A 1,153,433-nucleotide genomic window follows, 5' to 3' on the forward strand; every position below is an offset into this window, starting at 1 on the left:
ATTAGTTTTCAGTGTTATTTGGTCTCAGTTTTTAGAGGTATTTTATTTTCTGGCTCAAGCTCAGTAAATTAATTTTCTTGATTTATTTAATCAGTTCAAGTTATATCTTGATTTTATCTTGACATGTAATCCTTTTAGTGACATTCTTGGATTCTGGGATGGTAGTCCTAAAATACTTTTCCATATCATTGCCAGATTCCAGTGTAATCGAGGATATAGAAAATCTGACCTCTAGATAAGTGGACCACTATTGTTGGCATTTCTTGAACTTTTGCTTGTCCAAATTTGAGTTGCAGTAAGAAATTTCAACATCTCAGTTAGTACTGTGTCAGTTTTTTGTGATGTTGTATACCAGCTGTAAAGTGCTGTGTATGTTTTCTTCTTCAGCATATTATTCATTGTGAATTATTTACTAAATTTAAAAATGTGACTGGGCTTTTGGTATTGATAGTAGATATGTGAAACTTGCAACTTATTCGATGTTTAATCATCTCTAACCCAAACAATAAAAGAGAATCATCCTTGTTCTCAGTTAAGATGATTCTGCCTTGTAAGAGGATATGTTTCTTTAATCAGTTTTAACGATACAGATATTTTAGGTTTTAGGACCTGATTTATATCTCAGGTAATCTGTAGATTGTATTTCTCTGGAATCAAGCGAAGTTTCCCACACACTGTAGTAAATGTTAATCTGTTGTAAATATTCTTTAGAAGTAGAAATATACCTAAATGAAGGTCCTTTTATTTTACCATATAAATTTATGTAATCATAAGTTTCAAATATATTTTTCAAAATGGAACAGAATGCTAGACTAAATTATGCAATTTCAAAATCAGGGATTGTCCATAATCAGATGATAGTTGCATAAAAATTATTCTGTAGAATTGGTGGCTTCTTCCCTTCCTACCTTAATTGGCTCTGCCCTTCTCTTTCTCTCTCTCTGTGTGGGTGTGTGTATGTGTGTTGTGTGCGTAGGAAAGAAAATTCACTGGAGGCTTTCTCTGTGTGTTATGTGGCACTTTGAAAACAAGTTATTTAAGAAAGACCATAACACAGTAGGTGATTAAATTGTTAAACCTTTATAAACAAATATTTCCAGAAAGGAGAAACTAAAGCAAAATAGAATCCCTTCCTGATCTTGTTTCATTATTATATCTTGATTTCTACCATTCTTCTCACTGGCCATTGATTTTTTAAATTTTATTTTTACTTGGAGGATAATTATGATGTGGTGATGGTTTCTGCCACACATCAACATGAGTCAGCTATAGGCATATATATGTCCCCTTCCTCTGAAGCCTTCCTCCTACCTCCCTCCATACCCCACCCCTCTGGGTTGTCACAGAGCAATCATGGCCATTGGTTCCTGATGTTACTAGAAGTATCCTTGTTACCAAGCCATAAGTAACTCCCTCTACATTTGATTTTAAACACTTTTCAATGCACAAGGCTTTCTGCCTTAGTTTCCACAATTGCTGCAGGAAACTTGTTGATTGTTTTTCACTTACTGTCATCTCTTTACATCTGTACCTGAGTGTTCTTCATCAGTTATAACTAAAAATAGTTGTCTAGTCATAAAACCTCAAACTCTTCCTTTACTTACTGTTCTTTTTCCTTGGCATTATAGCAATCTGTGCTGGGCTTGACTCTCTTAGCAATTAATCTTGTACTCTCCAATTTTGCATCATCTGGTAAAGGGAACACTTTCATTTGATCTACTAAATGGTTATTGAAAAATGGTTCTGGGTGTTCAAAATCCTCAAGGAACCCAGGCACATGTACACATGGTCAGTGACTTAACTGGTATTATTCTGATCTTTGCAATCACTGGCTTCACCAAGAACCACATACATTATTTCTGGCCTGGCCCTCTATTCTTGATTTCTTGCAAGTCTCAGTGATCTTTCAAGTCTATTCTGCTACCCAGGAGGAGCTGTTTTTCCTGTCTGTAAGATTAGAAAACAATATCCATTTATGACTTTTTCCCTTAGTCTTTTTTTTTTTCTTTAAAGTTTCCTTCCCTTATCATCCTTCAGTCAGTGCTGCATTGTAAGAGAAAATAATTAAGCTCATTATCCAGATTGCTTTCATTCTTGTAGCAAATTTCTAAGTAACATTTCCAAATTGTTTGTCATTTGTCCTGGTAAATGGATTATGCATGCAAAAAAAAAAATGCAGTATGTAGTATCCTAGTGTCCGCTAAAATTGAAAGTAGTTATGTGTCACTATTAAACATAAAAAAGATTAAATTCAACATTTATATGATATCAAAGTTAATGAACATTTTTAGAACTATCTTCAAACTTGATTTATAATGTAGAGCACCTGTTCATGTATTGCCTGTGAAACAAAAGCAGTATGAAGAATATTTGCATAATCAAATTAACTGCACTCATATAATACTCAATTTTGGTTGGGGAGGGGGAAAAGTCTTTATCACAACAGTATCCATTTATATGTTACTCTTGAAAGCCAGAATATTATTTGAGAGCAACCACATCCTGCAACATGATTCCATTTTCCCCAGATACCAAGAAGAGCAATTGAGTATGTGTTCAGGGTACCTAAATGAAGGCATCTGTCTTGAAAATCAGAGTCAAATATAGAGGGAGACATCTGTTTACCTTTTGAGATTTGGAAGCAATAAATGTAATGGCTAAATATATTGTTTAATATATTTTGGATCACCATTCTCAGTTTAATTGGATCCAATGTTTGGAAACCCTGTATATTTAGAATTGAATGTGTAAGAACAAAAAATGCCTTCCAATGGGCAACTCTTGAGGGCAACCTAAAAACGAAGGCAAAAGTTTAAACGGAAGCCAATTTCTGTTCAGCATAACAGAATTCACTCAACTTTATAAAGTCATATTTGGAATAAGACTAAATATCAAAAATGGCATGTGGTAGAAAACTAGGCCAAATAAATTCCTACACAGGAGTACACAACCAAAGATTTATATATTTTATTTGCACATTTTGATCTTAATATTTTTCTGCCTTTTGACTAATTGCTTCCTCCAATTTGTTTAGCATTTAGGCATTCTGAGTAACTTGATTTTAATTTCTGTATACTCAAGATTTTGATAAGATGTGAGTCTTAAAATTACATCATTTTAGGAGCATTCTTGTTGAAGGAAATTTGTTCTTTTTTTAAAAATCACTTCAGAAAAACTCTGTAAATGGTGCTGACATTTATAGTGAGCTGCTAATAGGGATTTCTCCTTTTGTTTGCCATAAGTGCACATTTGTTTTACAGTGAATAGAAACTGAAAGACTATTACCTAAAATTTTGTCCTGAATTATTTCACCACAAATGTGGCTGTATATCTATATGTAGTGAATTTAGTTAAAGATAATGTGCTTTGAAAGATACCTTTAATTAAAAATCTGTTTATAAATTATATTTGATTACACTAAGATGCTTAATCAAGTTTAATTTAGGGGTTTTAATCAGTACAATATTACAATAGGGATTTTAATCACAGCATGGTATTACACAGTGATCAAGATAACTTTTCTAAATCATAGATTCATATTCAAACTTGAAGGTAAAATCTAATACAGCTTCCAGCCTTGTATAGAAAACCTATCTAAATTCTAAAATACCTTTGACAGATGATTTTCTTTTCAAATTCTAATTCAGTTCTTTCAGGGTAAAGAGCTCACTACCTCCATTTTTAAACAGTTCTATTAGAAAGTTCTTCCTAAGGTTGAAAGCAACTCTGCCTCCCTGTAATAACTTTCAGTCCTTGATCTTAGGTTGCTGTCTCCATAAGTATTGGAAATAGCATGTCTTCCATTCCTCTAAAATCAAGTCTTCACTTTCCTTCTTGTTCAAATGCTTAACACTTTAAAACTTGCCACAGTGGCCACGGTTACATACCTTCTACATGTACATTTGCCTCAGAAAAATCCATCCTAGCTCTGTTGCTTTTTTGGTGTGTTGAGCATGATGAGCATTGCATAATCTAATAAAGCAAGCACTTCATTCCCTTAATCAGCTCTTATAAATCCAGTGTGAGCTAGAGCCTTGCTATCTCTCCTATCAGCTATTGACATAATAACAAACATATTTTCTGGGAGAGGAATTTGGAAGCCAGATTTTAATGTCTTTTGATCATTTGACATTAGATATGGTTTTCAGAATTTTAATACTTCTAAAAGAGACTAAAGCATTTACAAAAAATAGAAACCAAAGCAGTCACTAACTAGATCAGCAAATTATGCTGTTGGTTCTAAGGGTAACAACGTTGCTGGAATTTCTTAAGAGTACAATTCTCTTGAGTATCATTGTAGTGTAAATACTTCTTTACATATCTGTCTTATTTAATTGGAAACTCTTAGGAGTAGGGGTATTATCATTTCTGGACCTAGCAATTAGCACAGTGCTTGCATATTAATAAGGCATCTAATAAGCTAACATTCTATCAAGCCAATATATGAAGCAAAATGTATTATAGTTTGTTTTGAATGGGTTAGACTTAACTGCATATTTTGCAATTTTTGTGTACAAAAAATTGATTTACATTAGGATTTTACATTTAAGAATGCTACACATTGTACTTTAGTTATCAATGTATGTGTTAATTCTTTTTGTAATATTTGATATCCTTATATTAAAAGTCTGGGCTAGCTAATTTACACAACTTTTTGTTAGTATATGTTGTATATCTTTGTTACTATATGGAAAAATTAATAATGAAGTACTTTTTATTTGAGAATGAAATTGCATTACATAATACATTGCCCACATTTGGAGAACATGTATAGTTGGTTGTATAGTTGTGTTGTATATGTATATTTGGTACTTGAAAGTGAAATTATACTTTCAAAGTAATTCATTGAATTTTTTTAGTGCTTAAGGATTATTTGTTCTCCTTGAATTTTAATTATAAGATTTAATTCTGTGCTTCTTTTCAAATACAGTAATAGATAAGACAACTACTGAAAGTATTGTTAGACATACAACCCCCATTTCCCCTACAAGAACATAATAGCTTTAGTGACCTTTTTCCCACAGGGGAGACTGTGCACAAAGCTACTTAACTTTGCATACATAAGTGATTTATTTCATTTTTTGTTAGTAGAATATGGGCATTTACTATATGCTATGAGAAATAAAATCATTTTTTTTTCAGGTCCATGTTAACCATATTAATATGTAGTAAACATTTCAATTATGTAAAATAATTATTAATGTATTAAAATGTATCTCAGAAAAGAATATATATTGTTTGTATTTATTGTTAATAGAAATAAAAAAGGTAGAAAAAGGTGAATGCTAAGGCTCTCATTTTCTTACCACCCCCTTCCCCAGATGCCCTGAGAGGCTCTGATGAATCTCAGAATTCCTGAGAGAGTGGTGGTGGAGGTGGGGTTACTGTTAGAACTGGCTCTGTAACTGTGGACAGAGCAGCATAGACTTCAAGGTGGACATGTTGGGCTGAGTGAATAAAATACAGCTAGATTTGAAATGAATCATAGATGGGGAGAGACCTTGAGGCTCTGCATGTAAGAAAGAACAGACCAAATGTCCATGAGCCACAAATGAAAGCAGTAGAAGCTAGCTGAATGTCCAAGGTCAGGCACTATCCAACCCTACTTCAATGGACATCAGCAACACAAGAATCAGCTAGATGCCAGGGTGTAAGCCTCCTTCCTACTTAATTGTACAGGTGAACTAGTGAAGAGGTCCAGAGTCTGAGAGATGATCATACCATAACATTATTTTAAGATGTTTACATTGGACAGATGCTGTCTTAATTCCAGTTCAGTTTTTCCTCTTTCTGGACAGGCCCATTTGCCATCACATTTCTGGTTTTCTTACGTGATCAGTTGTGATTTACTAAACAACCTTGACTTCCAAACCCTCTTCTAGAGTACTGCTCAGGTTGAAACAGTTGTTCTATGGAACCTAGCCCTTAAAAAATCAACTGTTCTATCCCACATGCTTGTATAATGCTAGTTGCTTTCTCTTCATTTCTTAGGCTCTGTTACCAAACCCTTGTCCAACTTTACTGCTCCAGACTTCTTCCCGTATTACCGCCAATTCTCCATGTGCTTCCAGCTTCTGTAGTTTACTTGGCCAGCAAATGATGACTCACCTCCTTCTGTTTAATCCCCATAGTTAATTTAAAATGTAAGGATATTGGGGGGAATTTGCCTGTTACCAGGTTATTGGGGATGCTACCCCGAAACCAGAGGTCTCTCGGTCAGCATTTTAATACTTGGAAGTTTTCCTCTTAAGTCATTAAATAGAATGGTTCATAATCTCAGACTGATGCATTGGCATTTGAAGTTCTTTCCCTAAATTCTGAACTGCCTGAATTTATCTTACTGCAAAACAAAAGTCCCTCAAAGACAAAATTTAATCTCTATACTCAGTAAATAAATTGCAAAACATATTTAAACTTAAGTAATTAAGAATTACTTAATATTGTGTTACAGGCTCTTATTCAGTTACAGTATAAGTTGCAAATAAGTTTTGTCAAAAACTAGCTATTTGGCCAATATACAGATTTTAATTGATGTACATTTTTCAGAGAAAAAAGTAATCCTAAAATGTAATTACTCTTCACTATTAATATGGAGTTTCAAAGTAATATTTATAAAGTGCTTTGAGATTTTTGAAACTATAAAATATTGAATTTTTAGACTGTGGCACTAAACCAATCTACCTAGTAAACATTAATTAAAACTGCAATTTATTTTAATTACTTTTATAAAACCTATGTTTCCATGGTAAAGTTTCCTTGGACTTATTAATTTTTACAATTTTGAAGACTTCTATGAAGCCTAATGAAACTAAACCTTAAAGGGCAAACAATATTCATGAAAAACTTAAGAAATATTTGGGACCATCTTAAAATATTTAACATATCATCATAGTATTTATAGAGTTAGATTTCACTGCACCTGATAAATATTTTTGCATTTCTTCCAAATTCAGGGCTTGTTTAACCTGAGTCTGTTCTAGTAGTAATTAGTGAGTCTTTCCATGGGAAATTAATTACCCTTACCTAACTTTGAGTAAAATACATGGTGCAAAGTTAGTTTAACATTTTCAATCAAGAAAAGCCTTTGTCTAGCCTTTTCATTTAAAAATCCAACTAGCCTAATTTTTTCCTTTTAGAGATTAACCACCTTTTATGTTATGAAACATTAATTGACATTTGAAAAAAACTTTTCAAATATTAAAAAAAAAACTTTCAAAAACAACTTGCAACAAATGAGTAATTTTTTTGTTTCCTTTACAAATAGTGTTCACCTTGTGATCTATTCCTGAAGGAGTGAAATATACCACAATATTCTTCCATTTAAATACAATTCACATTTCACTTATAAGCACAAATTAATGAACACTTGTTTCTAGCAATTTTCACAAAGAGAATTATTCTAGTATAAAGCATCTAAATTTCTTTCCTTGATGAATGAAATATTAAGCTCTAACCAATAATTTTTGTTATGGGATGTCTACCCAGGAGTATATGTGTCAGGCAGTGTTCCTTAAAGTTTCCTCTGGAAAAAAAAAAAAAAAAAGGTCATTTGGGAGTCCCATTAAAAATACTGAATCCAGGGGGACGTGCCGCCAGGCTAGCAGGAAACATCTAATCCCTTGTGCTATTAGATGAATGGAAAACTGATTTAAACAATGTACTAACAAGCAATTGTCCTTGATTTTTGTACTTTGTAGCATTCCTCAAATTCTTTTCACATCTTTCCTTACTGTAAAAACTGCATTTAAGTTTTGCAGAAAATGAAGCAATTGAAAAGGAAAAGCAATTTCAGTGTACAAGAAACTCAGACCCTTTTGAAAGAAATTACAGAAAGGAAGGAAGGAATTTTTTCTAAGCAGCTTAATACAACAATTAATGTGATGAAGCAAATGGCTTGGGAGGAGATTGCACAGTGTGTGAATGTTGTAGGAGAAGGAGAACAGAGAACAGGGACAGAAGTGAAAAGAAGGTACCTTGACTGGTGAGCCCTTATGAAGAGAAAGAAGATGAAGGCGAACATTAAGCTAGTTGGTTCAGGGTTTCCACTTCCTACATCTGATTTAGATGACTCTCTCATTGAAGAGATAGATGAAAAGATTGGATTCCGAAGTGATACAAATTTTGATTGGCAAAATGTGGCAGATTTCAGGGATGCAGGTGGATCCTGAGGTCAAGGAAGAAGAGGAAAGAGATCCCCAGAGTCCTGAATTTGAGATTGAAGAGGATGAAGAAATGTCATCAGTCATTCCAGATTACACGAGGGAAAATGAACTTCCTGATTTCCCCCACATTGATGAATTTTTTACTCCGAACTCAACACCATCTAGGTCTGCATATGATGAGCCCCGTTTGCTTGTAAACATAGAGAAACAGAAACTAGAACTGGAAAAACGAAGGCTTGATATTGAGGCTGAAAGAATGCAGGTAGAGAAGGAACGCCTACAGATTGAGAGAGAGAGGCTGCGACATTTAGACATGGAGCATGAGCGACTTCAGCTGGAGAAGGAGCGGTTGCAGATTGAAAGAGAGGAGCTGAGGTTACAGATAGTCAACTTGGAGAAGCCACCTTTGGGAAGTGAACTTGGTCAAGGGGAAAAGTCCATACATCAGCCACAGGATAGAGAGACCGAGAAGTTAAAACCTGAGAGAGAACGCTTACAACTGGAAAAAGATCGGCTGCATTTTTTGGAATCTGAATCGAAGAAGCTGCAGATTGAAAAGAAACGCTTTCAAGTAGCAAGAGACTACAAATTCAGAAGGAAAGACATTTGCAGTGATTTATCTAGGTCTCCATTTATCAAATGTTTGCAAGCCATAGGTTTCGGTTTAAAAATAATTGCAAGATTAGCTGTATTGTTGTTTTTCTCCTGTTTAATGCTAGTTTTTTCAATATGAAAAAGATAATTATTTGTGGGTAATATATGCTTAAGTCTTCTATGAAAACTATGTGCCCTAGCATAAACAGTATAGCTGAAATTGTTGTACTTTTAATTTAGTAAAATTACACACAGTCTTATATAATCTATGCACTCAGAGTTTACAATTATGTCTGTAAAATTCTAGCTCAGTAGTTGTCAACTGGGGATGTCTTTGGCCCCCAAAAGACATCTGGCAATGTCTGGCAACATATTTTGGTTGTCAGAATTGGAAAGTTGGGCACATTGCTCCTGGCAATGTAGTAGCTAGGGATGCCTACATCCTGCAATGCACAGGACAGTTCCCACTCCCCTCCCCCCCCCACCCCCGCCAAAAAGAATGATCAAACCCTAAATAGCAATGTTGCTGAGTTGAGGAACCCTGTCTTAGCCTGCTGAGCACCTCTTTAGCTTTGTTTCAGTTTCAGAATGTTAAAACCGCAGATATTTATGTAGGGATTACTTAAATGGCCCAAAACTATGAAACAGTACTGTATAGTATATTGACTATAGGAAGTGATGAAGATTATAGATGTTTTATTGCTTTGTTTCCATCTGTATATAATGTGAGAGTCAGAAAAGAATATAGGCAACATCAGAGGTTGTCTAAAGTGGGTTACTTTCCAAAGCAGTTCACTCATCTAGCTATTGGTGCTTTAGAAACAGCACATATTTTTGTAAGCTTTATGCTTTCTTCTGTGACTCCATTGACTAAGCCAGTAGTTTAGACAAAAAATGTCATTTCAATCATGTACTGAAATTTAATATACTTGGTTGAAGCTAGTAAGAATGTTACCAGTTTAAAAATGGTGCCAGTAGTCAATGAACTGGAACTCAGCAAGTGGTCATTTGATTTTTTTTTTTCCTTTTTTTTTATTAAATTTTAAAATCTTTAATTCTTACATGTGTTCCCAAACATGAAACCCCCTCCCACCTCCCTCCCCATAACATCTCTGAGGGTGATCCCCATGCACCAGCCCCAAGCATGCTGTATCCTGCGTCAGACATAGACTGGCGATTCAATTCTTACATGATAGTATACATTATAGAATGCCATTCTCCCAAATCATCCCACCCTCTCCCTCTCTCTCTGAGTCCAAAAGTCCATTATACACAGCTGTGTCTTTTTTCCTGTCTTGCATACAGGGTCGTCATTGCCATCTTTCTAAATTCCATATATATGTGTTAGTATACTGTATTGGTGTTTTTCTTTCTGGCTTACTTCACTCTGTATAATCGGCTCCAGTTTCATCCATCTCATCAGAACTGATTCAAATGAATTCTTTTTAACGGCTGAGTAATACTCCATTGTGTACATGTACCAAAGCTTTCTTATCCATTCATCTGCTGATGGACATCTAGGTTGTTTCCATGTCCTGGCTATTATAAACAGTGCTGCGATGAACATTGGGGTACATGTGTCTCTTTCAATTCTGGTTTCCTCGGTGTGTATACCCAGCAGTGGGATTGCTGGGTCATAAGGTAGTTCTATTTGCAATTTTTTAAGGAATCTCCACACTGTTCTCCATAGTGGCTGTACTAGTTTGCATTCCCACCAACAGTGTAGGAGGGTTCCCTTTTCTCCACACCCTCTCCAGCATTTATTGCTTGCAGATTTTTGGATCGCAGCCATTCTGACTGGTGTGAAGTGGTACCTCATTGTGGTTTTGATTTGCATTTCTCTGATAATGAGTGATGTTGAGCATCTTTTCATGTGTTTGTTAGCCATCAGTATGTCTTCTTTGGAGAAATGTCTATTTAGTTCTTTTTTTTTTTTTTTTATTAAATTTTAAAATCTTTAGTTCTTACATGTGTTCCCAAACATGAAACCCCCTCCCACCTCCCTCCCCATAACATCTCTGTGGGTGATCCCCATGCACCAGCCCCAATCATGCTGTATCCTGCGTCAGACATAGACTGGCGATTCAATTCTTACATGATAGTATACATGATAGAATGCCATTCTCCCCAATCATCCCGCCCTCTCCCTCTCTCTCTGAGTCCAAAAGTCCATTATACACAGCTGTGTCTTTTTTCCTGTCTTGCATACAGGGTCGTCATTGCCATCTTTCTAAATTCCATATATATGTGTTAGTATACTGTATTGGTGTTTTTCTTTCTGGCTTACTTCACTCTGTATAATCGGCTCCAGTTTCATCCATCTCATCAGAACTGATTCAAATGAATTCTTTTTAACGGCTGAGTAATACTCCATCGTGTATATGTACCAAAGCTTCCTTATCCATTCATCTGCTGATGGACATCTAGGTTGTTTCCATGTCCTGGCTATTATAAACAGTGCTGCGATGAACATTGGGGTACATGTGTCTCTTTCACTTCTGGTTTCCTCGGTGTGTATACCCAGCAGTGGGATTGCTGGGTCATAAGGTAGTTTTATTTGCAATTTTTTAAGGAATCTCCACACTGTTCTCCATAGTGGCTGTACTAGTTTGCATTCCCACCAACAGTGTAGGAGGGTTCCCTTTTCTCCACACCCTCTCCAGCATTTGTTGCTTGCAGATTTTTGGATCGCAGCCATTCTGACTGGTGTGAAGTGGTACCTCATTGTGGTTTTGATTTGCATTTCTCTGATAATGAGTGATGTTGAGCATCTTTTCATGTGTTTGTTAGCCATCCGTATGTCTTCTTTGGAGAAATGTCTATTTAGTTATTTGGCCCCACCACCACATTAACAAATTGAAAAATAAAAACCATATGATTATCTCAATAGATGCAGAGAAGGCCTTTGACAAAATTCAACATCCATTTATGATAAAAACTCTCCAGAAAGCAGGAATAGAAGGAACATACCTCAACATAATAAAAGCTATATATGACAAACCCACAGCAAACATTATCCTTAATGGTGAAAAATTGAAAGCATTTCCCCTAAAGTCAGGAACAAGACAAGGGTGTCCACTTTCACCGCTACTATTCAACATAGTTCTGGAAGTTTTGGCCACAGCAATCAGAGCAGAAAAAGAAATAAAAGGAATCCAAATTGGAAAAGAAGAAGTAAAACTCTCACTGTTTGCAGATGACATGATCCTCTACATGGAAAACCCTAAAGACTCCACCAGAAACTTACTAGAGCTCATCAATGAATATAGTAAAGTTGCAGGATATAAAATCAACACACAGAAATCCCTTGCATTCCTATACACTAATAATGAGAAAGTAGAAAAAGAAATTAAGGAAACAATTCCATTCACCATTGCAACAAAAAGAATAAAATACTTAGGAATATATCTACCCAAAGAAACTAAAGACCTATATATAGAAAACTATAAAACACTGATGAAAGAAATCAAAGAGGACACTAATAGATGGAGAAATATACCATGTTCATGGATTGGAAGAATCAATATAGTGAAAATGAGTATACTACCCAAAGCAATTTACAAATTCAACGCAATCCCTATCAAGCTACCAGCCATATTTTTCACAGAACTAGAACAAATAATTTCAAGATTTGTATGGAAATACAAAAAACCTCGAATAGCCAAAGCAATCTTGAGAAAGAAGAATGGAATTGGAGGAATCAACTTGCCTGACTTCAGGCTCTACTACAAAGCCACAGTCATCAAAACAGTATGGTACTGGCACAAAGACAGACATATAGATCAATGGAACAAAATAGAAAGCCCAGAGATAAATCCACACACATATGGACAGCTTATCTTTGACAAAGGAGGCAAGAATATACAATGGAGTAAAGACAATCTCTTTAACAAGTGGTGCTGGGAAAACTGGTCAACCACTTGTAAAAGAATGAAACTAGATCACTTTCTAACACCGCACACAAAAATAAACTCAAAATGGATTAAAGATCTAAATGTAAGACCAGAAACTATAAAACTCCTAGAGGAGAATATAGGCAAAACACTCTCAGACATAAATCACAGCAGGATCCTCTATGATCCACCTCCCAGAATTCTGGTCATTTGATTTTTAAAATAGATAATAGCTATTTGGAACTGGGAGTGGGGGTGGGGGAAAATGTCCTCTGTATCCAATAGTAATGATGATGGTGATGAAATAGTGATAGTAGTGGTGTATTATGAATTAGGGAAGCACTTAACTGCACACTATCTGACCTAATCTGTAGAAAAAGTCTTGAGAGTAATATCATTATTCCTGAATCTGAGACTTAGAGAAGTCATGCTTCTCTTAAATGACTGATTTTATATATCATGATGTATTTTGTCTTTGTTCTTCCCTGTGAAACAAAGTTTGTATCTTTAGCCAGTCATTTTGATATTTATTCTGAGAACAAGGGTTTACCTAATCTGGTGATTTGCCTTCAGTCCCCTGAAGGTACTTTTTCCACTGTCCAGATGATTGTAATGCACACTAAAGTTGAGAATCACTGCATGAGATCACCTTGTATTTTCCCATTTTCCTATATATAGCCTTAGTACATCTCTTCTATTGACAGATACTACCTTGATTCTAAATTGATTATTGTTAATTTAAGAATATCTTGAAACCAAATTTAGAGAAGAGCTAACACCTATTCAACTCAAACTCTCCCAGAAAATTGTAGAGGAAGGTAAACTCAAACTCATTCCAGGAGGCCACCATCACCCTAATACCAAAAGCAGACAGATGCCACAAAACAAGAAAACTACAGGGCAATATCACTGATGAATATATATGCAAAAATCCTCAACAAAATTCTAGCAAACAGAATCCAACAACATATTAAAAAGATCATATGTCATGACCAAGTGGGCTTTATCCCAGGGATGCAAGGATTCTTCAATATTAGCAAATGAATCAATATGATACACCACATTAACAAATTGAAAGATAAAAGCCATATGATTATCTCAATAGATGCAGAGAAGGCCTTTGACAAAATTCAACACCATTATGATTAAAAACTCTCCAGAAAACAGGCATAGAAGGAATGTACCTCAACATAATAAGAGCCATATATGATAAACCCATAGCCAACATTATCCTCAATGGTGAAAAATGGAAAGCATTTCCCTTAAAGTCGGGAACAAGACAAAGTTTCCCACTCTCCCCACTACTATTCAACACAGCTTTGAATGCTTTAGCCACAGCAATCAGAGCAGAAAAAGAAATAAAAGTACTCCAGATTGGAAAAGAAGTAAAACTCTGTTTGTAGATGACATGATCCTCTACATAGAAAACACTAAAGACACCACTTCAAAATTACTAGAGCTAATCAGTGAATATAGCGAAGTTACAGGATATTAAATTAATACACAGAAATCCATTGAATTCCTATACACTAACAATGAGAAAACAGAGAAATTAAGGAAACAATTCCATTCACCATTGCAACGAAAAGAATAAAATACTTAGGAATAAGTCTACCTAAAGAAACAAAAATTTATGTATAGGAAACTATAAAACACTGATGAAAGAAATCAAAGATGACACAAATAGATGGAAAAATATACCATGTTCATGGATCAGAAGAATCAATATAGTGAAAAATGAGTGTACTACCCAAAGAAATCTATAGATTCAACTCAATCCTTATCAAGCTACCAATGGTATTTTTCACAAAACTAGAACAAATAATTTCACAAATTGTATGGAAATACAAAAAAAAACCTCGAATAGCCAAAGCAATCTTGAGAAAGAAGAATGGAACTGGAGGAATCAACCTGCCTGACTTTAGACTATTCCACAAAGTTATAGTCATCAATACAGTATGGTACTGGCACAAAGACAGAAATATAGAGCAACAGATCAAAATAGAAAGCACAGAGATAAATCCGTGCACCTACGAACACCTTATCTTTGACAAAGGAGGCAAAAATATACAATGGAGAAAAGTCAATGTTTTTAAGAAGAGGTGCTGGGAAAACTGTAAAAGAATGAAACCACCTGTAAAAGAATGAAACTAGAACAGTTTCTAACACCATACACAGAAATAAACTCAGAATGGATTAAAGATCTAAATGTAAGACCAGAAACAGTAAAACTCCTAGAAGAAGACACAGGCAAAGCACTCTATAACATAAATCACAGCAAGATCCTCTATGATCCATCTCCCAGAGTAATGGAAATATAAGCAAAAATAAACAAATGGGACCTAATTAAACTTAAAGGCTTTTGCACAATTAAAGAAACTATAAGCAAGGTAAAAAGGCAGTCTTCAGAATGGGAGAAAATAATAGCAAATGAAACAAAAGACATTAATCCGTAAAATATGCAAGCAACTCCAGCTGCTCACCACCAGAAAAATAAATAACCCAATCAAAAAGTGGGCCAAAGAACTAACCAGACATTCCTCCAAAGAAGACATACAGATGACTAACAAACACACGAAAAGATGCTCAACATCACTCATTATCAGAGAAACGCAAATCAAAACCACAATGAGGTATCATCTCATGTCAGTCAGAATGGCTGCTATCAAAAAGTCTACAGACAATAAATGCTGGAGAGGGTGTGGAGAAAAGGGAACCCTCTTACACCACTGGTGGGAATGCAAACTAGTACAGCCACTATGGAGAACAGTGTGGAGATTCCTTAAAAAGCTGGAAATAGAACTGCCATATGACCCAGCAATCCCACTGCTGGGCATACACACCGAGGAAACCAGATTGAAAGAGACTCTTGTACCCCAGTGTTCATTGCAGCACTGTTTACAATAGCTAGGACAGGAAAGCAACCTAGATGTCTATCGGTAGCTGAATGGATAAGGAAGCTGTGGTACATATACCCTATGGAATATTACTCCGCTATTAAGAAGAATGCATTTGAATCAGTTCTAATGAGGTGGATGAAACTGGAGCCTATTATATAGAGTGAAGTAAGTCTAAGTCAGAAAGAAAAACACCAATACAGTATATTAACACATATATTTGGAATTTAGAAGGATGGTAATGACAACCCTATACAGGAGACAGCAAGAGAGACACAGATATAAAGAACCAAGTTTTGGACTCTGTGGGAAATGGGGAGCTTGGGATGATTTGAGAGAGTAGCACTGAAACATGTATATTACCATATTTGAAATAGATGAACAGTCCAAGTTCGACGCATGAAAAGGGCACTCAAAGCCAGTGCACTGGGACAAGCTAGAGGGATGGGATGGGGAGGGAGGTGGGAGGGGGCTTCAGGATAGGGGACACATGTACACCTGTGGCTGATTCATGTCAGTGTATGGCAAAAAACACCACAATATTGAAATTAGCCTCCAATTAAATAAAAATATAAAAATGAAAAAAAAATCTTAAAAACCACATGTGACATTTGAGTATGGGTATATAAGGCAAAAATATACATCTTAGTTATCTTGCATTTGAAATAGTGTTATTTTTCTATAATTGAAGTAAATGCTACCATAGGGGGGAAAATACCCAATCCAGGACCTTAGCCTTAGAGATTTTCATTTAGTAAGTTCTAGATTCGGATCCTAGGAACTCATAGCTTTTATAGGCACTGCAAATAATTCTAATCAGTAAGCAGGCCTGGAAATATACTAAGGTAGAGACTGAGAACCCAACTCTAAGTCAAGTAGGTTTGGGTTTGTATCTTTGTTCCACCATAGAATGGTTTAAAAGCTGTACAAGCTTGAGGAAATTACTTAAACATTCTGTGGCCCAAGTGTTTTATTGACAAAACAGATAATAGTTATACCTCCTACAACATGATTTTGTAAGAATTAAATAACACACATGACATACTTGACAATGGGAAATGTTCAGTAAATGTCCTTTGTCTCCTCTCTTTTGTCTTGTTTGCTTTCAGCAGAAGCCATCTTCTCCTAATTCTCTGACATGCTACTACAGCTTTACATTCTACAATTAGAGCTAAAATTTTAAATCTGAAAAGTACACAAATCTTCCTCGACAGAGGGAATTGATGGGACAAAGTAAACCTTTGCCTAATACACAGTTTAGCTTTGACTTGGCCCTAAACATTCCTTCTTAGGCTCAACTATGAGTATCGCATTTATTAATTTATTCATTTAACCAAGTTCCTAATGTATGTCATCAGTGTAGTAGGCTTGAAATAGCAAGAAAATCAGATGTGTTCCCTATTTTCCTTGAACTCATTTAGTGTTCTGTCACTTCTTCAAGTCTCTCCAGGCTTGATTTTTGCCTAATCTCTGTTGATAACAAACAATTTCTATTTGGCCCCATTTTTGTTTTCAAGTCCCTCTTTCAGGGCTTTGAACCTTAGAAAGTTCTTTGGCTTCTGCCTCTGCTCTGTCCAGATGAGAATTCCCTTTTTCTCTTTGACCCGCATCTCTCACCTTTTTCTCAAGTTTAACTTTGGCTGATGCCAGATAGAGAATGAAGTTCAAATCTCCTGTATACACCTGAGCAGAGGGTCAGACAACCAGGTTACAGATCCCTAAAATGGGTAAGAGCTCTTAGAAGTCTACAAGGAATTTAAAATCTATTGCATGTTTTATTTTCACAACCTGCAATGAAGAATGTAGAAACGATTCAAAATTTTGAACACAATTAAAAAACTTTTTTCTCATTAATTTCCTATCCTGCTATCTGTATTCAACCCTACATAATATGTGATGTTGAGGGGGTGGTCCCGAGATGACTGAGGAATAGACTCCAGAAGTACCCCAAGTCTTAGATCACTTTCTCCCCCACAAATTCATCTAAAAATCAGTTGAATGTTGAGCAACTTCCACAAAACAACTTCTGAATGCTGGCAGAGGACACTGGGCACTGAGAAAGCCTGCCCAATCTCTTCCAAAGGAGGTGGAACAAAATATAAAAGATGAAAACAGAAACAAAAGATTTAGAGATGGAGACCTGTCCTGGGGAGGGAGTCTTGAAGAAGTAGGATAACCCTCTCATAAGCTGTCTAGGTTTGTCAGCTTTTCTTCCAAAGACCAAGCATCTTTTAATTTCATGGCTGCAGCCACCATCTACAGTGATTTTGGAGCCCAAGAAAATAAAGTCTGCCACTGTTTCCACTGTTTCCCATGTGTTTGTCATGAAGTGATGGGTCAGATGCCATGATCTTAGTTTTCTGAATGTTGAGCTTTAAGCCCTCATTCACTTTCATCAAGAAACTTTTTAGTTTTTCTTTGCTTTCTGCCATGACTGTGGTATCATTTGCATAACTCCAGCTTGCCCTTCATCCAGTCCAGCATTTCTCGTGATATACTCTGTGTATAAGTTAAATAAGCAGGGTGACAATATACAAGTTTGATGTAATCCTTTCCTGATGTGGAAACAGTCTGTTGTTCCATGTGCAGGTCTAACTGTTACTTCCTGATCTGCATACAGATTTCTCAAGAGGCAGGTCTGGTGGTCTGGCATTCCCATCTCTAAGAATTTTCCAGTTTGTTGTGGTCCATACAGTCAGAGGCTCTGGCATAGTCAATAAAGCAGAAATAGATATTGTTCTGGAACTTTATTGCTTCCAGATGTTCAAGCTGGTTTTACAAAAGGCAGAAGAACTAGAGATCAAATTGCCAACATCCGCTGGATCATGGAAAAAGCAAGAGAGTTCCAGAAAAACATCTACTTCTGCTTTATTGACTATGCCAAAGCCTTTGACTGTGTGCATCACAATAAACTGTGGAAAATACTGAAAGAGATGGGAATACAAGACCACCTGACCTACCTCTTGAGAAACCTATATGCAGGTCAGGGAACAACAATTAGACCTGGACATGGAACAACAGCCTGGTTACAAATAGGAAAAGGAGTACGTCAAGGCTGTATATTGTCACCCTGCTTATTTAACTTATATGCATAGTACATCATGAGAAATCCTGGGCTGGAAGAAGCACAAGCTGGAAGCAAGATTGCCGGGAGAAATATCAATAACCTCAGATATGCAGATGACACCACCCTTATGGCAGAAACTGAAGAGGAACTAAAAAGCCTCTTGATGAAAGTGAAAGAGGAGAGTGAAAAGTTGGCTTAAAGCTCAACACTCAGAAAACGAAGATCATGGCATCTGGAATGGTGGTACGACCATGGAGTGGTGGTACGACTCATGGCATCTGGTCCCATCACTTCATGGAAAATAGATGGGGAAACAGTGGAAACAGTGTCAGACTTTATTTTGGGGGGCTCCAAAATCACTGCAGATGGTGACTGCAGCCATGAAATTAAAAGACGCTTATTACTTGGAAGGAAAGTTATGACCAACCTAGATAGCATATTGAAAAGCAGAGGCATTAGTTTGCCAACAAAAGTCCGTCTAGTCAAGGCTATGGTTTTTCCAATGGTCATGTATGGATGTGAGAGTTGGACTGTGAAGAAAGCTGAAAGCCGAAGTATTGATGCTTTTGAACTGTGGTGTTGGAGAAGACTCTTGAGAGTCCCTTGGACTGCAAGGAGATCCAACCAGCCCATCCTAAAGGAGATCAGTCCTGCATGTTCATTGGAAGGACTGATGCTGAAGGTGAAACTCCAATACTTTGGCCACCTCATGTGAAGAGTTGACTCATTGGAATGGATGTGAAAGACCCTTTCGAAGTTCCATTGGAAAAGACTCTGATGCTGGGAGGGATTGAGAGCAGGAGGAGAAGGGGACGACAGAGTCGACAGAGGATGAGATGTCTCAATGGCATCACTGATTCGATGGACATGAGTTTGAGTGAACTTTGAGAGTTGGTGATGGACAGGGAGGCCTGGCCTGGCTGGTGTTAGAAAGAGTCGGACACGACTGAGCGACTGAACTGAACTGATTGCTTTTTCGATGATCCAACGGATGTTGGCAATTTTATCTCTGGTCTACAAATAATCTACAGAGCAAGTCAAAACATAAGAATAATAAATGCTTTTCTTGAGTCACTGCTGTCAGAGTCCTTTCCCGCTCTGGGAGTCTCAGTCCATCTCACCTCTCGAGGATGCTCTCCAACACTGTGCTAATCTCTGGACCTGCTGTGGGGGCAGCACAAATTCTAACCTGTTTCTCCTCCTATGTGTTCTTGCCTCCAATGTCTACAGATATCAGTACTAGTGCATTTTCTTTTGTGTAAGCTCTCAATGACCTTTTATATGTTCTGTAGACACATAATCTGCCTAGTTTTTTTTTAAATTTTTATTTTGACTTTATTTTACTTTACAATACTGTATTGGTTTTGCCATACATTGACATGAATCCACCACAGGTGTACATGCTTTCCCAAACATGAACCCCCCTCCCTCCTCCCTCCCCATAACATCTCTCTGGGTCATCCCCATGCACCAGCCCCAAGCCTTCTGTATCCTGCATCGAACCTAGACTGGTGATTCATTTCTTACATGATAGTATACATGTTCCAATGCCATTCTCCCAAATCATCCCACCCTCTCCCTCTCCCACAGAGTCGAAAAGTCTGCTCTACACATCTGTGTCTCTTTTTCTGTCTCGCATACAGGGTCATCATTGTCATCTTTCTAAATTCCATATATATGTGTTAGTATACTCTATTGGTGTTTTTCTTTCTGGCTTACTTCACTCTATATAATCGGCTCCGGTTTCATCCATCTCATCAGAACTGATTCAAATGTATTCTTTTTAATGGCTGAGTAATACTCCATTGTGGATATGTACCACAGCTTTCTTATCCATTCATCTGCTGATGGACATCTAGGTTGTTTCCATGTCCTGGCTATTATAAACAGTGCTGCGATGAACATTGGGGTACATGTGTCTCTTTCAATTCTGGTTTCCTTGGTGTGTGTGCCCATCAGTGGGATTGCTGGGTCATAAAGAATCTGCCTAGTTGATTGTGTGGATTTAATCTGCAGCTTGTACAGGTGGTGGGAAGGGTTTGGGTCTTCTTCCTTAGCCACACTGCCCCTGGGTTTCATTTGTTGTTTTGAGTAGAAGAGGTGTTAGCTCTTCTCTAAATTTTTGGTAGAATTCACCTGTGAAGCCATCTGGTCCTGGGCTTTTGTTCGTTGGAAGATTTTTGATTACAGTTTTGATTTCCATTCTTGTGATGGGTCTGTTAAGATTCCCTATTTCTTCTTGGTTCAGTTTTGGAAGGTTATACTTTTCTAAGAATTTGTCCATTTCTCCAAGTTGTCTAGTTTATTGGCATATAGTTGCTCATAGTAGTCTCTTATGATTTTTTGTATTTGTGTGTTATCTACTGTGATTTCTCCATTTTCTTTTCTAATTTTTTTATTGATTTGATTATTTTCCCTTTTATTCTTCATGAGTCAGCTAATGGCTTTTCTATTTTATTTATATTCTCAAAAAACCATCGTTTAGTTTTGTTATTTTTCCTATTGTCTCCTTCGTTTCCTTTTCATTTATTTCTGCTCTGATTTTTATGATGAGTTTCCTTCTACTAACTTTGGTGTTTTTCTGTTCTTTTTCTAACTGCTTTAGGTTGTTTATTTGGTATTTCACTTGTTTCTTGAAGTAAGCTTGTATTTCTATGAATCTCCATCCTAGCCCTGCTTTTACTGAATCACATAGGTTTTAGGTTGTCATGTTTTCATTTTCATTTGTTTCTATGCATATTTTGGTTTCCTTTTTGATTTGTTCCATGATCTCTTAGTTATTCGGAAGTGTGTTGTTTAGCCTCTGTATGTTCATATTTTTAATAGTTATTTTCCTGTAGTTGACATCTAATCTTAAAGCATTGTGATCAGAAAAGATGCTTGAATTGATTTTAATTTTTAAAAATTTACCAAGGCTCGATTTATGGCCCTGGATGTGATCTTTCTTGAAGAATATTCCATGTGATCTTTAAGATAAAGGTGAAATTCATTCGTTTTTGGTGAAATGCCATGTAGATATGAATCAGGTCTAACTGGTCCTTTGTATCATTTAAAGCTAGTGTTTCCTTGCTAATTTTCTGTTGGGTTGATCTATCCATAGGTGTGAGTGGGGTATAATAGTCCCCCACTATTATTGTGTTACTGTTAATGTCCCCTTTTATACTTGTTAGAATTTGCCTTATGTACTGAGGTTCTCCTATGTTGGGTGCATACATATTTATAATTGTTATATCTACCACTTGGATTATCTTTAGATCATTAGGTAGTGTGCTTCTTTGTCTCTTATTTGGCCTTTATTTCAAAGTCTATTTTATCTGATATTAGTATTGCTACTCCTGCTTTCTTTTGGTCTCCATTTGCATGAAATGTCATTTTCAAGCCCCTCACTTTCAGTCTGTATGTGTCCCTAGGTTTGAGGTGGGTCTCTTGTAGACAGCATATACAGGTGTCTCGTTTTTGTATCCATTCAGCCAGTCTTTGTTTTTTGGTTGGAGCATTGAACCCATTTACATTTAAGGTAATTATTGATAAGTATGATCCCATTACCATTTACTTGGTTGTTTTGGGTTCGTTTTTATAAACCTTTTCTGTGTTTCCTGTCTAGAGAAGATCCTTCAGCATTTGTTGAGGAGCTGGTTTGGTGGTGCTGAATTCTCTTAGCTTTTGCTTATCTATAATGCTTTTGATTTCCCCTTTGAATCTGAATGAGATCCTTGCTTGGTAGAGTAATCTTGGTTTTCAGTTCTTCTCTTTCATTACTTTAAGTGTGTCCTGTCATTCACCACTGGCCTGAAAAGTTTCTATTGAAAGATCAGCTGTGATCCTTATGGGGATCCCCTTGTGTGTTATTTGCTGCTTTTCCCTTGCTGTTTTTAATATTCTCTCTTTGTGTTTGATATTTCTTACTTTAACTAATATGTGTCTTGGAGTGTTTTGCCTTGGGGTTATCCTGTCTCTGGGTCTTTTGGACTTGGGTGTCTATTTCCTTCCCAATTTTAGGGACATTTTGACTGTTATCTCCTCAAGTATTTTCTCATGCCCTTTATATTTGTCTTCTTCTAGGACATCTAAGATTCAAATGTTGGGGCAATTAACATTCCCCCAGAGGAATCTGAGGTTGTCCTCACTTCTTTTAATTCCTTTTCTCTTCTTTCCTCTCTGCTTCATTTATTTCCACCATTCTATCTTCCACCTCACTTATCTGCTCTTCTGCCTCTGTTATTCTATTGTTGGTTCCCTCCAGAGTGATTTCATTTCATTTGTTTATTTATTTTAAAAATTTATTTATTTTACTTTCTATTATTCTATTGGATTTGCCATACATTGACATGAATCTGCCATGAGTGTGCATGTGTTCCCCATCCTGAACCCCTCTCCCACCTCCTGCTCCATCCCATTCCTCTGGATCATCCCAGTGCACCAGCCCCAAGCACCCTGTATCACGCATCAAACCTGGACTGGCGATTCATTTCACATGTGATATTTTACATGTTTCAATACCATTCTCCCATAATATCCAACTCTCGCCCTCTCCCACAGAATCCAAAAGACTGTTCAATATATCTGTATCTCTGAAGCTGTCTTGCATACAGGGTTATCGTTACCTTCTTTCTAAATTCCATATATATGTGCTAGTTTACTGTATTGGTGTTTTTCTTGCTGGCTTACTTCACTCTGAATATTAGGTCCCAGCTTCATCAACCTCATTAGAACTGATTTCTATGTATTCTTTTTAATGGCTGGGTAATACTCCAGGGTGTCTATGTACCACAGCTTTCTTATCCATTCACCTGCTGATGGACATCTAGGTTGCTTCCATGTCCTGGCTATTGTAAAGAGTGCTGCGATGAACATTGGGGTACACGTGTCTCTTTCAATTCTGGTTTCCTCAGTGTGTATGCCCAGCAGTGGCATTGCTGGGTCATATGGCAGTTCTATTTCCAGTTTTTAAAGGAATCTCCACACTGTTCTCCACAGTGGCTGTTTTAGTTTGCATTCCCACCAACAGTGTCAGAGGCTTCCATTTTCTCCACACCCTCTCGAGCATTAATTGCTTGTAGACTTTTGGATTGCAGCCATTCTGACTGGCGTGAAATGGTACATCATTCTGGTTTTGATTTGCATTTCTCTGATAATGAGTGATGTTGGGAATCTTTTCATGTGTTTGTTAGCCATCTGTATGTCTTCTTTGGAGAAATGTCTATTTAGTTCTTTGGCCCATTTTTTTTGATTGGGTCGTTTATTTTTCTGGAATTGAGCTGCAGGAGTTGCTCATATATTTTTAAGATTAGTTGTTTGTCAGTTGCTTCACTTGCTATTATTTTTTCCCATTCCGAAGGCTGTCTTTTCACCTTGCTTATAGTTTCCTTTTTTGTGCTGAAGCTTTTAATTTTAATTAGATCCCATTTGTTTATTTTTGCCTTTCTTTCCAGTATTCTGGGAGGTGGATCATAGAGGATCCTGTTGTGGTTTAATTTGGAGAGTGTTTTTCCTATGTTTCCTTCTAGGAGTTTAACAGTTTCTGGTCTTACATTTAGATCTTTAATCCATTTTGAGTTTATTTTTGTGTATGGTGTTAAAAGTGTTCTAGTTTCATTCTTTTACAAGTGGTTGACCAGTTTTCCCAGCACCACTTGTTAAAGACATTGTCTTTTCTCCATTGTATGTTCTTGCCTCCCTTGTCAAAGATATGATGTCCATAGATGTGTGGATTTATCTCTGGGCTTTCTATTTTGTTCCATTGATCTGTATTTCTGACTTTGTGCCAGTACCATACTGTCTTGATGACTGTGGTTTTGTAGAAGAAACTGAAGTCAGGCAGTTGATTCCTCCAGTTCCTATCTTCTTTCTCAAGATTGCTTTGGCTATTTGAGGTTTTCTGCATTTCCATACAAATTGTGAAATTATTTGTTCTAGTTCTGTGAAAAATACCTTTGGTAGCTTGATAGGGATTTCATTGAATCTATAGATTACTTTGGGTAGTATACTCATTTTCACTATATTCATTCTTCTGATCCATGAATATGGTATATTTCTCCAACTATTTGTGTCCTCTTTGATTTCTTTCACCAGTGTTTTATAGTTTTCTATATATGGGTCTTCTTTTTCTTTAGGTAGACATATTCCTAAGTATTTTATTCTTTTTTTTTTTTAATTTTTATTTTTACTTTATTTTACTTTACAATACTGTATTGGTTTTTCCATACATTGACATGAATCCACCACGGGTGTACATGCTTTCCCAAACATGAACCCCCCTCCCACCTCCCTCCCCATAACATCTCTCTGGGTCATCACCGTGCACCAGACCCAAGCATGCTGTATCCTGCATCGAATATAGACTGGCGATTCAATTCTTACATGATAGTATCCATGTGTCAATGCTATTCTCCCAAATCATCCCTTTCCCTCTCCCTCTGAGTCCAAAAATCCATTATACACATCTGTGTCTCTTTTGCTGTCTCGCATACAGGGTCATCATTGTCATCTTTCTAAATTCCATATATATGTGTTAGTATACTCTATTGGTGTTTTTCTTTCTGGCTTACTTCACTCTGTATAATCGGCTCCAGTTTCATCCATCTCATCAGAACTGATTCAAATATATTCTTTTTAATGGCTGAGTAATACTCCATTGTGTATATGTACCACAGCTTTCTTATCCATTCATCTGCTGATGGACATCTAGGTTGTTTCCATGTCCTGGCTATTATAAACATGCTGCGATGAACACTGGGGTACATGTGTCTCTTTCAATTCTGGTTTCCTCGGTGTGTATGCCCAGCAGTGGGATTGTTCATAAGGCAGTCCTATTTGCAATTTTTTAAGGAATCTCCACACTGTTCTCCATAGTGGCTGTACTAGTTCGCATTCCCACCAACAGTGTAAGAGGGTTCACTTTTCTCCACATCCTCTCCAGCATTTATTGCTTGCAGATTTTTGGATTGCAGACATTCTGACTGGTGTGAAGTGGTACCTCATTGTGGTTTTGATTTGCATTTCTCTAATAATGAGTGATGTTGAGCATCTTTTCATGTGTTTGTTAGCCATCCGTATGTCTTCTTTGGAGAAATGTCTATTTAGTTCTTTGGCCCATTTTTTGATTGGGTCGTTTGTTTTTCTGGAATTGAGATGCATAAGTTGCTTGTATATTTTTGAGATTAGTAGTTTGTCAGTTGCTTCATTTGCTATTATTTTCTCCCATTCAGAAGGCTGTCTTTTCACCTTGCTTATAGTGTCCTTTGTTGTGCAGAAGCTTTTAATTTTAATTAGATCCCATTTGTTTATTTTTGCTTTTATTTCCAGAATTCTGGGAGGTGGATCATAGAGGATCCTGCTGTGATTTATGTCAGAGAGTGTTTTGCCTATGTTCTCCTCTAGGAGTTTTATAGTTTCTGGTCTTACATTTAGATCTTTAATCCATTTTGAGTTTATTTTTGTGTGCGGTGTTAGAAAGTGAACTAATTTCATTCTTTTACAAGTGGTTAACCAGTTTTCCCAGCACCACTTGTTAAAGAGATTGTCTTTACTCCATTGTATATTCTTGCCTCCTTTTTCAAAGATAAGGTGTCCATATGTGTGTGGATTTATCTCTGGGCTTTCTATTTTGTTCCATTGATCTATATTTCTGTCTTTGTGCCAGTACCATACTGTCTTGATGACTGTGGCTTTGTAGTAGAGCCTGAAGTCAGGCAAGTTGATTCCTCCAGTTCCATTCTTCTTTCTCAAGATTGCTTTGGCTAGTCAAGGTTTTTTTGTATTTCCATACAAATCTTGAAATTTTTTGTTCTAGTTCTGTGAAAAATATGGCTGGCAGCTTGATAGGGATTGCATTGAATTTGTAGATTGCGTTGGGTAGTATAGTCATTTTCACTATATTGATTCTTCCTATCCATGAACATGGTATATTTCTCCATCTATTAGTGTCCTCTTTGATTTCTTTCATCAGTGTTTTATAGTTTTCTATATATAGGTCTTTAGTTTCTTTAGGTAGACATATTCCTAAGTATTTTATTCTTTTCATTGCAACGGTGAATGGAATTGTTTCCTTAATTTCTCTGTTTTCTCATTGTTATTGTATAGGAATGCAAAGGATCTCTCCGTGTTAATTTTATATCCTGCAACTTTACTATATTTATTGATTAGCTCTAATAAATTTCTGTTGGTGTCTTTAGGGTTTTCTATGTAGAGGATCATGTCATCTGTAAACAGTGAGAGTTTAACTTTTTTTTTCCAATCTGGATTCCTTTTATTTCTTTTCCTGCTCTGATTGCTGTGGCCAAAACTTCCAAAACATTGTTGAATAGTAGTGGTGAGAGTGGGGACCCTTGTCTTGTTCCTGACTTTAGGGGGAATGCTTCCAATTTTTCACCATTGAGGATAATGTTTGTTGAGGGTTTGTCATATATAGCTTTTATTTTGTTAAGGTATGTTCCTTCTATTCCTGCTTTCTGGAGGGTTTTTTATCATAAATAGATGTTGAAATTTGTCAAAGGCTTTCTCTGCATCTATTGAGATAATCATATGTTTTTTATTTTTCAATTTGTTAATGTGTTGTATTGCATTGATTGATTTGCAGATATTGAAGAATCCTTGCATCCTTGGGATTAAAGCCCACTTGGTCATGGTGTATGATCTTTATAATATGTTGTTGGATTCTGTTTGTTAGTATTTTGTTAAAGATTTTTGCATTTATGTTCGTCAGTGATATTGGCCTGTAGTTTTCTTTTATTGTGGCATCTTTGTCAGGTTTTGGTATTAGGGTGATGGTGGCCTCATAGAATGTGTTTGGAAGTTAACCTTCCTCTGCAATTTTCTGGAAGAGTTTGAGAAGCATAGGTGTTAGTTCTTTTCTAAATTTTTTGGTAGAATTCAGCTGTGAAGCCGTCTGGTCCTGGGCTTTTGTTTATTGGAAGATTTCTGATTACAGTTTCAATTTCCGTGTTTGTGATGGGTCTGTTAATATTTTCTATTTCTTCCTGGTTCAATTTAGGAAAGTTGTAATTTTCTAAGAATTTGCCCATCTCTTTGAAGTTGTCCATTTTATTTGCATATAGTTTCTGATAGTAGTATCTCAGGATCCTTTTTATTTCTGTGTTGTCTGTTGTGATCTCTCCCTTTTCATTTCTAATTTTGTTGATTTGATTTTTGTTCCTTTGTTTCTTGATGAGTCTGGCTAATGGTTTGTCAATTTTATTTATCTTATCAACGAACCAGCTTTTGGTTTTGTTGATTTCTGCTATGGTCTCTCTTGTTTCTTTTGCATTTATTTCTGCCCTGATTTTTAACATTTCTTTCCTTCTACTAAGCCTAGGGTTCGTTATTTCTTCCTTTTCAAGTTGCTGTAGGTGCAGAGTTAGGTTATTTATTTGCCTTTTTTCTTGTTTCTTGAGGTAAGCCTGTATTGCTATGAATCTTCCCCTTAGTACTGCTTTTACAGTGTCACATAGGTTTTGGGTTGTTGTGTTTTCATTTCCATTGGTTTCTATGCATATTTTGATTTCTTTTTTGATTTATTCTCTGATTTGTTGGGTTTTCAGAAGCTTGTTGTTCAGCCTCCATATGTTGGAATTTTTAATAGTTTTGTAATTGACATCTAATCTTACTGCATTGTGGCCTGAAAAGATGCTTGGAGTGATTGATTTTTTTTTTTTTTTTTAATTTACCAACGCTAGATTTATGGCCCAGGATGTGATCTATCTTGGTGAAGGTTCCGTGTGCGCTTGAGAAAAAGGTGAAATTCATTGTTTTGGGGTGAAATGTCCTATAGATATCAATTAGGTCTAACTGGTCTATTGTATCATTTAAAGTTTGTGTTTCCTTGTTAATTTTCTGTTTAGATGATCTGTCCATAAGTGTGACTGGGGTATTAAAGTCTCCCACTATTATTGTGTTATTGTTAATTTCCCCTTTCATACTTGTTAGCATTTGTCTTACATATTCTGGTGCTCTTATGTTGGGTGCATATATATGTATGAATGTTATATCTTCTTCTTGGATTGATCCTTTGATCATTATGTAGTGTACATCTTTGTCTCTTTTGACAGCCTTTGTTTTAAAGTCTATTTTATCTGATATGAGTTTTGCTACTCCTGCCTTCTTTTGGTCTCTATTTGTATAGAATATGTTTTTACACCCCTTCACTTTCAGTCTGTATGGTGTCCCTTGTTTTGAGGTGGGTCTCTTGTATACAACATATATAGGGATCTTGTTTTTGTATCCATTCAACCAGTCTTTGTCTTTTGGTTGGGGCATTCAACCCATTTACATTTAAGGTAATTATTGATAAGCATGATCCCGTTGCCATTTTCTTTATTGTTTTGAATTCGAGTTCATACACCTTTTCTGTGTTTCCTGTCTAGAGAAGATGCTTTAGCATTTGTTGGAGAGCTGGTTTGGTAGTGCTGAATTCCCTCAGCTTTTGCTTGTCTGTAAAGCTTTTGATTTCTTCTTCATATTTGAATGAGATCCTTGCTGGGTACAGTAATCTGGGCTGTAGGTTATTTTCTTTCATCACTTTAAGTATGTCCTGCCATTCCCTTCTGGCCTGGAGAGTTTCTGTTGAAAGATCAACTGTTATCCTTATGGGAATCCCCTTGTGTGTGATTTGTTGTTTTTCCCTTGCTGTTGCTTTTAATATTTGTTCTTTGTGTTTGATCTTTGTTAATTTGATTAATATGTGTCTTGGGGTGTTTTGCCTTGGGTTTATCCTGTTTGGGACTCTGTGTTTCTTGGACTTGGGTGATTACTTCCTTCCTCATTTTAGGGAAGTTTTCAACTGTTATCTCTTCAAGTATTTTCTCATGATGTTTCCTTTTTGTCTTCTTCTTCTGGGACTCCTATGATTCAAATGTTGGGGTGTTTAACATTGTTCCAGAGGTCTCTGAGGTTGTCCTCATTTCTTTTAATTCTTTTTTCCTCTCTGATTCATTTATTTCTACCATTCTATAGTCTACCTCACTTATCCTATCTTCTGCCTCAGTTATTCTACTATTGATTCCCTCCACCGTGTTTTTGATCTCATTTATTGCATTATTCATTATATGTTGACTCTTTTTTATTTCTTCTAAGTCCTTGTTACACCTTTCTTGCATCTTCTTGATCGTTTTCTCCAGGCTATTTATCTGTAATTCCAATTTGTTTTCAAGATTTTGGATCATTTTCACTATCATTATTCAGAATTCTTTATCAGGTAGAGTCCGTCTCTCTTCCTCTTTTGTTTGGTTTGGTGGGCATTTATCTTGTTCCTTTACCTGCTTGATATTTCTGTGCCTTTTTTTATATTTTGTGTTTGGTGTGGCCTTTTTGTATTCTGGCAGTTGGTTCCTCTTATTGTGGAGGTTCCTCAATATGGGTAAGGATTGGATGGTTGGCTTGTCAAGGTTTTCTGGTTAGGGAAGCTTGTGTTGGTGTTCTGGTGGGTGGAGCTGGATTTCTTCTTTCTGGAGTGCAGTGAAGTGTCCAGTAATAAGTTTTGAGATGTCAGTTGGTTTTGTGTGTCTTTGGTCAGCCTGTGTATAGAAGCTCAGGTTCATGTTCTTGTGTTGCTGGAGAATTTGCATGGTATGTCTTGCTCTGGAGCTTGTTGGCTCTTGGGTCGTGCTTGGTTTCAGTGTAGGTATGAAGGCATTTGATGAGCTCCTATTGATTAATATTCCCTGGATTCAGGAGTTCTCTGGTGTTCTCAGGATTTGGACTTAAGCCTCCTGCCTCTGGTTTTCATTCTTATTCTAACAGTAGCCTCAAGACTTCTCCATCTTTACAGCACTGATGATAAGACATATAGGTTAATGATAAAAAGTTTCTCCACAGTGAGGGACACCCGGAGAGGTACAGAGAGTTACATGGAGAAGAGAAGAGGGAGGAGGAAGATAGATGTGACCAGGAGGAGAAGAAGGGGCATCAAAAGGGCAGAGAGCAAGCTAGCCAGTAATCATTTCCCTATGTGCTCTCCATAGTCTGGATCCTTCAGAGTTGTTCACGGAGTTACACAGAGAAGAGATGAAGGAGGAAGGAGACAGAGGAGGCCAAAAGGATAAAATGGGGAATCAAAAGGAGAGAGACAGATCCAGCCAGTAATCTGTTTCTTAAGTGTTCTCCATAGCCTGAAACACATGAAGAACTTCACCTAGTTGGGTAGAGAAGAAAATGGAGAGGGGGCGATAGAGGTGACCTGGTGGAGAAAAAGGAGAGTCAAGGGAGGGAGAGAGAAATCAGGCCAGTGATCTCGCTCCCAAGTAAAAATGGATACTGAAGATTGGGTTCTTAAATGTACAAAGTTGATAACAAATACCAAAAAGCAAAGATTAAAAATCTTGAGTGGAGGTTAGATTCTCAAAAATACAATATTTAAAAACAACAACAACAACAACAACAAAATAAAATAAAAAGAAAACCCAAAGTCACAGAAATTATTATATATATGTGTATTATAAATTATATATGTGTGTATATATATATATATATATATATATATATATATATATGAAGTTTGCTTTAAAAATAGGGTCTTTCTTTTTTTGTAAGGTAATTGTAGGCTATAAAAATGAAAATTAAAGGAGTAATGGGGACTTAAAAATAACAAAAAATTAGGTAAAAATAATTTTTAATTTAAAAAATGATGAGTAAAAATATATCTAAGACTTTCTCTGGAGCTGTTGTGGACGTAGTGTGCAGTCACTTCATTTTCAGATAGTTCCTTGGTCCGGCTTGTACTTCTCATGGTCTATAGGTCCCTTCCTATGTAGTCAGTGCTAACTACAGGGTTTTAATCTATTGCAGTTGTCACTTCCCAAGCGGTTCCTTCTGCTTATTTTAGCTTCTTCTGTTTGCTGGACTCTTCAGTGTCTAATTTCCACCCTGACACAAGGGGCATGGTGGTGGTCACGTTTCATTTTAGCCTCGCTTGTTTCAGAATGATTTTAATCTTACTTATTGCATTGTTCATTATTGATTGACTATTCTTTATTTATTCTATGTCCTTGTTAAACATTTCTTGCACCTTCTCAATCCTTGTCTCTAGTCTATTTATTTGTAACTTTATTTTGTTTTCAGGATTGTGGATCATTTTTACTATCATTATTACGAATTCTTCTAAAGGTAGACTCCTTATCGCCTCCTCTTTTGTTTGGTTTGTTGGGTTTTTATTATGTTCCTTCATCTGCTGTATATTTCTCTTCCTTTTCATTTTGTTTAGATTGCTGTGTTTGGGGTACCCTTTCTACAGCCTAGAAGTTTGTGATTCCTCTTAATAGAGGAGTGTGCTCCCTGTGGGTGGGGTTGGAACAATGGCCTCTCAAGGTTTCCTGGTTGGGGGTGCTTGTGTCTGTGTTCTGGTGGGTGGAGATGGATTTCTTCTCTCTGCAGTGCAATGAAGTGTCCAGTACTGAGTCTGTGGGTTTGGTATGGCTTTTGGCAGCCGTCTTTCAATTTTCAGAATTGTGTTCCTGTTAGCTAGAGAATTAGCGTGGTGTGCCTTGCACTGGAGCTTGTTGGCTCTTGTGTGACTCTTGGTTTGAGTGTACGTATGAAGACTAAGCACTAAGCATGGGCGGCTGCAACTGGTGCACTAAGCATGGCCACGAGGAGCTACCCCACCTCCGAGGTGAGGGGCAGAAGCTGGGAGGACCCCATGCCTGAGGGGCGGTGGCCAAGAGTGCCAGGCTCTGATGGCGAAGCAACGGCCGAGAGGAGCTACCCCGTGTCCGAGGTCAGGGGCAGTGGCCGGGAGGAGCTACCCAGCGTCCAAGCCTGGGGCAGTGGCCGAGAGGAGCCACCCCATGTCTGAGGCCAGGGGCAGCCGGGAGGAGCCACCCTGCGCCCGAGGCCAGAGGTGGTGGCCCAGAGGAGCAACCCCACATCCAAGGAGTGGTGGCTGCACAGGCGCAGGAGGGCCTAGAGGAGCTATCCCATGTTGAAGTTCACGAAGGGTGGTGGAGAGGAGATACCCTTCGTCCAAGGCAAGGAGCAGTGGCTGCGCTTTGCTGGAGCAGCTGTGAAAAGATACCCGACGCCCAAGGTAAGAGAAACCCAAGTAAGATGGTAGGTATTGCAAGAGGGCATCAGGGGACAGACACACTGAAACCATACTCACAGAAAACTAGTCAATCTAATCACACTAGGACCATAGCCTTGTCTAACTCAATGAAACTAAGCCATGCCTGTGGGGCAACCCAAGACCGGCGGGTCATGGTGGAGAGGTCTGACAGAATGTGGTCCACTGGAGAAGGGAATGGCAAACCACTTCAGTATTCTTGCCTTGAGAACCCCATGAACATATGAAAAGGCAAAATGTTAGGATACTGAAAGAGGAACTCCCCAGGTCATTAGGTGCCCAATATGCTACTGGAGATCAGTGGAAAAATAACTCCAGAAAGAATGAAGGGTTAGAGCCAAAGCAAAAACAATACCCAGCTGTAAATGTGACTGGTGATAAAAGCAAGGTCTGATGCTGTAAAGAACAATATTGCATAGCAACCTGGAATGTCAGGTCCATGAATCAAGGCAAATTGGAAGTGGTCAAACAAGAGGTGGCAAGGGTGAACGTCGACATTCTAGGAATCAGCAAACTGAAATATACTAGAATGGGTAAATTTAACTCAGATGACCATTATATCTACTACTGTGGGCAGGAATCCCTCAGAAGAAATGGAGTAGCCATCATGGTCAACAAAAGAGTCCGAAATGCAGTACTTGGATGCAATCTCAAAAACGACAAAATGATCTCTGTTTGTTTCCAAGGCACACCATTCAATATCACCGTAATGCAAGTTGATGCCCCAACCAGTAATCCTGAAGAAGCTGAAGTTGAACGGTTGTATGAAGACCTATAAGACCTTTTAGAACTAACACCCAAAAAAGATATCCTTTTCATTATAGGGGACTGGAATGCAAAAGTAGGAAGTCAAGAAACACCAGGAGTAACAGGCAAATTTGGCCTTGGAATGCAGAACGAGACAGGGCAAAGACTAATAGAGTTTTGCCAAGAAAATGCACTGGTCATAGTGAACACCCTTTTCCAACAACACAAGAGGAGACTCTGCACATGGACATCACCAGATGGTCAACACCAAAATCAGATTGATTATATTCTTTGCAGCCAAAGATGGAGAAGCTCTATACAGTCAACAAAAACAAGACCAGGTGCTGACTGTTGTTCAGATCATGAACTCCTTCTTACCAAATTCAGACTCAAATTGAAGAAAGTAGGGAAAACCGCTAGACCATTCAGGTATGACCTAAATCAAATCCCTATGATTATACAACGGAAGTGAGAAATAGATTTAAGGGACTAGATCTGATAGATAGAGTGTCTGATGAACTATGGACTGAGGTTCATGACATTGTACAAGAGACAGGGATCAAGACCATCCCCATGGAAAAGAAATGCAAAAAAGGAAAATGGTTGTCTGGGGAGGCCTTAGAAATAGCTGTGAAAAGAAGAGAGGTGAAAGCAAAGGAGAAAAGGAAAGATATAAGCATCTGAATGCAGAGTTCCAAAGAATAGCAAGAAGAGATAAGAAAGCCTTCTTCAGCAATCAGTGCAAAGAAATAGAGGAAAAGAAAAGAATGGGAAAGACTAGAGATCTCTTCAAGAAAATTAGAGATACCAAGGGAACACTTCATGCAAAGATGGGCTCCATAAAGGACAGAAATGGTATGGACCTAACAGAAGCAGAAGATATTAAGAAGAGGTGGCAAGAATACACAGAAGAACTGTACAAAAAAGATCTTCACGACCCAGATAGTCACAATGGTGTGATCACTCATCTAGAGCCAGACATCCTGGAAAGTGAAGTCAAATGGGCCTTAGAAAGCATTACTATGAACAAAGCTAGTGGAGGTGATGGAATTCCTATTGACCTATTTCAAATCCTAAAATATGATGTTGTGAAAGTGCTGCACTCCTTATGCCAGCAAATTGGGAAAACTCAGCAGTGGCCACAGGACTGGAAAAGGTCAGTTTTCATTCCAATCTCAAAGAAAGGCAATGCCAAAGAATGCTCAAACTACCACACAATTGCACTCATCTCACATGCTAGTAAAGTAATGCTCAAAATTCTCCAAGCCAGGCTTCAGCAATATGTGAACCGTGAACTCCCTGATGTTCAAGCTGGTTTTAGAAAAGGCAGAGGTTCCAGAGATCAAATTGCCAACATCCGCTGGATCATGGAAAAATCAAGAGAGTTCCAGAAAAAGGTCTATTTCTGCTTTATTGACTATGCCAAAGCCTTTGACTGTGTGGATCACAATAAACTGTGGAAAATTCTGAAAGAGATGGGAATACCAGACCACCTGACCTGCCTCTTGAGAAATCTGTATACAGGTCAGGAAGCAACAGTTAGAACTGGAAATGGAACAACAGACTGATTCCAAATAGGAAAAGGCATATGTCTTGGCTGTATATTGTCACCCTGCTTATTTAACTTCTATGTGGGATACATCATGAGAAATGCTGGGCTGGAAGAAGCACAAGCTGGAATCAAGATTGCCAGGAGAAATCTCAGTAACCTCAGATATGCAGATGACACCACTCTTATGGCAGAAAGTGAAGAGGGACTAAAAAGCCTCTTGATGAAAGTGAAAGTGGAGAGTGAAAAAGTTGGCTTAAAGCTCAACATTCAGAAAACAAAGATCATGGCATCTGGTCCCATCACTTCATGGGAAATAGATGGGGAAACAGTGGAAACAGACTTTATTTTTGGGGGCTCCAAAATCACTGCAGACGGCGACTGCAGCCATGAAATTAAAAGATGCTTACTCCTTGGAAGAAAAGTTATGACCAATCTAGATAGTATATTCAAAAGCAGAGACATTACTTTGCCGACTAAGGTCTGTCTAGTCAAGGCTATGGTTTTTCCTGTGGTCAGGTATGGATGTGAGTGTTGGACTGTGAAGAAGACTGAGTGCCAAAGAATTGATGCTTTTGAAGTGTGGTGTTCGAGAAGGCTCTTGAGAGTCCCTTGGACTGCAAAGAGTTGCAACCAGTCCATTCTGAAGGAGATCAGCCCTGGGATTTCTTTGGAAGGAATGATGCTAAAGGTGAAACTCCAGTACTTTGGCCACCTCATGTGAAGAGCTGACTCATTGGAAAAGACTCTGATACTGGAAGGGATTGGTGGCAGGATGAGAAGGGGACGACAGAGGATGAGATGGCTGGATGGCATTGCTGACTCGATGGATGTGAGTCTGAGTGAACTCCGGGAGTTGGGGATGGTCAAGGATTCCTGGCATGCTGTGATTCATGGGGTTGCAAAGAGTCGGACACAACTGAGCAACTCAACTGAACTGATGAAGACTTTTGTGTGAGATGTTGTCTATTAATGCTTCCTGAGGTAGGTGGTCTGGGGTTCATAGTTGGTTTCTCATTTTTGGATATTTGTTTTACTCTCCCTTAATGCTATAACAAACGACTTGTGGAATCTTCATTCCTGACCAGAGATCAAAGCCTGAGCCTTTGGAGAGGGAGCACTGACTCCAAGACCCCAGACTACTAGAGAACTAACCCTAGTGAGTTTCAAATATGAGAAACCACGGGAAGGAAACCACTTGAATACAAGATCCAACAACAGCCAACCACCAGTAACGCTCTGTGCCGGACTTCTCATCTAAACAAGAAACAAACAAAAAAATACAAACCCAATAATCAGCAGACAGTATTATCACCTCACTCAGCCTTGCATATCACAGGAAAAACAAACAAACAAACAAAAACTCAGATGAATTCTCAATCTATATGAAGCTTACACAAACCACTGGACAAATCTTAGAAGGGCGGAAACCAAAAGGAAGAAAGAATTCAACACTGAAGCCTGGAAATGGAGACTTCAAACCCAATAAGTTAAAAAAATAATGAAAAGGCAGAGAAATGCTACACAAATGAAGGAATAATCTAGAAACACAAAAGTCCAATTACATGAAGAGTAAATAGGCAAACTACCTGAAAAACTATTCAGAATTCTGATAGGAAAGTTGATCAAAAACCTTGAAAACAAAATGGAGAAAAGGCAAGAGTCAATTAACAAAAACTTAGAAGAATTAAAGAATAAACATACAGAGACAAACAACACAATTATTGAAATTAAAAATACTCTAGAAGGAATCTATAGCAGAATATCTGAAGCAGAAGGATGATACAGTGAGCTGGAAGACAAAATGGTGGAAATAAATTCTGAAGAGCAGAATAAAGTAAAAACAATGAAAAGAACTGAGGACAGTCTCAGGGATTTCGGGACAATATAAAATGCACCAACCTTCAAATTATAGGGGTCTCAGAAGAAGAGAAAAGGAACGGGTATGATAAAATTTTTGAAGAGATGATAGTTGAAAATTTCCCCAACATGGTAAAGGAAATAGTCAATCACATCCAAGAGGCACAAAGAGTCCCATACAGGATAAACCCAAGGAGAAACATGCCAAGACACATACTAATCAAACTAACAAAGACTAAACACAAAGAAAAAATATTAAAAACAGCAAGGAAGAAGCAACAAGTAACATACAAGGGAAGCCCCATGTGCTTAACAACCTATCTTTCAGCAGAAACTCTGCAGGCCAGAAGGGAATGGCAGAATGTATTTAAAGTACTGAAAGGAAAGAATCTACAACCAAGATTACTGTAGCTGGCAAGGATCTCATTCAAAACTAATGGAGAAATAAAAAGAATTTCAGACAAGCAAAAATTAAGAGAACTCAGTGCCACTAAACCAGATTTACAACAAATGTTAAAGGAACCTGTATAGTCAAGCAATACAAGAGAAGAAAAAAGATCTATGAAATCAACCCCAAACAATTAAGAAAATGGCAATAGGAACATATATATATCTTTGCGACCCTGTGGACTGTAGCCCATCAGCCTTCTCCATCCATGGGATTCTCCATGCAAGAATACTGGAGTGGGTTGCCAGTTCCTTCTCCAAGGGATCTTCCAGACCCAGGGATCGAACCCAGGTCTCCTGGATTGCAGGCAGACACTTTAACCTCTGAGCCACCAGGGCAGACCCATATATATCAATAATTACTTTACATGTAAGTGGATTAAGTGCTCCAAACAAAAGACACAGGCTGGCTGAAAGGATTAAAAACAACAACAACCAAAAAACCCATATATACACTGTGTACAAGAAACCTACCTCAGACTTGAAGACACATATAGACTGAAAGTGAGAGGGTAGAAAAATTGGGAAGCAAACTGGGAAGCAAAGAAAGCAATTGGGAAGCAATTGGAAGGCAAAAGAAAGCCGGAGTAACAATCCTCATATCAGACAAAATAGACCTTAAAATAATGACCAAAGGATCAATCCAAGAGAAAGACATAACAATTGTAAACATCTATGCACCCAACATAGGAGCACCTCAATACATAAGACAAACACTAACAGACATAAAAGGAGAAATTGACAGTAACACAATAAGAGTAGGAGACTTTAACACCCCACTCACATCAATGAACAGTTCATCAAAACAGAAAATTAATAAGGAATCACAAGTCTTAAATGATACATTAGATGAGATGGATCTCACTGATATCTTCAGGACATTCCATCCAAATACAGAAGAATACACCTTCTCAAGTGCACATGAAACATTCTTCAGGATAGACCACATCTTGTGTCACAGATCAAGCCTTGGTATATTTAAGAAAATTAAAATCATATCAAGCATCTTCTCTGACCAGAACACTATGAGACTAGATATCAATTACAAGAAAGAAATTGTAAGAAACAGGAACACAAGGAGATTAAACACGTTTCTAAATAACCAACAGGTTACTGAAGAAAACAAAATGGAAATAAAAAATTTTCTATAAACAAATGACAATGAAAATATAACAACTCAAAACCTATGGGATGCACCAAAGCAGTTCTAAGAGAGAAGTTTATAGCAAGACAATCCTACTTCAAGAAACAAGAAAAACATCGAATAGATAACCTAACTTTACATCTAAAACAGCTGGAAAAAGAACAAGAAAATCTCAAAATTAATAGAAGGAAAGAAATCAAAAGACCTGAGCAGAAATAAATTAAAAAGAAAGGAAAGAAACAATAGTAAAGATTAAAAAAACTAAAAGCTGGTTCTTTGAGAAGATAAATGAAATTGACAAGCCTTCAGCCAGTTCAGTTCAGTTGCTCAGTAGTGTCCAACTCTTTGCGACCCCATGAACCACAGCATGCCAGACCTCCCTGTCTATCACCAACTCCCGGAGTACACCCAAACCCATGTCCATTGAGTTGGTGATGCCATCCGATCATCTCATCCTCTGTCGTCCCCTTCTCCTCCTGCCCTCAATCTTTCCCAGCACCAGGGTCTTTTCAAATGAGTCTGCTCTTAGCATCAGGTGGCCAAATGATTGGAGTTTCAACTTCAACATCAGTCCTGCCAATGAACACCCAGGACTGATCTCTTTTAGCATGGACTGGTTGGATCTCCTTGCAATCCAAGGGACTCTCAAGAGTCTGCTCCAACACCATAGTTCAAAAACATCCATTTTTCGGCACTCAGCTTTCTTTATAGTCCAACTCTCACAAGCATACATGACTACTGGAAAAAACACTCTTGACTAGATGGACCTTTGTTGACAAAGTAATGTCTCTGCTTTTTCAATATGTTGTCCAGTTTGGTCATAACTTTCCTTCCAAGGAGTAAGCATCTTTTAATTTCATGGCTGCAGTCACCATCTGCAGTGATTTTGGGGCCCACCCCTCACTTCCCAAATAAAGTGTGCCACTGTTTCCAATGTTTCCCCATCGATTTCCCATGAAGTGATGGGACCAGACGCCATGATCTTCATTTTCTGAATGTTGAGCTTTAAGCCAATTTTTTCGTTCTCTTCTTTCACTTTCACCAAGAGGATTTTTAGTTCCTCTTCACTTTCTGCCATACTGGTGGTGTCATCTGCATATATATCTGAGTTTATTGATATTTCTCCTGGCAATCTTGATTCCAGCTTGTGCTTCCTCCAACCCAGCATTTCTCATGATGTACTCTGCATAGAAGTTGAATAAGCAGGGTGACAATATACAGCCTTGACATACTCCTTTTCCTATTTAGAACCAGACTGTTGTTCCACGTCCAGGTCTAACTGTTGCTTCCTGACCTGTATACAGATTTCTCAAGAGACAGATCAGGTGGTCTAGTATTCCTATCTCTTGAAGAAATTTCCACAGCTTATTGTGATCCACACAGTCAAAGGCTTTGGCAAAGTCAATAAAAGAGAAATAGATGTTTTCCTGGAACTCTCTTGCTTTTTTGCTGATCCAGCAGATGTCGGCAATTTGATCTCTGGTTCCTCTGCCTTTTCTAAAACCAGCTTCAACATCTGGAAATTCACGGTTCATGTATGCTGAAGCCTGGCTTGGAGAATTTTGAGCATTACTAGCATGTGAGATGAGTGCAATTGTGCAGTAGTTTGAGCATTCTTTGCCAGACTCATCAAGAAAAAAAGAGAGATGAATTAAATCAACAAAATTAGAAACAAAAAAGGAGACGTTACAATGGGCAATACAGAAATACAAAGGATTATAAGAGGCTATTATGAAAACTATATGGCAATAAGATGGATAACCTGGAAGAAAGGGACAGATGCTTAGAAAAGTTCAATCTTCCAAGACTGAACCAGGAAGTAATAGAAATTATGAAGAACCCAATTACAAGCACTGAAATTGAAGCTGTGATTTAAAAAAATGCCCCAAAATCAAAAGCCCAGGATCAGATGGCTTCACAGGAGAATTCTATCAAGCATTTAGAAAAGGGCTAATGCCTATCCTTCTAAAACTGTTTCAAAAAATTTCAGAAGAAGGAACACTTCCAAACTCATTCTACAAGGCCACCATATCCCAGATACCAAAACCAGAGAAAAATAACACTAAAAAAGAAAACTACAGGCTGATATCACTGATGAACAAAGATGCAAAAATCCTCAACCATATTTTAGTGAACAGAATTCAGGAACACATCAAAAAGCTCATACATCATTATCAAATTGGGCTTATTCCAGGAATGCAAGGATTCTTCAATATATGCAAATCAATCAATGTGATACACCATATTAACCAATTGAAAGATAAAAATCATATGATCATCTCATAAGACGCAGAAAAATCCTTTGACAAAATTTTGCACCCATTTATGACTGAAATTCTTCAAAAAATGGGCATAGAAGAAACCTACCTCAACATAGTAAAGGCCATATATGATAAACCTACAGCAAACATTATTCTCAAAGGTGAAAAACTGAAAGCATTCCCCCTAAGATCAGGAAAAAGACAGGGTGTCCACTTTCACCACTATTATTCAACATAGTTTTGGAAGTCCTAGCCAAAGCAATCAGAGAAGGAAAAAAAAAAAAAAAAGAAAGAAAGGAATCCAGATTGGAAAAGAAAAAGTAAAGCTCTCACTGTTTGCAGGTGACATGATACTATACATAGAAAACCCTAAAGATAGTATCAGAAAATTACTAGAGCTAGTCAGTGAATTTAGCAAAGTTGTACGATACAAAATCAATACACAAAAATCACTTGCTTTTCTATATACTAACAATGAAAAATCAGAAAGAGAAATTAAGAAATCAATCCCATTCACCATTGCAGCAAAAAGAATTAAATATCTAGGAATAAACTTACCTAAGGAGACAAAAAAACTATACACAGAAAATTATAACACGCTCATGAGAGAAATCAAAGATGATGCAAACAGATGGAAAGATATTCCATTTTCCAGGGTAGGAAGAATCAATATTGTCAAAATGACTATACTACCAAATTCAATCTACAGATTCAATGTGATCCCTATCAAATTACCAATGGCATTTTTCACAGAACTAGAAGGAAAAATTTCTCAATTCATATGGAAACAAAAAAGACCCTGAATAGTCAAAGCAGACCTGAGAAAGAAGAATGGAGCTGGAGGAATCGACCTTCCTGACTTCTGATTATACTACAAAAGTACAGTCATCAAGACAGTATGCTACTGACACAAAAACAGAAATGTAAACCAATGGAACAAGATAGAAATCCCAGAAATAAATCCATGCACCTATGGGTGCCTTATTTTTGACAAAGGAGACAAGACTATACAATGGGGCAAAGACAGCCTCTTCAGTAAATGGTGCTGGGACCACTGGACAGCTACATGTAAAAGAATGAAATTAGAACACTTCCTAACACCATACACAAAGATCAACTCAAAATGGATTAAAGACCTAAATGTAAGACCAGAAGCTATAAAACTCTTTAGAGAAAAACATAGGCAGAACACTCGATGATATAAATCAAATCAATATTCTCTGCGAGCCATCTCCTAGAGTAATGGAGATAAAAACCAAAGTAAACAAATGTGACCTGATTTAACTTAAAAGCTTTTGCACAGCAAAGGAAACCATAAGCAAGGTGAAAAAACAACCCTTAGAATGGGAGAAAATAATAGCAAATGAAACATCTGACAAAGGATTAATTTCCAAAATATACAAGCAGCTCATACAACTCACTGCCAGAAAAACATACAGCCCAATCAAAAAGTGGAAAAATGATCTAAATATACATTCCCCCAAAGAAGACATAGATGGCTAACAAACACATGAAAAGATGCTTAACATTGCTCATTATTAGAGGAATGCAAATCAAAACTACAGTGAGATATTATCTCACACCGGTCAGAATGGCCATCATCTGAAAGTCTACAGAAAATAAATGCTGGAGACGGTGTGGAGAAAATGGAATGCTCTTGCAGTTTTGTTTCGAATGTAGATTGATACAGCCACTAAGGAAGACAGTATGGAGATTACTTAAAAAAACTAGGAATAAGACCACCATATGACCCAGCAATCCCACTCCTAGGCATATACCCTGAGGAAACCAAAACTGAAAAAAAAACACATGTATCCTGTTGTTCATTGCAGCACTATTTACAAGAACTAGACAAGGCTATGGTTTTTCCAGCAGTCATGTATGGATGTGAGAGTTGGACTATAAAGAAAGCTGAGCACCAAAGAATTGATGCTTTTGAACTGTGGTGTTGGAGAAGACTCTTGAGAGTCCCTTGGACTGCAAGGAGATCCAACCAGTCCATTCTAAAGGAGATCAGTCCTGGATTTTCTTTGGAAGGAATGATGCTAAAGCTGAAACTCCAATACTTTGGCCACCTCATGTGAAGAGTTGACTCATTGGAAAAGACTCTGATGCTGGGAGGGATTGGGGGCTGGAGGAGAAGGGGACGACAGAGGATGAGATGGCTGGATGGCATCACTGACTCAATGGACATCAGTTTGAGTGAACTCCGGGAGTTGATGATGGACAGGGAAGCCTGGCATGCTGCAATTCATGGGGTCGCAAAGGGTTGGACACGACTGAGCAACTGAACTGAACTGAGAACATGGAAGCAACCTAGATGTTCATAGACAGATGAATGGATAAAGAAGTCGTGGTACATATACGCAATGATATATTACTCATCCATTGAAAGGAACACATCTCAGTCAGTTCTGATGAGGTGGATGAACCTAGAATCTATTATACAGAGTGAAGTGAGTCCAAAAAGAAAGATAAATACCGTATTCTAATGCATACATATGGAATCTAGAAAAAATGGTACCGAAGAATTTATTTACAGGGCAGCAGTGGAGAAGCAGACATAGACAATAGACTTATGGACATAGGCAAAGGGGAGGAGAGGGTGAGATGTATGGAAAGAGTAACGTGGAAACTTACATTACTATATGTAAAATAGATAGCCAATGGGAATTTGCTGTATGGCTCAGGAAACTCAATCAGGGGCTCGGTATCAACCTAGAGGGGTGGCATGGGGAAGGAGATGGGAGGGAGACTCAAAAGGGAGGGGATATATGTATACCTATGGTTGACTCATGTTAAGGTTAGACAGAAAACAACAAAATTCTATAAAGCAATTGTACTTCAATAAATTAAAAAATCATTCATCATGACCAATTGGGCTTTATCCCAGGGATGCAAGGATTTCTCATTATTCGCAAATCAATGTGATACTCCACATTAACAAATTGAAAAATAAAGACCATATGATTATCTCAATAGATGCACAGAAAGCCTTTGTAAAAGTTCAATACCCACTTATGATAACAACATTCCAGGAAGCAGGCATGGAAGGAACATACCTCAACATTTAAAAGCCATATATGACAAAGCCACAGCAAACATCATTCTCAATGGCAAAAAACTGAAAGCAGTTCCCCTAAACTCAGGAATGAGACAAGAGCGCCCACTCTCATGACTACCATTCAACATAGTTTTGGAAGTCCTAGCCACAGCAATCAGAAAAGAAAAAAAAAATAAATAAAAGGAATCCATATTGGAAAAGAAGAACTCTCACTGTTTGCAGATAACATGATTTTCTACATAGAAAACTGTAAAGATACCACCAGAAAATTACTAGAGCTAATCAGCAAATGTAGTAAAGTTTCAGGATATAAAAGCAATACACAGAAATCTCTTGCATTCCTATACACTAACAATGAAAAAACAGAAAGAGAAATTAAGGAAACAGTCCCATTCACCACAAACAGTCCCATTCACAAAAAGAATAAAGCACTTAAGAATAAATCTACCTAAAGAAACAAAAGACCTATGTATAGGAAACTATAAAACACTGATGAAAGAAATCAAAGATGACACAAATAGACGGAAGAATATACCATGTTTATGGATCATAAGAATCAATATGTTGAAAATGAGATTACAACCCAAAGCAATCTATAGATTCTAGACAGTCCCTATCAAGCTACCAAATGTATTTTTCACAGAACTAGAACAGTTTTGCAATTTGTATGGAAACACAAAAACCTCAAATAGCCAAAGCACTCTTGAGAAAGAAGAATGGAACTGGAGAAATCAACCTTCCTGATCTCAGACTATACTACAAAGTTACAGTCATCAAGACAGTATGGTACTGGCACAAAGACAGAAATATAGATCACTGGAACAAAATAGAAAGCTCAGATAAGGGGACCACTTATCTTTGACAAAGGAGGCAAGAATATACAATGGAGAAAAGACAATCTCTTTAACAAGTGGTGCTGAGAAAACTGGACAACCACACGTAAAAGAATGAAAAAGAACACTAACACCATACACAAAAATAAGCTCAAAATGGATTAAAGATCTAACTGTAAGACCAGAAATTACAGGAAAACATAGGCAGAACATTCTCTGACATAAACCACAGCAAGATCCTCTATGACACACATGCCAGAGTAGTGGGAAAAAAACAGAAATAAACAAATGGGACCTACTTAAACTTAAAAGCTTTTGCAGAGTGAAGGAAACTGTAAGCAAGGTAAAAAAAAGTAGCTTTCAGAATGGGAGAAAATAATAACAAATTCAACAACTGACAAATAATTAATCTCTAAAATGTACAAGCAGATAGTGCAGCTCACTGCTAGAAAAATATATCACCCAATCAAAAAGTAGGCCAAAGAACTAAACAGACATTTCTCCAAAGACATACAGATGGCTTAACAAACACATGAAAAGATGCTCAACATCACTCATTATCAGAGAAATGCAAATCAAAAACCACAATGAAGTACATCTCACACTGGTCAGAATGGCTGTCATCAAAAAGTCTACAAACAGTAAATACTGGAGAGGGTGTGGAGTAAACGGAACCCTCTTACACTGTTAGAGGGAATGCAAACTAGTACAGTCACTATGGAGAACAGTGTGGAGATTCCTTAAAAAACTGGAAAAATAACTGCCATACGACCCAGCAACCCCTCTACTGGGCATACACACTGAGGAAACTAGAATTGAAAGAGACACATGTACCTCAATGTTCACTGCAGCACTGTTTACAATAGGTAGACCATGGAAGCAACTTAAATGTCCATCAGCAGATGAATGGATAAGAAAGTTATGCTACATATGCAGAGTGGAATATTACTCAGGTATATAAAAAAAAGAACACATTTGAATCAGTTCTAATGAGGTGGATGAAACTGGAACCTGTTATACAGAGTGAAGTTAAGTCAGAAAGAGAAACACCAATACCATATATTAATGCACATATATGGAATTTAGAAAGATGGTAACAATGACCCTATTTGCAAGACAGCAAAAGAGACACAGATGTAAAGTACAGACTTTGGGACTATGCAGGAGAAGGTGAGGGTGGGACGATATGAGAGGATAGCACTGAAACATGTATATTACCATGTGTAAAATAGATGACCAGTGCCAGTTTGATGCATGAAGCAGGGCACTCAAAGTTGGTGCAGTGGAAAACCCAGAGGGATAGAGTGGGGAAGGATAAGGGAAGGGGGTTCAAGATGGGGGAATACATGTTCACCCATGGCTGATCCATGTTGATGTATGGCAAAAATCACAATATTGTAAAGTAAATAGCCTCCAAATAAAATAAATTAATTACACTTTTAAAAAAGTTAAAAAAGGTCAGGTTGACAAACTCATATCATGTAGAGTGCTACTTTAATATTTTTTCACCTGGTAAGAATTTCTCACTTTTTCCTCAAGCATACTCCTCCCCAAAATAACAGACTTAAGAATATGTGCAGAGGTCAGCTTATTGGTATTTAGAAATACAAAATGAGGATGGTCAGTCTTGAAAATTTTCAATTACATGTAATGATCCTTCTCATTAATCATTTGAGAGTCCAGCTCCATCTTGCAAGTAATTCAGCATCAGCAGAGTAAATGAAAGCAGGGGCAAGTAGTATAAATTTCATGTGACCAAGAATACTAATGATACAGTGCAGTCAGGACCTCAGCAGTAATAGGAGGGCTGAAGGATAGAAACTAGAGATTGTGTAAGAAGAATTAGGTCAGCCACTGCTGTAAATTGTCATTCTTTGACTCTCTTCTGCTCAGTCAACATCTCTTGCCTTAACTAGACTACACTTACATATGGCCAGGAATTATGACAATGTGCATCTTTGCGTGGGGAGTAAAGGATACCTATGGGGAGTAGGAGGGATCTGGACTTACATATTTTGTTGAGCCCAGAGAATAGACACTCAAATCCAGTGGCTGGGGCCCAGATTTCCTTCTTGTAAACTTCCATTATATCACAGAGATCTCTCTGAGAAGAGGTGAGAAGCCTGCATATGAAGACCCTATGTGTCTTCCATATATATATATGCATATGAAGATCTCATTGCTCATAAATCTGTGGATCAGGAAATTGAGCAGAGCTCTACAAAGGGACAGCTTGTCTTTGTTCCACATGGGCTGGATAGGTTCATGTGGGAGAACTGGAGGCCTCACACCCCTGGTACCTTGGTGCTATCAGTCAGTGGGGCAGCTCAGCTCTCTTCATGTGGCCTCTCTCTTTATGTGGTATCTTTCCTCTTAGGGCTGTACTGTCCAGTATGGTAAGCACTATCCACATGCGGCTTTTTACATAAAAAATTGTTAGTCAAAAAGTTTTTTAAATTAATAATATAATTTCTCAATTGCAAGTAACATTTCAAGTACACAGTAGTTCGTGGATGTCACATTGGACAATGTAGAGTACTTCATCATAGCAGAAATTTCTGTTGGAAAGCATTATTCTAGGGCCTTTTTCTTCATGTGGCTCCAGCAGGAGCTGAACTTCTTTTCATGGTACCTGGCTTCCTTCTAACTGATAGCATAGCTTCAGAGCCTCAAGACCTGGACTGAGACATCTCAGACACCACTTCCATATTCTACTAATCAGAGCAATTCACAAAACAACACAGATTTAAGGGATAAGAAATAGACGCCATAGCATATAACAAACACGTATTTCAAAAGGTACAGAAAAAAGATATGGTTTATTGGGTATCATTTCTAACAATTTACCAATGTATTGAATCTAATTCTGAGTTCTCTCTAGGAAGTAAGTACTCATAGGTCAGAATATGGATTCTTTGAGCTTCTTCTCTTTACTTATATTCTCTGTACTATTTTTGGCACTCATATTTCCTCAAACTTCTGCCTCTATATCCTCTCTTTCTGTCTTACCTTTGCAAGATAAAATTACATCATAAGGTAAAAAAAGGCTTACATTCCATTGTCAAACTTTATAATCACTCCCATGCATACATGGCATGCTCAAATCCTTTGCCCCTCTGCCAGGGTCCAGCCCCGGTGGATCCAGGGAATTCGAAGGTGGGGACGGCTTCAACATCTTTGGAAATAACTTACTTAATTACAGATAGAGAGGGATTAGAAGATTAGCAGAGAAAAAGGTTGAATAACTCAGTTCACATGGGATACCAATCACCACCTACGCAGGCCGCAGGTGTCTTCCTGTTCTCCCGAAGGAGAGGAGGCACTGAGGCCCCCCTGGTCTGATCTTAGAAGCCCAGGCAAAATTAATAGGCTTGGTGGGTACCCATGCACCAGATGGGAATTCGGCCAGAAAATAGTAGGAGAGAAAAAGGGGCTGAATAACTTGGTTTACGTGGGATACCAATAAAGTTCCAAGACAAGGAATTTGCGCCATCTACGTAGGGCCACTGGTGCTACTTGAATATCGGAAGGTGCCCCTCCTTCAGCTCCTTCTCGCGTGGGCTTGAAAACTGGGGCAAATAAGTAGACTTGGAGGGCACCCACACTCCAGATGGGAATTCAGCCAGAAAAACGAGGAGCAAGAAAGAACGACATGGGGGTATCAGTCTTTCTGGAAACTGATCCGATTTCTTTATTTTTGAGTTTGCTTATATACACATAGGGATGAATACAGAGTCACGCAGGGGTCAGCAGTCCTGACCTTTATCAAAATCAGATGCTTCACATAAATGTATAAAAAAGGTCTTAGGAATATTACATCATCTTCTGGCCATGAGTGAGACCTGCTGACCTTTTATGATCCTTTCTTTCTGATAACCAAAAAACTCATTTCTTCCAAGGATGTTTTTCTTAAACCAGGCACCACCCTCCAAATAAAGTTACATTCCTACAGGGTGAGGGTGTAGTGAGTTACAATCAAGAAAAGAATCTATTTAACCCAAGGTTAACATGATTAATCTTAAAGGTTAATACTTATTTCTCCTATATGCTTAAAGGTTAATACTTATTTCTCCTATATGTTAGTTATATTCATTATAAGGGCAGGGAACATGGTGATTTAGCAGCAAACATCAGCCCAACAAATGAAAATCCTTTCACCAATGCTCCCCTTAAGATCTATTTAGTTTTAAGATAGTGATAAAGTTACATTTTTACATAACAAGGACATAGTGATTTATAACAAAGCACAGTGATCTATTACAAAAGAGAAAATCCATTAACTCAAAAAGTCTAGTATTGCTAACATCAAAAACTACTATATCTCCTTTACTATGTTTCAAATACATTGATTAATATATTCCCAGGTGCCTAAGGATATGGAGGCCTGGCGGCAATCATTGACTCAACAAGAAGAAAAACCCCTATGCTAATTAAGACTCTCAAAATACTCCAAAACTCTCTGTGCTCTTTATGGTTAAGAGGTCGTAAACAATCATGTGCAATCATGTGTAGTGGCAGGAGTATGGATAATCCTGTCACACAAGCTAGTCTGTCAGCAGAGAGGTTTGACCTGAGAAATCCTTGTCCCACCCAGAGGAGGAAATTAGCAGCAATTATTGACACAACAAATGAAAAACCCTTCACCAATATAATTCCTAACCAACCCACTATACTAATAATTTCCAACTCCCCAAAAGAATTTGCCTTTAGTAAGTCTAAAACATCTCATGCCTCTCAGGTTGGGAGGCTGTAAACAATCACATGTGGCCTGACGAACCTATACAGGCGGGCTAGATAACCTTCAGAGGAGTCCATAAGCTGAAACACTCTTGTCATGCCCAGGAATTTTTATTGCCTTGGAGCTGCACGTTTACTCCTTCTCCGAGAGAAATGGTGATGGGGGAGAGCCCCCCGTAAAGTCAGATGTGTAGGTGAGAGCATAAAACAGACTCTGGTTTTGGGGTTAGATGCTCGGGAACAGGGGGTTTCCTGAGGCTTGATCATGCCTTTGCGTATGCCAAGTCTCCTTCCTCATGACCTTTGCCATGGGCGGAGTTCCTCACGTTGGTTCCCGGCACCCCTCTCTTGCTTTGTCATACTTATTTCACAAAACCAAAACTGAAGTGCTCTGAGGAGACTTCTATTAACTGTTACCACTAACCACATTGGAAAATCCTGATGTACCAGCTGGGTTTACAAAAGGCAAAGGAACCAGAGATCAAATTTCAAACATTCATTGGATTATAGAGAAAGCAAGGGGATTCCAGAAAAACATCTACTTCTGCTTCATTGACTATGCTAAAGCCTTTGACTGTGTGAGTCACAATAAACTGTAGAATATTCTTAAAGAGATGGGAGTACCAAACCACTTTACCTGTCTCCTGAGAAACCTGTGTGTGGGTGAAGAAGCAATAGTTATAACTGGACATGGAACAATTGACTGATTCAAAATTGGGAAAGGAGTACGACAAGGCTGTATATTATCACTATGCTTATTTAACTTCTATGCAGAGTACATCATGGGAAATGCCAGGCAGGATGAAGCTCAAGCTAGAGTCAAGTTTGCCGGGAGAAATATCAACAACCTCAGATATGCAGATGACATCACTCTGATGACAGAGAGTAAAGTGTAACTAAGCCTTTTGATGAGGGTGAAACAGGAGAATGAAAAAGCTGGCTTGAAACTCAACATTCAAAAAATGAAGATCATGGCATCTGGTCCCATCATGTGTTCATGCTGAGCCTCTTGGGAAGCCAAATAGAAGTAGCATGTGCTCAGTCACTCAGCTGAGTCCGACTGTGGCTCCATAGACTGTAGCCTGCCAGGCTCCTTCTTCCATGGAATTTTCCCAGGCAGGAATACTGGAGCTGGTTGCCATTTCCTACCCCAGGGAATGAATCTGCATCTCTTATGTCTCCTGCACTGTCAGGCAGGTTCTTTACCACTAGTGCTATTTGGGAGGACCTTCCCTGGTGGCTCAGATTAGGTAAAGAATCTGCCTGCAATAAAAGAGACCCAGATTTGATCCCTGGACCAGACAGATCCCCTAGAGAAGGAAATAGAAACCCACTCTAGTATTCTTGACTGGAAAATCCCATGGACAGAGCATCCTGCAGGGCTACACTCATGAGGTCCCAAAGACTTGGACACGACTAAACGACTAACACATTTCACCTGGGAAGCCCACTAAACTACTATATTCTCTTAAAACTCTGTAATTATATATCTCTATGCTATTTTGAGGGGGACAAAACGCTTATTTTTTGTTGTTGCTGTATTATTTCTTTTTATTCTCTTTTACTTGAAGTATACTTTATAAACTTGTGTTTCAGGGCTACAAAAAAGTGAATGATATATATATATTTGCTTCTTTATTTTGCTTTCTTCTACAGAGAAATACACTTTACAGACACAGTGTGAACCATCTTCAAAAGTGAGATACCCTGAAATATGGTATAGTTAGTTTTTATAATCTAGGTAATTACATAGGCTAAGAGGATGAATGAAAAAGTTAGCTTAAAGCTCAACATTCAGAAAATGAAGATCATGGCATCTGGTCCCATCACTTCATGGGAAGTAGATGGGGAAACAGTGTCAGACTTTATTTTGGGGGGCTCCAAAATCACTGCAGATGGTGATTGCAGCCATGAAATTAAAAGACGCTTATTCCTTGGAAGGAAAGTTATAACCAACCTAGATAGCATATTCAAAAGCAGAGACATTACTTTGCCAACAAAGGTCTGTCTAGTCAAGGCTATGGTTTTTCCAGTAGTCATGTATGGATGTGAGAGTTAGACTGTGAAGAAAGCTGAGCGCCAAAGAATTGATGCTTTTGAACTGTGGTGTTGGAGAAGACTCTTGAGAGTCCCTTGGACTGCAAGGAGATCCAACTAGTCCATTCTAAGGGAGATCAGTCCTGGGTGTTCTTTGGAAGGAATGATGCTAAAGCTGAAACTCCAGTACTTTGGCCACCTCATGCGAAGAGTTGACTTATTGGAAAAGACTCTGATGCTGGGAGGGATTGGGGGCAGGAGAAGAAGAAGACGACAGAGGATGAGGTGGCTGGATGGCATCACCGACTCGATGATGTGAGTTTGAGTGAGTTCCGGGAGCTGGTGATGGACAGGGAGGCCTGGCGTGCTGCCATTCATGGGGTCGCAAAGAGTCGGACATGACTGAGCGACTGAACTGAACTGAACTGAACTGAACTGAAGAGGATGAGATGGTTGGATGGCATCACCAACTCAATGGGCATGAGTCTGAGTAAACTCCGGGAGTTGGTGATGGACAGGGAAGCCTGGTGTGCTGCAGTCCATGGGGTGGCAAAGAGTTGACACGACTGAACGACTGAACTGGACTAATGAGTGGGAGGATTATTCCAATTATTTGGTGGAAGGGGTGAAGATTTCCAGGAATTGGGCTATCACCCACATTTTGGTCTTTTATGGTTAGCTTCTGAACTGTCATGGTGTCTGTGGGTATGTCATTTAGCATGTTAGTGTATTACAATGAGCATATAATGAGGCCAAATGTCTACTGGAAGTCACATCTTCCACCATCTTGGACCTAGTTGTTTCTAACCAGTTTTTCTCATGTCCTGTGGCTGTGTCCCCTGTCATAGATCACAGACTTGTCATGGTGAAGGGGCTTGCATAACTGAAAGAAGCTAAGAACCATGCCACGCAGGGCAGCCCAAGATGGAAGGGTCATAGTGGAGAGTTCTGATAAAACGTGGTCCACTGGAGGAGAGAATGGCAAACCACTCCCGCTGGGAGCCAACACAGGAGATCCCACCCATGACAAGGTCATGCGGGAGAGCCCTGATGGGCAAGGCAGAATTAGGACTCGAGGGACTCCCTGACACCACCTATGGCAAAGGTCATGAGGAAGAGACCTGACGAGCAAAGGCAAATCAGGTCTCAAGGGATCCCCTGGATCTGCCTGAGCATCTACCCTGAAACCAAAATCTGTCTACTGTCTGCTATACTACACTCTTCTGATATTAACAGGGGCTATCCCCGACCACTTTTCTCTGGAAAATTAACTTAGACCTCTAGTTAATAAGTCTCCTGGGCGTAATTGTAGTGTTTCAATTTGAACCCCTCTGATCGCTTTCTAACTTGCCTGCAGGTTTGTTCAGACTCCTGCAGTTACACATGTGATTGTTTACAGCCTCCCAACTGTGAGAGGCACGGGAAGCTTAAAACATTCTAGGAATGTAGAGCCTTTCGAGGAGTTAAAAATCATTAGAATAGAACTGGTTAAGGGTTTCATTGTTGAGCCAATGCTTGCTGCCAAGTTTTCATATCTTTTGTTGTGTACCTAGAAGTGCATTAATTAATATAGCTGATTATAGAAATATAAGTAGTGGCCTTGATATTAACAACACTAAACCTTGAGTTAATAAATTCTTTTCCTGTTATAGCCCACTGCACCTTTGCCCTGTAGGAATGCAACTTTATCTAGTGCTTTTGGAGAATGGCACCTGAATTTAGAAAATAAAATAAGCTTCCTGGTTAACTAACCTTTATCAGAAGAAAAAGTCATAAAATGTTAATAGGCCTCCTGGCCAGAAGATGGTGTAAATCACCTGAGACCTTTGTATGTCGGAAGGAATGCAGAGAGAAAGCCTGGTCTCGATAAGGGTCAGGACTGCTGACCCTGCATGACTCTGCATTTTCCATTATTCTCTGTGTACAGCTCAAGGTATATAAGCTCCCCTGGAAAATAAAGTTTTGGTCCTCGCCTCATCATCGCTTGGCTCCCCTGTGTCTTTCTTTGTTTCTTTCTTTATTTTCTTTTCAGGCTGACTCCCTGGGGTGTAGAGGCCCTCTGAGTTCACTTTCCTGCCCATGCTTCTAAGACCCATGTGAGAAGGACCCCAAGGCAGGGCACCCTTCGCTATTCAAGTGGGCACCTGTGGCCTATGTGAACAGAGCAAGTCTCTTGTCTGAGGCTTCATTGGCCTTCTGCGTAAACCAAGGAATATCGCCTTTTTTCTCTTCTCTATTTTCTTAACTGTTTTCTTATCTCTATATATATATATTTCTAAATCTATAAATCTAAATTTTAGTCGCCAATGCCATCACACCTTGGATACCCTGGATCCAACTGGGCAGGTCCCCAGTACACGCCAGTATTCTTGCTGTGAGAACCCCATGAACAGTATGAAAAGGCAAAAAGATATGACACTGGAAGATGAGACACTAGGTTGGAAGGTGTCCAATAGGCTACTGGGAAGAGAGGAGGGCAATTACTAATAGCTCCAGAAAGAATGAAGCATCTGGGCCAAAGTGGAAATGATGCTCAGTAGTGGATATGTTTGGTGGTGAAAGTAATGTCTGATGCTGTAAAGAACAATATTGCATAGGAACTGGAATGTTAGGTTTATGAATCAAGGTAAATTGGATAAGATTAAGCAGGAGATGGTAAGAGTGAACATTGAAATTTCAGGTATCAGTGAACTAAATTGGATGGAAATGGGCAAATTTAATTCAGATGACCATTATATATACTACTGTGGGCAGGAATCTCTCAGAAGAAATGGAGTAGCCCCCATAGTCAACAGAAGAGTCCAAAATCCATTACTTGGGTACAATCTCAAAAATGACAGAATAATCTTTGTTCATTTCCAAGGCAAGCCATTCAACATCACAGTAATCTAAGTCTATGCCCCAGCCACTAATGCTGAAGAGCTGAAGCTGACCAGTTGTATCAAGACCTACAAGACTTTCTAGAACTAACATCAAAGAAAGATGTCCTTTTCATCATATAGGATTGGAATGAAAAAGAAAATCAAGAGATAGCTGGAGTAATAGGTAAGTTTGGCCATGGACTACAAAATGAAGCAGGACAAAGGCTAACAGAGTTTTGTCAAGAGAACACAGTGATCATAGCAAACACTCTTTTCTAACAACACAAAGGATGACTATACACATGGACATCACCAGATGGTCAATACCAAAATCAGATTGATTATATTCTTTGCAGCCAAAGATGGAGAAGCTCCATACAGTCAGCAGAAACAAGACCAGGAGCTGACTGTGGCTCAGTTCATATGTTCCTTACTGAAAAATTCAGACTTTAAGAAAGTAGGGAAAATCAGTAGGCCATTTAGTTGTGACCTAAATCAAATCCCTTATGATTATACATATAGTAGAGGTGACAAATAGATTCAGGGGTTAGATCTGATAGACTGCCTGAAGAACTATGGATGAAGGTTTGTAACATTTTACAGGAGGCAATGACCAAAACCTTTCCAAAGGAAAAGAAATGCAAGAAGGCAAAGTGATTGTTTGAGGAGGCTGTGCAAATAGCTGAGAAAAGAAGAGAAGTGAAAGGGAAAGAAGAAAGGGAAAGATATACCCACTAAATGCAGAGTTCCAGAGAATAGCAAGGAGAGATAACAAGGCTTTCTTAAATGAAAAATGCAGCAAAAAAGAGCAAAACAATAGAATGGGAAAAACTAGAAATGTTTTCAAGAAAATTGGAGATATGAAGGGAACATTTCACGCAAAGATGAGCACAATAAAGGACAGAAATTATAAGGACCTAACAGATGCAGAAGAGATTAAGATTAAGTTACAAAACATGCAGAAGAACTATACCAAAAAAGTCTTAATGACTTAGATAACCATGATGGTATGGTCACTCACCTAGAGCCAGACACCCTGGATTCTAAGTCAAGTGAGTCTTAGGAAGCAATACTATGAACTAAGCTAGTGGAAATGATGGAATTCCAGCTGAGCTATTTCAAATCCTAAAAGATGATGCCATTAAAGTGCCATATTCAATATGTCAGCAAATCTGGAAAACTCAGCAGTGGCATAGGACTGGAAGAGATCAGTTTTCATTCAATCCTCCCTGCAAAAGCAATGCCAAATAGTATTAAAACCACCATACATTTGTGCTCTTTTCATGCTAGCTTTCATGCTAGCAAGGTTATCCTCAAAATCCTTCAAGACAGGCTTTAGCAGTACAGGAACTGAGAATTTCCAGATGTATAAACTTGATTTAGGAAAGGCAGAGGAACCAGAAATCAAATTGCTAACATATGTTGGGTCATAGAGAAAGCAGGAAATTTCAGAAAAACATCTACGTCTGCTTCTTTGACTACACTAAATCTTTTGACTATGTGGATCACAGCAATCTGTGGAAAATTCTTAAAGAGACAGGAATACCAGACCACCTTGCCTGTCTCCTGAGAAACCTGTAATGCAGATAAAGAGGCAACAATTAGAACTGAACATGGAATGATGGAAATGAAACAACAAAAATATTTGGAAAGGAGTACAACAAGGTTGTAAATTGTCACCCTCCTTATTTAACTTCTATTCAGAATACAACATATGAAATTTTGTGCTTGATGAATTACAAGCTGGAATCAAGATTGCCAGGAAAATGTCAACAACCTCTAATAAGCAGATTACACTACTCTAATGGCAGAAACTGAAGAGGAACTAAAGAGCCTCTTGATGAGGGTGAAAGAAAAGAGTGAAAAAGCTGCTTAAAACTCACCCTTACAAACTAAGATCATGGCATCTTGTCCCATCACTTTATGGCAAATAGAAAGGGAAAAAGTGCAAACAGTGACAGATATTTTTGGGGGGGGAGCTCCAAAATCACTCTGGACAGTGACTGCAGTCAGGAAATTAAAAGACAGTTGTTCCTTGGAAGGAAAGTGATGAAAAACCTAGACCGCTTGTTAAAAAGCAGAGACATCACTTTGTTGACAAAAGTGTGTCTAGTCAAAGCTATGGGTTTTCCAGCAATCATGTATAGGAGTGAATGCTGAACCATAAAGAAGACAGCACTGAAGAATTTATGCTTTTGAATAGTGCTGCTGAAGAAGACCCTTGAGAGTACCTTGGATTGCAATGAGATAAAAACCAACCATTCTTAAAATAAATCAATCCTGAATATTCACTGGAAGGACTGATGCTGAAGCTCCAGTATTTTGGCTAATTGATGTGAAATGCCAACTCATTGGAAAAGACTCATACTGGGAAAGATTAAAGACAAAAGGAGAAGGGGGCAGCAGAGGATAAGATATTTAGATACAATCACTGACTTAACGGACATGAATCTGAGCAAACTCTGGGAGATAGTGAAGGACAGGGAAGCCTGGTATGCTGCAGTCCATGGGGTCGCAGAGTTGGACATGGTTTAGCAACTGAACAACAACAATTGTTATGTCACTCTTAAAGATTGTGCCCTGCCTCCTTCCCTCCTGTTTCATTCCTCCTCAGGGGTTTTGTCCCCAAATTCTTATAAAGCAGAGGGGCAAAGATCTGTCTTCTGCAACAGCTGAGTAGGGATGTTGACCCTGCCTATGAGGGAGTAAAAATCTCTGGATGCCTGACCTAGGGCCTCCAAGGCAGGACAGCTCTTTTATTTGTCAACTGAAATAGATGGACAGTGTGAGAGTTGTGAGTTAATTGGTGTAAAATGAGGACTGCAGCCCAGGAGACAGCACTTCAGATAGCTCTAGAGACTGCTTCAAAGAGACAGTGGGGGAAGGTCAATATATAAGATCTTGGTAAAGGCAAAGTTCAATGCAATCAAGCTTACTTTAGCAAAGGTTTCCTGGGAGTCAGGAGGAGCTGATGTCACCATGAAAGGATTTAGTGCTTTTCTAGATATGGGGAGATGAAAGGATTTGGATCATGAAATCAGTTCCTGAAAATATCTAGCTATCTAAAGACCTGTTCCACCAGTTTCTCTGGAACACAGAGTGCCTCACTCTCCATCCTGAGTTCCCTTCAGGGAATATCAAATGTCATTAGTTGCAGCAGCACAGGCAGATGGCAAATGCCCTTGTTGTTGCTGTGCAGTCTCTAGCCAATTCTCTTGGCAAGCACCAGTTCATAGTTCACAGGCAAGTGCCAATTTGTAGTTGACAGTTTTAAGTTGGTATGGACTGGAATCCTTCCATAGCCATAATCTTGATGTGCAACTGTTGTTACTGTTTCTTTAGCCTTCCTATGAATCTTCTTGATGATTAAGCACTTTTGTAACTGCATCAGAGTGAAAGATGACTATCTATAAATGACAAAAGACTTAAAAAGCATGGTTAAATATCTGATTACAGTGTAATGGATGTCAACTAAAAATGTTGTATAACTTGAGAGTTGCTAGTTACATTTTATTTGGGGCAAATGAGGACTGCAGCCTGGGGACAGCATCTCAGATAGCTCTGAGAGACTGCTCCAAAGCGGCAGTGGGGGAAGGTCAATATGTAAGGTTTTGGTGAAGGGGGAATTCATTACCATGAAGCACTCATTTAACAAAAGGTTTTTTGTGAGTCATGAGGGACTGATATCACCATGAAGGGATCTACTGCTTCTCTAGATATGAGGAGATGCAAGGATTGAGATCATAAAATCTATTCCTAAAAACATCTAACTCTCTAAAGACCTGTCCAACAAGATTCCCTGAAGCACAGAGTATCTCACTCCACCCTGATCTCCCTCAGGGGTTGTTGAAGGTCAACAGCTACAGAGGCAGATGGCAAATCCCTTTGTGGTTTAGTCGTTGGCAATGCTCTTGGTAAGTGCCAATCTGTAGTTGACATGGATAAACTCAGTTATAATAACGAGGATCACAAATGACTACATTTAACATACCAAATAATCCTAGTTAACTTAGTGTTTCTCTTCCTGCTGACAAACTCTGTAACAAGAATAACATAAACTTGATTTTCAGTAAACCTAGGTACTACAGAACTATTATACTTAACATTGATAACTTTAAAGATATGTCTATAATAATTAAACTAACAAGGTTAAGCCAGCCTTAATATCATATATTAATTTAATATTGAATAGTTCCTAGATCCTGTGAACCTGAAATTCGTTTTGGCTGATTTTCTTCACATTTATGAGTGTTTATATAAGAACTTAAGTTCCCTTAGGCCAATCTATTTAATTAGGCCAATTAAACAGCACTTTTATTAATTAATTTTTGCAACACCATACATCTACAATACATATAGATACACAAACACAGAGATCTCATAGTTTCCATTTCAAAATTTCAGGTACAACAATATAAAATCGATTAGTTACAAGGGGTTGAATCAAATTAGGTTTCTCACAGACAGAAGAAATCAAGGTTACCTGTCTAGGTGGCTAAATACATTTTACTAATGTCTATAGAGAAGACACTTCAGTTCAGTTCAGTCACTCAGTCGTGTCCGACTCTTTGCGACCCTATGAATTGCAGCACTCCAGGGCTCCCTGTCCCTCACCAACTCCCAGAGTTCACTCAGACTCAAGTCCATCGAGTAGGTGATGCCAGACAGCCATCGCATCCTCGGTCGTCCCCTTCTCCTTCTGCCCCCAGTCCCTCCCAGCATCAGAGGCTTTTCCAAAGAGTCAACACTTCACATGAGGTGGCCAAAGTACTGGAGTTTCAGCTTGAGCATCATTCCTTCCAAAGAAATCCCAGGGCTGATCTCCTTTAGAATGGACTGGTTGGATCTCTCTGCCGTCCAAGGGACTCTCAAGAGTCTTCTCCAACACCACAGTTCAAAAGCATCAATTCTTCAGCTCTCAGGCTTCTTCACAGTCCAACTCCCACATCCATACATGACTACTGGAAAAACCATAGCCTTGACTAGACGGACCTTTGTTGGCAAAGTAATGTCTCTGCTTTTGAATATGCTATCTAGGTTGGTCATAACTTTTCTTCCAAGGAGTAAGCATCTTTTAATTTAATGGCTCCAGTCACCATCTGCAGTGATTTCAGAGCCCCCAAAAATAAAATCTGACATTGTTTCCACTTTTTCCCCATCTATTTCCCATGAAGTGATGGGACCGGATGCCATGATCTTCATTTCCTGAATGTTGAGCTTTAAGCCAACTTTTTCACTCTCCACTTTCACTTTCATCAAGAGGCTTTTTAGTTCACCTTCACTTTCTGCCATAAGGGTGGTGTCATCTGCATATCTGAGGTTATTGATATTACTCCCAGCAATCTTGATTCCAGCTTGTGCTTCTTTCAGTCCGCATTTCTCATGATGTACTCTGCATAGAAGTTAAATAAGCAAGGTGACAATTTACAGCCTTGATGTACTCCTTTTCCTATTTGGAACTAGTCTGTTGTTCCATTTACAGTTCTAACTGTTGCTTCCTGACCTGCATACAGATTTCTCAAGAGGCAGGTCAGGTGGTCTGGTATTCCCATCACTCTCAGAATTTTCCACATTTTATTGTGATCCACACAGTCAAAGGCTTTGGCATAGTCAATAAAGCAGAAATAGACCTTTTTCTGGAACTCTCTTGATTTTTCCATGATCCAGCGGATGTTGGCAATTTGATCTCTGGTTCCTCTGCCTTTTCTAAAACCACCTTGAACATCAGAAAGCTCACAGTTCACGTATCGTTGAAGCCTGGCTTGGAGAATTTTGAGCATTAGTTTACTAGCGTGTGAGATGAGCGCAATTCAGCAGTAGTTTAGGCATTCTTTGGCATTGCCTTTCTTTGGGATTACAATGAAAACTGACCTTTTCCAGTCCTGTGGTCACTGCTGAGTTTTCCCAATTTGCTGGCATAAGGAGTGCAGCACTTTCACAGCATCATCTTTCAGGATTTGAAATAGGTCAATAGGAATTCCATCACCTCCACTAGCTTTGTTTGTAGTGATGCTTTCTGAGGCCCATTTGACTTCACATTCCAGGATGTCTGGCTTTAGATGAGTGATCACACCATCGTGATTATCTGGGTCATGAAGATCTTTTTTGTACAGTTCTTCTGTGTATTCTTGCCACCTCTTCTTAATATCTTCTGCTTCTCTTAGGTCCATACGATTTCTGTCCTTTATCAAGCCCATCTTTGCATGAAATATTCCCTTGGTGTCTCTAGTTTTCTTGAAGAGATCTCTAATCGTTCCCATTCTGTAGTTTTCATCCATTTCTTTGCATTGATCGCTGAAGAAGGCTTTCTTATCTCTTCTTGCTATTCTTTGGAACTCTGCATTCAGATGTTTATATCTTTCCTTTTCTCTTTTGCTTTTTGCTTCTCTTCTTTTCAGTTATTTGTAAGGCCTCCCCAGACAGCCATTTTGCTTTCTTGTATTTCTTTTCCATGGGGATGGTCTTGATCCCTGTCTCCTGTACAATGTAATGAACCTTATTCCATAGTTCATCAGGCACTCTATCTATCCGATCTAGGCCCTTAAATCTGTTTATCACTTCCACTGTATAATCATAAGGGATTTGATTTAGGTCATACGTGAATGGTCTAGCGGTTTTCCCTACTTTCTTCAATTTAAGCCTGAATTTCATAATAAGGAGTTCTTGATCTGAGCCACAGTCAGCTCCCAGTCTTGTTTTTGCTGACTGTATAGAGCTTCTCCATCTTTGGCTGCAAAGAATATAATCAATCTGATTTCGGTGTTGACCATCTGGTGATGTCCATGTGTTGAGTCTTCTCTTGTGTTGTTGGAAGAGGATGTTTGCTATAACCAGTACATTTTCTTGGCAAAACTCTATTAGTCTTTGCCCTGCTTCAGTCCACATTCCAAGGCCAAATTGCCTATTACTCCAGGTGTTTCTTGACTTCCTACTTTTGCATTGCAGTCCCCTATAATGAAAAGGACATCTTTTTTGGGTGTTAGTTCTACAAGGTTTTGTAGGTCTTTAAAGAACCGTTCAACTTCAGCTTCTTCAGCATTACTGGTTGGGGCATAGACTTGGATTATGGTGATATTGAATGGTTTTCCTTGGAAACGAACAGAGATCATTCTGTCTTTTTTGAGATTGCATCCAAGTACTGCATTTCAGACTCTTTTGTTGACCATGATGGCTACTCCATTTCTTCTGAGGGATTCCTGCCTGCAGTAGGAGATATAATGGTCATCTGAGTTAAATTCACTCATTCTAGTCCATTTTAGTTCACTGATTTCTAGAATGTCGACGTTCACTCTTGCCATCTCTTGTTTGACCACTTCCAATTTGCCTTGATTCATGGACCTGACATTCCAAGTTTATGCAATATTGCTTTTTACAGCATCGGACTTTGTTTCTATCACCAGTCACATCCATAGCTGGGTATTGTTTTTTCTTTGGCTCCATCCCTTCATTCTTTCTGGAGTTATTTCTCCACTGATCTCTAGTAGCATACTGGGCACCTACTAACCTGGGGAGTTCGTCATTCAGTATCCTATTATTTTGCCTTTTCATACTGTTTGCAAGTGGCTGTGATGGCCGGTGCATGGAGCACAAGCGGTTGTGACAGTAGGCGCACTCAGCATGGCAGAGCGGAGCTACCCCACGTCCGAGGTCAGGGGCAGTGGCCCAGAGTGACAGGCTGTGATGGCACAGGAAGGGCCAAGAGGAGCCACCCTGTGTCCAAGGCCAGGGGTGGTGGCTGGGAGGAGCTACCTTGCGTCCGAGGTCAGGGGCAATGATCTGGAGGAGCCACCCCACATACGAGGCCAGGGTCGGGGGCTAGGAGAAGCCATTCCGCATCTGAGGCCAGGGGTGGCGGCCGGGAGGAGAAACCCTGCACCCGAGGCCAGGCGTGGTGCCGGGAAGAGTAACCCACGTCCAAGGAGCGGTGGCTGCGCTGGCACAGGAGGGCCTAGAGGAGCTATCCCACGTTGAAAGTCAGGAAGGGCGACAGTGAGTAGTAGATACCCTTCGTCCAAGGTAAGGAGCAGTGGCTGCACTTTGCTGGAGCAGCTGTGAAGAGATACCCCACTCCCAAGGTAAGAGAAACTCAAGTAAGATGGCAGGTATTGCAAGAGGGCATCAGAGGGCAGACACACTGAAACCATACTCACAGAAAACTAGTCAATCTAATCACACTAGGACCACAGCCTTGTCTAACTCAATGAAACCAAGCCATGCCTGTGGGGCAACCCAAGATGGGCGGGTCATGGTGGAGAGGTCTGACAGAATGTGGTCCACTGGAGAAGGGAATGGCAAACCACTTCAGTATTCTTGCCTTGAGAACCCCATGAACAGTATGAAAAGACACTTAAGATTTATATTTACCCTTGACAAGTCAAGTTCTAAATTACCTTCCCCCTTTCTTCAACATTTGCATTAAAAAAAGATGGTGGCAATAAATGTTCATGGAAAAGACATTTCACATCTAAAGTGAGTGAAATTCGCTTAGTCATGTCTGACTCTTTGTGACCCCTGTACTGAAGTGGGTAGCCTTTCTCTTCTCCAGGGCATTTTCCTAACCCAGGGATCAAACCCAGGTCTCCCACACTGCTGGCAAATTCTTCAGCTGAGCCACAAGGGAAGTCCATGGCATGGGAAAACTTCTCTAAGGGTGACTTTTTTTCCTTAAGGCCAGAAAAAATATATTTTCTTCTTTTTTTCCCTCAAAGAACTGAATGGCCACCTCAATGATATCAAATGACTGACCCACCCATTCACCTATGTTGTAAGGTTTTACTTTCATTCAGCTTAGGAGAGAAGGCCTTCTCGAAAATTCCTATCAGGTTCCATATATCAGCTATGGTTAGTTTAGCTTGACCAGTGTTCTCCCATTTTTGTAGTCAATTTACAAACCCTTTTAAGGGTCATCCTGGTTTAAGAAATTTGTGCCTTATATTTAGACACTCTATAACCCTTTTAAACTTAATAACCACCAACTAGATAATCTTTGGCCAAGATCAGAACCTTGATATTCCACACTCCAGGATCTACTAAGGCTTCTATTTCAGCTTCAGATTCATTCTGCTCCTTTCCACTTTCTGTAAAAATCATTTGATGATGAAGGTGGTTCTATTGCCCCTCAAGAAATAGAGTGGCCCCTAGCTTAGTTAATAAGTCTTTTACCATTAAATGGATGGGACAATCAGGCACAAACAGAAGGGAATGTAAAAGCAACAGGCCATCAGTGTTGCACAAAATGGGTTCCAGGAAAGTGTGCCACTGCTTCTTTCCTGACACCTCCATTAGAAAAGCCAACCTCCCCTTTGGTGGTCTCTGAGCAGACAAAGCCACTGCAATCTTTTGGGCCTTTGCATATTTTTCTGGGTGCAGTCAGCCTTTTTGGCCATATCCTTATTATTGAAAACCAAAATAAGCCAATCATTTACCAGTATCTGAGGGCTAGCAGTTGCTTTCTGAATTTTGTGCTTGATGTCTGGGACAGACTCGGTTACAAAATGAATAGCTAAAAGAGCTTATTCCTTGAGGGAAGAGGGATCCATGTTCATATACTTCCTAAAAGCCTACACTAGTCTCCCTTGGAAGACTGCAATATTTTTGTCCTGTCCCCGTTATGCCTCTTTCACTTTTCAGAATTGACATGTTTTACTGTTTTTGTAATTTCTACTAAACAGGTAATCATATGGTCCTGTCTATTCCTAGCAATAAAATTTGCCTGGTAATTCCATTGTGTGTCCACCTTGAAGCAGTGTTTTTCCCCACACAGTGTACTGCATGGCCTCACAAGGGGAGTCTATTGAAATGTCTTTTCTGTCTTTCTTAGAGTCATCCCTCCAAGCTACACATGTGTTAATTATGAGGGGGTTTCATTGCCTAAATACAAGGTCATGAAAATTTGAACATATGGTACCTCACTCCATTTAAATTTCCTGACTCATAATGCGGGCAAATCTGATTATATAACTTAATAAGCTTTTCACTTTTTAACGTGTTTTGTCAATTTTTTCCCAATCCTGGAATATATGACCCAGGGGGAATTGGTCAGAACTGATATGGCCTGATTCATTTCAGACACAAGCCTGAGGTGATAGCTCTAATTTCCATGCTATCCAAAACTCCACTTTTAAGTCAAAACTCACCGTGCAATTTGGTCAAGGTTGGTACTTAGGATTTACTACTTCTGAGGTAGTCTCCTAACCAGTTGATAGTGCCCCAGTGATGCAAATGAATGGAACAGAAAGTGTCCCCATCAGTGTTGACAGTGAGTGAGAATTGGTCTAACTATAAATTGGAAATAAAAGGTCGGGATTTATCAACAACAAGTATATCTTGGCAGTCACACAGGTCTCCTGCAGTTTAGAAAAGAAAGAAAGAAATGGAACAGGAGTGAATATAGCATGCAGAAGAAAGACTTCAGAGTCCAGGAGAAGAGTACCGATTATCAAATCTTGCTGTGACAGTTTTGCTGTTGGATGTGCATAAGCATAGCCATTCCAGATCATCTTTCTATAGCAAACCATTCCAGTTGCCACCATTCTTCTGGTATGGACTTAGGTTTTCAATCAGAGCCCCAAAACATTTGGGGCCAACAAGACTGACAAACATGGGCAGACATCAATGGAGCATTCTCCCTGGTAAACCTTGCTCATGGCATCCCATGAGCCATTCTAGGACCAAAACCTAACTTTCAGCACTTTTTTACCTTATATTGTCCCTTTGTGTCTCACCAGCTGAAATCATTCACCTCAGATTGAACTTGAACCCATGTACAGGGACTCAAACCCAGACAGAACCCACTACCTTTAAATTGAGATCAGACACCTAGTCTCAGGATTTAATGAAGCTCAGGTTCTTTACGTCTCATTGCAGAAATCATTCAGTTCAGTTCAGTCCCTCAGTTATGTCTAACTCTGCGACCCCAGACACTACAGAAAGAATTAAGAAAAAGACAAATGTAGGTAAGAAGTGAACTTATTTAGAGAGAAACACATTCCACAGAGTGTGAGCTATCTCAGAAGGTGAGGTATATGTATATGTGTATATACATATACATACATATATATGTATAATGTATAATATATGTATGTGTATAATATACATATGCTTTATATCAGATTATTTCAAAATATTGAGCATTATTCCCTCTGCCATACAACAGGTCCTTGTTTTTATCTATTTTATATATAATAGTGTGCTCACTCTAAATACCTTATTTATCCCTTGCCCCTTTCCTCTTTGCTCCCCACCACTGTTTTATGTTTGTGAGTCTATTTCTGTTTTGTAAATAAATCCGTTTGTATTATTATTTTTAGATTTCAAGCATGAGTGTTGTCATATGATATTTGTTTTTCTGTGTCTAATTTACATCCCATAGTATGATAATCTCTAGGTACATTCTTGTTGCTGTAAATAGCATTATTTCATTCTTTCCTTAATTAAGACTGGATAATATTCCAGAGACACACATATATATGCATACCACACCTTCTTAATCCATTCATCAGTCAGTGGACACAATTAGATTTCTCCATGCCTTGGCTTTTGTAAATAGCACTGCTGTGAATATTGGGATGTGTGTATCTTTTTGAAGAAGAGTTTTCTCTGGATATATGCCAGGAGTAGTATTGCTGGATAATATGGTAGTCATATTATTAGTTTTGAAGGTCCCTCCAAACTATTGTCCATACTGGCTATAACAATTTACACTGCCACCAACAAACAGTGTAGGGAGAAAAAGGAGGGTTCCTTTTTTGCCCACATCCTCTCCAGCGTTTATTATTTGTAGACTTTTTGATGATGGCCATTCTGACAAGTGTGATACCTCACTGTAGTATTGACTTGCATTTCTCTAACAATTAGCAATATTAAACATCTTTTGATGTGCCTGTTGACCATGTCTTTGTATTCTTTGGACAAATGTCTATTTAGGATTCTGCCCAGTTTTTGATTGGGTTATATATTCTTTTGTATTAAGCTGTGTGAGCTGTTTGTATATTTTGGAAATTAGTCCCTTGTTGGGCACATCATTTGCAAATATTTTCTCCCATGTTGTTTGTTGTTTTTCCTCTTGTTTATGGTTTCCTTTGCTGTGCAAAAGCTTTTACATTTGTTTAGATCCCATTTGTTTATTTTTGTTTTTAGTTCTGTTATTAGAAGAAGGCTCCAAAAAAGTATTGCTGTGATTTGGATCAAACAGTGTTCTGCTTATGTTTTTCCTCTAGGAGTTTTACAGTATATGGTTTTAAATTTAGACTTTTAATCCATTTTAAGGTTACTTTTATATATGGTATTAAAGAAAGTTCCAATTTCACTCTTTTACATGTAACTATCAAGTTTTCCCAGCACCACTTATTGAAGACATAGTCTTTTCTCCAGTGTGTATTCTCCTTTGTTGTAAATTAATTGACCATAGGAGTGTGAGTTTATTTCTGGGTTTTCTATGTGCATGTGTGCTAAGTTGCTTCAGTCGTGTCCAACTATTTGAAAGACTATGGATCTCTGTTCATGAGACTCCCTAGGCATGAATACTGGAATGGGGTGCCAGAGAATCTTTCTGACCCAGGAATCAAACCCACAACTCCTATATCTCCTACATTGGCAGGTGGGTTCTTTACCACTAGTGCCACCTGGGAAGCCCAGGCTTTCTATACTATTCCATTGGTCTATGTGTCTGTTTTATTGTCAGAATATACTTTCTTGGTTACCATAGGACTGTAGTATAGTCTGAAGTCAGGGAACATGATTCCTCCAGCTCCATTCTTCTTTCTAAAAAAAAAAAAAGTCTATTTGCATCCTTTGTGTTTTCACTGGCTTCTTCAGTGGCTCATCAGTAAAGAATCCGCTTGCAATGCAGGAGCCACAGGAGACGTGGGTTCAATTCCTGGATCAGGAAGAGCCCCTGGAGGAGGACTATGGCAACCCACTCCAGAAATCTTGCCTGGAGAATCCCATGGAAAGGGGAGCCTGGCAGGCTATAATCCATAGGGTTGCAAAGAGTTGGACATGACTGAACCAACTTAGCATACCTGCATGCACTTGTTTCCATGCAAATTTTAAATTATTTTGTTCTAGTTCTGTGAAAAACACCACTGATAATTTGATAGGGACTGCATTGAATCTGCACGTTGTCTTGGGTAACATAGTCATTTTAGCAATATTGATACTTCCAATCCAAGAATATGGTATATTTTTCTATATGTTTTTGTCATCTTCAATTTCTTTCATAAGCATCTTATATTTTCAGAGTACAAGAAGATTTAGTCCTAGGTGTTTTAGTCTTTTTGAAGAAATAAATGGTAAATGGGACTCTTTCCTAATTTTTTTTTCTGATAGTTTGTTGTTACATGTATAAATGCACAGATTTCTGTATATTAACTTTCTATCTTGCAACTTCACCAAATTCATTGATGAGCTCTTAGTTTTCTGGTGGTATCTTTAGGATTTTATAGTATTTTTTTAGGATGTGTATAGTATCATATCATCTGCAAACAGTGACAATTTTATTTTTTTCTCATCTTTAAAGGTTTTTTAAAAGAAGAATACATTTTAAATTTCTTCACATTTCTATTTACAGTATCACTTCATAACCATGTCCCCCACCCCCAAATCCTAAATTTCCTCACATTCACAATGACTTCAGAGTATACTGAAAGTGTTAGTTGCTCAGTTATATTTGTCTCTTTGCAACCCCATGAACTGCAGCCTGCCATGCTCTTCTGTTCATGGAATTCTCCAGGCAAGAATACTGGAGTGGTCATTCTTTTCTCCAGGGGATCTTCCTGACCCAGGAATAGAACCCAGATCTCCTGTATTGCAGGCCAATTCTTTATCATCTGAGACACCAGGGAAGACCACATAAAGCATGGACGGATATGTTAAATGAAATGAAAATAAGGATGGGGAAATGGGAAGGTAAGGATTACCCACCCACTTGCCTAGTAGCTTACCTGTCTCCCCTCTGTCCTTTTATTTAAAAAAAAATTTATGAGAGTATAAACCATTTACAATGTTGTATTAATTTCAAGTGTACAACAAAGTGAATCTGATATACATATATCCATTCAAAATTAGATTATTTCCCCATAGAGGCCATGAAAGAGTATTGAATAAAGTTTCCTATGCTATACTGTAGGGTCCTACTAGTTATGTTATATATGTTATACACAGTAGTCCATGTATGGGCTTCCCTGGTGGCCCAGATGGTAAAGAATCTGTCTGCAATGAAGGAAACATGGGTTTGATCCCTGGATTGGGAAGATCCTCTGGAGGAGGGCATGACAATCCACTCCAGTATTCTTGCCTGGAGAATCCCCATGGACAAAGGAGCCTAGTGGGCTACAGTGCAAGGGATCATAAGGAGTCAGATGTGACTGAACGACTTCACACAACAAAGCATGGCCCGTATATATCAGTCCAAATCTCTCAATTAATCCTTCCTCATCTTCCCCTCTACATACACTGCTAATGAAAAGTTTGTTCTCTATATCTGTCACCCTATTTTTCTTTTATAAATAAGTTCATTTGTACCATTTTCAGATTATACCTATGTGGGCATTCACTGTCTGATTTAACCTCACTCAGTATGAAAATCTCTGGGTCCATCTATGTTGCTACAAATGGCACTATTTGATTCTCTCTTATGGCTGAGTAATAGTCCATTGTATATATGTACCACATCTTCTTTATCCATTCCTCCATTGATGGACTTGTAGGTTTCTTCCATGTCCTGGCTATTGGGAATGGTGTTGTAGTGAACACTGGGGTGCATGTATCTTTTCAAATTATGTTTTTCTCTAGATATATGTCCAGGAATGGGATTGCGGCTTCTTATGTAAGCTCTATTTTTAGTTTATTGAGGAACCTCATTACTCTTCTTTTTAGTGGCTTACATTCCCACCAAAAGTGTAGGAGAGTTTCTTTTTCTGCACACCCTCTCCAGGTTTTACTGTTGGTAGACTTTTTGATAATGGCTTTTCTGTCCAGTGTGAGTGATATGCATTGTAGTTTTGACTTGCATTTCTCTAATAATTAGCAACATTGAGCATCTTTTCATGTGATTTTATCCGTCTGGATTTTTTTTTTTTTGAGAAATGTTTATTTAGATCTTTTAACCATTTTTGTTTTCATTGGGTCTTTTTTTCTTTTGATATTGAGATACATGAGTTGTCTGTAGATTTTGGAGGTTAATCCATTGTCATTTGCAAACATTTTTCCCACTCTGTACGTTGTTGTGTTTTGTTTGTGGTTTCCTTTGCTGTGCAAAAATTTTGAAGTTTAATTATGTCCCTTTTGTTTATTTCTGTTTTTATTTACATAACTCTAGGAGGTGGATCAAAAACGGTCTTGCTATGATTTATGCCCAAGGGTATTCTATGTTTTCTTCTGAGAGTTTTATAGTATCTGGCCTTAAATTTTTGTCTTTAATCCACTTTTAGTTTATATTTGTGTATGGTGTTATGTTGTTGTTCATTCAGTAAGTCATATCCGATGCTTTGCTACCCCATGAACTGTAGCACATCAGACTTCCCTGTTCTCTGCTATCTCCCTGAGTTTTCTCAAACTCATGTCCATTGAGTTGGTGATGCCACCCAACCATCTCATCCTCTGTTGTCCCCTTCTCCCACCTTCAATCTTTCCCAACATCAGGGTCTTTTCCAATGAGTCAGCCCTTTGCACCAGATGGCCAAAGAATTGAAGCTTCAACATCAGTCCTTGCAATGAATATTCAGGATTGATTTTCTTAAGGATTGACTGGTTTAATCTCCCTTCAGTCCAAGGGACTCTCAGCACACTTCAAAAGCATAAATTCTTCAGTGTTCAGCCTTCTTCATGGTCTAACTCTCATATCCATATATGACTACCAGAGAAACCATAGATTTGACTAGATGAACCTTTGTCAGCAAAGTGATGTCTCTGCCTTTTAGTACACAGTCTAGCTTTGTCATAGCTTTTCTTCCAAGGAGCAAGTGTCTCTTAATATCGTGGCTGCGGTTACTGTCCACAATGATTTTGGAGCCCAAGAAAATGAAATCTGTCACTGTTTACACTTTTCCCCACCTAGTTGCCATGAAGTGATGGACTGGAGGTTTTTTTGAATGTTGAGTTTAAAGCCAGTTTTTTCACTCTCCTCATTCACATTCATAAATAGTCTCTTTAGTTCCTCTTCACTTTTCGCCATTACAGTGATATCATCTGCATATCTGAGACTGTTGATATTTCACCTGTCAATATTGATTCCAGCTTGGGAGTATCCAGCCTGGCACTTTGCTGGATGCACTCTGCATAGAAGTTGAATAACCATCTATGAGGCCACCATCACTCCAACACCAAAATCAGAAAAAGATATCACAAAAAAAGAAAACTACAGGCCAATATCACTGATGAACATTGATGCAAAAATCCTTAACAAAATTCTAGCAAACAGAATCCATATACATGTTAAAAAGATCTTACATCATGACCAAGTGGGCTTTATCCCAGGGATCCAAATATTTTTAAGTATTCTCAAATCAATCAATGTGATACACCACATTAAAAAATTGAGAGATAAAACCATATGATTATCTCAAGAGATGCAGCAAAAGCCTTTGACAGAATTCAACATCCATTTATGATAAAAACCCTCCAGAAAGCAGGCAAAGAAGGAACATACCTCAACACAATAAAAGCCATATATGATAAACCCAAGCAAACATTATCCTCAAGGGTGAAAAATTGAAAGCATTTCCCCTAAAGTCAGGAACAAGACAAGTGTGTCCACTCTCACCACTACTATTCAACATAGTATTTGGAAGTTTTAGCCACAGAAATCAGACAAGAAAAAGAAATAAAAGGAATACAGATTGGAAAAGAAGTAAAACTCTCACTACTTGCAGACGACATGATCCTCTACATACAAAACCCTAAAGATTCCACCAGAAAATTACTAGATCTAATCAATGAATACAGTAAAGTTGCAAGATATAAAATTAACACACAGAAATCCCTTGCATTCGTATACACTAACAATGAGAAAACAGAAAGAGAAATTAAGGTGCTAAGGAGGTGGATGAAATTGGAACCTATTATACAGAGAGAAGTAAGTCAGAAAGAAAAACACCAATACAGTATACTAACACATTTAGAAATTAGAAATTTAGGAATTTAGAAAGATGGTAACTATGACCCTATATGCAAGACAGCAAAAGAAACACTGATATAAAGAACAGTCTTTTGGACTCTGTGGGAGAAGGCGAAGGTGGGATGATTTCAGAATAGCATTGAAACATGTATTTTATCATATGTGAAATAGATCGCCAGTCCAGGTTCGATGCATGAGACAGGGTGCTCAGGGCTGGTCACTGGGATGACCTTGAGGGATGGGATGTGGAGGGAGGTGAGAGGTGGGTTCAGAATGGGGAACACATGTACACCCATGGCTGATTCATGTCAATGTATGGCAAAACCCACTACAATACTGTAAAGTAATTAGTCTCCAATTAAAATTAATTAATAAATTTTAAAAAAGACATTGAATAACTAGAGTGGCAAAATATAACTTTGACATTCTCCTTTTCCAATTTTGAACCAGTCAGTTTTTCCATGTCTGGTTCTAACTATTGCTTCTTGCCCTGCATGCAAGTTTTCTAGGGGGCAGGTAAGGACCATCACTTTAATAATTTTCCAAATTTTGTTCTGACCCACAGACTCAAAGGCTTTAATGTAGTCAATGAAGCAGAAGTAGATTTTTGGGGGGATTCCCTTGCTTTTACTATGATCCAGCAGATATTGACAAGTTTGATCTGGTTCATCTGCCTTTTCTAAATCCAGCTTGTACATTTGGAAGTTCTTGATTTACATACTACTGAAGCTTAGCTTGAAGGATTTGGGGCATAATCTTGCTAACATGTGAAATGAGTGCAATTGTACAGTGATTTGAACATAGTTTGGCTTTGCCTTTCTTGGGGATTGGAATGAAAGTGACATTTTCCAGTCTTGTAGCCACTGCTGAGTTTTCCAAATTTGCTGACATATTGACCACACCACTTTAACAGCTTCATCTTTTAGGATTTGAAATAGCTCAGCTGAAATACCATCACCTTCACTACTTTTGTTGCTACAATGCTTCCTAATGTCCACTTGACTTCACACTCCAGCATGACTGGTGCTAGGTAGGTGACAACACCATTGTGGTTATCCACCTGATTAAGACTTTTTTGTACAGTTCTTTTGTGTATTTTTGCTACCTTGTCTTAGTTTTTTTTTTTTTTTTCCTTCTGTTAGGTTCTTGCTCTTTCTGTCATTTATTGTGCCCATCAGGGCATGATGTTCCCTTGGTATCTCCAATTTTCTTTCTTTTTTGGTAGTATGTATTTATTTATGGGAAATAGATGGGGAAACAGTGGAAACAGTGGAAACAGTGTCAGACCTTATTTTGGGGGGGCTCCAAAATCACTGCAGATGGTGATTGCAGTCATGAAATTAAAAGATGCTTACTCCTTGGAAGGAAAGTTATGACCAAACTAGATAGCATATAGAAAAGCAGAGACATCACCTTGCCAACAAAGGTCCATCTAGTCAAGGTTATCACAATAAACTGTGGAAAATTCTGAAAGAGATGGGAATACCAGACCACCTAACCTGCCTCTTGAGAAATCTGTATTCAGGTCAGGAAGCAACAGTTAGAACTGGACATGGAACAACAGACTGGTTCCAAATAGGAAAAGGAGTATGTCAAGGCTGTAAATTGTCACCCTGCTTATTTAACTTCTATGCAGAGTACATCATGAGAAACGCTGGACTGGAAGAAACACAAGCTGGAATAAAGATTGCCGAAAGAAATATCAATAACCTCAGATATGCAGATGACACCACCCTTATGGCAGAAAGTGAAGAGGAACTAAAAAGCCTCTTGATGAAAGTGAAAGAGGAGAGTGGAAAAGTTGGCTTAAAGCTCAACACTCAGAAAACGAAGATCATGGCATCTGGTCCCATCACCTCATGGGAGTAAGATGGGGAAAGAGTGGAAACAGTGTCAGACTTTATTTTTTGGGGCTCCAAAATCACTGCAGATGGTGACTGCAGTCATGAAATTAAAAGACGCTTACTCCTTGGAAGAAAAGTTATGACCAACCTAGATAGCATATTCAAAAGCAGAGACATTACTTTGCCGACTAAGGTCCGTCTAGTTAAGGCTATGGTTTTTCCAGTAGTCATGTATGGATGTGAGAGTTGGACTGTGAAGAAGGCTGAGAGCCGAAGAATTGATGCTTTTGAACTGTGGTGTTGGAGAAGACTCTTGAGAGCCCCTTGGACTGCAGAGAGATCCAACCAGTCCATTCTGAAGGAGATCAGCCCTGGGATTTCTTTGGAAGGAATGATGCTAAAGCTGAAACTCCAGGACTTTGGCCACCTCGTGCGAAGAGTTAACTCATTGGAAAAGACTGATGCTGGGAGGGATTGGTGGCAGGAGGAGAAGGGGACGACAGAGAATGAGATGGCTGGATGGCATCACTGACTCGATGGACGTGAGTCTGAGTGAACTCTGGGAGTTGGTGATGGACAGGGAGGCCTGGCGTGCTGTGATTCACGGGGTCACAAGGAGTCGGACACGACTGAGTGACTGAACTGAACTGAGTCAAGGCTATGGTTTTTCCAGTGGTCATGTGTGGATGTGAGAGTTGGACTGTGAAGAAAGCTGAGCACTGAAGAATTGATGCTTTTGAGCTGTGGTGTTGGAGAAGCCTGTTGAGAGTCCTTTGAACTGCAAGGAGATCCAACCACTCCAGTCTAAAGGAGATCAGTCCTGGGTGTTCATTGGAAGGATGATGCTAAAGTTGAAACTCCAGTACTTTGGCCACCTCATGTGAAGAGTTGACTCACTGGGAAAGACTCTGATGCTGGGAGGGATTGGCGGCAGGAGGAGAAGAAGACGACAGAGGATGAGATGGCTGGATGGCATAACTGACTCGATGGACATGAGTTTGAGTGAACTCTGGGAGCTGGTGATGGACAGAGAGGCCTGGCATGCTGCAGTTCATGGGGTCGCAAAGAGTTGGACACGACTGAGCAACTGAACTGAACTGAACTGAGGGAAACCATATCCTACATGGTGCAACTAGGAGTTCTAATGCTGTAACTAGAAATCCCACGTGCTGCAGCTAAGACACCATGCAGCCAAATAAATAAAAATAAATATTTAAAAGTGGAACATTATATTTTCCATAGGTGACCACAACAATTTCTCCCAGTCCCCACATTCTTTTACAATGTGACCTTGCCACTTCCCTATTAAGAGAAGGAGTCTATTTCTCCTTCTTGAATCAATGGGCAGGTCCTGTGACTACCTTGACCAAAAACAAGAAACAAAAGTCCCCAACCACAGAAATAAGAAAGCCACCAGAAGCAGTGTTATGCAAGTTCTAGACATAACTCAACTGGTATGGGAGCTTTCATTTCTGCCTCTTACAAGGCAGCCACTATATATGTGTGACTATTCTGAGAAGTCCACACATGGAGAGATCCTGGAGGATAAAATATGATTTGGAGGTGAAAAGGCAGTATGAAGCACTGAGGTAGCAGACATGCACATGAAGAAACCATTTTGGAAGCTGAATCCTCACCTACTGGCACAGCTGGTGCTTCACAGATTAGAAACAAACCACAGAGCCAAACATTCTGAAATTTCTCATCCACAAAATGGGAGGGGGTGGCAGATGCAATGTTGGTTCTAAACCAGTAAATTTTGGAGGTGTTTTATTACACAGCAATAGATAACCAAAATTAGATTCTTGTTTCATTTCTGTCATTTAGTAATCCAGTGGCTGAAGAGGTTTTTCATCTACCTCTATAAGATATGAACATTAACTGGTGTTTATCTTCCTTATATGCTTGCTGTGATGTTCAAAGAAGAAAAATAGGTTGAAGTTCAGAGGAGGCAAAATAATATTATTGTTCTGTGAAAAATGTCTATGTGTCTATATTACTGATTTGTGTTTGCCTGTGTATGTATGTTTTCATTACCTCATGATTATTCTGTCCAATTATAAGTCAAGATATCTGAGATTAGATAACTGTATTTCCTTAGTGGTAGCTTTCAATTTAGGTGAAATATCTTTTATTAAACATAGAAATTGGGGGTGGGGGTGGTCCCAAGGTGGTGCAGGAATAGGACAGGGAGACCACTTTCTCCCTCACAAATACATCAAAAGATCATTTGAATGCGGAGCAACTTCCACAAAACTATTTCTGAATGCTAACAGAGGACTCCAGACACCCAGAAAGGCAAGCTAATCTCTTTGAAAGGACATAGGGCAAAGATAAAAGATGAAAAGAGAGACAAACAATTTAGGGGTGGAGACCCATCCTGGCGAGGTAGTCGTGAAGGAGGAGAAGTTTCTATACAACAGGAAACCCTCTCACAGGCAGGTCAGTGGGGAACTTTGGAATCTCAGATGGTAACATAAGTGAAGGAAAAAGAAATCACCACAGAATTACCTCCAAACTGTAGTAACCAGCAGAGAAGAGGCTCAGATGCTCTGGACCACTGGCGGCAAGTGAGGGCTGGGCATAGAATTGTGGGCTTGAATGCCCTAAGGACAATCTGAGGGGGCTAATGTGACATAGCAACCCAAACCATGGGAACACCAGAGAGACAAAAAGAAACAAAAGATCTTTCATGTGAGAAGGCTCTAATGCCCCATGGTGATTTCTGGTGCACTCATAGAATAAAGGATAGCACCCTTGCAAATACCAAAGGAGAGCAAGCCTGCTGCAGTTTACAACCCTCCCTCCATGGAGGCAGAGAGGCAGGTATGTGACAGCCAGAAGTGGAAGTTAAGGGGCCGCTGCAATGTTGGACCCAGAGATGGCATCTACCACTTAGCTGTGAGCAGGCTGCCAATCACCAACCATGTCTTCCTGGGATCCTGGCTGATTCACATTGGCTAGGAGTGTCACAGTCTGGGATCAGCTTCCCTGAGGAGACACATGATACATTTGGGACAATGTCTTTGTGGTGCACCCAGGAAACAGAGCACCTTAGACAGGGAGGTGCACAAGATGCACAGCCCACCTGGAACAGTGTGCTTGCTGAGTACCTGGTCTCCTGAGTGGCTTGGACCTGAGAAGGGAATAAAATGCACAGCCCACCTGGGACAGTGGCCTCCTGGAGCACAGAAGAACCTGAGCAGTGTGGACCAAGGGAGTACATGCCACCGTGGGCTGTGGCAATCCCGGCGTGGTCCATCCACTGTGAGCAACCTCCTCCCCACCAACCCCCTGCCACATGGCAGCAGTATTTGTTTGAAGTGTCCCTTCCTGTCCACAGCACAACTAAGCATGGGAGCCTGAATAAGCGGACACCTTCATCCCTCATGCCAGGGCAGAGATTAGACACTGAAGATATTTACAAACAGAGGAAGCCAAAATAAGAAGGGGAAACTGCCCCAGAAGTAACAGGTGCAACAGATTAAAACCCTGCAGTTAAGCTGAGAAGGTGCATTTGAGGGGCAACTATAGATTTTGAGAACATGTACGAATTGTAACAGGGACTATCTTTCACTGAACTGACACCACATTGCCCACTATAGCTCCAGAGAAATCCCTAGATGTATTTTTCTTATCACTTCTTAGTTTTTAAAAACTTTAGTTCTCTATTACTCTTTTAGCTTTCATTTTTATAGCCTACTATTACCTGTCTAAAAAGAAACCCTATTTTTAAAAAACAAATTTTAGGTACATTTAAAATTTTTCTGATCAGTTCTGTTTTTTATTTTTTATATTGTACTTTTGAGAGTCTAAACTCTATTCTAGGTTTTTATTCTTTGCTTTTTGATATTTGTTATCAAATTTGTACCTTTAAAAATCTAATCTTAAGTTCTTTGAAAGGATAAATAAAATTGACAAACCATTAGCCAGACTCATCGAGAAACAAAGGGAGAAAAATCAAATCAATAAAATTAGGAATGAAAATGGAGAGATCACAACAGACAACACAGAAATACAAAGGATCCTAAGAGACTACTATTAGCAATTATATGCCAATAAAATGGACAATGTGGAAGAAATGGACAAATTCTTAGGAAAGTACAACTTTCCAAAACTGAACCAGGAAAAAATAGAAAATCTTAACAGACCCATCACAAACACGGAAATTGAAACTGTAATCAGAAATCTTCCAGCAAACAAAAGCCCAGGTCCAGACGGCTTCACAGCTGAATTCTACCAAAAATTTCTAGAAGAACTAACACCTATCCTACTCAAACTCTTCCAGAAAATTGAAGAGGAAGGTAAACTTCCAAACTCATTCTATGAGGCCACCATCACCCTAATACCAAAACCTGACAAAGATGCCATAAAAAAAGAAAATTACAGGCTAATATCACTGATGAACATAGATGTAAAAATCCTTAACAAAATTCTAGTAATCAGAATCCAACAACACATTAAAAAGATCATACACCATGACCAAGTGGGCTTTATCCCAGGGATGCAAGGATTCTTCAATATCCACAAATCAATCAATGTAATACACCATATTAACAAATTGAAAAATAAAAGCCATATGATTATCTCAATAGATGCAGAGAAAGCCTTTGACAAAATTCAACATCCGTTTTTGATAAAAACTCTCCAGAAAGCAGGAATATAAGGAACATACCTCAACATAATAAAAGCTACATATGACAAAACCACAGCAAACATTATCCTCAATGGTGAAAAATTGAAAGCATTTCCCCTAAAATCAGGAACAAGACAAGGGTGCCCACTTTCACTGCTACTATTCAACATAGTTCTGGAAGTTTTGGCTATAGCAATCAGAGCAGAAAAAGAAATAAAAGGAATCCAAATTGGAAAAGAAGAAGCAAAACTCTCACTGTTTGCAGATGACATGATCCTCTACATAGAAAACCCTAAAGACTCCACCAGAAAATTACTAGAGCTAATCAATGAATATAGTAAAGTTGTAGGATATAAAATCAACACACAGAAATCCCTTGCATTCCTATACATTAATAATGAGAAAGTAGAAAAAGAAATTAAGGGAACAATTCCATTCAGCATTGCAACAAAAAGAATAAAATACTTAGGAATATATCTACCTAAAGAAAATAAAGACCTATATATAGAAAACTATAAAACACTGGTGAAAGAAATCAAAGAGGACATCAATAGAAGGAGAAATATACCATGTTCATGGATTGGAAGAATCAATATAGTGAAAATGAGTATACTACTCAAAGCAATTTACAGATTCAATGCAATCCCTATCAAGCTACCAGCGGTATTTTTCACAGAGCTAGAACAAATAATTTCACAATTTGTATGGAAATACAAAAAACCTCGAATAGCCAAAGCAATCTTGAGAAAGAAGAATGGAACTGGAGGAATCAACCTGCCTGACTTCAGGCTCTACTACAAAGCCACAGTCATCAAGACAGCATGGTACTGGAATAAAGACAGAAATATAGATCAATGGAACAAAATAAAGCCCAGAGATAAATCCACACACCTATGGACACCTTATCTTTGACAAAGGAGGCAAGAACATACAATGGAGAAAAGACAATCTCTTTAACAATTGGTGCTGGGAAAACTGGTCAACCACTTGTAAAAGAATGAAACTAGAACACTTTCTAACACCATACACAAAAATAAACTCAAAATAGATTAAAGATCTAAACGTAAGACCAGAAACTATAAAACTCCTAGAGGAGAACATAGGCAAAACACTCTCCAACATACATCACAGCAGGATCCTCTATGACCCACCTCCCAGAATACTGGAAATAAAAGCAAAAATAAACAAATGGGATCTAATTAAAATTAAAAGCTTCTGCACAACAAAGCAAACTATAGGCAAGATGAAAAGATAGCCTTCGGAATGGGAAAAAATAATAGCAAATGAAGAAACTGAAAAACAACTAATCTCAAAAATATACGAGCAACACCTGCAGCTCAATTCCAGAAAAATAAACGACCCAATCAAAACATGGGCCAAAGAACTAAATAGACATGTCACCAAAGAAGACATACAGATGGCTAACAAACACTTGAAAAGATGCTCAACATCACTCACTATCAGAGAAATGCAGATCAAAACCTCAATGAGGTACCATTTCACGCCAGTCAGAATGACTGTGATCCAAAAGTCTACAAGGAATAAATGCTGGAGAGGGTATGGAGAAAAGGGAACCCTCTTACACCATTGGTGGGAATGCAAACTAGTATAGCCACTGTGGAGAGCAGTGTGGAGAGTCCTTAAAAAACTGGAAATAGAACTGCCTTATGACCCAGCAATCCCACTGCTGGGCATACACAGTGAAGAAACCAGAATTGAAAGAGACATGTGTACCCCAGTGTTCATGGCAGCACTGTTTATAACAGCCAGGACATGAAAGCAACCTAGATGTCCATCAGCAGATGAATGGATAAGAAAGCTGTGGTACATATACACAATGGAGTATTACTCAGCCTTTAAAAAGAATATATTTGAATCAGTTCTAATGAGGTGGATGAAACTGCAGCTGATTATACAGAGTGAAATAAGCCAGAAAGTAAAACACCAATACAGTATACTAACACATATATATGGAATTTAGAAAGATGGTAACGATAACACTGTATGTGAGACAGTAAAAGAGACCCAGATGTATAGAACAGTCTTTTGGACTCTGGAAGAGGAAGAGGGTGGGATGATTTGGGAGAATGGCATTGAAACATGTATAATATCATATAAGAAATGAATCTCCAGTCTAGGTTCAATGCAGGATACAGGATGCCTGGGAATGGTGCACTGGGATGACCCAGAGAGATGATATGGGGAGGGAGTTGGGACGGGGGTTCAGGATTGGGAACACATATACACCCGTAGCGGATTCATGTTGATGTATGGCAAAACCAATACAGTATTGTAAAGTAAAATAAAGTAAAATTAAAAAAATTCTAATTTTTAGTATCCATTTTCACTTAGGGATTTGATTACTGGTTGATTGCTCTCTCCCCTTTTGACTCTCCCTTTTCTTTACCTGGTCACCTCTATCTCCCTCCTCCCTTTTCTTTTCTTTATAGAACTCTGTAAATCCCTCTAGGTTTTTCTGTCTGTGGAGAGTTGTTTCACTATTAACCTAGGTGTTTTGTCTTCTGTGCTGTGTGGATAGAGAAGTCTTGAGGGTATTGGAAGTGAGGAGACAGAAACCCAGAAGCAGGAGGCTCAACTTCAGAGCTTTGTACCATCACAGAATTCCAGACCCCAGGGAACATTATTAGATAAGAGCCCACCCAAAGTCTTCATACTTACACTGAAACCAAACTCCACCCAAGAGCCAGAAAGTTCCAGTGCAAGACATGCCATGCTAATTCTCCACCACAACAAGAATATAACCCTGAACATTAAAAGATAGGCTGCAAAAAGCCATACCAAATCTATAGACACCCCCAAACACACTACTGGACACTTTATTGCACTCCAGAGAGAAGAGATCCAGCTCCATCTACCAGAACACAGACACAAGTTACTCCAACCAGTAAACCTTCACAAGCCACTGGTTCGACCCCACCCACATGGAGCAGACTCCACAATTAAGAGGAATCACAACCCTCCAGCCTGCAGAAAGGGGACCCAAAGCACAGCAATCTAAACAAAATGAAAAGACAGAAGAATATCCAGCAGGTGAAGCAACAAGATAAAACTACAAACCAAACAAAAGAGGAGAAGATAGGGAATCTACCTGCAAAAGAATTCAGAATAATGATAGTAAAGATGATCCAAAATCTTGAAAACAAAATGGAGTTACGGATAAATAGGCTAGAGACATAGATTGAGAAGATGCAAGAAATATTTAACAAGAACCTAGAAGATATAAAGAAGAGTCAATCAGTAATGAACAATGCAACAACTGGGATTAAAAACACCCTGGAGGGAGCCAGTAGTAGAGTATCTGAGGCAGAGGAAAGGATAAGGGAGGAGGAAGATAGAATAGGGGATATAAACGAAGCAGAAAGGAAGAAAGGAATTTAAAAAATGAGGACTACTTTAGAAAACTCTGGGGCAATGTTAAATGCCCCAACATTCGAATGATAGAGGTCCCAGAAAAATAAGAAAAAAGAAAGGGCGTGAGAAATACTTGAGGAGATAATTGCTGAAAACTCTTCTAAAATAGGAAGGAAATAGCCACCCAAGTCCAAGAAACCCAGAGAGTCCCAAACAAGGCAAACCCAAGGCAAAACGTGCCAGGACACATACTAATCAAACTAACAAAAATTAAACACAAAGAGCAAATATTAAAAATATCAAGGGAAAAGCAACAAATAACATACAAGGGGATTCCCATAAGGATAACAGCTGATCTTTCAATAGAAACTTTCAATAGGCCAGAAAGGAATGGCAGGATATACTTAAAGTGATGAAAGAGAAAAACATACAACCAAGATTATTCTACCCAGCAAGGATCTCATTCAGATTCAAAGGAGAAACCAAAAGCTTTACCGACAAGCAAAAGCTGAGAGAATTCAGCACCACCAAACAGCTCTTCAACAAATGCCAAAGGATCCTCTCTAGACAGGAAACACAGAAAAGATTTATAAAAACAAACTCAAAACAACAAAGTAAATTGTGACATGATCTTACTCATCAATAATTACTTTAAACATAAATGTTTTAAATGCACTGATCAAAAGACAAAGACTGGCCTAATGGATAAAAACAAAACAAAAAACTGCTGTATATGCTGTCTACAAGAGACCCACGTCAAACCTAGGGACACATACAGACTGAAGGTGAGGGGCCAGAAAAAGATATTTAATGGAAATGAAGATCAAAAGAAAACGTGAGTAAGCAATACTCATATCTGATAAAGTAGACTTTGAAATAAAGACTGTTATAAGAGACATAGAAGAACACTACATAATGATCAAGGGATCAATCCAAGAAGAAGATACAACAATTATAAATGTATATGCACCCAACATAGGAGCACCTCAATACATAAGGCAAATGCTAAGAAGTATGAAAGCAGAAATCAACAGAAACACAATAATAGTCAGAGATTTTAATACCCCACTCACACCAATGGATAGATCAATCAAACAGAAAATTAACAAGGAAATACAAGCTTTAAGTAATACAATGGACCAGTTAAATCTAATTGGTATCTACATGGCATTTCACCAAAAACCAATGGATTTCACCATTTTCTCAAGTGCACATGGAATCTTCTCCAGGATTGATCACATCCTGGGCCACAAATCTAGCCGTGATATATTAAAAAAATTGAAATCATTTCAAGAATCTTTTCTAATCACAATAAGATTAGATATCAACTACAGAGAAAAAAAATAAATGACACAAACAAATGGAGGCTAAACAACATGCTTCTTAATAACCAACAGATCACTGAAGAAATAAAAAAGGAAATAAAAATATGCACAGAAAAAAATGATAGTGAAAACACAACAACCCAAGACTTATGAGGTTCAGTAAAAGCAGTGCTAAGCGGGAGGTTCAGAGCAATACAAACCCTACCTCAAAAAACAAGAGAAACATCAATTAAGCAACCTAACTTTACAGCTAAAACAACTAGAAAAAGAAGAACAACAACCAAAAAAAAAAACCCAAAGTTAGTAGAAGAAAATAAATCATGATAATGAGAGCATAAAAGATCAACAAAACTAAAAGCTGGTTCTTTGAGAAGATAAACAAAATAGACAAAGCATTAGCCAGACTCATCAAGAAAAAAAGGGAGACAACTCAAATAAATATAATTAGAAATGAAAATGGAGAAGTCACAACACACAACCCAGAAATACAGATGATCATAATAGACTACTATGAGCAACTGGATGCCAATAAACTGGACAACTTGGAAGAAATGAACAAATTTTTAGAAAAGTATAACCTTCCAAAACTGAGCCAGGAAGAAATAGAAAATCTTAGACCAATCACAAGAACAGAAATTGAAACTGTAATAAAAATTTTTCCAACAAACAAAAGCCCAGGACCAGATGGCTCCACAGGTGAATTCTACCTAAAATTTAGAGAAGAGCTAACACTTGTCCTACTTAAACTCTTCCAGAAAATTGCAGAGGAAGGAAAACTCTAAAAACTTATTTTATGAGGCCACCATCACCCTGACACTAAAACCAGACAAGTGAAGTCACTCAGTCATGTCTGACTCTTTGCGACCCCATGGACTGTAGCCCACCAGGCTCCTCTGTCCATGGGATTCTCCAGGCAAGAATACTGGAGTGGGTTGCCATTTGCTTCTCCAGGGGATCTTCCTGACCCAGGGATCAAACCCAGGTAAAGATGTCACAAAAAAAGAAAACTACATGTTAATATCACTGATTAACACACATGCAAAAAATCCTCAAGAATTCTAGCAAACAGAATCCAACAACTTAGCAAAAAGTGAAAGAGCTAATGGTCAGGTAGGCCTCAGTTGGGAGGCCAGGGTCCCCCAAGTGGGAGGAGAAATAAACTGCAAGCTGCAGACATTTTTTTTTTTTCTTCTTTTCTTTTTCTACATTCTTTTCTCTACACAGGATTAAAGGTGGCTCCATTAATCCTGTGTTGCCATAATGACACTTGGTTCTCCCTGAAACTTTTTCTCAAATCTTGAACTGCTAATGGCTCAGCAAACCAATACATCTTGCTCATGGAAATGTTTTTCTTAAGCTATGTTAATGAAACTATGTATTTGCCTGGGAATCTGCCTTTCTAAAAAAAATTTTTTTTTTCTTTTAGTAGCTTAGTTGTGCCCGACTCTTTGCAACCCCATGGACTGCAGCCCCTCAGGCTCCTCTGTCCATGGGATTTTCCAGGCAAGGACACTGGAATAGTTTGCCATTTCTTGCTCCAGGAAATCTTCTGACCCAGGGATCAAACCGGGGTCTCCTGTGCTGCAGGCAGATTCCTTACCAACTGAGCTACCAGGGAAGCCTCTTTTCTTCAAGACACATGTCAATTGTTTTATGGCCAGAGATGACTCCCTTTGTGCTGATGCTATCTCAAAATGCATGTGTTGGGAAAGGAGCCTGGTGCAACTCTCTCAGTCTTGAGGTGTTTCTTTTATTTATGATCAGCATCTTGCTCAGTTCAGTTCAGTCACTCAGTGGTGTCCGACTCTTTTTGACCCCAGGCATTGCAGCACACCAGGCCTCCCTGTCCATCACCATCTCCCGGAGTACACTCAAACTCATGTCAATCGAGTCAGTGATGCCATCCAACCATCTTATCCTCTGTCGTCCCCTTCTTTTCCTGCCCCCAATCCGTCTCAGCATCAGAGTCTTTTCCAACGAGTCAACTCTGCTAACAGGTTTATAATGCCTTACTACAAACTAGCAAGAGGGTACTCTTTCTGCCCCCTTCTGATGTCTATGTCAGAAGCTTTATAAAAAGCTTTATACTTTAATAAAATTCTGCTACACAAAGGCAATTAAGTGATCAAGCCTCGTCTCTGGTCCTGGATCAAAATTTGCTCCTCCAGAGGTCACAAATATGGGCCTTTTTCACAGCTTGTGGCCATAACCTATCAAAAGATCATACACCATGACTATGTGGGCTTCATTCCAGGTAGGCAAGGATTCTTCAATATTCACAAATCAATCAATGTTATACATCATATTATGAATGAAAGATAAAAACCATATGATTATCTCAATAGATGCAGAGAAAGCCTTTGACAAAGTTCAATACCCATTCATGACTTAAAAAAAAAAAAAAAAAAAAAACAACTCCAGAAAGTAGGCACAGAAAGAACATACTTCATCATCATAAAAGCCATATATGACTAACCCACAGAGAGGATTATCCTCAAAGATGAAAAACTGAAAGCATTTCCTTTAAAATAAGGAACAAGACAAGGGTGCACACTCTCACCACTACGGTTCAACATAGTTTTGGTAGTCTTAACCACAGCAATCAGAAAAGAAAAAGAAATAAAAGGAATCCATATTTGAAAAGAGAAGTAAAACTCTCACTGTTTGTAGATGACATGATCCTCTGCATAGAAAACTCTGAAGATGACACCAGAAACTACTACAACTAATCAATGAATATAGTAAAGTTTCAGGATATAAAATTGATACACAGAATTCCCTTGCATTCCTATATACTAACAATGAAAAATTAAAAAGAGAAATTAAGGAAGCAATCACATTCACAACTGCCATGAAAAGAATAAAGTATTAGGAATAAATTTACTGAAGAAGCAAAAGATGTGTACATAGAAAACTATATAGCACTGGTGAAAGAAAGCAAAGATGACACAAATAGATGGAGAAATATACCATTTTCGTGGATTGGAAGAATCAATATTGATTCTTGAAAACTGAATATACCACCCAAAGCAATCTGCAGATTCAACACAATGTCTGTCAAAATACCAACGGTATTTTTCTGAGAACTAGAACAAATAATTTCACAATTTGTATGAAAGTGAAAGTTAGTTATTTAGTCGTGTCCAACTCTTTGTGATCCCATGGACTATAGCCCACCATGCTCATCCATGGAAGTATGGAAACACAAAAAAACTTTGAATATCCAAAGTAATCTTGAGAAAGAAGATTGGAATTGGAGGAATCAGCCGTTCTGACTTCAGACTATACTACAAAGCTACAGTCATTAAGACAGTACCTAGCGTGTGAAATATGTGAAATTGTGCAGTAGTTTGAATATTCCTTGGCATTATCTTTCTTAGGGATGGAATGAAAACTGACCCTTTCCAGTCCTGTGGCCACTGCTAAGTCTTCCAAATTTGCTGGCATACTGAGTGCAGCACTTCAACAGCATCATCTTTTAAGATTTGAAATAGCTCAGCTGGAATCCCATCACCTCTACTAGCTTTGTTTGTAGTCATGCTTCCTAAGGCTCACTTGACCTTTCACTCCAGGATATCTGGCTTGGGGGAGTGATCACACCATTATGGTTATCTAGGTCATTAAGTGGAGAAGGCAATGGCACCCCACTCCAGTACTCTTGCCTGGAAAATCCCATGGACGGAGGAGCCTGGAAGGCTGCAGTCCATGGGGTTGCTGAGGGTCGGACACGACTGAGCAACTTCACTTTCACTTTTCACTTTCACGCATTGGAGAAGGAAATGGCAACCCACTCCAGTGTTCTTGCCTGGAGAATCCCAGGGACGGGGGAGCCTGGTGGGCTGCCATCTATGGGGTTCCACAGAGTCTGACATGACTGAAGCGGCTTAGAAGCAGCAGCAGCAGCAGGTCATTAAGACCTTTTTTTTTTGCATAGTTCCTCTGTGTTTTCTTGCCACCTCTTCTTAATATCTTCTGTTTCTGTTATGTCCAGGGTTTCCCTGATAGCTTGGTTGGTAAATAATCTGCCTGAAATGCAGAAGACTCCAGTTCAACTCCTGGGTTGGAAAGATCCTCTGGAGAAGGGATATTCTTGGGCTTCCCTGGGGGCTCAGCTGTTAAAGAATCCACCTTCAATGTGAGAGACCTTTGTTCGATCCCTAGGTTGGGAAGATCCCCTGGAGAAGGGAAAGGCTACCCACTCCAGTATTCTGACCCAGAGAATTCCATGGACTACAGTCCATGGGGTCACAAAGAGTCTGACAAGACTAACGACTGTCACTTTCACTTCTGTTATGGCCATACCATTTCCATCCTTCTGTATGCCCATCTTTGCACGAAATGTTCCCTTGGTATTTCAAATCTTGAAGAGTTATCTAGTCTTTCCCATTCTGTTCTCTTCATCTATTTTTTTGCATTGATCACTTAGGAAGGCTTTCTTATCTCTCATTGCTATTCTTTGGTACTCTGAATTCAGATGGGTATATAGTTCCTTTTCTCTTTTGCCTTTCACTTCTCTTCTTTTCTCAGCACTTTGTAAGGTCTCCTCAGACAACCATTTTGCCTCTTTGCATTTCTTTATCTTGGGGATGGTCTTGATCATCACCTCCTGTACAATGTTACAAACCTCCATCCACAGTTCTTCAGGCACTCTGTCAGATCTAATCTTTTGAATCTATTTGTTACTTCCACTGTATAATGTAAAGGATTTGATTTAGGTCATACCTAAGTGGTTTTCCCTACTTTCCTCAATTTAAGTTTGAATTTTGCAATATGGAGTTCATGATCTGAGCCACAGTCAGCTCCTAGTCTTGTTTATGCTGGTTGTATAGTGCTTCTCCATCTTTGGCTGCAAATAATGTAATCAATCTGATTTCACTATTGACCACCTGGTGATGTCCATGTGTAGAGTCCTCTCTTGTGTTGTTGGAAGAGGAAGTTTGCTATGACCAGTGTGTTCTCTTGGAAAAACTGTTAGCCTCTGCTCTGCTTCATTTTGTACTCCAAGGCCAAACTTGTCTGTTACTCCAGGCATCTCTTGACTTTCTACGTTTGTATTCCAGTCCCCTATGATGAAAAGGACATCGTTTTTTCCTTTTCATCATAAAATTTGAAAACTGGTCAACTGTGTGTAAAAGAATGAAACTAGAGAACTTTCTAATATCATATACCAGAATAAACTCAAAATGGATTAAAGACCTAAATGTAAGAGCAGAAACTATAAAACTCTCAGAGGAAAACATAGGCAGAACTCTCTCTGACATAAACCACAGCAAGATCGTCTATGACCCACCTCCTAGAGTAATGGAGATAAAAACAAGAATAAACAGATGCGACCTAATTCAACTTGAAAGTTTTTGTGCAATGATAGAAACTATAAGCAAGGAGAAAAGACAGCTTCAGAATAGGAGAAAATAATAGCAAATGAAAAAACTGACAAAGAATTAACCTCTAAAATATACAAGTAGCTCATGAAACCCAATACCAGAAAAATGAACAACCCAATCAAAAAGTGGTCTAAAGAACTAAACAGGCATTTCTTCAAAGAAGACATTTAGATAGCTAATATACACCTGTAAAGATGCTCAATGTTACTCATCATTAGAGAAATGCAAATCAAAACCACAATGAGGTATCATCTCACAGTGGTCAGAATGGCCATTATAAAAAAAGTCTATGAACCATAAATGCTGGGGAGGGTGTACAGAAAAGGAAACCCTCTTACACTGTTGGTGGGAAAGCAAACTTGTACAGCCACTGTGGAGAACAGTGTGGAAATTCTTAAAAAAAAAAAAAAAAAAAACAACTGGAAATAGAACTTCCATATGAACCAGCAATCCCCCTGCTGGGCATACACCCCACAGAAACCAGAACTAAAAGAGATACATGTACCCCAATGTTCATTGCAGCACTATTCATGATAGCTAGGACATGGAAGCAACCTAGATGTCCATCAGCAGATGAATGGATAAGGAAGCTGTGGTACACATACCTAATGGAATATTACTCAGCTATTGAAAAAGAACACATCTGAGTTACTTCTAATAAGGTGGATGAAACTGGATCCTATTATACAGAGTGAAGTAAGTCAGAAAGAGAAAGACAAATACTGTATATTAATGCATATATATGGAATTTAGAAAGATGGCAACAATGATCCTACATGCAGAGCAACAAAAGAGACATATGTAAAGGACAGATTTTGGGCTCTATGAGAGAAGGTAAGTGTGGGATGATGTGAAAGAATAGCATTGAAACATGTATATTACCATGTGTGAAATAGATGACCAGTGCAAATTTGATGCATGAAGCAGGGCACCCCAAGCCAATGTTCTGGGACAACCCAGAAGTACAGAGTGGTAAGGGAGGTGGGAGGGGGGTTCCTGATGGGGGGACACATGTATACCCATGGCTGATTTATGTTGATGTATAGCAAAAACCATCACAATAATGTAAAGAAATTATCCTCCAATTAAATAAATTAAAAAATTTAAAAATGCAGATATTATCCTATTATGCTATTTTAATAACAATCTTTTAAGCAATATTACTGTTTCTCATTCAAATTTATACATTTTGTTTCAATATGGTTTGAAAATATCCTACATTTTTAAATTATAAAAATGATTTTCTAATTCTTTAAACAAGTTACAAAATCTTAAAAGAATTCTATGTTTCATTGTTTCTTGACTAAGGTAATTTGAAAGAGGAAATAAAAATCAATTCTGCTTCTCTGAATAATGGATAAGCAGAGGAGAAATCAAAGTAGCAGTAAAACTGTATAGGCTATTTTTCTTCTACAGAGCAAGCATATTTCTAATTTATAGTCAGCTGAGTGACTCAATCTGCATAATTGGTCAATAATGTAATTCAATAACTCTCAAACTTTGAGCCATTTTAGTTATTCACAGAAGGGCTCACATTTCAATAATTAGTTGGATAATAACCTTATTATGTTGAACAAAAGCCTTTTTTTTCCTGGTAATACAGTAAAAAACGTTGATGAAATAAAGTTTCACAACTGTGCTACTTCCAACTATGGCATCTTGGAATTGAGTGTTCTAGTCAATTTAGTGATCTGGTTAATAAAAACTCTTATACAGAGGCAGTGTGGTTTCAAGAAAATAGTTCCTGGTTCTATCCTGATCTGCTCACCTTACTAGTTGTGTGTCTTCAGACAGTTCTGTTCAGTTCAGTTGTTCAGTCGAGTCCGACTCTTTGTAACCCCATGGAATGCAGCACACCAGGCCTCCCTGTCCTTCAAAACTCTCAGAGGTTACTCAAACTCATGTCCATTAAGTCAGTGATGCCATCCAATCATCTCATTCTCTGTCGTCCCCTTCTTCTCCATCCTTCTATCTTTCCCAGAATCAGGGTCTTTTCAAATGAGTTAGCTCTTCGCATCAGGTGGCCGAAGTATTGGAGTTTCAGCTTCAACATCAGTCCTTCCAAGTATTCAGCACTAATTTCCTTTACAATGGACTGGCTGGATTTCCTTGCAGTCCAAGGGACTCTCAAAAGTCTTCTCAGACATTACAGTTCAAAAGCATCAATTCTTCGGTCCTCAGCTCTTTATAGTCTGACTCTCACATACAAACATGACTACTGGAAAAGCTGTAGCTTTTACTATATGGACCTTTGTTGGCAAAGTAATGTCTCTGCTTTTTAATAGGCTGTCTAGGGTGGTCATTACTTTCCTTCCAAGGAGTAAGCATCTTTTAATTTCATGGCTACAATCACCATCTGCAGTGATTTTGGAGCCCCCCCCCCAAAATAAAATCTGCCACTGTTTCCAATGTTTCCCCATCTATTTGCCATGAAGTGATGGGATCAGATGCCATGACCTTAGTTTTCTGAATGTTGAGCTTTAAGCCAAATTTTTTATTCTCCTTTTTCACTTTCATCAAGGTTCTTTAGTTGTTCTTCACTTTCTGCCATAAGAGTGGTGTCATCTGCATATCTGAGGTTATTGATATTTCTCTCAGCAGTCTTGATTCCAGTGTGTGCTTCCTCCAGCACAGCATTTCTTATGATGTACTCTGCATATAATTTAAATAAGCAGGGTGACAATATACAGCCTTGACATACTCGTTTTCCTCTTTGGAACAGTCTATTGCAGCCCAGGCAGCTGCAACTGGCACACTTAGCACGGCTGAGAGGAGCTAACCCCCATCCAAGGTCAGGGGCAGCGGCCGAGAGTGCCAGGCTGTGACGGCGCGGGAACGGCAGAGAGGAGCTATACCAGTCCGAGGTCAGAGGCGGCAGCCGGGAGGAGCTACCCCGTGTCCAAGGTCAGGGGCAGCGGCTGAGAGTGCCAGGCTGTGACAGTGCAAGAATGGCAGAGGAGCTATACCAGTCCAAGGTCAGGGGTGGCAGCCAGGAGGAGCTACCCCGTGTCCAAGGTCAGGGGCAGTAGCCAAGAGTGCCAGGCTGTGATGGCGCAAGAACAGCAGAGAGGAGCTATACCAGTCCGAGGTCAGGGGCAGCGGCAGGGAGGAGCAACACCACGTCCAAGGAGCAGTGGCTGTGCAGGTGCAGGAGGGCCTAGAGGAGCTATTCCATGTTCAAGGTTAGGAGAGGCAGCAGTGAGGATTTACCCCTCGTCCAAGGTAAGGAACAGTGGCTGCACTCTGCTGGAGCCCCGGTGGAGAGATACCCCACATCCAAGATAAGAGAAACCCAAGTAAGATGGTAGGTGTTGCAAGAGAGCAGACACTGAAACCATACTCACAGAAAAGAGTCAATCTAATCACACTAGGACCACAGCCTTACCTAACTCAATGAAACTAGGCCATGGCCGTGATGCCACCCAGATGGGCAGGTCATGGTGGAGAGGTCTGACAGAATGTGGTCCACTGGAGAAGGGAATGGCAAACTACTTCAGTATTCTTGCCTTGAAAACCCCATGAACAGTATGAAAAGGCAAAATGATAGGATACTGAAAGAGGAACTCCCCAGGTGTGTAGGTGCACAATATGCTACCAGAGATCAGTGGAGAAATAACTCCAGAAAGAATCAAGGGATGGAGCCAAAGCAAAAACAATACCCAGCTGTGGATGTGACTGGTGATAGAAGCAAGGTCTGATGCTGTAAAGAGCAATGTTGCATAGGAACCTGGAATGTCAGGTCCATGAATCTAGGCAAATTGGAAGTGGTCAAACAGGAGATGGCAAGAGTGAACGTTGACATTCTAGGAATCAGCGAACTAAAATGGACTGGAATGGGTGAATTTAACTTAGATGACCATTATATCTACTACTGTGGGCAGGAATCTCTCAGAAGAAATGGAGTAGCCATCATGGTCAACAAAAGAGTCCAAAATGCAGTACTTGGATGCAGTCTCAAAAACGACAGGATGATCTCTGTTTGTTTCCAAGGCAAACCATTCAGTATCACAGTAATCCAAGACTATCCCTCAACCAGTAACACTGAAGAAGCTGAAGTTGAACGGTTCTATGAAGACCTACAAGACCTTTTAGAACTAACACCCCAAAAAGATGTCCTTTTCACTATAGGGGACTGGAATGCAAAAGTAGGAAGTCAAGAAACACCTGGAGTAACAGGCAAATTTGGCCTTGGAATACGGAATGAAGCAGGGCAAAGATTAGAGTTTTGCCAAGAAAATGCACTGGTCATAGCAAACACCCTCTTCCAACAACACAAGAGAAGAATCTACACATGGACATCACCAGATGGTCAACACTGAAATCAGATTGATTATATTCTTGCAGCCAAAGATGGTGAAGCTCTGTACAGTCAACAAAAACAAGACCGGGAGCTGACTGTGGCTCAGATAATGAACTCCTTATTACCAAATTCAGATTTAAATTGAAGAAAGCAGGGAAAACCACGAGACCATTCAGGTATGACCTAAATCAAATCCCTTATGACTATACAGTGGAAGTGAGAAATAGATTTAAGGGACTAGATTTGATAGATAGAGTGCCTGATGAACTAGGAATGAGGTTTGTGACATTGTACAGGAGACAGAAATCAAGACCATCCCCAAGAAAAAGAAATGCAAAAAAGCAAAAAGGCTGTCTGGGAAGGCCTTACAAATATCTGTGAAAAGAAGAGAAGCGAAAAGCAAAGGAGAAAAGGAAAGATATAAGCATCTGAATGCAGAGTTCCAAAGAATAGCAAGAAGAGATAAGAATGCCTTCAGCGATCAATGCAAAGAAATAGAGGAAAACAACAGAATGGGAAAGACTAGAGATCTCTTCAAGAAAATTAGAGGTACCAAGGGAACATTTCATGCAAAGATGGGCTCCATAAAGGACAGAAATGATCTGGACTTAACAGAAGCAGAAGATATTAAGTGGAGGTGGCAAGAATATACAAAAGAACTGTACAAAAAAGACCTTAATGACCAAGATAATCACGATGGTGTGATCACTCATGTAGAGCCAGACATCCGGGAATGTGAAGTTAAGAGGGCCTTAGAAAGCATCACTACAAACAAAGCTAGTGGAGGTGATGGAATTCCTATTGACCTATTTCAAATCCTGAAAGATGATGCTCTGAAAGTGCTGCACTCAACATGCCAGCAAATTTGGAAAACTCAGCAGTGGCCCCAGGACTGGAAAAGGTCTGTTTTCATTCCAATCCCAAAGAAAGGCAATGCCAAAGAATGCTCAAACTACTGCTGAATTGCACTCATCTCACACGCTAGTAAAGTAATGCTCAAAATTCTCCAAGCCAGGCTTCAGCAATACGTGAACCGTGAACTTCCTGATGTTCAAGGTGGTTTTAGAAAAGGCAGAGGAACCAGAGATCAAATTGCCAACATCTGCTGGATTATGGAAAAAGCAAAAGAGTTCCAGAAAATCATCTATTTCTGCCTTATTGAGTAAGTCAAAGCCTTTGACTGTGTGGATCACAATAAACTGTGGAAAATTCTGAGAGAGATGAGAATACCAGACCACCTGACCTGCCTCTTGAGAAATCTGTATTCAGGTCAAGAAGCAACAGTTAGAACTGGACAAGGAACAACAGACTGGTTCCAAATAGGAAAAGGAGTAGGTCAAGGCTGTATATTGTCACCCTGCTTATTTAACTTCTATGTAGAGTACATCATGAGAAATCCTGGGCTGGAAGAAGCACAAGCTCGAATCAAGATTGTCAGGAGAAATATCAATTACTTCAGATATGCAGATGACTCCACCCTTATGGCAGAAAGTGAAGAGGATCTAAAAATCCTCTTGATGAAAGTGAAAGTGGAGAGTGAAAAAGTTGGCTTAAAGCTCAACATTCAGGAAATGAAGATCATGGAATCTGGTCATATCACATCATGGGAAATAGATGGGGAAAGAGTGGAAACAGTGTCAGACTTTATTTTGGGGGGCTTCAAAATCATTGCAGATGGTGACTTCAGCCATGAAATTAAAAGATGCTTACTCCTTGGAAGAAAAGTTATGACCAACCTAGATAGCATATTCAAAAGCAGAGATATTACTTTGCCAACAAAGGTCCGTCTAGTCAAGGCTATGGTTTTTCCAGTGGTCATGTATGGATGTAAGAGTTGGACTGTGAAGAAGGCTGAGCACTGAAGAATTGATGTTTGTTGTACTGTGGTCTTGGAGAAGAGTCTCGAAAGTCCCTTGGACTGTAAGGAGATGCAACCAGTCCATTCTGAAGGAGATCAGCCCTGGGATTTCTTTGGAAGGAATGATGCTAAAGCTGAAACTCCAGGACTTTGGCCACCTCATGCAAAGAGTTGACTCATTGGAAAAGACTCTGATGCTGGGAGGGATTGGGGGCAGGAGGAGAAGTGGACAGCAGAGGATGAGATGGCTGGATGGCATCACTGACTCGAAGGACACGAGTCTGAGTGAACTCCGGGAGTTGGTGATGGACAGGGAGGCCTGGCGTGCTGTGATTCATGGGGTCGCAAAGTTTGGACATGACTGAGCGACTGAACTGAACTGAACTGAGCTGTTGTTCCATGTCCAGGTCTAACTGTTGCTTCCTGACCTGCATACAGATTTCTCAAGAGGGAGGTCAGGTGATCTGATATTCCCATCTCTTTCAGAATTTCCCACATTTTATTGTGATCCACCCTGTCAAAGGCGTTGGCATAGTCAATAAAGCAGAAATAGATATTTTTCTGGAACTCTCTTGCTTTTTCCATGATCCAGTGGATGTTGGAATTTGATCTTTGGTTCCTCTGCCTTTTCTAAAACCAGCTTAAACATTTGGAAGCTCAGGGTTCACGTATTGGTGAAGCCTCGTTGGAGAATTTTGTGCATTACTTTACCAGCATGTGACATGAGTGCAATTGTGTGGTAGTCTGAGCATTCTTTGGCATTCCCTTTCTTTGGGATTGGAAGGAAAATTGAAAAGTTTCCAGTCCTGTGGCTACTGCTGAGTTTTCCAAGTTTGCTGGCATACTGAGTGAAGCATTTTCACAGTATCATCTTTTAGGATTTGAAATAACTCAACTGGAATTCCATCACCTCCACTAGCTTTGTTCATAGTGATGCTTCCTGAGGCCCATTTGATTTCACATTCCAGGATGTCTGGCTCTAGGTGAGTGATCACACCATTGTGATTATCTGGGTCATGAAGATCTTTTATGTATAGTTGTTCTGTGTATTCTTGCCACCTCTACTTAATATCTTCTGCTTCTGTTAGGTGCATACCATTGCTGTCCTTTTTCAGCCCATTTTTCCATGAAATGTTCCCTTGGTATCTCTAATTTTCTTTAAGAGATCTCTAGAGTTTCTCATTCCATTGTTTTCCTACATTTGTTCACACTGATCACCAAGGAAGACTTTCTTATCTCTCCCTGGTATTCTTTGGAACTCTGCATTCAAATGAGTGTATCTTTCTTTTTCTCCTTTGCTTTACGCTTCTGTTCTTTTCATAGCTATTTGTAAGGCCTCCTCATTCAGCCATTTTGCTTTTTTGCATTTATTTTTCTTGGGGATGGTCTTGATTCCTGTCTGTTGTACAATGTCATGAAGCTGTGTTCATGGTTCATCAGGCACTCTGTCTATCAGATCTAGTCCCTTAAATTTCTCACTTCCACTGAATAGCCATAACGGGTTTGACTTAAGTAATACCTGAATGGTCTTGTGGTTTTCCCTACTTTCTTCAATTTACGTCTGAATTTGGCAATAAGGAATTAATGATCTGAGCCACAGTCAGCTCCTGGTCATGTTTCTGCTGACTGTAAAGAGCTTCTCCATCTTTGGCTTCAAAGAATATAATCAATCTGATTTCAGTGACGACCATCTAGTGTTGTCCATGTGTAGAGTCTTCTCTTGTGTTGTTGCAAGAGAGTGATTGCTCTGACCAGTGCATTTTCTTTGCAAATCTCTATTAGACTTTCCTCTGCTTTATCTTGTACTCCAAAGCCAAATTTGCCTGTTACATCAGGTGTTTCTTAATTTCCTACTTTTGCATTCCACTCCCCTATAATGAAAAGAACATGTTTTTTGGGTGTTAGTTCTAGAAGTCTTGTAGGTCTTCAGAGAACTGTTCAACTTCAGCTTCTTCAGCATTACTGGTTGGAGTATATACTACGATTACCATGATATTGAAAGGTTTGCCTGGGATAAAAACAGAAATCATCATGTCGTTTTTGAGATTACATCCAACTACTGCATTTAGGACTCTTTTGTTGTTTATGATGGCTACTGCATTTCTTCTAATGGATTCTTGCCTGCAGTAGTATATATAATGGTCATCTGAATTAAATTCATCCATTCCAGGTCATTTTAGTCTGCTGATTCCTAAAATGACGATGTTCACTCTTGCCATATCCTTTTTGGTCACTTCCAATTTGCCTAACATTCATGGACCTAACATTCCAGGTTCCTACACAATACTGCTCTTTACAGCATTGGGCCTTGTTTCCATCACCAGTCACATGTACAACTGAGTGTTGTTTTTGCTTTGGCTCCATCTCTTCATTTATTCCAGACTTATTTCTCCAGTGATCTTCAGTAGCATATTGGGCACCTACTGACCTGGAGAGTTCATCTTTCAGTGTCTTATCTTTTTGCCTTTTCATTAGTGTTCATGGGGTTCTCAGGCAAGAATACTAAGTTAATTGCCATTCCCTTTTCCAATGGACCACATTTAGTATACAAAAGCTTATGCCTCGGTTTACTCATCTTTTAATACATTAAATGGAAATTATGATATCTATAATTATGAATAAGAAATGGATATAATGTACCTATTATGATGCTTTATAAGTTTTAATTGGAATTTGTTGTTTGATATCTGTTTTGGAGTCAGGATTAGCTATTTTGCTGCCTATGTCACTAACATCAGCCTTATTACTTCTGTAATTACTGTTACCACTCTTTATTCCCACTACTTACCATTGCTTCTGATGGGTTAGATGCATAACCTCTCTTCACCAGAATATCCTGAAAAGGAAAAGGATAATCTTATATTTTAGCTTTTATTATAGTCTTTTCTTCTGTATAAGCTTCCCTTGAGCTTTGTTAGTGGACGCTTGAATCCTACCCATATTTAGTCACAGTGCCAGAAGAACTCCCAGAGTTTAGGGTATTCATTTCTGTTTCCCTCTACCTAAACAAGCACACCGAGAAGACAATGGCAACCCACTCCAGTACTCTTGCCTGGAAAACCCCATGGGCGGAGGAGCCTGGTAGGCTGCAGTCCATGGGGTCGCTAAGAGTCGGACACGGCTGAGTGACTTCCCTTTCACTTTTCACTTTCACGCATTGGAGATGGAAATGGAAACCCACTCCAGTGTTCTTGCCTGGAGAATCCTAGGGATGGCAGAGCCTGGTGGGCTACCGTCTGTGAGGTCACACAGAGTTGGACATGACTGAAGCGACTTAGTAGTAGCAGCAGCAGCAGCAGCAGCAGCAGCAGCAAACAAGCACACAATACATTTCTTTGTGACTCTTAATTTTAGTGCCTATTTGATATTCCCCCGTCTATAGGTGCAGTGAGCAAGGCTCCTAATGACTTATCCCTCCTTATCACGGACTTTCCAGTAGGTAAAATATCTCTTCTAGAGTCTTAGAGACATCACATCTAAGATTTGCAATTGCCTATAGGAGGCTTTCTATCTGGCGATTTGTCTTTTAGTACTTCCTACTCTGACTAGGAACCTGCAATGTTAGGTCCATGAGTCAAGATAAATTAGAAGTGGTCAAACAGGAGATGACGAGAGTGAACATCGATATTTTAGGAATCAATGAACTAAAGTGGACTGGAATAGACGAATTTAATTCAGATGTCCATTATATCTACTACTGTGGGCAAGAATCCCTTAGAAGAAATGGAGTAGCCCTCATAGTCAACAAGAGAGTCCAAAGTGCAGTACTTGGGTGCAGTCTCAAAAATGACAGAATGATGTCTGTTTTTTCCAAGCAAACAGTTCAATATTACAGTAATCCAAGTTTATGTCCCAACTACTAATGCGAAAGAAGCCAAAACTGGAGAGTTCTGTGATTATCTACAGACCCTCTAGAACTAACACCAGAAAAAAGATGTGCTTTTCATTTTAAGGCACTGGAATGGAAAAGTAGGAAGTCAAAAGATACCTAGAGTAACAGGCAAGTTTGGCCTTGGAATACAAAATGAAGCAGGGCAAAGATTAAGACATTTTCTAAGAGAACACACTGGTGATAGCCAACATCCTCTTTCAACAACACAACAGATGACTCTACACATGGACATCACCAGATGGTCAATACCAAAATCAGATTAATTACATTCTTTGCAGCCAAAGGTGGAAAATCTCTATCAGTTCAGTTCAGTTCAGTTGCTCAATTGTGTCTGACTCTTTGTGACGCCATGGACTGCAGCATGCCAGGCCTCCCTGTCCATCACTAATTCCTGGAGTTTACTAAAACTCATGTCCATTGAGTTGGTGATGCCATCCAACCATCTCACTCTCTGTCATCCCCTTCTCCTCCCGTCTTCAATCTTTCCCAGCATCAGAGTCTTTTCAAATGAGTTAATTCTTCGCATCAGGTGGCCAAAGTATTGGACTTTCAGTTTCAATATCAGTCCTTCAATGAACATCCAGGACTGATCTCCTTTAGGATGGACTGGTTGGATCTCCTTGAAGTCCAAGGGACTCTCAAGAGTCTTCTCCAACACCACAGGTCAAAAGCATCAATTTTTCTGTGCTCAACTTTCTTTATAGTCCAACTCTCACATCCATACATGACTACTGGAAAAACCATAGTCTTGCCTAGACGGACCTTGTTGGCAAAGTAATGTCTCTGCTTTTTAATATGCTGTCTATATTGGTCATAACTTTCCTTCCAAAGAGTAAGCGTCTTTTAATTTCATGGCTGCAGCTACCATCTACAGTGATTTTGGAGCCCAGGAGAATAAAATATGTCATGGTTTCCATTTTTTTCCCCTTCTATTTTCCGTGAATTGTTGGGACCAAATGCCATGAGCTTAGTTTTTTGAATGTTGAGTTTCAGGCTAGCTTTTTCATTTTCCTCTTTCATCCTCATCAAAGTAGTCTTTAGATCTTCTTCACTTTCTGCCATTAGAATGGCATCATCTGCATATCTGAGGTTGTTAATGTTTCTCCCAGCAATATTGATTTCAGATTGCAATTCTTCCAGCCCGTCATTTCACATGATGTACTTTGCATATAAGTTCACCAAGCAGGTGACAATATTTAGACTTGTCATACTCCTTTCTCAATTTTGAACCATTCTGTTGTTCCATGTCTGCTTTTAACTGTTGCATTTTGACCTGCATATAGGTTTCTCAGGAGACACGTAAGGTGGTGAGATATTCTCTTCTTTTTAAGAATTGTCCACAATTTGTTGTGATCAACACAGTCAAAGACTTTAGGATAGTCAATGAAGCCAAAATAGGTATTTTTCTGAATTCTTGTGTTTTCTCTGTGATTCAAGGAATTTGGCAATTTGATCTCTGATTCCTCTGAATTTTCTAAACCTAGCTTGCACATCTGGAAATTCTCAGTTCACATACTGCTGAAGCATAGTTTGAACGGTTTTGAGCATAACTAGTCTTCGTTTTTTTTTTTTTTTTTTTTGAGACTGAGCCAGAGTTGCCTGTGAGTGTTGCCTGCTGGGAAATATCCAATAAATGTGTGGGTTAACAATGACCTGATGCAGAGTCAGGGGCACTGGGAGCATTTGCTCTATGCTCATTCATCAGAGGGTAAATAGAAGAATCAAGAACTTCAACCCCATGGCCTCCAGAATGAAAATCACAATCACAGAAAAGTAATCAAATGATCATATGGATCACAGCCTTGTGCAACTCAACAAAACTATGAGCCATGCTGTGCAGGGCCACCTAAGATGGATGGGTTATGGTGGAGAGTTTCTGACAAAATGTGATGCACTGGAGAAGTGAATGGCTAACTCCTTCTGTATTCTTGCCTTGAGAACCTCATGAAGAGTATAAAATGGCAAAAAGATATGCCGCTGAAAGATGAGCCCCCCAGATCAGTAGGTGTCCAAAATGGGATACAGATTATAAAAATAAGAAATGGAGGAAAGATTAGTAGAAGGAAAACACTAGCTAATCTCTCTCAAAAATTTTATCTGGAACTGGCCTTAGGTGAGATATGATTTACATTCAGAAAACAGTTATCACCTAGAATAGTTAACGTTAATTGTTATACTGCTGGGCCCGGACCCAGGCATGCCCTCCGGCGACCTCCAAGCCACCGTCTGGGCCGGTCTCCACCTCCGGAGTGGGGCCGAGGGTGAAGCAAACGCTCCTGAGGACAGCCCAGGAGGAGTCCTGACTGCCGAGCCTGAGTCCAGGCGCTCCGGGCAGGGAAGACCCTCTCCCTGCCCACCACAGCGGCCCGGCCCAGGTAGGGTCCGGGCGGTCCATCTCCGTGGCCGCAGGGGCACGGGGAGATGCTGGTCGACCCGGTCAGGCCGCCCCTCAAGCCGGCTCCGGTGCGCCGCGATGGTCACCCTCCTCAGAAACCTAGAGAACCAATCTCTGGCGACAGCAGGACTGTCCCTAGGCCTCGGCGCCACCGGGACTGTCACTGCCAGTGTCGCCGGTGTCTGAGAGCTCTGCCTCAGGCCCAGAGGCTGAGTCACAATCCTCCTGAAGGCCTTGCTGAAGCTCTTTTAATGTATTTAAATTCATTTTGGCCTGATTCTGATACTGAAACAGGTAAAATATGCAGTTTCTAAAATCTCATTTAGTTACTCAACAAATATCTCTTAGGCACCGACTGTGTACCAGCTATTAGGTACCTGAGATGTATCAGTGAAGCAATAGACTGAAGACTAAGAACACTGACCTTAACAGAACTTAAAATCTATTTGAGGGAGATATAAAATATAACTATATAGTGTGTTAAAAGATTAGCCATGCCATGGGGAAAGGAAGAGCACAGGGTGAGTGACTGGAGTCTTTAGGGAAACTGGGATGATTGTAGGTTTAAACAGTGTACTAGAGTTTGTGTCATTGAGAAGGTGACATTTGAGTTAGCTTTGAAGGTAGAGAGGGATTTAGCTATGCAGAAAACTGGGAGAAGAATATTTCAATCAAAGGAAACAGCCACTATAAAAGACATTAAGAAGAACTACCTGTGCTGAGTGAGTGGAAAACAGTAAGTGAGGAGATGAGAAAGATAAGAAGGAAAAGGTCTACTGTATGGCCTTTGGTTTTCTTATAGAAATTTGGAGTAATTGGAAGGTTTTGAGCAGAAAAATGAGATCTGATCTACATTTATCTTAATGATGCCACTCTGGCTGTTGTGTTGAGAACAGATTTCAGGGGTGGAAGAGTGGAAGCAGAGAGAATAAGAGGTTATTACAACTAATTTATATGGGATATGACTGTGGACCAGGTAAAGCAGAAGAAATGATGCTGCTGGTTATTTTTTGAAGGGAGCGTCTACAAGAATCCCTGATGGATGGGACATAGGGTATGAAATAGAAAAGTTGAAGATGTCACCAACACATTTGGCCTGAGCAATGAGCAGCAAACATGGTAGAGTAGAAACACCCTGAGCTCAGCTTCTCCCATGAGCACAAAAACATCACAAAAAACTGCAGAACAACCATCAGTGAAAGATATTGGAACATACCAGAGAAGATCTTCTACAAATAAAGTCATAAAGAAGAATAATGAAAGACAGGTAGGCACTGTGGACTTATGATATATCAACTCCCATAAATCCAGGTGGGAGACCCAGAAACTAGAGAACAATTATATTGCAGAGGTTCTCCCATAAAAGTAAGAGCTCTGAGCCCCACATCAGCTTCTGCAGCTTGACTGTCCACAAGAAGAGGAACTCGCAAAGAATATGGCTTTGAAAGCCAGTGAGGCTTAGTTTCAGGAACTCCAAAAGGCTGGGTGGTGGAGGGGGCAGGGGTTAGAGAGACTTTACCCTTAAGAGATGCCAATGAAATGTCACATGCAAAAGGAAAAGGGAAAAAAAAAATTCAGTGGGAATATGGACAAGAACCACCTGTTGGACGGTCTTGTGTGGAAGCTGTGGCTCTGATGAGAGACATAATAGGAAGTTGTATGTGTCTGCACCCTCCCAGTGGCTGACATCTTGGGTCATTAGCACCAAAATGTAGTCCCAGCCAACAGCCTGCATCTCCAGTACACGGATGCATCAGGAAAAATAACTAGCTGGACAGGGACACAGCCCCACCCATAAGCAGATAGGCTGCCTAAAGTTATCCTGGGCCAACAGCCACTTCATGATGTGCCCCTAGACACAGCCTTGCCCACCAGAGGGACAAGGCCCAACTACACACACCAGTGGGCCCTACAACCAGTAAGCCTGCACAAGTTTCTAGACCACCCCACTCATCAAGGGGCAGACATCAGAAGTAAAAAAAAAATAATTATAAAAATAAACAAAAATAAAATAAAACAGATTGTTGGGAAAAAAAATGCAGGCTAGACCTTACCTTAGAAACTTGGCTCTTGTATGAAAAGGGGCATGTATTCTGGGGCCACATAGGATATCTCCAGTAGAGGGCTACTTCTCCAAGGTTGAGAAATGAAACTAACTCACCACATACCTAAAAATACAAACAGCAACTTAGATATAATGAGGTGGCAGAGGATTATATTTCAGATGAAAGAGTAATACAAAACCCCAGAAGAACTAAGCGAAGTGTAAATATACTAGAAAGAATCAATAGAAGATTAAATGATGCAGAAGAATGGATCATAAAGCTGGTAGACAGAGAAAAGGAAATTACTACCGCAGAACAGAAAAAAGAAAAATGAATGAAAAGAAATGAGGACAGTTTAAGAGACCTTTGGGACATTAAGCACACTGATATTTGCATTATAAGGTACAAGAAAGAGGAGAGAGAGAGAAAAGACCCTAGAAAATATTTGAAGAGATAATGAGCTGAAAACAATTTCTTAACTTGGGAAAGGAAACAGTCACCCAAGTCCAGGAAATGCAGAGAATATCATACAGGGTTAACCCCAAAGAGAGACATACTGAGGCAGCTTATAATTAAAATGACAAAAAATAAAGAGAGAGACTACTAAAGGCAACAAGAGAAACATAACAAATAACATACAGGGAGCTTCCATAAGACTTATCAGCTGATTTTTCAAAAGAAAATCTGCATGCTAGAATAGAATGGCACAATATATTTAAAGTAATGAAGAGAGAACTCTGCAACCAAGAATATTGTACCCAGCAAGGCGCTTCAGATTTGATGGAGAAATCAAGAGCTATACAGATAAGCAAAAGCTAAAAGCACCACTAAACCAGCTTTACAAAAAAATATTAAAGGAAATTCTCTAGGTGGAAAAAAAAAGGTCACAACTAGAAACAAGAAAATTAGAGAATGAAAAAGCTCACCAGTAAAGGCAAGCATATACTAAAGACAGGGAATAATCCACAAAAAAACTCATAGGGAGTTTAAAAGACAAAAGTAATAAAATCACATGTATCCAAAATAAGTGGCTAATGGATACACAAAATAATTAGAAGGAAATATGGTATCAAAAACAGCAATCATTAGTGGCTGCTGCTACTGCTGCTGCTAAGTCGCTTCAGTCATATCCGACTCTTTGTGACCCCATGAATTGCAGTATGCCAGGCCTCCCTCTCCATCACCAACTCCCGGAGTTCACTCAAATTCATGTCCATCAAGTCTGTGATGCCATCCAGCCATCTCATCCTCTGTCGTCCCCTTTTTTGCCTGCCCCCAATCCCTCCCAGCATCAGAGTTGTCTCCAATGAGTCAACTCTTCGCATGAGGTGGCCAAAGTACTGGAGTTTCAGCTTTAGCATCATTCCTTCCAAAGAACACCCAGAACTGATCTCCTTTAGAATGGACTGATTGGATCTCCTTGCAGTCCATGGGACTCTCAAGAGTCTTCTCCAACACCACAGTTCAAAAGCATCAATTCTTTAGTGCTCAGCTTTCTTCACAGTCCAACTCTCACATCCATACATGACTACTGGAAAAAGCATAGCCTTGACTAGACGGACCTTTGTTGGCAAAGTAATGTCTCTGCTTTTTAATATGCTATCTAGGTTGGTCATAACTTTCCTTCCAAGGAGTAAGCATCTTTTAATTAAGAGATTAGCAACATGTGTGTGTACACACACACACACACACACACACACACATATAGTCTCTCTCTATTTATAGAGAGAGAATGTAAGGGGAGACAGAGAGGGCAAGAGACAGAGAAAGGAGAGAGGGAGACTCTTATAGTAAAACATGGTAATGTCAGGCCAAATATCTATGGTAGATATACATACAAAAAAGAAAAGGAATCCAGATATAACACTAAAGATAGGCATCAGATTACAAGAGAAAAAAATCACAAGTAGAAAGATGAAAAGAAGACCTACAAAAACAAATTCAAAACAAATAACAAAATGGCAACAGCAACATGCATATCTATAATTATCTTAAAAATAGTGGACTAAATGCTTCAACCAAGAGACAGACAAGTTGAATAGACAAAAAACAAAAAACAACAACAAACAAAAACAAAAAAAAAACCCACACAAAAACAATAACAACAACAAAAAGATAACCAAGACCTGTATGTATGTTGCCTATAAGAGACTCACTTCAGATCTAGAGATACACACAGACTGAAAATGAGGGGTTGGAAAGAGGTTATTCATACAAATGGAAATCATAAAAAGGCTGCAGTAGCAATACATATATTAGAAAAAAAAATAGAGACTGTTGTAAGCATAAAGTAGGACACTATATAATAAGTAAAGGATCAATCTAAAAAGAAGCTCTAACAATTGTAAATACATACGCATGCAACAGAAGAAAACTCCCATATATAAAGGAAATGTTAACAGATGTAACATTGGAGCAATCAATAGCAACACAATAATATGGGGGGATTTCAGCATTCTTACATCAAGCGACAGATCATCTAGACAGAAAAATCAATAAAGAAACACAGGACTTAAATGACACTTTAAACCAGATGGAATTCATGGATATTTATAGAGCATTCCATCTGAAAGCAGCAGAATACACATTCTTTTCAAGTGTACATGGAACATTCTCCTGGATAGATCACATGCTGGGCCACAAAGCAAGCCTTGGTAAATTTAAGAAAACTGAAGTCATATCAAACATTTTTACCACAATGCTTTGAGGCTAGAAACCAACAACAAACAGAAAACTGCAAAAAACACTAACACGTAGAGGCTAAACAATATGCTACTAAGCAACCAATGTCACTGAAGAAATCAAAGGAAAAAATTAAAAAATCAGTTCAGTTTAGTTCAGTCGCTTAGTCGTGTCTGACTCCTTGCGACTCCATGGATTGCAGCATACCAGGCATCCCTGTCCATCACCAACTCCTGGAGCTTACTCAAACTCATGTCCATTGAGGCGGTGATGGCATCCAACCATCTCATCCTCTGTTGTCCCCTTCTCCTCCTGCCTTCAATCTTTCCCAGTGTCAGGGTCTTTTCAAAAGTGAGTCAGTTCTTTGCATCAGGTAGTCAAAGTATTGGAGTTTCAGCTTTAGCATCAGCCCTTCCAATGAATATTCAGGACTGATTTCCTTTAGGATGGACTGGTTGGATCTCCTTGCAGTCCAAGGGACTCTCAAGAGGTTTTTCCAACACTATAGTTCAAAAGCAGCAATTCTTCAGCACTAAGCTTTCTTTATAGTCTAACTCTCACATCCTTACATAACTACTGGGAAAACCATAGCTTTGACTAGATGGACCTTTATTGGTAAAGTAATGTCTCTGCTTTTTAATACTGTTTCGGTTGGTCATGGCTTTTCTTTCAAAAAGCAAGTGTCTTTTAATTTAATGCCTGTTTAGAGACAAATGAAAATGAAAACCAAAACTTATGGAATGAAGGAAAAGCAGTACTAAAAGGGAGATTTCTAGAGATAGAAGCTTTCCTCAGGTAACAAGAAAAATCTTAACAACCTAACTTTACACCTAAATTGACTAGAGAAAGAAGAACAAACAAAGTCCAAATTTAATAAAAGGAAAGAAATTATAAAGATTAGAAAAGACATAAGTAAGAGACTAAGAAAGCAATAGAAAAGATGAATGAAACTAAAAGTTCATTCTTCACAAAAATAAATGAAAAAAACAAAGCAAGTAGAATTTGAATATTTAACAGTTTCAATTTCCAATTTATCAGAAGTAAATTCTATGTAAGAAGTATTACTGACCAATCAAAAAATGTGTTCAAATAAAACAATCATTTGGAGTTAGAAGAAACATTAAATATCCTTTTAAAAATAACAAAAAAATTGTAAACTGTTATTCAGTCTCTTCTTTTTGTAAATTACTTTTCTTTTATTTTAATTGCAAGCTAATTACTTTACAATATTGTGGTGGTTTTGCCATAAATTCACATGAATCAGCCATGTGTGTACATGTGTTCCCCATCCTGACCCTCCCTCCCACCTCATCTCATCTCTCATGGTTATCCCAGTGGACCAGTCCTGAGCACCTTGCTTCATGAATTAAACCTGGACTAGGGATCTATTTCACATAAGTTAATATACACGTTTTAATGCTATTGTCTCAAATCATCCCACCCTCACCTTCTCCCACAGAGTCCAAAAGTCTGTTCTTTACATCTATGTCTCTTTTGCTGTCTTGCATACAGGGTCATCATTACTATCTTTCTCAATTCCATATATATGTGTTAATATACTGTATTGGTGTTTTTCTTTCTGACTTACTTTGCTCTGTATAATAGACTCCAGTTTCATCCACCTCATTAGAACTGATTCAAATGCATTCTTATTAATAGCTGAGTAATATGTACCACAGCTTTCTTATCCATTCATCTGCTGATAGACATCTAGGTTGCTTCCTTGTCCTGGCTATTGTAAACAGTGCTGTGATGAACATTGGGGTACATGTGTCTCTTTCAATTCTGGTTTCCTCGGTGTGTATGCCCAGCAGTGGGATTGCTGGGTCATATGGCAGTTCTATTTTCAGCTTTTTAAGGAATCTCTGCACTGTTCTCCATAGTAGCTGTACTAGTTTGCATTCCCACCAACAGTGTCAGAGGGTTCCCTTTTCTCCACACCCTCTCCAGCATTTATTGTCTGTAGTCTTTTTGATAGCAGCCATTCTGAATGGTGTGAGATGGTACCTCATTGTGGTTTTGATTTGCATTTCTCTGATAATGAGTGATGTTGAGCATCTTTTCATGTGTTTGTTAGTCACTGGTATGTCTTCTTTGGAGAAATGTCTGTTTACTTCTTTGGCCCATTTTTTGATTGGGTCACTTATTTTTCTGGAATTGAGCTGCAAGTGCTGCTTGTATATTTTTGAGATTAATTCTTTGTCAGTTGCTCCATTTGCTATTATTTTCTCCTATTCTGAAGATTGTCTTTTCACCTTGTTTATAGTTTCCTTCGTTGTGCAAAGCTTTTAAGTTTAATTAGATCCCATTTGTTTATTTTTGCTTTTATTTCCATTATTCTGGGAGGTGGGTCATAGAGGATCCAGCTGTAATTTATTTCAGAGGGTGTTTTACCTATGTTTTCCTCTAGGAGTTTTATGGTTTCTGGTCTTCCATTTAGATCTTTAATCCATTTTGAGTTTATTTTGGTGTATGGTGTTAGAAAGTGTTCTAGTTTCATTCTTTTACAAGTGGTTGACCAGTTTTCCCAGCACCACTTGTTAAAGAGATTTTCTTTTCTCCATTGTATATTCTCGCCTCCTTTGTCAAAGATAAGATGTCCATAGCTGTGTGGATTTCTCTCTAGGCTTTCTATTTTGTTCCATTGATCTATATTTCTGTCTTTGTGCCAGTACCAGACTCTCTTGATGACTGTTGCTATGTAGTATAGCCTGAAGTCAGGCAGGTTGATTCCTCCAGTTCCATTCATCTTTCTCAAGATTGCTTTGGCCATTCGAGGTTTTTTGTAATTCCATACAAACTGTGAAATCATTTGTTCTAATTCTCTGAAAAATACCGTTGGTAGCTTGATAGGGATGTCAATGAATCTATAGATTGCTTTGGGTAGTATACTCATTTTCAGTATATTGATTCTTCTGATCCATGAACATGGTATATTTCTCCATCTATTTGTGTCCTCTTTGATTTCCTTCATCAGTGTTTTATAGTTTTTTACATGTTTTTTTGTTTGTTTAGATAGATATATTCCTAAGTATTTTATTCTTTTCGTTGCAATGGTGAATGGAATTGTTTCCTTAGTGTCTCTTTCTGTTTTTTTATTGTTAGTGTATAGGAATGCAAGGGATTTCTGTGTGTTAATTTTATATCCTGCAACTTTACTGTATTCATTAATTAGCTCTAGTAATTTTCTGGTGGAGTCTTTAGGGTTTTCTATGTAGAGGATCATGTCATCTGCAAACAGTGAGAGTTTTACTTTTTTTTCCCTATTTGCTCTCCACAGTCTGGAACACTCAGAGAGGTTCATGGAATTCCATAGAGAAGAGAAAAGGGAGGAAGGAGATAGAGGTGACTAGGAGAAGAGGAGGGGGAGTCAAAAGGAGACAGACCAATCTAGCCTGTGATCAGTTCCCTAAGTTTTCTCCACAGCCTGGAACATACAAAGACTCCCTCCCTGGGACGGGTCTCCACCCTAAATCTTTTGTCTCTCTTTTTATCTTTTATATTTTGTCCTACCTCCTTTTGAAGACAATGGGCTGCCTTTCTGGGTATCTGGTGCCATCCACCAACGTTCAGAAGTTGTTTTGTGGTATTTACTCAGCATTCAAATGATCTTTTGATGAATTTGTGGGGGAGAAAGTGGTCTCCCCGTCCTATTCCTCTGCCATCTTAGGACCCCTCCCAGTGTCTTCAAGAATAAAAAGAGAGAGTGCCAAAATCAAGTAACTCAGAAATGAAAAAGAAGAAGTGACAATTAACACCACAGAAGATATTAATACAAGGGATCATAAGAGACTACTATGAGCAACTACACACTAATAAAATGGACAAATTTGTCCAGCTCCTAGAAGAGCTGGACAAATTCTTAGAAAGGTACAATCTCCTAAGCTTGAAACAGGAAGAAATAGAAAATTAGAATGGGATAATTACTAGTACCGAAATTGAATTAATACTTTAGTAAAATAAATGGGGAAACAGTGGAAACAGTGTCAGATTTTATTTTTTTGGGCTCCAAAATCACTGCAGATGGTGACTGCAGCCATGAAATTAAAAGACGCTTACTCCTTGGAAGAAAAGTTATGACCAACCTAGACAGCATATTCAAAAGCAGAGACATTACTTTGCTGACTAAGGTCCGTCTAGTCAAGGCTATGGTTTTCCCAGTAGTCATGTATGGATGTGAGAGTTGGACTGTGAAGAAGGCTGAGCACCGAAGAATTGATGCTTTGAACTGTGGTGTTGGAGAAGACTCTTGAGAGTCTCTTGGACTGCAAAGAGATCCAACCAGTCCATTCTAAAGGAGATCAGCCATGGGATTTCTTTGGAAGGAATGATGCAAAAGCTGAAACTCCAGGACTTTGGCCACCTCATGTGAAGAGTTGACTCATTGGAAAAGACTTTGATGCTGGGAGGGATTGGGGGCAGAAGGAGAAGGGGACGACAGAGGATGAGATGGCTGGATGGCATCACTGACTCGATGGACTTGAATCTGAGTGAACTCCGGGAGATGGTGATGGACAGGGAGGCCTGGCGTGCTGTGATTCATGGGGTCACAAAGAGTCGGACATGACTGAGTGACTAAACTGAACTGAACTGAACCCCCCAAATCCAGGACCAGATGACTTCACAGATGAATTTTACCATACATTTAGAGAATAAAATTCTCTGCCCTTCTGAAAATAGTCCAAAAAATTCCAGTGGAAGGAACATTTCTGAATTCATTCTAGGAGGTTATCATCACTCTGATACTAAAACCAGAAAAATAACACACAGAACACAAAAGTACAAGCCAGTATAACAGATGCAAAAATCCTCAAGAAAATCCTAGCAAATTGAATCCAGCAGTGCATTAAAAGCATTATATGCCATGATCAAGTGGGATTTATCCTAGGTAAACAAATATTTTTCAGTTTCTGAAAATTAACATACCACATTAACAAACTGAATGGTAAAACCATTTGATCAACTAAATACATGCATAAAAAGCCTGTGATAAAATTTCATACCAATTCATAACAAAAACTCCAGAAAATGGACATTCAACATAGTTTTGGAAGTCATAGCCATGGCAATCAGAAAAAAAGAACAAATAAAAGGAAACCATATTGGGAAAGAAGAACAAAAATAGTCACTATTAGAACAAAAAACTTTACAATTTTCATGGAAACACATAAGATCACAAATAGCCAAAGCTATCCTGCCAAAGAAAAATAGAGTTGGAGGAGTCAGCTGACTTCAGAATATACTGCAAAGCTACATCCATCAAAACAGTATGGTACTGGCACAAAAACTGAAATACAGATTATTGGAATAGGATAGAAAGTCCAGAGATATACCCAAACAACTATGGTCACCTAGTATATGACAAAGGAGGCAAGAATATAAAATGGAGAAAAGCCAGTCTCTTCAATAAGTGGTGCTAGGAAAACTAGACTGCTATTGAAATTAGAACACTCCATAACAGCATACATAAATATAAAGTCAAAATGGATTAAAGACCACAAGTAAGCCTGGATAGTTAAAAATCTTACAGAAAAATGTACGCAGAACACTTTTTGACATAAACCACAGCAAGATCTTTTTTGATCCACCTCCTAGAGTAATGAAAATAAAAACAGAAATAAACAAATGCGACATAATTAAGCTTCAAAGCTTTTGCACAGTGAAGGAAACCACACATAAAAGAAAACAATAACCCAGAGAATGTGAGAAATATTTGCAAATGACAAGCTATTAATCTCTAAAATATAAAAACTGCTTATGGAGCTCAAAATCAAAAGAGCAAACAAACTAATAAAAAAAAAAGGACAGAAAACCACAAAATTCTGTAAAGCATTATCCTTCAATTAAAAAAATAAAGTGTCAAAATAAACAGGCAGAAGATATTTCTCCAAAATAGACATACAGATGGCATAATGCACATGAAAAGATGCTTGACGTTGCTAATTATTAGAGAAATGCAAATCAAAACTATAATGCAGTATAACTTCACACAGGTCAGAATGCCCATTATCAAAAATTCTACAAACAATAAAAGCTGCAGAGGATGTGGAGAAAATGAAAACCCCTTACACTTTGGTGGTAACATAACTTGGTACAGTCATTGTGGTGAACAGTAATGAGGTTCCTCAATAAAGTAAAAATAGAGCTAGCATATGAACCAGCCATTCCAATCCTGGGCATATATCTGCAGGAATCCAAAGTTTGAAAAGATACATGCACCCCAATATTCATCATGGCACTATCCAGGACATGGAAGCAACCTATACATCCATCTACAATGGACTATTACTCAATCATAAAAGAGAAATAATGCCCTCTTTTGGCAACATGGATGGACCTAGACACTGTCATACTGAATGAAGTAAGTCAGGCAGTGAAGGGGAAATATCATATCTTATGTGTAATCTTAAAAAAATATGGTACAAATGAACTTATTTACCAAACAGAGATAGAGTCACAGACATAGAGAACAAACTTATAGTTACCAGGACAGGGGGAGATAAGAGGAAGGATAAATTGGGAGACTGGGATTGATATATACACACTGCATATGTGCTCAGTCACTCAGTTGTGTCTGACTCTTTGTGACCCCTTGGACTCTAGCCCTCCAGGCTCCCCTGCCCATGGGATTTCCCAGGCAAGAATACTGGAGTGGGTTGCCATTTCCTACTCCAAGGGATTTTCTGTACCCAGGGATTGAACTCATGTCTCTTGTGTCTTCTGCATTGCAGGCAGATTCTTTACCATTGCGCCACCTGGGAAGCCCCATATGCACACTACTATATATAAATTGATAATTAATAAGGACCTACTGTATAGCACAGGGAACTTTAATCAATACTCTGCAATGGCCTTTATGGGAAAAGAATCTAAAATCAAGTAGATATTCGTATATGTATAACAGATTCACTTTGCTGTACTCCTGAAATCCTAACACTATTGTATATCATTTATAATCCAATAAAGAAATGAAGAAAATTGAAATGTATTTATTTCTTTAAAAAGATCTCTAAAAATAGATTAAAAAAAAAAAAAACTATTGGAGTTTGCAGATGACATGATCCTATGCACAGAAAAATCCTAAAGACACCACCAGAAAACTACTAGAGCTCATCAATGAATTCAGTGATATAGCAAATTGAAAATTAATATGCAGATATCTGTGCATTTCAATATGTTAACAACAAACTATCAGGAAGAGAAATTAAGGAAAGAATCCCATTTACCACTGCATCAAAAAGAATAAAATACCTATGGCTAAAACTACCCAAGGAGGCTGAGATTCCTGTAGTCCAAAAAGTGTAAGAAGCTTATAAAAGAAATTGAAGATAACACAAACAGATAGAAAGATATATCATGTTCTTGGGTTGGAAGCATCAATACTGTTAACATGACTATATTACCCAAGACAATGTACAGATTCAATGCTATCCCAATCAAATTACCAATGGTGCTTTACATATAACTAGAAAAAACAAGTTTTCAATTTGTATTGAAACACAAAACAGCACAAATAGTCAAAAAAAATTTGAGAAAAACGAATAAAGCTGGAGGGATCGTTCTCTGACTTCAGACTATACTATAGTGCTATAATAGTCAATGGTACTGGCAGAAAAATAGACACATAGATCAATGGAACAGTATAGAAATCCCATAAATAAACCGTTGAGCCTATGGTCAATTTATCTATGATGATGGGAGCAAGAATTCAGCTACATGTAAAAGAATGATATTGGCACATTCTCTAATACTACACATAAAAATAAACTCAAAATGAATTATGAATTTAAATGTAACACCAGATACTATAAAACTTCTAGAGGGAAACATATTTAGATCACTCTGATACCAATTGCAGCAATACTTTTTTGAATTTATTTTTTTAGATGTACAGAAATAAAAACAACAACAACAACAAAATGGTACCTAAATAAACCTAAAAGCTTTTGTGCCACAAAGGAAACCATAATCAAAACAAATCAGATGAAGCATAGAATGGGAGAAACTATTTGTAAACGATGAACCGATGAGGGATTAGTTTCCAAGATATCTAAAATGGCTTACATAGCTAAATATAAACTAAGCCCCCTGACTTATTTTCCCAAACTATAAACCCCTTTAAAGAGATAATGTAGGCATTGTACTTAGAAATGAGTGAAAGTTGCTCAGTCGTGTCCAACTCTTTGCAACTCCATGGACTGTAGCCCACCAGGCTCCTCTGTCTATGAAATTCTCCAGGCAAGAATACTGGAGTCAGTTGCCATTTACTTCTTCAGGGGATCTTCCTGACCCAGGGATTGAACTGGGGTCTCCTGCTTCGCAGGTGGACTCTTTTCCACCTGAACCATGAGGGAAGTCCATAGTATTTAGTAAGAATCTAGCAATTTTAGCAGTTGTTACATTTTCTAGCTGGGAACTATAGAAATGGAAGGAATTCAGAAAGGACATAACATGGGTCTATTTTATGTTTGTCTGTCTTTTGTTTCTCAATTGCAAAGTTTTTGAAAAATCAAATAATTTCATATAGAAGAACATGCTACTTGAAAAGGCAGAGTATGACTCTGAAGTTATATAATAGAAAATATAGCAGGAGCTGCCAAACTTCTGAGGTCATCTCAGATTACCCACTAATTAGTTATTAGATAAGTCATAAATCACTCTGGACATGTTTTCTTTTTTAGAAAATGGAGATTAAAAGATACCATCTTGAGTATGGCATGTGAGCTCTGCCATAGAGCCACTGAGCAGACAACCTACAAACTGGAGAACAATTATACCAAAGAAGTTCTACGCTGTTGTGAAAGTTATAGGTCCCACAACAAATTTTCCAACCTGGGGATCTGGCAAAGGAACCGAGAACCCCCAGGAAATTTGACTTTTAAGGCTAGTGGTATTTGATTACAGAATTTCCACAGGATGGGGAAAACAGACTCTTGGAGGGCACAAGCAAAACCTTGTGTGCAACAGGACCCAGGAGAAAGGAGAAATGACCCCACAAGAGACTGAGTCAGTGAGTTTCCGGGAGTCTTGTCTGTGACTGTCCAGAAGTCACCAGAGGAGGCATGGGTCAACAGTGGCCTTCTGTGGGGTCAGGGGCACTGAATAAAATAGTTTTGGAATAAGTATTTTGAAGGAGTTAGCCATTACTGCCATTACCCCTAGCCCCAGCTAGCAACAGAAAACTGGATTAAAGATTTAATGAGCATGGCCCTGCCTATCAGAGCAAGACCCAGGTTCCCCCACAGCCAGTCCCTCCCATCAGGAAGCTTCCACAAGCCTCTTATCCTTATCCATCAGAGGGTAGACAACATGGAAACCACAATTAGAGAAAACTAACCAAACTGATCACTTGGATCAGAGCCTTGTATAACTCAATGAAACTATGAATCATGCTGTGTAGGGCCACCAAAGACAGAGGTCATGGTGGAGAGTTCTGACAAAATGTGGTCCGCTGGAGAAGGGAACTGCAAACTACTTCAGTATTCGTGACTTGAGAACCCCGTGAACAGTATGAAAAGGCAAAAAGATATGAGACTGAAAGAAGAACTCCCCAGGTCGGTAGATGCCCAATATGCTACTGGAGAACAGTGGAGAAATAGCTCCAGAAAGAATGAAGAAACTGAGGAAGAGCAAAAACAACACAGAGTTGTGGATGTGACTGGTGTTGGAAATAAAGTTCAATGCTGTAAAGAACAATATTGCATAGGAACCTGGAATTTTAGGTCCATGAATCAAGGCAACTGGAAGTGGTCAAACAGGAGATGGCAAGAACGAACATCAACATTTTAGGAATCACTGAACTAAGATGGATCAGAATGGGTAAATTTAATTCAGATGATCATTATATCTACTACTGCAGGCAAGAATCCCTTAGAATGAGCAGCCCTCATACTCAAAGAGAGTCCAAAATGCAGTACTTGGTTACAATCTCAAATATGACAAAATGATCTCTGTTCATTTCCAAGGCAAACCATTCAATATCATAGTAACCCAAGTCTATGCTCACATTACTAATACTAAAGAATCTGAAGTTGAATGGTCTTATGAAAACCTACAAGGCATTCTTGGAGAAGGCAATGGCACCCCACTCCAGTGCTCTTGCCTACAGAATCCCAGGGATGGGGGAGCCTGGTGGGCTGCCGTCTATGGGGTCGCACAGAGCCGGACATGTCTGAAGCGACTTAGCAGAAGCAGCACAAGGCATTCTAGAACTAACACCAAAAAAAGATGCCCTTTTCATCACAGGAGACTGGAATGCAAAAGTAGGAAGTCAAGAGATACCTGGAATAACAGGCAAGTTTGGCCCTGGAGTACAAAATGAAGCAGGGCAAAGATTAACAGAGTTTTGCCATGAGAATGCACTAGTCATGGCAAACACACTCTTCCAACAACACAAGAGAAGACTCTACACATGGACATCACCAGATGGTCAATGCTGAAGTCAGATTAATTAAATTCTTTGCAGGCAAAGTTGGTGAAGATCTATACAGTCAGCAAAAACAAGACTAGGAGCTGGCTATGGCTCAGATCAAGAACTCTGTATTGCAAAATTCAGACTTAAATTGAAGAAAGTAGGGAAAACCACTAGACCATTCAGGTATGACCTAAATAAATCCCTTGTGAGTATACAGTGAAAGAGATAAATAGATTCAAGGGACTAGATCTGATAGATAGAGAGACAGAAGAACTAAGGACAGAGGTTTGTAACACTGTACAGGAGGCAGTGATCAAAACCATCCCCAAGAAGATGAAATGCAAAAAGGCAAAATGATTGTCTAAGGAGGCCTTACAAATAGCTGTGGAAAGAAGTGAAGCTAAAGGCAAAAGACAGAAGGAAAGATAAACCTATCTGAATACAGAGTTCCAAAGAATGGCAAGGAGAGATAAGAAAGCCTTCCTAAGTGATCAATGCAAATAAATAGAGGAAAACAATAAAATGAGAAAGACTAGAGAGCTCTTCAAGAAAATTAGAGATACCAGGGAATTTCATGCAAAGATGGGCACAATAAAGGACAGAAACTGTATGGACTTAACATAAGCAGAAGATATTAAGAAGAGGTGGCAAGAATACACAGAAGAACTATACAAAAAAGATCTTAATGATCCAGATAACCATGATGGTGTGATCACTCACCTACAGCCAGATATCCTGTAGTCCAAAGTTAAGTGGGCCTTAGGAAACATCACCACTAACAAAGCTAGTAGAGGTGATGGAATTCCAGCTGAGCTATTTCAAATCCTTCAAGATAGTACTGGGAAATGGCTGCACTCAATATGCCAGCAAATTTGGAAAATGCAGCACTGGCCGTAGGACTGGAAAAGGTCAGTTTTCATTCCAATCCCAAAGAAAGGTAGTGCCAAAGGATGCTCAAAGTACCACACAATTGCACTCATCTCACACACCAGCAAAATAATGCTCAAAATTCTACAAGCTAGGCCTCAACTGCACATGAACCATGAACTGCCAGATGTTCAAGAAGAATTTCGAAAAGGCAGAGGAATCAGAGATCAAATTGCCAACATCTGTTGGATCATAGAAAAAGCAAGAGAATTGGAGAAAAAAACATCTACTTTTGCTTCATTGACTATGCTAAAGCCTTTGACTGTGCAGATCACAACAATCTGTGGGAAATTCTTAAAGAGATGGGAATACAAGACCACCTTACCTGCCTCCTCAGAAACTTGTATGCAGGTCAAGAAGCAATAGTTAGAGCTGGACATGTAACATGGTCTGGTTCCAAATTGGAAAAGGAGTATGTCAAGGCTGTATATTGTCACCCTGCTTATTATCTTATGTGCAGAAATACATCATGAGAAATGTTGGGCTGGATGAATCACAAGCTGGATGAAGGAGAGGGTGGAATCAAACTGCAAGGAGAAATATCAGTAACTTCACATATGCAGATGACACTGCCCTTATGGCAGAAAGCAAAGAGGAACTAGAGAGCCTCTTGATCAAGGTGAAAGAGGAGAGTGCCAAAGGTGGCTTAAACCTCAATGTTCAAAAAACTAAGTTTATGGCATCTGGTCCCATCACTTCACGGCAAATAGATGGGGAAACATTGGAAACTGACAGACTTAATTTTCTTGGGCTCCAAAATGACTGCAGCCATGAAAGTAAAAGATGCTTGTTTATTGGAAGAAAAGTTATGACAAACCTCAATAACATGTTAGAAAGCAGAGACATTACTTTGGCGACAAAGTCCGTATAGTCAAAGCTATGATTTTTCCAGTAGTCATGTATAGATGTGAGAGTTGGACTATAAAGAAAGCAGAGAGCTGAAGAATTGATGCTTTTGAGCTGTGGTGTTGGAGAAGACTCTTGAGATTCCCTTGGACGGCAAGGAAATCAAACCAGTCAATCCTAAAGGAAATCATTCCTGAATATTCATGAGAAGGACTGGATGCTGAAGCTGAAGCTCCAATACTTTGGCCACCTGATATGAAGAGCCTTATTGGAAAAGACCCTGGTGCTGAGGAAGATTGAAGGCAGGAGGAGAAGGGGACAACAGAGGATGAGATGGTTGGATGGCATCACCGACCCAATGGACATAAATCTGAGCATACTCCAGGAGATGGTGATGGACAGGGAAGTCTGACATGCTGTAGTCTATGGGGTCCAAAGAGTCAGACAGAACTTAGGAACTGAACAATAATAATAGCAACAGTGTAAGTGTAAAACTCATAGAAAAAAGGAAATGTTGATCCCTAACACTGTCAGGGAAGAGTTTGTTTTAAAGAGTAATAAGAGTATGTCATATGGACAAGACAAGGAGGAAGCAGTACATGTGCTAAGGAAAAGGAAATAGCATGTGCAAAGGCAAAAAGGGAGACTGATAACAGCACTGATACAGTTAGGTACAGTTAACAACATACATAATATGTTCACTGGGTTTTTATCTTAAATTATGTTTGGGAAAAGGCAATGGCAACCCACTCCAGTACTCTTGCCTGGAAAATCCCACAGATGGAGGAGTCTTGTAGGTTACAGCCCATGGGGTTGCGAAGAGTTGGACACAACTGAGCAACTTCACTTTTACTTTTCACTTTCATGCACTGGAGAAGGAAATTGCAACCCGCTCCAGTATTCTTGCCTGGAGAATCCCAGGGATGGTGGAGCCTGGTGGGCTGACGTCTATGGGGTCGCACAGAGTCAGACACGACTGGCGCGACTTAGGAGCAGCAGCAGCGGCGTGTGGAAGAGACAGGAAAAGTGATTTTTTTTGGTTAAATAATACACAATGAAATAGGTAGATTTTAGTTAACAATTATATTTCCACTCCGAAATTTTTGATAAGCTATGGCCAGGCACAGTCTAGTACAGCATTTTCTGAGAAATATAATACTATCCAAATATAAACATTTAAATTTCTTATTGGACTCATTTTAAAAATAAAAAAAATTTACAGGTATAACTAATTTTAATAATATACTTCCTTAACATAATTATGCAATATATTATAATTTCAACTTTTCAGTATAATCAATATAAAATGATCAGTGTGACATTTTACATTTTATGTTAAATCTTCAAAATCATGTATATATTTTAAACTTAGAGCACATCTCAATTCAGATATTCTTTATCAGCAATATTCAATCTGTACTTATATATCAAAAAGTTTATAATTGAAAAAGTAGATTCACATCACTCAAGTTTCCCAAACATACTTAGACATTATCCATTAACTGAATTGAGTATTAGTTTTTAAATCAAAATTAAATACAATTAAAATTCAGTTACTCAGTTGTAGTAGCCAAATCTCAAGGGCTCATCTACCAAGTGGCTCCTGCAGTGAAACAAACTCAGTTCTAGAATAAGTATTAGGTCAATTTTCTTGCCTGAAATTACTATCTCAAAAATCAAATTCACAAGAAGACTATCAGGTTAGTAATGGGGTACTAATATTAATGTTAGGCATTTTGGATTATCTTTCATCTCTCCCTTGTTGCTCTGTGCTTACTCAGACAAGATACAGATGAGACAAAAAAAAGAGGGTATCTGGAAAAGATCTCTCAGTCAGCAAAGAGACTGAGGTAATTGGAGGAAGCTTAAAGAGTTCATGACATAAAGGTAGAAAGTTCTTAATACTTACTGACTTACAAGGCCTTAACCCTTTTACGTAGGTAAATAAATAGATTTAAATAGTAGACAGACTCTGAAAAGGTCAGAAAGAGTCTGTTCATAATACGGATGGATAGTCCTTTTGCCTTTTCAATACACTCACACAGAAAATGTCTACTACAAACGAAACCCCAAACTATAAAATAAAAGGTGTCATATTTTTCCAAAAACAAAACTGTTTACATTTCAAAGAGCATTATTTCATAAGTGCTTCTATTTTATGGAAGAGAATTCCTTCAGGAATATTGAGCAAGTATTCACAATTCACCCAGAATATTCCTTTATTTATTTAAGAAAACTCTTTTGAGTGCCTATTATATTTCAGGCACTGAAAAGAAATTTCAGCAGTGGACAAGGAAGACCTACCCACCTGGAATATGTGTTAAGTGCTGTCAGAGGAAAGGAGCTAACTATCGTGGGAACATTCTGAAGTAGGGTTGGCAGATTTACCAAATAAAAATACAGGATGTCAAATATTACATAGGATACGGTTATTCTAAAAATTATGTTACATATCTGAACAACAAATTTAGCTGAGTATCCTGTCTTTTATCTGGCAAACCTACATTAGAGGGACAACTTATAAGTGGAGATAGGGTGAATGAAGAGAAAGGAAGGCTTACTTGGAAAATAACTTCTAAAACAAATTCTGGGTATAGCAGGGAATAGGCAGGGAGAAATCATTCTGAGTGGAAAAAATGCAATGCAAACTAAAAGTCCCAAGGCCACTGTTAAGTCCAGGAATTGAAAGAAGCCAAAGTAATTGGGGTAAGGAAGAAGGTAAATGAAAGAGGGGTAATGTTGATGAAAGATGAAGCTTGAGAGAAAAATAGAAGAAACTCTTATAAAGAGTTTGTACTTTATTATGAGTATGGTTCCACTAGTGACCTGTAAGCAGCCTGTCTTAGCTTCAGTACGAAGAATAGACTACAGTCCTCTTGGCGGTATGATTGACAGCCCAGTAAGGATGCTACTGATGTAATTGAGGATTTCAATGGAGGCCTGAACAAAGGCAATGGAAAAAGACTCATTAGTAACACCAGAACTAGAATTTGGGATAGCAACTAAAGCCTCGGCAATTGCAAAGGGGATAGAGAAGAGAACTGAGAGGGAAGAAAACCAGGGGAAGCATTATAGAAATCAAATGAAGAAAGGTCAACAAGTCAAATAGTTATGAGGAGGTAAGAGCTGAGAAGGCGATGGCACCCCACTCCAGTACTCTTGCCTGGCAAATCCCATGGATGGAGGAGCCTGGTGGGCTGCAGTCCATGGGGTCGCGAAGAGTCGGACACGACTGAGCGACTTCACTTTCACTTTTCACTTTCCTGCATTGGAAAAGGAAATGGCAACCCACTCCAGTGTTCTTGCCTGGAGAATCCCAGGGACAAAGGAGCCTGGTGGGCTGCCGTCTATGGGGTCACACAGAGTCGGACACAACTGAAGCGACTTAGCAGCAGCAGCATCAAGAGCTGAGAAGTGATGACTAGATTTAGCCGAAAGGAAATCACCAGTGACCTTTGGAGGGGTAGTTTTAGAGGGAATGACTGAAGCAAAATTAGGTCACCGTTGGCTGAGCAGAAGTGATGCTGGGTTCGGAACCAGCTGAGGAAATGCGAGGGTTCCACTTCCTCTTTGCCCTTTTAACAGGTTTGGGTCAAGGACAGGAATGGTTTGGAGATGAAGCTGACTGTGCTCCAATCGGGCAGAACGGCGCAGCGGGCGACCGCCAGGGGCCAATCCTTCCCCACAGTGCTCTAGATTGACGGGGCCCGGCGCCAAGGAGCTCCGGCGGGAGGCCGAGTCACGGGGGGCGGAGTCAGGGCACTAACCCGGAACGGCTTGGGACGCGCTTTCCATTGTGAGGCCGGACCCGGGTGGGCCCTCAGCCAGAACGGCAGCGTCCTCCGGGCCAACGGGCGAACCTCGTTAGACGAGCGGCGGCCGCGGCAGCCAGTGGCGTAGAGGCAGGGGCGGGCCGAGTCCGTGGGCGGGGAATTGATAAAGCATCTCTGTTTGCCACCCCACCCCACACACACCCCAGAGGCGACGGCGGGGAGGCCCTCCCCGGCCTGCAGGTGAGCGGCGGTGCCGCGAAAGAGGCTGTGAGAGGGGCGGCCTCTCCGCGGACGGTAGGTGCCAGCGGGGTGGTGTCAGGCCGCAGTCACCCCGCCGCTGGCTTTGGACCCAGGCTTCGCCGCGTCGCGGACCACAACGCTCAGGAGAGATAGAACTCGCCGCTTCAGCCTGACCTGGGAGGGTGGGGAGGGCCCAGGCCTCTGCAGCAAGGCTGGAAAAGTTTCCAGGCCCCTCTCAGGGATCTGATTTGCGGAGCGAGCACTCTCTTCCAGATTGCCCTGTATCCTGTCAGGTGCAGCTGTGGCTGTGGCCGAGTCTGCGGCGCGCTCCCTCCTCCTGGATGGCCTCCTGGGAAATCAGCTTTCCTGTATTCTCCCAAGGGGCTGTTCCAAAGGGAGAGCATGGGAGTGAAAGATACTTTATTAATGTGATAACAGGGGACTCTTAAGTAAACTTTAGTCATTTACCTACCACAAGTTACAGGCAGGGAGTTGAATGTCCTCTAAGAGTATAGTGGAGACAGTAGGGCCCGGTGTTGGTGGGAGGTGGGAAGCCCACTTCAAAGAGGATTGGGGGACGTTTGTAGATTTTGTGATGTTTTTCTTCATGCACAATCTAATGAGTTTACCTAAAAAAAAATTTTTGACCCAGAATTTATTTTCGATTTTACTTAGACCTCTTAATTCTGTCTTATCATGCGGTATTTAGGAACTTCATTCTCAAGTGTTAAGTCCTTAGAAAAAAATTACCCAGGTGTAATATGCCTTTGGTGGTACACCATATTCACAAGGATTATGCAAGTGAACTACTTACACCTATTTTCACCCAATAAAGAATGATTGTGAAATGAGATTTCAGGAAAATGGCTGTTCTCTGTGATTGGATGTGGAAAAACTATGAATTTTTAGAGGTTGCAACTACTAAATTCCCTTTTGTAAAGATATGGAAGACAACCAATATAAAAGGGATAGTATTTGACATCTAATATGGCTTTTAAAAATATTTTGTGAGGTATTTAGCCCCAGCACCAAGAATACGTGCCTGGCACATAGTAGAAGCTTGATATATTTGAATAAAATTATTGGGTAATGGATGATGAAAACCCAAACCGTTACATGAGTACAAAAATGTAAAGGAGAAGAGAGAAAAAAATTCCTGAAAACAGCTTAGTTTCTATTCATGCAAGCATAGCAACCAAATATCAACTCAAGGTTGCTTTGATTTGGGTACTATCTTACATTAATCAGAAGGTGTCAAAGATTTTCACACAATGAAGCCGTAACTGACCGGAAGTCTAAGATACCTTTTGATATCAATTTCAGTGAGGTAGAAAATGTGTGTTAAAGTGCAAATGCCTTTTATCAAGAGTTCCTTAGTGGTCTAGTGGTTAGGGTCTGTGCTTTCATTGCTGTGGCCCAGAATTCCCTGGTTGGAAAATTCCCACAAGCCATGCCTGTCAGCCAGAAATTTTTTTTAAAAAGTGCATTTTATCAGTGAACTAGTTCCATCAGTTTGGTATAGAACAAAGGGTTAGGAACATAGGTCAAAGACAAAGGGATACCACTTTTGTAGGGTAGAGATACGGAATTGCAAATTGTTGGAGGCGGGGGTGCACAGAATATGCAAATAGTAGAAACTGCTGCCCCAATTTTAAGAATATGTTGACTAAGGCATAGTTTTAAGAGGATTGTTATTTCTATCATTACACAATTGATCTTACATTCTAAGAGCAGCAAAATCTGATTACAGATTTTTGTCTAAGATTCTGTTGGCAACTGTAATCATTGTTTATTATGCACTTGTATTTTGTATGTTATAGTTTGTGTAACAATGCTTCCATATAAAAGGCATATTGCTTGAATTTCAAAAAAAAAATACAAATTTTCAGATATATTTGCCTCTTGGAGTAAGTTTCTTAGCAAAGAGTAGGGCCTTTCAAGCCAACCTGACATTTGTCCCCAACCTAGTTATTTAACTTTGATTCCTGATACTTCTGCCATGTATTACTGTCCCTCCAAATAAAATGCCAATTCCTTCTGACAACTTCCCTTGATCCAACCAAAAATTAAGCCTTCTGAACACCCAGGATATTTTGTTAGTATTTCTCTTCATGCACTTTTCCTACATTCACATTATTCATCGAGTAAAGAAGTATTCATTTACTGTGTCCAGACTATACTAGGAAGTGGATAATAGCTGATATTTGTTAAGGGCTTATTATATCTTAGATATTATAAGCTTTTTGTTTGGGTTGTCTCATTTACTCCTCAAAATATTGTAGTATTCTATTATTTTTCCCATTTAAAAATTAGTAAATAAGTTTAAAAGGTTAAGTAATGTATTCAGATCATAGAGCTTCTAAGTAGTGGAATTAATATACAAGCCTTGGTAGTCTCTATTTAAAACTTTCTGTTTATAGTCTCCATTATGAAGTTTTTAATGTAAATTTTATGCATATATGTTTTAATAGATTATAGATTATTTGTTAGAAATAGTATATTCATCTTTGATCCATTATTGCTTCTAATGTAAAGTAAGTGATTATAATAGCCTATTAGTGGAAGCATGTGGCTAGGCCAACAAACAGCTATATGACTGAGATAAATGACCATATATGTGATCTCTAGAGCTGGTGAATGATGGTGGACAGAGTGAGTGAACTTGTAGAGCACAGCATGTTCTGTCTAGAAATATTCTTAGATTGAAAACTGAGCTTCTGTGAATATGTATACAGCATAGACATAAATATGTATTCCTTTTCTGATTTTGTTGGCTTGCATTAACATACTAATAATGTTGTGCTAAGCCATATTCATAATCTAATTGGGTATTCCATTATGTGGCTGCACTGCAGTTTATTCATATAATCCCTTATTGAATATTTATATTTTTACCATACTTCTACCTTTTAAATGGTTCAAGAAGCCATTTAAATATCTGAAACATTCTGTATCTTTTGGAAACAAAAAGTCATCCTTAATTTGATATGGAATTTTGTGTAACTTTAGCAATCTTTTCTATTTTTAAGGACATCTGGCCTGCTGATTCCATTTCTTAAATATATTTTTAATAATCTGCTCCTCATTAGTTCATACTGCCTAAGTAGTTCTTCATAGCCTATTTATTTAAAATATTCTTTTCAGAATTTTGTATAACTTGTTAACTGCTATGTTATTTAGTATAGTTATAGGGTAGGTAATTTAAGGTCTTCACTTAATCTCATAAACTGATTCTTGGCTATATTGACTTGGGCTGCCTTTTTCTTTAAATATATACTTTGCCTGTAGCAGTTTGTTTTGCTAGCTTACCTTACTTGAGTTATTGTCTGTTTGATTTTCTGCTCTTTCCCCTCCCTCAATCACTTTTTTTATTTTATGTTGCATTTTTACCTCCTATTAGGCACAATGTTATGTATTGAAGATACTGTCTTTGGAGCAGGTGGGGTACCATATTCTAGATCCTCATAAGGGTGGAGCAAATGGTAGAGGAAGGAGGAAACGAAATTTGACTGCACTAATTCTTTGAAATGTGATGCAATGGCCCTATAGGTACTAAAGAGAAGTATATTGGGGCTGGTTTAATGATGTGCAGATAATGTGTAAATCAGTTTTCTTCAGTTCCTTTTTTATGTTGCTTATAAATATAGTGAAGAAAGAAAGCATTAGTCTTTCAGTTGTGTCCAACTCTGCAACCCATGAACTGTAACCAGGCTCCTCTGTCCTTGGAATTCTCCAGGCAAGAATACTGGAATGGGTTGCCAGTCCCTTCTTCAGGGGATCTTCCTGACCCAGGGATCAAACCCAGGTCTCTTGCATTGTGGGTAGATTCTTTATTGTCTGAGCCATCAGGGATGTCCCATAAATATAATATTTAATGATTATTATTCAGTTGCCTCTAGAGAAAAGCAGTATACTTGCCCGGCTCAACTGAGAACTTGAATTACATAAGGAATGTTAGGTCAGTGCTAATTAAATGAGATCCTCTAAAATTACAAGGCTTCTAGAATGTTCACTAAACTGTTGTAGGATCAGATGTTAAGACATGCCATTTTCTTATTTTTTATTAGGTAATATTTGAAATATTGAAAAATCATGTAGCTTTAAGTATACTAGTAAACCAGCTCCTTGACCACTGAAAAGAAAAACATACTAGTTTGCAACATTTGTCCATTTCTGTGTTGTAAATACTGCCATCTTGGCCAGTTTCTAGTTCCCAACATGACATTACTGAATATGGAGTTGGGAAGTGTACAATGACCTTCACCAGCTCATATCAGCAGGCTCCAATATACTCCTACTGTTACAAAGCATAGTAATAAAGACCAACAGATTTACCACTTAACCTATGAACTAGAACAATACCAATATTATTGTGGCCTTTTTCATCCTTTAGAGATTTGCCTTTCATGCAATAATAGTGAACTTAACTTACTGTGTGCCAGGAACTATTCTCCATATTTTACTAAATCCTTTAATCCTTATAGTATTTCTATGAAGTAATAATATTATTTTACAAATGGAATTGCACATAGGGAAGTTAAATAACTAAGGCACAAAGCTAGGAAGTTGTGGAACTGGGATTCCAACCAGGCATCTGACTGCACAACCTGTGCTTATAAGCATTACACTGTGTGTTGGAATGTGTGCATGCTCAGTCGTGTCCAACTCCTTGTAACCCAATGGACTGTAACTTGCCAGGCTCCTTTGTGCATGGGATTCTTCAGGCATGAATACTGGAGTGGGTTGCCATTTCCTTCTCCAGTGGGTCATTGGTGGGAAGATTCTTTACCACTGAGCCTCTTTACCACTGAGCCACAGCCTGTTTTGATGCTTTTTTAATGTATGAATATGTTTGCCTATACTCTAGTGACAAGAGGCTTATATTTGACTATAATGGCAGTATTTGCCTAAGACAGGATCAAAAGTGCTGCCACTGTTTGATTATGCATTCTAATTTAGTGGATTTCAATTTTATTATTAAATGTCTCAAGTAATTGGAAGTCTGCTTTAGAATAGTTTGCTGCAATCTTTTTTTTTTTTTCCTGTATTTTTGCCTGCTCTGCCCTTTTTGTGGGTGTATGAAATTGACAGTGACTTTTTAAGGGTTTATTTTCTGCTCTTTTAAGGTTTTAGTTCTCTCTGGTCTTCACTTTATCATCAAGGAGTAGTTCAGGAGATGGTTACTGTACATCAATGGTTAGAAACAAAAAGATGCATTGGTGGGCATTTTTTTGATGATGTTACTAGACACACACAAGATCAGTTGAATAAGTATTACTGGAAACCTGGAAAAAATGCATACAAGCAGTGAAATCTTAATAAAAAAATATATTTTTTTTAGAGTTTAGAAATAAGGTATTTGCATCCATTTTTAAGCCCTGGAGAGAAGAGGTTTAATAGTGATAGAAAAGATTTGTGCATTTACTGATTAAATTTAGTTACCTTGCTTACTATACTTTTGCTTCAGTAGAAAATACTATTTATACTGTCAGTTACTAGAGAAATATTTTTCACTCTACTAATAAAATTTTAAACTGGCAAATATTAAAGTTTTTCAGTGAAGAAACTGTGGTAGAATGAAACATAACTGATTGAAACTTTGGAGTTTTCTGGCTACATATAGAACTTTATCCAGACTTAATGATGGAACATGGAATTTAATGATACTGGTATTTTTTTTCTATTGGCAGGAAATGTTTATGATCCTACAATGATAGAGCAGGAGGGCACCTTAACAGCCTACCCTCTCATTTTGTAAAGGAGGGAAAAAAGAAGCTCTGTAGCAGTGATCATTTAGTGAATTTGAAGTCACAAAATGTGGTTTGTGTGAATGTGTGTGTGCAAAGTCACTTCAGTCGTGTCCAACTTTGTGACACTATGGACTGTACCCCCCCCCCCCAGGCTTCTTTGTCCATGGGATTCTCCAGACAAAAATATTGGAGTTGGTTGCCATTTCCTTCTCCAAGAGATCTTCCAACCCAGGATTCAAACCCACATCTGTCTGCTGCATTGGCAGGCAGATTCTTCACTGCTGAGCCACCAGGAAAGCCCTTGTTCCTCATTACATACTTTTAAAATCTCTTTACCAAGGAAAAGACCCATTCAACATCTTTTCCAGTTTGTTTGTGTGCCTTCCCATAATGCAAAGGTTAGATAGCAGAAAAACTACATTTACCAGCTATTGTATTGAGGATCTGAATGTACTTTAGATTCCACCAAAGAGATACATTTGTATAAGACTTGAAATCAAAGTGTGTGAGAGAATCAGATGTTTAAAGCATTTGTTTACTGGTGTGGGTCAGCACCATGGTTTTCAAACTTTAGCAAGTATTAGGATCATCTGGAAGACTTACTGAAACATAGATTGCCAGATCTTGCCCCCAGAGTGCTGTATTCAAATGGTCTGGGGTGGGGCCTGAAAAGTTTACTTTTTTAACAAGTTTCAGGTATACCCTCTTTCAGTCTTATTTTTTTTTGCTTTTTAACATCTAGTGGTCACTTTGGCAGGTTGACTGATTTATTCATTCAAAAGTGTTTATAGTATGTATGCCTGCCATGTGCCAGGATCTCTGCTAGACTCTCGAGACAGGATGGTGAGCAGAAATATTGCTGTCTTCTGAAACTAACAGTGAAATGGAAAAGAGACACTCTTAGTTGTATATTAGCACAGGTGTAACATTTAGGTGAGGAAAATGAGTAATTTACTTGTCAGGAGAGGATTCACTGAGGCGCAGATGTCTAATCTGCAAGCTGAAAGATGAGGAGGGATTAAGTAGGCCAAACAGGGAACAATCTATTTTCTAGTCAGAGGGAATAGTGTGTACAAAAACCCTGAACAGGGAAAGAGATTGACAACAGTGGGTGACTTAAAGAAGGCCTTTGCAGTTAGAGGATGATTTGGGGAGAGCAGAAGTAGGGAGCAGATCAAGAGTAAATACTGGCAGTTAGTTAGGAACCTTTACAGCAGCCTAGGTGAGAGAAGATGGTAGCTTGGACTGTGGTAGTGCTGGCAGAGACAGAAAATGTAGTCAGTTTTAAGCCATATTAAGAGGGCTTTTGTTTGTTTGTTTTTAAATTATATAACTTACTGTGTTGAATATATTGCAAAAGTTGCAAGCTGAGTGATTTTTACTTTTTTCTCTTTAGGAATCATCCAGCCAGCCTGTGCTACTAGATGAATGGAAAACTCTGATTTAAACAAAGTACTAACAAGGAATTGTCCTTGATTTTTGTACTTTGTAGAAAAATTCTTCCTCAAATTCTTTTCACCTCTTTCCTTACTGTAAAAACTGCATTTAAGTTAGAAAATGAAGCAATTGAAGAGGAAAAGGAAAAGCAATTTCAGTGTACAAGAAACTCAGACCCTTTTGAAAGAAATTACGAAAAGGAAAGAAGTAATTTTTTCCAAGCAGCTCAATACAACAATTAATGTAATGAAGCGAATGGCTTGGGAGGAGATTGCACAGTGTGTGAATGCTGTAGGAGAAGGAGAACAGAGAACAGGGACAGAAGTGAAAAGAAGGTACCTTGACTGGCGAGCCCTTATGAAGAGAAAGAAGATGAAGGCAAACATTAAGCTAGTTGGTTCAGGGTTTCCCCTTCCCACATCTGATTTAGATGACTCTCTCACTGAAGAGATAGATGAAAAGATTGGATTCCGAAGTGATACAAATTTTGATTGGCAAAATGTGGCAGATTTCAGGGATGCAGGTGGATCCTTAACTGAGGTCAAGGTGGAAGAAGAAGAAAGAGATCCCCAGAGTCCTGAAGTAAGTATTAGCCTATGTGAACCCTCTTTTTATTTCTTCATTTCTGATATGAGAGTTTGTTATAGACCGAGAACAGTTAAGAAATTCCCAGATTTTCAAGCTAACTTTAAAAATAGTACATAACAGAGTCATTCCATTTTTTACTATCTTACTGTCATTAATCTCTTCTCACCTCATTGTACTCTTGTATCTGTACATTATTAGTAATGTCACACAGTTGTAAATATTTTTCAAAATTCAAATGGTTTTGTGTGCTCAAATACGGAAAGCTTTAAAGAAATGCCTAAACAAATTTAAAACCATGAATATAAATAAATACTGAGAACTACTTTTCTCTTTTAGTTTGAGATTGAAGAGGAAGAAGAAATGTTGTCATCAGTCATACCAGATTCCAGGAGGGAAAATGAACTTCCTGATTTCCCCCACATTGATGAATTTTTTACTCTGAACTCAACACCATCTAGGTCTGCATATGATGAGCCCCATTTGCTTGTAAACATAGAGAAACAGAAACTAGAACTGGAAAAACGAAGGCTTGATATTGAGGCTGAAAGACTGCAGGTAGAGAAGGAACGCCTACAGATTGAGAAAGAGAGGCTGCGACATTTAGACATGGAGCATGAGCGACTTCAGCTGGAGAAGGAGCGGTTGCAGATTGAAAGAGAGAAGCTGAGGTTACAGATAGTCAACTCAGAGAAGCCATCTTTGGAAAGTGAACTTGGTCAAGGGGAAAAGTCCATACATCAGCCACAGGATATAGAAACTGAGAAGTTAAAACTTGAGAGAGAACGCTTACAACTGGAAAAAGATAGGCTGCAGTTTTTGAAATTTGAATCAGAGAAGCTGCAGATTGAAAAGGAACGCTTACAAGTAGAGAAAGAGAGACTACGAATTCAGAAGGAAGGACACTTGCAGTGATTTATCTAGGTCTCCATTTATCAGATGTTTGTAAACCATAGGTTTCAGTTTAAAAATCATTGCAGGGTTAGCTGTATTGTTGGTTTCTTTTCCCCTGTTTAATAATAGTGTTTTCAGTAGGAAAAAGATGATTATTTGTGGATAATTATATGCTTAAGTCTTCTATGAAAACTATGTGCCCTAGCATAAACAATGTAGCAGAAATTGTTGTACTATACTCTTTAGTAAAATTACAGTCTTGTATAATCTATGGACTCAGTTTACAATTATGTCTGTATAAAATTCTAGCTCAGTAGTTGTTAACTGGGGGTGACTTTGGCCCCCCCAAAGACATTTAGCAATCTCTGGTGACATTTTTTGGTTGTCAGAATTGGAGAGTTGGGCACATTGCTACTGGCATGTAGTATATAGAGGCTAGGGATGCCTACATCCTGCAATGCACAGGACAGTTTCCACCCTCCCCCCTAAAAAGAATGATCAAATCCAAAATGGCAATATTGCTGAAGTTGAAGAACCCTGTCTTAGCCTGGCTGAGCACCTCTTTTAGCTATGTTTCAGTTTCAAAATGTTAAAACCGCAGATATTTATGTAGGAATTACTTAAATGGCCCCACACTTTAACTATGAAACAGTATACTATATTGACTATAGGTATGATGAAGATTATAGATGTTTTATTCCTTTGTTTCCATCTGTAGATAATGTGAGAGTCAGAAAAGAATATAGGCAACATCAGAGGTTGTCTCAAGTGGGTTACTTTGCAAAGCAGTTCATTCGTTTAGCCTTTAGTGCTTTAGAAACAGCACACATTTTTGTAAGCTTTACGCTTTCTTCTGACTCCATTGACTAAGCCAGTAGTTTAGACAAAAATTGTCATTTCAACCATGTACTGAAATCCTAATATACTCGTTTGAAGCTAGTAAGAATGTTACCAGTTTAAAAATGGTGCCAGTAGTCAATGAACTGAAACTCAGTAGTTGGTCATTTAATTTTTAAAATAGATAATAACTATTTGGAACTGGGAATGGGGGTGGGGGAGAATGTCCTCTGTATCCAATAGTAATGATGGTGATGAAATAATGATAGTAGTGGTGTATTATGAATTAGGGAAGCACTATTGCACACTATCTGACATAATCTGTAGAAAAAGTCTTGAGAGTAGTATTCCTGAACCTGAGGCTTAGAGAACTCACACTTCACTTAAATGACTAATTTCATATATCTTGATGCATTTTGTCTTTGTTCCTCCCTGTGAAACGGAGTTTGTATCTTTAGTCAGTCGTTTTGGTATTTATTCTGAGACCGAGGGTTTACTTAATCTGGTGATTTGCCTTCAGTCTCCTAAAGGTAATTTTTCCACTGTCCAGATGATTCTGACACACACTAAAGAGAATCACTGCATGAGATCAATTTGTATTTTCCCATTTCCAGTATAAGTAGCCTTAGTACGTCTGTTCTATTGACAGATACTACCTTGATTCTAAATTGATTCTTGTTAATTTAAGAATGTCTTGAAACCATCTGTAACATATGAGTATGGTATATGAGGCAAAAATATACATTTTAGTTACCTTGCATTTGGAATAGTGTTATTTTTGTATAATTGAAATAAATGCTTCTACCATAGAAATGAATTTGCCGATACTAATTGTGTGAATATTTATCATTTCAAGTGATGCTCAGTGCCGTGAGGGTTGAGGTTGTCAAGGCTGGAAGAGAGCTTTATCCTGGTGAGTGGGGGCAAGGGGCCTAACATTTGTGTTAGGGATTATGCTATGTGCTTTTCATGCATTATTTTGTTTCTTAAGCCTTGAGTCATTTTGGCCAGATTTTTATAAGAAAGGAAACAGTAATTCATCAGTTTAATTGAAGAATAAATAATGGGCCAAAGAACTAAATAGACATTTCTCCAAAGAAGATATACAGATGGCCAACAAACACATGAAAAGATGCTCAATATCACTCATTATCAGAGAAATGCAAATCAAAACCACAATGAGGTACCATTTCATGCCAGTCAGAATGGCTGTGATCCAAAAGTCTACAAGCAATAAATACGGGGGAGGATGTGGAGAAAAGGGAACCCTCTTACACTGTTGGTGGGAATGCAAACTAGTACAGCCACTATGGAGAACAGTGTGGAGATTCCTTAAAGAACTGGAAATAGAAATGTCTTATGACCTAGCAATCCCACTGCTGGGCATACACACTGAGGAAACCAGAATTGGAAGAGACATGTGTACCCCAGTGTTCATTGCAGCACTGTTTCTAATAGCCAGGACATGGAAGCAACCTAGATATCCATCAGCAGATGAATGGATAAGAAAGCTGTGGTACATACACACAATGGAGTATTACTCAGCCATTAAAAAGAATACATTTGAATCATTTCTAATGAGGTGGATGAAACTGGAGCCTATCATACAGAGTGAAGTAAGCCAGAAATAAAAACACCAATACAGTATCAGTTCAGTTCAGTCGCTCAATCGTGTCTGACTCTTTGCGACCCCATGAATCGCAGCATGCCAGGCCTCCCTGTCCATCACCAACTCCCGGAGTTCACTCAGACTCACTTCTTCGAGTCAGTGATGCCATCCAGCCATCTCATCCTCTGTCGTCCCCTTCTCCTGCCCCCAATCCCTTCCAGCATCAGAGTCTTTTCCAATGAGTCAACTCTTCGCATGAGGTGGCCAAAGTCCTGGACTTTCAGCTTTAGCATCATTCCCTCCAAAGAAATCCCAGGGCTGATCTCCTTCAGAATGGACTGGTTGGATCTCCTTGCAGTCCAAGGGACTCTTGAGAGTCTTCTCCAGTATACTAATGCATATATATGGAATTTAGAAAGATGGTAATGATTACCCTGTATGCGAGACAGCAAAAGAGACACAGATGTATAGAACAATCTTTTGGACTCTGCGGGAGAGGGAGAGGGTTGGATGATTTGGGAGAATGGCATTGAAACATGTATAATATCATATATGAAATGAATCGCCAGTCCAGGTTCGATGCATGATACTGGATGCTTGGGGCTAGTGCACTGGGATGACCCAGAGGGATGGTACGGGGAGGGAGAAGGGAGGGGGTTTCAGGATGGGGAACACGTGTATACCTGTGGCAGATTCATGTTGATGTATGCCAAAACCAATACAATATTGTAAAGTAACTTCCAATTTAAATAAATTTATATTAAAAAATAAAAATTAAAAAAAATACATAAAAAAGTGATATGCCAATACTGACCCAAGATTTTAGCATAAAGCTCTAAGGAGAAGGAGTACTGAAGGTTTATAGATGTAGTTATAATTATTGTAGCTTAGTTCCTTGCTACTTGTGAAAGTCATTTAACTTAAACTATGATTTGATTTCCTCATCTGTAAAATGAGTGTAATGATATCTGCTCTATGTATGCTTCATAGTTCTTTTTTGTTAATAATATATAAAATAAAATGCTATTTTAAAGGCAAGTTGATACTAGTGTTAACATTTAAGATCAATAGATTTTTAACTTCCTAGAAGTAAGCATTGAAGATAGAAAGTATTATTTATGGTTGGAGCACTCTTGGTTCCAAGAAGTAAGAGACCTAAAAAAAAGAAGCATCAGCTTACTATCTTCCAGGGCTTTGGTTGAAGAGCTTTGAACTTCTTAACACTGTCCCAGGTATAGATGGATTCAGTTGGTTCACTGTAGTAGGAAACTTCATTGCTGCATTTCTGAAGTATGCACACTTGGAGTGAGTCATTTTAGTTAGCTGTTTCTGTGTAATTTGTTGTTGCTGTTGTGCAGTCACTAAGTCATGTCTGACTTTTTGTGACCTGCATGAACTGCAGCACACCAGGCTTCCAAGTCCTTCACTGTCTCCAGGAGAGTGCTCAAACTCATGTCCATTGAGCCAGTGATGTCATCCAACCATCTCATCCTCTGTCTCTCCCTTCTCCTCCTGCCTTCAATCTTTCCAAGTGTCAGGGTCTTTTCCAGTGAGTTGGCTCTTTGCATCAGGTGGCCAAAGTATTGAAGCTTCAGCTTCAGCATCAGTCCTTTCAATGAATATTCAGGGTTGATTTCCTTTAGGATTGATTTGTTTGATCTTGTTGTTCAGGGGACACTCAAGAGTCTTCTCAAGCACCACAGTTCAAAAGCAAATTCTTTGGTGCTTAGTCTTTATTGTCCAACTCATATCTGTACATGACTACTGGAAAAATCATAGCTTTGACTATATGTACCTTTGTTGGCTAAGTGATGTCTCTGCTTTTTAATTTGCTGTCTAGATTTGTCATAGCTTATCTTCCAAGGAGCGAGTGTTTTTTAAATTTTGTGGCTGCAGTCACCATTTGCAGTGATTTGGAGCTCAAAATCATTTTAGTTAGCTGTTTCTGTGTAATAAACCAGTCCAAAACTTAGTGACTCATGTTGCTTATTATTTTAGAGGCAGTTAGGCTGAACTCAGTTGGGTAGTTCTGATTTGGGTGTTTTCTCATGGTCAGCTTCAGGTTGGCTAGGCTGTTCAGCTTCTGGGGGTGTTAATTGGATATTGGTTTGGGGTGAGGGGTTTGTCTCAGCTCTCCTGATGGTGTTTAATTATCTAACAGGACTTATTTTAGTTAGGATAGCAGGAGTTCAGGAATGAAAGAAGTGATGATCAAGGTGTTTTGAGGCCAAGGCTCAGGACTGGCACTTCACTTCTGCTGCATGATATTGGCCAAAACAAATCATTGGGTCATACCAGAGTTGAAAGGTGGGGGAGAGTGTCACCTTTTGATATGCAGAGCTGAGGAACCAGAGATCAAATTGCCAACATCTGCTGGATCATGGAAAAAGCAAGAGAGTTCCAGAAAAACATCTATTTCTGTTTTATTGACTATGCCAAAGCCTTTGACTGTGAGGATCACAATAAACTGTGGAAAATTCTGAAAAAGATGGGAGTGCCAGACCACCTGACCTGCCTCTTGACAAACCTGTATGCAGGTCAGGAAGCAACAGTTAGAACTGAACATGGAACAACAGACAGGTTTCAAATAGGAAAAGGAGTACATCAAGGCTGTATATTGTCACCTTGCTTATTTAACTTCTATGCAGAGTACATCATGAGAAATGCCGGATGGAGGAAGCACAGGCTGGAATCAAGATTGCCAGGAGAAATACCAATTACCTCAGATATTCAGATGACACCACCCTTATGGCAGAATATGAAGAACTAAAGAGCCTCTTGATGAAAGTAAAAGAGGAGAGTGAAAAGTTGGCTTAAAGCTCAACATTCAGAAAACTAAGATCATGGCATCAGGTCCCATCACTTCATGGGAAATAGAAGGGGAAACAGTGTCAGACTTTATTTTTTGGGATCGCTGCAGATGGTGACTGCAACCATGAAATTAAAAGACGCTTACTCCTTGGAAGGAAAGTTAAGACCAACCTAGACAGGATATTAAAAAGCAGAGACATTACTTTGTCAACAAAGTTCCGTCTAGTCAAGGCTATGGTTTTTCCAGTAGTCATGTATGGATGTGATAGTTGGACTATAAAGAAAGCTAAGCACCGAAGAATTGATGCTTTTAAACTGTGGTGTTGTAGAAGACTCTTGAGAGTCCCTTGGACTGCAAGGAGATCCAACCAGTCCATGCTAAAGGAGATCAGTCCTGGGTGTTCATTGGAAGGACTGATGTTGAAGCTGAAACTCCAATACTTTGGCCACCTGATGCGAAGTGCTGACTCATTTGAAAAGACCCTGATGCTGCGAAAGATTGAGGGCAGGAGGAAAAGGGGACTACAGAGGATGAGATCGTTAGATGGCATCCCCAACTCAATGGATATGAGTTTGGATAAACTCTGGGAGTTGGTGATGGATAGGGAGGCCTGGCATGCTGCAGTTCATGGGGTCACAAAAAGTCGGACACGACTTAGGAACTGAAGTGAACTGAAAGTCTTTCTGAAAAGAAATGGATACAGAGAGGGGTAAGGAATTGTGTTCATTCTCATAATCTACTACATGGCCATTCTGGTTTATCTGGATGCTCCCGATTATGTCAGTGGTATTGGTAGTTTATCTGGTTTAGCGTTAGTTCTAGACAGAAATACCCTAATATGGGCATTAAATTATATTGTCATTCTGATCATGAAGAATATCTTTTGTAAGGATGCTGATTTTAAAGAAGATAGGAGCCATACATTTGCAGAAAAACAAAGTGTGTGCTCAGGCTTTTTCTTATAAATTAAACACATTAGTCTGTAACTGAAGAGAATTCTTTACTTCTTTTGTTTTCTACCTGAATTGCCCTTTTTTTTCCTATTATTACTTTGCCTCTCTATTTTCATTTTTCTACCTCTTCATGCTTTGTCATTAAATCCTGAAAATAAAAGCAGACCATAGCCTTTCTAGAATATTTTATTTTAAATTGATAGCTACCTTTCATATCTCTCCTTAATTTTTTGAAATGAAAATTATTTTCATTGGTTTGCTCTATATTTGCTTTAACATTATACTTCCCCCTGATAAATTAATTTCTTAAATACAGATGACCCCTTAAATGATATTGGAGTTTAGGGGCACTCACCCCTCTGCCCATGCAGCAGAAAATTTGCATATACTTTTTGACTCCCTGAAAACTTTACTAATAACCTACTCTTGACTGGAAGCTTTACTGATAAACAGTTGGTTAACATATTTTATACATGTATTATGTTCTGTATTCTTACAATAGAGTAAGCTAGAGAAAAGAAAATGTTATTAAGAAAATCATGAGAAAAAGAAAATACATTTAACAGTACCCTACTGTATTTATCTATACTTTAAGTTTACAACATCTACATACAAGATGAATTATCTGTCTTGGCAATATCTCCATCAATATTGTCTTATATGATAGAAATCACTGTAGATGTTGTTTGTATTAGTACTAGATATCAAAAATGTAAAGATTATGTGAAAATTTATTTACAGGTATAATGATTCATATATTGATAATAAAGAAGCAGCAATGTGATTGCCTATGCTAGCTTAGTGTAATCAATATAATTACTTCATGGTAGCCTAGCCTACACACTAAAATAATGAATCATCAGAAAGAACAAAATGATGGAGGAGTAGGTGGATATGGAGTACATGTCTCTCCACTGATACATCAGGAATGTACCTTCAGACACAGAAGTGCATGCAGAACACCAGCTGAGAGTGGAGTACCTGACCAGCAGAAAAGAATATATAGAACCATGCAAAACTCTGTAAGATGAGGGAACTAGGGGGAAAAACAGGAGTGTTAGTAGGACTGGACCTGCCCTCAGTGGGTGGGGGAACTGAAGCAGGGGTCTGATCCCCACAGTGGGGCAATTGTCTGGGTCAGAGGAGAAACATTTAAGCCTGAGAGTGAAACAGCTGATCTGTGGCAGCCTAAATGGAATGAGAACAGACAGTCCTTGCCGCAGCCATACACACCCTGGACAAGGATGCAGGTCCCCAGGAAGGTGCAGAGGCTGGGAGCTGGAGTTTAGGGATTGTGGAGCAATCTCAGGGTGACAGCTGCTGTTGACTATGGAGAGATGAATCCAGGGGGTGTGAGGGAGGAGAACATGATGGGAAATGCCTGTGGAGGAAAGCCAGGGAGTCATGGAAGCAAGGTGATACTGCTGAGTCACACGTAGGGGGTGGAGCCATCACCATAGTCTCTCTCTCTCCACAGTCTGGCATCCACAGCTGAACAATAGAGAGGCTGGCCCACCAAACATCTGATGCCCTGAACTACACAGTAGGACCCCAACCAGGGTGTCTGTTTAAGTGCCTGATGCCCTGATCTACAGAGTAGGACCCCAGCCAGGGGGGCCCCCTCTATGTGCCTGATGCGCCCAACAACAGAGAAGAACCCCAGGCAAGGGAGCCCTCTAAGCGCCTGAACAGGCAGAGCTACAGAGAAAGACGGGCCAAAGAGGCCTTCTGATGGCCAGCTACAAGAAGTTCGAAAAAAGACTCTGATAGGGCCATAACTTCTAGGGTGGAGGCAGTCCATATCTCTGCAAACTTTGTGCCACCAGGGTCCCCGCAAGTCAAGCAGCTGTGCCACCTTCAAGCTCAACTCTAACTAGGGCAGAACCGCCACAAGCAAAAAAAGAAAAATTTTCATCTATGTGTTCAGGGTTGCTTCAGTCATGTCTAAATCTTTGCCACCCTGCAAACTGGCCTGCTAGGCTTCTCTGTCAGGTAGGGGATTTCTCCAGGCAAGAATACTAGAGCATATTGGCCAATACTGGTTGTCACACCCTTCTCAGTTCAGTTCAGTTCAGTTCAGTCGCTCAGTCATGTCCGACTCTTTGTGACACCATGAAGCAGCATGCCAGGCCTCCCTGCCCATCGGCAACTCCGGAGTTCACTCAGACTCACGTCCATCGAGTCCGTGATGCCATCCAGCCATCCCATCTTCGGTTGTCCCCTTCTCCTCCTGCCCCCGTTCCCTCCCAGCATCAGAGTCTTTTCCAATGAGTCAACTCTTCACACGAGGTGGCCAAAGTACTGGAGCTTCAGCTTCAGCATCATTCCTTCCAAAGAAATCCCAGGGCTGATCTCCTTCAGAATGGACTGGTTGGATGTCCCTGCAGTCCGACTCTCAAGGTCTTCTCCAACACCACAGTCCAAAAGCATCAATTCTTCGGCACTCAGTCTTCTTCACAGTCCAACTCTCTCATCCATACACGACCACAGGGAAAACCATAGCCTTGACTAGACGGACCTTAGTCGGCAAAGTAATGTCTCTGCTTTTGAATATACTATCTAGGTTGGTCGTAACTTTTCTTCCAAGGATCAAGTGTCTTTTAATTTCATGGCTGCAGTCACCATCTGCAGCGATTTTGGAGCCCCCCAAAAATAAAGTCTGACACTGTTTCTACTGTTTCCCCATCTATTTCCCATGAGGTGATGGGACCTGATGCCATGATCTTCGTTTTCTGAATGTTGAGCTTTAAGCCAACTTTTTCACTCTCCTCTTTCACTTTCATCAAGAGACTTTTTAGCTCCTCTTCACTTTCTGCCTTAAGGGTGGTGTCATCTGCATATCTGAGGTTATTGATATTTCTCCCAGCAATCTTAATTCCAGCTTGTGTTCCTTCCAGTCCAGCGTTTCCCATGATGTACTCTGCATATAAGTTAAATAAGCAGGGTGACAATATACAGCCTTGAAGTACTCCTTTTCTATTTGGAACCAGTCTGTTGTTCCATGTCCAGTTCTAACTGTTGCTTCCTGACCTGCATACAGATTTCTCAAGAGGGAGGTCAGGTGGTCTGGTATTCCCATCTCTTTCAGAATTTTCCACAGTTTATTGTGATCCTCACAGTCAAAGGCTTTGGCATAGTCAAGAAAGCAGAAATAGATGTTTTTCTGGAACTCTCTTGCTTTTTCCATGATCCAGCGGATGTTGGCAATTTGATCTCTGGAACCTCTGCCTTTTCTAAAACCAGCTTGAACATCAGGGAGTTCACGGTTCACGTATTGCTGAAGCCTGGCTTGGAGAATTTTGAGCATTGCTATACTAGCATGTGAGATGAGTGCAATTGTGCGGTAGTTTGAGCATTCTTTGACATTCCCTTTATTTGGGATTGGAATGAAAACTGACCTTTTCCAGTCCTGTGGCCACTGCTGAGTTTTCCCAATTTGCTGGCATAAGGAGTGCAGCATTTTCACAGCATCATCTTTCAGGATTTGAAATAGCTCCACTGGAATTCCATCACCTCCACTAGCTTTGTTTGTAGTGATGCTTTCTAAGGACCACTTGACTTCACATTCAAAGATGTCTGGCTCTATATTAGTGATCACATCATCATGATTATCTTGGTCATGAAGATCTTTTTTGTACAGTTCTTCTGTGTATTCTTGCCACCTCTTCTTAATATCTTCTGCTTCTGTTAGGTCCATACCATTTCTGTCCTTTATCGAGCCCATCTTTGCATGAAATGTTCCCTCGGTATCTCTAGTTTTCTTGAAGAGATCTCTAGTCATTCCCATTCGGTTCTTTTCATCTATTTCTTTGCATTGATCACTGAAGAAGGCTTTCTTATCTCTTCTTGCTATTCTTTGGAACTCTGCATTCAGATGCTTATATCTTTCCTTTTCTCCTTTGCTTTTCACTTCTCTTCTTTTCACAGATATTTGTAAGGCCTCCCCAGACAGCCTTTTTGCTTTTTTGCATTTCTTTTCCATGGGGATAGTCTTGATCCCTGTCTCCTGTTCAATGTCACGAACCTCATTCCATAGTTCATCAGGCACTCTATCTATCAGATCTAAGCCCTTAAATCCATTTCTCACTTCCACTGTATAATCATAAGGGATTTGATTTAGGTCATACCTGAATGGTCTCATGGCTTTCCCTGCTTTCTTCAATTTAAGTCTGAATTTGATAATAAGGAATTCATGATCTGAGCCACAGTCAGCTCCTGGTCTTGTTTTTGTTGACTGTATAGAGCTTCTCCATCTTTGGCTGCAAAGAATATAATCAATCTGATTTTGGTGTTGACCATCTGGTGATGTCCATGTATAGATTCTTCTCTTGTGTTGTTGGAAGAGGATGTTTGCTATGACCAGTGCATTTTCTTGGCAAAACTCTATTAGTCTTTGCCCTGCTTCATTCCGCATTCCAAGTCCAAATTTGCCTGTTACTCCAGGTGTTTCTTGACTTCCTACTTTTGCATTCCAGTCCCCTATAATGAGAAGGACATCTTTTTGGGGTGTTAGTTCTAAAAGGTCTTGTAGGTCTTCATAAAACTGTTCAACTTCAGTTTCTTCAGCGTTACTGGTTGGGGCGTAGTCTTGAATTACTGTGATATTGAATGGTTTGCCTTGGAGACGAACAGAGATCATTCTGTCGTTTTTGAGATTGCATCCAAGTACTCCATTTCGGACTCTTTTGTTGACCATGATGGCTACTCCATTTCTTCTGAGGGATTCCTGCCCGCAGTAGTAGATATAATGGTCATCTGAGTTAGATTCACCCATTCCAGTCCATTTTAGTTCTCTGATTCCTAGAATGTTGATGTTCACCCTTGCCATCTCTTGTTTGACCACTTCCAATTTGCCTTGATTCATGGACCTGACATTTCAGGTTCCTATACAATAATGCTCTTTACAACATCGGATCTTGCTTCTATCACCAGTCACATCCACAGCTGGGTATTGTTTTTGCTTTGGCTCCATCCCTTCATTCTTTCTGGAGTTATTTCTCCACTGATCCCAGGGGTATTGAGATACCCCTGGTCCAAGGTAAGGAGCACCGTCTGTGCTTTGCTGGAGCGGCCGTGAAGAGATACTACACGACCAAGATAAGAGAAACCCAAATAAAATGGTAGGTGTTGCAAGAGGGCATCAGAGAGCAGACACACTGAAACCATACTCACAGAAAACTAGTCAATCTACTCACACTAGAACCACAGCCTTTTCTAACTCAATGAGACCAAGCCATGCCTGTGGGGCAACCCAAGACGGGCAGGTCATGGTGGAGAGGTCTGACAGAATGTGGTCCACTGGAGAAGGGAATGGCAAGCCACTTCAATATTCTTGCCTTGAGAACCCCAGGAACAGTATGAAAAGGCAAAATAATAGGATACGAAAAGAAGAACTCCCCAGGTCATTAGGTGCCCAATATGCCACACCCTTCTACAGCACTATATTTCCCACTTCCCTATCCACCAACACCCCTGAGTGCCTAGTGCTGCCAGAATCCCTGCAACCCAAGGACCTGCACCACCTCCACACCTGGTCATCACAGGGACAAACCCAAGGCCTCAAGAGCAAACCTCAGTGGATGACCCACATGCAGAGGTGAAGATAAAACCACAATTGAAACCCAGGGGCAATGTGACTAAGGAAAAGGACCCAAAACCTTTCCACTAGGTGTACAAGCTGCAGACTTAACCCACATGATCAACTAGGCAGACTCTGTCTGTGGAATATATAAAAGGATATTGAAAGCTCCCACAAAAGAAAATGCACTAGTTCTGATATCTGTGGACATTGGAGGCAAGAACACACAGGAGTAGGACCAGATTAGAGTCTGAGCTGCCCCCACAGCAGGTCCAGAGACCAGCACAGTGTTGGGGGTTATCCCAGGGAGGTGGACTGTGACTCCGAGCGAGAGAAAAGACTCTGACAGCAGTGACTCCAGAAAACCATTTATTATTCTTATGTTTTGACTTGTTCTGTAGATTCTTTTGCTTTCTCCTCCACCTATGTTATAGTTGTTTATTTTACTAATACTTTGAAATCTTATGAAATCTAATTAAGCTTTTGAGCTCTTTTTTTTTTTTTCCTCAGTCACATTTTTTGTTGTTGTTATAAACCTCTGCCTCTACGTTGGGCTTTTGCAGTTCTGTGGAGTTTTCCTTTTTTTTTAATGTTTAATTTTAATTTTCTGAACCTATTATTTTTTCTACTTTTATGCCTTTGTTTGCTTTTCCTACTGTTCTTTTCTCCTTGCTGTTAAACTTTAATGTATATAAATCTTCTTCATCTACCTCTATTTAAATTTGCATATCAATTATTTCTTTTGTTTCTTTCCTTTCATCTCAACATATTTGTTAGTTTTATTTTTATTGCTCTATTCCCCACTTGACACCTTGCTTTAGTTTTGTTTTCCAGTTTGTGCTTTAGTTAGTTTTATTCTTAACTAGTATATGTAATTTTTGTTTTCCTTTATTTGTTGGATCAATTTGTTATACTTTATTTTTGTGGGACTGTTTTTATTTTGCTTATGGGTATATATGTATATGTGTATATTCAGTCACACTTTTTATTGTTGTTATAAACCTCTGTCTCTACATTGGGCTTTTGGAGTTCTGTGGAGTTTACCTTTTTTGTTGTTGTTGTTGTTCTTTTCTCTTAAATTTTTTTTTAAACCTATCATATTATTTTTTACATTTATTCATTTGCCTTTCCTATTTTTCTTTCCCCCTTCCCATTAAACTTTAATGTATAGAAATCTTCTTTATTTACCTCTATTTAACTTTTCATATCAGTTCATTCTTTCTTTCTTTTCCTCTCAACATATTTGTTAGTTTTATTTTCATTGCTTTATTCCCCAATCGGCACCTTGCCTTAGTTTTGTTTTCCAGTTTGTGCTTCAGTTAGTTTCATTCTTAACTGGTAGATATAATTTTTTGTTTCCTTTGTTCACTGAGTCAATCTATTGTACTTTACTTTTGTTGGACTGTTTGATTTCGCTTATGGGTGTATATGTATATATGTATATTCAGTCACACTTTTTATAGTTGTTATAAACCTCTGCCTCCACATTGGGCTTTACAGTTCTATGGATGTTTCCTTTTCTTCTTTGTTCTTCCTTTTTTTTTTATTTTCTCTTTTTTATAATTTTAACTTTTAATTTTTCTAAACTATTTACTTTTTCTACATTTACTCCTTTGTTTGCCTTTCCTACTGTTCTTTTCCCCTTGCAGTTAATCTTTCATGTATATAAATCTTCTTCATCTACCTCTATTTAACCTTGCATATCTATTCTTGCTTTCTTTCCCTTCCTCTCAACACATATGTTAGTTTTGTTTTCATTCCTTTATTCTCCACTTGGCATCTTGCTTTCGTTTGTTTTAGTTAGTTTCATTCCTAACTGGTAAATATAACTTTGGATTTCCTGTGTTTGCTGGGTCAATCTACTGTACTTTATTTTGTTGGGATGTTTTGACTTTGCTTATTGGGTGTATATGTATATGTGTATGCTCCATTATTCTAATAATTATTTGTCTGATTTTGTAACTGTCATTTTTCTGGGGTTCATCTTTGGTTTCTCATTTTTGGGTATTTGTTTTAATCTCAATGTCATAACAAACCACTTGTGGAATCTTCATTCCTGACCATAGATCAAGTTCTGAGCCTTTGGAGTGGGAGCACTGACTCCAAGACCCCAGACTACCAGAGAACTAACCCTAGGGAGTATCAAATAGTGAGAACTCACACACAGGAAACCACTTCAATACAAGACCCAACATCACCCAACCACCAGTAGCACCCTGGGCAGGACACCTCATATAAACAAACAAAACAAAAATACAAACCCAATCATCAGCAGATAGGATTACCACCTCACTCAGCCTTGCCAATCAGAGGAAAAGCAAACAAACAACACCAACAAAAAACTCAGCACAAATCTCACTCTATATGAAGCTTACACAAACCACTGGACCAACCTTAGGAGGGCAGAAACCAAAAGGAAGAAAGAATACAATCTTGAAGACTGGGAAAAGGAGACCTCAAACACAATAAGTTAAAAAAAGATAATGAAAAGGCAGAGAAATACCACACAAATGAAGGAACAAATTAGAAGCACAGAAGTCTATATAAACAAAGAGGAAATAGGCAAATTACTTGAAAAGGAATTCAGAATAATCATAGTAAAGATTATGGAAAACCTTTAAAGCAAAATGGGAAAAATACAAGAATCAATTAACAAAGAACTAGAAGAATTAAAGAATAAACATACAGTGACAAACCGCACAATTACTGAAATTAAAAATACTCTGGAAGGAATCAATAGCAGAATATCTGGAACAGAAGACTGAATCAGTGAGCTGGAAGATAAAATGGTGGAAATAAGTTCTGAAGAGCAGAATAAAGTAAAAAGAATGAAAAGAACTGAGGACAGCCTCAGAGACCTCCAGGACAATATCAAATGCACCAATATTCAAATTATAGGGATTCCAGAAGAAGAGAAAAAGAAAGGTATGAAAAAATTTTTGAAGAGATTATAGTTAAAAATTTCCCCAATATGGAAAAGGAAATAATCAAGACCAAGAGGTGCAGAGTCCCATACAGAATAAATCCAAGGAGAAACACACCAAGACACATACTAATCAAACTAATAAGACTAAGCACAAAGAAAGAATATTAAAAGCAGCAAGGGAAAAGCAAGAAGTAACATACAACGGAAACCCCATATGTTTAACACCTGATCTTTTAGAGAAACTCTGCGTGCCAGAAGGAATGGCAAGATATATTTGAAGTACTGAAAGGGAAAAATCTACAACCAAGATTACTGTGACTGGTAAGGGTCTCATTCAAAATTGATGGAGAAATCAAAAGCTTTTCAGACAAGCAAAAGTTAATAAAATTTAGTACCATCAAACCAGGTATATGACAAGTGTTAAAGGGACTTATATAGTCAGGAAACAGAAGAGAAGGAAAAAGATCTACAAAATCAACCCCAAACAATTAAGAAAATGTCAATAGGAACATATATATCAATAATTACTTTAAATGTAAATGGATTAAGTGTTCTAACCAAAAGACTTTGTGAATGGATACAAAAACAGGCCCCACATATATGCTGTCTATAAGAAACCTACTTCAGACCTCAGGACACATATAGACTGAAAGCAAGAGGATGGAAAAGTATAGTCCATGCAAATGGGAAAAAGAAAGCTGGAGTAGCAATCCTTATATCAGACAAAATAGACCTTAAAATAAAGATTACAAGAGATAAGGAAGGACAAAATATAATGATCAAGGGATCAATCCAAGAGGAAGCCATAACAATTGTAAATATCTATGCACCCAACATAGGAGCACCTCAATATATAAGACAAACACTAACAGACATAAAAGGAGAAATCGACAGTAACACAATATGAGTAGGAGACTTTAATAACCCACTCACACCAATGGACCAATCATCAAAACAGAAAATTAATAAGGAAACACGTCTTAAATGATACAGTAGATGAGATGGATCTCATCGATATCTTCAGGGCATTCCATCCAATTGCAGAAAAATATACCTTCTGTGGATATTCTCCAGGATATGGAACATTCTTCATGATAGACATCTTTGGTCACAAATCAAACCTCAGTAAATTTAAGAAAATTGAAATAGTATCAAGCATCTTCTGGAGAAGGCAATGGCAACCCACTCCTCTACTCTTGCCTGGAGAATCCCATGGATGGAGGAGCCTGATAGGCTGCAGTCCACTGGGTCTCGAAGAGTCAGATATGACTGAGCGACTTCATTTTCACTTTTCACTCTCATGCATTGGAGAAGGAAATGGCAACCCATTCCAGTATTCTTGCCGTGAAACTCTCAGGGGTGGTGGAGCCTGGTGGGCTGCCATCTATGGGGTCGCACAGAGTCGGACACGACTGAAGCGACTTAGCAGCAGCAGCAAGCATCTTCTCAGACCACAATGGTCTGAGACTAGATATAAACTACAAGAAAAAAAAGAACTGTAAGAAATACAACACAGGGACTTTAAACAATACGTTTCTAAATAACCAACAGGTTACTGAAGAAATCAAAAGGGAGATAAAAAATTTCTAGAAACAAATTGCAGTGAAAACACAACTCAAAACCTATGGGATGCAGCAAAAACAGTTTTAAGAGGGAAGTTTATAGCAATACAATCCTACCTCAGAAACAAGAAAAACATCGAATAGAAAACCTAACTTTACACCTAAAGGAACTGGAAAAAGAACAACCTTCCCCTTCCCCAAAATTAGAAGGAAAGAAATCATTAAGATCAGAGAAGAAATTCACAATGGATATTACCCAGCCATAAAAAGGAACACCATTGAGTCAGTTCTAATGAGGTGGTTGAACCTAGAAGCTATTATACAGAGTGAAGTGAGTCAGAGAGAGAAAGGTAAATATCGTATTCTAACACACATATACGGAATCTAGAAAAATGGTACTGAAGAATTTACTTACAGGGCAGCAATGGAGAAACAATGCAGAATAGACTTGTGGACATGGGGAGAGGGGATTAGAGGGTGAGATGTATGGAAAGAGTAATATGGAAACTTACATTGCAATACGTAAAATAGATAGCCAATGGGAATTTGCTGTATGGCTCAGGAAACTCAAACAGGGGTTCTGTATCAATCTAGAGGGGTGGGATGAGGAGGGAGTTTCAAAAGGGAGAGGATATATATATATACCTATGGCTGATTCATGTTGAGTTTTGATAGAAAAACAATAAAATTCTGTAAACCAATTATCCTTCAATAAAAATAAAAGTGAATGATTATAAGAATTTTATGACATATAGTATACAGTAATAGTCATGGTACAAATTGGAAACATTACATTAAAAAATCACGATGATAGGCTGATACTGCTTCCCCAGTTATGAGAGAGAGGCATACCCTACAGTAATATAATACTTTGAAAACAAGGTATAAAGTAGCAAGGAGATTAACACATTATGAATCTTAAGAAATATCTCTTTATGCCTATAGAATGATAGGCTTTCCACTTAAATACAAATCTTGAATATGGTATTCCATATAATGAATACTTAGGAGATGATCATGACATGAAAATATCTCTTACAGTTCTTGCCATACAGTTATTAGATTTTCACATGAAGACATATAAACACAACAGATAAGTTTATTAACAGCAGGGTGATTATTTACTATTCATTAAGTGAAATGGATCATATTAAAGGTCTTCATTCTCATAGTATTTACCTTGAGTAGTCTGAGGAGGGGGACACAAATAAAGCTAATCTTGCTGTCAGGGTAGCAAGAGGCAGAAGAGGTAGAGGAGTTCTAAGGGGAGTCAGGCGAGGCAGGCACATTCTGTGTAACTTTATGGAAATACGTTGGAATTTCTGTCTTTTTTACTTTTTATTTTTGCTAAAAATGTTTTAACATGGTACCAATCCTTACAGTATTTGCTTTAGTTTCATTGCTCATATTACAGAGGGTCCGTGTTGTAAAAGAAGTCAAATGCAGTTTTGCATAATTGGAGCCCTTCTGCCAGATTGTCTAATGTCAATTTGTTTTCTAGCACTGCTGCTTCTACAACTTCTTTCCCATCTAGTTCAAAAGCACACATCTTCATCAAGTTGTCTTCTGTTAATTCCTCTGAATGTGATATCTATCAGCTCCTGAATTTCTCCAAGATCTTTATCTTGAAACCCTTCCTCCACCCCCCCCCACCCTTTTTAGGTTATATTCAAGATCTCTTTCATGATTTCCTTGATTGGATCTATCATAAATCCTGTGGAGTCATGTAACACATCTGAACCCAGCTTTTGGCAACAAGAATTTACTGTTTCAGGCTTAATGGCTTTTTACAAAATAACCATGGTGTCTTCAGTGATGCAGTCTTACCAGGCTTTCATCATATTCTCTCTATCAGGGTTCTTTTCCATTGTATTGATAGTTCTTTCCATAAAGTACCATGTGGAATGAGCCTTAAAGGTCCCTAGGGCCCCCTGATCTAGAGGCTGAATTAGAGATGTCGTGTTTGAGGGGAAGTAGATCCCTCTGATGCCTTCAATACTGAACTCAATAATTGTACTCACGGGGTTCTGGGTGGCCAGTGGCATTGTCCAATAGCTAAATAACTTATAAGGCAGCTCCTTACTGGCAAGATACTTTCTAACTTCAAGGACAAAGCTTCAATGGAACCAATCTAGAAAAACTGTTCTCACTTTCAGTCCTTCTTGTTGTACAACTAAAAGACTAGTAGCTGGTGTTTATCTGTTCCCTTCAAGGCACAAGTGTTAGCAATTTTATAAATAAGAGCAGTGCTGATTGTAAACTCCATTGTATTTGCACAGGTCAGTAGTTAGCCTATCCCTCCCTGCCTTAAATCCTAGTGCTCATATCTCTTCTTTAGTAATAAATGTCCTGCATGGAATTTATTTCCAGAATAGGACACTTTTGTCTGTATTAAAAAAAAAAAAAGAACTATTCAGGAAGATATCCATTCTCCTCAATGACATTCTAATGGCATTTGGGGACTTGTCTGCTGCCTCTTGGTTACCATAAGGTTCTCCTCCTATGGTCCTGAGATTAAACAAAACAAAATAAACCTTTTTAAAATTATTAAACTATCCTTCGCTAGCATTAAATTCTCCAGTTTTTGATCCATCACCTGCTTGCTTTAAATTGTCATGTGACTATTTTGCTTTTTCTTGACTCATATTAGAGTCTATAGATATGCCTTTCTTTTAGAAACCCTGCCTCCATATGAAAGTTGCACTTTCAATATAAGATAAGTATTTTGCATTTTCTTTTCTTGGATCCTTTTTATTTCTTTTTCTTCTCTGATTGCCATGGCTAGGACTTCCAAAACTATGTTGAATAATAGTGGTGAGTGTGGGCACCCTAGGTGTGTTCCTGATCTTAGAGGAAATGCTTTCAACACTGAGAATAATGTTTGCTATGTGCTTGTATATGGACTTTATTAAATAAAGTTATGCCAAGTTTCTGAAGAGTTTTATCATAAATGGGTGTTGAATTTTGTCTAAAACTTTTTCTGCATCTATTGAGATTATCGTATCATATCATATGCTTTTATCCTTCAGTTTGTTAATGTGGTGTATCACATTGATTGATTTGCATATATTGAAGAATCCTTGCATTCCTAACATAAATCCCAGTTGACCATAGAGTATCACCCTTTTAATGTATTGCTGGATTCTGTTGCTAGTATTTTGTTGAGGATTTTTGTATCCATGTTCATCAATTCTATTGGCCTGTTATTTTCCTTTTTTGTGTGGTTTCTTTGTCTGGTTTTGGTGTCAGGGTGCTGGTAGCCTCATAGAATGAGTGTTTCTCCCTCTTCAATTTTTTGGAAGATTTTGAGAAGGGAATGTGTTAGGTCTTCTCTAAATGTTTCATAGAATTCATCTGTGAAGTCATCTGACCCTGGCCTCTTGTTTGTTGGAAGATTTTAATCACAGTTTCAGTACTTGTGAACAGTCTGGTCATATTTTTTATTTCTTCCTGGTTCATTCTTGGAAGGTCATCCAAGAATTTGTCCATTTCTTCCAGGTTGTCCATTTTATTGGCATAGTTGCTTGTGGCAGTCTCTTAGGAATCCTTGCATTTCTGCAGTGTCAGTTGTAATATCTGTCACTTTTTGCAGATGACATGATACTATAGAAAATCCTAAAGATGCCACCAGAAAACTGCTAGAGTTAATCAATGGATTTAGTAAAGTCATATGATATAAAATTAATACGCAGAAATTTCTTGCACTCCTATATACTAACAGTAAAAAATAAGAAAGAGAAATTAAGGAAACAATCCCATTCACCACTGCAGAAAAAAGAATAACTACCTAGGAATAAACTTACCTAAGGAGACAAAATACCTGTGAAGAAAACGATAAGACAGTGATGAAAGAAATCAAAGACGACACAAACAGATGGAGAGATATACCATGTTCTTGGATTTGAAGAATGAATATTGTGAACATGACTACATTACTCCCAAATTCAATACAATCTCTATCAAATTACCAATGCCTTTTATTCAGAACTTGAACAAAACATTTTATGATTTCTTTTTTATTGTTTTGCAAATTTTATTCTTATTTTTTTAAAAAATATATTTCAGGAGTACAGCATTATGATTTGACATCTATGTATACTACAGAGTTATCACTACCACAAATATAGTTGCCATATATCATCTCCTTCACTCTATTTACCCGCTGTCCTTCATGTCCCCTCTGATAACTACTAATCTAAAGCAATGACAAACCTAGACATAGTGTTGAAAAGCAGAGACATTACTTTGCCAACAAAGGTCTGTCTAGTCAAAGCTATGGTTCTTCCAGTCGTCATGTATGGATGTGAGAGTTAGACTATAAAGAAAGCTAAGTGCCGAAGAATTGACACTTTTGAACTGTGACGTTGGAGAACACTCTTGAGAGTCCCTTGGACTTCAAGGACATCAAGCTAGTCAATCCTAAACAAAATCAGTCCTGAATGTTTGTTGGAAGGACTGAAGCCAAAGCTGAAGCTCCAATATTTTGCCCACCTGTTGTGAAGAACTGACTCATTGGAAAATAACCTGATGCTGGGCAAAACAGAAGGCATGGGGAGAAGGGGACAACAGAGAATGAAATTGTTGGATGGGATCCCTAACTCAATGGACATGAGTTTGAGCAAGCTCTGGGCGTTGGTGATGGACAGGGAGGCCTGGCATGCTGCAGACCGTGGGGCTGCAAAGAGTTGGACATGACTGGGCGACTTTAACAACCTCAATCACTAATGTTTTCTGTTTGGTTTTTGTTTATTTTTGTTTGTTCATTTGTTTTGCTTTTAGATTCTGCATATGGGTGGAATCAAATGGCATTTTTCTTTCTCTCTCTGATTTATCTTAGTATAATACTTTCAAGGTCTATCCATGCTTGTTGTAAAAAGCAGGGTTTTATTCTTTTTTATGGTTGATGATATTCCATTAGAACTATGGCTTTTCTTGCCTTCCCCTAAGTCTTCCATAATCTCTTTTTATATCCTCTCCTGCTGCTGCCCACCTTTACCACAGTGCTCTAGGCACAAAGTTTTTGTTACTTTAACACAAGTAAGCGTGTTTGGGTCTTTGTCTTTTCGTTTTGCTTGCAATCTCATTACCAACATTGCTGAATTCCGCTTCCTCTCCTACTTCAAGAATCTACTGAAATATAAGGATTTTTGCTGGTATTTTCTTGACTATATGATTTTTTTTTGAAAATTTATTTTTTAATTGAAGGATAATTGCTTTACAGGATTTTATTATTTTCTGTCATTAGCCATAGGTGTATGGATGTCACCTCCCTCTTAAAACTCCCTCCCATCTCCCTCCCAATCCCACCTTTCTATATTGTTACAGAGCCCTTGTTTGAGTCATACAGAAAATTCCCATTGACTCTGTTTTGCATATGGTAGTGTAAGTTTTCATGTTATTCTCTCCATACATCTCACCCTCTCCTCCCCTCTCCCTGAAGTCTGTTCTCTGTTTCTCCATTGCTGCCTTGCAAATAAATGATAATCAGTATCATCTTTCTAAATTCCATATATATGTGTCATATCTTTCTCTTTCTGACTTACTTCACTCTATTTAATAGACTCAGGGTTCATCCACCTCATTAGAACTGACTTAAATGCTTTCTCTTTTATGGCTAAGTAATATTCCACTGTGTATATGTACCTCAGCTTTTTTATCCATTCATCTGTCAGTGTACATCTAGGTTACTTCCATGTTCTAGCTATTGTAAATGGTCCTGCAATGAACAATGGGACACGTGTCTTTTTAAACTTTGGTTTCCTCCAAGCATATGCCTAGGAGTGGGATTTCTGGGTCATATGGTGGTTTTATTTCTAGTTTTTAAAAGAAGACTTCATACCATCTTTCAGGATTTGAAATAGCTCCACTGGAATTCCATCACCTCCGCTAGGTTTGTTCGTAGTGATGCTTTCTAAGGCCCACTTGACTTCACATTCCAGGATGTCTGGCTCTAGATGAGTAATCACACCATCGTGATTATCTGGGTCATGAAGATCTTTCTTGTACAGTTTTTCTGTGTATTCTTGCCACCTCTTCTTAATATCTTCTGCTTCTGTTAGGTCCATACCATTTCTGTCCTTTATCAAGCCCATCTTTGCATGAAATGTTCCCTTGGTATCTCTAATTTTCTTGAAGAGATCTTTAGTCTTTCCCATTCTGTTCTTTTCCTCTATTTCCTTGTATTGATTGGTGAAGAAGGCTTTCTTATCTCTTCTTGCTATTCTTTGAAACTCTGCATTCAGATGCTTATATATTTCCTTTTCTCCTTTGCTTTTCGCCTCTCTTCTTTTCACACCTATAAATCCTGAAAGATGATGCTGTGAAAGTGCTGCACTCAATATGCCAGCAAATTGGGAAAACTCAGCAGTGGCCACAGGACTGGAAAAGGTAAGTTTTCATTCCAATCCCAAAGAAAGGCAATGCCAAAGAATGCTCAAACTACCACACAATTGCACTCATCTCACATGCTAGTAAAGTAATGCTCAAAATTCTCCAAGCCAGGCTTCAGCAATACGTGAACCATGAACTCCCTGATGTTCAAGCTGGTTTTAGAAAAGGCAGAGGAACCAGAAATCAAATTGCCAACATCTGCTGGATCATGGGAAAAGCAAGAGAGTTCCAGAAAAAACATCTATTTCTTCTTTATTGACTATGCCAAAGCCTTTGACTGTGAGGATCACAATAAACTGTGGAAAATTCTGAAAGAGATGGGAATACCAGACCACCTAACCTGCCTCTTGAGAAATCTGTATGCAGGTCAGGAAGCAACAGTTAGAACTGGACATGGAATGACAGACTGGTTCCAAAAAGGAAAAGGAGTACGTCAAGGCTGTATATTGTCACCCTGCTTATTTAACGTATATGCAGAGTACATCATGAGAAATGCTGGACTGGAAGAAACACAAGCTGGATTCAAGACTGCTGGGAAAAATCTCAATAACCTCAGATATGCAGATGACACCACCCTTATGGCAGAAAGTGAAGAGGAACTAAAAAGCCTCTTGATGAAAGTGAAAGAGGAGAGTGAAAAAGTTGGCTCAAAGCTCAACATTCAGAAAACGAAGATCATGGCATCTGATCCCATCACTTCATGGGAAATAGATGGGGAAACAGTGGAAGCAGTATCAGACTTTATTTATTTGGGCTCCAAAATCACTGCAGATGGTGACTGCAGCCATGAAATTAAAAGACGCTTACTCCTTGGACAAAAAGTTATGACCAAACTGGATAGCATATTCAAAAGCAGAGACATTACTTTGCCAACTAAGGTCCGTCTAGTCAAGGCTATGGTTTTTCCAGTGGTCATGTATGGATGTGAGAGTTGGACTCTTCGCAGTCGGACTGTGAAGAGTTTGACTCCTCTTTCACTTTCATCAAGCTGAGCGCTGAAGAATTGATGCTTTTGAACTGTGGTGTTGGAGAAGACTCTTGAGAGTCCCTTGGACTGCAAGGAGATCCAACCTGTCCATTCTGAAGGAGATCAGCCCTGGGATTTCTTTGGAAGGAATGATGCTAAAGCTGAAACTCCACAACTTTGGCCACCTCATGTGAAGGGTTGACTCATTGGAAAAGACTCTGATGCTGGGAGGCATTGGGGGCAGGAGGAGGAGGGGATGACCAAGGATGAGATGGCTGGATGGCATCATGGACTCGATGGACGTGAGTCTGAGTGGACTCCAGGAGTTGGTGATAGACAGGGATGCCTGATGGGCTGCGATTCTTGGGGTCGCAAAGAGTTGGACACCACTGAGCAACTGAAAAGAAATGAACTCATACCGTCTTCCTTAGTGGCTGTATCAATTTACTTAGCACCAGCAATGCAAGAGGGGTCCGTTTTCTCCACATCTTTTTCTACATTTATTGTTTGTATACTTTTTGATGATGGCCATTCTGACTGATGTGAGGTGGTATCTCATTGTAGTTTTGATTTGCATTTCTCTAATAGTGAGCATGTATGGATGTGAGAGTTGGACTGTGAAGAAGGCTGAGCACTGAAGAATTGATGCTTTTGAACTGTGGTATTGGAGAAGACTCTTGAGAGTCCCTTGGACTGCAAGGAGATCCAACCAGTCCATTCTGAAGGAGATCAGCCCTGGGATTTCTTTGGAAGGAATGATGCTAAAGCTGAAACTCCTGTGCTTTGGCCACCTCATGAGAAGAGTTGACTCATTGGAAAAGACTCTGATCTGCAAAGGATTGGGGGCAGGAGGAGAAGGGGGCGACCGAGGATGAGATGGCTGGATGGCATCACTGACTCAATGGGCGTGAGTCTGAGTGAACTCCGGGAGATGGTGATGGACAGGGAGGCCTGGCATGCTGCGATTCCTGGGGTCGCAAAGAGTTGGACACGACTGAACGACTGAACTGACTGAATAGTGAGCAATGTTGAGCATCTTTTCACGTGTTTATTAGCCATCTGTATGTCTTCTTTGAAAAATGTCTGTTTAGGTCTTTTCCCCTGTTTTTCATTGGGTTGTTTGCTTTTCTGGTATTGAGTTTTATGAGCTGCTTGTATATTTTGGAAATTTATCCTTTGTCAGTTGTTCCCTTTGCTCTTATTTTCTCCCATCTGAGGGTTGCCTTTTCACCTTGTTTATAATTTCCTTTGTTGTGCAAAAGCTTTTAAATTTAATTAGATCCCCTTGTTTATTTTTGTTTTTATTTCCATTACTCTAGGAGGTGAGTCATAGAGAATCTTGCTTTGATTTATGTCATTGAGTGTTCTGCCTATGTTTTCCTCTTAAGGGTTTTATAGTTTCTGGTCTTCCATTTAGGTATTTAATCCATTTTTAGTGTATCTTTGTGTATGATGTTAGGAAATGTTCTAATTTCATTCTTTTGCTGTCCAGCTTTCCAAACACCACTTATTGAAAAGGCTATCTTTGTCCCATTTTATATTCCTGCCTCTTTGGTAAAAAATGAGGTATGCATGGGTGCATGGGTTTATCTGTGGGCTTTCTATCTTGTTCCATTGGTCTTTATTTCTGCTATCGTGCCAGTACTGTACTGTCTTGATGAATGTAGCTTTGTAATATAGCCTGAAGTCAGGAAGGTTGATTCCTCCAGCTCCATTCTTCTTTCTCAAGACTGCTTTGTCTGTTTGAGGTCCTTTGTGTTTCCATACAAATTGTGAATTTTTTTGTTCTAGTTCTGTGAACAATGGCATTTGTAATTTGATAGGGATTGCATTGAATCTGTAGACTGAGTTTGGTAGTATAGTCATTTTCATAATATTGATTTTTCCTACCCAGGAACATGGAATATCTCTCCATCTGTTTATGTCATCCTTCTTTCACCAATGTCTTATAATTTTTCATATACAGTTTTTTCTCTTTAGGGAGATTTATTCCTAGATATTTTATTCTTTTTGTTGCAGTGGTTAATGGGATTGATTCCTTAATGTATCTTTCTGATTTGTCATTGTTAGTATATAAGAATGCAAGTGAGTTCTGTGTGTTGATTTTGTATCCCGTGACTTTGCTAAATCCACTGATTAGCTCTAGTAATTTTCTGGTAGTATCTTTAGGATTTTCTATGTACAGTATGTCATCTGCAAATAGTGAGACCTTTACTTCTTTTCTGGTCTGGATTTCTTTTATTTCTTTTTCTTCTCTGATTGCTGTAGCTAGGACATCCAAAACCATTTTGAATAATATTGGTGAGAGTGGACACCCTTGTCTTGTTCCTGATAATGCTTGCTGTGGGCTTCTCATATATGGCCTTTACTATGTTGAGGTAGATTCCTTCTATGCCCATTTTTTGAAGAGTTTTAATAATAAGTCATGGTTTAGTCACTAAGTCATGTCTGACTCTTGCAAACCTATGGACTGTAGCCTGCTAGGCTCCTTTGTCCATGGGATTCTCCAGGCAAGAATAATGGAGTGGGTTGCCATTTCCTTCTCCAAGAGTGAATAAAGCTGCTGTCTATCAGGGAAAAAAAGATAGGGGTTAGGAGTTCTCTGGTATTCTAGGGTCTTGGAGTCAGTGCTCCCACTTCAAAGACTCAGGTCTTGATCTCTGGCCAAAAACAGAGATTCTACAGGTGGTTTGTTCCAGCATTAAATGGGATTAAAACAAATGCCCCAAAATGAGATATCAAAGATAAACCCCAGACAAATGGCAGTTACAAAATCAGACAAATAATGTTTAAAATAATGGAATATACACACAGACATACACACCCATAAGCAAAATCAAAACAGTTCAATAAAAATAAAGTACAATAGATTGACTGAACAAAGGAAACCAAAAATGATATCCACCAGTTAAAAACAAAACTAACTAAAGCACAAACTGAAAAACAGTACCAAAGCAAGGTACCAACTGGGGAATAAAGCAATGAAAACAAAACTAACAAATATGGTGAGAATGAAAAGAAAGAGAGAAAAGAAATAAAGAATAGAAATTCAAAGTTAAATAGAGGTAGATGAAGAAGATTAACTGCAAGGGGAAAAGAACAGTAGGAAAAGCAAACAAAGGAATATATGTAGAAAAAATAATAGTGAGTTTAAAGATTTAAAAATTAAAATTAAGAAAAAGAGAAAAAAAGGAAAACTCTACAGAACTGCAAAAGCCAACGTAGAGGCAGAAGTTTATAACAGAAGTGAAAAGTATGATTGAGAAAAAAAAAATCTCAAAAGCTTAAATAGATTTTATAGTGCTATTAAATAGACAACTACAACCGGGGCGGGGAGAGATAGTAAAATGAAATGTAAAAAATATCCGAAAGAAACTACAGAACAAGTCAAAATATAAGAATAATAAATTTTTTTCTTGAGTCAATGCTGTCAGTGTCCTTTCCCTCTCTGGGACTCACAGTCTACCTCACCTCCCTTGGATGCCCTGCAACAATGTGCTGGTCTCTGGACCTGCTGTAGGGGCAGCTCAGACTCTAATCTGGTCCTACTCCTGTGTGTTCTTGCTTCCAATGTCCACAGATATCAGAACTAGTGCGTTTTCTTTTGTGGGAGCTCGCAATGTCCTTTTATATATTCCACAGACACAGAGTCTGCCTAGTTGAACATGTGGATTTCACCTGCAGCTGTACAGCTCATGGGAACGTTTTGGGTCCTCTTCCTCAGCCACACTGCCCCTTGGTTTCAATTGTGGTTTTATCTCCACCTCTGCATGTGGGTCATCCACCGGGGTTTGCTCCTGAGGCTGCCCTGGAGGACTTAGGTCTGCTCCCGTGAGTGCCAAGTGTGGAGATGGTGCAGCTGCTTGGGTCACAGAGGCCCTGGAAGCACCAGATACTAAGGAAATTGGTGGATAGGGCGGCAGGGAATATAGTGCTCTAGAAGAGTATGGCAACCTACTCCAGCATTCTTGCCTGGAGAACCCCCACTGACAGAGAAGCCTGGCAGGCCACAGTCCACAGTGTTGAGAAGAGTTGGACACGACCAAAGTGACCCCATGTTTATAGATGCAGGACTTTTTTTTTTTTTTTTTGCCTGTGACAGTTCTGCTCCAATGAGGGTTGATCATGAAGGTCGTGCAGCTGCTTGGGTCATGGGGACCCTGGTGGTGCCAAGTGTACAGGGACATGAACTGGCCCCACTGCAGGAGTTAAGGCCCTATCAGAGTCTTTTTCGAGCCCCTGGCAGCTGGTGATCAGAAGGCTTCTTTGGCTAGTCTTTCTCTATTGCTCTGCCCATTCAGGCTGTTAGAGGGCTCCCTTGGCTGGGGTCCTTCTCTGCTGTTTAGTGAGTCAGGCACATTAAGTGGCCATCCTGGTTGGGGTCCTAGTCTGTTGTTTGGTGCAACAGGTGCTTAAATGGGTACATTGGGTGGAGTCCTACTCTGTAGTTCTGTCTATCTGGTGCTTGGTGGGCCAACTTCTCTTTTGTTCAGGGGCTGGTGATGACGTGTGGGGAGAGAGAGGCTATGGTGAGGGCTCCACCCGCTATGCATGACTCAACAGTATCACCTTTCTTCCATGGCTGCCTGGCTTTCCACCACAATCTCCTCCCTGACATCCCCTCGGACCTTCTCCCAGCAGTCAACAGCAGCCCTTGCCCTGGGATTGCTCCACAATCCCTATGCTCCAACTCCCAGCTGCTGTGCCTTTTAGGGGACCTGCATCCCCGTCCATGGTTCGTATGGCTGTGGCAAAATTATTGTCTGATTCTCATTCCATTTAGGCTGTCACAGCCTAAATATCAGCTGCTTCTTTCTCAGCCTCAAATGTTTCTCCTCTGACCCAGACAATTGCCCCAATGTGGGGATAGGTCCCCTGCTTCAGTTCCCCCACCTACCAGGGGCAGGTCCAGTCCTGCTAACACTCCTGTTTTCCCCTCTAGTCCCTTTGTCCTACTGAGTTTTGCATGGTTCTATATATTCTTTCCAGGGGTCAGGTACTCCTACCCACTCTCAGCTGGTGCTCTGCAAGCACTTCTATGTCTGAAGGTATATTCCATGGAGCAATGTATCCATGGAGAGAGATGTACTCCACGTCCACCTACTCCTCCATCATCTTTCCATTTTATGATTTCTATAGAAGCAAAAAAGACCCAGAATAGTCTAAGCAAATCTTGAGAAAGAAAAACATGGCTGGAAGAATCAGGCTCCCCAACTTCAGACTATACTACTAATACAAAGCTATAGTAAACAAGGCAGTATGACACTGGCACAAAAACAGAAATATTCATCAGTGGAGCAGGACAGAAGCCTAGAGATAAGTCCACACACCTGTGACCACTTTTATCATTGACAAAGGAAGCAAGAATATACAATGGAGAAAGGACAGTCTCTTCAATAAGTGGTACTGGGAAAATTGGACAGCTACAGGTAAAAGAATGAAATTAGAATATTCCTAACACCATATGCAAAAATAAACTAAAAATGGATTAAAGACTTAAACCTAAGGCCAGACACTATAAAACTCTTAGAGGAAAACATAGCAGAGCACTCTGAGACAAATTGCAGCAAGATCTTTTTTGACTCATCTCTTAGAGTAATGAAAATAAAAAACAAAAACAAATGGGACTAATTAATCTTGAAAGCTTTTGCACAGCAAAAGGAAACCATCAACATGACAAAGAGACAACCCTCAGAATTGGAGAAAATATTGTAAATTAGCAACTGACATAGGATTAATCTTTGAAGTATACAAGCAGCTCATTCAGCTCAATATAAAAAAATAAGCAACGCAATAAAAAAATGGATGGAAGGCCTAAACAGACATTTCTCAAAAAGACATACAGATGGCGAATAAAAACATGAAAAGATGCTCACCATCACTTATTATTAGAGAAATGCAAATCAAAACTGCAATATACAATGAGATATCAACCCACACCAGTCAGAATGGCCATCATCAAAAAAATCTGCAAACAATAAATGCTGGAGAGGATGTGGAGAAAAGGGAACCCTCTTGCACTGTTGGTAGGAATGTAAATTGATAACAACCACTATGGAGAACAATATGCAGTTTCCTTAAAAAGCTAGAAATAAAACTAACATATTACCCAGCAATCCCACTGTTGGCCAACACCCTGAGAAAACCATAATTCAACATGTATCCCAGTATTCACTGGAGCACTAGGCCAGAACACAGAAGTAACATAAACGTCCATCAACTGAGGAATGGATAAAGATGTTTTAAAAGGAATGAAATTGGGTCATTTGTAGTGATGTGGATGAACCTAGGGTCTATCAGATAGAGTTAAGTAATTCAGAAAGAGAAAAACAAATTTCATGTATTAAAACATATATATATATATATATATATATATATATATATATATATATATATGGAATCTTTTCAGGGCAGGAATAGAGATATGGACATAGGGAATGGACCAATGGACACGGGGAAAAGGGAGGGGAGGGTGGAATGAATTGGGAGAATAGCACTAACATACACACACTGCCATGTGTAAAACAGGTAGTGGGCAACTGCTGTATAGCACATGGAATTCATCTCAGTATTCTGTGATGACCTAGAAGGATAGGATGGATGGTGGGGTAGGAGAGAGGCTCAAGGGGAGAGGATATATGTATACATATAACTGATTCACTTTGTTATACAGCAGAAACTAACACAACATTGTGAAGTAAATATAATCCAGTAAAAAAAGATTAAAAAAATACTTTGCAAAATGTACGAGATTTTCACACCTGCTGGTGTAGCCACAGTGACAGCTTTACAGGTTTTCTTTTCCTTTTTTACAGTGATCTTTAGGCTAAATCCATGTGTTTTGAAATGGCAGGTAACCACATTTGTTAAACTTAATCTACTCTGCATATTGGGCAATTAAACTTTTCCCTATAAAATTATGACTTTGCTTCTTGGGAACACTTTCAGCACCACTTGTGGCATTTTGTATGGGTCCCATGGTGTTATTCAAGCTTTATGGTACTGTGCCAAACACAATGAAAAATACACAGGAACTGTGAGAGGTCACTTTTTTTGTGCTATGCTATTTACTTAAGAGATTAAACTACTCGCATAGAAATATTTAGCATCACATGGCATTTAAGCTGATACAACACAAGCTCACCACAATAGCAACGAGGTAGCTATGAAATTATTACAGTAATATAATAATTGCTACAGTTAATTTCTGCACTTATGACTTTATACTGGGTCTTTACATTTGTTTACATTTCTCTGGACTGTGAATGGAGCCATGTGTGGTCTGTCAGTGTTTGAGTATGTACGTTTTGATAAATTGTACTTTTTATAGCAGATGGTTGTATATTTTATGATAGTAAATGATGAAATAGACTAGTTCCTACATATTTATTCATTCATGACATACCTAACTTTTTCTTATGTTTTATATTTGTAGGCTATGAAGTTCCATTCAGGAAGTTTTTCAAATTGTCACAAAAAGTTCCAGTATATTTATTGAAAAATATCTGCATATAAGTGGACAGCTCGACCTATGCAATTCAAAGGTTTGACTTTTAACTGTCAAGGCTTTCTAATCACTATCACACTTAAAGTTATAACTTCTAAAGCTCCCAGAATATTAAACACTTGTTTCATTTTTTAACCTCTAACTTCTTTTTGACATGTGCTAGTCTTTTACATCATGCATATCAGGTGGCATTTTCTGCAGTGCCTTAATTAAAACCCAGGTGAGAAAAGTCAAATTATGACTTTGAAATTTCCCTGCATATCAAAAAGTATTTAACCCATACATAGCAGGAAGACAACCAAAGAAGATATATTCTTGGAAAGATTAAATCTCAGGAGATAAATGCACCATTGTAGACAGAGGCACTGAAACCACAGTGAATTAAACTGAGACCAGAAGAAATGAGAAATGAAGACTATAAAGTTTGAATTTTGATAAATATATTCTGAGAAAAATTTTCTTGACAAAATTTTATTAGAGAATACCCTTTATTATTTACCACTTATTTTTTTCTGATGAGATTCATTCATCTTTAAAAAATTTAACAAATTGAAATATAAAATTCTTCTAATTTGGTGTCAATTCTTCTCAAGCCTAAATTTCCAGTTCCAACATTTGAATTGAACTATAAACCTATATTTTCAATTGTTCTAAGGAATTTTAAAAACATCTATTTCTGCCTTATTGACTATGTCAAAGCCTTTGACTGTGTGGATCACAATAAACTGTGGAAAATTCTGAAAGAGATGGGAATACCAGACTACCTGACCTGCCTCTTGACAAACCTGTATGCAGGTCAGGAAGCAAGAGTTAGAACTGGACATGGAATGACAGACTGGTTCCAAATAGGAAAAGGAGTATGTCCAGGCTGTATACTGTCATTCTGCTTATTTAACTTATATGCAGAGTACATCATGAGAAACGCTGGGCTGGAAGAAGCACAGGCTGGAATCAAGATTGCCAGGAGAAATATCAATAACCTGAGATATGTGGATGACACCACCCTTATGGCAGAAAGTGAAGAGGAACTAAAAAGCCTCTTGATGAAAGTGAAAGAGGAGAGTGAAAAGATTCGCTTGAAGCTCAACATTCAGAAAACGAAGATCATGGCATCTGGTCCCATCACTTCATGGCAAATAGAAGGGGAAACAGTGGAAACAGTGTCAGACTATCTTTTGGGGCTCCAAAATCACTGCAGATGGTGACTGCAGCCATGAAATTAAAAGACGCTTACTCCTTGGAGGGAAAGTTATGACCAAACTGGATAGCATATTCAAAAGCAGAGACATTACTTTGCCAACAAAAGTCCATCTAATCAAGGCTATGGTTTTTCCAGTGGTCATGTATGGATGTAAGAGTTGGGCTGTGAAGAAAGCTGAACACCAAAGAATTGATGATTTTGAAGTGTGGTGTTGGAGAAGACTCTTGAGAGTCCCTTGGACTGCAAGGAGATCCAACCAGTCCATTCTGAAGGAGATCGGCCCTGGGATTTCTTTGGAAGGAATGATGCTAAAGCTGAAACTCCAGTACTTTGGCCACCTCATGAGAAGAGTTGACTCATTGGAAAAGACTCTGATGCTGGGAGGGATTCGGGGCAGGAGAGGAAGGGGACGACACAGGGTGAGATGGCTGAATGGCATCACCGACTTGATGGATGTGAGTTTGAGTGAACTCGGGAGTTGGTGATGGGCAGGGAGGCCTGGCGTGCTGGAATTCATGGGGTCGCAAAGAGTCAAACATGTCTGAGTGACTGAACTGAACTGAAGGAATTTTACAAAAAAATTTTAGAATATTTTTGTGTTTCCTGAAATACCTGGTACACACCAGAATAAAATTTATTAACTTCATTTTCTCATATCTGTAAATTATCTCCCTTATACAGTTGGCAGCATTTGTTGTTAGGTAACATCTGATTATTTGGTTGGAAATTTAGTGTTGTTTTCTAATTCCTTGCCATCTTTAATCTATTCATGTTTTTGATCAAGTTCTGACATTCTTTAGCTGCTTCATACCAACCTCCTTCAATTTCACATGTAGTCTTTAGCACCGTGACATTTGCAACCTTTATTTCAGCAGTCTCTTGATTCTCAGTTCAGTTCAGTTCAGTTCAGTCGCCCGGTTGTGTCCTACTCTTTGCGACCCCATGAACCGCAGCACGCCAGGCCTCCCTGTCCATCAAAAGCTCCCAGAGTTCACTCAAACCCATATCTATTGAGTCCGTGATGCCATCCAATCATCTCATCCTCTGTCGTCTGCTTCTCTTCCTGCCCTCAATCTTTCACAGCATCAGGGCCTTTTCAAATGAGTCTGCTCTTTGCATCAGGTGGCCAAAGTATTGGAGTTTCAGCTTCAATATCAGTCCTTCCAAAGAATATTCAGGACTGATCTCCTTTAACATGGACTGGTTGGATCTCCTTGCAGTCCAAGGGACTCTCAAGAGTCTTCTCCAACACCACAGTTCAAAAGCATCAATTCTTTGGTGCTCAGCTTTCTTTATACTCCAAGTCTCACATCCATACATGACTACTGGAAAAACCATAGCCTTGACTAGATGGACCTTTGTTGCCAAAGTAATATCTCTGCTTTTTAATTTCCTGTCTAAGTTGGTCATAACTTTCCTTCCAAGAGTAAACGTCTTTTAATTTCATGGCTGCAATCACCATCTGCAGTGATTTTGGAGCCCAAAAAAATAAAGTCTGACACTGCTTCCACTGTTTCCCCTTCTATTTGCCATGAAGTGATGGGACCAAATGCCATGATCTTTCTTTTCTGAATGTTGAGCTTTAAGCCAATTTTTTCACTCTCCTCTTTCACTTTCATCAAGAGGCTTTTTAGTTCCTCTTCACTTTCTACCACAAGGGTGATGTCATCTGCATATCTGAGGTTATTGATATAACCTCTCCCAGCAATCTTGATTCCAGCCTGTGCTTCCTCCAGCCCAGCATTTCTCATGATGTACTCTGCATATAAGTTAAATAAGCAGGATGACAGTATACAGCCTTGGCGTACTCCTTTTCTTATTTGGAACCAGTCTGTTGTTCCATGTCTGGTTTTATCTGTTGCTTCCTGATCTGCATATAAGTTTGTCAAGAGGCAGGTCAGGTGGTCTGGTATTCCCATCTCTTTCAGAATTTTCTACAGTTTATTGTGATCCACACAGTCAAAGGCTTTGGCATAGTCAATAAAGCAGAAATAAATGTTTTTCTGGAACTCTCTTGGTTTTACAATGATGCAGAGGATGTTGGCAATTTGATCTCTGGTTCCTCTGCCTTTTCTATAACCAGCTTGAACATCTGGAAGTTCATGGTTCACATATTGCTGAAGCCTGGTTTGGAAAATTTTAAGCATTGCTCTACTAACGTGTGAGATGAGTACAACTGTGTGGTAGTTTGAGGATTCTTGATTCTCAGTTCCTTTCTATTTAATTCTTCCTGTTTGACACTTCCAGAATAGGTTTCAGAAAGTACTGCATTCATTATGCCCTAGAATTAATACGACATAAAATAGTGGAAGAGGAGCAGAGCTCTGGAAAAACCATAGGTACACTCTCAGCTTCACTTTATCAGCTGGGTTATTTGGGGCAGTTGGTGTCTCTCAGCTTTGTGGTTCTTTGTCTCTATTACATTGAATATTATGTCTTGCCTAACTCTCACTGTATTTATAATAATAAAATTAATCTATGAGAATGCAGTTAGAATTTAGAAATCAACTTAAAGTTATTATAATTTTTTTTAAATCTCTGATAAGGATTCCCTGTGAAACAAGTGTGATGTCCTCACATGGTCTTTGCCTATCCTGTCTAAAATTATCTCATATACCAGCATAAATAGGTTTCTCAAGCTTCTTTCCAAATGCCCCATGCATTTTCCTTTGATCATGTTGCTTTCACACTTGAACTTTTCAATTTCTATCCTAGAGTGACAATCAGTGAGAAATGCTTTTTCAGATCTGGGGACATTGCCATTTCTACTATTCTCTACCACAATTTAAACTATAAAAATGAATTTCACTGAATAAAATGGAAATATTTTATCATATAAATTGATAACATTTAAAAATTGCTGCATAGTTGACAAAATATTACACTAGTTCTGGATATACAACATAGTAATTTGATGTGTTTATAGACTATATTCCATACAGAGTTATAAAATATTGACTATATTCCTTGTGCTATGTATCATTGTAAATTATTTATTTTAATCTGAGTAGTTTACACCTCTAAGTGCCCCTCACCTATTTTGGTCCTCAACTCATCCCTCTTCCTTCTGGTAACCACCACTTTGTTCTATGTATCTGTGAGTCTGTTTCTGTTTTATTATATTTATTTATGTTTTAGATTGCACCTGTAAGTGAAAATATACAATATTTCTTTTTCTCTGACTTACTTCCCTAACTACAACACCTTCTAACTGCATCAATGTTTTCACAAGAGGCAAAATTTCATTCTTTCTTTTTCATGGCTAATATTTCATTGCATATGTATATACTACCATCTTCATCAATTTAACTGTTTGTGAATACTTAGACTGCTTCCATATCTTGGCTATAATAAATAATTCTACTGTGAGCATTAGGGTGTGTATACCTTTTTAGTTTAATGTTTTTGTTCTTTTTGAATAAATATCCTGGAGTGAAGTGGTTGAATTGTATGATAGGTTTAGTTTTCATTTTTTGAACAACATCCCTACTGTTTTCAAGTTACATACCTGCCCAAGAGTACATGAGGGCTCCCTTTTCTCCACATCCTTACCAACACTTGTTATTTCTTATCTTTTTGACAATAGCCATTCTGATATGTGTGAGGTGATATTTCATCATGCTTTTTAAAATCTTTCTTTATATTGTTTCATCAAATTATCAAAACAGAAAGGCGCTTTTTTTTTTCTGCTTATATTCTTGTCTACAGAGCTATGAAATTTACTGATCATCGAAACTCTTAATGGCCAACAATTGGTGGTCTTCAGCTTGTTGTCGTTGTTCAGTTGCTCAGTCATGTCTGACTCTTTGCAGACCCATGGACTGCAGCATGCCAGGCTTTGCTGTCCTTCACCATCTCCCAGAGCTTGCTCAAACTCATGTCCATTGAGTCAGTGATGCCATCCAACCATCTCGTCCTCTGTCATCCTCTTCTCCTCCTGTCTTCAATCTTTCCTAGCATCAGGGTCTTTTCCAGTAAATCAGTTTTGTCACACCAGGTGGTCAAAGTATTGGAGCTTCAGTTTCAACATCAGTCCTCCAATAAATATTCAGGACTAATTTCCTTTAGGTTTGACAGGTTTGATCTCCTTGCAGTCCAGGGGACTTGCAAGAGTCTTCTTCAACACCACAGTTTGAAAACATCAGTTCTTCTGCACTCAGAGTTCTTTATGGTCCAACTCTCATATCTATACATGACTACTGGAAGAAGCATAGCTTTGACTAGATAGACCTTTGTTAGCAAGTAAATTCTCTGCTTTTTAATACACTGTGTAGATTTGTCATAGCTTTTCTTCCAAGGAATAAGCATCTTAGTTTCATAGCTGCGGTCACTGTCCACAGTGATTTTGAAGCCCTCCAAAATAAAGTTTGTCACTGTTTCCCTATTTATTTGCCATGAAGTGATGGGACTGGATACCATGATCTTCATTTTTTGAATGCTGAGTTTTAAGCCAACTTTTTTAAGACTTCTGTTTCACCATTATCAAGAGTCTCTTTAGTTCTTCACTTTCTGCCATAAGAGTGATGTCATCTACATATCTGAGGTTATCGATATTTCTTCTGGCAATCTTAATTCCAGCTTGTGCTTCATCCAGCCTGGCATTTTGAATGATGTACTCAGCATATACCTTAAATAAGCAGGGTGACAATATACAGCCTTGATGTACTCCTTTCCCAGTTTGGTACCAGTCTGTTGTTCCCTGTCTGGTTCTAACTGCTGCTTCTTGACCTGCATACAGGTTTTGCAGGAGACAAGTAAGGTGGTCTGTTATTCCTAAATCTTTCCACAGTTTGTTGTGATTCACACAGTCAAAGGCTTTGGTGTAGTCAATACAGCAGAAGTAGATATTTTTCTGGAGTTCTCTTGCTATTTCTATGATCCTACAGATGTTGGCAATTTGATCTCTGGTTCCTTTGCCTTTTCTGAATCCAGCTGGAAGTTCTCTGTTCACATACTGTTGAAGCTTAGCTTGGAGAATTTTGAGCATTCAAAAATCAGCTTAGAACTATATATTCTGAGTAATAAGTCTACCTACATAACTGTTTTGTTTATGTGTCCACTTCCATGATACTTGGCAGTGTCACCTAAGATAGGTTACTTTGATGTCCTGCTTTATCAAGTGAGGAGATGGGTCACAACCCTCAACCAGGGTTATCTTGAAGATTAGACCAGCCAAAGTCTAAAATGCATCCACAAGTGTCTGATATATAATGAGTACTGTGTACGCTATTGCTACTTTCATGCTTAATGTTGCAGTTGTACAGTGTCCAATCTGTAGTCCTTGGCTATCACCAAAACCACACATAAACCTCTTTTCTTCCTCATTCCTTGCTATTTGAGCAGTACTTCTTACACTCAACTGCTCTGGCCAACCTTGGATATTACCTTGAGTTTCCTTAAAAAAAAATATTTATTTTTAAATTGAAGGATAAATGCTTTACAGAATTTTGTTGTTTTCTGTTAAACATCAATAAGAATCAGCCATTGATACACCCATGTCTCCTCTCTCTTGAAACTCCCTCCCATCTCCCTCCCCATCCCACCCTTCTAGATTGCTACAGAGCCCCTGTTTGAGTCATACAGCAGGTTCCCATTGGCTATTTGTTTTACATATGGTAGTGTAAGTTTCTATGTTACTCTCTCCACATATCTTACCCTCTCCCTTCTCCCCTCTCCCTGTGTCTATAAGTCTATTCTCTAAGTCTGTTTCTCCATTGCTGCCCTGCAACTATATTCATCAGTACCTTCTTTCTAGAATCCATATATATACATTAGTACAAGATATTTATCTTTCTCTTTCTGACTTACTTCACCCTGTGTGAAGGACTTGAGGTTTGTCCGCCTCATTAGAACAGACTCAAATGTGTTCCCTTTTATGGCTGAGTAATATTCCATTGTATATTACCAGTTGTACCACAACATCTTTATCAATTTATCTGTTGATGGACATCTAGGTTGCTTCCATGTACTAACTATTGTAAATAGTGCTGCAATGAATATGGGGGCACATGTGTCTTCTTCAATTTTTGTTTCCTCCAAGTATATCCCTGGGAGTGGGATTGCTCGGTCATTTTATTTCTAGGTTTTTAAAGGAATCTCCATACTGTTTTCCATAGTGGACGAATCACTTTACATCCACTAGCAATGCAAGAGGTTTTCCTTTTCTCCACACCCTCTCCAGTATTTATAGTCTGTAGACTGCTTGATGATGGCCATTCTGACTGGTGTAAAGTGATATGTCATCGGAGTTTTGATTTGCATTTCTCTAATAGTGAGCAATGTTGAGCATCTTTTCACGTGTTTATTAGCCATCTGTATGTCTTCTTTGAAAAAATGTCTATTTAAGTCTTTCCCCCCCTTTTTCATTGGGTTGTTTGTTTTTCTGGTATTGAGTTATATGAGCTGCTTGTATATTTTGGAAATTTATCCTTTGTCAGTTCTTCCTTTTGCTATTATTATTCTGAGGGTTGTCTTTTCACCTTGTTTATAACTCCCTTTGTTGTGCAAAAGCTTTTAAATTTAATTAGGTCCCCTTGTTTATTTTTGTTTTTATTTCCATTACTCTAGGAGGTGAGTCATAGAGAATCTTGCTTTGATTTATGTCATTGAGTGTTCTGCCTATGTTTTCCTCTAAGGGTTTCATAGTTTCTGGTCTTCCACTTAGGTATTTAATCCATTTTTAGTGTATCTTTGTGTATGATGTTAGGAAATGTTCTAATTTCATTCTTTTGCTGTCCAGCTTTCCAAACACCACTTATTGAAAAGCCTTTCTTTGCCTCATTTTATATTCTTGCCTCTAGTAAAAAATGAGGTATGCATAGGTGCATGGGTTTATCTGTGGGCTTTCTATTTTGTTCCATTGGTCTATATTTCTGGTTTTGTGCCAGTACTGTACTGTCTTGATGAATGTAGCTTTGTAATATAGCCTGAAGTCAGGAAGGTTGATTCCTCCAGCTCCATTCTTCTTTCTCAAGATTGCTTTGGCTGTTTGAGGTCCTTTGTGTTTCCATACGAATTGTGAAATTTTTTGTTAGGGTTCTGTGAACAATGGCATTTGTAATTTGATAGGGATTGCATTGAATCTGTAAACTGAGTCTGGTAGTTTAGTCATTTTCATAATATTTATTTTTCCTACCCAGGAACATGGAATATCTCTCCATCTGTTTATAACGTCTTTGATTTCTTTCATCAGTGTCTTATAATTTTCCATTTACAGTTCTGTTTTCTCCTTAAGTAGGTTTATTCCTAGATATGCTATTCTTTAAAAAAAATTTTTTTTATTATTTTTAAAAATTTTATTTTTACTTTATTTTACTTTACAACACTGTATTAGTTTTGCCATACATTGACATGATCCACCATGGGTGTACATGAGTTCCCAATCATGAACCCCCCGGCCACCTCCCACCCCATATAATCTCTCTGGATCATCCCTGTGCACCAGCCCCAAGCATCCTGCATCCTGCATCGAACCTAGCCTGGTGATTCATTTCTTACATGATAGTATACATGTTTCAATGCCATTCTCCCAAATCATCCCACCCTCTCCCTCTCCCAGAGTCCAAAATCTGTTCTGCACATCTGTGTCTCTTTTGCTGTCTCACATACAGGGTCATCATTACCATCTTTCTAAATTCCATATATATGTGTCAGTATACTGTATTGGTGTTTTTCTTTCTGGCTTACTTCACTGTGTATAATCAGCTCCAGTTTCATCCATCTCATTAGAACGGATTCAAATGTATTCTTTTTAATGGCCGAGTAATACTCCATTGTGTATATGTACCACAGCTTTGTTATCCATTCATCTGCTGATGGACATCTAGGTTGTTTCCATGTCCTGGCTATTAGAAACAGTGCTGTGATGAACATAGGGGTACATGTGTCTCTTTCAGTTCTGGTTTCTTCGGTGTGTATGCCCAGCAGTGGGATTGCTGGGTCATAAGGCAGTTCTATTTGCAATTTTTAAAGGAATCTCCACACTGTTTTCCATAGTGGCTGTACTAGTTTGCATTCCCACCAACAGTGTAAGAGGGTTCCCCTTTCTCCACATCCTCTCCAGCATTTATTGCTTGTAGACTTCTGGATCGCAGCCATTCTGACTGGTGTGAAATGGCACATCATTGTGGTCTTGATTTGCCTTTCTCTGATGATGAGTGATGTTGAGCATCTTTTCATGTGTTTGTTAGCCATCCGTATGTCTTCTTTGAAGAAATGTCTATTTAGTTCTTTGGTCCATTTTTTGATTGGGTCATTTATTTTTCTGGAATTGAGCTGCATAAGTTGTTCATATATTTTTGAGATTAGTTGTTTGTCAGTTGTTTCATTTGCTATTATTTTCTCCTATTCAGAAGGCTGTCTTTTCACCTTGCTTATAGTTCCTTTGTTGTGCAGAAGCTTTTAATTTTAATTAGATCCCATTTGTTTATTTTTTCTTTTATTTCCAGTATTCTGTGAGGTGGATCATAGAGGATCCTGCTGTGGTTTATGTCAGAGTGTTTTGCCTATGTTCTCCTCTAGGAGTTTTATAGTTTCTGGTCTTACATTTAGATCTTTAATCCATTTTGAGTTTATTTTTGTGTGGTGTTAGAAAGTGATCTAGTTTCATTCTTTTACAAGTGATTGACCAGTTTTCCCAGCACCACTTTGTTAAAGAGATTGTCTTTACTCCATTGTATATTCTTGCCTCCTTTGTCCAAGATAAGTTGTCCATAGATGTGTGGATTTATCTCTGGGCTTTCTATTTCGTTCCATTGATCTATATTTCTGTCTTTGTGTCAGTACCATACTGTCTTGATGACTGTGGCTTTGTAGTAGAGCCTGAAGTCAGGCAGATTGATTCCTCCAATTCCATTCTTCTTTCTCAAGATTGCTTTGGCTATTCGAGGTTGTTTGTATTTCCATACAAATCATGAAATTATTTGTTCTAGTTCTGTGAAAAATACCACTAGTAGCTTGATAGGGAGTGCATTGAATCTGTAAATTGCCTTGAGTAGTGTACTCATTTTCACTATATTGATTCTTCCGATCCATGAACATGTTATATTTCTCCATCTATTTGTGTCCTCTTTGATTTCTTTCATCAGTGTTTTACAGTTTTCTATATATAGGTCTTTATGTTCTTTAGGTAGATATATTCCTAAGTATTTTATTCTTTTCGTTGCAATGGTGAATGGAATTGTTTCCTTAATTTCTTTTTCTACTTTCTCATTATTAGTGTATAGGAATGCAAGGGATTTCTGTGTGTTGATTTTATATCCTGCAACTTTATTATATTCATTGAATAGCTCTAGTAATTTCCTGGTGGAGTCTTTAGGGTTTTCTATGTAGAGGGTCATGTCATCTGCAAACAGTGAGAGTTTTACTTCTTCTTTCCCAATTTGGATTCCTTTTATTTCTTTTTCTGCTCTGACTGCTGTGGCCAAAACTTCCAGAACTATGGTGAATAGTAGCAATGAAAGTGGGCACCCTTGTCCTGTTCCTGACTTTAGGGGAAATGCTTTCAATTTTTCACCATTGAGGATAATGTTTGCTGTGGGTTTGTCATAGATAGCTTTTATTATGTTGAGGTATGTTCCTTCTATTCCTGCTTTCTGGAGAGGTTTTTTTTTTTTATCATAAATGGATGTTGAATGTTGTCAAAGGCCTTCTCTGCATCTATTGAGATAATCATATGGTTTTTATTTTTCAATTTGTTAATGTGGTGAATTACATTGAATGATTTGCGGATATTGAATACTTGCATCCCTGGGATAAAGCCCAGTTGATCATGGTGCATGATCTTTTTAATGTGTTGTTGGATTCTGATTGCTAGAATTTTATTAAGGATTTTTGCATCTATGTTGATCACTGATATTGGCCTGTAGTTTTCTTTTTTGTGGCATCTTTGCCAGTTTTTGGTATTAGGGTGATGGTGGCCTCATAGAATGAGTTTGGAAGTTTACCTTCCTCTGCAATTTTCTGGAAGAGTTTGAGTAGGATAGGTTTTAGCTCTTCTCTAAATTTTTGGTAGAATTCAGCTGTGAAGCCGTCTGGACCTGGGCTTTTGTTTGCTGGAAGATTTCTGATTACAGTTTTAATTTCTGTGCTTGTGATGGGTCTGTTAAGATTTTCTATTTCTTCCTGGTTCAGTTTTGGAAAGTTGTACTTTCCTAAGAATTTGTCCATTTCTTCCACATTGTCCATTTTATTGGCATATAATTGCTGATAGTAGTCTCTTATGATCCTTTGTATTCTAGATATTTTATTCTTTTTGTTGCAGTGGAGAATGGGATTTATTCCTTAGTTTCTCTTCCTGATCTCTCATTGTTAGTATATAAGAATGCAAGTGATTTCTGTATATTGTCCTTTTATCCTGTGACTTTACTGAATTCACTGATTGGCTCTAGTATTTTCTGATAGTTTCTTGTGGGTTTTCTGTGTATAGTATCATGTCATCATCAAACAGTGAGAGTTTTACTTCTTCTTTTCCAATCTGTATTCATTTTATTTCTTTTTCTTCTCTGATTGCTTTAGCTAAGACACCCAAAACTATGTTGAATGATAGTGGTGAGAGTGAACACCCTTGACTTCCTGACCTTAGAGGGAGTGCTTGCAGTTTTTCACTATTGAGAACAGTGAACTTATCATATATGGCCTTTTCCATGTTGAGGTAGTATCATTCTATGCCCATTTTTTGAATTGTTTTTTATTGTAAATGTGTGCTGAATTTTGTCAAAGGCTTTTTCTGCGTCTATTGAGGTGATCATATGCTTTTCATTTTTTAATTTGTTAATATAGTGTATCACATTGATTGATTTGTGTATATTGAAGAATCCTTGCATCCCTGGAATAAACCCAACTTGATCATGTATGAGCTTTTTAATGTGTTGTTGAATTCTGTTTGCTAGAACTTTGTTGAGGATTTTTACATCTATGTTAATCAGTGACATTGGCCTGCAGTTTTGTATTTTGTGTTGTCTTTGCCTGGTTTTGGTATCAGGGTGATTGTAGCCTCATACAGTGAGTTTGGAAGTGTTCCTTCCTCTATAATTTTTTGGAAAAGTTTCAGAAAAGTAGGCATTACGTTTTCTTTAATGGTTGCTAGAATTTCCCTGTGAGGCCATCTGGCCCTGGGCTTTTGTTTTCTGGGGACTTTTTGATCACAACATCAATTTCAGTGTTTGTAATTGGTTTGTTCATAATTTATATTTCTTCCTGGTTCAGTCTTGCGAGGTTGAATTTTTTAAGAATCTATCCATTTCCTCTAGGTTGTCTATTTTATTAGCATATTGTTGCTCATAATATTCTCTTATGATCCTTTGTATTTCTGTGTCTGTTGTAACCTCTCCTTTTTCATTTCTCATTTTTAAATTTTTTATCCCCCCCCCCCCGCTTTTTTTTTTTTTGATGAGTCTGGCTAAAGGTTTGTCAGTTTTGCTTATCATCTCAAAGAACAAGCTTTTAATTTTATTAATTTTTGCTATTATTTCCTTTATTTCTTTTTCTTTTATTTCTTCTCTGATCTTTATGATTTCTTTCCTTCTGCTGACTTTAGTGTTTTTTGTTCTTCTTTTAACTCCTTCTTTAGATGGAGAGTTAGGTTGTCTATTTGATGTTTTTCCTGTTTCTTGAGATAGAATTGTATTGCTATAAACTTCCCTCTTAGAACTACTTTTGCTGAATTCCATAGATTTTAGGTTTGTCATATTTTCTTTGTCATTTGTTTCTGGGAATCTTTTGATTTCCCTTCTTATTTCTTCAGTAACCTCTTCTTTATTTAGTAATGTATTGTTTAATCCCCATGAGTTTGTATTTTTTTGCGTTTTTTTTCCCTGTAGTTGATACTTTGTCTCAGAGTTGTGGTCTGAGAAGATTCTTGATACAATTTCAATTTTCTTAAACTTACTGAGGCTTAATTTGTGGCTCAGGCTGTAGTGTATCCTCAAGAATGTTCCTTGTGGACTTGAGAAGAAAGTGTATTCTTCTGCATTTGGATGTAATGTCCTGAAGATACAAATTAGGTCCATTTGTCTAATGAATCATATAAGGTTTGTGTTTCCTTGATGATTCTCTATTTTAATGATCTCTCCATTGTTGTAATTTGGGTGTTAAAGTCGCCTACTATTATTGTGATACTGTCAATTTCCCCTATTATGCCTGTTATTGTTTGCCTTATGTATTGAGGTGCTCTATGTTGGGGGCATAAATATTTATAATTGTTATGTCTTCCTCTTGGATTTATCCTTTGAACATTATGTAGTGTCCTTCTTTGTCTCTTAAAATATTCTTTATTTTAAAATCTATTTTTTCTGAAATAAGGATTGCCACTCCAGCTTTCTTTTGGTTTCCATTCACATGGAATATCTTTTTCCATCCTTTTACTTTCAGCCTGTTTGTGTCTCTAGGTCTGAGGTGGGTCTCTTGTAGGCAGCATGTATATGTGTCTTATTTTTGTTTCCATTCAGTTAGTCTGTATCTTTTGGTTGGTGCATATAATCTGTTTACATTTAAAGTAATTATTGATTCATATGTCCTTATTGGCATTTTCTTAATTGTTTTGTATTTGTTTTTGTAGGTCTTTCCTTTCTCTCATGTTTATTAGCTATGCAAGTCCCTTTAGTATTTATTGTAAGGCTGGTTCAGGGGCGCTAAATTCTCTTAACTTTTGCTTGTCTGTAAAGCTTTTGATTTCTCCATCAATGTTGAATGAGATCTTTGCATGGTATAGTAATCTTGGTTGTAGATTGTTTTCTTTAAGTACTTTAAATATATCCTGACATGCCCTTTAGCCTGCAGTTTCTGCTGAAAGATATGCTGTTAATCATATGGGTTTTCCCTTGTATGTTGCTTGTTGTTTTTCCCTTTTCCCTTGCTGCTTTTAATATTCTTTGTGTTTAGTCTCTGTTAGCTTGATTAATATGTGTCTTGATGTGTTTGTCCTTGGGCTTACCCTGTAAGTGACTCTCTTGTGTACTTGATTGACTATTTTCTTTCCCATGTTGGGAAAGTTTTCAACTATCATTTCTTCAAAAAATTTCTCATTGCTTTTATTTTCTTCTTCTTCCTCTGTGACCCCTATAACTCAGATTTTGGTGCATTTAACATTGTCCCAATAGTCTCTGAGGCTATCCTCAATTCTTTTCATTCTTTTTCTTTTTTCTTCTTTTAGCAGTTATTTCCACCATTCTATCTGTGGCTTACATATCCATTCTTCTGTCTCAGTTATTCTGCTATTGGTTGCTTCTAGAATATTTTTAATTTCAGTAATTTTGTTATTCATCTCCGTTTGCTTACTCTTTCTTTCATCAATGCCATTGGTGATTTTATTAATTGTGTGAATTGTTTATTTCATTTTCTCCATTCTATTTTTGAAGTCTTTGGAACATCTTTACTATCATTATTCTGATTTCCCTTTCAGGTAGATTGCTTACTTTCTCTTCATTTATTTGGTCTTATGAGTTTATACCTTGTTCTTTCATTGCATTGTATTTCTCTATCTTTTAATTTTTTCCCCTATCTTGCTCTGCTTTAGGTCTCCCTTTTCCAGGCTTTAGGATTGTATTTCTTCTTCCTTTTGGTTTTTGCCCTTAAAAGGAAAGGTTGGTTGAATAGTTTTTGTCGACTTCTTGTTAGGGATGATTTGTGTCTGCATTCTAATGGAAGGAGATCAAGCATGTAATTACAGAAATAATGGGACATATCACGCATTTCCACACACAGTTATAACCAAAGTATCCCAAAGAAAAAAGTATGAGAGACTTAGTTGGTGAACAAGGGAAACCAAAATTGAGCTAGCTACTACTCAATCAGGAAAACTGAGCCTGAGCAGAGTGCCAATGGGAAATATAACAAAGGGAGCTCAACAATTTAACTTACCTGATGAAAAAGAAAGAGTGAAGGAAAAAATGGAAAAGAAAAAGAAGGAAAAAAAGAAAAGGGAGAGAAAAGGGAGGGGTGGAAAAGAGTGTAAAAAAGTAGAACAGAAAAAAATCAGAAAAGCAAAGATAAATAGATGTATGTGAAAAAGATTTATATAGATTCAAGAATGACTATAGCCAGTAAAGAACTATAAGAAAAGCAGTCAAAAAATATAAAAACAAAAACAAAATCAGAATAATCACAGAAAAGGGTGAAACAGAAAGATTTTTTTTTTAAAGAAGAAAAACAAAGAGGAAACTCCACAGCACCACAAAACGCTAATGTGAAGGTAGAAATCTGTAGGAGGAATAAACAGAATTATTTATAAGGAAAAAAAATTCTCTTCTCGAGGTCATAATTCTTGGTTGTGGAGTCTGCCCCCATGGACGAGGTTGGATTAGCATCCTGTGATGTTTTTCTGGTTTGGGGAGCTTGTGACTGTGTTCTGGTTGATGGAGCTGGATCTCATCTCTCTGAAGGGCATTGCAGTGTTCAGTAGTAGGTTTTGGGGTGTCCATGGGTTCAGCATATCTTTGGGGAGTCCTTCTGGCTTTGGCAGTGTTCAGTTCAGTTCAGTTCAGTCACTCAGTCGTGTCTGACTCTTTGGCAGTGTTAGACACCTCTATTTCTGCAGCCTCATCAAAGCCGCCCGCTCAGCATATCTTCACTGCCACCAGCCCCCTATTTGTCCTTGGAATCTTTGCTGGTACTTCTGTTCTCTGGTCCCACCTTGCACAGCAGGCCAAAGTCTGCTAGGTAGGGGCTTGTGTGGATCTTTTCTCGTCTCCCCAATATGGCCCTCTACATTGTGGAGGCTTTTGTGGGCTTCCCTCAGCCCCATGAGCCCACCCTCTGTGTTCTAAGGCTTTTGTGTTCACTTGTCCCGGCTCCCCAGGCCCTCCCTTTATGTCTCGGGGCTTATGTGCACTTGTTTAGGCTCATGCCCCCCCCCCCCCCCGCCCGCCCCCGTGCCGTGAGGTTTGTATGCGCTGGAGAGATTTTTGTGTGCTGTAGAGGTTTCTATGCCAGGCCTCTCTCGGCACCCTGGTCCTGCCCTCTGCACCACGGGGCTTCTGTGGTCCTTTCTTGGTTCCCCAAACCCGCTGTCTGGGGTGGAGGGCACAGTCTGTGAGCTGTTTATGGGCAGAGAAGTGCAACTTTCTCTGTTCTCTGCCCTCCAAGTCCCTGCTTTGCCCAGTTTTCCAAGATTCTGCAGCTCCCCCTTTGGCCCGCCTGTGAGGGAGTTTCCTAGTACACCAGGAACTCTTTCTGCTTCATGATTCCTCCCTCCCTTCAGGGCACCATCTAGTTGGGAACCATCTAGAAGTTCTCCGTCTTTTCCCTTTTTATGTCTCCATCCTCTCTCCTACTTCATTCCAGGGTGCTTAGCCTGCCCCTCTGGAGGCCTGCGGTCTTCTACTATCACCTAGAGGTTGCTTTGTAGGAGTTGTTCTATATCTTGATGAGTTTTTGATGTATTGTGGGGAGGCTGGCAATATCCCTGTCTTACTCCTCTGCCGTCTTCTACTCTCCTCTCATCATGCTTTTTATGTCTATTTCTGAGTGATTAGTGATGTTGAACATACCCATATTGACCATATATGTGTATGTATGTGTGTGTGTGTGTTTCAGAAGGATTTTTATGCTATATTAAAAAAAAACACAAAATAAAAAAAGGATCAGTCAACATATGTCTTAGAAGTCCTTCCCTGTGCCCACAGCCATGAAGGCTGCCTGTTGCCTTGTTCTCCTCTGCTTAGTATGCAGTTCACTGAAGGATCGCTGGAGATGACTCAGGCTCTAGTTTTTAAAATCAAACTTGTTCTGCTAAATCCAAGGCCCTGAATCTATCTAAATTGTAGAAACATATTTGGAGCACCTGTCCACCAAAATATCTCCCATTCAGATCATCAACAGACTCAACCCTCTGGAATTCTAAAAATATTCATACTGCTTCATCATCAAGTGTCAAGACCGGCTCGACAAGCAGGGTTTCTGAAAGCACAATACAGCAAGAGAATGAGAAATGAGACACAAGAATTCAGAGAAAGAGATATCAGGGGACAAACACTGCACCAAGGTGAAGGTGCTGAAACTGAATCCAAGCCAGCTTTATTATACTTTATTATAATTTCAGCTGTGAATGAAACTATAACTCATGTGGCCTTCAGTGCCAAAGAACAAAATGATCATTAACCATTGAATAATTAGGAAACAGTAATCAATAACAAATTAGTAACTAAGACTAATATTCTTATCTATAGATTTTCCACCAGATACATAAAACATGTGACTCTGAGATGCCAGTTGAGAAACAGTCTGAGGTCGGTTTTCCAACCCCAGGATCATATCTTGTTTTCGAGATTATGAACTGTTTTCTCTTGACTTGTTCCAAGTTTCATGCCTTATAGCATCCACTTTGTTAATAATTATAAATTTCTTTTGTGGCCCTTGCTGGGGCCTGCTTTCTTTTATTCTTCCTGTCTACTACAATCAGGGATATCAGGAATTTCAAATATAACATATTTTTCAACTCTGCCATATTTTTCATACTGTTCCTGGACTTCTACTTCCAAGTCTTCATCCACCTCTCCTGCACCAATCATGTTATTGAGTGGGACCACTTTGGTAGGACACAAATATTTCAGTTAATGGATTTAAATCCAACTTTTTTTTGATTTTTACCTAAACATTTTATTTTATTTATTATTTTTTAATTTTCTTACTTTATTTTACTTTACAACACTGTATTGGTTTTGCCATACATTGACATGAATCCACCACAGGTGTATACGAGCTCCCAATCCTGAATCCCCCTCCCATCTCCCACCCCATATCATCTCTCTGGATCATCCCCGTGCACCAGCCACAAGAATCCTGTATCTTGTATTGAACATAGACTGGCGCTTCGTTTCTTACATGATAGTATACATGTTTCAATGCCATTCTCCCAAATCATCCCACCCTCTCCCTCTCTCTCACAGTCCAGAAGTCCGTTCTATACATCTGTGTCTCTTTTGCTGTCTCACATACAGGGTTATAATTACCATCTTTCTAAATTCCATATATATGTGTCAGTATACTGTATTGGTGTTTTTCTTTCTGGCTTGCTTCACTCTGTATAATCGGCTCCAGTTTCATCCATCTCATCAGAACTGATTCAAATGTATTCATTTTAATGGCTGAGTAATACTCCATTGTGTATATGTACCACAGCTTTGTTATCCATTTATCTGCTGATGGACATCTAGGTTGTTTCCATGTCCTGGCTATTAGAAACAGTGCTGTGATGAACATAGGGGTACATGTGTCTCTTTCAGTTCTGGTTTCCTCGGTGTGTATGCCCAGCAGTGGGATTGCTGGGTCATAAGGCAGTTCTATTTGCAATTTTTTAAGGAATCTCCACACTGTTTTCCATAGTGGCTGTACTAGTTTGCATTCCCACCAACAGTGTAAGAGGGTTCCCCTTTCTCCACATCCTCTCCAGCATTTATTGCTTGTAGACTTTTGGATCACAGCCATTCTGACTGGTGTGAAATGGCACCTCATTGTGGTCTTGATTTGCCTTTCTCTGATGATGAGTGATGTTGAGCATCTTTTCATGTGTTTGTTAGCCATCCGTATGTCTTCTTTGGAGAAATGCCTATTTAGTTCTTTGGCCCATTTTTTTGATTGGATCATTTAATTTTCTGGAATTGAGCTGCAGAAGTTGCTTGTATATTTTTGAGATTAGTTGTTTGTCAGTTGTTTCATTTGCTATTGTTTTCTCCCATTCAGAAGGTGGTCTTTTCACCTTACTTATAGTTTCCTTTGTTGTGCAGAAGCTTTTAATTTTAATTAGATCCTATTTGTTTATTTTTTCTTTTATTTCCAGAATTCTGGGAGGTGGATCATAGAGGATCCTGCTGTGGTTTATGTCTGAGAGTGTTTTGCCTATGTTCTCCTCTAGGAGTTTTATAGTTTCTGGTCTTATGTTTAGATCTTTAATCCATTTTGAGTTTATTTTTGTGTATGGTATTAGAAAGTGATCTAGTTTCATTCTTTTACAAGTGGTTGACCAGTTTTCCCAGCACCGCTTGTTAAAGGGATTATCTTTAGTCCATTGTATATTCTTGCCTCCTTTGTCCAAGATGAGGTGTCCATAGGTGTGTGGATTTATCTCTGGGCTTTCTATTTTGTTCCATTGATCTATATTTCTGTCTTTGTGCCAATACCATACTGTCTTAATGACTGTGGCTTTGTAGAAGAGCCTGAAGTCAGGCATGTTGATTCCTCCAGTTCCATTCTTTCTCAAGATTGCTTTGGCTATTCAAGGTTGTTTGTATTTCCATATAAATCGTGAAATTATTTGTTCTAGTTCTGTGAAAAATACCTCTGTAGCTTGATAGGGGTTGCATTGAATCTGTAGATTTCTCTGGGTAGTATAATCATTTTCACTATATTGATTCTTCTGATCCATGAACATGTTATATTTCTCCATCTATTTGTGTCCTCTTTGATTTCTTTCATCAGTGTTTTACAGTTTTCTATATATATAGGTCTTTAGTTTCTTTAGGTAGATATATTCCTAAGTATTTTATTCTTTTTGTTGCAATGGTGAATGGAATTGTTTCCTTAATTTCTTTTTCTACTTTCTCATTATTAGTGTATAGGAATGCAAGGGATTTCTGTGTGTTGATTTTATATCCTACAACTTTACTATATTCATTGATTAGCTCTAGTAATTTCCTGGTGGAGTCTTTAGGGTTTTCTATGTAGAGGATCATGTCATCTGCAAACATGAAAGTTTTGCTTCTTCTTTTCCAATTTGGATTCCTTTTATTTCTTTTTCTGCTCTGATTGCTGTGGCCTAAACTTCCAGAACTATGTTGAATAGTAGCAGTGAAAGTGGGCACCCTTGTCTTGTTCCTGACTTTAGGGGAAATGCTTTCAATTTTTCACCATTGAGGACAATGTTTGCTGTGGGTTTGTCATAGATAGCTTTTATTATGTTGAGGTATGTTCCTTCTATTCCTGCTTTCTGGAGAGGTTTTTTTCTTTTTTATCATAAATGGATGTTGAATGTTGTCAAAGGCTTTCTCTGCATCTATTGAGATAATCATATGGCTTTTTTTTTTTCAATTTGTTAATGTGGTGAATTACATTGATTGATTTGCGGATATTGAAGAATCCTTGCATCCCTGGGATAAAGCCCACTTGGTCATGGTGTATAATCTTTTTAATGTGTTGTTGGATTCTGATTGCTAGAATTTTGTTGAGGATTTTTGCATCTATGTTGATCACTGATATTGGCCTGTAGTTTTCTTTTATTGTGGCATCTTTGTCAGGTTTTGGTATTAGGGTGATGGTGGCCTCATAGAATGAGTTTGGAAGTTTACCTTCCTCTGGAATTTCCTGGAAGAGTTAGAGTAGGATAGGTTTTAGCTCTTCTCGAAATTTTTGGTAGAATTCAGCTGTGAAGCCGTCTGGACCTGGGCTTTTGTTTGCTGGAAGATTTCTGATTACAGTTTCAATTTCCGTGCTTGTGATGGGTCTGTTAAGATTTTCTATTTCTTCCTGGTACAGTTTTGGAAAGCTGTACTTTTCTAAGAATTTGTCCATTTCTTCCACATTGTCCATTTTATTGGCATATAATTGTTGATAGTATTCTCTTATGATCCTTTGTATTTCTGTGTTTTCTTTTGTGATCTCTCCATTTTCATTTCTAATTTTATTGATTTGATTTTTCTCCCTTTGTTTCTTGATGAGTCTGGCTAATGATTTGTCAATTTTATTTATCCTTTCAAAGAACCGGCTTTTGGCTTTGTTGATTTTTGCTATGGTCTCTTGTTTCTTTTGCATTTATTTCTGCCCTAATTTTAAAGATTTCTTTCCTTCTACTAACTCTGGGGTTCTCCAATTCTTCCTTTTCTAGTTGGTTTACATGTAGAGTTGGGTTATTTATTTGACTTTTTTCTTGTTTCTTGAGGTATGCCTGTAGTGCTGTGAACTTTCCTCTTAGCACTGCTTTTATAGTGTCCACAGGTTTTCAGTTGTTGTGTTTTAATTTTCATTAGTTTCTATGGATATTTTGATTCCTTTTTTGATTTCTTCTGTGATTTGTTGGTTATTCAGAAGTGTGTTGTTCAACCTCCATATTTTGAAGTTTTTAATATTTTTCTCCTGTAATTGAGATCTAATCTTAATGCACTATGGTCAGAAAAGATGCTTTGAATGATTTTGATTTTTTTAAATTTATCAAGGTTAGATTTATGGCCCAGGATGTGATCTGTCCTGGAGAAGGTTCCATGCGCACTTGAGAAAAAGGTGAAATTCATTGTTTTGGGGTGAAATGTCCTATAGCTATCAATTATGTCTAACTGGTCTAATGTATCATTTAAAGTTTGCATTTCTTTGTTAATTTTCTGTTTAGTTGATCTATCCATAGGTATGAGTGGAGTATTAAAGTCTCCCACTATTATTGTGTTATTGTTAATTTCCCCTTTCATACTTGTTACCATTTGTCTTACATATTGTGGTGCTCCTATTGTGGGTGCATATACATTTATAATTGTTATATCTTCTTCTTGGATTGATCCTTTGATCATTATGTAGTAGCCTTCTTTGTCTCTTTTCACAGCCTTTGTTTTAAAGTCTATTTTATCAGATATGCATATTGCTACTCCTGCTTTCTTTTGGTCTCTATTTACATGGAATATCTTTTTCCAGCCCTTCATTTTCAGTCTGTATGTGTCCCTTGTTTTGAGGTGGGTCTCTTGAAAGCAGCATATAGAGTGGTCTTGTTTTTGTTTCCATTCAGCCAGTCTTTGCCTTTTGGTTGGGTCATTCATCCCATTTACGTTTAAGGTAATTATTGATAAGTATGATCCCATTGCCATTTACTTTATTGCTTTGGGTTTGGGTTTATACGCCCTTTTTGTGTTTCCTGTCTAAAGAATATCCTTTAGCATTTGTTGGAGAGCTGGTTTGGTGGTGCTGAATTCTCTCAGCTTTTGCTTGTCTGTAAAGCTTTTGATTTCTCCTTCATATTTAAATGAGATCCTTGCTGGGTACAGTAATCTTGGCTGTAGGTTATTTTCTTTCATCACTTTAAGTATGTCTTGCCATTCCCTCCTCGCCTGAAGAGTTTCTTTTGAAAGATCTGCAGTTATCCTTATGGGAATCCCCTTGTGTGTTGTTTGTTGTTTTTCTCTTGCTGCTTTTAATATTTGTTCTTTGTGTTTGGTCTTTGTTAATTTGATTAATATTTGTCTTGGGGTTTTTCTCCTTTGGTTTATCCTGTTTGGAACTCTCTGGGTTTCTTGGACTTGGTTTATTATTTCCTTCCCAATTTTAGGGAAGTTTTCAACTATTATCTCCTCAAGGATTTTCTCATGGTCTTTCTTTTTGTCTTCTTCTTCTGGGACTCCTATAATTCGACTGTTGGAGCATTTCATATTGTCCTAGAAGTCTCTGAGATTGTCCTCATTTCTTTTAATTCGTTTTTCTTTTTTCCTCTCTGATTCATTTATTTCTACCATTCTATCTTCTACTTCACTAATCCTATCTTCTGCCTCCATTATTCTACTATTTGTTGCCTCCAGAGTATTTCTGATCTCATTTATTGCATTATTCATTATATATTGACTTTTTTATTTCTTCTAGGTCCTTGTTAAACTTTTCTTGCATCTTCTCAGTCCTTGTCTGCAGGCTATTTATCTATGATTCCATTTTGATTTCAAGATTTTGGATCATTTCTACTATCAATATTCGGAATTCTTTCTCAGGTAGATTCCCTATCTCTTCCTCTTTTGTTTGGTTTGGTGGGCATTTATCCTGTTCCTTTACCTGCTGGGTATTCCTCTGTCTCTTCATCTTGGTTATATTGCTGCGTTTGGGTGGCCTTTGTATATTCTGGGAATTTGTGGAGTTCTCTTTATTATGGAGTTTCCCCACTGTGGGTGGGGTTGTATCAGTGGCTTTTCAAGGTTTCTTGGTTAGGGAGGCTTGTGTTGGAGTTCTGGTGGGCGGAGCTGGATTTCTTCTCTCTGGAGTGCTATGAAGTGTCCAGTAATGGGTTATGAGACGTCAGTGGTTTTGGAGTATTTTTGAGCTGCCTGTATATTGAAGCTCAGGGCTGTGTTCCTGTGTTGCTGGAGAATTTGTGTGGTATGTCTTGCTCTGGAACTTGTTGGCCCTTGGGTGGTGCTTGGTTTCAGTGTAGGTATGGAGGCATTTGATGAGCTCCTATTGAATAATGTTCCCTGGATTCAGGATTTCTCTGATGTTCTCAGGATTTGGACTTAAGCCTCCTGTTTCTGGTTTTCAGTTTTATTTTTACAATAGCCTCAAGACTTCTCCATCTATACAGCACCAATGATAAAACATCTAGGTTAAAGATGAAAGGTGTCTCCACACTGAGGGTCACCCATAGAGGTCCACTGAATTACATGGAGAAGAGAAGAGGGAGGGGATAGTTAGAGGTGACTGGAATGAGATGAGGTGGGATCAAAAGAGGAGAGAGCAAGCTAGCCAGTAATCACTTCCTATGTGCACTCCACAGTTTGAACCACTCAGAGGTTTTCATGGAGTTATACAGGGAAGAGGAGAGGGAGGAAGTAGACAGAGGTGGCCAGGAGGATAAACGAGGGAAATGAAAAGGAGAGAGACAGATCCAGCCAGTAACCAGTTCCCTGAGTGTTCTCCACTGTCTGGAACACACAGAGATTCACACGGTTGAGTAGAGAAGAGAAGGGGGAGGGAGGAGACAGAGGCGACCTGGTGGAGAAAAAGGAGAGTCCAAAGGAGGAGAGAGTGGCAAGCCAGTTATCTCACTCTCAGGTAAAATTGGGTACTGAAGATTGGATTTTTAAATGCACAAAATTGACAACAAATACCAAAAAGCAAAGATTAAAAATCTGGAGTAGAGGTTGGATTTTCAAAAATATACTATTAAAGAAAAGAACAAGAAGAAGGAGAAGAAAAAACAAAACAAAACAAAAAAACAAAGCCACAAGAATTATTAAAAAACAAAAACATCAACCACAAAAAGACTATATACAGTGTTTGCTTTAAAAATAGGGTCCTTTTTTTTTGAAAAGTAATAATAGGTTATAAAAATAATAATTAGAGAAATAGAGACTTAAAAATTTTAGAAAGTTAAAAAAAAGAAGAAAAAGAAAAGAAAAAACAATCACGCAACCACGTCAACTGAAAAAAAAAATGATCGTAAAAGTAGTAAAGGTATATCTGGCCCTTTCGCTGGTGTTGTGGGCTGTGTGGGGTCACTTCCAAGGTGGTTCCTTCTGTTTATCTTCCTCTGTTTGCTGGTCTCTTCAGTGTGTGATTTCTGTCTTGACACATGGAGGGTGGTGGTGGCGTGCTGTCGGGGGGGGGGTGCGGAGGGATGCTGCAAACTAATATTACTGGCGTGTGCTTGCAGTATCTCATCCACGCTGGGCTTCCCTCTGCTCGTGGCACACACCGCTCAGGCTCTATGTTGCTCTGCTGGAGAACTGTCTGAGGCCGGCCCTAGGCTTCATACACCTCCCTGGTCTAAGCTGCTCAGGCTGGGCGCTCAGGAAGCCCTCAGAGGCACAGATTTGGTTGGGCCTGAGTTTTGTGCCCTTCCCAGGTCCAAGTAGCTCAGGAGTTTGGCGAGTGCAATCGCTGCGACTTATGGCCTTTCCCTGCTGCTCAGTTTTCTGGGAGTACCACTGGCATTCCTTCTCAGGCAGATTATGACTGTCCAGAACCCCCAGAAGTCTTAGTTAGCAAAGAAGCCTGCTTGCATTTTGGTCAGTAATGTCTCTCTTGGGCTGCAATTGCCCTCTTCCAGCCCTTAAGGCTCTGGCTGCCTGCCACCGGAGGGGGATGGTCTGCAGCTGGCTATTTCTGTTCCGTCCTTTGTTCTGTGCACGGTCCTGGCAGTGTCTTATGTTCTAGCATTTCGTGTGGAGGCTATCCCATAGTCTGGTTTGCTAGCCCAAGTTAGTTCGCTCTGGCCACGTGTGGGGTGTTCTGGCCCAATTCTCAAAAAAACACTGTAGCCTGAGCCTCCCATGGCATGATTCTCAAAAAGCATTGCCGCCTGTGCCTCCCGCTCCTGCCTGCCCAGCCCCCACTTGCTAGTGGCGGATGCAAGCATCTGCGCTGCTTTTCCACTGGGGGAGTTACAGCTGGGCTCGTAATCTGTTGGTTTTAATTATTTATTTATTTTTCCTTCCTGTCATGTTGCCCTCTGTGCTTCCAAGGCTCACCACAGACCCGGCTGCGAGAATTTTTCCTGGTGTTTGAAACCTCTCTTTTTAAGAGTCTCTTCCCAGGATGGGACTCTCTCCTTCCCTACCTCCTTTGTCCCTTTTTTCATCTTTTATATTTTTTCCTACCTGTTTTTGAAGCCAATGATCTGCTTTGCTGGGTGCCTGATGTCCTCTGCCAGCATTCAGAAGTTTTTTTGTAGAATTTACTCAGTGCTGAAATGTTCTTTTGATGAATTTGTGAGGGAAAAAGTGGTCTCCCTGTCCTATTTCTCTGCCATTTTAGGACCGCCCCCCTAAATCCAACTTTTTGGCTGAATCTTTCTTGATGGTGTCAGGCATATGCTCTTGCCATGCCTACCCCCACCCCCCACAACTTGCTGGTGGCGTTCAGGCCCTGCTGGTGCTTCCTAAGACTGGGCCTTCCCAGAAGCTAAACTTCTGCATGATTTTATATGCTACCCTACCCCCATGTTGGTGAAGAAGGAGTTGCTGAGGCTGACTGGGGATCTGGGTTTGTCTTATTCCTTGTACACTGGGGGAGGAATAGCACCTTTGGAAGACTGTGAGTGAGGTCTTGAATCCTCTTCCTGGTTAAGTCTTGGGGTAACTCTTTGTCCTTTTCTATAAGGGAAGTGGATGGTGTGATGGCAGCTCCATCCATCTTGCTCCTCTCTTGGTCATAATCTTCATCAGAATCTGGTTCTGGTCACCTGGAAAACCCACTAGCTTCATGTCTGTCTTTACATTTATTTCCCCTCTCTTCTATTTCCTTCTGTCTTTCCAGCTCCCACTGTATCTGTTGCTCCTCTCTTTGGTGCTTCACTACTTTCTCATAATCGTTAGGAAACCTGGGCTCATATTCATCAGATAAGAGGATCAAATCTTCTGCAGAAAACAACCTGGGAACAAGGTTCTTGAGTCCCATGGCTAAGTGCAGAGGGGGATATGCCACTTATCTGAAGAATCACCTTGCTTCAGGTTGATTACTGAACCTAAGACTGTACTTTGTATTGTCCTCTGGGTCTTGGTCTGAGTGAGAGCTGCCTTCTTCATCTGGAGCTGAGACTGAAGAAATTTGAAAGTTTTGGACCAGCCTTATGTTTTTGAGTCACTGGTCTTCACTCCCAGGTCATTGTACAGAGATACCTTCCCAGTTTAATGACTGTCCGCCTAGCCAATGCTCCTGAGCCATGGCTGCTCACCTGGGCCAGAGGCTGGGTGCCAGACTGTTTTTTAAATTAAATTGTTCTTTTTAAAATATTTGTTTGTATAATTTAAAAATATATTTTGAATATTAACTTCTTATCAGACATGTCATTTGCAAATATCTTCTTCCATCCAATAGGTTGCCTCTTAGTTTTGTTAAAGGTTTCCTTGGCTGTTAAAATGTTTTTACATCTGACTAGGTCCCACTTATTTTTGTTTTTGTTCTCTTGCTTGAGGAGACAGAGTACCTCAAAATTATGACTAAAACTGATGTCAAAGAGCATACTGCCCATATTTTATTTTAGGAGTTTTATGGTTACAGGTCTTACCCTTAGTACTTTAATCCATTTTAAGTTTATTTTTGTACCCAGTGTGAGAAAATGGTCTAGTTTCATTCTTTTACATGTAGCTGTCTAGTTTTCCTAGTACAGTTATTGAAGAGACTGTGTTTTCTCCATTGTATACTTTTGCCTTTTTTACCTTGTATGCATGAGTTTATTTCTGGGCTGTTTACTCTGTTCTTCTGATTTATGTGTCTATTTTTTGTGCCAGTACTATACTGTTTTGCTTACTGTAGCTTTGTAGTATAGTCTGAAGCCAGGGAGCCTGATACCTCTAGCTTTTTTCTTTTTTCCTCAAGGTTGCTTTTGCTATTCAGGGTATTTTGTTGTGCCATATAATCTTAAGATTATTTGATCTAATTCTGTAAAAAATATTATGGGTATTTGGGTAGAAATTGCACTGAAGTTGTAGATTGCCTAGTTAATATGGTCACTTAAACAATATTAATTCTCCAAATTAATGAACATAGGATACATTTCCACTTATTTGCATTGTCTTGAATTTCCTTCATCAGTGTTTTCTAGTTTTCAAAGTATAAGTCTTTTACCTCCTTAGTTAGCCTCCTTAATTATCCAAGGTATTTTATTCCTCTTGATTTAGTTGTAAATGACATTATTTTCTTGATTTCTCTTTCTGGTAGTAACTTATTAATGCATAGAAAAATAATAAATTTCTGTATATTAATCTCATATCCTGAAAAATTTATTCTTACCTGGAGAATTCCATGGACAGAGGAGCCTGGTGGGCTACAGTCCATGAGGTTGCAAAGAGTCAGACATGACTGAGCAACTAATACTAAACATAGCCAATTAACAAAAAATATCATGACAGTTTCAGGTTTTATATATAGTGTAATATCATCTGTGAACAGTGAGCTTTTTTCCATTTTGCTTAAAAATGTTTTTAAAAATTGTCTGATTGTTGTGGCTAGGACTTTCAGTTACATATTGAATAGAAACAGTCAAATTGGGCTTGTTTGTCTTGTTCCTGATCTTACAGGAAATACTTTGTTTTTCATTATTAAATATGATGTTAGATGTGGATTTGTCATAAATGGCCTTTATTATGTTGAGATTGTTGTTGTTGTTCAGTCACTCAGCCATGTCTAATTCTTTGTGATCACATGGACTGCCACACTTTAGGATTCCTGTCCTTCACTGTCTCCCAGAGTTTGCTCAAATGCATGCCTATTGAGTCAGTGATGCCATTTAAGGTTCACTAGTTTAATATCCTTGCTGTCCAAGGGACTCTCAAGAGTCTTCTCTAGCACCACAGTTTGAAATCATCAGTTCTTCGACTATCAGCCTTCTTTATGGTCCAGCTCGCACATCTGTACATGACTACTGGAAAAACCATAACTTTGAATATATGGACCTTTGCTGGCTAAGTGATGTTGCTGGTTTTTAATACACTGCCTAGGTTCATCTTAGTTTTTCTTCCAAGAAGCAAATGTCTTTGAATTTTGTGGCTGCAGTCACCATCTACAGTGATTTTGGAGCCCAAGAAAATGAAGTCTGTCACTGTTATCATTTTACCCCCCATATATTTGCCATGATGTGATGGGACTGGATGCCATAATTTTAGTGTTTTGAATGTTGAATTTTCAGCCATCCTTTTCACTCTCCTCTTTCACCTTCATCAAGAGGTTCTTCAGTTCTTCACTTTCTGCTATTTGGGTGGTGTCGTCTGTATATATGAAGTTGTTGATATTTCTCGGCACAATCTTCATTCCAGTTTGTGATTCATCTAGCATAGCATTTTGCACAATGTACTCTGCATATAAGTTAAATAAGCAGAGTGACAATATACAGCCTTAACATACTCCTTTTTCAATTTGGAACCAGTCTGTTGTTCCATGTCCAGTTGTAACTGTTGCTTCTTGACCTGTATACAAGTTTCTCAGAAGCCAGGTAAAGTGGTCTCATATTACCATCTCTTGAAGAATTTTCCAGTTTGTTGTGATCCACACAGTCAAATGTTTTAGCATAGTCAATTAAGCAGAAGTAGATGCTTTCCTGTTCTTTTGCTTTTTCTATGATCCAACAAATGTTGGCAATTTGATCTCTGATTCCTCTGCCTTTTTAAAATCCAGCTTATACATCTGGAAGTTCTTTTTTCACATACTGTTGAGGCCTAGCTTGAAAGGTTTTGTACATTACCTTGCTAGCATGTGAAATGAACACAATTTGTGGTAGTTTGAACATTCTTTGCCATTCCTCTTCTTTGGGGTTGGAATTGAAGTTGACTTTTTCCAGTCCTGTGGCCATTGCTGAGTTTTCCAAATTTGCTGATGTATTCAGTGAAACATTTTAACAAGATCATCTTTTAGGATTTGAAATAGCTCAGCTGGAATTCCACCACCTCCACTAACTTCATAGTAATGCTTCCGAAGGCCCACTTGACTTCAGAATCCAGGATACCTGGCTCTAGGTGAGTGACCATACCATTGTGGTTATCTGCATCATTAAGACTTAAAAACCCCCCACAAAAAAACAGTTCTTCTATGTATTCTTGCCACCTCTTCTTAATCTTTCTGCATCTTTTAGGTCCTTGCTGTTTCTGTCCTTTATTGTGCCCATCTTTGCATGAAATATTTCCTTTGTATTTCTAGTTTTTTTGAAGAGATCTCTAGTCTTTCCCATTCTATTGTTTTCCTGCTTCTTCAGCATTAGTGGTTGGGGCATAGACTTGGATTACTGTGATGTTGAATAGTTTGCCTTGGTAACAAACTGAGATCATTCTGTCATTTTTGAGACTGCACCCAACTACTGCATTTTGGACTCTTTTGTTGACTATGAGGGCTACTCCATTTCTTCCATTGGATTCTTGCCCAAAGTAGTTGATATGATGGTCATCTGAATTAAGTTCGCCCTTTCCCATCCATTTTAGTTCACGGATTCCTAAAATATTGACGTTCACTCTTGCCATCTCCTGTTTGACCACACCCAATTTACCTTGATTCATGGACCTAACATTCCAGATTACTATGCGATATTGTTTTTTTTTTTTTTTTTTTTTTTTTACAGCATTGGACTTTATTTTCACAACTAGAAAGTAGGTGAGTGACCATACCATTGTGGTTATCTGCATCATCAAGGCTTTAAAAAACAAACAAACAAAAAAACAGTTCTTCCACGTATTCTTGCCACCTCTTCTTAATCTCTTCTGCATCTTTTAGATCCTTGCTGTTTCTGTCCTTTATTGTGCCCATCTTTGCATGAAATATTTCTGCAAATAGGAATACATCTGCAAATAGGAATCATTTTTGCTTTGGTTCAACCTCTTCATTCTTTCTGGAGCTATTTCCCTGCTCTTCCCTCAACATATATTTAGCTATGTTCCCTTAATACAAGCTTTGTTGAATTTTTATCATAAATGCATGTTGCATTCTGTCAAATACTTTTTTGCATCTGTTGAGGTAATCAGGTGAATATTACTCTGTCATGTTGATTGATATGGATATTTAATAATCCTTATATCCCTGGAATAAATTCCACTTTATCATGATGTAAGTATGGTTGAATTTTGTTTGTTACTATTTTGTTGAAGAATTTTGTGAGTGTTAATCAGGGTTGTTGGCTTTTAATTTTCTTTTATTGTAGTTTCTTTGTCTGTTTTTGGTATCAGGGTAATACTCACCATAGTAGAATACCTTTGGAAGTATTCCAGTCCCTTCAGGCTTTTGCAGAACTTTGAGAAATATGGGTATAAACTCTTTTGTAAATATTTGATAGAATTCTTCTGTGAAGTCTTACTGTCCTGGACTTTTTCTTTCTTGGGGAGTTTTTTGATTACTGCTTCAGTTTAATACTAGTATTCAGTACATTCAGTTTTTCTATTTCTTTCTGATACAGTCTTGGACAAGTGTATGCTTCTGGCAATTTATCCATTGCTTCTAAATTAAACCAATTTGGGGGCAGTCCTAAGATGGTGGATGAATAGGATGGGGAGACCACTTTCTCCCCCACAAATTCATCAAAAGAACATTTCAACGCTGAATAAATTCCACAATACAACTTCTGAATGCTGGCAGAGGACATTAGGCACCCAGAAAAGCAGCTCATTGTCTTCGAAAACAGGTAGGAAAAAATATAAAAGACAAAAAAAGAGACAAAAGAGGTAGGGAGGGAGCTCCATCCTGAGAAGGGAGTGTTAAAAAGAGACAAGTTTCCAAACACTGGGAAATACTCTCACTGCCGAGTCTGTGGCGAGCCTTGGAAGCACAGAGGGCAACATAACAGGGAGGAAAAATAAATAAATAATTAAAACCCACAGATTACCAGCCCAAGAGTAACTCCCCCAGCGGAGAAGCAGCGCAGACGCCTGCATCCGCCACTAGCAAGCGGAGGCTGGGTAGGGAGGTGCGGGCTGCATTGCATTTTAAGTATAGAGCCCGAATGCCCCAAGTATAACCAGAATGAGCTAATGCGCTAGCAAACCAGACTGTGGGATAGTTACCATGCGAAAGGCTCTAACATAAGACACCACCAGAACCGCACACGGAACAAAGGATGGAACAGAATTAGCCAGCTGCAGACCATCCCCTTCCAGTGACAGGCAGCCAGAGCTGGAAGGGCCAGAAAGTGGCAACCGCAGCCCCAGAGAGACATTAACTACCAAACTGCAAACAGGCTTCTTTGCTAATTAAGACTTCTTGGGGTTCTGGACAGTCATCATCCGCATGAGAAGGTGCACCAGTTGTACACCCAGAAAACTGAGCAGCAGGGATGGGAGAGGCGATAAGTCGCAGCAACCTTGCTCACCAAACACCAGAGCTACTCGGACCTGGGAAGGGCAAAAAGTGTAGGCCCAAATGAGGCTGCACTTCTGAGGACTACCTGAGTACCTGAGCCTGAGCAGCTTAGACCTGGGAGGTGCATGTAGCCTAGGGCTGGCCGCAGATGGTTCCCGGCGGAGCAACCTAGAGCCTGAGCTGTGTGCGCAGTGAGCGGGGACAGGCCCAGTGTGGCTGAGACACTGCGCGCACACAACCAATGTTATTTGTTTCCAGCGTCCCTCCCTCCCCACAGCGTGACTGAAAAAGTGACCCTAAAAAAAGTGTCCACCACTGCCCCCCTTGTGTCAGGGCAGAAATCAGACACTGAAGAGACCAGCAAATAGAAGAAGCTAAAACAAAGGGAACCACCTTGGAAGTGACAGGTGCAATAGATTAAAGCCCTGTTGTTAGTACCGACAACGTAGGAAGGGGTCTATAGATCTTGAGAAATATAAGCCGAACCAAGGAACTACCCGAAAATGAACTGACCCCACACTGCCCACAACAATACCAGAGAAAGTCCTAGATCTATCTTTACTATTTTAATGATTTTTTTGGTTGTTTTCTTCTTTTTTTAAAACATTTTTAAATTTTAAGTCCTCTATTTCTCCTTTAATTTTCATTTTTATAACCTACTATTACTTTTAAAAAAAAGACCCTATTTTTAAAGCAAACTTCATGTATATATATTTTTCTTTTTAATAATTCTTGTGATTTTGTTATTTTTTTTCTTCTTCTTCTTTTCCTTAATATTGTATTTTTGAAAATCCAACCTCTACTCAAGATTTTTAATCTTTGCTTTTTGGTATTTGTTATCAATTTCATACCTTCAAAAACCCAATCTTCAGTACCCATTTTTACATGAGAGCAAGATTCCTAGCTTGATTGCTCTCTCCTCCTTTGGACTCTCCTTTTTCTCCACCAGGTCGCCTCTGTCTCCTCCCTCCCCCTTCTCTTCTCTTCTCTACCCAACTCTGTGAATCTCTGTGGGTTCCAGACAGAGATTGTAGAACACTTAGGGAACTGATTACTGGCTGGATCTGTCTCTCTCCTTTTCATTCCCCTCTTTTATCCTCCTGGCCACCTCTGTCTCCTTCCTCCCTCTCTTCTTCTCTGTATAACTCCGTGAACATCTCTGAGTTGTCCAGACTGTGGAGTGCACACAAGGAAGTGATTACTGGCAAGCTTGCTCTTTCTTCTTTTGATTCCACCTCATCTCATTCGGGTCACCTCTAACTACCTCCTCCCTCTTATCTTCTCCACGTAACTCTGTGAACCTCTATGGGTGTCCCTCAAGTGGAGAAACTTTTCATCTTTAATCTAGATGTTTTATCAATGGTGTGGTATAGAAGGAGAAGTCTTGAGACTACTGTAAAAATAAAACTGAAAACCATAAGCAGGAGGCTTAAGTACAAAACCTCAGAACATCAGAGAACTCCTCACTCCAGGGAACATTAATCAATAGGAGTCCATCTAATGCCTCCATACCTACACTGAAACCAAGCACCACCCAAGGGCCAACAAGTTCCAGAGCAAGACATACCACACAAATTCTCCAGCAACACAGGAACACACCCCTGAGCTTCAATATACAGGCTGCCCAAAGTTGCTCCCAAACCATTGACCTCTCATAACTCATTACTGGACACTTCATTGCACTCCAGAGAGAAGAAATCCAGCTCCACTCACCAGAACACTGACACAAGCTTCCCTAACCAAGAAACCTTGACAAGCTACTGATACAATCCCACCCACAGTGGGGAAACTCCATAATAAAGAGAACTCCACAAACTTCCAGAATACAGAAAGGCCACCCCAAATGCAGCAATATAACCAAGATGAAGAGATAGAGGAATACCGAGCAGGTAAAGGAACAGGATAAATGCCCATCAAACCAAACAAAAGGGGAAGAGATAGGGAATCTATTTGATAAAGAATTCCAAATAATGAGTGAAAATGATCCAAAATCTTGAAATCAAAATGGAATCACAGATAAATAGCCTGCAGACAAGGACTGAGAAGATGCAAGAAAGGTTTAACAAGGACCTAGAAGAAATAAAAAAGAGTCAATATATAATGAATAATGCAATAAATGAGATCAGAAATACTCTGGAGGCAACAAATAGTAGAATAATGGAGGCAGAAGATAGGATCAGTGAAATAGAAGATGAATGGTAGAAATAAATGAATCAGAGAGGAAAAAAGAAAAACGAATTAAAAGACATGAGGACAATCTCAGAGACCTCCAGGACAATATGAAATGCTCCAACAGTCGAATTATAGGAGTCCCAGAAGAAGAAGACAAAAAGAAAGACCATGACAAAATACTTGAGGAGATAATAGTTGAAAACTTCCCTAAACTGGGGAAAGAAATAATCACCCAAGTCCAAGAAACACAGAGAGTCCCAAACGGATAAACCCAAGGCAAAACACCCCAAGACACATATTAATCAAATTAACAAAGATCAAACACAAAGAACAAATATTAAAAGCAGCAAGGGAAAAACAACAAATAACACACAAGGGGATTCCATAAGGATAAAAGCTGATCTTTCAATAAAAACTCTTCAGCCCAGGAGGGAATGGCAAGACATATTTAAAGTGATGAAAGAAAATAACCTACAGCCCAGATTACTGTACCCACCAAGGAACTCTTTCAAATATGAAAGAGAGATTGAAAGCTTTACAGACAAGCAAAAGCTGAGAGAATTCAGCACCACCAAACCAGCTCTCCAACAAATACTAAAGGATATTCTCTAGACAGGGAACACAAAAAGGGTGTATAAACCCGAACACAAAACAATAAAGTAAATGGCAACGGGATCATTCAGTTCAGTTCAGTCGCTCAGTTGCGTCCGTCTCTTTGTGACCCCATGAATCTCAGCATGCCAGGCCTACCTGTCCATCACCAACCCCTGGAGTTCACTCAGACTCATGTCCATTGAGTCGGTGATGCCATCCAAACATCTCATCCTCTGTCGTCCTCTTCTCCTCCTGCCCCCAATGCCTCCCAGCATCAGAGTCTTTTCCAATGAGTCAACTCTTCACATGAGGTGGCCAAAGTACTGGAGTTTCAGCTTTAGCATCATTCCTTCCAAAGAAACCCCAGGGTTGATCTCCTTCAGAATCGACTGGTTGGATCTCCTTGCAGTCCAAGGGACTCTCAAGAGTCTTCTCCAACACCACACATCAAAAGCATCAATTCTTTGGCGCTCAGCCTTCTTCACAGTCCAACTCTCACATCCATACATGACCACAGGAAAAATCATAGCCTTGACTAGGTGGACCTTAGTCGGCAAAGTAATGTCTCTACTTTTGAATATGCTATCTAGGTTGGTCATAACTTTTCTTCCAAGGAGTAAACGTCTTTTAATTTCATGGCTGAAGTCACAATCTGCAGTGATTTTTGAGCTCCCCAAAATAAAGTCTGACACTGTTTCTACTGTTTCCCCATCTATTTCCCATGAAGTGATGGGACTGGATGCCATGATCTTTGTTTTCTGAATGTTGAGCTTTAAGCCAACTTTTTCACTCTCCACTTTCACTTTCATCAAGAGGCTTTTTATTTCCTCTTTACTTTCAGCCATAAAGGTGATGTCATCTGCATATCTGAGGTTATTAATATTACTTCCAGCAATCTTGATTGCAGCTTGTGTTTCTTCCAGTCCAGGATTTCTCATGATGTACTCTGCATATAAGTTAAATAAGCAGGGTGACAATATACAGCCTTGACATACTTCTTTTCCTATTTGCAACCAGTCTGTTGTTCCATGTCCAGTTCTAACTGTTGCTTCCTGACTTGCATACAGATTTCTCAAGAGGCAGGTCAGGTGGTCTGGTATTCCAATCTCTTTCAGAATTTTCCACAGTTTATTGTCATCCACACAGTCAAAGGCTTTGGCATAGTCCTTAAAGAAGAAATAGATGATTTTCTGGAATTCCCTTGTTTTTTCCATGATCCAGCAGATGTTGTCAATTTGATCTCTGGTTCCTCTGCCTTTTCTATAGCCAGCTTGAACATCAGGAAGTTCATGGTTCATGTATTGCTGAGGCCTGGCTTGGAGAATTTTGAGCATTAATTTACTAGCGTGTGAGTTGAGTGCAATTGTGCGGTAGTTAGAGCATTCTTTGGCATTGTCTTTCTTTGGGATTGGAGTGAAAACTGACCTTTTCCAGTCCTGTGGCCACTGCTGAGTTTTCCAAATTTGCTGGCATATTGAGTGCAGCAATTTCACAGCATCATCTTTCAGGATTTGAAACAGCTCAACTGGAATTCCATCACCTCCACTAGCTTTGTTTGTAGTGATGCTTTCTAAGGCCCACTTGACTTTACATCCAGCATATTTGGCTCTAGGTGAGTGATCACAGCATTGTGATTATCTGGGTCTTGAAGATCGTTTTTTGTATAGTTCTTCTCTATATTCTTGCCACCTCTTCTTAATTTCTTCTGCTTCTGTTAGGTCCATACCATTTCTGTCCTTTATTGAGCCCATCTTTGCATGAAATGTTCCCTTGGTACCTCTAATTTTCTTGAAGAGATCTCTAGTCTTTCCCATTCTGTTGTTTTCCTCTATTTCTTTGCATTGATTGCTGAAGAAGGCTTTCTTATCTCTTCTTGCTATTCTTTGGAACTCTACATTCAGATACTTATATCTTTCCTTTTCTCCTTTGCTCTACACTTCTCTTCTTTTCACAGCTATTTGTAAGGCCTCCCCAGACGGTCATTTTGCTTTTTTGCATTTCTTTTCTATGGGGATGGTCTTGATCCCTGTTTCCTATACAATGTCACGAACCTCATTCTGTAGTTCATCAGGCACTCTATCTATCAGATCTAGTCTCTTAAATCTATTTCTCACTTGCAGTGTATAATCATAAGGATTTGATTTAGGTCATACCTGAATACTTTTCAACAATTACCTTAAACATAAATGGGATGAATGCCCCAACCTAAAGACAAAAACTGGCTGAATGGATAAAAAACAAGACTCCTGTATATATTGTCTACACAAGACCAACCTCAAAACAAGGGACACATACAGACTGAAAGTGAAGGGCTGGAAAAAGATATTCCACGCAAATAGAGACCAAAAGAAAGCAGGAGTAGCAATACTCATATCAGATAAAATAGACTTTAAAACAAAGGCTGTGAAAAGAGACAAATAAAGACACTACATAATGATCAAAGGATCAATCCAAGAAGAAGATATAACAATTATAAATATATATGCACCCAACATATTGCAGAGCACCACAATATGTAAGACAATGCTAACAAGCATGAAAGGGGAAATTAATAATAACACAATAATAGTGGGAGACTTTAATACCCCACTCACACTTATGGATAGATCAACTAAACACAAAATTAACAAAGAAACACAAACTTTAAATGATACAATAGGCCAGTTAGACCTAATTCATATCTATAAATGGACATTTATAGATGGTGGACATTTCACCCCAAAACTATGAATTTCACCTTTTCTCAAGTGCTCACGGAAACTTCTCAAGGATAGATCACATCCTGTGCCATAAATCTCGCCTTGATAAATTAAAAAAAAAAAAAAAATTGAAATCACTCCAAGCATCTTTTCTGACCATAGTGCAGTAAGATTAGATCCAATTACAGGAGAAAAATATTAAAAATTCCAACATATGGAGGCTGAACAACACGTTCCTGAATAAAAAACAAATCACAGAAGAAATCAAAAAAGAAATCAAAATATGCATAGAAACGAAAGAAAATGAAAAGGCAACAACCCAAAATTTGTGGGACACTAAAAGCAGTGCTAAGGGGAAAGTTCATAACAATACAGGCATATATCAAGAAACAAGAAAAAAGTCAAAAAAATAACCTAATTCTACACCTAAAGCAACTAGAAAAAGAAGAAATGGATAACCCCAGGATTAGTAGAAGGAAAGAAATCTTAAAAATTAGGGCAGAAATAAATGCTAAAGAAACAAAAGTGACCATAGCAAAAATCAACAAAGCCAAAAGCTGGTTCTTTGAAAGGATAAATAAAATTGACAAACCATTAGCCAGACTCATCAAGGAACAAAGGAAGAAAAATCAAATCAATAAAATTAGAAATGAAAATGGAGAGATCACCACAGACAACACAGAAATACAAAGGATCCTAAGAGACTACTATCAGCAATTATATGCCAATAAAATGGACAATGTGGAAGAAACAGACAAATTCTTAGAAAAGTACAACTTTCCAAAACTGAAACAGGAAGAAATAGAAAATCTTAACAGACCCATCACAAGCATGGAAATTGAAACTATAATCAGAAATCTTCCAGCAAACAAAAGCCCAGGTCCAGACGGCTTCACAGCTGAATTCTACCAAAAATTTAGAGAAGAGCTAATACTGACCCTACTGAAACTCTTCCAGAAAATTGCAGAGGAAGGTAAACTTCCAAACTCATTCTATGAGGCCACCATCACCCTTAATACCAAAACCTGACAAAGATGCCACAATAAAAGAAAACTACAGGCCAATATCAGTGATCAACATAGATGCAAAAATCCTTAACAAAATTCTAGCAATCAGAATCCAACAACACATTAAAAAGATCATACACCATGACCAAGTGGGCTTTATCCCAGGGATGCAAGGATTCTTCAATATCCACAAATCAATCAATGTAATTCACCACATTAACAAATTGAAAAAAAAAAAGCCATATGATTATCTCAATAGATGCAGAGAGAAAGCCTTTGACAAAATTCAACATCCTTTTATGATAAAAACTCTCCAGAAAGCAGGAATAGAAGGAACGTACCTCAACATAATAAAAGCTATCTATGACAAATGCACAGCAAACATTATCCTCAATGGTGAAAAAAATCGAAATAATTTCCCCTAAAGTCAGGAACAAGACAATGGTGCCCACTTTCACCACTACTATTCAACATAGTTCTGGAAGTTTTGGCCACAGCAATCAGAGCAGAAAAAGAAAAGGAATCCACATTGGAACAGAAGAAGTAAAACTCTCACTGTTTGCAGATGACATGATCCTCAACATAGAAAACTCTAAAGACTCCACCAGAAAATTACTAGAGCTATTCAATGAATACAGTAATATAGTAATAATGCAGGATATAAAATCAAAACACAGAAATCCCTTGCATTCCTATACACTAGTAATGAGAAAGCAGAAAAAGAAATTAAGGAAACATTCCATTCACCACTGCAACAAAAAGAATAAAATACTGAGGAATATATCTATCTAAAGAAAATAAAGACGTACATAGAAAAAACTATAAAACACCGGTGAAAGAAATGAAAGAGGACACTAATGGAGAAATATACCATGTTCATGGATCAGAAGAATCAATATAGTGAAAATGATTATACTACCCAAGCAATCTACAGATTCAATGCAACCCCTATCAAGCTACCAGCGGTATTTTTCACAGAGCTAGAACAAATAATTTCACAGTTTGTATGGAAATACAAAAATCCTGGACTAGCCAAAGCAATCTTGAGAAAGAAGAATGGAACTGGAGGAATCAACATGCCTGACTTCAGGCTCTGCTACAAAGACACAGTCATCAAGACAGTATGACACTGGCACAAAGACAGAAATATAGATCAATGGAACAAAATAGAAAGCCCAGAGATAAATCCACACACCTACGGACACCTCATCTTGGACAAAGGAGGCAAGATTATACAATGGATTAAAGATAATCTCTTTAACAAGCGGTGCTGGGAAAACTGGTCAACCACTTGTAAAAGAATGAAACTAGAACACTTTCTAACACCATACACAAAAATAAACTCAAAATGGATTAAAGATCTAAACGTAAGACCAGAAACTATAAAACTCCTAGAGGAGAACATAGGCAAAACACTCTCTGACATAAATTACAGCAAGATCCTCTATGATCCACCTCCAGGAATACTGGAAATAGAAGCAAAAATAAACAAATGGGATCTAATTAAAATTAAAAGCTTCTGCACAACAAAGGAAACTATAAGCAAGGTGAAAAGACAGCCTTCGGAATGGGAGAAAATAATAGCAAATGAAACAACTGACAAACTACTAATCTCAAAAATATACGAGCAACACCTGCAGCTCAATTCCAGAAAAATAAATGACCCAATCAAAAAATGGGCAAAAGAACTAAATAAACATTTCTCCAAAGAAGACATACAGATGGCTAACAAACACATGAAAAGATTCTCAACATCACTTATTATTAGAGAAATGTAAATCAAGACCACAATGAGGTACCACTTCACACCAGTCAGAATGGCTGCAATCCAAAAGTCTACAAGCAATAAATGCTGGAGAGGGTGTGGAGAAAAGGGAACCCTCTTACACAGTTGGTGGGAATGCAAGCTAGTACAGCCACTATGGAGAACAGTGTGGAGATTCCTTAAAAAACTGGAAATAGAACTGCCTTATGACCCAGCAATCCCACTGCTGGGTATACACACCGAGGAAACCAGAATAGAAAGAGACACCTGTACACCAATGTTCATTGCAGCACTGTTTATAATAGCCAGGACATGGAATCAACCTAGATGTCCATCAGCAGATGAATGGATAAGAAAGCTGTGGTACATATACACAGTGGAGTATTACTCAGCCATTAAAAAGAATACATCTGAATCTGTTCTAATGAGGTGGATGAAACTGGAGCTGATTATACAGAGTGAAGTAAGCCAGAAAGAAAAACATCAATACAGTGTACTAACACATGGGAAATAGATGGGGAGACAGTGGAAACAGTGTCAGACTTAATTTTGGGGGGCTCCAAAATCACTGCAGATGGTGACTGAAGCCATGAAATTAAAAGACGCTTACTCCTTGGAAGGAAAGCTATGATAAACCTAGATAGCATATTGAAAAGCAGAGACATTACTTTGCTGACTAAGGTCCGTCTAGTCAAGGCTATGTTTTTTCCAGCAGTCATGTATGGATGTGAGAGTTGGACTGTGAAGAAGGCTGAGCACTGAAGAATTGATGCTTTGAACTGTGGTATTGGAGAAGACTCTTGAGAGTCTCTTGGACTGCAAGGAGATCCAACCAATCCATTCTGAAGGAGGTCAGCCCTGGGATTTCTTTGGAAGAAGGATGCGAAAGCTGAAACTCCAGTACTTTGGCCACCTCATGCGAAGAGTTGACTCAGTGGAAAAGACTCTGATGATGGGAAGGATTGGGGGCAGGAGGAGAAGAGGACGACAGAGGATGAGATGGCTGGAAAGCATCACTGACTCGTTGAATGTGAATCTGAGTGAACTCCGGGAGTTGGTGATGGGCAGGGAGGCCTGGCGTGCTGTGATTCATGGGGTCGCAAAGAGTCGGACACGACTGAGCGACTGAACTGAACTGAATACTCCATTGTGTATATGTACCACAGCTTTCTTATTCATTCATCAGCTGATGGATATCTAGGTTGCTTCCATGTCCTGGCTATTAGAAACAGCGCTGCGATGAACATTGGGGTACAGTGTGTCTTTCTATTCTGGTTTCCTCAGTGTGTATGCCCAGCAGTGGGTTTGCAGGATTGTATGGCAGTTCTAGTTCCAGTTTTTTAAGGAATCTCCACACTGTTCTCCATAGTGGCTGTACTAGTTCGCATTCTCATCAACAGTGTAAGAGGGTTCCCTTTTCTCCACACCTTCTCCAGTATTTATTGCTTGTAGACTTTTGGATAGCAGCCATTCTGACTGGCATGAAATGGTACCTCAGTGTGGTTTTGATTTGCATTTCTCTGATAATGAGTGATGGTGAGCATCTTTTCATTGTTTGTTAGCCATCTGTATGTCTTCTTTGGAGAAATGTCTATTTAGTTCTTTTGCCCATTTTTTGATTGGGTCACTTATTTTTCTGGAATTGAGCTGCAGGAGTTGTTTGTATATTTTTGAGATTAATTCTTTGTCAGCTGCTTTGTTTGCTATTATTTTACCCCATCCAAAGGCTGTCTTTTCAGCTTGCTTATAGTTTCCTTTGTTGTGCAGAAGCTTTTAATTTTAATTAGATCCCATTTGTTTATTTTTGCTTTTATTTCCAGTATTCTTGGAGGTGGATCATAGAGGATCATGCTGTAATTTATCTCGGAGAATGTTCTGCCTATGTACTCCTCTAGGAGTTTTATAGTTTCTGGTCTTACATTTAGATCTTTAATCCATTTTGAGTTTATTTTTGTGCATGGTGTTAGAGAATGTTCTAGTTTCATTCTTTTACAAATGGTTGATCAATTTTCCCAGCAGCACTTTTTAAAGAGATTGTCTTTTCTCCACTGTATATTCTTGCCTCCTTTGTCAAAGATAAGGTGTCCATAGGTGTGTGGGTTAATCTCTGGGCTTTCTATTTTGTTCCATTGATCTATATTTCTGTCTTTGTGCCAGTGTCATACTGTCTTGATGACTGTGTCTTTGTAGCAGAGCCTGAAGTCAGGCAGGTTGATTCCTTCATTTCCATTCTTCTTTCTCAAGGTTGCTTTGGCTATTTGAGTTTTTTTTTTTGTATTTGCATACAAACTGTGAAGTCACTTGTTCTAGTTCTCTGAAAAATACCGCTGGTAGCTTGATACGGATTGCATTGAATCTATAGATTGCTTTGGGTGGTATATTCATTTTCACTATATTGATTCTTCCGATCCATGAACACAGTATATTTCCCCATCTATTAGTGTCCTCTTTGATTTCTATTTTATAAAATTTAAATTTATTTATTTTAATTGGAGGCTAATTACTTTACAATATTGTAATGGTTCTGCCGCACATCAACATGAATCCACCATGGGCGTACACGTGTTTCCCATCCTGAACCCCCCCTCCCACTCCCTCCCCGTATCATCCCTCTGGGTCATCCCAGTGCACCAGCCTCAAGTATCCTGTATCAAACCTGGACTGACGATTCATTTCTTATATGATATTACACATGTTTAAGGGCCATTCCCCCAAATCGTCCCACCCTCTCCCTCTCCCACAGAGTCCAAAAGACTGTTGTATATATCTGTGTCTCTTTTGCTGTCTCACATATAGGATTATCGTTATGATCTTTCTAAATTCCATATATATGCGTTAGTATACTGCATTGGTGTTTTTCTTTCTGACTTACTTCACTCTATATAATAGGCTCCAGTTTCATCCACCTCATTAGAACTGATTCAAATGTTCTTTTAATTCTCTCTCTCTTTTTTCTGGGTCCCCTATAATACAAATATTTGTAACTTGACTCTATCCTGGAGGTTTCTTGAGCTATCCTAAGTAAAATTTTATTCTATATGACATTCTGAATTGGATCGTTTCTGATGATTTATTGTATTTTTCTTTATGATCAGTTCTTTTTGATGTTTTCTAGTTCTTTGATGAAGTTCTCACTGTGTTCTTCTATTCTTTTCCCAAATTCAGTGAGAATTTTTGTCACTAATGCTTTGAAGTCTTTATCAGGTAAATTACCTATCTCCATTTCATTATTTTTTCCCCTGGTGGGTTTATCTTGTTCTTTCATTTGGAACATATTCCTCTGCTCTCATTTTGTTTGACTTTCTGTGGTTTTATTCTTGAAAGCAGGCAAAACAGTTACCTATCCTGGTCCTGAAGGTGGGTGTCCTTGTGTAGAACCATCCCCATGTAGTCTGTAGTTGCCCAGTGGTTTTCATGGGAGACCAGGATTTGAAGCATGGATTTTATCTTTCCTAGGGTATACCCGCAGCCACTGCTTTGGTGGAGAGTAATATTTTGGCCACCTGATGCAAAGATCCAGCTCATTGTAAAAGACCCTGATGTTGGTAACAATTGAGCACAAGAAGAGAAGGGTGCAACAGAGGATGAGAGCGAAGTCTGGGAGATAGTGAATTGCAGGGAAGTCTGGCATGCTGCAGTTCATGGGGATTCAAAGATTTGGACATGACTTAGCAAATGAAACACAACAACAAAACCTAACTTGCAGCTTTCACATTGTGCTTTTTTTTTTAAGTCAACACAATAAATGCTGGAGAGGATATATAGAAAAAGGAAACCTCCTCCACTATTGTTGGGAATGTAAATTGGTACAGCTACTATAGAGAACAGCAATGAGATTCCTTAAAAACTAAAAATGACCCAGCTACCATATGACCCTATAATCTCATTCCTGGCCATATATCTGGAGAAAACAATAATATGATACAATGTTAGTGCTTTGTTGTAGACCAATATGTGAAAGACTGCACTAGTAAAAGTAATGCTTCAGTTGAATCAAAATGGTATTAATAATATGTTTCTCCACTTGTTAAAACACATATTAGTAAATTGTGTGTTTTTCTAAATGTTTCCTAATTATTTCAGTTACTGTCTGGTAAAGCCATTCACTTTTGTCCTGAAAGGAAGGGGGGATCGCCCATCTTTTTCTAGTGTACCAACGGAGGAATCTGGCACTTTTTCAAACTGGTACAAGAAATATGAAAAATTCTGACTAACAGACATATTTTGGTATACCCAGAATTCCTATCCCTTCCTGACTTTATAGATTTTTTTTCTAGAATTCACTAAATTTCCCATTTTCATAGTCCAAGTAAAGTTGACTTGATCCAAAGCTCTAGGAAAGGAGTAAGATGAGTTCAATTATCCATATATTTCATTCTCTTTCTACAATGGTTGGTTCAGAGACAGGCACATAACTCTTTCAGAGCAAATGAAACTGAAGAAGGTATTTGTTGAAACTTCTAAGAAAGAAACTTCCTTCTTTCTCTTTGACATCTGTTTCCCATGGAGATGAGATGTCTGCAGAGGTGTGAAGCCATTTTATTATATTGAATGGTATAGCTGGGAAGTCTCTGTAAACAGCCTATCAGAGAAGATAGAAATGAGAGGGTAAAGTTGAGCTCTTAATGAGATCACTTGAACTCCCAAATAAAACCTCACTTGATATTGACACTAATTCTGAATTTTCGATTTTATGAACCAGGGAATTTCTCCCTGTTCTGCACTTTCCTGAATTCTACATTTGTCTATTTGGGGTACATTCATCACAGGGTCTCTTTGTTACCTCTTTGACTGGATAGAGACTGCTTCTCTCAGTACTAGTGAATTTTTAGAGATAGCCTGGTATATGCATTTCACATGTAAGCCAACTAACCTTGAGTCAATATGTCTCAGGGATCTCATTTATCAAGCTATAATACAACAAGCTACTAATTCCTCTGCCTTAAACCCAGGACCAGGTAAGCAACATTATTCAAAATGGCCAGTCCAAAGTTGTTTTAACTGCTCTGCCATGGCTTTTCCATGGAGACTCCAATAAAAACTTTGGCCAGCCTTTTCAATTACTCTTCTGCCTCTAGCCAAAGGCCTGACACTTCTGTGATACTGCATGGTGTGGCATTCTCCCTTCTTTTAGGAAATGTAAGAAATAAAAATCTTCTTTGAAGTCTTTCCCCTCTTCATGTTGTCACTCAGCCATACCTCTGTAAATTAAATTCCTGATATAAATTTAGAGCACTCCCATTCCCCCATTCCTTTATTTTAGCTGGGGTGGGGGGTGGGGGGGTGGGGGGGTGGGGGGGGAGTTAGATTAAGTTGTTTGATTTGGAGTTTCTGTTACATAAAACATGTTTTAAAACTTATTTATCCAGGTAACTTTAATAAAAAAGTAAATTACCTTAGTGATATTCTTATCAGATAACTGTCCACTTCTTTCTTTTTTATTAGACAATTCTATTCTCTTACATTCTTCTCTCCCTCATTTCCTCCTCACTTTTAGTTTCCATCTCTTCCTTAATTCAATATTTATGAAGTATTGCTGAGGGCCTGTGCTAGTAAAAATGTTTCAAAATCATATGAGACTGTTCCTACCCTTAAAGTGGCTTGCAATGAACACATTTGAAGTAAGCAGGTGATAAGTATGATGGAAGCATGTGCAAGGTTTAGTGTGGCCTGAGGAAGAGAGTGATTGGTTTTTCTTGAGAGTAGTGTTCAGGAAGTTTCCTAGGAGTGGGTCTTAGAATTTTTAATGAAAGACAAAAACAGAGCATAGAAAAGCTTTCAGTCAGAGGCTGCTGCATGGAGAAAGACTCAGAAGCTTAATTCTTGGCATGCTTTGGTGTAGAAAAATGATTTTCTATGGCTGTAGCACAGAATGTGGCCAGTGATCTAATGCAAAATTTAATGGGGGACCAAAAACCTAAGTAATTGATAAATTTATTTTAATGCATTTTTTTTATAAAAATTCATGCAAAATTCTTAATAAACAAAATATGAAAATTTGAAATTTAAAAAGTGACATAGTAAAACAAATGGTACATTGCCACTTTGCAAAAGAAGTTTCAGTAAGATGAAATTGATTAAAAATTACTGAAGGTGTTTACTTATTTTTAAAAAGTAAGAAAAATGTCAGTTTTCCCAATTGATAAGAAGATAAGTTGATTTTTAAAATATTATGTGTGTGCCTTCATTTAAATGATGAAAGTAAAAAGAGAATGCACTTTGCTTTGAAATGAATAAAATATTTAAACCTAAAATAATATTGTTGGTTTAGTATACACTTGTCTGGAAGAAGCACAAGCTGGAATCAAGATTGCTGTGAGAAATATCAATAACCTCAGATAAGCAGATGACACCACCCTTATCACAGAAAGTGAAGAGAAACTAAAAAGCCTCTTGATGAAAGTGAAAGAGGAGAGTGAAAAAGTTGGCTTAAAGCTCAACATTCAGAAAATGAAGATCATGGCATCTGGTCCCATCAGTTCAGTTCAGTTCAGTCACTCAGTAATGTCCGACTCTTCGCGACCCCATGAATCCCAGCACACCAGGCCTCCCTGTCCATCACCAACTCCCAGAATTCACTCAGACTCATGTCCATCGAGTCAGTGATGCCATCCAACCATCTCATCCTCTGTCGTTCCCTTTTCCTCCTGGCCACAATCCCTCCCAGCATCAGAGCCTTTTCCAATGAGTCAACTCTTCGCATGAGGTGGCCAAAGTACTGGAGTTTCAGCTTCAGCATCATTCCTTCCAAAGAAACCCCAGGGCTGATCTCCTTCAGAATGGACTGGTTGGATCTGCTTGCAGTCCAAGGGACACTCGAGACTCTTCTCCAAGACCACAGTACAACAAACATCAATTCTTCAGTGCTCAGCCTTCTTCACAGTCCAATTCTCACATCCATACATGACCACTGGAAAAACCATAGCCTTGCTATGGACCTTTGTTGGCAAAGTAATGTCTCTGCTTTTGAATATGCTATCTAGGTTGGTCATAACTTTCCTTCCAAGGAGTAAGCGTCTTTTAATTTCATGGTTGCAGTCACCATCTGCAGCGATTTTGGAGCCCCCCAAAATAAAGTCTGACACTGTTTCCACTGTTTCCCCATCTATTTGCCATGAAGTGATGGGACCAGACGCCATGATCTTCGTTTTCTGAATGTTGAGCTTTAAAGCCAACTTTTTCACTCTCCTCTTTCACTTTCATCAAGAGGCATTTTAGTTCCTCTTCACTTTCTGCCATAAGGGTGGTGTCATCTGCATATCTGAGATTATCAGTATTTCCCCTGGCAATCTTGATTCCAGCCTGTGCTTCCTCCAGCCCAGCGTTTCTCATGATGTACTCTGCCTAAAAGTTAAATAAGCAAGATGATAATATACAGCCTTGATGTACTCCTTTTCCTATTTGGAACCAGTCTTTTGTTCCATGTCCAGTTCTAACTGTTGCTTCCTCACCTGCATACAGGCCTCTCAAGACGCAAGTCAGGTGGTCTGGTATTCCCATCTCTTTCAAAATTTTCCACAGTTTATTGTGATCCACACAGTCAACGGCTTTAGCATAGTCAATAAAGCAGAAATAGATGATTTTCTGGAACTCTCTTGCTTTTTTTATGATCCAGCGGATGTTGGCAATTTGAACTCCGGTTCCTCTGCCTTTTCTAAAACCAGCTTGAACATCAGGAAGTTCATGGCTCACGTATTGCTGAGGCCTGGCTTGGAGAATTTTGAGCATTAATTTGCTAGTATGTGAGATGGGTGAAATTGTGTGGTAGTTTGAGCATTCTTTGGCATTGCCTTTCTTTGGGATTGGAATGAAAACTGACCTTTTCCAGTCCTGTGGCCACTGCTGAGTTTTCCAAATTTGCTGGCATATTGAGTGCAGCACTTTCACAGCATCATCTTTCAGAATTTGAAATAGCTTAACTGGAATTCCATCACCTCCACTAGCTTTGTTCATAGTGACGTTTTCTAAGGCCCACTTGACTTCACATTCCAGAATGTCTGGATCTAGGTGAGTGATCACACCATCATGATTATCTTGGTCGTGAAGATCTGTTTTGTATAGTTCTTCTGTATATTCTTGCCACCTCTTCTGGTGGCTGCGATGACATGCAGAGCATGGCCGAGGGGAATTACCCCACGTCTGAGGTCAGGGGCAGAAGTCGGGAGGACCCCACCCCTGAGGGGTAGTGGCTGAAAGGAGCTACCCCATGTCCAAGGTCAGGGGCGGCAGCTGAGAGTGCCAGGCTGTGACAGTGCAGGAGCAGCCGAGAGGAGCTACCCTTGCCTGAGGCCAGGGGCAGCGGCCAGGAGGAGCGACCCCATGTCCAAGGAGTAGGGGGTGCACCAGTGCCAGAGGGCGTAGAGGAGCTATTCTATGTTCAAGGTCAGGAGGGGCGGCAGTGAGGAGATACCCCTCATCCAAGGTAAGAGAAACCCAAGTAAGGTGGTAGGTGTTGCAAGAGGGCAGAAACACTGAAACCATAATCACAGGAAACTAGTCAGTCTAATCACACTAGGACCACAGCCTTGTCTAACTCAATGAAACTAAGCCATTCCCTGTGGGGCCACCCAAGATGGGCAGGCATGGTGGAGAGGTCTGACAGAATGTGGTCCACTGGAGAAGGGAATGGCAAGCCACTTCAGTATTCTTGCCTTAAGAACCCCATGAACAGTATGAAAAGGCAAAATGATAGGATACTGAAAGAGGAAATCCCTAGGTCAGTAGGTGCCCAATATGCTACTGGAGATCAGTGGAGAAATAACTCCAGAAAGAATCAAAGGATGGAGCCAAAGCAAAAACAGTACCCAGCTGTGGATGTGACTGGTGATAGAAGCAAGGTCTGATGCTGTAAAGAGCAATACGGCATAGGAAGCTGGAATGTCAGGTCCATGAATCAAAGCAAATTGGAAGTGGTCAAACAAGAGATGGCAAAGGTGAATGTCAACATTCTAGGAATCAGCGAACTAAAATGGACTGGAATGGGTGAATTTAACTCAGATGGCCATTATATCTACTACTGTGGGAAGGAATCCCTTAGAAGAAATGGAGTAGCCATCATGGTCAACAAAAGAGTCCGAAATGCAGTACTTGGATGCAGTCTCAAAAATGACAGAATGATCTCTGTTCATTTCCAAGGCAAACCATTCAATATCATGGTAATCCAAGTCTATGCCCCAACCAGCAACACTGAAGAAGCTGAAGTTCAACGGTTTTATGAAGACCTGCAAAACTTTTTAGAACAGCCCCAAAAGATGTCCTTTTCATTATAGGGGACTGGAATGCAAAAGTAGGAAGTCAAGAAACACCAGGAGTAACAGGCAAATTTGGCCTTGGAATGTGGAATGAAGCAGGGCAAAGATTAATAGAGTTTTGCCAAGAGAATGCACTGGTCATAGCAAATACCCTCTTCCAACAACACAAGAGAAGACTCTACACATGGACATCACCAGATGGTCAACACCAAAATCAGATTGATTATATTCTTTGCAGCCAAAGATGGAGAAGCTCTATACAGTCAACAAAAACAAGACCGGGAGCTGACTGTGGCTCAGATAATAAACTCCTTATTACCAAATTCAGACTTAAATTGAAGAAAGTAGGGAAAACTACTAGACCATTCAGGTATGACCTAAATCAAACCCGTTATACAGTGGAAGTGAGAAATAGATTTAAGGGACTAGATTTGATAGATAGAGTGCCTGATGAATTGTGGATGGAGGTTCATGACATTGCACAGGAGACAGGGATCAAGACCATCCCCATGGAAAAGAAATGCAAAAAAACAAAATGACTGTCTGAGGAGGCCTTACAAATAGCTGTGAAAAGAAGAGAAGTGAAAAGCGAAGGAGAAAAGGAAAGATATAAGTATCTGAATGCAGAGTTCCAAAGAATAGCAAGAAGAGATAAGAAAGCCTTCTTCAGTGATCAATGCAAAGAAACAGAGGAAAACAACAGAATGAGAAAAATTAGAGATCTGGTCCCATCACTTCATGGCAAAAAGATGGGGAAACAGTGGAAACAGTGTCAGACTTCATTTCTTTGGGCTCCTAAATCACTGCAGATGGTGATTGCAGCCATGAAATTAAAAGATGCTTACTCCTTGGAAGGAAAGTTATGACCAAACTAGATAGCATATTCAAAAGCAGAGACATTACTTTGCCAACAAAGGTCCGTCTAGTCAGGCTATGGTTTTTCCAGTAGTCATGTATGGAGAAGGAAATGGCAACCCACTCCAGTGTTCTTGCCTGAAAAATCCCAGGGACGACGGAGCCTGGTGGGCTGCTGTTTATGAGGTCACACTGAGTCGGACATGACTGAAGTGACTTAGCAGCAGCAGAGTGTATGGATGTGAGAGTTGGACTGTGAAGAAAGCTGAACGGCTGAAGAATTGATGCTTTTGAACTGTGGTATTGGAGAAGACTCTTGAGAGTCCCTTGGACTGCAAGGAGATCCAACCAGTCCATTCTAAAGAAGATCAGTCCTTGGTGTTTTCTGGAAGGACTGATGCTAAAGCTGAAACTCCAGCACTTTGGCCACCTCATGTGAAGAGTTGACTCATTGGAAAAGACTCTGATGCTGGGAGGGACTGAGGAGCAGGAGGAGAAGGGGACGACAGAGGATGAGATGGCTGGATGGGATCACCGAATCGATGGACATGAGTTTGAGTGAACTCCAGGTGTTCGTGATGGACAGGGAGGCCTGGCGTGCTTCAGTTCATGGGGTCACAAAGAGTCGGACATGACTGAGCAACAGAACTGAACTGAATATATCTATTTTCTAAATTTTTGATATTTTTCCAATACCTTAATATTTTATAATAAAGGTAGGTCATTCATATTAAAATATGTGTATAGGGACATTTTTTCATTATCTCAAGGTCCCTAATAGTTTGGCATGGATCTTTCTGAATATTGTCTCTACTTAAAATTTTAATATTTTTATCAAAATATTTTGCAGTAATTTTTAAACAATATTGCAATAAAATATTGTTTAACTTGAATACTGAGTTATTTGGTTTCCTCTTTATTTTTCCTCTGAAAGCAGATTCCTCACTGATTTCACTCTAATATTGGCCTTGGAAAAGGAGGTAGATTCATTTAAAGAAGCACACATTCTTAATGTTCATACTCACTACAAATTGCTTTTTGATGAATGAATTTAATTGGTAATACTTTACTGAAACTGACAACCAATATGTTAGAAAAACTTAATGATCTTCCTTCTATGTGTCTCTCTTACTCCTCACACAGAACACTTTACATCTCACAGTCTGGTCACCAAATATTCAGGTTTTTTTTCCTCCTCACCAAGCAACTCTCCACAACACCATCTGGCATCCTATAATTTCTATCAACTTTGACAGAGAGTGTCAGATCCCATAGTTTAAGAGCTCAGCCCCATAAGACTACTCTCACCCTACTTCAGATGCCAATGGCAAATAGTAGGTTCCCAAGTTACCCATAACTTCTGTTAGACTTGGCTACAAATGAAGTCTTCCCATTGCCTGCTTCTAGTTGGATTTCATAATTTGTTGAGCATTTCATAATCTCAAGGAAATGCTTATCTTTACCAGTTCATGAAAGGATATGATAAGAAATACGAATAAAAAGCCAGATGAAGGGATACAAGGGACAAGGGCTGGGAGACTCCTGAGTACAAGAGCTTCTGCCTTGTGGAAGGTGCATCATACTCTCAGCATATGGATACTGAAAGAACTAGAAACTCAGTAGACACTTTTAGGATTTTCATGGAGGTTTTATCACACAGACATGATGGATTATTAACTCCATTTTCAGCCTGTCTCAAGAGAATAAGTGTGGGACTGAAAATTCTAAGCTTCTAATAATGGTTTGGTCTTTCTGGTCAATGGCCATTCATCCAGGAGCTGTCCAGGAGCCCACACAGAGTCTTCTCGTTAAAACAAAAGACACCTCTATTATTCAAAAATTGCAAGTGTTTCAAGAGCCCTGTGCCAGAAATGGAGATGAATTTATACATAAATATATATTTATAAATTACAATATCACATCATTATGTAAAAAACAAGTATGTAGTCCCACTCTCCAGGAAGCCTTTTTAACTTCTAGACAAGCTGAACCTACCAAGGGACAGACACTAGTCTCAAGAATGCAACAGCTCCACAGCCTGTGGACCCATTCCACTCCAACAACAGGCCAGATCCTGCAGTGGAATGGCTTGGGTCTTGACCCTACCCACTATCAGCCCACCATAAGCTTAAGGACACCCCCAAAACTGCAATCAACTGTGTCAGAAAACCCCCCACCCACCAGCAATCTACACCACTTCAAAGACCCCTGGGTGCTGCAGTCAGACTCCAGGACCCAGCTCTGCCAGCCATTACATCAGCAAAAGCCCCAGGAAATAGCTTCACCCACTAGTGGGCAAGTAACCACCCTAGAATCTCTAGCTTCTAGACAAGTCTCACCTATCTGGGACAGACTCCAGTCACAAGGAAACACTACCTCCATAGCCTGTTGACATGCTCCCTACCCTCCTGCAAACTAAATGAAAAACCCATGCAGCTCTTATAGGAGGAATCCCTTAGAACATACAGCTCAAGAGATGAAAGTGGAGGGAAGCATAAAACATCTACAAAGGCCACTTTTAGACCTTTTAGCCTGGAAATGTAAGTAACCTACCAGATACATGAAAAGAAATGCAGCACTTAGGCAAAATGAGGTAACAGAGGAACATGTTTCAAATGAAGGACAAGATAAAACCCCAGAAGAAAGATTAAGTGAAATGGAGATAAGCAATCTACCGAAGAAAGAATTCGAGGTATGATCATACAGACAATCAAATAACGAGGGAGGAGAATGGATGCACAGTATGAGAAGTTAGATGTTTTAAATAAAAAGAGTAAGAAAATATAAATAGGAACCAAACAGAGATGAAGAACACAATAACTGAAATGAAAAATGCACTGAAAGGAATCAACAGTAGACTAAATGATATAGAAGAGCACATTGGTGAATTGGAAGACAGAGTAGTGGAAATCACTGAAACTGGACATAAATAATAAAAAAAGAATGAAAAGAAATGGAGACAGGTTAAGACAGAGAAAGGGCAACATCATATATCAATATTTGAATGGTAGGGGTCCCAGAAAGAAAAGTGAGAGCAATGGCCTGATAACATATTCAAGACATAATAGCTGAAAACATTCCTAACCTGGGAAAGGAAACAGTCATAAAAGCCCATGAAACACAGAGAATCCTATATAGGATTAACCCAAAGAGGACTATACCAAGACATATTGCAAACAAAATGAAAAAAAAAATTAAAGATAAACAGAGAATGTTACAAGTAGCAAAGGAAAAGAAAGAAACAACATACAAGGGAAATCCCATAGGCTATCAGCTGATTTGTCACCAGAAACTTCAGGCCCAAGGAGAACAGCACGATACATTTAAAGTGATGAAAGTGAAAACCTATAGTCAAGAATACTCTACCCAGAAAGGCTTTCCTTCAGGTTTCATGGAGAAATCAAAAATTTTACAGACATGCAAAAGCTAAGAGTCCAGCACCACAACCAGTTATACAAGAAATGCTAAAGGAATTTCTCTAAACAAAAAAAGAAAAGGCCACAACCAGAAACATGAAAATTATGAAAGGAAAATCATCAGTAAAAGCAAAGATGCAGTGAGAGTAGGAAAGCATCCACACAGAAATCTAGTAGGAATGTCAAAAGTAGTAAAATCATGAATATTCACAATGGACAGTTAAGAGATGCACAAAACAATTAGATATAAAACACAGTATCAGAAACACTAAATTTGAGGGAAGATGAGTGCAAATTTAGGGTAGCTAAAATACTTTTGAAATTAAGAGCTAAGCAACTTAAAACAAACCCATATAAATCTAGATTGTTACTCAAAAATCTCATGGTAGCCACAAACTAAAAGTCTATAATAGATAATACACAAAAAAGAAATCCAGGAATCCAGCCATAAAGCTAGAGATTGTTGTGAAATCACAAGAGAACAAAAGAAGAAAAAAGGAACAAAAAAGACCTACAAAACCCCAAAACAGTGAACAAAATGGCAATAACATAGAAGGCAGTAATTAAATGTAAATGGACTAGATGATCCAATCAAAAGACAGAGTGGTTAAATGGATATAAAAATAGGAATCATACACATGCTGCCTACAAGAAACTCACTACAGATCTAAAGACACACTAGACTGAAAGTGAGGGGATGGAAAAAGGTATTTCGTAGAGAAATGCAAATCAAAACTACCATGAGGTATCACTTCACACCCGTCAGAATGTCCATCATCAAAAATTTTATAAATAATAACTGATAGAAAGGGTATGGAGAGAATGGAACCCTTCTTCACTGTTGGTGTTAATGCAAATTGGTACAGCCACAATGGAGAAAAGTATCAGTTCAGATTCAGTCACTCATTTGTGTCCAATTCTTTGTGACCCCATGGACTGCACCAGGCTTCCCTGTCCGTCACCAACTCCCAGAACTTACTCAAGCTCATGTCCATCGAGTTGGTGATGCCATCCAACTATCTCATTCTCTGTCATTTGCTTCTCCTCCCACCTTCAATCTTTCCCAGCATCAGGGTTTCTTCAAATGAGTCAGTTTTTCCCATCAGGTAGCCAAAGTACTGGAGTTTCAGCTTCTGTATCAGTCCTTCCAATGAATATTCAGAACTGAATTTCTTTAGGATTAACTGGAAAAACCATAGCTTTGACAAGATAGACCTTTGTGAGCAAAGTAATGTCACTGCTTTTTAATATGCTGTCTAGGTTGGTCATGGACTTCCCTGGTGGCTCAGACGATAAAGTGTCTGTGTCTACAATGTGAGAGACCTGGGTTCGATCCCTGGGTTGGGAAGATTCCCTGGAGAAGGAAATGGCAACCCACTCCAGTACTCTTGCCTTGAAAATCCCATGGACAGAGGAGCTTGGTGCAGGCTACTATTCATGGGGTCACAAAGAGTCGGGCATGACTGAGTGACTTCACTTTCACTTTCAGGTTGGTTATAACTTTTCTTCCAAGGAGCAAGCATCTTTAATTTCATGGCTGCAGTCACCATCTGCAGTGATTTTAGCAAAATGTGGTACACTGGAAAAGGGAATGGCAAACCACTTCAGTATTCTTGCTTTGAGAACACCATGAACAGTATGAAAAGACAAAAAGATAGGATACTGAAAGATGAACTCCCCAGGTCGGTAGGTGCCCAATACGCTACTGGAGAAAGGTGGAGAAATTACTACAGAAAGAATGAAGAGACAGATTCAAAGCAAAAACAACACCCAGTTGTGGATGTGACGGATGTGGTAATGGAAGCAAGATCCAATGCTGTAAAGAGCAATATTGCATAGAAACCTAGAATGCTAGGTCCATGAATCAAAGCAAATTGGAAGTGGTCAAACAAGAGATGGCAAGAGTAAACGTCGACATTTTAGGAATCAGGAAACTAAAATGGACTTGAATGGGTGAATTTAACTCAGATGACCATTATATCTACTACTGTGGAAAAGAATCCCTTAGAAGAAAAGTAGTCCTCATAGTTAACAAGAGTTAACTATGCAGTATCCAAAATGTAGTACTTGGGTGCAATCTCAAAAATGACCGAATGATCTCTGTTCATTTCCAAGGCAAACCGTTCAGTATCACAGTAATTCAAGTCCATGCCCCAACCAGTAAATATGAAGAAGCTGAAGATGAACGGTGCTATGAAAGACCTACAAGACCTTGATCAAGCGGCAGGAGGAAACAAACTAGCAATATTTTTTCCTTCTCTATACATATTTAAAGGGAAGTTTCTCTTAAAATTCTGTGTTGCCATAATGACACCTGGTTTCACCTGAAGTTAACCAATGCCTTTTTCTTATGGAAATGTTTATCTTAAGCTATGCTAATATACTATGCATTTACCCCAAACTCTGTCTTCGAGTCAATTCCACCTTTTGGCTCAGAACCTACTTGACAAACCAATATGTTTTACTCAGATATTGTTCCTCTAATCTATGTAAATGAAACTATTTGTGTGGTGATCTGCCCTTCTTCAAGATTCAGGTTAATCATTTTATGGCCCAGGATGAACCATTTGGTGCCAAGATTATCCCAAAATACATCTTATGGGTGAGGGGCCTGGTGCCATTCTGAGTTTTAAGACATTCCTTTCTTTCATTAACAGACTGCTAGTGACTATATAACATCCAGCTGAAGACTAGCAGGGGGGTACTCTTTCTGCTCCCTTCTGATGCCTATGTCAGAAGCTTTCTCTATCTCCTTTAATAAAACTTTATTACACAAACGCTCTGAGTGATCAGGCCTCATCTCTGGCCCCAGATTGAATTATTCTCCTTCGGGGCCAAGAATCCTGGCATCGTGATTCAACAACAACTTTTCAATCTTTCTCATCATTAGGGTCTATTCCAATTTGTTTAAAGACCCTGTATTATAGTTCCAACATCTTTGTACATTTCTGTTTATTGATTTATTTCTTGATTATGGGTTATTTCCTTCTTTCTCTCTATGTGTGTGCACCTTTTTTTAAAGTAATATTAAATATTGAATATTACAGGCAGAAGAACAGTAGAAACTGAAGTGAAAGGTATTTACATGTGTAAATGGAACTTCTATTTTTTGGTCAGGACTTTATTTTTAGAGTGTTGAGTAAATCTAGTTAATAGTTGTGCTGCTTTGCTGTTATTAGTGAAACTTTCAGTATTCTACAGATTTCAGTCATCTAGAGGTGGGCTGCTGTTGAAGAAACTGAAAGTGAAAAATGTTAGTTGCTCAGTCATGTCCGACTCTTTGAAACCCCATGGACTGTAGCTCACCAGGTTCCTCTGTCCTTGAAATTCTCCAGACAAGATACTGGAGTGGGTAGCCATTTCCTTCTCCTGGGGATCATTCTGACCCAGGGATCAAACTCAGGTCACCTGAATTATAGGTGGATTCTTTACTGTCTGAGCCACCAGGGTCATTGTTACCCTCTGCATAATGTGTAGATTGAGAAGCAAGAGGGTTTTTCTCTATATTTCTGTTCCTCACATAAGCTTTCAGTGATTCCTTCTCAACTTTGCCAAAGCAGAAGTCTCTTTCCACACTCTTTTTCTTCCCCTCAGTAGCAGACAGATGTAGCTCGTTAATCAGTACTAGTCTTGTTGTGGGAGCAAACTAGGATTTTCTTTTATGCTTGTCTAACATCAGTCATAGGTTCAGTTCAGTCGCTCAGTCATGTCTGACTCTTTGTGACCCCATGAACCACAGCATGCCAGGCCTCCCTGTCCCTAATCAACTCCTGGAGTCCATCCAAACCCATGTCCATCGTGTCAGTGATGCCATCCAGCCATCTCATCCTCTGTCGTCCTCTTCTCTTCCTGCCCTCAATCTTTTCTAGCATCAGGGTCTTTTCAAGTGAGTCAGCTCTTTGCATCAGGTGGCCAAAGGATTGGAGTTTCAGCTTCAACATCAGTCCTTCTAATGAACACCCAGGACTGATCTCCTTTAGGATGGACTGGTTGGATCTCCTTGTAGTCCAAGGGACTCTCAAGAGTCTTCTCCAGCACCACAGTTCGAAAGCATCAACTCTTCTGCACTCAGCTTTCTTTATAGTTCAATTCTAACATCCATATATGACCATACATCACCATACATGATCAGTCATAGGTAGGCAGTTTTTATTTTGGCATTTAAAGTGAGACTTTCTCAGCATTCCTGCTCTTCCATGTTTTAGAATTAAGATTGCAGCCTATTTTGGGTGAGGAATTCTTGCCTTTTGCCAGTAGAAGTAGATGTCTGTGGAGTGTTGGTATAGAATCTTGGGCCCATACAGATACCAATACCTCTTGCAGAGGGGCTTCATTATTTCAACTGTTCAGTTAGTTCAATTATTTCTCCAGAAACCATAATTCTTTGGGTGTTGGAAACAAAAGGATTTGTTGCTTCTCCTCCAGTAGCTTGAGACTTTTGATTTGTAAAACAAAAGGGTCTGGGAAATCAGGCAGGACATCTTGAATGTCTCCCAGTAGATGGTATTCACCTCATGTACACCAGCTCCATCAAATGAGTCTCTCACCCTGCCCACAATCTTTCTATCTTTCTTCTGAATACTTAGTGAAGGGTCAGGAGAAAGAGCTTGCAAGTATGTTTGATCCAGAGTCTTGATCCAGGGTCTTAGCTGTTTCAAACTGACCAGTCAACACTTGGCCATCAAGAATTTTTTTGAAATTTTAGCTAAATTCTTCTTATCGACCTGTGCTAACAAGAACAGTATCACCTCCTCTTCACTGTACCAAGTGTGAAACTTTTTGTATCCCGTTTCTTTCTGAAGGGATTTGTTCTTCTTCCAAATTCTGATTACTTGGATGCCATGAGAAGACCTGTGCAATAAAAGTTATGATTTTTTTTAAAAAAATTTTTGACTTTTTCTTATTACTAGGGTGAAAGTGATATTTTTGTAGCTTTATATTTCCTAGGTAAAAGCAGAAAGCCAAGGCTATAGAGATGAAATGAAATGAATATAGTTGTTTTTTTTTTTTTGTGATTGACTGTCAGTCTGACTGATTTTAATAAAATTCTTGATTCACATACAGCTTGCCTTTTTGTTTTTTTTTTTTCCATAGAACTTTTTTTTTTTTAATTTTAAAATCTTTAATTCTTACATGAGTTCCCAAACATGAACCCCCCTCCCACCTCCCTCCCCATAACATCTCAGTGGGTCATCCCCATGCACCAACCCCAAGCATGCTGTATCCTGCATCAGACATAGACTGACAATTCAATTCTTACATGATAGTATACATGATAGAATGCCATTCTCCAAAATCATCCCACCCTCTCCCTCTCCCTCTGAGTCCAAAAGTCCGTTATACACAGCTGTGTCTTTTTTCCTGTCTTGCATACAGGGTCGTCATTGCCATCTTTCTAAATTCCATATATATGTGTTAGTATACTGTATTGGTGTTTTTCTTTCTGGCTTACTTCACTCTGTATAATCGGCTCCAGTTTCATCCATCTCATCAGAACTGATTCAAATGAATTCTTTTTAACGGCTGAGTAATACTCCATTGTGTATATGTACCAAAGCTTTCTTATCCATTCATCTGCTGATGGACATCTAGGTTGTTTCCATGTCCTGGCTATTATAAACAGTGCTGCGATGAACACTGGGGTACATGTGTCTCTTTCAATTCTGGTTTCCTCGGTGTGTATGCCCAGCAGTGGGATTGCTGAGTCATAAGGTAGTTCTATTTGCAGTTTTTTAAGGAATCTCCACACTGTTCTCCATAGTGGCTGTACTAGTTTGCATTCCCACCAACAGTGTAGGAGGGTTCCCTTTTCTCCACACCCTCTCCAGCATTTATTGCTTGCAGATTTTTGGATCGCAGCCATTCTGACTGGTGTGAAGTGGTACCACATTGTGGTCTTGATTTGCATTTCTCTGTTATTGAGTGATGTTGAGCATCTTTTCATGTGTTTGTTAGCCATCCGTATGTCTTCTTTGGAGAAATGTCTATTTAGTTCTTTGGCCCATTTTTTGATTGGGTCGTTTATTTTTCTGGAATTGAGCTGCAGGAGTTGCTTGTATATTTTTGAGATTAGTTGTTTGTCAGTTGCTTCATTTGCTATTATTTTCTCCCATTCAGAAGGCTGTCTTTTCACCTTGCTTATAGTTTCCTTGGTTGTGCAGAAGCTTTTAATTTTAATTAGATCCCATTTGTTTATTTTTGCTTTTATTTCCAGAATTCTGGGAGGTGGATCATAGAGGATCCTGCTGTGATTTATGTCTGAGAGTGTTTTTCCTATGTTTTCCTCTAGGAGTTTTATAGTTTCTGGTCTTCCATTTAGATCTTTAATCCATTTTGAGTTTATTTTTGTGTGCAGTGTTAGAAAGTGATCTAGTTTCATTCTTTTACAAGTGGTTGACCAGTTTTCCCAGCACCACTTGTTAAAGAGATTGTCTTTACTCCATTGTATATTCTTGCCTCCTTTGTCAAAGATAAGGTGTCCATATGTGTGAGGATTTATCTCTGGGCTTTCTATTTTGTTCCATTGATCTATATGTCTGTCTTTGTGCCAGTACCATACTGTTTTGATGACTGTGGCTTTGTAGTAGACCCTGAAGTCAGGCAAGCTGATTCCTCCAGTTCCATTCTTCTTTCTCAAGATTGCTTTGGCAATTCGAGGTTTTTTGTATTTCCATACAAATCTTGAAATTATTTGTTCTAGTTCTGTGAAAAATATGGCTGGTAGCTTGATAGGGATTGCAGTGAATTTGTAAATTGCTTTGGGTAGTATACTCATTTTCACTATATTGATTCTTCCAATCCATGAACATGGTATATTTCTCCATCTCTTAGTGTTCTCTTTGATTTCTTTCATCAGTGTTTTATAGTTTTCTATATATAGGTCTTTAGTTTCTTTGGGTAGATATATTCCTAAGTATTTTATTCTTTTTGTTGCAATGGTGAATGGAATTGTTTCAATTTCTTTTTCTACTTTCTCATTATTAGTGTATAGGAATGCAAGGGATTTCTGTGTGTTGATTTTATATCCTGCAACTTTACTATATTCATTGAATAGCTCTAGTAATTTTCTGGTGGAGTCTTTAGGGTTTTCCATGTAGAGGATCATGTCGTCTGCAAACAGTGAGAGTTTTACTTCTTCTTTTCCAATTTGGATTCCTTTTATTTCTTTTTCTGCTCTGATTGCTGTGGCCAAAACTTCCAGAACTATGTTGAATAGTAGCAGTGAAAGTGGGCACCCTTTTCTTGTTCCTGACTTTAGGGGAAATGCTTTCAATTTTTCACCATTGAGGATAATGTTTGCTGTGGGTTTGTCATATATAGCTTTTATTATGTTGAGGTATGTTCCTTCTATTCCTGCTTTCTGGAGCATTTTTATCATAAATGGATGTTGAATTTTGTCAAAGGCCTTCTCTGCATCTATTGAGATAATCATATGGTTTTTATTTTTCAATTTGTTAATGTGGTGAATTACATTGATTGATTTGCGGATATTGAAGAATCCTTGCATCCCTGGGATAAAGCCCACTTGGTCATGGTGTATGATCTTTTTAATGTGTTGTTGGATTCTGATTGCTAGAATTCTGTTGAGGATTTTTGCATCTATGTTCATCAGTGATATTGGCCTGTAGTTTTCATTTTTTGTGACATCTTTGTCAGGTTTTGGTATTAGGGTGATGGTGGCCTCATAGAATGAGTTTGGAAGTTTACCTTCCTCTTCAATTTTCTGGAAGAGTTTGAGTAGGATAGGTTTTAGCTCTTCTCGAAATTTTTGGTAGAATTCAGCTGTGAAGCCGTCTGGACCTGGGCTTTTGTTTGCTGGAAGATTTCTGATTACAGTTTCAATTTCCGTGCTTGTGATGGGTCTGTTAAGATTTTCTATTTCTTCCTGGTTCAGTTTTGGAAAGTTGTACTTTTCTAAGAATTTGTCCATTTCTTCCACGTTGTCCATTTTATTGGCATATAACTGCTGATAGTAGTCTCTTATGATCCTTTGTATTTCTGTGTTGTCTGTTGTGATCTCTCCATTTTCATTTCTAATTTTATTGATTTGATTTTTCTCTCTTTGCTTCTTGATGAGTCTGGCTAGTGGTTTGTCAATTTTATTTATCCTTTCAAAGAAACAGCTTTTGGCTTTGTTGATTTTTGCTATGGTTTCTTTTGTTTCTTTAGCATTTATTTCTGCCCTAATTTTTAAGATTTCTTTCCTTCTACTAACTCTGGGGTTCTCCAATTCTTCCTTTTCTAGTTGCTTTAGTTGTAGAGTTAGGTTATTTATTTGACTTTTTTCTTGTTTCTTGAGGTATGCCTGTATTGCTATGAACTTTCCTCTTAGCACTGCTTTTATAGTGTCCCACAGGTTTTGGGTTGTTGTGTTTTCATTTTCATTAGTTCCTATGCATATTTTGATTTCTTTTTTGATTTCTTCTGTGATTTGTTGGTTATTCAGAAGTGTGTTGTTCAACCTCCATATGTTGGAATTTTTAGTAGTTTTTCTCCTGTAATTGAGATCTAATCTTAATGCATTATGGTCAGAAAAGATGCTTGGAATGATTTCGATTTTTTTGAATTTATCAAGTTTAGATTTATGGCCCAGGATGTGATCTATCCTGGAGAAGGTTCCATGAGCACTTGAAAAAAAGGTGAAATTCGTTGTTTTGGGGTGAAATGTCCTATAGATATCAATTAGGTCTAACTGATCTAATGTATCATTTAAAGTTTGCGTTTCTTTGTTAATTTTCTGTTTAGTTGATCTGTCCATAGGTGTGAGTGGGGTATTAAAGTCTCCCACTATTATTGTGTTATTGTTGATTTCCCCTTTCACACTTGTTAGCATTTGTCTTACATATTGCGGTGCTCCTATATTGGGTGCATATATATTTATAATTGTTATATCTTCTTCTTGGATTGATCCTTTGATCATTATGTAGTGGCCTTCTTTGTCTCTTTTCACAGCCTTTGTTTTAAAGTCTATTTTATCGGATATGAGTATTGCCACTCCTGCTTTCTTTTGGTCTCTATTTGCGTGGTATATCTTTTTCCAGCCCTTCACTTTCAGTCTGTATGTGTCCCTTGTTTTGAGGTGGGTCTCTTGTAAGCAGCATATAGAGGGGTCTTGTTTTTGTATCCATTCGGCCAGTCTTTGCCTTTTGGTTGGGGCGTTCAACCCATTTACATTTACATTTACAGGTAATTATTGATAAGTATGATCCAGTTACCATTTACTTTATTGTTTTGGATTTGGGTTTATACACCCTTTTTGTGTTTCCTGTCTAGAGAATATCCTTTAGAATCTGTTGGAGAGCTGGTTTGGTGGTGCTGAATTCTCTCAGCTTTTGCTTGTCTGTAAAGCTTTTGATTTCTCCTTCGTATTTGAATGAGATCCTTGGTGGGTACAGTAATCTGGGCTGTAGGTTATTGTCTTTCATCACTTTAAGTATGTCTTGCCATTCCCTCCTGGCCTGAAGAGTTTCTATTGAAAGATCAGCTGTTATCCTTATGGGAATCCCCTTGTGTGTTATTTGTTGTTTTTCCCTTGCTGCTTTTAATATTTGTTCTTTGTGTTTGATCTTTGTTAATTTGATTAATATGTGTCTTGGGGTGTTTCGCCTTGGGTTTATCCTATTTGGAACTCTCTGTGTTTCTTGGACTTGGGAGATTATTTCCTTCCCCATTTTAGGGAAGTTTTCAACTATTATCTCCTCAAGGATTTTCTCATGATCTTTCTTTTTGTCTTCTTCTTCTGGGACTCCTATAATTCGAATGTTGGAGCGTTTCATATTGTCTTGGAGGTCTCTGAGATTGTCTTCATTTCTTTTAATTCGTTTTTCTTGTTTCCTCTCTGAATCATTTATTTCTACCATTCTATCTTCTATTTCACTAATCCTATCTTCTGCCTCCGTTATTCTACTATTTGTTGCCTCCAGAGTGTTTCTGATCTCATTTATTGCATTATTCATTATATTTTGACTCTTTTTTATTTCTTCTAGGTCCTTGTTAAACCTTTCTTGCATCTTCTCAATCCTTGTCTCTAGGCTATTTATCTGTGATTCCATTTTGATTTCAAGATTTTGGATCATTTTCACTATCAATATTTGGAATTCCTTCTCAGGTAGATTCCCTACTTCTTGCTCTTTTGTTTGGTTTGGTGGGCAACTCTCCTGTTCCTTTACCTGCTGAGTATTCCTCTGTCTCTTCATCTTGGTTATATTGCTGCATTTGGGGTGGCCTTTTTATATTCTGTTATTTGTGGAGTTCCCTTTATTATGGAGCTTCCTCACTGTGGGTGGGGTTCTATCAGTGGCTTGTCAAGGTTTCCTGGTTAGGGAGGCTTGTGTTGGAGTTCTGGTGGGTGGAGCTGGGTTTCTTCTCTCTGGAGTGCAGTGGAGTGACCAGTAATGGGTTATGAGACATCAAAGGTTTTGGAATAATTTTGAGCTGCCTGTATATTGAAGCTCAGGGGAGTGTTCCTGTGTTGCTGGAGAATTTGAGCGGTATGTCTTGTTTTGGAACTTGTTGGCCCTTGGGTGGAGCTTGGTTTCAGTGTAGGTATGAAGGCCTTTGATGAGCTCCTATTGCTTAATGTTCCCTGAATTGAAGAGTTCTCTAATGTTTTCAGGCTTTGGATTTAAGCCTCCTGCTTCTGGTTTTCAGTTTTATTTTTACAGTAGCCTCTAGACTTCTCCATCTATACAGCACCGATGATAAAACATCTAGGTTAAAGATGAAAAGTTTCTCCGCATTGAGGGACACTCAGAGAGGTTCACTGAGTTACAAGGAGAAGAGAAGATGGAGGGGGTAGTTAGAGATAACTGGAATGAGATGCGGTGAGATTGAAAGAGGAGAGAGCAAGGTAGCCAGTAGTCAGTTCCTAATGTGCACTCTATAGTCTGGACCGCTCAGAGGTATTTACGGAGTTATACGGGGAAGAGGAGAGGGAGGAAGTAGACAGAGGTGACCAGGAGGATAAGAGAGAGGAATGAGAAGGAGAGAGACAAATCCTGCCAGTAACCAGTTCCTTAGGTGTTCTCCACCGTCTGGAACACACAGAGATTCACAGAGTTGGATAGAGAAGAGATGGGGGAGAAAAGAGACAGAGGCCACCTGGTGGAGAAAAAGGAGAGTCCAAAGGAGAAGAGAGTGGTCAAGCCAGTAATCTCGCTCTCAGGTAAACTTGGGTAGTGAAGTTTGGGTTTTTAAATGTACAAAATTGACAACAAAAACCCTAAGAGCAAAGATTAAAAATCTAGAGTAGAGGTTGGATTTTCAAAAATACAATATTAAAGAAAAGAAGGAGAAGGAAAAAGGAGGAAAGAAAGATAGAAAAAAAAAACAAGAATTATTAAAAAACAAACAAACAAACACACACACAAAAAACAAACAAAAAAAAACCCCAAAAAACAAAAAACCACTGAGAACCATCCAAAGGCTATATATTGTTTGCCTTAAAAAAAAAAAAAAATTCTTTTTTTTTTAAATAGTAATAGTAGGTTATAGTAATAAAAATTAGAGAAGAAATGACTTAACAATTAAAAAAAAAGGTTAGAAAAAAAAAGAAAAAAGAAGAAAAAAAGGAATGATTTTAAAAATAGTAAAAATATATCTGGCCCTTCTCTGATGTTTTGGGCCGTGTGGGATCACTTCCAAGGTGGTTCCCTCTGTTTAACTTCTTCCGTTTGCTGGTTTTTTAGACTCACTAGTTCAGTCGCGCTGTGGGGAGGGGGGAGAGGGGATGCTGCAAACAAATAGCACTGTCGTGTGCACACAGTGTCTCCGCCCCGCTTGACCTGTCCCTTCTCGCAGCGCACAAACCGCTCCGGCTCTACGATGCTCAGCCGGGAACCGTCTGGGGCCGGCCCTAGGCTGCGTGCACTTCCCCGGTCCAAGCCGCTCAGGTTCGGCGCTCAGGCAGCCCTCAGAGGCACAGATTCGGCTGGGACTGTGCTTTGTACCCTTCCCAGGTCCGAGTAGCTCAGGACTTTGGCGAGCGTGATCGCCGCGGCTTGTCACCTTTTCTGCCGCTGCTGCTCAGCTTTCTGGGTGGACCACTGGCGTCCCCCGTGGGGCAGATTGTGACTGTCCAGCACCCCCCCAGAAGTCTTAGCAAAGAAGCCTGCTTGCAGTTAGGTAAGTAAAGTCTCTCCGGGTCTGCAATTGCCCCTTTCCAGCCCTTATGGCTCTGGCTGCCTGTCCCTGGCGGGGGATGGTCTGCCGCCGGCTTTTTCCGTTCCGTCCTTTGTTCTGTGCTCTGTCCTGGCGGTGTCTTATGTTTGAGCTTTTCGAGCGGTAGCTATCACACAGTCTGGTTTGCTAGCGCAAGTTAGATCGTTCTGGTTGCGCGTGGGGCGTTCCTGCCCGATTCTTACAAAGCACTGCAGCCCGCGCCTCCCGCGCGTCCCTGCCCTGCCCCCACTTCCCAATGGCGGATGCAGGCGTCTGTGCTGCTTTTCCACTGGGGGAGTTACTGTTGGGCTTGTAATCTCTTGGTCTTAATTATTTCTTTATTTTTCCTTCCTGTTATGTTGCCCTCTGTGTTTCCAAGGCTCTCCACAGACTCGGCAGGGAGAGTGTTTCCTGGTGTTTGGAAACCTCTCTTCTTAAAATTCCCTTCCCGGGACGGGCTTCCCTTCCCAGGACGGAGCTCCCTCCCCACCTCCTTTGTCTCCTTTTTCATCTTTTATATTTTTTCCTACCTGTTTTTGAAGACAATGGTCTGCTTTTCTGGTTGCCTGATGTCCTCTGCCAGCCTACAGAAGTTGTTTTGTGGAGTTTGCTCGGCGTTGAAATGTTCTTTTGAGGAATTTGTGAGGGAGAAAGTGGTCTTCCCGTCCTATTCCTCCGCCATCTTTTGCAGCTCTCCGAATATAGTTTTTTTAATTGATCTTTTTTTTTAAAAAAAACAAAACAAATTTCTTTATTTTAATTGGAGGTTAATTACTTTACAATATTGTATTGATTTTGCCACACATCAACATGAATCTGCCACAAGTATACACATGTTCCCCATCCTGAACCTCCCTCCCACCTCCCTCCCTGTACCATCCCTCTGGGTCATCCCAGTGCACCAGTCCCAAGCATCCAGTATCATGCATCGAACCTGCACTGGCTATTCATTTCATATATGATATTATACATGTTTCAATGTCATTCTCCCAAATCATCCCACCCTCTTCCTCTCCCACAGAGTCCAAAAGACTGTTCTATACATCTGTGTCTCTTTTTTTGTCTGGCATACAGTGTTATAATTACCATCTTTCTAAATTCCATATATATGCATTAATATACTGTATTGGTGTTTTTCTTTCTGGCTTGCTTCACTCTGTATAGTAGGCTCCAGTTTCATCCACCTCATTAGAACTGATTCAAATGTATTTCTTTTAATGGCTCAGTAATACTCCATTGTGTATATGTACCACAACTTTCTTATCCATTCATCTGCTGATGGACATTTAGGTTGCTTCCATGTCCTGGCTATTAGAAACAGTATTGCGATGAACATTAGGGTACAAGTGTCTCTTTCAATTCTGGTTTCCTCGGTGTGTATGCCCAGCAGTGGGATTGGTGTGTCATAAGGCAGTTCTATTTCCAGTCTTTTAAGGAATCTCCACACTGTTCTCCATAGTGGCTGTACTAGTTTGCATTCCCACCAACAGTGTAAGAGGGTACCCTTTTCTCCACATCCTCTCCAGCATTTATTGCTTATAGACTTTTGGATCACAGCCATTCTTACTAGCTTGAAATGGTACCTCATTGTGGTTTTGATTTGCATTTCTCTGTTATTGAGTGATGTTGAGCATCTTTTCATGTGTTTGTTAGCCATCTGTATGTCTTCTTTGGAGAAATGTCTATTTAGTTCTTTGGCCCATTTTTTGATTGGGTCATTTATTTTTCTGGAATTGAGCTGCAGGGGTTGTTTGTACATTTTTGAGACTAGTTATTTGTCAGTTGCTTCATTTTCTATTATATTCTCCCATTCTGAAGGCTGTCTTTTCACCTTGCTTATAGTTTCTTTTGTTGTGCAGAAGATTTTAAATTTAATTAGGTCCCATTTGTTTATTTTTGCTTTTATTTCCAGTATTCTGGGAGGTGGATTATAGAGGATCCTGCTGTGATGTATGTCGGAGAGTGTTTTGCCTATGTTCTCCTCTAGGAGTTTTATAGTTTCTGGTCTTCCATTTAGATCTTTAATCCATTTTGAGTTTATTTTTGTGTATAGTGTTAGAAAGTGTTCTAGTTTCATTCTTTTATGACCACTTTTCCCAGCACCACTTGTTAAGGAGATTGTCTTCAATCCATTGTATATTCTTGCCTCCTTTGTCAAAGATAAGGTGTCCATATGTGTGTGGATTTATCTCTGGGCTTTCTATTTTGTTCCATTGATCTATATTCTGTCTTTGTGTCAGTACCATACTGTCTTGATGACTGTGGCTTTGTAATAGAGCCTGAAGTCAGGCAGGTTGATTCCTTCATTTCCATTCATCTTTTTCAAGATTGCTTTGGATATTTGAGGCTTTTTGTATTTCCATACAAATTGTGAAATTATTTGTTCTAGCTCTGTGAAAAATACCATTGGTGTAATCATATGGTTTTTATTTTTCAATTTGTTAATGTGGTGTATTACATTGATTGATTTGCAGATATTGAAGGATCCTTGCATCCCTGGGATAAAGCCCACTTGGTCATGGTGTATGATGTTTCTAATGTGTAGTTGGATTTTGATTGCTAGAATTTTGTTAAGGATTTTTGTATCTATGTTCATCAGTGATATTGGCCTGTAGTTTTCTTTTTTTGTGGCATCTTTGTCAGGTTTTGGTATTAGGGTGATGGTGGCCTCATAGAATGAGTTTGGAAGTTTACCTTCCTCTGCAATTTTCTGGAAGAGTTTGGGTAGGATAGGTGTTAGCTCTTTTCAAAATTTTTGGTAGAATTCAGCTGTGAAGCCGTCTGGACCTGGGCTTTTGTTTGCTGGAAGATTTCTGATTACAGTTTCAATTTCCATGCTTGTGATGGGTCTGTTAAGATTTTCTATTTCTTCCTGGTTCAGTTTTGGAAAGTTGTACTTTTCTAAGAATTTGTCTATTTCTTCCACATTGTCTGTTTTACTGACATATAACTGCTGATAGTAGTCTCTTATGATCCTTTTTATTTCTGTGTTGTCTGTTGTGATCTCTCTATTTCCATTTCTAATTTTATTGATTTTATTTTTCTCCCTTTGTTTCTTGATGAGTCTGGCTAATGGTTTGTCAATTTTATTTATCCTTTCAAAGAACCAGCTTTTGGCTTTGTTGATTCTTGCTATGGTCTCTTTTGTTCTCTTGAATTTATTTCTGCCCTAATTTTTAAGATTTCTTCCCTTCTACTAACTCTGGGGTTATCCATTTCTTCCTTTTATAGTTGCTTTAGGTATAGAGTGAAGTTATTTATTTTACTTTTTTCTTGTTTCTTGATGTATGCCTGTATTGCTATGAACTTTCCCCTTAGCATTGCTTTTACAGTGTCCAACAGGTTTTGGGTTGTTGTGTTTTCATTTTCATTTGTTTCTATGCATATTTTGATTTCTTTTTTGATTTCTTCTGTGATTTGTTGGTTATTCAGCAGCGTGTTGTTCAGCCTCCATATTTTGGATTTTTAAAATAGTTTTTCTCCTATAATTGAGATCTGATCTTACTGCATTATGGTCAGAAAAGATGCTTGGAATGATTTCAATTTTTTTTAATTTACCAAGGCTAGATTTATGGCCCAGGATGTGATCTATCCTATTGAGCTCTTGTTACTGGATATGCAATAAGCAATTTGTAAACATTTATTCTTATTGACTAAAAAAAGCAAAATATGAGAGCTATGAGTTGTTTTATTTGGGGAAATATGAGGATAGGACCTAGGATAGTTCTGAGAAACTGTTTTAAAGAGGCAGGGAAAAAGTCAGTATATATGTTATTTTGGTAAAGGGAGAAATATATGCAATCAAGTACATGTTTTTCCAAAAGATTTATACTAATCTCATGAAGCTTCTGCTAGGCATGAGAAACAGTTGTCACCATGAAGGATTTTAGTGCTTTTCCAGATATGAGGAGATATAAGAATTGGGCTCATGAAATCAGCTCCTGAGAATATCTAGGTATCTGAAGCCCTGTGCTACGAGCTATCCCCTGAACACAGAGCACCTTATTTCTGCTCTCTACCTTGAACTCCTCCAGGGGGTGTGGAAAGTCAGCAACTGCAGCAGCACATAATCTTATTCTTGTCGAGGAAGATGGCAAGCACCCATGGCATGTGCCAATTTGTAATTGACATTCTCAACTTCACAGCAGCATCAAATGTTAGGTATTGTTGTTTCCATTTTATATATGAAACAATTGGCTTCCCTCCCGCCCCACCCCCCCCCCCCCCCCCCCCCCCCCGGCCGCCCCACCGAAGTTAGAGAAGCAAATGCCTAAACAAGGATGTACACTTAGTTCTGTCTGAGTCTAAGGCTGATTTAATACTTGTTGCCTCTGGAACCAAAGAGTGTAGAAAGACAAAGTGAAGGCATTTACAAAAACAACCATGTAACAGTGGCTATTTTATACTTTGGTGAACTGATGTGAACAGCTGGCTCATTGGAAAAGACCCTGATGCTGGGAAAGACTGAGGGCAGGAGGTAAAGGGAGTGACAGATGATGAGATAGCTGGATGGCATCACTGACTTGATGGACACGAGTTTGGGTATATAGCATTGCCAATTCAATGGACATGAACTTGGGAAAACTCTGGGAGATGGTGAGGTATAGGGAAGTCTGGCATACTTCAGCCCATGGAATTGTGAAGAGTCAGACACAACTTGGTGACTGAACAACAACAGTGGCATAAATCCTATTATGGAGGTACACATAGTTCAGTTCAGTTCAGTCGTTCAGTCGTGTCCGACTCTTTGCAACCCCATGAATCGCAGCACACCAGGCCTCACAGGACATAGTAAATAAAAAAGAGGGATCTCTAAACTGAGATAATCAGGAATGTATACCCAAAGATATGATTTCTACAATCCAACTATCATCCTTATTGGATGAGTAGGAATTAGGCACAAATGGACAGATGATATATGCCATACTTTGTGCCCACTCAGCTTCTTTTGAATATCTTCCTACATTTATTTTCCATAATATGTTTCCCTAAAGTGGAAGCCAGTGTTTGGTTTCCCTGTCTCCCTAGGGTGCAAAAGGAAGAAGAGAACCAAGTTGTCACCTAAAACCACCAGTTAGATATTCATGCCTGAAATTTTAATTGGAAGGAGGTCATACTTAATGCTTATTTCCTGAGAAGGTAACAGAATATGCTGGGAGGCACCTCATCTTCAGAGGCAGTTGAAACAGAAGTCCTAACAACAGTGTCCCTTGTCCAGTGTCCTTGTTCTGATATATGTGTCCACTGGTGGTTAGGGGCAGGTCAGAGATATAATTTATGCGTTATTCCTGGCTGCTTTTCCTTCAGGTCTGACTCTCTGTGTTTCCCAGAAGTTCTGTGAATTCTCTAGTATTTATTAATAAATTCACTTTTTGCTTAACTGGATGAAAGTGGTTCTTTTGGTTAGGAATCCTTTCTGAAACAGACACATTTCAGATAGAAGTAATAATTGGCAAAACTTAAAAGGGAAAGAACATGAAGTATTCTGAAAACAAGCTGTTAGAGTAATTTGGTGTTAATGGAATGAAGTGTAGATAAGAGAACATACCAGAGATATTTATAGGCCTCAGAGAATGGACACTGAGTTATTTTAATCAGGAAGGTGATAGGATCATATTTATGTTTTGGAAAATTCTCTCTGGCAGCCACATATAAAATGTACTAAGGAAGATATAAGTGAGAAATGAAGCAAGGAAACCTAATAGGATACAACTGTAGTAGTAACAGTGAGAGACTGAGTCTTTGATTAAGTCAGCCATTGTATGGATGAAGAGCATGGAACAGAGTAAGGAGATATTTAGAGTATGCAAGAAAGTTAAGATGTCGATTAATTATATGTGAGAATGATGAAGAAAAGCATTCTGGAATCAATCCCATTTTTTTAATTTGGGAAATGAGATAAATGCTAGTGCCACTCACTGAGACAGGGGATATAAAAGGAGGTACGAATGTAGAGCGAAAGTTTGATAAGTTGCAATTAAGTCAAAAAGAGCTAACCACTAGAAAATTGGATAAGTGAGGCTGGAATGAAAGATAAGGATTTCTGAGCTAATAAACAGATGTTTATGGACATCTTAATGATGGTGAAATCAGCTGGGTGATTTATGTCATGAGAAGAAAAGGGAAGAGGCTACAACACAACCCTGGGTAATATAAACAGGTTTGATTGGAGGTAATAAGGAACATAAAATAGAATGAGAAAGAATAAACAGGGGATTAAGGGAAAACTATATAGAGAGATTAATAAGGGGAAAAAGGTCACTCTTTTCAGTGACCAGGGTATGAAAGAAAGGAGAGAATTGAGTCATTATCTGGAGGAAGATGGGAAGGTAAATGATCTTAAGGTCTGCTACATGTCTATTAGTATAGGTGACTTAACATAGAGTAAAAGAACTGCAGAGCCAAGGCTTCCATACATTGACCTTGAAGTTGTTCAAGATGATAATAGAACTTGGAAAAAAGAATAAGCCAAATGCCATAGTCCTTGATGAGGCAATGACAGAGAAATCAGCAGACAAAATGGCTAAGTAGGCAGCCCATTGTGACAGCATGTTTACATGATATACACTTCAAAGAGGAAGGGTTTTTTATGCATGGGAGAAGATGTGTAATTGTAAGGGTTGCCATTCTTTTTCCTTCTAGGGTCCATTGCTCTATGTAGACTGATATTATTAAGATATTGGGCAGTGCTCTGGGGAGAGACTGTAGCTGTCAGGAGTTTCCTGACTTTCTAATGAGGATGCTAAGAAGAAGGATGGCAAAGTCAGGGAGAGGGGGAAAACAGTGATAAGATGAATGGAAATATGAGAAGCGCAAGATAATGTAGGAAGGAAAATGTGGAATGAGAGAGAGAGAGTCTATTGGGATAACTTCTTGTGACAGAGAATGGCATGGATGTAGGCCTAGTGGGTTGAACATTTCAACAGAAGCTCAAGTCAAAGTATCAGAAGTTCCTGTACACATCTAACACCCAAAGATCTGGAAGCTTTGACTTTGTCTGATGGTGGTCTTAAAAGATCAATGATGCTAATAGACTTTTATTGTATTTAGAGTTAGAAACAGAATATTGTTGGGAAGGATGACATTAAGAAAGTCTCAGACAGAATTAATCAACCCTCACATTTAAAAAGTTTAAAACAGCACCAGTTTTCAGTGACTAATGTCAATCTCAAGATGGAGACAGATATGGTCTAAATTATTTCTAATACCTTCTTTGTTAGAAAACATTGAAAGCATTCACATTTATGCAGAAAATTAGCTAAGGAGCTGGCAGAAGTTTCTGTATAGGCAATGATCATGAATATCTTTAATTGGTCTTCACTCATTAATTCCTTTTTTCATTTAGTCAGTCAGTTCGATCAATCATATATTGAAACAGTGATTGCCAGTGACACAGATTTCAGCCATTACTTGAAGCAAGTATAAACAGTGTGCCATTTTCAATTAGTGTCTATTGAACTGAGTGCAATAAAGTGGTTCTCCTGAGGACTTTATATCTTTCAAATGTGGTCATCATGTACTTGCTGATGTAGTTTCAAAATTGGCTTTTCCTAATATGTTCAGGAAGCTCTGCCCTAGATGGTGATCATGCTTGCTTGCTTGGTAACTGAGTTCTTAGCTTTATAGAACTAAGAGTTTCAACTTAAGTGTTTTTAAACAACATTTGCTAGTTTTATAGCACTTCCTCAGATTGGAGTCCAGACAGATATCACTTTTTAATAAAGCCAAATTAAAAATTTTGTTTTTGGCAAAATTATTCTATAAAAAATACAGAAATTCAACTATATAATAGGATTATTAATATAGAAATATTACTTTTAAATGTACACAACTAATTCACTCAGTGACTTAAATGAAAGCTACTTTTAGAAGTATGGCTAAAACCTTAATTATCTATGACAATTTCTCTAACTAAACAAATTATTCCACAAATAGATAAAATTACATGGAATACCTTCCCATCTGGTCATAAAATTTATCAGATCATCTCTTTTTTTAGCGTGGTAGACAGTGAAGTAGACAATGTCATGAAATCAGCCAAATTTTACTCTTCTTTTTAACTCACGGTATACTTAATACACATTGTTAATGAGAAAAAGACTGTTAATGAGGAAAGATGTCTTTTCTGTTTCTACTAAATTAATTTGAATCAATTCAATTCAGTTCATTCATTCAACAAATATTTATTAAGCACCTACAATATGCCAGGCACTGTGCTGGGTGCTGGGGATACAACTGTGAACAAGATAGACACAGTCCCTGCCCTCAAAGGGCTTACAGTCTAGTAGTTAAACAGACAAGTACACAGGCAATTACAATGCAGTATGGTAAGTGCTGTGATAGTGACGAAACATCAAAAGGGCACCTAGCTCAGTCTCATAGGCAGGGACTGGGAGACAGTCATGGAAATCTTCCCATGACAGGTAAAATATGATTTGAGTACTGAAGGATGAGCACTAGTTAGTCAGGCAAAGAGAAGATAGGAAAGTGTTATAGATTGAGGAAATAGTAAATGCAGTAAATAGCAGTGTCCCTGCTTCTGAGGTTTTTCATGGGTAGCAGAGGTTGGGTAGGGGGTGAGAGGGTTCATGGAAGAAATAAGTAAGGGTCAGGTTATAAAGTGACTCATTTGCTTTGCTCAAGAGCTTGCAATTTTTCCTGAGGGAACTCTGTGTGTATGTGTGTATGTGTGTGCACACGCATGTGTGTGCCTGCGCTATCAGATTTGCACTTTTTAGGATTGCTTTTACTGCAGCACAAAAATTGAATGGGGGATGGGAATCTTGAGAATTGAAGCAAGGTGATCAGTCTTTCACCTTTTCCAATTTTATCTTCCATGATATCACACCCATTTCTCTCCAGCCCTTCCTGTTGCATACACTCTTTAAACAGTCCATTGACAAGCTATGTATTGGGTCATCGCTCACCTATAAGGCTTTCAACACCTATGAAACTCAACTTATCCTTCAAGGCCAAACTTTCAAAATCATCTTATCTTGTGCTTTCTGCCAAGATCTCTAAGTGTTGCGATGTTTGTCTATGTTGTACTTATTATTTCAAATGATCTAAGCTTTCTTTTGAACTGTTAATTTAATCCCTACATAACTAAAAAGGTGATTTTTGTAAATAATCATGTATAATTTTTTTTCACAATTTTCAATTGAAAATAAAGACTAATTCTTCATATGTTTTCTACCACAAACTGATTAGTGCCTTCAAATGATTTAAACAAAAAATGGGAATGTGGAGAGAAGCTCAAGAGACATTATCTTATGCAGCAAAATAGAGCCAAGTAAAATTTCAGTATGTAATTATCGGGTATGTTGTTATTATGACAATGATTAAATTCCCCAATTCAAACGTTCCATCTTTGACAATTTAACTGCTAATGAGGCAAAGATCTGTGTAAAAAATTAGCTTACTATGCAAAAATAATAAGGGCTAGCTACATTTTCCCATATGGCCTACAGTTTACTTTTACTATCCCACCTATAGGCTCATAATTTCTCAAATAATTTTTATAATGATAAGAAAAAACTTTAAGCTTTGTAAATATTGTAAGAATGTAAATATTGTTTATTCTTTTTGGTGGGTACAAAAACCACAATTTTGTACACAGAACAAGATTATAAATAATATTGATAACATGAATGACCCATAGTATCTTCTGATTCTACATTGTAGACTGATGATTTTATGTTAATGTTGTCTTCATTTTGTTCCTGGTAGTGAGACAAATGCAATCTGTGGACACTGACTCATGTGACAGAGTGAAGGTTACAGCAAACAAAATGACCAACAACTTTTATATTAAAAAAGTCTCTGAAGTTTATTACAGTGATGGCATTTATTTCAATTATTGCAATGTATTGTCCCTAAGATGGTTAGAAAAAAGAATTGTGTTGTCCTCTACTGAATTTATGTCAGTTAAAAAGCAAGCATGTTTCAGTATTTGTTTTCTCCAAAGTAAGTGTAATTACTTCCTTTAAGTTTTTTTTCCACAGGATTTACATGTTTGTTTATTATTTCTTGTCAGAGTATAGTGATTTGTTTTCTCAGCTGGATAGTCTTCCATTGAATATATGGGTGTTCTGGAGATACCGGTTAGCATATTCATTGACTTCTATAACTATTTTATGCCTTGAAGTGAAGACTGAGGCCTTTCTGAGCAAGAACTTCACACTTTGATGTGCTAACTTGCATGTCTGATTAGTTTTTAAGTCCACTCAAGTGAAATTTGTTGCTGTTGATACACCCATCCCAGCTCCCCCCACCCCCGACCCCCACTACCCGAAAAAAATCTAAATTGTGAGTTTTCCTGATATAAAATCTGAGTTTGGGTTTTCGAGCTGAGCTCATGCACACGTTGCTGATGTTTAGCGCCTTAGGACGAACTTCCCGCTCTCAGCCAAAGGATTGTTTGAGCGAAGACCTGCGCTTAGCCTGTCCCTCAGGGCTGCGTTTCCATCAGTCACAAACAGTTTAATTAAGGCACTCAATTATTTTTTTGGTTTTTATGGAAGGTCCGATGCAATGACAGCCAATCCTGAACTTTGTCTAATTGTAGTTCCAGTGTGTACAGCCTTAGGGCAGTCAGGTGTCAAGACGCGACCGTTTTCACCCACACTCCCAGTGATGGATAATCTGGCTTTGTTTCTTATGGCTTCAGAAAAGGTCAGCTGGGTTGCATGGAAAGGAAACAGAAAGAATGCAGAGTGTTACAATATTTCTGTCTTTTCAGCAAAATATGACACAACAAACACCAAAATATCAATAATTAGACATCTGCATTTTTCCCCATATTCTTTTGGTCATATTAAAACTACTTTTCACAGGAAAAAGAAACTCAACGACCTGGAAGAATAAATCACTCTAGAGTTACTTGTCCTATTTAAGAACTAATTTTCTAAAATCCTGCAAGATTTTGTTTGGCAAATCTGGGCAGGACACATCTTTTAACTTGCTGCACTTTACACCCTAGTATTTCCAGTTGAACTTAGAAGGTCCCTTAGGTTTGACAACAATCTTTCTTTGTATCTTTTCTTTTTTCTGTTAGAAAATATCTTAACAGTTAAATGATTGTACTCTTAAAATCATGATGAATTGTCTAAGGGAACTCTATGTAGACTATTTATAACAGATCTTCCTGTTTATAGAACACAGATCTAGCCACAGATGCTTTCACTCATTCACTACAGCTGCTATAGACAGCTATAGAAAGGCAAATCAGTCACATAAAGTTCATTCTATGCCTATAATGGAAGTTAAGGCTCATATTTCAAGAAGCTTTAACTGCTTAAAGGAAAGTGCACTGTTTCAATGCTTCATGAATGGTCATCACTGGGAAACTTCGCAGGTTGATGTTATGGGGTCAGGTCTTTGAAATCCTCATTATATTCTTGCTCTGTCATATTAGGTAGCAGGTAATAATACTACACTGAGAAGAAACAGGCATCATTATTATTGAAATCTACTGACTGTTCATTCATGCCTTTAAATTCTTTCTAGTTGCTGAGTTTCAATGTTATTTGTTGTAGTTTAGATCATAATTTTCTCATAATTCATATTGTATCTTAATTCCTTGCTGTGAATTTAAGTTTACCCAGTTCTTTTGGAAATTCTATCCTTGTATTTATTCCACCTTGTACCTTAAATATTAGAATAATGATATATTAAATATGAAATAAAAGTTGGATTAAAAATGTTATAATGTAAAGGTTTAATGATCATTTGCCCTAATTTCAGAAACTTGAAGTCAAAATGCTACTGACATATCTATGATAAACACCAAGGTCATTATTATAGTTTGCCTTCAGTGAACAATCTCAAAAATTAAAATCTATCTTTATAATCAGGAGTCAGGAGACAATCTCTACAGAAACTACTCATCACTAAATTAAAACAAACCAAGCAAGATGGCAGTCTGAATTTGTTTCTTCAGATTCCTTTTCAACATTTAATATTAAGTAAAACAATCATGTAAAAAATCTATTAGTTTTGGTTTTTTTTTGAAGAGAGAATTTAGTATTTAGTAATACTAATTAATACATAATAAAAGCATTGTGACTTTTAAGGAGATTTGTCATAAAATCTGTTTCTTCCTTTTATTTTCTTGATTGTCTTTATAAGGAAATGAAAATATCAAAAATGGGAAGGATTCCATATCCTCTCAAGTAATCTGTCCTTCTCTGTAGATTAATGCAATTGAGTGCTGATAATTCTGCCAACTGCTTATTCTCTCTTTAAATCTTTGTGTTCTTAGTTCTCAGCATTGTTATATTCTACATTTAAATCTCCTGCTTCTTACATAAAATGTCATTTCTGTTCATCTTTATGTAGCCTTACTGAGACTACTCAAACTACAAAACTTTCTTATAAATTTATAATATAGTCTGAGTCTGGTTGGATTGTTGTGGCAATGGCTGTAAATTTATTTATGTGTTTCCTTGAGGGATAATTACTTTTAGAATAAACATTCAGATTTTGTTTTTGAAATTCTGACACTAAATATTATCTAAATTATCAGTCATTTTCATAATTATGCTCAGTAGAATTTTTGAAAGGAAAAAGCCATATAATATAGGAGTGCAATTAAAAACACTTACTCTCAAATCTCTACAAGTGCATATCATTTAATTTGCTCTGAATACTATTAAGTCTTTCCTATGAGAATGCACATCTCTTTTGAGCAATTCCCCAGGACTTTGTATTAAACTGTAATATGTGAGCATTTCTAGAATTTTTCTAGATTGCATTTGGTATGCTAAAGGAAAATTTTAAAAATATATTTTATGAAATTCATCACAGAATGAAGTCCAAATAATTGGCTCTAAAAACTTGTCACATATTATTTTTCTGTTTGGAAAAAAATCTCTCCTCAGTTATGTAAATATTAAGATGAAATCATTACTGTAATGACTAAGAAACCTTGATCTTATCAGTTTGCTTTTCTGCTATTAGAAAAGACATGCTTTAAACATTCTAATCTGAGTGAATTGACAATTTCATGATCAATTCTTCCACAAAATTTGGAAAGAAAAATACTTTGGGCTTGTCTATGTGCAATTGTACTCAGTCACTATTCTATTTGTAGATTATGGATAAAAGCAATTAGATCTTGATGTAAAGAAATAGCTTTTGTTCTTTGCTTTAAGATACTAACAAGTATTTCAGTAGCCTTTTTTGGGCTGTGCCACCTGGCCTGCGGTATCCTGTGAAAACTTGGACTGCTAATCACTAGGCAGTAGGCTACCAGGGAACATGCTCAATAGCTTTTTAAAATAAATAAATATAAAAATTGAGCACATTTATCTGGCATAACTTCAGGTGTACTTCTTATTCTTAGAAAAATTCTATTGGGTTTGACTCTAGGATACCTCAGGCACTAAATGTCTCTTGTGGGTTCAAATTTTCATTTATCATTATAACCAGAATGGCTCTTATATACAGTTTCAGAAAATGGGTTTTAGAGGCCTGATTTTAAGAAAAGCAACAACAAATGCTTCCAAGTCTTATTTTAAATTCATTTTCTATCATCAAGGGGAAAAAGTACTGGACATTTAGAATCTTAAAAAATGAACTTCATCCTGTGTTTCACTGAATGCTTATAATTTTTTTATTGTCACATGGTGAGAAGATGTAAGTGAGACTGATCTGGCTCACTCAAAAGCAGTTGAAATGAAAACAAAAGTCAATAAAACTCACTGTAAGTTTTATTTTTATTGTGTCTCTCCTAAAGAAAATATATTGCTGACATTTTTGATGGAAAAATTGCCTAAAATGTTTATTCACCTCAGTGATGTTGTGAAAATGAAAATTGAATTTCATCTAATAAATGTGAATTGTAGTCAATAGTCTAATGGTCACTCCTGCCTAAAGGTCTGGTTCAAGGACTGCTGCCAGATGAACAAACATCGGGGTTTCCCTCTAAAAATATAGAAAGATGGCTAATGTAAAAGAAACCAGAAGAAGAGCTTAAACTCACCAAGTGTTTACTATGTGCCCTGGAGATTTTACATGTATTTTCTCAGAAAACAACACACCCTTATCAAAATAGGCAACTGTCTAGGCTTTGATAATTTGAAAAAATTTTATGCTTATTTTGTTAGCATTAGATTATTCCAGAGAAAAGTCTGTTCTGTGTACAAGAAAATTCAGATCTAATTTCAAATTTCTCCCAATTTTCAGATAGAATATACTATTTAAATAATTTTACAGAGCAATTCTGGAGGTTTACTTTTGTCTTTCAAACCCTTTCAATGCAGATATCTATTGGTAACATAAAGTTTTGAACAGTACATCTGCAGCCAAAGAAAACTGAACCACTTTGCACTGAAGTTTTCAAAAATATAAAGCTCTAAATTAGAAGCAAGCAGTACCATCACTGGACAGACAGGTCACAACACTCCATTTACAGAAGGCATCACCCACTCACTGTAGTGGCCCTACGTCCTACCCCTAAATTTTAATACTTTCGGTTCCATATACGTTGTAACCTTCTCTATAGGTTGCTAAATTCTGGGTATTCTGCGAGGAAGTTGGGTTAAAAGTCTGTGCACTCTTTGCCACCTTCATTCTCTTCGCTTCTGCCCTGGACTTGTAACAGAACTCTATCAAAGCCACCAGCATTGCCAAGCCCAAGCCGCCAACCAGAATGTAGAAGACGCCTGCTACGTTGCTCAGGCTCAAGGCACTCGTCTTGTCCTGGGGGGATAAAGACATCTCAGTTAACTGTGGAAAGTCACATCCAGAAGGTGAAAGAACACATGAAATCCAAACAGCTAATTAAAGTCAATTTAATTTAGCCTGAAATTATTTAACTTGTATAAGTCACTAGTGTAACACTATGAATTTAAACATAAAGCTTATAGTTCTTGAGAGAAATGAAATTATGATGATAACCAATAAATTGTATATAATTACATTCAATAAAATCTGTAACATTTTATCATTGTTAACTGTATAAAGAAGAGCACTATACTTAACCATATATAAGCATAGGGTAGCAGAAGTGGGCTTATTATTGTTAAGTTTGAAAATGACATGCTTAAAACCCAATTGCATGAGAAGGGAAACTGTTTTCCCTTTCCTTCCATTAGAACATTTTTAATGTTTGATGTTTCTCTTCAACAAAGCTAACTTCATGTTTCCTACTTAAAGAAGTAAGGGACTTTAAGCTAGCAGTTTCACATCTTGTTTATCATGAATTCATCAAATATATGCAAATAATGTAGGTACATGTTATTTATTCGTTTAGTCACATATTTTGGGGAAATCTGTTGGAAAGTGGCACTTTAACATATTATATACTATTTAGGAATAACTATGTATGCAGCACATTGGTAACTTTAAGAAAATATACAAATTTTTCCATGATCAATTGAAAAAGAAGCCATTTGTGGACAGAGTGAAAACTATTTTTATTGATTTTAAAATATGATTCTATTTCACTTTAAAATGCTTATTCAGTTAATATTTTAAACATGTATTCTCCAGAGCTTTCATATACATATTATTTTATAATAAATTCAGAAATAGTCAAGCATATTATTGGAAGATATTAAAATTATAACAATAATTCATATTTTTAATAAATTGTAAATCTATATTATATAAAATTATTTGAGTAGGTATTTTAGGTTGACTACCTAAAGAATGCCCTGTGGCCATCATCTTCTCAGTTGTGTGTCTTGTGTAAACTTAATTAGTTTTATTAGGAGAATGTTTAACTTAAGTATTATGTACACTATATCCACTTAGCCATGATATCAACTGATTAGAGCAAAAATTTAGGATAACTTCATTTTAAAAATTAAGTACTTGTGCTTTTCTGACTTTACATAAGGGTTTGAAATAGCTTTTTCATTATGTGGACAAGCTTGTCTCATTCCACTCTGGTTCAAAGGCAGACAGAAATGATTAAAACACAGGGAGATGCTTGAAAAGAGATCAGTTAATATTACTTTATCTCTTTCTTAAATTAACTGACGTTTTCCTATATAGGTAACTCACTTATTTAATGTCATAGGGTAGCTAATAGATTTTTTCTTTCTACAAGAAGATACAGAAAATATATTTCAAAAATCCTCAACCATGGCTTTCAAGCATTACATCCTATTAATTTATGCATGTATTTAGATTCACTGATAAACTGTTACAGTTTGTTTTTTAAATGAAAACATAACTGTAACACTATTTTCATTTGTACTCAGAATCAGACTTATAACTTCATGTATTGTTCTAAAAATAATTGATATAAGATCTCTGCATGAATGAAATCTTAGAAGTTGAGGGTGTTATTCATTAACATTGATTTATTAAAATAATTTTGATAGAACAGAGTTGGAAAATTTAACTCTGTTTATCTGTCAGAACGAAAATATAACAGACCATCTTCAAACTAAAGTGGAATGATTGGCAAAACAATGACAAAAGACTGAACTTCTGAAAAAGAAACATTTAATATTTAAAATTTTCTTTCTGTAGAAAACTAGTGACCAATTTCCCATTTCCTGTTTTGAGAATACATCAGTTCTTGAAATAACAGATTTGATGTTCTTTGCCTCCAAAACAAACGAAAATCAAACCTGAAAGCACTACTGTTATTAGTGGTACGTATATTTGAGAATAATACAGGAATTTTATTTTTTCTATATTTTTACAGTTAATTTAAGTTTATTTAAAAGCCTTAATATTGGGGAGCAGTTTGCAATTTTCTGAAAAGATTATCCCTGTGGCTTAAATTATTGCATTAGTTTCTAGTCTAGATAGGTATAGAGAAACATTTAGTTTTTACTGTTTCCATATACTCTTGACAATTGCTCCCATTTACTGCTTTGTGAACACAAGAGGAGGCCCCGAACTGCAGTGACTGACCTTGCTTCCAGAGTCCTTGGGTCCACATTCACCTTTATCGTACCACCATTTGTTTTTCAGCTTGTCTAAGACGCCTGCCTCACTGAGTTTCAAAACGGCAAGGTTTACAGGAGTTCTTCACGTGGAAAATAACATAAATAACATTATATATGTTATTTTATGTTATTCAAGTAAAACTACATTAGAATCGCATGGCAAAGTGACAGAGCAGAGGCCACAGTAGATGTTATGTCTTGTACTGTAGGCCCAGGTTTCGAATCAGACATAAAACTGGGGCCTGCTCCATCGCTTTAGGTAACAGGCACATACTGCTAGGGAGGATTTTTAAACAAAATGTATGCAATTACTGTGAATCCAAAACTATTAGCCTGGATTGGGTTTCTTCATCATTTTCAATTTTCCCACCATAAATGTAGAGTCATTCAAAATCTAGAATCTCTTCAAAAGTGGCTATAGGTTGACAGACTTAAAAAAATAGAAGCTAGATAGGACTGGTTTCTTGCAGGCAACATTATTCTGCTAATGAAATTTTGCTTTATGCTTTAAAAGTACAGATACTGTAAGTATCCATCATTAAATTGACTCCTCTGCCACTCTCATCCAAGACCTAATTTAAAGAGGAGGGTGATTCTGATTCAAGTGTTACTGACACAGAGCTACCTCATGCAGAGGAAAGTCCTTATAAGACAAATATGTAAATCATTATTTTAAAGTGTAAGCCAGTGCTGATATTTTCCTTCTGAATTACAGTATTTAACTTAAATATCATCAGAAATAATTTTCATCTATCTTAAATCTATCATATGAATATATTCTGAAGAGCAGTGACTATTTTATACTCTATAAATTTTTACCAACAAATATAGATTAGGGATAACCAAGATTTTTATAAATAGACAGACTCTTCATGCTATGAAATTCCTTTTCTTTTTTCTATCGTCCTTGAGTCCTTCAATACTAAATATTATACAAGGAGTCTGAGAGAGGAAATGTTCACTGGTCGGTCAGTATGAGTGTTCTGAGGAATCTAAGAATTCTTCTTTCATTCCCATGTTAACCTCTGTGTGTAGAATAAAGGCTAAGGAGATGGATGGCAAGCAGTAAAACATAGGACCTTCTGTTTTTATTATAACAATAGATATTATTATTCTGTTTTTGTGGTTGTTTGGTTTTCATTTCTTTTTGCTTTTTACAAACATTCAAAGAGAGACTGCTTGCATTCCTCTTGACATTTTTAAGGCTGCCACAGTCATTTTGTCTGGCTGTATCACCTAATGCCTCACTTCTAGGAAATGTTGGATCCATTTGGAGAAACACAGTATATATCTATTTGGTTACAAGGAAATTAATTCCACAAACCTATCTACACAACTAGGTAAGGCAGTAATAATGATGCTGATGATGATTCCTAACACTTACTGAACACTTACTGTGTATCAAAGGACTATTAAAAGCATTTTACATGTTTAGTTGCTATTATCACCTGAGGAAATCAAAACACAGAAAGGTTAACTCATCTAGGCACATCTAGGAAGGAGCTGAATCAGGGTTTGTAATGGTCTAGTTTCATAGCTGTGTAATTAAAAATATTAACAACAGAAGACTCAAGAAATAGGGATTTCTGGTTTGTTGAGTTTTCTGATTAACAGTTAAACTAAAATTCACTTTTTTAAGGTATTGTTGGTTCTGAAAAAAGTTTCTAAAGTATATTTTTCTTTTCAGTTATATGGTTTTTTAATTCAACTTAATTTTTGTACCAATGTTATAAGATCTTACAAGGTTTATTGTTCGATTTAAAAATATGCAATTGCCACATTCCTAGACTATTATATTACTTTTTTGTATTAAAATCTAACAGCATGATTTAAAACTTTGTACTAAAAACTGAGTTTGGGGGTGGGGTGAGGTGAGGATTATGAATAACTGGAGTCCTTGGTTAGCCCCAGTTAATCTAGATTTTACTATCTATAACCTCCCCACATCCACATACATCTACTGCTTCCATTTATTAAGTGATTGTTATAAAACCACACCTGAGTGTTGGTTGGTGAACTGTGAACTTCGAGAATAGAAGATATATATCATTCATCTTTGTAAAATATTTACAAGGGTATATGACTTCGGTTAGGTGCTCTATAAAATTATTACATCTGAATTATTTTGAATCCAGGACAAGCACTGTTTAAAACTGATACTAAGGGGTTTTTGGTCATCAAGCTAGCCTACTAAAGCCTTTTTAACACGTGTACAGAGTACATTATTGGAGTAGGAAATGGCATCCCATTCCAGTGTTCTTGCCTGGAAAATCCTATGGACAAAGGAGCCTGGCAGGCTACAGTCCTTGGGGGCACAAGGAGTCGGACATGACTTAAGGGACTGAGCACGCAAGCATAGAGTACATTATATTAACCCACATTGCACTTCTTGAATGGGTTGTGGTGGGAAGAGGAAGATTTAATGCTGAAAAGAGAAGGAAACTGAAAGCAGTTTCCTTAAAGTTTCTTACAGAAGGGAAGCTGAACGCAAAACTATATATTAAATGAAGACTGCCTTTGACTTACCCCTCTCCCTTCCTAAGGTATCATTTCTCCTACCTGCTTCATTTTTCCCTTCCCTCTTTGCCCTTTCTGCTATTCACTCCAGTAACTTGGTTTTAGAGGATAAAATTAGATTAGAATTTTGAGTATAAGCTATTTATCAATAACCAAACTTAATGGTCAAGTGGTGGAATGTCAGACACTGAGCAAGGAATTCATTACTAGGAGAGTCCTTCTCTAAGGGCTAGCTTTCCTGATTGATCTTTGTTTAATACATTTTTTCCTGCTTATGAATGCATGTTTTCCATAATAATTCCTTTATTATTGCATTGGTTTCCATGGCCGTGGATAAGGCCATTTGCACGTATAACATATTTTAGTCAGGCTGTATTCTTTAAAGTGTCAAAATAAAAACTGGATATTATGTGATTTACTATACTCTAAAGAACTCATTTGGTAATCACATTTACAAAATGGCTTTAATATAAATATCTATATCTATGAGTATGCCTATATATATATTATATGTATATGAGGAGAATAAACTATAAAACAAGCAAAAAATCAACAATTTTGTAGATAGTATTAGCATTATGGGTCATTAATGTTTATAAGCATTGCCAAAATTTCCTATTAGAACCTGGTTTAAACAATTCACAAAGAAATAGGAATAAAATTCTGTGTATGGTTTGTGCTCAGACTAAATCATATCAGATTAATCAAAGGGGATATGTTTTAGACACTGCAGTGAAACTTATAATTTGGTTCATTGTCAATTAGGGAATTTTTGTTATTCACAAAAATGAGTATGGTTTTCTTATGATCATAAAAATGGCCACAGGACAATAACATTCAAATGAGTAATTTTTCAAGCAAACAAATTCATCCTCTCCCAAATCATGCTTTTCCACTTTATTTCATTTTACATATCAGACTTTTTACCTTTTTTCTTTTGTGGAGCCACTGGTTCTGGGAATGGCTATCAGTTGAGCTGATTATTTTGTAGCCATGGAGTGCAAATGGAAGCTGTCACTGTGACTCTAAATAATTTAGTTGTTGATTATATTAAATCATAAGCTCCTTGATGGAATGAATAGTACATTTTTTTTTTTTTTTAACCCACAGATACTGGTGCCTGGCCCAGGTAAAACACAACTTTACTATTATGCCATTGTGTGAAAGTCTGGAGATATCTTTCCTTGTTACAGTCCTGTAAATAACAGGTGGATCAATTGGCTCCTCACTGGAACCTATTCATGTGTGGTACAGCTTTCCATGCTTTTCCCCCTTCACCAGATGAGTCACTGTTAGGAAAATTAAGTTTTTCCTGCTAAGACTGTATATCTCAAAATCAGATCACATCAGATAATTGTATACTTGTGATGAGATCTCTGAATGTGTACTGTACACAATGTGCATTGTAGATAAACTGGCAGCATTTAATTTTCTCTTCTGGTTTGGCTTTATACTTATCAAAGCCCACAAGCCAGCATCATCTTCCAATTCAGTATTTCTCCTCCTTTTACCTTTTTCAATAAAGATCAGGCCAAATGGAAGGGGTGAGCTAAGTTCAAAAAAAAAATCAGTCAGCCAAAGAAGGTACAGAACAAAAATTAAAAAGCAGCAACTGCCTCCTGATAGTGTACTTTAATTCTAAGTTAGGTCAGGTCATTTAAAATATCATCTTTTAAAATAGATGCAGACTTATTGTTGTTCAGTTACCCAGTTGTGTTCGAGTCTTTGTGACCCCATGGACTGCAGCATGCCAGGGCTCCCTGTCCCTCACCATCTCCTAAGGGTGGTATTATAATTACCCATTCTATTGGTGACAAATATTACATCAGTACACAACCTACTAAAATGCTTTTGTAGTGTGAAATCAAAATTCTTGAGGGAAAATAGAACACAATAATTAACATGCATTTTATGTTAATTTTTATAGCATTTCAGAAAATGACTTATTAGGATATGAAATAATATTTTCATATCTTAAATTTATATCTAAAAAAATTGAAAATATTATCTTAGAATTTATGTTTGATGAAAGTAACAGGGGCAAGCAGTTTGATTTTTGAAAACTTACAAGGTTAGCTTCATATTTATTTCTTTAGATGACAAATATTTATTTGGTGTCCATTATGTACCAAACAATGTGTTGGATGCAAATAGATTAAATTCAATTGAGCTGTCCAATCCCTTATTTAAATAAATTAAAAGGACTTTTGTTACATAGATTTTTTCCATTATGTGTACATTTCTGCTTCTCTTTGCTTATTTTTCTGTGGAAAGAGCCTTTAATGTACACTAAAACAGGAATTCATTATTTATTTTTATGGAAAACTTTATATGTTAAGCAATGTTATACGTTGTTTATATTTGTGACAAAAACTATAAATTTGCAAACAATTTCTTTTCCTAACTGAATAGAATATCTTCAGTTTTGTTTTCTCTGGTTCTATTAGAGTACATTTTCTTACATTTCTAATTTGCATAAAGGAGAGGTTATTATTGTAAATGAGTAATTTTCTGTTTATACGAGTATATATGTATGTATTTATATTTTATGAAAATGGCTGAAATGTTCTAGGCAAGTTGGGGCACCAAAATACAAAAGAGTTAACACTCCTAAAGAAAACAAACAGTTGGTGTCTTGAATGGAGGTGCCTTAAAGGGGAATCATCTCAGATGAACCCTGATGGCTCTCTAGGGGGCTCATATTCTCCCTCAGGATAGTAGATGAATGATGAGAATTGTGTCTACACCATTTTGTTTTTTCGTCTTCTTTCATGCCTCCTTCTATTGCCAAAATAATCATTTGGCAAAGTTTATCCTTTCTCTTCCTGCAACAGGGCTGGCAGGATGCACAAGGGAGCTGAATTTGAAAGGCTTTTCAGATCAGGATCGAGGGGGAAGTTATCAGCATTGAAAGAGGGTGAGGTTAGCAGTTTCCTTGACAGATACTCCTTTTCTAAAAAAATAATTATTTTAATTGGAGGATAATTACTTTAAAATTTTGCAATAGTTTTACACTACTATATGTAAAATAGACAGATGCTCCTTTTAAATAGAGCTTTGGGCTTGGTGGCCAGCCAAGTGAGAGAATTTGTAACCCAGGGAAGAACCTGAAGAAGAGCAAGGCTTCTTGTTTCGGGCAGTACTCTAGAATTTAAAAGAAAGACAAGAATGTATACTTTAAAATTTTTAATGTTCTTACATACCAGTGGAAGATATGTAAGGAAAGAAATTCAGTCAGAATATTCCCATCTCTAGATTGCTTTAAGTCTTCTACAGTGAAGAAGAGCTCTGAAACACTGGTTAATAATTTCTGCTAACTGTATACCTTTTTTTAAAAGACACTGCTTAGAAATAAAAACAAAACGTTATTTTATGAAGCTGGAAGTATGACATGGATGTGGTAAAGATAAAGCTGAGTTGGTCTTGTTTTTACAATCCTATCTTTCTTTAGTTTGATTCATTTATGGAAGGCAGAACCGTATAGTTCATAATTTCTTTTGATTTGTTATGTAATTTGCTATTTAATGGAAGCCTGACAGTTTTACATGGAGAAATGTCTTTCTGGAAGGTACGTGGTCTAGGTGAGGCTAGACTATTGCTATTATTCAAAACTATTTTGTGGCAGCTCTGGTGAAGAAAACAAGACAGATTGACCCTTTCTGTTCTCTCTCCTCATCACTTTCAAAAGCCTGCTTTCTAACACCAAGGTTCCTAGGACTATGTCTGATCTGTAACTTCTTCCAAACTGGAGATTTAAGTGACAGTTTTAGTTAGATTTGTTAGTGTGTCCCCAAATTGATATTGTTTGCAAATATTTTTGCTTTGACAGTAATTGCATACTTAAGTTTGTGAAAGGATTTGACTGGCAATTCCCATGGTATTCGCCCGTCTGAATTGCGTCTCCTAGCAGATGCACCTATTACTTCACACACTGTTACCCGCTCTTGGTGACATTGAGGCTAACCTTGGAGTCACCTCCCCCGCTGCCACATTCTCCTTTGTCGTACCACCATTTGTTTTTCAATTTGTCCAAGAGGCCTTGTTCATTCAGTTTTAAAACTGCGAGGTTAACAGCATTTCTTGAAACGATAAAACATATCTTGTAAGAAACTGCACAGCTGTTAAGATGTTAGAAGGAATGAGGGTTTAAGCTCTTTTATAAGCTTCTCCCAGATGCTAAATAAACCTCTCATTTTGTCATCCTGCAGCCCCTTCTACCAGGCAATTGTAATTTCCTTAAAAGTATATTAAACCTATGGTATTTGGTGCTGTTCACTTTCACAGTTCATTTATTATCAAGTAACTGACATCAACATCAACCAATTACATGATTTTTTATTTTTGCAAAACAGTAATAAACTTAAATTTACTAGTAATTGAGAACGATTGTGTCTTGAATTCCCTTGCTTCTAGAATGTCAATGACAAATAGGAAAAAAAAAATGAAAATACATTCCAAGAAGGAAAAATATAATTGCACAAACAAATCAACAAATCTGCAACTAATTTTTGTGTACTGACTTCCTAACAAAGAGTATGGCTTAATTATTATTCCTTTTATTATTTGTATTGGTTCAGTTTTCTGGTCTGGAAGTCATAAGATGATGGTCAAAAGAACGGTAGTAGCAGCTCTCAGGGAAATTATATTTGAATTCTGTGTTGATTTTTAAAGTCACTAGATGCTATTTAGAAAACAGGATCATACATCCAACTTGATTGTTTAAATTATATAATTGAACCCCAGGAAAATATGCTGCATGTGATATGGGCAAACAAACACTAGATTAGATTTCCTCCATTTGTATCTCTACAGGGGGTAAGGGTGGCATATTTTAATTATTCCCTAAGAGGTTTAAAAAAATGTGTCATGGGTTTTGCTTCCCCTGTACTTGGTTTCTTTCTTGCTTTCAAGGTACAGGTTTTAATTGAACCATTAACTTTAAAAAAAAGTTTTCCCAGCATTTAATGAAATGTCTGTTAAATCTAGAGTGTGGCTTATATACTGAGAGACTTTGGGTTCAGTTTGTGCCATTCTGTTTGATAATTGCCCAGTTTGGTGACTGATTAATGACAAATTAATAATTATATTTAATACTTAATTTATTATTATACTTAATTAATTAATAATAAAATAAAAACAACCTCATGTTAATGGATAGCATTTGAACATTGATTTGCAAGTGAAATATCATTTAGTTGATTAATAAAATGCATTGTTTGTTTCACCACAAATCAGCCTATTAAAATATTTATTCTCTTAAAATGTGTTTGTAATATTTCAGGTAAATTATGTCCATTTTCTAGTGTTGTAATGGTCTGATCCACTTGGAGAGTAAATATTTCCCATGAGTAAACCACATACTTTGAGAGGATGAACACTTTCTAAGAGTTAGATTGCCATTTACTAAATGCTAATTAAATAGTTAGCTGTTCCCACACTCTGAAGTAAGTCCCATGCTAGTGGTGTAAAATAAGTAATATACTTCTTGAAGTGAAAATTATCAGTTTAATCAGCAAAAGGACCAGACTGAAATGTAGGAATAAATGAAAACTCAGTGCGGCTAGAGATATCTATTTTTTTAAAAATGCTGTTAGGAGAAAAGAATTGTTTAATTTATTTTCCACAGAAACTAAATGTCTTTCATTGAATTGAAACTAACAAAAGTTTTCTATTTTGGATAAAATTGTTTTTATAATCCATTTTATTTTAGTGTTAAACATTTCTATCAGATTCTTTTTCAGTAAAGTGCTATCCCAATTATTTTATATGTTGGTTTAGACCACTCCTTTGATAAAACTGTAATCATTTCATGAGAGGGTTATTTAACAGGGTTATTAGCCATATCCAAAAACAGTTTCACAGCACAATAGAAAACAAAAAAGCAAAATTAAAAAATGGATAAGGAAAAAAAGCTTTATGTTGAGAAAATTGTTTGGAATAAAGCTTCCTACAAAGTTATTCTAAGACATTGTCTTTCTAATAACATCTAATAGGCCATGTAAAAACAGCTCAGTTTCACACTGCTATCCATATATGTGCACGTATGTATATCTATATTAGTTAATATAACACTCTTGACCAGTAGGTTAAGTCACTGCCCAGTTCACAATTAATCCACATTTTCCCTTGTTTCCTCAATGGAGTTCACTTAATATTATCACATGCAAAATGTACTTTCCATAAATGAAGGCACTTTGTAATGAATATTTAGGGACAATCTTTAGGATTTTGAGGACTTCCCTGATGGCTCAGATGGTAAAGCATCTGCCTACAATGCAGGAGACCTGGGTTTGATCCCTGGTTCAGGAAGATCCCCTGGAGAAGGAAATGGCAACCCACTCTAGTACTCTTGCCTGGAGAATCCCAGGGACAGAGGAGCCTGGTAAGCTACAGTCCATGGGGTTCCAGAGAGTTGGACACGACTTCACTTTCACTTTCACTTTAGGATTTCAAGATTTCTTTGCCTTTTAAAAAGGCTTGCTATTTTCTGTAATTGTCTGACTCAAGATGTAATTTCTTTGTGTAATCAGTTTAGGTCTAAAGGTTTCCTTAGACTGCTATTTATAATACAGCACAAAGCACATCTGTAAGGACCATTTGAACATCTGTTCTACTTTATGGAATGCATCACTTTTACGTATTATTAATAAGAATCATCAACTGACTTTTAAACTGACTTTTAAAATATACATAAAGTTACTTATGATGGTCTATAGTCCCTGGGGTCACAAAGAGTTGGACACAACTGAGCATGCACACACCTAAAGTTACTTTACTCAGTTTTCTAGATTAGATTAAAAACCATTTTCTATCCAGGTAAAAATGGAAAGGAACACTAAAGACATAATTACAAGCAAGCCTAAGGAACTCAGAAGGAGTCAGGAAAATAAAGGACACAGAAAGCAGCACATTTTACTATTGCTTTGAAATTCCCTTCACACATTTCAGACATAGATTTTGAAATCTATGTCAACAAACTAAAATTGATGATGAGAATATTCTTGTCTTGATTAAGCATTAGAGAAATTGCAATAGTGATCTGCCAAGCAGATAAGAAAAAAATTGAGGGTTATTTTTTACACTAATTATTCCCTTCATTCTATTAAATGCAGCTTCTATAGAATAAACAAATGAAATAAATTGTTTTTTAAAAATGGAAAGAGAGGAAGAAACAACAACTGATCACATTTTTTTGCTAGAGATGTAAACCACATTTGAGAGCCCAGGTATGTTGACCATGACCGTTTATAGGCTACAACAGGAGCTATGTAAGATGCTTATTTGCCTTGTCCTTTTATAACTTAGCAGAATCCTAGGTAAGAAAAACCCTCTCCAAATAGGTTTTTCATGGTGGTGAGATGATGGGGAACACAATTCAGGGTTGAAACAAAAATGTTCACCCAGTCAAATTCCAGGAACTCTGGAAAAATTTCAAGGGTTTTTATTCCTGAATTGTTGTTCAATTGAGTTTAAGATTATGAAATCTATCTCTCATTGCCCAAGCCTCTGGGGCCCATTTTTGTTAACTGAACAAAAGCTATAGAATGGGAACTAATAGATTTAAACTTCTTCCATTTATTAATTTTGTATAAATTAATTTAATGCAAATTAAGATTTTCTTGTTGAAAGCAGGCTTAATTCAGGCTAAGATATTTATATTTTCCTCTCTATCCTCTCATAAGTAATTTATTATTAATCTATAGATTTAGATATTCTTTTATGCTTACTTTATGCCTTACTCATTGTATTTACTTCTAGACCATAATTCTTATAGCTTTTTTTCTGTTAGTGAGATATTAACATTCATATAGAGAAAACTTGAAAGATTTGTTTAATAAAGTACTCTTGTTTTCCTGGATTTGAGAATATTATCATAAAGGACTGATATAGAAGCTTTAGATATAGTTATTGTTTGTACATAAGAAATTTAGGGTATATATAATTTCTAAAATAAATAGTCAGCAATATTATATTTAGTCTAGTTAAATAAAAATTAATTACATTTTACTTAGTAGGATGAATACTTCATTATTGTCTCTGATATCGATAATATATGGGCTTAATGGATTTTTTTTTGTCTAAACTACTGTGTAATTTTGCTAATGCTTTATTATCCTTATAAAGAAGGATTCATTGATTATATGCACATGAAAAACTTTCCTTAGTTTTAGGCCTGTACTCTTTTAACTTGAGTGTTCTCTTCATACTTAATTCTCTATAAAATTTAAATATCAGTTGTAACAATATTCAGAATGTTTACCTGAATGATGCTACAAAGTGTTTTCATACTCCTAGTAAATTTTAATATTATGTGACTCAACAAGAAATTGTGTAAAATACCTTAGAAAATCCTTTAAAATCTGCAAAAGACATTGGTAGATAGTTTATGCAGGAAGAAGTACAAATGATATAAAAATGACTTACTCTTATTTGGAATTAAACTAATGTGAATCAAAGAAATGCGAATTTTTTGCTCTTAATATTAGAAAATATAAAAGTAAGGATAATATTTAATATAGCCAAGGATTTAATATTGTCCTGAAATTAGAATACACTGAAATAGAATAGAAAGAAAATAATATGGTTTTATAAAACAAAAAAATCCAGTTATTACCCTTGCAAATTATTAATAACAATTCCCCTTTGAGGAATCAATCCTAAGAAATAAATTAATGATGTGGACAAAGTAATATGATAAATGTTATAGCATGTTTATATAACAAAACATTGAAAGCAACTTACTTGCCCAACCAAAAGGGATAATTAAGTAGATTTAGTGTACAACAGTGGTTTTCAATCTTGATTTAAATGTTAGAACCATTTATTACAAATACAGATGCTCAGGACTAACTTGCTGTATCAGAATCTTTTGACATAGGGGCAGCGTGTATACATTTTTAGAAAGCTCCCTAGAGGATAGCAATGATAAGCACCAATAATCCATATGACTGAATGTTTAACAATCATTATAGGATTTTAATGACAAAGGAAATGCTTAATGTTGAGTGAATAAAGGAAACAAATTGTATATTCATTGTGATCTTAATTTTAGAAAAGATATATAATGTTTGTATGTATGTGTATATATATATGTGCCATATATATATTAAATATTTATTTAAATTCTGTTTATTTGTATGTATAGATGTTAATGAAAGTCGCTATCTGTAGGTAGTAGGATTATGATTGATTTGGCTTGCATATTGTTCTTTGTGCTTTCCGACTCATTCAAAATTTTCTTCAATGAAAAGTGACACTTTAGTAAAGAACAAACAAAACTACTCTCTTAATTATTTTATAATATGCATATTAGAATTGTTTCATGCAAATTAAAATATATATTCTATTTTGGATCAAGAAAGATTAAGGAAGTTAGAACTTAGAAATTTTTCTTAAGGATCTCAGGAAAGCAGTCATTGTTTTGATAGTATGGTTTGCTTTGGCTCACTTGGTTTTGTGTCTCTAGTCAAGGCTGGATGGAGAACATGTGACACATTTGGCTTCTACAAAGGTTCTACCTTATTTGAGGGGAGCAGGTCTGTCAGAGAGGTGTGAGTCTACTCAACAGAAAGTATCCTCCGGAGGTTAATGGAACTCTCAGTGGCCTAGAGAGAAGCCTTGCTGTTTCACAAAAATTACATAGACAAGGTGAATTTTTTCCCTCAGGACAGATTAAATGAAGGTGATTGTGAATAAACTTGAGTCCTGCTAAATTGGCCATAATATATATACATACATATATAGCTTTGCTTTTAGAAAAAGATTATATGGTTGGAAGCTATGTTCTTTTTCAAATGAGTATTAAATGCTAAGAAAAAACTTTTTTCAGAGGTTTTAAAAAAGGGAACTGAAAAAAAAAACCTTTCATCATACAACATACTTTTTCTATCCTTCTTTTTGAAATCATGCTAAAATTGCAGATTAGAAAACTCATCTGATTTAAATTTTGTTGTGTAGCAGGTAAATATATGCAGAAGTTTTTCCAGGGCCACTCTAATAGGAAAATAGTAATTTCATAAAATATAAATAATGGCCAACTCTGTATAGACTAGTCATTCTGATATTTAAATGGCTGCATTCTCAGTATTTTAACAAGTGTTATGTACATGAAAGTTCATCCCATATGGAAGATGAAATAGGTAGACAGGAGCAAATGTCACAGAGGATTTTACTTTTGTAGTTTAACCATGTCCTCCCGTTCACTCCCCAGCCTTACATAAAGGCAGCTAGAGGAAATTAGCAGGGAAACTGAGAATTTACAACAAATTCCAGAACTTTGTATGCAGTCAGTTAATAACTAACTGATAAAAAGAACTATTTTAATACTTAAAGAAATATAGAAAGTGAATAAAAATCAATAGGCTATCAAATAACTAAATAAATCTGATATATGGAAAGATATTTGTTTCACAGTTCTACCTTTTATCTGCTATGTAGGCCTGGAAGACTAGCTAATTCTTAGCATTTATCAGTGTTCCACTGTTTTCAGTTTAACTTGTAGCTATGCTGTTGCTATTTTTCCCTCAAATTTTTCCTTCCAGTAAATAAGCACAAGGCTTTTTTTGCTTCTTTGGGTTTGTGTGCTCATTTCCAAAGGAAGAATTTGGGTCAAGTTGTTCTATATGTATATGCAGACATTTTTAGAAAAAATATTAAGGTTTCACTCCAGCTCGCTTATGTGATGACAGTTAACGTTTGCATAAAGTGGCACTATTGGAAGTCCAATGTGCTATCCATTGCCTAGATGTCCATCAGCAGATGACTGGATAAGAAAGTTGTGGTACATATACACAATGGAGTATTACACAGCCATTAAAAATAATACATTTGAATCAGTTCTAATGAGGTGGAAGAAACTGGAGCTGATTATAAAGAGTGAAGTAAGCCAGAAAGAAAAACACCAATACAGTATACTAACACATATATATGGAATTTAGAAAGATGGTAACGATAACCCTGTATGCGAGACAGCAAAAGAGACACAGATGTATAGAACAGAATTTTGGACTCTGTGGGAGAAGGAGAGGGTGGTATGATTTGGGAGAATGGCATTGAAACGTATAATATCATGTAAAAAACAAATCACCAGTCTAGGTTTGATGCAGGATGCTTGGGGCTGGTGCACTGGGATGACCCAGAGAATTGGTATGGGGAGGGAGGTGGGAGGGGTGTTCAGGATTGGGAACTCATGTACACCCGTGGCAGATTCATGTTGATGTATGGCAAAACCAATACAGTATTGCAAAGTAAAATAACGTAAAATTAAAAAAAAAAAAGAAAGAAAGGAAAAGAAAAAGAGAAAAAAAGTGGCACTATTGATCAATAATTTAATATCAAAATTCAGAGGGAAAATTATTTAATGTGAAAAGGCAATTCAGACCCAGCAAGATTTATAATGAGCAATTGAAAACCACTTTTATAATGAGGGATTTCTTGTCTTTATTTTGGAGTTTGGATGACATATATGTAATTAAGTTATATATATAGAAATGTACATCATGAGAAACGCTGGACTGGAAGAAGCGCAAGCTGGAATCAAGATTGCAGGAGAAATATCAATAACTTCAGATACGCAGATGACACCACCCTTATGGCAGAAAGTGAAGAGGAACTAAAAAGGCTCTTGAAAGTGAAAGAGGAGAGAGAAAAAGTTGGCTTAAAACTCAACATTCAGAAAACTAGATCATGGCATCTGGTTCCATCACTTCATGGCAAATAGATGGGAAATAGTGTCAGACTTTATTTTTCTGGGCTCCAAAATCACTGCAGATGGTGATTGCAGCCATGAAATTAAAAGACACTTACTCCTTGGAAGAAAAGTTATGACCAACCTAGATAGCATATTAAAAAGCAGAGACATTACTTTGCCAACAAAGGTCAGTCTACTCAAGGCTGTGGTTTTTCTAGTGGTCACGTATGGATGTGAGAGTTGGACTGTGAAGAAAGCTGAGTGCTGAAGAATTGATGCTTTTGATGTGTGGTGTTGGAGAAGACTCTTGAGAATCCCTTGGACTACAAGGAGATCCAACCAGTCCATCCTAAAGGAGATCAGTCCTGGGTGTTCACTGGAAAGACTAATGTTGAAGCTGAAATTCCAATACTTTGGCCACCTCATGTGAAGAGTTGACTCACTGGAAAAGACCCTGATGCTGGGAGGGATTGGGGGGCAGGAGGAAAAGCGGATGACAGAGGATGAGATGGCTGGATAGCATCACCGACTCGATGGACATGGGTTTTTGTAAACTCCGGGAGCTGATGATGGACAGGGAGGCCTGGAGTGCTGTGATTCATGGGGTTGCAAAGAGTCGGACACAACTGAGTGATTGAACTGAACTGATAGAAATGTTTGTATTTCATATTTCAATTGAATGAAAAAGAACTGAACAAATAGAGTTAACATTGAGCTAGATTCCAAGAATTGTCTCTAAATTGTGTTCTTTGGGATTTGAGTGATTAATTCCTATTTGAGAACTAGGCCCCAAGAATGTGGTTCTTATAAAGAACACTATTATTTTTTGTGAGGATATCTGCCACTAGTTTAGGTAGCACACTTGCTAGAGATTGTGATAAACAGCAAAAACATTGTATTTTAATATTGAGGTTTTTAAATGTAATCTTTACAAATATTTTATTCAGCCTGATTTCTTGATTTTTGTCAGGTTTAGGTCGCAGACTAGAATTTTTTGCCCTCTTTTGGTCATAGACTTGTTTTAGAAGTCAATGAAAGCATGTATACTTCCTCAGGAAAAATGCACAAACGTGCAAAACTCAGACAGTTTTAGGGAACTGCATGGAAACAAAATCTGCCATGCCAAAATATATCTGGCATGTGAATTATTTCAAGATGAAAATAATCATGGTCCAAAAGACTCAAGAAGAAACTTTGATCTTCTTGCTAACTCCCTTAAGAATTGAGATAGTATTCCTCTGTTACAGGAATAGAGTTACCAACAGGGATATCTGCAAAGAATATTGGCTAGGTAGGTATCATGGGGGAAACTCTTAGAGATCAGGGTCTATTTTGTATCCCATTGTCTCTGCCTGGCCCTGCAAACATTTGGTTCCTAAAAATTTGCTTTTCTATCTCTATGTGAATTGCCTTCCTCCCCTTTGAAGTTCCAAACCTTTACCCACAACATCACTTTTTCGTCTTTTGCTGAAGATGGTATTTAATGTGAAGATTTGGGCCACTTTAGCTAGTTACTAAGTTTTCTTGAGTCTCTGCCATGTATACATGTTATTAAACTTTTGTTTGATTTTCTCCTGTTAATCTGTCTCATGTCAATTTAATTTTTAGACTAGCCAGAAGAACCTATAAGGGTAAAGGAAAATTTATTCCTCCCCAACAGATAGGATTCAACTTTATTGGCTGAACACTACTCCCCATAAAGCTGCTGCAGTTAAGAGACCCTGGGGCACCTGACAAAAGCCAGCACAAGGTATTATTTGTTACCATGTGGGCTAGTCTCATAAATCTCTGGCTGCAGGGTCTGTTGGAAAAGAGATTGGCACGAGTTTTTCTCTTTTCTAAAATTAGATTAACAGGAGAAAATACTTGTGAGGCTAGCTTCTTGGACTTTGTGACTCTTGGTTTAAAGATTCATAAAGTACTACCCTTGGTTTGTTGATCATTTTTCCCCAGAGATGGTCACTGATCTTCCTTGTCTTTGTCTTTTGTGTCATTTTTTTTTTTTTAAGGAGAAAGCCATTGGTGTGATTAAGTTTTCCTTTTGTCTTGTTCTATGTCTTGAGGGTTTGGTTTATATATTAATGAGAAAAATCTCTCTGGTTTCTGCCATCCAAAAGGTACACATACCAGTGTTCATTTAGCAGCCAGTTAAATAGGCTGAAATTCTGAACAGTCTGTTTGCAAGCTCTCACAGGGAGCTTTGTCATAAGGGGTCCAGTCTATAAGGGGCCTTTCTTCTCAATCTTTTTTGGCTATTTTGAGAGTCATGGAACATGGGAACTAAATTATCCATGGCTTTATTTCAGGACACTTGTGTCCATGATACCATGTCTAGAAAGTTACTTCAGGGTCTTTCTATAAATTGACTTATTGGTTTAAATCACTATTAAATTCCTACTCATCAGCAGTCCTCCTTCATGGATCACAGTCTTTTCATGGTGAAAGGGCTTGCATAACTCAATATATCCATGAGCCATATCATGCAGGGCTACCCTAGATGGTCATAGTGAAGAGTTTTGACAAAATGTGGTCCTCTAGAGAAGAGAATGGCAAACTACTACAGAATTCTTGCCGTGCAAACCTTATGAACAGTATGAAAAGGCAAAAAGATATGACACCAAAGATGAGCCCCTCGATTGGAAAGTGTCCGACAGGCTACTAGGGAAGAAAAGAGAGCATTATTAATAGCTCCAGAAAGAATGAAGTGGATGGGCCAAAGTGGAAATGACACTCTGTTGTGGATGTGTCTGGTGGTAAAAGTGAAGTCCGATGCTGTAAAGAACAATATTGCATAGGAACCTGGAATGTTAGGTCCATGAATCAAGGTAAATTGGACATGGTCAAGTAAGAGATGGCAAGAGTGAACATTGACACCTTACAAATTAGCGAACTAAAATAGATGGGGATGGATGAATTTAATTAAGATGACCATTATATCTACTACTTGGTCAAGAATTCCTTAGAAGAAATGGAGTACCCTCATAGTCAATGAAAGAGTTAGAAATGCAGTACTTGGGCACAGTCTTAAAAAGGACAGAATGATCTCTGTTTGTTTCCAAGGCAAACGATTCAACATCACAGTAATCCAAGTTTAAGTGCCAACCAGTGATGCTGAAGAAGCTGAAGTTGACCAGTTTTTGTAGTGATCTACAACACCCTCTAGAAATAATGCAAAAAAAAAAAAAAGATGTCCTTTTCAACATATGGGATTGGAATGCAAAAGTAGGAAGTCAAGAAATATACCCAGAATAACAGGCAAGTTTAGCCTTGGATTACATAATGAAGCAGGACAAAGACTAACAGAATTCCATCAAGAGAACATGCTGGTCATAGCAAACACTCTTTTCCAACAATCCAAGAGATGACTCCACACATGAACATCACCAGATGGTCAATACAGAAATCAGATTGATTATGTTCAAGATGGAGAAGCTCTATACAGTCAGCAAAAACAAGACCTGGAGTTGACCTTGTGTCAGATTATGAGCTCCTTATTGCAAAATTAGGCTTAAACTGAAGAAAGTAGGGAAAGCCACTAGGTCATTCAGGCATGACTTAAATAAAATCTCTTATGATTATACAGTGGAGATGACAAATAGATTCAAGAGATTGGATCTGGTAGACACAGTGCTTGAAGAATGATGGATGGAGTTTCATAACACTGTATAGGAGGAAATGACCAAAACCATCCCTAGGAAAAAGAAATGCAAGAAGAAAAAGTGGTTGTTTAGAAGGCTAAGCAAATAGCTGAGAAAAGAATAGAAACAAAAGGCAAGGGAAAAAGGGAACGATGTACCCAACTGAATGCAGAATTCCAGAGAATGGCAAGGAGAGACAAGAAGGCCTTTTTAAAAATGCAAAGAAACAGAGTTAAACAATAGAATGAGAAAGACTAGAGATCTCTTCAAGAAAATCAGAGATATCAGGGGAACACTTCATGTAAGGATGGGCACAATAAAGGACCGAAATAGTAAGGACCTAGCAGAAGCAAAAGAGATTAAGAAGATGTGGCAAGAATACACAGAATAACTATACAAAAAAGGTCTAAATGAGCTGGATAACCACGATGGTGTAGTCTCACCTAGAATTGGGCATCCTGGAGTATGAAGTCAAGTGGGCCTCAGGGAGCAATACTATGAACAAAGCTAGTAGAGGTGAAGGGCTTTCCAGGTGGTACTAATGGTGAAGAAAACCCCTGCCATTGCAGGAGATATAAGAGATGCGAATTTGATCCCTGAGTCAGGAAGATCCCCTGGAGAAGGGCATGGCAACTTATTCCAATATTCTTGCCTGGAGAATCCCATGGACAGAGGACCCTGGTGGGCTATAGTATATGAGGTTGGAAAGAGTCGGACATGACTGAATTGACTTACAAGGCATGAAGAATAGAGATGAAAGAATTCCAGCTGAGCTATTTAAAATCCTAAAACCTGGTGACTTAAAGAGCTACACTCAATATGTCAATAATTTGGAAAACTCAGCAGTGGTCCCAGGACTGGAAGAGGTCAGGTTTCATTCCAACCCCCCAGTATAGCAATGCAAAAGAATGTTCAAACTACCATAGAGTTGTTCTCATTTCATATGCTAGCAAGGTTATGTTCAAAATTCTTCAAACTAGGCTTCAACAACATGTGAACTAAGAAATTCCAGGTGTTCAAGCTGGATTTAGAAAATGCAGAGGGACCAGAGATCAAATTACCAACATTTGTTGGATCATGAAGAAAGCAAGGGAGTTCCAGAAAAACATCTACTTCTGCTACATTGACTGTGCTAAAGCCTTTATGTTGATCACAGCAAACTGTGGAAAACTCTTAAACAGATGGGAGTACCAGACCACCTTACCTGTCTCCTGAAAAATCTGAATGCAGTTCAGAAGCAATAGTTAGAGCCTCATATGGAACAATTGACTGATTTAAAATTGGGAAAGATGCATGACAAGGTTGTATATTGTCACTCTGCATATTTAACTTATATATGGAGTACATCATGTGAAATTCTGGGCTGGATGAATCACAAGCTGGGATCATGATTGTGAGAAGAATAACAACATTCTCAGACATGCAGATAGTATCATTCTAATGGCAGAAAATTAAGAGGCACTAAAGAGCCTCTTGATGAGGGTGAAAGAGGAAAGTGAAAATGCTGGCTTGAGACTCAACATTCAAAAAACTAAGATCATGGCATTCAGTCCCATCACTTCATGGCAAATAGAAGGGGAAAAAGTAGATGCAGTGGCAGATATTATTTTCTTGGGCTCAAAAATCACTGAGGAAAGTTACTGCAGCCATGAAATTAAAAGATGCTTGCTCCTTGGAAGGAAAGATATGATAAACATAGACAGCATATTAAAAAGTAGAGACATCACTTTGCTGACAAAGGTCCATATAGTCAAAACTATGGTTTTTCCAGTAGTCATGTACAAATGTGAGAGTTGGACCATAAAGAAGGCTGAGCACCAAGAATTGATGTTTTCAAATTGTGGTGCTTGGAGAAAACTCTTGAAATCCCCTTGGATTGCAAAGATATCAAACCAGATAATCATAAAGGTAATCTATCCTGAATATTCATTGGAAGGACTGTTGCTGAAGCTAAAGCTCCAATACTTTGGCCACTTCATGAGAAGAGCTGACTCACTGAGAAAGGTTGAAGCAAAAGGAGAAGGTAGCAGCAGAGGATGAGGTGGTTAGATAGAAGCATCAACTCAATGCACATGAATTTGAGCAAACTCTGGGAGACAGTGGAGATAAAGGAGTCTGGCATGCTATAGTCCATGGGATTGCAAAAGGGTGGACACGACTTAGCAACTGAACAACAAATGACAATAACATCAATGGCCAGATGATGGATCTTTTGAATTGGAAAAGCTTCTAAATTGGTCAATATTTGCAAAGCTCTCATCATAGATAGTTGTATTACTAGTAAGTATGGAAAGACCAAATTAAAAGCTGGATGCAAAGAAATATAACAGCTAACCTTAAAAAGTCTCTTAGTTTTAAAAATAAAAGAAAATCTTTTCAGGAAGCCTTATTAAATTCATATTCTTACAGGTGCTAATAAAAACATTGTTTATTAATAAGCAAATTGAAGGAAAAGAGACTATTCCCCCCAAAAAAAAAGAATTCTAAAGAGTTGTTCAATAATAACTTAAATAAAACAAATAATGAAAGTGGGAATAAAGAGGAATCAGAAAGGGAAGAGTCATGGGATTAATCAAAGCTGGATGAAAATCTTTAGATGGTTATTAAGAATTGGGATAAATAAAATGAGCATTTGTAGGATCAAAACAAAGGTTTTATAATACAGCACTAACTAAGATTGTGTGAGCCCAAAGGACCCTATATTGGTTCTCTCCAACAGTAAAGATCCCAAACAAGTCTACTCTAATTACTTCAGTTTATATACATTTTAAAAGCTGGAAGGAAAAGATTATACACTGAGAAAACTGCAACTGTTTGGGGGCAACAGTTAGGCCAATTAATCAAGTTAAATATTGACAAAAGAGCCTTGGTCCCTTGGGTCTACCCCTTACTGAGGTCATCAGAACCTTTGTATAGGAATGAAGCAAATGGCTGGGGGATAAAAAGTTTCTGGGACTTCTTGTAAAACTGGGACTTGTTGATGGCATTTTAGTAGAAACTAAAGTTACAGAACTGATAGAACTGAGATGGAAGTTAATTAAAAAATTGTGTATTTGAGTGGACTTTATGTAAGATGATTGCATTTTTTTTTTTTTTTTTGCCTTGATTATATTGTAGGGATGAGGATTTTGTCTTCCCTTGCCTGGTTTTGTAAGATGGGGCAGGTAAACCCACCGTTTAGGGAGTGTTAATTGAATAAAGGAAGCTGATAGTGCTGAGCCCACATAGTATGAGATGGAAACCCAGAAACTGAGGGCTGATATTTAGGGGCTAAAAGAAGCAATAGTGGAAGATTTTACCCCAGGAGTGAACCGGTATGTGGAAGTGCTCCCTCACAGGAAATCTAATTCACATCCTCCTTAAAGATTTATCAAGGACAAGTATATAAGTTTTTTCCACAAATAGTAAAAAGCCTTAAAAATCTGAGCATATACAATTTTTTTTCCAATTTTTATTTATAAACTAGTGAGTTTGTGATATACCTGCTTCATGACTTAGGTTTTACAGTGAAAGCTATGAGAGTTCTGGTTGTGTTTATGTTTATGTATGTGCATTATTGATACGGCATTTTCCTATCTCTAAATGATATTATCAAAATTAATTTGCAGAAGAGCTCTTTTTAATTGCCTTAAAAATAAGTGCTTATGAATTAAATTCCTAAATGTAGTAGAAACTCACCCAAATGTTTTCCAGTGTACCTGATGTAGGATTAATCTTTAGTAAGTAAAAGCAAGTTTAAGCTTGTTGGTTTAATTAAATAGGCCTATCTCAAGAGATACCAGCTTTAATTGTAAAGCTTATATTCTACTAGGTTTCAGTTCAGTTCATTCACTCAGTCGTGTCCGACTATTTGAGACCCCATGAATCGCAGCACGCCAGGCCTCCCTGTCCATCACCATCTCCTAGAGTTCACTCAGACTCACGTCCATCCAGTCGGTGATGCCATCCAGCCATCTCATCCTCTGTTATCCACTTCTCCTCCTGCCCCCAATCTCTCCCAGCATCAGTGTCTTTCCCAAAGAGTCAACTCTTCACATGAGGTGGTCAAAGTATTGGAGTTTCAACTTTAGCCTCAGTCCTTCCAATGAACACCCAGGAGTGATCTCCTTCAGAATGGACTGGTTGGATCTCCTTACAATCCAAGGGACTCTCAAGAGTCTTCTCCAACACCACAGTTCAAAAGAATCAATTCTTTGGTGCTCAGCTTTCTTTATAGTCCAAATCTGACATCCATACATGACTACTGGAAAAACCATAGCCTTGACTAGACGGACTTTTATTGGTAAAGTAATATCTCTGCTTTTCAACATACTATCTAGGTTGGTCAAAACTTTTCTTCCAAGGAGTAAGCATCTTTTAATTTCATGGTTGCAGTCACCATCTGCAGTGATTTTGAAGCCCCCCAAAAATAAAGTCTGACTACTAGGTTTACCACAAGTTAAACACATTCAGCTATCTCTGTTACAAAATTTGTCAGCAAAAAATGATAAATTTGTATGATAAAATTTTCACAAGTAATTAAATAAGTTTAAATGAAACAAAAGTTTTTAGGTGAAATCTTTAATAATAATTATGTTTTATGGCATAGCTACTTAAAAATAGTTTCCTCAAATTTGTTTTGGTAACTTGAAGCTTTAGAGTTTTGCTAACTTAAATGATGGGAATTCCTGAATGTTTAGATCATTTCCAGAGAAGATAAAATACCAAAACATTAATTGTTAAATAAATCAAAGTCTATTTTTTGTTTTGTTATTACAGAGAACTAAACACATTTGGGTTTATTAAAATGTGTCATGGATCACATTGAAAAAAATTAGGCTGTAAGGGAGTCTTATTAAGAGTTAAAGTTTTCTTTGAATATTTGTATATTTATGTATTTGCCTTTGAAGTCTTTTATTGTCACTTTGGTTAAGCGAATAAGTATTGCTTTACAGTGACCTGTAGTTGTATCTGACCAAGTGATTTAAAACATTTTGATAACTTTGACGGTCTCCCAAATCAAAATTCTAAATAAAGTCCCTTTGAGCCTCTACTTAACTTTGAGATGTTTCATAAGGCCCCTGAAACATCTCAAAGAGATATATTAAATTAAAAAACATGGTACATTAAATTATATGGAAATCATTGTTAAATGAGCAATGATAAATCTTCTTAGGTGTATTGTGCGGGTAAATGCTATTAATACAGGTGTTCTAAAGGTTATATGAAATTCCTAAAATTCAGATGTGTCCTGGTATATTATCAGTCATATTTCTAGTTATTATCTTAAAATGTTGCATGTCACAGAAATAGACAAATTTCCATGTAAACTGCATTGCAATTAGATCTTTAACCATGTGATTTTAAGTTTTTGTCATTCATAGATAGTTTTTGTTTTACTAAAATTCTCAATAGAAATGATATTTAGACAAATATAAGTTTGTGATAACTTTTAGATCATGACACTAAACTGGTAAGAAATTATAGAATTCTAATGAAAAACTTAATGGCTTCATAAAACTGTTAATAAATGATCAAGATCAATAAGAATTAATTATATGGAACTGAATGAACTGATGAATATGATTTATAATTTTTATGACTTTTCATCTGAAATATTACTGGCCTTTTCATCATTGCTTTCCAGATACAAAGAAATATTTCCTCTTCTATTAACTATGACTTATAGAAATTTGGCAAATTGTACCTATGTAAATAGAATTGAAACATCTTTTTCTTCCTACCTGATCCCCTCAGAATTTAGAAACTCTTATGAGTTTTTTTATTTTCATGGCAATATATTTATTTACATACTTTCACTATGAATTTGTGCTTCTTGTATTAGAAGACAATTGGAAACAATTGGTTATATTATCAAGGCTTTGACTGGAATGTCATATTTAAAAATGTCCATAGAATCAGATACGACCAGACAGCTTGAAGGAATTAAGATCGACTGTATGGAGCCATAAAACCCTTTGGAAAAAATACTCTGGTACTTTTCTTATATGGTTCCTAGAAGCCTTACCAGTTAAGTAAGGAAGGTTATTTCCTGGAAGGCACAAGAAATTCAGGATATTTTGGAGACCTTGTGGCTTAACTGGTAAAGAATTTGCTTACAATGTGGGAGACCTGGGTTCGATCACTGGATTGGGAAGATCCCCTGGAGAAGGGAAAGGCTACCCACTCCAGCATTCTGGCCTGGAGAATTCCATGGACTGTGTAGTCCGTGGGGTCTCAAAGAGTTGGACACAACTGAGCGACTTTCACTTTCTCTTTCAAGATGAGATGAATTCACCCAAATTTATATATATTACAGGTAAATCTGGTAGCAAGTCATTGGCATGGTTTCATGGTATGAGAGGCATTTAAAAATTTAATCTGGAGATTCTTTTGAAAAATTCCAGCAAAGTAGATCAATTATCATTTTTGCTGGACTTAAGTAAATAACCAGGGCAAATTTAATGACACTAAATTAATTTTGAAAACAAATTAGTCTTTTTTTTTTTAACTTTACAATATTGTATTGGTTTTGCCATACATCAACATGTATCCAGCACACATATATACATATTCCCCATCCTGAACCCCCTTCCCTCCTCCCCGTACCATCCCTCTGGGTCGTCCCAGTGCACCAGCCCTAAGCATCCAGTATCATGCATTGAACCTGGGCTGGTGACTCGTTTAATATATGATATTATACATGTTTCAATGCCAAATTGGTCTTAATTTTATTTTCTTTGATAGAAGTAAGGGTACTTTTTAGAGAAAAAAAAAAAAAACAGTGTTTTCAGTTTTTCTTCTGCTTCTTTTAACTTGGAATCATTGAGAATAAACGCTGCCCTTTTCCTGATGCCCTGCAAACTGAAGCTGAACAACTTGATATAAACTTGAGCAATCACAATAATTGCCTATATTTAGACAAAATTCTTGACTATTGCTGTGTAAGATTCTCAGAAAATTTACCTGAATACCTAATGACATCATTGAAAACATTTCATACTGCAAAACATGCTTTAGTCCTGATATCTAGAAATCTTGACTGGCAGCTCTCAGGATTCAGATACTGGGTTTATAATTTACTCCAATCATTAACCTTTTTTTTTTTTTTTCCTCCACACAAATACCTCCTACCTGATTGTTTGCACCATATAGCCTTAACTTTGAGAGCCCACCTGCATCATGGCCTCCTGAAATAAACTGATTTGTTGTCAGACTATGCAGCTGATTTGATGCACTATAAAGCAACGTATCAAGTCAAATTCTGGACTATGAAACCTCTAGAAGAAACTTCAAAGACAAGACTATAGGTGAACAAAATCTGTTGCCGCCAAATATTTCTGGCATGCAAATAATTTCAAATTGAAAACAATCAAGCCTTGAAAGGCTCAGGAAGAAATTTTGACTTTGCTAACTGCCTTGATAATTTAGGTAGAAGGCCTTTTATAGGACTAGAACTAACACCAGAGAATATGGGCTAGGTGTGTTGGAAAAACTAGAGATCACTATATACTCAGCATCCCACTCTATCCCCATAGCTCAAGCATTTGTTTCCCAAATATTTGCTTTTCCATCTCTATGTGAATTGTATTTCCCCCATTTGAGGTACCAAATCACTACCCTCAACAGTCTCTTTTGTCTTTAGCTGAAGATGGCATTTAAGGCGAGGGTTTGGGCCATTTGGTAAGTTACTCAGTTTTCTTGGGTCTCTCCCTGTATACATGTTATTAAACTTTTGTTTTATTTTCTCCTATAATCTGTCTCATATCAATTTAATTCTTAGCCTGGCTAGGGTAGAGGAAGGGTGTCTAACTCTCTCTGACAATTCTAATAAACCTATTTTAAAATTAATTAATGACTTTTCAAGTATGCTTATTAAAGATAAGTAAAAAATTTCTGTGACCTATATTGGCTCCAGAATTTTAATAGAGAAGAGGTTTTCAGACTATGATTTGGCAGAAGTGAATTTCCAAGATATTAACTCCATTTGTAATCATTCTGAAAACATATCATATATGGGATTTTTTTTAAAGGAATGCATGTTAAATCAATAAAAATTTAAAATAAATGTTGTCAAAACATACTTTTATTTATCCTTACATAATATTTAGAAAATGTAATCATATTAAATAATGTAAATTTTATTTTATTTTTGGTGGCCTTTTGAGTGTGCAGTTTGAGATTATATGAGATAAAGTCCCCACCCTAAGCCACCCCATTGTTATCATTGAAGTGAAGTGAACTCGCTCAGTAGTGTCCAACTCTTTGTGGCCCCGTGGACTGTAGCCTACCAGGCTCCTCCTTCCAAGGGATTTTCCCTCCATAGGATTTTCCAGGCAAGAGTACTGGAGTGGGTTGCCATGTCCTTCTCCAGGGGATCTTCCTGACCCAGGGATTGAACCCGGATCTCCTGCATTCCAGGCAAACGCTTAACCTCTGGGCCACCAGGGAAACCCATTGTTATCACTATCCATGATCAAATTGTACAAAAGAGGATTTCATTTCAAGACGAGATTATAACTATCTAGATTAAGTGCTTCAAGTTACCTCTGGTTATCATTCACTTTTTGAAGTTGTGATTATCATCATTCTAAAGTAAAACTTCAAAAATACTAGGTCTTTCACCAAGATGCTTTGTCTGGACTTTCATTTTCTATGTGGACCCTGTCCCATCCCCAACTTTAAATACTTTCATCTCCTAGACCATTCTCTTTACTCTCTTTGCACATCTTCCAGAATTCTAAACTATTCCATTCCATGTACCCTGACCATGTTTCCTTCTTCCATCCTTTGCCAGTTCTTAAAAGCTTTTATTGATTGTTTAAAGAACTAGAATCCTATAATATTTGAGTCAAAATGTGGTTTAGAGGTGGTCTCCAACTTTCTCATTTTATAGATGTGGTCACTGGGGTCTAATGAAAGTTAGGTGACTTGCTCAACAAAGCCCAGCTGGAACACAGGTCTTCTGCCTTCTAGTCCAGTGCTCTTTCCCACAGTACTATGGTATATTTGCTTCCTGTCATCCTGTGAAGTTAAACTATTTACTCATCCTTCCTATGGCTCTCTAAGGAAACTTTCCTTTTTCCTGAGAAGTTTTTCATGCTTGGTAGGGGTTACCTTTTGGTTAAGCTTTGACTCATATGCCTTGCCCTATTAAGCTGGCAACATCTGTTCTCTCTAAACACTCCTTGAGCTGAGATTAATCTTAAAAGGCAAATAATCTTGTCAACTGACCTGATCCTTCCTAGAAGAAAGTACAGTAGAAGACTTTCTTTAAAAAACAATACTAACAACCTAAATGATGATTTGATTTCATTTGATGGTAACATTTATTTTCTCCTAGATTAAAATTGGATATGTTTATTTTGATACAATGTTCTTAATGATTTAAGTTGCTGATCTTTTATAATATGTAATCTTGAGTTTCATAATGAAACAGCATCGTAATGAAGCATCGGTATAATGAATTAGATGGTCACAAAAACTCAGTCTCATCTTTGAATTCTGGTTTCCTCTCCTTTCCCATAGTCAATCATCCATTAAGAACTGTTTTTCTGAAAATGTCTCCTATTTTCATTTCTGTTACATTTATACCACCTTATGAAAACCATTATCACCTGAGACAAGATCCACTGATTCAGTCCCTTCTCAGATGCTCACAGTCAAAAGAACTTTGCTTCTCTGCTCATATGTAGTGCTTTGTCAAAAACCTTCAATGATTCCTGATTGTCTCTAAAATACTATTCTAATTTTTCTGGTATTAATGGCTTTCTAACAATTCAATTTACATATACCTTTACAATATAATTTTATTAAGCCAGACTCTGTGTTAAGTTATGTGTATTCTATCTGAATCCTCATTGAATCCACATAGCTAGTAAATGGCAAATGAAAATGGGACCCTGGGTATCTCTAACACAGAAGCCCAGCCTCTTAAGCACTAGTTCACCAAACAGAACTTCTCTTCCTCTAGCCAGTCTTATTTTCTTATAGTCTCAAATATATTTTATTCAGAATCAATTCCAGTCTCATGATAGAAAGTTCACCAGAAATTCCTCTTTTTCTCTCTTAGCTTTTCTAAATTTCTTATAATTTTCCAATAATCACTCATTGACTTATTCAGTTAGCTGGTACATCTGAACCTATTTTATCAGGTCTTTCCCAGATATTCTAATTACCTTCTGCTTCTTTAAATTATCTATATATTATGTAGAATCAAATTTTCTCTGAGTTTAACTTTTCATTACAATGTTAGCTGTATATATTTTTTCTCCTTGGAAAGCAGCAGCTGTGTCTTGTAATACTTTATAACATTTTCAGTCCCAGTGCAGGGCAAGAAATATAGTAGGCATGCAATAATTAAATGTGGGATGATATCTCAATGAATTGACTTAAGGTGCTAGTTTTCAAGCAACCATTCAAATGAAAGCATAGTGTGTTATACAATGAAAGAGAATCTTTCAACTATGGAACCTGATAAATTTTGAGAACACTTGATATGAATGTTTTAAAACAAAATAAAATAAAGCAAAAGTCTTTAAAACTGTCTGTTAAATATTGGCAAGAGGAACATATGAAATTACTGACTCTAGAACTTTTGTCCACTGTATAAACAAAATAATCTAAAAAGGTATTCCATATTATAGATACTTAAAATAAAGGGATCACCAGTTCAGTTTGTGTTGCCAAAAAAAAAAAAATACTAAAAGATAAAATCAAATATAAGTTTGTTTGTGAATATCAAGGGAAATCTGATACTTTCAATGAAACTCAAAGATAAAAATCACAAATACTAGTATTTCTATAGTACAGTTCTAATCTATTTTAGTGTAGCAAATAAAACATACTACCTTTAAAAATATTTTTTCTACTTAGAACAATATAATTCAGCATATTTCAGAAATTAAAAATTTCATTTATCATAAACAGATTTTAAATGTCAACTGTATTTGGTTTAGCTTGATTAAGATTTATTTTGTTGTACATATAAATATGTATTTAATTCACTAAATACATCTACTTAATCTTTATATACAAATGCTTTAAATTTCCTATCAAGTTCTTGAAAGAAAATATTAAAGTTTTAATTTTTCTCTTTCATTTAAGGTTTCTGTTTTTTAGTAATAGACTAGCTTCCTAGGTGATTCTAGTGGTAAAGAATGGCCAGCCAATACAGGAGACATGAATTGTTGGTTTGATTCCTGGGTCAGAAAGATCCCCTGGAGGAAGGCATGACAACCTGCTCCAGTATTCTTGTCTGGAGAATCCCATGTACAGAGGAGCCAGGCAACTGACAGTCCATAGGGTCGCAGAGTTTGACATGACTGAAGTGACAGAGCATGCATGCACAGCCTTTAAATATAACTTAAAATATATAGCTTAAAGTGTCTTTTAAGTGATCTTGTTTCATCTATCTTTAAGTTTTGACTCAGATTTTGGTTAGGTGGGAGAATAGCACAAACAGAAAAAGGAAATTGTTTGGTAAAAATAGGGTCTTGAAAAGAAGCTATCTGAACTTGCCATTCAAGGAGGGCTCATAACTAGAAGAAAGTGTGGCTTTTCCATTATTCTCTGAAAAGAACTGAAGACTTGGATTTCTAAATACATTTGCCTGTGAATATTATAAGCTTATGCCATCCTAAGTGAAATATAAAGCTCTTATTTTTGAGACCGACAGGGCATACAATCATATTTCAAAACAGAAACATATTTTTTAAAAATATTTATTTTTATTAAAATTTAAATAGGAAGAAAGTTAAAATTATTAATCTCACCTACCATTGCTCCTATTGATGTTAATACTAGAACAATATCACACAGTCTTTTAGCTATTAGCTTCTCATCAGGGGTCGGATATTTTTTAAATTACCAGTTTGGGCACTTTCACCATCTAGTCTTAATATATTTAATAAATTGAATGCAGGTAACATGAGATTAATACTTTCACTTTACTGAGAAACTAAAAAAAGAAAAAAAATGATGTTTTATCTCAATTTCAGGTTATCCAAAAGAACTAGAAATCACTGCAGAACCACCAATTCTTTCTTAGAATGAGATTATCATGATATATTTTATAAGAATTCAAAGTATATAACAGATCTGCCTGACATAACTAATGTCTGTATGGTGTCAAATTCTAACACATCAATACTTCACTAAAAATATTGTGACTTTTTTTTTTTTTTTTTTTGCTTAAGCAATCCATGTATCTGGCATGATAAAATTCAGGAATAAATACATTAGAAATAAATAATGTACCTTAAATATATCCTATACTTTTCACTAAGAGTCAGTGAGTGAGAAAGCCAAAGTTAAGTTCTATCTGACGAAATGCTTTATCTGGTAAAAGTTCAGTAATTAGGTTTCTGGATTTGGTGACCATTGCAGTATCATTGGGCTTCCCCATTGGCTCAGTGGTAAAGAATCTGCCTATAATGTGTGTGCCACAGGAGACTTGGGTTCGATCACCTGGGTCAGGAAGGCTCCCTGGAGGAGGGCGTCACAACCCACTCCAGTACTCTTGCCTGGATTATTCCATGGACAGAGGAGGCTGGTGGGCTACAGTCCATAGTATTGAGAGTCATACATGACTGAAGCGACTTAGCACGACAAGGCAATATCATTAATCTACATAAATGTTGGTATAAAATCAAATTTACACGACTAGTATGGTTCCTGTTCAGAAGGCAACAAACTCTAACAATAATATATCCTTCTGAAATGACTTTGTTTCACTAAAACCTCCAAAATCCAGTTTTAAGCTGATGTCAAACATATCTGTAACAAAGAAAAAACTGCTTCTGAAAGATGATTATTTACTAGCAACTCACTGCTTGAATTCTCATTCTTTCTGCATATTTCTTTTCTTTTCTTTTTTTCTAAAATTTCCTTCTTGATCCACAAGTGTCTTAGTTATATGATCCTAGAGCTTTCTTAAAATCTGTTTGAGTCACAGAAAAATATTACTGGATGGAATCTGGGAGCTGATCCCTCCATAATCCATAAGACTTCTTCAAATAGCTCAAATTATGGGTATTTTATAAATTCTCACTTTGAATTTCACTTGTTTCTCACTTTGCATTTCTCCCCTATGGAGAGACCAATTTGAAATACGATATTAAATTCAGAAAATACTGATGTCATGTTTATGGATAATAACATAAAACATGAGAAGTAACACTGGAAATCATTAATAGTAATGCAAGAGGCCTGGTAAGTGCTTCTATAAGCATGGAGAAATACTGGTTGAAGCAATATTGCCTCCCTTTCCTCTTAGATTTTTCTAACCACAGCTTTCAAAAGGTACCTTAAAATTTCACTAATATATATTACTTCACACCAAGTCTAACCTGACCATACTTATAATTATGTATCATTTAAATTACATCAGCTGCTTATTTAAAGTAAAAAATTTCTTAATAATATATTTTCTATAGAAACACTTTGGATTTTACCAAAATTTTTGCAACCTTATTATCCATTTTGGTTTGATTGCCAGTTACCATTCATATTTTACATGTAATAAAATTCCAAGCTGATGACAATTTCCTAAGACCTATATAAGAATCTAATCCTTAATAGAAGACTGGCACTGATGTTTAATGATGATAAAAAACCTTAGCATATAACTGATAAGACGTGTGAAGGTTTTTCTATTCTGCTATTACATTTGTATGTGGGTATTCAAATAACTATTATGCACAGGTGGCAAGCTGGTTTCTTAATCCTGCTAAGTTAAAAAATATAAATGTATAAAGAAAAGAGGATTAAAAATAGGTGGGGGAGGGGTTTCCTTCAAATAAATGGAACCCATTCTTTTGAAAGAAATCTCCCCTCTTACCTTGGTCCTGGAGCTGGTTAGTTCTCCTCTGTCCTCCTCCTAGGGGAGAAATACCCAAAGTTAAACAATAATAGAACATGGTCTTGTATTAAAGTCAAGTTCAGTTCTGGCTGATCCTTTTCTCATGTCTCACAAGACATTACCAACTGTCTGATATACTGGAGCATTCACTGAATTCAATTTAAGATCCATTTAAGGATTAAGCCAACATTAGCTGTGTAAGGGGGACAAAATTGTGTGCTCTTTAGTCAGCCTATTTTATTAGAGCTCCAATAAATTGAATGCTGATTTAGAGCAAACTAATTTACGGAAGAGCATTGACTTGTTAATTTTCATCAGGTGGAGTGAATTATGTAGGGTGTACCATGAGAGGCTTAGAGTTCCTCAGGAAGGGAGAGGCACGCTGTGATGTTTCAACCCATTTCCCTGATGTTCATGTCTTTTGAGAGCAAAATGATAGTGCTAGAGGCAACATCATATTTGGAGCAGTATTAAATCTGATATGAACTAGAATTATTATAAAAGTGAAAAAAAAAACCCTTAATAGGTCATTAGATTGGAAGACTAACAAAAAGTCTGAGAGATGAGTATGATTGCAAATTATGTGATTTAATTTTTCAAAACATGGAATCATAGGTAAGATAAATATAGAATTTTTTTTTTTTTCTTAACGTGTCTATCTAACTAGGACTCTTGGCTTCTTTGGAGAGAAACAAGATAGCATAGTGAAATGAATATGGATTTGGTAAATATACAATAATGGGCTTCTATTCCAGTTCTGTCATTTCTCAGTTATTTGACTTGAATTTCAACAACATCGTCTGTGCAGATGAAGATACCAACATCAAAGGGCTGTGGGGGAAAATATGTTCATATATGTATGCTTGATATGTAGTAGATATTAATTTTTTTCTTTTCATTTATATGGTCTCTGATATGTTCTTTTTTAAAATTGGAGTTTCTGCTGTACAAAAAAGTAAGTCAGTTATACATGATATATTTTTTTCTTACTTGAATGACTTCAAATCTTCAGAGACCGCTGTCTAATTAATTGACTTTCGAGCCAATTCCTGGATACCCCTTGACATAATTTCAGAGATAGTGACTGGCTCCCATAAAAAATCAAATACCAGACAGTTAATTAAATTCTGTGAGACATGGAGGAAAGTGGAGACCAAGAATGAGCCTGAACCCATACAAGATCATGTGCTATTGTTATTTAACTTTGGGTAACTTATTAAAATTCTTTATCAAGTAAAATGACATCAAGTGAGAAAAAATGGATGTACTTTTGGAAGCTCAGGTTGTCACAATATATTCCAGAAATATAAAAATGAAGGATGTTTTAGCTGTCACTCAAATGGCTATTATGAATATATGCAGGGAAATAACACTGTATGGAAGATTCTGTATTATACATCTATTACTATTACCACTTATTTAGCATTAGATTCACCCTATGATCTTTAATCACTTTAAAGTTCCATAATATTTCTATGGCACCATAAAACTCCTCCAACTATAAATATGCACATTTTTCACATCCTTAGAAACTTTAACATCATCTCTTTAATGAATATTCTAAGAATGGCTCTTTTGACAAACCTGTCTTTATCCGTTATGTTCTATAAATTCTAAAGAAAATATACAGAAATACTTTTTTTTGAAAAAGATACATTCAGAAATCATAAATCTATGCTATAAATATAAAAAAGAGCATATTTTATGAAACACCTACTTCATCCATGGAGCCCACTTATATGACAGAGTTTTGACAGAAATACCTTTATATTCCAAATAATCTGAGAATCTATGAAAAAGAAAAACTGTAGGTACACTGCCAGGCTTGGTTACAATCACAATGGCTGTGCAGTCTTCCTGCTTCAGGGCATTAACTGATTGCTATTTATGATGAAGGAAAAAAATGGAAAAGAAATTAAATAATAATAAACCTGTTGGTGATATTATGGTGCCCTTAAAAATTGACACTCTCAAGTATTACATACTGAAACAATACAGGATACAATATTATATAGATCAATTTTAAAAATCATATCTAGATATGGAAAAATGTTTCATTCTTAAAAAACAAAGAAAGTCCTTCTACATCCATGTGCTTCACTTTAGCTGTTTTACTACCACTCATATAATTCAAAGGGTTTTGTCAGATTTGCATATTGCCCCAAATTTGATGTCATTATCTAATTTTAAAACTCTATATAATTATACAAGAACTGTGTCTCTCTGGTTCTCTCAGAGAAGTGTTTTCCTTAAATACTTTCCCATTTCACATTGTAGACAGACTATGATATAAGCAGCTATTTACTTAATTAGTGAATTACTTAATCCCAAAGCCTAATGAGCTTCTATTGAAATTCTGGGAATGAAATTCCCCCTAGTGTTATTAAGTGTCCACAGCTTCAAAGAGGTATAACAGAATTCTTTGGTTGTTTTACTAAAGACAGTTCAGGACATGACCCAGAATTTCAGACTCTCGAAATGAGATGGAAATTTAGATGTCACTGTGTGTACTCTCTGAGATGTGAGAATCTCTTCTATTTGAACAATTTGGGAAACATAGCCAATTTTCCCCCCATTATTTGAACCTATTTTAATTGTTGTAAAATCTTTCTTTGTATTGACCTGAAACCTACCTCTGTCTAATTTAGTTAATTTAGCAGAGTTTCTTTAGTTTATAATATGAATTAAACATAATTTCTTGAGCTCTTATATGGGTATTTTCAATATACCTTGAAATTATCAATATTGATGAAACTACAACATAGAATAATCATAGAATCTATTCAAGAACCTTTCAAAGTAAACTATAGTTACAGTAAAGAAGTTTTCTTGTTGTTGTTGTTGCTGTTCTTTTCCCATAAGAGCACTGGAGAGAGTCAGAAGATCTCATTTCCAATCTCAGCTGTGTGGGACTGTGGGCAAGTCACTTAACATCTCTAATTTATGTCTTCCTTTATAATAAAATGACATCATAAGAAGGTTAAAAGGAGCAGGTGAATATATATATATATATATATATATATATATATATATATATATATATAATGAGAAAGTGATTTGAAAGCCATAATGCTGTATTTTTACTAATATTATTTCATTTTTGAAATAGCCTGCCCAGCAATTTTTAGAGTTATACATTAAGCTAAATGCAAACATTATGTCTTACAAGTGAACAAATTAAAAATATTAATAAAATGATAGACTAACTGATTCTTTGCCTTATATTATCATTACTTTATCATTTCATGGAAAGTAATTTTTTTTTTTAGTCTATGCCCTTCATATTTACTCTGAAAGACAATCAGGTCCATTTTTTTTTTTGGATCCTGTTTACTTCTGGCTAGCCTAGCCTCAAACATAAGCCAAAGGTTAGGGTATTGATTTAGGGTTCTGGATATTGGTTTAATTTTAAGTTTTCTATTTCTCATGCTTTTAAAAAAGCATTTGCTTTTCATGCTAAAGTCAGTAGCAATGACTTGTTGATAATACTTTTTCTGTGGTCTTAGTTACAAGCACCTAAAAAGAGAGGAGACTTAGGGACTGGGGATCTGGTGATATCTTCTCTTATTTACTAATAGTATTCTGGCCTGTTACTCTATCAAAAAGGATGTTTAGAAGTTGCATATCTCTCAGCTCCAAATATGAAATGACTAGGCTTCTCTAATAGCAGAGGCCTTGCAGATAGTTCTTGACAGCTTTTATATAAACTTGCATAGTAAAGCAACAATGGAGAGGAGTCCATATACTCATATTGCCTTTGAAAGTGAGTTGCTTGTGTTATACTTGTTTGATTGACTCCTGTTTGATTTTTATTTTGGCAAACTCCCAAAGAATTAACACTTAGAGAAAACAGATTGAATTTTTAACATTTCTGTAAAAAAATACTTATGCATTTTCTTCATTGAGAATCTTAGAGAAAAAGCAATATAAATAAAACCGTGGTTATTTCAATATGATGTCATGATTTTGGTTAGTAGAGTTTAAACAATAGATTTCTTGCAAATTTTGGCATAGTATACTTTGAAAGGCACAATTTAATGCTAAGAATATTTTTATGCCTTTAACGTTTTTTCATTGTTGAGTTGTATGACGGTAGAGAAACATGTTGAAATGGCTTTACAGTGTTTTTGAAAGTGTATTTCATTCTTTCAATGAGTCCTAACAATGTTTTAGGTTTTTAGAAAGTATGGTACCTATTCATTAAAAATAAACTACTTTTAATCATGAAAGGGGAAGGCAATGGCAACCCACTCCAGTACTCTTGCCTGGAAAATCCCATGGACGGAGGAGGAGCCTGGTAGGCTGCAGTCCATGGGGTTGTGAAGAGTCGGACAGGACTGAGTGACTTCACTTTCACTTCTCACTTTCATGCATTGGAGAAGGAAATGGCAACCCACTCCAGTGTTCTTGCCTGGAGAATCCCAGGGACAGGGGAGCCTGGTGGGCTGCTGTCTATGGGGTCGCACAGAGTCGGACATGACTGAAGCGACTTAGCAGCAGCAGCAGCAGCAATCATGAAAAACCCATAGGTGGTATTAATGGAGGATAGACAATGTATTCATAGTATTTCTAAGTTCTGTTTGTATAATTATTACTTATAAAATGTTCTTAGAGTCAATATAATGCCATTTATAAGAAGGTTTGAGGCCAGGTGAGGTATTTTGGAGAGTTGAATGGTGACTTTCTATTCAGGTGTTGCCAGGTGCATATGATATTATGGTTGTAGCAAAGCTATCTCAAATGTATGTTGTCTCATTTTGAAAACAAAAGTTATAGGACTGATTTTTGGGGAGAAATAAACATTTATAAAATAAACGAGTTACAGTTTCTTATTTCTACTTAGAATGTAATTATAAATCATAGTCTTTACTATTTTCCAGTTCATTTCAAATGACTGTCAAAATATTTTATCTTCTTTCTCTTAAATATGAATAACAAACCAGTCCACACAAACTTGGCTGATATTTTCTTAGCTGAACAGACCCATTGTTCACTTGCTTTCTTGTTTCTCTGTGTCCCCTTTATAACCTGAACACTAATACTGCAATTCTAGAAACCAATTCTTATAGTGAGATGATCTGTAAAGATGAGTGACATAATATGGAACTTGTCCAGCTATTAGACATATACCAAGATGAAACACATCTACAGCATATTTATACATATCAGATTATGAACTTTGGTCTTAGAGACAACTTTATGTTTTCTAAATATATGTGGCAGGTGTGACTCAAGGTTATAGATTCTGCACTCACATTAGTTGTGAATTAACCTGAATTTATAAGATATAGATATTTGGGGGAATTCTTTATACTTAAGAGTATTTGTTTACAAGATAATAGTGTGGGATGAAAGAACAGCAGTGTGGAATTCTAGCTTTTCACTGCACTGTCAAAATGGAGATCTAGTCTTAGATTTCTTGTTAAATCAGTTTGTGAAAGTTTACCTGTTGAACTTCTTTTTTAGCAATTTTATCTTGTTAAATTTAATCCTCTTTGAAGTAGTATAAACTACAACAGCCACATATTATTCACTTTTTCAGGCAAGTTACTAAAATATTGCTTCTAAATGTAATAGAGAGCTGAATATTTGATTTAGAAACACAGCTGAATATTGAATTTAGAAACAGTCAAATGGTGTTACCTAGCTAGCCACAAAACATCCCTAGAGAGAACAACTTGAAATCTATTTGGTAAATTCTCAGTTGAAACTCAACAACCATTTGTTGAATAAACTGGCAAATGAGTAAAGGCAAATCATATTAGCATGTTTTTTAATGAGCGGGAAGAATGGAAAATGTTAATGCTTCATGAATCTTAAAGAAGTGTAGAAAAATGCAAGATTTTTTTCCTTTGCATGGGAAGTTGTAATTTTAGTCATCTTTTAATTGTAGGAAAAAAGTTAAATGAAACACCTAAAATTTTAAATGGCAGTGGAAAGTTTTATGTTTCCTACTGTACTCAATATCAAGCAAGAGGAGGATGGAATGTATGAATGCTAAAGAGGAATATATCCCCCTGGGACACATTTAACACTGATACCTTTACCATGTGAATGTGAAATACTTGGTATTTTCACATCTCTAACAGCAAACAGGGTAAGTGCTTAAGCATATCACAGCCAGGGGGAATTGCTTGTGTTTGTATGCTGAGAGGTGCTATTGATGTCTATATGAGTGCATTTTTCTAATCCCTAGGCTAGGCTATCAGACTAAGTTCCAAAACATAAAGAGATCACAAGAACTAAGTTTTTGTGTAGCATTTTTAAATATATCAGTTATCTGTAGCATTTTTTAATATGTAAGTTATCTGTAGCATTTTTTAATATGACACGAAATAAAATGAAGGATATTTATAAATGAGAATTTCTCTCTTTTCCCATAATAGCTAAAAAAAAAAAAAATTGTATACTAATCTTCTGTAATTCATTTCCAGAAAACAAATTAAAAGTACTTGAGGCTGAGTACTAATAAGTACACAGCTTTAAATTTCTGCACTTTTAAGTTTTACTAGTGTCTATATTAAGTGTTAACAATTGACTTGTTACTAACACCAAAAATAGACTACAACTTTATTCTCACAAACAATATCAAGAAACTCCTCCTTTCTAAACTTTCTAAGAACTCCTGAACTGATGACTAAATATGTCCCACAAATTTTACATAGGAAAGTGGTTGTTTACAGATAATATATTTTTCACACATGAATTTAAATGTTAAATTGAATACATCTGCTCTAAAGAATACTCCGAAGTGGAAGAAACATAATTTGGCATACAGAGAATTCTACCTACCCTGATACAGATTTAGAATTGAGCCAAGTGTCTGATGAGGACAATAATTGTGTTAAACACTCAAATTAGAGGTCCAGTGAAGATGTGCCCTGCTATTCCCATTTTTAGTACTTTGTCCCCTCCTGACACGCTATTGCTGTGGGGGTTCTAATTGGCTTCTTTCAAACTAAGCATGATGTGCTTGGTTTCAAAGGATCAGCTCGCAAGTCCAACTGGACCTCTTTTCCCTCCAGATTTCAAACACTGATGAAGTTCTTTTGGGGCTGTTTTCTCTTGGAAGACACTTTTTTTTTTTTTGACAGATCATTAGTTTATACTAGCAACAGTTCCACAAATACTTCATATCTTTAGAGAAGGCAACATGTGAATGGGGATTATAACTATTGAAAAATAAAAGTAGAGGAAATTAGTTTTTTTCCTTTTTAAATTTTATTTTTAGTTGCACTGTGTGGCTTATAGGATCTTAGTTCCCTGGCCAAGGTCTGAACACGGGTCCAGGGCAGTGAAACCAAGTCCTAACCACGAGACTTCCAGGGAATTCCCAGAAGGCTAGTTCTTTAACTTGATTTCAAACGTTAAGGTCAAGTATACACATTCTTACAAATGCCAGGAAAACTCTGAAGGTATGATCTACTTCTAGGTTCCCTAGAGGTACTTGAAGATTCTAGATACCATGAATATCTTTAAAAAGGGTATTTCTCATTTAGAAACCATGTAATAGCCAATAAATCTGTATTAAGTAAATTATGATTCACTCTAAGGAATCTTTAGCAGTTTACTTATTGCATGGCAAAGTTAAAAGTATAGAAACTAGTGTAATATAGATAATATATAAAAGAAAGTACTATTTTGATAGTAAACTGTACAACTTTACTATGTATACCTATATAGGAGGAAGATTTTTTTCCTTTTCTTAAAATCTCATGTTGCCCTTGAATCAAAACAGCAGCATTTGAAAGAAAGCCATAATTAATGACAACAAAATAGACCAGTCTCATTATATCCAGAACTATTAACCCAAAAATCTGGTTAAAAAAGATCTTACAGGAAAATGGACTTAGTCTCAGCTGAACAAATAAGGAAGAAAGCTTTCGAAGATACTCTGATGCAGTTATACCCTCTGGATTTTGCTCTAAGGACTGCAATTCTTTTGCATTTTATCTTTTATACAGAAGCTGCCTATTAGTCAATCTCTACATTCTTCTCTACGTTAGTTTCCCTGTTTTGAAGCAGAGGGTTACTGGTTGAATAAGAACAAGAATTTAAGCTTAATGAGCCTGCTACTCAGTAGGGCTAAGTGTGAAGGAGTGAAGAGGTGTGGATAAGGTGAATGCTGGCTAGCCCTCAGTGCCCTTCCAGCATTCTCAAAGGCAGGACAAAATGACTGTTTTTGTCATGAAGGGGCCAGCTTGCTCAGGAAATTGTGGCATGTATAAAGCAAAGCACATAATCAAACTCTTCACCCAGGAAGCTGAGTTTAACAACTGCCTCATTAACAAGATCCAGGGAAAGACAGGAAAAGCAGGGGGAGGCCAGAGCTGATTATTATACAGTTCTAGACAGATGAAGTCCTTCAGCTTCCCCCCAAACAATCCCTGTAGTGTGGATTTGACAAAGTGGCACATTTAAGACAGGAACACTGTTGCTATCAATGGGAGTCAGGCGCACCAGTATCTGCAGGCCAAATTCAGTCCCTGGAACTTGCCTTTATCAGTAGACACAAGACAGAGGACAAGGCAGCCACATCCAGACAGAATTAACTAAGAGCAAATGCTACATCCAATGAATGTAATCAATAGTCTAAAGAGTGATCTACATATCAACCATCATAGCTGTCTCTCTTTGGGTTTTTTAAAAATAATTTATACTTTGTACTCTTGTAGTTACTATTTTGATGGAGATGTATTTGCCACATGGCCTCATTGAGATTACATCTTTCTCATATTTCATCAAACAAAATAAACCCTTTCAAGACCAAATATCCTGATGCCTGATTCTGAATGGCTAACATATTTTAGGGTAGAATTTTATCATGGATAATTGATTTATTTATTTTGATATTTCACAATTATTTGATCTATAAATATTGATCTATACTTTGCCCAACATTATTTAAGAACTACAGATTCCTCTGTTATAGTTAAAGGATTCCCATGGATAATTTATGTTGGACATTCCCCTTGCACAATTCTCCAGTTTCACATGAGAAGTATGTTCACATAAACCTGACTTCAGAATTGCCAAACTTTACACTCAAATTTGTCTTTACTGGCTAACTTTTTTCTATCTCTTTAAAAATCATCCCTTTTGAACATAACATGAAACCACTCTCTAATTGTTACAGTGTTGTTTACAAGCACAAAATATTGGTTTTAAACAACTTTTCAGCACTAGTATTTGTTTCTTATATTTGTCTCAACTCCTCCACCACCCAATACAGATCCAAAGCCCTTTGCAGTTCCCCCTTTGAAACCAATCATATATTATTATATTGTTTTCACTCTTAACTAGGCAATAGTACAGGTCTTATTACCTTAATTTTCCAAGGCTTACCAGCAACATCATTTCTCAAGATCAGGTTCTTGATTAATTCCTTTAGCAAAGATTCTGATTTCCTCTTGAATCTGTGTTTTGTATGAATCTCTCCTAAACAGCACTGAGACCAGAGTAATTTGTCAGTTGTCACTTTTGACCCTGGCTTTATTCTAGTCCCAGCAACTCAAAAGCAGCCTTTATTACTTAAGGAAAATAGGAAACACTGCCTCCTGGACATAAACATGTGGATTTTCTATGTCCAGGACCAAAAGGGTAAAAAGGGCAGGTTTTACCAACATTTCCTTAAGAATTAAAGTGCCACTTTTAACACTTGTGGGCTATTAACCACATGTGTGATGCTTTAGTCATAAGTCATATTATAGGGGTCTATGTGTTAACAATTTTGCATTGTTATTGGGTCTAATTTTACAGATCTTACTTATGCCATACTCCCTTTGCAACAGATGAGAGTGTGACTTGAGTAAGAACCATAAAATCAGAGCCCAGTTTTCCCTCCTGCATTTTTAAATAAATGTGATTTGCAAAGTTAGCATCAGTACAACATGAGGATTTTCTAAAAATATAATGATGTCATAATAAATGAAACATTGAAATGGAAAAATAAGTGTTTTTCTAGAAGATGTTGATTTCTTCATAGAAACTAGTGGGCAGGCATAATTTTAAAAAATAATGAAAAATGTAGAATTATTACTGACATAATGAGAATGTAGATTTCAGTGACCAAAAAAAGTTGATGAGATATAGAAGCATATGCTACCCATGTTTTAGGCCCACTGGAAGCAGCAGGTGTTCAACCAGTTTGGTTTTTATATGGCCTTAAAAGATATATGTCAATTATGATTAATTATTCTAAAATTAAAAAAAAAATTACCTGATTGTTGACCAAAAAATATGAAATGGAGAGAAAGAAAAACAAACAAACATACCATGTTCACACACAAAACAAAATAATTCTCTCAGGGACATCAGGGAAGGTGGAATACTATAACAACACATGTTACATTGTTATACTATTCCACCCACCTTAATGAAGAGCCCTTGGGCGTTGCTACTCCATAGCCTTTTGAATCCAGATTTCCTCCAACTTTCATTGTGTCACATGGCTTTCGCTGCTCAATGTATTCATTCATAGTGGACTCCAGGAGAAAGGCAAATTTGCCCTTGGATTTTCGGACACGAGCTACTCCCTCAGCTGTAGTCCTAGTGAACACTGATGGCTCTGCTGATCGCATGTAGGTCCACATCTTTTCATACACTGCTATTTTTGATCTCTGGAGGAAATTAAAATAAAATTAAATACAGGAAAGAAGGGAACAAGATGTTAATATTGACTGAACTGGAATCAGGATAAAGCCTTTTACATTACACCCTAATTCCAATTTGTCATAATTACACTATTTTTTCAATTAGAAAACTGCCTTTTAACAATGTTTAAGAAAATCAATGAAATGAAAGATATTTAAAAGTGATATTTGATGAAAAAGTTACCTCATGTCATAATTACCCTAGTTAACTGCTTAAAAAACAACTTTTTTATGAAATATATACATCCATAGAGAGAGTTGTACTGAATTATAGCAAACAACAAGAATTGTTATATTGTTTTATTTTTATATTTTTCCATGTCTCCAAGTTTTAATGAGAACCATTCTAAAAAGATACATACAAAATATGCAGTCCTTATCAAGTCAGTAGTTGAGCACCAAAGGAAGAGGAGAAATCTGCCCTAGTTTGTAAACCAAATATCTATAAAACAGGAATAAATTTTAGGTCCACCAAAGCATTTTTAGACCTTTTCTAACAAAACCTCCAAATAGAAGATACATTAAACTTAAAGAGAAGTGATTCCTGTTTTTCCACTCTCTATTTTGGAAAGTTAGTTTTTCTAATCCTTTGACTTCAGTAAAGAAATTTTATTTTTTCATTTATTGGCTTGATCTACACTGTTTTTTGTACTTAATTTATTCAATTCCTTTTGTGGGTATCTGCATTCATATTAGATTTTTTTATCCATACATTCTTTTTTTTTTTATGTGAAAATACATCCAAGTGAATGCAAATGTCCCTAAGGATGTGTTTAATAAAATAGAAAAGTCTGAATCCTGTTTGGTGTTAATAGCATGATACACACAGACTTTTATCTGGTGCAGTTATTTTTGTTCAATAGCAAAGTGGGGAAATTTTGCACCTGGATCAAAACTAAAAGTAATGGAGATTTCCACCAAACTTGACTCTATGCATGAGGCCAAATTCTGAGTATCATGTATACTTATGTAAGCCAACTTTGATTACCAGAAGATAGAATCCAACAAGAAGCAGATATTCAATAATTTGACAAGGAACCTGAATAGCAAACTTAACAATATATGTTCTAGGCAAAAGCAAATTACTCAGATGATTGATTAAAAGTGGTATTCAAACTTTTGGCTTCATAAGATGGGAATTTAGCAATCAATAAACCTATACAATAAGCCACACAAGATATTTGCATACCTAAAAAATCAAACCCCAGATATTTTATGTTAATATACGTTCAGATAGTGATAAATATCAGATGGGAAACAGATATCCTGAAAATTTTCAGGAAATGGAAATTATTTATTTCAGGAAATAGGTATCTGAAATGTTTTTACATTATTAACACTTAAAAATATCTCATGATACAGAGATCTTGATGTATTTATGTATGTGTGTTCAGGTAATGACAGGTTTCTTTTCGCTATAGAAAACTTCATATTAGGAATATTCTATGTCAACTATATTTCCATTGCAAAGATTGTGTGTGGTTCCAGGGCAGAAGATTATCTGAATTAATAAGATCCACTAGGGAGGCCATATTGCCTGGCCTCATTCATTTCATCTCTAATAATGAAGTTCTCTTCCAAAGAATGAACTATTCCATTTTACAGTGAGTTCCAATCTCTGAAAATCATAAATTTTCTGGATCACTTAATCTTGTCTTTAAACATCTATTCTGGTTATTTCAATTTAGAGACTTGATGGTAAACATCTATTAGCCATATAGTAATACATATGTATATATTTGCTTCACTGTGTATACTAAATTGAAACTAGAAGAAATAAAATGTGAGTATTAGTTTGATTAAAATTTCTTTAAAAAAATTTAGGAATACAAGAATCATGCTTGTTACTTGCCAACTTTCTTATTATTCAGTATTTCATTACAGTAACAAGAAACAAGTAAAGAATACTAACACAGCAAAATGGAAAAAAGAAAGATTTTAGGGCTTGGTAATTATACAAGTAATTTTACAATATAAATGCAACAGAAAATTAAAGCAAGTTATTTTTGTAAAGGAGTAAAATACCTTTGTTATTGATATTTTATTGTAGTCCATTCCCATAATGTTAATGTGAGGAAAATTACTGCTGAATTTGTTTGTCATATTGATTACATATACCGTAAATGCAAAAGAAACTAACTCCTTTAAAATCCTGAAGAAAGAAGAATCTTTAGTGTAATTATGCTTAACAGTTCTTATGTATTAGTATAATATAAATTAGGAATGATGAAAGAAACCATAAAAAAATTTACATGGTGTGTCACTATGTTAGTGTTTAAAAATTCTGATTCTGATTTAAAAGGGCCATGGTTTGGAAAACATCAAATCCCCGTGGTGAAGAACGTGAGGTGGGAGAATTCAAGAAGTAAAGCACTGGAAATAATACTGCTGTGCCTTACCTGTCACTGTAAGAGGGTGCTGTTAAGGAAAGAGGGCAAGGTAATCATTATAAATTTGATAAGACAGGCTAAACTGAGGAAATTTCTGCAGACTCAGCAAGTTCATAAATGTAATGATAATAGCACTTTTAATATCTTCATCTTCAACTGTAAAGATCAGATTTGGGGAGTGAATATGCTCAAGGTAGTAAGCAAATTTAATATATCACTACTGTTTAAAATCATGAAATTAATGTCAGTTTCATCTTTATTATGAAACGGAATATATGGGAAGCTATTTAATTTAGAACACTATTTTGTAATTTAAAATAATTCTTGGAGATTTAAAAATGTGCTTTCTTTTTAATTTCTCAAAATTAAGTACTTTGTCATTTCTGCTTTTAATATAAATATAAAAATGTCATACACTGTAGTTGATATTTACATTGTTATCATGTGAATTATTTCCTGCTTTTAGTAGCTTATGCAGCAAGACTGAAGTTCCAGTAAGAGCTCATCAACGCACTATGATCATATTATAACAACTGAGATACTAATCCGCCTCATTTATGCATTCATAATTTCACTGATGATAAACAGGCACAGGATAAAATTGCACTGAAATGAAAATCAGAGTGCTCAAATCAGGTATAATGTAAAAGTGTCTTTACAGAAGCCAGTCATTAAGTGACAAACACAAAATTTCTTTAAATGCCTCTGCTGCTGCTGTTGCTAAGTCGCTTCAGTCGTGTCCGACTCTGTGCGACCCCATAGACGGCAGCCCACCAGGCTCCGCCCTGGGATTCTCCAGGCAAGAACACTGGAGTGGGTTGCCATTTCCTTCTCTAATGCATGAAAGTGAAATGAGAAAGTGAAGTCTCTCATCGTGTCCGACTCTTCGCAACCCCATGGACTGCAGCCTACCAGGCTCCTCCGTCCATGGGATTTTCCAGGCAAGAGTACTGGATTGGGTTGCCATTGCCTTCTCCTTAAATGCCTCCATGTGTATGCTTAACAAGCTGCACAGAACAAGAGAGTTATCAAGTTTGTTAACGGGGCAAAAACCAAGGCAATAGTTGAATTCGGATATTATTTTCCCCATGGCTTAAATCTTTTTCCAGAACAAAGGCAACATTTTTTAAAAGTCCTGAGTATAGATAACTGCCTGAGGAAATTTAGTGAAGCTGATAGATGTACCATTACTGTGTTCCTGTAAGAAAACATTTTGTTAGGGACAAAAATGCCTTTCACAGTCTGTTTCGTCAGTCTATCAGACAAATAGTTTATTTAAACCAGGTCATCATGTATGAGAGAGGAGGAAGAATACAGGGTAGGAAATGAATGAGGTTTTTATCAGAGAACTGAAATTTATGCATTCCTGGAAGTGTGCTTCCAGGGAAAATTATTTTCTTGTCCCATTTGGGATCAACTTTTCTGCAGCATAAATACCTATACTTATGAAACTCTTTCAATTTTAAAATTGGAATTGGGTAGGACAGAAAGGAGATAGGGCATGGTGACTGAACAACTTATATGAAAGACTGTGTCTAGGAAGCAGCTTTTTTAATTCTTATATATTTTAATCAATATATTCCCTTATCTACCTCATTAGTTTATTAAATTTGAGTTTTTAAAATTCTATAAAGATTAGAAATAATATTTTCAATGTACTTGATGACAAAGAGATTTACAGAGAGTCAGCTTTGAAATATTTTCAGGAAATCACTATGATGTTTCTTTTCTCCTTTTTCACTCAAAGCAGAATGATGAACCTATAAATATTTGCTTCATTTACATGAAAACCAGCCATCATTTTTTCAGTAAAATGCGATGAATAGCACAAATTTGTATACTATTTATACTGATTTTTAGGCAAATCACTACATTTTACCTACTTTCTTTTGGGTGAAACTTTAATGACAACCCACTCCAGGATTCTTGCCTGGGAAATCCCATGGACAGAGGAGCCTGGAAGGCTATAGTCCTTGGGCTTGTAGAGTTGGACACAGCTGAGTGACTAACACTTTCACCTTTTAGATTTCTCGCAAGGTTTTGAAGTTATGCTCAAATATATTAGAGCAGTATGCTATTATATTAAGCTTCAGAGACTGGGATGCACTTAGTAAGTTAAAAAAGTTTGGCTAATTAAGTTAATAAAATATATTGTCATGACTATTATTTATAATTTTAGAAAAATCTACAAATACTTTATAATTAACTTAAAATTTTATATCTATTTGTAATGTTCCAAATTGTTGATAAATATGTTCACTGTCTGTTTTTTTTTATTTTTTAAAAACACAATGTGCAATGATGGGTTTGATAGTTTTAGAATGATTTGCTGTGTTACATCAGTGATTTAGTGTTACATCAGTGATTTAGTGTTACATCAGCATTTATAGTGTATAAGATACTATAATTGAATTTTTTTAAAAAAGAGAAATATCTTATTGAAATTCAAGTGCATGAAAATTAAGCCTGGCTTAAGGAGTAACTTGAAACCTGAATGAGAAAACAATAAATGTATACATTTTAAAAGAAAGTATAATTTCCCAAGTACTATATATGAGTGAATTTGCTTTAAAGGGCTATCATTAATTTTATGTAATAGTTTAGGAAATAGTGAAATATATCTTGTCCTCTAAATTGTTAAATATCTAGTCTTTAAGCAATTGATGTTTAATACTAATATAAGATGCAATTATTACCTAGCTAAATATTTGTGAAAATGTTACCCTTACTACTTTTTAGTTTTTTGATTCTGAAGTCACAAAATGAAACTTTATCTTTGATCAGATATTATGAAATTTATATTTCTGGATTTAAGTAAAACCAGGGTAAAAGAGATTCTCTGATCAAAAAATTCATCCTTAGAGTGGCACTAGGAGCTGAAAACCAAAAACCTCCAAAATACTTGCCATCCTGATGGCAAGCCAAAGGAATCATACCCATATGTGAAATGCAATTATATCAGTTTGAGCAATTTTATCTGCAAAAACAGAGAAGTCAGCTCATATGAAATACCACACAATGTTTTACAAGGGTGCTAGAACTTAGTAGTTATTATTCTTTTTATCTAGTGAGAAAGCAAATATATTGCTTTGAAATCCATTGTTACAGAATACATTATGGAACAATAAACCTCATATAAGTACTATAACATGCTATTAAGGCTTTGATACTCAAATGCAGTAAGGTAATTGTATTTTTTTTTTATGCTCTGTTTTCATTTTTTTGCTCTAAGTCCCAAAGTTTAGATAAATCCAAATCTTACCAGATAAAGTATCATGGCATTATCTGGAATCTTTGTGATGAATTATTAAATAAAGTTGCTTTATTTACCTTTTTTGCTGTTACTTTTCCTTAGTGAGGGTCCCTCTTGCAATGTGAGTAAATCAATAGGCTTTTGCAACTTAAAATCACTAAAATACAAGTAGAAATATACAGCATAGCTATGTTTAAATATAGCAGTTACCATTGTGTTTGCAAAGCCTCTGATAGCTAGAGCCCATAGTATAATTGTTTGCAAAACTGCTTAAATTTCAAAGTTATGAACATTTCCTTTTTAGTTTTCCCCTCAACTTACTCTGAAGAATTCTTTTGTTGACCCTGAGTCCAGTGTTCCATAGGCAATTTCTGTTTGTTTGGCCAAATCTTCTGCACTTTCTATAGGGGAGACCATTCTCTCAACCGTCAGGAAAGCAGCGAGGTTAGCAGTATAAGATGATATAATGATGAGTGTAAAGAACCACCAAACACCTCCAACAATTCGTCCTGAGAGCGATCTAAACATGGATAAGATAATGTACATTTTCCTTTCTATAATCAACATAAAGAAAAGAAATAACATTGTGTATGTTTAAAAATAATTGCAAGGGTCATTTTATGTTCTGAATAGTCTACTCAAGAATGATTCTAGTATTTTTGTATCGTTTGATATCTTTCATGCTATATTGAATGTATAAATGCCATTTTAAAAATACTTTTCCTTTTAATTGTTTACTTGGCAGAAATGTGGAACCAAATCCCTTTCCTTCAGATCCAAAGGAGGAACACTTGCTTAAATTCATTGACTCTCCTCTTACACTTCAGTGTCTCTGAAATTAGGATGCAGCCTATGTTTGACAAGATAAAACACAGTATCACAGTTTGATTGGCAGCACTATTATAAAATAGCAATACATCTTAACAATGGGTAAGCTCTTAGATTTTGATACAAGGTGGTAGATGCTTTTGTGAGAGAACTTGTTTTTACCTTCAGTCAGAGGTATGCAAGGATAGACGGGACATATGCCAAGGTGGGGCTTGACCGGAAAAATACCTAGGATTGGTCTCCAAGGAACCATAGTTGAGAACACTTTGTTTGTTTGTTGGATAAGTATATTATATTTCTTTTCTGAGTGGAGGATGAGCTATGTCTTAAAGTGCTTTCCACACTGGTATAAAAATGTTCTCTTTGCCACTGCCCACATGAGGCCAAAGCATGTGGCTTGTCAGTGTGCAGTATAACAGCACTGAAAACTGATGCTAGAGCTCAAAAAATGTTTTCTCTCACCCTTTCTCTGGCTATCAAAGATGTGTGAGTGAGTAGAGAAAAAGTGACAATGAAATGAATAAAAAATTCAGAGCATAGTCATAATTGATTTCACCCAATAGGACCATCAGACTACCTAAAATTCCTGTGAGAATTATTTTAAAATATTTTCTTAATATTTTCCATGGCATTTCTAGCTCAAAATGCTCCCTTCTTAATGTTACTATATAAGTGGCACCTATTGGTTTTAACTTAGCATTTACTTAATCCTAATTTTTAAAGCCATAAAATTATTACTTGATTCATTTTGATGTCTTTTCATTAATTGAAGATTATTTATTCAAATACCTATGCTGGAATTTATGCACATTTATAGTGTTCCAGTAGTCATGTATGGATGTGAGAGTTGGACTGTGAAGAAAGCTGAGTGCCGAAGAATTGATGCTTTTGAACTGTGCTGTTGGAGAAGACTCTTGAGTATCCCTTGGACTGCAAAGAGATCCAACCAGTCCATTCTAAAGGAGATCAGTCCTGGGTGTTCTTTGGAAGGACTGATGCTAAACCTGAAACTGCAGTACTTTGGCCACCTCATGCGAAGAGCTGACTCATTGGAAAAGACTCTGATGTTGGGAAGGATTGGGGACAGGAGGAGAAAGGGACAACAGAGGATGAGATGGCTAGATGGCATCGCCGACTTGATGGACGTGAGTTTGAGTGAACGCGGGAGTTGGTGATGGACAGGGAGGCCTGGTGTGCTGCAATTCATGAGGTCACAAAGAGTTGGACACGACTGAGTGACTGAACTGAACTGAACTGGGTCATAAGGAATACAAAGTGAATTGTTGCTAGAATGTCTCTTTTTAAGAAAGATTTCTTAAAATGATACACATATATGTGATGCTAATATGTCACTGTTTAAGTTTAATTCTTAGCTTCTCTTGCCTTCACCTACTTTTCTCAGAGAAATTTGATATTTTTCTTGTAGCAGTAGGTTGGCTGTATTTTTGGCAAACTTAACTAAACTATGTCTTAACTGACAAGAGCTATGACTCCACAGATAAAATATATATAGTATTTACATTTCTGACTCTGTATACTGCTTAGCTTACGATTGTTCAGAAAAAAGTATATCTGGAACCTACTATATTGACTTAGGTTTTAGGTAATTTCATGGCAGAAATTTCCATTAAGCTACACAGGACTTAAGTTGAATTCAAAATTAATTCTGAAATATGAACAACAATGACAAAAACATTTGATTTTGTAAAGGAAATAACATGAAAATAAATTTATTTTCTTAAGAATTTAGGTTTGGTTTCCACCTGTCAAGTCACCATAGGAAATATTAATACTAAATGATTTTTGAGAATTCGGATGGGTTCCATATGTTCCTTTTCCAGTGGGAAATTAACCTTTATGAAGCATCCATACTTTGTGCTAATCTGGAAAAATTGGTTATGAGTGTATTTAGATTAATTTGGGGAGTAAAAAGTCTTTCTCTGTTTTAGGTAATGCTCTGCCCCTAGAATAAGAACATATAGAGAGAAGTTATGCACAATATTTAGAATTACTAGGGAGTTGGTGAAGAACTTAAGGGCTTTGGAACTAACCTGGGTGAAATGTCACATCCTTGCTGCATAAAAGCACCCAGGGAAAACCAGAGGCTGTTAAAGATGCCAAACTCGTTGGGAGGCTGGTCGCTGGGTCCTTCCTTCCCATCTTCTGGCTCTTCTGTGTGCCACTCGTATGGACTAAACCTGCTAACCAGGAACAAGACCACGCTGACACCGATGTAGGCAAAGACTATGCACATCCAAATCTCATAGGCCAGAGGATCCAAGAAGGAAAACACTCCTGGTTTAGATTTCTGAGGCTTTTTGATCATAATAGATATGCCCAAACTCATGAAGGGCTTAGAGAAGTCAATGACCTCCTCTCGGACCAAAGTGATTGTCAGAGGGGCAATAGCAATCTCTGCTTTCTATAAAAGAAAAGACACATGAAAAAAATGTGGGTTAATAGATTCCATGAACCATTTAGTACTGGATTGATTCACTCAGATTTTAACCTGTTAGTATTTATTCTAAATTTTTTGGGAATACCTACAATAAATAAGGCCAGTGACAAAGATGAACAGTAGATTTTTTTTTTTATAAGATATTATGTCACTTTAATTGCAAATATATTTTTATTTGTGCTAGTAATTAGATAAGAGGGAGAGAAAAAGAGAAAGAGTAGGCATAGCAAAAATAGCTTAAACTCAAATAACTGCATTAGTCTTTAAGGGTCTGACATAGTGCAGAGGAGGACATGTGAAAGTTTTCCCATATGGCTGAATTTATGAATTTCTTAGCTAGAATTGCTGATATTTTGCAATCTTTTCTATTTGGAATGTTGTCACTAATTCATTACTTGGCCATTCCTTAAAATTTGAATTGCAAATTTCAAATAGCCTTTTCTTATTTCTTTCCAGTTATGAGAAAACCTAGCATGAAGCTTGTGTTTGTAAAATAGAAGAAACCTGTCATTTGACATTTTTCAACCCAGAATATAAACAAAAATCTGGAAATTGGCATTTATTTCTTCCTATTCACATACTTTGATTTTTACTTTCAGTTTCTAAAAAAAAATTTGGAAATGGTACATTCAATTCTTATAAATTTTATTAATAAGATACCAGCTTCCATTTTTATGTTGTGATTTTGAGAAACTTTTCTGAATCAGTTTCCATATCTCCAAAATTAAGACATTTTTTTCTTGTTTGCCTCATTACATTATTGTGATTATTAAACAAATCTTAATAAAACAATAAAACATTTACTGAACAATTACTGAGAGATTTTATGTCTATGCGGATTTAACTGTTTTGAATGGCTTCTCACTTAACCATTGTAAACAGATAAAAAATGTTATGCTTATCATTGTTTTACAGATGGTTGAGACTGAGACTCAAATTAGTTTTACACATCATAGAAGCTCTGCAATTTGAGATTGTGTTTCTGTTAAATCATGTCATCACTAAAATGAAATGAAATGAACTATGGTGAAAAAACTGTAAATTGTTACAGGATCTACAAATGAGAAAAGTTTTTTTGATTATTTATTTTAGAAGGAAAATATTTGGTATTAAAATGGAATCTGAAACACAAACATATATGTTCTTACATAGTAGCTACCACTTTTATATTAACTCTATATATCTTTAGGCCCCTGGATTGATATGATGGCCAGCAGCTTGGTACAAAGGCAACTGGAGGGTTAGAATGGGAAATGTACTTTTGTTGTCATGCTTTCCACTGAGTGTCTGAAAAGTAACTGCATATGCTTTCAAGTGGGAATAAATTTAGTTCATATCAAAAATGGCTATATATCATACACAAGTCAGAATCATTTTTGAGAGGTTATTACTTCCCCAAAGTTATTATTATTTGTTTAATTTTCATTACACAGTGATATATGAAGTAGATATAGAATATAAAAACAGAAACAGAAAATTAAGAAAAGCTATCTTCATTTTCTTCATTACTCTTATTTTTTAAATATGCCCTATCAGAAATTATTTTATGAATATTATTTCTTATTTTAAAATTGGATAATATAGAACATGATATTTTATAATTCCTTTTCTCAAGAGAATATGATGAGGTATTTCAACATTATTTCAACATATATAGTAAAAATAAGTCTAAATGATTGCAAATATTTTATCATGTTAAAGTATCAAAATTTACTCATTCAGTTTATTTTGGGGGGATTTCTGTATTGTTCCCAGGTTTATACAGTTTATAACAATGGTGATATAAACAACTCTGAAGACAAATCCTCACATATATCTTTGTTATTTAATGCTCATTACATATTTTTCCCAATTTTTCTCCCTAAAGATCATGCAAATTTATATTGTTATAAGCACTGTGTGAAAGCACCTTCAGCTTTGAACCCTGGATATTCCCTGTGTATTTCTAGGGGATTTTTTTCATTTATTCCCATTTATCTTCACCAATTTGCTAATCTCATTGTACTTTCTTGAATTTTTAAAATTTTTGTAAAACAAACAATTTTACTCCTTTTATATATTACTTGTCATAATCTTCCCCACTTCCATAGGGGCTATTCTTTTTTTGCTCACTAATTTATTTGTTTAAAATATTTTAAAATATTATTTTCAATATATATATTTTAAATATTCTTCTAGTCATCATTTTAATTACATTACTTGGTTTGTGATACTTTATTTTAGTATACATGTTTTAAAATTTTTTTGTAGCCATATAAAATTATATTTTTGTATTTTCAGCCTTTGGTTTCATGCTTAGAAAAATCCTTCTCATAGTGTTTGATCAACCTCAATATATACTTTATTCTAGTACCTATAATCCCTCTATAATTTATCTAGCATATTACATGATAATATATTTCAAAATTGTCCTGCTTTACCAGTAGGGATAAATGGATAATGCTCCCTTTCTCTGATGTGAAATATCACCTTTCAAATACTACACTGTTCTGTGTAGTATCTTCTGAAATTTTTTACTTATACAAGTGACCATTGATGAGAGTAAACACTCTAAAGGTAGAGAAGCATGAATAGAAATAAAGGAGTCTCCAGCACGTAGAACTAGGTGCAATGGAAAGCAAACATTAGATAACAGTGGTGACGGCAATGCTCAATAAGGACACACTTGAAATTCTGAAAGAGGCCGGGGAACAGAAGATACATCTGAGTTTTCTCTGCTAACTTTGGAGATGCTGCATTTGTCTTGTTCCATTAGCTCTCAGTGATTCCCAAAATTGTGAAAAATGTCTCTTGTAAAACCTTGATAATATTTGGATTCTCAGTGACTTCTGGAGTGAGGCTGATGAACAAGCATTTTAACACATACCACAAGTAATTCTAGTGTTGACAGGACATGGAATTTGCTCTGAGAAAAATGTCTTTGGTTAAAATATACATACAGAAGTACAGAAAGGCACAGAAAAGGCCCTGGAGCAGTATACCACAGAAGATCCTATGAGGAATTTGTTGCAATGTGAAGTAGTGACAGGAAGAAAGAACCTGAAAGTGTAAGGGAGGTTTCGAGCCTTGGGGTAACTACTTGGTGGTGTGCTGAGATAACATCTAAGTGTCTGGCAGATAATCTATTCCTAACAATTACAGTAACAAGGTTTGCAAAGGATAAAGTTAAAAAAAAATAAATAAACGTACTCAAAGTTAATCATCTTGCTGGCTTTGTTGAGCAGAAGAATATATACAGAGTTTTACTTAGGGCTTGTAAACTGAGAATTCATGTGTGCATTAGCAGTAAGAAAGGAAAAAAAAAAAAGTAGTTGAGAGGCAAGTAAAGGCTTTGCAGACACCAGAATGGAAAATATCATATCTGTGGAAAGTATATGAGACATGAACAAAGATTCTTTTTGGAAAAAATTGGACAACTCAAGTGGCAAAGATCAGATTATTTAAATCCTTGCAAACTGGCTGAGGAATCAATAAAGAGTAATAACCATTATGTTATCTTCTCTCTCTGAGAACAGCCTGGCTTTGTGACTTTCTGTGCCATGTGACACATGTACTAGCGATACAGTTTTGTTGTTTTTAATTATACTACTCCCTTCATATCACTTGTTTTCACTATTTAAACAATATTCTCCCAATAAAACATAATCAAGAACACTTGCCAAGGAGTAAGTCTGGGTTACCAACTTGCTAAGGACTCCAGAGGAGAGAGATGTAACAATTGTAGAAAATAACTGATTAGTTATCTGGTCCGAAATTAACTGACAATACAAGAATGCGTTTTTTGGGATGAAATACTCAATAGTGTTTTCTGAAGGTAAATGAATTATTGTAGTTCTAGGCACTAGGTTAGTGTTCACCTTTAAAATCTTAAAGTTTAATACATTACCAACAAACACATGCTTTAAGAACTCTTTCTCTTTGATAATTAAATCTCAATATCAAACGGTTGATGAGCCCAGTAGTAAAATACTTTTTGATTTTTTAAGACTGAAAATTTTGTTTTCCTCATTTAGGTCATCTAATTAGTCAGCAGTTCTTTCAAATGAATATAAAGCTAATGAATTGCTTTTTAATGACAAATAATTTCCTCTTACTGTTATACCTGTTCTGTGCGGAGAATGTTCATTTTTTCATGGTCTGAAAGCAGGGTGTAGAAATGCAAAAGTATTGAACTGCAGTTCTGGCTCAAAAGTGAGCCCCTCTAGATACTTCAGTTATGTTCTAACTGGAGTGGGTTGCCTTGCCCTTCTCCAGGGGATCTTCCTGGCCCATGGATCAAACCCAAGCTCCCCGCATTGTGGGCAGATTCTTTATCACTTGAGCTACCTGGGAAGCCCAATGTTCTAACTTGTTCTACCTTTATTCTTTCCTGGGGAAGGATTACTGTTGTGTAATTCTTAATTTTTAAAGGGAATCTTGGAGAATTAATCAGACAGAATGTGTTTTGAACATGAAATTTGTGAAATGTAAATTGGCTTATAGGAAATTTCAGAATACATTTCAAGTGTATATGACTTTTATTGGTTACTTGATGAATAGAACTCACTGTGGGTTCTAGGTTTGATTTTGGGACTTTGGAAACATACCGTCACTGGCAGTTGATAAATACTGGCTTGATTTTAACACTGCAATGTTAGCTGAAGAGACCCAATCTTGTTCTACTTCAGGCAGGAATGGCTACACTGAATTTGCCCTTGATTTTGAATAAGTATGACTTCCCTGGTGGCTCAGATGGTAAAATGTCTGCCTACAATGTGAGAGACCCAGGTTCAATCCCTGGGTTGGGAAGATCCTCTGGAGAAGGAAATGGCAACCCACTCCAGTACTTTTGCCTGGAAAATCCCATGGATGGATAAATGTGGTAGGCTACAGTTCATGGGGTCACAAAGATTTAGACACGACTAAGTGACTTCACTTTCACTTTGAATATGTACACTAAAAATCTGGTGAACTCAAAGGGAAGGGCATGACATGGTTTCATGTGAGGCCCACTATGGAATAAATTATCACTTTTGTGTTTACTATGTTGGAAAAAATGATGTCATTGCATGTAAGTTTAAATTTATTGTGTTCAGCAGAGTTGTAAGAATTTCACATTATTGATGAGTCTTTAATATATGCTAGCTAGTTTGCTGATTGCTTCACTAATAATTTAAAAGATATTTATTTGTAAATACAACCAATAGAAATATAAATAATTAGCTAAGAAAAGGCTCAACTTTATGCTGTTAAAGGAAATCTGCTCCTACAATTATCAAGTAACAGATAAGTAATGGATTGTTTTGTAGCTCTCAAAACATGTCTCTGGTATAGCAGCATCAAGCTTAAGAGAACAATCGTCATAGATATTGAAGTTAGTGTTTTTTTTTTTTTTTTAATAGAATATTATATTCTGGGTTTTTATCTTTTTGAAGTTATCAAGTATTAGTTTCCCTAATTGTTAGGAAATTACACTACTAATGAAATAGAGAAATATTTGACATCATATATGCTTCTTTGAATGTAATTGCAAATTAAAAACAACAACAACAACAATAAACATTTAACAATTGATATGTCCCCAAGTGAAAAAAGCTTTCAGGTTTATGTAAGTAAATTTTCTAATAGATTGATTTGCTTACCCCATAAACAAGTTCTCCTACCATCCCATTCCAGATTTTTGTGTCTGCATCCCTTGCTCCATATTTTCCATCAGGGACAATGGCAATTTTATACTTGATACCAATATGTTTTGCAATTTCAGATGCCAAATCTACACAGTATCCTTCATACTTGTCATTTCCTTCAAACATTTCATGATTTTTCTTGTACATAACATATGGGGATTCCTATAATGAGAGAAGTAGAACTGTAAAGGAGAAATTATGAAACATTAAAAATTCTATGCAACTTTCACTTTCACAACTTAACTAATGGTTTTGTGTGGCAAGGAATTGATAATAAAACGGATGAATATATAACTATGCTTAGAAGTATATTAAGTTGCTTTATAGATTTTGTTTTTATACTAAAAATAAAATCTTTAAAGTAAATTTCTTTTGAGTGATTATTACATACTTAGCACTGTGACTGTGATAGGAAAAATATATGTTAATAATTGACTAGAGAATCATAAATTATCATCTATGTCAATGGGATTACCACTTTCAAAGTATCTCATGACCTGAAGACTACTTAGGAATCAACTTTGTGCAATAAAAGACTTATTCAAAGTCATAGGTCTCTGTATTCTGCATCTTGTTTACATTCAACTGTGACTTCCTTCAGGAAAAGAGCCATATTATTTTTCTTTGCTCTCTGGGATTTAGCAAGATGCCTTGGTCAGAGCAGGTATTTAGCAAGTGCAAAGAAGAAACAAATTAGCAGTCCTTAACATTTTACATACTAATTTGTATTAAATTGATTTTCCTAAAATTGTCCTGTATTTTGGCTTTAATTAAGGTTGTGATCCAAGAATTTTTATTCTATTATAAAAATATGTTCCCAATGGAAGCTAATAATTTTTCCTAATTGTGAAAATCATAACTATTCAATTAATATTTCTAGTAATATTCTCATTTAGTTTTTGAAGCAATAAGATGAAATAGGGTGAAGAATTATTGTGAAATGAAAAGATTATTGCTAATTCATAATAACTGAACAGTTTTTGGTACATATACACACACACACGCACACATCCCTAAACCAAACCATTTAAAGTCTGTGAAACTAAATAGACATTAGCAGAAAAGCACTTGATTTTATAAATAAAACCTAATGCCACCAACTGAAAGATAGGCTCAGTGAACATGCAGTACATACAGAACTCCAGGTCACATTTCAGATTTCTTAATCATTTGCAGACAAGGAATGACCACTTTTGACTACAACGTTATTGAAGTCATGATATATATTTTATAAAATAGCACTGTGATATTCATTTAGTAATTTTAATATGTATCTTTTCTTTTCTCCCAGCAAATCTGTAGTTTGGAAAATTGAACTTGTTCTTAAAACTCATTAGAAGATGATTTACTTTGCATTACATGACAGTCTACACTAATTCTGATTTTGTTTTAAAATACTTTGTAACTATAGAAACTATTTCAAAAAGCAATAGAAGTGTAAATTATATAATATGTGATTTTCTCATAGAAATGCCCTAAATAACTCCATTGTGGGCAATTGTTTAGGATTTGATCTTGTATTATTTTCTTAAATCCTGCTTAGGTAGACATGGTCAAAAGAACCAGAAGTCTCTCACTTCTTCCTTGAATTTGATGGATATTCTAACACTGGACTTGGTTAAGAAATTTCTCCACCTACAAAATAAAGGCAGCTAATTATCTCTTTAGATAGAAGAAAATTATTTGTTAGCTTAAAGAAAACATTCTCCAGATATAAATCATTTTGCAAAATATGAATGTGGTTATAAAAATTGTAAGTTGTTGCAAGATTGTTAATTTCTAAGATATGTTATGGAATATTACTTAAAATGAACCAATACTTTCATTTTGTCTCTTTTCTTCCTGCGATAGTTAGTTAAAATATGGAAGAATATGTATAAACAAACACAAATTGCATATTTTCACAATCCTTAACATTCTAATTGAAATGATTGTTAATGTTACAAATGAGAGGTTTTCAAAACAAGTACTGCTAAAGTTCACACTTGCTACTAAGGTTGATAAATTCTAAGGAGTCTGAAATACTTGAACACATGAATTTTAGCCCTCAAATGTGTATTAGCTTGTGTACAGAAGTCTCTTTAGCTAGTATTATCATCTAGCTTGCAAAATCCCCTCTACATTATATAGTGAATAATTTGTTTCATTAAAAGCTACATTTTCAATGTTTAGTCAAATATTTGATAAATACCTGCTGTGTGCCAGGCAGCTTGCTGGGAACTAGGGGTATAAAAATAAATTATATATGCTCCTCATTCTCTTACGATTATGATTAAATTCTTTGTAATAAAGGTACAGCAGTGAGAATGGTGGGAGACCACCATACATAATAAAATATATAGTAAAAAATAATACAAGTCCTCAGTTATTTAGTGCTTGCTCTGCGTCAAGTACAAAGTTATTTAACTGTTATTTAATGGTATCTTTTTATTTATTTTTCACACTGCCATTTTGAGACAGGCATTTCCCATTTTGCAGATGGAAAATTTAAGCTTAAAGAATTTCAACAAACTGTTCAATTTCACAGAACTAGCAGGAGTGGAAATTGAACCCATAATGTGAAATGACTGGACATTGTTGAAGCTACTGTAGCATCTGTCAAAATATATGCAACTATTTGAGATTTCATGTGATTTAACAAGAGAGAAGACAAGATTAAACATATGAATTTCTGTATTTTTAGTGAATGAAAGTTTTGAAAAAACAATGAATTAATACCTTTCCGCATGTCCTCATAGTGTCTGGTACTCAATAAATATTAAGATTTCCTGGTCTATCAATGCTTCCTAAATAAGAATATCATGGCAAGGTATTTACATTAGAACTTCTGGTTCAGAGGTTCAAAAGGAAAGTAAATATCAGTGAGGTCCAGATCATCTCTTTTGAAACAGGCTTGTTTCAAAATACACTAAATACAAATTTATTTAGTGTTTTTGATATTTTTCACTTTCTTTTTTGGATAGCAGCACCCATCAGATTTTTGTTTTCCTAACAAACAAAACTGAAAATATTTATTAGAAGTTTGTTGCTGTTCAGTCACTGTCATGTCTGACTCTTAGGGGCATGAATAATTGTTGAGATTCAAATATTGGTGCATGCAAATTAAGAGAAATAAGATAATCACACTCAGGAAGATGGAAAAACGAAAGGAGAGAACAGCTAGGCATTTCTTGAACAAGATCTCTCATAACTGCTCAGCTCTTTCCAGTTTCTTTGAATCTGTCTCATTTCTCTTTTCTTTCATGTTAAATCCAAATTAGCAGAAAATCCTCAACATGCTCTCAATCTTTTCTTTTGTCCCATCTCAAACCTGATAATTTATGTATAAGTAGCCCTTCAAACACTGCATACTTGAGGAGACTCAATACAAAGTTATGCTGAAGAAAATACCAAGTCTTTTCAGAATAGTAAAAAATGAGTTATAGTCAATCATTAAAGGGTGTTTGTGGACCATCTTTGATAAGCAACCTTCTGGAGCCCCAGGTTCTCAATTGTGGATTAAAATGGAAGACTATAACCGACCATCTTTGTTATCAATTGCTGTGTTCTGTGGGACAACAATTCCTTAAAAAAGTTATTTGAAATGCATTACTTCTTAGTGACTATGAGTTTATTAGTACAATTTCCATATGCATAGGGTTCTACATCTGCTCTGCTATTTCAGGAAAGAAATTAATCTCTGTTTAAAGCTATGGCATTAGGGTTTGCTTATGAAAATGCCTATATAAATGAATTAAGATGATTTTCAATAAATAAAGTATCATTTTCCTACTGAGAAAACTTTTGTTTGGAATATTTGTCTTGCTATTTAGCAAAAATAAAACTGTCAAAGTATAAGATTTTATAAACATCACAAATATAATCATTGAAACCACTAGTTGAAACAGGTAAAATAATAAAATCAGTAATATCAAAAGTTATTTGCTATGTGGATATTTGCTTTTATCCAAAGAATCTTAATGTAGATAATTTATCCTATGGGTAAAATTCTTAAAAGTGAATATTAAAATGCTATTATTCAATTGATAAGAAATCAGTAAATTTAATAGTGGTGTAATTTTAAGTTTATTGGAAATAACATTTAAAAGCATTGAGTTATAAACTCATTGGAAGCAGATGCATGTATTGGGAAGATTAATATATGGTATAAGAAAGAAAATAAAAAAATCGGTATACTGTATTGATGTTTTTCTTTTTGGCTTACTTCACTCTCCAGTTTCATCCATCTCATTAGAACTGATTCAGATGTATTCTTTTTAATGACTCAGTAATACTCCATTGTGTATATATACCACAGCCCACCAAAAGCTCAGCAAGTCATTTTGTGGTTATCAATAAACTCATTCTAAACTTTTTAAAACAATCTGTACAGATATTTATATCTATGTATTAATATGCACTTGTATATTGTATATACATATGTATCTATGTGCAGTGCATTTACAAAATTCCACATAATTATCAAACAACTCATACAAAGAATAAAAAATATTCCTGGAAGGACTGTTATAAGTAAAATTGTTTTAAGGCTTATAAAGTAATTATGATATTGCAGTGAATAAATTTGGATTTTGTGGAAAATTTTCCAAAAGGATTGTTGAGTTCATGAGATGATAAGAAATGCTTTCTTAGTTTAGTAATAAGTTACAAGTTTCATTTACTTTCAGTGAAAGATTTGGGGAAAAATGAGATTGACTGAAATTTAATTGCATCTCTCCTTTTCCAGAGAGCTCAGCAAAAGAAAGTAGTGAAATTACAGTGGAAACCACCACCCCAATGTCTACTGCAAACCACTTTTCCCTCAATTGCTACATTTACCTAAACCACGTGGCACAGATTTGGCTTCCTTAGGTTGTTTATTTTAAATGCAAAATGTTAAATTAACATGGTCACAGTCTCATAAATTTTACAAATGTTATAAAAGTTTTAGTCACTAAGACTTAAAGAGAAAAAATGTTGAGCATCTGAATCCAAAACTTTAGATCTTTCAATTTTGTAGTCATGATTCTCATGCGATGATAGTGTAAACTTGCTTTTATTTAGATTTTTTTAAGTTATATTCAGTACGACTATATTCAGGAAGAATAAATTAGTCATTAAAATGAAGACATAAAACAAATAGATTTCAGCAATGCAAAAGCTAAAGACACATTTTATTGAAAAATGGTATCTACTATACTTATGTTTCTTGTCTACTTTCTCTCATTAGAATTAAAATTCAACTGAAAGTGCAGGATTTTGGTTTGTTTTCTTGTCTAACATATCTCAGGCTTATAACTGTGCCTAGCAAATAGCAGACGCTTAATAAATATTTTTGAATGAATAAATAAATTTCTCAATCAACTTTATTCAACAATACCATATACTATTACATTGTACCAACATGTAAATAACAACAAACACAAAGGAAAGACAAATGGTAGAACAGCAAAGTCACAACAATTTTGATCAAAATGAATGAGTTCCAGTGTCACAACAGCCTTCTTTTTATGTCTAGATATCTGTCTTGCACATAGTTTAACATCTAACCAATTCCATTCCTGTTGAAAGTTTTCACCTTAATCTGAGGGATTATAATACACCAGTGTCAATATCTCATTCATCTACAAAAAAGCACATTTCTTTCAAGATGAAAGAGATGATGGAGATGTCATAGGTCCTGGGATAATATCAACAAAAGCAAATACAAGGAACACTTTTGGCGAAAGGATGCTAGCATATTTGTTTTTGATTTATTGAAGTTGCAAAGATCATAGGTATTATTTATATAAAGATTACATTTTTATACAAAAAGATACTAGTACTGCACTATTTTCATTGCAAAAATATTGGTGACATCACTGTCAAAAAGAAAAGATAATTGTACAGAATAGTCTTTATATATATAGGAAACAATTGGATTTTTCAATCATTTTTACTCATTTTTTGACAGCATGCTTTCTGAAAAATAACCATGCTTGCAAAACTTATTCAATATTGTGGCCTGACGAATTGTATCTCCACCCCCTTTAATAACAGAATCTACATTATACCTATAATGAACACTAAAACACCTTATTTCATGTAGAACAGGCAAAATTTAAAAAAAAAAAAAATTAAAGAAAGCAACGATGTGTATCCAGAAAAGAAGGATGCAAATTCATAGATATTTACATTTAGAAAATCTACTCTTGGAATTAGAAGTGATAGAATTCCATCATTTATGTACAATGACCTCATTTCAAGATATGGGAATTGATATGTCAGAATTAAGTATTATTTTTCAACATTTAGTTTCTTGAAAAAGATGAGGATTAATTCTTCTTTGTTCTAGTATCTCAGGAAAGTCACAGAACTTAAAAATAAATGTTTTTTTTTCTGGTAGTCCAGAGTTGATCATCCAAGAAGAATGAACAATTAGCTTAAATTTACTACACAGAAGAACAAGACTTGAGCTTTAGTTAGGAATAGTCGAACAACGTGGAGCTCATTTCTTTCTTGATCAATTTCTTAAAATAGGATTCTTCATCAGAGGCTGAAAAGAGGAGGACTGTACTGAAGTATGACTTTCCATTACTGTGTCTTTTTTAGGAACATATATATGTATATGTACATATACATATATATATATTTAAGTCCCATGCATTATACAATTAAGTTAGAAGATATATATTTTTCATTCATACACAAAAACTCCTGTTGGTTGGTTTGAATTCTAAAATTATAAACTTCCAATTAAGGCTTGACAAATTAACATTAAGTTGCTAGCTGGTAGCGCAACACTGATAAAATTAATTGCAACATGTGAAAGCTTTTCTCTGGCATTTTCATGCTTTGACCTCAACGTCAAAATGTTGGAAATAACTTGACATTACTAAAAACATAAAGTTAAAATTACATAAGCTAAAAATTAAATTACAGAAAATAGTTTATCTTCATTTAGAGTAAGGGCTTTATAAAAGTTAAAAATGTGTCCTGCTAAATGAGACAGTGAGCTGAGGATATGTAACTTAAAATTAGATAGAAACAGTTACCGATTGTTGATCTCCTTTGACTAGCATTGACTCTAAAGAGTATGTTTGAATTTAGAAGAGAAAAATATGAGATACACTATTTAAAAGATAATTTCATGAAAATCTCTTTCAAAAAGCAGACTTAAGATTTAGAGTATTTTTCATTTTATAGTGTGACTGAATGAAAATCATATTTTTATTAATTTAGGAGAATTTCAAAAATTTTAATACATTTTCCCCCCCACAGGTCAATGAGAAAAATAATCGGTACAAAAACTCTTTTTTGAAGTAAATACAAAACAAAATTTATTTTTAAAGCATACAGTTGTGTAAAACATGCTCATTAAAATCTTAACATTCATATCTCTATTGTAAAGACAATGCAAATCATTATTAAATTAATAAAGTACCTGAAAATTATAATGTTCAACACTATTAGCTATTATTACATTGATGTTTTAAAAACAGTAACAATATACGATGTTTACTACTGGGTATTTCATGTGATTAGTTGTTGATCTTGTTCATGTTCATTCTTTTGTCCTTTGAAATCTTAGCATTTGATTCATTTCCAATGAAAGAGTTTCAGTTTTTAACATCTGAGCATTTTTCCAAGAACAATAATGTAACAAAAGATAATACAAATAAAAGTACTGAAATGAGTTCAGGACAAACTTATTCAAAGCCTCAATAGACTTTTGTTGATCAGAACACCAATGCCACCATCACTAAGATGCAGCCTTCACATAGCTGGGAATTAAAATTGCCTGTGGGCAAAACGAAACATCATAAAACACAGACCAAAACTTACCATAATAGTGGTTACAACAACTGTTCTGTTTTCAATAGCTGCTGTGTCATTGCCAAGAGTAGGTACATCTTGAATTAAGACTAATTTATCCATATCATTCCAGTACCCAACCTGTCAAGAGAGAAAAATCTTGAAAACACATTTTAGAAGAGTTTTCTCTAGTTCTTATCGGAACAATGAGAATTATTAACAAAAAAACAAAACAAATTTATGAAGCACACACAAAAAAATGTGTTTGGAAGTTTTCTTAATTGATGATGAGCCAGTTTTTCTAATGTTAATGATACTACCTACTTACACATTTGCCAACTTTATAATTTATTAATACACTCATGGACTAGCTAAGACATTGAGAATGAATGGGTTCAAAAAAGAATATAGATACAGATGGAATACCATTTTGTTCTGATGCTCTTGTAGTGAGATTGATTGGAAAATTCTATACTTAATTTACATGATTTTTATCAATAATGTTGCAGATTTTACAGTAAAGAGAATAGATTTACACGGGGCACATGTACAGGATGTTTTTTAAAAAATTGATTTGTGTATTTTAAAGCAATATAGAAATAGTTTTTGGTTTCATATAACCTAGCCTCTAGATAAGAATTATACCATTTCTAAAATGCTAAATATATAAAATGTTAATGACTACTTAATAGTTTCACTTTTGAAAATTTAAGTTAGTATTTTTAAAATTTCAAATCCTTATATTACTCATTTAGACTTGAAGCCAACTCTTTTCCATAAAATATGTTAAGTAATTAATTAAGCACTATACAAAGTAACAAACTAAAATGGGATTCTACTGGAAATTTAAGATTCTTTTCAGAATGCAGACTACTTTACTGCTTGCTCTCTGACAGACACTGTAATCAATGCTTAAAAAAATGCATCTTAAAGTTTATACACACAGCAAATACAAAGGTAGGTGCAATTACAAGTCCATATACTTTACTCTTATGGTACTTCTACTTTACTGTTATGCTACATACACCCAAATGAGTGTTCATTTAATGCTTGCCAAACTTCTTTCAAGGTAAGTGAAACCCAAGTAAGACGGTAGGCACTGAGAGAGGGCATCAGAGGCCAGACAGACTGAAACCACAATCACAGACAACTAGCCAATCTGATCACATGGACCTCAGCCTTGTCTAACTCAGAAAACTAAGCCATGCCATATGGGGCCACTCAAACTGGACAGGTCATGGTGGAGAGGTCTGACAGAATGTGGTTCACTGGAGAAGGGTATGGCAAACCACTTCAGTATTCTTGCCTTGAGAACCCCATGAACAGTATGAAAAGGCAAAAAGATAGAACACTGAAATATGAACTCCCCAGGTAGGTAGGTGCCCAATATGCTACTGGAGATAAGTGGAGAAATAACTCCAGAAAGAATGAAGGGATGGAGCCAAAGCAAAAACAACACCCAGTCATGAATGGGACTGGTGATAGAAGCAAGGTTTGATGCTGTAAGAGCAATATTGCATAGGAACCTGGAATGTTAGGTCCATGAATCAAGGCAAATTGGTAGTGGTCAAACAGGAGATGACAAGAGTGAACATCAACATTCTAGGAATCAGAGAACTAAGATGGACTGGAATGGGTGAATTTAACTCAGATGACCATTATATCTATTACTGTGGGCAGGAATCCCTTAGAAGAAATGGAGTAGCCATCATTGTCAACAAAAGAGTTCAAAATGCAGTATGTGGATGCAATCTCAAAAATGACAGAATGATCTCTGTTCGTTTCCAATGCAAACCATTCAATATCATGGTAATCCAAGTCCAGTAACACTGAAGAAGCTGAAGTTGAACAGTTCTATGAAGACCTACAAGACCTTCTAGAACTAACACCCAAAAAAGATGTCCTTCTCATTATAGGGGACTGGAATGCAAAAGTAGGAAGTTAAGAAACACCTGGAATAACAGGCAAATTTGGCCTTGAAGTATGAAATGAAGAGGGCAAAGACTAATATAATTCTATCAAGAGAACTCACTAGTAATAGCAAATACCATCTTCCAACAACACAAGAGAAGAGTCTACACGTGGACATCACCAGATGGTCAACACCAAAATCAGATTGATTATATTGTTTGTAGATAAAGATGGAGAAGCTTTATACAGTTAGCAAAAGCAAGGCTGGGAGGTGACTGTGGCTCAGATCATGAACTCCTTATTGCCAAATTCAGACTGAAATTGAAGAAAGTGGAGAAAACCACTAGACCATTCAAGTATGACCTAAATCAAATCCCTTATGACTATAGAGTAGAAGTGAGAAATAGATTTAAGGGACTAGATCTGATAGACAGAGTGCCTGAGGAACTATGGATGGAGGTTCATGACATTGTACAGGAGACAGGAATCAAGACCTTCTGCAAGGAAAATAAATGCAAAAAAGCAAAATGGCTGTATGAGGAGGCCTTACAAATAGCTGTGAAAACAAGAGAAGAAAAATGGAAAGGAGAAAAGGAAAGATATACTCATTTGAATGCAGAGTTCCAAAAAATAGCAAGGAGAGATAAGAAAGCCTTCCTCAGTGATCAATGCAAAGAAATAGGGGAAAACAATAGAATGGGAAAGACTAGAGATCTCTTCAACAAAATTAGAGATACCAAGGGAACATTTCATGCAAAGATGGGCTCGATAAAGGACAGAAATGGTAAGGACCTAACAGAAGCAGAAGACATTAAGAAGAGGTGGCAAGAATACACAGAAGAACTGTACAAAAAAGATCTTCTCGACCCAGATAAGGACGATGGTGTGATAATTCACCTAGAGCCAAATATCCTTGAATGTGAACTCAAGTGGGCCTTAGGAAGCATCACTACGAACAAAGCTAGTGGAAGTGATGGAATTCCAGTTGAGCTGTTTCAAATCCTGAAAGATGATGCTCTGAAAGTGCTGCACTCAGTATGCCAGCAAATTTGGAAAACTCAGCAGTGGCCACAGGACTGGAAAAGGTTAGTTTTCATTCCAATCTCAAAGAAAGGCGATGCCAAAGAATGCTCAAACTACTGCACAATTGCACTCATTTCACACGCTAGTAAAGTAATGCTTAAAATTCTCCAAGCTAGGCTTCAGCAATATGTGAACAGTGAACTTCCAGATGTTCAAGCTGGTTTTAGAAAAGGCAGAGGAACCAGAGATCAAATTGCCAACATCCGCTGGACCATGGAAAAAGCAAGAGAGTTCCAGAAAAACATCTATTTCTGCTTTATTGACTACACCAAAGCCTTTGACTGTGTGGATCACAATAAACTGTTGAAAATTCTGAAAGAGATGGGAATACCAGACCACCTGACCTGCCTCTTGAAAAATCTGTATGCAGGTCAGGAAGCAACAGTTAGAACTGGACGTGGAACAACAGACTGGTTCCAAATAGGAAAAGGAGTACATCAAAGCTGTATATTGTCACCCTGCTTATTTAACTTTTATGCAGAGTACATCATGAGAAATGCTAGGCTGGATGAAGCAGAAGCTGGAATCAGGATTGCCAGGAGAAATATCAATAACCTCAGATATGCAGATGACACCACTCTTATGGCAGAAAGTGAAGAATTAAAGAGCCTCTTGATGAAAGTGAAAGAGGAGAGTGAAAAAGTTGGCTTAAAGCTCAACGTTCAGAAAACAAAGATCATGGCATCCGGTCCCATCACTTCATGGGAAATAGATGGGGAAACAGTGGAAACAGTGGCTGACTTTATTTTTCTGAGCTACAAAATCACTGCAGATGGTGTTTGCAGCCATGAAATGCTAAGACGCTTACTCTTGGAAGGGAAGTTATGACCAACCTTGACACCAACCTCTGCTAAAAAGCAGATACATTACTTTGCCAACAAAGGTCCGTCTAGTCAAGACTATGTATGGGTTTTCCAGTGGTCATGTATGGATGTGAGAGTTGGACTATAAAGAAAGCTGAGTGCTGAAGAATTGATGTGTTTGAACTGTGGTGTTGGAGAAGACTCTCGAGAGTCCCTTTGACTGCAGGGAGATCCACCCAGTCCATCCTAAAGGAGATCAGTCCTGAGTGTTCATTGGAAGGACTAATGTTGAAAATGAAACTCCAGTACTTTGGCCACCTGATGTGAAGAACGACTCATTGGAAAAGACCCTTATGCTGGGAAAGATTGAGGGCAGGAGGAGAAGGGGACGACAGAGTATGCGATGGTTGGGTGGCATCACTGACTCGATGGACATAGATTTGGGTGAACTCTGGGAGTTGCTGATGGACAGGAAGCCTGGCGTGCTGTAGTTCACGGGGTTGCAAAGAATCAGACAAGACTGAGCCACTGAACTGAACTGAACTGAAACTTCTTTCTTGAATTTCCAGATGCAGTTGATAAAACTCATGTTTTCAATGAAATGTATGCAATTGATCACAGGGAAGCCTGGTTTTCTCCAGTCCATGGAGTCGCAAAGAGTCAGATACAATTGAGAGACTAACAGCAACAACAAATTGCTTACTGGTCTGTATTCACTGTTTGTTCTAATATGTTTTGAAAGTCTTGTTTCCTTCAAGTTTTTACTGTCATGTTAGTATTTGTGAACATATTAAAATAAAATAAGCATTAGCACATAAAAAAGAAACACTATGTTATTTATAAACATTGCAGGTATGCTGCTGCTGCTGCTGCTAAAGTCGCTTCAGTCGTGTCCGACTCTGTGCGACCTCATAGACAGCAGCCCACCAGGCTCCCCCGTCCCTGGGATAATTAACAGAATATAGAAAAAATAATTTTTTAATATGTTTTGCCACATTGCTTAGTTTGATCCAAAATTATGAGTATAATTCAGCAGTTATTTTTAATTGCCCGTATGAATTTGAAATTGAAAGTGAAAGTCGCTCAGTTGTGTCTGACCCTTTGAACCCCAGGCCAGAATTCTCTAGGCCAGATTAATGGAGTGGGTAGCCTTTCCCTTTTCCAGGGGTCTTCACAACTCAGGCATCAAACCCAGGTCTCCCATATGGTGGGCAGATTCTTTACCATCTGAGCCACAAGGGAAGCCCAAGAATACTGGAGTGGGTGTCCCATCCCTTCTTCAGTGAATCTTCCCAACCCAGGAATTGAACTGGGGTCTCCTGCATTGCAGTTGGATTCTTTATCAACTGAGCTCTCAGGGAATTTGTGCTAACACATTTAATATCAGTGAAAATTTTAATTAAAACAAAATACATGTACTTTGAGAACTACCCTCTCCTCAACTTCTACATGTACTTAAAAATAATTTAAAAAGCATGTCAGTTGCTTCCTGTTAATTTTCCTTTGCACATGACGGTTTACAACATAAAAATAGGTTTCACAGTTTAGTACTCCATTAAAATGCAGCCACCTTCCAGATCTCAGCAGTCCATTCTCTGGAAAAGCAAATTTTCTTTGTTAATGAGTTAATGAGTTTCCACAACAGAAAAACTATAGTTCTGAGACACATTCTGGAGAGTCTTCAGATGTTGACAAGACCTTGATATTTTGTATTTAAGGACAGCCTGTGGGTTCATGAGTATCTCTCTGCATCCCAAGAAAAATGATTTAGAAGTAATGGCAAATTAAAACAATAACCAAAAATTTACCCAACTGTATCTATTTATCTTAAATCTACTTGGAATTTTTGAAAAATTAATCCAAGTTTTGTGGTACAGAACCATGGTTTGTACATAGATGTCATGTGGGCCATGGAATTACTGTGAAGAAAGACAGTTCAGGGCGAACAATAGCTCAAAAGTCATTTCCTAAAGTAAAAGATATTAAAGTTTGTACCTAGAACCTCATGTGAAATATTTTTTCTCTCCAAGAACTCTTCCCATGCCTGATCTCATTTAAGTAGAAAAGTAGGCATGTTTTTTCTTCTAGAGACAGAAATTGGGTGAAAAGAGTTTTGTAATGCTCTTGTAATGTAAAAATATGGCAAGTATTTAAATTGCTAAACTGTAGGAAATGTCAGAGAAATATTTGTCTTCTTTGGATTCCTAAAGATGAATTGTGCACAAACATAACCATAATATAATGTATGAGTAAATATCTCTGTTTTTATGGTAGAGGCTTCCCTCATAGTTCAGTTGTTAAACAATCTGCCTGCAATGCAGGAGACCCTGTCCTGGGTTAGGAAGATCTCGTGGAGAAAGGATAGGCTATTCATTCCAGTATTATTGGGCTTCCCTGGTGACTCAGATGGTAAAGAATTGCCTGCAATGTGGGGGACCTGGGTTCAATCCCTGGGTTGGGAAGATCCCCTGGAGGAGGGCATGGCAACCCACTCCAGTATTCTTGCCTGGAGAATCCCCATGGACAGAGGAGCCTGGTGAGTTGCAGTTCATGGGGTTGCTAAAGAGTTGGACACAACCGAGTGACTAAGCACCACACACAGCAAATATCTCTGTATTTACAGCAGACTTTGCCTGCGATGTAGGGATTGAAGGGCCATGAGAAGCCTCTGTTTTACTCAAAGTTTGTTCCTGGGAGAGATGATTTGACTAGATCTGTCCTGAAAAACATGGCTTAATACTTATACCAACCTTGAGGAGAAAAGTTATGGGCCCTGGGACTGATAACATTTTGTGGCAGCTAAGAGAGCAGCTTTGAAGCTAGACAATCAGCCTTGGTCTCCACCCCAGCGCCATCTCTTTCTAGTTGAACATCCTTGTGCAGATTACTTAGTTTCTCTGAACCTTAATTTTCTCTTATATAAAATGAGAAAAATATGTCTAGTTTTCAGATTGCTGTAAGATTAAATATTAAAATGTACAAAAATTTTCCTTCATATGTCTGGCATATAATCTACTCTCAATAAATATAATATGTATGATTAACAAAGGTCTGTCTAGTCAAAGCTATGGTTTCTCCAGTAGTCATGTATGGATGTGAGAGTTGGGCTATAGAGAAAGCTGAGCACAAAAGAATTGATATTTTGAACCTTGGTGTTAGGGAAGACTCTTGACAGTGTCTTGGACTGTAAGGAGATCCACCCAGTCCATCCTGAAGGAAATCAGTTCTGAATATTCATTGGAAGGACTGATGCTGAAGCTAAAACTCCAATACTTTGGCCACCTGAAGTGAAGAACTGACTCATTTGAAAAGATCCTGATGCTGGGAAAGATTGAAGGCAGGAGGAAAAGGGAATGACAGAAGATGAGACTGTTTGATGGCATCACCGACTCAGTGGACATGAGTCTGAGTAAACTCTGGGAGTTGGTGATGGACAGGGAGGCCTGGTGTACTGCAGTCCATGGGGTCACAAAGAGTCAGACATGACTGAGCAACTGAACTGAACTGACCTTAAGAATTATTGAAATCATGGAAGCCTGGTTTTAGAGCATGTTTGTAACATCACTGAAATTCCGAGAAGATTCCATAGTACTTAGGAACTGATACTTCAGAAAGAGCTTTATGGCTTCTGTTTAATGAGACTCTGGTTAATTTTCTGTTATAGAATACAGCGAACTGGTATGCAAACTCTCTGATCTATATTGTAAAGTAATTAACCTCCAATTTAAATAAATAAATTTATATTTAAAAAGAGAAATGAACTGTGTGTATATATATATATATATATATACACACACAAAACAAACAAACAAAGATAGCTCCCTTATGGGCAAGTGTTCAGTTTATAAGAATGACTGCTCGCTTTTCAGACATACTGCCAAAACTCACCAGCTTAGTGTTTCTCACAGTAGTTCATTTTTAAGTTTGATATTCCTGACAGAATGCCCCAGAAAAACAAGGATAGATAAGTCTACACCAATTCACACTTCATATTTCTTTTAACAGTTTTAGACAAATATCAGCTGAGTGTAAAGATGTATTGTTCATTACTTTCCCAACTTATTTTTAAAATTTCTCCTCTAAAAACCTTAATTTTTGTTACCATCATGGTTCAATAGGCCATGAAAAGATTCACTGCTTTAAATATCTCACTTGATGTTACCGCTAGTTACCACCAGCTTCCTTTTTCCATTATTCTTTCTTTAATGAAAAGATCATTTTACTTTTTGTACTTAGTGTTTTGGGAAATATGGACTGTCCTTTGCATTTTAGGAAGGTTCTACTTAAATGGCTAATTTTGCAGAATTTGATTTGTGATAGTCTGATTATACCAGTTAGTCAATATTCTTAGGGACTGGTAGAATATTCTGTCTGCTCCATAGGTAGCAGAGGGACTTAGCTTAAAATGGGCTTCTTCCTTTCTTGTTGCAGACTTTGTGCTACAGAGTGAGTAGAATCAGTGTTTACATTAAATTTTTTCTTGGCCACGTATCTCTGTCCTTTTCTTCAGGAAGTACGCTTAAAAGGGTACATCATACAGCCTGCCTTTCAAACTGCCATTTTGTGTTCTACCGTACCTGATCTGGATCATATAGGCTCCTGCCTGCTCTGTATCGGCTGGCAGTGTGCCCTCACAGCAATGCCACTAAAAGGGTGAAAGTCTGGAGATGGTTTTCATGGCAGTTTCAAATCGAGGAACACACACTATGACAGACTGGAGCAAAACACAACTTTGAAAGCCTTTACCATCTTCCAGTGTGTGACATTAATTATCCTGCCTCCAGCTTGTCTTTGGATCTTGCCTGTACCATTTCTACCTATTCAAACTCTAACTTCACACCCTCACTTTGAACCTCAGCTCCTCCATGCAGCCTTCTTTGATTTGTTTTCCTCCACCAGGAAGTGATCTCTTCTGCTTTAGGCTTTCCAAATGCTTTCTCTTTAACTGCTGTATTGAATTTACTATATTCTATCCTGCTAGAAAATAAACTCTTTTAGGGCAGAGTCTGCTCAAGTGGGTTAATGAGTAGAAAGCTTCTGAAGTCAGATATATCTGAATTAAAATCTTTGTTTTGTCATTTATAGACCTTAGACAAATAGCTATAATATATTGCACTGTAGCAGAAAGTGAAAAGGAACTAAAGAGTCTCTTGATGAAGGTGAAAGAGGAGAGTGAAAAAGCTGGCTTAAAACTCAGCATTCAAAAAACTAAAATCATGGCATCTCATCCCATCATTTTATGGCAAATAGGTGGGGAAACAGTGGAAACAGTGACAAACTTTATTTTCTTGGGCTCCAAAATCACTGCAGATGGTGACTGCAGCCATGAAATTGAAAGGCACTTGCTCCTTGGAAGAAAATCTATGATAAACCTAGACAGTGTCTTAAAAAGCAGAGACATTACTTTGCTGACAAAGGTCCATCTAGTCAAAGCTATGTTTTTTTCCAGTAGTCATGCATGAATGTGAGAGCTGGACCATAAAGAAGGCTGAGCACTGAAGAATTAATGCTTTTGAACTGTGGTGTTGGAGAAGACTCTTGAGAGTTCCTTGGACTGCAAAGAGATCCAGTCAGTCCATCCTAAAGGAAATCAACCCTGCATATTCATTGGAAGGACTGATGCTGAAGCTGAAACTCAAATACTTTGGCCACCTGATATGAAGAACCAACTTATTGGAAAAGACCCTGATGCTGGGAAAGATTGAAGGCAGGAGAAGGCGATGATGAAAAATGAGTTGGTGGATAGCATCACTGACTTGATGGATATGAGTTTGAGCAAGCTCCAGGAAATGGTGAAGGACAGGGAAGCTGGATGCTGCAGTCCATGGGGTTGCAAAATTCAGACATGACTGAGTGACTGAACAGCAACAACAACAATTGCACTATAATTTTCTCACTGGGAAAAGGGAGAAAATAGTGCTCCATTACAGGCTCATTATGAGGATTAAATTGCACCAAGTCCAGTGCTTGGAACATAGCAGGCATTTCATAAATTGTAACTATCAATACTATATTAACACAGGAAAGTATATTTGGGAAAGTTTTTTTTAACATCCAAGTGTTGAAACAGATAATTTTTAGATAAGGTAAGTTGAACATATCTTTCTTAAGCATCTTAGCTAAAGCTAGAGAAAAGGAATGTTAAAAAGTTATATGTTAGGTGTAGCAAAAGTTTATAGTCAATTTCTGTGGTGGAATTGTATTGCTCTAATATATAAAGAACTTTTTGGATGTTGAGAACATTGCTGATGCTTATGACGCTTAGTCACATTACAAGATGACCAATTATCTTCTGAAATCCAAAAGTATATCACCAGCAGCTTTCTGAACAACCTCCTCAGTTGAAGTATCTCTCTCTCTCTCTTCAACCTAACAGTAATCGTAATAATATTATCTTCCATCAACTCTTTTCTTTGAATGTTTATTTCAGGAACATTTAGCCTTCTATAACATGCCTATTCATTAGAAGTAGTTTTCTTGTTCTCTTTCTAATAGTTTCAGAAATGAATAAGTCTCTTACTTAGATTGTGCACTTTCCTGAAGAGTATATTATGGGTTTTCTGGGATTCTTTTTGTTAAGCCTTTTAAAAAATTGCTTTTATTTTGCATAAGGAATATAAACAGTGAGTAAATAGTTCATTTCAGCTTTTGTATACCATTAACATCAACCATATGACAATAATTTATTTCAGCATGACACTTGACCCTTATCAACACAGGTTTGAACTGCTCAGGTCCACTTTTACACGGATTCTTTTCACAGTAAATACTACAATACTACACAATCTGTGTTGGTTGAAGCCTCATATGTGTAACTGCAGCAATGGATGAACCACATATATGGAGGGCCCATTATAATTTTGACATAGATTTTTGACTGTGTGGAGAGTTAGATTTCTTAAATCCCACTTTGTTCAAGGTTAGCCATTTCACAATTTTTTAAAAATGTAGACTATCCAGCTATATTTCACCTATAAGATTTTAAAAATGTCAAATGCAAACTAAGAAGACAGTTCAAGTGTGGCTCACCTTTCTAGGTCCTGTGCTCTTTAGTTCGAACACATCCATTGTGTAATTGACCCTACGTCCATAGTGGTCAAATTGAACATTTCCTGTTAGTCCTTGAATTTGAACCTATGAATGAAAAAGAAAATCTACACATGTAATCATTTGCCATTTTACTTACAGAAATCTTTACTTTATCTGCTAGGCTTATGACTACACATAGGTGTGGAACTATAATCTATAAGCAACTCACTAAAAAAGCCATGGGGTATTTGAGCTACTGGGATAGAATTCAATAGATGAATATCAAAGAACTATATAAGTGATTCTGTTATGTACTTGAAAGATAAATATTTTTTTATTATGAACTTTCCATTGTACTTCTTCAATTTTGAAATATTATTTATAAGAATAAAAACATGGTTTCCTTTTTAGTTACTTTTCAATTTTATCTACACATCCATATAATAGGTTAAATAACCCTGATAACCAGAGCAGATCATATTTCTCCTTGCTAATGTTAAAATTAAGACATTCAGAAAAATAAACACATTTTTGAAAATATTCAAGTGTATTTTATTCCAAATCCTTTTAATTCATTTAAACTTATGTTCTGAACCTGTGGCATTTCAGAACATTTAAAATGTATTACTAAAAATACACACATATTATAGTAATCGTTTGTTAGTATAACTATAAAAGACTAAAATAAATACTTAATCCAAGGTTACAAGGCAATCTGAAGGTTTATTGAGACAGTCAGTAGATTAGTAGTCTAAGACTGTATGCCAAATATTTCAGGTTCTTCCTCATTCTGGGTCCAAGGTGGGCTTGTTCTTTATGGACCCTTTCTGGTTAGCTAGGTCTCTGTGACTCTTTCTGACAAAAGCGTTGTAAACACATGTAATGAGTGCTAAAGTATTTAATTGCCAATTAGAAACCTCCCTACAACTCTTTTCTTTTGCAGCATTCAAGATGGTAGCTGCTATGTCAGCTTGGGCCCCTGAGTGATTATAAAAAGCAGAGTGCCCCTACTAATCTGATGTGTGTCTGTGAGTGTGAAATCCTCCTTTACTGTTTTAAGCCACTGAAGCTTGGGGTTGTTTATTACTGTTACATAACCTAGCTTAATGGCTAAGCATCTACAGCATCTACATAACATATAAACACCAGTATTCTATCTAGTGGGCTTCCGAGGTGGCACAGCGGTAAAGAAGCTGTCTGCCAAACAGGAGATGTGGGTTCGATTCCTTTGTTGGGAAGATCCCCTGGGGGGAGAAATGGCAAACCACTCCAGTATTCTTGCCTGGGAAATTCCATGGACAGAGGATCCTGGCAGACTACAGTCCATGGGTTCACAAAGAGTTGGGCATGACTTAGTGAATAAACCACTACCTCCACCATTCTATCCAGTATCCTATGTAGAAATGTCTCAGAAATGACAATGGCTCAATATATTAAAATGGAAATTGTAATATATAGGTATTTGCCAATAGATTATTTTGTTTTCCTGAATACTCCATTTAAAAAGGACAGTGAAATAAGTTGAAGGTTTCCCAGGTTGTTCTAGTGGTAAAGAACCTGCCTGCCAATGCAGGAGACATAAGAGATGCAGGGTTGGGAAGATACCCTGGAGGAGGGCATGGAAATCCACTCCAGTATTCTTGCCTGGAAAATCCCATGCACCCTGGCAGGCTGCAGTCCATAGGGTTGCAAAGAGTTGGACACAGCAGAAGTGACTTAGCACACATGCACTTGTGAAACAAACTGAACATAAATAAAATTGTGAGTTACCTGTTTGAGTGTCCTCTCCATGTCAATTCCCTGGCCCCATGGAGCAGCTGGATTTGCCAGACAATCTCCAGCATTTCCTCTCCTGGAAATATCAATTTTCTGTCTTCTGAGACTTCGGAATGTTTCAGCCATCACAAGGACTCCATCATAAGTCAGAGCAGATGTATACTAACAAAATTAAAGTAAATATAATGGTAAAATGTTAAATTCTTATCAATCTTTAGGATTTGTCTGGGGACTCTGTGGGTTTTTGACATAAAGTACCATGGTGTCTGAAGGTCAGATAAATTACTGCCCTTAATTTAACTTAACCTTAAATTAAATTCCTTTAATTTAACTTTAATTAATTTCCTATAGCTGCAGAAATTTCTACTTTTGCCTTATCACAAACACTGTATATCAGTTCTTACCACTATGATTTTAAAAAGGAAAAAACATACTCTGTAAAATAGAAATTCTATTGCACAGCTTTCCATCAGTTGGGAGAAGCAAACCCTCTAGGTGAGGTCTTTCTGTTGTGTCCAAGTAGAAACAGCTAATGTATTTCTTAAAAAGATTAAATGCAGTATTTCCACAATCTACCTTGTAATCTCTTGCTGTGGGTGAGCCTCAGGAGGGCTGGGGTATTTCACTCTTTTCTTCTCTCAATGTCCATCAGGTTTTCCTTATATTTCATATATATTTTTTGACTTAAAGTGTTTATCTCTGTCTAGTTTTTCAGAAGAATGAATGGGAATACTTACTGTTACTTTAAATATAGGGTACCGGAAGTAACATCTACTTATTTACCAAATGTATATACACATTGCTAAATAAACATGAGTACTGTTATGCCCATGCCTGCAGAGTGTGCTCAGGAAGGTTAGATCACTTCTCTAAGTTTCTATTGTAACTTAGGATCAAAGTGGAGAAATGAAATATAGATCATCTGTTTTCTGATGATCTCCCATGCTTCTCTTTGAGAAAAGAGAAATAATCTCAGGAAAAGATTATTAAGGTTAAGAGAGAAAATGAAGAAAAACTGAGAAGAAACTGTGGTTTGTTTAATCTGAAAATCAAGAGAACAAGGAATACTTATAAAATCTGTTTACAGAATTCCTAATCATATGAAAAATATGGTACGATTTTCTTGAAGTGTGGCAGAGCATCAACCACTGATCATGATGAAAAACTACATTTTCTCTTTCAAGAATTTTATATATGCACAATTCTATATGATTAACACATTTTAAGCTTATACTAAGGGTAGTTTTGTGTCATGGAACATGGAAGATGATCTTGATTTGCTGCTTATAAATTAAGAAAAATCATTAGAAATTTAAATTGTAGAAAGTAAACTTAGGCAATATGACTATTGAGTATAGCAATCAGTTTTCCCAGGAAGGACTGAAATACAGATAAGATAAAGAATACAAACTCTAACAAAGAACTTTTCAATGGTAAAGAATCTAATTAAAGCTTCATCAGAAAGATTTATATGTGACATATAAATTATAAGTCTTGCTATATATTCTTCAAGGACATGAAAAAATGGACTTAAAGATAAGCATCAGTTCAGTTCAGTTCAGTCTTTCAGTCGTGTCCTACTCTCTGCGACCCCATGAATCGCAGCATAATTGGAGTGGTATAGTTGATGAAAATTAAGATACTTAACCAAAAATGGATATATCTCCTCCCCTGCCTGGACCAACATACTTTTGGGTAGAGAAAGCCATCAAATCATCTTTCTGGATGGCAAGAAAAGAAAAACAAGCATTGACACAGAAAGAAAAAAAAAAAAGCAATGCTAGCATTTTAGGATTAAGAGAGAAAAAAAGAAAACTATTGTTGTTTTTCTAAATGGGAGAAAAAAGCTGAGAAGATATGACATCAGAAAAGCAAAAGCACTTGCTGTGTTTAAAAAGTCCATTCATTTTAATGAAACAAGTGAACTACAAAAGAGAACAGATATCGTACAGACTGGAGCAGAGTAAAGCGGATATTCAGCCAGTGGCAAAGCCTTTTGACAGGTCATAGAGCTGATAAATGGAAAGAAGCAGTAGTTAAAATTGGTTTTACTTTTTAAAAGGATTTCATTATTTTCTATGAGTGCTATTGTGCAAGTCAAAGAAATCATATTTATGGGCACATATGCCCGTAAATTTCTAGATGGAATCTAAAAATTCTTATTAAACATGCTCTTCATTTTGGAGGTAAGGCACACTTCCCTGGTAGCTCAGATGGTAAAGAATCCGCCTAAAATAAGGGAGATCTGGGTTTGATCCCTGGTTTGGGAAGATACCCTGGAGAAGGAAATGGCAATCCACTCCAGTATTCTTGCCTGGAGAATTCCATGGACTGAGGAGTCTGGTGAGCTACAGTCCATGGGATCGCAAAGAGTCGGACACAACTGAGCAACTAACACTAACTGAAACTATGTGTTGACCTAGAGCTATTTATTGCTTTAAGCAGTGATTAGAATGATGGGATGAATTCTGTTTATCACAGATTGTATATAAAAGGTATAGTTTGGTGGAATCATAGTGCAGTAACAGGGGTCTGGATTTTTAGAAGAAATAACTACATGAATTCTAATTCCATTCATAGATTTATGGAAATGTGTAGTATGTTTTCTGTTTACAAAGTACAAAACAGAACAGAATAAAATAAAATAATGACTATTTTCTGTGTAGTTGTGAGGATAAAATTTCATATTATATCAGAGAGTTCTTTGAAAAGTGTGCTAGACACTGGCTAGGAACTGTGACAACTACATGTGTGTGAAGTCACTTCAGTCCTGTACTACTCTTTGCAACCCCATAGACTGTAGCCCACTAAGCTCCTCGACTGTGGGATTCTCTATGCAAGAATGCTGGAGTGGGTTGCCATTTTCTCCTACAGGGAATCTTTCTGGCCCAGGGATCAAACTCATGTGTCTAATGTCTCCTGCATTGGCAGGAAGATTCTTTACCACTAGTGCCACCTGGGAAGCCTACACAGATGGCCCAAAGGTGTAGTGTTAAAGTCCTGTCTAGTGTTCCTGAGTGCAAGAAAGCTGTGATGTGCTTTATAGAGAAAATATATGTTCAATAAGCTTTGTTCAGGCTTGAGTTATACTGCTACTGACTGTGAATTCAGTTAATATTAACTGATTGACAATATCTTAAATAAGATATGTTTAAACAGAAACACACATATAACAAAGCGTATGTGTTGATTGGTTGACAAAACTGTTGTGCCTAACTTTGTAATTTTCCTTAGAAGTAAGGGTTCAATATTCACTCATTCAGTGTTCATGGCAGCTTTATAGAATGTAACTACCATAAATAATGAGAACTGACTGTATGTATTTATTAAATGGTCACTGGATACCTAGCATACTAAGATAGCTGTGAAAAATAAAACAAAGTACCCAAAGCTATGACATAGATAAGTCTGGTTGGAGATTATCAAATAGTACACCTTATGATAGGCTAAAGGCAAAAGAGGGAAGGAATAACCATACCAGTGTATCTGGACAGAAGGATCACAGTGGACAAATATTATTACACATTGTCACTGAGATTAAAACAAAACAAAACAGTTACAAGGAACCACAAGACACTGCCAAGAAGTTTGAAGCCCATTCTAGATACTGAAACTCTCAGGATAACAAGGACTTGAATAGATGGTTTATAGAATTAATGCTGAGATTAAAAAAATAGCTGAAAAATATGTGAGAAAGAAAGAGAAGAAAGAGAAGGGCAAGACTGTCTCTACATACACTGATGAATAATGGGAGGAACATGCTGTAAAGGAAATTATTCAGATGGGTTTGGAAGGAAGCCTGATGCTTGTTTTTCCTTTTGTGTTAATATTTGAAATAATTGAGCCTTCAGGATAATTTTCCTCTGAGCCAGCTTGAAGGAAAAGCAGACTGAAAGACTTCTTAAGTTTCTTTTTATCCTGAAGGTGGTGTGCATCTTGAAGATATTTTTGCTTTTTAATATGCTTTCATATGTATTATCTAAGCTTGCAAAGTGGTGCAATATAGTGGACAATGCTCTTGTCTAAGGCTCAAGGAGTTCATAACTTGGTCCTGGGCAAACATTTCACAAATCTGGTCCTTGACTCAAGGACAATCAATTAACATACCATTTAATATCTTGCATTTAGAAATTTGCAAAATCAGGGGGTGGACTATAGTGCTTGACACCTAGCAGATACTCAGTAAATGCTTTCTTTTGAAAGTAGTGAAAATGGTATGACTAGCCAAACTCCTATACTACACAGAGGAAATTGACAAAACTGGAAGAACTGAGATTTTCTACTGTAGATTATAGTTTTCTAGGCTTCAAATTCCAAATTATGTTTGAAACTTTTTACTTGGATACACTGTCAATGAGAGATTAGTAAAAGTTGTTTAAATGATGATGTCTTATTATCAGTTCAGTTCAGTTCAGTCGCTCAGTCATGTCTGATTCTTCATGATCCCATGGACTGCAGCATGCCAGGCCTCCCTGTCCATCACCAGCTCCTGGAGTTTACTCAAATTCATGCCCATTGAGTCGGATGGCATTACCAACTCAATATCTTATTATGGAAAAGCTCAAAACCACTAAGTTAGAGTTTAAGAAACATTATGTCATTATCTACATGATATCGAAGGAATTTATCTTTTCAGGAGAGAAAAAAATGTGCTTATGATCAGAAATTTACCAACTCCCTTTGCAAATATCAATAACATACTTCTGCAATGTCTGTCAGATAAAATTAAACAATCTGACATTTTACTGTTAAATTGAAAGAGAAAATTTTGCCGAAGCTATATATTTTACCACTTTCCTTACTTATTGTAAATCATTTTGCAAATATAGTTGTTTTCTGAGTGGAATAGTTACTAGTGGTTATTCACATTTGAAATAATTTTAAAAATATATAATTTATTCAGGGACATTCACATGCAAATTAATAATAATAATAAACTACTTAAGAAATGGCTAACATCTCCATAAAATATAAAAATTTAGAAAATATTGATTTGTGTGACAAATAGTGACAAAATATTTCTGTCCCAGGCCACACTATGCCTGACAAAATATTACTAGAAGAACTGTATAATGAACTTTCTACCTTAAATTTTAAAAAGTACTAAAAATACATAAGATAAAAACAAACAAATACCTTTGGAGGTGTCTCAGATCCTGGATATTCTCTCTGATCTAGTTTCTTCCAGCGATCCATTAATTTGGTCACCATAGGTGTATTAAAATCTACCAACTGGAATCCTGTAACATTGGCTCCACCGTGTATAAATCTCTCAAGAGAAATATCCTTGAATCCCTATAAAAATCAGTATGACAGTTTGTTAAGCTTAGTTAATTATTGGAGTTAATAGCTAACATTTTGGCTCCTCAATGTTAACATGAATTGATAACCAATATGATTTAAAAGTGATGGCTATAAACAACTGGAAGATTATGTAAATGTTGACATAATAACAATTATGTCAATTTAGCCGTTAAACTCTGTCATTCAAAATCTAATGCATGACACCACATCAACAACAACAACAACAAAGACAAAAATCACATGATCACCTCACCAGATATAGAAAAAAGATTTGACAAAATTCGCCATCCATTCATGATAAATATTCCCATCAAAGTGAATATAATGGACACATATATCAACATAAAAGCTATTTGTGACAAACCCACTGTCAACATAATATTCAATGGTGAAAAGCTGAAAGCCTTCTTGCTAAAATTTGGAATAAAACAAGGATGCCCACTGTCACCTCTTCTATTCAACATACAATTGAAAGTCCTAGCCACAACAATTAGACAAGAAAAAGAAACAAAATGTTATTCAAATTGGTAGGGAAAAGGTAAAGTTGTCATTATCTGCAGATGACATGATATTATATATAGAAAACTCTAAAGATTCCACAGAAAAACTACTAGAACTGATAAAAAATAAATTTAGCATGGTAATAGGATACAAGATTAACATACAGAAATCTGCTGCATTTTTAACACTAATAACACATATCAGAAAGTGAATGTAAAAAAAAATTATTAGATACATCAAAAAAAACTTAAAATACCTGGGCATAAACTTCACCACAGAGGTGAAAGACTTAAATGCTAAGATCTATAAAACAATGATAAAGGAAACTGAAGACGATTCAAAGAAATAGAAAAATAACCCATGCTCTTAGATTGGAAGAGTTAATACTATTAAAATGGCCAACTACCTAAAGTAATATACAGATTTAATGAGATCCTTATCAAATAACAGTGACATTTTTCACAGAACTAGAATGAATAATCCTAAAATTTATATGGAGCCACAAATGACCCAGAATTAAAAAGCAATCTTGAAGAAAAAGAACAATGGTGGAGGCCTAACTGTCTCACACTTCAGACAGTCATATAAAGCTACAGTAATCAAAACAGCATGGTCTTGGCACAAAAACAGACATATGGGTCAATAGAACAGAATAGAGAGCCCAGGAAAAAACCAACACAACCTACAGTCAGTTAATCTTCAATGAGACAGCCAAGACTACATAATGGAGAAAAGGAAGTCAATTTCTTCAGCAAGTGGCTTGGGAAAGCTGGACAGCTGCATATAAATCAATGATGTAAGAACATGCCCTCACACCATACATAAATATAAACTCAGAATGGCTTAAAGATTTAAATACAAGACCTGATCCCATGAAACTCCTAGAAGAAAACATAGGCAAAACCATCTCTGACATAAATTGAGCACTATTGCCTTGGTTAGTCTCTGAAAGCCAAAAAATAAAAAAAATTAAAAAAAAATAAAAGCAAAAATAAACAAATGGGAACTAATCAAATTTAAAAACTTTTGAGCAGCAAAGGAAATCATAAACAAAATGAAAGGGCTACCTACAGGGTGGAAGAAAATATTTGCAAATGATGTGACTGACAAGGACTTAATACAAGTGCTCATACAGCTTAATATCACAAAGACAAGCAACCCAATCAAAAAAAAAATGGGCAGAAGACTTATACTGACATTTTTCCAAAGAAGACATTCAGATGGTCAAAAAACACATGAAAAATGCTCAACATTGCTTATCATTAGAGAAATGCAAATCAAAATCACAATGAGGGATCACCTCACACAAGTCAAAATAGACATCTTCAAAAAGTCTACAGATAATAAATGCTGGTAAGGGTGTGGAGGAAAGGGAGCTCTCTGACACTGTTTGATGGGAATGTAAATTGGTATAACCACTACTGAGAACAGTATGGCAGTTCCTTAAAAAACTAAAAATAGAGTTGCCATATGATTCAGCAGTTCTACTCTTGGGCATATATCTGGAGAAAATTCTAATTTGAAAAGACATCTGCACACCAGTGTTCATAGTGGCATGATTTACAATTACCAAGACATGGAAACAACCTAAATGTTCATCACAAATGAATGAATAAAGAAGATATGGCATATACACATTATGAAATATTGCTCAACCATAATAGAAAGAATGCATGCAGCAACATGCATGGGCCTAGATATTATCATACTCTGCCTGAACTGTCAGATAGAGAAGGACAAATATCATATGATATCACTTGTATGTGGAATTAGAATAAAATAATACAAATTAATTCATTTATAAAACAGACAACAGACATAGGAAGCAAATATATGTTTACTAAAGGTGGAGAGGTGGGAAGGATAAATTAAGAATTTGGGATTAATAAATATATACTACTACATACAAAATAGATAAACAGTATGCTAACATATATAATAGGGAACTACATTCAATATTTTAAAATAATCTATAATGGAAAATAATCTGAAAAAAAAAATATATATAAATACATATATACACACACGCATGAGTATGTGTATAACTGAATCACTTTTCTTTACATCTGAAACTAACACATTACAAATCAAGTATATTTCAATTAAAAAATATAACACATGAGAAAAGGATAACCCTGTATGCAAGACAGCAAAAGAGACACAGATGTATAGAATGGTCTTTTGGACTCTGTGGGAGAGGGAGAGGGTGGGATAATTTGGGAGAATGGCATTGAAACATGTATAATATCATATAAGAAATGAATCGCCAGTCCAGGTTCAATGCAGGATACAGGATGCTTGGGGCTGGTGCACTGGGATGACCCAGAGGGATGGTACGGGGAGGGAGGAGGGAGGGGGGTTCAGGATGGGGAACGGGTACACCCGTGGTGGATTCATGTTGATGTATGGCAAAACCAATACAATATTGTAAAGTAATTAGCTTCCAATTAAAATAAATAAATTAAAAAGAAAGAAAGAAAAGGATATAAATGTTTCTAGTTCAGTTCAACTCAATTTAACAAGTATCAGTATTTCTGAAAAGCCTCTGAGTGCCTTTTATGAAGCATGGAGGAGGATTCAGGAGATGAATGAAAAGCATCAAATATAAGACACCTAAGCAGACACGTGTCTTATGTGAAAATGTGTCTTATAATAATATTAAGATTTTATGGTACTCTGAGTCTGTGATGTGTAACACTTTTCACGGAGGTTCAGCTTAGATACAAAGTGGTTTAAAAGAAGATAGAGATAGTGTTTTGAGACAGAGAGAGTGAAAGCTTTGATTATATCAGTCACTACACTCCTCATAGTTCTGGGAAGTGGCAGTGCATGAGAAGAGAGCAAATAGGCCATTTACGTGTGGTAGGGAAATATACAAGTCCCAGCAGGTGGAGTGAGGAAGGTGGACAGGAAGGTGTAACCTCATTTGGTTCAGAGGTAGTTCACTAAGTTAAACAAATTCTGGAAAAAAGTTATTTATTTTCTAGCTGTATCTTTCTATCATCTATCTGTTTCTCTCATTTCTCTCTCTCTCTACCTTTTACATATGTATTCCATACCTGGCTCTACTTTTTCATTAGAAATTTGAGGTAACTTACAAAAACACACACCCAATTTTATAAACAAACAATTATAGGAAAAAGACAAAAAGTATATTACAAAAGTGAATTATTATAACCAAAGACAGTAACTCAGACAAAAGTAAACCACACACAGAGTTTGAAGCATCTGCACTTGCTTTCCTGTCTGTCCCCTTTAGGTATTTAGGAAATCTTTTTAAAAATGTGAATTTGATTCAGTAGTCTTGAGAAAAAGTTTATCTTTTTCCCTTTTTTTGTCAACATAAATTATGCAGCAGTGACCCTACAGTTATAGTAGGAATCAAGGAGAAGAGGCAAACCTAGTGTTACCTATCCTGTTGCATGTGTCTCAGCCATGATTTTGGAAACTTCCCTGTTTTTAATTTTAATAACAAAGAGGAATTTCTTTCTAGCCAATATATGCATGTTACTATCCGGCTATTGGCAACTAAGGGACGAAGAAAGACCCAGAGTGTGTTTCCATAGTTAATATTAATGCTGGGCTGATTATGGATCAGGCATTGTGGTAAGCACATTCCACTGATTATCAATCTAATTTAATTCTCACAACAAACTTATGAGATATATCCTATCTTAAAAATGACGAAGCCAAGTGTCAGTGGGCTAAAGCAAAACTAGTTAAGATCTCCCAGCAAATACATATTAGAACCAAAAGATTCTCAACTTTGCTTTCTAAAAATTATGCTCTTGTGTATTTTTACACAAATATGTGTTTTCCCTTGAAGAAATAGGGCTTCCGTTGTGGATCAGCTGGTAAAGAATCCGCTGCAATGTGGGAGACCTGGGTTCGATCCCTGGGTTGGGAAGATCCCCTGGAGAAGGGAATGGCTATCCACTACAGTATTCTGGCCTGGCGAATTCCATGGACTATACAGTCCATGGGGTTGCAAAGAGTTGGACACGACTGAATGACTTTCACTTTTCATGTGTTTTTAATTTTGATACTTATCATAATATTTTTAGGAGAGGCAGGGAGATACTGTAGAAAGCAATCCAGGCTCTGAATCTCATTTTTGCAACTTTCTAACCTTAGGTTTCCCACATGCAAAATAAGAAAGATAATGCTAATACAGCTGGTTTGAATTTAATAAATAATGGCTACTGTTAATTAATTAAGTCAATAAATATTTATTTCATGTCAATTACATGCTAGCTGATTTGACAGTTCATCAGTAATATTCTCATTTTACTGGGAAGAAAATTAGACACCAGAAATCAGACATATGATTTTTGAAACTGGAGAAACACTATCAATCTCTAGCTAGTTAAATGTCAGTTGAGCATTTGTTGATAAAAATGAGAAGATAGGGCAGACCCAGAGATAGGCAAATAATTTCAATTTTCCAAAAGCTACAGTGATTCAACTACTGCATTAGTTGCTAACTGATAACAGTATTATTTTATTTTAGGAGTTGGTGAAATAGAATACATGCCAAGTTTTTTGTTGTTGTTGTTTGTTTTTATAGAGTTTTCCCACAGTTACAATACCTACAGGCAAAGCTGCAGCCTTCAGAAAAATCATCTGATGTAAAGCCTAACTGATAAATAATAGTTTACATTTCTCTGATTCCATTCTGTTGCTATGCTGAAGGTAAAGGAAAAAAGATTACCAATCTGATTATAAGCTTCTTTTAGTTATAATCTAAAGAATGGTAAGTGACTCAGTTAATTTTAGCAATGTCTATTTGAGTATAGGCAATATTTTTTCTATCATATTTTAAACTAATTTCATATAGAAAATCGATAGGCTGTAGACTGGAAAGCAGTTTTAATAGAAGGTTACTTTGATGACTAAGTAGGTTTTAGTTTTTAAGCACAGGATACTGTGGAACTGTGGAACAAACAGTTTCCAGAACAAATTGTGGAAAATTCTTCAATAGATTGGAATACCAGACCACCTTTCCTGTTTCTTGATAAATCTGTATGCAGGTCAAGAAGCAACAGTTAGAACTGGACATGGAACAACAGACGGGTTCAAAATTGGGAAAGAAGTACTTCAAGGCTGTATATTGTCACCCTGCTTATTTAACTTCTATGCAGAGTACATCATGTGAAATGCCGGGTTGAATGAAGCACAAGCAGAAATCAAGATTGCTGGGAGAAATATCAATAACCTCAGATATGCAAATGACACCATCCTTATGGCAGAAAGCAAAGAAGAACCAAAGAGCCTCTTGATGAATGTGAAAGAGGAGAATGAAAATCTGGCTTTAAGCTCAACATTCAAAAAACAAAGATCATGGCATCCGATATATCACTTTATGGCAAATAGATGGGGAAACAATGGAAACAGAGAATTTATTTTTTTTTTGGGGGGGGCTCCTAAATCACTGCAGATGGTGACTGCAGCCAGTGGTGAAATGAAAAGATGCTTGCTCCTTGGAAGAAAAGCTATGACCAACCTAGACAGCATGTTAAAAAGTAGAGACATTACTTTGCCAATATGTAGTCAAAACTACAGTTTTCCAGTAGCTGTGTATGGGTGTGAGAGTTGGACTATAAAGAAAGCTGAACTCTGAAGAACTGATGCTTTTGAACTATGGTATTGGAGAAGACTCTTGAGAATTCCTTCGACTGCAAGGAAATCCAACCAGTTCATCCTAAAGGAAATCAATCCTGAATATTCTTTGGAAGGACTGATGTTGAAGCTGAAGTTCCAATACTTTGGCCACCTGATGTGAAGAACTGACTTATTTGAAAAGACCCTGATGCTGGGAAAGATTGAAGGGAGGAGGAGAAGGGGACGACAGAGTATGAGATGGTTTGATGACATAACCAACTCGATGGACATGAGTTTGAGCAAGTTTGAGCTCCGGGTATTGGTTATGGACAGGGAAGCCTGGCATGCTGCAGTCCATGGGTTCAGAAAGAGTTGGACATGACTGAGCTACTGAACCAAACTGAACTGACTGTGGAACTGAAAGTGTGGAAAACATTGTAATAAAATCATCTCTACAGTCCTAGAGCAGTGAAGGGAGAGGTGGTCAGTGGTTAAATAACTTAGTAAATAATGCCCCAGAGGGCAGAGGGGAGACCAGTGAGAGAGTTTCTGCTTATTGAAATGGGCTACTCAACAACATCTGCATTTCACAATAGTTAATGGCATCCTAAGAAAATATTAATTTCCAACTTGGCTTTCCTTTTAATTTTCATTTAGAGTTGGTACATCCTCTAAGAAGGAGAGGGAAAGTGAAAATAATAAATTAGAGAACTTCAGATATCCTGATGATTACTGATGTAAATATACAGGTTCATCATATCATATGTGTTTAATTAATACTTATTTTATATTTTTCTAATTAAGAAAGAATTTCTGTGTTTTGCATTTCAGGTTCACAGGTTGACTAAATCATACTGAGACAGCTCAGGTGCACTTAAAAGAAAGAGTGTCAAATAGAATGGGAGATATTCCCTTTTAACACCTTTTAAATGTTAGGTTAAAAATTGACTTGGGAAGGTGGTCCCAAGATGGTTGAGGAATAGGACAGAGAGACCACTTTCCCCCACAAATTCATCAAAAGTTCATTTGAATGCTGAGCAACTTCCACAAAACAACATCTGCACAGAAAGGCAGCCCCTTCTCTTCAAAAGGAGGTATGACAAAATATAAAAGACAAAAAGAGTGACAAAAGAGTTAGGGATGGAGACCTATCCTGGGGAGGGAGTCATGAAGGAGGAGTTTCCAAACAGCAGGAAACCCTCTCACCTGCAGGTCTGTGGGGAGTTTTGGAATCTCAGGGAGCAACATAACTGGGCAGAAAAAGAAAAAAAAAACCACAAAATAGGTGCCTAACCAAAACTCCCAGCAGAGAAGTAGCCCAGATGCTCGCATCAGCCACTGGAGGCTGGACAGGGAGGCACAGGCTGCATGCTTAGGGTAAGGACCAGAACTGAATACCCTGAGGAGAATCTGAGGGAGCTACCATGAGACAGCAGCCCAAACCGTGGGATAGCCAGAGAGAGAGAGAGAGAGAGAAAGAACTTTCCTGCAAAATGCTCTAACTTAATGCACAGCCTGGCCCACTCACAGAGCAAAGGATTGAGTGATCACCAAAGGAGTGCTAGCCAGTTGCATACCATCCCCTCCCTGTCAGAGGCAGAGAGACAGGTGGGCTACAGCCAGAGCCAGAAGGCAACGGGCTGCTCCAATCTCTGCCTCAGAGACCGGCACCCTCCACCAAACTGTGAGCAGGCCTCCAGTTGCTAACCACGTCTTCCTGGGATCCTGGATGGTTGACATCTGCCAGGAGGGTCATAGCCTGAGATCAGCTTCCCAGAGGAGACACATGGCACACCCAAGACCAAAGAGGTGATTAAGATACATGGCCCAATAGGACAGGGTGCTCCTCAAGCACCTGGTCGCCGGAGCTGCTCAGACCTGGGAAGGGCACAAAACGCGTGTCCAACAGAGTCTGTGCCCTTGTGGAGTACCTGAGAACTTGAACCCGAGTGGATTAGACCTGAGAAGTGCACAAAACCCAGGGCCCGCTTTAGACAGTGTCCTGCAGAGCACCCCGCAGCCTGAGCAGTGTAGAACCAGAAAGCACAAGCTGTGAGCTTGGGCAAACCCAGTGTGGTCCATACACTGCAAGCACTCCCCACACACACGAGTGATAATTGTTCGAAGGGTTCCTCCCTCCCCAAAACACAACTGAACAAGTGAGTGTAAATAAGTGACCACATTTGCCCCCTTGTGTCAGGGTGGAAATTAGACATGGAAGAGACTTTCAAACAGGGGAAGCCAAAAGAAAACAAAGAAGGGCAAAAAACTCTGGAAGTGACAGGTGCAACGATTAAAACTCTGCAGTTAACATTGACTAAGCATGGGAAGGGGCTTATAGACCTTGAGAAGAACTACAAGCTGGAACAAGGAACTATCAGAAACTGAAATGACCCCACATTGTCCTTAATAGCTCCAGAGAAATTCCTAGATATATTTTACTATTATCACTTTTTAATTTTTTAAATTTTAAGTTCTTTATTACTCCTTTAATTTTGTTTTATAGCCTACTATTCAGTTCAGTTCAGTTCAGTCGCTCAGTCATGTCCGACTCTTTGCGACCCCATGAATCGCAGCATGCCAGGCCTCTCTGTCCATCACCATCTCCCGGAGTTCACTCAGACTCACGTCCATCGAGTTCGTGATGCCATCCAGCCATCTCATTCTCTGTCTTCCCCTTCTCCTCCTGCCCCCAATCCCTCCCAGCATCAGAGTCTTTTCCAATGAGTCAACTCTTCGCATGAGGTGGCCAAAGTACTGGAGCTTCAGCTTTAGCATTCCTTCCAAAGAAATCCCAGGGTTGATCTTCAGAATGGACTGGTTGGATCTCCTTGCAGTTCAAGGGACTCTCAAGAGTCTTCTCCAACACCACAGTTCAAAAGCATCAATTCTTTGGTGCTCAGCCTTCTTCACAGTCCAACTCTCACATCCATACATGACCACTGGGAAAACCATAGCCTTGACTAGATGGACCTTAGTCGGCAAAGTAATGTCTCTGCTTTTGAATATACTATCTAGGTTGGTCATAACTTTTCTTCCAAGGAGTAAGAGTCTTTTAATTTCGGGGCTGCAATCACCATCTGCAGTGATTTTGGAGCCCCCCAAAATAAAGTCTGACACTGTTTCCACTGTTTCCACATCTATTACCCATGAAGTGATGGGACTGGATGCCATGATCTTTGTTTTCTGAATGTTGAGCTTTAAGCCAACTTTTTCACTCTCCTCTTTCACTTTCATCAAGAGGGTTTTTAGCTCCTCTTCAACTGTCTGTCATAAGGGTGGTGTCATCTGCATATCTGAGGTTATTTATATTTCTCCTGGCAATCCTCATTCCAGCTTGTGTTTCTTCCAGTCCAGCGTTTCTCATGATGTATTCTGCATATAAGTTAAATGAGCAGGGTGACAATATACAGCCTTGACATACTCCTTTTCCTATTTGGAACCAGTCTGTTGTTCCATGTCCAGTTCTAAGTGTGCTTCCTGACCTGCATACAGATTTCTCAAGAGGCAGGTCAGGTGGTCTGTTATTCCCATCTCTTTCAGAATTTTCCACAGTTTATTGTGATCCACACAGTCAAAGACTTTGGCATAGTCAATAAAGCAGAAGTAGATGTTTTTCTGGAACTCTCTTGCTTTTTCCATGGTCCAGCGGATGTTGGCAATTTGATCTCTGGTTCCTCTGCCTGTTCTAAAACCAGCTTGAACATCAGGAAGCTCATGGTTTACATATTGCTGAAGCCTGGCTTGGAGAATTTTGAGCATTGCTTTACTAGCATGTGAGATGAGTGCAATTGTGCGGTAGTTTGAACATTCTTTGGCATCGCCTTTCTTTGGAATTGGAATGAAAACTGACCTTTTCCAATCCTGTGGCCACTGCTGAGTATTTCAAATTTGCTGGCATTTTGAGCGCAGCACTTTGACAACATCATCTTTCAAGATTTGAAACAGCTCCACTGGAATTCCATCACCTCCACTAGCTTTGTTCGTAGTGATGCTTTCTAAGGCCCACTTGACTTCACATTCCAAGATGTCTGGCTCTAGATTAGTGATCACATCATCATTATTACCTGGGTCATGAAGATCTTTTTTGTGCAGTTCATCCGTGTATTCTTGCCACCTCTTCTTAATATCTTCTGCTTCTGTTAGGTCCATACCATTCCTGTCCTTGATCGAGCCCATCTTTGCATGAAATGTTCCCTTGGTATCTCTAATTTTCTTGAAGAGATCTCTAGTCTTTCCCATTCTGTTGTTTTCCTCTATTTCTTTGCATTGATTGCTGAAGAAGGCTTTCTTATCTCTTCTTGCTATTGTTTGGAACTCTGCATTCAGATGCTTATATCTTTCCTTTTCTCCTTTGCTTTTCACCTCTCTTTTTTTCACACCTATTTGTGAGGCCTCCCCAGACTAAGTGCAGGCAGTGGCGGTGGCGGGCCGGCACACCAAGAACAGCCGAGAGCTACCCCACGTCCGATGTCAGGGACAGTGGCCCAGAGTGCCAGGCTGCAACGGCGCAAGAAAGGCCGGGAGGAGCCATCCCGCCTCTAAGGTCAGGGGCGGCGGCCGAGAGGAGCTATCCTGAGTCCGAGGTCAGTGGTGGCCAGGAGGAGACACCCCACATCCGAGGTCAGGGTGGTGGCCAGGAGGAGCTACCCAGCATCCGAAGCCAGTGGTGGCCAGGAGGAGATACCCCATGACCGAGGTCAGGGGCAGCCGGGAGAAGCCACCTCGTGCCTAAGGCCAGGGGCGGTGATCGTGAGGAGCCACCCTGAGCCCAAGGCCAGAGGCTGCGCCGGGGAGGAGCAACCTGAGGAATGGTGGCTGTGCAGGCACAGGAGGGCCTAGAGGAGCTATCCCATGTTGAAGGTCAGGAACAGTGGCGGTAAGGAGATACCCCTTGTTCAAGGTAAGGAGCAGCGGCTGTGCTATGCTGGAGCAGCCGTGAAGAGATACCCCATTCCCAAGGTAAGAGAAACCCAAGTAAGATGGTAGGTGTTGCAAGAGGGCATCAGAGGGCAGACACACTGAAACCATACTCACAGAAAACTAATCAATCTAATCACATTAGGACCACAGCCTTGTCTAACTCAATGAAACCAAGCCTACTATTACCTTGCCAAAAAAGACCCTATTTTTAAAGCAAATTTCATACGTATTTTATTTAATAATTTTTCTAATTGATTTTGTTTCATATTTTTAAAACTGTATTTTTGAGAGTCTAACTTCTACTCTAGATTTTTAATCTTTGTTTTTTGGTATTTGTTCCTAATTTTGTACCTTTAAGAATCTAATCTTCAATATCCATGTTTACTTCAGTCAGTTCAGCTCAGTTGCTCAGTCATGTCTGACTCTTTGCGACCCCATGAACTGCAGCACTCCAGGCCTCCCTGTCCATCACCAATTCCTGGAGTTTACCAAAACTCATGTCCATTGAGTCGGTGATGCCATCCAGCCATCTCATCCTCTGTTGTCCCCTTCTCTTCCTGCCTTTAATCTTTCCCAGCATCAGTGTCTTTTCAAATGAGTCAGTTCTTCACATTAGGTGGCCAAAGAACTGGAGTTTCAGCTTCAGCATCCATCCTTCCAATGAATATTCAGGACCAAATTCCTTTACAATTGATCTTGCAGTCCAAGGAACTCTCAAGAGTCTTCTCCAACACCACAGTACAAACCATAAATTCTTCTGTGCTCAGCCTTCTCTATGCTCTAACTCTCACATCCATATGTGAATACTGGAAAACCATAGCTTTAACTAGATGGATCTCTGTTGGCAAAGTAATGTCTCTGCTTTTTAATATGCTATTGTTGTGCTGTTAATATGTGTTTAATATTCTGTTAATATGCTGTCATAGCTTTTCTTCCAAGAGCAAGCATCTTTTAATTTCATGGCTGCAGTCAACCATCCACAGTGATTTTGGAGTGCAAGAAAATAAAGTCTGTCACTGTTTCCATTGTTTCCCCATCTATTAGCCATGCAATGATGGGACTGGATGCCATGATCTTAATATTTTGAATGTTGATCTTTTGACAACGTTTTCACTCTCCCCTTTCACTTTCATCAAGAAGCTCTTTAGTTCTTCACTTTCTGCCATAAAGGTGGTGTCATCTATGTATCTGAGGTTATTGCTATTTCTCCCAGCAATCTTGATTCCATCTCCTGCTTCAACCAGCCCAGTATTTCACGTGATGTATTCTGCATAGAATTTAAATAAGCACGGTGGCAATATACAGCCTTGACATACTCCCTTCCCCATTTGGAACCAGTCTGTCTTTTCAAGTCCAGTTCTAACTGTTGCTTCTTGACCTGCACAGAGATTCTTCTCCAGCACAATTCGAAAGTATCAGTTCTTTGGTGCTCAGACTAATTTATGGTCAAACTCTCACACCCACACGTGACTACTGGAAAATCCATAGACTATACAGACATTTGTTGGCTGTTACTTAATGTGCTATCTTGGTGTGTCATAGCTTTCCTTCTAAACAACAAGCATCTTTAAATTTCAAGGCTGCAGTCACCTTCCACAGTGATTTTGGAACCCAAGAAAAGAAAATCTGTCACTGCTTCCACATTTCTCCCTTCTTTTGGCTGTAAAGTGATAGGACTGGATGCCATCATCTTAATATTTTGAATGCTGAGTTTCGAGTCAGCTTTTTCGCTCTTTTCTTTCACCCTCATTAAGAGACTCTTCAGTTCCTCCTCATTTCCTGCCATTAGAGTGGTACCATCTGCATACCTGTGGTTGTTGATATTCTCCCAGCAATCATGATTCCAGCTTGTGATTCCGTCAGCCTGACATTCCTCACAATGTACTCTGCATAGAAGTTAAATAAGTAGGGTGACAATATATAGCCTTGATGTACTCCTTTCCCTATTTGCAACCAGTACATTGTTCCATGTCTAGTTCTAACTGTTGCTTCTAGATTCACATCCTGTTGCTTCTCGATTTGCATACATGTTTCTCAGGAGACAAGTAAGGTGGTCTGCTAGTTCTAGTTCTTTAAGAATTTTCCAGTTTGTTGTGATCCACACAGTCAAATTCTTTAGTGTAGTCAGTGAAGCACAAATAGATGTTTTTCTTAAATTCCTTTGCTTTCTCTATGATCCAGTGAATCTTGGCAATTTGATCTCTGGTTCCTCTGTCTTTTCTAAACCCAGCTTGTACACCTAGAAGTTCTCAGTTCACATACTGCTGAAGCATAGCTTGATGGATTTTGAGCATTCCCTTGCTAGCGTGTGAAATGAGCACAGTTCTGTGGTAGTTTGGGCATTCTTTAGCATTATCTTTCCTTGGGATTGGAAAGGAAACTGGTTTTTTCCAGTCCTGTGGGAGTTTTCCAAATTTGCTGACATATTGAGTGCAACACTTTAAAGCATCATGTTTTAGGATTTTAAATAGCTCAGGTGAATTCTATCACCTCCATTAGCTTTTTTCCTAGTAATGCTTCCTAAAGTCATTTGACTACACACTCCAGGATGTCTGATTCTAGGTGAGTGAACAAACCATCACGGATATTCGGGTCTTTAATATCTTTTTTTTTTTTTTGGTAAATTCTTCTGTGTATTCTTGCCACTGTATCTTCTGCTTCTGTTAGGTCATTAGCATTTCTGTCCTTTATTGTGCCCATCCTTGGATGACATTTCCCTAGATACCTCCAATTTTCTTGAAGAGAATTGTTGTCTTACTCATTATATTTTTTTTCTTCTATTTATTTTGATTAATCATTTAAGAAAGCTTCTTATCTCTCCTTGCTATTCTCTGGAACTCTGCATTTAGTTGGGTATATCTTTCCCTTTCCTCTTTGCCTTCCACTTCTCTTCTTTCCTCAGTTATTTGTAAGGTCTCCTCAGATAACCACCTTTCCTTCTTGCACTGCTTTTCCTTAGGTATAATTTTGATCACTGCTTCCTGTACAATGCTATGAACCTTCATCCATAGTTCTTCAGGCACTTTGTCTACCAGATCTAATTCCTTGAATCTATTTTTTACCTCTACTGTATAATCCTAAGGGGGTTGATTTAGGTCATAGCTGATTGGCCTATTGGTTTTCCCTACTTTCTTCAATTTAAACATGAATTTTGCAGTAAGGAGCTCATGATCTGAGCCACAGCCAGCTCTAGGTCTTGTTTTTGCTGGCCATATAGAGCTTGTCCACCTTTGTCTGTAAAGAATATAATCATTCTGATTTTGGTGTTGACCATCTGGTGATGTCCATGTACAGAGTTGTCTCGTGTTTATGTAAGAGAGTGCTTTCTATAATCAGTGTACTGTCTTGGAAAAACTCTGTTAGCCTTTTCCCTTCTTCATTTTGTATTCTAGGGCCAAACTTGCCTGTTACTCCAGGTATCTCCTGACTTCCTACTTTTGCATTCTAATACCCTATGATGAAAAGGACATCTTTTTTTGTTGTTAGTTCTAGAAGGTCTTGCAATTCTTCATAGAACTATCCTAAAATGTCGACATTCACTGTTGCCATGTCCTGCTTGACCACATCCAATTTACCTTTATTCATGGACCTAACATGCTAGTTTCCTATGCAATATTGTTCTTTATAGCATTAGATTTGATATATACCACTAGACACATCCACAACTGGTCATCTTTTCTGCTCTGGTCCAGCCTTTTCATTCTTTCTGGAGCTATTTCTGCACTCTTCCCCAGTAGCTTATTGACCACCTAATTACCTGAGGGGCTCATCATCCTTGTATCTTTCTGCCTTTTCATACTGTTCATGGGGTTCTTGAAGCAACATTACTGAAGTGGTTTGCCATTCCTTTCTCCCATGTCTGGGTATATATCCAGAAAAACAAACAAACAAACACTAATTTAAAAATATATGGGTATTCCAATGTTTATAGTAACATTATTTAAAGTAGCCAATATAGGGAAGCAACCAAAGTGCCCATCAATGTATGTGGATTAAAAAAGATGTGCTATAAACAATAGATTTTGCTTATCCATAAAATAATGAAAATTTGCCATTTGCAGCACCATACATGGATATGGAGGGTGTTATGCTTCGTGAAATAAGTCAGACGACAGAGAAATATAAATGTTGCATGATGTATGTTTTATCTGTAATTGAAAAAATATATGAATTATTGTAACAAAAGAGAAACAGATTCACAGATATAGAGAAGCTGGGAGTGACAAGGGGTGAAAGAAAATGGGGAAGGGCAAGTTAGGGGTAAGAGGTAGTATGTACAAATTACTATATGTAAAATAAATAAGCTACAAACACAATGAACATAGCTAATATTTTATAACCTTGAGTGAGTGAGTGAAAGTCACTCAGTTGTGCCCGACTCTTTGCGACCCCATGGAGCATACAGTCCTTGGACTATACTGGACCCTGTGGACTACACTGGTCTTGGAATTCTCCAGGCTAGAATACTGGAGTGGGTAGCCTTTCCCTTCTCCAAGGGATCTTCCCAACCCAGGGATCAAACCCAAGTCTTCTACATTGCAAGCAAATTCTTTAATAGCTGAGCCACAAAGGAAGCCCTGGGGAGGTAAGAGGAATTTTAAGAACTGAGAGTTACCAATGATTTCTCTGGTGGTGAGTTCCATGAAATACAAAGGAAGACTTTGAGGAAGAAGTGGATGGTTAATCTGACATCCCAATGGTGACAGGTCACATGGAAGACTGAGAGTGGCAGTGGATGTGATTTCTCTGCTCTCCAGTGAGCAGGAAGATAGGAGCTGCATGCTCTGTCCAGGGCAGGTGAACCCATCAGGGCTCTCATTTGTAAACATCAGACACTGACTAGGCCAGTGCAAACAGAAAATAATTTAGTGAAAGGACATGGGGATAATTGTAGAATTTCTGAGAACGTTAACCTTAAATGGAATACAACCTCAAAATATTAAAGCAGTGTGTTGTATATTTAAAACAATATTGAAGTAAATTACACTTCAATTTTCTAAAAAGAGATGCCCATCCATTTAGATATCAGGCACAACTCATACTGTTTAGATGGTATAAACTCATTGTTGGTCTCTTTGGATATTTAGAAGGGTAAGGTTTGAGTAATAAAAGGGAAGAAATTCCCATTTATTTTGGCCTGATTGGAGGTGAGATCTTAGTAAAGTGTAGTAGCTGTGTAAGAGAATCAGTGAGACAGGGAAAATATAAATTTATTCCCACTTCATCAGGATAGAAGGATGAATGAGATGCAATTGTCACTAGGCAAAGAAGATAAATTCATCTTATATGTAATAAAAAGTCAACTTAAAATAATGTTGAGAAGCCTTTAAAAACTACTTGCATTCTTACCCATAATGAAAGTGAATATTACTTTAAGTACACAAGATCTACCTTCTATATTCTAGCAAAATAACTTGATAGCAATTAAAAAGCCAATATATCTGTGTCATTACTTATTCTGTCTCTTATTTTAGAGAAATATCATTCATAAAGAATCCAAAGAATATCCATATTTAAAATTTCAGCTGCTTCAGAGAGTCAATTTAGTTTAAATATGGGAGGCTTTTGACTTATACAAAAAATGTGCTTATAAGAGAGTAAGATCAAACTGGGAGAGTAGGAGACCTGGAGTTAACCTTCCACCACAAACACATTAAAAATGTATCTATATGTGAAGCATTTGTCACAGAAAACTAACTAGAAGCTGACAGAACTACTGTACAACCAAAATTGCAAGAAATGTCTATAAAAGTAGATAGCTTTTTTTTTTTTTTTAAATAAGCTTCAGATCAGGAAATGAGGTTCTGGGAAAGATCTGTCAAAAAGAGAAGGTCTATACAGGCAATGCTAACTCTGGGGAGTGAGCAGATCAAGCCACAGTCTGGGCATTCCAGTAGTGCAGTCTTGTGAGGAGGAGACAAGAAATTTGCCTGCTGGGAAAACTGCTGGGATAGTAAAGAGACTAGAGAAGCCTAAATTATATTAATACTTGTAAGGCATGACTGCCAGCTAGCTTGTAATCAATCAGGACAGACAGAGCCTAGCACTGGTAGCTGTACCTCACAACAATCTCCAACATAAATGAGGATCCATGTTCCAAAAGCTGGTAATAAAACTATAACTAATTTAAGAAATATTCCCTATAAAAATGCAGTAAAAAAGAAACTAAAACTATAAAGATGAAATAATAAAAGATAGATGATTCAATTGTTGAGATAAAAAGAAATCTAAAAGCAATGAATAGGTGATTAAATTCAACATAAGAAGGAATAAGTGATCTGGAAGATGGAAGAATGTAAATCAACCAATCAGAACAGTAGACAAAAAGATAAGTGGAAGAAAAGTAACAAAAGAAAGTAACACATGAGATCTATGGGATAATATAGGGGCTCCCAAAAGAGAAGGGGGGGATCAAAAAAGTATTTGAAGAAATTATAACCGACTGGAGCACTAAGCACAGGTGGCTGCAACCAACCGGTGCACTAAGTGTGGCTGAGAGGAGCTTCTGCCCCACGTCCGAGGCAGGGGCAGAAGCCAGGAGGACCCCATGTCGGAAGGGCAGTGGCCAAGAGGTGTTACCCCACATCCGAGGACAGGGGCAACTGCCGAGAGTGCCAGGCTGCGACGGCACAGGAATGGCCCAGAGGAGCTACCCTGCATCCGAGGTCAGGGGTGACGGCCGGGAGGAGCTACCCCACATACGAGGTCGGGGCGGATGGCCCAGAGGAGCTACCCCGCTTCCAAGGCCAGGGGCGGCGGCCAGGAGGAGCCACAAAACATCCAAGGAGTGGTGGCTGCGTGGGCACAGGAGGGCCTAGAGGAGCTATCCAACGTTGAAGGTCAGGAAAGGTGGCGGTGAAGAGATACCCCTCATCCAAAGTAAGGAGCAGCAGCTGTGCTTTGCTGGAGCAGCTGTGAATAGATACCCCACGCCCAAGGTAAGAGAAACCCAAGTAAGATGGTAGGTGTTGCAAGAGGGCATCAGAGGGCAGACACACTGAAACCATACTCACAGAAAACTAATCAATCTAATCACACTAGGACCACAGTCTTGTCTAACTCAGTGAAACTAAGCCATGCCCATGGGGCAACCCAAGATGGGCAGGTCATGGTGGAGAGGTCTGACAGAATGTGGTCCACTGGAGAAGGGAATGACAAACTACTTCAGTATTCTTGCCTTGAGAACCCCATGAACAGTATGAAAAGGCAAAATGATAGGATACTGAAAGAAAACTCCCAGGACATTAGGTGCCCAATATGCTACTGGAGATCAGTGGAGAAATAACTCCAAAAAGAATGAAAGGATGGAGCCAAAGCAAAAACAATACTCAGCCGTGGATGTGACTGGTGATAGAAGCAAGGTCCAATGCTGTAAAGAGCAATATTGCATAGGAACCTGGAATGTCAGGTCCTTGAAGCAAGGCAAATTGGAAGTGGTCAGACAAGTGATGGCAAGGGTGAACATCGACATTCTAGGAATCAGGGAACTAAAATGGCCTGGAATGGGTGAGTTTAACTCAGATGACCATTATATCTACTACTGCGGGCAGGAATCCCTCAGAAGAAATGGAGTAGCCATCATGGTGAACAAGAGTCCAAAATGCAGTACGTGGATGCAATCTCAAAAACGACAGAATGATCTCTGTTCATCTCCAAGGCAAACCATTCAATATCACAGTTATCCAAGTCTATGCCCCAACCAGTAACGCTGAAGAAGCTGGAGTTGAACGGTTCTATGAAGACCTACAAGATCTTTTAGAACTAACACCCAAAAAAGATGTCCTTTTCATTATAGGGGACTGGAATGCAAAAGTAGGAAGTCAAGAAACACCTGGAGTAACAGGCAAATTTGGCCTTGGAATGCAGAATGAAGCAGGGCAAAGACTAATAGAGTTTTGCCAAGAAAATGCACTGGTCATAGCAAACACCCTCTTCCAACAACACAAGAGAAGACTCTACACATGGACATCACCAGATGGTCAACACCGAAATCAGATTGATTATATTCTATGCAGCCAAAGATGGAGGAGCTCTATACAGTCAACAAAAACAAGACCAGGAGCTGACTGTGGCTCAGATCATGAATTCCTTATTACCAAATTCAGATTTAAATTGAAGAAAGTAGGGAAAACCACTAGACCATTCAGGTATGACCTAAATCAAATCCCTTATGATTATACAGTGGAACTGAGAAATAGGTTTAAGGGCCTAGGTCTGATAAATAGAGTGCCTGATGAACTATGGAATGAGGTTCGTGACATTGTACAGGAGACAGGGGTCAAGACCATCCCCATAGAAAAGAAATGCAAAAAAGCAAAATGGCTGTCTTGGGAGGCCTTACAGATAACTGTGAAAAGAAGAGAAGAAAAATGGAAAGGAGAAAAGGAAAGATATACTCATTTGAATGCAGAGTTCCAAAAAATAGCAAGGAGAGATAAGAAAGCCTTCTTCAGCGATCAATGCAAAGAAATAGAGGAAAACAACAGAATGGGAAAGACTAGAGACCTCTTCAAGAACATTTGAGAAACCAAGGGAACATTTCATGCAAAGATGGGCTTGATTAAGGACAGGAATGGTATGGACCTAACAGAAGCAGAAGATATTAAGAAGAGGTGGCAAGAATACACAAAAGAACTGTAGAAAAAATCTTCACGACGTGGATAATTACAATGGTGTGATCACTCATCTAGAGCCAGACATCCTGTAATGTGAAGTCAAGTGGGCCTTAGAAAGCATCACTACGAACAAAGCTAGTGGAGGTGATGGAATTCCAGTGGAGCTGTTTCAAATCCTGAAAGATGATGCTGTGAAAGTGCTGCACTCCATATGCCAGCAAACTTGGAAAACTCAGCAGTGGCCACAGGACAGGAAAAGGTCAGTTTTCATTCCAATTCCAAAGAAAGGCGATGCCAAAGAATGCTCAAACTACCGCACAATTGCACTCATCTAACACGCTAGTAGAGTAATGCTCAAAATTCTCCAAGCCAGGCTTCAGCAATACATGAACCGTGAACTTCCTGATGTTCAAGCTGGTTTTAGAACAGGCAGAGGAACCAGAGATCAAATTGCCAACATCTGCTGGATCATGGAGAAAGCAAGAGAGTTCCAGAAAAACATCTATTTCTGCTTTATTGATTATGTCCAAGCCTTTGACTGTGTGGATCACAATAAACTGTGGAAAATTCTGAAAGAGATGAGAATACCAGACCACCTGACTTGCCTCTTGAGAAATCTGTATGCAGGTCAGGAGGCAACAGTCAGAACTGGAAATAGAACAATGGACTGGTTCCAAATAGGAAAAGGAGTCCGTCAAGGCTGTATATTGTCACCCTGCTTATTTAACTTCTGTGCAGAGTACATCATAAGAAACGCTGGACTGGAAGAAGCACAAGCTGGAATAAGATTGCCAGGAGAAATATCAATAACCTCAGATATGCAGGTGACACCACCCTTATGGCAGAAAGTGAAGAGAAGCTAAAAAGCCTCATGATGAAAGTGAAAGAGGAGAGTGAAAAAGTTGGCTTAAAGCTCAACATTCAGAAAACGAAGATCATGGCATTGGTCCCATCACTTCATGGGTAATAGATGAGGAAACAGTGGAAACAGTGTCAGACTTTATTTTTGGGGGCTCCAAAATCACTGCAGGTGGTGACTACAGCCATGAAATTAAAAGACGCTTACTCCTTGGGAGAAAAGTTATGACCAAGCTAGATAGTATATTCAAAAGCAGAGACATTACTTTGCCGACTAAGGTCCATCTAGTCAAGGCTATGGTTTTCCCAGTGGTCATGTATGGATGTGAGAGTTGGACTGTGAAGAAGGTTGAGCACTGAAGAATTGATGCTTTTGAACTGTGGTGTTGGAGAAGACTTTTGAGAGTCCCTTGGACTGCAAGGAGAGCCAACCAATCCATTCTGGAGGAGATCAACCCTGGGATTTCTTTGGAAGGAATGATGCTAAAGCTGAAACTCCAGTACTTTGGCCACCTCATGTGAAGAGTTGACTCATTGGAAAAGACTCTGATGCTGGCAGGGATTGGGGGCAGGAGGAAAAAGGGATGACCGGAGATGAGATGTCTGGATGGCATCACTGACTCGATGGACGTGAGTCTGAGTGAACTCTGGGAGTTGGTGATGGACAGGGAGGCCTGGTGTGCTGTGATTTATGGGGTCGCAAAGCGTTGGACACGACTGAATGACTGAACTGAACTGAACTGATGGCTGAAAACTTAAATCTAATGTAGAAAACAGATATACAGGCATAGGAAGCACAGAGCGTCCAGAACAAGATGAACTCAAGCTGAGCGCACCAAAAGACAGGTCACAATTAAAATGGGAAATGTTAGACAGGATTCTAAAGGAAGCAAAAGCAAAACAGAGTCATTTACAAGGGATCCCTATAAGACTATCAGCTGGTTTCTCTGCAGAAACCTTCCAGGCCAGAATAGGGTGGCATGATTAGATCAAAATTGTGAACAGGAAAGGTCTGCAGTGTAGAATCCTCTAATAAGCAAGATTATAATTTAGAATAGAAAAAAAAAATAGTTTCTTAGAGAAATGAAAACTAAAATAATTCAGAAATATTATTTCTACTTTAAAAGTAATATTGATAGCTCTTCGCTAAATGGAAAAGCAAGATTCTTTCAGAAAATGGGAAGGCAAATATAAGAAAGGATTGAAGATCACTTAACTGGTGTGTTTGTGTGTTAGTCACTCAGTCGTGTCTGACTCTTTGTGACTCCATGGACTGTAGCCCACCAGGCTCTTATTTCTATGGGATTCTCCAGGCAAGAATATTGGAGTGGGTTGGCATTTCCTTCTTTACATTTAACTAGTACATAGATTGAAAAACAATAAAAATGTTGTAAAAATAATTGCCACTACAATACAGTGTAAAATGATAAGCATTAAGATGTAAAATAGGACACTGAAATCACAAAATGTGGGTGAGAGTAGTATATAAATACAGAGCTTTGAGAATACATTTGAACTTGAATTACTATCAGTTTGAGTCAAATAAATATCTTGGGTCAACATATTTGAACTCTATGGTAGCTATAAATGAAAAGCATGGTTTTACAAAAAAAACAAAAAATCATCAAATGTGAAAAGGAAAAACTAAAAGAACAAATGAACAAAAAAGAGCTACCCTCAAAACTGTAAAACAAGTATTAAAATGGCAATTAGTACATACATATCAATAGTTACTTTAAATTTTAGTAAACAACAAGCTCTGATAAAAACTATAGCATGGCAGATTGATTATTTAAAAAAAAAATAAAGGCTAAGAACTTGCAATATGTTGCCTAGAAGAGACTCATTTCAGCATGTAAAACAAACACAGACTAAATGGATAGAGAAAATATTTCATGCATATGGGAATAACAAGAAGTGAGTGCACCATTTTCACATCAGACAAAATAGACTTTAAAACAAAGACCATAAAGAAAGACAAAAGGGCATTACATAACAAAGGAGAGATCATTACAGGGAGAGGAAGTTACACCTCTTTACACATACGTACCCAATATAGGGACAGTTAAGTATACAAATCGAATACTAGCAGACATAAATAGAGAAATGTAGAAGACTTATTTATTAGTAGGAGACTTTAACACTCCACTTACATCAACAAGACAGAAAGTAAAAAATGGAATAGAAGTTATAGATTGCAAAATTAATTCATTGTACAGGACACTACATAAAAAAAAAAAAGAAAAAAACAAGAATAAAAATTATTTTCTAGTGTACATGGAAACTTTTCTAGGATGGACCACATACTGGGTCACAAAACAAACCTCATTAAATTTAAGAGTATAGAAATTATTTCAAGCGTCTTTTCTGATCACCATGGTACAACAGTAGAAATCAACTACAGAAGGAAAAATAAGAAAAGGATTAAAAAGTGGAGACTAAATAATATGCTAGTTAAAAACCAATAGGTCAATGATGACATCAAAGAAGGAAAATATGTCAATCCAAATGAAAATGAATACACGACTTTATCAAATCTCTGTGGTGACACAGACATTCATTCAGAAACAAGAAGAATCTCAAATGACCAAACTAACCTATCCTCTAAAGAATTGGAAAAAAAGAACAAGCAAAACCCAAAGTTAGCAGAAGGAAGGAGATAATAAAGTGCAGAGTCAATAAATTGAAAAAAAAGCATCAGAGAAGATAAGGAAAATCATTTTTTTTGAAAGCATAAACAAAATTGAAAACTTTTAGCCAGGATAACCAAGAAGAAAAAGAGAGGACCCAAATCAGCAAAGCAAAAAACTAAAGAGGAGAAATAAGAATACCACAGAAAGTACAAAAAAATAAAAACAAAAAACCATAAGCGAATATTATGAACAGTTATCTGTCAAGAAATTGGGCAACCAGGAAGAAGTGGATATTTCTAGAAACATATAGCCTGCCAAGAATAAATCAAGAATAAATAGATAATTTGAACAGGCTGATTAGTAGAAGTGAAATTGAATCTGTAATTAAAAAACAAACAAACAAACAAACAAAAACCTCCCTCTAAGCAAAAGTCCAGGAACAAAGGCCTTCAGAGGGAATTCTACCAAACATGTAAAGAAGAGATAATTCCTATGTTTCTCAAACTATTCCAAAAACAATATGAGGGAACACTCTTCTTAAAGTCACTCTATGAAGCCACTATCAGCCTGATACCCAAATCAGACAAAGGCACTACCAAAAAAGAAAATTGAAGGTCAATATCTTAGATGAGTTATTGAAGCAAAAAATCCTCAACAAAATGTTAGGAAACTGAGCCCAATAACACATAAAAAAGATCATATACCAAAAACAATTTGGATTCATTCTAGGGCAACAAGGATGGTTCACCAGATGCAAATCAATCAATGTGATGTATCACATCAATAAAATGAAAAAACACATAATCATCCAAAAAGAGGCAGGAAAAGCATTTGACAAAATTAAACATCTACTCATGATAAAACCTGTCATCACAATAGGTATACAGGGAATGTATCTCAATATAAAAGGCTGTTTATGTAATAAGCCCACAGCCAATATAATTCTCAACACTGAAATGCTAAAAGCCTTCCCCAAAAATCAATATTGTAAAGTAAAACAATAATAATAAGAAGAAAAGGATGCCCACTCTCACCAATTCTGCTAAGGTGCTTCAGTCGCGTCCGACTCTGTGCATCCCCATAGATGGCAGCCCACCAGGCTCCTCTGTCCCTGGGATTCTCAAGGCAAGAACACTGTAGTGGGTTGCCATTTCCTTCTCCAATGCATGAAAGTGAAAAGTGAAAGTGAAGTCGCTCAGTCGTGTCCAACTCTTAGTGACCCCATGGACTGTAGCCCACCAGGCTCTTCCATCCATGGGATTTTCCAGGCAAGAGTACTGGAGTGGGGTGCCATTGCCTTCTCCGCTCACCACTTCTATTCAACATTATATTGGAAATCTTAGTCACACTAATCATACAAGAGAGGAAAATAATTGGATACTCAAATTGGAAGGGAAGAGGTTAAAATTGTCACTCTTTGCAGATAAAATAATACTTTATAGAGAACTATGATGTGGGCACCAGGACCCAGGAGAAAGGAGCAGTGACCCCACAAGAGACTGACCCAGACTTGCTCGTGAATGTTCAGAAGTCTCTGGTGGAGGCCTATTGCAGGGTTGGGAGCACTGAGTGTAGCAGTGTGTGCATGGAACCTTTTGAAGAAGGTCACCATTATCTTCATTACCTCCACCATAGTTTGGCATAGTTTAACAGGAAGGGAACACAGTCCCACCCATCAACAGAAAATTGGATTAAAGATTTACTGAGCATAGCCCCACCCATCAGAACAAGACCCAGTTCCCCCTCAGTCAGTCTCTCCCATCAGGAAGCTTCCATAAGCTTCTTAAGGATAATAATCCTTCTACATCAGATGGCAGATAGACTGAAAACTACAATTACAGAACACTAACCAAACTAATCACGTGGACCACAGCCTTGCCTAACTCAATGAAACTAAGAGCCATGCTGTGTAGGGCCACCAAAGACAGGTCATGATGGAGAGTTCTGACCAAACATGGTCCACTGGAGAAGCGAATGGCAAACCACTTCAGTATTCTTGCCTTGAGAACCCCATGAAGAGTATGGAATGGAAAAAAAGAGAGGACACTGAAAGATGAACTCTCCAGGTCGGTAGGTACCCAATATGTTACTGGAGATCAGTGGAGAAATAACTCAGGAAGAGTGAAGAGACAGAATCAAAGCAACAACAACACCAAGTTGTGGATGTGACTGGTGATGGAAGGAAAGTCAGATGCTGTAAAGAACAATATTGCATAGGAACCTAGAATGTTAGGTTCATAAATCAAGGCAAATTGGAGGTGGTCAAACAGGAGATGGCATTGACATTTTATAAATCAGTGAACTAAAATGGACTGGAATGGGTGAATTTAACTCAGATGACCATTATATCTATTACTGTGGTCAAGAATCCCTTAGAAGAATGGATCAGTCATCATAGTCAACAAGAGTCTGAAATGCAGTACTTGGATGCAATCTCAAAAATGACAAAATGACCTCTGTTCGTTTCCAAGGTAAACCATTCAATACCACAGTAATCCAAGTCCATACCCCAACCCGTAATGCTGAAGAAGCCAAGGTTGAATGGTTCTATGAACACCTACAGGACCTTCTAAATTAACACCCCCCAAAGATGTCCTTTTCATTGTAGGGGACTAAATGCAAAAGTAGGAAGTCAAGAAATACCTGGAGTAACAGGCATATTTGGCCTTGGAGTACAGAATGAAGTAGAGCAAAAACTAACAGTTTTACCAAGACAATGCACTGGTAATAGCAAACACCCTCTTCCAACAATACAAGAGAAGATCTACACATGGATGTCACCAGATGATCAATACCTAAATCAAATTGATTATATTGTTTGCAGACAAAGATGGAGAAGCTTTATAGTCAGCAAAAACAAGAATGGGAGCTGACTGTGGCTCAGATCATGAACTCCTTATTTCCAAATTCAGGCTTAAGTTGAAGAAAGTAGGGAAAACCACTAGACCATTCAGGTATGACCTAAATAAAATCCCTTATGATTGTACAGTGGAAGTGAGAAATAGATTCAAGGGATTAGATCTGATAAAGTGCCTGAAGAACTATGGATAGAGGTTCATGACATTGTACAGGAGACAGGGATGAAGACCATACTCAAGAAAAAGAAATGCAAAAAGGCAAAATAGTTGTCTGAGTAGGCCTTACAAATAGCTGTGGAAAGAAGAGAAGTGAAAGGCAATGGAGAAAAGGAAAGATATACCCATTTGAATGCACAGTATCAAAGAAGAGCAAGGAAAGATAAGAAAGCCTTCCTGTGATCAATGCAAAGAAATAAAGGAAAACAATAGAATGGGAAAGGCTAGGAATCTCTCCAAGAAAATTAGATATACCAAGGGAATGATTAAAGCACAAATGGGTACAATAAAGGACAGAAATAGTATGGACTTAACAGAAACAGAAAATATTAAAAGAGGTGGCAAAAATACACATAAGAACTATATAAAAAAGATCTTCATGACCCAGATACTCACACGATGGTGTGATCACTCACCTAGAACCAGACATCCTGGAATGTGAAGTCAAGTGGTCCTTAGGAAGCATCATTACAAACAAAACTAATGGAGGTGATGTAATTCGATGATTCTGTGAAAGTGTTGCACTCAATATGCCAGCAAATTTGGAAAACTCAGTAGTGCCCACAGGATTGGAAAAGGGCAGTTTTTATTCCAATCCCAAAGAAAGGCAATGCCAAAGAATATTCAAACTATTGCACAATTGCACTCATCTCACACGCTGGCAAAGTATTGCTCAAAATTCCCCAACAGAGACTTCAACAGTATGTGAATCGATACCTTCGAGATGTTTAAGCTGGATTTAGAAAAGGCAGAGGAACCAGAAATCAAGTTGCCAACATCCGTTGGATCATCTAATAAGCAAGAGAGTTCCAGAAAAACATCTACCTCTGCTTTATTGATTACACCAAATCCTTTGACTATGTAGATCACAAAAAACTGTGGAAAATTCTTCAAGACATGGGGATACCAGACCACCTGACCTACGTCTTGAGAAATCTGTATGCAGGTCAAGAAGCAACACTTAGAACTGGACATCAAACAACAGATTGGTTCCAAATTGGAAAAGAACTACTTCAAGGCTGTATATTGTCACTCTACTTATTTAACTTATATGCAGAATATATCATGAGAAAGGCGGGACTGGATGAAGCACAAGCTGAAATCAAGATTGCCAGGAGAAATATCAATAACCTCAGATATGCAGATGACACCACCCTTATGCAGAAAGTGAAGAACTGAAGAGCATCTTGATGAAAGTGAAAGAGGAGAGTGAAAAAGTTGGCTTAAAGCTCAACATTCAGAAAACTAAGATCATGGCATCTGGTCCCATCACTTCATGGGAAATAGATGGGGAAGCAATGGAAACAGTGGCAGTCTTTATTTTTTGAGGCTCCAAAATCACTGCAGATGGTGACTGCAGCCATGAAATTAAAAGACTCTTGATCCTTGGAATAAAAGTTATGACCAACCTAGATAGCATATTAAAAAGTATAGACATTTCTTTGCCAACAAGGTCCATCTAGTCAAAGCACTGACTTTTCCAGTAGTCATGTATAGATGTGAGAGTTGAACCATAGAGAAGGCTGAGCACAGAAGAATTGATGTTTTTGAACTGTTGTGTTGTAGAAGTCTCTTGAGAGTTCCTTGGACTGCAAGGAGATCCATCCAGTCCATCCTAAAGGAAATCTGTCCTGAATATTCATTGGAAGGACTGATGCTGAAGCTGAAACTCCAATATTTTGGCCACCTGATGGAAAGAACTGACTCATTGCAAAAGACCTTGATGCTTGGAAAGATAGAAGGTAGGAGGAAAAGTGGATGACATAGGATGAGATGGTTGGATGGCATCACCAACTTAATGGACATGAGTTTGAGTAAACTCTAGGAGTTGGTGATGAACAGGGAGGCCTGGCATGCTGCAGTCCATGGAGTCTCAAAGAGTCGGACATGACTGAGTGACAGTATTCCAGAAGGTAGCAGGAAACAAATTTACTATACAGATATCTATTTCATTTCTTTAGGGTAACAATAGTATAGCAGAGAGAAATTTAGAAAAAAAATTCAATTCCATTTAAAATCACCTTAAAAAAACTAGGAAGAAATTTCATCAAGAATGTGAAATATCTCTATAATGAAAACTATAAAACATTGATAAATGAAGTTGAAACTGATTCCAAGAAATGGAATGATATCCTGTACTCTTAGATCAAAAGTATCAATATTGCTAAAATGGCCATACTGACGAAAGCAATCTATAGATTCAATATAATTCCTATGAAAATGCCTATGACATTTTTCACATAACTAGAGTGAAGAATCCTATAATTTATATAGAACTACAAAAGACACAGAATTGCCAAAATGCTCCGGAGGAAAAAGCTTAAAGCTGGAGGTATAATATTTCTTTCTAGACTTGAGATTATACTCAAAACTTTAGTAATCAAAATAATGTGATATTGACATAAAATAAAAAGAAATATAAATCAATGGAACAGCAAATTTTGGTGTTCAGTCCCTCAGTCGTGTCTGACTCCTTGCGACCCCATGGACTGCAGCACGCCAGACTTCCCTGCCCATCACCAACTCCTGGAGCTTGCTCAAACTCATTCCAATTGAGTCTGTGATACCATCCAACCATCTTGCCCTCTTTTGTCCCCTTCTTTTCCTGCCTTTAATCTTTCCCCATCAGGGTCTTTTCTAATGAGTTTGCTCTTCTTATAAGGTGGCTAAAATATTGGAACTTCAGTATCTGTCCTTCCAATGAATATTCTGGGTTGATTTCCTTTAGGATCGACTGGTTTAATCTCCTTTCAGTCCAAGGGACTCTCAAGAGTCTTCTCCAACACCACAGTTCAAAGCATCAATTCTTCCGCACTCAGCTTTCTTTATGGTCCAAGTTTCTCATCCATACATGACTACTGGGAAAACCATAGCTTTAACTAGATGGACCTTTGTCAGTAAAATAGACTTGTATTTATAGGACATTCCACCCAAAAGTGGCAGAATACACTTTCTTCTCAAGTGCTCATGGAACATTCTCTAGGATAGATTACATAAAGGGTCACAAATCAAACCTTGATAAATTTACAAAAATTGAAACAATAATAAGCATAATTTTTTTTGACCACAATGAGATTAGAAATGAATTACAGGGAAAAAAATGAAAACAAAAATGCAACTACATGGAGGCTAAATAATACCAAGAGATTGAAGAAGAAATGAAAGAGGAAATAAAAAAAATACCTAGAAACAAATGACAACAAGGACATAATCATTAAAAAAACCTGTGGAATGCAGCAAAAACACTTCTAAGAGTGAAGTTTATAGCAATACAATCCTACTTCAAGAATCAAGAAAAATCTCAAGTAAACAACTTAACCTTACAGCAACTAAAGAAAGAAGAAGAAGAAGAACAACAACAACAACAAAAACCCTTAAAATTGGTAGAAGGAAAGAACTCATAATGATCAGGGGTAAAATAAATTAAATAGAAATGAAGAAACTATAGCAAAGATAAAAAAAATTGGTTCTTTGAGAGGTTAAACAAAATTTATAGGCCTTTAACCAGAACAATCAAGGAAAAAAAGACTCAAATCAATAAAATTAGAAATGACAGTGAAGTTAGAACAGACGCTACAGAGATACAAAGGTCACAAGAGACTACAATGAGAAACTATACACCAATAAATGGACAACCTGGAAGAAGTGGATAAATTCTTAGAAAAGCACAAGCTTCCAAGACTGACCAAGAAGAAATACAAAGAAATAGCAGACCAATTACAAACAATGAAATTAAAACTGTGATTACAAATTTTTCAACAAACAAAAGTCCAATATCAAATGGCCTCACAGGAAAATTCTATCAAACATTTAGAGAAGAGCTAACACCTATCCTTCTCAAACATTTTCAAAAAATTCCAGAGGGTGGAACACTCCTAACCTCATTGTATTAGGTCACCATCAGGCTGATACCCAAATCACTCAAAAAAAAAAAAAAAAAAAGAAAGAAAGAAAGAAAGAAAATTACAAGCAATATCACTGATAAATATAGACCCAAAAATCTCAACAAAATAGTAGCAAATGAAACCTAATAACTCAGAAAAATAGTCATATGCCATGGTTAAGTGGGATTTATCCCAGGGATGCAAGGATTCTTCAATATACACAAATCAATCAATGTTATATGCCATGCTAACAAATTGAAGAATAAAATCCATATGATCATCTCAATAAACGCAGATAAACTTTTGACAAAATTCAACACCCATGATGATTAAAAACTCTCCAGAAAGTGGGCATAGAGGGAATCTGCCTTAATAAAATAAAAGTCATATATGACAAACCCATAGCAAACATATTCTTGATGGTGAAAAACTGAGAACATTTCCTCTAACTTCAGGAACAAGACAAGGATGAACAATTTCACCAATGTTATTCAATATAGTCGTGGAAGTCCTCCTCATGGCAATTAAAGAAGAAAAAGAAATAAAAAGAATCAAATTTGGCAAATACAAAGTAAAACTTTCACTGTTTACAGATGGTATGATGCTATACACAGAAAATCCAGAAGATGCCACCAGAAAACTACTCAAGCTAATCAATGAGTTTAGTAAATTAATACACAGAAATGTCTTACATACCTATACACTAACAATAAAATATTAGAAATTGAATTTAAGGAAAATATTCCATTTATCACTGCAACAAAAAGAGTAAAACACATAGAAATAAACCTATCTAATAGGGCAGAAGACCTCTACCCACAAAGCTATAGGACCCTGATGGAAGAAATCAAAGGTGACACTAACAGATTGAGAGATATATCATGCTCTTGAATTGGAAAAATCAACAATGTGAAATAGACAATACTACCCAATGTAATCTACAGATTCAATGAAATGCCTATCAAACAACCCATGGTATTTCTTCCAGAGCTAGAAAAAAATTTTCAGTCTGTGTGGAAGTACAAAAGACCCCAACTAGCCAAATCAATCTTGAGAGAGAAAAAAAAAAATGAAGCTGTAGGAATCAAACTTCCTGGCTTCCAACTATACTACCAAGATGTAGTCATCATGATAGTATGGTACCAGCACAAAAACAGACATACAGATCAATGGAACAGGATAGAAAGCCTAGAAATAAACCCACACATCTATGGTTACCTCATCTTTGACAAAGGAGATGAGGATATACAATATAACAAATACAGCCTCTTCAATAAGTGGTGCTTGGAAAACTGTATAGCCACATATGAAAGAATGAAATCAGAACACTATTTAAGACCATACACAAAAATAAACTCAAAATGCATTAAAGACCTAAATGTAAAGCCAGACTCTATAAAACTCTTAGAGGAAAACAGACAGAATACTTTTTGATATAAACCACAGAAATATCTTTTTTAATCCATCTCCTAGAGAAATAAAAATTTAAATAAACCAGGCCCCAGACTGGGAGAAAATGTTTGCAAATGAAGCAACTGACAATTAATCTCCAAAATATACAATTTATTTAATTCATACAAAAAAAGCACAATAAAAAAATGGGGAGAAGTTTTAAACAGACTTTTCTCCAAAGAAGACAAACAGATTGCCCGCAAAACATGAAAAGATGTTTAGTATTACTAACTATTAGAAAAACACAATCAAAAGTAAAATCAGATATCTCCTCACAACAGTCAGAATGGCTGTCAACAAAAAAATCTACAGACAATAAATGCTTCAAAGGGTGTGGAGAAAAGGGGATCCACATGCACTCTCAGTGGGAGTGAACATTGATACAACCACTATGGAAAACAGTATGGAGGTTTCTTAAAAACCTAAAAATAGCACTACCATATGACCCAGTGAGTCAACTCCTGAGCATATACCAAAGAAAGCCATAATTTTATTTATATATATATATATTCACTTCCCCATTGGTTCATCGGGTAAAGAATCTGCCTGAAATGCAGGAAATGAGGGTTTGATCATATTCTTGCATGGAGAATCCCATGGACAGAGGAGCCTGGCTGGATATAGTCCATGGGGTAACAAAAAGCTGAATACGACTGAGTGACTAAGCAGCATTCACCTCAATGTTCATAGCAGCACTATTTATAATAGCCAGAACATGAAAGCAACCTAAATGTCCATCAACTATGGATGGATAAAGATGTAGTATATACATACAATAGAATGTTAGTCATAAAAAGGAATGAACTCAAGTCATTTACAGACATGTAAATTTACCTAGAGAGTGTCATAAAGACTGAAGTATGTTAAAAAGGGAAAAAAACAAACATTTATTATTACATATACATGGAATCTAGAAAAATGGTATAGATGATAGTTTGTCCAGCAGAAATAGAGACACAGACTAGAGAATAAATACATGAATACCAAGAGGGAAATGTGGGGTGGGATCAATTGAGATATTGGGATTAAAACACAGATACTATTGATGCTATGTATAGACAACTAATGAGAACATACTGTATAATGCAGGGAACTCTTCTTAGTGCACTGTGGTTACCTGAAAGGGAAGGAAGTCCAAAAGCAAGGGGATATATGTATATGTATGCCTGATTCATGTTGCTGTATAGTAGAAACTAACACAACATTGTAAAGCAACTACACTCCAATAAAAAGTAATTTTAAAAAGTGATGGGGAAACTAAATAGCTACATGTAATTTAATCCCTTATACTATATACAAAAATAAATTCAAAATGGCTTAAAGACAGGACACTACAAACTCCTAGAAGAGAACATAGACAAAATATTCTTTGACATAAATCATAGAAATATTTTCTTTGGTCAGTTTCCCAAAGCAGAAAGATTTAAAAGTAAATATAAACAAATTGCACCTAATCAACTTAATGGCTTTTGTGTAGCAAAGAAGCTATAAACAATATGAAAAGACAACCTATGGTATGGGAGAAAGTATTTGCAAATGATGCAACTGACAAGGGGTTAATATGCAAAATGTACAGACAGTTCATGAGCTTAACATCTAAAAAAATAAAGAACCCAATAAAAAATGGGCAGGAGAACTAAATAGACATTTTTTCCAAAGAAGACATACAGATGGCCAATAGGTACATGAAAACATGCTCAACATCACTAATTAGAGAAATGCAAATCAAAATCACAATGAAGGATCACCTTACATCTGTCAGAATGGCTACCATTGACAAGTCTACAAATAATGATCACTAGAGAGGGTTTGGACACTGTTGGTGAGAATGTAAATTGGTGCAGCCAGTATGGAAAACAAACATTCCTTGAAAAATTGAAAATAGAGCTATCATATGATACAGAAATCACTCTATTGGGCATATATCCAGAAAAGATAACTCTATTCAAAAAGCTACATGCATCCCAATGTTTATATGGAAGACTCTTTCCAATAGTCAAGAGATGAAAGCAATCCATGTGTCCATCAACTGACAGCTGGTTTAAAATATTTGATATGTATCTATATCTATCTCTCCCTGTGCAGCAACACAGATGTACCTAGAAAATATTTAGTAAGTAGTAAGTGAGGGGTGTCCAACTCTTTGTGAAACCACAGACTGTTGCCCACTAGACTCATCTGTCCATGGGGTTTTCCCAGCAAGTATACTGGAATGGGTTGCTATTTCCTCCTCTAGGGGATCTTTCAGACCCAGGGATCAAACACATCTCCTGTGACTCCTGCATTGGAAGGTGAATTCTTTACTACTGAGCCACTTGGGAACCTCCCTAGAGAATATTATACTTAGTGAAATAAGTTCAATTACGTTCAGTTGCTCAGTCGTGTCCTACTCTTTGCAACCCCATGAATCGCAGCATGCCAGGCCTCCCTGTCAATCACCAACTCCCAGAGTTCACTCAAATTCACATCCATCGAGTCAGTGATGCCATCCAGCCATCTCATCCTGGGTCGTCCTCTTCTCCTCCTGTCCCAAATCTCTCCCAGCATCAGAGTCTTTTCCAATGAGTCAGCTCTTCGCATGAGATGTCCAAAGTACTGGAGCTTCAGCTTTAGCATCATTCCTTCTAAAGAAATCCCAGGGCTGATGTCCTTCAGAATGGATTCATTGGATCTCCTTGCAGTCCAAGGGACTCTCAAGAGTCTTCTCCAACACCACAGTTCAAAAGCATCAATTCTTCGGCGCTCAGCCTTCTTCATAGTCCAACTCTCACATCCATACATGACCACTGGGAAACCATAGCCTTGACTAGATGGACCTTAGTCGGCAAAGTAATGTCTCTGCTTTTGAATATGCTATCTAGGTTGGTCATAACTTTCCTCCCAAGGAGTAAGCGTCTTTTAATTTCATAGCTGCAATCGCTATCTGCAGTGATTTTGGAGCCCCCCAAAATAAAATCTGACACTGTTTCCATTGTTTCCCCATCTATTTCCCGTGAAGTGATAGACAGACAAAGACAAATACTATCTGTTATCACTTATATGAGGGATCTAAAAAATAATACAAATAGAAATGATTCACATACATAGGAAAAACCTTAGGTTTGACAAAGGGAAGAGGGAGGGGGAAGAACTAAATTAGGTATAATGGGATTAATGGGGCTTCCCTGGTGGCTCAGTGGTAAAGAATCCACCTCTCATACAGCACAAACAGTTCAATCCCTGGGTAGGGAATATTCCCTAGAGGAGGAAGTGGCAACCCACTCCAGTATTCTTGCTTGGAAAATCCCATGGATGGATGAGTTTTGAGGGCTACAGGCCATGGAGTCATAAAAGAATTGGTCAAGACCTAGTGATGAAACAACAACAATGGGGTAAATAGATACAAATTTATATATATATATATAATATGTAAGCAGCAAGTATTTACTTTATAGCACAAGTAATTACATTCAATAACTTGTAATAACTTATAGTGGAATATAATCTGCAAAAAACCCCACACCTAAATCAATATGCTGAACTCACATCTTTAACTCACAAAATTAACACAACATTGTAAATCAACTACAGTTACAAATAAATATGTTTGTAAATTCCTGGCATAATTTTAAACACTGTGTACTGATCTTTGCCTTGCTTCACTCTTCTCTTTTTGTTAAGTATGAATTGTACTTCATATTTTCTGCTTTGATTTTCAACTTTATGACTACAGAAAATTTGAAACTTGCTGGAATATTTGTAGTCTCCAGTAACCAGTAAGACTTTTTATTTTTGGAATCAGTTCTTACTATTATTATATCAGTTTTTTCATCTGTTATTGAGGGATAAATTCAAATAAAGTTGTAATGTATTTAAATTGTACAGTGATGATTTGATATATGTATATACTGTGAAAGATTCCCACCATGGATTTAGTTGATATACCCACCACTTCACATTTTCTCCTTTTTTGTGATGAACAGAAGTTCTACTATCTTAGCAAATTTCAGTATTATACTATTATGAATAGTATTGAACATGTTATACACTAAATCCTAAGATCTTTTCACCTAATAACTGGAAATTTATAATAATTTACTTACTTCTTATTTTGCCCACCCTCTAGCTCCTAGCCACCATCGTTCTGTTTCTATGAGGTGATTTGGAAAAAAAAAAAAATCTGATATAAGTGATACCATGCCTGCATGTGTGCTAAGTTGCTTCAGTTGTGTCTGACTCTGCAACCCTAAGGACTGTAGCCCATTAGGTTCCTCTGTCCATGGGATTCTCCAGGCAAGAATACTGCAGTGGGTTGCCATCTTTCTTCTCTCTTGAGTCTCCTGCATTGACAGGCGGGTTCTTTACCACTAGTGCCACCTGGGAAGCCCATAGGTAATACCATGTCATATTATTTTACACTGTCTGTCTTATTTTGCCTATCATAATGCCCTCTAGTTTTGTCATTGTTGTCACAAAAGGCAGGATTTCTTTCTTTTTTTAAGGCTGCATAATATGCCCGTGTGTGTGTCTGTGTAATATGTACATATCTACATCTATGCATGTGCATGCCTGATAAATCACTTCAGTCATGTCCAACTCTGTGTGACTCTATGGACTGTAGACCTACAGGCTCCTCTGTCCATGGGATTCTCCAGGCAAGAATACTGGAGTGGGTCGTCATGCCTTCCTCTAGGGGATCTTCCCAATCCAGGGATCAAATCTGTATCTCTTATGTTTCCTACATTGGCAGGCAGTGTCTTTATCACTAGTGCCACCTAGCAAGCCCCATCTCCGCCTCTATCTCTGCATCTGCATCTGCACCTGCACCTACATCTTCACCTAAACCTATATTTCCATTTACTTATTTAGGTAATCGCCACCCTAACAAGTCTTAGATGATATCTCACTGTGGTTTTGATTTGCATTTCCATGGTGATTAATGATGTTTAGCATCTTTTCGCATATTATTAACTTGTTTGCCTTTAGAAAAATGTCTTGTCAAGTCCTTTGCCCATTAAAAAAAATCATTTAGTTTTTAATTGAAGGATAATTCCTTTAAAGAATTGTGTTAGTTTCTGCCAAACATCATTTTTAAATTGAGTTGTTTTATTGCTATTGAGTTGTAAAAATTCCTAGTATATTTTATATATTAATCCCTTATTTGATAGATGGTTATCAAATATTTTCTCCCATTCAATAGATTGTCTTTTTGACTTGTTGATGGTTTCCTTTGCTGTGTAATAAGCTTTTTTCATTTGACATAGTCCCACTTGTTTATTTCTCCTTTTGTTGCTTGTGTTTTAGGTCTCAAATCAAAAAACTTATTGCTAGTACCAATGTCAAGGGGATTACCCCTTAGTTTTTCTTCAAGGAGTTTTACAGTTTCAGATCTTGTTTTCAATAGTCCATTTTTGAATTATCTTTTGTATATGGTATAAAGGTCCATTTTCATTCTTTTGCATGACAATATTCAGTTTTCCTGACATTATTTATTGAAGAGATTATCCTTTCCTCATTGTATACTCTTGGCTCCTTTGTTGAAAGCTAACTGTCCATATATGCTGGGATTTATTCCTGGGCTCTATATTCTGCACCATTTATCTACATGATTGTTTTTATTCCAATATTATATTGATTACTGGAGCTTTATAATTAAGTTTGAAACCAGGAAATGTAATGCCTCCAGCTGTTCTTAATGTTCTATTAATATATAAAACCCAGTTGTATTTCTAAACAGTATAAACAATCAGAAAGAAAAATTGAGAACAGCTGGAGGCAGTATATTTCCAGGTTTCAAACTCTATTATAAAGCTACAGTAAACCAATCAATATTGGAATAAAAACAGACATTTAGCATGTGAATATACAGTTTTCCTAACATCATTTGACCACTTCCAATTTGCCTTGATTCATGGACCTGACATTCCAGATTCCTATGCAATATTGCTCTTTAGAGCATCAGACCTTTCTTCTATCACCAGTCACATCCATAACTGGGTATTGTTTTTGCTTTGATGCTGTGATGCTGTGAAAGTGCTGCTGATGTGAAAGATGTGAAAGATGATGCTGTGAAAGTGCTGCACTCAATACGCCAGCAAATTTGGAAAATCCAGCAGTGGCCACAGGACTGCAAAGGATCAGTTTTCTTTCCAATCCCAAAGAAAGGCAATGCCAAAGAATGCTCAAACTATCACACAATTGTACTCATCGCAAAAGCTAGCAAAGTAATGCTCAAAATTCTCCAAGCCAGGCTTCAGCAGTACGTGAACTATGAACTTCCAGATGTTCAAGCTAGTTTTAGAAAAGGCAGAGGAACCAGAGATCAAATTGCCAACATCTGGTGGATCATGGAAAAAGCAAGAGTTTCAGAAAAACATCTATTTCGGCTTTACTGACTATCCCAAAGCCTTTGACTGAGTGGATCACAAGAAACTGTGAAAAATTCTGAAAGAGATGGGAATACCAGACCACCTGACCTGACTCTTGAGAAACCTATATGCAGGTCAGGAAGCAACAATTAGAACTGAACGTGGAACAACAGACTGGTTCCAAATAGGAAAAGGAGTACATCAAGGCTGCATATTGCCACCCTGCTTATTTAACCTATATGCAGAGTATATCATGAGAAACACTGGGCTGGAAGAAGCACAAGCTGGAATCAAGATTGCCGGGAGAAATATCAATAACCTCAGATATGCAGATGACACCACCCTTATGGCAGAAGTGAAGAATAACTAAAGAGCTTTTTGATGAAAGTGAAAGAGGAGAGTGAAAAAGTTGGCTTAAAGCTCAACCTTCAGAAAACTAAGATCATGGCATCTGGCTCCATCACTTCGTGGCAAATAGATGGGGAAACAGTGGAAACAGTGTCAGACTTTATTTTGGGGGCTCTAAAATCACTGCACATAGTGATTGCAGCCATGAAATTAAAAGACGCTTACTCCTTGGAAGAAAATTTATGACCAACCTGGACAACATATTAAAGGGCAGAGACATTACTATCCCAACAAAGGTCCATCTAGTCAAGGCTATGGTTTTTTCAGTGGTCATGTCTGGATGTGAGTGTTGGACTATAAAGAAAGCTGAGACCGAAGAACTGATGCTTTTGAACTGTGGTGTTGGAGACGACTCTTGAGTGTCCCTTGGACTGTAAGGAGATCCAACCAGTCCATCCTAAAGGAGATCAGTTCTGGGTGTTCATTAGAAGGACTAATGTTGAGGCTGAAACTCCAATTGTCTGGCCATCTGATGTGAAGAGCTGACTCACTGGAATGACCTGGATGCTAGGAAAGATTGAGAGCAGGAGGAGAAGGGGACAACAATGGATGAGATGATTGGATGGCATCATTGACTCAATGGACATGGGTTTGAGTAGACTCCAGTTGTTGATGATGGACAGGGAGGCCTGGTGTGCAGCGGTTCATGGGGTTGCGAAGAGTCGGACATGACTGAGCAAATGAACTGAACTGAACTGAAGGGGAAATTTCATAGCAATACAGGTTTACCTCAAGAAACAAGAAAAAAGTCAAATAAATAACCTATGTAACTCTGCACTTAAAGAAATTAGAAAAGAAAGAAAAAAGAACGCTGGTTAGTTGAAGGAAATAAACCTTAAAAATTAGGGCAGAAGTAAATGTAAAAGAAACAAAAGTTACCATAGCAAAAATCAACAAACCTAAAAGTTATTTCTTTGAGAAGATAAATAAATTGACAAACCATTAGCCACACTCATCAAGAAACAATGCGAGAAGAATCAAATCAACAAAATTAGATATGAAAATAGAGAAATCACAACAGATAACACAGAAATACAAAGGGTCATAAAAGACTACTATCAGCCACTATATGCCAATAAATTGGACAATTTGGAAGAAATGCACAAATTCTTAGAAAAGTACAACTTTCCAAAACCAAACCAGGAAGAAATAGAAAATCTTAACAACCTATCACAAGCACAAAAATCGAAAACTGTAATCAGAAATCTTCCAGCAAACAAAACCCTGGGACCAAACAGCTTCCCAGCTGAAGTCTACCAAAAATTTAGAGAAAAACTAACACCTAACCTACACAAACTCTTCCAAGAAATTGCAGAGGAATGTAAACTTACAAATTAATTATATGAGGCCACCATCACCCTAATACCAAATCCAGACAAAGACGCCACAAAGAAAGAAAACTAGAGGCCAGTATCTCTGATGGACATAGATGCAAAAATCCTTAACAAAATTCTAGCAAACAGAATCTAACAACATAATAAAAAGATCATACACAATGACCAAATGGGCTTTATCCCAGGGATGCAAGTATTCTTCAATATCTGCAAATCAAACAACATAATACACCACATTAACAAACTGAAAGATAAAAACAATATGATTATCTTAATAGATCCACAGAAAGCCTTTGACAAAATTCAACATCCATTTATGATAAAAAAACCCTCCAGAAAGCAGGCATGGAAGGAACATACCTCAACAAAATAAAAGCTATATATGAAAAACCCACAGAAAACATTATCCTCAATGGTGAAAAATTAAAAACATTTTCCCTAAAGTCAGGAACACGACAAGAGTGCCCACTCTCACCACTATTATTCAACATAGTTTTGGAAGTTTTGGCGACTGCAATCAGAGCAGAAAAAGAAGTTAAAGGACTCTAGATTGGAAAAGAAGAAGTAAAACTCTCACTGTTTGTAGATAACATGATCCTCTACCTAGAAAACCCTAAAGACTCCACCAGAAAATTGCTAGATCTAATCAGCAAATATAGTAAAGTTGCAGGATATAAAGTTAACACACAGAAATCCCTTGCATTCCTATACACTAACAATGAGAAAACAGAAAGAGAAATTAAGGAAACAACTCCATTCATCATTGCAACGAAAAGAATAAAATACTCAGGAATATATCTACCTAAAGAAACAAAAGAACTATATATAGAAAACTATAAAACACTGATGAAAAAAATCAAAGAGGACACAAATAGATGGAGAAATATACCATGTTCATGGATCAGAAGAATCAATATAGTGAAAATGAGTATTGAGGTTTGTGACATAGTACAGGGGACGGATCAAGACCATCCCCATGGAAAAGAAATGCAAAAAAGCAAAATGGCTATCTGAGGAGGCCTTACAAATCACTGTGAAAAGAAGAGAGGCAAAAAGCAAAGAAGAAAAGGAAAGATATAAGCATCTGAATGCAGAGTTCCAAAGAATAGCAAGAAGAGATAAGAAAGCCTTCTTCAGCAATCAATGCAAAGAAATAGAGGAAAACAACAGAATGGGAAAGACTAGAGATCTCTTCAAGAAAATTAAGGACACCAAGGGAACATTTCATGCAAAGATGGGCTTGAAAAAGGGCAGAAATGGTATGGACTTAACAGAAGCAGAAGATATTAAGAAGAGGTGGCAACAATACACAGATGAACTGTACAAAAAAGATCTTCACGACCCAGATAATCATGATGATGTGATCACTAATCTAGAGCCAGACATCTTGGAATGTGAAGTCAAGTGGGCCTTAGAAAGCATCACTATGAACAAAGCTAGTGGAGGTGATGGAATTCCAGTGGAGCTATTTCAAATCCTGAAAGATGATGCTGTGAAAGCGCTGCACTCCATATGCCAGCAAATTTGGAAAACTCAGCAGTGGCCACAGGACTGGAAAAGGTTGAGTTTTCATTCCAATTCCAAAGAAACGCAATACCAAAGAATACTCAAACTACCGCACAATTGCACTCATCTCACATGCTAGTAAAGTAATGCTCAAAATTCTCCAAGCCAGGCTTCAGCAATATGTGAACCGTGAACTCCCTAATGTTCAAGCTGGTTTTAGAAAAGGCAGAGGAACCAGAGATCAAATTGCCAACATTCGCTGGATCATGGAAAAAGCAAGAGAGTTCCAGAAAAACATCTACTTCTGCTTTATTGACTATGCCAAAGCCTTTGACTGTGTGGATCACAATAAACTGTGGAAAATTCTGAAAGAGATGGGAATACCAGACCACCTGACCTGCCTCTTGAGAAATCTGTATGCAGGACAGGAAGCAACAGTTAGAACTGGACATGGAACAACAGACTGGTTCCACATATGAAAAGGAGTACATCAAGGCTGTATATTGTCACACTGCTTCTTTAACTTATATACAGAGTACATCATGAGAAACGCTGGAGTGGAAGAAACACAAGCTGGAATCAAGATTGCCAGGAGAAATATCAATAACCTCAGATATGCAGATGACACCACCCTTATGGCAGAAAGTGAAGAGAAGCTAAAAAGACATCTTGATGAAAGTGAAAGAGGTCAGCGAAAAAGTTGGCTTAAAGCTCAACTTTCAGAAAACGAAGATTATGGCATCCAGTCCCATCACTTCACGGGAAATAGATGGGAAAACAGTGGAAACAGTGTCAGACTTTATTTTTTTGGGCTCCATAATCACTGCAGGTGGTGATTGCAGCTGTGAGATTAAAAGACTCTTACTCATTGGAAGAAAAGTTATGACCAACCTAGACAGTATATTCAAAAGCAGAGACATTACTTTGCCGACTCAGGTCCATCTAGTCAAGGCTGTGGTTTTTCCTGTGGTCATGTATGGATGTGAGAGTTGGACTGTGAAGAAGGCTGAACACCGAAGAACTGATGCTTTTGAAATGTGGTGTTGGAGAAAACTCTTGACAGTCCTTCGGACTGCAGGGAGATCTAACCAGTCCATTCTGAAGGAGATCAGCCTTGGGATTTCTTTAGAAGGAATGATGCTAAAGCTGAAGCTCCGGTACTTTGGCCACCTCATGTGAAGAGTTGACTCACTGGAAAAGACTCTGATGCTAGGAGGGATTGGGGGCAGGAGGAGAAGGGGACGACAGAAGATGAGATGCCTGGATGGCATCATGGACCCGATGGACGTGAGTCTGAGTGAACTCCGGGAGATGGTGATGGACAGGGAGGCCTGGCATGCTGCGATTCATGGGGTCGCAAAGAGTAGGACACGACTGAGCAACTGAACTGACTGATTGACTGACTGACAAATCTACTGTCATCAAGACAGTATGGTAGTGGCACAAAGAAATACAGATCAGTGGAACAAAATAAAAAGCTCAGAGATAACTCCACGCACCTATGGACACCTTATCTTTGACAAAGGAGGCAAGAATATACAATGGATAAAAGATAATCTCTTTAACGAGTGAATCTGGGAAAACTGGTTAACCACTTGTAAAAGAATGAAACTAGAAGACTTTCTAACACTATACACAAAAATAAACACAAAATGGATTAAAGATCTAAACATGAGACCAGATACTATTAAACTCCTAAAGGAAAACATAGGCAAAACACTCTCCGACAAAAATTGCAGCAGGATCATCTATGATCCACTTCCCACAGTAGTGGAAATAAAAGCAAAAATAAACAAATGGGACCTAATTAAACTTAGAAGCTTTTGCACAACAAAGAAAACTATAAGCAAGTTGAAAAAATAGCCTTCAGAATGAGAGAATAATAGCAAACAAAGCAACTAACAAAGAATTAACCTCAAAAATATACAAGCAACTCCTGCAGCTCAATTCCAGAAAAAAAAATGACCCAATCAAAAAATGGGCCAAAGAACTAAATAAACATTTCTCCAAAGATGACATACCGATGGCTAACAAACACATGAAATGATGCTCAACATCACTCATCAGAGAAATGCAAATCAAAACCATAGTGAGGTACTATTTCACACCAGTCAGCATGGGTGCTATCCAAAAGTCTACAAGCAATAAATGCTGGAGAGGGTGTGGAGAAGAGGGAACTCTCTTGCACTGTTGGTGGGAATGCAAACTAGTACAGCCACTATGGAGAACAGCGTGGAGATTCCTTAGAAAGCTGGAAATAGGACAACCATATGATCCAGCAGTCCCCCTGCTGGGCATACTCACTGAAGAAACCAGAATTGAAAGAGACACGTGTACCCCAATGTTCATTGCAGCACTGCTTATAAAAGCCAGGACATGGAAGCAAGCTAGATGTCCATCAGTAGACGAATGGATAATAAAGCTCTGGTACATATACACAATGGAATATTACTCAGCCATTAAAAAGAATACATAGAAATCATTTCTAATGGGGTGGATGAAACTGGAGTCTGTTATACAGAGTGAAGGAAATCAGAAAGAAAAACACCAATACAGTACACTAACGCATATATATGGAACTTAGACAGGTGGTAATGATAACCCCACATGTGAGACAGCCAAAGAGACACAGATGCATAGAACAGTCTTTTGGACTCTGTGGGAGAGGGCGAGGGTGGGATGATTTGGGAGAATGGTATTGAAACATGTATATTATCATATGTGAAAAGGATCGCCAATCCAGATTTGATGCATGATACACGGTGCTTGGGGCTGGTGCACTGGGATGATCCAGAGGGATGGGATGGTGAGGGAGGTGGGAGGGGGGTTCAGGATGGGAAACACATGTACACCCTTGGCAGATCCATGTCAATGTGTGGCAAAACCACTACAATATTGTAAAGTAATTAGCCTCCAATTAAAATAAATACACTTATATTAAAAGAAAAACAAAAACAAACAAACAACACAACCAAAAAAACTGCCAATGTGTATGACTCCTTGCCACCCCATGGACTGTAGCCCACCAGGCAACTCTGTCCATTGGATTTCCCAGGCGGGAATATTGGAGTGGGTTTCCATTTCCTTCTCCAAGTGATCTTCCCAGATCAGTGATTGAACCTCCATCTCCTGCACTGGCAGGCAGATTCTTAACCACTGAGCCACTAGAGAAGCTCATGTCAATGTTAGTTGGATGCATATAACTCAAAACTTATACTTTTACCCCTTGATTGTGCAGAAAATCTTGTTGCTTTGACCTCTAATGGGAAGAACATTCCTCAAAGATTTCCAAAATACTATCCCCTAGGTTATTATCATAACCTTCAGATAGTCTTAAATAAAACTCTCTATTTCTTAACACTTTTTTTTGTGAATGCATAAAAGTATCATCCTATGTGTTGTTAAAAAGCTTAATAGGTAATGTAATTTAACAATTTATTACAGTATTGTTTTAAGGTGTGGTTAACATGATCTTGACTGTCTGAACAATTCTTATGAAAAGTAGAAAATAAGGAGTTCTTACCAAGTTTGCAATGATATAATGGTAGCCTTTAACGTGCTTTCCAACACTCACAATCTGTGAAGACATAAGAAAATACGAGGCAATAAATTTAACTCTACTGAATGATTATATTTTTAGAAAAGAATTTTAACCATTGCAGCATAATTTCACATGGAAACATGATAAGAGAATAATATATTAATATTTTTTCTTGTAAAAGTAATTTATTCTAATAAAAAGAAATTCATAAGCCACTTTAGAAATTAAGTGGTTTAAGTAAAATAAAAAATTCAATCATACTATATAAATGCCAAAATGTCATTATATATTATTCAGAAAACTACTATGCTGTAATTCCCTCAATGAGAATGACAATGCTATGAAACAAACCAATAGTTTTCATATATTTCTAAAAAAGAATAGTTCAACATAAGAAAGTTTTTTGGTTTAAATAATTTAGATATACTTAATATACTGATAATTTACAGGAATTCATGATAGACTGTTAGATATTTTCACCTGTGAGAATGATTTTCTATGATTTTGCAATGTTGAAATTCCTTTTTAGAGAAAAGTCTAATGGCAGTTACTAATGAGCTGCTTTGTAGACTCATTGGTATCTTCAAAGATATCAATAAAATATATTTTCATATACTTTTATCATTAAAAAACCTGAATTTGTTGATAGTTTAATATCTTCTAAAATAATTTTTTATAAATTAGTGATGTGTATGAAACACAGGAAAGCTATTTTATTTTATTTATTATAATTTTCATGATAGCAGAAGTAGCTTTATTCTGAAGCTTGCACAGCATTACAGAATAAAGCATTGGTTATATCCAGTATTTCAAAAATTTCCATACGAGTTTTACAAGTTTAATTATTAAAAATATTTAATTTAATGAAATGTTTAGATAATCTCTGAAATGTTTGAGCAAAACTTCAATCAGACATTCCTTGTGAAGATTACTGTTAGTAAGTACCAGCTTATTCCATATATTATTTGTGAACTAGAGACCTATGATATGGTTCTCATTTTCATTCGTATTCATTCCACATAACCACACTTTCATGCAGGTATAAAGCTTATTTCTGAGAGATTGGGGTTAATTTGTGCAGGACTGACACATTGCAAACTGGCCAGCACCAGAAACAACTTATCGTATTTAAGGGTTGAGAAAGAGCATCTGGAAGCCAAAGATACACTAAATGAGACTTTACATTCTACTTCAATCCTTGGTTTGTTTTTAACCAGAGCCAAGTTGACCTCATGTAAGTCCCCTCTGTTTTAAACTCCCACCTGCTCTTTCTTCTCCTACCAATCTATTTTGCAAATCTACTTTCTATTTTGCAAAGTCTAATCCATTAAAAAAAATTATGGAGTATAGTTGATTTAAAATGTTGTGCTAGCTTTTGCTGTGCAGCAAACAGAATTAGTTATACATATATATTTATCCACTTTTTAGATTCTTTCCCCACATTGGTCAATAGAGAGCATTGAGAAGAGTTCCCTGCGCTATGCAGTAGGTATTTACTATTTGTATATGGTAGTGTGTATATGTCAATCCCAATCTCCCAATTTATCCCTCCCCTACCTGGGTGGAAGCCCAAGTAACCATAAATTTATTTTCTACACTTTATTTCTGTTTTGTAAAAATGTTCATTTGTACTTTTTTGTTTGTTTTGTTTCAGATTCCACATATTGGTAATATCATATGATATTTACCCTCCTCTGTCTGACTTACTTTACTCAGTATGACAATCTCTAGGTTCATCCATGTTACTGCAAATAGCATTATTTTGTTCTTTTTCTTGGTGGAGTAATATTCCATTGTATTTGTGCCACATCTTATTTATTCATTGCTCTGTTGATGGACATTTAGATTGTTTCCATGTCCTGGTTATTGTAAATAATCCTGCAATTAAAACTGGAGTACATGTATCTTTTTGAATTGTAGTGTATCTCTGAGTATATGCCCAGGAGTGGGATTGTTGGATACTATGGTAGCTCTCGTTTTAAGTTTTTTAGAAGCTTCTTTTCTGTTTTCCACAGTGGATGTAACACTTTTCATTTAACAGTGTAGGAGCATAGCCTTTTCTCCATATCCTCTGCAGCATTTATTGTCTGTGGATTTTTTGGTGATGGCCATTCAGGCCATTGTGAAATGATACCTCATTGTAGTTTTGATTTATATTTCTCTAATAATTAGTGATGTTGATCAATTTTTTATATGATTTTGGGCACTTGTATGTCTTCTTTGAAGAGATTTCTATTTAGATCTTCCACCTATATTTTGACTGGGCTGTTTCTCTTTTGATATTCAACTGTGTGAGCTCATTGTATGTTTTGAGGATTAATCCTTTGTCATTTACTTCATTTTAAATATTTTCTCCAACTTTGAGGGCTGTCTTTTCATTTGGCTTATGGCTTCCTTTGCTGTGAAAAAGCTTTCAAGTTTAATTAGATTTTAAGTTCATTTATTTATTTTTATTTCCATTACTCTAAGTTCAGTTAAGTTGCTCAGTCGTGTCCAACTCTTTATGACCCCATGAACCACAGCACCGCAGGCCTCCCTGCCCATCACCAACTCTTGGAGTTTACCCAAACTCGTATCCATCAAGTCAGTGATGCCATCTAGCCATATCATCCTCTGTCATCCCCTTTTCTTCCTGCCCTCAATCCCTCCCAACATGAGCCATTTCCTCCTGCCCTCAATCCCTCCCAGCATGAGGGTCCTTTCAAATGAGTCAGCTCTTCGCATCAGGTGGCCAAAGTATTGGAGTTTCAGCTTCAATATCAGTCCTTCAATGAACACCCAGGACTGATCTCCTTTAGGATGGACTGGTTGGATCTCCTTGCAGTCCAAGGGACTTTCAAGAGTCTTTTCCAACACCACAGTTCAAAAGCATCAATTCTTTGGTGCTCAGCTTTCTTTATAGTCCAACTCTCACATCCATACATGACTACTGCAAAAACCATATCCTTGACTAGATGGACCTTTGTTGGCAAAGTAATGTCTCTGCTTTTTAATATGCTGTCCAGGTTGGTCATAACTTTCCTTCCAAGGAGTAAGTGTCTTTTAATTTCATGGTTGCATTCACCATTTGCAGTGATTTTGGAACCCTCCAAAATAAAGCCAGCCACTGTTTTCACTGTTTCCCCATCTATTTGCCATGAAGTGATGGGACCAGATGCCATGATCTTAGTTTTCTTAGTTTTTTCACTCCTCTTTCACTTTAATCAAAAGGTTCTTTAGTTCCTCTTCACTTTCTGCCATAAGGGTGGTGTCATCTGTATATCTGATGTGATTGATATTTCTCCCTGCAATCTTGATTCCAGCTTGTGCTTCTTTTAACCCAGCGTTTCTCATGATGCACTCTGCATAGAAGTTAAACAAGCAGAGTGACAATATACAGCCTTGATGTACTGCTTTTCCTATTTGGAACAAGCCTGTTGTTCCATGTACAGTTCTAACTGTTGCTTCCTGATCTGCATACAGGTTTCTCAAGAGGCAGTCCAAGTGGTCTAGTATTCTCATCTCTTTCAGAATTTTCCACAGTTTAATGTGATCCACAGAGTCAAAGGCTTTAGCATAGTCAATAAATCAGAAATAGATACTTTTTGGAACTCTCTTGCTTTTTTGACGATGCAGCGGATGCTGGCAATTTGATCTCTGGTTCCTCTGCCTTTTCTAAAACCAGCTTGAGTATCTGGAAGTTCACAGTTCATGTATTGCTGAAGCTTGGCCTGGAGAGTTTTGAGCATTATTTTATTAGCTTGTGAGATGAGTGCAATTGTGTGGTAGTTTGAGCATTCTTTGGCATTGCCTTTCTTTGGGATTGTAATGAAAACTGACCTTTTCCAATCCTGCGGCCAGTGCTGAGTTTTCCAAAATTGCTGAGATATTGAGTGCAGCACTTTCACAGCATCATCTTTTAGGATTTCAAATAACTCAACTGAAATTCCATCACCTCCCCTTAGAGGTTTATAGTGTCTGGCATTTCATTTAGATCTTTAATCCATTTTGAATTTATTTTTATATGTGGTGTTAGGGAGTCTTTACATTTCATTCTTTTATATGTGTCTGTCCAGTTTTTCCAGCACTACGTATAGAAGAGGCTGTCTTTTCTCCATTATATATTTTTGCCTCCTTTTTCATAGATTAGGTGACCATAGGTGCATGGGTTTATCTCTGAACTTTCTGTCCTATTGATCTATATTTCTATCTTTCTGTAAATGCTGTTTTGAGGGAGTATAGTCTGAAGTCAGGGAGACTAATTTCTCCAGCTGTCATTCTTTCTCAAGATTATTTTGGCTGTTTAGGGTCTTTGATGTTTCAGTAAAAATTGTAGAATATTGTGCTCCAAGTCTATGAAAATTGCCATTGGTAATTTAATAGGGATTGCATTGAATCTGTTTACTGCCTTGGGTACTATAGTCATTTTAGCAATATTGATTCTTCAAATCCAGGAACATGGTATATCTCTACATTTATTAGTGTCATTTTTTATTTATTTCATTAATATTTTACAGTTTTTGAGTATAGTCCTTTTGCCTCATTTGGTAAGTTTGTTCCTAGGTATTTTATTTTTTAATACAAGAACAAATGGGATTGTAATTTCTCCTTTGATCTTTTATTGTTAGTGTATAGAAATGCAATACATTTCTGTGTATTAATTTTGCATCCTACAACCTCCCCAAATTCCTTGATGAGCTTTAGTAATTTTTGGTAGTATCTTTAGGATTTTTCCACATGTAGTATCATATCATTTGCAAAAACTGACATTTTTACTTCTTTTCCAATTTAGACTTATTTATTTCTTATTCCTCTCTGATTGCCATGTCTAGGACTTCCAAAACTATGTTGAATAAAAGCATTGAAAGTATATACCCTTGTCTTGTTCCTAATCCTAGAGGGAATTCTTTCAGGTTTTCACTATTGAAAATGATGTTTGCTGTGGTTTTTATCATATACAATCTTTATTATGTTAGGTATGTTTTCTTGATGCCCACTTTCTGGAGAAATTTTTTAAAATCATAAATGGGTGTTGAATTTTGTTCAAAGCTTTTTCTTCATCTATTGAAATAATTATATGACTTTCATTTTTTAATTTGTTAATATGGCATATTACATAGATTGATTTGTGTGTAGTGAAGAATCCTCACATTCTTGGAATAAATCCCACCTGAACATGATGTATGATTCTTTTGATGTGTTTTTGGATTTGGTTAGCTAATATTTTGTTGATGATTTTTGTGTCTATGTTCATAAGTGATAATGGCACATACTTTTCTTTTTTTGTGTTATATCTTAGTCTGCTTTAGGTATCTGGGTGATGGTGGCCTCCTTGAATACGCTTCGGAGTGTTTCTTTGTCTGCAATTTTTTGGAAAAGTTTGAGAAGGATAATCATTAACTCCTCTCTTAGTACTTGATAGAATTAGCCTGTGATGCCATCTGGTCCTGGACTTTTGTTTGTTGGAAGGTTTTAGTCATAGTTTCAATGCCAGTGCTTGTGATTTGTCTGTTCATATTTTCTATTTCTTTCTGATTCAGTCTTGGAAGGTTGTACTTTTCTAAGAGTTCTTCCATTTCTTCCAGGTGGTCCATTTCATTGGCGTATGGTTTCTTGTAGTATTCTCTTATCATCTTTTTTTTTTTTTTTTCTGCAGTGTCAGTTCTAACTTCTTCTTTTTCATTTATGTTTTGCTAATTTGATTTCTCGCCTTTTTTTCTTGTGTGTGACAATATCAACAACACATTTGGCTCGAGAACTGCTAACGAACTTAACAGTGCAGTGGTTGAAGAAGTTTTGCAAAGAAGACAATAGCCTTTAAGATGAGGAGCATAGTAGCCAGCCATTGGAAGTTGGCAATGATCAGCTGCGAGTCTTCATCATCAAAGCTGATCATCTTCCTACTACATGAGAAGTTTCTGGAGAACTCAGTGCTGACTATTTTATGGCCATTCAGCATTTGAAGCAAATTGGAAAGGTGAAGAAGTACAATAAGTGGGTGCCTTATGAGCTGACCAGAAACAAACAAAAATTGCTTTAAGGTGTTGTCTTCTCTTATTCTACACAATAACAATGAATCATTTCTCAATCAAATTGTGATGTAGGACAAAAAAAAAAAAAAAGGATTTTATGGCAATTGATAATAACCAACTCAGTGGTTGGACCAAAAAGAAACTCCAAAGAACTTCCCAAAGCTAACCATTCCCCCCAGAATGGTCATGGTCACTGGTGGTCTGCTACTAGTCCAATCCGCTACAACTTTCTGAATCCCAGGGAAACCACTACATCGGAGAAGCATTCTCAGCAAATAGACGAGATACACTGAAACCTGCAATGCCTACAACTGGCACTGATCAACAGAATGGGTCCAATTCTTCTCCATTACAATGCTCGACTGCACATCACACAACCAGTGCACATCACACAACTTCAAAAGTTGAACAAATCGGGCTACAAGTTTTTGTCTCATCCGACATATTGACCTAACTTCTTGCCAACCTTCTACCACTTCTTCAAGCATCTGGACATTCTTTTTTTTTTTTTTTTTTTTTCAGCGAAAAAGCTTCTATAACCAGCCAGATGCAGAAAATTCTTTCCAAGAGTTTGTTGATTCCTAACGCATGGACTTCTGTTCTACAGGAAGAAACAAACTTATTTCTCATTAGCAAAAATGTGTTGATTGTAATGGTTCCTATTTTGATTAAGAAAGATGTATTTGAGCCTAGTTTTGATGATTTAAAATTTGAGGTCAAAAATCACAATTACTTTTCCATCAACCTTAATAGTAACTTCAGTTTTTGTTGTTTTTGATCTTTTTTTTTTTTTTTTTATCTAGTTGCTCTAGGTATAAGGTAGGTTGTTTATTTGAGATTTTTCTTGTTTCCTGAGGTAATATTCTATAGCTCTAAACTTCCATCTTAGAACTACTGTTGCTGTGTCCCATAGGTTTTGTAATTTATTTGCAGGTATTTTAAAAAATTTCCTCATTGATTTCTTCAGTGATCCACTGGTTGTTTAGTAACATATCATTTAGCCTCTATTTTTTAAAAATATATATATTTTACCTTTTTCCTGTAATTGTTTTCTATTTTTATAGTGTTGTGGTCAGAAAAATGTTTGATATGATTTCAATTTTCTTAAACTTGATTTGTGACCCAAGATGTGATCTATCCTGGAAAATGTCTCATGTGCACTTGAGAAGAAAATGTGTTGTGCTGCTTTTTGATGGAATGTCCTATAAATACCAAAGTCTATCTGGTCTAATGTATCATTTAAGGCTTGTGTTTCCTTATTAAATTTTCTCTGTGGATGATCTATCCATTGGTGTAAATGGGATGCTAAAGTTCCCACTGTTACTGTATTACTGTCAATTTATCTTTTTATGGATGTTAGGTTTTGCCCTCTTTATTGAAGTGCTCCTTGGTTAGATGTATATATATTTACAATTGTTATATCTTCTTCCTAGATTGGTCCGTTGATCATTATATAGTGTCCTTTCTTGTGTCTTGCAACAGTTTCTAAGTCCATTCTCTCTGATATGATTATTGCTACTCCAGCTTTTTTTTCAAGTTCCATTTGCATGGAATACTTTCCCACCGTCCCACTTACAGTCTGTATGTGTCTCCAGGTCTGATGTGGGTCTTTTGTAGGCAGCATATATATGAGGCTAGTTTTTGGGTCCATTCAGCCTTTTGGTTGAAACCTTTAATCCATTCACATTTAAGGTAATTGTAAATAAGAATGTTCCTACTATCACTTTCCTTAACTGCTTTTGGTTTCTTTATGTAGGTGCTTTTCCTTCCATTTCCATTTTGTTCTCTTCTCTTGTGGCTTGATGACCATTTAAAGTGCTGTGTTTGGGTTGTTTTTTCTTAATGTGTACCTATTGTAGATTTTTTGGTTTGCGTTTACCATGTGGTTTTGATTTCGCAGTCTATATACAAATAAGGTTGTTTTAAGTTGCTGATATCTTAATTTCAAGTGCAATTGCAATTTCCCACATTTATACTCTGCTTTACTTATGATTGCTTGTTTTGATAGTATATTTATGTATCTGTGATTTCCTACTTTTGTTATATAATTTTTCCTTTAGCAGTGAGCTTTCCAATTTGTAATTTTCTTGTTTCTCATTGTGGCCTCTTTTTTCCCTTTCTACTGAAGCTCCTTTAGGATTTGTTGTAATGCTATTCTATTGATGCTTTTGCTTATGTTGAAAACTGTTGATTTCTCTGTGGTATCTGAATGAAAGCCTTGCTGGGTAGAGTATTTTTGGTTGTAGGTTTTTCCCTTTCATCATTTGAAACATATTGTACCACTTGTTTCTGACCTCCAGAGTTTTTGCTTAAAATTTAAAACTCAACTAATAGCCTTATAGGTGTTCCTCTTTACTTATTTGTTGCTTTTCTCTTGTTACTTCTAATATTTTTCTTTGTGTTTAATTTTTGATAGTTTGATTAATATTAATCTTGGCATGTTCATCCTTGAGTTTATCTTTTATAGGACTCTCTGCACCTCCTGCACTTGGGTGACTATTTCCTTTTGCATGTTCGGGAAGTTTTTGACTATAATCTCTTCAGATTTTTTTGTGGCCCTTTATCCTCTTTTTCTGGGCACCCTATAATATGAAGGTTCCATTTAATGTTGTCCCAGAGGCCTTTGAGATTATTCTCATTTCTTTTCATTCTTTTTTCTTTATTCTATTCCATGGCAGTTACTTTCACCACTCTGTCCTCTAACTCATTTATTTATTCTTCTGCCTCAATTATTCTACTATTGATTCCTTATAATGCATTTAAAATTTTTTATTATTGTGTCATTCATCTCTTTTTGTCTCTCCTTTAAATCTTTTATTTCTTTGTTAATCATTTCCTTTATCGCTTTAGTTTGTACTTCCATTCTTTTTTGAGATCTTGGATCGTCTTTACTGTAATTACTCTGAATTTGTTCCTTGGTATATTGTCTATATCCTTTAAATTTCATTTTTCTTGTAGGTTTTTATCTTGCTGTTCATCAGCAATGCATTTCTCTGTCATTTCATTTTGTTATCATCTTAACTGTTTGTGGTCTCCTTTCCACAGGCTGAATGATTGTAGTTCCTGTTGCTTCTGGTGACTGACCCCTGGTTGGTGATGTTGGTCCAGGGGCTTGTGTTGGCTTCCTGATGGAAGGGGTAGCTGGTGCTTTCCCTTTTGTAGGTGGGGTTGAGTCTTGTCCCATGGGTGGGCAGGGAAATGTCAAGAGGTGCATTTTGGTGTGCTTGTGAGCTTAGTAAGACTTTAGGTGGCCTATCTAATGATGGGCACAACGTTTTCTTGTCTTGTTAGTTATTTGGTGTAAGGCATTCCAGCACCGGAGCCTGTAGGCTGTTGGGCAGGGTCCGGTGTTGGCATCAAAATGGGGGCCTCCTAGAGATCTCATCCTAAGTAATTCTCTGGAGCCTCTGCTACCAATGTCGTCATCTCCTTGGTGAACTACAACCAACTTCTGCCTTTCCAGGAGACTTTCCAATTCACATAAATTAATCTAACACTAGTTCATCTGGAGGTTTTTGTGTGTGTGTGTGCTGAGTACCAGTGTCTGTGATAAGTTCTGTCTGCCCTCCAAGAATTGAGTATCTGTTTCCCCCAGCACTATGGGTCTCTTGACCTCAAATCCTGCTGGTCTTCAAAGCTAAATGCTTCAGGGGTTCCTTCTTGTAACTCCAGACCTTCAGAAAGTCTTGAAGGGTTATTTTTATGTGAGAACGTTCCTGTGAAGTCTGCTTGGGTTTAACTTTGTGTTTGTGTGTGTGTGAGAGAGCTGTTTATAATATGGATGTCCACTACCTCTCCTCAGCATACGCTGTCCATTATTAACTTGATAAGGTATTTGACTGATGTGGTGACTGGAGCCTTCCCTGGATGTTGAGCATAACTTTCCCTTTGCTCTGTTTGTCAGCACTCATCAAAGGTAGTGTCTGCTCCCTAGTCGGCTGAATAGAGGCCCTCAGATCTGTCTTTTAGCTGGGTTTCCTATCTGCAGTGTGAGGTAGGTGGGATTGGAGCACTGCCCCTGGGAGAGAAGCCACTGAGAATTCCTCCTCTGGAGTTGTTCACCTGAAAATGTGTTTTGTTGTGTCACCTTTCACCCATTGTATGAGTTCACAAGTTAGTCTATTGTTGGTAATGCTCTTGGCTCCACCTTAATCATGGGTATGCTGGCAATTGACCCTGGTGCCTCTCAGGCATTGTTTTCACCAGGACACCAGCATAGATACACTGAAGTCAGGTCCTGGGATTGCAGTAATCATAGATCTGGACCCACTGTGAGCTCTATGGGGACAGCTCAGATTCTGACCTGGCCCGTTCCTTGTATATATGTACTTACAAAATCCAACTGCTAAAGCTAGACCCATCTCACCTGCAAGAGCACTCATTGACTGTTCAGATGTTCTGCAGGCACTAAGTTTACAAAGCCAGTCACAGGGGTGTAATTCCACAATTTATGAGGAGAGATTTCAGCTTTTCTTCCTTAGTTTCAATGTCCCTGGGGCTCAGCTGGGGTTTCAGCTCAATATCTGCAAGTGGGCCACCCACAAGTATCTACTCTCAAGAATGTTCCAGAGCTCAAGAGCCTTCCCTAGTTGGGATGGGATATGTGGGATTTCAGTGGCTGCAAGCAAGAGAGAGCTGGCCTTGGTAAGATCCCTTCCTGTTGCCAAGGAGAGGCAGGTGCCAGTGTGTGGGGAGAGAAGCTGCAGTGGCAGCCCTTCTATCTGTGCATCACTCAACACTTGCCCCTTGGAAAGAAAGTCATGATCAACGTAGACAGCATACTAAAAAGCAGAGACATTACTTTGCTGACAAAGGTCCATTTAGTCAAAGCTATGGTTTTTCCAGTAGTCGTGTATGAATTTAAAAATTGTATCATAAAGAAGGCTGAGCACTGAAGAATTGATGCTTTTGAACTGTGGTGTTGGAGAAGACACGTGAGAGTCCCTTGGACTGCAAGGAGATTAAACCAGTCAATCCTAAAGGAAATTAATCTTGAATATTTATTGGAAGGATTGATGCTGAAGCTGAAACTCCAATATTTTAGCCACCTGATGAAAAAGGCTGACTCATGAGAAAATACCCTGATGCTGGGAAAGATTGAAGGTTGGAGGAGAAGGGGATGACATAGGATGAGAAGGTTGGATGGCATCACTGACTCAATGGATGTGAGTTTGAGCAAGTTCCAGGAGATGGTGAAGGATGGGGAAACCTGGTATGCTGCAGTCCATGCAAGGATTGCAAAGAGTTGGACATGACTGAACAACTGAACAACAACAATTGTGCTTCATTTTTCTGGTGGTTTGTGTTTCCTCCAGGAGCATTTTCAGTTGCAGAGTTCCTCTTTCCCATTCCCTAAGTCTGTCTCTTCTCAGCTAGCAGTAGTCCCCACCTTAGGTCTGCTCTCTAAACCCCATTTTTCAGCATCCAGGTCCTGACCACATTGGGTACAAATGTCTCTATCTGGGATATGCAAGGCTTTGTTTGCACCCTCTGTGTAGGTCTTATTCTACTCTGCCTACAAAAGACTGGTTGCTGTGCTCGCCTCCAAGCTCTTGAATCTTCCCTTCTGTCCTAGCTCATCTTTTTCTGCTGAGGGGGCTTTTCCATATGGGGGACACACTCCTCTACTTCTATCCCCTCAAGAGTGTGGGTGCTATCTCACTTCCTCTCCTCTTCTTTGTCCTTTCTTCTTTCTCCCATATTACATGTTTACATGGGGAGCTTTCTTGTCTTTTGGGTGTCTGAGCTCCTCTACTAGTGTTTATCAGGTGCTCTGCAAGAATTGTTCCATGTGTAGGTGTATTCTTGATGCATTTGTGGGGAAAGAAAAACAACATCCTCCTACCTCTCCATTGTCTTGACTCCTCAACTTTTTTTATTTTAAATCCAGAATGTATAAATTGTGTTGGAAAACAGAGTTTTGCATACATGGTTATTGGTGAAATGGTGTCTCTGCTCATCCTTTTTCTTTTTGATTACATCTAAGACCTTTTTCTTTTTTTGTTATTTATTTGTTTTTAAAATTTTAAATTTATTTATTTTAATTGGAGGCTAATTACTTTACAATATTATATTGGTTTTGTCATACATCAACATGAATCTGCCACAGGTGTACACGTGTTCCCAATCCTGAACCCCCCTCCCACCTCCCTCCTCATACCATCCCTCTGGGTCATCCCAGTGCACCAGCCCCAAGCATCTTGTATCCTGCATCAGACCTAGACTGGCGGTTCATTTCTTATATGATATTATACATGTTTCAATGTCATTCTCCCAAATCATCCCACCCTCTCCCTCTCCCACAGAGTCCAAAAGACTATTCTATACATCTGTGTCTCTTTCGATGAAATTGGAGCCGATTATACAGAGTAAAGTAAGCCAGAAATTAAAAAAAATAAAAAACACCAATACAGTATACTAATGCATATATAAAAACACCAATGCATAAATAAAAACACCAATACAGTATACTAATGCATATATATGGAATTTAGAAAGATGGTAACAATAACTTTGTATGCGAGACAGACCTTTTTCTTTGTATTAAGGATTCTACAGTTTCATTACAATGAGCTTGAATTTTTACTTTTTAATTTTTGTTTTATTTGTTCAACATTTTTGTGTTTCCTAATTTTGAGGATTGTATCCCATGCACTATCCATTCAAATTTATTTTTGTTTCTAACTGATATTGCAATGTTGGTATCAGTAGCCTAGGGCCAGTTTTATGATAATTTCTCAGTTTCCAGATTCTCAGATCACAGTATGTCCTATAAATTCAAACTGTACTCTGCCTAAAGAAAGCTGTGAAGACAAATTCTCACAAAGATATCTCCCTTTCTACATTAAGCCCAGGCCAAGACAGAAAATACTTCATGCACATTGAGTCAGTGATGCCATCCAACCATCTCATCCTATGTCATCCCCTTCTCCTATTATTTCCTATTCTTTCTCTTTTTTAGGGTGTTGCCCTTCAATAGCCTGGCTCTGTAAGGGACTTAAGATTTAACTTATTACCTTGACTGAGCACAAAGTTCCTCTTCTTGGGTGAGCATTAAATCCTCAGTCAAGCTACCCAATCTGACAACTTCCTTCAGCACAGTCATCTTTCATTCCTGGTTCCTAAAGATTTTCTTTACTTTCTTGGAAATTCTGCTATGCATTTTTAATATTTTAGTTAGCATTTATATATGTTTTATATTGCCAAATTTATGAGTCCATATTTATCTAAAACTGAACTTCTTTTGACAGTATCACCATAAAGATGATGTCAAGCAACAGATATACTGGAGCATAAAAAAGTTCAGTAAATAAGCAGTTTAATTACTCATGTTATTTTGTAATGTGAACCTGAGTGATTTAGCATAGGTTGAGCAAACTGGAGAGGTCTTATTCTCTGGGAATTTCAGGTACAGCCTGTACAAAGATAATTATCAAAGATGGTTGGTACTCACTTGGGAAACTGTATAATCTATTACTGACTCTTTCTAGAGATTCTTGCTATTTAATCTCAGCATGGTTTGTGTTGATGATGGACAGGGAGGCCTGGCGTGCTGCGATTCATGGGGTCGCAAAGAGTAGGATACGACTGAGCAATTGAACTGAACTGAACTGAGCAATCTGTTATTTTTTTCTTGCTGATTCACTGTAACTTTTCTCTGGTGTGGCTATTTAAGCATTTTACAAGATCCTTTTAAGCCCACGTATCATCCTGCCTCTTGTTTCTCAGCTTGCAATCTCTGTGTGGCTTTAGTCAATAACCTCTAATTTCTATTAAATTTATTTTAAAGTAAAACACTTATGAATGTTAGAAAGATATGAGACCAGTGGAAATTCTGCACTAGGTGTCTTCATGAAAAATATCACTGTCAGTTCTAGATTGCCTAGCAAAGATCTATAATAAATAAAAGCTTTTGTAATATATTTTCAAGAGGTGAGAACTTAACAAAACCACAAAGAACTGAAAGTGACATAAATCCTGGCAGAAAAGACCTTGTAGAGCTTGATTCATCCCAATAATCTGGAAGCTGAGAGCTCAAGGAGCAGAAATCTTAAGATTTATTTACTTGGCTGATGATGTTAGAGAGAATATCATTTTTGCCGAATCAGATCCTGGCTGAGAAAACAAAACAAAACAAAACAAAACAAATGTTCTAGATAAACTGTTCCAAAGGCCTCATTGCCTTTGAACACTCACCACCCTAAGCTTGTGTACCCATAGCATAAGGTCAGATTTTGGTCTCTCTGCCAAGAATCTAGAACTAGAAGGAAATATCTTTGTGGAAAATAACCAAAGTTATATTCCATAGTAAAGTGTCCTACACCTAGAGGGTCATTTGTCTAAAGCTTTTTTTTTTTTTTTTAATGATTCTGTAAAACTGATAATATTATGGGTATGGTTTTTCATGAATTTAATCATCACAACCAAAGTGAAGACTATCTTTTAAAACAAAAACAAATCTGAGTGATTTGATGTTGGATGCAAACTAAATATCATTACTCTGCATTTCTGATGTTATTCTTTTATAATGAGTGAAAATAAACAGCTTGAGGTGAACGATATCAATATAAACTGGCACTACCTTTATACAAGTGTGCTAGGCCAAGTTGTTAAGACAAAACAATGCCCAGGGTGAGGACTTGGTTGGAATGATTTACTATGGGCTTTCATAGGGACAGAAAAATGTGAGTAGAGGATCTTCATTTCCATTCTTTTCATCTTCTTAAAAGACATAGAGGAAGCAAATAAAGAATAATGAACTCTTTGAGTCTGTTTGTGTTCTGAAACATATACAAGTCATATTAATCATATTCTTTCAAAGAAGTCCATCTTTACAAGAATAAAATGCTTATGTACTGTGCTGTGCTTGGTAGCTTAGTCATGTATGACTCTTTGCCACCTCATGGACCCACCAGGCTACTCTGTCCATGGGGATTCTCCAGGCAAGAATCCTGGAGTGAGTTGCCATGCTCTCCTCCAGGGTATCTTCCCAACACAGGAGTTGAACCCAGTTCAATTTGGCTGAGGCCAAACTATGGTAGTGGTAGTTATGATAATGGTGACCTCCTTCCAAAGGACTTATGCCAGCACGCCCCACGGCTCCCAGGACTGTTTCATTCAATGCCCCTGACCCTGTGGCAGGCCACTGTAGACCCAAGTCAAGCCAGAGACTCCTGGACACTCATAGGCATGTCTGGTTTAGTTTCTTGGGGGGATCACTGTTCCTTTCTCTTGGGTCCTGGTCACACAAGGTTTTGATTCTGCCCCCCCAAGGGTCTGTTTCTCCTGTCCTGTGGAAGTTCTGTAATCAAATCCCACTGGCCTTCAAAGAACTGTGGGGGGTTTCAGTCACTTTGTTGGATCCCCAGTTTGGAGAATCTGTTGTAGGCTCTAGAACTTTTGCAACAGTGTGAGAACTTCTTTGATATAATTGTTCTCCATTTTGTGTGTCATCCGCTGGGTGGCTCTATGGTGGGGCTAAAGACAACCTCCTCCAAGAGGACTTATGCCACATGTCAAGCCTCCTAGGTCTGCTGCAGCCAGAGCCCCTGTCCTCGCAGCAGGCCACTGCTGGTTTGTGCCTCTACAGGAGATACTCAAACACTCAAAGGCAGGTCTGGCTCAATTAAGAGATGGCATAGTAAAAAGACATACACTCATCTTCTCCTGGGAGACCTCCCAAATTGCAACTCACTGCTGAATAACCATCAACAGCAAAATGCTGGATCCCAATTAAAAACATATACCCCAGGTCCAAGGGCAAAGGAGAAACTGCAACAAGATGGTAGGAGGGATGAAATCATGTATAGAATCAAACCCCATACCTTTCAGAGATGTTTGGAAGGCTCAGACAAAACCTTGTGTGCACCAGAACAAAGAGATCTCCTGAGACTGAGCCAGACCTGACTCTGAATGTTAGTTAATGCAAATCTAACTCATGCTAAGTGTCTTCAGTCCTGTCCAATTCTTTGTGACCCTATGGACTGTAGCCTGAAAGGCATTTCTGTCTATGGGATTTCTCAGGCAAGAATACTGGTGTGGGTTTCCATGACCTCCTCCAGGGGATCTTCCCAACCCTAGAATCAAACCTGTGTTGCTTATGTAGGCCATGTTTGAACAGCTTGGTTTCATCTTGAACATATTTGGTATGAAATTCATCAAATGTTCTTTCATGTTGTTTCGTGCCTAATTCTAACTGTTGCTTCTTGATCTGCATATAGGTTCCTTCATATTCCTCCATATATCCCTGTAATACATATGTGAAAATATGTGAGTTTGAATATAAATTTTATTTCCATCCCCACTGCCCGCTCAAGTTATATATTTATTCATTGGTGATATGTCTAGTTAGGGAGATCTCATGAAATGAGATATTCTGCTTAGTAGTAAGCAACACGAGAACATAGTTTTCATAGAGTGCATGGCCTTTAAATCCAGCCAACCTGAAGGTCTGATTCTGTGACTCTGTAGTGTTGAGATTTTGTGAACTAATGATCAAGAAATACTTGTGTAACTTATCCATGTGCGAACCACCAACCACTTACTTTTATATTTATTTTATCATATTCATTTGAAATATTATCATTTGAACATTTTTCCTCTTTTATTTTTCTTAATTCAAAACTTGCCTTATGCTTTAGGACATATTTTATTTTCCCTTATTTTCTTGTGAAGTGAAATGTAAAGAAGTGCTTGAAAAAAATTCAGTGGCCACTTTTGCTGAAAAGACTATGTTAAATAGGATTTAAGAGGTATCTTTGTTGTAGGAATTTTTAGAGGCTTTATGCTAACCTCCACTGAATTGGTTTCCCACGTGACCCATTGATAAAGAATCTGCCTGCCAAAGAGAGAGACACAGGAGACGTGGGTTCCATCTCTGGGTCGGAAAGATAACCCAGAAGAGGAAATGGCAACTCACTCCTGTATTCTTGCCTGAAAGTCTCCATGGACAGAGGAAACTGGAGGGATACAGGCCATGGGATTGCAAAGAGTCAGACATGACTGAATGACTCAGCACACATGCATGTGCACCAAAATCCCAAGAGGAAAATATAGTATGAAGTTCTGTAGAGTTTTATAAGTTGTTTAAGGATATCCTTCCTATAGCATTGCTCTTCACTCATCTCTTTAACTTCTACATACATTAGAGACTTCAGCTGGTTCAGCAGCACTCTCTTATTTCTCTTCAGTGTTAATCATTTTATCCACAGTAATAACTAAACTACTGATACAAGAACTCCCCAGGTCAGTACCTGTCCAATAGGCTACTGGAGACCAGTGAAGAAATAACTCCAGAAAGAATGAAGAGACAGAGCCAAAGCAAAAACAACACCCAGTTGTGGACATGACTGGTGATAGAAGTAAAGTCCGATGCTGTAAAGAGCAATATTGCATAGGAACCTGGAATGCTAGGTCCATTAATCAAGGCAAATTGGAAATGGTAAAACAGGAGATGGCAAGAATGAACATCAACATTTTAGGAATCAGTGAACTAAAATGTGCTGAATGGGTGAACTTAATACAGATGACTGTGGGCAAGAATCCCTTAGAAGAAATTGAGTAGCTATCATAGTCAACAAAAGAGTCCAAAGTGCAGTACTTGGATGCAATCTCAAAAATGACAGAATGATCGTGGTTCATTTCCAAGGCAAACCATTCAGTATCACAGTAATCCAAATCTATGCCCTGATCAGTAATGCTGAAGAAGCTGAAGCTGAACGGTTCTATGAAGATCTATAAGGTCACCTAGAGCTAGCACCCAAAAAAGGCATCCTTTTAATTATAGGTGACTGGGATGCAAAATAGAAGTCAAGGGGTACCTAGAGTAACCGGCAAAATTGGCCTTGGAGTACAAAATGAAGCAGGTCAAAGGCTAATAGAGTTTTGCCAAGAAAAAAGGTCATAGCAAACACCCTCTTCCAACAATACAAGATAAGATGCTACACATGGACATCACCAGATGGTCAATATCAAAATAAAATTGATTATATTCCTTGCAGACGAAGATGGAGAAGCTCTATACAGACAACAAAAACAAGACTGGGAGCTGACTGTGGCTCAGATCATGAACTTCTTATTACCAAATTCAGACTTACATTGAAGAAAGTAGGGAAAACCACTAGACCATTCAGGTATGACCTAAATCAAATCCCTTATGATTGTACAGTGGCAGTGAGAAATAGATTCAAGGGATTAGATCTGATAGACAGAGTGCCTGAAGAACTATGGACAGAGGTTTGAAACATTGTACATGAGACAGGGATCAAGATGATCCTCAAGAAAAAGAAATGCAAAAAGGCAAAATGGTTGTATGAGGAGGCCTTACTAATAGCTGAGAAGAGACGTGAAAGGCAAAGAAGAAAAAGAAATATACACCCATTTGAATGCAGAGTTCTGAAGAATATCCAGGAGAGAAAATAAAGCCTTCCTCAGTGATCAGTGCAAAGAAATAGAGGGAAACAATAGAATGGGAAAAACTAGAGATCTCTTCAAGAAAATTAGAGATACCAAGGGACTATTTTCATGCAATGATGTGCTCAATAAAGGACAGAAATTGTATGGACCTAACAGAAGAAGAAGATATTAAGAAGAGGTGGCAAGAACACACAGAAGAACTATACAGAAAAGATCTTCAAGACCCAGATAATCACCATGGTGTGATCGTTTACCTAGAGCCAGACATCCTGGAATGCAAATTCAAGTGGTCCTTAGGAAATGTCACTATGAAGAAAGCTAGTGGAGGTGATGGAATTACAGTTGAGTTGTTTCAAATCCTAAAAGATGATGCTGTTAAAATGCTGCACTCAATATGCCAGCAAATTTGGAAAGCTCAGCAGTGGCCACAGGACTGGAAAAGGTCAGATTTAATTCCAATCCCAAAGAAAGGCAGTGCAAAAGAATGCTCAAACTACCAGACAATTGCAGTCGTCTCACATGCTAGCAAAGTGATGCTCAAAATTCTCCTGGCCAGCCATCAACAGTATGTTAACCATGAACTTTCAGATGTTCAAACTGGATTTAGAAAGACAGAGGAACCAGAGATCAAATTACTAACACCTGTTGGATTATCAAAAAGGCAAGAGAGTTCTCCAAATACATCTACTTCTGCTTTATTGACTACACCAAAGCCTTTGACTGTGAGGATCACAACAAACTGTGGGAAAGTCCTAAAGAGATGGGAATACCAGACCCCCTTACCTGCCTCCTGAGAAATCTGTATGCAGGTCCATAAGCAACTGTTAGAACTAAACATGAACAACAGACTGGTTCCAAATTGGGAAAGGCGTATGTCAAGGATGTATATTGTCACTCTGCTTATTTAACTTATATGCAGTGTACATCATGAGAAATGCTGGGCTGGATGAAGCACAAGGTGGAATCAAGATTGCCAGGAGAAATATCAATAACCTCGGATATGCAGACGACACCACCCTTATGACAGAAAGAAAAGAAGAACTAAAGAGCCTCTTGATGAAAGTGAATGAGGAGAGTGAAAAAGTTGGCTTAAAACTCAACACTCAGAAAACTAAGATCATCACATCTGGTCCCAACACTTCATGCCAGTTAGATGGGGAAACAATGGAAACAGTGAGAAACTATTTTTGGATTCCAAAATCGCTGCAGGTGGTGATTGCACTCATGAAATTTAAAAAAAAAAAAAAAAAAAAGCTTGCTCCTTGGAAGAAAAGTCATGACAAACCTAGACAACATATTAAAAGCAGAGACATTACTTTGCCAACAAAGGTCCTTCTAGTCAAATGTATGCTTTTTCCAGTAGTCATGTATGAATATGCTGCTGCTGCTGCTGCTAAGTCGCTTCAATCTTGTCTGACTCTGTGCGATCCCAGAGACAGAAGCCCACCAGGCTCCACCTTCCCTAGGATTCGCCAGGCTAGAACACTGGATTGCCATTGCCTTCTCCGGTAAGGATGTAAGAGTTGTAGTATAGAGAAAGCTCAGTGCCAAAGAACTGATGCCTTTGAACTATGGTGTTGAAGAATACTCTTGAGATTCCCAAGGACAGCACAGAGATCCAACCAGTCCATTCTAAAGGAAATCAGTCCTGAATATTCTTTAGAAGGACTGATGCTGAGGCAGAAACGCCAACACTTTGGCCACCTCATGCAAAGTACCAACTCATTTGAAAAGACCCTGATGCTGGGAAAAGTTGAAAGTGGGAGGAGAAGGGGACGACAGAGGATGAGATGGTTGGATGGCATCACTGATCCAATGGACATGAGTTTGAGTAAACTCCAGGAGTTTGTGATGGACAGGGAAGCCTGGCATGCTGCAGTCCATGGGATCGCAAATAGTCAGACATGACTGAGCAACTGAATTGAACTTAACTGAAACTACTTGAGGCATATTTAAGAGAATTATGGCCATCTTTTTTTTGTGACAGCATCTCAGTATCTAATAACTTCCGCTAGCAATATTTTTGATCATGCATTTTAAAACACCATGCACAAAAATAAACTCAAAATGGATTGAAGATCTAAACATAAGACCATAAACTATAAAACTCCTAGAGGAGAACATAGGCAAAACACTCTCTGACATACATCACAGCAGGATCCTCTATGACCTACCTCCCAGCATATTGGAAATAAAAGCAAAAATAAATGGGACCTAATTAAACTTAAAAGCTTCTGCACAACAAAGGAAACTATAAGCAAGGTGAAAAGACAGCTTTCAGAATGGGAGAAAATAATAGCAAATGAAGCAACTGACAAACAACTAATCTCAAAAACATACAAGCAACTCCTGCAGTGCCATTCCAGAAAAATAAATGACCCAATCAAAAAATGGACCAAAGAACTAAACAGACATTTCTCAAAAGAAGACATACAGATAGCTAACAAACACATGAAAAGATGCTCAACATCACTCATTATCAGAGACATGCAAATCAAAACCACAATGAGGTACCATTTCACGCCAGTCACAATGGCTGCGATCCAAAAGTTTACAAGCAATAAATGCTGGAAAGGGTGTGGAGAAAAGAGAACCCTCTTACACTGTTGGTGGGAAAACAAACTAGTACAGCCACTATGGAGAACAGGGTGGAGATTCCTTAAAAAACAAGAAATAGAACTACCTTATGACCCAGCAATCCCAGTGCTGAGCATACACACCAAGGAAACCAGAATTGAAAGAGACACGTGTACACCAATGTTGATTTCAGCACTGTTTCTAATAGCCAGGACATGGAAGCAACCTAGATGTCCATCAGCAGATGAATGGATAAGAAAGCTGTGGTACATATACACATTGGAGTACTACACAGCCATTAAAAGGAATACATTTGAATCAGTTCTAATGAGGTAGATGAAACTGGAGCCTATTATACAGAGTGAAGCAAGCCAGAAAGAAAAACACCAATATAGTATACTAATGCATATATATGGAATTTAGAAAGATGGTAATGATAACCCTGTATGCCAGACAACAAAAGAGACATAGATATATAGAACAGTCTTTTGGACTCTGTGGGAGAGGGAGAGGGTGGGATGATTTGGAAGAATGGCATTGAAGCATGTATATTATCATATATGAAACAAATAGCCAGTCCAGGTTCAATACATGATACTGGATGCTTGGGGCTGGTGCACTGGGATGACCCAGAGGGATGGTACGGGGAGGGAGGAGGGAGGGGGTTCAGGATGGGGAACATGTGTATACCTGTGGCGGGTTCATGTTGATGTGTGGCAAAAACCAATACAATATTATAAAGTAATTAACCTCCAATTAAAAGAAATAAATTTATATAAAAAATAAAGAAAATAAAATTTGCATGTTAGTAATTATATTCTATAGATTGAAATTGTGATGAACTAAATATGTAAACTTATTTACATAAATAAAAACAACAGACTGGTTCCAAATAGGGAAAGGAGTATGTCAAGGCTGTATATTGTCATCCTGTTTATTTAACTTACATGCAGAGTACATCATGTGAAATGCTGGGCTGGATGAAACACAAGCTGGAATCAAGATTGCCAGGAGAAATATCAATAACCTCAGATATGCAGGTGACACCACCTTTAAGGCAGAAAGTGAAGAAGAACTAAAAAGTCTCTTGATTAAAGTGAATGAAGAGGGTGAAAAATTTGGCTTAAAACTCAATACTCAGAAAACTATAATTATGGCATCTGGTCCCATCACTTCATGACAAATGATGGGGAAAGAGTGGAAACCATGGCAGAATTTATTTTGGGGGTCTCCAAAATCGCTGCAGATAGTGACTTCAGCCGTGAAATTAAAAGTCTTGTTTCTTGGTAGAAAAGTTGTGACCAACCTAGACAGCATAAGGAAAAGCAGAGACATTATTTTGTGAAAGAGGGCAACAGAGGATGAGATGGTTGAATGGCATCATGGACTCGATGGACTCAATAGAATCTGAGTAAACTCCAGGAATTGGTGATAGACAGGGAGGCCTGGCATCCTGCAGTCCATGGTTTTGCAAAGAGTCAGACACGACTGAGTGACTGAATTGAACTGAACTGAAGTGATTTACATAAAGATTTATTTCTTTCCCTTTCTTTCAATAGAGTATTTCCCTTGAATTTGACCTTATTTGTTTTTTCATACTTCAAATAGTTTGGTATTGGAGTACCAGATTTCTACCAAGTAGATTCAGAGAGATAACATACATCTAAGTAGACACTATATTCATAAATAAGGATTGTTTTTCTGAGTAAACCCTTTACATTTGTTTAAATGATTAACTTTAAAATTATTTTTAAGAACATGCCTTTTCAGAATATGCCTTTTCTGATGCAGTTAGATTCCCCTCTTTGGTGTTGACATGAAATAGCAAGCTCACTGGATTGGTATTTGTCCATATTTTACATAGGACAGTCAAAATTTAAAGACTGTTATTCTAATAGCTGACAATACTGTGAAAATTTCCAAAAGGAAAGAAAAATTAAACTGCAGTCAATCAGTTAAACTTCTCAAACTCTTAAAGAAAAAAAGAAGACTATGAATTCCTAACTTAAGTTCATATCATGTTTCTTGTCAAAGTATAAGTACATTTGATAAACAACTTCTCAGTATCACATTGCTTATTTACTTGCTTCTTGTGTTGTTTTCCCACTAAAGTATAAGCTTCATGGTACAGGGACTTTCACTGAGCTTAGAACATACAGGACAATAAAAAAAAAAAAACAAAACAGTATTTGTTATGTAGATGTCAGACAAATGAAATCATATGCTGGTATACAAGAAACATAAAAGATAAAGATTAGGAACAATAACTCATTTGTTACTCTATTTAGTCACCAGTCCATCCAGCTTTCAAGTCCATTCTTTAAGTTGTCATAAGAGTGATAATTTTAAAATACAATGTTTATTAGATTAAAAAGATTCAGTGGTATCTAAAAGCTATGATAAATTCAAAACTAGTTGGCTCTCATGGTTGTGAGAGCTGGACCATAAAGAAGGCAGAGTACCAAAGAATTGATGCTTTCAAACTGTAGTGCTGGGGAAGACTCTTGAGATTCCCTTGGACTACAAGGAGATTAAAGCAGTCAATCTTACAGAAAATCAACCCATTGTAATTGGAATACTCATTGGAAACACTGATGCCAAAGCTGAAGCTCCAATACTGTGGCCACCTGATGACAAGAGTTGACTCATTTGAAAAGACCCAATTCTGGGAAAGATTGAAAGCAGAAAGAGAAGAGGGCAAAAGAAGATGAGATTGTTGGATGGCATCACCAAGTCAATGGACATGAATTTGGGCAAACTCCAGGAGATGGTGAGGGACAGAGAAACCTGGAGTACTGTAGTCCATGGGGTTGTGATGTGAGACATGACTTAGCGACTGAACACATATACAGATTCTCATGGCTGAATAATATAGCAATTATTTAAGTAACATATTTTTCATTTTTTTACCCATAAATTGATAGTTATTTCCATATATTGACTCGTGAATAATGCTGCAATGAACATGAGCGTGAAGATATCTCTCTGAGACCCTAATATGAATTTCTTTCCAAACAGTGGGATTACTGGATCATATAGCAGTTCTATTTTTAATTTTTTGAGAAATTTTCATAATGTATTCCATGATGAATATATTAATCTTGCTTTCTATGAGAGTATGTATCAATATGGAGGATATTATACATAGTGAAATAAGTCAGACAGAGAAAGACAAATAATCCATGGTATCATTTATATGTAGAAACTTAAAAAAATGCAAACTCTTAGAAGCAGAGGACGGAATGGTGGTCACCAGGAGATGGGACAGAGAAGATGGTGAGATGTGAGTCAAAGGACACAAAATTGAAGCTATGTAGGGATTTCACATCTAGGCAGAATGACTACACTTAACAACATTGTACTAAACAGAAGGGATATACTGAAAGTAACTATCACTCCCCCAAAACTGTATCCATGTAAAATGATAATATGTTAGTTAGCTTGACTTCAGTAATCTTTGCACTGTGTATGTATTATCAAATAATCATGCAACTTTTGTATATGCAGGATTGGGTAGACATTTCCTTCTCCAGGGGATCTTCCTGACATGGGGACTGAACCTGGGTCTTCTGCATTGCAGGCAGATTCTTTACCATCCGAGCCACCAGGGAAGCCATAATATTTTATCAAAAATATATAAATAAATGAAAAAAGTTTAAAAAAAATCTACCTAGTAAACCCTATGAGATCCTTTGTAACTTATATCCAATTTGCCTTGACCATCTTCTCATTTCCCCTATGCTCCAAACACAATCATTTGTTTCCCTATACATGCAATTCCTTCTCGGTGCTCTGCTCTGGCATATTTCATGTGCTTTGAATGTCATTTCCCAGTTTTACTTCCCAGTGGATTATGACTCATTTTTCAGCAATTTGCTTTCATCTTTACTATATTTTTCCATATTATGCTGTAGTATTTGCTTGGGTTCTTTAGTTTCCCTCCCCCCCCCCCACGGGAATTTCTTCAAGGGGTAGAATAAAAATGTTTTCTTTGAAATTGAAGTCTAATGTATGTACAGTATTACATTGATTTCAGGTGTACAAGAAAGCTGAGTGCTGAAGAACTGATGCTTTCGAACTGTGGTGTTGAAGACTCTTGAGAGTCCCTTGGACTGCAAGGAGATCCACCCAATCATCCTAAAGGAAATTAGTTCTGAATATTCTTTGGAAGGACTGATGCTGAAGCTAAAACTCCAATACTTTGGTCACCTGATGCGAAGAACCAACTCCTTGGAAAAGACCCTGATGCTGGGAAAGATTGAAGGTGGGAGAAGAAAGGGACGACAGAGGATGAGATGATTGGATGGAATCACCAACTCAATGGACATGAGTTTGAGTAGGCTCCAGGAATTGTGATGGACAGGGAGGCCTGGCATGCTGCAGTCCATGGGGTTGCAAATAATCAGACATGATTGAGAGACCGAACTGACTGACAGGTGTACAACTTAGTGAATTGACATTAAAATACATTAAAAATGAACCAGACATGGAACAATGAACTGCTTCAAAATTGGGAAAGGAATATGTCAAGGCTGTATATTGTCACCCTGCTTACTTAACTTACATGCCCATTACATCATGTGAAATGTCAGGCTGGATGAATCTCAAGCTGGAATCAAGATTGTTGGGAGAAATATCAATAACCTCAGATATGCAGATGACACCACCCTAATGACAGAAAGTGAAGAAGAACTAAAGAGCCTCTTGATGAAGGTGAAAGAGGAGAGTGAAAAGCTGGCTTAAAACAGCATTCAAAAAATGAAGATCATGGTATCTGGTCCCATATCTTCATGGCTAATAGTTGGGGAAAAAAGAGGAAAGAGTGACAGACTATTTTCTTAGGCTCCAAAATCACTGCAGACACTGACTGCAGCTATGAAATTAAAAGATGCTTGTTCCTTGAAAGAAAAGCTATGATAAATGTAGACAGAGTATTAGAAAGCAGAAACATGACTTTGCCAACAAAGGTCCATCTAGTCAAAGCTATGCTTCTTTCAGTAGTCATATATGAGTGTGAGAGATGGACCATAAAGAAGTCTGAGCACTGGAGAATTGATGCTTTCAAACTGCAGTGCTGAAGAGGACTCTTAAGAGTCCCTTGGACTTCAAGGAGATCAAATCAGTCAATCCTAAAGGACCTCAACCCTCAATATTCATTGGAAGGACTCATGCTGAAGCTCCAATAATTTGACCACATGATGTGAAGAGCCAACTCATTGGAAAAGACCTTGATGCTGGGAAAGATTGAGTGCAGGAGGAGTAGAGGGCAACAGAGGGTAAGATGGTTGGATGGAGTCACTGACTCAGTGGAGATGAACAAACTCTAGGAGATAGTAAAGGACAGGGAAACCTGGCATGCTTCAGTCCATGGGGTTGCAAGGAGTTGGACATGACTGAGCAACTGAACACTGACAAGAATAATCATGGTTAAATCTCATAGCCATCCTTCATCTGTCAACCCCATCCCTCTAGAAACTACCTATTTGCTCTTTGTATCTATAGTCTCCTTCTGTTCTTTTGTTTGCTTGCTATTATTTGATTCTACATGTGTGATCATATATTATTTATCTTTCTTTTTTGGACTTAATTTCACAGCATAAAATGTAAAGGACCATTTGAGTTTCAAAAAACCATTTGAGTTTTCATTCTTTTTTATGGCTGGAGTAACATTCAACATATACACATACCACATTTTCTTCTTCAATTTTTCTATCGGTTGGCATTTATTAACAAGTCACTACTATATCTTGTTTATTGTAAACAAAACTCCAATGAACATAGGAGTGCTTATGTCTATCTGAATTAGTGTTTTTGTTTTCTTTGGAAAAATACTGAGAAATAGCATTACTTTCAACACGTTTTACAGACCAACAATAGTGCATGAGAGTTCCCTTTTTTCCAAATTCTCATAAACACTTTTGATAATAAGCATTTCGACAGATCCCAGATGATATCTTATTGGGGTTTAATTTGCATTTCTCTCATACTTAATGATGCTAAATATCTTTTTGTGTATATGCTGACCATTTGTATATCTTCTTTGTAGGAGTGTTTATACATATTCTCTGCCCATTTTAAAAGTCACATTGTTTTTTGATATTGAGTTGTATTGAGGTGAGCCTGATCGGGGTGCAGGATGGGAGCGAGTCCTGGGACATCTCCTAGCTGTGTGCAGAATTGTGGGGACGCGGGTCTGAATCTGGGCTATGCTCCAGAAAGCTGAGCCCCTTCGGAGAGGGAGGTTATACTGGCCCTGTGCCCTGAGGGCAGTCCTTGGAGAGAATCTGCTGGAGATTGTTTTAAGATGTAGAACCCTTGAATGTGAAGTTACCCAAATGATGTTGGAGCAGTCACACAGAAATTGGTTCATATTGTGGACTTGGTAATTACATCTAAGGCTCCATGGTGGAGTAGAATGATGTGTGCTTATCTTCTCCTGTGAGAACTCTAAAATTACACCTCACAGCTGAACAATCATCAACAGGAGAATGTTGGATCCCACCAAAAATGATACCTCAAGGACAAAGGAGAAGACCCAGAAAGATGGTAGGAGGGGCAAAATCACATTTAGAATCAAGCTCCATGCCCACCAGAGATGCTCAGAAGGCTCAAACAAACCTTGTGCACACCAGGACCCAGCGACCACACAGAGATTGAGGCAGAACTGTGTTTGAGTATCTTCTGCAGAAGTATGGGTCAGCAGTGGACTGCTGCAGGGGCAGGGGCTCTGGGTGCAGTTGACCTGGGTATGGCATAAGCCCTCTTGGAGGAGGTCCCCATTAACCCCACCATAGATCTGTCAGAACTCACACAGGACTGAGAAAACAGACTCCTGGAGGACACAAACAAAAGCTTGTGTGCACCAGGACTCAGGAGAAAGGAGCAGTGACCCCACAAGAGACTGATCCAGACTTACTCTGGAGTGTCCAGGACTCTGTAGCAGAGGCGTGGGTTGGCAGTGGCCTGCTGCTGGGGACATCTAAGTGCAGGTGGGGCACTGAGTGCAGCAGTACCTGCATGGGACCTTTTGAAGAGGTCGCCATTATCTTTATTACCTCCACTATAACTTGGCCTCAGGTCAAACAACAGGGAGGGAACACAGCCCAGCCCATCAACAGAAAATTGGACTAAAGATTTACTAGACATGGCCCTGCCCATCAGAATAAGATCCAGTTTTCCCCTCAGTCAGTCTCTCCCATCAGGAATTTTCCATAAACCTCTTATCCTTCTCCATCAGAGGACAGAGAGAATGAAACACACAATCACAGAAAACGAATCAATCTGATCACATGGACCACAGCATTGTCTAATTCAATGAAACTAGGAGCCATGCCATGTAGGGCCACCCAAGATGGACAGGTCGTGGTGGAGAGTGCTGACAAAACGTGGTCCACTGGAGAAGGGAATTGTAAACCATTTCAGTAATCTTGCTTGAGAACCCCATGAACAGTATGAAAAGGAAAAACAAGATAAGACACTGAAAGATGAACTCCCCAGGTTGGTAAGTGTCCAATATGCTACTGGAGATCAGTGGAGAAATAACTTCAGCAAGAATGAAGAGACAGAGCCAAAGCAAAGACAACACCCAGTTGTGGATGAGACCAATGATGGAATTAAAATCCGGTGCTGTAAAGAGCAATATTTCATAGGAATCTGGAATATTAGGTCCATGAATCAAGGCAAATTGGAAGTGGTCAAACAGGAGATGGCAAGAGTGAACATCAACCTCTTAGGAATCAACAAACTAAAATGACTGGAATGGGTTAATTTAACTCAGATGACCATTATGTCTACCATTGTGGCAAGAATCACTTAGAAGAAATAGAGTAGCCATCATAGTAACAAAAGAGTCTGAAATGCAGTACTTGGACCCAATCTCAAAAATGACAGAATGATCTCTGTTCGTTTGCAAACCATTCAATATCAGAGTAATCCAAGTCTATGCCCTGGCCAGTAATGCTGAAGAAGCTGAAATTGAATCGTTCTATGAAGACCTACAAGACCTTCTAGAACTAACACCCAAAAAAGATGTCCTTTTCACTATAGGGGACTGGAATGCAAAAGTAGGAAGTCAAGAGACACCTGAGTAGCAGGCAAATTTAGCCTTGCAGTACAAAGCGAAGCAGGTCAAAGGCTAACAGAGTTTTGCCAAAAAAACACACTGGTTATAGCAAACACCTTCTTCCAACAACACAAGAGGAGATTCTACACATGTACATCACCAGGTGGTCAATACCAAAATCAGATTGACTATATTCTTCACAGACAAAGATGGAGAAGCTTTATATAGTCAGCAAAAACAAGACTGAGAGCTGACTGTGGCTCAGATCATGAACTCCTTATTGCCAAATTCAGACTTAAGTTGTAGAAAGTAGGGAAAACCACTAGATGAACTTTCAAATGTTCATACTGGATTTAGAAAAGGCAGAGGAACCAGAGATCAAACTACCAGCATCAATTGGATCATTGAATAAGCAAGAGAGTTCCAGGAAAAAAAAAAAAAACCTACTTCTGCTTTATTGACTACGCCAAATCCTTTGACTGTGTGGATCAGAAAAAACTATGGAAAAATTTTCAACAGATGGGGATTCCAGACCACCTGAACTGTCTCTTGAAAAATCTGTATGCAAGTCAAGGAGCAACAGTAGAACTGGACATTGAACAAGAGATTGGTTCCAAATTGGGAAAGGAGTATGTCAAATCTGTATATTGTCACTCTGCTTATTTAACTTACATGCAGAGTACATCATGAGAAATGCTGGACTGGATGAATCACAGGCTGAAATAAAGATTGCTGGGAGAAGTATATAACCTCAGATATGCAGATGACACCACCCTTATGGCAGAAAATGAAGAAGTTCTAAAGAGCCTCTTGATGAAAGTGAAAGTGGAGAGTGAAAAAGTTGGCTTAAAGCTCAACATTCAGAAAACTAAGATCATAGTATCTGGTCCCATAACTTCATGGTAAATAGATGGAGAAACAGTGGAAACAGTGACAGACTTTATTTTGGGGAGCTCCAAAATCACTGCAGATGGTGATTTCAGCCATGAAATGAAAAGATGCTTGCTTCTTGGGAGAAAAACTATGACTAACATAAACAGTATATTATAAAGCAGAGACATTACTTTGCCAACAATGTCTGTCTAGTCAAAGCTATGGTTTTCCCATTGGTCATGTATGGATATGAAAATTGGACTATGAAGATAATTGAGCACTGAAGAATTGATGCTTTTGAACTGTGGTGTTGGAGAAGACTCTTGAGAGTCCCTTGGACAGCAAGGAGATCTGACCAATCCATCCTAAAGGAAATCAGTCCTGAGTGTTCATTGGAAGGACTGATGTTGAAGCTGAAACTGCAATACTTTGGCCACCTGATGAGAAATGACTCATTTGAAAAGACCCTGATGCTGGGAAAGATTGAAGGTGGGAGCAGAAGGGGACAACAGAGGATGAGATAATTGGATGGTATCACCGAAACATTGGACATCTGTTTGAGTAGGCTCTGGTAGTTGATGATGGACAGATAAGACAGGTGTGTTGCAGTCCATAGGGCCTCAAAGAATCGGACACAACTAAGGGACTGAACTGAATGAATTGAGTTGTATGATTTCTTCATATTCTTTGCATATTAACCTTTAATAGATTTGTGCTTTGCAAATATGTTCTTCCTTTGAGTAACTGCCTTTTCATTTTATTGATAGCTTCCATCACTCTACAAGATTTTTAGTTTTATGCAGTCCTGTTTGTTCATTTTTTTTTTTCCCTCGCCTAAGGAGACAAATTCAAAAAAATATTGCTAAGATCATTTTCAAAGGGCATAGTGTCTCTGATTTCTTTTAGAAGTTTTATAGTTTGGGAACTTATATTTAAATGTTTAATCCTTTTTGAGTTGCTTTTTCTTTTGGTGTGAGAAAATGGTGTAATTTTCCTCTTTTGCATGTAGCTATCTAGTTTTCCCAACACAATTTAATGAAGCAACTCTTTTTCCCATGTGTATTACAGTTTCTTTGTCATATATTAGCTGATTGCATTGTGTAGGTTTATTTCTAGGTTCTATTTTCTGTTCCATGTATCTCTTTATCTGTTTGTGTCACTATCATATAATTTGATTAACCATACCTTTCTGTAATAGTTGGAAGTGTGGGATCATGATCCTTCCAGTTTTGTTATTTTTTCTTAAAATTGCTTTGGCTATTCAGGATCTTTTGTAGTTACATACAACTTTTAGTATTGTTTGTTCTAGTTCTGTGAGTGAGTACTAGGAATTTTTATAGGGATTATTTTAAATCTGTAGATTGTTTTGAGTAGTATGAACATTTTAACAGCATTAAATCTTCCAATCCGTGAACACCATATGTCTTTCAGTTTATTTGTGCTGTCTTCAATTTGTTTCATCAGTGTTTTAAAGTTGTCAGATTATGGGTCTTTATCACCTTATTAGATTTGTTTCTAGATATTTTATTCATTGTCCTATAAGTTGGATTGTTTTCTTAATTTCTCTTTCTGATAGTTCATTGTTAGTACATAGAAATGTAACAGATTTCCATATATTAACTTCATACCCTGCAACTTTACTCAATTCTTTGAAGAGTTCTAGGAGTTTTTGGTGGTGTATTTTAGATTTTCTATTTGTAATCATGCCATTGGCAAACAATGACAGTTTTACTCTTCCTTTCTTATTTGGATTTGTTTTTATTTTTCTTGTCTGACTATTGTGGTAGAACTTCTTACACTATGTTAAATAAAAATGGTGAGAGTGTGCATCCTTGACTTGTTCCTGATTTTAGAGGAAGAGCTTTGAGCTTTTCACCTTTGAGTATGAAATTGGCTAATGGCTTGACAGCTAAGGTCTTATTAAGTAGAGGTGTATTCTCTCTATACTAACTTTATTGAGAGTTTTTATCATAAATGTCACAAGCTTTGTCTGCATCTATTGAGCTTAACATATGATTTTTATCCTTTGTTTTGTTAATAGTTGTATCAAATTGATTGAATTGTGGATGTTGAGCCATCTTTAAATCCTTGGAAGAAGACCTACACCGTCATAGTGTATAATACTTTTAATGTATCATTGCATCATTTGTCTTTGAGAAGTTTTACATCTATATTCATCAGGAATATTGTAATTCCCTTTTTCATGTGATATCTTTGCCTGATTAGTATCAGGGTGATGCTGACTTTGTTGAGTGAGTTCAGAAGCATTTCTTCCTCTGCAATTTTTTAGGAAAGTTTGAGAAGGAGAAGTATTACCTCTTCTCTAAGTGTTTGGAGGAGTCATGTGTTCCTGGACTTTTGGATGTTGGCAAATTTTTTTTTCCCAAAGATGCAGGATTTATTTTTTTAAAGACAATATTGCAGTTTTAAATTCAATTCAATCTGCATAAATAAATACTGAGAACCTATCTTACGAGACATGGTAATGGGGACTATAAAACTTAGGTAGGGGAATAAGACAATCACTATTCAAAGCATTTGGTATCACATGCTGGAAAGCTAAACTGGAACAGTATAAGGTTCACTGAAACATTCAAAGATGAAGTGCATAGTACATTTGTACATATGCTACAGAGAGCATGTCTCTACATGTTGTCTGATGATACTAAATTATTTAATATTTTTAGGTGTAGTAATAGTATTTCAGTCAAGATTTTTTAAAATCCTTATCACTTAAAGACATACAAAAATATTTATGGGTGAAGTAATATATCCAGGATTTTTGTCAAAGCAATCTGAGAGGAGAAGTAAATGGAAATAACACTGGCCATGGTGGCAAGAATACGCAAAATAATTGTACAAAAAAGATCTTCACGACCTGGATAATCACGATGGTGTGATCACTTATCTAGAGCCAGACATCCTGGAATGTGAAGTCAAGTGGGCCTTAGAAAACATCACTATGAACAAAGCTAGTGGAGATGATGGAATTCCAGTGGAGCTATTTCAAATCCTGAAAGATGATGCTGTGAAAGTGCTGCACTCCATATGCCAGCAAATTTGGAAAACTCAGCAGTGGCCACAGGACTGGAAAAGGTCAGTTTTCATTCCAATTCCAAAGAAAGGCAATGCCAAAGAATGCTCAAACTACTACACAACTGCCCTCATCTCACATGCTAGTGAAGTAATGCTCAAAATTCTCCAAGCCAAGCTTAAGCAATACGTGAACCGTGAACTTCCTGATGTTCAAGCTGGTTTTTGAAAAGGCAGAGGAACCAGAGATCAAATTGCCAACATCTGCTGGATCACGGAAAAAGCAAGAGAGTTCAAGAAAAACATCTATTTCTGCTTTATTGACTATGCCAGAGCCTTTGACTGTGTGGATCACAATAAACTGGAAAATTCTGAAAGAGATGGGAATAACAGACCACCTGACCTGCCTCTTGAGAAGCTTGTATGCAGGTCAGGAAGCAACAGTTAGAACTGGATGTGGAACAACAGACTGGTTCCAAATAGGAAAAGGAGTCCGTCAAGGCTGTATATTGTCACCCTGCTTATTTAACTTCTGTGCAGAGTACATCATGAGAAACGCTGGGCTGGAAGAAACAAGCTGGAATCAAGATTGCTGGGAGAAATATCAATAACCTCAAATATGCAGATGACACCACCCTTATGGCAGAAAGTGAAGAGGAACTAAAAAGCCTCTTGATGAAAGTGAAAGAGGATAGTGACAAAGTTGGCTTAAAGCTCAACATTCAGAAAATGAAGATCATGGCAGCGGGTACCAACAGTTCATGGGAAATAGATTGGGAAACAGTGGAAACAGTGTCAGACTTTATTTTTTTGGGCTCCAAAATCACTGCAGATGGTGACTGCAGCCATGAAATTAAAAGACGTTTACTCCTTGGAAGAAAAGTTATGACCAACCTAGATAGCATATTCAAAAGCAGTTACATTACTTTGCCGACTAAGGTCCATCTAGTCAAGGCTATGGTTTTTCCTGTGGTCGTGTATGGATTTGAGAGTTGGACTGTGAAGAAGGCTGAGCACCAAAGAATTGATGCTTTTGAACTGTGGTGTTGGAGATGACTCTTGAGAGTCCCTTGGACTGCAAGGAGATCCAACCAGTCCATTCTGAAGGAGATCAGCCCTGGGATTTCTTTGGAAGGAATGATGCTAAAGCTGAAGCTCCGGTACTTTGGCCACTTCATGTGAAGAGCTGACTCATTGGAAAAGACTTTGATGCTGGGAGGGACTGGGGGCAGGAAGAGAAGGGGAAGACAGAGGACGAGATGGCTGGATGACATCACTGACTTGATGGATGTGAGTCTGCATGAACTCTGGGAGATGGTGATGGACAGGGAGGCCTGGCGTGCTGCGATTCATGGGGTCGCAAAGAGTCAGACACAACTGAGCGACTGAACTGAAGTGAACTGAACTGATGAACTGTTACAATAGTTAAATATGTGTGATAGGAATTTGGGAGTTTATTCTTTTACTTCTGTATGCAATTGAAATTTCAGGTAATGGTTGAACCTTTTTTAAACAATACACATTATATGTAGATACCTGTCTTTTTACCACACACACACACACAAATCAAAAACTATTATTCTTCCGCAGACCAAAAATCATGCTCACTTCTCAAATGTGAGATATTACTGCTATATAATTTATCATTTTAAAACTGGTACCACTTCACACCAGTCAGAATAGCTGTGATCCAAAAATCTGCAAGCAATAAATGCTGGAGAGGGTGTGGAGAAAAGGGAACCCTCCTACACTGTTGGTGGGAATGCAAACTAGTACAGCCACTTTGGAGAACAGTGTGGAGATTCCTTAAAAAATTGCAAATAGAACTACCTTATGACCCAGCAATCCCACTGCTGGGCATACACACCGAGGACACCAGAATTGAAAGAGACACATGTACCCCAATGTTCATCGCAGCACTGTTTATAATAGCCAGGACATGGAGACAACCTAGATGTCCATCAGCAGATGAATGGATAAGAAAGCTGTGGTACATATACACAATGGAGTATTACTCAGCCGTTAAAAAGAATTCATTTGAATCAGTTCTGATGAGATGGATGAAACTGGAGCCGATTATACAGAGTGAAGTAAGCCAGAAAGAAAAACACCAATACAGTATACTAACACATATATATGGAATTTAGAAAGATGGCAATGACGACCCTGTATGCAACACAGCAAAAAAGACACAGATGTGTAGAGCGGACTTTTGGACTCAGAGGGAGAGGGAGAGGGCGGGATGATTTGGGAAAATGGCATTGTAACATGTATACTATCATGCAAGAATCGAATAGCCAGTCTATGTCCGACACAGGATACAGCATGCTTGGGGCTGGTGCACGGGGATGACCCAGAGAGATGTTATGGGGAGGGAGGTGGGAGGGGTGGGTTCATGTTTGGGAACGCATGTACACCCGTGGTGGATTCATGTCAATGTATGGCAAAACCAATACAGTATTGCAAAGTAAAATCAAGTAAAAAAAAAAAAAAAACAAAACAAAACTGGAGCAACATTCACTTAAATTCTTCCAGGTGTCCTGCCTCTGGTTCTGAGTGCCTTCTGCTCTATCAGTTTACATCTATCCTTTCTCTAGTATAAGAATGATCTGAATCAGATCTAAAGAAAGCAGTAGAGGAGACAGTCAGCTCCAAAGATCCTGAGGTGGTAGCTAGAACTGCCAACCACCCGGTATCAAACCAGACAGCCTGGAAGTTATGGCCTTCATTAAATGTCTGGTACAACTCATGAATGCAGGGATTCAACAGCACCAGCCCCATTCACTGAATGGCTCAATTTTCTATACTGTCTGGGTCAACGATCAGTGGTGTACACAACTCTGACAGCCACCTCTCGCTCAGCCTTCCAAGTACTGGTTCCACCAGTGCTTTCCGACTTCTTTTCACTGCTGTTCTTCGAGTTTGTTCAAACATTGCTTCCAAATCATATATGCGAGCTTTTTTTCCAAACCCCGTGAAGCCCATGGTGACCGCCAGCTGTGGGTCTGGTCCTGATATGTCTGAGCCATCGCTGGGCCCCGGGCACTCCATGCTCAGCCACCGTCCAAGAAACCAGCAAGAGCCGCAGCACAAACAGCTGCGGAAGACTCCTGGCAAACCGGGCAGGAAGTCGGCAATTTTTGAAAAATTACTGATTTAATTTAATTACTGGTAATTGGTGTTCTCAGGTTTTCTATTTTTCCCTGGTTTAGTCTTGGGAGATTGTACATTTCTAGGAATTTGTGCATTTCTTCTAGGTTGTACATTTTATTGATGTATATTTGCTTGTGGTAATCGCTTATGATCCTTTGTATTTCTGTGGTGTTAAATGTAAGTTCCTCTTTTCCATGTGTGATTTTATTGATTTTTGACCCACTATCTTTTTTCTTGATGTATCTCACTAAAGTTTTATCAGCTTGTTTATCTCTTCAAAGAACCACCTTCTATTTTCATTGATCTTTGCTATTGTACTTTTTGTTTGTTTGTTTGTTTCTCTTTTATTTCTAGTCTGATATTTATGTGTAACTTCTTCTTTTTTACTATTTTTGTATTTAGTGGTTCCTTTTTTTCTAGTTCCCTTAGATGTAAGATTAGGTAGTTTTTTTGAGATTTTCTATGTGATAGGCCTTTATTAATATAAGTTTCCCTCTTAGCATTACTTTTGCTTTGTCCCTTAGGTTTCGGATCATTGTGTTTTCACTCTTTTTTATTTTTTTGGTCTCTGGATGTGTTTTATTTCTTCTTTCATTGACTCAGTGATGCATTTGTTGTTTAGTAGCATATTTTTAGCTTCCACCAGTTTGTTTGTGTGTGTGTGTGTGTGTATTTTGCAGTTTTTTTCTTGCAATAAAAACTTGAATTCTAGTCTCATAGCATTGTATTAGAATATATGCTTTAGTATACTTTAAAACTTCTTTAATTTATGAAGCTTATTTTGTGCCCTAGCATGTGATCCAAAACTGTGATGTAAAACCATTAACCAATACAATATTGTAAAGTAATTAACCTTCAATTAAAATAAATAAATTTATATTAAAAAAATCATTGATATCTACTTCAAACCTGAATGAAAGTCTTACCGAGTAGAGTATTTTTTGTCTCATGTTTTACTCTTTCATCATTTTAAGTATATTACACCACTCTCTTTTGGCCTGCAGAGTTTCTGTTTAAAAGTCAGCTGATAGCTTTATGGAAACTCCTTGTTCATAATTTGTAACTTTTCACTTGCTGCTTGTAATATTCTTTATAATTAATTTTTGCTGCCTTAATTTCAGTGTGTTTTAATGTAGTCTTCTTTGTGCTGATTGTATTTGGGGCCTTCTGTACTTTCTGTACGTGGATGTTTGTTTCCTTTCTTAGGTTAGGGAAGTTTCCAGATATTGTGTCTTCAAATGTTTTCCCTGTCCCTTTCTCTCTTCTTCTGGGACTCCTATAATTTGAATATTAGTAAGCCCAATGTTGCCCTAGAGTCTCTTTAACTGTGCTTATTAAAAAAAAAAAATTCTGTTCAGTTTCAGTGACAACCGCTACTCTTTCTTTCTGACTCATTCTTCTCATGATCTAATTAACTGTTGATTATTTTTGATATATTTTGGTTTCAGTTATTATATTCTTCACTCTGACTGATTTCATTTTATATTTTATAATTCTTTTTAAAAACTTTCACTGTGGTCAACCATTCTTACCCTGAATTATTTGAGCATTCTTACAATTATTACCTAAAATCTTTATTGGGTATATTGCTTATCTCCATTACACTAGGTTCTCCTCAGGTTTTATCTTGTTCATTCTTTAGAAATGCATCCCTTTGTCACCTCATTTTGCTTAATTATGTTTCTATTTCTATGTATTTGGTAGGTTGGTTGCATTTCTTAGTCTTTGAGAAGTGATCTTTTGTGAGAGATGTCCTATGCATCCCAGCAGTACACTCCCTTCTGTGGGCTGCATGAGCTCTTCTGTTGTGGGGTAACTAACGTGGATGATCTGGTAAGCATGGCTGGCATCTATTCCAGTTGGTTGTCAGGACCTGAACTTGTTTAGAAGCTGCCAGCTACTGGTGAGTGGGGCCTGGTCATGAATTGGCTGGCTGGTTGGGAGAGACTCTCAGGGCTAGTGGGCACACTGGTGGGTGGATTCAAGGCCTAGGGTGAGTGGTTGTGGGACCAAGTGTCCCTCATCTAGTTTTGGCCTCTTTATGGGAAAGGTTGGCTCCTGAAATGAGTGACTGTTGGATCTAGGAGGTCTCAAAGTTGGCACTGGCTCAAGGGTGAGTGGGACTGTGTCCTGTGGGGGGGTGGTTGAGGAGCCCAAGTTGTCTTAAAACTGCTCTTGACCTAGTGACTGCCAGGCCTGGAGCCACATGGTTTTAGCGACAGTGCTGGCCTGCTGATAGATGGAGTTTTGTCCCAGAGTCTCTGGCTACAGTGCCCTGGGGATCTTGGACAGGTATCTGCCCCCTGGTGGGCATGGATGATTGCTGACACAACTGGCTGTGGTGTGCGTGGTGTCCCTAAACTGGTGTTAATCTGCTGATAGCTGAGTCCTTAGGTCTCTAATTCAGGCTCCAGTGGTGCCAGACATGTGTTGCTTAGGTAGTTCTGGGGCTAGAGGTGATTGCTGGCAGGCAGAGCAGTCTTATGGAGTCCTAGAGTCTCTGGCTATAGGGCTTTGGATGTCTTGGAGTTGATTTCAGCCTGCTGATGGTCAGAGCCAGGACCCAGAGGCCTTGAGGCTGATGCCTGCCCAGCAGTTGGTTAGGCAGGTACTAGAGTTAATGTTCCATAGAAGGCAATGGCACCCCACTCCAGTACTCTTGCCTGGAAAATCCCATGGATGGAGGAGCCTGGTTGGCTGCAGTCCATGGGGTCACTAAGAATCGGACACGACTGAGCGACTTCACTTTCTCTTTTCACCTTCATTCATTGGAGAAGGAAATGGAAACCCACTCCAGTGTTCTTGCCTGGAGAATCCCAGGGACAGGGGAGCCTGGTGGGCTGCTGTCTATGGGATCACACAGAGTCAGACATGACTGAAGCGACTTGTTCACCCACTAGTGGGTTGAGTTAAGTCCTGGGGTCGTGGGCTCCAGAGCTCCAGGAATGCTGGGGCTAGTGACAGCATACCAGTGAATAGGTCTGGGTCCTGGGATTTCTGGTGGGTAGTTTCAGGTCCCAGGGTAGCTGGAGGCTCAGAGGACCCAGCCAGCCTGCTAATAGGTTGGTCTATGTCCCTGCCTGGATAGCTGCTTTGGCTGAGTTATCCCAGTATTGCTGTCAATGGACTGGTGGGCAAGGCCAGGTCCTGGAACAAATAAGCTAGAAGGAGAATTCCAAAATGGCATTTGCCAGAATCAGTGTTCATGTGGGAGATGAAGCTTCCCAAAATTGCTGCCAAAAGTGTAACTATCCTCTTGTTTGTGGATCACCACCTGAGGATATGGGACTTGACTATATTGTGTCTCCACCCCTTTTACCAGTCTCGTTGTGATTTCTTCTTTATATCTTTAATTGTAAATGATCTTTTCTGATAGTCTTTGGCTCTTTCTCATCAATAATTGCTTTGTACATAGTTCTCTTTGTAAAAACAGTCTACACTGTGTTTCTTCATTCTTCCTCTGAGTCCAGTGAGCATCTTTATAATTACTTTGAATTCTTAACTGGAAATTGCTTATCTACATTTTTCTTAGTTCTTTTTTTGAAGTTCTGTCTTTTTTCCTTCATTTGGGGAACATATTCTTTTGTTTCTTCATTTTATCTAACTCTGTCTGTTTCTATGCATTTGGCTACATCTCCCTGTTTTGAAAGAGTAGTCTTACGTAGAAGATAGCCTTTGGAGTTCAGTAGAATGGTCTCCCTTGTTGCTAGATCCAGGTCCTCCAGGAGGATCCTGTGTGTTGGCTCAGTTTTCCCTTCTGCTGTGGCTTACTTTGTGAGAGTTAGTTTGTGGAGCTGCCTTTGGTGAGTCTGGCTCTAAGGCCCAGCTGTAACTGTTATGAAAGCGCTCATGTGCAAGTTTGGCCCCTTCTGTGGAGCCACTTTGAGGGCATTGGTGGCATCCATGGGTGCCTGAAAGGACTGGTGGAGTGGGGAGCCACTTTGGAGGGGCTCCAGTGCCTGCTGAGGGAGCCTACTGGATCTGCTTTGGAGGATTGCTGGTTGGATCTGGTTTGTAGGTGAGTTCAAGGTGAAGTGAATGGTATTTAATTAGATGGGGAGAATCGGAAATGGCATCTGACAGTGCTGGGCCAGCAAGGTAAAGGGTGAGGAAAATCTCCCCTCAACCTCCGTGCCCCAAACTGGTATCTACCAGTTCCTCTGTATCCAGAGAAAGTTCCAAAAGATCCCTGCCATGCAGACATATGCCCTAAAGTTAGTCAACTAATTTCCTTCATGACTGACATGTTTTTCAAACTATTATATCTGTGTTGGGACTTGGGAGAGAGTAAGTTTTTATGTGTGCACCCTGTAAGTGCAGATTCTCAGTTTCCTATAGCCTTCTGAATCTGCTGGGAATAAGCCCTGCTGGTTTTCAAAATAAGAGATTATGGGGGCTCATGTTCCCAAAGCAGGTTCCCAGACTGGAGAGTCTAGTGTGGTGTTTGCATACCTCATTCCTCAAGGAGGATTGCCAAGCATATGATATTCCTCCCAGCTATGAGTTGTGATGGAGTGTGGATTCTGACCAGACCATGTCTCTGTCCCTACTATCCATCTCAATGTGGCTTTTTCTTTTTCTTTTTAGTTGTGAAAATCTTTCTGTTAGGCTTCAGATTGGTCTCAGAGATAGTTTCTCTATATGTAGTTATAATTTTGATGTGTTTGTGGGAGGAGGTGAGTCAAGGCTCTTCTTATTCTGCCACCTTGTCCTCATCCCTGAATCAAAATCAATTTAAATTTCTTAACAGTGCTTGGAAATTAGTAGGTATTGGATAAATGCTTGTTGAATAAATGAACAAATGGATGAGTGTTGTATACGTGTATAAGAAAGAAAAAGGGGATAAAAATAACATCCAAAAGGATTCAGGTACTCCAATGTTCATTGCAGTACTGTTTGCAGTAGTCAAGACATGGAAGAAATCTAAATGTTAATAGATGGAGGAATAGATAAAGAAGATGTGGTGTATTTATACAGTGGAATATTACTCAACCATTAAAAATGGAATAACTCCATTTGCAGCAACATGGATGGACCGTGTTGTCATGGTCCATAGAGATTGTCATACTAAGTGAAATAATTCAGACAGAGAAGGAGAAATGTCATGTGACATCCCTTATATGTGGAATCTAAAATAAAATGATACAAATGAACTTACAGAACAGAAAGAGATTCTGTTTTGTAACAGACAGAGAACTTATGATTGGCACAAGAAGGGATAGTTAGGAAGTTTGGGATGGATATGTACACAGCTATACAGAGTAATTGAAGTGCATGTACAATTTCCTGACAAAGTGTAGTTTAGCTTTTGTTTTTAGATGAATCAGAAATGAAATCAAGAAACATTAAAAGTGATTTTGCTTAGAGCTACAGGAATTAAAATATAAACAATGAAAAAAATGTTCAGGATGGGAACAGCTTTTCTTGAGGAGAAATTTTATAGGACAATTAAGAACATATAATGTATTCTTATACTAGAATGGACTTTGTTACAAATTATGAAATTTATATTTGAGTGGTATTTTAGAGACAAAGATTTGTTAATAGTCTCATTATTACTGTGCACTCATGGTAAAAAAAAAAAAAAAACTCTTAGAATTCTGGAATAATTAACATAGAGTAGATAATGGTAAACACTCAACTTTTCTAAGTTTTGGGACCTGATGTACAGCTTGGTAGCTATAGTTAACAACACTGTATCATATACTCAGAAGTTGCTAAGAAAATAGATCTTAAATGTTGCCATTCCTAAGAAGAAGAAGAAAAAAAATATGTGTAGTTTGTGTAGTCGTAAAAGGTATGCAGGAAGAAAAAAATCATTATGTGAAGTGCTGGAGGAGGAAATGGCAATCCACTCCAGTATTTTTGCCTGGAAAATCCCATGGACAGAGGAGCCTGGTGGGCTGCAGTCCACGGAGTCACAGAGTCAGACACGACTGAGTGACAGATTACAGCACATGATGGAAGTGTTAACTAACCTTACTGTGGTAATCATTTCACAAAATATTTGTGTATCAAAGTATAATGTATTTCTCTTGTATGTTAATCATATCTCAATAAAGCTGGAAAAAATTAATTTCTTTGAAACTGTGACAAAAATAAGATGCTTGGTTTCCTTAGCAAGAGTTTATTTGACTTTATTTATTCAACAGTTATCCATAGCCCCTGGGTGTGCTGATTTTCTTCTTAGAAACCTGTTAAACCTCTGAAATGGGTCAGTGTGGTCTAGGCACTCAGTTGTCTTCTCCAGAGGTGGTCTTTCATAGCACAAGTGTTTTAGCAACTAGAGGATCTGAGCCTTACTCACCAACTGACAGGAACTTGGTAATCCCTGAAGTTCTTACAATTGACTCTCCTGTAGGATTTGTGAAAAGTTATTTACAAAGTTTCAGTTATTCATGTCAAACAACTCAAACTCTCAGCATAGGAGTGGAGTGGGAGAAGGAAGAAATGGGAGTTTGAGCTGAAGTGACTAGGTCTTGCTCAAGAGAGAAAGTAATATTCTTTCTTGGATTCCATAAATGCATACTAAAAGTTTCATATACTTTATGCAATTACAACCTTAATGATTTCTTGGACTCCCTGAGGAATAAACCTGAGTGATATACAGGTTAAAATTAAAATTTTCTAATAGAATAATAACGATTCATCAATCAACTGTTTCCCCCCTGCTTCTTCTATAAAGGACTTCCCTGGTAGCTCAGACATAAAGCGTCTGCCTACAATGCAGGAGACCCGGGTTCAATCCCTGAGTCTGGAAGATCCCTTGGAGAAAGAAAAGGCAACCCACTCCAGTACTGTTGCCTAGAAAATTCCATAGATGGAAGAGCGTGGTAGGCTACAGTCGGTGGGGTCGTGAAGAGTCGGACACGACTGAGCGACATCACTTTCACTTTCTTCTATAAAAGGGCAACAGGTGGAGAATACTGTCATTTTTTTCTTACAGTATAATCTGGCTTCAAAGAACTTTAAAATAAATTTTACATGCTTTTCTGCTTTTGACTTTTACAAATGCTAATTATTGTTGAATAAATAAACTTATGGCATCTAGTTTAGTGTTCTTGGATATTAAGGAGAAATCTCTGAAACATGTCTTCGTTTTGATTTGTAGAGTTGAGTACTTCAGTTGTTCTTATAAATAAACTTTCAAACTGGTAAGTTATTACTATGAATCGAATCATAGTAATCAAATCAAATCATTTTATGCAAATGAACTGTATGTAACAAACTAACAAATGAAACATGCTACAATATTGTTCAGCAAGCCTAAGATATTGTAGGTAAATATGAGCAAACATTTATAAAACCACTAGATGGCATTCATTCACTGCAATTTTGGCCAAATACAGCCTTTAAAGTTTTATCATGATATGCAGGATTAGAAACAAGTATTATCCCTTATTTGATGATATTTTTCTATCATTTAACGCAATGACAGAGTTCAATTTTACCTTTTCCTGTATGCTTTAAATCAAGTCAACAAGCACTGAAAATCTTTATTAAAGGATTCTTCCTAGAGAGAAGATTCAAAAACCATCTTCACTGTAGTGGTAATGTATTTACTTAAAACATTTAGAAGAAAATATGCACAGTATGTCACTTAATTTTGTTTTATTTCATTGCTTTATTACTTCATTTGGATATTTCTCACATAGCTAGTTCTCTAAAGGTTATAAAAAATACAGAGTCACATTTTGTAATGTTCTAGAAGGCATTAATCTTTAGAATTAGTGTTTATGAAAATTGTAGGTCAAGAGCTCTTGAGTCACAAAAAGTCCTTTCTATTGTACAGCTTAAAAATGTATGAGAAATAGTGCTTCTAAGTACATTGAGAACAAAAACGGTCTTTGGTGTTAAAAAATTATGATTTAGTCTTGTCTGTGTGTGTGCTCAATCGCTAAGTTGTGTCCAACTCTTTATGACCCCATGGACTGTAGCCAGCCAGGCTCCTCTGTCCATGGAATTCTTTTGGCAAGAATACTGGAGTGGGTTGCCATTTCATCCTCCAGGATATCTTCTCGCCCCACCCCCGGCCCCACCCCCCCCCAGGGATTGATTCCTCATCTCTGTGTCTCTTGCATCGACAGGTGGGTTCTTTACCACTGAGCTACCTGGGAAGCCCCATGACTTAATATTAGAAATAAATAGATCATGGAGCAAAAACTCCCAAACTCCACACTTGGACTAAATGGGTGAGAGAACATATTTATCAATCAATAAAAATCAACCATATTTGTAAAAGATCTAGGTTAATAATAACAACATAAAATCCAGCACTTACCTGTTCTAATATGTTTTGAAGCCTCTCTATTTCACAGTCTATTACAAATTTCTTTTCTTGTCTTCTATCAAGTTCTTCTAAAAGTTGCCTGTAGTTGACGTCATTAAAATTTTCCACACATATAGCGCTGACGTGCCAACCATTTTGTCCTGCTTTTTCCATAATAGCTTGAAGAATCGAGTATCCTAGTGGGGAAAACATTCAGAGTGGTTACTAAAAGCATGCCCTTAAATAACTTATGCAGGCACTGATTCTACATCAATATTTTTATATTAAAAAATGAATTCTTAGAAATTAAAAAATGAGTGGTTATTTCCGAATCATTCAATTTTCCTTACTTTGCATGTGTGTGTGCAAAGTTGCTTCAGTCACGTTCAACTCTTTGCAACCCTATGTATTGTAGCCCACAAGGCTCCTATATACATGGGATTCTCCAGGCAAGAATACTGGAGTGGGTTGCCATGCCTTCCTCCAGGGGATCTTCCTGACCCATGGATAGAACCCTCATCTCCTGCATTGCAGGCAGAGTCTTTTACCTCTGAGCTGCCAAGGAAGCCTCTTTAATTTCTTTACTCAAGACAAAGACATGCCTTAAAAATATTACCTGAAATGAAGTAACAACATCATACCTTGAGTAAGCACTCTCAAAATCCCTCTACTGAATAAACATTCCTTAAAAATATTGCTTGAATGAAGTATCAAATCATATCTTGAAAAGGTTCTCAAAATTCTTCTACCAAAGACATTGCTTTGAAGACATTTTTGATGAGATAAAACTAAAACAAAATCTAGTACCCTCTGTAGTCAAGAACAATTTCCAAAATCTTTGCTAATTTTACTCACTCAACAGAATTAATTTTGAACATCTGTATTGACTCTCCTCTTAGACAAATAATAACATTTTGGGGTTCAACTGTGGAAGATAAGTTATGAAATAAACATTACAAAAGTATTTATTGAAGACCGATTATTACAAGTGGAGGAAGCATTATTTAACGCTTCCTGTTTTGGCAGGGGAATTAGGTGGATTGAGGGGGAATTGAATGAAAACCAGGTGAAGGAATGACCTCTCAAGCTCATAATCTAGTAGAGGAAAAAAACATTCAATTAAAAAAAATGCAACTTAGTTTAAAACTGTAATGATTGCTGCGTGCAAGGAAAGGTTTGGGCCCAAGGGAAAATTTGGTTAAATCTGACAAGGGAAAATGCCCTGAGAAGAAACGATTTGAATTGGGTCTTGAAGGTTGAGAAGGTACCTCTAAGATTGCTGAGGAAAGTGTTTATTAGCTGGAGACAGCCTTCCAGGGAGTGGAACGGTCTTTACTCTGTTCTTGATCCAGATCTCTCTCCATACAGAGGAGAAGTATGGGTCTTAATATCTTGGTAAAGGAAGAAGGGGCAGACTCATGAAACCAGCCTTTAGAATATTTCTTCATGTTAACATTGCCTTGGAATCTTGCCTTTTCCAGCTCTCAGTTTTGAAGTAGAATGTGTAAAGAAAAAAAAAAAAAAAAAGAAAAAAAAACTTTGAATCTATGTATAGCATTTGGCATAAGCCTTTTTGTTCTTCAGTCACTCAGTGTTTTCTGACTTTTTGAGACCACATGGACTGCAGCACATGAGGCTTCCCTTTCCATAAGAAACTCCAGGACCTTGCTCAAATTCGTGTTCATCAAGTCAATAATGGCATCTAACCATCTCATCCTTTGTTGTCCCATTCTCTTCCAGCCTTTAATCTTTCCCAGCATCAGTGTCTTTTCCAATGAGTCAGGTCTTCACATCAGGTTGCCAGGGTATTGGAGCTTCAGCTTCAGCATCAGTCCTTCCAGTGATGTTTAGGACTGATTTCCTTTAGAATGGACTGGTTGGATCTCCTTGCAAATCTCCTTGAGAATACTCTCAAGAGTATTCTCCAACACCACAGTTCAAAAACATCAAATATTCAATGTTCAGCTTTCTTTATGGTGCAACTCTCAAATCAGTTCAGGACTACTGGAGAAATCATAGATTTGATGATACAGAACTTTGTTGGCAATGTAATGTCTCTGCTTTTTAATCTGCTCTCTAGGTGTGTCATACTTTTTCTTCTAAGGAGCAAGCATCTTTTAAGTTCATGGCTGCAGTCACCATCTGCAATGATTTTGGAGCCCCACAAAATAAAGTCTGCCACTGTTTCCATTGTTTCCCCATCAATTTGCCATGGAGTGATGGGACCAGATGGCATGCTCTTCTCTTTTTGAATGTTGAGTTTTAAGCAATCTTTTCCACTCTCCTCTTCCACTTTTATCAAGAAGATCTTTAGTTCCTCTTCACTTTCTACCATAAAGGTGGTGTCATCTGCATATCTGAAGTTATTGGTATTTCTCCCAACAAACATGATTCCACCTTGTGCTTCTACCATACCACCATTTCACATGATGTCCTCTGCACATAAGTTAAATAAGCAAGGCAACAATATACAGCCTCGACATACTCCTTTCTCAATTTGGAACCAGTCTTTTGTTCCATGTCTGGTTCTAACTGTTGCTTCTTGACCTGCATACTGGTTTCTCACGAGGCAAGTGACGTGGTACTTATGCTTCTTAAAGGTAAGCGTAAGCCTTTAAAAAGGTATAATTCTTATTTGAGCTTATTCTATGTCAGCTATAGTTTCTTGTAATTTATTCCTCCCTTACTCCCTAAAAAGCATCACTATGAAAAATCTAGTGAAGGTGATGGAATTCCAGCTGAGCTATTTCAAATCCTAAAAGATGATGCTGTGAAAGTGCTGCACTCAATATGCTAGCAAACTTGGAAAACTCATCATTGGCCACAGAATTGGAAAAGGTCAGTTTTCATTTAAATCCCAAACAAAGGCAATGCCAAAGAATGTTCACACTACCAAACAATTGCACTCATCTCACACACTAGCAAATTAATGCTCAAAGTTCTCAAAGAGAGGCTTCAACAGTATGTGAATCGAGAACTTCCAGATGTTCAAGATGGATTTAAAAAAGGCAGAGGAACAAGAGATCAAATTACCAAAATTTATTTGATCATAGAAAAAGCAGATAATTCCAAAAAACTTCTACATCTGCTTCATTGAATATGCTAAAGTCTTTGAATGTGTGGATCACAAAAGAATGGAAAATTCTGAAAGAGATGGGAATACCAGACCACCTTACTTGCCTCCTGAGAAACCTGTACGTAGGTCAAGAAGCAACAGTTCGAACTGTATGTGGGATAATAGACTGGTTCCAAATTGGGAATGGAGTACATCAAGGGTGTATATTGTCACCTTGCTTATTTAATTTATATGCAAGTACATTATGTGAAATGCTGTGCTTGATGAGGTACAAGCTGGAATGAAGATTGCAGGAAGAAAAGTCAATAATCTCTGATATGCAGATGACACCACCCTGATGGCAGAAAATGAAGAGGAACTAACGAGCCTCTTGATCAAAGTGAAAGGAGAGTGATAAAGATGGCTTAAAACTCAACATTCAAAAAAGTGGCATCTGGTCCCATCATTTCATGGCAAATCGATGAGGAACCAATGGAAACAGTGACAGACTTTATTTTGGCCCCAAATCATTGCAGACGGTTGCTGTAGCAATGAAGTTACACGATTCTTGTTCCTTAGAAGAAAAGCTATGACAAACCTAGATAGCATATGAAAAAAAAGAGATAAAGTCTGTATAGTAAAAGCTATGAGTTTTCTAGTAGTGATATGTATGTGAGAGTTGGATCATAGATAAAATTGATGCTTTTATTTTTAATTTTTTAATATAAATTTATTTATTTAATTGGAGGTTAATTACTTTACAATATTTTATTGGTTTTGCCATACATCAACATGAATCCGCCACAGGTATACACGTGTTCGCCATCCTGAACTCCCCTCCCTTCTCCCTCCCGTACCATCCCTCTGGGTCGTCCCAGTGCTTTTAAACTGTGCTGTTGGAGAGTCTTCTGCAAGGAAATCAAGCCAGTCAATCTTAAAGGAAATCAGTCCTGAATATTCATTGGAAGGACTGATGCTGAAGCTAAAGGCCCAATACTTTGGCCTATAGATGCTCCCCAGAAGAACTCACTCATTGGAAAAGATCCTGTGGTTGGGAAAGACTGAAGGCAGGAGTAAGGGCAACAGTGGATGAGATGGTTGGATGGCATCACCGACTCAATGGACATGAGCTTCAAGGGGGCTCTGTGTGTTGGTGATGGACAGGGAAGCCTCGTGTGCTGCAGTCCATGAATTCAAAAAGAGTTGGACACTACTGAGTGACTGAACTGATCTTGCTTCCTCTAGTTAGATTGAAGAGCTGGGGAGTTTAAAAGTGAAGACTTAAAATGAGTACAAAGCATTTTTTGGATAAAATCACCTTTTCTCAGTTTTCTAATTTTTATATGAGTCTCTCAGATTTAAGGATTTTGATGTTTGGGTATATTTTCTACAAGCCAGAGCTTCAAACATTAGAGATGTTCAATTAATGTCAACACATGGAATTGATGATGAGATCATATTTGAAATATGAATTACCTGATATCCTGCCAAATGAAATATTGTAGCAGTGAGGATTTATTTTTATCTAAATGAAAAAAAAATTCCCAAAGAGGAAGTTAGAGGGCATGTTGATTACTATATAATTATTTTAGTATATCTATTGCTCCAGGTAGTCTTTCGTTTTGTAATGTATGCCTCTAATTATCTTTTCAAATCTTACCTAGATTCCCTCCTTCCCTGCCCCTAATCAAGTACTCTTTCCCTTGTTCCCTACCTTATGCATATGCAACATGAAGATTTGTGTCCTGCCTTAATGAAATCAAACAGGACTTGAGGGATCTTCCTTGGTTCAAAAGTCCCTCAGAGTCCCTCATTTCTGATTTTTAGAGAAAGGCTTTAAGTCTTCTAGGCCTTCCCTGAGTTCCAAAGAGTGGACTCATTTACAATTACTATAATTAGGAAAGTGAGGGAACACAAGTGAAGCAAACCCAAATGGTCTTGCAGGAAACAGAAATCTCAAAAGGACTTAAAAGAAAAAAAAAAAAATCAGGAGCCATTGCGAATTGACATTCTTGACCAATACATAATCCTCTAAGTAAATAATAAAATGTCTCAACTATTTTTTTTGCTCTCTGTAGAATAAGAGTTGAAAGCTTACTAATTTGCTCTGCAGGAACAATCATCAAAATCACACTGAGTCATAAGACAGTGGCAGTAAGTCTGCAATTGAGATCTGTGGGAAGCTAAAATTACAAAGCCCCCTTTCCTCCTCTTTACTCTTCTTGCTTTTAAGAACTTTGCACCCTGGCCAGCCAGCATGATGGAACTGTGAACAGCCATTTCCTATCTTCTCTGGAGGGCGGTGCCCAAGATCAATAAACTTTTCTCTGCTGAAAGCTCTGATTTTTCTTTTTGTTTGGCCTCACTATGCATCTAGCACACAAACTTGGTTTAGACATTAGTGTACATGTTCATTCCTTATTTATTCTGTTACTGGGATTTCTTCTCTGATATGGCTTTCCATCTTTGGCCACAAAGAATACAATCAATCTGATTTTGGGATTGACCATCTGGTGATGTACATGTGTAGAAACTTGTGTTGTTGGAAGAGGGTGTTTACTATGACCAATGTGTTTTCTTGGCAAAACTGTATTAGCCTTTGCCCTGCTTCATTCTGTACTCCAAGGCCAAAATTGCCTGTTACTCCCAGTGTTTCTTGACTTCCTACTTTTGCATTCCAGTCCCCTATAGTAAAAAGGACATCTTTTTTGGGTGTTAGTTCTAGAAGGTCTTGTAGGTCTTCATAGAACCGCTCAACTTCAGCTTCTTCAGCATTACTCATCAGGGCATAGACTTGGATCACTGTGATATTGAATGGTTTGCCTTGGAAATGAACAGAGATCATTCTGCTATTTTTGAGCTTGCATCCAAGTACTGTATTTCAGATTCTTTTGTTTATGATGATGGCTACTTCATTTATTCTAAGAGATTCTTGCCCACAGTAGTAGATATAATGGTCATCTGAGTTAAATTCACCCATTCATTCCATTATAGTTAGCTGATTTCTAAAATGTTGACATTCCATCTTGACATCTCCTATTTGACCACTTCCAATTTGCCTTGATTCATGGACCTAATATTTCAGGTTTCTATGCAGCATTGTTCTTTACAGCATAGTACTTTACTTCCATCACCATTCACATCCACAACTGGGTGTTGTTTTTGCTTTGGCTTTGTCTCTTCATTCCTTTTGGAGTTATTTCTCCACTGATCTCCAATAGCATATTGGGCACCTATGGATCTGGGGAGTTCATCTTTCAGTGTTCTATCTTTTTTTCATTTCAATGCTGTTCATGGGGTTCTTAAGGCAAGAATACTGAAGTGACTTGCCATTCCCTTCTCCACTGGACCACTTTTTGTCAGAACTCTCCGCCGTGACCCATCTGTCTTGGGTGGCCCTACATGGCATGGCTCATAGTTTCATTGAGTTAGACAAGGCTGTGGTCCATGTGATTAGATTGGTTAGTTTTCTGTTATTGTGGTTTTCAGTCTGTCTGCTCTCTGATGGAGAAGGATAAGAGGCTTATGGGAACTTCCTGATGGGAGAGACTGACTGAGGGGGAAACTGGGTCTTGTTCTTATGGGCGTCACCATGCTCAGTAAAACTTTAATCCAATTTTCTGTTGAAGGTGGGACTGTGTTCCCTCCCTGTTATTTTCCTGAGGCCAAACTATGGTGGAGGTAATGAAGATAATGGCGACCTTCTTCAAAGGGTCCCATACATGCACTGCTACACTCAGTGTCCCCAACCCTGCAGCAGGCCACTGATCCACGCCTCTGCTGGAGACTCCTGGACAATCACAGGCAAGCCAGGGTCGGTCTCTTGTGGGGCCACTGCTCCTTTTTCCTGAGTCCTTGTGTGCACATGTTCTGTTTGTGACCTCCAAGCATCTATTTCTTCAGTCCTGTGTAAGTTCTGGCAGCTCTATTGTGGGGTTAATGAGACCTGCTCCAAGAGGGCTTATGCCATACACAAGTCTGTTGAACCCAGAGCCTCTATCCCTGTGGCAGGCTACTGCTGACCCATACCTCCACAGGAGACACTCAAACACAGTTTTGTTTCAGTCTCTGTAGGGTCTTTGGGTCCTGGTGTGCACAAGGTTTGTTTGAGCTCTCTGGGCATCTCTGGCACCTATGGCGCTTGATTCTAAATGTGATTTCGCCCCTTCTGTGGTCTTGCTGGGGCTTCTACTTTGCCTTTGGACATGGGATAGCCATCACTCCAGTGCCTACCAATCTGAACTTACTGTGGATCAGATCATGAACTCCTTATTGTCAAATTCAGACTTAAATTGAAGAAAGTAGGGAAAACCACTAGATCATTCAGGTAGGACCTAAATCAAATCCCTTAAGATTATACAGTGGAAGTGACAAATGATTTCAAGAGATTAGATCTGATAGAGTTCCTGAAGAACTATGGACAGAGGTCTGTGACACTGTACAGAAGGCAGAGATCAAGACCATTCCCAAGAAAAAGAAAATGCAAAAGGACAAAATGGTTGTCTGAGGAGGCCTTACTAATAGCTAAGAAAAGAAGAGAAGTGAAAGGCAAAGGAGAAAGGGAAAGATGTACCCATTTGAATGTAGCATTCCAAAGAATAGTAAGGAGAGAGAAGAAAGCCTTCCTCAGTGATCAATGCAAAGAAATAGAGGAAAACAACAGAATGGAAAAAAAAATACAGATTTCTTCAAGCAAATTAGACATACCACAAGAATATTTCATGCAAAGATGCGTACAACAAAGTAAAGAAATAGTATGGAGCTAACAGAAGCAGAAGATATTAAGAAGAGGTGGCACGAATACACAGAAGAACTGTACAAAAAAGATCTTCATGACCCAGGTAATCATGATGGTATGACCACTCACCAAGAGCCATACATTCTGGAATGCAAAGTGGACCTTAGGAAGCATTGCTATGAACAAAGTTAATGAAAGTGATGGAGTTCCAGTTGAGCTATTTCAAATCCTGAAAGATGATGCTGTGAAAGTGCTGCACTCAACATGTCAGAAAATTTGGAAAACTCAGCAGTGGCCACAGGACTGGAAAAGGTCAGGTTTCATTTCAATCTCAAAGAAAGGCAATGAGAAAGAAGGTTAAATCTACTACACAGTTACATGCATCTCACATGCCAGCAAAGTAATGCTCAAAATTCTCCAAGCCAGGCATACATTGTACATGAACTGTGAACTTTCAGATGTTCAAGCTGGATTTAGAAAGGCAGAGGAACCAGGGATCAAATTGCCAACATCTGTTGGATTATCAAAAAAGCAAGAGAGTTTCAGAAATATATTTACTTCTTTTTTATTGACTATGCCAAAACCTTTGACGTGTGGATGACAATAAACTGTGGAAAATTCTTAAAGAGATGGGAATACCAGATCAGCTGGCCTGCCTCTTGAAAAATCTGTATGCAGGTCAGGAAGCAACAGTTAGAACTGGACATGGAACAACAGACTGGTTCCAAATTGGGAAAGGAGAGCATCAAGGTTGTTTATTGTCACCCTGCTTATTTAACTTATATGCAGAATACATCATGAAAAATGCCAGGCTGGATGAAGCACAAGCTGGAATCAAGATTGCTGGGAGAAATAGCAATAACCTCAGATATGCAGATGACACCACCTTTACGGCAGAAAGGGAAGAAGAACTAACGAGCCTCTTGATGAAAGTGAAAGAGGAGAGTGAAAATGTTGGCTTAAAATCAACATTCAGTAATCTAAGGTCATGGCATCTGGTCCCATTACTTCATGGCAAATAGATAGAAAAACAGTGGAAACAGTGACAGACTTTACTTTTTTGGGCTCCAAAATCACTGCAGATGGTGACTGCACCCATGAAATTAAAAGACACTTGCTCCTTGGAAGAAAAGTTGTGACAAACCTAGAAAGCACATCAAAAAGTGGAGACATTACTTTGCCAACGAAGATCTGTCTAGTCAAATCTAAAGTTTATCCAGTAATCATGTATGGATGTGAGAGTTGGACTATAAAGAAAGCTGAGCACCATAGATTTGATAATTTTGAACTGTGGTGTTGGAGAAGACTCTTGAGAATCCCTCAGACTGCAAGAAGATCAAACCAGTCCATCCTAAAGGAAATCAGTCCTGTATATTCATTGGAAGGACTGTTGCTGAAGCTGAAACTCCAATATTTTGACCATGTGATGTGAAGAACTAAATCATTTGAAAAGACCCTGATGATGAAAAGATTTAAGGTGGGAGCGAAGGGTATGACAGAGGATGAGATGATTGGATGGCATCACTGACTTAATGGACATGAGTTTGAGGAAACTCCAGGAGCTGGTGGTAGACAGTGAGGCCTGGCATGCTGCAGTCCATGGGTGGCAAAAAGTCGGACACAGTTGAGCTACTGAACTGAACTGAAGGGCTTTCCAGGTAGCACTACTGGTAAAGAGCACTCCTGCCAATGTAAGAGATGTAAGAGATGCAGGTTTGATCCCTGGGTCAGGAAGATCCCCTCAAGGAGGGCATGGCAACTCAGTCCATTATTCTTGCCTGGAGAATCCTCATGGACAGAGCCTAGCTGCTTACTGTCCATAGGGTGTCAAAGACTTGGACATGACTGAAACGACTCAGCAGCAGCAGCAGTGATTCAGTGTTCTTTCATTCTTTTTTGACACCTATTAACATGTTCTTTTTAAAAATGTCACAACATATTTTCACTTTTCTCATTTTATTTATTGTTATATCAAAGTAATAAAAAAAACCCTTTTGTTTGATTTTCTTGTTTGTTGTAAAAATAATAACTAATTTCCGGCCACATCCTCTTATGACCATAGCTTGGCACAGTTTTTTAAACATTGCTTTTGTTTGCTATCATTGCTTCATGTCAGTGATAGGCTGTTATTTTTCTGCCTACAGGAATTTTACAGAATATTGACCTATATACTTTCTGATGACATTTATATATGCTTGCAGTTGCATGACAGATATTGAAAGATTCACATTAATAAAACACAGTTCAAATTCAACATTTTTAAATCTGATTTTTCAGATTTAGAAGTGACTATAGAATTGAAATAAAACAAAGCCCTAGGACACAATATTTGTTAAATGGAAAAGAAAGTTGTCTGCCTAAAAATAATCGCTAATCAAAGTCAGAAATAAGTGGCATCTTTTCTATACAGTGCAGAGGGCACACAATTATAGTTTCAGAACCCAGTTGAAAATTTGAGTTCTTTTCTAAGTTGTATTTGATTTTAATATCCTCTTACTCACTGCAACTCAGATGTGCTTGTCTTATTTATTTGCCAAGATTGCTGGGAATATATTGTAACTCAGAGAAAATACTGCCGCTGAATCTATGATTGTGTAACTTATCTGTTATAAAAACTAGAAAATCACAAGTCGAGTCATTTAATTCTATGTCTGGCTATGATTAGTATCACCTAGTTATTAGAAAATCTTGTGAAATCTAGTGAAATATTGTTGGTCAGAACATGAATGCTACTCTTAAATATCACAAGACTAATGGGGAGTTCACTACTGCAAATTTTTAAAAAAATCTTTCTTTTATTTAAAGCTAACATTTTAATTTAATTTATTAAAAATAAAGATGTCCCAAACTCTTTAACGTATGCCAGTATAAGCAGAGTTACGATTCTTAAAAAGGATTTAACTAGCAAAACTGATATTTATTTAGGTAAACTATTATGCAAATTGCATTGTATTGTATAAATAAATTCAAAGGCACCAAAATAATTTTATTAGAATGGTAATGAAAATGTATGATGGACAAGATCATATTGTTGGATTATAATGAGTAATTAAAGGCTTTTTCATGGTTATTAGAGAACACAATCAATTATACATATAAATATTAAGAAATGTTAAATTATATAATGATATTGCTAATTATCCTAAATAAATTCATGGCAATTTAAGCAGTTTTGAGCTACGGTATCTTTCTGCATCAACACTTTTTTATATAACCTATGAATAATGACCTATTTCGGATGACTAGTTCATTCCAGATATACAGCTGCTAGCAACAGAAACTGGGCTTATTTGTTTGATGTTCTCTTTTGCAAGATTTATTTGATTCAACTATCTGCACACAGAAGGGAAGGAGGAGAGTCAGGATAAGTGCATGTCAGAGTGGATATAATTTCAAAAAAAGAGATAATTATTTGTATGCTATTAAAAAACCTCCACTGAGATAAGAACAGAAAACTGCTTTTTAATTAGAGGGTCACTGGTACACATAACAGGAGTAGCATCAATGGAATGCTGAATATAGGAGTCATATTGCAGAGAAGTAAGAAATTGAAGAGAAAATGAGAAGTGAAAATGTAGAAATTATGAAGGAATATCATCAGAATAATTAATTAAATGCAATAAGGGATATGCCATTATGATAAATATGAGATCAACAGTGAGGCCCTGGGAACTGGTTTGCTAAGGAGAGGACTGGTCTGTACCATGGGACACTGTTAAGCTTTAAAAGAAGTGAGAAAAGGATATAGCAGCAGCTTGTATTCAATACTTACTCAAATTAGAGCCTCTTTCATTAATCCTATAAATTGCTATGCAAATATCACCTACTACCAGATTTCTCTGATCTGTCACAATTACTGGCATCCAAAGCTAGCATATTCCAAGAGAAAGATGTGTATGTCTGAAGGACTACTTTATGTGCTTAAACCTTAGTCATAGAAAGGAATAAGATTCTATAATCTTCACAGCATTTAATGCCATCATGTTAGAACTAAAGAGCCGATTTAGTCACCATTTAGTTTGGACCCTTTCCAAAACAGCTTAGGCACTGTGGGAGAGGGAGAGGGTGGGATGATTTGGGAGAATGGCACTGAAACATGTATAATATCATATAAGAAACTAATCGCCAGTCTAGGTTCAATGCAGGATACAGGATGCTTGGGGCTGGTGCACTGGGATGACTCGGAGAGATGGTATGGGGAGGGAGGTGGCAAGGAGGTTCAGGATTGGGAACACGTGTATACCCATAGCGGATTCATGTTGATGTATGGCAAAACCAATACAGTATAGTAAAGTAAAATAAAGTAAAATAAAATTTAAAAATATAACATGTTCAAAAATTACAGTCTGGACTCTAAAATCTCTGAACACAGAAAGAGTTGGACATTGTAGCTTGGTTAAAATTATCTGCTGCTGTGTCTATAGCATTTATTTACATCCTAGTTCAAAAAAGCAGAGAAGGCAATGGAACCCCACTCCAGTATTCTTGCCTGGAAAATCCCATGGATGGAGGAGCCTGGTAGGCTGCAGTCCATGGGGTCGCGAAGAGTAGGACACGACTGAGCGACTTCACTTTCACTTTTCACTTTCATGCATTGGAGAAGTAAATGGCAACCCACTCCAGTATTCTTGCCTGGAGAATCCCAGGGACGGCAGAGCCTGATGAGCTGCCGTCTATGGGGTTGCACAGAGTCGGACACGACTGAAGTGACTTTGCAAGCAAACAAATTCAAGAAAGGCATAGTGAGAATAAGGAAAGATCTTTCAACTTACACTGTTTGAAGCCACATGTGTAAACCTGGAAGTAAGATGGAATGTTTTAAGTTTTTCTTTTTTTTTTTTTTACAAAGAATCAAGAGTAAAAATAAAAAATTATTCAAATATGGTTATTTTGGGTGTTTGGGGTCTTAGATTTTCCCTAAGTCCTCTTGTGTTTTCTGACGGTAGTGTTCATTATTTTTTGATCCTTACATATTTACTTTAGTGATATAGGAGAATTCGATACTTTAAATCTTAAAAATTTTCTGTCAGTTGCAACATAAACCTTATTTATATAGGCATATAGCAAATACTTTCAACTATTTGTCACAGGTCCAGGCACTGAACTCCTCTCAGCCATGCATGTTTTCTTATTTCTCTTGGGCTTTTCTAGAACTAGATCACGGAAGTATTTTATTTCACTTGTTTGCATGGCAACTAGACTTATTCTTGTCTACTTCGTTTTTAACTGGAAAATCTATGGTACTTCTTTGAATGAATCTTTCAATGTTTCCTATTCTTTTATGAAGCAAACCAAAATCTGGTCATATGTGACTCCTCCCTCTCTTTGTAGTTTCATTTTGTATCACTACTTTCCTTGCATTCTACCCTCTAGCAACATTGCCTCCCTCAGATGTTATAAAAAGTACTATGTATTTCAGTGCCTTTGCACATACTAGTTAGTGCTCCCTTTATTTATTTTATGTTGTGGCTTTAAAAAATTTTTTTTCTTCCAGGATTTTCTCATATAAATTTATTTATTTTAATTAGAAGTTAATTACTTTACAATATTGTATTGGTTTTGCCATACATCAACATGAATCCTTCCACTTTTGTCTTCTCTTCATCTTTCAGATCTCATCTCAGATATCACTTATGTTCTAACTAAGTCACTCCCCCCTCATATAACCTCTTATAGCTTTCTGTACATTTCTTTCGGAGATTTTTTTAACAAGTTTAAACATATATTTGAATGTTAAACTGATTAGTGTGTTCCCTCTCCCCCCCCCCCCCCACACCCATCTTATAGGCTCCCTGAAAGTAATATTTCTTTGCTCTGTCCATATTCTATTGGTTTTCAGTAGATGTTCAGCAAAGAGTTGTCTGAATGCAGAAATAAATTAATGGGAAATTCCAAGGCCAAATTTGCCTGTTACTCCATGTGTTTCTTGATTTCCTACTTTTGCATTCCAGTCCCCTATAATGAAAAGGACATCTTTTTTGGGTGTTAGTTCTAAAAGGTCTTGTAGGTCTTCATAGAACCGTTCAACTCCAGCTTCTTCAGCTTTGCTGGTTGGGACATAGACTTGGATAATTGTGATATTGAATGGTTTGCCTTGGAAACGAACAGAGATCATTCTGTCGTTTTTGAGATTGTATTCAAGTACTGCATTTCAGACTTTTTTGTTGACCATGATGGCTACTCCATTTCTTCTGAGGGATTCCTACCCGCAGTAGTAGATATAACACTCATCTGAGTTAAATTCACCCATTCAAGTCCATTTTAGTTCGCTGATTCCTAGAATGTCAACTTTCACTCTTGCCATCTCCTGTTTGACCACTTCCAATTTGCCTTGATTCATGGACCTGACATTCCAGGTTCCTATGCAATATTGCTCTTTACAGCATCGGACCTTGCCTCTACAACCAGTCTCATCCACAGCTGGGTATTGTTTTTGCTTTGGCTCCATCCCTTCATTCTTTCTGGAGTTATTTCTCCACTGATCTCCAGTAGCGTGTTGGGCACCTACTGACCTCTCAAACCTTGAGCTAACGAATTCATTTTTCATATGGAAATGTTTTTCTTAAGCTATGTTAATGAACTATTTATTTTTCCTAAACTCTGTCTTTCTTCAAGTCGATTTCACCTAAGACTCAGAACCAATATTGGCTCAACAAACCAGTACATTTTACTCATACAATTGTTCTCCTAATCCATGTCAATGAGACTATGTATTTGCTTGGAAACCTGCCTTTTTGGAAGATTTATGTCAATCGTTTTATGGCCCCTGGATGACTCATCTTGTGCCAACATTATCTGAAAACATATGTTGTGGGTGAAAGGCCTGGTGCCACTGTCTGAGTTCTGAGACCTTTTCTTTCTCTAATTAGCAGCCTGCTGGCAGGTATGAAACTTCCTGCTCAAGACTAGCAGGAGGGCACTCTCTCTGCCCCCTTCTGATATCTATGTCAGAAGCCTTCTCTATCTCTTTTATATTTTAATAAAATTTTATTACACAAAAGCTCTGAGTGATCAAGCCTTGTCACTGGCCCAGGATTGAATTCCTTTCCTCCTGGGGCCAAGAATCCTGGCATAGTTCATGGCTCAGCAACAACATTTCAGTATGGGCATGGAGGATCTCACATGCCGCAAAGCAGCTGGTCCCTGTGCCACAACTACTGAAGCCTGCACATTCTAGGGCCCATGTGACACAACTGCTGATCCCATGTGTTGCAACCTATGACGTTCAAGTGTCTAGAGTCCAAGCTCTGCAACAACAGAAGCCACCACAAAGAAAAGCCCACACACCTTCAGGTTGCTATATGGCAAAACTGAACACAACATTGTAGAGTGATTATCCTCCATTAAAAAAAAAAAAAAAAGAAAGGTCTGAACAGGCAGAGCTATGGAGAGCGACTGGCCTAAGAGGCCTTCTGATCACCAGTTACAAGAGGCTTGAAAAAAGACTCTGATAGGGCCATAACTCCTACCAAGGAGGCAGTCTGTTTCTGTGTCCCAGCACCCTTAGTGCCACCAGGGTCCCTGAAAGCCAAGCAGCTGCACCACCTTCACACTCAACTCTTACTGGAGCAGAGGTGCTACAAGCAAAAAAAGAAAAAAAATAAAAGTCTTGTGTTTATGCACACAGGGTCACTTCAGTAGTATCTGACTCTTTGCAACCTTGTATACTGTAGGCTTCCAGGCTTCTCTGTCAGAGAGGGGGTTCTTCAGGCAAGAATACTGGAGTGTATCGACCAATACTGGTTGCCATGTCCTTCTAGAGCACTATATTTCCTACTACCCTAGCTGCCAATCTCCCTGAGTACCTGTGCTGCCAAAACCCCTGAGACCCAAGCAGCTGCACCACCTCCACACCTGGCCCTCAGAGGAGCAAACACAAACCCTTCATGGCAGCCTGAAGAACTAAATCTCAGTGGATGACCCACATGCAGAGGTGGAAATAAAACCACAATTGAAACCCAGAGGCAGTGTGGCTAAGGAAGAAGACCCCAAACCTTCTGACCAGCAGTACAAGCTGCAGATTAAATGGACACAATCTGCTAAACAGACTCTGTCTATGGAATATAAAAAGGTAATCAAGAGCTCCCACAAAAGAAAACTCACTAGCTCTGGTAACTGTGGACATTGGAGGAAAGAACACACAGGAGTAGGAAAAGATTAGGGTCTGAGCTGTCCCCACAGCACAGCATTGGAGGGCATCCTAGGGACTGAGGTGAACTGTGATTCCTAGTGCTGGAAAGTGACTAGGAGTCACTTTCTTGAGTCACGGCAGTGACTCAAGAAAAACATTCATTATTCTTATTTTTTGAATTCTTCTATAGCTTCTTTGGATTTTTTTTTTTTTTCTTGTCTTCCTTGTTTCCCCCCTCTGTTGTAGTTGTAGATTTTATTGACACTAAGAAATACAATTAAGCTTTTGAGCCTTCTTTTTTTCTTGTTTTCCTCAGTCATATTTTTTATTGTTTTTATAAACCTCTAGCTCTATTTTGGGCTTTTACAATTGCAGTTTTGTGGAGATTTCCTCTATTTTTTCTTTTTTAAATTTTAAATTTTAATTTATTAAACTTATTGTTATTATTTCTACATTTATACTTTTGTTTGTTTTTCCCCTTTAATTTTTATCAGTTCAGTTCAGTCGCTCAGTCTTGTGCGACTCTTTGCGACTCCATGCACCACACCAAGCCAGGCCTCCCATCCATCACCAATTCCCAGAGTTTACCCAAATTCATCTCCATTGAGTCGGTGATGTCATCCATCCATCTCATCCTCTGTCATCCCTTTCTCCTCCTGCCCTCAATCTTTCCCAGCATCAGGGTCTCTTCAAATGAGTCAGATATTTGCATCAGGTGGCCAAAGTATTGGAGTTTCAGCTTCAATATCAGTCCTTCCAATGAACACTCATGACTGATCTCCTTTAGGATGGACTGGTTGGATCTCCTTGCAGTCCAAGGGACTCTCAAGAGTCTTCTCCAATACCACAGATCAAAAGCATCAAAGCTTCAGTCCTCAGCTTTGTTTATAGTCCAACTCTCACATCCATACATGACTACTGGAAAAACCATAGCCTCGACTAGATGGATCTTTGTTGGCAAAGTAATGTCTCTGCTTTTTAATATGCTGTCTAGGTTGGTCATAACTTTTCTTCTAAGGAGTAAGCGTCTTTTAATTTCATGGCTGCAGTCACCATCTGCACTGATTTTAAATCTTATCTACCTCTATTTAACTTTGCATTTATATTTTCTTTCTTTTCTTTCTCTACTTTCCTTTCAAAATATTTGTTAGTGTTATTTTCATTGCTTTTTACCACAACTGACACCTTGATTTAGTTTTGTTTTCCAGTTTGTGCTTTAATTAATTTTGTTCTGGTCAATATAATTTTTAGTTTTGTTCACTGGGTCAATCTATTCTACTTAATTTTTGTTGGACTGTGTTGATTTTGCTTATGGGTGTATATGTATATGTGTATATTCAGTCACACTTTCTATTGTTGTTATAAGCCTCTGCCTCTACATTGGGCTTTTGCAGTTCTGTAGAGTTTTCCTCCCCTCCCTCACTTTTTTTCTTTCTTCTTCCATTTTTTCCTCTTTCTTAAAATTGTAATTTTTTAAACCTATTATATTCTTCTACATTTATTCCTTTGATTGCCTTTCTTACTGTTCTTTCCTTCTTGCAATTAATCTTTAATGTATATAAATCTTTATCTAGCTCCATTTAACTTTGCATATCTATTTCTTTCTTTCTTTCCTTTCCTCTCAACATATTTGCTAGTTTTGTTTTCATTGCTTTATTTCCCACTTGGCACCTTTCTTTAGTTTTGTTTTCCAGTTTGTGCTCAAGTTAGTTTTGTCCTTAACTGGTAAATATAACTTTGATTTCCTTTGTTCAGCAGATCAATCTACTGTACTTTATTTTTGTTTTACTGTTCTCACTTTGCTCATGGGTGTAAATGTATACGTGTATATTTCATTATTTTAATTATTATTTTCATGACTTTGTAACTGCCATTGGTCTGGGGTTCAACTTTGGTTTCTCATTTTTGGGTATTTGTTTTATTCTCCCTTAATTCCATAACAAACCACTTGTAGAATCTTCATTCCTGACCAGAGAAAAAACCCTGAGCCTTTGGAGTGGGACCACTGACTCCAAGACCCTAGACTACCAGATAACTAACCCTAGGGAGAATCAAATAGTGAGAACTCACCAAAAATAAACCATTTGAATACAAGACCTGGCACCACCCCACCACCAGTAGCACCCCATGCAATACACCTCATTTAAATAATAAACAAAGCAAAAATACAAACCTAGTCATCAGCAGACAGGAGTATCACCTCACTCAGTCTTGCTCATCAGGGGAAAAACAAACAAACAACAAGCAAAACCTCAGTACAAATCTCACCCTATATGAAGTTCACACAAACCACTGGACCAACCTTAGGAGGGCAGAAATCAAAAGAAATAAAGAATTCAACCTACTTCACGGAAAGCACTCAACTTTTCTTGAAGCCTGAGAAAAGGAGACCTTAAACAGAATAACCTTAAATAAAAGAAAACAAAAGGCAGGGAAATACTGCACCAATGAAGGAACAAACTAGAAACACAGAAGTCCAAATAAATGAAGAGTAAATAGGAATATTACCTGAGACAGAATTCAGAATAATGATAGCAAAGATGATAAAAAACCATGAAAACTAAATGGATAAAATCCAAGAATCAACAAAGGCCTAGAGAATTAAAGAATAAGCATACAGAGACAAATAACACAATTACTGAATTTAAAAATACTCTAGAAGGAGTCAACAGTGGAATATCTGAAGCAGAAGAACGATTCAGTGAACTGGAAGATAAAATGGTGGAAGTAACTACTGAAGAGCAGAATAAATTAAAAAGAATGAAAAGAGCTGAGGACAGTCTCAGAGATCTCCAGGACCATATCAAATGCACCAACCTTCGAATTATAGGGGTCGCAGATGAAAAAGAGAGAAAGAAAGGGTGTGAGAAAATTTTTGAAGAGATTATAGTTGAATATTTCTCCAACATAGAAAAGGAAATAGCCAATCAAGTCCAAGAGGCATAAAGAGTCCCATACAGGATAAACTCAAGGAGAAATACTTCAAGACACATACTAATCAAAGTAACAAAGACTAAATACCAAGAAATAATATGAAAAGCAACAAGGGAGAAGCAAAAAGTAACATGCAAGGGAAATCCCATATCATTAACAGCTGATCTTTCAGCAGAAACTCCGCAGGCCAGATGGGAATGGCAGGATATATTTAAAGAACTGAAAGGACAAAAGTCTCCAACCAAGATTACTGTACCAGGCAAGGATTTCATTCAAAATTGATGGAGAACGAAAAAGCTTTTCAGACAAGCAAGAGGAATTCAGCACCATTAAACCAGCTTTACAACAAATGTTAAATGGACTTCTATAGTCGAGAAATACAACAGAAGATAAAAGATCTACAAAATCAACCCCAAACAATTAGAAAATGGCAATAGGAACATATATATCAATAATTACTTTAAATGTAAATGAATTAAATGCTCCAACCAAAAGACACAGACTGGCTGATTAGATACAAAAAACAAGACCCATATATATGCTGTCTACAAGAAACCCACTTCAGACTTCAAGACACATATAGACTGAAAGTGAGAGGATGGAAAAATATATTTCATGCAAATGGGAAGCAAAAGAAAGCTGGAGTAGCAATCCTCATATCATATGAAATAAACCTTAAAATAAAGAAGATTACAAGAGATAAGGAAGGACACTACATAATGATCAAGGGGTCAATCCAAGAGGAAGCCATAACAATTGTAAATATCTATGCATCAAACATAGGAACACCTTAATACATAAGAAAAACACTAAGAGACATAAAAGGAGAAACTGACAATAGCACAATAATAGTAGAAGATTTTAACACCCCACTCACACCAATGCACAGATCAACAAAACAGAAAATTAATAAGGAAACACAAGTCTTAAATGATGCATTGGATGAGTTGGATCTCATTAATATCTTCAGGACATTCCATTCAAATGCAGAATAATACATTTTTTCAAGTGCACATGGAACATTCTCTCCAGGATAGACCACATCTTGAGTCACAAATCAGTAAATTTAAGAAAGTTGAAATATCAAACATCTTCTCTGACCACAACACTATGAGACTATATATCAATTACAAGAATAAAACTGTAAGAAAGACAAACACACGTTTCTAAATAACCAACAGTTTACTGAAGAAATTAAAAATTCTCTAGAAAAAAATGACATTGAGAACATGACAATTGAAAACTTATAGGGTGCAGCAAAAGCAGTTCTAAGAAGGAAGTTTCTAGCAATACAATCCTACCTAAAGAAACAAGAAAAACGTTGACTAGAAAACCTAACTTTACACCTAAAGCAACTGGAAAAAGAAGAAGAAAAAAAAAATTAGTAGAAGGAAAGGAATAATAAAGATCTGAGCAGAAACAAATGAAAAATGAAAGAAACAATAGTAAAGATTATTAAAACTAAATACTGGTTCTTTGATAAGATAAACAAAATTGATAAACCTTTAGCCAGACTCATCAAGAATAAAAGAGGGAAGAATCAAATCAACAAAATTAGAATTGAAAAAGGAGAGGTTACAACAGACAATGCAGAAATACAAAGGATTATAAGAGACTATTATGAACAACTATATGGCAATAAAATAGATAACCTGGAAGATATGGACAGATTCTTAGAAAATTTCGATCTTTCAAGACTGAACCAGGATGAAATAGAAACTATAAAAAACCCAATTATGAGCACTGAAATTGAAGCTGTGATAAAAATCTCCCCAAAAAAACAAAAGCCCAGGACCAGATGGCTTCACAGGAGAATTCTATCGAACATTTAGAAAAGAGCTAATGCCTATCCTTCTAAAATTCTTTCAAAAAACTCAAGAGGAAGGAACATTTTTCAAATTCATTCTATGAGGCCACCATCATCCTGATACAAAAACCAGACAAAGACAACACAAAAAGAAAACTACATGCTAATACCACTGTTGAACATAGATGCAAAAATCCTCAACAAAATTTTAGCAAACAATTCAGCAACACATCAAAAAGCTCATACAACATGACCAAATTGGATTTATTCTAGGGATGGAAGGATTCTTCAGTATATGGAAATCAAACTGCGTGATATACCAGATTAACAAATTGAAAGATAAAAACCATATGAACATTTCAATAGATGCAGAAAAACCCTTTGACAAATTAAGAACCTATCTATGATTAAAACTCTTCCAAAAATGGGCATAGAAGGAACGTACCTCAACATAATAAAGGCCATATATGATAGACCCTGAATAGCCAATGCAGTCTTGAGAAAGAGGAATGGAGCTGGAGGAATCAAGCTTTCTAACTTCAGGTTATACTACAAAGTTACATTCATCAAGACAGTATGGTACTGGCACAAAAACAGACCAATGGAACAAGGTAGAAAGCCCAGAGATCAACCCATGCTCTTATGGGTACCTTATTTTTGACAAAGGAGGCAAGAATATACAAAGGGGTGAAAACAGCCTTTTCAATAAACGGTGCTGGGAAACTGGACTGCTGCTGCTGCTGCTGCTGCTAAGTTGCTTCAGTCGTGTCCGAATCTGTGCAACCCTATGGATGGCAGCCCACCAGGCTAAACCATCCCTGGAATTCTCCAGGCAAGAACAATGGAGTGGGCTGCCATTTCCTTCTCCAATGCATGAAAGTGAAAAGTGAAAGTGTAGTTGCTTAGTCGTGTCTGACTCCTAGCGACCCCATGGACTGCAGTGTACCAGGTACCAGGCTCCTCCGTCCAGGGGATTTTCCAGGCACGAGTACTCTAATGGTTTGCCATTGCCTTCTCCGGGGAAAACTGGACAGCTACATGGAAAAGAATGAAATCAGAACACTTCCTAACACCATACACAAAGATAAACTCAAAATGGATTAAAGACCCAATTAGAAGGCCAGAAACTATAAAAATCTTAGAGGAAAACATAGGCAGAACACTCGATGACATAAATCAAAGCAAGATCCTCTATGATCCAACTCCTAGAGTAATGGAAATAAAAACAAAAGTAAGCAAGTGGGACCTGATTAAACTTAAAAGCTTTTGCACAGCAAAGGAAACTATAAGCAAGGTGAAAAGAAAACTCACATAATGGGAGAAAATAATAGCAACTGAAACAACTGACAAAGGATTAATTTCCAAAATATACAAGCAGCTCATACAACTCACTACCAGAAAAAAAAAAAAAAGCCAATCAAAATATGAGAAAAATACCTAAACAGACAATTCGCCAAAGCAGACATACAGATTATTAACAAACACATAAAAAGATGCTCAACATCACTCATTCTTCAGTTCAGTTCAGTTGCTCGGTCGTGTACGACTCTTTATGATGCCATGAACTGCAGCACGTCAGGCCTCCCTGTTCATCACTAACTACCAGAGTCCACCCAAACCCAAGTCCATTGAGTTGGTGATGCCATCCAACCATCTCATCCTCTGTTGTCCCCTTCTCTTCCTGTCCTCAATCTTTCTTTTCAAATGAGTCAGCTCTTCGCATCAAGTGGCCAAAGTATTGGAGTTTCATCTTCAACATCAGTCCTTCCAATGAACACTCAGGACTGATCTCTTTTAGGATGGACTAGTTGGATCTCCTTGCAGCCCAAGGGACTTTCAAGAGCCTTCTCCAACACCACAGTTCAAAAGCATCAATTCTTTGGCTCGTTTTCTTTATAGGCCAACTCTGACGTCCATACATGATACTGGAAAAACAATAGCCTTGACTAGATGGACCTTTGATGGCAAAGTAATGTCTTTGCTTTTTAATATACTGTCTAGGTTCGTCATAACTTTCCTTCAAAGGAGTAAGCATCTTTTAATTTCATGGCTGCAATCATCATCTGCAAGGATTTTGGAGTCCCCCAAAATAAAGTCAGCCACTGATTCCCCATCTATTTGCCGATGGGCCCAGATACCATGATCTTAGTTTTCTGAATGTTGAGCTTTAAGCCAAAATTTTAACTCTCTTCTTTTACTTTCATCAAGAGGCTCTTTGGTTATTTTTCACTTTCTGCCATAAGGGTGGTGTCATCTGCATATCTGAGGTTATTGATATTTCTCCTGGCAATCTTGATTCCAGCTTGTGCTTCTTCCAGTCCAGCGTTTCTCATGATGTACTCTGCATAGAAGTAAAATAAGCAAGGTGACAATATACAATCTTGATATACTCCTTTTCCTATTTGGACCCAGTGTGTTGTTCCATGTCCAGTTCTAACTGTTGCTTCCTGACCTGCATACAGGCTTCTCAAGAGGCAGGTCAGGTGGTTTGGTATTCCCATCTCTCTCAGAATTTTCCACAGTTTCTTGTGATCCACACAGTCATAGGCTTTGGCATAGTCAATAAAGCAGAAATAGATGTTTTTCTGGAACTCTCTTGCTTTATCCATGATCCAGCAGATGTTGGCAATTTGATCTCTGGTTCCTCTGCCTTTTCTAAAACCAGCTTGAATATCTGGAAGTTCATGGTTCACATATTGCTGAAGCCTGGCTTGGAGAATTTTGAGCATTACTTTGCTAGCTTGTGAGATGAGCGCAATTGTGTTGTCGTTTAAGAATTTTTTGGCATTGCCTTTCTTAGGGATTGGAATGAAAACTGACATTTTCCAGTGCTGAGTGGCCACTGCTGAGTTTTCCAAATTTGCTGGCATATTGAATGCAGCACTTTCACAGCATCATCTTTCAGGATTTGAAATAGCTCCACTGGAATTCTATCACCTCCACTAGCTTGTTTGTGGTGATGCTTCCTAAGGCCCAATTGACTTCACATTCCTGGATGTCTAACTCTAGGTGATTGTGTGTAATCATACCATCGTGATTATCTGGGTCATGAAGATCTTTTTTGTACAGTTCTTCTGTGTATTCTTGCCACTGCTTCTTAATATCTTCTGCTTCTGTTAAGTCCATACCATTTCTGTTCTTTATTGAGCCCATCTTTCCATGAAATATTCCCTTGGTTTCTCTAATTTTCTTGAAGAGATCTCTAGTCTTTCTCATTCTATTGTTTTCCTCTATATCTTTTCATTGATCACTGAGGAAGGCTTTCTTATCTTTCCTTGCTATTCTTTGGAACTCTGAATTCAAATAGGTATATCTTTCCTTTTCTTCTTTGCTTTTCACTTCTCTTCTTTTCAGAGCTCTTTGTACGGCCTCCTCAGACATTTTTCTCTTTTGCACTTCTTTTTTGGGGATGGTTTTGATTCCTGTCCCCTGCTCATTATTATAGAAGTGCAAATCAAAACTACAATGAGATATCATCTCACTGGTGATAACTGGTCAGAATGGCCCTCATCAAAATGTCTATGAACAATAAATGCTGGAAAGAGTGTGGAGAAAATGGAACAGTCTTTCACTGTTGTTGGGAATGTAAATTGATAAAGCAACTATGAAAGACAGTATGGAGACTCCTTAAAAACTAATTATAAAACCACCATATGACCCAGCATTCTCACTCCTAGGCATATACACTGAGGAAACTAAAATTGAAAGACACATGTATCCCATTGTTCATTGCAGCACTATTTACAATAGCTAGAACATAGAAGCAACCTAGATGTTCGTTGATAGATGAAGGGATAATGGAGTTGTGGTATGTATACAAAATAGAATATTACTCAGCCATAAAAAGGAATACATTTGAGTCAGTTCTAATGAGGTGGATGAAGCTAGAACCTTTTATACAGAGTGAAGTGAGTCAGAAAGAGAAAAATAAATACTGTATTCTAACACATATATACAGAATCTAGAAAAATTGTACTGAAGAGTTTATATACAGTGCAACAATGGAGAAACAGACATAGAGAATAGACTTATGGACATAGGGAGAAGAGAGGAGAGGGTGAGATGTTTGGAAAGAGTAACGTGGAAATTTACATTACCATAGGTAAAATAAATAACCAATGGGAATTTGCTGTATGGCTCAGGAAACTCAAGCAGGGGCTCTGTATCAACTTAGAGGGGTGGAATGGGGAGGGAGATGGGAGGGAGGTTGAAAAGGAAGGGGTTTTATGTATACCTATGGCTGATTCATGTGGAGGCTTGACAGAAAACAGAAAAATTCTGTAAAGCAATTATCTTTCAATAAAAAATAAATTAATTAAAATAGAAAATAATAAAAGAACATGGGAGGACCTTTAACTAGCAGAAACACAACATTGTAAAGAAATTATACTCCAATAATAAAATTTTGAAAATTAAAAAAAAAGAAGAAACCAACACACTGCAACTAGCATGTAGCCTGCACACAGCAACAAAGACCCAGTGCAGTGAAATAAATAAATACATAAGTAAATAAGTGCCTAAAAGAAGAGAGATGAAAAAACATGAATGTGTTTTAGAGGGATCATTTAGCTAAGGTATGAAGAATACAATGGAAGTAACACAAAAATGGGAAAACCGTCTGGGGTCCAAAATGAAGTAACTCAGCTAAGAGGTAATAAGACGAGTAGGTTCTAGATTAAAGTGGCACAATAAATCAACTTGGTTATTGTGAAACATGATGGCCGGCGCACTCAGCGCAAGAGGCTGCGATGGCCGGCACACTCAGCGTGGCCAAGAGGAGCTACCCCACGTCCGAGGTCAGGGGCAGCGGCCGAGAGTGCCAGGCTGCAACAGTGCAGGAATAGCTGAGAGGAGCCACCCCACGTCCAAGATCAGGGGCGGCTGCCGGGAGGAGCCACCCCGTGCCTGAGGCCAGGGGCTGCGGCTGGGAAGATCAACCCACGTCCAAGGAGTGGTGGCTGCCCTGGTGCAGGAGGGCCTAGAGGAGCTATCCCACGTTGAAGGTCAGGAAGGGAGGTTGGGGGGAAATACCCTTGGTCCAAGGTAAGGAGCAGCAGCTGTGCTTTGCTGGAGCAGCCGTGAAGAGATACCCCACGCCCAAGGTAAGAGAAACCCAAGTAAGATGGTAGGTGTTGCAAGAGGGCATCAGAGGGCAGACACACTGAAACCATACTCATAGAAAACTGGTCGGTCTAATTACACTAGGACAACAGCCTTGTCTAACTCAGTGAAACCAAGCCATGCCCACGGGGCAACCCAAGATGGGCGGGTCATGGTGGAGAGGTCTGACAGAATGTGGTCCACTGGAGAAGGGAATGGCAAACCACTTCAGTATTCTTGCCTTGAGAATCCCATGAACAGTATGAAAAGGCAAAATAATAGGATACTGAATGAGGAACTCCTCAGGTCATTAGGTGTCCAATATGCTACTGGAGATCACTGGAGAAATAACTCCAGAAAGAATGAAGGGATGGAGCCAAAGCAAAAACAATACCCAGCTGTGGATGTGACTGGTGATAGAAACAAAGTCTGATGCTGTAAAGAGCAATATTGCATAGGAAACTGGAATGTCAGGTCCACGAATCAAGGCAAATTGGAAGTGGTAAACAAGAGATGGCAAGGGTGAACGTTGACATTCTAGGAATCACAAAACTAAAATGGACTGGAATGGGTGAATTTAACTCAGATGACCATTATGTCTACTACTGTGGGCAGGAATCCCTCAGAAGAAAGGGAGTAGCCATCATGGTCAACAAAAGAGTCTGAAATGCAGTACTTGGATGCAATCTCAAAAATGACAGAATGATCTTTGTTCATTTCCAAGGCAAACCATTCAATATCACCACGATCCAAGTCTATGGCCCAACCAGTAATGCTGAGGAAGCTGAAGTTGAATGGTTATATGAAGACCTACAAGACCTTTTAGAACTAACATCCAAAAAAAAAATGTCATTTTCATCATAGGGGACTGGAATGCAAAAGTAGGAAGTCAAGAAACACCTGGAGTAACAGGCAAATTTGGCCTTGGAATGAAGAATGAAGCAGGGCAAAGACTAATAGAGTTTTGCCAAGAAAATGCACTGGTCATAGCAAACACCGTCTTCCAACAACACAAGAGAAGACTCTACACATGGACATCACCAGATGGTCAACACTGAAATAAGACTGATTATATTCTTTGCAGCCAAAGATGGAGAAGCTCTATACAGTAAATAAAAACAAGACCAGGAGCTGACTGTGGCTCAGATCATGAACTCCTTATTACCAAATTCAGACTTAAATGGAAGAAAGTAGGGAAAACCACTAGACATTTCAGGTATGACCTACATCAAATCCCTTATGATTATACAGTGGAAGTGAGAAATAGATTTAAGGGCCTAGATCTGATAGACAGAGTGCCTGATGAACTATGGAATGAGGTTCGTGACATTGTAAAGTAGACAGGGATCAAGAACATCCCCAGGGAAAAGAAATGCATAAAAGCAAAATGGCTGTCTGGGGAGGCCTTACAAATAGCTGTGAAAAGAAGACAAGCGAAAAGCAAAGGAGAAAAGGAAAGTTATAAGCATCTGAATGCAGAGTTCCAAAGAATAGCAAAAAGAGATAAGAAAGCCTTCTTCAGCGATCAATGCAAAGAAATAGAGGAAAACAACAGAATGGGAAAGACTAGCGATCTCTTCAAGAAAATTAAAGATACCAAGGGAACATTTCATGCAAAGATGGGCTTGAAAAAGGACAGAAATGGTATGGACTTAACAAAAGCAGAAGATATTAAGAAGAGGTGGCAAGAATACATAGAAGAACTGTACAAAAAAGATCTTCACCTCCCAGATAATCATGATGTGGTGATCACTCATCTAGAGACAGACATCTTGGAATGTGAAGTCAAGTGGGCCTTAGAAAGCATCACTATGAACAAAGCTAGTGGAGGTGATGGAATTCCAGTGGAGCTATTTCAAATCCTGAAAGATGATGCTGTGAAAGTGCTGCACTCCATATGCCAGCAAATTTGGAAAACTCAGCAGTGGCCACAGGACTGGAAAAGGTTAGTTTTCATTCCAATCCCAAAGAAAGGCAATGGCAAAGAATGCTCAAACTACCGCACAATTGCAATCATCTCACATGCTTGCAAAGTAATGCTCAAAATTCTCCAAGCTGGGCTTCAGCAATACGTGAACCGTGAACTTCCTGATGTTCAAGCTGGTTTTAAAAAGGCAGAGGAACCAGAGATCAAATTGCCAACATCCGCTGGATCATGGATAAAGCAAGAGAGTTCTAGAAAAACATCTATTTCTGCTTTATTGACTATGCCAATGCGTTTGGCTGTGTGGATCACAATAAACTGTGGAAAATTCTGAGAGAGATGGGAATACAAGAGCACCTGACTTGCCTCTTAAGAAATCTGTATGCAGGTCAGGAAGCAACAGTTAGAACTGGACATAGAACAACAGACTGGTTCCAAATAGGAATAGGAGTACGTCAAGGCTGTATATTGTCACCCTGCTTATTTAACTTATATGCAGAGTACGTCATGAGAAATGCTGGACTGGAAGAAACACAAGCTGGAATCAAGATTGCTAGGAGAAATATCAATAACCTCAGATATGCAGATGACACCAGGAGAAATATCAATAACCTCAGATATGCAGATGACACCACCTTTATGGCAGAAAGTGAAGAGGAACTAAAAAGTCTCTTGATGAAAGTGAAAGAGGAGAGTGAAAAAGTTGTCGTAAAGCTCAACATTCAGAAAACGAAGATCATGGCATCTGGTCCCATCACTTCATGGGAAATAGATGGGGAAACAGTGGAAACAGTGTTAGACTTTATTTTTTTGGGCTCCAAAATCACTGAAGATGGTGATTGAAGCCGTGAAATTAAAAGACCATTACTCCTTGGAAGAAAAGCTATGACCAACCTAGATAGCATTTTCAAAAGCAGAGACATTACTTTGCCAACTAAGGTCTGTCTAGTCAAGGTAATGGTTTTTCCAGTAGTCATGTATGGATGTGAGAGTTGGACTGTGAAGAAGGCAGAGCACTGAAGAATTGATGCTTTTGAATTGTGGTGTTGGAGAAGGCTCTTGAGAGTGCGTTGGACTGCAAGGAGATCCCACCAGTCCATTCTGAAGATCAGCCCTGGGATTTCCTTGGAAGGAATGATGCTAAAGCTGAAACTTCAGTACTTTGGCCACCTCATGTGAAGAGTTGACTCATTGGGAAAGACTCTGATGCTGGGAGGGATTAGGGGCAGAACGAGAAGGGGATGACAGAGGATGAGATGGCTGGATGGCATCACTGATTTGATGGGCATGAGTCTGAGTGAACTCCAGGAGTTGGTGATGGACAGGGAGGCCTGGCGTGCTGCAATTCATGGGATCACAAAGAGTCGGACACCACTGAGTGACTGAACTGAACTGAAGAAATAATAAGAAGGAATATTTGATCATAATGACAATCTGTTCTACTGGTAGTAATTTTATTTGTTTATGGAAGAGCTCCTAGGTCTTTTTAATCTTCTAAAGATGCAAGTATTTTTCTAATTGATTTCAGATGTCAAATAACTTCTAATGATATGGTGTTTACAGTCACATCCTTAATCAGCCAAAGATTTAAGAAACCCATTTTTCTCTCTTACTGTTAACGTCAATTTTTCTAGACATAGTCTCTGTAGATTTTGAATATTCCCTAAGAATAATTGGGTAGTTTTTAAAGTTTGTCTCTAGCATTTTTACTTCCTCAGCACTAGGGATACTTATCAGTATCTTTTTATAATATAATGAAATCTCTCTTTATGCTAGAAAAACATTGTTGCAAATTGCATAATTTAAAAATCTAACTACAGATTCATTTTCTAAAAAATAAATATCTAGCTAAATATTTGCTAAGTTGAGATTTTATCTATTTTTTAGTGTATACTATAAAAATTCACAATTCTGATTTTACCTATTTTTAATATCAAAATGTATAAGGTTTGCAATTCAGATTTGCATAAAATGCAATGATTGTCTTCATAAGGAGATTATAATATAAATTTATGAGTTAACAGTTACCTGAATAATGTTTTTCTCATATTAAGCTTTTAAAGTACTTAAGACCTAATCTTGCATGTTAAAGTTATACAGTAACACTTTGGGAAAGCAGAATGTTGAATTGAAAGGAGTAATAAAGCCCCTCAGAGTGGACTTCACTGCAAAGATCATGACCTGTACTATCATTTAATTCTTGGAGGTTAGGAATTAATGGGTGGAGACGGTAAAGAGAAATGAACTACTACAGCATAAGGCAAAGTCAGAGAGGCAAGAAAATGAATGAATACTTCATAAATTATCAATATTCAATAGGCTAGTTTTCTGTTTTATTATCATTTTACAATACAATTGGATCCCATAAAAGCCCTGTGAAGTAGGTATTATTGTTGTTGTTCAGTCTCCAAGTTATGTCTAACTCCTCACAAGTCCATGGACTGCAGACACCAGGCTTCCCTGTCCCTCCCCATCTCCCAGAGCTTTATCAAGTTCATGTCCATTGAATCAGTGATGCCATCCAATCATCTCATCCTCTGTCACCTTCTTCTTCTGCCTTCAATCTTTCCCAGAATAAGTTGTCCAAAGTATTGGAGTTTCAGCTTCAGCACCTGTCTTTCTAAAGAATATTCAGGGTTGATTTCCTTTAGGATTGACTTGTTTGATCTCCTTGCTTTCCAAGGGACTCTCAGGAGTCTTCTTCAGCACCACAGTTTGAAAGCATCAATTCTTTGGCTCTCTGCCATCTTTATTGTACAGCTCTCATATCCATCCATAAATGACTACTGAAAAGACCAAAGCCTTGACTAAACAGACTTTGTTAGCAAAGTGATGTTTTTGCTTTTTAACACACTGTCTAGGTTTGTCATAGCTTTCCTGCCAAGAAGCAATTATCTAATTTCATGGCTACAGTCACCATCCACAGTGATTTTAGAGCCCAAGAAGAGGAAATCTGTCACTATTTTCATCTTTCCCCCTTCTATTTAGCATGAAGTGGTGGAACTGGATGCCATGATCTTAGTTTTTTTTTTTTTTTTTAATATTAAGTTTTAAGCCAGCTTTTTCACGTTTCTCCTTCACCCTCATCAAGAGGCTCTTTAGTTCCTCTTCACATTCTGGCATTAGAGTGGTATCCTCCACATATCTGAGGTTGTTGATATTTCTCCTGGCCATCTTGATTCCAGCTTTTAACTCATCCAACCTGGCATTTCACATGATGTGCTTTGTGTATAAGTTAAATAAACAGGGTGATAATAAACAGTCTTTTCTTACTCCTTTCTCCATCCTCAACCAGTCAGTTGTTCCATACAGGATTCTAAATTTTGCTCCTTGACACGCATACAGATTTCTCAGGAGACAGGTAAGATGGTCTGGTAATCCCATCTCTTTAAGAGTTTTACACAGTTGCTATGGTACATACAGCATAGTCAATGAAAGAGAAAGAGAAAGTGAAAGTGAAGTCATTCAGCCCTGTTGGACTCTTTGCGATCCCATTGTCTGTAGCCTACCAGGGTTCTTCGTTCATGGGACTTTTCCAGGTAAGAGTACCGGAGTGGGTTGCCATTTCCTTCTCTAGGGGATCTTCCCAACCCAGCGGTTGAACACGGGTCTCCTGCATTGCAGGCAGATGCTTTACCCTCTGAGCCACCAGGGAAGACCCAGTGAAAGAGAGGTAGATGTGTTTGTGGAATTCCCTTATTTTCTCTATGATCTAGTGAATATTGGAAATTTAACCTCTGGTTCCTCTTCCTTTTCTCAGCTTGAACATCTGGTAGTTCTTGGTTCATGTAATGCTGAACCCTAGCTTGGAGGATTTTGAGCAGAACCTTACTAGCATGAAAGATGAGTGCAATTGTCCAGTGGTTTGCAAATTTTTTAGTATTGCCCTTCTTGGAAATTGGGATGAGGATTGATTTTTTCCAATTCTGTGGCCACTGCAGCGTTTTACAAACTTGCTGACATAATGAAATGCAGCACTTTAATAGCATATCTTTTAGGATTTTAAATAGCTCTGTGGGAATTCCATCACCTCCACTAGCTTTATTGGCAGCAGTGCTTCCTAAGCCTCACTTGAGTTCATATTGCAGAATGTCTGGCTTTGAGTAGAGACTACACCACCGTGGTTTTCCAGATCATTGAGATTAAGGTCTTTTTTGTACAGTTCTTCTGTGTATTCTTTAAATCTCTTCTTGATTTCTTATGCTTCTATTAGGTCTTTACTGTTTCTGTCCTTTACTGTGCCCATCTTTGGATGAAATGTTCCTTCAATATTTCCAATTTTCTTGAAGAGATCTCTAGTCTTACTCTTTCTGTTGTTATCCTCTATTTCTTTGCACTGTTCATTGAAGAAGGCCTTCTTGTCTCCTGAATTTTGTTGGGTGTACTTGCTTTCACTTCTTTTCTTTCCTCAGCTTTTTGAAAATCTTCCTTAAACAACCACTTTGCCTTCTTGCCTTTCTTTTTCTTTGGGATGGTTTTGGTCACTGCCTCCTATACAATATTATGTACCTCTGTCCATAGTTCTTCAGGCACTCTGTTTACTAGATCTAATTCCTTGAATCTATTTGTCACCTCCACTGTATTCACAGGGGATTTGGTTTAAGTCATGCCTGATGGGCCTAGTGGCTTTCCCTGCTTTCTTAGTTTAAGCCTGAATTTTGCTATGAGGTGCTGATGATGGTCTGAGCCCAAATCAGCCCCAGGTCTTGTTTTTGCTGACCGTATACAACTTCCCCATCTTTGGCTACAAAGAATGTAATCAATCTGATTTTGGTTAGTATTAGTTAGTATTATTAGTATTAGTTAGTATTCAGTTAGTATTATTATCCCTGCCTTGTAAGTGAAGAAACAGCAAAAAAGATAATTATGTGATTTATATAAAATCATTATACTAATAAGTGGCAGAGATACAGTTTGAACTTAAGCCTTCCATTTTCACATCTAGGCAATTTTTGACTGCACTTTTAGTGAATAGGGAGAGCAGGAGATAAAATCAGAAAGGAAGGTTGAAGCTGTGTTGTGAAGGCCTTTAAACAAGTCATCATCAACACTTGCCTTTCACAAACACCTCATGATGTAACATTCTGTCAGTGCTATCTTTAAAATATGTCAAGAATCTGACCATTTCTTCCTGCATCCACTGTCCAAACAGTATCTCCTCTCATTTAGATTATTACAATTATGTCCTTACAAGATTTCATGCTCTGCCTTTGTCTTTTTCAAACTCTTCATAGCAAGCAAGTCAGATCATATCACTCACAGTTCCAAAGCTTCCAACTGATTCTTTATATGGTACCTCACCACATCTCTGACCTCATCTACTCTCATTCTCAGATATCACTAGTAAACTTGCCCCTTTGCAGTTGCAGTAACATGATGGGTGGTACTCTATCTCAGTCTTTTGCCTTGGTATGTTCTCTCCAATCCAAGGGATTGAACCAATGTCTCTTATATCTCCTGCATTGGCAGGCAGGTTGTTTACCACTAGTGCCACCTGGTAAGCCCCTAAGTCCAATACGTGTTCTGTCATTTTGTACTTAACTATGTAACAGCCAGGATATTTTTCATTATATCAGGTGGAGTCATATGAAGTTCACATTACTGTTAGTCTAAAGTAACCAAATTTCAGCAAATGTCTTATGGTTCAATCTAAAGATAGTTTCTGAATCTATAATGAATAGTTTTCAGTAGAATTATAGTGACATGAAAATGATCTAATTTATATAGTGAGACCCTAAAAATGTGACAATGCAAAAACTCCCAGTCTGGGGCAGAGGAAGTTCATGAGCTGTATGAACTAAGAGCTCTGCACACCTCAGCAAGTCCTTAGGTTATCCATGGAAATTGCTGGAGTTTTCATGATCAGTCTTTATGACAGCTTTCTTGAATCATTAATAAAAGCTAAAATAAGTCTCAAAAAACTTAGAGTTAAAGGAAGTATGAAATTCATTTTAGAAAGAACTATACTTGAAATGGTAGAAACAGGCATACTTTTGGTTTATAAAAAAGAAAATCTTCAGCTAACTCTGAAAGATCATTTTTTTGGTTGAGGATGTTCCGGGAGCCAGCGTGCGGAATTCCACCTGTGACAAGGTCATGCGCAGAGCTCTGATGGCAAGGCTAATCAGACCTCAGGTTTTCCCCCTGGAATTTCCTGAGCATCCACCTGCCAAAAAATAAGAATGTGCCTGCTTTTCCACTCTTCTGATATCCTCTGGAAAAAGTCAAATCAGGGCTTTAGTCTTCTGCATTTGAAAGGGATGTTTCAGCTCAAACCCCCTCTGATAACTCTCTAGCTTGCCTAACAGGTTCCCCCGACCTCTTACAGCTTGTGAATTGCTTACAGCGCCCCAACCACGAGAGCCACAAACCTAAAAGCATCTTAAAGATACAGAGCCTTTTCTAAAGAGTTAAAAATCATATTGATAGAGGGTTTTCACTGTTGACTCAATGACTGCTGCCAGGCCTCCATATTCTTTATCTTTTAGGCACCTGGGAGGATGTTAATCAATGTAAACGGGATATGGAAAAAGATATATAATAGTTTTGATGTTAGCAACTCTAGACTTTTAAGTTAATTACTTTTCTCTTTGTTATATATCACTGCACTCCTCTTGTGTCCTTGCTATGTAAGAATGCAACTTTATTTAATGCTTTCTGAGAGTGGCACTGGACTTTGGGAAGACCAACACAAATAAGTCTTCTGGTTGACAAACCCTTATCAGAAAAAAGGCTGTAAAATGTTAATTGGCCCTTTTGGCCAGAAAATGATGTAAATTACCTAAGACTTGTGTATACAACTAGGTATGCAGAGAGAAAAGCCTGGTTTTGATAAGAGCCTGGGCTGCTAACTCTGCATAACTTTGTGTTACCCATTGATCTTTATGTATAATCAAAAAGTATAAAAGGCCTTCTGAACAATAGAGGATGGGGCCAGTCACTAGACTGGTTTCCCCCGTGTCTCCTCTCTAATTTCTGGCTGAATTCCCATCTGGGGCATGGAGGCTCACCATGTATACTTACTTGCCCCAGCTTTTAAGATCCATGCGAGGGGGAGTCCAAGGCGGGGCACCCCCTGATATACAAGAGGATCCCGGTGGCCTAACATAGATGGTGCAAGCTCCTTGTCTGGAACTTTATTGGCTTCCCATGTAAACTAAATTACTCAGCCTTCTTTCTCCACTTAATTTTCCTACTACACTATTTCTTCCTAATCTAATCTTATATTAATAAATAAATAACTAAGTTTTCCTTGCCAAAGCCATCCCTGCTTCGAACTCCCTGTATCCACCGGGGCTGGACCCTGGCAAGGATGCAACATAGCCAATCCTCTACATAGAATTCTGGTTCTTAAAAATCAATTAGTTTATTCTATCCTAAGTTGAAGTTTGAGGTCAATATATCTCATTAACTAGTCATGAAAACATCGTTAGCAATGAAACACACAGAAGTGTTTCATAACATATTAAATATCAGTTAATTGTATTCAGATTTCAAATTGTGTACTGTAAATAATATTGATTTGGATCTATATCTTATGCATTAAACCAAAACAATTCACTATTATTGATTTGAAAGTGTTTTAAAATGTTACTTTTGTCATTTCTTTAGAAAAGGAATAGCAATACATAATTTTCTGGGGTGTTTCTGGGGAAAGGATTTGAATACAGTTAGTGAGACAATTTCTGTCTTTAGCAGAGACACACAAGAAGAAGTAAGTATTCACCATATGATTATTCTAATTTTTATATCTCACTGAGGCAAGCTCAAGTCCAAGAAGTAATTGTAAACTCATGTCAGTGACAATGAGAATGAATACATTTGATTACTTACTATTAAATTTCTTTAGTAGGGAAATGATGCTGAGTTTATAATTTAAATAAAGAGTGGTTTCTGGCACAGCATGCCAGGTTCAGGGATAGACTCAGTTAATTTCAACTGCAAAAATTGTGTTTCCCATTTCAAATATACAGTTCTGTGGCAGGTTATTTGAATTCCTTAATTGTCCACTTTGACTTCTATGCAATGAAGCTCAAAATGTAAGATTTTATTAGTTATAGTAGTTTGCTCTATGCTTCTGCTACTGCTGCTAAGTCGCTTCAGTCATGTCCGACTCTTTGAAACCCCATAGATGGCAGCCCACCAGGCTCCCCCATCCTGGAATTCTCCAGGCAAGAATACTGGAATGGGTTGCCATTTCCTTTTCCAATGCATGAAAGTGAAAGGTGAAAGTGAAGTCCCTCAGTCATTTCTGACTCTTAGCGACCCCGTGGACTGCATCGTATCAGGCTCCTCCATCCAGGGGATTTTCCAGGCAAGAGTACTGGAGTGGGGTGCCATTGCCAGATTCATTACTTATGGTAGAGTGAATTTAGAATGCTGTTGTACTTTTGAGGGAAATACTTTGTGAATTCTTGATAGGTAAGGGGATTCTTCTCTACAACTCTGGGAGAATCATAATATATGACTCAACATCATAGTCCATCTCAAAAATGAAAGAAAACAAAACCTTAACTCTTATTTTTAAACTAATATTTAGTTATTAGCCATTTACTTAATCACTTTAGTCAGAAACTTAGGTAATAGTCTCAGACTTGTCAACTGTTCTTTACAATTATATCAAGTCAATCCTGATTTTTCTTTCTAAATAATATATTTAAGGTCTTTCATAAGCAAGTCCCTTTTATGCTTTCATTTTCCATTCAAAGAATATTTATTGAGTGTCTACTATATGTCAGGCAATTGCTCTAGGGACTGCAGATATACAAATAATAAAAATAGTAACATGTGCCTACCTTCATGAAGTTTACCCCCCAGTGGCTGAGCCAGACAATAAACAAATACACAAATACATTTATAGTATAATGACAAGAAGTGGTAAGTGATATGAGGAAAAATGAAGGAAAAGCAGGACAGAAAGGACTGAAGATGATGGTGGGAAGGGTGCTTATCTTTCCAAACCACTCTTTTTTAGGTATGCACCATTCATTTCATACTACAGACTGATTGTGTGCTGAATAAACCAGGTTCCCTCTTGTCTTAATGCATTGCAATGGCAGTTCCTCATGCTAAGAAATCTGTAATTTTTATCGTCAGTTGCAATTTATAATCCTACTTTAAGCTTTAGCTTTAGACCATTTGAGAAGACATTGCTAACCTTATTATATTGAATTGTGCTTTTGCTTTATATTTCCAAACTTTTCTGTATAATTATACCTCACGTCTCACTGAAGTAATTTTTTTTTTAAATCAAGAAACCATTATATGCTACTTTTGAAAGTACTAAGTATGCAGTGAGTCACAGTTATTGATTTCAAAGATGTTGAATTACAGTATTTGCAATATCTGGCTTACCTGTCTAGTTCTCTTTAAGCATGAGTTCCTATTCATTTTTGTTTCTCTAGTTTTTTTTTTTTTTTTTTTTTTTCCCACACTCAGGAAAGAATAAGATAAGTATGAGTTAGATTGAACTGAATGGCAGGGTAAAAATTCTGCCTTTTTATATAACCCCTCCCTTACTTGATCAAGGCCAATAATAGATAATAAAATGACTGACAGTCATTGTTGGTCTGCCAAATTATAGTAGACTGTATTAATTGCTTTGTGTGCATAGTGTTCGTTTTATTGTTTTCACTTTGTATAAAGAAAACTGGTGATGGAGAAGTTAAGTTCTTGGCCAAAACGACTTATCTATTAATTGGTAGAGCCTCCTTCTGTCCTATATTAAAGGATGCCTTCTATTCTCCTTTATGATATTGTGTATAGTACAATGAACATTCAATTCTATTCTGCTTGGATTAGTTTTATCCCCTTATCAAGAATTAATTTTTGCCACAAAAGTATCCCTGACTGTGAAGCATTCCTAGATACCATCAACATATCCACAGAGCACTGTGCCTTCTATTCAACTTAGGGAATGCTTGCTGCTTTAATTCCATCTTCACAGAGAAGTGAAATACCATCCCTTCACTGAAAAGATTACAATAACGAACAAAGTTTCTTCTTTGACTGATAGTGTGTGAATGCTGCCCTGTGATCAAGTTTGATTAATGATGTCATCCTGGCTTATTTCACTCTGTATAATAGGCTCCAGTTTCATCCACCTCATTAGAACTGATTCAAGTGTAGTCTTAATGGCTGCATAATACTCCATTGTGTATATGTACCACAGCTTTCTTATCCATTCATCTGCTGATGGATATCTAGGTTGCTTCCATGACGGCAAAAGAGACACAGATGTGTAGAACAGTCTTTTGGACTCTGTGGGAGAGGGAGAGGGTGGGATAGTTTGGGAGAATGGCATTGAAACATGTATAATATCACATATGAAACAAATCGCCAGTCCAGGTTTGATGCATGATACTGGATGCTTGGGGGTGGTGCACTGAGACGACCCAGAGGGATGGTGGGGGGAGGGAGGATGGAGGGGGGTTCAGGATGGGGAACACGTGTATACCTGTGGCAGATTCATGTTGATGTATGGCAAAACCAATACAATATTGTAAGGTAATTAACCTCCAATTAAAATAAATAAATTTATATTAAAAAATGATGTAATCCTTGGCATTGCTCAGGACATATTATCAACTACTTTCTTTCTGTAAGGACATCAAACATTAAATTATAGAATTAGGTCACTCTGCTGAAAAAGTTTTTGAATTACTATTTATATCTATCTATCAGTTCAGTTCAGTTCAGTCACTCAGTCGTGTCCGACTCTTTGTGACCCCATGAACTGCAGCATGCCAGGCCTCCCTCTCCATCACCAACTCCTGGAGTTCACTCAGACTCACGTCCATCGAGTCCGTGATGCCATCCAGCCATCTCATCCTCTGTCGGCCCCTTCTCCTCCTGCCCCCAATCTCTCCCAGCATCAGAGTCTTTTCCAATGAGTCAACTCTTCTCATGAGGTGGCCAAAGTACTGGAGTTTCAGCTTTAGCCTCATTCCTTCCAAAGGAATCCCAGGGTTGATCTCCTTCAGAATGGACTGGTTGGATCTCCTTGCAGTCCAAGGGACTCTCAAGAGTCTTCTCCAACACCACAGTTCAAAACCATCAATTCTTCGGCACTCGGCCTTCTTCACAGTCCAACTCTCACATCCATACATGACCACTGGATAAACCATAGCCTTGACTAAACAGATCTTTTTTGGCAAATTAATGTCTCTGCTGTTCAATATGCTATGTAGGGTGGTGGGAGGGGGGTTCAGGATTGGGAACTCATGTACCCCCATAGTGGATTCATGTCAATGTATGGCAAAACTGATACAGTATTTTAAAGTAAAACAACAACAACAACAACAACAACAACAACAACAACAAACCAATATGCTATCTAGGTTGGTCATAACTTTTCTTCCAAGGAGTAAGCGTCTTTTAATTTCATGGCTTCAGTCACCATCTGCAGTGATTTTGGAGCCCCCCCAAAAAAGTCTGACACTGTTTCCATTGTTTCCCATCTATTTCCCATGAAGTGATGGGACCAGGTGGCATGATCTTTGTTTTCTGAATGTTGAGCTTTAAGCCAACTTTTTCACTCTCCACTTTCACTTTCGTCAAGAGGCTTTTTAGTTCCTCTTCGCTTTCTGCCATAAGGGTGGTGTCATCTGCATACCTGAGGTTATTGATATTTCTCCCGGCAATCTTGATTCCAGCTTGTGTTTCTTCCACTCCAGCGTTTCTCATGATGTACTCTGCATAGAAGTTAAATAAGCAGGGTGACAATATACAGCCTTGACGTACTCCTTTTCCTATTTGGAACCAGTCTGTTGTTCTATGTCCAGTTCTAACTGTTGCTTCCTGACCTGCATGCAGATTTCTCAAGAGGCAGGTCAGGTGGTCTGGTATTCCCCTCTCTTTCAGAATTTTCCACAGTTTATTGTGATCCATACAGTCAAAGGCACTGGCATAGTCAATAAAGCAGAAATAGATGTTTTTCTGGAACTCTCTTGCTTTTTCCATGATCCAGCAGATGCTGGCAATTTGATCTCTGGTTCCTCTGTTTTTTTTTTTTTTTTTTTTTTTTTAACCACCTTGAACATCAGGGAGTTCATGGTTCACATATTGCTGAAGCCTGGCTTGGAGAATTTTGAGCATTACCTTACTAGCGTGCGAAGTGAGTGCAATTGTGCGGTAATTTGAGCATTCTTTGGCATTACCTTTCTTTGGGATTGGAATGAAAACTGACCTTTTCCGGTCCTGTGGCCACTGCGGATTTTTCCAAATTTGCTGGCATATGGAGTGCAGCACTTTCACAGCATCATCTTTCAGGATTTGAAAGAGTTTCACTGGAATTCCATCACCTCCACCAGCTTTGTTCATAGCGATGCTTTCTAAGGCCCACTTGACTTCACATTCCAGGATGTCTGGCTCTAGCTGAGTGATCACACCATTGCAATTATCTTGGTCATGAAGATATTTTCTGTATAGTTCTTCTTTAGGCCCACTGTTAATAAAATCTAATCCCTCAACTAGATTACCAGTTGAGGTAATATATTCATTACCTCAACTACATATTCATAGGGGATTTGATTTAAGTCATATCTGGCTTGCCTAGTGGTTTTCCCCACTTTCTTTAAGTCTAAATTTGATCTGAACCACAGTCAGCTCCAGGTCTTGTTTTTGCTGATTGTATGCAGCTTTTCCATCTTCATCTACAAAGAATGTAATCAATTTGATTTTGGTATTGATCATTTGTTGATGTCCTTGTGTAGTCATCTCTTATGTTGTTGAAAAAGAGTATTTCCCATGACCAGAGCATTCTCTTGGAAGAATTCAGTTAGTCTTTGCCCTCCTTCATTTTGTTCTCCAAGGCCAAACTTGCCTGTTAGTCTAGGTGTCACTTGACTTCCTACTTTTGCCTTCCAATCCCTGGTGATGAATAGAGCATCTCTTTTCGGTGTTAGTTTTAGGAGGTCGTCTAGATTTAGTCCTATATTTTCCTAGTTTTTTCCTTCTTTTTCATGTATTTGTCTCTTATTTCTTTTAAAGTAATATACACATATAATGTGTGTGATAGTCAGGTATACATATAATGTTTAAATACATAGGCATATAATTACATGTATATACAATTCCATATATATGCATTCTATACTATATTATATATTTACATTTTCATTATATTGTAAAACCATCTCAATTCCAATTTGTTAAAAATGAAGTTATAAATACCTATGAAAATACTTTCTGAAATTTCATATGAATATATGTAAAAATAATGTCCTCCTTTCTTCTTCAAAACTAACTATGCTGCTAAGTCACTTCAGTCGTGTCCGACTCTGTGACTTCATGGATGGCAACCCACCAGGCTAAACCATCCCTGGGATTCTCCAGGCAAGAACGCTGTAGTGGGTTGCCATTTCCTTCTCTAGTGCATGAAAGGGAAAAAAAAAGGGGAAGTCGCTCAGTCATGTCCAACTCTTCACGACCCCATGGACTGCAGCCTACCAGGCTCCTCCACCCATGGGATTTCCCAGGCAAGAGTACTGGAGTGGGGTACCATTGCCTTCTCCGAAAACTAACTATAGGCACTATTAAAACAATTTACATGCAATGACCTTAGAAAAGTCAGTAATTTTAAAGTGGACTTTGTTTTCCAAATTCAAAATACCCAAGTTCGCTAATTTTTAGAATTATTAACAAATAAATATTGTATATGCAGATTCCATTAAGTGTTTACATGTTGTCATCAGGAATTTATTCCTATCACTCATTTTACAGATAAACACATCATGACTAGTTAATACTGTTCATGGGTTTCTTAAGGCAAAAAATAGTGATGTGGTTTGTCATTACCTTATCCAGGTAAACCGGTTTTTGAAACCACTAACGAGGCTCATTTTTCCAGTGTTGATCCTGGTAGTAGGGTGTCAAGTGTGGAGCCTGAATCCTTTACTTCTTGGGGAGGACCTCTGAGTTTGTGATACTCCCTACCTCTTTAGAGTTTCCTGCTATGGAATATTGATCATTACTATATCACTCTCTTCTCCTAGCCATCCTGGTGAAGTTTTGTTCCTGATGTCCTTAATTGTAGAAGAGCTTTTCTGCTAGTCTTTGTGTAGCTTTCAGAGATAGTTGTTTAATATGTAGCTGTAGTCTTCATTTGTCCTTAGGAAGTGATTAATCTCATAATCTTCTTAGTTTGCCTTCTTGATCACCAGCAATAAACTATTCATTCACTGAATAATCTGAATTTTTTTCAAGCAAGGCTGAAGGTGATCTGCATCTCAGATTTATTCAGACTGGATTGATCATTTCTTAGCCCCCAAAAATTTAACTTTGCTCATTATATTAATAAGTAGAATGACTGTTAAATTTATCATGCAAACTGAGATATTTAAAAAGTAAAAGTGGGCACTGTATATATTACACTGGAGTGTGAGGTATAAACCAGAACCTTGCAGGCAAACCTAAATGAAGAGTTAGCTATCAATCTAGGTTCTGGGGACACAGAGATAAAGAAGGCATTGCCCCTAGGCAGCTCATAATTTTCAAATTTCTCCCATGTTGTAACTGAGAACTGATAAAAAGCATTGGCAGGGAAAAAAAAAAAAAAAGACCAATGGGCGAGGTCATGTGAAAGTCCAGAGGTAGAGGAGGCAGTCACAAGATGGTGGAGGAATAGGACGGGGAGACCACTTTCTCCTCCACAGATTCATCAAAAAATCCTTTGAATGTTGAACAACTTCCACAGAACAATTTCTGAGAACTGGTGGAGGACACCTGGCACCCAGAAAGGAAACCCAATCTCTTCAAAAAGAGGTAGGACAAAATATAAAAGATAACAAAAAAAGATAAAATATTTTGGGATGGAGACCTACCCTGAGGAGGGAATAGTGAAGCAGGAGAAGTTTCCACACAGTAGGGAACACTCTCACAGGTGTGTCTGTGGGGAGTTTTGAAATGTTAGGGGGCAACATAACTTGGAGAAAAAAAAATCAATACAGAATACATGCTTAACCGCAATTTCACGTGGAGATGGAGAAGTGACACAGATGTTCTCATTCATTACCAGCGAGTGGGGGGCTAGGCAGGGAAGTGTGGGCTGCATCATTGGTCCTTAGGGTAAGGACCGGGCCTGAATGCCCTGAGGACAACCCAAGGGAGCGAATGTGAGATAGCAACACAAACTGTGGGATCACCAGAGAGACACACATAAAGACCTTTCCCACAAAATGTTCCTAGATCGCACAGTAATCCCTGGCATGCTCACAAAAGAAAGGGCTGAATGAATACCAAAGGAGAGCAAGCCAGCTGCCATATAGGGCCCTCCCTCCCTGGAGGCAGAGAGGCAGGCCTGCGACAGCCAGAGCTGGAAGGAAAAGGGTTGCTGCAATCTTGGTCACAGAGACTGCATCTTCCTCCAAACTGTGAGCAGGCTCCCAGTTGCTAACCATGTCTTCCTGGGATCCTGGACAGTTGACATCTGCCAGGAGTGTCACAACCTGAAATGAGTTCCCCAGAGGAGACACACAATACTCCTGGGACTGTGCACTCGCAGCACACCCAGGAAACCAAGTGGCCAGGACTGAAAAGGTAAATAAGACACATGGCCCACCTGGGACAGTGCACTCTCCTAGAACCCAGTTTCATGGGTTTTGGACCCAGTTGCCAAGCTGCTTGGACCTGGGAAGGGCAAAGAACAAACAGAACATCTGGGTCTGTGTCCCTGAGGAGCACCTGAGTGGCTTAGACTTGGGAGCTGCACTAAACACAGGGCCTACCTGGGACAGTGCCCTTGCAGAGCACCCTGGAGCCTGAGCAGTATGGACGTGGGAAATACATGCTGCCTTGGGCTGTGGCAAACCCAGTTTGGTCCATCCACTGTGAGCACTCCCCACACATGCCAGTAGTATATATATATATATATATTTTGCAGTGTCCCTCCCTCCCTACAGCACAACTGAACAAGTAAGCCTACATAAGTGGCCACCTTCGCCTTGTGTCAGGGTGGAAATTAGACACTGAAGAGACTTGCAAGCAGAGGAAGCCAAGATAAACAAAGAAGGGGAAACCATTCTGGAAGTGACAGGTGCTATCAGATTAAAACTCTGCAGTTAATTCTGAAACTGTGCATTTGACGGGCATCTGTAGACCTTGAGAAAAAACACCAGCTGGAACAACAGACTATCCAACAATGAACTCACACCACACTGCCCACAACAGCTCCAGAGAAATTTCTAGACATATTTTTAATATGATCACTTTTAATTTTTTTTAACAATTAGTTCCTTGTTACTCCTTTAACTTACCTTTTTATAGCCTATGATTACCTTAAAAAAAAAAAAGCTACCCTATTTAAAAAACCAATTCCATATATATTTTTTAAACTTCTGTGCTTGATTTTGTTTTGTATTTTTTTATATTGTATTTTTGAGAGTTTAACCTCTATTCTAGCTTTTTAGTCTTTGAATTTTGATATTTGTTATCAATTTTGTACCTTTAAGAATCTAGTCTTCAGTATCGATTTTCACCTAGGGATTTGATCACTGGCTTGATTGCTCTCTCCCCTTTTGACTCTCACTTTTCTCCTCCAGGTCACCTCTATCTCGGTCCTCCCTCTTCTCTACCCAAATCTGTGAATCTCTCTGGGTGTTCTGGGCTGTGGAGAGCACTTAGGGATTTGATTAATGGCTAAATTGCTCTCTCCCCTTTTGACTCCCCCTTTTCTCCTCCTGGTCACCACTATCTCCCTTCTCCCTCTTCTCTTATCTATATAACTCTATGAATCTCTCTGGGTGTTCCTGGCTGTGGAGAACTCTTTCACCACTAACTTAGAGGTTTCACCTTCTGTGCTGTATGGATGGAGAAGTCCTGAGGCTACTGTAAGAGAAGGACCAAAAGCCAGAGGTAGGAGAATTAACTTCAAAACTTTAGAACATCAGAGAACTCTTGAGTCCAGGGAATATTAATAGACAAGAGCTCATCCAAAAGTCTCCATACCTACCCTGAAACCAAGATCTACCCAAGAGCCAGAAAGTTCCAGTGAAAGACACAGCACACTAGTTATTTGGCAAAACAGAAGTACAACCTTGAACATTAAAATATGGGCTGCCTAAAGACATGCCAAACAAATAGACGTCCCAAAACTCACTACTGGACACTTCATTGCACTCCAGAGAGGAGATCCAGCTCCATCCACCAGAACACAGACACAAGCTCCCTCAACTAGGAAACCTTGAGAAGTCACTGGTGTAACCCCACCCATGTGGAGGAGACTCCACAATTAAGAGGAACAATGAAATTCAAACCTTCAGAAAGGGCACCCCAAACACAGCAATCTAAACAAATGAAACAGCAGAGAAATATCCAGCAGGTGAAAGAACATGATGAAACCTCACCAAATTGAACAGAAAAGGAGGAGATAGGGAGTCTACCTGGAAAGTAATTCAGATTAATGATAGTAAAAATGATCCAAAATCTTGAAAACCAAATGGAATTACAGATAAATAGACTAGAGACAAGGATTGAGAAGATGCAAGAATTGTTTAACAAGGACCAAAAGAAATATAGGAGTCAATAAATAATGAACAAAGCAATAACTGACATTAAAAGCACTCTGGAGGGGATCAACAGTAGAATAACTGAGGCAAAAGAGAGGATAAGTGAAGTGGTAGATAGAATGGTGGAAATAAATGAAGCAGAGAAGAGAAAAGAAAAAAAAAAAGAATTAAGAGAAATGAGGACAACTGCAGAGACCTCTGAAACAATGTCAAATGCCCCAACATTCAAATCATAGTCCCAGAAGAATACAAAAAGAAAGGGCATGAAAAAATAGTTGAGTACATAATAGTCAAAAACTTTCCTAAAATGGGGAAGGAAATAGCCACCCAAGTCCAAGAAACCCAGAGAGTTCCAAACAGGATAAACCCAAGGCCAAAACACCACAAGACACGTATTAATGAAATTAATGAAGATCAAGCATAAAGAGCAAATATTAAAGGCAGCAAGGGAAAAGCAACAAATAACACACAAGGGGATCCCCATAAGGATAAGAGCTGATCTTTAAATAAAAACTCTTCAGGCCAGAAGGGAATGGCAGGACATGTTTAAAGTGATGAAAGAGAAAAACCTACAACCAAGATTACTCTACTCAGCAACTATCTCATTCAGACATGAAGCAGAAGTCAAAAGCTTTACAGACAAGCAAAAGCTGAGAGACTCCAGCACCACCAAACCAGCACTTCAACAAATGCTAAAGGATCTTCTCTAGACAAGAAAAACAGAAAAGGTTTATAAAAACAAACCCAAAGCAACAAAGTAAATGGTAACAGGGTCATATTTATCAATAATTACCTTAAATGTAAATGGATTAAATGCTTCAACAAAAGACAAAGACTGGCCAAATGGATACAAACAAGACCCCTATATAAGTTGTTTACAAGAGACCCACCTCAAACCTAGGGACACGTACAGACTCAAAGTTAAGGGCTGGAAAAAGATATTACATTCAAATGGAGACCAAAAGAAAGCAAGAGTAGCAATACTCATATTAGAGAAAATAGACTTTGAAATAAAGACCGCAGTAAGAGACAAAGAAGGACACTACATAAGGATCAACCCAAACAGAAGATATAACAATTATATATACACCCAGCATAGGAGTCCCTCAATACATAAGGCAAATGCTAGCAAATATGAAAGGGGAAATTAACAGTAATAAAATAATAGTGGGGGACTTTACTACCTGACCCTCACCTATGGATAGATCAAGCAAAGATAAAATTAGGGAGGAAACACAAACTTTAAATGATGCAATGGACCAGTTAAAGCTAACTGATATCTATAGGGCATTTCACTTCAAAACAATGGATTTCATCTTTTTCTCAAGTGCACGTGGAACATTCTCCAGGACAGATCACATCCTGGGCCATAAATTTGACCTTGGTAAATTAAAAAAATAATAATTGAAATCATTTGAAGCATCTTTTCTAATCACAATGCAGTAAGATTAGATGTCAACTACAGAAAAAAAAAACCTATTAAAAATAGAAACATACAGAGGCTAAACAACATGCTTCTGAATAACTAACAAGTCACAGAAGAAATAAAAAAGAAAATCAAAATATGCAGAGAAACAAAGGAAAATGAAAACAGTACAACCTAAAACCTATGGGACTCAGTAAAATCAGGGATAGGAGGGAGATTCATAGCAATAAAAGCTTACCTCAAGAAACAATAGAAACATCAAATAAACACCCTAGCTTTACACCTAAAGCAACTAGATAAAGAAAAGAAGAATTTCAAAATTAGTAGAATAAAGAATTCATAAAAATCAGAGCAGAAACAAATGAAAAAGATATGAAGGAGACTGGTAAAAATCAAGAAAACTAAACGCTGGTTCTTTGAGAAGATAAATAAAATAGACAAACAGTTAGCCAGCCTCATCAAGAAAAAAAAGGTGGGGGAGAAGAATAAAATTAATAAAATTAGAAATGAAAATGGAGAAATCACAAGAGATAGCACAGAAATACAAAAGATCATAAGAGACTATTATGAGCAATTATATGCCAATAAAATGGACAAGTTGGAAGAAATGCACAAATTCTTAGAAAAGCATGACCTTTCAAAACTGAACCAGAAAGAAATAGAAAATTTTAACAGACCCACCACAAGCATGGAAATTGAAACTGTAATAAAAAATCTTCCAACAAACAAAAGCCCAGGACCAGATGGCCTCACAGGTGAATTCTACCAAAAATTTTGAAAAAAGCTAACACCTATCCTACTCAAACTCTTTCAGAAAATTGCAGAGGAAGGTAAACTCAGAAAATCATTCTATGACACCATCATCACCCTAATGCAAAAACCAGACAAAGATGCCACAAAAAAGAAAACTACAAGCCAACATCACTCATGAACATAGATGCATGTATCCTCAACAAAATTCTAGCAAACAGGGTCCAACAACATATTCAAAAGATCATACATCATGACCAATTCTAGCAAACAGGATCCAACAAAATATTAAAAACATCATATATCATGACCAAGTGGGCTTTATCCCAGGGATGCAGGGATTCGTCAATATTCACAAATCAAGCGATGTGATACACCATATTAACAAGTCAAAACATAAAAAAACCCAACAAGACAAGGGTGCCCATTCTCACCACTACTATTCAACATAGTTTTGGAAGTTTTGGCCACAGCAATCAGGGCAGAAAAAGAAATAAAATGAATCCAACTGGAAAATAAGAAGTAAAACTCTCACTGTTAGCAGATGACATGATCCTCTACATAGAAAACCCTAAAGACTCCACCAGAAAGTTACTACAGCTAATCAATGAATATAGTAAATTTGCAGGATATAAAACCAACACACAGAAATCCCTTGCATTCCTATACAATAATAATTAGGAAATATAAAGAGAAATTAAGGAAGCAATTCCATTCACCATTACAATGAAAAGAATAAAATACTTAGGAATATATCTACCTAAAGAAACAAAAGACCTATATATAGAAAACTATAAAACACTGGTAAAAGAAATTGAAGAGGACCCTAATAGATGGAGAAAGAATCAATATAGTGAAAATGAGTATACTACCCAAATCTATCTATAGATTCAATGCAATTCCTATCAAGCTACCAGCAGTATTTTTCACAGAGCTAGAACAAATAATTTCTCAATTTGTATGGAAATACAAAAAAAAAACTCGAATAGCCAAAGCAATCTTGAGAAAGAAGAATGGAACTGGAGGAATCAACCTGCCTGACTTCAGTCTCTACTACAAAGCCACAATCATCAAGACAGTATGGTACTGGCACAAAGACAGGAATATATGTCAATGGAACGAACAAAATATAAAGCCCAGAGATAAATCCATGCACCTATGGACACCTTATCTTTGACAAAGGAGGCAAGAATATACAATGTAGAAAACACAATCTCTTTAATAAATGGTGCTGGGAAAACTGGTCAACCACTTGTAAAAGAATGAAACTAGAACACTTTCTAATGTGATACACAAAAATAAACTCAAAATGGATTAAAGATCTAAACATAAGACCAGAAACCATAAAACTCCTAGAGGAGAACATAGGCAAAACACTCTCCGACATAAATCACAGCAGGATCCTCCATGACCCACCTGTCAGAGTAGTGGAAATAAAAGCAAAAATAAACAAATGGGACCCACTCAAACTTAGAAGCTTTTGTACAACAAAGGAAACTATAAGCAAGGTGGAAAGACAGCTTTCAGAATGAAAGAAAATAATAGCAAATGAAGCAAGGGACAAAGAATTAATCTCAAAAGTGTAGAAGTAGCTCCTGTAGCTCAATACCAGAAAAATAAATGACCCAATCAAAAACTGGGTCAAAGAACTAAACAGACATTTCTCCAAAGAAGACATATAGATGGCTAACAAACACAAATGAAGGAAAAGATGCTCAACATCACTCATTATCAGAGAAATGCAAATCAAAACCACAATGAGATACCATCTCATGCCAGTCAGAATGGTTGCTAGAAAAAAGTCTACACACAATAAATGCTGCAGAGGGTGTGGAAAAAAAGGAATCCTCTTACACTGTTGGTGGGAATGCAAACTAGTACACCCACTATGGATAACAGTGTGAAGATTCTTTAAAAAACTGGAAATAGAACTGCCATACAACCCAGCAATCCCACTGCTGGGCATACACACCGTGGAAACCAGAATTGAAAGAGGCAATGTACCTCAATGTTCATCACAACACTGTTTATAATAGCCAGCACATGAAAGCAGCCTAGATGTCCATCATCAGATGAATGGATAAGAAAGCTGTGATACATATACACAATGGAATATTACTCAGCCATTAGGAAGAATACAGTTGAATCAATTCTATTCAGGTGGATGATATTGGAGCCTATTATACAGAGTGAAGTAAGCCAGAAAGAAAAGCACCAATACCGTATAATAACACATATATATGGAATTTAGAAAGATGGTAATGATAACCCTGTATGCAAGACAGCAAAAGAGACACAGATGTATAGAACAGTCTTTTGGAGTCTGTGGGAGAGGGCAAGAGTGGGATGATTTGGGAGAATGGCATTGAAACATGTAAATTATCATATTTGAAAAGAATCGCCAGTCCAGGTTTGATGCATGATACAGGATGCTCGGGGCTGGTGCACTGGGATGACCCAGAGGGATGATATGGAGAGGGAGGAGGGAGGGGGGTTCAGAATGGGTAACACATGTACACCCGTGGCAGATTCATGTTCATGTATGGCAAAACCAATACAATATTGTAAAGTAATTAGCCTCCAGTTAAGATAAATAAATTTATATCAAAAAATAAAATAAAATAAAATAAAATAAATAAATTGTGTATTGCAACCCCCCAAAAAAACAACCATAAAAACCATATGAATATCTCAATAGATGAAGAAAAAGCCTTTGACAAAATTCAACACCCAACACCCATTTATGATAAAAAACTCTCCAGAAAACAGGCATAGAAGGAGCATATGTCAACATTATTATATTCAACATAGTTTTGAAAGTCCTAGCCACAGCGATCAGAAAAGAAAAAATAAAATAAAAGGATTCCACATTAGAAAAGAAAAAGCAAAATTCTCACTGTTTGTAGATGATATGACCTTCTGCAGAGAAAACCCTAAGGATACCACCAGAATATTACTAGAACTAATCAATGAATAAAGTTGCAGGGTATAAAATTAATACAGAGAAATCCCTTAAATAAAACAGAAAGAGAAATTAAAGAAACAATCCTATTTACCATTGCAACGAAAAGAATAAAATGCTTGGGATTGAATTTACCTAAAGAAATAAAAAACGTATATAGAGAGTACTATAAAACACTGAGGAAAGAAATCAAATATGACACAAATGGATGGAGAGATATACCATGTTCTTAGATTGGAAGAATAAATATACTGGAAATAAGTATGCTATCAAAGCAATCTATAGATTCAATGTAATCCGTATCAAGCTACTAATGGTATTTTACGGAGAACAAGAACAAATAATTTCACAATTTGCATGGAAATACAAAAAACCTTGAATAGCCAAAGCAAACTTGAGAAAGAGGAATGGAACTGGAAGAATCAACCTTCCTGACTTCAGACTATTCTACAAAGCTACAGTTATCAAGAGAGTATGATACTGGAACAAATACAGAAATACAGATAAATGGAACAATATAGAAAGCCCAGAGAGAAATCTATGAACCTATGGACACCTTGGACTGCAAGGAGATCCAACCAGTCCATTCTGAAGGAGATCAACCCTGGGATTTCTTTGGAAGGAATGAGGCTAAAGCTGAAACTCCAGTACTTTGGCCACCTCATGCGAAGAGTTGACTCATTGGAAAAGACTCTGATGCTGGGAGGGATTGGAGGAAGGAGGAGAAGGGGACGACAGAGGATGAGATGGCTGGATGGCATCACTGACTCGATGGACGTGAGTCTGAGTGAACTCCGGGAGATGGTGATGGACAGGGAGGCCTGGCGTGCTGCGATTCATGGGGTCACAAAGGGTCGGACACGACTGAGCGACTGAACTGAACTGAACTGAATGGACACCTTATCTTTGACAGAGGAGACAAAAATACACAATGGAGGAAAGGCAAATTCTTTAACATGTGGTGCTGGGATAACCGGTCAACCATCTGTAAGAGAATGAAACTAGAACAATTTCTAACACCGTACACAAACTCAAAATGGATTAAATATCTAAATGCAGGACCAGAAACTATAAAATTTTTGGAGGAAAACATAGGCAGAAAACTCTCTAACATAAATCAAATCAAGATCCTCTATGACCCACCTCCTAGAGTAATGGAAATGAAAACAAAATGAACAAACGGACCCAATTAAACTTAAAAGCCTTTGCACATGGAAAGAAACTATAAGCAAGGTGAAAAGACAGCCTTCAGAATGGGAGAAAACAATAGCAAACAAAACAACTGACAAAGAATTACTCTCCAAAATATACAAGCAGCTCATGCAGCTCAATACCAGAAAAATAAATGACCCAATCTAAAACTGGGCCAAATAAATAAACAGACATTTCTCCAAAGACATGCAGATGGCTAATAAACACATGAAAATTTGTTCAACATTATAAGAGAAATGTAATCAAAACCACAATGAGGTACCATTTCACGCCTGTCAGAATGAGTGCCATCAAACATCTAAAATAATAAATGCTGGAGAGGGTGTGGAGAAAAAGGAATCTTCTTACACTGTTAGTGGGAATGCAAACTAGTACAGCCACTATGGAGAACAGTGTGGAGATTCCTTAAAAAACTGGAAAGAGAATTGTCATACAACACAGCAATCACACTGCTGGGCACACACACTGAGGAAACCAGAATTGAAAGAGATACATGCACCCCAATGTTCATTGCAGCACTGTTTACAAGAGCTAGGACATGGAAGCAACCTGGATGTCCATCAGCAGATGAATGGATAAGGACAGTTTGGTCCATATACACAATGGAATATCAGTCAGCTATAATAAAGAATGCATTTGATTCAGTTCTAATGAGATGGATGTAACTGGAACCTATTATACAGAGTGAAGTAAGTCAGAAAGAGAAATACCAATACAGTATATTAACACATATATATGGAATTTAGAAAGACGATAATGATGATCTTCTATGCAAGACAGCAAAAGAGACACAGATGTAAAGAACAGACTTTTGGACTATATGGGAGAAGGTGGGTGTGGGATGATTTGAGAGAACAGAATTGAAACATATATATTACCATATATATAATATAATATACCATATATGCAAGTTTGATTCATGAAGCAGGACACTCAAAGTCTGGGACAACCCTGAGGAATGGGGAGGAGAGGGATGTGGGAGGGGGATTCAGGATGTGGAGACACATGTATACCAGTGGCTGATTCATGTCAATGTATGGCAAAATCCACCACAATATGTATAAATAATTAGCATTCAATTAAAATTAAATAAATTAAAAAAAAGAAAGTCTAGAGGTATTATCTGTGAAGAAGTCTTAGTTGTCTAGATAATCTCTGAATCTCCTTTAAGTTCTCTTGTTTTTATTTGGCCAAAGTGTAACTAATCCATGTCTCTGAGGACTTACATGTGAACCTATCAACACTCTTTTTTTTTTTTTTTTTTAAAGGGACGATATATATTCACATATGTGTGCTCAGTTGCTTGAAAGTGAAAAGTGAAGTCGCTTAGTCGTGTCCGACTGTTTCCGACCCTGTGGGCTGTAGCCTACCAGGCTCTTCTGTCCATGGGATTCTCCAGGCAAGAATACTGGAGTAGCTTAGCCATGCCCTACTCTTTGTAACCCCATGAACTGTAACCTGCCAGGCTTTTCTGTCCATGGAATTTCCCAGACAAGAATTCCAAAGTAAAGCAATTCAAGCTTTCTCAGTTTGGAAAAATTAAAAGGGTGATACATTTGGGTTAACAGAATGGATTCTATTCCTGAAAAGCAAAATTAACTTTTAGACATATGAGAGAATTCAAACATAAGCCTATTACTTTGTTTACTTAAGTTTTTGCTTATTATATATAATATTTTTATCAATACTTTTCAAACCAATTTAGAAGTGTTAACAAATAAACATAATGGTATTTATTTTAAACAAAACAACATAGGCTAGTAAATTTGAAGATCAAGAGAACTTATCAGGCAAGAAGATTTCACTTTCAGTTTTAATCTGTTTAATCAAAGCATTTTATAGCTAGGAGGAATTACAGTGCAGTTTAATCAAACTTTTGATGTGAACACAAAAGCTAAGCCAGAGTGCTTACATGACTTGCCCAAGGCAAAGGGCTATTTATGGGGAGCTGGTTGGTGGTAGAGAATGATCTAAAAAAACAAGCTCTTGTGTCTCTGAGAATATTGTCCTTGTCCTTGGGGAAATCTGGATGGGGCAAAGCTAAGAATGTCAGCAGTTCTCAAAAGGATTTGGACTTCCATTAGCTTTGGGCAGAATAAAACAAAAGAGGAAAAAGAAGTATGTGACTTTTGAGTTCTTATTGAAATAAAGACGTAAGAATATTCTTAAGATTTGTCCCTAGTTTGATTTTCTTTCTCCTAAGCTTCATAATTTTCTAGGAACAGATTTGCATCAACAATTCAAGAATCATTCAATGATTGGTTAGTTCCAATCTCTGTGGACCTGAAATTCCACTTTTCTTTGTATCTCAGTGCTTTCACCCCTTCATTTCTTGTTTAAAAGGAGTGGCTGCCTCAGAAGAGATCAAGAGAGTATGGGTTGAAACTTATCATGTGATTGTTTCATAGTCTACTTAAGCAAAATTACAGTTAACATATTTGTTGGTAGAATGCTCTAGAAATTCACTTACCCATACATTTCAAGGAAGTATGATCTACTATTGTTAGATCTTATATTCTTTAAATTTTTTTGGTTCTGCCTTCAAAATAAATGTGGACATTTCTCAACATCTTTACTACTATTGTTCTAGTTTAAATCACCATAATCTCTTACCTAAGTTATCCTGTTTTGGCTCCAGAGTTCTTTCAGTCTGTTCTCCTCACAGTAGTCAGATTGATCCTGTTCTGATCCTATATGAGTGCATCCAAACTAAGTCGACAAGCATGTCCAACTCTTTGCTACCCCATGGACTGTAGAGCCCTAGGCTCCTCTGTTCATGAGGCTTCTCCAGGCAAGAATACTGGAGTGTGTCTTATCACCTTCATTAGCAGGTGGTTTTTTTTTTTTTTTTTTTCTTTTGCACTAGTGCTACATGGGAAAACTGCTCTCATCCTACATCTTTGCTCAAAACCGTCTGATAGCTTTCCATATCATTTAGCGCAATACTGGTGGCTCAGACGGTAGAATCTGCCTGCAAAGCAGGAGACCTGGTTTCAAACCCTGGGTCAGAAAGATCCCCTGGAGAAGAGAATGGTAATCCATCTCGGTATTCTTTCCTGGAGAATTCCATGGACAGAGGAGCCTGGTTGGCTATAGTCCATGGGGTCCCAAAGAGTTGAACACGACTGAGTGACTAACACTAGGGCAATACAGACATACACACATTAATACTTATTTAAATTAAGTACTTTTTTAAAAATTAAGCGACATACACACATTAATACTTATTTAAATTAAGTACTTTTTTAAAAATTAAGCTTTACATTGGCACTTTTAGCCCACTCTTGTACTTGTTGAATTTATTTTCCTTTCCTCAGCTGTTTGCTTACCTTGCTTTAGTAAACTGACCTCATTGATATTCCTTAATTATAAAAAGTATACTCTCTCTCTTCAAGGCGTTGTACATGCTGTTCCCTCCAGCTTCCATGCTTTTCCTCAGAAAGACACACAGCTTTCTCATTTCTTTCAAGTTTCATTCAAATAGGCCATGAGGCCTTCCCAGAGCACTTTTAAAAATTAAAGTTAAAAAAATTTACAAAGTCAAACCTGTATCTCCAGTGGCTAGTATGTGGAAGGAATTCAGTAAATATTAATTAAATGAGTGAAGGACTATGACTTGTGCCCCACTAGCTGTGACATAGATCTCTTCTTATTTCGTCTTTGTCTTGGGTAGCATAAAATAGCATGTGTAGATCTGAGGAGTGCAAATCCAGAACTGGAGTGAAATCTCCATATGGCCTTGGACTCAAGACGCTACAGTCTCTGGAATGACAGCAGCAACAAAAATGGAAGTATTCACTTTGTTTTTATTTTAAAATCAGGATGATAAAAAAATGTAAAAAATCTGGCTATTACCATCTATATCTGCATAATTTTATAGACAAATGCATTTTAATTCTAAAAGAGTAGGAAAGATATAGCTTTAGAATAAGGAACATTTATCCAAATTAAAAAAAAAAAAAAGGCTTCACAGAAACCCTCTACACTGACTTGGTTTTCTCTCTTTGTTTTCTCTGGAAGGCGGGTCCATAAGAGACACGAGCTTTGGACTCTAGACTTGCAATTCTGCTGTGACTGTGTCACAGTCATCTGCAGAGAGAGCAAATTCCCTCCCACAAGGCTGCAGACAGAATCGTGCTTATTTCTTCACTTTTTGGGGGTTAAGATGTTGTATACAGAAACAAGAGTGAAAATTTTAAGACTTAAAATGCGCATCCTATATTCCTTTTTCAGTTCAAGCATCTGAATGTTGACTTTTTTGATTTTATCAAGGAGAAATTGTATCATTAAGAAATAAGAATTAAAGAGAAACTACTAAAATCTCAAGGAGGAATGTTAGTCATTTGAATTTTGCCATGGAACAGACTGGAAGCTTGAGAAGCCCAAAACAAAATTCAAAATTTTTAGGGCTTCTTTTTTTTTTTAAATCTAAATTTATTTATTTTAATTGGAGGCTAATTACAATATTGTATTGGTTTTGCCATACATCAACATGAATCTGCCACGGGTGTACATGTGTTCCCAATCCTGAACCCCCCTCCCACCTCCATCCCCATACCATCCCTCTGAGTCATCCCAGTGCACCAGCCCCAAGCATCCTGTATCCTGCATCGAACCTAGACTGGAAGACCCTATTTTTTAAAGGGCTTATTAATAGAGTCATTTCTACAGAGGCTGACCCCTTGCTTGCTTTTAGAGCTTTGTCGGGGTGAGGGTGGGGTAACAGTATATTTTTTGAGGTTTTAAGATGGTTGATTATGAAAAGGTCTAAAAGGTAAAAAAAGGTGAAACCTCTTGGTTAATAGTATATGATAACGAGCAATTTATGAAACCACAGGCATAATAAAATGAGGACAATTCAGATTCCAATTTCTTTATGAGATTATATCTTTCTAACTGATGCACACTTTCAGCACATTTTGAATCTGTGAGATGTTTCTCCTTTTTGATGTCAAAAGTTAAACTTACACACAATAGACTGAAATTGAGAGCTTTCACGAAGCAATTCTGGGGTATGTTATAATATAAGAAACTACATATTTCAAACCTTCTGCATATATGTGAACACAGCACATCACCACCAGTACTCTATAACACATCAACATCCATTATGCTGTATTAATAAGGCATTCTAAATGCTGTGGGTACATGTGGCAGGTATGTATGGAAATGTCTATCAAAACAAATCTTTCACATTCACCTATCACATTATGTTTATTAAGCTCCCCTATGAGTTATGTTGTGAATTTTGAGGGACAGTATTGGAATTTGAAACAGAATAATGTACTTATGTACTACCTATTAGTAGTTTTTACATTGTGAAAAGCTTGTGTTCAGCAGTTTAAAATGGGAGAAAACTTTAATTTATGAAAAGAATTTATTGACTTAAAAATGAATAGAGTTTTCATCTCTTACGGATATATCCCCAAGAGTGGGGTTTGTTGGATCATATGATAGCTCTGTTTTAGTTTTTAAAGAAAACCATCTCCAATATTTATTATTTGTAGACTTTTTGATGATAACCATCTGACTTGTGTAATTCAACAAAATAAATGTACCCCAATTCTCATAGCAACATTATTTACAATAGTAAAGATATGAAAACAACCCAAGTGCCCATCAACAGATGATTAGTTTAAAAGGATGTGATATATAATGAAATATCTCTCAGTGTAACAAAGAATGAAATATTGCTATTTGCAGCAGCATGGATGGACCTAGAGAATATCATACTAAATAGCATATGTAAGAAAGACAAAGATTATATGTTATCCCTTATATGTTGGATTCTAAAAAGTAATATAAATATATCTATATACAAAATAGAAACAGAAAATAAACTTACAGTTACCAAAATGGAAAGTGAAGAAAAGAGGAATAAATGAAGAGTATGGGAATAACAAATAAAAATTAGGATACATAAAATAGGATTTACTATAGAGTATAGAGACTTATTTATATTCAACATCTTATAATAATCAATAATGGAAAATAATCTGAAAATTATATAACTGAATCATTTTGTTAAATACCCCAAACTAAGACAATATTGTAAATCAACTATACTTCAATCAGACAAGGAAAAAAAAAAAAAAAAAAGAATAAAAGCCTTCAGGGATTTCAATCTACTATTCAAAGTAAATAAGAATTGTTTGAAATGTTGTAATATTATCTATCTATAATAACTTATGAAATGAGTCAAATTATATTAAAATGTAAAAATTTGTTTTGGCAATAATAACAAAGCAATCCGAAAATACTACTATAGCTTTAAGTAATTCATCTAAACTTGTAAAAGTTTAGATAAGGTAGGCCTAAGTTTACACTTTCTTTAGTTATCAATGAAATTTTGTAAAAAAAAATAACAAATTAAAGTTGATTATGATTAAAATTATGCAAATTTCTTTGTAAGATCATTATGGAAATTATGTTAGTTATATATAGTACTATTCTTGTCTTATGTAGAAATGTTTACCACTATATATTTCTATATATATTGAATTGTGTACAATATAAAAGAGAAAAGTGAACGTGTTAGTCACTCAGTTGTATCTGACTCTTTGTGACTTCATAGATGCAGGAGCCTGTCAGGCTCCTCTCTCCATGGGAATACTCGAGGCAAAAATATTGGAGTGGGCAACCATTCCCTCCTCCCGGGTGTCTTCTTGAACCAGGGATTAAACCCAAGTCTCCTTCATTGCAGGCAGATTTTTTACCTCCTGAGCCACCAGAGAATGGAGGGAGTTAGGATTATCTCCATTTCACAAATAGAGAAGCTGATTATAGGAATTAAGTATCAATCATTATTAACAAACTAGAAATAAGACTAAATGTGTAATTTGTGATCCTTATTTTGAATCTTTAGTCCATTAATTCTTAGATATTATTGATTGCACTTATATAAGATTTTAACACAGCATGCCATACAAACATAATACATTTTCAAGGAAGAATATCTTTACCATTTTATAGCCAAATAAAATGAGATAGAGACTAAATGACCCCCCTCCCCAAAAAAAAAGGTTAATGAAAGTAAACCATTATCAGAATAGAAGGAAAAATGGAGATAATCTTGTTTCCTTGGTATTAATTCAATAAATATTTATTGAGCACTTTTCTATATTTAGATATAGTAATTTAGACTTGAGAAATAAAGAGAAATGAAGCTAGCCCGTGCCCATGAACAACTCACACTGTGTCAGGAGAGGCAGGAATATTCCTCTACAGTAGGAAAGTAGACTTGAACATAAGTAACTTTTCTACAAGGTTGAAATTAGTAGATATAACTTAAGAGCTCAAGATGTACTACTGTGAAAGTTCAATAGCAATAACTTCTTTTACTAGAGTGAGTAAAATCTGCCATAGGTATGTTTCCATAGCATCAGAAAGGAAGGAGACAAAGCCACAGCAGTAGATGGCAGGCTAGAGGAAGCCTGTATATGGATGGGATATGACAAGAGCCTTGTCTCTCAAAATTTGCATGAGGACATGGGAGACACTGAAGATGAAAATGAAATTCTACTGAGTATCGAGAACTAGAAAAGTTCTCAAAGAAGAAAGCTGTGCTAGTAGGAGCCTGAAAGTCAATTTCAGGGAGTGGTCACATTTCAGGCCTCTGTCTGTCATTAGTCATTACCCTGTCACCAAGACAGAGACAGTGTTTTCTTTAATGCAGTAGTCCTCTGAATTAGGCTTCCATGATGGCTCAGAGGATAAAGTGTCTGCCTGCAATGTTGGAGACCTGGGTTAGATCCCTGGGTTGGGAAGATCCCTTGGAGGAGGAAATGGCAAACCAGAGGAGTACTCTTGCCTGGAAAATGCCATGGATGAAGGAGCCTGGTAGGCTATAGTCAATGGGATTGCAAAAAGTTGTACACTACTGAGCAACTTCATGTCACTTTCTGAATTGACTTGGGAAGCAATGTTTTTGCTTCAGGCAGACTTGAGACTATTCCAAGCATCAAATGAAGGTCAACTTTTCTGCATCATTTTAGCCAATACCACTTAGATCACCCTGCATGGCCAGAACTCCATGGGCAAACATTTACCTGAGTATAAAATATGTATCTATAGAGTAGTAGGCTGGGCCTGTTAGACCCACAGCAGAATAAACCACATTACTTTATACAGAACGAAAATGTCTGTGCCTATTCACACATGCCATATCATCATATTAGAAAGGTTCATATTATGGCTTAATTATAGAAATGGAAATTCCAGAATTTAATTTAAAACTTTAAAGCATTTTAACTCACAAAAAGAGAATTGTGATTATTTGATTGATGATTTTTATCTTTATTAGAAAATAATGTTGCTGTTAAATACTCATTTTTTGATGTTTACCTTTTATTGAGCATTGTACTCAACTAATAATCAAAGTTTAATTAATTTTAATGATCAAAATCTTAGTGTGATTTTGAAAATTGCCAGAAATAGGTCAATCATTTTGAAACTAATTTAAATAAAATGTTTTCAGATGAGCGGAATAGAGTAGGCTTTAGCTTTCTAGTTCCTTTGCAAGTAGAACGGAGTTGATTACTCTGTCTTGTCTTCTCACTTAGCCCTGTGATTCATAATGATATGTAATTCTTATTTGGAAACAATAGTATGCAAATACTTAAATATGTCATTTTTAAAATTTAATTAAAAGATAATATAGGCCTTCCGAGGTGATAAAGAATCTGTCTGCCAATGCAAGAGACATGCAAGAGATGCATGCAGTTTCAATCCCTGGGTGGGGAAAATCCCCTGGAGTAGGAAATGGCAAGATACTCTAATATTCTTGCACGGAAAATCCCATGGGCAAAGGGGCCTAAAGGAGCTACAGTCTATGGGGTCACAAAGAGTCAGATGTGACTGAGCACACACATACCACACACACATACACACAAGATAATAAATATTATATTAAACCTTAAAACTCAGGCAAAATTCAGGAATTCCTGATTGAAAATATTTCTTCATACTATGAGAACCTATTCCATGGTAGTATGGAATAAACATTAATTTTGGATTGGGTTCCACAGGATGCTTCTCTTTTCTCTTTAGATTTGTATATTTAGTCTCCCTCTGTCCTATATTTATACAATCTGAAGAGAAACCAGAGTCCCACCTTCTGCGGTTGGTCTTGCTCCTCTACCTGACAGAAGATGAAAGACATCTGGAAGGATGTCCTTCAAACATTCCCTAACACTTTAGTCGAGATTGTGCTTCTTGCCCTTTCCTCAGTAATGGAAGGACAATTGGAAGGTGTTCCTCTTTCTCTCTCATGCCAGTGACTACAGCTGGTCTTGGATGTAGCAGACGGAGACCCAATGTGTTCCTAATATGTCTGGGAAAATCCTTATCAGGGGTAATCACTAATTTTAACTATGTCATTTGAATCCTGTTGCTAGTTCAATACACTACACAAATAATTATTTGAATATGGATAATCACACACATAAAATATAAAATCAAAGTTAGTATTAGAAGTAATGCACACACATAGTAAATTCATTCTTGTATACTACTTAAGATTATTTCTCAAAATGTTATTTTCAGATCATCTACATCAAAACTACACATTGTGCTTGTTAAAAAGAATATACTTGGGCTGTATACCAGACCCACTAAATAAGAACTTCTGAGTATGGGACTCACAAACTCACGTGACTATCATATGGTTATTATGGAAAATGAAGTTTGAGAGTCATTGACTTATTATGATGGCAAAGACAGTATAAACTATGAAGGCTCTGGAGTTGAAACCTAAGGTGAAGAGTTCATAATATGAAGGAAGGAAGATGTGCCAAGGAAAGAAATACAGAATAAAGAGAGGACAAGGGTTTTCCAGATGGAGCTAGTAGTAAAGATAGCAAACGCCAATGAAGGAGACGTAAGAGACACAGGTTCAACACCTGGATTGGGAAGATCCCTTGGAGTAGGAAACGACAACCCACTCTAGTATTTTTGCTTGGAGAATCCCATGAACAGAGGAGGTTTGTTCATACAGTCCATAGGGTTGCAAAGCCTTGGACACAAGTGAAGTGATTTAGCATGCACACATGCAAATGGGGAGGATAGTAACTCCACCAATCAGCTAGTCTGTACTCTTCATAACACTATATCAAGTCATGATTACTCTCGGCTCAATGGCTAAAAGTTTTCAGTCACCACTCCATCTCTTTGGACAGTCTTCTCACTGAAATTGTGAGGTGGTTCCAATACTAGCTTCTACCCTCATTGTTCATCAAATAATTGAGTCAAATAGATCAAGTTAGCATTTAGTACTTTTTCCTTTCTTTTTTTGTGCTCCAGATCTGGTGGAAAGGAGGAGGGGAAAGGGATATATCAAAGTTGCTACTTCAAGAGACCCATGTTACTATGACTATTTACTTTCCCTTTCTATCAGCCTAGGAGAGTCACTCTTCATTACTGAGGAAAGCAAAGGGACATTCTATTAATTAACAATATACTTTTGTTACCATCTTTATCCCCTTCTTCTTTCTCATATTCAAAATCTCCGCAGATCAGCTCTTACCTTCTATCTTCAAACACACCTAGACCCTTCCATCTTGATAAACTGTTTATCCTTACCCTCTCTCACCCTAGGGCTTCCCTGATAGCTCAGCTGGTGAAAAATCTGCCTGCAATGCAGGAGACCTGGGTTCAATCTCTGGGTTGGGAAGATCCTCCAGAGAAGGGAATGGCTACCCACTCCAGTATTCTGGCCTGGAGCATTCCATGGACTATACAGTCCACGTGGTCACAGAGAGTTGGACACTTTATAACTTTTTGAAAGTGAGCGACTTTCACTTTCTCCCACCCTAATTAATTATTGTATTGCTTTTCTTCTTTCTTTCATTATCAAACTTCTCAAATGACTAGTGTTTATCTGCTGAACTCATTTTCTTGCAACCTTTTATTTCTAGCTCCACACTAAAGACACCACTCTCAAATATCACCAATAGTTTCTGATTTTCTAAATCAAATGACTCACTCTTTTCCATGTTGATTAAAAGCTATAAAAGGATTATGGAGTTTAATATGTATCATCTGGGAATCCATTGGCCAAATAGTTAATTCATCACCAGTATTAATACAATATTTAATAACAGCCCATGGATCTGTTGATTGTTATTTGGGCATAATTGGTTACATTTCATTAGCATTTGACTCTGCCCACTGTTGAATTCATAGATTTTTTTCTTATTTATTAAAATGAAGGATGAGAATGAAAAATCATAGTTTAGGATAATATAAATAAAAAAATCATACACATCTGTATTTGATAGATTCAGACATTTGTACAGTGTATAATGGGATGAACAGTGGCTGACTTTATTTTTTGGGGCTCCAAAATCACTGCAGATGGTGATTGCAGCCATGAAATTAAAAGACATTTACTCCTAGGAAGGAAAGTTATGACCAACCTAGACAGTATATTAAAAAGCAGAGACATTACTTTGCCAAAAAAGTCCATCTAGTCAAGGCTATGCTTTTTCCAGTGGTCATGTAAGGATGTGAGAGTTGGACTATAAAGAAAACTGAGCACCGAAGAATTGATGCTTTTGAACTATGGTGTTGGAGAAGACTCTTGAGTCCCTTGGACTGCAAGGAGATCCTACCAGTCCATCCTAAAGGAGATCAGTCCTGTGTGTTCATTGGAAGAACTGATGCTGAAGCTGAAACTCCAATACTTTGGCCACCTGATGCGGAGAACTGACTCATTTGAAAAGACCCTGATGCTGTGAAAGATTGAGTGCAGGAGGAGAAGGAGATGACAGAGGATGAGATGTTTGGATGGTGTCACTGACTCAATGGACATGAGTTTGAGTAAGCTCCGGGAGTCAGTGATGGCCAGGGATGCCTGGCACACTGTAGTTCATGGGGTCACACAGAGTTGGACACGACTGAGTGACTGAACTGACTAAACTGAATGGGCTTCCCTGAAGGCTCAGAGTGTAAAAAAACTACCTGCAATGTGGGAGACCTGGGTTTGATCCCTGGGTTGGGAAGATCACCTGGTGGAGGGCATGGCAAGTCACTCCAGTATTCTTACAAGGAGAATCCCATGGACAGAAGAACCTGGCAGGCTACAGTCCATGGGTTCACAAAGAGTTGGACAGGACTGAACGACTAGCATTTTCTTCACAGTGTATAAGAGGGCTTCCCTGATGGCTCAGATGGTAAAATATCTGCTTGCAATGCAAGAGATGTCGGTTTGATCCCTGGGTCGAGAAGATCCCCTGGAGAAGGGAATGACAACCCATTCTAGTCTTCTTGCCGGGAGAACCCCATGGATAGAGTAGCTTGGTGGGCTACAGTCCATGGGGTTGCAAAGAGTAGAACATGATTAGGTGACTTACACTACTATACAGTGCATAATACATTTTTGTGTTATTTATATACCATATACTGGAGAAGGAAATGGCAACCCACTCCAGTGTTCTTGCCTGCAGAATCCCAGGGACAGGGGAGCCTGGTGGGCTGCCGTCTGTGGGGTCGCACAGAGTCAGACATGACTGAAGCAACTTAGCAGCAGCAGCAGCCAGAACTCTTGCCTGGAAAATCCCATGGATGGAGGAGCGTGCTAGACTACAGTCCATGGATTGCAAAGAGTCGGACACAACTGAGCAACTTAACTTTCACTTTCATATACTATATACAAATTTGTAAAAAGTTGCAAGCTAAATATTTATTAGTGTATATTAGTAAAAACCATGTCATGTAATGGATGCATCCCTCGTGTGTAAATCAAGTTTTTTTATATCTGATCATAGAATACTTTAACTGATGAAGAAAATTCTCTATTTAAAATTTGTCAATATAAACAACCTTTTTTTGATTTGTTTTACTCAAATCTTACAAAATTATGTACAATGTTTAATAATGAAATTTAAAATATTAAAAAATTAAAATGCATTATAGAATACATGGAATAGAGAATAACATGTGGCAGTTTTTAGATTTTCAATTTAATGTTAACATTTCTAGAAATAGAAAGGATTACTTTGTATTTTATGACAAAAAATGAATAATTTTCTTAACTACCCCTTAATCTCATACATATATTGATCAGAAACTGTTGAATCAAATGCACTATACTAATGAGTTGTATTTATTAGGATATTAAAATTTATTGAAGGCTATTTACAGGAAACTGACATTTAAACAATCAGCCTGGTTACATTTTCTCTTTGTTAGTACATCATCTTGCTGCTGGCATGCTCAAGGCTGGGGTATCTGCTTAAATACACCGGAAGCTGAACTTATCCCTTAAGGCCAATCAGTGTGGAATCTAAAATAAGTCTTTGTGTAGCAGGACAATAATACTTACACATGTAAATTTCTTTCAATAATTTTATGTTTTGCTGCATATTTCTAGGTAAAAAGCATACTTTCCATAGCTCTTTGATTCGCTTAAGATATTTTATATCTTCTTGTCTTTAAAATGCTACTGCGTTTCCCCTAAAGAATACTAGCATTGCTCTTCCCAAACACATTTCACTAGTGTGGCCAAAGTGTAGTAGCATGCTACCATGTCATTCTCTGTTTAGTGACGTTATATTTAAGTCTGCTGATTTTAACACAGAATGATCAGAGCTTTGTAATGGATAGTGCCAAGTGTATAAGCAGCATATGTGGGATAATTTGGGCTCTGAGACATCATTTGTCCTTAAATATTTTCACACTGATCTTCTATTATATTTTGTTTTTACATGTAAAATTGATTTTTATTTCACGTTTTCCTTTGAGAAACAAAGAAAAATATAGTGATATTTTCCAAGTTTGAGTCGAATTTTCAGATGGTGACAGAGCAACGTGTTGCTTAGGGTTGGATAGTAACAGCAGAGGAGGGGCACTGGGCTGTGACGAACCTGACACTCATTATTTTTCCAAATTGCATTCTTGTTGCTTTTCCCTGAAACTTTAAAATATGTTCACTTAGTTTAGTAAATGTCTTAGCTAAGATTTTAAGCCCTATTTGTGTTTCAAGGGATTAAACAAATCTGCCTGTCTTGCATAGATTAAATTACCATGTTAATAGTTACTAGATATTATGAAAATATTGAAGAATTGAGATATGGAAGATGGAATATGCATGTGTGTGTGTATGTGTATGTATATAGGTATAAAGACAGCAACCTTTAGAACTGTGTCAGCTCTTCTTTCCCTCTGCTAATGTTTTCTAACTATGATATACTCAGATGTTCCCATTTTTCCAAAGTCAGGACAATTACAATAGTTTATTATAACATTCTTTTACACTGACTGTTTTGAAACAACTAATCAACATATGAATAAAAATAAATTGTTTTAAAATAGAAAGGCATGGTAAAGTGATTGTTGATGAATGTTGCTTTCCTTAAAATAAATAATTGAGACAATATCCAGGGATTATGTTTTAAAAAAACACACTAAATAAATTTAATAAATATTGATCATGTAAAAGTAGAAACATAACAAACAAATACAACTGAAAGATGGTTGAACATAGGTAGGAAACAATATAAGGGCACTATATTCCATATCTTATAAAGCACAAAGCTAATCAGCATTTTAAAAATAAAACATACAAGGGGATCAAGATGGTAGAGTAGGAGGAAATGGAACTCATCTTCCCCCAGAACACATAAAAAATAAATCTACATGTAGAACTAACTGAAAACTGGCAATCAAAGCTTCAAGAAATATCTCCACATAACTGAGTAGAATGGGAAAAAAGACATCAGATCAGGACCTGGGAGGGATATGTAACAAAGAAACCTTCTGTATGGGCAGACCCTAGCCCTTAGGAGTGAGCAGGTCAAGCCACAATCTGGGCATCACAGTCCTGAGACCCTGTAAGTATGTTGTCTGCCGGGAGAACCACTGCGATGGAGACAAGAGGTAGAGAGAACTAGACTCTATTTGCAAGGAGTACCTGCAAGCTGCTTTGCCAATCATCAAGGCAGAGAGCGCCTTGCACTGGTGGCTGCCAGCTCACCCCAGTCCCCAGTCTGAATGGGATGGGCACAATGGTCCATGAACTCCATGCTACAGTCACGCACTAGAATGGGGATACACACAACAAAAAAAGAGACAAGACTTTGAGCTGGTTCTGGGTACAACAAAGACCTTTCGATAGGCAGTCCTCTGTGATTGCATGAGCCTGACTTGTTTCATTAGACCCCTTCCCTGACAGTGCAGCAATAGCTATGGAGCAGGAAGGAAGTCTCACCTCACATCCTGTACAAGTTTTAAACTCCCCAACACCAACCACACACCCTTTAAGGGGATGACAACCAGCACATATTGAGGATAGGTGTGTCTGGCACCCATATTAAAACCAGAACTGCTAACAAAGACAGTCTAAGCAGGGATGCTCCCACAGAAAAAGACACCTTCAAGATCACAGTATATAACTCTTTCTTCAAAATGCACAGAGACAGCAAAAGTTAAGTAAAATGAAAAGACAAAGAAACTACTCTCAATTGGAAGAGCAAGAGAAATATCCTGAAAGAACAGATAATGGAACAGAACTCACCAATCCACCAGATCCCAAGTTAAAACCAGATAAAACTACAAAAGCTACTTTAAATTATCTGTTATACTATCCAATTTGTATATAATATGAGGATACATTTATTTGAATTGTCATTTTATTAGCTAAGGTGACAGGGGTTATGAGTTGCAGTACATCAATAGCAAGTATCACCAAGTTGAACCCATAAATTCAGACAATATAAACTTTATTTGTCCCCAATTCTTTTCCAGTTGAATGTGAATGTTTTATTGTGTAGTGTGCACTTCTTAGTAAACTGCAAGCCAAACTACTTTCTATTACTACTACTATGCCATTTCAGGTATTTATGGTAATAGTTCAGCCTTGTAGATACTTGAATTTTCTTGGGCTCAAAAATCAATGTGGATGATGACTGCAGCCATGAAATTTATAAAAGACACTTGCTCCTTGGAAGAAAAGCTATGACAAACCTCGACAGCATAGTAAAAAGCAAAGACATCACTTTGCCAACAGTCTTTGCTGTCAAGGCTCCATATAGTCAATTTTTTCAGTAGTCATGTCCAGATATGAGAGTTGGACTATAAAAAAAGGATGAGTGCCAAAGAATTCACGCTTCCAAATTGAGGTGCTGAAGAAGACTCTTGAAAGTCCCTTAGACTGCAAGGAGATCAAACCAGTCAATCCTAAAGGAAATCAACCCTGAATATTCATTGGAAGGACTGATGCTGAAGCTGAAGCTCCAGTACTTTGGCCACCTGATGAGAAGAGCTGACTCACTGAAAAAGGCCTTGGTGCTGGGAAAGATTTGAGGGTAAAAGAAGAAGAGAGTGGCAAAGGATAAGATGGTTGGATAGCATCACTGACTCAATGGACATGAATTTGAACCAAGTCTGGGATATAGTGGAGGACAGAGGAGCTTGCCATGCTACAGTCCATGGGGCTGTAGAGGACACGACTTAGTGACTGAACAAGTCACCTCAAAACCAGAATGACCAAAATGGGATTTGTTGTCTTCCTTACTACAGGTAGCCCACCAAGATCCTCTGTCCATGGGATGCTCTAGGCAAGAATACTGCACTGGGTCGCCATGGCCTCCTCCACAGGATCATCCCAACCCAGAGATTGAATCTGCATCTCTTATGTCTCCTGCATTTCAGGCAGATTCTATACCACTAGTGCCACCTGACAAGCCCTTTATATCTCATATCTATGCCTAACTAAGTTGATAAAACTTCAAGTAAGTGAATCAAAATGAAGCAAGTGAAGACTGAGAAGTTCTCAACATTTCTTCTACCTTTAAATTCCATAAACGGCATCTCTACAATCTTCTGACTTGTCTATAAGATTTGAAAACCTGCTGAGATGTAGCTTGTCATATACATGACTGGAACCATCATCAACTCCATGGGAACTAGGAACCAGCAGGGAGAAGTTTGCTTTTCTCTTCCCACTTCTTATCTCATGTGTCTTTTGGATTTTTTGTAAATGGCCTTGAGACAAAAAAAAAAAATGTATTGAGGAAACTTAGATAAATCTTAGCATTTTGAAATTCAAGTCCAATGCAATTCCCATTCCACTTTCACTATTTTATAGCCTTTTCATCTTTAACACTAAACCACTACATTAGTTTCCTAAATCGTTACCTTGTCTATAGTTTCTGTGTGTGTGTCTGTGTGTGTGTGTGTGTGTGTGTGTGTGTGTGTGTTCAGCCATGTCCAACTCTTTGATACATGGATGGTAGCCTGCTAGGTTCCTTTGTCCATGGAATTTTTCCAAGAAATTTTACTGGAGTGGATGGCTGTTTCCTACTCCATGGGATCTCTCTGATACAAGGGTTGAAACCGTGTCTCCTGCATTGGCAGGTGAATTGTTTACCACTAGCACCACCAAGTTTCTGTTTCCTTCCACTAACACAGCATTTGCTGTTAGTGATCTCTTAAAACACAAATCAGTCACTTTACTGCCCAATTAGAAAATGTGCCATTGAATTTCTCAACACACAGAATGGAGTAATTGTTAAGAGCAACAGAGAGGGGATAAGGAGTTTGGGTTTTATTTAATATGGAATAAGTATAATGATTTTTCAGAAGGGAGTAAAATAATTAAAGCAGTGTTTTGAAAATGTCTTCCAGTGTCAGATCAATTACTTTCTCTTGATTTTAATAAAGCTCCTAGCTTTAGGTCATAGCAACTATTTTTTGTGGGTCTATTTTATGTCCTTTTCCACTTTAATCTGCACATGTTTCATGCTCCAATTTACTTTCACAGTCCCATGTTTCCCTGACTTAGTCCCCCACCGCCACTTTACCTATCTCTGAGTCTACAACTTTAAATTTATATTTATATATAGATAAAAAGGCTTTCTGCCTCTTTACTCGCATTTTATGTCATCTAAAGAAAATAGACCAACAAGACCTTTTAGAACTAACACTCCAAAAAGATGTCCTTTTTATTATAGGGGACTGGAATGCAAAAGTAAAAAATCAAGAAACACCTGGGGTAACAGGCAAATTTGGCCTTGGAATACGGAATGAGGCAGGGCAAAGGCTAATAGACTTTTGCCAAGAGAACGTACTGGTCATAGCAATCACCCTCTTGCAACAACACAAGAGAAGACTCTACACATGGACATCACCAGATGGCCAACACTGAAATCATATTGATTATACTCTTTGAAGCCAAAGATGGAGAAGCTCTATATAGTCAGGAAAAATAAGACTGGGAACTGACTGTGGCTCAGATCATGAACTCCTTATTGCCAAATTCAGACTTAAGTGAAGAAAGTAGGGAAAACCACTAGACCATTCAGGTATGACTTAAATCAAATTCCTTACAGTTATGCAGTGAAAGTGGCAAATCGATTTAAGGGACTAGATCTGACAGACAGAATGCCTTATGAACTATGGACAGAGGTTCATGACACTGTACAGGAGACAGGGATCAAGAACATCCCCAAGAAAAAAGAAATGGAAAAAAGGAAAATGGCTTTCTGAGGAGGTTTCACAAATAGCTGTGAAAAGAAGAGAAGCAAAAAGAAAAGGAGGAAAGGAAATATATATCCATTTGAATGCAGAGTTCCAAAGAATGGCAAGAGATAAGAAAGCATTCCTCAGGATCAATGCAAAGAAATAAAGGAAAATAATAGAATGGGAGAGACTGGAGATATCTTCAAGAAAATTTGAGATACCAAGGGAACATTTCATGCAAAGATGGGCTCAGTAAAGGACAGAAATGGTATGGACCTAACAGAAACAGAAGATATTAAGAAGAGGTGGCAAGAATACATAGAACTCTACAAAAAAGATTTTCATGACCTAGATAATCACAATGGTGTGATCACTCACTTAGAGCCAAACATCCTGGAATGTGAAGTCAGGTGGGCCTTAGGAAGCATCACTATGAACAAAGCTAGTGGAGGTGATGGCATTCCAGTTGAGCTATTTCAAATCCTAAAAAAATGATGCTGTGAAAGTGGTGCACTCAATATGCCAGCAAATTCGGAAAACTCAGCAGGGGCCACAGGACTGAAAAAGATCAGTTTTCATTCTAATTCCAAAGAAAGGCAATGCCAAAGGATGCTTAAACTACCACACAATTGCACTCATCTCACATGCTAGTAAAGTAATGCTCAAAATTCTCCAATCCAGGCTTCAGCAATATGTGAACTGTGAACTCCAGATGTTCAAGCTGGTCTTAGAAAAGGCAGAGGAACCAGAGATCAAATGGCCAACATCCACTGGATGATCGACAAAAGAGTTCCAGAAAAACATCTACTTCTGCTTTATTGACTTTGCCAACGCCTTTGACTGTGTGGATCACAATAGACTGGAAAATTCTGAAAGAGATGGGAATACCAGACCACCTGACCTGCCTCTTGGGAAGCCTGTATGCAGGTCAGGAAGCAACAGTTAGAACTGGACATGGAACAACAGACTGGTTTCAAATAGGAAAAGGAGTACATCAAGGCTGTATATTGTCACCCTGCTTATTTAACTTCTATGCAGAGTACATCATGAGAAACGCTGGGCTTGATGAAGCACAAGCTGGAATCAAGATTGCAGGGAGAAATATCAATAAGCTCAGATACGTGGATGACACCATCATTATGGAGAGTGTGAAGAAGAGCCTCTTGATGAAAGTGAAAGAGGATAGTTGGCTTAAAGCTCAACATTCAGAAAACTAAGATCCTCGCATCCGGTCCCATCACTTCATGGCAAATAGATCGGGAAACAGTGTCAGACTTTATTTTTTTGGGCTCCATAATCATTGCAGATGGTGATTACAGCCATGAAATTAAAAGATGCTTACTCCTTCGAAGAAAAGTTATGACCGACGTAGGCAGCATATTAAAAAGCAGAGACATTACTTTGTCAACAAAGGTCTGTCTAGTCAAAGGTATGGTTTTTCTGGTAGTCATGTAAGGATATGAGAGTTGGACTATAAAGAAAGCTGAGCATGAAGAATTGATGCTTTTGAACTATAGTGTTGGAGAAGACTCTTGAGAGTCTCTTGGACTGCAAGGAGATTCAACCAGTCCATCCTAAAGGAGATCAGCCCTGGGTGTTCATTGGAAAGACTGATGTTGAAGCTGAAATTCCAATATTTTGGCCATCTGATGTGAAGAGCTGACTCATCTCAAAAGACCCTAATGTTGGGCAAGATTGAGGGCAGGAGGAGAAGGGGACAACAGGGGATGAGATGGTTGGATGGCATCACCGACACAATGGACATGAGTTTGGGTGGACTCTGGGAGTTGGTAATGGACAGAGAGGCCTGGCATGCTGCAGTTCATGGAGTTGCAAAGAGTTGGACATGACTGAGTGACTGAGCAGAACTGAAGTGAAAGAAAGTGGAAACAATCACTGTAGATCAGAAAATATTTCCCTTTCCTTTGAAAATTTCCCAAAATAAATATCAGGATCTCTGTTAATACATGTTGACATGAAATAGGGAATATATCTTATAACTGGATCATTTTGAGAGTCTCTGTAGCAAGGTTTTCCCATGTTGTGCTAGTGGTGAAGAACACACCAGACAATGCAGGAGACAAAATAGATGCAGTTTCGATTCCTCAGTTGGCAAAGTTCCCTGGACAAAGAAATGGCACCGACTCCTGTATTCTTGCTAAGAAAAATCCCATGGACAGAGGTGTCTTGAGGGCTATGTTCCATAGAGTTGCAAAGAGTTGGACACAACTGAGTTTCTGAGTATGTGCATGTGCTGTTATGAGGACTAAATGTGGGTAGTTGATATGTTTCAGTTTAAGCTACCTGGCATAGTCCCTTTGTTTTCCACAAAGACAACTGCAGGTTTTATTTCCAGAAGCCAGCAGTCATTGCTACTTTTGTCACTGGCAGATGAGGTTTCTAAATTAAGATCATTCTACATACGTCCTCTGAAGTCTTCTCAATTTTTAACAGATTCACTGAGTAAGAAGATTACATATTAGGAGACATTTCTTGACTCCATGTCACTCCTGCTAAAGAATGTTATTATTCTTGCATTGTAAGAAATCAGGACATCAACTTCAAATGGACTTGATTTTTCAATTCCTAATTTTAGACATGTCCTCAGTTAAAATCCCTCTCTTACTTGCAAATTGGACAGTTTTCCATAAGTTACTAAACCTAAATGAGTTTTACTCTTCTCATCTGTAAAAGAGTTATAATTGTATTGTCTTTATACCATTATACTTTATACCATAGAGAATTAGACATTATCAGTCTGTATAAGTGTGTATATGTGAACATCACTGACATCAGTTCAGTTCAGTTCAGTTGCTCAGTCGTGTCCGACCATTGGCCACCCCATGAATCGCAGCACGCCAGGCCTCCCTGTCCATCACCATCTACCGGAGTTCACTCAAACTCATGTCCATCGAGTCCATGATGCCATCCAACCATCTCATCCTCTGTCATCCCCTTTTCCTCCTGCCCCCAATCCCTCCCAGCATCAGAGTCTTTTCCAATGAGTCAACTCTTTGCATGAGGTGGCCAAAGTACTGGATTTTCAGCTTTAGCATCATTCCTTCCAAAGAACACCCAGGGCTGATCTCTTTCAGAATGGATTCATTCAATCTCCTTGCAGTCCAAGGGACTCTCAAGAGTCTTCTCCAACACCACAGTTCAAAAGCATCAGTTCTTTGGTGCTCAGCTTTCTTCACAGTCCAACTCTCACATTCATACATGACACTATAGCCTTGACTAGATGGAGCTTTGTTGGCAAAGTAACGTCTCTGCTTTTGAATGTGCTATCTAGGTTGGTCATAAATTTTCTTCCAAGGAGTAACCGTCTTTTAATTTCATGGCTGCAGTCACCATCTGCAGTGATTTTGGGGCCCCAAAAAATAAAGTCTGACACTGTTTCCACTGTAATCACTGACATAAGTAGCCAATAAATAGAGCTTATTTTTAGGTGGTTCTCTGACTCTTTTCCTTATTTTAAGTCTGTCTGGGAATACTGGGAACTCTATGTCCTCCTTCTCAAGGAGAAATTTTCAGTTTGTAATATTAAAGCTATTCTCTGAGATAAATCTGAAAATTGTCTCTATACATTTAAGAGGCTGAATATAAACAATCTCATGTCAAAAATCACATCTTGTGACTCTGCATAGAACAGGAGGTAATCCCTTAAGGCATGAGGCTATAATGTTTTCAGATAAACCATTTCTCAAGAATTGTACTACAGATCTTTAAAAGTTTTGTTACACCATGTATGAAAAATCAGATCATGGGGCACAGAAAAATTGAAAATCTGAAAGCCTATCACTTATATTGAAAACACAGATTTGTCTCACCAGTCTCTCATCTTCTAGAAAGTCTGTTGACTGGCAAAATGTCATGTTTAAATCTCTCCTTATTTTGAATTGTGATCAGGAGGTACAAGCTTCCTTAAATATGATTTTAATCTATTTTAGTAGCCTCTCTACCTTGTACTGGCAGCCTCAGGGCTGTTAAGCACTAGTAACAGTGCTTAGCCGCATTCCAACATATGGAATCATCTGGATACATACCACATACAGAGTTGGAGGTGGCTATTGTGCCAACCACAGTTTCCCATGCATAAAAGGTGTATGCTTGGCTACGTCATTTGTCCACATTTAAAAGTCCGTCTGGACTCAGCATGAATACTGTGTCTCTTAAATAGACCAAAACAGCTTGGGAGATTTTATTTTTCCCTCAACAACACTCAGAAACACTTAATCAGTTGAAAAAGTAAATTTTGTGGAGGAGTAACAATAATATATTTGAAATATCCATAGCTGTTACCCTTCACCTGTATTTTAAAATGACTAATCCTATTTAATTCATATTTGTTATGTCAATTGTCAGGTAGAAATAAAATCTTGTGGACCTGTTTTAATGTCTAAAACTAGCGTTACAATAAAATTCTAACTGAAAAAGCAGACCTCTTTCACTGACGATATCTTAAAAAGGCACAACATATTAGAAGTGTTTGCTGCATGTGGTTTTTTTTTTTAAATTATTATTATGTGCACTAAAATTCTTTATACTAGAAATATATTAAGTAGTTTGACAGAATCTGGGACTCATTATTGAATTGTATATATAAGGAAGCAAATTCAGTTAATAAACATTGATTTAAACATAAACTATTGATTTAAAAATATTTATTCAGTATACTAGAATGTAAGGAGACTTAATAAGTGAATATTTCTGCTTTTGAATATCACCGTTAGTTTCCCCCCTGTTCTTTTGATGATGAAGATTATAAAATAATCAGCAGCAATATCATATAGCTCTGTTTACTCTCAAACTTTGTAGCACTGATAAGAGAAGAGAACTTAAAAAAGAAAAATTCTTTTTTTTAGCTCTCATTTCTTTTACTTTTTGAAAGATGGTTATACCAGAATAGCTATGACATTCTTTTCTCATCCTCTGATTATTAAATAAAATTACAATATTTTAGTAAATATATGAAAAGGATTGATTTTAAGATAAGCTGCTTTAACATGAGAAATTTTTCCAAAATAGAAATTTAACTTTAGGTTATTTCTCTAGTTTGCTGTTTTTTCTTCTATATGTTTTATAATTTGCTTCATTGTAATCAGTTGGCAATGTAATTTAGCAAATACTATGTCACTGACATTGTTATCTTATATTGAATTAAATTACTAGGCCTAGGATGGAGCCACTCCTGCTGAGGGGTGGGGGTGGGGGCATGTCAGCAGACTGAAATTTAGATAACTTTTGTGGATGAAAAAGTATCACTTGTTCAAATGTATTCTTTTTAATGGCTGAGTAATACTCCATTGTGTATATGTACCACTGCTTTCTTATATATTTGTCAATGTATGGCAAAACCAATACAGTATTGTTAAGTAAAATTAAAAATAATAATTAAAAAAGAAAAAAAAAGAAAAAGTATCACTTGTTATATTAGTAAACAAAGGATGTTTTGACCATCAGGTCATCAGCCACTGTAGCCACCCCTGCTGTGTACCCCGAAGGTATTCAGGATGGAGAAAAACAGGATAGTAGCCCTAGATAGTCAAGTGAAAGTGAAAGTGAAGTTGCTCAGTCGTGTCTGACTCTTTGCGACCCCATTGACTGTAGCCTACCAGGCTCCTCCCTCCCTGGGATTCTCTAGGCAAGAGTACTAGAGTGGGTTACCATTTCTCTCTCCAGGGGATCTTCCCAACCCAGGGATGGAACCCGGGTATCCCACAATCCAGGCAGACGCTTTAACCTCTGAGCCACCAGGGAAGCCCTTAGACAGTCAAGATGTCTATCAAATGATTTCAGTAAGCCCAGACTCTTGCATTGTTTCACATATAGAAAAGCCCTAAATTCGTTAACTTGAGATGCCTTATTTTCTTTAATAACAATAATCTTTTGATGTTCTGACTACTTGGCTTTTGTTGCAAAAATATCTGTATATCCTGGCTCATCCCTTACCTCTCTGGGATAGTCTCTCAAAGCTCTTTGAGAGGCTGCATCCAGGGCTTAAGTCCTTAACAAGTTCATAAACATAATCCTCAGTGTTTAGATTGTGCTTTTTTTCCCCCCAATCAACACTCTTTTGTCCCTGTAAATGCTCTATTTAACCAGAAACCTAGTCATTTTTCAAACATCTAGTCTGAAAAACATTCTTGAAACATCTAGTCATTCTTCAAACATCAAGCCAACTCTGGGATTTATACTTATTTCTGTATTCTTTATGCATTTTCTATTTTTTCTCTTTCCTATCTCTTATCCTTTATCCTATAAAAGGTTTCTGCCTTCTGCCTCATTTTGCAGTTCTCTGAAAATTGGAAACAAAGACTGCTCACTTCAGGAAGTGTTAGATAAACTTTGTTTGTAAATTTTCTTCCTTAATCATCTTAAACACTTGTGTATAACAAAGTATTATTTTGTTATTGCAATATTTTATGAATTCTTTGTTTAATGTATATTTTTGGAATCTGTTCAGATTTCAAGTAGATATTTTAGAATTTCTCAAGCTTGAAAACCATTTTATTCAATATTATCAAGTGCAGCCTAGATATTATGTTAGGTCATTTGAAAGCAATTGCTGAACTTAAACACTTCTATTTTCGAATATTTGGAGCTTTGCAAACAGTGTTGCTCAATTAACATACAAAGAAACCTCAATTTCATCTATAGAAAGTGAGAGTTTTTTCCTATTTTGGATCTCAATAGGCCATCTCTTCCTTAAAAATCTATCATTGTTCTGGTTAAACATGACAGACTGAATAAAGATGATTATTTTTGCTTCCTCCTGAAATTCAACTAAAATGACATTCAGTTCAGTTCAGTTCAGTCGCTCAGTCGTGACCCCATGAATCGCAGCACGCCAGGCCTCCTTGTCCATCACCATCTCCCGGAGTTCACTCAGACTCACGTCCATCGAGTCAATGATTCCATCCAGCCATCTCATCCTCTGTTGTCCCCTTCTCCTCCTGCCCCCAATCCCTCCCAGCATCAGAGTCTTTTCCAATGAGTCAACTCTTCGCATGAGGTGGCCAAGGTACTGGAGTTTCAACTTTAGCATCACTCCTTCCAAGGAAATCCCAGGGCTGATCTCCTTCAGAATGGACTGGTTGGATCTCCTTGCAGTCCAAGGGACTCTCAAGAGTCTTCTCTAACACCACAGTTCAAAAGCATCAATTCTTCGGGGCTCAGCCTTCTTCACAGTCCAACTCTCACATCCATACATCACCACAGGAAAAAACGATAGCCTTAACTAGATGGACATTTGTTGGCAAAGTAATATCTCTGCTTTTGAATATGCTGTTTAGGTCGGTCATAACTTTTCTTCCAAGGAGTAAGCATCTTTTAATTTCATGGCTGCAGTCACCATCTGCAGTGAAGGCAAAAACTCACAGAAGTCCAGAAAATTGGATATAATATGAGAGCACACTTGAGATATCAATAACATATTGGAAACTGAAAATATAGTGACTTATTTAGACAAGCAGAGGCAGATGAAAGCTGTGGTTTGAAATAGAGGAAACAAGAATCAAGACAAATAATGCTGCAAAACATCAATGTCTCATGATTTGGAGGTGTCAGTTACTTCTGAAGGATGGACAATCACTAGGATGAAATAACAGAAATAGAGTGGGTTAGTTTCCTAGATTTTCTCTTTAATCCTGCCAGGAAACAGTTAGTTTACTGCCTGTGGAGGATAACAGCAGAGCTGAGAGTAAGGGCACTGTATTAAACAGAAGGATGTTAAAAGGTGAAGAATCTCAGTCCCCTTTTCAAACTCATTTCCCAGAATTGTGGCCATTACGGTTACATACAATAGATGAGAGACCGATGATTCTTCCTGGGGATATTGAGTAGTCCAAGAACTTAAGGATTTAGCCCGTAGTCCAAGACCTAAGGAGTTGAAACAGTAGATTCTTCTCTACTCATTCTGTAATGACGCAAATCACTTGACAAGCTTCAGCCATTGTTACAGAGCTTCTAGGCAGTTTTCGTTATTTTTTTCGTTTTTGGTTGTTGTTATTATCTCAATTTTAAATAAGGACAAATAGACAAGGAATATTACACATTTAAAAAAGTCTTTAAGATTAAAGATGGAGATCAAAACAAAAAAGAACTTAAAGGGAACACAGAAATTCTTGGAACAGAAGAAGACTCAGAGGTAAGAAAAAGTACTATACTTATGAAACAAAAAAGAGTAAGCTTTTGAAAAGAAACATTCAGAAATTTATTAATTTATTTAAATATAAATTTATTTAATTCAATTCGAGGTTAATTAGTTTACAATATTGTATTGGTTTTGCCATACATCAACATGAATCTGCCACATGTATACATGTGTTCCCCATCCTGAACCCCCCTTCCTCCTCCCTCCCCATACCATCCCTCTGGGTGAAACCTAGAATTTAAATTTGGAAAAAAAAAAAAAATGACAGCAGAAATAAAAAATTTAATAACCAAGTTAGAAGAAAAAGTTAAGAAAAATCTCTTAAAGTACACAAATAGAAATAAGAGGAAACATATGAAAAATTAGAAGATAAGTCTAAAAAAATTTGATTATTTTAATTGGAGGTTAATTACTTTACAATATTGTATTGGTTTTGCCATACATCAATATGACACCTTTGCTATTATATATGAAATTGACTTAATAAAAGTATTATTGACACACACACAAAATCTTTTGATTAAATAGTGAGACTTTTTATAAAGGAAAGCACAGAACACAGAGAAGAAGAAATTACCAAAGAAACAATAAGAAAGTTTCTCAGAAATGAAAGGCAAGAATTTTGAAACAATTTACTCTAAACACGTACTTTAAGAACAAATGTTTATCTCACACCTATCGTCAGGAGACAATTCTTCATGACTTTTCATATTTGTGCATGTTTTGGAGAACTACTTTTTTTCCAGGCTATTTTTTCATAGATTGTTGTATAGCAAACCACCTTGAAAAATAGAATTCACTTCTCGGGCAAAGAGTAGGTTTGTTTAAAGCTCTGGAAGTAAAAGAATGTCTCCTCTGGTGCACAGGGTTACACATGCCTACTGCCCATGAAAAAGATTCAGAATCCCTCAGCCTAGGGTTCCTTTCCTTAGATGCAACATGCTGCGTATACAGGTGTCGCCTAACTCTTTTTGTTTCATCTTCTGTAAATTGAAGCTTGGGAAATGGACATAAAAATGATGATACTCTAGCAGCTGTGATTGCTATGAGTAATAAACTGTCTTTCATCTTTGATTCAGGAGAATTTTGTCTTCCTCCAGCATTCATAAAACAATATCAGGATAACTAGTTAGCTTACAGACAGGGTGCAATCTCAGATCCATTACAATCTTGACAGTTTTGACAGTGAGGATGAAATGTGGAGAGGTAATGGCATTCTGAGAGCAGAAGGGTCTTTCAACCAAAGGCTGGTTTACAAGCTTTAAAGGAAATCCAATCAGTAGCAAAATTGTTGACTAAACTATATCATCATGCAAGGCAGTAAATTACCCCATTCCTATTAGTGAGGAGGAATTGAAGACATGGTTGCTGACTGAGTAACAAGATGTGGGTTCAAAGACAGTTGCCCAAACAGTGCCCTGTGTGCATGTTAGTCACTCACTTGTACAGGAGTAGGTAGCTATTTCCTTCTCCAGGAGATCTTCCTGATCCAGAGATTGAACTCACAGGGATTGAACCCATGTCTCCTGCATAGCAGGCAGATTCTTTATCATCTGAACCCACCAGAGAAGCCCTAGACTTTCCCTAGTCATTGTTAACTCTATTCCAGACAGCGGACTTCCTTGCCAGTGTGATATGCAGTCTCAGGTCTACCCTATTGTATTGCATTACTACTGTTCATTCTGGGCTTCCCACGTGGCTCAGTGGTAAAGAACCCACCTGCCAATGCAGAGACACAGAAGACGTGAGTTATACTCCTTGGTCAGGAAGATCCCCTTGGAGAAAGCAATGGCACCGCACTCCAGTACTCTTGCCTGGAAAATCCTATGGATGGAGGAGGCTGGTAGGCTGCAGTCCATGGGGTACTAGGAGTTGGACACGACTGAGAGACCACTTCACTCACTTTCACTTCAGTATTCTTTCCTAGAAAATCCCATGGACAGGGGAGACTGTCCGTAGGGTTACAGACCATAGGGTTGCAAAGAGTTGGACATGACTGAAGTGACTTAGTATGTAGGCATGTACTGCTCATTTTGTGGGGTAAGAAGGTGTTCCTACATTTCAGATAATAGTTTCAGGATTGTGCACTCTCACTAAGAATATGTTTGCAAAGTGGAGGCAGGTTATATAATGTTTTTAAGGAAGTATGTCAACAGCAAGGCCATTGTCAGGCTTCATCTCTCTTACAGTCTATCCTGACAAACTCTAATCCATTCACAGAAGATAACAGAAGATCTCAGAGTTTTGTTTTTGTTTTGTAGTGGATGTTGGTGGCTAAATGGGAGCTTTTGCCTTTTTGGGTACATTTCCTTGAATTAGATAAACTTTAATCCGAAACTACAGATGAAGCTTTGACTAGTTTGGGGGCTCTCAGTGCCCTGTTAATGCAGTTGACACACTGAAGAATGAGAAACTGACCACAAATTGAGACAGAAAATGAAAGCAGCACCTAGCTACTACAGAGCTGCTTTCTTCCTCTAAGTCCTCTCCTTTCTCCATATCTCCTTCCCAGTGACTCCAGTGTCAACTGCTTTAAGGATAAAGATGTTAAATGGTGGGGTTGGGTCTCCTTAAGGGGAAAGGAAGGTTATATACACGTATCTGAGTATGCCAGTGAGGGAAGGGAATTAAGTTTTACAGCTCTGTTGTATTATATCAGTTCAGTTCAGTTCAGTCGCTTAGTCATGTCCGACTCTTTCTGACTCCATGAATCACAGCACGCCAGGCCTCCCAGTCCATCACCAACTCCCGGAGTTCAGACTCACGTCCATTGAGTCAGTGATGCCATCCAGCCATCTCATCCTCTGTCGGCCCCTTCTCCTCCTGCCCCCAATCCCTCCCAGCATCAGAGTCTTTTCCAGTGAGTCAACTCTTCGCATGAGGTGGCTAAAGTACTGGAGTTTCAGCTTCAGCATCATTCCTTCCAAAGAAAACCCAGGGCTGATCTCCTTCAGAATGGACTGGTTGGATCTCCTTGCAGTCCAAGGGATTCTCAAGAGTCTTCTCCAACACCACAGTTCAAAAGCATCAATTCTTTGGCGCTCAGTTTCTTCACAGTCCAACTCTCACATTCATACATGACCACAGGAAAAACTATAGCCTTGACTAGATGGACCTTTGTTAGCAAAGTAATGTCTCTGCTTTTGAATATGCTATCTAGTTTGGTCATAACTTTTCTTCCAAAGAGTAAGCATCTTTTACTTTCATGGCTGCAATCACCATCTGCAGTGATTTTGGAGCCCCCCAAAATAAAGTCTGACACTGTTTCCACTGTTCCCATGAAGTGATGGGACCAGATACCATGATCTTTGTTTTCTGAATGTTGAGCTTTAAGGCAACTTTTTCACTCTCCTCTTTCACTTTCATCAAGAGGTTTTTAGTTCCTCTTCACTTTCTGCCATAAGGGTGGTGTCATCTGCATATCTGAGTTTATTGATATTTCTCCCGGCAATCTTGATTCCAGCTTGTGCTTCTTCCAGCCCAGCGTTTCTCATGATGTACTCTGCATAGAAGTTAAATAAGCAGGGTGACAATATACAGCTTTGATGTACTCCTTTTCCTATTTGGAACCAGTCTGTTGTTTCATGTGCAGTTCTAACTATTGCTTCCTGACCTGCATATAGGTTTCTCAAGAGGCAGGTCAGGTGGTCTGGTATTCCCATCTCTCTCAGAATTTTCCACAGTTTATTGTGATCCACACAGTCAAAGGCTTTGGCATAGTCAATAAAGCAGAAATAGATGTTTTTCTGGAACTCTCTTGCTTTTACCATGATCCAGCAGATGTTGGCAATTTGATCTCTGGTTCCTCTGCCTTTTCTAAAACCAGCTTGAACATCTGGAAGTTCACGGTTCATGTGTTGCTGAAGCCTGGCTTGGAGAATTTTGAGCATTACTTTACTAGCGTGTGAGATAAGTGCAATTATGTGGTAGTTTAAGCATTCTTTGGCATTGCTTTTCTTTGGGATTGGAATGAAAACTGACCTTTTCCTGTCCTGTGGCTACTGCTGAGTTTTCCAAATTTGCTGGCATATGGAATGCAGCACTTTCAAGATTTGAAATATGGGTTGTATATAGGTGCCCAGTGTCCTACTTTTTCCTGCTCAGAAGAAGGAATATCCTCATTTAATTGATAATATTTAAACAGAGTTCCCAGTGAGGAGAGAAGCTGAAATGACCTTGTGAGTCAGGCCTTTTGTGCTAATTCACTGTGTTATTGTGGTTTCTACTGTAGAACACATCATTGGTATTGTATGCCTATACTATGAATGTTCACAAATACCACAGAGGGATGTTCCCCAATGGGAAGTGCTATAGTTGGAGAAGTGATAGTATCTTGGGGGCTCCTCAGTCCTTTGAGATAATTGTCTCTGTGACTGATGATTTTGCCAATTGAAACTTCTGACAAAAGAAGGCAATTTCTACTGAGAGATACCGTTGTGGTTTGGGATTTTTTTTTTTTTTTGATTGATTTATTGGAGGATACTTACTTTACAATATTGTACTGGGATTTTGTCATACATCGACATGAATCTTTTGTGTCCCTGACACAGCTACCAGGTGCATGCTTTTGTAAAGGAGTTTTTGTTTCTTGGTTCTTGTCGAAATCAATTTCTTAAGCACAGTAGCTTTTAGACTCTGACCTGTCATTCCCATCTTTGGGTAAGTCAACTTGGACTCAATGTATAACAAGGTCAAAGGGCCAGCAAGCCTCAACTATTAGACAGCAAAGAATGTCACTGGCATAGACATAGCAGCATATCAATTTTAGGTAAAGAAATTGTACTATCTGAACAAAATCTCTGGCACAGTGATACCTCTAGTTTACATCAATTCTTCTGAATGCCTGGACCCAGTTTACTGATGGTCACTGATGTTTCAGCTAGGCTGAAGTCTAGTGATGCCCACTGAAATACTGCAGGTTTTACCAACCACACAATTGAAAATGGATGTGGTCATTTTGTTTAATGAGCAGAACTCAAGCTTGTTTCCATACTTCGGGCTAATACTGCTCTCCTTCATGAACCTCATTATATTTTTACTGACTCATAGGTGATTGCCAATGGCCTTAACTTTTTGGCCTGAAAATTGGAGACCTATAAATTAGCAGATTAGTGATACTCTCTTTGAGACCACAAATTGTGAGAAAAAATTGCGGTTGCTGATTAAACTGAGTCATTTACATTTTTCAGTGACTAACAACAGGAATGGGCCCATTCTCTGGAATAAGACTGGAATCAAGGGCTGATTGAGACTACAATACTCAGATTGCCACCATTGCTCCCTGGATGAATCATCATACTAGTCATGACAAAATAGCCATCATCATCAACTGGGCTTAAAATAAAGAGCTCCAGTTTTAAAGGAAATGCCTGTCTTCAGATGACATGGCAACCTGTTCAAAACGAGGAGACAGGAGGAACAAGTTGGTGGAGGAGTAGGGGGACATGGAGTACATCTCTGTCCATAGATACATCAGGAATGGATGTATACCTTCATGATATGGTATACCATATTGTGTATACCTTCATAGTATACCATGATGTATGCCTTAATGGATACCTTCAGACACAGAAGTGCTTGTAGAGCATCAGCTGAGAGCAGAAAGGAGTGCCTGACCACTGGAAAAGAATACATAGACCCATGCAAAACTCAGTAGGATGAAGGAACTAGGGGGGGGGGAAACAGGAGTGTTAGTAGGACTGGACCTGCCCTCAGCATGTGGGGCACATAAAACAGGGGTCTGATCCCACATTAGGGCAATTGTCTGGGTTAGAGGAGAAACATTTAGGGCTGAGAGTGAAACAGCTGATCTGTGGCAGCCTAAATAGAATGAGAACAGACAGTCCTTGCCACAGCCGTACATACCCTGGAGAGGGACTCAGGTTCCCTAGAAGGTGCAGCATGTGGGAGCTGGAGTATAGGGATTGTGGAGAAATCCCAGAGTGAGGGCAGCTGTTGACTGCAGAGAGATGGACTGAAAGGACGTGAGGGAGGAGATTGTGGTGGGAAGTGCTTACCATCACTCTAGTCTCTATCTCCCCACATGCCAGCATCAGCAGCTGGCCCATCAAGCTCAGGGAACAATAGAGTAGGACCCAACCCAGGGTGCCCCTTTGAAGTGCCTGATGTGCTGAACAACAAAGTAGGACCCCAGTCCAAGGGGCCCCTCTATGTGCCTGACATGCTGAACAGCAGAGAAAAATCCCAGGCAAGGGAGCCCTCTAAGTGCCTGAACAGGCAGAGCTACAGAAAAAAAAAAAAAAAAAAAAACAGAACAAAACAAACAAACAAAAAAAACTAGCCAAAGAGGTCTTCTGATTGCCAGTTAACAGAGGCTCAAAAAAAAAAAAAAAAAAAAAGATTCTGATAGGGCCATAACTTCTGTGGCTAAAGCAGTCTGTGTCCCTGCACACTTGGCACTGTCAGTGTCCCTGTGACCCAAGCAGCTGTGCCAACTTCCTGCTCAACTCTCATTGGGGGTAAAGCTGCCACATGGCGGGTTGTTTCAATAATGTCCAACTCTTTGCAACCCAGTGGATTGTGGCCTGCCAGGCTTCTCTGTCAATGGGGTTCTCCAGGCAAGAATACTGGAATGGGTTGCCATACCCTTCTAGAGCACTATATTTCCAGCTGCCCTATCCACCAACTCCCTTGAGTAACTGGTGCTGCCAGATGCCATGCAACTCAAGCAGCTGCACCACCTCCACACTTGGCCCTCACTGGGGCAGACCCAAGTCCTCCAGGGAAGTCTCAGACACAAACCCCAGTGGATAACCCACATGCAGAGGTTGAAATAAAACCACAATTGAAATCCAGGGGCAGTGTGACCAATGAAGAAGACCCAAAACCTTCCCATTAGTTGTACAAACTGCAGATTAAATCCACAAGATCAACTAGGCAGACTCTGTGTCTACAGAACATGTTAAAAGAGACTGAGAGCTCCCACAAAAGAAAACACACCAGTTCTGATAGCTGTGGACATTGGAGGAAGAACACACAAGAGCAGGATCAGATTAGAATCTGAGGTGCCCCCGCAGCAGGTCCAGTGACCAGTGCAGTGTTGGAGAGCATCCTAGGGAGGTGAGGTGGACTGTGACTCCCTGCAAGGGAAAGGACACTGACAGCAGTGACTCCAGAAAACAATTTATTATTCTTATACTTTGACTTGTTCTGTAGTTTTTTTTCAATTACTTTTTATTTTTTTCTCCCCCTTTCTTTACCTCTGTTTTAGTTGTCAATTTTATTAGCACTATGAAATATAATTAAGCTTTTGATTTTTTTAAATCAGACTTTTTACTGCTGTTATAAACGTCTGCCTCTATGTTAGCCTTTTTCAGTTCTGTGGAGTTTTCCTTTTTCTTTTCTTGTTTTTTCTTTTAAACCCATTATTATTATTCTACATTTATTGCTTTGTTTGCTTTTCCCACTGTTCTTTTCTCCTTGCAGTTAATCTTTAATATATATGTCTTCTTTATATACCTCTATTTAACATTGCATTTGTATTCATTCTTTTTTCTTTTTTGTTTCTTTTCTTCACCATATTCATTAGTTTTGTTTTCATTGCTTTACTTCCCAGTTGGCACCTCACTTTAGTTTTGTATTCCAGTTTGTGCTTCAGTTAGTTATGTTCTTAACTGGTGGATATAATTTTTAGTTTCCTTTGTTTGCCTGGCCAATCTATTGCACTTTATTTTGGTTGGACTGTTTTGATTTGCTTATGGATTATACGTCTGTGTGCATATTCCATTATTTAAATTATGATTTGCTTGATTTCGTAACTGTCATTTGTCTGAGGTTCATCTTTGGTTTCTTCTTTTTGGGCATTTGTGTTAATCCCATTAAATGCCATAACAAACTACCTGTGGAATCTCTGTTCTTGGCCAGAGATCAAGCTATGAGCCTTTAGAGTGGGAGTATTGACTCCAAGACACTAGACAACCAGAGAACTCTTAACCTTGGGAATATCAAATAGTGGAAATTCCCCCAAAGGCAACCGCTTGTATGCAAGACCTGGTATCACTCTTGCTGCCTCAGGATGCCTCATCCAAACAACAAACAAGGTAAAAATACAAGCCCAATCTTCAGCAAACAAGATTACCACCTCATTCAGCCTCGCCCATCAGAGGGGAAAAACAAAAACAAAAACAAAAACAAAAACTTAGCACAAATGTCACCCTATACAAAGCTTACACAAACCAATGGACCAACATTAGGAGGGCGGAAACCAAAACGAGGAAAGAATTCAACCCTGAATCCTGGAAAAAGGGGACTTCAAATATAACAAGTTTAAACAAAATAATGAAAGGCAAAGAAATACTACACAAGTGAAGGAGCAAACTAGAAACACAGAAGTCTAAATAAATGAAGAGGAAATAGGCAAACTACCTGAGAAAGGATTCAGAATAATGATAGAAAAGGTGATAAAAAACCTTGGAAAAAATGGAGAAAATAGAAGAATCAATTAACAAAGACCTAGAAAAATTAAAGAATAAGCATATAGAGACAAACAACACAATTACTGAAATTAAAAATACTCTGGAAGGAATCAATAGCAGAATATATGAAGCAGAGGAATGGATCAATGAGCTGGAAGATAAAATGTTGGAAATAACTGCTGAAAAAGAAGAGGTTACAACAGACAATGCAGAAATACAAAGGATTATGAGGCTATTTTGAACAACTATTTGGCAATGAAATGGAAAACCTGGAAGAAATGGACAGATTGTTAGAAATGTTCAATCTTCCAAGATTGAACCAGGAAGAAATAGAAATTATGAACAACCCAATTACAAGCAGTGAAATCAAAACTGTGATCAAAATTTTTGAAAAACAAAAAACACAGAACCATATGGCTTCAGGGGTAAATTCTATCAAATATTTAGAGAAGAGCTTATGTCTCTCCTTCTAAAACACTTTCAAAAAGTTGCAGAGGAAGAAATGCTTCCAGACTCATTCTATGAGGCCACCATCACCCTGATACCAAAACCAGACAGAAACAACAGAAAAAGGAAAACTACAGGCCAATATCACTGATGAACATAGATACAAAAATCCTCAACAAAATTCTAGCTTACAGAATTCAGCAACACATTACAAAACTCATACACTATTACCAAGTTGGGTTTATTCCAGTGATGCAAGGAGTCTTCAATATATGCAAATCAATCAATGTAATACACCATTTTAAGAAATTGAAAAATAAAAACCGTTCAACAATCTCAATAGATGAAGAAAAAGCCTTTGACAAAATTCAGCACACATTTTTGATTAAAACTATTCCAAAAATGGGCATAAAAGGAACCTACCTCAACATAGTAAAGGCCATACATTATAACTCCACAGCAAACATTATTCTCAATGGTGAAAACCTGCAAGCATTCCCCCTTAGGTCAGGAACAAGACAAGGGTATCCACTCTCACCACTGTTATTCAATATTGTTTTGGAAATCCTAGCTACAGCCATCAGAGAAGAAAAAGAAATAAAAGTAATCCAGATCAGAAAAGAAGAAGCAAAGCTCTCACTGTTTGCAGATGACATGGTACTATACATAGAAAATCCTAAAGACAGTATCAGAAAATTACTAGAGTTAATTAGTGTATTTAGCAGAGTCACAGGATACAAAATCAATATACAGAAATCACTTGCATTCCTACATATCAACAATGAAAAATCAGAAAGAAAAAAAAAATCAAGGAATCAATCCCATTCACTGTTGCAATAACAACAACAACAAATAAAATATCTAGGAAGAAACCTACCTAAGGAGAAAAAATAACCATATACAGAGAATTATCAGACACTGTTGAAAGAAATCAAAGATGACATAAACATATGGAGAGATATTCCATGATCCTGGGTAAGTATTGTGAAAAAGACCATGCTGGCAAATGCAATCTGCAGATTCAATGTGATCCCTATCAACTTACCGATGGAATTTTCACAGAACTAGAAACACAAAAGACCCTGAATAGCCAAAGCAGTCTTGAGTAAGAAGAATGGAGATGGAGGAGTCAGCCTTCTTGACTTCAGATTGTACTACAAAGCTACAGTAATCACGACAGTATGATAATGGCACAAAAACAGAAATATAGACCAATGGAACAAGATAGAAAGCACAGAAATAAACTCATGAACCTATGGGTACCTTATTTTTGACAAAGGAATCAAAAATATACAATGGGGCAAAGATAGCATCTTCAATAAGTGGCACTGGGAAAACTGGACAGCTACACATGAAATAATGAAATTAGAACATTTCCTAACATCATACACAAAGATACACTAAAAACCTAAATGTAAGACCAGAAGCTATAAATTTTTTAGAGGAAAACATAGGCAGAACACTCGGTGACATAAATCAAAGCAAGATCCTCTATGGCCCACCTCCTAGAGTAATGGAAATAAAAACAGAAGTAAATGAATGGGACCTGATTAAACTTAAAAGTTTTGCACAGTGAAGGAAACCATAAACAAGACAACCCTCAGAATGGGAGAAAATAATAGCAAATGAAACAACTTACAAAGGATAAATTTCCAGAATATACAAGCAGCTCGTTCAACTCAATACCAGAAAAAAAACAAACAATCCAATGAAAAAGTGAGAAAAATACCTAAACTAACATTTCTCCAAAGAAGACATACGGATGGCTAACAAACACATGAAAATAGGCTCAACATCTCTCATTATTAGAGAAATGCAAAAAAAAAAAAAAACTACAATAAGATATCACCTCATACCAGTCAGAATGGCCATCATCAAAATGTTTGCAAACAATAAATGCTGGAAAGGGTGTGGAGAAAAGGTAACACTTCTGCACTGTTGGTGAGAATGTAAATTGATACAGCCACTATCGAAGACGGTATGGAGATTCCTTCAAAAACTAGGAGTAAAATCACCATATAAGCCAGCTATCTCACTCCTATCATATACCCTGCAGTGACCCAAATTGAAAAAGATGCATGTACCCCAATGTTCAATGCTGCACTATTTACAATAGCTAGAACATGGAAGCAACCTAGATGTCCACTGACAGATGAATGGATAAAGACGTTGTGCTACATATACACAATAGAATATTACTCAGTCGTAAAAAGGAACCCATTTGAGTCAGTTCTAATGAGGTGGGTGAACTTAGAGCCTACTATACAGAGTGAAGAAAGTCAGAAAGACAAAGATGAGTGTCATATACTAATGCGTATTTATGGAGTCTAGAACAATTGAAGAACAGACATAGAGAACAGACTTATGGACGTGGGGAGAGGGGAGGAGAGGGTGCGATGCATAGAAAGAGTTACATGGAAACTTACATTGCCATATAAAATAGATAGTCAATGGGAATTCGCTGTTTGTCTCAGGGAACTCAAACAGGGGCTCTGTACCAACCCTTGGGGGTGGGATGGGAGAGGAGATAGGAGGGAGGTTCATGAAGGAGGGGACATATGTATACATATGGCTGATTCATGTTGAGGTGTGACAGAAAACAGCAAAATTCTATAAAGCAATTATTTTTCAATAAAAAACTAATTAAAAAAAATGAAGAGACCCCTGGTTTATTGGGAGATCTTTCTGAAAAGATAATTGACTTGTTATTTGTGTACAATCTCTAAGGAAATTATTAACTCCAGGGAAAATGAATATTGTCCAATTATACTCATGGTGCTCTATGTGGCTTAATTGTGATTAATATTTCAGTAATCATAGAAATGAAAGCACCAAATAGAATGATGAATTTATATTGTAAAGGTGAGAGATGTGAAAGGTGTATAAGATGTGGTTTTTTGTTAGTGGAATAAGGTCCTTAAGAGCTAAATCTCCATCTTTCTTAGTGTGAATCATTAAACATTGTTTCTCAGACCGTAAAAGCACCTGTTTGCAATGCAGGAGACCCAGGTTCGATCCCTGGGTCAGAAAGATCCCCTGGAGAAGGAAATGGCAACCCACTCCAGTACTGTTGCCTGGAAAATTTCATGTATGGAGAATACTTGTAGGCTACAGTCCATGGGGTCGCAAAGAGTCAGACATGACTGAGCGACTTCACTTTCACTTAACAAAAAAACTTAAAGAAATAACACAAAATGATATTTAAATAGGTAAATATATAACACCTAGACAAACCTGCTGCTGCTGCTGCTAAGCCGCTTCAGTCATGTCTAATTCTGTGCGACTGCATAGACGGCAGCCCATGAGGCTCCACCATCCCTGGCATTCTCCAGGCAAGAACACTGGAGTGGGTTGCCATTTCCTTCTCCAATGCATGAAAGTGAAAAGTGAAAGTGAAGTCGCTCAGTCGTGTCCGACTCTTAGCGGCCCCATGGACTGTGGCCCGCCAGGCTCTTCCGTCCATGGGATTTTCCAGGCAAGAGTGCTGGAGTGGGGTGTCATTGCCTTTTCCAAGACAAACCTAGACAGCCTATTAAAAAGCAAAGATGTTACTTTGCCAACAAAAGTCTGAATAATCAAAGCTATGGTTTTTCCAATAGTCAGGTATGGATGTGAAAGCTGGACAGTAAAAATAAATAAATAAATAAAAAGAGCACTAAAGAATTGATGGCTTTGAATTATGGTGTTGGAGAAGACTCTTGAAAGTCCCTTGGACAGCAAGAAGATCAAGCCAGTCAATCCTAAAGGAAATCAGTCCTGAATATTCAGTGGAAGGACTGGGGCTAAAGCTGAAACACTAATACTTTGGCCACCTGATGGAAAGAGTCCTCTCATTGGAAAAGACCCTGATGCTTACAAAGATTGAAGGCAGGAGGGGAAGGGGATGACAGGACGTGATGGTTGTATGGCATCACCAACTCAGTGGACATGAGTTTGAGCAGACTCTGGACTGTTTGACTTGTAAAACCATATGCATGTTGTATTAGTTTGTTAGGGATACCATAACAAAATACTGTCCAACAGGCTTAAAGAACAGAAGTTCATTTTTTGCATTTCTACAGGCTGGAAGTTCAAGATCAAGATGCTGATGAGTTTGGTTTTTTTAGGTGAGAAATTGAATTGTTGTTTTACTTTAGTCAAAGAATCATGTCTGATTCTTTTCCAGCCCATTGACTTCAGTGCATGAGATTTCTCTATCCTCCACTACCTCCCAGAGTTTGCTCTACTTCATGTCCATTGAGTTAGTGATGTTGTCTAGCCACCTCATTATCTACTTTCCCAGCATCAGGTTGCTTTCCAATGAGTTGGATCTTCATATCAGGTAGCCAAAGTATTAGAGCTTCAGCTTCAGCATCGGTCCTTCCAATGAATATCCAGGGTTGATTTCTTTTAGGATTGACTGACTTGATTTCCTTGCAGTTCAAGCGATCTCAAGAGTCTTCTCCAGCACCACAACTCAAAAGCATCAATTCTTAAGGGTTCAGCATTCTTTATAGTCAGACTTTAACATCTGTTCATGACTACTGGAAAAACCATAGCTTTGACTATATGAAACTTTGTCGTATAGAGAAATGGAATATTGCCTGCCATATCAGTAAACAAATGATGTCACATGCAGCCACCACTGGGTAGTGAGCTGGTGAGCCCTGAGAGAACTCTAGAAGGAAATAATATTTGCCATCTAGCAGCCATCAGACTATAGCCACTCCCTAATGGTGAGTCTTGAGGAAACTCAGGAGGTAAAAGCACAGGATACTGGCTCCAGATAGCTGAGATGCTTGCTATTGACAAGAGAGCAAAGTTTCCTTATCTTAATAAGGAATGATTTCAGTGAGCCCAGCGTCTTGCATCTTCCCACACATAGAAAAGTGCTAAATTCTTTAACCTAACATATCTGGTTTTCTTTAATTAAGAATATATAACAACGTGTCCTTTGATGTAAAATTCTTGTATATCTCAACTGCCCCTCTTTGCCTCCTTGGAGCAATTCTCTCAGGTTTACCAGAGATGATATCTCCAGGGCTTGAAGTCCTAAAAATTACCACAGAATAAAATATAGCTCAACTTTTAGGTTGTGAATATTTTTTAGTCAATAGAGGCCTCCTTTGGCTAACAGACTGCTGCCTTCCCTCTGTGTCTTCATATACTCTTTTCCTTGTGCATCCCTCGTGTCTCTCTGTCCAAATTCGCTCTTCGTATAAGGACATTAGTCAAATTGGATTAGGGCCCATCATAAAGGTCTCCTTTAAAATTAATCACTTCTTTAAAAGTCCTATCTCCAAATATAGTTACACTGAGGTTCTGGGAGGTAAGGCCTCAACATGTGAATTTGGTGGCAATGCAATTCAGCCCATAATTTACACATTAATTAATTTAAAAAATCATATCTTAAAAACATCCTTCAAATTTAAACCTTATAGGACTTTATAGTTAGTTCTACTTTCAAACTTCATTGTTAGCTGAAATATTATTATATTAATGCTTTGTATAATATGACAGAACTTGAAAAGTAACATTTAATTTTAGATCCATGTACATGTTTCAAGCAGGATGTCAAGCAGACATCCTGGAATGTGAAGTCAAGTGGGCCTTAGGAAGCATCACTATGAACAAAGCCAGTGGAGGTGATGGAATTCCAGTTCAGCTATTTCAAATCTTAAAAGGATGCTGTGAAAGTGCTGCTCTCAGTATGTCAGCAAGTTTGGAAAACTCAGCAGTGGGCACAGGCCTGGAAAAGGTCAATTTTCATTCCAATTTCAAAGAAAAGCAATGCCAAAGAATGTTCAAAGTAACACACAATTGCACTCATCTCACAAGCTAGTAAAGTAATGCTCAAAATTCTCTGAAGCCAGGCTTCAGCAATATGTGAACCATGAACTTTCAGATATTCAAGCTGGTTTTAGAAAAGGCAGAGGAACCAGAGATCAAATTTCCAATATCCACTGAATCATTGAAAAAACAAGAGAGTTCCAGAAAAACATCTATTTCTGCTTTATTGACTATTCCAAAGTCTTTGACTGTGTGGATCACAGTAAACTGTGGAACATTCTGAATGAGATGGGAATACCAGACCACCTGACCTGCCTCTTGAGAAACCTGTATGCAGGTCAGGAAGCAACAGTTAGAACTGGACATGGAACAACAGACTGGTTCCAAATAGGAAAAGAAGTACGTCAAGGCTGTATATTGTCACCTGCTTATTTAAGTTATATGCAGAACACATCATGAGAAACACTGTGCCGGATGAAGCACAAACTGGAATCAAGATTTCCAGGAGAAATATCAATAACCTCAGATATGCAGATGATACCACCATTATGGCAGAAAGTGAAGAAGAGCCTCTTGATGAAAATGAAAGAGAAGAGTGAAAATGTTGGCTTAAAACTCAACATTCAAAAAACGAAGATTGTGGCATTTGGTCCCATCACTTCATGGCAAATGGATGGGGAAACAGTGGAAACAGTGGCTGACTTTGTTTTTCTGGGCTCCAAAATCACTGCAGATGGTGACTGCAGCCATGAAATTAAAAGACATTCACTACCTAGGCAGCATATTAAAAAGCAGAGGCATTTACTTTGTCAACAAAGGTCCATCTTGTCAAGGCTATGCTTTTTCCAGTAGTCATGTATGAATGGATGTGAGAGTTGGACTATCAAGAAAGCTGAGCACTGAAGAATGGGTGCTTTTGAACTATGGTGTTGGAGAAGACTCTTGAGAGTCCCTTGGACTGCAAGGAGATCCAACCAGTCCATCCTAAAGGAGACCAGTCCTGGGTGTTCATTGGAAGGACTGATGCTGAAGCTGAAACTCCAATATTTTGGCCACCTGATGAGAAGAGCTGACTCATTTGAAAAGACCTTGATGTTGGAAAAGATTGAGGGCAGGAGGAGAAGGGGATGACAAAGGATGAGATGGTTGGATGGTATCACTGACTCGATGGACATGGTTTGGGTGGACCAAACCATGATGATGAACAGGGAGGCCTAGCGTGCTGTGGTTCATGGGGTTCCAAAGAGTCAGACATGACTGAGCAACTGAACTGAAGTGAACTGAAGCAAAATAGAAGTAACCACAATATCTTGTAGGAACGCGACACTACTGTTTTGTCAGTTGGTCCCATTTAATCTTGCAAAACACCCTTTCTACCACCTGGTATGTTGAATTCACCCAGGATTTTTTTCATTTGTGTTTCTTTTTGTTTTTATTCTCTTTCTTTCATTTTTGACCTCTTCTCTCTCTCTCTCTTTTTTTTTTTTTTTAACTTGGTACCCTTTGACCCCACCACCACAAGAACTTAACCACAAAGTTCTTCCTGTTCTTTAGAGAAACTGAATGATTATGGCAAGAGAAGAAAAAAAAAAAAAGTTGGCTTTATGGTCTGTAATTCTGTAATTCAAAGTCTATAATATTGTAAGTCCAAACCAACCCTGGAAAATTCTTTGGGAGATATCTGCAAACAAACATTGTGATTCCAAATGAATTTTTGTAAGAAATGATAAGAATCCTGTTTTATCACAATGCATTTGAGAAGATCCTGACAGAAATACTGAACAAAATTAATGGAGATGTGTGAAATGAGATTGGACTGAGAGAGAGTTAACATATTGCTTACCACCACTTTCATTTTAAAAGAACTGAAAACATTGGGAATAGCCTAAAAATACTGAAAAAACCTGAGTTGTTAGAACATTATGACATTTGGTACGTTCAGAAGCATCAACTGTATTAAAGATAGCAGAAAGGAATTGGCCAATAAATACATTACATATTGTATTCAGACCTGGAAAACTAATGCCCAAATATTATATAATCCCATTAAAAAATCCATTTTGGTTATATAATTTTGTGCCATATTGACTCCACCTTCTTCTTTCAGATAGTTTTGCTCTTTTCCCTGCCATTATACTACATTAGTATGTTAAGCTATTTAATTAAGGCTGTAAACTAAGAACACTGCCAGCCATATAGGTAAACAAAGAATGTTGCAGTCCTCTAGGTACTACATGATTCATACATAAAAAAAGACCTAAATTTCTTAAGTTGAGATGGATGGCTTTCTTTAATAACCTTTTGATGTTCTGACTACCTGCCCATTGTTGCAAAAACTCCTATGAATCCTGGTTCCCTACTTGCCTTCTGGGAGTAGTCTCTCAGATTCATTTGAGATGCTGTCTTCTAGAAATCCTAAGAAGCCTGCTGAATAAAACATAACTCTCAACTTTTAGTTGTGCTTTTTTTTCTTTCTTTTTTAGTAGACTGGGCTAATTAAGTCCCAGTTCATCACATTTTAATTAATTACTTCCAAAACACAAAAAAAATTAAGTAAACTTACAAGGAAATAGAATAAGAATGTGAACAAATATAGTAAAAGGAAAATCAGTAGAAAAAAAATCAATGCATTTCTTGAATACCCTACTGTTTGCCAACATTATGCTAAATATTACATACATGCAAAAGTGATTAAAACATGTTTATTTCCCGAGGTTAAAATCTATGTTGCTGACATCAGTCCGCATAAACATAAGCACTTATAGTAAGTATCTAACATTCCCAAACTTAACAAATAATTCTCTAAAATCAACTAAAATCAAATGGAAAGGTCAGTAAACCTCAGATTTTTTTCTCAAAGACATTTTTGCTTTCCTTTGGGGTAGGCTTCAGGCAGCACTCCAAGCAGTCTTCTGCTGTCATTTAAACTTTATCTTGGTTATTATCACATACCAGTTAAAAAACCGTATTTATATCATTTGTCAAGTGCCTTATTACCTTGAAGAATGAAAGGTGCTACAGGAGTTGAAATAGCATTATATATACAAAGGAATGGCTTGGCTTAAAGCTAAGTATTTTCAGTTCTACTTAAGTTTTTGATATTACCATCTCTTTGTAATGCAAATTCTTCTACAGTACAAGGATTTTCCCATTTCTGGGAACCTTTATGGCTAGCAAAGCTTAGGCTAGCGTATCTGCAGTGTGTAATAGCTCTGCTGCATTTTGTGGGTACTTCAGAGTAGCAGTGAAATCAGTCTGACTCTGCTTAATATGATAAGTCATAGTTTGTGTTGAATTTTGGTCTAATGTACTGTCCCTATGTGTGTGGATATGTGTATGTTTATAATTTTTTTAACTTAATTTTTGGTGGGAAATTATGGACAGGAAATAAAAATTACAGAATTCAAACTAGCAAGATCTTTTGAAAATTTCTTCAGAAAGAGTGATATTGCCAAAATTAAATTGCTTAAATACAATTTTAAGTAAATAATTCAGATTCTGACTTTTTCTTTTTTTAACATTATTTTATGAAAACAATTTCTAAAATGCAACTTTTGACTAAGTTTTTAGTCTCACTATTTTCTTGAATATTGAGATGAAGTGAGCTCTTAGTTTAGGGGGTTCTAAAGATTCAATGAAATTTAAACTGTAACAGAAGACATGCAATTGAAGAGGTATAGTGCTAGTGAAGTCGCTCAGTCGTGTCTGACTCTGTGACCCCATGGACTGTAGCCTGCCAGTCTCCTCCATCCATGGGACTTTCCAGGCAAAACCAATACAGTATTGTAAAGTAAAATAAAGTTTAAAAAAAAAAAAAAAAAACAAAGAATGCTGGAGTGGGTTGCCATTTCCTTCTCCAAGGAAGAGGTATGAATAGTGGTATAAATGGAGAGCCAATCAATACACAACAGCAACAGTGACAAACTACTGGAAGCCCAAGATTCATACACTGTCATGGAAGTCTTCCCTCTGTCCCTAACAGCCTGTTGACCAATTTCTGGGTTGGAGATTAGGACAAAGTTTACATAAAAACAGATGTAGCAAGTGATGCATTTAAAAGGTATGAATGCCTTAGTTTATTGATCCTGACTGTAAGGAATTTAAAATTCATGAGGTTACTAATGCCTTCACTTAAGTTACTAATCACCTGCAAACACTACTGAATGAAATAAGACCTAAGTGAAAAAAATGGATAATAAATAAGGATAGAACGTGGATATAAACAGGAAAAAAAAGGAGTAATTCTGACAAGGTAGATGAAAAACAAGGATTTGGGGGTGTCTGACTTAGAATTTGAAGGGTGAGGATTTTTGTGAAGGAAAAATGAAGGAAAATATTTTACTCTGAGAGAACATTATATATGAAAACTGTCATTGTCATGTCTTGTGTGGAGGAACCAGTCATTAAGACATTTTTCTTTCTATGGCCAAATGCACAGTATACATGCCTGGCAGTGGGGAAGGACTAGTTGGAAATCATGGCTGCCTGGAATGGAAGGTGTATGAAGTAATGCTGGAAAGAGACAGGGAGTTGGATCTTAAATCCAAAACATATTGCTTCCTTTACTTACTAATTATGTGATCTTGGATGAATCTTTTACTGTCTGGGCCTGAATTTCCTTATTTATGAAATGGAAGTTGTATTAGTTTCCTAGGGCTGTTGTAACAAAAACCATAAACTTGGTGACTTAAAACAACTAAAGTACATTATCTTCACACTTCTGCAGTTTACAAATCTAAAATCAAGGCAGAAGTATACTTCCTCTGAAATCTGTAGGGAAATCTTTCCTTGCATTTTCCTAGCTTCTCATGGTTTGCTTACAATCTTTGCTGTGTGTGGCTTGGAGCTGCATACCTTCATTGTCTGCTTTAGTTGTCACATGGCATTCTCCCTTTGTATCTCTGGCTTCACATATTGTCTTATCAGGATTCCTTAGTCATATTTGATTCACAGCACCCTACTCCAGTATGATTTTGAAAAGAAAGTGAAAGTGTTATGCCATATCCAGCTCTGTGCAATCCCATGGACTGTAGCCTGCCAGGCTCCTCTGTCCATAGAATTCTCCAGGCAAGAATACTGGAGTAGTTTGCTGTGCCTTCTGCAGTGGATCTTCCTGACCCAGGGATTGAATCCAGGTCTCCTGCATTGCCGCAGATTCTATACTGTCTGAGCCACCTGGGAAGCCCCAGTATGACTTTATCTTTTAAGTATGACTTTATCTTAACTAAATACATCTTCAGTGATCCTATATGTGAGTAAGGTCATGTTCTGAGTTACTGGATGTTGGGATTTCAGTGTTTTTTCTCTTTTTTTAAGGGGACACAATTCAATCAGTTAGAGGCACTGTAATGTCTGCATATTTCATTGCATTGTTGAGAGGCTTGCATATGATAAAGTATAACAATGTAAGCTTGTTATAAAATATAAAATTAATTGAGTGCATATTATGTACTGATCACTATTGTGAAATTATATGAAATAGCTGTCACCCAAATAGATTCATGACCATCCTCATTTTAACAGATGGAAAAAGCAAGGTACAAGATGTTAACAGCATTACAGAAGGTCACATAAATAGTAAGAGGGGAAGCCAGGATCCAAAATCAGATATAATAGTTAGACCACAGGTTCTTGAATTCTGCTGGTATGTTTCTCAATAATGGCATGCAGATAAATAAAGATACATTTCCATTTTTCTATTCTTGGATGCCCTAGTTCTTCCTTAAAGCATAAAATGTTTTATAGTGACTCAAGGGAAAACTTATATACAAAGAAAAACTGATAGTGCTCAAACTTGAAAGTCTGCTTTTTAGGTCCTTAATCTATGTGCCTCAGAAAACTGAAGGGAACTTTTTCTTCCATTGTCCTAATTTCCTTATCTAAAGTGGATGGTCTGAAAGCTAGCAATTTATATATCTTGATTTTCTTTTCAATCGTAAAAAGTTAATTAAAAACAGAGGAAATGTTTAGGTTTAAAACATATGACTTCTAAAATCCCATATCAAACTTGTGACTATTTTCAGGGTTATGTTGGCATCATGTGGTAAAGGTCACTTAAGTTTGGCTATTAACAGAAGCCCTTTGTGGCTACATTCTCTATCCTGCTGCTTGCCCTTCAGTCATTTGGGTCCAGTTATGCAGGTCAGGAAGCAACAGTTAGAACTGGACATGGAACAACAGACTGATTTCAAACAGGAAAAGGAGTACGTCAAGGCTGTATATTGTCACCTTGCTTATTTAACTTACATGCAGAATGCAACATGAGAAATGCTGGACTGGAAGAAACACAAGCTGGAATCAAGATTGCCAGGAGAAATATCAATAACCTCAGATATGCAGATGACACCACCCTTATGGCAGAAAGTGAAGAGGAATTAAAAAGCCTCTTGATGAAAGTGAAAGAGGAGAGTGAAAAAGTTGGCTTAAAGCTCAACATTCAGAAAATGAAGATCATGGCTTCGGTCCCATCATTTCATGGGAAATAGATGGGAAAACAGTGGAACCAGTATCAGACTTTACTTTGGGGGGTTCCAAAATCACTGCAGATGGTGACTGCAGCCATGAAATTAAAAGATGCTTACTCCTTGGAAGAAAAGTTATGACCAAACTAGATAGCATATTCAAAAGCAGAGACATTACTTTGCTGACTAAGGTCCGTCTAGTCAAGGCTATGGTTTTTCCTGTGGTCATGTATGGATGTGAGAGTTGGACTGTGAAGAAGGCTGAGTGCCAGAGAATTGATGCTTTTGAACTGTGGTGTTGGAGAAGACTCTTGAGAGTCCCTTGGTCTGCAAGGAGATCCAACCAGTTCATTCTGAAGGAGATCAGCCCTGGGATTTCCTTGGAAGGAATGATGCTAAAGCTGAAACTCCAGTACTCTGGCCACCTCATGCGAAGAGTTGACTCATTGGAAAAGACTCTGATGCTGGGAGGGATTGGGGGCAGGAGGAGAAGGGGCCGACAGAGGATGAGATGGCTGGATGGTGTCACTGACTCGATGGACATGAGTCTGAGTGAACTCTGGGAGTTAGTGATGCACAGGGAGGCCTGGCATGTTGCGATTCATGGGGTCGCAAAGAGTCAGACACAACTGAGGGCCTGAACTGAACAGAACTGAGCTGAATTGATGCTCTCCTCTATGCACTTGAAGGGAAGAGGTCAGTCTGTAAAAGTTGCATCTGTCACAGAATTATTCTTAGCATGCATTTTGTGCTCTAAGGTGACGAAAGTGTCGCTCAGATGAAGTTTGTGTCATTCTAAGAATGTCATTCATCTGAATAATCTCTGTCACTGTTATTATGTGTAATAAACTATTAAATGAATATTTGGAGCATATAACATAACAAGCAAAGGAGGATGAGGAATAGCTCTTTGTAAGTATCACTGGTTATAATGGTTGGAACTATCACCAGTCATATATCCAAGTTTTTGGAGTGTAGTAGGTTACCCAGGCTCTTAATGTGAAAACAATGTTCTGAAGTTGCATCCACCTCTCTCCTGAAAAACAGACCCGTTCTTCCAACTTTCTATGGGACATCTCCATGTGAGTGTGGCATGGCACTTTAAGTCATTAGGTGCTAAACTAAGCATCATCTTTTCCTACTAACTCTAGGGACTATAATTCTGCATTGAGCAGATTTCTTGGACCTGTCTTCCATCACTGCAATTTGCTATATAATCTCTTCAAAGTCTTTACTGCTGCTGCTGCTGTTTAGTCACTTCAGTCATGTCCAACTCTGTGTGATCCTATGGACTGCAGCCCACCAGGTTCCTCTGTCCATGGGACTCTCTAGGCAAGAGTACTAGAGTGGGTTGCCATGCTCTCCTCTAGGGGGCCTCCCCAACCCAGGGATCAAATCTGGGTCTCCTCCCTTGCAGGCAGATTACCGCTGAGCCAGCAAGGACACCTCTAAAAGTCTTTAGCTTTATTTGGCTGATTTTTGATGAATCATACTGTACTTTTAGTAGTGTTAATTCTCTCCTGTCCTTCTAATTTTATCATTATTTCTTTTTTATCCCTTTATTTTCTTGAGCATTTGTATCTCTGCTTGTATTCTTTCATCATTTAAGTGCTTGCATCATTAAATTAAAATGCTTGCCAAACAAACTAACTCACTCATAGAAAAAGACCAAATTTGTGGTTACCAGAGGCAGTGGGTGTGGAAAAGGGACACTGGATGAAGGCAGTCAAAAGGTACTGGAAATTTCAACTTATAAGATAAATAAGTACTAGAGATATAATGCAAAACATGATAAATATAATTAACACTGCTTTATGTTATATATGAAAGTTAAGATAAAAATTTCCCAGGGTTCTCATTATGCACATTTTTTCTTTTATTTTGTATCTCTATGGGATGATGGATGTTCTAAACTAAACCTGTTGAGCTAAACTATTGCTATACTTATTTCATGATGTATGTAAGTCAAATCATGATGTTGTATACCTAAAACAACAGTGGACTTTATGTCAGTTATAGCACAGTGAAACTAAGAAAATAAAATTAAAAGTAAATGTTCCCCAAAAGAGGTTTACCACAAGTTTCATTGGATTTAGTTTGTTAGTATATGTTTTTTTGTTGCTTGTTTTCTCCATTCATTTACATTCTTCCTACCTCTTCTGACCCATGCTTTTTTATTATTAACTTTTGAAGAAGGTCGAGTTATTCCTGAAATATCTATTAGTATGCAATATATATTGAAGAGGGATGGGTGTAGCTCTTTTCTATGGAAACAAATTTTTATTCAGAACTTGGGTTTTGCTGATAAGTGTGTTTCACTTTTATTGCTCCCCATTCAGTGGGGAAAGAGAGATGCGAGATTGTTGGCAATGTAAACACTCTCTTCCCTACCAGATATTGGGATTTATCTTCTTGCAAGCACAGATTGTTTTCGTTAGTCCTTCCTTAGCTATGCTTCTGTAGTTCTTGGAACAAAATAGTCCAGGGAAACTCCTACCACTATGCTCTATTACTGTCACTGACATGAAATTTAAGTTTTATACCTCAAATTGAGCCTCTTACTTTAAGATGCAAGTTTCCAGTTCTGAAATCTGTCTCAATGTCATTTTTATATTGCCTTCGACCACAACCCCACTTGACACTGCTTTGGTATCAAGCAAATTTTTCATAAATAAATAATTTTTTTTTCTAAAGATTTCTGTTGTTTTCTAGTTTCACCAATAATGGCCTTTAGGATTGTTTCTAATTTTCTTGTTTATTGTGGAAAATTCCAAGAGGTGAAGTAGCTAGCTTTATTTTACCATATTTATAATTTTCGATTATGATTTGAATGAGATAAATGTTTTTAAAGTAAACTCTATAGATATTCCACAAGATTTTGGTTATCCAAACTTTGGAGTTGTGTTGTTCTTAGATATGCTATCTTAAGAAATACAGTATTGTAAAGTAAAATAAAGTAAAAATAAAAATTAAAAAAAAAAAGAAATGTAATTCACATACCATAAAATTTACTCTTTTAAACAGTGTACAACATTTTTTAGTATATACACAATGTTGTACAACTATCACCACTATCTAATTCCAGAAGATTTTAATCGCTTCAAAAGGAAAACTTGGACACTTCAGTGGTCATCTCCTGGCAACTTCTTCACAACTCTTGGCAACTAATCTACTTTTTGTCCCTACAGATTTACCTATTATGAACATTTACTGTAAAGGGAGTCATATAGTTTGCAGCCTTTTGTCTCTGGCTTCTTTTACTTACCACAATGTTTTGTAGGTTTATTGATGATGTATTAGTACTTTTTTATTGCTGAATAATACTCCATTATATAAACAGACCATATTTTGTTTATCCATTCATTAGTTGATGGGCATTTGGTTTGTTTGCAAAATAACTGGAACTGGGCAAAAAATAAAATAGTCACATAATACTTAAAGTGTCTATCACAATATGCAATACTTTATTAGGAATCATACATGTACTATTTCTAAACATGAAATAACCTATTTTGTTGTTGTTTGGCTGCTCAGTTGTGTCTGACGCTTTTGCAATCCCATGCACTGTAGAAATTTTCCCCACAGTATTACTAGAGTGGGTTGCCATTTTCTCCTGCAGGAGATCTTCCTGACACAGGGATCAAACCTACCTCTCTGCATCTCCTGAATAGCAGGCTTTTTTTTTTTTTTTTACCACTGAGCCACCAGGGAAGCTACCTTACATTGTAGGTATTATTTTATTGAATGGGACACTAATGCTCAGAGAACTGGTTTTTCCCAATGTTACAGACATAGGATGAGTGAGCAGAGACCCCAGGAATAGGAAATCTAAAGTCTGTGCTTTCTTCATTATGCTATGCTATCTTATGTTATATCACATACACCCAGAATGGTAGGAATGGTATCACGTGGGCTACTGGGCAATAAGGAGGTGTATCTTAATTATTTCCTGGAAACATGTAGAAAAATGAATGAATCTTGGCTAATTAATAAATTAAAATAAATAAATTTATATTAAAAAAAGAGGGAGGGGATATATGTATACCTATGGCTGATTCATGTTGAAGTTTGACAGAAAGCAACAAAATTCTGTGAAGCAATTATCCTTCAATTGAAAAAATAATTGAAAAAAAAATTCAATCAACCTTAAAGTGACTGAGAAATTTCATAAGAAATTATGACCTTTTCTATTAAAATCATATGCTCCCTGAAGCTATCTTACTTCCTAAAATTTTTATTAAAGTTCTGTAAAGCAATTATCCTTTAATTAAAAATTAATTTAAAAAATTTAGAAATTACTTCCAAAATCTAACAACTTTGCTAATGCTTTGGAATAAGAAAGAAGAAATCCAAATTTTGTTTCATACAAGTTTTGTTTTGTTTTGTCATTTTTCATTTATGTGCTTAGTCTCTCAGTCATGTCCAACTCTTTTGCAACCCCATAGACTATAGTCCACCAGCTCCTCTGTCTATGAAGATTTTCCAGGCAAGAATACTGGAGTGGGTTGCCATGCCCTCCTCCAGGGAATCTCCCCAACCCAGGGATCAAGCCCATGTCTCCCATATTTAAATGGATTCTTTACTATCTAAGCCACCAGGGAAGTTCTTTTTCATTTATATAAACTCTTTAAATACATACCTGTCAGTGTATCTAAAAGCTTCTTATTCAGCCTTCAGCAATGTCAGCTGGAGCAAAATCATTAGGTTAGGCAACAAAAAGGACACAGCAAGATTTCAGACTTGAGGATGACCTGGTAGCTGAGGGAAGTCTGAAGTCAGGCAAGAGAACAGATAAAGAGTGGGAAGAACAACAAGACTCTGGGAAAGGAAGGACATTTCCACTTACTTTCTGAGAGGTGAAAGAATCTTAGCCACATTTCTTGTCATAGCTGGTTATATTTCTAAATCCCTTTTTCAAGACAGAGTGAAATATTTGCTTTGGAGAACACTAAACTTGTGCCCCAAATAGTCGAATATATTAGCTGATCTATTAGATAAGAATCTGATTCATAGCACTGGTTTAAGCAAAAAATGGGGGTTTATTGACTCATGTAACTGGAGATGTCCGGTGAAAGCCTGGCTTTATGTGTTAGTTGATTTAGAGACATATACACTGTCATTAGGAGTCTATTTCTCAATGAGCAAAATTGAGCCTTTTTGCTTATAGTACCAGATAGAGCTTATCTATGTATTCACTCCAACAAAAGGTTATTTATTTATTTATTTTTGCTATTGCTGTGACTGGCAAAGCTTGGATCATATGTCCATTTTGAATCTATCACTCTGGATTGGGGGGTGATGTTATAGTTTGGTCAATCGTGAGTTATGTTTGTATGTGTTAGTTGGTGGGGGGCTTCCCCCCATAGCTCAGAGGTAAAGGATCTGCCTGTAATGCAGGAGCCACAGGAGATGCAGATTCCATCCCTAGGTTGGGAAGATCCCCTGGAGAAGGGCATGGTAACCCACTCCAGTATTCTTGCCTGGAGAATCCCCACGGACAGAGGAACTTGGTGGCTACAGTCCATATTGTTGCAGAGTCAGACATGAATAAAGTGTCAGTGTGTATGCAAATTCAGGAGGTTAATGATGAATAGGATCTACCCCATCATTGGGAGGGACTCCTCATGAATTGGTTGGGATTCCCTGTAGCAGAAGAAATAAGAGGAAGGTCTGCCAGGAATATTATGACAATAGATGTTTATATGAATTTCTCTGCATTTATTTCTGTATATATTGCATATGTTCTTATGGATATGAAGCTGAAGATATATCTAATTTTGTTTTTCCCTTTGTGTATACACTTAAAATGATAATAATGAGTACCATTTGTTATTTTCCTATTATTTGCCTCTCTTCTAGGCATTTTATGTTTTCTCATATGAATCCCAACACCTTACCATTGTTACCATTTTACACACCAAAACACTGAATTTTCAGTGAGATAATTAGCTCAAGGCTACACAGAAACCAAAATATGTATAAAATAGCTTATCCAACCTAATGATAGAGACCATATCATTTTAACATCTTTAGTGGTTCTCAAGCACATTGCAAGGTCACTAATAATCTGCTTATACACTTAGAGTAATACCAAAAATAATAACTAGCAGATTTTATTTAAAAAGTAACCCTGATTATTTAATTTATATGCAGAGTACATTATGCAAAATGCCAGGTGGATGAGTCACAAGCTGGAATCAAGATTGTCAGGAAAAATATCAACAACCTCAGATATGCAGATGATGATACCAAAATGGAAAAAATAAATGAAGAGGAACTAAAGAGTCTCTTGATAAAAACCTGGCTTAAAATTCAACAATCAAAGAACTAAGATCATGGCACCCAGTTCCATCACTTCATGTGAAAGATTGGGGGATGGAAAATAGAAACAGTGGCAGATTTTATTTTCTTGGACTTCAAAATCACTGCAGATGGCGACTACAGCCATGAAATTAAAAGATGCACATGTTCCTTGGAAGAAAAGCTATGACAAACATAGACAACATATAAAAAAGCAGAGAAATCACTTTGTCAACAAAGATCCTTCTAGTCAAGGCTATGGTTTTCCCAGTAGTCATGTATGAATGTGAGAGTTGGACTATAAAGAAAGCTGAGCGCCAAAGAATTGCTGCTTTTGAAATGTGGTGCTGGAGAAGACGCTTGAAAGTCCTTTGGACTGCAAGGAGATCAAACCAGTCAATCCTAAAGAAAATCAACCCTGAATATTCATTAGAAGGACTAATGTTGAAGCTAAAGCTCCCATACTTTGGCCTCCTAATGCAAAGAACTCGCTCATTGAAAAAAATGTTGGTAAAGATTGAAGAGAAGAGGAGAAGGGGATGACAGAGAATGAGATGGTTGGATGGCATTACTGACTCACTGGACATGAGTTTGAGCACATTCTGGGAGATAGTGAAGGACAGGGAAGCCTGGCCTGCTGCAGTCCATGGCGTTTTAAAGGGTCAGACATGACTTAGCAACCAAACACCAACACAACAACAATAAACTATTAATTGCTAACATTCATTGAACAGTAAGTATGTATAAAATATTAAAATTCACTCTATGGCCTCTATAGTCCATGCTGTCACAGAGTCGGACATTACTGACACACTTTCACTCGTTCTTAAATACTTAACAAATAAATGTGAAAGATTCCCTTTATGCTATTGAATTGGCCAAAAATTTCATTCAGATAAAACCAAATCAACTTTTTGGCCAACCCAATACATGAGAAAGGACAGAGAACAGTACAAACCCAAAAGCATTGTGGTTGAATGAATCAATTCTAAGATAACAGAGATAACCCTCAGCAAAACTGATATATTCATGGTTACTTCAGGTATTTTCCTTTCTCAACACTCTCCCACCTGTCCAGATGTTCATTCTGTGTATACTAATGGAACCATCTTACTCTAAAATCAGAGTTCATAGGCTCCCTTTCTGAAAAGCAGGGGAGGGAAGGGTAAACAAAGGATGATAGGAATAGAAGGGAACAGATGAGTGCCACAAGGATACTAATCTGTGAATTTTAACCCAGCAGAAACACTTACTATGGAGAGTGTGGTGGTATTTTTTAGTCACTAAGTCTTGTCCAACTCTTTGTGACCCCATGGGCTGCAGCACACCAAGCTCTCCTGTCATTCACTGCCTCCTGGAGTTTGTTCAAATTCATGTCCACTGAGCCACTTCATCCTCTGCCACTCCTTTCTTTTGTCTTCAGTCTTTCTCAACATCAGGGTCTTTTCCAGTCAATCTGCTCTTTGCATCAGACAGCCAAAGTATTGGAGCTTTAGCTTCGGCATCAATTCCTCCAATGAATATTCAGCATTGATTTCCTTTAGGATTAGAGACTCAAGAGTCTTCTCCAACACCACAACTCAAAAGCGTCAATTCTTTGGCGTTCAGCTTTCTTTATGGCCCAACTCTCACATCTGGCCATGACTACCGGAAAATCAGTTTTAACTGTACTAACCTTTGTTGGCAAAGTTATGTCTGTGCTTTTTAATATGCAGTCTAGGTTTGTCATAGCTTTCCTTCCAAGAAGCAACTGTCTTTTAATTTCATGGCTCCAGTCACAGTCTGCAGTAATTCTAGAGCCTACAAAAATAAAATCTGTCACTGCTTCCAACTTTTCCCTTTCTGTTTGCCATCAAGTGATGTTTTATCATGGCCTAGATTGGTGATGTGGAGAAGGAAATGGCAACCCACTCCAGTGTTCTTGCCTGGAAAATCCTAGGGACTGGGGAGCCTGGTGGGCTGCCGTCTATGGGGTCGCACAGAGTTGGACATGACTGAAGTGAGGTGATCTAAGATTGTCAGACATGGTAAGTAAAAATATAAGATGCTCAGTTAAATTTCAATTTCTGATGAGCATCAAATTTTAGTGCATGTCATGCAATGTTTGAAATATACCTTTCAAAAACATTATTCATTGTTTACCTGAAATTCAAATTTAGCTTGGTGTCCTGTGTTTTGTCAGTCCAGTCTGAGTTTCATTTTTTTAAAAACAATAAACATACCAATATTATCACTGTTTCATTAGTAAGTGATCATTAAAAATATAATTCCTCCTGAGACTGAGCAATTCTAGCCAACCCTTTGTGTACTGGCAGGTTGGGGTTTGGAAGTTGCTGACATCAGATGCTGCCTTTGGGGCCTTGACATTTGGGACTTGACATACCAAAGGAATGTGGGAGATAGAGTTAGAGAAAAATGAACTGAAGAGATAGATTAAAGGTCTCCCTGCCTCTGGTTCCCAGATAGATTGAAGTAAGAATTTTCATTTCTCTTTTACAGTCTAAGACTCTTGAAGTAAGTCTGAAAGTCACATGTTTAACACAATTCCCTCACCATGCACTCTCTGCAGTCCTTGCAGCTCTATCTCAACCATGGCTCACAGTTGTGACTTCCTTTCTTCTCTTACCACTTAAGACTCACTGCATGGGTAATTTTATAATTGGGAGGAAGGGTGATTTCATTCTAATAAAAATTCAACTCATCGCTTCTAAATAACTCATCTCTCCCCTACCTCTTCTCAAGTATACAGAATCTCATCTGGCATATAATTTGCTAAAAGTTGTAGCATTGCAATCAGTATTGCAGTGCAGGCTAGACAGCTTCAGAAATAGCAGGTTATTCTTATTTATTTATATCTTTTTCTCTTTCTTTTTTAAATATAAATTTATTTATTTTAATTGGAGGTTAATTACTTTACAATATTGTATTGGTTTTGCCATACATCAAACATGAATCTGCCACAGGTATAATAAAAGGAAACAGTAATCAACATTTTAAAATATGCTTGAACACAGTTGCAGATATTGCAATTTTTTATAAAAATATTTCTGAAAAAAAGAAGTCAACAAGCATTTGCCTTTTCCCTTATTGTAGCTTATGCAAAAAAATCTGCTTATTCCTGTTTTCAGGTATCAGGTGAAATTCTCAAAGATGCTAGGGAGATAGTAAGGGAAGTTTACCTGAATATCCAAGCAAGCTTTAATATTTACCTATAACCTCTTCTTTAGAGAATCAGTTACATCTTAGGGAGAAGGTTGAAGACAGGTATATTCTGGAAAAATTCCTCAGGGAATTATTTTCTTCCTCACCTTGGCCACTGATAGTCAAGAAATGCTGTTTAGATATATTAAGATTTACAGCGGTGATCTCCCTTTATAACCCCCTTGAAGATTAATCCCTCTAGGACCTAATGGAATAAACTATTTAAAAATGGGCTTTCACTGTGACAGTTTCACTTAGCTGAATTGCTTGGCAAATGCCGTTGCCTGGAGTCCTTTAAATCACCTGTAGGAGGTAGCCAGATGGCTAGTGAGTACTGCAGACTCTGGCTCTCAGTCAAGTGGAGGTCTAGATCCCCTACTATTGCCCTTCATTTAAGAGGAAAGAAAGAGGTTAACACTGGCAAGCTCTCTTCCAGTGTTAAAACTACGTTCAGTTCAGTTCAGTCGCTCAGTTGTGTCCGACTCTTTGCAACTCCATGGACTGCAGCATGCCAGGCTTCCCTGTCCATCACCAACACCCAGAGCTTGCTCAAACTCATGTACATAGAGTTGGTGATGCCATCCAACCATCTCGTGCCCTGTCGTCTCCTTCTCCTCCTGCCTTTAATGTTTCCCTGCATAGGGGTTTTTTCCAAGAAGTCAGTTCTTCACATAAGGTTGCCAAAGATTTGGAGTTTCAACTTCAGCACCAGTCCTTCCAATGAATATTCAGGACTGAGTTTCCTTAGGATTGACTGGATTGATCTCCCTGCAGTCCAAGGGACTCTCAAGAGTCTTCTCCAACTCCACAGTTCAAAAGCATCAATTCTTCGGCACTCAGTTTTCTTTATGGTCCAACTGTCTCATCCATATATGACTATTGGAAAAACCATAGCTTTTACTAGATGTGCTTTTGTTGGCAAAGTAATGTTTCTGCTGTTTAATATGCTGTCTAGATTGGTAATAGTTTTTCTCCAAGGAGCAAGCATCTTTTAATTTCATGGCTACAGTCACCATCTGTAGTGATTTTGGAGCCCAAGAAAATAAAGTCTCTCACTGTTTCCCCATCTATTTGCCATGAAGTGATGGAACTGTATGCTGTGATCTTTGTTTTCTGAATATTGAGTTTTAAGCCAATGTTTTCACTCTCCGCTTTCACTTTCATCAAGTGGCTCTTTAGTTCTTCACTTTCTGCCATAAGGGTGGTGTCGTCTGCATATCTGACATTACTGATATTTCTGCCAGCAATCTTGATTCCAGGTTGTGCTTTATCCAGTCCAGCATTTCAGATGATGTACACTGTATGTAAGTTAAATAAGCATTGTGACAACATATAGACTTTCCCAATTTGGAACCAGTTGTTGTTCCATGTCCAGTTTTAACTGTTGTTTATTGATCATCATACAGATTTCTCAGGAGGCAGGTAAGGTGGTCTGATATTCTGAACTCTTTATGACTTTTCCACAGTTTGCTATGATCCACACAGTCAAAGGCTTTAGTGCAGTCAATAAAGCAGAAGTAGATGCTTTTTCTGGAACACTTGCTTTGTTAGTGATCCAACAGATGTGCCCATCTTTGCATGAAATGTTCCTTTGGTATCTCAAATTTTCTTGAAGAGATCTCTAGTGTTTCCAATTCTATTGTTTTCCTCTATTTCTTTTTATTGATCACTGAGGAATACTTTCTTATCTCTCTTTGCTATTCTTTGGAACTCTGCATTCAAATGTGAATATCTTTCCTATTCTCCTTTGCCTTGTAAATAGGTGGGAAAAGAAGAGAAGCTAAAGGCAAAGGAGAAAACTATGTTACTTGACTGAAACTGTCATGGAACAAGGCTGCTGTGATATGACTTAGTTAATTTATTAGCCAACAGTGTAGGAACAAATAGACTTTTTTCCTTTGTATAAAACAAACGTGTATCTCTTGAATAGTGATAATCATATAGGGCTTCATATTATTATGCAGCTTTTTAAAAGGAATATTACCCAATCCTACAATATACAAGGTTATCATTTCAGGTGGAAAATAAAACATACAGATATTAATTGTTTGAATGCAAAAAAGATGAAATGTACTAAAAAAAATGGAAGTTGCAAGCTAAACTCCAGACTGAATGGATGAAAGCTGTGAAGCAAAGCTAAATAAAAACTATCCTTATCCTAGAGGTCAAAGTAATGCATTTCAGATTCTTTTGTTTACAATAATGGCTACCCCATTTCTTCTAAGGGATTCTTGCTCACAATAGCAGATATAATGGCCATTTTTATTAAATTATCTCCCCATCCATTTTAGTTCACTGATTCCTAAAATGTTGATGTTCAATCTTGCCATCTCCTGTTTCACCATGTCGAATTTACCCCATACTGTTTTTACAGCATTGGGCTTTAATTTCACCACCTGACACATCCACAACTAAGTATCATTTCTGCTTGGCCCAAACCCTTCATTCTTTCTGGATCTATTAGTAATTGCCCTCCACTCTTCCCCAATAGCCTATTGGACACTTTTCAACCTGAGAGGCTCAGGTTGAAAATCTTCTGGTTTTATGTCTTTTTTGTCTTTTCATTACTGTCTGTGGGTTCTTCAGGCAATGATATTGGAGTGAATTTCCATATCCTTCTCCTGTGGACTTCATTTTGTCAGAATTCTCCACTATGACCCCCTTGGGTAGCTCTGCATGGCATGGCTCATAGTTTCATTGATTTATACAAGCCCCTTCATGAGGATAAGGCTGTGATCCATGAAGGGGAGGGGAAACTAAGTGAAAAGTGAAAGTTTTAGTTGCTCAGTCATGTCCAACTCTTTGTAACCCCATGAACTAATGCCTGCCAGGATCCTCTGCCTATGGAGTCCCCTAGGCAGAATACTGGAGTGTGTAGCTGTTCCCTTTTCCAGGGGACATTTCCAACCCAGGGATCAAACCTGGGTTTCCTACATTGCAGGCAGATTCTTTACCATCTGGGCTATCACGGAAGTCCAGTTCAGTTCAGTTGAGTCACTCAGTCCTGTCCAACTCTTTGTGAGCTCATAGACTGCAGCACACCAGGCTTCCCTGTCCATCACCAACTGCTGGAGCCTACTCAAACTCATGTCCATCGAGTTGATGATGCCATCCAGCCATCTCATCCTCTATCATCCCCTTGTCCTCCCACCTTCAATCTTTCCCAGCATCAGGGTCTTTTCAAATGAGTCAGTTCTTGGCATCAGGTGGTCAAAATATTAGAGTTTCAACTTCAGCATCAGTCCTTCCAATGAATATTCGAACTGATTTCCTTTAAGATGGTCTGGTTAGATCTCTTTGCAGACCAAGGGAGTCTCAAGAGTCTTCTCCAACACCACAGTCGAAAGCATCAATTCTTTGGCGCTCAGCTTTCTTCATAGTCCAACTCTCACATCCATACATGACTACTGGAAAAACCATAGCTTTAACTAGATGGACCTTTATTGGCAAAGTACTGTATCTGCTTTTTAATACGCTATCTAGATTGGTCATAACTTTTCTTCCAAGGAGCAAGTGTCTTTTAATTTCATGGCTGCAATCACCATCTGCAGTGATTTGGACCTCCCCAAAATAAAGTCTCTCACTGTTTCCACTGTTTCCCCATGTGTTTGCCATGAAGTGATGGGACCAGATGCCATAATCTTAGTTTTCTGAATGGTGAGTTTTAAGCCAACTTTTTCATTCTCCTCTTTCACTTTCATCAAGAGGCTCTTTATTTCTTCTTCACTTTCTGCCATAAGGGTGGTGTCATCTGCATATCTGAAGTTATTGACATTTCTCCCGGCCATCTTGATTCTAGCTTATGCTTCATCCAACCCAGCATTTCTCATGATGTACTCTACATATCAGTTAAATAAGCAGGGTGACAATATACAGCCCTGACATATTCCTTTCTGGATTTGGAACCAAATTCAGGGAAGCCCAGGAGAAACTAAAGTTTGTATTCAATCATAATATGACTAATCATGACTAATATGACATAATATGACTAATATTCAGGTTTATGTATTTATTTTCTTCAAAATCTTTACAATATTGTGTTAATTTCTGCTGTACAATAAAGTGAATCAATTATACATATATACATGTCCACTCTTTTAAAGATTCTTTTCCCATTTAGGTCATTTCAGAGTATTCAGTAGAGTTCCCCATGCTATATATTAGGTCCTTATTAGTTATCTCTTTAATGTATAGTAGTGTGTATATGTCAATCACAATCTTCTGATCTATCCCTTGCTCAGATTTACATTTTTCAAAGTCTGAGTGAAATTATTTTTAGAGATTATTTTGTCACCCATACCTGCCCCTGAAACCTAAATGATCCAGCCTTGATTTAGCTCTGTGTTTATTCCAAAAGCCCCTGGCGCTTGACAGAGATGTTTTCTATCTGCACTTTAAGAGATACATGTTGGCCACGGCCCTTAAGTGGTTCTGATTTGACCACAGGAACATGCCTGTGCAGATAAGACATGAGGGGTCCAAGTTAATTTTGCTTCATTACCATTTCTGCACAAAGGTTATTTGTACTCTACTAGGTGTAAAATAATGTGGAAGTTTGTGCCCAGCTGCCTTTCTTCCCCTGGAAATCTCTAGAGCCCTGAAGACATTTCTTCCTTTTACCCCTTAAAATTCCCTACTGCCCTTTCTTTGAGGAGAATGCGTTTTTAGAGTATGAGTTCTCTCTTTTTCATTTCTTGATCAATGAATAAAGGTCTTGATTTGCTTATATTGAACCTAGCTTCATTTGATTAGCATTTGTGCCTGCACTGGACAAAAGACCCCTTGTGTGGTCACTTACTTATTGAGGCTTGGTAACAGTATTATTCATACGTATTAATTAAGATGCTTAGTTAACATTTCATAAGTATGTCATATAAGAGTGATTCACTAGATTACTAATCTATACTTTAAATAAAAGTAACATCAAAAACAAATAATTAACAATATATTCTATAACAAAGTTTCTAAAGATAGCAAATAAACATGTTTTATAATTTTCTTTCAAATACCTCATTCTTCTTATCTCAAATTTACCTTTGGCTTTTTCAAATCTAGGAAATAAGAAACACACAAGAGAGAGCTCTTCTTAATTGCAAATTTCAAGTTACCAGTATCTTGATATTTAATTTTTTGGTTATAGCACCAATTAGCATCACTTATCTTTTCAATTTACCAACTACATTACAAGCATACTTTGAGACTAGCACCACATCTATAATTTTGAAGCCTAAAACAAAGTTCATTAAGAGCTCATAAAGTGTTCTTTAACTGAAAGATTTACAGTGTATATTGCTTAACTAATTAAAATTATGAGAGAAACAGCAGTTCAATTTATTTGGCTGTAAATGAATATTTAAAAAATATTTTTCAGAAAAGTCTATGGGTTTAATTACCTCAATTATGCCTCAAAGCAGTTAAAACAAATAATTAACTTGTCAGTGTAAATTTGCTTTGACATTAACATGAATAAATAACTTTTGTTATGCTTTATGAAACATAATATCATACATAAAGCTGTCATATTATAATCTAAATTCATGTATACATCTATGAATGTATACTAAAGATATGTTTATTTATTTATTTTTTTTACACATTGACCTAAATGTATTATTAGCTAGGAAAGAATCTACACTTCAAAGTGTCAATAACTCCAAATAATAAACCCTCAGTCTTCTTTATATTATGGAACTAATGTTAAACCAAATTCAATCATTAAAAGGATTATAAAACCATGATCAAGTGGGAATCATCCCATGGATGCAAGGGTAATTCAAAGTCTGTGAATGTATCAGTGTGATATGCCACAGAAACAGTGAAAAATAAAAATCATATCATCATGTCAATAGATATAGAAAACTCTTTTGAGGAAATTCAACATTCATTTATGATAAAAATTCTCAATGAAGTAGGCATAAAAGGAACATACCTCAACATATTAATGGCCAAAAAAAAGAGAGAAAGAAACATTAACAGAGTATTGGAAGTTCTAGTCACAATAATCAAACCAGAAAAAGAAACAAAAAGGAGGATGGGCTGGGGAGGGAGGTGGGAGGGAGGTTCAGGATGGGGAACATATGCACAGCTGTGGTGGGTTCATGTCAATGTATGGCAAAACCACTACAATATTGTAATTAGCTTCCAATTAAAATAAATAAATTTATTAAAAATATAAATTGGAAAGGAAGAAGTAAAACTGACACTACTTGCAGAAGATATGCTGTTACATATAGAAAATCCTAAAGATGCCACCAAAAAAACGTTTAAAAGCAATAAATGAAGTACTTTTATTCAATTCATATATTCAATATATAAAGTTGAAAGATAAAAATTAGCATGCAGAAATCTGTTGCATTTCTATACACTAACAACAAGTTATCAGAAATAGAAATTAAAAATAACCTCATCTAAAAGTGTAACATACTTAGGAAAAAATCTAACCAAGGAGGGGAAAGACTTGTACTCCTTTAACTATATTAATGAAAGAAATTGAAGATAACAAAGCAAATGAAAATATATTCTATGCTCATTGATTGGAAAAATTGTTATTAAAATGACCATACTCCCAAGGCAAATCTACAGATTTAATGCAATGCCCATCCAAATACCAATGGCATTTTTCACAGAACTAAAACCAATAATATAATACTTGAAACCTTAAAATTCCTAGGGGAAAATATACTCAGTACACTCTTTGACATCAATCTTAGCAATATTCTTTTGGATATGTCTCCTCAGACAAGAGAAACAAAAGCAAAAATAAACAAATGAGATTACATCAGATGAAAGTTTTAACAATGAGGGAAACTATCAACAAAACATAAAAGCTGCCTACTGATTGGAGAATGTGTTTACAAATGATAAAAGCCATAAGGGGTTAATATCCAAAACATATGAAGAACTCATAGGATTCAACATAAAAAAATAAATAAATACACGACCTGATGAAAAGATGGGCAGCAAATCTAAATAGACATTTTCCCTAATGAAGACCTATGGATGATCAATAGGCAAATGGAAAGATGCTCAACATTGCTAGTCATCAGGGAAATGTAAGTTAAAACAACAATAAAATATCACTTGACACCAGTAAGAATAGTTATTTTCAATGAGACAACACATAATAATGTTGGTAAGGATGTGGAGAAAAGGGAACCATTGTGCACTGTTGATGGGAATAGAAAATAATATAGACATCCTAAAAATATTAAAAATAAAGCTACCATACAATGCAGTAAACTTACGTCTGGGTATTTACCTGAAGAAACAAAAATACTAATTAAAAAAAAAATACATGCACTCCAATGTGTGTTGTGACATTTATTCACAAGAGCTAAGATATAAAAGCAACCCAATGAATGAATTGGTCAATCAATGGACATCCATCAATGGACAAATGAATATAGAAATTATGACAAACACACATGCAAACACAAACTGGAATATTTTTTCAGACATAAAAAAGAATGAAATCTTGCCATTTGTGACAACATGGATGGATGTAGAGGGTTTTATGCTAAGTGAGATGTCACAGAGAAGGACATATGGTATGATCTTTCTCAAATATGGAGTCTAAACAAAACAAAACAAGTTTATTTATACAGAGAACAGATTGGTGGTTTTTGCTGGAAGCAGCGTGTGGGAGAAATGGATGGAGGGGATCAAATGGTAGAAAGAACAGCAATAACTAGAGCTAGAGGAGGACAGTTGGTTTGAACATGTTTGCATATACTTAGATAAGAAACAGAACAATTCAGGAAAAAAAAAAAAAGCTTCTAGACCAGAAAGGTGATATATATTCAAATCTTGAGCTCTCAAGAAGGATTTACAGGGGGGGGGGGGTGGGGAAATGCCTAAAATTTATTGACACATGTTTGGTACATGATGCATTAACTACCAAACCTGACAACAACCCAATGAAGAAGGAGTGATTAATCTATTCAATAGAGTTCAGTTTTACTGAAGGTAAAAAACTTTTCAAAAGTTGTACAGCTGATAAATAGTGCCAGAATTCATCTCTATTTTTCTATCTGAGATGCAAAGCCCAGCTCTTTTGTTATGTTTTCTCAAAAAAATTAAAGTATCACTATATAGTGAAAAGTATTATTATGAGGTTCTAGTATGTCTGCTTGCACCTCTGTTTGTATATGTATATGCAGTGTGTCTATGCAGGTATATAGTGTGCATACTATTTATATTCTTAATATGTCATAACTTAATATAAATTAATAGAATATAGCTATAAATAATCTTTTTGAAAGAAGTAAAAATAAATGTTGATATTTCAAGGACATATACTTTGAAATTAACTTATGTGATGAATTTTAGTAAGAAAAATTATATTTAATACGCTTGTAAAGAAAAACAATTCTTGGTAAACGTTAAAGAAATTATCAGTATTTATTCACAAGAATTTTGAATTGATTTAATAAGCAATATCTAAAGAAACCTTATAAAGCTTTACTGATTGTTGAGAAGAAAGAGAATATCCCACCTACTAAAACAGACTCAGAAATATTAATAATTGCCTTTGTTGATAGGTTTGTTTGTATATCAAACCATTTTCCTCATTTTGTGGCTACAGTTCAATTAGTGCTAACACTTCCTACATTTTGACAGCCTGAGTCACTGATGAGGTTAACTAAGTCTTCAGATTTTGTTTGCTGTTAATGCATGTCTACTCGTCTTCATACTGCAAGTATCTATTTATCTCAGATTGTTCTAAATCTAAAAGTGATTGACTCAGCTCTTAAACAGGAATGCATAGAAGCTCTATTTCAACATCTTGTCTAGCACTGCCATTCTGGCTTTACTTTTGATGTTCCACTAGCAGAAGGATTTTTTCTCTTAAACTCCAGGTTCCATTTGGCTTTTCTGTTCTTATGCTCTATTTTCCCACTGCCAGTCCCTGGAACTCAGCTGTCCTGGGTCTGTAAGCTTGTTTTGGGTCATTGATCAAACTGATGAAACATCTGTCTATCTGGACCTAAGCAGGGTGTCTTGGTTAAGTTATTCTTTTTCTTCATTCCACTAAGTTTGCTGCCTCTTTCTTCTAGAATTGGCATACCAGATGCCAATTATCTTCAATGTTGTCTATAATAATGACCTGCTTCATATCTTTTCTTTGTGACTCATACCTAGGTGTTACACCGTTAGCATTATAGACTACTAGATATAAAATATTTTCTTGCACACCTCTGTGATCAGAAGGAACTCAATTCCATTTTCATTATACATTTTGTTAGAAAGTTCTTTCTTATTTTGAGTCAAATTCAACCTCTCTGTAGTTTTATTCTTTGTTGGCCTCAAAAAGGGCATTAAGCTTATGCACTGAAGACAATAAATATAGTGTTTATTATTATTTATAGTACAAAATTTTCAATTAAAATATTTTTCTCCCCATGGAAAATAAGAGTGGAAGCAAAAATCCACAGTTCAGAAATTATTAAGTAACTTCCCAAAAGTTATAGTTAGTAGATTGTGGTCCTAGGCTTCTTCCTCTTTTTTTTTTTTTTCCTTCAATTTTGTTGTTTCTTATTTTTAAACTATCTTAATTTCACCCACAACACTGTAGCCACTCATACCCATAGATACGGCTGTGATATTGACAAAAACTGCAATCCCTACATAATCAGTTACCCTCTAAACTTCACTTCCTGTTCCTCCAACTAATTCCCCTGAGACCCATATTCCAACAATTCTTTGACCCCATTAAAATTCTTGTTCAATTGGTCCCACTCTTTTTGCTCTAGCCCTCATTGTCTTTGTGTGTTTTCTCATCTCTTCAGTTCAGTTCAGTTCATTTCAGTCACTCAGTCATGTCCGACTCTTTGCGACCCCATGAATTGCAGCACGCCAGGCCTCCCTGTCCATCACCAACTCCCAGAGTTCACTCAAACTCATGTGCATCGAGTCGGTGATGCCATCCAGCCATCTCATCCTCTGTCAGTCCCTTTTCCTCCTGCCCCCAATCCCTCCCAGCATCAGAGTCTTTTCCAATGAGTCAACTCTTCGCATGAGGTGGACAAAGAACTGGAGCTTCAGCTTAAGCATCATTCCTTCCAAAGAACACCCAGGACTGATCTCCTTTAGAATAGAGGAGATAGAATAGAATGGAATGGACTGGTTGGATCTCCTTGCAGTCCAACGGACTCTCATGAGTCTTCTCCAACACCACAGTTCAAAAGCATCAATTCTTTGCTGCTCAGCTTTCTTCACAGTCCAACTCTCACATCCATACATGACCACTGGAAAAACCATAACCTTGACTAGACAGACTTTTGTTGGCAAAGTAATGTCTCTGCTTTTTAATATGCTATCCAGGTTGGTCATAATCCTCCTTCCAAGGAGTAAGTGTCTTTTAATTTCATGGCTGCAATCACAATCTACAGTGATTTTAGAGCCCCCCCAAAATAAAGTCTGACACTGGTTCCACTGTTTCCCCATCTATTTCCCATGAAGTGATGGGACCAGATTCCATGATCCTCATTTTCTGAATGTTGAGCTTTAAGCCAACATTTTTAGTCTCCTCTTTCACTTTCATCAAGAGGCTTTTTAGTTTCTCTTCACTTTCTGCCAGAAGGGTGGTGTTATCTTCATATCTGAGATTATTGATATTTCTCCCAGCAATCTTGATTCCAGCTTGTGCTTCCTCCAGTCCAGCGTTTTTCATGATGTACTCTGCATATAACTTAAATAAACAGGGTGACAATATACAGCCCTGACGTACTCCTTTTCCTATTTGGAACCAGTATGTTGTTCCATGTCCAGTTCTAACTGCTGCTTCCTGACCTGCATATAGGTTTCTCAGGAGGCAGGTCAGGTGAACTGGTATTCCCATCTCTTTCAGAATTTTCCACAGTTTATTATGATCTACACAGTCAAAGGCTTTGGCATAGTCAATAAACCAGAAATAAATGTTTTTCTGGAACTCTCTTGTCTCTTAAACTAGCCTAAAATTCATGGATTTTACACTTGCATACACTCTCAATTCATTTAACTCTTTCCAGTTTATTGTATTTATATGAAAAAAAAATCTAACCCAGATTAAATTCAATTCTTTATCATGTGGAGCCTACATGCATATACTTGAATGTGGTTGGGTAAAATCTCAGTCATACAAATTAGTGTCCCTTTTATTGTTCCGGGAAACCATACACTGTTTCCCTAATTTATTCTTTCCTACTATCTCAGGTGATTTCTAAATCTTTTCTTTTCTCAATTTTTTTCCCATGCTCAGTTTCAGAAGATGACCTTAACCCCTATTTTATTTAAAAACTTGAACGTGAAAATCGCTCAGTCGTGTCCAATTCTTTGCAACCCCATGGACTAAATAGTCCATGAAATTCTCTAGGCCAGAATACTGGAGTGGGTAGCCTTTCCCTTCTCCAGGGGATCTTCCCAACCCAAGGATTGAACCCAGGTCTCCTGCATTTCAGGTAGAGTCTTTATCAGCTAAGCCACAAAGGAATCCCAAGAATACTGGAATGGATAGCCTACCCTTTCTCCAGGGAATCTTCCTGACCTGGGAATTGAACAGGGGTATCCTACATTGCAGGCAGATTCTTAACCAAATGAGCAATCAGGGAAGCCTACTATTTATAAACTTAGGCTTTCAAAAAAGAGCTTTCATAAGCTACTGTCACTATATCCACAAATGCAGCTGACTCTGTGTGCAAATATTCCACTTTTTCTCCTGTTCCTGAGAGTTCATTACCTGTGTTCCTAGTTAAGACCAAGTCCTCTATGTGTGCCTTACATTACATCTTCCTTTACCTATCCAAGGACATCTTTCTCTCCAGAATCACCACTTTTTCTACTCTGGATCATTTATCAGCTTTATAGGCATGCTTTTATTTCTTCTACATCTTGGTCTTATTTTCCCTTCAGCTACTGCCTCATTTTTGTCCTTTTCTTTATAGCAAAACTCCTTGAAACTGTAGTTTATTCTTGTTGTCTTCAATTTCTCTTCTATTCTTTCTTGAGCACAAATTAAGTTTTAATTTCTTTTGGTGAGACTTTTCTTGTGAGGAGCAGTTGTTGAATCCAATGGGAATTTTTCAGGCCTAATCATACTCAATTTATATTAATAAAAAACATTTTACTCAAATGACCACTCTTCCTTGAAACCATTTGATACTTGGCATCTAGAACTACCAAACTTACCTCATTTTCCTTCTTTCTGGGATTTTTCCAGGCAAGAATACTGAAGTGGGTTCCATTTCCTTCTCCAGAGGGTCTCCCTGACTCAGGGATTAAACCTGGGTCTCCTGAATTGCAGGCAGACTCTTCACTATCTGAGCCACTGGGGAAGGCCCTTCCTTCTTTCTAGCCATTCATTACTCAGACTCTGTTGATTCTTTTTTTAAATTAATTAATTAATTTTTAAATATAAATTTATTCATTTTAATTGGAGGCTAATTACTTTACAATATTTTATTGGTTTTATCTCATCCACCTCAACAAATCACAGTACACCTAGGGCATAGTTCACTACTTGGACTTCTTTTATTTTTCTATTCTTACTGTCCAGGTGTTAATATCCTCTAGTGATGGTGATGACTTTCAATATCATCTTAATACTGATAACTCCAAAATCTATATCTTAATATTGATCCTCTCTTAATTCTAGACCAACATATTTACTTAGCACTTCCGTTTGGAGATTTAACAATAAACACCTCATAATTAACATATTAAAAACTGAATTCTCCTTCACTCCCCCCAGTGTTTTCCTGCCTGTCCTTATCTCAGTAATGACAATCCCATTTTCTGGCTGCTAGAGACTGAAAGATGCATTCCAGTCCCCTATAATGAAAAGGACATCTTTTTTGGGTGTTAGTTCTAAAAGATCTTGTAGGTCTTCATAAAACCGTTCAATTTCAGTTTTTTCAGCGTTACTGGTTGGGGCATAGACTTGGATAACTGTGATATTGAATGTTTTGCCTTGGCGATGAACAGAGATCATTCTTTCATTTTTGAGACTGCATCCAAGTACCGCAGTTCGGACTCTTTTGTTGACCATGATGGCTACTCCATTTCTTCTGAGGGATTCCTGCCCGCAGTAGTAGATGTAATGGTCATCTCAGTTAAATTCATGGGAAATAGATGGGGAAACAGTAGAAACAGTGTCAGACTTTATTTTTGGGGACTCCAAAATTACTGCAGATGGTGACTGCAGCCATGAAATTAAAAGACGCTTACTCCTTGGAAGAAAAGTTATGACCAACATAGATAGTATATTCAAAAGCAGAGACATTACTTTGCCGACTAAGGTCCGTCTAGTCAAGGCTATGGTTTTTCCTGTGGTCATGTATGGATGTGAGAGTTGGAATGTGAAGAAGGCTGAGTGCCGAAGAATTGATGCATTTGAAATGTGGTGTTGGAGAAGACTCTTGAGAGTCCTTTGCACTGCAAGGAGATCCAACCAGTCCATCCTGAAGGAGATCAACCCTGGGATTCTTTGAAAGGAATGATGCTAAAGTTAAAGCTCCAGTACTTTGGCCACCTCATTCGAAGAGTTGACTCATTGGAAAAGACTCTGATGCTGGGAGGGATTGGGGGCAGGAGGAGAAGGGGATGACCCAGGATGAGATTCCTGGATGGCATCATGGACTCTATGGATGTGAGTCTGAGTCAACTCCGGGAGTTGGTGATGGACAGGGAGGCCTGGCGTGCTGCGATTCATGGGGTTGCAATGAGTCAGACATGACTGAGTGACTGAACTGAACTGAGAGACTGAAAACTTGATGTCATTGCTGTTCCTTCCATGTTCCTCTTACTCCATCATAGCACAAGTCCTATTGACTCTACCTTCAAAACATATCCTGTATTTAGCCATTTGTGACCATACCCTAGTGCGAATCCATGCATTTCTTGGATTATTGTAATACTGTCCTAAATGGCCCCATGTTTCTGCCCACTGCAATTGTCAATCAGTAAACATAGAGATCTTGCTAAAACTTAAGTCATATTATGTCATTTCTCTTTTCATTCAAAACTAGATCCTGCAGGGTCCCATGTAATATAACATCCATGACCTCTCTAAGCCAACTTCCTTATTCTCCTCCTCATCCTATTTTCCCAGCCTCTTCACTTCATCACTATTCCTCAAGCACTAAAAGGAAGTTGTTTTCTTGCTCAGGTTTTCACAACTGTTTATTTTGCCCGAAAACTCTCCCATAGATATTCTCAAGGCTAACCCTTCACTTCCTTCAGATCTTACTCAAAGTTACCTGACAGGTAAATCCACCCTCTTACTAACACTTCATATTCCTCTTCATAGCTCTATTTTGTTTGTGTGTGTGTGTATTGTGATTTCATTTGTCTTGCTTATATTGCTAAATCTAGGATAGTTCTTGGCACACAGTAGTTTCTATAAATATTTGCTAAATAAATGAATACATAGAGGAGGAAGAATTCAAACTAGGCTTATCTTATTCTAAAAATTAATAGGGGAACTTTCAATATGATGCAGGAGTAAGATGGGGAGATCACCTTTTCTTCACAAATACATCAAAAATACATCTGCATGTGGAACAACTCCTACAGAACACATTCTGAACACTGGCAGAAGACCTCAGACTTCCAAAACAGCAAGCTAATCTCCACTGAATGAGGTAGGGCAAAAGATATGGGAAAATAAAGAGACAAAGGATTTGAGATGGAAACTAATGGCTCAGAAAGGGAGCCGTGAAGGAGGAAAAGTTTCCATACACATGGAAAACCCCTCATGGGCGAGGACAGGAGAAAGCTTCAGAATCTCAGAGAGGAATGGAGAAACAAGTGCTTGGAAGGCAAAAATGGAGAGAATTCACTGCAGAGATCGTTGCTGACAAACACTTCCCAGCTGAGAAACTGCTTGCATGCCCTCATTGGTGAGTGGGGGCTGGGAGCTGAGGCTCAGGCTTAAGGCTCAGCCCACAGGGAGAAGACTGGGGTTGACTGCCATGAAGATATTCTGAGGCTAGTATGCACATGGCTGAGGGAGTCCAGGGAAAAGCCTGGGGTTTCAAAAGAGTCAAGAGAACATTGCTGCTGGGAACTAACACTGCGTGCATGCAGGACCCCGTCTTCATTAGTGTCATAGGTGGGCTGAGCCACTGCCATGGACTGTGACCCCAGAAGTAGATACACCAAAGCCAGTGACAATGCCAGAGGTAGGGCTACCTGCAACTGCAGTTTGCAGTCCCAGAGAGGGAAATGATAGCCACTTGGTTACTGCCAAGGCAGTGTGGGTTCAAGAGGTATAGAACAGGAGGCTGCCATGGTCCCGATTCCAGGAGCTGCAGCTACCACCAAGTTGTGAGCAGGTGCTGGTCTCTGCCCACAACCTCCTGAAAGCCTGTGCAGGTTGGTTCTGCTGAGGGATCCACAACCCCAGCCTGAATAGCTTGGGGGAGTGCATGAACTGCCCCAGACTGTAGCAACTTCCCAAAGGCTTTGGCCACAGCAGGCACTCAACACAAACCCTGACTGTGGCTGCCCTACCACTTCCTCTCCTCAGTCTGACTGAGCAAGTGAGCCCTAATAAGCTTCTACTTTTGTCCTTTCTTGTCTGAATGGGTAATAGACAACAGAGGGCAGCTTACAGACAGAAGTAGTGCGAAAACCAAAGCTGAGCCCCAGGGGCTGTGTGCCTTAGGAAGAAGGGACTTTGCTCCTGAAATGACAGGTAAGTTAGTTAGTTAGTTATTTCAGTCTCTCAGTCGTGGCTGACTCTTTGTGACCCCATGAATCACAGCACGCCAGGCACAGTGGATTAAATCCCTGCAATTATCCTGACATTGTGGACGTTGGGGGAAATTATGGACTTTGGAAGAAAGTAGAAGCTAGAGTAAGGACAGATCTGAGTCTGAACTGACTCCACAGTGCCCACAGCAGGTCCAGAGACCTTTCTAAAGATATTGGATGACTTCATGAGTAGGAAGATTAGCTCACTGTGTGATGAGGATTATGGAGGACTCAGGAGGACATTCTTACTGCCACTCTCTCCCTATCTCTCTCAATATATATGTGTGCTCAAACTACCACACAATTGCACTCATTTCACATGCTAGTAAAGTAATGCTCAAAATTCTCTAAGCCAGGATTCAGCAATACGTGAACTTCCTGATGTTTAAGCTGGTTTTAGGAAAGGCAGAGGAATCAGAGATCAAATTTCCAACATCCGCTGGATCATGGAAGAAGCAAGAGAGTTGCAGAAAAACATCTATTTCTGCCTTGTTGACTATGCCAAAGCCTTTGACAGTGTGGATCACAATAAACTGTGGAAAATTCTGAAAGAGATGGGAATACCTGACCACCTGACCTGCCTCTTGAGAAATCTGTATGCAGATCAGGAAGAAACAGTTAGAACTGGACATAGAACAACAGACTGGTTTCAAATAGGAAAAGGAGTACATCAAGGCTGTATATTGTCACCCTGCTTATTTAACTTCTATGCAGAGTACATCATGAGAAACGCTGGAGTGGAAGAAACACAAGCTGGAATCAAGATTTCCGGGAGAAATATCAATCACCTCAGATATGCAGATGACACCAAACTTATGGCAGAAAGTGAAGAGGAACTAAAAAGCCTCTTGATGAAAGTGAAAGAGGAGAGCGAAAAAGTTGGCTTAAAGCTCAACATTCAGAAAATGAAGATCACGGCATCCGGTCCCATCACTTCATGGGAAATAGATGGGGAAACAGTGGAAACAGTGTCAGACTTTATTTGGGGGGGCTCCAAAATCACTTCAGATGGTGATTGCAGCCATGAAATTAAAAGACGCTTACTCTTTGGAAGAAAAGTTATGACCAACCTAGATAGCATATTCAAAACCAGAGACATTACTTTGCCGACTAAGGTCTAGTCAAGGCTATGGTTTTTCCAGTGGTCATGTATGGATGTGAGAGTTGGACTGTGAAGAAGGCTGAGCGCTGAAGAATTGATGCTTTTGAAGTGTGGTGTTGGAGAAGACTCTTGAGAGTCCCTTGGACTGCAAGGAGATCCAACCAGTCCATTCTGAAGGAGATAAGCCCTAGGATTTCTTTGGAAGGAATGATGCTAAAGCTGAAACTCCAGTACTTTGTCCACCTCATGTGAAGGGTTGACTCATTGGAAAAGACTCTGTTGCTGGGAGGGATTGGGGGCAGGAGGAGAAAGGGACGACTGAGTATGAGATGGCTGGATGGCATCATTAATTTGATGGATGTGAATCTGAGTGAACTCCAGGAATTGGTGATGAACAGGGAGGCCTGGCGTGCTGCGATTCATGGGGTCGCAAAGAGTAGGACAAGACTGAGAGACTGAACTGAATTAATACATATATATGTATATAGTTGCCATTCAGTTGCTCATTAGCCTTCTTTATGATCCAACTCTCACATCCATGCATGACTACTGGAAAAACCATAGCTTTGACTATATGGACTTTGTTGGCAAAGTAATGTTTCTGCTTTTTAATATGTTGTCTAGGTTTGTCATAGCTTTTCTTCCAAGGAACAAGCATCTTTTAATTTCATGGCTGCAGTCACTATATATATATATATATAGTTTTTTTTTCTTTATTGTATTGTTCTTCTGTTGTCCTTCTTTATTATGCCTCTAATTTTTAACTTACTTTTTCCTTTTTAAAACTCTATTTTAAATAAATTAATTTTATTCTATTTTTCCTATTTTTACATTTTTCTTTAGTTATGTTGCATTTCCCCTCATGTTTTCTATTTTGCATTTTTCTAGTATAGTTTTTATTATTTGTTTTTATATATGGGTTTGTTTATTGGCTAGATTGATCTCTTCTTTTCTGACCTCTGGTTTTGTTCTTCTTTATCTCTCTTCTTTCTGTTCAGGAGTGTGTGAGTTTCTTTGGGTGTTCTTGTCTGTTGATTGTTGCTTTAACCATTTGTCTTGGGGTCTTGTGATATCCATTACTTTTTTTATTTGTATAGTTCCTTGACTTTCTCCCCCCAGCCCCTACCACCTTATCTCTTTCTCTTTCTGTTCTGTGCTGTATAGCTTGTGGAGTCCTGGTAAAATTCTGAGGTGGGGGCCCCAAGTTTAGAATGTTGGACTGCCAGAGAACTCTGGAACCCATGGAACATTAATTGGGGAGAGCTCTCCCAAAAGCCTCCATCTCAACACTAAGACCAGGCTTCACCCAAAAGCTAGCAAGCTCCAGTGGCAGGCACCTCATGCCAAACCATCAGTAAAATAAGAACACAACCATACCCATTAGCAGATAGGCTACCCAAACCATTCCCAGCTCCAAGACAACCCCAACACATCACTGAACATGTCACTGTAGCAGAATAACTGAGGTAGAGGAATGGATAAGTGAGCTGGAAGATAGAATAATGGAAATAACTGAAGCAGAGCCAAATAGAGAAAAATGGAATATAAAAAAATGAGGACAGCCTCAGAGACGTCTGAGTCTTTAAGCACACCAACATTTGAATTAAAGGGATCACAGAAGAAGAAGAAGAGAAAAGAAAAAAAATAAATAAAAATTTTGATGAGACTATAGCTGAAAACTTTCCTATCATTGGAAAGGAAATAGACATCCAATTACAGGAATCCCAGAGAGTCCCATACAGGATAAACACAAGGAAAAACACACCAGTTCAGTTCAGTCGCTCAGTTGTGTTCGACTCTTTGCGACCCCCACAGCACACCAGGCCTCCCTGTCCATCACCAACTCCCGGAGTTCACTCAGACTCATGTCCATCGAGTCAGTGTTGCCATCCAGCCATCTCATCCACTGTCGTCCCCTTCTCCTCCTGCCCCCAGTCCCTCCCAGTGTCAAAGTCTTTTCCTAAGAGTCAACTCTTCACATGAGGTGGACAAAGTACCATTTCCTCCAAAGAAATCCCAGGGCTGATCTCCTTCAGAATGGATTGGTTGGATCTCCTTGCAGTCCAAGGGACTCTCAAGAGTCTTCTCCAACACCACACTTCAAAAGCATCAATTCTTTGGTGCTCAGCCTTCTTCACAGTTCAACTCTCACATCCATACATGACCACTGGAAAAACCATAGCTTTGACTAGACGGACCTTAGTCGGCAAAGTAATGTCTCTGGTTTTGAATATGCTATCTATGTTGGTCATAACTTTTCTTCCAAGGAGTAAGCGTCTTTTAATTTCATGGCTGCAATCACCATCTGAAGTGATTTTGGAGCCCCCCCAAATAAAGTCTGACACTGTTTCCACTGTTTCCCCATCTATTTCCCATGAAGTGATGGGAGTGGATGCCATGATCTTCATTTTCTGCATGTTGAGCTTTAAGCCAACTTTTTCACTCTCCGCTTTCACTTTCATCAAGAGCATATTAATCAAAGTAATAAGATTAAACACAAAGAAAATATTAGAAGCAACAAGAGAAACACAACATATAACATATAAGGCATCCCATAAGGCAAATGGCTGATTTTTCAAAAGAAACTCTTCAAGCCAGAAAGGAGTGGCAGGGTATACTTAAAGTGATGCAATGAAAAAACCTACAACCAAGATTAGCCAGCAAGGATATCATTCAGATTCGACAGAGAAATGAAAATCTTTACAGATAAGCAGAAGTTAAGAGAATTCAGCACCAGAAAACCAGCTTTACACAAATGCAAAGGAACTTCTCTAGACAGAAAACACAAGAGACAGAAAAGATCTACAATAACAAAGCCAAATAATAAAGTAAATGGTAAAAGGATCATGCAAATCAATAATTACCTTAAATGTAAATGGGCTAAATGTTCCAGCTGAAAGACACAGACTGGCTGAATGGATAAAAAACAAGATCCCTATATATTCTGTCTACAGAATAGACAGAAAGTGAGGGGATGGAAAAAGGTATTCCATGCAAATATAAATCAAAAGAAAGCATGAGTAGCCATACTCATATCAGATAAAATAGTTTTTAAAGTAAAGACCATTACAAGAGAAAAGGAAGGACACCACATAATGATCAAATGATTGATCTAAGAAGATTATATATATATATATATATATATATATGTATATATATATATATACACACACACACCCAACATAGAAGCTACTCAATACATAGTGTTAGTCACTCAGTCATGTCTGACTGTTTGTGGCCCCATGGACCGTAGCCTGCCAAGCTCTTCTGTCCATGGAATTTTCCAGACAAGAATACCGGAGTGCATTGCCATTCTCTTCTCCAGTGGATCTTCCTGACCCAGGGATCGAACTTGGGTTTCCTACATTGCAGGCAGAATCATTACCCTCTGAGCCATCATGGAAGCCTCAATACATAAGGCAAATGTTAACAACTATATAAGGGGAAATTGACAATAACACAAGGGGAGAATTTAACACAGGACTCACACCAATGGACACATCATCCAGACAGAAAATTAGTAAGGAAGCACAAGCTTTAAATGATACATTGGACTACATGGATCTAATTGATATTTATAGGACATTTCACTTAATTTCTATTATTTAAATTGTGAGAGTGAAAGCTTTAGCCATTCACTTGTGTCTGACTCTTTGCGACTTCATGGATTGTAACCCAGCAGACTCCTAAGTCCATGGAGTTCTCCAGGCAAGAATACTGGAGTGAGCTTCCATTTCCTTCTCCAGGGGAACTTCCTAATCCAAGGATTGAACCTGGGTCTCCTGCATTATACACAGATTTTTGCCATCTGAGCCACCAGGGAAGCCCATTTAAATTGTAGTCAGCCACTAAACAGATACATTTAGCTGTTTGCTGTGTACTAGAAGACATGCAGATAGAGAGTTTATATTCTTGCTGGAAAGCAGTTGAAGTCAACAATAAGTAGCAGAAATTGGCCTATAATTATTTGCAAGTGGTGTGGTACTGATTACAAATCCCAAGAAAGGGAGATGGATACAATATACAGGAATCCACTATGGTTTCCAAAAGTGGTATAATTAAGCTGATTTAAGCAATGGGTAATATTTACCTAGAAAACAAGGATAAACCATGAGTTAGATTGGAAGGATGTTGGAGAACTGACTAATTAGGATGCTTTAAGGGAATGAATTTTAATTTGGTGATGGTATTCCAAGCAAAATACAGAAGCATGCAGTGTTAAATTGTGAGTTAGAGTGCAATCATAGACCCCCGAGCTCACTATATAATCAAGCTTCCTAATTATTCATATTTCTAGAACCAAAACAGTTCAAATTTTCCTTGTTATGTGTATATACCATGATTGGCTTTACAGATGGTGCTGATGGGAAAGAAGCCACCTGCCAATGCAGGAGACATGAGACATGGTTATGATCCCTGGGTTGGGAAGATCCCCTGGAGGAGGGCTTGGCAACCCACTCCAGTATTCTTGCCTGGAGAATGCTATGGACAGAGGAGCCCGGAGGGCTACAGTCCATAAGGTTGCAAAGAATTGGACTGAAGCAACTTTGTGCACATGTATACCATAATTATTTCCTAGAAGGTGCATACAACCCATTAAACTTTCATTCGATAACCGTGTTTGACAATGAGTTTTATATATGTCTCTTTTGTCATCTAAACACAAAATCTTTAGTATTTGCAATATGTCATTGCTTCTAATGTAGTGCCTTATGGATAGTCTCTGATTTATTTGGGCTTCTTTCTTCTCATTAACAAAATAGGATATTAAAGTTTACACTGCATGGAAAAGAAAGACAAATGAGAAAATCTTCTATGAGCTCTTTATAAGAAAAATCATCAGTATTTATCAATGGATTAATCTATTGCTTAGTGGTAAGTTTGGTACAGCTATCTAAAAAATGTTTAAAGGAAAATAAATTCTATTTTATTTATTTACAGAGTCTCTTTATCTTATAAAGAAGATACATTTTCTTTCTTATTTTTCCATGTGTTTACATTCTAAATAACTGCCTATTTGCCTTCTCTTGTACCTCACAGGATGATGGAAGAACAAGAACATTGATGTAAATCAGCTTGCACAGGAGGTTGGTTGAAAGTAAATACAGTAATGACACAATATTTATCAAATATTTGAAATTTTTGACTACAATGAACACTGATATTCATGAGACTAATTAGAATAGAGACTAAATGCTTTAATAACCAAGTTTGTCGTTTCCAGAGTTCACTAATTGTCTCCAAAATATGTAACTTAAAAAATCATATATAAATTTTATATAAAATCATATGTAAAATGATTGTATATAAACAAAATAAAAGTTGTATCATGCTTCAATGGATTTAGAAAGAAAACAACAGGTTTAGCATTTAATCAGCAGAAAATATCCAAATATATGAATGCATGCTAAAAAAAAGCAAAATTTTGAATAATCTTGCTGAACAACATGGGGCATTTGATTTTAGATTTATAAATTAGTTGGATGGAATCAATGAAAATATTGAATTCTATCCTGGGGAACAAGCAGCACAGGAAAGAGATAATTTGGCTAAAGATAAAATTAAAGTTGAACTAACTGATATGTGTCCTTTAAAATGATAGAGCTCATCAAGAAATAACTATATCCAAATGAAGGCTTAGGATGATGATTAAAATGGGCTTTCCTGAAGGCAGTTGGCTGGTAGTCTTTCTTGCATGGACTTACCGCTGCATTGGCATTTGTAATTTGCTGAACATTACTTCCTTTAACCATCAAATGAAATGAAAATAGTTGCATTAGGCAAGAGCAATAAAGCTTATGCTCAGTTTAGATCAGTTCAGTCTCTCAGTCGTGTCTGACTCTTTGCAACCTCACGGACTGCAGCACACAAGGCTTCCCTGTCCATCACCAAATGCCAGAGCTTGCTCAAACTCGTCCATTGAATCAGTGATGCCATCCAACCATCTCATCCTCTGTCATCCCCTTCTCCTCCTGTCTTGAATCTTTCCCAGAATCAGGGTCTTTTCAAATGAGTCAGTTCTTTGCATAAGGTGACCAAAGTATTGGAGTTTCAGCTTCAGCATCAGTCCTCCCAATGTATATTCAGGACTGATTTCCTTAAGGAATGACTGGTTTGATTTTGCAGTCCAAGGGACTCTCAAGAGTCTTCTCTAACACCACAATTCAAAAGCATCAATTTTTCAGTGCTCAGCTGTCTTACTGTCCAACTCTCACATCCACATATAACTACTGGAAAAACCATAACTTTGACTATATGGATATTTGTCGGGAAAGTAATGTCTCTGCTTTTAAATATCCTGTCTAGGTTTGTCATAGCTTTTCTTCAAAGGAGAACGTGTCATTTAATTTCATGGCTTCAGTCACCATCTGCTGTGATTTTGCAGCACAAGAAAATGCAGTCTCCCACTGTTTCCACTGTTTTTCCATCTATTTGTCATGAAGTGATGGGATTGGAGGCAATAGTCTTCATTTTTTGAATGTTGAGTTGTAAGCAAGTTTTTTTTTTTTTTTTTTTTTTTACTCTCGTCTTTCAATTTCATCAAGAGGCTATTTAGTTCCTCTTCACTTTCTGATATAAGGGTGGTATCATCTGCATATATGAGGTTATTGATGTTTCTTCTGCAATCTTCATTTCAGCTTGTCCAGCATCCAGTCCAGAATTTCACATGATGTACTCTGCGTATAAGGTAAATAAGCAGGGTGATGATATACAAGCTTGACATACTCCTTTCTCAATTTGGAACCAGTCCTTTGTTCCATGTCCTGTTCTAACTCTTGACCTGCATACATATTTCTCAGGAGGCAGGTAAGGTGGTCTGGTACTTCAATGTTTTTAAGAATTTTCCACAGTTTGTTGTGATCCACACAGTCAAAGGTTTTAGCATAGTCAATGAAACAGAAGTAGATGTTTTTCTGGAATTCTCTTGCTTTTTCTAGGATACAGTGGATATTGGCAATTTGATCTCTGGTTCTTTTGCCTTTTCTAAATACAGCTTGAACATCTGGAAGTTCTTAGTTCACATACTGCTGAAGTGTAGCCTGGAGAATTTTGAGCATTACTTTGCTAGTGTGTGAGATGAGTACAATTGTGTGGTAGTTTGAAAATTTATGTTACTAATAACAAAATCATCTTGAAAGTGAAAGTGAAAGGGAATGTTCAGTCATGTCTTACTCTTTGAGACTCTATGGGCTAGAGTCCATGGAATTCTTCAGGCTGGAATACTGGAGTGGGTAGCATTTCCTTTCTCCAAGGAATCTTTCCAAACCAATGATTGAAGTCAGGTGTCCCACATTAGTGAAGTTGAATACAAAAACATAATAAACATTGATGTTCTAGCACCATGTTGATTTTCTTTATCTGTATTTTTCTAATGACAATGTAGCATTCAGACAATGATCCTGAATTATTGTAACTATTTTAATTGGTCTCCCTGCTTAATGCTTGCCCCTCCCCATATATATTCACTCCAGAGTGATCTTTTACTCTATTTTTAAAACTCATGAATAGCTTTGTATTATCCTTGGAATAACGTACAAACTTTTTTTAGTCTTGTCTCACTTAGTGTAAGTGTATTTCTTATCCTCTAAACACTCACCCCCTCTACCCACACAGTCACATCTGGTTCCTTTCACAATAAACTTCCTTCAGTGTCTGTACATGTATACTTTCCTACTAATTTTTCAGATGAAGCAGGGCATGAAAATCTTTGCAAGACACCCATCTATCCTATATATGTAACAGCATTCTATTCTTCCCCTATCAGTACAGTTGCCATATCATTGAACAATAATTAATTTTTAGTTAAATTATTTTATATTTCTAGACTTGGAGTGCTTAACAAATTTTGGTATCATAAACCTATTTAGTATTCTGATAAGGTGTATTAGTTCCCTCCTCAGAACAATGCTTTTAAAGACACAAGATAGGTTACTTAGAATAACAAAGAGAAACCTGTTATATTGAAATATATATTTGAGACATTAATAACTAAACTAATGTCATGCTAATATTCCTGATTTTAAATTATTGCATTAAGTAATAAAACCTAGTGGTAAGTCAATAGCAAACAACTTAAAAATCATGAAGAGTGTTTTTCTGGCATTGAGTTGTATGAGCTGCTTGTATATTTTGTAAATAAATCCTTTGTCAGTTGTTTTCTTTGCTATTATTTTCTCCCATTCTGAGGATTATCTTTTTATCCCATTGTTCATTGAAACCTATTTATAATAGCTAGAAAATGAAAGTAAACTAGATGTCCATCGACAAAAGAATGGATAAAGATGTGGTACATTTACACAATGGAGTATTACTCAGCCATAAAAAGGAAAACATTTGAGTCAGTTCTAATGAGGAGGAAGAACCTAGAACTTATTATACAGAGTGAAGTGAGTCAGAAAGAGAAAGAGAAATACCGTATACTAATGCATATACTGAATCTAGAAAAATGGTACTGAAGAATTTATTTACAGGGCAACAATGGAGAAACAGACATAGATAATAGACTTATGGAAATAGGGAGATGGGAGGAGAGGGTGAGATGTATGGAAAGAGTAACATGGAAACTTACATTACCATATGTAAAATAGATAGCTAATTGGAATTTGCTGTATGTCTCAGGAAACTCAAACAGGGGCTCCGGATCAACCTAGAGGGGTGGGATGGGGAGGGAAACGGGAGGGAGGTTCAGAAGGGAGGGGATATATGATACCTATGGCTGATTCAAGTTGAGGTTTAACAGAAAACATCAAAATTCTGTAAAGCAATTATCCTTCAATAAAAATAAATTAATTAAAAATATCGTGAGGAGTAAAAATGATATTTTCAGATATCTGCAACACTGAAAGGTATGATCTATGGTTTTTAATGCTGACAGAGTCACATTTACTACTAATACTTCTGTGATTTCTGGCCTATATTAATAATTAAATTTAATGCTAATTTTCAGTTATGGTAAAGAAAACTAAAGATGCCATTTTTTTAATACAAGTTTACAATGCCCTCTAGCTATCCTAGGCTAAAGCCTGTCTACTAACATGTCAACTCAGTAAGGAGAGGCACTAGATCTTTCCTGCCTGTCATTGAATCCCCACTTTTTGACTATATAATTATACAACTATAACATAACTACATATATAACAACATATGTTTTATGTGTTGGAGATAGAGCTGTGAATAATAAGACAAAAGCAGTATGTTTCATGGAATTTTCATTCTCATGGGAGAGGGAAGTACATCAAAGACACTCATATTGTTCATGGAATACAATATTTCTCTGTTACTTTGACCTTTTCTAAGATCAATAAGTGTCTAGAAACACCTACTATAGCAGTTTTTTAAAATTATTTAGTTTTTAATTGAAGGATAATTGCTTTACAGGATTTTTTTGTTTTCTCTCAAACCTCAACATGAATTAGCCATAGCAGGTTTTAGTCAGGTAATTGAAGTTCTGAATTAATTGGCTGATAATAAAGAGATCATTTAAAGTGGAAAGAAATTGTTAACTGTTTAAAACATACATGTTCATAACAGTCTGCTTATTTAGGGCTTCTTGATATAGAACCATATTTTATACACCTTCATATCCTTGTTTATCCAATTATCCCTTCCTTGAGATCCCATTCTTTTTGGTAACTACTAACTTTTCAAGACTGAGATATCACTTCTCTGGGAAGATTTTTCTACATTCCTCTCCACATAGCTTCACCAGTCTGGTTTGGAATCCTTCCTTGGTGTTCAAGTAGCACTTTGGGTATGTCTATATTTGTGAATAGCTGACAGACAGGAATTAAATTATCTGCCTGTTATTGCATATATTTGTTTTCCTTCCTCTAAATTATGGGACCTCAGTAAAGCTGACGCATCACTCTCTCAACTGAAACACTGCTTCTGAACTCCCTGTGGGAAAGAAAACCCTTCAAATCTGAGAACATTCATTCCTGCTTTACTGAGATTATTTAAAGTTCAATTTTAAGAGAGGTAGAAGAATGCATGCATTTTGGGGTTCCCAAAACTCCAAAGGGATTGTGTCAAGATATTGTGATCCTAATATCTGACTGGCATTATCCCTCATCCTCTATTTATTCTTGAGGAGGACATAGAAGAGGGACATCCTTATGTACTCATATATGTGTAGTGTCCTTATTACTGTCTACATCTTTAAAAGTATAGGAAATGACATTGGCTTCAGGTATGTTTTCAAGAGACTTACTGGTCCTCACTTAAATCTACTTTCTCTAGCCTAAAATCCCATGGAGTACTAACCCAGTCTTACTTTTATTTGTATCTACAGGAGTTGGCACAGTGTCCAGTGTATGGTAGCTAGCTATAAATGATTCCTGAACAGAACCAAAGTGACTTTAATGAAATTATGATGCTTTTAGACTGCTGCCACAAGAAATTGTTTCCCTGTTGGTAATGCATACTTTTCCTTAAAAAAGAGAATAAAGGGAATCTGTGAAAACCTAACATGATTTTGAATGCATTATTTAAAAATCTCAATAATTTAATTTCTGAGTAGACAAATATGTAGCCTATTTGTGTATTATGGATCAACCAGTTGGTAAACTGGCATAGACTTGACCATATCCCTGATTGAGACTTTAAATATTAATTTAGGAAGTTAGTGGTGTAGGGAGACCCTGAGCTTAACAAAATTACATGAGCACAACAAAATTACAACTGGACTGCAAGGAGATCAAACCAGTCCATCCTAAAGTAAATCAGTCCTCAGTGTTCATTGAAAAGACTGATGCTGAAGCTGAAACTCTAACACTTTGGCCATCTGATGCACAGAACTGACTCATTGGAAAAGACCCTGATGTTAGGAAAGATTGAAGACAGGAGGAGAAGGGGACAACAGAGGATAAGGTGGTTGGATGGCATCACAGACTCGATGGACATGTGTTTGAGTAAGCTCTGGGAGTTGGTGATGGACAGGGAAGCCTGATGTGTTGCAGTGCATGGAGTTGCAAAGAATATGACATGAATGAGTGATTGAACTAAACTGAACAAAACAAGCATTGATGACAGAGATCTGAAGACCAACAAAAAAAAGAAAAAAAAAAAGGTTTTCTACAACTGAAGGTGGTAAAGAATAGACCATAATGATATGGTTAGAAAGGGTATAAATAAGGTATATTCAAGATCCATACCCATGGGTCAATGACCCACAAACAGGACAATGACAAAGTTTCTCCCCAAGGATCAATGGATCCAAGCCCCACAGCAAGCACCCTAGACTGGGGATCATGGACCAAGGAATTGATGATGTTTGATTTTGGACGTCAAATGAGGCTTACTTTCAGAGGAGCCAGACATGTAGGAAATAGATTGCACTCTTAAATGGCACACACAAAATCTCACATGCTCAAGGACCCAGGGAATAAGCAGTGGTTTGAAAGGAGCCTGTGTTAGATGTACTTGCTGAGACTCAGAGAGGCAGAAGGCAAATGGAGTTCAACCTGGGAACACAGACACTGGAAGCAGCCATTTTTAGAGGCTCTTTCTGTCGTGAGAACACTGGTGCTAGTAAGCACCAATTCAGAATCCTCCCTCAAGCTGATTAGCATGAAAACCCAACCCAAACCCAACCATGGAACTAGTACCGAGATGTCTCAGGCCAACCAGCTATCTGGGTGAGACTACAGCTCCATGTGCCACCAAGGAAGCTGCCTCAGGACACCCCTGAGTCCCCAGCTGCTCTGAGACCCAGCCCTGCTCATAAGAGGGGCCAGGACCCAGCCTTTCTCACCAGCAGTCTAGCACTAGTTCAGGGACTCCTGAGATTCCTATTGCAAGGGCAATAAGAGACTGCGGGTCCCAGCTCCATGCCCAAGTGGGCTGGAACTAGTCTCTGGACTCCCTAGGCTACTGCCCCACCCACCAGTGGACTGATATCAGCTCTGAGATATTTGCTCCCTATAGCAACAGATTCAGGAATCCAATACAATTTACCAGTGAGTTGGCAATAGCCCCAGGAAATGGCTTCACCCATCAGTGAGACAGTACTAGTCCTGTGATACCCTGGGCCCTGGTCCCACTCACCAGTACTGACACCAGCCCTAGCACCACATTGTGCTCCAATGCTTCTCATTGGCATGTTGCACCCAGTACAAGACTCACTGGACTCCTAAACCACTCACCTTAGGATCTGATACCGTTCACCAGCAAGGCAGCACTACCTTTGGGACACTCTGGAACCTGTAGCCAGCTGTGTTAGGAACTGACCCCACCATCAACAAGCCAACAGTAAATCTGGGATCCCCTGGCCAGCACTAGTCACTCTGGGACTCAGCTCCTCTCACTTCTGGGCCAGCAATAGCCTGAAGCTACACAGCCTGCCATATTAAGACCTGGCCACACTGGCCAACATTTGCTGCACAAGTCAGGGTCTGGAAAGCAGTGGAACTATAGGAAAGCCACACTTATAAGACTACCCACAGTAGTCAGCCTTTCACAATAGAAAGGCCCATGCAGTTCATGAAAGGAGCTCCCCTAGAGCATATACCCCTGGTGACTAGAGGAGTGGATTCATCCCATGCATGAGACATCCATAGAAAAAGCCAATTCTCCAAGATCAGCAAATTTAACTAACATAACAAATACAAAAATTAAAACAGCAAACTGGACAAAATGAGAAGAACAAAGATATGTTCCAAATGAAGAAACAAAATGAATCCCTAGAAGAAGAACTAAGTGGAAATAAGCAATCTCTCCAATGAAGAGTCTTAGATAATGATCATAAAGATGCTCAAAGTACTTGAGATAAGAATGGACAAACACGTTGAGAACTTTAACAAGGAATTGGAAAATATAAAAAAGATTCAAACAGAGCTTAAGAATACTATAACTGAAATAAAATATATACTAGAAGGAATTAACAGTAGATTAGATGATATGAAGGAACAGATTTGTGAACTGCAACAAAAGTGGAAGCTGAAAAGAAGAAAGAAAAAAACAGTAAAATTATGAGGACAGTTAGGAGAACTATGGAACAATGTCAAGCATATTAACATTAATATTTTAGGGGTCCCAGAAAGAGATGATAGAGAAGGGGCAGAAATTATATTTGAAGACAAAATAGCTGGAGATTTCCTTAGCCTGAGAAAGAAACAAATATCCAGGTCCAGGAATCACAGAGAGTCTCAAACAGGATCAAACTGGAAGTACACACTAAGGCATGTCATATTCAAAATGGTAAAAATTAAATTAAGAAATATTATTAAAATCAGCAAGGGAAAAGCAACAAGTTAAGAATAAAGGAATTCCCAAAAGTCTATCAGCACACTTTTCAGCAGGAATTCTGTTGGTCATAAGGGAATGTGTTAGTTCTTCATTTGTGTCCAACTCTTTGCAACCCCATGGACTGTAGCCTGCCAGGCTCCTCTGTCCATGAAATTCTCCAGTCAAGAATACTGGAGTGGATTGTAATTTCCTTCTCCAGGGATCTTCCTGACCCAGGGATTAAACCTGGGTCTCCCACATTATGGGCAGATTTTTTACTGTTTAAGCCACCAGAGAAGAACCCATAAGGGAATAACATGATATATTTACAAATGACAAAAAGGAAACATGCACAACCAAGAAGCCTTTCATTTAAGAAGGCTATCTGGCAGGGATTTCATTCTGATTTGAAGGAGTTCAGCAAGCTAGCAAAGGGTTTTACAAGAAATGTTCTTTGGCCTTCTCTAAGTAGAAAAGAAAAAGCCACAACTAGAAATATCAAATGGATGGAAGGAAAGATTTGTTGGTAAAGGTAAATATACAGTTAAGTTAATAAATTGACCACATATACAGCTACTAGGAAGCTTAAAAGATCAAAGTAGGAATATCATCTATATGCATAGTGCATAATTAAGATATATGCAAGCAAGAAAGTGTAAAACATGATGTCATAACAGTAAATGGGAGTAGGCTGTTAAAATGCATTTGAACTTAGAACTGCAACTTAAAATAATCATGTATACATAGGATGGTGTATATAAACCTCATGGTAACCACTCCAATACTTTGGTCACTTGATGTGAAGAGCTGACTCATTGGAAATGATCCTGATGCTGGAAAAGATTGAGGACAGGAGGAGAAGCAGGTGACAGAGGATGAGATGGTTAGATGGCATTGCTGGCTCAATTGACATGAGTTTGAGCAAACTCTGGGAGATGGTGAAGGGCAGGGAAACCTGATGTGCTGAAGTTCATTGGATTACAAAGAGCTGGACATGACTTAGCGACTGAACAATAACAACAGTCGTAATCACAAACCAAAAATCCGTCATAAATATACCTATGGAATAGAGAAAGACATTTGACTATATCTCTAAAGATAGTCATCAAATCACAGGGGAATATATCTACAGGAAAGAAAGGACCAAAAAACTACTCAACAATAATCCAAAATCAATTAACAAAATGGCAATGAGTACAAAACTATTAATAATTACCTTAAATGTAAATAGACTAAATGGTCCAAAGAAAAGACACAGAGTAACTGAATGTATACATAAATAAGACCCATACAGAAGCTGCCTCCAAGAGACTTACTTCAGATATAAACACACACAGACTGCATGTGAGATGAGAAAAAATATTCCATGAAAGTGAAGAAAGCTGGAGTATCAATATTTATAAAAGACAAAACAGACATTAAAACAAAGACTGTAACAAGATGATCAAGGGATCAATCTAAGAAAAATATAAAGCACTGTAAATATATATTGTCCCTACATAGAAACACCTAAATACATAAAACAAACACAATAATAATAAATAGTGGACTTTATCCCCTCATTTACATCAATGGCCAAATCATCCAAATCAATAAGGAAACACTGATCTTAAATGACACATAGAGCCAATGGACTTAAATGATAACAGACCATTCCGTCCAAAGCGGCAGTATACATATTCTCTTCAAGTGTACATGGAACATTCTCTAGGAAAGATCAGGTGCTAGGCCATAAAATATTAATCAATAAACACAAAAATACTGAATTCATGGGAAGGATCTTTTCTGATCACTTTGCTATGTGACTATAAATCAACTATTTTATTAACAGTTTGCACTAAAAATGCAAAAATCACAAATATTTGGAGGTTAAACAACATGCTAAAAACAACTAATGGACCATTGAAGAAATCAAAGAGGAAACCAAAAAAATATCTGGAGAAAAATAAAAACACAATGACCCAAAATCTATGGGTTGCAACAAATTAGTTGTGAGAAGTTTATGGTGATAGAACTCTGCCTCTGGAAACATAAAAAAAAATCAAGTAAATGAACTAATTGCATACTTCATTAAAATAAAAAAAAGTAGAACAAGCAAAACCCAGGCAAAACCCAGTAGTTCAGTTCAGTTCAGTCTCTCAGTCATGTCTGAAGTTTTGCAACACCACGGAGTGCAGCACTTCAGGCTTCCCTGTTCATCATCAACTTCCTGAGCTTGCTCAAACCCATGGCCATCGAGTCTGTGATGCCGTCCAACCATCTAATTTTCTGTTGTCCCCTTCTCCTCCTGCCTTCAATCTTTCCCAGAATCCTTCTACCTGTGAATCAGGTAGCCACAGTACTGGAGTTTTAGCTTCAACATCAGTCCTTCCAATGAATATTCAGGACTTACTTTCTTTAGGATTGACTGGTTGAATCTCCTTGCAGTCCAAAGGACACTCAACAATCTTCTCCAACACCACAGTTTAAAAGCATCAAATCTTTGGTGCTCAGTCTTCTTTATAGTCCAACTCTCACAACTATACATGACTGTAAAAACCATAGCTTTGACTAGACAGAACTTTGCTGGCAAACTAAAGTCTCTGCTTTTTAATATGCTATCTAGGTTAGTCATTTCTTCCAGAGACCAAAGAAAGAAAAGAAAGTGAAATCGCTCAGTCGTGTCCAACTGTTTGCAACGCCATGGGCTGTAGCCTACTAGGCTCCTCATCCATGGCATTTTCCAGGCAAGAGTGCTGGGGTGGGTTGCCATTTCCTTCTCCAGGGGATCTTCCTGACCCAGGGATTGAACCCTAGTCTCCTGCATTGCAGGAAGACGCTTTACTGTCTGAGCCACCAGGAAAGCCCTCAAAGAAAAGCCTACAGTACCTGGTATTCTCAGGCAGCCTCCCATCCATGTACTGGTTAGGCCCAACCCTGATTAGCTTCTGAGATCAGATGAGATCGGGCACATTCAGGATGGTATGGCTGTAGCATCTTTTAATTTCATGGCTGCAGTCACCATCTGCAATGATTTTGGAGCCCAAGAGACCAAAGTCTGTCACTGTTTCCATTGTTTCCTCATCTATTTTCCATGACGTGATAGGACCGGATGCCATAACCTTAATGTTTTGAATGTCGAGTTTTAAGTCAACTTTTTCATCTCCTTTTTCACTTTCATCAGGAGACTCTTTAGTTCTTTGCTTTCAAGGAGTCATCTGTATATCTGAGATTATTGGTATTTCTCCTGCAATCTTGACTCCAACTTGTGGTTCACCCAGTATAGCGTTTTGCATGATGTACTCTGCATGTAAGTTAAATATGCAGGGTGACATTATACAGCCATGATGCACTCCTTTCCCAATTTATAACTAGTCCATTGTTCCATGTCCAGTTCTAACTGTTGCTTCTTGTTCTGCACACAGACTTCTCAGGAGGCATGTAGGGTTGTCTGGTGTTTCAGTCTCTAAGAATTTTCCACAGTTTGCTGTGATCCACACAGTCAAAGACTTTGGCGTAGCAAATATCACAGAAGTAGATATTTTTCGGTACTCTCTCACTTTTTGTATGATCCAACATGTGTTGGCAATTTGATCTCTGGTTCCCCTGTCTTTTCTAAATCTAGCTTGAATATTTGGAAGTTCTCAGTTCATGTACTGTTGAAGGCTGGCTTGGAGAATTTTGAGCATTAATTTGCAAGCATGTGAAATGAGTGCAAGCATGCAGCAGTTCAAACATCCTTTGGCATTACCTGTCTTTGGGATTGGAATGAAAACTGACCTTTTCTAGTCTTGTGGTCACTGCTGAGATTTCCAAATTTGCTGGCATATTTAATGCAGCACTTTCACAGCAACATCTTTTAGTATTTGAAATGGCTTAACTGAAATCCCATCACCTCCACTAGCTTTGTTCATAGTGATGCTTCCTAACACCCACTTGACTTCACATTTCAGGATGTCTGGCTCTAGGTGAGTGATCATACCATCTGGGTTAACCAGTGGTTATGTGGGTCATTAAGATCTTTTTTGTATAGGTATTCTGTGTATTCTTGCCACCTATTCTTAATATCTTCTTCTTCTGTTAGGTCCATACAATTTCAGTCCTTTATTTTACCCATATTTGTATGAAGTTTTCCCTTGGTATCTCTAATTTTCATGAAGAGATCTCTAATCTTTCCCATTATATTGCTTTCCTCTATTTCTTTGCATTGATCACTGAGGAAGGCTTCTTTCTCTCCTTGTTATTCTTTGGAACTCTTCATTCGATGGGTATTTCTTTCCTTTTCACCTTTGCCTTTAGCTTCTCTTCTTTTCTCAGCTATTTGTAAGGCCTCCTAAGACAACCTTTTTGCCTTTATACATTTATTTTTTGGGGGGATGTTCTGAATCACTGCTTCCTGTACAATGTCATGAACCTCCATCCATAGTTCTGCCTATTAGATTTAAAGCCTCGAATGTATTTGTTACTTTCACTGAGTAATTGTTAAGTATTTGATTTAGATCATACCTGAATGGTCTAGAGGTTTTCCCTACTTTCTACAATTTAAGTTTGAGTTTTGTAATAAGGAGATCATGATCTCAGCCACAGTTAGCTCCTGGTCGTGTTTTTGCTGACTGTATAGAGCTTATCTATCTTTGTCTGCAAAAAAATATTATCAATCTGATTACTGTACTGACCATCTGGCCATGTCCATGTGTATAGTCATCTCTTGTGTTGTTGGAAGAGGGTGTTTGCTATGACTAGTGCATTCTCTTGGCAAACTTTGTTAGCCTTTCCCTGCTTCATTTTTTACTCCAAGGCCAAACTTGCCTGTTACTCTAGGTACCTCTTGACTTCCTCCTTTTGCATTCCAGCCCCTTGTGATGAAAAAGGACATCTGGTTTTGGTGTTAGTTCTAGAAGATCTTGTAGGTCTTCACAGAACAATTCAGCTTCAGCTTCTTCAGCATTAGTGGTTGAGGCATAGACTTAGATTACTGTGGTATTGTATGGTCTGCCTTGGAAATGTACAGAGATTATTCCGTCATTTTTAAGATTGCACCAAAGTACTGCTTTTGGAGTCTTTTGTTGACTATGAGGGCTACTGCATTTCTTCTAAGTGATTCTTGCCCACAGTAGTACATATAAATGGTCACCTGAATTAAATTCACCTATTTCAGTCCATTTTATTTCACTGATTCTTAAAATGTTGATGCTCACTTTTGACACCTCCTGTTTATCCACTTCCAGTTTAGCTTGATTTATGGACCAAGCAGTCCAGATTCCTATACAACACTATTCTTTACAGCATCGGACTGAAGAGACGGAGCAGGTGTGAGAGCAATGCACTGTTTTGGATGCGACTGATGATGGAAGTAGAGCCCAATGCTGTAAAGAACAAACTCAGTAGAAGGAAAAACATTCATAAGTATCATAGTAGGAATAAATGACATAAGAACTAAAAATAAAATAAATAAATAAAGAAAGAAAACATGAATGAAACCAAGAGCTAGTTATTTGAAAAAAGAAGCAAGATTGAAAAACCTGTAGACAGACTCATCAAGGAAAAGAAAAGAAAAAGAAAAGGAGAGGTTCAAAATTAATAAAGCTAGAAGTTAAAAAGGAGACATTACAACTGATATCACAGAAATACAAAGGATCATAAAAGATTATTATAAACAATCCTATGCTAATAAGATTGACAACCTAGAAGAAATGGACAAATTCCTATAAATGTTCCTTATCCCAAGATTAAATCAGTAAGTAAATATGAAGAGACCAATTACCAATAAAATTGGGTCATTAATTTTAAAAAAATCTCAACAAAGATCACAGGTGTTTATTGACATAACAGGTAAATGCTACCAAATATTTAGAGGAGCATTACCACCCATCCTTCTTAAATTAGCCAACAAAACAGCAAAAGAAGGAATACTTACAAACTCATTGTAAGATATGAACACCATCCTGATGTCAAACCAAAGATATCACAATAAAGAAAATTCTAGGCTAATATCTCTGATAAAGGTAGATGTAAAACTTCTCTATAAAATATTAGCTAACCCAATTCAATGATCATTAAAAAATCATACAAAATAATCAAATTGGATTCATTTCAGGAATACAAGGATAGTTCAACATCCCTAAGTCAATCAATGTGCTTACCATGTTACCAAATTGAAGAACAAAATAATGCAATCATTTCAATAGATGTGGGAAAATCTTTCAACAAAATCTAACAAATATTTATGATAAAAAACAGATAATAAAGTGTGTATAGAGGAAACATAACAGTATAATGAAGTCTAAATGAAAAATTTAAGCACGGGCGGCTGCAACTGGTGCACTAAGCTTGGCTGAAAGAAGCTACCCCATGTCCGAGGTCAGGGGCAGAAGCCAGGAGGACCCCATGCCCAAAGGGCGGCAGCCAAGAGGAGTTACCCCACGTCCGAGGTCAGGGGCAGCAGCCGAGAGTGCCAGGCTGCGACAGTGCAGGAATGGCTGAGAGGGGCTATCCCACATCCGAGGTCAGGGGCGGTGGTCAGGAGGAGCTACCCCGTGTCCGAGGCCAGGGGCAGCAGCCAAGGGAGCTACCCCGCATCGGAGGCCAGGGGCAGCGGCCGAGAGGAGCTACCCTGCATCTAAGGTTGGGGCGGCAGGGAGGAGCCACCCTGTGCCCGAGGCCAGGGGTGGCCACCGGGAGGAGGAACCCCATATCCAAGTAGTGGTGGCTGCACAGGCGCAGAAGGGCCTAGAGAGGCTATCCCACGTTGAAGGTCAGGAAAGGCAGTGGTGAGGAGATACCCTTCGTCCAAGGTAAGGAGCAGTGGCTGCACTTTGCAGGAGCAGCCGTGAAGAGATATTCCATGCCCAAGGTAAGAGAAACCCAAGTAAGATGGTAGGTGTTGCAAGAGGGCATCAGAAGGCAGACACACTGAAACCATACTCACAGAAATCTAGTCAATCTAATCACACTAGGACCACAGCCTTGTCTAACTCAATGAAACTCAGCTATGCCCACAGGGTAACCAAGATGGGCAGATCACAGTGGAAAGGTCTAACAGAATGTGGTCCACTGGAGAGGTAATGGCAAACCACTTCAATATTCTTGCCTTGAGAACCCCATGAACAGTATGAAAAGGCAAAATGATAGGATACTGAATGAGGAACTCCCCAGGTCAGTAGGTGCCCAACACACCACTGGAGATCAGTGGAGAAATAACTCTAGAAAGAATGAAGGGATGGAGCCAAAGCAAAACAATACCCAGCTGTGGATGTGACTGGTGATAGAAGCAAGGTCCGATGATGTAAAGAGCAATACTGCATAGGAACCTGGAATGTCAGGTCCATGAATCAAGGCAAAATGGAAGTGGCCAAACAAGAGATGGCAAGAGTGAACACTGACATTCTAGGAATCAGCAAACTAAACTGGACTGGAATGGGTGAATTTAACTCAGATGATCATTATATCTACTACTGCAGGCAGGAATCCCTCAGAAGAAATGGAGTTGCCATCATGGTCAGCAAAAGAGTCTGAAATTCTTGGATGCAATCTCAAAAACGACAGAATGATCTGTTCGTTTCCAAGGCAAACCATTCAATATCACCACAATCCAAGTCTATGCCCCAACCAGTAATGCTGAAGAAGCTGAAGTTGAACGGTTCTATGAAGATCTAAAAGACCTTGTAGAACTAACACCCCAAAAAGATGTCCTTTTCATTATAGGGGACTGGAATGCAAAAGTAGGAAGTCAAGAAACACCTGGAGTAACAGGCAAATTTTGCCTTGGAATGCAGAATGAGGCAGGGCAAGGACTGATATAGTTTTGCCAAGAAAATGCACTGGTCATAGCAAACACCCTCTTCCAACAACACAAGAGAAGACTCTGCACATGGACATCACCAGAGGGTCAACACTGAAATCCGATTGATCATATTCTTTGCAGACAAAGATGGAGAAGCTCTATACAGTCAACAAAAACAAGACCAGGAGCTGATTGTGGCTCAGATCATGAACTCCTTATTACCAAATTCAGACTTAAATTGAAGAAAGTAGGGAAAACCGCTAGACCATTCAGATATGACCTAAATCAAATCTCTTATGATTGTACACTGGCAGTGAGCAATAGATCTAAGGGACTAGATCTGATAGATAGAGTGCCTATCTATGGATTGAAGTTCATGACATTGTACAGGAAAGGGATCAAGACCATCCCCATGGAAAAGAAATGCAAAAAACAAAATGGCTGTCTGGGGAGGCCTTGCAAATAGCTGTGGAAAGAAGAGAGGTGAAAAACAAAGGAGAAAAGGAAAGATATAAGCATCTGAATGCAGAGTTCCAAAGAATAGCAAGAAGAGATAAGAAAGCCTTCCTCAGTGATCAATGCAAAGTAATAGAGGAAAAGAACAGAATGGGAAAGACTAGAGATCTCTTCAAGAAAATGAGAGATCCAAGGGAATATTTAATGCAAAGATGGGCTTGATGAAAGACAGAAATGGTATGGACCTAACAGAAGCAGAAGATATTAAGAAAAGGTGGCAAGAATACACAGAAGAACTGTACAAAAAAGATCTTCATGACCCAGATAGTCATGATGGTGTGATCACTAATCTAGAGTCAGACATCCTGGAATGTGAAGTCAAGTGGGATGTAGAAAGCATCACTATGAATAAAGCTAGTGGAGGTGATGCAATTTCAGTGGAGCTCTTTCGAATCCTGAAAGATGATGCCGTGAGAGTGCTGCACTCAATATGCCAGCAAATTTGGAAAGCTCAGCAGTGGCCACAGGACTGGAAAGTGTCAGTTTTCATTCCAATCCCAAAGAAAGGCAATGACAAAGAATGATCAAACTACCGCACAATTGTACTCACCTCACACGCTGGTAAAGTAATGCTTGAAATTCTCCAAGCCAGGCTTCAGAAATACGTAAACTGTGAACTTCCTGATGTTCAAGCTGGTATTAGAAAAGGCAGAGGAACCAGAGATCAAATTGCCAACATCTGCTGGATCATGGAAAAAGCAAGAGAGTTCCAGAAAAACATCTATTTCTGCTTTATTGACTATGCCAAAGCCTTTGACTGTGTGGATCACAATAAACTGTGGAAAATTCTGAGAGAGATGGGAATACCAGACTACCTGACCTGCCTCTTAAGAAATCTGTATGCAGGTGAGGAAGCAGCAGTTAGAACTGGACATGGAACAACAGACTGGTTCCAAATAGGAAAAGGAGTACATCATGGCTGCATATTGTCACCCTGCTCATTTATCTTATATGCAGAGTACATCATGAGAAACGCTGGAGTGGAAGAAACACAAGCTGGAATCAAGAATGCCGGGAGAAATATCAATAACTTCAGAATTGCAAATGACACCACCCTTATGGCAGAAAGTGAAGAGGAACTAAAAAGCCTCTTGATGAAAGTGAAAGAGGAGAGTGAAAAAGTTGGCTTAAAGCTCAACATTTAGAGAAGTAAGATCATGGCGTTGGCCCCATCACTTCATGGGAAATAGATGGGGAAACAGTGGAAACAGTGTCAGACTTTATTTTGGGGGGCTTCAAAATCACTGCAGATGGTGACTGCAGCCACGAAATTAAAAGACACTTACTCCTTGGAAGAAAAGTTATGACCAACCTAGATAGCATATTCAAAAGCAGAGACATTACTTTGCTGCCTAAGTTCCATCTAGTCAAGGCTATGGTTTTTCCAGTGGTCATGTATGGAAGTGAGAGTTGGACTGTGAATAGGGCTGAGCACTGAAGAATTCATGCGTTTGAACTGTAGTGTTGGAGAAGACTCTTGAGAGTGCCTTGGACTGCAAGGAGATCCAACCAGTCCATTCTGAAGGAGATCAGCCCTGGGATTTCTTTGGAAGGAATGATGCTAAATCTGAAACTCCAGTACTTTGGCCACCTCATATGAAGAGGTGACTCATTGGAAAAGACTCTGATGCTGGGAGGGATTAGGGGCAGGAGGAGAAGGGTCCGACAGAGGATGAGATGACTGGATGGCATCACTGACTCGAAGGATGTGAGTCTGGATGAACTCTGGGAGTTGGTGATGGACAGGGAGGCCTGGCGTGCTGTGATTCATGGGGTTGCAAAGAGTCAGACACAACTGAGCGACTGAACTGAGCTGTGTCATATTCAATGGTAAAAAGCTGAAAGAATTTCCTCTAATATCAGGAATAAGACAAGGATGGCTTCTCTCAACAATTTTACTCAGCATAATATCAGAATTTGTAGCCACAGCAATCAGACTAAAAAGAGAAATAAAAGACCTCCAAATTGGAAAGCAAGAAATAAATATATCACTGTAGGTGACATGACACTATAAATATAAAATTCTAAATATATGACCAAGATATTTAGAAGTAATAATTTGGTAAATTCCAGGGCACAAAATTAATATGTAGAAATCTGTTGTATTGTATATACACTAACATCAAAGTATCAGAAATAAAAATTAAAAGAACAATTGGAATTGCAGCAAAAATAATAAAATATAGAGGAATAAATCCAACAAAGGAGGTAAAAGATCTGTATTTGGAGACATATAAGACACAAGAAAGAAATTGAAGACCACACCAAAGATGACAACAGACCACATGCTCATGGATTGGAATAAGTTATATTGTTATAATGATCATACTACCTAAAGCAATCTGTGATTTGATGCAATCCCTATTTAAAAAATGACATTTTTCACACAAGTGAACAAATAATTCTGAAATTTGTTGGAAACATAAAAGATTTCAAATAGCCAAAACAATTTTTGAGAAAGAACAAAATCTGGAGACATTATGCTATCTGATTTCAAGCTATACAACAAACCTATAGTAATCAAAACAGTATGGTACTGGGACAAAAACAGACACGTGGATAAATATGGACCAGAATACAGAGTCCAGAAATGAGTTCACAGTTATATGCTCAATTAATCTAGGACAAAGGAGCCGAGTATACAATGAGGTAAAGCAGACTCTTAAATAAATGTTGTTTGGTACAGCTACATGCAAAGTAATTAAACTGGGCTGCTTTCTCACACCATATACAAAAATAAACTCAAAATACATTAAAGACTTAAATGTAAGACATTAAACTAAAATTTCTGGAATAAAATAGGCAGTATTCTCTTTGACATTGGTCTTAGCAATGATTTTATGGCTGCTGCTAAGTCATTTCAGTCATGTCCGACTCTGTGTGACTGCATAGATGGCAGCCCACCAGGCTCCTCCATCCCTGGGATTCTCCAGGCAAGAACACTGAAGTGGATTGCCATTTCCTTCTCCAATACATGAAAGTGAAAACTGAAAGCGAAGTCGCTCAGTTGTGTTGGACTCTTAGCGACCCCATGAACTGCAGCCTACCAGGCTCCTCCATCCATGGGATTTTGCAGGCAAGAGTACTGAAATGGGGTGCCACTGCCTTCTCTGCGTATTCTCAAAGATAAGCAAATTAGATTACATCAAACTAAAAAGCTTTTGCACAGTGAGGGAAACTGTCAAAAAAAAAAAAAAAAAAGAAAGAAAGAAAGAAAAGAAAAAAGAAATGGTCACCTATTAATGGGAGAATATATTAACAAATGACACATACCATTAGAGGTTACTATCCAAAACATATAGAGAACTCATACAATTCAAAATAAAAATAGTAAATAATCTGTTGAAGAAAGGGACAGAGGATCTACATAGACATTTTTCCAAAGAAGAAAGAGAGAGGGCCAAAAGGGACTTGAAAACATACTCAACATAACTAATAAACAGGGAAATGTAAAGTTAAAACCATGATGAAATGTTACCTCACACTTTTCAGAATGGCAAAAGGACAACAAATAATGGGTTGGCAATAATGTGGCAATAAGAGAACTACTGTGAATGGTTGATGGGAATGTAAAATGGTGTGGCCACTATGGAAAACATTATGGAGAATCCTCAAAACGTTGAAAACAGAATTATTATAACTCCACTTGAGTATTTATCTGAAGAAAATGAAAACACTCATTCAAAAAGATATATGCACCCCTATGTTCATTACAATAATAAAGATATGGAAGGGCCTTAAGTGCCAATAAATGGATGAATGAATAAAGATGTTGTGTATATTTATATATATACACAATGATTTCTTACTCAGATATAAAAATGAATGAAATCATGTTCTCAGTGACAAAATGGAAAGACATAGAGGGTATTATGTTAAATGAAATAAGTTCAGACAGAGATATATAAAGAGTATATTATTTGACTTGTGTGGAATCTAAAAAATAAAGCAAATAAATAAGCATAGAAAAACAGAAATGGGTCACAGATTTAAAGAACAAACAGGTGGTTGCCAGAAGGATGGGTTTAGGGAGAAAATAGAAATAGGTGAGGGAAATTAAGAGTTATAAACTTATAGTTGCAAATAAATGAGTCATGAGTATAAAATTTACAGTGTTGGGAATATAGTCAATAATTATATATTTTTGCAGTGACAATCAGTACCTGGAGTTACTGTGGTGATCATTATAAAATGCATAGAAATATTGAATCACTATGTTGTGTCACCCTGCTTATTTAACTTATATGCAGAGTACATCATGAAAAACGCCAGGCTGGAAGAAGCACAAGCTGGAATCAAGATTCCCAGAAGAAATATCAATAACCTCAGATATGCAGATGACACCACCCTTATGGCAGAAAGTGAAGAGGAACTAAAAAGCCTCTTGATGAAAGTGAAAGAGGAGAGTGAAAAAGTTGGCTTAAAGCTCAACATTCAGAAAACGAAGATCACGGCATCTGGTCCCATCACTTCATGGGAAATAGATGGGGAAACAGTGGAAACAGTGTCAGACCTTATTTTTTTGAGCTCCCGAATCACTGCAGATGGTAATTGCTGCCACAAAATTAAAAGACGCTTACTCCTTGGAAGGAAAGTTATGGCCAACCTAAACAGAATGTTAAAAAGCAGAGACATTACTTTGCCAACAAAGGTCCGTCTAGTCAAAGCTATGGTTTTTCCAGTGGTCATGTATGGATGTGAGAGTTGGACTGTGAAGTAAGCTGAGAGCCAAAGAATTGATGCTTTTGAAGTGTGGTGTTGGAGAAGACTCTTGAGAGTCCCTCGGACTGAAAAGAGATCCAACCAGTCCATCCTAAAGGAGATCAGTTGAGTGTTCATTGGAGGGATTGATGCTAAAGCTGAAACTCCTATACTTTGGCCACTTAATGTAAAGAGTTGACTCATTAGAAAAGACTCATGCTGGGAGGGATTGGGGGCAGAAGGAGAAGGGGACAACAGAGGGTGAGATGGCTGGATGGAATCGCCGACTAGATGGACATGAGTTTGAGTGAACTCCGGGAGTTGGTGATGGACAGGGAGGCCTGGTGTGCTGTGTTACATGGAGTCGCAAACAGTCGGACATGACTGAGTGACTGAACTGAACTGACTGAACTGATGTTGTGTACCTAAAATAGTATTTTAGGTCAGTTATACTACAAACTTAAGTAACACAACACATATAATCCTAGAAAAAGAGATCAGATTTATATGTGTATCAAAGGTTATGGCAGGGGAAGAGGTGACTGAACAAACCAGTCAAAAGGTACAAACTTCCAATTTGAAGGTAAATGAGTGCTAGGAATGTAATGAACAGCATGATAAATACAATTAACATTGTTGCATGTTATAAATAAAAGTTAAGAAATCCTGAGTTTTTATCACAAGAAAATATACTTTTTCTATTTCTTTAATCTTGTATCTGTATTAGGTGATAGATGTTCACTAAACTTATGTGGTAAACATTTCATGATGCATACAATTCAAATGATTATGCCATGCATCTTAAATTCATAAAGTGCTGAATATCAATTGCATCTCAATAACACTAGAAGAAAAAAATTTATAATGTCACTATTGTGTCTATGTCCTGTTCTAGACTATAAACCACTTGAAGGAAATGCCTTTACTCTTTAAAGTATATTTGTTTAAATGAACAATATAGATAAAACCCTCCTCAAAAGATATGCATAAACATTACATGTTTTCTCTTTACATTGCTGTTTTGTTCATTTGCTAAGTCATGTCCAACTCTTTGTGATCCCATGGAATACAGCACGCCAGGCTTCCCTGTTCTCCAATATCTCCAGGAGTTTGCTGAAACTCATGTCCACTGAGCCGGTGATGTCATCCAACCATCTCTTCCTCTGTCATCCTCTTCTCTTTCTGCCTTCAGTCTTTCCCAGCATCAGGGTCTTTTCCAATGAGTCAGGTCTTCGAATCAGGTGCCCAAATGTTTCAGCATCAGTTCTACCAATGAGTATTCAGGGTTGATTTTCTTTAGGATTGACTTATTTGATTGCTTTGCTGTCCAAGGGACTCTCAAGAGTCTTCTCCAACACCACAGTTCAAAAGATCAATTCTTTGGTGCTTAGCATTCTTTATGAAAAACCATAGCTTTGTCTATACAGACCTTTGTCAGCAAAGTGATGTCTCTCCTTTGTAATATGCTGTTTAGGCTTGTCATAACTTTTCTTCCAAGGAGCAAGCATCTTTTAATTTCATGGCTTCAGTTGCCATCCACAGTGATTTTGGAACACAAGATAATAAAATTGCTCACTGTTTCCATTGTTTCCCCATCTAATTGCAGTGAAGTGATGGGACTGGATGCCATGATCTTAGTTTCTAAATGTAAAGTTTTAAGTCACTTTTTCACTCTCCTCTTTCATCTTCATCAAGAGGCTCTTTAGTTCCTCTTCACTTTCTGCCATAAGGGTGGTGTCAGCTGCATTTGAGGTTGTTGATATTTTTTCCAGCAATTTGATTCCAACTGTGCTTCATCCAGCCTGGCATTTTGCATGATTTAGTCTGCATATCAGTTAAATAAGCAGGGTGGCAGTATACAGCTTTGATGTACTACTTTCCAATTTTTAATCAATCCATTGTTCCATGTCTGGTTCTAACTGTTGCTTCTTGATCTGCATACAAGTTTCTAAGAATACAGGTAAGATGGTCTGATATTCCCATTTGTTAAAGAATTTTCCAGTTTGTTGTGATCCACACAGTCAAAACAGAATTAAAATAAAAGAAAGATACAAATTAATTGATACACAAAATAGAGTTAAACCCACAGGCATAGAAAACAAGCTTATAATTACCAAAGGAGAAATGATGGGGAGGGATAAATTAGGAGTTTGAGGTTAACATATACATACTGCTGTATATAACATAGATAAAAGCCAAGATCTCTAATGTATAGCATAGAGATCTATATTTATATTTGTAATATCCTATAAGGGAAAATTATTTGAAAAACAATATATACACACACACAAGTTTGCCAGGTGATGCTAGTGGTAAAGAACCCACCTGCCAATGCAGGAGATAAAAGAGACACAAATTTGATCTCTGCATCAGGAAGATCCCCTGGAGGAGAGCATGGCAACCCACTCCAGTATTCTTGCCTGGAGAATTCCATGGAGAGAAGAGCTTGGTGGGCTACAGCCTTTGGGGTCTAACAGAGTTAGACTGAAGCAACTTAGTGTGTGCTCACACACACACAAACACACACATATATATTTATATACCTGACTCACTTTGCTATATGTCTGAAACTGACACGGTATTATAAACCAACTACATTTCAATAAAAGAAACACACTGAATAAAATTCAGTCAGTTCAGTTCAGTCACTCAGTCCTGTCCGACTCTTTGTGATCCCGTGCACTACAGCACACCAGGCTTCCCTGTCCGTCATCAACTCCTGGAGCTTACTCAAACTAATGTCCATCAAGTTGGTGATGTCATCCAACCATCTCATCCTCTGTTATCCCCTTCTCCTCTTGCCTTCAATCTTTCCCAGAACCTTTCCAGTAGGTCAGTTCTTTGCATGAGGTAGCCAAAGTATAGGAGTTTCAGTTTTAGCATCAGTCCTTCCAAATAATATTCTAGACTGATTTCCTTTAGGATTGGCTGGTTGAATTTCCTTGCTGTCCAAGAGACTTGCAGTCCAGTAATATTTTTTAAATAAAATTATTGAATGGTAAAAGTAAATAAATAAAAGCATTGCATTTAAAATACCAATAGTAGCACAGTAAGTTTCTGTATCCTGCAAACATCTACTAAGACCTCCACAGACTTACATTTTTTAAATTTATAACATTTCACTTAATCCTTTTTGTTCCCTGGCTTGAGACAGAAAGAGGAAATGTATTGGAAGAATGGTGTACAAGGGCATTGAGATTATATAAGGGATGCTTCACTTTTTTTTCCTTAATTTTCTGTACTTGATAGTATTTTAAAAACTGGCAATTTATAGAGGTGTCATGTCATTTCTTCAGCATGTAAATAGATAAGTAAGCTCCAGATACCTGCTGCCAGTGTCTGAAGTTGAGGATGGAAAACACACGTGCCCTTAGTGACACAGCTAAACATACTTTCCGGGTGAAACTTAGAAAGATATGATGCAGCATGCAGGCACTGAAAAAACCAAAGGTGACATAGACCAATGTACATTGGCTTACATAAAGGTAACAGCTGTCTCTTCTACAGGTTAGCTAGAGAAACTATTTGTATACAAAAAGGATGTAGAAAAGGAGAAAAAAATTTGGAGAAGTTCCCACACAAGCCTGTGGTTCTTACCCATGCAGGTGGTAGGAAAAAAAAAAAAAGATTATCTTCTCTCAGGTTTTGGTAGTCAATTTTGCATTTTGAATAGCTAGCAGCATTTCATGGCTGTGAGAGTGATTAAAAAAAAAAAATCTGTGTTTTCTCCTAATTTGGAGAAGCATAAAGTCCACTTGTATGATTCAGACCGCCTTGATCATCCATCAGTGTTGCAGTACACTATGTTCTAAAGGGGAATGCTTCAGAAGAAGTAACCTATTTTTCAAATTGACATTTAAGACTGTTAAGACTATCACAACGATTTCACTCAGCATTTGTGTGTGTGTGTGCGTGCTGCTTTTGGTCAGTAAAGTCATCCTGAGCCACAATGAAATTAAAGATAATCATTAGAAAATCTGCTTATGTAAGCTTAAATTTCACTTCAGCATGTCAGAATATTGCCTTCTGTGCTTTTCTTTGAAGCAGTGTCAACACAAATAAGATAACAGAATTTGAATTGGTAATGTAAACAGTTTAGGGTATGATTGACTTTAATGATTATCCAACTGGAAAAAAAAAAAAAAAAGAAAACAAGAAGGATTACAAAAGATAAAACTGCTCAAGGTCACAGAGCAAGTAAAGCAAAAGCCTCTTCAAGTCCAGCACTGAGTCAGATTATGTTGCGAAGAAGACTGCAATAGGACACATGCATCATGTCTCTGAATGCTGCAGACATTGTCACAAATATGTACTACAATTGGTGTTAGTCTCTTCGTAATCTAGATAAGTTCAGAGAAAATAAAATTAGTAGGGCCTTGAGTAGCTTGAGCAGAAGTGCAGCGACTGAAATGGACCCCCGCAGAAGCGCAGCTGAGAGGAGCTACCCCACATCCGAGGAGCAGCGGCTACAAGGGTGCAGGAGGGTTGAGAGGAGCTACTCCATGTTCAAGATCAGGAAGGGCGACCTCGTCCAAGGTAAGGAGCAGTAGCAGTGCTTTGCTGGAGCAGCCATGAAGAGATACCCCACGTCCAAGGTAAGAGAAACCCAAGTAAGATGGTAGATATTGTGAGAGGGCATCTGAGGGCAGACATACTGAAACCATGATCACAGAAAGTTAGCTAATCTAATTACACAAACCACAGCCTTGTCTAACTCAATGAAATTAAGCCATTGATTTAAGCCATGCTGTGTGGGGCCACCCAATATGGATGGGTCATGGGAGAGAGGTCTTACAGAATGTGGTCCACTGGAGAAGGGAATGACAAACCACTTCAGTATTCTTGCCTTTAGAACGCTATGAACAGTATGAAAAGGAAAAATGATAGGATACTGAAAGAGGAACTCCCCAGGTCGGTAAGTCCCCAATATGCTACTGGAGATTAGTGGAGAAAAAGCTTGAGGACAAATGAAGGGATAGAGCCAAAGCAAAAACAGTACCCAGTTGTGGATGTGATTGGTGATAGAAGCAAGGTCTGAAGCTGTAAAGAGAAATATTGCATAGGAAACTGGAATCAAGGCAAATTGGAAGTGGTCAAACAGGAGATGGCAAGAGTGAATGTCGACATTCTAGGAATCAGCGAACTAAAATCGACTGGAATGGATGAATTTAACTCAGATGACCATTATATCTACTACTGTGGGCAGGAATCCCTTAGAAGAAATGGAGTAGCTATCATGGTCAACAAAAGAGTCTGAAATGCAGTACTTGTATGCAATCTCAAAAATGACAGAATGATCTCTGTTTGTTTCCAAGGCAAAGCATTCCATATCATGGTAATCCAAGCCTATGCCCCAACCAGTAATGCTGAAGAAACTAAAGTTGAATGGGTCTATGAAGATCTACAAGACCTTTTAGAACTAACACCCCCCGCCCAAAAGATGTCCTTTTCATTATAAGGGACTGGAATGCAACAGTAGGAAGTAAAGAAAAACCTGGAGTAACAGGCAAATTTGACCTTGGAGTACTGAATGAGGCAGGGCAAAGGCTACTAGAATTTTGCCAAGAGAACACACTAGTCATAGCAAACACCCTCTTCCAACAACATAAGAGAAGACTCTACACATGGACTTCACTAGAAGGTCAACATGGAAATCAGAGTGATTGTATTCTTTGCAGCCAAAGATGGAGCTCTATTAAGTCAGTAAAAAAAAAGACCAGGAGCCGACTGTGGCTCAGATCATGAACTCCTTATTGCCAAATTCAGACTTAAATTGAAGATAGTAGGGAAAACCACTAGACCATTCAGGTATGACCTAAATAGATTTAAGGGACTAGATCTGATAGATAGAGTGCCTGATAAACTATGGATTGAGGTTCGTGACATTGTACAGGAGACGGGGATCAAGACCATCCCCATGGAAAAGAAATGCAAAAAAGCAAAATGGCTGTCTGGGGAGGTCTTACAAATAGCTGTGGAAAGAAGAGAGGTGAAAAACAAAGGAGAAAAAGAAAGATATAAGCATCTGAATGCAGAGTTCCAAAGAATAGCAAGAAGAGATAAGAAAGCCTTCTTCAGTGATCAATGCAAAGAAATAGAGGGAAAGAACAGAATGGGAAAGACTAGAGATCTCTTCAAGAAAATCAGAGATACCAAGGGAACATTTCATGCAAAGCTGGGCTCAATAAAGGACAAAAATTGTCTGGACCTAACAGAAGAAGACGATATTAAGAAGAGGTGGCAAGAATACACAGAACTGTACAAAAAAGATCTTCACAACCCAGATAATCAACGTGGTGTGATCACTCATCTAGAGCCAGACATCCTGGAATGTGAAGTCAAGTGGGCTTTAGAAAGCATCACTACAAACAAAGCTAGTGGAGGTGATGGCATTCCAATTGAGCTCTTTAAAATCCTGAAAGATGATGCTGTGAAAGTGCTGCACTCAATATGCCAGCAAATTTGGCAAACTCAGCAGTGGCCACAGAACTAGAAAAGGTCAGTTTTCATTCCAACACCAAGGAAAGACAGTGCCCAAAATGCTCAGACTACTGCACAATTGCACTCATCTCACACACTAGTAAAGTAATGCTCAAAATTCTCCAAGCCAGGCTTCAGCAACACATGAACCGTGAACTTCCAGATGTTCAAGCTGGATTTAGAAAAAGCAGAGGAATCAGAGATCAAATTGCCAACATCTGCTGGATCATGGAAAAAGCAAGAGAGTTCCAGAAAAAAACATCTATTTCTGCTTTATTGACTATGCCAAAGCCTTTGACTGTGTGGATCACAATAAACTGTGGAAAATTCTGAAAGAGATGGGAATACCAGACCACTTGACCTGCCTCTTGAGAAACCTATATGCAGGTCAGGAAGCAACAGTTAGAACTGGACATGGAACAACAGACTGGTTCCAAATAGGAAAAGGAGTATGTCAAGGCTGTATATTGTCACTGTGCTTTTTAACTTATATGCAGAGTACATAATGAGGAACGCTGGGCTGGATGAAGCACAAGCTGGAATCAATATTGCTGGGAGAAATATCAATAATCTCAGATATTCAGATGACACCACCCTTATGGCAGAAAGTGAAGAGGAACTAAAAAGCCTCTTGATGAAAGTGAAAGAGGAGAGTGAAAAAGTTGGCTTAAAGCTCCACATTCAGAAAACGAAGATCATGGCATCTGGTCCCATCACTTCATGGCAAATAGATGGGGAAACAGTGGAAACAGTGTCAGAATATTTTTTGGGGTTCCCAAATCACTGCAGATAGTGATTGGAGCCATGGATTCAAAAGACGCTTACTCCTTGGAAGTAACGTTATAACCAACCTATATACCATATTCGAAAGCAGAGGCATTACTTTGTCAACAATTTCCGTCTAGTCAAAGCTATGGTTTTTCCAGTCGTCATTTACGGATGTGAGAGCTGGACTGTGAAGAAAGCTGAGTGCTGAAGAATAGATGCTTTTGAACTGTGGTGTTGGAGAAGACTCTTGAGAGTCCCTTGGACTGCGAGGAGATCCAACCAGTCCATCCTAAAGGTGATCATTTGGGTGTTCATTGGAAGTCTGATGCTGAGGCTGAAACTCCAATACTTTGGCCACATCATGCGAAGAGCTGACACATTGGAAAAACCCTTATGCTGGGAGGGATTGGGGGCAGAAGGAGAAGGGGACGACAGAGGATGAGATGGCTGGATGGCATCATCAACTTTATGGACCAACTTGATGAACCAAACTCGATGGCCAACTCGATGGTAAACTCTGGGAGTTGGTGATGGACACGGAGGCCTGGAGTGCTGCGATTCATTTGGTCACAAACAGTCGGACACGACTGAGCGACGAACTGAATTGAACTGGGTAGTTTGAGATCAGCACTTTGAGATTTAATATAAGCCTTGAACCTTTGGTAAAATTCTAATATCAAGTGCCTTTTATAGTTGCAATTCACAGAACTAGCAGCCTATTACTATTTTTATAGATCTGTATTTCATCACATCATGAAGTTAACATCTTAATTTGTCTTCTACACTTTTATGTTTCCTGGTTTTTATCAATTGTATTTGTAATTAAACCAAATCTTGTGTTCTTTTTTTTTCCAAAAAGTGCTTATTTACCTTTTGGTTCGATTTTCCTTCAGAACGAGGGTAGAATCCACTAAATGCTTCCATCTCCCTGTGTGTGGCTAAAATGTCTAACTCCCACATTTAACTGCAGATATTTTAGTCATGAGCCCTGATTTCCTTTGACTTGAGAATTCCAGATTCCATAATTCAACATTTTTAAGTATTCTTCATGTCACTGTCTATTTTTATATGAATATAGTTTATCAAAAAAATTTTTTATCATCATTTTCAAAGGCTTTAACAGATTGTCCTTATTTCATACCTGACTTCTAGTTTTCATTCCAGCTATTCATGAATGTATGGACTAGTGGTTACAAAGCCTTTTATTCTCTACTATTTATTTGCATAGATATTTCCAGTTGCTTTTTGAAATTAACAGTGATATTGTAGACTATCTTAATTCTATTAATTTTAGAAACATCACATAGAGTTTTATAGGCTGCTTAGAATATTTTAATGCCATTTTAATATAGCATATTTTGATTTCTAGAATGATATTTCTTGTCATATAGTCATTCAATATCAATTTTATATTGAACATTATCTTATTTTCAACAATAGTTTTTAGTATTAGTGTTACTAATCAAGCATGGACTAGTTCCATTCACTTTTATTTCTTTGATTTTTTGGGGGAATCTCTTATTTACAATGAACAGTCAATATACTCCTATTTAATAAATATAAGTAAACTATTGTAAAGACAGTATATTTTCATTGTTAATGCTAATAAAATAAATACAGAACTAGAGATAAAACCCCAAACTAGGAATACTGTCAATTCATCTTTTTGTTTTACTACAAACAGTAAACAACGTTTTAAAACATCAAAATTATATGATACATGATACTTGTATAATTCTCCCACTTTGTTTTTCTGTTTCTGAACTTGAAGAACAGCTCAATGAACAGAATTCTTCACTTCTTACAGCCTGTGTTATGTTGTTTACAGAATGTTTCCTTGTTCTTAAATTTCTCTAAACTCCATGACTGTAGGAACAACATTACAGTTTTTGTATTTCTCAAGGGGTAGGGGGTCTAATAAAGCTCTACATAAACCATGGGGTTTCATGTACAATTGGGGAAAGATAATCACTATTACTCATTCACTGTGTCTGCTCAAATTTATATTATAAAGTATTATATAATCATTTATGAATTACTTTGACTATAGTCTACTAGAACCAAATGCTTTTTGATTGTTTACGCAGAGAAGAAAGATGGATTTTGAACAGTTCTAAAACTGTCTTTGGTCTGAACTACCAGATTAGAGTCTCTCTGTTTTTTTCACCAGAATGGAATGAATAAAAATCACTGTAATGTTTAAAACATACACTAAGGAAAAGAGTGCTTTTCACCTCTGTTTTCTGAGGAGAATCTGGGGAGTCAGAAAGCAATGCCTCCATTTCCATAGGGGTGAGTCCTGGCTCTGGTAACAATCCTTTATCTAGTCTCTGAAGGAGATTTCTCTTTGATTGAGGGAGTCCATTTCTCTTTTCTGAAAGTTCAGGATGTACCTTAACAGCATGTTTACAGCCTAATTCATGGTGGAATTGCTAGTGATTCAATTAAAACCACTGTTGTGTAGGTCAAATATTTATTTATTTATTTTAACCATTTATCATTTATTTATTATTATTATTACTTTACAATATTGTATTGGTTTTGCCGTACATCAACATGAATCCACCACGGGTGTACACGTGTTCCCCATTCTGAACTCCCCACCCACCTCCCTCCCTGTACCATCCCTCTGGGTCATCCCAGTGAACCAGCCCCAAGCATCCTGCATCTTGCATTGAACCTGGACTGATGATTCGTTTCTTATATGATATCATACATGTTTCAATGCCATTCTCCCAAATCATCCCACCTTCTCCCTATCCCAGAGTCCAAGACTGTTCTATATGTCTATGTCTCTTTTGCTGTCTTGCATACAAGGTTATCATTACCATCTTTCTAAATTCCATATATATGCGTTAGTATACTGTATTGGTGTTTTTCTTTCTGGCTTACTTCACTCTGTATAATCGGCTTGAGTTTCATCCACCTCATTAGAACTGATTCAAATGTATTCTTTTTAATGGCTGAGTAATACTCCATTGTGTATATGTACCACAGCTTTTTTATCTATTCATCTGCTGATGGACATCTAGGTTGCTTCTATGCCCTGGCTATTATAAGCAGTGCTGTGATGAACATCGGGGTACACGTGTCTCTTTCAATTCTGGTTTCTTCAGTGTGTATGCCCAGCAGTGGGATGGCTGGGTCATATGGCAGTTCTATTTCCAGTTTTTTAAGAAATCTCCACACCGTTCTCCATAGTGGCTGTACTAGTTTGCGTTCCCACCAACAATGTAAGAGGGTTCTCTTTTCTCCACACCCTCTCCAGCATTTATTGCTTGCAGACTTTTGGATTGCAGCCATTCTGACTGGTGTGAAATGGTACCTCATTGTGGTCTAGATTTGCATTTCTCTGATAATGAGTGATGTTGAGCATCTTTTCATATGTTTGTTAGCCATCTGTATGTCTTCCTTGGAGAAATGTCTATTTAGGTTAAATATTTAGACAGAACTGCTCCTGCAGAGTAATGTTCACATTACATTTAGGCTTATCTTACAAAAAATCGAAAGAACCTCACAATAAAAGACCTTGGTTATGGACCAAGAATTTTCCCCCACACTGAATTACAAGAGAAAAATTAATATATACTATATCTTATTTGTAATTTGATTGCCAGAGTCTATCACAGTACATGATACAACACCAGCACCTGAAAATTCTTGGTTAAATGAATGAATTAGTAAATTAATTAGTATAATTAATCCAGTCTTGGATTCTGTTTAGTACACTTTCACCTAAAAAATTCTCATAAGGAGATAGTAAAGCATTATAAAGATAAATGTTTCATAAATCAATAATATATTGAGAAGTAAAATCTACACTGCTTAATGATTAGATTTTGAAATTTGTTATAATGAATGAACCTAAAGAAGAACAAATTATGCTTCACTTTCATCATGACTTGCAATAAACCACTATTATAGTAGATGCACCTCAATGACACGATCTTAAGTGCTGTAACAAGATCATTAATATTTTTAAAAAGCATTTTAATAAACTGCTGATTTATTCTAGGCGTGAACACCTTTACCCTAGGCAATTGTTACCATTGGCAAGATTTCTCCAATATTTTCATGTTTCAATTGTTTGATTTTAGTAGTAGATTAAAAGACAGAATCCAGAAGTTGAGAGATTAGCTAGATGTTATTTAAATATGGAACAAGTGACTTTTTGACATAACTGTAAAGATGTGAGCATAATTTGATTATATATATTATAAGTTTCCTGTGAAAGGACTATCATTTGAAAAATATTAAAGGTCTAAGCTATATCAGCACATGCTTAGTTCAAGCTTTATTAGAAATGTCTAAAGGTGATGGTTAGTTGCAACTTCCCAAGAAACATTTTATGTCTCTGTGACACCTTACAGAAATAAATTGCTCCAGTGCACCAACCCCAAGCATCCAGTATCATGCATTGAACCTAGACGACCCAGAGGGATGGTACGGGGAAGGAGGGAGGGGTGTTCAGGATGGGGAACACGTGTATACCTGTGGCAGATTCATGGTGATGTATGGCAAAACCAATACAATATTGCAAAGTAATTAACCTCCAATTAAAAGAAATAAATTTATATTAAAAATAAAAAAATAAATTAAAATAAATTGCTGCTGCTGCTAAGTCACTTCAGTCATGTCCAACTCTATGCGACCCCATAGACAGCAGCCCACCAGGCTCCCCCAGCCCTGGTATTCTCCAGGCAAGATCACTGGAGTGAGTTGCCATTTCCTTCTCCAATGCGTGAAAGTGCAAAGTGAAAGTGAAGTCGCTCAGTAGTGCTCAGTAGTGTTCGACTCTTAGCGACCACATGGAATGCAGTCCACCAGGCTTCTCCGTCCGTGGGATTTTCCAGGCAAGAGTATTGGAGTGGGGTGCCACTGCCTTCTCTAGAAATAAAATCCTCCTTAATCAGTGTTTTATTTATTTATAATACTTTTTTATTCTACCATCCCTGTAATATCTTACTTATTCCCCATTTGATATTGGAAACAGCATTTATTGCCTTTCAGACTGATATAATTGATCAATATAATAGCAATAATTAACATATGCACATTTTGCACATATAGGCAAACGACTTTCAATAAGCATTGGTGAATTTCTACAGATTCTGAAATAGATCCCATATCCATTGAATCAGAATCTCTATTGAGAACCACAACTATAGTCTATCCAATTAAGTGATGCTTAAATTTTTTAAATTATTTTTTCCTTGCAATAGTAGTTACGTTTTAAGAGTTCTTTTCTTCTTAACAGGCTTCACTGATACCTCAGTTGGTAAAGAATCCGACTGCAATGAAGGAGACCTGGGTTTGATCCCTGGAGGTGGGAAGATTCCCTGGAGAAGGGAAACGCTACCCACTTCAGTATTCTGGCCAGGAGAATTCCACGGACTGTTTAGTCCATGAAATTGCAAAGAGTTGGACACCACTGAGTGACTTTCACTTTCACTTTTTTTTTTAACAACACAAATCTGATTTATGCCAGCAAAAGGAGTATGGCTAAATCTTTGATTGGAAGAAATACTTGCAAAGTTTAAAGTTTGCATGACTTAAAAATGGAAAATTGGTACTTTATTGTGATACAATAGAAAAGATAATTTGTACAAAAAATCACAAAATTTCAAGACATCTAAGCCAATATCCACTATTTACTAAATAGAACTCATATACTAAATAGATCTCATTTACTAAATATATCTCAGCACACACTGATTGAGTGTAAATACATGTCCAGTACTGTGCTAATTACCAGGGTTATGAAGATGAACAAGTGGGGGCAGACCCCTGTACTCATGTCATTTAAACTATGAAATGGTCATATTCAAGAATTAATATTGAAACAATTGTTTTAATAACATAATTAAAGTTTTAATAGCTATCTGTCTAGTCTGTGTGCAAATTATAAAAATGTGATGTCTAACAGACTATAGAAAATGCTTCTTTTGTCTTCCAAAGTAAATATCTTCCAAATTAGATCTGATTAGTCATTCAGTCATATCTGACTCATAATTACCTGATGGACTGTAGCATGCCAGGTTCCTCCATCCATGAAGTTCTCTAGGCAAGAATACTGGAGTTGGTTGTCATTCCCTTCTCCACGGAATCTGCCCAACCCAGGGACTGAACCTGGATCTCTTTCTTGCAAGCAAATTCTTTGCCATTTTAGCCACCAGGGAAGCCCAATAATAGGGTAACCAAATTATACTCCAATTAATTTGCTTAAAAAATAGGGATAAATTTATGGGATACTGTTAAATAGTACTAATTATGAAAACTATACCTTATATAATATTTATGATGATTCAAACATTGTTCTATGCTTTTTCATAGATGCACTCAATCTTTCAAAACAAGTATATAGGGAAGGTAGTATTATTGTCTCCATTTGACATGTTGAAGTGAGGAACACAGAGATAAGCAGCCCACAGTCACATAATTTAAGAGGTAAAATCAGGATGTAAACCCAGGTAGGTTAGCACTGAAGATGATTATGCTCTAATAATTTTGCTACATCTAAATCAACATGTAAATGATTAATGTATTACAATGCAACTTCGCAAAACTGAGTAAGATGAAGCTAAATACTGGTGCATAAGATTTTTCTCTCTTTTATACACACACACACAAACCAAGAAGCTATTTTAATGTTTTATTTCAAAGCTTTTTATGTTTTGAATGGTGCAATTGAGAAATATTTTAATACTATACCCGAATAAAAGGTAACTAATATAATTTTGGAATTGCAACTGTCAGGAAGAAACATATGGTTGATAAAGGAAGCTTTGCAACATTTCTGATGAACAGCTGTTCTAGTTGATTGAATTCTTCCTTAGATGACTGTTGTTGAGTCTTTATATTTCTGCACTGGTATTATGCATCCTCTGAAAGGAATTCAGAATTATGCAAATGAGTGGAAAGAGATCTATCTCTGTGCAGTTGGATGGTTCCCAGTATAACAGCTGTGCGAGGCTAAGCCTGAAAGTGACTCTAGAAATGAGAAGATTGTGGGGCTTTGTGTTCTCTTAATTTTGGTTTTAAACTTTCCCAAATGTTTGAGAACTACACACAGTAAATTGTTTCAGATTAGATTAGTTCAAAATGCCTTTTAATCCATGGTAATGATACAATTAATACATATATTTTCTATTCTTCACTGGAAACAATAAAGAACCACAGTAAAAAACATTTATCCTTGAATTATTTTACTTTTTTTTTTTTCCCCCAAGGGCAACTTGGCATTATAAGAGCTTCCCTGGTCACTCAGACAGTAAGGAATTTGCTTACAATGCAGGAAACTTGGGTTTGATCCCTGAGTTGGGAAGATCCCTTGGAGAAGGAAATGGCAACCCACCCCAGTGATTTTGCCTAGAGAGTTCCATGGACAGAGTCAGTTCAGTTCAGTTCAGTTCAGTCGCTCAGTCATGTCTGACTCTTTGCGACCCCATGAATCGCAGCACGCCAGGCCTCCCTGTCCATCACCAATTCCCGGAGTTCACCCAGACTCATGTCCATTGAGTCAGTGATGCCATCCAGCTGTCTCATCCTCTGTCGTCCCCTTCTCCTCCTGCCCCCAATCCCTCCCAGCATCAGAATCTTTTCCAATGAGTCAACTCTTCGCATGAGGTGGCCAAAATACTGGAGTTTCAGCTTTAGCATCATTCCTTCCAAAGAAATCCCAGGGCCAATCTACTTCAGAATGGACTGGTTGGATCTCCTTGGACAGAGTATAGAGTCACAAAGAGCTGGACAAGACTGAGCGACGTAATAGTTTTACTTTGGCATTAAAAAGGTAAAACCACTGAATTTGGTGTCAGAATATTTCATTTTCATGCTAAATTCTGAGTTAAGTGGGAGCAACCTTTATTAAACAGTTATTATGGGCCTGGTATTGACTTGAGTACCAATACAAGTTTGCATTTATTATTTCACTCTATCTTCAGCCCTACCAGAGAACTGAAAAGTCTGATAATCAGCCAGAAATTGATGAAGCCATAATCTAAATCTGAGCCAGTTCTGTTTGAACCCAAAGCCCTTGACCTTTCCATAGCACACAAATATTTCTCTTCCTTTATAAAGTCATGTTGGGCTTTTGTTGATGAGAAGTGGGCAGTTCCCTGGTGTGATCTGAGATGGACAAAAAGATCTACTCACAACAGTGCATAATCTTCATCCTGTCACTTATCCATTTGATTCAGTCTTGAATTTAAGGTAGTGTTTCTCAAACTTGGGAAATCACAGACCTGAAAGATTATCTTCAGACCTCTCAGAGTCTGTGAATGCTAATGTGAAAAACATCACCTTAAAAACTAAGCCCTGTATCTTTGCTTTATTGTTTGATTCCATGTAATGGGGGCTTTCCTGGTACCTCAACTGGTAAAGAATCAGCCTGCAATGCAGAAGACCTGGTTGGATTCCTGGGTGGGCAAGATCCCTTTGAGAAGGGATAGGCTACTCACTCCAGTATTCTTGGCCTTCCCTGGTGACTCAGATGGTAAAGAATCCACCTGCAATGTAGGAGACCTGGGTTCTATCTCTGGAAAGATGGAGAGTAAAAATTCACACATTTATAGAAAAACTGAAATCAAACACCCCTTAGTTATAAAGGATATTCAATAACCCTTCGCTAATTTTCTGTGGTCATTATCATTGAAACATAAGCATGTGCTTAAAAAGTCTAAAAACTTGAAAATATCTTAGTATGAAAACTCTGGGTTGTGAGATTTTGTTTCTAAGAAACTATGTTAACATCAAACACATATCGTGGTAGAATGCATTTTTACTCAGAATTATGCTTTAAAAAGTTAATGCTGATGAATTTGTGAGATTAATTAGTAAATATATAGAAATTTCCTGAGGGAATGAGGCAAAAGTCATATAAGTTTCCTGGTGGGAAAATGTCTAAACTGCATAGGTCAAGGGTTATTGATACTATAATTGATAGAGAACTTAGTCCCAGGCCAGATACACTATGTGTGACTTGATTATATGTGGTCCTAAATTCAGTGAGGGGAATAGTTTTCAAGGTTATCTTTATGCTTTAGAAAACATATTCAGTTTTTCTTGGGCATAATCTCCTGTTTCTGCTTCAGGTTTGTTTATTTTACAATTAACAAAAGTCTACCCTCTCCTCTGAATCTTTAAACAAACATTACTCAAAAAGCTTAATACCTTCTTGCTGATTGGAAAATAAATCTGCAGTATAGAAATAAATGCTTCTCTTTGCAGACCAACTATTTTTTCTAGGTTATTGTGTATAATTTACTCTTGGGTTCACTGAAACTTCAAAAGTAAGCATCTTTAGGATTTTCTGTGTATAATATCAGGCTTCTCTGGTGGCTCAGATGGTTAAAAAAAAAAAAAAATGCCTGCAATGCAGGAGACCCAGGTTTGATCCCACGGTTAAGAAGATACCTTGGAAAAGGGGATGACTACCCACTCCAGCATTCTTTCCTGGAGAACTACATGGAGAGAAGAGCCTGTTTGCCTACAGACCATAGGGTTGAAGAGTTGTACACGACTGAGCAACTAATACTTTCACATGTATAATAATATCATGCCATTTGCAAATAGTGACAATTTTACTTCCATTTCCCCAGTTTTGATTCCTTTTATTTATTTTACATTTCTTATTGCTGTCGCTAGGACTTCCAAAACTATGTTGAATAAAGGGGAGAGAGTGGACATCCTTGTCTTGTTCCTGATCTCAGAGGAAATGCTTTCACCTTTTCACCACTGAGTATGATGTCAGCTGTGGGTATGTCATATGTTCCATCTGTTCCCACTTTCTGGAGAGTTATTTCAGGGAGTTATTTCTGGAGAGTCACAAATTATATCTGAATTTTATTGAAAGCTTTTTCTGCATGTATCAAAATTGTTTTTTATTCTTCAATTTAGTATACCACACTGATTGATTTGTAGATAATGAAAAATACTTGCATCCCTGGGATTAAATCTCACTTGATCATGGTATATGATCTTTTAATGTCTTGTTGGATACAGATTGCTTGTATTTTATTGATGATTTTTGAATCTATGTTTATCTGTGATATTGGCTGTAATTTTCTTCCTTTATAGTATCTGGGTCTGGTTTTGTTATCTGGGTGATGGTGACCTCATTGAATGAGTTCAAAATTGTTCCATCCTCTGCAATTTTTTTTTAAAAATAGGTTCAAAAGAATATGTGCTAACTCTTCTCTAAATGTTAGACTTTGCCTGCGGAACCACCGGGTCCTAAACTTTTATTTGCTGGGAGTTTTAAAATTACAAATTCATTTAGTATTTATAATCAGTCTGTTAATATTTTCTATTTTTCTGGGCTTAGGTCAGTTCAGCCATTCAGTTGTGTCTGACTCTTTACAATCCCATGGACTGCAGCACACCAGTCTTCCCTGTCCATCACCAACTCCTGGAGCTTGCTCAAACTCATGTCCATTGAGTCAGTGATGCCATCCAACCATCTCATCATCTGTCGCCCCCTTCTCCCCCTGTCCTCAGTCTTTTCCAGAATAAGGGTCTTTTCCAGTGAGTCGGCTCTTTGCATCAAGTGGCCAAAGTATTGGAGTTTCAGCTTCAACATCAGTACTTCCAATGAATATTCAGGACTGATTTCCTTTAGGATTGGCTGGTTTGTTATCCTTGACATCCAATGAACTCTCAAGAGTCTTCTCCAACATCAGTTCAAAAGCATCAATTATTTTGCTCTCAGCTTTCTTTATAGTCCTACTCTCATATCCATACATGACTACTGGGAGAACCATAACTTTAACTAGATGGACCTTTGTCTGTAATGTCTCTGCTTTTTAATATGCTGTCTAGGTTGTCAGCTTTCCTTCCAAGGAGCAAGCATATTTTCATTTCATGGATGCAGTCACCATCTGCAGTGATTTTTGAGCCCCCCAAAATAAAGTCAGTCACTGTTTTCATTGTTTCCCCATCTATTTGCCATGAAGTGATGCGACCAGATGCCATGATCTTCATATTTTGATTGTTGAGCTTTAAGCCAGATTTTTCACTCTCCTCTTTCACTTTCATCAAGAGGCTCTTTAGTTCCTCTTCACTTTCTTGCATAAAGGTGGTGACATCTGCATGCTGCTGCTGCTGCTAAGTCACGTCAGTCGTGTCTGACTCTGTGCGACCCCATAAATGGCAGCCCACTGGGCTCCTCCATCCCTGGGATTCTCCAGGCAAGGGTACTGGAGTGGGCCACCAGTGCCCTCGCTGGACATCTGCATATCTGAAGTTATTGATATTTCTCCTGGCAATCTTGATTCTAGCTTGAGTTACATCCAGTCTGGAATGTACTCTGCATCCAGTACATGATGTACTCTGCGTATAAGTAAAATAAGCAAGGTGACAATATACAGCCTTGACATACTCCTTTCCCAATTTAGAACCAGTCTTTTGTTCCATGTCTGATTCTAACTGTTGATTCTTGACCTGCATACATATTTCTCAAGAGACAGGGGAAGTGATCTGATACTACTACCTCTTGAAGAATTTCCCACAGTTTGTTGTAATCTGCATAGAAAAAGATTTTAGCATAATCAGTTAGACAGATAGATGTTTTTCTGGAATTCTCTTGCCTTGTATATGATCCAACAGATATTGACAATCTGATCTTTGATTCCACTGTTTTTTTGAAATCCATCTTGAAAATCAGTCAGTTCTTAGTTCACATACTGTCAAAGTCTGACTTGGAGAATTTTGAGCATCACTTTGCTAGTGTGTGAGATATGTTCAATTGTGCTGTAGTTTGAACAATCTTTGGCATTGCCTTTCTTTGGGATTGGAATGAAAAGTGACATTTTCCAGTCCTGTGGCCATTGCTGAGTTTTCTAAATTTGCTGGCATATTGAGTAAACACTTTCACAGCATCATCTTTCAGGATTTGAAAGAGCTCAACTGGAATTCCATCACCTCCACTAGCTTTGTTCATAGTGATGCTTCCTAAGGCCCACTTGACTTTGCATTTCAGGATGTCTGACTCTCGGTGAGTGATCACACCATAATCATACAAATGAGCAATATACACGTTAAAATGCATGTGTATTAAAAATAAAGGTTAAAGAGAGTTCCCCAGAACTTAAAAAATGTGAATGAAAGTTGCATTCCATTATTGCCTAGGTGATGGGAGATTATAAGTGGTTTCTAAAAGAACTCTGAGTTGAATTAATCCTATCTATAAATAGAAAGAGTGAACACTCAAGATGGCAGAGTAGATGGACTTGTGCTAATCTTCTGCGATTGCACCAAAATTGCAACTAGCTGTTGAACAACCATCAGTGGGAGAGTGTTGGATACCACCAGAAATGATTCTCCCCGTCTAAGGGTAAAGGAAGAGACACAACAAGATGGTAGTAGGGGTGCAATCACATTTAAAATCAAATCTCATGCTGCCAGAGATGCTTGGAGTGAACAAACAAAACCTTGTGTTCACTAGAACCAAGGAAAGGGACAGTGATCCTCACAAAGACTGAGCCAGACCTGCCTGTGAGTGTTTGAGGGTCTCCTGCAGAGGCACAGGTCAGCAGTGTCCTGCCACAGGGACAAGGATCTGGTAGCAACAGTCCTGAGAGGCTCAGTGTGTGGCATAAGTCCTCTTGGAGGAGGTCACCATTAGCCCCACTATAGAGCCACCAAGTAGACGACCCACAAACAGGAAAACAACTACACCAAAGAAGTTCTACACTGTTGTGAAAGTTCTAGTGCCCACAACAAATTCTCCAACCTGGGGATCCAGAAAAGGGACTGAGAACCCCCAAGGAATTTGACTTTGAGGGTAAGTGGGTTTTGATTACAGAACTTCCACAGGACTGGGGAAATACACTCTTGGAGGGCACAAACAAAACCTTGTGTGTACCAGGACCCAGGAGAAACGAGCAGTGGCCCCACCAGAGACTGAGTTAGACTTGCCTGTGAGTGTTCTGGAGTCTCTGGTGGAGGCGTGGGTCAACAGTGGCTTGTTGCTGGGCCAGGGACACTGACTGTAGCAGTTATGGTGTTAGTGGAACCATGCTGACTGAAACCACTCACCCTGGCTAGGCGCCACTGTAACCTTTTGCATTGTTTTATGATAAGAGATCTTGGTAAGGAACATAAAACTAATAAGCAACCACCAACTGGAAGAGTTCAGAAAAGGTCAAAAGGAGACATCAATTGTCCAACCACTTCCAAGAATTCTCACTAGCATCCATTGTGGATGAGTAATGTTTGTGCCACCAGGAAAGACTCTGAGTCAGAATGATTGGCCAAAGACAACACAGAAACTAATCCCAATCACCATAAAAGTGAGCCATGTGGAGAGCACTTATCCTGGCTTCCTTTACCCTACTGTTCTCTGGCCACCTTTCCAATAATCTCTTGCTTTGTCAGCACATGTGTCTCCTTGGACAATCCATTTCTGATGGTTAGAGAAGAGCCTACTTTCAGGCCCTGGAAGAGGTTCCCCTTCCTGTAACACTGGGAGTTATGGTACACTGGCATAAATCCTTTTGGAGGAGGTCGTCATTAACCCTACAATAGTGTGAGCTCAAGGCACACTACAGGGCGAGAATACAGACCCACAGATCAGCAGAAAATTGGATTAAAGATTTACCGAGTATGGCCAGAGCAAGACACACTTTTCTCCACAGCCAGTCCTTTGTATCAGGAAGATTTCACAAGCCCCTTATCTTCATGCATCAGAGGGCAGACAGAATGAAAACCACAACACAGATAACTAATCAAATTAACCACATGGGTAGCTCAGTGAAACTATGAGCCATGCTGTGCAGGGCCAACCAAGATGGACTGGTCATGATGGAGCGTTCTGAGAAAACATGGTTCACAGGAGAAGGGATTCAGCATTCCTTTCTTGAGGACCACATGAACAGTATGAAAAAACAAAAAGATATGATATTGAAAGATAAACTGACAGTTCAGTAGGTGCCAATATGTTACTGGAGAAGAGCAGAAAAATAGCTTCAGAAGAAATGAAGAGTCTGAGTCAAAGCTGAAACAATACCCAGTAATCGATGTGTCTGGTGGTGAAAATAGAGTCTGATGCTGTAAGGAAAAATATTGCATAGGAATCTAGAATGTTAGGTCCATGAATCAAGGTAAATTGGAAGTGGTCAAACAGGAGATGGCAAGAGTGAACATCGACATTTTAGGAATCAGTAAACTGAAATGGACGGGAATGAGCAAATATAATTCAGATGACCATTATATCTACTACTTTGGTCAAGAATCCTTTAGAAGAAATTAAGTGGCCCACAAAGTCAACAAAAGAGTCCAAAATACAGTCCTTGGGTGCAGTTTGAAAAATGACAGAATGATCTCAGTTTGTTTCCAAGGCATACCATTCAACATCAAAGTAATCCAAGTCTATGTCCCAACCACTAATGCTGAAGAAGCTGAAGTTGAATGGTTCTGTGAAGACGTACAAGTCCTTCTAGAACTAACACACACATACACACGAAAAAAGATGTACTTTTCATCATAGGGGACTGGAATGCAGAAGTAGGAAGGCAAGAGACATCTGAAGTAATAGGCAAGTTAGCCTAAGAGTAAAAAATGAAGCAGAGCAAAGACTAACAGAGTTTTGCCAAAAGAATTCACTGGTCATAGCAAATACCCTCTTCCAACCACACAAGAAATGACTCTACACGTGGACATCACCAGATGGTCAATACTGAAATCAGACTGATTATTTTCTTTGCAGCCAAAGATGGAGAAGTTCTACACAATCAGCAAAAACAACACTGTGAGCTGACTGTGGCTCAGAATATGATCTCTGTATTACAAAATTCAGACTTAAAATGAAAAAAAAAGTAGGGAAAACCACTAGGCCATTCAGGTATGACCTAAATCTAATCCCTCATGATTATACAGTGGAAGTAATAAATATATTAAAGGGATTAGATCTGATAGAATACCTGAAGAATCATAGATGGAGGTTTGTGCAGGAGGCAGTGATCAAAACCATCCACAAGAAAAAAAAAAAATGAAAAAAATGAAAAAAATGGCTGTCTGAGGAGGCCTTACAAATAGCTAAGACTAGAAGAGAAGCAAAAGGCAAAGGAGAAAAGAAAATATATACCCATTTGAATGTACAGTTCCAAAGACTAACAAGGAAACATAAGGAAGCCCTCCTAAGTGAACAATGCAAAGAAATAAAGGAAAATAATAGAAAGGGAAAGACTAGAGATCTCTTCAAGTAAATCAAACATACCAAGGGAACATTTCATGAAAAGATCGACACAGTAAAGGACAGAAATGACATGGACTGAACAGAAGGAAAGATAATAAGAAGAGGTGGCAAAAATACACAGAAGAGCTGAGACAACCCAGAGAGATGCTATGGGGAGGGAGGAAGGAGAGGGGTTCAGGATGGGGAACACTTGTTTACCTGTGGAGGATTCATGTTGATGTATGGCAAAACCAATACAATATTGTAAAGTAATTAACCACCAATTAAAATAAATAAATTTATATTAAAAAAAAAAAAGAAAAGATCTTAAAGACCAGGATAACACAATGTTGTGATCACTCACCTAGAGCCAGACATCCTGGAGTGTGAAATCAAGTGGACCTTTGGAAGCAACACTATAGACAAAGCTAGTGGAGATAATGGAATTCCAGTTGAGATATTTCAAACTTTAAAAGATGATTCTGTTAAAGTGCTGCACTCAATATGACAACACATTTAGAAAACTCAGCAGTGGCCACAGGATTGGAAAAAGTCAGTTTTCATTCAAATCCCAAAGAAAGGCGATGATAAAGAATGTTCAGACAATTTCACTCCTTTCACGTGCTAGCAAGGTAATGTTCAAAATTCTCCAAGCTAGGACTCAACAGTACATGAACCAAGACTTCTAGATGTACAAGCTGGATTTAGAGACAGCAAAGGAACCAGAGATCAAATTGCCAACATCAACTGGATCATAAAAAAACAAGATAATTAGAGAAAAACATTTACTTCTGCTTCATTGACTATGGGAAAGCCTTTGACTATGTGCACCACAACAAACTGGAAAGTTTTTAAAAAGATGGGAATACGGGAATACTAGTACAGCCACTATGGAGAACAGTGTGGAGATTCCTTAAAAAAACTACAAATAAAACTGCCTTATGACCCAGCAATCCCACTGCTGGGCATACACACCGAGGAAACCAGAATTGAAAGAGATACGTGTACCCCAATGTTCATCACAAGACTGTTTATAATAGCCAGGACAAGGAAGCAACCTAGATGTCCATCAGCAGACGAATGGATAAGAAAGCTGTGGTACATATACACTATGGGGTATTACTCAGCCATTAAAAAGAATACATTTGAATCAGTTTTAATGATGTGGATGAAACTGGAGCCGATTATACAGAGTGAAGTAAGCCAGAAAGAAAAACACCAATACAGTATACTAACACATATATACGGAATTTAGAAAGATGGCAATGATAACCCTAAGAGACAGCAAAAGAGACACAGATGTAGAGAACAGACTTTTGGACTCTGTGGGATAGGGAGAGGGTGGGATGATTTGGGAGAATGGCATTGAAACATGTATACTATCATGTAAGAAATGAATTGCTAGTCTAGGTTCGATACAGGATACAGGATGCTTGGGGCTGGTGCACTGGGATGACCCAGAGAGATAATATGGGAAGGGTGGTGGGAGGGGGGCTCAGGGTTGGGAACTCATGTACACCTGTGGTTGATTCATATCAATGTATGGCAAAACCAATACAGTACTGTAAAGTAAAAAAAAATAAATAAAATTAAAAAAAAAAAAAAAGATGGGAATACAAGGCCACCTTTTCTGCCTTCTGAGAAACCTGTATGCAGGTTAAGAAGCAACAGTTAGAATTGGACTTGGAACAATGGACTGATTCCAAATTGGGAAAGCAGTATATCAAGGTGGTATATTGTCACCCTTCTTATTTCACTTATATGCATAATACATCATGTCATACAAAATGTCAAGGTAGATGATGCTCAAACTGAAATCAAGATTTCCAGGAGAAATATCAACAACTTCAGATATGCAGATGAGAGTCAATTCCTAGGCAGGTTAATAAGAAGTCCAGTGTCCCCAAGGAGAGAGGGGTCTGGAATTCTCAAGGATGAAAGGACAAACTTTTTTTTTTTTTTGTCTACATTTCTTAGTCTTAGTCAATTACATAACTCAGTTTAAACTCTTTACTAGGGATTCTACAACAACAGCGTATCCTGCTTGAGGACAGTTTCTTCTTCCTGAAAACCTTGTGAGTAATCCTGGTATCTTAGAATGTAAATTGTGGGAGTGGGTCTGGTAAAACTTTTACAACTTCCAGACATTTTTTTTTTTGATTCATTGTAATAACTAATTAAAAGATATATAACTCCATTGCTAACACTAGCAAGGGGGTACTCTTTCTGCCCCCCTTCTGATATCTATGTCAGAAGCATTCTCTATCCCTTTTTTACTTTAATAAAACTCTATTACACAAAAGCTCTGAGAGATCAAGCCTCGTCTCTGGCCCTGGATTGAATTCTTCTCCCCTGGAGGCCAAGAATCCCAGCGTCTTTCATGGTTCAGCAACAAACTTTCGCAGATGAGACAACCTAGATTGTAGAAAGTGAAGAGGAATTGAAGAACCTCTTGATAAAGGTAAAAGAGGCGAGATAACAGGCTGGCTTAAAACTCATCTTTCAAAAACGTAAGATCATGGCATCCAGTCCAATAACTTTTGCCAAATAAATGAGGAAGCAGTGGAAATAGAGACTTCTTGGGCTGAAAATCACTGTGGATGATGACTGCAGCCATGAAATTAAAAGACAATTGCTCCTTGGAAAGGAAAGCTATGACAAACCTAGACAGCACTTTAGAAAGCAGTTGTTGTAGTTCCGTTGGTCAGGCATGTCCAACTATTTGAGACCCATGGGCTGCAGCACACCAGGCTTCCCTGTCCTTCACCATCTCCCAGAGCTTGCTCAATCTCAAATCCATTGAGTCAGTAATGCCATTCAACCATCTCATCCTCTGTTTTCCCTTTCTCCTCCTGCCTTCAATCTTTCTAAGCATCAAGGTCTTTTCCAAAGAATCAGCTCTTTGAAACAGGTGGCCAGAGTATTGGAGCTTCAGCTTCAACATCAGTACTTCCAGTGAATATTCAGCGTTGTTTCCTTTATGATTGACTGGTTTAATCTCTTTGCTCTCCAAGGGACCCTCAAGAGTCTTCTCCAACACCACAGTTCAAAGGCATCAGTTCTTCAGGGTTCAGCCTCTTTTGCTGTCCAGCTCTCACATCTGTACATGACTACTATAAAAACCATAGCTTTGGATCTCCGTAGGCAAAGTCACGTCTCTGCTTTTTACTATGCTGTCAAGGTTTGTCATTACTTTTCTCCCAAGGAAAGTGAAGTATTGTTGTAAAGAACAGTATTGCCATAGGAACCTGGAATGTTAGGCTCATAAATCAAGTTAAATTGGACGTGATCAAACAGGATATGGCAAGAGTGAACAACAACAGTTCAGGAATCAGTAAACAAAAATGGACAGGAATGGGCAATTTTAATTTCAGAAGACCATTATATCTACTACTGTTGGCAGGAATTCCTTAGAATAAGTGGAACAGCCCTTATAGTCAACAAAGGATTCCAAAGTGCAGTACTTGTGGGCAGTCTCAAAAATTATAGAATGACTTTGGTTTGTTTCCAAGGCAAAGCATTCAACATCACAGTAATCCTAGTCTATACCACAAGCACTAATGCCAAAGAAGCCACAGTTAAATGGTTCTCTGAAAACCTACAAGATCTTCTAGAACTAACACCAAAAAAAGATGTGATTTTCATTATAGGGAACTGGAAAGCAGTAGTAGGAACTCAACATATACTTAGAATGTCAGACAAGTTTGATCTTGGAGTACAAAATGAATGAGGAGAAAGACTACCAGACTTTTGCCAAGAGAATGTACTGGTCATAGCATCCTCTTCTTCCAACAACACAAGAGACAACTCTACACATGGACATCACCATGTGGTCAATACCAAAATCAGATTGGATATATTCTTTTTTAGCTGAAGATGGAGTAGCTCTGTACAGTCAGCAGAAACAAGACCAGCAGCTGACTGTGGCTCAGATCATGAAATACTTATTGCAGAGACATTACTTTGCTTGTAAAGGTCCTTATAGTCAAAGATATGGTTTTTCCAGTAGTCATTTATGGATGTGAGAGTTGGATGATAAAAAAAGCTGAGTGCCAAAGAATTGATGCTTTCAAACTGTGGTTCTGGAGAAGGCTCCTGAGAGTCCCTTTGACTGCAAGGAGATCAAGCCAGTCAGTCCTAAAGAAAATTAACTCTGAATATTCATTGGAAAGATTGATGCTGAAGCTGCAGCTCCAATACTTTGGTCACCTGATGTGAAGAGCTGACTCATTAGAAAAGACCCTGATGGGAAGAATTGAAGGCAGGAGGAGAAGGGGATGACAGAGGATGAAATGGTTGGGTGGCATCACCGACTTGATGGACATGAGTTTGAATAAATCTTGGGAGATGGTGATGGACAGGGAAGCCTGGCATTCTGCAGTCCATGGAGTTGCAGATATGGGCACAACTCAGTGACTGAATAACAATAAATTGAGAGTACCAATGAGTAAACAGTGTTTCTTTTCTGTAAGATCTAATTTTATATAGAAACTTTAAGTTTTATTTCACATGAAGTATGAGATAGTAACCAATATAAAATGAAGTGTATCACAGAAATTGTGAAACAAAAATGAAGAAAATAGTTATTCACTTTATATATCTGGAAACTTCATCTTTGATTTTTTAAAAAGTCTCTGAATGGTGGAAGAAAAAAAAGAACAGGAGTATGGATGATCAAATATAGGAGAAGAACTGGAGATACAAAGCTATGTCCTTGTTAGAATCCAGCACCCTGAAGGCTTTGAAAGTGTGAGGGAAGGCTACACATGATGAAACTGCTGTAGGTAGACAGTAGGGTAGGTTTGATACATTTATCTTTTTGAGAACTAATCAGTGCTCTGCAATTCCACCACCCTTATGGCAGAAAGTGAAGAAGAACTAAGAAGCCTCTTGATGAAAGTGGAAGTGGAGAGTGATAAAGTTGGCTTAAAGCTCAACATTTAGAAAACGAAGATCATGGCATCTGGTCCCATCACTTCATGGAAAATAGATGGGTAAACAGTGGAAACAGTGTCAGACTTTATTTTTTGGGGCTCCAAAGTCACTGCAGATGGTGACTGCAGCCATGAAATTAAAAGACGCTTACTCCTAGATAGCATATTCAAAAGCAGAGATATTACTTTGCTGACTAAGGTCCGTCTAGTCAAGGCTATCGTTTTTCCAGTAGTCATATATGGATATGAGAGTTGGTCTGTGAAGAAGTCTGAGTGCTGAAGAATTGATGCATTTGAACTGTGGTGTTGGAGAAGACTCTTCAGAGTCCCTTGGACTGCAAAGAGATCCAATGAGTCCATTCTGAAGGAGATCAGCCCTGGGATTTCCTTGGAAGGAATGATGATAAAGCTCAAACTCCAGTACTTTGGCCACCTCATGCGAAGAGGTGACTCATTGGAAAAGACTCTGATGCTGGGAGGGATTGGGGGCAGAAGAAGAAGGGGACGACCGAGGATGAGATGGCTGGATGGCATCACTGACTCGAAGGACGTGAGTCTGAGTGAACTCCGGAAACTGGTGATGGACAGGGTGGCCTGGTGTGCTGTGATTCATGGGGTCGCAAAGAGTCGGACACGACTGAGCGACTGAACTGAACTGAATTGAATGCACTTATTATTTCAAGCAACTCCTTGAGTCAGTCAATGCCCCACTGAAAATAGACATTCCATAGTTTTCAAGCAACTGCTATCCGTTTAAAATGGAAAGTCCATAAATGTGAGCTAGTGAATATAAATGTGGATATTTGTCTTGTTTGAATGACTTGCTATGATCATAGAAATAGAGTATGAGCGCTGTACTCTGTAACAGTGATAGGACTTTTAATAATGTTTTCCTTGATTGGTGTCTTAAACATCCTCCCTTCTACTTAGTTATTTAAAGAGTTTGTTTGCATTCATTTGGTAAAATAAGAAGGTCATTTTTAAAAGGTGTGTGCATTTTTCCAAAAAATATATATATATTTAGGGATTTCCACAAGGCATTAATGACCTCCTTTTCTGAACATACAATCTATAAGATGGAATCCCTGAATTTATAATAAAATGATATTCAGTAATAGAAGCTAAAAGGCTTTTAAAAGCATCAGGGAAACTTTAGGAAACATGAGGAGACCACTATCCTTAGTTCAAGGGGAATTCCTTACCAAATCTTGGCCAAGAATTCCCTTTAATAGAAATTTGGAATAAAAACTAAGAAGACTCCATCCAGTTCATTCTGGCTTAGACTCATGAATCAGTATCTGTGGAGTGAACCAGTATCTGACCCATTTTTGAAATATAGAAACTATGAAGTGAAAACCCAAACCAGAAGAGCATCCTCCTGCCTGTCCTGGTGATTTTTCAGCTCTTGATCCTTTTTCCTTACTGAGACCTCTTTGTATTCTTGACTTTGGGACCAGGAAGCACCACCAATGAAGCAAAGGCCATAAATGTGAGCTATTGAATATAAATGTGGATATTTGTCATATTTTGATAGCTTACATATGAGCTGATATCTGTACTCTCACATTGACGAGATTTTTAATAATGTTTTCCTTGATTGGTGTCTTAAACATCCTCCTTTATACTTAGTTATTTAAAGATTTTATTTACATTCCTGTTACTTACATTCCTATTTATTTGCATTCCTGTTACAGCACGCTCCTGTTACTTTCAAGTGAGCGGTTGGAAGAAGTAATTTCTTTTTATGACTATTATTATACTTTAATTATTCATATAAAAGTTACTGGGATGAATTGCTGCCATTCTAATATGTAAACTGGACTCTAGAAAGTGAAATTTTCCAGGCATTCTTTCATATTTCCATGAATTATGAACACCTCATCCTGATGGTACTTAAAATCATAAAATAATATGTTTTTTTTTTAAAGTTAATGTGTTATTTAGATCACCATTGAAACAATGGTAAAGATTTTCCTTAATGATTATGCACTAAAAGGAGTAGGGACTTATTTTAATCAGATGTAAGGAAAGACATATGAATATTAAATTGAATGGTTCATCTCCATGGGAAACGAATGAGGACCTATTTAGCAATAAATTGGTAGGTGAATATTTCCTGCAGCTTTATTGTAATTGTTGGTTAGTCACTAAGTCTGTCCAATTCTTTTCTGACCTTATGGACTGTAGCCTGTCTGGCTCCTTTGTCCATGCAATATTCCAGACAAGAATACTGGAGTGGGTTGCCATTTCTTACTCCAGGGGAATCTTCTCAAAACAGGGATACTCATATATATTACTCACATATATTAATTTTTACCCTTGACCACATTATTTAATTTTTTCTTCATGTTTACCTTAGATATATAAAGTGTGTCCTTTTGTTTTTTAAGCATCTTGAGTTGAAAGATTAGTTTATTTGTATCTAATTTTCTTGTTTTATGATAAATTTCTTCAAAAGTATGAAATACCTCTCAGTACAATTTCAATTACATTGCAGATCTTTTTATAATTTACATTTGGAAAAAATTTCAGCTTACAGAAAAGTTTAAGTATAAAAATAATACAAAAATCCATATACACAAATTTACTTAGAGTTATCAATTCTACACAAAAATATCTCTATCTATCTATATATATATGTACATGTATATATTCCATGGGTTATACATACTTTTTTTCTGACACAAATGTATATATTATGCTCCTTTAATCCTAATCATTTCAGTGCTTATTTCTAAAATATTAGCTGTGTAAATCAATCAATACCTAGTTTATTTAAGAATGTTAATTATACCTTCTTAGAGGAATTTGTTTGAAAAAAAGGGACTGAAGCTTTAGCATGACCTCATATAGAGGTAGAGATTCAGGAATCATTCAGATCAAAATTATTTAAAAACATTTTTACCATTAAAAGCAATGGTACAAGCAGTATTGGCTCCGGAGAGAATGTTGAGAGAGCAGAGTTGAGCAGTAAGGACTGAATGTGGAGAATACTAATGCTTAGGATGAGGAACATGAGGCAGAGAACAAACAGCATAGTTGTCCCTTAGTATCTTCAGAGTATCAGTTTCAGGACTGCTGCAGATTCTGAAATCCACAGTAGATCAAATCCCTTATATGAAATACAGTATTTGCATGAAACTCTGTACATCCTCCAATATTCTTTAAATAATCTTGATATTACTTATGAAACCTAATGCAATATAAATACTATGTAAATAATTTTGATTTGGGGAACCTTCTAGAAATTTTTCTGAATATTTTTGATCTGCAGTTTGTTGAATTTTCAGGTATAGAACCTATGGTTATGGAGGTCTGACTGTACTGAAGATGATCATGGAAATATAGTTTCAAAAACTAGTGCAAATTAGTATCAGATATCAAAGAACAATTTAAGAGGATAAAGAATAAGAAGCATTTAAGAATATGAAATATCTGGAGCAGCCTTGGATTTGGAGAGCTGAAGGTTAATTTTTGAAGAGGTTAAATCTGTAGGGTAGAGTGATGGTAGTAGAACCCAAATTACAAAGGGTTAAGGCGTGAAAATGTAGGAAGGATTTTGTAGACTCTGTTGCAATGAATGTGATGATGAGGGATTTAGCATACTGGCTCAGGAGAGTTCAGGTTATAAAGAGTGCTAAAAGTTTGCTTACAGTTGGAGAAATTTTAGTCATATGTATAGACGAAGAGGGAAAACTGAAGGTCAAAGAGGTTGTGTAAATGACCAAAGGGTAAAATGAGAGAAAATTTTTGGAGAGTTACCCTTGAACATTTGGAGAAATATCCTCAAAGACTATTTCTTGAAGGCAAAAAGAACATAGGAGGAATATTCAGATCATTCTGATGTGGATAAATATTGAGGTAGCTCAGGTTAAATGGCCTCAAGAAAAACAACTTGATTTCCAGAGAATTAAGGGAGGGAAATAAAAAAAAAAAACTAGCTTTATATCTGTGAAAAATATAGAAATACTTTAAATAAGAACTTTGGGTAAAGTGACAAGATTTTAAGTAGAGATAAGCAGAAATCACTTAGCAGAAGTGAGAGCCTAGATCAGTTTGTAATGGTACAAAGCATTACCATTTTATGTCTTTCCTCAGGACTAATTGGCAGCTTAGAAGTAGGGAAAGATTGAATGATTGGGTTTATTTTAAAAAATTATGTTGAGTTGGAGGGTATTGCTAAGTCATGCACTCAAATACTTAATATATTAAGTATTTGGGTCATCACAGTCAAATTCTCCTTGCATCAGGATGCTATGTACATTATAAGGCCGTAGCAAGCTAGAGCAGTTTATCATCCGTATTCTATATGTGTATCATATTCTATATATGTATTACTATTACACCAAATAGTACTATAACTGGAGAAGGCAATGGCATCCTACTCCAGTACTTTTGCCTGGAAAATCCCATGGACGGAGGAGCCTGGTAGGCTGCAGTCCATGGGGTCGCTAGAGTCAGATACGACTGAGCGACTTCACTTTCACTTTTCACTTTCACTTTCATGCATTGGAGAAGGAAATGGCAACCTACTCCAGTGTTCTTGCCTGGATAATCCCAGGGACGGAGAAGCCTGGTGGGCTGCCGTCTTTGGGGTCGCACAGAGTCGGACATGACTGAAGCGACTTAGCAGTACTATAACTGATGTATTATGACATGAAGAAAAATATATATATTGATGTTACTAGCATCTTTAGTACATGTTGAAACATAGAACTGATGTCAGATCCATGAGTTAAAGTATTACTTTGCTTTTTGTTACTTAAGAGTAACATAAAAGTTAAAATGTGGGGACTTAAAAAAAAAAATAACATCTGAATCCAAATCCCAAATGATAAATTTTGTCAGCCAGCCTACTCTGATGATTCATGGATATAACACCTCCTTTGACTTTTCACTTTCATGCCTTGGAGAAGGAAATGGCAACCCACTCCAGTATTCTTGCCTGGAGAATCCCAGGGAGGGGGGAGCCTGGTGGGCTGTCGTCTATGGGGTCACACAGAGTCGGACACGACTAAAACGACTCAGCAGTAGTAGTAGCAGTAGCATTTATGTGAGCTTCCCTGCTGGCTCAGACATAAAGAGTCTGCCTGTAGTGCAGGAAACTTGGGTTCGATCCCTGGGTTGGGAAGATCCCCTGGAGAAGGAAATGGCAACCCACTCCAGTATTCTTGCCTGGAAAATCCCATTGACATTGACGGAGGAGCCTGGCAGGCTATAGTCGATGGAGTTGCAAAGAACTGGACATGACTGAACGACTTCACTTTACTTTTATGTTTTACAATAATATATATAGGTTTTCCCATGCTCATTTTTACTTATTTATGTGTCACGTTCTAATTTTCATGGTTGCTTTTTCTAGTCTGCAGAAACTTACCACTTCCACTTCATTCTCCATATTGATTGTCATACTTTTGAAACAAAAACTTTTATCATATCAACACTCTAATTATTGGCACCCCCTTACTTAGGGCACAGAGTCTATATTCTCAGGAGGGCATATACAATCCAACTTTATTTGTTTTCATATGTCCCAATTCTCAGTCAGTCCCATTCTCCCTGCCAATCATCTCCTACTTCCTTTTTTTATTAAACCATACTGAGTAATTTACCATTTGCATAATATATCATGCTGATGTATGTCCTATCATCTCTAAAAAATACCATTCTTTACTCACTTCATCTGGAAGCCTCTTTGTTACTCTTTAAAATCTGCTTAGCTTAAATATTATCCTTTTTGAAGTCTCCTCTGACTGTCTAGGCAAATTAATCTGCATTCTTTGTTCCTGTGCACAGTCCTGTATGTGCCTTAATGTGTCTTGTATGGTTTACATTGCTGCAGTGGTAAAGAATCTGCTTTCTAATGAAGGAGAAGCCAGTTCAAAGCCTAGCTTTGAAAGATCCCCTGGAGTAGGAAATGGCAGCCCATTCCCATATTCATATCTGAAAAATTCCATGGACAGAGAAGCTTAGCTACAGTCTATGGGGTCTCAAAGAGTTTGACAATACTGAGCACATGCACACTCTTACATTAATTACATAATGTTTATCTGCATAGATATTATTACAAAATTTTTCCATTTAACATTTCACTTACAAGTCATTTAATTTCACCTAAATTCCAAATGCCTGTTATATATCCAACCACTGGTCTGAGGAGTTTGAACAAGACCTAGTACTTGTCCTTTGGTTCACAGTTCTGTTACTAGACTGTAATCTTTTCTAGGTTACTGAAACTTTGCCCCAGAAAATTTGAACAGATCTCCATTCATGTTGAAATTTAATCTTCCCATCTCTTCCTCTTTATTCATTCAATTCTCCCCATCCTTGGAATGCCTTCCTTTTTCTCTAGTTGAATGCATGCTTTAACTTCTTAGGCACCAACTCAAATTCTAATTCCTACTTAGGACAATCTTGGTCTCAAAACTGATAAGGGGATCTTCTTCCTTTGAATCCTAACATTTCTTTGTAATTTTATCATGTTACTTTCTTAATGTATTTATATTACAGTGAATTGTGTACTGTTTTCTTTTTGCTATCAAGATCTATAGTTCATGTGTAAATTCATCTTGCGATAGTACACATGAATAATCATCATCCACAGATATTTGTTTAAGTCAGTTGGATGACTCAACTCGTATAAGGAAAGCTCTAGTCCCCTTGACCAAAGTACCACTTAATACAGTCATTGAAACCTCTATTTACAGAAAGTTCCAGGTGTTTTTTTGTTTTGTTTGTTTGTTTTTTTAAGCACTGTTTTTTTAAGCATATGGTTTATTTTTCACTTTTTAATTTTTTCCCATGAAAACATAAGCAACACTTTGACTTCCTAAAATAGAAATATATAGATTCTTATTGTTTACTTGATATTCAAGTGGTTATTCCTTGATGTAACTGTCTAATTTCATTAGTCTATTATATTCAATTTTAATTAAAATAAAATTTTAATTTTCAAAGCCTGCTAATGCTACTCTTTTTAAGGCAGTGCCATCCTTTATCCATGCACAGATGATGTTTTTAGAAGACAGCTTTGTTTTTCTTCAATAAAAATGCATTTAGAAGAAAACTGGCACAGGAATGTCTTTGACTTTCAGTACTAAACTTGGCACATTATCTCTTGGGGCTGGCAGTCCCTACTATGCTTGCCTTGTCATTCTCCATTGTGTGCTCTAGTAATACAGCCAACACCTGTGACCACACAAAAGACCATACACAGCAGCTGCAGCACTCAGATGTCCATGCTGAAATAAATTTCTAAAGCTGAAATATTTGGATCTGTGACTGGTTCTTTTTTGAGCCATTCAGAAATTGTTGGGATTTCCCAGTGAGGCGTAGTGATATATACGAAGTGTCCAGAGTCTGCTTACTCTGCCATCTTCTTTAGCTATCTCCGATTCTTTTTTTTTCCTGCCACTGGGCTTGCAGGGTCTTAATTCCCTGACTGGGGATGGAACGTGGACCCTGGCAGTGAAAGTACCAAGCCCTAACCATTGGACTTTCAGAGAATTCCCTATCTCTGATTCAAATTAAAGGTGGAAGTCTTGGTAGCATAGTGTAGTGTGTTGAGCACAGATTTTGAAGTCCAGCTACCCAGATTTGAAGCCTGGATCTTTCACTGACTTGCTGTTTTATCTTGGACAAGTTATTCAACCTCTGTAGGCCTCAGATTTATGATCTTTACAAATAGAAGTAATATCAGCCACTTCAGAATGCTATGACTATGAAATGAGTTTACATATATAGTTTTTAGAATCATGCCTGCATATTTTATGCCCTATATGAGTGCTTGCAATTATTATTAGATTCTAATTTTTGAAAAACCTCAGACACCACTAGAAAGAAACAGTCCTCTAATATCTATAATTAACATTTTTCAGTGTTCATGTTTTTTACACTTGCATTTTGTAGCATATGCTTCTTGTTTATAAAAATGTATGAATCATCAAAACATTGTGGGCTTATGCCTAACCCTGGTGAAGTTAAAACAATGTACTTATCTCAAGTCATATGTTTTGCTCTAAATTCACCAAGGTTAGGCACAAGGACAAAAGCAGAGAAGTCATTTAAGGAGCTATGGTAGCAATCCACAACCAGGACCTACTTTATAGCATAGGGAACACTGCTCAATACTCTGTCATAACCTAAATGGGAAAACAATTTGTAAAAGAATAGATACATATATATGCATAACTGAATCACTTTGCTGTACACCTAAAACCAACACAACTTTGGTAATCAACTATGCTCTAGTATAAAATAAAAATTAAACAAATAAAAAATAATAAAGAATACCAAATAATGTTGTTATTATTATGCCAAATAATAATAAAGAATACCAAAATAGAAAAAGGCAAGGTAGATAACAAAAGAAGCTATAGTAGCAACATAGCATATATATGGTGGTGCCTCTGCCTTTGATCTACTTTTTATTTGAATTAGTATCTAAGTCATAAAAGAAAACTAAGTCATATATATATATATATATATGCCCAATTAAGAGTTTGGAAATATGTGTAAATCCATTAAAAGCACTGGTGCTATGTTACAATTGGTTCAATTTCCAAATATATATATTACTTTTCAAACGATATAAGGTACCATAAAACAAACAAAAAAGCTACATATGACTTGAGATAAGTGACATTATTTTATGTTGTTTTTATTAATCTACACTTATATATACATAAAAAAAACCCACCAAAACTTCTACACACTTAGATGCCTTAATATTTTTCCTAGGCATCTCATGCATAAAAGCAAACAAACAAACAAACAAAAAAAATCCCTAGTTGGATATATCACATTAGAGTCTTTGATCAGGTTTGTCTTGTGATTGTAGCCTACCCTGAAGAATAAAAAATATCTTTCTTTAAAAAGAAAGACTCATAATTGGTAGGAATAGTTCATTATTACTGTGAAAGATATGAAAACTAAAACTTTGTTAGGTCAGAAATGCAATATATCAGGTGTAATATCACTATTTATGGTATAAATAGACATAGTAAATGTTATTTCCATGCTACTCATACTTACACTTGCAGCAAGAAAATAGTATTTATACTTAAATCAGCTTGCCAAATACGTAGTTGCTGTTAAGAATGATTTTTAAAATGTATTTTTGTATTCTGCAAACTTGGTTCATTTAGCAATGTAAACGTATACAGAGGAGAAGAAACAAACCTATTGACAATCAATTTTATAATCACAATCAATAAAATAAAGGCTTCCTCAGTGATTAATACAAAGTAATAGAGAAAAACAATAGAATGGGAAAGAGTAGAGATATCTTCAAAAATATTAGAGATATGAAGGAAATATTTCATGCAAAGATGGGCAAATAAAGGACAGAAATGGTATGGATCTAACCGAAGCAGAAGATAGTAAGAAGAGGTGGCAAGACTGCACAGAAGAACTGTACAAAAAATATCTTAAAAATCCAGATAACCACGATGGTGTGATCACTCACCTAGAGCCAGGCATCCTGGAATGTGAAGTCAAGTGGGCCTTAGGAAGCATCACTATGAACAAAGCTAGTGGAGGGATGGAATTCCAGTTGAGCTATTTCAAATTCTGAAAGATGATGGTGTGAAAGTACTGTGAGCAACATGCCAGAAAATTTGGAAAATTCAGCAGTGGTCACACCTGGAAAGGTCAGTTTTCATCCCAATCCCAAAGAAGAGTGAAAGTGAAGTCGCTCAGTCATGTCCAACTCTTTGGGACCCCATGGACTGTAGCCTACCAGGCTTCTCCCTCCATGGGATTCTCCAGGCAAGAGTACTGGAGTGGGTGCCATTTTCCTTCTCCAGGGGACCTTCCCTACCGAGGGATTGAACCCGGGTCTCCTGCATTCCAGGCAGATGCTTTAACCTCTGAGCCACCAGGGACTCCAATCCCAAAGAAAGGCAATGGCAAAGAATGTTCAAACTATCACACAATTGGATTCATCTCACATGATAGCAAAGTAATGCTCAAAATTCTCCAAGCCACGCTTCAACAGTACATGAACCTAGAACTTTTAGATGTTCAAGCTGGATTTAGAAAAGGTAGAGGAACCAGAGATCAAATTGCAACATCCATTGGATCATAGGAAAAACAAGAGTTCCAGAAAAAACATCTATATCTGCTTTATTGACTGTGCCAAAGCCTTTGACTGTGTGGATCACAAAAAACTGTGGAAAATTCTTAAAGATGGGAATAACAGACTACCTGACCTTCCTCTTGAGAAATCTGCATGCAGGTCAAGAATCAACAGAACTGGACATGGAACAAAAGACTGGTTCCAAATCAGGAGAGGAGCAAGTCAAGGCTGTACATTGTCACCCTACTTATTTAACGTATATGCAGAGTATATCATGAGAAATACTGGTCTGGATGAAGCACAAGCTGGAATCAATTTGCTGAAAGAAATATCAATATCCTATGGAGAAGGGAATGGCAACCCACTCCAGTATTCTTGCTTGGAGAATCCCATAGACAGAGGAGCCTGGTGGGCTACAGTCCACGGGGTCTCAAAGAGTAGACACGACTGAGCAACTTCACTTTCAGGTATGCACATGACACTACACTTACGACAGAAAACAAAGAAGAACTAGAGTCTCTTGATTAAATTGAAAGAGGAGAGTGAAAAAGTTGGCTTAAAATCAACATTCAGAAAATTAAGATCATGGCATCACTTCATGGTAAATAGACGGGGAAACAGTGGAAACAGAGACAGAGTTTATTTTGGGGGGCTCCAAAATCACTGCAGATGGTGACTGCAGCCATGAAATTGAAAGATACTTGCTCCTTTGAAGAAAAGTAATGACCAACTTAGACAGCATATTAAAAAGCAGAAACATTGCTTTGCCAACACTGGCCCATCTAGTCAAAACTATGGTTTGTCCAGTAGTTATGTATGGATGTGAGAGTTGGACTCTGAAGAAAGCTGAGTGCCAAAGAATTGATGGTTTTAAACTGTTGTGTTGGAGAAGACTCTTGAGAGTCCCTTGGACTACAAGGAGATCCAACCAGTCCATCCTAAAGGAAATTAATCCTGAATATTCATTGGAAACCCTGATGCTCAAGCTGAAACTCTAATACTTTGGCCAACTTGTGAGAAGAACTGACTCATTTGAAAAGATCCTGATTCAAATGTATTCTTTTTAATGGCTGATTAATACTCCATTGTGTATATGTACCACAGCTTTCTTATCCATTCAACTGCTGATGGACATCTAGGTTGCTTCCATGTCCTGGCTATTGTAAACAGTGCTGCAAATTGCCAGTCCAGGTTTGATGCATGATACAGGATCCTTGGTGCTGGTGCACTGGGATGACCCAGAGGGATGGTACGGGGAGGGAGGTGGGAAGGGGGTTCAGGATGGGGAACACATGTACACCCCTGGCAGATTCACGTGGATGTATGGTAAAACCAATACAATATTGTAAAGTAATAATAATAATAATAATAAATAATAATAAAATAAAAAAATGAAAGAAAAGATCCTGATGCCAGGAATGATTGAAGGTGGAAGGAGATGGGGATGACAGATGATGAGATGGCTGGATGACATCACTGATTCAATGGACATGAGTTTGAGCAAGCTCAGGGAGTTGGTGATGTACAGGGAGGCCTGGAATGCAGCAGTCCATGGGGTCTCAAAGAGTTGGACATGGCTGAGTGACTGAACTGAATTTAACTGAACTCCTTAATACACTATGTATATCTCTGGTGTAAAAAAAAAAAAAAAAAAAAGTAGATCTTCATGGCGTTGGGGCTGGGATGGAGGTACAGAGAAATTCTTTTTCATTTAAATTAACTTAGAAGGGTATTTTTTTAGACTTAATAGGCATGTGAAATCTTTGATTCTATATATCATTTATTTTCTAAGTAACTGAGTGAAGTGTTGGTTGCTAAGCCTGATTCTTTGAGACCCTATTGATGGTAGCCCACCAGATTGCACTGTCCATTGGATATCCCAGACAAGAGTACTGGAATGGGTTGCCATTTCCTTCTTCAGGGGATCTTCTTGACCCAAGGATCAAACCTGCATCTCTTGCATTGCAGGCAGATTCTTTACCAAGAGATAATGTAAATAGATAACATAAAACTCATAAAATGAAGTAAATGAAATACTTCAAATGACATACATTTCAGGTAAAAATGTAAATAAGAATTAACATAAATTATCAAATTTGATATAAAACTGCAGAAAAATAATATTTTCAGGATATATCAGTGACAAAATCTTAGTTTTAATTTTATACTCTACTTGTCATCTTTTTCTAAATTGACCTTTTAAGGTTATGCTTGTGGGATTTTAAGATATAAGTAAACAAAAATTTTAAATGACTTATAGCTCAAATCTTTTCTTACTAGAATTGATAGAAATGCCCCTTTCAAATATCATTTTCTAAATTTCATATGAAAAGAGCTAAACGATTCCCAATGAAGTAAGAGAGAACCAAAGTAAGATGTGCACTCACATAACTTATCCTATGACATGGAATCATTTCTGGCAGGGTATAGTAGGCAAAAATGTAAACGTTCCAGGGAGCAATATCCCTCAAAATTATTTTCTCTGCTTTGCAAATTGAAGCGGCAGGATGTTATAAAGGAGAACATTTATGCTATTTTCCTCTAGTAGAGAAAAAAATGTTCGTTTGTTATTGGTCATAATCTGGCAACTATCAAAACATAATAAAACCAGAAAATAAACTTTGAAAAATAGTTAGAATGTAATCTTTTGTATGACAATGATTACTGTGTTTAGTCACCAAACTCTTCTGGTATATTCCATCTGTTTAGTAGATCTTATCTCTTCTTCCATGAATAGATGATTCTAGTTACATTCCATACTTTCTCACAAGTTTTAAAAACTTTAGTAAATACACAATGGCACAGGGCCAACCATTAATCTTAGTGAAGCATAGTCACCACAACCACATAACTGGTCTCAACTTGCACCTCCCTGTAAATCCTATATGCCAAAGATTTAACCAAACCAGACTTCTTAGCATCTGAAAAACACTCCGTGAGCTTTTTCACTTTCACATTTTGATTTATTCTGCCAACTCTACCAAGAATGCCTTCTTTCTTTACTCCCTTTTCTTCTAGAAATCTTATTTCTTCAGACTCTTAAAAAATATTAATTAATTTTATGTTACAATATTTTATTAGTTTTGCCATACATTAACTTGAATCCACCATGGGTGTACATGTGTTCCCCATCCTGAAACCCCCTCCTACCTCCCTCCCCATCCCATCCCTCTGGGTCATCCCAGTGCACCAGCCCCAAGCATCCTGTATCATGAGTCGAACCTGGACTGGCGATTCGTTTCTTATATGATATTATACATGTTTCAATGCCATTCTCCCAAATCATCCCACCCTCTCCCTCTCCCACAGAGTCCAAAAGACTGTTCTATACATCTGTGTCTCTTTTGCTGTCTCGCATACAGGGTTATTGTTACTATCTTTCTAAATTCCATATATATGCATTAGTACACTGTATTGGGGAGAAGGCAATGTCACCCCACTCTAGTACTCTTGCCTGGAAAATCCTATGGACGGCAGAGCCTGGTGGGCTGCAGTCCATGGGGTTGCTAAGAGTCAGACAAGACTGAGCGACTTCCCTTTCATTTTTCACTTTCACTCATTGGAGAAGGAAATGGCGATCCGCTCCAGTGTTTTTGCCTGGAGAATCCCAGGGACTGGGGAGCCTGGTGGGCTGCCGTCTATGGGGTTGCACAGAGTTGGACATGACTGAAGCAACTTAGCAGCAGCAGCATACTGTATTGGTGTTTTTCTTTCTGGCTTACTTCACTCTGTATAATAGACTCCAGTTTCATCCACCTCATTAAAAATGAATCAAATGTATTCTTTTTAATGGCTGAATAATATTCTCTTGTGTATATGTACCACAGCTTTGTTATCCATTCATCTGCTGATGGACATCTAGGTTGCTTCCATGTCCTGGTTATTATAATCAGTGCTGTGATGAACATTGGGGTACACGTGTCTCTTTCTATTCTGGTTTCCTCAGTGTGTATGCCCAGCAGGGGATTGCTGGGTCATAGTGCAGGTCTATTTCCAGTTTTTTTTTTTTTTTTAAAGAAATCTCCAGACTGTTCTCCATAGTGGCTTTACTAGTTTGCATTCCCACTAAGTGCAAGAGGGTTCCCTTTTCTCCATACCCTGTCCAGCATTTATTGCTTGTAGACTTTTGGATCACAGCCATTCTGACTGGCATGAAATGGTACCTCATTGTGGTTTTGATTTGCATTTCTCTGATAATGAGTGATGTTGAGCATCTTTTCATGTGTTTGTTAGCCATCTATATGTCTTCTTTGGAGAAATATCAATTTAGTTCTTTGGCCCACTTTTTGATTGGGTCTTTTATTTTTCTGGAATTGATTTGCAGAAGTTGCTTGTATATTTTTGAGATTAATTATTTTTCCATTGCTTCATTTACTATTATTTTCTCTCATTCTGAAGGCTTTTCCACCTTGCTTATAGTTTCTTTGGTTGTGCAGAAGCTTTTAAGTTTAATTAGGTCCCATCTGTTTACTTTTGCTTTTATTTCCAAAATTCTGGGAGGTGGGTCATAGAGGATCCTGCTGTAGTTTATGTTGGAGAGGGTTTTGCCTATTTTTTCCTCTAGGAATTTAATATTTTCTGGTCTTACATTTAGATCTTTAATCCATTTTGAGTTTATTTTTGTGTATGGTGTTAGAAAGTGTTCTAGCTTCATTCTTTTACAAGTGGTTTACCAGTTTTCCCAGCACCACTTGTTAAAGAGATTGTCTTTTCTCCATTGTACATTCTTGCTTCCTCTGTTAAAGATAAGGTGTCCATAGGTATGTGGATTTATCTCTGGGCTTTCTATTTTGTTCCATTGATCTATATTTCTGTCTTTGTGCCAGTGCCAAACTCTCTTGATGACTGTGGCTTTGTAGTAGAGACTGAAGTCAGGCAGGTTGATTCCCCTAGTTTCATTCTTTTTTCTCAAGATTGCTTTGACTATTCAAGGTTTTTTGTATTTCCATACAAATTGTGAAATTATTTGTTCTACTTTGAAAAATATCATTGGCAGCTTGATACATTACATTGAATCTATAGATTGCTTTGTGTATTATACTCATTTTCACTGTATTGATTCTTCCGATCCATGAACACTGTATATTTCTCCATCTATGTGTGCCCTCTTTGATTTCTTTCACCAGTGTTTTATAGTTTTCTATATCTAGGTCTTTTGTTTCTTTAGGTAGATATATTCTTAAGTATTTTTTTTTCTTTTCGTTTCAATGGTGAATGGAATTGTTTCCTTAGTTTCCCTTTGTTTTCTCATTGTTAGTGTATAGGAATGTAAGGGATTTCTCTGTGTTAAAATTACATCCTGCAACTTTACTATATTCATTGATTAGCTCTAGTAACTTTCTGGTGGAGTCTTTTGGGTTTTCTATATAGAGGATCATATCATCTGCAAACAGTGAGAGTTTTACTTCTTCTTTTCCAATCTGGATTCCTTTTATTTCTTTTTCTGCTCTGACTGCTATGGCCAAAACTTCCAAAACTATGTTGGATAGTAGTGGTGAGAGTAGGCACCCTTGTCTCGTTCTTCATTTTAGGGGAAATGCTTTCAATTTTTCACCACTGAGGATAATGTTTGCTGTGGGTTTGTCATATATAGCTTCTATTTTTTTTTTTTAACTTTTCTTTGTGCTTTTTTTTTTTTTTTATTGTAAAGTCATTTGTTGAGGTATGTTCTTTCTATTCCTGCTTTCTGGAGAGTTTTGATCATAAATGGATGTTGAATTTTGTCAAAGAGTTTCTCTGAATCTATTGAGATAATCATATGATTTTTATTTTTCAATTTGTTAATGTGGTTTATTAAATTGATTGATTTGAGGATACTTAAGAATCCTTGCATCCCTGGGATAGAGCCCACTTGGTCATGAGACTATTTTGTCCTCCCCTAAAGGTGGCACTACTGGTAAAGAATCTGCTTGCCAATGCAACAGATTCAAGAGACATGGGTTTGATCAATCCCTGGATTGGGAATATCCCCTGGAGAAGGAAATGGCAACCCACTGCAGTATTCTTGCTTGGAAAAATCCCACAGACAGAGGATCCTTGAGGGCTACAGGATTGTAGAGTGGGATATGACTGATCACTTGTCAGTCAGCAAAGGGTATTAGAATCTCCTATTACTTTGAACCTGATATTTACCCATATCCTCTTTTTATTTTGTATTTCACCCACTCCTTTACTTTGATAGGACCATACATATGCCACACACTGAAACATGGTCCTTAAATTTGAGTCAACAGTTGCTTCCGAAATTGATCTGAAATAGTTTTCTTTTTTTTTTTTTCTTCTGTAACCTATTAACATGTAGTATACAATGCATTATGATGTAAAAATTCCTCAAGCAAGCAAAAATATTTATGGCAGATACATATTTACAAAACAAACATAATTCATAGCTTGGAGATTTGGATTTCAATGTTAGAGATCAGTTTATTCTAATTAACCAATTAGAGGCAAGATCATCAAGAAAATAATTGTCAGAAAAGTTATTACTTAGACTCTAAGCAAAATTTTAACAAAGAATATTTTGTTTGAGTTTATATTAAGACACTCCAAAGGAGTTTGAGTAAGAGATATGCTGGGAAGGTTTGCAGGCTCATACATGTGTTGTAACACTCCTTTAGCTATATAGTTGGAGAATCATTTCTAACATGTTAGTGAACTTTTAATTTAATACAGTTAATCTTAGTAAACAACAACACAATGTCTAAAAGTTAAGAGTTTTAAAAAATGGCGATCTGTATACGTTTTGCAAACTACAGTTCATGGGCCAGGCCCCCAATTGTCTTGCTGTAGACTATAAGGAATTGGACTTCTCTGATAGTTCAGTTGGTAAAAAGTGTACCTGCAATGCAGGAGACCCTGGTTCAATTGTGATTTCTGGGTCGAGAAGATCCGCTGGAGGAGGGATAGGCTAAACACTCCAGTATTCTTGGACTTCCCTTGTGGCTCAGCTGGTAAAGAGTCTACCTGCAATGCAGGAGACCTGGGTTAAATCCCTGGGTTGGGAAGATCCCCTGGAGAATGGATAAGGCTACCCATTCCAGTATTCTGGCCTAAAGAAATCCCCCTGGAGTCGCAAAGAGTCGGACACAACTGAGCGACTTTCACTTCACTTCACTTCACTTCACTTCATATAAGGAATTAATGGTTTTTACATTTTAAATGTCTAGAGGGGAGAGAGTGAAACAAAAATAAAACATTTGGCATATGTATATTATATAAAATTAAAATTTAAGTGTCTATAATATAGTTTCATTAGAACTTATAATTGGTCATTCATTCATGTATTATGCATCAGTGGCTTCTTTTTGCTAAAACATCATTCGTGACAGAAACCGCATTGCAAAGACTAAACTGCCTGCTATCTGCCTCTGTATAGTAAAAGTTTGCTAAGCCTTGGCATTCATCTCCCTCCCTCATTAGGTAAGGAACAATGAACACAGTGTAAACTTTTCTTGGCATATAGTATAACAAAGCACTTAAAGCCAGGAGTTTGTTGACTACCGAGGCTTTGGTCTCTCATTGACTGTTATATGACTTTGGGAAAATTATTTAAACTAAGTTTTAATTATTCAGAGACAAAACAAAATAATAATTCTACTTATCTTTTGGGTTTGGAGAGAATTAAACATATAACATACATAGTAGATAACAGTGCAGAATGACAGTTGTAAAGTGAAAAAGATATGTAAAGTAAAAAAAAAAATCTAAGAATACAGGGAAAAAAAATTATGGCATAAGATATATTTGACACATACATGCCAAAAGAAAATTTACATATTAGCTATGTTAAAAGATTGAAAAAGAGGCCTTAAGACAAAAAGTATCATTGAAGAGAGAGAGTTTCATTACACAGTATAAAAAAGGTTCAATTTCCTAGGAAGATGTTAAAAATTCTAAAGTATTCTATATTAAAATAAATCACATATAAAGCAAAAATCAATAGGAATACAGTAAGAAATTGAGAAATCTATGAGCACAGTTGGAGGTTTCTATGTACATGTCTCAAGTTAGTCAAAAATTTAATAAAAACAGAAATTTGAATAAAATATATAGTTATTATATAGAAATTTACAGCAAAAAATGGAAAGTATCTTTAGGCTTTATGGAATATTATTAAAGTTGTACATGCATTGGAACATGAAGAAAGTTCTAAAAAGTTTAAAAAATTAGTATCACAGAGAACACATTTTCTGCTAGAATTCATTAAGCACTTCACACAAATGCATTTTATGTATCTTAACAAGTGTGACACAAGGAGAAATGAAACATTTGAATGATGTTATTGACTCATGAAAGAAGTTGAAGCATAGTTAAAAAGGTTTTTCAGACTTCATGCCTAAATATTTTAAGACATGTTTTATCAAACATTTGAGGAAAAGTTAGATTTAACATACAAACACATGCAGAAAACAGAAAAAAATAAAGAATATTCTGCAACATAGTCTAGAAAGCCCTCATAACCTTGCTTCAAAATTGAATGTGTAACTACATGTGTAAAATGAGGAGGTGAGTAAGTGCATGAAAGTTGCTCAGTCATGTCTAACTCTTTGCGACCCCATAGACTGTAGCCCACCAGGCTCTCCTCTGTCCATGGGATTCTTCAGGCAAGAATACTGGAATGGGCTGCCATGCCCTTCTCCAGGGGATCTTCCCAAACCAGGGATTGCATAAGGGGGTGCTGTGGTTTTATTCTCCGCCACTTCTTCCTGTTAACTGTTAAACACTTAGGACACCTGACTGGAGCTTAAGTAGCCACCATGGACCTGTAAGTGAAGACACATGTTAAGGATGTTGTAGCACCAATAATAGAAGTCTGATTGCTAAAATATAATGGGGCTTCCAGAGGAGTTATGTAATAGCTCCATGCTGCTGCTGCTGCTGCTAAGTCGCTTCAGTCATGTCCAACTCTGTGCGAACCCATAGATGGCAGCCCACCTGGCTCCTCTGTCCCTGGGATTCTCCAGGCAAGGATACTGCAGTGGGTTGCCATTTCCTTCTCCAATGCATGCATGCATGCTAAGTCACTTCAGTTGTGTCTGACACTGTGTGGCTCTATGGACAGCAGCCCATCAGGCTCCTCTGTCCACGGGATTCTCTAGGCAAGAGTACTGGAGTGGGTTGCCATTTCCTTCTCCTAATAGTTCCATAGTATATGTATTTCATATATATATATATATATATAATGTGTGTGTATTGATATATAATATTATTCTGTGTTTGTTTTATTTGAATCCTTAACTATTCCTATTTCATATACTAGCCAAGATAGGAAACAGTTTCTAGTAATCTTTTGTGGCACTTTCTTTAGAAATATCACACTTCACACAAGTATCTCATAAATTATTCTTTCCAAATATGTAGGAAGTATTTGCAAGTTCAATGTACAATTTCTGTATACTTTTGAAGATTTTAAAGCACAAAAGTGACAATCTGTGATCTGTGTTGTAAGTAATTCACCCTTCCAAGTGAATGGAAGATGGATTTAAGAAGAACAGTGTTGGAGCCAAGGAGAGACATTGATTGACGTAGGGGAATGAAGAACACTTGAGCAAAGTCTCCACTACTATTCTCCTCAAATCTTTCTTCTGTGCACTTACATAGAAAAAAGGATGAATCTGACATCTTTTTATGTAACACACATTTGGCAAGGTTGATGATTGGTTTGGAGAAGAGAGGAGCAAGTCTAGCACGCAAAGCAGAGAACCACCTTCTATGATAGAGAATGTATGAAGAGGAACATGTTTGAGGGGGATGGTGGGAGATTCACTCTTACAAAGCTGAGCTTTTAGATACAAGTGGGAAATTCAATAGATGCCAGGTAAACGTGTCACACATGTGAAGACGAGACCATAAGGTTCATTGATTTGTATTTATTGAGTATGACTAAATAACTGGTCCAGTCCTTGCTTAGGGAAACTCAGTGAGTAAGACAGAATTCCTGCTATTATTGAACTTAAATAATCCAATGACAAAGGCATAGAATTAAACAAAGATTTAAATATCAGGTTTGATAGAGATAATAAAGGGATTCCCTGGTGGCTCAGATAGTAATGAATCTGCCTGCAATGCAGGAAATATGAGTTTGATCCCTGCGTTAGGAAGATCTTCTGGAGAAGGGAATGGCAGCCCACTCCAGAATTCTTGCTTGGAGAATTCCATGGACAGAGGAACTTGGCAGGCTATAGATCATGGTGTTACACTGAGTCAGATATGACTTAGCAGTTGAGCACAATAGAGATAATGCAAAATACTATCAGAGTACATGAAAGAGAGGTTAACGCACTAGAGGGTAGATGTAGATGTAGAAAGAGTTCTTGAATCTATTGTAGTTATGTTTATACCTGAAGGAGGAATAGGAGTTATTCCACAGATATGCAATAAATGTCTGAAGTTGAGGGAATGGCATTTGCAGAGTTGTCAAGGCCAATGAGAGAACTTAGGACTCAAAATCTTTAAAAAGGCCATTTTCGCTGGGGCTTGGTATTTCAGGAGAAGTGGACTATATAATGGTGTGTGAGAAACAATCAAGAGATGTATTATAAAGTATCACTTAAGGAATTTGAGCTTTATTAAAAAAGTAATATTAAAAATCATGAAGTAAATTCTAATCAAGAATGGAAATTTACAGAGGCAAAGTGGCTGAGGCAAGACCCCATGGGGGAATACCAGCATTTTAAGAGAAGTTAGAAGAAGTCTATGAAGGAAATGAAAAATAAGAAATCACAAATTTATGATTCAGTCATCAATTTAGCATTTATAACCAGAAGTGTCTTATTTATTGCTGTTATTGTTGTTTAGTTGCTAAGGCATGTCAGACTCTTGGTGATTCCGTGTATTGCAGGATGCCAGGCTCCTCTGTCTTCCACTATCTCCCAAAGTTTGCTCAAATTCATGTCCACTGAGTCCATGATACTATCTAATTATCTCATCCTCAGTTGCTCCCTTCTCCTTTTGCCTTCAATTTTTCCCAGCATCAAAGTCTTTTCCAATGAGGTGGCTCTTCACATCAGGTGGCCAAAGTATTGGAACTGCAGCTTCAGCATCAGTACTTTGAAAGACTATTCAGGATTATCACCTTTAGGATCAACTGGTTTGATCCCCTTGCAGTTAGTTCAAGGGACTCTCAAGAGTCTTCTCCAGTGCTACAATTCAGAAGCATCAATTCTTTAGCTCTCAGACTTCCTTATGATCCAGCTCTTACATTTGCACATGACTACTGGAAAAAATCATACCTTTGATACATGGACTTTCATTGGCAAAATGATGTTTCTGCTTTTTAATACACTGTATTGGTTTATCAAAACTTTGCTTCCAAGGAGCAAGCGTCTTTTAATTTCATGGCTACAATCATCATCCACAGTGATTTTAGACTCCCTCAAAATAAAATCTGTCACTGCTTCCTCTTTTCCCCTTTCTGTTTGCCTTGAAGTGATGGGACCAGATGCAATGATCTGATTTTTTGAATGCTGTATTTCAAGCCAGTTCTTTCACCCTCATGAAGAGGCTCTTTTGTTTCTCTTCACTTTCTGTCATTAGAGTGGTATCATCTGTGTATCTGACGTTGTTATTTCTCCTGGCAATATTGATTATAGTTTGTGATTCCTCCAGCCTGGCATTTCACATGATGTACTCTGCATATAAGTTAAATTAGTAGGGTGACAATATACAGCCTTATCATACTCCTTTTCCAATTTTGAACTGGTCTGTTGTTCCATGTCTGGTTCTACCTGTTGCTTTATGATCTTCATACAGGGTTCTCAGGAGACAAGTAAGGCAGTATAATATTCCCATCTCTTTAAGAATTTTCTTTATAAAAATTTTTATCTCATAAGCTACTATCTTATAATAAAACTTGTCTTATAAAATATTGTATAAAAATTAACTAAACACCTTTGATTGATGGCTAATAATATTAAATTTATAAGTATTTATAAGAATCTAAGCCTAAATTATTATAGTATTAGTATATATATTATTGGACTTCCCTGGTGGCTCAGACGGTAAAGTGTCTGCCTACAATGAGGAAGACCCGGGTTCAATCCCTGGGTTGGGAAGATCTGAAGAAGGAAATGGCAACCCATTCCAATATTCCTGCCTGGAGAATCCCATGGATGGAGGAGCCTGATAGACTACAGTCCATGGGGTCGAAATGAGTAGGACATGAATGAGTGACTTAGTGACTTAATTATACTAATTAATAGCTAGTATATTATTACTACCAAAATAAAAACAGTAACAACAGCAACAACAGGGTGACTTATATAGTTATATGCAGCTTTATATATAACTTTATTATCACTTCACGTATAACTCATAGTAGCCTGGTAGATTTGATTATTAATATTATATTTCAGTCTAAGAAATTGAGATCTAACTGTATTAAGGATCACCTAATAAGTAACAACTAATAATTAACACAGGCCAGGGGCAGAGACCCTGAGGAGCCACCTGGAACCCGAGGCCATGGGCGGCAGCTGGGAGGAGCCACCCACACCCGAGGCCAGGGCCGCCTGCCAGGAGGAGCATTCCGAGGAGCAGTGGCTGTGCAGGGGCAGGAGGGCCTAGAGGAGATATCCCACGTTGAAGGTCAGGAACGGTGCTGGTAAGGAGATACCCCTCGTCCAAGGTAAGGAGCAGGAGCTGTGCTTTGCTGGAGCAGCCGTGAAGAGATACCCCACGCCCAAGGTAAGAGAAACCCAAGTAAGATGGTAGGTGTTGCAAGAGGGCATCAGAGGGTAGACACACTGAAACCATACTCACAGAAAACTAGTCAATCTAATCACACTAGGACCACAGCCTTGTCTAACTCAATGAAACCAAGTAATGCCTGCGGGGCAACCCAAGACAGGCGGGTCATGGTGGAGAGGCCTGACAGAACGTGCTCCACTGGAGAAGGGAATGGCAAGCCACTTCAGTATTCTTGTCTTGAGAACCCCATGAACAGTAGGAAAAGACAAAATGATAGGATACTGAAAGAGGAACTCCCCAGGTCATTAGGTGCCCAATATGCTACTGGAGATCAGTAGAGAAATAACTCCAGAAAGAATGAAAGGATGGAGCCAAAGCAAAAACAATACCCAGCTGTGGACGTGACTGGTGATAGAAGCAAGATCCGATGGTGTAAAGAGCAATATTGCATAGGAACCTGGAATGTCAGGTCCATGAATCAAGGCAAATTAGAAGTGGTCAAACAAGAGATGGCAAGGCTGAACGCTGACATTCTAGGAATCAGTGAACTAAAATGGACAGGAATGGGTGAATTTAACTCAGATGACCATTATATCTACTACTGCGGGCAGGAATCCCTCAGAAGAAATGGAGTAGCCATCATGGTCAACAAAAGAGTCTGAAATGCAGTACTTGGATGCAATCTCAAAAACGACAGAATGATCTCTGTTCGTCTCCAAGGCAAACCATTCAATATCACAGTTATGCAAGTCTATGCCCCAATCAGTAACGCTGAACAAGCTGAAGTTGAACGGTTCTATGAAGACCTACAAGACCTTTTAGAACTAACACCCAAAATAGATATCCTTTTCATTATAGGGAGTGGAATGCAAAAGTAGGAAGCCAAGAAACACCTGGAGTAACAGGCAAATTTGGCCTTGGAATGCAGAATGAAGCAGGAAATAGACTAATAGAGTTTTGCCAAGAAAATGCACTGGTCATAGCAAACACCCTCTTCCAACAACACAAGAGAAGACTCTGCATGTGGACATCACCAGATGGTCAACACCAAAATCAGATTGATTATATTCTCTGCAGCCAAAGATGGAGAAGCTCTATATAGTCACCAAAAACAAGACCAGGAGCTGACTGTGGCTCAGATCATGAACTTCTTATTACCAAATTCAGACTTAAATTGAAGAAAGTAGGGAAAACCACTAGACCATTCAGGTATGACCTAAATCAAATCCCTTATGATTATACAGTAGAAGTGAGAAATAGATTTAAGGGCCTAGATCTGATAGATAAGAGTGCCTGATGAACTATGGAATGAGGTTCATGACATTGTACAGGAGACAGGGATCAAGACCATCCCCATGGAAAAGAAATGCAAAAAAAAAAAAAAAAAAAAAGGCAAAATGGCTGTCTGGGGAGGCCTTACAAATAGCTGTGAAAAGAAGAGAGACGAAAGGCAAAGGAGAAAAGGAAAGATATAAGCATCTGAATGCAGAGATCCAAAGAATAGCAAGAAGAGATAAGAAAGCCTTCTTCAGCAATCAATGCAAAGAAATAGAGGAAAAGAACAGAATGGGAAGGACCAGAGATCTCTTCAAGAAAATTAGAGATACCAAGGAAACATTTCATGTAAAGATAGGCTCCATAAAGGACAGCAATGGTATGGACCTAACAGAAGCAGAAGATATTAAGAAAAGGTGGCATGAATACACGGAAGAACTGTACAAAAAAGATCTTCACGACCCAGATAATCATGATGATGTGATCACTAATCTAGAGCCAGACATCTTGGAAAATGAAGTCAAGTGGGCCTTAGAAAGCATCACTACGAACAAAGCTAGTGGAGGTGATGGAATTCCAGTTGAGATCTCTCAAATCCTGAAAGATGATGCTGTGAGAGTGCTGCACTCAATATGTCAGCAAATTTGGTGGCCACAGGACTGGAAAAGGTCAGTTTTCATTCCAATTCCAAAGAAAGGCAATGCCAAAGAATGCTCAAACTACCGCACAATTGCACTCATCTCACATGCTAGTAAAGTAATGCTCAAAATTCTCCAAGCCAGGCTTCAGTAATACATGAATCATGAACTTCCTGATGTTTAAGCTGGTTTTAGAAAAGGCAGAGGAACCAGAGATCAAATTGCCAACATCCGCTGGATCATGCCAAAAGCAAGAGAGTTACAGAAAAACGTCTATTTCTGCTTTATTGACTATGCCAAAGTCTTTGACTGTGTGGATCACAAGAAACTGTGGAAAATTCTGAGAGAGAGGGGAATACCAGACCACCTGACCTGCCCCTTGAGAAACCTGTATGCAGGTCAGGAAGCAACAGTTAGAACTGGACATGGAACAACAGACTGGTTCCAAAGAGGAAAAGGAGAACGTCAAGGCTGTATATTGTCATCCTGCTTGTTTAACTTCTATGCAGAGTAAATCATGAGAAACGCTGGACTGGAAGAAGCACAGGCTGGAATCAAGATTGCCGGGAGAAATATCAATAACCTCAGATATGCAGATGACACCACCCTTATGGCAGAAAGTGAAGAGGAACTAAAAAAACCTCTTGATAAAAGTGAAAGAGGAGAGTGAAAAAGTTGGCTTAAAGCTCAACATTCAGAAAACGAAGATCATGGCATCTGGTCCCATCACTTCATGGGAAATAGATGGGGAAACAGTGTCAGACTTTCTTTTTTGGGGCTCCAAAATCACTGCAGATGGCGACAGCAGCCATGAAATTAAAAGACTCTTACTCCTTGGATGAAAAGTTATGACCCACCTAGATAGCATATTCAAAAGCAGAAATATTATTTTGTCAACTAAGGTCCATCTAGTCAAGGCTCTTTTTTTTCCAGTGGTCATGTATGGAAGTGAGAGTTGGACTGTGAAGAAGGCTGAGCACTGAAGAATTGATGCTTTTGAACTGCAGTGTTGGAGGACTCTTGAGAGTCCCTTGGACTGCAAGGAGATCCAACCAGTCCATTCTGAAGGAGATCAACCATGGGATTTCTTTGGAAGGAATGATTCTAAAGCTCAAACTCCAGTACTTTGGCCGCCTCATGAGGAGAGTTGATTCACTGGAAAAGCCTCTGATGGTGGGAGGGACTGGGGGCAGGAGGAGAGGGGGACGACCGAGGATGAGATGGCTGGATGGCATCACGGACTCGATGGACAGTGAGTCTGAGTGAATTCTGGGAGTTGGTGATGGACACGGAGCCCTGGTGTGCTGTGATTCATGGGGTCGCAAAGAGTCGGACACGACTGAGCGACTGAAATGAACTGAACTGAACTAATAAGTAACACAGCTTGTTTTTGAATTCATGCACTTAACATTACAGTCTTTGGGCTGTCCTCCACGGGCAAAATCTGGGCTATATAACTGAAATAATATTGGAATTATTTCTATTTGAGCATTCAAGAGATTATCAGAGCTATATAATAGATTAAACTAAGGAAGTTATATCTTAGAACTCTTTCCCGTTGCTTCACACAGTAAGTTACTGCTTTCTATAGTTTTAATAGCATATATGTTATAACATGGCAAATAAACCATATAAACACATTTGAGTAAAGCTCACCTCTGATATAAGTGTTACATTGTAAGGATTTTAACGTTAATTGTGCATTGTCATTGCATGCACATTTTGTTTCATTTTTATAATAGAAGGAAAATTAATTGAGACAGTGTATATAATCTTGAGGCCCTGTCTTCAATCAGAACAGCTAATTTTTCCTTTCAGATCTTTAATTAAGGAACATTTTTTTAAATGAAGAATTTGTCAGGAAGTTGCAACTCATTTTCCAACTTACTGCTTTAGAAAGTTATGGGTCAGTGAAAAGGTGGAACCATAGAAAGTTTATGCAGCTTGACCTTTTAAGATAAAACAATTGCTAAATTGTTATACACACATTTCATCACTTTGAGGACTCTCAAGAGTGTTCTCCAACATCAGAGTTCAAAAGCATCAATTCTTTGGAGCTCAGCTTTCTTTAAGTCTAAATCTCACAACCATATATGACTACAATAAAATTCATAGCTTTGACTAGGCAGAAATTTTTCAGCAAAGTAATGGCTCTTCTTTTTAATATGTTGTCTTGGTAGGTCATAGCTTTTCTTCCAAAGAGCAAGCATTTTTTAATTTCATGGGTGCAGTCACCATTTGCAGTGATTTTGGAGCCTCCCACCTCCTCAAATGAAGTCTCTCACTGTTTCCATTGTTTCCCCATCTATTTGCTGTGAAGTGATTGGACCGGATGCCATGATCTTAGTTTTCGGAATGTTGACTTCTAAGCCAACTTTTTCACTCTTCACTTTCACTTTCATCAAGAGGCTCTTTAGCTTTTCACTTTCTCCCATAAGTGTAGTCTCATCTGCATATCTGAGGTTACTGATATTTCTCCCAGCAATCTTGATTCCAGCCTGTGCTTTGTCCAGCCAGGCATTTTGCATAATGTACTCTGCATATACGTTAAATAAGCACGTTGACAATATACAGCCTTGACATACTCCTTACCTGGTTTGGAACCAGTCTGTTTTTCATGTCCAGTTCTAACTGTTGCTTCTTGACTTGCATACAGATTTCCCAGGAGGCGGATAAGGTGGTCTGGTATTCCCTTCTCTTTAAGACTTTTCTAGATTTTGTTGTGATCCACAGTGAAAGACTTTGGCATAGGCAATAAAGCAGAAATAGATGTTTTTCTGGAACTCTCTTGCTTTTTCTGTGATCCAGTGGATGTTGGCAATTTGCTCTCTGGTTCCTCTGCCTTTTTTAAATCCAGCTTGAGGAAGTTCACAGTTCATATACTGTTGAAGCCTGGCTTGGAGAATGTTGAGCATTACTTTACTAGCGTGTGAAAAGAGTGCAATTGTTTGGTAGTTTTAGCATCTTTGGCATTGACTTTCTTTGAAATTGGAATGAAAACTGACCTTTTGCAGTTCTGTGGCCACTGCTGAGTTTCCCCAATTTGCTGCCTTATTGAGTGCAGCACTTTCACAGCATTATCTTTTAGGATTTGAAATAGCTCAACTGGAATTCCATCACCTCCACTAGCTTAGCTTGTAGTGATGCTTCTTAAGGCCCATTTATTTCACACTCGATTGGTTCTAGGTGAGTGAATACATCATCGTGGTTATCTGGGTCATGAGATCTTTTTCTGTATAGTTCTCCTGTGTATTCTTGCCACCTCTTCTTAATATCTCCTACTTCTGTTTGATCCATACCATTTTTATCCTTTATTGTGCCCATCTTTGCTTGAGATGCTCCCTTTGTATCTGTCACTTTCTTGAAGCAATCTCTAGTCTTTCCCATTCTATTGTTTTCCTCTATTTCTTTGCATTTTATCACTAAGACTTCTTATCTCTCCTTGCTATTCTTTAGAACTGTGCATTCAAATGGGTGTATCTTTCCTTTTCTCCTTTGCCTTTCACTTCTCATCTCAGCTATTTGTAATGCCTCCTCAGACAACCATTTTGCCTTTTTGCATTTCCTTTTCTTGGGGATGGTCTTGATCACTGCCCCCTGTCCAAAGTAATGGATAGTTTTTCCATCCATAGTTTTTTAGCCACTCTGTCTATCAGATCTAATCTTTTGAATCTATTTGTCACTTCCACTGTATAATTGTAAGGGATTTGATTAGGTAATACCTGGATGGCCAGTGATTTTTCCCTACTTTCTTTAATTGAAGTCCGAGTTTTGCAATAAGGAGTTCATGATCTGAGCCATAGCCAGTTTCCAGTCTTGTTTTTGCTGACTCTATAGAGCTTCTCCATCTTTGGCTGCAAAGAATGTAATCAATATGATTTTGATATTGACAATCTGGCAATGTCCATGTGTAGAGTCATCTCTCTTGTTGTTGGAAGAGGGTTTTTGCTATGACTAGTGCATTCTCTTGGTAAAACTCTGTTAGCTTCTGCTCTTCTTCATTTTGTACTCCAAGGCCAAATTTGCCTGTAGTAATCCAGGTATCTTCTGATTTCCTTGTTGTTCATTCTAGTCCCTTATAATGAGGAGGACTTCTTTTTTGTCAGGTGTTTGTTCTAGAAAGTCTTGTAGGTCTTCATAAAACCTTTCAACTTCAGCTTCTTCAGCATTACTGGTTGGGGCATAGACTTGGATTACAGTGATATTGAATTGTTTGTCTTGGAAATGGACAGAAACCATTTTGTCATTTTGAGATTGCATCCAAGAACGGCATTTAGGACTCTTTTGTTTTCTATGATGGCTACTCCATTTCTTCTAATGGATTCTTGCCCACAGTAATAGATATAATGGTTATCTGTATTAAATTCACCCATTCCAGTCCATTTTAGTTCACTGATTCCTAAAATGTTGATGCTCACTCTTGCCATCTCCTGTTTGACCACTTCTAATTTGTCTTAATTCATCGACCTGACATTCCAGATTCCTATACATAATTCTTCTTTTCAACATCAGACTTTACTTCCATCACCAGTCACATCCACAACTGGGCATTGTTTTTCCTTTGGCTCCATCTCTTCATTCTTCCTGGAGTTATTTCTCCACTCTTCTCTAGTAGCATATTGGGCACCTATGGAATTGGGGAGTTCATCTTTCAGTGTCATATCTTTTTGCCTTTTCATATTCTTTACAGGATACTCAAGAATATTGAAGTGGTTTTCCATTCCCTCTTGAATAGACCACATTTTTTCAGAACTCCCCACTATGACCCCTCCATCTTGGGTGGCTCATTGTTTCATTGGGTTAGACAAGGCTGTGGTCCATGTGATCAGTTTGACTTGTTTTTTTGTGACTGTGGTTTTCATTCTGTCTGTCTTTTGAAGTATAAGATAAGAGGCTTATGGAAGCTTCCTGCTGGGAGAGACTGACTCTGGGGGAAACTGAGTCTTGTACTGATGGGTGGGCCATGCTTAGAAAATGTTTAATCAGATTTTCAGTCGATGAGTGGGTCTGTGTTCCCTCGCTGTTGTTTGACCTGAGACCAAACTTTGGTGGAGGTAATGAAGATAATGGGACCTCCTTTAAAAGGTCCCATGCAGGTACTGAAGCACTCAGTGCCTCTGACCCTGAAGTAGGCCACACCAACCCTCACCTATGCCAAAGACTTCTGGACACTCACAGGCGAGTCTGGGTCAGTCTCTTGTGGGGTCACTGCTCCTTTCTCCTGGTTCCTGATGTGTACACGATTTTGTGTGTGTGTGCCCTCCAAGAGTCTGTTTCTCCAGTCCTGTATAAGTTTTGGCACAAAACATTGCACACCAGGAGACCCCACAGAGACTAAGCACGACCTGTCTTTGAGTGTTTGAGTGTCTTCTGTGGAGGTATGGGTCAGCAGTGGCCTGCTGCAGGGGCAGGGGCTCTGGGTGCCAGACCTGGGTGTGGAATAAGCCATCCTGGAAGAGATCTCCATTAAGCCCACCATAGAGCCACCAGAATTGTGGTGAGGACTTCCAATATTGTTAAATTGAAGGAGTGAGAATGGACCTTCTTGTCTTTTTTCTGATTTGAGAGAAAATCTTTCTGTTCTAAATGATAGTCTTGTTGGATAATGTATCCTGTCAGTTTGTGCTTAGTTGCTCAGTTGTGTGTGACTCTGCAACCTCTTGGATGGTAACACAACAGGCTCCTTTGTCCATGGGGATTCTCCAGGCAAGAATACTGGAATGAGTTGCCATGCCCTTCTCCAGGGGATCTTCCCCACAAAGGAATTGAACCCAAGTCCTCTGCATTATGGGAGGATTCTTTACCATCTGAGTCACCAGGTAAGCCCAAGAGTATCCTAGGTTGCAGGTTTCTACCTCTCAGGACTTAGAATATATACTACCATTGCCTTCTGGCCTGCAGATTTTCTGCAAAAAACGTCAGCTAATAGCCCCATGAAAGTTGCCTTGTATGTGGCTTTTTCCTCTTGATGCCTTTTATAGTCCTATTTTTAAATTATGCCATTTTAATTATGTGGAATCTTGGTGTGAGCTGTTTTCATTCATCTTGTTTGGAACCCTCTTTGCTTCCTGTATATTTCTGACTCTCTTCCCTTTCTCTACTTCTGGGACCTGTAATGTGAATGCTGGTACAATTCATGTTGTCTTAGAGCCCTCTTAAATCGTTCTCATTTTGTTTTTTTAATTGTCTTTCTCTTTGCTGTTTTAATTGGGTGATTTCCATTAGTCTGTCTTCAAGATCAGTGAGGAGTTCTTCTCTATCATCTAGTCTGCTGACAATTACTTCTAATGTGTTTTTCATTTCAGTTATTGAATTATTCAATTCTAACTGCTTCTTTTTTATATATTTTCTAGTTCCTTGTTATAATTCACACCAAACTTCCCTATTTAGTTAACATTTTTATTACCACTCTTTTCCCTAATTCAGTTAGCATCCTTATTCTAATGCTTTGAGCTCTTTATCTTGCAAATTATTTGTTAAAATTTTTTGTTTGTTTTTTCTTGCTCTTTCAATTGAAACCTGTCTTCTCATTCTGTTTAACTTTCTCTTACTTTATGAAATTAAGTGAAGTGTTTACCTATTGCAGTCTTGAAGGAGGATGTCTTCGTGTGGGAGTGTCTGTGTATAGTTTGCATGTGCCCAGTGACTTTGTTCCCTGGTGGCTCAGACGGTAAAGCGTCTGCCTACAATATGGGAGACCCAGGTTCGATCCCTGGGTTGGGAAGATCTCCTGGAGAAGGAAATGGCAAGCCACTCTAGTACTCTTGCCTGGAAAATCCTATGGATGGAGGAGCTTGATAAGCTACCGTCCACAGGGTCGCAAAGAGTCAGACATGACTGAGCGAATTCACATCAATGACTTTGTTGGTAGAGCTGGATCTGATATGAACACAAAAGACTTGCCTTTTCCTAGGAGGTGCTGGTAGCTATCACCTTGGAAGGAAGTGGGCCTTAACATGCAGTGGCTAGACCACAGTCAGGTGTAGCTGGGGAGTCTCCTATGCTCAGTGGCCTTCACTGCCCTATCTGTGTTGGAGGTGGGTCCTAAGTTGGTGGAGCATAAATTCTGATGGTTAAATCCTAGATGGCTGCATTCCCTTTAAGTGTATGCTCTGCTATCCTCTAGCACTTGTGCTCTCACCCCTGAGGAGAGCAGTGCTTGGGTAGAAGGGCTGGTGTGGGAGGCCCACATGAGTCTGGGCATGGGCTGTGGCAGTCCCACCATAGCTGGAACCCCAAGGTGGCTCTGATACACTGCCTGTGTAAGCACCATCACAGCTTCCCTTGCTCCGCTCAGATGCAGCTCAGATCCTGAGCTGCCTTTGTCCCTCACAACTGAGCTACCCCCAGCTGCAGCAGCCTTCACCCCAGCATGGAGCTGTGTCCTGAGGCAACTGGGATTGAGGCAGTCACTCAGTTTAGGATAGGGTCTGTGCAGGGGTGGTCCTGGAAAACTGGCCAGTGATCCCATACAGATTCAATGTGCCTTGCTTCAGGAGTGTGTGTGTGCTCCTCAGGAGTGGAGTTTAGGCTTCCGACAGCCTTCCTTCACTGCCACTGGCCCTCCAACCAGCCTGACAGATTCCTCTTCTGTGTCCCTTCTTGAGGGCACAGTCCCAACCTGACTGCTTTTCTTCCACTCCTACCTGATTCTGTGTGGACCCTTCTCACACTCGGTTTGTACACTCTTTCTGCCAGTCCCCACTGGCAGTGTTTGCAGTGAGAACTATTCCATAGGTGGACAAAAATTTTGATGTGACCTTTGAGGGAGGCAAGTTCTGTGTCCTTCAACTCTCTCCCCCACCCAGTTATGTTCTCATTTTCTTATCTATAGACTGAGCACACAGTGGGAATAAGTAACAAAGAAAGAACGTCCAGACAGGTGATCTGTCAGTCAGTCAACAATGTGTGTCTAGTGCCTACTAAGTAACAACTAAATTTTTGTTAATTTATTAACAACTTAATATTCAAATTCAGCTCAAATATTCATGAAGACTGCATAATTGTTTTCTCTGACCTTCCACTCAGGTGTCTGTAACTTTTCAAATGAATGTTCTAAAGGCTTTTTGCACCACAAAATCAATGGTAGGCATCTATATTTCACCCTAGAATTTCTTCATTCTGCCATCCCATTATTATTTTGCTGCTCCTGGCTCTGCTTTTTTCTTTGACTTCCTTTGTTTTAGCTTCATATCATTATTCTTTGCTAATCTCTGCCTTGTTTGGCAGTCCTATTCTGATTCATTCTCCTTGCCAGATTTCAGCATTCTTTCAACATTTAACTTCCAGTTCAGTTCAGTTTAGTTCAGTCTCTCAGTCGTGTCTGACTCTTTGCGACCCCATGAATCACAGCACACCAGGCCTCCCTGTCCATCACCAACTCCTGGAGTTCAGTCAGACTCATGTCCATCGAGTCAGTGATGCCATCCAGCCATCTCATCCTCGGTTGTCCCCTTCTCCTTCTGCCCCCAATCCCTCCCATCATCAGAGTCTTTTCCAATGAGTCAACACTTTGCATGAGGTGGCCAAAGAACTGGAGTTTGAGTTTTAGCAGCATTCCTTCCAAAGTATTCCCGGGGCTGATCTCTTGCAGAATGGACTGGTTGGATCTCCTTGCAGTCCAAGGGACTCTCAAGAGTCTTCTCCAACACCACACTTCAAAAGCATCAATTCTTCAGTGCTCAGCCTTCTTCACAGTCCAACTCTCACATCCATACATGACCACAGGAAAAACCATAGCCTTGACTAGATGGACCTTTGTTGGAAAAGTAATGTCTCTGCTTTTGAATATGCTATCTATGTTGGTCATAACTTTTCTTTCAAGGAGTAAGCATCTTTTAATTTCATGGCTGCAATCACCATCTGCAGTGATTTTTGAGCCCCAAAAAATAAAGTCTGACACTGTTTCCACTGTTTCCCCATCTATTTCCCATGAAGTGATGGGACCAGGTGCCATGATCTTCATTTTATTAACTTCTAGTATTTGTCCTCAAATTTTCATTCTATAGCCAGGAAAAGTGGGAGATGACAGATAAATGTGCACCTCTTTTGACTTCTCTCACAATGAAAAGAGATTGGACACAAACCCTCTTTATAAAAATACCCACCAATATTCCTTAATTCTATCCACTCATCTCTTAGTCAAAGAAGGCAATGACACCCCACTCCAGTACTCTTGCCTGGAAAATGCCATGGATGGAAGAGCCTGGTAAGCTGCAGTCCATGGGGTCACTAAGAGTCAGGCACAACTGAGCGACTTCACTTTCACTTTTAACTTTCATGCATTAGAGAAGGAAATGGCAACCCACTCCAGTATTCTTGCCTGGAGAATCCCAGGGACAGAGGAGCCTAGTGAGCTGCTGTCTATGGGGTCACACAGAGTTGGACACAACTGAAGTGACTTAGCAGCAGCAGCAGCACCGCTTAGTACACTTCTCCCCTTTCTAGCCCACAGTAGTAACAGCCTATAGACTCTGGGTTAACAAGAACAGGGAATAAACATTGCATGCATGTATGCTAAGTTGCTTCAGTTGTGTCCAATTCTTTGTGACTCCATGGATTGTAGCCCACTAGGCTTCTCTGTCCATGGAATTCTCCAGGCAGGAATACTGGAGTGGGTTGCTATGCCCTCCTCCAGGGGATTTCCTGACCCAGGGATCAAACCCTCATCCCTTAAGTTACCTGCAGTGGCAGGCAGGTTCTTTACCACTAGCGCCACCTGAGAAGCCCCAATACACTTTGCAGTAACAACCAAAGGAGAGGCTATTCAGGGAGCAGGAAATGCATTGCCTTTTTCTGATCACACTAGTTCCTGTTATCCTAGGCTTTACTCTCCATGGTTTCAGCAACATTTAGTCAACCATGGCCCAAAAATACTAAATGAAAATATGTAGAAATAAGCAGTTTATAAGTTTTAAATTGTGTGCCCTTCTGAGAAGCGTGATGAAATCTCCTACTGTTCCTGCTTCATTCTGCCTGAGATGTAAATCCTCCTTTTGTCCAGCTATCTTACACCTTATTAATTTGGTAGCTGACTTGCTTGTCATATCAGCTGTCAAGGTATTGCAGTACTTGTGTTCAAGTCACCCTTATTTTACTTAAGTTTGGCCCCAAAGCATAAAAGCAGTGATTATGGCAAATCTGGATATACCAAAGAGAAACCATGAAGTGTTTCCTTTAAGTATAAAAGTGAAAATTCTTAATAAGAAAAAAAAAATGTATGATGAAATTGCTAAGGTCCATGGTTGGAACGAATGTTCTATCTATGAAAGAATGAAGAAGAAAATAGAAATTTGTACTAGGTTTTCTGTTGTACAAACTATAAAAGTATCACATTCTGTGATGTGTTCAGTTAAGATAGAAAAGGCATTACAGTTTTACAACAAGATACTTTTAGAGTGAGAGACTGCATTCATATAAATTTTGTTACAGTACATTTTTATAACTTTCTATTTTTAGTTATTGTCTTTCCTGTGCCTAATTTATAAATTAAAGTTTATCACTGGAAAAACAACATATGAAACATTAAGCACTATTCATGGTTTCAAGCATCCACTAGGGGTGAAATATATTCCCCAAGGATAAGAGGGGACTACTGTGCTATTTCTCCCTCAGTTACAAGTTAGAATCTCTGTACGAAGCTCCATTGTTATATCCACATTTTCCTTTGCTCTTCCACTGACCTGGATCCAGCAGGAAGGCAGGAATACATTTTTGAAAGATATAGTTGTGTTGTTTCCCTCTTGTTGGAATGGGTTTTCCTCACACTTGGCAATTTGAAACAAGTAAGTATTTGGCATGTCAGTCTGACCATAAATGTAATAAAAGTCAGTAAGCACGTTTGGATGAGCTATATAGTATAGTCTAAATCCTAATGTATTCGCTATAAATGGATAGTTGCCTGAAAGTTGTCATGAGAGGTTTATAAAACAGAATTAATTTTCATCCTGGTAAGTGCTTTAGACAAAGATTTTTTTTTTTTTTTTCAGGACTAGAAAATAAGTTGAAAATAGGGCTTAATGCTGTAAAGAATTAAAGATAAATTACTTATCCTTTCTTGGATAATAGGATGTGGCTATCCATGGCTATTCCCATGTGGCTCAGTGGTAAAGAATCCACCCAGCAGTGCAGGAGCTGATGGAGATGTGGGTTTGAACCCCGGGTCAGGAAGGCCTCTGGAGGAGGAAATGGCAACCACCCCAGTATTCTTGCTGGATAATCCCATGGATAGAGGAGCCAGGTGGGCTACAGTCTATGGGATCATAAAAATACCCAATTATAATTTGTAAGATTCTCACTTCTCCTAACTTTGCATGTCAATTAACTCTGTCTTGATCTTGTATTTCTAATTTTGTTTTTAATAAGAAAGATGGTCCTGAAGCATTTTAAGTGGCACATTTAATAGTAGATGTATGTTAGCAGAGTATCAGTATGTGTGGTAATTAACAATTGGAGATGGATAGGGATGAGGAAAAAAAAAAAAGTGCTGGAGTAGCCATCATGGTCAACAAAGAGTCCAAAATGCAGTACTTGGATGCAGTCTCAAAAATGACAGAATGATCTCTGTTCGTCTCCAAGGCAACCATTCAATATCATGGTAATTCAAGTCTATGCCCCAATCAGTAACACTGAAGAAGCTGAAGTTGAACGGTTCTATGAAGATCTAAGAAACCTTTTAGAACTAACACCCAAAAAAGATGTCCTTTTCACTATAGGGGACTGGAATGCAAAAGTAGGAAGTTAAGAAACACCTGGAGTAACAGGCAAATTTGGCCTTGGAATGCAGAATGAAGCAGGAAATAGACTAATAGAGTTTTGCCAAGAAAATGCACTGGTCATAGCAAACATCCTCTTCCAACAACACAAGGGAAGACTCTGCACATGGACATCACCAGATGGTCAACACCAAAATCAGACTGATTATATTCTTTGCAGCCAAAGATGGAGAAGCTCTATACAGTCACCAAAAACAAGACCAGGAGCTGACTGTGGCTCAGATCATGAACTCCTTATTACCAAATTCAGACTTAAATTGAAGAAAGTAGGGAAAACCGCTAGACCATTCAGGTATGACCTAAATCAAATTCTTTATGATTATACAGTGGAAGTGAGAAATAGATTTAAGGGCCTAGATCTGATAGATAGAATGCTTGATGAATTATGGAATGAGGTTCGTGACATTGTACAGGACAGGGATCAAGATCATCCCCATGGAAAAGAAATGCAAAAAAGCAAAATGGCTGTCTGGGGAGGCCTTACAAATAGCTGTGAAAAGAAGAGAGATGAAAAGCAAAGAAGAAAAGGGAAGATATAAGCATCTGAATGCAAAGTTCCAAAGAATAGCAAGAAGAGATAAGAAACCCTTCTTCAGCGATCAATAGAGAAAGAAATAGAGGAAAATAATAGAATGGGAAAGACAAGAGATTTCTTCAAGAAAATCAGAGATACCAAGGGAAAATTTCATGCAAAGATGGCTTGATAAAGGACAGAAATGGTATGGACATAACAGAAGCAGAAGATATTAAGAAGAGGTGGCAAGAATACACAGAAGAACTGTACAAAAAAAGATCTTCATGAGCTGGATAATCACGATGATGTGATCACTCATCTAGAGTCAGACATCCTGAAATGCAAAGTCAAGTGGGCCTTAGGAAGCATCACTATGAACAAAGCTAGTGGAGGTGATGGAATTCCAGTTGAGATCTTTCAAATCCTGAAATATGATGCTGTGAAAGTGCTGCACTCAATATGCCAGCAAATTTGGAAAACTCAGCAGTGGCCACAGGGCTGGAAAAGTCAGGTTTCATTCCAATTCCAAAGAAAGGCAATGCCAAAGAATGCTCAAACTACTGCACAATTGCACTCATCTCACATGCTAGTAAAGTAATGCTTAAAATTCTCCAAGCCAGGCCTCAGCAATACGTGAACCGTGAAATTCCTGATGTTCAAGCTGGTTTTAGAAAAGGCAGAGGAACCAGAGATCAAATTGCCAACATCCGCTGGATCATGGGAAAAGCAAGAGAGTTCCAGAAAAACATCTATTTCTGCTTTATTGGCTATGCCAACGCCTTGACTGTGTGGATCACAAGAAACTGTGGAAAATTCTGAGAGAGATGGGAATACCAGACCACCTGACCTGCCTCTTAAGAAATCTGTATGCAGGTCAGGAAGCAACAATTAGAACTGGACATGGAACAACAGACTGGTTCCAAATAGGAAAAGGAGTACGTCAAGGTTATATATTGTCACTCTGCTTATTGATCTTATATGCAGTGTACATCATGTGGAACACTGGACTGGAAGAAACATAAGCAGGAATCAAGATTGCCAGGAGAAATATCAATAACCTCAGATATGCAGATAACACCACCCTTATGGCAGAAAGTGAAGAGGAACTAAAAAGCTTCTTTATGAAAGTGAAAGAGGAGAGTGAAAAAGTTGGCTTAAAGCTCAACATTCAGAAAACAAAGATCATGGCATCTGGTCCCATCACTTCATGGGAAATAGATGGGGAAACATGGAAACAGTTTCAGACTTTATTTTTTGGGGCTCCAAAATCACTGCAGATGGTGACTGCAGCCATGGAACTAAAAGACACTTAACTCCTCGGAAGAAAAGTTATGACCAACCTAGATAGCATATTCAAAAGAAGAGACATTACTTTGCTGACTAAGGTCCGTCTAGTCAAGGCTATGGTTTTTCCAGTGGTCATGTATGGATGTGAGAGTTGGACTGTGAAGAAGGCTGAGCACTGAAGAATTAATGCTTTCGAACTGTGGTGTTGGAGAAGACTCTTGAGAGTCCTTTGGACTGCAAGGAGATCCAACCAATCCATTCTGCAGGAGATCAGCCCTGGGATTTCTTTGGAGGGAATGATGCTAAAGCTCAGACTCCAGTACTTTGGCCACCTCATGCGAAGTGTTGACTCATTGGAAAAGACTTTGATTCTGGGAGAGATTGAGGGCAGGAGGATAAGGGGCCGACAGAGGATGAGATGGCTGGATGGCATCACTGACTCGATGTATGTGAATCTGAGTGAATTCCCTGGAGCTGGTGATGGACAGGGAGGCCTGGTGTGCTGCGATTCATGGCGTCACAAAGAGTCGGGCACGACTGCGACTGAACTGAACTGAACTGAATCAGTACTGTAGACACTAGGCACTCCAAGTTCAGTTGACAGTCTGTATGACTGCATAATTACTCTTGATTTTTCCCCATCTCACTCTTATTTGAAAAAGACTTCAAAGAAGGAGTAGATATCAGTAATTTTACTTTTGTGTGACTTGAAGTCATTAGACTATATTCCTTAGCGATCTTTGCTCTGTCATCCCTCTACATTATTATAAATTTGAGTTTAAGGAGATTGTAGGAGTCCATAATTGGTAATGGTTGAGAGAAAGATTAAGGTTCTCAATGTGATTGAAATCATTCATGTTGCCTACCCACTCTAGGTTATGAGCGAAGGCAGAGAAAAAGGGAAAGAACAATAAAATGAAACAATGTGAGAAAAAAATAGAGAAGAAAATTGGAGCTGAACCCAAAAGAAAGACAGGAGAGATTTCTGGAGTGATTCATACAGGTTTAATGTGGGGTGAGTAAAAGGGATACTGAAAGGTATCTCATGCTTTTTCATTTACTCCTTTTTCTATTACTTAGACCTCAATTTGTTGCAAATGGATTTAAGGCAGTTTAAAAATAAATGGTATGCATGTGGTGAAAACCAAAAAGCAGAAATAAAAGAGCAAGATGCCTCCCCTCCTTAGGCAAACATATGTATATATATTTTTTCCATCTCCTCATTACTTACACTGGATTCAGCATAGGATAATCAGCATGTGCATATTATGCCATCCACACTATTGTTTTTTTAAGCTTCTCATTACACAGATTATGCAATGTGTAGAACATATTTTTGTAGCAAAAGAAAAGCTCACCCCCCAAAAAAAAAATTAAAAAAAAACAAGAAACACAAAAGGAAAGAAGCCAAAACTAACAAAGTAAAGTTTTATCCTCCATGCTTTGTCACATATATCTCTCCTAGACATATTTTACATAAAGCTATAATATTTATTATGATAGTGGGTAAAAGATATTTAGAAACAAATGAAACAACATCAATAGCTTGGAAAGTACTGATGTAGGTAAAACATTGAGCATTAAACTTTAAAGTGAACCAAGATTAAGTAAAATAAGGTCCGTGTCAGTCATTGCTTAGGTTAGACATGAGATCAAAACTGATGGCCATCATAACACTTATGAAAAATATGGACAGTGTTCATTGACATTAAAAAAAAAAGTGAGGTTTATGTTTCTTCTTTTTTCCATTGATCATAAATTCACCTTGTTATCAATGGTGTTAGAAATAGCCTTAAACACATCATAATACTTAAAATTTTGGGCAACAGACACAGGTAAAACCTTTTATTTTGAAAAGGTTTATTGAAGATTAACCATTACTTATTTTGTAAATATTTAAATTAATATGTTTTTTCACTCAAGGAAATTTAAAAAAAAATCAAGATTTTATATTACTGAAAATATTTTAAAACATTTTAAAAATATTTAATATATCTAAATTAAGAACATTATTTTTCAGCCTTCTTGATGTTTCTTGAAATTGCATTCAATTCAAGTACATTCCTACAAGATAATTTTTCATTTTGACTATTCTATGAACTATCCGGTCCATTAAAATATGGCACCCAATCCCATGGACAGAAGCCCACTAGACTCTGCTGTCCATGGGATTCTCTAGGCAGGAATACTAGAGTGGGTTGCCACTTCCTTCTCTAGGGGATGTTTTGGACTCAGGGATTGAACCTGGGTCTCCTGCCTTGAGGGTGGATTCTTTACTGCTGAGCCACCTAGGAAGCCCTTTAATAAAAAATGAGTTACATGATTGGTTTTTAGAGCTCTAAAATAATTTGATACTTATTGCCAATGACTTCACTTGATTAATTCATGTATTCAATATTTATAGTATGCCTAACAGGCATTACTATGTTAAACAGGAAAGGTATAGATATAAAAAGATTTAACAACAACTGGATAACTTTCATTTCTAAAGGAAGAAAAGATATGTAAATGTATACACATTGGAGTGTGAAAATTACTATAAAAGGATTATGCACAGGATGTTCTCTAAGTTCTTTTCTTACACAGTAAAATATGAATCAAAAAGAGATTTGGAAATTTCACTCAAAGTGAAATAAATTATTATAAATGAGCTCACTGGTTAGATATGCTGTGTTTTCCAATATGGTAGCTTTTAGGTAAATTAACCATTTAAATTAATCAATTAAAGATAAAATTTAAAATTCAGTTTCTCAGGTAGGTATATAAGCCATATTGTAAATAATTTAATAATGTCATATTTATTAACACAAAAATCTTACCAAAGTTTGTGTTTAAATGACATTTCATAGTGTTTTTTTCTTAAAAGGCAAAGATTTTTATGCAAAGTAATTGTGTTCTAATTTAAAACTGTAAAAACACTAAGCTATGAATCAAAGGCAAGTTTCTAGTTGTCAAGTAGAATGTTGTGTACTATTTCCTAACGAAGTCATAGCAAGAGCTTATTTTCAGTAGTGTCTTGTTTATTATTGCATTGTTAATACTTATCAAATTACTTGATGAAATCTGAACAACAAAGGTTTATTGAATGCTAAATGGATAAATAAATACATTGAACCCATAAATAAATAAACAGTTTTTTCTTTTTTTTTTTTTTTTTCTTCTTTGAAAGTCAGTCAAATGAACAGAAGCAGGTAGTCATCAACTGGTAAAGAGATCACTTACTCTACCTATTATCTTAATTCTTTCCCCCACCATTTCAGAGGAAAGAATAGAATAAGTGATGACAATTTAAGAAATAACTCAGTGGATCAATGAAATAATTTATTCTGAAATAAGAATTTATGAGGCACCAGAAAGATATGGAATCGGGAGAGAGGTGGGAAGGGGGTTCAGGATGAGGAACACATGTGCACCCATGGCTGATTCATGTCAATGTATGGCAAAACCACTGCAATATTATAAAGTAATTAGCCTCCAATTAAAATAAATAAACTAAAAAGATAAAAAATAAAGAAAGTTATGTTTCACTCAAGTTCATAGAGAAATCCAGGATCATATTAAGGCAGTTACTTTTAATAGATGAAATGTTTTGATGAGCAGTTCATAATAACAATAAAGGATTAGGTAAAAGTACCAAAGTATACCATACTACCTTATTTCTTTACATTTGGTTTTGTGCGTTATTATTATTTTTTTTAATCTGGTCTCTAATGTTGATGTGTGAACATTCTTTTAATTCTTAATGAGGTAAAAATATAGATGACTCTTAGCCAACTATGTTTATGATAGAAGTTAAACACACTTTCATAACTGAGGTTCATACTTCAGTTGGTGATAATGAGGCATAATTTTAAACACCGTATCTAAGAGGAGTTAAATTGGGCTTGTGATCCTAAAATCATCAAATGAGTATAATAATTTCAAAGCGGGGGGGGGGGGGGAATTATTCTTGTCCTTTGCAAGTGCTTGAGTAAGACCTAGAATACTGATAAAAATGTTAATATCATGGCAGAGTGAACCAACTGAACATAAGAAACATGTTATTTTTATTCATGTAATTGCCACCTGGAATAAAGGTGTATATTTAGAAGTTAGGTTGAGTTACTATATGTTTGTGTGTACTCAGTTACTCAGTCATGTCCAACTCTGTATCTCATGAACTGTAGACTGACAGGCTCCTCTGTTCATGGGATTATCTAAACAAGAATACTGGAGTGCAAAGCTATTTCCGCTTCCAGGGGATCTTCCAGACCCAGGGATCAAACCCACGTCTCCTGCAGCTTATGCAGTGGCAGGCAGATTCTTTACCATTTGAACCACCTTGGAAGCACTGAGTTACTATAACAGAATGCCGTTCAAATGACTAGCTATTCATCCCAAAGTAAGTTACCGGAGAGAAACTAGAGATTCTAGAGAGTGACTTGCATTAGTTGGTTAGAAGTAAACCAGTTCAATTATTGGGTGGTGACAAAAAAGAGGAGGCATTTTGTTCAGCAAGCTAAGTACGTTAATAGTTTCAAGTTGCTTATTAGAAGAAATAGTGCTTGTACCATGATGAATTTAATTCTTTGAATGCGGATATTTAGCCAGGAAAAAGAAGCCTTTAATAACCAAGTATTATCTGCTTACATTAGAGTGATCTCATGGTACAAAAAATGGAGGTGGTTTAAGATTGGAGCATCTGAATTGTTACACAGAACTGAGTATCCTAAAAAGTATAAACAGGTGCAAAAACAAAGCATATTTTTTATATTTATTTATTTATTAATTGAAGGATAGTTGATTTACAATGTTGTGTTCCCAGGTGGCTCAGTGGTAAAGAATCCATCTGCCAATGCAGGAGATACGGGAGATGTAAGTTCAATTCCTGGGTTGGAAAGATCCCCTGGAAAAGGAAACAGCAATCCATTCCAACATTCCTGCTGGGGAAAATCCCATGTAGCCTAGTGGACTATAGTCCATGGGGCCACAAAGAGTCAGACAGGACTGAGTGACTGAGAAGTCACGTTGGTTTCTGCCATACAATAACACAAATCAGACATAAGAGATGTGAGTTTGATTCCTGGGTGGGGAAGATCGCCTGGAAAAAAGAATGGCTACCCATGCCAGTATTCTTGTTTGGAGAATTCCGTAGACAGAGAAGCCTGGTGGGTTACAGTTCAGGGGGTCGTAAAGAGTTGGACAGGACTGAGTCACTAACACTTTCACTTTCAGTACTGTTTTAATCCTTATTGGGTGGGGAGGTTGATGCATGAATGCCTAGAACCCTCTCCTTGGCAGAGACTGGTTTTCACAAGGCAAAGAAAGAAGCAAGACAGTTACTTGTGGTATTTCTCAGAGCAACTTTTGCCCTTAACGGCAAACTGAGCTGTGTCATAACAAACCACAGAAAGAGCCATCTCATCCATATTCCAGTATGTATTTCTTAACATCATGATTCAGCTTTTAAACACCTAAAATCAAATTGCCAATATCCATTAGATCTTAGAAAAAGCAAGGAAATTCTAGAAAAATATCTGCTTCATTGACTATGTAGAAGCCTTTGACTGTGTGGATCTAAACAAACTATGGACAATTCTTTAAGAGATGGGAATATCAGCTGACCTTTCCTTTCTCCTGAGAAACCTGTCTGCAGGTCAAGGAGCAACAGTTAGAACCAGACATAGAACAACAAGCTGGTTCAAAATTGGGAAAGGTGTATGACAAGGCTGTATAGGGTCACCCTGCTTATTTAACTTATATGCAGAGTACATCATATGAAATGCTAGGCTGAATGAATGACAAGTTGGAATCAAGAATGCTGGGAGAAATATCAGCAATGTGAAATATGCAGATGACACCATTCCAATGGCAGAAAGTGAAGAGGAACTAAAGAGCCTCTTGATTGCTGAAGAATTGATCCTTTCAAACTGAGGTGCTGGAGAAGACTCTTGAGAGTTCCTTGGACTGCAAGGAGATCAAACCAGTCAATCCTAAAGGAAACCAACCTTGAATATTCATTGAAAGAACTGGTACTGAGGCTGAAGCTCTAGTACTTTGGCCACCTGATACAAAGAGCTGACTCGTTGGAAAAGACCCTGATGCTGGGAAAGATTGAGGGCAGGAGGATAAGGGGGTGACGGAGGATCAGATGGTTGGGTGGCATCACTGACTCAATGCACATGAATTTGAGCACTCTTGGAGATAGTGGAGGACAGGGAAGCCTGGTATGCTGCAGTCCATGGGGTCTCAAAGTTCAACACGACTTAATGACTGAACAGCAACCACAGTTTAACCTTCTCTTCCCCTACTGAAAGGCATCTTGGTTGCTTCTAAGTTGTGGTTATTATGAATAAAACTGTTATAAACATCTGTGTGAAGATTTTTCTATGATTTGGATGAAAATATTAAGGATCATGGCTGCTGGATCATATAGTAGGAATAAATTCAATTTTGTAAGGAATCGTCAAATTGTCTTCTAAAATAGCTATACCACTTTGTGTTCCCACCAACAATGAAGGAGAGTTCTTGTTTCTCCATGTCCTAATCCTCCTTTGATGTTGTCAGTGATCTGAATTTTGGCCATTCTGATAGATATATAGTAGTAACTCATTGTTGTTTTAATTTGCATTATGATTCCATTTTCAGTGTCCTTTTGCTTAAAGATAATTCTAAATATTAGAAATGAACAGAGTGGTAATTTTTTAGTGTGTAATTCATCTTCTAGGATGCTTTGGATTGCCAGTTATTGGAAAATGGCATCAAGAAATATAGATATGCTCCTAAATTTCCAAGTGAGAATTAAGGTATGTTACAATACTGAAGAAAATACACTGATGATATTAAATTTTCTGAGCTTGTTTCCAAATGGTAAGTTTACCAAGAATGCCAATTTAAGCAAAGGGCTATCATTGGTGTGTAAATTAAATATCATTAAATATGCAAATTTTAATGAGAAATGAATTCATTTAATGAATTTTCATCTCTGAATATAAGATTCTGAATATTTGGAATTTGAAGATAATTATATATTAAATGATTTATTTTGCTTGCTTATTATTTTTACATTTATTTTAAATTCATTGTACAGATAGACTTACTCAAGCATGTTCCTAAAACGTTGCCTGGTTGAACTTTTACTATAACTTCTTTGCTGATAAATCTTATGCTTTAAGAAAAAAGGACTGGACAAATCCCTACAGGTGCTTCCTTGATGTTTGTTTGAAACATAATATATTGCTATGATTTTGGTCACCAAATAAAGAGCAAAACTGAGCAAAAATTGGAATTCTTTAAGATACATCTCCAAATAAAGTAAAAATATTTCAACATTGTACAAAATTGTATGTATTGCAATACATTAAAAATATATAAAATTTATTTATTTTAATTGGAGTCTAATTACTTTACAATATTGTATTGGTTTTGCCATACATCAACATGAATCTACCATGGGTGTACACCTGTTCCCCATTCAATGTTACCTATCTTATTTATCCAATACAAGGATCATATTGCATCACTTATTAATCTATATAGACTTATAGAAAAAGATAAAGTGAAAGGTTGCCAGCAAGCAGAGGCCTTACCACCAAATCTTTATTCTCATTGTCATGACCCTTCAATTACACATTTAACCCAACCTGATACTGTTTTAAAATCTTCTGAAATATTAAGGGATATGCATTTGAGGTAAAAAACACTTATTTTATGACTGCACCTGAAATATTATCATGGAAATTAAAATATATATATATTTCAATTTCAACTAAGTAACAGAGTAGATATTGCATGAGTGACCTTGTGAATTTGAAGTTCATTTAATTAGAAAATTTTCCCCAGAATCAAGATAAAAAACAGTAAGAATTCGTATTGACCATTTTCTCATTTAAGCAATGTTAGGGATCAAAATATTTTGCTAAATCACACAAGTGATACAAAGTCATTTAAACTGAAAATTAGAGTTTTACTTATGTAGATGTGGAATTTCAACTTACCCCTGTCTGTGTCATACAGGAATACAAAACAGTTCCATTCATAGTGATCCAGCAGACTTAAGAGGGCTCCTCTTAAGGAAGGCCTTAACTGCAGCACAAACTGGCTCTCCCCCTCAGTAGGAAAACTTGGTGTGATGAGGGAGATATGCAAGGCGCTGCAGAATGAGGTCAAGGTGTGTACTGACCTCTTATCATAGAGTCCAAAAATGGCAAATACTCCTCTGGAATACTGGGAACAGACTAAAACAGAAGAAGAAGAAGAAGAAAAAACTATTAGTGCACTTTAAAATTGTTGACTCCACATCTACAGTTTATGAAAAAAAATTCTGAATCATTGATATGTCAGGAATATAATATGAGGAAAGAGAAAAGGTGAAGCGTGCAATCAGTCATATAAATAATTAATGAACTCTTGAGGCTGTACTCAGTGCCCTGCAGTGAATGAGATAACAAGAGGTTTACTCAAAAAACCAATTTAAATTAAGGAAAATTTGACTAAAATCAAATAATATATAGCTCTCCATGATAATGTGACAAATCCTATGCTAGAAATTTTTAAGTATGACAAATACCAATTTTTCTATGTTTTATTATATGCAAAAATATGATAATATAGTTAAAAATATTTGATTATTGATTAGAGGAGCATTTACATTACAGGGACGTGATACTGGAGATCTACAGGAACCTGCTGTCTGTGGTCTATTCATCGGAGAAGGCAATGGCACCCCACTCCAGTACTCGTGCCTGGAAGATCCCATGGACGGAGGAGCCTGGTGGGCTGCAGTCCACGGGGTCGCTAAGAGTCCGACACGACTGAGTGACTTCACGACTTTTAACTTTCATGCATTGGAGAAGGTAATGGCAACCCACTCCAGCGTTCTTGCCTAGAGAATCCCAGGGACTGGGGGAGCCTGGTGGGCTGCAGTCTATGGGGTCGCACAGAGTCGGACAAGACTGAAGCGGCTTAGCAGCAGCAGCAGTAGCAGCAGTGCTATCCTTCTTAAACTATATGCATTTATTTGTCTTTTCTATTTTGAATTAGATTGCTTTTGCTACTTAGTCTAAATTATTACTTTTTTGTTTTCTTTTACAAGGTAGGTTTCAGTTTTTACCACAACTTTAGAGTTCTCTTGATTTACATTTGAAAACAAGAGGTTATTCTATCTGAAAAGTCACTATTGTGCTATCCTAGAAGGTTAGTGGAATTGTGGCCAGTTGTGTAGTTTCTGCGCATGTGCATGCTTAGCCGCTCAGTCGTGTGTGACCTCATGGACTGCCGTCTGCCAGGGCTCCTCTTTCCATGGGGATTCTGGAGGCAGAAATACTGGAGTAGGTTGCCATGCTCTCCTCCAGGGGATCTTCCTAACCCAGGGATAGAACCTAGGTCTACCCACACTATAGGCAGATTCTTTAACCATCTGAGACACCAGGGAAGCCCAAGAATACTGGAGTAGGTAGCCTATCCCTTCTCCAGGGGATCTTCCTAACCCAGGAATAGGACCGGAGTCTCCTGCATTGCAGGCAGATTCTTCACCAGCTGAGCTACTGTGTAGCTTCTAGGTGGAAGCAATTCTCAAACCCAATGGAACCAAGTTTTCCTGAAGTATTTAAAAGAACTTCAGGTAAATAAGTGCACAGGCTCGTCTTGACCTTTCTTTCCCATGCTCTCAGTTGTCACAAGGACAAGAAGGCCAATTCATAAAGAGAAAAAAAACCCAAAAACCAAAAAACTTTTCTCAAGATTCTTGCAAAATCATATTCTGATCCCTCTTTTGATATGACTGGTTTCAAACTTGGATGACTTTTAAATTAAAATTTAATGGATACAGACCTGCATTAAAGGATACTCTTTTTTGTATATACAGTAAATCAAGAATGTTTGAATTCCAAATTCTTACAGTTAATCACATATGGCTAAAGGCCTATTTCTTCTGGGTTCATATAGCTAGCTTAAGAACTTTTTAAGTTATAGAAAAATTTACTTACAGATTTAACTGATAAATTCATTAAGAAGCCTAGAATGTTGGATAGTGGGATAATTCCTTGTGAAATATAAGAAACTTGCAGTAATAGGCTCTTGAAAAAAATAGCAATCCTGATAACATTTGTATCTATGTTCTATATCTGGGATTTAGGAAATTATGAAGAATAATTATGTAAGATAAATTAATAAAATCTGGAAATGTTTCTTTTATTCTTTTCTATTGTGTGTCTTGAAATTGGGGATGGAGTCTAAGAGATTTAATTAAATTGGAAGAGGGCAACAATTAAAATAAAAGTGCTATTGATTTTCTTTAGATGATGTTCTCCAAGAGATACATGCATGTTCCACAAAAATTAAAGCTCAACTAAGGGACCACAGTCTATGCTCATCCAAATAAGACTAAGATAGAACTGACATTCGGCAAAGGAGAAGCCCAGACAAGACAGTAGGAGGGGTGCAATTGTGTTTAAAATCAAATCACAGACCCACCAGTGACTCTCGGAGTGTGCAAACAATTTGTTCTGTGCAACAGGACCCAGGAAATGGAGAAGTGACCTAAACAAGAGACTGAGCCAGATCTGTCTTCGAGTATATGAGTATCTTCTGTGGAAGCACAGTTCAGCAGTGACATGCCAGGGGACAGGGGCTCTGGCTGCAGCAGTACTTGGGTGCAATCTCAAAAACAACAGAATGATCTCTGTTCATTTTCAAGACAAATTATTCAATATCACAGTTTACATGTCTATGCCCCAAACATTAATGAACAGGAGCTGAAGTCGGAAGGTTTTATGAAGATGTACAGGACCTTCCAGAAATAACATCCAAAACAGATGTCCTTTTCATCATAGGGACCACAGTGTAAAAGTAGGAAGTCAAGAGATACCTGGAGTAACAGGCAAGTTTGGTCTTAGAGTAAAAAATGAAGCAGGGCAAAAGCTAATGGACTTTTGCCAAGAGAATACCCTGGACTGGTCATAATAAACCCCCTCTTCCAACAACACAAGAGCTGACTGTACATAAGGACAACACCAGATGGTCAGTACTGAAATCAGATTGATTATATTCTTTGCAGTCGAAGAAGGAGAAGCTCTATACAGTCAGCAAAAAAAAAAAAAAAAAAATAAGGTGTTGATTGTGGCTCAGATCATGAACTTCTTATTGCAAAATTCAGACTTAAATTTAAGAAAGTAGGGGAACCTAATAGGCCATCCAGGTATGACCTAAATCAAATCCCATATGATTATACAGTGAAAGTGACAAATAGATTCAAGGGATTAGATCTGATAGATAGACTGCCTGAAGATTTATGGATAGAGGTTCATAACATTGTACAGAAGGTGGTGATTAAAGCCATCACCAAGAAAAAGAAATGCAAAATGGTTGTCTGAGGAGGCCTTACAAATAGCTGGGGAAAAAAAAAAAAAAAAAAGGAGAGAGAGAGAAGTGAAAGACAGAGGAGAAATGGAAAGATATAACCATCTGAATGCAGAGTTCCAAAGAATAGGAAGGAGAGATAAGAAAGTCTTCCTACAAGATAAATGCAAAGAAATCGAGGGAAAAAATAGAATAGGAAAGACTAGAGAGGTTTTCAAGAAAATTAGAGATACCAAGGGAACATTTAAAGCAAGATGGGCACAATAAAGGACAGAAACGGTATGGACCTAACAGAAGTAGAAGATATTAAGAAGAGGTGCCAAGGATACACAGAAGAGCTATGCAGAAAAGATTATAAAGACCAGATAACCACGATGGTGTGATCACTCACCTAGAGCCAGATATTTTGGAGTGTGAAGTCAAGCGGGCCTTAGGAAGTATCACCACAAAAAAAGCTGGTGGAGGTGATTGAATTCCAGCTGAGCTATTTAAATCCTCAAAGGATGATGCTGTGAATGTGCTGCATTCAGTATGCCAGGGAATTTGGAAAACTCAGCACTGGCCACAGGACAGAAACAGGTCAGTTTTCATTCCAGTCCCAAAGAAGGGCAATGTCAAAGAATGTTCAGCCTACCGCACAATTGCTCTCATTTCATATGCTAGCAAAGTAATGCTCAAAATTATTCTAGCTAGGCTTCAACAGTATGTGAACTGAAAACTTTCATATGTTCAAGGTGCATTTAGAAAAGGCAGAGTAACCAGAGTCCAAATTTCCAATATCAGTTGGATCATAGAAAAGTCAAGAGAATTCCAGGAAAACATTTATTTCTATTTCATTGACTACACTAAATCCTTTGACTGTGTAGATCACAACAGACTGTGGACAAATTTTAAAGAAATGGGACTATCAGGCAACTTTACCTACCTCCTGAGAAACCTGTACTCAGGTTAAGAAGCAACAGTTAGACCTGGACATGGAACAACAGACTGGTTCCAAATTGGGAAAGGAGTATGCCAAGGCTGTATATTGTCACTCTGGTTATTTAACTTATATGAAGAGTATATCATGTAAAATTCTGGGCTGGATGAAGCACAAGCTGGAATCAAGATTTCATGGAGAAATATCAGTAACCTCAGATATGAATATGAGACCACTCTTATGGCAGAAAGCAAAGGAGAACTAAAGAGCCTCTTGATGAAGGTGAAAGAGGAGAGTTAAAATGTCTGGCTTAAAACTCACCATTCAAAAAACTAAGATCATGGCATCCGGTCCCATCACTTCATGACAAATAGATGGAAAAACAATGGAAACAATTAGAGACTGTATTTTCTTGGGCTCCAAAATCACTGCAGATGGTGACTGCAGCCATGAATTTAAAGGACACTTGCTCCTTGAAAAAAAAAGTTGTGACAAATCTAGACTGTATATTGAAAAGCAAAGACTACTTTGCAGCAAAAGTCCATCTAGTCAACGCTATGTTTTTTCCAGAAATCATGTATGGACGTGAGAGTTCGACCACAAAGAAAGCTGAGCACCTAGAATTGATGCTTTTGAACTGTGGTTGAAGACTCTTGAGAGTACCTTGGACTGCATGGAGATCAATCCTAAAGGAATTCAGTCCTGAATACTCAATGGAAGTACTGATGCTGAAACTGAAGCTCCAGTACTTTGGCCATGTGATGTGAAGTGTTGACTCATTAGAAAAGACCCTAATGCTGGGAAAGACAGAAGACAGGAGCAGCAGTGGATGACAGTGGATGAGATGGTTGGATGGTATCACTGATTCCATGGGCATGAGTTTGAGCAAGCTCCAAGAGATAGTGAAGGACAGGGAAGTCTGGCATGCTGTAGTCCGTGGGGTTGCAAATAGTCAGGCACGATTGAGCAACTGAACAACCACAACAATGAATATATAAAATGTCAAGGATCATATGAGATAAGGTATATAAGACTGGACTTCCCAGGTGGCTCAGTGGTAAACAATCCACCTGCCAATGCAGGAAACGCAAGAGATGTGGACAAGTTGATCCTTGTGTCGAAAAGATCCGCTGGAGTAGAAAATTATAAGCTCGAGAGCCACAACTACTTAGCCCATGTGCCAAAAATTCTGGGCCCATGTGCCCTAGAGTCCCTGCTTTGCAACAAGAGAGGACAACAAAATGAAAAGTTCCTGCTTACCACAACTAGAGGAAAGCCCATATACAGCAACAAAGACCCAGCATAGCCAAAAATAATAAATAAATAAATAATTTAAAAAACCCACTGACCAACTCTACCTTGCAAAATCATGTATTTTTATTGCTTTTCTCAAATATTTACATCCTGTATTGTCTCAAATATTATGTAAACATGTTTTAATACCCCCTCCATAATCTTTTTGCTTTTGCATATTTAGTGAAACCTTACCACTGTTGTTTCCCCTTATTTTTGCAGGGGAAAAAAAAAAAAAAAAAAAAGACAATCCTGGTTAATGTGAGAAAAACACATCTAAATGTGAAAATGTTTAAAAAATGTCTTCCTTTTGTCTGAAGTAAAACAATTTCATAATCTTCAAAAAAAAAAAAAAAAAGAAAAAAAGGAAATTATAATCCACTCCAGTATTCTTTCTCTGAACAATCTATGGACAGAGAAGCCTGGTGGTCCACAGTGCATGAGTTCTCAAAGAGTCGAACAGGACTGAGCAAATGAGCATGCGTGTAAGTCTATCATCTTATGAGTATATATGAGGCGATTAGTAAGTGGCTGATCTTATGAACACAAATTTTCTATATTTGTGTTGTAGTGTTTAGTATGAGCACAAAAGGATTAGAGAGTAAAATATCACAGTTCATCGAAAACCAAGTATTCAGATTCTGCATGACAAATGCCAATTATTTTCATGAATGTTTGCATTAGGGTTTATAAAGAAATTCTACCAAGAAAGAATATTCAATTCTAATCTGTATTCATTAGGAACTAGAATTTGATTAATTGAGTAGATTCACTAACCTAGAAAGCTTGTTCTGACAAAATAACTTGCTATAATTTTCCTGGAAGTTATGAGAAACATCATAGCTTAACATGGATATTTTCAATTTGAACTCAATAAAGTTCTTTAATTTAAAATACCTAATAAAAGTGTTGCTGGACTGGACCTTAACCTCATGAAAGTTCCACCAAGATTTGGATATATTTATGTAAGTATTAATAATTTGGCATATAGCTTGGAGTTACTAAGTAAATTTCTTATTTCATACTTTCCTGTTCCTTTGATTTTCATGTAAAATCAAGTGGATTTTTCATGCAAGTTGGCCCACTCTCAATTTTTATGTACTAAGTAATCCAGTAATCTGGTTCAATTAATTTTTATTATACACTTTACCGAAAAAAAAGTTGAAGTGATTTGGAACTCAAATCTAAGATACCGGCTTTCAGTTTGGTGCTAAATATTATACTTTTGCATCAATTCATAAAATTTCATAAAAATATTATATATCTATATTATTTATTCACCCTAGAGTGAACACTTAGTTTGTTTCCTTACATTGGCCACTGTATACTAAGCATGTACAAATGCTGCAGTTAACATGGCTGTGCAGATATCTCTTTGAGATAGTGATTTCATTCCCTTCAGATATACACCCAAAAGTGACATTAATGAATCATATGGTCGTACTATTTTAATTTTTGAAGGTGCCTCTGTGCTGTTATCTATAGTGGCTATACCAATTTGTATCCTCCCTGCCCCCCACAAAGTCTGAGTCTTCCTTTTTCTCCACATCTTCTACAGTTTTACTTTTTACACAATTATCATTTGTCTTATTGATAATAGCCATTCTAACAGGTATGAAGTGATATCACATTGTACTTTTGATTTGCATTTCCCAGATTGATTGATTTCTCTAATGTTGAGCATATTTTCATGTATCAATTTGTCTTTAGAGAAATGCCTATTCAAGTCTTTTATTTTTATTTTTTCTAAAATATATTTTACAATGTTGTGTTGGTTTCTGCCATACAGCAACACAAAGTATACATACGTATACCAAAATGTACATCATAAGTATACATACATCCTTCCTTCCAAAGCCTCCCTTCCCTCCCCCTATCTCATTGCTCCAGGTCATCACAGAGTGCCAGATTGGACTCCTTGTGCTACACAGCAACTTCTCAACAGCTATCCATCTTATACATAATAGTGTATATATGTTGACACTCCTTTCTTTTCTCTCTCTCTCTCTTTTTTTTTTTTTTTGCTTTTCCACATTCCACAACTTGTGGGATCCCAGTTTACAGTGAAGAAATCATTCCTGAGCCCCTGAGGTGGTAGCACTGAGTCCAAACTGCTGGAGTGACAAAGTATGTCAGGACCCTGGGAATAGTAATCTGAGTGAGATATCCTAGAGGTTCACATCTCAACACAAAGACTCAGCTCTGCCTGAAAATCCCACTCCTAGAAACCTCAGGCCAAACAACTATTAAGACAGAAACACAATCCTACCTATCCAAAAAAACGAAGGGACGAAAGTATATGTTACAGATGGAGGAGCAAGGTAAAAAATTCTAAGACGGAATTAGTGAAAAGAAAATAGGCAACCTATCTGAAAAAGGACTGAGAGCAATGACAGTACAGACGTTTCAAGATATCAAAAAAGAAGGGAGAAAATACAATAAATATACAAAAGGATAGGAAACCTTCAAGTTGAATTTAGTGACCTGTGATCTTGAATGATCTTGAATGTCCCAATCTTGTCCTTGATCTGGGAAATTTTCAATCATTATTTTTTAAGTAAGTTTTCAGTTTCTATTTTCTTCTCTTCTTCCAGAAATCCCATAATTCATAGACTGTTTATCTTATGGTATTTCATAAGTCTTATAGGTTTTCTTCATTTTCTTTCTTTCCTCCTTTTTTAAAAATGTTAGTCCAATTGGATATTTACAAGTAGTGTGTCTTCAGGCTCACTGATTCTTCCTCTTGTTGGTTGAGCCTGCTGTTGAAACTTTCTATTGAGTCCTCCAGTGAGTCATGATATTTTTTGAGCTCCAAGGTTCCTATTTAGTTCTTTTTATATTTTCTATTTCTACTTTTGTTGTTGAACTCATTTCTTGGTATTGCTTTCCTGAATTCTTTAAATTGCTTATCTGTCTCCTCCTGTGGTTGAGAACCGTTAGAAAATTATTTTGCATTCTTTGTAAGGCAGTTCTTGGATCATCATTTTCTTGTGGTCAATTACTGGATATATACTGTGTTCCTTTTGTGCTGTCATGTTTCCCTCATCAGCTCAGGCAGCTGGGGTCTATGACATTGAATACTGCATGGTCCTTAATAATAGCTGTGGGGGTGATTGCACAGTGGCCACTAAGGTTACTGGGGTTCTCACAGCATCTTCAGATCCAGTAGCAAGGGTCAAGGGAAGGTGACAGTGGTGACTAGAGCCAACGGTGTTCATATCCTTGACTGGCTGCTTAAGCACATACAGTAGTGAGAGCTGAGACTGGAAGCAGGATCCAGGGCTAGCTGCAAGAACACTAGCAGTTTTGGAAGCCCAGGTTGTTTGCATGTAGTCATGTGACAGCATGGGCTAACTGCAAGTGCATGCATGATGGGGTGGCAGCTGGTGATGGGAATCAGGGCAAGGATTGTGCAGGTTGTTGGACAAGCTGTCCTACTAGGACAAGCTGTAGGTAACCAACTGCAGTGCAGGCCAGTGAGAAAGGTCAGGGCCAGATCTGAGCCCACAGCAGGTATTGGGACCTTGGCTTTTGGTGGGCACTTATATGGCTATAGGAGCTAATAATGGTTGTGAACACAGCAGTGGGAGTTGGCTATAGGGATCCAGGCTGGCATCCTGCATGCATGTAACTGCACAGGCTGGGTCTGAATGCTAGTACAGATCTTGGGTCTGGCAAAAGAGGAAGGAAGAAAGCAGCAAGGGAATCAAGCAACTGGCATCTGTTAATGTGAAAATGTGCAGGACAAAAAGTTCAGCCATGAAATATACAGGGACTCTGTGATGGTTGTTCTAATTGGTTTCGTCAGCAGAGAAATCTGCTTGGGTCTGCTGTAGACTAGCTTTCTGGGGTCTAGTGACAAAAGTTGTGCTGGTCTGCAAAGTCTTTAAGGGCTCTTGAGATCCTTAGTCATGAAGCCTACTCTGATCCTCTAACAAGCAGGCTCCTGGAACCCAGGTCATCTCTGCACATGACTATTGTTGGTAACCCCTTCCCTTCTTCATTATTCCTAGATGTCTCAGCATCTCTGGTCTCTGGATATGGCAAATCCACAGTGGGTACTTTGTGCAGTTCCCTAAAAGACTGGGGAAACTGATCACTCACCATGCTCTTCTTTACCGGACCAAGAGAACTCTTTCAGGTTGGGAGCCCCCTTTGGGCACTAAGCAGGGATGATGGAGACAAAATGAAATTTTTCTTTCTATCATTTTTGTGTGGCTACTAAGATTTTTGCTCTGTGGTGTTTCTGAAGTTCCTTTCCAAGAGTTATTTTTGTTTGAGGATAATTGCCTTAATTATTGTTTTCTGTGGGAAGACAGAAGCTTGGGTCAGCTACACTGCCGCCTTGGTTGTAAAATTCTAAATTTAATAAATAAATCCATATTCCATCTGAATAACACAAAGATATTTAAGCATTTTATCCTAGAAACTGTGTTCTTGTCATACATTTTATTATTCAATATTGTTGTTCCTCATGTGTTTAAACATTTTAAACATATCATAGCCTCTATCTTATATTTCTGAAACCCTTGGTAATTTAACACTTCTTTGCTGTATATTGTCACCCTGCTTATTTAACTTATATGCAGAGTACATCATGAGAAATGCTGGGCTGGAAGAAGCACAAGCAGGAATCAAGATGCCGGGAGAAATATCAATAACCTCAGATATGCAGATGACACCATCCTTATGGAAGAAAGTGAAGAGGAACTAAAAAGCCTCTTGATGAAAGTGAAAATGGAGAGTAAGCAAGTTGGCTTAAAGCTCAACATTCAGAAAACGAAGATCATGGCATCTGGTCCCATCACTTCATGGGAAATAGAAGGGGAAACAGTGGAAACAGTGTCAGACTTTCTTTTCTTGGGCTCCAAAATCCCTGCAGATGGTGATTGCAGCCATGAAATTAGAAGACTCTTACTCCTTGGAAGAAAACTTATGACCAACCTAGATAGCATATTCAAAAGCAGTGATGTTACCTTGCCAACAAAGCTCCATCTAGTCAAGGCTATAGTTTTTCCAGTGGTCATGTATGGATATCAGAGTTGCACTGTGAAGAAAGCTGAGTGCCGAAGAATTGATGCTTTTGAACTGTGGTGTTGGAGAAGACTCTTGAGAGTCCCTTGGACTGCAAGGAGATCCAACCAGTCCATTCTGAAGGAGATCAGCCCTGGATTTTTTTGGAGGGAATGGTGCTGAAGCTGGAACTCCAATACCTTGGCCACCTCATGCGAAGAGTTGACTTATTGGAAAAGACTCTGATGCTGGGAGGGATTGGGGACGACAAAGGATGAGATGGCTGGATAGCATCACTGACTCGATGGCATCACTGACTTGAGTCTGAGTGAACTCCGGGAGTTGGTGATGGACAGGGAGGCCTGGCGTGCTGTGATTCATGGGATCACAAAAAGTCAGACACGACTGAGCGACTGAACTGAACTTTGTGGATTCTAATGCTTGCTCAAGGTGAGTTGTCAACTTTCTAGTTACATAGTTTTGTATACTGAGCTCAATTTAGCAAAGTCTGTTTGTGAGAATTTACAGAAATCTGCTTCAGAGAAACATTTCTACAAAGCGAATTTGCCATTACTCTGCCAAGCACAATAGCAACCCACTCCAGTATTCTTGCCTGGAGAATCCCATGGATGGAGGAGCCTGGTAGGCTACAGTCCACGGGGTCACAAAGAGTCAGACACGACTGAGCGACTTCACTAACTCACTTCATTCACTGCCAAGCATGTCAATGCATTTGTACTTTTAGTGGCCATAGTGGTGCTGTTGTGTGTGTATGTGCATGTGTTATGTGCAATATCCATGAATTTGTCAGTTAATGGACTCTTAGAAAATTCAGAGTGCATAACTTTGTATAAGAATCTTACATGAGAGAAGGAAATTGTATAAAAATTATCATGGGAGACCATCATTATAATTATTTGTGTCTAAAGAGCTCTTGCAAGCCACTAAAAATATGCACTTTCCCTAAAGCCTGGTTTATATGGTAGTCTTAACTCCAACTTCATGCCATTTGTTGGCAATGTCTTTAAAATAATGTTCTCATTCAGACATTACATTAAAATCTTCTCAAGGAAAGCTGCACAGCCCACTCTTGTTTTAAATTATTATTGCTTTCAGTTCCCCAATTCTGTCTTTCAGATATAAGCCTGCAAAGTCAATATACATTTGAAATATCTAATACTTTTAATTGTTTTTTATTTAATTAATTTATTTTTGTTTGGAGGATAATTGCTTTACTTTTACTCATCCAGGTTTTTGATGATCCAGCAGATACTGGCAATTTGTTCTCTGGTTTCTCTACCTTTTATAAATCCAGCTTGAACATCTGGAAGTTCATGATTCACGTGTTGTTGAAGCATGACTTGGAGAATTTTGAGCATTACTTTACTCGCGTGTAAGATGATAACAATTGTGTGGTAATTTGAGCATTATTTGGCACTGACTTTCTTTGGGATTGGAATGAAAAGTGACCTTTTCCAGTCCTGTGGCCACTGCTGAGTTTTCCAAATTTGCTGAAGTATTGAGTGCAGCACTTTCACAGCATCATCTTTCAGGATTTGAAATAGCTCAACTGGAATGCCATCACCTCAGCTAGCTTTGTTCGTAGTGATGCTTCCTAAGGCCCACTTGACTTCACATTCCAGGATGTCTGGCTCTAGGTAAGTGATCACACCATTGTGATTATCTGGGTCATGAAGATTTGTTTTTTTTTTTTTTTTTTGGTACAGTTCCTCTGTGTATTCTTGCTGCCTCTTCTTAATAGAGTTCTAGAAAAAAAACATCTATTTATGCTTTATTGACTATGCCAAAGCCTTTGACTGTGTGGATCACAATTAACTGCAAAAAATTCTTCAAGAGATGGAAATAAGAAACTAGTTGACCTGCCTCTTGAGAAATCTGTATGCAGGTAAGGAAGCAACAGTTAGAACTGGACATGGAAGAACAGACTGGTTCCAAATAGGAAAAATAATATTTCAAGGCTGTATATTGTCAACCTGGTTATTTAACTTATATGCAGAATACATCATGAGAAACACTATGCTGGATGAAGCACAAGCTGGAATCAAGATTGCCAGGAGAAATATCAACAACCTTAGATATGCAGATGATACCACTTTTATGGCAGAAAGTGAAGAACTAAAGAGCCACTCGATGAAAGTATAAGAGGAGAGTGAACAAGTTGGCTTAAAGCTCAACACTCAGAAAACTAAGATCATGACATCTGGCCCCATCATTTCAGGGGAAATAGATGGGGAAACAATGGAAAGAGTGACAGACTTTATTATTCTGGGCTCCAAAATCACTGCAGGTAGTGACTCCAGCAATGAAATTAAAAGACACTTTCTCCTTGAAAGAAAAGCTATGACCAACCTACGCAGAATATTAAAAAGCAGACTCTGAGGGAGAGGGAGAGGGTGGGATGATTAGGAAGAATGACATTGAAACATGTGTACTATCATGTAAGAAACGAATTGCCAGACTAGGCTCAATACAGGATACAAGATTTATGGGGCTGGTGCACGGGGATGATCCAGAGAGATGATATGGGGTGGGAGGTGGGAGAGGGGTTCAGGACTGGGAACTCATGTACACCAGTGGTGGATTCATGTCAATGTATGGCAAAACCAATACAGTATTTTAAAGTAAAATAAAGTAAAAATAAAAAATAAATAAATAAATAAATAAAATTAAAATAAATAAATAATATATTAAATATATCATATTAATAATATATTATATTTAAAAATAACAAAAATAAAAAGCAGAGACATTACTTTGCCAGCAAAGGTGCATCTAGTTAAGGCAATTGTTTTTCCAGTAGTCATATATGGACGTGAGTGTTGGAGTATAAAGAAAGCTGAGTGCCAAACAATTGATGCTTTTGAACTGTGGTGTTGGAGAAGACTCTTGAGAGTCCCTTGGACTGCAAGGAGATCCAACTAGTCCCTACTAAAGGAGATCAGTCATCAGTGTTCAGGACTGATGTGGAAGCTGAAACTCCAATATTTGGCCACCTGATGTGAAGGGCTGACTCAAGTCTGGGAAAGATTGAAGGCTGGAGGAGAAAGGGACAAAAGAGGATGAGATGGTTGGATGGCATCACCGACTCAATGGAGATGAATTTGGGTAAACTCTGGGAGTTGGTGATGGACAAGGAGGCCTGGCATGCTCCAGTCCATGGGGTCACAAAGAGTCAGACACGACTGAGTGACTGAACTGAGCTGAACTGCTTTACAATATTTTGTTGGTTTCTGCCATAAAACAGCGTGAATCCACTATAATATATCTCCTCCTTCTTTATCCTTCTTCCCATCCACCTTTCTCCACCACCACTCTAACTCATCACAGAGCATAAGTCTGATCTCCCTCTGTTACAGCAGGTTCCTTCAAGATACCTATTTTACACATGGTAGTATATACATACATAGGTGTTGCTCTGCAATTGTTTTTAAAATGTATGCCTTATATTATAGAATTAGAAATAATTCTGTAAGTCTTTGTTATATATGTTACTAAGATGTTGTGGTCTAAAATAGAAATTTCAACCAGACTTATGCTTGGCATAGACCCTGATATATTTTGGCCTGATGGGAATATCAGACCACCTGACCTGCCTCTTGAGAAACGTATATGCAGGTCAGGAAGCAACAGTCAGAACTGGACGTGGAACAAGAGACTGGTTCCAAATAGGAAAAGGAATACATCAAGGCTGTATATTGTCACCCTGCTTATTTAACTTCTATGCAGAGTACATTATGAGAAATGCTGGGCTGGAAGAAGCACAAGCAGAAATCAAGACTGCCAGGAGAAATATCAATAACCTCAGATATGCAGATGACACCACCCTTATGGCAGAAAGTGAAGAGGAACTAAAAGGCCTCTTGATGAAAATGTAAGAGGAGAATGAAAAAGTTGGCTTAAAGCTCAACATTCAGAAAACGAAGATTGTGGCATCTGGTCCCATCATTTCATGAGAAATAGATGGGGAAACAGTGGAAACAGTGTCAGACTTTATTTTTGGGGGGCTCCAAAATCAGTGCAGATGGTGACTGCAGCCCTGAAATTAAAAAACACGTACTCCTTGGAAGAAAAGTTATGACCAACCTAGATAGCATATTGAAAAGCAGAGACATTACCTTGCCAACAAAGGTCCGTTTAGTCAAGGCTGTGGTTTTTCCATTGGTCATGTATGGATGTCAGAGTTGCACTGTGAAGAAAACTGAGCACTCAAGAATTGATGCTTTTGAACTGTGGTGTTGGAGAAGACTCTTGAGAGTCCCCTGGACTGCAAGGAGATCCAACCAGTCCATTCTGAAGGAGATCAGCCCTGGGATTTCTTTGGAGGGAATAATGCTGAAGCTGAAACTCCAGTACTTTGGCCATCTCATGCGAAGAGTTGACTCATTGGAAAAGACTCTGATGCTGGGAGAGATTGGGGGCAGGAGGAGAAGGGGATGACAAAGGATGAGATGGCTGGATGGCATCACTGACTCAATGAACATGAGTCTGAGTGAACTCTGGGAGTTGATGATGGACAGAGAGGCTTGGTGTGCTGCGATTCATGGGGTCACAAAGAGTCGGACACGACTGAGAGACTGAACTGAACTGAACTGAACCTCTTGGAAGGAAAGTTATGACCAACATAGATAGAATATTCAAGAGCAGAAACATTACTTTGCCAACAAAGATCCATCTAGTCAAGGCTATGGTTTTTCCTGTGGTCATGTATGGATGTGATAGTTGGACTGTGAAGAAAGCTGAGCACAGAAGAATTGATGCTTTGAACTGTGGTGTTGAAGAAGACTCTTGAGAGTCCTTTGGACTGCAAGGAGATCCAACCAGTCCATTCTGAAGGAGATCAGCTCTGGGATTTCCTTGGAAGGAATGATGCTTAAACTGAAGCTCCAACTCTTCGGCCACCTCATGCAAAATGTTGACTCATTGGAAAAGATTCTGATGATGGTAGGGATTGGGGGCACGAGGAGAAGGGGGTAACAGGATGAGATGGCTGAATGGCATCACCGACTCGATGGATGTGAGTTTGACTGAACTCCAGGAGTTTGATGGACAGGGAAGCCTGGAGTGCTGCAATTCATGGAGTCGCAAAGAGTCGTACACAACTGACAGACTGAACTGAACTGAAATGAACTGAAGAATTATCAGTCCTAATAATGCAGAAATTTTATTTCCTTTCAAACTTTCCCTGATTTCCTTAGGCTGAATTAGAGATCCCTCCTCTTTTGTTCTTTCTTACTCTATACATTTCTTACTCTATACATTTCTCTTGAAACACTGAACATTTTAAGCTATGTTTGTTACAATTATTTTTCTTATTTATCCCTAACAATAACCATGAGATTCCTGGGAGTCTTAGTCATCTTATATTCACCAATGGATATTTTGTTGAGTGAACAAGTACATAATTATAAGTCACTGTGTTGCACATCTGTAACTCATATAATGTGTGCTCTATAATGTCCAGCTCTTTGTGGCCCATGGACTGTAGCTGGCCAGGTGTCTCTGCCTATGTAATTTCAGGCAACATTACTGGAGTGGGTTGCCATTTTCTACTCTATGGGATCTCCCAAACCCAGGGATTGAACGCACATCTTTTGTATTTCCTGCATTGATAGACAGATTCTTTTCCACTAGTGCCACTGAAGCTCAATAAATTTAAAAAAAAAAAAAAAAAAAACAAACATTATTTTAAGGAAGCTTATCATTTCATATGATCTGAAATATTCTCTCAGAAAATTTATTACTTTCTATTATTATATTGTAATCAGGTTATTTGTTTCTTTCTTAGCTACTAGGTTTATATATACAATTAATATTAGATATTGCATGATGTAGACATATTGCATAAATGTTTACAGATATATTTCAACAATAATTGTTGGATAATATTAATAAAAATTGCATCTATTAATATTGGAGGAGGAAAATGTATTAATTTTGGTTATCAGAAATAGAATGTGATGACTCTGTAACTTCAGGGGAAGAAGAACAATAAGGCAAACATTGAGGAGAAAGAGATAAGCTAAAAAAGGAGGAGGCTAAAGGATATTTATATTCCTATGATCACAGAAGTGAGGTAACTTAAGAATGTGTTGGAACAAGGGCATGTTGGACACAGGTCTCAAAATAAATTGAACTACACAAGTCTCATTGCTAGCTGCTATGGTGATAAACCTCTTCTTTATACTAATATTTACCAATGCAAATTATGTTTAAAATGGTTAGTTAGAACAACAAATGAAGTAGTCTTTACATTTTGCAGATAGAGCTAGGGAAGAATGTGTGAGCCAGATATAGGTAAATTTATAAGGATTGTAAGGTAAAATGCATTATTATGCTGGAGATTTTGGCTTAGATCTGTTGATTTTTCCTTCTAATGGATTAGTCAGGGTAAACATAATAGGTACTTTGTGCTTATGTGTTACTTCACTTGTTCTCAGTTCAGTTCAGTTCAGTTCAGTTGCTCAGTTGTGTCTGACTCTTTGCGACCCCATGAATCACAGCACGCCAGGCCTCCCTGTCCATCACCAACACCCAGGGTTCACTCAGAGTTGCGTACATCGAGTTAGTGATGCCACCCAGCCACCTCATCCTCTGTTGACCCCTTCTCCTCCTGCCCCCAACCCCTCCCAGCATGAGAGTCTTTTCCACCTCTTTTCCACCAGCATCAGAGTCTTGGCCACCTGTTCGCATGAGGTGGCCAAAGTACTGGAGTTTCAGCTTCAGCATTATTCCCTCCAAAGAAATCCCAGGACTGATCTCCTTCAGAATGGACTGGTTGGATCTCCTTGCAGTCCAGGGGACTCTCAAGAGTCTTCTCCAACACCACAGTTCAAAAGCATCAATTCTTCAGTGCTCAGCTTTCTTGACAGTCCAACTCTGGCATCCATACATGACCACTGGAAAAACCATAGCCTTGACTAGATGGATCTTTGTTGGCAAAGTAATGTCTCTGCTTTTCAATATGCTATCTAGATTGGCCATAACTTTTCTTCCAAGGAGTAAGTGTCTTTTAATTTCATGACTGCAGTCACCATTTGCAGTGATTTTGCAGCCCCCCAAAAAAGAAAGTCTGACACTGTTTCCACAGTTTCCCCCATCTATTTCCCATGAAGTGATAGGTCCAGATGCCATGATCTTCATTTTCTGAATGTTGAGCTTTAAGCCAACTTTTTCACTCTCCACTTTCACTTTCATCAGGAGGCTTTTTAGTTTGTCTTCACTTTCTGCCATGAGGGTGGTGTCATCTGCATATCTGAGGTTATTGATATTTCTCCCGGCAATCTTGATTCTAGCTTGTGCTTCTTCCAGTCCAGAGTTTCTCACGATGTACTCTGCATGTAAGTTAAATAAGCAGGGTGACAATATACAAGCCTTGATGTACTCCTTTTTCTATTTGGAACCAGTCTGTTACACTTGTTCTACCTGCGGTCATTATGACATTTGTAGATACCCAAGAAATAAACAAATTCTCCACTCTGATGGCTTTGATAAATTAGCTGACTTTGTTAGCATTTATGAAAATCTATTGCCTTTTCTGCTACAGAAGTGCTAGGATATGTAGGCGAAAGATTAAAAAAGACAAGAGCTTATTCATTTAGATAGGTCTTTACATTTTACTAAGAAAATTCACATATATTACCTCATTTATTATTATTGCTATTTTATTGTTGTTACTATTATCATTTACATTTTATATGAAGGAAAATATTAATTATTCCTTAGTACTTGAAAATGTAGGTCACAGAAATTTATCTAATGTTAAAATTATTCTCATTGGAACTGCTAATTTCTTCCTCTACTCATTCTTTATTTTTCATTTTTACTGATGTGCAGTTTATGTAGAGTATTACATAAGTTTCAGGTGTACAACATAGTGATTCACAACTTGTAAAAGTTATATTTAATTTATCATTATTATAAAATATTGGCTATGTTCCCTGTTTTGTATAATATGTTTTTGTCTTTTATCTATTTTATATATAATGGCTTGTACCTCTTAAACCTCTATCCCTTCCTTGCCCTTACCTAGTCTCATTTTCAACCACCTGTCTGTACTCTGTATCCATGAATCTGTTTCTGTTTTATTATATTCACTAGTTTGATTTATTTTTTAGATTCCACACAACCACATTGTACTTGTCCCTTTGTGTCTGAATCACCCTACCCAGATCAATATATTTTTAAATCCATCCATGTTTGTTGCAAATGGCCAAACTTCAGTCTCCTTTGTGGGTGAGTGACATTGCACCACATACATACACTGTATCCTGTTTATCCATTTATCTATTGATAGACACCCAGGTTGCCTCCATAGCCTACAACTGTAAATAATGTTGCCATGAACACTGGGGAGCACATATGTTTTTGATTCAGTGCTTTCATTTTCCCCAGTGGCTTGGTGGTAAAGAATCCACCTGCAAATGCAAGAGATACAGGTCAATCCCTGGGTTGGTAAGATCCCCTGGAGTAGGGAATGTCAACCCACCCCAGCATTCTTGTCTGGGAAATCCCATGGCCAGAGGAGCCTGGTCAGCTACAGTCCATGGGGTTGCAAAATTGTTGGACATGACTTATCAACTAAACAACAAAAACAACAATGCTCACATATTATCACAGTACAGAAAAAATAATTAATCATTTTTCTTATAAAAATCTTAATTATGTACTCTTTTTGTAAATTTACTGTATTTATAGCTACAAAAGTATGATTGGAACCTGCAGATAGAAAATACATCACTATGATAAAATCACTAAAAATTGGAAACTTTATGAAAAGTTGAAAAGTGTAGTGCATGGTATGTGGACACACTGGGTCTGTCCAAAGAGCAGAGCAGAAAATATAAAGCTATTAAAATTACATTATCTTTTGTACTATCCAATTTGTAAATAATATGTAGAATATATTTATATGCATGTATGCATGCTAAGTTGCTTCAGTCGTGTCTGACTCTTTGCAACCCCACAGATGGCAGCCCACTAGGCTCCACCATCCCTGGGATACTCCAGGCAAGAATATTGGAGTGGGTTGCCATTTCCTTCTCCGTGAGTTGCCATTTTCTGAGCTAAGATGACAGGGGTTATTTATTGTAGTACATCTATAGCAGGTATCACCAGCTTCAACCTATAAATCTAGAGAATATGAGCTTTATTTGTCCCCAGTTTTTTTCCAGTTGAGTATGAATGCTTTATGGTTGAAGGTGCATGCCTTAGTAAGCTGCAAGATAAACCACTTCTTATTACTACTACTATGATACTTCAGATATTTATGGTAATAGCCCAGTCTTGTAGATACTTGAATTTAGATGACTAACCTATCCATTTTCCTACATAAACATAACTGTTTCCTGGTTTGGACAAACTGTATAAAATATTGAAAAAGCATTGATGTTCCATTTGTCTCAGAAATAATGCACTGCAAAAAGGGTAGACTTAAAACTATCACTCATGTCATTCAACAAATTCTTACATACTGCTTAGTCATTGTGTTAAACATTTTTAACAAAATACGTTAATAGGATATCTTCACTGAGAATTCACACTCTAGAGGACAAGATAGAGATATAAATTGATATTCAAGATGGTGAATTCAATAAGGAATTGGTGCAGGGAATGAGGATACAGAGGAGTCAGGATGACATAGAGAAGGCAGACAGGAGGAATGACACCTGTCTATGAAGGTTAAGGTTGAAGACATAGAAATCAATAAACAGGTTATTATAGAGAGTTCCAGAGAAACATATACTTCTGTTTTATTGACTATGCCAAAGCTTTTGCCTTTGTGGATCCCAACAATTTGAGCCAAGAGATGGGAATACCAGACCACCTGACCTGTCTCCTGAGAAATCTGTGTACAGGCCAAGAAGTAACAATTAAAACTGGACATGGAAGAGCAGACTGGATCCAAATTAGGAAAGAAGTACCTCAAGTCTGTATGTTGTCACCCTGCTTATTTAATGTAATATGCAGAGTACATCATGAGAAATGCTGGACTAAATGAAGCACAAGTTGGAATCAAGATTGCTGAGAGAAAAATCAATAACCTCAGATTTGCAGATACCACCCTTATGGCAGAAAGTGAAGAAGAACTAAAGAGCCTCTTGATGAAGGTGAAAGAGGAGAGTGAAAAAGAGGAGAGTGAAACAGCCAAAGTATGCTGTTTGGTCCATGGGGTCAATGAGGTTCTTGTCACTGTAAGAGAGATATGGCTTCTCATCCAGGAACTCCAGATCAAAGTTGTTGCACATAACAACTAGGAGGTAATTAGCAATATAAGTATTAAAAAGTTGCCAATAATACTTTTTCAGATTCATGATTCCATCAACAATAGGATTAGATACCAATAAATTGTTGTCTTTGTTAATGATGCTGAATCTATCTTCAAAGAAATATGATTTTACAGAATATCAAGTGGTAATATTGATATTATATTGGGGTATCCTTGAGGGAGGAAAGGAAAAACTTGAACATGTTTATGGATTGAAGAAATGAAGCCAGAAGAGAGGAAGATAGAATATAGAAGAAAAAAGGGACAGTAATTAAGTAAGGCCCCAGAAAAGCAGAATCTTTTTGGTCAGGGTCAATATAAGATTGACCTTGAATGAAATGTGCAGGTGTGTTAAGGGTACCTCATTCTATAGATTCCACAAATGAAAAAATTAGGTAAGATGTGAGCTGATAGTTTTTTAGTTGCACTGATATAAAATGTAAAGTTGCATCAGTGAGATTTGAGACTGGTGTTTAAAACTGCAGAGGTTTCAAGCTGTTGCAGAGGGTAGGACAGGAAACTAACCAAGAAAACATAAACAGTTTTTGAATTATGTGGTGACAAAGAACCATGCCTATTTTATTCACAACAGTATCTAACACAACACATGCAGTACAATAACTGGCACTTGGTAAGTGCCATATAAAACCTTGATGTGTTTCTGTGTGTTCTCTCTTCCCTTTCAACCATGTGCCAGCTCACTATTAGTTTTTAATTAAATCTTAGTTTCTAAAAACTGTGAACTTCATCCAAAAACCTCCATATCTATACTGAAACCAAGCTTCACCCAAGAGCCAACAAATTCCAGAGCAAGACATGCCACATAAATTCTCCAGCAACTAGAAACATAGCTCTGAGCTTTAATATACAGGCTGCCCAAAGCCACACCAAACCCATTAATATCTCAAAAATCACTACTGGACACTTCATTGCACTCTAGAGAGAAAAAATCCAGCTCCACCCACCAGAACACCGACACAGTCATCCCTTACCAGGAAACCTTGACAAGCCACTCATCCAACTCCACCCACAAGGAGGAAAGGCCACCCCAAACACAGCAATCTAAACAAGATGAAAAAGCAGAGAAATACTCAGCAGGTAAAGGAACATGAAAATGCCCACCAAACCAAACAAAAGAGGAAGATATAGGGAGTCTACCTGAAAAAGAATTCAGAATAAGGATAGTAAAGATGATCCAAAATCTTGAAAACAAAATGAGGTTACAGATAAGTAGCCTGGAGACAAGGATTAAGATGCAAGAGATGTTTAACAAGGACCTAGAAGAAATAAGAAAAAAGTCAATCAATAATAAATAATTTAATAAATGAGATTAAAAAAAAGCACTCTGGAGGGAACTAACAGTAGAATAAGTGAGTCAGAAGATAGGATAAATGAAGTAGAAGATAGAATGGTGGACGTAAATGAAGCAGAGAGGAGAAAAGAATGAAAAGAAAGGACAATCTCAGAGACCTCTGAGACAATGTCAAATGTCTCAACATTTGAAACACAGGAGTCTCAGAAGAAGTAAAAAAAAAGACCATGAGGAAATACTTGAGGAGATAATAGTTGAAAACTACCCTAAATTGGGGAAGGAATTTGCCACCCAAGTCCAAGAAACGCAGAGAGTTCCAAACAGTATAAATTCAAGGTAAAACATCCCAAGATACATATTAATCAGATTAACAAATATCAAACACAAAGAACAAATATTAAAAGCAGCAAGAGAAAAACAACAAATAACACACAAGGGGATTCCCATAAGGATAACAGCTGATCTTTCAGTAGAAACTCTTCAGGCCAGAAGGGAATGGCAAGACATATTTAAAGTGATGAAAGAGAAAAAAAAAAAAAAAAAAAAAAACTACAACCCAGATTACCAAACCCATTGAGGATCTCATTCAGATATGAAGGAGAAATCAAAAGCTTTACAGACAAGCAAAAACTGACAGAATTCAGCACCTCCAAACCAGCTCTTCAACAAATGCTAAAGGATCTTCTCTAGACAGGAAACAGAAAAGGTGTATAAACTCAAACCCAAAACAACAAAGTAAATGGCAATGGGATCATACTTATCAATTATTACCTTAAATGTAAATGGGTTGAATGTCCCAACCAAAAGACAAAGACTGGCTGAATGGATGCAAAAACAATACCTCATATATGCTGTTTACAAGAGACTCACCTCAAAGCAAGGGACACATATAGACTGAAAGTGAAGGGCTGGAAAAATATATTTCATGCAAATGGAGACCAAAAGAAAGCAGGCATAGCAAAACTCATAACAGATAAAATAGACTTTGAAATAAAGGCTGTGAAAAAGGACAAAGGACACTACATAATGATCAAAGGATCAATCCAAGAAGATATAAAAATTAAAAATATATATGCACCCAACATAGGAGCACCACAATATGTAAGGCAAATGCTAACAAGTATGAAAGGGGAAATTAACATAATAATAGTGGGAGACTTCAATACCCCACTCACACCTATGGATAGATCAACTAAACAGAAAATTAGCAAGGAAACATAAACTTTAAATGATACAATGGACCAATTAGACCTAATTGATATCTATAGGACATTTCACCACAAAACAATGAATTTCACGGTTTTTTCAAGTGCACACGGAACCTTCTCCAGGATAGATCATATCGTGGGCCATAAATCTAGCTTTGATAAAAAAAAAAAAAAAAAAAATTGAAATCATTCCAAACATCTTTTCTGATCACAATGCAGTAAGATTAGATGTCAACTACAGGAAAAAAAAAAAAAAAAAAACTATTAAAAATTCCAACATATGGAGGCTAAACAACATGCTTCTGAATAACCAATAAATCACAGAAGAAATCAAAAAAGAAATCAAAATATGCATAGAAATGAATGAAAATACAACCCCAAACCTATGGAACTCAGTAAAAGCAGTGCTAAGAGGAAAGTTGATTGCGATACAAGCTTACCTACATAAACAAGAAAAAAGTCAAATATATAACCTAAATCTCATAAAATATGCCTAGAAATGAATGAAAATACAACCCAAAACCTATGGAACTCAGTAAAAGCAGTGCTAAGAGGAAGGTTGATTGTAATACAAGCTTACCTCCATAAACAAGAAAAAAGTCAAATATATAACCTAAATCTCACCTAAAGCAACTAGAAAAGGAAGAAGTAAAGAACCCCAGGGTTAGCAGAAGGAAAGAAATCATAAAAATTAAGGCAGAAATAAATGCAAAAGAAACACAAGAGACCATAGCAAAAATCAACAAAGCCAAAAACTGATTCTTTGAGAAGATAAATAAAATAGACAAACCATTAGCCAGAATCATCAAGAAACAAAGGGAGAAAAATCAAATCAACAAACTGAAAATGGAGAAATCACAACAGATAACACAGAAATATAAAGAATCATAAAAGACTACTATCAGCAACTATATGACAATAAAATGGACAACTTGGAAGAAATAGACAAATTCTTAGAAAAATAAAACTTTCCAAAAGTGAACTAGGAAGAAATAGAAAATCTTAACAGACCCACCACAAACATTGAAATTGAAACTGTAATCAGAAATCTTCCAGCAAACAAAAGCCCAGGACCAGATGGCTACACAGCTGAATTCTACCAAAAGTTTAGAGAAGAGCTAACACCTTTCCTACTCAAACTCTTCTGGAAAATTGCAAAGGAAGGTAACCTTCCAACCTCATTCTATGAGGCCACCATCACCTTAATACCAAAACTAGACAAAGATGTTACAAAAAAAGAAAACTACATGCCAATATCACCGATGAACATAGATGCAAAAATCCTTAACAAAATTCTAGCAAACAGAATCCAACAACATATTAAAAAAAATCATGCATCATGACCAAGTGGACTTTATCCCCGGGATGCAAGGATTCTTTAATATCCTCAAATCAATCAATGTAATACACCACATTAACAAATTGAAACATAAAAAACAAATGATTATCTCAGTAGTTGCAGGGAAAGGCTTTGACAAAATTCAACATCCATTTGTGATTAAAAAAAAAAAAAAAAACAGAAAGCAGGAATAGACGGAATGTGCCTCAACATAATAAAAGCTCTATATGACAAACCCGTAGCAAACATTATCCTCAATGGTGAAAAATTGAAAGCATTTCCCCTAAAGTCAGGAAGAAGACAGGGTGCCCATTGTCACCACTACTATTAAACATAGTTTTTGAAGTTTTAGCCACAGCAATCAGAGAAGAAAAAGAAATAAAAGGAATCCAGATTGGAGAAGAAGAAGTAAAACTCTCACTATTTGCAGATGACATGATCATCTACATAGAAAACCCTAAAGACTCCACCAGAAAGTTACTAGAGCTAATCAATGAATATAGCAAAGTTGCAGGATATAAAATTAACACACAGAAATCCCTTGCATTCCTATACCCTAACAATGAGAAAACAGAAAGAGAAATTAAGGAAACAATTCCATTCACCATTGCAACAAAAAGAATAAAATACTTAGGAATAAATCTACTGAAGAAACAAAAGACCTAGATACAGAAAACTATAAAACACTGATGAAAGAAATCAAGGAGGACACAAACAGATGGAGAAATATGCGATGTTAATGATTAGAAAAATCAATATAGTGAAAATGAGTATACTACCAAAAGCAATCTAAAGATTCAATGAAATCCCTATCAAGCTACCAATGATATTTTTCAGAGAAGTAGAACAAATAATTTCACAATTTGTATGGAAATACAAAAAACTTCGAATAGCCAAAGCAATCTTGAAAAAGAAGAATGGACCTGGAGGAACCACCCTGTCTGACTTCAGGCTATACTATAAAGCTACACTCATCAAGACAGTTTGGTACTGGCACAAACATAGAAATATAGATCAATGGAACAAAACAGAAAGCCTAGAGGTAATTCTACACACTGATGGACACCTTATCTTTGACACAGGAGGCAAGAATATACAATGGAGCAAAGACAATCTCTGTAACAAGTGATGCTGGGAAAATTGGTCAACCACTTGTAAAAGAATGAAGCTAACACCATACACAAAAATAAACTAAAAATGGATTAAAGGTCAAAAGTAAGACCAGAAACTATAAAACTAGAGGAAAACATAGGCAAAACACTCCCCAACATAAATCACAACAGGATCTTCTATGATCCACCTCCCAGAATATTGGAAATAAAAGCAAAAATAAACAATAGGGACCTAATTAAACTTAAAAGCTTTTGCACAATGAAGGAAACTATAATAAAGGTGAAAAGACAGGCTTCAGAATGTGAGAAAATAATAGCAAATGAATAAACTGACAAAGAATTAATCTCAAAAATATACAAGCAACTCCTGCAGCTCAATTCAAGAAAAGTAAATGATCCGATAAAAAAATGGGCCAAAGAACTAAACAGACATTTCTCCAAAAAAGACATACAGATGGCTAACAAACACAGGAAAAGATGCTCAACATCACTCATTATCAGAGAGATGCAAATCAAAACCACACTGAGGTACCATCTTACACCAGTCAGAATGACTGTTTATCTACAAACAATAAATGCTAGAGAGGGTGTGGAGAAAAGGGATCCCTCTTACACTGTTGGTGGGAATGCAAACTAGTACAGCCACTATGGAGAACAGTGTGGAGATTCCTTAAAAACTAGAAATTGAACTGCCATGTGTCCCAGCAATCCCACTGCTGAGCATACACACTGAGAAAACCAGAATTGAAAGAGACACATGTATCCTAATGTTCATTGCAGCATTGCTTGTAATAGCCAGGCCATGAAATCAACCTAGATGTTCATCAGCAGACTAATGGATAAGAAGGCTGTGGTACATATACACAATGGAGTATTACTCAACCATTAAAAAGAATACATTTGAATCAGTTCTAACGAGGTGGATGAAACTGGAGCCTGTTATACAGAGTGAAGTAAGCCAGAAAGAAAAACATCAATACAGTATACTAACACATATATATGGAATTTAGTCAGATGGTAATGATAACCCTATATATGAGACAGCAAAAGAACACACAAATGTATGGAACAGTCTTTTGGACTCTGTGGGAGAAGGCGAGGATGGGATGATTTGAGAGAATAGCATTGAAACATGTATAATATCATATGTGAATCAGATCACCAGTTCAGGTTTGATGCATGAACCAGGGTGCTCAGAGCTGGTGGACTGGGATGACCCTGAGTGATAGGATGGGGAAGGAGGTGGGAGGAGGGCTCAGAATGGGGAACACATGTACACCCATGGCTTATTCATGTCAATGTGTGGCAAAAAACACTACAATATTGAAAAGTAGTTAGCCTACAAGTAAAATAAATACTTTTTTTTAAAAGAAAATCTGTGAGCTCTTGACATAGAAATTTAATAATTTGGTGTAAGGAAATCTATTATACAAAATTATATAATAATTAGTATACAGTTATTATCAAATTATCAAATATATAATTATCAAATTATATAATCAAATATACAATCAAATTATATAATAGTTTTAACAACTTAAAATTCAGGCAATAGAATGATTCTCTTCTTCACAATTGTCCACAAATATATTTTTATATTTTTGTCAGAGCAATTCTATAATTTGTATACATTTAATTTTAGCTAGAAGATGATGAGGCTATAAGTTTACCCACAGCACAGAATCTGAAGTTGCGTGTGAAATTCTATTTATTCCTGGTCTTGTATACTTTCCTGAACCTCACTCTGTATAGCTCCTGGCCCTAGACTTTCTTTACTCTGTTCCACCATGAATTCACGTAGTTTCAACCTGTTAATTTTTAGATTCCTTCTATTTATTTTTCTTTCAAAAGAAATGTACTCACCCATCAAATCTTTAAAATAATTTTTCTTAAAACACTAACAGTTTATATGAAATCTTGAAAAAGGAAGTATTCATTAAGCATTTTACTCTTTCTTTAATTACTTGTTCTTAACATGATTAGCTCTTCATGTTTAGGTTTGGAAAGACTAAAATAGATAGTGATTAGCACATGCTGGACCCAGAATTCATTAATTTATGCCTTTAAGGCATTATTATAGTTTATTAATATGTAAAAGCTAATTTTGTTAGATGTCCGGATGGTGGTTAGCTACAGTATATAAGCTTTCTGAAGCTCATCCCTATAAATGACAAGTTGAAATTCAAATTACACAAAAATATTTCACTTTAATTATATCACAATTAATTTCTTTCATTTTCTCAGATGTCTTCTCTGAAGATGCTCTGGACAAGGCCTTCAAATATCACAATGAGATATAATCATGGGCTGCACTTGCAGAGCACTGTACATGTTCCCCTTCATTTTTTTGACGTCTCAGCTAGAAAGAACATCTAAATTCTAAATTAAACTAACTGAATGTTTAGTAAAATATACAAACTTGTTTGCACATTTCTTTCTGGAGTCAGGCCATCATAATAGAAACCGATGGCACATTTTTTCTTCCGAGGCCTGTAAAGGAATAAGCAGAGGCTATCTGCAATACTCAGGATGTGAAGCAAGATTCCAGTTAGCGTAAGATTGCTTCCTTGGCAACAGTTTATGTGCCAAGAATATCAGTCATTCTTCTATACTACTAATATATAACTAAAAGACTCAAGAAGTGAGCCTTTAGAAGGAAGGAAAGTAAAAGGAGAGAAAGAAATCAATTCTAAAAAGCAACTAAAACAAAACAAATATGTTTGGTTATTTGTTAGCTTACAATCATGACAAACGTGTAGAGGGAAGGGCAGCCAGTGATTTACTGTTTAACATTCAAGGATTTGGAGTATATCTTTACATTTAAGTGGTCCCTTAATGGAAAATATTGATTCATCATCTATATTTTGTACTATGTAACTCAACAGAATTGCCAACATCTGCTGAATCATGGAAAAAGCAAGAGAGTTCCAGAAAAACATCTATTTCTGCTTTATTGACTATGCCAAAGCTTTTGACTGTGTGGATCACAATAAACTGTGGAAAATTCTGAGAGAGATGGGAATACCAGACCACCTGACTTGCCTCTTGAGAAATCTGTATGCAGGTCAGGAAGCAACAGTTAGAACTGGACATGGAACAACAGACTGGTTCCAAATAGGAAAATGAGTACGTCAAGGCTATATATTGTAACCCTGCTCATTTAACTTCTATGCAGAGTACATCATGAGAAACGCTGCGCTGGAAGAAACATAAGCTGGAATCAAGATTGCCGGGAGAAATATCAATAACCTCAGATATGCAGATGACACCACGCTTATGGCAGAAAATGAAAAGGAACTAAAAGCCTCTTGATGAAAGTGAAAGAGGAGAGTAAAATAGTTGGCTTAAAGCTCAACATTCAGAAAACAAAGATTGTGGCATCTGGTCCCATCACTTCATGGGAAATAGATGGGGAAATAGTGGAAACAGTGTCAGACTTTATTTTGGGGGGCTCCAAAATCACTGCAGATGGTGATTGCAGCCCTGAAATTAAAAGACACTTATTGCTTGGAAGGAAAGTTATGACCAACCTAGATAGCATATTCAAAAGCAGAGATATTAATTACTTTGCCGACTAAGGTCCATCTAGTCAAGGCTATTATTTTTCCTGTGGTCATGTATAAATGTGAGACTTGGACTGTGAAGAAGGCTGAGCAAGAACTGATGCTTTTGAACTGTGGTGTTGGAGAAGACTCTTGAGAGTCCCTTGGACTGCAAGGAGATCCAGCCAGTCCATTCTGAAGGAGATCAGCTATGGGATTTCTTTGGAAGGAGTGATGCTAAAGCTGAAACTCCAGTACTTTGGCCACCTCATGCGAAAAGTTGACTCACTGGAAAAGACTCTGATGCTGGGAGGGATTGGGGGAAGAAGGAGAAGGGGACGACAGAGGATGAGATGGCTGGATGGCATCACTGACTTGATGGACGTGTGTCTGAGTGAACTCTGGGAGTTGGTGATGGACAGGGAGGCCTGGCGTGCTGCGATTCATGGGGTCACAAAGAGTTGGACACGACTGAGCGACTGAACTGAACTGAACTCAACTCAATAGCATAATGTCAGTAGCTTCTTTTTATGCTGGATAAACATTTTTTTCCCAAGGATCTAAATAATACGTTGAAAGCTTTTCTTCCTTTGAGGAGACACAGCTGTCTTCCAAAAAAAGATTTGAATATGTTGTAGAAGAGGATAACATCAATTAAAAGTGGAATGGAATAGTATTTGTTAGGTATTTGAGTAGGTTTTACTCAATTGTCGGTTTTAGAAAGAACTATTCTCATGAATATTACGCTTCCTGAATAACTGGAGTGTCAATACTTGTTTTAGATGCAGAATTTGTGACATTTGTTTAATTTATGTTGGTACTACTAGACATAATTTTTGGATAGCAAAGATTCTAGCTGCTTTGATCAAAAATTTTTTCCTCCAGCATTCAGCATAGTTTGCGGCACATAGTCGGTGGTGAGTAAATATTTGCTGAATGAATAACCAAGTCAATGGAGACAAAGAAGAGATAATGTGTGAAAAGTATTTGTGATTCATTAAGATATTTGGCTATAAATAATATTTTGAATGATACAAGTAGCCATTTCAAGCAAATCTAACATGCAAAACTGTATTTTCACAAAGTATACTTATGTATTGTATTTAAGATGACACAATTTTACCAAAGCTAATTTACATAAAACTTGTTTGGAACTTACAGCTTACATACTTTTAATGGGACTGCCAACTCTGTGCTTTAGGCTAAGGATACATATACAAATGTTCCAATGCCATTCCCAAGCATGAGGGAGCCATCTAGACAGCTAGCTGAAGAAGCAAAAGGGAAAATAACTTAATTATTGAATACCTACAGTGTGTCAGGCTCTGTAATAGTCATTTTGCATTTATTATAGCATTCAAACTTCCTGACAACCCTACAAGGTAGGCATTATGCTTTTTCTTTTTCTTTTTTAGAAGTTAAATTTGGTAAAGCTATGTAATTTGTATAAGTTTCTTCGTCTAAGTGGTAAAAGAGAAAATTTTAACCCATCAGATTCCAAAATTCATGCTCATTCTACTCTACTGCTTGAAAGGAAAAATCTGGTTAAGCACTTCTTCCATTCTGCTCTACTGAAGGGATGTTGGCCATTATACCTTTATTCATGAAAAGTATACTTATACTTCATGGAAATAGAAGTAGGTCTTAAGAGATTATAGAAAATTGATTTTGTGTTAAAAAGTCACTTCTTAAAGCAAACCGAGTTTTAACTGTCAATTTAAAAAGAACAAACAACACATACATAATTCAGACAAGTAAGATGCAGTATTCACTGTTCAATTTTTTTTTCTTTGTAATTGTGCATTTGCAAATCACCCTGAACAAAATCCTGAAAGAGAATTTACAAGTAACCATGACTAGATGGAGATATTAAATATTTGCAGGGTAGTTAGTTCAGCTATAAAAGCATCTACATTTTTCCCTTTCTAGAATATAATTAAAACCAGTAGTCAGATGTTAGTAATGGTCATAAAATGATTGGTTTACTTGTGTGTCATGGTACATTGTTTTGCCTATGCTCAAACTTCAAGAACAACTTTCAAACATCTGAACTGTGCACTAAGAAAGAAAACACAAAATAGAAATAATGAGACACTCCAGTTACTTTGTCAAAGTTATATTTTTAACTTTTGTGACATCTTAGTATCACTTCCAGAGTTTTCAGTTAAAGACATTCTTACTGTAAAGCCATAAATTGCTTTGCTCTGTCTAGTCAAGGCTGTGGTTTTTCCAGTAGTCATGTATGGATGTGAGAGTTGGACTATAAAGACAGCTGAGTGCCAAAGAATTGATGCTTTTGAACTGTGGTGTTGGAGAAGACTCTTGAGAGTTCCTTGGACTGCAAGGAGATCTAACCAGTCCATCCTAGAGGAGATCAGTCCTGGGTGTTCATTGGATGGAATGATGTTGAAGCTTTTTTTTTTTTTTTTTTTAACTGGAGGCTATTACTTTACAATGTATGGTTTTTGCCATACATTCACATGAATCAGCCCTGGGTGTATGTGTGTTTCCCATTCTGAACTTCCCTCCCACCTCCCTCCCCATCCCATCCTTCAGGGTTATCCCAGTGCTCTGGCCCTGAGCACCCTGTCTCATGCATCGAACCTGGACTGGTGATCTATTTCACATATGGCAATATACCTGTTTCAATGCTATTCTCTCAAATTATCCCACCCTTGCCTCCTCCTACAGAGTCCAAAAGTCTGTTCTTTACATCTGTGTCTCTTTTGCTGTCTCGCATATAGAATTAAAATTTAAAGTTTATATCTTCTTGCTTTTACACTAAAACATTTTTTCTAATAACTTTTATTACAATAATTAAAATTATTTATGACAAAAAACATCAGACTTTATATTAGAACATAGATTTTTGGAAAAAAAAAGTTAAAATTTATGTACACGTGTTTCTTGGCCAATTAAACAAAGAAACATTTATTCATTTTATCTGAAGAAAAATAAGTTTTGCAATAAAAGTTTTAATCATGTATAAGTAAATTTATGTCAAGTGTTGAAAAGACTGACAGACACAGTTTTTATACAATATATTACACAGGGAGAATCTAAAATTTTTCTAAATAACTTGATTATTTGGAACACTGTGAAAGAAAATAATAGATTTCAGAAATGATATACTAATACTAAGATCCATAGTTTTCTGAAAAATCCTAAGCTTTTCAAATATAATAGTCTTCTAACATAAGCAACATTTTTTTTCAGTTTTGCTCCATATATATATATATATATATATATATATATATATATATATATATATATATAAAGTCTTCCTGATTACTCACCTAATATTAATGTACTCTAAATGATGACTACAAAGTTTGATCCCCACAGCTGCTACGTGGGACATGTGCTTGGATGAAACAGGGCAGGGGAAGGGTGGTGACATCAGTAATGAGCTCGAGAGAACTTGCCCATTTAAGGGGGCTAGTCGTTCTCATCTTTATGTAATTGTTATAAGAGGGATTAATGGCTCAATGTGGTGGGGAATTTAGAATTTTCAAGTATTTAAATAGGAATATTTCTGAGTAGTCTCATTTTTAAATGTTGGCCAACAATTGAAACATTATTTATCGTAGAGTGAGTTGGGACAATTTTTATTTGTGGATAGCATATTTACTAGAAACAAAAGATTTTGGGACTATTTCTAGACAGAAATAGTCTTTTTCTATTTGCTATTTCTATTTTCTAGTCTTTTTCTATTTCTAGACAGAAATAATCTATTTCTCTTCATTTAGGTTTAACAATATATTGCCAAACTAAGTGTTATGAATTTCACATTGTTTATGTTAACCTGGTGCTCTTAAATTTGAACTGTTTATTGTCGATATTAAAAAGTATGTATAAGTATATAAGTGGGTATATTTCCAGTGTCAAAGAGAAAATTTTTTTCCTAGATTATGGAACTTGGTGACTGGAAGAACTTTTAGAGACCACCCTGATTGAACTATCTCCATGGAGTAAGAAAGTGTATTCCTATTATACAGTCACTTTCCCATGACCTCTAGACACTGACAAAGTAAAGCAGACATCCTTAGCTTAGACAAACAGTACAAGTCAGAAGTCCGTTCAAATAAGAGAAGTAATTCAATAGAAAGATCCTAACTATGAATAAATAGATATTTAAATTTTATAGAGTGTATTGTTACTGGTAGAGCAGGGAGATCTGTGAGCAAAGAAAGTATACACTGTCCTTTGTCATGGTGTTAAACTATATTTTACGAAAGTATTGAGCTCAGAGAGTCTGCCAAATATGCCTGTAGATTTTCATTCTGGGTCTGAGCACATTTTAATTATTCAAATATTTAATCAGTGTTTCATTTTGTATAAACCGTTCTCCTTTTTCTTCTGCTGAGTAAGAAAATGAGTTGGTTTTTAAAATTTATTCACTACAGACATTTATTCATGTCTGTAGGTGAACGGACATGTAAGTCATATTCTACTTTATTGAGTCTTTAAGCAGATTCTTGTTTTTTCAAGTGTTAAATCTGAAGAAGAAATACAAAGCCAGTTCTTTGAGAAGATGTGTAAGGACAGTGTGGATTTTGGACTTTATCCTAAATACAACGGGAAACCACTCTCTTATTGGGAAGTAGAAGAGAAAAGCACTCTGATTTGTGTTTTTAGAATACTAGCTGCTTTGTGGAAAAATTAAACAAGGCTAATCATGTTTCTTTGCTGACAAATAGCCATATAGTAGTCAAAGCTATGGTTTTTCCAGTAGTCATAAATGGACGTGAGAGTTGGACCATAAAGAAAGTTGAACACTGAAGAATTGATGCTTTTGAAGTGTGGTGCTGGAAAATACTCTTGAAAGTCCCTTGGACAACAAGGAGATCAAACCATTCCATCGTAAAGGAGATCAGCCCAGAATGTTCATTGGAAAGACTGATGCTGAACTGCCAATATTGATGTGAAGAGCCAACTCATTGAAAATACCCAGGGCAAGAAGGGAAGGGGGCAACAGAGGATCAGATGGTTGGATAGCATCTCTGACTCAATGGACCTGAGTTTGAGCAAACTCAGGGGGAAAGTGAAGGACAAGGAAACATAGCATGTTGCAGTTCATGGGGTTGTAGAGAAAAACAACTTAGCAACTGAACAACAAATCATAGATCCTAGGAAACTTGATATCTCCCATTGTAGTAATCCAGACTGATGACAGTTTAGAATTCAGAGGCTAAGATGGAGAGAAATACAAGGACTCAAGCTATACTTAGAAAGTAGAAGTAATCAACTTTTGTAATTAATAATATGTGAGTATTAGGAAATTCACATCTCAGTTTCCTGTGAAAGCAACTGATTGAAAAATAGCTGGGGTATTCACCCTTCACTGAGGCAGAATAAGCTGTGGAAGGTTAAGTGAGTCCAGTTTTGTACATACTGAGTTTGAGATACCTAGAAGAAGTTCAAAGAGAAATGCCAATTAGGCAGTTCAGCACATACATCTAAAGCTGGTGATAGAATATTTGATCATATTAAAAATAAATTCCCTCTGAATTTAGAGGAGCTGAAAATTTTAGAAAAAACTTACAGATTGAAGCTAGCCATAGTAGGAAAGGTATGAGAATGAAAAGAAAGTCAGTACAATGTGTCATCATAGAATAATCCTAGAATAATAATGGAAAAAGAGTGATTCAGAAAAGATAAGGGGTCATTAATTCCTAAGACTGCCTGGGCAGAATGGGGACATTAAAACAAGATAAGAATAGAAGTCACTGGAAACCAAAGAGAAACCAAGGAATGAGAGGGAAAAAAAAAAAAAAAAAACTACTTACAGATGCAAAGAATACATCCATTCCATATTTATTTAGGATTCCATCAATGTCTAATTGTAAATAAGTGTCTGTTTCATATGTGTATCATATATACACCCTTATCACTTCTATTTACATGTTTTGGTATATTAATACTATTAACATAGTATCTTATATGAAGTGTTATTTCATCCAATAGTGTGATATTTTTGATATAACTGGTTATAATTATTTTCTTGGAGTTTGGTAACTTTATGACAATGAGATATACATTTATTAAGCTGTATTAACTCTTTCAACTATTATGCCTTAAAGATATATGATGTATCTAAAAAAAATCGGTTTGCCTATACACTGAATTTACATTTAGCCACAATCTGCACACAAGAAAGAAGATGATATGAAACATAAGATATAAAGAGGATGATTTATGTTATAATATGGACATTTAACTACATCAAGTGAGATAATAAATGTGAAAGCAATGTGTACATTGAGCAATTAATGATAGTGCAATAGATCTTAGTCAGTAATTTCAACTGCCTGATATTGGAAATGCTTGCCTGTGTACAGGAAATTCACCACCTCATGAATCTTAAAGCCTGAAAATACCAGACATTGTTTTCCCAGCCTCCCTGGAAACTAACTTGTGAACTTGTGTGACTTATTTCCCTCTGTTCCAAATCTATGTTTTCATGTGATACTGGCTCTTGATCCTGCTTTGTACCACTGGTGCTAGATCCTGTGAATATTCCCCTTTGCCAGCTGGTGGAACGTGAGGCTTTCACAGAGGGCACAAAGTGATAGTAGAAGGTAGATATTTTCTTTAGGGTTTGGCCCTCCATTAGTATTTTCCAAGCAGGCATACAGTAGCTCCCTCTGAGGAGCTCCAACAACACTCCAGGTCACACTCTCCCCACTAGAGACTTCCAAGCTTCTTCAACACACTAGAACACACTAGCAACACAGAGCTATTCTACAAACCCATACATTCTCCACAATAGCAGTTTCAAATGCATCTGAAGATATGAACTCTGCCCACTCAAACCCTTCACTCAACAGATTTGTTCTGTATCATTTCTAGAAACCAGGATTAGCCTGCAATTTCTGGAAGGTTTCTTTGCTACCTGCAGGCTGCAGTTTCCTATGGTAGCTATACTCTCTTCACAGAAGTCTGAATTTCTTCCCTTGGCAGGGAACCTTCCTCCATCTTTAATTCCTATTGTTCACTCTTCCTCACTTTAGGACTGTAGCTATTCTTTTGCACTTGCTAATTCTGGGCACTGTTGTAAGCCTTATAGTACTTAATTTGATTGCATTAATGATTGTTTATAATAAATCATTTCCCCAGCCCCTACTAGCAAATAATTACTTGGCTTCTAAGTCATGATTAGATTCTAACTGGTACAGCTCATGATCTGAATTTTGCCAATCCAAGTAGGTATTAATGCTGTGAAGAATTAGCAATCACAGGGTGCTTTCTGTGGTGGCAGTCAGGTTTTAGTTCTGAGGAGTTTCTGGTGCAAAAGGCTATATTCTGTGTACAGCACACACATGTCCTCACTGGACCATTTTGTGGTTAGTTTGTGCAATGTTCATGTCATATTTCTGGATCTAGCTAACCAGTTGGCCTGAAAATTCTAGTTAGTAGTTCTAGTTCTAGTTAGTAAATTTCTAATGAAGTAGCTTTTGTGTTAAGTGAGCTAGAATTAGTTTCCATTGCTTGGTATTAAGAAAACTGTTAGAAATAGCTAATATTTACTAAGGACTTACATTGTTTAGGTATTTTACAATTACTGTACATATATTATATTTAATCCTGTTACAAATCTGATAAAGTAGCGATTATCTATATTTTATAAAACTAAAGCTCAGAGAGAAAAGATTTGTCCAAAGTCACAGAATTAAATAGTAGAGATTATAGTCAAATTGGCATTTGATTTCTAAATTTGGTGCTATTACTTGCACTGGCAGACATCTTCTTTATAACTTTTGTGGCAATAAGTGTTAGTCAATCAGTCGTGTCTGACATTTTGTGACCCCATGAACTGTAGAAGGCCAGGCTCCTCAGTCCATGGAATTCTCTAGGGAAGAAACCTGAAGTGGGTTGCCATTCCATTCTACAGGGGATATTCCCAACCCAGAGATTGAACCTGGGTCTTTAGCCTTGCAGAAAGATTCTTTACCATCTGAGCTACCGGAAGCTTTTTGTGACAATAATGTGTGATGAAACACAGAGTTTTACTTTTCCCCAACAACAGGAATTAATATTTGACAGTCAAGTTAGAGAGAAAAAGCTACCTCTGTATCATTAGTGCTCAATCCAGAGCTCAAATTTTATTGAACTTTGGGGCCAAACTGAGTTAACATTTCCTTGAGATATTTCCTAATCATTTTCTACCCATTCATCACAGTTTCCCTATAAACTGATATTTTGGAAAATCTAAGATAATTGTTAATTCTCTATCCAGTGAATGGTATAGATTAGGGAGGATAAGGAACTTGGGGTTAAAGTTAATTCCTATCAAAGACAATGTTAATAAAGTTAGTAGGGAGTAAGAATCTTATATCCTTTCTTTCTCATTGTGTGAATAACTTTCCTTCTTAGAATTTACACACCCTAACTCTCTAATCTATTCTTTGGAACATCATCTTATTAATTTACCATAAACATTAACCAATCATTATTGTTCATTAGATATGTTGATATATTTTATTCTTGAGAAATGCAGAATTTAAATTTACATGTTTATTTTTAAAGTGGAAGTAGGTAGTTTAGTCAGTCATTCTTTACATAGTTTCAAAACACAGCTTAAGCAACTAAATGCTCCTGGACCGTTTTAGGAAGAGGCAAGGTTTAAACAATTTAAAGAGCCCATTGCACTCAATGGCAGTTTAAAAATTGCATAATTTGATTAAATTGACATTTAAATGTCAAGTACTTTTCCAACATTGCCTTTCCATGATTGCTCCTGCTGAGACATTTGTATATAATTAGGAGCATTTTATCCCCCTCTTTCTTTTTAAAATAAGTATCTCTTCAACTTTATTCTTTGCCAGATTTCAGTGTCCATTTGTTTTCTTCCTGGAATTGACTTGTGGGGTCATTAACTCTGAGCTATTACATCCCTAACAGTCTTAATATTTAATTAAGTGAAAAATCATTTAAAAGAAAAAATAATTTTTTAAAATAAGGTGATTTGCAGGAGTGACAAATTCTAAGCCTGTGATTGTATTCATTTGGTTATAATATGATTTCATTATAAAAATAACTTGAGCATGGAAATTTGGTTGTGAAGTTAAGTTTTTAAATATTTACTTAAATAAATACTTGATATTTACTTAAATAAGTACTTAAATATTTATTCTACATTATTATTGTGTATATATATTTATGGCTTCCCTAGTGGCTCAAATGGTAATGAGACTGCCTACAATGCAGGAGACCTGGGTTCAATCCCTGGATTGAGAAGATGCCCTGGAGAAGAGAATGGAAACCCACTCCAGTATTCTTGCCTGGAAAATCCCTGGATGGAGGAGCCTGGTGGGCTCATGGGATTGCAAAGTGTCAGACACGACTGAGAGATTAATGCAATATATATCATAGTTATGACATCGTAATATGATATATATCAGATGATATATAGATATAAACTAAAATATAATTGCAAGGAAATAAAAGTTAGCGATACCATTTTAACCTTCGAAGTTAGAGAAGTTTGTAAAAATATAATCAATATTGGTAAAAGCACAATAAAACTAGAGCTTGTATTTACTGCTGATAGAAACAAGATTTCATAAAAAGGACTTCCCTGGTCGTCCAGTAGTTAAGAATCCACCTCACAATGCAGGAGACAAAGGTTGGCCCATGATCGGGGAATTAAGGTCACACATGCTGTAGAACAATTAAGCTCACAAGCCACAGCTACTGAGCCCTCACACCACAACTAGAGAGTTTATGCAACACAGTGAAAGATTCCATGTGCCCCAACTAAGACCAGATGCAGCCAAATATTTTTTTTTAATAATTCATAAAATTTAAAGGAATGTATACATACTAATCTCCCTTGACTTACAGTGAGGTTATATCCTGATAATCTCACTCTAAGTTGAAAATACTGTGAACTGAAAATGCATTTAATATCTCCTAACCTATGGAATACATGAACCGTGAAATTCCAGATGTTCAAGCTGTTTTTAGAAAAGGCAGAGGAACCAGAGATCAAATTGCCAACATCTGCTGGATCACTGAAAAATCCAGAGTTCCAGAAATACATCTATTTCTGCTTTATTGACTATGCCAAAGCCTTGGACTGTGTGGATCATAATAAACTGTGGAAAATTCTGAAAGAGATGGGAATACCAGACCACCTGACCTGCTTCTTGAGAAACCTGTATGCAGGTCAGGAGGCAACAATTAGAACTGGACATGGGACAATGGACTGGTTCCAAATAGGCAAAGGAGTATGTCAAGGCTGTATATTGTCACCCTGCTTATTTAGCTTATATGCAGAGTACATCATGAGAAACACTGGGCTGGATGAAGCACAAGCTGGAATCCAGAGTGCTGGGAGAAATATCAATAACCTCAGATATGCAGATGACACCATCCTAATGGCCAAAAGTGGAGAACTAAAGAGGCTCTTGATGAAGGTGAAACAGGACAGTGAAAAAGCTGGCTTAAGGCTCAACATTCAGAAAACTAAGATCATGGCATCTGGTCCCATCACTTCATGGCAAATAGATGGGGAAACAGCAGCTGACTTTATTTTTGGGGGCTCCAAAATCACTGCAGATGATGTTTTCAGCCATGAAATTAAAAGACACTTACTCCTTGGAAGGAAAGTTATGACCAACCTAGACAGCAGGAGGTTGCAAAGAGTCAGACATTACTGAGTGACTTCACCTCACTTCACTTCAGACAGCATATTAAAAAGCAGAGACATTACTTTGTCAACTAAGGTCCATCTAGTCAAGTCTATGGTTTTTCCATTGGTCATGTATGGATGTGAGAGTTGGACTATAAGGAAAGCTGAGTACAGAAGAATTGATGCTTTTGGACTGTGGTGTTGGAGAAGACTCTTGAGAGTCCCTTGGACTGCAAGGAGATCCAACCAGCCCATACTAAAGGAGACCAGTCCTGGGTGTTCATTGGAAGGACTGATGTTGAAGCTGAAACTCCAGAACTTTGGCCACCTGATGCGAAGAGCTGACTCATTTGAAAAGACCCTGATCCTGGGAAAGATTGAGGGCAGGAGGGGAAGGGTATGACAGAGGATGAGATGGTTAGATGGCATCATTGATTCAATGGACATGAGTTTGGGTGGACTCCGGGTGTTGGTGATGGACAGGGAGGCCTGGAGTGCTGTGGTTCATGGGGTCACAAAGAGTTGGACATGAGTGAGTGACAGAACTGAACTGAATTGAACTGAACCTATGGAATATCATAGCTGAATTACTTGAGCTTTCATCTGCTCAGAACACTCACATTTACCTACAGTTGGGCAAAATCAAGAATTGTGGAATATCTTATCTAATTTATTGAATGCTGTTCTGAAAGTAAAAAACAAAATATTCATAAACAATACATTTATCCTCCTGAGTGGCTGAGTCGGAGCTGAAGGTCACTGCCACTGCCCACCATCAGGAGAAAGTATCAGACTAATACACAAAGATGTCTAATATTGATAGCATAGCAGTACAGGGGAATTGGAAAGTACTTAATTTCCCAATATTGAGAAGTTTCAGAGTTGAATATACAATATGATTTCAGATTAGGAGAACAGAAGAATGAGCATGTGTCAATACATGAAGAAGAGTTGTCACTGAGAGGCAAGTATATAGAACTTTTATATATTCTATTATAATTTCCAGCTATATCAAATTTGCTATACTCAAGACTCATTACTTTTATAATTAGGAAAAATAAGTTTTATTTTGAATGATCATGACTGGTCTTCTGCAAAGAGCAAACTATTTTTGACATGAAGACCAAAGCTCTCCCTGCATCTCTAATGCAGTTTGTCTTGGGCTATTTAAGATCTTCATGCCCAATATTAATGATCGGGAGGATAAGATTTAGCCTGCTGTGGGAATAGCTGAGGGCAAAATGCTCCAGGAAGAAGGGAGAAAATTATAAAGGTCAGGATTAATCATTGTACAATTGCAAGTTTAATGAAATTTCTTTTCTGTTTGGTTGTAAAACCTACTAGAGCTAGACCTTCTACAGGAATCTATCTGCTGCACTTTTTACAGTGCTTTGCACCCTCAATAAATATTTGTATAATCAGTGCAAAAAATCCAGTAATAGCATATTCCTTAATGTTGGAGTACAGGTTCATAAATTATTTTTATAAATAACAAAAAACACGCTCCCAGAGATTAATAGTCAGAATAAAAATTAAACATGAGTCCTTGAATCTGGTGATTTCCTTAACCAGTTTGTCAGAATGGAGAAAAGATGTAAGAGGGAAATGAAAATTCAGGCAGAAATGCAACAAGAGAAGGAAAAGGACATTGTTGGGTTTTAGGTGGCACTCAGAAATAAATAAAAACCACTAAAAGAAAAACTAGAATTTTCTTCCTTTTTAACTGTTCTATCTTTGGGAGCCATCTGCCATATATATATATATATTCTTTTCAATGAGCCTTAAGGGGTTCAATTAGCAAAAGAAATTATATAGATGTTAAAAACCCTAAACATGGAGTCCAAATCACAGTATAATCAACCAGATGAAATATAGGAAGCAGGCACCAATTCAAAGAACAAGGCTCCAGTCTCAAGAAGAAGCAATCACACAACGCGATACTGTCTGTGGAAATTCTTCAAGTCAGACTGCCCCAATCCCACTTGACTTCTGGGAACCAGCAACCCTTGCTATTTACAACTTTAGATAAAACTTGGAGGCTGTTGAGCACTGCATAGATCCTATCCAGTTAATTCTCAAATATACTTTATTTCTGATATCTCTAGATGGATTGTAATAATATTCCAAAAGAGCAGCCAATTCTTCTGCAGGCCCAGTCTGTGATGCTGTGGTAGTTCTGTGATATGACAGACTGGAGATTTATGTACTCAAACTTTTGTACACAGGCACCAAGACATGTGTTAACAGTTTGTGTTACTTTAAAATATAAATTCCCAAGAAGTGGAACAGTTAAAGTGAGTCAAACAATTTGGTTGCAAGTTATGACAAACTCACATTGTACTCTTTGTCCTCATTAAAAACATTTTGTTTAAATATTTTTAATTTTCACCAAGATATATGCTTTTTTACATTTTTTTGAAAACTTCATAAATTTTTAAGCTTTATATTTTATTTTCTCACATTAGGTATGATCACAGATACATGAAATATTTCATTTTTGCTAAGTCTAATTTATGGAAAAAAAAGTTTGAGATGATGAAGAGTGACATCAGGCTTCTGGCAAAATGAAAAGTGCTTCTCTGTCTGAAACAATTTGCTGCTAGTCTGCTTTAACAAATGATTGCTATGTAGACATATAGGGTTAGGAATGCTGAATCTTAAAATGTTCTGGGAAAGCCAGACATTTGGAATTTTATGAGTCATTTCAAAATTTGAAAACATTATGTCATAATTAAAATTTTAAAATTACTTTTGGCTAAAGAAAATAGTAGTCTAGAGATCAAATTTGGCACATTGACACAATTTTGCACCTTTGTTAGAAGATATTCTCTTCACAGATAGCAGGTGAATATATTTTCCAACACATTAAAGATTAAAGTACATAATGCTCAAGGTCCATCTACATTGTCGTGAGTGGCGAGACTGCATCTTTATTCATTCATCTGGTAATTTCCATGGCTTCGCTGTTGTAAATAATGCTGTGATGAACATAAAAAGCCTGGTAGGCTGCAGTCCATGGGGTCGCTAAGAGTTGGATATGACTGAGCGGCTTCACTTTCACTTTTCACTTTCATGCATTGGAGAAGGAAATGGCATCCCACTCCAGTGTTCTTGCCTGGAGAATCCCAGAGATGGGGGAGCCTGATGGGCTGCCATCTATGGGGTCGCACAGAGTTGGATAAGACTCAAGCGGCTTAGCAGCAGCAGCAGCAGCAGAACATAAAAATGAATATTGTTTTGGAATAAGTGTTTTCATATTGTATGGATAAATACTCAGTAGTGGCATAGCTATTTGTTAGTTCTATTCCTAATTTTTTGAGGAATCATTATACTGTTTTCCACAGTGGTTATACCAATTTGTGTTTTTACCAACAGCCCTATGAGGGCTCCTCATTCTCCACTTCACCAACATTTGTTATTTCTTCAGTTTTTGAATAATAACCATGAGGTATTATCTTATTGTGGTTTTGAATTGTATTTCCTTAATAGCTAGTGATGCTGACTATCTTTTCATGTACCAGCAGGCCATCTGTATGTCTTTTTGGAAAAAAAGTCTATTCAGCTCCTTTGTCTTTATAATTGAGCTGTTTGTTTTCATCTTGTTGCATTGTGTGAGTTCCTTATATACTTTAACTGTTAGCCCTTTATTGGATATATGATTTAAAAATATTTTCTTTCATTCAGTAGGTTGTGTTTTCATTTTGATAAGTCAGAGACAGAAAGACAAATAATATGATTTAATTAATATGTAAAATATAAGAATATAAACAAACAAAAAAATAAATGAACAAATCAAACAAGAACCAACACATAGACACAGAACAGAGTAATATTTACCTGAGGGGCAGGGCAGGAACTGAGTAGGTGAATTGAGTAAAGGAAGTCAATTTTATGGTGACTAGTATAACTAAGCTTTTGGTGATAAAGATGCCATAGTTTGTGCTGTGCTGTGCTTAGTTGCTCAGTTGTGCCCAATTCTTTGCAATCCCATGGACTGTAGCCCTCCAGGCTCCTTTGTTCATGGGCATTCTCCAGGTGAGAACACTGGAGTGGTTGCCATGCCCTACCCCAGGGGGATCTTCTCAACCCAGGGATGGAATCTAGGTATCCCACATTGCAGATGGATTCTTTACTGTCTTAGCCACTGGAGAAGCCCAAGAATACTGGAATGAGTAGACTATCCCTTCTCCAGGCATTGAACCAGGGTCTCCTCCATTGCAGGTGGACTCTTTACCAGCTGAACTACCAGGGAAGCCTGCTGTAGTTTACATAGAAGTAAAAATATTGGATTGGTGAAAGAGTTCATTTGGGTTATTCCATGGGATGTTACAGAAAAATTCAAATAAACTTTCTGATCAACTCAATATAATGCTGTTCTATAATTAATTAAATCAATTAATTAAATTTAATGCAAGTAAGAGATGCCCCTAATTATTTTCTTTTTTAAAAATATTTTTATTGAGGTAACATTAATTTATAACTATGCAAACTTCATTTAGGAATTATAAAGGAAATTACACTGAATATTCATCAGAAGGACTGATGCTGAAGCTGAAACTCCAATACTTTGGCCACCTGATGTGCAGAACTGAGTCATTGGGAAAGAGCTTGATCCTGGGAAAGATTCAAGGAAGAAGGAGAAGGGGAAAACAGAGGATGAGATGGTTGGATGGCATCACGGACTTGATGAACATGAAATAGAGCAAATTCCAGGAGTTGGTGATGGACAGGGAAGCCTGGCGTGCTGCAGTCCATGAAGCTGGAAAGAGTCAGACATGACTGAACAACTGAACTGAACTGGACTGAAGCTTCACATCTACAGCATTATGGTGGCTCAGATGGTAAAGAATTTGCTTGCAGTATGTAAGACCTGGGCTCAGTCTCTGGGTCAGGAAGATCCCCTGGAGAAGGGAATGGCTACCCACTCCAGTATTCTTACCTGGAGAATTCCATGGACAGAGGAGCCTGATGGGCTACAGTTCATGGGGTTGCAAAGAGTCCAACAGCACTCAGCGACTAACTATTTTCACTTGAGTAAAAAGCAACTGAAACTTTCATATGTCGCTGATCAGAGTGTAAATTTGTATAATACTTCAGAAAATTGTTTGTTCCTTATGAAATTAAAAACCATTTACCCCTGCAGTCCAACAATTCTACCCCTTGGGCAAATGAAATCACATGACTACTGAAAAACTTGTACAAAAGTAGTATATTTATTCATAATCACCTAAACTTGAAATAATCCAAATGCCCATCAACAGAATAGATGAATCACAGTGTAAGTACTATTCACCAATTTAAAAGAATGAGTTAGAGATGCATTTAACAACATGGGTGGATCTCAGAAACATTATGTTCAGTAGAAGAAAGAGTATATTTCATGTGACTCATTTATACACAATTTAAGAACAAGTTATTAAAATCTATGTGAAAGAAATGAGTAATAATTGTCTACAGATGTGACAATTGATTGGAAGGAATCATTAAATAATTTTCTGGAATGATAGGATCATGGGCCCATAGATCAATACAGTTATCAAAACTCATTAAATTGTACACTTAATATCTATGCATATCAATATACATAAATTTTACCACAATGAAAAACAAAAACATAAATAAAATTTAATAGTTTATGGGGAATCTGAGATGAAATATGCTGAGGGAAAGACTAATTAGCAATTATGTGAACAATGTGATTATGAAGGATGTTATATTTGCTATGAAGAATGCAATCTAGAATAGGAAGCCATTCACATTTACAGTTTCAATAGTCATTGCTTGGAATATTATCCATGCCAAGTCAGGCTCCTTTTCTCCATCAACAAATTTTTCTCTCTGACTTAGTCAAGGTCCATCTGAGTCATTTACAAAGAAAAAACTGACACAACATCTTTGTGCTATATATTTTTATATACTTTTACTCAAGGCCCTGAAATAAAAAAGCCCAATGAGTGATGAGGGCTTCTTCATTTAGTTTTCAGAATAAAATGATTATACTTGTTTATCTTAAATAAATTCTGTCTTGAGTGCCTATTTGTTCCTGCTGCCCACTATGCCATGTCCTGAGGACTATATAACTCAGCTCTTGCTCTAAAGGGGTTCATAATTATACAAGTTTCTCTACCTGCTCAGAACTCTCCAAATGACTTGTTTCTAACATTTACAAAGGTTAAAAACATGCCCATGCAGAAAGGACTGCTAGTTTGGTAATAGGTATGTCCATAACAGATCAGAAATCATAATCTGCCGAAACATAGTGACTCATGGGAAAACTACATCATAATAACCTAGTCATCTTGACAATTCCTAATATGAATCACAATTCTCTCTAGCAAACATAGTAATAGGGAAAATGTAGAATTCTATTACTCATTAATATCCTTTGGGTGAAAACTAGACCTCTTTATAGCACTTTCTAAAGTTAGAATTAAAAAATTGAGCACCAAGATGAGGTACTTTAAGAGATTAAGTTGTCTGTACCATGCAGTTAAACTGTAATCAGTTGACTTCCTTTTAAATTTAAAAATGATTCAAAACACTAATTTTCATATCAAAAAAGGAAAAAGAGAGAGAAAGGTTGAGAGAGAGAGATTGTGAGATAGAAAAATGTCAATGTTTTAAGAATAAAGAGTGCAATGCTGTCAATGCCTCAAATATGGAGCTCAACAGACATACCTGGGATGTAAGTTCATTCATGTATAATTCCTCACTTTGTGTCTCTTTTCTGGTTCCAAATTCTTAAGTAGGCCACTGATTGAAATGGACAAGAATTATGCTCTGAGAGTTTGAGCAAGCACTAATTTTTTCCATTTCAATGCTCTGATAATTCTAAGGAAACAGCTGTTGATGGAGCAATGGATGGACAGGCATTCCCTCTTCTGTTATCAGTACTCACACTAATAGTAACTCAGAATTTTGCTTTAGTTCCTTTCAAGAGATATTAGCTAACTAGGTAAATGAAAAAAAAAAAAAAATCACTGCCACCCAAAACAAACAAACAAAAAAGGATACCTCATTTAAGACTCTGAATATGCATATCTTTGATGAGAAAATAAACACTTTTTTAAGGTGATTGATCTTTGTAACTCTCTGCTATCAAGTTTCCTTTATTGTAGTGAAAGGTATGCAAATTTTCTTATAAAGAGAATTGCTAAACATTTTTAATTGAGAATCCCTCCCTCAAAGAGACAAAGATGTTATCTCTGAAGATTCTATCAATATATCTTTGCGAATATTGGCACTCTGTCACATCACAACCTGTGAGATCTCCCAGATTCTTAAAAGGATAATGATTCTGATAGCTAATATTTGCCTTGCATCATGTGTGTTAATAGGCATGTTTGCCTGTGTTAGATAATCATTCCATCTGTAGTGAGTTGAAGTTTCCTCATTCTTTTCTACATATGTTATCATGGTTCAGCAATAATTTTCTCTTGTTATTTATATTGGCTTCAAAATCTTTGAAATCTTCACCTGCCTCAAATAGCCATCTGCCCATCAATTCACCTAAACAATTAGGTTTGTTAAAAAGCATCGCAACAACTTAGATGGAAGAGAGAGTGTGCTTATTGTACATAAAATATACAATTGGTACTGCTGCCTAGAGTCTCATATAGTTATAAGTCATCTATGAATTATACCATAGATCCATTTGCAAACTAATGAAATATCAGAAAAGCTCAGCTGTGCTTCACATATATTCTATATACTTGTGTGATAACAATGAATTTTGTACATGAGTTTCACAGGTACTATGGCTCTTAAGATTTTTAAGATTATATGTATTCTGTTCTCATATGGGGTATATATTTGAGGTGAACCATAGCACATAACTTGATTTTGACTTTAGTACATAGTTAAGCAATGATTCATTCTTTTTTCATAAGCACAAAGCCTGCACTTGAATATCATAGTCAGGTTCACTCCATTTCTCTTCTCCTCTTCATTGTTGATCCTAGACTGATGGCTTATTCTCATCGGCATTTGTATTTCTTTCCCCCAGTATGACTAATTCTTATTTGCAAGAAAAAAAATCTAATTGGTAGTGATATCTTTTTAGGAATTCAGAAATGTGTCATTGAGTCAAAGACTTTGTCTTAGGTGAAGTCTTGCTTTAGTAGAGAATGAAGTTGAGATTTATTTCACATTCTCTAAAAAGCTCATCACTACAAGTTCTTTAAAAGTAACTGCTACTGTAGCTCAGGTAAGAGGAGAATTTCTTACCTTAATTTTTTTTCTTTCTTCTTTTTGTTAAGCAAATATGTTCTGTTTATAGTCACATAGGAAATTTACCTATCATGGGATTTGTCATAATCTGACATAGAAAGAAAGATTGAAGGTGGGAGGAGAAGGGGATGACAGAGGATTAGATAGTTGGATGGCATCACCGACTCAATGGATGTGAGTTTGTGTAAGCTCTAGGAGTTAGTGATGGACAGGGAAGCAGGCATGCTGTAGTCCATGGGCTCACGAAGAGTCAGACATGACTGAGGGACTGAACAGAACTGAACTGACATGGAAAAATTAATCTTAAAAAGATGACTTTTGGACAGGGCCCATTTGGACTGGCATTTCAGGAATTCTGAGTTCTAATCTTTCTAATGTGTCAGCCTATGGAGCTTAAGATAATGCCAATTTAATCTTTAAAATAAGAGGAAAAATTCTTCAAAATAAGAGGAATATTTTTTCCATAGATTAATGGATTTCATAGATCAATTCTATGAATGAATTCATAAAATTCATTCATAGAATTAATTCAATTATATTCTATGAATCAATTCTATGAAATTATTCTAATTTCATAGATTAATGGATAAAATGTCATGAAAGATTTTATTAAAATAAACATCTATATAAAGTTGGATTTGGTATTTCAGCTGGTAAAGAATACACCTGCAATGCAGGAGACCCCAGGTTGATTCCGGGGTCAGGAAGATCCCGTAGAGAAGGAATAGGCTCCCCACTCCAGTATTCTTGGGCTTTCCTGTGGCTCAGCTGGTAAAGATCCACCTGCAAGGTGGGAGACCTGGGCTTAATCCCTGGGTTGGGAAGATCCCCTGAAGAAGGGAGGAGCTACCGAGCTTTAGAAAATACAGAGGAACAAGAGATCAAATTGCCAACATCCATTGGATCATAGAGAAAATGAAACAAAAGAATTCCAGAAAAACATCTATTTCTGCTTTATTGACTATGCCAAAGCCTTTAACTATGTGGATCACAACAAACTGGGGAAAATTCTTTAAGAGATGGGAATACCAGACCTCCTTACCTAGCTCCTGAGAACAGTGAGTGCAGGTCAAGAAGCAACAGTTAAAACTAGACATGGAACAATGGACTGATTTCAAATAGGAAAAGGAGTACATCAAGGCTGTATATTGTCACCCTGCATATCTAACATATGCAGAGTACATCATGTGAAATGCCAGACTGGATGAAGCACAAGTTGGAATCAAGATTGCCAGGAGAAATATCAATAACCTCAGATATGCAGATGACACCACTCTTGTGGTAGAAAGTGAAAAGAAACTAAAGAACCTTTTGATGAAAGTGAAAGAGCAGAGTGAAAAAGGTGGCTTACAACTCAAAATTCAGAAAACTAAGATCATGGCATCTGGTCCCATCACTTCATGGTGAATAGTTGGGGAAACAATGGAAATAGTGAGAGACTTTATTTTCTTGGGCTCCAAAATCGCTGTAGCTGGTGACTGCAGCTATAAAATTAAAAGATGCTTGCTCCTTGGAAGAAAATCTATGACCAACCTAGACAGCATATTAAGAAGCGGAGACATTACCGAAAAAGGTCCCTGTAATCAAAGCTATGTTTTTTTCCAGTAGTCCTGATGGATGTGAGATTTGGACTGTAAAGAAAGCCGGAGAATGGATGCTATTAAACTGTGGTGTTGGAGAAGACTCTTTGAGAGTCCCTTGGGTAACAAGGTGATCAAACCAGTTAATCCTAAAGAAAATCAACCCTGAATATTCATTGGAAGGATTGATGTTGAAGCTGAAGTTCTGATATTTGACAACCTGATGTAAATAACTAACTCATTGGAAAAGACCTTGATGCTGAAAAAGACTGAAGGTGAGTGGAGAAGGTGAGGACAGAGGATTGGATGGCATCACTGGCTCGATGGACATGAGTTTGAGCAAGCTTCGGGAGTTGGTGACGGACAGGGAAGCCCAGCATGCTGCAGTCCATGGAGTTGCAAAGATTCAGACACGACTGAGCGACTAAACTGAATTGATATAAGACTGAATAGTAAAGGTTATGGAGAGTAGGGAAAGGCACAGATTTAGAGTTTCTTATTTTCTGAATTAGAGCAACTGCTTATCAAGTGGTAGAAAGTGAGAAATTTTCTCTTGTGAATATAAGGCAGCAAGGTAATTTACATTATAACATAGTATCTTTTCTATTTCAGTGCTGAATTGCAGTCTATTTGAGTGTAGATTTTTCAATAATTCCTTATTTTACAGAATTTTGTTCTCTGTTATACATGAGTATTTCTACTAAGTTATGAAACCTCATAATACTATATGACATAGAAATACATCTATAGACACATAATATGTCTATAGAAAGTGGTGTTGATGTTAAACACAAGAATTCTACTCTAGAAAATTGTACTAGGGTATGTTGATATGATGCTAATAGCATACAGCCAGGCTATAAACATCTGTACAGTGAAGGTGTATAGTACAGAGGTTTTGGGAAAATGTCTACCAATTTTTTTCTAACCAGAGTATCTATGCATCATGTTCTGTTATAGCATAGATATTTTAGATTTTCAGTGATGCAGTAAATTTTAATTTAGAAAACTAAAGTTTTAAACAACTTCATGATCATTTAAAATTATTGAAATTGAGGAAGTTGAGAATCCAGTGATAAATAAAATTTTTAAAAATCTTTGGAAAAGTATATATTATCTAATAGACTGTAAAAGTAAGCAAATTATTTTACTTTTTATGTAAACAGATGTTTGTTCTTTCTTCTGTGCTCTCAATTAAATCTGCATTTAATCACAATTAATAAATGTTCTGAAGTATAGGATAGTGGCCTGTAGATATAGGATGTTTCAATAGATTCAAAACCTTTTAGTATATAGATAAAGTTTCGTATGTGTGGAAAAACAAATAGCTATAATTGATAAGAAATTTATAGAGAAATTATAAACATATCTAAGGGAAAAATATGCTTATTAGTATCTCCAATAATATTTGTATTTTATAAGTAATTTATTATTTTAATATTTGTATCAGAGTTCACTAGCATCTACTCTGGTTTGCTTCCTATCACTCAGTTCCATTACATTTCCAGCTCATTTGCAGTTGTTGGTGGCTGAGGAAATAAATCTTGCCCAATGAAAATTTAGTAGAATCATATGAGCCACTTTCCAGCTTGACACATTTCACCTCTCACGTGTACTTTGTACTTTTTCCTGCTAGCTGAAGGAAGACAGCAGGGATGGCTTTACAGGATGCCAACACCATAAAATGAAAGGATCCTTGGTGCCCAGAAGCGACATAGAGGAAAACCCTTCTTCTGTTGACTCGAACATGCATTATAGAGTTATGACTTCTCTTTCATTGATTTTGAAATGTTTATGTCTTTTTGTCATAGCAACTTATCCTATTCTAGCCAGAACAGAGCTATATTGAATCCTTTCTGCCTGTCTAATGTCCAAATATAGTCTATATTCTCAGACTTGGCTCAAAGTCGTTATCTTTCTTGCAGACTTCCTATTGCTTTTATCTTGATGTAAACGGTCTTTTCCTTATCAGATTTCTTATGCTAATCAATTGACTGTTAATTAGAGTGAAACATCTGTCTGTAGGCTTCTTGGCCATCAAAGCAAAATGGAAAAATGAAAAGTTAATTACTCTTACTTCCAGTGGGTAAAAAACATTCCAGAGATGGAAAGAAAGATTTCTCTAATGTTAAATTCTAAAGTATATTTTAAACATGAAACTTCATATAGAGAAGACATAAACATAATAGAAAATGACCTCAACAACATGCCTGAAAGAAATGTAATTAATAGATTCAATAATATAGTGAGTTGTGGCATCTATTGATTGTCATGCTTGGCAGCTCTGCAGGGTGTCAAAGTAATACATAGTAAATAGGTAATTGATGTTTTCCTGCCACAAACTGAAGATCAGATTTATTTAACAGCACTGTCTTTAGAAATTCTCCATAAGATATGATATCTGTGTGCCAGACTTTTATTCCTCATTTTATTTTTTTAATTTTTTCTAGTATAAATTTATTTATTTTAATTGGAGGTTAATTACTTTACAATATTGTATTTGTTTTGCCATACATCAACATGAATCCACCACAGGTATACACATGTTCCCCATCCTGAACCCCTCTCCCTCCTCCCTCCCCGTACCATCCCTCTGGGTCGTATCAGTGCACCAGCCCCTAGCATCCAGTATCATGCATTGAACTTAGACTGGCGATTCGTTTCATATATGATATTATATTGCACAGCAATCAATTGTGACTATGATTATATCAAATCTGACCTCCATGGAAGAAATTTCTGAGTTGTTTGTTGATGATGAATCCATTATATTGGAGAGCAGAAAAGTATATGGTTTGGCTACTATCCTTCTGTGGACATAAGGAAATTTAATCTAGAATCTTTACTAATAGGTAACTTTCAAAGACACCTTTGAAACAGTCAGAATACCACACACATAAATGCACACTCACAGACTTCTGGGTCTGTTCCAACTTGATTAAAGGCACAGAATCATTCAGTGCAGTATAATTGTATTATATTCTAAAGCAGATGTTATCATTGCAATTCAATAAATATCTGCATTGACACATCTAATTTGAGCAATATAGATTTCTGATGAATCTGAATAAAATAATTATTTTGAAGTCCATTCATTAAGATAGATTTATTTAAAAATGAACTAATTACATCTTGAAGTGCAATTGATGTTATTTCATAATAGATTATGCCAGTCTTATAACTAATAATATTAACATACTATGTTCTACTGTTGTTGATTTGTGACATGTTACTTGTGACATGTTATTCTTATATGGTGACTTGTCCATCATTTATTATAGGGAAATTTCAACAAGGTTATGTAGAAGTGGTAACACATTATTAAAATATTAAGAAATTGAACATAGTCTAATTTTGTGACACATATTCTCCAGAATAATTTCTTTTTTTAAATATAAATTTATTTTTTTTAATTGGAGGTTAATTACTTTACAATATTGTATTGGTTTATATAAAAGTTGCACCAATAGCTTTTAAATCAAAATTGTATATTTACTTGGTTTCTATTTGTCTTTTTTTAGAATTTAAAGTATTTCATGATAAATTTTTGTAATTCTTAGCATAAAAATTACCAAAATAAGATTGAGATCAATTCCTATAAAAGTAAAAAATATAATTTTGGTTTATCAAATATAGCCTGTAGTAATGTTTTGTAAATTGAATTTGGAAGTTGACACACAAATTCTCTAATTCTCACATACAAGAAACTCAAAAAAATATTTTATACAACCTAAGTCATATAAAACTTAAACCTAATCACGGGCTGTCCCAAGGCCTTTCTAAATTTAGTGATTTCAATATTATTATTATAACAAATGAAATTAGTGTAGCATATCTGTGCTCACTGAAGTATCTACAAGTTCCAAAGCCTGCCAGTACACAAGTAATTGTTTCACCGACAGCTGTACCTACTATTGCTTCTTGTATAAGACAGAGAAACAAGTAGTTGAAAATATATTGAAAGCGTCTATTCCCATTGGTCATTCAGGAAAGAGCAAACACTTGCAGTTAAAATTGGAATGCATAATGCATGATGGGATTTTCATAAATTAAGCATGGGTTTTATTTATTAAAGCATTGGAAAAAATTGAATAAATTCCCATAATCCTATCATTTTAATAAGTAATTTCATTTTATAAATTTCCTTTGAGTGTATGTCCATAGGAACACAATTAAATGTATTTGGAATGTTTTTGTATTCTATATTGCAATAGTAACCTCTTAGTAGAAGAGTTTTGCTTAGATTTCTAAAGATGAACACTATTTTTATATCTCCATCAAGAAATTAAACATATTTTCATATACAAAAACATTGAACGATATTTCCATTTTTTAAATATATTTAAATTTATTGTATGATGTCTGTTAATGAAATATTTTTTCCAGTGCCTTTTTAACACTATTGTCACATTTTTTGAGCATTTTTTAGTTTTGAGGAATGATCTGGTCCAAATATACCTTTATATCTGGAGTTCAATGATTTGTTCATAGATACTTCACTCAAGATTTTTTAATATTAACAAAAAGCTACATTAAAAAGATTCACTAAGTTTAATAAGGGGAAAAAAGTAATGTGATTTTTAAATTCTGCGCAAAAATGAGTTGAAGTATTGAAATAATGTTTTTGTTGAGAAGCAAATATAAATCGACTTTGAAATCTTCTTGTATGTAGCAGAATTTTGTACTATTCATTCCATTTCCATTCCTATGTTATTTTCTTATTCTGAATAAGATAGAAATTTACTGAATTATATGGCTGACATAGCATGGCAAGGAATGTGCCTGTAGCAAAGATCAGAAACTCTACTGTTTGGTGGCAATACTTCTGATCGTGTAAAGCTAAGCTTCTCTTAGTTTATCATCCAGAGAACCCAAGAGCCCTTAAACACATAGCCAAGAGCTCTCTTCCTGTTGTGGGGATGATAACCCCAAAGCCTCGGTTACACAGGCTGTAATCCAGGACTGTTTTTTACACCACTTTATCCTAGAGATAGATAAATATAGCTTAAAGAAGAACATCCCATTCAACATTTTTCTGCTGCTCAACAATGCTCCAGGATACTTCCTATAATTGATGACTTTCATCTCAACATCAAAGTAGTGCATCTACCACTGAATACTCAATCTATGGGAGTTATAGTGACTTTCAAGAAATATTATTTATGTCACACTTTTTGTCAAAGAGTAATGATAAGTGAAAAATCAGTAGCAACCTTGCAACAATTTCAGATGAACTATAACATCTACAAGGCCATAAAAAGCATTGGCTTTGCTTGGTGTGAGATTATGGCTGTCACCATGAGTGGAGTTTGTAAGAAACTTTGCCCGCAGTTCATTCACAATTTTCATGAATTTGAGAAGGTGGATGAGTGGTTCAAAGATTTCTTCTGCAACTTAATGACCCTCAGAAAGAAGCTGGAGCTAGATCTGCAAAAGGAAAATCACTGAACTCCTTGATGTGCAACGCAAGGAGCTTACTAATGAAGACCTGATAGATTTGGAGCCCTAGAGAAAGGATGGAGACAGACAAGAGGAAGAAGAAGTAATGGAAGAGCTGAAGAGCTGAAGAGATTCATAGTACAAGAAATGGCAAAGGGATTTTTCTTTGTCTGAGGAGGCACTATTAGTTTTTGAGACACAGGACCTAAATGTGGAATGGTACATGAAGGTCGCAGCAGCTGTTCAGAAGCCAATTCAGTGCTACCATGTCATTCATGATGAGGAAAAAAACAGCTACTACTCAGACACCACTGGATTGTTTTTTTCAAGAGGGTAGACAGAATTTAATCCAGTGAGGAACCAGGACCTATGTCATAAACTCAAGTGTGAGTGAAATTGCAGCTTGCTCTCTGTCTTCTATTGCTAACATTCCTTCAGCTCTATCATCTCCCACTTGCTATCTCTCTTTCATTCAGTAACTCTTCTTGCCTGCATGCTCAACGCCAGCCCCTCTATGCCAGATGTTGGGCTATTGTATTGTACTGCTGTGTGCTATGCTTTTCAAGGCAATGCACTATGATATTAGATATGTTTTCTTTAGTCTTTGTGTTTGTGATGCATTATTTGTGTGAAAAGTATAATAAATCTATTATAGCGCACATTGTGCTAGTTGGATACCTAGGCTAACTGTTGGATTCACAGCCATGCTCTCAGAGTGGAATTCATTTATATGTAGGGACTTACTGTATTGCCTCAGTTCAGTTCAGTTCAGTTCAGTCGCTCAGTCGTGTCCGACTCTTTGCAACCCCATGAATCACAGCATGCCAGGCCTCCCTGCCTATCACCAACTCCCGGAGTTCAGTCAACTCGCATCCATCGAGTCAGTGATGCCATCCAGCCATCTCGTCCTTTGTTACCCCCTTCTCCTCCTGCCCCCAATCCCTCCCAGCATCAGAGTCTTTTCCAATGAGTCAACTCTTCACATGACGTGGCCAAAGTACTGCAGTTTCAGCTTTAGCATTAGTCCTTCCAAAGACCACCCAGGACTGATCTCCTTTAGAATAGACTGGTCAGATCTCCTTGCAGTCCAAGGGACTCTCAAGAGTCTTCTCCAACACCACAGTTCAAAAGCATCAGTTCTTCGGCTACTGTATCATAAACAAAGGATTTCACAGTCACCAGTGATTACAGCCCTCCAGTGTCAGCTGGTGCATCCCAAGGAAACTCAGGATGTGAAAATGAAGGATACTGGCCACAGATAGCTGAGAATCATATCAAAAGAATGATTTCAGTGAGCCCAGACTCTTGCATTGTCCCATTCCTAGAAAAGCCCTGAAGTCTTTAACTTGGGATATCGAGTTTTCTTTAATTAATTAATCTTTTGACATTTTGACCTGCCAAAATGACCTGCAAAACTTCAATATAACTTGGCTCCCCTCTCATCTCCTTTAAGTACTGCTCTCAGGGTTTTACTTGAGAGGGTTTTTCTTGTGCTTGAAGTCCTAAAGTTTCCTTTTAGGTTGTGAATATTTTTTAAGTCAATAGTAGTATATATTTGTGTATTGTATATACTAACTCAATTTTGTTTCCCAAACAAAATATTGTGTCCCAAAATTACTAAGTGAATTCATTTTTCTCTATATATGGTTATATAATTTATTTATAATATATTAATAGCTAGGTATCTGGTACTCTTGCTATTCTTGTATTCCATTTTGGGCTCCCTCTACATCTGGTTTTATCATATATTTTTGTTGTAGGGTATATCCTAAAAGACAGTGCTACACAGGCAATTATACTTAGAGGTTCCTTTCACATTCTTTCATTTCCATTCCTATCTACCTAATACTGAGGACCAATTTCATGAGTTTCTGCTTTGTCTTTCTGATATTTCTTTTGAAGAGATTAGTGGATAAATATATTTTCTATCATTGCCCCTTTTCCTTACATAAAGGATAGCATAATACAGATATTCTTTCACATGTCCCTTTTTCATGATTGTACAAATGACTTTTTTATTTAAAATACAAAATATATTATTGATATCAATATGTATGGACAATGACAGTAGTAAATCATTATATATTGTCAACTAAAACTCATAATGATGTTTATTGCAAATTTCTTAAATATCAGACAGCCTTTTCTTCAGTCACTTTCTTCAACTGACTTCTCTGAAATTATTGGTGAGAAACATTGTCTCAAACATCCTGTCATAGTTCATTAATAATTAGAACATATCATCCCCTATTCCACCCATTCCACTGAGTTCCAGGATATTTTTCTTCTTTACCACCCAATAAAGAAATTCTTGCAATATTAATATCAATCAATAATTCCTTTCTTCAACATATTCACAAAATCTCCAAGCATAGCATCACAACCAACTACTGAGAAACTTAGCATGATTTTATCAATTATCAATAATCTTCCTACATGTACATCTTTTAAACAATGATCACAACAAGATTTTGGGTGTTCTTTTTTAGTAATTTCTATATCATTAAATAAATTTTCACTCAAAAATTTAGTGACTCTAAGGCTGAAAGGTATTAAAGTTGATTACAACTCCCTCCCAGAATGATGCTTTCTTTAATAGCAACTCCTGGAACTCCAAGAGTAAATTTCTTTTTATTCACTTCAACATAGTTTGTTTCATTAACCTGCAGCACAGCTATTCCACTGAAAGTTTTACAAGTACATTGTTTTTCCTTTTCATATTCTTTAGTTATGATATCTAACTGCTCATTGATTTCTTAAACATGCTTTTCAATTTTAGACTGTCAACCTTTTCCTTTTAAGAGCAGAGCTTCATCTTTGGTCACCATGACCTCCCCAACTTTGTCTATGTTGTCAGTGAGAACAACATCAGCATCAAGGTTTAACATCAAACTCTTTTCTCCAAGCATTGAACCAACAAATAGTGATGAGTGACTGCTTTTTTCTCACTAGTTTCCACTTCTTTGTAGTCTTATGAACCGTAACCTGCCAGATTCCTCTGTCCATGGGATTGTCCAGGCAAGAATACTGGAGTGGATTGCCATTTCCTCCTCCAGGGATCTTCCCAATGCAGGGATCAAACCTGCATCTCCTGCATTGGCAGGTGGATTCTTTACCACTGAGCCACCTGGGAAGCCCACAAGCTGTGACAGGCATGTCCTTAAGCAGATTTTTCATATTATCAACAACATCTGGATTGCTACAATCTGAAGAAAAACTTTTAGCCTATTCAAAATGAATTTATTTAGAGCTTCCCCATTAATATTTTCAGCAATCATTATCAAAGACAACAATGAACACTGGCAATTTCAAAGGCAGCAATAACGGACTAGACACTCTCTTTTCACTAAATAGAATAGAAGCATTCTGAAATTAACATTTCTGATCTTTTGGTGAATAAAAATATGAAGAATTATACTTCCACTTAATAATTTAATAATTTATAATCATCATTCATGATTTATCCATCATTGTATATAGCCCATCTCTTTGGTGAAATCTTAGCAATCAGCAATTTTTTCAAGGGCTAATACAGTTTTAGACTGCATATTAAGTTTAGCAATTACAGTATCTATAGCTAAGATTACACCTTTTATGATTTCTACTGTATTAACACCTTTGCTAATTTTCTCTAAGCTGTCTTTGGGCTTCTCTGGTGGTTCAGATGGTTAAGAATCTGCCTGCAATGTAAGAGACCCAGGTTTGATCTCTGGGTTGGGTAGACACACTAAAGAAGGGAATGGCTACCCACTCAAGTATTCTTGCTTGGAGAATTCCATGGATAGAAGAGCCTGGTGAGTTAGAGTCCATAAAGCCACAAAGAGTTGGACCCAACTGAGCTACCAGCACAGTCACTTGACTTTCAATGTTTTCTAAGCTGTCTTTCATAATAGAGTATATCTGTATTGCAGCAGTGGTGGTGAGTCTGCAATCTTTTCATTTGTATTATTGGCAACATTTTTAAACAAGTATAGTTCAATATTTCTATATTTATTCAGTATTGCAATTGACTTTGCAGTAGCCACACCATCTTTTGTTATTTTTGGACTTTTCAAACACTGTTCTTCCCTTTAGCCACTTGGTAATGACTCTAACATCAACTAAAATGTCTAATACACCTTAAAGCTTTAGTGTCTTCACCAAAGACACTGTCGTCATCTTTGGCATAAGCCTGAGTAAGATGAGGATGCAGTGCTCTGATACTGGCCTAATCTGTTGAAAGACTGCAGGTCATCATCATCAAAGAATTTATGTAAGCGGTAGTGAGGCATGCCCTGGTGAAGTGAGAGACAACCTGCATGACACAGTAGCTTCCATTCCCTTCCTGTTTTCCCATGTGTGAAAATCTGTATGCAACAAGATTAAAAAGGAAAAACAACAATATAGCTTGGAAATTACTTCACTTTATCTTGTAGAGATGTTCTTTATTCCCTTTTAAAATGTATTTTTTATTTGGAGAATAATTGATTTATAATGTTGTGTTGGTTTCTGCCAGACAACAATGCAAATCAGTCATAATTATACATATATCACCTTCCTCTTAAGGCTCTCTCCCCTCCCCTCATCCCACCCCTCTAGGTCATCACAGAATGCCCTGTGTTATATAGCAACTTCTTACCAGCTATCTAATTTAAAACATGGTAGTGTACTCTGTTGTTGGAAGTATCATACTTTATTCAGGCACTCTGCTGGGTAAGATCACCTAGGTAATTTCCAATACTGTGTAATTCAAACAGTACTGCAAAGAAGAACCTTATGCATATGTATTGTTAGAGGTGTATCTTCAAGGTAGGTAGAGTTTTAAAAGTGGGATGACCAGATCAAAATATCAAAAGATAAGTGTGTGTGTATATACACACACACAGAGTATTTTTTTACTTGTTGTTAAATTCTCCACAAGAAGGGTCCTACCAGTTTGCATTCTCTCTGATAATATGTAAGTCCCTGTTCACCACCAAGAGGATATATTGTTACATTTTAAAATTTGGCCAAACAAATGAAATTTTAAAATAATATATTTAAGGTTGATTTTTATCTTTTTTTTCTTTTTTCTGTGTGTGAATTTCTTCTTGAGTCTTTTTCTTATTTTGTTAGACTATTGAACTTTTGTGGCTTTTTTTTTTTTTTTCAGTTTTAAGAGGCCTATATGTATTAGGATAAAAGATCATAACTTCCTTTGTGTAATTCAATGATGCTATGAGCCATGCCATGCAGGGCTACCCAATAAGGTTGTGTTGTAGTGAAGAGTTCTGGCAAAAAAGTGGCCCACTGGATGAGAAAATGGCCACCCACTCCAGTATTCTTGCCATGAGAACCCCATAAACAGTATGAAAAGGCAAAAAGATATGAGACTAGAAGATGAGCCCTTCAGGTTGGAAGGTGTCCAATAGGGTACTGAAGAAGAGCAGAGGGCAGTTACTAACAACTCCACAAAGAATGAAGCAGCTGGACCAAAGTGGAAAAGATGCTCAGTTGTATCTGATGGCAGATGTGGATGCTTCTGGTAGTGAATAAAGTCCAATGCTGTAGGGAACAATATTGCATAGGAACCAAGCATGTTAAGTCCATCAATCAAGTTAAATTGGACATCGTCAAGCAGGAGATGACAAGACTGAACATCAGCATCTTAAGAATCAGTGAGTTAAAATGGATGGAAAAGGGTGAATTTAATTCAGATGACCATGATATCTACTACTGTGGGCAAGAATCCCTTAGAAGAAATGGAGTAGGCCCTATAGTAAACAAGAGGCCAAAATGCAGTACTTCAGTGCCACCTCAAAAGCAACAGAATGATCTCAGTTCATTTCCAAGGCAAACCACTTAACATCACAGTAATCAAAGTCTATGCTCCAAGCACTGATGTTGAAGAAGCTGAAGTTGACAGGTGCTATGAATACCTAGTCACCTTCTAGAACTAATACCAAAAAGAGATGGCCTTTTCAGCATGTGTGTGTGCTCAGTTGCTTGGTTGTGTCTGACTCTTTGTGACCTCATAGACTGTAGCCCACCAGGCTCCCCTCTACATGAAAGTTTCCTGGTAAGAATAGTGGAGTGGGTTGCCATTTCCTACTCCAGGGGATCTTCCTGACCTAGGGACAAAACCTGCATGTCTTGCATATTTTGGCATTGGCAGGCAGATTCTTAATCACTATGCCACCTGGAAAGTTTTTTTCATCATAGGGGATTAGAATGCAGAAGTAGGAAGTCAAGAGATATCTGGAGTAACAGGTAAGTTTGGCCTCAGAGTACAAAATGAAGCAGGGCAAAAGCTAACAGAGTTTTGTCAAGAGAACGTGCTGGTCATAGCAAACACCAATTAACAGCAACACATGAGACTACATGTGGACATCACCAGATGGTCAACACTGAAATCAGATTGATTATATTCTTTGCAACCAAAGACAGAGAAACTCTATAGAGTCAGCAAAAACATGACCAGGAGTTGACCGTGGCTCAGATCATGAGCTCCTTATTGGAAAATTCAGACTTAAAGAAAATAGGGAAAGAGCACTAGGTCATCAGGTGTGACCTAAATCATATCCCTTATACATTGGAGGTGATAAATAGATTCAAGAGATTACATCTGGAAGACAGATTATGTGAAGAACTATGAACAGAGGTTCATAACATTCTACAGGAAGCAGTGACCAAAACCATCCCCAAGAAATAGAAAAGCAAGAAGGCAAAGTGATTGTCTGAGGAGGCTTTACAAATAGCTGAGGAAAAAAGAGCAGAAAAAAGCAAGGGAGAAAGGGAAAGACATGCCAAAATGAGGATTTCCCTGGTGGCTCAGATGGTAACAGATCTGCCTGGAGTACAGGACACCTAGGATAGATCCTTGGTTTTGGAAGATCCTCTAGAGAAGGGAAAGACAACCCACTGCAGCATTTTTGCCTGGAGAATCCCATGGATAGAGTAGCTGGGTGGGTTACAGTCCAAGGGTCATAAAGAGTCAAACCCAACTGAGTGACCAACAAACACACATACCCAACTTAATGCAAAATTCTAGAGAAGAGCAAGGAGATATAAAAAGGCCTTCTTAAATAAACAATGCAAAAGAATAGAGGAAAACAACAGAATAGAAAAGACTAGAGATCTCTCCAGAAAAATTGGCCACATCAAGGAAGCATTTCACACAACAATGGGCATGATGAAGAACAGAAAATGTAAGGACTTAGCAGAAGAGATTAAGAAGAGGTGGCAAGAATACACAGAAGAACAATACAAAGCAGATCTTAATGACCTGGATAACCACGATGGTGTGGTCACTCACCTAAGCCAAATATCCCGGAGTGTGAAGTCAAGAGGACCTTAGAAAGCATTACAACGAGTAAAGCTAATTGAAGTGAGGGAAGAAATCAAATTGCCAACAGTCGTTCAATCATAGAGAAAGAAAGAGAGTTCCAGAAAAATATCTATTTTGCTTTACTGATTTTGCTAAATACTTTGACTGTGTGGATCACTATAAGCTCTGGGGAAATTGTTATAGAGATGGGAATATCAGACCTCCTGACCTTTCTCCTGAGAAATCTATAACAGGGTCAAAAAGCAACAGTTAAAACCATACATGGAATAACTGACTGGTTCAAAATTGAAAAAAGGAGCATGATAAGGCTGTATACTGTCACCCCACTTACTTAACTTATATGCAGAGTCCATGTGTGCATGCTCCATCACTTCAGTCATGTCTTATTCTTTGTGACCCCGTGGTATGTAGCCCACCAAGCTCCTCTGTCCATGGGATTCTCCAGGCAAGAACACTGGAGTGGGTTGCCATGCCCTCCTCTAAGAGATCTTCCTGACCCAGGGACTGAATCCATGTCTCCTGCATCTTATGCATCATGGGCAGATTCTTTACACACTGAGTCACTAGGGAAGTCCTGTATGCAGAGTACATCATTTGAAATCTCAGATTGGATGAATCACAATATGGAATCCAGATTTCTGATAGAAATGTGAACACCTCAGATATGCAGATGATAACACTCTTCAGAAACTGAAGAGGAACTAAAGATCCTTTTGATGGGACTGAAAGAGGAAAGTGAAAAAGTTAGCTTGATATTCAACATTAAAAAACAACAACAACAACAACAACAAAACTAAGATTATGGCACAACCACTTTGATAGAAGGGAAAGAAATGAAAACACTGACAGATTTTATTTTTTCTTTCAAAAATCACTGAGGACAGTAATCACAGCAATGAAATTCAAAGATACATGCTCTTTCAAAGGAAAGCTAATTTTGACAGCACATTATAAAGCAGAGACATCAATTTGCCAACAAAAGTTGATATAGTCCAAGCTGTGTTTTTTCCAGTATTCATGTACAATGTGAGAGTTGGACCATACAGAAAGCTAAACACTGCAGAATTGATGCTTTTGAATTGTGGTGCTGGAAAAAATACTTGAGAGTCCTTTGGGCTGGAAGGAGATCAAACTCATCAATCCTAAGAGAAATAAATCCTGAATATTCATTGTAAGGATGGATGCTGTAGATGAAGCTCCAATCCTTTGGGAACCTGAAGTGAAGAGCCAGCTCACTGGAAAATACCCTAATGCTGGGAAAGATTGAGGCAAAAAAAAGAAATGGGCAGCAGAAGAAGAAATTATTAGATAGTATCACCTACTCAGTGGACATGAATTTGAGCAAATCTTGGGCTGAAATCCATGGGGTCACAAAGAGTTGTGCAGAACTTAGCAAGTGAACAAGAACAGTGTATCAATAGTATTGTTCTCTGTGTTACACATTACAATTATTTTCTCCCAGTTCATCAATTATCTGTGATACTTCATGTTATTATCTTAGCTTTTTTTTTTTTTAACTTCACTTTCATGTGGTCAAATTCATCAGTGTTTTTTCTTTCATTTTTCTACAGTTTGAGAAATAAAATGTATTTTCTTATTATGATACTAAAGAGAAACTCATCCCAGTGTTCTTCTAGTTCTTGTGTTATTTTTATTTTTATATTTAGATTCCTGATCTATTTGGAATTTATTCTGGTATATGGTGTGTGATATTTATAAAACATTATTTTTTCCAAATGATCTCCCCGTTGGTCAGCAATCATTAATTTAAAACTGCATCTTTGAGTCATTGTTGCTCCAAATATATTACCTTTATCATATAATAAATTTCTTTATGTACTTGGATCTATTTCTGGGTTTTCCATTCTGTTCCTCTGTCTCTTAACAGAAAGTTTGAAGTAAATCTTTATAGCTTTCTATCTGGCACAGCTAATAACTTCTCATACATTTTCCTTTTCAGTGTTTTCCTGCCTCATCTTGTATGTTTGCTTTTCCATATGAACTTCATTATTTACTTGTTTTATACCATAAAATAGTCTGCTAATATTTTGATTAAGATTGAGTTAAGTTTATGTTTATTAAGTGAGTACTGACATCTTTATAGTTGAATAGTCTCACACGAGAAGATGAAATGTCTTTCTACTTATTCAAGTCTAATTTTGCATCTCTCAGGTATGGTTTAAAGTTTCTCTTATAAAGGTAATGCATATTTCTTTTTATTTGAAATATTTAATCTTGTTTGCTGCAGTTGTTATAGGTTTTTTTTTTTTGTACCCATCCATATCTTTCTTAGGCTACTTAAGAAACTCTCAGCAATGATTCATATCTTCCTTCAATTGTTTCTCTACATTGGATCCAGGGTGATCTTTTTAAAAGTGTATATTTGTTTTTTGTTTTTTTTTCTGAAGTCCTTCAAAAACTTCTGCATAAAATGAAGATCAAGTTCCTACATAGGCCTAACAAGTCTTCTACCTTCTGGCCTATATAGCCACATTATCCATTTTGCTTTTTATAAGAAAATACTTACTTCCTCAACCTTGAAATGTTCCTGTGCACTTAATCACTACTTCCTCACCTAGTCACCTTAGTCATTTTTCACTACTCAGATCTGTCACTATCTTGAGGATGTGTTTCTTAATCTCTGAATTCAGTGTACATTTTACATTTTATAGAATCTTTACCTTTTAAGCCTTCCCTGAAATTGGAATTTAATAGTTAACTAGGTTATAAATTGATTAATAAAAACTTATGGGGAAATATTTTTTTTCTTTGATGGCTGCCACAGACTATTCTGTAGTACAGACTCTTATTGAATGAAGATAGTAAACCTATCCTTTTAAGCAAACACACTCTAAATTGTATTGAGTAAGTATTTACTATATTTATAGAGCTGGAAATATCTCTGAGCCTTTGAAATAAATTAGATAAAAAAGATGCACTTATAATTCTAAAATATATCAAGAGTTTTAGATCCTCTTCTTTACTCTTATGTGTATGCTTGCAAAATAAATTAAATACTGTTAATCTTATTTTTTACAGAAAAGTATTGTTAGCACTTGAATGTACTATGACTAAAATGTTAGATGAAGTAGATTAATCTTTTAAAAATTTGTATGAAACTACTCATTCTTTACATATACCATTAGACTTTGGAATCTAACGCAGAAAAGGCAGAAGGTAATAGGTTTGAGAATTTGGCAAATTAAAAACACAACTGTAGTCTTAATTTTTTTTATGTTTGTAAGTGCATTGAGGAGTGAATTTATTTTTTAAGAAATGTAAAACATTAAAGAGGGAAAAATTTAAAATAATTTATTGCTTTATCTCTATTAGGCAATAAGTACTGTATTTCTGTTTACCAATATTTATTTTTTGGTATACATAGGTTTAATAGAATCCTAGTAAGAATAGGAGAAGGCAATGGCACCCCACTCCAGTACTCTTGCCTGGAAAAATCCCATGGATGGAGGAACCTCGTGGGCTGTAGTCCATGGGGCCGCTAAGAGTCAGACACAACTGAAGTGACTTAGCCGCAGCAGCAGTAAGAGTATACTTAAAAAAACTTTTTTTAAGTCATCTAGAGTTTGCGTCAAGTTGGTGGAATAGGAGGACCTAGGGTTCACTTCTTGCCACAGGTACATCAAGAATATATTAACACATAGAACAATTTTCACAGAGCAGCTCATGGACACTAGCAGAGGACTTCAAGCACCTAAAAGGACAAGAAAAGTCCCTAACCTGGATAGGTTAGATGAAAGAGAAAAGGAAGAAAAAGAAAAGAGGAAATGGGATGGGACGCACACCCCTGCCTGCTTGGGGGAACCTTTAGGAAAGGAGATTTACTGGACTCGGGGAAGCTCCCTCACTAGCTGGGAGATCAGCTGAAATAGAGCCTTGGGGGAGCCTTGGGGGCTGGCTATCAGAGGAAACTGCAGAGGTCAGTCTGTGGCAGGCAGGACAGAACAAGACTTACACAGATGGTCCATGCCACAGTTTTTCATATCCGAGCAACAGATAGGTGTCTGCCGATGCTGGCAAAGGCTAGGTGCTAAAACTTGGGGTTTAGAGAGTGTACCCAGGGAGAGGACTACAGTTGGCTGTGTGCAGACAGCTTCAGGGGCTGACAGTGGGGAGCTTTGCAGCCAGGAATGACCCAGGAGGAAGCGCAGACTGCCATGGAAGCCAGGCACTGATGCTGAAAGGCAGGGCCACCATCGAGGCCTCTTTCCCCACATGCCAGCCCCTGCCCTAGGCACTGGGAGGGGCTCCAACCAGAGCAAGCATGAGTGTCCCACTTGTTGCTGCCTTATTCTTCTCTAACATGAGTGAGCATCTGCCTTTCAGTCACCACCTCTTGCCCATCCCACCTAAGTTAGCAAGAGTGCCCCAGTCTCTTGTTGCCCCATCCCATCCAGTCAAAATGGAGCAGCATGCCTCCAGTTCCAGCCTTTGCCCCCTCTATCCTGGGGCAGACATCTCCGCAGACACCTGAAGGTACTCCACATGCAGCGGTGGGATTCAAATCAAAGGTGAGCCCTAAACCAAAGGTGAGCCACAGAGGCTGAGAGACTAAGGAATAAGAACTGAAATCTCTACTTGCAACTGCACAAAACTGTGGATTAAACCTCACAATCACCCGGTAAACCCAGCACCTGCAGAATATCGGAACCGACAATGAACTCTTCCACAACTAAGATCAGTCTAGCTTTAGCATCTGTAGCCTTTGTGGGCACATACATGTAGGAATTGGGAGACGTCGGAGTCTGAGCTGCCCCCAGAGTGCCCACAGTGGGTCCAGAGACCTGCCTAAGGTCTTGAGGGCCTGTAGAGGAGGTAGGGGTTGGCGGTGGCTCACCATGGAGGCAAGGATACCGGTAGCAGAAGCCCCAGGGAATTTTTGTTGTTTCATTATTTTTACTTCTTACATTTTTAATATATTTTTATTTCACTATTTCATTTTTTTTCTGCTTGATTTTCAGCTTTTGTTTCTTGATTATTTTTATGTTTTCTTTGCTTTTTTTTCTTTCTTTTCAACTGTGATTTATCTGTTCATGCTTTCTATTTCTTCCTGTTTCAGTCTTGGAAATTTATACCATTCTAACACTCTGTTTCTTCAAGGTTGGTCATTGAATTGGTATATAGCTGCTTGTAGTAATGTCTTTAAATTCTTTATATTTCTGTGGTGTATATTGTAATTTCTTATTTTTTTCATTTCTAGTTTTATTGAATTGAGTTCTCTTCCTTTTATCTTGATGAGTCTAGCTTAGGTTTTATCAGTTTTATTTATCTTAGAAAAAAAAAGAACAATAACAGCTTTTAGGTTCACTGATCTTTGCTGCTCTTTCTTCATGTCTATTTCATCTATTTATGCTCTTATCTTTGTGATGCTTTTCCTTCTACTAACTTTGGGTTTTGTTTGTTCTTCTTTCTCTAGTTGATTAATGTGTAAGGTTAGGTTGTTTATTTGAGGTTGTTTTCTTAAGGTAAGATTGCATTGTTTATAAACTTCCCTATTATAACTGTTTTTGCTATGTCCTATAGGTTTTGATTGTGTTTCTGTTGTCATTTGTTTATAGGTATTTTTAAATTTCCTCTTTAATTTCTTCCAAGATCCATTGATTATTTAGCAACATATTGTTTAGCCTTCTTTTTTTAAAAAAATATTTTTTCCCTTGTAGTTGTTTTCTAATCACGTAGTCTTGTGGTTGGAAAAAATGCCTGATATGATTTCAACTTTCTTAAATTACTGAGGTTTGATTTGTGAACCAGAATGTGATTATCCTGAAATAGGTTTTGTGTGCATTTGGGAAGAAAGTATATTCTTTTGTTTTCAGATGGAATGCCCTATGACGTTTTATCTGTCATTTAAGGCTTGTGTTTCCGTATTAATTCTCTGTATGAATAATCTGCCAATTGATATAAGAGGGGAGCTAAAGTTTCCCACTATTGTTCTGTTACTGTTGATTTCCCCTTTGACAGTTGTTAGGATTTGTCTTGTATATTGAGATGTTCCTATGTTGGGTGCATATATATTTGCAGTTGTTGCATCTTCTTGACTGATGCCATGATCATTATGCAGTGTTCTTCCCTGTTTCCTGTAACAGTCTTCTTTTAAACTCTATATTTTTATATGACTATTACTACTTCAGCTTTCTTTTGTTTTCCTTTTGCATGAAATATCTTTTTCCATCCTCTCATTTTCAGTCTGCATCTGTCCTTAGATCTGAAGTTGGTATCTAGTAGACAGCATATATATAATCTTGGTTTTGTATCCATTGGGCCAATCTATGTCTTTTGATTATAGCATTTAATCCATTTACATTTAAGGTGATTATTGATAATGTATGTTTCTGTTCCTATTCTTTTAATTGCTTGGGCTTCATTTTGTAGATCTTTTTTCTTCTCTTTCTCTTTTGTTCCCTTCTCTAATGTCTCCTGCCTATGGAAATTCTTTTTAGTATTTGTTTTAAAACTGGTTTGGTGGTACTATATTCTGTTAGTTTTTACTTGTCTGTAAAGCTTCTGATTTCCTAGCCAAATCCGGCAATTCCACTACAGACCATATACCCTGAGTAAACCATAATTGAAAAAGGCACATGTACCCCGATGTTCATTGAAATACTATTTACAATAGCCAGGACATGAAAGCAACCTATGTGTCTTTGACAGATGAATGGATAAAGAAGTTGTAGTATATACAACCAATGGAATATTACTTAGGCATGAAAAGGAACACATTTGAGTCAGTTGTAGTGAGGTGGATAAACCTAGAGCTTGTTATACAGAGTAAAGTTAAGTCAGAAAGAGAAAAACAAATATTATATATTAATGCATATATACAGAATCTAGAGAAATGGTTCTGATGAACCTATTTGCAGGGCAGGAATAGAGACTTGGACATAGAGAACAGATTTATGGACACTAGGGGAGGAAGGAGAGGGTGTGAGCAATTGAGAGAATAGCATTGAGATAAATACACAATCATGTGTAAAACATAGCTAATGGGAAGTTACTGTATAGCTCAGGGAGTTCAGTCTGGAGCTCTGTGACAACCTAAAGGGATGGAATGGGGTGGGAAGGGGGAGGGAGTTTCAAGAGGGAGAGGGCATGTCTATAACTATGGTTGATTCATGTTGATGTGTGGCAGAAACCAGCATAACAAAGTAAGTCAAGTATTGTGCAAAAAAATAAAAAAGGATTTTGGCAAACTGTAAAATAAATAATTACATTTTATTAACCAAAATAAATAATTTAAAAAATAAAGAAAAATCTAAATGAGAGCCTTGTTGGGTTATCTTGATTGCAGTTTTTTTCCTTTTCATCACTTTTAATATATCCTGCTACTAACCTTCGGGCCTGCAGAGTTTCTGCTGAAATATTAACTGATTACCTTATGGGGACTCCTTTGTGTAATTTTAGATATCTGAGGAACAGAAAAGCAATGGTCTCTAAATGGCTCCCAATTATACAATTTCACAGTTACAAACATCTTGCAAAGGAGAGGAACACTTTGATAATGAATGAAAAGAGCTGGGGGCTCCCTTGGACTTGAGGCACCTGATTCTAATTTTTCCTACAGGAGCCTTGGGTAACTTTGATAGTGAGTAGTTTTAGCTTCAACTTGGGGAGTTTCCCTGTGAAGGAAAATTCCATTTGTAAGGCACTTTAGACAAAGGTCACAGATCTAATGAGATTGGGAAGTCAGGTTAGTGTGATTTTCTGGCTGGCTAGGTTTTGGTTCATTCTAGCTACTTTGGTAATACACAAACATCTGGTACTAACCACTCAGGCTAAATTGAGAAGCACTTCCTATAAAGTTCCCCCTGATCTCATTTCTCACTCCTTGAACCCTCTGCAAACAGGCTAGTGCCTGTGGAAGTAGTTGGGGTACTCTGGCCAGGGTTACACTCTGGAGTGTTCCAAAGGCCCCATAATCCACTGTCCCCAAATGGGTGAGGACTCTCTTTTCCTCTTTATCCCTTAAGCTGAGGACCAGACCAATTAAAATTGTGTAAGCATGGGTCAGGCACTTAAAATCCATTAGGGCACCTTCCTCCTGAAGACTCCCATGACAGGATAAGGGAGTAAGGGAATGGAGCAGATCATTAGTGCCTGCCCCCAAGACAACTTCTGTGAATTGTTATGGGCTTGCCCGTTCGTGCTAGTGATAAAGAACCTGCCTGCCAACGCAGGAGATGCAAGAGACGCTGCTTTGATCCCTGTGTCAGGAAGATGCTCTGGAAAAGGAAACTGAAACTCACTCTAGTATTCTTGCTTGGAGAATCACATGAACAGAGGAGCCTGGTGGGATACAGTCCACAGGGTTGCAAAGAGTTGGACATGACTGAAGCTACATGGCACACATGTGCATTGTTAGGCATATATTGTTTCAAGCAAAACATTGAGCCCACTCCCTCCTGGCTGCTGAACTCCTGGCAGGACTATAAGTCAGATTAGTAAGCCTGTCTTTCCTGTTGCCTTCACATCTAAGCCTGTCTTTCCTGTTGCCTTCACATCTTTCACCCTCAGTATTAAAGAAAGGGAAAACAAAGTCTTCCTAGGAAGAACTAGTCTGTATCTTTGAGATGCAGATGTCTTCCTGTTCTTCTCAGGAACCCTAATTTCTGTGGTCTTTTTAAAATGCAAATTTTCAAGAGGAGAATATAATTTAGAAGTTGGCTTGTCCAAGGTAATTAGAAATTGTTTTTATGCAAATATTAGCCATCTAGCCAAGTGGGCTTGACTTGCTCCATCTGTGAGAAACCCAATTCTAATTAAACCTCTTGTAAACTGATGGGATTTACATGCTGCACCTGATTTAGGATTGAAATTTTGAAATAAAAACTGAGGTTTCACTGTGTGTTTTTTTAATATATTTTTGAAGAGCATTGCTGTGGCTGATTTGTGAAAGCTCTATTTAATTGACTTAAACAAAAGTTAGTGCTTATGAATCAAATAATTCTGAATATGAGATAAATTAAGATAAATTAATTTCAGGTTCACATGAACTGGGAAATGTTCAATGTTACATTGGTACTAGCAATAATGTTCAGTTTTGATCATATAATTAATATACACACATTTGAGTAATCAATATTAAATATCATATTCTCATTGTACCTAGGTTTAATATAAACTAAATAAGATCTTATTATATCTGTTGCAGATTTGTAGACAAGGAAAGTCACTTCAGTTCAGTGACTCAGTTGTGTCTGACTCTTTGTGACCCCATGGACTGCAGCATGCCAGGACATTCCCCTGTCCATCACCAACTCCCAGAGCTTACTCAAACTCATGTCCATTGAGTCAGTGATGCCATCCAACCATCTCATCCTCTGTTGTCCCCATCTCCTGCTGCCTTCAATCTTTCCCAGCATCTGGGTCTTTACAAATCAGTCAGTTCTTCACATCAGATGGCCAAAATACTGGAGTTTCAGCTTCAGCATCAGTCCTTCCAATGAATATTCAGGACTGATTTCCTTTAGGATGGACTGGTTGGATCCCCTGGCAATCCAAAGGACTCTCAAGAGTCTTCTCCAAAACCACAGTTCAAAAGCATCAATTCTTTGGTGCTCAGCTTTCTTTATAGCCCAACTTTCACACCCATAGAAAGATCTTAGGAACACACACATACACCACAAGTGAGGAAAGTAACTCGATATAATGTAACTTTTGAGGAAGGTGCAAATGTGATAAGAGTTTTGAGTGAACTTTTAGAAATAATCATATTTTCAGATATTTCAAGCTATTCAACAACATGAAAGTTAATATTGTGCTAAAATTAAGTGATGGAACATTTGTGAAAAGTAGACCCTGAAAAAGGAGTTTTGTACATGAGCAATCAGGACTGACCAAGTTTAAACAAGTTTAATTGAGTAAAAGTGAGTGAAGTCGCTCAGTCGTGTCCAACTCTTTGGGACCCCACTGACTGTAGTCTATCAGAATCCTTAGTCCATGGGATTTTCCAGGCAAGAATACAGGAGTGGATTGCCATTTCCTTCTCCAGGGGATCTTTCTGACCCAGGGATTGAACCCAGGTCTCCTGCATTATAGGCAGATGCTTTACTGTCTGAGCTACCAGGGATTTGAGTAAATGAATCTTTAAGTTGGTGCAAACCTTAAACTTGACTTCTATTAGAAAAGATAAGTTTTCTGAAGATGTTAAACTTTAATAAGAGATTTTAAGTTTATTTACCTTTTAAATAATCTGTATTTGCCTTTGAAATCTTTTATTGTCACTTTGGCTAAGTAACTACTCTTTCACAGTGCTCTATGATCCTGTTGTGTTTTTGTTTTACTGCTCTTTTGACAAAACTTCCCAAATCAAATTCTAATAAAGTACACTTGTCCTGTTGCTAACTTTGGGATGTTTCAAAGGTCCCCTGAAGGACCCAAAGGGAGGTAGGTATTAAACTAATTGATTCATTTGGTGTGTTGAATTGCATGTGAATTGATAGCAAATTAATAATAAAATTTAAGTTTTATCATGTGGTAAATGATACAGATATTCTAGAGATTATATGGAGCTCCTAAAAATCTGATATATCCTGGTAAAATAATATCAGTCATCTGTCTGTCAGTTCAGTCACTCAGTCGTGTCCAACTCTTTGTGACCCCACGGACTGCAGCATGCCAAGTTTCCCTGTCCATCACCAACTCCCGGAGCTTACTCAAACTCCTGTCCATCAAGTCGGTGATGCCATCCAACCATTTCATCCTCTGTCATCCCCTTCTTCTCCTGCTTTCAATCTTTCCCAGGATCTGGGTCTTTTCCAATGAGTCAGTTCTTTGCATCAGGTGGCCAAAGTATTGGAGCTTCAGCTTCAGCATCAATGAATATCCAGGGCTGATTTCCTTCAGGATTGACTAGTTTGATCTCCTTGCTGTCCATAATTCTAGTTTCTTACTGAAAGTGTTGTATGTCACAGCAGTAACCAGATTACTTTGTCAATTGCATTAGATATAAACGTGCCTTCTTAAGTTTTTTGTCATTAACTGTCAAACAGACAGTTCTGTTTTCACTCAGATGCCTTTGGGAAAATGCCTCTTCAAGATTTATAAAAAGGACATTTGGATTTTTACATGTTTCTATCTTTCAGATCATAATACTGACTGGGTAAAAACTTGAAGAATTCTAATGAGAAAGATGATGACTTCATAAAACTGTTAACAAAATGTACTAGTTACATAGGACTCGGTAAACATGGTTGTAATTTTTATGGTTTCTACTTTTACAAGATTATTGGTTTAAATATGTGCTTTCCAGATGTAAGGAAAATCTCCTTCAATTAATTATGACTTTCAGTAGTTTGGTAGATTATGTCTTTTATGAGAGAACTGAAACACTTATCTTTTTCTCTCTACCTGGTTGATTCTGCCAGGGGCATATGCTTATCTCAAAGGTTAAGTCGTGCATAAGTGTGTATGGCCATTACAGTGAAACTGTAGATAATTCATTAAATCAGTTATTACAACTGGATTACAGCTAGTTATACTAATCATTGTTTAAATGTGTTCTTTATTTTCCAGTGCCTTGTGTTTCCTCTTTGCACTACGTCTCTGTCAGTGTGACTAGCTGTGTTACTAGTATCCTGTCAAATGTATAAGGTTATTGTTTCTGACAGTGCATGCATCCTAAGTTGGCTCAGTCATGTCCAACTCTTTGCAACTCCATGGACTGTAGCTTGCTAGGCTCCTCTCTCCATGGAATTCTCCAGGAAAGAATACTGGAGTGAGTTGCTGTGTCCTCCTCCAGGAGATCTTCCCAACCAAGGGATAAAACCTGTGCGCTATGGCTCCTGCACTGGCAAGCAGGTCCTTTACCACTAGAGCCACTCAGTACAGGCCTTTAAAAAAAACTTCTATGGCTAAATGTCTTGAAAAAATAGATCACATTTATAACAAAATAATTGAAATAGTGTGAATCTAGGAACTGGAAGAAGAAACAAGGGAAAATGTCTCCCAGATTATAATTAGACAGACAACAGAGAACCTTTAATTAATCTATGGGACCTGGTCCAAACTTTAGCACCTGCCATGGTATACCATGGCATCTAGAGGCAGACATCCTGGAATGCGAAGTCAAGTGGGCCTTAGGAAACATCACGATGAACAAAGCTAGTGGAGGTGATAGAATTCTGGTAGAGATATTTCAAATCCTAAAAGATGATGCTGTGAAAGTGTTGCACGCAATATGCCAGCAAATTTGAAAAGCTCAGCAGGTATCACTGGAGTGGAAAAGTCAGTTTTCATTCCAATCCCAAAGAAAGTCAGTGCCAAAGAACGTTCAAGTACCTTCACAATTACACTCATTTCACATGCTAGCAACCTATTGCTCAAAATTCTCCAAGACAGTCTTCAACAGTACATGAACTGTGAACTTTCAGATGTTCAAGTTGGATTTAGAAAAGGCAGAAGAACCAGAAATCAAATTGCCAACATCTGCTGAATTGTCAAAAAAGCAAGAGAGTTCCAGGAGAACATCTATTTCTGCTTTATTGACTACACCAAATCCTTTGACTGTGTGGATCACAACAAACTATGGAAAATTCTTCACAAGGTGGGAATATCAGACCACCTGAGCTGCATCCTGAGAAATCTGTATGCAGGTCAGGAAGGTACAGTTGGAACTGGGCATGGAACAACAGACTGGTTCTAAATTGGGAAAGGAGTATGTCAAGGCTGTACATTGTCACCCTGCTTATTTAATTTACATGCAGAATACATTATGAGAAATGCTGGACTGGATGAAGCACAGGCTGGAATCAAGATTGCTGGGAGAAATATCAATAACATCATATATATGCAGATGACACCACTTTTATGGCAGAAAGTGAATAAGAACTAAATAACCTCTTGATAAAATGAAAGAGGAGAGTGAAAAAGTTGGCTTAAAGCTCAACATTCAGAAAACTAAGATCATGGTTCCATCACTTCATGGCAAATAGTTGTGGAAACAAAAGAAACAGTGACAGACTTTATTTTCTTGGGCTCAAAAATCATTGCATATGATGACTGCAGCCATGAAATTAAAAGGTGCTTGCTCATTGGAGGAAAAGTTATGACCAACCTAGACAGTATATTAAAAAGCAGAGACATTACTTTGTCAACAAAGGTCCATTTAGTCAAAGCTATTGTTTTTCCAGTAGTCACGCATGGATGTGAGAGTTGGAATATAAAGAAAGCTGAGCACTGAAGAATTGATGCTTTTGAACTGTGGTGTTGGAGAAAATCTTGAGAGTCCCTTGGACTGTAAGGAGATCCAACCAGTCCATGCTAAAGGAAATCAGTCATGACTATTCATTGGAAGGACTGATGTTGAAGCTGATACTCCAATACTCTGTCCACTTGATGTGAAGAATTGACTCATTTGTAAAGACCCAGGTGCTGGGAAAGATTGAAGGCAGCAAGAGGGTAAGACCTGATAATTGGAATCAATAGTCTAGCCCTCCAGCGTCAGACAGTGAGCCCCGAGGAAGCAGAATACTTGCCATATGGCGATCATCAGATTGTGGACATTCCCTGTGGTGATCCCTGAGGAAACTCCAGGAATAGAGGGCTACAGGTCCCGAATAGCTGAGGTACTATCAATGAAATGGTTTTAGTGAGTGCTTGCATCTCCCCATACATAGAAAAGTGCTAAACTCCTAGACGCTGCCCCATGGGTTTTTCTAAGTCTGTTCTTGTAAAGTCGAAACTTTCCAAATGGAACAAATTAAGACAAATCTCAACACTGGAACACTGACACTAATGTTGGACACTCCTGGAAAGATCCTTCTGATGTAGCAATTAGAAGGGTCATTGCCCCTTTTCTACAGGATTTTAGGGTTTTACAGTGGGGAATTGGTGCAGGGAGAAGTCAAGTAGAAGTCCATGTTGGAACGGTTTCTTTGAATTGCTTTCCATTGCTTTTGTTATTATAATCATTCGTAATGGCCTGGCTCAGAATCCTGCCCCACTGCCAGACTGTTAAACTAAAGTGCCTTTGTTCAGAACTCTATCCACCTGTAGATGACAGGAAGGAAGAAATTAACACATCACCCTGTCTGAGGCTTGCCATTCTAGGAAATATTTGCAAGATTAATGGCCTTTTTTACTTTGTTTCCTCATCTGCCCCTCATCTCTGATCCATAAAAGAACCTGGCATCCAGACCCCAAGAAGATGGGTATTTTGAGACTTTATTGTGCCATCTTTTAAATCAGCCAGCTCTCCAAATAAAGGTGTATTACTTGCCTCAACACCTTGTCTCTCAGGTTCATTGGCCTGTTGTCCAGCAAGGAGTGAGAGCTTAGACTTGGTAACAACACCAAAAAAATCAAATCAAAAAATTGGCAGAACATCTAAATACACATTTCTCCAAAGAAGACATACAGATGATTTAAAAGCACATGAAAAGATGTTCAACATCACTAATTATTCAGTGAGGTATCACCTCATACGAGTCAGAATGGCCATCATCAAACCATGTATAAATGCTGAAGAAATTGTGGAGTAAACGGAACTCTTCTATACTGTTGGTGGGAATGTAAATCAATACAGCCACTATGGAAAACAATACAGAGGTTCCTTAAAAAACTAAAAACAGAGCTACCATATGATCCAGTAATCTTACTGCTGGGCATATATCTGGAGAAAACCATAATTCATAGAGATATACACCCCCTGACTATTTACAGTAGCCAGGATATGGAAGAAACCTAAATGTCCATCAACAGAGGAATGAATAAAGAAGATGTGGAACATATATACAATGGGATACTACTCAGCCATAAAAAGGACAAAATAATGCTTTTTGCCGCAATATGGATGGAGGTAGGGATTGTGATATTCAGTGAAATAAGACAGAGAGGGAAAGACAAATACCACATGATATTGTTTATATATGAAATATAAAGTAAAGCATACAAATAATCTTACCTACAAAACAGAAATAGAGTCACAGATGTAGAAAATAAACATAATTATCAGGTTTAAATGAAGGAGGTATAAATTGGAAGTTTGGGGTTGACATATGCATATTACATAAAATAAGTAACTAATAAGGACCTACTGTATAGCACAGGGAGCTCTACTCGATACTCTGTAGTGGCCTATATGAGAAAATAATCTAAAAGTAAGTAGATATATGTATATATTTAATAGATTTACCTTGCTCTATACCTGAAACTAGCACAAAATTGTAAGCCTACTGTACTCCAAAAAATGTAATTTTTTCCCCTTTCATGTAGTTTTATTTCACTTCTTCGTATTGCTTTATATTTTTAAAATATATAATTTTAATGGCAATATCAATTTTATTACAATATCTCCAATCTATTTAACAATTCATCAATTTTTGACTTTTTTAAAAATGTATTTCAACTACTCAGACTTGCCGTACTAAGCTTTCTGTGCAAATATGTTGCAATATCTTTACACAAAAACTTTTAATTATTTAATTTTTGAATTATTTCTTTGATATAAATTATAAGAAATAATATCAGAAGTTTTAATAAAATAATTTTGTTTGAATATCAAACTGTTCAAAAGAACAATAACAACTCACTACTTAATTGATAGTTATTCATAAGTGTCTGTGCTCTATTAATCCTTACAATTGTAGTTTTGTCCTTATTTTAAATATTTACATGATTTTATGTGGAAAATAATCCTTGTACACGTTCAATCTAGACATTGTCATTTTCTAGTTAGTTAACACTGTGTTGTGATTTATCCTATTTGTTTTTTAGTTATCTTATTTCAAGTGGGGATAATATCACATCTCTTATAGGATTAATGCATTAATATATGAAAAAATATTTAGAACAACAGTTGGCACACCTCAAACACTATATATGAGTGAAATTAGCATCATTGTGGCAAGAAATGTTTCTACTTTTGTCTCCTTTATAACAAAAAATTAGACGCCCTTCTGGGAGTAATGGGATCCAAAGTTACATGACAAGGGACTTGGAAAAGTCTTGTCATTTGTGTATCCAACACAGGAAGACAGAGAGTACAGGCTGTGGGACTGGTCGAGCAGCCAAGCTGCCTCCATCGCTAACCAAAGTCAGGAAAAATCCTGAATAGGGCTCACCTGGGAAGATATGCATAAATGAAAGCCAAACTATAGAAGGGAAATTTCTCTTGAGGGGAAATTCTAGCAGACAATTGGAAAAAAAAAAAATATATATATATATATATATATATATATATATATATATATATATATATATATATATATATATATATATACTATTTAGGATGCAGTGAAGATGGTGAAAACTTTGCCATTGTTATCCCCAGTCCACTCCCTACACCCACCCCATGCAATACCACATGTGGCTGAACTATCCAGCAGCAGCCATCTTTTGTTACAGCAGGCAGGTAGTTAGATGTGAGCAAAGAAATGGAGGCAGAGGCCAGGATCCAGGAAATCACAGATCTTGTAAACAGAGGGAGTCTATAGGCAGACAAAGAAAAGCACGAATTTCAAGACTGACAAGAAACAAGAAACCACAAATTTTTGGTGATAAGTGTCCCAGTAACAAAGAAAGCTGGGGAAAGACAGCAATTTCTTATATCTGAATGTAATGTTGTGTTCTTTATGCTCACATTACAGTAAAATTAGCCTTACATATAAGAAGTACTTATTATTCACTGACACCACAATACTTCTGATCTAAGCTAAATAAGGTCAAAAATCCCTCCTCCCCTAAGGAAATGGAGCTGGGATGAAAAATCAGGGAACTTGACCCAGAAACTCCTCCTTTCCCAGTGAATATTTCTCCCCTTGATTTGTATACTGATCCTCTGAAGAAAAGAGTGGCAACCCACTCAGGTACTGTTGCCCAGGAAATCCCACTGACAGTGGAATTTAGTGGGTTATAGTCCACGGGGCTGCAAAACAGTAGGATATGAATTAGCAACTAAACAACAACAATAACAAGACAAGCTTCACAAAAAGACCAGGGGTTGTAGCTCTTCACCTGTGTGCCAGCTTTCCTCCTGAGGGTGTATTTTTTAATAAATAAACTCTCATTTTACTTTCTTAACATTTGGTTCATTTTTGAATTATTGCATGATTGAAAAAGAACTTTTAATAAAAAGGGAGATCAGTGGACCCATTTCTCTCTAGCAGCACACAGAGTACTGAGGCAGTATATCTATGACTTGGAGGAGAGGGATGATCAGGAAAGAGGCAGATAACAATATCAAAGTACATTAAAGGAAGGCAGTTCCTGAATTCTGCACAGTAGACTTCAGCAGGAAGTCCACACTTGTGAGCTTCTGAAATACCTCATCTGACTATCTTCTTACTAGGTCTGCAGGTCGCAGGTGCCAAACACACACCACCTGCCACACTGAGGCAGCTTCTTGTGCAGAAGGAAGGGCAAGATATAGTAGACAGGAAATACATTCAGAAAACATACCAGGATCTGTGGGCAAGGGAGAAGGTACAAACTTAAGCTATAGTGCCACCTTTTGAAAAACAAAAGTTTCCAGTAGCAGCCTGGTGAGTTGCTAAGAACCAGAGTAGATAGACGTCAAAGTTTAAGAATTCTGCCACAAGAGGGAGAAGAAGATTAGAATGTACCTATACAAAAGAAGAGAAACCCTAGATTTTTTTTTTTTTTTTTGGTCTCATATTATAAAAGATCCAGCTCCTGTATGTCTCAGTAGGAAAAGAATCTACCTGCAATGGCAGGAGACTCAAGAGACACAAGTTTGATCCCTGGGTCTGAAAGATACCCTGGAGGAGAAAATGGGAGCCCACTCCAGTATTCTTGCCTGGAAAATTTCATAGACAAAGGAGCCTGGTAGACTACAGTCCATGGGGTCACAAAGAGTCAGACTCAAATAAGCATACTTGAATAAGTATAAGATACAGGGCCAATAAACAGAATAACCCATCTGAAGGAAACTAGCAAAGATTTAAGGAGGAGTCTGCTACATAAAATATAAAAGAAGCAACGTAAAACTAAAAAGAACTTTAAAAATATTAAGATAATATTATCAACAAAAGTAATTCTCCAATTACTGAGCTGAAAGGATCATTAAAGTATATGGTCTAATTGATAAATACCTCAAAATAGTTTTGAATTTCTTTTTTAAAGAAACTCAACAAAATATAATGGAACTCAGAAAGACTTTTCAATGAAGTCTTGAAAAAAAAAGTAGTGATCAAAATGAGATATTTACCAAAAGAACACAAGTTATATGAAAGAACTAAACAGAAATTCTGGAGCTTAAAAATTCAGTGAATGAAATAAAATATAATAAACAGCATCTGCAGTAGAGCAGGGCAAATGAAGATATAATAAATGAATTACAGAAAAGGGAGCTTGAAATAGCTGACTTAGAGAACAAAGAAAAAATATTGGAAAAGAGTAAGAAAAAATGTGCTCTATGGGGTTCCAAAAAACAAAAACAAAAAACAAATAGAATAGCCAGAGTCCAGAAAAAGAGAGGGCAAAGGGGAGATAAACTATTTAAAAGAAATAATAACTGAGAAAATTTCCTAAACCTGGGAGAGAACTGGACATCCAAGTACATGAAGTTGAGAGATCACTCTAAAAAAGACCTTCTCCAAGACACATTATAAAGAAACTGTCAAAAATCAAAGATAGAGAATTCCAACAGCAGCTAAGGATTGATAGTGACCCTACAAAGGAACTTCCATTAGGTTATCAGTATAAACACATGTATCAGCTCTTTGTATAAAATCACATACAGAAACCAGTTGTAGTAACAGCAGTACACAAACAACATTGGAAATTAAATAAAGGAAACACCATGTTGTTGATAAGTGGTTTAGTCATGTTTGATTCTTTGTGACCCCATAGACTGCAGCACATCAGGCTTCCCTGTTTTTCATTATCTCTCAGAGCCTGCTCAAACACATGTACATTGAGCGAGTGATGCCATCCCCTTCTCATGCCTTCAATCTTTCCCATCATGAGCATCTTTTCCAAAGAGTTAGTTCATCGTATGAGGTGGCCAAAGTATTGGAGCTTCAGCATTAGTGCTTCCAAAGAATATTCAGTGTTGACTTCTTTCAGAATTGACTGGCTTGATCTCCTTGCTGTCCAAGGGACTCTCAAGAAGCTTCTCCAGCACCACAGTTCAAAAGCATAAATTCTTCAATATGCAGCCTTCTTTATGGTCCAACTCTCACATCTGTAGATGACTGCTGGAAACACCATAGCTTTAACTACATGGACCTTTGTTGGCAAAGTGATGTCTCTGCTTTTCAGTAGCATCCAAATCAATAGAATATTTAGGAATAAATTTGACCAAAGAAGTATAAGATTTGTATAATGAAAACTATGAAACGTTGATGAAAGAAATTGAAGAAGACACACATGAATGGAAAAATTGCTGTGTTCTTGGATCAGAAGAACTAATATTGCTAAAATGTACATACTGCCCAAAGTCATCTGTAGATTCAATGCAATCCCAACCAAAATTCCAGTGGCATTTTCACATAAATAGAAAAAGAATTATCCTAAAATTTGTATATATTCAGGACTCCAAAGCTATCATGAAAAATAAGAGCAAAGCTACAGGTATCACAATTTCTGATTTCATACTATACACAGCTATAGTAATTAATTAGAGCAGTATGGTACTGTCATAAAAATAGGCACATAGATCAATGGAACAGAAACAAAAGCAGAGAGACAAACTTCCAAATTTATAACTAATATTTGGTGAGGGAGCCAAGAACACTCAATGGTGAAAGAATGATCTTCAACAAATGGTGCTGTAAAAACTTGATAACAACATGAAGAAGATGAAGCTGGATACCTATATTAGACCACAGAAAAATTTCTCAAAGTGGGTTAAAGGCTTAAATGTAAGTCCTGATATGGTAAAACTCCTGGAAGAAAATACAAGGAACAGTCCTTGACATTGGTCTTGGAAATATTTTTTAGATATGACACAGGAAGCACAAAAACAAAAATCAACAAGTGGGATGACATCAAACTAAAAAGATTCTGCACAGCAAAAGAAACAGCAAATGAAAAGACAACTGATGGGATGGGAGCAAATATTTGAAAACCATATAAAGGGTTTCACATCCGAAATATATAAAGAACTCATGCAACTCTTTTAAAAAAGCTATTTAAAAAATGAGCAGAGAAACTAAACATACATTTTCCAAATAAGGCAAGATGATTGGCATCACTAGTCATGGGGGCAATACAATTCCAAAATCAATGAGGTATCACCTTACATTTGTTGAAATGGCCATCATCAAGTAAACAAGATGCAGATGTTTACTATTGGTGGGAATATAGTTTGTTCAGCCACTAAGGAAAGCAATATGGAAGCTCTTTAAGAAGTTAAAACTTCCTTGGTAACTCAGCTGGTAAAGAATCCAACTGTGAAGCAGGAGACCCTGGTTTGGCTCCTGGGTCAGGAAGATCTCCTAGAGGAGGAATAGGCTACCCCTTCCAGTATTCTTGGGATTCTCTGGAGCTCTGATGGTAAACAATCCACCTGCAATGTGGGAGACCTCGGTTTGATCCCTGAGTTGGGAAGATCCTCTGGAGGAGGACAAAGCAACCCTAAAACAGAACTAAAATTTGGTCCAGCAATTCCATTTTTGGATATACAGCAAACCTTGGAGCTGTTGCTGGTTCAATGCCAGATCCCTGCAATAAAGTGACTATATCAACAAGGCAAGTCTCGCAAACATTTTGTTTTCTGAATGCAGATAAAAGATATCTTTAAACTATACTTCAGTCTATTAAGTGAACTATAGCATTATATGTGGGCTACCCAGATGGTGTGAGTGGCGAAGAACCCACCTTCCTATGAAGGAAACATAAGAGAGGTGGGTTCAATCTTTGGGTCAGGAAGATTCCCTAGAGGAGGGCAAGGCAACCCACTCCAGTATTCTTGCCTGGAGAAACCCATAGACAGAGGAGCCTGGCATTCTAAAGTCCATTGGGTCACAGAGTCAGGCATGACTGAATGACTTAGCACACATGCAGCATTATATGCAAAAAGAAATAAAACAGAGTACATACCTTAATTACAAATAATTTAATGCTAATAAGTGCTAGCCATCACCTGAACCTAAAGCAAGTGGTAATCTTTTTGCTAGTGGAGGATATTGCCTTGATGTTGATGGTTGTTAACTGATCAGGGTGGTGGTTGCTGAACGCTGACATAGCTGTCATACTTAAAATAAAACAACACTGAAATCTGCTGCATCAATTGACTATTCTTTTCACAATTTCTCTGCAGCATGCAATGCTGTTGGCTAGCATTTTACCAACAATAGAAATTTCAAAATTGGAATCAGTCCTCCCAAGTTCTTTTATTTCATCAGCTGTTTATATAATACTCTAGGCCCTTTGTTACCATTTCAATAATCTTCACAGCATCTTCACCAGAAGTAGATTCCATCTCAAAAACTACTTTTTTTGCTCCTTCATAAGAAACAACTCTTCATTTGTTAAAGTTTTATCATGAAATTGAAGCAGTCTATTTTGCCACATCTTTGGACTCCACTTCTAGTTCTCTTGCTATTTCCACCAGATGTGAGGTTACTTCCTCTACTGAAGTTGTCAACCCTTCAAAATTACCCATGAGTGTTGAAATCAACTTCTTCCAAACTCCTATATATGCTAATATTTTGGCCTCTTCCCATGAAGCGTTAATGTTCTTAATGGCATCTAGAATGGTGAATACTTTTGAAATGGGTTTCATTTATTTTGCCCAAATCCATTGGAGGAATCATTATCGCTAAGACTTGACAGTCAAAACTGCTCCTTGATCCATTGACTGCAGAATGGGTGTTGTGCTAGCAAGCATGAAAACAACATGTATCTCACTGTACCTCACCATCAGAGCTTTTGGGTGATCAGACACATTGTCAATGAGCAGTAATATTTTGAAAGAAATTCTTTTTCTAGGCAGTAGTTTTCAACAATGGACTTAAACTATTCAGGTAACCATGTTGTAAACTTATGTTCTGTCATCCAGGCTTTGTTGATTCATGTATATAGTATAGGCAGAGTAGATACAGTATAATTCTTAAGGACCCTAGGATTTTTGGAATGGTAAATGGAAAAAGCAAGAGAGTTCCAGAAAAACATCTATTTCTGCTTTATTGACTATGCCAAAGCCTTTGACTGTGTGGATCACAAGAAACTGTGGAAAATTCTGAAAGAGATGGGAATACCAGACCACCTAACCTGCCTCTTGAGAAATCTGTATGCAGGTCAGGAAGCAACAGTTAGAACTGGACATGGAACAACAGACTGGTTCCAAATAGGAAAAGGAGTACGTCAAGGCTGTATATTGTCACCCTGCTTATTTAACTTCTATGCAGAGTACATCATGAGAAATGCTAGACTGGAAGAAACACAAGCTGGAATCAAGATTGCCGGGAGAAATATCAATAACCTCAGATATGTAGATATGGCAGAAAGTGAAGAGGAACGAAAAAGCCTCTTGATGAAAGTGTAAGAGGAGAGTGAAAAAGTTGGCTTAAAGCTCAACATTCAGAGAACGAAGATCATGGCATCTGGTCCCATCACTTCATGGGAAATAGATGGGGAAACAGTAGAAGCAGTGTCAGACTCCAGTTTTTTGGGCTCCAAAATCACTGCAGATGGTGACTGCAGCCATGAAATTAAAAGACGTTTACTCCTTGGAAGAAAAGTTATGACCAACCTAGATAATATGTTCGAAAGCAGAGACATTACTTTGCTGACTAAGGTCCGTCTAGTCAAGGCTACAGTTTTTCCTGTGGTCATGTATGGATGTGAGAGTTGGACTCTGAAGAAGGCTGAGTGCCGAAGAATTGATGCTTTTGAACTGTGGTGTTGGGGAAGACTCTTGAGAGTCCCTTGGACTGCAAGGAGATCCAACCAGTCCATTCTGAAGGCGATCAGCCCTGAGTTTTCTTTGGAAGGAATGATGCTAAAGCTGAAGCTCCAGTACTTTGGCCACCTCATGCGAAATGCTGACTCATTGGAAAAGACTCTGATGCTGGGAGGGATTGGGGGCAGGAGGAGAAGGGGACGACCAAGGATGAGATGGCTGGATGGCATCACGGACTCGATGGACGTGAGTCTGAGTGAACTCTGTGAGATGGTGATGGACAGGGAGGCCTGGCGTGCTGCGATTCATGGGGTCGCAAAGAGTTGGACACGACTGAGCGACTGAACTGACCTTAACTGAAATAAGCATTGGCTTTAACTTAAATTTGAAGGTTGAATCTAACAAGAGAGTCTGTTCTTTAAAGTTCCGAAGTCTTCTCTAGCTTTGAAAGTCTTAAAATATATCATCTTCCAACATAAGGCTGTTTCATCTACATTGAAAATCTATTATTTAGTGTGGCTATCATAATTAACTATTTTAACTAGATATCTGCATACCTTACTCCAGCCTCCACATTAGAACTTGCTGCTTCACCTTGTAGTTTTATGTTATGAAGATAGCTTATTTCCTTAACCCTTAAGACCCAGCCTCTACTAAGCTTCAAGTTTTTCTTCTGTACCTTCCCCAGCTCTCTCAGCCCTCTTATAACTTAGAAGTTTAGAGTATTGCTCTGGATTAGGCTTTGACTCAAGGGAATATTGTAGCTAGCTTGATCTTGTATATAGACCAGTAAAACTTTCTCCATGTTAGTAATAAGACTTTTTTTTTTTTTTCCTTACCATTTGTTCACTGGAGTAGTATTTTTAATTTCCTTCAAGAACTTTTTCTTTGCATTCACAGTTTGGCTACCTGTTTAGTGCAAGACGCCTAGGTTTCTGCCTAGGCTTTCAACATGCCTTCTTCACTAAGCTTAATCATTTTTAGCTTTTTTCTTAAAGAGAGAAACGTGTGACTTTCTTTCACTTGAACACTTAGAGTTCATTGTGGGATTACCAACTGACTTATTTCAGCATTTTTGTGACCCAGAGAATATGCATGTCTGAGGGGAGGAAGAAGGATGAGGTAATGGCTGGTCAATTGATGGATCACTCAGAACACAAACAACTTTTATCATTTAAGTGTATTTTCTAATATTGCCAAGGTTCATGGTTGCCCAAAACAATCATATTTGTAACATTAGATCACAGATCACCTTAACAAATATTATATAATGAAATTTTGAAATATTGTGAGAATTACCAACATATGACACAGAGACAAAAAGTGAGGAAATGATGTTGGAGAAATGATAACAGACTTTCTTGACATGGGTTGCCACAAACCTCTAAATCATAAAAAATGCAATATCAATGAAGTGCAATTAAGTGAAGAGTAGTAAAATGAGATGGTATTATATAAATATACACAGGAATAATATTCAGCCACAAAAAAGAAAGAAACCTTGTAATTTGTATATATGATTGGGCCTTGAGAGTATTATGTAAAGTGAGATGTCAGGCAAAAAAAGACTGTACTGTATGATATCACTTATATGTATAATCTAATAAAACGAATTCATAAAAACAGAGAGTAGAATGATAGTTGGAAAGGGTTGGAGAGTAGAGGAAATTGGAAGATGTTGTTTAAACTAAAAACTAGAAGATAAATAATCCTGGAGCTGTAATGCTTAGAATAGTGACTATGGACACCAACATTGTATTATAAATTTCAGAGTTGTTAAGAGATTATATTTTAGTTGTTCTTTATCACAAAAATATAATTATGAGTCATGATACAGGTTTTGGGCTTCCTTCATAGCTCAGTTGATAAAGAATTCACCTGGAATGTGGGAGACCTGGGTTCAATTCCTGGGTTGGGAAGATACCCTGGAGAAGGGAAAGGCTACCCAGTCCAGTATTCTGGCCTGGAGAATTACATGGACTGTATAGTCCATGAGGTCCCAAAGAGTTGGGCATGACTGAATGACTTGCACTCTCACTCTCTCATGATACAGGTTTAACTAATACTATGAGGGATATCATATTGCAATATATGAATATATTAAATTACATTTTACACCTTAAACTTATACAATGTTATGTGTTCATTATATTGATATATCAATAAAAATTTATATTTTAAAATAATATATATGTTATCTAGTATTATTAGTGTGATTTGTTAATATTTTTTAAAATGTCTTTATTATATAAATTTCTTCCCATTCTTGTTTTCAACTATATGTTTCCCATCCCTAGTTTTCTTATTATCTTTATCTTCATCATTATTTTTAATATTATTTTATTTTTAGTTATATATATGTATATATATGTATATTTATATTTATATTTTAGTTATATATATGTATATTTATCAGTTTACCTTTGTATTTTCCTGTATTACTTTAGAATGTTCTGAATGACTTGGATATTAAATTTTACTTTCAATTGTCTTATTTTTAATTGGAACTATATTGTGGGTTGTTTTTGAAGCTGTACATAGCCACAGTTAACTGTTCATAAATGACTAGAAAAAAGTATATAAGAATAAAAATCGCTTGAGAAAAAATATATATAACTGTGATAAAATATTTACTCTTCAGCAATAATATAAAAATGAAACATTTTACAGTTTTAAGTCACACACCTAACTTCAAGGGAAGTCATTTTACAGTCTGATAGTATCAGGTCTGAAAGTGTATTATGTTTATTAACTTCTTCTTATTCATTTTCTAGTGTTGTCACAAATCCAGCAGTTAATACTTTTCAGGTGGAAGAAACTAAGTGAAGGTGTAATGTTAACCCATGATTTCTTCACATTGTTTAATTGCATTCAAGAAAGTTCAAAATTATGTTTTCCTTACACTTGCAGAAAGTGTTACCCAATACCCTAAATAAACTTTGTTTCATATTCATAAGGACCTATATACTCTATTCAATAATGGAAGTGAATTGTTGATCACAGGTAATGGGTACATTCTGCTTTGAAATAAAGAAAAACTTTAATTTAAAAACACATTTGTATATATTTTAAAGCCTCTGATTGTCTTAAAAACTTGTGAACTTCTAAAAGTGACTTGTAGATAGATGCTATAGAAGCATACTATCTGCATGAATATAAATACATTTTCATAGCAATTAAGCACTTTTTCAACAAATGATGCTAAATACTGTGTGTTAAGCACTGTGTTTAACACAGATAATAGTAGTGGCTATATACTATCTACTAGATATTTGGCTAGTGGGTAAGTAGATAGTGGCTATCTATTAGATAGTAGGCTAATGGGTAAGCAAGAAAGTAAATAGGCATAGTCATTCTCTTCTCCAGGGTATCTTCCCAACCCAGGGATTGAACCCAGGTATCCTGCATTGCAGGCAAATTCTTTACCATTTGAGCCACCAGGGAAGCACAGAGGAAAGACACCTAATTCTTCCCGGAGGATGAAGAAAATTCTGAATACGATAGTCTCCAAACTTAAGTCAGGAACAGTGAATACATCCTACTAAAAATGGGAGAGAAATTTTACCAAGAATGGGGAATAATGTTTACAAAGTCAAGAGTCAAGAAAGAACAAAGAGAACAAGATGGTGGTGGAGTAAGTGGAGATGAAATACATCTCTCCCCATACATACATCAGGAATAGACTTTCAGGAACAGAAGTGCATGCCAAATACCAGCTGAGAGTAGACAGAAGTACCTGATGAGCAGAAAATAATATATAGAATCATGCAAAAGCTCGGTAGGATGAAGGGACTAGGAGGAAAAAGAGGAGTGTTACTAGGACTGGACCTGCTATCTGGGGGGTGAGGGAACTGAAGCAGGGGTCTGATCCCCTCATCAGGGAAATTGTCTGAGTCAGAAGAGAAACATTTAAAGCTGAGAGTGAAACAGCTGATCTGTGGCAACCTAAATGGAATGAGAATCAGACAGTCCTTGCTGCAGCCATATGTACGCTGGACAGGGATGCAGTTCCCCTAGAAGGCACAACTGCTGGGAGCTGCAGCTTAGGGACTGTGGAGCAATTCCAGGGTGAGGGCTGCTATTGACTGCAGAGAGATGGACTGAGGGAATGTGAGGGAAGAGATCATGGTGGGAAATGACTGTAGAGGAAAGCCAGGCAGCTATGGAAACCAGGTGATACTGCTGAGTCACATGAAGGGGATGGAGCCATCATCATAGCCTCTCTCCCCACAGGCCACCATCTGCAGTTGAACCATAGAGAAGCTGGCCTGTCAAGTTCATGACACACTGAACTCTAGAGTAGGACCCCACCCAGAGTGCTCCTTTAAGTGCCTGAAGAACCGAATAAAAGAGAGGGACCCCAGGCAAGAGAGTGCCTGAATGGGCACTATGAGTGCCTAAGCCCTGGGATTTCTTTGGAAGGAATGATGCTAAAGCTGAAACTCCAGTACTTTGGCCACCTCATGCAAAGAGTTGACTCATTGGAAAAGACTCTGATGCTGGGAGGGATTGGGGGCAGGAGAAGAAGGGGACGACCGAGGATGAGATGGCTGGATGGCATCACAAACTCAATGAACGCGAGTCTGAGTGAACTCTAGGAGTTGGCGATGGACAGGGAGGCTTGGCGTGCTGCGATTCATGGGGTCACAAAGAGTCAGACACGACTGAGCAACTGAACTGAACTGAACAGAGAAAGACTAGCCAAAGAGGCATTCTGATCACCAGCTACCAGTGGTTCAAAAAAACCCCCAACAACCTCTAATAGGGCCATAACTCCTGTGGCTGAGGCAGTTCTTGTCTCTGCACAAATGGCACTGCCAGGGTCACAGTGACTCAGGCAGCTATGCCATCTTCACGTTCAACTCTCACTGGGGCAGAGCTGCTAGAGGCAAAAAAAAAAAAAAAAGTCTTGCATCTATGCACGCTGGGTCACTTCAGGCATGTTCAGCTCTTTCCGAACCTGTGGACTGTGGTCTGCCAGGCTTCTTTGTCTGGAGGTGCTGCAGTCAAGAATACTGGAGTGTATTAGCCAATACTGGTTGCCACACCATTCTTCAGTTCAGTTCAGTTCAGTTGCTCAGTTATGTTCGACTATTTTTGACCCCATGAATTGCAGCATGCCAAGCCTCCCTGTCTATCACCAACTCCTGCAGTTTACCCAACTCATGTCCATCGGTGATGCCATCCAGCCATCTCATCCTCGGTCGTCCCCTTCTCCTCCTGCCCTCAATCCCTCCCAGCATCAGAGTCTTTTCCAATGAGTCAACTCTTTGCATGAGGTGGCCAAAGTACTGGAGTTTCAGCTTCAGCATCAGTCCTTCCAATGATCACCCAGGGCTGATCTCCTTCAGAATGGACTGGTTGGGTCTCCTTGCAGTCCAAGGGACTCTCAAGAGTCTTCTCCAACACCACAGTTCAAAAGCATCAATTCTTCAGTGCTCAGTCTTCTTCACAGTCCAACTCTCACATCCATACATGACCACTGGAAAAATCATAGCCTTGACTAGATGGACCTTTGCTGGCAAAGTAATGTCTGCTTTTTAATATGCTGTCTAGGTTTATCATAACTTTCCTTCCAAGGAGTAAAAGTCTTTTACTTTCATGGCTGCACTCACCATCTGCAGTGATTTTGGAGTCCAAAAAAAAAAAAAGGTCTGACACTGTTTCCCCTGTTTCCTCATCTATTTCCCATGAAGTGATGGGACCAGATGCCATGATATTCATATTTTGACTGTTGAGCTTTAAGCCAACTTTTTTCACTCTCGTCTTTCACTTTCATCAAGAGGCTTTTTATTTCCTTTTCACTTTCTGCCATAAGCACTATATTTCCTGCTGCCCTAGCCATCAACTCCCCTGAGTGGCTGGTCCTGCCAGAACCCCTGGGACCCAAGCAGCTGTACCACCTCCACACCTGGTTATCACAGAGGCAGACCCAAGTCCTCCAGAGCAGCCTCAGGAGCAAACCCCAGTGGATGGCACAAATGCAGAGGGGGGAATAAAACCACAATTGAAACCCGGGGGCAGTGTGGCTAGGGAAGAAGCCCCCAAATCTTTCCACCAGCTGTACAAGCTACAGATTAAGTCCACATGATCAAATAGGCAGAGACTGTGTCTATGGAATATACAAAAGGACATTGACAGCTCCTACCAAAAAAAAAAAAAAAAAAAGCATCAGTTCTGATAGCTGTGGACATTGGCAGCAAGAACACACAGGAGTCAGACCAAATTAGAATCTGAGCTGCCTGACAGCAGGTTCAGAGACTAGCAGAGTGTTGGAGGGCATTCTAGAAAGGAGAGGTGGACTGTGACTCCCAGTGAGGGAAAGGACACTGACAGGAGTGACTAAAAAAGAAAACAAAAATGAAAACAAACATTTATTATTCTTATGTGTTCACTTGTTCTGCAGTTTCTTTTGGATGATTTTTTTTTTTAACTTTTTTTTTCCCCTTCCCCTTTCCCTCTGTTGTAGTTGTGGATTTTATTGGTGCTATGAAATTTAATTAAATTTTTGGATTTTTAAAAATTAAATCACACATTTTTTTATGGGTGTTATAAACCTCTGCTTCTACATTGGGCTTTTGCAGTTCTATGGAGTTTTTTTTTTTTTTTTTTCTCTCTCTCTCTCTCTTCCTTTTTTCTTTTCTCTTAATTTTATTTTTTAAAAACCTATTAATATTTTTTCTACACTTCTTTCTCCGTTTACTTTACCTACTTCTCTTTTCCCCTTGCAGTTATTCTTTAATATATATAAATCTTCTTTATTTATCTCAACTTAACTTGTCATATCTATTCTTTCTTTACTTTCCTCTTCACATATGTGTTAGTTTCACTTTCATTGTTTTAATCCCCACTTGGCACTTTGCCTTAGTTGTGTTTTCCAGTTTGCACTTTAGTTTACTTTGTTCTTAACTAGTAGATGCAATTTTTGGTTTCCTTTGCCGGGTCAATCTATTGTAGTTTATTTTTGTTGGACTGTTTTGATTTTGCTTATGGGTGTATATGTATATGTGTATATCCATTAATTTAATTGCTTTTCTTTGCCTGATTTTGTAACTGTGATTTGTCTGGGGTTCATCTTTGGTTGCTAATTTTTGGGTATTTGTTTTAATCTAATTTAATGCCATAAAAAACTATCTGTGGAATCTTCATTCCTGACCAGAGAACAAGCCTTGAGCCTTTGGAGTAGGAGCTCTGACTCTAAGACTCAAGACTACGAGATACCTAACCTTAGGGAGCATCAAATTGTGAGAACTCCCACAAAGGAAATCACTTGATTACAAGACCTGATATCACTCAACCACCAGTTACACCCTGTGCAGGACACCTCAGCCAAACAAAAAAAACAAAACAAAAATACAAACCCAATCATCAACAGACAAGACTACCATCTCACTCAGCCTTGTCCATTGGCGGGCAGTGGGGGGCGGATCTCAGTACAAATCACACCCTATAAGAAGCTTACTCAAACCACTGGACCAACCTTAGACAAGCAGCAACCAAAACAAAGTAATGATTCAGCCTTGAAGACTGGGAAAAGGAGACCTCAAACACAATGCATTAAAAAAAGAAAGAAAGAAAGAAATGGTAGAGAAATAGTGCAGAAATGAAGGAACAAACTAGAAACACAGAAGTCCAAAGAAATGAAGAGGAAATAGGCAAACTACCTGAAAAAGAATTTAGAATAATGAAAGTAAAGATGATAGAAAACCTTAAAAACATAATGGAGAGAATGGAATATTCAATTAACAAATACATAGAAGAATTAAAGAATAAACATAAAAAGACAAACCACACAATTACTGAAATTAAAAATACTCTATAAGGACACAATAGCAGAATATCTAAGGCAGAAGAACAAATCAGTGAGCTGGAAGATAAAATGGTAGAAATAATTTCTGAAGAACAGAAAAAAGTAAAAAGAATGAAAAGAACTAATCATAGTCCCAGAGCCAACTGGGACAATATCAAAGGAAGCAACATTTGAGTTATAGGGGTACCAGGAAAGGAAGAGAACAAGAAAGAATATGAGAAAAATTTTGAAAAGATTATAGTCGAAAATTTCCCCAGCAAGCAAAAGGAAATCGTCAGTCAAGTCCAAGAGGTACAAAGAGTCCCATACAGTATAAACTCAAAGAGAAACACACAAAGACACATACTAATCAACCTAACTAATATTAAACACAAAGAAAGAATATTACAAGCAGCAAGGGTGAAGCAACAAGTAACACACAAGGGAAATCACATATGTTTAACAGCTGATTGTTCAGCTGAAACTCTGCAGGCCAGAAGGGAATGGCAGGATATATTTAAAATACTGAAAGGGGAAAACCTACAAACAAGATTGCTCTATCCAGAAAGGATCTCATTCAAAATTGATGGAGAAAGCAAAAGCTTTTCAGACAAGCAAAAGTTGAGAGAATTCTGTACCACCAAATCAGCATTACAACAAATGTTAAAGGGGCTTATATAGTCAAGAAATACAAGGGAAGAAAAAAAATCTACAAAATCAAAACCAAACAATGAAGAAAACATCAGTAAGAACATATATAACAATTACTTTAAATGTAAGTGGATTAAATGTTCCAACCAAAAGGTAAAGATTGGCTGAATGGATACAAAACCAAGAGCCATATATATGCAGTCTAGAAGAATCCCATTTCAGACATAAAGGCACATATAGACTGAAAGTCAGAGGATAGAAAAATATATTCCATGCAAATGAAAAGCAAAAGAAATCTGGAGTAGCAATCCTCATATCAGACAAAATAGACCCTAAAATAAAGATTATAAGAGACAAGGAATGACACTACACAATGATCAATGGATCAATCTGAGAGGAAGACATAGCAATTGTAAATACCTATGCACCCAAAATAGGAGCACCTCAGAACATAAGACCTACACTAACAGACACAAAAGGAGAAACTGATAGCAACACAATAACAGCAGGAGACTTTAGCACCCCACTGACACCAATGGACAGATCATCAAAACAGAAAATTAATAAGGAAACACAAGTCTTAAATGAAACATTCAAAAAGATGGATCTCAGCGATATCTTCAGAACATTCCATCCAAATGCAGAAGAATAAACCTTTTTGTCAAGTGCACATGGAACATTCTCCAGGATAGACGACATCTTGGGTCACAAAACAAACCTCAGTAAGTTTAAGAAAATTGAAATTGTATCAACCGTCTTTGCTGACACAATGTTATTAGACTAGCTATCAACTATGGAAAAAAAAAAAACTGTGAAAAATACAAACACAATGAGATTAAATAATATGTTTCTAAATAACCAACAGGATACTGAAAAAAATCAAAAGAAAACAAACAAATGAGCAAAAAAACTAACTGGAAACAAATGACAATGAAAACACAACAACTGAATATCTATGGGATGCAGAAAAGGCAGTTTTAAGAGGGATGTTTATAGCAATACAATCCTACCTCAAGAAACAAACAAAAACCATCAAATAGACTACCTGACTTTATACCTAAAACAACTGGAAAAAGAAGAACAAAGAAGCCCCCAAATTAGCAGAAGGAAAGAAATAATAATTTTGAGAGAAATAAGTGAAAAAGAAATGAAAGAAATGATATTAAAGATTAATAAAACTAAAAGCTGGTTCTTTGAGAATAACAAAATTGACAAAACTTTTAGCCAGACTAATCAAGAAAAAAAGAGAGAAGAATCAAATCAACAAAATTAGAATTGAAAAAGGGTAGGTTACAACAGACACTGCAGAAATATGAAGGATTATAAGACACTATTGAAAGTGAACATGAAAGTCGCTCAGTACTGTATGACCTTTTGTGACCCAATGGACTATCCATGGAATTCTTCAGGCAAGAAAACTGGAGTGGGTAGCTTTTCCCTTCTCCAGGGAATTTCAACCTAGGGACTGAACCCAGGTCTCCCACATTGCAGGCAGATTATGAACAAGTATATGGCAATAAAATGGATAATTTGGAAGAAATGGAAAGAGTCTTAGAAAAGTTCAATCTTCCAAGACTGAACCAGGAAGAAATAGAAATTATAAACAAACCAATTTCAAGCACTGAAATTAAAGTTGTAATCAAAAATTTCCCACAAAACAAAAGCCCAGGACCAGATGGCTTCACATGAGAATTCTATCAAACATTTAGAGAAGAGCTGATGCCTATCCTTCGAAAACTCTTTCAAAAAATTGTAGAGGAAGGAACACTTCCAAACTCATTCTACGAAGCCACCATCACCCTGATATCAAACCAGACAAGATAACACAAAAAAGAAAACTATAGGCCAATTTCAGTGATGAACATAGATGCAAAAATCCTCAAAAAATTTTAGCAAACAGAATTCAGCAACGCATCAAAAAGCTCATACAACTTGATCAGGTTGAGTTTATTACAGGAATGCAAGGATTTTTCAATATTTGTAAATCAATCAATGTGATACATCATATTAACAAGTTGAGAGATTAAAAAAATAATAATAATCATCTCCAAAAATGCACAAAAAGCCTTTGACAAAATTCAGCACCCATTTATGATTAAAACTCTTCAAAAAATGGGCATACAAGGAACCTACCTCAACATAGTAAAGACCATATATGATAATCCTACAGCAAACATTATTTTCAATGTTGAAAGCCTGAAAACATTCCCCCTAAGATAAAAAACAAGACAAGGGTGTCCACTTTCACCACTACTATTCAACATAGTTTTGGAAGTCCTAGCTACATTAAGCAGAGAAGAAAAAGAAATAAGAGGACTCCAGATCAGAAAGGAAGAAGGAAAGCTCTCACTGTTTATAGGCGACATGACACTGTACATATAAAACCCTAATGACACTATCAGAAAATTACTAGATCTAATCAATGAATTTACCAAAGTCACAGGATACAAAATCAATACACAGAAATAATTTACATTTCTATATACCAACAATGAAAAATCAAAAGAGAAATTAAGGAATCATTCACATTCACCATTGCAACAAAATAATAAAATATCTATGAATAAAGTTACCTAAGGAGACAAAAGAACTGTACACAGAAAATTATAACAACACTGATGAAAGAAATCAAAGATGACATTAACAGATGCAGAAATATTCCATATTCTTGGGTAGAAAGAATCAATATTGTGAAAATGACTATACTACCAAACGCAATCTACAGATTCAGTGTGATCCTTATCAAATTACCATGGCATGTTTCACAGAACTAGAACAAAAAAATTTCACAATTGATACAGAAACACAAAAGACCCTGAATAGTCTTGAAAAAGAAGGATGGAGCTGGAGGAATCAACATTCCTGAATTCAGATTATAATACAAAGCTACAGTCATCAAGACAGCATGGTAATGGCACAGAAATAGAAACATAGACCAATGGAACAAAATGGAAAGCCAAGAAATAAGCCCATGCACCTATGGGTACCTTATTTTTGTCAAAGGAGACAAGAAAATACAATGGGGCAAAGACAACCTGTCCAATAAATGGTGCTGGCAAAAGTGGACAGTTACATGTACAAGAATGAAACTAGAATACTTCCTAATATGATACACAAAGATAAACTCAAAATGAATGAAAGACCTAAATGTACGATCAGAAGCTATAAAACTCTTAGAGGAAAACAGGGAGAACACTGTGACATAAATCAAAACAAGATCCTCTATGACCCACCTCTTACAGTAATGGAAACAAAAATAAAAGTAAATAAGTGGGACCTGATTAAACCTAAAAGCTTTTGCACAGCAAAGGAACCTATAAGCAAGGTGAAAAGACAACCCTCAAAATGGGAGAAAATAATAGCAAATGAAACAACTGACAAAAGATTAATTTCCAAAATATAAAAGCAGCTCATACAACTCAATACCAGGAAGAATAAGACCCAATCAAAAAGTGAGAAAAAGACCTAACCAGACACGTCTCCAAAGAAGACACACAGATGGCTAACAAACACATGAAAAGATGCTCAACATCTCTCATTATTAGAGAAATGCAAATCAAAACTACAGTGAGATATCACCTCACACTGGTCAGAATTGCCATAATCAAAAAGTCTACAAACAATAAATGCTGAAAAGTGTGTGGAGAAAAGGGAACACTCTTGCACTGTTGGTGGGAATGTAAATTGATACAGCCACTTTGTAAGATAGTATGGAGATTCCTTAAAAAACGAGGAATAAAATCACCATAAGACCCATAATCCCACTCCTAGGTATAATCCCTGAATAAACCAAAATTGAAAAACACACATGTATCCCATTGTTCATTGCAGCACTATTTACAATAGCTACAACATGAAAGCAACCTAGATGTCCATAGAGAGATGAATGAATAAAGAAGTTGTGGTACATATACACAATTAAATATTACTCAACCATAAAAAGGAAGGCCTTTGAGTCAGTTCTAAGGAGGTGGATGAACCTAGAGTCTATTCTGCAGGATGAAGTAAGTCAGAAAGAGAAAGATGAATATCGTATTCTGACATAATTATAAGGAATCTAGAAAAATAAATAATTTTTTAAAATGAAAAATTGCAAAAAATAAAAAAAGAACTATCTTAAATACCTTGAGTCACTCAGTTGTGTTCGATTTTTGCCACCCCATGGACTGTAGCCTACCAAGCTCCTCTGTCTGTTGCAGAGAAGGACCAATTTTGATTCTACGTTGGAAGTATTTCTTTGAACAGCTTTTGTTGTTTTTGTTATTATAGTCATACATAATGACCCCTCTGCCTTTTAAAGTGTCTTTCTTCAGATATTAGAGAGATAATCTGACCCTGCCCATCTATGAAATTCTAAAAGCAAGAAGAGATTAAGACATCCCTCCCTTTCTTGATGCTTCCTTGATTCCCAGAGATGTTTGCAAAACTGATGGCCCTTTTTACTTTCCCACCTCTCTCTCTCTATTCTGCCTTTTCTGTTTTACTTTCTCACCTCTTCTCTTCCTAGTTTTATAAAATAACCTGACATCCAGACCACAGAAATAATGGTTGTCTTGAGACATTAGTCTGCTATCTTCTAGGTCTGCCAGCTTTAAGACTAAGTCATATTCCTTGGCTCAATATCTCATCTCTTGGATTCACTGGCCTGTTGTGCAGTGAGCAGAGTGAGCTTGGACTCAGTAAAATGTTCAAGGAATTTTCCAGGCAGGAATACTGTGGTAGGAAGCTATTTCCTTCTCCAGGGGATTTTGCTGACCCAGGGGTCGAACCTTGGTCTCCTGAATCTCAGGCAGATTTTTTTACCATCTAAGCCACCATTTTCAGTTCAATTTAGTCTCTCAGTCATGTCCTACTCCTTCCGACCCCATGAATCACAGCACGCCAGGCCTCCCTGTCCATCACAATTCCCGAAGTTCACTCAAACTCATGTCACCGAGTTTGTGATGTCATCCAGCAATCTCATCCTCTGTCTTCCCCTTCTCCTCCTACCCCCAATCCCTCCCAGCATCAGGGTCTTTTCCAATGAATCAACTCTTCAGATGAGGTGGTCAAAGTATTGGAGTTTCAGCTTCAGCATCAGTCCTTCCAGTGAACACCCAGGACTGATCTCTTCTAGGATGGACTGGTTGGATTTCCTTGCAGTACAAGGTACTCTCAAGAGTCTTCTCCAACACCACAGTTCAAAAGCATCAATTCTTCAGCGCTCAGCTTTCTTCACAGTCCAACTCTTACATCCATACATGACCACTGGAAAAACCATAGCCTTGACTAGATGGACATTTGTTGGCAAAGTAATGTCTCTGCTTTTGAACATATTATCTAGGTTGGTCATAACTTTCCTTTCAAGGAGTAAGCGTCTTTTACTTTCATGGTTGCAATCACAATCTGCAGTGATTTTGGAGCCCCAAAAATAAAGTCTGACACTGTTTCCACTGTTTCCCCATCTATTTCCCATGCAGTGATGGGACCAGAGGTCATGATCTTCGTTTTCTGAATGTTGAGCCTTAAGCCAACTTTTTCACTCTCCTCTTTCACTTTCATCAAGAGGCTTTTTAGTTCCTCTTCACTTTCTGCCATAAGGGTGGTGTCATCTGCATATCTGAGGTTATTGATATTTCTCCTGTCAGTCTTGATTCCAGCTTGTGCTTCATCCAGCCCAGCAGTTCTTATGATGTACTCTGCATGTAAGTTCAATAAGCAGGGTGACAATATACAGCTTTGACATACTCCTTTTCCTATTTGGAACCAGTCTGTTGTTCTACGTCTAGTTCTAACTGTTGTTTCCTGACCTGGATACAGGTTTCTCAAGAGGCAGGTCAGCTGTGAAATTAGTTCAAATACTTCAGGTCTTTAGAATTTTGTTTCCATAAACTTCAGATGTGACGAATGTTTTCTTATCAATAAAAACTGGAAAAGAATAAGAAAAAAAAAACAAAAACAAAAACAAAACCCTACACTTTCATTTCCTGTCAAAGAAACTATCATTTAGCACACAACAAAAAAATACACCTGTCTCTAAAAATAATGGATTTTAAGACTGTCCTCCAAACAAATGTTAGGATAAAAACACTGATTAACTGAATTTTTCAGGAAAAGCCACCGTTTTCAAATCAAAGTAAGAAAAAAGGGAAGAAGAAAGATTCGTCCTCCTATCACTTTCTCTTTTCTCTACAATGAAAACTTAAGAGAAAGAAGAAGGTAATGCAAATGAGCAGCATTGATTCTGGCTGTGGAGCCACTCTATGGACTGAAAAAGACATGGCTGATAAGACTGTCACAGCAGAGAAGAAAATCACTTGGGAATAGATGGCAGATGTAATTGGCCTTCACCAAAGCAAAATAAAACATACTGAGATAAATGCAGTGCTCCACAAGGCACAAGTGGAAAATGTGTAGTTAATATGTTTCATAAAGAATTTTAGTTCAGATTAAATGAACAAATAAACAATACTTTAGCCATGTCTAAATGGCCGTATGATTGTAAGGCTGGAGAAAAAATGTGACAAGGCAATCTTGAGTTCAGATCTTCTACTTTCTTGGGCCCCTTCAAGGATCACAGCTTTGTCATGATAAAGGGGCATGCATAACTAACTTAAGCTGTGAGCCTCATCGTTAGGGCCACCCATGGTGGATGGGTAACAGTGAAAACTTCTGACAATTGTGGTCCACTGGAGGAGGAGATGGCAACTCACTCCAGTATTCTTGCCTGGAGAACGTTATGGGCAGTATAAAAAGGCAAGTTATGACACTGGAAGATGAGCCCCTCATTTTGGAAGGTGTCAAATATGCAACTAGGGAAGAGCAGAGGGCAATTATGAATAGCCCCAGGAAGAATGAAGCAGCTGGTTTAAAGCAGAATCTATGCTCAAGTGGTTGTTTCTTGTGGTAAAAGTAAAGTTCAATGCTATAGAGAACAACATTGAATAGGGACCTAGAATGTTACATCCATGAATTAAAGCAAATTGGACGTGGTCAGTTAAGAGACAGCAAAAGTCAACATCAAAATGTTAGAAATCTGTGAAATAAAATGGAAGGGAAGGGACAAATTTAATTTATAGAACCATTCTATCTACGACTATGGGCAAGAATCTCTTACCCCTCATAGTCAACCAAAGAGTTCAAAATTCAGTACTTGGGTACAATCTCAAAAACAACACAACAATCTTGGTTCATTTCCAAGAAAACTATTCAACATTACAGTAACCCAAGTCTATGCTCCAACCACTGATGCTACAGAAGCTGAAGTTGATGATTCTATGAAGAATTACAACACCTTCTAGAACTAAAACCAAAAAAGAAAGAAAGAGAGAAATGCTCTTTTCATCATAAGGTATTGGAATGCAAATTAGGAAGTAAAGAGGTCCTTCCAATGAATATTCAAGTTTGACTTCCTTTAGGAGACTGTTTTGATCTGCTTTCTGTCCAAGAGACTCTCAAGAGTCTTCCCTAGCAACACAGCTAGAAAGCATCAATTTTTACAGTTCAACTCACATCCATACATGACTACTGGAAAAACCATAGCTTTGACCAGACAGACCTTTGTCATCAAAGTCATGTCTCTGCTTTGTAATATGCTATCTAGGTTGGTCACAGTTTTTTTTTTCCAAGGAGCAAACGTCCTTTCAGCCATGAAACTTCTAAACGTCCATTTCATGGCTGTAGTCACCATCTGAAGTGATTGTAGAGCTCAAGGAAATAGTCTGTCACTGTTTCCTTTGTTTCCCCATCTATTTGCCAGGAAGTGATGGGACCAGATGCCATAATCTTAGGTTTCTGAATGTTGAATTTTAAGCCAGCTTTTTCACTCTTCTCCTTCATTTTTATCAAGAGGTTACTCATTTCTTCTTTGCTTTCTTTCATAAGGATGGTGTCCTCTGTGTATCTGAGGTTATTGATATTTCTCCCTAAAATCTTGATTCCAGCTTGTTTTTCATCTAGCCTGGCATTTTGCATGACATACTCTGCATAGAAGTTAAATATGCAGGGTGACAATATACAGCCTTGATGTACTCCTTTCCCAATTTTGAAACAGTTTGTTGTTTCATGTCCAATTGTCACTGTTGCTTCTTGACCTCCATACAGCTTACATAAGCCTCTTATCCTCATCCATCAGAGGGCAGACGGAATGAATACCACAATCACAGAAATGCACACAATAAAGCAAGGAAGTTGTTAAAGTCTCACAGAAACAAAGGAGATTTTGAAGAGGTGCCAAGAATATGGAAAATTATTCTAAAATGATCTTATGACCCAGATAACCATGAAAGTGTGGTCACTCACCTAGACCTGGACATCCTGGAGTGTGAAGTCAAGTGGGCCTTAGTTAGCATTACTATGGACAAGACTAGTGGAGGTGACAGAATTCCAGCTGAGCTATTTGAAGTACTAAAAGATGATGCTGTTAAAGTGCCTCACTCAATGTGTCATCAAATATAGAAAACTCAGCAGTGGCCGCAGGACAGGAAATGGTCAGTTTTCATTTCAACTTCAAAGAAGGACATTGCCAAAGAATGTTTATATTATGGTACAATTACACTCATTTCACATAGTAGCAAGGTTATGCTGAACATCCTTCAAGCTAAGTTTCAGCAGTATGTGAACTGAGAACTTCCAGATGTACAAAATGAGTTTCAAAGTGTCAAGGAACCAGAGATCAAGTTGCCAACATTCGTTGGATCATGGAGGAAACAAGGGAGTTCCAGAAAAACATCTACTTCTGCTTTACTGACTACTGTAAAGCCTTTGACAGTGTGGGTCACAAGAAACTGTGGAAAATTCTGAGAAAGATAGGAATACCAGACCACTTTGCCTGATTCCTGATAAACCTGTATGCAGGTCAAGAAAAGAGTTGGTTCATAAAGTAGGCTAAGGACTGAAGAATTGATGCTTTTAAACTGTGATGTGCTGCAGAAGACTCGATAGTGCCTTGGATTTCAAAGAGATCCAAACAGTTAATCTTAAAGGAAATAACCTTGTAACATTCATCAAAGAAGTGTTACTAAAGCCAGAGCTCCAATAATTTGGCTGCCTGATGCAAAGAGACCATTTTGCTGGGAAAAATTGAAGGCAAAAGAAACAAAGGGTACCGAGGAAGAGATAGGACAACTGACAAATGAATGTGAATTTGAGCAACCCCCCAGAGATAGAGGCAGTGGAGCCTGGGATGCTTCAGTCCATGGTGTGGCAAAAAGTTGGATACAACTTAGCAACAATTAAACTTGAGCAAGTTATACTTTTGGGCAAATTACTTTGCTAATTTTAATCCCTAAATTCCACATCTGTTTAGGCTTTTGTGACAGTATAAGTGACCTTTTGATGATCATTTTCTTACACTATTTCTGATCATCATGACAGATGATCAAATAGAACCCTATTATATATATTTTGAAAAAAAAAAACAATACTTAGTGAAAGTTTAAAATTTTACCCAAGGTTCAACACTTAGAAGTAAAAGAAAAATTCCTAACAGAAAAGTATATTGTGCACGTGCACGCACACACACACAAATATATGTATGTATGTAGGAATATATATATATACATATAATTAACATATACACATATAATATCTTCTAAGAATACAACATTCAACTGAAGGCATGGTTAATTTAATTCTTCAGTTTTATTTAGTTGAAACAGAAAGATAGAAGTTTCAAAAATCAATGGGTGTGAGAACTTAAAAATGTTTTGTAATTTTTAAAAGTGCTCCAAACTGAATCAGAAACAAACACAAGAGGCAACATAAACAAGAGTTTACTATGAGTTTGACTCTTCTAGGCAAAATATAAAATATAAATTTTAGGAGACAAGGATTTCAGTTTTGTTCATTGATTTATCTCAGAGAATACCTGGCACATAATTGTTCCTAATTAAATATATTTTGTGACTTCCACAGGTAGTTAAATTTTAGTTAAATTCTTTTGTTGTAGGATACTACATTCAGACACTGGACTAGCCTGGAGTAAGAGGCAAACTGGGAGTTTTTCACTGAAAAAAGGGATGGTTAAACAGTGGTGAATGTACAGACGACTTAGTAGACTGCAAGAACACGCTTCTGGAGATAAGAGAGGAAAATAAGGGAGGAAGGAAGAAAATAAATATTAAATACTATGCACCGTTCAAGGGTTTACAATGAATAACAGGTAAACCAATAATAAGTATAATAACATGCTAGAAAGGATTCTGCACTGTGTGAGGACACAGGAAGACACACCAGATCTCTCTCTGGCCATTAGGGACAGCATGTGTCTAAGAATGGACTTCCCAGGAGGCACAGTGGTAAAAAATCCAACTGCCAATGCAAGAGATGAAAAATACGCAGGTTTTATCCCTGGGTTGAGAAGATGCCCAGAGTAGGAAATGGTAACACACTACAGAAATCTTGTCTGGAAAATTCCGTGGACAAAAGAGCCTGGAGGCTACAGTCCAAGGGATTGCAAAGAATTGGACATGACTGAACGACTGACCACAACACAGAATTCACAATCTCTAGGAATATTTATATCCTCTCTTTTAAATTCTGCAAATTTTAAAAAATTCGCTTTACAATTAAATATTTTTTAAAAAATGTCTTTTCCTAAAAGTCAAAAACACTGATTAAGGCTTCTTAATAATTAATTTTAGAAATCTTAAACCCCAACAATATTTTATTCTTCCCTTGGCTAGATGTCATTTGCCAGTTTGCTGATAAACTTATATTTATCAGAGGGAAGAATGGAGTGAGTATAAGAATTATTTTCATAACATGCACAAATATTTGTCTGCAAGGGACTAAATAGCAGACATTATTATTTGTTTTATTTTCACTCCTTTTTTCTGAACTTTGATTTGATTTAACTCATTTATTTTATTTAGTTATGTCTTTTAATTACTGGGGGAGTGACAATATTAAAAATTACAATCTACTAATATTAATAGCATAAAGTGGTATAGTCCCTACAAGATGGCAGAGTATAAGGATGTGCACTCACCTTCTGTGACAACTCCAAAATTACAAATCACTGCTGAACAACCGTCAACAGAAGAATGTTGATTCCCACCAAAAAAAGACACCCCATGTCCAATGGCAAAGGAGGAGTCCAGCAAGATGGTAGGAGGGGTGAAATCATGTTTAAAATCAAACCTCATACCCATCAGAGATGCTTGGAGGGCTCAAACAAGACCTTGTGTGCATCAAGACACAGAGATACCACAGAGACTGAGTCAGACCTGCCTCTGAGCTTTTGAGTGCCTCCTGCAGGGGTATGGGTCAGCAGTGGCCTGCCACAGGGGCAGGAGCTCTGACTACAGCAGACCTGGGTCATACAACGTGTGGCATAAGACCTCTTGGAGGAGGTTGTCATTAACCCCACGATAGAGGCACCGAGCAGATGACCCAAAACTTTAGAACAATTATACCAAATAAATTCTCACACTGTTAAGAAAGTTCTAGGGCCCACCACAGATTTCCCAACCTAGGGATCTGGCGACTGGACTGAGAACCATCAGGGAATTTGACTTTGAAGGCCAGTGGGATTTGATTAGAGAACTTACACAGGACTGGGGAAGCAGACTCTTGGAGGGCACAAATAAAACCTTGTGCACACCAGGACCCAGGAAAAAGGAGCAGTGACCCCACAAGAGACTTGCCCAGGCTTGCCCAGGAGTGTCCAGGAGTCTCTGGTAGACCTGTGAGTTGGCAGCGGCCTGCTGCAGGGTCAGAAGCACTGAGTGCGACAGTGTGTACATGGGACCTTTTGAAGGATGTTGCCATTTCCTTTATTCCCTTATCATACCTTTGCTTCAGGTCAAACAACGGGGGTGGGGTGGGGGGATACAGTCCAGCTCATCAACAGAAAATTGGATTAAAGATTTACTGAGCATGGCCTCCTCCATCAGTATAAGACCCAGTTTCCCTCTCAGTCAGTTTCTCACCCTAGAAAGCTTCCGTAAGTCTGTTATCTTTATCCTGCAGAGGGCAGACAAAATGAAAACCACAGTCACAGTAAACTATTCAAACTGATCACATGGCCTTGCCTAACATAATGAAATTATGAGCCATGCCATGTGGGGCCACCCAACAGATGGGTCATGGTGGAGAATTCTGACAACACTTGGTCCACTGGAGAAGGGAACAGCAAACCACTTCAGTATCTTGCCTTGAGAACCCCATGAACAGCATGAAAAGGCAAAAAGATAGGACACTGAAAGATGAACTCCCCAGGTCTGTAGATGCCCAATATGCTACTGGAGAAAAGTGGAGAAATAACTCCAGAAAGAATGAAGAGATGAAATCAAAGCAAAAAAAAAACAGCCAGTTGTGGATGTGACTGGTGATAGAAGCAAAATCTGATGCTATAAAGAGCAAAATATTGCATAGGAACCTTGAATGTTAAGTCCATGAATCAACGTAAATTGGTCAAACAGGAGATGGCAAGAGTGAACACTGACATTAGAAATCAGTGAACTGAAATGCAGGGGAATGAGCAAATTTAATTCAGGCGACCATTGTATCTACTACTTTGGGCAAGAATCCCTTAGAAGAAATGGAGTAGCCCTCATAGTCAACAATCTGAAATGCAGTATTTGGGAGTAATCTCAAAAAGGACAGAATGACCTCAGTTCGTTTCCAAGGCCAAACCACTCAATACCATAGTAATCCAAGTCTATGCCCCAACCAGTAATGCTGAAGAAACTGAAGTTGAATAATTCTATGAAGACCTACAAGATCTTCTAGAACTAACACCCCAAAGAGATGTCCTTTTCATTATAGGGGACTAAAGTGCAAAAGTAGGAAGTCAAGAGATACCTGGAGCAACAGGAAAATTTGGCGTTGGGTTATAGCATGAAGCAGGACAAAGGCTAACAGATATTTGCCAAGAGAACTCACTGGTAATGACAAACACCCTCTTCCAACAACATGAGAGAAGACTACACATGGACATCACCAGAGGGTCAATACTGAAATCAGATTGATTATGTTCTTTGTAGTCATAGATGAAGAAACTCTGTGTGAACTGAAGTGAAAGTCACTCAGTTATGTTTGATTTTTTGTGACCCCATGAACTATACAATCCATGGAATTCTCCAGGCCAGAATATTGGAGTGGGTATCTATTCCCTTCTCCAGGGAATCTTCCCAATCCAGGGATCAAACCCATGTCTCCCTCATTGCAGGCAGATTCTTTACTAGCTGAGTCAACAGGCAAGGTCTATATAGTCATTGTAAATAAGACTGGAAGCTGACTGTGGCTCAGATCATGACTACCTTAGTGCAAAATTCAGACTTAAAGAAAGTAGGAAAAAACACTAGACCATTCAGGTATGACCTAAATCAAATTCCTTATGATTATATATGAAAGTGACAAATTGATTCAAGGGATTAAATCTGATAGACACAGTGCCTGATGAACTATGGATGAGGTTCATGACATTGTACAGGAGGCAGTGATCAAGACAATCACAAGAAAAAGAAATGCCAAAAGGCAAAATGATTGTCAGAGGAAGCCTTACAAATACCTGAGAAAAGAAGAGAAGTTAAAAACAAAAGTAAAGGAAAGATATATCCCTCCGAATAGAGAGTTGCAAACAATATCAAGGAGAGATTAAAAGACTACCTCAGTGATCAATGCAAAGAAATTAAGGAAAACAGTAGAATGGGAAAGACAGCAATCTCTTCAAGGAAATTAGAGAAACCAAGGGAACACTTCATGCAAAGATGGGGACAATAAAGGACAAAAATGAGATGGACCTAACAGAAGCAGATATATTAAGAAGAGGTGGCAAGAATACACAGAGAACTATAGAAAAAAGATCTTTATGACCCAGATAACCAAGAAGATGTGATCACTCACCTAGAGCCAGACATCCTGGAATGTGAAGTCAAGTTGGACTTAGGAAGCATCAATACAAACAAAGCTAGCGGAGGTGATGGAATTCCAGTTAAGCTATTTCAAATGCTAAAAGATGATGCTGTGAAAGTGTTTCACTCAATATGCCAGCAATTTTGGAAAACACAGCAGTGGTCCCATGACTGGAAAATACCAGTTTTCATTCCAGTCCCAAAGAAAGGCAATGTCAAATAATGTTCAAACTACTGCACAATTGCACTCATCTCACACACTAGTAAAGTAATGCTCAAAATTATCCAAGGAAGGATTCAACTGCATGTGAACCATGAACTTCCAGATGTTCAAGCTGGATTTAGAAAAGGCAGAGGAACCAAAAATCAAACTGGCAATATCCTTTGGGTCATTGAAAAAACAAGAGAGTTCTAGAATAATGTTTACTTCTCCTTTATTGACTACGCCAAATTCCTCGACTCTTTGGATCAAAACAAATGATGGAAAATTCTTAAAGATATGGGAATACCAGGACACCTTACCTTTCCCCTGAGTAATCTGTATGCAGGTCAAGAAGCAACAGTTACAACCAGACATGGCACAACAGACTGGTTCCAAATCGGAAAGACAGTACATCAAGGCTGTATATTATCACCCTGCTTATTTAACTTATTTGCAGAGTACATCATGAAAAATATCAGGCTGGATGAAGCACAAGCTGCAATCAAGAGTGCCGGGAGAAAAATCAATAACCTCAGATATGCAGATGATACCATCCTTATGGCAGAAAATGAAGAGGAATGAAAGAGCCTTTTGATGAAAGTGAAAGAGGAGGTTGAAAAAGTTGACTTAAAAGTGAACATTCAGAAAACTAAGATCATAGTACCTGGTCCCATCACTCCATGGCAAATAGATGGGGAAACATGGAAATAGTGGGATACTTCATTTTCCTGGGCTCCAAAGTCACTGCAGATGGTGAATGCCATGAAATTAAAAGATGCTTGCACCTTGGAAGAAAAGCTATGAGCAATCTAGATAGCATAATAAATAGCAGAGAGATTGCTTTGGAAACAAAGGTCTGTCTAATCAAAGTTATAGTTTTTCCAATAGTCCTAAATGGGTGTGAGAGTTTGAGCATAAAAATGTTGAACACTGAAGAATTGATGCTTTTCAACTGTAGTGTTGAAGACACTTGAGAGTCCCTTCAGACAATGAGGAGATCCAACCAGTCAATCTTAAAGGAAATTAGTCCTTAATATTCATTGGAAGGACTGATGCTGGCGTTGAAACTCCAATACTTTGGCCACCTGATGCGAAGAACTGACTTATTGGAAAAGATTCTGATGTTGGGAAAGATTGAAGGCAGGAGGAAAAGGGGACTATAGAGGATGAAATTGTTGGATGGCATCACGACTCGATTTACATGAGTCTGAGCAAGCTCTGGGAAAGGGACCTGGTGATGGACAGGGAAGCCTGGTGTGATGCAGTCCGTGGGGTCACAAAGAGCAGAATACGACTGAGTGACTGATCTGACTGTAGTGGTATAGATATAGTTGAAGCGTTCAACTCCCTTCCTTCCGTGAAATCTCTGACAAATGATGACTTAGTGGCAAATGCTATGAATATAGAATCTAATATATATTTTCTCCCAATAAGTACAGTGTATGCCAAAAATGCTACAATATGCTTTCACATGTTTAATATCCATTCATGTTTAGCAATGCTCAAAACTGCATCATTTAGCTGAAATAAAAAATACTACAATTACCTTATATCTCAGTTGATAAGGAATGTGTCTGCTATGCAGGGCACTTGGGTTTGATTCCTGGGTCAGCAAGATCCCCTGGAGAAGGAAATGGCAACCCACTCCAGTAGTATTGCATGAAGAATCCCCACGAACAGAAGAGCCTGATGGGCTACAGTCCATGTGGTTGCAAAGAGTCAGACATGAATTAGTTACTATACCAAACCAAAATTAATTTAATAATTTTTGTAAAATAATGTTCATTAATCCCTAAAGGAAAAAAATACTTAACTTATATGTTATTTATTACATTATTGTAGTTTTGAGTGATTACAATTCAGAATTCCATCTCTCTCAGATATCCAAATACCTTCCTTATCTAAAGCTGAACGAATGAGTTACTAAAAGGTTATGTAAAAGCATAGTTAAACAAGTGACTATTTTGAGTCTAGCTCTAGTTAAATGGGTATAAGTCCATTCTTTGATTTGGGTTTCTAATGGAACATGTTAAGATGGATTTTTTTTTTTCCCCAGTTGGTTTTATGATTGATTTACATTTGAAAACAGTACTACTTTCCAATCAAAGGGATGAATCTACAGAAGTTTGAAGGAATAGCAAATATTTCATTGACATTTAATTTGCCCCAGTTCATATCATATTTCTTTCTTTTTTTTTTCTTTTGCTTTACAATACTGTATTGGTATTTCTTTAATAGCACTGGGTGTTTGGAGATGAGAGGTACCATTAGAGTCTTTGTGTACCCAATGATGTTTAAAAAGTCACTCAATGAATACCAGCTTAAAAAAGTTAATGTGATTGCATATGCAATGTTTCTATTGCAGATTTAATCCATGTAATGTACTTAAGTAAATGATGGCTATTATCCTGTTTCTCATCATCATCTTTGCCATCATCAACATCACAACACCATCAAACTTATACAATCTCTACATTCTGTACATCTTAGGAAATATATATTTCAAATAGATCAGAACCATGGGGTTAACTTGTAACTCAGTTTTTGTTGATTTTAGATATTCTCTTAGGTGTACGGTTTTAGAACTTAGAAATATGCTTTTGTATATCTAATATTTAATACTATGTGACAGTGTTTTAAAATAGGCTTCAGTAAGATTATTCATTTAATCATCAAAATAGTCCTATGGCATTACTACTATCCTTATCTTTATTTTATAGGTGGGAAAACTGAGATTCAATTATTTAAAACTAACTTTTAATTAAGCTAAGTGAGAAATTATTCAGACTCAATAGATTTAAAATATGATTTTCATAAGACAATTTAATTTCTCCTCTTGCATAAATATAGTATTTTTTTTTCTAAGAAATTCCTTATTCTGTCTTGTTCTTGTTCTGTTCTTGTCTGTCTTGTTCTTATTTCTTTCCTTTTATTTTCTGTATTTAAACAACACAATCTGGAAACACACACACACACACACACACACACACACACACACATATATATATATACATTTTTTTTTTCTTGATTACTCAATCTTGTCACCTCTAGCAGGCACACATTAGTTAGTCTAACTTGGCTGTTGTAACTTACTTATTTATAAAAATCTATACCAAGACATCATACCTGCATGCACTTTCTAGCATGCTAGTCTTAAACTAATGAACTATCTCATTAACTAGCCAAACAGTTAGCTAATCAACCATATAGCTAGAAACTATTGCAACAAGGCGTAGGTGATTTTTCCTTTCATCTTTTTTCTTAGCACCATAATTATTTTCTTCTGAGTCAGTGCAAACTGCAGGAAGCACTTGATCTTGTTTATTCTCCTTGGAGTTCTATTATCTTCCTTCTTGATATTCACTCTCTGCCCTTGACTACTCAGTGAAGTACTAACACAAAGGGAAGACAAGGTTTACCCAAGAAAAGCATCCATTTATTTTCTATTTATTTCAAAATTTTAAGAAGTCCTTAATATTAAGGAAAAATGATACAATATAATCAGTTATTTGTATATAGGAGACTGGTAGTATAACAAGGATTCCTTCACTACATGAGTGAACAAATACAGAAGCACACACAAACACACATACACAGAGATTATACAGCATCATAAAAAGCCATTTCTGAGTAATCTCCAAGTAAACTGCAGGTCCTTATGACAGTTTCAAATAAAAACTGAATATGAAAGGCACATAGAGAAAGAACACAAAAAAGACTGGTGGGAAAGTTTATTAACCCACATAGTTTAAATATTTTATCTTGAAGTTATGTCAATTCTTTAGTAACTTTGTCTTTATTAAATATAAGTGGTATCTGAGATGTGATTATTTAAAAATCCCTAGAAAAGTCACTTGGAGTGATCTCCACCCTGGGCAAGAAAATATCTATCCATGGTAGGTGGTTGAATATTTTCAAAATTTTAAGATAGAGCATGCATGTATCTTTTTACTTAAAATACATACATATTTCTGTTATTTAAGCAACTTTATCACAGAGGTTGTGAAAATGTTGTAAAATAAGATTTATGTTTATCCCTGATTCTTTCATTTTTGAATCTTTATTTTAGGAATGTCCCTTTAATGTTAATATCCCTATTCAGACCCTACTCTTCCCTAACTCTGTTAAGAGTAAACCTATCAGAATCTATTAATTTCCATTAAGGTAAAACTGACTGATTAACCTACACAGAGCTAATTTAGCCACATACGTACTGCAGACTGGTCAAATATTAAAGCTGCCGCCAAAGTGTGACTTGTTTATTTACAATTTTAAAATTTTAAATGGGGTATAGTTGATTTACAATATTGTGTTAGTTTCAGGGGTACAGTAAAGTGAATCGGTTATACATGTACATATACCTACTCTTTCTTAGATTCTTTTACCATACAGGTCATTACAGAGTATTGAGAAGAGTTCCGATGCAGTACAGTAGGTCCTTATTAGTTATTCATTTTATATACAGTAGTGAATATATGTTAATCCCAATCTTCCAATTTATCCCTCTCCAACCTTAGCCCGTGGTTACCACAACTCTATTTTCTACACCTGTGGCTGTATTTCTGTTTTGTAAATAAGTTCATGTATACCATGTCTTTAGATTCCACATATAAGCAATAATCATATGATATTTGTCTATCTCTATATGACTGACTTTTATCTGTGTGACAATGTAAGATGTTTTTTTTTAAAAAATGCAGCTTCTGTCAGCAACCGAACATGAACTCAGTTAAGAAAAATAATGTCAACTCAAATACAAGGGAAAGTTAAGTATAAACTTGCTAAAGGCTGGAGCATTGGGGTTGCCATGGAAATCAAGTTACACTCCTTTTCTGGAAGGTCAGAAAAGTCATGCGATCAAGAGAGATGAAAACACTGCATTTCTTTAGGTGCAAGGGGAAAATGCAAGTAAAATGCTTCTTCTGTCAGCGGTAGCAGAAAGCTGCTCCAAAAAAGGGGGGTTAGCTGAGGTGTAAGGATAAGAACTAATTAAGCATAGCTATAGCGTAAGGACTAGACCAGAAACTGCTGATAGGAATTTGAAAGCCTTTCTGCAAAGATGGGCAAATCTTCAAAGTTAAAGAATAATTGTGCTTTGCTTACAACCTCCTGAAGCCCTACTGCACAGAAGGTAGTTGCTAGAGAGTTTGGAATTTGGAATGGAAAGTTCTGGGCTGACTACATGAGAGGGATTCTATCACATGACTTGCTGATACTGGAGTAAAGGAGAGAGAATAAGATCATAATGAAAATAAACTAGACCAATTAGAAACTAAGTGTTCCATTTGATGTTTTGAAAAACTTTCTCTTGAAGGTTGTACTCTTTTGGTATCAATTATGATTTATTTCTGCAAATAATAGAGCAAACTTTTGGCAACAAAATTGAACTCTCCTTAAAAATAATTATAACAATTTTATTTTGTTACTTTAAAAATTTTTATGGAAATTTGAAAGGTTACTTTCATCCAAAATTATTGAAAAATATTGGCTATATTCCCCATGTTGTACCATAAATCTTTGAGCCTATCTTATACCCAATAGTTTTTACCTCCCACTCCCCTACTACTATATTACCTCCCCCCAACTAGTAACTACTAGTTTTTTATCTATATATGTGTTTTGTTTTTTTTTTTTCATTTTTCTTTTCTGTTATACTCACTAGTTTGTGATTATTTTAGACCATATAATTGCACTCATTTCACATATTATAAGGTTATACTCAACATCCTTCAAGCTAGTATTCAGCAGTAGGTGAATCAAAAATTTTCAGGTGTACAAGTTGGGCTTAGAGAAAGCAGAGGGACCAGAGATCAAGTTGCCAACATTTGTTAGATCATGAAAAAGCAAAGGAATTCCAGAAAAACATCTATTTCTTTACTGACTACACTAAAGCCTTTGACTGTGTGGATCACAGCAAACTGATGAAAATTCTTAAAGACATAGGAATACCAGATCACCTAACTTGTCTCCTGAGAGACCTATATGCAGGTAAAGAAGTGGTAGTTAGAACTGGGCATGGAACAACTGACTGGTTCAGAACTGACAAAGTAGTATGTCAAGGCTATATATTGTCATCCTGCTTATTTAACTTCTATGCAGACTACATCATGATAAATGCGGGGCTGGGTGAATCTCAAGCTGGAATCAAGATTACCAGGAGAAATATGCAGATGATACCACTCTAATGGAAGAAACGGAAGACGAACTAAAGAGCCTCTTGATGAGGATAAAAGAGGAGACAACTCTTGAGAGTCTCTTGGACAGAAAGGAGATCAAATCAACCATGCTTATAGGAAATCAACACTGAATATTCATTAGAAGGACTGATGCTGAATCTGAAGCGCCAATACTTTGGTCATTTCCTTCTCCAGGGGATCTTCACTGCCCAGCAATTGAACTCACATCTCCTGCATTGTCAGCTGGATTCTTTACTGCTGAGCCAATGGAATGTCCCAGTCTTGTCCATAGAAGAGAGCAAAAATTTTCAACTAACTCCTTAAATGTTTCTCAAGCCTTTTTTTTTTTTAATTTTGGGCCCCATTTCTTTTGCCAATTTTGGCCTAGCTTTATTGCCAGAATATCATTGCTGCAGTAGTTTCAATTTTATTTTTCAGCTTTGACAGTCGTCTCATACTCTTTTTGTCCAATATGCTTGCCATTGCCTTATCTATCTTTTAAAAATTTAGGACAGCTTATGTGAATGAAAAACTTTTGTTATTTTTTCTATTATATACTAGATTCATAAATTCTTCATGTAGTGTCAAAAGAGCTTTAAAATCTGGCCACTGTTAACCTTTAGATTCTAGCCTCTCTCTGTTCTTTCGCATGCAACACATAGAAGGCTATTTTTTTCTGTTATAACTCTCTGATACACTCTACATTTTTACTCTTTCATAAGTTTGTTGGTATTTCTCTTTTCTCTTAGAATGTCTTCCATCTAATTTTCATTCTCAATCCAGTCTAGTTCAGTTTAAAACTTTTCTGATCATATATAAATCAATTTCCATACTTCTTTCTTTTATGTAATTAGGAGCTACTGGCCAACGATTATGTTTTATATTCTCTCCACATATGCTGTAGTGACTGTTACTCTTCTATCAGGCTGAAATATATCAAAGTATTGAATCTTCAGTGTTGACCTTTAAAGTGGTAAGCCCATGTGATTTTACATTATATTTTTATGCTATTACAGAGCCAGTTTGGCAGTGATTTGAAACCAGGGGCTAAGTCTGGTAAGTTTGAGTACATTTTTTAAAGTTTACATTTTAAGCTTAGAGCTTGACTGAGAATCTCACTTTAATGAAGTGACCTCCATTTCTGAAGTCACATCCATTTCTGAAAAATAGGCTGCAGCCAGTGGGTATTTTTGTTTTATTTCAGTTTTATGGGTATGTGAAGAATTTTTCTGTCTTTCTTCCCTTCTTCCTTCCCCTCTCCCTCCCTCTATCCTAGTCTCTCTCCTAGTCTCTCTCTTTCCTTCCTTCCTTCTCTTTCTCATTCCCTCTATTTTTGTAGCTAGCATTTTTGCTAGGTGGCAGGTAATTGATAAATAGATGTGCTACCTGATCATAAATGCTATCACCAAGACATACCAGGAATACTGTTCTTCTGTAGTCAGATCAGTCATATTATTTTTATTCACAAAAGGAATCAATGAAAATAGTTGTTCAAGATTCCAATTCTTTACATAACATGGGGAATAAGGTTGTTTTTTTTTTTTTCAGAAAAGTACGATTTCTTTATGAGAACATCTGTCAATTTACTATTTTCTATTGAGGACTCTTAGAACTTACACGGGACACAGGAAATAGACTCTTGGAGGACACAAACAGAACCTTGTGCACACCAGGACACAAGAGAAAGGAGCAGTGACCCCACAAGAGACTGATCCAGACTTGCCTGTGAGTGTTCAGTAGTCTCCGGTAGAAACATGGGTCGGCGGTGGCCTGCTGCAGGGTTAGGGGCATTAAGTGTAACACTACCTGCAAGGTAGCTTTTGAAGGAGCTACCATTATCTTCATTACCTCCACCATAGTTTGGCCCCAGGTAAATAACAGGAAAGGAACACAGCCCCACCCATCAAAAGAAAATTGGATTAAAGATTTACTGAACATGGCCTCACTCATAAGAACAAGACACAGTTTTCCCCTCAGTCAGTCTATCCCATCAGGTAGCTTCCAAAAGCCTCTTATCTTTTTCCATCAGAGGGAAGACAGACTGAAAACCACAATCAAAGAAAATTAACCAACCTGATCACATGGGCCACAGCCTTGTCTAACTCAACCAAACTATGAGGCATGCCATGTAAGGCAACCCAAGATGGATGGGTCATGGTGGAGAGTTCTGACAAAACGTGCTCCACTGGAGAAAGGAATGGCAAACCACTTCAGTATTCTTGCCTTGAGAACCCCATGAACAGTATGAAAAGGCAAAAAGATAGGACACTGAGAAATGAACTCCCCAGGTCAGTAGGTGCTCAATATGCTACTGGAGATCAGTGGAGAAATAACCCCAGAAAGAGTGAAGAGATGGAGCCAAAGCAAAAACAACATCCAGCTGTGGATATGATTGGTGATGTAAGTAAGCCCAGTTCTTTCAAGAGTAATATTGCATCAGTTCAGTTCAGTTCAGTCGCTCAGTCATGTCTGAGTCTTTGCGACCCCATGAATCGCAGCACGCCAGGCCTCCCTATTCATCACCATCCCCCAGAGTTCACTCAGACTCACGTCCATCGAGTCCGTGATGCCATCCATCCTTCTCATCCTCGGTCGTCCCCTTCTCCTCCTGCCCCCAATCCCTCCCAGCATCAGAGTCTTTTCCAATGAGTCAACTCTTCACATGAGGTGGCCAAAGTACTGGAGTTTCAGCTTTAGAATCATTCCTTCCAAAGAAATCCCAGGGCTGATCTCCTTCAGAATGGACTGGTTGGATCTCCTTGCAGTCCAAGGGACTCTCAAGAGTTTTCTCCAACACAGCAGTTCAAAAGCATCAATTCTTCGGCTCTCAGCCTTCTTCAGAGTCCAATTCTCACATCCATACATGACCACAGGATAAACCATAGCCTTGACTAAACGGACCTTTGTTGGGAAAGTAATGTCTCTGCTTTTGAATTAACTATCTAGGTTGGTCATAACTTTTCTTCCAAGGAATAAGTGTCTTTTAATTCCATGGCTGCAATCACCATACAAACCTGAAATATTAGTTCCATGAATCAAGGTAAATTGGAAGTGATCAAACAGGAGATGGCAAAAGTGAAGATCAACATTTTACGAATCAGTGAACTAAAATTGACTGGAATAGGTGAATTTAACTCAGATGATCATTATATATACTACTGTGGGCAAGAAATCCTTAGAAGAAATGGAGTAGCTATCATACTCAACAAAAGAGTCTGAAATGCAATCTCAAAAATGACACAATGATCTCTGTTCTTTTCCAAGGCAAACCATTCAATTACACGACAATCCAAGTCTATGCCCCAAACAGTAATGCTGAAGAAGCTGAAGTTGAACAGTTCTATGAAGACCTACAAGACCTTCTAGAACTAACACAAAAAAAGATGTTCTTTTCATTATAGGGGACTGGAATCCAAAATTAGGAAGTCAAGAGATATCTGGAATAACAAGCAACTTTGGCCTTGGAGTAAGGAATGAAGGAGGGCAAAGGCTAATAGAATTTTGTCAAGAGAACAAACTGGTCATAGAAAACACCCTCTTCCAACAACACAAGAGAAGACTCTACACATGGACATCACCAGATGGTCAATACCAAAATCAGATTGATTATATTCTTTGAAGCCAAAGATTGAAAAGCTCTAAACAGCAAAACAAGACCCAGAGAAAATTGTGGCTCAGATCATGAACTCCTTATTGCAAAATTCAGATTTACATCAAATATATTAGAGAAAACGAGTAGATCATTCAGGTATGACCTAAATCAAATTTCTTATGATTATACAGTGAAAGTGAGAAATAGATTCAGTGGATTAGATGTGATAGACAGAGTGCCTGAAGAGCTATGGATGGAAGTTTGTGACACTGTACAGGAGGGAGGGATTGAGACCATCTGCAAGAAAAAGAAATGCAAAAAGGCAAAATAGTTGTTTGAGGAGCTCTGAAGAGAAACGAAAGGTAAAGGAGAAAAGGAAAGATATATTCATTTGAATGAAGAATACCATAGAATAGCAAGGAGATAAGAAAGCCTTCCTCAGTGATCAATGCAAATAAATGGAGGAAAACAATAGAATGGGAAAACTAGAGATCTCTTCAAGAAAATTAGAGATACCAAGGGAACATTTCATGCAAAGATGGGCACAATAAAGGACAGAAATGGTATGGACCTAACAGAAGCAGAAGCTATTAAGAAGAGGTGGCAAGAATACACAGAACTGTACAAAAAAATACCTTCCTGACCCAGACAATCATGATGATATGATCACTCACCTAGAGCCAGACGTCCTGGATTGTGAAGTCAAGGGGGTCTAAGGAAGCATCACTATGACAAAGCTAGTGGAGATCATGGAATTCCTGGTGAGCTATTTCAAATGCTAAAGGATGATGCTGTGAAAGTGTTGCACTTAATATACCAGCAAATTTGAAAACTCAGCAGTGGCCACAGGACCAGAAAAGGTCAGTTTTCATTCCAATCCCAAAGAAAGGCAATGCCAAAGAACGCTCAACCTACCACACAATTCCACTAATCTCACATGCTAGTAAAATAATGCTCAAAATTCTCCAAGCCAGGCTTTAATAGTATGTGGATCATGAACTTCCAGATGCTGAAGCTGGATTTAGAAAAGGCAGAGGAACCAGAGATCAAATTGCCAACATCCTTTGGTTCCTAGAAAAAGCAAGAGAGTTCCAAGAAAATTTACTCCTGCTTCATTGACTATGCCAAAGCTTTTGATTGTATGGATCACTACCCCAATGTTCATCGCAGCACTATTTGTAATAGCCAGGACATGGAAGCAACCTAGATGTCCATCAGCAGATGAATGGATAAGAAAGCTGTGGTATATATACACAACGGAGCATTACTCAGCCATTAAACAAATACATTGGAATCAGTTCTAATGAGGTGGATGAAACTGGAGCCTATTATACAAAGTGATGTAAGCCAGAAAGACAAACACCAAACTGTGGAAAATTCTTAATGAGATCTTAACGAGATCAGGCCACTTGTGCTGCCTCTTGAGAAATCTGTGTGCAGGTCAGGAAGGAAAAGTTAGACCTGAACATGGAACAACAGACTAGTTTCAAGTTGGGAAAGGAGTATGTCAAGGCTCTATATTGTCACCCTGCTTATTTAACTTATATGCAGAGTACATCATGAGAAATGCTTGGCTGATGAAGCACCAGCTGTAATCAACATTTCTGGGAAAAATATCAGTAACTTCAGATATGCAGATGACACCACCCTTATGGAAGAAAGGGAAGAAGAACTAAAGAGCTTCTTGCTGAAAGTGAAAGAGGAGCATGAAAAAGTTGTCTTAAAACTCAACATTCAAAAAACTGAGATCATGGCATCTGGTCCCATCACTTCATTGAGAGTAGATGGGGAAACAGTGAGAGACTTTATTCATTTATTTATTTATTTTTTGGTGTGTGTGTGGGGGGTGGGGGTGGGGCGGGCTCCAAAATCACTGCAGATGATCAGTACAGCTATGGAATTAAAAGATGCTTGCACCTTGGAAGAAAAGTTATGACCAACTCAGACAGCGTGCTAAAAAGCAGAGACATTATTTTGCCAACAAAGGCCCACCTAGTCAAAGCTGCGGTTTTTCCAGTAGTCATGTATGCATGTGAGAGTTGGATTCTAAAGAACGCTGAGCACAGAAAAATTGATGCTTTTGAACTGTAGTGTTGGCACATAATCTTGAGAGTCTCTTGAACTACAGGGATATCCAAGCAATCCATCCTAAAGGAAACTAGTCCTAAATATTCATTGGAAGCATTGATGCTGAAGCTGGAACTCCAATACTTTGGCCACTTGATGCAAAGAACTGACTCATTTGAAAAACCCTGATGCTGGGAAAGATTGAAGGCAGGAGGAGAAGGGGACGACAGGATGAGATGGTTGGATGGCATCACCAACTCACTGGAATGAGTTTGAGTAAACTCTGGGAATTGGATGAACAGGGAAGCCTCGCATGCTGCAGTCCACGTGGTCTCAATTTATCCTATTTTTCCTCAGAAACAAAAATCACATAAGATGTTTTTTGCTTGTTTTCTGTGTTCACTGTAAGCCAACATAATCTTCACATCACTTTAGTTTAACAATTGAAACAAAAGCAAGTCACTCACTCATACAAATGACTGAGACATAAAACATTAGGGCTACACATATAGTTGTAACAGATACATGATATAATGATATAATCATACAATGTCTGCTCCCTATTTGTATAAAATCATCCAGGAAATTCTCAAGCTAAGAATATCCTAAAGACATAAGATCTGTCATACTGAATCTAAGTTTCCCTTTCAACATTCTGTGTGGCACACCTCCATTCCAATAATATGCATTTTTTTCTATTTCATCTATATGTTCCTCTTTCCCCATTTTCACTCTTTTACAACTTTCATTTTCCCCTTTGCTTTTTTTCTTAATCCTATGATATTAAGTAGCACTGTAATATCCAAAAATTATGATCAGATAATCAAATCCATCTATCATGTATTATTTGAGAAAGTTAATGGTAATCATGTAAAAGTCTTTTTTATATCTTATTACTCACACGAAAGAAGAATTAGAAAGTAGAACCAAATATAGCCATGAATGATAAATTAATGAAATATTTTATTTATGCTCTTTGATGATATACTCTATAATTGAGTCATAAATTAAAGCCTTAGGAAGTTTCTAAAAAGTTGGTTATAGATTATTTTTTATTGGGAAAAACAAATCTTTCTGCCTTTAGAAACCTTGGTTTTAAGCTTAGTTCCAAGTTTAAGTAAATATTGTCTGTTTTCATACATTTCCTAATCAAAATATTGATTTTTTAAAAAATGTCAAAAATACTGGTAATTGACTGCTTCAGATTGATTTTGGGTATGAGTAAAGAAAAAGTAATTAATATTAATTAATGTCATTTTAGGGGCCACAATATGCAATGATTTATTTGCAAAATATCAAGTGCCATAAAAACTTGAAATATAATTATCATTTAATATCATTGAACAAAATGCCTGTTAAAGTAACATATGGTTTAATATAACAGAGAAAAAAGCTTTAAATTCCTTGTACTTCCACTCTATCTTAAATGTTTTAATCTAGCTTATTGATTTATTTCCTTAGAGCTGTAAGACTAGAAAAAATCCAAGACCTATTATTAGTATAAATGGGTTTTGTATTTCAAAGTTACTATTAATATCAGAGGTTTTTTTTTTTTTTTTTTTTTATCCAAGAGGATTTCACTCATAAAAAAAATAATGCCTAGATAACAGGGCATTTTTATATGATGGGTGAAGGTTTTGACATTCTTCACATCAGGAAGATGAACCATCAGTTCAAGCATATGGGTTTTGCTAAAGACAACTACAATTGCTATTCCAATCATTTATTACCATGAAGGTGACTGCCATTTCCAAGAGATTAGTGTTGGGGTTCCAAGCTGTGGTCTTCTTTAAATTTTAGTGTTTCTTAAGTAATCACCTAGCCTTTGAATGTGTGGCTAACAATAAACTGTGGAAAATTCTTCAGGAGAAAGGAATACCAGACCACCTGACCTGCCTCTTGAGAATCCTATATGCAGGTCAGGAAGCAACAGTTAGAACTGGACATGGAACAACAGACTGGTTCCAAATAGGAAAAGGAGTATGTAAAGGCTGTATATTGTCACCCTGCTTATTTAACTTAAATGCAGAGTACATCATGAGGAATGCTGGGCTGGAGGAAGCACAAGCTACAATCAAGATTGCCGGGAGAAATATCAATAACCTCAGATGCTGGGAGCCAGCATGAGGAATCTTGCCCATGGCAAAGGTCATGAGGAAGGGGGCCTAACAAACACAAAGGCAGGATCATGCCTCAGGGGTCCCCCTGGATTTACTCAAGCATCTACTCCCAAACCAGAATCTGTCTGCCTTACTATGTTATACCTTTCACCAACTCCTCTGACATTAACAGGGGGCTGTCCCCCCACCACCTTTTTCTGGAAAAAGTTAATTCAGAGCTTATAGATAATAAGTCTCCTGGGCATAATAAGAGTGTTTTCATCCAAAACCCCTTCTGATGGCTTTCTAGCCTGTCTGACAGGTTTGTCCGGACTCTTACAGCTGAGCATGTGATTGTTTGCGGCCTCCTGACTGCGAGGGGCACAGGAAGCTTAAAACATCCTGGGAATGTAGGGGCTTCCGAGGAGTCCAAATCATTAGAATAGGACTGATTAAGGGTTTCATTGTTGAGCCAATACTTGCTGCCAAGTTTTCATATCTTTTATTTGTTGATATAGTTGGTATGTAGAAAAAACAGGTGGTTGCCCTGGCATTAGCAACATTAGATCTTTGAGTTAAGTAATTTCTTTGTTATAACCCACTGCACCTTTGTTCTACAGGAATGTAACTTTATTTAGTACTTTGAGGGTGATGCAGATTAAAGAAAAAAGCACTTCAAGGGAAAATGAGTTTTCTGGTTGATAGACATTTATCTAGGAAAAGAGACATAAAAATGTTAACAGGCCTCTTGGCCAGAAGATAATGTAAATCACCTGAGACCTTTTGTATATGGGAAGGTATTCAAAAAGAAAGCTTGGTCTCAATGAGGGTCAGGACTGATGCCCCTACATAACTCTACATATTCCATTATTTCTTTATGTACAACTTGGGGTATATAAGCTGCCTTTGAAAATAAAGTCTTGGGTCTGGCACCAATGCTTGACTTTCCCATGTTATTCTTTTCTCCCTTTTCAGGGTAAATTCCCATCTGGAGCACAGAGGCTCTCCATGTATACTTATTTGCCCTTGCTTCTAAGGCCCACACAAGAGGGAGCCGAAAGCAGGGCACCCTCTGCTATTCAAGCAGGTGTCAGTGGCCTATGTAGATGGTGCAAGCCCCTTGTCTCAGAGCTATATTGGTCTCCTGTGTAAACCAAGTTATTCAGCCTCTTTTCTCCACTAATTTTCCTACTACACTATTCTTTCCTAATCTCTCTTTATATCTCTAAATAAATAAGTCTTTCCTCACTGACTCCGTCCCCGCTTCGAATTACCCTGGATCCACCGGGGCTGGACCCTGACACTCAGATATGCAGATGACACCACCCTTATGGCAGAAAGTGAAGAGGAACTAAAAAGCCTCTTGAGAAAAGTGAAAGAGGAGAGTGAAAAAGTTGGCTTAAGCTTCAACATTCAGAAAAATAAGGTCATGGCATCTGGTCCCATCACTTCATGGGAAATAGATAAGGAAACAGTGGAAATAGTGTCAGATTTTTATTTTATTTTTTTTCCCTTTGCGGGGGGGCGGGGGGGGGGTCCAAAATCACTGCAGATGGTGACTGCAGCCATGAAATTAAAAGACACTTACTCCTTGGAAGGAAAGTTATGACCAACCTAGATAGCATTTTGAAAAGCAGAGACATTACTTTGCCAACAAAGGTCTGTCTAGTCAAGGCTATGGTTTTTCCAGTGGTCATGTATGGATGTGAGAATTGGACTGTGAAGAAAGTTGAGTGCTGAAGAATTGATGCTTTTGAAGTATGGTGTTGGAGAGGACTCTTGAGAGTCCCTTGGACTGCAAGGGGATCCAACCAGTCTGTTTGAAGGAAATAGGCCCTGGGATTTCTTTGGAAGGACTTATGCTAAAGCCAAAACTCCAATACTTTGGCTACTCATGTGAAGTGTTGGCTCATTGGAAAAGTCTGTGATGCTGGGAAGGATTGGGGGCAGAAGGAGAAGGGGATGACAGAGAATGAGCTGGCTGGATGGCATTACTGCCTCGATGGACATGAGTCTGAGTGAACTCTGGGAGTTGGTGATGGACTGGGAGGCCTGGTGTGCTGCAATTCATGGGGTCGCAAAGAGTCGGACAGGACTGAGCGACTGAACTGAACTGAGCCAATTGCAGTGCTGTGTTAAAATAAGAGAGAAAACAGCAAAAATCTGATCATGACTTGTTTTTGTACACAGGGTTAAGTAATACCCATGGCTGGGCTAATGACATCTCTATCCAAGAAGTGCATTGCTTGCTATCTATTTATATCCCACTGCCGAGTAGACAGATCCTAACTGCCTTCTGAACACATTGCTTATACTGATCTCCAACAAAAAGTGCATCATATGATCCTTGGCTCATTTTACTTGATAGAAAGTAATCAAGAAGTACTATTTTGTAAGGCAAATAAAATTTAATGGAGTTTACTAGTTTACACTTTGTTGCTAAAAGGGCTTTGTAGGCAGCTCCATGGTAAAAGAATCTACCTGCCAATGCAGGAGATGCATATTCAATCCCAGGGTCAGGAAGATCCCCTGGAGAAGGAAATCGCAATCCACTGCAGTATGCTTGCCTGGGACGTCTCATGGACAGAGGAGCCTGTCAGGCTATAATCCACAGGGGAGCAAGAGCATCAGACATGACTTAGTGACTAAAAAACATTAAGTAGAAGGTTGTTGCTAATTATAAATTTGAGAAATAGTGTCATTTTTGACCACTGAGGGGTTCCAAACTGAAGAGAGATGGGGTATGCACTAGTTTTATAGCCGAGGAAGGCTGGAGAAGGCAATGACACCCCATTCCAGTATTCTTGTCTGGAAAATCTCATGGACGGAGGACCCTGGTATGCTGCAGTCCATGGGATCGCAAAGAGTCGGACACAACTGAGTGACTTCACTTTCACTTTTCACTTTCATGCACTGGAGAAGGAAATGGCAACCCACTCCAGTGTTCTTGCCTGGAGAATCCCAGGGGTGGGGGAACCTGGTGGGCTGCCGTCTATGTGGTTGCACAGAGTCAGACACGACTAAAGCGACTTAGCAGCAGCAATAGCAGCAGCATGCCGTTAATGGTACTTTCTTTTCAATATTCTGGAAATAGTGCTTAAGAACGTCAAAGAGAAATTTGTCTTCAGCTAGAACTCATAAGAAACCTGAACAGTTGTATCATACATCATAATACCTATGTCTCAGGAATGGGGGTTTGGGGTTCATTCAGTTAAGTTCAGTTCAATAGCTCAGTCACGACCGACTCTTCATGACCCCATGAACCACAGCACGTCAGGCCTCCATGTCCATTACCAATTACCAGAGTCTATGCAAACCCATGTTCATCGAGTTGGTGATGCCATCCAACCATCTCATCCTCTGTTGTCCCCTTCTCCTGCCTTCAATCTTTCCCAGCATCAGGGTCTTTTCAAATGAGTCATCTTTTCACATGACGTGGCCAAAGTACAGGAGTTTCAGCTTTAGCATCAGTCCTTCCAATAAACACCCAGGACTGATCTCCTTTAGGATGGACTGGTTTGATCTCCTTGCAGTCCAAGGGACTCTCAAGAGTCTTCTCAAACACCACAGTTTAAAAGCATCAATTCTTTGCTGCTCAGCTTTCTTTATAGTCCAACTCTCACATCCATACATGACTACTGGAAAATCCATAGCCTTGACTAGACAACCTTTGTTGACAAAGTAATGTCCCTGCTTTTTAATACACTGTCTAGGTTGGTCATAACTTTCCTTCTAAGGAGTAAGCGTGTTTTAATTTCATGGCTGCAATCACCATCTGCAGTGATTTTGGAGCCCCAAAAATGAAGTCAGCCACTGTTTCCACTGTTTTCCCATCTATTTCCCATGAAGTCATGGAACTGGATGCCATCATCTTAGTTTTCTGAATGTTGACCTTTAAGCCAACTTCACTCTCCTCTTTCACCTTCATCAAGAGGCTTTCTAGTTCCTCTTCACTTTCTGCCATAAGGGTGGTGTCATCTGCATATCTGAGGTTATTGATATTTCTCCCAGCAATCTTGATTTCAAATTGTGCTTACTCCAGCCCAGCGTTTTTCATGATTTACTCTGCATATAAGCTAGATAAACAGAGTGACAATATACAGCCTTGACATACTCCTTTTTCTATTTGGAATTAGTCTGTTGTTCCATGTCCAGGTCTAACTGTTGCTTCCTGACCTTCATACAGGTTTCTCAAGAGGCAGGTCACGTGGTCTGGTATTCCCATCTTCTTCAGAATTTTCCACAGTTTATTGTGATCCACACAGTCAAAGGCTTTGGGATAGTTAATAAAGCAGAAACAGATATTTTTCTGGAACTCCCTTGCTTTTTTGATGATCCAGCAGATGTTGGTTATTTGATCTCTGATTACTTAGCCTTATCTAAAATCAGCTTGAACATCTGGAAGTTCATGTTTCATGTATTGCTGAAGCCTGGCTTAGAGAATTTTGAGCATTACTTTCCTAGCATGTGAGATGAGTGCAATTGTGCAGTACTTTTAGCATTCTTTGGCATTGCCTTTCTTTGGGATTGGAATGAAAACTGACCTTTTCTAGTCCTGTGGCCACTGCTGAGTTTTCCAAATTTGCTGACATATTGAGTGCAGCACTTTCACAGTGTCATCTTTGAAGATTTGAAATAACTTAACTGGAATTTCATCCCCTTCACTAGCTTTGTTCGTAGTGATGCATCCTAAGTCCCTCTTAACTTCACATTCCAGGATATCTGGCTCTAGGTGAGTGTGAGTGATCACACCATCGTGATTATGTGGGTTGTGAAGATCTTTTTTGTACAGCTTTTCTGTGTATTCTTGCCACCTCTTCATAATAGCTTCTGCTTCTCTTAGGTCCAAACCATTTCTGTCCTTTATTGTGCCCCTCCATCTTTGCATGAAATATTCCCTTGGTATCTCTAATTTTCTTGAAGAGATGTCTAGTCTTTCCCATTCCATCATTTTCCTCTATTTCTTTGCATTGATTGCTAAGGAAGTCTTTCTTATCTCTCCTTGCTCTTCTTTGGAACTCTGCATTCAAATGGGTATATCTTTCCTTTTCTAGTTTCCTTTTTGCTTCTGTTATTTTCTCAGCTGTTTGTAAGGCCTCCTCAGTCAGCCATTTTTCTTTTTTGTATTTCTTTTTCCTGGGGAAGATCTTGATTCCTGTCTCCTGTACAATGTCATGAACCTCCATCCATAGCTCATCAGGCACTTTGTCTATCAGATCTAGTCCCTTAAATCTGTATCTCACTTCCACTATATATCATAAGGAATTTGATTTAGGTCAAACCTGAATGGTCTAGTGGTTTTCCCCACTTTCTTCAATTTAAATCTGAATTTGGCAATAAGAAGTTCATGATCTGAGCCACAGTCAGCTCCCAGTCTTGTTTTTGCTGATTTTATGGGGCTTTTCCATCTCTGGCTGCAAAGAATATAAACAGTCTGATTTCGGTGTTGACCATCTGGTGATGTCCATGTGTAGAGTCTTCTCTTGTGTTGTTGGAAGAGGATGTTTTCTATGATCAATGCATTCTCTCTTGGCAAAACTCTATTAACCTTTGTCCTGCTTCATTCTGTACTCCAAGACCAAATTTGCCTGTTACTCCAGGTGTTTCTTGACTTCCTACTTTTGCATTCCAGTCCCCTATAATGAAAAGGACATCTTTTTTGGATGTTAGTTCTAAAAGGTTGTAGGTCTTCAGAAAATCATTCAATTTCAGCTTCTTCAGCGTTACTGGTCGGGGCATAGAGTTGGATTACCGTATTGTTGAATGGGGTTCCTTACCAGGTAATAAACCATGACCAACTGAGATGAGATGTCTGCTGAGGTCATACGAGCTGTGATCACAAGGGTAGTTTATAGAAACCAGAATTATAATTATCATGAATATTTTCTTTATTTTGTTTTACATGAGTTTGCATATATATACACACGAATATATTTGGTTTTTGGTCCTCTCTTATCATGTAACATAAAATCCATTTACTTTGTATCATCATATTTAAATATTATTAACTTTACATCATAATATTTAAGCTACAGGATGTCAAGGAGAAGAGTAAGCATCACATAAAGACTTTGCTTCTTTCCTTGGAAATGGATTAGCTTTTCCAGTTGTATGAAGGATGGTTGTGGTTGTATCATGTTAGGTAGAATTATGACTTTATTTAATATCAGACCACCTGACCTTCCTCTTGAGAAACCTATGTGCAGGTCAGGAAGCAACAGTTAGAACTGGACATGGAACAACAGACTAATTCAAAATAGGAAAAGGAGTACATCAAGGCTGTATATTGTCACCCTGCTGATTTAACATATATGCAGAGTACATCATGAGAAACTTTGGAATCAAGATTGCTGGGAGAAATAGCAACCTCAGATATGCAGATGACACTACCCTTACGACAGAAAGTAAAGAGGAACTAAAACGCCTCTTGAGGAAAGTGAAAGTGAGAGTGAAAAGTTGGCTTAAAGCTCAACATTCAGAAAAAGAAGATCATGGCATCTGGTCCCATCACTTCATGAGAAATAGATAGGAAAACAGTGGAAACGGTGTCAGACTTTATTTTTTTGGACTCCAAAATCACTGCAGATAGTGATTGCAGCCATGAAATTAAAAGACCCTTATTGCTTGGAAGGAAAGTTATGACCAACCTAGATAGTATACTGAAAATCAGAGACATTACTTTGCCAACAAAGGTCTGTCTAGTCAAGGCTATGATTTTTCCAGTGGTCATGTATGGATGTGAGAGTGGACTGTGAAGAAGGCTGAGTGCCGAAGAATTGATGCTTTTGAACTGTGGAGTTGGAGAAGACTCTTGAGAGTCCCTTGGACTGCAAGGAGATCCAACCAGTCCATTCTGAAGATCAGCCCTGGGGTTTCTTTGGAAGGAATGATGCTAAAGCTCAAACTCCAGTACTTTGGCCACCTCATGCAAAGAGTTGACTCATTGGAAAAGCCTCTGATGCTGGGAGGGATTGGGGGCAGGAGGAGAAGGGGGCGACAGAGGATGAGATGCCTGGATGGCATCACTGACTCGATGGGCGTGAGTTTGAGTGAACTCTGGGTGATGGTGATGGACAGAGAGGCTTGGCGTGCTGCAGTTCATGGGGTTGCAAATAGTCGGACACGACTGAGTGATTGAACTGAACTGATTGTCTTTCCTGAAACATTAAGTATGCTTTAGAAGATGCATATAGGTGCCAACATGGCAAGGAGTAGTTTGTAATGGTTAATTTTATGTGTCAACTTTCCTGAACCATGATGCCCAGATACTGTGAAGTCACTCAGTCATGTCCGACTCTTTGAGACCCCATGGGCTGTAGCCCACCAGGTTCCTCTGTCCATGGGATTCTCCAGGCAAGAACAATGGAGTGGATTGCCATTTCCTTCTCCAGTGCATGAAAGTGAAATGTGAAAGTGAAGTCGCTCAGTGTGCCCGACTCTTTGCAACCCCATGGACTGACTGCAGCCTACCAGACTCCTCTGTCCATGGGATATTGCAGGAAAGAGTACTGGAGTGGGTTGCCATTACCTTCTCCGTGTATGTGAGTGGGCCTCATCTAATCAGTTGAGGCCTTACTAGAGCAAAAAAACACCTTTCTCAATCAAGAAGAATTTTTGCCAGTAGACGGTCTTTAAACTTGAGCTGTAACATGGCTCTTCCCTGGGTCTCCAGCCTGCCAATACTCTAGCAAATTTTGTACTTACTGGCCTCCATTATCATGTAATCCAGTTTCTTAAATCTCTCTCTCTCTCTCTCTCTCTCTCTATATATATATATATATATATATATATATATATATATATACATACATATACATACATATATATACATATATATACATACATATATATACACACACATACATATATATATATATACACACACACACATTATATTGATTCTGTTTCTATAGGGAACCTAGACTAATCATTCACTAAATCAAAATTTTCTTAGTTGAATCTCCAAATCTTGTATTTTTTTTTTTTTTTTCAGTTAAAAAACATTCTGTAAACCATTCCATTCAGGGTTGAATTCTCTTCAAGAGGGAAAATTAACTACAATCCACTCCTAATTTATCCCCTTGGACCCCAAAAGACCTTACATCCTACCCACTATGATTAAATATTTGCTTAATTTTAGTTATTTCTACAAAAAAATTGGCTCATTTAGTATGCTTTTAGCTTAACTTTTTAAAAAATTATCTAGAATGGCTTATTCATAGTCTCATCTTATAATTTCTTGATGTACTTCATTGATGTCCATATGAATGGCAATTTCAATGAGAAGCTCCTGTGTAAAAACACTCAGAAATTAATTTCAAAAGCTGAAATTCAGAGGTGAATTTTGGATATTAAACATAGAGCTTATACATGCAGCACCAGGTTATGAAACTTGCTTAAATAAATGTAGAATACAAATTTGGTGTGGCTTACTTACATGAAATGTCAAAAACCATACTGCATTTCTATTCATAACCAGTTATGAATAGAAAACTGAAATAGAAAAGCATTAGCTCCCCCAATTAAATGTAGAGTTAGAGTGAAAAAGACAAGTGGGAACAATTTTCAGCTCTTACCACTCTCTTTTAATCTTCTGAAATGCTTGCTCACTAATGAGCAAGATAATGATAATGGGTAAAGCCCATTAGAGTTCTAAGTGAGAAAGGAAACATCATAGTCAATGCTGAACTAGATTAAGCTTAAAACATCTACCTAATTGGGCCCCTACATGACCTTTACATTTACTCACACAGAACTTTCTTATTATTTTTAGTGACCCAAATCCTGACTTAAATATTGCTTGCTCCCAGGCTTTGAAATACAAAACTATAATATTTTTTAAAGTGCATACTTGAATAGAAACTTCCCTGGTGGCTCAGCTGGTAAAGAATCCAACTGCAATGTTGAGGACCTGGGTTTGAGCCCTAGGTTGGGAAAATCCCTTGGAGAAGGGAACAGGTACCCATTCCAGTATTCTGTCCTGGAGAATTCCATGTCCATGGGGTCACAAAGAGTTGGACAGGACTGAGCAACTTTCACTTTCACATGGAAATATCAAATTCCAATATGATTTTATCCAAAAAATATTTATTGAGTGTCTGTTTAGTGCCAGGCATTGTGTAAACCTCAGCAATGACACTGGGTGATGAGATGGAGTTAGTCTCTGAGCAGGTTATAGAAGATGCAGACACATAAATGATTACAGTGTAAAACATCCAGATTCCTTTTCATAATTTACAAATATTTATTTAGTCTCTGCCTCTGTGACCTGATCCTTTACTCATAGAAATACCATCATTGTTCATGCACACTAGCCAGACTGTCTTTTGCAATGGCTGTTTGCTGAACCTACATTTCTTTCTGTAGGTCTTTGCTTGGCTAGTTTTCTTATTCAAAGCTGGACTCAAAAATTATCTTCTTTCTAGACTGAAATTGCTGCATGTCTGTACTACTTTTTTTAATTTCAAAAGGAATATGAGGAATACTAGACAAGAAGGAATCTGAGAGGTGGCAACATAAAATACTTAAAAATCCAACATACTACAAATTTTCAAGATCTGAATTGAAATTTTGCTTTCTTTTTGTTTAGGGAGGGAGTACCTGGGTAAACTCTTCTTTGTTTGAATTTGTAAATTATTTTTGAAAAAAATCACTAGTTCTATCGCATTGTCTATTTAGTGTTTTTTGACATTGTCTTAATTTGTTGATACTTTATTAACTGATCATGCAGTTTATTAGGAATGGTCCCTGGTCAGGAAAACAGGAGAAAGCTAGCTCAGCTTATTTTTGCCCAGTTAACTAATTGTTTACTGGATTTCCCTGATGGCTCAGTGGATAAAGAATCCACCTTCAATGCAGGAGACATAGGTGACACAGACCAATCCCTAGGTTGGGAAGATTCCTCTGGAGGAGAAATTGGTAACCTACTCCAGTATTCTTTCACCACAAGCATCAAGAGTGTATTGCTTGACCATGCTTACCACTTTGCCCTTCTCTTGACTTCATCAGAAGACACACCAAAGGCACTTTGTACTTAAGGTTTTATAGCTTAAATATTGACTTTAATTACTTATTCTAAAGATAAATAAAAATTAGAGGTTGCATCACTTGTCACTCATTTAGAAATGGTGAAAATAATTTTATCTTTAGGTCTGATTTTTTCACATGTATGCATTAACAGTAATATGTAAATCTACTTCTGTTCTTTACGAATTCTGTACTTAGTATAATTGAATTTTTTAAATTGCTCATTTTTCTTATTAAAACATGTAACCTATGTAATTTACTTATGCGTGTATGCTTGGTTGTATCTGACTCTTTGCGACCCTATGGACTGTAGCTCACCAGGAGCCTCTGTCTATGGGATTTTCCAGGCAAGAATACTGGAATGGGTTGCCATTTCCTCCTCCAGGGGATTTCTCTGACCTAGGAGTTGAACCAAGTATCATGAGCTTCTTGGACTGCTGGGAGATTCTCTACTACTTGAGCCATTTGTATTTATATGTAATTGTTAAGTATTCAATAGTAAATATCCGAAGAGAAATTTTCACCTGCTTCATCTGCTCCCCAATAATTCTTTTCTCTAGTAATTCCAAAGTATTTGAACATTTCTGTGGTTATTAAAATATAGTCTCTTAAGCTGAATCATTAAAATCATCCTTCAGGTTCCAGAAAGAGCACAATTTGCTCCTCCAATGTTCACTCAAAATTTCACTTTTTTTGTGAAATTTTTTCTGTCCTTGTCATTTAAATTTAATTGTTTCCCTTCGTGATCACTGTCCCCATTACATACTTCTATCTCCGCATTTGGGGCTTCCCAGGTGGTACAGTGGTAAAAAAACCTGCCTGCCAATGCTGGAGTCACAGGTTCAATCCTTTGGTTGGGAAGATCTGGAGTAGGAAATGGCAACCCACACCAGTATTCTTGCCTGGAAAATTCCGTTGCCATGAGGCTGCAAAGAGTTGGATACAACCGAACATGCATATACAACTCTTTATTTACAGGGTGTTAGCACACTTCCTGGTCCACCTGAATCTTTCCCCTTCTAAAAATGAAGCTTCTTGAAGATGAGATTTTTACCTGACTCATTTGGTACTCACAGCACCCAGTGCAATGTTTAGTAGATAACAATGCATAATGACGTGAAATCTTTCAGCAGCTAGAATTCAATGGCGAGGTTTTCCTCACAAGAAAAGGAATAGATTAGGGAATACACTGTGGTGGGAGGGTCACGAGGGATATCTAGTAGCCTTTTGGAGGAAAAGGCTGCATGAGATTCACAGGACCCAAAAGGAGGACACGAAAGAGGAAACGACATAGTCAGTGTGGGGTGGGCCGTGGAGAGGGAGGAGCTGTCCTAAATGTGAGCCTTTGAGGTAAATAATATGCAATGGCACTGTTGGAAGTTTTGCCATGGGAAAAACTGCACAAACTCTATGCCATAAATCCATGAAAACTTTAAGATATAAATTGGTAAAAAAACACTTTGGAATGTAACACATACACTTAATACTTGTTGAACTCATGCATGTGAACTATTTCCCTGCTCTAGAGACACCTAAAATTAGTTACTTACTGCTGTTTGCTCAGGCATGCTTCTGTAGCATGCATCACATTAAATTCATTTTTGCTATTTATTTTTCACTTTACAGTTATTACATATATGAAACAGAGAAATAATTCTAAAATCCACCTTTACCATCACCACATAGCCAGTTTTTCCCCCATAAGTAATTAGTATTATCAATTCATGTATATATTTTGTGACTTCTTTCTATGCATTTATAAATATACACATACAGACACACACAGACACACACACACTCACACACATATACACACCCCCTCTGACAAATATCTTCATTTGTTTGTATAAATATTTTTAAATATACCTAGTGAATATGTTCTACAAACCAAATGAAACTTTTGTCCTGTTCATTCAAATATTTGTATAAATTACAGGGAAGTTTATTTAGCCATTACCAATGGAAGGACATTTGGTTTGTTCCTCTATTTCATCTAATGCAAACAATCCTGATGTAAAATAATGAAACTACCTAGTGTATATTTGTACAGGTATTTTTCTAGAGTAGATACCCAAAAGCTTGCTCAAAAAGAATATGCATAAATTTTTAATAATGCTCAATTCAGTTCAGTCACTCGGTTTCATCCAACTCTTTTTGACTCTATGGACTGCAGCACACCAGGTTTCCCTGTCCATCACCAACTCCTGGAGCTTGCTCAAATTCATGTCCATTGAGTCAGTGATGCCATCCAACCATCTATTCCTCTGTCATCCCCTTCTCCTCCCACCTTCAATCTTTCCCAGCATCAGGGTCTTTTCCAAAGAGTCAGTTTTTTGCATCAGGTGGCCAAAGTACTGGAGTTTTAGCTTCAGCATCAGTTCTTCCATTGAATATTCAGGACTGATTTCCTTTAAGATTGATTGGTTTGATCTCCTTGCAGTCCAAGGTACTCTCAAGAGTCTTCTCCAACACCACAGTTCAAAACCATCAATTCTTTGGCACCCAGCTTCCCTGGTGGCTCAGACGGTAAAGTGTCTGTCTACAATGTGGGAGACCTGGGTTCAAGCCCTGGGTTGGGAAGATCCCCTGGAGAAGAAAATGGCAATCCACTCCAGTACTGTTGCCTGGAAAATTCCACGGACAGAGGAGCCTGGTAGGCTACAGTCTATGGGGTCGCAAAGAGTCGGACACGACTGAGTGACTTCACTTTCACTTTCACTTTCTTTATAATAGTCCAACTCTCACATCCATACATGACTAGAAAAACCATAGTTTTGACTAGATGGATTTTTGTCAGCAGAGTAATTTTTCTGTTTTTTAATATGCTGTCTATGTCTGTCACAGCTTTTCTTCCAAGGGGCAAGTGTCTTTTAATTTCATGGCTGCAATCATCATCTGCAGTGATTTTGGAGCCCAAGAAAATGAAGTTTGTTACTGTTTCCAATGTTTCTCCATCTATTTCCCATGAAGTGATGTGACCAGATGCCATGATCTTACTTTTTTGAATGTTAAGTTTTAAGCCAACGTTTTCACTCCTCTTTTTCACTTTCATCAAAAGGCTCTTTAGTTCTTCACTTTCTGCCATAAGGGTGGTGTCATCTGTGTATCTGAGGTTGTTGATATTTCTCCCAGTAGTCTTGATGCCAGCTTGTGCTTCATTCAGCCCAGCATTTCATGTGACATATTTTATATATAAGTTAAATAAGAAGGGTGATAATATACAGCCTTGATGTACTCTTTTCCTAATTTGGAACCAGTCCATTGTTTCATTAATAATGCTATTTACTACCAAACTCCCTAATACAGTTGGTATAACAAATTTTTATACATCAGCAGTGCAAGAACTCCCCTACTTCCTCTTATTCTTTCCAAGACTTCTATTTTGTTCTTTTAGTCACTAAGTCATGTCCAACTCTCTTGTGATGCCATGGAATGTAGCCCAGCGGTCTCCTCTGTCCATGGGATTTCTCAAGCAAAAGTAGTGGAGTGAGTTGCCATTTCCTTCTGTAGGGGATCTTCCTGATTCTGGGATTGAACCCACATCTCCTGCATTGGCGAATCAATTCTTTACCACTGAACCACCTAGGAACTCAATACTTATATGCTACATTTCAAAAAAATAATATTCTCTATTTTATTTATTGACATATCCCCTGTGCTTAACTACTTACCTTGGTTAGTTTGTATTTATTAAATACTTGTTGAATAAAGTAATATATTTATAAATGTGAAAAGACTGATGATTCCAATTAGGGAAGACTATGACATCTGAGATAGAGTTTTTAAGTGTCGTTATGTTTACTATTAAATTCCTCAGTGTTCATTTTTAATTTATTTTTTTAATTGAAGGATAGTTGTTTACAGAATTTTCTTGTTTTCTGTCAAACCTTAACATGAATCAGCCATAAGTATACATATATCCCCTCCATTTTGAATCTTCCTCCCATGTCCCACCCCATCCCACCCCTCTAAGTTGATACAGAGCCCCTTTTTGAGTTTTCTGAGACATACAGCAAATTCGCTTTGGCTGTCTATGTTTTCTATTAAAAATTGAGCAAGAGAGATACTCTAAGGATTAATTAAATCTCCTGGTCAATAAACTGTGTTTTGAGTCCTAAATATTAGAACTGTTATTCTGATCATGTCAATAAGTAAATGGCTCAAGTAATTATATTCTTATGGAATGCACTGCTAAAATGGACAGAATATTTCAGTTAAAACTTCAAATGTCAAATTATCATATACTATAGCTCTAATTTCTGATGTAACTATTAACAAGCCTTCGATTATTTAAAACTACCAAACTATCCAAGTTTGCAAAATATATGTGAAATTATTCCAGGAAACCAAACAATCCAACTATTAAGGAAGAAGCTTTCCTTTTTATTTGAGATTAATAAAAATATTTTAAGAGGTAAATAAAATAGTTGCAATATGTAAAAAAAAATTAACCTAGGTCACAAAAATCATACATTAAAAATGTTTTTTACAAACAAGCAGCAGATAGCTTTTTACAAAGTCAGAATCAATACAAAGGGGAATCATGGGATTTTTTTTCTATGTTGACATCAATTCATACCTAATTACTTGAAAATAGAAACCAACTCAAAGTCTGTGCCATTAGTTTCCTGAGCTTCAGCTACACTGAAAATCTTGAAAAGAGCATGAACACTCTGCCTGTTAGCTACAATAAGAACATATCCCCCAAGGAACCCTTTTAGTAGTTTAAAAATGTTCTCCACACAGAGATTTCCTTTTTTACATAAGCACTTACATCTTCAATTCTTTACAAGTCCCTGAGGACTAAGAGAGAGTTAATACTTTCATCTGCAAGATGATGGCCTAGTACTACTGAGTTTTTGATCTTACAACTGAGTCTCTCACCTGAATTTGTTCTATTTTTTCATGGAGTAAAAGATTATTTCACATTTATAAATAGGGATTCTAAAGTAACCTTCCATTTTCTTCTTGCAATACTCCTTTTCTTAAACTTGGAAGCTAGGTTTTCCTTTTGATGCACACTTTTAATGACCAGTAGTAATAACTGTGATAATACAAAAAATATATATAGGCATCCTAGTTTGTATGCATATCTTAGTAGTATATATAAGTATATCTTAATGGAAATCCTGAAATAATTTGGCTCTCTACTTATGCATATGATTTCAAATTTACAAACACAATGAAACAATGTGGCTCACCAGATGAAAACTCATAATTTTGCTCAAAACTGAATTGCAATATAACCTGTATATGGCCACAGCATTACTACTGTCTTCAGAAGTCTACTCCATCCTTTTTCTTTCAACAGAAATCAACCTTGGCAAATGGGTTTCTAAAACATCTGGTAGATGTCAAGCTATAGAGATGTGGACTTGACTTCTGTGTGACTAAAGATTACCCAATTCTTTCACCACACACTCATACATACACATCATTACTTTGCTAAACTTACCTTAATTCAACATTGCTCAAAATTTGAAACTGACTTACTTGCATGGAAAAATGTAAATACATCGCGGAACACACATATTGTCAAAATACATACATATTTCATAACATGACTGCAAGAAACTCAGAATATTTCACTACTAGATTAAAAAAGTAAACATTTAAAGTGCTATTTCTCCATTTCCACATATGTTTTCACATTCTTCATGATTCATATGTCATTCAGGTAAGTAGCACATTATATTTCCAATATAGATATAACTTTAAATGGATTGAGTATGCAAGTGGTGAAGTAGTCCTTTCCTTAATCTCACTACATTTAATAATCTAAGAACACCTGAGAATCCACTTATATTTTAAAAAGATTAGATATATGCTACTTTTTGAAAAAAATTGCCACTAAAACTATAATCAGTTGATCGTATAATTTGATGTAGATAACTTTAAGAAATAGTTTTACCAGTAATGAAGTTTCTGAATGTAAGAAAAAATAATCCATGCACCTGTTTTAAGTACTTTCTTGTCTTTAATTAATTAAACACATGTTAATTAAAATTTTAATCTTTATTTCTAAGTAATATAGCAACATGGGAACTTTAAATAAAATAGAGCTATTTTATGAGAGATGAATGTGGAAAAATAGAGAGTGGTGTTTCTTTTTCATTTGGAAGAAAACATTTATTTACATCAATTTATAAGGGGATTCCTTCTAGTTTTACATTTTGCCAGCTCCAATGAAAAAGTCAGAAAACATTTCGATTTGTACACTTTGTTTTACATAGCATATGACAGTCAAAGTCACTCAGTTGTTGTTCAGCTCTTTGCGACCCCATGGACTGTAGCTTGCCAGGCTTTTCTGTTCATGGAATTCTCTAGGTAATAATATTGAAGTGAGTAGCCATTCCCTTCTCCAGGGTATCTTCCCCATCTAAGGATTGAACCTTGAGTCTCCCCCTCTGCAGGCAGATTCTTTATTCTCTGAACCCCTTAAATAAGTATAGTGTATGTCAATGTTACTTATCATATAACACTTTAATATGTGTTTCCAATTTTTTGTTTTTCCATTATTTTGTGGAGCCAGGCACCTAGTCTCAATCACCTTTTCAGCACCAGGATATCACTTCTTTCAGTTAGCTTGTTCTGGGGTTCTATTTTCAACAGATTTATAGTTCAGGGACAATGTAGGCAAATACAATTCAGTTAGATAGATAAGAAAATTTGCACTTAGTTCATAGTGCTAATTTGTGTGCTTAACAGTAAGAGGTATCCAGGCAGAATGTGGAGAGAGTGGCATGTTCTTGGAATAGAAAAACATGTGCACACGTTCAGAAAAAAATACAGAAAATGTGACTCCCAGCAACTGAATTATAATAGCTATAACTTTGGTGGGTAGAGATAAGTATATGCAATAAGGCTGGAGAGGTGAGTAGAAGTCAGATACTGTTGACCTTTTCAGCCATACTAGGATATTTAGAGTTATCCTAAAAGCAAAGGGGATAGATCAGAAGAGTTTAATTAGAAAAATTAAGTGAACTATCCAATCTGATTTTCAATCAGAAAAGTTCAAATCAGCTACAAGGACACAAATGACCTATTCTGAAAACATATATTTTAAATGAATTCTGCTATTTAAAAAATATCTGTAATATATTTGTGTGCATGAAAATTGATATGGAAACTAGACCCCGGGTCTATAGGAATAGAAAAGAAATTCTAGATTGGTAAAAATAATCAAAAATTAGAAAAAAAATAATTTTCCTAATTAATTCCTTAATTAGCATGTTTCATTTCTTATAGCAATTACAGCTGAACTACCTTATGGAAATGACTGCATCTCTGAGTTAAATAACCGATGATAATGCAGTAAAATAAAAATATGCCCAATTATTTGGCTGTGAGGATGCCATTATCCTTGCAAATACAGGTCAATATTAAGCTCTACATTGGAAAGTTATTCTGAATTTTATGTTAAAAAGTCAGTTTATTTCCGCTGGAGCCTCCAGACTTGTCTTTCTAGGGAAGTTCCATGGTTGGGCCTTAGTGTTAGAATGTAGCCTTCAATTTGTATTATATTTAAAGTAAACTAAATATAGTAATATTAGAACAAATATTTTCTTTGGTAATTTATTAGCTACATTAGCTTTATTTTTCCATTAATATAAAGAAGATTTTTCCTCTTTACCTTTAAAGTAGAATGGGTAAGACTAATGTGCTTTCTAAAGATGTGACTACTTCGATCTTCACATAGCAGTTAGCCCACATTTATGTGTAGGGTGACCAATAAATGAATTTATTTTGAATAAAGCCAAAATTTATGATTATTCAACTCATTTTAATTCTATACAATTATTAAACAATGAAAGAATTGTAGTAACTGATTAAAATGCTGTATTTTTCATAGACCTTGGTAATTATATTTACTTTAATTTAAAACTGTATATTACACTATTCTATTTCATACTGAATGTCACTTTTGAATAATATATATATTCTCTAGAGCAGTGATTCACAATTTCAGTAATAGCAATTAAGATGTTCTAGCTCCAGTAGTTGGAGAAGGCAATGGCACCCCACTCCAGGACTTTTACCTGGAACATCCCATGGACGGAGGAGCCTGGTGGACTACAGTCCCTGGGGTCACTACAGTCAGGCATGATTGAGTGACTTCACTTTCACTTTTCACTTTCATGCATTGGAGAAGGAAATGGCAACCCACTCCAGTGTTCTTGCCTGGAGAATCCCAGGGACGGGGGAGCCTGGTGGGCTGCCATCTATGGGGTGGCACAGAGTTGGACATGACTGAAGTGACTTAGCAGCAGCAGCAGCAGCTCCAGTAGTAAAGAAATAAAAACTATAGCAACATTTCTTGAAGCATCGTAGTAAATGTACACAATCAGAATCACCTGATATGAATGCTAAAAAGCAAAAGTCTCCACCCAATCAAAGGCCTATTGAGTCAATATCCATAGTGAATGGAGTCAGGGATGTACATTGTTACAGAGTCCCTAAATATCAGTTGTAAAAATGGAATAGAACTTTATGAATATTAATAGGTATTTCCTTAAGAATATATTATTAGTTTAATTTTTATTTCTCTAATATTATATGGACCATACAGTTAAATCCATAGTTACATAAATTATGATTTTGAAACTCATTTGACCAATTATCAATGTCAGAAATGAAACTTCTTTTGATCACATCCTCAGTATAGTCCTTTTAACTCCCTCTCACAGATCCCCAAGCCATTTATCCATTCTGAAAACAAGGCATGGTAGGTAGAAAAATGGTTCCACAAAGGCATTCATGTTTCAATCCCTGGAACCAATTGAATACAGGTTATGGAGCTAAAAGGGCCTTGCAGAAATGAGTAATGACTCTGAAATGAGGAGATTATCTTATATTATCCAAGAAGGACTAATATAACTACATGAACCTATGAAAGTAAAGAACCTTTACCAGATGTGGTCAGAGAAGATGAAGTGACTATAGTAAAAAGGCATAAAAAAGAGCATTTGTCAAATAGCATTTTTTTTGTTAGGGTGGACTAATATTACATTTTATATATGTACCACATCTTCTTATCCATTCATCTGCTGATGGATATTTATGTAGGTTGCTTCCACATCTAGGCTACTGTGAACAGTGCTGCTATAGTTCATCTCTCTTTTTGAATTATAGTTTTGTCTGGATATATGCCCAGGAGTCGGATTGCTGGATTATATATTTGTGTATATTATCTATTTGTATAGTTTTCTGACAAACGTCCATACTGTTTTTCATGGTGGCTGCACCAGCTTACATTCCCACCAACAGTGTAGGAAGGTTCACTCTTCACACCTTCTCTGACATTTGTTATTTGTAGGTATTTTAAGATAGCCATTCTGACCAGCACGGGATGGTGCCTCACTGTAATTTTCATTTGCATTTCTCTAATAATTAGTGATGAACTATATTTAATATTCTGTGATAAAATATAATGGAAAATAATATGAAAAATAGTGTGTATATGTATAAATTAGTCACTTTGCTGTATAACAGTAGTTAACACAACATTGTAATTCAACTATATTTCAACTTAAGAAAAAACAAACAAAAAAACCCTCAACAACAAAAAAGATTCACTGTTGCTATTTTTTTTTTTTTTTTAAGTTGGAAGACAGAATCCAGGAGCCAAGGGACACAAAGAGCCCCTAGGAGCTGGAAAAGGCGAGGAGACTGATATAACAGACCTGGCTTCTGGGAAGGGGAGAAGCCCTATTGACACACTTAATTTTAAACAGAGAATAACTGCTGTACAATGTTGTGTTAGTTTATGCCATACAGTGTGAATCATCCCCTCCCTCTTGAGCCTTCCTCCCACCCGCCACCCCATCCCACCCCTCTAGGTTGCCACAGAGCACCAGGTTGAGCTCACCATTTCCCATTAGCTATCTATTTAAAATATGTAAAACAGGTGTACTCATACAGGATCAGCAACCTGCAGAAACAATTTTGCAAGATATACACTTTTGGTCCCACTTAAGGGAGCACTTTGGGAAGGACTGAAGACCGATGATATAGAATCATGTGGATACAAAACACATGATGTTCACCACTCCCAAACTTCCTTAACGTGAGGAGACACTCTCCTGGGTACCCGATATACAGAAGAATATATACTCATCTTTTAAGTCTCTGATCTGGGACTTCCATGGTGGTGCAGTGGATAGAAAACTGTCTGCCAATGCGGGGGATAAGGGTTCAATCCCTGCTCCAGGAAGATTCCACATGCCATGGAGCAACTAAGCACATATGCCACAGCTACTGAGCCCGTGTGCCACAACCGTATCTGCGTGCCTCAAGCCGGTGCTCAACAACAAAAGTCAGCACAGTGACAAGCCTGTGCATAGTAATGAAGGCCAGCACCCACTCATGGTATCTAGAAGAAGCTGGCACAAAGCGACGGAGACCCAGCACAGCCAAAAGAAGTCTCCAATTGCCAAGTTTAAAAAGGTAATAGGGTTAGCGAGACCAACAAATTAAGCATTAACTACAATGCATTGTATCTACCTGTGGTAAAGGATCGAAATAGGTCAGAGAGAAAATAAATCACAGCATTACGTATTCCGAGTAGAAAAGTGAAGCTGGTCTTGGGAGAGAGATTATGAGATTTTGTTTGTATAAAGGTTTGGTTAAAGTCTACCCAGTCAGAAAGAGCAGTATTAATAAATGAACAGTGACTGCACATCCTGTATGACTGAATTTGAAGGTGATAAAGAATATAGAAAGTGAACATATGACAACATTATATATATACGTGTGTGTGTGTGTGTGTGTGTGTGTGTTAATTATATATGCTTTAATTCTGTTTTAATTCTGGTATGGAAGATAGAGTGAAGTCCAAAGAGATTAGTGTAAAGTTGGTACATGTGAAAAAGAATATTTTAGTGATTCAGGGAGAAAACAAAATTAGAACAGAGGCTGTAAAATTGGAAAAGAGAACACAGAATAAGAGAAATTTTGAAAACACCTGGTAGGAATAATAAGGGTTTGGTAACTAATTAATGTAACAAGTATAGGAAATATAAATGTGGCTTCTAGTTTTCTGGCATATATAACTGAAATGTATGGTACTTTAAGAAATGCAGCAAATGATGAAAGGGTAAAATTATTACTGTTTTTTGTTTTTGTTTTTTTGTGGGGGGGGGGGGCATTGTGCCAGGAGCATCTAGCTGGCAATGTCCAGCAGAGAAGATCAGAAACAGATGAGCAAAGCTCAGGAAAGGTACTGAAATTAAGACTTCAGTTTTTATTCACTTTTTTCTTTTTTTCTGACCATGCTGCATAGCAAATTGGATCTTGGTTCTCTGACCAGGGACTCAACCTGGACCACTGCTGCGAAAGCAAGTCTTAATCACTGGACTATCAGGGAATTACCTTTATTTGTTTTTTAAACCAAAATCAAAGTAAACTTTTAGCTCTTTAATAGTTTCAGATTTTTAAATTGACGTATGGTTAATTCACAATGTTGTATTAGTTTCAAGTGTATAGCAAACTGATTCAGTTGTGTGTGTGTGTGTGTGTGCTATATATATACGAATTAATGTTTTATTTGTATGTTACACTCAGACAAATTGCTTCACAGTTGTGTTTTCTACTTTCTGGTCTCTTTTCATTTCCAGTTCCCAGTACCTAGTATTATGCCCTAGCTCCTTGTAGCATTCCACCTGGTCCTGTCCTAATGCTATTCTCCATGAAGAATTCTACTTTGATACAGAATAATCATTAAAAACCTGCAATAAGAGTCAGCATGGATAGATCCAAATAAATGGAGTTGTCTTTTTGCTTTGTTTATGGCTTCCTTTGCTGTGCCAAAGCTTGTAAGCTTGATTAGGTCCCATTTGCTTATTATTTTTATTTCTATTGCTTTCATAGGCTGACCTAAAAAAAAAAAATTGTTAGAATTTATCTCAGAGAAGGTTTTGCCTATGTTCTCTTCTAGGAGTTTTATAGTGTCCTTTCATATATTTAATTCTATAAGACATTTTGAGTTTATTTTTGTGTGTGGTGTGAGGGAAAGTTCTAACTTCATTGATTTACATGTGACTTTCCATCTTTACTGGGACTCCCTGATAGCTCATTTGGTAACGAATCTGCTTGCAATGCAGGAGACCAATGCTTGATTCCTGGGTTGGGAAGATCCGCTCTAGAAGGGATAGGCTACCCACTCCAGTATTCTTGGGCTTCCCTTGTGACTCAGCTGGTAAAGAATCCGCCTGCAATGTGGGAGACCTGGGTTCGATACCTGGGTCGGGAAGATCCCCTGGAGAAGGGAAAGGCTACCCACTCCAGTATTCTGGCCTTGAGAATTGCATGGACTATATAGTCCATGGGGTCACAAAAGGTCAGACATGACTGAATGAATTTCACTTCACTTCCATCTTTCCCAGCATCACTTTCTAAAGAGACTGTCTTTTATCCATTGTCTCTTCTTGCCTCCTTTGTTGTAATTGACCATAGGTGTGTGGATTTATTTATGGGCTCTCCATTCTGTTCCATTGATCTAGGTGATGTTTTTGTGCCAAGACCATGCTTGTTTGATTACTGGAGCTTTGTAGTATTGTCTGAAGTCAGGGACGTTTATGCCTCTTGTTTTTTTCTTTTTTTCCTTTGAATTGTTTGGGCAATTCTGGTTCCATATCAATTTTAGGATTATTTGTTCTAGTTCTGTGAAAAATGTTGAGTAATTTGATACAGATTGCTTTATATCTGTAGATTGCTTTGGGTAGTATAGCCATTTCAACAATATTATTTCTTCTCATCCAAGATCATGGGATATCTTTCCTTTTCTTTGAATCATCTTAAGTTTTCATATATCCACTGATATGTTTTATAGTTCTCATGTAATTTTTTCACTTCCTTGATCAGGTTTCTATACACAATGGAGTATTACTCAGCTGTTAAAAAGAATACATTTGAATCAGTTCTGATGAGATGGATGAAACTGAAGCTGATTATACAGAGTGAAGTAAGCCAGAAAGAAAAACACCAATACAGTATACTAACACATAGATATGGAATTAAGAAAGATGGCAAAGATGACCATGTATGCAAGACAGCAAAAAAGACACAGATGTATATAGTGGAGTTTTGGACTCAGAGGGAGAGGGAGAGGGTGGGATGATTTGGGGAATGGCATTGAAACATGTATACTATCATGTAAGAATTGAATCGCCAGTCTATGTCCGATGCAGGATACAGCATGCTTGGGGCTGGTGCACGGGGATGACCCAGAGAGATGTTATGGGGAGGGAGGTGGGAGGGGGGTTCATGTTTGGGAACACGTGTACACCCATGGTGGATTCATGTCAATGTATGGCAAAACCAATACAGTATTGTAAAGTAAAATTTAAAAAATAAATAAATAAATAAATAAATAAATAAATAAATATTTTTGATGCAACTTTGAAAGGGATTTATTTTTAAACCTCTTTTTGTTATATCATTGTTTAATGTAAAAAAATGCAAACTATTTCTATATATTAATCTTTTAACTCACTACCTTTCTGAATTCTTTTGTCAGTTCTAGTGGTTTTTGTGTTTAGTCTTTAGGGTTTTCTATATATAGTATCATGTCATCTGTATATTAATGACAACTTTACCTCTTCCCTTTCAATCTGGGTAGTTTTTACTTCTCTACTTATCTGACAACTGTGGCTAGTACTTCCAATAGTATGTTGAATAGAAGTGGTGACAGTGGATATTCTTGTCCTGTTCCAGATTTCAGCAGGAATCTTTCAGCTTTCCATCATAAAGTTTGTCATAAATAGCTTTTATTATGTTAAGATATGGTCTCTCTGTACCCAATTTGATAAGAGTTTCTATCATGAATGTATGTTGAACTTTATCAAATGCTTTTTTTTTTTTTTCATCTACTGAGATGATCATGATTTTTCTTTTCTTTTCCTGATGTAGCAAATCACATTCATTGGTATGTTTATGTTGAACTATCCTTGTGACCATGGATGAACCTAACTTAGTCGTGGTGTATTATATTTTTTTGTGTGTGTTGTTGGATTTGATCTGCTAATATTTTTGTTGAAAATTTTTGTTATCTGTCATCATCAAAGATATTGGCTTCTGATTTTCCTTCTTGGTAGCGTCTTTGTCTGATTTTGGTAACAAAGTGATGACTTTGGTAGTGTTCCTTATTTTGCAATTTTTTTGGAAAAGTTTAAGAAGTTAGTATAAGTTGGTATAAGTTCTTCGTGTAAGTTCATTATATGTTCTGTAGAATTCCTTGGTAAAACCATCTGGTCCCAGACTTTTGTTTGTAGAGAGAATTATAATGAAATAAATGGTAAAAGAATGTAATTGGTTTTTTTTTGTTTTTTGTTTTTTTTTTGAAACTTGTTGTTTAGTATTCATGCAATTTTTTTTTTCTTATTTCTTTCTCTGTGCTTGAGTTATAGTTTCATGCTGTTGTGGTGAGAAAAGATGCTTGAAGAAATGCTTGAACTAATTTCTATCTTCTTAATTTTGTTGAGGCTTATTTTGTGACCCAAAATATGGTCAATCTTAGAGAATGTTCTATGTTCATTTGAAAAGAATGTGTATTTTTTAAAATATATATATATATATATATATATAATATTCTGAAAATATCAACTAAGTCTAGCCACTATATTGTATCATTTAGGATCTCTGTTTCCTCTTAAAATGCAAGTCCTGTCATCTCTGTGTATTTTCTGTCTCAAATATCTGTCTATTAATATGACTTGAGTGTTAAAATCCTACTACAACCCTACTAAAATTGTATTTCTGCCAATTTCTCCCTTATGTCAGCTAGTATCTATTTTATGTATTTAAGTGCTTTTATATTGTGTACATATATATTACCAAGTATAATATCATCTTTTATTGATACTTTTATCATTGTACAGTGTCCTTCTCTATCTTTCTTTACAACATGTATTTTAAGTCTGTTTTGTCTGATACTATCACTATCCTTGCTTTCTTGACATTTTTGCTTGCATGAAATATCTTTCTCAATCCCTTTACTTCCAATCTATGTGTCCTTCCCCCTAAAGTAGGTCTCTTGTAAGCAGTATATTGTAGGTTTTTATTTTATTGTCCAATCTGCCCCTCAGAATCTTTTTATTGGAACATTTAGTCTATTGACCTTTAAGGTAACTATTGATAGATATATATTTGTTGCTATTTTAAACCTTGTTTTCCAGTTGTATCCCTTCTATGTTCCTTTCTTTTTCTTTTTGTTTTTCCTTTTGTGGTGTGATGTTTTTCTTTCTTTTTTAAGTTTTTAATTTTTTTTAATATAAATGTATTTATTTTAACTGGAGGTTAATTACTTTACAATATTGTATTGGTTTTGCCATACATCAACATGAATCCACCACAGGTATACACGTGTTCCCCATCTTGAACCCCCTTCCCTCCTCCCTCCCTGAACTTTTTATTTTGTATTGGAATACAACTGATTAACAATGTTGTCATAATTTCAAGTTCACAGCAAAGTGACTCAGCCATAAATATACATGTATCCATTCTCCCCCAAAATCATTTTTATTATGCTTGTGTCCTCTTCTTTTTTATTTTTGTGAAATTATTGTATGTTTTTGATTGGTGGTTACCCTGTTTTTCAAGTATATTAACCCTGTCCTGTATCTTCTTGCTTTAGATTACTAGCCATACAGGCTGAAACACATTTTTAAAAATCCATGCATTCTTACTCTCTTTCCCCACATTTTATGATTTTGATGTCCACTTGCACATCTTCATTTTTATCACTGTGCTCTTCACTGTGGTTACCATTTCTTTCACATTTTTTTCTAAAACATATATATTGAATTATTGAAATGTTTTAATTTCCAATTGTGATTGTCTTGGTCCCTCAGATTTTTGCTTCTTTTCTATTTAAAGAAGAACTTTTAATATTTATTCTAGGATAAGTTTGGTATCACTGTATTCTTTTTGTTTTCTTGCTTTTCTGAGAATTTTTAAATTTATCCTTCTAAATTCTATGATAATTCTTCTGGTTAGAGTATCCTAGGTTTCAGAACTTTCTCTTTCAAGTCTTTCAATATATCTTGTACTCCCCTCTGGCCTGCAATGTTTCTGTAGACAAATCAGTTGATAGTCTTCTGTGGGTTGCTTTGTAACTAAATCTTTGTTCACCTTTCATCTTTAAAATTTTCTCTTTATCTAACTTTTGGCACTTTAATTACAAAGTGCCTTATAGATTTATTTGGGTTTATATGTTGGGGGAACCTTTTTGCTTCCTGTACCTGGATATCTGTTTCCTTCTTTAGATTTGGGAATTTTTCAGTCATGATTTCTGCAAATATATTTTTGACCCTCTTTTCTGTTCCTTTTCCTTCTGGGATCCCTATCATGTGTAGATTGACACATGTCATATTAGTTCTCTTTACTGATTTTTTTTTTCCTTCCCCATTTCTTTTTCTGTTTGCTGTTCTGATTGGTTAATTTTCATTATTTTATCTTCCAGATCACTTATTTTTGCTTCTGTATTATTCAATTTGCTATTTTGTCTTTAGCATGGCTTTTGTGTTGGCAAATGAGTTTTCTAAATATTCTTGTCACCGCTTATAGTTTCTCATTCCTTTTTACAGTACTTTGCTTTTCCACTGATGAGCATGTGGTCAGTTGATCAGTCATGTCTGACTCTTTGCAACACCTTAGACTGTAGCCTGCCAGGCTCCTCTGTCCATAGGATTTTTCAGGCAGGAATACTGGACTGGGTTGCCATTTCCTCCTTCAGGGAATTTTCTCAGTCCAAGGATTAAACCCACATCTCCTGTGGCTCCTGACTTGCTAGGCAAATGCTTTACTACTGAGACACCTAGGAATCCATTTTCTACTGATAGCCTTTCTTAATTCCTTCAGTATTTTCATTTCCTCCTTTTTGAACTTAATGTCTATTCAGCTGAACATGTCTCTTTCATTGATTTTTCTTTCAGGGGAATTCTCTTGATATTTTAATTGAAAATTGTTTCTCTGTTTCTTCATTTTATTTATTTATCTGAGTCTATGAGTTCAGAGGAAACAGTTATACATTGTTTTCTTGGAAGGCTAATTTTATGTGACAGCATTCCTATGTAGGCTGAGTGGGCTACTATTTTGGATGTGAGGACTATTTTTAGTATGGATCCCTGTTGCATCTTTCCTCAGTGTGTGCTAGCCTTTATCTCCTTGATCATGAGTGTGATTAGTGCTTACCAGAGTCTGCATTCAATATTGAATGAAGTCTTCCCTTTGCTCTGTGATTGTCACAGCTTTGTCAGGAGTAGGGTTTGCTTCTTAGTTGTTGGAGTAGAAGCCCCCAGAACTATTTCTGAGCTGTGGTGTGAAGTAGGTGGGATTGGAAAACTCCTACTGTGAGAGGAGCCTGGGAGTACTCTTCAGCTGGAGCTGCCAGCTAAGGAGTGCATTCTGTGGTGCTGCACACTGTGCAGGCTAACAAAGAACATTGTTGTTGCCACTGTCCTTGGCTTTGCCTCAACCATGGGAATGCAGATGCTGTGTTCACAAATCCACCAGAGCAGACCATAAGCACACTTTCACTAAATTCAGGTACCAGGATCACAGCAGTTGTGCATCCACATCTGCACTGGGAGCTACAGAAGAAGGCTGGCCTAGGCCTGACCTCCACATATGCACACCCACTATGCCTGTGGCTGCTAATGCTGGACACACCCCAGCCACAGGAGCACCCATAGTCCGCTGGGATGTCCTACAGTCCCTGAGTTTACAAAGCCCCAGAGGCTGAGCTGTATACCTGTGCAAACCACACCTGCAAGGAGAAAGCTCAGATTTCAGTCCAGCTTCCTAAGTCATATGGCCCCAGGAAATCAGCTTTGATTTCTGTCCCATTTCCATATATGGGTGACATTCTGGTGCTTGCATGGTTCCAGAGCCCATAGAAGTGTTGCTGTGATGGTTGAAATTGTGCTGAGAAAGAGGATGCTATGGTGGGCCTTGGCTTTTTCTTCATGGACTTGCTAATAATGATGCTTACCCCCTGTGATGGTCCTGGGTTCCTCTCATGTATACCTGCAGTTGCAGCCTGTATCAAACTTCCACCCTTTCAGGTTTTCTCCACATAGTCAACTCCAATCCTTTCCCTGGGTCTGTCCTCTGAAGCCCAAGTTTTAGTACTGAGCCCCTGCCCACCCTAGTGGATGCACATCTTGGACTGAGGAGTAAAAGGAGGTAACACAGACCTCTGTGCTATTACAAACTGGCTACTGCACTTCTCTGAGTCTCTGAAGCTACCTTTCTGTTCCACCTGGTCTCCCCACTGGTGAAGAGGCTTACCAGGGTGAGGGAATCATTCCTCTTTCATAGTTCTCTCCTGAAGGTGCTTGCCCTATCTTGATTCCTTTGTTTTTTATCCTATCCAGTTATGTGGAGATCTTTCTTGTAATTTTGGTTATCTGAGATTTTCTGCCAGTGTGCAGTAGGTATTTGGTGAGAACTGTTCTACATGTCGATATGTTTTTGATGTATTTGTGGGAGGAGGTGAGTTTAACAACTTATTATTCCATCATCTTGATTGGAATCACCTTTGACATCTTGGTCTCACAATAGCTTATCTTCTGAAGATTGGCCAGAATATTGCTGTATTTTACAGAGGACTAATTAAGTCATACTAGTCTAACAAAGCAAGTTTTTAATTGGTTGTTTTAACAAGTTATTTTACAGATAGAAAAGACTACTGATTCTGCAACAGATGTGTTAGATAATATCAATCATATCAAAGTTTGTGAACCGAGAACTTCCAGATGTTCAAGCTGGATTTAGAAAAGGCAGAGGAACTAGAGATCAAATTGCTAACATTCGTTGGATCATTGAAAAAGCAAGACAGTTCCAGAAAAACAGATAATTCTGCTTTATTGACATGACAAAGCCTTTCATTGTGTGGATCACAATGAACTGTGGAAAATTCTTCAGGACATGGGAATACCAGACAAGCTTACCTGCCTTATGAGAAATCTGTATGCAGGTCAAGAAGCAACAGTTAGAAATGGGCATGTAACACCGGATTGGTTCCAAACTGGGAGTATGTCAAGGCTGTATGTTGTCATCCTCATTTAATTATATATAGAGTACATCACACAAAATGCTGGGCTGGATGAAGCACAGCTGGAATCAAGATTGCCAGAAGAAATATCAATAACCTCAGATATGCAGATAACACCACCCTTATGGCAGAAAGAGCCATATGAAGAGCCTCTTGATGAAAGTGAAAGAGGAGAGTGAAAAAGTTGGCTTAAAACTCAACACTCAAAAAACTAAGATCATGACATCCAGTTCCATCATTTCATGGCAAATGAATGGGGAAACAATGGAAACAGTGACAAACTTTATTTTATTTGGCTCCAAAATCACTCCAGATGGTGACTGCAACCATGAAATTAAAAGATGCTTTCTCCTTGGAAGAAAAGATATGACCAACATAGACAGCATATTAAAAAGCAGAGACATAACTTGGCTGACAAATGTCCATCTAGTCATAGCTATGGTTTTTCCAGTAGTCATATATGGATGTTAGAGTTGGACCTTAAAGAAAGCTGAGTACCAAATAATTTATACTTTTGAACTGTGGTGTTGGAGAAAACTCTTGAAAATCCCTTGGACAGCAAAGAGAGCAAACCAGTCAATCCTAAAGGAAATCAGTCCTGAGTATTCATTGGAAGGACTGATTCTGAAGCTGAAACTCCGATACTTTGGCCACCTGATGTGAAGAACTGACTCATTGGGAAATACTCTGACGCTGGGGAAGATTGAAGACAGGAAGAGAAAGGGACAACAAAGGATGAGATGGTTAGATGGCATCACCTACTCGATGCACATGAGTTTGAGAAAGCTCCTGGAGTTAGTGATGGACAGGGAAGCCCAGTGTGCTGCAGTCCATGGGGTTCCAAAGAGTCAGACTCAACTGAGTGATGGAATTGAACTGAATATCAAAGCTACAAAATACATATCCGAGTAGTTAGAGTTATAATTTTCATGTATACATCAGATTTTTTTTTTTTTCCTTATCCCAATTAGGGATAGAAATCAAAACTCATTCTGGTTTTCAAAGTCCTTACATGTACATACCTCTTGGATCTCATCTTGTTCCACTTTCTTTACTACTTGCCACCGTGTCTTCATACTAGAAATGTTGGTTTACTTTCTGTTTCAAAATTCACAGGCTCATTTTGAACATAGGTCCCTGGTTTGGACTTTTTTTTCCTGATCCTCACTTGTCTGACACTCAATTATTTATGTCTTGACCACAGATTCACTTCAAATGAGAAAACACATCTAATTACCCCTATTACTAGAATCTAGTATCCAAGAAATCAACACTTTTGCTATCTTTTCTCTAAGGCATCCCCAAAAGTTTGATTAGTTCACTCCATACACTAGGCACAATAAATTATTTGTTGAAGAGTGGAATATCATTTTTTTTTTTACATGATAGTCTGTGTGCTGCTAGTGATACATAAAACATCTTAATTCAGTCTTCCTAACAACCTTGCTAGGTAAATATTGTTATGATTTATAACTAGTAAGGGCCCAGATTTAGCATCTGGTTTTTCTGGCTCCAAAACTCTTATATTTTGACTAACCTACTAGCAAAAATGAGTAAAAACTTGAACACTGTGAGCCCTGCCATCATCTCTGCTTGCATATCATGTTATACCGATGTCTATTGCAATATTTGTCACTTTAAAACACATTTCCATGTTGATTTTCCACATGAGAGTATGAGTTCCATTAGAGTAATGACTCTGCCTTCTTATCTATGTAGCTACTATGCCTCAAATATAGTAGAGTTGCAATGAATGTCTGTTGAAGAAATAGATGAATTTAGGTAATCTCTATTACTTATGTCTACGATGAGATTTTTGTTGTTTATTGAACTGTGTTTTGTAGAGAGCTTTATAACGTGACAAAATTTCTTAACCAAGTAACTTTGAATTGGAAATCTTATGCACTTTAGATATATAAACTTTTCAATATCAAAAATTAGCTGAGTAAATTGATGGACGAGATAAAAAGAGTTCATAGTTTTCAAGACAGTTATACTTTTTTAAATTTTTCTTTCTCAGAGGCATGAGTTTATAATTACTGGTATTCAATAACAATGTTTCCTCATAAAGATATAAGGACATTTTGGATTATCTGCTATATAAATGTGTTTGGCAAAATTTATTCTGTCAACTAATTTCTAGAATATTTTATATTCTAGAATATTTTACTATGTAATATTTTCCTTTCTCTGTCATAGCTATAGAGCAGCAAACAATTTAGTGTGGGAGAGTATGAGTTCAACTACAATGAAATCTTCACTTGTAGTTAAAGAACACAGAGATGCCCTTCTATCTTTCCTCTTATCAGTGCTGAGGAAATCTTAGCCTCAGGCTGTAACTTCCTTTTTGTGCTTTCAATCATTATATTTTCTGAAATATTGAGCATTCTCCTACATCATTTACTTTCACCTTTCTACAGATGTCTTTCTAATTACATAGTATTTGCTTTGTCATATAGTGTTCTCCATCTTTCTAAAAATTCTACTTCAGAATGAGTCAAGAGTAAAACTTCTTTTCTCTCTAAAAATTCAGTATTGTCACTTTACCATGGCCTTGTTTACAGCTATTAAGTCCTACTCATCTGATAGATCCTCTTTTCCATCTCAATTTAACCTCCTCAGTTTGGACTATTAGCATTTTCATTACCCATCCTATCCATCCTATGAAAAGTATATCTTACAAGTGTTCTACAAAATGATATTATTGTTGTTGTTCAGTCACTCAGTCATGTTCAACTTTTTGAAAACTCATGGACTGAAGCACGCCAGGCTTACCTGTCCTTTACCATCTCCCGGACGTTGCTCAAACTCATGTTTTTGTGTCAGTGGTGCCATTAAACCACCTCATCCTCTGTCGATACTTCTGCTACTACAGTCTCTTCCAATGACTCAGTGCTTCATACCAGGTGGCCAAATTATTGGAGCTTCAGCTTAAGTATCACTCCTTCCAATGAATATTCAAGACTGATTTCCTTGAGGATTGACTGGTTGGATCTCCTTGTAGTCCAAGGGGCTCTCAAGAGTCTTCTCCAACATCACAGTTCAAAAGCAACAATTCTTCAGATCTCAGCTTTCTTTACGTTCCAATTCTCACATCCATACATGATGACTGGAAAAACCATACTTTGACTATATGGACCTTTGTTGGCAAAGCAATGTCTCTGCTTTTTAATATACTGTCTAGGTTCATCATGACTTTTCTTCCAAGAAGCATCTTTTAATTTCATGGCTGCAGTCACCATCCACAATGATTTTGAGCCCAAGAACTAAAGTTTGTCACTGTTTCCATTGTTTTCCCATCTATTTTCCCATGAAGAGATGGGACCAGATACCATGATCTTCATTTTTTGAATCTTGAACTTTAAGCCAGCTTTTTCACCCTCCTCTTCCACCTTCCTCAAGAGACTCTTTAGTTCCTCATTGCTTTCCGCCATTAGATTGGTGTTATCTGCATATTTAAGATTATTGATATTTTCCCCACCAATCTTTATTCCAACTTAAACTTTATCCAGCCCAGAATTTTGCATGATGCACTATGTGTATGTGTTAAATAAGCCAGATTTCAATATACAGCCTTGAGATACTCCTTTCCCAATTTGGAACCAGTGCATTGTTCCATAATTGGTTCTAACGGTTGCTTCTTGACCTGCATGCAGGTTTTTCAGGAGGCAGGTAAGGTGCTCTGGTATCCCCATCTCTTGAATAATTTTCCAGTTTCTTTTGATCTACACAGTCAAAAGCTTTAGTGTAATCGATGAAGCAAAAGTAGATGCTTTTCTGAAATTATCTTGCTTTTTCTTTGATTCAACAGATGGCAATTTGACCTCTGGTTCCTCTACCTTTTATAAATCCAGCTTGAACATCTGGAAGTTCTCAGTTCACTCAGTGTTGAAGCCTAGCTTGGAGAATTTCGAGCATTACTTTGCTAGCATGTGAAATGAGTGCAATTGTGCGGCAATTAGAACATTCTTGGCATTGCCCTTCTTTGGAACTGGAATGAATACTGACTTTTCCATTCCTGGGGCCACTGTTGAGTTTCCATATTTGCTGGCATATTGAATGCAGTACTTTTACAGCATCATCTTTTAGGATTTGAAATAGTTCAGCTGGAATTCCATCACCTCCACTAGCTTTGTTCATAGTGATGCTTTCATAAGGCCCACTTGAATTTGCACTTCAACCTGTCTGGCTCTAGGTGAGTGATCATGGTTATCCGGGTCATTAAGATGTTTTATATATAGATCTTCTTTGTATTAGAGTCGTCTCTTCTTAATATAGTCTGCTTCTGTTAGGTCCATACCATTTCTGTCCTTTATTGTGCCCATTTTGCATGAAATGTTCCCTTGGTATCTCTAATTTTCTTGAAGAAATCTCTAGTCTCTCCCATTCTATTGTTTTCTTCTATTTCTTTGCATTGATTGCTGAGGAAGGCTTTATCTCTCCTTACTACTCTTTGGAACTCTGCATTTAGATGGGTGTGCATTTTCTTTTCTCCTTTGCCTTTCATTTCTCTTTTTTCTCATCTATTTTCAAGTGTTCCTCAGACAACCATTTTGCTTTTTTACATTTCTTTTTCTTGAGGATGGTTTTGATCACCACCTCCGTTTACACAATGTTATGAACCTCTGTTCATAATTCAGGCACACTGTCAGATCTAATCCCTTGGTTCTATCTTTTACTTCCACTGTATAATCATACGGGATCTTATTTAGGTCTCTCCTGAATAGTCTAGTGGTTTTCCCTACTTTCTTCAATTTAAGTTCAAATTTGGCAATAAGGAGTTCATGATCCAAGACACAGTCAGCTCCCAGTCTTGTTTTTGCTGACTGTATAGAGCTTTCCCATATTTTCCTGCAAATAATAAAATCAGTCTGATTTAGGTATTGACTGTCTGGTGATGTCCATGAGTAGAGTTGTTTCTCGTGTGTTGGAGAGGGTTTGTTATGATCAGTGTTTTCTCCTGGCAAAACTCTGTAAGCCTTGCCACTCCAATGCCAAACTTGCCTGTTTACTCCAGGTATTTCTTAAATTTCTACTTTTGCATTCCAGTCCCTGTGATGAAAAGGACTTTTTTTTTTTTTTTTTCTTTTTTCAGTGTTAGTTCTAGAAGGTCATGTAGGTCTTCATTGAACTGTTCAACTTCAGCTTCATTGGCATTTTTGCTTGGGGCATAGCCATGGATTATTCTTATATTGAATTGTTTGCTTTGGAAACAAACAGAGATCACTCTGTTATTTTTGAGACTGCACCCAAGTACTGCATTTTGGAATCTTTCATTGACTTTCAGGGCTACCCCATTTCTTCTAAGTGATTCTTGCCCACAGTAATAGATATACTGGTCATCTGAATTAAATTCACCCATTCCCATGCATTTAAGTTCACTGATTCCTAAAATGTCATTGTTCACTCCTGCCATCTCCTGTTTGCCACTTCCAAATTACCTTGATTCATAGGCCTAACCTTCAAGGTTCCTATGCAATATTTTTCTTTACAGCATTGGACTTTGCTTTCACCACTAAACACACCAACAGTTGGGTGTTAGTTCCACTTCAGCTCCGCCTCTTCATTCCTTCTGTAGCTATTTCTCTGTTTTTCTCCAGTAGTATATTGGGCACCTACTGACCTGGGGAGTTCATTTTATAGTGGACAGACAAATTTCTAATTGTGTATAAGGTAGCATAAATGTATATGGCCCACTATTATTCTGTGACAAATAAAATCTCATCTGCTTTGTTAAGTCTTGCCTGACTTGCCACATCACATTTTTTTCACCTTGTCAAATACTGTTGAGCTCATACTTTTAATATACATTTGGTGTGTGCACACACATTCACACATACTTTGCACAGTTAAAAGTCTTATTACCTCAACTTTACAGTTCCTTAATGGTTATATTAGAAGAATAAATTAATTACATTTTTTGCATTGAAATATATGAACACGATTTTCCAAAAAAAAAAAAAAAAAGCAAGTGTTGTAGAAAGTTCTATAATGACAAGAAAATCTGTTGTCTCATCTTTCCTAACCAAGTCTTCTCTAGGGGCAAAACTGTGTTTGCAAAAAATATTATTTAATCACCATATGCCATCACCCAAAATTAATCATTATCAAGAATTTACCATACTACTTATATTTTCCTCTTCCCTTGATCCTCCCAGCTCAGGTGGATTTTATTTAAAAGTAAAGTCCAGACATAATGCTATCCAATCTTTATATATAGCCTTCTGTACAAGGAATTAAACAAAAATTTCTTTAAAAGCACATAAATTTTTATCATCTAATAAGATGTCCTTTTATTACCTAACACAACTAATTCCTTGATTTCATCTAATATTCAGCCTATATTCTTATTTTCCTATTTATTTTGAAGTTACATATCTCTCAAAAAGCTCTTTGAATCCAAATCTAAACAGGATCCTTATATTGCAAATTGCATTTAGTTCTTTTGTGACTTCAATGTCTTATGTTATAGAAGTTACTAGGGACAATGAACTTGCTGATGATATAATTAGAGATTTCAGTCAAATTTATGTTCTTTTTATTGAATTATTTTTCTTTTCTGTGGTATTTTTAAAGTATACATTTAGTACCACATTATAGGCTTTCCTCAAATGCCCCTTGCCTATTTGCTTATATTTAAAAATTAGCTAATAAAAACTGACTGGGACTTTGGATAGGGTAGGAGTTTGTCAATCATAAGCTTTATTTGAGGCTGTCTGTTGGAATAATTTTGGCCTCAATAACACAATGATTAAGTAAAATGCCTTAAACTTTGGAAAATCTATCAATATTTAGTTAGGTTATTCCAGGGTTAATCATAAATTCAATGATTCTATTCAGGGAAGAGGGTTATAGGTCTGTCCTTTACTAACAGAAGTCTGTGGCAATTCCAGATATCCTAGGTAGACATGACAAACATGAATAAAAACGATGTTTTCTCCTAAAATTCTTTATCATAGTGAGACATACCTTCCCCAGGAGTCTCTTAAGAGCTCCTATCCATTCAACTTATCAGGGTTGGGTCAAATGCTCATGACCAAGATGTATAAGTCTTCAAAAAATGAATATTTGGCACTTTAAGCTTGATGGTGACAGTAATCTCTTTCAATAAAGAAAAATTTGGAGGTTAATATGGGTAACATTTGGGTTACTAATCCCAAGCATCTGTCATATACGGGTTAGATGAGGAATGAACTAATGTTGTGAAACTTCCATGTATTTTTGAGTCATGAATCTTTTTAGAGTTTGGCCAAATTCATTGGTTTCTTTTCTGCTTTGTTTCTGAGAACTTTTTTGATCTATTGATGGCCTTTCCCCACTACCTCCATCAATGTGGATTTATATCTTTTAATTACTTGAATGTCATTTTTTAGGGTTTTAGAAGAAGAGATAAATGTGTGAATTCAGTCTATCATTTTGACATGAAAATTTTAAATTCAGGATCAGTTGGAGTTTTAATTACCAACCTACTTTTCAAGTCACATTTAAGGAGGAAATTGTAAGTTTATTACATCCTGCTAGTTTTCCATGAACAACATCTCTTAGAAACTTCCTCAAAAGCTTCAGTAATGATTTGGGAAGTCTCCGTTCATTTCACATTTGAGTTTATATCCTTATAATATGTTTTGTTGATGTCAAAATATCACAGCCAAAATAATTTCCGCCATCTCTTGTTTTATTTGTCAATAATTTTTCCTTCAGACCCTCATTTCTTTCTGCATGAATTTACTCATATTGAATTCATAAACCTCCACCAGTTGGTACCCAAGAAATCACCCCTCTTAAACCCATATACTTTTACTAGAAAAGTGACCTTTTCTTCTTTTAGACATGCTTCAGATTTTCATCTGTGATCAGTTTAGTTACTCAGTTGTGTCTGACTTCTTGTAACTCCATGAACTGCAGAATGCCAGGCTTCCTGGTCCATCACCAACTCCTGGAGCATACTCAAACTCATGTCCATAGTGTCAGTGATGCCATACAACCAGCTCATCCTCTGTCCCCCCTTGTCCCACCTTCAATCTTTTGCAGTATCAGAGTCTTTTCAAGAGTCAGTTCTTTGCATCAGATTTCCAAAAATTGGATCTTCAGCTTCAGCATCAATCCTTCCAATGAATATTCAGGACTAATTTCCTTGAGAATTGACTGGTTGGATCTCCTTGCAGTCCAAGAGACTCTTAAGAGTCTTCAACACCACAGTTCAAAAGTATCAATTCTTCAGCGCTCAGCTTTCTTTATATTCCAACTCTCACATCCATACATGACCACTGAAAAAACCATAGCCTTGACTAGACGGACCATAGTCGGCAAAGTAATGTCTCTGCTTTTCAACATGCTATCTAGGTTTGTCATAACTTTCCTTTAAAGGAGTAAGGGACTTTTAATTTCTTGGCTGCAGTCACCATCTGCAGTGATTTTGGAGCCCCCCAAAATAAAGTCAGACACTGTTTCCTCTGTTTCTCTACCTATCTGCCATGAAGTGATGGGACCAGATGCCATGATCTTCATTTTCTAAATGTTGAGCTTTAAGTCAACTTTTTCACTCTCCTCTTTCACTTTCATCAAGAGGCTTTTTAGTTCCTCTTCACTTTCTGCCATAAGGATGGTGTCATTTACACATCTGAGGTTATTGACATTTCTCCCTGAAATCTTGATTCCAGCTTGTGCTTCTTCCAGCCCAGGATTTCTCATGATGTGCTCTGCATATAAGTTAAATAAGCAGGGTGACAATATTCAGCCTTGACATACTCCTTTTCCTATTTGGAGCCAGTCTGTTGTTCCATGTCCAGTTCTAACTGTTGCCTCCTAACCTGCATACAGGTTGCTCGAGAGACAGATCAGGTGGTCTGGTATTCCCATCTCTTTCAGAATTTTCCACAGTTTATTGTGATCCACACAGTCAAAGGCTTTGGCATAGTCAATAAAGTAGAAATAGATGTTTTTCTGGAACTCTTTTCCTTTTTCCATGATCCAGCAGATGTTGGCAATTTGATTTTTGGTTCCTCTGCCTTTTCTAAAACCAGCTTGAACATGTGGAAGTTCACGGTTCATGTATTGCTGAAGCCTGGCTTGGAGAATTTTGAGCATTGCTTTCCTAGCATGTGAGATGAGTGCAATTGTGTGGTAGTTTGCACATTCTTTGGCATTGCCTTTCTTTGGGATTGGAATGAAAACTGACCTTTTCCAGTCCTGTGGCTACTGCTGAGTTTTCCAAATTTGCTGGCATATTGAGTGCAGCACTTTCACAGCATCATCTTCCAGCAATTAAAATATCTCAACTGGAATGCCATCACCTCCACTAGCTTTGTTCATAGTGATGCTTTCTAAGATCCACTTGACTTCATATTCCAGGATGTCTGGCTCTAGGTGAGTGATCAAACCATCGTGATTATCTGGGTCATGAAGATCTTTTTTGTACAGTTATTCTGTGTATTCTTGCCACCTCTTCTTAATATCTTCTGCATCTGTTAGGTGCATACCATTTCTGTCCTTTATCGAGCCCATTTTGCATGAAATGTTCCCTTGGTATCTCTATTTTTCTTGAAGACATCTCTAGTCTTTCCTATTCTGTTGTTTTCCTCTATTTTTTTACATTGATCCCTGAGGAAGACTTTCCTATTTCTTCTTGCTATTCTTTGGAACTCTGCATTTAGATGCTTATATCTTTCCTTTTCTCCTTTGCTTTTCACTTCTCTTCTTTTCACAGCTATTTGTAAGGCCTCCCCAGACAGCCATTTTGCTTTTTTGCATTTCTTTTCCATGGTGATGGTCTTGATCCCTGTCTCCTGTACAATGTCAAAGCATGTAGCAAATTCATCTAGAGATGTTTTAAACCCCCAAAAGACACAAATATTTTTTCGTCCCCAAATTTGTTATTTATTATAAAACCTATTGCATTAACTGTAATAGTCTTTGAAAAATTGTGATGCTGTTTTACAAAAGACAGTCTAAGGTCAGCATCCTACCTTTGCATAAATGTTTCAGATTTCTAGATACATTCAGAACAAAAAGTATAATTTTTAACAGTGTTATACTCATAAGTAAAGCACCAAAAATAATAGATTCAACATTTTTTAAATTAGAAATTCACTTTGTATCTTAAAACATTTGGTTTCCTCATTTTTCAAATCAGTGAAATGTTTCATTACTAGAAATATTTCTCTCTATAGGTTCTAAGTTGCAAATTTACATATATAAGTATATAAATTGTTTAATAAATTTAACTTTTTCTGGTACATGATGACAATGTCCACCACATAACTTGAATTATATATATATATATATATATATATATATATATTTAAGCAATACTACTGATTACTTGGAACCTAAGAAAGGCCATATAAGCAAACATCTTGTAAGTTTAGACTATATGATATTCATATTGATAATTTTCAATTTTTTAACTTTCCAGTATTTATAAAGTATGTTAACATTTTCTGTAAAAATATTATTTAAAGTGAGGAACTTAGAGATAAAATATATGTAAACCCAAATGACTAAATTAAAAGGTATAATAAAAATCTAAAATTTTATTTCATGGAAATGAAATTGGTTTCCACCTGCATTTTCTTTAAATATATAAATTGTATTTTTCCTTTTCATATAGAAGGCAAAACCAATGTATGTATGGCAAAACCAATACAATATTGTAAAGTAATAAGCCTCCAATTAAAATAAATAAATTTATATAAAAAAGGAAGTTAATCTAATTTTGCATATATAATAAAACACAGTCCTTTGAAACAGACTATTTTAGATTCTTAAATTAATTAGCTACTAAATAAAGTAAAAAAATCATGTCAAACTTCAATCAGAAGGTCCAATATGCAATTGTATATTTTTCATGTTGTGCATTCATCATATAGTGTATGTGCCGATATTTAATCATTAAGTCCATAACCATTTCTTTAAATTACAATTTTTGAAGGTGAAATTTCCACATAGAATAAGACTTTTATAACAGCAAATAATAAACCAGATTCTAATATTTCTAAGAATGAAGTCAATATTTTCTCTATGTCCTGTAATCCATTGCTTCTTATCACTGGTCTTTATGTGGCTGTCTGAGACACAATGAAGTATTATGATTATGATGCAATACATAGTCTTTTCTGGAATTTTCCACACCTTCAGGTATAGATTCTACAACACTGTATAATTCTAAAGTAACTCTGTTGATGAAACATCAATATTTACTAGCTATATGTAAAGGAACTATTTTTATCTCCAAAGCCTTTGACTGTGTGGATCACAATAAACTGTGGAAAATTCTGAAAGAGATGGGAGTACCAGACCACCTAACCTGTCTCTTGAGAAATCTGTATGCAGGCCAGGAAGCAACAGTTAGAAGTGGACATGGAAAAACAGACTGGTTCCAAATAGGAAAAGGAGTACATTAAGGCTGTATATTGTCACCCTGCTTATTTAACTTCTATGAAGAGTACATCATGAGAAATGCTGGACTGGAAGAAACACAAGCTGAAATCAAGATTGCTGGGATAATTATCAAGAACCTCAGATATGCAGATGACACAACCCTTATGGCAGAAAATGAAGAGGAACTAAAAAGCCTCTTGATGAAAGTGAAAGAGGAGAGTGAAAAAGTTGGCTTAAAGCTCAACATTCAGAAAACGAAGATCATGACATCCGGTCCCATCACTCCATGGGAAATAGATGGGGAAACAGGGGAAACAGGGTTAGACTTTTTTTTTTTTTTTTTTTTTTAAGGCTTCAAAATCACTGCAGGTGGTGATTGCAGCCATGAAATTAAAAGACGCTTACTCCTTGGAAGAAAAGTTATGACCAATCTAGATAGCATGCTCAAAAGCAGAGACATTACTTTGCCGACTAAGGTCTGTCTAAATGCTGTAAAATCATGTATCTATGTCTCAGGCAACCTGATAGTTGAGAATACTATCATGAGGAGATGAAAATTGGAAACATTGCTGATGCCATCAATGGGCATCTGACCCTAAAATGTATTGCAACATTCAGAATACTAAGACATATCAGAGTAGATTTACCAAAGGATTTGGAAAGACAGTTTAACAGCAACTTAAAGAAGCTTAGAAATGACTTTCACCAAGAGTGTATGGGCCAGCCCCTTCATCTTTTCTTACGATTTTGGCATGACTTCTAACATTAGGTTAGAAATATCACTCAATCATGTCTGACTCTTTTCAACCCATGAACTGTAGCTTGCCAGGCTCCTCTGTCCGTGGAATTTTCCAGGCAAGAAACCTGGAGTGGGTAGCCATTCCCTTCTCCAAAGGGTCTTCCCAACCAAGGGGTTGAACCCGGGTCTCCCACATTGCAGACAGATTCTTTACCATCTAAGCCAGCAGGGAAGTCCCCAGTCAAAACTACTAAGGGTAAATAAATGGAAGATGAATAACACATCTAAGAATCATGATATCTCTTTTGTTAACTAAGGAAAAGAAAATTTATTCCAATATTTGTAAAATATTTTTGCATATTATGAATAACTTGAAAAATTTGATTGCTGCTCATAAAAAGTGTGGGGAAAGCTTAAGCTCTATCTATTAACAATAATTGTTTCCTTAGCATAAATTTGTTTATTCCAATGTTAACTACTGAAATTGAGGGTTATCACACCTACCAATGTTGTTTCCTAGGTTCTCTATATAGTTTCTATGGCCCCTATTAGCCACTAGGTTTAAAGCTTGTATTTCATTTAACTTATATTGTTTTTGTTTCCTTCAGAGATAAAACAATCATCTTAAATGTACAGGTCAAATGATAGTACCTACTCAGGACTGTAAACTGTTTCATTAAATTATTAGTGTACCCTTAGCATACATTCTTCTATCTGGTTCATTATTGAATTAATAACTACATATTTTCCAATGGAGAGTTTTCAATCCCACCTCAGCCCCAAATAGCATTTTTTTTTTCATTTTAAAGTCAAAGTTCCTTCCTTATAGGATGATTTTTTAAAGGAACATCAATGCAAAAATCTTTCATGGATCATAGCCTTGTTGTAGAGAGGAAGCTTGCATAACTCAATGAAGCTATGAACCATGCTGTGAAGCACCACACAAGATGGAAGTGTTATGACAAAATATGGTCCACTGGAGAAGGAAATGGCAACCCACTCCATTATTCTTGCCTGGAGAATCCCTGTCGAAAGAGGAGCCCGTCAGGCTACAGTCCATGGAGTGGTGAAGATTCGGACATGGGTGAGTGACTAAACATAGCACAGCACACAGGTATTTCTGTCGATGGGAGAGATCTTGTCAATGCATAATGCAGATACACAAAGCAGAGCAGAGAGGAGAGAGGAGGCCAAAAGGTAGAGAAAAAAAATTTTTATGTTTACATTTTTCTTGTCTTGCCATAAAGCATGAGCTTTTTTTTCACAAAATAAAACAAGATTTTACTACACAGAACTTAAAGTGAACATTGTTCCATATCTGGAACTTCATTGTATTCATTTTATCATTCTTTCCTCATCTTTAAAAATGCCAATTATTTATATATTTGAGCAACATTATCTTCCTATAGATTAGGTAACCTATAATTCTTTCTATAATAGCTAATCCATCATTTCTTAGGTTCTGATTCTGTAGGTCTTCATTGTGTGATATATTCTCCACTCTATCCTCCTTACTTTAAAAATGCTGATTTTACTTATTGATGTTGCTAATGTAGGTTTAAGCTTTGAGGTGATTTTGCTTTTCTAATCAAATGTTTTACTTAATTTTGCCAGCTCCCTTTAAACTCTTTATGTTCTTTCTTTACTCTAATAATTCATTTCATAGATATCATAGTCTCTTTAATTTTCTTGAAAGTTCAAACACCTGCTTTTGTTTCCAATATCTTAGATTATACATTTAACTAAATACTCCTCATTTGTCCTTTGCATGCTTTATCTGTTTTTTTTTCTTTCTTTTTTTCTTTTTTTTGTCGATTTGTAACTTTACAGAGTTACCATGAATTCTTTGCTGCGTTTGTTGTTTTCATACTGTTTAATTATGACTTAGAGAAGTTCCATTCATTCCTGTTAACTGCCCCAAAATAATGTTGATGGCTTGTATTTTATTTCCCCTCCTTGTTTAAACAGATGCTGTTGGAATCTTCTCCTGATTCTTTAAACTGGATGCTTTAGTTATTCACTTGCTTGAAGGAAGCTGTAAATAATGCCTGAGGCAAAGGGCAGCTCCATTTTGGGCTTATTTCTTCCCACTTTCTTTCCAAATCAGTTGACCCTGTGCTAAGGAGCATTTCTGGATTTTACCATTTTTTTCCAACTTTGGCAAAAACAATCAGGTTTTCAGTAACTTCCTTTGAAAAATCTTTCTATGTAGAACTCTTCTCATATTTAGCTTTATATCTGACTAAGTCATATTGATATAACTAAGTTATATTGGTAACTTAGTTAAACTGCAGCAGGAATAACTGTGTGTAACATAATGTTACAAGTACTGTTACTTTCACATCTACAACTACTAGTAGTACCTACATTTCTACTATGAGGGTGATTCCTACCAATTCCAATGAAGGAGATCAGGAAAACGAGGTATATCTAATTTATTGGCACTTCAGCACAACATATTTCAGAGTCATTTAAACTGGTTAAATAATGTTGACTATTGATAGACATCAACATTTTCGAAAGGAGAGTTTTTTAAAGAAATTCTACAGTGTCATCTTTTTATGTTCCTATACTACATTGATATTACTATCATTCCTTTGAGTGTTTATAATATTTTTAGGAATTAAGAGGCAGATAAAATGGTGAATATATCAAACATATTGTATTGTATTGAACATATTGTATTGAATGCTGACCTGTACTCAAAACCAAAATCAGGAAGAAATATGAAATACTCTACTTAAACAAATTACCTAAATGTTTATAGAATGTGTAGGACCTGGATTTGAATCAAAATTAAAAACAAGCAATATTTTAAGCTAGATGTGTCTGATTAAACTACATAATAAAACTTATCTTGCATTAATAGAGTCCAATAGAGAGCCTAAACCTAGGATCTAAGACATGTGGTCTAGATCAATTTAGATACATCTATTCTTTTCCAGAACTTTAGTGACTGGTAAAGTAGGAGGGTAAGGCTTCTTTTGCCAGTTATATATTTGCTTAATAATTAAGAATATTGATGATGTAGTTTAATTAATACCTTTGAAGTTTTTATATGACTGTCAAGGTTTAGGTCCCTAATAGGAATAAGGATCACCCATTAACATCCCAAGGATTGTTGGATGTGATCCAACTGTATGGATGAAATTTCAGCATACCATTTAACAAAGAGTATCCAATTTTGTTTCGTGAATAATGGGTTTCCCTCAGGATGCATGGGTGACTTTGTTTAATGCAATGAGTGGTCTTAACTTATTTGCTGTCCATGCCTCCTCCTACAAATGTGCATTTCTGTGAAAGCACAGAAGTACAGTCGAAAGGGCAATTTTGTATCTTGCAAGGAATAAGATACAGGTCTAGTCAAGGGTATGGTTTTTCCAGTAGTCATGTACGGATGTGAGAGTTGGACTGTGGAGAAAGCTGAGCGCTGAAGAATTGGTGCTTTTGAACTGTGGTGTTGGAGAAGACTCTTGAGAGTCCCTTGGACTGCAAGGAGATCCAACCAGTCCATTCTGAAGGAGATCAATCCTGGGATTCTTTGGAAGGAATGATGCTAAAGATAAAGCTCCAGTACTTTGGCCACCTCATGCGAAGAGTTGACTCATTGGAAAAGACTGATGCTGAAAGGGATTGGGGGCAGGAGGACAAGGGGACGACAGAGGATGAGATGGCTGGATGGCATCACTGACTCAATGGACATGAGTTTGAGTGAACTCTGGGAGATGGTGATGGACAGGGAGACCTGGCATGCTGTGAGTCATGGGGTCGCAAAGAGTCGGACACGACTGAGTGACTGAACTGAGCTGAACTGAACACTGCTTTGTGGACCACTAGCAGAACACTTACTGGAGAACTGTTTTTCCTACAGCAAAGTCCTGAAGGACAGACAGGTGCCAATTTTCTATGGGCTAGAAGTGAAATCGATGAATGACATCACCATAGGGCCCATAAGATCCATATGACCAAAGTGAAGGATGACATAGAATGATATCATATGCTGGCCCATATATTTGTTAAGATTATGCCTTATTTTGTTATATTTAAGGATTCTTTGTATATTAAAAACAATTTCCCATATCAGAGATATCTTACCTATCGAGTCTATTGACATTTTAATGCTCTCTGTACTAGCCTCGGCTAAACCATTAAGCAAAAATTCTCAATTTTCTGCTCATATAATTACTAAAATAAATATCAGTGACCAGATTGAACTGGGAAATAACATCCAAAGGAAGATAATGGCCAGGGTAAGTAGAGAGCAAAAGCCCAATGTAATATGACAATTTAGGTTAAATGACCACTAGATCTAAATTTGATAAAAAATAAATTATAATTAAAAATTAATATAGTTGCTGATTTCAGAATTTTAGTATACATATAAATTTAATAATTATTCTACATTACTTATTCATTAAATGCTACTAAGTTTCTAGATTTAAATGATAAATCAAAGTTCCATTTTATTTTACTTTTAGTTTCTTCAATATTATCATAACAACACTGGATAGACACTCATAAACATTTGTAAGTGCTCATTAAAAGCTTATATAGAAAAGTTGCATAATTTTAAATATCATGAATAAAAACAGATAAGATAAGAATAATGCTATAAAATATGTTCTGTTTGAGGCTGAAAAGACCAGTTTAATCTAATTTATTTTTTCATGCAAATTAAGGGAAAAGTAAAAACTGAGAAAAGGAAATGTAGTTTAAAATACATAACAAAGAAAGTAAAACAAAATGAAAATACTTAACTATGAAAAGTCATCCATCTAACTAAAAAATAAATAAAAATTAATATATAGTGTGACGAAAAGTATCTCATAAGACACTAACAACGGCCATATTTGTCTGTCTGGAGAGCAATTTCACAGTAAGTATCAAGAGTCTTTAAATATGCATGCTTCTTCATGCAGCAATTCTATAAACAAACTCAATGGACATAAGAAGGAATATGACCAAATTGTTACTTAAGTTTGTTATAAACTGGAAAATTAAACCATTTTAAAATTTTCAGTTAAATATACTATTAACATCCATAGATTAAAGTATTAGTTGATCATTAAAACAATATTTTTTGATAACTTACTGGGAAAAGGCCTAAAACAAAATGTTAATGCAAAGCAGCACAACATAGTTTACAAAATAAATGTCTTCAAAACAGTAAAACTAGTATGCATAAATTTATTTTTTAGTAGTCTATTTACTGTGATTTTAATTGTTTTATTTCTTATAGCTGAATTTTGAAAATTGCCTAACAGGTGCATTGAAAATCTGGCCAAGATGATAGAGTAAAGGACGTGTGTTCATCTTCTCCTGTGAGAACGTCAAAATAGCAACTAACCAATGAACAGCCCTCTAAAGGAGAATGCTGAATCTCAGCACAAAAAAAAAGACACCTCACATCCAAAGGCAAAGGAGAAGCTTCAATAGGACAAAAGGATGGGTGAAAATGCATTTAGAATCAAACCACATACCTACCAGAGATGCTCAGAGGACTCGAACAATACCTTGTATACACCAGAATCCAGGAAACCAATGAGAAATTTTCCAAACTGGGAAAAGAGTATGTCAAGTCTGTATATTGCCACTCTGCTTATTTAACTTATATACAGAGTACATCATGTGAAATGCCAGACTGGATGAAGCACAAGCTGGAATCACGATTGCTGGGAGAATGTCAATAACCTCAGATATGCAGATGACACCACCCTTATGGCAGAAAGTTAAGAAGAACAAGCCTCTTGATGAAAGTGAAAAAGGAGAGTGAAAAAGCTGACTTAAAACACAACATTCAAAAAATAAAGATCATGGCATTCAGTTCCATCACTTCCTGGTGAATATATTGGGAAACAATGGAAAGAGTGAGACACTTTATTTTCCTGGGTTCCAAAATCACCTCAGATGGTGACAGCAGCCATGAAATTTAAAGACGCTTGCTCCTTGGAAGAAAAGCTATGACAAACCTACACAGCATATTAAAATCAGAGACATTGCTTTACTGACAAATTTCCATCTAGTCAAAGCTATGGTTTTTCCAGTAGTCATGTGTAGATGTGAGAGTTGGATCATAAAGAAAACATCACCAGAGAATTAATGCTTTTGAACTGTGATGTTGGGGAAGACTCTTGGACTGCAAGGAGATCAAATCAGTCAATCCTAAAGCAAATCAGTCTTGAATATCCATTGGAAGGGCTGATGCTGAAGCTGTAGGTCCAACAGCTTGACCACCTGATGGGAAGAACCGACTCATTGGAAAAGACCCTGATGCTGGGAAAGATGAAGGCAGGAAGAGAAGGGGATGGCAGAAAATGAGATGGTTGGATGGCATCACCGACTCGATGGACATGAGTTTGAGCAAGCTCTGGGAGTTGATGATGGACAGGGAAGGCAGGCATGCTGTAGTCTATGGGGTCCCAAAGAGTCAGACACAATTGAGCAACTGAACTTAACTGAACTGAAAACAAATACATTATTATTTTTTTTTTTATTTTAAAATTTTATCCATTGTAAGGGAGATCAAGATGAAGGAGTAGGAAGATGCTGAGCTCACCTCTCCAGTGAAGACATCAAAAATACATCTACATATTAAGCAACATTGAAAACAATCGGGAGACTGTCAGTAAAACTTTTCTACAACCAAAGCTGTAAAGAAAGATCCATATGAAACCAAGTAATTTAAGGGAGGAGGACAAGTCCCACACCCCTAGCAGAGGACAGGAAAGAGGAGGGACATATCAGGGGCTCAGGGAATGAGTAATTCAAGCCACATATTGAATACTCCATGCCTGGGGTCTGACACAGGGAAAATGAGTACTATAAGCTGGTTTGAAAATCAATGAGAACTTACCAGGCGGCTGTCAGAAACTGAATGTGCATATGCTTATTCCTGGGAAAAACATAGAGGAGGTAGATTGAAAACTGGTCTGACCAGCTTGTTAGGATCCTTCCAGCCCAAACCTTAGCCCATCCTGGGCACCTGCTGCAGCTCCTCCTGCTCCAGCATTCTTCTCAACTAGGGCAGAGGTGACATTGCAAATGAGACTGTGCACAACTAGAAGGGATAGAGCTAGCTTGCACCAGACAATGTCTCTGAACATGGCAAAAAAGAAACACACACACACAGACACACACATACATTAGCAGCACTTACACAGAAGCAGTATTGGAAACTGCCTGGAACTCTGAATCACTGGCCAAGACCACCACAACTCGTACCCCCAAACTGCACAGGGCACCCACTTCATCCCTCTTGCTCAAGTATTGCTCTCCACTAGGGGGAACACTGTCATTAGCAAGGAAAGTGCACAACAGCTCAGAGGTGATTCTGAGGGTTTCTACTCGAGCACCTTGGACCCTGCCACCACCCCAATAAAATGGTGACTGCTAACGGGCACAGGAAAAGCCCTGGCTCAAACCTTGCTCTGGCTCTAGTGTCACCGTGTCTACTCTCTGCCTCCCAAAGAAGTGGCAGCTGTCAGAACATTCTGGGGGAAAATGTTACCTGTGCTAACTTCAGATCCAGATCTCCTACCACAGCCACTGGACAAATGCAGACAACAGTGTGATCTCCACGCAAAAGTATATCCCTACAAGATCAAGATAGGTAACTATTTTATCTTATTATCTTATTTCATAAAGAAGGAAAGTTAAAAAAAAGTGAGAAGACAGAAAAATGCATTTCAAATGAAAGAGCAATAAAGATCCCTGAAAAAAATCCTAATAAAAAAAGAGATAATTTATCAGATAAAGAGTTCAAAGCATTTAGTAATAAGAATGCTAAAAGAAAGAGTCAGAGCTGAAGAAAACAATCATTAAAAGGAAAAGTACACTAGAAGGAGTTAACAGCAAAGGAGGTGATACAGAGGAATGTATAAAAGTGCTAGAAAATAGAATAGAAGTCATCCAATCAGAATAGTAAGAAGAAGAAGATATTTTCAAAAATAGGTATATTGTACAGATTGTTTGGACAACATCAGGCATACAAATATTCTTATTATAAGGGTCCAAGAAGAAGAAGAAAATTAAAAGAAAAGAAAAAAAAAAAAGGTTGAAAGTGTATTTTATAAAATTGTGACTTGCAATTTCCCAAAACTGCAGAAAAAAAAAACAGATTTTCAGGTATAGGAAGAAAAGAGAGTCCCAAGCAAGATGAACTCAAAGAGACATATACCTAGATATTTCATAAATGGTAAAATCAATAAAGATAATTTTAAAGGCAGCACACAGGCATGTACAAGGGGACCCCCATAAGGGCATCAGCCTATTTTTAAAAGAGACTTTACAGGACAGAAGGGAGTGGCATGATGTAGTTAGTCCTGAGAGGGAACCCCCAGGGCCTATGATACACGCACCATGGCCAACATATTCAGAGCTGAAGGGGAGAGGGGAGTTACGAGACATGCAAAGGTTAGAGATTTCATCAACACTAGCCCAGCCTTACAAGAATTATTAAAGACTCTTCTTCAGGTGGAAAATAAAAAGCTACAGCAAGAAGAATATGTAGAAATGGAAACTGACAATCATACCATAATATTTGGGGACTTAAACATCCATAAGGAAACACTAATCTTAAATGACACATTAATTATTGGAGTTGTTCCCAAGAATAAACATATGCACATTCAGTTTCTTGCAGCCCTCTGGTAATGATTTTCAAACCAAATAGAAATCCCACTATAAAGAAGTGTGAAATAACCTGCACATACAATAAATAGTTAAGAGTTAGACATAAAGATGCAAAATACAATGTTAAATATGTGAAATGTGGGGGAGGCAAATAAAAATATAAATTTTTCAGAATGTGTTTGAACTTAAGTGACTATCAATTAAAATAAGTAAATATAGATCAACATGCAGCTATAAGTCAACATTACCTCAAGGAATATACATATATATGTATAGAGACTTACCTCAAAGATATATTATATACATATATATATATATATATGTATGTATAGAGACTTACCTCAAGAAATAAGAAAAATATCAAGTAAACAACCTAACCATCATGAATTATAAAAAGAACAAAGTTTAAATTTCAGCAGAAAGAAGGAAATATTCAAACCAAAAGCAACAGAAATAATCAACAAAACCAAGAGCTGTCTTGCTAAAATAATTAACAAAATTGCTAAGCCTCTAGACCAGCTTACAAGGGAGAAAAAAAAAAAAAAAAAGAGAGAGAGAGAGAGAGAAAATACATAAAAAAGATAAAAGAGGAGAAATTACAACTGATATCACAGATATACAAAAAAATCATAAGAAAATAAATACTATGAACAGTAATGCCATCAATTTGGACAAACTAGAAGAAATGGGTAAATTTCTAAAACATACAATATTCCAAGACTGATTCAAAGAGAAACATACAATCTCAACAAATTGATCACTAGTAGTGAAATTGAACTGATAACCAAAAAACTCCTGGAAAATAAAAGTCCAGAACCAGATGGCTTCATAGGGGAATTCTACCAAACGTATAATGAGCTAATATCTATCTTTCTTAAACTTTTCCAAAAATTTGTAAAAAATTATCACCCCAAACTTCATTATATGAGACAAACCCATCATTATCCTGATATCAAAACCAAAGACATAGTAAGAAAAGAAAAGTTATAGGCCAATATCTTGGACAAATATAGATGTAAAAATACTCAGCAAAATATAGCAAATCAAATTCAACAATATATAAAAAGGATCATGCAACAAGATCAAGTGGAATTTATTCAAGGAATATAAGGATGGTTCACTATCTGGAAATCAATGAATGTGATATACTACATTAACAAAGGGAAGGATAAAAATCATCTCAGTTGATGCACCAAAAAAAAAAAAAAAAAGTGACAAAACACATTCAACATTCAATCATTATAAAAACTTGCATCAAATCTATTATAGAGGGAACATATCTCAAAGTAATAAAGACTTTGTGAAAAATCTATAGCTAACATCACATTTAACATTGAAAAGTAATAATAAAAAAAATCTTCCTCTAAAATCCAGAAAAACTCAAGAATGCCCACTTCCATCAATTTTTAAACATAGGATTGGAAGTCCTAGCATTCAAAACAGAAAAAGAAATTAAAAAAAAAAAAAAAACATTTAAATTGGAAAAGAAAAAGTAAAACCATCACTATTTGAAGATGGTATGCTATTACATGTAAAAAGCACAAAGTCTCCACCAAAAACTATTAGAACTCAGAAATTAATGAGTCATAGTTGAAGGATCTAAGATAAATATACATAAAGCTGTTAGTTTTCTATACATTAATAATGAACTATAAGAGAAAGCAAGAAAACATTTTTGTTCAAAATTACATCAGAAAAAATAAAATAGATAAAAATATACTTAACCAAGGAATCTGAAGGACCTATACCCTGAAGTCTATAAAACATTGATGAAGAACATTAAAGATGATACACAAAAAGTAATGATTTCCTAAATTTATGGTTGGAATGATTGATATTATTAAAGTGACCATATTATCCAAAGCAACCTACAGATTCAATGCAATTTCCATTAAAATGCCATGAAAATTTATAAAGAACTAGAAAAAATAATCTGAAAATTCATAGAGAAGCATAAAATACTCCTCATAACCAAAACAATCTTGAGAAGAAAGAATAAAATTGGAGGCATTATGCTTCCTGACATCAGACCATATGACAAAGCTACAGTCATCAAAACAACATGGTGCTGGTACAGAAAAGACATATAGATCAATGGGACAGCATAGAGAGCCCAGAAATAAACCCACACACTTATGGTCAATTAATCTATGACAAAGGATATGTACCTATTCAATGGAATATTACTCATCCATAAAAAACGTTAGAAATCTCGCCATTTGTGAAAATATGAATGGACTTAGATGGTATCATATCAAGTGAGATAAGTCAAAGAAAGACAAAATACCATATTGTTTCAGTTATATGTGGAATCTAAAATATATACTGAAAGATACATATAACAAACAAGTTGTTGCCAGAGGGGCAGGAGTTAAAGATGGGAGATGAGTGAAATTGGTTAGAAAGATTCAGAGACACAAACTTCCAGTTATGAAATAAATGAGTAACAAAATGAAATGTGAAGCATGGGAAATATAGTCAACAATATTTTAATATCTTTGCATAGTGGCAATGATAACTAGACTTATTGAGATCATTTTGTAAGGTATAGAAATACTGAACCACTATGTTGTAGATCTAGAATTGGCATAATATTGTAGGTATTATAAATAACATTTCAAGAAAAAAAGATAATCAGTGTACTTAACCATTAATATGATTAAATAAATATTCCCTTTCCCATAAAGTGTGAGATAAGATCTATTTCTTGCTTTATTTATGAAAATTTGTTTTCTCTCTTTGTTTTAAGGGAAAATGAAGGCATGGTTAGTGAAATACTGAGTGTTCCTATAAATATTTTCTGATTATCTACTACATATAGAACCTTAATTGAGAGCTGAGAGTATATAATATAAAAGGATATGAGGACAACTTCATTAACTAAAAAGGTAAAAGATGAGGGAGATGAAAAATGAAGACTGAATATTACCCTGAAAAAGCTAAAAAACATGAGTTCAAATAATTCAAAGAAAGCTGGATAAAACAAGTACTTCCCTCCAGAAGTAGAGAGGAAGTGAAAATGGTAGTTCACTATAAGTTATGGAGGCTAAACTGTGAAAACCTAAGGTCAATGAAGAAACTTTGAAAGATTAGGGTAAATGAAAATAGTAAGTTTTCACTATTAAAACTTAAAAAAAAAGGCTGAATAATAGAAGATGATATTTCAAAAGTGGTGCAAATACTTGCAGTAGTAAAATATATATAGAAAAAAGTACTCTCAAAGGTGAAGATTCCTGAGGAGAAAAATTATTTGATAATATCACTACTTTGTAACTACTGCATTTATTTTAAAAATAAATTTATGTATTTTTTTACAGAATAAAGTAATAAGATTTAAAACAATAGGTGTTCAGCAAATTCAAGGAATCTGAAATACTGTGTTCATGTAAATATCTTCTGATTATCTACTACATGTAGTACCTTAATTTGAAAACTAAGAGTATATAATAGAAAAGAATAGGAGGACAACTTCACTAATAAAAATGGTAAAAGATGAAGGAGAAGAAAAATGAAGACTAAATATTACCCTGAAAAGCTAAAGGAAGAGAGTTCCAATAATTCAAAGAAAGCTGGGTAATTCAAAGAAAGCATATACACTGTGCTTATTGGGTATTTTTTTGTGCACACTCCAGGCTTTACTGGAGGTGCTAAGTTGCTCAGGCATGTCCTATTCTTTGCGACCCCATAGGCTGTAGTCCACCAGGCTCCTCAGTCCATGGAATTCTCCAGGCAAAAATACTGGGGTGGTTATCCATTCCCTCTCCAGGTGGTCTTTGCAACCCAAGGATCAAACCCAGGAGAATTGTAGAAGGATTCTTTACTGCTGAGCTACTGGGAAGACCAGGCCTGTATAGCCTCTAGTCAACAATGTTTCCGAACCATCTTTTCCACTTCATCTCCCCATATTCATATCAGCATGATCTGTCTGCTGCTTCGGTTTCATGTCAATTCACCATCAATAGTGTTTCAACTTCAGGATTTCTTTGGGATAGGAACCACACAATTTCACTCCGGCATAACAACTTGGCATAAAAGCTACTCTAGTTCTTTCAGAAAAATCAACCTATATTGTCTACCAAGTGACAGTGAAGTTAGTTCAAACTTACATGATGTATTGGTAACAAAAATATACCATTATAAGAATTCAGGATCTCAGGTAATGTGCTGATTCAATTCTAGCCAAGTGCTGTAGGAACTCAGCACCTCTGCCTCTGTGGTTTATTTGAAATGATTCATTGTTGAGAGATACCGTCATCCCAGGTCATCATTTTAGAATTTTTCTTTACAAAGATTTAATGGATTAAATAAGCATCCTTTCACCTAAGCATATGTTTACAATGACATTGTCACAACAGTGGGGAAGTATCACCATATGGTGTGCATTATATGAGGGTGGACTTTAGACCACAGACTTCCGAAACCTTGGAACACTAGGGAAAATGGCTGGGGAACTCTTTTCCAGGTTAGCCCTGAAAATGTATAGATTACTATAAAGAAGAGAAAGAGATGAAAATATATGACATTTTGATTTGGTATGTAGGTCAGGTGGGGTAAGGAATGTAAGACTCTGAATAAAAAGTCACTTTGAAAATCAAAGGTGTGATGAAAAATGGTGAAGTATTCTTCAGGGATAAAATGAACAGACCAGGTTATTAGGAAAAAACCTAGAAGTATACTATTTATACTTCTGCAAATTTTATTCATTATTGCCTTAAAATGTACATTTCACAAACATTATTTTCTTTCAAAAACATGAAAATTTTATACTGTTAGACATTCCATGTGGGGACTCATCTAACAAAAATAACTAATGGAAAACAAAAAGACATTTGTCTTACTTTCTATGTATTAGAAGCTGCTCACTTTGTATTCCAAAACTGCTTTTAAATGCCTTCATATTTAAAGGATTCCAATAAACAAGAGCCAGTGTTTAGCATTGTACTTACTCATGGTAACAGAAACATGAGCAGAGGTGCCTCTAGTTTGATGTGGATCACTCAGCTCTCACGTTCTCTGGAAGCACTCTCTCACATGAGAGAGATGATTGTGCTGTTCCTTCCAGTTTCTTAGTACATGCAATAATGTATATATGGTTTCTTAGGATTTGATTTTATGGAGAATAGTTGAAATAAGGTTAGATTCTACTGTGATATTTAACTTGTACATAAAAATGTGAGAAATAGTCCATACTGGTTCATATTCAAGGCCAAAATCTGCCATTAGCCACTAATACAATTTCAAGTGCAATGATGATGAGGGTCACTTGGAATTTTTTGGCTGGGAGTCTGTGTGGAATGCTGCCACAGCTCAGCCAGGCCAAAAGGCTCTTCTCATGCCTCTAATGATCTGTGAAATGGCATGAACCCAGGATGAGACTCACCTCTGTGAGTTCCACAGAAATTATAAAATGCCCTTCATAGTTTTTTCCTTTGTCAGAAATGTAACTTCCATAATTTTTATGTCAGTTTTACTAGCTACTTCTCCTAGACTAAAACCAAAGAAATTTATAATACACATTTTTATGCTTGACACTTAACTGTGAAACCATCATTTATCAGCACTTACAGCTCTTCTTTATATTGTTTTTCCCCTTACAATATTGTTTTCTTTCTCCTAATGTTGTAATTCAAATACTGACACTGTATTTTGATTTTCACTGCTAATATCCTGTGGAGAGGTTAATTCCCCTGCTTCTATTTTGTGTTCCAAAGAAAATTAAAGATACTTTATTTCTGAAGTTTCTGACAGTGCTTTTTTATAGAATGTTTAAATATGACTCTTGTGTCTGATTGTAGATATTTAAGAAAAAGACAAAAGTTGTAGTTTTAACTGGCGACTCACTTATCAGAAACTCTGTATATCATCTAATTGTTTAAACATTGTGACATACTATACATGTGTGAGGTATTATCACAGCTCTACAGACAAAGGTATGCATATTCTTCAAGTCTCAGTCCAAAATTACACACCCCCAAAATCATTTAGTAAAAATGCTGGTGCATGAACTGCAGGTGTGCACTTTTAAAAAATAGTTTTTATGAAAACTTTTCCAACATCCACCTATACCTAGAGTATCTAGCAATGTTTTAGTTTCAGTCATGCAGCCAGTCCAAAATATTATTTTCCACATATGGTATTATGTAAGTATACAAAAGTAACCTAAGAAATTTGGGGACTGTTATAATCTGAGATATTAAATAGTGGAAATTTTAAGTCTGTGTAGTCTACTGTGGAATAGAAAACTTAGAATCTGGAGTCAGAAAATTTCAGTTTGGAGTCCACTTACTGGCTGAGGGACCGTGGGCAAGTAGCAAAATAATCAAATAGCAAAATAATCATAGTCACAGTGGGATTGATCCATGCAAGAGATACTATGCTAACCACTTTACAAGCAAAATCTCTGTCAAAGCTCACAGGAGCCCTTTAGGTTACTACGATTTTCCCTGTTTTGCATATCAGGAACCTGAGACTCGAAAAGGTTCAATAGTCTTCTTAAGGTCATGATGTCTAGGAAGTGGCAGAAACCATTTTCAGCCAAAGAACACTAATCTCCAGGCTAGTGCTAGGAGTCCCAGGTTCCAGATTAATATTTCTAGTTATTTCTCAGGGTTGTATTTAAAAGAAAGTAACATAAGCTTTATGAGCGGTTTTATAAATTATAATATTATTGTCATTTACATGATTCCAAAGTGTTTCCCAGGTTTGGATTCTGATTTTGTTATTGAACTAGGTCTGGAATACAGTTCTTTGACTTAGTCTGAATTTCTGTGGCACAAGAGATGTCCAAACTCCACTTCCAAACTCCAGTTCAGGGGCTGTCCTCAGATGGTGGAGAAATAGGAAGGGGAGACCACTTTCTCCCCCATAAATTCATCAAAAGAACATTTAAACGCTGAGTAAATTCGACAAAACAACTTCTGAATGCCAGCAGAAGACATCAGGCACCCAGAAAAGCAGTCCATTGTCTTTGAAAGGAGGTAGGAAAAAATGTAAAAGACAAAAAAAAGACAAAAGTGATACGGATGGAGCTACATCCTGGGAAGGGAGTCTTGAAAAGAGAGAAGTTTCCAAACACCAGGAAACACTCTCACTGCCGAGTCTGTGGCGAGCCTTGGAAGCACAGAGGGCATCATAACAGGGAGGAAAAATAAATAATTAAAACCCACAGATTATGAGCCCAACAGTAACCCCCCCATAAAAGAAGCAGCACAGACTCTTGCACCCGCCACTAGCAAGCAGGGGCTGGGCAGGGAGGTGCAGGCTGCATTGCTTAGAGCAAGGATCTGGCCTGAATGCCCCTAGCACAATCTGAGTGAACTAACTTGGGCTAGCACACCAGACTGTGGGATAACTACCACATGAAAAGCCAGCCCTAACTTAAGACACTGCCAGGCCAGCACACAGAACAAAGGACTGAACAGAGATAGCAGGCTGCAGATCATCCCCCTCCAGTGACAGGCAGCCAGAGCCAGAAGGGGGCAATTGCAGCCCCAGAGACATTATCTACAAAACTGTAAGCAGGCTTCTTTGCTAACTAAGACTTCTTGGGGTTCCGGACGGTCAACATCTGCCTGAGAAGGTGCGCTGGTTGTACACCAATAAAACTGAGCGGCAGGGACGGGGGAGGTGATAAGTCGCAGCAACTGCACTCACCAAACACCTTATCACCTGAACTGCTTGGACCTAGGAAGGGCACAAAATGCAGGCCCAACCGAGTCTGTGCCTCTAAGAACTACCCAAGTGTCTGAATCTGAGCGGCTTAGGTCTGGGAGGTGCACGCAGCGCAGGGCCAGCCTCGGACAGTTCCCGGTGAAGCAACCTAGAGCCTGAGCAGTGTGGGCAGGGAGGGTACAGGTGCCATGAGCAGGGGCAGGCCCAGTGTGGCTGAGGCACTGTGAGCACATGCCAGTGTTGTTTGCAGCGTTCCTCCCTCCCCACAGCACGACTGAACAAATGAGCCTAAAAAAAGTGTCCATCACCGCCCCCTTTGTGTCAGGGCAGAAATCAGACACTGAAGAGACCAGGAAACAGAAGAATCTAAAACAGAGAGAACCACTTTGGAAGTGACAGGTACAATAGATTAAAACCCTGTCATTAGTACCGACTACTTAGGAAGAGGCCTACAGATCTCGAGAAATATAAGCTGGACCAAGGAACTATCCAAAAATGAACTGACCCCACAATACCTACAACAACACCAGAGAAAGTCCTAGATATATTTTTACTATTTTTATGATCATTCTTTTCTTTTATTTTTTTTTTTTATTTTTTAAGTCCTCTATTACTCCTTTAATTTTCACTTTTATAACCTACTATTACTTTGCAAAAATAAAAGACACCATTTTTAAAAAGCAAATTTCATATATATATATATATATATATATATATATAATTTTTGTGACTTTTTTTTTCTTCTTTTCTTTAATATTGTAGTTTTGAAATTCCAAACTCTACTCTAGATTTTTAATCTTTGCTTTTTGGTATTTGCTATCTATTTTAAACCTTTAAGAACCCAATCTTCAGTAGCCATTTTTACTTGGGAGCAAGATTACTGGCTTGACTGCTCTCTCCTCCTTTGGATTCTCCTTTTTCTCCACCAGGTCGACTGTGTCTCCTCCCTACCCCCTCTCTCCTCTACCCAACTCTGTGAATTTCTGTGTGTTCTAGACGATGGAGAACATTTAGGGAACTGATTACTGGCTGGATCTGTCTCTCTCCTTTTCATTCCCCTCTTTTATCCTCCTGGCCACCTCTTTCTCCTTCCTCCCTTTCCTTTCTCTGCATAACTCCGTGAACATCTCTGAGTGGTCCAGACTGTGGAGTGCACATAAGGAAGTGATTACTGGCTAGCTTGGTCTCTCCTCTATTGATTCCACCTCATCTCATTTGGGTCACCTCTAACTCCCTCCTCCCTCTTCTCTTCTCCATGTAACTCTGTGAACCTCTCTGGGTGTCCCTCAAGTGGAGAAACTTTTCATCTTTAACCTAGATGTTTTATCAATGGTGCTGTATAGAAGAAGTCTTGAGACTACTGTAAAAATAAGACTGAAAACCAGAAGCAGGAGGCTTAAGTCCAAACGCTGAGAACACCAGAGAACTCCTGACTCCAGGGAACATTAATTGACAGGAGCTCATCAAACACCTCCATATCTACACTGAAACCAAGCACCACCCAAGGGCCAACAAGTTCCAGAGCAAGATATACCACGCAAATTCTCCAGCAACACAGGAACACAGACCTGAGCTCCAATATACAAGCTGAACAAAGTTGTTCCAAAACCACTGACATTTCATAACTCATTACTGGACACTTCATTGCATTCCAGAAAGAAGAAATCCAGCTCCACCCACCAGAACACTGACACAACCTTCCCTAACCAAGACCTTGACAAGCCACCTATACAGCCCCAGCCACAGTGAGGAAACTCCACAAAAAACTGCACAAACTGCCAGAATACAGATAGGACATCCCAAACGCAGTAATATAAACAAGATGAATAGACAGAGGAATACCCAGCAGGTAAAGGAACAGGATCAATGCCCACTAAACCAAAGAAAAGAGGAAGAGATAGGGAATCTATCTGATAAAGAATTCCAAATAATGATAGTGAAAATGATCCAAAATCTTGAAATAAAAGTGGAAACACAGATAAATAACCTGGAGACAAGGATTGAGAAGATGCAAGAAAGGTTTAACAAGGACCTAGAAGAAATAAAAAAGAGTCAATATATAATGAATAATGCAATAAATGATATCAAAAACACTCTGGAGGCAACAAATAGTAGAATAACAGAAGCAGAAAATAGGATTAGTGAATTAGAAGATAGAATCGTATAAATAAATGAATCAGAGGAGAAAAAAGAAAAACGAATGAAAAGAAATGAGGACAATCTCAAAGACCTCCAGGACAGTGTTAAATGCCCCAACATTCGAATCACAGGAGTCCCAGAAGAAGAAGACAAAAAGAAAGACCATGAGAAAATACTTGAGGAGATAATAGTTGAAAACTTCCCTAAAATGGGGAAGGAAATAATCACCCAAGTCCAAGAAACCCAAAGAGTCCCAAACAGGATAAACCCAAGGCAAAACACCCCAAGACATATATTAATCAAGTTAACAAAGATCAAACACAAAGAACAAATATTAAAAGCAGCAAGGGAAAAACAACAAATAACACACAAGGGGATTCCCATAAGGATAACAGCTGATCTTTCAATAGAAACTCTTCAGACCAGGAGGGAATGGCAAGACATACTTAAAGTGATGAAAGAAAATAATCTACAGCCCAGATTACTGTACCCAGCAAGGATCTCATTCAAATATGAAGGAGAAATCAAAAGCTTTACAGACAAGCAAAAGCTGAGAGAATTCAGCACCACCAAACCAGCTCTCCAACAAATGCTAAACAGTATTCTCTAGACAGGAAACACAAAAAGGGTGTATAAACTCAAACGCCAAACAATAAAGTAAATGGCAATGGGATCATACTTATCGATAATTAACTTAAATGTAAATGGGTTGAATTCCCCAACCAAAAGGCAAAGACTGGCTGAATGGATACAAAAATAAGACCCCTATATATGTTGTCTACAAGAGACCCACCTCAAAACAGGGGACACATACAGACTGAAAGTGAAGGGCTGGAAAAAGATATTCCATGCAAACAGAGAACAAAAGAAAGCAGGAGTAGCAATACTCATATCAGATAAAATAGACTTTAAAACAAAGGCTGTGAAAAGAGACAATGATGGACACTACATAATGATCAAAGGATCAATCCAATAACAAGATATAACAATTATAAATATATATGCACCCAACATAGGAGCACCACAATATGTAAGACAAATGTTAACAAGTAGGAAAGGGGAAATTAACAATAACACAATAATAGTGGGAGACTTTAATACTCCACTGACACCTATCGATAGATCAACTAAACAGAAAATTAACAAGGAAACAAAAACTTTAAAAGATACAATAGGCCAGTTAGACCTAGTTTATGTCTATAGGACATTTCACACACAAAAAATGAATTTCAACTTTTTCTCAAGTGTACACAGAACCTTCTCCAGGATAGATCACATCCTGGGCCATAAATCATAAATCTAGTAAATCCTAAAAAATAGAAATCATTACAAGCATCTTTTCTGACCATAATGCAGTAAGATTAGATCTCAATTACAGGAGAAAAACCATGAAAAATTCCAACATATGGAGGCTGAACAACATGCTTCTGAATAACCAACAAGTCACAGAAGAAATCAAAAAAGAAATCAAAATATGCATAGAAATGAATGTAAATGAAAACACAGCAACCCAAAACCTGTGGCACACTGTAAAAGCAGTGCTAAGGGGAAAGTTCATAGCAATACAGGCATACCTCAAGAAACAAGAAAAAAGTCAAATATATAACCTAACTCTACACCAAAAGCAACTAGAAAAGGAAGAAATGAAGAACCCCAGGGTTAGTAGAAGGAAAGAAATCTTAAAAATTAGCGTAGAAATAAATGCAAAAGAAACAAAAGAGACCAAAGCAAAAATCAACAAAGCCAAAAGCTGGTTCTTTGAAAGGATAAATAAAATTGACAGACCATTAGCCAGACTCATCAAGAAGCAAGGGGAGAAAAATCAAATCAATAAAATTAGAAATGAAAATGGAGAGATCACCACAGACAACACAGAAATACAAAGGAACATAAGTGACTACTATCAGCAGTTGTATGCCAATAAAATGGACAATGTGGAAGAAATGGACAAATTCTTAGAAAAGTACAATTTTCCAAAACTGAACCAGGAAGAAATAGAAAATCTTAACAGATCTATCACAAGCACGGAAATTGAAACTGTAATCAGAAATCTTCCAGCAAACAAAAGCCCAGGTCCAGACGGCTTCACAGCTGAATTCTACCAAAAATTTTGAGAAGAGCTAACACCTTTCCTACTCAAACACTTCCAGAAAATTGCAGAGGAAGGTAAACTTCCAAACTCATTCTATGAGGCCACCATCACCCTAATACCAAAACCTGACAATGATGCCACACACACACACACACACACACACATACTACAGGCCAATATCACTGATGAACATAGATGCAAAAATCCTTGACAAAATTCTAGCAATCAGAATCCAACAACATATTAAAAAGATCATACACCATCACCAAATGGGCTTATCCCAGGGATGCAAGGATTCTTCAATATCCACAAATCAAAGAATGCAATACACCACATTAACAAATTGAAAAATAAAAGACATATGATTATCTCAATAGATGTAGAGAAAGCCTTTGACAAAATTCAACATCCATTTATGATAAAAACTCTCCAGAAAGCAGGAATAGAAGGAACATATCTCAACATAATAAAAGCTATATATGAAAAACCCACAGCAAACAACATTATCCTCAACGGTGAAAAATTGAAAGCATTTCCACTAAAGTCAGGAACAAGACAATGGTGCCCACTTTCACCACTACTATTCAACATAGTTCTGGAAGTTTTGGCCACAGCAATCAGAGCAGAAAAAGAAATAAAAGGAATCCAAATTGGAAAAGAAGAAATAAAACTCTCACTATGCAGATGACATGATCCTCTACATAGAAAACCCTAAAGACTCCACCAGAAAATTACTAGAGCTAATCAATGAATATAGTAAACTTGCAGGATATAAAATCAACACCCACAAATCCCTTGTATTCCTATACACTAATAACGAGAAAATAGAAAGAGAAATTAAGGAAACAATTCCATTCACCATTGCAATGAAAAAAAAAAAAAAAAAAAAAAAAAACTTAGGAATATATCTACCTAAAGAAACTAAAGACCTATACGTAGAAAACTATAAAACACCAGTGAAATAAATCAAAGAGGACACTAATAGATGGAGAAATATACCATGTTCATGGGTCAGAAGAATCTAGATAGTGAAAATAAGTATACTACCCAAAGCAATCTACAGATTCAATGCAATCCCTATCAAGCTATCAGCGATATTTTTCACTGAGCTACAACAAATAATTTCACAGTTTGTATGGAAATACAAAAAAACCTCGAATAGCCAAAGCAATCTTAAGAAAGAAGAATGGAACTGGAGGCATCAACCTGCCTGATTTCAGGCTCTACTACAAAGCCACAGTCATCAAGACAGTATGGTACTGGCACAAAGACAGAAATATAGATAATGGAACAAAATATAGATCAACAGCTGCAGAGATAAATCCATGCAGCTAGGGACACCTTATCTTTGACAAAGGAGGCAAGAATATACAATGGAGAAAAGACAATCTCTTTAGCAAGTCATGCTGGGAAAGCTGTTCAACCACTTGTAAAAAAATAAAACTAGGGAACTGTAAAGATGGCGGAGGAATAGGATGGGAAGACCACTTTCTCCCTCACAAATTCCTCAAAAGATACATTTCAACGCTGAGCAAACTCCACAAAACAACTTCTGTAGGCTGGCAGAGGACATCAGGCAACCAGAAAAGCAGACCATTGTCTTCAAAAACAGGTAGGAAAAAATATAAAAGATGAAAAAGGAGACAAAGGAGGTGGGGAGGGAGCTCCGTCCCGGGAAGGGAAGCCTGTCCCAGGAAGGGAATTTTAAGAAGAGAGGTTTCCAAACACCAGGAAACACTCTCCCTGCCGAGTCTGTGGCGAGCCTTGGAAACACAGAGGGCAACATAACAGGAAGGGAAAAATAAATAAATAATTAAAACCAACAGATTACAAGCCCAACAGTAACTCCCCTAGTGGAAAAGCAGCACAGACGCCTGCATCCACCACAAGCTAGTGGGGGCAGGGCAGGGAAGCGTGGGAGGCGCGGGCTGCAGTGCTTTGTAAGAATCGGGCAGGAACGCCCCACGCGCAACCAGAACGATCTAACTTGGGCTAGCAAACCAGACTATGGGATAGCTACTGCAGGAAAAGCTCAAACATAAGACACCGCCAGGACCAAGCACAGATCAAAGGACGGAACGGAATAAGCCGGCTGCAGACCATCCCACACTGGGGACAGGCAGCCAGAGCTGTAAGGGCTGGAAAGGGGCAATTGCAGACCCGGAGAGACTTTACTTACCTAACTGCAAGCAGGCTTCTTTGCTAAGACTTCTGGGGGTGCTGGACAGTCACCATCTGCCTCACGGGGGGCACCAGCGGTCCACCCAGAAAGCTGGGCAGCAGCGGCAGAAAAGGTAACAAGTCGCGGCGATCGCGCTCGCCAAACTCCTGAGCTACTCGGACCTGGGAAGGGCACAAAGCACAGTCCCAGCCGAATCTGTGCCTCTGAGGGCTGCCTGAGCGCCAAACCTGAGTGGCTTGGACTGGGGAAGTGCACGCAGCCTAGGGGCGGCCCCAGACGGTTCCCAGCTGAGCATCGTAGAGCCAGAGCGGTTTGTGCGCCGCGAGAAGGGACAGGTCAAGCAGGGCTGAGACACTGTGTGCAGACGACAGTGCTATTTGTTTGCAGCATCCCCCCTCCCCACAGTGCGACTGAACTAGTGAACCTAAAAAAACAGCAAACAGAAGAAGTTAAACAGAGGGAACCGCCTTGGAAGTGATCCCACACAGCCCACAACATCAGAGAAGGGCCAGATATATTTTTACTATTTTTAAAATCATTCCTTTTTTTTTTCTAACTTTTTTTAAAATTGTTAAGTCTTCTATTTCTCCTCTAATTTTTATTTCTATAACCTACTATTACTATTAAAAAAAAAAAAAGATTTTTTTTTTTTTTTTTAAGGCAAACACGATATATAGTCTCTGGATGGTTGTTGTTGTTTTTTGTTTTTTTTTTAATAATTCTTGTTGGTGTTTTTTTTTTTTTTTTCTTCTTTCTTCCTTTTTCCTTCTGCTTCTTTTCTTTAATATTGTATTTTTGAAAATCCAACCTCTACTCTAGATTTTTAATCTTTGCTCTTAGGTTTTTGTTGTCAATTTTGTACATTTAAAAACCCAAACTTCACTACCCAAGTTTACCTGAGAGTGAGATTACTGGCTTGACCACTCTCTCCTCTTTTGGACTCTCCTTTTTCTCCACCAGGTGGCCTCTGTCTCTTTTCTCCCCCATCTCTTCTCTATCCAACTCTGTGAATCTCTGTGTGTTCCAGACGGTGGAGAACACCTAAGGAACTGGCAGTATTTGTCTCTCTCCTTCTCATTCCTCTCTCTTATCCTCCTGGCCACCTCTGTCTACTTCCTCCCTCTCCTCTTCCCCATATAACTCCGTAAATACCTCTGAGCGGTCCAGACTATAGAGTGCACATAAGGAAGTGACTACTGGCTAGCTTGTTCTCTCCTCTTTTGATCTCACTACATCTCATTCCAGTTACCTCTAACTACCCCCTCCATCTTCTCTTCTCCTTGTAACTCAGTGAACCTCTCTGAGTGTCCCTCAATGTGGAGAAACTTTTCATCTTTAACCTAGAAGTTTTATCATCGGTGCTGTATGGATGGAGAAATCTAGAGGCTACTGCAAAAGTAAAACTGATACCAGAAGCAGGAGGCCTAAATCCAAAGCCTGAAAACATTAGAGAACTCTTGAATTCAGGGAACATTAAGCAATAGGAGCTCATCAAATGCCTTCATACCTACACCGAAACCAAGCTCCACCCAAGGGCCAACAAGTTCCAAAACAAGACATACCAAGCAAATTCTCCAGCAACACAGGAACACTCCCCTGAGCTTCAATATACAGGCAGCTCAAAGTTACTCCAAAACCTTTGATGTCTCATAACCCATTACTGGTCACTCCACTGCACTCCAGAGAAAAGAAACCCAGCTCCACCCACCAGAAATCCAACACAAGCCTCCCTAACCAGGAAACCTTGACAAGCCACTGATAGAACCCCACTCACAGTGAGAAAGCTCCATAATAAAGAGAACGCCACAAATTACAAGAATATAAAAAGGCCACCCCAAACGCAGCAATATAACCAAGATGAAGAGACAGAAGAATACTCAGCAGGTAAAGGAACAGGAGAGTTGCCCACCAAACCAAACAAAAGAGGAAGAAGTAAAGGAATCTACCTGAGAAGGAATTCCGAATATTGATAGTGAAAATGATCCAAAATCTTGAAATCAAGATGGAATCACAGATAAATAGCCTAGAGACAAGGATTGAGAAGATGCAAGAAAGGTTTAACAAGGACCTAGAAGAAATAAAAAAGAGTCAAAATATAATGAATAACGCAATAAATGAGATCAGAAACACTCTGGAGGCCACAAATAGTAGAATAACGGAGGCAGAAGATAGTGAAATAGAAGATAGAATGGTAGAAATAAATGAATCAGAGAGGACAAAAGAAAAATGAATTAAAAGAAATGAGGACAATCTCAGAGACGTCCAGGACAATATGAAATGCTCCAACATTCAAATTATAGGAGTCCCAGAAGAAGAAGACAGAAAGAAAGATCATAAGAAAATCCTTGAGGAGATAATAGTTGAAAACTTCCCTAAAATGGGGAAGGAAATAATCACCCAAGTCCAAGAAACACAGAGAGTTCCAAATAGGATAAACCCAAGGCGAAGCACCCCAAGACACATATTAATCAAATTAACAAAGATCAAACACAAAGAACAAATATTAAAAGCAGCAAGGGAAAAACAACAAATAACACACAAGGGGATTCCCATAAGGATAACAGCTGATCTTTCAATAGAAACTCTTCAGGCCAGGAGGGAATGGCAAGACATACTTAAAGTGATGAAAGAAAATAACCTACAGCCCAGATTACTGTACCCAGCAAGGATCTCATTCAAATACGAAGGAGAAATCAAAAGCTTTACAGACAAGCAAAAGCTGAGAGAATTCAGCACCACCAAACCAGCTCTCCAACAAATTCTAAAGGATATTCTCTAGACAGGAAACACAAAAAGGGTGTATAAACCCGAACCCAAAACAATAAAGTAAATGGTAACGGGATCATACTTATCAATAATTACCTTAAACATAAATGGGTTGAACGCCCCAACCAAAAGGCAAAGACTGGCTGAATGGACACAAAAACAAGACCCCTCTATATGCTGCTTACAAGAGACCCACCTCAAAGCAAGGGACACATACAGACTGAAAGTGAAGGGTTGGAAAAAGATATACCACGCAAATAGAGACCTAAAGAAAGAAGGAGTGCAATACTCATATCAGATAAAATAGACTTTAAAACAAAGGCTGTGACAAGAGACAAAGAAGGCCACTACATAATGATCAAAGGATCAATCCAAGAAGAAGATATGACAATTATAAATATATATGCACCCAATATAGGAGCACCACAATATGTAAGATGAATGCTAACAACTATGAAAGGGGAAATCAACAATAACACAATAATAGTGGGAGACTTTAATACCCCACTCACACCTATGGACAGATCAACTAAACAGAAAATTAACAAAGAAATGCAAACTTTAAATGATAGATTAGATCAGTTAGACCTAATTGATATCTATAGGACATTTCCCCCCAAAACAATGAATTTCACCTTTTTTTCAAGTGCTCATGGAAACTTCTCCAGGATAGATCACATCCTGGGCCATAAATCTAAACTTGATAAATTCAAAAAAAATCGAAATCATTCCAAGCATCTTTTCTGATCATAATGCATTAAGATTAGATCTCAATTACAGGAGAAAAACCATGAAAAATTCCAACATATGGAGGCTGAACAACATGCTTCTGAATAACCAACAAATCACGGAAGAAATCAAAAAAGAAATCAAAATATGCATAGAAACTAAGGAAAATGAAAACACAACAACCCAAAACCTGTGGGACACTATAAAAGCAGTGCTAAGAGGAAAGTTCATAGCAATACAGGCATACCTCAAGAAACAAGAAAAATGTCAAATAAATAACCTAACTCTACAATTAAAGCAACTAGAAAAGGAAGAATTGGAGAGCCCCAGAGTTAGTAGAAGGAAAGAAATCTTAAAAATTAGGGCAGAAATAAATGCAAAAGAAACAAAAGAGACCATAGCAAAAATCAACAAAGCCAAAAGCTGGTTCTTTGAAAGGATAAATAAAATTGACAGACCATTAGCCAGACTCATCAAGAAGCAAGGGGAGAAAAATCAAATCAATAAAATTAGAAATGAAAATGGAGAGATCACCACAGACAACACAGAAATACAAAGGAACATAAGAGACTACTATCAGCAGTTGTATGCCAATAAAATGGACAATGTGGAAGAAATGGACAAATTCTTAGAAAAGTACAATTTTCCAAAACTGAACCAGGAAGAAATAGAAAATCTTAACAGACCCATCACAAGCACGGAAATTGAAACTGTAATCAGAAATCTTCCAGCAAACAAAAGCCCAGGTCCAGACGGCTTCACAGCTGAATTCTACCAAAAATTTTGAGAAGAGCTAACACCTTTCCTACTCAAACTCTTCCAGGAAATTGCAGAGGAAGGTAAACTTCCAAACTCATTCTATGAGGCCACTGTCACTCTAATACCAAAACCTGACAAAGATGTCACAAAAAAAGAAAACTACAGGCCAATATCACTGATGAACATAGATTCAAACATCCTCAACAAAATTCTAGCAATCAGAATCCAACAACACATTAAAAAGATCATACACCATGACCAAGTGGGCTTTAACCTAGGGATTCTTCAATATCCGCAAATCAATCAATGTAATTCACCACATTAACAAATTGAAAAATAAAAGACATATGATTATCTCAATAGATGCAGAGAAAGCCTTTGACAAAATTCAACATCCATTTATGATAAAAACTCTCCAGAAAGCAGGAATAGAAGGAACATACCTCAACATAATAAAAGCTATATATGACAAACCCACAGCAAACATTATCCTCAATGGTGAAAAATTGAAAGCATTTCCCCTAAAGTCAGGAACAAGACAAGGGTGCCCACTTCCACTGCTACTATTCAACATAGTTCTGGAAGTTTTGGCCACAGCAATCAGAGCAGAAAAAGAAATAAAAGGAATCCAAATTGGAAAAGAAGAAGTAAAACTTTCACTGTCTGCAGATGACATGATCCTCTACGTAGAAAATCCTAAAGACTCCACCAGAAAATTACTAGAGCTAATCAATGAATATAGTAAACTTGCAGGATATAAAATCAACACACAGAAATCCCTTGCATTCCTATACGCTAATAATGAGAAAATAGAAAAAGAAATTAAGGAAACAATTCCATTCACCATTGCAACGAAAAGAATAAAATACTTAGGAATATATCTACCTAAAGAAACTAAAGACCTATATATAGAAAACTATAAAACACTGATGAAAGAAATCAAAGAGGACACTAATAGATGGAGAAATATACCATGTTCATGGATCGGAAGAATTAATATAGTGAAAATGAGTATACTACCCAAAGCAATTTACAAATTCAATGGAATCCCTATCAAGCTACCAGCCATATTTTTCACAGAACTAGAACAAATAATTTCAAGATTGGTATGGAAATACAAAAAACCTCGAATTGCCAAAGCAATCTTGAGAAATAAGAATGGAACTGGACGAATCAACTTGCCTGACTTCAGGCTCTACTACAAAGCCACAGTCATCAAAACAGTATGGTACTGGCACAAAGACAGACATATAGATCAATGGAACAAAATAGAAAGCCCAGAGATAAATCCACGCACATATGTACACCTTATCTTTGACAAAGGAGGCAACAATATACAATGGAGTAAAGACAATCTCTTTAACAATTGGTGCTGGGAAAACTGGTCAACCACTTGTAAAAGAATGAAACTAGATCACTTTCTAACACCGCACACAAAAATAAACTCAAAATGGATTAAAGATCTAAATGTAAGACCAGAAACTATAAAACTCCTAGAGGAGAACATAGGCAAAACACTCTCCAACATAAATCACAGCAGGATCCTCTATGAACCACCTCCCAGAATTCTGGAAATAAACGCAAAAATAAACAAATGGGATCTAATTAAAATTAAAAGCTTCTGCACAACAAAGTAAAATATAAGCAAGGTGAAAAGACAGCCTTCTGAATGAGAGAAAATAATAGCAAATGAAGCAACTGACAAACAACTAATCTCAAAAATATACAAGCAACTTATGCAGCTCAATTCCAGAAAAATAAACGACCCAATCAAAAAAATGCGCCAAAGAACTAAATAGACATTTCTCCAAAGAAGATATACGGATGGCTAACAAACAGATGAAAAGATGCTCAACATCACTCATTATTAGAGAAATGCAAAGCAAAACCACAATGAGCTACCACTTCACACCATTCAGAATGGCTGCGATCCAAAAATCTGCAAGCAATAAATGCTGGAGAGGATGTGGAGAAAAGGGAACCCTCTGACACTGTTGGTGGGAATGCAAACTAGTACAGCCACTTTGGAGAACAGTGTGGAGATTCCTTAAAAAATTGCAAATAGAACTACCTTATGTCTCAGCAATCCCACTGCTGGGCATACACACCGAGGAAACCAGAATTGAAAGAGACACATGTACCCCAATGTTCATCGCAGCACTGTTTATAATAGCCAGGACATGGAAACAACCTAGATGTCCATCATCTAGGTTGATGAATGGATAAGAAAGCTGTGGTACAGATATACAATGGAGTATTACTCAGCCATTAAAAGGAATACATTTGAATCAGTTCTGATGAGATGGATGAAACTGGAGCCAATTATACAGACTGAAGTAAGCCAGAAAGAAAAACACCAATACAGTATACTAACACATATATATGGAATTTAGAAAGATGGCAATGACGACCCTGTATGCAAGACAGCAAAAGAGACACAGATGTGTATAATGGACTTTTGGACTCAGAGGGAGAGGGAGAGGGTGGGATGATTTGGGAGAATGGCATTTTAACATGTATACTATCATGTAAGAATCGAATCGCCAGTCTATGTCTGATGCAGGATACAGCATGCTTGGGGCTGGTGCACGGTGATGACCCAGAGAGATGTTATGGGGAGGGAGGTGGGAGGGGGGTTCACATTTGGGAACGCATGTAAGAATTAAAGATTTTAAAATTAAAAAAAAAAAAAAGTTAAAAAAAATAAAACTAGAACACTTTCTAACACCATACACAAAAATAAACTCAAAATAGATTAAAGATCTAAACATAAGATCAGAAACCATAAAACTCCTAGAGGAGAACATAAGCAAAATGCTCTCCGACATACATCATAGCATGATCCTCTATCACCCACCTCCCAGAATATTGGAAATAAAAGCAAAAATAATAATAAAAAAAAGGGACCAAATTAAACTTAAAAGCTTGTGCACAACAAAGTAAATGATAAGCAAGGTGAAAAGACAGCCTTCAGAATGGGAGAAAATAATAGCAAATGAAGCAACTGACAAACAACTAATCTCAAAAATATAGAAGCAACTCATGCAGCTCAATTCCAGAAAAATAAATGACCCAATCAAAAAATGGCCAAAGAACTAAATAGACATTTCTCCAAAGAAGACATACAGATGGCTAACAAACACATGAAGAAATGCTCAACATCACTCACTATCAGAGAAATGCAAATCAAGACCACAATGAGGTACCATTTCACACCAGTCAGAATGGCTACGATCAAAAGCCTACAAGCAATAAATGCTGGAGAGGGTGTGGAGAAAAGGGAACCCTCTGACACTGTTGGTGGGAATGCAAACTAGTACAGCCACTATGGAGAACAGTGTGAAGATTCCTTAAAAAATTGGAAATAGAACTGCCTTAACCCAGCAATCCCACTGCTGTGCGTACAAGCGGAGGAAACCATAATTGGAAAGAGACACATGTACCCCAATGTTCATCGCAGCACTGTTTATAATAGCCATGATATGGAAGCAACCTGGATGTCCATCAGATGAATGGATAAGAAAGTGTGGTACATATACACAATGGAATATTACTCAGCCATTAAAAAGAATACATTTGAATCAGTTCTAATGAGGTGAATGAAACTGGAGCCTATTATACAGAATGAAGTAAGCCAGAAAGAAAAACATCAATACAGTATACTAAAGCATATATATGGAATTTAGAAAGATAATAATGATAACCCTGTATGCGAGATACCAAAAGAGACACAGATATATAGAACAGTCTTTTGGACTCTGTGGGAGAGGGCGAGGGTGGGATGATTTGGAAGAATAGCATTGAAACATGTATAATATCATATATGAAACGAATCTCCAGTCCAGGTTCGATGCATGATACTGGATGCTTCGGGCTGGTGCACTGAGAGGACCCAGAGGGATGATATGGGGAGGGAGGAGGAAAGGGGGTTCAGGATGGCGAACACGTGTATACCTGTGGCTGATTCATGTTGATGTATGGCAAAACCAATACAATATTGTAAAGTAATTAACTTCCAATTAAAATAAATACATTAAAAAAAAAAAACAACTCCAGTGCAATTACACTTGATTTGTGGACTCACAGCTTGAGTAATAATGCAAATCTATAGGCAAAAATATTTCCTGAGTTTATTACAATTTGCATACTTTGCTATATTCTATATTCAGGGTATAAAACAGAACATAGCTGGAGACTCTGTCCAGGAGAAGCTTATACTGTACTGAGCAGATTTACAACTTGCTGCAGAATTTGTTAATTTATACTTTGAAATCTGTTTATTTGAATTTGATAACCTGAAAAATACATACTTTAGATTAGCGGTCCACAACATTTTGGTCCCAAACATCCAGGGACCAGTTTCATGGAAGACAATTTTTCCAGGGACCATGGTGAGAGGGATGGTTTCACATTGATTCAAGGGCCTTCCATTTTATTTTACACTTTATTTCTATTATTATTGTATCAGCTCCACCTCAGATCATCCGATATTAGATCCCAGAGGTTGGGGACTCCTGTTTTAGATAGACATATAAAAATCTTCTAAGAAATGGCAATACTGAGCTTCCACAGTGGCCCAGTGGTTGAGAATCTGCCTGCCAGTTGTGGGGACACAGGTTTGATCCCGGTCCAGAAGAATTTCACGTGCCATAGGGCAACCAAGCCCCTGAGCCACAACCACTGAAACTCATGTGCCCTACAGCCCATGCTCCACAACCTGAGGAGCCACCATGATGAGAGGCCCATGCACCACACCTGGAAAGTAGTCCCCACTCTTCACAACCAGAGAAAGCCCACACACAGCAATCAAGATCCAGAGCAGCCACAAGTAATTAACTTTCAAAAAGAAATGACAACACTGTCAGTCATGAAAATCAATGATTCCTGACCAAAAAAATAAAAACATCAACCTTGGCTTTAAGATAATTTTCAAGCAGATATACACATGTGTGGAATAGTAAATTTCTTCTATTTAAACTGTACTTTTCATTAAGGTCATTTAGTAATTACTAAGCACATACAAAACTAATATTTCTCATAATATATAAAGTACAACATAGAACACAATGGAGTAACTACCTTCAAGGAGTTTCTATGTTTATGTTCTGATTTGTTCTAAATACTTCAAGGTATTGGGGAGGTTGCCTTCTTAAATGATCTTATTATTTATTTATTTTACTTGACACTACTGTATTGGTTTTGCGATACATCAACATGAATCTACCACGGGTGTACATGTGTTCCCAATCCTGAACCCCCCTCCCACCTCCCTCCCCATCCCATCTCTCTGGGTCATCCCAGTGCACCAGCCCCAAGCATCCTGTATCTTGCATCAAACATAGACTGGCGATTCATTTCTTATATGATATTATACATGTTTCAATGCCATTCTCCCAAATCATCCCACCTTCTCATTGTCCCACAGGGCAGTCAGAGTAGTCTCTCACTAATCACAGGTATTTCAGTTTTACTCTCCATGCCTCTCTGAGGCATATGCCAAGATTGTGAATCTCTGAGAAACTATTCTTGCTTATTTGTTCTTTTTCTCAGGAGTCATCTAGTCAAACACATATAAGGCCTGAATGGAAGTAGGCCTCAGGGTTTCTATCACCTGACTAGAGAAATGAGATCTGATTTAACTGGGGCACTTACTAATCTTCACATTACTGCTGTCATTAGGAAATTCTGATAAATTGTAATAAAGATTTTGGAATTTTCCATAGAACTTAGAAATACAAAAATTTATATACAATCTACTGATTTTTTGCTTGGAAATAAATTACATTTTTAAAGTCCTGTGAACCAAATATGACCGCTTTTGTCTTTCTTCTCCTGTTATTGCTATTCCCCAGGAATCCTTTTCTTTTCTTTAAGCTAACTGCATATATTTCAGCAATCTCCTTCTTGTTAATATTTTTAACTGTCACCTACCTGCAGACTACTGTAAAACCCATATCTTTAACTCAGAACTTTCTGCAGCTACTTGACTACCCAAATGCCTAAGGACTCCTCCAGCAGACAGAAATTCATAATTTAATTAGCTATAAAATAAAGCATACATTGCTCTAGGACCTTTAATTCTATCTTCATTCCATATCCTGCTTAGCAACCATACTCTGAACTATCTTTTAGCTCTTAATAGTAGAGACACCTGCCCATTTACCTCCATCAGCCATTAAGTCAGTATTTTATTTTCTTCACATGAGGCTGAGTGAATGATACATATAATTATTTCAATGATTACTGCAGTTACACAATCCTCAGAGGAGAATACCTAAACAAAATTTATATGACATATTTTAACACATAGTTTTCTGTTTCCAATTAAAAAATTAATATTCCCCTTAATTTATTATATAGGCTCCAGAAACTCAAAGAGGTTGATTCAGTCAGTCAGTTCGGTCACTCAGTCATGTTCCAATCTTTGCGACTCCATGAATCATAGCACGCCAGGCCTCCCTGTTTATCACCAACTCCCGGAGTTTACTCAAATTCATGTGCATCGAGTCGGTGATGCCATCCAGACATCTCACCCTCTGTCATCCCCTTCCCCTCCTGCCCTCAATCCCTCCCAGCATCAGAGTCTTTTCCAAAGAATCAACACTTTGCATGAGGTGGCCAAAGTACTGGAGTTTCAGCTTTAGCATCAGTCCTTTCAATGAACACCAAGAACTGATCTCCTTTAGAATCAATTGGTTGGATCTCTTTGTAGTCCAAGGCACTCTCAAGAGTCTCCAACACCACAGTTCAAAAGCATCAATTCCTCAGCACTCAGCTTTCTTCACAGTCCAAAACTCACATCCATACATGACCACTAGAAAAGCTATAGCCTTGAGTAGACAGATTTGTTAGCAAACTAATGTCTCTGCTTTTGAATATGCTATCTAGGTTGGTCATAACTTTCATTCCAAGCAGTAAGCGTCTTTTAATTTCATGGCTGCAGTCACCATCTGTAGTGATTTTGCAGCATAAAAAAATAAGGTCTGACACTGTTTCCACTGTTTCCCCATCTATTTCCCATGAAGTGATGGGACCGGATGCCATGATCTTCCTTTTCTGAATGTTGAGCTTTAAGCCAACTTTTTCACTTTCCTCTTTCACTTTCATCAAGAGGCTTTTTAGTTCCTCTTCACTTTCTGCCATAAGGGTGGTGTCACCTGCATATCGGAGGTTATTGATATTTCTCGTGGCAGTCTTGATTCCAGCTTATGCTTCTTCCAGGCCAGTGTTTCTCATGATGTACTCTGCATATAAGATCGATAAGCAGGGTGACAATATACATGTTTGACGTACTCCTTTTCCTATTTGGAACCAGTCTGTTTCTCCATGTCCAGTTCTAACTGTTGCTTCCTGACCTGCATACACATTTCTCAAGAGGCAGGTCAGGTAGTCTGGTATTCCCATCTCCTTCAAAATTTTCCACAGTTTACTGTGATCCACACAGTCAAAAGCTTTGGCATAGTCAATAAAACAGAAATAGATGTTTTTCTGGAACTCTTGCTCTTTCGATGATCCAGCAGATGTTGGCAATTTGATCTCAGTTTCCTCTGCCTTTTCTAAAACCAGCTTGAACATCTGGAAGTTAATGATTCACATATGGCTGAAACCTGGCTTAGAAAATTTTGAGCATTACTTTACTAGCGTGTGAGATGAGTGCAGTTTTGCAGTAGTTTGAGCATTCTTTGGCACTGCCTGTCTTTGGGATTAGAATGAAAACTGAACTTTTCCAGTTCTGTGGCCACTGCTGAGTTTAGCTCGTCAAAAGTTCACAGTTGAGTGACAATGATGGGAATTGAATCTAAGTCTACCTCAAGTCTATACTTTCCTCCCTCCAAAAGAACCTCGATTAAAAGGATGAAAGTGCTTCTACCTATGTAAATGTGGAAAAATATTTAAAGCAGTGTAATTTATTGTCTTTGAAGCTGGATAGAAGCGAGAAAGAGGTTGAAAAGTGAGAAATATAAGTAAACAGAAGTGTCTAGAGTAGATTCTTATGAGGAGATAAGACGAGAAGTCAGTTAAAACTATAGATTGAAGGGACTCCAGAACATTGAGAGTAATTAGAGATGAGTGACATTTTGCTCAGGTTCATTTTATGTTCTCGCATCTGCCCTCTTTTCTCTCTTGTTGATCCCACATATCATGCCAAAATAATGACCCATGAATTCTACTTTTCATAATGAATGTCTCCTGGTCAAGCCTTAAGATGTTCCTTGTTATCAGCTCCCTTTCTTGGCTTCCACACTCCTGATTTAAATTGGCCTGCCCTATCTGTCTCCCCTCACTCTAACTCAACCTGGATCCAATGAGACACTTTTCTGGGCTGTCCTACTGCCTTTTCAAGAGGTCAGTATGTGTGCTTTCTCTGTTCAACTCTCTTTTATTTATGCCTCTATTTACCGTTCCAAATACTTTTATGACAATATTTTAATTTATTAAGCTTTATTAAAGATTACCAGACCACCTGGCATGCCTCTTGAGAAACCTGTATGCAGGCAAGGAAGCAACAATTAGAACTGGACATCGAACAACAGACTGGTTCCAAATAGGAAAAGGAGTACGTCAAACATGTATATTGTCATCCTGCTTATTTAACTTATATGCAGAGTATATCATGAGAAACGCTGGGCTGGAAGAACCACAAGCTGGAATCAAGACTGCCACGAGAAATATCAATAACCTCAGATATGCAGATGACACCACCCTTATGGCAGAAAGTGAAGAGGAACTAAAAAGCCTCTTGATGAAAGTGAAAGTGGAGAGTGAAAAGTTAGCTTAAAGCTCAACATTCAGAAAAGGAAGATCATGGCATCCGGTCCCATCACTTCATGGGAAATAGATGGGGAAACAGTGGACACAGTGTCAGACTTTATTTTTTTATGCTGCAAAATCACTGCAGATGGTGACTGCAGCCATGAAATTAAAAGATGCTTACTCCTTGGAATGAAAGTTATGACCAACCTAGACAGCATATTCAAAAGCAGAGACATTACTTTGCCATCAAAAATCCATCTAGTCAAGGCTATGGTTTTTCTAGTAGTCATGTATGAATGTGAGAGTTGGACTGTGAAGAAAACTGAGTGCTGAGGAATTGATGCTTTTGAACTGTGGTGTTGGAGAAGACTCTTGATAGTCCCTTGGACTGCAAGGGGATCCAAACAGTCCATCCTAAAGGAGATCAGTCCTGGGTGTTCTTTGGAAGGACTGGTGCTAAAACTGAAACTTTAATACTTTGGCCACCTCATCTGAAGAGTTGACAAATTGGAAAAGACTCTGATGCTGGGAGGGATTGGGGGAAGGAGGAGAAGGGGACGGCCAAGGATGAGATGAGATGGCTGGATGGCATCACCGACTCGATGGACATGAATTTGCATGAACTCCGGGAACTGGTGATAGACAGGGAGGCCTGGTGTGCTGTGATTCATGGGGTTGCAAAGTGTCGGACACGACTGAGTGACTGAACTGAATTGAACTGAAGTGAAAGTTTATGTTTATAAAGAATGGCCTCTTCTGATATTCTTTCTTTGGCAATTATCCATATTCTAATTTAACATCATCTTATTCTCTTATTTCACATTAAGTTGTTTATACTTTTCCAGCAAATTATAAGCGATAAATATCACAATATCACATCTAACAGACATCTAATATTTCTTTTCAATAAAATGTGCAGCACAATGAAGAAAAAAGACTGTTGCCAATGAGCAGTCAATTAACTAAACAGACAATTGAGCACTTAAAAAGCTGCATATTAACAGGGGCAGAATAGTTTGGTGACAAACACTTACAGATGCTTAAGGAATACAGTATACAGAAATGATAAAGTATTTTGATGTCTATGGGACAATATGAGCCATTCTGATTCATAGTTGTTGATTGAAACCTACTGACAAAGAAGTTGGTTTTATATTTTATATTTGGTATTATATTCCATATAAATTCTAGCATCTGACTAGATCATCCAATCTTACTTCATTAATCAAATTAGTATTGAATCTTTTCTTGAATCTATTATCTTGGCCTTATAAGAGACAGTCAAACTGTCCTCTCCCCTTGAGGAGGTAAAAGAGAAAATGCCTTTAAAAGTACATTATAAAAACACTTACACATGTGGAGTTAGCTGCCTCCTCTCTAATGTAATCATAGTATCTGTCACATTACATTGAGATTTTCAGTGGTCATCAGTAGATAGTATTTCACTTAAAAGCAAAGAGGGTTGGGTCTCCAGAATGGAATATCGCTTGGCATACTAGACACACAAAAAGTTGTCTCGGAAGCATGTAGAAATGTGAGAATTTTGAGGGGTCTAAACTTTTATGGATGCTGTGTAAAAAACAAAGTCTGGAGTAGAAATGAGAAGAAATTATTGATGCTTGGGTCAGAATTTTAAATGGAGAGCTGAGATATCCCTGTTATGTGCCCGCATCCTGGAAGTATCAATAATTCAGGTGAAACAATCCTCTTGAGATATATGAACTCAGAGGGAAGGCCACTTGTTAGGCTGTTCCTTCTCACTTGGAGATTCTAAATATAGAATTCTTAGCCTCTAAATCCTGAAGGCAATGTGTTTATACAGCTATAATATATTTATAATTATTCATGAGTCATCTATTCATATGGGGATGCCAATAAAGAATTGTTTACCATGGTTTTATAGTGTCTTAGACATTAATACAGAATCTGCCACAATTCTTAACTAAATGATCAAAAATTTGATTTAAAACAGTAGTTTCTAGTATGGCTAAGTCCCTTTGCTGTTCACCTGATACTAACACAATGGTTAATTGGCTATATCCCAATACAAATAAAAAAGTCTAAAGTTTGAAACAACAACAACAACAACAACACTAGTATGTCATCATAAATTTCCCCATTCTCATAGCCATAAACTCAATAGGCAGTAATTTAGTGATATATGCTAGGCATAGTTCCATGAACCAAGCAGTAGGGATTAATTCACAAAAACAATGGGAACCTAGTCAACCAGGAGTTTACATTCCAGGGGGAGAATGTAACATTGCCAACATTCTGAAGGCAATGTGACTGTAGACACTGAAAAAACATGGAAAATAATTCTTTATTGACATCCCCATATGAGTAGATGACTCATGAATAATTGTAACTATTACTACAATTATTATAGTTGTATAAACACATTGCCTTCATGATTGTCTCCCACATTGCAGGCAGATTCTTTACCAGCTGAGCCACAAGGGAAGCCCAGGGTGATCAAAAAAGATGACTGAAAGACAGTGACCAGATATTCAAAAGTCATCAACCCAGTAGTATGCTTTCTACAGAACTGAAAATAATATATACTATTAGACATGGTAAGTTATATATTTTAATTGGAAATGAAAAATGCTTGTAATCACAAAATGTTCTCTTAATTCTTTTAAAGTAAACATAATGATTTAATTTTAATACGTTTAATTAATTCAAGCTGATATTTCCATTTTAAAATAATGAATGTACATAAACAAAGAGATCAAACATGGTTACTGATAAGTGGACATGATAGTCTGACATGAAGATCTGATATTGGCTTAAATGTCTAAAGATCTCCATAGGTTATCTGTCACATTTAATAGTGCAAGACAAATAGAATACTTAGTGGTGAGAGCACAATATGTTCTTTTAATTAAATATTGTTAATCAGAAAACTCTAAATGTATGCTTTTTGTAAACATAAAAACCTCAGAATTATGTAAATTAAAAACAAAAATTCGCATAATAACATTAAAGAAAAACAATCATTACCAAAACTTTAGTATGGTAACTTTAAATCTCTTGTATGTATTATGGTTCTTATGAAAATGGAATCAAAGAAAGCCTATATTTTTTCACTGATATTATATCCTATATATTAAGTGTCTCTAATTATTTACTATTCTGGGGCTTCCTGGGTGGCTTAGTGGTAAAGAATCCATCTGCCAATGCAGGAGTTGCAGGAGATGCGTGTTCAGTCGCTGGGCTGGGAAGATCCCTCAGAGGGGGCAATGGCAACCCACTCCAGTATTCTTGCCTGGGAAATCCCATGGAGAGAGGAGCCTGGCAAGCAATAGTCCATGGGGGTCGCAAAGAGTCAGACATGACTGAGCTACTGAGCATGCTCAAGTGCACATGCTATTCTACCAGACTGAGCACATTGGTTGTGCTCTATTAACTTAAAAGCACTGGAGTATTACTATCATGAAATGTAAAATTACCCTTTGAAATAAAGTGCAGGATAAGTAAAGATATTGTTATTTTGGAAAAAAAAAATAAAAATTTAGCAAGAATTCCTTCTCAATTAAATATTGACACCTGGTTTCTAATCTATGATTTTTCATTTCTGTAAAATGAGGCATATTTTCATAAGCAATTATGTTTTCATGATATATGAAACTCCAGTACTTTGGCCACCTCATGCAAAGAGTTGACTCATTGGAGAAGACTTTGATGCTGGGAGGGATGGGGGCAGGAGGAGAAGGGGACGACCGAGGATGAGATGGCTGGATGGCCTCACTGACTCGATGGACGCGAGTCTGAGTGAACTCCGGGAGTTGGTGATGGACAGGGAGGCCTGGCGTGCTGCGATTCATGGGGTCGCAAAGAGTCGGAGGCAACTGAGCGACTGAACTGAACTGGACTGAACTGAATATACAGCCATAAACAAATTGTGTATAAAACAATAAGAATTAAATGTTAAAGTCATAAATATATTATATATGTACACAACAGATTCTGATGTATATGCTATATATTTTTGTATCTATAAATAAAAGCGTAGAGTTATTTACAGTTATTTGTAACTGTACTAATTATTATTCTAGTCTTACAACTTTTCAGCTTACTTTTTAAAAACCAGTTCTTATAACTCTGCATTATGTGACTGAGTGACAAGTCACAATTTTAGTATAGATGCTCATCTGTGACAACTAAAGTGAATAATAAACCTCTTCCAAGATTAAAAGACGCTTACTCCTTGGAAGAAAAGTTATGACCAACCTAGACAGCATATTCAAAAGCAGAAACATTACTTTGCCGACTAAGGTCCATCTAGTCAAGGCTATGGTTTTTCCAGTGGTCATGTATGGATGTGAGAGTTGGACTGTAAAGAAAGCCGAGTGCCAAAGAATTGATGCTTTTGAACTGTGGTGTTGGAGAACACTCTTGAGAGTCCCTTGGACTGCAAGGAGATCCAATCAGTCCATTCTAAAGGAGATCAGCCCTGGGTGTTCTTTGGAAGGAATGATGCTAAGGCTGAAACTGCAGTACTCTGGCCACCTCATGCGAAGAGTTGGCTCATTGAAAAAGACTCTGATGCTGGGGGAGATTGGGGGCAGGAGGAGAAGGGGACAACAGAGGATGAGATGGCTGGATGGCATCACTGACTCGATGGACATGGGTCTGAGTGAACTCCTGGAGTTGGTGATGGACAGGGAGGCCTGGCATGCTGCAATTCATGGGGTCGCAAAGAGTCGGACACGACTGAGCGACTGAACTGAACTTAAGATCAATCATTTAAAAGAGGGAAGATAGTCTGAAATTTAACCTGGAATGCATATGTAGTGTTCTATCAGAATCTATACCAGTCTTTAAGGAGACTTATTTGCCTTTAAACATATTACAAATGATATTTTCTTCATTTTTCCCCTCCCATAGATAACAACTCTCTTCCAACCTGCATATTATAAAAGATCTGATTTGCTGTTTGAAGGTACATGGTTGAAATGATAACCTGAGGTTTTTTTTTTTTTTTTTTAATTTAAATTCATTTATTTTAATTGGAGGCTAATTACTTTACAATATGGTATCGGTTTTGCCATAGATCAACAAGAATCTGCCACGAGTGTACACGTGTTCCCCATCTGAGGTGATTTTTTTGTTGTTGGAAGTACCAGCTCTTGAAAATAGTGAGCAGAATCACATACAATAATGAGTTTTACAAAGAGCAAGTGAAGTAGCAAAATAGCATTTGATGCCTAGGAAATGATTTCTTTGTGTATTTGGTATGGAAAGGAATCCCATTAAACTATACACATGAATGATGAAGAGTGGTGCTAGAATTCTTCCTAGAACACAAATATGTTATAAACTGCTTAAAATGATTCTTGTTGTCTTCTGGCCCAGAATAAAAGAAATAAAATCCTTATCTTAACTTACAAGGCAATTTGAAGATTCCTCCCTGCCTCTGTAGTTAGGTTTGCAAACCTTCCACTTGACCCTCTGTTCTCCCATCCATGCCTCTATTTTCCTTCTGCATTTCTGCTACCCAAAATTGTCCATACACCTTTACACTTTTTTTTCCTATGATACTCTTTTGTCTGTAAAAATATGTTTCTCTTTACAGAATGGCAAAATCTTATGCATCTTTCAGACCCAAGAAGATTGCCACATAATTCCTGAATCTCTCTCAATATCTTCTGTGCTTGGGAGGATGAAAGGTGAGGGGAAGATTAGAGAAGTTGGGCAAAGCCAATGACAGTGATTTCTCATATTATTCATCTACTAGAATTCCCATATATTTGCACAGAACCATGTAATACACCACTTCCAGGACAATGTGCCTATCTTTACCTGGCTATCAGTCAGCACTTGTGTGGAAGATCTATGCCCTCTAAAGAGCTGATGCTTTTAAAAACCATTCAAAAAACTCCAATAGTCATTATTACATTTTGAAAACATCTTGTTTATATCTGACTAGAACACTTCTTCTTTTCTGTTATGACACTGGTTTTTCAGTAGGAAAACAAAACAAAATAATACAAAGAAAGGAAACAAACATATAGAAAGTCTGTATATAAATAGGAAAAATTATTGAACTCAGGACTGGTGGGACAAGTCAAATAGAGGATTACAATTGATGTTCTTCCTTAAAGAATCTGGGTTGGATTTTAATTAATTTAACCATATTGCTAAGTAAAGCTTTAATGAACATTTTCACGACTAGAGGTTTTCCTGTTTTCATGAGTTCAAATGATTGACAATTTTTATTGTCTTTGATCTATTGTGACCAATTGATTTTCAAAAGCATTGTATCAATTTTAAATGCCGTAGCCATCTTGAGTGATTTAAAAATTTCCTTTTCAATTAAATTTGATGACCTTTGTGTTTGTTTTAATGTTTAAAAAGTTAAAGTGCAGTGAAATGACAATTTTTATAAACAACAGGGAGAAATTTGATCATACATTATTTTAGGATAATTCACATTTAACTACCACACATACCTAAAGAGTATTGGTTCATGACTTGGTGCCACAGCTTGTTTTTTAATTTTGATCATCAGTGAGGATAATCATACAGCAAAAAGTCACATGGAGTTGAAAATAGTTTACAGATAGTTTAATTATAACTCAAAATGGTATTGATGTTTCCCTAAACTCCTAGAGATGGTGATGGACAAGGAGGCCTGGTGTGCTGCAGTCCTTGGGGTTGCAAAGAGTTGGATATGACTGAGTGACAGAACTGAACTGAACATGTAAAATCTTTCATTTTGAATTTTAAAAACTGCCTTATGGAGAGGTTGATATGTAGCAATTCATGTAGGATAAAGAGCAAAGTTTTAAGTTTTAATTGACCATGAATTTATCAGGAACAGAGTGCTATAACAGGCTAATTAAAACTCAAATAATCTTGGTCTACACTTTATATGTATAATGCCTAAATAACTGGAATTAATATTCTCACCTGGATCCATCATGTCAGATCATAATCATCTGTGTCAAAAATGTGGTTTAATTCTGGACAGTTTATGCCAAGAGAATGGGGTTAATTTAGGTGAATATATTTTAATAAAATTATGACAAATTCATGGGATATTCAAAATGCCAGAACTAGAATGTTAAATGTTTTAGAAAGTATACCATATAAACAAGTGTTATTTAGCCTGGGGAAGTCCAAAGGGGACTTGTGATATCTGTTTTCAAAATTGTGAAGGGTTTGATTCATGTGGAGAAGAAGTTGATTTATGTTATTTTAATTCAATTCTGGCTAGGAATTAGTTGTTATAATAACCAACCAAGAAATGGATTCCTTCCCTTCTTCCTCTTGCCCTACAGTCCGTTAGCAGACATTCATTAAGGCAGAACATCCTAGTATAGTGATAGACTCATGGAACAGACATACTAATAAGGTTACCATCAGTCAGTCAGTCAGTCAGTCAGTTCAGTCGCTCAGTCGTGTCTGACTCTTTGCAACCCCATGAACCGCAGCACACCAGGCCTCCCTGTCCATCACCAACTCCCGGAGTTCACCCAGACTCACGTCCTTCGAGTCAGTGATGCCATCCAGCCATCTCATCCTCTGTCGTCCCCTTCTCCTCTTGCCCTCAATCTCCTCCAGCATCAGAGTCTTTTCCAATGAGTCAACTCTTCGCATGGGGTGGCCAAAGTACTGGAGTTTCAGCTTCAGCATCATTCCTTCCAAAGAAATCCCAGGGCTGATCTCCTTCAGAATGGACTGGTTGGATCTCCTTGCAGTCCAAGGGACTCTCAAGAGTCTTCTCCAACACCACAGTTCAAAAGCATTAATTCTTCGGCGCTCAGCCTTCTTCACAGTCCAACTCTCACATCCATACATGACCGCTGGAAAAACCATAGCCTTGATGAGACGGACCTTAGTCGGCAAAGTAATGTCTCTGCTTTTGAATATGCTATCTAGGTTGGTCATAACTTTTCTTCCAAGGAGTAAGCGTCTTTTAATTTCATGGCTGCAGTCACCATCTGCAGTAATTTTGGAGCCCCCAAAATAAAGTCTGACACTGTTTCTATTGTTTCCCCATCTATTTCCAGTGAAGTGATGGGACTAGATGCCATGATCTTCTTTTTCTGAATGTTGAGCTTTAAGCCAACTTTTTCACTCTCCACTTTCACTTTCATCAAGAGGCTTCTTAGTTGCTCTTCACTTTCTGCCATAAGGGTGGTGTCATCTGCATATCTGAGGTTAATACTTGTCCCCAAACAATCTAACGGAATTGACAGGTTATCTACCTATCGATATATAATCTTCCAAGGCATATACAATATACAGAAAGTGCTATATACGAAAGTTAACTATTCAAGCAAAAGCTGATCAAAAGGAGTATTTTCTACAGTCTTAGTTTATAGATATTGCGCCTTTGTGCTTCTTTCTTAAAATGATGTGTACAGTCTTATAAGATATATTTATGTATGTTATATATAAAATGCTTATGCATTATTTATACAATTCAATATCTACATTGTATCATATATAAAACTCATATTATTTATATTATATATATTAGTTTAGAAAAACAAAAATATATAAACAAAGCTGTTTTTTATTGGAGTATAATTGCTTCACAATGTTGTGTTGGTTTCTGCTTTACACTGAAGTGAAATAGCTATATGTATACATATGACCCCTCCTTTTCACCCCCACCCCCATCTTACATATATAGGTCATTACAGATCACCAAAATGGGCTTCCTGTGCTTTATAGCAGATTCTCAATATCTATTTTACCTGAGATAGTGTCATACACTCTCAATTTGTCCAAGCCTTTCTTTCCCCCTGCTGTGTCCATATGCCCCTTCTCTATGCCTGGATCTCTCTGCCCTAGTGTTAATTCCAGCACTATTTATGATAGCCAGGCCTGGGAAACAATCTAAAAGTCAAACAAGAAATGAATGGATAAAGAAGATGTGGTGTGTGCATGCTAAGTCGTTTCAGTCATATCCAACTCTTTGCAACCCTATGGACTCTATGAATTCTATGCAACCCTATGAATCTCTTCTGTCCATGAGATTCTCCAGCAAGAATACTGAAGTGGGTTGCCACACTCTTCTCCAGAGAATCTTCTCAACGCAGGTGCAGACAGGCATCTCTTAAGTTTCCTGCATTGCCAGATGGGTCCTTTACCACCTGTGCCTCATGGAAAGTCCAAAAAGATGTGGTACATATATACAACATATATACAATGGAATATTGCTCAACCATAAAAGAGATGGATCATTTGTAGAGATGTGGATGGACTTGGAGACTATTATACAGAGTAAAATGATTCAGAAATATAAAAACAAATATCATGTACTAACATATATGTGCAATCTAGAAAAATGATACAAAGCTCTTTTTGTTTTTTTTCAACTGGGGACCAGTGTTGTTACTGATCAGTAAATGTGAAAATTGAGCTCCTTGGTAATCAGAGCAAAAAGGGAACCATTTGGACTGACATGTTTTTCATTACAAAAAAGAAAGCATATACACAGTTTTTTTCAGAAAGTATACATTTATCTTGATTTTAAATCATTGGAGCAGAGAAATAGTGAATGCTTCTCCAACTTGCCAAGGTAAGATTATATACATAGCTTAAATTTAAGTAATTTAAATAAGAATAAATTAATTTCAAACAGGACAGATAAGGGCTATTGAAACTGGCAAACTGTGAAATGTATAGAAAATTCAGTGTAGGTAATCAAGAATTGACAGGTATTCATTGTACATTTGACTACAGATGCCTTCTTTCACATGTCTTCTAATTTAATGAACTTTAAGAAGTGCTAAGGAAGCAGGGCTTGATGGCTCAGACAGTAAAGTGTCTGCCTGCAATGCAGGAGACCCAGGTTCAATCCCTGGGGTTGGAAAGATTCACTAAGAAGGAAATTGCAACCCACTCCAGTATTCTTGCCTGGAGAATCCATGGACAGAGGAGTCTGGTGGGCTACAGTCCATGGGGTTGCAAAGAGTCTGACATGACTGAGTGACTTTCACTCACTCACTCACTCAAGGAAGCAGCCAATGAACAGATCATCTGAACAGATGATTCTCTTGAGCATGCTTACTAATACACCTGGGCTTCCCACGTGTGCTTTCTTCTACTCTGAAAGAGTACTGAGTCAGCATTTTCTAGTTCTTTTGTCAGCATAGACTACATGTTATAAGTACCTAGAAGTTCTTTTCTACCAGATTTAAATTCATCAAAGTGCCTTCAGGCCAATGCAATATAAATCAATTTGCATTAACACTTCCACTTTCTTCTTCATAAGACTTATCTTCCTACTTACCTAGCCCATTGCATCAAGTGACTCTAATGAAAACAAATGAGAAAAACATATATATATGCTTAAGATAAGGAATGAATCCAATACATTATTGTCTTTAGATGCTCTGCTCAATTTTCTTCTAAAATATATGATGCTGGATGCTTGGGGCTGGTGCATTGGGATGACCCAGAGGGATGGTACAGGGAAGGAGAAGGGAGGGGGGTTCAGGATGGGGAACACGTGTATACCTGTGGTGGATTCATATTGATGTATGGCAAAACCAATACAATATTGTAAAGTAATTAAATTCCAATGAAAATAAATAAATTTATATTAAAAAATACATGAAAAGTCTTAGCTATCTTAAGAATGTCCCAAAGATGAGTGAAGAGAATACTCATAACACATTGTTCATTCATATATTCAAAGATACATAATGATTCTTGTTTTGTACCAGGTATTGAGTAAGGCTATGAGGATATATTGTTTAACAAGGCAAATAAAGTCCTGGGTATGGGAGTTTTTATTCTACTGGGAATATAGATGATAAATATGTAAACAAATGAAAATAACAATTACAGATTGTAAAAAAAGCAAATATTATAATAGGGTTGGCAATGCAGTACAAAGTAAATGGAGTTAGTGTGAGAGAGCTTACTCTACAGAGGTTGTCATGGAAGATTTCTCTTAGGCAATGACTTTGACCTGAGTCCTGAAGATCCAGAAAAAGCTACTTAAAAAAAAAAAAAAAAAAAAAAAAAACTGCATTGAAGGGCTTCCCATCCCCAAAAATGAGAATGGAAAATGCAAAGGCATAGAAAATAGAAAGAAATGATTAAATCATGTGTAGGAACCGAAAAGAAGACTGAGTGAACTCTAACATGGTGGAACATGGCAAAAAGATGGATGAGAGACAGATCATGCTTAGAGTCCAAGTCTGTCAAAAGAGTTGCAGTTTTACTCCAAGAAACTGAACACCATTGGAGGGTATTAAGTAAGAAGAAACAGTATTTTGCTTCAATTCCGAAGGGAGCCACTGGCTCTGGTATGTAAAGTGAGTGGGGAGAGGAAATGGCAGTAGCAGGATATTCAGTACTAAATTATTAGAAAAGTATAATTGACTTGCACTAGAATTGTGGGCTGGAAATGGTGAAAGTTGGAAATATTTGTAATAAATTTTGGAGATAGAAACAAGAGTAGCTGATCAGATGGCAACAAACATGGGGAAAACCTAGGAAAGTAATAGGTGGATCAAGAAAGCAGATAATAAAAACATCAAAACTAGCAAGTATGACCATGTAAGACTGTCAGGAGAGGGAGATGAAGAACTGCAAAAAGGAGAACTTGGGAAGAAGTAAAATGCAGAACTGTTCAAGCTCAAATTCAGTCATGATTACAGGAGATTTGCACAAATGTATCAGTTCAAAGAAATAGTAAAAAAAAAAAAAAAAAGCTTTTCAAATAAATAAAACAGAAAAAAATAAAGATTAGTACCTAACACACATAAATCCCCAAAGAATTAGCATTATAAATATAAAATATAAAACCATAAAGTTTTCTAAAAAAAATGTGGAACAATATTCTACAGTTTTAAGGATAGGAATACCTTTATAAGCATAGCATGAAATCTAGAAGCCATGAAGAAAATGACTCACAGATTTGACTATATAAAAATTGTAAATATCTGTATGGTAAAAGGCATCACAAATGAAGCTGGAAGCCAAAGGCACGTAGAAAAATAGTACAAAAATTATCTTAAACATCATGACAAAGGATTCATTTCTATAGTTTGTAAAACACTCCCTCAAATAAAGAAGAAAACATTGGTAAAATGAAAGAACAACAGTTCACACAGAAAGAGATAAAAGGTCTTATAGATTCAGGAAAATATTCTTAGCCTCACTATTAATCAAAAATATGCAAATTAAAGCATCAATTAGATGTCATTTAGACCCATCATACACTTCATGGGGCTCAAGGCAAGAATACTGAAGTTGCTTGCCATTCCCTTCTCCAGTGGACAACGTTTGGTCAGAACTCTCTACCATGACCTGTCTAGCTTGGATGGCCTTACACGCCATGGGTCATAGTTTCATTGAGTTAGACAAGGCTGTGATACACATGAGCAGTTTGGTTAGTTTTCTTTGACTGTGGTTTTCATTATGTCTGCTCTCTTATGGACAAGGATAAAAGGCTTCTGGAAGCTTCTTGATGGGAGAGACTGTGGGGGAATCTGGGTCTTGTTCTGATGGGTGGGGTCATGCTCAGTAAATCTTTAATCCAACTTTCTGTTGATGGGCTGGGCTTTGTTCCTTTCCTGTTGTTTGGCCTGAGAACTTATGCCCACACTATGATACACAGTGTCCCTGACCCCACCGCAGGCCACTATTGAACCATGCCTCCATCTGAGACTCCCGCACACTCATAGGCATGTTAGGCTCAGTCTCTTGTGGGGACACTGCTCCTTCCTCTTGGATCCTGGTTCGAACAAAGTTTTATTTCTGCCCTCCAAGTGTGTGTTTCCTCAGTATTTTGGACATGGGAAAATGAACTGGCTCCAAATTGGGAAAGGAGTATGTCCAGGCTGCATGTTGTCACCTGTTAATTTAACTTATATGCAGACTATATCATGTGAAATGCTGGGCTGGATGAAGCACAAGCTGGCATCAAGATTTCTGGGAGAAATATCAATAACCTCAGATAAGGAGACGACACCATTCCCATGGCAGAAAGTGAAGAAGAACTAAAGAGCCTCTTGATGAAAGTGAAAGAGGAAAGTAAAAAAGCTGGCTTAAAACTCAAAATTCAGAAAACTAAGATCTAGGCATCCAGTCCCATCGCTTCATGGCAAATAGATGGGGAAACAATGGAAACAGTGTCAGACTTTATTTTCTTGAACTCCAAAATCCCTGCAGATGGTGACTGCAGCCATGAAAATTAAAAGACACTTACTCCTTGGAAGAAAAGCTATGACCAACCTAGACAGCATATTAAAAAGCAGAGACATTACTTTACTAACAAAGTCCTGTCTAGTCAAAGCTGTGGTTTTTTTCAGTAGCCGTGTGTTGATGTGAGATCTGGACCATTAAGAAAGATGTAGAATTGCTGCTTTCGAACTGTGGTGCTGGAGAAGACTCTTGAGAGTAACTAGGACTGCAAGGAGATCAAACCAGTCAATCCTAAAGAAATCAGTCCTGAATATACATTGGAAGGACTGATGCTGAAACTGAAGCTCCAGTATTTTGGCCGCATGATGCAAATAACTGATTCACTGGAGAAGACCCTGATGCTGGGAATGATGGAAGGCAGGAAGAGAAGGGGATACCAGAGGATGAGATGGTTGGATGGCATTACTGACTTGATGGACATGAGTCTGAACAAGCTTCAGGAGTTGGTGATGGACTGGGAATCCTGAGATGTTGCAGTCCATGGGGTCCCAGAGTTGGACACGACTGAGTGACTGATCTGAACTGAACTTAACTTCACGCATTAGGACAAGTGAAGATTCAAGAAACTGATAATGACTAGTGTTAGCAGGTCATAGAGAACCAATTATTCTTACATCTTGGTTGCTGTAAATATAAATAATACTTTTTGAGGAAAGAACATTAATAATATGGACTAAAAGCAAAAATACACATTGTTCAATATAGTAATTTCATTTCCAGGAATTAATCCTATGGGAATATTAACACAGGTACTCAGATAGCTTTACTGCTATTCTGTTTGTAACATAAAAAATGGGAAACAACATAAATGTTGATACAGAGGGTACTGACTACATTTAATAGCAACTTTGCACAATGGCATTCAGTTCAGTTCAGTCGCTCAGTTGTGTCCGACTCTTTGCGACCCCATGAATCGCAGCACGCCAAGCCTCCCTGTCCAACACCAATTTCCGGAGTTCACTCAGATTCACATCCATCGAATCAATGATGTCATCCAGCCATCTCATGCTCTGTCGTTCCCTTCTCCTCCTGCCCCCAATCCCTCGCAGCATCAAAGTCTTTTCTAATGGCATTACATAGCAGTAAAAGAAAATAAGATAGGTCTTATACACTGAGGGAAAACTTTGCATGAAATAAAACATTAATAAAATATGCTTATAGATTAATATTGTTATTAAAAAGTTATATATATGTATGTATTTTATGTTTATAGTATTCTACTGCTCACTTTAGGTCTATACACATAGAAAGAAAATTCCAGAAAGATCTATTTACTGTGATTACCCCTTAGTGGTGAGATTGCAATAATATTTTGGCTCTTAAGATTTCTAAATCACTTGAAATTTTCATGGGTCAGTTTAAAAAGATAGAAATATGAGAATGGAAAGAACACAATAGGATATATATATATATATATATATATATATATATATATATATATATAAAGTTACTGATGAGAAAGTTATTCATGAGCATGCTGGGCTGGATGAAGCACAGGATGGAATCAAGACTGCTGTGACAATTATCAATAACCTCAGATATGCAAATGACATTACCCTTATGGCAGAAAGTGAATAGGAACTAAAGAACCTCTTGATGAAAGGGAAAGAGGAGAGTGAAAAAGCTCGCTTAAAAGTCAACATTCAAAAAATGAAGATCACGGCTTCCAGTCCCATTACTGTATGGCAAATAGATGGGGAAACAATGGAAACAGTGACAGACTTTATTTTCTTGAGCTCCAAAATCACTGCAGATGGTGACTGTAGCTATGAAATTAAAAGGTGCTTGCTTCTTGAAATAAAAGCTATGACAAACCTAGGCAACATATTAAAAAGCAGAGACCTCACTTTGCCAACAAAGGTCGATATAGTCAAAGCTATGATTTTTCCAGTAGTCATATATGGATATGAGATTTGGACATAAAGAAGGCTGAATGCTGAAAAATCGATGCTTTTGAACTATAGTGTTGGAGAAGATCCTTGAGAGTCCCTTGGACAGCGTGGAGATCAAACCAGTCCCTCCTAAAAGAAATCAGTCCTGAATATTAATTGGAAGTACTGATGCTGAAGCCGAAGTTCCAATATTTTGGCCACCATGATGGGAACGATTAGAAATGAAAGGCAGGAGGAGAAGCGGATGACAGAGGATGAGATGGTTGGATGGCATCACTGACTCACTGGCTGTGAGTTTGAGTGAGCTCTGGGAGGTGGTGAAGGATAGGGAAGCCTGGTGTGCTGCAGTCCATGGGGTTGCAAAGAGACTGAGTGATTGAACAGCAGCAACAATGAGAAATTGCTTTTTTAAAAATAAGGATATAAGCAAAAATAAGCAAACAATGGTTATAGTTTAGGTGTAATTTTTGATGGAGAAGTATAATGGCTTGTTCAAAGAAAAGTATTACATCACAATTTTTTACCTTTCATTTCTAAGATAACATTGAACTTTTTATTTATGACTCTAGTAGTTTTATCAAATTGGAGGCAACTAAGGACACTATGAAGACTGCAGCAATTTTGACTTAGGTCAATGATCTTTAAGACATTCCTCATTACGTTTATTGGAATCCAAAAACATGTAAGGGAAAACCTGAAATGAACTCTCTGACCACTGGTCATCAAATGACATTCCTATAAAGATTATGTAGGTTGGCCAAATAATGAAGCATCCAATGTTTGTGCCGCATATAAAGACTCATTTTTTTCATTTTAAAATCTGGTGGTAGTCATTCATTTTTACACTTGGTGGCATTTTGCTGCTGTTCTGCTGCTGCTGCTAGGTCACTTCAGGCATGTCCAAATCTGTGTGACCACATAGACGGCAGCCCACCAGGCTCCCCCGTCCCTGGGATTCTCCAGGCAAGAACACTGAAGTGGGTTGCCATTTCCTTCTCCAATGCATGAAAGTGAAAAGTGAAAGTGAAGTCACTCAGTCATGTCCGACTCTTAGCTACCCCATGGACTGCAGCCTACCAGGCTCCTCCGTCCATGGGATTTTCTTGACAAGAGTACTGGAGTGGGTTGCCATTGTCTTCTCCAGGTGGCATTTTATTCACTGCGTAAGTGGAAATTGTTAAATAAGTAACTTTGAGGGAAACATCTTTCTATTCAAATTAGGAGTTAGCTAACCACTGTCACACAGAGTGATGGTTATCTTATATATACTATACTAATCAGGACACTTTAATGTGAATGGAAGGCAAAACTGACTTTAGGATCTGATGCCCTGAATACTTTGTGGTTAGGCAAATTGTCTTAACTACAAATCTTTAGTTTCTCCATATATAAAATGAAAACAATAGTGATGCCTGTTTCTTACAGTTGTGTAAGAATATAAGTAATTAATATAGACCCTTGGCATATAATCACTAGCTAATTATATTATCAAGGAGAAATGAGTTTCAAGAACAGGGGATAATCAGCTATGTCAAGTTATGCAAATTATTAAAAAACTGTAACTAAGGAACAATGGAATTTACTAATCTGTAAATCACTGATGACCTTCAAGAACACTGTTGCAGTAGTGGTGATTGTTAAAGGAAAAGGCAAGTCATGATAAAAATAGGAGTTGATGTGGAATGTGTAGCACTTTTGATAGTTAAGAGAAGAAATAAAAATAATATGATAATAGTTTAATAGGCAGAATACCAAACCAAGCATTTTCCCAGCTAGGATACATTGATTATTTTCTATGATGAGGAAGAAGTTATTGGAGATGAAGTTTATGGAAAAGTTCTTGGTTAGTTTAAAAAATAAAATCCAACTGGCTTTTGAAATGAAGAAGATAGAGAATGGAGTACTGTTTATCTAATCTATGTATAACTCCTTTAGGGCTGTGGGCTGTTGTGTGTGTGTGTGTGTGTGTGTGAGTGGACTGAAATTCATTGATAATTTATTCAAAAATTTAGACTGTCTCCCTGTTTACACACACATACATGCAAATACACATGCCACACTCAAGAACACACAATTGTGCATACAATTAGGAGAATTCATTAATCCCTTTAATCCATTCATGAACCAATTTTTTTCTCCAAATGGTCCACAGAGTCCCAACAAAGTTACCCTCTTGTAGGACTTAGAAATAGCTTAGACAAATATGCATTTAGGTTTGTGTATAAATTAAAATTAACAATTAAGTTAGAGGTCAAAAATTCCTATGAAATATAAATAAAATGTATTTATTCAAAACACAAATTACTTTTCAAAATATAAACAGGAAATATAAACTTGAAATTTTTCCACTGATTCAGAAATAAATGTTCTATGTGACATAGAAAATGTAATACAGCTAAATTAATTGAGTTACAATTATAGGCTAAATATTTTCCATGCACTTTTCTAATATTCATAAAATATATGGGTCTTTTGTTAATAAATGAAGAAACTGAGGCTCAAAAATGCAAGTAACTGGCCCACTATCAGGTTGCAAATCCAAGCCCATTTGGATCAAAAGTCCAGAAAAGATTATCCCTATCACTAATTATAAGAATATTCTAGGCCACTATACACAAAGAGTATGCATTAATAGAATCTATGTGGGATTAATAAAGGCTGCTTTTTTTTTTTTTTTTTGTCAAAATAAAAAAGAACACTAAAGAAAAAAGAAGAAAAGACTGATGTCAAGGATCAATTACCCTTGCAACTTGTTATAAAAATTCATCAATCAAAGACATGATTGATCACTATTTACTTGAAATTCTTCCCATCTCTTGGCTCTTGTGAATTATTCCTACCTCACATTCCTCTGAACTCTGACCCATTTCCTTCAGTTTCCTTTTCTCTCCTTGTCCCTGAAATACTAGTATTTCTTCGGATTTTGTCCTCAGCATTGTTTTCACTGATTTTGCTCCCTCTGGGTGATATCATCCACATCCATGGTTTCATTCATTATTCAGTGTCTCTCTTCAGTTCAGACTGAGCCCAAGAGCTCCAGATATATATGACCAGAACTCTTTTGCATTTAAATGTCTTTTAAATGCCTCCTTATCTGTACATCCACACTAAAGTCACCTTCCTCATTCAAATCTGCTCCTTCTTTGGTGTGCGCCTTCCTAGTATGGTTTTGATAATTTGTCAAAACTAAAAATTGAAGAAATCATCTTTAATTCTTATCATACTTCTTTTCTTTCTTTTATATTCTTTGCAGCCAAAGATGGAGAAGCTCTATACAGTCAACAAAAACAAGACCAGGAGCTGACTGTGGCTCAGATCATGAACTTCTTATTACCAAATTCAGACTCAAATTGGAGAAAACAGGGAAAACCGCTAGACCATTCAGGTATGACCTAAATCAAATCCCTTATGATTATACAGTGGAAGTGAGAAATAGAATTAAGGGCCTAGATCTGATAGATAGAGTGCCTGATGAACTATGGAATGAGGTTCGTGACATTGTACAGGAGACATGGATCAAGGCCATCCCCATGGAAAAGAAATACAAAAAAGCAAAATGGCTGTCTGGGGAGGCCTTACAAATAGCTGTGAAAAGAATAGAGGTGAAAAGCAAAGGAGAAAAGGAAAGATTTAAGCATCTGAATGCAGAGTTCCAAAGAATAGCAAGAAGAGATAAGAAAGCCTTCTTCAGCAATCATTGAAAAGAAATAGAGGAAAAGAACAGAATGGGAAAGACTAGAGATCTCTTTAAGAAAATGAGAGATACCAATGGAATATTTCACGCAAAGATGGGCTCGATAAAGGACAGAAATGGTATGGACCTAACAGAAGCAGAAGATATTAAGAAGAGGTGGCAAGAATACATGGCAGAACTGTACAAAAAAGATCTTCACGACCCAGATAATCATGATGATGTGATCATTAATCTAGACCCAGACATCTTGGAATGTGAACTGAAGTGGGCCTTAGAAAGCATCACTATGAACAAAGCTAGTGGAGGTGATGGAATTCCAGTTGAGCTCTTTCAAATCCTGAAAGATCATGCTGTGAAAGTGCTGCACTCAATATGCCAGTAAATTTGGAAGACTCAGCAGTGGCCACAGGACTGGAAAAGGTCAGTTTTCATTCCAGTTCCAAAGAAAGGCAATGCAAAAGAATGCTCAAACTACTGCATAATTGCACTCATCTCACATGCTGGTTAAGTTATGCTCAAAATTCTCCAAGCAAGGCTTCAGCAATATGTGAACCGTGAACTCCCTGATGTTCAAGCTGGTTTTAGAAAAGGCAGAGGAACCAGAGATCAAATTACCAACATCCACTGGATCATCGAAAAAGCAAGAGAGTTCCAGAAAAACCTCTATTTCTGCTTTATTGACTATGCCAAAGCCTTTGACTGTGTGGATCACAATAAACTGTGGAAAATTCTGAGAGATGGGAATACCAGACCACCTGACCTGCCTCTTGAGAAATCTGTATGCAGGTCAGGAAGCAACAGTTAGAACTGGACATAGAACAACAGACTGGTTCCAAATAGGAAAAAGAGTATGTCAAGGCTGTATATTGTCACCCTGCTTATTTAACTTCTATGCAGAGTATATCATGAGAAACACTGGACTGGAAGAAACACAGGCTGGAATCAAGATTGCCAGGAGAAATATCAATAACCTCAGACATGCAGATGACACCACCCTTATGGCAGAAAGTGAAGAGGAGCTAAAAAGACTCTTGATGAAAGTGAAAGAGGAGAGTGGAAAAGTTGGCTTAAAGCTCAACATTTAGAAAAAGAAGATCATGGCATCTGGTCCCATCACTTCATGGGAAATAGATGGGGAAACAGTGGAAAGAGTGTCAGACTTGATTTTTTGGGGCTCCAAAATCACTGCAGGAGGTGACAGCAGCCATTAAATTAAAAGACACTTACTCCTTGGAAGAAAAGTTATGACCAACCTAAATAGTATATTCAAAAGCACAGACATTACTTTGCCGGCTAAGGTCCGTCTAGTCAAGGCTATGGTTTTTTCCTGTGGTCATGTATGGATGTGAGAGTTGGACTGTGAAGAAGGCTGAGTGCCGAAGAATTGATGCTTTTGAACTGTGGTGTTGGAGAAGACTCTTGAGGGTCCGTTGGACTGCAAGGAGATCCAACCAGTCCATTCTGAAGGAGATCAACCCTGGGATTTCTTTGGAAGGAATGATGCTAAAGCTGAAGCTCCAGTACCTTGGCCACCTCATGTGAAGAGTTGACTCACTGGAAAAGACTCTGATGCTGGGAGGGATTGGGGGCAGGAGGAGAAGGGGACGACTGAGGATGAGATGGCTGGATGGCATCATGGACTCAATGGACGTAAGTCTGAGTGAACTCCAGGAGATGGTGATGGACAGGGAGGCCTGGTGTGCTACAATTCATGTGGTCGCAAAGAGTCGGACACGACTGAGTGACTGAACTGAACTGAACTAAACTGATGCTTCTTTTCAGCAGCCTACACAGACATCCAATCCATCACTATGTTCTGTCAACAGTTCTGTATTTATCTATTTACTTTGCTCTTGTCTCAGAGCTTCCACTTTTATTTAAGAACTTACTATCCTAAGTTGAATTACTTCAAGACAACTATTTTTTTCTTCCCATTTTGCCCCCTTCTAGTACATTTTCCTTCTTGAAATAATCCTGTTATTTATAAAACATAAATCTGATTCAGCCACTGTTGTGTTAAACTATTTATGGGCCCCCCCTTTTATTCAAAAGAGTTTCCTTACAAGAGCTACTAGTCCCTGTGTGGATCTACAAAGCTTCGCCCCTTAGCACACCTCTCCTTCCCCTCACACCCAGTACTACAGTCAGACTAAACCACATTCAGTGGTTCAGTCACATCTGGCCTCGCCATCCTTTGATGCCTTGTCATGTGCTGCTACTATGGCGAGGGGTGCCTTCCTTCCTGTCAATATCTCAAATAACTAGCCCCTTAAAACCCAGATCAGGTAATAACTCCCATAGGGCAGCATGACAAGTTTGATGTTCCTTCCTGTGTTAATCTCTGTTACAGCACTCTATTTCTCTGTCATAATACTTTGTTTTACTGAACTGTGATAATTGGCTTGTATGTGTTTCCTACTGCTCCTTGACGGCAACAACTACTCATAATTTTCAGTATCCTCATTTCTGGGCTACCCAGGTAGCTCAGTGGTAAAGAATTTGCCTTCAGTGCAGGAGACACGTGTTGGATCTTTGGGTTAGGACAATCCCTGGAGAAGGAAATGGCAACCCACTCCAGTAGTCTTGCCTGGGAAATTCCATGGACAGAGTAGCCTGGTGGGCTACAGTCCACGGGGTTGTAAAAGAGTCAGATATGATTTAGCGACTAAATATCAATCTTCATTTCTAGTAGAGTGTCTTAAATACAGTTGTCCTTGATAAACATGTTTAATGAATAAGTGGCTATGTTTATTACCTAATCTAGTGAGTGAATGGGCAGATTCATTACAAAATATAACTTTGGTCTTTGCTGCATCACTCACTGTCATCTGATTAATTAATAAGTTGCCCAGAAATGTCTTGCCCTATTTTCCTAAAAAATATTACAATAAAATTAGAAAAAAAAAGACAGTTATTTTATTTCTTGATTCAAGTAATCTCAGTACAGATGTACTTTTCACATCCATGGTCTCCTGGTTAAAGTGCTAGGATAGTGACTAGAACAACTGGGTTCAAATCTAAACTCTGTGACTTTTTAGCTACATGGTCTTTGGCAAATCAAACGAATTCTTTGAGCCGAATCTGGCTTACCTAAAAAATAATGACTATCTTCTCAGACAGGCTCACTCCAAGATTAGTTGAGGTCAAATAAAATCATGTACACAAAAACAGTATAAAACCTGTGTTATAATAAAATGGAAGGTATATGGAATTTATTCCTCATTTTAAATTCCTGAACACTAGTAAAATTCTGTTATTAAGATATATACATAATTCCTAAAGTCAGAAAGTACAAATTGTTCCTCTTTGAGAAATAAAACCTCTCTGGAGAATTCATAAGAAAAAAGTAAAGATAATTTTTTCAAATGGCTTTAAGGAAGTTTAATCCTGTGACAATTCTGAAATACATCAATGCAATTGTGCATCATTTAAGAAAGGTCCAAGGCACAGGAATATGACTCATCTTTGTCATCAATGTCATGATGGAAAATTAAGATAAAAGGGGAACATAATATTATAAAACTAAGTAATTATTTCAAATCAACAAAGAATCTCGCTACCAACTCAAAATAAGGAAAGAATTACAGTAACTCATTTTCCTAAAAATAATCAAAAGTCAAACAATATTCAATTCTAATATATTTCTTATAACAAGGTCAAAATATCAGTTTTTATTTTAGCATTTTATAAATATTATATCAGTCCAATATATACTTTTAGAATGCCTTTTTAGGGTTTCATGCTCCTGAAAAGAAAGATATATAATATTTAAATATTGTTAAAGCCACAAGACCTTATTATTCAGCACCCTTAAATTCAACATGTTTGAATTCAGTCCGTAGTATACAAGCAAAAATGTCTGCAGACCCTACTGGATATACTGTCACATTTAAAACATATTTAGATTAACTAAACAAGTCTTTTTTACACACTAACCTACTTTTACAAGTAGCACTCAACTTGGATATTTAGGGTTGGTAAACAAACCCTTCACAAATAGAGTTAATATTTAAGTTAAAAAAGAACAACTTTTTCATCATTACTAAGGTATAATATGCATTCCATTCTTGATTTACAACTTTCTAATCCATCATGTTGCAAACCACTGAATAGACAGATTTTAGACAGAAAAGGTGAGTAAGATAAACAAATCATTAAAAAATAAATAAATAAAAGATAACAAAAATATTAACCAGTTAGTCTTTCCTATCCAAGTTTAAAACGTTGGAAATATTCAACAAAAATTCTATTTCACCTAAGTGACAATACATAACTACTTAATGTATCTTATTATGTATTTTCCGCTACCCATTTGAAATTAAAAGAATCATTTGAGAAACTGAACATCTCTGTGTTTTATTGTAAAGAGGCTACCTCTTTTACAGGATTTCAAACATAACTGAGCTCAAGTGATAATTGCAATATCTAATTTTGTTTTATCTTTTAGAAAACTTGATGATAGACTACATCAGTAATTTGGTCATTATTACTTTGGCCAAATTTAAGATATATCATCCTCCAAAACAAAAACATCTTTATTAATTAACTGTTAGAAAAATATAAGAACACAGCCTCATTTTAGGTTGTCTTAAATGTTTTGCAGAGAACATACTCAATTTAACTAGCATGTTTGCTTGTGAAGATAGCTATTTGGAGTCAAATGCATAATATTTTGTTAAAGAAAACTGTCCACATCAAATTATTTTTTAAATATCTATTTTGCCAAAGCCCATACTTTGAATAGATTACAGCAAATAAATGTATATCTTTAATTACATTTTGAAATTTGACTACTTGGGCCACCTATTACACCTACACTTTGTTATTTAAATATGCCATAATTCTATATTATCTGTATTTCTTGTAGTTTCAGTTTTATACTAGGCAAAGTATGATTTTTCAACAATGGGAATAGTTTAAAAAGAGAGCAGCATTTTAATTTAATGTTACACAAATGCTGTTTTTCTTTTTAAAGTTACAAACCAAAATAAACCTGATTCTCCTTCAGAAATGTGAGATTTATCCGAACAGTGCAAATTTTGAGTTTATTGGGGTTTATAATTATGTAGTATGTCAACTCCATACGCATAATGTTTACATTGTCCAAAATATTCTTTAAACTTTAATTCTGAGACAGAAGAATCAACCTTAAATTACATTTATCCAGTAGATGACCAGTAATACTCTTTATTCCTTATTCTGCTATTTTTAGTTTTTAAGTGTATATTTCATAAAATAAATATATCCTATACAGTGGTTCTCATTCACAAAGATACTAGATTACTCAGTTTTACAAGGATTCACTTTAGGAAAATCATATTTAAAATAAACCTAGTTGAACACATATTGTACATTTATATTTAATTCAGCATGAAAAATTTTAAAATCTAGTCTGTATCGCTATGAGGAATAAATTCATGTTACTTCTCTAGAACACTATTTTTACCTTTTGTACCCAAAGGCATAGAGCTTGATACATGAGGTTGCCTCATACTTATTGCTTATGTTTCACCTTTGATTAGACTGGAAAATCACGTTGCGTACAGGCTCTTGGTCAGTTCACTTAACAAACACCAATCACCTGACCCATACCCTCTGATCCAAAACATGATACCACTAACATTACATTACACTTGGAATCAAAATAAGCAGACTTTGTTTTCTTAGCTTCAATTTTCTCAATTCTAACATGTTAAAGAATAACATACTACTTATATTTTATACCTGTTTCTACTTTTTCATGCTGTATACAGTTTCTTATTAATTTTTTTTATGTTTACAGGTTATTTGCCACTATCGTTTTATTCTATATAACATTTTTATCACATAAATAATATGATATTAAAATTAACCTGAATGAGATTAACAAACTATGTGGAAGGAGAAAAGAAGGAATTATCACTGTAGTTTATAAAGCTGGAAGCCAGAATACAAACTTTAGAATACTTAAGAACCTAATCTGGAAAAGTAAAACTAATATAGTTTCACTTTTATGAAAGTCTTTCAAAATTAAATAATAAAAAAATATATTTAAATAGCAATTTACTGTAGACAAATTACCTTCAGATGTATTTGAATCATAAATTATTTTTAAACTTAGTAGTGTTTTTGTTGCCAAAATCTCATGAGAGATATAAGGAAAATACTTAAATCAACAGATAGCATTCATGTACTAAGGAAAATATTTTATACCTAGAATGTACTAAGGAAAATATTTTATACCTAGAGCTAATTTGAAATGTTGACATCTCTATCAAAACTTGGAACAAAAAATAATAACAAGACATTAAAAAAATAGCTATCCATAAATTTAGCTCTAATTTATGTTCATTTCTGCTTAAAAATAATTCCCATATAATTATCTTTATAAAGAATATTTACTTTATTACTAAATAAAGCAAGTGATTTTTCAAATTAAGTGGTACTCAAAGGAACTAAAACATTCCTGCAAATGAATACAATTGCTTTAGATTAAAAAAAAAGTCAAATGCTTTAACCTCCTTATGAAATGAAGTTCAAAAATAAAGTATTAATTAGGTGCCTAAAATTAAGGAAACATGATCATGTTATTTGTTAGATGAATTAATTGCAGATATATATAAGCTAAATGAAACAGATATCCTCCTAACACATAAAAACTCTTTGTTTTTAAATTCATTTGTTTGTTTGAAATACAGTTTCTTGTACTTAGAGTACTTTCAAAATAAAAATATACTCAGTCTGATATATTAACAATATTATACAATGCAGACTGAATATTTTATTATCATTGTGCAAAACTTTATATAGAAACTATTCCTACATGTCTTACGTAATCTATAAGAATTATCTTAACACACAAATTTTAAGGAGCTGTAAATTAGCATCTAAAAATAAGGAGATATGGAAAACATGTATTTTCCTCAAGAGTGAAAATGTAACCTAAATGCTCTATTGATCATATTTTATTGATTTTTAAATTAATACACAGTTGCTTATATTTTTACTTTATGTTATACAGTATTTTCACAGAGGAGCTCTAAAAAACTGTTTAATCATAACATTAGATAAGATCACCAAATCTAAATTGTATTGTGGGGATAATAGATCCAGCTGGGTTAGTATGTGAATTCAGTGGATTGGAGATTAACATGATTTGCCACCAAGGTAAGACTCCATGGAGTTATATCCACAGAATATATACATTACCTGATAGCAAGAGACATTTACAACCCAGAATATAAGAGCAGGGCAGCTTCAAGTGACATCACCAGATCATCTGCAGTGTCAACCAACCTAGTGGAATATACATCCTCCACACCACCACTCCCCACTTTCTCACTGTTAGCAAACCTTCCATTCCCTTTATCAGTGTAAGAGAGCATGTGTCTTGTATGCTCACTCAAGTGAAAAGCAAATACAAACCAAAGGAAAATAAATAAAAAACAAGATTGAGTACAATTTTCACTAACTTGACATGCAGGTTGTAGGACTAATACTGAAATGTTAAAGGAGAAAGTAATTTCAAGAAAAAGGAAAGAAGAAAGAAAGGAAGAAAGGGAGGGAGGGAGAGATGAAGGGAGGGAAGGAGGAAGGAAGAGAAGGAAAGACCAGCCAAATATCCTGGAGACTAAATCTTGCTGTAACTCTGATTTCCTCTCTAACCAGCAAACTGTGGAGAGCTTGAATGTCTTTCTGAAATATAATAACAGTAATAATACAGAGAAAAGGGCCTCTATTGCCCTGACTTAATTATTTTCTCATTTATCTTCAACTTATGTTTTACTTACAAGCATTTGTTACAGCAAAGCTGTTGGCGGTCTCGATGTTGTCCACATGAGGTACCAAATTAAAAGGAGCTTCTGATGCATTGGGGCTGGTGTTATGAAGAAAAATTGCTAATCGAAAAGCAGTGTACTCCTGATCTGTGTTTCGGATGAAGAGACCACCTAGCAAAAACAGCAGAAAAAGCCCGTTCAGTGTTTCCTCTTGTAACTATTATGACACCCGCACAAAGCACGGTCAAATCCACTGCCATTCACCAATACACACATCAAGGAGCTAGCCCTGCCACATCTTGGGAGACTGACCTTTGTCTCTAAAGAGTATGTTTAGCATTTCAGTCTTTAGGACAGCTCAGCTTTTTACTGTCCCAATTTGTCATGATCACAGTGGCCTCTGAGACAGACCATTTAGTGTGTTTTGCCTTCTCTCCTTGCCCTCCCTATGACTCCCAGCACACTGCTACAGAAGCCAGCTCCAGGCATTTCTAAGATGCATGCAGATGAGCAGAAAAGGCAATTCGCATTAAAATTGAGAAATGAAGATTGTCATTGTGATGACATGCAGGTGAGAGGGAAATCAAAAGGGAGACATGAACTTTGTTTTTATGCAGTTCCTGGACCCAGCCTAATTAGCCCCGTTTTGTGCAATGTCCACGAGAAATGATGCAGTGTGAGGCTGGGCTTAGTTGGAAGGAATTCAAAAGCTGCGTCCCATCAAAAGACAGGGGAGAATAGAAAAAAAAAAAAAACAGCCAAGGGCAGGACGGATAGGGTCCCCAGAAATAGAGTCCAGAGGAGGGATTAAGGGCAAAAAAATTCAAGAGGAAAATAAAAGAAGAAAAGATTCCAGGAAAGGGACATAATTTTGGAATCGGTTAACTGGTAGCAAGCAAAGGCAAATAGGTCAGGGTGTAAATGTCTTCTTTCTTTTTTCTTTCTTTTTTCTTTTTTTTTACCTAAGCAATGTCTTCTTGTAATAGCAAAAGCTGTTGCCTATAGCACGGGAAGAAGAGTGGATGGGTTTTGCTTTGTTTAAGCAAACTCTACATCCCTTCACACTCCAGAGAAAGAAATGAAAGGAGATATTAGATAAAATGCAATCAAACCCCACGGAGATTTTATCCCAACTTATTGCAATCCTACTTCAGCGACATGAGACAAATAGGAGTATAGACTGAGGATGGATGGAATGTAGACTGAGAACCGCTCTGTGGTGTTTCGACTGAACCAGCACCAAAGAGGCAGTCTTTATAAAGGGAAGAAAAGACGAGAGAAGAGCAGAAAGGAGACGCCGAATGTTCCCTTAAATTGCTTATCAGCAACTCATTTAACTCACTTTCGGTATCTGCTACAGCCACCCACATGCATACCCCACTGAATCAGAGCTTACCTATTTGCACGCTGCTCGGAAAGGCTCCCATGGCGAGTCCCCAAAATCCAGAAAATAACAAGACAATTTGTCTGCAAGTAATCCTCATCTTCTTTTCTCCTCTCCCTGGCGTGCGCTCTTTCTCTCGTACTCTTCCTAAAGACCGTTCAGAGAGGCATTGAGGACTACGGCGATAAAATTAAAAACAAACAAAACAAACAAACAAACAAAAAAAACAAAAACGGAAAGAGGTTTGGACTGTTTAGGGTTATGACTTCCCTTAGCAATCCATCCCGAGCTGCCAGGTTTGTCCTGCAGTCTCCATAGCCCTGGGAGAGGTTTGCTGTCCGGCTGCAAATGTTGCCCATGCAAAAGATGGTGGTGGAGCGGCTCCTGGCTGCTCGCAGGGATGAGACATGCGCTCTCTCTGTGCCTAGCTCACACTCACGCTCGGCCCTCGCTTTCTCACCTACACACACACACACACACACACGCGCGCGCGCGCACACACACACACGTACACACACTGGCGCCGCGGCCGCCGCGCGCTCCGCGGCTGGGGTCTGCCACCGGCCACCTAGAGTCCCCACCGCCCGGCGCGTCGCGCCCCCCGGCGTCCCCTCCGCGGGCGCCGAGCGCTAGCTCCACACGTCCCTCGCCCACCGCCCGGCGGTCTTCGCCCCCGGCTGCTCACCGGAGCGCCCCAGGCTCTCCAACGGTCCGCAGCCAGAGAAGACAGGTTTTTCCCTTTCACCGCTCCCGCCTCTCTCGTTCCCGCTTTGGCAGGGGGTTCCACTCTGGGGGTGGACACCCCCAGGGTCCCTCTCTTTGTTTTCCAGTCACCCCTGTTCCGCGGCCACGTGAGGCTGGAAATCTACCCGCGGGCCAGGTCCTCAAGCCCCGACCAGGGCCCCTGGGAGCTGGTCCCTCCCGGTGCTCCAGGCACCCTGCCGCATTCTTGCAGGCTCTGGGGAGGACCGGCTGCCTCCCTCTCCAGCTCAGCCTTTCTCTCAGCCTCACCCTCTTCTGCCACTGGGCTGCGCACAGGACTCCGGTCCGCGCTGCAGCAAATGTTTCTCATCAGCAAACAGTCCAGGGAATCTGGAGGGCCTGAGAAAGGGATGGATGAGATGAGGGGTCTCAGGGAGAGCAAGGATGAGGAAAGGAGCAAAGGGCAGCCACGGGCGAGTCTGAGTCCGGGACCATCGACGGAAGAAGCGAGGAACGTCAGGCTGGAGAAGAAATACAGGGAGGCTGAAACAGGCTAGGAAAGAGAGCAAGGAAGGAAAAGTTAATTTAAAGAACAAAGAAAGGTAACGACCAAGGTGGGGAAGGGACTGAGAAATGAAACCTGAATAGGACCTCTACGCTGTTCTTTGAAAGTCAGGGAACTAGGAGTAAGAACCCCTTGAGCTGCAAAGTATAAAGGGGAGTTAAAGAGTCCTTTCTTTGCAGGCTTTTTTCAGGTGACACATTTCCTCTGTGCTGGGCCTGCCTCAGGATTTAGGAAGCACATAGTTCAGAGGCTGACGAAGGAGAACCTCTTAGTTCTCCTTGGGTTAGCCGGCACGCGTGACTATTTGTGCCCGACAGAAAAATCGGGTGTTTTTCATGCACATCTTTTCTTAACTGGAGCTCCAGAATACTCAGCTCTACTCCATGTCATCCCAGGAATGCTTAAGCACTGTGTTGATGATGTCAATAGTTGCTTTAAATGGGTAGAAGAAAATTAATTATCCAAGAAAGTTTTAGAGCTATGGTGTCACTGCCTCTCCATGGGTCATCTATAAGACTTCAATTCACTTGACTGTGTTGGATGGAGTCTGTGCCACACCCAGAGAGCCACTGCACAAGCAAGGGATGAAAGGTTTCTAATTTCCTCTGTACCATCTGTCTCCTGACCTAGACAGTATATTTAATCCCCAAATTCCATTAAGTGATGAAAGAGAAAGTGTTTTAAATCTTTACAGGTCTTTTCGTGCCATTGCTTGAATCATATCATTTTAGAGTCTGCAAGACTGGGTCACATTAGCTAAAGCCAAGGTTCTGAAGAGTTGTTAGAGGGAAGGATTCCCCTTAAAGGTTAACTGTAAGAAATTTTAGAAATGTAGAGACATGACGACTTCATTTAATGCATTAGTATCTTTTACACTTAAAGTACTGTCTTCTATTATATTTTAGGAATGAATATAGGAAGTGCCTGTGTTTATTTGATGTAACATTTGGGAAAAGAAGAGAAAGAACTGATTAATGTAGAGTTCTTACAAGGGCTCAATTGGTAAAGACTTTTTGAAATATGTATTACCTTTACTCCTTCAAGTATCCTTTTATTAGATGTCACCAAGTGCCTGTATTTGGAGTTTGAGGATGACATGTAATAATCTTGGCTGAAATGTCAGAGTGCATTTCTTCAGAGTGTTTCTTTAAGTTCTGAATTTTACTTTTAAATACATCTTTTTGTTGTTGTTATTCGTCCACTTTTCTGTTACATTTCACTACAAATTGTCATGACAAAAAACAACTTAAACAGTTATGAGTAATTGGATGTCACAAAGCATACATTTGTCACTTAGTTTAAAAGGCTTTAGTTTTTCAAGTCAAGTGGGATTTGAAATGGTTTCTTTTTTGTCTTTTCTGTCAATGTAAAAACCAAATTGTAATAATATTATTGTTTCTCTTATAAGAAGATAATAAAATAGATCACATAAAATTTAAGTTGAAGTAAACTGAAATTAAAATTTCAAAACCCAGAAAGCCATTAAATTCATCACTTCCTGGGCAAATAGTCTAGCTCTCCTTAATGCATAGAGGTGATTATTAACCATTGTTCTCAAAAATGAACAGTTGAGGATTCATAGGATGAAATGCCACTATCAATCGAAGTGCAAAACAAATTTTATTTTTCATCGAATCAGTATGATGGCACCTTGGCTAAAAATGACCTTGGCTATATTTTCCAATATATAGACCTAGATATTTTTCTCTATATCTATACCTACATGGATATACATATGCCCTCTTGTCATGCCTGTCTTTAAGGCAGATTCTTTTGTTAAGATTTAACAAAAGAAAAAAAAAAAAGGTTGGATTTGGCTGGGAATGACCGCAAGTGGAGGCTGTGGCAAATGCTGCGCATTCATATATAACAGAAATGATGATCACAATGGTGAAGACAAAGCAGTGAAAAATAAAAATGGATCTGGTAAGTACAGCTGCACTTTTAATCTTGAATTTTTGGACCTCCAAAAAATATTATATCTACTAGTACTACAAACTATGTTATATATATTTACTACTATGATATTATATCTACTACTGTGGGCAAGGATCCCTTAGAAGAAATGGACTAGCCCTCGTAGTCAAAAGAGTCCAAAATGCAGTACTTGGGTGCAATCTTGAAAATGACAGAATGAACTCTGTATGTTTCCAGGGCAAACCAGTCAATATCACAGTAATCCAAGTCTATACCCCAACCACTAATATCAAACAAGTTGAAGGTGAATGGTTTTATGAAGATCTACATGACCTTCTAGAATGAACACAAAAAAAAAAAAAAAAAAAAGTCCTTTTCATCATAGGGAACTGGAATGCAAAAGTAGGAACTCAAGAGATGTCTGGAGTAACTGGCCTGTTTGGACTTGGAGTACAAAATTTGGACTTGAAGCAGGGCAAAGGCTAACAGAAATTTGCCAAGAGAACACACTATTCATAGCAAACACCCTCTTGCAGTAACACAAGAGACAGCTCTACATATAGTCAATACTGAAAACAGATTGTTTATGTTCTTTGTAGCCAAAGATGGAGAAGCTCTATACAGCCAGCAAACACAAGATTGGGGGCTGACTGTGGCTCAGATCATGAATTCCCTATGGCAAAATTCAGACTGAAATTGAATAAAGTAGGGAATACCACTAAGCTATTCAGGTATGACCTAAATTAAATCGCTTACAATGATATAGTGGAAGTGACAAATAGGTTCAAGGGATTGGACTGAGAGACAGAGTGTCTGAAGAACTATGGACAGTGGTTAGTACCATTCTACATGAGGCTGTGGTCAAAACCATGCCCAAGAAAAAGAAATGCAAAACAAGCAAAATGGTTCTCAGAGGTGGTGGTGGTTTAGTCGCTAAGTTGTGTCCAACTCTTGGGACCCCAAGGACTGTAGCCCTCTAGGCTCCTCTGCCCGTGGGGTTCTACAGGCAAGAATAATGGAGTGGGTTGTCATTTTCTTCTCCAGGGAATCTTCCCAACCCAGGAATCAAACTTTGGTCTCCTGCATTGCAGGCAGATTCTTTACCAACTGTGCTATAAATAACTGAGAAAAGAGGAGAAGTGAAAGGCAAAGGAGAAAAAGAAAGATATATGCTTCTGTATCAGTTCAGTTCAGTTCAGGTGCTAATTCATGTCCGACTCCTTGCAACTTCAGGCTTCCCTATCCATCACAAACTCGCAGAGTTTGCTCAAACTCATGTCCATGGAGTTGGTGATGTTACCAACCATCTCATCCTCTGTCATCTCCTTCTCCTCCTGACTACTATCTTTCCCAGCATCAGGGTCTTTTCAAATGAGTCAGTTCTTCACATCAGGCGGCCAAAATATTCAGGACTGATTTCCTTTAGGATGGACTGGTTGGATCTTCTTGCAGTCCAAGCGACTCTCAAGAGTCTTCTCCAACATCACAGTTCAAGCATCAGTTCTTCAGTGCTCATTTCTTTATGGTGAATTCTCACACATATACATGAATACTGGAAAAACTATAGCTTTGACTAGACAGACCTTTGTCGGTAAAGTAATGCTCTGCCTTTTACTATATTTTCTAGGCTGGTGATAGCTTTTCTTCCAAGGAACAAGCGACTTTTAATTTATGGCTGCAGTCACCTCTGCAGTGATTTTGAAGCCCAAGAGAATAAAGCCTGTCACTGTTTCCATGTTTTTCCCATCTATTTGCATGGAGTGATGGGACCAGATGCCATGATCTTCATTTTTTGAATGTTGAGTCTTAAGCTGGCTTTTTCACTCTCCTTAAGAGACTTTTAGTTTCTTTTCACTTTCTGCCATGGGTGGTGTCATCTGCATATCTGAGATTACTGATATTTCTTCTGGCAATCTTGAGTCCAGCTTGTGCTTCATCCAGCCCAGCATTATACATGATGTACTCTGCATATAAAGTTAAGTAAGCAGAGTGATAATATACAGCCTTGATGTACTCCTGTCCCAAGTCTGAATCAGTCTGTTGTTCCATGTCTGGTTGTAACTGTTGCTTCCTGACCTGCTTACAGATTTCTCAGGAGGCAGGTAAGGTGGTCTGGTATTCCCATCTCTTGAAGAAGTTTCCACAGTTTGTTGTGTTCCACATAGTCAAAGGCTTTAGCATCATCAATGAAACAGAAGTAGATGTTTTTTTCTGGAATTATCTTGCTTTACCTATGAGCCAGTGGAGTTTGGAAATTTGATCTCTGGTTCCTCTGCCTTTTCTAAATCCAGCTTGAACATCTGGAAGTTCTCAATTCACATAATATTGAAGCCTAGCTTGATGAATTTTAAGCATTACTTTGCTAGTGTGTGAGATGAGTGCAATTGAACAGTAGTTTGAACATTCCTTGTCATTGTCTTTCTTTGGGATTGGCATGAAAATTACTCTTTCCAGTCCTCTGGCCACTGTTGAGTTTTCCAAATTTGCTGGCATATTGAGTGCAGTACTTCCATAGCATTATGTTTTAGGAATTGAAATAGGTCAACTGGAATTCCATCACCTCCACTAGCTTTGTCAGCAATGATGCTTCCTAAGACCCACTTGACCTCACACTCCAGGATGTCTGGCTTTAGTTAATGATCACACCATCGTGGTTATCTGGGTCATCAACATCTTTTCTTAATAGTTCTTCTGAGTATTCTTGCCACCTCTTCTTAATATCTTATGCTTCTGTTAAGTCCCTACCATTTCTGTCTTTTATTGTGCCCATCTTGGCATGAAATCGTCCCTTAATGTCTCTAATTTTCTTGAAGAGATCTCTAGTCTTTCTCATTCTATTTTTTGCCTCTATTTCTTTTCCTTGATCATTTAGGAAAGTTTTCTTATCTCTCCTTGCTATTGCTTAGAACTCTGCATTCATGTGGCTATATCTTTCCTTTCCTTCTTCTTTGGCTTTTGCTTCTCTTCTTTTCTCACCTATTTTTAAGGCCTCCTCAGACAGCCTTTTTTTTTTAAATATAAATTTATTTATTTTAATTGGAGGTTAATTACTTTACAATATTGTATCAGACAACCTTTTTGCATTTCTTTTTCTTTGGGATGGTTTTGATCACAATCTTCTGTACAATGTTCCTTAACTTCCATCCATAGTTCTTAGCACTCTATCAGGTCTAATCCCTTGAATCTATTTGTCTCTTCCAGTGTATAATTGTAAGCAGTTTCATTTAGGTCATACGTGAATGGTCTAGTGATGTTCCATACTTTCTTCAACTTAAGTCTGAATTTTACCATAAGGAGTTGATGATCTGAACCACAGTGAGCTCCCAGTCTTGTTTTTGCTGACTGTATAGAGCTTCTTCCTCTTCAGCTACAAAAAATATATATATAATCAATCTGATTTTGATATTGACCATCTAGTGATGTCCATGTGTAGAGTCATCTCTCGTGTTGTTGGGAGAGTGTGTTTACTATGACCAGTACATTCTCTTGGCAAAACTTTTAGCCTTTGCCCTGCTTCATTTTGTACTTCAAGGCCAAACAGGCCAGTTACTTCAGAAATCTCTTGACTTTCTACTTTGCATCCTAGTTCCCTATGATGAAAATGACATCTTTTTTTTTTTTTTTTTTGATATTCATTCTAGAAGGTCATGTAGGTCTTCACAGAACTATTCAGTTTCAGCTTCTTTGGTATTAGTGTTTGGGGTATAGACTTAGATTACTGTGATATTGAACGGATTGCCTTGGAAACACACAGAAATCATTTTGTCATTTTTGAGATTATATCCAAGTACTGGATTTTGGACTCTTTTGTTGACTATGAGAGCTAGTCCATTTCTTTTAACGGATTCTTGCCCACAGCAGTAGATGTAATGGTCATCTGAATTAAATTTGCCCATTCTCATCTGTTTAGTTTACTGATTCCGAATATGTCTATGTTCACTCTTGCCATCTCCTGTTTGACCACTTCCTATTTACCTTGATGCATTGATCTAACATACCAGGTTTCTATGCATTATTTTTCTTTTCAGCATTGGACCTTACTAGTCACATCCACAGCAGGGTTTTGTTTCTGCTTTGGTTCTGTCTCTTCATTCTTTCCTGAGCTATTTCTCCACTCTTCTCCAGTAGCATAATGGGCATTGACTGACCTGGGGAGTTAATCTTTCAGTGTCATACCTTTTTTACATTTTCATATTGTTCATGGGGTTCTCAAGGCAAGAAAACTGAAGGGATTTGCCATTCTCTTCTCCAGTGAACCACATTTTGTCAGAGCTCTTGACAATGACCTGTCCATCTTTGTGACCCTACATGGCATAGTTAATTGTTTCACTGAGTGAGACAAGGCTGTGATCCATGTGATCATTATGGTTAGTTTTCTGTAAATGGCATCTGAATGCAGAGTTCCATACTATAGCAAGGAAAGATAAGAAAGCCTTCCTAAGTTATCAATGCAAAGAAATAGAGGAAAGAAATAGAATGGGAAAGACTAGAGGCTTCTTCAAGAAAATTAGGGATACCAAGGGAATATTTCATGCAAAGATGGGCACAATAAAGGACAGAAATGGTATGGACCTAACAGAAGCATAAAATATTAAGAAGAGGTGGCAAGAATACCCAGAATAACTATAACAAAAAAAAGTCTTAATGACTCAGATAAGCATTATGATGTGATAACTCACCTAGAGCCAGACATTCTAGACTGGGAGATCAAGTAGGCCTTGGGAAGCATCACTGTGAACAAAGCTAGTAGAAGAGATGAAATTCCAGCTGAGCTATGTCAATTCCTAAAAGATGATGATGGCAAAGTGCTGTACTCAATATGCCAGCAAACTTGGAAAACTCAGCAGTGGCCACAGGACTTGAAAAGTCAATTTTCATCCCAATTTCAAAGAAAAGATAATGCCAAAGAATGTTCAAACAACTGTGCAATTACACTCATCACACATGCTAACAAAGTGAAAGTGAAACTGAAAGTTGCTCAGTCATGTGCGACTCTTTGTGACCCCATGGACTATACAGTCCATGGAATTCTTAAAGCAAGAATACTGGAGTGAGTAGCCTTTCCCTTCTCCAGGGGATCTTCCCAACCCAGAGATCGAAACCAGGCCTCCCTCAATTCATGCAGATTCTTTACCAACTGAGTCACAAGGGAAGCCCAATAATACTGGAGTGGGTACCCTATCATCCTCCAACAGATCTTCCCCACCCAGGAATTGAACCTGGGCCTTCCATATTGCAGGTGGATTCTTTAACAACTGAGCTATCAGGGGAGACCAAAGTAAAGCTCAAAATTCTGCAAGGTAGTCTTCAACATTACATGAATCAAAAACTCACAATGTTCAGGCTGGATTTAGAAATGGCAGAGGAGCCAGAGATCAAATTGCCAACATCCATTGGATCATAAAAAAAGGAAGAGAGTTCCAGAAAAACATCTACTTCTGTTTCACTGTTGATATTAAAGCCTTTGGCTGTGTGGATAACAACAAACTGTGGAAGCTTCTTCAAAAGATGGGAATACCAGACCATCTTACTTGCCTCCTGAGAAATCTGTATGCAGGTCAGGAAGCAACAGTTAGAACCAGACATAGAACAACAGACTGATTCAAAATTGGGACAGGAGTATGTCAAGGCTGTTCATTGTCACCCTGCTTAGTGAAAAAGCTGGCTTAAAGCTCAGCATACAAAAAATGAAGATCATGGCATCCAGTCCCATCCCTTCATGGTAAAAAGATAGGGAAATAATGGAATCATTGACAAACTTTATATTCTTGGGCTCCAAAATCACTGCAGATGGTGACTGCAGCCATGTAATTAAAAGCCACTTGTTCCCTGAAAGAAAAGCTATCACCAACATAGAAATCATAGTAAAAAGCAGGTATGTTACTTTGCCAACAAAAGTCTGTCTTGGCAAAGCTATTGTTTTTCCAGTAGTCATGTATGGATGTGAGAGCTGGATCATAAAAAAGCAGAGCACTTTAAAAATGCTCCTTTTGAACTGTGGTGTTGGAGAAGACTCTTGAGTTGTCCCTTGGACTACATGGAGAACAAACCAGTCAGTCCTAAAGGAAATCAATCCTGAATATTCATCAGAAGGACTGATGATGAAGCTGAAGTTCCAGTACTTTGCCCACCTGATGCGAAGACTGACTCATTATAAAAGACCCTAATGATTGAAGGAAAGAGGATAACAGGATGACAGAGGATAAAATTTTTGGATGGCATCACCAACTCAAGGGACATGAATTTGAGCAAGCTCCAGCAGACGGTGAAGGACAGGAAAGTATGGCGTGCTGCAGTCCATGGGCTTGCAAAGAGTTGGACATGGCTGAGCGACTGAGGAACAACAAACAATGTTATAAATTTTGTCACACACTTCCTGTTATTCCAGGTATGTATTTATATATAAAAACCAATTTCTTTATCCTCTCTTTGGAATATTCGTAAAGGCAGAGGTAAAAGATCCTGCTATATCACTACGAAAATTTCAAAGTGTTGTGGCTAGCTGAGAAAATCAAACATACATATGTTTTGATTTTATTGCTTTTCGGTTATTCTAAGTAAATGTTTTCAGTTTCTGAAATACAATTTACTAATCTATTAAAAAAAGGTATCAAACCTGAAGATTTCTAAAATTTCTTATAGTTACTCAAATCTTTGATCTTATGATCAGTTCTGCCAGGTTTTGGACAATTCTACTGTGGGAAATGCCCTGATGCTGTGAGCAATCCACAGTTGAATGTACCACAACCTCATACGCAAGGGATGGAGACAAAAATGTAGAGAATGGACCTGTGGACACAGAGGGACAAGGAGAGAGTGGTATAAATGGGTAAAATAGCATCAACACATACACCATGTCAGGTGTAAGATGGACCGCTGATGAGAACTTGCTGTGTAGCACAAGGAGCCCAATCTGGCACTCTGTGATGGCCTGGAGGGATGAGATGAGGGGAGGGGAGAGACGACCAAGAGGGAGGGGGTATATGTATTACTGTGGCTAATTTGCATTGTTTTGTGGCAGAAAAAAATACAACATTGTAAATTTAAATAAAAAAATGTTTTAAAAATAGAAAAACAACAACAATAACAACAACATTCAGTTTGCGTGGCCAAATGTGATCACATAGAATCAGCAAATCATTGTGAAAGAGAAGAGGAGAAATAGCACTTAGAGTGTATCAGTGAAGGCTTTGTAGAGAACTTTCAGTGAGAAGATATATATATTGATAGATAGGTATAGCTTTCTAAGTAGAAAAATGGTGTCCAAGTCCTGATGGTATAAAGCACATGATGCTGAGTGGTTTTGAGGTACAAATTTGGGGTTATAGAGGATGACAAGACAGAAAGTCAGGTTGGACCATAAAAGAGAGCATGTGGAAGGAAGTACTTGATATATTCTATGAGACAGTGTCTAGAATGTATACATATAGAAAGGGGACATTGGTGATAGTGAAGTGGTTTGGTGATGTGTAACAGGAAAGGCAGAAGCAGAGACTAGTTTATTTTATAGGCTGCCCTTTCAGAAAATCAAGTGAAATGGCACAAATGTCTGGGATAAAACTGTAAAAAGCAACAGGATAAACAAGATATAAAAGTTACTGCCAAGATAAAGCTGACAGAGCACAATCGTCACCTGGTGGGGAGTCATGGGAGTGTGGCACATATTTAAGAGCTAGGATCAAAGGTAACCTCAAGTTTGAAACCTGATTATTCTATAAAGTGGTCATCAGCAGGTTGGCAATACCTTCAGTTGAGAAAAGGAACTTAAAAGAAAGGCAAGTTTTCTGGGAAATAGGCTTTTTATTAAACAATTCATGCTCAAATAGTTATATACTGAGTGCCTACGATGTGTAAGTGTTTGAGATATAATGGTAAACAGACAAAATTCAGGCTATTATTGTAAGATTCCTAATATTTGTGAACCTCAGTTAAGTTCAGTCGCTCAGTGATGTCTGACTCTTCCATGGACTGCAGAATGCCAGGCCTTCCTGTCCATCACCAACTCTTGGAACATGCTCAAACTCATGTCCATCGAGTCGATGATACCATCCAACCATATCATCCTCTGCTGTCCTCTTCTCTTCCTGCCTTACATATATAATTTGATCTCCAAAAATATTAAATATTATTAAACTGATTAGAAAACCTATCTAAAGATTAAAATTCTGATACATTTATATTCTTAGTAACTGATAAAACCAAGAGTTAGGGATAAAACTCAGGTCTGTTTAATTTCATAGACCATATTGTCCTCATTAAAACCTGCTGAGTTAATGAGATAAGGTACAACTTAAGGTACAAAAAGGGGTTTTGAAGAGAAAAAGTGAATTGGAAGAATCCACAATGTTTAGAAATGCAATGTAGTATATCTAGTTCAGAGACCTCAGGCTTTTAGAGTAAACTAAGTGGGTTGAGATTTTAGGAGACTAGTGTCTATGCATTAGCATAGATACACTACTTAACTTTCTATTCTGATAGAATATATGTAAATTTCCAGCACAGTTCTGGCACAGTCCTTATTAATAAAGAACTGTTTACAGTTCTGGCAGTTCTCATTAATAAGGAATTACCAAAAAATACGTGATCAAAGTACTAATAGAGAGGCATAGAGTACCACGTGAGCAAATAAGAGGTCTAATTCTGATTTTGAGGGAATCCAGAAAGAACTCACAAAGAAAGATAATTTGAACTGAATTTTTATGGGTGTGTTTTATGGATTAGGTAGAGAGAGAAGATTATATGCAAGACATGAGTGGGAATAGGCCTTTCTATAAACTACTAGAAGTTTCATATAACTGGACTTAAGGTTGTATTGGGGTTAGTACTGGAAGTAAGGTTGGAAAGCAAAACAAAGGAAGGTCATGGAATGTTTCATTCAGTAGTTTTTCTGAATCTCGTAGAGATAGAGAAACAAAGGTTGTCAATAAAGGAATAAAATGATCAGATTTGCATTTTAGATCTTCAAATCCAAAATCTTGAAATGTGTAGCAAGCTATATGATGAAGCTGGAGGCAAGAAACTCCAACTTGAAAGCTGTAGAAATAGTCTAGGTGAAAAAATGATTGTGTAACTAAAGTAATAATTTAATTTACATGAAATCATATTTTAGCTTTCTGCCCCATATATTAATATGTTGTTTTTCAGTGTCTAAGTCATGTCCAACTCTTTTGTAACCCCATGGAGTATAACCAACCAGGCTCCTGAGCCCATGTGTTTTCCCAGGAAAGAACACTGAAGTGGGTTGGCATTTACTACTCAAGGGAATCTTCCCGACCCAGGGATCAAACCTGTGTCTCCTACATTGACAAGTAGATTCTTTGTCACTGAGTCACCAGGGAAACCCAGATATATACTAGCAGAATTATGAAAGTTGCATGTACAAAGCTATGTATTATTTATCATAGCAAAACCCAAAGCAACCAAAATGTCCTTTGAGAGGAGACTATTTTACAAACTATGGTATGAGTTTGTACCATTGGTGTGCTAAACATTGGTGTGCTATGAGTTATTCAGTGAAAGAGAAGTGCCTCTATATACCTCTGTGGAATGACCTCAAGGATATATTATGTAAGAGAAAGAAAGGCAGAGACACATATATGCACACTAGCATTTATCTAAAAGAAGGTGTATTTACTATAGGGACAGAAAGTCAGGGTGAAGAGGAAGAAGCAATAAACCTTCTATGGTTACTTGGGTTTTCATTATTTTAATTTATTTAAAAGCAGATAATTCTGGCATTTTCTATAGTGGGATATCTCCTAAGTACAAAAATTTACACTACTTACGCTAATATTGATATTACAGCTTGGAAAATGTTTTGTATATATTGTTACACAAAGCCAATGAATTATTATGCTGGTGATCTTGTAAAAAGCATTGGAGAAAGGTGATACCTTTTTACTGTAACTTAAAAAAAATTATTTATTTATTTTAATTGGAGGCTAGTTACTTAAGATCAAAGAGGGTAAGTAAAACACTTGGCAGTTTGGGACTGGAAATTTCCATATGGATTAATGACTTATTTTATATTTTCAATAAAATATGTATTTTCTAGTTCCACATACTAAAGACTTAGAAATAATGACTAAACTATAAAAATCAGCATTTCTTGTGCACATTTTATGGTATCTAATACTATACCCACCTAAAATACATTTCAAGTGTAGGGAAATGACTCATTTCAGGTCTACAGAAGAAACAGTACAATGCACTTGAAACAGTGTGTTGTAACAGAAAGAAATGAAGGCATTATAATTACTGAGTTCACATCGAGATTTTTCAGCAGCTAACTGGGAGATCTTTCCATTGATTGAATATGTGATAATTTAGATATCAAAAGGTACATTATAACACATCATTGTTAAATCCATCATAGTGATAATTTTAAAAAGAGATAGAGGCTTCATTGGTCTATTTTATAAGGTGTTAGGAAACCAAGTCATAAATTTTTAACATAAACTTTTCATTTTAGCATCATATTTGATTTATAGAAGAGTTGGAGAGGTACTATGGAGTGTTCCCCTATACCCCTCACCTAGTTTGTTTTATTTAATGGAATGTTGGATTACATTACTTTGGTACATTTATCCAAACTAAGAAACTGACACTAGCATGTTACTCTTAAAACAACAACAACAACAACAACAAAAAAAAAAACTCCAGACTTTTTGTTTTACTGGTTTTTCCATTATTGTTTTACTCTGCTGTAGAATTCAATTCAGAATACTTCCATGCATTTAGTTGAACCCAGGTCTCCTGCACGGCAGGCAGATTATTTGTGTCTCTGTTATTCTGCAAGTTTCGTCATCTTTGTTTCTCATGACCTCAACGGTAGGATGAATACAAAACAGGAGTTTTGTAGAATGTTCTCCAGTTTGGATTTGACACTTTTCTCATGCTAACTGAGACTATAGAATTTTGGTAAGAACACCATAGAATTGACGTGCCCTTCTTAACACATCATACCAGGGTTCCATGCTATTCCCATTGACATAGCTAGTGATAATCTTCATCATCTGGTTAAAGTAGTTGCAAGGTATCTCCACTGTAAGGTTACAGTTTTTCCATTCTTTAATCTAGTCCATAGCAGTGAGTCATGAAGTATGGCTCATTCTCCAGGATGACAGGATATCTACATATATTACTTGGAATTTTGTAAGGAAGATTTGTCTCTTATATCCTCACTCTTAAATTTAATTTTTTGCTTAAATAAATATGAAGAAAAGTGAAAGTGAAAGTCACTCAGTTATGTTTGACTCTTTGTGACCCCATACAGTCCATGCAATTCTCCAGGCCAGAATACTGGAGTGGATAGCTGTTATCTTCTCCAGGGGACCCTCCCAACTCAGGGATCAAATCCAGGTCTCTGAGTCACCAGAGAAGCCCAAGAATACTTCAGTGCATAGCCTATTCCTTGTATAGCAGACCTTCCCATCCCAGGAATCAAACTGGGTCTCCCACCTTGCAGGCAGATTCTTTACCAGCTGAATGACATATTCATTTTATACTTTAGGCTATAATCCAAAATTAATTTATTTACTAATTATTTTGTTGCTTCAGTTCAGTTCAGTTCATGTTCAACTCTTTGCAACCCATGGACTGCAGCATGCCAGGCCTCCCTGTCCATCACCAACTCCCAGAGCTTACTCAAACTCATTTCCATCAAGTCGGCAATGCCATCCACATCTTATCCTCTGTCATTCCCTTCTCCTCTCACCTTCAATCTTTGCCAGCATCAAGGTCTTTCCCAATGAGTCAGTTCTTTGCATCAGGTGGCCAAAGTATTGGCATTTCAGCTTCAGCATTAGTCTGTTCAATGAATATTCAGGACTGATTTCTTTTAGGATGGACTGGTTTGATCTCCTTGCTGACCAAGGGACTCTGAAGATTCTTCTCCAACACCACAGTTCAAAAGCACCATTCTTTGACTATCAGCTTTTCTTTATGGTCCAACTCTCACATCCATACAGGACTGCTGGAAAAACCATAGCTTTGACAGGCCTTTGTCAGGAAAGTAATGTCTCTGCTTTTTAATATACTGTTTAGGCTGGTCATAGCTTTTCTTCCAAGGAGCAAGTGTCTTTTGATTTCATGACTGCAGTCACCATCTACAGTGATTTTGGAGTTCAAGAAAATAAAGTCTGTCACATTTCCATTGTTTCTCCACATATTTGCCATGAAGTGATGAGACCGTATGCCATGATCTTAAGTTTTTTGAATGTCAATTTTTAAGCCAACTTTTTTACTCTCTTCTTTCACCTTCATCAAGAGATTCTTTAATTCTTCTACACTTTCTGCCATTAGTTTCTACCATCTGTGCATCTGAGGTTATTGATATTTCTCCCAGCAATCTTGATCCCAGCCCAGCATTTTGTATGATGTACTTTGCATAGAAGTTAAATAAGCAAGATAACAATATATAGCCTTGATATACTCCTTTCCCAATTTGGAACTAGTCTGTTGTTCCATGTTTGGTTTTAACTGTTGCTTCTTGACCTGCAAACAGATTTCTCAGGAGGCATGTCAAGTGATCTGTTACCCCCATCTCTTGAAGAATTTTCCAGTTTATTGTGATCCACACAGTCAAAGGCGTTGGCATAGTCAATAAAGCAGAAGTAGGGTTTTTTCTGGAACTCTCTTGCTTCTTTGATGACCCAACAGATGTTGACAATTTGATCTCTCGTTTCTCTGCCTTTTCTAAATCCAGTGTGAACATCTGGAAGTTCTCAGTTCATGTAATGTTGAAGCCTGGCTTGGAGAATTTTGAGCATTACTTTGCTAGTGGGTGACATGAGTGCAACTGTGTGGTAGTTTTAACATTCCTTGGCATTGCCTTTCTTTGAAATTGCAGTGAACACTGACCTTTTCCAGTCCTGTGGGCACTGGTGAGTTTTCCAAATTTTCTGGAATAGTGTGTACAGCACTTTAACAGCATCATGTTTTAGGATTTGAAATGGATCAGTTGAAATTTTATCTCCTCCACTAGCTTTGTTCATAGTGATACTTCCTAAGGCCCAGTTGACTTCACATTCTAGGATGTCTGGCTCTAGCTGAGTGATCACACCATTGTGGTTATCTGGGTTATGAAGATCTTTTTTTGCTTAGTTTTCTGTATATTGTTTGTTGCTTACATTAGTTCATCTTTGGACATTTGGAACTATTGTTATGACACCATCCTCTTGTTTTTTGAATACTCCCATGCTTATTGTGAGTTCTCTGATACCTCAGTTTGTAAAGAATCTACCTGCAAAGCAGAAGACCCAGATTTGACCCCTGGTTTGGAAGATATCCTGGAGAAGGAAATGACAACCCACTTCTGTATTCTTGCCTTGGAAATCCTATGGAGAGATGGGAGGCTACTGTCCATGGTGTCATAAGAATCAGACACCATTTAGTGACTACACCATCATATGCTTATTGTGGGGCTTCCCTGGTGTCTCAGATGGTAAAGAATCTGTCTGCAATGCAGGAGACTCTGGTTCAATCCCTAGATCAGGAAGATCCCTTGGAGCAGAGAATGGATACCCATTCCAGTATTCTTGCCTGGAGAATTCCATGTACATGGAAATCTCATGGTCTACAGTCTATAGGATCACAAACAGTGTGATATGACTGAAAAACTACTATCATTTTTACATGCTATTTCTGTTGTAGCCTTAGTATGGTACATTTCTTTAAAGAGTCCTATTTTCTCTTATTAGAGCATGATATTAAAAAAAAAAAAATCTAGGCAATGAGTTTTCTCATTGTTACTGGGTTTTCATTGCTTCCAGGTTTTCAGTAAGATAGAGCTTGTATACTAACCTATGTATGAAGTGAAGTGAAGTCGCTCAATTGTGTCTGACTCTTTGCGACCCTATGGACTGTAGCCTACCGGGATCCTCCATCCATCAGATTTTCCAGGCAAGAATACTCGAGTGGGTTGCCATTTCCTTCCCCAGGAGAACTTTCCAACCCAGGGATCGAACCCAGGTCTCTCACATTGTAGGTAGAAGCTTTACCATCTGAGCCACAAGGGAAGCCCAACCTATATATACATACATACTGAAAGTTATTTTTCTAGCTATCCATGTGCTGTGCTGTGTTAAGTTGATTCAGTCATGTCCAACTCTTACAGCCCCTTGGACTGTAGCCTGACAAGTTCCTCTGTCCATGGGATTCTCCAGGCAAGAATACTGGAGTGAACTGTCATTTCTTACTCCAGGTTATCCATCTACATATGTACTAAACTAAATATGAGTTCATACTGATGTTTCCACCTCAAATCCAGTGCTACAGAGTGCACTGTAGCCTCCCTTTTTCTCATAGTTAGATATCAAAAGAAATTATATCTGGAATATATTATATCACTGTTAAATCTATGACATTATAATGATGAGTTTAAAAAGAAACCATTCTCATCAGTCTTTATATGTTAGGAAATCAATTCATAACTTCTCTCTAACCATGAGAAACATGGTTCCCCCAGTCAAGTAAAATATATTTACTTATGATATAAGCCTGAATCTAAGTTTTCTGAAGCAATTTAATTTTTTTACCATATTTTTGTTTTCATCCACTCATGATTACTGAAAAAGCATGTATACTATTTTTGATTCTCTGCATGCTTGAAACACAATGAATTCTATAGACATTAAAATAAATGGGTGACATTGTCTATGGCTTTATGTCCTATAAGAGGCCAATGCATTAAATAGACTAATACCAACAGTTTAGTAAATATATTTTCTTATGTATTTATTAACTAAATCATTTTTGGTAGGGTTTAGATTTTTCAATATATACATATTTTTCCCCAATTAAATTGAACCATTTTGATTTTCATATAGGTTGATGAAATCACTTTCCATCAATGTGAATACCCTATTGCCTCATTGTTGTACCTTTTTATCTATCTGTCAAACATGCTTGAAATCAGCACACTAATCTTGCCCTAAAGCAGTTACTCGATTAATTTACTTTTTGTCTTCTACCTCATAGAGTTTCTCCATGAAACTGACTGACATTGAGTGTAATTTTAATGTTGATAAGTTATCTCGCCTTCAAAACCACAGAATCCTCGAACACCCAAAAAGAGACTACTTTTCTTGTTTTATGTTCCCCATTCCTCTCTGGAGTCACTATAATTTAAAGGGATCACTAAGTAAAACTAATTCACTCATTCATTCACCATTTATTTATAGAACATTTATTATGTATCATGGCATCATGAAGGAATGAAAGCATGTTTTAGCAATTATGACATTTGTTTCTTAAAATTACAAGATCCTAAATACAGACTTGTGTACATAAACACACATACACAAGTAAGTACAAAAGAAAAAAAAAAAAAGTAAACCCTACTTCAGTGGTAGAAACTGATGTGATTTATCTCCTTCAAGGTAAGAATTATGTTATATTAAACATGAATCTACTTCTCCCTAATGTTAATTCCTCATCTTAATACTTACTGAAGGATAGAAATCATCAAGTAAAGTATCATGGGAAAGTTAGTACTTGAGGTTGATTACAAAACCTGGATGGTTATCTTTTGTTGAGTAATGGAGAAGCATTCCAGACAGAAGAAAGAAGTGGTTGTGCATTAGAAATAATGAGTAACCCAGAAGTAGTTGTCAAGATGGCAATTAGTAACCAGTGGGGCTTCCCTGAAGGCTCAGCTGTAAAGCATGTGCCTACAATGCAAAGATTCAGAAGACACAGTTTCTATCCCTGGGTCGAGAAGATCACGTGGAGGAGGGCATGGCAACCCACTCTAGTATTCTTGCCTGGATAATCCCATGGACAGAGGAGCCTGGCAGGCTGCAGTCCACAAGATTGCAAAGAGTTGGACATGACCAACTGAGCATGCAGTGACTGAGCATGCAGCATGTACACAGTCAGTTGGACTCAAGAGTCTGGTTAAAGTCAGACTTTGAAGAGTTTGGCAGATGTAGACATTAAATAAATATTTGTAAACAAAACTGACAAGGGATACAAAAAAGGTGTTGAGTCATACGTTTCTCCTCTACCTTGTTAACAAATGCTATTGTATTTCTTTTAGTTATGAAGTCACAGGTTTTTTTGCTTAACTTGATTCATATATAGACAGTTGATGGAGAATTGATGAAATTATTTGGGTAATCAAGCTTTTCGAAAATGATATTTCAGATTTAAAAAGTAAATATTGTACTGTTATTTCCTTTTTAAACAACCACACTGGACACATTCACAAATTATACATGTAATATTTAAAAGTTTAATTCAATTTTGGACAGTTTAATAGTGATGACTATAATTGTTCTTTATTAGGCAACTACTGTGATATAAGAATGCAATTTTTAGTTCTTAAAAAATAATCTTCCAGTGTAAGTACTACTAACTTTGCTTTAGACATGAGAAAATTAAAGCATAAACTGTTTAAGTAACAAGGCCAGTGTCACATAGCTAGAAATGGTACATCAGGATTCAAAGAGATATCTAATTTAATAAATATCACATATATTTATGAAAAAAGCCAAATGTTTGCTTTACAACAATTCTTATCATTGTCATGGCTCTGATTTAAGCTGAAGCTTATGCATCATTAATGAAAAAAATTATGTATATTTTCATTTTTTTGAAATATTACTACTCACTGGGTCATTTAAGAAAAATGCCATGATAGCAAAGTTAGATCAATTGTAATGATTTCTTCCAGCTTAACAAATATAAATGTTTGATTGGTTAAAAATGAAAAAAAAATATTAAAAAAGGGAAATACACAGGCACACTCTAGTTACATAAACATTTGGTACTTGGAAGAGAGTGTGAAAGTGTTAGTCTTTCTGTCATGTCCAGTGGTTTGTGACACCGTGGAGTGTAACCCATGTAGTCTTCTCTGTTCATGAGATTCTCCAGGTAAGAATACTTGAGCAGGTTGTCCTTTCCTTTTTTAGGAGATATTCCCCACCTAAGGATCTAACTGGGTCTCCCACATTGCAGACAGATTATTTACTGTCTGAGCCAGCAGGGAAGGCCGGTACTTGAAACAACTCGAATAGTTGATGTATAATAGAATCACCTTCTTCCCTATTATTAATCATATACACCCTAATTTATTACATTTAATTTATAAATTTTTTTCAGATTCTTTTTCTTTCTTCCTTTTTTGTCACATAAGATTGAGCTGTATGCATTTAGTCACATCTTATCCAACTGTATTCCCTTAGATATATTTGACTGTGAATGAATGTATTTGGCATAGTATGTTTAACAAAAATAACATGGAGTCATACTCATTTCACTTTCAAGATAATTCTGCTCCAAACTTTTCTGGTTTTCTGAATGTTCAAAACATTCTTGAGCAATGTTGGTCTCCCAGCACACTTCTTAGTCCAAAAGAGAGATTATAGATAAGCTATTTATGAAAGTGATCAGTTACAACTATCCCCAGATACACTCTTAATATGAGATTATTTTAAAAATTTTATTCAGTTCAGTTCAGTTCAGTTCAGTCACTCAGTTGTGTCCGACTTTGCGACCCCATGAATCGCAGAACGCCAGGCCTCCCTGTCCATCACCAACTCCCAGAGTTCACTCAGACTCATGTCCATTGAGTCAGTGATGCTATCCAGCCATCTCATCCTCTGTTGTCCCCTGCTCATCCTGCCCCCAATTCCTCCCAGCATCAGAGTCTTTTCCAATGAGTCAACTCTTTGCATGAGGTGGCCAAAGTACTGGAGTTTCAGCTTTAGCATCATTCCTTCCAAAGAAATCCCAGGGCTGATCTCCTTCAGAATGGACTGGTTGGATCTCCTTGCAGTCCAAGGGACTAGAAGAAAACAAAACTATATTTTTCTAAAATATGTATAATTATACACAATAAAATACTGTATGTAACTCAGATATATCAAAGAAAGCATTCAGTTTAGTTCAGTCACCTAGTCACATCCAACTCTTTGTGACCCCATGGACTGAAGCACTCCAGGCTTCCCTGTCCTTCACTATGTCCTATAGTTTGCTCACACTCATGTCTATTACATTGGTGATGCCATCCAACCATCTCATGCTCTGTCACTCTCTTCTTCTCCTGCCTCCAATCTTTCCCAACATCAGGGTCTTTTGCAGTAAGTTTGCACTTCTCATCAGGTAGTCAAAATATTCAGTTCAGTTCAGTCACTCAGTAGTGTCTGACTCTTTGTGACCCCATGGACTGCAGCACACCAGGCTTCCCTGTCCATCACCAACTCCCAGAGTTCAAACTGGTGTCCATTGGGTCAGTGATGCTATTCAACCATCTTATCCTCTGTTTTCCCCTTCTCCTCCCACCTGCAATCTTTCCCAGCATCAGGGTCTCTTCAAATGAGTCAGTTCTTTGCATCAGGTGGCCAAGGTTTGGAGTTTCAGCTTCAACATCAGTCCTTTCAATAAACACCCAGGACTGATCTCCTTTAGGATGGACTGGTTGGATCTTCTTGCAGTCCAAGGGACTCTCAAGAGTCTTCTCCAACACCACACTTCAAAAGCATCAATTCTTTGGTGCTCAGCTTTCTTTATAGTCCAACTCTCACATCCATACAGGACTCAGTATTTGACAAATACTTAGTATTAGACTAAGTCAAATACTTAGTATTAGACTAAGTCAAAGTATTAGAGCTTCAAAATCAGCATCTGTCCTTCCAATGAATATTCAGGGTTGATTTCCTTAAGGGTTGACTGATTTGATCTCCTTTCAGTCCAAGGGACTCTTGAGTCTTCCCCAGAACCAGTTCAGAAGCATCAATTCTTCAGTGCTCAGTCTTCTTTATGGTCCAACTCTCACATCTGTACATGATCACTGGAAAAACCATAGCTTTGACTATAGGGATCTTTGTTGGCAAAGTGATGTCTCTGATTTTTAATACACTGTCTAAGTTTGTCATAGCTTTTCTCTTGAGGAGCAACTGTCCTTTAATTTCATGGCTGCAGTCACCATCTGTGGTCACTTTGGAGCCCAAGAAAATAAAGTCTGTCATTGCTTCCATTTTTCCCCATCCATTGGCTGTGAAAGGATGAGACTGCATGCTGTGTTCTTAGTTTTTTGAATGTTGAGTTTTTTTTTTTAACTTTTTAATTTCTTAGTTATTTTTAAATTTTTTTAAATATAAATTTGTTTATTTTAATTGGAGGTTAATTACTTTGCAATATTGTATTGGCTTTGCCATACATCAACATGAATCCACCACAGGTATACACGTGTTCCCCATCCTGAACCCTGCTCCCTCCTCCCTCCCCATACCATCCCTCTGGGTCACCTCCGTGCACCAGCCCCAAGCACCCACTATCATGCATCGAACCTGGACTGGTGATTCGTTTCATATATGATATTATACATGTTTCAATGCCATTCTCCCAAATCATCCCACCCTCTCCCTCTCCCACAGAGTCCAGCCAGTTTTTTTTTTTTTTTTTCTCTCTCCTAGTTTACCTTCATCAAGAGGCTCTAGTTCCTCTTCACTTTCACCCATTGGAGTGGTATAATATTTCTCCAGGCAATCTTGATTCCAGCTTCTGCTTCATCCAGCCCAGCATTTTGCATGATGTATTCTGCTTATAAGTTAATAAGCAGAGTGACAATAAACACCCTTGACCTACTCTTTTCCCAAATTTGAACCAGTTCATTGTTCCCTGTCCAGTACTAGCTGTTGCTTTTTGACTCATAAAGATTTGTCAGGAGGCAGGTAAATTTATCTTGTATTCATACCTCTTTAAGAATATTCCATAGTTTGTTGTGATACACACAGTCAAAGGTGTTAGCATAGCCAATGAAACGGAAGTAATTTTTCCTTCTAGAATTCCCTTGCTTTTTCTATGATCCAATGGGTAGTGCATTTCGATCTCTTGTTTCCTCTGTCTTTTCTAAATCCAACTTATATGTCTGGAAGTTCTCAGTTCATGCATTTTTGAAGCATATCTTAAAGGATTTTGAACATTATGTTTCTAGCATGTGAAATGAGCACAATTGTGTCACAGTTTGAACATTTTTGATATTTCCCTTCTATGGGATTGAAATGAAAAATGACTTTTTCCAGTCCTGTGATCACTGTTGACTTTTCCAAATTTGTTGGCATATTGAATGTGCATCACTTTTACAGCATCATCTTTTAGGGTTTGAAATAGCTTGGCTGGAATTCCTTCACCTCCACTAGCTATGTTCATAGTAATGCTTCCTAAGTCTCACTTGACTTCACACTCCAGGATGTCTGGCTCTAGGTGAGTGATCACACCATAGTGGTTACCTGGGTCATTAAGATCTTTTTTGTATAGTTCTTCTGTGTATTCTTGCCACCTCTTCTTAATGTCTTCTGCTTCTCTTAAGTCCACACTACTCTTCTTCTAAGGGATTTTTGCCTCAAGTAGTAGATACAATGATCTTATGAATTAAATTTGCCCTTTACCTACCAGTTTTGTTCTCTGATTCCTAAAACATCAATATTCATTATTGTCATCTTCTGTTTGACTACATCCTATTTACTTTGATTCATGGACTTAATCTTCCAGGTTTCTGTGCAGTATTTTTCTTTACAGCATCAGACTTTACTTTCACCACCAGAAACATCCACAAGAGGGCATCGTATACACTTTGGTTCAACCTCTTCATTCTTTTTGGACTTTCTCCGCTCTTCTCCAGTAGCATATTGGAGACCTCCTGATCTGGGGGGATTATCTTTCAGTGTCATATATTTTTACCTTTTGATATTGTTCATGGTGTTCCCAAGGCAAGAATGCTGAAGTGGTTTGTCTTTCCCTTCTCAAGTCAACCATGTTTTGTCAGAAGTCTCCAACCATGACCCGTCCAAATTGGGTGGCCCTGCATGGCATGGCTTACAGTTTCATTGAGTTACACAAAGCTGTGATCAATGTAATATAATTTTAGTTAGTTTTCTGTGATTGTGTTTTCCATACTGTCTGCCCTCTGATGGATGAAGGTGAGGGGGTTGTGCCAACTTCCTTATGGGAGGGACTGGTTGTGGGGAAAACTGGGTTCTTGCTCTGGTGGACAGAGCTGTGATCAACAAACCTTTAATATGATTTTCTGCTTATGAGTGAGGCTGGCTCCCTCCCTGTAGTTTGGCCTGAGGCAGCCGAATCCTGGAGTCTTGTACTCTCCATGGAAGTGCTATAGTCTTTGTTAGGCCTAATGGCAACCTTCTCCAAGAAGACTTATGCCAACACACTGGCAGTGTTGGACCAATGCTCCTGGTAGTGGTCCTGATCCCACAGCGGGCCACTGTGAACCCACACCTCTCCCCAAACCTCCCAAACAGCATTCTTCTACCCTGCCATCTAACTTGAAGCCAAACAAAACATTATTAATGGTATTTGGGGATGAAGTATCATAAGTAATTCTGTCTTCTTTTATATATTTTACATACTTTCAAAAATTCTACAGTAGTCTGTATTGCTTTATGGAGGTATGGTTGATTTATAGTATTATATCAATTTCCAGTGTACAACATAGTGATTCAACAATTTTATAGATTGTACTCCATTTAAAATTTTATAAAATATTTATTAGATTCTAGTGCTGTGCAATATATCCTTATGCCTTATGTATTTTATATTTAGTAGTTTTTACCTCTTAAGCCCCTCCCGTTATCTTGCATCCTTCCCTCTTACCTAGTCTACTAGTAACCAATTTTTTCTCCCCTATATCTGTGAGTCTGCTTCTCTTTTATTAAATTCATGTTTTTTTTTTTTTCTTTTTATTCCACATTTAAGTCATAACACACAGTATTTGTCTTTCTCTGTTGATTTATTTCACTCAGTTTAGTACCTACCTGGTCATCCATACTTTTGCAAATGGCAAATTTTCATTCATTTTTTTTAAAGCTGTGTAATATTCCATTGCATGTATGCTGCATCCTGTTTATTTATTCATTTGTTGATAGACACTTAAGTTTCATCCATATCTTGGCTTATGGAAATTATGCTGCTATGAATTTTGGGGTGCACATCTATTTTCCAATTAGTTTCATTTTCTTTGGATATGTAACCAGATTAGAATTGTTGAATTATATATTAGTTCTGTTTTTACTCTTCTTAAGAAACTCCACATTGTTTTCCACAGTCACTACAACAACTACCATTCCCATCAACTGTGTACAAGTTTCCCTTTTCTCCAACATTTTTTATTTGTGTTCTTTTTGATAATAGCCATTCTGATAGGTGTGAGATGATATCTCATTTTTGTTTGGATTTGTAGGTTCCTTGTGCATAACAATGATGAGAATATTTTCATATGCTTGTTGGCCATGTCTATGTCTTCTTTAAAAAAAAAATTGTTGGTGTCTTCTGCCTGTTTTTCAATTGGATTTTTTTTTTTTTTTGTATTGAGTTATATGAACTGCTCATATATTTTGGATAATGACTCCTTGCCACTCACATCATTTGCAAATATTTCTTCCCACTCTGTAGGTTGTTTACATTTTCTTGATGGTTTCTTTTGCTGTGTAAAAGCTTTTAAGTTAAATTAAGCCACATTTTTAATTTTGCTTTTGTTTCTTTTGCCTTAGAAAACAATTTCAAAAAATATTGCTGATGTATATGGACAGGGAGGCCTGGCATGCTTCAGTCCATGGAGTCACAAAGAGTCAGACATGGCTGAGTGACTGAACTGAACTAAACTGAATATCAAAGAGTATTCTTCCTATCTTTACTTCTATAAGTTTTAATGATTTTAATCTTACATTTAATCCATTATGAGTTTATTTTTGTATGTAGTATCAGAAAATGTTCTAATTTCTTCCTTTTATGTGTAGATGCAGTTTTCCCAGATTATCTTTCCCCTATTGTATATTCTTACCTCTTTTGTGATAGACTAATTGACTGTAAGTATAAGTGCACAGGTTTATTTCTGGGCTCTCTACTCTGTTTTATTGGTCTACATGTCTTTTTTTGGAGAAGGTATGGGGCTAATACCACACTCTTTTGATTTCTGTAGCTTTGTAGTATAGTCTGAAGCCAGAGAGTATACCACCTATAGCTCTGTTCTTATTTCTCTAGATTGCTCTGGTTATTCAGTGTCTTTTGTGATCCCATGTAAACTGTAGATATATTTGTTCTAATTATGTGGAAAATCCCATTGGTATTTTGACAGAGATTGCATTGATTTGTAGACTTCCTGGAAATGGCAACCCACCCCAGTATTCTTGCTTGGAGAATCCCATGGACAGAGGAGCTTGGTGGGCTACAGTCCACGGGTCGCAAAGAGTCGGACACGACTGACCGACTTCACTTTCACTTTCTGAGGTAATATGGTCATTTTAACAATCAGTTTTTCCAGTCCCTGAACATACTTTATTTTACTATCTGTTCATGTCATCTTCAACTTATTTTTGTCCAGCGTCTTATAGTTTGTTCAGTAAAGTTCTTTTATAATACCTTCTTAGATTAGTTCTTTATTTTATTATTTCAATGTAGTTATAAATGAAATTGTACTATGTTTTTGATACTTTGCTGTTAGTATTTCTGTATATTAGTTTTGTATCCATTCTTAGGTTGTTTATTCTATATGCATAAAGAAAGTTAGAATATAGGTCAGACAGATGGTAGACAAAGGAAACACATAGCATCCTGTGGACATGGTTGTATTATGAAAGACTTTTAATATTGTGGTGATAGTAGTATCCAAATTTTTCTTCATTCTTCTATTCATAAAAAAAGAACACACATTCTAATATAAATTTAGTGATATTTATAATAATTTGCATATTTTATAATCCAAAATATGTTTGAACATTAGCTATATCTTATCAATTTAATGTATTTGGACATTAAACCAATTTGTGGAGAAAAGTGGTTGAATTTCCTTTATAATTGGAAGAAATAAAATGTATATGATTGAAATGGACCAAGTACTTCTGGAACAAGCATAAAAGTATGTAAAAATATATTGGTTGAAGTAGAATCCATATCCCATAAGTGAAATTCATAGTAAGACAGAGAAGGAACATATCAGATGGGTAGAGAAATTTGAGCAACACACAGACTATGCCAATGTGTAAAAGAGTGATTGCATATTTTCTAATGGCAGAGTGTATGTAAATTCTTAGGTAAACCATTGAAATTGGATTAAGAACTAGGAAATAAAGAATATTTCAATTTGATTTTTTTCATAAGAGGAAAATCTTTTAATTTTCCATAAAATATTGTTTTTATAATTTATTAATAAAATCTAGTAGCATATTCTGTATCTTCCAGTATGTTTTTATGTATCATTAAATTGTAAGACAGCAGTTTGATCAAATACATTTCACTAGTTTTGCAATTTTGCTTTTTCTTTAAGGTACAGGCATTTGAAGATCTGGTTATAATTTTGGTTTGTTTTGGTACTGGGTTTAATGGCCTGCAAAGTTGAAAATACACTGTAAATGTATACAGATCCAGATGGAACAAGTTTACTGTATTATTTACTGTATGCACTCATATTTATTGTTTGATTGATTCAACCAACAAATTATTCAAACTCTGTGTGTTGAAGCCTTGCATTAATTTTTTTTTTTTCATGAAAACCCTTAGGATTTATTCTCTTAACGACTTTCACATACAACAGAGAGCAATGTTACTTACATTTATCATGTTATATATTACATCCCTAGTACTTAATTATCTTGAAACTGGAAGTTTGTACTTTTGATTGCCTTCATTCAGTTCCACCTCCCCTTAATTTCCTCCTCTAGTACCTATAAATCTGATCTTATTCTGAGTAGGTTTGTTTGTATTTTGGTATAATTGACCTAAAGTACTATGTCAGTTCCTGGTACATAATATAGTGATTTAATATTTCTATATATTTCAAAATGACCACTTGGCTATGATAAGCCTATTTATAAAACATCACCATATAAAGATATTACGTGATTATTAACTATATTCTTCATGCTGTACATTCTATAACAATGCCAGTTATTTGTGGTCTTTTTGATAATAGAAATTCTACCAGGTGTGAAATGATATCTCATTATAGTTTTGATTTGATTTCCCTTCTGTTTAGTGATGTTAATTGTCTCTTCATATGCCTCTTGGCCATCTGCATGCATTTTTTGGAAAAAAAAAATGTCTATTAAGGTCGTCTTTCCACTTTTTAATAAGTTTTCTTTTCTGTGTTGACTTATGTGAGTTCTTTGTATACTTTGAATATTAATGCCTCATGGGATATATTATTTGTAAATATCTTCTCGAATTCAGCAGGTGACCTTTCCTTTCTATTGATAGCTTCTTTTCCTCTACAAAAGCTTCCTAATTTGATGTAGTTCCATTTATTTACTTTTGTTTCTGTCTCCCTTGCCTGGGGAGATATATCCATATTTATTACCAAGACCAATATCAAAAAGTGTACTGTCTATGTTTTCTTCCAGAAGTTTTATGATTTCAAGTGTCACATTTAAGTCTTTAATCTACTTACCAAATTGAATGTAATTGATACTTTCAATTTTTCAAATTGATTTTATGTGCATGGTGTCAGAGAGTAGTCCAGTTAGATTCTTTTGCATGTACCTGTTCAGTTTTCCCAACAACATTTATTTAAGAGGATATCATTCTCTGTTGTATATTTATTTCTGAGCTCTTATTCTGTTCCATTGATTATGTCTGTTTTTGTGTAATATCATACTTGTTTTATTATTGTAACTTTGTAGTATACTTTGGAGTCAGAGAACCTGATATTTCCAGCATTGTTTGTCTTTCTCAAAATTATTTTGGCTATTCAGATGCTTTTGTGATTCCAAAAAATCTTTAGAACTATTTATTTTAGTTCTGTGAAACAAAAAGTCATTTGTATTTTGGTAGAGATTACATGCAACCATAGATTGCCTTTGGAAGTATACTGATATTAAAAATACTAATTCTTCCAATCCATAAACACAGCATACCTTTCTATCTGTTTGTGTAATCTTCAATTTCTTTTTCCAGTGTGTTTTCTGAGTATATGTCTTTTACCTTCTAAATAGGATTTATTCCAAGGTATTTTATTCTTTTTTGATGTAGTTGCAAATGAAATTATTCTCTTAATTTCTATTTCTGATAGTTTATTTCTAATGTATAGAAATGCAACAGATCTATTAATCTTGAATACTAGAGCTTTACTGAATTCATTGATGAATTCTAGGAGCTTTGGTGATGTCTTTGGGATTTCTTAAATATAGTATGATGTCATGTGCAAAAAATAGTTCTATTAATACTTCTTCCTTCTTAATTTGCATTATTTTTACTTTATTTTTTTCTTTTCTGATTGCTGGCGTTAGGACTTTCAAAACGACATGACAAAGAATAGCATCCTAGTTTTGTTCCTATTCTTAGAGGAAATATTTCTAGCTTTTCACTACTGAGTATGATAGTTGTGTGTATGTGTTATTCGGTCTTTATTATGTTGAAGTATGTTCCCTCTGAACTCAGTTGAGAGCTTTTATTATAAATGGATGCTGAACTTTGTCAAAACCTTTTTTTTTTTTTTTCATCTGTTGAGATAATCATATGATTTGTCTTTTTAAAAATTTTTATGAGAGTACAGTTGATTTACAATGATGTGTTAATGTCTGCTATATAGCAAAGTGAATCAGTTGTGCATATACATATACATACTCTTTTAAGATTATTTTCCCATATTGCTCATTACAGAGAACAGAGAGGAGTTCCCAGTCTTATAATGTAGACCCTTATTAGTTATCTATTTTGTACATAATAGTGTGCACATATCCATCACAACTTCCTAGTTTATCCTCTCTTCCCCTGCAACTTTTTTCCTTTGGTAACCATGAGTTTTTCTTTTAATATCTGTGACTCTATTTCTGTTTCGTAAAGAAATTCATGTGTGCCGTGCTTATTGGAATGCAAAAGTAGGAAGTCAAGAAACACTTGGAGTAACAGGCAAATTAGACCTTGGAATATGGAATGAAGCAGGGCAAAGGCTAATAGAGTTTTGCCAAGAGAACACACTGGTGATAGCAAACACTCTCTTCCAAAAGCACAGGAGAAGACTCTGCACATGGACATCATCAGATGGTCAACACCAAAATCAGATTGATTATATTCTTTGCAGCCAAAGATAAAGAAGCCCTATACTGTCAGCAAAAACAAAACCAGGAGCTGACTGTGGCTCAGATCATGAACTCCTTATTGCCAAATTCAAACTTAAATTGAAGAAAATAGGGGAAACCACTAGACCATTCATGTATGACCTAAATCAAATCCCTTATTATTATACAGTGGAAGTGAGAAATAGATTTAAGGGCCTAGATCTGATAGATAGAATGCCTGAGGAACTATGGATGGAGATTCATGACATTATACAGGAGAGAGGGAACAAGACCATCCCCATGGAAAAGAAATGCAAAAAAGCAAAATGGCTGTCTGGGGAGGCCTTACAAATAGCTGTGAAAAGAAGAGAAGTGAAAAGCCAAGGAGAAAAGGAGAGATATAAGCATCTGAGTGCAGAGTTCCAAAGAATAACAAGGAGAGATAAGAAAACCTTCCTCAGTGATCAGGGCAAATAAATAGAGGAAAACAACAAAATGGGAAAGACTAGAGATCTCTTCAAGAAAATTAGAGATACAAAGGAAACATTTCATGCAAAGATGGGCTCCATAAAGCACAAATATGGTATGGATCTAACAGAAGCAGAAGATATTAAGAAAGGTGGCAAGAATACGCAAAAGAACTGTACAAAAAAGAGCTTCATGACCCAGATAATCACGATGGTGTGATCACTCACCTAGAGCCAGACATCCTGGAAAGTGAAGTCAAGTGGGCCTTAGAAAGCATCACTATGAACAAAGCTAGTGGAGATGATGGAATTCCAGTTGAACTATTTCAAATCCTGAAAGATGATGCTGTGAAAGTGCTGTACTCAATATACCAGCTAATTTGGAATACTCAGCAGTGGCTACAGGACTGGAAAAAGGTCAGTTTTCATTCCAATCCTAAAGAAAGGCAATGTCAAAGAATGCTCAAACTACTGCACAATTTCACTCATCTCACATGCTGGTAAAGTAAGCTCAAAATTCTCCAAGCCAGGCTTCAGAAATACGTGAACCATGAACTTCCAGATATTCCAGCTGGTTTTAGAAAAGACAGATTAACCAGAGATCAAATTGCCAACATCTGCTGGATCATTAAAAAAGCAAGAGAGTTCCAGAAAAACATCCATTTCTGCTTTATTGACTATGCCAAAACCTTTGACTGTGTGGACTGTGCAAAATGCTGAAAGAGATGGGAATGCCAGACCACCTGACCTGCCTCTTGAGAAATCTGTATGCAGGTCAGGAAGCAACAGTTAGAACTGGACATAGAATGACAGACTGGTTCCAAATAGGAAAAAGTGAACGTCAAAACTGTATATTGTCACCCTGCTTATTTAACTTATATACAGAATACATCATGAAAGACACTGAGACGGAAGAAGCACAAGCGGGAATCAAGACTGCTGGGAGGAATATCAATAATCTCAGATATGCAGATGACACCACCCTTATGGCAGAAAGTGAAGAGGAACTAAAAAGCCTCTTGATGAAAGTGAAAGAGGAGAGTGAAAAAGTTGGCTTAAAGCTCAACATTCAGAAAACGAAGATCATGGCATCCAGTCCCATCATTTCATGGGAAAGAGATGGGGAAACAGTGAAAACAGTGTCAGACTTTATTTTTGGGGGCTCTAAAATCACTGCAGATGGTGACTGCTGTCATGAAATTAAAAGACACTTACTCCTTGGAAGGGAAGTTATGACTAACGTAGGTAGCATATTCAAAAGCAGAGACAGTATGTTGTCAACAAAGGTCCATCTAGTCAAGGCTATGATTTTTCCAGTGTCATGTATGGATGTGAGAATTGGACTGTGAAGAAAGCTGATCGCCAAAGAATTGATGCTTTTGAACTGTGGTGTTGGAGAAGACTCTTGAGAGTCCCTTGGACTGCAAGGAGGTCCAACCAGTCCATTCTAAAGAAAAATAAAATAAAATAATTTTAAAAAATAAAAATAAAGGCGATCAGTCCTGGGTGTACTTTGGAAGGACTGATGCTAAAGCTGAAACCCCAATACTTTGGCTACCTCATGCAAAGAGTTGACTCATTCGAAAAGACTCTGATGCTGGGAGGGATTGGGGGCAGGTGGAGAAGGGGACGACAAAGGATAAGATGGCTAGATGGTATCACTGATTTGATGAACATGAGTTTCAGTGAACTGCGGGAGTTGGTGATGGACAGGGAGGCCTGGCATGCTGCAGTTCATGGGGTCTCAAAGAGTCGGACATGACTGAGCAACTGAACTGAAATGAAACCTTTCTAATTTTTCTTTCCCCTAATATTAAAGCTCAGAGTAGGGCCATCAGTTTAGCTTTCTCGGCTGATGTGTTGGGTGGCAAAGGCTTTCCATCTATGATACTGTGTGTCCTCACAATAGCATAGCCTGCCTTCATTACTCTATCTTAACAAAATGATTGCCATCAGTAAACCATTCCTCCTCAATATTTTCTGTGGCCTGGTCTAATAGATCAAGCTTTTGAACTGTGGTATTGGAGAAGACTCGCAAGAGTCCCTTGGACTTTAAAGAGATCAAACTAGTCAGTCCTAAAGGAAATCAATCCTGACTATTCACTGGGAGGACTGATACTGAAGCTCCAACACTTTGGACACCTGATGCGAAGGACTGATTCATTAGAAAAGATCCTGATACTAAGAAAGACTGAAGGAAGGAGGAGAAGGGGACAGCAGAGGACAAGATGGTTGGATGATGTGACCAACTCAATGGACATGAGTTTGAGCAAGCTCCAGTAGTTGGTGATGGGCAAGGAAGTTTAGCGTGTTGGAGTCCATTGGGTTGGCTCAGATACAACTGAGCAAGTGAATGGACAGGTATAAAGTATATGGTAAGTTTTGAGGATTACCTTGGGGAAGTCAAGGAGTACTTGTTACTTTTTAAGGCAGCCTCCAGTTACCCAGTGGTGGCCTTTAATCTCCAGAATTCCTTGTCATTGATGAGGAGTCTGGACTTCCTTAACTCCAGACTCTCTCAAGTGGTTGTTCAAAGGTAAGATTTTTAGCATCTTCCTCTAATAAAGAGATGGCAGCTACCACCCAGAGGCAGGGAGACTAAACTTGGGCTATAAAATGTAATTTTGGAAAAGTAGCCTATAGGCTGGGGATCTTCTCTAAGTTTTTATATGAGGATTCTCAGAGCTGTCCCTGCTTTTTGTCTAGGTGCAAGAAAAATGACTTTTTTTAAGTTGGGAAGACCCAGAGCAGATCTGGTGAAGGCCTGTTTGATATAATAAAAATCTCTTGTTTCCTAATCCAAAAAAATGTTTCTGTATCTGGGCCTTTAGTGGCTTCATATATAAGCTTAGTCATTAGTCTGAATCCTGGAATCCAAATTTTTCAAGATTCTGCCATGCCTGAGAACGTGTTTCTTTGTTTTTAGGGTGCTTAGGTCTACTATAGTTTGCTTTCTATCTGGAGATAATTGTCTACTTCCATGGTTCACAAGATATCTCAAGTATTTAACATGATCTTTTGAGATTTGTGCTGTTTTTTTTTTTTTTTTCTGAGAAACCCTGTAGCCCTGGGTCCCAAGGAAATTAAGAACTACAGTGGTTTTGATCTGAGAACTCTATGGTGAGGCTGAAGTGAAGTCGCTCAGTCATGTCCAACTCTGCAAACCCATGGACTGTAGCTTACCATGCTCCTCTGTCCATGGGATTTTCCAGGCAATAGTACTGGAGTGGATTGCCATTTCCTTCTCCAGGGGATCTTCCCAACCCAGGAATCGGACCTGGGTCTCCCACATTGTAGACAGACACTTTACTACCTAATAAATCATCTATATCATGTAGAATTGCTCCTTCTTTTAAGCGTATTCCCTTTAATCCTTTTCCTAGGTCCTGGACCAACAAATGTGGGCTATCCTGAAATACATGAGATAACACTGCACAGGTATATTGTTACATTTGGCCCCAAAGGGTGACAGTCCCTTTGAAGGGAAATAGATACTGTGATGAAAGATGAAGTTGGATTCAAAAGAAGGTGAGAATAGTAAACTGTTTGGCATCTCCAGGAACCTGGGCTAATATAAGGATTGGTCAGAAGGAGATATATAAGGACCACTGCATCATTTACTGCTCTAATGTTTTATACCATTTGATATCCTCCATTTGATTGAACAATTAGCATAACAGGGTTACTGCATGGAGACTGAAAGCATATTAAGAGGCCATATTTTAAGAATTTATAAAAGGTTGCAAAGTCTTTCTTTTTTGTTTCCAACTTTATGGGATATTCTCTCTTGCTAGGATGTGTGACTTCTGGCTTAAGGTTAATTTTTAAATATTGAACATCTATAACCCTCCCAGAGATTCCTTTGTTCCAAACGGCATGGTTTACTATGTACAGAATGTGACTGGTAATAGGCTCTTGTTCCTCTAGCTGATTTGTCTTAGAGTCAGGAAAAGAGGCTGCTCGGGCCTCCTAATCATAATACAGCCCCAGAGGAGCCCAGAAGATCTCTCCAGAGCACTCAGGCACAGCTAAAAAAGCATTTGATGTTCTCTGACACTGTTCAAATTGACAAGTGAGAGGCCAATGAAGTAACGGGTATTAGGCTTTTTGTTGACACTGATCGTTATAGAACTTTTAGAGGAGATAGAGACCCAGCATAAGAGATCAGTACAGAGTAAATGACTTCTGAATCCATTGAAAAGCTGATTTTCATACGTACTATGTAAAGGGCCACTTAGCACTCCTTGATGGAGAGACACAGTTCGTGGTGGGGAGTGGGGTGGGAAGATGCCAGAATCCCCAGGTTACCTCAGTTGTTTAGCATAAGTGTATCAGGAATGGGAGCTCCCTCTTCCTCTTTAGAACTGTAGACAGTCCCAGTCCAATAAGCTGTTCATTTTCAGACTGCTTATGAACTAGGGGAATCTTTCTGGCATTTATGGGCCCAGTGGCTAGTTTACTTGTGTTTGAAGCATTTCCCCCTGCTGGTTTTACCTCCACGTGGATGGTTAAATTTCCTTGAGCCCCTTGTGTTGTGCTGAAGTTTCAAGGCATGGCTGACTGCAATGGCCATGTTTAGTATGAGCTCTGGCCTGTTTGTTTTCATGTTGAGTTCTGCCTTCCTCCTCAGCTTGATCTCCATTATTAAATATCCCCAAGGCCATCTGTAAGAGCTGGGGCATTAAGCTTTGGAGAATACATTGTAACTTTTGGAATTTACTCCTAGTATTAGGGGTGGAATGGTTGATAAAATGCTGTGCCAGAGGACATTGACCCTCAGGATCAATTTTCTAAAAGCCTCTGTAAGCTGTCCCAGAATAAGGGATGGATTTTCTTTTTCTTCTTGGGGAATTGCTTTAGCCTTTTTATAGTTAACTGGTGTTTTGATACAGTTTCTCACCCCTTCTAATATGCACTGAATCATGTGCTTCCTTCCTTCTGTTCTTTTCTTGGAATTATAATTCCAATGGGCTTCCTTATTTGGAACTTCGACTCCATCCATAACAAAATGTTGTGTTTGGGTCCCTGGCAAGCTGGTTGCTGTACTGCTGGGATGATGTTCAAATTATCTCTTTTTCCTCAATGGTACAACAAAGTAGATTGAATTATGTAGACATCTTTTTTTAAGTTAAAGCAAAGGCAGGATTTAAGGCCTGAAACTCTTCAGCTAACTTACTAGGCTCTTCAGAAAATTAGCCCAGTCTCTGTCTGCATTGGTTAAGGAGAAAGGCACATGTGCCCTAATTTACCTCTTCATTAAGAGGGCTTATCTTCTCTGATCCAAGTTCCAATATGAGTTAACATGGAGGGACTAGCCTCTACTACCTGGGGTAGTATAAGGCGACATAGGAAGGCAGAGTATGGGGTCTGTCAGAAGTATTTTGGGAAGTAGATACCTCTGGAGAAGTAAGTGACTCTGGAGAAGCAGGTGGAACTTCGTTTCCACCCTCAGAGTTGGGAAAGTTTACAAAGGGGTCATCTAAAATATCAGAAGTGTTTTATGGTTCCCCAAACTTGATTATAGATGCCTCATAGAGTGGGATTTTGGTAAAGGACCATGAAGGCTTGAACATAGGGAACTTCAGTCTATTTTCCTATCTTGTAACAGTAAAGATCAAATTGCAAGATGCAATTTCCAGGCTTTTTTTTTTTTTTCTCCATCCCCCAAATTATATAAAAGCTAGGCACTGTTACACTAAAGTTTAAGTTTTTCCCTTTCAGCCTGCCTATTTTTAAAAATTTCCAACTTTTAAGGATACACTCCAGAGGGGTTTCTTCTGACTTAGAAGATGATGTTCCCATGCTGAATAACTTGCAACTGAGCATGTTCCTAGAAATGAAGTCTGGTATCCCAGAGACATTTACCAGGAGACTTATGTCTGAAAGGGGGTTGGAGTGTCCTCCAAATTCCCTTCATACTTAATGGGATTTTCAGTGTCCTCCACTCTCCTGTCACATAACCAGATATCTCTGGTCAACCCAGTCACTTGCATAATGGGTCCCCAGGAGGGGAAATTTGAAGCAGTTCATTGCCAAGACTCTCCTCGATGGGGATCTGTTGTCTATAAAGCTTATTTCCTACAATGAGTTTCCCTACTGGGATGTATTACTCAAGCTTGAGCATCTATAAAGCCTAGGATGTAGGCTGCTTGGAAGTGGCCAGCACAATAGGTAGTCTTCAACAGTGTATGTCTGCTAAGTCCTGAAGTGAAGGGGGTCCTAGAGATTAAAAAAGAAACTCCTGAAAGAATTGGAGCTTGGCTCAATGGAAAATCCTATGAAGGTCAGGACCTGAAGACTTAGAGGTGGGAATGTTCCCACAGGGGATTTTTGGACATAGGTAAGTGACTAGGTAGCAGTATAGCCCAAACCCATTGCCCCTATCTGTTTGGCAGGTACAATAAAAAGGAGGTGAACCCAATGATTCCATCTGATAAAAACAACCATGAGTTTAAACAGTGTGTCCCATGTAAGTTAATGTACCACATGAGCACAATTAACTTAGGATCTCTCTTTTGGATGCTCCAGGAACCTTTTGAGACACCCCAAATGTAGCTGGTGATCAAAATAACTTTAATTAAAATTTGATATTTTTAAAGTCTGTCAAAAAATTTTAAAACATCCAGTCAGATAAGATCATAGGTACTTATCCTTGAGCTAGGGTGAAAAAAGGATTCCAAAAATAAACACAAATCAGTTAAGACACACAAACTCACATGATGTTGTGAAACGCAGAATTCTAGGTAAACATTCTTGATAAAATCTACTTATCTAATAAAATGTAATCCAATCTTAAAAAAGTCTTGACCACATACAAATTCTTTTCTCAGTGTTCCTTTTCCTCAAAACTATTGCAATTTTCTGAAGTCATACAATTTTGTCCCTTTTCTCCTATTCAGAAATAATCAAAAGTAAAATCACCCTTTTTCCTTTAATGGAACATATTTCCATTTTGCATATCTTCTTTTACTGAAAATCTACATCCTACCTTCTGTAAGTAAAACCATAAACTATCTTTTACGTTAGCATTCCCTGATTGGAATATCCCATGACCTCTAGAAACATGCTTCTTTCCAAAGCACAATTTCTTTCCTTAAGAAGAAACTGGTTCCTATGTGGAACCAGACTTGTGTCTAATATACCCAAAGAACTGTAGTTTCTCTCTCATAAGAAAACAAATGTAGGTAAATTTAGATCTGTTTAGCAATAAATGTTCCAGTATTTCATCTTAGTTGAAATGACCTGGATGTTCAATGCATTTCTGTCATTTAACTAAATTTTGTTTCAAGCCACCAAAATTTGGAGGGACTATTTTAGATGGACATTTCCAAAGCATAATTACTCCTACTGAGTTTACCAAAAAGCTATCTGTTACATTTACTTAAAAGTTTGATCACATCAGGTTATTTTCTGTTGCTAGATTTTAAAACAAAAACAACATGTACTTACTGACTTTCAGTAACCATCAATACAATAAAATTACCATACTTAGTGTTGATGACTGTAAAGACAAATTTGTATTAATTAACCCACAAACTTAAGCTAGCTTTAATACAAGATATTAATTCAATATTGAATATTTCCCAGATCACATGAACCTGAAATGCATTTTGGTCAGTTTCTTTTATATTTCTGATAATACATAGAAGCACTTAATTTTTTAAGCCAATTAAATGTAGCTAAGTTACAAGCTAACTATTATGTAAAGACAGAACCAGAGATCTCATAGTTTTCCAACTTGAATTTAAGAAGGTCTCTCTCTCTTTTTTTCCTCTCAGTCTGTGAAACTACAGATGAATCAGATAGTTCCTGAGAATGCAGGCAGAATAATTGCATTGCACAGGCAAAGGAAAGAAATGTAAGCTTCTTGAGCCCAAGTAGCAGAGTTGCTTTGAAAAAGCATAGGAGATACAAGCTCCTCTCCTTTTTCCCTGTTTAAAATCCTACTAAGTAACCCTGAAGTTGAATGGTTCTATGAAGACCTACAAGACCTTTTAGAACTAACACCCCAAAAAGATGTCCTTTTCATTATAGGGGACTGGAATCCAAAAATAGGAAGTCAAGAAACAGCTGGAGTAACATGCAAATTTGGCCTTGGAAAACAGAATGATTCAGGATAAAGGCTAATAGAGTTTTGCCAAGAAAATGCACTGGTCATAGCAAACACCTTTTTCCAACAACACAAGAGAAGACTACACATGGACATCACCAGATGGTCAACACTGAAATCAGATTGATTATATTCTCTGCATCCAAAGATGGAGAAGCTCTATACAGTCAGCAAAAACAAGACTGGGAGCTGACTGTGGCTCAGATCATGAACTCCTTATTGCCAAATTCAGACTTAAATTGAAGAAAGTAGGGAAAACCACTAGACCATTCAGGTATGACCTAAATCAAATCCCTTATGATTATGCAGTGGAAGTGAGAAACAGATTTAAGGGAATAGATCTGATAGAGTGCCTGATGATCTATGGAATGAGGTTCATGACATTGTACAGGAGACAGGGATCAAGACCATCCCCATGGAAAAGAAATGCAAAAAAGCAAAATGGCTGTCAGGGGAGGCCTTATAAATAGCTGTGAAAAGAAGAAAAGTGAAAAACCAAGGAGAAAAGGAAAGAATTAAGCATCTGAATGCAGAGTTCCAAAAATAGCAAGAAGAGATAAGAAAGCCTTCCTCAGTGATCAATGCAAAGAAATAGAGTTAAACAACAGAATGGGGAAGACTAGAGATCACTTCAAGAAAATTAGAGATACCAAGGGAACACTTCATGCAAAGATGGGCTCGATAAAGGACAAAAATGGTATGGACCTAACAGAAGCAGAAGATATTAAGAAGAGGTGGCAAGAATACACAGAAGAATTGTACAAAAAAGACCTTCATGACCAATACAATCACGATGGTGTGATCACTCACCTAGAGCCAGACATCCTGGAATGTGAAGTCAAGTGGGCTTTAGAAAGCATCACTATGAACAAAGCTAGTGCAGGTGATGGAATTCCAGTTGAGCCATTTCAAATCCTGAAAGATGATGCTGTGAAAGTGCTGCACTCAATATGCCAGCAAATTTGGAAAGCTCAGCATTGGCCACAGGACTGAAAAAGGTCAGTTTTCATTCCAATCCCAAAGAAAGGCAATGCAAAAGAATGCTCAAACTACCACATAATTGCACTCATCTCACACACTAGTAAAGTAATGCTCAAAATTCTCCAGGCCAGGCTTCAGCAATACATGAACTATGAACTTTCAGATGTTCAAGCTGGTCTCAGAAAAAGCAGAGGAATCAGAAGTAAAATTGCTAACATCCGCTGGATCATCCGAAAAACAAGAGAGTTCCAGAAAAACCTCTATTTCTACTTTATTGACTATGCCAAAGCCTTTGACTGTTTGGGTCACAATAAACTGTGGAACATTCTGAAAACGATGGAAATACCAGACCACCTGACCTGCCTCTGAGAAACCTATATGCAGGTCAGGAAGCAACATTTAGAACTCGACGTGGAACAACAGATTAGTTCCAAATAGGAAAAGGAGTACGTCAAGCCTGTATATTGTCACTCTGCTTATTTAACTTATATGCAGAGTACATCATGAGAAATTCTGGGCTGGAAGAAGTACAAGCTGGAATCAAGATTGCCAGAGAAATATCAATGACCTCAGATCTGCAGATGACACCACCCTTATGGCAGAAAGTGAAGAGGAACTAAAAAGCCTCTTGATGAAAGTGAAAGTGGAGAGTGAAAAAGGTGGCTTAAACCTCAACATTCAGAAAACTATGATCATGGCATCTGGTCCCATCACTTCACTGGAAATAGATGAGTAAACAGTGGAAACAGTGTCAAACTTTATTTTGGGGGGGCTCCAAAGTCACTGCAGGTGTTGACTGCAGCCATGAAATTAAAAGAATGCTTACTCCTTGGAAGAAAAGTTATGACCAACCTAGATAGCATATTCAAAAGCAGAGACATTACTTTGCCAACAAACTTCCGTCTATTCAAGGCTATGGTTTTTCCTTTGGTCATGTATGGATGTGAGAGTTGGACTGTGAAGAAAGCTGAGCACCGAAGAATTGATGCTTTTGAACTGTGGTATTGGAGAAGACTCTTGAGAGTCCCTTGGACTGCAAGGAGATTCAACCAATCCATTCTAAAGGAGATCATTCCTGGGTGTTCTTTGGAATGAATCAAACTCCAGTACTTTGGCCACCTCATGTGAAGAGTTGACTCATTGGAAAAGACTCTGATTCTGGGAGGGATTGGGGGCAGGAGGAGAAGGTGATGGCAGTGGATGAGATGGCTGGATGGCATCACTGCCTTGATGGACGTGAGTTTGACTGAACTCCGGGAGATGGTGATGGACAGGGAGGCCTGGTGTGCTGTGATTCATGGGGTTGCAAAGAGTCGGACACGACTGAGCAACTGAACTGAACTGAACTGAAGTAACCCAAGGCTGAAATCTCGTGCACCATGGGCTGTTTGCTGTGTTTGTTTTTAAAGGCTCAAGTGTTCCACCATGCCTGCAATTTCATCAGAGACTTGCACGAGCAGTTGCACAGGAAAACAAACAAACAACAATACCAAAAAGTAAACAAACAAACAGAAAACTACATAATGCAAAGATAGCAATGATCGAAACTTGAAGACACAAGAAGTTTTCAGCATAAACAGGATGGGAGTGAAGTTACAAGTTTCAGGGGTGAAATAAGAGGTGGAAGTATATTGAAAAAAAGATAAAATGTAAGCACAAAATAAAGGTGAGAATACTGTGGTGATAGTATTTCTAGTCACTGCATGAAATGTGCTTTAAACCTCTATCTCTTTCATAAACCTCCTGAACCTACTGCACCAGGTTCTGCACAGTATAATGTGAGCCTTTCCCACCTCTGCTTTTCACTCATCAAAATGAGATAGGTGAAAACTGATCACAGGGAGCATGTTCTCACAAGCTTAGAGGAATGATGCTGTAGCTGCCTGACATATACTCTCTTGGAGGATACAGCCAAGAAGTAGAGAGATGCCAGAACAGGAAATGAGACTATGGAGAGAAGAGAAATATTGCCTGAATGACAGTACTATGGCTCCTCGGGGCCAGAAAAGCAGACTTACCAAATGTGGTGATGCTAAAATAAGAGGTTCAGATGGTCACTTGTCACCCATGGGGATGCTGCATTTGATAGTCTTGGAGGCGCCCAAGCCTTCCTGGGAGGAAACAGCTACGCCTGTTGAGTACTGCTAAGTCTGACACCAACTGGGGTTCTTAGCCTTCTCCAACACATAGAAATTGAAAAGAAGCCAAACCAGAAACTTAGGCTTTCTTGGTGCTTCCACAGTGAAAACGAGTAAAGTTTCCCTTGTTTGTTCCTGCTGCCGCTGCTATGTCACTTCAGTCGTGTCTGACTCTGTGCGACCCCATAGACGGCAGCCCATCAGGCTCCCCTGTCCCTGGGATTCTCCAGGTAAGAACATTGGAATGGGTCGCCATTTCCTTCTCCAATGCATGAAAGTGAAAAGCGAAAGTGAAGTCACTCAGTCGTGTTCGACTCTTAGCGACCCCATGGACTGCAGCCCACCAGGCTCCTCCATCCATGGGATTTTCCAGGCAAGAGTACTGGAGTGGGGTGCCATTGCCTTCTCCATTGTTTGTTCCTAAAGGAAGGCAAACCTGTTTCTTACATGGGTTGAGTTAGGGTTGTGTCAAGGGGTCATGCTAGAATGGTGACTTGGCTGGTGTTGAATGCAGAGGCATGTGAAATATCCTGATTTTGTTCCCAATGCACTGTTCTTGCTCTCAGCTATTCAGAAGTGGCAGGGTTTTCTCTTTGTCTTTTTGTATCTTATTGTTCATAATTTTCCTTAACTGTGCTTGTATGTAGTTATGTTTAGTCCATTATAGCTCTCTGTATTTTGTTTCTTAAGGAGATGCTTGTTCAGTTGCAAGAACTATAGCAAAGGTTCCCAGGTCCCAGATCCCAGCCTGTCTCATTGCCACCAAAATAAATAAATAAAGCAAGGGGATGAAAGAACTCTATTGAAGATGATAGCTGTATTTATCACTCTGATTGTGATGTTATTACAGACGTATCCATGTATTCAAATACATCAAAATATATACAGCAAATAGGTACATATTAAGTACATATGACAGTAAAATTATATTATGTATCAAGTTAACATATTTTACACTTTAAATTTACACAATTGTTGTTGCTCAGTCACTTAGTCATGTCCAACCATTTGCAATCCCAGCACACCAGGCTTCTCTGTACTTCACCATCTCCCAGAGTTTTGCCAAACTCATATCCATTGAGTAAGTGATATCATCTATTCATCTCTTCCTCTGTCATCCCCTTATCCTCCTGCCCTCAGTCTTTCCCAGTATCAGGGTCTTTTCTAATGAGCTGATACTTCACAGTGGGGGACCAAAGTATTGGAGTTTCAGCTTCAGCATCAGTCCTTCCAATGAATTGTCAGGGTTGATTTCTTTCAGAATTGGCTGGTTGGATTTCCTTGCAGTTCAAGGGACTCTCAAGAGTCTTTTCCAACACCATAGTTTGAAAGCGTCCATTCTTCAGTGCTCAGACATTTTTTATGGTCCAACTCTCACATACATACATGACTACTGAAGAAAACATACTTCTGAATATTCGGACCTTTGCAGCAAAATATTGTCTCTGCTTTTGAATACTCCGTCTAGGTTTGTCATAGCCTTTTTCCAAAGAGTAAGTGTCTTAATTTTATGGCTGCAGTCACCATCTGTAGTGATTTTGGGGCCCCCAAAAATAAACTCTGTCACTGTTTCCACTGTTCCTCCATCTATTTTCCATGAAATGATGGGACTGGGTGCCTTGATCTTCTTTGTTTTAATGTTGAGTCTTAAATCAGCTTTTTCACGATTCTTTTTCACCTTTATCAAGATACTCTTTAGTTCCTCTTCATTTCCTGCCATAAGGGTGGTGTCATCTACATATGTGAGGTTATTAATATTTTTCCTGGCAATCTATGTTTCTAAAAATAAAATAAAACTTTTATTTAAAAAACTCTAAGAAACTATATCTAAATAAAGCAGATTTGGAAGCAAGCCAGTAACTAGAGGCATATTTCCCAAAACATTCTACGAAGTCCTAATTCTAGAGCTACATCTTGGAGAAAGGTTTTACATTTACAAAAAATTGAGGAACTTGTACTTAAACTGTTATATGGATATGTACTATGGTTTTTCTATATGGCAGGAGTTTTTCTAATTGTCAATATCCTACTGTGCACAGATTGAGCAAGTTGCATTTGACCTTGGGCTGCATCTCTGCTACTTTCCTTTCATTTACATTAAGTATTCACTAATATCAGTGATTTAGGAAACACCCATTTAAAGCGACATTTTCTTATTGTTTTGATCAGAGCTATCCATTTTAACCATTCAAGGGCAACAACTTCATATGTCAAATATCAAGTATTATCCAGGTCACTGAAATCCACCTTTTTCCTTTTTCACTTTCCCCCTTTTCCAGAGTAAGTGAATAATGATAGACTACATTTACTAGACTCCTCTAGAGCTAAGTGTAGTGATGTAACTATATTTTTTTACCATGGATGTGAATGGAGATTATATAAAATTATGAACCATAAGTGGAGAAGGCAATGGCAGCCCACTCCAGTACTCTTGCCTGGAAAATCCCATGGATGAAGGAGCCTGGTAGGCTGCAGTCCATGGGATCTCAAAGAGTCGGACATGACTGAGCGACTTCACTTTCACTTTTCACTTTCATGCATTGGAGAAGGAAATGGAAATCCATTCCAGTGTTCTTGCCTGGAGAATCCCAGGGATGAGGGAGCCTGGAGGACTGCCATCTACAGGGTCGCACGGAGTCGGACATGATTGAAGCGACTTAGCAGCAGCAGCAGCATGAACCATGAGGCCTTGAACACACAGGGCTCAATATGTGCTTTTCCTCCAGTCACATGGAGCATGGACATATTTAAGGTTTTGTGTGATCTTGCAGATAAAAGTAAGGAGAGATGGCAATGCAACACCTGGTGGAATGAATTTGGGACACTGAATATCTTGATGAGTTTGGACCATTCACCTTGGAAAAGTAGTGCAAAAAATAATTCAATTCTGTATTCTTTTAGCCACCATATGTTTGAGTCCTCTTGTTTCAGCAGCTTTGCTTTTCATGTCAATAATTTCACCAAATAAAAATTACTAACTAGCAATCATTGAGCATTTACTGTATTAAGGCAGAACTGCTATACTGCACAATTGTACTCTGAGTGATCTATATGTAATTAGATCCTTTAATCGTCACAAAAAGTGTTTGAAGTGTGTCCTGTTGTTTATTTGATAGGTAGTGTCAGACTCTTTGTAACCCCATGGACCGCAATACTCCAGGCTTCTCTGTCCTCCACTATCTCCCAGAGTTTGTTCAGATTCATGTACACTCAGTTCGTGATGCTATCTAACCGTCTCATCCTCTGCTCTGCCCTTCCCTTTTGCCCTCACTTTCCCAGCATCAGGGTCTTTTCCAATGAGTCGGCTCTTTGCAGTAAGTGGCCAAAATATTGAAAGTTCAGCATCAGTCCTTCCAGTCAACATTCAGAGTTAATTTTCTTTAGGATTGAAGAATTTCATCTCCTTGGAGTCCAAGAGACTCTGAAGAGTCTTCTCCAGCACCACAATTCAAAAGCATCACTTCTTTGGTGCTCATCCTTATTTATGGTCTAAATCTCACATCCATATATGACTTCTGGTACTGTCATTTTCTCCCTTTTCCTAGGCATGGAAACGTTAAGTAACTTACCTGATGTCTTGTGGTGTGTAGGTGGCACGGGTATTGTTTTAAATCACCTTAGTCTTGTTCCAAATGTAAACTTCTTAATCTCCACACTGTATTGCCATTCAGTAGAAATATCTAAAGATAAGTGATTATTTCATATTTGCATTTGTATATCAACTCATTTCCTATCAATATATGTATTATATATAAATCAAATCATAGCTTTGAAATACTTAATTTACAGTAAACTCACATAACTTTTCATCCAGCATTTTAACACACATTTATAAAATTTCCAGATTACTCAATTATAAGAAGTAAACAGAAAATTAGCAATGTAAAAGGAAACTATGTTTGATTTTTAAAATTTTATTTGTGTTAATTGGAGGATAATTACTTTGCAATATTGTGATGTTTTTTGACATACATTGAAATGAATCAGCCACAGGCACATGTGTTCCCCATCTTGAACCCCTCTCCCACATCCCTCCCCATCTCATCCCTCTGAGTTGTCTCAGAGCACCGGGTTTGAATTACCTGCTCCATACATCAAACTTGCACTGGTCATCTATTTTACATATGGTAATATACATGTTTCAATTCTGTTCTCTCAAATAATCCCACACTCACCTTCTCCCACAGAGTTCAAAAATCTGATTTTTACATCTGTGTCTCTTTTTCTGCCCTGCATATATGATTATTGTTACTGTCTTTCTAAATTCCATATATATGCATTAATATACAGTATTTGTGTTTCTCTTTCTGACTTACTTCATTCTGTATATGCTCCAGGTTCATCCACCTCATTAGAAAGGATTCAAATGCATTCTTTTTTATAGCTGAGAAATATTCCATTTTATATATGTATCACTACTTCCTTATCCATTTATCTGCCAATAGACATGTAGGTTGTCTTCATCTTCTAGCTATTGTAAATACTGCTGCAATGGACATTGGGCTACACATGTCTCTTTCAATTCTGTTTTCCTCAGGGTGTATGTTTTTTTTAAATTTTTTTGTATTTTAAATTTAGCTATTTTTTATTTGAAGAATAATTGCTTTATAAAATTGTGTTGATTCCTGCATGAATAAGCAATAGGTATAGACATGTTTCCTCTCTCTGGAACCTCCTTCCCATTTCCCTTCCCATCCTGCCCCTCTAGTTTGCTACAATGTCCCATCATGAGTTTCCTGGGTCATACAGAAAATTTCCATTGGCTCTGTATTTTCAACATAGTAATGTAAGTTTCCATGTTACTCTTTCCGTACATCCCATTGTCTCCATACCGCTCCCCACTCCATGTCCTTAAGTTTGTTCTCTATGTCTATGTCTCCACTGCTGCCTTGCAAATGACTTCATCAGTTACCATCCTTCTAAATTCCATATATATTAATATATGATATTTATTTTTCTCTTTCTGATTTACATAACTGTATAATAGGCTCTAGGTTTATCCACTTCATAAGAACTGACACAAATTCATTTCTTTTTATGATTAAGTAATATTTCATATAAATGTACCACAGCTTCTTTATCTGTTCACCTGTCAATGGACATCTAGGTTGCTTACATGTCCTAGCTATTGTATATAATGCTGCAGTAAACACTAAGTGCCAAAGAATTGGTGCTTTTGAACTGTGGTGTTGGAGAAAACTCTTGAGAGTCCCTTGGACTGCAAGGAGATCCAACCAGTCCATTCTGAAGGAGATCAACCCTGGGATTTCTTTGGAAGGAATGATGCTAAAGCTGAAGCTCCAGTACTTTGGCCACCTCATGCGAAGAGTTGACTCATTGGAAAAGACTCTGATGCTGGGAGGGATTGGGGTCAGGAGGAGAAGGGGATGACAGAGAATGAGATGGCTGAATGGTGTCACCGACTCAATGGATGTGAATCTGAGTGAACTCCGAGAATTAGTGATGGACAGGGAGGCCTGGAGTGCTGAGATTCATGGGGCCGCAAAGAGTCGGACATGACTGAATGACTGAACTGAACTGAACTGAACTGAAATATTGGGATACATGTGTTTTTTTCAGTTTTGATTTTCTAAGGGTGTATGCCTAGTAGTGGGGTTACTGGGTGATATGTTGGAAAGATGGCATCAACAACTCGATGGACATGAATTTGAGCAAGTTCCTGGAGTTGGTGATGGACAGGCAAGCCTGGCTGCAGTCCATGGAGATGCAAAGAGCTGGACACGACTGAGTGACTGAACTAAACTGAACTGAACTGATGGTGGTTTTATTCCTAGTTTTTAAAGGAATCCCCATGCTATCTTCCATAGCGGCTGTATCAGCTTACATTCCCACCAACAATGCAAGAGGGTTCCCTATTCTCCACATTTTCTCCAGCATTTATTGTCTGTAGACTTTTTTGATGATGGCCATTCTGACTGGTGTGATTGTACTGATTGTAGGTTTGATTTGCCTTTCTCTAATAATGAGAAATATTGAGTACCTTTTCATGTATTTGTTAACCATTTGTATATCTTCTTTGGAAAAATGTACTTTTTCCACGTTTTGATTGGATGGTTTGTTTTTCTGGTATTGGTATGTATGAGGTGCTTGCATATTTTGGAAATTAATCCTTTGACAGTTGTTTCATTTGCTGTTATCTTATCCCATTCAGAGGGTTGTCTTTTCACCTTGTTTATAGCTTTCTCTGCTGTGAAAAAGCTTTTAAGTTTAATTAGGTTCCACACATTTATTATTATTTTTTTTTTCCATTACTCTAGAAGCTGGGTCAAGGAGGATCTTGCTGTGATTTATGTCATCAAGTGTTCTGCCCATGTTTTCCTCTAAGAATTTTAAAGTTTCTTGTCTCACAATTAGGTCTTTAACCCATTTTGAGTTTATCTTTGTGTGTGGTGTTAGGAAGTGTTCTAATTTCATTCTTTTACATATAGTTGTCCAGTTTTCCCAATACCATATATTGAAGAGGCGATCTTTGACCAATTGTATATTCTTTTTTTTTTAAATTTAAATTTATTTATTTTAATTGGAGGCTAATTACTTTACTATATTGTATTGGGCATATTCTTGCTTCCTTTATCAAAAATGAGGTATCCATGGGTGTGTAGGTTTATGTCTGGGCTTCTATCTTGTTCCATTGGTCTATACTTCAGTTTTTGTGCCAGTACCATACTGTCTTGATGGCTGTAGCTTTGTAGTATAGTCTGCAGTCAGGAAGGTTGATTCCTCCAGCTCCATTCTTCTTTCTCAAGATTGCTTTGGTTATTTGGGGTCTTTTGTGTTTCCATATGAATTGTGAAATTTTTTATTCTAGTTCTGTGAAAAATGCCATTGGTAATTTGATAAGGCATTGAATCAGTGTACTGAATTTTGTACCATAGTCATTTTCACAATATTGATTCTTCCAACCCAGAAACATGGAATAACTCTCTACCTGTTTATGTCTTTTTTGATTGATTCATCAGTGTCTTATTGTTTTCAGTATACAGTTCTTTTTTTCTCCTTAGATAGGTTTCTTTCTAGCTATTTTGTTATTTTTGTTGCAATAGTGAATGGAATTGATTCTTTAATTTCTCTTTCTGATTTTTCATTGTTAGTACATAGAAATGCAGATGATTTCTGGTTATTGATTTTTTATCCTGTTCAGTTCAGTTCAGTTCAGTCGCTCAGTCGTGTCTGACTCTTTGCGACCCCATGAATTGCAGCACGCCAGGCTTCCCTGTCCATCACCAACTCCCGGAGTTCACTCAAACTCACGTCCATTGAGTCAGTGATGCCATCCAGCCATCTCATCCTGGGTCGTCCCCTTCTCCTCCTGCCCCTAATGCCTCCCAGCATCAGGGTCTTTTCCAATGAGTCAACACTTCGCAAGAGGTGGCCAAAGTACTGGAGTTTCAGCTTTAACATCATTCCTTCCAAAGAACACCCAGGAGTGATCTCCTTTAGAATGGACTGGTTAGATCTCCTTGCAGTCCATAACTTTGCTAAATTCACTGATTGAAGTTAAGTGAAGTGAAGTGAAGATGCTCAGTCATGTCCGACACTTTGCGATCCCATGGACTGTAGACTACCAGGCTCCTCCCTCCATGGGATTATCCAGGCAAGAACACTGGAGTGGGTTGCCATTTCCTTCTCCAGGGATCTTCCTGACTCAGGAATGGAACCCAGGTCTACCACATTCCTGGTAGACGCTTTAACCTCTGAGCCACCAGGGAAGCCCAAAATTCACTGATTAACTCTAGTAATTTTCCAATACTATCTTTAGGGTTTTCTATGTATAGTATAATGTCACCTGCAAACAGTCAGAGTTTTACTTCATTTCTGAATCGGATTCCTTCTATTTCTTTTACTTTTCTGATTTCTGTAGCTAGAACATCGAAAATTATGTTGAATAATAGTGGTTAAAGTGGGCACCCTGGTCTTGTTCCTGATCTTAGGGGGAATGCTTTCAGGTTTTCACCATTGAGAGTAATATTTGCTTTGGCTTGATCATACATGGCCTTTATTATGTTGAGGTAGGTTTCTTCTAGAGCCAGACATCTTGGAATGTGAAGTCAAGTGGGCCTTAGAAAGCATCACTATGAACAAAGCTAGTGGAGGTGATGGAATTCCAGTTGAGCTATTTCAAATTCTGAAAGATGATGCTGTGAAAGTGCTGCACTCAATATGCCAGCAAGTTTGGAAAATTCAGCAGTGGCACAGGACTGGAAAAGGTCAGTTTTCATTCCAATTATAAGAAAGGAAAAGCGAAAGAATGCTCAAACTACCACACAATTGCACTCATCTCACAGGCTAGTAAAGAAATGCTCAAAATTCTAGCCAGACTTCAGCAATATGTGATCCGTGAACTCCCTGATGTTCAAGCTGGTTTTAGAAAACACAGAGGAACCAGAGATCAAATTGCCAACATCTGCTGGATCATGGAAAAAGCAAGAGAGTTCCAGAAAAACATCTATTTCTACTTTACTGACTATGCCAAAGCCTTTGACTGTGTGGATCACAATAAACTGGAAAATTCTGAGAGAGATGGGAATACCAGACCACCTAACCTGCCTCTTGAGAAATCTGTATGCAGGTCAGGAAGCAACAGTTAGAACTGGACATAGAACAACAGACTGGTTCCAAATAGGAAAAGGAGTCCATCAAGCCTGTAAATTGTCACCCTCCTTATTTAACTTCTATGCAGAGTACATCATGAGAAACACTGGACTGGAAGAAACACAAGCTGAAATCAAGATTCCTGGGAGAAATATCAATAACCTCAGATATGCAGATGACACCACCCTTATGGCAGAAAGTGAAGAGGAACTAAAAAGCCTCTTGATGAAAGTGAAAGAGGAGAGTGAAAAAGTTGGCTTAAAGCTCAACATTCAGGAAACGAAGATCATGGCATCTGGTCCCATCACTTCATGGGAAATAGACGGGGAAACAGTGGAAACAGTGTCAGACTTTATTTTTTTGGGCTCCAAAATCACTGCAGATGGTGACTGCAGCCATGAAATTAAAAGACGGTTACTCCTTGGAAGAAAAGTTATGACCAACCTAGATAGCATATTCAAAACAGAGACATTACTGTGCCCACTAATGTCCGCCTAGTCAAGGCTATGGTTTTTCCTGTGGTCATGTATGGTTGTGAGAATTGGACTGTGAAGAAGGCTGAGCACTGAAGAATTGATGTGTTTGAAGTGTGGTGTTGGAGAAGACTTTTGAGAGTCCCTTGGACTGCAAGGAGATCCAACCAATCTATTCTGAAGGAGATCAATCCTGGGATTTCTTTGAAAGGAATGATGCTAAAGCTGAAGCTCCAGTACTTTGGCCACCTCATGTGAAGAGTTGACTCATTGGAAAAGACTGATGCTGGGAGAGATTGGGGGTAGGAAGAAAAGGGGAGTTCCCAGGATGAGATGGGCGGATGGCATCACAGACTCGATGGACGTAAGTCTGAGTGAACTCCGGGAGATGGTGATGGATAGGGAGGCCTAGCGTGCTGCAATTCATGGGGTTGCAAAGAGTCGGACATGACTGAGCGACTGAACTGAACTGAACTGAGGTTTCTTCTATGCCCATTTTTTTAAGGGTTTTAATCATGAATGATTGCTGAATTTTGTCAAAGGCTTTTTTTTTGCATCTATTGAGATTATAATATGATTTTTATCTTTCATTTTGTTAATATGTATATCACATTGATTTATTTGTATATATTAAGAATCCATGCATCCCTGGGATAAACTAAACTTTATCATTATGTATTGTCTTTTTAATCTGTTGTTGAATTCTCTTTGCCAGAGTTTTGTTGAGGATTTTTTCGTCATATTCATCAGTGATATTGGCCTATAATTTTCTTTTTTTGAGTATTGTTTTTGTCTGGTTTTGATATCAGGGTGATGGTGACCTCTTAGAATGAGTTTGAAAGTGCAATTTTCCTCTGCAATTTATTGAAACACTTTTGGAAGTATAGGCTTTAGCTCTTCTCTAACTGCTTGGTAGCATTCACCTGGGAAGCCATTTGGCACTAGGCTTTTTTTGGCTGGATATTTTGATAAAAATTTTGATTTCAAAAGTCATAATTGGGTTTTTCATAATTTCCATTTCTTCCTGATTCAGTCTCAAAAGATTGAACTTTTCTGAGAATCTGTCCATTTCTTCCAGGATATCCACCTAATTGTCATATAGTTATTAATAATTGTCTCTTATAATCCTATGTGTTTCTGCATTGTCTGTTGTAACCTCTTCTTTCTTATTTCTAATTTTGTTGATTTGATTCTTCATTGTTTTTTCATAATGAGTCTGTCTAAAGGTTTGCCAGTTTTGTTTATCTTCCCAAAGAACCAGCTTTTAATTTTATTAATCTTTACTATTGCTTCTTTCATTTCATTTTCATTTACTTCTGCTCTGATCTTTATAACTTTTTTTCCTTTTGTTAACTTTGTTTTTTGTTTTTGTTGCTGTTGTTGTTCTTTTTCCTTTTGTTTTAGGAGCAAAAGTAGGTTGTCTATGTGATATTTTTCTCCTTTCTTGAGGTAGGATTGTATTACTATAAATTTCTCTCTTAGAACTGCTTTTGCTGAATCCTACAAGTTTTGAGGTGTTGTGTTTCATGGTCAATTATTTCTAGGAATTTTTAAATTTCCCTTTTGCTTACTTTAATAATCTGTTATTTAGAAACGTATTGTTTAATCTACATGTGCTTGTGTCCTTTTTTTTTTCTTGTACAGTTTTCCTCCCCTGTAATTGTTATTTAATCTCATTGCATTCTGATCAGAAAAGATGCTTGATATGATTTCAACTTTCTTAAATGTACTGAAATTTGTTTTGTTACCAAAGGTGTGGTCTATCCTGGAGAATGTTCTATGTGCACTTGAGAAGAAAGTGTGTTCTGCATTTGGACGGAATGTTCTGAAGACATCAATGAGATCCATCTTGCCTAATGTAACATTTAAGGCTTGTGTTTCCTTATTAATTTTCTGTTTTGATGATCTGTTTATTGGTATAAGAGGGGTGTTAAAGTCCCAGTTATTGTGTTACTGTCAATTTCTCCTTTTGTGTCTGTTAGAGTTTTTCTTATGTATTGATGTGTTCCTATGTTTGGTGCATAAATACTTAAGATTGTTATGTCTTCCTCTTGGATTGATCCCTTGATAATCATGTAGTGTCCTTCCTTATTTCTTGTAATCTTTATTTTAAGGTCTATTTTGTCTGATACAAGGATTGCAATTCTGGCTTTCTTTTGATTTCCATTTGCGTGGAATATATTTTTCCATCCTCTCACTTTAAGTCTGCATGTGTCTTCAGGTCTGAAGTGAGTCTCTTGTAGCCAGCATATATATGGGTCTTGTGTTTGTATCCATTCAGCCAGTCTGTGTCTTTTTGTCGGAGAATTTAATCCATGTACATTTAAATTTTTTATTGATTTATATATATATATATATATATATACCTATTGCTATCTTCTTAATTGTTTGTGGTTTGATTTTGTATTTATTTTTCTAGTATTTTCTGTATATATCAGTCCTTTAAACATTTTTTTTTTTAATGTAAAGCTGAGTTTTTAGTACTAAATTGTTTGAGTTAAAAGTTAAAGCTTTTGATTTCTCCATCAATTTTGAATGAGATCCTTTCTGGGTAGAGTAATCTTGGTAGCAGATTTTTTCCTTTCAGTACTTTAAATACTTCTGCCATTCTCTTCTGGCCTGCAGGGTTTCTGCTGAAAGATCAGCTGTTACATTTATGGGGTTTCCCTTGTATGTTACTTATTGCTTTCCCTGGCTGATTTTAGTATTTCTTTGGATTTAGTCTTTGTCAGTTTGATTAGTATATCTTAGCATTTTTTCTCCTTGGGTTTATCCTGTATGATACTCTGCACTCCTTGGACTTGATTGACTATTTCCTTTCCCATGTTGGGGAAAATTTCACTATAATCTCTTCAAAAATTTTCTCATACCTCTTTTTTTCCTCTTCTTCTTGGCCATATAATTCGAATGCTGGTGCATTTAATATTGTCCCAGAGGTCTCTGAGATTATCCTCAGTTCTTATACTCTTTTTACTTTATTCTGCTAGTCAGCAGTTATTTCCACCATTCTATTTTCCAGATTGCTTGCATGTCCTTCTGCCTCAGAACTTCTATTGATTCCTTCTAGAGTATTTCTAATTTCAGTAATTGTGTTTTTTTCTGTATTTGTTTGATTTTGCCTGTACTTGTTTGTTTGTATTTGTTTATTCTTTATTTCTTTTAGGTCTTTGTTAAGTGTGTTAATTGATTATTGCATCTTCTCTATTCTTTATTTTTTATTTTTCTTTTTAAGTTTTGGGTCATCTTTATTATCATTATGCTGAATTATTTTTCGGGTAGTTCGCCTATTTCCTCTTCATTTATTTGGAGTTTTGTGTTTCTAGGTCGTTACTTCATTTGGTCTCTGCCTTTTCTTTTCTTTTCTTTCTTTTTTTTTTTTTTAACTTAATGTGTTTGAGGTCTCCTGTTCCCAGGCTTTTAGGTTGAATTCTTTCTTCTTCTTAGTTTCTGCTGTTAGTGGGTAAGGTTGGACCAGTGGTTTGCCTCAGCTTTATGTATGCTTGCCTTGTGGTGGGAAGTGGTTAGTTGTTTTTTTTTTTTTTTTTCTTTCTATCTGATAGGCAGGGCTGTATGAGTTGGTAATCCTGTCTACTGATGATTGAGTTTGTGCTTTGTCTTGTTTGTTGTTTGGGTGAGTCATCCTGCACAGGGAGCTGATGGCAATTGGTTCATGCTGGGTCTTGTGTACAGGCGATTGTCTTTGTGGGAGCCCTCACTAATTAATATCCCATAGTGTTAGGAGCCTGGTCGGCTGCCATCTATGGGGTCACACAGAGTTGGACACGACTGAAGTGACTTAGCAGCAGCATTAGGAGATCTGTGGTAGTCTAGTCTAGGGTTTGGAGTCAGTGCTTCCACTCCAAAGGCTCTGGGAATAGAGATTCCACAAGATGTTCTTTTGTTTTGTTAATAGCATTAACTGGCATTAAAACAAACACAGACACAAGAAACAGAAGAGGCACCCCAGACAAATGACACTTACAAAATCAGGCAAATAATAAGTAAAATAACAGAATATATCCACATACATATACACCCATAAACAAAACCAAAAGAATCCAAAAGAAATAAAGTGCAATAGATTGACCTAGCAAGCAAAGGAAACAAAAAGTGATATCAACCAGTTAAAAACAAAACTAACTAAGGCACAAACTGGAAAACAAAACTAAAGCAAGATGGTAATTGGGGGATAAAGCAATGAAAACAAAACAAACAAACACGGGTGAGGAAAAGAAAGAAAAGGAAGAAAGGAAAGAAAGAATAGAAAGGCAAAGTTAAATAGTGCTAGATAAAGAAGATTTATACATATTAAAGAATAACTACATTGGGAAAAGAACAATAGGAAAAACAAGCAATAGAATAAACATAGAAAGAAAAATAATGAATTTTAAAATTTTTTAAAGTAAAATAAAACAGGGAAAAAATAGGAAAACCACACAGAAACACAAAAGGCCAACATAGAGGCAGAAATATATAAAGTGTGTCATTAAAAAAAATTCTCAAAAGCTTAATGGATTTGATAGTACTAATGAAATCAACAACTACAACAATGGAGGGGAAAAGAAGAAAAGAATAATGCAGAAGCAACTATAGAACAAGGCAAAATATAAGAATAATACACAATTTTATTGATCTGTGTCTTTTCCCTCCCTGGGAGTCACAGTCCAGCTCGCCTCCTCAGGATGTCTGCTATTACTGTGCTGGTCTCTAAACATACTGTGGGGGCAGCTTAGACTCTAGTCTGGTCCTACTTCTGTGTGCTCCTGCCTCAAACGTCCACAACTATCAGAACTAGTGAATTTTCTTTTTGGGAACTTTCATTGTCTTTTTATGTATTCCATTGACACAGGATCTGCCTAGTTGATTATATGGATTTAATCTGCACCTTGTGCAGGTGATGAGGTTTTGTGTCCTCTTTCTTAGCTGCACAGCCCTTGGTTTTCAATTGTGGTTTTGTCTCTGTCTCTGCATGTGCATTGCCCAAAGGAAATTACTCCTGTGGCTGCTCTGAAGGACTTGGGTTTCCCGCAGTGAGGACCGGGTGTGAAGGTAGCACTGCTGCTTGAGTTGCAGGGGCCCTGGCAGCACCAGGTACTCAGAGGAGCCTGTGGCTAGGCCAGCAGGAAATATGGTGCTCTAGAAGGGCATGGCAACCCACTCCAGTATTCCCACCTGGAAAAACCCACAGACAGAGAAGCTAGCAGGCTACAGTAAACAAGGTTGCAAACCATTGGACATGACTGAAACCACCTCACCTGCAGGCCCACAGGAGTTTTTCTAGCCTCTGGAAGCTCTGTCCCAGTGGTGATCATGGATGGAGGTGGCACAGTTTCTTGGATCACGGGGATATTGGCAATGCCAGCTATGCAATGGCACTGGCAGCTACTGTCACAGGAGATATGGCATTATTGGGGCTTCTTTCTGTCCTTGGCATCTCTGTCTCAGTGAAGATTGAGCATGAAGGTTGCAGAGCTGCTTGAGTCCTGGGGCCCCTGATGGTGTTAACTGTACAGGGCCATGGACTGCCTCGGGCTTGTTCTAAATTGGAAAAGGAGTATGCCAAGACTGTATATTGTCACCCTGTTTATTTAACGTATGTACAGAGTACATCATGTGAAATTCTGAGCTGGATGAAGAACAGACTAGAATCAAGTTTACTGGGAGAATTATCAATAACCTCAGATTTGCAGATGACATCACTGTTACGGCAGAGAGTGAAGAGGAACTAAAAAGCCTCTTGATGAAAATGAAAGAGGAGAGTGAAAAAATTGGCTTATGGAATCTGGCCCCATCACTTCATGGCAAATAGATGGGGAAATAATGGAAACATTGACAGACTTCATTGTTTTAGGCTCCAAAATCACTGCAGATGGTGACTGCAGTCATGAAATTAAAAGACACTTGCTCCTTGGAAGAAAAGCTATGGCAACTCTAGACAGAAAATTAAAAAGCAGAGACATTACTATGCCAACCAAGGTCCTTCTAGTCAAATCTAGTTTTTCCAGTAGTCATGTAGGAATGTGACAGTTGGACCTCACAGTGCTCAGAAAACTGAGCAATGAAGAATTGATTCCTTTGAACTGTGGTTTTGGAAAAAAAAAAAAAAATTCTCCAGGATCCCTTGGACTGCAAGGAGATCAAACCAGTCAATCCTAAGTGAGATCAATCCTGAATATTCATTGGAAGGATTGATGCTGAAGCTGAAGCTCCAATCCTTTGGCCACCTGATGTGAAGAGATGACTCATTAGAAAATACCTTAATGCTGGGAAAGATTGAAAGCAGAAGGGGATGACAGAAGGTGAGATTGTTGGATGGCATCACTGACTTAAAGAACATGCATTTGAGCAAGCTCTGGGAGTTGGTGAAGGACAGGAAAGCCTGGAATGCTGCAGTCCATGGGATTGCAAAGAGTTGGACATGACTGAGTGACTGAATTGACCAACTGACTTCCTCAGCTGCAGGAGCCATGGCCCTATTAGTCTTTTACTAGTCCCTGGCAGCTGGCGAACAGAGAGCCTCTTTGTCTGGTCTTTCTCGGTTGTTCTGCCTATTCAGGCACTTAAAGTGCCCCCCTGGCTTGGGTCCTACTCTGTTGTTCAGTGTCAGGTGCTTAAAGGGCCAGGTTCTCTATTATTCAGCTGCCATTGATGGAATGTAGGCACAGATAGGCTACAATGATGGCTCCACCCCCTACCCATCACTCAGCCTTACCTCCATGGCTGCCTGGTTTTCCTTCATAGGCATTTCCCACCACAGTCTCCTCCCTCATGTCCCCTTGAGCTGTCTCCCTACAGTCAACAGCAGACCTCTCCGTAGGATTACTCTTCAATCCTTGCTCTCCAGCTCCAAGCCTCTGTGTCTTCTAGGGTACTTGCGTTACTGCCCGGGGTATATATGGCTGCAGCAAGGATTGTCTGTGTGATTCTTATTCTGTTTGAACTGTAACAGGTCAGCTGCTTCACTCACAGCCTCAAATGTTTCTCCCTTGTCCCAAACAATTGCCCTGATGTGTAGATCAGACCCATGCCTCTGTTCCCCACCCCCCTACTAAGGGGAGGTCCAGTCCTGTTAACTCTTCTCTTTTTCTCCCTATTTTCTTCTTCCTATCGAGTTTTGTGTGGTTCTATATATTCTTTCAGATGATCAGGTACTCCTGCCTGCTCTCAGCTGGTGTTGTGGAATATCTATTGTTTCTGAAGGTGTATTCCTAATGTATCTGTGGAGAGAGATATACTCCATGCTCACCTACTCCTCCTCCATCTAGTCCTCTCCCTTGATTTTTGACTATGAAGGAAAATTTAAATGTACCTTCAGAGGTTAAAATAATGCTTAAATCATAAAAGTAACCAAATCACACTTAACAGGGATATATTACACTTGGGCCTAAAAAGAAAACCTTCTCAACATAGAACTGGAAAGAAAAAATTCAATGTAGTAGTGCAGGTAAAATTTAAGTGCCTTAAAGTGACTGCAAATTGAAACAATGGGTTTGCTTCTTAAAAATCAAATAAATTTTAATATGAATTTTATGAGGAATTTGTCCAAAATAGTGAAGATAATAGTTACACTAGAAAGACCACATCTTATAAGAATTTTGAATTTGGATTTCAGGACTATACTTGTAAAATAAACTCATTGAATTATAACCTAAATAGAAAAAAAAAGTGGTTGAGCTGAATGAATTCTCAAAAGTTGAGCAGAACTTTGTAACCAGCAGCCAGTAATCAGGTGTTCCATCATGGGGCTGGTCCTGTTCCTATCAGCATCTTGTAGCTCAGCTTGGGCTGGATATCTAAGATGGTAGCACTAAAGTGTCTTGTCTGTGGTGTCAGCTGGGCCTTCTCTCTTTATGTGGTATTTCATTCTCATAGGGACTGGCTTGGACTTTTCACTAGTACTCCTCTGAAGTGACTTCTGTTGCATTTTAATTGTCAGCTGCAATTACAAATCCAGATAAATTCAAAGGGATAAATGGAGAAATAGGTAATAAGGCTATGACTCTTATTGAAAGGAGGAATTGAAGTCACATTTCAGTGACATGTGAGTGCAAAGATAGGAAGTATTGCTAGTATTCAAAACAATGCATCAGAGTGACCCTATAATTTATTATAGTGTTAAGATATTATAATTTATATATTTTGAGAATGAAAGGGGCAATAATTGGAAACAATATGAGTAGATGTAAACCAGGACCATTTCAGGAAAATTAGGATGTATGGGTTCCCTGTTCATTGGCTGTATGGAAATTTTCTTTTGTTAAGTTCTTCATTAAATATATAGCAAATATATTTAGGAATCAGTGGCTTTCATTTTTATTTTTATTTTGTCTTGCAAGTTCTTGGTATTAATGTTGTCAAATTTATCCTTGAAATACTGAGGATTTTTAACAATTATCTTCTAAAAAACTGACTTATTTACCATTGTCATTTGGATCTGCAATGCACCTAGCATTGATTATCTCTGTAGTGTGAAATATTGGAAAACATGTTTTCTGCATCGATAGCAAATTAACCCAGAAAAATTAATACTGACATGTACACTCTGCCATATATTTAAAGTAGATAACCAACAAAGACATACTGATAGCAGAGGGAACTCTGCTGAATATTCTGTAAAATCCAAAGGGGAAAATAATCTGCAAAAGAATAGATACAAGAAATGTACAACTGAATCTCTTCTCTGTCCACCCAAAAACTAATCACATTGTTAATTAACTGTACTTCAGTTCAGTCCAGTTCAGTTCAGTCATTCAGTCATGTCTGAATCTTTTCGACCCCATGAATCGCAGCACACCAGGCCTCCCTGTACATCACCATCTCCCGGAGTTCACTCAAACTCATGTCCATCGAATCGGTGATGCCATCCAGCCATCTCATCCTCTGTTGTCCCCTTCTCCTCCTGCCCCCAATCCCTCCCAGCATCAGAGTCTTTTCCAATGAGTCAACTCTTCGCATGAGGTGGTCAAAGTACTGGAGTTTCAGCCTTAGTATCATTCCTTGCAAAGAACACCCAGGAGTGATCTCCTTAGAATGGACGTGTTGGATCTCCTTGAAGTCCAAGGGACTCTCAAGAGTCTTCTCCAACACCTCAGTTCAAAAGCATCAATTCTTCTGCACTCAGCTTTCTTCACAGTCCAATTCTCACATCCATACATGACCACTGGAAAAATCATAGCCTTGACTAGATGGACTTTTGTTGGCAAAGTAATCTCTCTGCTTTTGAATATGCTATCTAGGTTGGTCGTAACTTTTCTTCCAAGGAGTAATCGTCTTTTAATTTCATGGCTGCAGTCACCACCTGCAGTGATTTTGAAGCCCCCCAAAATAAAATCTGACACTGTTTCCACTGTTTCCCCATCTATTTCCCATGAAGTGATGGGACCAGATGCCATGATCTTCGTTTTCTGAATGTTGAGCTTTAGGCCAACTTTTTCACTCTCCACTTTCTCTTTCATCAAGAAGCTTTTTAGTTCCTCTTCACTTTCTGCCATAAGGGTGGTGTCATCTGCATATCTGAGGCTTCTGATATTTCTCCCGGCAATCTTGATTCCAGCTTGTGCTTCTTCCAGCCCAGTGTTTCTCATGATGTACTCTGCATATAAAGTAAATAAGCAGAGTGACAATATACAGCCTTGACGTACTCCTTTTCCTATTTGGAACAAGTCTATGAAATAAAATTGAAAAAAAAAAAAAAAGATTGACCTTCAACGACTGCTCAAGAATGACATCTTTGTCATATATAATATCTATATGTGTGCATCCCTATTATGGTTTCTGGGTTCTACTCTAGCTTTGTACTAATACCATATTATATTAAATATACCAATTGTTGCCATTCAGTATTATTCTCCTTCCTTTTTTTTTTTTTTTTCTTAAAGAACATTTTGGATATTCTTGGATCTTACATTTTTGAAATAAAATTAATTTTATTGTTTCTTCCAGTTCATTTAGATATAATTGACATAGAGCACTGTATAAGTTTAAGATGTGCATCATAGTTTGACTTATATCTTGAAATTATCACTGAAAATATCTAACGATTTTTTAAAATAGAGAAAAATTAAAATTGTGGGAAAACTCAAGATTTATTCTTAACAGACTGCATATATAAGACATTATATGTGTTGATTGTATTTATTAAAGGGTACATTACTTCCCTAGTACATAAAAACAACTAGAAGTTTGTACATTTTGACTACCTTCAAACAATTTAAATTGCTCTCACCATCAGCCTTTGGTAACCAAAATTCCTTATACACAACATAGCGATTTGACATTTCTATGCATTTCAAAATTATCACCATGAAAATTCTAACTATGTTATGTCACCATACAAAGATATTACATAATCATTGATTACATTTTGCACACTGTAAACTGCATACTTGTGACTCATTTATTTTGTGTGTGAATCTCTTAATCTCCTTACCAATCATTTTACCCTCTAACAACCCCTCTGTTCTGGCACCCATCTACTTTTTTTCTGTATCTGTAACCTTCTATTTAATAACGTTTATTCATTTGTTTTGTTTGTTATATTCCATATATAAGAGAAATCATACAGTATATGTCTTTTATGCCTGACATTTCACTTGGCATGATACCCTCTGGGTTCATCCAGGTTGTCACATTTGGCAATATTTAATTCTTTATTTTTTTCTTGATGAGTAATATACCATTGTGTATGTATACCTTATCTTCTTTATCTATTCATTTATTGATGGATATAATTGGGCTTTTCCTATATCCAAGCTGTTGTCAATAATGCTGCTATTCTAGAAATTTTTGGTAGAATTCAGCTGTGAAGCCATCTGGACCTGGGCTTTTGTTTGCTGGAAGATTTCTGATTACAGTTTCAATTTCCGTGCTTGTGATGGGTCTGTTAAGATTTTCTATTTCTTCCTGGTTCAGTTTGGGAAAACTGTACTTTTCTAAGAATTTGTCCATTTCTTCCACGTTGTCCATTTTATTGGCATATAACTGCTGATAGTAGTCTCTTATGATCCTTTGTATTTCTGTGTTGTCTGTTGTGATCTCTCCATTTTCATTTCTAATTTTATGGATTTGATTTTTCTCTCTTTGCTTCTTGATGAGTCTGGCTAATGGTTTGTCAATTTTATTTATCCTTTCAAAGAACCAGCTTTTGGCCTTGTTGATTTTTGCTATGGTCTCTTTTGTTTCTTTTGCATTTATTTCTGCCCTAATTTTTAAGATTTCTTTCCTTCTACTAACTCTGGGGTTCTCCAATTCTTCCTTTTCTAGTTGCTTTTGGTGTAGAGTTAGGTTATTTATTTGACTTTTTTCTTGTTTCTTGAGGTATGCCTGAATTGCTATGAACTTTCCTCTTAGCACTGCTTTTATAGTGTCCCACAGGTTTTGGGTTGTTGTGTTTTCATTGTCATTAGTTTCTATGCATATTTTGATTTCTTTTTTGATTTCTTCCGTGATTTGTTGCTTATTCAGAAGTGTGTTGTTCAACTTTCATATGTTGGAATTTTTAATAGTTTTTCTCCTGTAATTGAGATTTAATCTTAATGCATTATGGTCAGAAAAGATGCCTGGAATGATTTCGATTTTTTTGAATTTATCAAGTTTAGATTTATGGCCCAGGATGTGATCTCTCCTGGAGAATGTTCCATGAGCACTTGAGAAAAAGGTGAAATTCATTGTTTTGGGGTGAAATGTCCTATAGCTATCAAATAGGTCTAACTGGTCTAATGTATCATTTAAAGTTTGCATTTCTTTGTTGATTTTCTGTTTAGTTGATCTGTCCATAGGTGTGAGTGGGGTATTAAAGTCTCCCACTATTATTGTGTTATTGTTGATTTCCCCTTTCATACTTGTTAGCATTTGTCTTACATATTGCGGTGCTCCTATATTGGGTGCATATATATTTATAATTGTTATATCTTCTTCTTGGATTGATCCTTTGATCATTATGTAGTGACCTTCTTTGTCTCTTTTCACAGCGTTTGTTTTAAAGTCTATTTTATCAGATATGAGTATTGCCACTCCTGCTTTCTTTTGGTCTCTATTTGCATGGTATATCTTTTTCCAACCCTTCACTTTCAGTCTGTATGTGTCCCTTGTTTTGAGGTGGGTCTCTTGTAAGCAGCATATAGAGGGGTCTTGTTTTTGTATCCATTCGGCCAGTCTTTGTCTTTTGGTTGGGGGCATTCAACCCATTTACGTTTAAGGTAATTATTGATAAGTATGATCCTGTTACCATTTACTTTATTGTTTTGGGTTCGGGTTTATACACCCTTTTTGTGTTTCCTGTCTAGAGAATATCCTTTAGAATTTGTTGGAGAGCTGGTTTGGTGGTGCTGAATTCTCTCAGCTTTTGCTTGTCTGTAAAGTTTTTGATTTCTCCTTCATATTTGAATGAGATCCTTGCTGGGTACAGTAATGACCCAGCAATCCCACTGCTGGGCATACACACCGAGGAAACCAGAATTGAAAGAGACACATGTACCCCAATGTTCATCGCAGTACTGTTTATAATAGCCAGGACATGGAAACAACCTAGATGTCCATCAGCAGATGAATGGATAAGAAAGCTGTGGTACATATACACGATGGGGTATTAGCCATTAAAAAGAATACATTTGAATCAGTTCTGATGAGATGGATGAAACTGAAGCTGATTATACAGAGTGAAGTAAGCCAGAAAGAAAAACACCAATACAGTATACTGACACATATATATGGAATTTAGAAAGATGGCAATGACTACCCTGTATGCAAGACAGCAAAAAAGACACAGATGTACATAACAGACTTTTGGACTCAGAGGGAGAGGGAGAGGGTGGATGATTTGGGAGAATGGCATTGTAACATGTATACTATCATGTAAGAATCGAATCGCCAGTCTATGTCCGACGCAAGATACAGCATGCTTGGGGCTGGTGCACGGTGATGACCCAGAGAGATGTTATGCAAAGGGAGGTGGGAGGGGGGTTCATGTTTGGTAAAGCATGTACACCCGTGGTGGATTCATGTCAATGTATGGCGAAACAAATACAGTATTGTAAAGTAAAATAAAGCAAAAATAAAAATTAAAAAAAAATAATGCTGCTATGAAAATGAGGGCACACATATATTTTTGAATTAGAGTTTTATTTGGATAAATACCCAGGAGTAGAATTTCTGGATCGTTTATATATATATATATATATAAATTTTATATTTATAAATTTATATATATATAATTTTTTGAGGAATCTCGATACTCTTTTCCATAGTGGCTGCATCAATGTACATTCCTACTGACAGTACACAGTGCTTCCCTTTTTTTCCACAGTGTTGCCAATTCCTGTTATTTGTTATTTTCATATGCATGAGGTGCTATCTCATTGTGATTTTTATTTTTGTTTCCCTGATGATCACTCATGTTAAGCATTTTTTAATGTGTCTTTTGGTTGTTAGTATCATTTTTTTTTGAAAAATGTCCATTTGTATCCTCTACACATTTTTTAATCCGTTTTTTTTTGATGTTCAGTTGATTGAGCTCTTAGTCTACTTTAGACATTAACTGTTTATTAGACATTGCAAATATTTTCTACCATTCAGTGCTTAGCCTTTTCTGTTTGTTAATAGCTGTTTATTTTGATGCAATCCAATTTGCTGATTTTCCCTTTTGTTTCCATTGCATGGCAAGAGATAGTCCAAATAATGTTGCTACAACCATTTCAAATAATGTACTGTCTATGTTTTCTTCTAGAAGTTTTATGGTTTTGGTTCTTACATTTAAATTTTTGCTCCATTTTGAGTTTATTTTTGCATATGATATGAGAAAGTTTAGTTTTTGTGTGTGTGAAGTTGCTCAGGTTTCCAACACAAATTACTAAAGAGATTCTCATTTCCATATTGTCTATTCCTGTTGCTTTATCATAGATTTGTTGTTGCTGTTTCATCATTAAGTCGTGTCTGACTCTTTTCTAACCTCATGAACTTAGCCTATCAGTCTCCTCTATTAATGGGATTTCCCAGGCAAGAATACTGGAGTAGGTTTCCAACTCCTTCCCCAGGGGTCATCCCAGCCCAGGAATTGAACTTGTGTCTCCTGCATTGGCAGGTGGGTTTTTAAACTCTGAGCCAAATGGGAAACCTTCCATAACTATTTAAGTGAAAGTTCATTTCTGGGCACTATCTTCTGTTCCATTAATCTGTATGTCTGCTGTTGGTTCATTAGCATACAGTTTTTATTTTATATTTTTAGTTGAAATATAATTGATTTACAATGTTGCATTAGTTTGAAGAGTACAGAAAATGATTCAGTTGTACATATATGTATTATATATTAATTTTGTCATTCTCTTCCATTGTAGATTATTGCAAGGTATTTTGTGTAGTTTCCTGTGACATACAGTAGGCCCTTATTTGTTGTCTATTTTATCTCTTTGTCTATCTACCTACTATATATTTACTATATATCTTATGTTTGGTAGTGTGCCTATTTTCATTCTAAACTCCTAATTTCTCTCTCACCTCCTTTTCTAACTATGCTGTTGCTCAGTTGCTCAGTCATGTCCAACTCTTTGTGACCCCATGTACTGAAGCATGTCAGGCTTCTATGTCCTTCACCATGTCCCAGAACTTGCTTAACCTCATGTCCATTGAGTCAGTGAAGCCATACAACCATCTCGTTCTGTCACCCCCTTCTCCTCTTGCTTTTAATCTTTCCCAGCATCAGGGTTTTTTTGAATGAGTTGGGTCTTTGCATGACGTGGCCAAAGTATTGATAACCATAAATTTGTTTTGTGTGTCTATGAGCTTATTTATGTTTTATAAATAAGTTCATTTATCTTGTATTTTTTTAGATTCCAAACATATATGAGATCATATATTTGAATTTCATATGATATTTTATCTCCATTCATGTCACTGCAGATGGCATTATTTCATTGTTTTATGGCTCAGTAATACCAAAAAAGGCAATGCCAAGGAATGTTCAAATTACTATACAACTGCACTCATTTCACATGCTAGCAAGATTATGCTCAAAATCCTTCAAGCTAGGTTTCTGAAGTACATGAACTGAGAACATTATATATATATATATATAAGTTGAATTTAAAAAAGGCAGAGAAACCAGAGATCAAATTGCCAGTATACATTGGATCATAAAAAAGAAAGGGAATCCCCCCACAAAATATCCACTTCTTCTTCATTGATTATGATAAAGCCTTTGGCTTTGTGGATCACAACAAACTGCAGAATATTCTTAATGAGATGGGAATTGCAGACTGCCTTACCTGCCTCCTGAGTAACTTGTATGCAGGACAAGAAGCAACAGTTAGAACTGGACATAGAACAACAGATTGGTTCAAAATTGGGCAAGGAGTACGTCAGGACTGTATATTGTCACCCAGCTCATTTAATGTATATGCAGATTAAGTACATCATGTGAAATGCTGAGCTGGATGAAGCACAAGCTAGAATCAAGATTGCTGGGGAAAATATCAATAACCTCAGATTTGCAGATTGAAAGGTTGTTGCTGAGTCATGAAAGACACTAGGATTCTTGGCCTCCAGAGGAGAATAATTCAATCCAGGGCCAGTGATGTGGCTTGATCGCTCAGAGCTTTTGTGTAATAAAATTTTATTAAAGTATAAAAGAGATAGAGAAAGGTACCGACATAGACAGCAGAAGGGGGAAGAAAGAATGATGCCCCCCACCCCCCCCCCCCACCCCTCACTAGTCTTAAGCAAGACGTTATATACCTACTAGCAGGCTGCTAATTAGAGAAAGGGAATGTCTCAAAACTCAGAGACTGGCACCAAGCCTCTCACCCACAACATGCATTTTGAGATACCATTGGCACCAGATGAGTCATCCTGGGCCACAAAAAGTTTGACATAAATCTTGAAGAAAGGCAGGTTTCCAAGCAAATATATAGTCTCATTAAAAAAGCTTAAGAGAACATTTGCATGAGTAAAATATACTGGTTTGTCAAGTATGTTCTGAGTCTTAGGCAGAATGGAACTGACTTGAAGATAGAGTCTAAGGTAAGTACATAGTTTATTAACAGAGCTTAACAAAAACATTTCCATAAGAAAAATGCATTGGCTAGCTCAAGGTTTGAGAAAAGTTAAGTTCAGGTGGAACAAGGTGCTCCAACATAGAATTTTAAAAGAAACCTCCTTTTAATTTATGTATAGAGAAGGGAAAAAAATCTGACAGTTGTAGTTTGTTTCTTCCTGCTGCTTAACAGAGATAAAAGACGTCCAACATTAGCAGCCTATTTCCTCTGTTTGGGGAGGAAACAGGCTTCCTGCCTGATACCTTCTCAAGATGACATCACCATTAAGGTAGAGAGTGAAGAGGAACGAAAGAGCTTCTTGATAAAAGTGAAAGAGAAGAGTGAAAATACTGGCTTAAAATGTAACATTCAAAAAAATGAAGATCATGGCATTTGGTCCAATCACTTCATGGAAAATAGATGGGGAAAAAATGGAAACAATGAGAGACTTTATTTATGGGGGGTCCCAAATCACTGCAGATGGTGACTGCAGCCATGAAATTAAAAGATGCTTGCTCCTTGGAAGAAGAGCTATAAGAAACCTAGACAGCATATCAAAAAGCAGAGGCATCACTTTGCTGATGAAGATCTATATAGGCAAAGCTATGTTTTTTTCAGTTGTCATATATGGATGTGAGTGTTGGATCATAAAGAAGGCTGAGTGCTGAAGAATGGATGCTTCTGAAATGTGATGCTATAGAAGACTCTTGAAAGTCCCTTGGACAGCAGTGGATCAAACCAGTCAATCCTAAAGGAAATCAATCCTGAATATTCATTGGGAGGACTGAGACTGAAGCTGAAGTTTTAATCATTTGGCCACCTGATCTGAAGAACCAACTACTGGAAAAGACCCTGATGCTGGGAAAGATTGAGGGCAAGAAGAGAAGGGGGCAACAGAGAATGAAATTGTTGGATGGCATCACTGATTCAATGGACATGAGTTTGAGCAAGTTCAGGAAGATAGTGAAGGACAGGGAAGTATGGTTGCTGCAGTTCATGGCCCTGCTGAATCAGACATAACTTAGTGACTGAACAACAATAACAACTATAAGATGCTATATATGTGTGTGTGTGTGTGTGTATACATATACATATATATATATATATATATATAATATAAAGATGCCATGTATGTGTATAAAGATGTTGTGGATGCAAATAACTCCATCTTCATGTGTGTGTGTGTGTGTGTGTGTGTGTGTGTGTGTGCTGCTGCTGCTATGTCACTTCAATCGTGTCCGACTCTGTGCGACCACATAGACGGCAGCCCACCAGGCTCCACCATCCCTGGAATTCTCCAGGCAAGAACACTGGAGTGGGTTGCCATTTCCTTCTCCAATGCATGAAAGTGAAAAGTGAAAGTGAAGTCACTCAGTCATGTCTGACTCTTCGCGACCCCATGGACTGCAGCCTACCAGCCTCCTCTATCCATGGGATTTTCCAGGCAAGAATACTGGAGTGGGGTGCCTTTGCCTTCTCTGGTGTATACACATTATATATATAAATATAAAGATGCCATATATAGGTATAAAGATGTTGGGGATGCAAATGACTCCATCTTCTTCATGCATTTCTCTATCAATAGGCATTTAAGTTGCTTCCATGTCTTGGCTATTGTAAGCAGTGCTGTTATGATCTTTGAAATGCATGTATCTTTAACAATTATGGTATTCAGATATATTCCCAGGATTGGTTTTGCTGGATCGTTTGGCACTTCTATATATGGTTTTCTGAGGAATTCTATACTGTTTTCCATAGTGACTGCAGTAATATACATTTCCATCAACAGCGTAGGAGGGTTTCCTTTCTTCCACACCCTCTCCAGCATTTATCATTTGTTGACCTTTTAATGATGACTTTCTGACCAGTGTAAGGTGATACACCCTTTAAATTTTGTCTTGCACTTCTATAATAATTAGTGACGTTGAACATCTTTTCATGTGCATTTGGTCATCTGTAAGATTTCTCTGGAATAATGTCTTTTTAGGTCATCTTCACATTTTTTTGATAGGATTGTTTTTCTGTGTGATATTGAGCTATATGAGCTATTTGTATATTTTGGAGATTAATCCTTTGTCAGTCACATCATTTGCAAATATTTTCTCCCATTCTGTAAGAAGTCTTTTTGTTTTGTTTATGGCTTTCTTTTCTGTCCAATAGATTTTAAGTTGAATTATATCTCATTTTTTTAATTTTTGTTTTCATTTCCATTACTCTAGGACATGGATTCAAAAGATATTATGGAGATTTATGTCAAAAATTGTTTTTCCTATGTTTTCCTCTATGGATTTTATAGTACCCAGTTTTAAAATCAGGTCTTTATTCCATTTTGAGTTTATTTTTGTTTATTTTATGGTGATAGAGAATGATCTAACTTCATTCTTTCAAACATAACTGTCGAGTTTTCCCAGCACCACACTAATTGAAGAAATTGTCTCTTCTGCATTGCATATTCTTGCCTCCTTTGTTGTAAATTAATTAACCGTATATGCTTGGGTTTGTTTCTGGATTTTCTATCCTGTTTCATTGATCTATAAGCTCGTTTAGTGCCAGCCCCATACTATTTTGATTATTGTAGCTTTGTCATATGTCTGAAATCAAGGAGCCTGATTCTTCCAGCTCCACTTTTCTTTTTCAAGATTGATTTGGCAATTTCAGGTCCTTTGAGTTTCCATACAAGAGTTTTGTTTTGTTTTGTTTTGTTTTTTTTAAGTTCTAGTGTTGTGAAATATGCCATGGAAAACTTGTTCATTCTTGCATTGAACCTGTAGCTTGCCTTGGGTAATAAAGTCATTTTGACAATATTGATTCCTTAATTCAAAAACATAGTCTATCTTTCCATTTTTTGTGTCTTCTTGATTTCTTTCATCAACAGCTTATAGCTTTCAGAGTACAGGTCTTTTGCCTCTTTCAGTTCAGTTCAGTTCAGTCGCTCAGTCGTGTCTGAAACTGACTCTTTGTGACGCAATGAATCGCAGCACGCCAGGCTTCCCTGTCCATCACCAACTCCTGGAGTTCACTCAGACTCACATCCTTCGAGTCAGTGATGCCATCCACCCATCTCATCCTCTGTCGTCCCCTTCTCCTCCTGCCCCCAATCCCTCCCAGCATCAGAGTCTTTTCCAATGAGTCAACTCTTCGCATGAGGTGGCCAAAGTACTGGAGCTTCAGCTTTAGCATCATTCCTTCCAAAGAAATCCCAGGGCTGATCTCCTTCAGAATGGACTGGTTGGATCTCCTAGCAGTCCAAGGGACTCTCAAGAGTCTTCTCCAACACCACAGTTCAAAAGCATCAATTCTTCGGTGCTCAGCCTTCTTCACAGTCCAACTCTCACATCCATACATGACTACCGGAAAAACCATAGCCTTGACTAGATGGACCTTAGTCGGCAAAGTAATGTCTCTGCTTTTGAATATGCTATTAGGTTGGTCATAACTTTCTTCCAAGGAGTAAGTGTCTTTTAATTTCATGGCTGCAGTCTCCGTCTGCAGTGATTTTGAAGCCCCCCCAAATAAAGTCTGACACTGTTTTCACTGTTTCCCCATCTATTTCCCATGAATAAACGGGACCGGATGCCATGATCTTCATTTTCTGAATGTTGAACTTTAAGTCAACTTTTTCACTCTCCAATTTCACTTTCAAGAGGCTTTTTAGTTCCTCTTCACTTTCTGCCATAAGGGTGGTGTCATCTGCATATCTGAGGTTATTGATATTTCTCCTGGCAATCCTGATTCCAGCTTGTGTTTCTTCCAGCCCAGCGTTTCTCATGATGTACTCTGCATATAAGTTAAATAAGCAAGGTGACAATATACAGGTTTGACGTACTCCTTTTCCTATTTGGAACCAGTCTGTTGTTCCATGTCCAGTTCTAACTGTTGCTTCCTGACCTGCATACAGGTTTCTCCAGAGGCAGGTCAGGTGGTCTGATATTCCCATCTGTTTCAGAATTTTCCACAGTTTATTGTGATCCACATAGTCAAAGGCTTTGTCATAGTCAATAAATGTATCTTATTTTTTGATGAAATAGTAAATGCTATTGTTGCTTTATCTTTCTGATCTTTCATTGTCAGTGGATAGAAGTGTAACAGAGTTATGTGCATTGATTTTGCATCATGCAACTTTACTGAACTCATTGATGAGCTCTAGTAGTTTTCTGACAGTGTCTTTAGGAAGTTCTATATATAGTATGTCACCTGCAAACAGTTATAATTTGATTTCTGTTTTCCAATTTGGATTCCTTTTCTTTTTTCTTCTTCTCTGATTGCCATGGCTAGTACTTCCACAACTCTGTTGAATAAAAGTGATGAGAGTGGACATCCTTGCCTTCTTCCTTATCTTAGAGGAAATGCTTTCAGCTTTTCTCCTTTGAGTATATCAGCTGTGGGTTTGTCACATATGTGTATGTGTGTTAGTCACTCAGTTATGTCTGACTCTATGCAACTCCATGTACTGTAGCCTACCTGGCTCTTCCTTCCATGGTATTTTCTAAGCAAGAATATTAGAGTAGATTGTCATTTCCTTCCCCAGGGGATCTTCCCAACCCAGGGACAGAGTCTGGATCTCCAGCATGTGTAGGTGGACTCTTTACCATCTGAGACACTAGAGAAGCCTGTGGGTTTTTCATATATGGCCTTTATTACATTGAGGCAGGTTGCCTCTGTGCCAAATTACCATATTGTTTAGTTTGCTTCAGATTTGTAGTATAGTGCAAAATCAGAGAGCACAAAGCTTCCACTTTTCTGAATACAGATCCTTTGCCTCCTTACTTACATTTACTCTTTATATTTTATTATTTCCAATAGAAGTACAAATAGGGCTATTTTATTATTTTTTTCTTCTTGCATTTTGTATTTAGTGTGTATAAATATAACAGACTCCTACATATTATTTTATCAACTGAAACTTTACAAACTTAATTGAAAATTTCAAGGAATTTTTTGGTTGACATTTTTGGGATTTTCTATGATTTTCCTGTCATCTGCAAATGGTGACTTTTTTTCCTTCTTTCCAATTTGGATTCTTTTTTATATCTTCTTGTCAGATTGCAAAGGCTAAGACTTCCAATACTATGTTAAATAAAAGTGGATGGAGTGGCCAGTCTTGCCTTGTTCCTGATTTTAGAAGAATTGATTTCAGCTTTTCTCTGTTGTGTATAATGTTAGCTGTGACCTTTTCAGTATACATGCTTTATTATGCTGAAGTATGACTTGTCCATTTTCTTGGTATATAATTATTGATAGTAAGCTTAAATGATTGTGTGTCTATGAATTAAATTATAACTTATCTTTTATTTATGACTTTATTAATTTAAACCTTTTTTACTTTGTTAATTTAAATTTTCTTTTTTTCTTGATGAATCTGAGTAAAGGTTTATCATTTCATTTATCTTTTCAAAGAACCAGCTCTTAGTTTCATTGATATTTTTAGTTCATATTTTATTTATTTATATTCTGATCTTTATTTACTTCCTGTGCTAACTTTGGGTTTTCTTGTTTTTGTGGTTCCTATAGATTTAACTTTAGGTTGTTTATTTTGGATTTTTCTAGTTTCTTAAGGTAAACTTTTATTGCTATAAAGTTTTCTTTTAGAAGTGGTTTTATTGCATCAGATAGATTTTGGAATTTGAGTTTTTGTTTGCAATTGTCTCCAGGTTTTTTGTTTTTGTTTTTGTTTTTCATTCCAGTCCTAATTTCTTTAGTGATCCACTGGTTCTTTAGCAGTGTAATGTTTAACTCTCATGCATTTGTGTGTGTGTGTGTGTGTGTGTGTGTGTGTGTGTGTGTATACGTGTGTGTTTACAGATTTTTCTTTGTTGGTTTCTATTTTCATAGCATTGTGTTTGGGAAGATGCTTCATATATTAATAATTTTAATCTTCTTACACTTATGAAGACTTGTTTTTTGGTTAAGTTCAGGATCTCTCCTAGAGGACTTTATATGAGCACTTGAATGTGTATTGTGTTGCTTTTGAATGAAACCTAAAAAGATTTATTAAGTCCAGTTCAGTTCAGTTCAGTTGCTCAGTCATGTCTGATTCTTTGCGACCCCATGAATTGCAGCACCCCAGGCCTCCCTGTCCATCACAACTCCCGGATTTTACCCAAAACCATGTCCATTGATTCAATGATACCATCCAATCATCTCATCCTCTGGCATCCCCTTCTCCTGCCCTCAATCTTTCCCAGCACCAGGGTTTTTAAAATGAGTCAGCTCTTCACATCAGGTGGCCAAAGTATTGGAGTTTCAGCTTCAACATCAGTCCTTCCAATGAACACCCAGGACTGATCTCCCTTAGGATGGACTGGTTGGATCTCCTTGCAGTCCAAGGGACTCTCAAGAGTCTTTTCCAACACCACATTTCAAAAGATTCACTTCTTCGGTGCTCAGCTTTCATTATAGTGTAACTTTCACATCCATACATGACCACTGGTAAAACAATAGCCTTGACTATATGGAACTTTGCTGGCAAAGTAACGTCTCTGCTTTTAAATATGCTGTCTATGTGGTCATAACTTACCTGACAAGGAGTAAACGTCTTCTAATTTCATGGCTGCAGTCACCATCTGCAGTGATTTTGGAGACCCCAAAAATAAAGTCTGACACTGTTTCCCCATCTATTTCCCATGAAGTGATGGGACCAGATGCCATGATCTTAGTTTTCTGAATGTTAAGCTTTAAGCCAACTTTTTCACTCCCCTCTTTCACTTTCCTCAAGAGCCTCTTTAGTTCTTCACTTTCTGCCATAAGGGTGGTGTCATCTGCATATCTGAGGTTATTGATATTTCTCCTGGCAATCCTGATTCCAGCTTGTGTTTCTTCCAGCCCAGCGTTTCTCATGATGTACTCTGCATAGAAGTTAAATAAGTAGGGTGACAATATACAACCTTGACATACTCCTTTTCCTATTTGGAACCAGTCTGTTGTTCCATGTCCAGTTCTAACTGTTGCTTCCTGACCTGCATAAAGGTTTTTCAAGAGGCAGGTCAGGTAGTCTGGTTTTCCCATCTGTTTCAGAATTTTGCACAGTTTTTTTGTGAACCACACAGTCAAAGTCTTTGGCATAGTAAATACCGCAGAAATAGATATTTTTCTGGAACTCTCTTGCTTTTTTGATGATCCAGCAGATGTTGGCAATTTAATCTCTGGTTCCTCTGCCTTTTCTAAAATCAATTGAATATCTGGAAGTTCATGGTTCACGGAATCCTGAAGCCTGGCTTGGAGAATTTTGAGCATTACTTGACTAGTGTGTCAGATGAGTGCAATTGTGTGGTAGTGTGAACATTCTTTGGCATTGTCTTTCTTTGGGATTGGAATGAAAACTGATCTTTTCCAGTCCTGTGGTCACTGTTGAGTTTTCCAAATTTGTTCTCATATTGAGTGCAGCACTTTCACAGCATCATCTTTTAAGATTCGAAATAGCTCAACTGGAATTCCATCACCTCTGCTAGCTTTGTTTGTAGTGATGCTTTCTAAGGCCCACTTGACTTCACATTCCAGGATGTCTGGCTCTAGGTGAGTGATGACACCATTGTGATTATCTGGGTCATGAAGATTTTTTTTATACAGTTCTTCTGTGTATTCTTGCCACCTTTCTTAATATCTTCTGCTTCAGTTAGGTCCTTACCATTTTTGTCCTTTATTGAGCCCATCTTTGCATGAACTGTTCCCTTGGTATATCTAATTTTCTTGAACAGATCTCTAGTCTTTCCCATTCTGTTGTTTTCCTCTATTTCTTTTCACTGATGGCTGAGGAAGGCTTTCTTATCTCTCCTTGCTATTCTTTGGAGGTCTGCATTCAGATGCTTATGTCTTTCCTTTTCCCCTTTGCTTTTCACTTCCCTTCTTTTCACAGCTATTTGTAAGGCCTCCTCAGACAGCCATTTTGCCTTTTGTCATTTCTTTTTCTTGGGGATGTTCTTGATTTCTGTCTCCTATACAATGACATGAACCTCCATTCATAGTTCATCAGGCACTCTATCAGATCTAGTCCCTTAAATCTACTTCGCACTTCCACTGTATAGTCATAAGGGGTTTGATGTAGTTCATACCTGAGTGGTCTAGTGGTTTTCTCCACTTTCTTCAATTTCAGTCTGTATTTAGCAATATGGTGTTCATGATCCAAGTGACAGTCATCTCCCAGTCTTGTTGCTGACTGTATAGAGCTTCTCCATCTTTGGCTGCAAAGAATGTAATCAATCTGATTTTGGTGTCAACCATCTGGTGATGTCCATGTGTAGAGTCTTCTCTTGTGTTTTTGACAGAGAGTGTTTGCTATGATCAGTATATTCTCTTGGCAGAACTTTATTTGCCTTTGCCCTGCTTCATTCCATACTCCAAGGCCAAATTGGCCTGTTACTCCAGGTGTTTCTTGACTTTCTACTTTTGCATTCCAGTCCCCTATAATGAAAAGGACATCTTTTCTGGGTATTAGTACTAGAAAGTCTTGTAGGTCTTCACTGAACTGTTATTTGGTTCAATAAGTTAAAGGAGAGGGTTTTCCCATTGATTTTTTTCTCTCTGGGTTATCTGTCCACTGATGTAAATGGAGGTGTTAAAGCCATCTACTATTGCTGTGGTATTGTCCACTTCTTCATTTAAGTCTTTTAATATTTCTTTTTTTGTATCAAGGTATCCTTATTTTGTGTGCATATATATTTGCTCTTTGTGTATATCATTGAATTGATCCTTTTATAATCATGTATTGCTCTTTCTCTCTTTTTACAGTCTTGGCTGTAAAGTCTATTTTGTCTAAGTATTATCATCCTGATATTCTTTTCATTTATGTTTTCATTTGATACATTTTTACATCTCCTTGCATTCAACCTGTGGATTTAGATCTGAACTGAGTATATTGTAGACAGCATATGTATCTTGTTTTGTGTCCATTCAGCCAGTGTATATCTTTTGATTTAACATTATTCTATTTGTATGTAAAGTAACAATTGGTTGGTTTGTACTTGCCATTTTGTCAATGATTTTCTGTTTTTATAGTTCTTCTTCTTCTTCTTCTTTTTTTTTTTCCTCTTGCTCTTTTTCCTTGTGGTTTAATGACTATCTTTAGTGTTATTTCTTGTATATATCTGCTTTAGATTTTTAATTTGTGGTCACTATGAGGCTTGTCTATAACCTCATAGATAGAGGCTCTATTTATGGGTCTATTTATCTTTATAGTGATAAATTTTTCTGTTTATTTAAGGTTGCTGAACCTTTAAGTTTAAACTTAACTTATTGCATTTTAGCAATTCTGTGTATTTTCTCCCCTTTTGTTTAATGTTTTGACATGATATTTTACATATTTTTTGTTTTGTGTACCCCTTAATTGCTCATTGTGGATATAGATGATTTTACTCCTTTAGCCTTTAACCTTCTTTCTAGGTTTATAAGTGGTTGATCTCCTACCCTTACTATATATTTGCCTTTACCAATGATATTTTTCCTTTTATAACTTTTATATTTTCAGTTGTACCCTTTTCTTTTTCACTTAGATAAGTTCCTACATTTCTTGTGAAGTCTGAACTCTGCTAGCTTTTCTTTTCTGTAAAACTTTTGATCCTTCTTTCAAATATAAGTTTGTCAGTTAGAGTATTCCTGGCTGTAAGTTATTTTCTTTGATCACATCAATAATATCATGCCACTCCTTTCTGGCTTGCAATGTTGACTGAAAAGTCATCTGTGAATCTTATGGGAATTTCGTTGCATATACCTTGTTGCTTTTTCCTTGCTCTTTTAAATAATCTCCCTTTATCTTTCAGTTCAGTTCAGTTCAGTTCAGTTGCTCAGTCATGTCCGACTCTGCAATCCAATGAACCACAGAACTCCAGTCTTTCCTGTCGATCACCAACTCCTGGAGTTTACCCAAACTCATGTCCATTGAGTCAGTGATCCCATCTAACCATCTCATCCTCTGTCGTCCCTTTCTCCTTCTGCCTTCAATCTTTCCCAACATTAAGATCTTTTCAAATGATTCAGCTCTTCACATCAGGTGGCCAAAATATTGGAGTTTCAGCTTCAACATCAGTCCTTCCAATGAACACCCAGGACTGATCTCCTTTAGGGTGGACTGGTTGGATCTCCCTTTATCTTTATGTTTTATCCATTTTAGTTACAATGTGTCTTAGTGTGGTACTCTTTGGATTCATCTTGCTTGATATTCATTATTCTTCCTGGACCTAGATATCTTTCCTTTCTGAGGTTAGGACAGTTTTCATCTCCTTCAAATATGTTCTCTGTCCCTTTCTATCTGCTCTTCCTTTGGGATTCTTATGCTGTGAACATTCATAAAAACAATGCATGCTGTCTCAGATGTTTCTTAGTCTGCTCTCGTTTTTTAAAGTCCTTTTTTCTTTTCTTTTTAGTTCAACTTCAGTGTTTTTGCCTACTCTGTCTTCTACTTTGTAAATCCTTTGCTCTACATCATCTAATCTACTATGAATTCCTTTTAGTGTATTTTCTAATTTCATTTATCTTTAGCTCTGTTTAGTTATTATTTGGGCCTTCCGCCGTGGTTCAGTGGCAAACAGTCTACCTGCAATGCAGAAGAAGAATACACAGGTTTGATCCTTGGATTGGGAAGAAAACTTGGCATAGGAAACAGCAAACCACTTCCGTATTCTTGCCTTGAGAACCCCATGAACAGTATGAAAAGGCAAAATGATAGGATACTGAAAGAGGAACTTCCCAGGTCAGTAGGTGCCCAATATGCTACTAGAAGTCAGTGGAGAAATAAATGCAGAAAGAATGAAGGGATGGAGCCAAAGAAAAAACAGAAGAAATTGAATAGCCATCATGGTCAACAGAAGAGTCTGAAATGCAGTACTTGGATGCAATCTCAAAAATGACAGAATGATCTATGTTTGTTTCCAAGGCAAACCATTCAATATCACAGTAATCCAAGTCTATGCCCCAACCAGTAACGCTGAAGAAGCTGAAGTTGAACTGTTCTATGAAGACCTACAAGACCTTTTAGAACTAACACCCAAAAAATATGTCCTTTTCATTATAGGGGACTGGAATGCAAAAGTAGAAAGCCTAGAAACACCTGGAGTAACAGGCAAATTTGGCCTTGGAATATGGAATGAAGCAGGGCAAAGGCTAATAGAGTTTTGCCAAGAAAATGCACTGGTCATAGCAAACACTCTCTTCCAACAACACAAGAGAAGACTCTACACATGAACATCACCAGATGGTCAACACCGAAATCAGATTGATTTTATTCTTTGCAGCCAAAGATGGAGAAGCTCTATACAGTCACCAAAAACAAGACCAGGAGCTGACTGTGGCTCAGATCATGAACTCCTTATTACCAAATTCAGACTGAAATTGAAGAAAGTAGGGAAAACCACTAGACCATTCAGGTATGACCTAAATCAAATCCCTTATGATTATACAGTGGAAGTGAGAAATAGAATTAAGGGCCTGGAACTGATAGATAGAGTGCCTGATGAACTATGGAATGAGGTTCGTGACAGTGTACAGGAGACAGGGATCAAGGCCATCACCATGGAAAAGAAATGCAAAAAAGCAAAATGGCTGTCTGGGGAAGCCTTACAAATAGCTGTGAAAAGAACAGAAGTGAAAAGCAAAGGAGAAAAGGAAAGATATAAGCATCTGAATGCAGCGTTCCAAAGAATAGCAAGAGATAAGAAAGCCTTCCTCAGCTATCAATGCAAAGAAATAGAGGAAAACAACAGAATGGGAAAGACTAGAGATCTCTTCAAGAAAATTAGAGATATCAAGGGAACATTTCATGCAAAGATGGGCTCAATAAAGGACAGAAATGGTATGGACCTAACAAAAGCAGAAGATATTAAGAAAAAAAAAGATATTAAAAAAAAAAAAGAAGAAGAAGGGGCAAGAATACACAGAAGAACTGTACAAAAAGGATCTTCATGACCCGGATAATCATGATGGTGTGCTCACTCATCTAGAACCAGACATCTTGGAATGTGAAGTCAAGTGGGCCTTAGAAAGCATCACTATGAACAAAGCTAGTGGAGGTGATGGCATTCCAGTTGAGCTATTTCAAATCCTGAAGGATGATGCTGTGAAAGTGCTGCACTCAATATGTCAGCAAATTTGGAAAACTCAGGACTGGAAAAGGTCAGTTTTCATTCCAATCCTAAAGAAAGGCAATGCCAAAGAATGCTCAAACTACTGCACAATTTCACTCATCTCACATGCTAGTAAAGTAGTGCTCAAAATTCTCCAAGCTAGGCTTCAGCAATATGTGAACCGTGAACTTCCTGATGTTCAAGCTGGTTTTAGAAAAGGCAGAAGAACCAGATATCAACTTGCCAACGTCCACTGGATCATGGAAAAAGCAAGGGAGTTCCAGAAAAACATCTATTTCTGCTTTATTGACTATGCCAAAGCCTTTGACTGTGTGGATCACAATGAACTGTGGAAATTTCTGAAAGAAATGGGAATACCAGACCACCTAACCTGCCTCTTGAGAAATCTGTATGCAGGTCAGGAAGCAACAGTTAGAACTGGACATGGAACAACAGACTGGTTCCAAATAGGAAAATGAGTACGTCAAGGCTATATATTGTAACCCTGCTTATTTAACTTCTATGCAGAGTACATCATGAGAAACGCTTGACTGGAAGAAACACAAGCTGAAATCAAGATTGCTGGGAGAAATATTAATAACCTCAGATATGCAGATGACACCACCCTTATTGCCGGGGTCCAGCCCCGATGGATCCAGGGAATTCGAAGGTGGGGACGACATCGGCATCTTTGGAAAAATACATATTTAATTACAGATATATAGAGAGATTAGAAACGGATAGTGCAGTAGGAAGATTAGTGGAGAAAAAGAGGCTGAATAACTTGGATTACGTAGAATAGCATTCATGCTCCAGATGGAAATTCAGCTAGAAAAACGAGAGTAAGAAAGAAGTGACATGGGAGGAATCAGTCTTTCTGGAAACTGCTCTGATTTGTTTATTTTTGGGTTTGCTTATATACCTTTTGTTACATATAGGGATGAATACGGAGTCACACCGGGGTCAGCAGTCCTGACCTTCATCAAAATCAGTGCTTCACATAAAAAGGTCTTAGGGATTTTATGATCCTTTCTTTCTGATAACCAAAAACTTATTTTTTCCAATGGTGTTTTTTCTTAAACCAGGCACCAACCTCCAAATAAAGTTACATTCCTATAGGGTGAGCGTGTAGTGAGTTACAATCAAGAAAATAATTTATTTAACCCAAGGTTAACGTGATTAATCTTAAAGGTTAATGCTTATTTCTCCTATATGCTAGTTATATTCATTATAAGGGCAGGGAATACGGAAATTTAGCAGCAAACATCAGCCCAAAAAATGAAAATCCTTTCATCAATGTTCCCCTTAAAATCAATTTAGTCTTAAGATAGTGATAAAGTTACATTTTTACATAGCAAGGATGCAGTGATTAATAACAAAGTACAGTGATCTATTACAAAAGAGAAAATTCATTAACTCAAAAAGTCTAGTATTGCTAACCTTAAAAACTACTTATTTACTTTTCTATATTCCAAATACATTGATTAATATATTCCCAGGTGCCTAAGGATATGGAGGCCTGGTGGCAATCATTGACTCAACAAGAAGAAAAAGCCCTATGCTAATTAAGACTCTCAAAATACTCCAAAACTCTGTGCTGTTTATGGTTGAGAGGTAGTAAACAATCATGTGTGTAGTGGCAGGAGTATGGATAATCCTGTCACACAAGCTAGTCTGTCAGCAGAGAGATTTGACCTGAAACACCCACCAGGGTAGGGAATTAGCAGCAATTATTGGCACAACAAATGAAAAACCCTTCACCAATATAATTCCTAACCAACCCACTGTACTAATAATTTCCCACTCCCCAAAAGAATTTGCCTTTAGTAAGTCTAAAACATCTCATGCCTCTCAGGTTGGGAGGCTGTAAACAATCACATGTGGTCTGACGAACCTATACAGGTGGGCTAGATAACTTTCAGAGGAGTCCATAAGCTGAAACACATTTGTCACGCCCAAGAATTTTTATTGACTTGGAGCTGCACATTTATTCCTTCTCCAAGAAAAACGGTTATGGAGGAGAGCATAAAACAGACTCTGGTTTTGGGGTAGATGCTCGGGAACAGGGGGTTTCCTGAGGCTTGATCACGCCTTTGCCTATGCCAAGCCTCCTTCCTCATGACCTTTGCCATGGGCGGAGTTCCTCAGGCTGGCCCCGGTACCTTATGGCAGAAAGTGAAGAGGAACTCAAAAGTCTCTTGATGAAAGTGAAAGAGGAGAGTGAAAAAGTTGGCTTAAAGCTCAACATTCAGAAAACGAAGATCATGGCATCTGGTCCCATCACTCCATGGGAAATAGATGGAGAAACAGGGTAAACAGTGTCAGACTTTATTTTTTGGGGCTCCAAAATCACTCCAGATGGTGACTGCAGCCATGAAATTAAAAGACGCTTACTCCTTGGAGGTAAAGTTATAATCAACCTAGATAGCATATTCAAAAGCAGAGACATTACTTTGCCGACTAAGGTCCATCTAGGCAAGGCTATTGTTTTTCCTGTGGTGATGCATGGATGTGAGAGTTGAACTGTCAAGAAGGCTGAGCACCAAAGAATTGATGCTTTTGAACTGTGGTGTTGGAGAAGACTCTTGAGAGTCCCTTGGACTGCAAGGAGGTCCAACCAGTCCATTCTGAAGGAGATCAGCCCTGGGGTTTCTTTGGAAGGAATGATGCTAAAGCTGAAGCTCCAGAACTTTGGCCACCTCATGCGAAGAGTTGACTCATTGGAAAAGACTTTGATGCTGGGAGGGATTAGGGGCAGGAGAAGAAGGGGATGACAGAGGATGAGATGGCTGGATGGCATCACTGACTCGATCGACGTGAATCTGAGTGAACTCCAGGAGTTCTGGCAGGGAGGCCTGGCATGCTGCGATTCATGGGGTCGTAAAGAGTCGGACATGACTGAGCGACTGAATTGAACTGAACTGAAGTGAATTCCATGTTAAAATGATTTATGTTTAATTTATCCAAAGAAAACATACAGATGGCCAAAAGGCATACAAAAAAGATGCTTATTATTGTAATTAGTACAGAAATGCAAATTAAAACTACATTGAGAGTTCACCTAAGAGAAAAGGGAATTCTCCTACACTGTTGATGGAATGTAAACTGATACAACCGGTATGGAGAATAGTATGGAGTTTCCTTCAAAAAATAAGAAATTGAGTTTTCATATAATCTGGTGGTCTCACTCCTGGGGCATTTATCTGGAAAAATAAAAACTCTAATTCAAAAAGTTACCTGCACCCCAATGTTCATAGGAACACAATTTATAGTAGCCTAACAAACTCAATGGACATGAGTTTGGGTAAACTCCAGGAGTTGGTGATAGACAGGGAGGCCTGGTGTGCTGTGGTTCATGGGGTCACAAAGAGTCAGACAAGACTGAGTGACTGAACTGAACTGAACTAAGACATAAACACAACCTAAATGTCCATCAAATGTTGAATGGATAAAGATGCTAAATATATAGTATGTATAATTGTATTATATACAATAAAATATTATTCAGCCATAAAAAAGTGAAATAATACCATTTTCAGCTACATGGATGGACCTAGAAATTATTATACTGAGTAAATTAAGGCAGAAAGAGAAAGGTTAATACCATATGATATCACTTATATGTGGAATCTAAAATATGGCAAATGAAAACTTACCTCAAAAACAGACACAAACTCACACACACATAGAGAATATTTTTGTAATTTCCAATGTGGAGGAGAATTTAGGGAAGCATTAGATTATGAGTTTGGGTCTAGCACATGCAAAGTGTTGCATATGTAGAATAGATAAACAGCATGGTCCTATTGCGCAGCACAAGGGACTGTATTCAATATCCTATAATACATCACTATGGAAAATCATTATAAAATATGTGTTTAGATCAATTATCTCTCTTAATTCTGTTAGCATTTTTATTACCGAAGTTTGAACTCATAGTCTGTACATTGATTATCTGTTTAATTATTTTTTCTCTTGCTTTTTCAACTGAAAGTATCTCCTCTACCTTTTATTTAACTTAATTTTCTCTGTATTTATCAACTTAAGTGAAGCAGTTACCTATTGTGATCTTGAAAGTGTATATTTATATGGGGATATCCTTATATTCCAAATTGGGAAAGGAGTATGTCGAGGCTGTATGTTGTCACTCTGCTTATTTAACTTATATGCAGAGTACATCATGAGAAATGCCAGGATGGATGAAGAATAAGCTGGAACCAAGATTGCAGGTAGAAATATCAATAACCTCCAATAAGCAGATGACACCACCCTTATGGCAGAAAGTGAAGAAGAACTAAAGAGTCCCATTGATGAAAATGAAAGAGGAGAGTGAAGAAGCTGGATTAAAGCTCATCATTCAAAAATGAACATCATGGCATCTGACCCCATCACTTCATGATAGATAGACGGGGAAACAATGAACATATTGACAGGCTTCATTTTCTTGGGCTCCAAAATCCCTGCAGATGGTGATTGCAGCCATGAAATTAAAAGATGCATGCTCCTTGGAAGAAAAGTTATGACCAACCTAGACAGTGTATTAAAAACAGACATTACTTTGTCAACAGGTGTCTGTCTAGTCAAAGGTACGGTTTTTCCAGTAGTCATGTATGATGTGAGAGTTTAACCATAAAGAAAGCTGAGCACCAAAGAAGTGATGCTTTTGAACTGTGGTGTTGGGGAATACGCTTGAGAGTCCCTTGGACAGCAAGTCCAGTCAAACATAAAGGAAATCACCCTGAATATCCATTGGAAGGACTGATGCTGAAACTGAAGCTTCAATGCTTTGACCACCTTATGGAAAGAGCTGACTCATTAGAAAAGACCCTGGTTCTAGGAAAGATTGAGGGCAGGAGAAAAGGGGGAAAACAGAGGTGATAGTGGCTAGCATACCCTGAGAAAATGTGTGACTGGCATCCACATCACCTTGATGGGAGTGTGTCTAGTGTTGCAGAAACTAGAGCCTGTGCAATGTGTGAGGTGAGACTTGCTCTCTGCTCAGTGGCAGTCACAGTCTTGTCTCAGGTGGGTTCTGCTCCCATATTACTGAAGATGATCCCCTTAGGTTCAGGCTCAAGGTGACTCTGTTCCCTTTAAGTGTGTGCTTTTCATTCTTTGCACACTAGAACTTTTGCCCTAATGGAGGAGAGTACTAACGTAAGGTTTATATACGTACAGGTATGATGTAGATATCTGTGGCTCCTCTCAGACACAGTCCAAGGTTGCACCTATTTCCCTGTTGTCCTCCCAGACATAGGGCAAAATTATGGTATGGAGCAGGTGGGGCTGGAGTATTTTCTTGACTGCAACTGTGAGTCAGAGCTTTGTTTTCATGGAAATTGAAGAGACTGCACCACCCTCAAAAGTCTGGTCTTCTGAGGCACTGTTTTGGTAATTATCAAAAATAGCCACCATCCTCCCAGCTAGAAACCTCAGGTCCCAGGGGTAACATCTGTTTTTCTAGATTGAACTTATTCCTAGGAGCCAGCCTTTCTAGATACAGTGTGAAGTTGTAGTGTGGAATGAGTGAGATCTGAGTATTTACTCAGGTTGGTTTGGGGAGTGCAGTAGGGCTGAAACTACTAGGGTAGACTTTTCTTGTCCTGTTTGACGGCAAGATAGCAAGCACCCATGTATTCTTCCTCACCAGGCTTTCTTTCTGCCCTAACATTCTCCAAACATTCACAGGATCTTTTCTACTCTGCTTAGGACCCCTTGGACTGAGAAACTCAGTCTGTGGCTTGACATGCCCACTCTGCCCAGGTCATCTTTTTCTCTTAGTCCCCTCTCAGGAGAAGGCAATGGCAATCCATTCCAGTACTGTGGCCTGGAAAATCCCGTGGATGGAAGAGGCTGGTAGGCTGTAGTACATGGGGTCGCCAAGAGTTGGACACGACTGAGTGACTTCACTTTCACTTTTCACTTTCATGCATTGAAGAAGGAAATGGCAACCCACTTCACTGTTCTTGCCTGGAGAATCCCAGGGACGGGGGAGCCTGGTGGGCTGCCATCTATGAGGTCGCACAGGGTTGGACACGACTGAAGCAACTTAGCAGCAGCAGCTTTCCCTTCCCAGTGGCACAGTTCCTGAATAGAATTTTTTCCCCAGTCCTACCAGATTATGTGGAAGTAGGAGTTTTTACAGGCTTGATTTTGTAGGAATTCTTCTGTTAGTTTCCAGTTAATTTTCCATGAGATTTTTTTCCCACATATAGATGAATTTTTTTATGCATTTGTGGGTTTTGAGGGAGCAATGAGCTCCAGATTCCCTTACTTCTCCATCTGATTTCCCTCGTTTTCCAATTTTATTTTTAATTTTTTCTATGGATGCTATGAAGGCACTAAATATTTTAATAGAGTCTATATTTACAATTAATCTCAATGTAATACATTTTTTGCTGATATTTATTCAAACAAAGAATACAAGCTGCATCCCTCTCTTCCTCTTTACTTTTCTTCCCACATGCCTCCACGAACATGGTTTATCTAAGAAAATTTTATCATGGTTCCTGTGGTTAGTGGTAAAGATCTTATATAAGCATATAAGATCTAGCAGATCTACCTCCTACCTCTAAACAATGCACATTGTAAACATCTCAATTCACTTTTTACTTTATTCTCTCTAAACCTTCTCAGCTCACTCCAAGGAGGCTAGGTTTTGCTCCACACTTCTGTTTCCAGCTTCTGACTTTCCTTTCACTTTTAACACAGCATCCCTTCTAATTGCCTAGCTTTTTCTCTTCTATTGTCAGAAAAGTCTTGAAAGCAGTAGGAGTTCACTGCATTTCCTCAGCTTTCCTTCATTCTTAAGCCTCCTGAAGTTTGATCTCTCTCCCCAGCCACACAGGTGAACCTGTTCTTATGAAGCTTTAACGATGGTCTCCATCCAATGGAAAATTTTCAGTGTTTACAGCTTCTGGTTTCTCTAACACATTCGACTCTGTTGAACACTTTATGTGTTTTGGTATTTTCTGTTCTGTTGCCTTCACTATTTCCATGCCCTCCTGAGCATGTAGTTCCATACTTTTAACCACTTATTCTATGTTCTCTTCTGAAATTTTCCTTCTCTTCCCACTCTGTAAATGTGATCCTTTCCATGTTTCTATCCTTAATCTATTTTCCTTCACATGTTCTCCTTGTGTAATTTTATCCATTTTCAGGATTTTTTTTTTTTTTTTGAGTGTAGAGTTTTAAGACTGGTTTTTCTGCATGCAGATTTATATAGTATATCTTTCCATTTCTCCTTTGCCTTTCACTTCTTTTCTTTACTCAGGTATTTGTAAGGCCTCCGCAGACAACCTTTTTGCATTTTTTTCTTGGGGATGGTCTCGATCACTGGCTCCTGTACAATGTCTGGAACCCTCAGTCCATAGTTCTTCAGGCACTCTGTCTCTCAGATTTAATCCCTTGAATCTATTTGTCACTTTCACTATATAATCATAAGGGATTTGATTTAGGTCATACCTGAATGGTCTAGGGCTTTCCCTGCTTTCTTCAATTTAGGTCTGAATTTTGCAATAAGGAGTTCATGATCTGAGTCACAGTCAGCCCTTGGTGATAAAAATTTATCCATTTTAATGATTTAAGTACCTAAAATTCTTGAAAAAAATATATAATGATGTCCCACTACCTACAGAATCATCTTTCTTTCAGGCACATCACACATAATGAACCCTTATTACATCCAGTGTACATACTTACACCAAGAAAGTTCATATATTTTTACTCATTATTTGTTGTACAGTACTACTCTTATTAAATTTTTACTACAGTCCTTCAAGAAAGGGTTAATTATTCCCATTGGTTTTCCTGGTGGCAGAGATAGTAAAGACCTGGATTTGATCACTGGGTGGGGAAGATATGCTGGAGAAGGGAATGGCTACCCACTCCAGTATTCTTGTCTGGAAAATCCCATGAACAGAGGACCTTGGTGTGGTCCATGGGGTCGCAAAGAGTTAGACGCGATTGAACGACTAAGGACACATTTCCATTGTTATTAAAAAAAAAAAAAGCCAATCCCAAGCTCAAAGAATGCCAGTAAATTTCCCAGATATAACCTTGCTGATTAATGCCAAGAAAAGATTGAGAAGTGAGGTGTTTATGATTCTATAGTTTATAACCTTTCCATTATCAATTTTACCTTCCTAGTTTCGATGCTCAAAGGGCTTACATTATTGCTAAGTAGCTGACATATATAAAAGTCTGACATTCAAAGTCTAAATCATAAACTACCCCTTAACTGATCCCTGCATAGTCAAATTTTTCAGCTTTCAAACCTTTTTTGCCATGGAAGAAGTGAAAAATTATTCAAAGTCTACCCAAACTTAAGTCACTTGTCCATCTTTATTATGAAGCTCTCTTTGGATCTTGCTATCAATATTGAGTGCTGCTTTCCAATTTTGACCCTTTACAAAATATTTCTTTCGGTTCAAATTCCAGAATTCTCTATTTTGTTACACCATAATTTCTTATTTTACTTGGGGGAGATCTCAAGTATAGTTAAGAGCTTGTGCTGGTTAAAGACTCGGGCTTTGCTGCTGTATGTGTATATATATATATGAAAGGCATTAGCAGAAAACTTCTACTCATAAATATATTCTTAATTTTATTGAATTTAAAATTGAACTGAATTGCTTTGTGACATATATTAATGATATATAATGGAGAGAAAGCTTAGTAATATAAAACTAATTCTGGTATGCAAAGAAAGCAACAAATGATTGATTATACAAATTTGTAAGATAAAGTATTTTTGCAGCTATTCCAAGCTCAGTACATTAAAAAAAAAAAAATAGCTTGCCAGATGTGACTCCTACTTTTCTATAAAATTCATCATTTTCTACATGCATTTAAAAAGAAGGAGCAGGCTCCGGGAGTTGGTGATGGACAGGAAAGCCTGGCGTGTTGCAGTCCTTGGGATCACAAAGAGTTGAATATGACTGAGTGACTGAACTGAACTAAACTAAACTGAAAGAAATAATTCTACAAATAGCAACACACAAAGAAAATTAGCCCTCGCTCCTATCTATCATTCATTTATCTAATCATCAATATCTGTCTATGTTTCAGTTCAGTTCAGTCGCTTAGTCGTGTCCGACTCTTTGCAACCCCATGAATCACAGCACACCAGGCCTCCCTGTCCATCAACAACTCCCGGAGTTCACTCAGGCTCACGTCCATCAAGCCAGTGATGCCATCCAGCCATCTCATCCTCGGTCGTCTGCTTCTCCTCCTGCCACCAATCCCTCCCAGCATCAGAGTCTTTTCCAATGAGTCAACTCTTCGCATGAGGTGGCCAAAGTACTGGAGTTTGAGCTTTAGCATCATTCCTTCCAAAGAAATCCCAGGGCTAATCTTCTTCAGAATGGACTGGTTGGATCTCCTTGCAGTCCAAGGGACTCTCAAGAGTCTTCTCGAACACCACAGTTCAAAAGCATGAATTTTTCAATGCTCAGCTTTCTTCACAGTCCAACTCTCACATCCATACATGACCACTGGAAAAACCATACCCTTGACTAAACGAATTGCCGGGAGCCAGTGTGAGGAATTCCACCCGTGACAAGGTCATGCGGCAAGAGCTCTGATGGTAAGGATAATTAGACCTCAGGTTTTTACCCTGGAATTTCCTGAGCATCCACCCCACAAGAAAACAAAAATCTGCTGGCTTTTGTGCTCTGCTTTTCCGCTCTTCTAATATTCTCTGGAAAAAGTCAAATCAGTGTTTTAGTCTTCTGCATTTGAAAGGGATGTTTCAGTTAAACCCCCTCTGATAACTCTCTAGCTTGCCTAACAGTTTCCCCCGGACCTCTTATAGCTTGTGAATTGCTTACAGACAGGGAGAGGCACAAAGCTTAAAAGCGTCTTAAAGATATAGAGCCTTTTCTAAAGAATTAAAAATCATATTGGTGACGGGTTTTCACTGTTGACTCAATGATTGCTGCCAGGCCTCCATATTCTTTATCTTTTAGGCACCTGGGAGGATGTTAATCAATGTAAACAGAATATGGAAAAAGATATATAGTAGTTTTGATGTTAGCAACACTAGACTTTTGAGTTAATTACTTTTCTTTTGTTATAAATCACTGTGCTCCTTTCATTTGTTATAAACTGCTGTATCTTTGCTATGTAAGAATGTAACTTTATTTAGTGCTTTCTGAGAATGGCACCAGACTTTGGGAAGATCAACACAAATAAGTCTTCTAGTTAGCAAACCCTTATCAGAAAAAAGGCTGTAAAATGATAATTGGCCCTTCTTAGCCAGAAGATGATGTAAATCACCTAAGACTTGTGTATACAATTAGGTATGCAGAGAGAAAAGCCTGGTTTTGATAAGAGTCAGGACTGCTAATGCTGCATAACTTTGTGTTACCCATTGATCTCCATGTTTTATCAAAAATATAAAAGGCCTTCTGAACAATAGAGGACGGAGTCAGTCGCTGGACTGGTTTCCTCCGTGTCTTTCCCCCTTTCCCTCCCTCTGCTCTTTAATTTCAGGCTGAATTCCCATCTGGGGCGCGGAGGCTCACCAAGTCTACTTACTTGCCTTGGCTGTTAAGACGCATGCAAAAGGGAGCCTAAGGAGAGGCACCCTTAGATATTCAAGCTAGCGCTGGTGGCCCAACGTAGATGGTGCAAATTCCTTGTCTGGAATTTTATTGTTCTTCCGCATAATCCAAGTTATTCAGCCCTCTTCCTCCACTTAATTTTCCTACTACACTATTTCTTCCTAATCTAATCTTATATTAATAAATAAATAAGTTTTTTCCTCGCCGACTCCATCCACCCTTCGAATTCCCTCTATCCACTGGGGCTGGACACCCGCAATGGACCTTTGTTGCCAAAGTAATGTCTCTGCTTTTCAACATGCTATCTAGGTTGGTCATAACTTTTCTTCCAAGGAGTAAGCGTCTTTTAATTTATGGTTGCAATCACCATCTGCAGTGATTTTGGACCCCCCCCCCCCCAATAAAGTCTAACACTGTTTCCACTGTTTCCCATTCTATTTCCCATGGAGTGATGGGACTGGATGCCATGATCTGATTTTACTAAATGTTGAGATTTAAGCCACCTTTTTCACTCTCCACTTTCACTTTCATCAAGAGGTTTTTTAGTTCCTCTTCACTTTCTGCCATAAGGGTGGTGTCATCTGCATATCTGAGGTTATTGATATTTCTCCTGGCAATCTTGATTCCAGCTTTTGCTTCTTCCAGTCCAGCGTTTCTCATGATGTACTCTACATATAAGTTAAATAAGCAGGGTGACAATATACAGGTTTGACGTACTCCTTTTCCTATTTGGAACCAGTCTGTTGTTCCATGTCCAATTCTAACTGTTGCTACCTGACCTACATATTCGCTTCTCACTAGGCAGGTCAGGTGGTCTGGCATTCCATTTCTTTGAGAATTATCCACATTTTATTGTTATCCACACAGTCAAAGGCTTTAGCATAGTCAATAAAGCAGAAATAGATGTTTTTCTGGAACTCTCTTGCCTTTTCCATGATACAGTGGATGTTGGCAATTTGATCTCTGGTTCCTCTGCCTTTTCTAAAACCAGCTTGAACATCAGGAAATTCATGGTTCACATATTGCTGAAGCCTGGCTTGGAGAATTTTGAGCATTCCTTTACTAGCATGTGAGATGAGTGCGATTGTGTGGTAGTTTGAGCATTCTTTGGCATTGCCTTTCTTTGATATTGGAATGAAAACTGACCTTTTCTAGTCCTGTGACAACTGCTGAATTTTCCAAATTTGCTGGCATATTGAGTGTAGCACTTTCACAGCATCATCTTTCAGAATTTGAAATAACTCAACTGGAATTCCAACACCTCCACTAGTTTTGTTCGTAGTGATGCTTTCTAAGGCCCACTTGACTTCACATTCCAGGACACATCTGAGCATGGACATTGAGTTGAGTTGAGAAAAATTTTAATTTCTGAAAAAATAGACATTTATATTACAATGATTTTTTATGTTAATTCAGTAACAATAAATGATTGAAGATTATGTTAATATAGCATTTTTAATAAACATAGGCTAAATGTTCAACAAAGCTTAAGTTTTAAATTAAACTTGATGGATTTTAGAAGTAGCAACACTCCTTTGAAACTCCCTATCTCTTCATTATTACTATATTAATGAATACTTACTCAATCCCTCTGATGACAGACCCTCTCACTCTACACTATTTCTTGTCCAGACAAACCTCTACTTTGTTTCTATCACAGTATTTCTGTTGTTGCTCAGTCACTCAGTCATGTCTGATTCTGTGTGACCCTATACACAGCATCACGCCAGGCTTCCCTGCCCTTCACTATCCCTCTGAGTATGCTCAAATTCATGTCCATTGAATCAGTGATGCCATCCAAACACTTAATCTTCTGTCACCCCCTTTTCCTCCTGCCCTCATTCTTTCCCAGTATCTAATGAGCCAACTCTTCACATTTGTGCCTCTTCAGCTTCATCATCAGTACTTCCAAGAATATTCAGGGTTGATTTTCTTTAAGATTAATTGACTGGTTTGATCTACTTATTCTCTAAGGAACTCTAAAGATTCTTCTCCAGTGCCACAGTTTGATAGAATCAACTTTTCAGTGCTCAGCTTTCTTTATGGCCCAACTCTCACATCCGTACATGACAACTGGAATTATATGCTTCCAAAATGATGTTTTCAGCTCAAAATTATCACATAAAGATATTTTAGTTACTACTTTATCTAAGAAACTTGGCCATATAAATCATGGTTTAAAAATAATCTGTTTTCTTATGTTCTCATGCATTGTCCACAGCCATACTTTATTACAGTGAATTTCATAACCTTGGTGTTTGTAAAATTCATGGGGATATTTGCAAAAATGAATGTCTCCAGCTTGTATTCTCCTGGAGAAGGTAATGAAAACCTACTCCAGTATTCTTATCTGGAGAATCCCCAGGAACAGAGGAGCCTGGCAGACTATACAGTACATGGAGTCTCAAAAAGTCAGACATGACTGAACATCTAGGCACAGCCTGTATTCTAGAATTATCCAACAGTTCTTGGGGAAACCTGATACATATGAACTTTAAATAAATATTCATCTTAATTCTGATACTGATAATATGATTTATTTATGGAACAAACAATGAGAAGCTCTTGTCCTTAATATTTACTCTTGATAACTCTTTCCAGGCTTAATATTTACTCTTCTAACAGTTTCTCAGACTCAGGTGAGGGTTGGTGGAGTAAAAGTATATGTGCTCATCTTCTCCTGGGAGAACTCCAAAATTACAACTCACTGCTGAGCAACCATTGATAAGGAGAATGTTGGATCCCACCAAAAAAGTATACCCCATGTTCAAGGGCAAAGGAGGACCCCCGAGTAAGATGGTAGGAGGGGCAAAATCAAGTTTAGAATCAAACGCCATACCCATCAGAGATGCTCGGAGGGCTCAAACAGAACCTTGTGCACACCAGGACCCAGAGGCCCCACAGAGACTGAGCGAGGCCTGTCTTTGAGTGTTTGAGTGTCTCCTGTGGAGGTGCGGGTCAGCAGTGGCCTGCCACAGGGGAGGGCTCTGGATGCAGCAGATCTAGGTCACACATATGTGTCATGAGCCCTCTTGGAGCAGGTTGCCATTAACCCCATCACAGAGCTGTTGAGCAGACGACCCGCAAACTGCAGAACAATTACAACAAAGAAATTCTCATACTGTTAAGAAAGTCATAGGACCCACAAAAGATTTCCCAGCCTGGGTATCTGGCAAAGGAACTGAGAATCCCCAGGGAGTTTGACTTTGGAGGCCAGTGGGATTTGATTGCAGGACTTACACAGAACTGGGGAAACAGACACTTGGAGGGCACAAACAAAACCTTGTGCACACCAGTGGTCATGTACAGATGGGAGAGTAAGGCCATAAAGAAGGCTTAGCACTGAAGAATTGATTGTATCAAGCTGTGGTAGTGGAGAGTTCCTCGGAACCAGTACCCGGGAGAAAGGAGCAGTGACTCCACAAGAGGCTGACCTAGACTTGCCTGTGAGTGTCCCAGAGTCTCCGGTGGAGGCATGGGTTGATGGAGGCCTGCTGCAGGGTCAGGGGCAGTGCGTGTGGTAGTGCATGCACAGGACATTTTGAAGGAGGTCGCCATTATCTTCCTTAACTCCACCACAATTTCCGCTCAGGTCAAACAGCAGGGAGGGAAAACAGCCCCATCCATCAACAGAAATTGGAGTAAAGATTTACTGAGCGTGACCCTGACCATCAGAACAAAACCCAGTTTCTCCCACAGTCAGTCTCTCCCATTAGGAAGCTTACAGAAGCCTCTTATCTTTATGAGAGGGCAGACAGGATGAAAACCACAACACAGAAAGCTAATCAAGCTGATCACATAGAGCACAACCTTGCCTAACTCAGTGAAGCTATGAGCCATAACATGTAGGTTCACCCAAGATGGACGGGTCAGGGTGGAGCCTTTTCAAAATATGTAGTCAACTGGAGAATGGAATGGAAAACCATTTCAGTATTCTTGCCTTGAGAACCCCATGAACAGTATGAAAAGGCAAAAAAAATAGGACACTGAGGATGAACTCCCCAGGTTGGTAGGTGCCCAATATGCTACTAGAGAAGGGTGGAGAAATAACTCCAGGAAGAATGAAGAGATGAAACCAAAGCAAAAGCAATGCCTAGCTGTGGATGTGACTGGTGGTGGAAGTAAAGTCTGATGCTGTAAAGAATAATATTGCATAGGAACATGGAATATTAGGTCCATGAATCGAGGCAAGTTGGAAGTGGTCAAACAGGAGATAGCAACAGTGAACACTGACAATTTAGGAATCAGTGAACTAAAATGGACTGAAATGGGAGAATTTAATTTAGATGACCATTATGTCCACTACTGTGGGCAAGACTTCCTTAGAAGAAATGGAGTAGCCCTCATATTCAACAAAAGGCCCGAAATACAGCACTTGGTTGCAATCTCAAAAATGACAGAATGAACTCTGTTCATTTCCAAGGCAAACCATTTAATATCACAGTAATCCAAGTCTTTTCCTCAACCATTAATGCTGAAGAAGCTGAATTTGAACTGCTCTATGAAGACCTACAAGCCCTTCTAGAACTAACACCCCCAAAATGATGTCTTTTTCATCATAGGAGACTGGAATGCAAAAGTACAAAGTCAAAAAATGCCTGGAGTAACAGACAAATTTGGCTTTGGAGTACAGAATGAAGCAAGGCAGGCAGATTTTTTACAAAATGAGCTATCAAGGAAGTCCTTGACCATTCAGTTTTGCCAAGAGAACACAATGGTGATAACAAACACCCTCTTCCAACAGCACAAGAGAAGACTCTACACATGGACATCACCAGATGGTCAACACCAAAATCAGACTGATTATATTCTTTGCAGCCAAAGATGAAGAAGCACTATACAGTCAGCAAAAACAAGGCTGGAAGCTGATTGTGGCTCAGATCATGAACTTATTATTGCAAAATTCAGAGTTAAATTGAAGAAAGTAGGGAAAACCACTAGCCCATTCAGTTATGAAAGTGAAAGTCTCTCAGTCATGTAGGACTCTTTGTGACTCCAGATACTGTATTAGTTCAGTTCAGTTCAGTCGCCTAGTTGTGTCCAACTCTTTGCAACCCCGTGAATCGCAGCACACCAGGCCTCCCTGTCCATCACCAACTTCCGGAGTTCACGCAAACTCATGTCCATTGAATCAGTGATGCCATCCAGCCATCTCATCCTAGGTCATCCCCTTCTCCTCCTGCCCCCAATACCTCCCAGCATCAGAGTCTTTTCCAATGAGTCAACTCTTTACATGAGGTGGCCAAAGTACTGGAGCTTCAGCTTTAGCATCATTCCCTCCAAAGAAATCCTAGGGCTGATCTCCTTCAGAATGGACTGGTTGGATCTCATTGCAGTCCAAGGGACTCTCAAGAGTCTTCTCCAACACCACAGTTCAAAAGCATCAATTCTTCAGCACTCAGCTTTCTTCATAGTCCAACTCTCACATCCATACATGACCACTAGAAAAACTATAGCCTTGACTAAATGAACCTTAGTCGGCAAAGTAATGTATCTGCTTTTGAATATCCTATCTAGTTTGGTCATAACTTTTCTTCCAAGGAGTAAGCGTCTTTTAATTTCATGGCTGCAGTCACCATCTGCAGTGATTTTGGAGCCTAAAAAGATGAAGTCTGACAATGTTTCCACTGTTTACCCATCTATTTCCCATGAAGTGATGGGACCAGATGCCATGATCTTTGTTTTCTGAATGTTGAGATTTAAGCCGCCTTTTTTACTCTCCACTTTCACTTTCATCAAGAGGCTGTTTAATTCCTCTTCACTTTCTGCCATAAGAGTGGTGTCATCTGCATATCTGAGGTTATTGATATTTCTCCTGGCAATCTTGATTCCAGCTTGTGCTTCCTCCAGCCCAGCGTTTCTCATGATGTACTCTGCATATAAGTTAAATAAGCAGGGTGACAATATACAGCCCTGATGTACTCCTTTTCCTATTTGGAACCAATCTGTTGTTCCATGTCCATCCAGGTTAGAATACTGGAGTGGATAGCCTTTCCCTTCTCCAGATGATCTTCCAAATGCAGGAATTGAACCTAGGTCTCCAGCATTGCAGATGGATTCTTTACCAGCTGAGCCAAAAGGTAAGCCCAAGAATACTGAAAGGCATAACCTATCCCTTCTCAGGCAGATCTTCCCATCCCAGGAATCGAACTGGTGTCTCCTGCATTGCAGGTGGATTCTTTGCCAATGGAGCTAACAGGGAAGCCCCAGACCATTTGGATATGACCTAAATCAAATCTGTTATGATTATACAGTGGAGTTAACAAATAGATTCAAGGGATTATATCTAATAGGCAGTTACTGAAGAACAATAGACTGAGAGGTTAGCGACATTGAACAGGAGGCAGTGATCAAGACCATGCCTAAGATAAACAAATTTTAAAAGGCAAAATGGTTGTCAGAGAAAGCCTTACAAATAGCTGAGAAAAGAAGAAATGCTAAAGGCAAAGGAAAAAAGAAAGATATACTCATTTGAATGTACAGTTTCAAAGAATAGTGCTAAAGGATAAAAAAGAAAAAGAAAAAAAAAAAAACTTTACTCTGTGATCAATGCAAAGAGATGGAGGAAAACAATAGAGTGGGAAATACCAGAGATCTTTTCAAGAAAATTAGCAATACCAAGGGAATATTTCATGCAAAGATGTGCACAATAAAGAACAGACATAGTATGGCCCTAACAGAAGCAGAAGATACTAAGAAAAGGTGGCAATAATACACAGAGGACGTATACAAAAATGACTTTCATAATCCAGAGAACCACATTGGTATAATCACTTATCTAGACTCGACATCCTGAAATGTGAAGTCAAATGGACCTAATGAAGCGTCACTAAGAACAAAGCTAGTGGAGGTGATGTAATTTCAGTTGAGCTATTTCAAATGCTAAAAGATGAACTGGAAAAGGTCAGTTTTCATTCCAATCTCAAAGAAAGACAATGCCAAAGAATTTTCAAACTACCTCACAATTGCACTCATCTCACACGCTGGCAAAGTAATGATCCAAATTGTCCAAGCCAAGCTTCAACATGAACTGAGAACTTCCAAATGCTCAAGCTGGATTTAATAAAGGTAGAGAAACCAGAGATCAATGTGCCAACATCTGCTGGATCATCAAAAAAGCAAGAAAGTTCCAGAGAAACATATATTTCTGCTTTATTGATGACACCAAAGCCTTTGACTGTATAAATCACAACAAACTGCAGAAAATTCTTCAAGAGATGGGATTACCAGACCACCTAATCTGCTCCCTGATAAATCTGTATGCCTGTCAAGAAGCAACAGTTAGAACTGGACATGAACAACAGACTGGTTCTAAATAGGGAAATCGAGAGTGTCAAGGTTGTATGAGGTCACCTGCTTATTTAACTTATATGCAGAGTGTATCATGAGAAATGCCAGGCTGTATGAAGCAAAAGCTAACATCAAGACTGCTAGGAGAAATATCAATAACCTCAGATATGCAGGTGACACCACCCTTATTGTAGAAAGTGAAGAAGGACTAAAGAGTCTCTTGATGAAAGTGAAAGAGGAGAGTGAAAAAAATTGGCTTAAAACTCAACATTCAAAAAACTAAGATCATGGCATACTTTCAATGTTTTCTAGCATCAGGGTCTCTTCCAATGAGTTAGTTCTTCGCATCAGGTGGCCAAAATATTGGAGTTTCAGCTTAAGCATCAGTCCTTCCAATGAATATTCAGGACTGATTTTCTTTAAGGTTAACTGGTTTGGTCTCCTTACACTCCAAGGGACTCTCAAGAGTCTTCTCTAGCACCACAGTTCAAAAGCATCAATTCCTAAAGTAGCTGATAACCAGGCTCAGGTCTAAAGAATTTAATGAAAACTGGGAAGGAAGAGCATTCTATACAGGAAAACTACGATGTGTTAAGACTGAAGATTGAGTAGGGTATGGGACGGTTGAATAAATAGAGCCCAATATGACTGAGATAGGTAGATAGAGGAGAAAGATATGGGGGCAGATCAGGGCTGAAAAGGTGGGTGAAAGGGAAATTGTGCTTGGTCAGTGGAGAAAACTTGAAGGGCTTTAAACAGAAATTGCTTTTTTATTTATAAGGACAGACTTATTTTCTAAAGCCAATCAAAATGTGATGATGAATATTTCTGGTAACGTGAATATATTCCTTACGGCCATGAAGGAATGCAAATAGACTAAGGTAGGAAATGGCCTACTCAAACCACAGGCACAGACGGAGATGGTTAATAGTTATGCTTTCTGCACTGCATGCTGGAGTTCCAATTTCTTTGAGAAGCATAAAGTGATTCTAACACAGAGATTTTACTATTTGTCTATATATATTTTCCCCACTACATGTGCTTTCTTTGTGAGATGTTTTCTGTTCATTACATGGCTGTTCTTCCAACAGTCCATATTTGCTAGCAATTATTTCTCAATTATTTAACTGGTTGGTATTATTTAAAGCAATTATTTAAATAGTTGTTAAAATTTGGTAATTATCTTCGCAACATCCTGCTTTTGAGAAAGATGAAATACTAACATATGTCATCTTTCTAGCAATAATGTACCAATTAGAAATCTTTTTTAATAAAAATTATTCATTTTAATTGGAGGCTAATAACTTTACAATATTGTATTGCAGGATTGGGAACACGTGTACACCTATGGTGGATTCATGTTGATGTATGGCAAAACCAATTAGAAATCTTGATCAGCCCAAGTGTAACATGCTTGTTTGGCAGAGGGCAGAGTATCATCATACTTTGAACTGTCACTTGCTTTGGCATGCATTCTCAATATATTCCACACTTCAATGTCCTGTATTTGCTTATGTGGTCTCTACAAGTTTTATCAATTACTCAAGATATTATTCATTTCTTAATAGTCACAAAACGTAAGGAGATTTGATGTGCAAGTTTCCACTTGAATGTGAACAGAGGAATTTGAGGTTTGATTTTGAAATTGAAATATGCTAGAGATGAAATATCACTAATTTATTAAGAGAAATATATATCATTTTTCACTTTTACACAGTGCAGACTTGGATATATTGCATATCCTTTTTGGACTAAATATTCCCAATCTGTAAAATAAATATCCAGAAAAATTTGCCTAGAATTAAAAAAAAAAAAAAGTTGTTCTAGAATTAAAAGGAGTTTCTTAAGTGTCTATGGAAGAAAAGTTATGACCAACCTAGATAGCATATTCAAAAGCAGAGACATTACTTTGCTGACTAAGGTCCGTCTAGGCAAGGCTGTAGTTTTTCCAGTGGTCATGTATGGATGTGAGAGTTGGACTGTGAAGAAGGCTGAGGGCCGAAGAATTGATGCTTTTGAACTGTGGTGTTGGAGAAGACTCTTGAGAGTCCCTTGGACTGCAAGGAGGTCCAACCAGTCCATTCTGAAGGAGATCAGCCCTGGGATTTCTTTGGAAGAAATGATGCTAAAGCTGAAATTCCAGTATTCTGGCCACCTCATGTGAAGTGTTGACTCATTTGAAAAGACTCTGACACTGGGAGGGATTGGGGGCAGGAGGAGATGGGGACGACAGAGGATGAGATGGCTGGATGGCATCACTGACTCGAAGGACGTGAGTCTGAGTGAACTCCGGGAGTTGGTGATGGACAGGGAGGCCTGGCGTGCTGCGATTCATGGGGTCTCAAAGAGTCAGACACGACTGAGCGACTGAATTAAACTGAACTGAACTGAAGTGTCTATAGTGATAAGGAACCAGTCTGTCAATGCAGGAGATACCAGAGACTCAAGTTCAATCCCTGGATCAGGAAGATGACCTGGAGTAGGAAATGGAAACCCAGACCAGTATTCTTGCCTGGAGAATCCCATAGACAGAGGAGGCTGGCAGGTTACAGTCTGTAGGGTCACAAAGAATGGGGAACGATTGACATGATACCAATAATAATAATGCTATTATTAGAATGCATGCACAGAATTAAAGTTCATGGTTCCAGGTATATGTTATAGGCTTTAAGATTTTAAGTAAATCAAGTATATAAACTACATTACATATTAAAGTTGTCTAATTAATATTATTAAGTAATTTTAAATGTCAACTTTTTCTAAGATCAAATATAAAGGAAAAGAAACATGCTTTCTATTCACTTGTGTCAATGATTACTACTTCTTTGTGAATGGATTAGTGCTGTATATGGGTCAAGAAGCAACAGAACCAGACATGGAACTGGTGGCTGGTTCAAAATTGGGAAGGAATACGATATTGTCACCCTGGTTATTTAACTTATATGCAGAGAACATCTTGTGAAATGTCAGGCTGGATGAAACACAGACAGGGATCAAGACTGCTGGAAGAAATATCAACAAACTTCAGATATGCAGATGTGTGTGTGTCAGTTGCTCAGTCACATCCTACTCTTTGTGACCCCATGGACTGTAGCCTAGGAGGTTCCTCTGTATGTATCTGTAGATATGTAGATAATACCACTCTGTATATATCTGTGGATATGCAGGTAATACCACTCTAATGGAAGAAAGAGAAGAGGAACTAAAGAGCTTCTTGTTGAGGGTGAAAGAAGAGAGTGAAAAAGCTGGCTTGAAACATCATTAAAGAAAATATGATGAAACTATGATCATGCCCTCTGGTCCCATCACTTCATGGCAGATAGAAAGGGAAAAATTGGAAACAGTGACAGATTTATTTTCTTGTGCTCAAAAATCATTGCTGACAGTGACTACAGCCATAAAATTAAAAGACCCTTGCTCCTTGAAAGAAAAGTTTTGACAAAACTAGACAGCATATTAGAAAGCAGAAGCATCACTTTGCTGACAAAGGTCTGTATAGTTAAAGCTATGGTTTTTTCAGTAGTCATGTATTAATGTGAGAATTGGACTATAAAGAAGACTGAGCACCAAAGAACTGATGTTTTCATGTCATGATGCTGGAGAAGAGTCTTGATCGTTCCTTGAACAGCAAGGAGATCAAATCAGTCAATCTTAAAGGATAGAAACCTTGAATATTCACTGGAAGGATTTGATGTTGAAGCTGAAACACCAGTATTTTGGCCACCAGATGTAAAGAGCTGACTCCTTGGGAAAGACCCCAATCCTTGGAAAGATTGAAGGCAAAAGGAGATTGGGGTGGTAGAGAGTGAAATGGGTAGATAAGATTACTACTCAATAGGTATGAATTTGAGCAAACTCCAGGAGACGGTGAACGACAGAAGAGCCTGGCCTGCTGCAGTCCATAGGGTTGTAAGGTGTCAGACACAGCGTAGAGACTGAACAATCATAGCAATAATGTTAGTAACAATTATGTAATACTTACCATGTCTTAGACTGATTTAAATGCTTTTCATTTATTAATTCTAAATTCTCACATCTCCTTAAAAGATACATTAATGTTAACCTTATATAATACTGAAGGAAGTGAAACATAAGAGATATATAGTAACGTAACTTTGAATGACCAAAACCAGATTTATGAACCTAAATATGTCTTGTGTCTATGCTTAACTACTCTACAAGGTTGTATTCCTGAAAAATTTACTGCTGAAGCAGCAAGAGAGAGCAATACTGTTTTATCAGAAACAAATCTAGGAGTTATGAGCTCTACTCTATAGACTAGAAGTGATCTTGGAGAATTCATGTCATCTTTCAGGCCTGCTTCAGATATCTCAAAACCAAAATTTGGGAATTGAAATTATTCACCTTTTTTTCTCTATGCTTTCAGAAAATGGCTGGTATCTAATAGTTTTGTTTTTGAAGACTGTAATCGAATAGATAAATATGTTTTAGTTTACAGAAATAAAAATAAGTGATTGTGGAACAAGTACTTATTTGTTAATTATATAACCATAAATACTAGAATAGAAGAGCAGATGAAATATTATTGAGCTTATAATTAAATTATTATTGCAATTTATAATACTATTTAAATACCACAGATATGCAAAGAACATTAAAAATTTCATTTGCTGATGTATTTAACAAGATTGAAAACTAAATTTGGTGGTTTTTAAGTCCTTATAATATTTTAGTCATCTTCAAATGGGGCTTCCAAGTGAACTATACTTCCAAGAAAATTTGTGATTCTATTCTCTAATTGTCAGTCAGTCACTTTTAACAAATTGAATGCCGTTCAAGAAAAGTCTTCTGGTATACTCACTGTTGAAACTTTGAGCAGCATAGAAGTTCAACTACTTGCTGAACAGAATTTCTGACGACCAGAGCTCCTGAACTCAGGCCTAGTTGTTCCACTATGATCCTAGCTATGTGAATGAAGTCTTCTTGGATCCTCCTGATAAGATAAACATTCAGCTAAATACTATTGAGTAAATCCAGTTGACATCATGTGGAACAAAATAATCAGACACCTGATCAGTTCAGTTCAGTTCAATCGCTCAGTCATGTCTGACTCTTTGCGACCCCATGAATCATAGCACGCCAGGCCTCCCTGTCCATCAACAACTCCCGGAGTTCACTCAGATTCATGTCCATCGAGTCAGTGATGTCATCCAGCCATCTCATCCTCTGTCATACCCTTCTCCTCCTGCCCCCAATCCCTACCAACATCAAAATCTTTTCCAATGAGTCAACTCTTCGCATGAGGTGGCCAAAGTACTGGAGTTTCAGCTTTAACATCATTCCTTCCAATGAAATCCCAGGGCTGATCTCCTTCAGAATGGACTGGTTGGATCTCCTTGCAGTCCAAGGGACTCTCAAGAGTCTTCCCCAACACCACAGTTCAAAAGCATCAATTCTGCAGTGCTCAGCCTTCTTCACAGTCCAACTCTCACATCCATACATGATTACTGGAAAAACTATAGCCTTGCGTAGACGGACCTTAGTCGGCAAAGTAATGTCTCTGCTTTTAAATGTGCTATCTAGGTTGGTCATAACTTTTTTTCCAAGGAGTAAGTGTCCTTTAATTTCAGGGCTGCAGTCACCATCTGAAGTGATTTTGGAGCCGCCCCCAAAAATAAAGTCTGACACTGTTTCCACTGTTTCTCCACCTATTTCCCATGAATTAATGGGACCGTATGCCATGATCTTCGTTTTCTGAATGTTGGGCTTAAGCCAACTTTTTCACTCTCCACTTTCACTATCATCAAGAGGCTTTTGAGTTCCTCTTCACTTTCTGCCATAAGGGTGGTGTCATCTGCATATCTGAGGTTATTGATATTTCTCCCGGCAATCTTGATTCCAGCTTGTGCTTCTTCCAGTCCAGCATTTCTCATGATATACTCTGCATAGAAGTTAAATGAGCAGGGTGGCAATATACAGCCTTGACGTACTCCTTTTTCTATTTGGAACCAGTCTGTTGTTCCATGTCCAGTTCTAACTGTTGCTTCCTGACCTGCATACAGGTTTCTCAAGAGGCAGGTTAGGTGGTCTGGTATTCCCAAATCTCTCAGAATTTTCCACAGTTGATTGTGATCCACGCAGTCAAAGGTTTTGGCATAGTCAATAAAGCAGAAATAGATGTTTTTCTGGAACTCTCTTGCTTTTTCCGTGATCCAGCGGATGCTGGCAATTTGATCTCTGGTTCCTCTGCCTTTTCTAAAATCAGCTTGAACATCTGGAAGTTCATGGTTCACATATTGCTGAAGCCTGGCTTGGAGAATTTTGAGCATTACTTTACTAACATGTGAGATGAGTGCAATCGTGCGGTAGGTTGAGCATTCTTTGGCATTGCCTTTCTTTGGGACTGGAATGAAAACTGACCTTTTCCAGTCCTGTGGCCACTGCTGAGTTTTCCAAATTTACTGGCATATTGAGTGCAGCACTTTCACAGCATCATCTTTCAGGATTTGAAAGAGCTCCACTGGAATTCCATCACCTCCACTAGCATCAGAGTGATGCTTTCTAAGGAACACTTGACTTCACATTCCAGGATGTCTGGCTCTAGGTGAGTCATCACACCATCGTGACTATCCAGGTCATGGAGATCTTTTTTGTACAGTTCTTCTGTGTATTCTTGCCACCTCCTCTTAATATCTTCTGCTTCTGTTAAGTCCATACCATTTCTGTCCTTTATCGAGCCCATCTTTGCATGAAATGTTCCCTTGGTATCTATAATTTTCTTGAAGAGATCTCTAGTCTTTCCCATTCTGTTATTTTCCTCTATTTCTGTGCATTGATTGCTGAAGAAGCCTTTCTTATCTCTTCTTGCTATTCTTTGGGACTCTGCATTCAGATGCTAATATCTTTCCTTTTCTCCTTTGCTTTTTGCTTCTATTCTTTTCACAGCTATTTGTAAGGCTTCCCCAGACAGCCATTTTGCTTTTTTGCATTTCTTTTCCATGGGGATGGTCTTGATACCTGTCTCCTGTACAATGTCACGAACCTCATTCCATAGTTCATCAGGCACTCTATCTATCAGTTCTAGGCCCTTAATTCTATTTCTCACTTCCACTGTATAATCATAAGGGATTTGATTTAGGTCATACCTGAATGGTCTAGTGGTTTTCCCTACTTTCTTCAATTTCAGTCTGAATTTGGCAATAAGGAGTTCATGATCTGAGCCACAGTCAGCTCCTGGTCTTGTTTTTGGTGACTGTATAGAGCTTCTCCATTTTTGGCTGCAAAGAATATAATCAATCTGATTTCAGTGTTGACCATCTGGTGATGTCCATGTGTAGAGTCTTCTCTTGTGTTGTTGGAAGAGGGTATTTGCTATGACCAGTGCATTATCTTGGCAAAACTCTATTAATCTTTGCCCTGCTTCATTCCACATTCCAAGGCCAAATTTACCTGTTACTCCAGGTGTTTCTAGACTTCCTACTTTTGCATTCCAGTCCCCTATAATGACAAGCACATCTTTTTTAGGGGTTAGTTCTAAAAGATCTTATAGGTATTCATAGAGCAGTTCAAATTCAGCTTCTTCAGCTTTACTGGTTGGGACATAGACTTGGATTACCATGATACTGAGTGGTTTGTCTTGGAGATGAACAGCAATCATTCTGTCGTTTTAGAGACTGCATCCAAGTACTGCATTTCAGACTCTTCTGTTGACCATGATGGCTACTCCATTTCTTCTGAGGGATTCCTGCCCGCAGTAGTAGATATAATGGTCATCTGAGTTAAATTCACCCATTCCAGTCCATTTTAGTTCGCTGATTCCTAGATTGTCAAAGTTCACATCTTCCAATTTGCCTTGATTCATAGACCTGACATTCCAGGCTCCTATGCAATATTGCTCTTTATAGCATCAGACACTGCTTCTATCACCAGTCACATCCACAGCTGGGTATTGTTTTTGCTTTGGCTCCCTTCCTTCATTCTTTCTAGAGTTATTTCTCCACTGATTTCCACTAGCATATTGGGCACCTACTGACCTGGGGAGTTCCTCTTTCACTATCCTATCATTTTGCCTTTTCATACTGTTCATCAGGTTCTCAAGGCAAGAATACTGAAGTGGTTTGCCATTCCCTTCTCCAGTGGACCACATTCTGTCAGACCTCTCCACCAGACATTTGAGTAACCCCCAAATCATGAGATATAATACAAAGATGGTCATTTAAGTGTCTAGGTTTGAGGGTAGCTACATAAAAATAGATAAATGAGTAACTGTAAATGTAAATAATTCAATATATTATAAGTCATCACTTTATAGTTACATTTTATTTCAGTTTGTTAAACAAGGGGTCATGGCCAAAATGGTCAAACTCAGTAGAATTGTCCAGCAATGAATTTGGAGTCAGGAGTAATTCCAATCTCAGCCTATAATAAACTATGTAAAAAATCACCCTTTTAGCCTTGTCTACAAAAAAGGTATTAATACCATCTACCTCATATAGGGTTAAATATAACACTGTGCACAAAGCATCTGATTATTAGTAGTTATTATAAGTTGAATTGTGTTTCCTCAAAATTCATATGTATACCTCTATACTTGAGATGTTATTTTATTTGGTAATAGGGTTGTTGCAGATGTAAACAGTTAAGACAAAGTCATAGTGAATTAGAGTAGGCCCCTAATCCAATAAACTAATGCTCTCATTAAAAATGAAAAAAAAAAAAAAAGTAAATAAAATAGAGGTGGACACATGGTAGTGGGAAGATGATATTAAGAGATGTAGAGAAAAAAATGACCACACTTAAGCTCAAAAGATTGGCCTAGAACAAATCCCTCTATCAAAGGTCTCAGAAATAACCAAAATCTTGATTTCAAATTTCTATTCTTCAGAATTGTGAGACAATATATTCACTTTTTAATGAGTCACCTATTTGTGATATTTTGATATGGCAGCTCTAGCAAATTAATGCAGTAGTAACATTTTTCCCATTTCCAAATTCATAGTGACATTATTCCCACAGGTATCCAATTGTTAACACAATCTGAATATCTCATTTGAGAAAACGGTCTATGAGCTACTAATTTATAACAAGTTATTTTAGGAAATGTGCATTTAAAAAAAATCATCTGAAAAATTTTATTTTAAAGAATTGACAGTGTCAGTGATTGACAAGACATTTTTTGTGAAAAAGAGATTCCTGGTAATACTCAACCAATTCAAGTAAAAATTATGATCAGTACTGAAGTATTGATCAAGACCTCAGGTTTTGAAGAAATATTTCAAGGCAAATTTTGCAGGAAGAAAAAAAAATATCTTTGTAGTACAAAATTAATGCTTGCATATTTATTTAAAACATGCTCAGTTGGAACAGACTAGAGAATAAATTAATTTTAACAAAAAAAAAATCCACTTTGTCATTCACAGTGAAAACATGACAGAAAGATTGTACAGCCTGCTGCTCTCATATAAACAGTAAAATTACCATGGCTGAGACAACTGAACAATAAGGAAATAGTAGCTCTTCTTAGCATTTGACATATTTGCATTATAGAAAAACCTGAGAATAATAAAATGCTTTAATAAGGTAAATTTTGGTTTACTCTTATTTGTAATTATCAAGCACTGTTTTTGTATCTAACAGCTTTATTATCTATCACATTAATTTATGGGAAAGAGTCAAAATACATATACTAAATTAACAGCATGGAAGAGAAATTTGAAAACATGGTCTTATTAGATAATAAACATATTCCAAACTAAGAAGCCTACAAGTAGACTTCTGATATGGGCATGGAAATTTGCACATTCTACAACAGCTCTCTCTAACCAATTCTGAGGGTAGTCATTTTGAAGTTCAACCATCAAAAATCTGGATCTTCACTCATCACATTCAATGATTATAAAACCATCACATTTGTTTAACAACAACAACAACAAAACCTGAAAGAATTTCCTTTAAGATAAGGAAAAAGATAAGGATGTCCACTCTTGTCACTTTTATTTTATATAGTTTTGAAAGTCCTAACCATGACAATTAGAGAAGAAAAAGAAATTAAAGGAATACAAATTGGAAAAGAAGTAATACTGTCATTATTAGCAGATGACATGATACTAATACACAAAAATCTTAAAAAGGCTACCAGAAAATTATGAGAGCTCATAAATAAATCTGGCAAAATTTCAGGATACAAAATTAATATACAGAAATGTCTTGCATTCCTACACAATAAACCAAAAGATCAGAGGGAACCTTCAAGATGGCAGAGGAGTAAGACATGGGGATCATCGTTCTCCCCAAAAATGCATCAAAAACATAACTGCATGTGGAACAGCTCCTACAGAATGCCTACTGAATGCTGACAGAGGACATTAAACTGTCAAAAAGGCAAGATAATCCCCACATAATGGGGTTGAGCAAAATAAAAGAAGAAAAAAGAAAACAGAAAGACAGAGGAATTAGAATGGGATCTGAGCCTCTGGGAGGGAGCTGTGAAGGAGGAAAAATTTCCACACACTTGGGAAAACCCTCCCTTCTAGGGACAGAGGGAGGCTTTGAAGCCTCAGAGAAGAGTGTAGCTACAGATGTGCAGAGAGCAAAGCAGAGTAATTCTTCACAGAATCAGTGCTGACCAGCACCCTCTAGTCTGAGAAGTTTGTCTGCAGACCTGCTAGGGTGGGTGCAAGCTGGGCACTGAGGCTAAGGCTTTAGGGGTCAAACCCCAGGGAGAAGACTGTGGTTGACTGCTACAAAGAGAGTCTGAGAGGGACAGTGCAATAAAGCTGTGGGAGTCCAAGGAAACTCTGGGCTTACCAGTGAGGCAAGAGATCATTGTCTTGAGGTATGTGAGGAGAAGAGGAGACAAGCAAAATATCCTCTAAACTCATGTGTTCAAATGTGGCATGGCACTGCCTTAGTGAGCTCCAGAGGCAGTGCAAGCTGTGGCTGCTATATCCAACCCCAGAGGTGGACATGACAGCTGCTGCCAACAAGCTATAAGCAAATGCAGGTCATTTGTCCATACCTTCCCAGAAGCCCCTGCACCCTTGCACTGCCAAGGGACCCACCACCTGGGACAAACTCCCCTGGGAGACACAAAGCCTGACTCAGGCTTCAGCAAATTCCTGCCGGCCTCTGCTACTGCAGACACTCCCTGAACATTGTCAAATGTGTCTGCCATATCCCTCCCTCTCCCCATTTCCAGTGAGTCCTAATCAGTCGCTGCTTTCACCCCCTCTTGTCCCTGTGGGAAGCAATGCAGGAGGGCAGCATACAGAGGTGGGGTAAAAATCAAAGCTGAGCACTGGGGACCAGGTGACCAAAGAAGAGGAAGGGGATTCGCTTATGTAGCCTCAGGAATAGTGGATTAAATTCCTGCAATTGACGTGGTTAATTCTGTATCTGTGAAATATCTGAATAGGTGATGAATATTCCAATATTTGAGACTGTGGACTGTGAAAGCAACTGCAGACTTTGGAAGCACCTACAAGATGAAGTAAGGCCAGATCAGAATCTGAACTGGGACCACAGTGCCCGCATCAGGTCTAGCGACCTTCTTAGAAAGACTGAAGGACTGTCTGAGTAGGCAGATTAGCTGCAGCTCAAGTTGGGGGCAAGGACATTGACCGCTGAGGCCATAGGAAAATATTCTTTTTGCTAAAAAATAAAAATATTTTACTGTCTTGCATACAGGGTTATCATTACCATCTTTCTAAATTCCAAATATATGTGTTAGTATACTGTATTGGTGTTTTTCAAGAGACACAGATTTATAGAACAGGCTTTTGGACTCTGTGGGAGAGGGAAAGGGTGGGATGACTTGGGAGAATGGCATTGAAACATGTATAATATATATGAAATGAGTCGCCAGTCCAGGTTCAATGCATGATACTGGATGCTTGGGGCAGGTGCACTGGGACAACCCAGAGGGATGGTACAAGGAGGGAGGAGAGAGGGGGGTTCAGGATGGGGAACACGTGTACACCTGTGTAGATTCATGTTGATGTATGGCAAAACCAATACAATATTATAAAGTAATTAGCCTCCAATTAAAATTAAAAATTAATATTAAAAATAAAAATATTATAAATAAACAGTAAATGAATATTAAATATTGTATAATATTATATAGTATATATTGCATATGTAATATATTGCATATGTAATATAAAATATATCCTATATTAATCATATATTATAATTTAAATATATTCATATAATATAGAAATATATAATTTAAATATGAAATATAAAATTTCATATAAAATTAAATGTTAACAAACTTTCACATAAATTTTATAAATTGAAATAAATTTTATAACATAATTTTATAAAATGTAAATTTTAATTTTAAATATAAAATTAAATTATAAAACATAAAATACAAAAATTTAAAATTTAAAATATATATGTATAGTATTATATGTAATGTGTAATATATATTACATATATATAATATATATAATACCCCCAAAGGCCTCCATCTCAATACTAAGACTTGGCTCTACCCAACAAGTTACAGTACTTGATGTCTCATGCCATAGCAAAACAGGAAAAGAAAATCCCACCCATTAATAGATAGGTCACCTAAAGATTTAATAAGCTCACATACACCCCAAAATGCAACAGTGGATGTGACACTGCCCATCAGAGAGACAAAGTCCAGCTCCACCCACCAGAATGAATCCCACCCACCATCTGCTGGAGGCAGAATCTAAAAGTAAGAGATATTGTGACCCTGCAGCCTAAGGAAAGGATATCTCAAACACAGTAAGTTAAATAAAATGAAAAGAGAGAGAAACATGCATCAAATGAAGGAGCAAGGTAAAAATCTAGAAGACCAAACATATGTAGAGGAAATCAGCAGTCTACCTGAAAAAGAATTTAGAATAATGATAGTAAAGATGATCCAAACCCTCAAAAATAGAATGGATGTACAGATAAAGAGAATGAAGACACAGATTGAGAAGACACAGCAAATGTTTAAAGAGGACCTAGGAAAAATAAAGGACAAACATCATCAATGAATAATACAATAGCTGAAAGGAAAAAAAAAAAAAAAAGCACTAGAGAGAACCAAAAGCAGAATAACTGCTACATAGGTGATGCACAAGCTGGAGAATAGTAATACCAAAGAAGTTCTCCTATTCTTGTAAAGGTTCTGAGCCCCACATACAACTTCCCAGCCTGGGGATCCAACAAACAAACTGTATGTGCCCAGGGAATCTGACATTGAAGGTCAGCAGGATTTAACTATAGTACTTCCACAGAAGTGGGGTAAACAGATTCCACTTTTGGAGGGCACAAATAAAATATTGTATGCACTAAGGCCCAGGGAAAGCAGCAGTGATCAGAATATTGAACCAGATCTGCCTGCTAGTATTGGAGAGTATCCTGTGGAGGTATTGGTCAGCATTGACTTGCTGTGGGGATGGGGGCACTGGAAACAGTAGTCCTGGAAGGGGCGTCTTGGTGAAAGTCCTCTTGGAGGTCACAGCTATCACTACCATAGAGACCATAGACCTTAGGCCTGGGTCACCTCAGACTAAAAAACTAACAGGAAGGGCACACAACCTCATTCATGATCAGACAATTACTAAGCACAGCCTTGCTCACCAGAGCAAGATCCAGTTTTTCTGAACTCTAGTCCCTCCCATCAAGAAGCTTACACAGGTCCCTTAGCCTCCTCCATCAGAGTGTAGATAGAAGAACCACAATCCCACAGCAGCTAGAACAAAAACCACATTTCAGAAAGTTAATCAGGATGAAAAAGCAGTGGGAAAAGGAAGAAATAATTCAAGGAAATTTCAATAAGGTTAATAGCTGATTTTTCAGCAGAAATTATACAGGCTGGAAGGGAGTGAGAGGATATACTTAAATTGTAAAAGGAAAAAAACTTACAACCAAGGATCAGATTCAGATTAGATGGAGAGATAAGAAGCTTAACAGATAAGTAAAAGTTAAGAGAATTCAGCACCATTGGACCAGTTTATGGCAAATGCTAAAGGAATTTCTCTAGATAGGAAATGAAAGAGAAGGAAAGGACTTACAAAAATAAATCCCAAACAATTAAGTAAATGAATATAAGGCCATATATATCAATGATTACATTAAATGTAAATGGATTAAATGCCCCAACCAAAAGATATAGACTGGATGAATGGATAGAAAACAAAGCAAGACCTACATACATATTGTCTACTGAAGACTTAGGGAAATATTAAGACTAAAAGTACAGGGATGGACAAATGTATATTCTATGCAAATGGAAATCCAAAGAAGTCAAGAGTAGTGATAGTTATTCATATGAAATTGACTTCAAAATAAAGACTGTTACAAGAGACAAGGAAGGATACTGTATAATGATGAAGGATTCAGTTCAGTTTAAGCAGAAGATATAGCAATTATAAGAACATATATGCCCAACATAGGAGCACATCAATATATAAGGCAAATACTAACAGGAATAAAAGGGGAAATCTACAGTTACACTATAATACTGGAGAACTATAACATTCTACTTACACCAATGGACAGATCATGCAAATAGAAAATAAATAAGAAAAGACAAGCCTTAAATAACACAATAGAGCAAATAGGCTTAGTGTATTATTTAAAGGACATTCCACACAAAAGTGACAGAATACAATTATTTCTTAAATGTAAACAGAAAATCTCCAGGATAAATAACATCTTGGGCCAAAAAATAATCCTTGGTAAATTTAGGGAAACTGAAATTATAGAAGCCATCTTTTCTGACCAAAACTTTAAAAGATTAGATATCAATTACAGGAAAAAAGTGGGCCTTAGAAAGCATCACTACGAACAAAGCTAGTGGAGGTGATGGAATTCCAGTTGTGCTATTTAAAATCCTGAAAGATGATGCTGTGAAAGTGCTGCACTCAATATGCCAGCACAGTTGGAAAACTCAGCAGTGGCCACAGGACTGGAAAAGGTCAGTTTTCATTCCAATCCCAAAGAAAGGTAATGCCAAAGAATGCTCAAACTACCACACAATTGCACTCATCTCACACGCTAGTAAAGTAATGCTCAAAATTCTCCAAGCCGGGCTTCAGCAATACGTGAACCGTGAACTTCCAGATGTTCAAGCTGGTTTTAGAAAAGGCAGAGGAACCAGAGATCAAATTGCCAACATCTGCTGGATCATTGAAAAAGCAAAAGAGTTCCAGAAAATCATCTATATCTTCTTTATTGACTATGCCAAAGCCTTTAACTGTGTGGATCACAAAAAACTGTGGAAAATTCTGAAAGAGATGGGAATACCAGAGCACCTGATCTGCCTCTGAGAAACCTATAAGCAGGTCAGGAAGCAACAGTTAGAACTGGAGATGGAACAAAAGACTGGTTCCAAATAGGAAGAGGAGTATGTCAAGGTTATATATTGTCACCCTGCTTATTTAACTTCTATGCAGAGTAAGTACATCATGAGAAACGCTGGACTGGAAGAAGCACAAGCTGGAATCAAGATTGCTGGGAGAAATATCAATAACCTCCAATATGCAGGTGACACTGCCCTTATGGCAGAAAGTGAGTGAAGAGGAACTAAAAAGCCTTTTGATGAAAGTGAAAGAAGAGAGTGAAAAAGTTAGCTTGAAGCTCAACATTCAGAAAATGAAGGTCATGGCATCTGGTCCCATCACTTCATGGGAAATAGATGGGGAAACAGTGGAAACAGTGTTAGACTTTATTTTGGGGGGCTCCAAAATCACTGCAGATGGTGATTGCAGCCGTCAGATTAAAAGATGCTTACACCTTGGAAGGAAAGTTATGACCAACCTAGATAACATATTGAAAAGCAGAGGCATTACTTTGCCAACAAAGGTCCGTCTACTCAAGGCTATGGTTTTTCCAGTGGTAATGTATGGATGTGAGAGCTGGACTGTGAAGAAAGCTGAGTGCCAAAGAATGGATGCTTTTGAACTGAGGTGTTGGAGAAGACTCTTGAGAATCCCTTGGGCTGCAAAGAGATCCAACCAGTCCATTCTGAAGATCAGCCCTGGGATTTCTTTGGAGGGAATGATGCTAAAGCTGAAACTCCAGTACTTTGGCCACTTCATGTGGAGAGTTGACTCATTGGAAAAGACTCTGATGCTGGGAAGGATTGAGGGCAGGAGGAGAAGGGGGCGAGAGAGGATGAGATGGCTGGATGGCATCACTGCCTTGATGGACGTGAGTCTGAGTGAACTCCGGGAGTTGGTGATGGACAGGGAGGCCTGGTGTGCTGCGATTCATGGGGTCGCAAAGAGTCGAATATGACTGAGCAACTGAACTGACTGACAGGAAAAAAAAAAAAAAAAAAAAAACCTGTAAATATCTTAAACACATTGAGGCTAAACAATATGATACACTACTACATAGCTAGGCAGACACTGAAAAATCAAAGAAGAAATTAAACACTACCTAGAAACAAATGACAACTAAAGCATAATAACCCAAAATCTGTCATATGCAGCAAGAGATACTAAGAGGAAAGTTTAGAGCAATATAAGCCTACCTCAAGAAACAAGGAAAACATCAAATAAACAGCCTAAACTTTCACCTAAAAAGCAATTCGAAAAAGATGAACAAAACCCCCAAAGTTAGTAGGAGGAAAGATATCATAAATATCAGAAGAGAAATAAAAGAGAAAGAAATGAAGCAAACAATAGCAAAGATCAATAAAACTAAAAGCTCGTTCTCTGAGAAGATAAGCAAAATTGACAAACAATTAGCCAGACTCAAAAAAAAAAAAAAAAAGGAAGAGGACTCACATCAACAAAATTTGAAATGGAAAAGAAGTTACAGCAGACAACATACAAATGCAAAAGCTCATAAGAAACTACTGTAAGCAACTATACACCAATAAAATGGTCAACTGGGAAGAGATAGACATATTTTTAGAAAAATGCAACCTTCCAAGACTAAACCAGTAAGAAAGATATGGACATACTGATCACAAGCATTGATATTGAAACTGATCAAAGTTCTTGGAACAAACAAAAGCCCAGGGCCAGATGGCATGACAGGTGAATTTTATCAAATATTTAGAAAAGAACTAATACCTATCCAAATCAAATGGCTTCATTCCAAAAATATTTCAGAGGGATGAAAACTCCCAAACTGATACTATAAGATCACCATTGTCCTGAAACCAAAACCACAAAAAGCTATCACAAAAAAATAATATTACAGGTCAATACCATTGATAAACATAGATTCAAAAATCATCAGCAAAATTCTAGCAAACAGAATTGAACATTAAAACATTAAAAGGACCATATACCAGACCAAGTGGGTTTTTTCCCAGAGATGCAAAGATTCTTCAACATATGCAAATCAATCAGCATGATACATCATATTAACAATTTGAAACATAGAAACCTTGTGATATTTCATTAGATACAGAGAAAGCTCTCCACAAAATTAAAAACCCATTTATGATAAAATAAATTCTCAAGAATAGAAGAAACCTACTTCAATATAATAAAAGACGTATACAACAAGCCCACAACATTATTCTCAATGGTGAAACATTGAAAGCTCTTCCTCTAAGATTAGTGACAAGACAAAGATGCTCACTCTCACCACTATTATTCAATATACTTTTGGAAGTCCTAACTACAGCAATTAGAAAAGAAAAAGAAATAAAAGTAATACATTTTGGAAAAGAAGTCAAACTGTCATTATTTGAAGATGGCATGTAACTAAACATACAAAACCCTAATGATGTTACCAGGAAATTACTAGAGCTAATCAATTGATTTTGTAAAGCCACAGGGTACAAAATTAATGAACATAAATATATTGCATTTCTTTACACTAACAATGAAAAATCAGAAAAAGAAATTAATGAAACAATACCATTCACAATTACAAAAAGAAGAATAAAATATCTTAGAATAAACCTACCTAAAGAGATAAAAGATCTGTATGCAGAAAACCATAAGACACTGATGAAAGAAATTAAAGATGATATAAACAGATGATGAGATACACCATGCACTTAGATGGGAAGAGTGGATATTTTGAAAATGACTATACTGTGCAAAGCAATCTAGAGATTCAAAGTGAGCCCTATCAAATTATCAATGCAATTTTTTCACAGAACTAGAACAAAAAAATTTATACTATTTGTGTGGAAATGCAAAAGACCCCAAATAGCCATAGACATCTTGAGAAAGAGAAACAGAGCTGAAGAAGTTAGCCTTCCAGTCTTCACACTACAAAGTTCCAGTAATCAAGACAGTATGGTGCTGCCACAAAAGATCAATTAGAAAGCCCAGAGGTAAATCTATGCACCTATGACACCTTAAGTTTGAGGAAGGAGGGAAGAGGAAACAATGAAGAGGACAGAATGGACTGGTTGGATCTCCTTGCAATCCAAGGGACTCTCAAGAGTCTTCTCCAGTAGCACAGTTCAAAAGCATCAGTTATTCAGTGCTCAACTTTCTTCACAGTCCAAATTTCACATCCATTCATGACCACTGAAAAAAACATAGCCTTCACTAGACAGACCTTTGTTGGCAAAGTAATGTCTATGGCAACCCACTCCTGTGTTCTTGCCTGGAGAATCCAGGGATGGCAGAGCCTGGTGGGCTGCTGTCTATGGGGTCGCACAGAGTCGGACACGACTGAGTGACTTAGCAGCAGCAACATACCTAAGGATAAGAAAACACCTGTACCTGAAAACTATAATTTGCTGATGGAAGAAGTGAAGATATTATAAATTGATGGAAAAATGTAGCATGTTCTTGAATTGTCACATCCAATCAATATTGCCAAAATGATTATACTACCCATGGCAATTTATGGATTCAGTACGACACCTATTAAGCTGACAATAGCATTTTTCATGGAACTAGAGCAAAACCAATCCTAAAATTTGTATGGAGATACAAAAGACCCGGAATAGTCAAAGCAATCTTAAGAAAGGAATCAGGCTCCCTGACCTCAGATTATACTACAAAGTTAAAGTAATCAGAACAGTATGAAACAGACACAAAAACAGAAATATAGATCCATGGAATGAGATTGAAAGCCCAGAAATAAACACACACATCTATGGTCAATTAATCTATGTCAAAGGATGCAATGGAGGTAATGCAGTCTAATCAACAAATGGTGCTGGGGAAACTGAACAGATAAATGCAAGTGAATGAAAATAGACCATTCTTTAGCATCATACACAAAATACACTCCAAATGAATGGAAGACTTAAATATAAGACTGAATATAAAACTCTTAGAGGAAAACATCGTCAGGAGAGTCTTTAAACTAAATCACAGCAATATCCTTTCCAAGCTATCTCCTATAATAATGGAAATAAAAACAAAATAAACAAATGGGGCCTAATTAAACTCAAAAGTTTTAAGGAAACCATAAAGAAAATGAAAAGGCAAATCCACAGAATGGGAGAAAATATTTGCAAAGGATGTGACAAATAACACATGCAGCTTAATATGAAAAACAAAACAAACAAACTAATAAAAAATACACAGAAAACCTAAATAGAAAGTGTTAGTCATATAGTCATGTCTGACTCTTTCTGACCCCATGGACTGTAGCCCGTCAGGTTCCTTTGTCCATGGAATTCTCCAGGCAAGAATACTGGAATCGGTAGCCATTCCCTTCTCCAGGGGATCTTCCCAACCCAGCGATTGAAACTGCGTCTCCTGTATTTCAGACATATTCTTTACTGTCTGAGCCACCAGGGAAGCCAAAAACAAATTAAAATATTTGAAGGAAGTGATAGTTTTTCAAAGACCTACAGATAGCTATCAGGCATGTGAAAAGATGTTCATCATTTTTAATTACTAGAGAAATGCAAATAAAAACTTCAATGACTTATCACCTAGCAGGCAGAATGACCATCATCAAAAAGTTGTCAAGCAGTAAATACTGGAGAAGATCTGAAGAAAAGTAAATTGTCTGACATTGTTTTGTAAATGCAAATTGATACAGAAACTATGGAGAACCATATGGAAGTTCTTTAAAAACTAAAAGTAGGACTGTAATATGACCCAGTAATCCCACTCCTGTGTTTGTACACAGAGGAAACCATAATTCAAAATGATGCATGCATCCCAATGTTCACTGCAGCATTGTTCACAATAATGAAAACATGGAAGCAGCCTAAATGTCCACTGACAGATGAATGGATAAAGAATATATATATATATATATATATATATATATATATAATCTCCCATTGTGTATATATACACACAAAGAAGTGCTACTCAGCCCTTAAAAAGAATGAAATAATACCATTTGCAGCAACATAGAGGGACCAGGAGATTGACACACTATGTAAGTCAGATAGGGAAAGGCAAATATCATATGATATCACTTAACGTGTGGAATTAAAAAAAAAAATGATACAAGTGAATTTATTTACAAAACAGACCCAGAAATGTATTTTTTTGTTCCAGGGTAAAGGAGGGTTGGGGAGAGGGATATATCGGGAGTGTGGGATTGCTATGTACTCACTGGTATATTTAAAACAGAGAACTATCACGGACCTACTGTACGGGTCAGGGAATGAGGCTCAATATTTTGTAAAAATCTAATGGGAAAATCATTTGAAGAAGAATAGATAAATGTTTTATATATAATTAACTCACTGCATTATACACTTAAAACTGACACATTGGTAACAACCATGGTTCAATTTAAAATAAACATTAACAAAATAGAGGGACAAGGTGGTGGAAGACTTGGTGGATGTGGAGTGCATTTCACTCCAAGGATGAATCATTAAAATATCTTCAGTTGCAGAAGATCTCACAGAGCACCAGTTGAGAAGTGGCAGAGGAGTCCCTGATCATAAGAAATAAATATATATCCATGCAAAACTTGGTAGGACCTATAAAAGAAGCTTAAAAGAGAGGTATGTAAGAGGGAGCAGACCTGCACATGGGTGGTGTGGGAGCTGAGGACAGGTAAGATCTCCAAATCAGGGCAATTTGTTGCCAAAGAGATAAAGCATTTGAGACTGTCAGAGAGTGAAGTAGCTCATCTGTGGCAGTCTGAATGGAGGAAGAACCAAACAACTATGTACCCCCACTCCAGTAATCTTGCCTGGAAAATTCCATGGACATAGGAGCCTGGCAGGCTACAGTCCATGGGGTTGCAGAGAGTCAGGCATGACTGAGCAACTATCACTCCTATGTACCCTGGACAGGGATAAAAGTCCACTGGAATGTGCAGCAGTTGGGAGCTGTAGTGTGAAAATGGGAGAAAAATCCTGGTGTGAGGACTGCTGTTGACTGCAGGAAGGCAACCTGAAGGGACAGGAAGGAGACAGTGGTGAGGAATGCCTTTGGAGGAAATCTAGGCAGCAATGAAGGTGGGGCGCTACTGCAGATTCATGCACAATAGATGCAACCATCACTGTAGCCTCTCTCTCCCCAGATGCTGGTACCAGCAGTTGATCAACAGAGAAAGACCCCAGAGAGGGTGGCCCTTTGAGTGCCTGATGCACAGAGCGGCAGAAAAGGGCCAGCCAGGGATGTTCTTTGAATGCCAGCTGTCAGAGGCTATAAAAATATCCTAGGAGAACCATATTTTCTGCTTCACTGTGCACCTGGTGTCACTGAGATTTCTGTGATCCAAGCAGTCATGCCACCTTCAAGCTTTGTTCTCACTGGGACAGAGCTGCCAGAGGCTAGAAAAGAGTCATGATAATGCCATATCTCTTGTACCTAAGTCCTCCAGCTTCCCTTTGTACCTGATGTCACCAGGGTGCATATGATCCTAGCAGCCATGGCACCTTCATGCCTGGTTCTCAGTGGGACACACCCAAGTTTCCAGCACAGCCTCAGGAGCAAAGTTGTGGATGACCCACATGCAGAGGTAGGAGTAAAACCACGATGGAGCTACAGGGGTGGAGTGGTTAAGGAAGAGGATTAAAAACCTTCCTACCAGCTGTGTAAGCTTCATATTAAATCCACATGTTTAACTGGGTAAACTGTCTACAGAATATATCAAAAGGCGAGTGTCTGCACAAAAGGAAATGCCTTAACTACTACTTTGATCTTCTACTTTGATTCGTTCTGTAGTTGGTTCTGGATTTTTTTCTCTCTCTCTCTCTCTCTCTCTCTCTTTTATTTTCCTGTTGTTCTTCTTCTTATTATTACTTCAATTTTGATAATTTATTTTTAAAATCACACTTTCAATGTACTTTATATACTTGTACTATTTTGCTGGCTTTTTGCAGTTCTGTGTTGTTGTTTTTCTTTCTTTCTTTTTGGCTCTCTTTTTTCTTTGTTTTTCTTTTGTTGCTGTAAATATTCTCGAAGATATTTAAATATTTTAATATACTTTTTTTTTAAAATTTTTGCTTTCTTCTATTTTTTTTTTTTTTCTCTTTTCAGTATATTTCCTAGTTTGCTTTGTTTGCTTTGCTTTATTCCTCAGTTGGCTCTCTGTTTTGGTCTTGTTTCCTGTTTTGTGTTTTAGTTAATTTTGTTTTTAATTGGTTGATATCATATTTGGTTTCCTTTTTTCACCAGTTTACTCTCTTGTCCATAATTTTCTTGGAATATTTTGATTTTGTTTGTGTATATATATGTATGTGTGTGTTTGTACCATTGTTTTTATTTCTATTTGTCTGATTCTTCATTTACCATTTTCTGGGATTCATTTTTTATTTCCTTTTTTTTTTTTTTTTTGGATATTTTTGTTTGTTTTATGTGTCTGGTTTAATCCCGTTTCTTGTCATACCAAACAACTTGTGGCATCTTGGTTCCTTGACCAGAGATCATTCCTGGGCTTCTGGTGTGGGAGTGCTGATTCCAAGATACAAGATTGCCAGAGAACTCCTGACCTGAAGCAGTATTAGCTAGTGAGAACTCTAATGAAGACCTCCACCTGTACCCAAGGCCAGCACAGCAAGAAAACTCACCCAAATAGCAAGCAAGACAAGAACACAGACACAAACATCAGCAGGCAGACTTCCTACAGACACCTCAAAACACACGACTTCACACATCCCTGACCATCAGAGGGTAAAACTCACCTCCTCTCACTTGAACACAGGCACGAGTCTCTCCCAATATGAATCTTACACAAACCCCTGGACCAACCTCACTAACCGAGGGCGAGACCAAAAGCAAGAGGAACTACTGTCCTATACCCCAAGCAAAGGAGACCTCAAACACAATATGTTACATAAGATGAAAGACAGAAGAAATACTGTGCCCATGAAGGAAAAAGGTGAAATACACAAGACCAAATAAATGTAGTGGAAATAGGCAAACTAGCTGAAAAAGATTTCAGAGTAATGATAGTAAAGATGATCCAAAATCTTGAAAATATAATGGGTAAAATGCAAGCATCATTTAACACATTTAACATGGACCTAAAAGGAATAAGAGTACGCAAATAATAATGAACAGCACAAACAATGAAATTAAAAACAATCTAGAAGGAGTCAATAGAATAACGATAACAGAAAAACAAATAGGTGAGTTGGAAGATAGAATGATGGAAACCACTATTGTATAGCAGAATGAAGACAAAAGAATGACAGGAACTGAGGGTAGTTTCAGAGATCTATGGGACAAAATTAAATTCACTAGCATTCAAATTATGAGGGCTCAGAAGAAGAGTAAAAGAAAGGGTCTGAATAAATTTTTGAAGAGATTATAGTACATATCTTCCCTAACATGGGAAACGAAATAGTCAATCAAGTCCAAGAAGGGCAGAAAATTCCATAATTTATAAATTCAAAGAGAAACATGCCAAGAAACATATTAATCAAACAATCAATAAAGAAAAAAATTAAAAGCAGCAAGTGAAAATCAACAAGTAACACTCAAGGAAAATCCCATATTATTAACAGCTGATCTTTCAGCAAATAATTTGCAGGTCAGAGGGAATGACAGTGTATATTTAAAGTAATGAAAGGGAAAAACCTATAACCAAGACTGTTCTACCCAGCAATGATCTCATTCAAAATTTATGGAGAAAACAAAATTTTACAGAAAAGCAAAAGTTAAGAGAATTTAGTACCAGCAAGCCAGCTTTACAACAAATGCTAAAGGGACTTCGTTAGGCAAGAAACGTCGGAAAAAGTGAAAACCTACAAAGAGAAATCCAAAGCAACTAAGAAAATACCTATAGGAACATATATGTTAAAAATGACTTTAAATGTAAATGGATTAATGTTCCAAATAAAAGACACAGGGAGACTAAATGTATACAAAGAAAAGACCCACATATATGCTGTCTAGAAGAGTCTTGCTTCAGACCTAAGGACACATATAGACTGAAAGTGAGAGGATGAAAAATGATATTCCATGAAAATGAATAGTTAAACAAAACCAGAGTAGCAATTATCATATCAGACAAAATACACCTTAAAATTAAAAATATTACAAGAGATAAGGAAGACCATTGCATAAAAATCAATGGGTCAATCCAAGAAGAAGACATAAAAATTATAAATATTTATGCACCTATATGAGCACCTCAGTACATAAGGGAAACCCTAAAAGACAAAAAGGGGAAATTGCCAGTAACAGAACAATAGGGGATTTTAATATCCCACTACAACAAAGGTCCGTCTAGTCAAGGGTATGGTTTTTCCAGTGGTCATGTATGGATGTGAGAGTTGCACTGTAAAGAAAGCTGAGCACCGAAGAATTGATGCTTTTGAACTGTGGTGTTGGAGAAGACTCTTGAGAGTCCCTTGGACTGCAAGGAGATCCAACCAGTCCATTCTGAAAGAGATTAACCCTGGGATTTCTTTGGGAGGAATGATGCTAAAGCTGAAGCTCCAGTATTTTGGCCACCTCATGCAAAGAGTTGACTCATTGGAAAAGACTCTGATGCTGGGAGGGACTGGGGGCAAGAGGAGAAGGGGACGACCGAGGATGGGATGACTAGATGGCATCACTGACTCAATGGACGTGAGTCTGAGTGAACTCCGGGAGATGGTGATGAACAGGGAGGCCTGGCATGCTGCGATTCCTGGGGTCACAAAGAGTAGGACATGACTGAGTGACTGAATTGAACTGACACTAATGGATAGATCATCAAAAGAGAAAATTAATAAGGAAATACAAGGTGTAAATGGCACATCAGACTGGATGTACCTAACTGATATCTTCATGGCACTTCATCCAAATGCAGAGGAACACAGTTTCTTATCAAGTGCACATGGAACATTCTCCATGATAAATCACATCTTGGATCACAAATAAAACCTAAGTAGATTCAAGAAAATTGAAATGCTATTAAGCATCTTTGCTGATCAAAATGCTATGAGACTAGAGGTCAATTACAGGAATTACAGGAAAAAAATGTAGAAAACACAAACACATGGAGATTAAAAATATGCGGTTAAATAATCAATGTTATTTATATTTATAATATAATTTTTATATATTTTTATAATAAATTAATTTATTTTTATTTTATTAATTTATATTATATGTTAACACTGCTTTTCACAGCATCATCTTTCAGGATTTGAAATAGTTCAACGGGAATTCTATCCCCTCCACCAGCTTTGTTCGTAGTGATGCTTCCTAAGGCTCACTTGACTTCACATTCCAGGATGTCTGGGTCTAGGTGAGTGATCACACCATCATGATTATCTGGGTCGTGGAGCTCTCTTTTGTACAGTTCTGTGTATTCTTGCCACCTCCTCTTAATATCTTCTGCTTCTGTTATGTCCATATCATTTCTGTCTTTTATTGATCCCATCTTTGCATGAAATGTTCCCTTGGTATCTCTAATTTTCTTGAAGAGATCTCTAGTCTTTCCCATTCTGTTCTTTTCCTCTATTTCTGTGCATTGATTGCTGAAGAAGCCTTTCTTATCTCTTCTTGCTATTCTTTGGAACTCTACATTCAGATGCTTGTATCTTTCTTTTTCTCCTTTGCTTTTCACTTATCTTCTTTTCACAGCTATTTGTAAGGCCTCCCCAGACAGCCATTTTGCTTTTTAGCATTTCTTTTCCATGGGCTGGTCTTGATCCCTGTCTCCTGTACAATGTCAGGAACCTCATTCCATAGTTCATCAGGCACTCTATCTATCAGATCTAGGCCCTTAAATCTATTTCTCACTTCCACTGTATAATCATATGGGATTTGATTTAGGTCATACCTGAGTGGTCTAGTGGTTTTCCCTACTTTCTTCAATTTAAATCTGAATTTGACAATCAGGAGTTCATGATCTGAGCCACAGTCAGCTCCCGGTCTTGTTTTTGCTGACTGTATAGAGTTTCTCCAACTTTGGCTGCAAAGAGTATAATCAATCTGATTTCAGTGTTGACCATCTGGTGATGTTCATGTGTAGAGTATTCTCTGGTGTTCATGGGAAGTGCTGATACTGAAGCTGAAACTCTAATACTTTGGCCACCTCATGTGAAGAGTTGACTCATTGGAAAAGACCCTGATAATGGGAGGGATTCGAGGTAGGAGGAGAAGGGGACAACAGAGGATGAGATGGCTGGATGGCATCACCGACTCTATGGACATGAGTTTGAGTGAACTGTGGGAGTTGGTGATGGACAGGGAGGGCTGGGGTGCTGTGATTCACGAGGTTGCAAAGAGCCAGACACGACTGAGCAACTGAACTGAACTGAACTGAACACTGCTTTGAATAGAGCTACTGAATGCAATGAAATTCCAACAGAATGATTCAAATCCCTAAAGGATGATGCAATCAAGGTTTGCATTCATTATGTCAGCAAATCTGGAAGACCCAGGAGTGACCACAGGACTGGAAAAGGTCAATTCTCATCCCAATTCCCAAGAAGGGTTGTACCAAAGAATGACATACCATCAGACGATTGCACTCATGTCCCATGTAGTAAAGTCATACTTAAAATCTTGCATGCTAGGCTTCAGCATTACATGAACCAAGAACTTCCAGATGTCCAAGCTGGGTTTTGTAAAGGAAGAAGAACTAGACATTAAGTTGCCAACATTCACTGGATTATAGAGAAAACAAGGGAATTTCAGGAAAACATTTATCTCTGTTTCATCAACTATGCTAAAGCCTTTGACTGTTCAGATCATGACAAATTGTGGAAAGCTCTTAGAGAGATGGGAATACAAGACTATCTTACCTGTCTCCTGAGAAACCTCTATGTGCATCAGGAAGCAACAGTTAGAACCCTGTATGGAACAACTGATTGGTTCAAGATCAAGAAAGGAGTACAACAGGGCTGCCTGCTGTCATCTTGTTTGTTTAACCAATATGCTGAGCACAGCATGGGAAATACCAAGTTGGATGAGTTACAAGTTGGAATCAAGGTAGACAGGAAAAACACCAACAACCCTAGATATGCAGATGATACCACTCATGGCAAAAAGCAAAGAAACTAAAGAGACTCTTGATGAGGGTGAAGAAGAGTGAAAGAGCCAGCTTAACATGAAATGCTAAAAAAAAGTCTAAGATCATGATATATTGCCCCATTACTGCATGGAAAATAGAAGGGGTAAATGTGGAAGTAGTGACAGATTTCCTTTTCTTGGGCTCCAACGTCATGGCAGATGGTGACTGTAGCCATGAAATCAGGATCTGGTTGGTTCTTGGCAGGAAAGTGATGCAAAACCTAGACAGTGTGTTGAAAAGCAGAGACATTACTCTACTAACAAACATCCATACAGTCAAGGCTATAGTTTTCCCAGTGATCACATATGGTTTTGAGATCTGGACTGTAAAGAAAGCAGAATGTAAAATAATAGCTGTCTTTGAACAGTGTCGCTGGAGAAAACTTTTGAAAGCCCCTTCGACAGCAAGGTGATCAAATGAGTCAATCTTAATAGAGATTAACCCTGAATATTCACTTGAAGGACTGATTCTGAAGCTCCAGTATTTTGGTCATCTGATGCGAACAGATGACTCACAGAAAAGTCCCTGATGCTGGAAAAGATTGAGGACAGAAGGAGAAGAGGACATCAGAGGATGAGATGGCTGGACGGCATCACTGATGCAATGAACATGAACTTGGGGATCACAAACAGGCATGACTGGGTGACCAAACAACAACAATAAACCAGCATGTTACTCAAGAGATAAAAGGGCGGGGGGAAAGACTACTATATCTAGAAACAACAATGAAAACAGCTCAAAAACTGTAGGATTCAGCAAAAGCAATTCTAATAAGAAAGTTTATAGTAATACAATCATACCTCAAGAAACAAGTAAAATATGAAACAGACATCCTAACTTTACAGCTAAAGCATCTGAATAAAGAAAAGAAAGCCCCCAAAGTTAATAGAAAGAAAGAACTCATAAAAGATCAGAGCAGAAATAAATGAAAAAGAGATGGAGAGATGGAGGAATCAATAGCAAAGATCAATAAAACTAAAAGCTGATTCTTGGAGAAGATAAACAAATTGACAAACCATTATCTAGACTCACTAAAAAAAAAGGGAGAAGATGCAAATTAGCACAATCAAAATTTAAGAAAAATAAAAAGAAGTTATAACCGTGCAAAAATATAAAGGATCATAAGAGGTTATTATGAGCAGTCATATGCCAGTAAAACAGATAACTAAAATAAGTGGACAAATTTTTAGAAAAGTTCAACTTTCTATGATTGAGCCAGGAAGAAATAGAAATTATGAACAAGCCAATCACAAGCAATGAAATTAAAACTGTAAAAAAAAAAAAAAAATCTCCCCCTAAAGCAAAAGCTCAAGAGCAGATGGGTTCACAGGTGAATCCTATCAAACATTTTCTGAGGTGCTAATCCCTATCCTTTGCAAACTCTTTCAAAAAATTGAAGAGAAATGAATTCTTCCAAAATTTACAAGTAAGGCCACCATCATCCTGATACCAAAACCAGATAAATACATCACACACACAAAAGAGTATTACAGGCCAATAACACCACTGAATATAGATGCAAAAATCTCACAAAATTATAGCAAACAAAATCCAATAACACATTAAAAGGATCATACACCATGATTAACTCAGGTATACCCCAGTGGTGCAAAGATTCTTCAATATATGAAAATCAATCAATGTGATACACCATATTAACAAATTAAAAGATAAAAATACTATACTGATCTTAATATTTTCAAAAAAAAGCTTTTCAAAGTATTCAGCACACATTTATGATGAAAACTATTCAGAAAATGGGCCCAGAAAGATTCTCAGTTCAGTTGAGTTCAGTCTTTCAGTTGTGTCTTACTCTGCGACCCCATGGACTGCAGCCCGTCAGGCCACTCGCCATCCCCAACTCCTGGAGTATATCCAAACTCGTGTCCATTGAGTCGGTGATGCCATCAAATGGTCTCGTCCTCTTTAGTCCCCTTCTCCTCTTGCCTTCAATCTTTCCCAGCATCAGGGTTTTTTCCAATCAGTCAATTCTTTGCATAAGGTGGCCAAAGTATTGGAGTTTCTGCTTCAACATCAGTCTTCCCAATGAACACTCAGGACTGATCTCCTTTAGGATGGACTGGTTGGATATTCTTGCAGTCCAAGGGACCTTAAAGAGTCTTCTCCAACACCAAAGTTCAAAAGCATCAATTCTTCAGTGCTCAGCTTTCTTTATAGTTCAACTCTCACATCCATACCTGACTGGACAAGCCATAGCCTTGACTAGATGGACCTTTGTTAGCAAAGTAATGTCTCTGAGGTTTAATATGCTGTCTAGGTAGGCCGCTACTTCCCTTCCAAGAAGTAAGCATCTTTTAATTTCATGGCTGCAGTCACCATCTGCAGTTATTTTGGAGCCCCAAAAGTGAAGTCTGCCACTGTTTCCAATGTTTCCCTGTCTATTTGCCATGAAGTGATGGGACCAGATGCCATGATCTTAGTTTTCTGAATGTTGAGCTTTAAGCCAACTTTTTCATTCTCCTCTTTTACTTTCATCAAGAGGCTCTTTAGTTCTTACCTCAACATAATAAAGGAGATAGATGGCACATCCACAACAAACATTGTTCTCAGTGGTGAAAAACAGAAAACTCTATGATCAGGAATAATACGAGGGTGCCTACTCTTGCCACTACTATTCACCATAGATTTGGAAGCTGTTTCCATGTCAACCAGAGAAGAAATAAATAAATAAATGGAATCCTGATTGGAAAAGAAGAAACAAAACTCTCATTGTTTGCAGAGGACATTAAACTATACACAGAAACCCTAAAGATACTATCAGAAAATTAATAGAACTAATCAGTGAGTTTAGTAAATTCAAAGGATACAAAATCAGTGATTGGAAATCTCTTGTGTTCCTGTACACTAATAATGACAAGTCAGAAAATAAATTAAGGAATCAATTCAATTCTTCTTTGCAAGAAAGGAATAAAATACCTAGGAATTAAACCTACCTAAGGAGACAAAAGGCCTGTATACCAAAATTTACTCATGAAAGAAATCAAAGATAACATAAACAGATGGAGAGATACACCACGTTCTCAAATTAGATGAATTAATATTGTGAATACAAGTATACTACCTAAAGCAATCTACAGATTCAGTGTAATCCCTATTAAATTACCAGTGGCATTTCCCCCCACAGAATTAGAACAATAACAACAACAAAAATCACAGTTTGCGTGGAAAAATAAAAGACTCCAAACAGCAAAATCAATCTTGAGAAAGAAGAATGAAACCAGGGGAAATCAACCTTCCTAACTTAACATTATCCTACAAAGCTACAGTAATCAAGGCAGTATGGTACTGGCACAAAAACAGTTATATGGACCAATGTGAAAAGACAGAAAGCCCAGACACTCACCCATGCACATATGGGAACTTTATCTTTGACAAAGGAGGCAAGAATATACAATGGAGAAAAGGCATCCTCTTCAATAAGTGGTATTGGAAAGCTGGACAGCTATGTTCAAAAGAGGAAGGAAAGCTATGACATACCTAGATGGCATATAAAGAACAAGAGACACTACTTTGCTGGCGAAGGTGTATATATATATAGTCAAAGCTATGGTTTTTCCAGTAGTCACTTACAGATGTGAGAGTTAGACCATAAAGAAGGCTGAATGCCAAATAATTGATACTTTCAAACTGTGTGCTAGAGAGGACTGCTGACAGTCTCTTGGACTGCAAGGAGATCAAGTCAGTCAACTCTAAAGGAAGGCAACCCTGAATATTCACTGGAAGAACTGATGTTGAAGCTAAAGCTCCAGTTCTTAGCCACCAGATGCAAAGAACTGAATTAATGGAAAAGACTCTGAGGCTGGAAAAGACTGAGGGCATAAAGAGAAGGATATGGCAGAGGATGAGATGATTGGGCAGCATCACTGACTCAATGGACATGAATTTTGGCAATCTCCAGGAGATAGTGTCTCCACAGGGTCACAAAGAGTCAGACACTACTTAGCAATTTAACAGCAACAGCAATAACATGTGAAATAATAAAATTAGAACACTTCCTTTCCCCAAATACAAAGATGAACTCATGTAAGACCAGAAACTATAAAACTCATAGCAGAAAACATACACAGCACACTTTGACATAAATCACAGCAAGATCCTCTATGACCCAGCCCCTAGATTAATGGAAATAATGACAGAAATAAACAAATGATAAATGATTAAACACTTTTGCACAACAAAGCGAACCATAAGCATGATGAAAATATAACACTTGGAATGGAAGAAAATTACTGCAAATGAAACAACTGACAAACCATTAACCTCCAAAATATTTAAGCCAGCTCAGTATAAGAAAAACAAGCAACTCAATAAAATAATGGGCAGAAGACTTAAACAGACATTTCCCTGTTGGTTCAGATGTTAAAGAATCTGCCTGCAATGTAAGTGACCTGAGTTGGATCCCTGGGTCAGGAATATCCCCTAGAGAAGGGAGTGTCCACCCACTCCATTATTCTTGCAGGGAAAATTCCATGGACAGAGAAACCTTGAGGGCTACAGTCTATGGGTAGCAAAGAGTCAGATATGACTGAGGGAGTTGTTCAGTTGCTTAGTTGTGTCTGACTCTGCAATCCTATGGACTGCAGCACACCAGTCTTCCCTGTCCTTCATCATCTCATGGAGTTTGCTCAAACTCATGTCCATTGAGTCAATGATGCCATTCAGCCATGTCATCCTTTGTTATCCCCTTCTCTGTAATCTATGTGTTAGACTGAGTGACTAAACCTTTCAAAGAAGATATACAGATGTCTAACACACATGTGAAAAGAAGTGCTCAACATCACTTTTTATTAGAGAAATGAAAATCAAAGTTACAATGGCATATCACCTCACACTAGTCAGAATGGTCATTATCAAAATACCTATAGACAATAAATGCAGTAGACAAATGTGGAGAAAAAGGAATCCTCTTGCACTATTGGTGGGAATGTTAATCAATACAACCAGTATGAAGATTTATTTAAAAAGCTAGGAATAAAACTGCCATATGATCCAGCAATCCCACTACAGGGCATATACCCTGAGAAAGCCACAATTCTAAAAGACACATGTGCTTCAGTGTTCATTGCAGCACTTTTTATAAAAGTCAGGACATGAAAACATCCCAGATGTTCATCAATAGGTGAATGGATAAGGAAGTTGTGGTACATATATACATTAAAATATCACTCAGCCATTAAAAAAAAAAAAATTGAGTCAGTTCCAGTGAAGTGATGAACCTAGAGCCCATTATACAGAGTGAAATATGTCAGAAACAGAAAAACAATATCATATATTAATGCATATTTATGAAATCTAGAAAAATAGTACTGATGAACCTGTTTGCAGTGTGGCAGTAGGAACATACGCATACAGAACAGACTTGTGGACACAGTAGGGGAAGGAGAGGGTGAGATGAATTAAGAGAGTAGCACTGACATATATACATATGTAAAATAGACAGCCAGTGTAAATTTGAATGATGCAGGGAGCTCAACTGGGTATGCTTTGACAAGCTAAGGGGTGGAAGGTGGTGGGGTGGAGGAGGGAGTTTCAAGAGGGAAGTACCATATTTGTATTTATGGCTGATCACGTTGTTGCATGACAGAAACCAATGCAACATTGTACAGGAACTATCTTCCCATTAAAAATAAATACATTAAAAAAAAAACAAACAATCAAAAAAGAAATACCTTTCCTTCTTGCCAGAATCCTAATATCCTAATTCTTCACAGTTAACTTATGTGATTTCGTGGTGTTTTCTTTTTTTTACATTTATAAGTTTCCCCCATTTTTATGGTCTGGTGGACAAAATTCAAGTGCTTCTTGAATCCATCTCCCAGGCTATATTCCTCAGTTTGGCTCAAATAAAATTCTTTCCAAATCTTAAAAAAATAAAACTAAATAAATATCTTGATCGTAACCTTTACTTTTCTTGCCCTTTCAGAATGGAAACGACAAACTAAATTTATAGCACAAAATAATTATATATCTCATTGTAGTTTTGATTTCTCTAATTATGAGTGATGCTGAACATCATTTCATGTGTTTTGTTTTCCATCTATATGTTTTCTTTGGAGAAATGTCTGTTTAGGTCTTCTGCCCATTTTTTGATCAAGTTGTTATTTTTCTGATATTTAGTTTCATGAGCTGCTTGTATATTTTGAAATTTAATCCATTGTCATTTGTTTCATTTGCAATTATTTTATCTCATTCTGAGGGTTGTCCTTTCATCTTGTTTATAGTTTTCTTTGCTGTACAAAATCTTTTAAGTTTAATTAGGTCCCATTTGTTTATTTTTATTTTCATTTCCATTATTATTGGAGGTGGGTCAAAAAGAATCTTGCTGTGGTTTCCGTCAAAGAGTGATCTGCATACATTTTCTTTTAACAGTTTTATACTTTCTGGCCTTAAATTTAGATCTTTAATCCATTTCGAGATTGTTTTTGTGTATGGTTTCATTCATTTTCATGTAGTTCTCCAGTTTTCCCACCACCACTTACTGAAGGGGATGCTTTTCCTCCATTGTTTGTTCTTGCCTTTGTCAAAGATAAGGTGCCATAGGTTTACCTATGGGCTTTCTATCTTGTTCCTTTTTTTTTTTTTTTTGCCAATTTTATATGGTCTTGAATAACTGTAGCTTTGTAGTACAGCCTAAAGTCAGGAAAGTTGAACTAATATATGACCTAGCAACTGCATTACTGGGCATGTACCCTCAGAAAACTGTAAGTTAAAAAGACATGTGTACTGCAGTGTTCACAGCAGCACTACTTACGATAGCTAGGGCATGGAAGCAAACTAATTGTCCATCAACAGATGAATGGATTAAAAAATGATAATATATATGTGTGTGTGTGTGTGTGTGTGTGTGCATATATACACATAATGGAGTATTAGTCATAACAAGGAATGAATCTAAGTCAGTTGATGTGAAGTGGATGAACCTATAATCTGTTATACAGAGTGAAATAAGCTAGAATGAAAAAACAAATAGTGAGTCTGGAAAAATAGTATTGACGAACCTATTTGCAGGGCAGGAATAGAGACTCAGACATAGGGATTGAACTTGTGGGCATAGTGAGGGAAAGAGGTGGGGTTTATTAGCATTAATATATATACACTACCATGTGTGAAATAGATAGCTAGCAGCAGGAAGAAGTTATAGAGCAGAGCAAACTCAGCTTGGTGCTGTGTCCTGACCTAGAGGGCTAGGAAGTGGTGGGCAGGGGGCTTAAGAGGGCTGGGGGATGGGTGTGCTTATGGACGATTGTTGTACAGCAGAAACCAACATAACACTATGAAGTAATTGTCCTCCAAACGAAAGCATCCTTTCAGATAAATGTAAAATATTTCAGGTAATATTAGGTTTCTGGATGATAAAGGACTGAATTTAGTTAGGTGGTCATAGAGGGCCTCTGAATAGGCCTATGAATGATATGAAGGAACACACTGCACACAGTTCTAGGCAAAAAACTTTTAAGATGGATGAAATATTAAATGCATAGTCTCTAAGGTAGAAAATGATTAGATGCTAGAAGATAAACGGAAGGCCAATATGGGCCGGAGAATGAGAGAGGGGAAGAACACCAGTGGAGAAGGTCAGATAATTGGACAGAGGGCAGAGCATGTTCAGTGACCCCATCCTGGAATATTTGACCTAACTATAATATTTAATTAACAACTTAGGATAAGAAAATTTTAATAAATGATTATCAAAGTTTAACCTTTCAAAAAGTAGGAAATAATTCTTATGCCTTAAAGGATGACATAATAATTCATTATGATTTAGTGACATGATCTTAGTTGTGCTACTAGCTAAACTTATACTAGTAGACAGCAGCTCAGTTAACAAAGATAGATATTAGTTTCTCTATCGTTTTAAGAACAGGATTGGATAGCATTATTGCACTTTTTTTTATCTCTGAAAATTACTTTAGAGAATTTTCTTCCTATAGATCATAGCAGCAATTCAAATCCAGCAAAAATAAACAAATAAGAAGTAAGTAGAACCACTGTGGTCTTTAAATTTTTAAATTATCTTTCAGATGAGGAAGTTCTGAAGTGTTCTGTGAATCTCTAGGAATTTGAAATTACTTTTAAGGTTTCAGGAAATAATATGATTATAAAGAAAAAGGAAAGCACAGAATTCTAATACATTCTGATTTAGGGCTTTATGGCTCTATTCGTATCTTTTTAAAAAATTATCCAATCAAGTGATTTTTTTATTGCATTTCCAGATATTTCATGTATTATATTGCACATTGCCCTATTCTGATTTATTACATTTTAAAGTGTAATATATATACTATAAAATTCACCATTTTGAAATATAAATTCACTGATTTTAGGATATTTACAAATTTGTGCAATCATCACCATTATTTAATTCTAGAATATTTTCATCAATCCCCAAAGAAAACTTGTGCCCCTTGGCAGTTTCTTTCCTCCCCCTTTATCCTATCCATGAACAAACATAAATTGACTTTCAATTTCTATGGATTTCTCTATTATGAATGTTTAATATAAATGGAATTATACAACATGTGGCTTTTCTTTGGCTTGGCTTCTTTTACTTAGCATGAAGATTTCAAGTCATTGTAGCATGTATGTATTCCATTCCTTTTAGCTGAATAATATTCCATTGTATGAATATGAGATTTTATTAATATTTATCTACTAAGAAGCTAATGGGCATTTGAATTTTTCCTATTTTTTTGGCTATTATAAATAATGCTGCTATGAAAACACATAGTCTTTGTGTAAATATAGGCTTTTTAGGAGTAGATTTGAGGATTATTTAACTCTATACTTAACTTTCTGAGGAACTGCCAGACTGTTTCCCAAAGCAGCTGCAACATTTTACATTACCATCAGCTATGTATAATGGTTCCAGTGTCTCCATATCCTTTCTACTCTAGCATATTTTTGGACTTATAAATGAATGTGTTTTAGAAGATATAATGGATAGAAATTTTTTCCAGATTACATAATAGAGATATTCAAATTTACAGTTGAAATGAACTATTTTGCAAACAAACACTCTTTACCATAGCTGTTTTATAAAGTTAATTTCCTTTAAGATAACTGCAGAGAAGCAGGGCATAAGGATGCTATTACTGATGCTTGTGATGGAATATTTTTATCTGTATAAAAATTTTTTATCAAGTAACATTATTCTTTTTTTTTTTTTAATTCAGAGACATTTTATGTGTTTGATATCCTATCTTAAAAGAAGGAAAATGTATGGATAATGCCTATTACCTTTCAGAGTGGATTGATGGGGCATGACTACATGGTCACAAAGTAATGAAACAGTATAAGATGAGAACCTAGGGGTAGATTCTAGGTCAGCTGCCAATGGACAATGTTGTGTTCCTGGAGCATTCTCATTCAAAATTAGGTATTTCATTCTTAGTGTCACGGAATGAAAGCATACCAAGATACTCAATCAGGAAAAAGATCAATGAAAAGGCAATCAGAATATATACAGAGCTCCAGAAAAGATAGTTTTGGGGACATGTGAAAAATAGGTAACTAGTTACTTACTCCAAAATGACAAATTACCGGCAGTGTTTTAGTTCCCAGGGTGTGAACATAGCAGAACTGTGACTGTTTTAGGAGAGGTTTGAAATACTCAGCAGGTTACAAACATAAGCATGTGAGAAAAGGAGCCAAAATAAAAACCAAGTAGTAATAAGCACTTGATCTTAGGTGTAGGAACCTCAATATCTGAATAAGGGCATAAAGATTAAAAGTGTGACCTGAGAGAAGTTGTTGGTCAGCAATGGCTGTGCTCCAGCTTCGAGGGAATGAGATAAAATTCTTAAAGCCTGTTGATGAGTCCTGGGGTCTGGTGACCCTCGTTAGCCTGCTAGGGTGTTGACTCAGGAAATACAGTTTATTTTTGGAAAATGGTGGTTTTATTAATAAATTTACCTACATTCTGTATGCATGGGAAAGTGACCTAAATCTGAGTCTGATGTTGCTTAAATATTTCCCTTCTCTAGTTTGTTTTATTCTGGAAATTGGGGAATTTTTCTGAAAGTCATTAAAACTCAGGTTGGAAAAAAAGTAGTTTAATCTTTAAAAGGACACAAGCAGAGGTAGGGGAAAATAAAGCAAAGGCTGCTAATATCTATATGCTATTACATTCAAGAAGGGAAACAAGATTAAAGGCACATCAAGAGAGATGCATTTTAACAAAATGAGACTAATTTTTGTTTTTGTTTTCCCCCATTTTTTCACCTCCTCACACCTCAAATACACATATACATGCACACAGAAACATACACCATGTCTTACTGATTCACTTTTGTTAATGTACCCCATTCTGTCCCCCTTCTCTCTATCATCCCTCTTTAGCACCTCATGCTTTTTTTTTTTTTTTAATTTGCAAAAATTCCACTGATTAGTAATCTTTCTCTTTTGAGACCATTTTCCTCAATTTCTTTCACTCTCTCTTTTCATCAGTTCCAACAACACTATCTGAAAGACTGTCTAAAACCTCAGACTACTTACATTATTCCCATGACAAAAATTTTCTTACGTTCTGCATCACTTTTAGGGTAAGTCCAAAACTTATAAGCATTATGTCTAGATTTGGCCCCTAAATATCTTTCCAAATTCATGACTTGTTGGGGGGGGTTAAAAATTCTATATTTTGTATACATAAAACTAATTTACAATTTACTTAAAATCTGAAATTTCTGTAGATTCTAGGTATTTGCATTGTTTTTCTCTTGAAAAAACTTGCCTCCTAACCATTCTTGATTATTAAATCCTTCTATGTGTTTTCTAATATTTTGTAGAATATATCATCAGATCAGTTTGTTTCATTTCAATTGCTCAGTCGTGTCTGACTGTTTGCGACCCCATGAACTGCAGTATGCCAGGCCTCCCTGTCCATCACCAACTCCAGGAGTCCACCCAAACTCATGTGCATCGAGTTGGTTATGCCATCCAGTCATCTCATCCTCTGTCGTCCCCTTCTCCTGCTGCCCCCAATCCCTCCCAGCATCAGGGTCTTTTCAAATGAGTCAACTCTTCGCATGAGGTGGCCAAAGTACTGGGGTTTCAGCTTCAGCATCATTCCCTCCAAAGAAATCCCACGGTTGATCTCCTTCAGAATGGACTGGTTTGATCTCCTTGCAGTCCAAGGGATTTGCAAGAGTCTTTTCGAGCACCACAGTTCAAAAGCATCAATTCTTCAGCACTCAGCTTTCTTCACAGTCCAACTCTCACATCCATACATGACCACTGGAAAAACCTTGACTAGACGGACCTTTGTTGGCAAAGTAATATCTCTGCTTTTTAATATGTTATCTAGGTTGGTCACATCTTTCCTTCCAAGGATTAAGCATTTGTTTTTTTTCTTTGTTGTTGTTTGTTTGTTTGTTTGTTTTTAATTTCATGGCTGCAATCACAGCTTATTGCAATTTCCTTTTGCTCTTTGGTTCAACTGCATTATTTTTGTCTCCTCTAAGGTGTAAGCTCCATAGAAGAATATTTTTTTCTTGGCTGCCCTCCATGGGGTCGCACAGAGTTGGACACAATTGAAGCGACTTAGCAGCAGCAGCAGCTATTTATTTAATAAAGAAATTTACTAAATACTTGGCCCATAGCAATGTGCTCCATAACTCTTTGATTAAAAGCGAGCATGCGTGGCCAAATGTATTGTTAATGAAGATACAGAATTAATGTTTTCTTTTAATCATAAAGGTTCTTAGAATCTGTAGTATAGAACTGTACATCATCATTTACTACCTTGGTATAAACAATGACATTTTGTTATTAACTTTTCTGTGCCTTAATTTCCTCAAGTGTACAATAATATTAATACATAGAGTTACTGCAGGAGGTTAATGTAAGAGCTTAATAAAATGAAGTAAAACATGAAAAGGGCTGTGAAAGTGTCTGGCACACTGTAAACATGTAAAAAATATGTGTGATAATGATGATAATGGTATGGCTGTGATGGTTATGATAGTGAAATGATGTTTGCCATTTGAATAAGCTAGTCCTATATTTCTATGTCTTTTTGGGAACTGTGGAAAGGAGAAATGAATGAAGCTATTATCTGTTAAACACTATCACTTTCATAATTTTTTTTCACTTCGTCCACTCAAGTGGACAAGTCCATTTCTTTTTCTTCAATCTATTTAATGTTATATTCATCATAGTTTAAGCTACATTATTTTCCATTTTCTTACTTGATAGGAGAGAGTATATTTGACATAGTTCTAGACCAATTACAGATTTATGTTCCCACATTAGTAAATAATTCATATCCCTTAATTTTTTAAGAAATTGTATATTTTATTTTTAATTAATTAATTTAACTGGAGGATAATTACTTTACTGTATTGTGATGCCTTTTGCCATGCATTAGCATGAATTGGCCACAGTTATACATGAGTCCCCCCATCCTGAACTCTACTCCCATCTCCCTCCCCAACCTGTCACCTCTGGGTTGTTCCAGAACTTCAGTTTGGGGTGCCTTGCTTCATGCATTGAATTTGCACTGGTCATCTATTTGACATATGGTAATGTACATGTTTCAATGCTATCCTCTCAAATCATATTATCCTTGCCTTCTCCTAGAGTCCAAAGGTCTGTTCTTTATATCTGTGTTTCCTTTGCTACCTTGCATGTAGGATCATCCTTCAGTTCAGTTCAGTTCAGTTCAGTTCAGTTCAGTCACTCAGTTGTGTCCAACTCTTTGTGACCCCATGAATCGCAGCACGCCAGGCCTCCCTGTCCATCACCAACTCCCGGAGTTCACTTGGACTCATGTCCATCGAGTCAGTGATGCCATCCAGCCATCTCATCCTCTGTCGTCCCCTTCTCCTCCTGCCCCCAATCCCTCCCAGCATCAGAGTCTTTTCCAATGAGTCATCTCTTCGCATGAGGTGGCCAAAGTACTGAAGTTTCAGCTTCAGCATCATTCCCTCCAAAGAAATCCCAGGGCTGATCTCCTTCAGAATGGACTGGTGGATCTCCTTCCAGTCCAAGGGACTCTTAAGAGTCTTCTCCAACACCACAGTTCAAAAACATCCATTCTTTGGTGCTCAGCTTTCTTCACAGTTCAACTCTCACATCCGTACATGACCGCTGGAAAAACTATAGCCTTGACTAGATGGACCTTTGTTGGCAAAGTAATGTCTCTGCCTTTCAACATGCTATCCAGGTTGGTCATGGCTTTTCTTTCAAGGAGTAAACGTCTTTTAATTTCATGGTTGCAATCACCATCTGCAGTGACTTTGGAGCCCCCCAAAATAAAGTCTGACACTGTTTCCACTGTTTCCCCATCTATTTCCCATGAAGTGATGTGACCAGATGCCATGATCTTCGTTTTCTGAATGTTGAGCTTTAAGCCAACTTTTTCACTCTTCACTTTCACTGTAATCAAGAGGCTTTTTAGTTCCTCTTCACTTTCTGCCATGTCTTTCTAAATTTCATTTATTAATATACAATAATTAACATGTAATTAATTAATGCAGTAATAATACAGTAATTAATTAATATACATTAATATACATTATTTGTCTTTCTCTTTTTCATTGACTTCACTCTGTTTAATGGACTCCAGGTTCATCCACATCATTAGAACTGATTCAAATGCATTCCTTTTTATAACTGAGTAATATTCCATTGTGTATATGTACCACAACTTCCTTATCCATTCATCTGCCAATGGACATCTAGGTTGCTTCCATGGCCTAGCTATTGTAAATAGTGTTGCAATGAACATTGAGGTACATGTGTCTCTTTCAATTCTGGTTTCCTCAGGGTGTATGCTCAGCAGTGGGATTGCTGGTTTGTATGGCAATTGTAGTATCAGGGTTTAAAGAAATCTCCATAGTATTCTCTCAGTTTGCATTCTCACCATCAGAGTAAGAGGGTTCCCTTTTCTTCACACTCTCTCCAGTATTTATTTCTTGTAGACTTTTTGATGATGACCATTCTGACCAGTGTGAGATGTTACCTCACTGTTAGTAAGAACACTCACTTAAAGAAGGAAAAACAATTATCCAGTTCACACATTAACTGTCAGGCATTCTATCTATGAATCTAATATGGGTTATACTGATCATCTCATTACTCTGATGAAAATGCTTTGCACAACTGAGGATGAGGCAGATCAATTATAATTGCACTACAATTATAATTGCACTACAATTATTATTATTACAATCTTTCCTCTGTTTAGACTTCCCTTGTGGCTCAGACGGTAAAGCGTCTGCCTACAATGCGGGAGACCCAGGTTTGATCCCTGGGTCGGGAAGATCTCCTGGAGAAGGAAATGGCAACCCACTCCAGTATTCTCACCTGGAAAATCCCATGGACAGAGGAGCCTCTTAGGCTGTAATCTATGGGGTCGCAAAGAGTCGGACACGACTGAGTGACTTCTCTTTCACTTTTCCTCTGTTTAAGCTCTTACAAGGACCTGATCCAAGCTGAAGTATATATTAAACAAAAATAGGTAGTTTCTACCCTTTCAGTTCTTAGAGTTCTCTGGCGTAATGAAAAGCACTTGAGACTTCAAAAAAAAAAAAAAGAAGACGTGTTACTTCTCTGCTTTGCTTCTTAGACAAGACCTAAGTATGACCACTCTTTAAAAAAAGATATAAACAAATTGAAATAGTCAGAAGGGAAAGAGTAAGATCATAAAGTGGCCCAAAAAGCAGGCAATACTGAAAGAAATGGGACCAAACAAAGTGTAGACTGGAGGAACAATATATATATATAGACTTTGAATGCTTGATATTCTGTCATATAAATAATATTTTTCGTGACACTAAAGTAAGCAGAATTGTAACCATTGGGTATAAGGGAGAAAGAAGCATATGATGTTCCTAGCATTATAAATCTCATTTGTCTTTCCCATAATCGTATACTAGGTAGATTTAATAATTGTTTTGTGCATCTAGTGGAAATGAAAGGCTTCCCTGGTGGCTCAGATGGTAAAGCATCTGCCTGCAATGCAGGAGACCCGGGTTCGATTCCTGGGTCGGGAAGATCCCCTGGAGAAGGAAATGGCAATCCACTCCTCCAGCACTCTTGCCTGGAAAATCCCATGGATGGAGGCGCCTGATAGGCTACAGTCCATGGGGTCGTAAAGAGTTGGACACGACTGAGAGACTTCACTTTCACTTTCACTTTCACTTTCTTTCTGTGGCAATGTAGTAATTTCTGCTATTGTTATGATATTACCTATAATACTCGAGAAGAATTATGAACTTGAATTTAGACAAACGATGTATTGCTAATCCTGTTTGTGACACCAATTGTCTCACTGTTCACACTGGTGAACTCAGGATAAGGAAAGGCATGAGCTAAGAGCCTGGAAGGAGACTCGAAGAGATGTAGGAACTGCAGACATGTTTATTCTCTCCTGGCTGACACAGCAGCCGCAGCAGCAGACATGAATATCCTCACCTCTTGCGGCTGACTCAACAGACACAGCCGTGACATAGCAGTAACACGACCACTTTGTAGATGGATCTCAGATATGTGTACAGCAAAATAGCCCATGCCAAGCGAGTACCTCATGATGCACATGCAGCGTGCTATAAATGAGCTCAGCTGTTACATAGACATTATTTACAAAACGTGGGGCAAGTGAGCCTGAACATGCCATCTTGGCTAATTTGCTCTCTCCCCATACTTGATTTCTAATCCTGAGTTTGTCACTTACTTTTTGAGGAAATCATGCAGTTTCTCTAGGTCTCAGAACTTTTATTTCCAAAACAGGAATGTTTTTATTTCATAGCAAGGTTTAATAAAGTGACATATGTGAAGTATCTACCATACGGTTGTTATTGTTGTTCAGTTGCTAGGTCATGTCTGACTCTTTGAGACTCATGGGCTGTAGCTCCTCTGTCCTCCCCTATCTCCCAAAGTTTGCTCAGACTCCTGTCCATTGAGTTGGGGATGCTATATAACCATCTCATCATTTGCCACTCTCTTCTCCTTTTGCCTTCAATCTTTCCCAGCATAAGGGTCTTTTCCAATAGTCAGCTTTTTGCATCAGGTGGCAAAGTATTGTATTCATTAGGATTGACTGGTTTGATCTCCTTACAGTCCAAGAGACTCCCAAGAGTCTCCAGCACCACAGTTCAAAAACATCAGTTCTTCAGTGCATAGCCTTCTTTATAGTATAACTCTTAACATTCCTACATGACTTCTGGATAAATCATAGCTTTGACTATATGGATCTTTGTCAACAAAGTGTCTTTGATTTTAGTATTCTGCCTAGGTTTATCATAGTTGGAACAAACATCTTTTAATTTCATGGTTGCAGTCGCCGTCAGTAGTGATTTTGGAGCTCAAGAAAAAAAATCTGCCACTGTTTCCAATTTTTTTTCCCTTCTATTTACTATGAAGTGATAGGACTGGATGCCATCTTCTAAGTTTTTTTTTTTTTTTTTAATATTGAGTTTCAAGCCAGCTTTTTCACTCTTCTCTTTCACCCTCATCAAGAAGCTCTTTAGTTTCTCTTCAATTTCTGCCATTAGAATGATATGATTTGCATATCTGAGGTTGTTGATATTTCCCCTGGAAATTTTGATTCCATCGAGCCCAGCATCTTGCACAAAGTACTCTTGCATGTAAGTTAAATAAGCAGGGTGACAATATACAGCTTTTATCTTTCTCAATTTTGAATGAATCCATTGTTCCATGTCCAGTTCTAATTGTTGCTTCCTGACCTGTTTCTCAGGAGACAGGTAAGGTGGTCTGGTACTTTCATCTCTTTAAGAATTTTCCACAGTTTGTTGAGATCCACAGAGTCCAAGACTTTAGCATTATCAGTGAAGCAGAAGTAGATGTTTTCCTGGAGCTCCCTTGCTTTCTCCATGATCTAACAAATGTTTGTAATTTGATTTCTACCTCCACTGCCTCTTCAAAACCCAGCTTGTATATCTGGAATTTTTCAGTTAATGTACGACAGAAGCCTAGCTTGAATTTTAAGCATAACTTTGTTAGCATGAGAAATAAGTGCAATTGTTCAGTAGTTGGAACATTCTTCACCATTCCCCATATTTGGGATTAGAATGAAAACTGACCATTTCTATTCCTGTGGCCACTGCTGAGTTTTCCAAATTTGTTGGTATATTGAGCAGCGCTTAACAGCATCACCTTTTAGAATTTTAAATAGCTCAGTTGGAATTATATCACCTCCTCTAGGTTTGTTCTTAGTGATCAACAAATAAAGCCATCAATATCATCTGATGTGGGGTTCCCAGGTGGCTCAATGGTAAAGAATCTACTTGCCAATGCTGGAGACCCAGGAGATTCAGGTTTAATTTCAGGTTTAATCCTTGCTTGGGAAGATCTCCTAGAGGGAGAAATGGCAACCCACTCCAGTATTCTTGTCTGGGAAATCTCATGGACAGAGGAGCCTGGAGGCTACAGTCTATAGGGTCACAAAGAGTTGGACATGACTGAACATACTTGAATACCATCTGATGAAGGTTTCCCTGGTGGCTTAGTGGTAAAGAATCCACCTGCCAATGAAGGAGACAGGGATTCAATCCCTGGGACTGGAAGATGCACTCGAGGAAGGAATGGCATCCGACTGAAGTATTTTTGCCTGGAAAATCCCATGGACAGAGGAGCCTGGCTGGCTATGGTCCCTAGGGTTGCAAAGAGTTGAACATCGCTGAGCTACTAAGCAGGAATAGTATATATATATATATATATATATATATATATATATATATATAATTATACATACATATTTTCATTTAGAATAATGCTTCCTAAGTTAGGCATGCATCTAAACCACCTGGAGCATTTGTCAGAAACTGAAAAGTGAAGCCCCACCTCTAGAGTCCTCAAATCAGAAGATTTGTTGTGAGGACTGATAATTTGCAGTTATATCGATTGATATGACTCAATTATTCTCAGTTGTTAGTGATACTGTTGACCCAGTAATTACATTTTGAAGCTCATTCATCTATAGTACTATATTCCATGAATGTGCCATATTTTCTTCATTATACTCCTGATAAAAATTTAGATATTATGAATAGCACATATCTGATCATGTGTACATGTGCTTGGGTATGCTAGGATGAGTAGATAGATTAGAAGATAAATAAAAATCACAGTGGTGGGGTTTATGCATATATTTATTCATAGATGATATTGTCCAAAATCTTAAAAACAGTACCACGAATCTGTATTTCTACCAGTCAAAGGGAAGTCTGGTGATTTTACACATGCAATGGCTTTTACATTAAAAACATTGTCTACAGTATATATGTGATGCTCATATACTCACTCAGTCATGTCTGACTCTTTGAGACTCTATGGACTATAACCCTCCAGGTTCCCCTGTTCATAGGATTTCTCTGACAAGAATACTGGAGCAGGTTGCCATTTCCTCCTCCAGAGGGATCTTCCTGGTCCAGGGCTCAAACCTGAATTTTTTGCATCTCCTGCAGTGGCAGGCAGACTCTTTAGCACTCAGCCACCTGGAAATCTTATGTATGCAATGGTATCTCATAATTTTAACTTGAATTTTTCCAATAAATAATATGTTGGCACATGTTTTGTTAAACATCCTCTTTTGAAGGCTTTTGTTCAATTTTGTACTGATTTATCTATATTTTTCTAATTTATAGGACTTCTTTGTCTATTTGTTGGATATAGGTTCTGGCTCTATGAGGATTCTAGGTAGATGAAGACAACGGATGATCTCACAGATATATCCATGATCCAAAGAAAGGAAAGAAACACCAGAGGAAGTTCTAACTCTCAATGATGAAGAAGAAATGTATGAAAGATCTTCCAGACCTGAAGGATATTTATGAAAATGAGGGGCATCACAGAAACAATCTGTAAATATCCCAGTCCAGATGGGAAGACAGGTATCTCTATAGATACCTTTGAGTATGAAGGACTTGAATGTAAAATGACTCCTCCTCCAATACCTCAACTATGTAAAGACCACTAAAATTTAGGAAAAGGCAGAGGAGAGTAGAGATGGAAACTGAATGAGATTCAAGTTTCTCCTAATCAACAGCTATTAAAATTGAAATGATTTTATATCAGAAAAATGCCCTTGATTTTCTGCTCACTTGATTTTGTGAATAAAGTTGTAGAGAAAAATCGGTGATATTTTCATTCTATGAGAAAGTTTTCATAATCTTTATTTTTTATTTAAAATGCAATATTTATTTGTTTATGCTATTACATTGCTTCTTTCTCAAATTGAAGTTCATATATTGGCTTAAATCAAATTTTAGGGCTGAGAAAATTATAGTGCTAAAAGACAAAATGCTGCTAATTTTGTGTCTTTGTTCAAAAGTCTTCTGACTACATATAAGTAGATATGAGGGATTTCCCTATATTGAAGCAAAACATTCTATTTGCATTTGACCATTAAGTGTAGCATACCTATTTGAGAAATGCTATGAGAAGGGCAAGGAGATCCATCCAGTCCATTCTAAAGGAGATCAGTCCTGGGTGTTCTTTGGAAGGAATGATGCTAAAGCTGAAACTCCAGTACTTTGGCTACCTCATATGAAGAGTTGATTCATTGGAAAAGACTCTGTTGCTGGGAGGGATTGGGGGCAGGAGGAGAAGGGGATGACAGAGGATGAGATGGCTGGATGGCATCACTGACTCAATGGACATGAGTTTGAGTGAACTCCGGGAGTTGGTGATGGACAGGGAGGCCAGGGGTGCTGCAATTCATGGGATTGCAAAGAGTCGGACACAACTGAGAGACTGAACTGAACTGAACTGATGAGAAGGGATATGGTGACCAAAATATGTCCCTCTTTGTCCAGGGTTCTCAGGACTGTGCATGCCTGACACAAACACCATATTCTGTGTCCATAAGAGTGACTTTCACTTATGGCAAATAAAGCATAGCAGTGAATATCAGAAAAATAGCTTATAAAATGACTAAATCTTTCCCTTAGAACTAGTGACATTCAAAGTATTTTTTGTTTGTTTGTCCTTGGGTCAGCATTTTATTATAGAAATATTAGCTCAGTTAACAAGTTGACAACACATATCATTAGAGTTGATAAGAGGGAAAATTGCTTCAGTCTGATGTTGGTGCAAATTAATGGAAAAATACAATGTAATTTGCAGTAATTCATTTTGTATATTATTGTTCTGGTAACTATTACTGTAAGAATCAGTAATAATGATCTCTTTTGGATGCTCTTTCCAAAATTTCAGTAATCATTCAACAAGCTTCACTTTGAAGACAGAAAACAAACAGCAGAAGAAACATGGTTGAAAACAGGATGGTGACCAGGAAAACATAAAGTAGTTGACTCTCAAAGTGTTTTTGATTCAATTAATTTTAGAATTTTACCCAATCAATGCTATATGAAAATGCAAGCCATGTTTTATGATGCACATGATTTTTCATTTCTTAAAGAATTGTAATGTTCTTCAGATTCTTGCATTGATTAGTGAATGAAAGAATTAGAAAACAGTAAATTCAGTTAGTTACTTAGTGTTCTAAATCAGAACATGTTTAAATTGCAGTTCTACTTTTATAATAAAAGTATAGGTTGTAAATTTTTTCCTTCTATAAACCTTATAGAGATGTCATAGTACTTTTAATATAACTTCAGGAAATAATTTAAAATCAAGACTTACTCAACTATATTTTACTCAGGGAAATGAAACAGTGATTATAGAGTTGATAATTATATATTTTAAATTATTTGGAATATAAAATGATCTTTTAGCTTCTTTAAAAGGATAATCTAGAACCAAAATGTCTGACTTGTGACAGCTTAGATACAGGACAACTTAAGATGTAACAGGTTTCTTCTATCTTCTGAAAGTTATAATTTTTTTTTAATATTATATACTTGTTCACAATTACAAAATGCTTTAATACTCTAAACATAAAGAAGTACACAGAATGACATCATAAATATCTCTGTATTCACAAGCTGATTTGTCATATTTACTTCAGATAATTCCTCTTTAAAGAGATGAAACAATGAAGGTCGAACTAAAGTTCTCCCTATAACATTACCTGTTTCTTTCCTTCTCTTCCTGCCTCTACAATGGTTACCATTAGCCTGAAATAAATGTTGTGGCTGAATGTATTTTCCAAAACTGGCCACAAAAGCATTCAACATCCCACATGTGCTTCTCAATGTAGCTGTGGAAATCTTGCAATTAAGAGAAGGAGCATATTGCTCCTTCCCCTTAAATCAGAGCAATAGCTGAGACTACTTTGACCAAAGGCAGATTTGATGCTAGGTCAGTTCTGAGCAGTCTTCAACTGGCTTTCACTTTCTGTTTCCTGATTCTTAAGAGCCAGCAACCATGTAAAAAAGTGAAAGAAGCAAAAGTGAAAGTTGCTCAGTCGTGTCCGAGTCTTTGTGACCCTATGGTCCATGAAATTCTCCAGGGCAAAAATACTGGAGTTGGTAGCCTTTCCCTTCTCCAGGGGATCGTCCCAATCCAGGGATCAAACCCAGGTCTCCTGAATTGCAAGCAGATTCCCTGGTGGCTCAGACGGTAAAGCATCTGCCTACAATGAGGGAGACCCGCGTTCCATACCTGCTTCAGGAAGATCCCCTGGAGAAGGAAATGGCAACCCACTGCAGTTCTCTTGCCTGGAAAATCCCATGGATAGAGGAGCCTAGCAGGCTACAGTGCATGGGGTCGCAAAGAGTCGGACATGACTGAATGACTTCACTTCACTTCTTACCATTTGAGGCACAAGTGAAGCCCACCATGTAAGAAGTATGGCACAATTGAGATTGCCATGTTGTGGAAGGCTTCCATGGAGAGGTCCTGGAAGATGAGTCACAAGGTGAAGAAAAAGACCAAGGACTATCAAGGCACAGAATTTTCTAGTGACTTCAATCCAGCTGCCCTCCTTTGGCAGCTCTGAGAAAACTCCAAGTATAAACAATCGAAATGTGCCCAATCGATTCACAGAGCATGACAAAAAATTAATAAATTATTTCAAGCCATTAAGTTTTAGGGTGATTTGTTACACAGCACTAAAATCTCAGAAATGTATGTAATCTTGCACAATGTTTTCATATATTTATATGTATCCTAAAATACAGTATTTTCATTTATTTTTTGATATATACCTAAATGTCATCATGTTTTATATATCTTTTGAAATCTACTCTTCTCAAAATAAGTTCATTTTCATCATTTATTTATTTTATTGTGAAATGTTACACCTACTAAAGAATATACATAATTAAGTGCAAAAAATTTTATATAACAATAGTAATATAATGAGCATGCTTATACCTACCATTTATTACAGTTGATTAAAACTGAAACACTCTTATTAAAGCCAGCTTGTATTGAACTATACCCTTCAGTTTAGTTCAGCTCAGTTGATCAGTTGTGTCTGATTCTTTGCGACTCCAAGGACTGCAGCACGCCAGGCCTCCCTGTACTTCATAAACTTCTGGAGTCTATTCAAACTCATGTCCATTGAGTCAGTGATGCCATGCAACAATCTCATCCTCTATTTCCCCCTTCTCCTCCTGCCTTCAATCTTTCCCAGCATCAGGATCTTTTCAAATGAGCCAGCTCTTGCAGCAGGTGGCCAAAGTATGGGAGTTTCAGCTTCAACATAAGTCCTTCCAATGAATATGTACCCTTACTGATCTTCTTATTACCACCCCTCTTCCACATAGGTAACCACTACTCATAATTTTTTTATTCTTTTAATTTTACTTAATATGCACTAATATGTAAAGCAAATATGCTTATTCTTCTAATATTTTATATAGAAGAATCGGAATTGTTGAGCTAAATATACAGTTAAGTAACTTGACTTTTCTCCACCTTTGCTGTTGTTGTTCACTTGCTAAGTCATGTCCTACTCTTTGACATCTCACAGATTGCAGCATGCCAGCCTTTTCTGTCCTTCATTTTTTCCCAGAGTTTGCTTAAATTCATGTCCATTGAATTGGTGATGCTTTCTAACCATTTTATCCTCTGCTGCCCCCTTCTCCTTTTGCTTACAATCTTGCCCATCATCAGAGTCTTTTCCAGTGAGTCAACTCTTCTTCATACCAGGTGGCCAAAGTATTGGAGCTTCAGCTTCAGCATCAATCCTTCCAAAGAATATTCAGAGTTGATTTCCTTTAAAATTGACTGGTTTGATCTCCTTGCAGTCCAAGGGACTCTCAAAGTCTTCTCCAAATACTCTCAAAGCCTTATGACATGCTCAAATAAAACAAAATGTTTGGAAAGAGAGTAATCTTTCTTCAAAGAAATATTTTTATTATGTATATTAAAAAATACTATGCAAGGTATTTAAAAAATTCATAAAACTGATTTTTTTAACACATCAACATACAAAAATACTAATTTTTATGTATCAGCAACAAACACTTGGAAAAAGATATAAGCAATGCCACTTTAATAAAATCAGAAAATACAAAATATTTCAAAATAAATTCAAAGAATGACATCCAAGATCTCTACTGTGAAAATTGCAAAATATTTCTGAGTAAAATAAGAGTCCTAAAATGATTATAAATAAATAAAATTGTTTAAATATCTATACAATGAAAACTGAAAATTTTCCAAGATAAATGAAAGACAGTCTTGAGATGAAATATTCTGGTCATGGATTTTTAAAGTTATCAAGTATTTCCATTAGATCTTTAAATTGAAAGAAATCATAATAAAAGCTTCAAAGAATTTTTTTGTTGTTGTTGCAGGTTAGAACTGACACAGATTGCTCAGTTTTAGCTGGAATGAAAACAGCTTGAAGGGAGGAAACTTTAATGACTTACTGAAAATAACAGGAACCAATAGAGCATGGTATTGGAATAGAGAGATAAAATAGTGGAATTATAGAATTAAGAAATAGACAAACACAAATACAGTTATCTGATTTTTCCCAAGTATTGACTCAGTGCAATTATGGAAATAATGCATTTTTCAAGGAATATTGCTTGAAAAAATAAATTCTCATCTATCCATATATTTATCATTGTATTGTTTGCTACACTTTTCTTCTTCAAATTTTTATCTTACATATTGATCATCTTTCTTTAGGCCAAAGGAACTATCTTGGTATTTTATTTATTGTTTGTTCATTTCTGAAAAAAAAAAAAGTTTTTTCATTCTTTTCTGAAATTTTTATTTCTATTTTGTTTACTGTATATGAAAACATGAACTGAAAATGTCATTTGTCTTTTTGCTTCTCTTGTTTCTGGTGAGAAGTTAACTGTTAAGTTTCATTGCTTTTCCTTTAAAACTATTATATCTTTTTCCTCATTGACTTTGGTTTTTCAAAATTTGAATGCCTTTTATTTCTTTTCCTTGTCTAATTGCTCTGGCTAGGATTATTCTGGCATGCTCCAGTCCATAGGGTTGCAAAGAATCAAACATGACCTAGTGAGTAAACAACAGCAACAAGGCCTGTGATGAATAAGAATGGTGAGAGAAGACTCCTTGTCTTGAAGACCCCAAACATTTTTGTTCTAAATGTATAGCATTATGTCCTGTACTTCTCATTTAATATTATATCAACATATCTATAATATTATATAAAGGTCCATCTAGTCAAGGCTACAATAAAGTGTGGAAAATTCTGAGAGAGATGGGAATACCAGACCACCTGACCGGCCTCTTGAGAAATCTGTATGCAGGCCAGGAAGCAACAGTTAGAAATGGACATGGAACAACAGACTGGTTCCAAATAGGAAAAGGAGTCGTCAAGGCTGTATATTGTCACCCTGCTTATTTAACTTCTATGTAGAGTACATCATGAGAAACTCTAGACTGGAAGAAACACAAGCTGGAATCAAGATTGCTGGGAGAAATCAATAACCTCAGATATGCAGATGACACCACCATTATGGCAGAAAGTGAAGAGGAACTCAAAAGCCTCTTGATGAAAGTGAAAGTGGAGAGTGAAAAAGTTGGCTTAAAGCTCAACATTCAGAAAACAAAGATCATGGCATCTGGTCCCATCACTTCATGGGAAATAGATGGGGAAACAGTGGAAACAGTGTCAGACTTTATTTTTTTAGGGCTCCAAAATCACTGCAGATGGTGACTGCAGCCATGAAATTAAAAGATACTTACTCCTTGGAAGAAAAGTTATGACCAACCTAGATAGCATATTCGAAAGCAGACACTATTTTGCCGACTAAGGTCAGTCTAGTCAAGGCTATTGTTTTTCCAGTAGTCAGTTGGACTGTGAAGAAGGCTGAGTGCCGAAGAATTGATGCTTTTGAACTGTGGTGTTGGAGAAGACTCTTGAGAGTCCCTTGGACTGCAAGGAGATCCAACCAGTCCATCCTAAAGGAAATCAGTCTTGAATATTCATTGAAAGAACTGATGCTGAAGCTGAAATTTCAATACTTTGGCCACCTGATATGAAGAACTGATTCATTTGAAAAGACCCTTATGCTGGGAATGATTGAAGCCAGGAGAAGGGGACGACAGAGGATGAGATGTTTGCATATCATCATCGACTTCATGGACATGAGTTTGAGTAAGCTCTGGAAGTTGGTGATGGACAGGGTAGCCTGGTGTTCTGAAGTTCGTGGGGTCACAAAGAGTGGAACATGACTGAATGACGGAAGAGATAATATTATATATAAAGAATGAGCTAGCTAATATTTCTCTGAATAGGTACATTCTAAATTTTTAGCATTCCACCAAATAATTGGATAGACTATTTTCAGTTTTTATCAAGTGCATGGTTTTCTATTCCTAATGTATTTTTTTATTGACTATTACCATGAATGAAAATCTCTTTTTCATAATCCATGAATATTATATAGTTACTGACAATATCTGATATTAGATTTCTATTCCTATGAGCAGTATCTGAGAGTATCTTTCTTATTTCATTTTTTTGCTGTATTGAATGTCTTAAAAATATTTCTTAATTTAAATGATGAAAATAATACATTAATTTATAATGCTGGTACCATAAAAATAAGTTGATATTTTTCTATGATTGAAAGCCTATTTTATTTATCCTTTTGTCAATTTTGTATTTATTCCTGTTCTCTATTTAAGTATTGCAGTTTGTGCATTTCTTTTACAGTTCAAATGCTCTGTTCCTCTTTTTATAGATAGTAATATTAATTATTCAGACCTTTGGATTAAACCTGTAAACATTTTTAGGAACAAATTGTACCTTTTGACTTTAGCATTTATTGCAGATGTATTTCTTATTTGTTTTTACTCGTTAAAGGATTATTTTAATAATTTTAATCATTAAGGCATCAATGTAAAGGATTTCAGTTTTTTGTGATAGTGAAATATGATCATCTCATCCTTTATGATATTCCTTTGCTTCTAAATTTAGAGATCTTTCTCTTCTTCACAGGTTTGATCACTATTCATATATATGTATATATCTTATTTACATATTTATGGTTTTATTTTCATATATTTTTAATTGAACTTAACTTTAAAATCCATGAGATTTTTTTTAATCTTTAGGAAAAAAAATTTGAAAATTTTTCATTCAACTTGACTAATTATCTTGACAATATGGATGATTCATTTTAAGTTGAATAGTTATATAGAATTTATTTATTAAAGAAATTGCTTTAGAAACCAGATGCCAATGAAAAATTGACTGGGTTCAGTCTCTTCTCCATCACTCTCTATTTGGGAAATCGTTTTAAGAAAGCTCCTTTCTCAATTTCTCATCTGTAAAATGAGGAGGATAATAAGAGCAGCTCTGACAAATTGTTCTATAAAGAAGTATGTTAAAATTTATGCTTAACAATTACCTATAATCAGACTGTTCTTGTTATTATTTACTTTTCTCTGATGAAATATTTTGCTATTTTTATGGTCAGTTTAATCATAAGGATTTTTAAAATTTTATATAATCTTTTCTAGAACATTATGTTTGGTTAAAATAAACTTTTAAAATATTTGTAAAATGTCTGAATTAAACCTTATCCTGCTAAATATTTTCATTGAACATTACTAGTTGCAAAACAGATGCTCAATGAATTAAATGTTTATTAACTTAATTTGCAGGAGTGTCAAGAATGTACTACACACTGGTTATACAGTGTTTTTATACTATTATGTAAATCTATATCTTTAGTTCCAGTTCTTTTAATCAAGATTATATATTTTGCCTATGCTAGGCCAATCATGTTATGGGACTCAGAATTTTAGCAGACTATTAGTCTCGGTTCTGAAAGAGAGAAAGTCAGGAAAGATTAATCAATTCTGAAAGTTAATATGTATCAGTAAAGCACAAATATGATAAAGAGGCTGGCTTCCTTTTAATATCCAAACACAGTTCTCTGAGCTGTCAAATTATAGGACTAAAGTGATATTCCTGTTATAGATAAAGGGAAAAGGCAGTTTATGAACTGCAACTCATTTCAACATAAAGAGAATAAAGTTATAAACTTTTAATAGAAAACTGTGACTCTTTTCCCCTATATAAATGTATAATTATCAATCAGCACATAGAATATTAGAAATGAAAATTGCAGCCCTCACTGTAATGTTTAGGAAGATAACTGCTAATCATCATTATGAGGTGTATCTATAGAGGAAAATTATTCATAATTTTTTTTTCAGATAATCATACAAAATGGAATAGGAAAATGAGTCATGATAACACAGAAGATAATATTATCCTCCCATTAAATATACTTAGTTCTTAACATTTTTAGGTGGTAATATATATGGACTGACACTTTATGCAAGACTGTAGTCCATGGGGCACAAAAGAGGCAGACATGACTGAGCAGCTGAGCATACAGGCACATTTATTAATTACTGAAATATTATATGTACACAATTGTAGATATAGGTATAGAGGTATGATGAAAACTAAAAAAGTAAGTGCTTGAGTATTGTTTAAAACAGTAACAAATATACATTTAATAATATATATTCCCTCTCCTGAATGTCTCCTGCTTCTCTGTAGACATACCAAACAGCACAACAATTGGCTTAGGTTAGGGCTCAATAATTCATATACTGAATAAGTTATATTCTCTGTTATTTTTATTCTATTTAGGTTTAAAGGCAAATTTTAAGAAATGAGCTTCTCTCTATAGGAAAGTACTTCTGTCGGAACTAATTAGTAAACTTAAATTTACAGTTTTTGCATCATAGTATGTTCTAAATTTTTTCATATTTTCCAAAGTGTAGTGTATATATGGGGGCTTCCCTGGAGGCTCAGAAGTTAAAGCATCTGCCTGCAATGAGGGAGACCTGGGTTTGATCCCAGGGTCAGGAAAATCCCCTGGAGAAGGAAATGGCAAGCCACTCCAGTATTCTTGGCTGGGAAATTCCATGGACACAGGAGCCTGGTGGCCTACAGTCCACTGGGTTGCAAAGAGTCAGACATGACTGAGCGACTTCACTTTCACTTTCACTTACTTCATATTTTCCCACAGACATTTAAAGTTTTCTTTGATACTCTGATAATATAATTTTTTTTTTAAATTTGTGACTCTTTCTGATTTCTACAAAATTGATACATTTCAAATTGTTACTGAAATTCCCTGTTGTTTAAGAATACTTGGGTATTGGGTATTAGTGTCGTATTAATTTACATTAGTTATTTTTTAGTTTTAGGATTTTTCAGAGAAGCAGAACACTGGAAAAGAAAATGGCAGCAACTCATTCCAGCATTTTTCAGTTCAATTGTCTCTCAATCATGTCTGACTCTTTGTCACCCCATGGACAGCAGCACTCCAGGCTTCCCTGTCAATCACCAACTCCTGGAGCTTGCTCAAACTCATATCCATAGAGTCGGTGATGCCATCCAACCATCTCATCCTCTGTCTTCCCCTTGTGGTATTTCTCACAGTTGTTCCCTGAACCTTCTTCCCCAGGTAATCTCATTGTTCATGTGGCTTCATCTACCATTCTCTGATATTTTAGTCTGACTAGGTTACAATAACAAAATATGATACATTTGGGAGACTTTAACAGCAGACATGTATTTCCTCACAGTCTTGGATGCTGAAAAGTCTGAGTCCAATGTATAGGCAAGGTCAATTTCTGGATAGACCTCTCTTCCTGATTTGTAAATGGCTGCATTTTTACTGTGCCATCACTTGACAGAGATAGAAAATGAGCAAACTCTTTGGTATCTTTTCTTATATGAGCATTAATGCTTCAGGGACCCCTCCTGTTGATCTTATCTAAATCTAATTTCTCTCAATGGTTCCAGCTCCAAATACTATCACATTGGGAAGCAGAACTTCAATACATGAATTTTGGACAGACACAATTGAGCCCATAGCAATTGATAGCATTCAAGTCTATATTTTAGCCAGAATCACTCTCATGATTTGAATCATAACCCCCTCAAATTCATATTTTCAAATACTAACTTGTATTTAGAGATAGGGCCTTTAAAGACATTAAGAGATTAGGCTAAATTTAAAACAAGGCTATTAGGGGTGGATACTAATCTAATCTGACCAAATAAGTTTTTTGAAGAAGTTATTTGAATATACAAAGAAATACCTAGGGCTTATGTTCACAGAGGGAGCAAAGCAAAAAGGTGGTCATTGGCAAGACAAAGAAAGAGGCCTCAGAGGAAGAAAAACCGGCTGGAGTCTTACTTAGACTTTCAGCTCCCAGAACTATGAGAAAATGAATTTCTGTTTGTTTCAGCGACTTAATAGGAAAAGGAGTATGTCACGGCTGTATATTGTCACTCTGCTTATTTAACTTCTATTCAGAGTACATCATGAGAAACGCTGGACTGGAAGAAACACAAGCTGGAATCAAGATTGCCGGGAGAAATATCAATAACCTCAGGTATGCAGATGACACCACCTTTATGGCAGAAAGTGAAGAGGAACTAAAAAGCCTCTTTATGAAAGTGAAAGAGGGGAGCGAAAAAGTTGGCTTAAAGCTCCACATTCAGAAAACGAAGATCATGGCATCTGGTCCCATCACTTCATGGGAAATAGATGGGGAAACAGTGAAACAGTGTCAGATTTTATTTTTTTGGGCTCCAAAATCACTGCAGATGGTGATTACAGCCATGAAATTAAAAGAATGCTTACTCCTTGGAAGAAAAGTTATGACCAACCTAAATAGCATATTCAAAAGCAGAGACATTACTTTGCCAACAAAGGTCCATCTAGTCAAGGCTATGGTTTTTCCTGTGGTCATGTATGGATGTGAGAGTTGGACTATGAAGAAGGCTGAGTGCCGAAGAATTGATGCTTTTGAACTGTGGTGTTGGAGAAGACTCTTGAGAGTCTCTTGGACTGCAAGGAGATACAACCAGTCCATTCTGAAGATCAGCCCTGGGATTTCTTTGGAAGGAATGATGCTAAAGCTGAAGCTCCAGTACTTTGGCCACCTCATGCGAAGAGATGACTCATTGGAAAAGCCTCTGATGCTGGGAGGGATTGGGGGCAGGAGGAGAAGGGGATGACAGAGGATGGGATGGCTGGATGGCATCACGGACTCGATGGACGTGAGTCTGAGTGAACTCCGGGAGATGGTGATGGACAGGGAGGCCTGGCGTGCTGCAATTCATGGGGTCACAAAGAGTCGGACACGACTGAGTGACTGAAATGAACTGAACTGAAATCTGTGGTAGTTTTGTTATGGCAGTACTGGCAAACAGATATGTTGGTTTTCTAGAAATGTGTACCTGTATTTTAACTGACTATTAAATATTAGTGCTTAGATATTCTATCAGCAATTTTAGGTAAACTTGTCTCACAATGAGCTCATTTTACTTCTTATCTGCATCCAACTTTCACCACATCATCTTCCTAACAGTCAGTCTATAAGATAGCATGCCTTGGGCCCTAAGCTTTAAAGGACTCCTCTCTGGTTACTCTCCAGCTGAACCCTGCTTTTTAGGTTGAGAAATTGCAGGGCTACTGATGTGCTCTTTGGGGGCTGACTCCTTACTTTTGAACGATAGTTCTTATTCCAGGACATCAAAATTCCCTTCCTTGAGCTTGCATGATTTTCTTCCTAAGGATTGTCCCCTTGAAAGCAGGCCTCTCTTACAGGTATGCCAACACTCGCAGCACAGGAGTGATGGCTCAATGGATGTCTGTTTCCAGGGAATGTGGATATATAGGCTACAGACTTCAAATAAAGGATGAGGGTCACTGATGGAAGAGAGGGGAGGCAAGGACCAGATCTATTTCTGTCACCATATCCTAGGGCAAATTTTTGGAAAGTTTGAGTTCTAAATTTGTAACTGGTCTTTTAGGTTATGTAGGTGAGGGAGTAGAACAACTTTATTAAGCTATTTGTTGCTTGCTTCATAGCTTTCATGTATGCAGACCTATGTAATAAACGCCTACTGATACTTTTATAATGGGTCCAACACATGTTAAGGACCGGACAGTTCCTCACATATGACTGCTGGGATCTCTTTTCTCTCTTATGTTCTATTTTCAATGAATGACACTAGCAGACACCTTTCATTTATGCTTAACATTTATCATGTTTAATTCCTTCTTTCTTCCATTGCCTATACTAAATGATTTGGTGGCCTTGGCTGTTATACTTCCTAGATATCCCTTACATCTTTCCACTTCTCTTGATCTTTACAAACACTACTCTAGTCCCAACTTACTCTCTCACCTAAATTCCTATATTCAGTCTTGTATCAATCTATGCATTTTCCTGTATTGAAGATAAAGTGAACTATAAAGAGAAACACACAAATCTAATCTGATCTTGTAACTCTCTTTTAAAATTGCTCAATGATTTGTTATTTCTTTCAGGCTCAAGTCTGTCTACACTGTTATCTGGTTACACAAAAATGTTCATGATATGCTCCAAACATACCTTTCTAGGTTTAGCTCTGGCACTTATCTCCTTAACCAAATTGTATAGAACCATGAATTTCTTTTAATTCCTTTTGTCTTATTTTCTCCAAATTTTACAATTTTCATAGATTCTATCTGTCTGGCTAATTTCTACTTATTCCATAGATTGCAACTTTCAAATCCCATCTCTTAGAAGATTTCTCTGAACTGTCAAACTTGCATCCATTGCCTCATACAGGTCTACCTCTTATTAACATAATGATTATTACACATTAATTATCTATTTCCCCCAAGTCTATGAAGTTGTTTCTGTCTTGTTCAATTTTATATCCACAGTGATTAGCAGAATACTTGAAACCTCACAGAAGTCATAAAATAATAATTCATGACACTGAAAACAGAATTTATATACATTTTGATATTGCTAAAGCTATAAAACACTGACATATATAAAATTTGTATGTATTCTACATTGAAAATATACTTGAGATATTATTTTGACATTTCCATTAAATCTGTTCACACTCACTAAAAATCATACATAGTTATAAAGCGTTTATGTATTCAAAGTGTCTACTTGGTTTCCTTTATGGAAAGCAGCATAGTCCTTAAAAATCCTGGCAGGTGAGGCCCACTGCAGTGGACCTCAAGCTTCTGATAGTTTTCCTGGTCATGATATTGTCCCTTAACTAATGGCTAGGAGTTTATGGTGCCAACAGGTGGAAACATATGGATTCTACATTTTCCTTTGATACAACATTCTGGGTAACTGGAATTCTGATTTGAAAAGCCCTAACCTCCTTCTCCTTGGATGTGGGGTTGCTCCTCCTGGCCACTGCCCCTAGCCTCGGGCGTGGGGGAGCTCCTCCCGGCTGCCGCCCCTGTTCTCCGGTGAGAAAAAGTTGGCTTAAAGCTCAATATTCAGAAAACGAAGATCATGGCATCCGGTCCCATCACTTCATGGGAAACAGATGGGGAAACAGTGGAAACAGTGTCAGATTTCATTTTCGGGGGGTCCAAAATAACTGCAGATGGTGACTGCAGCCATGAAATTAAAAGACACCTACCCCTTGGAAGAAAAGTTATGACGAACTTAGATAGCATATTCAAAAGCAGAGACATTACTTTGCAAACAAAGGTCCATCTAGTCAAGGCTACGGTTTTTCCAGTAGTCATGTATGGATATGAGAGTTGGACTGTGAAGAAGGCTGAGCACTGAAGAATTGATGCTTTTGAACTGTGGTGTTGGAGAAGACTTGAGAGTCCCTTGGACTGCAAGGAGATACAACCAGTCCATTCTGAAGGAGATCAGCCCTGGGATTTCTTTGGTAGGAATGATGCTAAAGCTGAAACTCCAGTACTTTGGCCACCTCATGTGAAGAGTTGACTCATTGGAAAACACTCTGATGCTGGGAGGGATTGGGGGCAGGAGGAGAAGGGGACGACAGAGGATGAGATGGCTTGATGGCATCACTGACCTGATGGACGTGAGTCTGAGTGAACTCCAGGAGTTGGTGATGGACAGGGAGGCCTGGCGTGCTGCGATTCATGGGGTCGCATAGAGTCAGACACGACTGAGCGACTGAACTGAACTGAACTGAACCTCCTTCTAGTATCTGGAACACTTCTTGGCTTGTCCTCCTAAGAAAAAAACAGTATAACCACTGCATCCATCCCTAAATTTCCAGAGGAGGGGGCCAAATGGTGACTCTAAAAGAAACTGATGGAACTGATACATCTGTGCACACAAGATTTTTTAATTTTTTTTTTCCAATTGTGGTAAAAGTCCCATAATATTAAGCATGCTATTTAACCATATTTAATTAGCTCTATAGTTCAATGTCATTAAGTACATTCACACTGTTGTGCAACTCTCACCACCATCCATCTCCTGAGTTTTTCACCTTTCTAAACTGAAATTCTGTCTCCATTAAATGCTAATTACCTATTCCCCCTTCCCACCATCACCCCTCAACCTCTTATATCTACCAATATACTTTCTGACTCTATGAATTTGACTATTTTAGGTACCTTATTTAAGTGGAATAAAACAGAATTTGTCTGCATCATGGCAATCCACTTCACTATTCTTGCCTGGAAAATCCCATGGATGGTTGAATCTGGTAGGCTACAGTCCATAGGGTTGCAAAGAGTTGGACATGACTAAGCAACTTCACTTCACTTTAATGTATACTGGAATGGATTTTTAAGGTTAATTTAACATATATCCTACAAACAGATTGTTTGTTTTACTTTTCCACTCTGCTATATCGTAGGCCCTCATTAGTCATCTACTTTATACATAATAGTGTACATATGTCAGTCCCAATCTCCCAGTCCATCACACCACCACCCTATCCCCCTTGGTGTACATACATTTGTTCTCTAGGTTTGTGTCTCCATTTCTGCTTTGCAAATCGGTTCATCGGTATCATTTTTCTATATTGTGCACATATGCCTTAATATAAGATATTTGTTTTACTCTTTCAGACTTACTTCACTCTGTATGACACTCTCTAGGTCCATTCCTGTCTTTGCAAATGGCACAATTTCGTATCTTTTTATGGTTGATTAACATTCCATTGTGTACATGCATCACATCTTCTATATCCATTCCTCTGTTAATGTCCATTTTAGTTGTTTCCATGCCTTGGCTATTGTAAACAGTGCTTCAGTGGATGTTGGGATGCATGCATCTTTTGGAATTATGGTATTCTCTGAGTATATACCCAGGAGTGGGATTGCTAGGTCATATAGTATTTATATTCTTAGTTTTTTAAAGAATCTCCAAACTGTTCTCCATAGTGGTTCTATTAATTTATATTACACAGCAATGTAAGAGGGTTCTGTTATCTCCAGTTCCTCCCCAGCACTTACGGTTTGTAAATTTCTTTCTTTTTTTTTTTTTTTTTTAATGATGACCATTCTGACAAGTATGAAGTGGTACCTCATTGTAGTTTTGGTTTGCATTTTTCTAACAATTAATGATGTTGAGCATCTTTTCATGTACCTTTTGGCCATATGTATGTCTTCTTTGGAGAAAAGAAGACATTTAGGTCTTCCACACATTTTTTGATTGGGCTGTTTGTTGTTTGATATTGAGCTGCATGAACTATTTGTATATTTGGAGATTAATCCCTTGTCAGTTACTTAATTTACAAATATTTCCTCCCATTTTAGAGTTATCTTTTCATCTTGTTTATTTTTACAAACAAAACTGAAAACGTATCCATGAAAAAAATGATAACTTTTTTTTTTTTACAGTTAAAATCTCATGCAAATATGATATTAAAGATGTGAAAAGATCAGTCACAGTCTGGGAGAAAATATCTACAAAGCATATAGCTGCTAATGAACTTGTATTCAAAATACAAAGAACCCTTAATCTTCAAGAATAAGAAAACAAACACAAGTAAAAAATGAAGAAAAGAAATCTGAACAGACACTTTTAAAAAAAGATCTAGAGATGTGAAGTGAGCATGTGATAATATGACAGACGCTTAAAACTATTTGTCATCAGGTAATTACAAGTTAAAACAGCAATGAGATACCGCAAAATACCTATTTAAATGGCTAAAATTAAAAATAAAATGACAGTGCCAGTTGCTGGAGAGGATGAGGAGCAACAGGTATTCTCATTCATTGCTGGTGGGAATGCAAAGTGATAGAGGCACTTTGAAAACAGATTGGGAATTTCTTACAAGGCTAAACATAGTCATGCAATAAAATCCAGCAATTATATTCATTGCCATTTCCCAAATGAATTGAAAATTTATGTTCACACAAAATCTGCACATAAATGTTCAGAGTAGCTTTATTTTTAATTGACAAAACTAAAAACACCAATACAGTATACTAACACATATATATGGAATTTAGAAAAATGGTAATGATAACCCTGTATGTGAGAGAGCAGAAGAGGCACAGATGTATAAAACAGTCCTTTGGACTCTGTGGGAGAGGGAGAGTGTGGAATGATTTAGGAGAATGGCATTGAAACATGTATAATATCATATATGATACAAATCGCTAGTCCAGGTTTGATGCATGATACTGGATGCTTGGGGCTGGTGCACTGGGACGACCCAGAGGGATGGTACAGGGAGGGAGGAGGGAGGGGAGTTCAGGATGGGGAACACGTGTATACCTGTGGCGGATTCATGTTGATGTATGGCAAAACCAATACAATATTGTAAAAGAAAAAAAAATACTAAAAACAACTAATTTATCCTCAGCAGGTGAATGGATTAAACACATGCTGCCATATACAGCAGAAATTAAGACAATATCTAAAACAACTATATGCCAATGAAAATTAACTAAAAAAGAAACAAACAAAACACCGTACACTCTGGAACATCTGTAAAATGAAATATATTTAGCTAGAGAAAAATGTGAAAAAAGCTAAATGCATATCTCAAAGTGAAAGAAATAGAAGATATTAAGAAGAGGTGTCAAGAATACACAGAAGAGGTATGCAAAAAGGATCTTAATGACCCAGATAATTATGATGGTGTGATCACTCACCTAGAGCCAGACATTTTGGAGTGTAAAATCAAGTAGGCCTTAGGAACCATCACTATGAACGAAGCTAGTGGAATGATGGAATTCCAGTTGAGCTATTTCAAATCCTAAATGATGATTCTATGAAAGTGCTGTACTCAATATGCCAGCAAATTTGGAAAACTCAGAGAGGCCACAGGACTTGAAAAGGTCAGTTTTCCTCCCAATCCCAATGAAAGGCAATGCCAAAGAATGCTCAAACTACCACACAATTGCACTCATCTCACATGCTAGTAAAATAATGCTTAACATTCTCCACAACAGACTTCAAGAGTATTTGAACTGAGAACTTCCAGATGTTCAAGCTGGATTTATAAAAGGCAGAGTAACGAGAGATCAAATTGTCAACAACCACTGGATCATTGAAAAAGCAAGAGTTCCAGAAATACATTTACTTCTGCTTCACTGACTGCCTTTGACTGTGTGGATCATAGCAAACTGTGGAAACTTCTCAAAGAGATAGGAATACCAGACCACCTTTCAATGCCTCCTGAGAAACCTGCATGCAAGTTATGAAGCAACAGTTAGAACTGGACCTGGAACAATGGACTGGTTTCAATTTGGGAAAGGAGTATGAGACTGTATATTATCACCATGCTCATGGAACTTCTATGCAGAGTACATCATGCAAAATGCTGGGCTGGATGAAGCACAGGCTGGAATAAAGAGTGCCAGGAGGAATATCAGTAACCTGAGACATACAAATGACACCATCCTTATGGCAGAAAGCAAAGAGGAAATAAAGAGCCCCTTGATGAGGCTGAAAAAGGAGAGTGAAAAAGTTGGCTTACAACTCAACATTCAGAAAACTAAGATCATGGCATCTGTTCCCATCACTTCATGGCAATAGATGGGGAAACAATGGAAACAGTGACAGAGTTTATTTTCTTGGGCTCCAAAATCACTGAAGATGGTGACTGCATTCACAAAATTAAGACGCTTGCTCCTTGGAAGAAAAGCTATGACAAATGTAGATGACATATTAAAAATCAGAGACATTACTTTGCCAACTAAGGTCCATCTAGTCAAAGCTAAGGTTTTTCCAGCAGTCATGTATGAATGTGAGAGTTGGATCATAAAGAAGGATGAGCAGCAAAGAATTAATGCTTTTGAACTGAGGTGTTGGAGAAGACTCTTGAGAATCCCTTGGACTGCACGGAGATCAAACCAGTTAATCCTAAAGGGAATCAACCTTGAATATCCACTGGAAGGACTGGTGCTGAAGCTGAAGCTCCAATACTTTGGCCACCTGATGAAAAGAACCAACTCATTATAAAAGACCCTGATGCTGGGAATGATTGAAGGCAAAGGAAGGGGATGACAGAGAATGAGATGGGTAGATGGCAGCACTGATTCAATGGCCATGAATTTGAGCAAACTCAGGGAGATGGTGAAGGACAGGGAAGTATGGCATGCTACAGTCCATGGGGTCACAAAGAGTTCGATATGACTGAGTGACTGATCAACAAAAGGTGAAAGAATCCAATTTTAAAACTGCTGTTTGAAAAAGACAAATCTATAAAAATGGCAAAAGATCTATGGTTGCCAGGAACTTGGAGGCAATTTTTTGGAGTTAAAACATGAATTTTTAAAGTAGAGATCAAATTATTATATATGATACCATGACACTAAGCATTTGTATAAGGCCATAGAACTTGACAACACAAAAAGTGAGCTTAAACATATACACATTTATAAAAATCATGCAAGTTTTGTAGGATATAAGATAGAATATAGACTCTATGAGAGAATCTAGCTGTTTTACAAATACATAAAATAACCTCACAGAAGGGGTATGATGAGATCCCCTGTTGACCTAAGTAGTTTTGGAAATGACTGAAGTCTGTTAAGACTAAAGGCAGAAAAACTGTACAGAGCCTGGTAATCTGATGGTTAAGCTTGTTCCCATCAGGGTACTGGTTAAAAATTCTGATACTGCTGTACATATACCCTGGAATTAAATAAACAAATGACAGATGATGGGAGTTAGATTTCTCACTGTTGAATTGGAAGGTTACAGAAAAGCAAGAGGAGAATGTTATAAAAATCCAGGTGATGAGAGATTGTGGTGGAAGATAAGTATGAATTCTTATAGGTTAATATACATACATATGTTTACATACTGAAACATTTTTGGATGCGTGTGTGTGTGTGTGTGTGTGTGTGTGTGTATACTCCCCCAGTCATGTCCGACTCTTTGTAAACCTATGGAGCGTAGCCCGGCAAGCTCCTCCATCCATAGGATTTTCTGGTCTACAATACTGTAGTGGGTTGTCATTTCCTCCTCCAGGGGATCTTCTTTACCCAGAGATTGAATGTGAGTCTCCTGCATCTTCTGTGTGGCAGCTGAGTTCTTTTACCACTTAGCCATTTAGTTCACATATACACATATATGTATATATACATAGGTTACATGCACACATGTGAAATCTTGCATTATTAGCTGAGATATCCTAGAAGCCATAATACCCTAATAGCAATAAACAAGCACTTCTAGAACCCAGATCTTGGTTTCTAATATCATTCTTTCATAATAGGAACCACAGCTTCTTGGAAAAAAATGGCTCATTGTAGGCCCGAGGCAGAAAATATAAAAGATGATTTTGGAACATGCCAAAAAATTAGGAAAAAGCTAAAAACAAAAACATAAGCATAAGGTATATCAAAGGTACACAGGAGACAACTAAAGCACCCAGAGGTCTAAGCTGGAACAACAATAACAAAAAATAATGTCATTAGATTATAGTCTAAAGTAAATGATCAATAGTCATGAGCTTGTACCAATAGAAATAAATGACTACATACAAAAATTATGGAGAATATTCCAATGCCTCATGAAGAAAAATCTAAAACTACTTTTGCAGATACTCTACTTTCTTAACTGTGGGCTGTGCACAGATAATTTCTCCCAAAGAGTACAGTGGAAAAGCAGAGTTGAGGGTAAGTAGAAGAAATTCTGAAAAATTGGTTCCACCTCAGCTAGGTGATAACACTATAATTGTAAGTTCTATTAATCATACATACCCTCTATGTGATGTGATTAAGACAGTACTTCTGTGATCCTCCTCTCACAAATCCATAATTAAATCTGATCATGAGAAAATATTTGACAGATCACAACTGAAACATATTTTACAAAGTACTTGTTTGGTCATCCTCAAATGACTCCCAGGCCATTAAAAGCAAGGAAAGTGTGAGAAACTGCCACAGTAAAGAGGAGCCCAAGAGGATATGACAATAAAATGTAACACACTATATTGGAAAATAAAAAAGACATTTGGTAAAAACAAAGGGAATCATAATAAATTACAGCCTTAAGTTAATAATAATTCAATTAGTTTATTAATTGAAACAAATATAGCATGCTAGTGTACGACATTATATAGAGGGGGAATTGAATATGTAACTTGTACTAGCTATTTTTCTATATATCAAAAACTGCTCTAAAATAAAAATGTTCATTTAAAAATTATCTGTGGATTTTTTGATTATGGCAAATTCCACAGTACTAAAAATCAATATAAAACTCAGTTAGTGTTTCTTCTTTGAAAGTATGTAAAGTTGCTGATGCCCTGTATCTAGAGGATATTTCCCAATAAGTAACCTATGAAAGAAAGTCTAACAATTTTTAAAAACAACTTGAAGGAGAGTTTTTAAAATTTTCTCTAATTTTAATGTTATAATTTTTTTCTCATTGTATTTTAAAGTTTGCTTTCAAGGACAAGTAACAATGAACTTTATGCACAAGAATTCTCATTATTTTTAGTGTAACCAAGAACAATGATATTGGCTTAATAGAAAAATGTCATTTCAAAAGAAAGAAGAATAGACATTATCAAAGAAAATGAATTTTCTTATATTTAAATTTCCAGCTTCTTCTATAATATACATCAGTTCAGTTCAGTTCAGTTCAGTTCAGTTGCTTAGTCATGTCCAACTCTTTGTGACCCCATGGACTGCATCACTCCAGGCTTCACTGTCCATCACCAACTCCTGGAGCTTGCTCAAACTCATGTCCATTGAGTCGGTGATGCCATCTAAACATCTCACCCTCTGTCGTCCCCTTCTCCTCCTGCCTTCTATCTTTCCCATCATCAGTAGCTTTTCCAGTGAGTCAGTTCTTTGCATCAGGTGGCCAAAGTACTGGAGTTTCAGCTTTAGCATCAGTCCTTCCAATGGATATTCAAGGTTGATTCCCTCTAGGATTGCCTGGTTTGATCACCTTGCAGTCCAAGGAAATCTCAAGAGTCTTCTCCAACACCTCAGTTCAAAAGCATCAGTTCTTTGGCACTTATCCTTCTTTATGGTCCAACTCTCACATCCATACGTGACTACTGGAAAAGCCATAACTTTTCCACACAGGCCTTTGTTGGCAAACCAATGTCTGCTTTTTATTATGCTGTCTAGAAAAATACTAAAAATGAAATGACTTTCATCTCTTATCCAACTTTCTATCAGCTGATTATCTAAACATTTTTATTATTTTCAAGTAAACAATGTTTAAGAAAATAAACATACATTAATTCTTCTTGACCTAAGAGTAGCAAGATCAAGGGAAGTCAGAAATAGAACCTATTTAAAATCATAAAATTCTATAACTTTTACATGTAAATTTCTCTATGATGATCAGTATAAAATGAACAGCCATAAAACTTCTGAGAAATGAAAGTAATACTAATCCTTTTAAATAATTGTAAGAGGTATTGTTATCTGAGAAAGTTCCAGAATAAAATAAAATATCTTTCCACTTCTGGGAAACAAAACTGTCAGATAATATGCAAAAAGAATTTCCCCAGGAAATAATTGATAACATATTTAAAATAATTTCATTAACACATAGGTGAATAATCCATTTCTAAAAGATGTTCCAGGCAGAGTGAGTGGTAGTTGCAATATCTCAGAAATTATATATATATATATATATATATATATATATATAGGCTTCAAAAGTACTTGATTACTATCTTAGAGCACCTATATGAAAATAGTGGGGAGTGGGGCTGATGGAAAATTTAAAGACTTCAATCTGGAGTAATGTATTTATTACTGTTACTCATTAGTTAATGAGTCCCAATGATGTTCCTGATAAAGGTTGTTTTTAAAAATAGTAAATTGATAAACTGTTTGGGGAAAATTAAGTTAGAAAAAAAGGAAAAACTATGGAAATACTACCATGAAATATGCTAAGTGAAATCAGTCAAACAGAGAAATAAAAACAAAATAAAACAATGTTATCTCTTGTATTTTGTTTCTAAGAAGTTGAATATAGAGAAACAGGAGTAGAATGGTGGTTATCAGGGGGTGAAGAGATGGGGAAAATTGGAAGATGTTTGTCAAAGTTTATAAAGTTGAACTTATGAGAGATGAATGAATCTAGAGATTCAGTGTACATCCTGATAACTGTAGTTAAAAATATTGCATTTCATATGAGAAATTAGCTAAGAGGGTAGATTTCATGTACTTTTATCACACACACAAAATATTAACTTTGTGAAGGGATGATATCTTAGCTTGAGTACGGTATCATTTCACTATATATATATGTATTGTTCAGACTGTAAAGCATCTGTCTACATTGCGGGAGACTGGGTTTGATCCCTGGTTTGGGAAGATTTCCTTCCTGAAGAAGGAAATGGCAATCTACTCCAGCACTATTGTCTGAAAAATCACATGGACAAAGGAGCCTGGTAGGCTGGAGTCCATGGGGTCGCAAAGAGTCGGACACGACTGAGGGACTTCACTTCGCTTATCAAAAATATAATTTATTTTTTTGAAAGGAAATACACATCTAGTTGTGTAATTCCCTTAGTAAAACTTTCCATTTCCTATAAGCCCGAAATTTCCTCATTTGTCCACCTGTCCATTCATCCATTTTTCTATACACTCAATTATTCAGTAAATATTTATGAAAACAGCAGAAAGATGGAGAGATAGACAGTACAATGGAAAGTATGTGGTTCAGAGACATAATGTAAGAGACTAGATATTGAATCTGATTAAATCCTGGAGAAGAGAGAGTCTGAATATGGCTGTAATGAAAATTGCTGCAGTTTAGAGGAGACTGAAATGAAGAATAGAACTTTCAATTTGGAGATTTTAAAGTTACATGAAGGCAGTCTTCAAGTGATCACTATTGTGCAAATGCCAAGTATAAAGGCAGGAAAAAATGAGTAGAGAGTCAGGAAATGGTAAAAAAAAAAAAAAAAAAAAAAAAAAAAAAAGAAAGAAAGAAAGAAAAAGAAAAGAAAGAAAGAAATAGTAAAAATTACTATTTTAAAGAAATAAGCTTTTTTTGGTTATAACACAACTCTGTTAGTGGTTTTGTCGCTAAGTTGTGTCCGACTTTTCTGACCCCATGGACTGTAGCCCTCCAGGTTTCTCTGTTCATGGGATTATTCAGGCAAGAATACTGGAGTGGGTTGTCATTCCCTTCTCCAGGGAATCTTTCCAACCCAGCAATCAAACCTGGGTCTCCTGCATTGCAGGCAGATTCTTTACCAACTGAGCTATGAGGGAAACCCCATAATACAACTTGTCTAGTAACTTATCTAGCTAACTCAATTCTCTTCATTCATCTTCACAATCAATTCTTAGTTTGTTTATTTGTTTTAATATTTTCAATCTTTATTGAAGTATATTTGATATATAGCTTCATATATGTTTAAATTATACAGCCTGATGTTTTGATTTGTATATATATTGCAAAAATGAATTACCACCATTAGCTTAATTAACAGTTAGTGTGCGTGTGTGTGTGTGTGTAGTGAGAACACTTAATGTTTATTCTCTTAACAACTTCCACACAGTATTTTTGCTATAGTCACCACACTGTACCAGATTTTAGATTACCAGAATTTATTCATTTATAACTAGAAGTTTGTACCTTTTGATCAGTATTTCCTCTTTTCCCTCTCCTCAGAGCCTTTAGCAAGAACTGTTCTATTCTCTTTTTAGGAGTTTTTTTTTAAATTATTCCATATATGGGCTTCCCTTGTAGCTCAGTTGGTAAAGAATCTGCCTGCAATGCTGGAGGCCCAAGTTAGATTCCTGGGTAAGGAAGATTCCCTGGAGAAGGAAATGACAACTCACTTTAGTATTCTTGCCTGGAGAATCCCATCGACAGAGAAGCCACGGCGTCACAACAGTCAGACATGACTTAATGACTAAATTACCACCATATATGATATCATACAGTATTTTCATTTCTCTGTCTGATTTATTTCACTTAGCATATTGCTCCCAAGGTCAGTTTGTGTATGTGCATGTCAGGTCGTTTCAGTCATATCTGACTCCTCATGATCCTGAGAGGGCAAAAGGCAGGAAGGCCAGGGGTCTCCAAACGGAGGAAATAGCCTGCAAGTGTCAGACATTTTTATCTCTCTTAAGCAGCAGGAGGAAACAAACTAGAGATATTTTTTCCTTCTCTAAACAAATTTAAAAGGAGGTTTCTCTTAAAATACTGTGTTGCCAGAATGACACCTGGTTTCACCTGAAGTTAACTATTCTCAAACCTAGAGATAACCAATGCCTTTTTCTTATGGAAATGTTTATCTTAAGCTATGCTAATGTACTATGCATTTACCCTAAACTCTGTCTTCAAGTTGGTTCTGCCTCTTGGCTCAGAACCTACTTGACAAACCAGTATGTTATACTCAGATATTGTTCCTCCAATCTATGCAAATGAAACTATTTGTGTGGTGAGCTTACCTTCTTCAAGATTCAAGTTAATCATTTTATGGCCCAGGATAAACCATTTTGTGCCAAGATTATCCCCAAATGCATCTTATTGGTGAGGGGCCTGGTGCCATTCTGAGTTTTAAGACATTCCTTTCTTTCATTAACAGACTGCTAGTGACTATATAACATCCAGCTGAAGACTATCAGGGGGGTACTTTTTCTGCCCTCTTCTGATGCCTATGTCAGAAGCTTTCTCTATCTCCTTGATACTTTAATAAAACTTTATTACATAAAAGCTCTGAGTGATCAAGCCTCGTCTCTGGCCCCGGATTGAATTATTCTCTTCCGGGGGCCAAGAATCCCAGCGTCGTAATTCAACAACAACCTTTCAATCCTATGGACTGTAGCTTGCCAGGCTCCTCTGTCCATGGGATTTTGCAGTCAAGAATCCTGGAGGGGGTTGCCACTTCCTCCTCCAGGGGATCTTCCTGACCCAAGGATCCATTTCTACACTGGCAGGCAAGTTCTTTACCTTGCCACCTGGGAAACCCTCAAGGTTCATTTATGTGGCCACAAATAGCAGGCTTTCCTTTATTTGGGGGGCTAAATGTTTTTCCACTGTATATATATATATATATACTACATTTAAAAAAATGCTTTGGGATGATTTGGAAGAATGGCATTGACACATGTATAATATCATATATGAACGAACAGCCATTCCAGGTTTAATGCATGATATTGGATGCTTGGGGTTGGTGCATGGAGACAACCCATAGGGATGGTACGGGGAGGGAGGAGAGATGGGGTTCAGGATGGGGAACACATGTATACCTGTGGCGGATTCATGTTGATGTATGGCAAAACCAATATAGTATTGTAAAGTAAAAATAAAATAAAATAAAAAACGTTTTCATCCTTCTGTGGATACTTACACTGTTTCTGTAAGTAATACTTTCACTGTTTCTGTGAATGATATTGCAGCAAAGATGAGGCTTCATCTACCTTTTTGAGATAGTGATTTTAATTTCTTCATATATATACATAGATTTGGGGTTGCTATGCCATATGGTAGTTCCATTTTTTGTTTTGAAGAATCTTCATACTATGTTCCCTAGTGACTATACCAATCACAACTCTTTGAAGGAGTAGGTTTAAAACAAGGTTAATGCACAAGGTTTGCATGAAATCCATATGATTAGAAGAACTGTTATGGATTGGTTCTATTTTTCCAAAATTAATACATTAAGGTACCTCCCAGTACCTCAGAATGTGACCTTATTAGAAGTAAAATAATTGCAGGAAATTAGTTAAGATGAGGTCATACTGAAGTGGGTATACCCCAAAGCCAAGAGGACTGACGTTGCTATAAAAAGGTAAAATTTGGACACAGATATGCAGGATAAGTCCATTTAAACATGAATCAGAAATAAGTTGTTGCACCTACAGTTCAACCAATGCCAGTGATTGCTAGGAGAACAGCATGGAACAGATTCTTTCTTACAACTCTTAGAAGGAACCAACCCAGCCAGCACCTTGATCTCAAACTTAGCTTTCAGAACTGTGAGATAATAAATTTCTATTGTTTAAGCCATTCAATTTTGTGATACTTTGTTGTGGTCCTAGCAAGCTACTATAGAAATATGGATTCTATTTTCAAATCTGACACCAAACATGAATCAAAGTTAGAAGATCTAGAGACCACGAAGGCAGTGAAACACATTGAAAAAAATGAATACCAGAATTACAATTGAATATTCCATTAATTTCTGAAAAAATGAAGCTATAAATCAGAGGTGTGCCTGTATGTCTGTTGGTTGTTTAAAGAAAGAGATTGGTTAGACAGTTTTTGTAGAATTGCTGACATTTCCTTTACCCAGGAAATAACTATTTCCCATAGTTATTTCTAATTCATAGCCTCCTGCTCTTGAAAAAAAAAAAAAAAAAAAACAAAGAAAAAAAACCTAGATATGGAGTCAGTCATGAGCATCCTTATGCCTCAGATGTAAAAGAATCTGTCTGCCAATGCAGGAGATGGAGAGTTGATCCCTGGGTCTGGAAGATCCCCTGGAGAAGGAAATGACAATCCACTCCAGTATTCTTGACTGGGAAATCTCATGGACAGAGGAGCCTGGCTCCTCTGTCTATGGCTACAGTCCTTGGGGTTGCAAGAGAGTCGGACACAACTAAGTGGCTAAACAATCCAATCCAATCAGAGTTGGTCACACTTGCGATTTTAGTGTTCTTGGAATATAAGCTATTTCATATTTGCTGACATCTGCCTGCCTTGACCTCTTTCTATCATCTCCTGCTATATTCCTGTTTTCATGTTTTCAGCTTTCTTCAGATTAGTCAGAATTGAAATTGTGTAACTTCCATTTCAAGGACTTGAGGTCCAGATCGCTAACTGTTTATGACCTGCTGCAGTCCTTAACCCTTAGCTGGTTCATTTCCAGCCTGAGTTTCTACCCAGTTTGACTCCTGACCAGATTTATTCATTTATTCTTCAGGACTTGAGTATAAAAGTGAAATTGAATTTTTATGTTTATATCAAGCAGGAAAGCCTCCTGCTACTTCCGAAGTGAGGTGAAGAATTTTTGAGGTCATTTCTTCTTATAGTATACCATTTGATATTTAGCATAGCTGAAGTAGTATAGATTTTGTTTATTGTCTGATGGCTGAGTCTTCAAAGATAAATCTGTTACATGGTCAGTAAGCAAATTTGCCTTTTGAATAAACAATAAGAAAAGAGCATAAATTTCACAATTACTTAAAATCATATTTTGTACAAAATGTGTGGGAAATGAGGTTCTGTTTTACAGTAGAATAATTTTTCTTGATATTTTAAATTGTATTTTTTACATGATTTCTTATTACTTGAAATATTTACTCATAAAATGTTACAAAGCTACACCCTTTGTATGTCTAATGCTTTATTCCATTTAAATATATTCTGCCTGAAAAAATGAAGAGCTACATTTCTGAAATATCCCAGTATAGTTAGCCATAAATGGCCTTCATTACCCTTGATCATACACTTTTTATGTTCCAGACTGTAATACCAAGACTGGTGTTTAAGGGCAAGATTTTTTCTCAGTGTTTACTTCGCATCTATTTTCCCAGAAACCTCTCTATGGCTCTGCATATACTTCTGCCGTCCATGACAATTCAATTCATTTTAACTTTTTAAATATACATTTATTTATTTTAACTTTTAATGAAATCCCTCTGCTTTCACTAAACTCTAAGTGGTTTTGCTTGTTTTCCAATTTTCCTTTGATTGAGACATTTGTGATGGAAAGTATTCCAATGTTTTTCCATAAATAGCAGATTATTTTTGAATAGTTATTTAATAATACAGTTTATATTGTAAAAATAAGAAAACATGAAATGAAAGAGATAGAAAAGAAACAGTAAGAAAAGATTAAAGGAGGAAAAAAGGAACAATTAATCTGCAGCAACATATATTATCAGGTATCTATTAGGATAGGACATTCACATGCAAGACTAAAGGATTAAGGGTGTCATAGAGTGACACTAAGTTTCAACCACTTGACCTCTTGAGAAGAAGGACTCTTTAGGGTAACCCTGACCCCTCTCTTTGTGCCCTTTCCATCTCTACTCCCTTGGATAGCAATAGATCTAGGTGAAGGATCAATTTGGGAAATTGAATGGTTTAAAGCTCAACATTCAGAAAACGAAGATCATGGCATCTGGCCCCATCACTTCATGGAAAATAGATGGAAACAGTGTCAGACTTTATTTTTTGGAGGCTCCATGAAATTAAAAGACACTTATTCATTGGAAGGAAAGTTATGACCAACCTAGATAGCATATTCAAAAACAGAGACATTACTTTGCCAACAAAGGTCCGTCTAGTCAAGGCTATGGTTTTTCCAGTGGTCATGTATGGATGTGAGAGTTGGACCGTGAAGAAGGCTGAGCACTGAAGAATTGATGCTTTTTAACAATGGTGTTGGAGAAGACTCTTGAGAGTCTCTTGGACTGCAAGGAGATCCAACCAGTCCATTCTGAAGGAGATCAGCCCTGGGATTTCTTTGGAAGAAATGATGCTAAAGCTGAAACTCCAATACTTTGCCCACCTCATGTGAAGAGTTGACTCATTGGAAAAGACCCTGGTGCTGGGAGGGATTGGAGGCAGGAAGAGAAGGGGTCAACAGTGGATGAGATGACTGGATGGCATCATGGACTCGATGGACGTGAGTTTGAGTGAACTCCGGGAGCTGGTGATGGACAGGGAGGCCTGGCATGCTTCTATTCATGGGGTTGCAAAGAGTCGGACATGACTGAGCAACTGAACTGAACTGAACTGAACTGATTCTTATAAATTTCCAGCTAGGTTTTCTTTGCTTTTACATATCATTAGATTTAGAAGCACAGCCTCTTTGGATGAGCTCTGGAGTATCTGAGCATGTTTAATGACTAGATGGACAAATTTAATTTTAGAGTACAGCATTTAAGAAGGCCACTGTTGCCATAGAGCTAAGCCAAGCTTCTCAAACAGTCTTAATTATGACACTGGCATTTTGATTTCCATTTGTGTGATTCCTGCATCTCTCTTTCAATTATTTCTACATGTGTCAAGAAAATAAGGAAGTTATTTACCAATTATAAAAACATATGCAGTAGAGTGTACTATGGGGAGTTTTTGTTGTTGTTGTTCAGTCACTCACTTGTGTCTGACGCTCTGTCATCCCATAGACTGCAGCATGTCAAGTGTCCCTGTTCTTCACTATCTCCCAGAGTTTGCTAAAACTCATGCCTTTGAGTTGATGATGCCATCCAAGCATCTCTTCCTTTGTCACCCTCTTCTCCTCATGCCCTCAATCTCTCCCACATCAGGGTCCTTTCCAACAAGTTGACTCTTCCTGTCAGGTGGCCAAAGTATTGGAGCTTCAGCGTTAATCCTTCCAATGAGCATTCAGGGTTGATTTCTTTTAGGATTGACTGGATTGGTCTCTTTGCTGTCCAAGGGACTCTCAAGAGTCTTCTCTAGCACTACAATTTTAAAGCCTCAGTTATTTGGCATTCATCCTTCTTTATGGTCAAACTCTCACATCTGTACATGACTTCTGGAAAAATTATGGTGAATTTTTAAGTTCCATCTAAACTTTCTTAAATGTTAGGGCCTACCTATGGGGATGTCCTGATCTGTCCCCTATTAAGGGAACTGCTCCATTCAGCCTTGTTGGAGAGGCAGTAATTCCTTTGCCAGGTTCACATGATCTAATCCCTTAACAACACACAGCTAGACTGATTTGGTTTCCAGTTTGAAGCCAGGTTTGAGAATCTTCCCTAACATAGGCAATAGTCAACTATTATGGAATTTCTTTAAGAAGTTCTCTACTTATAATAAGGTGACATGGAACCAAAATAAAAGCAAATATTAAATCCCAGATTTGTCATATTTATTATTTGCTCAGCAACAACATTATATAACAGGTTTTTCCAAAATTTTTATATATATATATATAATTTATAATATAGAAATGACAAGGTTATATAGACTAAAGCACTAGTCTTTGTAATTTATAGAAATTATATTAACTAATAAATGTTGTTAGTACTATGCACTTATGATATTTTAGGATAAATATGTTTCTTCTTAAAATATTGTTTTCTCTTTTTTTTTTTTTAAGATAATTTACACTTCTGTCCTATTTAATCTTATCAGACCATATGGCACTGTTTCATTTTTATAATCTCCTAGGATTTTGGATGTGTTTCCAATAGAAAATGGTATTTAGAATTAACTTCTGTTGCTTCTGAGCAGTGCTAATATATCTACATAATAAAGATTTCCATTTTCATATATAATAAAACAGAGATTGAAACTGTACAAAAAGAATGTCATGAAACATGATTCATAATTAAAAAAAAATGGAGCATTAAAGTAAAAGAAAAAAATAGCTATTATTGACTCATTCACCAAATATTTATAAAGCAACTGATACATGCTCATTTTAAGCCATCTGCTGGGCATATAGCCATGAACATGATAGAAAAGGATGCTTGTCTTATTTTACTCTACTAGCAGGTTATAAAAAAAAATAGATAAATACATAACAACTTTATTTTTAAGTGCAATCTAGTAATATATACATATGAACACTCAGGTGTGGATATTAATGATGGCTGTGCTTTTGAGGTACCGCTAGTGGTAAAGAGCCTGCCTGCCATGCAGGAGACATAAGAGATGATTTGAGCCCAGGTCGGGAAGATATCCTGGAGGAGAGCATGGCAACCCACTCTAGTATTCCTGCCTGGAGAAGCCCATGGACAGAGGAGCCTGTGGGCTACAGTTCATAGGTGCACAAAGAGACAGACATGATTGAAGTGAGTTAGCATGCACCCACTGAATCTCTAGGATAATTAATTCTAGAGAATACTCATTTGGCCTTAAAATTTCAACTGTTTGTCTTCTAAGTCAGTGTTTAGATAGAAATACAGTTTTTAGATAAAAGCTGTGAGGTAGAACTATGCCCATTAGAATCAAGTACTATCTGGCTTTCCTTTTGGAGATCCCCATCTTCTACTACCCCATTTACCTTTCTGGTTATTGATTTAGTCATTCAGGTCTATATTTTGCCACCTTACTTTTTGGACTTTCTGCCTTTCAGTTGGTATATGCTCTTTAACTCTCTTTTGACCCTGGACTCTACTGTGTCCATGTCTGTATTTATTTGTTGTTGACTCAGGGCTGGTCTCTTGGGCCCCTGACTTATGCCTTGCTATGCCCACCTTGGAGCTTTTAAATAATAATTACATTAAGTAAACTTTGTATATAACCCATTATACCATCTCTATTTCAGCCTACTTGACCTGTGTCTTACCCTTTTAACAGTTAAGAAAGAAAATATCAGTTGTTTAGTGCAACAAGATTTGAAAGCTATTACATTGTTAAAGGGCTTCCCTGGTAGCTCAGCTGGTAAAGAATCTACCTGCAATGCAGGAGACCTCAGTACAATTTCTGGGTTGGGAAGATCCACTGGAGCAGGGATAGGCTACTCACTCCAGTACTCTTGGCTTCCCTGGTGACTCAGCTGGTGAAGAATCTGCCTGCAATGCAGGAGACCTGGGTTTGGTCCCTGGGTTGGAAAGATTCCCTGGAGAAGGGAACAGACACCCAATCCAGTATTCTGGTCTGGAGAATTCCATGAACTGTACAGTCAATGGTGTGGCAAAGAGTCAGACATGACTGAGTGAATCTAACTTCACTTCAGTTCAGTTTAGTTCAGTCGCTCAGTCCTGTCAGACTCTTTCCAACCCCATGAATCGTAGCACATCAGGCCTCCCTGTCCATCACCAACTCCCAAAGTTCACTCAGACTCACGTCCATCAAGTCAGTGATGACATCCAGCCATGTCATCCTCTGTCGTCTCCTTCTCCTCCTGCCTCCAATCTCTCCCAGGATCAGAGTCTTTTCCAATGAGTCAACTTTTCGCATGAGGTGGCCAAAGTAGTGGAGTTTCAGCTTTAGCATCATTCCTTCCAAAGAAATCCCAGGGCTGATCTCCTTCAGAATGGACTGTTTGGATCTCCTTGCAGTCCAAGAGACTCTCAAGGGTCTTTTCCAACACCAAAGTTCAAAAGCATCCATTCTTCGGCACTTAACCTTCTTCACAGTCCAACTCTCACATCTATACATGACCACTGGAAAAACCACAGTCTTGACTAGATGGACCTTTGTTGGCAAAGTAATGTCTCTGCTTTTCAATATGCTATCTAGATTGATCATAATTTTTTTTTTTCCCCAAGGAGTAAGCTTTTTTTAATTTCATGGTTGCAGTCACCACCTGCAGTGATTTTGGATACCAAAGAGATGAAGTCTGACACTGTTTCCACTGTTTCCCCATCTACTTCCGATGAAATGATGGGACCAGATGCCATGATCTTCGTTTTTTGAATGTTGAGCTTTAAGCCAACTTTTTCACTCTCGACTTTCACTTTCCTCAAGAGGCTTTTTAGTTCCTCTTCACTTTCTGCCATAAGGGTGGTGTTATCTGCATATCTGCGGTTATTGATATTTCTTCCAGCAATCTTGATTTCAGCTTGTGCTTCTTCCAGCCCAGCATTTCTCATGATGTACTCTGAATAGAAGTTAAATAAGCAGGGTGACAATATACAGCCTTGACATACTTCTTTTCCTATTTGGAACCACTCAGTTGTACCATGTCGAAATCTAACTGTTGCTTCCTGACCCACATATAGGTTTCTCAATAGGCAGGTCTGGAGGTCTGGTATTCCCATCTCTTTCAGAATTTCCCACAGTTTATTGTGATCCACACACTCAAAGACTTTGCATAGTCAATAAAGCAGAAATAGATGTTTTTCTGGAAATCTCTTGCTTTTTCCATGATCCATTTGATGTTGGCAATTTGATCTCTGGTTCCTCTGCCTTTTCTAAAACCAGCTTGAACATCTGGAAGTTCATGGTTCATGCATTGCTGAAGCTTGGCTTGGAGAATTTTGAACATTACTTTACTAGCATGTAAGATGAGGGCAATTGTGTGGTAGTATGAACATTCTTTGGCATTGCCTTTCTTTGGGATTGGAATGAAAACTGACCTTTTCCAGTCCTGTGGCCACTGCTGAGTTTTCCAAATTTGCTGGCATATTGAGTGCAGCACTTTCACAGCATCATCTTTCAGGATTTGAAATAGCTCAAATGGAATTCCATCACTTCCACTAGCTTTGTTCATAGTGATGCTTTCTAAGGCCCACTTGACTTCATATTCCAGGATGTCTGGCTCTAGGTGAGTGATCACACCATTGTTATTATCTGGGTCATGAAGATCTTTTTTGTACAGTTCTTCTGAGTATTCTTGCCACCTCTTCTTAATATCTTCTGCTTCTGTTAGGTTCATACCGTTTCTGTCCTTTATTGAGCCCATCTTTGCATGAAATGTTCCCTTGGTGTCTCTAATTTTCTTAAAGAGATCTTTAGTCTTTCCCATTCGGTTGTTTTCCTCTATTTATTTGCATTGACCGCTGAAAAAGGCTTTCTTATCTCTTCTTGCTATTCTTTGGAACTCTGCATTCAAATGCTTAAATCTTTCCTTTTCTCCTTTGATTTTCACTTCTCTTCTTTTCACAGCTATTTGTAAGGCCTCCCCAGACAGCCATTTTGCTTTTTGGCATTTCTTTTCCATGGGGATGGCCTTGATCCCTGTCTCCTGTACAATGTCATGAACCTCATTCCATAGTTCATCAGGCACTCTATCTATCAGATCTAGGCCCTTAAATCTATTTCTCACTTCCACTGTATAATCATAAGGGATTTGATTTAGGCCATACCTGAATGGTCTAGTGGTTTTCCATACTTTCTTCAATTTGAGTCTGAATTTGACAATAAGGAGTTCATGACCTGAGCCACAATCAGCTCCTGGTCTTGTTTTTGTTGACTGTATAGAGCTTCTCCATCTTTCACTGCAAAGAATATAATCAGTCTGATTTCAGTGTTGACTATCTGGTGATGTCCATGTGTAGAGTCTTCTCTTGTGTTGTTGGAACAGGGTGTTTGCTATGACCAGTGCATTTTCTTGGCAAAAGTCTATTAGTCTTTGCCCTGCTTCATTCCATATTCCAAGGCCAAATTTGCCTGTTACTCCAGGTGTTTCTTGACTTCCTACTTTTGCATTCCAGTCCCCTATAATGAAAATGACATATTTTTTGGGTGTTAGTTCTAAGAGGTCTTGTAGGTCTTCATAAAACCGTTCAACTTCAGCTTCTTCAGCTTTACTGGTTGAGGCATAGACTTGGATTACTGTGATATTGAATGGTTTGCCCTGGAAATGAACAGAGATTATTCTGTTGTTTTTGATTGCATCCAAGTACTGCATTTCGGACTCTTTTGTTGACCATGATGGCTACTACATTTTTTCTGAGGGATTCCCACCCACAGTAGTAGATATAATGGTCATCTGAGTTAAATTCACCCATTCCACTCCATTTGAGTTTGCTGATTCCTATAATGTCGATGTTCACTCTTGTCATCTCCTGTTTAACCACTTCCAATTTGCCTTGATTCATGGACCTGACATTCCAGGTTCCTATGCAATATTGTTCTTTACAGCATCGGACCTTGTTTCTACCACCAGTCTCATCCACATCTGGGTATTGTTTTGCTTTGGCTCCATCCCTTCATTCTCTCTGTAGTTTTTTCTCCACTGATCTCCAGTAGCATAATGGGCACCTAATGACCTGGAGAGTTTCTCTTTCAGTATCCTACCATTTTGCCTTTTCATACTGTTCACTTCAGATTGCTTAATCATTGCTTATTTTCACTGCAATTATGTGTAAAGTTTATGGAAATAATCTTTCGCATTTGAGCTGCAATAGACTTTTCCTAACACAAAACCCTCTTGCCAACCTGGAATTAAAGTTTAAACCAGGGGATACCTGAGGGTGTGTGTGTGTGTGTGTGTGTGTGTTTTTTTTTTTTTTTTTTTTTTAGTGATACCAAAATCCAACATCACTAAATAGATGTAGATTGCACAATATATAGCTCAGAAAATTTTGTTTGGAAATTAGATATTGTTGAAATTGAGTGATTTGCCAATTTTGTTTTATCTCCACTCCCATTTGGGCTTCCCAGTTAGCACAAGCATTAAAGAGCAAGCCTACCAAGCCAGGAGACATAAGAGAAGCAGTTCAATCCCCTGGGTCAGGTGTAGCCTCTGGAGGAGGGCATAGCCACCCACCCCAGTGTTCTTGACTGGAGAATCCCACAGAGGAGCCTGGCAGGCTATGGTCCACAGGGTTACAGAGTCAGACAAAACTGAAGTAACTTAGCACACAGGAACCACTTCCATTTGCATCACTTAGGGTTTGGGTTTTTTGTTGTGTTTTGTTTTGTTTTTGTTGTTAGTTTTTCAACTAAATTCTACAGGTATTCTTTCCAAAAAGTAATGTTGCAAAAATATCGTTAGCTGAAATAGGGAAAAACAGTATATCTTTTCCAAGAAGATGGTTTGCACAAAACTTGACATCCTGAAAAACTGAGACTTTTATAAGTGCTGTTTATGAGATATTGTTCTTTGGACCAAAAATTCAGATACTAATAAATGAGCTAGATTGTCCCCAGTGTCCAAGTGACTCTGAAAACAAGACAGCCAGCTGGATTCAGCCAGCTGAATTCACCCGGCCTTGATGAACACTGGAGGAGTCCCCTGTGTGGAAGGAGCAGGAAATTGAGAAAAAAGTGATAAGCTGGTTTCAGTCTTCTGAGTTAAATTTCCTTGATACAATGACCTTAACTGAAGAGAAAAAGCATGAATGGCCTAATTGATCTTAACCAGTTATATTAATATTGAAAGTGAAAAGTAAAAGTGAAATTGTTCAGTCATGTCCAACTCTTTGTGACCCCATGGACTGAAGCCCGCCAGCCTCCTCTGTTCCAGGAATTCTCCAAGCTAGAATACTGGAGTGGGTAGTCATTCCCTTCTCCAGGGGAACTTCCCAACCCAGGGGTCGAACCCAGGTCTCCTGCATTGCAGGTGGATTCTTTACCATTTGAGCCACCAGGGACACCCCATTAAAATTAGGATAACTGTAAACAGAAAAAAAAACATCTAATATTGCTTCATTGACTACCTTAAACCCTTGGACTGTGTATATCACAACAAACTGTGGAAAATTCTTAGAAAGATGGGAATGCCAGATCACCTTACTGCCTCCTGAGAAACTTGTATGCAGGTCAGGAAGCAAAAGATATAACTGGACATGAGACAACAGACTGGTTCCAAATCAGGAAAGTACTTCAGGCAGTATGTTGTCACCCTGCTTATTTAACTTATATGCAGAGTATGTCTTGTGAAATGCTGGGCTGCATAAAGAACAAACTGAAATCAAGATGGCCCGGGGAAGAATCAATAACCTCAGATATGCAGATGACACCACTCTTGTGGCGGAAAGAACTAAAAAGCCTCTTGGTGGAAGTGAAAGAGGAGAGTGAAAAAGTTGGCTTAAAGCTCAAAATTCAGAAAACTAAGGTCATGGCATTCTGTCCCATCACTTCATGACAAATAGATGGGAAATCAATAGAAACAGTAAGAGACTTTATTTTGTGGAGCTCCAAGATCACTGCAGATGATGACTACAGCCATGAGATTAAAAGACCCTTGCTCCTTAGAAGAAAAGCTTTGACAAACCTCAACAGCATATTAAAAAGCAGAGACATTACTTTGACAAGAAAGCTCCATCTAGTCAATGCTATGGTTTTTCCAGTAGTCATGTACGGTTGTGAGAGTTGAACCATAAAGAAAGCTGAGCACCAAAGAATTGATTCTTTTGAACTGTGATGTTGGAGAAGACTCTTGAGAGTCGTTTGGATGGCAAGGCGAACAAACCAGCCAATCCTAAAAAAAATTAGTCCTGAATATTCATTGAAAGGACAGATGCTGAAGCTGAAACTACAATACTTTGGCCATCTGATGCAAATAATGGACTCATTGGAAAAGACCCTGATTCTGGGCAAGATTGAAGGCAAGAGAAGAAAGGGATGGCAGAGGATGAGGTGGTTGAATGGCATCACAGACACGATGGGCATGAGTTTGAGCAAACTTCAGGAGTTGGTGATGGACAGGGAAACCTGGAGTGCTGCAGTCTATTGGATTACAAAGAATCAGACATGACTGAGTGGTTGAACTGAATGTAACTGACGCAGAGCACATCATGTGAAATTGCACACAAGCTGGAATCAAGATTGTGGGGAGAAATATCAATAACCTCAGATATGCAGAAGATATCACCCTTATAGCAGAAAGTGAAGAGGAATGAAAGAGCCTCTTGATGAAGGTGAAAGAGGAGAGTGAAAAAGCTGGCTTAAAACTCAGCATTCAAAAAGCAAAGATCATGGAATCCTTTTCCATCACTTCATAGCAAACAGATGGGGAAACATTTGAAATTGTGACAGACTTTATTTTCTCAGTCCAAAATCACTGTGGATAGTGATTGCAGCCATGAAATTAAAAGATCCTTTGAGGAAAAGCTATGACAAACTTAAACAGCATATTAAAAAGCAGAGACATAAGTTTGCCTTCAAAGGTCAGTATAGTCAAAAGTATGTTTTTTTCCAGTAGTCATGTATAGACATGAGGGCTGAACAAAAAATGAAAAAAAAGGCTGAGCAATTGATGAAAAATTGATGGCCTTGACCTGTGGTGCTGGAGAAGACTCTTTAGAGTCCCTTGGACTAGTAAGGAGATCCAACCAGTCAATCCTAAAATAAATCATCCCTGATTATTCACTGGAAGGACTGATTCTGAAGCTGAAGCTCCAACACTTTGTCCACCTGATGTGAAGAGCCTATTAACTGGGAAAGACCCTGATGCTGGGAAAGATCTAAGGCAAAAAGAGAAGTGAATGACAGAGGATTGGGATGGTTAGATGGCATCACTGATTCAGTGGACATGAGTTTCAGAAAACTCTGGGTGATGGTTAAGGACAGGGAAGCCTGGCGTGCTGCAGTCCATGGGGTCACAAAGACTTGGACACAACACCACCAACAAATAAAGAAATAACAAAGTGGATGCCTAAATCAGACACACACACACAGTTTAAGCAGAATTTAGAATTTGAAAGGAGGACAAGAAAATGTTAATAAAAACCTAATAAAAAAAGCCTAAAACAGGGGGTGAAATGAAAACTTTCCAATCTTCAAATTAAAATTCTTAAGACAAGAGTTAACAAATCTAAATTGAACAAAAAATCATATATATATATATATATATATATATATATAGCATGTAAAAACCAGGACTATTCTAACCTCTTTATTTTCTTCTGTAAGAATGCAAATGGGAGTTAAGTTCACTCTTTCCAATTTTGATAAACAAATCTGCAGAGAAAATAGAGTAACTGAAAACACAAATATTTTTGAATACATGTGTACATTAAAATATATAAAATGAGTACTTGGCACCCCCGAACTGTTTTAAATGCCAGTTATTTAGTGATCATTTATTATTTGACAAGATGGAATTCATATAAAGCTGCTTTCTCCTGTTGGCATAAATATATATATACACACACATATATAAAATCCATGCTGTTAGTGGCCAGTCTAGAAATGGTGGGAGTGCTGAGTGGCAGAATCAGATTGAAAATCCTTGGATATTTCAAAGTGATAGTAATGAAACACAATTTTGATCTAAGGACACAGACATGCTTAAAGTTATTTCTTTGCACAAAAAGTGAATTTTTGTGAAAATTCTAGTAAAAATAGTCTCACATCTTTTTCTCAAGTTGATCACAATGTGGTGACTGTAGCTGCTTGTTTGACAAGACTAATTAGTGCTTTTGATTTCATAGTTTGCCTGAAGCTTTGTTCCCATTAGTTTTCCCTTTCCCTTGACCCTGCTCTGATGGTAACATAGCAATTGTTAATTTTAAATATATTTCTCTCTGTTAGTGAATAGCACACAACATATTCTTAAGTCTGTTTCTAGCATGATCCTCTCCTTTACCTTCACACCACAGGCAATTTCAGGGAAATTCTGAAAAATTAAATTTCATACATAGAAGTTTGTAGATACAGCATAACTAAAATACTTAATAGAAAATAAAATGATCAAATATCTAAGTGCTTTTATATTCTTTTTCTTGTTTTTTTATCAGCAATTTTCATTACATATTCACTGATGTAAAGGAGTTTTTAGATTAGAGATCTCTTTAGAAAATAAACTTTATAGTGAAGTAAAAGACATCCCACCCGTGGTGGATTCATGTCAATGTATGGCAAAACAAATACAGTATTGTAAAATAAAATAAAGTAAAAATAAAAATAAAAAAAAAGACATCCCATACCCTCAAAAAATTTATTTTCTAACATGTCAATAAAGATACTGAAACAGGCTGAAAAAACCTTTTCTCCTTGTGAATAAAATTTTTGTATATGTTAAGTCCTTGCCCAGCAAACATTAATTACTCATCTTCAAAAGGGGAAAAATGAAAATAATTAAACATACAAATAATATGAGCCACATTAATGAAATGTTTCAGAGTAACTGTGGCTGAGAGTTGCTAATTTTCTTTTATCTTGGAAATAATGTGACAGGAAAAATGATACTGATAACTACTGAAAAAAGTCATCTTAATATTACAGTTGCCCCATTATTGCCACAGCAAAGTTATAAGCATTTGTCTCTTTATCTCTGATATAAAAATAACACACTTTTCTTCAATTAAATTTTAAAGTAATCTTTCAATCTGATTATAAATAATGAATATGGAATATTAATTTTTAATATTTTTGATAATTACATAGTAATTACTAGTACATTTATTTTTATTTATTTTTTTACAAGAATCATCTCTGTTTTATTTATTTTACAGAGTAATGGTTTAAAATGAATACACTTGGGCACAGTAAATATTTTGACATGAAAAGCATCAGAATGGGCATCAGAAAAATAGCAACTCATCTTACACACAATAACTAGAAAATATTTTTGTCTGATCATTTAAGGGTTACAAATCCTGAGAATGTTAGACATTGAACAAACTAAGTACTGCCTGATAATTAAATCTTGCTTGGAAATCATCATTTTAAAAAAAATGCTCTGAGGTACAAATCACCTATGTATTAAACATGAATCTTTTACATTTTACAAAGACTTTAAACAAATATATCAAACGATTATACTTCAGTGGCTCTAAAACAGCTATCAGTCAGGTTCCAGGACACACTGTTCCACGATTTCCCGTAAGTTGGGGTTCTCCATGGCAGCCGCCACTCGCTCTTTGTCATTTATCTGCTTGTTGATATCTTCCTCTGTTGAGTGGGTTCCTTCAGAAATGTAGATTTCCAACTTATGTTTAAACGGTAAACACCGCTTAAGTTTTACTCTTAAGCACAGCCCAATAAGAGTCGCCAAAGAGCAATGAGGTACTGTTGGCGTGAACCTTATAATAACCAAATAGTCGTCTTCATTAATCTCCTGAACCTCCACACAACTTTCCGTTACCACTTCCAGTTCTTCTAAAGTATTGGGCTTCTCTGGATCCCGGATGGTTCGAATCAAATCATAAACTTCTAGCGCTTTCTCTTCCATGATCCGGGGCTGCCGGGCAGCTCCCCGCTCAGAGAGGCCCGAGAGCCACAGGAATCTGCTCAGCGTCCAAGAGAGTAGTCCGGACACCCGCTCCATCCTTACATTCCACCATCCCTGGCGACTGTCCCATCTGAGCCACCGTCTCTCAGTAGCGAGCCTCGCGAGTTATCAACTTCCTGATCTTCAAATGGGCCAAGAGAAGCCTATATGTCCAGGGGAGCAGATAATAGGCGGGACCTCTACATTTATTTTTAAAAGAATAATTCACATGTAAAATTTTAAACAGGGGCATGTTTTTGCCCCAATATTTCTAAGGTCACAGAGTTGATAATATAGAGATACTTTTGTTTTGAACTCACAATACATATCAAATGCTTTACTTTTTAAAATAACTATAATCTTCCACAATAGTTTTCCAAATCAGTCTCTATCCTACTTTTCCCATGAGTAAACTGAACCCTGGGATGGTTAAATATTTAGATAAATGTCAACTGACAAAATGATATTTTGACTCAAATTCTTACTTCTGCAGCATATTCCATTGAGTTGTAGAATATGATGCATATTTGGAATTCAATTTGAACTTAATCTAAATGCTACCAAACTTCCATTAGACATAATTATTTAATGGAGCTCCCCCTTCCACTGACTTAGGCTTTCTTGTCTTTTTTTTTTTTTTAATTTAGTTATTTTAATCAGAGGTTAATTACTTTACAATATTGTACTGGTTCTGCCATACATCAACATGTATCCACCACAGGTATACACGTGTTCCCCATCCTGAACCCCCCTCCCTTCTACAGTTTTTTCCTGAAAGTGAAAATCACTCAGTCGTGTCCGACTCTTTGTGACCCCATGGACTATACAGTCCATGGAATTCTCCAGGCCAGAATGCTGGAGTGGGTAGCCTTTCCCTTCTCCAGGGGATCTTCCCAAGCAGAGATAGAACCCAGGTCTTCCACATTGCAGGCAGATTCTTTACCAGCTGAGCCACAAGGGAAGCCCAAGAACACTGGAGTGGGTAGCCTATCCCCTCTCCAGTGGATCATTCCAACCCAGGAATCGAACTGGCATCTCCTGCATTGCAGGCAGATTCTTTACCAACTGAACTATGAGGGAAGCCCACCGTTTCTTCCTAGACTAATTTAAATCAATATCCTCAATCATTTTTTATATCTTACTTATTCCTAGATGAGTATTCAAAGATCATGTCACTCCTGAAGTCAAGACGTTAGATAGCTCCAGGTGACTATTATCATCCCTTATCTAACTGGTCCAATTTCAATATGTTCCCTTCAAACCTGGTTATTTTTTAGTTGTTTACCCAACCAATAACACCATAATACAACTAAACTTTTATGTCAAATGTAAAAAGACTCTCTTGCTCTCAGGCTTCTCTCACCTATTTCTAATGTATCACCAGTTTCAATTAACTAACTTTTAAATATTTCTGATTGACTCACGCTCCTAAATCTCCTCTGCCACAAGCCTATTACAAGCTGTCATCATCTTTTATCTTAATTGCTGTAAAACTTAATTTATTGCCTATTTTTCACTCAGATCCACTTCTAACCCACTCAACATATTACATATAGTTAGAGATACATTCTCAAAACATGCATCAGGTCATGCCATGTCCGCTAAAATCCTTCAACAGCTGACCATTGCTTTAAGTTAAATTCACTAAGTTTGTCTAAAAATTCCTGCATAATCTGCCTCCCAAGCCTCATTAAACATCACTCGCTCACCCAGGAAATATCCAGTTCAAAGTCCAAGCGGGCTTTGTGGGGGTTGTGCAGTCCTCTTTATTAGGTATGTCATCTTACTCTGACAATAGATGGAAAAAGACAAGTGAAATGTCTTTCCTGAAGCAGGGAGGGCTGCAAACTTCACTGAAAGTCTCATTTGGGGAAGTGAAGGGTGGGAGAGTCACAGCAATGATGAAAACCTACAGGACTGACTTTATAAATACTCTCTGCCCTGGTAATAGAGAAAGTTATTTAAGCAGACTTTCACTCTGTTCTCTGGGAACAAATCTTTTGTCCACAGTTTTTTTTTGTTTTTGTTCTTGTTTTTCTTTTCTTTTCCGCCTGTAATCCATGACAACATTTGTAATGGGCATTAGGGAGTATTCCTTCTTGTGGAATTCATATTCTGAGGCCATATCCTGAAAGTTAAATTATTTTTAGGCCAGGCTTATGGTTTATTTGACAATAGAATCTTTGAATAAGTGAATCTAATCACCTTGGTCAGTACCACATATTTGAAGCTATACTCAAGTTTGCTGCTTGATGTTAGTTATCTAGCTTGATCTATTTATTTCAGTCTTACCTCCTTGATTTTCTTTCATTCCCTCTGAAATTAATAACATATGAATTGAACCCTGTTACTCAGTTTTCCCCACACTTCAGCTTCTGCCTATAACTAAGTCCTTTGTTCAACAAAAAGATCTAGGCGAGCCTCTCCCAGGTGGGGATCTAGAAGCAGCTGACTTTTTCAGTCTGCGAGTCTTAGATTTTTCTTATTTCTTCTCTTTTAAATTCACTTCTGCTTTCAAATTACCCAATTCTTCCTGAGGCTCATCTCTGTTTTTATATAGTTATTTATTTTCAGCAATGCTTTACTGTGTCACTTTAAAAACAGCACACATAACTGATAGTCTGCTGTATAACCTTTTCTTCTTCAGCTATCCAGATTTTCAAAGAAAATAATTTTACAAAATAACTATCCTTTATAATAATTGGCATGGTTCCAATGTCTGATAAGCACTTCCTCACTGACTGCCATCTGCTAAGTAAGCTGAGAGATCCTAATACTTTATTTTTATAATGTATAATTTGCATGTAGAGAAATGTATAGATCTCCCTTATTAGTTTAGCACATTTTGACAAAAACATAAACTTGTGTAACAAATATCACAATCAAGATTTAGAACTCTTATCATCCCCGAAAGTTTTTTCATATTCCTTTCCAATCAATGCTCCTACAAGAGATATCAGATCTAATTTTTATCATCACAAATTTGTTTTGCCTTTTCTTAAAATTTATATAAATCAAATCACACAAATGATCTGTTTTGCATAAACCTTTTTTTGTTTTATGTAGTTTTTTATTTAATCCATTATGTTGAGGATATGAGTTGTAAGCTAATTTTAATTTCAGAGAAGTGTTACATTGTGTATACATACATTTAAAATTATTCATCTGTATATAGACAACTAGGAAGCTTCCAGTTTGTTGGAAATATTTGGAGCTTTGAACATTCTTGTACTAATTTTTTGTGGATATATGTTTTAATTTCTCTTGCAAAAATAAATACAAAATGGAATTTTTGAGTCATAGAAAGTTCATATTGAAATTTATAAGAAACTATCAAATGGTTTTCTAACTTGGTTCCATTTCATATTTTCACTGTCAATGAATGAAAGTTCTAGTTGCATAAGAAACTCACAGATATTCATGCTTTCAGTTCCTTTTATTTTTGCAGTGTTAGAGTGTAGTGGTATCAGATAATTTTCCTTCTCTAATGACAGTTGTAGCACATTTTAATTTGTTTTCTGTCTAGTTGTATATTTCCTTGTGAAATATTGAAGTCTTTGTTTACTATTTACTTGGGTTATTTGATTTTTAATATTGGTTTTAAGAGCTTTTCACATCTACATATGTGTCTTGTCAAACATTTGTATTGTGAATATTTTAACCTATGCTATAACTTGACTATTTTTCATGATGACTTTAAATGAGCAGAAATTATTTATTTTGAAAGAGATCAGCTTATCAATGGTCAATGTACAGTTGTGTGTGTGCATTTCTGTTACTGTCAAAGATATCTTAGCAAGCCACAAGGTTATAAAGATATTCTTTTAAACATTCTTTAAAAAACACATATTTTCCTAATGGAAATCAATGCTGTATATTCATTGAAAGACAAGCTGAAGCTAAAGCTCTGGTACTTTGGCCACCTGATGCAAAGAACTGATTCTTTGGAAAATACCCTGATGCTGGGAAAGATTGAGGGCAAAAGAAGAGGGCGATAGAGGATGAGATGGTTAGATAGCATCACCAGTTCATGGGACATGAAATAGTAGAGGATAGGTAAACCTGATGTGCTGTAGTCCACAGGGTTGCAATCAGTCAGACGGGACTTAGTGACTGAATGACAGTAACAGCAGTTGTTAGTTTTTGCTTTTTTTTTTTAAACTGTACTACAGTATGGTAGCCATTTATGAAATAAAACACTAATATAGACATTATGTAGTTATTTCATAGATGGTGCTTAATATCCACAATCAGTTGGTATTAAGTAAATGAGAAATTAACCAGTTACTTGAAAAATCTTCAACAGCAAAACAAGTTTCCACAGGGAACAAGAAATTCTGCTGGTCGATGAACTGAAGCATTAGCTCTTACATTATAGTTCCTATTCCAGCCTGCCAATATCTCTGTCTTTTACATATTATGATGATCATAGTGTCCTATGGGTCCTATTTGATAGAACTCTAACTGATACGTATCCATATCACCTTTTTCCAGAGTTTAATTGGAGAAATATTGTGCTAAATATTACTTTAATTTCTTTTTTAAATATAAATTTATTTATTTTAATTGGAGGTTAATTACTTTACAATATTATATTGATTTTGCCATACATCAACATGAATCCACCACAGGTATACACATGTTCCCCATCCTGTACCCCCTTCCCTCCTCCTTCCCCATACCATCCCTCTGGGTCATCAGTGCATCAGCCCCAAGCATCCAGTATCATGCATCGAACCAGGACTGGCGATTCATTTCATATATGATGTTATACATGTTTCAATGTCATTCTCCCAAATGATCCTACCATCTCCCTCTACCACAGAGTCCAAAAGACTGTTCAATACATCTGTTTCTCTTTTGCTGTCTCACATACAGGGTTATCATTACCATCTTTCTAAATTCCATATATATGTGTTAGTATACTGTATTGGTGTTTTTCTTTCTGGGTTACTTCACTGTGTATAATAGGCTCCAGTTTCATCCACCTCATTAGAACTGATTCAAATGTATTCTTTTTAATGGCTGTGTAATACTCCATGTGTATATGTACCACAGCTTTCTTATAAAACTCCCAGAGGAGAACATAGGCAAAACACCCTCTGACAGAAATCACAGCAGGATCCTCTATGACCCACCTCCCAGAATATTGGAAATAAAAGCAAAAATAAACAAATGGGACCTAATTAAACTTAAAAGCTTCTGCACAACAAAGGAAACTGCAAGCACGGTGAAAAGACAGCCTTCAGAATGGGAGAAAATAATAGCAAATGAAGCAACTGACAAACAAGTAATCTCAAAAATATACAAGCAACTCCTGCAGCTCAATTCCAGAAAAATAAATGACCCAATCAAAAAATGGGCCAAAGAAGTAAATAGACATTGCTCCAAAGAAGACATACAGATGACTAACAAACACAGGAAAAGATGCTCAACATCACTCATTATCAGAGAAATTTAATTTCTTATTTACATTTTTCAATGCAAGATTTCATCAAATTACTTCAAATCTGTAACTTCAAATCAAATTACTTCAAATCTATAACTTAAATTGATTACTTCAAATCTGTAACCAGCTTGATTTTATCTACACATAGATGGAGAGGTTCATTAATTAGGATCATTTCAAAAATAATGTACTTCCCTGGTGGTTCAGATGGTAAAGAATCTACCTGCAATGTAGGAGACCCGGGTTCAATTCCTGGGTCTGGAAGACCCCTGGATAAGGAAATGGCAATATACTCCAGTATTCTTGCCCAGAAAATCTCATGGAGAGAGAAGCCTGGCGGGCTACAGTCTACAGGGTCGACGAGAGTCAGACATGACTGAGCAAATAAAACAAAAAGATAATAAATCAGATAGAGCTAACTATAAGCACCTGACATGTTTGTGGCAAAACTCCAAGCTTATCATTAGGTTTAGACAATAGCAAAATAATTTTCCAAAATGTTTATTTTATTTATTTATTTCTGGTTGCACTGTGTCTTCATTGCTGCATGCAGGTTTTCTCTAGTTGTGACAAGCTGATCTACTCTTCACTGCAGTGCATAGTCTTCTCATTGCAGTGGTTTCTCATGTTGTGGCTCATGGGCTTAGCTGTTCTGAGGCATGTGGAATCTTCCCAGACCAGGAATTGAACCTCTGTCCCCTGCTTTGACTGGCAGACTCTTACCCACTGCACCATCAATGGGTAATATAAGGACTTGTTTCATGCTTCACTTGAGACACTAGTAAGAGTCTGTAAATTTCTGGGGACATCCCTAAAAGCAGTTACTTACAGACTCATTGATAAGAAGCATCCAAACAGGTGGTCCTGGAACAGAGGTCTTGGTTATCCATAGTTATTTTACAGTAATCCAAGGAATTCCTGTCTGGCTTGAGGGTACGTGTATAAAGGCAGAACTGTAGATCAGGATGAAAAGCTGATAAAGTTTTGGGCTTTACGATCAGGAATATATCATCAGAACCACTTCAGTGGGTAGTAGCAATAATATTTAACTCTCCAAAAGAGCATAGTAGAACCAGTTGCAGCTCACCAGTCACTGGTTCAGTTTTGTCACTGGTTCAGTTTTGTCTCCAGTTCAGATTTCATTCAGAAAACAAACTTAAATACTGTGGAGTTCCTGAAGAGTCCTATGATTATGAGAACACTTTTTCCTGTAAATCTCCAAAGTCATTGAAACCCACTTTCTCCATCATATGCCATTTCATAAAGGGAAGGGGAATCTGAGAGACTATCTTTCCCATGAAAATATAAACAACAACCTATAATATTCATTTTTATAACCCTGAATGACCCATCACAAACTTTGACAGATGGCCTTTGCTTAATTTGAATTGAAGTTTAAGGGCAAAATAGGTCAGTGAAAAATGAAAAAATAGAGTAGCTCATCTTGGGTGTGGCTTTTGATGCCAGGATTAGCGATTGTCCATGCTCTTTGCAGGTTTTTAGTATCCTGGAATTACCAGTTAAAGACAAATTAAAATAAGAGGATCCCAAGAGGGAATCAGATTTATTTAATTATATGTTGATTTTGAAGCTAGGATTGGATTCTCCACAAAAATCTCTAAATTTTAATGCTGTCCTTCAAAGTCTAGCTAAAGTATTTTGAAGCTTCACTGGACCACAGAAATTCTATTTTCACTAGTCTTTTAATGGTCGTATAATATTGAGTCACACCTTTTGAATCAAGATTGCATTCCAAATTAACTCATTATTATTAATTGATTTTTCATTTGACTGAGCATTTCCTTCTAACCTAAACTGTAAGCTCTTTAAGGACAAAATGTGGCCATCTCTTCGTATCCCTTCAGTTCTTCTTTAACTACACACTTCAAAATATTGGTTGGTTAATAAATAGTTTAACTTATATCCTAGTGGCAGGGACATATCTACACAATTATTCTGAAATATTATCCTAGAAAATCAGATCTTAATTTTATATTGAAGTTTATGAAAAACAACAACCAGGAATTGCCTGAAATTTGTATATTACAAGAGAAAAAAAAATTTAAAAAGCAAAAGAAAGAACAAAGCACAATGTAGTTTTGATATATGAAAACAGGAATATTATACTTACAGTATTTCTGAATAATATGATTTTGTGAATAACACACATATTTAAAATTTCAATGAAGGGATGTCAACATAATACCCTCTTACAGATTACAAAAAAATCAATGTTAGAGGCATATTCTGTCTTTGAAATTCCAGTCAAACCCATCATCTTCTAACTGGATATAGAAATAGGCAGAAGCTGAGTTGAGTAGGAGACTCAACTCAGTGCCAATACAACTCATGCTTCTAGTCATGTAGGAAGAACAGTGGAGACACACAGAGAAATGAAAAGATTATAATTTAGATAAAAGGAAATAGGAAAATAGTCTTTTACCTATAAGTCACTGGTTCATAAAGTCACTGAGAAGATCTGAAGATCATGGATTTGCTATGAATTCATCCTGAGTTCTAAACTTGACAGTGTATTAATAACTTCTTAATGACTGATGAAAAAAAATGCCTTGATGTGATTTTTAATGACATTTAATAGATTAGTTCACAAATTATTGAGGTGGCATGGTAAAACTACTAATTAAATATGGCATTTCTATAAAATGCTATTAAACATATTATAGTACCTATTGCCAGGTGAGTTGATTGTACCTTTCCTGCTATGTTAAATGATAAATTTAAAGGTAAGAAAAATAAATTTGCCAATGAATTCAAAATTCTCAGGATGGGATCACTAAACTGACAAAGTAAAATAATAAGGCATTGCAACTTACTCATTGGATGTTCTCTATAATTTTAAATGCAAATTGGTACTTAAAATATGCATTATAATTTTAAAAATATTCCTGTGAATAATTACACAAGAAAATGTGTTTGAGGGAGAGTAAATGTCTCCCTGTCCAAAAGGATCTCTTTTATTACTTGCTAATTTGACTAAAATTGTATTAGTAGAACCACTCACTTGGATTAGGATATGGATTCCAGAAGACTGCACTGAAAAGTCAGCTATGTTTTCTTAAATGCTGTGTCTTGTGCTCTTCTGTAAATATGTGATTTTTGTTGAAGTATAATTGATTTACAATCACATATTAATTTTAGATTTATAACATAGTAATTCAATAATAATCTTATAGATTATAATATATTTAAAGTTATTACAAAACATTGGCTATATTCCTTGTTTTTCTTGTTGTTATTCATTTGCTAAGTCATGTCCGATTCTTTGAACCGAACGGACTGCAGCACACTAGGCTTTTCTGTGCTTTACTGTCTCGAGGAGTTTGCTCAAATTCATGTTCATTGAGTTGGTAATACTATCTAACCATCTCATTCTCTGCTGTCCTCTTCTTTTGCCTTCAATCTTTCCCAGCATCAGGGTTCCTTCAAATGAGTTCTTCTCATCAGGTGGCCAAAATGTTGGAGTTTCAGCTTCAGCATCAGTCCTTCTGATGAATATTCAAGACTGATTTCCTTTAGGATGGACTGGATTGATCTCTTTGCAGTCCAAGGGACTCTCAAGAGTCTTCTACAGCACTACAATTAGAAAGCATGAATTCTTTGATGCTCAGACTTCTCTGTGGCACGACTCTAACTCCCATGCATGACTACTGAAAAATTCATAGCTTTGGCTAAACAGACCTGCGTTTTATATATCTCTGCTTTTTAATATACTGTGTTTGTTGTAGCTTTCCTTCCAAGGAGCAAGTGACAATTTTATGGCTCCAGTCACCATCTGTGGTGATTTTGGAGCCTAAGAAAATAAAATCTGTCACTTCTTCCACTTTTCCCTCATCGATTTGTCATGAAGTAGTGGGACCAGATACCATGATATTGGTTTTTATGTTTTTGTTGTTGTTGTTGTTTTCTTTTTTTTTCCTCCAGTTTTATTTTATTTTTTTAATTTTTTTTTTTTTTTTTACTTTACAATACTGAATTGGTTTTGCCATACATTGACATGAATTCACCACAGGTGTACATGAGTTCCCAACCCTGAACCCCCCTCCCACCACCCTCCCCATGTCATCTCTCTGGGTCATCCCAGTGCACCAGCCCCAAGCATCCTGTATCCTGTATTGAACCTAGACTAGCAATTCATTTCTTACATGATAGTATACATGTTTCAATGCCATTCTCCCAAATCATCCCACCCTCTCCCTCTCTGACAGAGTCCAAAATCGGTTCTTTACATATTAGTTTTTTAATGTTGAGCTCAAGCCAGTTTTTTCATCCTGTGCTGTACAATAAATATAATATATATATATCACCTTGTACTCATTCATTTTACACTTGGTACTTAGTACTTCTTAATAGTCTAACTCTACCTTGTCCCTCTCCTTTTCCCTCTCCTCATTGGTAACCACAATTTTGTTCTTCTTATCTGTCTATTTCTGTTTTGTTATATTTGCTCCTTTTTTTTTTTTCTCCCTAGACTCCACTAAGTGCTAATTTGCAGCATTTGACTATTTTTGTTCGACTTACTTCAGTAAGTTAATACCCTTTAGGTTCATCTATATTGTTACAAATAGCAAAATTGAATTCATTTTTATGTTATATATATATATATATATCACATCATTATAGGTTCACTGGTTGATAGACACTTAGGAGGCTTCCATATTTTGCATGTAATAAATGATGCTGTTAATAATATTGGAGTGTATGTATCTTTTCCAATTAGGGTTTTCATCTGGGGAGGATATATACACGAGAATAGAATTTCTGGATCAAAGGGTTATTCTGTTTTAAATATCTTGAGGAAACTTAACAATGTTTTTCACAGTTACTGCAATAATTCACATTTCTACTAACAGTGTACTAGGCTTCCCTTTGTACTACATTCTCACCAATATTTGTTATTTGTGGTCTTTTATTCCTTTTTTTTTTTAATTGGAGTATAGTTGCTTTACAATGTTGTGTTAGTTTCTACTGTACAGAAAAGTGAATCAGCTGCATGTATACATACATCCTCTATTTTTCTGGAGTTAATCCCATTTAGGTCACCATGCTTATAGACTAAAACAAAAAGGAATTCAGAGTTGCTTTATGAGCAAGAATGTGGGTGAGATCTGAATCATTTATTGGACATAGATTTTATCTTCTGTAAACTCTCAAGAGCAACAGTATGGGCTGTTGTGAGGATTAAAGAATGTAAGAGCTCAAATCTACTCAGTGTTCTGTGGTGAACTGCCCTTTCTGTAATGCAGACTCCCTGGTTGCTAGCTGCTAGGTCAACTTTTTATTCTTTGCTGGATATGATTTTTTTTTTTTAATTGAAGGATAACTGCTTTACAGAATTTGTTGTTTTCTTTCAAACCTCAAAATGAATCAGCCACGAGTATACATATATCCCCTCCCTTTTCAACCTTTACTTTACATATGGTGATGTAAGTTTCCATGTTACTTTTTCCACACATTGCAGCCTCTCGTCCCCTCTCCCCATGTCCATAAGTCTGTTTTCTATGTCTGATTCTCCATTGCTGTCCTGCAAATCAATTCTTCAGTACCATTTTTCTAGATTCCATGTATGTGTATTAAAACATGATTTTTATTGTTGTTGTTGTTGTTTTTTTTTTTTACTTACTTCAGTCTTTATAATGGGCTCCAGTTTCATCCACCTCTTAAACTGACTCAAATGCATTCTTTTTTATGGCTGAGTAATATTCCATTTTGCATATGTACCACAACTTCTTAGTCATCTGTTGATGGACATCTATGTTGCTTCTATGTTCTAGCTATTATAAATAGTGCATCAAGAACAATGGGATACATAAGTCTTTTTTAGTTTTAGTTTCCTCAGGCTATATGCCTAGGAGTGGGACTGCTGGGTCATATGGTTGTTTTATTCTTAGCTCTTTAAGGAATCTCCATAATGTTTTCCATAGTGGCTGTATCAATTTACATTCTCACCAACAGTGCAAAGTTGTTCCCTTTTCTACACACCCTCTCCATATTTACTGTTTGTAGACATTCTGATGGTGGTCATTCTGACCGGAGTGAGATGATATCTCATTGTAGTTTTGATTTGCATTTCTCTAATAATGATTGATGCTGAGCATCTGTTCATGTATCTGTTAGCCATCTATATGTCTTCTTTGGAGAAATATCAGTTTACGTATTTTCCCCAATTTTTGATTGGGCTGTTTGTTTTTCTGGTATGGAGTTGTATGAACTGCTTATATATTTAAGAAATTAATCCTTTGTCAGTCATTTCATTTGCTATTATTTCCTCCCAATCTGAGGGCTGTCTTTTCACCTTGCTTATACTTTCCTTTGCTGTGCAAAAGCTTTCATGTTTAATCAGGTCCCACTTGTTTAATTTTGTTTTTATTTCCATTAATCTAGGAGATGGATCATAGAGGATCTTTCTTTGATTTATGTCATCGAGTGTTCTGACCTTTCCCTCTTAAGAGTTTTATAGTTTCTGGTCTCACATTTAGGTCTTTGATCCATTTTGAGTTTATCTTTTCATATGGTGTTATTAGGTATTCTGATTTCATTCTTTTGCATGTAGCTGTCCAGTTTTCCCAGCAACATTTATTGAAGAGGCTGTATGCCCCATTGTATATTCTTGCCTCCTTTGTCAAAAATAAGGTACTCATAAGGTGCATGGGTTTATTTCTGGGCTTTCTATCTTGTTCCATTGGTCTATATTTCTGTTTTTGTGCCAGTACCATACTGTCTTGATGACTGTAGATTTGTAGTATAATCTGAAGTCAGGAAAGTTGATCCCTCCAGCTCCCTTCTTCTTTCTCAAGACTGCTTTGGCTTTTTGGGGTCTTTTGTGTTTCCATATGAATTGTGAATGTTTTTTATTCCAGTTCTGTGAAAAATGCTATTGGTAATTTGTAACTGAATCTGTAGATTGCATTTGGTAGTGTCGTCATTTTCACAATATTGATTCTTCCTACCTGCCCAGGAAGATGGAATATCTCTCCATCTGTTTCTATCATCTTTGATTTCTTTCATTAGTGTCATAATTTTCTATGTACGGGTCTCTTTGGTCTCCTTAGGTAAGTTTATTCCTAGATTTTATATTCTTTTTGTTGCAATGGTGAATGGGAATGATTCTTTAATTCCTCTTTCTGATTTTTCATTGTTAGTTTATAGCAATGCACATGGTTTCTGTGTATTGATTATGTATCCTGCAACTTTACTAAATCCACTGATTAACTCTAGTAATTTTCTGATAGTATCTTTAGGGTTTTCTATATACAGTATCATGTCATTTGCAAACAGTGAGAGCTTTACTTCTTTTCTGATCTGGACTCTTTTTATTTCTTTTTCTTATCCAATTGCTATATCTATGATTTCCAAAACTTGAATAATGGTGGTGAAAGTGGATACTCTTGTCTTGTTCCTGATCTTAGGGGGAATGCTTTCAATTTTTCACCATTGAGAATAATGTTTCCTAGAGGCTTATTATATATGGCCTTTACTATATTAAGGTAGGTTCTTTATATGCCCATTTGTTGAAGAGTTTGCATCAAAAATGGGTGCTGAAATTTATCAGTGGCTTTTTCTGTATCTATTGAGATTATCATATGTTTTTTTTTTATTTTTCAGTTTGTTAATATGATGTATCATATTCATTAATTTCTGTATATTGAAGAATCCATGCATCCCTGGAATAAACATAACTTGATTATGGTGTATGAGCTTTTTAATGTGGTGTTGAATTCTGTTTGCTAAAACTCTGTGGAGGATTTTTGCATCTATGTTCATCAATGATATTGGCCTGTAGTTTCCTGTTTTTATGTTATTTTTGTCTGGTTTTGGTCTCAGGGTGATGGAGGCCTCATAGAATGTGTTTGGAAGTGTTCTTTCCTCTGCAATTTTTTGAAAGTGCTTTACAAAAAAAGGCATTATCTCTGCTTTAAGTGTTTGATAGAGCTCTCCTGTGAAGCCAGCTGGTATTGGGCTTTTGTTTTTTTGGAGATTTTTTAATCACAGCTTCCATTTCAGTGCTTTTAGTTGAGTTGTTCATAATTTCTATTTCTTCCTGGTTCAACCCTGGAAGATTAAACTTCTCTAAGTATCTTTCCATTTTTTCCAGGATATCCATTTTATTGTCATATAGTTGTTCATAATAATCCCTTATAATCCTTTGTATTTCTATATTGTTTACTGTAACCTCTCCTTTTTCATTTTTATTTTGTTGATTTGAAAATTCTCTCTTTTTTTCTTGATTAGAAAGTTTGGTCAATTTTGTTTACCTTCTCCAAGAACCAACTTTTAGATTGATTAATTTTTTATTTTTATTTTATTTTTTTTTGCATTTATTTCTGCTCTAATCTTTATTATTTCTTTCCTCCTTCTAATTTTGGGGTGTTTTTGTCCTTCTTTTTCCAGGTGTTTGTGGTATAAAGTTAGGTTTTCTATTTGATATGTTTCTTGTTTTCTGAGGTAGGATTGCATTGCTATACACTTCCCTCTTAAAACTGCTTCTGCTGCATCCCATAGGTATTGAGTTGTGTTTTCATTTTCAGTTGTTTCTACAATTTTTTTTTTTAAATTTCCCCTTTGATCTTTTCAATAACCTGTTGCTTATATAGAAACGTATTGGTTAATCTCCGTGTGTTTGTATTTTTTACAGTTTTTTTTCTCTTCTAATTGGTATGTAGTCTCATAGCATTGTGGTGGGAAAAGATTCCTGATACAATTTTAATTTTCTTAAATTTACTGAGGTTTGATTTCTGACCAAAGATGTGGTCTATTCTGGAGAACGTTCCATGTGCACTTGAGAAGAAGGTGTATTCTGCATTTTCATGGAATGTCCTGAAGTTATCAATGATATCCATCTCATCTAATGTATCATTTAAGACTGATATTTCCTTTTAATTTTCTCTTTTGATGATCTGTCCATTGGTGTAACTGGGGTGTTAAAGTCTCCTACTATGATATCTCTTGTAATATTCTTTATTTTAATATCCATTTTGTCTGATATGAGGATTGCTATTCAAGCTTTCTTTGCTTTCCATTTACATGGAATATATCTTTCCATCCTCTCACTTGCAGTTTATTTGTGTCTTTAGGTCTGCCCTCTTAATACTGGTCCATTGGTTTGTGGAAGCTTTGTATAGGGTGAAATTGGTGCTGACTTTTTCCCCCCTCTGATGGGCAAGGCTGAGTGAGGTGGTAATCCTGTCTGTTGACGACTGGATTTGTATTCTTGCTTTGTTTGTTGTTTGGATGCTATTGATGATTCGGTGATGCTGGATCTTTTATTCAAGTGGTTTCCTTTGTGGGAGTTCTCACTATTTGATAATCCCTATGGTTAGTTCTCTGGTAGTCTAGGATCTTAGATTCAGTGCTCCCACTCCAAGGGCTCAGGGCTTAATCTCTGGTCAGGAATGAAGATTTCACAAGTGGTTTGTTATGGCAATAAGTGAGACTAAAACAATACTCCAAAATGAGAAACCAAAGATGAACCCCAGACAAATGGCAGTTACAAAACCAGCTAAATGATAATTAGTATAAAGGAAAATACACATATACATATATACTCATTATCAAAATCAAAACAATCCAACAAAAATAAAGTACAATAGATTGACCTGGTAAACAAAGGAAACCAAAAATTTTGCCTACCAGCTGAGAATAAAGACTAACTAGAGTGCAAACTGAAAAACAAAACTAAAGCAAGGTGCCAAGTGGGAAATAAAGCAATGGAAAAAAAAAAAAAAAAAAAGGAAACTAACAAATTCGTTGAGAAGAAAGGAAAGAAAGAATAGACATGTAGAGTTAAACAGAGGTAGATAAAGAAGATTTATATATCATAAAGAACAGTAGGAAATGCAAACAAAGGAATAAATAATAATGTTTAAAAATTAAAAGAAAAAGAAAACAAAAAAAAAAAGAATAAGGAAATAAATTAAAAAAAGGAAAACTCCACAGGACTGCAAAGCCCAATGGAGTGACAGAGGTTTATAAAGGCAACAAAAAAAAATGTGATTAAAAAAAAAAAAAGAAAAAACTCAAAAGCTTAATTAGATTTCACAGTGCAGTAATGCTGACAACTACAACAGAGGGGTGAAAGGAAAATGAAAAAGAAAATAAAAATCCAAAATAAACTACAGAATAAGTCAAGACACAAGAATAATAAATATTTGCCTTGAGTCACTGCTGTGACTCCTTTCCCTCGCTGGGAGTCACAGTCCACCTCGTCTCCCTAGGATATCCTCCAACACTGTGCTGGTCTCTGGACCTGCTGGGGGACAACTCAGTTTCTAATCTGGCCCTAGTCCTGTGTGTTCTTGCCTCCAATGTCCATAGCTTTCAGAACTAGTGTGTTTTGTTTTGTGGGAGCTCTCAGTGTTGTTTTATATATTCCATAGACGCAGAGTCTGCCTAGCTGATCATGTGGATTTAATCTGCAGCTTGTACAGCTGATGGGAAGGTTTAGGGTCTTCTTCCTTAGCCACATTGCCCCTGGGTTTCAATTGTGGTTTTATTCCCACCTCTGCATGTGTGTCACCCACTGGGATTTGCTATGAGCCTGCCCTGGAGGACATGGGTCTGCCCCAGTGAGGGTCATGTGCAGAGGTTATGAAGCTGCTTCAGTTGTAGGGGTTCTGGCAGCACCAGGAACTCAGGGGAGTTGGCAGCTAGGGCAGCAGGAAATATAGTTTTCTAGAAGTGTATGGCAACTAATAGTGACCAATACACTCCAATATTCTTGCCTGGAGAATACCCCTGACACAGAAACCTGGCAGATCACAGTCCACAGGGTCACAAAGAGTTGGACATAACTGGAGCATCCAGAGTGGATAGATGCAAGACTCTTTTTTGACTGGCAACTCTGCCCCAGTGAGGGTTAAACCTGAAGGTGGTGCAGCTGCTCTGGTTGCAGGAACCCTGGTGGTGCCAAGTGTGCAGAGACATGGACTGTCTCAGGGCAGGAGTTATGGCCTTATCAGAGACTTCTTTAGAACCTCTGGCAGCTGACAATGAGTAGGCCTCTTTGGCCAATCCTTCTCTGAACTTCCGCCCATTCAGGCACTTAGAGGCCTCCTTGGCCTTGGGTCCTTTTCTCTTGCCTGGCATGTCAGGCACATAGAACGCCCACCCCTACCCCCTGCTGGGGTCCTACTCTGTAGATCTGCACAATGGGCACTTAATGGGGCACCCTGGGTGGGGTCCTACTGTGTAGTTCAGCACATCAGTCACTTAAAGGAGCACCCTGAATGGGGTCCCACTCTATAATTCCATGCATCAGGCGTCTGATGGGCCAGCCTCTCTATTGTTCAGCTGCTGATGCTGGCACATGGGGAGAGAGAGGCTATGACCCCCTGCGTGTGACTCAGCAGTATCGCCCTCCTTCCATGGCTGCCTGGATTTTCTCCACTGGCATTTTCCACCACAGTCTCCTCCCTCACATCCCTTAAATCAGTCTCTCCACAGTCAACAGCAGCCCTCATCCTGGAATTGCTCCATAATCTCTATGCTACAGCTCCCAACTACTACGTGCTCTAGGGGACCTGCATCCCTGTCAAGGGTACATATGGCTGTGGCAAGGTCTGTCTGATTTTCATTCCATTTAGGCTTCCAGAGATCAGCTGTTTCACTTTCAGTCTTAAATGTTTCTTCCTCTGACTCAGACAATTGCCCCATTGTGGGGATCAGACCCCTGCTTCAGTTCCCCCACCCACCAAGGGCAGGTCTAGTCTTATTCACTCCTGTTTTCCCTCTATTTCCTTTATCCCACTGAGTTCTGCATGGTTTTATACATTCTTTTCCATTGGTCAGGTACTCCTGTCTGCTCTCAGCTGGTGTTCTGCATGCACTTCTGTGCTGAAGATATATCCCTGATGTATCTGTGGAGAGAGATGTACTCCACATGCACCTACTCCTCCATCATTTTGTTCTCCCCACTGACTTTAGTTTTAATATGTGCTGTATTTGCTATGCTATAGTTGGGATACTGAAAAACCAACCAATTGTAACTCAATTGTGTAAGTGTTTATGTGCACTGGTAAGGTCTTAAGTCACTGTACCACATCACAAACTACAGTAGCACCCGAAAGAATAAGACTGCTTTTCTTTTACTTTTTTTTGCTGTTAGTTCTTTATTTTACCACTGAGCTGTTTTGAATGTTGGTTCCACATGATCAGCTCTTTTTGGTATAATTATACACTAAAAGTGACAGAAAAACCCTGTGGGTTTTAACTTCCAGGAGGCACAGAAGCTTGTTAGACACAAATTATCTAGCACACACAGAAAGCATCACCTGTAATAGCTAGTTTAAATTCATATCATTAGTTACAGTTTTCCCTAAACAATTCTGGTAAGAACTTGAATATATATTGTTGATGCCCAGTAAGAAATTCTATAAACTTCAGTATGCCAGGTAAAAATATGTATAACAGATTTAATTATAAAAAGCAGACTATTTAACAACTTTAGACAACCAGGAAAAATAGTCATAAAAGAAAAAAAATATTGTGATGATTGTTTTAAAAGCCAAAATTTCTTCTCCAATTAAAAAAATTAGCCAACTCTTTGGAGATTTTATTTAAATTATTTCTGTTTTTTTTTTCTTTTTTTGTAAGAAACATCATTATTGCAAAATTATAGACAACTTTCCTCCGTGACTCAAGGACATATATGGTTGGGGGACCAGCAAATGATTTTGCTACAATAAGGAATTTTTTTTTCTGAAAATATTGTCCTCTGCTGATGGGCCTGAAGTTCTCTTCCTCCACCTGACTTACCTGTCAGCTGTTGGCTGGGGGAAAGTAGGTGGGAGAAAGCAAGAGAGAGGATTCTAAAACAAACAAAACAAAATTAATTGAAGAGCTTCTTTATCCTTCTGGGTCTGAAATTACCCTCCTCTGCCTAAACAACAGCAGCCTGAAATACCAGTGCTTGCCTAGGAATAACCTATATTCATGGGTTGGATACTCAGTTTTACCATCAAGAAGTATCAGCTTTCCCAGACTGGGAAAACTCTATTCCTCATGAAGAACCAGAAAGGAGCAATGGGAACCACAGTGGCATGAGATAAACCAAGACCAACATAGTGGTAAAAAGATTAAACAATCATTCACAAAAGAAGCTCAAGACCTGTTTTTTACAGGTAAGCAGGGGAATTGCAAGCTAAAATAACAACAATAACAACATCAACAAAGTTGCATAGGACTCTGTATTCTTGCCTGAAGAAGTCCATGGACAGAGAAGTCTGGTGGGCTACAGTCCATGGGGTCACAAAGAGTTGGAAATGACTGAGGGATTAACACTTTCACTTTCACAGGTTTCCTAACATAACAGCTAAAATGTGTAGGAAAAAAAAAAAAAAAAAACTCATACAAGGAACCAGGAAAACAGTTTAAAGGAGAAGAGAAGATTAAGTGACACAAACAATGAGATGTAGGATTTATGTCAAAAAGATTATAAAGTAACTATATGCAAAGGATCATGAAGTAACTATGTGCAAGGGATCATAAAGTAATTATGTGCAAAGGATATTAAAGTTACTATGAAAACAATCCAAATAGCTAAAATTCTTATTAAACAAATTTTTAAAATATAGAACTCCAACAAATAATTAAAAGCAATAGTAAAGAATCAAATGAGAATTATAAAACTGAAAAAATATAATAATATAAAGTAATAAAAGCTAACTAAATGAACTCAAGTGTTGAGTGACATAGAAAGTAATAAGGGAATGAAGGACAAGTCAAATGAATTTACTCAGTTTAATCGAAATATAAATGAATGTCTAACCTCTGAAAGTGAAAGTGAAGTCATTCAGTCATGTCCGACTCTTTGCGACCCGTGGCCTGTAGCCCACCAAGCTCTTCTGCCCATAGGATTCTCCAGGCAAGAATACTGGAGTGGGTTGCCATTTCCTTCTCCAGGGGATCTTCCCAACTCAGGGATCGAACCCGGGTCTCCCGTGTTGCAGGCAGACGCTTTAACCTCTGAGCCACCAGGGACCTCTAGGGATCTAATAAAGAAAGTTTCAAGATTCATATCATTGGATCCTAGAAGGAAAGGATAAAGAGAGTGGGGCTGAAATACCATTTTAAACATAAAGGTTGAACTTTTTTCTTTTTCCCATTTGGCAAAAAAATGTAAACACATTGAAGAAGCAGAGAAAGTGCGGTGAGAAACAACCCCCACAAATCTACCCTAAGATACATCATAATTAAACTTCTGAAATCTAAAGCCATTGAAAAAGCCTTGAAAGTAGCTAGAGATAAATGATACATTACCTCTACAGGAACATGAATTCAAGTGACAGGATAGATCTTATCTAAAACCACAGAAACCAGAAGGGACACAATATTTTCAACATCCTGAAAAAGAACTGCCTATCTTTACTGTTATGTGAAGTGAATAGGATGAAAAAGAAACAGACACATTTATCAATAATTTATTTGATTACAAATAGTCTAAATATGCCACATAAAAGGCATAGATTGGAAGAAAAGATACAAATGTGGCACAACTATATTTTTATAAGAAATGTGATTCAAATTCAATTATATGGATAGGTTGAGAGTAAAAATGTGGGATAATACATCATGAAAATATTAATTTAAAAAAAGAGTGGTTATATTAGTACTTGGTAAAATACACTTCTGAGGAAAGAAAAATTACTAGAAACAAAGGGAGATTGCACACTGATCAAAAGATTAATCAAGCCAGAAACCATGACAACTATAAATTTATATAAACCAAACAAGAGAGTCTCAAAGTACATGAAAAAAAAAAAAAGAATAGATTCTAAAGGAATATATGCATATCTGAAATTATGGTTAGAAACTTTAGCATCTCTTGTCAGAACTGAAAGAGCTGGAAGAGATGGAAAATCAGGAGGAATACAGATCTGAAAAATACAATTGACCAATGGGATATAGCTGACATAATAAACATTCCACCCAATATTGGCAAAAGAACTTTTGTTTTCAAATGCTCATGAATATTCACCAAGATGGAGCATATCCTTAGTCATAGAAACAAGCTTGAAATATTAAAAAAGAAAAAAAAAAATCCTCTGCATAGCTCAAAGCATATTTCCTGACCATAATGAAATGTACCTATAATTTAATAATGTAAGAACAGAGGGGATACCTCTGTTAAACATTACCTTTTAAATATTCCATGAATCTAAAGGAATGAATGAGAAAATAAAAAAAATATAACTAAATGAATAAAACAATATATCAAAATATGTGGGTTTCAGCCAAACCAGTGATGCAAGGGAAATGCATAGCACTGAAAGCTTACATTAAGGGAGAAGAAAATACCTCATGAATGATCTATGTTCCTAATTCAAATAAAGATTAAAGAAGAACAATGAAAATGCATAACAAGCAGAAAGAAGGGAAAAATTAAAAGCAGAATTCAGCAACATTAAAAACAGGAAAACCACAGATAAAATCAATGAACAAACAAGAAAAGCTAGTCTTTAATACCAAAATCAAGAAAGTTGACAGAGGGGAGAGGTTAAGTTAGTGGAATAAAAACTGAAGCACATGTACTCCCATAAATATATCAAAAATATTTCTTCATGTGGAACAATTTTCAGGGAATACCTACTGTACTGGCAGAAGATCTCACAGAAACAAACTTCAAGAGAGGCCACCCTACAATTGGGTAGGACAAAACTTTTTGAAAAAGGAATCAAGATAGAACCTACACCCTCAGGAGGGAGCTATAAAGAGGAAAGATTCCCTATGGGGATATCTGCTGGGGCAGAGAGGGAGATTCAGAGGCTCAAAAAAAAAAAAAAAAAAAAAGTCAAATGCACTTGTTGCAGGCAGAACAAAGAGAAACTAGTACAGATGGTCCTAGTCACCCTGTTGCACTCCACAACCTGAAATGCACATGTGTTTGAGCACACAGGAGCTGGTTGCTGAAATTCAGCCTTTGGCTGACAGACTTAAGGAAAGGCATAAAGACATGGAGACAGTCTAGAGGGGATGAAGTGTTGACTGGGTTGTAGCTGACATTGTTTGAAAGATGGAGCTCAAATGCTGTAATAGAAATCCCATTGTTAATGCACATGTTAAAGGAGGGGCAGTATTATCCAGACATAGCAAACTCATTCTTGGTATCCTTCTACCACTGGGAGGACAAAAGCCTGGGTAGTTGACCACACACTGAAGGAGGCAAGGTTGCAATTGGGCTAATCACCAGGAGTCATGTGACTTTGGAAACTAGGCTAAAATCAGAACCATGTTCAGTAGTTTTGAGATGTTAATGTGTTCAGGACATCCCAGTGTATAACTGGTGCTTCCCTGGCTTAAGTGGGTACTGAGTTAGAAGCTGCAGGCTTTGTGGGTCCATGTGTGCAGAGGTGGAGCCAACACCCCAGGGATATCTAGGATGATTCCTGGCATTCTCACAGGTGAGGAAGGTCTGAGGATAGTGCCAAAACAATATATTATGTGAGCATATAAAACGTGACAGATGACACCACAGACTGCAGTTCCTTGTGAGCAGTTTCTACGGAGGAATACTCAGAGGCTCCTCTCCCCCTAGAAATATTCCATTCATTCCTACTCAACATCATAGCTCAGAAACAGATCTGGGGGATCTATTCCAACAACTGGGCAGAGGACCCTGCTCCCAATAGAGGTGTGACAACCACAGAGTAAAGAGAGTCTGCTTAACATCTAGTAGAGTTTCTGGACACAACACCAGTCATACTACTTATGAAATTGCCAACACATACTGAGAAAAGACACTCTAGCCATCCATGCTAACAATAGCCCACATCAAAAATATTGGCCTCTCACAAGCTACTCAAGGATATGAATGTTATGCTCTTTCATGTCTGACTCTTTGTAACCCCATAGGCCAAAACCATTCCAGTCTTCTCTGTCCATGGAATTTTCCAGAAAAGAATACTGAAACAGGTTGTCATTTCCTACTCCAGGGTATCTTTCTAACCCAGGAATCAAACCTGCATCTCTTGTGTCTCCTCCATTGCTGGGTGGAATCTTTACCAGTGAACCACTTGGGAAAGGTTACTTAAAGATGTTCCCACATAAACAGAGTCTGTCAAGACCATAATAGGTAACTATTTTTCCTAAATCCATAAAACTAAGAAAACAAGTAAAATAAAGAAGCAGAGGGACAATTTCTAATTAAATACGATAGAAAATCCTTTGTAAGAACAAGCAATTAAACCAGATCCTAAATTCAAAATTGAGGTAATAAAAAGAGTGAAGGAATTAAGAAAGTTTATTAATTGAAATGCAGATCACTATAAATATAGAAACCCTAAAGAAGAGCCAATTACAATTAGAAAACAGTTGCTGAGACAAAAGCTGGCATAAAGGCTGTAAGTAGCAAACTAAATAATGCATAAAATGAATAAGTGATCTGGAAGACAGCATAATGGTAATTATCCAGATAACAGACAGAAAGCCAAATGAAGAAAAAAGAAAGTAATATAAGAGACCTATGGGATAACATAACGCATATCACTATGCATAATAAGGATTCCAGAAGGAAAAGTAAGAGAAAATGGGCTCAAAATGTACTTTAAGAAATTATGGATGAAAACTTTTCTTTTTTTTTTTTTTTTTTTCCACTTTTTTTTTTTTTATTAAATTTTAAAATCTTTAATTCTTACATGTGTTCCCAAACATGAAACCCCCTCCCACCTCCCTCCCCATAACATCTCTGTGGGTGATCCCCATGCACCAGCCCCAAGCATGCTGTATCCTGCGTCAGACATAGACTGGCGATTCAATTCTTACATGATAGTATACATGATAGAATGCCATTCTCCCAAATCATCCCACCCTCTCCCTCTCTCTCTGAGTCCAAAAGTCCGTTATACACAGCTGTGTCTTTTTTTCCTGTCTCAAACCTAAAAAATAGGAAACAGATATCCAGGTACAGGAAGCACAGAGGATCCCAAACAAGATAAACACAAAAAAAATCCTGTGCTAAAACATATCATAATTCAAATGGCAAAAGACAGAGAACTCTAAAATAAGCAATGGTAAAACAAAGGGTTGGTTATAAAGGAATCCCCATAAGTCTATAAGCATTTTTGTTTGTCTGTTTGTTTGTTTATGCTGCAGAAACAGTCCAGGCTGGTATGGAGTGGCAAGATATACTGAAAGTCCTGAAAGGAAAAACTTGCAACCTAGGGTATTCTACCTAGCAAAATTATCATTTAGAATAGAAAGAAATATAGAGCATTTCTCATGGAAGCAAAAACTAAAAGAATACAGCAATATTAACTCTATCCTAAAATAAATGATAAAAGGTGTTCTTTAAATGAAAAAGAAGCAAGAATTAATAAGAAAGAAAAAATAACAACTGGAAAATAAATCACTTAAGTCAAGAAATAGATTATTATTTTTTTTTTAAATGAAACTGGCCCAGTTTAGAACAAAGGACACACATGGATTGAAAGTTATATGATTAGAAAATATATTTTATGCAAATATAAATTAAAGTGGGGTAACAATACTCATATTGGACAAAATAGACTTTAAAACAAAGGCAATAAAGAAGGACAATATACAATGATAAAAAGATCAATATGAAAAGAAGATGTTACACTTATTAACCTAATGCACCCAATATAGGAACACTAAAATATATTAAGCAAATACTAACTGTTATAGAAGGAGAAACTAATGGAAATACCATAAAATGAGAAGGTTTTAACACGTCACTGACATCAATGAACTGCTCTTCCAGATGGAAAATCAAAAAGGACAGAATATATTTTATTTATCTTTTTAAAACATCACATTAAAAAAAACTTAATAAACATTCTTTTCAAAAGTTCAGACTCTAGGATTGACCATATACTAGGGCACGACACAAGTTTCAACAAATTTAAAAAGATACAAAAAATTTAAGCATCTTTTTTGGGTCACAATGTTATGAAACTAGAAATCAACCACAGAAAGATAAATAAGAAGAAAAAAAAAATAACCACATGGAAACTAAGAAACATGTTATTAAAAAAATAGTGTTAGCAATAAAATAAAAAAAGAATACAAATGAATATATACAATACATATATATATATATGTATTCATTTTCTTTTTTATTTTATTGTTGACCCATTTATTTTATTTTATTTTTTGTACATATATCTTGAGGTAAATTAAAGCAAAACAAAACCATACAGAGTCAGTGGGAAACACAAAGAGCAGTCTTAAAGGGAAGTTCATAGGAAAAAGTCTTTCATCAAAATACAAGATAAGTGGCAAATAAACAACCTAAGTGAAAGTGAAAGTGTTAGTCACTCAGTCATATACAACTCTTTGTAACCCCATGGACTGTAGCACACTAGGCTCCTCCGTGCATGGAATTTTATAGGCAAGAATATTGGAGTGGGTAGCCATTCCCTTCTCCAAGGGATCTTCCTGACTCAGGGACTGAACCCAGGCCTTCTGCATTGCAGGCAGATTCTTTACTGCCTGAGCCACCAGAGAAGCCCCTAAACAACCTAAACTACCACTTAAAGGAATGAGAAAAACAGGAAAAATTAAACCTAAAATCAGCAGAAAGAAGGAAATGACAAAATCAGAGAGGAAATAAATACTATTGAGATATTTTTAAAATAGTACAAAAAAATCAGTAAAACTAGGGTCATTTTTTTTTTTTTTTTTTTTTCTGAAGGGTAAACAAAATTAACACACCCAGGACCAGGATCATCAAGAAGAGAAGAGAGAGGACCCAGATAAGTTAAATAAGAAATGAAAGAAATGAGATAATGAAGTTACCTAAGTTAAAACTTAATAATAAAAATAAGAATATTATGATAAATTGTATAGTGGAAATGGACAAAAGGCATAGTTCTCAAAAACTGAATCAAGAAGAAACAGATAATTTGACAGAAAAATCACTAAAAGTAAAGTAGAGTCTGTAATGAAAATAAACATCTTGTAAACAAAAATCCAAGACCAGATGACTTCATTGAGGAATTCTACTAAATATACAAATAAGATGATATATTGAGCCTTTTGAAACTTTTCCAAAATATTATAGAGAAGGGAATACTCCTAAAGTCATTCTATGAAGCCACCATCATTCTGATAACAAAACCAGACAAAGGCACATCAAAAAAAAAAAAAAAAAAAAGAAGAAGAAGAAGAAGTTATAAGCCAATATCTTTGGTGAATATAGATGTAAAACTTTTTCAACAAAATATTAGTGGACTGAATCAAACAACACATAAAAAATGATGATATGACATGATCAAGTTGGATTCACCTCAGGTTCAAAAGGGTAGTTTGATACATGCAAATCAATCAATGTGATACATCCCATCCACATAAGGAAAGACAAAAAAACATAAGATAATCTCAGTAGATTCAGAAAAGGCATTTGATCTAATTCAACATCTCTTTGTGATTAAAAAAAAAAAAAAAAATTGAAAACCTCTTACCAAACTGGGTGTAGACAGAACATATCCAATATCATATCAACTATGGGGAGGGAGATGGGAGGGGGGTTCAGGGTTGGGAACACATGTATACCCATGGCAGATTCATGTTGATGTATGGCAAAAACAATACAATATTGTAAAGTAATTAGCCTACAATTAAAATAAATACATTTATTATTATTTTTTTTTAAGACAAACCCATAGTCAATATGATACTCAACTGTGGAAAGCTGAAAGCCTTCCTGCTAAGACCACAAACAAGAGAAGTATGCCCATTTCCACCATGTCTAAGGAAAACAAACATAATATATCCAAATTGTAAGGGGAGAGGTAAAATTTTTATTGTATGCAGATGACATGATCTATGTATACAAAACCCTAAAGAGTCCACATAAAAACTGTTAAAACAGATAAATGTATTCAACAAGGGATACAACATTAATGTAAGGAAATCTGTTTCATTTCTTTACCATAATAATGAAATAATGTAAAGGGAAAGGAGAAAAAATGGCTTTAAAAATCTCATCAAAAGATAAAATACTTATGAAGGGAGCAATTAAGATGGCAGAATAATAGATTGTAAGATTCACTTATTTTCACAAGTATAAGAAAAATACATGTACATGGGAAACAATCCTCATGGAATATTTACCTAATGCTGGCAGAATATCTCAGACTTCTGAAAGGGCAAAAACATCTCCACATAAATGGGTAGGGCAAAGTAAATAAACAAATAAAAAGTATAATAGCAATTGGGATGGAACCTGTGCTCCTGGGAGTAGCTGTGAAAGAGGAAAGGTTCCTACAACCTGGGAAGTCCTCTCACATGTAGGAAGCTCAGCCAGGACAGAATGGGATTTTCAAAACCTCAGAGGAGAATGCAGCAGGGGAATGCAAGAGCTAGAACAGGGACCACAAGAAGCCTGTAAGCTATTTATATATATAACAAGATACTCTACCCAGGAAGGTTATCTTTTAGAAGAGAAAGATAAAGAATTTCTCAGACAGGCAAAAAAAGAAAAAAAAAAAAAAAAAAACAGAACACAGCTAAACTAAACCCATTCTACAGCAAATACTGAAAGGTCTTCTCTAAATCAAAAATTTATTACAAAAATCTATAGTACAATGAATAGGAAAGTGAAAAAAATGGAAAACAAATCACCTAAATAAACGTGTACAGTACACAGATTAAAAAAAAAAATCTGTGAAAACGATGATAACCACAATGAAAACAAAAGGATGACGTAAAAAAAAAAGGTATCAAAATAATTGAGGATGATTGAAGTGGTGAAGGAGAGTAAGAAACATATATTATTATTTAATTTACAGAATATGATAGAGCCTATATAAATAACAGCCTAAGGTAAAGAGACAGAGGAAGAAATTAACATATTTGAGAAAGAGAATAATGAGAAATCAAAAACATACAGTTCAGTTCAGTTCAGTCCAGTTGCTCAGTCGTGTCCGACTCTGCAACCCCATGAATTGCAGCACGCCAGACCTCCTTGTTCATCACCATTTCCCAGAGTTCACTCAGACTCACGTCCATCGAGTCTGTGATGCCATCTATTCATCTCATCCTCGGTCGTCCCCTTCTCCTCCTGCCCCCAGTCCCTCCCAGCATCAGAGTCTTTTCCAATGAGCAAAAACTTACAAATATTCAAAAACAAAAACAAAAACAACAAAAAAGAAGAGCCAATAAGTATAAGCATAACAGAAAATCATCAAACAATGAGAGGAAAAGCAAAAGGGCAAAGAAATATAAACTCAATGTGAAAACCATGTTTACAATAGCAATAGGTACATCTCTATCAAAAATTAACTTAAAGGAGTTAGCAAGGTAGCAGGAAATAAGATTAACATCCAGAAACCAGTTATTTACATAAACAATGAAATATGAGAAAGAGAATGTAAAAAGAAAAAATACCTCTTGAAATTTCACCCTTCAAAATATAATACTTAGAAATATATGTGACCAAAGATGTCAAAGACTTATACAGTGTGAACTATACATTATTAATAAAGGAAATTGATGACTATTTAGAGAAGTGGAAAGAAACCACATGATCTTGAAAAGGAGAATTATTATTATTAAAATGGGCATATTTCCCAAAGGGAATCTACAGATTTAATGTGATCCTTATCAAATTACCCATGATATTTTTCACAGAACTAGAATAAATCATCTTATCATTTACATGTAATCATAAAAGATGAATTTCAAAAGCAACTTTGAAGAAAAAGAAGAAAGGAGAAGGCACAACCTTCCTAGACTTCAGACAGTACTACAAAGCTACAGTTATAAAACATTGTGGTAATGACATAAAAAAAGACATATTTGACCAGTGGAACAGAAAAGAAAGTCCACAAATAAACCCACGTGGTCAGTTATCTTTGAAAAAGGAGTAAGGAATATACATTGGGGAAAACAAAAAGTCTATTCGGCAAGTGGTGTTGGGAAACGTGGACAGTTCCGTTCATTTCAGTTCAGTCGCTAAGTCGTGGCCGACTCTGCAACCCCATGAAGCTCAGCACGTTAGGCCTCCCTGTCCACTAATTCCTAGAGTTCACACAAGTTCATGTCCATCAAGTTGGTGATGCCATCCAGCCATCTCATCCCCTGTCGTCCATTTCTCCTCCTGCACCCAATCCCTCCCAACATCAGGGTCATTTCCTATGAGTCAACTCTTCACATGAGGTGGCTAAAGTATTGGAGTTTCAGGTTAAACATCAGTTCTTCCAATGAATACCCAGGACTGGTCTCTTTTAGAATGGACTGGTTGGATCTCCTTGCAGTCCAAGGGACTCTCAAGAGTCTTCTCCAACACCACAGTTCAAAAGCATCAATTCTTTGGTGCTCAGCTTTCTTCACAGTCCAACTCTCACATCCATACATGACCACAGAAAAAACCATAGCCTTGACTAGACAGACCTTTGTTGGCAAAGTAATGTCTCTGTTTTTGAATATGCTATCTAGGTTGGTCATAACTTTTCTTCCAATGAGTAAGCGTCTTTTAATTTCATGGCTGCAATCACCATCTGCAGTGATTTTGGAGCCCCAAAAAATCAAGTCTGACAATGTTCCCACTATTTCCCCATCTATTTCCCATGAAGTGATGGGACCGGATGCCATGATCTTAGTTTTCTGAATGTTGAGCCTAAGCCAACTTTTTCACTCTTCACTTTCACTTTCATCAAGAGGCTTTTGAGTTCCTCTTCACTTTCTGCCATAAGAGTGGTGTCATCTGCATATCTGAGGTTATTGATATTTCTCCCAGCAATCTTGATTCCAGCTCGTGCTTCTTCTAGCCCAGTGTTTCTCATGATGTACTCTGCATAGAAGTTAAATAAGCAGGGTGACAATATACAGACTGACGTTCTCCTTTTCCTATTTGGAACCAGTCTGTTGTTCCATGTCCAGTTCAAACTGTTGCTTCCTGACCTGAATATAGGTTTCTCAAGAGGCAGGTCAGGTGGTCTGGCATTACCATCTCTTTCAGAATTTTCCACAGTTTGTTGTGATCCACATAGTCAAAGGCTGTGGCATAGTCAATAAAGAAGAAGTAGATGTTTTTCTGGAACTGTCCTGCTTTTCTGATGATCCAGTAAATGTTGACAAATTGATCTCTGTTTCCTCTGCCATTTCTAAAACCAGCTTGAATATCTGGAAGTTGATGGTTCACGTATTGCTGAAGCCTGGCTTGGAGAATTTTGAGCATTATTTTGCTAGCATGTGAGATGAGTGCAATTGTGTGGTAGTTTGAGCATTCTTTGGCATCGCCTTTCCTTGGGACTGGAATGAAAACTGACCTTTTCCAGTCCTTTGGTCACTGCTGAGTTTTCCAAATTTGCTGGCATATTGAGTACAGTGCTTTCACAGCATCATCTTTTAGGATTTTAAATAGCTCAACTGGAATTCCATCACCTCCACTAGCTTTGTTCATATTGATGCTTTCTAAGGCACACTTGATTTCACATTCCAGGATGTCTGGCTGTAGGTGAGTGTGATTGATAACATCATCATGATTATCTGGGTTGTGAAGATCTTTTTGTACAGTTCTTCTGTGCATTCTTGCCACCTCTTCTTAATATCTTCTGCTTCTGTTAAGTCCATACCATTTCTGTATCTTCTCTCTTTATCGAGTCCATCTTTGCATGAAAGTTCCCCTTGGTATCTCTTATTTTCTTGGAGAAATCTCTATTCTTTCCCATTCTGTTATTTTCCTCTATTTCTTTTCACTGATAGCTGAGGAAGGCTTTCTTATCTCTCCTTGCTATTCTTTGAAACTCTGCATTCAAATTCTTATATCTTTCCTTTTCTCCTTTGCCTTTTGCTTCTCTTCTTTTCACAGCTATTTGTAAGGCCTCCTCAGACAGCTATTTTTCTTTTTTGCATTTTTTTGAAAATTGGACAGCTGCATGTAAAGAAGTTAGAACATCAAAGTGGTTAGAGCACACACTCTTGTTGTACACAAAAATAAATAGAAAATGACTTAAGACCTAAATTATAAGACACGAAACTCTAAAAATCCTAGAAAGATTCTCTAGCATAAATCTTACCAATATTTTCTTTGATAACTTTCCCAAGGCAATAGAAATAAAAACAAAAATAAATATGAGGCCTAATCAAACTTAAAAGCTTTTGCATAGTAAAGGAAACCAGATGTAAAATTAAAAAAGACCACTTACAAACTGTGTGAAAATATTTACAAATAATGCAACCAAAAAAAGTTTAAAATTCTAAAATATATAAAAAACATACAATTCAACAACAACAACCATAAAAATTGAAAGAAGGAAGATAAAAATAGACATTTCTCCAAAAAAAAAAAATTCATATGGCCAATAAACACATGAAAATATGCTTGGTATTACTAATTATTAGAGAAATTCAAATAAAATCTACAATGAGGTACCAACTCATACCAGTCAGGATGGCCATCATTAAATACTTTACAAATAATAAATTCTGGTAAGAATGTGGAGAAAAGGAAAACTCCCTTTCTATAGTACAGTTACTATAGAAAATAGTATGAACCTAAAGCAACTAGAAAAGGAAGAAATGAAGAACCCCAGGGTTAGTAGAAGGAAATAAATCTTAAAATTAGGGCAGAAATAAATTCAACAGAAACAAAAGAGACCATAGCAAAAATCAACAAAGTCAAAAGATGGTTCTTTGAAAGGATAAATACAATTGAGAAACCATTAGCCAGACTCATCAAGAAACAAAGGGAGAAAAATCAAATCAATAAAATTAGAAATGAAAATCGAGAGATCACAACAGACAACACAGAAATACAAAGGATCATAAGAGACTATTATCAACAATTATATGCCAATTAAATGGACAACTTGGAAGAAATGGACAAATTTTTAGAAAAGTACAACTTTCCAAAACTGAACCAGGAAGAAACAGAAAATCTTATCAGACCCATCACAAGCACGGAAATCAAAACTGTAATCAGAAATCTTCCAGCAAACAGACGCCCAGGTCCAGACAGCCTCATAGCTGAATTCTATCAAAAATTTAGAGAAGAGCTAACACCTATCCTACTCAAACTCTTCCAGGAAATTGCAGAGGAAGGTAAACTTCCAAACTCATTCTATGAGGCCACCATCACCCTAATGCCAAAACCTGACAAAGATGCCACAAAAAAAGAAAACTACAGGCCAATATCACCAATGAACATAGATGCAAAAATCCTTAACAAAATTCTAGCAGTCAGAATCCAACAACACATTAAAAAGATCATACACCATGACCAAATGGGCTATATCCCAGGGATGCAAGGATTCTTCAATATCTGCAAATCAATCAATGTAAATCACCACATTAACAGATTGAAAAATAAAAGCCATATGATGATCTCAATAGATGATGAGAAAGCCATTGACAAAATTCAACATCCATTTATGATAAAAAAAAAAAAAAAAAAAAAACCTCTCCAGAAAGCAGGAATAGAAGGAACATATCTCAACATAATAAAAGCTATATATGACAAACCCACAGAAAACATTATCCTCAAAGGTGAAAAATTGAAAGCATCTCTCCTAAAGTCAGGAACAAGACAAGAGTGCTCACTTTCATCATTACTATTCAACATAGTTCTGGAAGTTTTGGCCACAGCAATCAGAGCAGAAAAAGAAATAAAAGGAATCCAAATTTGAAAAGAAGAAATAAAACTCTCACTGTTTACTAATGACATGATCCTCTACATAGAAAACCCTAAAGACTCCACCAGAAAATTACTAGAGCTAATCAATGAATATAGTAAAGTTGCAGGATATAAAATCAACACGCAGAAATCCCTTGCATTCCTATGCACTAATAATGAGAAAGTAGAAAGAGAAATTAAGGAAACAAATCCATTCACCATTGCAATGAAAAAAATAAAATACTTAGGAATATATCTACCTAAAGAAACTAAAGACCTGTATATAGAAAACTATAAAACACTGGTGAAAGAAATCAAAGAGGACACTAATAGATTGAGAAATATACCATGTTCATGGATCGGAAGAATCAACGTAGTGAAAATGAATATACTACCCAAAGCAATTTATAGATTCAGTGCAATCCCTATGAAGCTACCAATGGCATTTTTTCACAGAGCTAGAACAAATAATTTCACAATTTGTATGGAAAGACAAAAAACTTCGAATAGCCAAAGCAATCTTGAGAAAGAAGAATGGAACTGGAGGAATCAACCTGCCTGACTTCATCTCCACTACAAAGCCACAGTCATCAAGACAGTATGGTACTGGCACAAAGACAGAAATATAGATCAATGGAACAAAATAGAAAGCCCAGAGATAAATCCACGCACCTATGGACACCTTATTTTTGACAAAGGAGGCAAGAATATACAATGGATTAAAGACAATCTCTTTAACAAGTGGTGCTCTGGGAAAACTGGTCAACCACTTGTGAGACAGCAAAAGAGACACAGATGTATAGAACAGTCTTTTGGACTCTGTGGGAGAGGGCAAGGATGAAATGATTTGGGGGAAGGGCATTGAAACATGTATAATATCATATATGAAATGAATCGCCAGTCCAGGTTCGATGTATGATACTGGATGTTTGGGGCTGGTGCACTGAGACAACCCAGAGGGATGGTATGGGGAGGGAGGAAGAAGGGGGCTTCAGGATGGGGAACACGTGTATATCTGTGGCGGATTCATGTTGATGTATGGCAAAACCAATACAATATTTTAAAGTAATTAACCTCCAATTAAAATAAATAAATATTTTAAAAAAAGAATGAAACTAGAACACTTTCTAACACCATACACAAAAATAAACTCAAAATGGATTAAAGATCTAAATGTAAGACCAGAAACTATAAAACTCCTAGGGAAGAACATAGACAAAACACTCTCCGACATACATCACAGCAGGATCCTCTATGATCCACCTCCCACAATACTGGAAATAAAAACAAAAATAAACAAATGGGATCTAATTAAAATTAAAAGCTTCTGCACAACAAAGAAAAGTATAAGCAAGGTGAAAAGACAGACTTCTGAATTGGAGAAAATAATAGCAAATGAAGCAACTGACAAACAACTAATCTCAGAAATTTACGAGCAACTCCTGCATCTCAATTCCAGAAAAATAAACAACCCAATCAGAAAATGGGCCAAAGAACTAAAAAGACATTTCTCCAAAGAAGACATACTGATGGCTAACAAACACATGAAAAGATGCTCAATCACTCATTATCAGAGAAATGCAAGTCAAAACCACAATGAGGTACCATTTCACACCAGTCAGAATGGCTGTAATGCAAAAGTCTATAATCAATAAATACTAGAGAGGGTGTGGAGAAAAGGCAACCCTCTTACACTGTTGGTGGGAATGCAAACTAGTACAGCCACTATGGAGAACATTGTGGAGATTCCTTAAAACCTGAGAATAGAACTGCCTTATGACCCAGCAATCCCACTGCTGGGCATATACACTGAGGAAACCAGAAATGAAAGAGACACATGTACCTCAATGTTCATCGCAGCACTGTTTATAATAGCCAGGACATGGAAACAACCTAGATGTCCATCAGCAGATGAATGGACAAGAAAGCTGTGGTACACATACACAATGGAGTATTACTCAGCCATTAAGAGAAAATACATTTGAATCAGTTCTAGTGAGGTGGATGAAACTGGAGCCTATTATACAGAGAGAAGTAAGCCAGATAGAAAAACACCAATACAGTGTACTAACACATAAATATGGAATTTAGAAAGATGGTAACGATAACCGTGTTTGCGAGACACCAAAAGATACACAGATGTATAGAACAGTCTTTTGGACTCTGTGGGAGAGGAAGAGGGTGGGATGATTTGGGAGAATGGCATTGAAACATGTATAGTATCATCTTTGAAACGAATGGCGAGTCCAGGTTTGATGCATAATACTAGATGCTTGGGGCTGATGCACCGAGAGGACCCAGAGGGATGATATGGGGAGGGAGGAGAGAGGAGGAAGGAGGTTGGGGGGTTCAGGATGGAGAACAGGTGTATACCTGTGGCGGATTCATGTTGATGTATGACAAAACCAATACAATATTGTAAAGTAATTAACCTCCAATTAAAATAAATAAATTTATATTAAAAAAGTAGTTCCTAAGAAAACTAAAAATACAGTTACCATATGATCCAGTAATCTCACCCCTCGACATATATCCAGACAAATCTCTAATTCTAAAAATACATATATCTCCATGTTCATAGCAGCATTATTCACAATAACCAAAACATAGAAACAACCTAATTGTTCATTGACAGATGGATGAATAAAAAATATGTGGTGCATCTATACAATGGAATATTTCTTAAGCATAAAAAAGAATAAAATAATCCCATTTCCAACAACATGGCCACAATTAAAGAGTATCATAATAAATGAAGTAAGTACTAAAGAAAAAGATAACATATGATACTGTTTATATGTAGAATCTAAAATATGACTCAAGAAACAGAAACAGACTCAAGGAAAGAGAAGGAACTTGTAGTTGCCGAGTGTGGGATGGAGTTGAAGACTGAAGTTAGCAGGTATCTGCTACTTTACATATTGAATGTGTGAACAACAAGGTCCTGCTGTATAGCACAGAGACCTATATTCAGTCTCTTGTGATAAGCCATAATGAAAAAAAATAATTTTAAAGTGTATATATATATATGTATAACTGAATTGCTTTTCTGTACAGCAGAAATTAGCACTATATTAAAGTCAACTATACTTCAATTAAACAATTAAAAATAATTGAAAAATACTCAAAAATAAACTTTACTAAGGAAATGAAAGACATATTCTGAGAACTATAAAACATTGAATAAGGAAGTTGAAGATGATTTAAAGAAATGGAAAAATGTTTCCTGTTATTAGACTGAAAAAAATAACATACTACCCAAATCAGTCTACTGATTTAATGCAATCTATATCAAATTGACCCTGATATTTTTCACAGATCTAGAGTATATAATTGCAAAATTTGTATGGAAACAAATTACCAAAAGCAATTGCAAAAGCAATCATGAGGAAAAAGAAAAAAAGCCATAAGGATAACCCTCCCTGACTTCAGATAATACTACAAAGCTACAACCATCAAACAGCATGGTACTGACCAAAAAAAAAAAAAAAAGAACCAGTCACAGGGAATAATGGAACAGAAGAGAAAGCCCACATATAAACCCACACACCTACACTTGATTAATCTTCAACAAAAGAGGCAAGAATATACAGTGGAGGAAAAATAGTTATCTCTTCAGCAATTCATGTTGGGAAAGGACAGTCCCATGTAATCAATTATGTTAGAACTCCCTCACACCATACACAAAACAAACTCAAAATGGCTTAAAGACTTAAATATAGCACATGACTCTATAAAACTTCTAAGAGAGCTAGCTAGGAGAGAACATAAGCAAAATGACCTCTGAAATAATTTGTAACAAGGTTCTCTTTAGTCAGTCTATCAAAGCAATGGAAATAAAAGCAAAGGTAAACAAATGGTACCTAATCAAAATCATAAACTTTTGCACATCAAAGGAAACCATAAACAAAACCAAAAGACAACCTACAGAGAGGAAGAAAATATTTGCAAATATTGTGACTGGCAAGGATTTAATTTCCAAATATACAGCTCATACAGCTCTCAAAAATAATTGGAAGACCTAAATAGACATTTTTCCAAAGAAGACTATATATGGCCAAAAAGCAAATGCAAAGATGATCAACATCACTAATTATTAATGAAAAAAAATCAAATCTAGAATGAGGACTTTCTTCAGGCTGTCTGAATGTGTATCATTAAAAAATCTACAAATATTAAATGTTAGAGAATGTATGGAGGAAAAGGAACCCTTCCATACTGTGGGTGGGAGCATTAATTGTTGCATCCACCATGGAAAACAGTAGGGAGGCTCCATATGAAGTAAAAATAGAGTTGCAATTATAGCTGTTTAGTCGCTATGTTGTCTGACTAGTTTTGACCACATGGACTACAGCACACCAGGCTTTGCTGTCTTTCACTATCTCTCAGAGTTTACTCAAATTCTTGTCCATTGAATCAGTGGTGTACATAGCATCAATGATGCTATTTGTTGCTCCCTTCTCCTTTTGCCTTCAATCTTTTCCAGAATCAGGTTATTTTCCAATGAGTTGGCTCTTTGCCTCAGGTGGCCAAAGTACTGCAGCTTCAGCATCAGTCCTTCCACGTATATTCAGGGTTGATTTCCTTCAGGATTGACTGGTTTGATCTCCTTGCAGTCCAAGGGACTCTCAAAAGTCTTCTCCAGCACCACAGCTTGAAATTATCAATTCTTTGGTGCTCAGCCTTTGTTACCATCCAGCTGTCACATCTGTACATGACTACTGGAAAAACCATAGCTTTGACTATACAGACCTTTTTCAGCAAAGTGATATCTCTGCTTTTTTTTAATATACTGTTTATTATCCAGCCATCCTACTATTGTGCATATGCACCCCAATGTTCACTGAAGCATTATTTATAATAGCCAAGACCTGAAAACAACCTAAATGTCCACCAACAGATAAAATGATAAAGAATTTGTGGTGTATATACACATTGTAATGATAGTCTACCATTAAAAGAGAATGAAATAATGCCATTTGCAGCAACATGGATGGACTTGTGGATTATCATCTAGGTGAAATAGGTGAAACAGAAAAAGACAAATATCATATGATATCATTTGCATGTGAAATCTAAAATATGATATTGATGATCTTATTCATAAGGCAGAAATAGACTAACAGGCACAAAAACAAACTTACAATTACCAAAGATAAATGAATGATGGGGGGTGGGCATATGTGATGGGGGATAAGTTAGGTTTGTGATTACTAGATATAAACTTCTATATATACCACAGATAAACAGCAATGTCCTATTGTGTAACATAGGAACTATATTCAATACTTCGTAATAAACTATAATAGAAAAATAAAGCCTCTAGTAAAATTGGAAAAATTAAAAGAAATGATATGTTATTAACCTCCAGATTGACACTGGGATATCTGAAAATTTTATATTCATGACTCACCAACTTAGAATAAATGTAGTAATTCCTTAAAAAACAGAAATATCCCAAACTCAACAAAGATAAAGTATATTACCTAAATAATTCAACCTACTAAATCTTCCCTTAACCTAGTTAAGATTACTCATCTTAGATCAATTGAAAACATGATTTATTGACAATAAACCTTTCCTATGATCCCAAAATAAATTAGTTTCTATAGTGGTTATTTTTTAATCTGTTTCTACTTGTGAAGCATAAATTTCTATTCCCTCAAGTATTAGTTCTTCACTTTTCTAGTATTTACTTGATTTCAATCCATGTGGTTTCAGTAGAACTGACTCCACAGCTACAAGATATTCATGCCATTGGCCTGGTCAATCAGAAAATCATTGTTTTCAAAGACAAACATGGATGGACATGCAGCTGAGGCAATGCCAGTTGTCCCATAGACACACTTTCTTACCTTTATTTTGAACCACTGAAAACAAAAACACTTGCCACGAATTTGATGCCCGTAGGATATAAACTAGATTTCCTAGAAGTCTTTATCCTATCACCATGGACATTCAATATGATAATAAAGCTCACAAAAAGTCAACTATGAGTGCTCAGTCATGTCCCATTCTTTGAAATTCCATGGACTGCAGCCCATCAGGCTCCTCTGTCCATGGGATTTCCCATGCAAGAATACTGGAATGGGTTGCCATTTCCTCCTCCAGGGGATCTTCCAAACCCAGGGACTGAACCCACATCTCCTGTGTCTCCTGCATTGCAGGCAGATTCTTTACTGCTGAGCCACCTGGGAAGTCCACAAAGCCCACAAAGAGAGGAACAAAATTTAATGGTGGAGAATGAGTTCTGATAACATTGCTTAGTGTTGGTAAAGGCTTATTTTTTTTCAACACGAGCTAATCATTTTCTTTTTGTCTTAAGCCATTTGGAGCTGGTTTTGTGGAACTTCCAAATTAAAGGGCACAGATTAACATAGGCCCTCTATTAATTTCTCCCCAAAAACTTTGATTTTATACCATTACAACTGTATTTGTGTCTTGTACTAAAGAAGCATAAGCATCATTGAGGGAAGGTTCATGCTTCTTTCGTTGATTGTATCATAGCTTTTAGTGTATGTCCATTAAGCATTTTTAGTGAATTAATAGTTATTCAAGTTTCTGTTGAGTTCTGTTCTTGTTTTCATATCCAAAAATACCTTGTTCATTTGCCCTATGTTTTTTCATCATAGGTATTGAAATAATATTTGATAATTTTATTTGTCATGTACATTGTTTTTTGTTTTTCATACATATTAAATTTTTTGTTAATACTATATTTAAACATTTTATTTTATTTTGGTTTCTATTAGAAATCAGATCATCCACCATCAATAAGTCTCCAATTTGTCACTTTTATATCAAGGAAAACTCTTGATTTGGGGTTATTCATTTCACATCTACACATTTCTGTTAACTCCCATGTCAACTAAAATATAGTTCCTTATTCTTGGTTTTATATGAGTAAATGTGTCTGCAAATAAGGATACTTTTATTTCTTCATATATTTTACTGCTTTAACAGAACAGAATCTTCATCTTCCATATTAATTTGTCACGTCTTATTTATTTATTTTACTTTCTTGTGTCTTGTTTTTCTTTCTTTATTTAACATTTTATTTTGAAAGAATTAAATTTAAAAATTAGAAAAAAAAAAATAGTACACAGAATTTCCAGACATCCTTCATCCAAGTTCATTTAATTGTTGATATCTTATATAGTCATATTATTGCTATCAGAATCAGAAAAATGAACATTAATGCATCACTATTACTAACTATAGACTATAATCAAACGTTAACCAGACAATGTGCTCTGTTTTAGTTCTCTGGGTTGACATGCTAACAGACAAACTTTGGGGTGAATGTCATGCACAACAGTTTAGACATATTACCTAATTGTTTTTCCAAAATGTTGAACCAGTTTGAAGTAACCCTGATGGAAGACTCCATACAGCAAATTCAGAATATCATAGTTATTCATCACTGTAATTCATAAGATAAAATTTATCTCACGTTTTTGCTCATATATTGGTTATTGATTACTAGTGAGCATGGAAATTGCTTCATCCTCCGAATTTTCATTGTCTAATTATGTAGGGAAATCTTTCTAATCATTTATACACATTTGATATATAAACTATTGATCTCTCTCAACATATAAACATATTGTTACACATACTGTTCTGTTCAACTATTTTTGTCTACTTCCTGTTTTTATTAATTGTAAGTAATGTCAAACACTATATATTATGAAAGTATAATTTTAGAATCAGGATATTTTAGTAACTCAGATAGCTTCCACTAAGGGAGCTTATTGTTTATCAGTAATTCTATTTCTGTTTTGTATGAAGATTTATGAACCCTTCTAGGATGACTTTTGGGCGTTATTATGCTAAATAATGTGTATCTTGCTAACCCTGTATTCTATTAAGCTAGATTTGAGAGACACAGGCAAGCAAATTGGACTTTCCATGTCTAGAAATTTTTTCCAAGGACTGACCTAAAGGGAGGAGGAGATATACTTGTTGTTTTTTTTTTTTTTTTTTTTTGAAGTGAAATATAATGGATTTGCAATGTTGTATTAGTTTCTGGTGCACAACATAGTGATTTGGTCACTTTTATATACTTTATGTGTATATATCTATATCTTTATCTATCTATCTATCTATATCCATTTTCTTTTCCACTCTGGTTTATTACAGAATCTGCTAATTCCAGAGCCCTAATTTGTCCTCACTACCCCCTTTTCCCTTTGGTAACTGTATGCTTGTTTTCTATGTCAGTGAATCTGTTTCTGATTTGTAAATAGGTTCATTTGTACCATATTTTTAATTTCACAAATAAATAGAAGTATAACTGTATCATTTTCCATAGTGGCTGCACAAAGTTATATTCTCACAGTGCAGGAGAGTTCCATTTTCTCCACCCTCTCTCAGTACATTTGTTATTTGCAGACTTTTTAATGATGCCACATTTGGGTTTTTTATCTTGGTTTACATGAATTCTGAGAAATCTCATATCTTAAGTTTAATTACTGACTTTTAAATTTTATAACACTGCCATCATGAACAGTTCTTCTCTGCTTCTTTGAAACAAATTATTGACTAGAAATTTCTTAACATGCAACAAATGAATAAATGAAGTGGCTCAGTTGTGTCCGACTCTTTGCAACCCAGTAGACTGTAGCCTACCAAGGCTCCTCTGTCCATGGGATTTTCCAGGCAATAGTGCTGAAGTGGATTGCCATTTCCTTCTCCAGGGGATCTTCCCAACCCAGTGCTCGAACCCGGGTCTCCTGCATTGTAGACAGAAGCTTTACCGTCTGAGTCACCAGGGAAGTAGTTTCCTTTTAAAGAAATTAAACAATTTTACAAATGATAGCTTATGGTAAACGGTGTCGGATTCATGATCGTGGAAGCAGAAGATTTAGCTTTGAGACTAGGGTCCAGGCTTGGTCACTCAGGAGATTTTGTGTAGCAGACTTTTATTAAAGTATAAAAAGGGAGAGAGGAAGTTTCTGACACAGACATCAGAAGAGGAATGCAGAGTGCCCCCTTTGCTCGTTTTAGCAAGAGAATTATATACTTTTTAAATTGGTTATTGCAATCAATCAAAAGAATGTCTCAAGGTGTAAAGGTCTTCCTATACCCACTCCCACACTTACATTTTAAGATGGCAGGATTAGAACTAAAATTAGAAAGATTTTACCAGATCCACTCTCATAATACACATTTTAAGATAACAGGATTAGTCAGATGGTTTTCAAGAAGGAGAAACTGTCCTCACTAGATACATTGTTGTCATATAATCCTTAGTACAGAGTTGAAAGTGAGTTGAAAAAAGGAAAGAAAAAAAAGTTTTATGTGACTAAGACTAAGGAATATAGGGGAAAAAAAAAGTTTGTCCTTCCTCCTCCTTGAGAATTTTAAAACCCTATCTTTTCCTTGAGAGCTGCAGACCACTTTCTCCTCCTCAGGGACCCTGGACTTCTTATCGACTGCTGTCAACTCTCTGTATGGTTTCTCTGTACAAGTTCAGTGGTCTCATTTAAGCTTCAACTCTCTATGATTTCTTATGAGTCACTAAGTTGATTGTTTCCAATCTGTGGACTAAGAACATCAATTTAGGAAGATAATCAACCAGGACTCCTTAGGGCTTTAGTACAGACATGACTTTCCTATCTCCTTATTGTCATCATCTTGAACTATCAGGACCTGTGCTGTAGTTATTGTTAAGTATTTTTTGAGATATGTTTCCTGAAACTATTACTGACTCTCACTCACAAATGCACGACTTCAGTATATTTGTATTGTTCTAGATTGTATTGTTCTCATTAAAATAATTTTGGAAATCAATTTTTAAATTAATTATATTCATTAAATATATATTAAACAATTATATTTATAGCACAAACAAGAGCAAAAATAACTTCAGCAAATTAACATTTCAAACTATCTTAAGTGAAATTTATTAATGAAATAATTATAAATTACCCTAAAGTTATATAAGAAATAATGAAAATGGTACCATGTCTACTTTTTATAATTTCTCACAGTATCATTTGCAAAACTATAGTACAGTATCATGATCTTTATTTTGACATCGACATAATTCACTGACGTTATTCAGATTTACTCAGCTTGATTTGTAATAATTTGTGTACGTATACATGTGTGTGCATATTTTATTCTATATAATTATTAGCATATGTATAGACTAGAAGCTGACTGTGGCTCAGATCATCAACTCCATATTACCAAACTCAGAATTAAATTGAAGAAAGTAGAGAAAACCAACAGACCATACAATGGGCATGACAAATACATTAAATGTATTAGATCGGATAGATAGAATGCCTGAAGAACTATGGACTGAGGTTTGTGACATTATACAGGAGACAGTAATCAAGAACATCCCCAAGAAAAAATAATGTAAAAAGGCAAAATGATTGTCTGAGGAGGACTTAAAAATAGCTGAGAAAAGAAGAGAAACAAAAGACAAAGGTGAAAAGGAAATATTTACCCATTTGAATGCAGAGTTCCAAAGAATAGCAACAGATAAGAAAACCTTCCTCATTGATCAGTGAAAAGAAATAGAGGAAAACAACAGAATGGGAAAGAGAAGAGATCTCTTCAAGAAAATTAGAGATACCAAGGGAACATTTTATGCAAACATGGTATGGATCTAACAGAAGCAGAAGATATTAAGAAGAGGTGGCAAGAATACACAGAAGAACTATACAAAAAATATCTTCATGACCCAGACAATCACAATAGTGTGCTCGCTGACCTAGAGCCAGAGATCCTGGAATGCAAAGTCAAGTGGGCCTTAGGGAAGGATCACAATGAATAATCCTAGTGGAGGAGATGGAATTCCAGTTGAGTTATTTCAAACCCTAATAGACGATACGGTTAAAGTGCTGTATTCAATATGACAGCAAATTTGGAAAAGTCAGCAGTGGCCACAGGACTGCAAAAGGTCAATTTTCATTCCAACCCCAAAGAAAGTGAATGCCAAAGAATGTTCAAACTACCACACAATTGCACTCATCTCACATGCTAGTAAAGTAATGCTTAAAATTCTCCAAGTCAGGCTTCAGCAGTACGTGAACCATGAACTTCCAGATGTTCAAGCTGGGTTTAAGAAAGGGATAATAAGAGATCAAATTGCCAGCATCCACTGGATCATCAGAAAAGCAAGAGAGTTCCACAAAAACATCTACTTCTGCTTTATTGACTATGCCAAAGCCTTTGACTGTGTTGTTCAAAACAAACTGGAAAATCCTTAAAGAGACTGAAATAACTGACCACCTGACCTGCCTCCTGAGAAATCTGTATGGAGGTCAAGAAGCAACAGTTAGAACTGGGCATGTAACAAAAGACTGGTTCCAAATCAGGAAAGGAGTACATCAAGGCTGTATATTGTCACCCTGATTATTTAAATTATATGCAGAGTTCAGTTCAGTTCAGTCGCTCAGTCACGTCCGACTCTTTGCGACCCCATGAACCGCAGCACGCCAGGCCTCCGTGTCCATCACCAACTCCCGGAGTTCACTCAGACTCACGTCCATCGAGGCAGTGATGCCGTCCATCCATCTCATGCTCTGTCGTCCCCTTCTCCTCCTGCCCCAATCCCTCCCAGCATCAGAGTCTTTTCCAATGAGTCAGCTCTTAGCATCAGGTAGCCAAAGTATTGGAGTTTCAGCTTCAGCATCAGTCCTTCCAAAGAAATCCCAGGGCTGATCTCCTTCAGAATGGACTGGTTGGATCTCCTTGCAGTCCAAGGGACTCCCAAGAGTCTTCTCCAACACCACAGTTCAAAAGCATCAATTCTTCGACGTTCAACTTTCTTTGGGACTTCCCTGGTGGCTCAGACGGTAAAGCATCTGTCTATAATGCGGGAGACTTGGGTTTGATCCCTGGGTCCGGAAGATCTGCTGGAGAATGAAATGGCAATCCACTCTGTTGCCTGGAAAATCCCATGGACAGATGTGCCTGATAAGTTACAGTCCATGGGGTCTCAGAGAGTCGGACACGACTGAGCAATTTCACTTTCACTTTCTTTCACTTTCAGCTTTCTTCACACTCCAACTCTCACATCCATATACAACCACTGGAAAAACCACAGCCTTGAGTAGATAGACCATTGTTGGCAAAGTAATGTCTCTGCTTTTCAACATGCTATCTAGGTTGGTCATAACTTTTCTTCCAAGGAGTAAGTGTCTTTTAATTTCATGGCTGCAGTCACCATCTGCAGTGATTTTGGAGACCCCAAAAATCAAGTCTGACACTGTTTCCACTGTTTCCCCATCTGTTTCCCATGAAATGATGGGGCCAGATGCCATGATCTTCGTTTTTTGAATGTTGAGCTTTAAGCCAAATTTTTCACTCTCCACTTTCATTTTCATCAAGAGGCTTTTTAGTTCCTCTTCACTTTCTGCCATAATGGTGGTATCATCTGCATATCTGAGGTTATTGAGATTTCTCCTTGCAATCTTGATTTCAGCTTGTGCTTCTTCCAGCCCAGCGTTTCTCATGATGTACTCTGCATAGAAGTTAAATAAGCAGGGTGACAATATACAGCCTTGATATACTCCTTTTCCTATTTGGAACCAGTCTGTTGTTCCATGTCTAGTTCAAACTGTTGTTTCCTAACCTGCTTATAGGTTTTTCAAGAGGCAGGTCAGGTGGTCTGGTATTCCCATCTCTTTCAGAATTTTCCACAGTTTATTGTGACCCACATAGTCAAAGGATTTGGCATAGTCAATAAAGTACAAAATGCAATAAAGTACATCATGCAAAATGCCAGGCTGGGTGAAACAGAAGCTGGAATCAAGATTTTGGGGAGAACTTTCAATAACTTCAGATATGCAGATGACACCACCCTAATGACAGAAAGTGAAGAAGAGCTAAAGAGCCTGTTGGTGAAAGTGAGAGAGGAGAGTGAAAAAGTTGGCTTAAAACTCAATATTCAGATAAGTAAGATCATAGCATCTGGTCCGATCACTTCATAGCAAAAAAATGGCAAAACAGTGGAAACAGTGAGAGACTTCAGCATTTTGGGCTCCAAAATCATTGCAGATGATGATTGCAAGTCATGATATTAAAAGACTCTTGCTCCTTAGAATAAAAGTTTTGACCCACTTTTACAGAATATTAAAAAGCAGAGACATTATTACTTTGCCAACAAAAGTCCATCTATCAAAGCTCTGGATTTTCCCAGTAGTCAAGTACGAATGTGAGAGTTGGACTATAAAGAAAGCTGAGCACAGAAGAACTGATGCTTTTGAACTGTGGTGTTGGATAAGACTCTTCAGAGTCCTTTGGACTGCAAAGAGACCAACCAGTCAATCATAAAGGAAATCAGTCCTGAATATTCATTGGAAGGGCTGATGCTGAAGCTGAAACGCCAATACTTTGGCTGCCTGATGTGAAGAACTGACGCATTTAATAAGACCCTGATGCTGGAAAAGTTTGAAGGCAGGAAGTGAAGGGGACGACAGTCAGTGAGACGCTTGGATGGCATCACTGACTCGGTGGACATGAGGTCGAGTAAGCTCCGGGAATTGATGATGGACAGGGAGGCCTGGCTTGCTGAATTGCATAGGTCACAAAGAGCTGGAAACGACTGAATGGCTGAACTGAACTGAATATTTTTATGTGTCCACTGTAAGTGAAAATACTGACAATCCCATCACTCTAAGAATCCCTTGCATTGCTCTTTTATAACAGCTACACTTCTTTCTGTCTCCCCCTCTTACTCTCATCTGTAATGCCTGACATTCACTACATTCTCCACTAGTTAAATTCTATTATCCCAAATATAAATGGAGCTCTACAGTAGGTAACCTTTTGAGACTGGAGTATTTTTACTATTCACAATTCTCTGGAGATGCAGCCAAGTTGTTGAATGTATCAATAATACTTTTGCTTTTATAGCTCAGTAGCTTCTGTGATTTGGATGTAACACTCTTTGTTTAATCACTAGTCTGTAAAGGACATCTGGCTCTTTTCGGTTTCTGACTGTTAAAAATAAAACTGCTATGGACATTTATGTACAGATTTCTGTGTTTTATATAAGTTTGCATTTATCTTGGATAAATACTCAAAAGCACAATTTTTAGATTATAAGACAGTTGCACATTTTGTTTTATTAGAGCTGAAAGATTTCCAGAGTGACTGTATTGTTCTAATTTTCCATTTGTAACATATAATGATCCATAGAAAATTTTAATTGATCCCAAATTTATATCTATTTTTTTTAGAAAATATCCCTTTATTTGTATTTATACTACTAATTAATATTATCATTTTATGCTCTTTTATAATCCAATTATTAAAATAATATATGCAACGCTTCTTCTGAAAGTAGCTGAATAAAAATGATTAGTAGGAAAGTCCAGAACTGTATAAAGGAGTAGGTACTGGAATTTTTCTAAAGCCATGTGTGATGAGGTGTCCCCCTACACTACATGGTGACTCCCTTATGCACAGCCCACCACATAAACAACTTTAAATCTGCCCCAAAACAGAAACAAAACTGCAAATTACTGCATGTTATCATTACTTTCAAAGAATCAAAAGAGCTACTATTAATGTGATGGTCAAAGTTCTGCTAAAAAAGTTACATAAAAGGAAATAGGAGCTGTGACTGCAGTTAAAACCAATAAGACTAGATTATAGGGTCCTGGCTTCTAGTTCCACAGCTGCCATTGACTGTTGTGTGAGCTTATATTGTCCACTCACTCTGGTTTGTCCTCAGAAAACTCTGAGCCACTTGTATAAGATCACATATTTTTTTCCTGGAAATTAAAATGAATTGAAGAATTTTCTCATTTATAGGCATGCTATGCAAAATAAATAAATTTAAAAATTGAAATAATTAGTAGTCTTTCTTTTGGGATTGTAGAATAAATTCTCTGTGAGAATTTACTATAACATATTACACAGGCTGTTTTATATATTATATTCAAATTCTAGAAGCCCATTTTCTTTTCTTTTTTTTTTTTTTTCATATCTCATATCCAGTAAAAATTTGAAGGGAAAGAGGCAAAGCACAGATTATCACCAGGTAATTGTTGGTTAAATTCTCTAGTAACCTATGGAAATCTTACCTGTGTCCTAAGAAGTGTTCAGTTAGTAAATAGCAATGATACATATGTTGTAATCGTGACTTATAGTTCTGATCATTGAAAATTAGTAGAAATATTAATAGATTATAATAAATTATTATGCAGTTTATAAGAAAGAAAACTAAAATGTTCAGTGAGATTCAACGTTTTCTGCCGGGGTCCAGCCCCAGTTGATCCAGGGTAATTCGAAGGGGAGACGGAGTAGGCATCCTAGGAAAAAACTTAATTTAATTACAGATATAGAGAGAGATTAGAAATGGACAGTGTAGTAGGAAAATTAGTGGAGAAAAAGAGGCTGAATAACTTGATTTATGTGGAATACCAATCATCACCTACATAGGCCACAGGCGTCTTTCCATTCTCCCAAAGGAGAGGAGGCACTGAAGCCTCCCCAGTCCGATCTTAGAAGCCCAGGCAAAATTTGCAGGCTTGGTGAGTACCCACGTACCAGATGGGAATTCAGTCAGAAGGGGAAAGAACGACACGGGGGAATCAGTCGTTCCAGAAACTGATCCGATCTTTTTATTTTTCAGGTTTGCTTATATACTTTTTGTTACACATAGGGATGAATACAGAGTCATTCAGGGGTCAGCAGACCTGACCCTTGTCACAATCAGGTGCTTCATATAAAATTATACAAAGGTCTTATGGGTTTTACATCATCTTCTGGCCATGAGGCCTGCTGACATTTTACGGCCCTTTCTGATAACGGTCAGTCAACCAGAAAACTTATTTTTCCCAAGGGTGATTTTTTCTCAAACCAAGAGCCACCCTCCAAATAAAGTTGCATTCCTATAGGGTGAGGGTGTAGTGGGTTACAATCAAGAAAGGAATTTACTTAGCCTAAGATTTAGCATGATTAATCTTAAAGGTTAATACTTATTTCTCCTATATACTAGTTATATTCATCATAAGGGCAGGGAATATGGAGACTTAGCAGCAAATATTGGCTCAACAGATGAAAACCCTTCACCAGTATTCCCCTTAAGTTCTTTTTAGTCTTAAGATAGTGATAAAGTTACATGTTTACATAGCAAGGAAGCAGTGATTTATAACAGTGATCTATAACAAACGAGAAAATTCATTAACTCAAAAAGTCTAGTATTGCTAACATCAAAAACTACTATATTTCCTTTTCTATATTTCAAATACATTGATTAATATATTCCCAGGTGCCTAAGGATATGGAGGCCTAGCAGTAATCATTGACTCGACAATGAGAAAAGCCCTATGCTGATTAAGGCTTTCAAAATACTCCAGACTCTCTGTGCTGTTTATGGTTGAGAGGTTGTCACACAAGCTAGTCTGTCAGCAGAGAGGTTTGACCTGAGACACCCTTGTCACACCCAGGGCAGGAAATTAGCAGTAATTATTGGCACAACAAATGAAAAAAAACCCTTCACCAATATAATTTCTAATCAACCCACTATACTATACTAATAATTTTCTAACTTCTCAAAAGAGTCTGTATTTAGAAAGTTTTAAAGCATCTCATGCCTCTCACGGTTGTGAGGCTGTAAACAATCACATGTGGCCAGACGAACCCACTCAGGCAGGCTAGAGAAACTTCAGAGGAGTTTGTAAGTTGACACACTCTTGTCACGCCCAGGAATTTTTATTAACTGGAGCTGGAAGTTAACTCCTTCTCTGAGAGAAATGGTGATGGGGGAGAGCCCCCCCGTAAAGTCAGAGTGTAGGTGAGAGCATAAAACAGACTCTGGTTTTGGGGGTAGATGCTTGGGAACAGGGGGTTTCCTGAGGCTTGATCCCGCCTTTGCCTTTGCATATGCTGAAGCCACCTTCCTCATGACCTTTGCCATGGGTGGAGTTCCTCACGCTGGCTCCCGGCAGTTTTCCATATGTTATACATATCTTGAGCTTCCCTGGTGGCTCAAGTGGTAAAAACTCTGCCTACAATGCAAGAGACTAATATTTGATCCCTGGGTTGGGAAGATTCTCTGGAGAAGGGAATGACAACTCACTCCAGTGTTCTTGCCTGGAGGGCTCCATGGACGGAGGAGCCTGGACTGCTGTAGTCCATGGGGTCTCAAAGAGTTGGACACAACTGAACGACTAACACTTTTACTTTCACAAATATATCTTAATGTTGCAAAATGTGTGGTAAAATGTTTCACTTGGAAACATTCATTAAATTTATTTGCCTCATCAAACTTTCAAAAAAGAAACAGAGTAGATGGTGAGTCACATTATAAATTTTTCTTTAGTTTTTTTTAAAATAAATTTATTTATTTTAATTGGAGGTTAATTACTTTACAATATTGTATTGGTTTCCCCATACATCACATGTATCTGCCACAGGTACACACGTGTTCACCATCCTGAACTCCTCTCCCTCCTCCCTCCCCGTACTGTTCCTCCGGGTCCTCCCAGTGCACCAGCCCCAAGCATCCAGTATCATGCATTGAACCTGGACTGGAAGAGACACGTGTACCCCAGTGTTCATCACTAAATAAATTTTAACATGGGTTACCTTTTTCAAATAGACTTATTTCATCATTTTAGACAATTGTTTTAAATGTGCTATTGAAATTTATATTTTCAGTGTGGAAGAAAAATAAGCACACAAATCCTTCCTTGGAGTTTAAGCCTTCCTTACTTGATAACGTTTCAAGGTTATCCTATCTTGTCAACAACTGGTTATTGACACCTGATACATACAAAAGGAAAGCTTTGAAATCACATTTAGGTGAACTAAACTTTTTTTTTTTTTTTTTTTTTAAGCATGAAATCAAGAGTCTTAATCACATCACTGATGGCTGACCATTCTGTTTCAATTCCAGGGCTGTTTAGTGAAACTAATGAACTGTCCTGTTGTTACAAAACGGAGCCTTTGTCTCATAGGCCAGTTGTGAATTATGAGTACATTTCCTTTTATTGCCTATAAATCTTTTCTGTTCACAGAGCTTAAAACACCTAAATTCACATTGCTGACTGTGCAGCAGTGCTCTGGATGTTTGGGATTAATAGTCAAGTCAAGTACATCCCCTATATTTTTACATTCATTTTCGGTATAGTCTGACCTTAATTACAGTAAATCAGAACTTATCCGGTGACAAACTTGATAAATGTCAGCATCCTTTTTTTTTTTTTTTCTTGTATGTGTGTCATAATAATTTTCCCACTGCATCATGAAATAGTGTTTTAGAGAAAAATTAACCTAGAGTTAAATACGATAACATCAGGTTTGAAAGATAATATTGGTTTTGACTGCATGACTGAAAGTGAATAATAAAGTCAGTGCCAAAGGGCTGGTGTGAAGATGATATGACCAATATGTGTATGGAAGTTAGAGTAAAACTGATTACAACTGGAAAATCTCAGGGAGGTGTACAAAAAAAGAAGTTGATTATAACAGAGAGATTGGGGAAATGCCTACAAAAGAAACAAAGGAAGGGAAAATAATTAAGTTGAAGGCCAGCAGAACTTACTTCCTATAACTGAAAGAAAGGTGACTGAGGTAGACACAAATGGAAATGAAAGAGGTAGAGATGGTAAGAACCTTTCATAAGGCAGCTATTTAAATATAAATGAGAAACAAGATGAGTGACCAAGAGGAGGCAAGTATTAAATGAAGCTTGGTGAAGGAAAAAAAAAAAAAAAAGGATTTAGAAGCCAGTTCTAAAGATTCAAGGGAAAGCTGAGAAAGATGCTACAGAATACGGTAACTAGCTCATGCTTAATATTGCTAAATTATGGAATGAACATAAGTGCATTGTGATGGCATGTATACAGCACTGATATGTGTATTTGCTAAGCTCATTCACTGTTTTTGATAAATCCTTGAAAGTAGAGGAACAGCTGTGAAAAGGATGCCTGGTATAACCCCTACCCATTCTGATGCAAATGTATCCTATGATAATCCTAGAAAGGAGAAGACCAGGCTAAGATAATGCAGAGGTAGTGTAAAACTGTAGTTTCAATAGAGCATTAGTCCTAAGATTTCCTTAAAATACAATAATATTTGTAACAGTGCCCATTTAATATAGCAATAATAATGATAACAGTAGTCCCTATTTTGTGAAGAACATTTGCTATATGCCAGGGATTCTAATATGTGTTTTGCTTATTTTATCCATTTAAATCTTCTTGCCGACCTTATGAGCTAAGCATTATTTTCCCAGTTCACTTATGAGGACTTGGGAGCTCAGAGAGATTAAGAAACCTGTCCAAGGTTATTGTCAGTAATTAGAAGAGTTGTGATTCTAACCAGATATGCTTTAGTCCCAAGGCCCAGGTTCACAATATGATAAAACAGATTTATTTCACTAATTTAAGGAATATCTTACCTTTGGTTCTTTTGTTATAAAAAATAGTCTAGGACATGGGTTAATTTTAAAATTCAATAGCTCCATAGTTTAAGTGAATGCCTCATTTATTTTTAATTTAGAACACATGGGCCCCAAACAGTGTGAAAGCACAAGATATTTGCAAAGAGACAATGTGCTTAAATGTTTGCTGAGAAACAGGGAAGGTATAAGGGGCATGAAAGGAAATTTTCTCCTTTATTCCACTTTTATTTAACCTTGTTCTTGACTGGAAGATTTTAAGATTAATTCATTTGAATAAGATGTGCAGTTTCATGAGGTGGTTAAATATCTCCACTAGCGTCCCAGTCATGAAATGTCTCTAAAAATGTAACAATAGTTATTTTGTTTGAGGAGGAGAAGAGGTCGACAGAGGATGAGATGGCTGGATGGCATCACTGACTCGATGGACTGAGTGAACTACGGGAGTTGGTGATGGGCAGGGAGGCCTAGCGTGCTACGATTCATGAGGTCGCAAAGAGTCGGACACGGCTGAGCGACTGAACTGAACTGAACTGATCCTAAAAGTTTGCATTTCCCTAATTATTAATGATGTTTAGCAGATTCTTATATATTTTTTTCACTCAGGCATATTTATAAAAATGTCCATTAAGCTTCTTTGTTGTTTTTTGTAGGTTGGGTTATTTGCATGTGTGTGTGTGTGTGTGTGTATTGTGAGTTTCTTATATTTTTGGATATTAATCTCTGATAGGTAATGATTTACAAATATTTTCTCCCATTTTGTGTCGATGGGAATACAAATTGGTGCAGCCACTATGGAAACAGTATGAAGTTTCCTTTAAATATTGAAAGTAGAACCATTGCATGATTCAGCAATTCCACTTCTGGGTTTGTATCCAAAGGAAATGATTATAATATCTTGAAGAGATATTTGCACTCCCATGTTCACTGCAGCATTTTACACTATAACCAAGATATGGGAAAAGCCTAAGTCACTGTCTGTGGATAAATAGATAAAGAAAATATGGTATGTGAAATATTATTGAGCCATAAAAAGAAAGAAATTCTGCTGAGACAACATGGATGAACCTGGAGGAAGATGTTGGTCAAAGGGTACAGACTTTCACTTACACGAAGATAAACTCTGGGTTCTAATGTACAAGGTTACTAATACTATCCTATATAATTAAAATTGGCTGTGGGAGTAGATTTTAAGTATTCACACTGCACACACACACACACACACATACATAGATAGTAACTACATGAAGTGAAGAGATGGGAAAAAAGTTAAAGCACAAGAACCTGGGATTGAAACAGCTAATCCAAGGAGTAGTTGCTTTAATGGAAAACCAGGGAACCAGAAAAAAAAATCATAAATTCATTTATCTGTGGGTAAGGGGGTTGGTCACACAGTTAATATAACTTTAATGAGATCCTACAATAGTCTGATTTTTTCCACAGCTTGTTGTGATCCACACAGTCAAAGAGTTTAGTGTAGTCAATGAAGCAGAAGTAGATGTTTTTTCGAAGTCCTTTGCTTTTTATAAGATCTAACAAATATTGGCAATTTGACCTCTGTTTCCTTTGCCTTTTTTAAATGCAGCTTGTCCATCTGAAAGTTTTTGGTATTTGTACTTCTGAAACCTAGCTTGAAGGGTTTTGAGCATTACCTTGCTAGCCTGTGAAATGAGTGCAATTGTACAGCAGTAGTCTGAACATTCTTTGGCATTGTGTTACTTTGGGATTGGAATGAAAACTGATATTTTCCAGTCTCATGGCCATTGCTGAGTTTTCTAAATTTGCTGACATATTAGGTGCTGTACTTTTAACAGCATCGTCCTTCAGGATTTGAAATAACTCAGCTGGAATTCTATTACCTCCACTAGCTTTGTTTGTATTAGTGCTTCCTAAGGCCCACTTGACTTCACACTCCAGGATATCTGGCTCTAGGCGAGTGACCACACCACCATGGTTATCTGGGACATCAAGACCAGTTTTCCATAGTTCTGTTGGTTCAAATTTGAGAAAGGAGTATGTCAAGGTTGTATATTGTCACCCTTCTTATTTAACTAATATGCAAAGTAATTCAAGTGAAATGCTGGGCCAGGTGGCTCACAAGCTGGAATCTAGATTGCTGGGAGAAATATCACCAACCTCAGGTATGCAGATGATGCCACTCTAATGGCAGAAATTGAAAATGAACTAAAGAGCCTCTTGATTAGGGGGAATAGGAGAATGAAAAAGCTGTCTTAAAACTCAACATTAAAATAAAATAAAATAAAATAAAAAACTAAGACCATGACACCCAATCTCATTACTTCATGGTAAATAGATAGGGGTAAAAATGTAAACAGTGACAGATTCTATTTTCTTGGGTTCCAAAATCACTTCAGATGGTGATTGCACACACAAAATTAAAAGACCATTGCTCCTTAGAAGAAAAACTATGACAAACTAAAAAGCAGAGACATTACTTTGCCAACACATGTCTATATAGTAAAAAAAATAAAAATTAAAAAAAAAAAACACACACTTTTTTTTTTTTTCATTAGTCATGTAGAAATGTGAGAGTTGGACCATGAAGAAGGTTGAGCACCAAATAACTGAGGCTTTCAAATTGCAATGCTGGAAAAAAACTCTTGAGAGTCCTTTAAACAGCAAGGAGATCAAACCAGTCGATCCTACAGGAAATCAACCCTGAATATTCACTGAAATGATAGATGATGAAGCTAGCTCCAATACTTTGGTCACCTGATGTAAAGAGTCAACTCATTTGACAAGACCCTGATACTGGGAAAGATTGAGGGCAGGAGGATAAGGAGGCAAGAGTGAATAACATGATTGGATGGCATCATCCAACTGAACAGATATGAGTTTGAGCAAACTCCAGAAGATAGTGAAGGACAAGGAAGCCTGGAATGTTGCAGTTTCTAGGGTCACAAAGAGTCAGACACAATTTAGAGACTAAACAACAATCATAACCTTGAAGGAAGAGATACATGTCATGGTTCCTTTCCAATAGGGTCAGCAGTCTAGTGGTGGCAGAGGTTATGTACAGTGATGATTTAAGCATAAAATGGCAATAGTTAAGGTAATTGTGGAGAACAAGAACTGTTATTAACCTGGACAGAGAGGAAAAATTTCCTGGAGGAAGCATGATGCCAGAACAGAATATTGAACTGGAAGATTTAGCTGGCAAAGAAATCTAAGGTCTTTATCTCTAGCAAAATAGTAAATGACATCACCTTCCAAATGAAAGAATGAAAATGCTCAATGTAATATTTAAAATGACTTTTTAAATACATTTCTGATCTAACTTGAAAGAAAAGATTCTTTCTTTATGGAGCTCATGAAATAAAAGCAAAATTATCACTGTTAGTAGTGTATATAAGGAGAAGGCAATGGCAATCCACTCCAGTACTCTTGCCTGGAGAATCCCATGGATGGAGGAGCCTGGTAGGCTACAGTCCATAGGAACAGTAAGAGTTGGACACGACTGAATGACTTAGCAGCAGCAGCAGCAGTGTATATAAAAACCATCTTCTAATAAAAGTATTGTGTCACACTGTGGAGATCTTCAGGGAATAGTAGGTAAAACTTACTCTCTGCTATAGATGGAGCATCTTAGGAAAGATATATATATATATGTTTTTTTAAGTTGGGATTTTAAGGGGCCAGTCTCAGTGTAAAACTTCATGCTAAATAAATTCCCTACCCAGAGGGAATAGTAAGCAAACCTGATTGGAGATTGATATTCAGTGGATGGGGAGGAAATAATATTTCCTGATAATTTTTCTATGAGCAAGTTAACCTCTGATTTATGTCTGAAATCACAGTAAATGTGTGGTCTGAAAAATATCAAGCAGGTAATTGAATTTAAAAAGGTCCATATTTAATAATAGGCTCTCAAATCAACTCATAGCACCAACAAAACCTGAAAATGCCCCATAGATGCAATTCTAATGAGAATATGCTGCTCACAGTAAAAGGTCACATAGTACATACAGAAATAATGTCCCTGGGATGAGATCCGTAAACGTTTCAGAAAATATGTTGAGTTACACATACATTTTAACCAGAATTACCCAGTGAAAAGAATACAAGATACATTAAATGTATTTCAGGAAATGAAGAGCATAATAGAAAATAAAAGCAAAGGGAAAAAAAAGCTACAAAGAATAATATGTGTGTGTGCTTAGTCACTGATTTGTGTCCGACTCCTTGCAATCCATAGACTGTACCCTGCCAGGCTCCTCTGCCCAAGGTATTTTCATGGCAAGAATATTGGAGCAGGTTGCCATTTCCTTCTCCAGGGGATCTTCTCAACCCAAGGATTGAACCTCCATCTCTTGTGTCTCCTGCATTGGCAGGCAGATTCTTTACAACTGTACCACTTGGGAAGCCCAAAAGAACCATAGAGTTAAATGAAACAAAGAAAGAATTGTATAAATATTACAGATACATGTATGTGCATAATATATTATTCATCTAATTGAATCTTAAAATCAATGGATGGAGTAAATTCCAAAATTTACTAGAGAAATGTAAGACAGGAAACACATTTTAAAAGTTACCCAGAAAGCAGAGACATGGAGATACAATAGTGCTTAAAAGAGATGAGAGAGTGTGAAATTACACCATATGGCTTTTCAGAGCCCAGGGATCAAACAAGAAAAAAAATGAGGAGAAACAATATTTAAGTGAAGCAATCAAAAATCTAGGAAGCATCACAAATCTCAAAAGATTATTTGAAAAATGAAAATAAATCCAATCTGGACTTCTAGTATTGAAATTGTACAGCAAGAAAAAAATATAGCTTGAGACTAAACAGAAACTACTTCCAAAAGCACCATAATTAACTTTGATGGTTGCTCCTGAATAGTGTCAATGGAAACTAGAAGACAGTGGGATATCTTCCAAACTCTGAGACAGATGAACGTTCAAAAATCAGTCTTGAGAGAAGCTATCTTTTGGGAATAAGGGTAAAATACTGATCCTATAAAGACAAAACCTAAGAGATCTTAGAAATAGCTGGCATTCATGAGATAACATACCAAGTCAAGAATTGAGCAAGAGATAAAATAATCACACAGGGAGGATCTGTGGTTGATGTCAGAATACTGACAAAACTATTGGCTAATGTGTGGATAAATTTAAACAAACATGTGAAGCAATAATAATGCATATATTTATAAGAAGAAAAATAATAAAAAACTGAATACTAAACCAAATAGATTATGAATAGGAAGTAGGATAAGCATCGTTGAAAACTGGAAAACTATTTGCCACTTTCTTGCATCTACCCTATGACTCAGTAATTCCACAAATAGTTATTTATCCAAAGCAAATGGAAACTGTGCCAACACAACCCCAAATAGGCTTGAACAAAAATATTCAGAGCAGTTTTATTCACAATAACTGAAACCTGGAAATAGTTCAGATAGCCATGGATAGGAGAGTGCATTTTAATAACACAAAACCTCAAATAAAAAAAATTCATATAAAAGAATGTTGCATATCAATTTAAAGTAATAAACATCTGATATACACAAGATAGATGAGTGAAAAAAGCCCAGTACAAAAGAGAGGATATCATACATTTCAATTTATATGAAGTTCTATAACAGATAAAACTAATCCATGCTATCTGTAATAAAAATCAGATACACGGTTGTTTCAAGGGGGTGGTGGTAATTTGACTGAGAAGGTGAACCAAGGGGCGATGAATCTATATATTGATTTGGTATAGATTGTACAGGTGCGTTTTCTTTCATTTTTTTTAAAATTTATTTTTTAAATTTTTTTTATTTTTACTTCAATAGCATTAAATTGTACACAAAAGATCTGAACTAATCAATGCATATAAAATATACAACAATAAAAAGACACATGTGCATGCTAAGTAGCTTCAGTCATGTCTGACTTTTTACATTCTTTGGACTATTTAGTCTGCCAGGCTGCTCTGTCCATGGAATTCTCCAGGCAAGAATCCTGGAATGGGTTGCTGTGACTGCCTCCACAGGATCTTTCCAACCCAGGGATCAAACCTTCAGTTCTTATGTCTTCTGCATTGGCAAGATGGGTTCTTTACCACGAGTGCCACCTGGAATTCTCAACAAGTAGAGAGAAAATCGAATGAAAATAATAATAATAATAATAATAAAACTACAAACTGAATAATTGCAAAAGAAGGCAAAACAGGAAAAAAAAATGAAACTGATAATGAGAGAAATTACATAATAGGAAGATAAATTGTTAATCACAATTAAAATGTAGTGACAAAAGTCTCAAAACACAAAAGAGAGATCTTCATCTACATGGTGCTATATGGTGTTTATCGCTATATATGGAAGCTATAGAAAAATATAAAGTTTGAAATTTAAAGGATGGAGAAAGATACACCAGAAAAAAAAGTGACTTGAAGATGGTATTAATGCATTATTGCATGACAAAATAGACAATAAGTCAAACATGATACCAGAAATAAAATAATATTCTATAAAGTGATACAAAAGAAAAATTGAACAGATGTCCATAAAAATTATAAATTAGATGAATAAGAATAATTTCAGTTCTTAATAGTTTAATTATTTTTAGAATATTTACATATTCATGAAGTGGTTTGGTTAGACATGGGTAGTATATTCACCTGTGTATTGACTAGAAATGTTGTAATTTAGGAGAGGAATGAGAGCTACTTACTGAGTTGGAGTGTATGACTGTTAGAGTATACTTTTTTTCCCAGTTAAGAAAAGGAAAGATTTATTTCAGGTTATCCGATTGGTACTGGTGACGTTTAATCATGTAAGTTTTATAGGTGTCAGAAAGGCAGTAAATTCATTCCTGCACATTTAATTTATGGTGAGAATTTAAGGTAAAATAATTCAAAATTATCTGGTTATGCAGGTCTGCTGTTAAACACAGGATGAGACTGAAATTCCAATATCATTAGCCTTCCATATGGAAGTATATTTGGGACTATGAAGTGAGGTGAATTAAGAGACAGTCATGTGGCACTAGTGGAAAAAAACCCGCCTGCCTATTCAAGAGACCCAAGAAACAGAGGTTTGATCCCTGGGTTGAGAAGATCCCATGGAGACAGTCATGGTAACCCACTAAAATATTTTTACTTGGAGAATAACATAGAGGGAATAGCAAGCGTGCATTAATCCATAGGGTCACACAGAGTCGGACACAATTGAAGTGACTTAGCACACACAACACATGACAAATAATTACTGCCAATACAACAATTACACAAAATAAAAGCAGTGTTATGCTTTAGTGTGATAGGTTGTAAGAAGTATTTCCAGAAGTAGAAAGAAAATGCATTTAAAATTGCACTCTGAATTTTATTGCAAAAATAAAATTATTTTCAAACACTTAGTTTATATATCTAAATAACTTTTAGTTAATTATTTTCTTTCATAAAGCTCTGTAATTACCTTTTGCTAGAATTTTTGGCTTGTCACATGTCTCTGGATTATTTGTATTTATTTTTTAAACATCTATGCCATATTACCACTAAAGGTTTTGAGGCAAGTCAATCCTCAATTTTATCCTAAATCTTATACAGATAAATAGATTTCAATTTAATGTTTTCAAATTTACAGATAAAATAACATTTCTTATTCAGTAAAAATTAGGGCTCAGTGTTGCTCCTTAATATTTGATTAAAAAGAAAGACAAGAACAAGATGATTGGCTGTAAGGTGAACTTTGATTAGACAGTACAATTGTCTTTATAGGCTCATTATTATTTCTAGAATACCAGTGACTGTGTTTTTAACCATGCACTGTGTTTGTACATGATCACCTCTGTCCTTACCATTTAACTCAAGACTATAACCAAAGGACTTCTCAGATCTTTAGTAGGTGTGGTATCCATTCCACATTTTCTAGTTAAAAAGAAACGTGGATAGTGTAAAACTTTGAGTTTTGGGGAGAAAACATCTTCTTTATACTGTATTATAATTATAATATATCACAAAAATGAGATTTTCCAGAACTCAATATTTTAGTAAGTGGGCAGAAAGGAATACTGGTCCTCATAGTATGTAATTTTCAAATCTTTCCTCAAAAATAAGTTTTCTTTTAAAATAAATTACAAAGTTTGCTTGAGAGTGTGGCAGTGTGTAGAAGTAGAAATTGGTGTTAGAAACATAAGAAGCTAAAATACCACTTTTCCAAAGCTTTTTTTTAGTATAAAGGACCATGTAAGAGCTAAAGAATTTCTGTAGGAAAACTCCACTTGTTTGTGATTCCTCCTTTTTTTTGGACTAATTTATTTGTTAACAAAAACAAAAAAAAAAGGACAAATCGAATACCAACAAGAACTTCTTTATTTGCATTAATGAGTGAAATTTTAAACTTTTACAGAATGCTATCCAATATAAAGTGTTAGGCTTAATTTCAATGCTTCCCTGAAGACATCATAATTGTAGTAACACTAGTAGTATCCATTGCCTCAAATTTAGTAATATATAAATCCAGGTTTGAAAATAATATTAGATATTTCCAGGCTTAGAATAATTTTGTATATACCTCTATCTTCTCATAAGTAATTTTAAAACATCAGTCTATATTTTGAATTTCTTTCATACTTGCTCCTTTAAAAAATCTGGCTTGGTAATAAGGTGAAAATAATATTTTTAATTAATTAATTTATTTTAATTGGAAGATAATTACTTTACAAGATGTGGTGTTTTTGGCCATACAGCGACATGCATCAGCCATGGATGCACATATGTCCCTCCATTCTGAAGCTCCTTCCCGCCTCCCTCCCCACCCCATCCCTCTGGGTTGCCTCAGAACACTGGCTTTGAATGTTCTGCTTCATGCTTTGGACTTTCACTGTCATCTGTTTTACATATGGTAATACATGTTTCAATGCTATTCTCTCAAATCATCCCACTGTTGCCATTCTTAACATAAACTTTCAATATGCTTTAAAAGTTGACATTTTTAATATAGATCTTATTTTGGGGATCTCAAAAATTAAAAGCCTTTCCTGTGAAAGACTCTAGTCCTGCATGGTGACCCCAGGCACACTCACAGAACAAAAGATTGTGCCCCTAGGGAATACCAAAGGAGACCAAGCCAGCTTCTGTTTATGGCCCTCCCTCCCTGGAGGCAGAGAGTCAGGTGTACAGCAGCCAGACCAAGAAGGTGAGGAGATGCTGCAATCTCGGCCCCAGAGACTGCATCTTCCAACAAACTGTGAGCAAGTTGCCAGTTGCTAAACATCCTTTTCTGGGATCCTGGACAGTTTACATCTACCAGGAGTGTCACAGCCTGAGATCAGTTCCCAGGGAGACACATAGCACACCTGGGACTGTGCCAGGAAACCAAGTGGCCAAGACTGGGGAGGTGTATAAGATTAATGGCCCATCTGGGACAATTCATTCACCAAAAAACCAGTGCTCTAAACAACTTGGACCTGGGAAAGGCAGAAAATGCACAGCCCATTGGTTCTGTGCCCTTGTAGAGTACCCAAGAACCTGAGCAGCTTAGACCTGGGAAGTGCATGAAATGCAGGTCCCACTTGGGACAGTACCCTTGCAGAACACCCTGCAGCCTGAGCAGTGTGGATCCAGGAAGTACATGCCACCATGGGTTGTGGCAAATCCAGTGTTGTCCATCCACTGTGAGCACTTCCCATACCTGCCAATGGTATTTGTTTGCAGTGTCCCTCTCTCTCCACAGCACAACTGAACAAGTGAGCTTAAATAAGTGGCCACCTTCATCTCTTCGTGTCAGGGCAGAAATTAGACACTGAAGAGACTTACAAACAGAGGAAGCCAAAATAAACAAAGAAGGGGGATCCATCCCAGAAGTGACAGGTCCAGCAAATTAAAACCCTACAGTTAATGCTAAGACTGTACATTTGAAGGGGTACCAATAGACCTTGAGAACAAGTACAAGCCGGAACAAGTGACTATCTGACACTGAACTGACCACACACTAACCACAGCTGCTCAAGATAAACTCCTAGATGTATTTTTACTATTATCTTTTTTTTAAGTTTAAAAAAACCCGTTAGTTCAATATTACTCCTTTAGCTTTCATTTTTATAGCCTATTGTTATCTTTCAATAAAAGCTTATTTTAAAAAAGCAAATTCCATACATATATATGTGTATAATCTTTGTTTTGTACTTTTTATATTGTATTTTTGAGAATCTATATTCTAGTCTTTTAATCTTCTTTTTTGATATTTGTTATCAATTTTGTTCCTTTAAGAACCTAATCTTCAATATCCATTTTCACTTAGGGATTTGATTACTGGCTTGATTGCTTTCTCCCCTTTTCCCCTTTTGACTCTCCCTTTTCTAGTCCAGGTCAAATATGTTTCCTTCTTCCCTATTCTCTTCTCTATATAACTCTGAATTTCTCTGGGTGTTCCTCGCTGTGGAGAGTTGCTTCATCATTAGCTTAGCACAGCATATTCTGTGCTTTATGGATGGAGGAGTCTTGAGGCTAGTGCAAGAGAAGGACTGAAACCCAGAGGACAGAGGCTTAACTCCAGAACTTTAGAACATTAGAGAACTCCTGACTCCAGGGAACATTAACAGACAAGAGCTCACCAAAAAGTCTCCATACCTACACTGAAACCAAGCTCCACCCAAGACCAAGTTCCAGTGCAAGACACATAATGCTAATCCTCCAGAAAAACAGGAACACAACCCAGAACATAAAAAGATAGTTTGCCCAAAGCCATGCTAATACCATAGACAACCCAAAACTCACTATTAGACACGTCGTTGAACTCCAGAAAGAAGATATCCATCTCCACACAAACACAAGTTCCCTCTACTAGGAAACCTCGACAAGCCACCAGTCCAAGAAAACCTACAAGGAGCAGACTCCACAGTAAAGAGGAACCACTAACATCCAGCCTACAGAAAGAGCACCCCAAACACAACAATCTAAGCAAAATGAAAAGTCAGATAAATATTCAGCAGGTGAAGGAACATGGTAAAAATCCACCAAAAACAAAACAAAACAAAACAAAACAAACAAACAAACAAAAAAAACAAAACCATGGAGCTAGGGAGTCTATCTAAAAAAGAATTCAGAATAATGATAGTAAAGTTGATCCAAAATCTTGAAAACAAAATGGAGTTACAGATAAATAGGTTAGGGACAAAGATAGAGAAGATGAAAGAAATGTTTAACAAGGACCTAGAAGAAATAAAGAAGAGTCAATCAATAATGAAAAATTCAGTAACTGAGATTAAAAGCGGTCTATGGGGAACCAACAGTAGAATAACTGAGACAGAAGAGAGGATAAGTGAGGTGCAAGATAGAATGGTGGAAATAAATGAAGCAGAGAGGGAAATAAAAATAATTTAAAGAAATGAGGACAACCTCAGAGACCTCTTGGACAATGTTAAATGCCCCAACATTCGAATCCTAAGTGTCCCAGACAAGACGAAAAGAAAGGGCATGAAAAAGTACCTGTGGAGATAATAGTCGGAATCTTCCATAAAATGGGAAAGGAAATAGCAACTGAATTCCAAGAAACCCAAAGAGTCCCAAATAGGATAAAACCAAGGCAAAACACCCCAAGACACATATTAATCAAACTAACAAAATTAAACACAAAGATCAAATATTAAAAGCAGTAAGGGAAAAGAAAAAAAAAAAATGACACACAGAGGAATCTTCATAAGAATATCAGCTGATCTTTCAAAAACACTCTTCAGGCCAGAAAGCTCTAACAGGACATTCTTAAAGTGAGGAAAGAGTAAAACCTACAACCAAGATTACTCTAACCAGCAAGGATCTCATTCAGATATGAAGGAAAAATCAAAAGATTTACATACAAGCAAAAGCTGAGAGACTTCAGCACCACCAAGCCAGCTCTTCAACAGATGCAAAAGGATCTTCTTTAGACAAAACAAAGTAGAGGTTTATAAAAACAAACTGAAAGCAACAAAGTAAATGGGAATGGGATCATAGTTTTCAACAATTACCTTAAATGTAAATGGGATAAGTGCTCCAACCAAAAGATAAAATCTAGAAGAATAGATACAAAAAGACCTCTATATATGTTGTCTACAAGAGACTCACCTTAAACCTATGGATACATACAGACTGAAAGAGGGGCTGGAAAAAGATATCTCATTCTAATGGAGATCAAAAGAAAGCTGAAGTAGCAATAGTCATAACAAATAAAATAGACTTTGAAATAAAGACTGTGATAAGAGACAAAGAAGGACACTACATAATAATCAAAGGGTCAATCCAAGAAGAAGATATAACAATTACAAATACATATGCACCCAACATAGGAGCACCTCAATACCTAAGGCAAATGCTAACAAGTATGAAAGGGGAAGTTAAAAGTAACACAATAGTGGGGAACTTTAATACCCAACTCACATCTATGATTAGATCAATCAAACAGATAATTAGCAAGGAAACACAAGCTTTAAATGATACAATGGACCAGTTAGACCTAAAGGGTATCTATAGGGCATCTCACCCCAAAACAATGGATTTCACCTTTTTCTCAAGTGCACATGAAACATTCTCAAGGATAGATCACATCCTGGGCCATAAAACTAGCCTTAGTAAATTTAAAAAAAAAAAAGAAAAAAAAAGAAAAAAAAAAGAAATAAAGAAATAATTTGAAGCATTTTTTCTGATCCCAATGCAATGAGATTAGATGTCCACAATATAAAAAGAAGGAGAAGGAAATGACAACCCACTCCAGTACTCTTGCCTGGAGAATCCCATGGATGGAGGATCCTGGTGGGCTACAGTCAACTGGGTCACAAAGAGTTGAACATGACTGAGCAACTTCACTTTCACAGGAAAAAAAAAAAAAAAAGCAATAAAAACACAATCATATGAAGGCTAAACAACACGTTCTTGAATAATCAACAGATCACAGTTTAAATCAAAAAGGAAATCAAAATATGCATGGAAATAAATGAAAATGAAAATAGGACAACGCAAAATCTATGGGATTTAGAAAAATCAGTGTTGAGAGGGAGATTTATAGCAATATAAACCTACCTCAAGAAACAAGAGACACGTCAAATAACCCACCTAAATTTACACCTAAAACAACTGGAAAAAAACAGAGAAACCACAAAGTTAGTGGAAGGAAAGAAATCATAAAAATCAGGACAGAAATAAAACAAAAAGAAGGAGACGATAGAAAAGAATAACAAACGTAAAACCTGGTTTTCTGAGAAGACGAATAAAAAGACAAACCATTAGCCAGTCTCATCAAGGAAAAAAAAAAAAAAAGAAGAATCAAATCAATAAAATTAGGAATGAAAATGAGAAATCAAGACAGACAACACAGAAATACAAAAGATCATAAGAGACTACTATGAGCAATTATATGACAATAAAATGGAAAACTTGGAAGAATTGGACAAATACCTAGAAAACTGTAACTTTCCAAAACTAAACCAGGAATAGAAAATCTTAACAGACCCATCACAAGCACAGAAATAGAAACTATAATAAAAGCTCTTCCAACAAACAAAAGTGCAGGAAGAGATGGCTTCACAGGTGAATTCTGCCGAAAATTTAGAGAAGCGCTAACACCTATCCTATTCAAAATCTTCCGGAAAATTCCAGAGGAAGGAAAACTCCCAAACTCATTCTTCAAGTCCATCATTACTCTGATACCAAATCAGACAGAAGTGCAACAGAAAACAAAATTACAGGCCAATATAATTGATGAACATAGATACAAAAATCCTCAACAAAATTCTAGCAAATAGAGTCTGACAACATACTAAAATGATCATACATCATGATCGATTGGGATTTTTTCCAGGAATACAAGGATTCTTCAATATTCTCCAGACCAGAATATTGGAGTGGGTAGCTGATTCCTTCTCCAGGGGATCTTCCTAACCCAGAGATAGAACCTAGGTCTCCCACACTGTAGGCAGATTCTTTACCAGCTGAGCCACAGCAATAAAGCCCATACCCAATAATAAACTCAAAATGGATTAAAAATCTAAATTTAATACCATAAATTATAAAACACAGATGAAAATACAGGCAGAACACTCTCTGCCATAAATCACAACACTATCCTTTTGAACTGTGGTGTTGGAGAAGACTCTTGAGAGTCCCTTGGACTGAAAGGAGATCCAACCAGTCCATTCTAAAGGAGATAAGCCCTGGGATTTCTTTGGAAGGAACGATGCTAAAGCTAAAACTCCAGTACTTTGGCCACCTCATGAAAAGAGTTGACTCATTGGAAAAGTCTCTGATGCTGGGAGGGATTGGGGGCAGGAGGAGAAGGGGACGGCAGAGGATGAGATGGCTGGATGGCATCACTGACTCAATGGGCATGAGTCTGAGTGAACTATGAGAGTTGGTGATGGACAGGGAGGCCTGGCGTGCTGCAATTCATGGGGTTGCAAAGAGTCGGACATGACTGAGCAACTGAACTGAACTGAATTGACTGATGCTGTATGACCCACCCTCCCAGAGTAATGGAAATAAAAGCAAAATTAAAAGAAAAAAACGAGTCCTAATTAAAAGCTTTTGCACAATGAAGGAAACTATAAGCAAGGCTAAAAGGCAGCCTTCAGAATAGGAGAAAATAATAGCAAGTGAAGCAATTGACAAAGAATTATTATCGAAAATATTACAAGCAGTTCATGCAGCTCAGTATCAGAAAAATGAACAACCCGATCAAACAGTGGGCAAAAGAACTAAACAGATTTCTCCAAAGAGGATATATGTATGGCTAATCAAAACATGAGAAGATGCTCAACATTACTCATTATTAGAGAAATGCAAATCAAAACCACAATGAGGTATCATCACATGTTGGTCAGAATGGCCATCATCAAAAAGTCTACAAAATATAAACGCTTGAGAGAGTGTAGAGAAAAAGGAACCTCTTACAGTGCTGGTGGAAATGCAAACTACTACAACTACTATAGAGAGCAGTGTGGAGATTCCTTAAAAAACTGAAAATAGAACTGCCATATGACTCAGTAATACCACTGGTGGGCATACACATTGAGGAAATCAAAACTCAAAGAGATACATGTACCCCAATATTCATTGCAACACTGTTTACAATATCTAGGAAATGGAAACAACCTAGATGTCCATTGGCAGACAAATGGATAAGGAATTTGCAGTACAAATACACAATGGACGGAGAAGGCACTGGCACCCCACTCCAGTACTCTTGCCTGGAAAATCCCATGGATGGAGGAGCCTGGTAGGCTATAGTCTATGGAGTCGCAACGATTTGGACATGATTGAGTGACTTCACTTTCACTTTTCACTTTCATTCATTGGAGAAGGAAATGGCAACCCACTCCAGTATTCTTGTCTGCAGAATCCCAGGGACAGAGGAGCCTGGTAGGCTGCCATCTATGGAGTCGCACAGAGTTGGACATGACTGAAGTGACTTAGCAGCACCAGCAGCAGCATACACAATGGAATGTTTACCCAGCTATTAAAACACACACACATTGGGCTTCCCTGGTGGCTCAGACGGTAAAGCGTCTGCCTGCAATGCAGGAGACCTGGGTTCGATCCCTGGGTCAGGAAGATCCCCTGGAGAAGGAAACGGTAACCCACTCCAGTACTCTTGTCTAGAAAATTTCATGGGTGAAGGAGCCTGGTAGGCTACAATAAATGCAATGGCAAAGAGTCAGACATGACTGAACAACTTCACTGATTCACTGGTTAATGAGGTGGGAAAAAACTGGAGCCTTTTTATAGAGTGAAGTAAGTCAGAAAGAGAACCACCAATATAGTATATTAACACATATATTTGACATTTAGAAAGACTGTAGCGATGATCCTATATGCAAGGCAGCAAAACAGACACAGATGTAAATAACAGACTTTTGGACTATGTGAGAAAACGGGAAGGCAGGATGATTTGAGAGAATAGCATTGAAACATGTATATTCAATTCAGTTCAGTTCAGTTCAGTAACTAAGTCGTGTCCAACTCTTTCAACCCCATGGACTACAGCACACCAGGCTCCCCTGTTCATCACCAACTCCCAAGATTACACAAACACATGTCCATTGAGTTGGTGAGGCCATCCAACCATGTCATCCTCTGTTTTCCCATTCTCCTGCCTTTAATCTTTTGCAGCATTTGGGTCCTTTCAAATCAGTGAGTTCTCATCCAGTGGCCAAATTATTGAAGCTTCAGCTTCAGTTTCAGTGCTTCCAATAAATATTCAGGACTGATTTCCTTTAGGACTGAGTGGTTTGATCGCTTTGCAGTCCAAAAGACTCTCAAGAGCCTTTTCCAACACCACAGTTCCAAAGCATCAATTCTTCAGCATTCAGCTAAAAAACTGATGGTCCAACTCTCACATCAATACTTCAGTTCAATTGAGTTCAATCTCTCAGTCGTATTCGACCCTCTGCAACCCCATAGACTGCAGAATGCCAGGCTTCCCTGTCCATCACCAACTCCTTTTTAATATGCTGTCTAGATGGGTTATAGCTTTTCTTCCAAGGAGCAAGCATCTTTTAATTTTATGGCTACAGTCACCATCTGCAGTGATTTTTGAGCTCCCCAAAAATGAAGTCTGTCATTGTTTTCATTGTTTAACCATCTATTTCCAATCAAGTAATGGGAGATGACAGAGGATTAGATCATTGGATGGCATCACTGACTCGATGGATGTTGAGTCTGAGTGGACTCCGGGAGTTGGTAATGGACAGGGAGGCCTGGCATTCTGTAGTCCATGGGGTTGCAAAGAGTCAGACATGACTGAGTGACTGAAATGAACTGACTTGAACTGATTCTAAACTCTAGCGTGTTGCCATGCCTTCCTCCAGAGAATAAGTGTATATATTCTTGCAATTCTTATATTTTCTTGTTAAATAGATCCATTTGTCTGCAGGTAATGTTCTTCTTTGATTCTTGTTAGTCCTGGTTTTAAAGTCTACTTTATATATTATAAGTATCACTACCATAGCTTTTTTGAAAATTTCTATTTGAATGGAATACTTTTTATTTTCCCTCACTTTCAATATGTGTACATCTTGAAACTCAAGTGAGATTCTTATCAGTTCAGTTCAGTTCATGTCAGTGGCTCATTTGTGTTCAACTCTGCAACTCCATGTACTGAAGCATGCCAGGCTTCCCTGTCCATCACCAACTCCTGGCGTTTTCTCAAACTCATGTCCATTGAGTCAGTGATGTCATCCAGCCATCTCATCCTCTGTCATCCCCTTCTCCTCCTGCCTTCAATCTTTCCCAGCATCAGGGTCATTTCTAATGAGTCATTTCTTCACATCAGGAGGTCAATATTTCAGCTTCATCATCCATCCTTCCAATGAATATTCAGGATTGATTTCCTCCAGGATTGACTGGTTTGATCTCATTGCCGTCCAAGAGTGTTCTCCAACATGACAGTCCAAATCATCAGTTCTTTGGCACTCAGCTCTCTTTATGGTCCAACTCTCACATCCGTACATGACTACTGGAAACAACGTAGCTTTGACTAGACAGATCTTTGTTGGCCAATAAATGTCTCTGCTTTTTAATATTCTGACTAGGTTTTTCACAGCTTTTCTTTGAAGGAGCAAGCATCTTTTAATTTCATGGCTGCAGTCACCATTTTCAGTGATTTTGGAGACCAAGTAAACAAGTTCTATCACTGTTTTAAATATTTCCCCATCTATTTACCATGAAGTGATGGGACCAGATGCCATGATCTCAGCTTTTTGAATGTTGAGTTTTCATCTAGCTTTTTTGCTCTCCTCCTTCACTTTCATTAAGAGGCTTTTTAGTTCCTATTGGCTTTCTGCCATAAGGGTTGGGCTATTTGTGTATCTGGGATTATTGATATTTATCCCTGCAATCTTGATTCCAGCTTGTGCTTCATCCAACCCAGCATTTGTGTGATATACTCTGCATATAAGTTAAATAAGCAGGGTGACTTTCCCAATTTGGAGCCATTTCATTTTTCCATGCCCGTTTCTACATATTGCTTCTTGACCTGCATACAGATTTCTCAGGATGCAGGTAAGGTGGTCTGGTTTTCCCACCTCTTTAAAGATTTTCCACAGTTTGTTGTGATCCACACTGTAAAAGACTTTAGCGTAGTCAGTGAAACAGAAGTAGAAGTTTCTGGAACTCCCTTGCTTTTTCTATAATCCAATGGATGTTGGCAATTTGATCCCTACAAGAGACTGAATTAGACTTTCCTAGGACTACACTAAGCTCAGGCGGCTGCTACCAGTGCACTAAGCATGGCCAAGAGGAGCTACCCCAAGTCCGAGGTCAGGGGCAGAAGCCGGGAGGACCCCATGCCCCAAGGGCAGCGGCCAAGAGGAGTTACCCCATGTCCAAGGTCAGGGGCAGCAGGCAAGAGTGCCAGGCTGCGACGGCACAGGAACAGCTGAGAGGAGCCACCCAGTGACTGAGGTCAGGTTCGGTGGCCAGGAGGAGCAACCCCACACCTGAGGCCAGAGGCGGTGGCAAGGAAGAACACCCCCACATCCAAGGAGCAGTGGCTGCGTGGGTGCGGGAAGGCCCAGAGGAGCCATCACACATTGAAGGTGAGGAAGGGCAGCGGTGAGGAGTTACCCCTCATTGAAGGTAGGGAGCAGTAGCTGTGCTTTGCTGGAGCAGCCATAGAGATACCCCATACCCAAGGAAAGAGAAACCCAAGTAAGATGGTAGGTGTTGCAAGAGAGCATCAGAGGGCAGACACACTGAAACCATACTCAGATAAATCTGGTCAATCTAATCACACTAGGACCACAGCTTTGTCTAACTCAATGAAACTAAGCCATGCTCGTGGGGCAACCCAAGATGGGCGGGTCAGGGTGGAGAGGTCTGACAGAATGTGGTCTACTAGAGAAGGGAATGGAATACCACTTCAGTATTCTTGCCTTGAGAACCCCATGAACAGCATGAAAAGACAAAGGGATAAGATACTGAAAAAGGAACTCCCCAGGTCAGTAGGTGCCCAATATGCTACTGGAGATCAGTGGAGAAATTACTCCTGAAAGAATGAAGGGATGGAACCAAAGCAAAATCAGTATCCAGTTGTGGATATGACTGGTGATAGAAGCAAGGTCCGATGCTGTAAAGAGCCATATTGCATAGGCACCTGGAATGTCAGGTCCATGAATCAAGGCAAATTGGAAGTGGTCAAACAGGAGATGGCAAAAGTGAATGTCAACATTCTAGGAATCAGCGAACTAAAATGGACTGGAATGGGTGAATTCAACTCAGATGACCATTATATCTACTACTGCGGGCAGGAATCCCTCAGAAAAAATGGAGTAGCCATCATGGTCAACAAAAGAGTCCAAAATGAAGCACTTGGATGCAATCTCAAAAACGACAGCATGATCTCTGTTCATCTACAAGGCAAACCATTCAATATCACAGTAATCCATGTCTATGCCCCAACCAGTAATGCTGAAGAAGCTGAAATTGTTGTATGGAGACCTATAAGACCTTTTAGAACTAACACCCCAAAAAGATGTCCTTTTCATTTTAGAGGACTGGAATGCAAAAGTAGGAAGTCAAGAAACAAGCAAATTTGGCCTTGGAATACAGAATGAAGCAGGGCAAATACTAATAGAGTTTTGCCAAGAAAATACACTGGTCATAGCAAACACTCTCTTCCAACAACACAAGAGAAGACTGTACACATGGACATCATCAGATGGTCAACACCGAAATCTGATTGATTATATTCTTTGCAGCCAAAGATGGAGAAGCTCTATACAGTCAACAAAAACAAGACCAGGAGCTGACTGTGGCTCAGATCATGAACTCCTTATTGCCAAATTCAGGCTGAAATTGAAGAAAGTAGAGGAAACCACTAGACCATTCAGGTATGACCTAAATCAAATCCCTTATGATTATACAGTGGAAGTGAGAAATAGATTTAAGGGCCTAGATCTAATAGATAGAGTGCCTGATGAACTATGAAATGAGGTTCGTGACATTGTACAGGAGACGGGGATCAAGACCATCCCCATGGAAAAGAAATGCAAAAAAGCAAAATGGCTGTCTGGGGAGGCCTACAAATAGCTGTGAAAAGAAGAGACGTGAAAAGCAAAGGAGAAAAGAAAAGATATAAGCATCTGAATGCAGAGTTCCAAAGAATAGCAAGAAGAGATAAGAAAGCCTTCTTCAGCGATCAGTGCAAAGGAATAGAGGAAAAGAACAGAATGGGAAAGACTAGCGATATCTTCAAGAAAATTAGAGACATCAAGGGAACATTTCATGCAAAGATGGGCTTAATAAAGGACAGAAATGGTATGGACCTTACAGAAGCAGAAGATATTAGGAAGAGGTGTCAAGGATACACAGAATAACTATACAAAAAAGATCTTCATGACTCGGATAATCACGATGGTGTGATTGCTCATCTAGAGCCAGACATCCCGGAATGTGAAGTCAAGTGGGCCTTAGGAAGAATCACTAAGAACAAAACTAGTGGAAGGAATGGAATTCCAGTAGAGCTATTTCAAATCCTGAAAGATGATGCTGTGAAAGTGTTGCACTCAATATGCCAGCAAATTTGAAAACTCAGCAGTGGCCACAAGACTGGAAAAAGTCAGTTTTCATTCCAATCCCAAAGAAAGGCAATGCCAAAGAAAGCTCAAACTACCACACAATTGCACTCATCTCACAGGTGAGTAAAAAAAAGTGCTCTAAATTTTCCAAGCCAGGCTTCAGAAATACATGAACTGTGAACTTCCAGATGTTCAAGCTGGTTTTAGAAAAGGCAGAGGAACTAGAGATCAAATTGCCAACATCCGCTGGATCATGGAAAAAGCAAGAGAGTTCCAGAAAAACATCTATTTCTGCTTTATTGACTATGCCAAAGCCTTTGACTGTGTGGATCACAATAAACTGTGGAAAATTCTGAAAGAGATGGGAATACCAGACCACCTGATCTGCCTCTGGAGAAACCTGTATGCAGGCCAGGAAGCAACAGTTAAAACTGGACATGGAACAGCAGACTGGTTCCAAATAGGAAAAGGAGTACATCAAGGCTGTATATTGTCACCCTGCTTATTTAACTTACATGCAGAATACATCATAAGAAATGCTGGACTGGAAGAAACACAAGTTAGAATCAAGATTGCCAGGAGAAATATCAATAACCTTAGATATGCAGATGACATCACCCTAATGGCAGAAAGTGAAGAGCAACTAAAAATCCTCTTGATGAACGTGAAAGAGAAGAGTGAAAAATTTGGCTTAAAGCTCAACATTCAGAAAATGAAGACCCTGGCATCCGGTCCCATCCCTTCATGGGAAATAGATGGGGAAATAGTGGAAAGTGTCACACTTTATTTTTGGGGGCTCCAAAATCACTGCAGATGGTGACTGAAGCCATGAAATTAAAAGACGCCTACTCCTTGGAAGAAAAGTTATGACCAACCTAGACAGCATATTGAAAAGCAGAGACATTACTTGGCTGACTAAGGTCCGTCTAGTCAAGGCTATGGTTTTTCCTGTGGTCATGTATGGATGTGAGAGTTGGACTGTGAAGAAGGCTGAGGGCCGAAGAATTGATGTGTTTGAACTGTGGTATTGGAGAAGACTTGAAAGTCCCTTGGCCTGCAAGGAGAACCTACCAGTCCATTCTAAAGGAGGTCAGTCCTGGCAGTCTTTGGAAGGACTAATGCTGAATCTGAAACTCCAATACGTTGGCTACCTGATGCAAAGAGTTGACTCATTGGAAAAGACTCTGATGCTGGGAAGGATTGGGGCAGGAGAAGAAGGGGACGACAGGGAATGAGATGGTTGGATGGGATCACTGACTTGATAGACGTGAGTCTGAGTGAACTCTGGGAGTTGGTGATGGACAAGGGTCCTTCAGTTCAGTTCAGCTCAGTTCAGTTGCTCAGGTGTGTCTGACTCTTTGTGACCCCATCGATTGCAGCACGCCAGGCCTCCCTGTCCATTGCCAACTACCAGTGTTTACTCAAACTCATGTCCATTCAGTCGGTGATGCCATCCAACCATCTCATCTTCTGTTCTACCATTCTCCGCCTGCCTCAGTCTTTCCCATCATCAGGATCTTTTCAAATGAGTCAACTCGTCACATCAGGTGGCCAAAGTATTGTAGTTTCTTTAAAAAAAAAAAAGCATATTTCTCAAGTTTTATTGGAATTATTTATTCTGTCTTCCAAGAGTTCCCAAGATGAATTGTCACTGAATTTTCTATAACATCTGTCATTTTCAGAAGTAAAAGAAACCTGTATCAGTAAGGGTAGCTGATTTGGTGACATCTCAGTCCCACCATAAAACGAGGGAAGTTTTTACTAATGACATCATGCTGTGTTATATACAGCAAAACACCTTGAGAGCATTGACTGTACTGCATTTTTTTCTCCTTCCATTCACTTTTGAGCTTGCTTAATCATGTCTTCATGCACATTCTTCTACAGAATCTTCTATTCTGTAAGTAAAGAATAACTTGCACTTTGCTAAATGCAATAGTCAATTCCCAGTCCTCAGTATATTTGATCAACAGAGTGTTAATCAATCTTTCTTAAAAAAAAAAAAAAAAGATTTACATCAGAATTTAGTTAATTAAACAGTTTTGTGTTTCATGTGTACAGCAAAAGTGATTCAGCTATACAATTACATGTGTCTTTTCTTTATCAAATTGTTTTTTTTTTTTTTCCATTTAGGTAGGTTATTACAAAGTATTTAGCAGATTTCTCTGTGTTATGCAGTAGGTCCTTGCTGGTTACCTGTTTTAAATACAGCAGTATGTACATGTAAATACAAAACTCCCAATCTATTTGTCTCCCCCACACTTATGCTATGTAACCATGAATTCATTCTGTTTGTGAATCTGTTTCTGTTTTGTAAATAAGTTGATTTATATCATTATTTTCAGAGTCCACATATAAGTGATAATGTGGCTTCCCAGGTGGTTCTAATGGTAAAGGACCCACCTATCAATTCAGGAGATACAATAGACACAGGTTTGATCCTTAGGTCAGGAAAATCCCCTGGAGGAGGGCACAGCAACCCACTCCAGTATTCTTGCCTGAATAATCCCATGGACAGAGGACCTGACAGGCTATAGTACATAGGGCCACAAAGAGTCGAACATGACTGAGCTGTCTTAGCATGAATGTATAAGTGATATTGTATATTTGTCTTTCTCTGGGAGATACAATCAGTCCATCCTGAAGGAGATCAGCCCTGGAATTTCTTCAGAAGGAATGATGCTAAAGCTGAAACTCCAGTACTTTGGCCACCTCATGCGAAGAGTTGATTCATTGGAAAAGACTGATGCTGGGAGGGATTGGGGGCAGAAGGAGAAGGGGACAACAGAGGATGAGATGGCTGGATGGCATCACTGACTCGATGGACGTGAGTCTGATTGAACTCCGGGAGTTGGTGATGCACAGGGAGGCCTGGCGTGCTGCGATTCATGGGGTCACAAAGAGTCAGACACAACTGAGCAACTGAACTGAACTGAACTGAACTGAACTGAATAGACTTCATTCAGTATGACAATGTCTGTGTTCAACTATGTCACTGTAAAGGGGGTGGTTTCTTTATTTTAAATGACTGGTTAACATTCCATTGTATATATGTACTACATCACTTTATCCATTCCTCTGTTGATGGACATTTAAGTTGTTTCCATATCTTAGCTAATTTTAACAGTGCTGCAATGAACACTGGGGTGAGAGCATATTTTTGAATCATGTTTCTCAACAGGTACATACCCAGGAGTGAGATTGCTGGATCATGTGGTAACTCTATTTTTAGTTTTTAAAGAATCTCCATACTATTCTCTATAGTAACTGTCCTCATTCATCTTCCTGCCAACAGTATAGGATGATTTTCTTACACCATCTTCAGCATTTGCTGTTTTGCAGATTTATTTGGTAATGGCCATTCTGATTGCTGTGTGAGAATATTCCACTGTAGTTTAGATTTGCATGTCTTTAATAACTAATTATGTTGAGCATCTTTTCAGGTACCTCTTGGCAATCTACAGTTCTTCTTTTAAAATTATCTATTTAGGTCTTCTGCCCATCTTTTTTATTAGGGTTATATATAGATAGATTAGATAGCACACGTATATAGCACAAATATAACACACATACATATATAAAAACATTGGACATATGAAATGTTTGCAAATTTTGGAGACAAATCCCTTATCAGTTTTATCATTTGCAAATATTTTCTTTCATTCTGTGAGTCGTCTTTTCATTATGTTTATGGATTCCTTTGCTGTGCAAAATCATTTGAGTTTAAGTAGGTCCCATTTATTTACTTCTGCTCATTTCTATTACTCTAGGAGGAGGATATAAGACTTGTTTGTTCATGTGTGGTCATTCAGTCATATCTGACTCTCTGTGACCTTTTGGAAGGTAGCCTGCCAGGCTCCTTTGTACATGGGATGTTTTAGGCAAGAATACTGGAGTGGGTTGTTATTTCCTCCTCCAGTGGATATCCCTGACCCAGAAATTGAACCTGCATCTCCTGTGTCTTCTGCATTACAGGCGGATTCTTTACCAGCTGAGCCATCAGAGAAGACCAAAAAGATTTACTTCAATTTATGTCAGACTGTGCCTATGTTTTCCTCTGAGAGTTTCATGGTATACAGTCTTACATTTAGCTCTTTAACCCATTCTGAACTTTTTTTGTGTGTGTGTATAGTGTTAGAGAATGTATTAACTTTTTATTATTATTATTATTTTTTTACATGCTGATGTCCAATTTTTCCAGCATAATTTATTGAAGACACTGTCTTTCCTCCATTGTACTGTTTTGCCTACTTTATAACAGATTAATTTAAAATGGTGCATGGCTAATTTCTGGGTGTCCTATCCTCTTCCATTGATTATATTTCTGTTTTTGTGCCAGTACTATACTGTTTTGATTAGTATAGTTCTGTAGTATAGCCTCAAATTAGGAATCCTGAATCCTCCAATTCCGTTTTTCTTTCTTAAGATTGTTTTGGCTATTCATGGTCTTTTGTGTCATCATACAAATTTTAAGATTTTTTGTTTGAGTTTTGTGAAAACATGTTATTGGTAATTTGATAGGGATTGAATTGAATCTGTAGATTGATTTGGATTGTACTGTCATTTTGACAATATTGAATTTGCCAGTCTGAGAATACAGTATTTCTTTCCCTATGTTTGTGTCATCTTTGATTTCTTTCATCAGTATCATAGTTTTCAGAATACAGGTCTCTTGTCTCCTTAGGTAGGTTTATTCCTATGTGTTGTATTCTTGTTCATGTGATGGTAAATGGGATTGTTCTGTAACATATATTTCCAGTCTTATCTGTATGTATGTTATATATGACCTTTATTTAGTGAAGTATGTTCCTCTATGTTCTTTTATTTGATAGTTTTTTACCATAAATTGGTGTTGAATTTCATTAAAACCTTTTTCTGAATCAATTTGGATGATCATAAGGTATTTGTTCTTCAGCTTGTTGATGTGGTTTATCACATTGATTTATTTGTGAATATTAAAAGCTACTTTCATTCTGGGATAAATCCTAATTAATCATCCTGTATGATCTTGATGTCTTGTTGGATTCAGATTCAGTTCAGTTCAGTCGCTCAGTCATGTCCGACTCTTTGCGACCCCATGAATCGCAGCACGCCAGGCCTCCCTGTCTATCACCACTCCCGGAGTTCACTCAGACTCACGTCCATCGAGTCAGTGATGCCATCCAGACATCCCATCCTCGGTCGTCCCCTTCTCCTCCTGCCCCCAATCCCTCCCAGCATCAGAGTCTTTTCCAATGAGTCAGCTCTTCACATGAGGTGGACAAAGTACTGGAGTTTCAGCTTTAGCATCATTCCTTCCAAAGAACACCCAGGGCTGATCTCCTTCAGAATGGACTGGTTGGATCTCCTTGCAGTCCAAGGGACTCTCAAAAGTCTTCTCCAACACCACAGTTCAAAAGCATCAATTTTTCAGTGCTCAGCCTTCTTCATATTCCAACTCTCATATCCATACATGACCACAGGAAAAACCATGACTAGACGGACCTTAGTTGGAAAACTAATGTCTCTGCTTTTTAATATACTATCTAGGTTGGTCATAACTTTTCTTCCACGGAGTTAGCATCTTTTAATTTCATGGCTGCAGTTGCCATCTGCAGTGATTTTGGAGCCCCCCAAAATAAAGTGTGACACTGTTGCTAGTATCTTATTGAGAATTTTTGATGTCTGTTCATCAGTGACATTGTCCTGTAGTTTTCTTCTTTTGTGATATCTTTGTCTGACTTTGGTATCAGGGTGATGGTGGCTTCATAGAATGAGTATGGGAGTGTTCCTTCCTCTGCAATTGTTGGAATAATTTCAGGATAGATGTTATCTCTTCTCCAAATGTTTGATAGTGTTCACCTGTGAAGGTATCTGGTCCTCGTGGACTTTTGTTAGAAGTTGTTTATCACAGTTTCAATTTCCATGAACTTGTGATTGTTCTGTTCATATTTTCTATTTCTTCTTGGTTCAGTCTTGGAAGATTATACATTTTAAGAATTTGTCCATTTTTTTTTTTTCTCAGTTGTCCATTTTGTTGGCATATAGTTGCATGTAGTAGTCTTATGAACCATTGTATTTCTGTGGTGGCCATTGTAAACTCTCCTGTTTCATCTCTAATTTTATTGATTTGAGTCCTCTTCATTTTTATTCATGAGTATCACTAAAGTTTTCTCAATTTTGCTTATTTAAAAAAATAAATTTTAGTTTATTTAATGTTGTTTGTTGTTTTCTTCCTTTCTATTTCATTCATTTCTCTTTTGATCTTTGTGATTTTTTTCTCTCTACTATTTTTGGGCTTTTTTGTTTCTCTTTTGCTAGTTCATTTCAGTGGAAGTTTAGGTTGTTTACTTGCAAATTTTCTTGTTTCTAAGATATGATTTTTTTTGCTGTGAACTTTTATCTTACAGCTGCTTTTGCTGTGTGACCCATAGGTTTTGTATTCTCATACACTGTTTCTTATTTGTCTCTTGGTCATTCTTGATTTTGTCTTTGATTTATTTACTGATTCATTGGTTGTGCATAGCATATTGTTTAGTCTCCATTTATTTGTGTGTTTTCTTTTTTAATAGTTTCTATTTTCTTATAGCTGATTTCTAATCCTCTAGCATTGTGGTTGGAGAAGGCAATGGCGACCCACTCCAGTACTCTTGCATGGAAAATCCCATGGATGGAGGAAGAGCCTTGTAGGCTGCAGTCCATCTGGTTGCAAACAGTCAACCAAGACTGAGCGACTTCACTTTCACTTTTCACTTTCATGCATTGGAGAAGGAAACGGCAACCCACTCCAGTGTTCTTGCCTGGAGAATCCCAGGGACGGGGGAGCCTGGTGGGCTGCCATCTCTAGGGTCGCACAGAGTTGGACAAAACTGAAGCGACTTAGCAGCAGCAACATTGTGATTGAAAAAGATGCTTGATATGGTTTAATTTTTCTTAAATTTACCTACCTTGGCTTTGTGGCTCAGCATAGGATCAATCTTGGAATATGCTCCACGTTCACTTGAGAAGAATGTGTATTCTGATGCTTTTGACCGGATGCTCTAAAAATATCAATTAAGTCGATCTGGCCTAATATGTCATTCAAGATCTGTGTTTTCTTATTCATATTCTGTCTGGATGATCTGTCCATTGATGAAAGTGGGATATTAAAGTCCTCCACTATTATTATGTTACTGTCGATTTCTTATGGCTATTAGCATTTACCTTATATATTGAAGTGTCCTTATGATGTATGCATATTTAGAATTGTTATCTCTTTTTCCAGCAATGAACTCTTGGAATTATGTAAAGTCCTTCCTTGTCTCTTGTAACAGTCTTTATTTTAAACTGTATTTTGTCTGATATTAGTATTGCTAGGTCAGATTTGTCTTCATTTCCATTTCCATGGAATACATCTTTTTTTAATCTCCTCACTTTTAGCTTGTATGTGTTCTAGATTTGAAATGGATCTCTTGTGAATACATATATACAAGTATTGTTTTTGCATCCTTTCAACCTGTCTTGTCTGTTGTTGGAACATTTAATCTGTTTATATTTAAGATAGTTATTAATATGTATTTTCTTACTGGGCTTCCCTGGTGGCTCAGACAGAAAAAAAAAAAAAAAATCTGCCCACAATGCTTGAGACGTGGGTTCAATACTTGGGTGTGGATGATTCCCCTAGAGAAGGGACTGGCTATTTAGTTGTTTTAGATTTTTTTTTTTTTTCATCATTTGCTCTTTTGTAATTAAGTGACTAACTTGTGTCATGCCTAGGTTTCTTTCTTTCTTTCTTTTCTCTGTCTATGTGTGTATCTATTGTAGATTTTCAGTTTGCAGTTAGCATGACACTTTGACATATCAGTCTACATATACATAAGATTGTTTTAAGTTGCCAATCTTTTTTTTTTTTTTTTTTACTTCTACATTTTCTTGAAGGCATTGACACAGGTGTGATAGGCTGATCTTAAAATACATTCCAATATCCTGCTTTTATGCTTTCTTTTTCTAAAAATCACTAGTTTTAATATCATATTTGTGTGCAGATGATTTTCTTTATTTATTGTATATCTTCCTTTGGTGGTGAACTTTTTCATTTGTAACTTTTAAATTTCTTTTGTGGTCTCTCTCTCTTTTTTTTATGATAAGAAAAGATCCTTTAGCATTTTTTGTAAAGTTGGTCTGATGGTGCTGGATTCTCTTAGCCTTTGCTTGATTGTAGCACTTTTTATTTCTCTGTCTTATTTGAATGGTAGCCAAGCTGAGTAGAGTATTCTTGGTTTTAAGTTTTTCCCTTTTGTCACTTTAAATACATCATGCCACTCCCTTTTTGTCTGCAGAGTTTCTGCTGATAAATCAACGGATAGCCTTATGGGGATTCCCTTGCATGCTCTTAACTGCTTTTCTCTTGTTGCATTTAATATTTTTTTCTTTGTCTTTAATTTCTGTCAGTTTGATTACTATCTGTCAAGACCTCCTTGGCCTGGGACTCTGTGCTTCTTGGATTTGAGTGACCATTTCCTTTACCATGTTTGGAAAGGTTTCAGCTATTATTTCTCTGAAAATTTTATTTGAAAAACTATATATATATATATATATATATATATTTACCTCTTCTTCTGTGAACACTATAATGAAAATGTTAGTGCATTTAATGTTGTCTCAGATATCTCTTAGGCTGTTCAGTTCACTTCAGTTTGGTTCAGTCTCTCAGTCGTGTCTGACTCTTTGTGACCCCATGGACTAGAGCACGCCAGGGCTCCCTGTCCATCACTAACTCCTGGAGCCTACCTAAACTCATGCCCATTGAGTTGATGAAACCATCCAACAATTTCATCCTTTGTTGTCTCCTTCTCCTCCTGCCCTCAATCTTTCCCAGAATCGGGTGTTTTCAAATGAGTCAGCTCTTCACATAAGGTGACCAAAGTATTAGAGTTTCAGCTTCAACATAAGTCCTTCCAATGAACACCCAGGACTGATCTCCTTTGGGATGGACTGGTTGGATCTCCTTGCAGTCCAAGGGACTCTCAAGAGTCTTCTCTAACACCACAGTTAAAAAGCATCAATTATTCTGCATTCAGCTTTCTTCACAGTCCAACTCTCACATCCATACATGAATGCTGGAAATATCGTAGCTTTGACTTGATGAACCTTTGTTGGCAACGTAATGTCTCTGGTTTTTAATATGCTGTCTGAGTTGGTCATAACTTTCCTTCCAAGGAGTAAGTATCTTGCTTTCATGGCTGCAATCACCATCTGTAGTGATTTTGAAGCCCCAAAAAATAAGGTCAGCCACTGATTCCCCATCTATTTGTCATGAAGTGATGGGACCAGATGTCATGATCTTAGTTTTCTGAATGTTGAGCTTTAAGACAACTTTTTCACTCTCCTCTTTCACTTTGATCAAGAGGCTGTTTATTTCTTCTTCACTTTCTTCCATAAGGGTGGTGTCATCTGTATATCTGAGGTTATTGATATTACTCCTAGCAGTCTTGATTCCAGCTTGTGCTTCATTCAGCCCAGCTTTTCTCATGATGCACTCTGCATATAAGTTAAATAAGCAGGGTGACAATATACAGCCTTGACATACTCCTTTTCCTATCTGGAACCAGTCTGTTGTTCCATTTCCAGTTCTAACTGTTGCTTCCTGACCTACATAGAGGTTTCTCAAGAGGCAGGTCTGGTGGCCTGGTATTCCCATCTCTTGAATAATTTTCCACAGATTATTGTGATCCACACAGTCAAAGGCTTTGGCATAGTTAAAAAGGCAGAAATATATATATATATATATTTTTTTTTTCTGGAACTCTCTTGCTTTTTCGATGATCCAGCTCTAACCATTTCTTTTCATCTTTTTCTTTATTTTGCTTAATGGCAGTGATTTCCATCATTCTTTCTTCCACCTCACTTATTCGTTCTTCTGCCTCATTTAATCTGCTATTGATTCTTTGTAGTATATTTTTCATTTTAATTGTTGTATCACTCACTTCTGTTTGTTTGTTTTTTAGTTCTTTGGTAAACATTTTTGTATATCTCAATCTGTGCCTCCTTTTTCTTAGATATTGGGGCATCTCCCCAGTAGCACTGATGATAAGGAAACCATTTGCCAATGCAGGAGACATAAGAGATGCAGATGCAATCACTGGGTTGGGAAGATACCCTGGAGAAGGGAATGGCAACCCACTCCAGGCTGGAGGACTACAGCCCATAGGGTCACAAGGAGTTGGACATGACTGAAGTGACTTAACAGGCATACATGGATCATCTTTATTATTATTACTCTGAACTCTTTTTCAGGTAGATTGCTTATCTCCACTTAGCTTCTCTTCTGGAGTTTCCTCGTTCCTTCATCTGGAGCCTATTCCTCTTCTGCCTCATTTTGCCTCATGTTCTGAAATTGCAGATGCTGTTCCACAGGCTGCAATGTTGCAGTTCTTGCTTGTGTTGTCTTCTTTTTGGTGGTTGATCATGTCTAAGAGACTTGGTTAGGCTTCCTAGTGGGAAGCTGGTAGGTCCCTGCCCTCTGGTAGATAGAACTTTATCTTTCCTTCAGGGAGAGTTGTATCAGGTCATGAGCAGCTTGTCTGATGATGGGGTTCTGTTGTGATCCAGTTGTTTTTTTAGGCTCAAAGCATCCCAGAACTGGAACCTACAAGGCTTTTGGATGGGGCCTGGTATTGGTGAGGAAATGACAACCTCTAACAGGGCTCATGTACCTGAGTATTTCCCAGTATTACCACCACCTGTGTCCTCACCTTCACAGTAAGGTATGGTCTGTCTCTTCAAGAGGCTGTCTAATACTAATAAGTAAGTCTGGCTCAGTATCTTATAAGTTTACCACTTTTTTCTCCCTTGGTCCTGGTAGACACAAAACCCTGTGTGGATCCTCCAAGAATGGGAGTTTTTCTTTTCCTCAGTCTTGTGGAATTACTGTGATCATACACCATTGACTTCAAAGCCAGGCTCTCCATGGGCTCCTACTTCCTTTGCTTGACCCCAAAGTTTGTGAACCTGACATGTGGCTAAGAAATACCACTCCTATTGGAGAGCTCCTGTGGTATAACTATTTTCCAGTTAGATCTACTTTATTTACATATTGACTTACTAATTAATAAATATAAGTTTTCATCCTTAAAGAATTTAGTATCTATCTGGTAGGAGGTGGTATATTTGCATACGTAATTGAATTGAATAATCACTGATACATAATGTAAGGAAGAACTGGAGCCAATATTAAAAGCTTTCTGTGGCACATTTGAAATTATTACACATTAATGTTATAAAGTAGGAATTCAGAGCAAAGGAAAATGAAGGAAATTTTCAAGAATAAAATAATTTTGCCTGTATGTTGACATAAGTAAGACTAAGAAGGACTCTCTTCTGATTAGTGAATAACATTTTGTGCTATTATTTCTCAATCTTCCACCTTTCTGTGGAAAGATGGTCCTCTGAAACTTCTTTAGCTACTGAGAAGCCTAGCTATGCTTTAGCTTGGTACTGCTATATATCTGTTCCAGAAAATAGGCCAAGAATGTTCTTCTGGGGAAATTTGTAATAAATATAAAAAAAGATAAATAATTAATTTTTAAACATAAAATAGCAACTTATTAACAAAGTGCAATTTCTCATAAACAAGGGAAGAAAGAAAAAATAATTAGGGAAATAGTAATTATCTCATTTAATCCTCAGAAAACTATTTAAAGTAAATAATATTGCCTTCGTTTCATAGATGAAAGAACTGATGTCTATATACATAGATGGAAAACTTTTTCAAAGTCATGTAGCTTTGACATGTACTTGAGTGTCACAAGAGTGTCAGCATCTAAGAAAGACTATTTTCCCTTCTTAGATTTTTTTTTAACTTTTTATTTATATTGGAATATAACTAATTAGCAATGTTTTGATAGTTTCAGGTGAACAGCAAAGATATATATATATCCATTCTCCCTCAAAATTCCTCCTACTCAGGCTTCTACATAATATTGAGCAGAGTTCTCTGTGCTCTAAAATAGATTCTTGTTGGTTATCCATTTTAAATAGAGCAGTATATACTTGTCCATCCCAAACTCCCTAGTTATCCCTTCCCCCATTATTTTCCCTAATAACAATAAGTTGATTCTCTAAGTCTGAGTCTCTTTCCATTTTGTGAGTGAAAATCACTCAGTTGTGTAAAACTCTTTGTGAGCCCATGGAGTCTACAGTCCATGGAATTCTCTGGGCCAGAATACTGGAGTGGGTATCCATTCCCTTCTCCAGGGGATCTTTTCAACTCAAGGATTGAGCCCAGGTTTCCTGCATTGCAAACAAATTCTTTATCAGCTGAGCTACTATGGAATCCCTTCCATTTTGTAAATAAATTCATTTGTATCATTATTTTTTAGATTCTACACATCAGCAATGTCATACAATGTTTCTCCTCATACAACAGTGCTTTTGCTATGCTTTTCTGACTTATTTCATTCAGGATGACAACCTCTGCATCCTACATATTGCTGCAAATGACATTATTTCATTCTTTTTTAATGGCTATGCATATGTACTGCATCCTCTTCATCCATTCCTCTGTTGATGGATATTTAGGTTGCTTCTTTGTCCTGGCTATAGTAAATGGGGCTGCAATAAACATTGAGGTGCAGGTATAGTTTTGGGGCATGATTACAGGGTCATACATAAACAGTAGTTTTATTTTTATTTGTCTTTTTATTTTTTAATATTAATCGATTATTTCAACTGGAAGATAATTACTTTACAATATTGTGATGTTTTTTGCCATACATTTACATAAATCAGCCATGGATGCAGGTCCCCCGCCCAGCCTGTACCCCCCCATCTACCTTCCTCCTACCCCATCTTCTTGGTTCTCCTAGAGCTCCAGCTTTGAGTGCCCTACTTCATACATCAAAATTGCACTGGTCATCTATCTTACATATGATAATATACTTTGCCCTCTCAAATCATCTCACTCTTGCCTTCTCCCACAGAATCCAAAAGTCTTTTCTTTATCTCTGTGTCTCTTTTGCTGCCTTGCATATAGGATTGCCTTGCATATAGGATTGTCATTATCATCTTTCTAAATTCCATATATATGCATTTATATACAGTGTTGGTGTTTATCTTTCTGCCTTACTTCATTTTGTATAATAGGCTCCAGTTTCATTCACCTCATTAGAACTGACTCAAATGCATTCCTTTTTATTGCTGAATAATATTCTATTGTGTATATGTACCACCACTTCCTTATTTTTTAAGGAAGGTTCATACTGTTATCCATAGTGGCTGTATCAATTTACATTCCCACCAACAGTGTAGGAGGAGCCCCTTTTCTCCACACACTCTCCAGCATTTTTATTTGTTAATTTTTTGATGATAACCATTTTGTTTGTGGATTGGAAGAATCAACATTGTCAAAATGACTATATTACCCAAGGCAATCTAAGATTCAATGTAATACCTATCAAATTACCTATATAATTTTTAACAGAACTAAAAATATATATTAATTTGTATGGAAGAACAAAAGACCACAAATAGCAATCTTGAGAAGGGAAAATGGAGCTGGAAGAATAAGGCTCCCTAATTTCCCACTGTAACTAAAATTATAGTCATCAAAGCAATATTGTCCTGGCACATAAATAGAAATACAGATCAATGGAACTGGATAGAAAACCCAGAAAAAAACCCATGCACCTATGGTCAAATAATCTATGACAAAAGAGGCATGACTACAAAATATTGAAAACACAGTGTCTTTAATAAGTGGTGCTGGGAAAACGGGACGGTTACATGTTAAAAAATGAAAATAACTGATTCTTTGACACCATGTAAAATGGGTTAAAGACCTAAATGCAAGGCCAGACACTGTAAAACTCTTAAAGGAAAACATAGGCAGAATACTTTCTGACATAAATCACAGCAATATCTTTTTTGACCCATCTCTTAGACTAATAAAAATAATCAAATGGGACCTACTTAAACTCAAAAGTTTTTGCCTAGCATAGGAAGCGATAAAGAAAACAAAAAGTCAACCCATAGACTTGAAGAAAATATTTGCAAATTATATGACAGACAAAGGATTAGTCTCCTAATCTACAAATGCATGAAGGTTAACCTCATCAAACAAACAACTCAATCCAACAATGGGCAGAAGAACTATATAGACGTTTTCCCAAAGAAGATGTAGAGATGGCCAAAAAGTACATGAAAAGATGTGCAATGTCACCAATTATTAGAAATGCAACTCAAAACTACGATGACTTGGATTTACAACTATAAAACTACAATATGACCTCACACCAATCAAAATGACCAACATCAGAAAATTTCATCTTAGACTCAAGTCGCGCAAACATTCTCTTAGTTCTTGAAGTTTGACCGTTGATTTAATTCATCTCTTTAAAACTTATATTATCTTTAAATCCTGCAGTTGTGTTAGAAAGGAAAAGAAGAGATCCATAATCTATTTCAACATTTTAGAAAATGTACAATGAAGAGTTTAAGAAACTTAAAACGTATTTAAGACCAATAAGATCTATATCTGTATGTATATTCATATCAGTATCTATATCTATGCCTGTATCTGTATCTATCAACTGATCAATGAATCTATTGACCTATCTCTATCAGATAAGAGAAGTGTTTCAATGTATCATCATGCATTCTTTTTTTTTTCATTTTTAATGCAACTTACTAACATATCTTTAAAAATTTGTACTTACCAATATATCTTTATGAACTTGAAACTATGATCTATATCACACAATTTTCCTAGAGCATAGAATACTTTTTACTGTGTAGGGCTAACTGTAAAATAAGGATCAATGAAAGACAGAAGAAAATAAAATATAAGCCTTTATTGGCACCTATTTCTGCTCTCTTTCCTAAGTAAAATCTGCAAAATATTTTACAGGATGGTTGCTTGGTCTCTTTGGTTAGGCGGTTAGGCTAAGGTATGGAAAAAGAGATAATGAAGTAAAGGAAATGCCAAACTAGAAACAGAAATGAGTCAAAGACTGTCTCAGGCAGGTGAAGCTAACCCTGTCTATGTACCTCCAAGTTAATAAAACGATGCATCTTGTGGATTCTTTTGTTCTTTTTTTTTTTTTTTTTTTTTTGGAGAGTTACAGAAAAAAGTGTTTCCTAACTATACAGACATGCCATGGCATCAGATGGGTCCACAGATTCTATTGTAAGATTTCTCTCAGCATTCAGGACCTGCCACATATTCTCACTGTCTGTTTGAATTTGTGTTCCAAAAGAGCAACTTGTCATTGCCTGCCAAAAGCATGCCTGGCCTAGTTGTCAGTGTTGTTTCCTAGTATGGCTACAACAGCCTGCTAAATGCTGTTTTCAATCTGTCTGAATATATGCTTTCAATTTTATCTGCAACTCTTACACTTCCATCTATATTTTTTTTTTCAATTATGTGTCCAAATATTAACTGTCTTCCCTAGTCTATACCATATTACACATTTTTCTTTGAGATTTCTGCTTGAAGACGTCATATTTGTTAGTCTTATGTAGCATGATAAGAATTTTTTCAGAAAAATGAATTGCATAAAATCCTGGCTCTATATGGTTTAAGGCAGCCCCAAATGCTGGAGTTAATCACATATATATTTCCCTGATGGCTCAGACAATAAATAATCCACCTTCAATGCTAGAAACCAGAGTTCAGTTCCTGAATCAGGAAGATCCTCTGAAGAAAGAAATGGCTACGTACTCCACTATTCTTGCCTGGATAATTTCATGGCCAAAAGAGGCTGGCAGGTTACAGTCCATGGGTAGCAAAGAGTCAGACATCACTGAGAGACTAAGACTTTTAGGTCATGTATATAATACACCTTTTAATCTCTCTGTCTCACAAAGTAATTTAGGATGTGGCTGTTTGGTTATTTCTTCTGGAGGCTCAATTGTGGTCAGGTTACTCTCCTACTCAGGCACTTCAGTGGCTTTATATTGCCTACTGAAAAAAAGAAATACACAGGCTCAGCTTTCTGGTGTCCTTAACAGCGCCAATGTTATATCCCTCTACTTCTTCCTGGACTTCTCTATAACAAAAGCAATCCAACATTGATTTCATATTTTTCATATAATTGAGCTTTGATGTAAAAGCCAAAGCTTATAGCTTCCCCTCCATACCCTCTCTCAAGTAGTATCCTTCTTTTACTGCACATTCAGGTCCTGCAGTTCTAGCACCACCCAACCCCCAATTCTGCCCAAGTTGCTATTATTCCTCTATGACTCTGTACATCTCTTCTCCAAGCTTCATAATACAGACTCTCTCCTGGCTGATGCAACAGCCATAGCATAACAATGTACATAATGAATCATGACACAACCTCACAAAACATAATCATAATGCTGCCGCAATGTAGTCCTGATAGCACAGCAGCCAGGGTTTTCACGGTGAAGCTCATACAGGCACAAAGTAACCCATGACCAAGTGGGTACCTTGTGATGTGCATGCTCAGTGCTATAAGTGATCTCAGATATTATATAATCATTATTTACAAAACATGGGGTAAAAGGAAGAGGCCTTGGGAGAGAGAGCCTAAACACACTATCGTGGCTAATTTGCTCTGTCCCTGCAACTAGTCTGCTGCTGCTACTGCTGCTAATTCGCTTCAGTCGTGTCCGACTCTGTGCAACCCCATAGACGGAACTAGTCTAAGTCAATGTCAATATATCTCATGCAGATATATGAGATCAAAATTAATATCAACTTTTAATACATGAAGAAGCTGAGGCTGAGAGGTTGCTTACTTGCCCAGTCATAGATAATCTAAAAGATAAAATCAGAATAACAAGTCTTTATCTAACTTGAAAAATCATGCAATATAGCTTGGCTTCCTAGACTCTAGCACAACTGGATAGGGAAAAAAAGTCCCACATTATTGAATTTGTCTGATTTGCATCAATCAATCATCCCACTATACCAATCCCTATCATTTTTTGCCTTTAAGCATATCCTACAAAAGAGTTGGACACAGTACTTGGGTGCAAGCTCAAGAATGACAGAATGATCTTGGTTCATTTCCAAGGCAAACTATTCAATATAACAATAATCTGAGTCTATGCCACTACAATTAATGCTGAAGAAGCTGAAGTTGAATGGTTATATGAAGACCTACAAGACCTTCTAGAACTGACACTAACAAAAGATGTCCTTTCATCTAGGGTACTAGAAAGCAAAAGAAGGGAGGCAAGAGATAATTTGCAAAAAAAAAAAAAAAAAAAAAAATGACCAGATGACTATAGCTCAGATCGCAAACACTTCACTGGCAAATTCAGACTTATATTGAAGAATACAGGGTTAATCACTAGGGCATTCAAGTATGACCTATATCAAATCCCCTATGATTATACAGCAGAAGTGACAAATCGATTCAAGGGATTAGATCTGATAGAGTGCCTGGAAAATTATAAACAGAGATTCATAACATTGTACAGGAGGTGGTGATCAAAATCATGCCCTAGAAAAATAAATGAAAAAAGGCAAAATGGTTATCTGAGAGTCCTTACAAATAGCTGAGAAAAGAAGAGAAGTGAACCCAAAGGAAAAAAGGAAAAATATACCCATCTGAATACAGAGTCCCAAAAAATAGCAAAGAGAGATAAGAAAGCCTTCCTAAGTGAACAATGCAAAGGAATAGAGGAAAGCAATAGAATGGGAAAGACTAGAGATCTCTTCAAGAAAACTAGAGATATCAAGGGAGCATTTCATGCAAAAAGAGGCAGAATAAAGGGCAGAAACAATAGTAAAGGACAATATAGAACAAACAAAGACATGGATCTAACAGAAGCAGAAAATATTAAGAAGTGTCAAGAATATGCAGAAGAACTATATATAAATATCTTAGTGACCCAGAGAATCACAATGGTGTGATCACTCATCTTGAGCCAGACATCCTGGAAGGTGAAGTAAAGTGAACCTTAGGAAGCATCACTACAAACAAAGTTAGTGGAAGTCATAGAATCCCAGCCTAGTTGTTTCAAGTCCTAAAAGATGCTGCTGTTAAAGTGCTGCACTCAACATGCCAGCACATTTTGAAAACTCAGGAGTGGGTAAGGGACTGGAAAATGTCAGTTTTCATTTCAATCCCAAAGAAGGGCAATGCCACAGAATGTTCAAACACCATACAATTGCACTCATTTCACATGCTAGCAAAGTGATTCTCAAAATCTTTTAATCTAGGCTTTAACAGTATTTGGACTGAGAACTTCCAGATGTTCAAGCTGCATTTAGAAAAGTTAGCGGTACCAGAGATCAAATTGCTGACATCCGCTGGATCATTGAAAAAGAGAGTTCCCGAAAACCATCTACTTCTGCTTTATTGACTATGCTAAGGCCTTTGACTGTGCATATCACAACAAACTGTGGAAAATTCGAAATAGATGGGAATACTAGGCCATCTTACCTACCTCCTGCAAAATCGCTATGCAGGTTAAGAAGCACAGTTATAACAAGACATGGAAAAACATACTGGTTCAAAACTGGGAAAGAAGTACATCAAGACTATATTTTCACCCCATTTATTTAACTTATATGCAGAGTACATCATGCAAAAACTGGACCTGATGAAGCACATGCTGGAATCAAGATTGATGGAATAAATAACAATCACCTCAGATACACAAAAGACACCACCCTTATGACAGAAAATGAAGAGTAATTAAAGAGGCTCTTGATGAAAGTGAAAGAAGGAAATGAAAAATCAGGCTTAAAACTCAACATTCAGGCTCTTGATGAAAGTGAAAGAAGGAAATGAAAAATCAGGCTTAAAACTCAACATTCAAAAAATGAAGATCATGGCATCTAGTCCCATCACTTCATGGCTAATTGATGGATAACCAATGGAAACAGTGGCAGACTTTCTTTTCTTGGGCTCAAGAATCACTGTGGATGGTAACTGCAGCCATAAATTCAAAATACTCCTGCCCCTTGGAAGAAAAGCAATGAGAAACAGACAGCAAATTAAAAACAGAGGCATTACTTTGCCTACAAAGATCAATATAGTCAAAGCTATAGTTTTTCCAGTAATCATGTATGGATGTGAGAACAGGACAATAAAAAGGGGTTAGCACCTAAGAATTGATTACTTAGAAATGTGGAGCTGGAGAAGACTACTGACAGTCCCTTGGACAGCAAGAGGATCAAACCAGCCAATCTTCAAGGAAATGAACTCTGAGTATTCATGGGAAGAACTGAAGCTGAAGCTCCAATACTTTGTCCACCTGATGAGAAAAGCTGGCTCATTGGAAAAGATCCTGATGCTGGGAAAGATTGGAGGCAGGAGGAGAAAAGTCCAACGGAAAATGAAATAGTTTAATGATATTACCTACTCAATGGACATGAGCTTGAGCAAGCTCCAAGAGATGATGGGGGGTTGTTAGAATGAATACTAACATTGGTCAAATGGTATCATAGAATTGGAAGACTTCTTAGGAAATTTTAAGCTAGAATGAGCACTTATCATTTAATAATGAACATTATTAAATACTTATTCTAGCATTTAATCTAGAATGAGCATTACTTTTAAGAATATCCTTTGATATTCACTCAGACAAATGAAAATAATGACTTTACTATTTAAAATACACTTATTCAATCATATATGAATAGCCTGCCTTTTATTTTAAGTACTTTGAAGTAACAAAATTTGAAAAAAAAAAAATGTTGTCAACAGAAGCTTTCATATATTTCACTGTTGTTGTTGCTATTCAGTTGCTTAGTCATGACTGACTTTTTGTGACTCCATGAAATGCAGCACGCCAGACTTCCCCGTCCTTCACCATCTGCCGGAGTTTGCTCAAATTCATGTCCAACTTGATGTCTGTGGCATCAAGTCAGTGATGCCATCCATCTATCTTATCCTCTGTCATCCCCTTCTCCTCCTGCCTTCAATCTTTCCCAGCCTCAGGGTGATTTCCAATGAGTCAGTTCTTCACATCAGGTGGCCAAAGTATTGGAACTTCAACTTCAGCATCAATCCTTCCAATGGATATTCAGAATTGAGTTCCTTTAGGATTGACTGGTTTGATGTCTTTGCAGTCCAAGGGACTCTCAAGAGTCTACTCCAACACCACAGTTTGAAAGCATCAGTTCTTTGGTGCTCAGCTTTCTTTATAGCACAACTCTCACATCCATACATGATGACTGATAAAACCATAACTTTGATTATATGAACATTTGTCAGCCAAGTAACAGCTCTGCTTTTTAATATGCTATCTAGGTTGATCATAGCTTTTCTTCCAAGGAGCAAGCATCTTTTAATTTCGTGGCTGCAGTCACCATCTGCAGTGATTTTGGAGCCTAAAAAACAAAACAAAACAAATTTTGTTGCTGTTTCCCTTGTTTCCCCATCTATTCGCTGTGAAGTCATTGGACAAGATGCCATGATTTTCATTTTATTGATGCTGAGTTTTAAGTCAGGTTTTTCACTCTCGTCTTTCACTTTCATCAAGAGGCTCTTTAATTCATCTTTACTTTCTTCCATAAGGGTGGTGGTACCTGCATATTTAAGGTTATTGATATTTCTCCTGACAAACTTGATTCCAACTTGTGCTTCATCCAGCCTGGATTTTCATGATGAACTCTGCATAGATGCTGAATAAGCAGGGTGATAATATACAGCCTTGATGTACTTTTTGTTCAATTTGGATCCAGTCCATTGTTCCATGTCCCCTTCTTGACCTGTGTACAGGCTTCACAGGAGTCAGGTAAGGTGGTCTGGTATTCCCATCTCTCTAAGAATTTTCCACATGCTTCACTGGACATATTTTAAATATAATTTACATTCTCAGCATATAGAACTTGAAGATTATAATTGCCTAAATTACAGAATAAGACATGTTCTTTCAGTTTGCTGGCAATGTAAATTATTGCACTCTATAATTTGTTCACAGTATATGGGAAACATGTAAATATCCTATAAAGAATTAACTTCTTTTTACTCGATTCTTCATACACATAGCATTTGGTAGCACAGTTCATCTAATGAAAATCAACATTTTATACTGTTGACTTCATTCTAATGATTACCTTTGGAGCACTCTGAAATTACTGTGAAGACTGGGGCAACTTAAATGTCAGAGAAAATATCAGTTTAGGAAAATGATGCACTCTTTTATAAAATATCTAACATGAAGAATAGTTGACCATTAAATTATTACTTTAATTTGGTACTAATTGTGTTCTATGAAATTATCTATTTATTTCTGTCCACACTAACCTGGTTGATTGACTTACTGAATATGCATATTTGTTTTCATTTCCCATATTCAGTCTGACCTTGTAGCTGATGTATTTCAAATTATTGTTAGATTAGAATGCTTGAAGCATAAACAGCAAATATGCTGAACTAATTCCCTGAATATCAACAGATAAGACCTGTTTCCTGACATGAGTTTGTATGTTCAACCAATATTTGAACATTTTCTATTAGAAAATCATGGTTATATTTGGTGAAGACTAAAATATTTCAACAATAAATAATGTCTCAATGTCTTGCCAGATTAGTTTCTCATCCACTCATAAATGTTTCATAACTCTATCTGCAAGCATAAATAATATTTTTCATTTATTCTTTGTTCAGCTATAGAAACACAGTTGAATTTTGTATATTTATCTCTAAAGGTATCTGTTAGTTCTAGTTGCTTTCTTGTGTATGTGTTAGGAATTCCTTCATAAATAATCAAGATATTTAAGTGATAATATATAGGTCTTTTATCTTCTTTACTTGCTATTTTCTTTATTTATTGAATTAGATATTTTATCTATTTTAAAGTGTAATAAAAATGGTGTGAGCAGACATCTTATACTGTTTTCATTCTTGGGAGATAGCATTCCGTTTTTAACAAGTAATTATGATATTAGCTGTAAATTTTTCATAGCTGCTTTTGATTAGGTTGAGGGAGTTCCCTTATATTTCTTATTTGTTGATTGTTTTTAAAATCATGAATGGGTATAAATTTTGCCACATTATCTTTAATATCTTTTGAAATAAATATACATTCTTTTTTCCTTTTCAGTGTGTTAATATGGTGAATTACATTAATCAATTGTCAAAAGTCAAGCCAGCCACACATCCTGGGATAAACCACACTTGGGTTAGGGTTAGTATATATTGCTGTATTGAACTTTCTAAAATTTTGTTGAGGATGCTTGCATTTAAGCTAATGAGGGATTGAGATTTTGGTGTATAGGTTTCTTTTCTTGTAGAACCTTTGGATTTTATATCAAGATATTTCTGACCTCATAAAATAAAATGAAGAGACTATTTTTTGAAGATTTGTGTAAAATTGATATCATTCTTTTAATAAGTGTTTGGCAGAATTCACCATGAACTCATCTCAGCCTAGAATTTTCACTGGGGGAATAATTTTAAACATAGATCCAATTTGTCTAATAGCTAAAAGGTTATTTAAGTTATATACTTTTTCTTGTGTATAATTTGGCAACCTGTATCTTGCAAGTGACTTGTATATAGTACCTTCATTGTTGTCATATTAGTATATAGTGTTTACAATGTTATGCTAATTTTTTTTTTTTTGCTTGTGGGATCTTTAGTGATGTTTGTAGTATCTCTCATTTGTAGAATATCTCTTCATTGTCTTTGTCAGTGTGATTAGAGTTTAAAAAATTATTTTAAAGTAGAATACTCTTTGCAAAGAATGAGCTTATGATTTCATTGGTTTGCTCTTTTGTTACTGCTTTTATTTCATTTTGGGGGGCTTTAAAAATTGTGCTTTTTTTTTCTGATTATTTTTTGTTTAAATTGTTCTTCACTCCCTAGTTTCTTAAAGTAGAAGATAAGATCATTAATATAAGAGATTTTTCCAAATACATATTTAAAATTATAATTTTTCCACTGCTTAGCCACATCAGACAAATATTGATATGTTGTGTTTTTATTTTCATTTAGAATATTTAAAATATTTAGATTATTTTTAGCTTTTCTTATAATCTCTTCTTTAATTCATGGACTATTTTTAATCAATGTTGTGTTGATTACTTTTCAAATATTTGGAGTTTTTCCAGGTTTTATGTTTATTCTTTCAGTATAATTTCACTTGGTCAGAGAACATAATTTGTGTAAATTCTATTCATTTAAATTTATTATGGTTTGCCTTGTGATACCGAATGTGGTTTATCTTGATGAATATTCCACATTACTTGAAAGGAAAATATATTTAATGTGATTTTTAGGGGGTAGAGTTCTCTAAGTGTAAACATATACAATTTTGTTGATAGTGTTTTTCAGGTTTCATTTTTAATATTCTTTCTGCTTTTCTGTATACTTGTTTAATAATTATGGAGAAGAAAGTATTCAAATCTCCATTGATATTTATAGCTTTGATTAGTACTCATCTCATGAAATTTTGCTTCATGTATTTTGAAACTCTCTTTTTGGATCAATACACATTTAGAATTAATGTCTTCTTGATAAATTGACCCCTTTATGAAGTTTCTGTCTTTTCACTGGCTATATTTCTTGTTCTGTTATCAAATTTTTCTATTATTAACATAATAACTCTATTTTAAAAATCTTTGTTTTCATAGTATTGATGGGATTCAGGTTATATTGTCTCAAAATATTCTAAAGTGGCATATTCTCAATTAAAGTTGTATAAGTAGCAGTCAGTGAAAAAAACAGACAGTCTGACCCTCTTTTTTGTCCCTCTGAAAGCAGGGAATAAGCCTCCCATATGAAATATAGCCCCCTTTGACCAAGAGGTAGAAAGATAACCTATCACCAGAGACAGGCTGTGTAAGGAAACTCTGCTTATTCATTATTATTATTTTTTTTTTAATTTACAAATTACTACCCAAACTTCCTTATCTTGCCAGTTCTTTACAAATTTATTATTATTATTATTTTCTAAGGGATATATAAGCACTTTATTTTGATCACTTTTTGGGTTTTATATCTGAGTTCTCTGTGCAAATAAAATGTATATGTGTGTTTTCTCTTGTTAATCTGCATCGTGTCACTTTAATTATTAGACCACCATAAGATCCAAGAATGATAAAGGGAAATTTTCCTTTCCCTGACTGTTTTTTTTAATCCCTGTACTTTACTTTCTTGGTATCTTTATATTCTAAGTAGATTTCTAATAGACAGTATATAGTAAGGTCTTGCTTTGTACCTTTTAATTGGAATATTGGATAATTTATACCTAGCATAATTATAGAGAGCATGGGGTTTAAACTTTCTTTAAGTTTATTTCTATATGTTACTATCTCACTACCTACTAAAATGCATATTATCAAGATCTCAGAAGAATATAAAGAGTTAGTTTAGTTTGTGGCAAAATGAGGACTGTAGCTCAGGAGACAGCATTTCAGATAGCTCTGAGAAACTGCTCCAAAGATGTAGGAGGAAAGGTCATTATATATGTGATTTTGATGAAGGGAGAATACCTGCAATAAAACACATATTTTTTTTTTTTTTTGTCAAAGGTTTCTGGTAGTCTTGTGAAGGTTCCTGCTAGTCATGAAGGGCAGACATAACCGTGAAGAATTTTACTACTTTTCTAAATATGAAGAGATACAATAATTGGGCTTAAAAAAGTAGCTCCTGAACATATCTAACTATATGAATAGCTATTCTGCTGGTTTTTCCCAGAACACAAAGCACCTCATTCCTGCTCTCTGTCCTGAACTTCTTTCAGGGACTGTTGAAATTCAGCAGCTGCAGCAGAATCTGATTCAATCCTTGTAAAGGTAGTTGGCCAGTGCCAATCTGTAGCTAAGAAATAAGTAACTCTACAGTCAGAAGTAATTTAACTCAACTCTTTTATTTTAGCTTAACCAAACAAGAAATAGGTGGGTTTATTTATTTATTTATGTATTTATTCACTTTTGTCTTTTTTTTTTTTTAACGAAACATTTATTAGGCACTTGCTTAGGATCTGATACATTTAATGATGTCTTACTCTCTAGCATAACTTAGATAATCAACGCAATGAAAATTACAGTATTGCAAGATTTTAGAGATGGGTCATTTGCAATGCTATCCCAGGAAATTCACTTTCTATACTTTACAAATGTTCATATATTTCATCTTCACATATGCATATATAGACAAAGATGGGTTTTAACATTTAATTCATTTATAGAGCCAGAAGTGGGTGTCTGTCAATAACTTGCCTGAGACTGTGATTTGAAAAGTCTGCCTCCCGTGTCTGCACTCTTACTCATCATGAATATAATTTGTTGACATGCATGTATTAATATAATTAATACATAGAAATTTTGCTTAAATGAAAAAAGTTTATAACATATATTTAATGTAAGAAATATATGCATGTAACTGAGGTTGTGGGGCAGGGAAGGCAGATGGAGAGAAAAGGAGAGAGAAATCCATTCCTAAAATGACTGCTGTGCCTGGTCCACCTAGGTAGGTATTATATACCATTTTACTCAATTCAAAGGAAAAATCCAGGCAGATTTAGATTTGGAAGTTTAGTTAAGGCTTCGCAGTTTTTCATCCTCAGTGTTTCAATATTAAATTCCAAATAAAAACAGTGCAGATAATAGGACCACATGAGATAAGAACAATCTTGCAGAGATAACTTAAGTGAAAGAAAAGTCTCAGAAGACAGCTCTTTCTTTACTGTGAAGCCATCATCTCTCATTCAGTCTAACCAGAATACATTTTCAGTGATGACACAATTTATCTTTACTATAAAGTCTGCTGAAACCCTAATATGGCATTTTTTTTTACAGGGGCTCTGGTTCAGAAATGTTTAATTTTTCTCATTAAAAAAAAAAAAAACAGAATTTGTTTCTACCATCTCAATTTATGTCAAGATTAACTTTTATCAACTCAACTTGTCTTAATAAGTAGCCTAAGACCATTTCTCAATTTTTTATATTAATATTTTGAATTTTAGGTCTTACTAGCATAATTTTAAAATTCCCAAGTTAAATATTTTTATGTTTGAAAAGCATTTTAAATAAAAATCAACTTATGGAGATTTGCTTCTGTAGTGGCTCAGCAGGAAACAATGTGCCTACAATTCAGGAGTCACAGAAGACTTGGGTTCATTCCCTGGGTCAGGAAGATCCCCTGGAGGAGGAAATGGCAACCCACTAGAGTATTCTCGCCTAGGAAATTCCATAGATAGAGGAACCTGATGGGCTACAGTCCATGAGATCACAAAGATTTGGACACAACTGAAGCACCTGAGCATTAATGGAGATTTATAATTGTAATTTAAAAGTGACTATAATACTCAGAAGAGTAGCACTGATTATGATTAGAAGTGCATTTGGTGATTCTCAAAAGATTTTTGCATTCTGGAGAAGCGGCATATGATTGAAAATCATAACACGACTGAAGCATGCTAAGTCATTTCTGTCGTGTCTGACTCTTTGTGACCATATGGGCTGTAGCCTGCCAGCCTCTCTGTCCATGAGATTCTCCAGGAAATAATACTGAAGTGGGTTGCCATTTCTTTCTCCAGGGGATCTTCCTGACACAGGGATTGAACTCTGGTTTCTTGCATTGTAGGTGGAGTCTTCACCACTGAGCCACCTAGGAAACCCTTGAAAATCATTAGAAAAATGCAAATAAAGTTACAATGAAGTAACACCTCTCATCAATCAGAATGACCATCATCAAAAAAATCTACAATTTATGCTCAAGGGAATGTGGGAAAAAGTGAATCTTCGTACACTGTTGGTGGGAATGTAAATTCATAAAGCCACTATGGAGGACAGTACAGAAATTCCTTAAAAAAAAAAATAGAACTGACATAATAAACTGTAAAATTCTTCAAGAGATGGGAATACCAGACCACCTGACCTGCCTCTTGAGAGACCTATATGCACGTCAGGAAGCAACAGGTAGAACTGGACATGGAACAACACACTGGTTCTAAATAGGAAAAGGAGTATGTCAGGCTGTATATTGTCACCCTGCTTATTTAACTTCTATGCAGGGTACATCATGAGAAACACTGGGCTGGAAGAAGCACGAGCTGGAATCAAGATTGCCAAGAGAAATATTAATAAACTCAAATATGCAGATGACACCACCCTTATGGCAGAAGGTGAAGAGGAACTAAAAAGCTTCTTGATGAGAGTGAAAGAAGAGAGTAAAAAGTTGGCTTCAAGCTCAACATTCAGAAAACGAAGATCATGGCATCTGGTCCTCTCACTTCATGGGAAACAGATGGAGAAACAGTGGAAACAGTGTCAGACTTCATTTTTTTTTTTTTTTTTTGGCTCCAAAATCACTGCAGATGGTGATTGCAGCCATGAAATTAAAAGACGCTTACTCCTTGGAAGGAAAGCTATGATCAACCTAGATCACATACTGAAAAGCAGACATTACTTTGCCCACTAAGGTCCGTCTAGTCAAGGCTATGGTTTTTCCAGTGGCCATGTATGGATGTGAGAGTTGGACTGTGAAGAAAGCTGAGTGTAAAGAATTGATGCTTTTGAACTGTGGTGTTGGAGAAGACTCTTGAGAGTCCCTTGGACTGCAGAGAGATCCAGTCCATTCTAAAGGAGATCAGCCCTGGGTGTTCTTTGGAAGGAATGATACTAAAGCTGAAACTCCAGTACTTTGGCCACATCATGCGAAAAGTTGACTCATTGGAAAGACTCTGATGCTGGGAGGGATTGAGGGCAGGAGGAAAAGTGGATGACAGAGAATGAGATGGCTGGATGGTATCATCGACTTGATGGACGTGAGTCTGAGTGAACTCGGGAGATGGTGATGGATAGGGAGGCCTGACGTGCTGCAATTCATGGGATTGCAAAGAGTCAGACATGACTGAGCGACTGAACTGAACTGAACTGCATTTCTTGCTCTTTTGTTGACTATGATGGCTACTCCACTTCTAAGGGAATCTTGCCCACGGTAGTAGATATAATGGTCATCTGAGTTAAATTCTCCCACTCCAGTCCATCTTAGTTTGCTGATTCCTAAAATGTCGATGTTCACTCTTACTATGTCCTGTTTGACCTCTTCCAATTTTCCCTGATTCATGGACCTAACATTCCAGTTCCTGAGCAATATTGTTCATTACAGCATTGGATTTTACTTCCATCCTCAGTCACATACACAACTGTTTTTGTTTGTTTTTTTTTGCTTTGCCTCTTTCTCTTCATTCTTCCTTGAGTTATTTCTCCACTGTTTTGCAGTAGCATGTTGGGCACCTACCAACCTAGGGAATTTGTCTTTCAGTGTCATATACTTTTGCCTTTTGCACTGTTTATGAGGTTTTCAAAGCAAGAATACCGGAATAGTTTGCCACTCCCTTCTCCAGTGTACCACGTTTTGTCAGAACTTTCCACCATGACCCTTCCACCTTGGGTAACTCTACATAGCATGGCTCATAGTTTCATTGAGTGAGACAAGGCTGTGGTCCATGTGACCATTTTGTTTAGTTTTCTGTGATTGTGGGTTTTCATTCTGTCTGTCCTCTGATGGAGAAGGATAAGAGGCTTATAGAAACTTCTTGATGGAAGAGACAGACTGAGGGGGAATCTGAGTTTTGTTCTGATGGGTGGGACCATTAAAGTAAATTTTTAATCCAGTTTTCTGTTGATGGGAGGGGCTATGTTCCCTCCCTGTTGTTTGACCTGAGATCATGGTGAAAGTAATGAAGATAATGGCAACCTCCTTCATAAGGTCCCATGTAAGCACTGCTGCACTCAGTGTCTCTGATCCTAAGGGATACTGATTGCTGATCCATGCCTCCACCAGACACTCCTGGAAACACATGGGCAAGTCTGGGTCAGTCTCTTGTATGGTCACTGATCCTTTCTTCTGGGTTCTAGTAGGCACAAGGCATTGTTTATGCCCTCCAAGAGTCTGTTTCCCTACTGCTGTGCAAGTTCTGGTGGCTCTATGGTGGGGTTAATGGCAATCTACTCCAAGAGAGCTTATGCCATACCCAGGTCTGCTGCACCCAGAGCCCCTATCCCTGCTTCAGGCCACTGGGTATGGGTATGATGACCCATATCTCCACAGGAGACACTCAAAGTCAAAGGCACATCTGTCTCAGTCTCTGTGGGGTCTCCTAGTGCACACAAGGTTTCGTTTGAGCCTTTCAGTCATCTCTGGTGGGTACGGGGTTTGATTCTATTTGCAATTTTTCCCACCTACAATCTTGCTGGGGTTTCTTCTTTGCTCTTGGACATGGGGCATCTTTTTTTGGTGGGATTCTACTTTCTCCTGTTGATGGTTGTTTAACCACGAGTTGCAATTTTGGAGTTTTCACAGAAGAAGATGAGTGCTCATCCTTCTACTCCACCATCTTGCAACCTAGGACATCATTTAAATTGACTTAGAAAATCATATGAAAATGAAAAAGACCTAGACGAGCCAAAACAATGTTGAAAAAGCACACAGTTGTATATCTAACACTACTTATTTTCAAGACATAGTACAACATGCAATTATCAAGAATACATGGTGCTGGTACAGCAGCCAATAGATAGATTAACAGATGGCAAAGTCCAGAAAGAGACCAATATCTTATGAACAACTCTTTTTCAACAGTTCAGCTGGAATGGTATAGTGTTTTCAACAAACTGCTTCATCAATTGGATAGTGGCAGAACAATTCAAAATAAAACAACTTCCATCTATATTTTTAACCACATTAAAAAAAAAGTTGGATCACAAGTCAGAATTAAAACACAGAACTCAGAAATGTCCATAAAAAAACTGGAAAAAAAGTTTGCATTCTTGAGATCAGTTCAGTTCAGTTCAATTCTGTTGCTCAGTTGTGACCAGCTCTTTGCAAACCTGTGGACTACAGCACACCAGGCTTCCCTGTCCATCACCAAACTTGCTCAAACTCATGTCCATTGAGTTAGTGATGTCATCCAACCATCTCATCCTCTGTTGTCCCCTTCTTCTCCCTTCTTCAGTCTTTCCCAGAATCAGAGTATTTTCCAGTGAGTCAGTTCTTCATATCAGGTGGCCAAAGTATTGGAGTTTCTTCTTCATCATCAGTCCTTCCAATGAGTATTCAGGACTGATTTCCTCTAGG

General features: G+C 37.4%; 3 protein-coding genes and 3 pseudogenes across 6 annotated transcripts; 2 read left to right on the plus strand and 4 right to left on the minus strand.

Moving 5' to 3' along the window:
* Window positions 1-7,760: 7,760 nt before the first annotated feature.
* Window positions 7,761-8,777, plus strand: LOC138093240 (myb/SANT-like DNA-binding domain-containing protein 4 pseudogene; annotated as a pseudogene).
* A 119,785-nt stretch (window positions 8,778-128,562) lies between these two features.
* MSANTD4 (Myb/SANT DNA binding domain containing 4 with coiled-coils) lies at window positions 128,563-131,500 on the plus strand. Its single transcript, XM_068988843.1, has 2 exons — window positions 128,563-129,024; window positions 129,367-131,500. The coding sequence occupies exons 1-2, from the start codon at window positions 128,563-128,565 to the stop codon at window positions 129,940-129,942; spliced, it is 1,038 nt and encodes a 345-aa protein (XP_068844944.1). The 3' UTR covers window positions 129,943-131,500.
* A 55,290-nt stretch (window positions 131,501-186,790) lies between these two features.
* LOC138092750 (splicing factor 45 pseudogene) lies at window positions 186,791-189,704 on the minus strand (annotated as a pseudogene).
* Window positions 189,705-237,136: 47,432 nt separating this feature from the next.
* On the minus strand, window positions 237,137-867,338 carry GRIA4 (glutamate ionotropic receptor AMPA type subunit 4). 3 transcript variants are annotated; one of them, XM_068988895.1, is made up of 16 exons: window positions 867,251-867,338; window positions 865,867-866,025; window positions 640,599-640,838; window positions 415,224-415,408; window positions 370,802-370,855; window positions 325,975-326,133; window positions 320,833-321,000; window positions 319,063-319,167; window positions 308,267-308,377; window positions 300,419-300,625; window positions 294,391-294,761; window positions 291,833-292,031; window positions 285,588-285,835; window positions 243,498-243,612; window positions 241,191-241,325; window positions 237,137-237,301 (listed from the first exon to the last, which is right to left on the minus strand). In XM_068988895.1, the coding sequence occupies exons 1-16, from the start codon at window positions 867,336-867,338 to the stop codon at window positions 237,137-237,139; spliced, it is 2,709 nt and encodes a 902-aa protein (XP_068844996.1). The 3 variants fall into 3 exon arrangements, with proteins under 3 accessions (XP_068844996.1, XP_068844997.1, XP_068844998.1); XM_068988896.1 differs by lacking the exon at window positions 243,498-243,612 and adding an exon at window positions 250,014-250,128; XM_068988897.1 differs by lacking the exons at window positions 237,137-237,301; window positions 241,191-241,325; window positions 243,498-243,612; ... (2 more) ...; window positions 294,391-294,761; window positions 300,419-300,625 and adding an exon at window positions 306,945-306,977.
* Window positions 556,893-557,011, minus strand: LOC138093299 (5S ribosomal RNA; annotated as a pseudogene).
* A 183,491-nt stretch (window positions 867,339-1,050,829) lies between the features above and the next one.
* Window positions 1,050,830-1,051,621, minus strand: LOC138093027 (cytosolic iron-sulfur assembly component 2A-like). 2 transcript variants are annotated; one of them, XM_068989117.1, is made up of 2 exons: window positions 1,051,319-1,051,621; window positions 1,051,247-1,051,268 (listed from the first exon to the last, which is right to left on the minus strand). In XM_068989117.1, the coding sequence occupies exons 1-2, from the start codon at window positions 1,051,603-1,051,605 to the stop codon at window positions 1,051,247-1,051,249; spliced, it is 309 nt and encodes a 102-aa protein (XP_068845218.1). In that variant the 5' UTR covers window positions 1,051,606-1,051,621. The 2 variants fall into 2 exon arrangements, with proteins under 2 accessions (XP_068845217.1, XP_068845218.1); XM_068989116.1 differs by having other exon boundaries at window positions 1,050,830-1,051,621.
* Window positions 1,051,622-1,153,433: the final 101,812 nt, after the last annotated feature.

The sequence above is a fragment of the Capricornis sumatraensis genome, chromosome 16, assembly GCF_032405125.1.
Source record: "Capricornis sumatraensis isolate serow.1 chromosome 16, serow.2, whole genome shotgun sequence".
NCBI lineage: Eukaryota > Metazoa > Chordata > Mammalia > Artiodactyla > Bovidae > Capricornis > Capricornis sumatraensis.

Excerpts from the sequence above, each read along its gene's own strand:
- LOC138093027 (XM_068989116.1), bottom strand. The coding sequence starts at position 1,051,605 with ATGGAGCGGGTGTCCGGACTACTCTCTTGGACGCTGAGCAGATTCCTG.
- MSANTD4 (XM_068988843.1), top strand. The coding sequence starts at position 128,563 with ATGAAGCAATTGAAGAGGAAAAGGAAAAGCAATTTCAGTGTACAAGAA. Across the intron at positions 129,025-129,366 it reads GAGATCCCCAGAGTCCTGAA|TTTGAGATTGAAGAGGAAGA; the intron begins GTAAGTATTAGC and ends TTTCTCTTTTAG.
- GRIA4 (XM_068988895.1), bottom strand. The coding sequence starts at position 867,338 with ATGAGGATTACTTGCAGACAAATTGTCTTGTTATTTTCTGGATTTTGG. Across the intron at positions 640,839-865,866 it reads CTTTGCTGTAACAAATGCTT|TCTGTTCCCAGTATTCCAGA; the intron begins GTAAGTAAAACA and ends CTTCTGTTTTAG. Across the intron at positions 237,302-241,190 it reads CAGAAGCGAAGAGAATGAAG|CTGACCTTTTCTGAAGCCAT; the intron begins GTGGCAAAGAGT and ends CATGCAACCCAG.